This window comes from Chlorocebus sabaeus, chromosome 8, assembly GCF_047675955.1.
Source record: "Chlorocebus sabaeus isolate Y175 chromosome 8, mChlSab1.0.hap1, whole genome shotgun sequence".
NCBI lineage: Eukaryota > Metazoa > Chordata > Mammalia > Primates > Cercopithecidae > Chlorocebus > Chlorocebus sabaeus.
In genome coordinates, this window is record NC_132911.1 from 100,131,156 (window position 1) to 101,284,588 (window position 1,153,433).

A 1,153,433-nucleotide genomic window follows, 5' to 3' on the forward strand; every position below is an offset into this window, starting at 1 on the left:
TGCTCCTCTCAGCAAGCCATTGCTAAGAAAATGGCAGTGTTTGTGAGTACAGAAATCGTTCTAGCCAGTACGTGGTATTCTACATAATCGAGATAAGAGAATTCTTTATAAAATTGTTTTAAAAAATGCAAAATGACTTGATAATTACCATTGTCTCAAAGGTTATAAGAAAAATGCAGCAAATAGAAGTATTCGTTGATTAATATTATTTTGTTTTGAGAAAGTCAGAAATGATTCTAAGAAATAAGCAATAATAATAAAAGATGTAATGAATACATTGTATCTCTTTTAAGCCAAAGCACACTTTTACCTCAAACAATACAGTTCTAATTTTTTACATTCTGAATTTCCTTTGTCCAAAATAGGACTCCATTTTAAATAGAGTTCATTTGAATTGAGTTCATAATCTAAAGTCACTTTTCCCACAGGATGTTTTCATTTCAGTACCAAACTGCTAAGCGGCAAATGACTAAGTCAGTTATAAAGAATTTGTACCACAGTGAATGATAATTTATAATAACTGTCAATAGAAACCTATAAACTTCTACACCCAAGCCTAAAAGTTACTATAGTATTGAGGTCAGAACAAACATGATTCTTCCATTTGGTCAGATTTCATTTACTAAATAATACTGTCAAGAAATCCAAAGAAGAAACTTTAGTGGGTTCTTCGAAAGCTGCATAATTTTCCAAATGATTTTCCTCTGGTTGCAGAGCCTGTTCAGTCCTTCAATCCTTTTTTAGTCGTTTAGTTTTCGCAGTGATTTCTTGGCATTTTGTTTCTTCTTTTGCTCCTTCTCCCTGGCCTCAATCATCTTGGCCAATTTCCAAGACAGTACAGCACTTGCTAGGAACAGTGGAGTAAGGGCCAAAATAACCGCTGTAAGGAAGCTATATGGGTCCTTTGCAGCCCATTCCACAACATACTCAGCCCAAGGCTTTATATCAAACATCCTCTCTGCAGTCTTATGAAGACTGGGGCTTATGCTTGAGTAGCGATCTCTAACTTTGTCCTGCTGTTATTAGTGACCCAATCACGACTTCAGATGACCCTTGGTAGTCTGTCTTCTTGAGTTCTACTGTACACATCTGAGAGATGATTTAAATTCTGTACAATTGGCTAGCCTATCGGGGCCACAGACCCAGGGGGCCACGTTCACTCCTGCCCCTCGGCCTTGGCGAGCGCAGGCCCCTTGTCGCGCAGAGCAGAGGGTCCTGGGGGACCCTGGGTTGGCCCAGCCATACTTTGCGCCGCCGCCATTTCTGCTGGACACCGGGAGAAAATCACAAAAGCGGCAGCCAGCAGCTTCCCCTACCTCGCCCCAGGGGCTCGGATCGATCCCTTTCAACTCTAAAATTCTATGATTCAAAGATACAGCTAGACTGTTTATTGTTCTCTTCTGTATATAGTCAGCTTATATATTCACCCTTCCCATTCATATATAGTACAGTGATACTTCTATGTACTTACTGGAAGTTATTCCTTTGCCATTCCCCATGTATGTGTTTTTCTCTCTCCTCTATTGGTGTTCCCATTACAGCCTAGTTCAGGAGCTTGTCCACAGTGGGCACTTCATAAATGTTGACAGACTAATAAGAGAGGTCTGTGTAGAGTAACAACTATGAGTCATTACTCATAATGACTCATACAGGCATATATGTGAACTCATACAGGACTCCTTTGGACTTATACAGGCATGTATTCAAATCTTGGCTCTACTTCTTGGGCAAGTTTCTCCCTGGGCCTCCATGTCCTCATCTGTGAAATGGAGTAGTAATATTAGCTTTATCAGATGAAATGAAATAGAATTGTTTTAAGTCCTTGGAAAAATAGTAAGTATGCAATGGATGGCAGATAGAATTATTTTTGTAGTTGCTACCAGAGTGAAAGTAAATCTATTTAATACTTATATAGGGGTTTTCTGACTACATAGTAAGAGGCTTAGGAACAAATTGGTTCTTCCCACACCTACTTGTTTCAAAATATTTTCTCCTAAACAGTGTTCTTGGTTATACCCCAAAGCCTACTTAAGTCTATTCTCCCCTTCCTAGCAGCATATATGATTGGCACAAAGAGGAATCAACTGGAAATGAGCAAAAATGGAGAGACTGAAGTGGGCATGACTTTAGCCTAGCCAGAAAATCTATGCCAAGGCCCCAGCTGGTCTGAAGCATCCTCATGGGGAGTACCTGGCGTGCAATATGTCCCTGCTGGCTACCGAGTGGGCCTCCAGCTGTGGCCACTGGAGAACTGGCCCTGCCCTCACCCTCTTGTGCTCTGCAGAACAGGGGAAGTGTTCAAATGAGCATCCCCTCGGGGGCCCTGTGAACCCCTCCAGATAGGTCCTGACGTTGGTTAGGCCTAGCACAGCATGCACCATGGCCTGAACTGCAAAATAGTCAAGAAAGGAGGGGAGAATAAAGCACAGATGCTTTGTAAAGTTTGTAATTGTGGCAAAAAACACGTAATGTAAATTTTACTGTCTTAATCATTTTTATGTATACAGTTCAGTAGTGTTAAATATATTCATATTGTTGTGCAACAGAGCTTCAGAACTTGTGAAACTAGGCTGGGAATGGTGGCTCACACCTGTAATCCCAGCACTTTGGGAGGCCAAGGTGGGTGGATCACCTGAGGTCAGTAGTTCAAGACCAGCCCAGCCAACGTGGTGAAACCCCATCTCTACTAAAAATGTTTTTAAAAACTATCCAGGGGTGGTGATGGGTGCCTGTAATCTCAGCTAGTCGGGAGGCTGAGGCAGGAGAATTGCTTGAACCCAAGAGACGGAGGTTGCAGTGAGCAGACACGATGCCACTGCACTCCAGCCTTGGCGACAGAGACTCCAGCTCAAAAAACAAACAAACAAACAAACAAAAACAAAACAACAAAAACTTGTGAAACTAAACTCTTCCCCATTAACCAACTCCCCACTTGCCACCCCTCCTCGTTCCCAGCAACTTTCATTCTATTTTCTGTTTCTATGAATTTAACCACTTTAGATACCTCGTATAAGTAGAATCATACTTTATCTTTTTTGTGTGACTAACTTATTTTTCTCATCATAACATCCTCAAGGCTCATTATTGTTAACCTCAGTGGCATTATTCACAGCAGCCAAAAGGTGGAGGCAACCCAAGTATCCATCAATGAATGAATAGGTAAACAAATATACACAAATGGTAGTATATCCATACAATTGAATACTGTTTGTCCCTAAAAAGGAATAAGGTACTGACATGCCACAATATGGATGAACCTTAAAAACACTATGACACATGAAAGAAGTCAGTCCCAAAGGCCACATGTTATATGATGGCATTCATATGAAACTCCAGAAGAGGAAAACCTGTAGAGACAGTAAGTGGATTAGTGGTGGGCAGCACTAATGGGAGATGGAGGCAGGAAGATTGCTTGAGCTCAGAAGTTCACCACCAGCCTGGGCAACATAGCAAGACCCTGTCTCTAAAAAAAATAAAATAACAGCAACAAAAAAATTAACCCGGCATAGTGGCATGCACCTGAGGTCTCAGCCACTGGGGAGACTGAGGCAGGAGGATGGCTTGATCCTAGGAGATTGAGGTCACAGTGAGTCATGATTGCCCTCCTACACTCTTGCCTGGGTGACAGAGCAAGACCCTATCTCAAAAAAAAAAAAAAAAAAATGTAGATTAGTGGTTGACTAGGACTACAGGGATGGGGCAATGGAGGTGGAGTGATAGCTAAAAAGTACAAGAGTTCCTTCCTGAACTGATAAAAATGTTCTAAAATTGACTGTGGTGATGATTACATGTATCTGTGAATATACTAAAAACCATTGAATTGTATACCTTATTTTTTAAACCACTGTATTGAAGTATGACTGATATACAAAAAGTTGTACATATTTAATGGGGATAAGCATACACTATGAAACCATCACCACAATCAAAGCCATAAACTCATCCATCACCTCCAAAAGTTGCCTTCTGCCTCCTTTATATATTTATTTATTTTAACTAAATTTGTTTCTTTTGTGGCAAGAGTACTTAATATAAGATCTACCTTCTCAGCAAAGTTTTAAGTATACAATACAATATTGTAACTGTCAGCTCTATGTTGTACAGTAGATCTCCAGATTTATGCATCTTGCATATCAGAAACTTTGTACCCTTTGAACAATACCTCCCCATTCTTCCCCACCCAGCCGCTGATAACCACTATACTACTCTCTGATTCTATGAGTTTGACTATTATAGAGTTGTCATAAAAGTGGGATTGTGCACCCTTTGTCCTTCTGTATCTGGCTCATTTCATTTAGCATAACTTCCTCCAGGTTCTTCTATGTCATTGCAATTGAGATAATTTCCCTCTTTTTTAAAGTCTGAATAATATTCTACTGTATATATGTACCACATTTTTTAATCCATTCATCCATTAATGGACACTTAGGTTGATTCCATATCTTGGCTAATGTGAGTAATGTTGCAGTGATTATGAGAGTACAGATGTCTCTTCAGAATCCTGACTTCAACTCCTTTGGATGTATACTCAGAAGTGAGATTGCTGGATCATACAGTAACTCTATTTTTAACTTTTCGAGGAACTTCCATACTGTTTTCCATAGTGTTTGCACCAATTTACATTTCCACCAACAGTGTACAAAGGTTCCCTTTTCTTCACACCCTCACCTTTACACTCACACACTGGTATCTTTTGGGACTTTTTTGATAATAGCCATTCTAACAGATGTGAGGTGCTAGCTCATGACTTTGATTTGCATTTCCCTGATGATTAGTGATGTTGAGCACCTTTTCATACACCTGTTGTTCATTTGTATGTCTTCTCTCATGAAATATCTATTCAAGTCCTTTACCCATTTTTAAATAGGGTTATTTGGGTTTTTTTGTTTTGTTTTGGTTTTTTTGCTATTGAGTTATGTAAGTTCTTTATATATTTTGTATATTAACTTCTTATCAGATAAATGATTTGCAAATACTTCCTTGCATTCTGTAGTTTGCTTTTTCACTTATTGATGTTTCCTCTGTTATACAGAAGCTTTTTAGTGTGATATAATCCCCTTTTCTCTTTTTGTTTTTGTTACCTGTGTTTTTTGTGTCATATCCAAGAAATCATTGCCAAGTCCAATGGCTAGAAGTTATTTCCGTTTTCCTCTAAGAGTTTTATTGCTTCAGGTTTTATCTTTAAGTCTTTAATCCATTGTGAGTTGATTTTTGCATATGGTATGGAATTATGCACTTTATATGGGTAAATTGCATAGTATATGAATTATGTCTTGATAAAGCAGCTTTTGAAAGAAGACCCATGCATGGCAGCAGCACTGAGGGGACCTGGTGCGGATTTGGAGGAGGAGGATTCGGCCTCTCATTTCTGTTTTCTCTGCGCTTCTGCTTCATCCTTCTTCCTGTCTGAGCTGGGCTTTCTCTACTGGCTCTCTCTCTGTCCAAGGAGAAAAGTGGCTTACTCTACATTCTATGGCTTACTCTATATTCCAGCCGGCTGCAGTGCCCATTAAGTAGAATCTCTCACCTGATTTCCAATTTCCTGGACAGAGACATTTTGCCCAGTGTGATCGGTGCCAGGAAGCAGGGCTGCCTGGTCCTTGCAGTCAGCACCCTCCTTAGTAGAACTGTGCAAGATGAGCAGTTCTGATCCTCAGAGGTACCAAAAGTCAATTTTCAACATTTTTTAGATAGAACCACCATGCAGTGAGCACCTTCCATGGGCCATGTACTGTGTCAACTGCTTTCACCTCTCTAACCCCATTTAATCTCTGATTGACACTGTGTGAAAGCATGTGCTGACTCAAAGAAAACATTCTCAATTGGATTCAACTTGTGGCACATGCATAATGTCACATCAAGGCCACAGCTGGTAAAATCATCTACTCAAGGGTAGCAAGAAGCCTCCTGCAATGGGATTACCAGCCACAGAATCTGGTTACCAGAGGGTGGTGTATTTATCTCACCAAAACACAGGGGTAGGGCTTACTCATGGTTAGTGAGCCATAGTAGCCAATAGAGAGGTGTTTCTAAAATGTGCTTTAAAACCCAATCTACTGGAAGGTTTCTGAACATTAGTCATCTGTGTGTGCCCTATTTAGAAGTCCTCCTTGGCCTTTGGTTATCCAACATCACTCTTGAGAAAGAATGAGTGCTAGTTCCTGAGGCTGAAGATGGGGAGCAAGACACAAGGAAAATCCATATTTTTTTAACTTAATCAGTGTCTGTGGAGTAGGCAGAATCCAAATCCAAACCACATTTTCCAAAAAGATTTTCCCTTAATTCTTAAATCCGTGTGTATTATATGAGAAATCTAATCCGTATGTTTCTTACTCATTTACACTTAACTCATCACAGCATTTCCTCTGAAGAACTATTTGATGTCCAAGGAGACCGTAGAGACTTTTTCCTTTTTACAAGCCTTTGTTCTTAGAAATAAAGAAGGCTGCTGAAGTTGTATATGCAAAGAATAAATGAACTTGAACCTCAGAAAGGTTAAACTTTGTTTCAAGTAGGTTCTATATTCGGAAGAAACAACTTTGGGAATGAGCTCTTTTTCTTTTCAAGTCTTTTTTTTTTTTTTTCTCTTTGTCGGGTGGGGGGAGTGGCTTCCACTTGGATGCTTGAATTTTTTGTGCCAAAATAATTCCCCCTTCAATGGATGGTAGGCACTATTAGGATATCAAGTCCGCCTCCTCAAGGCACTCTGAGACGGTCTTCAACTTTTAGTTGGCAGAGACCACACCTAATATTGATCTCTATCTGGTAATTCGTGGCAAAATCTGCACAGAGGGAGATGCATCCTTCTGAGAGTCCAGCATGTGTGATGGAAAGAATAGAGCCCGCTGATGAGAGAAGTGCCATGAAACCTTCGGCTGGGCCACCTCACCTGTCCTCCAAGCAAGACCACGCCCAGGCTAACTCAGAGAAAGTGAGCCCATAATTAACTTCTTTCATCCCCCACACTCTGAAATTTCTTCCTGAATTTTCGAACATTTGTCTCTATCCTTCACTCTTGTCACATTTCATTGCCTGTCTCCTAGCATAGCTGTGACCTGGGGTTATAGGGGATGGGAAGAGGTGCAAGATGCTGTTCTTGCCCCTGAGAGGTTCATCATTTGTTTCACTGAGATACAAAAAACCCAACGGAGAAGATCACCAGATGTGCTCTTGGTAAGTGTTCGGGACTTCCCAGAAGGGAAGGATGGCCAGGGAGTGACAGAATGGGAAAAGCTTCCCAGAGCAGGTAGGCCCTGGAGTTGTGAATGACAGCCTGAGCATTGATGCAGCCATATCCAGGAGAAGACACTAGGCATCCAGGGCTGGCATGCATTGGACACTCCTTCAAATTGATGTGTTAAAAATCTTTGCTTGAATTTCACCTGCTGGAGAGACTGAGGCTGAGTGCAGAGGGCATGCAGGACTGAAGGGCCAGGGTGGACAGTCTCTATTGCCTCTACAGTTCCCAAACACATCCACCCCACCCAGCAAAACCAGAGCTGTACAGTCAGTTACCTGCCGGCTCAGTGCCAGTCAGTTACTACTTCTCATGGCCCTCGGGAACTTTACAGCCCACCAAAAGTGCTGTCTTTGTTTTCTAGTAAACACATATTTCTTGGTCTCAGTCCATGTCTAGTGAAATGAGGTTTCAACTCCCCTTATGATCTGTTATGGGGTGTCTATCTAACTGAGATGATGTGAAATTTGTGCAAATATTTGGCTCAGTGTGTAGAGAGAAGGAACAATGCTGAAGAAGAGAAAACATGGTCTAGGAATGCAGCAGTGGCTGTTTCTCCTACATGCCAGTCTAGTCCTTGGCGTCTTACAAGCACATTCTTAATTATCTATAACAGCACCACAAAGCACATATGGTGAAGCCTGTTTCACAGAGGAAGAAAGAGGTACATAGAGGCTAACTCATTTACCCAGAGGCAACTAATTAGGAGTGAAGTTTGGATAGGAACTCATGTTTCAGGGTGGGCACAGTGGCTCATGCCTGTAACTGCAGAGCTTTGGGAGGCTGAGGCAGGAGGATCACTTGAGGCCCCAGGAGTTTGAGACCAGCCTGGGCAATATAGCAAGACCTCATTGCTACAGAGAAAATAATTAGCCAGGCATGGTGGCTCATGCCTAATAGTCCCAGCTACCTGGGGAGGCTGTGGTGGGGAGATGGCATGAGACCAGGAGTTCAAGGCTGCAGTGAGCTGTGATCATACCACTCCACTCCAGCCTCAGTGACAGGGCAAGAACCTGTCTCTAAAGAAAGGAAAAGAAAAAAAGAAACCCATATTTCAGTCAATCACAGACCGCATATACAATGGTGGTCCCCTAAGAATAATCTTGGAGCTGCCCTACACAGATGTACCATTAAAACATTTTTATCCCATATTTTTACTGCACCTTTTCTATGTGTAGATGTGCTTAGATACACAAACACCATTGTGTTCTAGTTGCCTAGAGTATTCAGCATGATAACATGCTGTACAGGTTTTTAGCCTAGGAGCCATAGGCCATTCCACATGGCCTGGGTGTGCAGTAGGCTATACCGCCTAAGTTTATGTACATTCACTCTGTGATGTTTTGCACAATGGCAAAATTGCCTAAAGACACATTTCTCAGAACATATCCCATCATTCAGCAGCACGTGACTGTGTAGGGCTAGGTCAACACAGGATAGCTCTTGCTGATCCTAGCCTGTGTTTGTCCACTAGGCTATGCTGCGTCTCACTCAGATGAAAGGGAAGAGCCCTTGGTGGAGACTTCTGGAGGACCATAAAGGAAAATTGGGCCTGATTGCAAAGAACTGAATGCTGACCTCATGCTTCCCAGTTTTCATGGGCTGTGATGAACAGGATGGAGTGGTGGTGGCAGACTAGAGTAAGGAAGAGCGATGAGGAGCCACTGAGAAACCTGCAGATCCAAGGGAGAGATAGGGAAGCTGGCAGCAGAGACAGAGAAGCTGGAAGCAGGGGAAATGGAACCATGACCAAAGAGAGAAGAGGCTTTGGTGATTCTGCCTTATGTAAGGGTCAGAGGTGGGGTTGGAGGGAGAGGAGAGTCAGTTTCTTGTCCTGAGAAAACACTGGTGACAGTGAAACTTGGATGTCAAAGAAAGGCATGGGTTTAAGGGGAAAAAGGCTGAGTCTGTCGTGTTTGAAGTTCTGGAGAAACTTCAGCATCCAGGCTTCTGGTCTGTGCTGGAGAGTGGTTAGTGCTGGACCAGAGGACTCGCCTCACACTGAGTTACTGAAAGCCGTGGTGGGAACTGCGGATGGATGGGACCACCAGGCAGAAAAGCCGAGCAGCTCCTGAACAGTGAACCTTTGGGATCACTACACTGTATTTCTCACAATTCAGCATCGCTGCTTCTCAGTGGAGGCTCTGCTGCCTCCATGGAGAGCACTGGAAAGTAGAGGGGATGCTTTTGATTGTCCCAGTGGTTGAAGGGTGGTATACGCCTTCGATAGATGCACAGGGACACGGGGAAACAAGATGTTCTGCAATGCAGAGGGCAACTCTGCAAAGTGAAAAATTTCCCTGGGGTCCTCTGGATTTGTAGATATCTCATCGGGCATTCATTTAGGTGAAAAATCTATTTTGAAGTCTCTGAGCCCAGAACCTAATTACAGTTTCCATATATACCTATATATTTTGCTTCATTTAAATTTATATGTATTTTTGTAAGCGTGTAACCATATAAATAGAGAGAAAATTGTACTTTGTTTTGTTGGAATTTGACTGAACTGTTTCATTTCAGGAAATCACGTTTCTGCTGGCAACATCACTTCTAAAATTTGAGTGACTACTCTGCACTGACACTTATCTCATTAGTGGTGATTTTACATATTCATTGAAGTGTCTGATTATTTTGTATTAAGTGCTCTTGTCTAACAATAAATTAAAATATATATTTTTCTCTATAGATTTCTTTCATTTATTCTTTATACTTACAGTTAGGTCATTATATTTTTTAAAAAAATTATGTGTGCATATCAGTTATTTCATCTATACAGTTTATTTCAGGAGAGTGAAGAGAGTGTTACAAATTCATTGTGATAAGGAGGGGTTGGAACTGATGGGTTTGAGAACCGCTAGTTCTAAACTAGCACTATCCAGTAGAAATAGAATAGGAACCACAAATACATTTTACATTTGCTAATAGCGACCTTAAAAACATAAAAGGACGGAGTATTACTCAACCTTAAAAAGGAAGTAAATCCTGTCACATGATTTGACATGGCTGAAGCTTGCGGACATTATGCTAAGTGAAAGAAATCAGTCACAAGAAGTCAAATACTGTATGATTCCACTTATATGAGGTATCTAAAATATATAAATTCATAGAAACAAGAACTGGTTGGTTGCCAGAGCTGAAGAGAGAGGCATATGGGGAGTTTTTTAATGGGTATAGAGTTTGAGAGTTGCAAGATGAAGAAGTTCTGGAGATCTGTTTCACCACAATGTGAGTACACTTAACACTACCGAACTGTACACTTAAAAGTGGTTGAGAGTGTAAATTTTATGTTATGTGTTTTTTACTATAATAAGAAAATTAATAAGAGTAGGCAATACTAATTTTGATAACATGTATTTATTTAACTCAAAATATTAAAAATACTATCATTTCAATATGCAATCAATATAAAAATTACCAATGGGATATTTTATATTCTCTTTCTTGCACAAAGTCTGAATTCTGCATGCATTTTACACCTACAGCACATATCAACCAAGCCTGACTGCATTTCCAGTGCTCAGATGCCACACATGGCTAGTAGTTACAGCAAATGCTAACGACACTTGTTGAGCAGACCTTCAGCACCAGGCATTGCTGTGGGTCCTTTACATAGAATCACTCTTCCCATCCTTGGCCCTATGAGGTAGGCACCAGGAAATTGAAGCACAGAGACCTTGAATAGCGCACTTAATGTCAAGAGAAACTGTGGCCAAGTGGAGAGCTGAGCCCAGGCATTCTGGCTCCAGAGCCCGTGCCTTAATCACTGTGCATAGGCACCCTCGTGGGGCTTTTCTCTGGGACTCCTGTTCTGGCCAAGTGGGAGTCCTCTTTTCCCATTGGGATACTAGCAGTGTGCTTCCATGGGCTTGCTCTTCCATGGGCTCGCACATTCCATGAAAGCGTACTCCTGGCATCCCCCTGGGAAACTGAACCCTGGCTGCACAGGTTTTAGGGCGTCAAAATCTATCTGGCCCCCAGGGAGCCAGTGAGACTTGTCTCTCCGTGCTTCCTGCTGAGCATAGCAGACGCTGGCCAGCCCATCTGCAAAGAAGAAAGAAGCCTGGGTTTGCTTCACAACCGCCTTCAGTGTTCTCTATTCTCTACATTCCCATTAGGAGAGGTAGTGGGCCTGGTGAATCAAGACAAAACACACACACGTGGCAGAAAGACGATCCCAACACACACATCTAATAAGGACTTGCTACCAGCGCCTTGCTGGTGAATTGCTTGCATTCCAATAACTTTTTCTCCTGAGTTTCCCTTAATAAAGACAGATTTCTTCATTTCCTGAGGCTCCCTCAAGATTATACTGACAACTTCCCCATTAATTATCAAATTATGCCCCGTCACAAAATGATTACATTTGCTTCCTACCTAAACACTTCCCCTCATTTGTGAAAAGTCTCATTTAAACTAATATGCTTTTAACTTGCTCAATTTCAACACCTCCATAGAGGCTACTAATGAGCTGATTCCTTGCCCAGCTGGTCCCTCGGCCCTTCCTTGTGTTCTCCGTTCCAAGACCAATTTAGATCTTGCAGTACGGGAAAGGGGAGGACTTACCCTTTGAGCTGAATGCTTGGTGGGAGCCTTCTTGAGTGACGTGTGTACTTAAACACAGGACCTTGAGTTTGAGCCCCCCACAAAAGTGATACTCCACTTGCTGCTTCCAGAAATGTGAAAATTGCTTTAGAGTGGGGCCACAGGAGCAAAACAACCTCCCAGTTTCAACGGGGTAGCTTAATGAGTCAGGTAATTAGACCCAGATTCCCTTTACAGGGGCCTCTTAATTATTATTTAATAAAGAGATGATTCCAGGCTATGACCCGCAAGGCTGGCGGCATTATAACCATGAAGCTGAAGAAATACTTCCTCCCAGATGTCGTTCTCCTCTGGCAGGGAGACGAAAGTACTCTGAAAAGACCCCTCAGCCTTTCCTTATGGAGAATGTCATGTGCCAAGCAACTCCTCTTCCTGGCACTGTCTTCTCCAAGGTGTCAGATGGGTCACTTCACTGGAGTGCTGGGAATCAGGTCAGTCTGTTCCTCTGATTAACCCTGATCTCATTCTGCTGGCAGCAGGCAGTAGCCTGAGGCCCTGCTGCCTTCTGAAGGCTGCCCACTCATGCCAAGGCTGCTGGGAGCAGGAAGAGCTGACAAGCGCACACCAAGAGCCAGGCTGTGTTCTAAGTGCTCTCAATGCCCTGCCTCCTTAAATTTTCACACAATGTCATTATACTTCCCTCCCCATTTTACAGATCAGGAAACTGAGGCTCACTGGGGCTATGCACACTGTCCAAGGTCACACAACTAATAGTTGGGAGAGCTGGGATTTGAACCCACACACCTCTAACTCCAGAGCCTAAGGGCTTAACTTCTATGTCATATTGCTAGGGATTAGCTGACCAGGGAGAAAATTATTTGGCTATGTTTTCATGGCCAGAACTTGGGTGGGTTATCCAAGTGCTCCATTGTCATCAATATTAGTGATGTATCATGATCTGGCCCCTGTCCAGGGGCATATAGAGTCAATCATGGTGATCCCATCCAAGACATATTCCTTAGACTAGAGGTCCATTATACCAACCAGACCAACAGGAGGCCCTCCCTGGGATTTTTCATATTGGAACTTAAAAAGATGGGTGCAACTTAGCATTTGTGAGGCCCAAGTTGCTACAGGTTATGATCCAGGTGCATGGAGAAGACAACATTGACAACACACGGAGGAAGAATTCCAGTGATATTTGAGTCTTTGATTCCAGTCCCTGAGGCACAACCATTGTGTTTGCTATAATTCAGTTAAGTGAACCAACCAACTTCCCCTTTTCACTCAAGCTAGTCTTAATTAGGTTTCTAACTCCATTGCAATCAAAACAGTTCTAATAATCTATGCTCTAGAATTTGATGTACTGGGAACAATGGTGGAGTCTCTACAGGGTTTTAAATCTGTACTTTTACCATAAGCCAGAAATTCTGTGTTAGCAGTGAAATAATATCATATTAAAGATTTGTGCTGTATTAAATTAAATTAAATTAAATTAAATTAAATTAAATATTCTCTGGTCACAAGGGACTAAAAACTAAAATAGCTTAAGCAAAAAACAAAAAACCAAGGGGTGGAGGCACTACTAGAATACCAGAGCAACCCTGAATCCAGGGAAGAGTGGGAGACCCAGACAGGCAGCTGAGACATGGGATAGAGATATGAAGACCAGCAAGGAGGCTCTTGTAGTGTGGGCTGTGGCAGTGGCCCACAGGAGAGATGATAGGGCCAGAACCAAGGCAGTTGATCGTTGGCCAGTTATAATGGAGTCAAGAGATATTTTGTTGATAGAAGTTTTTAGACTTGGTGATTGATTAAAATTGGGGAGATGACATTGGAGGTGCCCAGGGTGATTCCCATGTGGAGGGTGATGCCGTTAGCTGAACGGTAAACGCAGGAGGCAGAGCAGATTTCGGGAGGTGCTGGAGGAGCAATAGGTAATAAGCTTGGCCGTGGGTAGCTGGCTGGTGTCCAGCTGGGAGTGGCTCCTTGAAGCTAGCATGCTGTGTTCTGGCATCATGACGAAGGTGTGCTGTGGCAGTCACCTGCTAGTCACAGCCTCAGTCCTGACCCGCTCATCCTAACCAGGGCCTCACACCCCTTTCCATCTTTCTCTCAGCTCTCCCAGTCACCAAGCAGTCTTCTTATTTTTGTCCTTGCATTACCCAGCAGATTTGTCAGGACTGGTATTATCTCCCTGGTAGAACTTGGGCACCTTTCCATGGGATTCTGCTCCTTCCTGCTGCCCAGTTGAACTGACCCACCTTGGATAACTTCCTCCCTGGAGTGGCGGGAAAGGATGGCTAGCACTGTTAAAAACAAACCAAGGAGACCTGCTGTGGAAAACAGACTGCAGCCAATTTGGCTCTCATAATTCTTAGGTTCTTTTTGAAAGGTATCTATGGCCTGCCTTAGTTAAAACAAGATGAGGATTAGAGATCCCCTCTACTATGGCTACCCATCCAAGGGGTATGTGTAGGTTGCACTGAAAGCAAGACCCAGACCAAATTCTGCTATATATATAAACATTTACTAATAAGCAGGCACTATAATACACATAAGTATTTTTCTAAGCTTGATGAGATGTTTGTTCTCTATATGACACACATCTTGCATGATGAGAAAATGTTCTAGTGGCAGAATTCATGTGGGCTACTAGTCAGATTCAGGCCAGACAGCATAGAATCATCTGTTATGTGTGTGTGGCATAAGACCAGATGGAGTCTTAGGCTTGGTGGGACATTATGAAAGGTGTAAGCTGTTGAGCTTGAAAAATTCTTACACTCTGTGCACACAAGCATGGAGGGCCCTTACCGTGTTCTTAGTCATCCATATATCTTGTGAACAACTCATTTCATTAATGAAAAACTAGTTCTAAACCCATTATACAAATGAATAAACGCTCTGGTGCTGAAGGAAGACAAAGATTGCTGAAGCTCTTGCAGACACTACCTCTAGAGTGTGGACTTCCGATTAGAGCCTTTCAAAGCTAATGAAACACTCTGGAGTATGTATCCCTGATCAGAGGACTTCACATGTTAGTGGATCGCTCCTAAGGTGTTGATGAAAAAGAGCACACATCTCTCAGTTGAAGCTGAAGTATTTAAAAATAAATTACATGCTGTATCATTCAAACCATGCACTTTCCTCGGAACTTTTGCATAAGCTGTTCTCTGCATACACTATCTTTATCCTCTTCTCGTCCTCTTTGCCTGAAAAGCTCCTATTCAGTCTTCAGGACTAAGTATAGGCTGTCATCTCCTCCAGGAAGCCTTCCCTGATCCTCACTCCAACAAGGCTAAGTTGAGTGTCTCTCCCATGTGTTCTTGTAACATCTGTGCTACTTGCTACTTCTTAGTTTTGAGAGTGAGCAGTCTCTTCCTTTGACTTGACTGTAATTCCTAGTCCCTGTATCCCTAGTATCAAGCCAAAGAGGTACTCAATTTGTTTGTAAAATTGAATTAAATTCAAAAGAGACTGATGTTGTTTTCCTTTCTCTCTGCTTCCCACCAACGTATCAGAAGCGGGATCGCCCAACTGTGTACTTGGCCAAAGATTATAACTGATGAGAAGGAATGGATGAGAATAATTTGGAAAGGGCCAAATATAGAAATATTTTTACTTGTTTTCACTTTATTTATTTATTTTATTTTTTGAGACAGGGTCTTCCTCTGTCACCCAGGCTGGAGTGCAGTGGCACAGTCTCAGCTCAATGCAGCCCTCGCCTCCCGGGCTCAGGCGATCTTCCCGCCTCAACCTCCCGAGTATCTGGGTCTACAGGCACACGCCACCATGCCTGACTAATTTTTGCAATTTTTTTTTTTTGTAGAGACGGGGTCTTGCCACGTCACCCAGGCTGCTCTCATACTCCCAGGCTCGAATGATCCACCTGCCTTGACCTCCCAAAGCTCTGGGCTTACAGGCGTGTGTCAACATGCCAGGCCTGTTTTCACTTTAGATGCTCCAAGTGTTCCCTGAGTTTGCTCTTAGGGTAAGCTCTGGAGCAGGAGTTGTGGCGAGGATCTTCTGCACCAGCTGAACTCTGATATTTATCCCGAAGAGAAGAAAGCAGCCAGAAGGCTTATTCTTCCGATGTTTCTCTAAGAGTCAGGCATCGACCTTCTCTATGAGCTGACTGAAGGTCGGTAAGGTGCTGTCAGCCAGACAGAAAACCTATTGGGAGGCTGCCGACCTCATTTTGCCCACCACAGTCCAAATATCCAGACTCGAACTTGACATTTGCCAAGGTACAGTTAAGCAAACGGTGGTAAAATGATGCTCACCTATTTGGCTCCACATCAAAGTAGCTAAATAGAGTTTTCAATGTTAGAATAGACTCAGCAGAAATATTGAGAGACAGGTCAGTTATTCAGAGGTATTGTTCCTTTGCAACTCTGAACTTGTAATTTTAAATATGACCAGGCCTATATCTCATTGAGCATTTTATTTCACTTAAATGCGAAGAAGGAAGAGAAGACGATGTGGCATTCAAAATACTGTGAGCAAAAATATTGCTGTTTTCAGAGGTTTCAGGAGAGGAACTGGAAGAGCATCATTCCTGTCTCTCTTCTGCTCTTTTAGCCACAGGCCCAACGTCCTCTCCTATTCTCACCGCAACCCTCTTAGTCCTACATGCTACTGTATCACAGAGACACATGGCTCAGCATTCTGGGGCATGAGCACAAGGCAGGAATGTTCTACAACACAGTGTCAAGAAAACCACAACTCCAGGAAATGGACCGGGCAGTGGCCACCAAGAACCCCTGAGCCCACCTTCAGTTAGAGCTGGACAGGTATGGATGGCCGGGAGCTTGCTATTCTTCCTTCTCAGTGAACAAGGGAGCTTCTGAAAAACTCTCAGATAAAGGTTATTTAAATGAAGCTCACTCTTAAATAAAATCTGATGGGTTTGTACACTTGGCTCTGGTGCTTAGTAAAAATGGTCAAAAATAATAATAAAAGGCCAGGTGTGGTGTCTCATGCCTGTAATCCCAGCACTTTCGGAGGCAAAGGCAGAAGGATCCCTTGAGGCCAAGAAGTTCCAGACCAGCCTGGGCAACATAGTGAGAACTTGTTTCCACAAAAAAATAAAAGAATTAACTGGACATGGTGTCCTGTAGTTCCAGCTACTTAGGAGGCTGAGGTGGGAGGATCACTTGAGACCAGGAGTTTGAGGCTTCAGGGAGCTGTGATCATGTCACTGCATAGCTCATTACTCCAGCCTGGATGACAGAGCGAGACCCTGTCTCAAAAAAAAAAAAAAAAAAAAAAAGAATAGAAAAAGATCTTCAAGCCCTCATCTGAAATATCTGGAGGGCCAGATGTGTTCTAGAACTCAGCATTTTTCAGAGTTTAGAAAGGTAACATAGTCGCTGACAGCTCAGTGGAGTCTGGGCCAGCCTCTCAGCAAATCATCCCGTGAGCATTTCTGCAGCAATGTATGACGATTCATCCCAAGAAAGGCAACAAGACGGTGATGAGCTTGCATTAATTCAGGCCAAGTCAGGTTTTGCCACCAAACGAATTATGAAAAAACTTTTGGTTTCCAGAGCTGTCTGAATTTCAGAACTTCTGGATAGGGGATCATGGACCTGTAATCACATTTTCCTGAGGGGCTATTGCCCAGCTTATCTTTTTAAGAAGAAAGACTTTGACTTCCACTACCCCACTTAGGAAGCCACAAACCAGCACATGGGTTTGGGCTCAGAAGCCTGACACCCTGCAGGTAAAACACTAGGAATCCCTCTCACGAGCATTTCCTTTTCAGAGATTTTCTGACTCTGTGTGTATGTTTTCAGTTTTTCTTTCTGCATTCTGCTTAAGGCATTGTTGTCACCCCTGTGGATCCCCACGATTGTGAAACAAGACAGAATAATGGCTAAGGGCTAACACTTCGTGCTCAGAAGGAACTTGGTTGAAATCTTGCCTCTGGCACTCTTTAGTTGTTTGTTAGATTCTGGGAAGTTGCTTACCCTCTCTGAACCTCAGCTTACTCAGCTATAAATCCTCTTGCAGGGCTGTCATAAGCATTAAATGAGACTACAAAATCGCTAACATTTATGGAATGCTTGCTCTGTACCAAGCACTGTATTAAGAGTTATACATGAAGGGTTATTTTATCAAACAAATACCATCTCTATTTTATAGATGAGGAAGCTGAGGCTCAGAAAGTTTACCCAACTGAAGCCATGTCCATGTTGCTATTAAATGGAGAAGCTGGTATTCAACACGAGGTAGTCTAACTCCTGGTACCCTTAACTACTCTGCTGTAATGACTCATCAGATGGTAGATAAGATGTTTTGCACACTCTTTGGAACACACTGAGCTTTCACTGTAAGGTAATTATGATGTCATGGTGATGATGATAGCAGTGATGGTGATGATAAAGAAAGATCAAGTTTTACAGGAAACAGAATCTGGAGGAAGATCATTGAGTGACCTGGTTGCCAGTGATTATCCACGTAGTACTCCTGACTTGATGCCCTAGGGATTACCCCCAACAGCTCTATCAAATTCTTTTTTAAGTAGGGTCCCAAGTATAACTTGTGCCCAGATTTTTAAATGTTACTGGTCAGGGCCCGGTGCAGTAGCTCACGCCTGTAATCCCAGAACTTTGGGAGGCCGAGGTGGGTGGATCACCTGAGGTCAAGGGTTTGAGACCAGCCTGGCCAACATGGTGAAATCCAATCTCTACTAAAAATACAAAAAATTATCAGGGCGTGGCAGTGGATGCCTGTAATCCCAGCTACTCAGGAGGCTGAGACAGGAGAATCGCTTGAACCTGGGAGGCAGAGGTCGAAGCAAGCCGAAATGGTGCCATTGCACTCCAGCCTGGGCAACAAGAACAAAACTATTCCCCAAAAAATAAATAAATAAAATGTTACCAGTCAGTCTTCCATGCCCTCTAGCTCAGTGGTTGGTACAACAATACCACTCCCAGTTCCTCGGGAAACAGACTCACAGGCCAAGATTTAAGTGCAGAAAGTTTATGGGCAATTGCTCTAGGGATCCACAAAAGTAGGGAACAAAGAAAATAATGTAACTGCACCAGACCACTCTGGTTCAATTTTTATGTAACAAAGTTGTGAGTTGTTTTTCAGTTGCCAGGATCCTCCAGATTGAAGATCACCTAACCTGAGCATGCCCGGATGAACCAAGGACTCAACCATGGGTGGAACCTAAGGTCTCAAACTGGGGAGCAGGGACTGAATGAAGAAGCAGACCCTGAATGGCAGGATATGGAATCCAATCAGATGGAGCTCTGGTGTTACCTCATGGCAGGATCTAGTCAGATCATGCCTTCCCGGCAGCACTTCATTGAAAGACTCAATCAGGTCATGGCTCATCACCATATGTCTATAAAGCCTGACCCAGTCCCCAGCTCAGGAAGACAGATTGGAGCATTTCCTCCTGTTTCCTTGACAATTGGCTAGAAATAAAGCCTTTCTTTTCTCAAAATCCAGTGCATGGTATTGGCTTTTATGTGCATTGGGAAGTGAGCCCATTGATTGTTTGGTAACAATAGGAATGGGCAGAGAGAAGAATTGCACTGTGGTGCAGTCCCATCAAAGACTTCTGCCTCTCCCACAGAGAATGCTGGGGCTAAGATGGTCTGTGGGAGGCAGAATTCTAAGGCAGTCCTGAGAATTCTCACCGTCTGGTGTACACACCTCACACATAATTCCTGAACCTGTGAATATGATGGAGTATCAGTGCCCGCGGTTAGGTTACTAATCTATTGACTTGTTAATCAAAAGGGAGATTATCCCAGTGGGACTTACCTAATCAGGCAACTTCATAAATGGGCATGGGCCCTCCTAGAAAGTGAAACTCAAAGTATGAGAAGGGATATTGAAGAGCCACGTGGCAAGAAGCAGCTGTTGGTCTCTGGAATGGTCTGTGGTTGACAGTGAGAAAATGGGGAATTCAGTCCCACAGCCACAAGGAACTGAATTCCATCAACAGCCTGATTAAGCACGAAAGAGGACCCCAAACCTCAGATGAGAAGGCAGCCCTGGCAGTCACCTTGGTCTCAGACAGCTGGGACCTAAGTAGAGGACCCAGTTATGCTGGGCCTGGGCCTCTGACTATGAGATAATACGTGAGTGTGGTTTGTGCTTTATTTTTTAAATTCAACTTTTAATTTTGAGATCACTGTAGATGCACATGCAGTAGTAAGAAACAATACAGATAAATCCAGTGTACCCTTTACCCATTGTCAACCAATGGTAACATCTTGAAAAACTATAGTATGATGTCAGACCAGGATACTAACAAGATACAGAACAATATCATCACCACAAATAGCCCTGCTATTATCCTTTTATAGCCACATCACCTTATCGACTGCATCTCCTCCTTCCAACACCCATCTCAACCCCTGGCAACCCCTCCTCCATTCTCCATGTCTATAATTTTGTCATTTCAAGAATGTTCTATAAATGCTGTAATCAAGTATGTAACATTTTGGAATTGGCTTTTTTCACTCTGCATAATTTCCTGAAGCTTCATCCAATTTGTTGTGCACATCAGAAGTTCATTTCTTTTTATTGCTGATATTTTTTACCAATGGATGCACCATAGTGCGTTTAGCTATCACCTATTGAAGGACATCTGGGTTGTTTACAGTATTTGGGCGACTACCAGAAAAACAGCTATGAACACTTGTGTGATAAATACCTAGGAGTATTTATCCAGAGAAATGGCAACATGTTTACACAAAAATATAGGAGAGGTAGGGAAGAGATACAGTCATAGGAGAGATGCAATTTATACACATCCACACCAGCATTTGGTGTTGTCACTATTTCTTATTTTAGCCTTTCTGTTGCATAGTGACATTTCATTGTGATTTTAATTCACATTTCCTAATGACTAATGATGTTGAACATATTTTCAAATGCATATTTGCCATCCATATATCCTCTTCAGTAAGGTGTTTCTTCATGTCTTTTTCACATTTTCTGATTGTATTGCTTTTGTTTTATTTTTTAGTGTTGGGTTTTGAGAGATCTTTATATATCTAGCTACTAATCCTTTGTCAGATATGTGACTTGTAAATGTTTTCTTGCTCTCTGAAGCTTGTCTTTTCACTCTCATAATAGGGCATTTTACACAGCAAAAGTTTTAAATTTTGATGAAATCCAATCATTATTATTTTCTTTTATGGGTCAGACTTTTGATGGCAAATCTAAGAACTTTTTGCCTAGCCCCAGATCCCCATGATTTTCTCCTGGGTTTTGTTTTCTAAAAGTTTTATAGTTTTACATTTAAGCTTGTGATCTATTTTTGAGTTAATTCTTTAAATATATGAGATTTAAGTTGAGCTTCATTGAAAAGGTTATCTTTCCTCCACTGAATTGCTTTTGTACCTTTTGGTTGGGCGTATTTTGTGGGTCTGTTTCTAGGCTCTCTATTTGTTTCATCGATCTATGTGTCTGTCACTCTGTAAATACCACAGCTCTATAATAAATCTTGAAATCAGGTAGACTGATTCCTCCCACTTTATTATTCTTTTACAAAGTTATTTTAGCTATTCTGGTTCCTTTGCATTTTCATATAAGGTTTAGAATAATCGTGTCTATATCTACAAAAATCTTGCTGGGATTCTGATAGGAATTGCATTAAACTTCCATGTAAATTTGCAAAGAATTGACTTCTTTATTGTGTTGAATCTTCTAATCCACAAACACACAATGTCTTTCCATTTATTTAGATCTTCTTTGGTTTATTTCATCATTGTTTTGTAGTTTTCCACTACAAAACGTACAGTTGAAGTCCTGCACATGTTTTGTTAGATTTATACTTGTTTTTTTGTTTTGTTTTGTTTTGTTTTTTAGCAACTGTAAATGGCATTTATTTTTTATTTTGGTGTCTATCTGTTATGGACACCAGATACTACCTTCCTAGCTGGTAGTATTCCAGCATAGCTAGACTTCTCAAGACAGACTGATGGGGTGAGGGAGAACTAGAAGATCCCTCTCATGGTGGTCTAAGATCCATTTTCTAAGATTCCAAATTCCTGTGTCAAGTACTATAACTTCCATCTGTTATGGATGCCAAAATGAAATTGGCTTTTGTATGTTTGTATTACATTTTGCAACCTTGAGGAACTCACTTATTAGTTCTAGGAGGTTGTTGTTTTATAGATTTCATGGAATTTTCTACCTAGACAATCATTTCGTCTGCAAATAGGGACAGTTTTATTTCTTCCTTTCTCATCTGCATGCTTTTTTTTTTTTATTATTCTTTTCGTGCCTTTTGAAATTGGCCAGAACTACTTGTACTATGTTGAATAAGAGTGGTGAGAGCAGACATCATTGTCTTGTTCTAGATCTTATGGAGAAAGCATTCAGTCCTTCACCATTAAAAATAATATTATCTCGAGCCTTTTGGTAGACACTCTTTATCAAGTTGAGGAAGTTACCCTCTAATTCATTTTTTTCTAAGAGTTTTTATCATGAATACATGTTAAATTTTTTAAAATGCTTTTTCTATATCAGTTGATAAGACTATGTGATTTTTCTCCTTTAGCCATTAGTATGGAAGATTACATCGAGTAATTTTCATATATTGAATCAGACTTGCATTCCTGGAACAAACCTTCCTTTGGAGAGTGGAGAGGATCATCAGGGAATGCTTTGCTTGGGTTTTTAGCCACCTGATACAGGATGGTGAGAAGTTCAACTAGGAAATGTAGGAATACATTTTCAGGGTGAGGTTAACAAGTACAGAAGTACTGACACATGAAACTGGCTTTCTTTTTCAATGCAACTGTTTCAGGATGGCAGGAATGTTGAGCCCAAGAAGGAGAATGGCAGGATATGAGGCTAAGATACAGGTAAGGCAGAGCTCCAAGAGCTTGTGTGCCATGCTCTGGACCTTGGCCTTTCACCTCAAGGTGGTGGCAACTACTGTGAGGCTGGATGCAGAGAATGATCCAGTAAAGACTGCCTTTTAGAAACTCAGTGCAAAGGGTGGACTGGAGAACAAATCCTGGAGAGGGGAACCCAACAGGGATACCACAGGAAGAGTTCAGGAAAGAAAAGATCGAGTCTTGAATTACTGAACTCATTGTCTTCCTTCTTCAAATGCTTCTCTTCTGAGCTACTGACTTTCCTCATTCACCCTTGTACCACTCCTACTAAAGGTCATCTTAGACTCTGCTTTTTCATTTCTTCTACATCCAGTCAGTAGAGACTATGTCTTCATTCTCCCTGTCCCTTGGCTCTACTTGCTGCCATCAACTCAGCCTAAAGTATTCATGGTCTCCTCACTAGCCTCTACTTCTTACTTCTGTGTTTTTTCGACCTCCAACCCATTCTCCATCTTTGCTCTTGCTTTCATCTTTGAAATTCCTTGTGTTGTTTGTTTGTTTGTTTGTTTTGGAGACAGTCTTGCTGTGTTGCCCGGGCTGGAGTGCAGTGACATGATCTCGGCTGACTGCAACTTCCGTCTCCCAGGTACAAGCAATTCCCAAGCCTCAGCCACCCAAGTAGTTGGGATTACAGGCGCATGCTACCAAGCTTGGCTAATTTTTTCATTATTGTATTTTTAGTAGAGATAGAGTTTCGCCATGTTGCTCAGGCTGGTCTCGAACTCCTGAGCCCAGGCAATCTGCCCGCCTGGGTCTCCCAAAGTGCTAGGATTACAGGTGTCAGCCACTGCGCCCGGCCAAAATTCCCTGTTTTAACCAAATCACTTCCATTTCTCTACAAAAGTTTCAGGAAGGGTCTGCTTGATCTGATACCAGTGAAACAGACTCCTGGCTGCTTGGGGGCAGGGACTGAGGTCTTAAAATAATTGCTTTGAGAGGTCTTGGGAGAGATCTTGTGTGAATTGTCATGGGTTTCCCAGTGGAGAGGCAGCCATCTGCAGAGCTTTGTGCCTGAAGAACTACCTCCCCTTTACACCCTGTTCGTTTCTCCTGTGTCCATTCCCTCAAGTAGACTAGCCCAGGATGGGCACACAGGAGCACTCATATGTACTTGCTGAATTGAACTAATTTGAATATTATTGTTTCAGCCAGCCTATTGCTTTATAATTTGTTTGTAATCTTATCTGAATTTCTGGGACTTTTCTTCTTGCTGAAAAGTCTGCTCCTTCTTACTTCAATGTTAGAAGACTCTTCCCTCTCCATACTTTGCTATGCTCAGCCTTGGACTTATAGAAGGCAGGAGTTCTGGGGGTTCCTTGGCCACTCAGATCCCCTGGCTACTGAGTGTGCACCAAGATGATCCCGCTAGGCTCTCAGGGCACTCCTTAGTCTGGATTGTGACAGCCTTGGGGTCATGAATTGAACTGTCTTTGTTAATTTTTTGGTACGGGATGGGGAGAGGCAGGCATAACACTCCCGTCTGCCCATCCAGGGATGGAACAATATTTATTTAGTAAATGATTGTTAATATTTGGTTAGATGTGAAATCCTGAGGAAGTAATTTCAAGAACACAAACCAACACCCAACCCTCAGACTTCCTAAATCTAGTCTGTCACCACCCCCAGCCCTCACTACATATCGGAATGCCAAAGACTGAATTCTTTACCTTCCTTCATTCTCTTCCTCTCAGATCTGCTCCCTAAGCCCTCTTTAAGCCCCTTTATGTCACTACACAGCCCAGGCATCCACTCTCAGTACTATTTCTACCTGACTCCTCCCTCTTCTTTCTTCCAGTCCTAGGTTGTTTGTTCACACCTGTCATATCTCCATTTATAACAGCTATTAGGGAATTCCTCTTCAACCCCAGCCCTGTCTGCCTTTGAGGACTATCTGCTCATCTCTCCGCCATGACCTCTGGCCTTGGGTCCTCCTGCTTCATGTGTCAGGAACAATGGTGGTGGTATCAACAGTAAGAATTGCTTTGAAGAGAGTCTTCAAGGTGGCTTTGGAATGTTGTGAGGATGTGCTGGATGCTTGGTCAAAGGACAAGAGAACTTCAAAATGGAGACTTCTAGGAATCACCTGTGGAAGGGAATAGAAAAACACAATAGCAGATCACAAATTGCTCTTTGCCAAAGTTTTAGCTTCCATGATCCCCTATAAAAAAATCAAACCCTGATCCTCCAAAGTTGGCAGTGAAAGAAAAGAGCCTTTATGTGAATAAGGTGCCTGGATCTCATGGCCCCCAACTCTTGGGGGAGTAGCTACCTCTTTAATCTTCCTGCCCAAGCCCTGCCCATAATTCTTCTCTCTGTGTCCAGTCCATCCAGTGAAATCACGTTGGAGAACAGATACCTTTTAACTAGAACACTGGGATCCCCTGCTGTGTCACCTCAGCATTTCTGTCCATGTTTTGCCACTCAAAGCCCTTACCACCAAGATAAAAAATAGCTGTAATTGGTTTATCATCCTCAGATTGTATCTGTGTCATTCATCCTCTTATTCTAGATCACAGCTCAGTGACTGCCACAGGATAGATGCCCAATAATTGTTTGTTGAATGAATGAATAGATCGACTTTGCTTAAGGCTCCAGGATATCAGCAGAGAAAGCAGACCCAAAGTGCTACTTGTAAGTAATCTGGCTTCCAAAATGTAAAGTACTCATCTTGAGCTTGCGTTCCTCTCCAGGGCCTCCCTGCCTACCACCTGGCATATCTCCACATCAATCCCTTCCCAGCTGGTAGTATTCCAGCACAGCTAGACTTCTCAAGACAGACTGATGGGGTGAGAGAAAATTAGGAGATCCTTCTCATGGTGGTCTAAGGTCCATTCTCCAAGATTCCAAATTCCTATATCAAATACTATAACTTCCTTGGGTGATAAATTCTGGGAATGTCTACCTCGTTGTGGGCTTACTCTAGGTCAGAAAGACAAACAGCTCTCATCTCCCTTGCCAACTTTCATCAGTTTCTCCCTGAAATATTCTATTAAGAATTAGCCAGAAAGAGTAGGTGATCAATTAATAGAGTCTGCCATGGATGTGGGAGGGAGAAAAGACAGCATTTATGGAGTGTATTTCCTGTGGTCTCAGCAGAACAATCTGTCTTTATACAACAAAAGTGATCAATATTCACACTTAGAGGGATTATTTTGTACTTATCCTTTAAGGTTTCAGACGTCTTTTGACAGTCTCCACACCTTCTACTTGGCTATGGAGACTTGAAGAGGGGGAAATTTTAATAATTTGTATCAGTTCTGAAATGATTTCTTTTTTTTTTCCAAATACAACTGAAGCTGAAGGAAACAACTACAACAGGATGGTATTACTTAAGCCCAATTCAACCATTATTATTTTTTAAATTTTATAATTTTATTAAGTGTCTTCAATGGAATGCCGTGCTCTTTGTTAAGCATCCTCCCCAAGCTTGGCAATGGTGCATGGATAAACCAGGAAGAGCTTGGAAGCTCCCTCTCTGCCCTGCGCCACCAGGGTCTAAGACACATCTTCCAATAGGCCCCCAGTGAGGTCAGGCTCAGCATCTCCACCAGGACTCTTTCTATTAGAGCTCCTGGTGGGAAACCAAGAAAGGCAGCTGATCACTAGGTTACTTTCTTTTCAAGAAATCCCTCAGACCACCACTAGGGTAGTGGCTGATGGCAGCTGGGGAAGGCCTGAGTGAGTTTCAGTTGGTTCTGTGTTTGAACCAACATAGGAGTGCTCAGCACCAGGAGACAGAGGGCAATCTGACCCACTTTTCCTCACCAGTGCTGACCCTGCCTGCAGATTGGGAGGGGAAACACCAAATGCCACAAGGAGCTGAAACAAAAGGTGGGGGGATAGTAGGCAGAGTGGAGGGAGAGAGTCATTGACAGGAATGAGATGGGAGAGGTGGCAGAGACAGCATTTGGGTGTTGAAATTACCCTGTGAATTTTTTCTGGTACTTTCCCTTAACTCTGAGCCTGAACGTGTGCATGTGACATGTCTAAAACTGTGACTTGTTTAAAGCAATTGTTTGAAAACCGTCAGAACCAGAAGCTGATAGAAATAGGCTTCTAACTTAAATATCTAAAGGGAGGATTTCTTCCTAACCTCAAGAATGTGACCAGCTCATCAAAAGCAAGCAAGCAAGCAAGCATCAATGCATCACCTTGCTCAGCGTGTCTCAGTTCAGCTTCCTACGCGATCTTCAGCTGTTTCTCAGATTTAAGAGTACTTAGTCTTTCTTAGGAGACAGCATAGCTTATTTGCAGGTAAAGGACAACACCCTGTTTGATAGTAAAAGATCGAATATCTAGAAAGTGTTTATTTTCCTACTGTTTAAATTTTTTTTTTCCAGAAGATAAACAGATACAAATCTCCATGGATGATTTGAGAAGTGCACAGGTGATAAATGGGGAAGAGAAAACCCATTCTGCCTCCTCAGTCATCCACTGATGTCTGAGAAAGAATAATATTGCTTTTTTCCCCTCTCTCTTGACCTTCCTGTGCAATAAATAATGATGACAATAGCAGCATATAATATTTACGGTGGCCATGTAATTTACTCTCCACACTGGGACTCTTTGAGATTGAAAGGGAGTGCTAATAATCATTACTCCAGGACAGTAGACTTAAATGGAGACATATGGTCATCCTAATAATGGTGGAAATTTACCATGGATTCTGGAGTCAGACCCAGATTTCAATCCCAGCTTCCCACACACTTACCCACCATGTAATTACAGACATGCTACTTCACCTCCAAGACCCCCATTTCATTCATTATGAAGATGTGTGGTCTGTCCTTCAAGTTTATAATATCTTGCAAGATCATTATGAGGATTAAATGAGATAGTTATGTAAAATCACCCAGCATAGCACAAGGCTGGCATTCCAAATATGTTCATATTCTTTGCTTTATAGCAAGATGCCAGGATTAGTGAATCAGTTTGTTTATCCTTTTCTTCAAGTACCCAAGAGTGAATTGTCAGGCATTTATTGAGTAAGACCAGTGGTTCTCAGTGGAAGCAGTATGACTCCATGGGAATGCTTTGGAAAATTGTGGAGGTGTATGTGGTTGTCACAGTGATTTGTGTATGTGGGGAGGGTACTACTGGCATTTAGCAAGAGTGCTGGGGTCGCTAGACATCCTGCAATATCCAGAAAAGTTTTGCACAATGAAGGATTCTCCCTCATCCCTCAAGGCCTACTAGTGCCCCATTTGATATTCCTGGAGGCAAAAAAAAAAAAAAAAAAAAATCTTTATAAGTATGTGAGCCTAGAGCCCAATTTGATTTTACATATAAATACAAAGCATTTGTTGCAGAGTTCTAATATGCACCAGATTTTCCCGTAACATGTCAGCTGCATAAAAAGGAAGATTGTGCCTTGTTCAGAATTTTACTAAGTGTTTTTCACTATTTCAGGAACTCTCATTACTAGTAAAAACAAAACAAAAAAAAACAAAAAAAAACACTGTTGGATAGTAATAGTAAAATAGGGAAGGATATGTTAGTCACGAATACAACAGGCCACTCTTATACTGCACTTAAGGCCTTCACATTCACATCATTCTCCTTATGAGTGAAAGCATTTGACTCATGTCTTCCAGTGTGACTATCCTAAGGGTTTACATAATGAAAATCATATTGTTTTATTGTAAATTCTTTTATTTCTCTTTTATAACAAGGCATTATATTTGTGGCAGAAACTGCTAGATGCTCACCAAAGTCCACGTTCCACTCTCTCTCCTGGTTTCCCAACTAGACTCTATTTCCCATCCACCCTTGCAGACAGGTGTGGTCATGTGCTTGAGTCCCAGCCAATGGCCCCTGAGCAGAAGTGGTACATGCCACTTCCAGGCCTGGCCCACGGAAATCTCCCAGGTGCACGCCTCCATATCTGTTTCAACTCCCTGCCCATTACTTATCTGCCCAGTCCTATCATGAGAGCTGGAAATAAACTTTTATTGTGTTTAAGTTATTAAATATATTAGGGTATATTTGTTTTAGCAATGAGGGGAACCCAACTAATACAATATGGGCTTTTTAAAAAACGTATTTGTGAATTTAATTTTAAGATCATAAAAAGGACATCATAAAATACTAGTTATAAAAGGGGTGTTAAGTCTGATGGTGTTGAGAACTGCTGGCCTAGACTATGGAAGGTGCTGTAAGGACTAGACAGAAGAAAAATGTGTGGTCTGTCCTTCAAGATTTTAGTATCACACGCACAACTACACAGGCACACACACACATGCGGAGTTCATTAGTTCAAGGCTGTGTATGATAAGAAACAAGCGAGTTGTGTAGACTGGATGGACTCCAAACTTTTCGTTTTGCAACCCCATTAGTTAAAAACATGTTGTGCAAGCACGTTCAATACATATTTCATAGAATTCAAGACACTATCAGTTGTACATTACATCATCACATATAGCATGAAGAAAGAAAAATATCCCTGCCAATCAAACTGTGACACAGGCTTTTGTATGTAGATTGTAAAATGTATTCCAATGTGAGAGATGTTAAAATGCGAAACAATGTGCGTCTCAGAACTGATAAAAAATGATCAATGATCATATGCTTCTAAATGAATATATTATGTCCTCTTAAAAGCATACACAAAAATGGGAGTTTTAAAAGGTTGAAATTTTATAAGCAAATGTTCAATACCTTCCTGTTGCACCCCAAAGGATCACTGCAGACACCTGACTCTGGAGGCCACTGGCATAGACAGAGGTCCCGTGTGGGTCCAGAAGAGTGAGGGGCTCTTAGCTGTCTGTGTGGCTCTGGGGAAGTGGAGAAGCATTCCAGAAGAATCCAGTATTCCAAAATTATCCAGCTTCTGGAATACCAGAAGAATCCACCTCCAGCTTTCACACTGTATTTCTTTAGTGCCTTCCTCTCAGCAACCTGTCCTCTCACAAGAAAAAGATGTTGGTTACCTCTGTTGGGGGTAATTGCATTTTAATTGGAGTCTTCAGTCCTTTAACTGAAAGAGATTAATCTTCAAAGGAGAAATTGCGACCGTCAGTCGGGGAGCTATCTTGAGCCAGGCACTTGTGACTTCTGTTACAGACACTGCACGTCTGACTTGTAAGATCAGCCTTAAGTGGCACCCACCCAAATCTTGTGTTGCTCTTTGTCTATGCTGACATTAAATACAGTGCCCAGCTGTCATCTGCTTACACTGTTCAAATTAGCTCCATTTACATGCCGTTATTTCCCTAAGTTGTTTATCTTTCTCCCAGAGAGTAGCTTCCTCGCCTGGCTACCCTACTTATGCCATTCCCCCTAACACTGAGGCTGAGAACCACAGTCACTTCTGGTCCCTTGGCTTCACTGTCGCCTAACATCACTCAGATGCTTTTCCTGTTTCTGTGTTTGGGCACTTCTGAGATGCTCGTCCACTTCCCCAGAGCCACACAGACAGCTAAGAGCTCCTCACTCTTCTGGACCCACACGGGACCTCTGTCTATGCCAGTGGCCTCCAGAGTCGGGTGTCTGCAGTGGTCCTTTGGGGTGCAACAGGAAGGTATTGAACGTTTGCTTATAAAATTTCAACCTTTTAAAACTCCCATTTTTGTGTGTGCTTTTAAAAGGACATAATATATCCGTTTAGAAGTATATGATCATTTTTTAACAGTTCTGAGACACACATTGTTTCTCATTTTAACATCTCTCATATTGAGATGCATTTTACAATCAGCACCTACAGAAAGCCTATGTCACAATTTGGCAGGGATATTTTTCTTTCTTCATGCTATATAACATAATGATGTAATGCACAATTGATAGTGTCTTGAATTCTATGAAATATGTATTGAACGTGCTTGCACAACATGTTTTTAACTAAGGGGGTTGCAAAACGAAAAGTTTGGAGTCCATCCAGTCTACACAACTCACTTGTTTCTTACCACACACAGCCTTGAATTAATGAGCTCTGCGTGCATGTGCCTGTGTAGTTGTGCGTGTGATTTTATAAACTAGAAGGACAGACCATGCATTATTCTTCTGTCTAGTCCTTACAGCACCCTCTGTAGTGCTGTAAGGACTGTAAGCACCTTCCATAGCACCTTCCATCTGGGAACCCCAAGAGGAGAAAAGACTGGGCAATCAGGAGTGGTAGGCAGGCACTGGGATTGCTAAAGTGGCCTTTAGGTTCATAACCTGCATAAAGAGTCTGGAATTGAATTATCCACTGAATTCTCTCCCTCCTTTCTCTTTCCATCTCTCTCTGTATTTCCTTCTCTCTCTCACTCACACACACACACTCTCATGCTCTCTCTCTAAAAATATCTATACACATACATACACATATGTGAGTGTAGGTGTGTGTTTTCTCACAAGGTGATTTTTAGCAAGAGAAAAGTTCTAAAAAACTCAGAAATAACCATTTTTAGTATTTCCTAAGATTAAAAGTAAGGAAAGAAATTTAAGGGGAAAAGACCAAGAGATTTGAATAGATAATTTTAAAAATCTGTAAAAAAGGGAAAACGTCACCAAAATTAAGATTAAAAGGCAAACTGAAAAAAAGTTTGCAGTGAATGTAAAAATGAGCTGCTATCTTTTCTTTATAAAGAGCTGAAGTAACTCAATAAGAAAAATGCAAAGAACCCTAAACACAGACATACAAGGATATTTACAGACAATTCATAAAAGAGGCACCGTAACTAGTCAATGATCACAAAGCCCATGGGGAAAGGGGCCATGTGTATGTGTCCACCATTAGAGACCTAATACCTGGGTCAGTGCCTGGTTTACCTGTTAAGTAAATACAGTCATGTATTTACAATGAAAATGTTTTCTTTGGGCAATTTTGTCATTGTGTGAACAGTATAGGGTATGCATATACAAACCTAGATGGTATTGCCTACTCCACACCTAGGCTATATGGTATGGTTTTATCACTCTTAGGCCACAAACCTGTACAGCATGTTACTCTACTGAATACTGTAGGCAATTATGACACAATGGTAAGTATTTGTGTATCCAAACATATTCAAACAGAAAACAGTAAAAATACAATATAAAATGTTAAAAAATGGCACACCCTGTCCTGTTTAGGTCGCTTACCATAAATGGAGCTTGCAGGACTGGAAGTTACTCAGGGTGAGTCAATGAGTGAGTGGTGAGTGAATGTGAAAGCTTAGGATACAACTGTACACCTTATAAACACTGTACACTTAGACAGCACTACATTTACAGAAAATATTTTTCTTTCTTCAATACTAAATTAACCTTAGCTTACTGTAACATTTTTACTTTATAAACTTCTTAATTTTTTTAAATGTTTTGATTATTTTGTAGATATTTGGCTTAAACACACATTGTACAGCTGTGCAAAAATATTTCTTTTTAATATCCTTATTCTGTAAGCTTTTTTCTACTTTCACAGTTTTTTATTTTTCACTTTTTAAACATTTTTGTTAAAAACTAAGACACAAACACACATATTAGCCTAGGCCTACACAATGTCAGGATCATCAGTATCACTGTCTTCTGCTTCTCCAGTTTGTCCCACTGGAAGGACTGAAGGGGTAATAACACGCATGGAGCTGTCATCTATGAAAACAATACCTTCTTTTAAAGCACCTCCTGAAGGGCCTGCCTGGGACTGTTCTTGAGGAGGTGTCACTCTTTTCAGAAAAGAAAAGAAAGCTTGGTTTATTTCTTTGTTTCGTCATAGATTTGCTTTTAAGTAGATAATGTATCATGAACACTCCTCTCTACCAATGAAAACCTTTCAGTGTTAGGGTCCATGGTTTCAAACTTTCTGAGTTGCTGAGGTCTACAAAGGCTTCTGCCAAACCCTTAACAGTGAATTTTCTCAGGGTTTTGTCTTTTTCTTCTGCAGTTTCCTTTTCTCTTGACTCTTCTTTAAGCTTTTGAGTTCCTGTTCCAGCTCTCACAACTCTGTCAGTTCCTCAGGACTCACATCTAGAGGCTCCTCAATGTTATCCTCATCCACACTGAGGTTAAAGTTGTTTGCTCCCTTATAATCATATGGGACCACCACCACATATCCAATTCATCATTGCCGCATAACTGTATTTGTTGAATGATTGATTAAATGGATGAATTAATTAATTAATTAAAAAGTCTACCTTGAGGTAATCAAAGGAATAAAAACTAAATATTTTTGCCCATCACTATAGCAAAGCTTTTTTTTAAAGCAGTAATATGCAATTAGCATAGTAAATGCATGTGGTGAAAAGGACTTTCTCATGCAAATTGATGGGCATGTGAATTGTTGTGAAAAGCAATTGGTCAATAACATGAAAGTGCTCACCTACTTCTGGTGCATGGATGGACCACGCTTTCCCACCCAATCCCACCGCCTTGAAGGCAGACAGGGCCGTGTAATACGGGGTACGAGTGAGTATTTAGGAACCTTCCCATAAAGATGTAATAAGAGAGCAGGCTTGGTTGAGACGGTGGAACCTAAGCACTGAAAGGTCTGGACTGCTAAGTCCCCATACGAGGGCAGCAGCTTCAGAGAGTAACCTGAGCCCAAAAACGAATTCCCATGACTAAGAAGTAAATTTTTATTTTTGTTAGGTCATTGAGATAATAGAGCCACAGCTCACCTAGCTCATTCTGATTAACATACTTATTTAATTCTTGTAATGTCTATCAATTGAGCTATGCACCTATTATAAAACAGATCCAGAAATTCCATTTATGAGGAATAAGAGAATACTCCTAAATATGGAAAAATATATTTACACATGAAGATGCTCCTTGTAAGGTTATTTTAAAACCAGCATTCCCATAATAGAATAGTTAGCTGCTAAAGAAAAACATACCACATGTGCTTAGTAGATATTTATAAAGAAGATGTAATAACGTGGGAAAATGTTTATGACTGCCATCCTCATAGACTTTCTATTCATATAGAATAAGATTGAAGAAAAATCACCAAAAATGTTAAAAATTGGTTTTGTTGGGTAGTGTGAATATAAGCAATTTCTTCTCCTTCTTTCTGCAGCTTAAAGTTTTCCAAATATTTAAAAATAAATGTATATCAATTTTTATAAAGAAAAACAATGCTGCTCTTTCAATTACTCAAGTTTTAAAATTAATAACAAATAGGTTATTTTATTATCTCCTTGGTAAGATTTTTCTTAATCCCGGAAACAGATCTTTCCCTAGTTGCTCCGAAATCCAGGTGGTGGACAATCTTTACATTTTATATTTTTTGCTACTTTTGTTTATATACATGCAGAAAAGGCAAATTTTAAGAAAAGATGTTTGTGAGTTCATCTCATTTAAAAGCACAATAGGCGACCTATTGATTTTTAAAATAGAGAGGCTCTGACCTTGACCAAGGCCTTCCCGCTCTTTGGAGCCCATTGTCCTTCTCTGATCCTTGAGAGACTGAGTCTGGTGATCCCTAAGGCTCTCTTCCAGATCTTCTACTCTGTAATTCCATGTTGAAATGGAGTAAGATGTTCACAATTTGGTATTGTCAGAAGTGTAATTCAACCAGACATTGGAAAACATTTATCTCATTAATCTTTGTGAACAGGTATCTATGGAAACAACTTACATTTGTATTCAAGGGAGATAATCATTTATGAATTTATCCTTATACAATCATCACAAAGGTAAGTTGTGCCCAGGATAGCTTCTTGCAGTATGTTCAACAGGACACAGTTTTACACCATTTTTAGTAGAATCAAGTAGAAATCACTCTGACAAACTGAGATACCACCAGAGATTCAGAAACTGGAGAGTCTAGCTTGAAAATATATCATAGGGATCATGAGAGTCACAGTGCTCAGTAGACACAATTTTAGAAAAGATGAGAAAAAGACACTGAAATGATGGAAGACCCAAGTAATCATGGAAAGCAGAAGAAAACGGATTAGATACAGAGAGCATCATTTTTCATTCAACCTGGGTCAGTTTTATCCAATAATTCTGGAATGACCACCTTGTTACCTAACTAGCTGCTCCTCGTCTCTGGGCTGAGCTTCTACACATAGACAATTAGGGCCCTTGACCAGATAGCATCTAAAATCCCTGCAAGTTCTGATAATATGATTGGGCTAGTGTTTGTTTTTGCTATCATTTGATGTCCTTCAGCACTGATTTATAAGAACAAAATAGAAAACTCAGGTTACGTGCAAGGAGACACTTCCATGTCTTGATAATGTCTGATAAGCAGAACTGGTGTCTTCTAGCTCACTGTTCTTTACTTCTCTCTAGCTTTATTGTTCAGATCTCTCTGGCTACCTGCAACAGAAGCTCAGCATGACCTGGCTCAAATCAAAAGGAGAAGCCTTGGTTCCTATAACCAAGTTGCTGGAAGGGCATAGGTTTAGGTGGCCAAAAGACAATGGATGTAGGGTCTCGAACACTGTTAGGACTCTCCGTGCTCTTTGGGTTTCAGGGTTCAAATCAGGTTCATCATGTTAGTGGAGTCATGGATGTGGGCAGCTCTGGGCTCTCATTCCTGGGGAAGTTAGCATTCTGCCTTAAGTTCATCTTTTATAATTCACAGGTAAGGACACTGGTGGCACAGCTTAGGTCACAATCCTAACACCTGAGCCAATCATCATGCTCAGAGGTGAGAGATATGATGATTTGCCAACCTGGCCACATGTTCAGTCTTTTTAATCAAGAGGATTTGGGTCATACTGGAAGCAATAGAGACGTCCATACTGAGAGGGAAACAGAACAGCAGCTGTATTTGTTTTCTATTGCTGTGTCTCAAGTTGCCACAAACTTAGAGGCTTAAAACAATGCTCACCTATTAGTTCACAGTGCCATAGGTCAGAAGCCTGTGCACAGTGTGGCTGTGTTCTCTACTCAGGATCTCACAAGGCTAAAAAGCGTTGGCAAAGTTGTTGTTTTTTTTTCTCATCGGGAGTTCAGGGTCATCTTCCAAGTTCATGTGGTCATGGCAGCATTCACTTCCTTGAGGTTGTAGGACTGAGGCCCTCATTTCTTTGTTGGCTATCAGCTAGCGGGCTGCTCTCAGCTCCTAAAGGCCCCTAATATTCCTCTTCAAATCCAGCTATGGAGAATCCCCCCCACCCCCTAGTGTCAAATGTATCTCACACTTCAAATCTCTTTCATCAGCAGGAGCCCAGTCCTTTTTAAGGGCTTGGCTGATTAGATCAGCACCTGCTGCTCCCCAGATAATCTTCCCACCTTAAGGTCACTTGATTTGGCACCTTAACTACATCTGCAAAATCTCTTCATGGTACCCAGCTTAGAGTCTGATTAAATAACTGGGAGAATGTGTACACCAGGGAAGAAGAGAGTGGGAATGTTGGAGATCATCTTAGAATTCTGCCTAACTTGCCATATGAACTTAGGAAGTTTGAATCTGAGTTTGATCTTTTGAGATATGTCTCGAAAACATCCAAAGACTAAATCTACCTAAATCTTGAGCAACTAATTCACTTATTAAACTGGTTGCTTGACTCATGTAATCAATATAATGTAATAAAATACATTTTTAAAAGTCATATGATTGCCTTAACTTTAGGAAGATAGAATATGAATTTAAAATAGACCTTACTTAGGTAAAAGCACGTTTTAAGCACTTTCTCCATGTTCCTTTTCAGATGAGGAGTTGTTTGATTCCATAAACTCAATTAGGCCCTTCTGTTATACGTCCTCATGGAACTCTGTTCTATGACTCTTGAGACACTCCTAATTACTTACTCAGCACTATTACCACTATCCTGTATCCTGACAATGCAGAATCTGCATTTCCTGTTCCATGCAGCATGCCTAGTACATGGCATAGAGGATGGCACATAAAATAAATATTCACAGAATAAAAAAGGACAAATGCCAGGCCACACTTTTGTCATTTATGTACTCCCTGTGCTTAGGGCAGTACCAGAACATAGTAGATGTTCAATTTGAAGTGGGAGGAAGTCATGGAAGGAGGGAAGAAGAGAGGAAGGCAGAATACAGTGCTAGGCCCCTTTAAAAGAAAGCAGCTAACTCTGCTTCCTGCTGTGTTGACTCGATTGACCTGTACAAACAGTTCTTAGCATTTTACTTCCAAGAACAATCGTATAAGGTGATTTAATTATTTCCCAGTGGTTGCTGGGACTCTTGAAGCCCATGCAGGACAATGGGTAAAAGGGTCCCCATATCAAAATTGGCATTGGGTATACCCAGAGGGTGTTTATCTGGCCGGGCTCCATGACACTGGTCACCCGAGGCTGTTCTCTTTGTTTGTTCTATCTTGAACACAGTCACATGCCCACTTCAGGTCTCTGTACAGGCAAAATGTGTCTGGAGTCAACTACTTAGCAGAGCAAATACACTCATCCCCAGGCCTGTATTAGACTTTAACTGCAGACAGGCCGAACTCACAGAACCTGTACTGCCTATACAAAAGGAGACCCTTACCACGTCTGGGGGGGAAGTCAATATCACTTATAATATGTTAACTATCTCACTAACCCTGGAGGTGATCTGGAGATGGAGAAGGGCTCAAGTGATTAAATATCTCTGAAAAAAGACATAATCTGGGTCCAAAATGTCAGTAATAATGTACCAACAGACCATCTTCTTAGAAGGAAATTTGGGAAATACCTTCCAGGGAGGTTGTCCATGACATAGTGTTGGTCTTCCCTGCCAGCCCCTCCCCAGCTTCCTCCTTCCCCTACCCTGGCCTCACACACAGCTGCAACTCTCACTTCTCTTTTAAACTATAAGCGAAAGTCTGATGATGGTCGCACACACGTCCTCCTTCCTAAGTGCTGCATTATGTCCTGCCTTTTTTTTTTTTTTTTTTTTTTTTTTTTGCTCTGATGCATCACTAGTTGCAGGACGAAGCTATTCACAGACTCTGGATCAAGGTCATGGGGGGAGACCATTGGGAAGAACATGATTTTTAAAGCTAGTTTTACCTCAACACTGCTCAATCCCAGACCACTCTTCCCCAGTCACTGGCTTACTGCTATCGGCTGAATGTTTATGTCCTCTGAAAAATCGTATGTTGAGGCCCTAACTCCCAGTGTAATGGTATCTAGAAGTAAAGCCTTTGGGAGTATTAGGTTTAGATGAGGTCGTGAGGGTGAGAATTCTCATGAGAGAAACAGTTCCCTTATAAGAAGAGGAAAATAGGCCGGGCACGGTGGTTCACGTCTGTAATCCCAGCACTTTGGGAAGCTGAGGTGGGCAGATCACCTGAGGTCAGGAGTTTGAGACCAGCCTGGCCAACATGGTGAAACCCTGTCTCTACTAAAAATACAAAAATTAGCTGGGCTTGGAGGTGGGTGCCTGTAGTCCCAGCTACTGGGGAGGCTGAGGCAGGAGAATTGCTTGAATCGGGAGGCAGAGGTTGCAGTGAGCCAAGATCATGCCACTGCACTCCAGCATGGGTAAGAGTGAGACTCTGTCTCAAAAAAATAAGTACATAAAAAATAAAAAGAGGAAAATAGATCTTCTCTCTCTCTCTCTCTCTCTCTCTCTCTCTCTCTCTCATCAGTGCACTCACCCTGTAAGTGGCCACTTACAGGTACAAGCCAGGAAGAGGGTCCTCACCAGGAAATGTAATCCACTGGCACTTTGACCCTGGACTTTCGGCCTCCAGAACTGTGAGAAATAAATTGTTATTTAAGCCACCTGGTCTGTGGTATTTTGTTACAGCAGCCTGAGCCGACTAAGACACTTACTGCAATTAATTATTTATATGATGACAGATTCCCACATTTCTATTGCAGCTCTCTCAGAATTCATCTTATTTGGTTTGACCCCTCACGGTGCCTAACCACCGGTACTTATGTGTATAAATCGTTGCTAAATGTTTCTCAAACTTTCACTTTTGTCCTAAGGAGCTTGGTCTTGATCACTCATGCAGTGGGAGCTGCTGGGAGTTTCTGAATGTAAAGTGGTATTAGCTGTGTTTTCTCAAGCAAATGACTTACCTTTGGAGCCTCAGGTTTCTGGTAAGAGAAATTAGGTTGCACAAGGGTAGAAAGACGAGAAAGTTTTTTGAACAGCGTAACTCATTGCGTAAATGTAAAATATCCTTAAGAGCTCACATTTGCCCCTTGCATTCCTCAAAATGGCAGAGCATCTGCTAAAAGACCAATCTGTGAAGCACTAACTTGACTTCTGCTTATTTAAGCTGGACTAACTTTGTGACTAATTCTCTCTCTGTGCTGTGGCTGCCTAAGCAGGGAAAATATCCAAATGTGGAGAGGTTGAACTCCCTTATTATGGGGAAAATATCCCAGCATGCCTTTCCACTTTACTTCTAGGGCAAAAGTGAGGAAGATTCCTTTCTAAATAGCAAAAATTCACTTTGCTATACAAGAACTACTGAGGGGATAAAACCTTGACTTCAAACTTGTCAAATATGTTTCACAGCTCCAAAGGCTAAACACACACAGAGACACGTACGCAGACACACACACAGACACACGCACACATAGTCATGCCAATTGCCGCCATTTTATCCTTAGAATGACTTAGTTATAAAGACCACAATACACTAAACACTTCCTATAAAATGTCCTAGCCAGGGACTATGTGATAAAGATTTCCATATATGGGCGTGTGACTAAAGGCTGAGAGAAAATATGGCAGAGACTGCTGGCTACAAATCTTGGATAATTCCCTGAGAAGGAAAAGGAAAAAAAATGAAGGATAACAAACCTGCCGCATGCAGGAAATGCCTGGCTAACATAACGGCCGAGCATATTCGTGTGGGAAAATGCACAGGCTCACAAGCACCGGCTTTCAGGGGAAAGATGTCTTTAAAATGCTCTCTCCCCATTTTTACACTTTCAGATTCCTAAGAGCTTCTGCGGGGACTTCTGAAAACGACGTTGGCACTTTAGGCCAGGACTTTTTGAACAGTTTTTTTTCAAGGGCTTAGCTCCATGTTCTTTGCAAACTGCTAAATCCTTCAACCTCTAAATTTTGTTTCAAAGTCATAAATTTCTCTCCAGGCTTCTTGGTTTTCAGAAACCAGCACAGCATGTTTCATTTGTGAACAACTGGAAGAAAGCAATTTTACTGCCAAACTTTAAAAAAAATGGCAAGTTTCATTGGCTTTTAATTTTACATAAAGGTACACCCTGCCTGCCAGATGTGGGTAAGTGCAATAGAATTAAAGTTGTTTAATCCTCAGCATTGCACAGGTTTTCTAGTCTAAAAATATCTCACCAGGCTAAAACACTGGTCTGTATGAACATCATATAAATTAGAAGAGCTGAACGTAACAGTCCTTGGTTAGCTTAGAAATTCAGTGACAGAAGCACATTTGGGGTGTTATCTACTTGCAAGTCTACTGGTCCTCACTCCAAGTTCCTTTCTGCTATCTTCAGCCCCTACACACAGTCAGGGACATTGATGTTGTGGGGTCAGGTGGGCCACCTAGATTACAGGACAGTCCTGCCTTTACATAGGTGTGTGTTTTGGGGCAAGTCACTCGTCTTCACTGAGCCTCAGGTCCTCACCTGAAAGGTAAGGATAACAGGAAGCCTCTCTGAAAGATGGGTCAAGTTGAAATAATATGACAAGTGTAAACATTGATCACCATGTCTGGCACTTCTTAAGCTCTCATTAAATAACACCTGTTCTTATTGGGTTCATCCATCTCTGCTTGAGCGCTACTATAGAGGACAAATTGATCAGTGGGCACCACTGAGCTTTTGGTATTTCTGATACAAACCAATTCTGTAAGGGTCATTACATTGAAAATGTTAAAGCCAAAATAGATTTCTTCTGAATAACTTAATATGTACATTCTGAATAACTTTGAAATCACCCACAGTCTCAGTAATTGGCTGCATATTATTTTTAATATATCAGTTGGTAGCCTGCAACAATCCTCCTTGACAAGTCCTAGGTTGAGTGTCAGAATCTCCCCCAGGGTAGGATGTCCCTGGAAACAGCTCATGGCTGTGTGTGTGTGTGTGCATGTGACAGAGAGAGAGAGAGAGAGAGAGTTTTCAGACCAATGCTGCTCTACTATGGCACTTCCTCTTTATGGTGACTGAATGATATGGTTTGACTGTGTCCCCATCCAAATCTCAGCTTGAAATGTAATAATCCCCACGTGTCAATGATGGGGCCAGGTGGAGATAATTGAATCATGGGTTGATTTTCCTCATACTGTTCTCCTGGTAGTGAATAAGTCTCATGAGATCTGATGGTTTTGTAAATGGGAGTTCCCCTGAACAAGCCGTCTTGTCTGCCACTATGTAAGATGTGACTTTGCTTCTCCTTTGCCTTCCACCATGATTGTGAGGCCTCCCCAGCATGTTGAACTGTGAGTCCATTAAACCTCTTTTTAGAATAATACCCAGTCTCAGGTATGTCTTTATTAGCAGTGTGAGAACAGACTAATACACTGAGTTCAAATCCTCTGTTCCTTAGGTACTTAGCCTTTCTGTGCCTCAATTTCTCCATCTGTAAAATGACTCTGAGCAACAGAATGCCTACTTCCTGATGGCATTAGGAAGGGAGATCTGTTTATGCTATGCCCAAAAGCAGTATGGCACAGTTGAGAAAACAAGAGTTTTGGACTGGGCAGGGGCCTGGCTTCAAATCTCAGCCCATCCTTTTTCCAGCTGTGACCGTGGCCATGGACTTTATGTCTCTTGGCCTATTTTCTCATTTGTAACAGAGTGGCAGACCCTGATGCTGCTTACACCATATCTGTTGCTCATTCTTCTTTACCAATAAAACTCTGATTTTGTTTGGAGCTTAACTATGCCCAGATAAAACATTCATCTTACCAGTTGCCCATTTGATATAGTTCTGGCCAATGACATGTAAGTAGAAATCACTGGGTACAGTGGATGGGAAGCTTGTTTCTTGAAAGAGCAGGCCGGGCTGGCATAAACTTCTCCCTTTGCCTTTTTTCCTTCTTCCCCCTACCCCGGAACCTGGACATGATTCCTGGAGGGGAGGCAGCCATTCCATCAACATGAGGTGGAAAACATGAAGAGGAAGGCCTACACACTAAGGATAGCAGAGCAGAAAGATGGAAAAGGCCTGATCCCTGACGACTCCCAGAGCTCCTGGGAAAGCTTGGGCAGCCTGCCTCCAGATTTCGTATTTTTAGAGATGAGTCTTTGTTGTCAATCTCTGTGTTACTAGCAGTGAAACTCATTCAGAACAAACACACGTGGGAACTAAAATGATACTTACTTCCTAGGGTCCTCGTGAGAGTCAGAGAAGGTTAGGTATGTGAAGCATGTACCACAATTCCCAACACACAGTTGACTTCCAATAAATGTGTATTCCCTTCCTCCCTTCCCCATCTTCACGTTATGGATTCTCCCTGCTACCGGTAAATATCAGGGGTGTTGAGGGCCAGTTCAGATATCTTCCTTTTAACGCATGTATTCTCCCTGCTACCGGTAAATATCAGGGGTGTTGAGGGCCAGTTCAGATATCTTCCTTTTAACGCATGTTAATCTCTAAGTGTGGATTGCCCAGCTAGAAGTGACCCCACCGGCTGATATGACTTCCCAAAGCAAATACATACATAGACTGTCTTCTTAGAGCAGAGTTGCAGGAGAAAAGGAGCTAATGGCCACGTGGGGCTCTGCACTAGTACAAAGCATTCAAGTTTTATGAAAAATTCTGAGCCCCACATTTCAGGACAGACCTCCGTACTTAAAGATCTGAAAACCACTGTCATATTAGCTACTTTTGTGTGTTTAGCTTAGAAAAGAGAAGATTTAGGGAAACATGGAAACTTTCTTCAACTCTAACTTGTGTCCTGGGGAGATCTGGTCAACTATTAGCCGTGTGGACTTAGCAGCTTCTGAAAAACCTTCCAGTTATATTTGAGATGAACTATGGGTCACAGGCTTTGAAAGGATGACGAATATATATTCTCAGTAAATATTTAGTGAATTGATTAACTAAGTAAAGGCCTACATATTTAGCCCCAATGTTTCTAGGTTAAAATGCAGCTGGCGTCCTCAATATCGAACTTATTGGTAAATACATGGCCTTGTGTGAAATGGGGTCACCTGCCTTTGAGGTCATCTGAAATCCAGCTTTACTTTTCTCTACCTGATGAGCTTCTGTTTTGGAAATGTACCGAGAAGACCACCTTGAAGAGGCAAGGCCTACAGCCTACCCCAGCCCAAAGCCAAAAGCAGTGGCTATAAAACTGGAATTGCTAAGGCCAGAGGGACTGGGTTTATGCACAAGTCATTTTTATGAACATCTTGTTTAGTTCAAGTGAGTTAGCATCACACACACTTGGCATCTCCTCCAAGATGTCTACTTAGTTGGTTAGAAGCACATGAAATGGAGCCTGAGCTCTCAGCAATGGCATGTTGACTGTACTCAAAGTTATTAAATCTTGAACATGTGGAAAAGAAAAAGTCATAATGCTACCAGTGGAGAGGAGAAAGTGCACATGAAATCTGTGAATGTGAAGACAGCAAGTTGGGAAATGAAGCAAAAGGGAATTTTTCATTACTTGTATCAGGTTTTATGTTATAGTGAAAGCTATCTGGCTACTACAGTTGGTTTTATGTAGACCTCATCTGTAACTACCTAAGCACTCCACTGGGCTAAAATTTAATCAAATATCTTGGTTTCTAGTTAGTAGATCTGTGGCAAGCATCAGTGATTTAAAAAAAAAAAAAAACACCTGAAGTATTCCCACCTTAGACTTAATAAATGTTTCCCTCTCAAATTCAGGTTGAAACAGAAGAAATTTTCTGATGGAGGCAAGGGAATTAGTTCTCTTACTTTTTATTTTTTCAACTTACTTACACAACACATTCATTTTATTGAGGACTCCTGGCATTGAATTTGAAGTTTCAAAGCTTTGGAACTCATTTTTGAGGTGATATTGGAAAAAAAAAGCATCACATCTTTTTAATGAATTTTTTTCCACTATCAATAAAAGTCAGCTGAACCGTTTCCCATCATTCTTCCCTCCTAAGCCTTGCTCCAACTTTACCTTTCTGTTCAAATCTGTCAAATTTCCAGTGAAATCCTCCCCTCCCCAGAATATGAGAAACTTTGACTAATGAAATTAAGGTACCTAACTCTGGCAATGAGGGAGAGGAGCAGGTTCATCTGGATATTTTCCTTAGGATTTATTTGTATCATCTATAAAGTCCTGTATTTATATGTGTTAATTCTTTTTTTAATCCTATAAGAATGAATGGTGCACAGGCCCTTTTGGGAAGGCAGGAGGAGGTTGTGTAAGAATTAATTAGTTTCTCAAATCTACAGCTGAAGCCCTCTGCCAGCCTGTCAGGGCCTGTAAACTAAACTCTTGCATACTTCAAGAACTGCAGTGGAGAATCCAGATGAGGGAGGAGCTAGGTTTGTCAGCCAGTATCTGGAATCTCGTGTGTTCAGCTCTGAGTGCCACGTCTTAACCCAGACACCGACAGCCCAGAGAACGTTGAGAAATGCTGGGAGGGCTGAAATCTATGCCGGCTGAAGTTTGCTCCAGGTGCTGCTGGTGTGCGGGGTGAGGCGAGGCCCGCACAGGACGCAGCACAGTAGCCTCTGATGCTGAAGCCCTGTCCTGGGAGAGAAGGGGCCGTGTAGCACCTAAGAGCAGCTTGGATCAGGGTGGAAGAAACACTCAGCGAAGCTGATCTCGGATCAAGATGAAGAAACGCTTTCTGACTCGCAGAATTGCCCCAAATGGAGTGAACTGCTCCACGAGAAGGTAATCCTTGTAATCAATAGCTGGCGTCTTACGTCTCTTTAAGGTTTATAAAACACTTTCATATGTATCATCTCAGTGGAGAGGCATTTCCCTCTCTTACTGATGAGAAAACAGGATTCTGGATTCTGTGAGATTCATGGCCTTTCCAAAGTCACATAATCATCCTAGAGTCTTAGTGTTGGAAGGGACAAAAGATGTCATCCAGACAAAGAAGTGAGTGAAGATCTGAGATTGGAATCAGCTCCCCCAGTCTCCTGGTCCAGTGCACCTACCTGACATTTCATGTCGTTTCAGCCTGCTCCTTTAGCTAGGAGTTTTCGAATTCTGTCTGGGAGCACCTAAGGATCATCCTTCACCCCTCTGTTCCCACCTTCACCCACAGAAGTATAGCATAGTAAAGAATTATTCTGGCCGGGCGAGCTGGCTCACACCTGTAATCCCAGCACTTTCGGAGGCCGAGGTGGGCAGATCACCTGAGGTCAGGTGTTTGAGACCAACCTGACCAACATGGAGAAACCCCATCTCTACTAAAAAGACAAAATAAGCTGGGCGTGATGGCGCATGCCTGTAATCCCAGCTACTCGGGAGGTGGAGGCAGGAGAAACCCTTGAACCCAGGAGGCAGAGGTTGCGGTGAGCTGAGATCATGCCATTGCACTCCAGCCTGGGCAACAAGAGTGAAACTCCATCTCAAAAAAAAAAAAAAAAAAAAAAACTATATATATATATATATATATAAAGAATGATTCTAGCTGGGCTTAAGTCTTAAGGTCTGCACTTAGTTGGCAGTGTAAACTTAACCTCTCCAAGCCTCAGTTTCATCATTCACCCACTGGGGATGACAGTGGCACTATGTCATGGATCTTATGCTGTGGGGATTAAATGAGATGATGCATGGATGATGTCCCTTGGCACAGAATAAACACCCACTGGGTTTTCAGCTCAATTTTACCTGTGCCATTACCTAGTCCAGGTCTCTGTTATCTCTCATTGGGAATTATAATATGCTCTTAATTAGTCTTTCCACATCCATTCATGCCCTGTCCAATGTATTCTCCATATTAGAGATGAGTGACCTTCCTAAAATGCAAATCTGATCATGTCATTCACTCCTGGGTTTAAAACTCTTTAGTTACTTCCATTGATTTTAGGATGAAGACCAAATCTTTAGCAAGGCCCACATCATGCAAGGTCTGGCCTTAGCACACCAGCCTCCAGCTTCAGTTAATACACTCTCTTCTCAATCAGCTTTGGCCACAATGGACTTCCTCCTGTTCCTCAAGTCTTGCAGGATTGCCTCCCACAGAAGGTCAGCTTGTCCCACCCCCACCCTGCTACTCTCAGAGCCTCATTTACATCCTTCTGGCATTATCCCCATGCATGGTCATCTATTTGTGTGATTATTTCACTTCAGTTTGTCACTAAATTATAATTGCCTTAAGGGTTTGCTCACTGTTAATCAAGACAATTCTGGAAAGAATCAGGTAGTGAAAGGATAGAGGAAATAAGGTACCCTTAATTGCCTACAGCAATTAAAACAGTGTGGTTTGGTGCAGGGAGAGAACAACAGACCAAGACAAAAGAATACAGAGTTCAGAAATGGATCCTTGCATAATGAAAATAATGTATAACAAAATTAAAATTAAAGATCAAAGAGAAAAGAATGGTTTAATCAATAAAACTATGCCAGGACAACTGGTCATCTGTGTGGAAAAAATTAAAATAGATCCTGTCTTCACTCAATTTCCTAAAATTATCTCCAGGTAAATTAAGATACAAAAATGAAAAGTGGATCTTTAAAACTTTTGGGAGGCCGGGCGTGGTGGCTCATGCCTGTAGTCCCAGCACTTTGGGAGGCCGAGTCGGGCAGATCATGAGGTCAGGAGTTAAAGACCAGACTGGCCAACATGGTGAAACCCCATCTCTACTAAAAATACAAAACTTAGCTGTGCATGTTGGCCCACGCCTGTAATCTCAGCTACTCAGGAGGCTGAGGCAGGAGAATCACCTGAACCTGGGACGAGGAGGTTGCAGAGAGCCAAGATTGCGCCACTGCACTCCAGCCTGGGTGACAGAGTGAGACTCCATCTCAAAAAAAAAAAAAAAAGACTTTTGGGAGGAAATATTAGAGAGTATCTTTCTGGAGGATTTCTAACCCTTAAGAGAAAAGATTGATAAATTTGACTGCATTAAAATCTCAAATGCTATTGAGTACAGAGTTTCAATTGAGAAAGATCCTAAAGCTCTGGATATGGATGCTGGTGATATACAATGATGTGAATGTACCTAATGCTACAGAGCTGTATACACTAAATGACTAAATGGTATATTTCATGCTATGCATATTTTACCACAACTTTAAAAACCCAATACTATTAAAAAGTGAAAAAACAGGCCAGGCGCGGTGGCTCATGCCTGTAATCCCAGCACTTTGGGAGGCTGAGGCAGGTGGATCACAAGGTCAGGAGATCGAGACCATCCTGGTTAACATGGTGAAACCCCGTCTCTACTGAAAATACAAAAAAATTAGCTGGGCATGGTGGCGGGCACCTGTAGTCCCAGCTACTCGGGAGGCTGAGGCAGGAGAATGGCGTGAACCCAGGAAGTGGAGCTTGCAGTGAGCCGAGATCATGCCACTGCACTCCAGTCTGGGTGACAGAGTGAGACTCTGTCTCAAAAAAAAAAAAAAAAAAAAAAAAAAGTGTAAAAAAACCAATTGATAACCTAGAAGAAAAAGTTTTTACACTGAGTATCCATAATATGTAAGAAGCTATACAAATAAGTGTCAAAAAAAAAACAAAAAAACACAAAAGGAAATTAAAGAATGGTATGGTCAAGGTTTACGGACAGGTAATTCACAGAAGATAAACTCCAAATGGTCAATCAGTATATAAAAAGATGCTCATACTTACTAGTCATCAGGGAATTGTAAATCAATACTTCAATAAGATAGTTTATATCCACCATATTGGCACAAATTTAAATGTCTGACAATACTAAATGTTTGCCAGAATATGAAAAATGCAAACTCTCATCCTTGTTGGTGAGAGTGCCCACTGATAACTGGTATCAAACACTTTTGGCAGTATTTTATTGCAATGAACTGAATGTTTATGTCACCCTAAAATTCATACACTGAAGCCCTAACTCCCAAGGTGATGGCGTTAGAAAGCGGGGTTTGGGGGAGGCGATTAGGTTGTAGTAAGGGCAGAGCTCTCATGAATGGGATTAGTGCCCTTATAAAACAGATCCCTGAGAGCTTGTTTGCCCTTTCACCGTGTGAAGACACAGCAAGAAGGCACCCTCTACAAACCAGAAAGAACTGACCCCATAATTTGATCACCTCCCACTGGGTTCCTCCCACGACATGTGGGAATTGTGAGAGTTAGAATTCAAGATGAGATTTGGGTGGGGACACAGTCAAACTATATCTTCCTCCTTCTCCTTCTTTTCCTCTTCTTCTTCTTACCCTCCTCCTCCTCTTCTTTCTTCATTTTCCTCTTCTTCTTCTTCCTCTTCCTCCTTTTCTCTCTCTCTCTCTCTCTCTCTCTCACACACACACACACACACACACACACACACACACACACTTCTCTCTTATGCAAACACACCTTTTCCTCTGTCTCTCACACAAACCCACCCCCTCTTCTGGCCTGGTGGTGAGGAGCATGGGCTCTGGCACTACCTAGATTTGGATCCTGGCTATGCCACTTACCAGCTTGATGACTTTGGGCAAGTTATTAAGCCACTGAGGGTCCCAGTTTCCTCCTTCCCCAGAAAGAATGACAATAGAAATCTGGTACCTGCTCATGCTCATTGCCAGGAAGATGAAATGAGTGAACATGGGTTAAGCACTGAGTCCCGGCATAGAACAAGTCCCATGTGATGTGAGTGTCTGGTCAGTCAAGCAGTGAAGTATCCCATTCCTCATCTTCTCCCCACTTGTCTTCCTCAGCTAGTCCCAGTAAGACTCCCAATAGCCTTCTGGCTGCTCTGCCCACCTCTCCCCTAGGCAGGGAGAAAAGTGGGTGGATTGGGCTATCTGTCACCCCACCTCCTCCAAGTTTTGGAACAATTGCAACCATGCCAGAAGGGGAGGTTCAAGGCCTCCCTTGCCCCAGTCACCAAGTTGTTCAGTATCTTACTTAGGATCACTGAATGTGAGGGAACCAATGGCAGCTTGTGACCATGGTCGGTTCATCTGTGCCCTAGCTGTGTTTGGGGAGAGCCAGGTAGAATCTATCCTGCTCTCTTTTACTGACATTAGGTGAGCATCGTGGAAATGGCATGTGTCTGACCTCTTTCTATCACTGCCTTGCAGCCCTGATTGGGCAGGGGGTGGGGTTTGCCCCATTTCCCCAGAAATATTGCTAATGTTTATTAAATAATATGTGCCTGGCCCTATGTGAAACACTTTACATCTATATTATCTGTTTTAATCCTCCCAAGAACCCCTTGAAGTGGGTATTCATACTATGCCCATTTTACAAATGAGGTTAAATACAGATTAGGGAGCTTACGTGACATACCAAGATCTTACCTCTCTTACCCTTTTCACATTTAGCCTTGGATTTGCTTGAATCTGTTCTGTTGGCCACTCTGTCAGGGGTAGGGGGTGTTGACAGAGGGTGTGGGGCTTCTTCCTTTCCTTTCTATTCATCATTGTGGCTTCCTGACAGCACATAAAATGTCTAGTGTGGGGCTGAGAATGTAGTCAACTTTTTTTTTTTTTTTTTTTTTTGAGACAGTCTCACTCTGTCACCCAGGCTGGAGTACAGCGGCACATTCTTGGCTCACTGCAATCTCTGCCTCCTAGGTTCAAGCAATCTTCCTCCCTCAGCCTCCCAAGTAACTGGGATTACTTGGTGCCCGCCGCCACGCCCAGCTAGTTTTTGTATTTTAGTACAGATAGGGTTTCACCATGGGCTAGTCTCAAACTCTTGACCTCAAGCGATCCACCCGCCTTGGCCTCCCAAAGTGCAGGTGTGAGCCACCAGGCCAGGCCATGTAATAAACAACAAATGCTAGCTACTGTTGCTGTATAATATTTGTTGACCACACTGGATTAGGCCCTGGGAGTGGGCAAAGGATGTAACACCATCCTGACATCCAAGTACTTACATTCTAGTGTGGGGGAGAACGAGAGGGACAAAAGATAGGAACAGATACCTCATCAAAGATCTACAGATGGCAAATAAACATATGAAAAAATGCTCAACATCATGTGTCAGAGGAAATTACAAATTAAAATAACAGTGAGCTATCCCTGTTCATCTGTAACAGTGGCAAAAATCCAAAACACTGACAACACCAAATGCTGGTGAGGACGTAGAGCAACGAAACTCTCACCCATTGCTTGTGGGAATGCAAAACGATACAGCCACTGTGAAGGAGAATTTGAAAGGTTCTTACAAAACTAAACATACTCTTACCAAACAATCCATCAATCGTGCTCATTGGCATTTACCCAAAGGAGTTGAACTTATGTCCACACAAAAACCTGCTCATAAATGTTTATAGCAACTTTATTCGTAATTGCCAGAGCTTGGAAGCAACCAAGATATCCTCAGTAGGTAAACAGATAAACTGTGGTACATCCAGACAATGGCATATTATACAGTGCTAAAGAGAAATGAGGTATCAAACCAAGAAAAGATGTGGAGGAAATGTAAATGCATATTACTAAGTGAAAGATGTAAATGTAATTGGCTTCTTTCACTTAGTAATATACATTTACATTTCACTTATTACTAATTACTATTACATATTACTTATTACTAAGTGAAAAGTAAATGCATATTACTAAGTGAAAGAAGCCAATCTGGAAAGGCTACATACTGTATGATTCCAACATGAAATTTTGGAAAAGTATGGAGACAATGAAAAGATCAGTGGTTGGCAGGGGTTAGAGGGAAGGAGGGATGAATAGGCAGAGCACAGAGGATTTTTAGGGCAGTGAGACTATTCTATATGGTGCTATAATGGTGGATACATGTCAATATTAATTTGTTTAAACCAATAGAATGTACAATACCCAGAGTGAACCCTGAAATAAATTAAGGACTTTGGGTGATAATGATATGTCCATGTCAGTTCATGAATGGTAACAAATGGTGGAGGATGTTGACGATGGGGGAGGCTATGCCTGTGTGGGCATATATGCCTGTGTGGGGATATACGGGAATGCTCTGTATCTTCTACTCAGTTCTTCTAAAAGATTGTAGGTCCAAGTGAACCTAAAACTGGTAAATAAATAGACCTAAAATATAACATAGACATAAAAAAGTCTATTTTTAAAAGATGATGCAGGGTGGACATTGACATTAGGAGACCCTAGTTCTAGCCTTGTCACTCTAAGACCTTGGAATACTTACTTAATCATTTCTGAAAAACAAAGAAAAGGGACTTGATAAAATCATATCCCCCTTTAGCTCTAGATCTTGAATAATAAAAATTATATTCAGGAACTTGAGTCATCCCACAAACATTTTTCTTTGCCAAACGGAATCCTCTTTATATATAATTTTCCCCTGTGTCTGTGTCAAGAAAAGTTAATCAGATTATAATCACATCATCAGACCTTTCTTCAATTGTTACTAGCACATGGAGTACAGACTCCAGACAAAACTGTGATGGAAGCAAACATCCCTTTGTTGTCCCATGGGCTTCCCTTTCTGCCTCTCTTCCCTCACCATTTCTGTCTCCTGGGAGCCTAGAATCCTCATCCTTTTCCCTTCTTTTTAAAGACCCACTGCCAGGAAATGTCTCTGTAGTTCTCTCAGATACACTTCTCCCTGTCCGTGGGGAATTCTGACCCAGCTTTGTTAAGGCACCCATGGTATAAGGCATCTGATTCCTTGCCCAGCTCCTTCACTGGATTTTAAGCCCCTCAACAATAAGAACCGTATCTCACTATGAGCACGGGCTCAGCTTATAGTTTCAAATAAGTCAGTTCACATTAAAGGGCCCACTGCCGGTGAAGCCTGCTTTGTTAACTTTCTATGGAGTACATTTGAACCTCATTATTCGTGGATTGTGTATTTTCTTTTTTCTTTTCTTTTCTTTTTTTGAGACGGAGTTTCACTCTTGTCACCCAGGCTGGAGTGCAATGACACGATCTCAGCTCACCGCAACCTCCACCTCCCAGGTTCAAGTGATTCTCCTGCCTCAGCCTCCCAAATAGCTGGGATTACCGGTGCCCGCCACCATGCTCAGCCAATTTTTTGTATTTTTTAGTACAGACAGGGTTTCACCATGTTGGTCAGGCTGGTCTTGAACTCCTGACCTCAGGTGATCCGCCCACCTCAGCCTCTCAATGTGCTGGGATTACAGGTGTGAGCCATTTGTGTATTTTCAAATGTACCTACAGGTGCTCACTAAAATTTATTTGTAACTCCAGAATCAACACTCACAGAGAGCTTCATGGACACTCAGAGAGAGGTGAAAAATGCGAGTAGCCCGAGGCACACATTCCCAGATGAGGTCAGATGAGGCAACACTGCCTTCTTGTGTCAGTTGCCATATTCTACACGTGTCCTTTTGGTGGTCTAGGTCTAGGCTTGATGTGTCTTACAAAGAAAACACGCATGTTAGCTAAGCTCCATTTAGTCACGAGTTCTAGTGCTGGTGGACGTGAGTTCAGTGTTAATGAATCAACAATGTATACTAAACAAGGTATCTTTCAACAGAAACACACATAAAATAAGGTTATATATTGACTGGTTGATCAAAATGTTATCACCAGAGGCTCCAAAGAGTCTAACCCTGCATTGCCCCTTGGATCAATGACTCAGTATTTGTTCATTCCGTGTTCATGGTGACTTGATAGAACAAAACTACCATAAATAATAAGAATCAACTGTATTTGCATTTTTACAAGGAGAAGAGGCCTGAATATCTTTTTGTTTGTTTGTTTGTTTGTTTGTTTGTTTGTTTTTGGAGACAGAGTCTCGCTCTGTCGCCCAGGCTGGAGTGCAGTGGCCAGATCTCAGCTCACTGCAAGCTCCGCCTCCCGGGTTTATGCCATTCTCCGGCCTCAGCCTCCCGAGTAGCTGGGACTACAGGTGCCCGCCACCTCGCCCGGCTAGTTTTTTGTATTTTTTAGTAAAGACGGGGTTTCACCGTGTTTGCCAGGATGGTCTCGATCTCCTGACCTCGTGATCCGCCCGTCTCGGCCTCCCAAAGTCCTGGGATTACAGGCTTGAGCCACCGCGCCCGGCCGAGGCCTGAATATCTTTACAGGGATTCTCCGACCATGCTGAACAAATGGACTCATTCAGACAACAAACAAGATGGAGAGATGGCCAGTCCAATTGTCCCCAAAATCATGTTCCTCTCCTGAGTCCATACACTTTAAAACACTCCACATGATTGTCCCAGAAAAGTAAAAACGGCACCCAGTTGTCTTCTCGCTTTCCAGCCCATGATTTTACTGTGGGAAATCTAACGTAAAAGCTAATTGTCTTCAGCACTTAAACTCTATTAGAAACATCACTAATAAGTAATTGGTTTTTTAAAACCACTTATGAGAAAAACAATAACTTCTCACCTAACCCTCAGGTCTGCAATACTCTAAATTCAGATTCTTTTATTAAAGATTAAAATACAGATTAAGTATTAAAATGTAAATTATACTGAAGCTCCATAGAACCCATTAGAAGACCAATATTGAGCAAAATAACACTTTACCACTCAGGAATGCAAATAAAAAGGCATCAAAATCTGCTACTTATAACTTGAATCTGGGGTCCATTGATTTTACATGCTTTTTTCCTAAAGAACAAAAAAGATGGGGGAAATAACCTTAAAAACAAAGAGCAAAAATAAAAATTAAAAATGCAGCTAAGTGATATATTAGCTTCCTGTGGCTACTATAACAAATGTCCGCAACTTGGTTGCTTAAAACATAGAAACTGCCGGTGCAGCGTCTCACACCTGTAATCCCAGCACTTTGGAAGGCCGAAGCAGAAGGATTGTCTGAGGCTAAGAGTTTGAAACCAGCCTGAGCAACAGAGTGAGACCCTGTTTCTACCAAAAAAAAAAAATAATAATAATAATAGCTAAGCATAGTGGTGCTCACCTGTAGTCCCAGCTACTCAGGAGACTGATGGGGGAGGATCACTTGAGACCAGAAGTTTGAGACTGCAGTGAGCTATAACAGTGCCACTGCACTCCAGCCTGGACAACAGAGTGAGACCCAGTCTCTCAAAAAACAACCCCCCCATAAAACAGCAGAAATGTATTATCTCATAGTTCTGGAGGCTAAAGTCCAAAATCAGTCCAACTAGGCCAAAATCAAGGTGTCAGCAGAGCCACACTCTCTGCTCTAAGGGAGAAACTATTCCTTGTCTCTTCCAACTGCTGATGGCTGATGGCACTCCTTTGCTTGCGGCCACATCACACCATGGTCACATCACTTCTCCTCTTCTCTGTGTGTGTCAACTGTTCCTCTTCCTCCTTTCTATAAGGATACATCTGATTGCATTTAGAGCCCATCTGTATAATCCAGGATAATGCCCCATCTCAAGATCCTTAATTCAACCATATTTGCAATACCTCTTTTGCCATATACAGTAACATTTGCAGGTTTCAGTGGTTAGGACATGCATGTCTTTTGGAGGGCCATTATTCAGCCTTCCACGGTGGTAAAGCTAATATTAATTATATCTATACACCAATGACCTAGCATAATGAAAAATAAGAGAAATGCCTATAACAACACCCCCTCTGTGTTCCTGAACCCCTATACTTCATGGCTGACTATGATTCTTTTATAATAAAATGACGATCGGAGCGAACATTTATCGAGCCCCTGCTGTGTGCCTGCTCCTGTGGTGTGAGCTGCCATGCATTAGCCCACAGAATTCTCACAATTATTCTTATGAGGTGAGACCATCATATTTCCATATTCTATGGATGTGGAAACTGAAGAGACTAAATCCACACTAGGAGAATGGCAAAACCAGGATTCAAAAGTGGGGACATCCAGCCCCAGTGACCCTGCCTCTGGTTCACCGGTGGTGCGTCCTGGCTCTATGGAAAAGAGCATCTCACAGGCAGGAGTGGGTGTTATTGCTGCAGGCATGCAGTAGAAGCTGCCAACTGCCAAACTGTGTGTGGATTGCAGCTTCCTGAGTTTCATATTATCCTAAGATAAAATGCTGTGCTGGGAGAGTAGGGAGCTCCTTTTAAGTTACTAGGGGTGTCACAGCTATTCAGGAGCTCATTTTAAGTCTATCTGAGAATTTGGGCAAAATTTTGTCTTTGAATGGAGCAGATCTGCCACACCAATTCCCTTCGATCGTTGATTCTAGGAGTTTCTGTGATTAGCGATAGATGAATATAGGCACTAACTGAGCCCATGGGGGTTAATGATGTTCACAGCATATAAGGTTGCAGAAGCTGCAGATTCTTTTACAGTGTGTTTTAGCAGCGCAGAAGCAGGATGGATCCATTAAATGTCTGATGTTGAGATGCCCAGTGATATAAGCCAGACTCACTGCTGACATGGATTAAATGGGCTATAAAATGATTTTTCTGAGCCAAATGGCCCACTCACTGTCCTGGAATACACTATCTCATGCCTGTGCTCACACTGCTCTTCTTGTCTCAATTCCCAGCTCCCCACCAGTCAGCCATTGTCACATATTGAGCACCTAATATATGCAAGGCATTGGGCTGGGTGCTGCCCATAGAAAAGCAATTGAACAAGATTTCCCCACCCAAAAGTGGAACCTAGAGTCAGGTTATGGGAAGGGAGAAGCGGGCAGTTTATTCCAACACTCTTCAACTGGTAAGACCTACCCACTCATTTGTTCATTCAACAAATATTTTTTGGTTATCTACTGCAGTGGATTCCTGGTTTCCACACCAGGAACCAGTTTCATGTAAGACATAGGGGAGTTGGGGGATGGTTTGGGGATGAAATGGTTCCACCTCAGATAATCAGGCATTAGTTAGATTCTCATAAGGAACACGCAACCTAGATCCCTCACATGCGCAGTTCACAATAAGGCTGGCTCCTATGAGAATCTAAAGCCAAGGCTGATCTGACAGGAGGTGGAGCTCAAGCTGGCATGCTCACTCACTGGGTGCTCACCTCCTGCTGTGCGGCTGGTTCCTAACAGGCCACTGCTGGCTACCAGTACACGCCTAGGGGATGGGACCCCTGATCTACCGTGTGCCAGGCACTCAAGAAGTACAAACAAATGAAAATTTAAAAGCGTGTAACCCAGTCTGAAAGAGAGGGTGGCTAATGCTTCTAGGAGGAGTTACAGACTTCACTTCATCTGAAAGACAGATAGGAATTATCTAGACCCAGTTAAGAGGAGGATTTTCCATGTGGTGGAGTAGCTCTGTAAGGCTGGGCCTGGGGGATCCTGGTAAGATCTGTGATATGTAAGTGTGGGGAGTTAGGGCCGGAACTTGGAGGAGTTTGAAGGCCACGTAGAGAATTCCAGATTTTATCCCAAGGGGAAGAGGAGCTCTTAAAAACTTTTTATTTTTTTAATAAAGAAAAAGTGTATTTTTATCACAAGAAGAATCTAGACTCTATATAGCATATACCAACAAAAGTTTATTTAGGAGGCCACGGCAGGTGAATCACCTGAGATCAGGAGTTCGAGACCAGCCTGTCCAATGTAGTGAAACCCCATCTCTACTAAAAAAATACAAAAATTAGCTGGGCGTGGTGGTGTACGCCTGTAATCCCAGCTACTTGGGAGGCTGAGGCAGGAGAATTGCTTGAACCCAGGAGGTGGAGATTGCAGTGAGCAAAGATCACACCACGGCACTCCAACCTGGGCAACACAGCAAGACTCTGTCTCAAAAAAAAGTTAGGAAAACAAAATAATTTTTAAAAATTGATGTGGGTTGTATCCATGTGAATTTTCTGTTTGTGATATTACCATTATGTAAGATATTACCACTGGGGGAAATTAGGTGAAGAGTATTGTTATTATTTCTTACAACTATATGTGAACTACAATTATGTCAAAACAAAAGTATCATTTTAAAAAATGTATACACACAAAAAAAATTAAGTCAGAGAGATCTGCATGGGGTAAAAACATTGATATCGTAAGCAACACACCATTGGCTGTGCCTGGGGCTCGGGGCTGGTCTGTAATTTCCATTTCATTGCAAAGGAGCTGGGCCTGCTCAGGGCACCCAGAGGAAGGAAAAGTGGAATGGCTCAGATGACACTGGAATTTAAAGAAGAGTACAATAGCGTGGTTAGACATAAGGGTGGCTGCTAGACTGTGGCTCAGAGGTGGGTCTAGACTTTCCCGACTCTCAGCTTACTAACAATAAAATTATGTTATTTCCTTGGCTATTAGGGGGTGTTGTGCCAGTCAGTGGCTTCCCCGCCTGCAGAACTGCCAGTGTTGTTTCTAGCAATGCTCTTTGAATACTTATGAACACACGATAAAAACTGCATAGTTAATAAACACGAATATGCAGTAAGACATGTCCTAATATTCAATTCATAAGACAAAGTATGAGAGATAATTTAGAGCTTAAGAGTTTCTTGAAAGGTTTTTAACAATGGGAAGGACATGTTCAAATTTATCAAGTAGAAAATCCCTCTGGCAGTAGTATGGGCAATTTATTGCAGGGAATGAAGAACAGAGGGAGAAACAAGGACTTCTACTCTAGCTATTGTGGTAATGAAGAGACAATGGGTTCCAAAATCAGCAAAAATTACTATCTTAATTAACCACAAATCCCCAGTAGAGTTTGGCCCCTGCACTTGGCTGCAAAACAGAAACCTCAAAATAGCAGTGATTTAAACAGGATAACCATTTGTTTATCTCTTATAAAAAGAAGTCCAGAAGTAGCAGTTCCTCTGAAACTGCTCCGAAATGGCAGCTCCAGAGTCATCAGGGACTCAGGCTCTGCCTGTCTTTCTGATCTATGGAAATACATAGCTCCCATCCTTAAGTTACCTCATGGTTCAAGATTGCTGCCAGAACTCTGCTCTCATGACCACGTTCCAGGGAGCAGCAAAGGAGAAAGCTGAGTGTGTCACTCTAAAAAAGCCTTCCCAGAACTCCTACACAGCACTGTTATTTATATCTCATTGGCCAAAATAACGTGGCCACGCCAACTCACAAGGAAGGCAGAGAAATAAAATATTCTAGCTGGGTGCCTTGCTACCCTCACTCCCAAATCTGGAATGGATAGGCTGTGGATAGTGAGCAGTCTCTGTCACAGCCATCAGTCAAGTAAGGCACAGAGAAGGTGAGACTATCCTGGTCCTCCAGGGCATGAGTCAAGGAGCACTGTGGACACTGTGGTGGGTTGCCATGGTCCTGTCAAGGAGGGGCTTGTGGTGTAGGCTGCAGGGGATGCTGTGGCAGAGACTATTTCCTGCCAGCCCTCCAGGGACTGCCTCAGCTGTAAAGAGCCTCCTTGCCCAGGGAGCCTCAGCAGCCTGCTTCAGTGACTACTGATCTACGAATATAAAGACCTGTTCATCATGGTCCAAACAAGGCAGCTCTAAAGGACTATTCTGGCTCTGGAGTCTCCCATGGAGTTGGTCAAGACTATTGTTGAGCCACACTGTGGCTTGACTTCTCTATCTGCCCACTTCTGCTTCCTTGCCCTTCCTTCCACAGTGGTGGTCCCCAGGACTCTCCATAATAAACCTACATGCCAACATGCTTCAGATTCCGCCTCCTGAGCAACCCAGCCTATGCTGAGGAGGAGGATGTCTGCCTGGGACCAGGTATCAGAATTTCTAGGAAGAGATGAAACATTCATATTTATTGAACATGGAATGAGCTGAAAAGACAGAGAAATGCCACTATCTGCACATTTTCGTTTTTCTGTCTTCTGCTTGCTTCTCATGGCTGTCAGTGTGCATGCCTGTAACATCCTCTTATGCCCTCCAATGTGTTACTATCCATCTCTAGGAAGTTTGGACACCAGATACTTCAACTTATTTAAACTAGGTATGAAGAAAAGGCAATGGGGCTGGGCGTGGTGGCTCACACCTGTCATCCCAGCACTTTGGGAGGCCCAGGCAGATGGATCACCTGAGGTCAGGAGTTCAAGACCACCCTGGCCAACATGGTGAAACCCCATTTCTGCTAAAAATACAAAAACAATTAGCTGGCAATGGTGGTGGACACCTGTAATCCCAGCTACTTGGGAGGCTGAGGCAAGAGAATCGCTTGAACCTGGGGCGTAGAGGTTGCATTGAGCTGAGATCGTGCCATTGCACTCCAGTCTGGGTGAGAGAGCGAGACTCCATCTCCGAAAAGAAAAGAAAAAAGAAAAAAAGAAAAGAAAAGAAAAGAAAAGGAAATGGATGTTGGATGACAGCTTGGTACTCCTAGATATAAAATGCCTGAATGTCCACGTGGCAAAACTTCCACCATCTCCAACTCTACTTAGAGCCCTTTTTGGCTTCTTTTCTTGGTTCCTGGCTAGGATCCTGATAGGTGAGGTGACTCTAAATACAGTAAATTAAGAGGGGAGAAAAATTACTCTAATTTGGTGGTATTTGTTATTCTAGCTCAGAAGTCAGGTTTTTGTTTTTTGTTTATTGTTTATTTTATTTTATTTTATTTTATTTCATTTTATTTCATTTTATTTTATTTTTGAGACAGAGTCTAGCTTTGTCGCCCAGGCTGGAGTGCAGTGGCCAGATCTCAGCTCACTGCAAGCTCCGCCTCTTGGGTTCACGCCATTCTCCCGCCTCAGCCTCCCGAGTAGCTGGAACTACAGATGCCCGCCACCTTGCCAGGCTAGATTTTTTGTATTTTTTAGTAGAGACGGGGTTTCACCGTGTTAGCCAGGATGGTCTCGATCTCCTGACCTCGTGATCCGCCCGTCTCGGCCTCCCAAAGTGCTGGGATTACAGACTTGAGCCACCGCGCCTGGCCTTTTATTTTATTTTATTTTTTAGCTTCCCAGTGCTTAGGGAATGTAGCCTCAGGACCGCTTCTCTGCATAGACACCCTTCCTCTGGCATTCCAGACGCACATTTTTGAAAATCCTGTCCACACAAATGTTCACTCAGGATAGAAAGAGGTCACCTGGGCTCCCAGTCATGTGTGAAGGGTACACATGACCCATGCAGGTAGTTCTGAGAGGAGTGGTGGGGTGCCAGGACTGCACCTTCCAGCTCGTGAGCCAGCAGGCTTGCCCTCGGTGGCCCTGCCTCCCAACCCGTGTGCAGCAGTGATTTGCAAACAACAGACTGCACCAGAACCTTAGTACTTAGAAATGGTTTTTCATGTTTATGACTCAGAGCAAACTACACCCAGTCAGGGGGCAAAAAGAGAAATCCGTGGCAAGAAAAGGGAATCTTGCTATCAATTTCTTGGGGGAGTTTGGATTCTAGGTTAGTGAGCAGCAGATGTTTGAGACACAAGTCTGCATGCTATGTGACTTTTGAGACTTCCCTGTTCACAGATCTTTCTGGCTTTTCCCATTTGTCTCTGCCAACAGTTGAAACCGCCACCTTTATTTATCTGGATTTTAAAAATTGAAATTGCAATAGCACTTTTCCTCACAAACACTTGTCAGGGCAGAGTGACTGAGCAGTCTATAGCAGCTTTCTCCGGGTCTGTTTTAAGGAGAAGCACAAGGAAAAAATTCATGTCCAGTTGCAAAATATTAACCCAAACAAGTCTGTAAATATATTTACACAGAGACTCCTATTTATCTTTAAATCTTCCAGGGCCTGCTGCCTGGAGGATGGCACGTACTAAATATTTGTTAAATGAATGAAGTGAAGAAGTGGATGACTGAATTACTGAGAGAATAAGGGAATGTGGGCTCAAGACATTTACTAGTAGGAAGATAAAATAAGCACACAAAAGTTAAGATACAAGAAAGACTGAATGCTGGGAGGAAGGACGGGGGAATGATCACACCAGGTTAGATACTCAACCCCTGCTGCATGTCAGACTCATCTGTTAGAGCCACATGAAGGGCTTTAAAAATCTCAAAGTCGGCCGGGTGCGGTGACTCATGCCTGTAATCCCAGCACTTTGGGAGGCTGAGGCGGGCGGATCACGAGGTCAGATCGAGACCATCCTGGCGAACACGGTGAAACCTGTCTCTACTAAAAATACAAAAAATTAGCCGGGCGTGGTGGCGGGCTCCTGTAATCCCAGCTACTCGGGAGGCTGAGGCAGGAGAATGATGTGAACCTGGGAGGCAGAGCTTGCAGTGAGCTGAGATTGCGCCACTGCACTCCAGCCTGGGTGGCAGAGCGAGACTCCATCTCGAAAAAAATAAAAATAAAAAAAATAAAAATCCCAAAGTCAAGACTGCACTCTACATCAGTTAGACCAGAGCAGACCCGGGTGTTAGTATTTTTTCAAGTTCCTCAGGAGATTTTAGGGTGTGGCCAGGGTTGAGAATGAACCATGAGACAAGAGGATCAAGAAGGATGTAGGAAGTGGCTTTTGTGAACATCCTTTAAGGATGGGAAGAGTTTTGACTTGAAGACATCAGCAGGAATACAGGAACATGGTAGCTTAACATGTCCTAACTTTTTCCCCTCCCAACTGCAATTCCAGCCTGACTGTCTTACATAATCCAGACTTATGGTAGGAGCGGATCAGAGGGCACCTGTACAGTTTAGTGGCTTCTCCCCTCTGGGCTATGTGAAAGCCTGGGCACTAGTGTCTGAAGGACTCAGGTAAGGATCTGAACAGAGTTTCCTCGGAAAGCTGGCTCCAGGGGATTCCCCATCCCTGAGGAACATCCTCATCTGCTGGAAAGGCATATCTGATTTCCAGGGCTGAAAAGGTAAGTTGAGGCCATTTCATCCTTGAGGTGGGGAGCTCATGAACAATAGGAAACATAATAAAACATAAAGTGTTCCTTCTTGTGGCACCTTCCCAAGTGTCCAACAACCCCTATGTGCTCCACTGCTGGCCTTTAGGACTGAGACCACAAGGCCATCTCCTGCCTTGGATATGAGACCACATAAGATTCTTAGCAGCTATGCCTAAGCTCCAAGGAGTAAGCACGGAAAAACACACATCACAGAAGGACAACAGCTAGAGAGAGAGAAAAATGACAAACAAAGCAATCAGGAACAAAGAAGTACTCATCAAAAATTGGAGCTATTGGAGGAGACAAGTCTATGACCTATACAAAAACAAAAATAACAAGAAACTGAGGAGATTTAAGAAAAGTCCTTAAAAGATGACCTGGAATTTAAACAAATAAACATGACTTTTCAAATGAAAACTAATTGAATTAGGTGAAGAGTAGAACATCAGTGTTGAGATTCAACTGAGGGCCTGAGGATCAAGTCAAGATGTCCACTGCACAGGAAAACAGTAATTCCAGATGAAGAAACAGGTGGGAAGAGGCAACAATTAAACGATAGTGCAAGAACATTTCCTGTAGATAAAGAAGTATCCGAGGCTGAGCGTGGTGGCTCACGCCTGTAATCAGAGCACTTTGGGAGGCTGAGACAGGAGGATCACCTGAGGTCGGGAGTTCAAGACCAGCCTGGCCAGCATGGTGAAACCCCATCTCTGCTAAAAATACAAAAATTAGCTGGGTGTCGTGGCAGGTGTCTGTAATCCCAGCTACTTGGGAAGTTGAGGCAGGAGAATCCCCGGGAGGCGGAGGTTGCAGTGAGCCGAGATTGTGTCATTGCACCCCAGCCTGGGCAACAGAGCAAGAATCTGTCTCAAAATAAATAAATACAAATAAAAATAAAAAGAAGGATCAGAAAGTATGTTGGAAGGTTTCACTGGTTTAGGGTAGATTAAAGAAGAAAGACAGACAATCATATCTTGGTAAAGTTTCTGAATTCCACAGGTAGCAGTATACATTTTTTAAATTCACAGATAAAAAGAACGAGGAAGAAGAATCAGATTGACACATAACATTGCTGTGTTGGAAGTTAGTACAGTGACTTTATGGACTCTTGATAAAAAAGGACTATGCCAGCCAGGATATCCTTCATATATCAGCAGGAAAGGAAGATATTTGGGGTATGCAAGAATTCAGAGAATATATTATTCTCATACCTATTTGGGGAAAATACAAGAGAAAAGACTCTGGTGAAACAACAGATGAATCAGAACAGATAACTCAAGATTACGGAAGAAGAATAAGATAGGAAATAGCAGCGAGCCATACTTGCTTTTTATATAAATACGTAGAATATCTAAACCTGTAATGATAGACTAAGAATGTGTAATACAAGTTCTAAATAAGGATTCCTGAAATAGGCAATAAATACTCCAAGTAAATTCTAATAAAGGTAATCTAGACTGAAAAGTTATTCTGTATGTCAACAAAACCTAGAAGTGGGAGAAGGACAGAACAATAAAGTCAAAGCATTTATTTTATCATAACTTCTCTGGAGAGGGAGAGGAAATTGGGGCAGAAAAGCTATTCTAAAGGAGGATTAATAAACATGAAAACGGAGTGAACTAAACAAAAAACAAAAACACAGGAGACACTGTCAACAAATCCAGAGGCTAATTCTTTTGTATCACTCAGTCACCCAGGCTGGAGGGCAGGACAGTAGTGCTATTTTGGCACACCGTAACCTCTGCCTCGCGGGTTGAAGCAATTCTCTTATCTCAGCCTCTGAGTAGTTGGAATTACAGGTGCACACCATTACACTCGGCTAATATTTGTATTTTCAGTAGAGATGGGGTTTTACCATGTTGGCCAGGCTGTTCTCAGACTCCTGACCTCAAGTGATCCAACCACCTCTGGCCTCCCAAAGTGCTAGGATTACAGGCATGAGCCACCACACCTAGCCCAAAGGCTAATTCTTAAAAAGTTCAACTAAACAGATAAACCTCTCTGAAATCTAATTAAAGAAAAAAGAACAAAAACAACAAAAAGACAAGATTAGGAATGAATAAAGAGCCATGGTCTCAGATACAGAAGAGATTTGAATGATTGTAAGAACGTATTACATGCTAACTCCATGATAACAAAGTTGAAGATCTAAAGGAAATTACCAAAGTTAATCCAAGAAGTGAAAACATGAATAAATAATTATATTGGACCAGATCAGGAAGATTATTAAAGATCTACCATTGAAAAGGGTGTCAGGAAAAAGGAGTCCACAACTCAGTTTTCTAATCTTCAAAGAATAGATAATAGTAATGTTTATCAATATATTCTAGACCAAGGAATAAAAATGGAAGCTTCTGAATTTATTTTACAAACCAAGCTTAATTTTAACACTAAAACCCTATAAAGACAGCATAAAAAGGAAAATTATAGACAAACACTTATAACTGGAGATGCAAAAATCCTAAATAAAATATTGACAAATAGAATCTAGCAATGTGGCAAAAAGACTAATACACTATAGTAAGGAGAATTTATTCTAGTATTACAAAGCTCAACATCAAGAAATATATCAATTTAAGTCTTTTTATCAAAAAATTAAAGATGAAAAACCCTATCATCTTATCAGTAGTTTCTGCAAAGGCATTTGATAACATTCAGTAGCTATTCCTATTAAAGCTTTAAGTAAAATAAAAATTAGGATTGTTGGATATAATAAAATCTCTTTATTAAAAAACAATAGACAATATTCTAGTAAACAAAACACCAAAAACATTTCAATTAAAATCAAGAATCAGACAAGAATACTCACTATTACCATTTTAATTCAACATTTTCTTAGAGACTTAGAGAGTTAAACAAATGTAATAAGGTAAGCAAAAGGAATAATTAGTGTAAACATTTGAGAGAAGTGACAAAATATTGCAATATTTGTTTTTGCTCATGATTCTATCTTTCCAGATTTATGCCTGCTTTTACCTTTACTGTTTAACATTGTCATGGAGGTTTTTAGAAAATACAATAAGAATATAAAATTGAATAACTGACATAAATATTTGACAATATTTTCTTTCATTAATCACATGATCGCATTCTTAGAAAACCTAGGAAACTAATTTAAAAAAAACACACACACTCAGATTAGGCCAGGCATGGTGGCTTATGCCTGTAATCCCAGCACTTTGGGAGGCAGAGGCAGGAGGATCACCTGAGGTCAGGATTTTGAGACCAGCCTGGCCAATGTGGCAAAACCCCATCTCTAATAAAAATACAAAAATTAGCTGGGCGTGATGGCCCACGCCTGTAATCCCAGCTACTTGGGAGGCTGAGGCAGGAGAATCGCTTGAACCTGGGAGGTGGAGGTTGCAGCGAGCTGAGATCACACCACTGCACTCCAGCCTGGGTGACAGAGTGAGACTCCATCACAAAAACAAAAAACAAAAAACCCACCACTCAGATTAATAAAGACTTCAGCAAGGTGGCAAAGTTTATCAAAATGCATATAAAATAAAACATCTGCTATAGCATATTCATCAAGAAATATAAATGAGAAAAATATTTAATTTTAGTGATAAAAATCTATAAAAATTTTGTTTGTTTGTTTTTAGACAGAGTTTCGCTCTTGTCGCCCAGACTGGAGTGCAGTGGTGCAATCTCAGCTTACTGTAACCTCCACCTCCCAGGTTCAAGCGATTCTCCTGCCTCAGCCTCCTGAGTAGCATGGACTACTGACACCTGCCACCATGCCTGTCTAATTTTTGTATTTTTGATAGAGATGGGGTTTCACCATGTTGCCCAGGCTGGTCTCGAACTCCTGACCTCAAGTGATGTGCCCACCTTGGCCTCCCAAAGTGCTGGGATTACAGGCGTGAGCCACCGCACCCAGCTAAGATCTATAAAACATTGAGGGATAAATATAAAAGAGAGGTACAGGATTATGTGAACAACAATCCTATGGGGGAAAAAAAAAACAGGGATATATTTTAATACTACGCAATTTGTTGAGAGGAGTTAATCTCATAAAAAATTAATTCCCCCCCAAATTAAAAATTTAATGCAATCTCAATTATAAGCCCAGCAGATTTTTACATTCTAAGAAAGTTTTTGTATTGAAGTACAACATACACAGAAAAAGCAAATCCCTCTGCCCAATAAACAGTTGAAAAAGATGCTCATGCTCACCAGTAGACAGCAAATTACAAATTAAGTTTACAATGGATATGGCTTCATGAATATAAGACTAGAAAAAAATTAAAAGGAGGGATAGCAACTGTTGCTACTAGGGGTGAGGGTAAAAAGTACTCTATATTTTGCTGATGAAAATGTGTTTCAGCCTTTTTGAAAGCAATATATACTAAATTTTAAAATACACATGACTTTCAACCCTGGAATTCATTCAATAGAAGTAAAAGCATTGGTATATAAAGATATATGTATAACAATATTGCTTCATTGTTTGGTGGGACAGAAACTTAAAACAGAGGAAATACCCATCAATAGAGAAAGGGTTGGATAAATTATGAAGGAGCCTCATTATGGATTATAATGCTGTCAACACAAATAATGAATCTGAAACATACCAGGGGACTGAGAGGAACTTCTATGAGATATTTTCGAATGAGAGATAGAAGATGCAGAGAATACATGATCTAATTTTTCCAAAGCAAGCAATGAATCCAACAAAAAACTCAAATATGTAGAGAGAGACAGAGAGAGAAAGTACATGTACTGAAGCATGTGTGTATAATCACATATTAGATATTATATAAGCAATAAGAAAATTTAAAAACTGTTGGCATCTGGTTATCTGGGAGTAAAGAATCAGGGGGAAGCTGGTGTAGACACCGGGAAGGATAACGGTGGGAGGCTTCAGGGAACGTTTGGAAAAGAATGAGTAGTTCAACTTGCTTCAGGAGTTGAGATAAACCAAAGCTCACACTCCAAGGCTGCTGGTGGGGTCCTCTCTTGGAGGATACTGAGGTCAGACTCTCAGTCTTAGAGCACATGGGTACAGGATATACCACAAAGTGCATCCCACCCCCCAACATGTAACCTGGTAATATCATTACAAGGTCATTAAGAATACCAGGGTACCAAGGTCACCGTAGGAAACCTGGGAGCACAGAGCCTAATGTCATGGTGGGTGAGGCACTCCTACAGGTCTCCTGGCCTGGGGGCCATGGCTGTACAGAACCCAAATAACCCCTAGGGTCCACTTGACCCAGTTTTGATAGGTTAAAGTCTACAAGTCAACAGTTATTAAAAATATACTCCACTATTCACTTCTGTCCCTTGACAAACATTAAAGGATCAAATGCATAGTCCATATCAACACACCTTAAAATACCCTTACCTGGAGCAATGGAAGCATTCTGGAATGAGACAGAGGTGGATGGTTGCACAACATTGTGAATATGCCAAATGTCATTGAATTGTTCCCGTGGAATTGGTTAACTGTATGTTATGTTAATGTTCTCCTCAATAAATTATTCAGAGGAGAAACAAACCCCTTTCTCTCCCAACCTAAGACTGCTTTGGTATCTTCCTCTCAGCTCTACCAAGAATGCTCCCCAAAGCCCAGCCCACAAGCCCAGTGGGTTTAGTTTCCCTCTCTCTTCCTTCCTATGTTTCTTGTCCTGTCTGTCTGTACCTACTCTTATGCCGCATCTTGAAATCCCAGGAGACAGGCTGGCAAACACAGAATTCTCCATATGGGGGAGGAAAGAGAGACGCTGAGAGGGAAAAGACAGCTTTTTGTTTAACAGGAGGTGAGAAGGGGCAAGGCAAAGGCTGGCATTATTCAATCATAAGTTTTGCTTTCCCATATGTGAGCCTAAGGGAATTCTTGGGCTGTCCACCTTCTGCAGCCTGACTTCCCTCACGTCCTGAGTGGCTGTCCCCGCCTGTCACGACAGCTGTTCTTGGCCCACCCAAAGCCAAGGCCCTGCGGTGGGGAGCCCCCTACTAAAGAGATACTTTTGAATGGGGACAAGGTACCCCTCACTGATGTGGTTACACTCCTCAGCCCCCATCCTGGGGGCTTCTCTTGCCCTCCCCTCCTGGACTCTGGTGGAGGCAGGGAGGGACAGGAGAGCTCCACGCTTGGCAGCACACTGTCTCGCAGAACAGGTGGTTTTGTTTATTTTTCTCCATTTGATTTACAAAATTGTACCCTTCACTAAAACAGCCTTGGGGCTTAAGCACAACAAGTACAGGCACAACGAGATGACATTTAATTACAGAAATGTAAGCAGGAGACATCATGATGGAGCAGCAGAACTTACCGCCAAATAAACGTTCATGCAGCTCCCCCCATTTGGGTGCTCAGCAGCTGAGAGGACGAGGAGACAGAAGGGTCTTCTGCTTGCACCTTGATCACCTACAGATGGCAGCAAGGCCAGGGATCGGACCAGTCTGTAGGGTCCAAAATGTACAGCCCCAGTCCCTGCCTCTCTTCACTCTGTACTTTAATGGGGGTAGAGGGTGGGGGGGGGGGGGGGGGGGGTGGGGAGGGCGCTTCTCTGGACTTTTTGCTTCCTTTCCCTACTTGTTTTAGGGAAGCAATCTACTAGTATTACTAGTATCAAAGCAAAGTTCTAGGCTCGGCTCGGTGGCTCACACCTGTAATCACAGCACTTTGGGAGGCCGAAGCAGGCGAATCACTTGAGGTCAGGAGTTTGAGACCAGGCTGCCCAACATGGAGAAACCCTGTCTCTACTGAAAATATAAAATTAGCCAGGCATGGTGGTGTACGCCTGTCATCCCAGCTGCTTGGGAGGCTGAGGCAGGAAAATCGCTTGAACCTGGGAGGTGGAGGTTGCAGTGAGCCAAGATCGAGCCATTGCACTCCAGCCTGGGCAACAACAGTGAAACTCCGTCTCAAAAAGAAAAAAAAGAAAGAAAGAAAGAACTTGCTACCTTTTTGTTTTTTAAAAGACAAACTGATTTTGGCTCAAATCCTGGCTTGTCACTTACGAGCTGTGTTGAACTTCCACAAATCACGTAAATTCTCTCAGCTTCCATTCTCTCATCCCTTCTGCAAGGTTGTTGGTTGTAATGACCTAACTGGTTTACTGGGAGGCTCAACTCACTAGGGGCATCAATATGAAATGGTTTTATTTTTTCTGCAACTGCCCCCAGTGTACTTAGGTCAAATCCGCCTATTTTTCACCGGGTAACATCTCCTTACTTGACAGCTCAGCCCCATTCCATAACATTGCAGTCACCTTTTATTACTAAACAGTTACTTTTGATCCTTAAGACTCTGTCCTGTTTGTTCCTTTTCAAATTTCAATCTTCTACGCAATCCAAATATTTTTCCTACCCTCCTAGGATTTTCACTACAAATATTTTATCAATACAGAATGCCCAGTGAAATTAGAATTTTAGATAGACAAATAAGTGTTCAACGGAAGTGTCATATGATACTTTTATTTGTATTTGCGAATTCTTGCAATCCTACATCTTCCCCCAGCGGCACAGGCTACTACTTCGGCTTTAGAGAAGTGGTTCGCGGCCTCGGCTGCTCATTAAAAATGTCAATGCCTAGGTTCCACTCCAGACCAGTTAAACCAGAATATCTGGGCTCATGAAGAATTCCTGAAAGCTTCCCCATGTGATTCCCATGTGCAACCCAGGCTGACAAGACGGCCAGACCCTGGGAGGGCGGTCTGGCCTCCTCAGCTTCCCCCAACACCTCCCCCTTCCCAGCATGCACTGCGCTGGCGTTGGGGGCAGGAGGAGAAAGAGAGGCAGGTCTCATCTTACTTGGATGCCTGTTGTAAGCTTGTAATCCTCTCTGTTGGCCACCACAGCTCCTCCATTTGATGACGACGGGCCATTTGTTCCAGGGTATGGCAGGCGTCCAAATATGGGCTCTTCTGTGAAACCCGTTTGTTGGTTCCGCAGAGGGCCCCTGAGGGTCTTCCTGCTGCTTTGCCTGTGGTGTGGGAGATCAGGCTTCAGCTTGCTCTCCCCAGATCAGCCCTCTGACAGAAGCAGCCCTGAGCCCCTAACAGCCTCTTGCTGCCAAGGGTCCCCTCCCTGACTAGGCAGCCTTGTTGGGGTGTGTGGAATACTGGGGTTGTCTGTCACGGGTTGCAGACAGGGATGAAGGGACCTAGGGAAGGCATTTCTCCTTCCAAGCTTTGGTATATCACAGAAACCTGAGAGTCCTGGAAGACTCAGAACCTCCACTAGTCCAGGGACCTGGTAACGTTCCTATGCTAGATAGCCACAGCCCCACATTAGCATAGGCAGAGGCTCAGTTTAGTCTCCTCCCTTAAGTCAATTCATTGCACCCCCTCCCACCCCCACGCTCCTTGACCTTAGGGAGATGCAGGCCTAACACACAGAGACAGTCGTCTCCATACTCCCAGTTCACCTGGAGGAGACAGGAGTTGGGGGGTTTGTGTTTGTGGGGCTGAAATTGGAATTTCTCAGCAAGCCCTGTGGGGACTTAGCTGGTCCCAAACACTGCAGTTCTCTGACCTCTTAGAAGGGGGTATCTAGCACCTCTTGTTCTCAGGTGAGAGCCCTAGTTCCCACTTCGACAGTCCTGCACCCACCAGCATGGTTCGCTCCTAATAACTGATGTTTGTTGAAATTTTCTATGTGCCAGACACTGTGCTCAGCTGCTTCATTCATTATCTCCTTTAATCTTCAAAGCAAGGCAGGGAGATAGGAATCACTTTTCTTTTTTTCAGATAAGTAAATTTTGGCTAAGAGAGTTTAAATGATTTACTAAAGGTCATACAGCTAATGAGAATCAGAGCTCAAATTTGACTCCAAAAGCCTTGCTTTCACCATTATAATTGATAATATTTCCTCCCACTGTGATGTAATTTATGAATAAAACTTATCTTAGTGTCTGGTACACAGCAGGTGCTCCACAAATATTCATTCTCTTCCTAGATAACACTCAAACTAGAAATCAGTCATCAAGTACAATTTTATAGTATTCAATCCAAGTTACTTGGAAGCAGTTTAAAGCATTGTTTCATCTTCCCCATGTAGTTATCTATTAACTAATTAGCTCTTTTTAAAAACCTTCCCAGAGCAAGCAAAGATCAGTGTCTTTTTTTTATTTATTTTTATTTTTTTAATTTTACTTTAAGTTCTGGGATACACGTGCAGAATGTGCTGGTTTGTTACGCAGGCATACATGTACCATGGTAGTTTGCTGCACCTATCAACCCATCATCTAGGTTTTAAGCCCCACATGCATTAGGTATTTGTCCTAATGCTGTCCCTCTCCTTGCCCCCAACCTGCTGATAGGCCCCAGTGTGTGATTTTCCCCTCCCTGTGTACATGTGTTCTCATTATTCAACTCCCACTTATGAGGAAGAACATGCAGTGTTTGGTTTTCTGTTTCTGTGTTAGTTTGCTAAGAATGATGGCTTCCAGCTTCATCCATGTCCCTGCAAAGTACATGAACTCATTATTTTCTATGACTGCATAGTATTCCATGGTGTATATGTGCCACAATGATCACTCTTTTAAAACACCTAATATGTGCCAGGCGCTGTGCTAGTATTAAAGATAGAGGTTAAATACTTGTGTTAGTTCCCCATGGCTGCCATAACAAATGACCACAAACTGGGTGGCTTTACACTCTCATAGATCTGGAGCCCAGAAGTCTGAAATCAAGGTGATATTCGCAGGGTCAAGCTCCCACTGAAGGCTCTTGGGAAATATCCTTCCTTGCCTCTTCCACCTTCTGATGGCTTCAGGGTATCTTTCTAATCTCTGGCCTTCTCCCTGTATCTGTGTCTTCTTCTTTTTCTGTCTTGTCTAAGGATTCTCGGCATAAGATTTAGGGCCCACACAAATAATTCAAGGACCTTAACTTACATCTACAAAGACCCTTTTTCCAAATAAGGTCACCTTCACAGGTTACAGGTGTTAGGACATGAACTTATCTTTTGAAGGACCATCATTAACCCAATACAAAATGGTAGCATGCTGTGTTGAAGGAGCTTGGGTTTGGCCTTTGGAGTCAAAACATGTGTTCAAATCCCATCTATGCCCCCAACTCACTTGGGCAAATCCCTCAACTTTTGTGACACATAAGTTCGGATCTTCTGAGAAACAAACACCATATAGAATTAGACATGCAAGAGACTTATTGGAGGAAAATTCCTGTGAAGGATAAAAGGGAAAGAGCAGGAATGGACAAGAACAGTCTTAGACTGCAAGGCAGGTCTGACATCTGTGAAAGGAAGGAAAATTGTATAGGAAAAGCCCCAGATTTTTCTGAGACATTTCAGACAGGCCAATGAGAAGTCCCTGAGTGAACATTGCCCATTAGATGAGACCTGCATTCTCCAGGAATGGGCCCTCTCTGATGCCCCAGCTGTGCTCAGTCACTGGCCAGCAGCAGCCCAGGAAAGCAATGCCTTAGTTCAAATTTGGGAATAATTCTAGAGTAACAGTGGGGCTGTCAACTAACTTACACTCTCCACAGAAGATTCTCTGGAAGGAGATTTGAGCAGAGTATTTTCATGGACACCACATTAGTATTTTGTTTCATGTTTTTAAAATTTCTAAAATAGTAATAATAATACCTACTTGGCCACAATGCTGTAAAGTAAAGTGCCTAAGGTGGTCCTGGAACACAGTAGGTCCATCATGGCTCACCTTCAGGACGGTCCTCAGTGATCCCTGGTTCTTGGTATTCACTCTTGTATAACCGCCTCCTGTTGAGTGTGGGTTGGATTTAATAACTCACATCTAACAAGTAGAACAAGAGAGAAGTGACAGTGTGTGGCTTGTACAATGCATAAAGAACCCATCAAAAAGTCAGAATTCTCTTCACTTAGAGAAGTAGGAAAAGGTTATGATGTGTAACCATGAATCTCTGACACAACATGTAATCTAATACATAGCTGTGAGGGCAAGTCTAATGGATGATTTCCAGGAAATATTTTCTTATTCTTAAAAAAAGAATTATTCTTTTCAAGAAATATCAAGGAACTGACACCAATCCTTCTCAAACTTTTCCAAAAAATTGAACAGGAGGAAATACACCCTAACTCATTTTAGGTATTCCAATTTCCCCATATCCTTGCCAATGCTTGTTTTTTGATTTTGTTTGTTTTGTTTTTGATAATTTCCATCTGAGTGGATGTGAAGTTGTATCTCATTATGGCTTTTATTTGCATTTCCTTTATGATTTGTGTGTCTTTTCATGTGCTTATTGGCCATTTGTATAGCTTTGAAGAAACGTCTATTTAAGTCTTTTGCCCATTCGTATATCCAGTTGTTTGTTTTGTTTTTGTTAAGTTGTAGGAGTTCCTTAAATAGTTTGGATATTACTCTCTTATCAGATATATAATTTGCAACATTTTCTCCCATTCTGTGGGTTGCCTTTTCATTCTGTTTATACTGTCCTATGATACATAAAAGGTTTTAATTTTGATGAGGTACAGTTTATCAATTTTAGCCTTTGTTGTCTGTGCTTTTGGTGTCAAAGCCAAGAAATCATTGCCAAATCCAATGTCAAGAAGCTTTTCCCAGTGTTTTCTTCTAAGAATTTTATAGCTCTTATGTGTAAGTCCCTGATTCATTTTAAATTAATTTTGGTATATGGGTGAAAGGTAAGGGTCCAACTTCATTATTTACATGTGGATACCCAGTTTTGAATCAGTGATTCTAAATGAATTTATGGAGAAACTCACTGCATTATTTTTATTTTTCCCTGAAGATTAGCACAAACTTTATCAGAGTCTGTGGAATGATCTTTGGTAACCCCAGTCTAGGGAGAAATAATGGTGGCCTGAAATAGAGCCACAGAACAGGGTAGGGTGAGAGAAGAAGGGCTTAATTTGAGAACTTCTCTGATGCAGAATCAATAGTATGTCATGGCTGGCAGAAAATGGCATGTGAAGTCAGGGCACAAGGTCTGTTCAAGTGATAGGTCAGATCATATTTTCTTTAATAGTGCAACAGAGAGAAAATATTCTAAAAGCTGGAAGCCACAGTAGAATTCCTCCTCAAGGAGCAATTTTGGTAAAAAAAAAAATACCTTGGTTTATTCATTGGAGTGAGAAACAAAACATAAACCTTGCAGTACAGAAGAAGATAGGACAAAGGAAGGCTGAACTAGTTTGCAAAGGAAATGAGAATGTTCTGGTTTTGCATAGCAGCTGGAGAAGAAGAGGGTGAGGGGCCCAGGAAGTGAGGGAAAATAAACAAGATGCAGGGAAATTGGAGCCAGAGTTGTTGAGCATGATGGTGGAAGCTGGTAACTAAGGGGAAAAGAAAGCCAGATTGGAGGTGGAGCATAGAGACTTTGGAAAACAGGCTAATATTTTCTGTTGGGTATTTGTTGTTCTATATGTTATGTAGCCATCTCCATTGTCTTCAAAAACATCTGCCACATACTCTGCCTTGTGGTCCTGGTTCTTTGGGAAGGTTAAGTCAAAGAAACCATGACTCAGTACCTTTATAGGTACCAAGTAGAGAGGACATTGAGGTGAGATGCCAAAGGGAGCTGTTCCCTTCCACAACTATTAAACAAAACCTTGCGTTTCCAAGATTGAACCAATTTGAAGCAGTCCCTGTGGTGCAAGGAACACTAGGTGCTGATGGGCTTTTTTTTTTTTTTTTTTTTGGTTACTTCCTGTCTTCACCCATTTTGTGCTGCTATGACAGAAAGCCACAGATTAGGAAATTTTTTTTTTTTTTTGACACGGAGTCTCGCTCTGTCGCCCAGACTGGAGTGCAGTGGCATGATCTTGGCTCACTGCAAACTCTGCCTCCCAGGTTCACACCATTCTCCTACCTCAGCCTCCCGAGTAGCTGGGACTACAGGTGCCTGCCACCTCACCTGGCTAATTTTTTGTATTTTTAGTAGAGACAGGGTTTCATCATGTTAGCCAAGATGGTCTTGATCTCCTGACCTCGTGATCTGCCAGCCTCGGCCTCCCAAAGTGCTGGGATTATAGGCGTGAGCCACTGTGCCTGGCCCAGATTGGGTAATTTATACAGGAAGAAATTTATTTGGCTCACAGATCTGGAGGCTGGGAAGTCCAAGGGCATAGTGCTGGCATCTACTCAGCATCTGGTGAGGGCCTTCTTGCTGTGTCACTCCATGGTGGAAGACAGAAGAGCAAGAGAACAAGAGGGAGTCAAGCTTGTTACAACAAGCCCACTGTCAAGATGACTAACCCACTCTCTTGATAACTTTAATTCATTCATGCAGGCAGAAACTTCATGACCAAATCACCTCTTCCTAGGTCCCATCCCCAACACTGTTTCACTGGGGATTAAGCTTCCAACACAGAAGATTTGGAAGACACATTCAAACCATAGCACTCCCCATCTCTGAAACAATCACTGAGACAAAGAGATGAGGTTATGCTGACACCCATACAGGCAGGGTCAACCCACTCAAATCATGGCTTCTACACATGGAGGAACGGGAATTGAATGTGCATGGATGCTGGAGAGACAATTGCAATGTTCACTTCATGGGTTTGAGGCATTTTTTTAAAATTCATACTTAGTATGTATATTTATAGAGTAGATGAGATATTTTGATACAGGTGTACAGTGTATAATAATCACATCAGGGTAAATGAAACATCCACACCTCAAGCATTTGTCATTTCTTTGTACTACAAACATTCCAGTTGTACTCTTTTAATTATTTTAAAATGCACAATAAATTACTGTTGAGTGTAGTCACCCTGTTGTGCTATCAAATACTAGATCTTATTTAATCTATCTAACTATATTTTTGAACCCTTTAACCACCACTGCACCCCCCTCCCCCAACACTACCGTTCCCAGCCTCTGGCAACCATCATTCTACTCTCCATCTCCATGAGTTCCTTTATTTTAATTTTTAGCTCCCACAAATGAGTCAGCATATGTGAAGTTTCTGTTTCTGTGCCTGGCTTATTTCACTGAACATAAGGACCTCCAGTTCCATCCCTGTTGTTGCAAATGACAGGATCTCATTCTTTTTTATGACTGAATAGTACTCCATTGTGTATATGTATCACATTTTCTTTATCCATTTATCTGTTGATGGATACTTAGATTGCCTCCAAATCTTGGCTATTGTGAATAGGGCCACAATAAATGTGGAAGTGCACATGTTTCTTCAAAATACTGATTTCCTTTCTTTGGGGTATATACCTGGTAGTGGGATTGCTGGATCATGTAACAATTATATTTTTAGTGTTTTTTGAGGAACCACCATACTGTTCTTCATAGTGGTTGTACTAATTTACATTCTCACCAACAGTGTATCAGGGTTTCCCTTTCTCCACATCCTCAGCATCATTCATTATTGCCTTTTGGATAAAAACTATTTTTACTGTGGTGAGATGATATCTCATTATAGCTTTGATCTGCATTTATCTGATGATCACTGATGTTGAGCACCTTTTCATATACCTGTTTGCCATGTTTATGTCTTCTTTAGAGAAACACCTATTCTGCTCTTTTGCCCATTTTTAATCAGATTATTAGATTTTGTCCTATAGACTTCTTTGGGCTTCTTATGTATTCTGGTTATTAATCCCTTGTCAGATGAGTAGTTTGCAAATATTTTCTCCTATTCTGTGGGTGGTCTATTCACTTTGTTGATGTTTCCTTTGCTGTGCAGAACCTTTTTAACTTGATGTGATCCCATTTGTCCATTTTGCTGTGGTGGCCTGTACTTGTGGGGTATTACTCAAGGAATCTTTGCTCAGTCCAATGTCCTGGAGAGTTTACCCAATGTTTTCTTGTAGTAGTTTCATAGTTTGAGGTCTGAGATTTAAGTCTTTAGTCCATTTTGATTAGATTTTTACATATGGCATGAGATAGGGATCTAGTTTCATTCTTTTGCATATGGATATCCAGTTTTCCCAGCACCATTTATTGAAGAGACTGTGCTTTCCCCAATTTATATTCTTGGCATGTTTGTCAAAAATGAGTTCACTGTAGATATGTGGGTTTATTTCTGGGTTCTGTATTCTGTTACATTGGTCTGTGTGTCTGTCTTTACACCTGTACTATGTCATTTTGGTTACCATAACCATAGCCCTGTGGTATAATTTGAAGTCAGGTAATGTGATTCCTCCCATTTTGTTCTTTTTGCTCAGTGTATTAGTCTGTTTCACACTGCTAATAAAGACATACCCGGGACTGGGTAATTTATAAAGGAAAGAGGTTTAATTGACTCACAGGTCCACATGACTGGGAAGGCCTCACAATCATGGTGGAAAGCAAAGGAGGAGCAAAGTCACTTCTTACATGGCAGCAGGCAAGAGAGCCTGTGCAGGGGAACTCCCCTTTATACAACCATCAGATCTCGTGAGACTTATTCACCATCACGAGAACAGCATGGGAAGACCTGTCCCGATGATTCAATTACCTCCCACCAGGTCCCTCCTACAACATGTGGGAATTATGGGAGCTACAATTCAAGATGAGATTTGGGCGAGGACACAGCTTAACCATATCATTCAGGATAACTTTGGCTATTCTGGGTCCTCTGTGGTTCCATATACATTTTAGGATTGTTTTGCTACTTGTGTAAAGAATGTCATTGGTATTTTGATAGGGATTACATTGAATCTGTAGATTGCTTTTGGTAGTATGAATATTTTAACAATATTTATTCTTTCAATCCATGAACATGGAATATCTTTTCATTTGTGTGTGTGTGTGTGTGTGTATGTGGGTGTGTGTCCTCTTCAACTCCTTGCATCAGTGTTTTATAGTTTTTATTGTAAAGACTTTTCACTTCTTTGGTTACATTTGTTCCTAGGTAGCTTATTTCATTGGTAGCTATTATTAATGGGATTAGTTTCTTCATTTCTTTTTCAGATTATTCACTGTTGGAATATAGAAGTGCTACTAACCTTTGTGTGTTTATTTTGTACCCTGCAACTTTTCTGAATTTGTTTATCAGTTCAAATAGTTTTTTGATGGAGTTTTTGGGTTTTTCCAAATATGAGATTATATCATCTGCAAACAAGGATAATTTGACTTCTTCCTTTCCAATTTAGATGTCTTTCTTTTGTCTGATTGTTCTAGCTAGAACTTCCAGTACTATGTGGAATAACAGTGGTGACAGTGGGCATCCTTATCCTCTTCCAGATCTTAGGAGGAAAGGCTTTCAGTTTTTCCCTATTCAATATAATACTAGCTGTTGGTCTGTCATATATGGCTCTTATTATGTTGAGGTATGTTCCTTCTATATGCAGTTTTTCAAGGGTTATTACCATGAAGGGATATTAAACTTTGCCATCTGCTTTTTCAGCATTACTTGAAATAATCATATGATTTTTTCCTTCATTCTGTTGATATGATGTATCACATGGATTGATTTGCATATTTGAATTATCCTTGCATCCCTGAGATAAATCACACTTGATCTTGATGAATGATCTTTTTAGTGTGTTGTTAAGTTTGGTTTGCTAGTATTTATTTTGTGGATAATTTTTGCATTAATGTTCATCAGAGATGGTTTTGGTGTTTGCAGAAAACTAAAAAAAAAAAATCATTTTTTTGGATGCATCTTTGTCTGGTTTTGGTATCAGGGTAATACTGGCCTCATAGAATGAGTTTGGAAGTATTCCCTCCTCCTCTTTTTTTTTTTTTTTTAATAGCTTGGGTAGAATCAGTATTAGATCTTCTTTAAATGTTTCATGAAATTCAACAGTGAAGCCATGGGGTCTCAGGGTATTCTTTACTGGGAGACTTTTTATTATGACCTCAATCTCATTACTTGTTACTGATCTGTTCAGGTTTTAGATTTCTTCATGGTTCAATCTTGATAAGTTGTATGTGTCTAGGAATTTGTCAATTTCTTCTAGGTTCTCTAATTTATTGGCATATAGTTGCTCAGAGTGGTCTCCAATGATCCTTTGAATTTCTGTTATATCAGTTTCAGTGTCTCCTTTTCCCTCTCTGATTTTATTTATTCAGGTCTTCTTTCTTGGTTTACTAGCCTGGCTAAAGGTTTGTCAGTTTTGTTTCTCTCTCTCTCTCTTTTTTTAAGTTTTGTTTCATTGATCGTTTGTATTGTTTTATTCATTTCTATGTCATTTATTTCTGCTCTGATTTTTATTACTTATTTTCTTCTACAAATTTTAGGTTTGGTTTGCTCTTGCTTTTATAGTTTTTAAAGATGCATTGTTAGGTTGTTTATTTTAAGTTTTTCTACTTTTTTGATGTAGATATTTATTGCTACAAACTTTCCTCTTACTACTGCTTTTGTTGTATCCTATAGGTTTTTGTATGTATTGTTTCCATCTTTTGTTTCAAGAAATTTTAAAATTTTCTTCTTAGTTTCTTCATTGACTCACTGGCCATTCAAGAGCATATTGTTTAATTTCCATGTGCTTGTATATTTCCCAATGTTTCTCTTGTTATTGATTTCTAATTTTATTACATTGTGGTCAGAGAAGATGCAATATAATTTCAGTTTTTTTGAATTTTTATAAAGACTTGTTTTGTGGCCTAATATATGGTCTATCCTTGAGAATGATCCATGCAGTTGAGGAGAGGAATGTGTATTCTGCAGCCATTGGTTGAAATGTTCTGTAAATATCTATTAGGTCCTTTTAGTTAGTAGTGCAGATTAAGTCTGATGTTTTGTTGTTTGTCTTCTCTCTGTATGATCTGTCCAATGCTGAAAGTAGGATGTTGAAGTTTCCAGCTATTATTGTATTGGGGCCTATCTCTCTCTCTTTAGCTCTAATGATATTTGCTTTATATATCTTGGTGCTCCAATGTTGAGTGCTTATATATTTACAATTGTTATATCCTCTTGCTGAATTGACCCCTTTACAATTACATAATGACCTTCTTTGTCTCTTCTTATAGTTTCTATCTTAAAATCTATTTTGTCTGATGTAAGTATAGCTACTTCTGCTCTTTTTTGGTTCCCACTAGCATAGAATATCTTTTTCCATTTCTTTCTATTTGTGTCTTTATACATAAAGTGTGTTCCTTGTAGGCAACAGATCATGGGGTTTTGTTTCTCTGTTTGTTTGTTTTTGGAGACAGAGTCTCACTGTCTTGCCCAGGCTGGCATACAGTGGCACAATCTTGGCTCATTGCAATCTCTGCCTCTCAGGCTCGAGTGATCCTCCCACCTCGGCCTCCTGAGTAGCTGGGACTATAGACGCATGCTACCATGACTGACTGATTTTTGAATTTTTCGTAGAGACAGGATTTTGCCATGTTGCCGAGGCTGGTCTTGAACTCCTGGGCTCAAGCAATCCACCTGCCTTAGCCTCTCAAAGTGCTGGGATTACAGGTATGAGCCACTGCACCTGGCTCAGATCATGTTTTTTAATTCATTCAGCCACTCTATGCCTTTTGATTGGAGAGGTTAGTCCATTTATATTCAATGTTATTATTTTGTTTCATGGTTGTTTTGTGGTCTTCTCTTCCTTCCTTCTTTCCATCTGTCCATCCATCTGTCTTCCTTTTTGTGAAGATGATTTTTTTTCTGGCAGTATGTTTTAATTTTTTGCTTTTTATTTTTTGCATATCTAATGTAGGCTTTTTAAATTTAAGGTTACCATGAAGCTTGCAAATAATATCTTATAACACATTATTTTAAACTAATGACAACTTAACATTGATTGCAAAATCAAACAAGCAAAGAGAAAACTAATACAAAATCTACATTTTAATTTCATCACCCCTACTTTTTAACTTTTTGTTGTTTCCATTTATATCTTACACTGTCTGTGTCTTGAAAAGTTGTTATAGCCATCATATTTGATAGGTTCATCTTTCAGTCTTTCTACTCAGGGCATGAGTAGTTTACACACCACAGTTACATTGTTATAATATTTTGTGTTTATCTCTATACTTAGTATTATCAGTGAGTTTTGTACCTTCACCTGAAAACATCTTCAGGTGTTTTCTTATTGCTCATTAACAAGAACATGAATCACAAATGAATTTTTGTGAACATGAATTTGCATGTCACCCTTGTGCAAGGGCCATGCTAAACTCTCTATCATTCCAATTTTAGTATATGTGCTGCTGAAGAGAGCACTGAGTCAGTTTTTATAATATTAAAGTGAGATTTGGAAGACCTGGGGATGCCCAGGTTGCTAATGCTTGTGTTGTACAAGATAAGAAATACTAAAGCCCAGTAAAAGAAAAAAAAGCATATTGGCTTGATGTTCTTTGATTATAGTGTGTGAGCATTTTTCAACCATCCTTATTTTAAAATACAAACTTCAGTATATTCATGGAAGCAAGGTACAGTTGTTGAGAGCCAGTGTTTCAGGGTTCAGATCCCAGGTTTACCCCATACTTTGTCTTCTGTGATTCAGTCTTCTCATCCATACAATGAAGGTAATAATAATGCTTGCGTCATAACATTATGATATGGTTTGGCTCTGTATCCCCACCTGAATCTCATCTTCAATTGTAATCCCCATGTTTCAAGGAAGGGACCTATAATCCCCATGTGTTGAGGGAGGGAAGCAACTGGATCATGGGGGCGGTTCCCGCATCCTATTCTCACAATAGCGAGTGAGTTATCTTGAGATCTGATGGTTTTATAAATGTCTGTCATTTCGCCTGCATGCACTTCTCTCTCCCGCTGCCATGTGAAGAAGGTCCTTGCTTTGCCTTCACCTTCCACCCTGGTTGTAAGTTTCCTGAGGTGTCCCCTGGTTGTAAGTTTCCTGAGGTGTCCCCAGCCATGTGGAACTGTGAGTCAATTAAACCTCTTTTCTTTATAAATTACCCAGTCTCAGGGAAGTTCTTTATAGCAGTGTGAAAATGGACTAATATAGAGAATTGGTACTGAGGAGAGTGAGATACTGCTATAAGGATATCTGAAAATGTGGAACCAACTTTTTAACAGGCAGAGCTTGGAACAGTTTGGAGGGCTCAGAAGACAGGAAGATGTGGGAAAGTCTGGAACTTCCTGGAGACTTGTTGAATGGTTTTGATCAAAATGCTGATAGTGATATGGACAATGAAGTCCAGGCTGAGGTGGTCTCAGATGGACAGGAGGAACTTACTGGAAACTAGAGCAACAGTCACTCTTACTATGCTTTAGCGAAGAGACTGGTGACATTTTGCTCCTGCCCTAGAGATCTGTAGAACTTTGAACTTGAGAGAGATGATCTGAAATTGGAACTTCCATTTAAAAGGGAAGCAAAGCATAAAAGTTTGGAAAATTTGCAGTCTGACGATGTGGTAGAAAAGAAAAATCCATTTTCTGGGATGAACTTCAAGCCTACTGCAGAAATTTGCATGCGTAATGAGTCAAACGTTAATCACCAAGACAATGAGGAAAACATCTCCAGGGCCTGTCAGAGGTCTTCACAGGAGCCCCTCCCATCACAGGTTGGGAAGACTAGCAGGAAAAAATGGTTTCATGGGCCAGGCCCAGGGCCTTGCTGCTTCGTGCCATCTCAGGACTTCGTTCCTTGCATCCCTATCATGGCTAAAAGAAGCCAATGTACAGCTCAGGCCATTGCTTCTGAGGGTACAAGCCCCAAGGTTTGGCAGCTTCCATGTGGTGTTGGGCCTGCAGTTGCACAGAAGTCAAGAATTGAGGTTTGAGAAACTCTGCCTAGATTTCAGAGGATGTATGGAAACGCCTGGATGTCCAGGCAGAGGTCTGCAGGAGCAAAGCCCTCATGGAGAACCTCTGCTAGAGCAGTGCAAAGGGGAAATACGGGGTTGGAGCCCCCACACAGGGTCTCCACTGGGGCACTGCCTAGGGGAGCTGTGAGAAGAGGGCCACCATCCTCAAGACCCCAGAATGTCAGATCCACCAACAGCTTGCACTGTGTGTCTGGAAAAGCTGCAGACACTCAACACCAGCTGTGAAAGTAGTCAGGGAGTGGGGCTGTACCCTGTAAAGCCACAGGGACAAAGTTGCCCAAGGCCATAGGAGCCCACCCTTTGCATCAGCATGCCCTGGATTTGAGACATGGAGTCAGAGTAGATTACGTTGGAGCTTTAACATTTAATGACTGCCCCACTGGATTTTGAACTTGCATGGGACCTGTAGTCCCTTTGTTTGGCCAATATCTCCCATTTGGAATGAACGTATTTACCCAATGCCTGTACCCTCATTGTACCTTGGAAAAAATAAACTTGTTTTTGATTTTACGGGCTCATGGATGGAAGGGACTTGCCTTGTCTCAGATGAGACTTTGGACTGTGGCTTTTGACTTAATGCTGAAATGCGTTAAGACTTTGGGGGACTGTTGGGAAGGCACGAATGGTTTTGAAATGTGAGGACATGATATTTGGGAGGGGTCGGGGTGGAATTATATGTTTTGGCTCTGTGTCCTCACACAAATCTCATATTGAATTGTAATCCCCATGTATTGAGGGAGGGACCTGTAATCCCTATATCTTGAGGGAAGAAAGTGATTGGATCATGGGGGTGGTTTCCCCTATCCTGTTCTCATGATAGTGAATGAGTTCTAATGAGATCTGATGGTTTTATAAGTGTCTGGCATTTCCCCTGCTTGCATTTCTCTCTCCTGTGGCCATGTGAAGAAGGTCCTGGCTTTCCCTTCCCCACCATGATTGTAAGTTTCGTCCCCAGCCATTTGGAACTGTGAGCCAATTAAACCTCTTTCCTTTATAAATTGTCTAGTCTTAGGAAGTTCTTTATAGCAGTGTGAGAACGAACTAATACACATTAGTAGGAAGATTAAGTGACTTCATAAAACCCTCAGAACAATGTCTGACACATGGTGTTTATTAAATTAAAGATTAAAAACTAGAATCTTTTGAGGTCCCTAATTGTCTCCTAGATTTTATCCCTATTCCCAGAACACATCTGCCTCCTTCCTCTACTGACCCAGAAGAAAAGGTCTACTGAAAAGCTGAATGCAACCAGTTGACTCTCCCTAGCCTCCACAAAGTAGATTCATATCCGAGGACCAAGAATAAATAATTGGCCTGATATTGATTTGGTTTTGGGGTCATTCTTTCTTTCCAAAGACTATTTAGAGCACTAAGAAGTCAGTGATTTACAAAATGGTGTTTTGATTGTGGAGTGAAAAAGAACGGATACCCTCATAAAATGGCAAAGTTAGTGGAACAGTATTTTGGCTGGGCAGAATATTTCAGGTTATCCCTGGCATTTAAAATCACAGGTAATGATTCTGTCTTAAATACTTGATTGAAACCTTTTTTCCCACGCAGAAATTCAGACAATAATTCAGACAATGTACTGTGATATTTATTACACTATATTTTATAATAGTGAAAAATTGAAAATAATTTATATGCTCAATGATAGGGACTAGTAAATGAATTATGGTGCAGCCACATACTAAAATTATGCAGCCACTAAAAGATGTATTTCAAAGAGCTTTCAATGACAGTTCAATGTTTTCAGTATAACGTTAAGCGAAAAGAGCAAGACACAAAATAGCATAAAGTGCAGAATCTCAATGTTGTGACAAATATACACACTCACCCAGATGCTCAAAGGAAAAAAAAGAGGAGAAGAATATATGTCAGAAGCATACTGGTGGTTGCCTCTGGGAGGTGAGATACTAGGTGGTTTTAATTTTCTTCTTTATATTTTATATGCACATCCCTAAATGACAGATCTCGACAAAGGTCCACACATTCCTGCTACTGAGATCCCTGAGCTGCCCTATATCCTTCACATCCTGTCTGTCAAACTCTCCTTCCATTATGTGTGATTCCCTTGTCTCCACTCAGTAATTTTCCCTTTTTCTTAAGAGGGAAGATATGATTTCTGTTGCTTGAAAATAACAGAATATTAATTAGTACTATCCCCTAATTGCTTCAGATGCATATATTTTGTATCCTGAACTAAATTGTAAGTTCTGTGACACTATGGACTAGGTCTTTTCGTTTTCTCTGAATCTCTGAGTTCTTGGTACATAGGAACTCAAATACTGGGGTTTCCCTTGAGTAGGCTGGGAGCCTAAAAAGGCACATAATAAACGTCTTCTAAATGAATACAGGTGACTGAGAGGCATAAGGTGTGGGGAAGGTGATACACAACAAACAGTATCTCCTCCCTAATCAGCTGCTAAGGCACATGACTGGGGCTTTTTGAGAGCAGAGCTAGCTTTCAGAGGAAGAAAAAGTCCATGAGTGCTGATCCTGTTATAAAAACACTTTCCACTGTTAGTCATTAACCTGCAAGCCCAAGTCACTGAGAGTGCATCAGCACTGCATGCCCCGCAGCAGAATCCCTCTCCAGTTGAATTTCTATCTTTAACTGAGGCTTGGATGGCATACACAAGGATCCATCCTGGGGATGTTTTAAGGGACCTTTCTGAAGTCACAAAATGCATACCTGCTTACATACTGAAACCTTCCAACTAGGCTTCTTTTTTTAATGAAACGGTTTCATAGGTAATGTCTATTTTGTGCAGTAAGTTTCTTTACAAGCATCATGCAATATCTATACCACCCCGCTAAAAGGAAGTTGAAGCAAGGGTAAGTATCACTGCCTCTACACTGCACTTGGCAGTCTGTCCTTCGTGTCCATGTGTCTGTCTCCTTGGGTCTCTGCCTGTCTTTCTCCAACTCTCTTTTTGCGTTTTGGTGCTGCTCCCTTGGCCAAGAATGATTCTGCCTATATTTCTTCCTGCCATCACCTGTTCTCTGCTTAGATGCCAACCCCCCCCCCCAGAGTCCCTTTTATGAGCCCCCATCCCCATACAAACTTCTCTGCTTCCCTCCGCCTAGACTGGGTAAGATGTCCTCCTGTGTGTCTCCTTTTCACTCTGCTCTCACTCTTCACAGCATGTTTTACACCGAATGGTAATGGTCTGCTCGTCTGTCTTCCCACTAAACGATCTGCCTCATGCAAACTGCGTGAGGCCAGTGACTGGCCCTCATTCACCCCTGCAGTCACTGTGTTAGCATATGGTATAGAGTTCAGTCATTCACTCAAAAATATTTGCTGAATGTGTCCTATGTGCCGGGCTCTGTACTAGGTGCTGGAAACAAACCATAAACAAAAACACAGTATCTAGATTACTTACCTTCTAGCTTGGAAGACAGATGTGAATCCAATAAACATACAAATAAATATTATTAAACATCCATTACTGTGACAAGTTCTGCTCTAGATATTGGGGACACAACAGTGAATCCCTACCTTTGAGGAGTTTACATTTCTAATTACACTGTGATTACCATACAATAGAGAGACACATGGTGCCAGAGGACTTACAATAGGGCACTTGACCCAGTCTGCAGTGTGATCAGAGAAGACTTTCTTGAGGAAGTGACCTTGAAACTTCTTAAGCCTGTGCCCTGCCACACTCCATTTATTGTGCCATACACACAATAAATTGAGTGTGTGTATATGTGTTTTTGTGTTTGTGTGTATGAGTATCTACATCCACATCTCTGTTTACATCTAAAGCTTGATATAGACAAAGACACAGGCATAGACACAGGTATAGACATATCCTGGGTTCTGAAGGATAAGCAGAAGTTACCTAGGCAAAGAGGAAGGAAACGAGCACTCCTGGCAGCTTGAGGGGTGTAGGCACAGGCTCTGATGCCGATGGCATTACAGTGCATTCATGGAGCTGTATGGAATGTAGAGGCAATAGGAATGTGGAGAGAGATGGGACTGGAGAGGTGGGAAGTCAATGGCTGTTGGATGACCAATGAGTCAGCAGCATACACTCACTGTGGGAGGTGTGACCTGCATGCATTTGCCGTATTAGTTGAGGACAGTTTCTTCTTCAAGCTGGCTCTTGGTATTTGCTTCCCCTACCAACCTGCTGAGTATTTGCTGATTTATTCCAGTTGAAGGGACCACTGACGGATGTGGTGTCCCAGACCTGGCCTCATTCCCATGGTCTTTATTTTTTATTTTTTGAGATAAGGTCTTGCTCTGTCACCCATGCTGGAATGCAGTGGCACAATCATGGCTCATGGCAGTCTCAACCTCCTGGGCTCAAGTGATCCTCCCACCTCAGTCTCCCAGGTAACTGGGAACATAGGTGTGTGCCACCATACCTGACTAATTAAAAAAATTTTTTTTTGTAGAGATGGGGTCTCACTATGTGTCCCAGGCTGCTCTCAATCTCCTGGGCTCAAGTGATCTTCCCACCTTGACCTCCCAAAGTGCTGGGATTACAGGCGTGAGCCACCATGCTCAACCCCCTATGGTCTTTTTAGTAGTTTCTATGTACAGGCCTCTCTCTTCACACCCATGGTGTTTTGCTGCTCCTGCATATCCCTTTGCCACACTCTAATGCAGATAGACATCAGGGAGCTGGAATATGTTGTAACAATATTGTAAAACACAAGCAGATAGCTTAATCTACAGTCTTCACAGAGTGAAAAAAAAATTGGACCACATCATTTTCTAATTTTGTTTTTAGAACTCTCTCCTCCTTACACAAAGCTGAAAAATTCCTTAGGATGATCATGTAAAGTTTCCTTCAAGGATTTCATGTTGTGCTTCTAAAACCTATCTTGTGCTTATTGGAACAAACCAGTGAGCTACTCCCTAGCTTATTTCTCTCTTTTAAAAGGTCTTTCTCATAGAGCAAAGTATGTCTAAGATGCTAGAATAGGCTCTAATTACTTGTTTGCCTTTCATCTGAGACTCACAGGCTCCTGGTGGGTGGAATGATTCACATTGGACCAAGTGTATGACCCCCTCTCCTTGCTGACTATGAGGCTAAGGAAGAAATAGCAGAAGGGAGGAAAGACGACAACAGCATCTCAAAAACAAAAGAGCAACAGATGATGGTGACAACAGGGATTACAGAATTACATGTTAAAATGCACAGCAAACAGAAGGAGACAGGGCAGTGAAAAACATACCTGGGCCAGCTTTTGAGCACCAGAGGCTCATGTCTACCACAGATGACCCACCGGAGGGGAACATCAATGGAATAAAGGTTGGATGAAGGTGAGATGGCCTAGAGCTAGCCTAGATTTGAAAGCAGAATCAGGAAAATAATAGATATTGGAAATCAAGAAATCAGGGCATTGAATGATGACAGGAGAGCATGACTTCCTGGAGCTGGAGAGATTTCTAAGCAGTTGGCCACCTATAGATTTCCTACGAGGTGTATCCTGGATCTTGAAGAAGATATCTGATAATTAGATACCAGGCTAAAATGGAACTAGTGAACATATTAATGTCTTTATTTTTTAACATTTTTCTGGTCATAAAAGTAGAACATACAGATGAAAAGTGTAAAGGCAAAAATATCAAATCCTATCACCAAGGGAACTTATTAAGAGTCTTTTTGGGGATTCCCTGTTCAATAAATGGTGCTGGGATAGCTGGCTAGCCATATGCAGAAGGATGACACTCTGGACCCCAACTTCTTACCATATACAAAAATTAACTCAAGATGGATTAAAGATTTAAGTGTAAGACCTCAAACTATAAGAATGCTAGAAGAACACTTAGGAAACACCATTCTGGATGTCAACCTTGGGAAAGAAGGCATAACTAAGTCCTGAAAAGCAATTGCAACAACAATAACAACAACAAAAAATGGACAAATGGGACCTAATCAAACTAAAGAGCTCCTGCACAGCAAAAGAAAATCATCAACAGAGTAAACACAACCTACAAAATGGGAGAAAATATTCACAAACTATGCAATTAACAAAGGTCTAATATCCCGAATTTATTAGGAACTTAATTCAACAAGCAAAAAACAAATAACTATTAAAAGTGAGCAAGAGACATGAGCAGACACTTAAAAGAAGACAGACAAGCAGTCAACACACATATGCAAAAATGTTCAACCTCATTACTCATTAGGGAAATGCAAATCAAAACCACAATGAGATAGCATCTCACACCAGTCAGAATGACTACTATTAAAAAGTCAAAAAATAACAGATACTGGTGAGGCTGCAGAGAAAAGAGAACACTTATACACTGTTAGTGGGAATGTAAACTAGCTCAGTCACTGTGAAAAGCAGTTTGGAGATTTCCCAAGGAACTTAAAACAGAACTGCCATTCAACGCAGCAATCCAATTACTGGGTATATAGACCCAAAAAGATAAATTGTTCTACCAAAAAGACACATACACTGATATGTTTATCACAGCACTATTCACAGTAGCAAAGACATGGCATCAACCTAGGTGCCCATCAACGGTGGATTGCATAAAGAAAATGTGGTACATATATACCTTGGAATACTATGCAACCATAAAAACCATGAAATCATGTTATATGCAGTAACATGGATGCAGCTGGAGGCCGTTATCCTAAGCAAATTAACACAAGAACAGAAAACCAAACATCACATGTTCTCACTTATAAGTGGGAGTTAAACATTGGGTAAACATGGACATAAAGATGGCAACAATAGACACTAAGGACTACTAGAGTGGGGACGGAGGAAAGCAAGGATTGAAAAACTATTGGGTACCATGCTAACTACCGGGGTGATAGAATCAATTGTACCCCAAACCTCAGCACCATGCAACATGTCCCATGTAACAAACCGGCATAGGTACTCCCTGAATCTAAAATAAAAGTTATAGTAATTTTTTTAAAAGACTCAGGAATTTCCTGATGTCTTTGTTTTATCTGTGCATATACAAGCACCCTCAAACTTCCCCCCCAAATAGGAAATAATATGAAATATTCCACGTTGTAACCTGCTTTTCTATCTTATACATAATGTTGTTCTATATCAATATATATAATTTCATATCACTTTAATGACTAAATAGTATTCAATCATGGATTTAAGTAATTTAATCTAGGGGCTCAAAAGAATTTTTTATTGTTAATCATTATAAATAATGTTAAAATGATGTGTTTGCTGACAAAATTCAGTACATAGCTATGATTATCTTAGGATAAATTCCTACAAGTAGAATTGATAGGACAAAGGACATGCATGTTTTTAAAGACTGTGAATACTATTCCAAATTTCCCTTACAAAGTTTATGCCAGTTTACACTCCTGGATCCTTCTATCAGCATATAAGCATTCCCATTTTTTCACTTTCTCAATAACGTGTACTTTTCAAGATGTTAATTCAGGGGAACACTGTCTATGCTAATTAAGCAGATTTGAAGGGAAGCACACATCAAATTCTTGTTATTGCAGTTTTCTTCCATTCTCAGCCTTTCTCACACTCCCCTACACTCTCCCCTAATTTCCTCCTTGGCATTATTTGGGTACCCACCTATCTCTTGCATTAAAGTTGCTTAGAAAGAAACCCTACCCTTGAGTTCCTAAAAAATCCTTGCCAATGTTGTCCGTAGTCAGCACACTCATTTAATTATGCCTTCGTTTGTTCCAATACTTATCAGGGGCCTACCGAACACGGAGCACATCTGTGAAATAAAACACAGGGCCAGGCGCGGTGGCTCACACCTGTAATCCCAGTACTTTGGGAGGCTGAGGCGGGCGGATCATGAGGTCAGGAGATCGAGACCAGCTGACCAACATGGTGAAACCCTGTCTCTACTAAAAATACAAAAATTAGCCAGGCGTGGTGTTGTACTCCCATAATCCCAGCTACTCAGGAGGCTGAGGTGGGAGAATCGCTTGAACTTGGGAGGTGGAGGTTGCAGTAAGCTGAGATGGCGCCACCGCACTCCAGCCTGGGTGACAGAGCGAGACTTCGTCTCAAAACCAAACCAAACCAAACCAAAACAAAAAACACACAGTTGTCGCACTCAAGGATTTTACAATGGAGTTGAAGAGAAGAAACATACACATTTCAACAACAGTGATAAAGCACTCATGATGTAGCAGGCCCCCAGAATCCAGAAATAAAAAAATACCTAGCCTGTGACCTCTAGCAGCTTATGATTTCATGGAGAAGAGAGACCATAGACAAACAATTTCACCATCACGTGGTTAGTGCTATGTATATTACAGTCCTGTGCAAGTGGAGGGCACCATGGTGTGGCGGAGAAAGAATGAGCTTCAGAATCAGGCAGACCTAGGTATGAATTTATGATTTTCAACTTCCTAGTTCTGTGACCCTAGGCAAGCCACTTGACGCTTGTTTTCATGTATCAAACTTAATGTGCACATCAAATGAAATAAGGTGTGTGCAGGGCCCTGTTACACTACATGGAGACACTCGGTAAATGGTTGCCGTTAGCAGGGTATGGTCAGGGATGGATTCTTAGAAGAGAAGGGGCTGGAACGGGATCAGAAGATGTTGCATCACTGGGCACAAAAGATGGAGAAAGGAATTCCAAGCAAGGGGAACAGCACTTGCAAAGTGGGGACATGAAAACACGTGACCTGTTTGGAAAATTATGGAAGTTTCGTGGTGTATCATAAAAGGAGAGATAGGGAAGGGCAGAAAACAAGGAACAAGAAGTAGGCAAAAGATCTGCAGAGGGCTTTGTAAGTCACAGTGAGGAGCATGGATGTTATTCTCTGTAGCTGTGCTGTCCAATACAGTAGCCACTGGCTGCCTGTGGTGATTTATATTTAAATTAACTAAAATTAAATTGAATTTAAAATTCAGTTCCTCAGTCACACTAGCTACATTTCAAGTACTCAGTAGTTGCATACAGTTAGTGGCCACTATATTGGACACCATCACAGAGACTTCCCTTGGACAGGGCTGCCTTAGAGCCTTGCTACTCAAAGTGATCTGCAGACGAGCAGCATTGGCTTCACCTGGGAGCTAGTTAGAAATGCAAGGTCTCAGGCTCCACCTGAGACCTACTAAATTAGAGTCTGCCTTTTAACAAGATCCATCCCCACCTTCACTGCAGGTGATTCACGTGAATGTGGAAGTTTGAGAAGCACTGCTTTCTAGAATCAGGAGCCATTGAAAGGCTTAAGCAGGAGCAGCATGGTCAAACCCACATTTTATAAGTTTGTAAGTGGGAGGATGAATAAGAAGAGGGCAAGACCAGAGGAAAAGAGACGAGTCAAGAGATGGTGGCAACAGGGCTGGTACTGCCACATTTGAGCAAGTTAGATAAAGGTACCTCTTCTGGGTAGAAGCACCAAATGCAAGATGAGCGGAGTCAGGCTGGATTGAAGCACACTGTGTGAGCTTACAAGGCAGCATGGTGGCAATTGTCCAGGTGGGTGATGAGGAAGGCCTGAACTACATGGCTTGAGGATACTGATTAACAGAAAAAAGCCACCACTACATAGCGTAGTGTTTTGTAAAAAGCCATGTGCTGTAGGAGGAGAGGGCAGTGGCAGGCGTGAGAGAGTACGTCTGTGCCCTGCAAGAACCAGAAAGGAGGGCTGGCTTCTTCACATCACGTGCTAATAGGCAGCCCTGCTCTGTGGTGTCCCTGTCTCATTTTCCATCAGGAAAGTGATTAAACTAATTGCCTTTAACCAGTGCTGTATTTCGTGTGTATAATACCCATAATTTGGGGTTTGAATACAATTGCAGTAGATTATACTAATCACAGGAAAACTTCATTAAACTAATATGGGTTTATTCAAAAGAGTGTAGTTTTAAGCAATCAGTACTCCCTAGTTGAAATGGTGCTTTCTTGTTTTATAATAAAATATATTGGATCATTCAAAACTCTGTTAATTGGAACTCCATTTTTTTCTAAAATGGAGTTTTTCGAAAATGTTAACCCATTTGAAAATGTGGTCATCTTTTAAACCATGAGCCATAATGCAAAAAAAAGAAAAAGAAAACTTAGAAGCAACCTTAAGGAGAAGATCTTGAAACTTAGTTCTCTCTATTTTGAATACTTCAGAACTGGTAGAAGATCTTGAAACTTAGTTCTCTCTATTTTGAATACTTCTGGATTTCTGGGACAGGGGCCCTTTGGTAAAGGGATGCAACCAATTTACAATGAACCAGCAGGAAGGGAGTTGAAGGAATATATGCAAACCTCACACTCCTCCCTCTCCCTCTTCTTCTCCTGGCATCCCCCCACCCCCTGCCACCCCACCATTGGCCAAACCTAACAGGAGGCCAGGTTGGTAAGGGAAACTGTTGCTGCAGTCCATTCAGGAGAGACTTCCAAAACACAAAGCAAGGTGGAAAAGAGTAAAGAGTGAATCCATAAGAGTGAAGGGTGTGAAGGGTAAATGACCAGCACCTGCCCCACAAGCACACTCACAGTTATCCACAAACATGTTTTCATAACACCTTACAGTTAGCAAGTACTCGACTTTCAAACATTTTTCAAATAAGTGCTTAACCAATAGCAGGTACTCCATATATGTTTGTTGGACAAATCAATGAAATATATTATTTGTCACTGAATTGATTTTTTTCTATTCCCAATAGTAGGGTTTCTTTATAAATTATTTTATTGTGGAATAATACACATAAAATTTACCATTTTATCCATTTTAAAGTATACAATTTGGTGCCATTAAGTACAGTTGTGATGTTGCGCCACCATCATTCCTGTCTTGTTCCAGAAGTTTTCATCATTCCAAATGGAAACCCCATATGACAAATTATTTTTGAAGTGACAGACATGTTTTTCATGCAAAGATTTGTGAAAGGCAAAGGATTTATCAGATCTTTTAGACAGTATGACAATTTTCCTATTAGTCAAGATTTTTAAAAAAGACTTCAGTATTATTTTTATCAATGGAAACACAGTGAAATACATAGAGCAGTTACATAGAATTAACATACAGACAGCAGTTAATTCAAACATAGAACCTGGTATTTGAGGAAATAACTTCCCATTGACTACCTTGATTGATCAAATTGACCAGAAAGTTGATTAATTTTTCATTTCAGTTGGACTATAGAGAGATGCTAATGCCCTAATAGCACATCCTTCCCCCTTCTCAAATGATGGAATATCCACTTTCAATTCCCAAGCTTTGCCAATGAAGCCAAATAAATCTCTGAAGAGTTTTGCTAACATAGTTTGACAATCTCCGTGAGCCAGTTCATGGCAGGTGGGAGGTCTAGTCCTGGTTCTGCCATCACTAACTGCATGCATGCAGGGGCAATCTGGCCTCCCTTATCTGTAAAACAGGAGTTTTGGGGGCTGGACTTTGATTCCCTAAAGCCCCTGGCAGCTCTAACATCCCCTGTGACTCTGGCTCTGCCCACAAACCTCTGAAGCTTTCACTGGAAAATGCAAATAAGTCTATGCACATCAAATATCTAAACACACAGTATTTATCCTTCTGATGAAACAGCCAGAGTGGAATTTGACCTTTTCAATGAATCATGGATGTGAGAGCCAACATTCTGTGCACGTAAAGCCAGTTGGGGACAAGTTTAGCATTTGGGCATGTAAGTAAGGCAGATTTGTTGACTAACATGTTTTCAGTGAGTATTTTAATGACATGGGGAAGCTAGTTCTGATCTATTGTCAGCAGCACAATTTTCTCCACAGAACTGGTTGACTGGCACTAATTCATCCCCACTCTCCCACCTGGTCTCCTTGGTAACCAAGGGCCTAGATCTATGAGATATTTGCAGGACGTCTGGCCAGGATTAAGGCACAGACTAGTGCTATCAGAGATCAAGCCTATAGCCTTGGCCTTTGAAGATCCCAAGCGAATTAAAGAACTGCAACCACAGGCTGGGACGTGAAACCACCCAACCCTGCTGGTGAGTCAGGCTAGCACAGCAGCTGAGAATGCAGGCTCTGCAAACAGGCTGCTTGGAACTAAATACCAGCCTGTCCCTTATTTATAGTGGAACCTTGGGCAAGTTAATTTGACTCTCTGGGCCTCCATGTCCTCCTCTTTCATAAAATGAGTTTAATAAAAGTACTTTCCTCATATGCCTGTTGACAGAATTAAACGCATTAAAATACTATGAGGATCTAGCCCTTTACATAGCAAGGGTCCATTACAAATTAGGCAGTGGTAATAGCAATGTGATGACCAGTAGCTAGGTTTAACACCAATAAGAAAAACAGGGATTTTCAAGACAACCACATGCAGCATTGTTTTAGGGAGATACACAGCAAACATAGTGGGACTTTAAAAATGTAGTTTTGAAAGCCCCTGCTAGATTCCCATGACCAAGTATGCAAGGTTAGACTATCAGGGCAGGGATCTGAACACAGTAAAAGGTTGTGGAGATTAAGATCATAGGTTTTGACGTCAGATAGATGTGAGTTGGGATCCTAGCTCTGTAGATCACTAGCGATGCGAACTTGACTAAGCCCATGTATTGGAGCCTTGCTTTCCTCAAATGTAAAATGGGGATAGAAGCAGAACCTGTCTGGATAGAAGCATACTGCCTGGAACATAGCAAGCCATCAATAAATATTAATGGCTATTATTACTAGGTCCAGTGATGCACATATGACCCCAGTTTTCTCCTGTATTCCTAAGTTTATTCACTTACTCATTCATTTCATCTGTCAAACATTTGTCAGTACTAGCTTTGTGCTTTTTATCAAATGGGACACCAAGGAATTAAAAAATGAAGAGATGAGGTTCATGCTCCTAACTGTCTCATAGACTAGCCCAGAAGTGAGTAATAGATACTTCAAGTAACAGGAGGGCCACTGCACAGCCCCCTATGCACAGTTTGGGATCACAGAAGGGAGAAGCCACAGGAAGCAGGAGGCAGGTGAGGACCAAAGGCGGTGTGTGGAAGAGGCTCTCGATGGCTGAGGAAAGGCTGTATGACCTACACTCACAATTCCAGCTCTGCCACCATGAGCTCCTGTGACTTGGTTAAGCTACCTTATTTCTCAGTGCCTCAGTTCCTCTCAGGTACAAGTGATAAAATGATAATACTTGCAGAATTAGTGAGTTAAAACATGGGAAGCACTGAATTGTGCCTGACTTGTAGTAAAAGCAATTGTTATGGCATGGATAAGAAAATGGGAGAATTCTCCAGGCACGTTAGTGATCAGGAGCTTCCTTTTTTCCTTTTTTCCTTTTTAAGTAAGATATGCCCACGTAATCCTGCCACTGTGGTCCTCAAAGTCCAGAAAGATGAACCCTCTTAGTTGATCGCAAGACAAGCTTAATCTTAGCTATGGCTTATCAGAAACACACGTGGCCCCTAATATATTTCTAGTATATACTATATATATTATCTACTATATATGTTACGTGCATATAATACATAAATATGTCTTCACTCTCCCTTTGGGCCACTTTTCAGCAAGCACTGATTCAATATTATGTGGCACACAGAAGCCACTTCCCCTTGGCCTCCTGGCGTCCCACCTCCTCAACACTAATCTCCCCAAGTCTCAGCCTCATGCTGTCATTGCCCTGGGGTGGAGCTGGTGAGTGCCATCTCTCAGGGCTCTCCATTGCTTCCTGACCGGGGTCCTGTTTGCCTGTGTTTTCAAATTCTTTAGGTAGAGTACCCACCACATAAGCCAGCCTCTTTCATGCTAAAACCAATCATCTCCCATAGAAAACTATGTACCTATTTTATGTTAAAAGACCCCCTCTGCACTAAGGCACAACAAAGAAAAACAATAGGGGTGGACACAGCATTGAACCAACAGGAAATATGTTAAGAAATTTTCTACTTAACTCCCCACACAGAGGTCTGGCATAGAGACCATTTCATGGCTTTCTTTACAAGGTCATCCAATGCCAAGCTTAAGCCCCAGAGGTCTAATTTAGGAGGGTTAAGAACTTAATGGAGAATTCTAAGAGCAGCTGGGTAGATGCATCATTCCCTAAACCCCATCAAGATCCTGATTCCAGCAGCATCAAAAGTCTTATCTCCTGACCACCAGTGACTCAGTGAGCAGCCTGGCTGTGTGTCACCATGATGCTTGTCAGTGGATGCATCTGGCTTCACCGGCCATATGGTGGTTTGGAAAAGCTCTTTTGTAGTTTGATGGTCTGGAAATGACTGGGGCTGTCTTCACATTCTGTGCTGCTGGCTCATTTCTATTGGAGAAGAGCAGCTGCTTCTGGGGCTGACTTTGCCTTTGACACTGCTGATGGAAGCCTTATGAACTGATGTTTTTCATCATTCAAGCCACAATATCTTAACTTGTTAAGGCAGATAGGTAAGAACTAGTAGCTTAGAAGCAAGCTGTCAACAAGTAGCATTTCTGGAACAATTAAGATGTGTCAGACATGGTGTTAGTTGCTGGAGATACAGGAAGACAAACAAGACAAATAGCTCAGACTAGTTAGGGAGAGAGATGAAAATGGAGATCACAGTCAAGTGGGACAAGTCCATAGGAGAGGGTGTGTGGGAGGCCATGGGAACTAAGTGAGCCAGAAATAGCTTCCTAAAAGTAGCTCAACTTGAGTTATAAAAAAAGAATATAATTAATTGAGCACCTACCATGCCTAGGTCCTCTCCTGTATATTTTACTTGTGCTATTTCAATTCATTCTCTCACCAAAGACACACAGCTAATAAGCAACAGAGCTAGGGTTTGAATCTAGGGCAGTTTGAACCAAAACCCATTCCACTCCATCCCACTGCTGAGAAACTAGGCAAGCCTGGGACAATGGGTGGGAAGATAGGATCTCAGGCCAGGGAAACAGCCCCAGTAATGGGAAACAACTGTGGACTCTAAGCCAAACAGAAATGGCAAGTGTAGAAATCCTTTCCCAGGCCTGCGGCAGCACGTAGCACACTCTGTTACTGAGCCCCGAAATGGCCTTAGACTCCTTCTCAATTCACTCCTGCAGGATTACTGTGAATCAGTTTTGAAACCTGTTTGCTAAATGGAATAACTAGATACATCTGGAAGGGCCATAGCATTTCTAAAGGAAACTCTCTGAGCCAAAGGCTCAGGAAGGACACTTTTTTCGAAGTTCTCAGTTGCCACAGAGGGAAGAACGTTATCCCTGGAAATTCTACCACTCAGATGCTGAGGCTAACGCTTAGCTGAGGAACAGGACTTGAGTTCAAGGTTAAGGTGCCTTTCTTTGATGTTGTCATCCCAGTATTAGCTACCAGGAGACACTTGTTGACCAGCCCAAATCCAGACTCTAGAATGGCACTGAAAGCTTGGTAAAAAGTGCTCAAACTTGGGCTTTGCATTGAATATGTAAGAACAGATTCATATCAGCTATTTGCTTTGGTCTCCTATTTAATTAAAGCACTTTTACTGTAGTTATGGAGAAGCATTAAAGGCTACTCACCTTTGGTTGAAATGTTTATACGCGGCTGCACCAACTTGGAACATCACTTTGACCCAGCCAGAACTTTGATTAAAAACCTGCAACATTTTCTGCCTCTACAGTTTTTGAGCACTTGGCTGATGTTTGATGCCCAGTTGGGATTAATCTCCATTTCCCATCAAGAGGAGCAACTATTTTTCAGGTAGTTGTGTGTGTGTGTGTGTGTGTGTGTGTGCTGGCTGCAATATCTTTGTAATATCCTTGCAGGGGCTCCTGTGGGCTTAAACATATGACATTCAAAAAATAATATGTAAATGAGTTTCCATCCATTTTATCAAGGGGGTTGTTTTCTCCATTTGTAATCTGGTTTTATGATTTTATTCTTCCTGCAGGAAGCAAAAGAAGTAAGAGGTGCATTCAGACCATACCCATAACATTGAAATCAGCTCTCTGTGATGAAACTGGAAGCAAATTCCAGATGAGAGCCCCAATTGTTCCAGAAAAGCATTGCAAAGCCCAGTGTTCCTAAGCTGTCACACACAAAGCAGAACCTTTGATGAGAGCCATGCAACATCTGTTGCCTGGGTAACCATCAATCCATCAAGTCAGCCTTGAGTCACAAACAGTGAGAGGAGAAGGGCTGCCAGGAAAAAGAGGTGTACAGACACTTCTTGTTCCTTCCCACCTCCAGATGTGGCCTGAGGCTGCCATGCAAGGTTAATAGAAGCCTACTGTTGTGTCCCTACAGACCTAAAAGACCCCTCTTACCTTAACCCTAATTCAAGGATTCTTGGATCTCCATTAGTCTTATTACAAAACCTCCTCAGGTTCTTATCAGTGCTTAGCACCTTACCAGCCCTAAGCCATGCTCCTCAAAATGTCAGTCCACTGATTGGCACTCTATTGTTCACAGGATGCTTCCTGGACTGCACTTCAGTAACACTAGTCTAGGGTGTCCTCAGGACAACCGCGGCGGCTCACCAGAGCTCACGCGCTTCCTGTCACTTTCCCTTGGGACTGTGCTGATGAGAGATCTACTATACGGTTCTGCTTTCCATCACATCCAAGATGCTGCACACAAATTGAGAGACAAAAATTGATAAATATGCCTTCACTGAGCAACTAGCTCTTTTTCTGTACCAACACTCCTAGGTATATTCCCAAAAGAACTGAAAATAGGTCAAACAACAACTTGTACCTGAAGGTTCATAGCAGCACTATTTACTTCCCATAGCCAAGGGTTGGAAACAAGCTAAATGTCCATGGATGGATGAATGGATAAATAAAATGTGGTATACTATACAATGAAATAGTATTTGGCCATAAAAAGGAATGAAGGGCTGATACCTGCTACTACATGGGTGAAACTTGGAAACATACTAAGTAAGTGAAACAAGCTGGACACAAAAAGTCATATATGGTGTGATTCCATTTACATACATATTCCGAATAGGTAAATTAGTACAAACAGAAAGCAAATTAATGGTTTCCAGGGATTGGAGAAGAGGAAGTATGAAGAGACTTCTTAATCGAGATGAGGTTTCCTTTTGGAGTGATCAAATGTTTTAGAACAACATAGAGGTAATGGTTGTATAACATTGTGGATGCACTTAATGCCACTGGATTGTACACTTTAAAAATCTTAATTCTATTTTATGTAAATTTTACATTCATAAAAAGCAGTACGATGAAATTTATTATTTTAAAATAAGAAAAAGCAGAAAGAAAAACATTACCCTATAATTCTGCCACCCCAAACTAAATACTGTTGCCAATTTATTCCATGTATGTTCCATAGTAATAATTCATACTGCACATATAATTTATACTTTGTTTTAAAACTTAATGTTATTTCCAGGATGGGAACAGTGGCTCACGCCTGTAATCCCAGCACTTGGGAGACTGAGGCAGGCAGATCACGAGAGGTCAGGAGTTTAAGACCAGCCTGTCCAACGTGGTGAAACCCTGTCTCTACTAAAAATACAAAAACCCTGTCTCTACTAAAAACACAAAAAAGAAAAATTAGCCAGACTTGGTGGTGGGTGCCTGTAATTCCCAGCTACTTGGGAGGCGGAGGCAGGAGAATCTCTTGAACCCAGGAGGCAGAGGTTGCAGTGAGCTGAGATAGCGCCACTGCACCCCAGCCTGGAAGACAGAGGGAGACTCCGAGACTCCATCTCAAAACAAACAAACAAAATGCAATGTTATTTTCAGAGCATTGTCTTTGTTACATAAGTTTCATAATCTTTAACTAGTGAAGAAAGTTTCTTAATATACATATTTTAAATTGCTTCTTAAAATCATTGTGCTAATTTATATTGACACCTGAAATATATGAAAATATCTATTTCACACACATCCTTGCTAGCATTGACTAGTCTCCCAAAAACAAAGGAAAAAAAGTACTACATAGTATTTTAATTCATTTCATTTGATTGTTAGGTTGTTATTGATTTTATTTGGTTATCTCAAAACAAAAAAGTTTTGTTTTTTGTTTTGAAACTAATCAAATGTTTAGTAAAGACTCCTGTATGCTTTATTTTGTTAGATTAGATAGTAGTTAGTCATAATTGTTTTGGGGGTAATCCCACAGTAAATGCTTTTAAAAACTAGACTGTATTAGAAAGAGTTTGTCCCTGAAGGAGGAATTAGAAAATTGGAAGACTGATATGATCAAATTACCTACTGCAAAACTGAGCAGAGATAGAAATTATGAAAGATAAGACATAGAAATAAAAGTTTAAAGTTCCAGAAAAATCAAATAGGTCATATCATTGAAGGATTTGACCTTGTACAATTGTTGGAAGTGGTTAGACACACCATGAAGCTATTGCCGTCCTGTCGGATGCTGCAATAACCACTATTTAACCCCTCTGGCTGCCAGTAGTCACAGAAATAAAACAGACTGGCATTGATATATTTCCTAAAGTGTGGGCTGTTGGATTTTATACATGGTCACCTCCTTATACCCCAAGGTGTGTGTGTGGTGGGGGAGGGACAGTGGGTAGTGACACCAGGAGCTGGGACTGTGGAAGCCACTTGTTTTTTCTTCTCCAGGAAATAGTAGAGATTAAATCTCAAGCCTGAAACTTAAAAGTAATCACAAGAGAATTTTTTTTTTAAGTTTACTCTTTAACATTATTCTGTTGAGATGCCACTGACATGGCAATGTGGCAGAAAGCCACAGAGGTCATGCACACTTCACTGCAACTTGGCTTGTCAGTGAGTCACTGGAGATGAGGCAAAGGAGCTCCACATCAGTGGCCTGCCTGCGACCCTTGCCCATAGCCTTTCTGCTCCTCACTGTGCCTCCTGGCTAAACCATCCCTTTAGAGGATTGTAAAGAATGGCTGAATAAAACGAGAACTCTAGGATTTCCATAGACATTGCCCAAGATTAATCTTGTCTTTGTTCTCTAGTAAACCCAGGTAAGAATATTGCAAAGTAGTCTAGCAGGTGGCGATCCGTCAAGATGCAAGATTCCCCTCTTTCCTATATTAGAGTAGAAATAATGGGAGAAATGGGTTCAACTTCAGTGTACAGAAGAAACTGGGATTGAACTGTGATAAAACTTGTTGAAATAAAGAACCCACATCATATGGACTCCACTTACGATTAGAGGAAGCTGCGTTCTCACTGGTCATTCCTCCATCCTTCAATGCCTAAGTGCAATGCAGGATGCTGACTTCCACACTGTCACGTAGAGCCATCGTGTCCTGGAGGCCAATTCCACCTTTCGACCCCAGCAACTCTGTTCATATCTAACGTATATATTGAAGTTCTATTAAGATATTGTTTGGAAACAGATCCCGAATTCTAAAATTAGTTTGTAAGTCCACTGGTACTTTTAAAAAAATCCTCTGATGTACAATCTATAATTAATAGGTTTGGGTCTCAATTTTAATTTCTTCAAGCTGTGTTATCTCAGGCTAGCCACTTCTTATTTTGTCTCTCAAATTCCTTACCTGAAACATTGGTATACTATCTGATTATTCACTGACGTTTCTGAGGATCAGTCATGTGGGCAGTAAATAAGCTGTAGGCCCAGGGGCTCAGAAGGGCTATTGCAGTACTCCACGTAGGAGACGATAATGGCTTAGTATTGATAATGACAGGATGAAGTATTTGGACTCAGAAATATTTTGAAGGTCAGGCTGATAGGACTTGCTGACTGATTGGTGAGGAGTGTGAGAAAAAGAGAAGAATCAAGAAGGATGCCAAGATTTTTATCTTGAGCTACTGAAGAAAGATAAAGCCATGTTGAGAAAAGCTGAGAGCAGGGGAAAGAGAAATAAAGAGAAGCAAGAATAAGAGATGGGGCCAGAGTGCTAATGAGCTCTCAGTGGTTTTTACTAAGACCTAAGAACTTCCTTGCTCTCTGTATTAGTCTGTTTTCACACTGCTATAAAGAACTGACCAAGACTGGGTAATTATTAAAAAAAAAAAAAAAAAAAAAGGTTTAATTAACTCACAGTTCCGCATGGCTGGGGAGGCCTCAGGAAACGTACAGTTATGACAGAAAGGGAAGCAGGCATGTCTTACATGGCAGCAAGTGAGAGGAGTGTGAAGGAAAAACTGTCAAGCACTTATAACACCATCAGATCTCGTGCGAATTCACTCACTATCACGTGAACAGCATGGGGGAAACCACCCCTATGATCCAATCACCTCTGTCCCTTGATGCATAGGGATTACAATTCAAGATGAGATTTGGGTGGGGACACAGAGCCAAACCATATCACCCTCTGATCATGGAAGACACCCTGCTGTCCTCATTATTCATTTCCCCCTTTTATTCAAGCTAATTGAATTGGTTTCTGTTACATGCAACCAGAAAGCCCTGGGTAATAGAAGTGCTGTACCAACTCTGTGCCCAATACTGTGCTGGGCCCTGGGGAAATGGAGAGGAATCAGCCACAGCTGCCTTCCAGGAATGGCTCACAGTTTGTACTAGTCAGGGTTCTCCAGAAAAACAGAAACAATAAGTTCCGTGTGTGTGTACGTATACATATGTATATGTAGATAGAGAGAGAGAGTCAGAGACAGAGAGAGAGAGAGACTGAGTTATTTTAAGGAATTGGCTCATGCAATTATGGAGGCTAGAAAATCCAAAATCTGCAGGGTTGGCCTGAAGGCTGGAGCCCCAAGGAAGAATTGATGTTGCAGCTTGAGTCCAGAGATGGTCTGGAGGCGGAATTCTCTCTTCCTTGGAGGGTGGAGGGAAGGAGTGTCAGTCTTTTTCTCTTAGCCTTAAACTGATTAGGTGAGGCCCACCCATATTATGGGAGGTGATCTGTGCTTAATTCGTATTGATTTACTAATCCTGAAAAATGTCGTAATTGGTGCCATGTGGTGTCTGAATTGTTCTCTGAGCAAATCTAGCTGTTGTTTTGCTTTTGCTTTCTCTTCTGCAAGATCTGAATGCGTACCCTAAGCTTCCTTCTCTCTTTCTGTGTGGGTTTGCAGCTGGTCAGGGTTCTTGGTTGTAACAAAGAAAGTCAAAGTCTACCAAGTAGACTTTTACTAAAAGTCTACTGATTTAAATGTTAATCTCACTAAAAAGTCCATCCACAGTAACATGTAGACTAGTTTTGACGATCTGGGTACCATGGCCTAGCCAAACTGACATATAAAATTAACCATCACAAAGTCTAATAGGGTAGGAAGACAGGTCAACAGATAGATTCTTAGGATAAGTATTGGTTCTCTGTATTGATTCACATTAGAAATATCTGGAGAGCTTTTTAAAAATACTGATTACTAGACTCTACTCCAGACCAATGACATCAGAATCTCTAGGGGTAAAGCCAAGTAAAGGTATTTTTTACCAAAAAACCCGAATGATTTTTTTTTTTTTTGAGACGGATCTCGTGCTGTTGCCCAGGCTGGAGCGCAGTGGTGCAATCTCGGCTCACTGCAAACTCCGCCTCCGGGGTTCACGCCATTCTCCTGCCTCAGCCTCCCGAGTAGCTGGGACTACAGGCGCCCGCCACCTCGCCCGGCTAGGTTTTTTGTATTTTTTAGTAGAGATGGAGTTTCACCGTGTTAGCCAGGATGGTCTCGATATCCTGACCTCGTGATCCACCCGTCTCGGCCTCCCAAAGTGCTGGGATTACAGGCTTGAGCCACCGCACCCGGCCCAACCTGAAAGATTTTAATGCCCAGCCACAGTTGAGCATCTTAAGTGTTCAAAACTGATAGAAAATGTTCTGGGAAGACAGCTGGAACAATGAACGCTGCCTGGGCTATGATGAATGGCATCAAGGAGTGGGTACTAGGTTTGAAAGATTAGCAAAGATTCATCAGGTGGGGAAGGCATAGGAGGAAAGGCATTCTAGGCATAGGGAACAGCATGGGCCAAGCCACAGAACAATGAAAAAGTACTTAGGGAATAAAGTTTAATGGATAAAGCATATCTTTTGTGTCACCTTACACATACACACATTCATACATATACAAACACTCCTATCTATTCAAATATAAGCAGCTCATCTCCTACTGTTGGGTGAGACCATTGCTACTAATCTAAACTTACATAAAACTCTACAGCAAAAAAGGATGGAAACTATTTGGAGCTAAGTTCTTCTGATTGAGGAGAAAATGTGGAAAGAAGGAAATTTCAAAAGTGAGAATTGCAAAAAATACATTTGTTTATATCTTAGTTTACATATTGGGATTTTAATATGGTGCAAATTGTAGCAAGCAGTAACAATCCCACATCAGTGAATCCCAACAGAATAGTTACACTCAGCCTAGACTGGTTGGGGGTTTTTCTCAGAGATTTGTTCCCTGGTTTTGGGTCTTGCTGCTCTCCCTCTGCACTTCTCCTTTCCCCTTCTTGCTTCAGTGCCTTTGATCATATCATACACATTTGCCAAGATGTTCCCACTCTTTGCCCCCACTCCTCCCTGGTTAACTCCTACTCATTCCTCATGCCTCTCCTCAGATATTGCCTCTTGCAGGAAGACTTCCCTGAAGGAGATCACATGATGAGCCTTGATGATCCCTTACCCTGTTTGTCAGTTCAGAACACTTAGTATTTTTCTGCATTGTCTTTGCGTGTACAGTAAAGTTTCACATTCTTTCCTAATTCTGGAGCACAAGTCTGAATGAGATTTTTAAAGTTGGTGCCATTTCAGAGCCTGTGAAGCAGCTGGAATCCCCTGTGGTCATTATTTCTCAGGAAGCAGATTTGAAAGATTGTAGCAAATGGGTGTTTGTGTTTCTTGGGTACTACAAGAAACACTGAGGAAGGCTTTAACTCTAAGCTGTGGCAGGTGGTGTTATTCCAGCGAAGAAATTAGACATTAATAAGGATGGTAACACTAGAATCAGATGTGTATCTTCTCTCTGTGTTGGGAAGTTGTTGGAAGGACGCCAGGGTGTTGCATGGACACATCTGAAGCTCTCTAAGAAACACAGAATTTGATCCCAAGAGGCCCTTTACGGGCGAGAGAAGTTTGTTAGCCATAAAGCTCTTAACCGGAAGTGAAAACCCCATATAAATGTTGATTTTTCCCTCTCCCCGGAGTCCCCTATGGCAGAGAACAGAGAAAACGTGCATGCACAAGTTTTAACAAAACAAGGAACTGAAGCTGGCAGTGGGGCAGGTGTAGGTGGTATGAATTTTTAATGATGAGACATCAAAAGTATCATTTGGGACAAGAATTATTGAGTTTAGTACTTCCCTACTTAAATAAAATGAAAGCATAGGTACAAACAGGCTATGCCTGATAGGAGGTTCTGTGAAAATAAAAGCCAGAAAATACTAGATTTAATGTCATCCTAACTCTACTTCAAAGCAGGAAAAAATACTGCTTATAAAAAAAACACTGTTAGGAATGTTATCAACATTTTGACAGTGATTTCTATGAGGGTTGAGATTACAGGGAATACTTCTGCTTGATTACATATTTTGGTGTTTTATATATTTTTCTATACTAAGCACACATTGCTTGTATAATAGAAAAGCAGTAAACTTTCTTAAATAATAGTAAATAGAAAGCAGTAAGTTAAAACGTGAGGATATGTGTGTAGGAAGAGGGCTTTGGCTGGACCTGGAGCCCTGGGTCCAGTCAAGCTGTGTACTTGCAGAGTGAGGGCATGGCCAAGGTCATGCTTTGCCAACTTGACAAATAAAAAGAATAGTAACTCAGTGTTGTTTAAGCTTTGTTAATTTGAATAACCATTATTGTTGAACACGGTCTTTGGAAAAAACACTGAGAAAGCATTTCAGGTATCTGCCATGGAAAATACCATCAAGTGGGATACCCACAATGATCTCTTTTGTACCCACAAAAGTCACACTTGCTATCCTTGGTGAATTTTCCTTAAAAACTGTGGATGAACTTCCAGTGAGTATGTAAATAAGGTTTGTGGACTTCTGAATTCAACCAGAGAATTGTTACCTTTGTGTAGGAACTCTGAACTCAGAGAGGTTCTGTGGTTGGTAGGTAGATGAGGTGGATGTGCTTTCGAGAAAAATAATGGGTCTATCCAAAGGATGAAAAGACAGTTAATTGGCTACATTTGACTCATGCAATTGGTACCCTGGGAGGTCCCATGCGAGTCTTCATCACTGGATGAGTGTTCCATCACTCAACCAAGGCAAACCATCTGCAATCCAGCAGGTACCTGGTAGACAGGATTGCCCAGTTTTCAGAAGCAAGTCAGCAATTGATGGAGAATAGGCATGATCAGAAAATAAGTGAAAAAGAGATGAATTGGCCAGCCGTGGTGGCTCATGCCTGTAATCCCAGCAGTTTGGGAGGGTGAGGTGGGCGGATCACCTGAGGTTAGGAGTTTGAGACCAGCCTGACCAACATGGTCCACCAACATGGACCATTTGAGACCAGCCTGACCAACCCCATCTCTACTAAAAATACAAAATTAGCCAGGTATGGTGGCGCATACCTGTAATCCCAGCTACTTGGGATGCTGAGGCAGGAGAATCGCTTGAACCCAGGAGGCAGAGGTTGTGGTGAGCTGAGATGGCACCATTGTACTCCAGCCTGGGCAATAAGAGCGAAAGTCCGTCGCAAAAAAAAAAAAAAAAAAGAAAGAAAGAAAGAAAGAAAGAAAGAAAGAAAGAAAGAAAGAGAGATGAATCAAGCCTTAGGGTTATTTCTATAAGTCCACCCTGCCATGCAGACCCATCGAGAGTCTTTCCAGGAAGCAAAAAGAATCTTTCGGTCCTGTAAAGTCACACTTTAAAGTTACACTGATGTGTCACTAAGGGCATCCCTCTGGAAGTTCTCACCCCATTTTGAGCCATGACTTGCTGACTTTCATGCCAGGAAGAAGAGTTAGTGTTAATAACTTGTTCTACACATATGAACCATTGGGAAAACATTTCAGAGTTTCAGAATGCTGTTATCATAATCTGCATCATCATCATCATCATTGTCATCATTATTAACTTGGGTAATTTAATAGCATTTTTAGCTATCCTTTGCTGAACCAATTATCTGAAGAAAATATTCCTAGATTTACTATAGGATTGAATGAGGTTTTAGTATGCCAACAGCAAGAGAGAGTTGGCATGAGCTTGATGGGAGGTTTAGCAGGGTGGGGGAAGTAAAAACTAGGAATATGTAAAACAAGTAGACAACAATCAATGACAACTATTATTTATATAATAAACACTCAATAATATCAATATTTATATCAATGACTAAATTTTTTTAACTTTATTTTGGTACATAGTGGTATGAAGTTTAATACAGTATGGATTCATGTAACCACTACTGTAACCACACTAGATCAATCTGGCTCAACCTTTTTTTTTTTTTTTTTTTTTTTGAGACAAGAGTCCTATTCTGTCTCCCAGGCTGGAGTATGGTGGTGCAATCTTGGCTCACTGCAACCTTCGCCTCCCGGGTTCAAGCGATTCTCTTGCCTCAGCCTCCTGAGCAGCTGGGATTACAGTAGGTGCCTGCCACCATGCCTGGCTAATTTTTTTTTTTTCTTCATATTTTAGTAGAGATGGGGTTTCGCCATGTTGGCCAGGCTGGTCTCGAACTCCTGACCTCAGGTGATCCGCTCGCCTCGGCCTCCCAAAGTGCTGGGATTACAGGCTTGAGTCATTGTGCCCAGCCGCTGGCTCAACTTTTATGCAACAATGTTGTGAGTTGTTTTTCATTTGCCATAGACCCCCAGGATGAAGGTCATGTAACCTGAGCTTGCCCAGATGAACCAAGTATGCAATCACAGGGGGAACCTAAGTGCCCGGACTGAGGAGCAGAGACTGAATTAAGAAGCAGACACTGCATGGCAGAATCCAGGATCCAATCAGATCGAGCTCTGGCATTGCCCCAAGGTCGAGAGCAGGATCCAGTCAGATCATGCCTCCCAGCATCACTTCATTGCAAGATCCAACCAGAGCACACCTCATTACCCTATGATTATAAAACCTGACCCAAACCCAGCTTGAGGAGACACACTGGGGCATTTCCTCCTGCCTCACTGCTAAATAAAGAATTTTTGCTCAAAAGTGAGTGCCATGGTATTGAGCTCTATGTACCTCAGGCAGCAAGCCCATTGATTTCTCAGTAACACTACCACAGTCAGGATGCAGAATAATTCTATCACTCCAGAAAAATTCCCTTAGGCTGCGCATTTGTAGTCACACCCTCCCCTCACCCATATCCTTGGGCCACTGATCAGTTCTCTATTGCTATAGCTTTGTCTTTTAGAGAAAGTCACATAAATGGATCATATAATGCATAACCTTTTGAGAATGACTTCCTTCACTCTGCATAGTGCTTTTGAGATGCATCCAAGTTGTTGCATGTATTAATTGTTTTCTCCTTTTCATTGCTGAGTAGTATTCCATTGTATGTATGCACCACAGTTTATGCGTTCACTTGTTGAAAGATATTCGGGTTGTTTTTAGACAACTGAGGGTAGAGCTCCTATAAATATTTGTGTACAGACTTTTTTTTTATGAACACATTTTCATTTCCATAGGGTAAATACCTAGGAGTGGAATTGCTGGGTCATATGATAAACCTAAGTTTAACTTTATATGGAAGTATCAGCATAGCTTGACTATTTTGCATTCTCATCAGCTATGTCTGAGAGTTCTAGTTGCTCTGTATCCTTCCCAGCACTTGGTATTGTCAGTACTTTTTATTTTGACCATTCTACTAGGTGTGTAGCAATACCTTATTGTGATTTTGATTTGCATTTCCCTAATGGTTAAAGATGTTGGACATCTTTTCATTTGCTTATTTGCCATCCGTATGTCCTCTTTAGTGAAGTATCTGTTTGTCTTTTGCTGGCTTTTAATTGATTTGTTTGTTTTCTTACTGTTAATTTTGAGGATTCTTATATATTCTAGATATAAGTCATTTGCAGGATATTTAATTTACCAATATTTTATCCCAGTCTACAGCTTGTTTTTTCATTCTCTTAACAGTACATTTCACAGGCAAAAGTTTTGATGAAGTCTAATGTATGATTGTCTTCTTTTATGAGTCATTCCTTTATGTCTAAGAACTAATCCCATGTTACCGTTTTGCCTGTGTTCTTTTTTTTAAAAGTTTTATAGTTTCAGATTTTTCATATAGATCTTTGAAAGATCTTTGTGTAAGATAAGCTTTGTGTAAGATATAAAGTTAGGTCAAAGCTCATTTTTTTTTTTTTTTTTTTTTTTGCTTATGAATGTCCAATTGTTCTAACACTATTTGTTGGAAAAGATCATCCTTTCTCCATTGAATTGCTTGCACCTGTGTAAAAAATCAATTGGATATATTGATGTGGCTCTATTTCTGGACTCTCTATTCTGTTCCATTGATTTGTGCATCTATATTCCTTCATCAATACCCTCACTTCTTGGTTACTATAGCTTAATGGTAAGTTTTAAAATCAAATTGTGTGATTCTTCCAACTGTAGTCTTCTTTCTCAAAATTCAACTCATTTAAAATGAGCTTTTGCTATGAGTCCAACATCATGACAAGCACTTTACATGCATGATCTCATTTAATCTTCACAACAAACCTTTGAGGATATGTGTCAGTTCAGGCGCACCAGAAAGCAGGTGGATTTAGAAGTGAGATTGATTTATTGGGAGGAATGACTGTGGAGGATAAAGAAAAGAGGGAGCTGGACTAGCAGGGAAAGATTTCAGATGTGAGGCTGGTCTGACCCCAGCAAAAGGAGAAGGGAAGGAGGGAGGCTTGAGTAAGAGGAGACTTAGTCTGTAGTTTAGCTCTGAGAAAGTCCCAGACAAGATTACAGGGGAATTCCAGAGCAAAAGTTTCCAGTAGAGGTGTCCCATTTTGGGCAGAAATCACCAGGCTCTTGTACTCCATTGTGCTTAGTCATTGGCTTGGAGCAGTCTGGGAAAAGTGTGCCCTTAGTGTGAAGGCTGCACAGGAATTAAAATAGTGACTCTAACTATTATTTCCCCAAATGCAAATTTCACCTCATGATTAGATTTAACTATACTATAACAAACATATATATAATTTGAATCCTTCTGTGCTCAAAAATGAATATGTCAAGGTTTACAGAGTGACAAGTTTTACAGCAGTTTTCTGCTCTGGCAAGACCCAAATATTCATATGCAGTCAGCCCCCCGTATATATGAGTTTTATATCTGCAGATTAAACAAATTGGGGGTTGAACATATTTGGGAAAAAAAAACAATAAAAATGATAAAAATAGAAAACAATCTAGTATAACAACTATTTACATAGCATTTACATTGTATTATATTTTATATGTAATCTAGAGGTGATTTAAAGTATACAGAATGGTATGCATAGGTTATATGCAAATACTGCTTTCTCATTTTATGTAAGAGTTGTGCATGCATAGATTTTGGTATCCGTAGGGGATTCTGGAACCACTGTCGCTCAATATAGTGTTTTGTGATGGAATTTAGATTCATTTCCCTGGACAGAGACAGAGAACTGGGCTTGGAATCTTTTTCTTGCCCTAGCTCCTTGTTAATGGATGTTTCTTGCTTTAATATTATTGCTCTTTCCCCTTCTTCCTTTCTTATCCCACTCTATAAATTTCTTCAGAGATCAGAGTCATCATCCACTCATGTCCTCCTGTCTGGTTAACAGAGGCCAGCTGTCTTCTGCTTTATGAAAATACCACATTCAGGATCTCTATAAGCAATGATCCCATTTAGCATCTGTAATAAAGTGCTATATCATTGCACAGATGAGGCCTCTGCAAAGCCTATCACTGACTGACAATTGTTTCCCTGCACCCTGATACCATAGGCGCATCCCCTTTGAACACTCTGAGGCATCCCTTTGTACAAGATGTTTTTAGTGCGTCCTAAACACGTATACTGACAAGCAGCTGGCAAATTGAGAACATTTCTTCATTGATTTTTTTTCACTGATTTTTCTATTCTTTAAGGAAAGAAACAGTGATAAATTTAAAAGGTATCCATTTTAGTAATAACAATAACATTGACTTAAATGTATACAGTTTTCTTTACTCCAGAGTGTACTTCCTTCTTTGAATCCTGATATAGTATAGGAGGGAGGCAGGGTCAGTGTTATCACCCCCTTTTTTACAGATGAGAGCAGTATTGCCCAGAAAGCTAGTGGGACATCCAAGGCTTGAATCACGTGCCCTCTTCTCTACACACAAAAGCCTGTATACAGCATTGTAATATGTAAACATAGAAGATATACAAACCGTTAAAAAAGGAAATCATTGACAGAAGGTTTTGAGTGTTTGTGAACATGGAACATACTAGGCATACACATGTTTATGTAGGAGCCCAACCACCCACGTTAATAACAGAGTGACCCAGAGACCATTCCCTCCCTGAATGAATGAATGAATGAATGAATGAACGAATGAATGAATGAATGAATGAATGAATGGAGGGCCTGCCCCAGACCTCAGCAAAGCAGCCACGTCCAGCATAGGGGCTAAGAGGGCAACCACAGGGTTCCACCATTTTCAGAATATGTCTTTCTGTGTCATAATCTCACTTGCCCTGAAAGCCCTGCCAGGAAACCTCTACTAACAGTCAGATAGGGGAGTAGAGTGTTTTCCCTGAGTCTGGACAAAATAGACTTTTATGTTCTGGAAGGAAATGGAGATGGTGGGTCAGTCTTTGCAATGAGCACATTTATGCCCATTGAATTCATCAGGAAAATGTATTGATTTCCTTCTACCCTTCCTCCTGCATTACCACTCTCATCGTTTAATTTACCACGTTGTCTGTCAGTCTCCTTCATCATTTAGTGAGCAACATGATTATAGGAACACACTCATTCATCTTTATATTCTAAAGTGCCTATTACAGCTCCTGGCATAGTTGGCACTCATTAAGCCATTGTCCAAATGAAGGAATGAAAACTATACGCTAAGCATTAGAGCTAGGTTTTCTAGCATTCAGGTAAGGAAGAGGAGGATGTTATCAGTTAACATTTATCAGCACGTATTACACGCCAGCAACCATGCTACATTTTTTTTACCTACACAATCATATTGAACTCTCATACTAACACTTATGAGGTAGGAATTTTTACTAGTCATATACACATATTAGGAAATTCAGATTTATTGGAATTAAATAATCTACCTAAGATCAAACAGTGAATATGTGGCAGAATTCTGTCTGTTGGACTCCAGAAAGCACAGTCTTAACTTCTATGTTATTCTTCTGGCCATACTGTCCAGTCCAGAAGGCTGATACATGGTCCACACCTTGATCTTTCAAAGGGGACAAGAAAGATACCCTGGAAAATCTCAGCACCAAATCACCTTAGCTATGGGAGTAAATCTTAAATAGAAGGCAGAGTGCCATATTCAAGGAATTTATAGCTGTAATAAGCAGATGAGACTAGCACACACATTAGAGAGAGAGGGAATATGAAACTGTCTAGATATTCACTGATTTATGTAGACAGTGATATCTTTATGAGTTGGTGAATATACTCTGTATGCCCCACACTATGCTAAGTGCCTCACATCTATTATCTTAATAATCCTTCCAAGGACCTTTAAAAAATGTGTATTATTCTATATTTACAAATGGAGAAAATGGAATTAGGAAAAGTAAGTAATTTGCCTTAAATCACAGAACTAAGAATACATGGTGAATTTGGACTTCCAAGCCAGACCATGTGATTGCAGAACCCAGACTGTACAACCCATTCTCTCTGCACTCTGAACCCAGAATGGCAGACAATGATGCCATAAGATGACAGTGTCTTCAAAATATGCCGTTAAATGGAGACATCTTTGTGAAAAATGAGAATCCTTAGCAAAGACTCATAGATCTGATATAGATTAACTTTTCTGGTTAGCTAGTAATTCAGTCAGAATCTTAATGGGGCTGGAACACAGGAAATATAAATATTTTATCTTCTGCTCAAAGATGAGAGAATAAGGGCCTCATGAGGTATCCTGAGTAAATAGGGTTATGACCCATGAAAGGATGCAGGTATCATAGCCCAAGGACCCTGGAAGTCCAAAGAGAAGCAGGTCCACAAAGCAGAAAAGGGAATGATGAAGTCCATGATTTCACTTTGTTGTGTAAAGGAGTGGAAACATTATATCTTGGAGACTTATTGTTGGAGTTTATTCTGCTTATTTTATTATTCTGCTATTTTATAAGCAAAATATTATCTAGTAAAATAGCTAACATTGTGGAGCACTTGATATATGTGTGGGCTGTGTTCTACGGAAGCTTTACATGAATTATAGTTCATTAAATCCTCACAATTAGCTAGTAGGTAGTTGACTTTCAACAAAGATAGGTTGAATAAATGAGTATCGTATGTATTAATCTGTAGCTTGCTTTTTATTTAACATAAAAATACATTTGGAGCTATTTTCAGGTAAGGATATAGTGACTGCTATATCCTTATAAATGGTCACACATTAGTCTGTAGTATCAATGTACCATGATCCATATAACCATTCTCTTATTGTTGGATGTTTCGGACACTTCTATTTTCTTAACATAAACAATAATCCAATGGATATCTTTGTTCATGCAACCTTGTATACATTTACCAATATTTCTGTAGGATGGACATCAAAAATGAAGTGGCACTGTTCTTTTATAAAGAATCAAAATCTGAGTTTCATTAATTGTTGAGTTGATGAAACAATTTTAACTTCTGACCTAAATCAGCATTTGAAACGTTCTTTTTCTCTTTTAATGTAAAGCTGAAAAACATCTTTTTAAGGATAGGAGGTATAAATTACAGGCCTTCTCTTTGAGATAATAGACCAAAAAGCTATGAATAATCATAATAGAGCTATAGAATTGTATTATGTTCTTCAGCATGAGGCATATACAAAATTTCAGAGTAATGAATATAATTTTGGATGTTCTGATGTCAACTTCAGGCTTTATATCTTATAGTAATGCTCTTCGTTAGTCATATTTTCAATTGATTTCTTGTGTAGATTTGTTTTTTCTACATGGCACACCAAAATGTGTGGAAAATGTACTAGTGACTACTCAAGTGCTTTTTTAAAAAACAAAACAACAACAAAAAAAACCCTTACATTGTATCTATTCATGCATTGATTCAACTGTCATCTAAATACCTGAGTGTGTTATTTCAGAATTAGAATGTGGTTGGTAAAGAGGGTCTGTTGGAGGTAGAGAAATAGAGTTGATCTAAAATATGACCTGTAGAACCTTTCTCTTGCAGTGAAGCCTCTTAGTCTCTGAAAGAATTACAGATAGGTAGACCGAATGTCCACCGATGGATGAATGGATAAACAAACTGTGGCATATGCATACAATGAAATAATGTTCAGTCTTAAAAATGAAGAATATTCTGACACCTGCTACAACATGGGTGAATCTTGAGGGCATAATGCTAAGTGAAATAATCCAGTCACAACCTGGCTGGGCGCAGTGGCTCATGCCTGTAATCCCAACATTTTGGGAGGCTGAGGCAGGTGGATCACTTGAGGTCAGGAATTCAAGACCAGTCTGGTGAAACCCCGTCTCTACTAAAAATACAAAAATTAGCCAGGCATGGTGGTGCGTGCCTGTAATCCCAGCTGTTTGGGAGGCTGTGACAGGAGAATCTCTTGAACTTGGGAGGCAGAGTTTGCAGTGAGCTGAGATCATGCCACTGTACTCCAGCCTGGGCGACAGAGCGAGACTCCGTCTCAACAAAACAAAACAAAACAAACCCAGACATATACTGTACACATCCATTTATATGAGGTACCTACAGTAGTCAAACTCATAGAAACAGAGAGTAGAAGTGTGGTTGTCAGGGACTGGGAAGAGGGGGAAATGAAAAGTTGTTTCCTAATGGGTATAGAGTTTTCATTTAGCAAGTTGAAAATGTTCTGGAGATTGGTGCACCACAATATGAATATGCTTAACACTACTGTATACTTAAAAATGGTTACGATGGTAAATTTTATGTTTTATGTATGTTATTAACAATTTTTAAAAATTACAAGCAATCTGGCTGGCTGGGTATGGTTGGTTTATGCCTGTAAGCATAAGCCTCCCATGCTTATGCTTGGAGGCCGAGCATAAGCTTGGGAGGCCGAGGCGGGTGGATCACAAGGTCAGGAGTTTGAGACCAGCCTGACCAACATGGTGAAACCCCGTCTCTACTAAAAATAAAAAATTAGCTCGTCTTGATGGTGTGTGCCTGTAATCCCAGCTACTCGGGAGACTGAGGAAGGAGAATTGCTTGAATCCAGGAGGCGGAGGTTGCAGTGAACTGAGATTGTGCCACGGCACTCCAGCCTGGGTGACAGAGTGAGACTCTGTCTCAAAAAAAAAAAAAAAAAAAAAAAAAAAAAAATTACAAACAATCTAACCCAAATAGTAAGGAATCTGCTGGAGTAACCAGGAATCTGACTTAGAGTAACTAACCTTTGTGTGCTCACATTTAAAATTACATTATCAAATTTAAATGTATTATTTGGGGTAGCCTAGATCCCAGTAGCAAAGTGTTCCCCAGATATAAAATGGCTAAAACCTCTAGAAGATAATTTATCTCATGAAACAGTCCATGTATGCGGTAAATAAATGCTTGTTAAGTGAATGAATAAATAAATAAATAAGTTAACGGATGTGGCTTATAAGACATGTACAAACCATATTACCTGATATGAATCTCAGGTTACCAATTCAGATGTGAAAGAAATGTAGCTTTATTCTTCCATAATTAAACTTAAAATATATCTTGAACTTTCCTTCTGCTGGGTTAAGTGGCAAAAATGAAATCTGAGACAACTCCTTACCACTCTATACTAGGCAGAATAATGGCCCCCAGGGATGCTTGGGTCCTAATTCCTAGAAGCTATGAATATGTTACCTTACATGGCAAAGGGGATTTTGAAGATATGATTAATTTAAAGATAGAGAGATAAAGAAAATATCCTGGATTACCTGGGTGGGCCCAGTTTAATAGAAAGCGTCCTTGTAAGTGAAAGGGGGAGGCAGGAGAGTCAAAGAAGATATGGCAACAGAAACAGGGGTCAGGGTTAGAGAGAGAGGGATTTGCAGATGCTACACTGCTGGCCTTGAAGGAGGAAGAGCCATAAGCTAAGAAATGCAGGTGGCTTCTAGAAATTGGAAAATGAAAAAAAAAAAAACAAAAAATATCAAAAATAAAAACAAACAAAAAAACCCCACCAGAGCAAAACTGAATTCTCCCTCAGAGCTTCCAGAAGAAACACTGCTTTGCTGACACCTTGAGATTAGTCCAGTGGAACCCGTTTGAGACTTCTGACCTCTGGAACTGTAAGATAATACATCTGTGTTGTTTTACTCCACCAAGTGTGGTAATTTGTTACAGCAGTCATAGGAGACTAATACCCACCCCACTGCCACTGTCCTGGAAGTGGTGGCTGAATTCTGGATTGGAAAGGAAATGGGGCTACAGAGAGGCCACAGAGTACAGGGACTCGGAGCAGAAACCACCTGGATTTAAAACTCAGCTCAATCACCTGCCTGCAGTTACCCTTAGTGAAGGGATGCAGCGTCTCTGAGTGTTAATTTCCTCATCTGTAAATTGGGAAGAACAGTACCTACCTCATCAGGTTACTGTGAGGATTAAATATGTTCATTTAACAAAAGGGCTTAGTACAGTGCCTAGCACACAGCAAACAATATATAAGTATTAGCTATTATGGCGATTACTCTTCTTTTAATTTTATATATATATGTAAATATATATATACACACACATATATATACACACACACATACACACACACACACACACACACACACATATATATATATATATATAGAGGGATGGACTCTTGCTCTGTTGCCCAGCCTGGAGGACATAGGGAGGCCTTAAGGGAAGCTACTGTGCTGCAGTGGTGCAATCTCAGCTCACTGCAACCTCCGCCTCTGGGGTTCAAACAATTCTCCTGTCTCAGCTTCTCAAGTAGCTGGGATGACAGGTGCCCGTGACTACACGCCGCTAATTTTTGTATTTTTATGTATTTATTTATATTTTTCCAAGATGGAGTTTCACTCAGTCGCCCAGGCTGGAGTGTGGTGGTGTAATCTTGGCTCAGTGCAACCTCCACCTCTTGGGTTCAAGCAATTCTCCTGCCTCAGCCTCCTGAGTAGCTAGGATTACTGGCACCCACTACCATGCTTGGCTAATTTTTTGTATTTTTAGTAGAGATGGGGTTCCACCATGTTGGCCATGCTAGTCTCAAACTCTTGGCCTCGAGTAATCTGCCTGCCTTGGCCTCCCAAAGTGCTGGGATTACAGGCATGAGCCACTGCACCCAGCCAATGTTTGTATTTTTAATAGAGACGAGGTTTCACTGTATTGGCCAGGTTGGTCTTGAACTCCTGACTTCAAGTGATCCACCCACCTTGGCCTCCCAAAGTGCTGGGATTACAGGCGTGAGCCACCACTCCTGGCCCTATATTGATTACTCTTATTATCATCATCTGGTCCTAGGTCTTGAGTAGTCCACACTGCCAGACTCTGCTCCTCAGTCATAATCCATGCAGGTTTCTGCTAAGTGGGTCCTCTCTGGGGCAGAAGATGCTGGTGCTCCAGTCGGATCCCTTGAATCCCTTTTACTGTTGGTTGGTACGCTTGTGCCCCCAGCTTCTGTGGATGCTTGGCTGAAGGCTCCTGGAAACGTGTCCAGAGAATTGCCTTTGGGCAATGGAAGCCAACTTGCTCAGAGCTGAGATGCCTTCATGCATGGCCAGGAACCCCTGGAGGAGGGTATGAAAGTCCTGCTCCCAGTCTCGAGGCAAGACAGACTGCAGTATAATTTATGCCCCCAATCTCACAAGGACCTGTTGGGAGCCATGTCCTTTCCCATCCTTATACTGCTGCCTCCCTCCCCTGTGGATGTCTCCTGAGAGAGCTCCCTCAATATGTCACATGCACACACATGCGCATAAAGTTTTGTCCTGGGTTTTTTTTTTTTTAAGGGAATGTGACCTAAAATGTGGTCTGAGGCCTCCAGACACTGGCAGCTGTGTAGGCAGGTGACAGGCAGCCCAGGAAACACTAAGAAGCTGTGAGGCTGCGGAGGAAGAAGAGGGTTGGGCTGGAGGAGCAGGGAAGGCCTCACAGAATGGGCTAGCCAACATTCAGCCTGCACGCACCTAATGTAAATAGCACACTTTTAGCCCAGGCTTTGTTCTATCGGTCACCTTCAGATGTCATTGTGTCCTATGCACACAGAATGTGTAATGCTGTTTTCAATCCAGCCTTAATTGCCACAAAACCAACTCATTTTCTGAAAAAAAAAGAAAAAAAAAAAAAGGCACAATCACTTCTAACCCTTAAGGCCTCCCTATGTCCTAGATCTTAAAAGTAAAACTTAAAAGCTCAAATTTTTGGTGCGACTAGAAACCCAATAAAAAGTTTCTGAGACAAGCAAAATTATATTTGTAGTTTTTCCTGAAGAGAGAGAGAAAAATAGAAAAAAGACTAAATAAACCATTAAATTTTGAGACATCTCAGCAATTCATACTATTATCTTTTTATTTTTCCTTTTGGCGATATATTGTTTAATGTGGAAACATTTATTGCCATAGTGTCTCAGTACTTTATGAGTTTTTGTCATTGCATTTTCTGTCATTTACATATTTATGTTTCTTCCTGACTTCCCCTACTATCCAAGACGTCTCCTACCTCAGTTTACACTCTTCTCTTTCATATCATCCATACAAATGTTGCCTCTCCTTGTCCCCATATATTGCTTTCTTTTTTTCTTTAAGACAAAATAACTAATGGCCATTGGCAAGCTACCCTGGAAGCTGAAAGAGCATTGTTTCTTGGGTTCACTAAAAACTTGGACAAATTCACTGAAAGACACTGACTATATACTCCAATGGAGGGCCAGACAACAAATCTAAAGGACAGTGTTCTCCCCAGGACATAAAAGTGTTCCATGAAAGGAGCAACTGACGATGACCAATCATTTGCCATTGAAGAGGACAAGAAAATGACAATCAGTGACTCTCCACCATCCATTTGCTTCTCTAGCCCCTTCCATCTTATCCACCACCTTCTTATTTTTTTCTGAGCAGTTGCCAAGAACTAAATACAGACCAAACTGAACTGTGGGACCTGCCTTGAGCTGACTCAGTGAGGGAACCAGGCTTCTCCAGGCCTACAGGCCTACAGGGTGACCAGGGACAGCCTGGCCTGGGGAGGCTGCCCCAACCATGGCCCGATGAAAGGCTGCAGGTCCTCCCTGGGACAGAGGTGCTTAGGCATCAAAGGTGGAACTTGAGAGGGATGGAAGAGAAGCTACTCCTGACCTGCCCCTCTGTTAATTTCCAACTTAGAAATACACTGGCATTTGTGTTGACACTTAGTCATTGAGTCTCCAATGTAATTAGTTGATTTTTGTATTTTTAGGGTGTAAACTTGAAACTTGGAAGGAAAGGACAGAAAAGATACTTTTACTCCTTCTTCCCATTCTTCTCTTAAAAATATCCAGTAATATATGCTTTGGGACCTTTGTTTGTTTACAGTCTTTTCTGGGATTCTTTACATTATTCTTTTTAGTTCTAAACCAAGAATAGTGATAGACCAGAACCCACATGCCTTACAAACCACTATAAGGGAAAATAAGGAATTGTGCTAGTAAACATAGCACATAGTACTTAATCATTCTCAACTATTTTTATTTCTGACAAAGACTTGCAAAATGTGTTGGTAATCTACATTTAACATATTAACTAACGAATGAAAAATAGAATGATTTGTTAAAAACTCATCACATCCATGGCATAGGCAAAGCAGGAAATTAAGAGCTCTTTGATGGGAACCCAAAAGAGCTTGTATAACTTCTAATTTGGGGGAAAAGTTGTGAGTACACATGTTTGAACATAAAATGAAAACAGAAATATAACTTCTAGTTCATTTACTAATTATGAGAGAATGTAGCTTTCAGTTTTTGAGTTTAAAAGTGTATTTCAATATTTGAATAGTTTTATGATGGCCTCAATTGAGCCTTCATTTAGATTGTTATTAGCAACATTACTACGTAAGAGATTTTCTAACAAAAATACATAAATGCTTATATATCTTCTTGCCCCCAGCCCTAAATGTGCATTACTGTTTTCTATTGTACATAAAAGCAATAAAGCCATTGTCAACAATTTCCACCTAAACTTGAGGCCGGAGAATAGAGACTGGAGGCAGAGAACCTAAGGCGACTCACACCTACGTTCTAGAACTGAATCAAAAGGAAAACCCCACCTCTCCACGCCCAAGTAACAAAAGGATCAGAGGCCACTCCTTTTTTTTTTTTTTTTTTTTTGAGACGGAGTCTCGCATTTTCGCCCAGGCTGGAGTGCAGTGGCGCGATCTCGGCTCACTGCAAGCTCTGTCCGGGGGGTTCACGCCATTCTCCTGCTTCAGCCTCCCGAGTAACTGGGACTACCGGCTCCCACCACCACGCCCAGCTAACTTTTTGTGTGTGTGCATTTTTAATAGAGACGGGGTTTCAACGTTAGCCAGGATAAGGCCACTCCCTTTGCTACCCACCCACCTCCACTACTGCAGATGAAAAATGGAAAGTACCTCTAATTGGTCCCCTCCTGCAACCAATCAGACTGGTTGCCAGCCAAGTCTTCATTTACATAGGGTATAATCAAGTAACCAATGGGAAATCGGTAGGGGGTATTTAAACCCCAGAAAATTCTGTAACCAGGGCTCTTGAGCCCCTTGCTCCAGCCTGCTGCCACTCTGTGGCAGGTACTTTCGTTTCAATAAATCTGTGCTTTTGTTGCTTCAGTCAAAATGCCAAGAATCTGGACGACACGTAGTCAAGACCCTACCGGTAACAAACTGGTAAGTGCCTTTATGAGTTACCTCTTGGATAACAGTACTGAGACCACGAAGGAGGTACAGAAGAACTCTAAGTCAAGCCCTGCACTTTAAAAAATAGTATCCTTTAGCCTGTAACAAAGGGTCTACAGTGAGAATGTTAAAGGCGAGCAAATGGAAAGGTACCAAGAAGAAAATCTTACAGGGAAGAACATCAGAACATACATAGTGGGAAGAGATAAAAGGAATGTATGGCCTTTCTTAAAATTATCAGGTTTGGGTAGGTTTCTTGCCTTATTTTTGTCTTAATACTTTATAAATAAGAAGATACTTATATTTATTATCAGACAAAAAATCTGACCAAGAGTATGATCTTGTATTTGAATTGTACGAAGGGCTTTCTTGTTCTGTTTTCAGTGCATAATTGCCTAAAACAGAACTGCTGCCTATTTAATTATTTCCCCCCTTGTTTTCCTGTTATCTAAAAACCTGAGAATGAGATTTAAATTCAGTTTGTAATTTAGTTTTTGGTTGTTGTTGTTGTTATTGTTTAGAACAATTATTGCTTCTAGTTTCAGCCGTATATTTATTCTCTCTCCTAGGTTCATTAGAGCTAAAAATAAATTGGATTAGGCTTAGATAAAATTAAACTGAATGCAATGTCTTTCAATTGAAAAAAAAGAACCTCAATATTCTTTATGCCATTAATGATAACTACCATCAGCTCATTAATGTGATGACGTAGTCCAGAAGAGAGGTAAATGTTCTATAGGCCAGTAAAAGTCTTTATGGAGTCAGGTTCAAAATCTTTATCTGCAACACTAACTTAAATTAATTTGGGGTTAGAATCACTGGGGAAACTTTTTAACAAAAACAACGACATGTTGGAATGAGAAATCTTTTCTCAGAGAAGTCTTAAAATGAGTCAAATATTTGTTTGCCCTGAGAGATTTAGTTGAAGTGTCTCTGGAGATGGAGTGATGAATTCTACAACTCTGAAAGCCCTTCCCATTCCTATAATCTGACGATAAATCTCTGGGCAGTACATTACATTTGTGTTCTCATAAATGGGTGACATGGTCTTTTCATCTTTGACTCTAATGAGAAAAATATATATTGAGAGGTTTTCTTCTTAGGCACTCTGACACTCTTTCTACCTGTAAATGGAGAATACAGATACGTGATTTATAAAGAGAAAAACAACAGTAAGTGAAATTGGATCCCTACCTCATACCAAACACAAAAATCAATTCTAAATGGTTTAAGGATTTATGTGTCAAATGTAAAACTTTAAACCTTTCTGACCATGGAGCTTTGAAAGAGTACATCCAAATGCACCCATCATAAAATAAGAGCTTGATATCTTTGACTAGATTAAAATAAAGAACTTCTGCTCATCAAAGAGAGCTTTCAAAAGCGAAAAGATAAACTACATATTGAGATAAGGTATTTGTAACACATATAATAGATAATAATAGTTTTAGAGTATATAAAGCTAATAAGAGTTAATAAGGAAAAGACAACCTAATAGAGGCCTACCCAAAAGTAACAGAGAGGCATTTCACTGAAGAGATAATATACATGGCCAAAGCAACATTTGAAGAGATGCTCAAGTTTATTAGTTAAAAGGGAAATGCAAATCAAGACCACAATGAGATACCATTTTATACCCTTTCAATTGGCAAAAATTAACTAATTTGACACCGAGTTTCAGAAGGATGGGACTCAACAGGCAGGAATGTAAATTGCTACATCCATATTGGAAAAACAATTTGGCATTATCTTGTAAAGTTGAACATTCCCATATCTCATACCCAGCTACTCCTAGGCATATTCTTGTGTCTAACCTCAACATCGATATTTCTAGGAACAGCACAAACTGATATTCATACTAGCAGAATAGATATTCTGTGACATAGTCATCCAATAGAACAAGTGAACCATAGCTACCCACCAGGACATAAGTGAATTTGAGTAACATAATAATGAGTGAGAACAGCAAGTTTGAAATATAGAATAAGCAAAACTAAGCAACATATTGTTTATGTATATACAAAACATGATAAACACAAAACTCAAAATGGGGGTGTTTCTGGAATTGAAGACAGCACACAAGCAATTTTTTTTTTTTTTTTTTTTTTTTGAGACGGAGTGAGTCTCTGTCGCCAGGCTGGAGTGCAGTGGCACAATCTCGGCTCACTGCAACCTCCGCCTGCCGGGTTCAAGCGATTCTCCTGCCTCAGCCTCCTGAGTAGCTAGGACTACAGGTGCCCACCACCATGCCCGGCTAATTTTTTGTATTTTTAGTAGAGACGGGGTTTCACAATGTTGGCCAGGATGGTCTCGATCTCTTGACCTCGTGATCCACCTGCCTCGGCCTCCCAAAGTGCTGGGATTATAGGCGTGAGCCACCGCACCCGGCCAAGTTTTTTATTTTTAAATTTTAACTTTTAGAGATGGGATTTCATTCTGTCACCCTGGAGTTCAGTGGCATGATCACAGCTCACTGCAGCCTCAACCTCCTGGGCTCAAGTGATGCTCCTGCTTCAGCCTCCCAAGTAGCTGGGACTGCAGGTATGCACCATCATACCTGGCAAAGTTTTAAGTTTTGGGATAATTGTAGCTCTTAGACTGAATGGCAGGTTCATAGGTTTTCATTTGGTCATTAAACAAAAACAAATGAGACCATAAATAAATGAAAAAGAAAAGATAGCTTATGTGGACCAAAGATAATAGTGTTTGTGAAGCAAGGATCAATCACAGTTAACCCAATTTTGTATGTGTGAGATTCTCCTGTATCCCAAAAGGTAAATCAAAAGAAAACTAGTGACTTCACAATTGGTTTATTTGTTCTCTTATAATAATTCAAGGATTATAAAATATTTTACAAGTTTCAATTCAAAGAGTCTTTGCCACTTCAAGTCTTATTGCCCCTCCCTCCCACTTTGTCTGTTTTTCCTTTTGGGCTTACAGTCGGAGAAAGAGGTAATGCTTAAATGTTACAGTTGGAGAAAGAGAAAATGCTTAAATGTTATTCTCAAATATCAATGGTGAGCCTAGAAAAATGACTTCCTGGGCTTTTATCGCTGTACCCAACAATTCATCAGTGCATATTTCACCCTAATAGCAGCAAGTGACACACACAGTTCTTTGAGTTTTTCATTTTTTGCCTGTGGGGCTACTTGGATTTTATCTTGCTTCCTCCAGGCTCTAAGATTTACATTAGCACTAGAAATCAAAATGGGCTTTGAATGCTATTGGTAACCAAGGAGCTATTGGGACTTGAAGAGGCCATTTACTAAGACTTGTAGAGACAAGAAGACTGTTATCTTTTGAACTCTAGTGGCTAATCACCTTCTCCCAACCCTCCACCCACTGGGCAATTGGAATGGGACCCAGTCTGGCACCAGACTGAGACTCCAAAGGTAGGTAGGTATTTTACCTGAAGCAGTCTGAGTAAGTGCAGCAAGAGTTGAGTAGGATCCACGTTTTCAAGTGTCCTGTGCAGTCCAAACGGGAAAATCCGAGTTCAGCTACCAAATCCAAAGGGTGAATGGAGCCAAAAGAAAAGGAGGACCAAGCCAATAGGACAGGAACCAGTGGAATTCCTGCTATAAATAGTCTTGGGCTATCGCAAGGAAAAAGATTAAAGTACCCTAAACTGTGAGAATGAGTTGGTTTAGTTCAGTTTAGTTTAAAGGCACAGTATTGGGGCTGATATTAACAAAACCCCCACTGTTTTAGTTTAACTGAATTATTAGGTCTCTTTTCCATGAATGTCTGCCAACATAATTCAGACCTTGATTAGCAGCTAGTTTTTCATCTTCAAATACTTCTGAGCAGAGGCAATTGTATATTAAAAGGGGAGGGCAGATTCTATGATGGAAGGAGGTTAATCAGGAAACAACAGAAAAACAGGAAACGTCATATGGGTTCATGCCAATGGTTCATCCAAATATTATGTTGTCAAGGGCTGCTTTGTGACATATATTTATTTTTTCCTAGGAAGATAGACTGTCAGTATTCACAAGGCAGTTAATCCACGGTAAGCATTTTGGCTAACATCTGCAATATTCCCAACAGCAGTGTATCAGGGTTCCAATCTCTTCACTTCCTCACTAACATTTACCTCCAAATACCATGACATTGAGGATTAGACTTTAACATATGGATTTTGGAGGGGCGTAAACATTCAGTGTATAGCACCAATTTTAGAGGGAAAGTGTTCAATATTTCATAATTAACATTGGTGTTAGCTTCAGATCTTTCAAAGTTATTATGGCAGATATTTTCCAAAGATGGACTCAACAATATTTCTTATCCTACACGTTTTTCTAGAACCTTGCCACAATACCAGTAGGAGGTGGAGTTTATTTTTCCCTCCTCTTGAACATGGGCAGGCATTTGTGACTGTCTCAAGTAATGGAGTATGATGGAAGGGAAGTATGTGACCTCTAAGGGTTGGTCATGAAAGATGCCATGCTCTTCTCCCTGGCACTTTTGAGATAATCATTCTCAGAACCCCACTGCCATGCTGTGAGGAAGCCCAAGAAGCCAGAGCAGGGTTCCACATGGAAAGGAACCAAGGCTCCTAGCTCACAGCTCAGCTTAGTTCCTATCTGACAGCCAGTACCAACTTGTGAACCATGTGACTGAATCAGCTCGAAAACAGAGCCCACAGCCTCGGGTCAAACTGCCCCAGTCAACATTGCATGAAACAAGCTGACCTATACTCCCTGAGTCTTACTCAAATTGCAGATTTGTGAGTGAGAAAAAGAAAAAAAATTGGTTGTTCTAAATGCCCATCAATGACAGACTGGATAAAGAAAATGTGGCACATATTCACCATGGAATATTATGCATCCATAAAAAAGAATGAGATCATCTCTTTTGCGGGAACATGCATGGAGCTGGAGGCTATCATCCTTAGCAAACTAACTCAGGAACAGAAAATCAAGTACTGCATTTCTCATTTATAAGTAGAAGGTATATGATAAGAACATACTAACCCAAAAAAGGAAACAAAAGACACAGGTCTACTTGATGGTGGAGGGTGGGAGAAGGGAGAGGAGCACAAAAGGTAACTACTGGGTACTGAGCTTAATACCTGGGTGATGTAATAATATGTACAACCTACCACCATGACACATGTTTATCTGTGTAACAGACCTTCACGTGTACCCCTAAACCTAAAATAAAAATTTAAAAATAAATATATGTTTTAAAAATTGGGGCCTGGTGCAGTGGCTCACTCTTGTAATCCCAGCACTTTGGGAGGCCAAGGTGGGCGGATCACTTGAGGTCAGGAGTTCCAAACCAACCTGGCCAACATGGTGAAACCCCACCTCTACTAAAAATACAAAAATTAGCCAGGCGTGGTGGTGGGTGCCTGTAGTCCCAGCTACTTGGGAGGCCGAGACACAAGAATCACTTGAACTCAGACAGTCAGCTGAGATCACACCACTGCACTCCACCCTGAACAACAGTGCAAGACTCTGTCTCAAAAAATTGCTTGTTGTTAAAGCTGCTGCGTGTTGGGGTGGTTTGTTTTGTAGTAATAAATAAGTGGAGCAGATGCTCATTAGACTGAGAAAGTTACTTTCTATTGTTCATGTGCTGAGAGTTTTATGATAAATTCATAATTTTTATCAAATATTTTTGCTGCATCTATTAATAAAATGTTTCCCCCTTTTTTGTAATATGGTAAAATGTATAGATCATTTTTAAATATAAGGCCATCCTTGCATTCCTCATTATTTTAATATATTGCCAGATTTGATTTTGTAATCTTTTGTTAAGATTTTTGCATTGATGTTCATAAGTGATATTGATTTGCAGTTTTCTTTCTTTGTAGTATCTTCGGTAGGTTTTGTTATTAGGATTACACTGGTCTCATAATGGTTCCTTTGCTTTTTCTTTTAGATATATAGCATGTAAAAGGTATTCCTTGTCATTTGTCATCAGGGAAATACAAATAGAAACAACAGTTAGATACCACTATACACCTATGAGAATGGCCAAACTCCAAAACATTCACCGCACCAAATGCTAGTGAGGATGTAGAGCAACAGGAACTCTCATTTATTGCTAGTGGGAATGCAAAATTATACAGCCACTGTGGAAGACAATTGGACTGTTTCTTACAAAACTAAATATACTCTTACCATATGATCCAGGAATCACATTCCTTGATATTTACCCAAAGGAGTTGAAAACTTATGTCCACACAAAACCCACACATAGATGCTGATAGCAGCTTTATTCACAATTGCCCAAACTTGGAAGCAATGAAGATGCCCTTCAGTAGGTGAATGAATAAACAGTGGTACATCCAGACCATGGAATATCACTTAGCACTAAAAAGAAATGAGCTATCAAGCCATGAAAAGACATGAAATAAACTTAAATGCATATTACTAAGTGAAAAAAGCTTATCTTAAAAGGCTGCATACTATATTATTTCAACTGTATGACATTCTGGGAAAGCCGAAGTTTGTAGACAGTAAAAAGATCAGTGGCTGCCAGGGGTTGGGGGAAGGAGGGATGAATACACAGAGCACAGAGGATTTTTAGGGCAGTGAGACTATTCTGTATGATATTATAATGGCAGACACATGTCATTACAAATTTGTCCAAACCCATAAAATGCTGTGTGTTGGGGTAGAATGCACAATATCAGGAATGAACACTGTGGGCTTCTTTGCTGCTTTTCTGTAGGACCTTCAAACTTCCTTTATGCCTCTTTCTGAAGCACATTAACCCCAGCTGCATCTGGTATTCCAGGTGAGTATCCACTGTAGATATCCCCTAAGAAGAAAGATCACTTAGCAAAGACTATCTTTTGCTTCTTTTTTATTATTATTGTTAATTATTTTATTTTTATTTTTTTTGACAGTCTTGCTCTGTTGCCCAGGCTGGAGTGCAGTGGCATGATCTCGGCTCACTGCAACCTCCGCCTCCTAGGTTCAAGCGATTCTCGTGCCTCAGCCTCCCGAGTAGCTAGGGATTACAGACACGCACCATTGCTTCTCTTAAGGTCCCCTTTTGCTCAAAACATAGAAATACCCAAATTACATTCTCTGATGGCAGTACAAGTCACTTAGTACTTGATAGTAAAAAGATTTTTAAAATCTACAAATGGGAAAACTAAAAATCACATTAAAAAACAAAACTGAAAACACCCTTGGTGAGATATTTATAAATTTTGCTTGAGCCTTTAAAAAGCTAACAGGTAGCTAATGCTTCCAATTCCTGGCTAAGAAGAATTTATGGAAAGATTTCGGAAGGCTTTTAAAAGCTCCAGAAACATTGGGCTGGGAATCCTGGCTCTCAAATTCACTGGCTGAGTCAACTTGGACCACTCCTTCAGCTATAGTTTCTGGTCTTTAAATGCAAACATTCCTCGGTCTGCAAGAAGCTTTTTCCCTGAAATAGTCACCTTGCAAAATATTCTTTTTTTTTTTTTTTGAGACAAGGTCTTGCTCTGTTGCCCAAACTGGAGTGCAGTGGCACAATCACTGCTCACTGCAGCCTCTACCTCCTGGGCTCAAGCAATCCTCCCACCTCAGCTTCCAGAGTAGATGGGACTACAGACACATGCCATTATGTCCAGACAATTTATTTTTATCTTTATTTTTACAGATGGGATTTCACTATGTTTCCCAGGATGGTCTTCAACTCCTAGGCTCAAGTGATCCTCTCACCTTAGCCTCCCAAAGTGCTGGGATTACAGGCATAAAACAGCTTGGCCAGCTTGAAAAGTACCTGGATTACATGCGTGAGCCACCACACCCAGCAGCAAAGTACTCTTGTTATTTAAACTTCCTCTGTTTGCACTAAATTGGCTTCTAATCCGGATCTGTTTGACTCCATATCCTTTTCCATTTACCCTGTTATAATTTCGTTAGTTTATTTCCTTTTAGAAAATATAACTTGGTGGCCAGGTGCGGTGCGCTTGCGCCTGTAATCTCAGCTTTGGGAGGCTGAGGCTGGGGGATCACTAGGTCAAGGAATCGAGACCATCCTGGCCAACATGGTGAAACCCCATCTCTACTAAAAATACAAAAAATTAGCTGGGTGTGGTGGCTTGCGCCTGTAGTCCCAGCTACTTGGGAGGCTGAGGCAGGCGAATTGCTGGGACCTGGGAGATGGAGGTTGCAGTGAGCCGAGATTGCACCACTGCACTCCAGCCTGGCAACAGAGCAAGACTCCGTCTCTAAAACAAACAAACAAAAAAGAAAATATAACTCGGGGAGTTCACAGTAGTGGTAGTCCTGAGCACATCCCCACTTGCCCTCATGTATACCATTGATTTTCCCAAAGAGGATCCAGAAGAGAAATGGGCCATGCAGCGTCTGTGAGGTAGGAGACACTGCCTGCTCTACGTGGGTATGCTAAGCCTTCCTGGCCACCTCTGCAAAGGCCAAAAGGGGGCAATTCTTCCCTGCCCTTGAGACTGAGGACCAAGGAAGAGGGAAGCTTCCTGCAGGTAACCTGGCAGGGAAGCAAGATAACTGGCAGCAGACTGGCCCATAGGCATAGGGACACCTGAGAAGCCCTTTGTCTTCCACCACCTGTGGGTCCCCACTGTAAGGATTCTCCACCAACCAGATCTGAGACCGAACCAGCCAACAAAGAAACATGACACTGCATATGATGGCACCCAGCAGCCAGAGAGAGGAAAAACCAAGAGAACAAGCACACGCCCAAGGAAATACAACTGCTACAGGAGACAGATGAAAACATAAGCTGAAAACAAAACAAACCAACAAAAGCAAGCACTTAAAGAGCCCAAGTGCATCTGCAAATAATAATAATTCATTAATAATAAAAACACATGATTTCTCATTAGAAGTTTCACAGGTAAATTAAAGGAGAGAATGGTCACTGATCTGAATTGGTGGTCTGGAAATTCATGGACACAAAAATGTAAGAAGTTGGAAATCATGACAGCAAATGTAAGGGATTTGGAGGCTATATATTCAGGATATTTAAAAGACAAATAATAGAAATTTCAGAAAGAGAAAACAATATACCGAAAGAGAGAAAACAATTTTTAAAAAACTAAACAAGGCCAGGCGCGGTGGCTCACGCCTGTAATCCCAGCACTTTGGGAGGCCAAGGCGGGCGAATCACGAAGTCAGGAGTTAGAGACCAGTCTGGCCAACATAGTGAAACCCTGTCTCTACTAAAAATAGAAAAAAATTAGCCCAATATGGTGGTGTGCGCCAGTAGTCCCAGCTACTAGGTAGGCTGAGGCAGGAGAATTGCGTGAACCACGGAAGCAGAGGTTACAGTGAGCCGAGATCGCGGCGTTTCACTCCAGCCGGGGCGGGGTGGGGGGGCGGGGGGGGGGGCGCATGACAGACTGTGTCAAAAACAAAAAACTAAACAAAGGAAACTTTTCACTTTGAGGAGAAAGACTTCAGTCAGTAAGCTAAATGATCCATTGAAGAGAAATCACAAGTACACAGGCATAGCATAGTAAACCCCCTAAATTCTAGGGACAACTGGAAAATCTTATAAGATCCTAAGTAGAAAAGACAAATTATCCACAGAAAGTGTATAGCGTCAAATGCTTTTATATCATTAAAGAAATTAAAAATAAAAGAACTTAGAATTTCATTTAAGAAATTATAAAGAGATCAATTTTTAAAAGAGGAAAAGGAATAACAACAAAGATAAAACAGCAAACAAACACAAAAAGAGTAAGGATAAGTTTACGTAAAAGTGTCTTTTGAAAAAGATTAATAATAGAAATAAATCCCTCAGGAGCCTGATGAGAAAGAAGAGAAAGCCAAAGAGACAAGGTAAAAAAAAACGAGAAAAAAAATGTAAGAGAAATTTTTAATGATAAGGAAATATTTATCTCTCTAAAGGCAAATCTGACAACAAATTTTAAAACCTAGAGGATAATAATAGTTTTCCAGCAAAATACAAATGACTAAAATAGATCCAGGAAGAAATCATAAATCTGAATAGACCAATTATGACAGAAGAAAGGGTAGTAAGAGAGCTACCACTTAAATTAAGCACGAAGACCAAATGGGCATTTGTGCTGGATGCTATCTAATTTCTAAAGAACTGATCATTTCAATGCTATTCAAATTAGTCCAGGGTAGAGAGGAAAGACAGAAAAGTCTCTAACTCATTTTACATAGCCAGCACGACTTTAATGCCACAGCCTGATCTAGTAGAACACAGAATAAAAACTTATAGACCTATATCACTTTCAAATAAGATGCAAAAACTTCTAAACAAAATATGGACAGACATCAGCAAGTTCTCAAAAACTGGTGCACTAAGATCAAGCAAGATTTTTTCAAGGAATGTGGGAGTGACTTGCTTTCTGAAAATCACTCTCAGTGACCATCAGCACAATCTATTCCATCAACAGACTAAAGGATAAAATCCATAGGATTATATCAGTAGATTCTGAAAAAGCTTGAATAAAACTAAACAACCATCTCTAACAAAAACTCAAGATAAGTAATGAAACTTTTTGATCTACTGAAGACAATTCACAAACAAACCACAATTGTCATTCCAAATTATAGCACACAATACACTAAACCATTTCCATTAAAACCAGGAACCAGTTGTTAAAACTAGTTACTAAACAACTGGCATAGACATTAAAAAAGATATTAAAACCACATTTTTGTTGATGACCTAATTGCATACCTAGAAATCCATGAGATTCTAGTAAAATATGTGCTAGATTCACTTAAAAATTATTGGTAAGAGGGTAGTATACAAAATAAATATTAAAAGATAAACAGTTTTTCTCTGCTCTAGCAGTAAGTTCTTAAATGAAAATAGGGGAAATTCTATTTATAATAGTGACACAATGTAAGTAAATAATGGGAATATATTTAACAAGAGGTTCACAGGAGCTATAGGAAAACTATAAAATCTTATGAGCAGATATTTAAAAAAGATCTGAACAAAGCTGAGTATAACATTTTCTGGTTTGAGATGACTTAATATCATAAAAATGTTACTTGTACCAAAACCACTGCATAAATTTAGTTCAATTCCAAATGGAATCCTAAAATGGTTTATTTTAATTATCTAAAATATCTTTAGAATTTATGTGGATGAAGAAAATGCCCAAAAATATCCAAGAAAGGCATGGGAAAAACAACCACCAGTGTCTGGTCAGGGAGAGCAGGGGGACTGACTTTGGGAATATAAGAGGGTTCTATAAAGTCGTGGTAATCAGATGAATATGTTATGACATGGGAATAGACAAACAGATCAGTGGGTAGAATAGAGAATTGGAAATGGTCACAGTATATATAACAATATATGCAAGATGCATTAATAACATAGTAATGTTAATAGCAATCATATCAGAACTCTTCCATAAAAAAGCATATTACCATGTAGAAAGGTGGGGAAAAGATATGAATGGACAGTTCACAGAAGACCAACTCCAAATACAGCAAACACATGAAAAGATGCTCTAAAGCACTAGTAGTCAGGAAATTGCACATAACAAGAGCAATGAGCTGTCACTTCATACTTATCAAACTGGCTGAGAGGAAAGCTAACACCTTTTGCTGGCTGGGATGTGGAGAAAGAAAAAAAAAGATACTCTCAACATCACTGGTGAGAGTGGGAGAACTTTTTGTTGTTGTTGTAAAATTGTCAAGCAACGTCCCATAAAACTACAAACATTTATACCTTCCAATCCAACAATCCCACTCTAGGGAATCTAGCCCACAGAAAGAAAATCACCAGTAATTAAGGAACTATGTAAAAGGTATTTCCTGTCATTATTTGCGGTAGGGGAAAATACTCGACTGGAAACAAAAGAGATGCTTATTACAGGGAAATGGCTAGATCAAGTATGAAATACTGGTACCAAGGGGTAAAAGATCCACATTATATACATGAACGAAGGTTCTGTCAGGTAACTTGGAGGGATTTCTACAAGATGAAAGTGTGTTTAATAGGATTCCATTTTTAAAAACAACTAAGAACAAAACAAGCATTAAAAACTCATGCGTGGGGCTGGGCTCGGTGGCTCACGCCTGTAATCCCAGCACTTTGGGAGGCCAACGCGGGCCGATCACCTGAGGTCACGAGTTCAAGATCAGCCTGGTCAACATAGTGAAACCTCCGTCTCTACTAAAAATACAAAAATCAGCTGGGCGTGGTGGTGGGCACCTGTAATCCCAGCTACTCAGGAGGCTGAGGAGGGAGAATGGCTTGAATCCAGGAGGCGGAGGTTGCAGTGAGCCGAGATCGTGCCATTGCACTCTAGTCTGGCCAACGAATGAAACTCTGTCTCAAAACAAAACAAAACAATCAACAAAACAACTCGTGTGTGTCATGGATCTGTGAGTGTATCCCTGTAGGATTATACAAATAGAGAAAGAGAGGACAATTCATACCAGGCTATTCACATGGGTCACCTTGGGGTGTTGGGGTACGCCTGTGGTGAGTAGGGGTTGGGGGATAGGAGGAGACACTAACTTTTGTGGTGTGACACTGGAATGAAATCTGCAGAGAAACCGTCAACCTTTGTCATTTGTATTATTAACAACTACAAGAACAAGAGTAAAAAGTAGGCATTCTGAGTTCCCATTTCATGATAAATTGTATTTTTTTCTTTCCTTGAAGCATTTTTCTTCTATTTGAGCTCATAGAAGCATTTGATTTTCATTTTAACAATTCAAAACTATTTACTGCTATTTCAGAACTTGCAAGTTTTGAATTTTATACTCTTTTCCTGGGTTTTTAGTTGGATTTAAACTTGTTATGGCACTTAAAAAAAAAAAAGATAGAATGGTGTGTGTTCTTGTTTCCTACACCTTTCTGAGTGGATTCAGTTTTATATTTATACTTTTAGCCACAGCAGAACATGTATCTAAGAGCAAATTTTACAGCAACTCCAATACTCCATGCTAGTTTAGAATTAATTATCTTACAGGTCTGTTATCTAATCTGGTGGATCAGCGAAGGCTTCCTGGAGGAGGTGTGCAACACATAGTAGGCATACAGATATTTGCTAATGAGGACACTTCTAAACTGACCCTTAACGGGCAAATAGGAGTTAGGCAGGCAAAGAGAGTTGAGAGAACAGATGGGTTATTCCAGGCAGAGAAAATGCTAGTCACAAATGGCATTTATAACAACTGGCATTTATTGAGAGAAAATACTAATAACCACAACTGGCATTTATTGAGACAACTGGCATTTATTGAAAGTTCACTATGTGCAAGGTAGCTTGCTAAATACTTTACATGCATTATTAACTCATTGGCTCCACACATCAACCCTATTATCTCCAAACTACAGCTAAAGAAACAGGTTTAAATTTAGTGGCTCCTTCAGGTGTCAAGGCCTCTAAGAACACAGTAACAGGTGGAACTGGGATTCAAACCCCAGTCTGTATATTTCCAAAGCCTGAGGTTTTAACCACTGCAGGGCATGGCCTACGCTAACAGCAGGTGTAAGAGCCTGTGTTAGGTATCCTTAATGTATTGGGTTACTTAACAACTCAGTCAGGCATGGCTATCCTACCTGTTTCTCATTTCACTAGCTGAAAGAATTTAGTAACATTTTCACACCTGGACATTTGTGTGCCTTGACCTCTAGATCTTTTTAGAAAAGTGTTCAGTGAGGCAATTCCTGGCATTAACTTGTAGGTGCTCCCAGTACTAGTACTATTTAATTCAGCACAGAATCTATGTATTCTACTCAGCTTTTAAAGATACCAAATTCTACATGGAAAACATTTCTCCCAAGGTAATTCAATAAGTAAAACTTGTTTTTCTTTAAAAGTGTGTCGTTTTTCCTGAAAATCTAAATAATGTTAGTAGTAGTTTATCTTCACTAAAACTGTTCTTAACCATACATGGCTCATAAAACACGAAATGGCAAGATTTCCATTCTATCCAGAGTAAAGCTAAGGTAGTCAAAGCTCTTTGCTTCATTTTCATCTCTGTCTTGGACTGGGCTCATTTCTTTACCAAGAACTAGTAATAAATTAATTACTAGTAAATTTAGCTCTTTAGCTAAAGAAAAATGAGGACTTTACCTTAAGGATGCCATAGTATCTTGTATATCCTAAAGGAAGAAAGTGTATTTGGGTTTCAAAAGAGGCTAGAAAAGGGACTTGAAAAAAAAAAAACAGAAACCTACATTATTCTGGAGCCATATGTCCTCTGTTGCTGCTTCTCTCTGTTCATCTGCTTCATTCTTTCCATTTTACATCAACCTTTTCTCTCTCGCCACACAAGGACCACTTATCAATTCTGGATGACTCCCAGGTCAACAACGTAAAATTTAGTTAGACTCTGAGGTCCTTGGCTCAAATGATCTGAAAGGTGAATCTGATTGGCCACTGGCCCACTAATAAATTGCCTTCCCCTACTTCCAGCCCTGGTCTACATAATTGTGATTAAGGAGGTGTGGAACCATTTAGTATGTAACACGTAGGCCCCTTTCCAGGGCCTTGGAGAGGATGGATTTCTAAGAACAGTCAATGAGGTTAGAGCTAGCTGCCATTAAATAAATCAACTGCAAAGAGTAGTAATAAGACTAGTCCCAGCTGGGCATGGTGGCAAGTACCTGTAGTCCCAGGTACTTGGGAGGCTTAGGAGGGAGGCTCACTTGAATCCGGGAGTTTGAGGCTGCAGTGAGTTATGATCATACTACTGCACTCCAGCCTGGGCTACAGAGTAAGGCCCCCTTTCTAAAAAGAAAAAGAAAAAAAAAAAAGTAGGACTGTCCACCAACAAGTGAAGAAAATGTGTGGTGCATCTACACAATGGAATACCATTTAGCCTTATAAAAGAAGGGAGTGGGACTCTTCCAGCTACATGGAAGGATTGCTTGAGCCCAGAAGTTGGAGTTCAGCCTGGGCAACATAGCCAGACCCTGTCTCAAAAAAAAAAAAAAAAAATCCTGTCATTTGTGATGACATAGGTGAACCTGGAGGACATTATGTTAAACCAGGTATAGAATGGAAAATACCACATGATTCCACTTACGTGGAATCTTAAAAAGTTGAATTCATGGTAAGTTCAAGAGATCTGTTGTATGTCATAGCGACTATATATTGTATCCTTGAAAACTGCTGAGAAAAGAGATTTGAAGTGCTCTTACCACAAAAAATTAGTTTGTGAGGCAATGCATATGTTAATTGGATTGATTTAATCATTCTCTAATGTATACATTATTAATCAATTATTTAATAGACAGGGTCTTGCTCTGTCACCCTGGCTGGAGTGCAGTGGTTCGATCATAGCTCACTGTAACCTTGAACTCCTAGGCTCAAGTCACCCTCTTACCTCAGCCACCTGAGTAACTGGAACTACAGGTGTGTGCCACTGCTGCACCTGGCTACCTATTTTTAAACAGCATGCTGTACACCATAAATACATACAATTTTTATTTGTCAATTTAAAAAAGTCCATTTTACATAAAATTAATCAAGGTTAGACTTTCCTGTTCAACTGGATATGTACAAATGCAATGCGAAATAACTCGAAGATACCTCTGTGGTACCTTCCTAGATTCATACCTCCAAATCTATAAAATTCAACTATGGCTCTTTGGATATGTATTTTAGTCCCTAAATCATGTTTTCTTTAAAGTATATCTGATTTGAGAATGAAATTCATCATGTACTTAGTCACAGATTCATGACTTGAGAACAACTCTTAGTTTAAAAATGTGTTAACTCTAACAAGGTTCAAGAAAATTCACATGCCCACCCAGTGAGTACCTGAGTTGCAGCAGGTGATCCCTACATATTTGTTGACTGAATGTCAAGTTTGCCAGCCTTTAAAGAATCACACCACACTGTTAGAAAAACTGACACGAAGGACCAAGTGTGATGGCTGACACCTGTAATCTCAGAACCTTGGGAGGTCAAGGGGGAGGATCACTTGAGTCCAGGAGTTTGATGCCAGCCTGGACAATACAGTGAGACCTCGTCTCGAAAAAAAAAAAAAAGAAAGAAAAATGGACACAAGTGTTTTATCCCTTGTCTTATTTAATGTATTATGCACTTCCTTGATTTTCCTGTGTCCTACTATTCAAAACTGTAACAATTTTGTTCAACATTAGCACCACATCATTTTATAAAACTCAAATCAGCCAACTTCCCTGGAAAGGGGTTGATGGAGGTGAATAAAGAGAACAGTGGAAAGTTTGAGGCTGAATATATATATATATATATATATATGTGTGTGTGTGTGTGTATATATGTGTGTGTGTGTGTGTATATATATATATTTTTTTTTTTTTTGGGTGGAGGGGAGACAGTCTTGCTCTGTTGCTCAGGCTGGCGTGCGGTGGCGTGATCTCAGCTCACTGCAACTTCTACCTCCTGGGTTCAAGCGATTCTCCTGCCTCAGCCTCCCGAGTAGCTGCAACTACCAGTGCCCACCACCACACTTGGCTAATTTTTTGTTTGTTTGTTTGTTGTTGTTGTAGTTAGTAGAGACGGGGTTTCACCATGTTGCCCAGGCTGGTCTCCAACTCTTGAGCTCAGGCAATCTACCTGCCTCGGCCTCCCAAAGTGCTAGGATTACACGTGTGAGCCACCGCGCTGGGCCTGAAAATAGATTTTTTTAGATTGCCTGTAGATTTTGGTCATGGCTTCAGCTCACTTGCCAGTATTAGCGATGGCTCATTTAATGGTTGGCTGGCTGGATTTCCGCTTCCTCTCAGCTTCTATCATCTTTCAAGTGAATTTCATAAGAGCTGATCCTACCAAATTGATTTCTAGCCTGGACTCCTGGTAACAGTACAGGGGGTGCTAAGTGGAAGAACAACCGAGAACAACAAAGTGGCATCTTTTTTTTCCTGCTATCCCCTACTCTGACAACTCACCTCAGGACAGAACACCTGTTCATCCATGGTTGTAATGTGGTATCATCTGATACCATAGTGACAGAGTCCAATGTGTCAGTTTAGGTTAAAAACTGTCTTTAGTAGCTTTCATTTCTATTTTTTCACTTGTCTGGCACTCTTTATTTTCCATTCTTTTTTTTACATGCTTGCATCTTAATCTCTATGTTGTTTATTTTTAATATTTTCTCCTGAGATTCTTGAAGTGTGGTAATTACTCTTTTAGCAATCAATGAAGCTATTTGGGAAGTGATTGGTTAAGCTGTGCCCCTCAAAGTATAGCCCTCAAACCTGAGGACTTGAAATATATTAGCAAAGAACCTCGGTTCTAGTCACAAGCTATACTTAGTGAATTAGATACACTCCACAAAATTCTGCCAAATTTTAGTGTCCATCAGTTTTTTTAAACATTTCTAATTAGCAAAACACACAAACAGGCCTACGACGTTTGCAAATTTAGACAAATCCTGACTTAATACCCGTGGACCTCTCCTGACCTCTGTCCCCATCCCCACTCAGCATGGGTGACCTCTTTGTAGTCAGCTCTTGTGTAAGTGCTTTTTATACTGTCAGATTATCCTTCTTGCCACAGCTGTTAATAAATCTGAACACAAGATCTTGAATATTTGTTTTCATCTACTTAATATTGTGTCACTCTCAAAATGGCACCAATTCCCTTATTATATATACTGTCAATGGAGTATTTATCATCTTTAAAGAAACAAGTCACTGAGCATCTCATAAACACCAAGAGTCTTGGGGTGTGCCTTCAGGGCAGCAGACAGATACATCCCTTCAACACGTGTATTCACTTCAATTCATTTTTTATCACTGCCCAAGCTGAATCACCATGCTTCTTGTTACATGGGTGCCCCAGTAAACAGCAGTAACTGTGAGAACCAGCAAACCAGTGGGGTGCATTTCCTGTTTTACTGGAATTCCAATTTATTTGATGGATACTTAACTGTTGGGGACAGTGGAGGTGTGGCCTTGCCTGAAGGCTGGCGAGTAGACTAAGTCTCTCATGAGGACAGAGCTGATATTTTATGGCTCTTTGCATGTATTTTGCATTGCTCATTTTCCTTTGGAGCCTTCTTTTAGAAGTCTCCCCATCTCACGAAACTCTTCAACTCACAAAGACTCCATCTTAAAAATCAGGGCACTAGGCTGGTGGCTCATGTCTGTAATCCCAGCACTTTGGGGGCTGAGGCAGGCAGATCACTTGAGCCCAAGAGTTTGAGACCAGCCTGGGCAACAATGGAAAACCCTGTCTCTATAAAAAAACACAAAAATTAGCTGGTGTGGTGGCCTGTGCCTGTAGTCCCAGCTACTTGGTAGGCTGAGGTGGGAGGATTGCTTGAGCCTGGGAGGTTGAGGTTACAGTGAGCTGTGATCACCCCTGCACTCCAGCCTGGGCAAGAGTGAGACCCTGTCTCAAAAAAAAAAAAAAAAAAAAAAAGGCCGTGGTTCATTCTTTCACAAGCTAAGTGAAGCCCACATTGGCACAGGTGCCACCTACAGTGTGGAATCAGAAGCATCATCTGATGTTACAACTTCTGGCCTCTTGCTCTTCTTTCTCCTTTGCCTACTCTTCTATTTCTCCATATTACCTTTTTGGTTGCCAATGCCTTAGATTTGCTCATGAGCATTTGTAGTTTGGTAGTTGGCATACAAAACCAAAGGACTAAGTGTCTCCAAGTTTGAGTTGTAATTCTCCAGTTAAATTTCTTTCTTTGAGATTTATTACAGTAATAGGTTACTAAGACTAATTCTCACTTAGGGTATGACTGTATTTTATTCTAATACTGAGTTGAAAAATTATCATGGCCTCATATCTATATATCTACATCTGTGTATTTTAAAGGCTCACAACTCTTATACTGTACAAATTGAGCTTTAGAGCAAAATTTATTCAAGATAATATTTATCATGTGTCTTTATGTACCAGGAATGAGAATACAGTGGTGAACAGACAGAAAAGTCTCTGGTTTCCTGTAGTGGGCATGCTAGGAGCAGAATGGCTTCATAATTCATTTACTCCGTAAGTCAGAGAAAAATGATGGTACAAACTGGAAGGGATTGTGTGTAAAATTTGTGACAGTAAGAAAAAGAAACTGGAAGGGAATACGCATTTGCCATGTTCTATAATATGCCACAGACATTGAATTGAAAGGAAAAAATAACCTTGTAACAAAATATTTCATGTCAGTTACTTCTATTTAGGAAATACATGTTCATTATTTTCTTCAAACTAGGAATTACTTTATCCCTCTTTTCTTTGAAGTTATCTTAAATCTGTTATTATTCAGGGTCTCTATCCAACTTCTTATCAAATTACCCTATTTGTAGCTTCCAAACGTTAACATCTCTCTGCTGAAATGGAGCCTGTAAAAAGCCTTAGGGGCATAAACTGTGTGTGAGGCAGAAATGGTATTTAAGCCCTTAATGAAGTTACGAGCTTTCAAACTGTTGCACTTTGGGTTTACAGGATCCTTCTTCCATGTCCCTTTTTTTGGGGGGGTGCGGGAGGATTTGGGAGAGTGGGGAATACTCTCACTACATATTTATTACATTTATTATCTTCTCTTTTAAAATGCAATTTTCACGAACTGGCGATTTATGAAAACTTCACATTGCTGGAAGGCATCTTACACTTTTTTTTTCCCCCTCAACTCACAAGGCAGTTTCTTTCTACTGGTCGAATTCTCAAGGCAGAAAAGCTACATATGTCTCTCGTTTCTTCACTAATTGTTCTCTAGAAAAGGGAAAGTGAAGAAGAGAACGAGAAAAGAAAACAGGGAAGAAAAGAGCATAGAGAAGGAGAGAGGAAAAGTGGGGAGAGAAGGGAAGAAAAGGAGCGAGAAAACGCAGGAGCCCTGGTTTGCCGATGAGCAGACCCGGCGCAGCCACAGCGCGGAGCTGCGGCGCCCACTGGTCCTTGGAGCTGCCAATCGGCGTGTAATCCTGTAGGAATTTCTCCCGGGTTTATCTGGGAGTCACACTGCCGCCTCCTCTCCCCAATAGCCCAGGGGAGCCCGGAGAAGCAGGCTCGGGAGGGAGGGAGGGAGGGAGGGAGCCGGAGGAAAAGAAGAGGAGGAGAAGGGAGGAGAAGGAGGAGGACCCGGGGAGGGAGGCGCGGCGCGGGAGGAGGAGGGGCGCAGCCGCGGAGCCAGTGGCCCCGCTCGGACGCACTGCTCTCCAGATACTCCCGGAGCTCCAGCCGCGCGGATCGTGCGCTCCCGCCGCTCTGCCCCCAAACTTCTGCCGCAGCTCCCTTTCAAGCCAGCGAATTTATTCCTTAAAACCAGAAACTGAACCTCGGCACGGGAAAGGAGTCCGCGGAGGAGCAAAACCACAGCAGAGCAAGAAGAGCTTCAGAGAGCAGCCTGCCAGAGCACCAACTCCGTGTCGGGAGTGCAGAAACCAACAAGTGAGAGGGCGCCGCGTTCCCGGGGCGCAGCTGCGGGCGGCGGGAGCAGGCGCAGGAGGAGGAAGCGAGCGCCCCCGAGCCCGAGTCCCCGAGCCCGAGCCGCAGTCGCTGCGGCTACTCTGCTGCCGATTCCTGTGCGCGGGCTGCGCCGAGCGCTGGGCAGGAGGCTTCGTTTCGCTCTGGTTGCAAGCGGCTGCTGCGAGCAGCCGGTCCCTGGGGAATATGCGGCGCGCGTGGATCCTGCTCACCTTGGGCTTGGTGGCCTGCGTGTCGGCGGAGTCGGTGAGTGGGCCAGGCGGGGGACGCGCGCGCCGTTTAGGGTGTTCGAACCTACAAGAGGAGCCTGCGGGGAATAGGGGAGCGCCACCTGGGGAGCCCCCAGCCCCTACTGTACACCGGAGATACGCTGGGACAAATGCGCTCGCCGGGTCACCCTTTCCCCCTCTTCCCTTCCACAGAAAAGCGCTGCTCGCTGGCGTTGCCCCGCGGTCCGCGGGAATCGGGGCACGAGAATTGCAGTTTGTTTTAACCGCAGAGGCCCCTGAAGTCACTCCCAACTTCTTTGCCCTCGGCTGGTCTTGCTGCGTGGTCCGAGAAGGACGGAGGGGAAAGGGTGGCAGGAGGGGGGAGCTTGGGTCGGGCCCGCGAGGGAACGGCTCTGCTTCTCACGCTCGTCGAGACCAGGGATGACCTGGAAACTTTGGGGTCCCTTCCTCCGTACACCATCCCCCCACGCCAGCTTTCCTGCTTGACTGCGTGCAAGTTCTGGGGAGATGGGGGCCAGATTTAAGAGACCCGCGAGTGTCCAGAGATAAAAGTTTGCAAAAGTTCTTTTGTTTGATGCTCCCTGCGGCTAGGGCGAGGTAACCCACACTACGTGGAATCGCAGTCCGCGGTCCCGCATGGGGACACTGGAGGATGCACGGAACGCGTCCGAAAATGCTGGGACGCCGACCACTGGATTCCCAGTCCTGCAGCGACCCCCTCCTCGTTGAGGGGCGGAGGTTAGACCGCGGGGCGTCAGGGGCAGGAGGACATTTTCATAGGAGTTGCATAGGAGTGCGGCAAGCAGGGCGAGGCGGGGTACGTGTGACAGGGCTCTTGGCTTCGGGTCGCCTGGCCCCTCGGGGACAGAGGCTTCCCTCCCGCCACGCTAGCCCTTTCTGGCCCTGGCGGGGCGCTTCTGGGGCCGGGAGGAGTCTCGTCTCCGGCGGGGCGCCTGCGGGCACCCAGCTTCCCTCCCCCGCTCTGGCAGTGGGAACTTGATTTCTCCTTTTGGTCGCGCTTCGGGGGCTGGAGCTTGTTTTCCCACGTCGCCCAATGAGCGCCCTCTAAAGGGAACTGCCTCCTTGGCCTCCTCTCGTCCTCGGCTGCCTCTACCTGGGCGCCAGGAGCTGCTCTGTCGGGCCAGGTGGAAGCTTGAGCACCCCAGATTTCGTCTGCAGCCTCAGTGCTCTCTGGGGTCTCAGGAGTGCCGCTGTTTCTGGCCCTTCCGGTTCCCCACGTCCTCGCCCCTTTGCCGTTTAATAACGTGTCAATTTCTAATTAACTGAATTGTCTCTTCAAAGACAATTTATATCATCTTAAGGTCTTTTAGGTTATTTTACAAGTTTGAGTCTCCCCCCTCCCCTTTTTTTGTGCTGAGGCTAATTTAGGACTGGGAAACCTCTTTGGCATCGAGCAGCAGATGGACATTTTTAATCAGTGTGGGAGCCTCTGTGTGTGCTAGCAGATCCCCATACATTCTTTGTGGTTGGAGAGCATGTAGAATTGGAAACTATACAGATTACATGAGTATTTTGGGTGCTCAGGTTGTAAAATAGAACTCCTAGTCTTATCAGTGTTTCCCTTTGGCAGATGATGGTTTAATCCATTGGTATTAGGTATCTTCCAACCAGTTATGGTGAACTTTGGCTCTTTGTACACCAAAAGGCAGCAGTTCTCTTGTTTATTTCAGATAAAAGTTGTTGCTCATCTTGTTGCAAAACAGGGCAAAGGGACTTCATGTAATAAGTTTCAAGAGCCTTCCTAAAAAAAATGCACATGGTTAAGGAGGATCTTTTTTTTGCTGAGTCTTATTCAGGGATTTGCTAGGAAATCTTACTGTTTTGGGATTCTGGAGAAAGAATGTTTCTGTCTTCTGCCACTCTGGGTTTTTGCATAAATCTAGCAGTGCTCCTTAAGGAAGTTTTCTGGCCGAACTATATACTGGTTCTCCCCGGTGACAGCTTTCCCCTGAACTGTGTGTGTTTGGGGTTCTAATATTTCTCAGTTTGAACCAGAACTGGATGCTTTCCGAGTGAACTGCTTCATTGTGATAGACACTGTTTTCAGTAATTGGAAAATCATCCAAAAAGGGTGATTAGATATTTATAAAATGTCAACTTGGAGACTAGCAGAGAATCTTTGTTAGGCAGTGAGTCAGTCTTTCTAAATAGAAGCCGTTTCAAGGCCCAGAATGGCTAACAGTCCATTTAAATTACTTTTCGGTCTCTGTTTGTTTCATGTATAGCAACAAAGATATAAATGAAGTCAAAAGACTGAATTTTAAAAAATTTAGCAATTACAGAATATTATTTCCAGCACTTTGCATTTTATTTTGAAAACTGCAACTGTTTCCTGGGATTTAGAAGTAGTGATTTGGGTTTAAAGCCTCCCTTTAAAAGGAAGAAAGGAAAACTGCCTACAGTTAGTGAATTATTGAGTTTTATACTTAGCTCTGGGGGGAAAAAAAGAGGTTCTCAGGAACTAAGGCTCAAAACTGCCTATGAAAAGGAACTGGTAGCTGTTCCTTTATGGATCCTGGAAACAGCTGGGAAATCCTGTTCCTAGTGATCCATTCATACTTTCCACTGGCAGGTTAGGACTTTCACTGTGGAACACCAGGCAAGGGGAAAATCTGACTGAGTGTGGCAGTAGTGATATGCTGCTGGTTTTGTGTCCATTTTGTACATGACTGTTTATCTTTAGAAATAATATATTGCAGACTGCTATAAACACATAATTTGAACTGGAAATATGTTTAAGAAAAGGAAATGTTTTGAACTAGAGGAATTTTATAAACATTCTTAGATGTCTGTAAATTAAAAGAAACTGTCAAGTCATTTGGACTCATGCATTATCTCCCAGTGTATTATGAAAGGCAGGCTCTGGAAAGTTTACATTAGAAGAGTAACTAAAATCGAAATCATGTAACTGTTTGCAGTTTTTTAGAAAATATAGTTTGGCTGTTTTATGAGTGAAACAAATTGCTTTTGCTAGGAAATTTTATAAAAATGAGGGTTCTTTCTTAGTTGGGTGTTAGCAGAAGGAGGATGTCATTTAAGAAGGAAAGATCTTAAAAGATCAGGCTTGTAGAAAACGGATGTCTGAGAAGCAATTTGGGCATGCCCTTCAGCTCCTGCCTCTAGGACCTGATATGTCTAGTTTTGATGGTAACCACCCTTCGAGGGGTAGCCTACCAGAGACTGTGTAATATGATGACTTAAATGGCGCCTTGTATAGTCATTAGTTTGGAAAGGATTTCAAAAGGCGAACTAGTTTGTTCCCTGGGTGGAACTAGTTTTCAAGTCTCCAAAAGCCCCCGGAGACCTGACTGGCCAGCTAGAGGTGGCTTGGAGTCTCCACTGGTTGGGAAGGCCCCTGAAGCTGACCCAGTCACACAGAGCCCTGCCAGCCCTGTCGTTAAGGTTTAGAGTGAGTCCAGTCAAGCCACTGTGCTGTTGGCATACCTGCTGGTGGGGATCCAGTTGTCCTGTGAGGAATGCCATCCGAGTTTAGATTCTCACTAGATTGCCCTTCTTCCATTGCCAAAAATCAAACTAGAAGATTTTGCCCATCGTTTTCTTCTTCCCAAGGCCCAAGGGTGCATTGCAGAATCTCAAAACCACTGAATTCTTTTCATGGACTAGAGGCCAAAATAAAGTCTTAGAGAAAAGCCAGAAGTAATGAAGAAGAATCTTTGCTAAAACCAATCTACTGTTATTTAACTTTTTTAGTCAACTGTGCCAGTGCTATCATTTTCATCCTAGTCATTTGGATTTAAATCTTGAAGAAACCCTGGACTCATTCATCTTTGTTGGTTTCCTTGTCCAGTCTGCCTGTAAGTCCAGCTGTGCATTCATTCTGCAAATATTTATTTCATTCCTACTAGGAGCTTGAGGTAAAGCAGTGAGCAAACCGGGCAAATATCCCCCTGCCTTCTTGGAGCTTGTGTTCTAGTGATCTTTCCGTTCATTCTTTCATGCCTTCAGTGGCCAGCATGAAACTTCCGCAGGAGTGCCAACCGACCCCAGAATGCCCTGGTCCTTGGGAACCTACACTTAAATATGTAGCGTCAACAGTTGTTTACCCAGCTCCTGACCTGAGCTCAGCACTGCAAAGGGGTCAGGGGTTTGGAAACGTGGTCCCTTCCCACAGCGCTAATCTTTTTTTTTTTTTTTTTTTTTTTTCCTCTTGAGATGGAGTCTCACTCTGTCACCCAGGCTGGAGTGCAATGGCATGATCTTGGCTCACTGCAACCGCCACCTCCCAGGTTCAAGCAGTTCTGTCTCAGCCTCCCAAGTAGCACTACCGGCACGTGCCACCGCACCTGGCTAATTTTTGTATTTTTAGTAGACATGGGGTTTCAGCTGGTCAGGCTGGTCTCCAACTCCTGACCTCAGCTGATCCACCCGCCTCGGCCACCCGAAGTGCTGGGATTACAGGCATGAGCCACCCTGCCTGGCCATTGGTCTCTTCCTGCAGCACTAATTTTGATGGGTGAGAAAATTTCTTTCAAATGAAGAACTTTCCCTTCTTTTTTTCTTCCTTGGGGGCTTGCCAGCTTGTGCTTCTATGTCAATAGCCTTGTAGTTGCCATTCCTGGCCCAGACACTTGCATGCAGTTTGGTTTGTCCTCCACCACTTTGATCATGTTGCCCATGGTCTAGACACCTCTGTCTGTCCTTGTTATCATGGCATATAGTCTGTATGCCTCTGCTGGATTTATAAGCAGCTCTATAGTAGCTTTCCTTTCTAGTTACTCCCTTGATCGCTTTCCATCACGTCTCCCAGCCCTGGCCCATTGGTATCACTATCATGAACACTCCCTGGGCATTGCTACCTTTTCAGTGTTTCTCCTTTTAAATGCTACTGATTCAATCCAAGCTCCAAATACCTTTTCATGGCTGATCCAGCCCTGTTGTTTTTTAATCCTTCTGTAAGTAGTAAGGCATACTGATGATCAGAATCATTGGAAGTATGTGAAAATGCAGATTTCAGGCCTTCTCTCAGACTTACACAATCAGAAGCCTGAATGGGGGTGGGAGTCTGGGGGAATCTGTATTTTTATAAAGCAACTGAGATGATTCTAATGAATCAGACTAATTTGGAAATTGCTGGTCTAGATGACAGCATCACCCCTTAATTATGTGCTATTCTGTGTTACTACTAGGGTTTTCAGCAGTAGCTGGGCTTAGTCTACAAAGGGCTAGGGCTTGGGCTTGGGAGTTGGACAAGTCTGGGTTCAGATGCTGGTACCTTGCCACTTAATGTGTCAGAACTTGGACAGTATATTAAAGCTCTGAGTCACTTAAAAAAGTGTGTGTGCATGTAAATTGGACCTAAGAATGCCTTTATAACATGACTGTTGTGAAGATGAAATGAAGGGAGCATATGAATGGTGCTTGAGGCACAGAAGATAGGAAAATTTTTTTTCTTCCTGTCTTGGCCTCTTTTTTTTTGTTGTTGGCAATGAAATGAATGAAATGAGGGAGCCATATCAGATGTTCTTACCTCTCTGATATTCTAAAGAGGTGAATTTTCTTTCCCATCAAGATCAGTGTTATGCGGTGCTGAGCTCAGGTCAGGAGCTGGGTAAACACCTGTTGATGCTGCACGTTGAAGTGCAGGTACCCATGGGCCAGGGCATCTTGGGGTTGGTTGGCACTCCTGCAGAAGTTTCATGCTGACCACTGAAGGCATTACGGTTCAGGCGTCAACTGAATACACCAGCCCCCAGTGGACCTGGGCTGGTTGTCCAGTTTTGATGCCTCTGAACTCAATGTCATCAACATTACAGGGTTGGTGTCAAGAATGAAGAAGACATTGATGTAACGTCCTGACACATCAGCTGTGCACAATCACACCTCCTCCTCTTTCCTGTGGCTGTGCTGAGATTCCAGCACATGGGAAGGAGAAAGTTAAAATTTAATCTGTATCATGTGTTGGTATGCTGTTGGTCATTTAGAATGCGGTGGCAGGGGTAGTGAGTATATTTTGGGGATCTGGGGGCAGAAAAAGGGAGTATTTTTATTTTTTAAGAGTGGAAATGTAGCCTGGCGAGGTGTCTCATGCCTGTAATCCCAGCACTTTGGGAGGCTGAGGCGGGCCGATCACCTGAGGTCAGGAGTTCGAGACCAGCCTGACCAACATGATGAAACCCCATCTCTACTAAAAATATAAAAATTAGCCGGGTGTGGTGGTGGGCACCTGTAATCCCAGCTACTTGGGAGGCTGAGGCAGGAGAATTGCTTGAACACAGGAGACGGAGGATGCAGTGAGCCGAGATCATGCCATTGCACTCCAGCCTGGGTGACAGAGTGAGATTCCATCTCAAAAAAAAAAAAAAAAAAAAAAAGGAGTGGAAATGCATGAAATTTCTTCTTTTAGCCACCTGGGCTTTAGGTCTTACTATTAAAAATCTTGATTGCATTGTGATAAGTCTGTTTCTAGGGCAGCATTAGCTTTAGCAACAGGGATAGAGGGAGGGGTGAATGCCTCTGAATAGGAGAGGACACTGTTGAAATAGAATTGTGAATGTCTGTTTTTCTCAAGTATCTCAAAGAATTGGTAGGAGTGGGAGAAGGGAGAAGCTTTGAAATCTTTGGAGATTTTCCATTTGCATTTCACATCAGCAGAGTGAAGCCAACGAGTATGCAGCTTGTGGTGTGATAGTCAATGCATAGTCTCAGAAAAATGGAAAAATGTTATTAAAGACGTTTTCATAGTTTTTTTTCTGCACCATTCAATCTATTTTGTGAAAAATGTCACAAAGACTCAGTAAATATGCTCTCTACAGAGCATTTTGGTGTTGTTTTTTTTTTATGATTACACAGGTATATTAAATACAAGTAGCCGTAATATTTAAGGAGTATGTGCAATTAACATAATGTAGTCTCATGGTAAGAATGACACATGGGACAAGATACACAATTGTTAAAGGAAAATTATTTTTTTAAGGGAAAAGTTAAATATTTTTTTTTTTTTTTTTTTTTGAGACAGAGTCTTACTCTGTCACGCAGGCTGGAGTGCAGTGGCATAAATGAGGCTCACTGCAACCTCCTCCCACTGTTCAAGTGATTCTCCTGTCTCAGCCTCCCGAGCAGCTGGGATTACAGCGCACACCACCACGCCTGGCTATTTTTTTTTTTTTTTTTTTTGTATTTTTAGTAGAGACAGGGTTTCACCATGTTGGCCAGGCTGGTCTCAAACTCCTGACCTCAACTGATTTGCTTACCTCAGCCTCCCAAAGTGCTGGGATTGCAGACGTGAGCCACTGCACCCAGCCAAGTTAAGTATGTATTTATGTGTGATTTGTTGTTAAATATAATACAGTAGACTTAAGTATACAACATTTTAAGTCGAGGCAAAAGCAGGTTTTGTACACATGTAATTAACTATCTTAATCCGTATGGGACCTCAGTTTTCCCATCTCTAAAATGATGGAGTTGAATTAGAAGAATTATCTGTCTTTAGTATTTACTTTTTTTGCATTTTAGGGTGTGGTAGGAGAAATGTTAAGATTAACTTAATAAGTAATTATTAATCCCCTGTCAAATGCTTCTAATTTTATTATTGAAACATGGAATTTATTTGTCTTACAGAAAGGCAAGTAATTTCTAATAGCTCATAGTAACCTATTACCTTGAACTGAGTATTCATTGTTTATTAGGAGTGTATACATTGTCCTGAGTATTCTTGATCTAATGTCTATTTGTATTAGTCTGTTCTCACTCTGCTAGTAAAGACATACCTGAGACTAGGTATTTATAAAGGAAAGACATTTAATGGACTCACACAGTTGCCACATGGCTGGGAAGACCTTACAATCATGGCAGAAGGCAAAGGAGAAGCAAAGGCATGTCTTACATGGTGGCAGTCAAGAGAGCTTGTGCAGGGGAAATCCCCTTTATAAAACCACCAGATCTTGTGAGACTTAACTACCACAAGAAAAGTATAGGGGAAACCACATCTCAGTTATCTCCACCTGGCCCCACCCTTGAAACATGGGGATTATTACCATTCAAGGTGAGATTTGGGTGGGCACACAGCCAAACCATATCACTAGTATTGTTTTTTATATATGTTTTCTGATACAAGCCAGTGTAACATAAAGAACAGCTGAGTGGTAAAAATAACTTTCATTCTAGATAGAAGACAACATGACTTGATATACTGGGGGGCTTTTTGAACCATAAGTCTCATAAAGTGTTTTAGGCTCCTCATATGGTTTCTGGCCTGGATCTCCATTTCCAGAGTGGGGCTTTTAACTGGTGCCTTCCATTTGGTCCCTCTCTAGAGCACTTGAGCCTGGTCTGAGTACTGTGCAGTCCACAAGCAAGAATCTAAATGAGCAGACTATGGTAGTGTTGCCTAGGTTTGGATACACTTACTATGTAACCTTGGGCAAGTTTCTTAACCTTTCTGGGCTCAGTTTTCTCATCTGTAAAATTGAATATCCTAAAATAAGTTTTTAGGATTATGTGAGACACAATAGGTAGGGACTTTTTAGCATAAGGGGAATGTCCTTGCTTCGTGTCACATGCTAGTTATAATTATTGGCTTTCTGCTTCTCTGAAGAGTAAGGGCTTGGCACACACATTACTTGGTTCATCTGATAAGCTCTAGCCCAGAGAGTCGCTCAGCATATGCATGGTAGAGCCTACTTTTTCATAACTGGGGCTTTCTTCTTGTCTTGGGGTAGACTAGTTACATGCTGAGATATTGGGAATATGTTTGTAGTCAGCTTTTCTCTAAAAGTGGATGATGTGAGAAAATACGCCATTTATTATTTATGGCTGATGAAAGGTTCCTTACAGGGACAGGACAAATCCATGTTAATATGTGGAAAACTCGTCTTTTCCAGTAATTTTACCTCCACAAATCTATCCAAAGGAAATCATTACCAGGTAAATAGTGTTTAATGTGTTTGTTAAAGCCTTACTTATAATAGCTATTAAAAAAAAAAAAAAAACAACCCGAGTGTACAATAATAGAGTAATTGTTAAATAAGATTCTAATTTAGACACTGAATATCATATGGCCATTAAAGATTTATTTGAAGGGTATTTATAACTTAGAAACTATAGTACACAAAAAGTTGGATATAAAACTATGTACAGTGAGACCTTGGTTATATTTTAAAAGGTGTGTATGTGTATAAAGATAATGTATATATACAAATCCATACATGTCATAGAACTGTGTAGATACACACACACAAACACACACAGCATGAATACAAGTAAAACTAGGAAAATCAGAATAAGATTGGTAGATCGTATCAATATCAATATCCTTGTTGTGATGTTTACTGTAGTTTTATAAACGTTACCATTGGGGGAAACTAGGAAGGGGCACAAGAGAACTTTCTATTATTTCTTACACTGTGTTTGCGTCTACAGTTATCTCAACAAAAATTTCAATTAAAAAATAGCACCAGAGCTAGATTGTTGTTCAAGTAAGTTCTACTGATCCTTCAGAGAAAGATATGTTATAAAGCTCAGAGAATGACAGAAGGCTGTTCCTTCTCATTTTAGGAGGTTATCATCACTCTATGTCAAAACCAGACAAGAAAAGCAGAAAAAACAAACCTATAGCCAGTGTCATTTATATTAGATGTCAAAATTTTAAATAGAGTATTATCAAATTGAATAGAGCAGTTTATTAAAAGAATAATGATGAGCCCAAGTGGGATTTTTCCAAGGACAGTTTCAGCATCAGAAAAGCAATGCAGGTATTAACAGTTTAAGGCAGATAACAATATGATCATCTCAACAGATGCAGAAAAAGCATCTGATGAAAGTACGTGTGAAAGTATTAATATAAAGGTCCCCAAATTCTGGTTAACTGAAGGCATATTATATTTGGCTAGTACATCTGTGCTTAGGACTCAATTCACTTGACGTGTTTAGGAACCAAAAGGCCTGTGTTTACAAAGTCGTTAGGCAGTAGTCTCTAGTTGCATGAGTGACAGGTGTGTGACAATCAGTAAAGGATGGGCCGTGACATATATAGATTCTAATTCATATTGTTGTGAACAACTCATAATTCATAGAGTTGTTCTAGCATTGGCCAGGTTCACTGTATACTCTACCAAATTAAGACAATGCAGGAGATGGTTTTGAATGTTTTAGAATCAGATAAATCGAGGTTCAGTTTCTGGTATTACCACTTAAAAGCCATGTGGCCTTAAAAGCCATAAGAAGTCTCTTATCATCTCCAAGCTTGTTTCTTCAGTGTGAAACTGGGATTAGAATATTTTGCTTTTTGTTTATTTTGAAGATTAGCCTCATTAGTGACTAAAATCTTCTAACACAAAGCCTGACCTATAGTAGGTGATTTAAACCTGTTGGTTTCTCTTTTCTTCCATCTTTAAGTTTTGTGATTCTGTGTTACATGTTTATGTATGAATGTATATGCATGTGTTTTGTGTTTCTCACTTGCATCCTGACTTGACAATATGGGACATATATTTTCACAAATTTAGAACTGGTTTATTTTTAATCAGGAAAGTTATGATGCTTAATTATATTTTGTATTTCCTCCACCCATATTTCCTGAATAATTCTTAGCTAAAACTTGCATACAAGTTGGAAATTTAGTTAAGACGGGAAAATCTTTGGTAGTACTTGTGATTATAATTAAAATACTTAAAGAAGGTCAGCATCGGAACCCTAATTATTTTTATTATTTTTAGTTTATTTTTTTTGAGACAGTGTCTCTCTGTGTTGCCCAGGCTGCAGTGCAGTGGTGTGATCTCAGCTCACTGCAGCCTCTGCCTCCCAGGTTCAAGCGATTCTCCTGCCTCAGCCTCCTGAGCAGCTGGGACTACAGAGGCGCGCACCACCATGCCCGGCTAATTTTTGTATTTTTAGTAGAGACAGGGTTTCACCATGTTGGCCAGGATGGTCTCCATCTCCTGACCTCATGATCTGCCTGCCTTGGCCTCCCAAAGTGCTGGGATTACAGGCATGAACCACTGCACCCAGCCTGGAACCCTAATTTTTGAACACTGTTTTATATAAATTTACTATTGAATTAAAATCTTAACTTCATTTATATCCCACTTCTGAACTCACTTAATTAGGAGTGGTGTTTTGATTTGATTATTAGATTTGATTAGATTTTGTGATTATGCTGATTAGTTATTAAGTTTTGTACTTGATAAATCAGTTTAACAATGGACACACATTACTGTAAGCCAATGAAGAACAAAACTGTTTGTTGGTCCTGCAAGTTAAAAAGAAATTATGACATGGTACCCACCTTGTAGTAACTACTATCTACCTTATGATTATCTAGAGAATTGAAAATGAGTTGGGCCACTATTTAACATACGTGTTATATGTAAAATATGCATCAGTTTTCGTTGAATCTTGTTGGGCATTTATACAATCAAAATGGCCAAAAAACCACAATGGAGAATAAGAAGAGCCCCTTGTAGAAGATAAGTCACTGGTCTCCTGGAAAAGCAAAACCTTCCTAAAACCTTCCTTGAAGTGGCACAGTATGTTGGAGAAAAATGAGAATTCTGTTGATGACCTGGAGACACTTAATTTTCATATGTTTCTCTTTTTCCCAATCTTCTCTTCAAAGAAAGACTTCCAAATGGTAAAATGTGCGAAAGGTAGAGAGAGTAAGAAATTGTTTAGAACCTGAATGATCTGTTGATATTTCTATCAGGGGGGAAAGTAACCTTATGTTTCAACCAGTCTGATTCTCCATATTCTATAAACTTTGGGCTCTTCAAAGTGAGAAATGGGTCTTTGTGTATATTATATGTAATCAGGTAAAAAATATATATTTATAATATATACTTATATATTATCCACATCATATTATTATATACATTACATATATTATATGTGTCCGGTGAAAGCTTATAAGAGACGGAGTCTCACTCTGTTGCCCAGGCTGCAGTGCAGTGGTGTGATTATGGCTCACTGCAGGCTTGATCTCCTGGGCTCAAGGCATTTTACTGCCTCAGCCTCCTGGGTAGCTAGGACTACAGGCACCAGTTCTGGCTAAGTTTTTGTTGTTGTTGTTCACGTGGGGTCTCACTATGTGGCCCAGGCTGTGGACCTTATATTAGGTGTTCAGTTAAGATCAAATAGCCATAGCTGGCCGGGCGCGGTGCCTCACACCTGTAATCCCAGCACTTTGGGAGGTCGAGGTGGGCAGATCATGAGGTCAGGAGATCAAGACCATCCTGGCTAACATGTGAAATTCTGTCTCTACTAAAAATACAAAAAATTAGCCGGGCGTGGTGGCAGGCGCCTGTAGTCCCAGCTACTCGGGAGGCTGAGGTGGAAGTATGGCGTGAACCCGGGAGGCAGAGATTGCGGTGAGCCGAGATCACGCCACCACACTCCAGCCTGGACAATAAAGCGAGACTCTGTCTCAAAAAAAAAAAAAAAAGATTGAATAGCCTTAGCTAAGTAATCCAAGAAGTATAGAAGTGTTGGGATAATTCTCACTGTATTCTTTTGGATTTTGCTTTTTTAGTTTTTGTAACAATGGATTTTAGAGCTGGAATGGACTTTTAAAAAGAAACACATCCAGAGAGGTTAAGTGATTTATCCAAGATTACATAGCTAATTAGCGGCAGAGTTGTAAATTTAGCCTAGGCTGTTTTATTAGTAGTATATTTTCTTATAAAACATTTCTTTTCTGGCTGCTTCTACTCCCTCATTCCCCACATTAATGATTAGCACCTAATGCACTTATTTCTGGCACATGTTCAGTAAATAAATGAAATACCACAGAACATACATTTTATGTTATACATTCAGCATCAATGTGGTTAGTGGGTTTTGTGCAGAATCCTTTGGTGTTTAGATACTTTTTCAATTTCCATCTAAACTGTGCTCCAACTAATTCCTTTACCTGCTGGTAAAACTTCGGGCTAATTATAGGAGAAGAGTTAAGAGCACTGAGATTTGGAAGACCCAGAGACTGAAATAGAGTTGATTTGTAAGTCTTAGGAAGATTGTGGAGACTTATAGATAGAAAAGGAGATAAAAGCTTCCTGGAGATAAGAATCGGGACCAGAAGCAAAATTAAATGAATTAATACTGCATTTTCTGGGGGGAAAAAGGCTGCTATTGTAGTTAAGAGAAAAAGAGCATTCCTTGGATTTTTATACTAAAAATATGTCAGTGCCTTCCAGGAGAGAGTGTGATACACCTACAGCCCAGGTAGAAGTGCTTTTTTACCTATTTCTTTTTGCCAGTCTTAGATGTAGGCTCCTCTTTTCTCCCAAGTGTTTCCTCTTGAATATTGGCCAGGTGCAGTGGCTCATGCCTGTAATCCCAGCACTTTGGGAGGCCAAAGTGGGTGGATCACGAGGTCAGGAGTTCAAAACCAGCCTGGCCAACATGGTGAAACCCTGTCTCTACTAAAAATACAAAAATAGGCTAGGTGCGGTGGCTCACACCTGTAATCCCAGCACTTTGGGTGGCCGAGGTGGACAGATCACAAGGTCAGGAGATCGAGACCATCTTGGCTAACATGGTGAAACCCTGTCTCTACTAAAAATACAAAAAAATAGCCGGGTGTGGTGGTGGGTGCCTGTGGTCCCAGCTAATTGGGAGACTGAGGCAGGAGAATGGTATGAACTCGGGAGGCGGAGCTTGCAGTGAGCCAAGATCGCACCACTGCACTCCAGCCTGGGAGACAGAGTGAGACTCCATATCAAAAAAAAAAAAAAAAAAAAAAAAAAAAGTAGCTGGGTGTGGTGGTGGGTGCCTGTAATCCCAGCTCCTTGGGAGGCTGAGGCAGGAGAATTGCTTGAACACAGAAGTTGGAGCTTGCAGTGAGCTGAGATTGAGCCACCGCACTGCAGCCTGGGTGACAGAGCAAGACTCCATCTCAAAAAAAAGAATATGAGTTTTATAAATTTTATTATAACACAAATGTATTTGAGTCAGGCTTTATCAGAAAAATAAGTCTGTGAGATATTTTTAAGAAAAGGATTTTATTAAAAGGCAGTAACATTAAAAATTACTACAGCCTTCTGCTATAGATAGGCATTTTCCATTCATTGTCTATAACTGTCTCTCAACTGCTAGGTGGTATTACTTGCCAGGGCTGCATTTTATGTGGCCCAGCACAAGTTAGAGCCTCAGTTTTTCTAGCTTTAAATAGTCTTGCTATGATACTGTAATCGTTCAAGAGAGCAGCAAAAGTGTCTAAATGTATCACCACTCTTTAATGTAGTCTAATGGGTGCAACCCTGAATCGTGAAGTGTCTAACGATTGCAGCCTCAAATCATGAAGTATCTAACGAATGGTTGCAGCCCCGAATCATGAAGCGTCAGACTCTTCCTTTTCATTGGTTGGCCTAATCTTCCAGGTCACTGATATTCTGATTTCTTTACCAACTTTTAGCATATTGCTTTAATGGCTTCTCTCTGCAAACTTCAGCCTGGTAATGGGAGAACTAAGAGGTAGAATTAATGGAATCTCTCTAAATCTCAGCTCTTCCAATTTCTGGACTTAGGCAGGTGATTTAATGTCTCTATGCTGCGATTTTCCCATCTGTAAAAAGGAGAGGAGTTATAGTAGCCACCTCGTAGAGGTGTTGTGAGGGCTAATGCCTTAATTAATGGGTGTCCAGCACTAATAAGAGTGCACAGTGTAGAGCCTGTGCTAGACTCTCAGTGTTGGCGATGAGCGAAATGGACAGCTCATGAGATGTACTGATCAAAGAAGACGGTATCCATAGTCTTTTGAGGTTTTGAACATGAAGCAGAGAAGAATGATGGTGCCACTGACTAGATCAGAAGGACAGACTGATTTTTTTTCCTCTTCTTTTTGTAGCTCTTGTGTTCTGGTGAAAGGAGGAGGCATTTTGGTTTCTCTAGGTTTTCCATCTGGGTAGTGGAGGGCATGTTCTCCATCACGAGTTCTCAACCCTTGCTGCCGATTACATAAACTTGGGGAGCTTTTAAAAACTATTCATGCCTTGGCCCCACTCCAGACAATTAAATCCAAATCTATGTGGTGGGGGTCCAGCTCCCTGTTAAAACTAATTCTCACTTCCAGAAGGCTTGAGAACCCTGCTCTAGAGGACTTCTTAGTCTCCAGTTTAGAGGGCAGTCTAGCAGGTAAGATTTTGTATTCGTAACGGATGCTTTCTACTGCTGTGATTAAGCCCCATGGAATGAGGTGGCTTTCCAGGACTCATCTGCTGCCTGTCAGTCTAAGCAGTGTGGAACTGGGAAATCCTTGCTCCCTTCCAGCTTCTTCTTTTTCTCCAGCGTCTTTTCTGCTGGATCGTACTTTTTTCTTTTGACAATTATTTTGGTGGATTTGGAAACATTTGAGAGGTCTTTAGACAGAAGACTGTATGGCTATAAAGTAGGTTTATCTGAGGATGTCTTTTAAAAAAAATGCAAACATTGCCTTTCCTGAAGGAGAACTTTTCCTAGTGGAACAAAGGACACTTGTCCTCTTGGTCTGGTTGCAGAGAAGCATGTTTGGCCAGCTTATTAGATTTGCCTGAGTTCATACTTTGAACAGAAAAATTTCCTGTTTTACTGATTGGAAATACATTCTCTGACTTGACTGAATATACTGATCATGTATAGGTCCTACATAGGTGTCTTAAGAATGGCCTTCTTACCATACCTGCACTTAAGTTCAGCAATTTGAACCTGGTTCAAGCCGCATCAATTCCATGGAGCTGTATTGTTTGCGGCTGAAGTTGGAAGAGAGAGTGCTTTAGGCTTTCTTGTGAACAAGACTATCTGAGTTGTCTTTAGTTCATGCTTAAGCACAAAAGCAGCAGCCCATCATCTAATCTATTCATAGTTTACTTTGTTCGGGTATCTAATTTGGGAGCATGCTTGCCCTCACTCACTTCTAAAACACAGAATTTTCCATCCATTGAATAAAAGGGTCTATCTTTAATTGACTTGGAACAAAACCTTGTTGAAGAATTCTGGATTTCTCAAAGCTTTTAAAAATTGCTCTGCAGGATAACATTACAATGCTGCCCCTTTAGAAACTGCCACTCAACATGTATCTGTCCTACAATGGAGTTGGAAGAGGGATTATTCTGAGAAGCCTATTAAAATGAACCATTTACTATGATTCATAGGCTTTTAAACCCAGTAAGTCTGTAATATCTAGAGTAAAATTCAACATCAGTTTATTATTTTGGGGATGATAGGGTTAAATGTGTCTTTACAAAGTATTAAGCATGCACAGAGAAATTGCAAATGTGAATTCTCTCCATTCTCCCTGTTAGGAGTGTATGCCTGATAGATAAATGTTCCAGAGCATTCATGTAATACAATTAGTAGATATAGGTGCTTTTTCTCAGTGGAAATTGACGTCTGTTACAAAGAGTAACAGATTAGCTAGTGGTTCTGGAAGTAGGGACTGATGAGCAGCATCTGCAGCTCTTCCGACCTTGTTAGAAATGGAGATTCTGGGCCTCTACGCAGACCAAGCAATCAAACTTTGCAGGTAGGGCCCAGCAGTCTTGAGCTTTAAAAAGCCCTTCAGCGGATTCTTTTGCACGCCACCGTTCGAGAACCTCTGAGCCACAGTTCTCATCCTTGACAGCACAGACACTATTGAGAGTCCCAGGTTTTGGGGCACGGGTGTCAGTATTTTTGTTGCTTAAGCTGCCTTGGTGATTCCAATGTTTAGTCAGGATTAGAGGCTGCCGCTCTAGGACCTTGTTACCCAAAATGGGGGTCACAGACCAGCAGCGTGGGCATCACCTGGGAGCTCTCTAGAAATCCAGGCTATCAAACCCCACCTGAGTCTTACTGAATCGTATTTGAAGTTTAACAAGATTCCCAGTGACTCATAAGCACATTAAAGTTTGTGAAACCCTGATTTATAGAAACAGTGAGTTTCCTTTGTAGAAGCCAGCCCTTAGAACACCCTTAATTTAAAAGTTTTGCGAGGAGGTAGAACAGCTGTTTTGGCTTCTGCCTGGCAGAGACTCAGGGAAGCAATCACTGGGGGCAAGGGAAAGCTATGAAAGCTGCGAAGGACCCAGGACCATTTCATCAAGTGAGTGCCGGTGCAAGTAATGAAAATCCCAACTCAGATTGCTTTAAACAGTGGAAACTTTTTGGCTTAGATAATGGAAAAGTTCAGGAGTGGTTCTGTTTTCAGGTCTGGCTGCATCAAGAAGCTTATGGGATTTTTTTTTTTTTTTTTTTTTTTTTTTTTTTTTTTATCAGCCTCAGGTCTTATATAACTCTCAGCTCAACCCTCCTTTGTTAGATTCACTTCCAGATTTTATAGAATTTGAGTAACAGCTAAGCTGTTGTTAAAAAGAGATTCCTAAACATAGTGGCTTAAAGTAGATTTATTTCTGTTTGACACAACAGTCCCAAGACAGGTCTGGTGGGATAGCTCTGCTGTGCTCACACGCAGTTCTTACCTGCTGGTCCAAGGTGGCCAGTCCATCCATACTGTTTCCCAGCCAGGAGAGAGGGTGAAGGGGAAGAACATACCTATTCCTTTCAATGCCACAGCCTGGAGGGGTAACACATCACTTACACTTGTATCCCACTGTTTGCAGCATAGTCACATGGTCACATAAGGTGCTATGCAGGCTGGGAAATGTAGTCTCAACATGGGTGGCCACGTGCCCAACTAAAATCTGGGGATGTTATGTTACTAAAAAGGGAAGACTTTAGGTATTGATAACAACCAGGAGCGACTTCTCCTCTGGTGGTGGCAAGATGGAGTCTGGCAACTTCAGGTTAACAGCCCGTCCTCTTAGCAATTGCAGTATAAAGCGCTACTCTTTCCTAGTTCTTCCAGTAAGAATCCCAGAATAGCTTCCTAGTTCCTTAATTTCTGGGAACTACACATGAAGAAGTGTCCCCAGAATCCCTTGGACTGTGATAGAAAAGGATTGTTTCCCCAAAGAGAACTGTTTAATAGCAAGCATAGAACAGAGAGACCTTTACCTCACTCCTTTGTGAATTGGCGTTTGGACCCAGATGAGAAAGGAAAGTGGAGAACATGGGGTTGCTCAAGCCAGGTGTGGGGCATTGGGGGTTATTTACTGTCGAGTTAGTCAAGTATGGAATATTTGAAGATTCTTAGCATGTGACATAAATGGTATTTAGGAATAAATGTGTTTGCTGAGTTTAATAAACATAGGAGACTGTAACAATGTACTTTTGATCTCCTGATCTCTTATTTTAGTCGTTGGTAAATAAGAGTAAAAGAAAAGATAAACTTTGGTAAATGCTTTTGAAAATGTTTTAAATTAAATGATTTAAGCTTTAATTGCTAAAGATTATATAAATAGAAGGCTTTAGTGCATCAAACAACGATGAGTGTTGGGGAGATGATGAATTGAACTTGTGTTTACCGTCTCCTTCTCAATATTTTGTTTTCTTAGTATTTTTTTATACTTAGTATGTTTTTTATACTTTATTCATTACACAAAGGATTTGAGGTCATTTCCAAGACTAAGGCCTTTCTCACAAGCTTTAGAAGAAAATGCTAAAAGCATACTACATCCTGCTTTTAAAAAAAGTTTTGACAGTCTTACGTGATAGAAGAATAATATATCATATTCAAAATAACATGGTATTTCCAAGGCTCTCAACTGCTTATTGTCCTTTTAATCAAAATGTGGATTGTAGGCACATCTGCTATAAATGAATTAAAATTTCATTTGCCCAGAACTTTGTGTATTCCATTAATAAGATTTACCCAAAACACTATTGTTGGTTTAATAAATATTAAGAGAGCATTTGGGATGTGCCTCCTGGCGTTTGTTGTTTTTCTCCTTTGAGCATTAACTACCCGTCTGAGCCTTCACCAGGCTGCTTTTGTTGTTTTGTGCCTTGAGGTATAAATAGAGGCAGAAAACCCAGAAGATGCAAACAAATTTAATACTATAAACTATTTACAGATGTGTTTAGTATTCATTCAATAGAATCTTTTAGTTTATTGAATATAAACCAACTTTAGCGTTCTACATGTGCAAGGGGTTCTGTTTTTTCTTTTATTGGAAATTTTAAAAACAACGAAAACATCTTTTGGTAGTATCATCATCTAATAAGCACCAGAAAGATGCAATGTAATGACTTGCATCTGACCCTTTGTCTTCTTGGATCTTACATACTTTTGGACAACCAAGAGTGAAAAGGGCGGAAACTTCTGATCTCGATTGAGTGAAAGGAAAGCCTTTCTAAGACGTGGTTAAAGATGGAACAGGCTCCTTCAGCAGGAGGCAGGACCCATACCTGGAGCTAAACTGGTGTGTGTTTGGATGGCTGTTTATTGAGGATCTTTAGAGGAGATTTAAGCCATCAACTGGCTGGGGAGAGTTGCTGACCTTTATAGCTTCTTTCTAACCTTAGAGAATTCTGTACAACATTTTAAAGGTGAGTGCTGAGCAACTTAAACTATATTTTATTTCCTTTCCTGATAACTAGGTCTGACTGACACTAGACATCTTTTGTTGCCCGTAGTTGAAGGAGTCTGGCATTCTAGGACCAACTTCCTATTAAACTGATGGCAAAATCTCTGCCAAAATTAGCGGACTGTGTATGTAACCATTGAGATCTGACATTATCTCAAACTTCAAGGGACTCTGACAGGTACTTTAACCAGGCAGAAAGGCACACTTGACTATCTGGTTTGAGTCAGAGCAGTGAGTGCCTGGGAGAAAATGCAAACTCAAGACACCATGAGTGGCCTTTAGGGAGAGGGAAGAGAGGCAGAAGTCCCACAGGCCAGCTTGAAGAGTATAAAGGGAAAGTTGGGGGGGCGGTTCCATGACAGCCAGATAGGAACAGCTCCAGTCTATAGCTTCCAGCATGAGTGATGCAAAGACGGGTGATTTCTGCATTTCCAACTGAGGTACCAGCTTCATCTCACTGGGACTTGTCGGACCGTGAGTGCAGGACAGTGGGTGCAGCCGACCGAGTGTGAGCTGAAGCAGGGCGAGGCATTGTCTCACCTGGGAAGTGCAAGAGGTCAGGAAATTCCCTTTCCTAGCCAAGGAAAGCTGTGACAGAGACACCTGGAAAATCAGGTCACTTCCACCCTAATAGTGTGCTTTTCCAATGGTCTTAGCAAACGGCACACTAGGAGATTATATCTCGGGCCTGGCTCGGAGGGTCCCACACCCACAGAGCCTCCTCATTGCTAGCACAGCAGTTGGAGATTGAACTGCAAGGCGGCAGCGAGGCTGGGGGAGGGGCGCCCACCATTGCTGAGGCTTGAGTAGGTAAACAAAGTGTCCAGGAAGCTTAAACTGGGTGGAACCCACTCCAGTTCAAGGAGGCCTGCCTGGGGGGCAGGGCATAGCCGAACAAAAGGCAGCAGAAACCTCTGCAGACTTAAATGTCCCTGTCTGACAGCTTTGAAGAGAGTAGTGGCTTTCCCAGCATGGAGATTGAGATCTGAGAACAGACAGACTGCCTCCTCAAGTGGGTCCCTGACCCCTGAGTAGACTAACTGGGAGGCACCCCCCAGTAGGGGCAGACTGACACCTCACTCGGCTGGGTACCCCTCTGACCCAGAGGAACGATCAGGCAGCAACATTTGCTGTTCAGCAATATTCACTGTTCTGCAGCCTCCGCTGCTGATACCCAGGCAAACAGGGTCTGGAGTGGATCTCCAGCAAACTCCAACAGACCTGTAGCTGAGGGTCCTGACTGCTAGAAGGAAAACTAACAAGCAGAAAGGACATCCACACCAAAACCCCATCTGTACGTCACCATCATCAAAGCCCAAAGGTAGATAAAACCACAAAGATGGGGAAAAAACAGAGCAGAAAAGCTGAAAATTCTGAAAATCAGAGCACCTCTCCCTCTCCAAAGGAACACAGCTCCTCACCAGCAGTGGAACAAAGCTGGACAGAGAATGACTTTGACGAGTTGAGAGAAGAAGGCTTCCGATGATCAAACTTCTCTGAGCTAAAGGAGGAAGTTCGAACCCATTGCAAAGAAGCTAAAAACCTTGAAAAAAAGATTAGATGAATGGCTAACTAGAATAACCAGTGTAGAGAAGTCCTTAATGACTTGATGGAGCTGAAAACCATGGCACGAGAACTACGTGACGAATGCACAAACTTCAGTAACCAATTCAGTCAACTGGAAGAAAGGGTATCAGTGATTGAAGATCAAATGAATGAAATGAAGCGAGAAGAGACATTTAGAGAAAAAAGAGTAAAAAGAAATGAACAAAGCCTCCAAAAAACATGGGATGATGTGAAAAGACCAAATCTATGTCTGATTGTTGTACCTGAAAGTGACGAGAATGGAACCAAGTTGGAAAACACTCTGCAAGATATTATCCAGGAGAACTTCCCCAACCTAGCAAGGCAGGCCAACATTTAAATTCAGGAAATACACAGAATGCCACAAAGACACTCCTTGAGAAGAGCAACTCCAAGACACATAATTGTCAGATTCACCAAAGTTGAAATGAAGGAAAAAATGTTAAGGGCAGCCAAAGAGAAAGGTCAGGTTACCCACAAAGGGAAGCCCATCAGACTAACAGTGGATCTACTCATCTACAAAGAACTCAAACAAATTTACAAGAAAAAAATAACCCCAACAAAAAGTGGGCAAAGTATTTGGACAGACACTTCTCAAAAGAAGACATTTATGCAGCCAAGAGACACATGAAAAAATGCTCATCATCACTGGCTATCAGAGAAATGCAAATCAAAACCACAATGAGATACCATCTCACACTAGTTAGAATGGCGATCATTAAAAAGTCAGGAAACAACAGGTGCTGGAGAGGATGTGGAGAAATAGGAACACTTTTACACTGTTGGTGGGAATATAAACTAGTTCAACCATTGTGGAAGACAGTGTGGCAATTCCTCAAGGATCTAGAACTAGAAATACCATTTGACCCAGTCATTCCATTACTGGGTATATACCCAAAGGATTATAAATCATGCTGCTATAAAGACACATGCACACATATGTTTATTGTGGCACTATTCACAATAGCAAAGACTTGGAACCAACCCAAATGTCCATCAATGACAGACTGGATTAAGAAAATATGGCACATATACACCATGGAATACTATGCAGCCATAAAAAAGGATGAGTTCATGTCCTTTGTAGGGACATGGATGCAGCTGGAAACCATCATTCTCAGCAAACTATCACAAGGACAAAAAACCAAACGCTGCATGTTCTCATTCATAGGTGGGAATTGAACAATGAGAACACTTGGACACAGGAAGGGTAACATGACACACCAGGACCTGTTGTGGGGTGGGGGGTAGGGGGAGGGATAGCATTAGGAGATATACCTAATGTAAATGACGAGTTAATGGGTGCAGCACACCAACATGGCACATGTATACATATGTAACAAACCTGCACGTTGTGCACATGTACCCTAGAACTTGAAGTATAATAAAAAATAAAAATAAAAACAAAATAAAGGGAAAGTGGCCACTGTCCCAACCTGCCAGGGGTTTGGGAAGCACTCTTAGTTTGCCAAGCATTCACTTATCCACACTTTGCTGCCTAGACCTGGCAACCCTTCTTAGGCTAGACAGGGCCACTCATGCTGGATCTTAATCACCCATGACCCAAGTGTCATAGTGCAGAGCTTTCCTTCTGAGGCTTAACTGACCAGTGTGACAAGAACCCTGAAACACCTAATGCACGTAAGGACTCTAGGTCCATGGTCCCCAACCTTTCTGGCACCAGGGACCGGTTTCATGGGAGACAGGTTTTCCACATGTGTTAGCGGGGATGGTTTTGGGATGAAACTGTTCTATCTTGGATCATCAGGCAGCAGACTCCTTTCACAAGGAGCGTGCAAACTAGATTCCTTGCCTGTGTAATTCACAGGGGTTTGTGTTCCTAGAGAAATCTAATGCTGCCACTGATCTGACAGGAGGTGGAGTGTAGGCGGTAATGAGGCTGGATGGCTACTCACCTCCTGCTATGGGGCTGGGTTCCTAACAGGCCATGAACCAGTACTGGTCTGCGGCCCGGGGATCAGGGACCCTCCTGCTCTAGGTCATGAACCATTTCTCTCCCTCTTGATTTTTCCTGTACTAGCACTCGCTTTCATGTTTCCTTCTTTATTCTAGGTAAAGCAAGAGAATGCTGGACAGGTAGCTAGAAGACTTGAGTTCTTATAGGCTGGCCTTTCTCTGCCAGTAACCAGCTGTGACCTCTGGCAAATCACTCAGCCTCTTTTACCTCAGTTTCCCTTTCTGTAAAACCAGCTAGTCTCTGCAGTCTAAACCTTCAGTAGTTCTATAATGACTATGCTTTTCTTAAGGAGTCATTTTTTCCCTCCTACTTTCTACCTGCTGCCTTGCAATACAGTTTTTAAAATTCCAGTCCAGACTTTAACACTGTGTTCTGTTTTCCCCTCTTCTCCTTTGGCAGCCAAGTAAATTGGTTACAGTTGTCATTTAGAATGCGGTAATCTTTCATGACTAACCATTTCCTCTCTCAGAGATGCCACTTCATCTAGCTGCTGTAGCTCGGATTTCTTCCTCACAGATAAGAGGATGGATGGAGGTTGCTCTTGATACAGGAAATAGAAGTCGGAGTAGGAGGTAAAGTTCCACTGTAGGGGGAAAATGTCCACCTGTTAGAGACAGAAAACAACTGGGGTGCAAAGGGCCAGCTGTCCATGTTCTATGGGTGAAAATTCCCGGCAGATTTTTTCTGTATTTTTGGCTCTGAATATTATACACTGAACATAGAGTCTTGTCCTGGAATCTGATAGTTCTCTTAAACACTGGACAAGTGAATATATTCCAAAGAGATCATGAGGCCACAGGTATTGTATTCTGAGGTCCCAAGAAGTTGACGAATCTTCTCTTCTGAAGGCGAATATTTTACCAGCATGAGCTACCTAGAAAACTTCAAATTTGAAAATCTCCAAAATGCGTATGATTTTGATGGCAAGAGTTATTAGAGGCAAGTAGAAAATGCTGTTCAACTGTGATCATGACACTTTCACCAACTTATGGCTCCTTAGCTCTGGGACTGGCAGAAGAACCCAGTGTTGGGCTGAAAGGGGAGCCCTTCCGGGCTGATGGATCTCTTTGCCCTAAGTGCTGTTCTCACACTGCCGGTGTTTGAATCGTCTTGGGGATTGGGGTTATTTGTTAGAAATGCACATTCTTGCATCCCACCTCAGACCCTGCATTTGAATGTAGCTGAAACATACTGAAGTTACAGAATCATTGCTTTTGGCTGAAAACCTAGAAAACTTGTAATGACTTTCTGTGGACCCCACCTCTCTGCTTAACCTTTTTGGGGTTTTTAGTTCTAGATCTAAGGCCCTCCCCTCTCTAAAATGCAAAATTTGACACTGAGCTAAAGATCAAAACATAGAAAGCATTATCTAGAAATTATTTATTCCTTTAAAAAGAGTTTATTTAACCATGCAATAGGATAACTGTCAAACAATATTTTATGCTACTTAGAGTTGTACAGATAGGTGCATAACATTGAATAGGTTTGTTGAAGTATAATGTACCTACCACAAAAATTCACCCATTTAAAGCATAGTTTTTAGTGTATTCACACAATTGTGCAACGTGACCACAATCTAACTTTAGAATATCTTAATTACCCCCCCCTCAAAAAAAACCTGTATCCATTGGCAGTCACTTTTCATTCCACTCACTTCAAGGCCTAGGCAACCACTGATCTGCCTTCTATTTCTATAGATTTGCCTATTCTGGACATTTTGTGTAAGTGGAATCATGTAACATATGGCCTTGTGCGATCAACTTCTTTCAGTTAGCATGTTTTCAAGATTCATCCATGTTGCAGCACTAGTACTTCATTTCTCTTTATTGCCAAATAAATATTTATTGTACATTGTATATAGCCATACCCCCTTTTCCATTTGTTAGTTGGTGGACATTAGGGTTGTTTTAACCTTTTGGCTATTAGGAGTAATGCTGCCATAAGCATTTGTGTACAAGTGTACAAGTTTTATGGGGCTACATGTTCACACATTTCCATTTCTCTTGACTATATATACCTAGGAGTGGAATTTTTGGGTGATATGGTAACTCTGTATAACATTTCAAGAAACTGCCACACTGTTTTGCAAGGTAGCTGTACCACTTTACATTCCCACTAGCAATGCATAGACTTCCAGTTTTCTACATCCTCATCAATACTTCTTACTCTCTGTCATTTTGATTACGGTCACTATTGGGTGTGAAGTGGTATCTTACTGTGGTTCTGGTTTTCATTTTCTTACTGACTGATGACGTTGAGCAAGATGTCTTTTTGTGTTCTTAGTCATTTGTATTTACTCCGTGAAGAAATGTCTATTCAAATGTCTATTCTCTGGGTTGTCTTTTCATTCTCTTAATAGTGTCCTTTGAAGCACAAAAGTTTTAGATGTTTATGAAGTCAAATTTATCAATTTGTTTCTTTTGTTGCTTGCGTTTTTGGTGTCTCATATAAGAAACATTGCCTAACTGAAAATTGCGAACATCTATTCCTATTTTCTTCCAAGAGTTTTATGATTTTAGTTCTTAGACATTTAGCATTACAATCCATTTTGAATTAGTTTTTGCATATGTTGTGGTGTTGGGGTACAGTTTATTTTCTTCTTTATGTATGTGGTATCCAGTTGTCCCAACACTTTTTCTTAAAAAGTCTTATTCTTTCCCCATTGAATTCTTGGCACACTTGTTGAAAATATATTGACCATAAATGTAAGGGTTTATTTCTGTACTCTTAATTCTATTTCTTTTATCTGTGTGATTTATATGAAGTACTATATGTACATATTTTTGTATGTATATATGTGTGTGTATAAATACGTGTGTGTGTGTGTATATATATGCACACATGAATCTTAAAATTGCTTTTCCTTTGTCCTCAATTTAGGTGATTAGGGAAATGGGCAAGTTGATAGGTAGGAATTAAAGACGTGAACTACGCCAGGAGACTTGACCGTGAAGTCCCTCCTGCGTCAACTGAGCCCGTTTGTCAGGGATACAAAAGGGTAAGCCGCAGAACGATTGGTTTGCTGTGGGGTTTTATTCTTTTTCTCTCCCTCCCTGAAATGGAATGCTTTTCAGAGTGTTTTGGAGTGGGGTGCATTTTACATATCTCTGGTCCTTGGCTTAGCCCTGACAGTGAGGTCTTGGCTAAGACACGTAATGAGTTCTGAATGCCCCCCTCCTCACTCTTAAGCAGCTGATTTTTCTAAGTTGTTTCGCTTCGTGGTATATAAAAAGCCTAGTCATGTGATCTTCATAATGTTTCTTGGTTATTTTAATTTTTAATGGGCAAAAATGCCTGACAGAAAAAAAAGAAAAACCCAAGACTTTGCTGTGACACAGTGCGCTTCTGTCTTGTGGACCTAGTTGGAGAGACTGCCTTACCTTGAGAGGTTTTTTTTTTTTGCGATGATGTCTTACTCTGTCGTCCAGGCTGGAGTGCAGTGGCGCGATCTCGGCTCATTGCAAGCTCTGCCTCCCGGCTTCACGCCATTCTCCTGCCTTAGCCTCCTAAGTAGCTGGGACTACATACAGGTGCCCGCCACCACGCCTGGGTAATTTTTGTATTTTTTGTAGAGACAGGTTTCACCGTGTTGGCCAGATGGTCTTGATCTCTTGACCCTCGTGATCCACCCGCCTCGGCCTCCCAAAGTGCTGGGATTACAGGCATGAACCACTGTGCCTGGCCTACCTTGAGAGCTTTTAGCTACAGATAAAGAGCTAAAACTTCTTGTGAAAATGTCTTAATTTTATTCTTGGGTCCATGGGAATTTAGAAATATAGGCTTTTAATTGTTCACAGCTGGTGCATGAATAGAGCGGCAATAATAATTAGGAATAATATGGTTCACCTCCTAAGCTGTTAGTTTTAATCCATTGAATTTTTTTGATCAGAAGTCTGGCACAGTCTTCAAGTGAGACCATTTGGAGGAGGGTCATCCTAGGTTTCAGTCAAGAAGTGTGCATGTCTGTCTTGTCCTGCTAATTTGTTACAATGATTTCTATGGTTTGATTTTAATGTTTTCCATCTAAAAACACACATGCAAATCCAGCCCACACTCAACAAAATCCATCCAGACACTCCCACTACAGAGCCCTTGAGTGACAGTTTCCTGTATCTAAGTTAGAGGGAGCTTGCAGCCTCTCCTGCAGCCCTCTGCAGTGGCAGGAGCCTTGCTAGGGGAGAGAGGGAGTTTGCTCTAAGTCTCTTGTGAATGGAGGCCGACCCAGAGTGTCCAGAGTGCGGTGCTCGCTCTAATTCCCCAGAGAGTAGTCTTGGAAATCATAAAGCTGATTTAGAAAGTTATTTATTCCCTGCCCCTCCCCCCACATTATTTTTTGTAAAATCCTCAAACTTCAAACTATTAGTACAATTTATTAGTGATGTTTACTTTTCATCATTTCTTAATATTTCATGATACAGCAATTTTTCAAAATGTTTCAGAAATATTTAGTAGAGAATAAGGATTTAAAAAGGAATGTGTTCTTGAAGAGTGATCTGGTTGGAGGTTGTTTTCTGGGAAAGTTTAACAAAATAGATGTCTTAGGAGAACACATCATAATATCAGATTATTTAGTGAAACTTCTTTTAGATAATCTGGGGAGAAAAAAATCCTAAATTTACACTTAAGGGGTAAAGAAAAATTAAATCCCAATTTAATTATTTTTTTCGAAGTAGTATAAAGTTTTTTTTTTCTTTTGAGACAGAGTCTAGCTCTGTCACCTGGCTGGAGTGTAGTGGCGCAATCTCTCCACCTCCTGGGTTCAAGCAATTCTCGCGCCTCAACCTCCCGTAGCTGGGATTACAGGTGCGCACCTCCATGCCCGGCTCAGATTTTGTATTTTAGTAGAGACAGGGTTTGTTGGCGAAGCTGGTCTCGAACTCCTGACCTCAAGTGATCCGCCCACCTCAGCCTCGCAGAGTGCTGGGATTACAGGCGCGAGCCACCACGCTTGGCCTTAGAAGTAGTAGTATAAAATTGATATCAACAAGTTGATAGCTTCTTATAATTTATGCTGCCCACTAATTTAGTAAATAGTTGTTACCTGTAACTAAATGATTTCTCATAACATGTCTTCTTCACCTTTCTCGCGGAACTTCCTGGAACAAGATGACTTTTGCTGGGTAGAGCTGATATAAGAATCCAGCCAATAAAACTTTGTAGTGACAACTTTTTACTTTTAAAAGTATATATTGTGAAAAGCTCTCTTGTATCTACAAATAGAATCCATTTTACTAAAGCTAGGGTGTTAGTCACATTATATTTCCAAGAAAACACAGTATAATTGTCACTTTCGAGGGCCATTGAAAGTAGAGAAAAGTGGTGACTTTATGGAAACACCAGATTAGTATTAGAAATTAGCGTGAGATCTATACATTTAGCAGTTTCTAAAGGTGATTTCTGCTGCTTCACTTACTCTGTTTCCTGAAGTATTGCTTGTCAAAGTGATTAGAGGAGCAGTAATAATTCATTAATAGGGAGTCTTACTGCCTTTTCCCTTCCAGAGCCCCTCCTCACCTCCCAAGCTGTTTATATGTGATGTTCAGCTTGTGGACGGGGTGTGTGCTTATGTTTTAAGTATTTGCTTCTGGAGAGCTAGCTAGAAAAAGCAAAACAGAAAAACCCATCGGCGTTTTGAGAGTTGAATCCACAAGAAGATGTTGTTTGCAATGTGCGCAAAACATAAGGTCCAAACAGCCGGAACAGGCCTGGTGCCAGGCAATTTCACTGAGAGAGAAAGAGGAGGTCTGATGCGGTTCTCTAAGGATTAGCTACAACTCAGCAGCTGCTGTCTGAGTTTGATTATGCACATCCTGAGACCTGCATTAACCCTTGGGCCCCTGGGGAACCTCAGGGCTGTCTTCTAAACAAAGGACTCTTCCCCTGGACACCCAGGGGCAAAAGCCAAAACAATATGGAGGTTAAGAGAAGGCAGAGCTCGGGGAGACTGGATTTGAGAGAACAATCTAGGAAGGAAACTGATTGTAGAATATCGGAACTGCAAGTGCCTTTTAAGACCCGTTGATTTTATTGATCAAGAAGCAGAGGCTCAGAGAAGTGACTTACCCAAGGAGAATCAGTCAAAACTGAAGTCTGGGTGTCTTCATTCCCAGCTAAGCTGTTTCATGCAGCACCATATCCCTAATGGGATGATTTTCACATTCCTATAAATAATATGTTGTGCATTTTTGAAAACTGCGCTGAGAGGAAACCAAAAGCATTTTTGAATTATGTGTTAATCACTTTTTATAGACTGTCTAGGGATATTCAGATTTTTCTTTCAAATAGCATTTTATCAGTGTGTAAATCTTAATAAGTGACAGGCAAATAGATCATTCTAGTACATACCATGTATGATTCTTAAAGGCATAACAGGCATCCTGGGAAGGTGTTAGGAGGGAAAGCTTGGATCTAGGGAGACTGCTCTGAAAACAAGGAAGGATGTTTATGGAACGAACTCTTTTGTTCAACCATGGCGATGTCTGGATCAGGGCAGCCTTGGAGGATTTATAGCCTCCAGTCTGGAGAAGGTAGGTGGGCTCACATTATCTATGTTGGAAGAAAGTGTGTGGGGTCTTTGAGCCTAAGGCTGTCAAGGTAACAAAAGACTCTGTCAAAAAAATATGTCTATTTAGAGTTCTTTGAGAGTATATGTTGCTATTTATTTCACATCTGTGTCGGGTAGTGAGCATTTTCCTTGCTTTGTGGTTGTAACAAGATCCTCAGCTTTCTTCCTTTTAAAGGTTGGGGAGCTAATTTCTTGTAGGAAATAACACATTAAATCCAAGCATGTCACTAAAACATGTGCGCTTTCTCTTTTTGCTCAATTAAAAGATTGAGCTGTTCACGTTTTGTTTGATATGGGAGTGCTTACTGAATGTTGCCAACCTAAAGCATTTTGAGTAACCAAGAGAAAAATCAGGATGGCCTAATTCACTAAAATTCTAAGTAGATTTGGGATGTATTTTTATACTTTTTCATCATGAGATTTTAAATTGCTTTAATTTTAAAGGTTGAGTGTGAGCTGAGTGTGTGTCTTTTTCTGTAGTCCCACCATCCTTTTTGCAAAACTCAAGTGAAAATTATTCATTTAGGATGCCCTATTGAGATATAGTGGAATATCTTTGCATTTATTCTTTTTCTAGGATTTTGGTTATATCTATAGCTGTAATAAAGGGGTAAAGGAAGGCTTGGAGTGCATGGTAGGACAAGAGGTCCCAAGTAGAAAAAAAAAGTCTTGCCTTAGAACTATGCCTTGGGAAATGCTTTTTATTTAGTAACCTAATCAGGACACGCCTGTGTCTGTTTGTTGTTGGATGAGCTTTTGAAGTACTTATTGCCTGAAAGAGAATTTTTCAAGTGGTTACCTAATTTTTTTTTCTCCTCTGGCTGGAGAAAAGTTAGAACAGAAGGGAATGCTGTGTATTATTTTTGTTGTTCTTCACTAAAGACACAGTCTTGGCTGCTTTGGAAAAAGAAGGAAGGTATCAAACGGTGGTTAATCCTTTCCTCCATTTTGTCCCCAGTTGCTTGCAGTGTCTCTTCAGCCTACTGAGAAGCACTTTCTCAAAGCTATCTCAGTACTGTGATGATATCAGAAGAGTCAACTAAAAGCGATTTTCTCTGTAGACAGTTATTCTAGTTTATGGGATGTATTATAAAACTATTGGGGAAAATTGCCGAACTACTAAGGTAAGGGAAATAGCTTAAGGATCTATGATCCGTATTTGAAATAGTTATTAAGTTATATAATTGGATTTTTAGAGAACAAGATAGAGCAGTTCAGGTTGTAAGGTATAAGATAAATCTGGTACATGAACTGCTTCCAAACTGTCACCCTGACCAGAAGAAGTAACATTCCTCAGGTGGTGGCTTTATCTAGGAAGGGGAAATGTCTATTTCTGGATTAGCTTTACACAAATGAGTGTATAATCCCACCTGCTGCTTTTGCCTGGGGTTGGAATTTTTCCTTTTCACTGCTTGTTACTTGGCGTTGGATGGAAACGTATCCTCCCTTTCAGAGCCAGAAGATTTCTGTGTGAGTCATCAAGAAAAATTTCTCCAAGGAGTTATTAATTTAGTTAGTTGCTCCATAGTAAATGGCTCATGCAACAGTGATAAACTTCTGAATTTGAAATCTTTCTTTAAAATCTTTTTTCCCTTCAAAAAATGCATACAATGGATTGCTGAGCATCTAAAATCTCGCACTGTTCAGCACTGTCATTCTTGGTAATCGCTGTTTTAGAGGATTTGGTGTTGTTCTGCTGCTTAAGCTAAACCACGTTAATACGAAGTTTAAACTTTTGTACTGTGAAAGTAGCTCATGAATCCTTTAGATTTCCTGGAAGGGGAAAGATGAGTGTCTGGTGAATATCTATGAATATCACATATTCGAATGTGTTACTTACTAGTTTTGGTTGAGTGTTAAGGTTGCCTCTAATGGATGGAGTCTCTGCCAGGGGTAGCCCTTGGAGTCCTAGGTGCTATTGGAGAGGAAACCTTTCATTCTCAGCATTCTGGGGGAGATTTACATCTGTAAGCTGGATAAAAATATGTGGAAAGGTGATTAGTTTAATTGGCCCACTATTATAATTATTCAGTAGGAGGTGGCTGTAGGACTGCTATTATAGCCCAAAATGCCTGGTAGGAAGAGGCGGAGACTCATTGAAAACAGCAGCAAGGTTGTAAAACGTTGGTTTCAGCGTGCATTTAATAACAGATTACCCTGGTGCTTTAAAGACAGAGGGATGCTTAAGTATTTGGTGCAAGAATCCATTCAAAAAAAGACGTGGATTTTTTTTCAAAGATAATTATGGGAAATTCTACTAATGATTTCTTTTCCTTTAAAATGTCATACAGGGGAATAGGATTTAGGTAGGTGTAAATTTGCTCAACATGTTGGTAACTTTAAGATTATTTCTTGTGTAGTTGTTGCCACAGACACTCAGGGTGGCCACAATAGTGGTGTTGTTTTAGGCTTCTATCAAAAAAGAAGTCCAGTCCAGGGTAATCTTGTAAAGTGGAGTATTTTTCTTTCACATCAAAGGGCAAGGAATGTTTTACAGACAGTGAGCTAAGAAGTAGGGCGCAGACGTTTCAGTACTTGCGTTGGGAAACTATGTGTGGAATGTCATAGTTCATATACCAGAGACCCCGAAGTGAATCCAGGTGCCTGCACGGTGCTAACTTTTCCTGGAGTAAGATGACTGTAGGCAGAAATTGCAGCCAGATGAACCTAAAATAAAATTGATGACTTTATTGTACATTCTTTTCATGAGATTTAACTTCTTAATGTGCACATACATCACTCTGGGGATGTCATTATCATGGCTGACCTTTTGTTTGGGGGAGCTGCTGCTCGCTGTCTGTGCAGCTCCAATCAGCTCGGCTCTGATTACTGCCCACATCTGTTGAGCGTGAGAGAGAGATTTTGAAAAATCTCAAGCACACTGACAACTGGTTAGAAAGATTTAATTAAAACCGGTCAGAACTAATTTCAGTTATATATTCCAGTTTAGGGTATCAACTCTTCTGGTTTCAAAAGTGGAAGTTATGACTTCCTAAAAGTTGTTGTTGAAGGCAGCATGAGGAAATCTCCTTGGGCAAGGCAGTGGGTTTCTTTGTCTTAGCTCCTCTACTGCTACCTGGGGTTAATGATTGCACGGTGGCTGGAATAATGAACCAGTGCTGGAAAGCTTATTATCAGCATGCTCAAGTCATATTTAGAAATCATTCCTCCTCCTTTTTTCTCCTTTTCAGTACAAGTCAGAGCACTGCTGTGGTTCCACCTAATAAATACTGCTGGCTTCATTGGGCTGTTTAATGAGACCTCATATAGTATCATTTGTGCACTTTAGTGGGTGGTTCCTATTTATAGTTTTGTGTAGTTTACTGCTCAATCTTGGGAAGATGTGGGGTTTGAGGGTTTATCAGTTACACTTTTTTGTGGAACCAGTTTGAGTGAGACAAGACTGGCCATTATTTATCAGGTTACATGGATCTCCATATGAGCTATGAAGATACTGGAGTAATTGGGCCACAATAATGTAAAATCGTAGTCTGTACTTCAGCTCATTCCAGAGGAATGATTGGAAGCCCGGCTCTCCCTCTCTTCTGCATGCAAACCTCAGGGGTGATTTCAACCTGTGCCCAGGTGTTCTTGAAATGTTCAAGGCTGTCCGTTCCCCCTCTGTGGTGAGGCTTCCGGTCGATGTGTGACCCCACTTAGGGCAGGAACTGCACTGTCTTGATCCTAGCTGTCCTGGAGAAGCTTCTGTGCCTGGCCTTGAGAAACCATCCCCCTTGGTGCTGCTTAGTCTCCTTTCTGTTCCTCTTCTAACAGCTGCCTCCCACCTGTGCTCACTTCCACCTGCAGGCCTTGTTTTCCAGTGGCACTGGAATACCATGCTGAGGTCACTGGACAAGTTCCTCATCAGAGCCCCCTTCCCGTTGGAGTGAGGCCACACCTCATCCTGCCTGGGCTTACTTTGTGAGTTGCTTGGGGGCATGGAGAAGCCTCTTGCCCTTGGTGCTTTATGTGAGGTCCAGTTCCTCCAGTGTTTGCCATCTTCTTTAGAGCTCTCTGGTGACAAAACCTTCCTCATCTGGTCTACCCTCCAGGCAGGTGAGTTGAACTCACACTGGTGCTCAGAAAGGTTAAAGAACGTGTCCAAAATGTTACCTTACTGGCAAACTGCATTCCCAAGTCTTTATGGATCTCCGAGGGCATCTCTTAAATTGTTGGAGTTTTCTTTTCCTGGGAAAAACACTGCTTGGGTCTCAGTTTCTCTACATATAAAATTAGAATAAGACAATAAATTCATGTAATTGAAAGGAGAGGTTTCAGGAAGAAAACTAAGATAATGAAAGCCTCCAGAAAAGGGTCTGGGACGACATTATTTACAGAGTACTTTCCACTCGTCAGGGTGGAGCCGCACAGGAACCTCGTGGGGTAGGCATCATTGACCTGTTTCAAAGATGAACAAAGTCAGTCCCAGTGACCTTGAATGGAGGCTTATTAAAGCTAAGCATTCGGCTTGAAGTTTAACCATCAAACGGTAGAGTTAGTCATGGCTTTTGGATGTGCGGGCCAGGCATGTTTTCGCCTTGTGGTTCTTTTCCTGATGTTTCAGTCCTGTGGGCCTCCCCAAAGTGGCTTTGCACCTATTTTTGTTATGGGTGTAAGGAAGTTAGAATTCTGTGAATATGTACTGATTTTGTGTGATTCTGAATTTAAACATAGCCCTCTATAAAGCTAATACTTAGTTTTATTGTGATGAAGCATCCAAAATAGTTTCACATAGGAAAAAGGAAAAAATGAGAATTTTACATGCTTGACATACCAAGCTGATCTCCTTAAAGCGGTTGTAAAAACCACCCAGTTGTTATACGATTGTTTGTTTCTTGTTTCTTGTTATGTAGCATATTTCCAGTAAGCGGAGTGACCAAATATTTTATAGTTACAGAAACTTCTTCTCTTCTTCCTTGAAGTTTAAAAAAGTAGATGAAGCATCTGCCTACTTTCAAGGAGGCAAGGAGATAGAAGATTTTTTCCAGATTGCAGGAAGGCCAACACAGGTTGTACCCAGGGAACTATGGAAACCACTGTTGAGGCGGAAGGAATTGAGTGCAGATTAAAGAATCAAGCTAGTAAAAGTGAAAAGAGGCCTTTTTTTGTTGTTGTTGGACAGTTTTGAAGGGACTTCATAAATACTTGGTGTACTCCTCAAAGACCAAGCATTGAAGGGTCAAGTCAGGGAACTAAAAGTTGGATTCTGTGTTGACCCCTGTGTAGCTGTGGCCAGGGCTCCTGATTTTCGCCTGACCATCCACTGGTAGAACTAGGCCAGTGATGCTGCTTTCTGGTGCAGAGAAGGCTCGGACCTGCAGGGCAGTTACGAAGCCTGGCCACTGGTGTGGAGCAGACAGGCAGGTAGCCTCTAGGGAGGTGGTAGCTCTGTACAACAGTCTGTTCCCGATGTCTGGGTGACTCTTGTTCCCAATACTTGGCTCTTTTTTTGGATGTCAGAGTCATATTCTTCGTTCTCCATGTCTCCTGCTGATTTTTGGCATTGACCCATCCAGGATTTATTTCAGCAGCTAGCATGGTGCCTGACCTATCCATAGTAGGTGTTTAGTAAATACTGCACGCCACAGGGGGAAGAGGGCAGGCACGTTCTGCCTATTGACGTGGTGGGAAGAGAGACCGTGCTTAGGGACAGGTTTGGGAGCTTCATTATTTCCGCCTTGAGAGTGTTTGAATGCACCCTATTTTGCTATAGGGGAAACTGCAATAACACAAATCCCACTCGAATCATTCTTTCTTCCATCGCCCCTGCCCTTATCACTGCTCTTGTAAGACAGACATCCTAGGAGACTCCTAATCGTCTCCCTGCCTCTGGTGGGTGCGTGACACTGATTTAGTTTCCACTTGCACAGTTCTCTCTCTCCCTAAGACAGAATGTGATCACGTCACTCTCCTACTTAAATGCCCGTCAGTGGCTCCCCAGTGCCTTACTGCTGTGGCACACAGAACCCTACGTGATATGGTCCTGCGTGCTCTGCAGCGGCAAGTCCCAGGGCCTCTGTGTGCAGACTGTTCAAGGGGGTCTCATGACCTACCAGTCCGAGTTAGACTTGTTGGGTCTTAAAACCAAGATACTTGGAGTTGGGTCTTCAAATGAACTGGGAATCAACATATTTGGGATGGATCTGTAGGGTGCATTTTAAAAAAAGGCACTGAATGTTTGGAATGGAGTACAACAATTAATGTTAAGTCACCAGAGGAAATTGAGGTATTAAGGGATCTGTGCATATAGTTTTCAAAAATCAATTAAACAAAAGCCTGTTTTTTAACTGATTCTATAGTTCATTTGGAGGACTATGTATATTACATGTATATCATACATCTGCATGTGTGATATGTTAATTTAGAATAAAAAATGAAGCAGAAACTTCTACCTGATGTTAAAACACATTATAAAGTGATGATGATAAAGGATGATGATGTGGGCATAAAAACAGGCAAATAATCCAACAAAATAGCACTTTTCAAAACTTTTTTTAGTGTATGGAATAACTTAATTATAAGTCATTGGGGAAGGAACAGATTATTTGATAAAGGGGGTTGTGAAATTGGGTATTTAAAAAAAATCTATTTATATCTTTGCTTTTGTAACACACCAAAATATCTTTTATATGGATTGGATTTAAATATATATATTTAAAACTCTAAGCTAGAAAAAAAATGTGGAGAAAATTTGATCTCTGAGAAAGAGGATTTTTTTTTTAAGCCTAAAAGCCAGAAACTCTAAGTGATTGCTCAACTTAAGTACATAACAGTATTCATTTTACTGAAGAATTACAAATAACTAATAATGCTCACTAGAAAAATGTCAAAAGAAAATGAAAACACACGGTATTCATTGTCCTCTCATAAAATTAAGAAAGATTTAGAAAATGTAATATATTCAGTTCTCATAAAAATATGGCTAGACACTTTCTAGAAGGAAAAATGTTAAAATAAATTCCAAAGAAAAAATTTTGTAAATGGTTTGGATTTTACATATGCTCGGGAAACTTACTATTTAAATACTAGAGTTAATTATTTCAAAATAAAGAGTCTTTTTAACTTTACTTTCATAATGTTGGTTTTTAATATTTGTTTGATTTTAAACAACCTTTTAGCCTTTGGGCTGTCCAAAATTATGAATTATATGTCTATAATTTACTATTGTTAATCATACAGTTCTCCATATAATAAATGACAGAGAGATAAACTGGAACAATGTGCCTTATGAAGGGGATTTATGATCCTTAATGGCCCAGAAGACGACTATAATGAGGCATTTTAGGTAACAGAGAAGTCGTATAGGGTTTCAGTTTCTGAAGTGCTTAAATTGTGATTCATAGTGTGACTTTGAACAGGCTACTTTACCTCTGTTGGTCTCAGTGTATTCATCTGTGAAATAGGAGGGTTGGGTTAGATCAGTTTCCCAGCTGAGATGCCCTGGCACAGCTGTGCCAAAATTCTGATGCTCCTTGGCCCTCAAGACAGCTGGACAGAACTGGGGTGGAGGCCCTAGGTCAGTTACTTCCACCTGAGGGCAGCCATTTGTTTTCCCCAAGGAAAATAGTACCACAAATCACTTCCAGTGCACTCTTAGATAATGAGTTGTCTTACTCTTAAATTCAAGAGGTGAGAGCTATGTGAAAGAGGAGATAATTTTGGACATCGCAGTGAACCACTCATCCTTGCCAATCAATATTCGATAGGTATGTTAACAAATGAATGGAAGAAAACACATCACATGTTATTAGTAATTATCTCTGGTGATTGACTTACAGGTAATTTTTATTTCCTTATTTATAATATTCTGCCTCATTCAAATTTACTGTTAAGAATTTAAGTTTAAATAGGAAAAGTGGTTTAAAACAAATCCCAACCTGTACCCATTTTTATATTTCAAAACTCCCTGAGTACAAGTGATGGCTGTGGCTATCAAGTTAAGACTCTAACAAAAATAAAAAAAGACTCTAAAAAAAAACCATCAAACATGGGCCCATTTCATATTATGGAAATATCCTGGGACATTTTCATTCCCAGGTTTCTTGCTCAGTGCTTACTTTCAAGGCTGGTTTCAGGTGTGAGGAAGAACCTTTGAGCAGAAAGCCTGTTTGTAGAGTGAGTGAGTAGCCTTCTTCCTTGGGGTGGCTGATCCCAAAAGTCTTCTCTCCATCTCCCTCCTTCAATGCTTTCTTCCCTTATTTTTCCCCTTCCCTGCGACCCCTGAATTGCTGATAATTCCTTTCCTCCTTTGTTCTTCTCAATCCCCGGGGTGTATATGGTTAGAAATCCCTGGTGCCCACTTAGCTGAGTCACAGAGATTCCATTTTTAACTTGTCCCTCATATGCCAGCCCGTCTAATTCCTTAGGCATTACTGCCTTCCCCCTCCCAGCTTTATTCTGCTTATTTACATCTTTCTGGGAATGACGTACCTCAAACTTTCCAACCTATTAGTTTAAACCAGATTTAGTGGCGGTGGGGGGAAGTAGACTTTCTCTGCCCTTTGGTTGTGCTGTACTTCGAGATAAACACTATATACGTTAAAGGTGTTTAAATGACGTTTTCTCTGACTTCCTAAAGGGGTTACTTTTTATTGACTCCTAACATTTTAATTCTCTGAATTGTGATTGTTTTGTCTAAATCATGGGGTGGAGTGCATATGGGGAATTAGAAAACTAATTGTCATAACCTTTGAGCAGTATTTTGGAATTAGATTAATAGCTGTGTTAATATGCTATAACATAATTACTTATAAAAATCAGAATATACCACCACCTTGTTAGTATTAACACTGTGCTAGACGGCGCTGTGGCTCACGCCTGTAATCCCAGCACTTTGGGAGGCCGAGGCGGGTGCATCACCTGAGATCAGGAGTTCAAGAGCAGCCTGGCCAACATGGTGAAACCCCGTCTCTACTAAAAATATAAAAATTAGCTGGGTGTGTTAGTGGGTGCCTGTAATCCCAGCTAGTTGGGAGGCTGAGGCAGGAGAATTTCTGGAACCTAGAAGGCAGAGGTTGCAGTGAGTCGAGATCATACCATTGCACTCTGGCCTGGGAGACAGAGCGAGACTCCGTCTAAAATGAAACAAAACAAAACAAAACTGTGCTAGAGGTTATTTTGTGTATATAACATTTTAGGGCCTTACAGTGTACCTTAACTTTCTGAGCATAGATAACAAATGAAGATAATAAGAAATACTGTTTTATATTGTTTATAAAGCACTGTGCTCTACATTGCAGTTTATAGAACCACATAACAGTTGGCCATGGGCAGTATCTGAGGAAGCCTTACAATCTCAGGAAGACTGACAGAATGGCAGAGCTAAAACGGACCTCAGGGTCATCTAATTGAGTGTTTCCCAGCCATTTTCACATTATGGCACACATTGAAAAGGTGCACAGCACACCCTGGGGAAACAAATGACTGCTCTTGGCTGGAGGTGGTGGATCTGAGGCCTCCAGCCTAGGCTGTGCCCAGCTCCCCTGAGGGCTGATGGGCATCAGAATCTTGGCACAGCTGTCCTAGGGCATTCCCGTTGGGAACTGTCATCTAACCCAACCCTGCCATTTTACAGATGAGACACATCTGTATTTACATATCGAGACACAGAGAGGTAAAATAGGTTGTTCAAGGTTACACAGCAAATTAGTGACATTATGATAAATATAATTTGAGCATTTCAGAAACTGGAGTTTAACATAACTTCTCTTTTACATTGCAAGCCTGTTATGTTATTCTTACAGCATGCTGAACCATAACACTTTTATAGGGCATGTTTTCCCAAAAGGTTTCTGCCATATTGTATGTGAAGAAGTATGACTAATATTACTAAATTATAGATACATCTCTTTTGGACAACCTAAAGAATAAAAGTCTCTTTTAAACCCCAAATTCAAGTTAAAAATTAAGGTTATGAAGCTAAAACTAGTCTAACATATGTAAAAACAATAAAACGATTTAAAAATATTTTATTTGCACAAAGAATGTACTCAGGCTATGAAACTTTTATGCTGGCGGTTGCCTCACTTTAAAAAAGTCAAGAGAGAAAGGTAAGATGGAAAAGAAAATTAAAATTGTAAGCATTTTAATGACTCACCACTACCTCCATCCTTAGATCTCTTAGCTGTCAACTATTTAAACCCTTTAAGAATATTAGGAAACCATGGTTACTTGGCATGGTTTTATAATTCTGTTCTGGTTACCTCCAAATTCTCCTTCAACCCCATGGTGATTCAGATTCTCATGTAATGGGGGCTTGGTTCAGCCTTATATACATTTATGTATGTGCCAGCCAAGATATACATGGGAACATGGCATCTCATCTTCAGGTCTTTGAACCACAACATTTATGTGCCAATTCAGGACAGTTTATGGCACTAGGTTTGTAACATCAGATTGACTGGTTCCACCATGACCTCAAGATGGTAGTTGTAGACTAGCGACACCTTCCATTGATAGCTGGTTGATCTTAGAGAAGTTCTATAATCTCTTTTTTTGCCTCCGTTTTTTGTGAAGTGGAGGACAGACTACCTACCTGCTAGGATTGTTGTATGGATTAAATGCATTAGTTAATGCAAAGTCTTAAGAACAACACCCAGTACATGCAGAAATAAATATGATAAATAACTACAGTGAATGTGGGCCGTTTTCTTCACCATTATTAGTAATAGCTGCCATGAGTTGTCATTGAATAGGGAGCAGTAAGGGGGCCTCCAGGTATAAACAAGACCCACTCTGCTTTGTCAGTCTCAGGTTTTATAAAAATAGTCGTCTCCTGAGTTCTTGGGGCATCAAGGAATAGGATTATTATTACCAGATGCCCCTGAGTCTCTGCTTATTGAGGTGTCTTTTTTTTGGTAGGGCTTTCTTTAGGGGAAAAAATAGAAAGTCTGCCTCCAGGGACATGGGTAAAATATTTTTTCCTTAGTTCACATTAAATTCCAGTCATTCTTTTGCAGAAATGTTGTGGAACAGAAGGGAGGGGTAAAGATTCCAACTTTAGACATTAGACTAAGAATGCATGTGATGGGTACCCAGACAGCATGACACTTTTTCAGTTATCACTGCCACCCCCATCCCCCCGAAAAAACACACTGTGAGGGAAAGAGCAGGAGCTGGGAACTCAGACAGGCTGAGTGCAGCCCTTAGCCCCGCTTAATGGCTGAGTACATCCGGGCTGTGCGTTCACCTTCTCTGGTAGGTCTTCTAGGTTTGGAGTCATCTTCTAGAGGTGCTGTAAGCTGGTGTAAGAGACTAGCAAAGTGCCAGCAGCATAGGCCCTGTGCCCTAAATTGCCCACCTTTTTCTGAGTTCATCTTTGCTAAAGGGATTTTTTTTTCTTAAGTGCATACTTTGGGCAATTTCTTACAGTGGCACATTTGAGACTATTTCATGGCAGTGGCTTTTCATTTTCTTTTCTCTTTTCAAGACTCTTGCCCTGTTGCCCAGGGTGGAGTGCAGTGGTGCGATCATAGCTCACTGCAACTTCAGACTACTGGGCTCAAGCGATCCTCCCACCTCAGCCTCCTGAGTAGCCAGGACTATAGGCCCATACCACCATACCTGGCTATTTTTTTTATTTTTTGTAGAGATGAGGGCCCGTCATGTTGCCCAGGCTGATCTCAGACTCCTGGACTCAAGCAGTCTTCCTACCTCGGCCTCCAAGAGTGCTGGGATTCCAGGCGCGAGCCACTGTGCCTGGCCGGCCTTTTCACTTTCTATTAATGGTTCTCAGGCTCATCTCCCGCTGCCTTTCTCCCCCAGGAACATTTTAGCAGCATTCTAAGCTATTTCAGCTCCTTTAGTTTTGTTGCTCATGTCTTTGCTACCCTTGCCTACCATCACAATTCAAAGCCTCACTGTTCTTGCCTTCTCACTGATGGGTTAGTCTTTTTTTCTTCTATCACAAATAGGGTTGCTTGATAAAATATTGGGTACCCAGTTAAGATAGAATTTCAGATAAGTGCCAAATAATTTTATTTATTTATTTATTTTTGAGATAGAGTCTCCCTCTGTAGTCCAGGCTGGAGTATAATGGCGCGATCTCAGCTCACTGCAACCTCCACCCCCCAGGTCCCAGTTCAAGCAGTTCTCCTGCCTCAGCCTCCCGAGTAGCTGGGGTTACAAGCATGTGCCACTGTGCCCAGCTAATTTTTGTATTTTTAGTAGAGATGGGGTTTCATCATGTTGTCCAGGCTGGTCTTGAACTCCTGACATTGTGATCCACCTGCCTTGGCCTCCCAAAGTGCTGGAATTACAGGGGTGAGCTGCTGCGCCCAGCCCCAAATAATTTTTTAGCTTAAGTGTGGCCCATCCACTATTTGAGGTATACTTACACTAAAAATCATTTGTTTATCTGGAATTCAAATTTAACAGAGCATCCTGTATTTTTAAATCTGGACACTCTACAAATATCTGTACCAATTCTCCCGTTATAACGTTTTGCCCACACGGCAGCATGTTTTGGCCAAGAGGAATAAAAGAGGCTTGCTTCTTAGGTATTTCCTAAGGCCCTGTTTTGAAGAACTTGAAGACAAAATGCCAGCAGGTTAATGGGAAGAGATTATGACAACAGAGAGGAAATCCTGTGATTTTAGGGGTTGAGATGTATATCGACTTCAATTTGGGAGATCACTTGGTAAATGTGAGGTGTCTGTATTTTGGGCTGAGTGTCAACTCTGGAAGTAGGTGAAAGTTAAGTTTTATATCCACATGCCATTCCAGCTCTGTTCAAAACTTAGAAAAGTACTGTCTTCCATACCTAATTCACAGTCCTAATGATCAGGTATTAACTGAACAGAACAAAGAAGCCTGCCTTAGAGGATGTCGTGAATGGGTTTTGGGGGTGGAGACTTGAGACACACTATAAAAAGATGGTCAGACCAGTTAAGTATGACAAGAGACAGTTTTATGAAACGTAGAAATGGCTTTTTCATGCAGCTCAAAGGCACGGATGTAGAAAGGGAAAGATCAGAAAGGAACGATTGTGTATGTCAGCCCACTAACATTTATGGGAATGTCCCTGGGGACTACCGAAGTAATCAGATGACATGGACTTGCCCCTCAAGGAATTTAATTTCTGGGTGAGAAATTTGAAAAGAAAGTGGCTTATCCTAGCTTTTCTTTTCTTTTCTTTTCTTTTTTTCCTTTCGTTTCTTTCAAAAATTTTCTCCCAAGAGACAGAAATGGGTCTGCCACAGCTATGGACAGGAATAATCAAGTGAAGGGAGGCAGTGACGTGGGTACTTCCACATAGAGGCTGCACTGTGATGATTCAGGAATATTTCTTGAGTACCTTTAACTTAATTTAATTTTATTTTATTATTTTGAGACAGGGTCTGCCAGGCTGGAGTGCAGTAGTGTGACCTTTGCTCACTATAGCCTCAACCTCTATGGCCCAAAGGATCCTCCCACCTCAGCCTCAACAAGTAGCTGAAACTACAGGTGTGTGCTACCATACCTGGCTAATTTTTGTATTTTTTGCAGATACGGAGTTTTGCCATGTTGCCCAGGCCAATCTCCAACTCCTGGACTCAGGCAATCCCCCTGCCTTGGCCTCCCAAAGTGCTGGGCTTACAGGCATGAACCACTGAGCTGAGTACCTTTTAGGTGGGTTGTCATCAAATTTGAGTGCCTAGCATCGTGTTAGGTGCTGGGATGTAGCAGCAATTAGCAAGGGCGGAGTCTCGGCTCTGTAGAGCTTGTGTGCTGTCATCATAGGTACTTTGAGAAATGCACAGATAGACCAGGTAGGGTAGGGAATTCTGGCCTCTAGGAGCTTCCTTAGGGTTGATCACCTGTGCTTTTCCTTCCGTGGCAATTGGAGACTCAGTCTGCTGTTGGCCAGAATACTGGATAACTGGCAGGTAACTCTGCATTGTTAGGAAGGCTCATCAGACTTTAGGTCCCCTGTTGAGGAGTTTTACATCATAATCTTCAGCAGCTGGTCTAAACTGACTAATGGCGGGCTTCAGTAAAATCAGCCAATCAATTTATCTGTATTATAAAATGATGAAGGCATGCTCCATCCGGCATCAGATAGAGTACCTTCTAATATTGGTGCATTATCAGTACCTTTGTGTGTATGGGGTCTGCTGTAATGAAAAATAGTAGAGCTTCATTCATCCTAATGACATTTTGATCAATTTTAGGGGGCTAAAAAGATTGTACTGTGACAATAAGATTTTTCCTCTTTATCAGAAGAATTTATAAATGGTACAGAAAATGAAAGATGGCTAGTGGTTTTAGCAGTTCTGATTTTTTTTTCTTTTTCTAGAGAAGGGAAAAAAACCCACTCTGATTCTAAAACCCTTTGGAATTTGAACTCTTGCCTGTGTTCTAAAAGTGTCTTGAATTGCTTGGGATCCCAAGCCTGAAGTTTACAGGGTCTCATGGTGTCCAGGTATCTGAGAATAGTCATAAAGTTCTCCGAAAATTCTGAAAACCGTATGCTTCAGGGACACACGTATGCAATGGAGTATTCTTCGATGGCAGCATTTTCTGTTGGGGGAAATAGCAAATCTCAGGCAGTAATGAGGTGTTAGGTCAGAAAACCTGCATAGAAATCAATGACTAGGTGTTCAGAGAAATTAAAAGAAATTAATAACTTTTCTTCTGTATGATTTTTGCTTTGGGATATTTTGGTTATTTTTTACCGGTTTCAGATGCTATTTTAATGAGTATTTTGTAGGCCCATGAATATGAAGGGTAACTTAGATTTTAAAAGATCTTTCTTCTGTTGCTCAAGGACTGATGCACCTTAAAAATACCTGTCAGTTGTGCCTTTAAAATCTTTTTATTGACAAGTGACTCCTGCCTTCAGGCCTAATTGGTTCCTGAATGTTTAGTCTTGAGGTGTGGTCATAACACAAACTCTTACTTCCTGCAGGCTGTGTTATCTGTAAAGCTTATGTTTTTTGTTTGTTTGTTTGTTTGTTTGTTTGTTTTTGAGATGGAGTCTTGCTCTGTCGCCAGGCCGGAGTGCAGTGGCACAGTCTCGGCTCACTGCAAGCTCCGCCTCCCAGGTTCAAGCTATTCTTTTGCCTCAGCCTCCTGAGTAGCTGGGATTACAGGCGCCATCACCAGGCCCGGCTAATATTTGTATTTTTAGTAGAGATGGGGTTTCACCATGTTGGTCAGGCTGGTCTTGAACTCCTGACCTTGTGATCCGTCCTCCTCGGCCTCCCGAAGTGCTGGGATTGAAAGCATGAACCACCTTGCCCAGCCAAAGCTTATGTTATATGTTGGGCTTCCATTCCTGAAAGCCGGTTTTATACTATAAAAATAAAGTCAATATGAAAATGTGTCAAAAATATGAATGTACCTCTTAAATACACATATTTATTAACTATTTCAAACAAAGGTAGTGAAGATAAAAAAAAAAGTTATACTGTAGATGTTACTTTCAGGGAATTTTTTCTGCTGAGGTTGAGTTGACTGAACCTTTTAAAGTCCAATGTCAAGTCTTTCTAAAGCATATAGAGGTGTTTTTTCCCCAGTGTTTCAAGGACTTTCAAATTGTGTTAAAAAAATAGAGTTATCTGCTTTCAATTCTATTGCATATGAAAAGTGTAGAAATGCTGGAAAGTTTGTTAATTGCTAAAAGTTGAAGGGGGACAGTTTCCATGGCAACTTCTTCAGTAACCCATGCTCTGATATTTCAGAAGGATATTCTTTGCTGAGCTGTGAATGCAGTATTAAGAATTCAATCAAATCTTCAGAATGTGAAGAGCAATTGCTAAAGAAAATCATTTGCCCTGTGCACAGTTAGGCCAAACTGCTGGCTGGGTCTGTGCTGTCCGCTATTGAATCAGTCTTACCAGTCCACTAGTAAAGGCATTGCCTTCTGGACATAGTCTTTGGTGAGTCTGATAGCCGTCTGGTTTTGGTCATCCCTGTGAAAATCTTAGGAAAGGCAGTAACAGGTTGAGCTGTCTTTGGTTGAGTTAGATTGATGACAATATCATTAGGATGTATTCCTTTAATCTGTACGTGTTGAGAAATGATTTGTGTGTCTGAAGAAAGTAAACAACATAAATTTAGGCTAAAAGACCACATTTATGCTGTAATAATTTCTGGTTTTCCTTTTAAATAAGGGGACAAACCAGGGACTGGCATTATCTTGCAATAACCAGTACTGAGCATAGAATTTTATGTGTCCATGTCTATGCCTTCATGAATTGTCAGATCCTGCAGACATGACCTGAAAGGGAGATCTTTTATCTCCCATGCGTTCAAAGATGAAACCCATCTACCTGTGAATGAGATGATATAAAAGTATTTTCTTCAAACATTTTTGGGTACTTATATTTTCTTACTGATCTTCTCGACTAGATTTTGTGCTTTATAGGGTTGTGTACATATAAAAGTACTGAAGTATTTATGGATTTTATGATATGTTGACTCTTATTTTCTGGTTGAATTTGTATTTTTAAAAATGATTAAATTATGTTAAAGGAAGAGAAACAATCATCTTGCATTATTGCTAATAGTCAAGTAAACATCAATCTCTAAATCATTGTGTGTTAAGTATAGTACATATTTGCTTGCCTAGCACTATGCCATAGGGATCAAAAGGAAATGTAGGAAATGATGCCTGCATCATTTTAGTTGTTCAGTCTGATTTTATAACCTCTTATTCATGGTTGAAAAGCAATATGACATGAATTTAATTAGGTTTTCACTTAACAAGGCAGTCTACTCTGTTTTTTTCATTCATTCTGTTTTCTCGTGTTAGATGGCATTTCTCATATTTATAGTCTTTGGTCATTCCCCTACCCAGGTTTTCCAAGTTTCTAAGGTGTCATCTCTGGAGCAAGGTATAATTTAACCCTTACCTACCCTTAGGACACCATATGATATAAATTAACTTATCCTGACTTCCATAACCACAGAAGGGAACCTACTTGGGAGCAGGGTCTCACTGTCACCTAGGCTAGTTTTGACCAGTTAACTTGGTTGGGAAAATGGGAACATGTTGACGGAAGAAATCCTTTTAAAACCAGTCAAGCCTCCAGTAAGTTTCAAGGAATAGGAAGAAAAATGTAGTGTGTTCATTATATGAAATCATGAAAATCATCTGTGGTTATGCCTTTCTGATGTTTGTTCAGAATCTCTAGAAGGGGAGAGAAAAGAAAAAAATAGCACCCCCCAGGTACAGCCTTGACAACTATCAGAATTGCACAGGAGGCCAGGCGTGTAATCCCAGCACTTTGGGAGGCCAGGCGTGTAATCCCAGCACTTTGGGAGGCCGAGGTGGGTGGATTGCTTTAGCTTGAGAGTTCAAGACCAGCTTGGGCAACACAGCAAAACCCTGTCTCTACAAAAAAAAAAAAAAAATATATATATATATATATATATATATATATATATAAATTAGTCAGGTGTGGCAATGTGTGCCTGTGGTCCCAGCTATTCAGAAGGCTTAGATGGGAGGATCGCTTGAGCCTGGGAAGTGGAGGTTGCAGTGAGCCAAGATCGCACCACTGCACTCCAGCCTAGGTGACAATGAGATCCCGCCTCCAAAAAATATATATATATATTTGTACTGTAGCTTCAACTGGGCCTGCCTCTGCTCACCCACCCATCTTTAGGAAGCCAGTTTTAGAAAGACAGTGGCTGGCCAGAGGCCTCCTTCCCCCACACTCCTTTCTCCCCACACTCCTTTCCCCCCACACTCCTTTTTCAAACTTCTGTGGTTATGGAAGTCAGGATTTGAAAAGAGATTTAGCAATGTTTTTTTCATTCTGTAGTGGCTTTCTGTTTCCGTTGAAGAGGCTGTCCTCTTGGCCTTCATGAAGTAGGTGTTACCACAGCATTGAAAGTGAAGTATTAAAATAGAAGCTGATAAGAGCAAGGAAGTTTACCATAAACATTTCAGTTCACATAGGCCAAGTAGGTTATTGAGTGGTGCATTCTTCTTGAGTGGTAGGAAATAGGAGAGAGCCTTGGAGAAGCATTTTCTTACCTGATTTTTTGAAAAGTTACTAGTTCATCTTTGTGTATCTAAGAATTTTCAAATATTCCAGTCTAAGAGATTTGAAATTCTCTTAAATTTAAGGAGATGGTGTTTCAATCTCTGAAGTATAGTTATTTAATTGATTAAAAGGTATTTATTATAGATAAAAAAATTTTTTATGGATATGTGTATATATACAGTGGAATATTATTCAGCCTTAAAGAAGGAAATTATGGACTGGGCATGGTGGTTCACACCTGTAATCCCAGCATTTTGGGAGGCTGAGGCGGGCATATCACGAGGTCAGGAGATTGAGACCATCCTGGCCAACATGGTGAAACCCCGTCTCTACTAAAATTACAAAATTTAGCTGGGCGTGGTGGCACACACCTGTAGTCCCAGCTACTCGGGAGGCTGTACTCCGTCTCTACTAAAAATACAAAAATTAGCTGGGCGTGGTGGCTTGCGCCTGTAGTTCCAGCTACTCAGGAGGCTGAGGCAGGAGAATTGCTTGAACCTGGGAGGCAGAGGTTGCAGTGAGCCGAGATCGCGCCACTGCACTCCAGCCTGGTGACAGAGCGAGACTCCATCTCAAAAAAAAAAAAAAAAAAGAAAGAAGAAAAACAGGAGGAAATAGTGCTACAACATGGATGAACTTTGAGGACATTATGCTAAGTGAAAGAAGCCAGCCAGAAACAAAAAGACAAATATTTCATGATTCCATTTATATGAGGTACCTAGAGTAGTCAAATTCATAGAGGCAGAAGGTACAATGGTGACTGCCAGGGGCTGAGGGAGGGGGCAATAGGGAGTTAGTGTGTGATGGATACAGAGTTTTAGTTTTTTGAGATGAAAACAGTTCTAGAGATGGATGTGGCAATGATTGCAGAACAATGTGAGTATATTTAATGCTGTTGAACTGTAGACTTAAAAATGGTTAAGAGAGTAAATTGTATATTGTGTGTATTTTACCACAATTTAAAAAAATGTTTATGGAGCACCTGTTCTTTGGTTCCAGTTGAGCTCCAGTGACTGAAACAAAGGCCCTCAGCCTTGAGGGAGCTGACAGGTGAGTGAGAGGTGAGAGCGTGATGCCCGTGGAATAGGGAGCACGAGGTCATTGTCATGGTTAAGGATGCTGTGGTCCTCAGTGCAGGTGAACCTGAACCTAGCCGTGAAAAAGGACCAGAAATGGTTCTTTTTGTAATTTTCACTTCTCCCTAGCTTCCCCTCCCAACGTATAGTGCTGCCCCACTGCTGCATCCCAAAGCTAATGCCGTGGATCATTTTATACTGGCTGCTGCTTTAACTGGTTTGTCTTCTGCTTGTTTCCTAAATCCAGCTCTGCTCTTCCTCCTTGGCCTGCACTTGTAAGGCGTTTATTTGATGTGCGTGTATCTCCCATTTTATAGCCCACATCATTTTTCATCTTGGACTATAAATTCAGAGAAGGTGTGGGCTATGCACTTTGACCTTCACAGCACCCAGCACAGTAAACCATAATGAATGTTTTGGATGAGGATGAGGCTCTGAAGTTGGAAGCTGACATGGCTAATGCCTATTTAATTGAAGGTTATTAACGCCTCTTTAGCCGTGAAGACTAGATAGTCTTCTCTTTACAGCAGAGAAGGAACAAGCCCTCAGGCTTTTTCCAGTGGTCTCAAAGAATTTTCTTGTCAGGTGTTGCCCTAGTACACACTGACCTGAACTTAGCATCCCAGAGAATGAAAGGGACAGTTGGGGCAGTGGGGCAGCGTTCCCGCTGAGAAGACAAGCATCTTCTCCTCTGGGTGCATGATTCCAAGGTGGGAATTCAGGGTGGGGGTAAGTCACAATATTTATGTTCTAGTTCAGCTTATTAAATATGAGATTTCCCATCTCTTCCTCAGTGAATAGACTTTGCCTTCTGTCCAGTGTGATAGTTGTAAGTAGGGCGACCATATGTCCCAGTTTTAATACTTATTTGCCTGGATTAATTATTAATAGCTCCCCCTTTAAGAGTGCCCTGGTTTGGATGATAAATGTTATTGCTATCCTTGTTATAAGGGGGAACATATAGAGAGGACAGTTATAAAGGGGAAGGTGGGGAGAAAGAGGGAGGGAAACTTAAGCGGGCTGCTGGAGATTCAGAAGATAAGGAACGTGAGAAATAGCTGTGTAGTCAAACATTTAGATGTTTTTTGGATGGAAAAAATTATTTGGCTTTTAAATGATAAGCTAGTCTAGTAAGTTAGGGTTTGAAAGTCTTGATCAAAGGGATATTTTATTTAATCAGTCATAGTATAGGATCTTTTAGTGCAGATTAACAGGTTAATGTGTATACTTGGAGCTTCAGGTATTTTATGGCTAATGGCAAAAGACTATACTGTACAAATGTGTGTATATATCACATTTGTTTCTGTAACTATGAAAATGAATTTACTCTGTTTAAAATCCTGTTTTTATTTGCATATGTATTTAACTTAATGGTATAGTGGATATTCAATATTGATTAACCTTAGGTATGAGGAAAAGCCACATTGGTAATGAAGGAAATTAGGTAGGACCATATTAATTCCTTCATATTTGTTAAGGGAACATCATGTAATCTGAACAAAATAAGTGTTTTATAATCAGGTATCATTTTGGAATTTTTATATTCAAAGTTTTTGTTTAAATCAGTTTCAGCTGGTTTTCAGTGAAGGGTTGTATCAATATCACTGTAAATCAATGGAAGGTCTAGATGTAGGGTGCTCTAGGGTTGCTGTATCCAGCAACCCAGCAGTCTCAGCCGCATCCTGTGTCTTTCCATTTCTCTTCTCTGGTGTCTCTATTGTCTGCTTCAGCCTGAGCCAAATGCTCCCCTTGCTCTGGGAGAGCCATCATATTTGAGTTTTTAAAACTCATAACAGTATGTGTGTATGAGTGTATATTATATGTGTGTGTTCCTTCTGTACTTAAACATAAATTTATAATTTTTCAGTTACCTGGTGGTGTTGCTTTACATTTTGAAAGAGCATTACAGTTTTAGAAGTGACTGTTTATGTCATTGGATCAGCAAACAATTTTACAGGATGGAGAAATTATCGATTGTATTTTGCATGTTAGTAACTTAATCGAGGTGCTAAAGCTGTCAGAATGAACTTAGACTCAAACCCACGTCTTCTGACTCTATGTCCATCGCCCTAGCCATGATAATGACTCGTAAATGTCTTGCCCAGTATATTTCAGAAAGAATTTTTCTTTTACAGTTGCTTTTTTATTTTTGTTTAATTTGATGTTGTCCTACAGTGTTTCTTGTTAGGAAAAAAAATAATAACCTGGGTGCCTTTGGGCTAATTGGATGTGTAGTTACCTATCTGCAGAGTGTACTTACTGATGCAAAATTATCACATTCCTACTGGTATACCTTGCTGGTGGTCTCAGTTCAAACATCCTTTTGACAACTCTGCCTCAGTTTCCGTCTCAATATGTTTGTAGCATAGGAGCTTTTCTGTCTGTATTCTTTACCTCTTGTCCTTCCTGCTTGCTGACTGTCTTTTCTATTCTTCCACTTAAAAGACTTAGGCTCATCCTTCAAGAACCACCTGAAATGCTGCTGCCTCAATGATGTTTTCTCTATTTTTTCTAGTGATCACTCTTTTCTCTCTTGAGTTCCTGTAGTGCCTTGAATTTCTCTTCGGGCCCTTATCACACCCTGTTTTACACCGTAGCCATTTGTCTTTATTATATTCCTCCCTACAAGATCGTGGTGAGCTCCTCAAGGGCACTGGCCATTTCTCATTCATCTTGGTGTCCCCACAGCACTTTGCACAGTGCCACATCCCTTGGAAACTCTGCAGTTCATTTTGTTTTAAATAAATGAATGGGTTTAGACATGGTTACACCCACTCATAAGATATGAGGTGATTGTAGATTTTTACAGCACATGGAGATTACAGAGAACCTTATATTGGTATAATTATCACCTGGTTTGTACATAATTAAAAATGTAATTGTATATTTTTATGCAGTAGGTTATCATGTACTGTTTTAAGTGTGTACAGTTTTTTATGGGCCTACCATTTAGTTAAATTGCATAGATGCTTTTTAGAATGCTACTGTGCAGAAGTGCAGAGTTGAGGTCTTTTTTAGAAGCTCAGTGAGTTGGCCTCTTTGGCTGTCTGTATTATCCTGTTAGGCTAAGCCGCAGCACAGCTGTCCCACCTGACTAGCTTTCCTCCTGTGGCTCTTACATTGCATTAGCTGAGAGAACAGGTTTTAAGATTTTTAACTCTTCTCTGCCTAGCCTGGGTTTCAGAAATATTTTAGAGGGGTTTAGAAAGTCGAAATTCAATGGATGAGACTTTGATAGTTTTGAAGGTTCTCTTTGTTTTATGTAACCTTTGGTTTTTAAAACTGTTTACATTTCACTCCATTTTTTTCTAATCCTGTAGATCTTGGACTGGCCTAGGATCTGGCATTTTAAATAACCTTTTCACTTCCCCTTCCCCCAGCAAGGTACTTGTGATGTCAGGGAGACGGGAAAATTCACCTCGAGAGACACCGTGATAGATCAGTACTGGGGAATGAGGACTTTGAGATCAGCCTTTCAAAATGAATAAGATTTAGGTGGATGGAGAGGAGATGATTTCCTTGTGAAGGTAAGAAATAGAGCAAAGTCTACAGGGAGAATGAGCACATAATATTAGGAGGGAAGGCAGGCAAGGAGGACCCTAACCAGCTTTCAGTGGAAGATTATTTTACAGCAATGTTCTCAAACTGTGGGTGCATTAGAAGTGTTCCATGAGCTTGTTAAGTAGCCACATTCCTGCCTTCCACCCCGATGCCGAAATTCCTTGTTTGGGCGTTCTGTGGGCTTAGGGTGGTGGCCTGGGCATCTGCATTTCTAACAGACATCCAGCTGAACTTGGAGTGATGGAATCCCTGCTTTATGGAATAAAAGAGAGTGTGCTGACAAGGCAGCAGGGACTGCATTTTGGCAGTCCTTACCGTGTTAGATGATGTTTCGGAGTTAAGATGGGGACACTAGAGCTCTAGCTGGGAAATCAGGTCCAGGGATGCTGCATAATCCAGTGAGGTGTTGCGTGCAGTGAGGCGGCAGCGATCAGGCTCTACAGGGTAGAACTTATCCTCAGAAGAAAGTATAGACCGCTGACAAAGGAGTTCACTCCTCTGTAAACTGCTAAGGAATTGCAAAGAAATTTTCGATTTGTAATCTGCTGACATATTTCAGAAAGGTATCCTCCTTAATCCACCCCTCTAAAGACCTGTGGTCCCTCACAGGTATCCAAAGTAGCCTAAAATCAGAGACTGGTCTAGTTGGAGGATTTGACTTGGAATTTGTGAACCCTGGATGGACTTGAGGGCAACTCACTTGAAACTTTGGAATTTCATGTGGATGCATGTTTTCTGGAGAGAGTCTTGACCACATTCTCAGACATGGCCTTACTTGGATTTAGATAAGATGATTTAGTACTTGGCTCATTGAGTGGCTGGCTTTCTCTGTCCTCTCTTTTTAAAAGACCCACAACAAATTCCTATGAGTGAAAAAGAAACAATAGCTTGAAGAACAAAGAAGACCCCAGACCGTAAGATAGCATGATAGAAGAGCCCTAGATTTTCCAACAGACGACCCTCCTTTATTTTTGCTTGGGTGGGTGTACCTTTATTAATAATAAATGGGGGGAAAAGGGGATTGAGGAGCTCTGCAGAAAGTGTAGTGAAATTTTCTGTTCCTTGTGGAGCAGTTTCAGTGGTTTCAGCTGAAGTAGACAGAGAGCAGGCTATGTTAACAGTAAGGAGGTGAATGACTAGTTATTGCTCTCAAGTTTGGAGCTGGGGAGAAAGCTGGTGTGTGAAACAGGACGATGTGTGAATGGATTTCTCAAGTGTTTCATTAAAGATCCATCAGAACGGTTAGCCCTCTAACCATGCTTCCATCTCTGGCTTCTGATTCCTTTGTGGAATTAAAAATGCTTTTGGGAAGAAGGGCTAAACAAGCCTTTTGTCTGGGTTTCCATATATTGATTAATGGACCCAGCAGAGCATCCTGCTATGAATTCCGTCTGCTGATGAGCAAAGCTTTTCTGAACTGGCATTTTCCACGCAGCCTGTAGGCTGCTATATTGGGTGTGACAATTTTTAAAAAGCCATCATGCTAGAATGAAAATGAGCCATTTCTAAATGGCCTGTTGATTTGCAAAACCTTTTTGTGTTGGATTGAATAGTTTCATATCTGAGTTGAGGGAAAAAGATGCAGGCTATTTTTAATTTATTGTTATTGTATCTTAAAGATGTGAGTTGACAATGTTTTGGTCATGATGTTTACCTGCTGTTGAAAAGTCTACTTGCATCTCATGCTTTGACAATAGATGTAAAAATCTGGTTCATTAGCTTACACTATAGAAGAGTTCTACAGCTCCACTTACAGTGTGAGTCACAGTCAGTAAATATGGATCTAGAAGTCCTAATTATGACTCAAGCTCACCCATAAACTTGGGGACCACCTTCACACCAATGCTGTCCACTGGGCTATTGATGGAAGAAGCCGCCAGGAACTGTTAGGTGGCCCCATGTGTCTGGCTAACAGGGTCTTTATTCATTAGCCTTATCACCGCATTCAGTCTTGATGCTAGTGTGCACGCTTCCTAAGAGTTACAGATGGGAATGAAAGGTGTCTGGGTATACCTGGGGAGTGTATGTTTTTGCCTGCTGATATAGGATACTAGGGTAGCTCGTATGCAGAAGCATGAGGGTATAGGTTTAAAGGATTCTTTGTGTTAATATCTGGGTTGACTTGGTATGGATCCTTGTTTGATTTTTTTTTTTAATTTATATATGTATGTATTTACTTTTGAGACAGGGTCTTGCTCTGTTGCCCAGGCTGGAGTGTAGTGGCATGATCACAGTTCACTGCAGCCTCAACCTCCCACTGCTCAAGTGATCCTCCCACCTGAGCCTCCCAAGTAGCTGGAACTACAGGCGCACACCACCATACCTGGCTAATTTTATTTAATTTTTTGTAGAGACAGGGTTTTGCTGTGTTGCCCAGGCTGGTCACAAACCCCTGGGCTCAGGCCATCCTGCCTGCCTCGGCTTTCCAAGTGCTGGTATTATAGGCGTGAGCCACCATGCCCAGTCCTTGTTTGATTTTCTTAACCCTTTGGTGGCAGCTTTTGTAGATGTTGGTTACTTCCAACAATAATAATGATAAATAATAAACATAGTTGAAATATCTACTATTTGCTAGGTGGAGCAATTTCAGTGGTCTCAACTGAAGCAGCTGAGTTTTGTAAAATGCAGAAATTAAAATCAAAATGAAAAACAGGATGGTTTTCCCAGCCTCTCTGTATGATTTTGATTAAGGTACAGTTACAGGTTGGGCATCCCAAATCCAAAAATCTGAAACGCTCCAAAATTCCAAACTTTTTGAGCACTGACATGATGCACAAAGGAAATGCTCATGGGAGCATTTTGGATCTTGGGTTTTCAGATTTGGGATTCTCAACTGGTAAAGATAATGCATACATTTCAAAATGTTTCTCCAGACACGAAGGGTCAAAGAGAAAGTTCATTCTAAGAGTCACAGATGCTTTTTGTTGCAGATACATGATGTGATTCATCTTGACAGAGGGATTCTTCTCTTCTTCAGGTAATCTGCAGACAGGAGTAAGCAAAGTGCCACCTTTTCACTTGTTTTTAACCTGTACTTTACTCCATCACTTCAGTATCTCCTTTTTCTCTTCTTGAAGTAGCATGAATCTTAGGGAAAGGTGAGGAGCTCCTAGAAGTAGCTGTCTCCAGAAATGGGCCAATGAACTTCCTGGTCCAAGTCTTCTGTTTAAACTCCCAATTTTAATATTGAGCATCTGCTTTGCAATGAACACGAAACAAGGAATTTGCAGCATTGAGGGTCGTACGCTTCACTGACTTGAGGTCAGTGTTGTTGGTAAGTAGGCCTATGGCAATGAAAAAGCTTTGACCCCAATTCCGCAGGGGCAGAACTTCCTAGAGCATCCTAGAAAACAGTGTGCACGTGGAGTCAATGCTATATTCAATGGGATTTTGCAGTGTAATGTTGTGTTGTGTAAAATTCCCTCTTAGCACAGTACCCCGGTAAATTGAGCTCTAATGTGCCTGTGTACCTTTTATCTCTTGTATAGCAAATTATATCTGTCAGAAACATTTCTTAGATAATCTGAGTATAGGAATCTAAAAACTGAGTACTCTTGTACTAAAATTGAGACACCAGTTTCTCAGGAAAACTTAGGAAAACATGTTATTTAAAAACAATTTTGGATATTTCTAAACTTTCTCCTTTGCGTTTTTTTCTCCAACCAGAGGCCTTGGCTTAGAGAAAACAAACTGATAAAATCTTTTTTTCTTTTCTTGTTTTCTACTCTTGAATGACAACCCCCTTGAGCAGCCTGGTGGCTTGAAGCCTCCCCTGTGAAGTATAGGATAGGTGGAGGGCGAATAACAAAAGCCTTATCATGTAGATAGCCCTGAAATGGGACTGGAGTCTTTATGTTTGAGAACTGTCCAGTGACTGCTGCAAACTGGGCAGCTGTTTTGGAAATGGGCAGTCTCTGATACAGCTGATAGGTAGAACCAGTTTGGCACCTAGTCGGCTAATTGGAACCAGTAGTTTGGGGGGATGTTTATTAATTTGACTTGTGTTTGTCTTCATTTAGAGTAAGTTCATCAGGCTATGTTATCATGGTACCTCGCATCAAGGAAAATGTGGTTCTGCAAGTGTTCATATCACTTTCTCTTCTGAGAGTAGGAGTAATAATTCATATATGTTTGCATACTTTCAAATGCCTTTGTTTAGGGACTCAATAAGTATTTACTATTACATTTGATTTTTTAGTTGAATAAACATGTTTTAAACAAAAATTATTTCCTAATTTTGACTCAGAGCCTAGAAACTGTTATAATGTAGTGGCATATACACTTATTTTTTTAGCTAAAAGTAGAGTTAGTATCTACTTTCTAGTTCATCCATTTTGAGTGTTGAACCTGAAATCCAGCTCACCTTTGAGACTGCTCTAACTTCTAGGTTTGGAATTTTAAACTTGGAATTTTGGGGTCTCCTTGGTAGGGTATAGTACTTCCAAATATAGACAACATAGATGGGTCTCTTAGCTCATCTGAAAATGGAAGCTCAAAAGTTTTTCAAAGATCTCATATTTACAAATCAATAAGTATAATGTAAAATGCAAAAATGAAAATCAAAATGGAAAACAGGATGGTTTTTCTAGCCTCTCACTAGGACTTTGATTAAAATACAGTTAGAGGTTGGGGATCCCAAATCCAAAACTCTGAAATGCTCCAGAATTCAAGAGTTTTTGAGCACTGACATGACACACAAAGGAAATGCTCACGGGAGCATTTTGGGTCTTGGATTTTCAGATTTGGGATTCTCAGCTGGTAAGGATAATGCAAATATTGGAAAATGTGAAAAAAAATATGAAATCCAACAAACTTCTGGTCCCAGGCATTTTGGATAAGGGACACTCAACCCATTTAATCCAAGCACTTGGTGGAGAATGTTGACAGTCACTTTCAGAGGTAGACAAATTCCACTGGCGAGTTTAGTGACCGATGGTATTATTGTTATTGTTAACTCACACTTGTGTCAAAGGTGCTTGTAGGGAGTTTTGCTCTCTCCAGCATGTCCATTGACTTGAGCTGGTTCCCACTCAACACACAGACCTCAGGACCGTGGAGAAATAACTTAGGCAGCCCAAACAAGACCCCTGACCTCTGCTATATAGGCAGATTTCATTAGCAAATAAGAAATGTTCTATTTAAAGTATGTTACAGTGATTCATTGTAGATTAACTCACAAATCAAGACAGACCAGTGCCCTTTTGTGATTGTTTTTCATCAGCCTCAGGAGCCTCTAGGAACCTCCTGTGGAGGTCTCACCTGTGGGGTGACAGGAGTCAGAGTGCTTTCGGCTGATGAGTGTCCTGATCTTTTTTCTAGGTTTAATGGTATCAGCTGTGGGTTCCTTTCTGCAATCTTTGTGATCTGCAGTCTTTGTGATCTTCTGTCTGGCAAGGTCTCCAGGTGTCCACAGCTCACACGTTACTACTGGCGAGGACTTGAAACTTGCCTCCTGCCCAGCCAATGATAGCATGTTCATGCAAGTCCCCACTGGCCAGCAGGGCTGCCGGAATAGTAGGTGGCTCTTCTTGGGGAGCTCTGCCTGGTTCAAGCACCATTACCACAGGGAGGATTTCTTTGGCCCACACCTAGCCTAGGCAGGTGATGCACATGCAGAGACACCTGTCACACCCTTGCCATGGGTTGCATCGCACTTCTCCCGAAAGCTCCAAGAAGTTCACTTCTCACTCACTAAATGGGATTGAGAGAAAACCTGCCCATAGTTACAATTTTCCTAATTGAAACTCACTTCTTTTCAGTAGGACAGTACAAAACAGGCTACTTTCTCAGTAAATAATTACTAATAACTAACACCGATATACTACCTGTTTACTATGTATTTTAAGTCACTGAATCCTCCCAGCAATCTCATGAGACAGGTATCCTATTATTAGCCCTAGTTTACAGGTGAGGAAACCAGAGATGGAGCAGTTCAGTAACTTGTCCAAGATCTCCGGTCCAGTGGAACCTGGAATAACTCATCCAGCTCCAAGGCCCACCTCCTCACCTCTCATGCCTCTCATCACCAAATGCAAGCTAGTTTCAGGGTGGTTAATTTTGGAGCTGATGAGCTTTACAGGTGATTGAATTTAATCATTTATGAGAGTAGGCAGGTAGGATATGCCAAGAAAGAGACCTTACTCAATAAGTTTGGCAGGCCTCCATATTCTGGGTCTTTCCTTGCTTCCCCCTGTGATTCCAATGAACTTGGGTGCCAAATCTTCTTGTTCCATTACCCTTTTCTTGGAATAGACTTTCTCAGATAATCTCCATCTTTCTCCCAATCTCCTCTTTCTTCCTTTTTCTTAAACAAGATGAACCTGGTTACTGCTAGGGGCAGGGTATGTATCCCCATGAGTCAGGGGCTTCATTGGTAGGGGAGCGGAGTGTTCATGCTGCCTCCCTAGATATCTTGAATGTCCCCCAGTTTGGGCAAGTAACACATCACTTAGTTCTGTAACAGAACCAGCCGCACATTGGTATGTGTTTGGCTTGCTCTGATTTGATGTTGCTCTTTTCTCACGAGGCTTGGACAAAACTCCTGCTTTACTCAAATCTTGTTTGGGTTAATATCTCAGCCTCCAGGTGAAATGAGGAATGAAATACAGATTTTAGTATCTAATATAAAACCATAACTTGTTTTTACTCTGAGCTCCATCTTGGGACTATATTCTATCCAGAGGCCCTGAGGAACTTCTCTCCCTCCTTTGTTTTGATTTATTAAAGTTCTTGAATTATATCCCATGTTATTGATCTTGGCAAATGTGGGTTTCAAAATTGAGACAGAAGTAAATGGTGCTGAGTTGTTACTGTGCATTTGGCTGAATTCTGTTCAACCTCTAAAGGAATGGAAATATATCATGCTGCAGTCTTTTAACATAAAATCAGTTTACACTTTGCCATTCTAAAAAATTGATCAGTTCAATACATTTAATATGTGCCACAGGTAAGGATTTACTCTGATTCAGTATTGTTGTAAGGTCCTAAATTTTACTTAAACAAAAATTTTTAACTTACAAGCTGTCTTCCTCTAAATTTAGGGTGGAAGAGGACAAAGAAGTTTTTAGATTTTTTGTCACTGATTTATAGCATATAATTAAGGTCATTTTGTACTATTTTGAAGCTCCATTTTGTTTCTTGGTTATGTTGTTCTTTTCGAAGGAATACTTTACAATTGTTGAGTGTATTTTGTTAATGTTTCGTAGAAAATGGTATCTACTTTCCCTTCCCCGGGTTAGGAGACTGTGAATGATGAAATTCCTCTGGTGTCTTGAAGCATCTTTTTAGAAAGTAATGTTTCTCCAATTCATTAAGCTACTAAGACTTTTCTGGTATTGAATGAAAAAGAATTGTAGGTATTTCAGGAATTCCTGAATAGCTGTTTTATAACCAGACTGATGAAAAGAAAGCCGTTTTAGATGTGGGGTTATATGTAATAAAAGTTTCAAATTTTATTGCAGCACTATTCACAATAGCAAAGACTTGGAACCAACCCAAATGTCCATCAGTGACAGATTGGATTAAGAAAATGTGGCACATATACACCATGGAATACTATGCAGCCATAAAAAAGGATGAGTTTGTGTCCTTTGTAGGGACATGGATGCAGCTGGAAACCATCATTCTTAGCAAACTATCACAAGAACAGAAAACCAAACACCGCATGTTCTCACTCATAGGTGGGAACTGAACAATGAGATCACTTGGACTCGGGAAGGGGAACATCACACACCGGGGCCTATCATGGGGAGGGGGGAGGGGGGAGGGATTGCATTGGGAGTTATACCTGATGTAAATGACGAGTTGATGGGTGCAGCACACCAACATGACACAAGTATACATATGTAACAAACCTGCACGTTATGCACATGTACCCTACAACTTAAAGTATAATAATAATAAATAAATAAATAAATAAATAAATAAAACAAAACTTGATATTTAGAAAGATTTAATCACTAAATCATCACTGGTCATCCACTAAAAAGGGAGGAAGGCAAAGCCTACTGGAGGCAGTATCTGGTATATGGCTACATAAGCAGCAAATTAGTGTCATGAGTAGTACTCATGAACATAGCAAGTCTTCTCTTCAGAAATCTGCAGTGGTTTCCTATTACTACTTATTTTAGTAAATCCCAGTTCCTCTGCCTGGCCCCACAACATCATGTCATTTCCCACCTTTTAAGGTTTCAAATTTTAAAAATGACGCAGAAATCTGACATTTATTTTAGAAAATGCTGTTTTTACATTGAGGGAGAAATTACTGAAAGGCATAAAGTAAGTTTTATCTCATAAATATTTAAAGTAGAGATGTGTCTGTAAGGTATAACTTTTTAAAAGACTCAACCCCCACAAACCATTATTTCTGTTGATATTAATTTTAGAAAAGATTAATTACAAGTTTTCAATTTTGATGCTGATCTGTAAAATATATATTCTGTTTATGTAGGCTGTATGTGAAAATGCATTCTTATTGGATTTTAATATTGTTTTATTTTGATTTTAAAAATAATTTTGAAGATACCTACAGCATATTGTAAGTATAAATGATGCAGGAGTTAATATATTTTAAGATACATTTTCAGAAAATTACAGGGTTTTTTTTTTTAGTCCACAACTAAGTTTGATTGCTTTAATATATTCCTCTTAGGAAGAGATAAGGGTAATGGGAAGTTGTAGAGATAAGCTAAATTTATACCAACACCAGTTTGAGAACCACTCAATTATTTTTTCTTGCTGTTTTTTGGCAACAAACACCACACACACCAGTAGCAGAGTAGGTAATACAGCCATTTATCGCTCTTACAGAACCACAAGTGTTATTCTTTATGCTTGGTTACTTCACTTCAGAATATTGCCTTTAGACTGTGAAACTGTACCCCTGTTTATTTATGATTTTTATTTTAAGATCTCACTCCAGTTGCCCAGGCTGGAGTACACTGGCACAATCTCGGCTCACTGCAGCCTTGACCTCCTGGGGTCAGGTGATTCTCCCACCTCAGCCTCCCAAGTAACTAGGACTGTAGGCGCATGCTACCACGCCCAGCCAGTTTTTTTGTTGTTGTTGTTTGCTTTTTGTTTTGGTATTTTTGGTGTTTTTAGTAGAGATGGGGTTTCGCCATGTTGCCCAGGCTAGTCTCGAACTCCTGGAGTCAAACAGTCTGCCCTCTTCAGCCTCCCAAAGTGTTGGGATTACAAGTGTGAGCTACTGTGCCTGGCCTAATTTTATATAAAGATTCCTAATCTGTCTGTCTGGTTTGCACTTAAGTTCTCTATATAATAAAGTAATTGATAAGATGATATGCAGTTCTGGATTTATGCCAGATACATGTTTTATAAGGAATTTTACATGGTAATTACTTAAAATATAAGATTCTGGTGTACTGAAATATGTAAGTATTTGAGTAGCCTGCCATTTGTAAAGTTATAATACAAGTTAACTTCTAAATTTTAATAAGATTTTCAGTTTTGTGAATACCATTTTCTTCAGCAAAGCTCAAGTATTAGGCTGTTCATGTAAAACTATTATATCGGGAGGCTGAGGCAGGAGAATTGCGCGAACCCGGGAGGCGGAGCTTGCAGTGAGCAGAGATCCGGCCACTGCACTCCAGCCTGAGCGACAGAGCGAGACTCCGTCTCAAAAAAAAAAAAAAAAAAACTATTATATCTTTGGGCACGTGTTTCTTAATATGATTTTAAAAGAAAAAAAAAAGTAGGTTTTAAGTAGGTCATGGTTTATATTCCAGCATTTAGTTTAAAAAAAAAAAAGACCTCTAATCTTATAATGCTGTTACTTTGTTGAACACTTTATCTTTACAGAGCAATTTCACATACTTTTATCTAGTTCATTATTCACAGCCATGCGCTGAAGTGAGGTGTTCTTATCAATTGACACTGATGGGACAGATGGCTCAAGGATGTTGGGCACCCAGGGGTGGTTGAACTGGCAGTTAGGATAAGGATGTTGGGCACCCAGGGATGGTTGAACTGGGAGTTAGGATAAGGATGTTGGGCACCCAGGGGTGATTGAACTGGCAGTTAGGACAAGGATGTTGGTCACCCAGGGGTGATTGAACTGGCAGTTAGGACTTGGTCCAGGTTATCTGATTTGGGATCCAGTCTGCTTTCTCCTAGGTCATAGAAGCCTTTTGATTTTGTTTTTCTTCTTTTTTTATATTAAGACAGGGGTAACTGACTCGGGCTGCAGGTCTGGCGGCTGCTTGTTCTGGGTTGGTCTTCAAACCCTGTGTTCCCTGACGTCCTGCCTTCAGCACAGGTTGCTGTACAGCTCTTCCTGTGGGCCCAGCTCCTCCCTCCAGGGGCCTTTCTTTGCAGAAGCTGCTCTTTGTGCATGGAACTCTATTCCCTTTCCTTGTTTCTCTTCCTTCCTTTCTTTCTCCGAATTTAAGCCTAATTACCCTCCACGTCAGCGCTTGCTCCCACCTTTCCCACTGTATACTCTTCAAACTCCAATTCCCTCTCCTTGGAACTCTTTTTCTGCAGTGTATTTTTGTAGTGCTTGAGTGTCTTTGTCTTTAGACTAAGTTCTGGGAGGATGGGATCTTTGGCCAGTTTTTCACCCATTGTATTCTCAGCCCTTAGCAGGATGCCTCATACTTAAGAGGTACCCACATATTTAGGTAGATGGATCGATGAATGAATGAATAATGTAGATTCTTTCATTATATGGACTTTGTTTCCTTTCTTAGACCATTGGAATCAGCTGGTCAAATAGCACTTGGCTAAATTTGAACAAATTAGGAATCCTGTGTTCTGTTTAGTTCCAACTCCAAACAATTAACCAATATTTATCGAGAGGGAGGCAGAATGTGAAGTGCTGTATCTCTGTTGTCTTCTCTGTTTCTCTATCTTAGCATTTTTTCATGTTTACAGAGCATCAAGCATGATTCAAGTAGTTGCTGGAAGCCGCCAGGTCAAAGTGTGCAGAGAACAAATAGCAGTGTGAGGGGAGCTACATAAACATATGCACACATATTAAACATAAGCTATGTCATCTGTAGACTTTAATAAACTAGGCTAGATTTAAAATCTTTCCCTTTGATGTGTAATACTTCATGGTTTTGAATGTTTTCAGAAAATGGGGCCACTTCTCAGTTACTCCAGATAAAACTTACCCTTCAAATATGACAGCATTTTCTTCACCAATGTATTTTCTTAGCTCATTTTTCAAAATCCCTGTATTGACCCTGGTTGCAAGATGAGTGCAAGTTGGAGCAGCCGTACAAACCCACATTTTAAACTTCTTTGTTTGTTGCAGGGAAGATTTGAGATAGTGTAAATTTTCTTTTAGTCCAAGAATAAGCTGTTTCCAGCCTGAGCTATAATACCTTGTTAAACTCAGTGAAAGCTACACCTTTCAACTTCATAAGTTTGGTTGCCAAAATGTAGTTTCTTTGGAATGAATTATTAGAATATCTCGCGCACACACACACACACACACACACACACATTCAAATGTGCTTATCTACTGGAAAGTCAATAGATAAGTCAGTTGACTAGAAAGTTTATGGTTTGGATTATTTTTGTAATGTTATTTTGTATTTCCCACCCTTATGTTCCCGTTTTCAGGGCTTATAATTTGAGAAGTTAACTATGTATTAGCCTTAGTAAGAGACTGTGTTACGTTTATCAGAGAAAGAAACAAATTATTCCTCCTCTTTAGGTACTCCCTTCCCCTCCTCCGCACACACACTTTTAACCAGTTTTAGGATTTTATTAATTAAATACTTTGCCACATGTCTGGTCAGTTAGTGTCTTTGTATAAGAATGGCACCATTTCTTGCTGAACAGTATTTTTATCTCTTTGATGACTTGCCCTGAACCAGGAACACACTATTTTGTAGCAGGAAGATCCTAGAACCCTATGCTGAGTATTTTTGTTTTTCAAAGGAAGATACATAAGTACTGGAGGAACACAGTGTGTTAAATGTATCCTGAGGATAGATGTTAGGGTGTGTCTAACCCATGTCTACATTTAGGGTACTTTGTAAATAAAGCCCATAATTGGTACATATGAGTAGTTAGAGCAGTTCTAATTGCATGAAACCTGTCTCAGAGAAGGATTCATTCTGTTCTTGGTGGTTGAGAAGATTATAAGTGTAGAGTAGAGCTGTGTGTCATTTAGAAATGGTTTGCTAGGGTTCAGACATGCTGCTTTTCTGGTGAGTAGATATAGAGTGAGAGGAAAGGAGCTGGATTTGCCCTTATTCTTAGGAAAGGAGAGGGGGTTGGGGATTCTAACTCAGGGTTGGGGGTTCTGGCTCAGAGTTTGGGCATTGGGAGCAATGATTAAGCAGAGGAGTTGGCTCATGGTGTTTTGTGGCATGCAGCTGATAGGCCTTCATGGATTATTATGTTGCCTGTGTAGATGGTGGTCTTCAGTTACAGCCTTGCCATGGAGGAAATCTTTTTAAGGTAAACATACAAGACAGAATTTCTGAATTTCACCTACTGAGATAGTCTTAAGGTTCTCATAAGTGAATTTTTCTATACCTAGTAAGTGCTTAGAAATATTTGTTGAATAAATGAATGGAATTGATTTTTAAATGAAATAAGTCCCTATAAATTGACATCTGTTTCTGAAGCATCTTAATGAATCAAAGCTTTGGAGCACCAGTTCTTTCCGTTGTGAATGTAATAGTAAACTAAGTGATACACAGTAGTAAAGAACCTCAATGAAAAGTCTTAATGCAAGTATTGTTTTAAAAGTCACATTTAATTTCCAGATTATTTCATGGATTGCCAGTGGAGGAGCCGGCTTATTTTTAGACTGTTTTTACATGACTTAGTGTAATTGGTGAGTAATTTTCTGCACAGTAATTTAATGAGTAAGTCATCTACTTTATGCTCGGTCTGGGCTGGGTGCTTGCTATCTGGGATCTCCCCAAGGAGTGCTGGTGGAAATGAGGTTACCCTATTTGACACAAGGGCCAATGGTGGCTGTGTGGGGTATGATGACATGACACAAGAGTGTCAAGGCTTGAATGTCCAAGGAGGTGAAACTGGAAGTGAAACTTGGAAGATTTCAGATTTTAACAGTGAGAGAAGGAGAAAGGAAGGAATTGCTAGAGAATCTTCACTAACTTGGAGATTGAATAGTGAAGAGGGTGACCGACCTTGTTGGAGGTTGTCTGTTGTTAAAAGGTGGGAAATGACATGATGTTGTGGGGCCAGGCAGAGGAACTGGGATTTACTAAAATAAGTAGTAATAGGAAACCACTGCAGATTTCTGAAGAGAAGACTTGCTATGTTCATGAGTACTTCTCATGACACTGGTGTAATTTGCTGCTTATGTAGCCATATACCAGATACTGCCTCCAGTAGGCTTTGCCTTCCTCCCTTTTTAGTGGATGACCAGTGATGATTTAGTGATTAAATCTTTCTAAATATCAAGTTTTGTCTTGAGTTTTATGTGTCTGTGAGTTACAGAGTGCGAGTAGGTATTGTAATCTCCATTCTCTAAGAAGAGAGATGGAACTCAAGAACTCTTCAGCAGAATTCTAACCAAGTTGGAATCCATCCAGGAATAGTAAGCCGGCTTTTCTCTTCCACTTACTACTGAACTTCCTCATGAGAAATGAATTGTCTGTTTTGGAACAAAACACATAGGCTAAATTTTCATTTTGAGTTTGTATTCTTGATAATATGATCTTAAAATGAGAAAATATCAATAATTCATTTGCCCCCTTAATTTTCAACTGATTTTTTTAATAGCTGTAAAATGTAATTTACATATCATATCATTCATCCATTTTAAAAGTGTCCAATTCAATGGTTTTTAGTATATTTGGAGTTGCAGAGCCATCACTACAATCAATTTTAGAACTTTTTCGTCACCTCCCTGAAAAACCTGTATCCATTAGCAGTCACCCCTACCCCTACCCTGTCATTCTCAACCCTTCCCAGTCCTAGGCCATCACTAATCTAATTTTTGTCTCTATAGTTCAATTGGTATCTTTCTAAACTAGTATTTTACAAAATGTTACTATGGATTTTGTTATCAGAAGATGGTTTCAACCTCAGCTTGCTAGCACTGTGACCTTGAGAAAATTTCTTAACTTTGTGAAATCTGTCTCCATATCTGTAAAGCATGAATAGTCGTATCTTCACATATAATTTTGACGATGAAAGGATATTTATGTGAAAGTGTATTACGCACTATATGAGTTAACTGTTCTACCAAAGATATGTAACTGAATTCTTTTATTAAGTGGTCTCATTTTAATCTTTTTAAATAGTTGGTGGAACATAATAAAACACATAATAAATGTTTGGATAGGAAAGGATGGAGTTTATGTTTTTAAGGCGGTGGTTTTATCATGTGATTTTAAGATGGAAGGAGTTTTGACTTTAAGATGGAGTTTGACTTTTAAGATGGAAGGAGTTTTCTGAATTTCCCTGGAGAACTTAGTATAGTCGTACTTACATTATTTTTGGATCATAAAACCCTTTGAGAATCTCAGGAAAGCTCTATGGACATACACTTGATTTTCCAGAAAATAATCAACAGGTTCATGGATCTTTTAAAACTACACAGTCCCTAATACCAAGTTAAGAGCCCGTTTATCTAAAAAGAGAGAGGCTGGGCGTGGTGGCTCACATTCGTAATCCCAACACTTTTGGAGGCTGAGGTGGGCGGGTCACTTGAGGTCAGGAGTTCGAGACCAACCTGGCAACATGGTGAAACCCCATCTCTACTACAAAAATTAGCTGGGCATAGTGGCACGCCTGTAATCCCAGCTGCTCAGGAGGCTGAGGCATGAGAATCACTTGAACCAGGAGGCAGAGGTTGCAGTGAGCCGAGATGGTGCCACTGCACTCCAGCCCAGACCACAAAGCGAGGCACTGTGTCAAAATAATAATAATAATCATCATCATCATCATAAAAAGAGAGATAAAATAATTCTTCAAAGCTGGACCAAGTGATTCCACACATTGGGGGGCAGACACAGCCAGTCAACCCAAGGTATGTATATTTACTGTCCAATTTTCAATATGTTCTGTTGTCCATATAAAAGTATACCCAGTATATGCTTGCTCAAGCAAGGGGGATTTTCTTCTAGCTATGAGATTGTAAATACATCATACATGGAGAAGACATGAAGACAGCTGTTAAAGACAGAGCGAGGGGAGGAAGAATAGGCAGCCAGAGTGCCTTTCATACTGTAGCAATACTCTTTGGGCTGCCCATTTTAGAGCGCTTATACAAACAAGCATTGGATTCCCAAAGGCCCCGGGGGAAGTGGGAATGCTGTACAGGCGGCCTGATTGAGTTTATTCTCCAGATAGCTGTTACTCACAGGCCACTTAATAACCACTGTTGTTTATTTCATTGTTGTTAGATGGCCCAACCGTACAGCATCCCTCAATCCATGTAACAGAAATGTTCTTACCATGTCTAAAAAGCAAATTTCTTCCTTACCAAGTCTGTTCCCCAGTTACTTCCCTTAATTTGAGATGTATTATTGTGGAAGTATTTGGGTACCAGTAGTGAAAGAATCCAGCTGAGAACAAAACTCAAGAGGGGCTGGAAAGGGGAGAAAAGAAATACTAGTTAACGGAATGGCCGGATGGTCCTATCAAGTAAGAGGGCAGACCACTTGCCACACAACCTTTGGATAACAGTCCTTTGTCAGGCATGTTTTGTTTTTTTTTTTGCAAAAAAATATTTTTTTTCCTAGTCTGTGACTTGTCTTCTCATCCTCTTCACAGTGTCTTTCACAGAGAAGTTTTTAATTTTAATGCATTCTAGCTTATCAGTTATTTCTCCTGTGGATCATGTGTTTGGTGTTGCATTTCAAAAGTCATTGCCATACCCAAGGTCATTTTGATTTCCCCCCACTGTTGATCTTCTAGGCATTTTGTAGTTTTGCCTGTTATGTTAGGTCTGTGATCCATTTTGAGTTAATTTTTGTGAAGAGTTTTTAAGATCTGTGTCTAGATTCATTTTGTTTTTGCATGTGAATGTCCCATTGTTCCAGCACTATTTGTTGAAAAGACAGCCCTTTCTCCATTGTATTATCTTTGCTCCTTTGTCAAAGATCAGTTTCCTGTATTTATGTGGGTCTTTTCAGGTACACAACCTTTCAGTGACTTAACGATGAAAAGAGGTGGCATCTTTCCCTGGGGCTGCCTCACCTGCTTGCCCATGGCAAGATTTCTGAAGGCCACAGTCAGCCTGGGAAGTCAGGATTCCAGGGAGTTGGCGTGGAGTCCCTGTGGGACTTGGTAGCTCTGGGGGGCTTCTGAGGAAGCGACTCATTGTTACTGGAGTGAACGTCAGAAGCTCTGCATTCGTGGATTAATGAGACCTTTCCTCATTTTCTCCTCTTATGCAGGCTTCTCATTCCTAATGCACTCATTCTAACTGATGAGATAATTAGAGCAAAATTTTGTGTAGCTACTAGAACCAGGAATTCCATCGACACAATTAGAATTGGTAATCCTTACCTTCAAATCTTCATTCTAGTGAAACCTAAAATAAAATTAGCACTGCTTTCAAGCAAAGCTTTTGCGCTTAAATTACCCCATTTCTCTTCCACGTCTTTAGGCTGACCTCCATTCTTAATTTCCCGTTTGGGGTCTTGGATGGTTCTCCTGTGGAGACCAAGGTGAATTTAGTGACAGGTTAGTGACTCTGGTGGGGGACATGTTTGCAGTAGAGCTCCACTCTTTTTTTTTCCTTTCCTGACAGTATTTCCTAACTTTTTGGCTTCAGACTATCATTTTCACGCACATCACCCCTAATTTGTTTTCGTGGCTCTGTACTCCTTTCTCTCCAATTACTGTCCCATTTTTCCAGCTACCTGAAAGACATTGTCCCTTGACACATGCTGTCCGTGTCAGACACCTCAGCGAGGTGACTGTGTTGCCAAGTCTTGTCAAAGGTTCCAGTTTTGAAACCTTATAAATCTCTCCCTTGCCTGTATTCAGCCTTGCTCAGATCAGCTGTCTTGACAGCCTTCCATCTGGCCTTCCTAGCCCTTCCTAGCCCACCGTTCTAACAGCCTCACTTCCCGCCTCTACAATTTTCAAGATCTCCCAATTTTCAGGGAGAGTGTGGGTTTCCTAGGCTAGGACTCAGTGTCTTCAATTTCCTGGCTTTTACGTAACTGTCATCTTTAATTCTAGCACATCTTCTCATGCTCTTTGCTACCTAACTAAGCTGAGTGCTCTCCCTTCCCTCCATTTCCTATAAATATCTTGTACTTTTCCACTTTTATGTCTTTGTTCTCAGACTTCTAAGCCAGTGGTCCTCAAACTTAGGAATGTATCAGACTCTACATGGAGGCCTTGTTACAGCAGGGAACACTGGGCCCAACTCCCAGAGTTTCTGATTCATTAGGTCTGGGGTGGGGCCTGAGAATTTGTATTCCTATCAAGTGTCCAGGAGATGCTACTTGCCTCAGGGACTGCACCTTGAGAACCACTCTTCTAAGCAGTCCTCTAACTCTAATATGTTTTGGTTAAAAGAAACATCTAATTCATTAGGAGGCCATTGGTTATTCAGATATATGCATTGGATTTTATATCCAACAATGCTAAAATTGTGTTGTGAACATAAATACATTTTGAGCTCCTGCTTGGTGCCAGCTGACAGGCCCTTTGTCCATAAAACTACTGATGAATTAACGGTTATACTTCTGTTTCCTCTCTGCATGTTGGTTGAGGACGCTTACATATTTAGCTGTGAGCCACTGGCGGCTACACTCTGTCATTACAGACCAATAGGCCCTACAGCCAGTCAACTGCCAATTAACAAACTACAGGCTTGTATTCTGCAGGCAGTTTAGCCAAGGGATGCCAGCATCTCTGTTGTTCCTGCTGTTACCAGGCCTAGGCGTTGTCTTGTAGCTTGGTAGCTCCACCCTTCTAAAGACTCAATTGTCCCCAGTTGTACTGGTAAAAGGTTTTGCATTTTAGTGTTATGGTTAAAGGTAGGAATTTTTTAAAAATGTAGGAATCATTCCTTTGTCTCATTCACAGTGTAATTGTCAGCCACCTGTACCATTAGTGGTGGCGGGGAAAGGAGGGTGAGGAGTCACTGCGGCTGTGGATACATGTCATCTGTCCAGGCTTATAGCCTATTAGAGGCCCTTGATTTGAGTACTTTCAACTTTGCAGGGGGATGGGATGTCCAAGGGTGAGTGTGATTTGAGTAGGGCATCTGAAACTTTATAGAAGAGAATCAGTACCTAATAGATTTTTTACCATATAGATTTTTCACTTCTCATTGCACTTGCATTTTGGTGGTATAGACTGCAGCTCCTTGACCGTAGAACTGTGTCGGTTGCACGTGGATTAGCCTCACACAGAGAGGTAAAGGGCCTTTAATTTAATGGACCTTTGTGAAGGATTCTAAAGTAAAAATGTGCAGAGTGCTTTCGGATTGGCGAATGTACCTATGATACGTTTTATTTGGGTATATTTTCATGTTTTCCTTACACACCTGTAGACTTTTGATATCTGACATGAAATGAAATAAAACTTTCCAAGGAAATACCTCAAGATTCCAGGGTTTTCCCCCTACAGTTCAGCTTACACGTGTTGTCACATCCCATAGGTAAGTGATGAAGTCTGCCCTGCCAGTGCTTTGGGAAAGCATCTTGCCCACTGTTTTGGAAGTTGAACTTTGTGATTGTTTAGAAAATTAGCTTTTAATTGTTTGTTGTTACATTTTAGTCAATCTGTGTACATTCTTCACTTTGCTTCATAAACTTCGATAAGTTAGCAGTGGGATATATCCCTTTCTGCCTAGATATATTTATTCTTTAAAAAATGTACATTGAGGAAGGGAAAGTAATTTTTAGGAAAATTACAGTGTGGTAAGCATTCTGATCACTGAGACCATCCTAAATCTGAATTTTTTTTTTTTTTTTTTTTTTTGAGATGGGGAGTCTTGCTCTGTCGTCAGGCTGGAGTGCAGTGTGCGATCTTGGCTCACTGCAACCTCCGCCTCCTGGGTTCAAGCGATTCCCCTGCCTCAGCTTCCCAAGTAGCTGGGACTACAGGCGTGCGCCACCGCACCCGGCTGATTCTTTTTGTATTTTAGTAGGCGTGGGGTTTCACCATGTTGGCCAGGATGGTCTCGATCTCCCAACCTTGTGATCCACCCACCTCACCCTCCCAAAGTGCTGAGATTGCAGGCGTGAGCCACCGCACCCAACCCCTCAATCTGATGTAATCTTTGATTCAGAAGATATCTCAGAGTCTTACAGGATCCATGTACTGAGAAGAGTCTTCATTTTTTTCTCCATGCTGAAATGAATTTAGTTTGAGTTTTAATTTAATAGGGTTTTGAATAGAGTTTAACATAAATAAATCTATATGTATATGTATTAGGGTAGAGACATAATAGGAAGTGTGGTGTTGGGAGACAGAGAATTGAAAATCTGGGACCCGAGCAACAGTTGCTTCAATAACCATATTACTGAATGTGTGGCCTTTATGTCTGTGTCTCAGTTTTCCCCGACTCCAGTCATACCTGCATTATACATAGTTTGGGAACGACGGCCTTGCCTCTGCAAAGTCCATCTGATTGGAAAGGCTGGGTAGATAACTGCAATGAAGAAATTGAATACAGTTTGAATGTAATGGTGTTCCTCCTGGGGATGGGAGGTGAAGGATTCAGGGATAGGCAGTGGAGTGATGAAGGATGACGAAGTTGTAGAATTCAGAGTTCTGCAGCCAGTTGACATAGCTGCCTTGTTACCCCACAGAAGATTCATATTGTTAGTGAAAAATAGGCCACCCAGAAGACCTGGGCTTGAGTCCTACTTCTTTCCTGCCCTGTACACCATGCACCAGCTGTGTAATCTTGGGGAGGACCTTAGACGAAGTCCTTTTCCCATCTGTAAAATGTTGGTAATGACCACTGCCTGGTCTTCCTCACATGGGCACAGTGAGCACTCACTGGAATGGTGTGAAAGCCCGTCATAGATGTAAAGCAGCAAACTGAAAGTGCAGTGGTTTATCATGATTATTATACTTATGGGCTGACTTTCTCATGGGCTTCTTAGATGCTTCTCTTAAAGGCAGAATTTTAATTTTAAAATACATATAATGTAAGAATATTGGAGTTGACTTTGAGAATTCATGAACTGAAACCCTTAAACTCTCTCAGGACCTCTAAATATTTCTTGATTATTTCAGAGCATTTGATTTGTCCTAATGCTATGGAGTTATAAAACCATTAATGGTATGATAGCTCTGGAAACAAACATTAATTCATTTGAATTCATTAGAATGATAAAGCGTATCGTGCATGGGTTTTCAGGCATTCTATTCATAACTATCGAAATGTGGATCATAACAAATTTTATTTGGGTATGTTTTCATGTCTAAAGAGGAGCTTATAACTCTCATACTTATTTTTATGTGAAATACAACTAGCAAGCATATATACATAACAAAAAATTTTTGCTGATTATATTTAGTTTCTCTGAGATTGATCTATTTTATTAAATTATTTTTTATTTTTTTATATTTGTTTTTTTTTTTTTTTAGTTATAATTAAGTCATTCTGACCTTATAATTTGAGAAGCATGTGCCCTGTTTTCATGCTTTAATTTTATTGTAAGCATCTATATTTAGGGAGGGGTGTGGTTATGTGTTTATATATGTATGTTCAAGTCTATCTTTATTTTTATTTTATTTTTGAGACAGAGTCGCACTCTGTTGCCCAGGCTGGAGTGCATTGGCACGATCTCGGCTTGTTGCAACCTTTGCCTCTCAGGTTCAAACGATTCTCTTTCCTCAGCCTCCCAAGTAGCTGGGATTACAGGCGGCCATCACCACGCCCGGCTAATTTTTGTATTTTTAGTGGAGGTGGGTTTTTGCCATGTTGGCCAGGCTGGTATGGAACTCCTAACCTCAAGTGATCCACCTGCCTCGACTTCCCAAAGTGTTGGGATTACGGGCGTAAGCCACTGTGTCTGGCCTGTATCTTTAATTTTTAAAGTTTACAAGGTGATAGTAAGCTTTCATACCAATAACAGTGTCTATTCAAATGTAGTCAAAGCCTGACTTCAAAACTTCTGGTAGCAAAAAGGGAAGATTTTGTACCTCATTTGCAATTTCAACAGAAAGTGGCATCTTATAGAAGTCTTAATTTTGGCATATTTTGCCATTAAAAATTTTTTAAGTTTCAATAGCTTTAGGGATACGTGGTTTTTGGTTATATGGATTAATTGTATGTGATGAAGTCTAGGATTTTGGTGCATTTGTCACCTGAATAGTGTCCATTGTACCCAGTAGATAGTTTTTCATCCTTCACCTTCCTGTCTCCCTCCCCACTCTGAGTCTCCAGTGTCCACCTTACCATTCAGTATGCCTTTGCACACCCGTAGCTTAGCTCATGCTTAGGAGTGAGAACATGTGGTATTTGGTTTTTGATCCCTGAGTTACTTCACTTAGAATAGTGGCCCCCAGTTCCATCCAAGTTGCTGCAAAAGACATTATTTTGCTCTTGTTCTGCCATTTTTAATCTGATTAAGAATCATAGGAATAATTTAGTTGTCATAGATATGTTTTCCTAAACTTATTTTTATCATAAACACCTAATTACTCACCCATAGTCTGAGAGAGGAAGTGGAGTAAAACCTCCGTTGAGCAGCTGTTATGTGCCAGGTACTGTTAGACAATGTGCAGGCAGTTATTGTAACTCACGTAGAATGCAATGGTTCTATCCTCACTTTTTAGAAGAAGAAACTCCTTCAAAGTGTTGCTGTCATTTGAACCCAGGTCTGCTGCACACTAGAAAGTCCATATTTTCTCCCATGCTTTCATATACAGGCATAATTACTGGCTCTTTACCCTAATGTATGGCAGTGAAACTAATTCTTGTGTTTTAGCATCAGTAAACTTAAAGGAGAATTACCTCAATTTTCTTTGCCTTCTGTTACAAAGTTACAGGAGGGTTAAACTAGGTACACCCTCTCTCTCCAGCAAATCCTGCAGGTTTTCCTCTCTTCCTCAGAAGTTCTTAATTACTGTTGGCACATCTTGTGGTGAAAGAATATACCTTGTGGGGGTGGAAAATGAAATGTTAACTGTAATGAGTAAGATCATTGGCCAACCCAAAGAGTTGGTTTAAACAAAAGTAGGGAACAGCTTGAATGAATCTGCTTTTCATAGGTACTTTAAACACATAACCATAACCTGTCAGACATACCAATCGACTGTCAGTTGCTAACATGATTGTTTTAGTGTCTGGTGGTGGAGCGCCAAAGCTCTGTCTGTATTTGCCAGACAGGCATGGTGGTTGGAGTGATGTATGTGGTCAAAGAGGTACAAAAACTTGCCGAAGTGAAAACCTGGAAGTGGAGCTCTTGATTGGAGTTCTTGATTTGTAGGTAGAAATAAATACCCCAGAAACAGTGCCACCCTTTCTTGTATCTGCAGGTTTGGAGAATGTGAACTGATTAACTACTGTAAATGGAGCATGGGTGTGCTGAACCCAAAGCTGGTTGGTGCAGTCCTGTCTAGGACATAACTCAGGCCACCATTTTAGAAGTATGGGTCTTTAGTCCTAAGAGAAACTAGGAGAGAAGTGAATTCATTCAAATGTATTCCTTCACGGTAGGGGAACTGTTCATCTATTTGGGATAGGCAGATGTAAGCCGGAGTGCAATGCAGGTGAGCAGTGTGAAGAGTAAGGAAAAGTCACTGGGTGTCAGGGAAGGGACATTTCACATGGCTGCTGCTTGGATAAGAAGGCTAGAATGCTCACTGCTTCCTCCTCCTTGTTTTTTTGTTTGTTTGTTTTTGAGACAAGGTCTTGCTGTTTCCCCCAGGCTAGAGTACAGTGGCACAATTATGGCTGACTGCAGCCTTGAACTCCTAGGCTCAAGTGATCGTCCTCTCAGCATCCTGAGTAGCTAGGACTGCAGGTGCACACCAACATGTCTGGATAATTTTTAAATGTTTTGTAGAGACAGGGTCTCACTGTGTTGCTCAGGCTGGTGTTGAACTCCCGGCCTCAAGCCATCCTTCCGCCTTGGCCTTCCAAAGTGTTGGGATTACAGGCATGAGCCACCGCTCCTGGCCTCTTCCTTTTTCTTACACTCTCAGCCTGGATATCCTTTCCTCCATGAAATGCCTTCCCTGACCTTCACCCCAGTTCTGGGTTAGGTTCCCTTACTGGTCCAGTGTAGAGTACAGCACACCACACTTAGCAGAGTATCTACCTCCTGGATTACCACAACTCTTCCCTCTCTCCTACCTGACTCTAAGCTTCTATAAGAGCAAGAGCCTTGTAGAGAAAGTGCCCAGTACATAGTAGGTACTTAAATATTTGCTAAACGAATTAAAATGAAGCTGTAAAAGTTGGAGTCCAGTTTTGGAGAGCCTTGTAATAATACTAGATGATATTTATTGAGTGCTTACTATGTTTTAGGCACTGTAAAGGTACTTGGCATGTATTAACTCATTTAACTTTTCAATAACCTGTAAAGTAGGTACTATTATTATTCCATTTTCTAGATGAAGAACCCGAGGCACGGGAGGTTGGGTGTCTTCTCAAAGGTCATTCATTTTGCTCCCTGCTTCTGGCTCTGAACTGCTTGGGAAATTTAGAGTGGCTCCTGGCGGCAGTGGGGACTGTTAGTGCTATAAGGGGCCAGGAGGTGTGAGCACACGTGCTCTCTGGGAAAGGAGTCCTGACATTGTGTGTAGATGGACTACAGGAAGGGGAGTCGCCTGAAGCACTCACTCCAGAGTCACCCCTGAAATGGCAATGCAAAATATATTTGTGTGATTTATTGATCCAACACACAGGACACTCACTAAGTGCTAGGCATTGTTGAAAGTGCCTTAAAAATGTGAACTGATTGAATGCTTTTGGCAGCTGCATGAGGCAGGCATTATCACTATCTTCTCCATTTTATAGGTGATGAGCCTGAGGTTCAGAGAGATCCCACAGCTGGTAAGTGGCAGAGCCAGGCAAGTCTGGTGCCAGGGTTTCAACAACTATCCCAAGCTCTGCTTAGTCTTCCTGTACAAAGGGAACGATAACTAGTAGTCTCTAGTGATGTTTTCGTGCCAGATAGTACAGGATCAAAGTGATATTTTGGAGACAGATCCTTCCATTTTCAAAAGCATCTGCCTTAAAGACATTTGTCTAGAAATATTTATATGACTGTATTACATTTAATATATGCTTGGCTTAGAGCAGGCAAAAACAAAAAACAAAAAACCCAGAGACACAGGTCCTGGCCTTGGGGAACTCATACTCTGCCAAGGGGAGATAGAGAAGTATGTAGACTTACAAAGAAAAAATAATTTCAGTGGAGGAAGGCAAATGAAGAAAGTAAAACAAACCAATGAAAGAGACCTGTGCATTTCACTGTGATAGCCACGAGGTGCATATGTCCACTGAGTACTTACTTGAAATATGGTCAGTCCAAATTGAGAAATGCTGTAAGGGTGAAGTACACACTGAAATTCAAACTTAGTATGAAAAATATGTATAAAGTATCTCATTAATGTTTACACTGATTATATTTTAAATGTTCATACATTGGGTTAGAGTATATGATTAAAATGAATGCTAAGTGAAATAAGCTAGGCATAAAAGGAAACTATTATTGTAGCTATGAGGTAACTGGAATAGTCAAGTTCGTGGAGGCGGAAATTAGAACGGTGGTTACCAGAGGAAGGGAGAATAGGGAGTTACTGTTTAATGGGTAGAGTTTCATTTTGGAATGATGAAAGGTCTAGAGATGGATGTGGTAATGGTTGCCCAACAGTGTGACGATACTGAATGCCACTGAACTATACACTTGAAACTAGTTCAAATGGTAAATCTTAGGTATATTTTACTATAACTTTAAAAAGCCAAAAAAGATGTGTCTCACTTTCAAAAAATGTGACTACTAGAAGATTTTAAATTGCACATGTGGCTTGCGTTATACTTCTGTTGGACTGTGCTGGGTAGAGAGTAACGGGTAAGATGGTCAGGAAAGGCCTCTTTGGAGAAGGTCACATTTGTGTCCTATGAAATGAGAGGGAACTAACCACACAAAAGGCTTGAGGGAAGCGTTTCAGGCAGAGGTAGAGCAGCTGCAAAGGCCGTGGGGTGGGGAAAGTTTGTATGATTGGGGAGGTGGGATGAAATTAGGATGGAAAGGGGCAGGGCCCCGATCACCAGGGTCTTATGGGCCATAGCGAACAGTTTGAATACTACTGCTCTGCATAAAACTTGAAAATAGAAACAAAGCAGTAAAAAACTCAAATTTCCATACGGATTAAACCATGTGAAATTGCTGGTATTCTGACCTATTTATATGATTCAGCCTAATCTTGTGTTTGTGGTTCTGGGGTTTGATTCTTTCCCTAGTGATGTACTTGGTTGGCTAGCAGAGAAGGCACTGCCTTGCTTTCTAATTATTTGCTAATTGGTGGGTACCCAAAAGACAGCACCCCCTCTTACTGGCTTACATATTACTTTGCCTGACAACAAATTTGTGTTGAAATGGAAGGAAACCTAGCTGCTCACAAACTAAAACTGTCACAAGTAATAAAAAAATCCTGAAGACAGTACCTTGAACATTTTCTATTTCATAAACTTCATCTTTGTCAGTTTGGTGGCTTTTGGAACTGAGAGGGAGCAATAATAGTATCATTAGCACCTTTGGATCCTGGCGCTATCAAGTCACTGGGAACATTTATTATTATTGCACAGGTAGAGTTTTCTTTCTGGAAAGGTCTTGGCTCAGGACAAGTAAATTGAAGGATTGGCTTTCTCAGTAGAGAAGGGTTGTTAGGAAGGTAAATTGGGGTTTGTTTATCCTTCTATTAAAGGCCATCAGTGCTGGCTCAAGCAGTCTGTGGAGACTGCTGCCACCCCATTTTGTTCCCTGAGTCCACCTCGGTGGCCTCATTGTGTGTTACTACTGCTTTTCCTGGAGCACGGCGTCTGGGACAATGAGAGGCAACCCTACAGGAGGTACTGCAGAATGAATCTTTTTCTTAATGGTTTTTGACTCCAGAACCCCTGGTGGAAAATGTTTGTTCATATTAAAGGGGAAGATGGTTAATACCTAAAATCTTTCATTTTATGGAAGCATTTTTTGGGCTTTGAAACATCTCTGGCCACCTGCTGAGGACCAGTGAGTCTGGCCAGCAGCGATGCCCACTGCCTGTGCACTGGACTTTTGTGGAGGAGTTCTGTGCCACATTTGAACTCCCCAGTCAAATGGTTCTAGTGGCATCTCAGGTGGTGTGAAGCAGAGAGGTGCCTGCATTCGGTTCTCCAGGCTGGCCCAAGTCTCAAAGTTGACTGGGAACTTTGTGCTCCCTTGGGATGGCTAGATATTTCATCATAACCTAGGTGCTGTGTAAGCTAATTTGCTAAAAACAACAAAGACCCCATGTTATGTAATTCTTGATATCTGAACCACAAACCAGAAATCTGTGCCCAGAAACCATCCCACAGTTTCTAGATTTCCACCCCTGCACATATCATGGTCCGTTTCTGTAGAATCACTGTTGGTGTCATCTTTGTTTATTTACCGTCCAATTTTTAACTGCTATGAGTCATTAACTACATTAGTTGAATACTTTCTTACCTCAAGAATTCCTTATTGCAGTAGGTTTATATGAAGGTGGGGTTAGCTTTAGGCTTAGCTGCAGGGTCTTCATTTATTTTTCAGTCCTAATCAGCTTTGTTTGTTTATTTTGTTTTGTTCATGTCAGGATTGGCCAGATTGTTGTGACCACCAGCTTAGTTATGACGCGGACTAGGAAAGCAGTGTGATCTGCCTGGAGGTGGCTTGAGCTCCAGGAATAGGCACTTTCTTAATGTGGTGCCTTGCCTGTCTAAAAGAGCAGATGCATCTGCATAAATATAAATACTTACTTGTATTCTTGTTTTTTGTTTTGTTGTTTACAGTTTACATGAACTATTTCACTTTTTTTTTCTCTTTAATCTTCATGTGAAATTTGAGAGGTGAGCACAATTATTATCTCACTTTATAGACAGAAAAACTCAACCTCAGAGTTTCAGTCCAGGTGTCTGACTTCAGGATGGATCCTCTTCTTAGACCGCCCAACAACAATGTTGCCTGACCTTCTGGCAAGTTTCCAAGAGCGCCACAAATAGCCAGTCATTCCACACGAATTGAGAAAACGGTCCTTTATCAAAGGTCTCCCTCCCTCCCTCCCTTCCTTCCTTCCCTCCCTCCCTCCCTCCCTCCCTTCCCTCCCTCCCTCCCTCCCTGCCTCCTTCCTTCTTTCCCTCCCTCCCTCCCTCGCTCCATCTTTCCCTCCTTCCTTTTGTGGAGGAGTTCTGTACCACAGTTGAACTCCCCAGTCCTTCCCTCCTTCCCTCTTTCCTTCCTTCCCTCCTTCCCTCTTTCCTTCTTCCTTCCTTCCTCCGTCCCTCCCTCCCTTCCTCCCTTCCTCCCTCCCTCCCTTCCTCCCTTCCTCCCTCCCTCCCTTCCTCCCTTCCTCCCCCGTCCTCCCTGCCTCCCTTCCTCTCCTCTCCCCCCGCCCCCTCCCCCTCCCCTCCCCTCCCATCCCATCGTGTCTCAGACACAAGTTGCTGTCTGAGCCCACGTGTACTTCTGTACGGTGGTTGACAGTGAAGGACTCTATCTCTCAGCGAGGACCCCAAAATTAGAAACCTGGGTGCTGCACTTACACTTCATGTGTAGGTGATGAAGGGAAAACCATGGGATCACTAAGGTTCAGGTTCCGCAGCTGCAAAATGGGGCTAATACCTGCAGTGTTGGATTCTGGGAGGATTTTGAGGTCTTACCCACGTAAAGTGATAACAGCACCTGACACAGAATTGCTCTATGAGAACAGCAGCGACTATTGTCATTTAAAAAAATAAATCATCATATCCTCTCACTCACCCTTCATTCAATCAGTTGACGAAACCTGTAGGTTTTACTTACTTTAATACTATTGACTCTGTCCTGGATTTCTAATCCCTTCTGGTTTGGCACTTCTTACACAATTCCTGCCGTAATTGGATGGATCACGCTGCCTCCAGTCAAGCCCCTCTAATCTGTCATCTGCATTACATCCAGCCTGATCTTTCCAAACACACAATTTTGACCTTCTCCTTGAACATCCCTTGTTTGCTTACAGAAGAAATATAAATCTCCTAGTTTTTCACCAAAAAGTCTTTATGATCTGGTCCTCTTCTTAGCCTTATTTCACCTATCCTGAACACACACCCTACCCTTCATCATGCAGAACTAAAACTCCTCTCTTTTCTCATCCTGTCTTGGTCCCCTGAATGCCTGCATTCCCTGTGCCTCATTTGACCCCATTCTCCCCCTGCCCTCCACACCTGCTCCCCTCTCCTTAGCTAGCACCAGCTCACCTTCAGCTTTGGGATCTTAGCACCATGCACACACCCTGCATAGTGCTCAGTGAATAAATGAATTAACTCTTGGTATAAGTGGATACAGTAGCCAGCATCTTTAACCTAGGGGGCCTCGCAAGTCTCTAGCCTTTCCAAGGGGTTGGCAAGGCTGAACACAGACCAGATCTTCATGGGGAGACCCTGAGATGGCAGCAGAGCCACCCGAAGACCTGGAGTCTGTACCTGGGACCTGAGGGGAAGAGAAGTGAGATCACAGTCACGAAAACATCTGCTTTATCAGCAGCAAAAAAGCCTACCTGTGCTTGATCTGAATTCGAATATATGCCAGCAGCAGCTATCTCATCAGAAATTTATCTAGAGCGGCCATTTGGCTATTTAGAATTTTAACCACAGTTGCTTCCTAAATATTTTTTACGGAAGTAACTGCCCTTCCCCACCAAGCAGCAACCAGGCAAGATTGGTTATCTGTGGTTACCAGGTGCAGAATCTCCATTAGCTGAAAAGTAACAGCCAGGCCTGCTGTCTATGTGGTCTGCAGGACCTTGTTCTCTGTGGTAGGAATTACACCTGTTCACAGTCATTTGACTGCTTTCTACTGAAGGTGTTGAGGTGATAGGCTTGTCTTACTGTTGTTCTGTGAAAAAGACATTTAATGCCTCCTGTCTTTATATTTTATGTCTTTGGAAAACGGAAGAACTATGGAAAATGTATTGCATTACCTGTAGGTTCTAGACCAGTGGTCCCCAACCTTCTTGGCACTAGAAACTGGTTTTGTGGAAGGCAGTTTTTCCACAGACCGAGGGCAGGGGTCGGGGATGCTTCGGGATGATTCAAGCGCAGTATATTTATCATGAGATTCTCATAAGGAGCGCGCAACCTAGATCCCTCACATGTGCACTTCACAGTGGGGTTCGCGCTCCTATGAAAATCTAATGCCGCCACTGATCCGACAGGAGGCGGAGCTCAGGCGATCATGCTCAGTGGGGGCTCACCTCTGCTGTGCAGCGAGGTTCCTAGCAGGCCACAGGTCAGTATTGGTCCGTGGCTTGGGAGTTGGGAACTCCTGTTTTAGACAACCAGAAATCTAAGCCTTTTGCCTTCATGAAAACTGTGGAGATGCAGAGCCTTCTAAATATGTTTCCTGAGTGAGCATTGGCATCTCTTTGACTTCAGTGCTCAGATACATAAGTAATAAATGAAAAATCCTGAAAGAACCGTAAGATCCACCTGGTGGGTGTCTTGTAAATACCTGTAATTGCAAACCTGAGTGGTGGGATTGCGGGGAGGGTTTCTGAGATTCAGGTTACTCTCTTTGTGTTGGTTTTAGTCAACGTTCCACTAAAGTATAACACAATCAGAAAAGTACACAGATCATAAGTGTACAGCTTGAATTTTCAAGTCATCCTTTTAATATATTAATATACAATACATGAATAATTTATGTATTGATGCCACCAACAGTTTCTTCTTAAATTAAGGGGATGGTGAGGATGGCGATAGGAGCCAAGTGCTGAGTTCTGTTCTGTTGACATAACTGTTTAATCACTTCCCCTCACTCACTTGTTCAAGGAGGCAAGGTTTTGTTTCCTGGGGGTCATATCTAAGCCACTCACAGCCTGAAATGTTTACCTCTAATTCTGTTTCTTTAGCTATTTGAATACGTGAATCCCATTAAAACCACGCACATAGAAAAATGATTTCTGTTCTGCATGTCAGATACTTGTTCGCCCAACGAAAGGGCACCAAAGAGTTTGCAAGTAGCTCTGGTGGGGAAGTTCCTACTGTGACTGGACTTGTTTTCTGCCCTTATAAAAGATGCCTCTCTTACCTGCTTTTCTGTCTTCCCCCTCTCCGTTGTCAAAGAAACCTTTTCCCTTTAGGGCCCTAGCTTATCTGTCAAGCTCATAGCTGTCTTTTCTCCTAGAAGATGACCTGATTACCACCCTCCCCCATCCCCACACACACACACATCATGCAGTCTTTTGTGGGCCCAATGTGTTTATACAGGCTGGTGTGATTTTTTAGCAAAGTTCAGCTCATTCTTGTTCCTGGTAGGAAGGCAGCACTTTCTGGTCCCATTAGTGATTAATACCAGCTCTGGTGTCACCCAAAGTTTTTTCAGCTGGAGTTACCCTACTGCCTTCCAACTTTTAAATTATGAATTCTCAGATATACAGAGACGTTGAAAGCATAGGACAGTATTCTCCACCTAAGTTCAATAATTGGTAGTTTGTTTTTTTAACCAGATTTGCTTTATTATTCTCTTTATATACAGATTTTTGTTGTTGTTTTGTTGTGCCATTGATAGTAAATTTCAGTCATCAGGATACTTGACCCTTGAGGATTCAGCATTTATCCCCTGGGATTAAGGAGAAAACACAATCTCCCCTAAGAAAGTTAATGATAAATACATTTCTAATATCCAATCCATATTTACATTTCTCAGTTGTCCCAAGAATGTCTTGAGATGTAGTAGACTTTTACTCCTCTGCGGTTTATTAATACATCAGAGAAATCCCAGTGATTGTGATGGCTAAGTGGATGGAACATGCAACTTGTTATTTAATACTGGTACAAAGATGAGCCGTTTTCCTAGAGAAGACTACACTTTCCATATCTGTTGCTGGCATTTTACTTTCTTGCTTGATGTAACAGTGTAGGCAAGAATGAATGAATGAGAATGAATGTATAATACTCATTACAACTGTAAATGGGCTACTTATAACTTCTAGAAGTCCAGGAATGTGTTGTTTATTTGGCGAAGCTAATTGAGTCTGATGCCAGAGAGGTGAGGCAGCTAGATACATACGTCGTTAGCAAACAAGAACCATCTCTTGTGTGATTTGTCTAAAACCTGGTTTCACTGTCGAAGGGACGGTTGGTCAGGGCAGAATATATGGGCAGGCCTCAGGAGTTCTCCAGGTATTTGTATTTTTGATAATGAATAGACTGTTTTTTTGGTAGAGTCTTAGGTTTATAGAATAATCGAGCAGATAGAACATTGTGTTCCATATACCCCCCATCCATTCCCCTATTTCACCACTTACTGTATACTAACATATCTTGTATTAGTGTGGCACATTTATTGGAATTAATGAACCAACATTCATACATTATTATTAGCTGTAGTCCATAGTTTACATTAAGATTTGCATCTTGTGTTATACACTTACATGAGTTTTGACAAATGCATAATGTCATGTATCTACTATTATTATACAGAATAGTTTTACTGCCCTAAAAATTCCCTGTGCTCCACCTATTTACCCACTCCCTCTTCCCCTGAACGCCTGGCAACTACTCGTCTTTGTACTGTCTCTATAGTTATGCCTTTCCAACATGTTGTATACTTGGAATCATACAGTGTGGAGCCTCTTCAGATTGGCTTCTTTCACTTAACAGTGTACCTTTTAAGTTCCTTCATGTCTTTTGATGGCTTGATAGCTCATATCTTTTTATCATTAATAATATTCCATTGTATGGCTGTACTATAGTTTGTCTACCATTCATGAAGCTTACACAAATGATAGACATGTCAGCACATAGCAGTTGTTTGATAAATAGTCATTACATGACCTAGTTAGATGGACTCCTTAATTTTCCTGCCAGGTGTATAGTGCCAAGGGACAGTTGTGACGGAAAAGGCAATTATGTTGTTAGGCACTGACTTCTGCTAATGTGCGGTTAATGTTTAAGTGGCTTAGCCCAGCAAAGGTGGGTGCCTTTGATGCATCCAGGCTTCCAACAGGAGTTTCTTAAATTCTCTTTAGAGCTGCACTGTCCAGTATGGTAGCCACTAGAAAAGTCCGGAAAAATAGCCACATGTGTCTGTTTGAACTTAAATTGATTGAAAAGTAAATGAGATGAAAAATTCAGTGCCTTGGTTGTACTAGCCATGTATCAGCTACCCAGTAGCCATATGTGGCTATTTGCTATTATTTTGGACAGTGCAGATGTAGAACATTTCCATCATCACAGATTTTGTTAGACAGCCCTAATGCAAATAAAAACATTCAGAGAGAAGGACGGGATTGAAATTAGTTGACCAGGCTGATTCTAGTTTGCCTTTAATGCTTAGCTCTTTTGTGCCACAGTTTTACAATGGAAGAGATGAAGCTCAGAGGTCTGTTTGCGGAAGAACAGTTGCTTAAGATGACTTCGGGGATAAAAAGGCTGCCAGGCCAGTGAAGCTGTGAAATGCGCCCTGTGTGACAGCCCCAGGCGGCATGGCTTGACAATGGTTTAGGCCCTTGATCAGCTAGTGTTAAGGAGTTTTACAGAACTCTCAGCTCTTGCTTATTTAGTTTGGTGTTAAAAAGAAAGAAAGAAAGAAAAAGCAGGGGCCCTCTCTAATTTGAGGGGTTGATGGGGTGGGTGTGGAAAGGGAGTTAAACTTCCCAACTAATAAATTTGGAAATTGTACACCCATTTCCTCAGTAAACTCCTGCGGTTGTTGGATACCAGGAATGTGAAACCTGAATGCATATCAGACACTTGCCACAGAAATCGTAGCTCACTCCCTTGAAACTGCAGTTGCTGTTACTGGGGAGCAAAGCAAATAGCAGTTAAGTTTTTTTGTGTTTTGTTTCTTTGCCAGCACTTTGGATTTGACCAGATCTAATTTCATTCACGTGGTAGGTGCCACGCTGACAATAAAGCATTATGGGCTGTCAGTCTACTTAGATTTCAGTTCTGTATTCGTTTTATGTATGGCATTTTAATAAAGTCTTAATTTTTTTCCTTCTAAACAGATGACAGACTAGATTACATTGTGCTTTCCTTTAATGTCTAATCTGGAAATTGGCTGTTGATGCTAGTGAGGGTTTTTAATATAAGTTTTAAATGAAAATGCCAAATTGCTTTGTCTGCGCATTGTAGCTTTTTAAATATTGACTTTGTGCCTTTTGAAATGCTTGAGTTTCTAAGAGGCCTAGTGTGAAAAGGCAAACTTGACAGAATAATATATCTACCATAATTCCTGTGAAAAGACTTAAAATATTCTGGTTTTTGGAAGTTCAGTCAGGATGTGACCACTTGGAATCATGACTTTCTATAAACACAGGCTTAAAATTGATAGTTTTCTCTAAGAATAGGCGCAGAGAAAATAGTGTATTATCTTGCAAATTAAAAATTGGAAATGCCAGATCTCAAATGAAGATAGATTTTTCCTCAATCTTTAAGCTATTGTCATCTGCTAAAGAACTCTTATAAGAGTTGCAGAGTTTTAATCAGTATTTAACAGTTATTGAACTTGTTCGACTGGCATTTGTTTTAAACAAACATGTTGTCTCTTACATGAAAGGCAGGATAATGTATGGCTTTCTTTTATCGGCTACAATTTCTCTGTAATTTTTGAAGATAACATTTTGATTTAGATAATATTTCATGTTAGCAAAGTCTAGAAAAATTGATTATAGTTTCTTAGCATGGGATTATTGTCTTAAAAGCCATGAAAGGGAAAAGAATCAATATTAGGGCTTTCCCAATGGCAGCTTTTTACAGAGCCCCCCGCACGATTGATTACAGCTGCTTTTGTAGAGGATTTAAAAAGAACAATCTGTATTAAAAACATCATTCTTTGGTATGAGCTTGAACAGCTCCAAATGGGTTACCATGGGGGCTGCCCTGCAATGTGACCACTTGAACGGATTGTGGTCATCACCGGTGGGCCAGGGCAGCGAGGCAGGGGAAAGGCTCTTAGGTGAGGCATTGCTGGCACGCATGCCAAAGAGGTTACCGTGGCAGCTGCAATCATTCAGCCGCATTCTTCAGCCTCCAAAGCAGGAGGGGCAAGAAGCGTGTCATTTTTCTACGGGCAGAGTGTAAGGTTAAGCAGCAGGAAGGGAGAGTCAGAGGATGTCTTTGTTCCAGAGCATTGGCCAAAGCCAGGTATGTCCAGTCAAAGGGATAAGGCAACTGATAGCTCCCAAGCCTCCATACCCTCAGCTCTTGCCTGTTGCCACTGAGGAGTGGACATGTCTTCGTTTGGTATCTTACATGTGAGCGTCATGACTATAGGCTCATCTCATACCAATTAAATCATAAACTCCACTCTGTGGGCAGAGCCCCTGCTGGAAGGGAGTGTGCCTGGAGCAGTTAAATCTATTAAATGTTAGAAACATTGGTGCCATCCTCACAGGGCCCAAGCAAGAGACCATTCATGTGGACTGGGCTCCCAGAGTTTAACTCAGTAAGAATCTGTATGCTCTAGAAAATTCAGATGTAACAGGTAGTCCGGGGGCTTTCATTCTACAAGAGGGAGCGGTGCGCGCATTGCCATCGGCTGCTTTACAGAAGGCATTTGCAGGAATGGGGTGCCCCATGAATTTGGGAAGAATTGAAGATCCTAGAGAGAATGGGGAGTTTTATAAAATAGTGTTGAATTTAGCATCACTTTTCGTTTAGCACCCCTGGCTGCCAGATCCCACAGGGGCCTCTGTAGTACGGCTTGCCTCACAACCAGTAGAATCAGCTTTTTTTATTCCTGGACTAACTTGGAGAAAAAAAATTCCGGAGATGACCTATTTTTAATTCCTGTTTTGCTTTTCTTCATCTTCCATATTTTTAGAAAATGAAATGTTATCTCTCTTATGAAATGGTACTTACACATGTGTGTTCCAACTGAGACTTTTAATTGTCAGTAGTGAATTACTATAAATCAGCCTCATTCGGGGGCAAAAAATAATAATGTGTGTTCTTGTTTTAAGCGTATTCTCAAAAGTCCTTCTTAAGTATTATTTTTTAATTAAGCATGTAATTTTATCATTTTGCAAGTTCGCTTTTACCTTTCATCCTGTTTGACCCTGATATCGTAAGGATAAGAGTACTATATGAGGGCTGGGTATGGTGGCTCACGCCTGTAATCCCAGCACTTCGGGAGGCTAAGGCGGACAGATCCCTTGAGGTCAGGAGTTCGAGACCAGCCTGGCCAACATGGTGAAACCCCGTTTCTACTAAAAATACAAAAATTAGCTGGACATAGTTGCACACACCTGTAATCCCAGCTACTTGGGAGGCTGAGACAGGAGAATCGCTTGAACCTGGGAGGCAGAGTTTGCAGTGAGCTGAGATTGCACCACTGCCCTCCAGCCTGGGCAACCGAATGAGACGCCGTCTCTCTTTAAAAAAAAAAAAAAGGTAAAAGAGTACTGTATGATTCTGTCAGCAGAACGCTGGAATGTCTTCATGTATAGATTCTGATGGAGGTAGATTAGAAAGACAGAAGGCAGCACGGGAGTGGATTAGGTTACCTTTTGGATGTTTGAGGGCTTTGGCCACGTGTCAGTTTGTACAGCTGATAAAGTATTTGTCGTTGTGAAAAAAACTATTACTGTCCACAGGTTTCCTTTCTCCCTCATTTGGCAAGAATGTCTTCTTCAGATAAAGTACTCATATACAGCACTTCAGCACACCAGCAGGAGTCCTTTCTAAAATGCGTTTGCTTTGAGATGACACAGGTCATGTGGTCATCAGTATACTCTGCGTGAAGTGTGTCAATTTGACCAGGACCTAATGCTTTTGCCCCAACTGCCATGGTGCAGCTCGGGGAAGGCTTCATTTCCTGGGGAATTTCATGCAGTTTCTGTGATGGATTTCATAATAGACTCTAATACCTTTAAATATTTTCCTGGTTCTTCTGTTAAGGAAACCATTTCTTTAAAAGTTGCTTAGTTGGCTGTTATTTATTTTACTTGGTTAAAAAGTTTGGCCAGGAACAGTTCCTTTATATACAAAAATAAATACAGAACCTGGGGCTAGGAGTCTTGGGCAGAATCAGCCTGTTTTCCCAGTAGATATCAGGAATATGAATAATCTCTTTGGCACACAGTGCAGCCGCCCTGGTGATGCTAGGTATTAAAAATCCTACCGTTCAGAACAGTTTCTTTTAATTTCAGCCTTGAAATCGGTGGTCTCACCGCCTTTAGATTTATTCCTTCTGTTTTAGCTTTCTTGCTTTGTTTAGATTTTTAAATTGTTAAGAGATTCTTTGAAAGTGCTGGCACATTTTTAGGCTCCCCGTATAAGGAACCAGCTGCAAGTGTCATTTTCTTCATTTCAAAAGTCCTCCTAGATCAGGTCACTGTGTCCACTTATAGGCTTTCCTGTAATCAGCAGAAGGAGAGGCTCCCATTACAAACAGGCAAGGTAGGTGTAATAGAGAGGGCGCTGAAAACCAAGAGCAGTGTGGAACATCTGCCCAGCTCACTGGCATGTCAGCCCTGCAGGTGTGTTGGAGGCACAGGGCTCAAGTGCAGGCATCTGCCTCCTCTGGCTGGGGCTAAGCTGGAAGGGAGCTTGCATGGCTGGGAAACGGAGCAAGCACTCCTTGACTTGGATTGGCTTTCTCCACTTGAAATAACCCAGGAGCAAGGAGGCGCTAACAAGACAGGTTATTAGACCTAGGAATTTTTAAAACCTGAAATCTTACAACTGCATATCCATTTTATTAGACCTTTTGCCTTTGTGACCACAGATGAAATGGATCAGGAGTGGCCGAAGCACTGTTCTGTGAGTTGGCATTTTTCTGAAGTGTGATTTTTTTTTTTTTTAGTACTTATATACTTCCATAATATTTGCTTCTTTTCTTAAAGAAATATTTTGTAGAGATGAGGTCTCACTATATTGCCCTGGCTGGTCTTGAACTCCTGACCTCAAGCAGTCCTCCAGCCTTGGCCTCCCAAAGTGCTGGGATTACAAGCATGAGTCACTGCACCCAGCTCATGACACTTGCTTTAGATTTATATATATATATATATATATATATATATATATGTATAATATATATTATATGTGTGTGTGTGTGTGTGTCTTGTGTTTGGATATATTTGCTGTTAATTAATTTTCAAAAGTTTATTTGCATAGTTGATGTCTGAAAGCTGGTTCCAAGTCATTCATGTCTATGACTTTATCGGTCTTGTGCTTTCTGTGCTTTTAGCAACATTATAGTGCCAAAAATGTAGCTGTAATATCAATTCGGAAAAAATTACACACAAATCCACTACCCTAATCAGTTATCTTTCTTCTTCATTTTCCATTCCCTTTTCATTGTTTTGCCAAATGTATATGAAATTGCAATATAGTTATAATATTAGAAAAAATTAATGTATGCTTTTTAAATTTAATTTGTTGTTATACTTATTACTATGTGGTGTATGGTTTTTAATGGCCGTGTTGAAAAAACTAATATATCATGCATAATAATATACTAGATATAGTACTGCCCTGTAGTGGGCATTGACATTGTCTCCCTGATTTGTCTTTAATGCAGTAGTAAACACCCTAACTTTTATTTCATTAGGATAATTCCTGGGAGAAGAAACATCTGGTCAAATAGTATAAAAGATTTCATAGCTTCTTAAAACACATTGCCAATGTGATTTCCAAAGTGTCTGTGCCAATTTCTGTTACTTGGCATCTTTTAAATAGTCAAGGCTTCTTTTTACAGGCCAGCAGCAGTGTGTTCCATATTCCTATTGACATTGAGACTCAGTGCTAGCTCAGACCTCTGAAACGCAGGCTTGCTTGGAAATTCTATCCATTGACTGTGGCAAGTCTCAGAACTCAGATGCTTTCTCCAACCTGAGCTGAAGCCTGGAAAGGTGTGGTCTGCCCTTTGCCCCAAGGTCTTTCTCATTTTTCTGTCCTATAAACTTTCTGTGGCATTCTGTCAGCCCCTGTATAGGGAGGAGAATATATGTGGTTATGCCTTGGGGCCTAGAATTGTAGCAGTTGAAAAACCCTTAAAGTGAATTATTAAATCTAAACCAGAGCCTGTTGGCTTCCTGTGCTTGAGTTGGACTCTGTTCCATTATGGTAGTTTTTACAAAACACTTCTGAATACGAAATAAATTCCAAATATCTTTTTCCCCCCTTCCCTTGCCAAACTCCACCAGGAAACAGAATCTCATTACTTCAGTTAGAATTTATTAATGCTGACCCTCTCCAGCACTTGGAGCTTTTCAGGTTAGGCTCACACAGCTTCTATTTTTACTCTAGTCTAAACTGTGGTCATATGGATAGCAAAATAAATACTGGAATATTCTAGTTTGGGAGGGGGAGAGGCGGCGATGCCTATAATAACATGGCTGCAAACCTCTTGCTTTCTTCTATTTGATATTCCAAAAAAGGAAGAAAGCTCAATGTGGAGCACATCTGTAAGTCATGAACATTTTCCTTTTGTGTGTCATGCATATTCAACATAATCCCACTCAAAGTCCCAGGCGTTGCTTTAGTATACATTGCCTCATACATCCCTACTGTTGTTGCCAGAAAATTTAATTCAAGACAAAGGTTGCTTCCCTTCTCTCTCTGGATCAGGAATCTGAACCCATCACCACAAACAGAAGTAAGAATTGTCAATGTGTTCTGCTTTGCTTTTGTTTTGCTTTTTCCCCCAGTTGCCTTTTATCCTTGTGGCTGAGGAGGAAGATTTCTTGTTTGTTTATTTGTTTTTAGTGTAAGCAATACACCAGTTTCATGAAGCATATTTTTAAAAAACGTATTGATGGGATTTTGTATTGCAAGTGTTTTGAAATTCAAAAGCAACAAAAGGGCATAATGTGACCATTTTCTCCAGGTGGGATATTTGGCTTTTAATTAGTTGTCTCTGTAATTACTTTGGTTAAAAAGTATGAAATGTGTCAAGAGTTTGGGTGCAAAGGTTTACATTCCTTTTAGCTGGTTTTATTCAGTTAAGGGTTCATCATGAGATGATGGCTTGGAACACCTGAGGGGTTTGGATGACATGAGTTTGTAGAGTGATATGCCAGTGATGTGATGACTGGGAAGTGAGCATAGACTCAGCGAGTGTGTGTACCCAGGGCCGCGCATTGTTACCAAGCTTTAGATTGAAGAGAAGCGAGAAGGATGGGGGTGGGTGCATCCTGTTTTATGTGTCGTGATGCTTGGGGACAGGGGAAGGGGACATCATTCAGTTAAATAAGCATATGAGATCTTTCTGGATCATTATATCTGAGGTGCTGTTTTAAATTTACCCAACAAACCACTTACTGCGCCAGGTACTGTTCTGGAGAATCAATAAACAAACACTGTAGGAAGAAAAATCGTTTTACAGCACCAGGTGCCCCAGTGTACATACAGCAAGGCCTCTTTCTGAAAATGGTATTGATTATATTGAATCATGACTACAAGTTTAGATGTGCCAAGTAATCCTCTGGCAATAGGTTTTTTTGCGGGGCGGGGTGAGGGAGGTTAATACTGATTATTGCGCTGAGCATTTTACGAAACAGAGATTTTATTTGGAGCTTCGTTGGCTTAGGAAATCTAACTGCTCTGAACCAAGTTTAGTTCTTCTTTTAAACAAAGAGGAGAATTTCTACAGTTAAGTACCCTAACTTGGTGTTACTTTTTAATACACTTTTCAGCCATGTAAATGTTTTCCAAAGACCGGAGCCATGCCTGGCTCATTGGAGACCTTCTTCATGAGCCCAGTGTTTCTTCCAAGGTCACATTTACCTTTTCTGGCAGCTCCCCTCACAGAATAAGGCCGAATCCCAGCTTTTTAAAAAAGAGACCATGTAAGAGAACATTGATCTGTTTTTCCCAGTTGGGGGTAACCAGGTAATTTCTTTAAAGGGCCTGGTTATTTCCTTTCACCAAATGGTGTAAAGCTTGGATTCAGCCCCTTAGAAGAAAGGACGACTTCTCCTCTCTGTTGAGCCTTTACCATATGTTGGTTCCTAGAATACAATGCCAGTCAAGGGAGAGGACGCAGAAAGCATCAGGCTCAGGCCTGGGTCTTGGGCTTCTTCAAGGAACTTACTTTCTCCGTGGTGTGAAAAGAGCCCCACTCTGTAAGAGGCATCCAACAGGAGCAGCCAACATCAGTGGCACATTCCAAGTGAGTGATTCAGACTTCAAGGGCTGTGAATAATTACTAGGAATTCTGTCACCTCCCAGACCTTGGGTCGTTTCAGAAGCTTCATGGAACTAGAGGAATTTCTCCAAAGTTGCCTGTGACTTGACGTCTTTATGACTAGCCCAGTCATCCTTGTGCCTCCCACTTTCCAATCAAATGTGAAGCTACATGGAAGATGCCAGGAGCCACGTACACTAATTGTCATTCATTAATTTTTAGTAACACCATTTCTAACAAGCAGGTGCTCCACGCGAACTAAACATGTAACAGAAGGAAAGGGCCCTTTGTTTACTGTGGGAAAAAGATACTCTTGTCCTTGAATATGTTAGATATGGCTGACTTACATGGCTCTACCTTCATGTAACCTGATTATTTTTTTGGCTTTGAGTTTGTTTTCGTAACATGCATGAGTAAATCATTTAAATTCATTCCCACTCTGTGGAAGGGATGTTGAAGTGTTTCTTAAAGAGACTTTAGCTTTCTATATAATGAATTAAGAACTATTTAAGATGTTTGAAGCAGTTTGGAACTAAAGACCCTTCTTTTTTTCTTTTTTGTTTTTGAGATGGAGTCTGGCTCTGTCGCCCAGGCTAGAGTGCTGTGGCCGGATCTCGGCTCACTGCAACCTCCGTCTCCTGGGTTCAAGCGATTCTCCTGCCCCAGCTTCCCAAGTAGCTGGGATAACAGGCACCTGCTACCATGCCTGGCTAATTTTTTGTATTTTAGGTAGAGACAGGGTTTCACCGTCTTGGCCAGGCTGGTCTCAAACTCCTGACCTCAGGTGATCTGCCCGCCTTGGCCTCCCAAAGTCCTGAGGTTATAGGTGTGAGCCACTGCGCTCAGCCTAAAGACCTTTCTTAAGAATTTCTTATGTAGGGGGAGTTAAGAATTTTCTTTGATGTGTGACCTCACTCTTGATTTTGGGTTTTTTCCATGGATGGTTTGTATGTATATACAGGATAATAAGGTAAGCTTAGGAAATTGCTACATACTAGATAAGTTCTCTGTAAACAAACGCTTAAAGTAAGTACTAGTAAAGACAACAGTGTGTGCTTATAAGTCAGCCATATCTAACATATTTAAGGACAAGAGTATCTTTTTCCCACAGTAAACAAAGGGCCCTTTCCTTCTGTTACATGTTTAGTTTGCGTGGAGCACCTGCTTGTTAGAAATGGTGTTACTAAAAATTAATGAATGACATTGGTGTACATGGCTCCAGGCATCTTCCGTGTAGGAAATTTGAGGGGCATTAGGCAGAGAAGTAACTGTTAAGCCAGAACTCAGAACTCTCAGTGTAATGTTTTTCCCCATCTATGATGTCAAGAATGATAGTTCTCAACGGGGTGCACCATCTTCCGCCGCACGTGGATTCAGCGCGATGCCCAAATCCAAGTGCGACAAGAAAGTCTCCTTAACCAAAACTGCCAAGAAAGGCTTGGAATTGAAACAAAACCTGATAGAAGAGCTTCGGAAATGTATGGACACCTACAAGTACCTTTTCATCTTCTCTGTGGCCAACATGAGGAACAGCAAGCTGAAGGACATCCGGAATGCCTGGAAGCACAGCCGGATGTTCTTTGGCAAAAACAAAGTGATGATGGTGGCCTTGGGTCGAAGCCCATCTGATGAGTACAAAGACAACCTGCACCAGGTCAGCAAAAGGTTGAGGGGTGAAGTGGGTCTCCTGTTCACCAACCGCACAAAGGAGGAGGTAAATGAGTGGTTCACAAAATACACAGAAATGGACTACGCCCGCGCTGGTAACAAAGCAGCATTCACTGTGAGCCTGGACCCGGGGCCCCTGGAGCAGTTCCCCCACTCCGTGGAGCCACAGCTTAGGCAGCTGGGCCTGCCCACCACCCTCAAGAGAGGTGTGGTGACTCTGCTATCCGACTATGAGGTGTGCAAGGAGGGCGATGTGCTGACCCCAGAGCAGGCTCGCATCCTGAAGCTTTTTGGGTATGAGATGGCTGAATTCAAGGTGACCATCAAATACATGTGGGATTCACAGTCGGGAAGGTTCCAGCAGATGGGAGACGACTTGCCAGAGAGCGCATCCGAGTCCGCAGAAGAGTCAGACTCAGAAGACGATGACTGAAAGGGACTCAGGACTGAAGGCCTCCTGGAACCTTCTGGGTCTCACTGGACCATGCAGGACTGCTACCGCCCCTCTAAAGAGAGCAGCACTTTATTTGTCTGTAGACAGGGAACGTGATGGGCACTGACCTCCTGTAAAGAATAAAACTCTGGGCCCAGTGCAGTGGCTCACATCAGTAATGCTAGCACTTTTGGAGGCCGAGGTGGGTAGACCATAAGGTCAAGAGATTAAGACCATCCTGACTAACACGGTCAAACCCCGTCTCTACTACTGTTGCCCAGACTGGTCTGGAACTCCTGTCTTCAATCAGTCCTCTTGCCTTGGCCTCTCAAAGTGCGGAGAATAAAGGTGTGAGCTGCTCAAAAAAAAAAAAAGAGTGATAGTTCTGAAAGATGTTAAATCAGTATTCTGGGGGGAGAGTTTCCATGATCAAAGTTTGAAAATGCTGGATTAAGCCAAGTTCAACACTGCTCCTTATTGTAGTTCTTCCCCAGTCCTTTATTATTATTATGTGTGAATCACAGGAAAAGGGAGGGACGAGGTAGGCAGCATGTTGAACACGCTCAGTGACACACATTTTGAGGTCCCAAGTCCCTACTTCTGGGGCTGTGTGACTTGAGGCAGCAATCTCCTGGGTAGGCCCTGGAGATTGTTGAGATGATTAGATGAGCCAATGCTTATAAAATGCTAAACACAAAATGTCTGGCACATAATAAACACCTAACAGCCTCAGCTAATCCTTTTGAACCCGAGGCTGAAGGGTCTGGTGTCACTCATGTTGTGGGGCATTACAGTGCAGCAGAAGGAGCCCACACTTAGGTGTCAAGACCTTCGGGCTCCAGTTTGGCCACCAGCTGGATCGGAGGACTTTTGAGCTATTTTGCACTCTCGTGTTCTGTTTCTTCATTTTTGAAATAAATCAGTAATCTTGGTGACTATAGTGTCCAGTCAAGCTTTAAAATTGTATGTTCCTTTGGGCTAGACCTAAGCCAGAATTGGCAAGTTTAGCTTAAGGACAGATATATCGTCTCTGAGTGACTGTGTGGGTGAAAGAAATTTTTAGCTAATTATTATTTCCTTTACAATGTGTGTTGCTAGTAATAAAATAGTTTACTGAGTCACCTATGGAAAGATAAGCCACAGTTATAGCCTTTTTGGCACTTTGTAATCATCATAAAAGTTAATATACATTTGAATCGTAATTGGGGTTGGGTGTGCCTTTACCGTAAAACAGAGGCATCATCTAGGTGTTTGTTGTCTGTGATGTGATACGGAAATGTATTATTATTAGGCCACATGGATATTTTATTTTTATGTTCACAGGCTAATTTTCTGAAAGTTGGGTCTGGGAGTCTGAGTTGTCCGTAATTAAGTTTTCTACCTTCTGCTTTCATTGTTAACCCGAGTTAAAACCATAAAGTAAATTTGACATTTACTAATTTGAACTTTAATTATTTTGACCACTGTGTTGGTCGCACTGGTTGAAAGCATGTGGAGGACCTCTGCTTAGTGGGTAAGGCGTTCTGTTTTTCAAACAAGGCCTTGAATTTCTGAATAACAGATTTCCACACTGGCAGTTTGAAACATGGTATTTGTTCAGTGTAGGTTGAGAAATCTACATGAGAAAAATCAAACAAATAGATTTGTTCAGTTGCTATCCTACAAATTATCTTTGCTGAGAAAATGGACAGGTTTGTGATGTTTCTGACTAAATTAAGACTCCAGGACACTTGATCTTTTGTGTATTGAATTAACACTTGTTCTTGTCATTTTTATTACAACTACCATATAAGTTTGGGCTGAATCATTTTATTAAACTCTAAATTTTTATCATCAAATGTGGAAGGCCTAGATCACCATCGCTTTCCTCAATTTTCCATCCTACAGGAGTTTATTTCCTCTTAGGGGTATAATATGAAGGAAATTGGTGTCACCAGATCTCTTCTTGGTGTTTTTGTATTGGTGCCTGGGGTTTAGGCAGAGGAAGCAGCGGCAGCTGACACTAGAACTGCAGCTGAGGCCACTTGGTAAAGAACTTTCTTCCAGGCTAAAGACTTTCGGTTTTTTGTTTGTTTGTTTGTTAGTTTTTTGAGACAGAGTCTCCTTGCTCTGTCTCCCAGCCTGGAGTACAGTGGCGCAGTCTCGGCTCACTGCAGTCTCTGCCTCCCAGGTTCAAGTGATTCTCCTGCCTCAGCCTCCTGAGTAGCTGGGATTACAGGCACCCACCACCACACCTGGCTAATTTTTGTAATTTTTGGTAGAGAAGGAGTTTCGCCATGTTGGCCAGGCTGGTCTCAAACTCCTGACCTCAGGTGATCCACACAGCTTGGCCTCCCAAAGTGCTGGGATTAGAGGCGTGAGCCACTGTGCCAGGCCCAGCTAAGGAGTTTTTATGTCATCCTCTATGTGGCAGGGAGCCAATAAAGGCAGGAGAGTGATATGATGATGTTTGAGTTCCAGAAAAGTCCCTCTGCATAGAATGGCTTCAAAGACACAGATGTGGGCAGTGACCAGGTCAGGAGGCCTTAGTCCAGGTCCAGGCCCAACATGATGAGTTAGCCGGAGCTGTGGGGGCCCGAGGCAAAGGGGTGGAGATAGGAGACAAGTATGTATCTTGCCTTCCTTCTCGGCATTGTGGGTTTACACAACTGAGTTGGATGTGCATTCTCCTCTGGGAATTTCGTCTGTGGAGGCAGTGTAGTGCTTCAGCTTCCCTGGCTGAACGTGGCATTACGCAGAACCCTCTATCTGTCTGCTGCACATTTTCCTCTTGGTCGTACCTTGTTGCTTTCCACAGCCTCCCTTTGCTCTCCTGTATTCACATCTTGCATCAGCCAAAAGGGAAAGGTCTGAAAGGCCAGCTTTGTTTTTCTCCCAGCTCGTACTCTGGACCCTGTTAGCCAACAGTATTGGCACTGCCTCACAGCGATGGTCAGTCCCAAATTAAACAGCCTCGTTATGACACCCTACAGCCAGGCTGCAGCTCTGGACTTCTGTGCTTCTGTGCGTTTCCTTCCAGTTGCTTTTGTTCAGTGTCAGGGTCCCATTGAGTAAGGGAGTGAGTACAGAGTATGTCCCAAGGTTTTCTTCTCAGTGAAGCAGACCACATTTTGCCAGGTATAAAATCGATAGTTTTGAATCACCCCTTTTCATGGCCTTGAGGAGATGCTTATCTTCTTGTCCCAAGGGAATATTGGTGCATAAATCATTTCCCGTCCTAGGCATGTATATTCCAGAAACACTTTCAGAACAGAGCGTGGAGTCTTCATAAAAGGAATTTGTCATGAGCACAGGGGTTTTTCTTTTTTATTTTTTAAAGGGAAAGACAATCGAGGTATTCATTATCTGCTGCAGAGTGAAAAGGGCCCTACTTTATAGTAAATTGGACTTTATGGAAAGATATTGGTAATTTCTCCTGTGTTCTTGGTGCTCCTGAAATCAGAGTGGGAGAGAACTTTGATGTTAGAATTATTTTCACCACCCTGGATCACAGAAGAAACACACTTGGCTGCCTTTAAGCACATTAAACATCTGGTCAGCCCAGAGACCACCCTGGAGCCCTATAGACCCCAAGTCACTGAGTGGCTGAGGGCAAGCCAGCTTCTCTGGACACACCCTGACTTCCACCCCAAGTCTTGTTGAAATACAGGCCTGACGGCTGTCCCAGGAAGTCAGTTGGCTTGTCAGGCTGCCAGTGTGGTTGAACGGTGAGGTGGCTAGAATTCTCTGGGAGGCATTTTTGGCCCCTTTGCCTGGTAGCGTGACAGATGTGTTAGTCCAGACAACTGGGTCGTCTAGTGAATTGAAATTCAGTTTACACATAGGGATTAAGTATCTCAATATTCTCCTTGCCACATCAAACTTCACTGACAGAGCCAAGAGGAAAATGAAAGTCATTCGATGTTAAGAAAAGGGAAGCAAGTTTCTAATACGGAAAGGGAATATTTTGCTTACTTTTAAGACTCTAGGTTACTTACACAGATGCAATGCAAGCTATGGGAGTTTTGGGGCAGATGGTCTCCTAGGCTTAAAATGGAGAGATTTTAAACTACAGGGATCCTGGAGGTCTTGTGACATGTAACTCTGAAACCTCAGTCCAAGGCCAATTTGATTTAAGTAATCTCAGTCAAATATTTGTTTTGTGTCCATGCATTTTGAGAGGGACAGAGAACACACACAGGTCATTCAAAACCTGCCTTCAATGAGTTGTATTCTGCTGAGGGGCAAGAAAAATGCACATGAAACAATGAAAAGTAACAGTGAGTGTTTATGTCTCAAACTGTTCATAGGCTACAAAATCCTAAAATAGTACTTTATAATTAGGAGTTGTCTAAGGAGTGGAGAAGTCACAGCCTGTTTCATAGTAGACAGGGTTTGAGAGAAGAAACCAGGAGGTTCTCCAGGGGAAGTAAATGGGACAAAGTTTAAGACAAGCAGGACTAAGAATGGCTTTTTCACAGGAGCACAAAAAGTAGTTCAACCCAAGCAGTGTTTACTGAGCACCTACTATATGCCAGGCACTGTGACGGGGAGGGAAGCCTTGCCTTTAAAGGAGCTGAGAACCTAAGAAGAGGCAGTTGATGATAGAACTGTAGAACGCAGGGCTCCTGACACAGTTCACAAGCTTTGGGAATTGCAATCTGGAATGGTGATAGCCTTGGAAACCAGTGTAACACAGGGTGGTGTCAGATTGCAGAGTTAAGCTCTGACCATTCTAGTAGAAAAGTTGCAGCACACTCTTGGCTCAGGGTGGTCCAGGCCACTAGAACACCAGTCCCTAAGGTTTCATTTCTCAGAATCCACCAGTGTGACAGCTCAAACAAAAAAGATTCCCATACTTTGCTGTCAGTTGGCACTGAGGCCTGGTGGAGAATGTGGGCTCAGGTTTAAAATACTTTAGCCTTGCTAGCCAACCGCTGAAACCTGAGAAAATAAAGTGGTACTGTTACAGAGGGCTGGACCTGTCCTCTTAAGAAGGTTCCAATCATGGGGACTGCTAGAAGAGAAAGTTTTAAGATTAAATGTGATGAAAGCCAATGTAGTAAGGGAAACATTATTTTATAATTTCTGTTAAGAACAAACATTCTATATGATTTTTAAAAATGCAACAATAATGAATGTTGCCTGTTTCCAAACAAGAGTTGTTTAAAAGCTGCCTGTCTGCTTTATTATTTTTTTTCTGGGCTTTTGTGAGATAATGGTAGTAAAATACCAATTTACTAAAACCATTTTTTAAATCTTATACCTCTACTCTGTCTCCAGTTCATGCAATGTCTTCTTTTGGCAGGATTAGGTTGAATTTTAATACTAAACTCTTACTGAAGAGTTAAGAAGCTGTGGAACTGGTATACTTAGTGACTGATCCCTCTCCATATTAAGCGTGTGATTTGCTATTACCAGTTGCCAGTAACAGAAAAAGAATGTGCTCGTGTGGGTTTATCTGTATTTGTCATTAAGGCTGTGCTAAGCCAATGAGCCCTAGAAGCAGGCGTGCAGTGGGCTTTCTCCCTGTCGGGTGAGCCTCCCAGGCGCTGCTCCTCCCCGGGCACTGTGCCTGGCCTCAGCACAGGTCTGGGCTGAGGTAGAAAGGCCTGCATGGCCCGAGGACCCGTGTGACTGGGGATCTCTCATCTGTAGCGGTGAAGTTCTGAGCATTGCCAGGCCTGCAAGCACTGGTAGATTTGATGGATCCCTGGGTGATTATTTAGCCTAAGCTAAGCCGTAATACCTTTGCATACATCCCCAAGAAGGTCCTAAGTGTTTCGTTCCCTTTCCAGTAAGGGAGTGACAGAGAATGCCCAAGATGACTTATAACTAGCATTGGGATGGCTGAAAGTCAGGTAAGTTTTGTGGAATACAACAAAATAAACCCAAGATAGGAGTTTAGATCTCTGAACTGTTTTCATTCTACTGGTTTAAGCTGTGTAGGTTTGCCTTGCAGGCATTAATCCGTGCTTACCCCTCGAATTGCTGTAAGTTGTCAGGGTGCCTGAGGAAAACTGTGGCCAGAGATGTGGATTCAGAGGACCATGGGAGTGGGAGGGGGTAGTCACTGCAGTATGTACCTGAACAATCAAATATACAAGTGTGTTTCTTAATCTCTCACCATCCTGACTCCCTTATCTTTCCTTTCTCAGAGAGCAGAGCTGACATCCGATAAAGACATGTACCTTGACAACAGCTCCATTGAAGAAGCTTCAGGAGTGTATCCTATTGATGACGACGACTATGCTTCTGCATCTGGCTCGGGTAAGGTGGCTGCTTCTAAACACCGGACCTCATTCTCCAGGCATGCACGCACACACATTTTACTGCGCTTACTTCAAGGAGACAGGCGGGATGCACAGTGGTTAAGGGCATGGTCTTTGGAATCAAAGGATGCTAATTCTAGCTCTCTCTGCCACTTACGCTGTGAGATCTTGAGAATTTATTTGCTGAGCCTCAGTTTCCTCCTTTACAAAATGGAAAGTAACAATGGTCCTTACCATAGAATTGTGAGGATTAAAAGGGAGTTGACACATCTAAAGCTCTTAAGATTTGGGGGCTTGGCACATAGTGCTCTGTCAACATTAGCTTTTAATCTTATTATTCAGACTTTCAGAGTGACGTCATGGAAACCACCCTTCAAGAAATCTCTCAAACACTGGTTTCATAAACCCACCTACCCTATGTTAAAAATTGTAGATGAGACCAAGAGTTACACTTTTTTATTCCTAGGGTATTGGAGGAGGAAAATGCAGCAGTCAAGTAAAATGATTATGTACTGACATCCTCAGATTCCTTAGAATATTATTCATAGTAATCTATTACTACTCTAGGGCTATATAATAAACCACCCCAAAACTTGGTGGCTTAAAGTAACAGTCATTCATTTAACTCATTATTCTGTAGGTTGGTGATGTAGGCTGGGCGGGCTGGGCTCCCTCACATGTCAGTGGTCAGCTGCCGGTTGAGTGTACAGCTTTAGATTAGGTTTGCAGCTTTTGGGTACTCATATCTCTGGGGCAGCTGAGCAGACTTGGGTCGAGTTTGTGTGGTCTCTCATTCTCTAGTAGGCAAGCCATTTTTTCACAGGAACAGCAAGTAGAAGTGTGCAAAGCCTCTTGCAGCCAGGCCTTAGAACTTGGCCTAGCATCACTTTTACTACATTTTACTGGTTGAAGCAAGTCAGAAGGCAGACTCTACCTCTTAGTAAAAGGATTCATAAAGTCACATTTGCAGGGGATATTTATGCACAAGGAGGATTAAGGGATTCTGGTCACGTTTGCAATCTACCATAATCAATGAATGTTTCGCCTGTTCTCGGTATGGCCCCTGTATGAGTTCATTCTCACCCTGCTAACAACACAGGGACTGGGTAATTTATAAAAGAGAAGAGATTTAATTGACTCATAGTTCAGCCTGCCTGGGGAGGTCTCAGGAAACTTACAGTCATGACAGAAGGGGAAACAAACATGTACATCTTCACATGGTGGCAGCAGGGAGTAGTAGTATGAGTGAAGAGGGGATAAGCCCCTTATGAAACCATCAGATGTAGTGAGAACTCACTGTCATGAGAACAGCATGAGGGTAACTGCTCCCATGAGTCAGTGATCTCCCACCAGCTCCCTCCAATAACATGGGGGGATTATGGGAACTACAGTTTAAGATGAGATTTGGGTGGGGACACAGCAAAGTCCTATCAACCCCCAAGAAGCTCAACAAAAGGAAGAGCTTTCCACATACTTAATTAATAGTCAAGTCAGAAATTTGTGGTCAGCAGCATGGTAGGCAAGACTTATCCAGACCTTTTTTGCTTTAGGGTTTTTATAACAGATTCAACAGATGGTTAGACATCTGTGTTCAGTATAACTTTTGCGATCAGATTGAGCTGGGCTACCCAGAACAAATTAAAATGAGTTGCGTCTTTGGTAGAAATCTAGCCATGTAAGAGTGAATGTTTTAAGTTGAAAAGCAGAAAGTCTGAGAAAGACAAGAGAGGTGGTTGCTGACCTAGTAACAATGAGCTTACAATGCAATCTTAATGTAAAAATAACTCTAGTTTTTCTTGGGAGAGTGATATATATCACACACGCAGAATGAGTGTGAAAAGAGTTGTTCTTCATAGCCCACAACTCTATAAATACCTTTCACTCATGGCACCTCTTTTTTTTAGCACCTTAAAAGTGCTTTGTAACTGTCATCTTCAATATGTCCCAGGAAATAATAACTATGGACCTTTTTTGTTCCTACTTCACAGATCTTAGAATCCAAGAGTTGTTAGGTGGGTGTACAGGTTGGTGAAGTCATTTTGCTGATTCGCTAAGGTTGACCTTAAGTTTAATTTAAAGAAAACAGTATGCTTAAAGTAAATTTTCTTTAAATTAAACTTAAGGACAGTCTTCGTAAATCAACAAAATAACTTTGCCAACCTCTACAGACCCCCAGCCCCATCCAGGTAAAAGAGAGTTAGGGTGGGTCTTTTGAAATCCTGAACCCACTGATGAGTTAGATCAAGCTGAGGCTTAAACATGGGCCCACACTGCTTGTGCTGTGGCCCTAGCCTTAGGCAGATCACTGCTGTGAAGAAATGAAAGAGCTTCGCTCTTAACTTTGGAAACCACATTACACTGAACTGGGAGTGGTGTTTTTCAGCATGAAGCAGCAGTACTTGTAACTAAAAATTGTGAGGCTCTTAACTGTGTGTCAGGAACTGCTCTAACCCCTATAACATCTCTGAAAGGATAGATTCTATTAGTATTTCCATTATTCCCACAAGAAAACCTGAGGCACAGAGAGATTCACTTGCCTCAGGTCACACTGTTAGAAGGTAATGGAGCCGGGATAGTGAGACAGTGAGGGAGTTGGGCGTGAGAATGTGTTTTCTTTCATTCCTTTGCTGTGCTACCTCCTTGTGTCATAAACCCCTTTTAGAATTATCCGGTTCCAGCTTAAAAATACCCCGGGGTTTGGCCAGTGTACCATCTATCCCTTCTCCCATCCAACCATCCAGTAGAAAAGCAAGTGGATTGGAAGAGATGACTGAAGGCTCAGAGGGGACTTCCTGGGCAAGGAGATAGGACTACGTTCTATATGTGGGCTCAAGTATGGGCATTAGCAAACAGGAAACCCTTCATAGGCATTTGCTGTGTGCCACACGCTGTGCCATGCTCTTGGGGCACAGAGATAAGAAAGACTTGGTCTCTGTCCGTAGGGGACCAAGAGTCTAAGGAAAGAAATACAAACATGAGAAATAATCATTGTGATACCCGGTGAGGGGTGACATAATATAGGAAAGGGCTGTATAACAAAAATGTAAGAGTTAAAATATAGACCTTTGGTTAAAGATGGCAGATTGAACACTACTACCTGTCAGTATGCAACTAAATTGACAGAAAAGAATTGGGCGTGAACTGATAAGGACAAACAAAACAGTAAAGGGAACAAAAGCCATGAAGTTTTGAAAGCTGGGAAGAAGATGAGCTAGTGGGGACAGACTTGGCAGGCTTCAGAAGGCTGAGTTCGTTAGCAGTGGGGAGAGCTAAGACGCAACCCAGTTAACACAGCAGACTCTCTTGGGATCTAGGAATCGGTGGCATTCAGTGGAGGGTGAGAGTAGTGTTCAACTCAGATGATTGGCTGGAAGTCTAAGAAGCAAGTAGATCCCCTGATTCTTTTCCTCTGTCACATGGGGCTCATGTTCCCTGACCTCAGAGGGAAACCTGGGGATTCATTATCTGGAGAGGATAAAACAGGACCCGGGGGTATTTCAGGAACAGATGGGGCTGGGGGTACCTTATGTAAAACAGAGAGAATAAGTTCTTAGATTAAGAATAATTTAATGTGGTGTGATCCCCAGTTGTCTTGTCTTCTCCCAGTCAGTTTCCAGAACACTGGCAGTCTGTCCTTTTACCCTCTGGGTAAGGGACTGAGGGGCTCCCCTCTGGGAAGCTGGACCAATTCAAAGAGAGTGGCCTGGGAGCTCTCCAGTGAAACATACAGCTCTATACTACAAAGAATAAAACTGCAATGAGAAGTGAAAAAATTTCAGTCAAGGGGATGATGCCCACATTTGACACGCCTCTCCTGTATGCTCAAAGCTTCTAGTCCGCTTTTCAGTGTTTGCCTCTTCAGTATAAAAAGGCAACCAAGGCTCCCGAGACATATAGGAAAAACTTGTAGCATGAGAGGAAGAGAAACCCCCAAATTGGGAGAGGACAGCCACTTCCAGGAAGAAGAAAATTTACAGAAAAACAGTAAATTCAGAGAGAAAAGCAGATGTTCAAACAATGGCCCCAAAACAGGATACTATAAAACAGGAACGTTCTGAGAGTTCTTAGAGTGTGGGACTGTCATGTCAAAAATGAAAAGCTCATTTAGAAGTTGAGAAGACACAGAGGGTATTCATTCATTGAGGAAGTATTTCTTAATCACTCAGTACATGGGGGAACAGGTACCATTCTAGGTTCTAGGGACACTTCAGTAAATAAAATCTAACAATGTTTTCTCTGGTGATAGGATAATTGTATTTATTCCTTTATGTATTTCTGTGTTTCCAAATTCATACTTGCAAATGTATTTGAAAAAGTATTATTTTTATAAGTTGTCTTAGTCCATTCAGGTTGCTATAGCAAAATACTTTGAATAATTTATAAATTTATTGGTCTCAGTTCTGGAGGCTGGGAAGTCAAAGACCAAGGCACAGCAGATTTGGTGTCTGGCGAGGGCTTTCTCCCTACTTTTTAGGTGGTGCCTTTTTGCTGCGTTCTCACGTGGCAAAGGGGACAGTGTCCCTCAAGCCTCTTTCAAAAGGGCACTAATTCCATTCCATGAGGGCCCTGCCGCCATGACCTGCTCACCTCCTGAAGTCCCTCTTCTTAATACTGTTGCATTGGAGATTAGGTTTTAACACATGGATTTTGGGGAGACATATTCATACCATAAGTAAAAGAAAATGTTGTTTTAAAAGAGAAAATAAGGCTGGGTGTGGTGGGTCACACCTGTAATCCTAGCACTTTGGGAGGCTGAGGTGGGTGGATCACTTGAGGTCAGGAGTTCGAGACCAGCCTGACGTTGCGAAACCCCATCTCTACTAAATATACAAAAATCAGCCAGGCGTGGTGGCACATGCCTATAATCCCAGCTACTTGGGAGGCTGAGTCAGGAGAATCACTTGAACCCAGGAGGCGGAGGTTGTAGTTAGCTGTGATTGCGCCATTGCACTCCATTGCACGACAAGAGCGAAATTCCTTCTCAAAATAAATAAAAAATAACACACATACACAAAAAATAAGAGAGTGAGCATAGGAACATAGAGACAGAAACAGTGCCCTGATGGAGAGATCAAGGAAGGCTTCAGAGACGGGGTGATATTGATGCTGTACTTGATAGTGTGATCTGGAGTTTCCCAGGTGGAAATAGGCCTTGGAGTAGTCTACTTCAGACAGGGAGAACAGTGGGACCTGAAGGAGGAGGTATTCAGTGGGGCTCCCAGATTTCTGGTTCAGACAAAAGAGTTAATGTTTTTAATAAAGATACTGAAAGCAGAAGAGCCATCTGAGACAGATTGCCCATCTGTCTCTACCTTTTATTTTTTTTGAGACAGAGCCTCACTCTGTCTCCCAGGCTGGAGTGCGGTGGTAGGATCCCAGCTCACTGCAGCCTCCTCCTCCCAGGTTCAAGCAATTATCCTGCCTCAGCCTCCCATAGCTGGGACTACATGTGCCTGCCACCACACTTGGCTAATTCTTTGTATTTTTAGTAGAGATGGGGTTTCACCGTGTTAGCCAGGATGGTCTCAATCTCCTGACCTCATGATCTGCTGGCCTCGGCCTCCCAAAGTGCTGGGATTACAGGCGTGAGTCACTGTGCCTGGCCCTGTCTCTAACTTTGAAAGTGCCAGCTTAAGGGGGATTTACTATTTTACAAATCTCTTCCCTCATACAGATTCATCCCACTTCTATATTGATGACTCATCTTGGTAATTCCTGTGAAACAAGGGGGTCTTTAAAAGCCCTATATTGAAATTTTTCATTTCTCATTGACGTTTTATTCTTTGTAAGAAAATGATTCATTATAGGAATGAATTAAGCATACTATATATAAAATGTTGATAGATAATTAGGTCAGCTGACAAAACAGCCTTATATTTCTGGACCCATCATTATTAATGACCTCTATTTACATAACAGTTTATGTAGAATGCTTTAAATATGTATCATGTCTGTGAGATATGTATTTGTGACATATATGTACCTTCGTGGGTTAGTTATTATTAGCCCCATTTTACAGATGAAGAAACCAAGACTCAAGTATTACTTGCCTAAGAGTACAGAGCTAATAAATGCCAGAACCAGTACTAGGTTTGTTTGCTTTTTTAATACCAAACCCTGTATTTATACCAACATGCCCTGCCATTTCTTCTGTATGGTAATGAATATATGTGTTTTGAAATTAAAGGAGACAGTTGATTAATTAAGAAATGAACCAGCCAGGAGCCAGGCACAGTGCCTCATACCTAAAATCTCAACACTTTGGGAGACCCAGGCAGGAGGATCCCTTGAGCTCAGGAGCTCGAGACCAACCTGGCAACATAGTTGAGACCCCGTCTCTACAAAAAAAAAAAAAAGTAATAATTTTTTTTTAATATTAGCTGGGCACAGTGGCACATATATTTGGTTCCAGCTACTCAGGAGGCTGAGGTGAGAGCATTGCTTGAGCCCGCAAGTTTGAAGCCACAGTGAGCCATGATCGCACCCCTGCACTCTGGCCTGGGTGACAGAGCAAGAAAAGAAAATGAAAGAAATGAACCATAGCCATCGCACGTGTTTTCAGCATGTTACCTGTTGTTTTCCCACCTGCTTATTGCATTGATATGATTCTGTGGAAAATACCCATTTTCTTTTGTTTGAGGAATTTAGAGGTATTTGTCATTCATTGTTTGAGGAAGCCTGGTTAGTTTGGGTTACAGAGTTGGAGTTCGCTTGAGTTGTTACAAATTTGACAAATGATCCACTTGAAAGGAATTTGTATTTGAATGTCAGAAATTCTCAAATGCTATTCTAGTGAAAAGGCAACAACAACAAACAAAAATCATGCTCAGGTAGGTAGAAAGTCACTTGTTGAACAAATACCAGATCAGAGCTCGTTATGTCTTAGACACTGTGTTAGGCACTCAGGGGCCTATTAGGGAGAAGGCAGGTACAGCGGTTCATGGAAAGGTCGTAGTGGCTTGGATTGCAGTGGTGGCCCTGGAACTGTAGAAAGGTGTTAAGAGTGGAGGGATGATAAGAAGATAAGATTGATAGGACTGGGTAATGGATTCAAAAACAAGGTGAGGAAGAGGAAGTCAGAGTTTTGGTGTGTAGGAACAGAGGGTTTCAGTCACCACAAGGTCACACGGGGAGAAGACATAGGGACCGTAAGTTCTGATGTGGACATGTTCAGAGGTGTGTTGTACCTTTGAGTCATTCAAGTGAAAATGCCAGGAAGGCCACTGGGTATGAGTCTGACTTTGAGAGGGGTGGTAAAAGCCGATGATGTAAATTTAGGTATCATCTGTGCTTAGCTCATTTATTGACGTTTATTGACATTGTGGACATGGATGAGGGAGAAAGTATAGAGTAAGAAGAGGCCTAGGGACAGCCCTTCAGATACTCTTTGATATTTGATGTCCAGGTAGAGGAGGATAAACTGGCAAAGGAGACTTAGAATAGCCAGAGAGCTGAAGGAGGAAGCCAGGAACTCGTAGGAACCCAAAGAAATAGGGTTCGTCAGGAAGCAGATGGCACCTGACAGTGTGCAGTAGTGCTAGGAAGTTCTACTAGAGGAAGGCAAGTCTGAGAAGTGCCATTGGGTGCTGTGGATACTGGTGACCTTAACAAAACAGTATTAATAGTGATGACAGGGAAAATGCTCCTGGAGGGAGTAGAATGCAGAGTGGAGAAGATGGTGAGGACGAGAGCTAGTGAGTATCCACCCCCGTTGGAAAAAATCTGCCTGTGAAACCAGGAGAGAGCCAGGCACGGTGGCTTACACCTGTAATCCCAGAACTTTGGGAGGTTGAAGCGGGTGAATCACAAGGTCAAGAGATCAAGACCATCCTGGCCAACATGGTAAAACCCTGTCTCTCTAAAAATACAAAAAATTAACTGAGTGTGATAGCATGTGCCTGTAGTCCCAGCTACTCGGGAGGCTGAGGCAGGAAAACCATTTGAACCTGGGAGGCAGAGGTTGCAGTGAGCCGAGATTGTGCCACTGCACTCTATCGAGCCTGGCAACAGGGCAAGACTCCATCTCAAAAAAAAAAAAAAAAAGAAAAGAAACAAAAACAAAACAAAACAAAAACCCAGGAGAGTGGGCAGGAACTCACATGAAATAAAAAGTCAGCCATAGGAGAGTTTTCCTGTTTTGTATTTTGTTTTGTTGTGAGTTTTTTTTTTTTTTCTTTTGAGGCAGAGTTTCACCCTGTCCCCCAGGCTGGAATGCAGCGGCGTGACCTCTGCACACTGCAACCTCCACCTCCCGGGTTCAAGTGATTCTCCTGCCTCAGCCCCCCGAGTAGCTGGGATTACAGGCGTGCGCCACCACGCCCAGCTAAATTTTTGAATTTTTAATAGAGACAGGGTTTCACCATGTAGGCTGGGCTGGTCTTGATCTCCTGACCTCGTGATCCGCTCTCCTCCGCCTCCCAAAGTGCTGAAATGACAGGCGTGAGCCACCACACCCAGCCTGTTGTATTGATATTTGGAGCATGTTTCAGTGTAGATGGGAAAAAATCTTGTCAAGCAGGGAGAGAAGGAACATGCAAGTGAAAGAACTGCTGCTTGAGTGTTGAGGATAATAATATTAAGGAAAAACCTGCTAGGCTACCCACAGACACCTTTGAAATCACTTCTGCATCGTGGTGAAGACCACAGGAAGCTTTGTGCCGAAGTCTTAAGGAGCCAGCATTTTGAAAGAACGTGATTCTGTCAGTGTCAACCTCAGGCAATAGTGCCTGATAATGGAGACATCTGTGTCATATTTGCCATGCTCAGTACATCTTCACTTACTTTTCCAGGAGCTGATGAGGATGTAGAGAGTCCAGAGCTGACAACATCTCGACCACTTCCAAAGATACCGTTCACTAGTGCTGCTCCAAAAGTGGAAACCACGACGCTGAATATACAGAACAAGATACCTGCTCAGACAAAGGTGTGTTCTATTTTCCATTGCATTGCATTAACAGGTTATTATAAATGCTTCACTTTACTGACTGTACACACAGTCCCTTTTTTATTATTTTCTTCTTTTTTGGAGCTGCCCATCATGAACTATGTACACAACAGTTCTTTTAAAAGGCCCCACTTAAAATTGTATAAGGACAAATGGTCTTAATGGTGGTGTTATAAATGGCTCTTCCTTACGCTTTTTGATCACTTTGGCATTTACCCACGTATGATTTCTGTCATCCTGGCTCAAATTATATACAACTATTTTTCACATGGCCCTCTTTCTTAAGGAACATCTGAAGCCCAGTTAAGAAGTAAAGCCCTGTTTCTTTGGTTTCTTGGTTTGTAGGTTACGTAATTAGAAGACTCCAGGTCACATCTTGAGATGATCCTAGTCTCACTAAGTCATTTCTCAGTCTTCTTAGGCCTGTCATCAGTAGTATGTAATCCTTGACCTCTCTTGATGTTGATGAACCTGGGTACATCTGTATATATTCATTTTGAGAACTGACTTATTCAGAATAAGAACTTTGGCGTTAGACCTGAGTAAAGTGACCAGCTAATGAAAACTTGGAGCTTGTGATTTTGACCTCGTTAATATTGTAGTTAGCTGACCATCCACTAATAGGTAACCCACTGAAGTTAGAACATGCATATTAAAGTCTGGCAAAGACCTACGTTTCAAATCCTGGGTCCAGTCACGTTTCTTAGCTTCTGAACCCATTTCCTATGGGCTGTGAAGAAGATGAAATGCGAGTGCAGGTAGCATGGCACCTGAGACGTAGTCACCATTCTGTAAGCATTAACTGAATTTGGTGGAGCAGAAGAGACCAAGCCAGTTCACCAAATGAGCATGTGTAATAACTGTAGTGGTAGACTTCGCAGTCAGTGCAGGGGTAACATACGGCTTATGAAAACTCAGAAGCACAAGCATCCCCTTTTGGAGCTCACCCATCTGTTGATTAGAAATGAGATGCTGCCAAGCTTTAGCAGCAGACAGGATATGGATATGGAAGGCTGTTTGATGAAGGTGGCGACAGGCCTTCCTTAGAGTAAGAATTATCCCCTCTTCAGGCAGGAATGCATGTGGGCTTTTCTTACCCTTGCCCGATTATCTTTGTTCTTCCTCCTCTTCCTCCATCCTCCCAGTGCATGTGACTGGAATGGTGAATGGCACAGCTGGACGGGTTTCCACAAATGTGGAATAGCCAGGAAGCCAGCCCTGTCCAAATTGAAGTGCTCTCTGTAGGACCAAGAAGAGTCAATTACTGTTAGTGGTAGACTTCACAGGCCAGGCGGTAGGAAGGCAGGGAGAGAGCCCTGTGAGAACTGAGAGCGACTCACCTGGCATATGCTGGATCCCTGCATAGAAGCTACTGTATCAATGTATAGTTGAGTGAATGAAACAAAAAAAGAAAGGGAGAAATGAAAAGTGTAGGTGCAGTTGGTGGTAGGATGACTGAATGCCTCAGAGTGTGTGTGGCACAGTTATCTGCTATCTACTGAATATGCATTTGGCTCTTACCACATTTTTATTTGACCACTTCTCTTGACTAAATCTGTTGAAGTCAGAGACAATTAGGACTCACTAGCTTGAGGGAAGAAACTCTCCTGGGTGAGTTTTGGCTTGTAGCGATAGAGAGTTGTATCCTAAGCAAGACTTAATTTGACATAGAGTTCTGGTTTGTTAACAAGAATGAATTGACCACTAATTTAAGTTTTTAAAAATTGGTTTTAAGGAAGTAATTGCATCAGATCGAGATAAAAAATATAGAACTTTGGCAGGGGAACTTAAAAATTAAGGAGCCCAAACTATTTTAATACTTTTATATTCTTATTATCATTTGTGTTCTATGTAGTAATAATAAAAATTCATCCATTTATGGGAGATTTATTGAGTGCTATTCATTATGTGTCAAACACTGTTCGCAGCACTGATAATGATAATATTGATCATGAATAACATGAATAATAATGATTAAATTTTTCATTTTGGTCTTTATGTGGTACAGCCGAATTGAACATTGCCTCTAGGATACCATTAGTGTAGATTTTGCTTTTGAATCGGTCTCACAGTGGCATTAATGTCACTGTTACAGATATCCTCTCTAGTTTGTTATAAATTTAAGTGACTAAAATGCAAAAAAAGGCATCTCATTATTTGTTTGAGCAGAGCATCACTCACAAGCTTTTACTTCTGTTCCATTTCCATGGCATCCAAACAACCAGACATGGATGTGGCAGATCTTTACTTGGCCTCATTTAATCATCCCTGCTGCCTTTTTGCAGATTGATTTTGCACATATATTCATACAAGAGTTAAGGTATTTCAGATTAGTTCCATATTACAAAATGGTTTCTTCTTAGTCAAGCCTCTGCTTCCATATGATAAAACATTTTGACTTGAAAAATGAAATTTCCACCCAGAGCCGCTTGAGGCTTGTGCACCTCCAGCTGCAGGGCGGCTCCAGTTATGTGGAGTCCTTCAGTCCCCATACTCTCAGATCTCTGGATTGCACGCTTTGTTCAACCTGCCGGATCAGAAGCTGAGTCAGAGGAAACTGAAAAGATCAACTCTCTTAAATGACTTTAGGGACCAAAAAATCCCATGGTGAAACCATATGATTTGTAATAACAATGAAACAAAGATGATGTGGATATGGATAAATTAAACTCAGACTCTCATATTACAGTCACTGCTTATGTCCATTTCATTTCTCACCAGAACTTGTTTACCTCTCTCCTTAGTCACAAACCTGAGTATTCACCTATTTGAGATTTCTCTTCCCTTTTCTAACCTGTGATAGTAAAGCAGTACTAATGAGCAGTGAAAAGGTTTCTAGACTAGAACCCAGATAATCCATTCTCTGATCTGTTGTCCGTCCTTCCACCAGGCAGCCAATTAATGATGGGCTTTTCATGAGAAGAATAGAAAAAAATCAGGAAAAATACTGCCAATGAGCTGCTCTCTTCTGCTTTACTTTGGTACCCGAAGGCCTGGGAAGGCCTATCATATCTTCTTCTCTCATAGTAATAGAGAGGACCGTGACCTTTTCAGTGCATATTGTGCACCAGTGCAATGAACATTTTTCTATGGCCTCTGCTTTTTGTAAAGCATAGCAGGTTGAGGTTTAGATAGTACAGAGTTTCTTGCAACTTGAGAATGACAATTACTCTTTATTGTACTTTATTACATACCACCTTCAGTGGAAGCCTAGCTTTCTGCTCACTGAGACAGGGACCTACTGATCTTACATACCCTAGAGTACAAATGAATCTACCTGGTGTAGCTTATGGTCCTTCCTAGCAATGGGGGTGGCCTTAAGGTGCAGAAAAGAAGTATGATGTCGTCAGGGTCCCACAGGAGCTACTTGCACAGCCCAAGAAGGTGAGGTCTTTTCTTCTTACACTCTTTAAGCCTCTAGACTTAACTAGCAGGCCGCCATTTTGGATGAACTCCAGCCTTCAGAAAGCAATCAGTTGCTTTGCTGAGCCATGGTATGTTAGACCCTGTGGATCCTAATGAAGATGGTAGGAAGCTCTCAGGAACTTATGAAGAGTAGTAGAACTGAGGATTATTGTCTGAAGTCTTTTTTTTTTTTTTTTTTTTTTTGAGACAGGGTCTCACTCTGTCACTCAGGCTAGATTGCAGTGGCACAATTATAGCTCACCCCAGCCTCCAACTCCTGGGATCAAGAGATCCTCCACAGGTACACAGCACCATGCCTGGCTAATTTAAAAAATGTTTTTGTAGAGATGAGGTCTGAGCATGTTGCCCAGGTTGGTCTCAAATGATCCTCTCACCTCGGGCTCTCTACCCAGCCACATTTAGTCTTTAAACCTCAATGAAGTTGACAGTGTTTTCATCAGTGATGTTGGCCAACAAGAACTTCAGACTGTTAGAGAATGAACAACTCCTTTGAATGGGACTTCTCTAACCCACTGGTTCTCAAACTATAGAATTGTCTGGAGAACTTAAATAGCAATAAAAATCAGTGCCAGCTACATAGTGCCCTGTACAGCTCAGAAGTGAAGGAGTAAGAATTGGGACAGTGCTGTTGGATTGGAGCAGTCAGAGGGAGATGGTGACCTGAAGTCAGACCAATTGAAATGGAACCTCTGGTAGGAAGCCTGTATTTTTTTCATAGAAAGATTGGGGACCACTGAACTACAGCACAGATGTTAAGAATCATTTTTGATGATGAAGAGGTGGTGGAAATGGCCTCACAGGTTTTCTACTGGGAGTAAGTGGTAGATTGGGTGAGGACTGGAAGCTACCCAACACGTGCAGTTCTGAGGTCGAAGCAGGATGGGAGCTGAGGTGTGATGTGCTGGCCACCTTAACAAAGCTGTGGAAATGAGACCCCAAGGGAAGAAGTTACTGTGAGAGCAAGATGGAGGCAAATTGACAGTGCTGTGACATGGATAACATATGATAAGAAATGCGTCGAAATAGATAACTTGGGAACACCCCAAAATACAGCGCCATTAATGGGAATAGAAAAGGAGGCTGATCCAATTCAGCAGTGAATTAATTACTATTTAGACTTGACGAGTAGAGTTAAAGGTGGTACAGCCAACAGTTAATGTCCTGCAGGCTGCTGACTTCTTGGGAATAATGCTGACTAGAGATGGCGGCTGTGAGAGGTATTCCCATAGATTTCTACTTGAGCATTGTGCAGTGTCTGAGACCCTGTGAGTGTCGTTCACTAGACAGGTGAGGAAATCCAGGTGGAGAAAAGAAGTATGATATGATCAGGGAGGAGCTACTTGCACAACCCAAGTCCCCGGAAGTCCTGGTCCAGGGTTTGCTGAAGGTGATATGACTAGGGGGAAGCATTAGGAGTAAGGCTTGGGGGTTGCTCCCTTCAGAGTGGGGACAGGAAAAGCCCAGTCAGGCGTGAGAGAATATCTGAAAGGGAGCTGTTGTCATCGTGCCCTGTGTAGTTGAGAAGTGAAGGAGTAAGGAGAACTGGGGCAGTGCTGTTGGGTTAGAGCAGTCGGAGGGAGATGGTGACCCAAAGTTAGAAGAGTGGTGAGAAAGTAGAGATCTTAGGAAATGTCCACTAAAACAACCTCACCATGTCCTTAGCATTATTATGAACTCACTAGCTCTCTGACTTGCCTGATCATGCGATGGGTGTTACGCAAAACCATGAACTACATGGGTCCATCATGACACTCACCCATGGCTATAAACATCACACAAGTGATTATTCCAACTATTTCCTAAACTCATTCTTTGGGGAAAAAAAAAAGGAATTTTGGAGTATACTCATTATTTCTTCCTTCCAGCACATTTTCTTAAATCAATGTAATCTTTCCCTGTTTCCCATACCAGTCACCTGAAGAAACTGATAAAGAGAAAGTTCACCTCTCTGACTCAGAAAGGAAAATAGACCCATCTGAAGAGGATACAAATGTGTATACTGAGAAACACTCAGACAGTCTGTTTAAACGGACAGAAGTCCTAGCAGGTGAGTATCCTGGTGGGTGTCAGGTGGGAGGGTGCCTGTATAGGCTTCTGTTAGTCTAAGTGATGTTCAGAAGTGCAGCAAAGCTTGCTGTCACCTTTCTGCTGAAAGCAGTCTTGCGGATGCTTGCTTCTACAGCGAGAAGCAAGAGGCTCAGCAAACATTGTCTTTATTGTCCACCAGCTCCCTCAACCTACCCCTTCACCAGCCATCGTGCAGGGGATGGGAGGTAGCCTAAAAGAGGGAAAGTTAACATCCGAATTGTTCCAGAACAACTGGATGTAGAGAGATGGCAGAGTGTGAAGATCCATCAGTCTTGCTCGAAGGCGTTCCACATTTCAAAATAAAGAGAAGGAAAAGTTCTTTAGGGGGAAGGCAGTTCACATATGTACTGCTCAAGGTGTTAAGAACGTTATTTCTATTTTAACTTAATTGGATGGAAGTGCACATGTTTTAAAGGGGAAAATTTTCAAGATTTAGGAACACTTGATAGTCTCAAGTCCAAGAATAGAAATAAATTTGCATGCTTTTTTCATATATACTCTTTAAAATTTTAAGTCAATTACACTATGTTTTCTGTGGAAAAAAGCAATTAGAAAATTAGAATATGAAATGTGAGTTCTGAAAAGACAGAAGTAGTTTTCAAGTATGGAATGAGTTAAGACAAGGCCAGCTTTTTCTTATTGAGGTTTTTGGGTGGTATTGTTAACACTAACCAAAGAAATTACTGTACCTTCCTGAGGAGTTTGAGATTTGCATAGTTACCAGGTTGCTTCATTGAATCCAGTTTTTTTTCTTTTATTGGGGTTTTCAAAGTAAACCTTTTAGAAAAGTGTAAGTAGATTGGGCTTGACAATAAAGCTAATGTCTGCAACCCTTGAATCTCTTCTAAAGTCATCTTCCTTTTGATTGTTTCAGCTGTCATTGCTGGTGGAGTTATTGGCTTTCTCTTTGCAATTTTTCTTATCCTGCTGTTGGTGTATCGCATGAGAAAGAAGGATGAAGGAAGCTATGACCTTGGAGAACGCAAACCATCCAGTGCTGCTTATCAGAAGGCACCTACTAAGGAGTTTTATGCATAAAACTCCAACTTAGTGTCTCTATTTATGAGATCACTGAACTTTTCAAAATAAAGCTTTTGCATAGAATAATGAAGATCTTTGTTTTTTGTTTTTTTCATTAAAGAGCCATTCTGGCACTTTAATGATAAAATCCCATTGTATTTAAAACATTTCATGTATTTCTTTAGAACAACATAAAATTAAAATTTAACATCTGCAGTGTTCTGTGAATAGCAGTGGCAAAATATTATGTTATGAAAACTCTCGATGTTCATGGAATTGGTTTAAACTTTTATGCGCAAATACAAAATGATTGTCTTTTTCCTATGACTCAAAGATGAAAGCTGTTTCATTTGTGTCAGCATGTCTCAGATTGACCTTACCAAGTTGGTCTTTCTTTGTTAATTTATCTGTTGTCGCCCTCCTCTCCTCTGCCCTCCCTTCTTGTGCCCTTAAAACCAAACCCTATGCCTTTTGTAGCTGTCATGGTGCAATTTGTCTTTGGAAAATTCAGATAATGGTAATTTAGTGTATATGTGATTTTCAAATATGTAAACTTTAACTTCCACTTTGTATAAATTTTTAAGTGTCAGACTATCCATTTTACACTTGCTTTATTTTTCATTACCTGTAGCTTTGGGCAGATTTGCAACAGCAAATTAATGTGTAAAATTGGATTATTACTACAAAACTGTTTAGTCATATCTATCTAATCATATCTTCTTTTGGGAGGATTTGATGTAAGTTACTGACAAGCCTCAGCAAACCCAAAGATGCTAACAGTATTTTAAGAAGTTGCTGCAGATTCCTTTGGCCACTGTATTTGTTAATTTCTTGCAATTTGAAGGTACGAGTAGAGGTTTAAAGAAAAATAAGTTTTTGTTCTTAAAAATGCATTTAAGTTGTAAACGTCTTTTTAAGCCTTTGAAGTGCCTCTGATTCTATGTAACTTGTTGCAGACTGGTGTTAATGAGTATATATAACAGTTTAAAAAAAAGTTGGTATTTTATAAGCACAGACAATTCTAATGGTAACTTTTGTAGTCTTATGAATAGACAAATTGTAATTTGGGAACATAAAAACTACTGAATAAATCATGTGGCCTAATATTGAAAATGTCACTGTTATAAATTGTGTACATTTTTGATCAAATGTACATCTCCCCTTTGCTAACGGCCGTCTGCTCTCAAGGATGACGTGGGTTTGATTGCTAAGTGTTCCACAGTGTCTGTAAATCAAGACCAAAGAGCCTGTCGATGAGACTGTTTATTACTGAATTGGCCAGAGGAAATCTGAATGTATTATCCTGTGTGTGTCTAGGTAGAGATATTGGAAGGCTGCCAGGGAATTTCGAAGTTTGCAACCTTTATTGAATAGCTGATGGCAATATTAAGACAGACGCCTGCTTTTGCAAATAACTTCTAAGACTCTAAATTCCAAAGATCTGAAGGGGGCTTTCCTGATGTTGGTATCTAAGGCTTAGGCCTATAGATTGATTTACCTTTGCAACTGTGCTTCAAGTGTCTACTGAAGCTTAACCGAAGAACTAATAAATGGACTACAATAGCTCACGTTACAGGGAAGGAGGGTAGGCAAGGAGGCTCTGTGTGTTAAAATGAGGGCCTCACTGCTTTAGGATTGAGTGGCTGGAAAGAGTGATGCCTGGGGGAGGAGATGGAGGTATGAGGGTACCCTGGCTGGTACTTTCTGTACTAAACATTTCCTTTTTCTATTTTACCATTAATTTTGTTTTAAACTGTGAGCCGTCCAAGTAGGAAGACAGCAAAAAAAAGCAACTTTTCCAACATACAATTTACTTTTAATAAAGTATGAATACTTCATTTTGAGAGCATTCCCTGGAATTGCCACAGAATTCATTAGAAACATTTTTTAAGCAACACTTGGAACAGTGTTTACTTAAATCCTTAATGGCCTTAATTAATTCTCAAATTCCTGCCCCATCACGTACAGAATCAATTCACTTCAGAGTGACTAAAAGGAAACAGTGCTTTCTAAAGCCACGCAGTGTCCCTCAATTACAGAGGGTAGGAACGGTTATACCTCTAACTGTGCAAAGCAGAGTGAAATTCAATTCATAGAATAACAACTGCTTGGAATATCCGTGCCAGGAAAAGAAAAATTTCTGGCAAATATTTTGTCACTGCTGTAAAGCAAAATATTTGTGAAAGTGCCAAAATAAAGTCTGTCATGCCAAAAGTAAATCATTGTATAGACTGACATCCAGTTTTCTTCAACTGTACGCTTTCTGCTTAGTTTTTATTTTTAAGATGAAGTAAATAATACTATAAAAAGTGTTAGTAATGATTACTGAGTTCAGGAAAATTTTGGTAAAATGTAAATATTAAAGCCAATGTGAAAATTTCCTGTTTCCTTAACCACATGTAAATGATTTCCCTTGAGTGAATACGGCTTTGTGTTTGAGAGACTTGAAATATGCACACTGTCCCATTTTCAGCCCATAGTGGGAATAGGAAGCACTTGGGTTTTATTTTTGTTTTTCATGTTCAGCTGCAGGTGAGTGCGTAGTACCTGAATTTCAGGATTAGGACCTGTTTAATAAAAGTGAACAACATTATAAAAATTGCCATCTCTTAAGGATTGATAGTTTCACATCAAATGTTCAGTGAATTTTTGTTAATGCACTTTTTTGCAAGTTAGACAAAATGTACTTGTTATGGATATAGTCTGTTAGGTCTAGGAGAGTAAGCTAATTAAATAGAATACAATTACCTTCTTCAAGTGTCCCTAAAGAAACTACTGTGTCCTACTTCATAGTTTTAAGGAGCTTTATTTCTTCAATATGTTAGACATTTTGAAACATCAAGGAAAGATGTTAGGTGAGGAAAAATATAAAACCTAGAAATATTGTGGGGTTAATTTTATAAGTGTGATCTTTATAGTGTTATTACGATTACATAAGGGGGTGGTGGAGAAAAAAATATTTTTAAACATATTTGATAGTACCAAAAACGGCAACAACTTCGAGCAACGCTATCTCTAATGTGAATTTCTAAATTCTAAGCTCGCAGCAGACATCGGTGAGACTAAGAGGTTTCCAATTAAAATTAAGCCAGATGATAAATGGAGTAATCTGAATTGAGTGATCCCTAAGGTTTTTTTCAGGTCTAGTATTTTATGACAATAGTGAAATTTGAGACTTGGCCATTTCTGGGGAGTTACATTAAGTCAGCACAAAAAACTTTAAAAGGGTAAAACAACATCTTTTAGTGGTAAAAACAGTTTCCAGAATCACTTCTGTCCCACTCTATCTCCAAACTCTGGGTGACTTCACTCTTACGGTTTATGGTTGTAAATTTTCATTTATTTTTGTTTATCTGCTGCACATGATCTTTAGCAGGGCCTTTTCTGACCATGGAATCGTGATAACTTTGAGAGCAACTTGGTTTCCTGCGAATTAGCTGGGAGGGTGTAACCCAGGCTGTCAGTCCAACCCACAAATAGCAGAGTGAAATGTTAGGCTTTGGTGCTTCAGAGATGCTGAGTGCAAGATGCATTTATTCCAGTTTTGTTGGCAAAATAGCATTCAAAAAACAAATGCTTGTATGTGCAATCCATCAGAAGTTCAATCAACAAATATTTGCCTACTGACTATGCACTGGAAACTTCAAGCATTAGAAGGTATGGTGGTGAACCACATAGACAAGGACCCGGCTCACGTGGAGCTTTCATGAACTTGGTGTGGGTTGCAGAGTGGAAATAAAATCAATAAATGAAACTAACAAATGGACATTATCAGTTGGTAATTTCCACAATGGACACAATACAGTATAAGCTGACGTGTGGGACTGAAGGGCTGTAACAGTCCGGAGAGGCTAGGTATGCTATGGTAACAATCTGAAAGTCTCAGCAACTTAAAACAGCAAAGATTTCTTTCTTGCTCCACTCTGTGTCCTATTGGTTGATGGGGAGCTGTGCTCTGGATAATTGTCATCCCCTCTCCAGGGCTCAGGCTGATGGAGTAGCCATTATCTGAAACACTGGTGGTCACTGGTAGAAGGAAAAAGGGTGAAGCACACAGTGGGATCTTAAAGATTCCACCCATACTTAATTTGCCAAAGCAAGTCATATGGCCACATCTCATGTCCAGGGTGCAGAGAAGTGCAATCTTACTTTGTGCCTGGAAGGAGAGAGAGGGGATATTTGTGAGCAGCCATCATTACTACTACAGCTGAGTCAGCAAAGATCTCTGAGAAGAAAAGCCCTGAGTGATGTGTAGCCAGTTGTGCTAAAATCAGGACAAGCATGATTTTAGCTGTGAAAAGATCCTGAAGAGGGAACAAGCTTGGCATGTTGGAGTAACAGGGAGAAGACCAGTAGCTGGTGAGTGGGGAGACAGAGGTACAAGAGGTGGAAGAAGGGGGCTGAGAAGTGCAATTCCCTCTTAACTGGTGGTCTTCCTCTTTTGTTCCTTTGTATTTTATTTCCCACGAGGAAGCTAAACTGATCTCATTAAGGTAGAAATCAGTTTATGTTGCTTTCTCCATTGGCTCCTATAGCACTTAGAATAAAGCCCCTGCTTCTTACCCTTGCCCTTAAGGTCTGCAGGAACTGCCCCCTGAACAATGCATTATAAGTGGACACAGTGGGAGGTCATTATAGTCACCTAAGGAAGAAATGGTGGTGGCTTGGCCTAAAGTGGTCATAGTGGAGATGGAGAGGAACTGTTTGGGGAGGAACAATCAATTGGTCTTTCTAAAAGGTTGGAAGAAGTAGGAAGTGAAGAAAAGAATCAAAGAGGGCATTGCTATTTTTGAGCAGTGGATGAATCATGTTCTGAGAAGGAATCATGTTCTGCTAAACCAAGGGTTTGTATTGGGCCATGTTAAGTTAGAGAGGACTATTAGACAACCAAGTGGAGGTGTCAGGTGAACAATTACATGTCAGAATCGAACTCAGAGAAGAGGTCCTCTCTTGGAGCTGGAGATATTAATTTAGGGGAAGTGTTAGTGTTCATTTGCCTGTTGGCACTCTGATTCATTTCCTGCTCTTTCATGCTCTACTCTGCATGGCTTGAGGATGAGTGGATACCAGGAGAGTGGGGTGTGCAAGGTTGACCCACGCAAGCTACATTTCCCAAGCTTCCTTGCCAACTGGCCTCTGGGAAAGTTTGGCCAATGGAAGACACTGGCAAAAGACTGCAGTCAGTAGGAGAGGAAAAGCCAGAGTACTTTCCCCTCTCTTTGCTCTAGGCAACATCTCTAGCATGAATGCACTTCCTCTGTAGTTAAATCCCCACCAGGCAAGCCCTCCTCCATGTCCCTAGCTCCCACTATTCCTAAACTCTCATAACTCCACTTTCCTTCTTGGTTTCTCTACCCCTAGGGAGGCATCAACTTTCTGATGTTGGTATTCTCTCTCCAGTTTGCCCTTACAACTTTTCCAACATCTTTGCAACCAACTGGTATTAAATTCTCTCTATTGCACTACCAGGTGTGGGTTCTGTTTTCCTTCCTGGACCCCTGGTGATGACACAGGAGTGAACAGCATGTAGATGGTATTAAAAGCCGTGGGACTTTTAATACCATGAGATTATTTGCAGAGGTAAGTACAGTAGCACCCCCCCTTATCCAAAGGAGATACATTCCAAGACCCCTAGTGGGTCCCTAAAACCATGGAGATATCTAGCGCTATACTGTGTGAAAGTTGCTCATACAAATTGGGTCATTTTTTTCATATCCAACCAATTCAGAGTAAAGAAGCCTAAGAGAAAAAGAACGTATGGCATATAACATTGCTCTGAGAATGTAATTCTCCGCAAGCCTGGCTGCTGAAACTGCCTGTTGTAACCTGAAACTAGTTTTATCAACAGCTACTGAAACAAGCTGCTGTGTCTCTCAGACTAGTTTTACCTACTGCAGTCACTCACCATTCAGAGCTTGCCAGCTCTCCAGTGAACTTTCTTGAAAATGGTGCCAATGAACTTTCTTGAAAAGCAGTAGGTAACATTTCTCCTTTTTATAAAACCTCCAACCTTCTCTCGTTCTTTGGACATACTGAAGACCACCCAGTCTGTGTGCATTCCTTGAATTTCAATTCTTGCTTCCCATATAAAACATTTTATTATTTTATTTTTTTATTTTATATTTTATTTATTTTATTTTATTTTATTTTATATTTTATTTGAGATGGACTCTCACTGTCACCCAGGCTGGAGTGCCATGGTGAGATCTTGGCTCACTGCAACCTTTGCCTCCTGAGTTCAAGCGATTCTCCTGCCTCAGCCTCTCAAGTAGCTGGGACTACAGATATGCAGCACCAGGCCTGGCTATTTTTTGTATTTTTAGTAGAGACAAGGTTTCACCATGCTGCCCAGGCTAGTGTCAAACTCCTGACCTCAAGTAATCCACCTGCCTCGATCTCTAAAATGCTGGGATTACAGGCATGAGCCACCAAGCCTGGACTAAAACATTTTAAATTTAGAGATTCATCTCTATATCATATTTGACTTTGACAATTGTATAAACTATGTTTTTTCCTACACTTACATACCAATGATAAAGTTTGAATTATAAATTAGACACAGTAAGATATGAGCAACAACAATAATAAAACAGAACACTTATAACAATATAGTGTTCACGATTTCACAGACAGAAGACTCATTTTGACCTTAGATCTTAGCAGCCTCAGTATACAATATTTTTCTTTCCTTATGAAGTTGACAACTTTTACCTTTTCACTTAAAGGAAGCACTTTACAGCTTTTCTTAGAATATCTAAATTATCAGCATCACTACTCTTGCACTTTAGGACCATGATTAACCAAAATAAGAGTTACTTGAGCGCAAGCACTGTGATACTGTGACCATTGATCTGATAACCAAGATGGCTACTCAGTGACTAAGCAGTGGAGAGTGTCTACAGAATGGGGACATGGGACAAAGGGAGGATTCATGTCCCGGGTGGGATGCAGCAAAATGGCAGGACATTTCATCACACTACTCAGAACTACACAGAATTAAAAACTTATGAATTGTTTATTTCCAGAATCTTCCATTTAATTTTTTTTTTTCTTTTTTCGAGACAGAGTCTTACTCTGTCACCCAGGCTAGAGTGCAGTGGTGCAATCTCAGCTCTCTGCATTCTCTGCCCCCACCAGGTTCAAGCGATTCTCCTGTCTCAGCCTCCCGAGTAGCTGGAATTTCAGGCACCCGCCACCATACCGAGCTAATTTTTGTATTTTTTAGTAGAGATGGTGTTTCACCACGTTGGTCAGGCTGGTGTTGAACTCCTGACTCCAGGTGATCCACCCGCCATGGACTCCCAAAGTGCTGGGATTACAGGCATGAGCCACCACGCCTGGCGTATTTAATATTTTTGCACAGCAGTTGGCCTCAGGTAACTGAAACTGTGGAAAGTGAAATTGCAGGTGGGGGACTACCGCAAATAGAGAAGGATGATCCTGGGTCTGCCTTCTGGCAGTCTGACTATCTTTTTAGGTGAACCAGTACCTGATTCACTGTTGAGCACTGGTTTGCCATGTTGGCAGATGCTTAGCAGACAGCACAATCTTTCATTGCAAGGGAGGAAAGTCCCCACAATACACCACTGACACATTTTTGAGAAAATTAATAGTTAGGTAAAGTATCCTCTTCTACCTGGTCATTAATAACATAAAATCTGAACTGTTTTTAAAATAGAACATGGTAGTTGGGTGAAGGAGTAAGAATTATTTGAATATCAGGAAGTGCCACTATTATCTGTGTTTATAATGGGAAGATATCAGCAAATAAAGCAGTGAGTAATTCTCCCACTTGTAGCTTTGTCCTAGTCATTGAAAGCATGATTTTTGCCAACCTTAATTACATTCTGCTTCAGTAAATACCAGAGTATGCTTCAATTCCTCTGTCGAGATCAATTGCAGGCATGAGCAGTAAAGAGGGTAAAAATGTAGACAACTTAACTCTATGTCAGATCCAGGACTTAGAGATCATGAAGTTTCCTTTTCTGATAACCCCACATCTTAGTCCTTTATGCTTTTAGTATCTGTTACCCATTTTTTTTCACTTAGCTCCGTTTTTTCATGTGTAAAATAAAGATAATAATATCTACCACATTGACTTGTGGGAATTCAGTCAATGTGGTAGGCAATGGAAGTGATGCACTTAGTAGTGATGCACAATGGTAGTGATGGAAGTGATGCACTTAGTAATATATCTGGCCTCTGGGAGATCCTCAATATTCACGCCTGTAATCCTAGCACTCTGGGAGACCGAGGTGGGAAGACTGCTTGAGTCCAGAGTTGAGACCAGCCTGGCAACAGAGTGAGACACTGTCTCTACAAAAAACTTTCAAAAAACATTAGTTGGGCATGGTGTCATGAGCCTATTGTCCCAGCTACTTGGGAGGCTGAGGTGGGAGGATCACTGAAGCTCAGGAGATGGAGGCTTCAGTGAGCCATGATGGCACCACTGGACTCCAGCCTGGGCAAGAGAGCAAGATTATGTCTTAAAAAAAAAAAAAAGATAGTTAATTTATTCTTCTACCAAATGCTTCCTGAGCACTTTTCTGGGCACAATTCCAGTCCCTGGGAAGAGACAGACGATAACAAATAAGTTAAATAGTCATGGGCTATATAACATTGTTTGTGTCAATGATGGACTGCATGATGGTGGTCTTGTAAGATTATATTACCATATTTTTGCTGTACTCTTTCTAAGTTTATATATCTTTACATATATTAATACTTACTGTTGTGTTACAGTTGCCTGCAGTGTTCAGTATGGTAACATGCTGTACAGGTTTGTAACCTAGGAGTCATAGTTTATACCATATAGCCTAGGCATGTAGCAGGTGATGCCATCTAGGTTTATTTAAGTTCATTCTGTGCTGTTTGTACAACAGAATTGCCCAATGATGCATTTCTCGAAGCATATCCTCATTAAGTAATGCATGAGTGGCTGTGTGTCAGTGAAAAGGTGACATTTGAGCAGAGTTGAAGGTGGTAAGGGATTGAGCCGTGGTATGTGGGGAAGGGGAACCAGGGCCTTGGGGGATCTGGGAAGCATTGCAGGCAGAAGGAACAGCAAGTGCCAAGGCCTAGAGTGTAGCCAAGGAGCCAGTGAGCTAGAGAGTAGACTGGTGGGTAGTCAGGGCAGTATCCCTGGGCCAGACCACATATTTATGGCCTTGTACTCATTGTGATGACTTTAGGGAGCAGGATTTTCAGCCAAAACGTGACGTGATCTGACCTATGCTTAAAATTGGTTCTCAAACCTCGGCAGGGATCAGAATCATCGGTAGGTCTTGTTAAAACACAGATTTCTGGGCCCCAGCCCTGGAGTTTCTGATTCTGAGAAACTCGTGGGTGGAACCTGAGAATGTGCATTTCCAACAAGTTTCTCAGGTGCAGCGGCTGCTGCTCGAGCAGGAACTTCTTTTTGAGAAGCAGTGCGTCGGAGGGATTACTGTGATTTTACTTGGATTACCATGTTGACAATAGGCTAATTGGAGGTGGCAGAGGTGGGCAGAAACACAACAGGGAGACTAGTGAAGCTATCGCGGGACTCAAGGAGAGAGACAATCATGGTGATGGAAGTGGTCAGATTCTAGAGAGCCAGGGTAGCCTCAAAGTCAGGAAATCCAAGTGAATATATAATAAATGGTCTGTTGATGTTACATTACAATATCTGATAACATAATATAATCTGTGTTTTCAAACTTTAGGTCATCCCAGTTTTTGAAGATCTAACCAACCGGATTTGCTAACAAATCCTGGGTGACCCTCTCTTCTTCTTCCAGATGGCCGCACACTCCATAATCCTCTCCTCTTCTCAGGATATCAGGAACTACTGTCATTATTCATTCCCTCAATCAACCTCACTCCTTTTCCTCCACTCCTTTAGCCTTTAACATTATACCTTGTCTGGCTTTGTGTTGATATAGATATACATAGATATAGATGATATAGATAATCTGCTTTTGCCTTCAGTTCTAATTATGCTGAGGACCTAGATTATGTTTGATTCACTTTGCCATCCCCACCCCACACACCCCCACACCTCCCCACCCCCTTCTCCTCCCCATCCCCACTACCACTACCATTCTTAGTACCAGCCCGGTTCCAAACATTGCGTGTATCAGCAGATCTTCTCCATTTCTCTGTGAAATTTAGTGGGATCCCATATATTTGGGACGTTCAGCCAAGCAAAACAAAACAAACAAATGACTGATGTCCTGTCAAAAGTCTAAAAACATTTGAAGTAACTAGGTGTCCACAGATACTTGTTAAACCCTGGACTTGTACTTTACCTCCTTAAGGCACAGAAAGTGCTCTGATGAATTTATAGTTTTCTTCCAGATACTGTTTAGCATTTTTGCGGATAAATATTCAGCATTTAAACAGGGAACTGATTAGTGTTTTTTCCCTTTGTTCTTTCAATATTTCCGCCATTGTGCCACATAATCACCACACTGGATCCAGGCTGTCCCTGACATCAAAAACTACCCTTTTTATGACCCGTTCTCCCATTTATGTGAAGGAGGCTGGGCTGTAAACATGGTATGAAAAAAATTCTTATATGCCATCTTGATTGCTAACATCTGTTCAAATTTCCATTCATAAATTTAAAATTCAGGCTTCTGTAGCCATCTGTTTTCTCACAACAATCTGAAAAGAAGAAAAGCCCAAGGCAGATGTGCGGGTGGGAGAAGAGCTTCTGCCCGGCTTGGCCAACTTTTGGGAGTTTTTACTTTGTTTTTGTTTTTCCTCCCTAGCAGGGTAGGCATGACTTTTCTCCTTTCAGGGTAGTATTTCAGTCCCTGTGTCTCAGTTTCTTGTTATACAGTGGGGTTAGAAAATGGCTTTTGTCTCTCTGTCCTTCCCAGTTCCCTCTCTCTCTTCCCTGACTCTGTCTTTCTGTTTCTCTCCCATGTGTTCGTGCACATGTGTGTGAACATACACTCACAAAAGTGCCCATCTATAAATAAGAGGTAGGAACTGAAATCTTTCTGCTGACTTTCTTAAAGCTATCTGCCAATCTCAGCAGATGCTGGTGAGCTAGAACCCACTGCTTGCCTGGATCATAGGCAATTTTCTGGCTTGGTGGGCCTCTCATTGGGAATTTCTCCATGGATTACTTTGGCATGGCTAATGGATATGATTTGGCAGCTGCAGGATCCAGATGCCAAGCCAGGCAATGGCCCTTTTTTATTTTGCTCTTGGCAGTGTCATCTGTGTCTAAGGGACTGGGCTTCTTCTAAAGTCACCTGGCTTTGTTCCAGCAGTGCTGTTGCAGCAACTGTGAAATGCCTTCGAAAGCTGACCTGACATTTTGGAGGCCTGCTGGGCTACAGTACTCTCCTAAATGGGACCTGCTTGGGACTCACTTTTAGCATCAAATGCTTTTTTTCTCCTCAGTTTATGTTGAGAAACAAGTTCTCAGCAAACCACATGCAAAGTCTGTTTTGCATCCTAATGTCCACTCTGAAAACCTCAGCACTATGAATCAAGGCTCCACCCATCCCAAACTTGGGTTTAACAGTTCTGCACGCAAGCTGGTGGTTTGTGGAATCATCTTGCTGGGTTATATGTGCTCATTTTTACTTCACTCTGACATTGCATTTATATATAACTCGTGACTGATGTCCTGGGCCTCACTGTGTGACAAGTCGTTTAACCATTCTGCGCCTGACTTTTTAAATGTCAGTGGAATAGAAGATATCAATACCTTACCTCCCCTTGCTAGTGAGGGGATCACTGGGGTTTGAGGAAGGGCTTGGCAGGCATTGATGATGTGGGAATACTTGACTTATAAATTACCCATACTTCTGAACAGCTGTTATCCCCACATCAGAGCTGCTCCAGTCATTGATTTCATCAGGGCCTCCCAAACTGTCACTGAAGCGTCTCTAGTATCTACTTCCCCTCTCTGCTCTCCGTATCGTTCTCCTGTCCACTTCCCCTACTCCCTAGACTCCTCAGGGCTCAAGATTGAGGAGTACTCAGAGACAAGGTCACTGGAGCAGAGATGACAAATATCTGGTTTTTGGTCTTCTTTTCCCATTTCTTCAGACATCATTAATTGATTCTAGTATGCTCTCCTGCTAAGGCCAACCTCAGAATTCTTCTCCAGACAAGGATCCATGCAGCCACAAGTAATCAATTGGAATTGGTTTGGAGATTAAACTTATCCACTATCCTCTGTCTAGAGTGACACTGGTCTTGGGGCCACAGTGGTTCTGAATCAGCCATGTTGTGAGTTAAATAGGTTTGGTCTACTTAAATAGGTTGGCCTAAGGAACCAAACCTAACCTGTAATACTGTAACACTGTTCTGGGGGGAAACACATTTGTAACTTGAAACATTAGCTTAGAAAGGAGCTTTTAGAAAGCCACTGGCACCTAAATCGGAGTTCACCTGTACTTGGTTATGGCATGATAAGAGTGGCACATGGGTAGAGGCTGAGAGCACGGACTGCTTGGTTGTAATTCTGGCCCTGCCTCTTAACTGGCTGTCTGACTGGGCAAGTTAACTAACGTCTCTGTGGCTTACTTCTTTCATCTATAAAATAGAGATGTTAATAGGATTACTGTGATGATTAAAAATACATTATTTGTAAAGCACTTAGAACAATGCCTGGCATACAGAAAGTTCTTTTTTTTTAAGACAGAGTCTTGCTCTGTTTTCAAGGCTGGAGTGCAGTGGTATGATCTTGCCTCACTGCATCCTCCGCCTCCCAGGTTCAAGGAATTCACCTGCCTCAGCCTCCTGAGTAGCTGGGCCTACAACCATGCCTGGCTATTTTTTGTACTTTTAGTAGAGATGGGGTTTCACCATGTTGGTCAGGCAAATCTTGAACTCCTGACCTCAGGCGATCCACCCACCTCAGCCTCCTAAAATGCTGGGATTACAGGCATGAGCCACCGTGCCCAGTCAGAAGTTTCTTATATGTATTCTTCTTTTTAAACCCAGAATTTAGCGGCTTATTTTTTGACCTCATATATATATTCTTATATTGTGATATAAGAAGTTGTGAATAAAAAAAACAAATTCTAATGTGAACTGTGAGGCTATATCTGTTTTCATCTTCTTTATGAAACAAGAAAAACGGAGATGATCACAAATTTTGTATTTGTAGAACATACATGCTATTGGCATCTATTAAATCATTTATTCCATACTTTTCAGATGTATTAACTCATTTAATCCTCCCAATTGCCTTTTGAGGCAGGATATTCATCCTCATTTTACAAGTGAGATTACTGAGGCATTTCTACATGGTATTAAAATTTACTGATACAGTCATACAAACACCTTAGACATCTCTTGAACCCCTGTAGAATTGGCAACCCTATGTCAGAGGCAAGGAGATACTTTTCAGGGACTTTGCCTGAATGTCTTCAGTAATGTCCACGTGTCTCAGTTGATAACAATGTAAGTTATTAAAGGTTGTGAATACCCATGCTATGGACTCTTTTTCCCTAATTGTGTTATTTAAATTTTACATTAAAAGACATCTTTTACTAGTATAGAAACAGGGCACGTACATTGTTACATATTTGAAAATAAAAACAAGCAAAAATAAGAGAATAAAAAAGTATTCCCACTGCTCAGTGAGGACTAGCACTAGGTCACTACGCTAGTACATTATTTGTGTTTCTCTTTTTTCCACAAAATGAGAGCACATGATCCTACTGCTGTTCTATTCCCCACTTTTGTTTTTAGTCACTGATCCACATTTTTCCATTTCAACACGTTTCATCTATGTAATAATAAGCCATATATGCATTTCCCAGTTATCTCTAAACTGTGCATTATAATTGGTTTATGCAAATTGGATCCCACCCAGGACCACATTTGCATCTGCTTGGGATGCCCCAAATGCCTCTTTTAATCTGTCCCTTTTACATGGCACAGATGTGTTGAAGAGACTGGACCAGTTGTCCTTCATTTTTGACTTTTTAAAGAAAATTGGAAACAGTCCCAAATTTACAGAAAAGTTGCAGTACAAATAATAATTTTTATTTCCTGAAGCATGTGAGCAAGAGTGTGTTACTGTCATGATGCCCCGTCACTCCTAGATTTTTAAGTATATATTTCCTATGAAAAGGACATTCTCCTATACCACCACAATACAAGCATCAAATCAGGAAATTAACATTGGTACGTCACTACCATCTACTCTTTAGACTTTGTTTAAGTTTATTTATTTCTTTCTTTTTTCTTTTTCTTTTCTTTTTTTTTTTTTTTTTTTTTTGAGACAGAGTCTCACTCTATTGCCCAGGCTAGAGTTCAGTGGTGCAATCTTGGCTCACTGCAAGCTCTGCCGCCCGAGTTCAAGCAATTCTCCTGCCTCAGCCTCTTGAGTAGCTGGAACTACAGGTACATGCCACTATGCCCAGCTAATTTTTGTGTTTTTAGTAGAGACGGGGTTTCATCATGTTGGTCAGGCTGGTCTCGAACTCCTGACCTCATGATCTGCCCTCCTCGGCCTCCCAACGTGCTGGGATTACAGATGTGAGCCACTGCTCCCAGCCTGTTCAAGTTTCTTAAGTCACCCCAGTAATATCTTTTAGGAGAAGAATCCAGTCTGGAATAATGTGTTGAGTATTGTTGTCATGTTTCTTTAGTCTCCTTCAGTATGAAACATTCTTCAGTCTTTCCTTGACTTTCGTGGTCTTGACACCTGTAGAGATAAAAGGCTAAAGAGGGCTAAAAACATGTCCTTCAATATAGGTTTGTCTAATGCATCTTCATGATTAGAAACAGGCTATGCATCTGTCAGAAATGTCATAAAACTGATGTTATATTCCCATTGCATCTCATTAAGTGGTATAGGATTTAGATTTGTCCCGTTACTGATTATGTTAACACTGATCATTCATTAAGGCGGCATTTGTCAGGCATCTTGCCCTTAATAGTTAGTATCTTGTGGGAAGGTACTTTGAGCCTATGTCCATAAACCTATTTCTTATCATACTTTCAGTTTGTTATTTATTTATATCAGTTCGGACTCATATGTAAACTACTCTATTTCATGGGTCATCACCTATTACTAACATTATTTATTTTCATGCTTATATTGGTCCATATTTGGCTAGTGGGAGTCCCTTCAGTCTGGTTTCTACGTCCTTTTGATGTAACATGTCTCTAAATTCTTTGAGCACTTTCTTACTTTCTGGTACAAATAGAACTTTCAGGCTTGTATTGTAAGTTCCCTAGCCCAGCTTTGGAATCAGCCATTTATCCAAAGATCCCTGGTGTCTTTCGGAATGGTGTGTAGAAACCAAAATCTAGACACTCAATATGTTCCTTGGTATTGGAGTGTCACTGCTTCCAGACCCTCTTAGTGCATAGACCTGGGAAATGTGTATATGTCTCTCTGTGTGTACTTTTATATTTATTTTTTATCTATATCTATTTATCTATTTAAATCTTGAAAACTATGCATTCACATCCTTAACTCCAATTCTAATGCAACACCACGGGATTCATTCTAGTTTTCCTTTTGTCATATTTGTAACCTCCTCTCCAACAATAGGATACCTAGCTCTCCTTGACCTTAATATATTTAGTTACTTATATGTAACAAATCCACCTGTATGTAACAAATCTCTCATCTTCTCTCTTTACATCACTTGGGCTCTAACATGCCATACTGGGCCAATCTACCATGTAGATGCCCTATTCACTCTGCCCAAGCCCTGCCATCTCATACCAGGCAGGCCTGTCTGCATGGATATCCTCCTCAACTGATGATTGAGGCTCTGATGCTCCATGCCAGCCCCAGCCCACCCCAGTGTGAATGCCTTCCTCACCCCTCTTGTCCTCTGGCAGCATGCTGAGCCACTCTGCCTGCTGTGTGGGTGTCTTCCTCACCCTGCTCAGACTGCCACACCCTATACTGGGCTGCACTCCTGTCGGGGAAGGGACACCCTCCTCAACCCACTCTGGCTCTGACACCCCACACAGAGCCCCCATCCCTCACAGAGACCCGTCTCACCCCACTCAGCCTTCAATACCTCACAAGAGGCAGTCCATCCACATAAATGTCCTTCTCACTATTTCTGGATGAGGGTACCTCATGCCAGGCCACCCCCTGTGGACACCCTCTTGGTCCCTGCCCTGAGCCATCATGGCTTACTACCCACTCCCAGCCCAACACACACACACACACACACACACACACACACACACACACAGCCTTCCTCATCTCATCATTAGCTTCATCTAATGACTTTTGCACAAATTATTCAGGAAGAAGAGAGGAAAGGAAAGAAGAAGAGAAGAGACCAGTGTTGGCTCTTGAGGAAGGAAACACTGGCTTTTTACCACTAGGCCCCCTCTCCTTTTCAATGACTGAAACCCCAGACCCTTCCCTTAGCCATTGGCCGAATAAGATGATGCTTAGTGATTACTCCACAAATACCATGGGTTTGCTTTCTGTGGGTATTTGAGTAGGGGCAGGTGAGAGGAAGGGAGCCAGAAAAAGATTTCTATTATTCTTTCCCAAAGGATCTGGTGAGAAGAGACGCCAGTTTGTTAATAATTAGTGGAAGACATTATTAATTTTCTAGGGATACCATAAAGCAGTGCCATAGACTGGGTGGCCTGAAAACAGAAATTTATTTCCTTAGAGTTCTGGATGTTAGAATTCTGAGATCAAGGCGTCAGCAGGGTTGGTTTCCTCTGAGGCCTCTCTCGTCAGCTTGTAGATGGCTGTTTTCTCCCTGTGTCTCCACACAGTCTTCCCTTAGTGTATGTCTGTGGCCGGATCTTCTCTTCTAGTAAGGACACTAGTCAAATTGGATTAGGGCCCACCCTAATTACTTCAGTTTAACTTAGTTACTTCCTTAAAGACTATCTCCAAATACAGTCACATGCTGAGATACTAGGGGTTAGGACTTCAATGATGGACTCTGTAGTGGGAACATAATTCAGCCCAGAGAATGGACATCCTCCCCGAGGACACGTTTTACATTCTTTTTTGTGTGGCAAGAGTGCCTTATTCACTGTATATTTTTAGGACTTCCTTATTTGAATGATTAATCTTCTCATAAAATCTTATTCTTTCTTATCCTTTCCTAGCAAAAATTTCTATTACCAAACACGGGAAAAGTCCTGAATAGTTTATAGGGATACATAGGAGGTTTTTATCATTGGGTTTCCAAATCATATGCATTAAAGCTAAGAAAGATGACATCAAAAGAAGGCCTGTATCTTTTAAGAGGACCTGGAAGGTTTGCTACAGAGCCTGCTTGAGGAGACAAAATGACTCACTTGTTCTTGCTTGTGGTAAAACGTCTGACTCAGGGATCCTTGGCTGTGTGCAGAAGTCAGAGACGCTGCCTAGTAGAATAGCAAGTGTGCTGCCCAGGGTTCTTGGAAACACTACAATCAGGGTAAGACTGAAAGAGAAGGCCAGGCTCAAGGTACCATGAAGTATCAATCTAAAGAGATCCAGTTACCAGGACACAAGACAGAAGTAGAGGTAAGGCACCAGAGCAAGAGGTTTAGCATGTAAAGTACGAAGTGGAACCTGGACCAATTTTCTAAACCAATAGGACATAACTGTAGGAGCTGTTTACAGGACGTCAGCAGCTTTAGCCATGGGTGATGAGGGAGTTGTTAGAGTGACCAAACCAATTCTAATTGATATGATTTGGCTTTGTCCCCCCAACAAATCTTATCCTGAACTGCAGTTCCCATAATCCCCACATATCGTGGGAGAGACCTTGTGCAATATGATTGAATCATGGAGGTGGTTACCCCCATGCTGTTCTCATGATAGTGAGTTCTCATGTGATCTGGTGATTTCATAAGGGGCTTTTCCCTCTTTGCTCAGCACTTCTTCCTGCCTCCATGTGAAGAAGGATGTGTTTGCTCCCCCTTCTGCCATGATTGTAAGTTTCCTGAGGCCTCCCCAGCCATGCGGAACTGTGAGTCAATTAAACCTCTTTCCTTTATAAATTACCCAGTCTTGGGCAGCTCTTTATAGCAGCATGAGAACAGACTAATACAACAATACATTTGCTTTTGAAAGCAAATGACAGAAATGCTAACTCAAGTAAGCCTAAATATAAAATGAATTTATTGGTGCATGTAGCTGAAAAGGAACGAAATTAGCTTCAGGCATAGCTGGATCTTGGGGTTCAGATGGTAGCAGCACTTTATATCAGCTCTCTGCTTACCTCTACCTCCCTCCTTGGTTTGGCCACATTTTTTCACTACGTATGGGTTTTCTGGGGTTGAGAAAGATGTTTGCAAATACAACAACTTCACTTTCCTCAGCTGTCTAGAAGAATATACCCTCACTTTTCCAGCATCTGTATTAATTTTTTTTGAGACAAAGTCTTACTGTATCAACTAGTTTGGAGTGCAGTGGCCTGATCACTGCTCACTGCAACCTCCACCTTCCAGGCCCAGGTGATCCTCCTACCTCAGCCTCTTGAGTAGCTGGGGATACAAATGCACACCAGCATGCCCAGCTATTTTTCTGCATGTGTATTTTTTGCAGAGAGAGGTTTTTTGCCATGTTGCCAAGGCTGGTCTCCAACTCCTGGACTCAAGCGATCCACCCACCTTGGCCTCCCAGAGTCCTGGGATTACAGGCGTGAGCCACTGCTCTTGGCCGTGTATTAAATTTTAAAGAAGAATCTGGCCCAGTTTGGGTCACATACCTATTTGAAACTAATCACATGGTCTGGAAGGTGGGCTATTCTGAGTGGTCATTCTGGGTCTGGGGCTGGGGAGGGATGGTATCAGAATCATATGGAAAGACAGCAGAGGAGCTCTAGAAGGGTACCAAAGTACTGTTACTAGAAAAATGGAGAATGAGTTCATGGTAGGCAAATACATTATCCATCACAGGCAACTATATCCAAACCAGGGAGTACACACATTTTCCATGCCCAGGACACCTCCTATCCTGACTTATTTTGTGTGCTACCTCATCCCTAACATGTAGGAGAATGACCCTAAAAGAATAACTCTCAAGCTTTGCTCCATAAGACATCCTGGAATTTCTTGCTAAGGCACTGGCATCCTTCTGAGTCAGGCCCTGTCTCTACCTGCTACACCAATGTCCACTCTGATTCACTTTTGCTTGTCATTTTAGTATACCTTAAGAAACCAATGAGCGGTTAGCTTGACTGCCACACATGTAGTAGGCAAAGTGCATCCAAGCTCAGCCACACAAAGAAATAAATATTTGGGTCTCTGGTGAGATGGCTCCTGCCATACAGGCCTACTGACTATTTTTGCCTCTGGTAGAAAGTGTTATAATCTACTCATGAATAAGGGGAGAAAATGTCAACTTGTCTTTCATTTTTCCTTCCTTCCTTCCTTCCTTCCTTCCTTCCTTCCTTCCTTCCTTCCTTCCTTTTTTCCTTCTTTCCTTCTTTCCTTACCCCTTCCTTTCCTCCCTCCCTGCCTTCCTCCCTCCTCCCTCCTCCCTTCAAACTACCCATCCATTCATGCATATTTATCTACCCATCTATCTATCTTCTAAAATCTTTGACACTTATATAGCATTAACTGTGTGCCAGGCATCATTCTAAGTGTTTTTTTAAAAAAATTATTTTTGCCAGGTGCAGTGGCTCATGCCTGTAATCCCAGCATTTTGGGAGATTAAGGCAGGCAGATCACTTGAGGTTAGGAGTTTGAGACCAGCCTGGCCAATATGGTGAAAACTTGTCTCTACTAAGAATACAAAAATTAGTTGAGTGTGGTGGTGGGCACCTGTAATCCCAGCTACTAGGGAGGCTAAGGCATGAGAATCGCTTGAACCCGGGAGGCAGAGGTTGCAGTGAGCCGAGATCATACTGCTGCACTCCAGCCTGGGTGACAGAGCAAGACCCTGTCTCAAAAAAATTATTATTATTATTATTTTACAAATATCAACTATTTTTTCTACATAATCTTGATATCCTAACAGTTCCCTTTGTGTCCCAGTTGAGGACAGGAGTTTTGTTCTGCAGGTTTATGAAAGTCCACAGGTTGATCTTGAAGATTTGAAGAGTCAGTGTAATCAACAATTAAAACTAACAAGGAGAAACTTAGCTTAGAAAAAATCAAGGCTACCTTAGAAGAAGAAGGGGTTGGGGGGAAGAAGGAGGTGGAGGAAAAGAGGAAAAAGAGAAAATATTACATACATACTCACTGAAGTGTTTAGCCTCTGAGTCTTTTGAAAACCATAACTGAAGACACTCTTCTGGATTACCTGAATTGGATATAAATAGATTGAATTCAATCAATGTTATTAAGGGTCTTCTATGTGATAAATACTGTGCTAAAAGTATACCCAACTTATTAGTGCTTAGTGAATGATACAGTTCCTGCTATTACAAAATATACTGTCTAGTGAGGCTGGGCATCGTGGCTCATGCCTATAATCCCAGCACTTTGGGAGGCCGAGGCAGGAGGATTGCTTGGGCCCAGAAGTTCAAGACGAACCTGGGTCACATAATGAGACCTCATTGTTACAAATAATTATAACAAGAATGATAAAAATAGCCAGATGTGATGGTGCATGCCTGAAGTCCTAGCTACTCAGGGAGCTGAGGTGGGAGGATGATTTGAGCCCAGGAGGCAGAGGCTGCAATGAGACATAATTGCACCACTGTACTCTAGCCTAGGCAACGGAGTGAGACCCTGTCTCAAAAAGAAAAAAAAGGTACTGCCTGGTGAATAATAGTCAAACATGACAGACTGATAAATATCTTCCTGTTTATTCCATCCTTCTTCCTATTAGTAACAAAATATCTACAAGTTTTAACTGTGTATATGGCTGCCAAGATAGAAATGACTTTTTCAAGTATGCTTTGTGACTAGGTTTGGCTATGAAATTATGTTTTGGCCAATCAGGAGTAAGCAGAAGTAATGCATGCAACTCCCAGGTCATATTTTTTAAAGAATCTCCCTGCTTTCACTTCTTCTGTCCCCCATACCATATATTGGAATGTGGGGATATGGTGCTGGGGTCCATCTTCCACCATGTGATAAGAACCACACTCTAGCAGCCTGTCTCAACTGGGGTTCCTGTAAGAGAACTAAACCTTCCAGAGAGTGATTTAAGTAATTCTTATCTACACAATTCCAAGGATGGTATAAAGTTGTACTATTCTAGATGCATAGAGGAAAAGTTAATTTATAATTATAATGGAGGCCTTAAAGCATTAAAGCTTAATTCTTTCAAGAAAATTCCACTGGAAAAGGCTTATTGAGAACGTAGGAGCAGGAAGATAGGAGGAAAGTGGAATTGTGCAGTAACGTGGGACTCAAAAGGCTTGAGTTTCAAAGAGCTGTAAGATGTTGGGCAGGTTGGGTTCAATCTGAAAAGATAAATAAGAGCACTCTGGTTATTGTCTCTGGCACAATTTTTCGGCTAAGACGGGCCATTTGGACAGAGCAGCAGCTGCAGACCCGGGGAGAACAAACTCTTAAGCGATGCCAGGGGGCGCTTCTCCCATGTGCCTCCTGCCCAGTGTTGTCCCTGACCCTTCTGAGTTAAATATCCTTCTTATCCATGAACCAAAAATTCAGACTGCCATGGAATCAAATGCTTGTGGAAAAGAACTGCCAGATCAAATACATATTAGCAAATGGCTGGTCTTTCTTATGGGAGACACATCTTTTCCCCAAAGGCAAATAGCTGTAGCTGCCAGCAGAGTGGGTGTTAATAGATATCTTGGGGAAATGCTACTTCTGAGACCTATTGGATTTTTGTTTCTCTCCAATATGGTAATTTTGCAGCATCACAATCCAACCACTGATCTCCCTTCCATAGTTCTTACTAATAGAGACAGGACACACTAGATGTAGCTAGCAGTCAGAGGGCCTTAATTAGCATTGGTGCCTGATGTACAAAGCCCCTACATCACATACAATTCTTATAATCTCTTATAAGATGGGGAGGTACCAAAATAGATTTTTATGAATGAGAAAAGTGATGGCCAGAACATTTTAAATAACTTGGAGAAAGGCACAGTGCTATTAAGTGATAGTCTGTGTGACTCCACAGCTAATACTCTTTCTATTACACCATGCAGTCTCTAAACACTGGATAAAAATGGTCTCTATGGTAGATTAAATTCTTGTCCCTGAGTTTTCACCACTCCCTCTAATCCACACTCTTTACAAGTGAGTTTATAGTTTGTCCCACTAAAGGCACAATGGACTTCCCTGCCTATTGACTGTGGACTCAGCTACATGACTTGCTTTAGCCAATGAATGTGGGTGGAAGTTACTATGTACCTACTCTGAGTATGCTTTGTGACTAGGTTTGGCTATGAAATTATGTTTTGGCTAATCAGGAGTAAGCAGAAGTAATGCATGCAACTCCCAGGTCATATTTTTTAGGACTTAAGGGGAACCCCAATTTCTGCTGCCCTCTGGGGCTTCTGCCATTGCCATGAGAAGAGCATGCCCTGGATAGTCACTTGCTCAAAAAGGATGAGAATGCCCCTTAGGTATCTGCTTTCCCTTTAGCTTGGGCCCGAGAATGAACATACATGGAAAAGACCCAAGCCCAGCCTACAGGAAGGAATGGAGACCAGACAGACCTGAAGACTGAAGCAGAACAGCCCAGCCAAGTCCAGTCTAGATAAATCCTGGCCAACATGCAGACATGTAAGCAAGAATAAATAAGTGTTGTTTTAAGACACTGAGTTTTTGGGGTGGTTTGTTATATACCAACAGCTGGTTGAGATCATCTCTGAAAAATTTTTAGCCACTGTGGAAATATATTGCACTGTCCTGAAATTGGAGGAGAGATAATACTATTCTGCTTATAATTCTTAAGTGGCTCCCTATAAGACTTCTTTGTGATAGTCTGTACCCTAAATGATCTCTAAACTTTCTTGGACCTGAAACCTGCCTGATAGTCCACTTCATCTTCTCCTCCACATATCCATTACTTTAAGCCCTACATGGGTCATGCTGTTTTACACCTCCACGTCTTTTTGTACTCAGTTCTGTCTTCCTAGAATGTCTTGTCACCTTCTCTGTCTAATTAATTCTAATCATTCCTCAAGATGAAGCTGAAACATCTCCTCCAGGAAACTTTCTCTGCCCTCCATTGTGACTTAGATGTCCCCTTAGATGTGCTTCCCTAGACTCTAGCCCTTATCACACCATATTAAAACCAAATACTTGAAATTCTGGATTTATTTTGAAGGTACAGCCAGCATTATTGGTTGATGCCTTGGATGTAGGTGTGAGAGAGAGGAGTCAAAATGTTACCATAGTTTTTGGTCTGGGCATCTAGAAGGTTGGAGTTGCCAACAGATATGAAGAAGGCTGCAGGTGAGACATATTTGGACATGTTAAGTTGGAGGAGATGCCTATTAGATATCTGTTTTAATTTGTTTATTGTTACTATCACAGAATACCTGAGGCTTGTTAACTTACCAAGAGGTTTACTTGGCTCATAATTCTGGTGGTTGGAAGATGCAAGATTGCACAACTGTATCTGGTGAGGGCCTCAGGCTGTTCCAACTCAGGGCAGAAAGCGTAAGAGGAGCAAATGTATGCAAAAAGATCACATGGTGAGAGAAGAAGCGAAAGTGCTGAATTGAGGAAGCTTTTTTAATAACTGGCTCTCTCAGGAACGAGTCCATTCCTAAGAGCAAGAACTCACTCACCCCAGAGGGCGGGCATTAATCTATCCATGGGAGATCTGCCCCCATGACCAAAACACCTCCCACTAGTCTCCACCTGCCAACACTGCCATGTTGGGGATCAAATTTCAACATGAGTTTCAGAGGAGACAAACTATATTCAAACCATAGCAATATCCAAGTGGAGAAATGAAGTCAGCAGTTGGATATACAAGCCTAGAAATAGGATGGAGAAGAATACATGAACTCGTTCAAGGTATTAATACATCATAAATGCTCTGTGAATAGCTTGCAAGCCCTAAAAATCTGATGGATTTTTATTTTCCTCATTTTAAAATGCAAACTAGATACTTCCCAAATGCCAATCAATGGTAGAATGGATAAATAAATGGTGGTATATGTGTACAATGTAGTAATACTGTGTAGCAATGAGAATGAATGAACCACAGGTATGAACGATAATATGAGTGAATCTCTCAAACATATTTTTAAAATAATAAAATTTTTACAGCCAATCACAGCGGCATCAGACTGTAATTCCAGCTACTTGGAGGCTGAAGTAGCAGGATCACTTTAGTCCAGAAGTTTGAAACCAACCTGGGCAACAGAGTGAGACCCTGTCTCAAAAAATTTTTTAAAAACTTTTTTTTTCTTTTTTTTTTTTAAGAGACAGAGCCTTTCTCTGATGCCAAGGCTAGAATACAGTGGCGTGATCATAGCTCACTGCAGCCTCCAACTCCTGGGATCAAGGGCTCCTCCTGTCTTAGCCTCCCAAGTAGCTGGGACTACAGGTGTGCACCACCATACACAGCTAACTTTTTTTCTTTTTCTTTTTGGTAGAGATGGGATTTCACTATGTTGCCCAGGCTGGTCTCAAACTCCTGACTTCAAATGATCCTCCTACTTTGGCCCCCCAAAGTGCTGAAATTATAGGCAGGAGCTACTGTGCTTGGCTTAATTTTTTAAAATTGTAGTAAAAAACATGTAACAAAATTTACCATCTTAACCATTTTGAAGTGTGTAGTGTAGTAAAGCATATTCTATTGTTGTGCAGTGGAACTCCAAATCTTTTTCATCTTGTAAAACTGAAACTCTATACCCATTATATAAGAACTCTTCATTTCCTACTTCCTCCAACCCTAGGCACCCTCATTTTGTTTCTATGAATTTAATTACTTTAGATAGCTCATATAAGTGGAATCATACAGTATTTGTCTTTTTGTGACTGGCTTATTTTACTTTCCATAATGTCTTCAATGTTTAGTGCCATCACCTTGATAGTGTCCTTTTGATAGTGAGTACGTTCTCATGAGATCTGGTCATGTAAAAGTGTGTGGTACCTTTCTCTCAGTCTCTTGCTCCTGATTTTGCCACGTAATGTGCCTGCTGCCCCTTTGATTTCTGCCTTGATTGGAACCTTCCTGAGGCCTCCCCAGAAGCAGAAGCCGCTATGCTTTCTGTACAGCCTACAGAACCATGAGCCAATTAAACCCTTTTCTTTGTAAATTACCCAATCTCAGGTATTTTTATTTATAGCAATGTGAGAACAAACTAATATATGTAGCACATGATAGGATTTCCTTCCTTTTCAAGTTTGCATAATATTGAGGTATAATATGTATATGCTACAATTTGTTCATTCATCCATAGGTGAAATGTCCATTTGGGTTGCTTCCTTCTGCTGGCTATTGTGAACAGTGTTATTATGAACACAGGTGTGAAAATGTCTCTGAGATTCTGCTTTCAATTATTTTGCATACACACCCAGAAATGGGGTTGCTGGATCATATGGTAATTATATTTTTCACATTATGAGAAATTGCCATACTGTTTTCCATAGTGCTATATTTTCTGTTGTTTTTTTTTTTTTTTCAATGAAGCCATCATCATGAGTGTGAGGTGCATCTTATTGTGGTTTTGATTTGCATTTCTCTAATGATTAGTGATGTTGAACATCTTTTCATATGCTTGTTATCTATTTGCATATCGTTTTTGGAAAAATGTCTATTCCAGTCTTTTGCCCATTTTTTTGTTTTTAATTTAAAAACATTTTAATTTTAAAAAGATAGGGTCTTGCTGTTTTTCCTAGGGTGGACACAAACTCCTAGACTCAAGTGATTCTCCTACCTCAGCCTTTCTCCCAAGTAGCTGGGGATAGCAATGTGAGCTAGTTTTTGTGTTATTTGTTTTTTTGTTTGTTTGTTTTTTGCTATTGAGTTGTAGGAGTTCTTTATATATTCTGGACATTACCACTTATTGGATATAGAATTTACACATACCTTCTCTCATTCTGCAGGGAGAAATTTTTACTCTGTTAGTTGTGTCCTTTGATGTATAGAAGTTTTTAAGTTTGATATGGTCCCGTAGGTCTATTATTGCTTTTGTTGCCTATGCTTTTAGTGTAATATTCAAGAAATTATTGTCAAACCCAGTGTCATGAAGCTTTTCTCTAGTGCTTTTTTATCCTAGGAGTTTTATAGTTTTAGGCCTTATATTTAGGTCTTTAATCCATTTTGAGTTAATTTTCCTATATGATATAATAATGTCAGAGTCTGACCTCATTTCTTACATGTGGACATCTAGTTTTCTCACATCATTTGTTGAAGACATTGTCCTTTCCCCACTGAGTAGTCTTGGTATCCTTGTCGAAGATCATTTGACCATATATGTGAGGGTTTATTTCAGAGCTCTCTATTTTATTCTGTTGGTCTATATTTCTGTCATTATGCCATCGAACGTATTTTTGAATAAATGAATCCAGACACAAAATGACACTGTATGATTCAATTTATGTAAAATTTAAAAATATTTAAATCTAACCGATGGTATTAGAAATCAGGCTGAGGGATAGCCTTGTGGGTGTAGGTGATGACTAAAAGGCAGTATGAGGGGGACTTTGGGGGGCACTTGTACTATTCTGTTTCTTGATCTGCATGCTAATTATATGAGTGTGTTAACTTCATGAAAATATACAGATATAGTCATGTACTGCATAATGATGTTTTAGTCAACAACAGACCACGTATGGATGGTCAACCTCTGAGATTATAATGGAGCTGGAAAATTCCTAATGCCTAGTGACACTGCAGTCATCATATTAGTCAAATGTTTGTGATGACCCAGGTGTAAGCAAACCTATTGCACTGCCAGTCCTATAAAAGCATGGCACACACAATTATGTGCAATACAAAATTTTGATAGTAATAGTAAAAGACTATGTTACCGGTTTATGTATTTACTATACTAAACTTTTTATCATTATTTTAGAGTGTACTCCTTCTACTTACTAAAAAAAAAAAAGCAAAACAGCCTCAGGCAAGTCCTTCAGGAGGTATTACAGAAGAAGGCATTGTTATCATAGGAGATGACAGTTCCATGCATATTATTGCCCCTGAGGACTTTCCAGTGGGACAAGACGTAGAGGTAGAAGGCAGTGATATGGATGATCCTGACCCTGCATGGGTCAAAAAATGTTAGCTATTATTAACATTTATTGAGTAGCTACCATATGCCAAGCTTGCTAGTAACTTTTATAAGGTTAATTAAATCTAATCCTTGAAGTAGGTTTTGTTATTTCCCATTTTATAGATAAGGAAATGAATGTTCAGAGAGGTTATGTGATTTGCCCGTGGTGACACAGCTAATAAATGGCAGAGCCAGAGTTTAACTTCTAAGTTGTCTACTGTAAACCCCTGGTTTTCAAATGTTTTGGCTAATATACTTCTTTGCACATTCTTGTAACGTTAAAAAAAAAACCCAATAAAATTTCCAACATCTTATAAATATTGACATTTCAACATAAAACTGTTACATCTCTCTTCTAAATGTATCTAATGGAATTTAGATTCTGCAATAACCAGATATTCCCCATGGTACACTTAAAAAATACCTGAAAAAAACTCTTTAATCGTCAGAAATTTTATGCTGTTCCTTTTCTTCCATAAAAGTTGTTTTTCTATTCCACTGCTCTCCATTCTGGGTTTTAGCCCCCAGTTTTTATGCTTCACAATATTTTGTTGATTGCCCCATCACAGTTCTCCACAACAAAAAAATACACATTAAAATTTAATTAAAAAAATTTTTTGTCCAGGTCCTGAATGATAAAATTTTTTGCTGAATTGAATTATCATTACCATTACTAGTATTATATGATTTATTACAACACTATAAATATATTACATATTTAATAAGTAAGTATTGAATGCAAAAAGTAAGATATTGAAGGTGAATCTTCCTGAGGTAGATGAGGGTCACGGGAGCTGATGGAACTTAGATTAAAGGAATTATCGAAGTGTCCCTTGGCTTGACACATCTTTTCTTCCTCTAGACAATGCACCTCAGAGAGAGACAGGATGTGTGAGAAGAATTCTTTCTTTTGAGAAGTGGAAGAAAGGTAATCATGAAAGGTACCTTTTAGGCAAATTTATTTTGGAAAGAGGTAATACGGCATTTGAGGTTCTGGATCTTGAAACTGGTTCTTTACAACTGTCTCTGCCTGGCTGCCCCTAGGAAAGTTTTTGAGCACCATGATGACCAACATCCCTCTTAAATGCCTCTCGTCTCCCTGTTATTCTCCATCTCAGTTTCAATGGTAAATTATTGGTCATCCCAGTGAGTACTCCTTGTCATTACCCTTCTCATTCCCCAGGTGAAATATATTCAGATTTGAAGATGACTCTTGAAAACCAAGGAGTGCCTATGTCCTATTTCTTTTTTTCCTATTAAGATTTTAAAATATTCATTGCATACCCACTATGTGCCACACACTATATTAGGTACTTTGATATATATCTCATTATCAAAATTATCACGTGAGATATTTATTATACCCTCCCCCTTTTAAAACATTTTTTAAAATCCTGAAAACCTAGAAGGTTTAATTGACTAGCGATGGCTAATAAGTGGCTGAACCAGAGCCCGAACCTGGGTCTCCCTGTTTCTAAAGCCTTTTTTTGTTTGTTTGTTTTGAGACGGAGTCTTGCTCTGTCTTCCAGGCTGGAGTGCAGTGGCACGATCTCTGCTCACTGCAAGCTCTGCCTCCCAGGTTCACACCATTCTCCTGCCTCAACCTCCCAAGTAGCTGGGACTACAGGCGCCCACCACCACGCCCGGCTAGTTTTTTGTATTTTTTAGTAGAGACGGGGTTTCACCGTATTTGCCAGGATGGTCTCCATCTTCTGACCTCATGATCAGCCCACCTCGGCCTCCCAAAGTGCTGGGATTACAGGCGTGAGCCACCGCACCTGGCCTAATTTATTTTTTCTAGATGGAGTGCTCTGTCGCCCAGGCTAGAGTGCATGGTGTAATCTTGGCTCACATCAACCTCTGCCTCCCAGGTTCAAGCAATTCTCCTGCCTCAGCCTCCCGAGCAGCTGGGACTACAGGCGTGCACCACCAAGCCCAGCTAATTTTTTTTTTTTTTTTTTTTTTTTTTTTGTATTTTTAGTAGAGATGGGGTTTCACCTTGTTGGCCAGGATGGTCTCAATCTCTTGACCTCATGATCCACCTGCCTTGGCCTCCCACAGTGCTAGGATTACATGCGTGAGCCATTGCACCTGGCCCTTTTTTTTTTTTGAGACAGGATCTCACTCTGTCATCCAGGCTGGAGTGCAGTGGTGTGATCTCAGGTCACTGCAGCCTTGACTTCCTGGGCTCAGGTAATCCTCCCACCTCAGCCTTCCAAGTAGCTGGGATTACAGGCATGCACCACTGTGGTGCCCTGGAGACCCAGGACTAGACCTGAATTTCAGGAATAGGCTCTTCTTGAAATCCAGGTCTAGTCCCTGGGTCTCCAGGGCAGGCACTGCCTTGCATTGGTGTCCTTTCCTGGGGCAGGAGGTCCCACCTCATGAAACTTGGGTTGTGGCTCAGGCCTCCTCACTGCCAGACTGCTCTTTTGCCTATCAGGCTCCCTTTAACAGCTGTTTGTACTTTCTAATAATCCTGGTTCTGTTCACCAGCATCTCTTTCCTGGGTGACTGCACAGTGCCAGTCTATTCAGTGATGGCAGCCAGAGCAATTTCTCCAAACACTAAATTAAATGCACTGGATGTAAGCCAGTCCAATGTTTTCTATACGGATAAAGCCCTAACCTCGAAACAAGATTGATACAGCCCTGTTTTCAAATGCACACTTCAGCCCTACTAAACTTTCTTCTCCTTCCTTGTCCACACCGCAACTTCTCTCATCTTACCTATTGTTGCCCTACACACGTCTCCACCTTTCAGAATCATTTTTGATTCATGCTTCAGATCTCAGATCTCTGAAAAGTTGCCTGGGTTTTGTGCACCACTCTCTGCCCTGCTAACTTTGATGCCCTTCCAGTGGTGTGCTGGAGCCAGCTGGTACAGGCTCTCGAAGCCGACTGTGCATATCACTTCCCAGCTCCAGTGTTGCATGACATCACTTTGGCATCTTGAAATTGGCCATGATGGAAGTATTGATACCATGGAAATCAACAAATGGTACAAATGAGAGTTTTATTAAAAAAACCAACAACTTGTTGATAAGCATTTACTAGCACACCACCCTGCCCCTCTTATATTTTCATAATGCTCTGAGCACTGTATATTTCTTCATTTGTTCAGTGAATATTTACTGTGTATTATGTGCCAGGCACTGCCCTCTGTACTGAGGATATAAATGTGGGCAAATAATATCGCTCTTGCCATAATGGAGCTTAGAGTTAAAAGGGGGAGACTGCCCTTAGTCAAGTAAGTAAACAAACAAATAAATAAAATATTCAGTGATAATTATGTTAAGAACTAAAAATGCTTTCAAAATGTATAATAGGGTATTTGACCTGTCTAGGAAGGTTTTCCTGAGCTAAAATCTGAAGGATAATTTTGAGTTGAGGAAGGAACAAGGTGAAGGAACAGCATTCCAGGCCAAGGGAACTACATGTGCTATGGTTGTAGGGAGCATGCCTCCTAGGAGCAAGGAAATAAGACAAGTTTGGCGAGAAGGGAGTCAGAGAGTTTGGTGTAAGATGCAGCTGAAGAGTTAACCAGGAAGCAGGCCATGCAGAGTTTTGTAGGCCCTACTAAGGAGTTTTGTCCTATCCTAAAAGCAGTGAAGTGTTATTTTTTTTTCTTTTCTTCAACCTTTAAGTTCAGGGGTACCCATTACTGCGTATATACCCCAAAGAATATAAACCATTCTATTATAAAGACACATGCACACATATGTTCATTGCAGCACTATTCACAATAGCAAAGACATGGAATCAACCCATCAATGATAGACCAGATAAAGAATATGTGGTACATATATAAAAGCTTCCTTTAGGAGCTCTTGAAAGGCAGGCCTGGTGGTGATGAATTCCCTTAGCATATGCTTGTCTGAAAAGGAAGTTATTTCTCCTTCACTTATGAAGCTTAGTTTGGCTGGATATAAAATTCTGTGCTGAGAATTCTTTTCTTTAAGAATGTTGAATATTGGCCCCCAATCTCTTCTGGCTTGTAGGGTTTCCACTGACAGGTCCACTATTAGTCTGATGGGTTTTGCTTTGTAAGTAACTTGACCTTTCTTTCTGGGTGCCCTTAACATTTTTTCTTTCATTTAGGCCTTGGAAAATCTGATGATTAGGTGTCTTTGGATTGATCTTCTTGTGGAGTATCTTACTGGGGTTCTCTGGATTTCCTGAATTTGAATGTTGGCCTGTCTTGCTAGGTTGGAGAAGTTCTCCTGGATGATATCCTGAAGTATGTTTCTCAACTTGGTTTTATCCCCCTTGTCTCTTTCAGGTACCCCAATCAGTTGTAGGTTCAGTCTTTTTACATCATCCCATATTCTTGGATGTTTTGTGTCAGGCCTCTGAGCCCAAGCCAAACCGTCACATCCCCTGTGACTTGCATGTATACGCCCAGATGGCCTGAAGTAACTGAAGAATCACAAATGAAGTGCAAATGCCCTGCCTCGCCTTAACTGATGACATTTCACCACAAAAGAAGTGAAAATGGCCGGTCCTTTGATAATATTATCTTGTGAAATTCCTTTTCCTGGCTCATCCTGGCTCAAAAAGATCCCCCTCTGAGCACCTGGTGACCCCTACTCCTGCCCGCCAGAGAACAACCCCTCTTTGACTGTAATTTTCCTTTACCTACCCAAATCCTTTAAAATGGCCCCATCCTTATCTCCCTTCGCTGACTCTCTTTTCGGACTCAGCCCGCCTGCACCCAGGTGATTAAAAAGCTTTATTGATCACACAAAGCCTGTTTGGTGGTCTCTTCACATGGACGCGCATGACATTTTGTTCATTCTTTTTTATTCTTTTTTGCTCTATTCTTGTCTGCTGGTCCTATTTCAGAAAGATAGTCTTCAAGCTCTGAGATTCTTTCCTCCACTTGGTCTATTCTGCTATTGATATTTGTGATTGCATTGTGAAGTTCTTGTGTTTTTCAGCTTCATCAGGTCAGTTATATTCCTTTTTCACCTATTCTGGCTATCTGGCTATCAGCTCCAGTATTGTTTTATTATGATTCTTAGCTTATTTGCATTGGGTTACAACATACTCCTTTAGCTCAACAAAGTTCGTTGTTACCCACCTTCTGAAGCATACTTCTGTCAGTTCAGCCATGTCAGCCTCAGTCCAGTTCTGTGCCCTTGCTGGGGAGGTCTTATGGTCATTTGCAGGAGAAAAGGCACTCTGGCTTTTTGAGTTTTTGGCATTTTTGCGTTAATTCTTTCTCATCTTTGTGGGCTTATCTACCTTTAATCTTTGAGGTTGTTGACTTCGAGGTTTTTGTGGGGTCTTTTTTGTTGATGTTGTTGTTTCTTTGTTTTTCTTTGTTTTTCTGACTGTTTCTTTGTTTTTCTCTTAACAGTCAGGCCACTTGACTGCTGCAGTTTGCTGGAGATCTGCTCCAGACCCCAGTTGCCTCACTTCTTCCTGTATCTGGAGGTATCACTAGTGAAGGCCATAAAACAGCAAAGATGGCAGCCAGCTTCTTCCTTTGGAAGCTTCATCTCAGGTGGTTTCTGATCTGTTGCCAGCCCTCATACACCTGTAGGAGGTGGCTAGAGACCCCCACTGGGAGGTTTCACCCAGTCAGGAGTAACGGGATTAGGGACCCACCCAAAGAAGTAGTCTGGCTGCTTTTTGTAGAGCAGGTGTGCTGCACTGGGAGTCGGGGTGACCAGGGCCCTTATAGTCTGGACCACCTGTATTCTCCACAGCTGGCAGGCTAGAGCATCTGAGTCCACTGAACCATCAAGATGGTGGTTGTCCCTCTTCAAGGCAACCCGTCCCAGGAGATATCAAAGCTCTATCCGTAGAGCCCTGCTTGGAGTGACTGAAGCCCCTGCAGGGAGGACTCACCCATGAGGAATGGATTGGGGTCCCACTTAAAGAAGCAGCCTGGCTGCAATTTGGCAAGGCAGCTGTCCTACATTGTGGGGACCCTTCCTTGTGTGGTCCATCTGTATTATCCACAGCTGGCAGGCTGGAATGGCTGAGTCAACTGAACTGCAGAGATGATGGCTTCCCCTCCCTCCAGGAGCTCTGTGCCAGGGAGAGAGCAGAGTTCTGGTCATAAAACAATTGCTGGAGGGGCTTAAGGGGGTCCTCTCCAGTGAGGAGGAGTGACTTGGGGTCCCACTTACAGAAGCAGTCTGGCTGCTTTTTGGTAGGGCAGGTGTGGTTCATTGTACCAGAGGGAACCCTTCCTAGTTCTGACCGTCTGTGTTCTGCACAGCCAGGAGGCTGCAGCAGCTGAGTCGACTGAACCACAGAGATGGCGGCTGCCCCTCCCCCTGGGAACTCAAACCTATCTCAGGCAAACTCCCACCCGCTGCCATTGGCTGTCTGGGATTCCAAGCTGGTGGTCTTAACTTGTGGGGCATCATGTAAGTGGGGCCTGAAGAATGGCATTGCTTGGCTCCCTGGATTCAGCCCCCTTCCTAGAGATGGATTTCCTGCCTTGCTGGTGATTGTGGCCGGAGTATGTAAAACTTCTGGGCCTCTTTGTATGTGCCTGAGTGGCTGCTCTGCCAAGACAACACACAGCTCTGTGTATCAGACTCAAGGCTCTGGTGGTGTGGACTCAAGAGGGGGTCTCTTGATCCGCAGGTTGCAAAGATTCATGGGAGATGCATGGTTTCCTGGGTTGCACAATCACTCACCACTTCCCTTGGCTGAGGGTGGAGGTGCCTTTGATTCTGTGCTGCTCCAGGGTGGGCTCCCCACCCTGCCCAACTTTTCTTCATTTTCCATGGGCCAGTGGTTTTCCTAGTCAGTCCCAATGCGAGAACTTGGATATTTCAGTTGAAGATACTGAATTCACTTGCCCCTTTTCATTCCTCTCTGTGAGTGCTGCGGGCAGAGGCTTCTAATTGACCATAATGGATTGATCTCCCCGCAGTGAAGTGTTTTAAGAGGAAGAACACGTGGTATCCTGGAAAATCAGCATAGCATCATGGCTCAGAAATAAGACTCTGCAGCCAGGCAGGTTGTTTGGTTTGGAATTCTGGTCCTGCAACTTACCGGTAACCTCTCTGTGCCTTAGTTTCCTCACAGTTTAAATAGGGATAAAATAATATCTACTTTATAGGTCTATTTGCGAGGTTTTAAAATTCTTGGAATAGTACCTGACTTATTATACATGCTACAGAAGTGCTTATTCAATTAAATAAATAAAATCATCTTTGGTAAGATAACTCTGAACATTGTATGGTTTAGTAGAGGATGCTGACAAGAATAAATAATTAAAACATATTATGAAGTAAGCATAAAAGGTAGTGGTAACGCAAAGATGAGAATGAGCTCTGCTTTCTGTGATTAGTGTTAGCAGACAAATGTCACTGTACTCAGAAGCTTAAAGCCTAGTGAGGGAAGCTGACATGAATGAAAACCAATGGGAAAAAATGTTAGAGTAGAGGTATAAGCAAGAGTGATTAATTTCAACTTGAAAGCAAATGGGGGAGGTTTCACAGAGAGGGGCCCAGCATATTGGTTGATTGCTTGGGCTCCAGAATCAGGCCAGCTCAGTTTAATGCTGACTTTGTACCTCACTGGTTTTCTGACTTGACCTCTCTAATCCTCCATCTCCTTATCTGTAAAGTGGGGATAAATAATAATGATCATAATTTGTAGCTCATAGGACAAATAAGAATTCACAGCTAATGCATTGAAAATCTTAGCACAAGGCACTCAATAAATGTGAAGCTTTTATTATTATTACGAGTTGAAACTTGAGTGGGAAAGAACTTTGTTGGCATTAAACATGAGAAAAGGCCCAGAAGTTGAAAAGCATTTGACATAACGAATAGCAAGTCAGTGCCACTTAAACTGTAGTCACCACCACCAGTCAATGAACAGCTTTTTACTGGTCCATGAACAGGTAAGTATAGAAATTGTGAGTAAACATTTAGAAATAAAAAAAACAACAGCCAAAAATTGAAAAACTATATTTATGCTTTTTGGGATACTCGTTGTACACTTGTAATAAAAACTGTGCTTGTAGTTTTTGTCTCTTATCTGCTAGCTGGTTTTGAATTGTGTTTTACAGAAATAATGGGCCATGTCAGATTGGAAATAATAAAAACTTTTCCTTTACCGTTGATGGTTTGAGAAAAAAGTAATTCAGTGGGGTTTGATATGGCATCCGAGAGATAATTCTGGAAAGGTGGGTCAGGGCCATGTTTATGAGGACCCTCCAATGCCTCACAGAGTTCACACTTTTTTCGGTGGGCAACAGGGCTAGTAAGGTTTAGAGGGATTGTTAACCGAAGGTGAGTGGACTTTCCACATTTTGTGTGTGTGTGTGTTTTTTCCCCCCAGCGAGCATGTGCTTTTTCTTTCTTTTCTTTTTAAATTAAAAGTTCTGTTTTGTTTTTTTAGTTAAGAGGAGAGACTGGAACTGCTCAGTGTTCCACAAAGATAACTGTTTGTATTTGATAAGAGTTTCCTTAAACAAAGGAATTTGCACTTATCAAAACATAAAGCATTGAAAACACTGAGCACATACTCTGTGACCAGAATGCGTGTGACTTGTTGAGATAAGCCACACCAGGTAATCAGATGAGTCTCCTTTCTTCTTGGGCACCCTCATATAATTAAGGCACAAACGAAAGAGAAAAGACTGATCTCTCAGTTCGGGTCATCTCTTCTGCCTTCCATCATCACCGCCTAACAATCCTACACCTGGCAGGATGGGAAAACGGTTTAATAATCGCTTCCCTCTGGGAGGCGTTTGACAGCTCAGAAAGCATGGCCTTTACTCAGGCTCAGAGAAACACAAAAACCTTTCACGTTTTCCTTTCAGCTTCGCAGCCCGGTCCTTCTCTACCTGCACGGGCACCCATCGAAGCACAGGACCCTTCTGCCAAGCCATGCGCCTTCTCAGGCCCCTGCCGCCCGCCTTGCCTGAGGCTGTGCTTCTGAAAAGCACGCGGCCCTGGCCTGCGCACCACCCAGTCTGAGGGAGACGCCCCTGCACGAAGGAGTCAGGCCTAGGCGCTCCGGACCCAGGGCGACACTCAATTTTCTAACAGAAGCCACAGCCCAGAAGCTGAGCAGCCTTCTGGCCGATCTGTGTCCCTAAGGTCGCCCTCGGAAGGCGAGTGAGACCCCCCCGAGGCGTTCCGGAGGTGGCGCCCGGCCCCCGAGTCAGGTCTTTGCCCCGCCTCTCGGCCCGCGGCCTGGCCGGCAGGCAGGGCTGCAGTCACTGGGCGGCGCGGAGGGCCCCAGCCTGGTCAGGGGTGTGGCCGCCGCCACCGTAAGGCTAGGCCGCGAGCCCGGTCCTGGGAGCCGCCTCCGTCGCCGCCGTAGGAGCCGCCCCATCAGGTGCGTTTGCAGCCGACCTGGCAGTGCCCGCGGGCGGCTGGACCGAGGCCTTGGCTCCTACCCGCGGCGGTCGGGCGGGCTGAGGCTGGAGCAGGCCAGGGGCGGGGGCAGACGGGGACGGACTTCCAGCATCGCTCATTCCGGGGAGTGACGGGAGGACCTGGCTGGGGAGCGGCGGGTTGGCAGCCTGTGGCTGCCCCTTCGTGACACTGGAGGCACCGAGCCTAGAAATGGGGAAGCTGTGACGTGGGGGTGGTGGAGGATGCTGCGGGACAGCAGCGAGCACGGCCCTCAGCCGTCCTTCCCAAGACGGTTTTACTTCCCGTCAGCAAGCCGCCCCCTTCACCCCCCATCTGCAAACATTCCTGGTCCCCCTGAGCCTCCAGTATGCTTTATGCAGTTCTTTTGGGATTCCTTTCGCATTTTACCGTGTGGTTTCGCTTTTGATGCGTCTAGTTTCTGCTACTAGACTCTCCTAGAATCTAAGTTCCATGAGGGCAAAGTCCCATCTGACTTAGGACTCAGAGCTACTCGATAAGTAATTGGATGAGTACCTATGCCATAGAACTGAGTGAATTAACAAATGAGTAAGTCAGTGAGTGCATATGAGATCGAACTGAATGAATCAGTGCATGAGTGAAAATAAAGATATATGAAGTGGAAGCAGTGAAGATGCAGGCTTACAACTCCTAGGTTTTGATAGCTTTCCAAAAAGTTGTGTAAATGTTGCACTTTTGCAAATGGAGGCATTCTGATTGGGACCACTTAAAAAGAGTTCTATTCTATGCTGTTAAAATAATCTCCAGAAACGACCCCTGGTATTTCCATTTTTGGTGGACTTGGCTTTATGTGTTTGCTTACAACAAAATATGCCTAGGTTTTTTCTTGCTTGTGTTTTGTTCACTTCTACTTTGGACGTTTAAAGAATCATTGTCACTATAATATTTCATTCATTTCTTAAAGATAAGGGTGACTGTAAAGGCAGAACCATATGACTCTGACTTGTTCGTAAAACCAGGCGTTTCTTTTGAATTCAGAGTTGTTAAGAATCTTGTCTGTTTTCCTGAGACAGGTGCTGGCTGATTTGCAGGTGACTGAAGAAGGCTACATAGGGCCCAGAGAGACATTTATCTGTTTGTAAACACATAGGCTTAGCACATAGCTTTAATACAGTTGGTCACTGCAGCAGTTCTTAGTTTCCAGGCCCAGGTTCCAGAAGAGCCGGATGACCTTGGACTTGCCACTTGATCTCTTTAGGTTTTAATTTCTTAATCTCCAAAATGAAGGTGTTTAGCTAGGGACCCTTCCTGAGTTAAACCTTTGGGATTCTTTTTTATCAGGGTTAGAAGATGAAATTACTGATGATTTCCTGGAGTTCTGCTTACTTCACCTCCTCTGTTTGAGATTCCATAGCATTTTGTCTCTGCTGTCTTCTCTGCTATTTACAACTCATTTCCTTTCTTCTCCACATCTGCAATAAGAAAGCCTGGGAGCTCAAGATAAGTATAATAAACCCTAGGCTGGTGGGGAGAAAGGAGGGCAAGATTTTCTTCTACATTGTCACAGGCTCCTGGTCCTGGGTCTGACTTGTTTCCAGTGCAACCTAGTCTGACAATGCTATATATTCCCAGTGTATCCGGGGAACTGCATCCCTATTTCTTTGCATGCATTTGAGATTAGTTATCATGGATCACATTTTGGAGCTGGAAGGACCTTGAAGATTTTTTAAAGGCACTTCAAAAGTCATTATACATACGTATTTAAATATTTTTGCATGCTACATTTAACAAACACAAGGTTCCAAATGTGTTAAGTAAAATGAAATTAATGTTACCTACTTCAGTTAATTCAAGTTGATAAGGAGAAGTGGAATTCACATGTTGCTTGGTGAAAAGGACCAACCCAAAGAGCCAGTTATGAGGTCATGTGTCATACAGACATGGAATGTTACAAAGCTGATATTTATGGGGCACTGACCATACACCAGGCACTGTTATATTTAATCTTTTTACTTATATTGCCCCATTTAATTGTCACTATATACCTAAGAGCTAGATACTATGGTAATTCCTATTTGACCTTCTTAACTAGAAACAGCACTTGGAAAATGGGCGAGTTAGGACTTAGAACTCAAGCAGATGGAAACAGGGTTTCTCCCAGAAACAAGACAATCTTGCCAGGAAAGACTGTGTGACTTTGAAGAATGTGGTCTCTGTGTGTGTTCAAGCATATATACAAACCCTGCGTTATTTGGGTAACTGAATTTAGAATGAGAGTACAGGGTGAAATGATTAAGACTGAATTATAAGGGAGTTGGTTGTTTTATCATTTTGAAAATTATTGAATTCCATTGAGATTCTAGGAGACTCTGATACTTTGACCTAGGTGCTCATGCATCTTAATTTTAAAAGTATTCAGACTTACCATTTAGGGAATATAAAATGAGTGGCATCAAGAGTTGTCATCAGTGAATGGCACTTAAGGGCTTTGAACCATGAGTGCCAAGCAGTGTTGTTTCTTGGACTAGCTTTGTGCCCTTGGTAAGACACTGCCTTCCAACCTCCTTCTTTATAAGACCAACAATCCTTAGTATAGACAAAGAACAATGCCTACATCTGTGTAATCCAGAGACAAGAATGCAGGATGGGTTTCCAGAACTCTTATAATTAATTGATGAGAGCAAAAGAGGAAAAGAGAGGCCCATAAAATAAGTGGGAAATTATTTTGTTTCTTTTTTGTCAGCCAAGTTTAGCCCCATGGAAAGCAGAGACCAGTTGTGGCCGCCTGAAAAACTAAGAGCTGATGCCAGTTTGATTTAGCTCAGGAGGCTGAAACTTTCTGCCCCAAAGGCTGGTGTGATGGAATAGACCTTCCCATTGCTCACAATATTATGGAAAAAACATTAAAGCAACAATTTTTATTACTTGCCCTGAAGCTAGAGCTTTAAAATGTACTTTCGCCTCCTACCCTCCCTAAACCACTTAACTTTTAAAAACAAACAACCCATTCATGTGTTTGTTACAGTAACATTATTAGTTCTTTCTCTTTATTCCTGGGCCCTTTTCTTTAATGCAGTGAAGTATCTGGAGGGGTGTACCTCTGGATCTCTGGAATTTTCCTTTAGTTATTTTATTCAGAAAATATTAATTTCAATAACCGTTTATTGAGTGTGTACTATGTGCCGGATAAAGATGAATGAGAACAAATTTAAATAGGAGAGTGACCCATCTGCAAACAATTGCACCACAGGGTAATGTGGAAGTAGTGGTCACTCACTCTTCCAGGAAAGAGGTGTGACTGGAGCTCAGGAAGACTTTGCAGAGAAGGTGAATTTCAAACTGTGTTTCAAAGCCTGAAGACCAAGCAGAGGGAGAAGGGTATTCCAAGAATGGAGAACAACAAGAGCAAGGAAAAGGACGCAAGTATGAACACGGCATTCTTCGGGAGATGGGACTTCAGTGTGGCTGTGGTAGGGAGGTCTGGTAAGGTTAGGGCCAGACATTGATGGTCCTTGAATGTCATGTTATTTAAACTTTATCACAGTCTAGATAATCCTTTTCAGCATTATTTTTGTTTTGTTTTGTTTTGAGACAAGGCCTCTCTCTGTCACCCAGGCTGGAGTGCCATGGCAAGATCTCAGCTCACTGCAACTTTCGCTTCCTGGTTCGAGTGATTCTCCTGCCTCTGCCTCCCAAATAGCTGGAACTACAGGCGCATGCCACTACAGCCTGGCTAATTTTTGTATTTTTAGTAGAGACGGGGCTTTGCCATGTGGGCCAGGTTGATCTCGACCTTCGGGCTGCAAGCTATCTGCCTGCCTTGGCCTCCCACAGTGTAGGGATTACAGGCATGAGCCACTGTACCTGGCTGTTTTCAGCATATTTAAGCTGAATTTTAAGCAGAGGAGTGATATGATTGGATTTTCTTTAGAAAATAGCTACAGTAATGTTTCAGAAGAACTGGGGAATGAAGAGCCAGAAGGCCACAGGAAAATGAAGATGCTATTGCCATAGTTCTAATGAAATAGGATAAGGATCTAAACTAAGATAGGTTTGAGAGGCTTTTTGAAAACAGCAGGATTAATGACTAGCTGGATATGGGAAATATGTTTAAAAATAATCTGAGGTTTTGGAATTGCTTAACTGGGTGAGTGGGGATGCCACTAATGAGGGTAACAAATGTAAGGTGAGGAAGAAGTTTCGGGAGAAAGACGGTGAGTGAGCGGAGGTAGCTGTGGAACATCCAGGTAGAGATCCCAGGATATAGCCTTTTCTGTAGCTGTGCTGTGATGTCACACAGTCAAGACCTCAGCCAAACATTACAATAGGGTCTCGGTCTAAAAAGACACATCAGTTTAATAACTCACTTAAAAAATACATCATACTTATCTAATGACCATTACATTATATTTCAGGCGAGTTCTTAGAGAACTCTGATTCTTGTGTAAGTGCCAGTAAAGGAAAGAAGATTGGAGACTCAAACAATGAGGGGTTATTATAAGCTGCCAGAAGAAACTGAAAAAGAGAAATACAGACCAGAGTGGTTCAAAGGAACAAAGATAAGGAAATGGCAGGAGTGTTGCAGAGAGCCGTGGTTTCCAAAGACACAGGTATAGGCAGATATGAAATACAGAAAAGAAATTTGAGCTGGTGCTTCCAAATAATTGTACTTCTTTAATGGTAAGATATCACAAGCTTTGATTTCTCATCTTATTCAGTTTGTCAGGAAGAGACAAACAGGAGATTGTTCAGAGGTGTGGGTGCTGGGCAGAGGGCTTGATCTCATTTTGCAGAGAAAGTGTTTGGAGACTTTGAACTAAGCAAAGAGTAACAGGGAAAGTAAGATAAAAATGAAAAGGATAATGATTTGGAGAAATTTTCCAGAAAATTTAAGTAATTCTATGACAAACCGGTGTTAACAAAGAAAAAGGCAGATCAATGCAGTGTTCTCTTGATGCAGTGGTATTAGACTTCCTTGGAGAAAAGATTCACATAGCACCTTATATTTAAAAAGCAATTTTATATTTGATTGTTATAAGAACCTAGGAAGTAGGTGCACCCAGGCCTTAATATCTTTCTTTTATAAACTAAAAATCTGGCATGAAGGAGGCTGCAGTTTGTCTCATGGCTCAGATGGCTCAGATCCCGTGGCTGGCAGGGACTCAGAGCCTTCTGACTTTGGGTCCATTGCTTTGTCCATTGTATCGAAGCCTTGCCTTACCTTGGAACCTTGGCCTTCTGCAGTGTGTCCCCTCCTTCCCTTACCGTATCATATCACGGAAATGTAAAAGTAAAGCAGATGGTATTTGAACAGCAAAAGAGCCAAGATCTCTGCGGAGACAGACAGTGACGTGAAAGGATCCTTAGCACCGATTATGCTATATACAATGGGGATGTTCATGAAGGGTTGTGCATAGAGCCTATCTATGTAAATCAAATGACACTTTCAATGTGGTAGGGGAGTCCACAATATCAAAGTGTTATGATTAAATTTTTTATGAGGCAAAAAATCCCTTTATAAAATGAACAGTCACTCCTTGTTTTATTATCTGAATAAATCCAGACTTTCAAATATGGGGTTGACTTAAAGCAAGATAGCAGCCTACATCTATATTTGTCATATGTGAAGATTTTTCTGACTTGGGTATTGAATATGAAGATGGGGATCTGGAGCTGGATCCTCTAATTGTTAGAGACCATTTAAAATATAATGGACATCATGACTCGTAGTTAAATCCATCCAGCTACCTTTACTGTTTACCAAGTACCTAACAGGTAGGCCATTGGATGGGGCAAAACTCAGCTGGGAAATGGAGAGACAAGCCCAGCACTGGCACTGCCTTCAGTCTGACAGTTAGACCACAAGAGAGTCATAAATGTAAATTCACCAATATAGTGAGCCAGGGTAAGAAAACCAGAAACTCTTATGGTCCTCGAATTCTACATCAGTATTAAAATGAAACCAAGTATATTTCAAAGCAAAGACCATTATATTAGACCCAGAGTTATTTTGTACTGATAAAAGATAACCTCTGTAAGGAAGAAGAGGTAGTTGTGACTCTTTTTTGCATCAAACATCTAAAAATGCATATCTTCAAAATATGTAAAACTAATGATCAGAAGTATGAGAAAATAAGCAAAGCTACTTGTAGGACACCTTAGATCTGTTGTTTTACATGACAAATTAAATAGACAAAGTCAAATGGTAATATGCAAGATTTGAATAGTATAACTAATGAGGTTAAATAATTTATGAGTGAATAGGGATATGGAACATTTAATAGTATATTTTATTAATCAAAAATAATTATTTATATTATGTATGAATATACATGTACATGATATATATTGGAATATATATGGGGTATATGTGTGTATATATATATTTCCTTTTTTGCATTAAGTTCTTTTTTATTTTATTGTAAATTGACAAATTATGATTGTATATATTTATGAGGTACAAAGTAATGTTGATATATGTCATAACACAACATTTCATACAATGTGGAATGATTAAATCAAGCTAATAAGCATACCCATCACCTTAAATACTTATTTTTGTGGTGAAAATATTTGAAATTTGCTCTCTTAGCGATTTTGAAATATACAACACAGTATAATTAACTATAGTCATCATGGTGACAACGTAATCTCAAAAAACATAATGCTTTTGTTTAATGAAAACTTTGAACCCTTTGGCATTCCCCATTTTGCCCAACCCCTCAGACTTTGGTCAGCACCATTCTACTCCATGCTTCTTAGTTCTGTTGTTTTAGATTCCACACAGAAGTGAGATCATGTGGTATTTGTCTTTCTGTGCCTATGTCTGGCTTATTTCATTTAGCATAATGTCCTGCAGCTTCATCCATGTTGTCACAAATGACAGAATGTCCTCATTTTTAAAGGCAGAATGGTATTTCATTGTGCATATATATGACCTTTTCTTTATCCATTTATCTGTTGATGGACTTAGGTTGATTCTATAATTTGGCTATTGTGAATAGTGCTGCAGTGAACATGGGATAGTGCTGCAGTGAACATGGGATTGCACATATCTCTTTAATATAATTATTTCAAATCTTTGGATATGTACTTAGAAGTGGGACTGCTGGATCATATGATAGTTCTATCTTTAGTTTTTTTGAGGAGTCTCCATAAAGTTTTCAGTAATGGCTATACGAATTTACATTCCCATCCACAATGCGTAAGAGTTTCCTTTACTTCACGTTGTCACCAGAATTTTGTTTTTGTGGCAGGATCTGGTTCTTTTGTCCAGGCTGGAGTACAGGGGTGTGATCTCGGCTCACTGCAACCTCTGCCTCCCAAGATCAAGCCATCCTCCCTCCTCAGCCTCCTAGGTAACTGGGACTACAAGTGTGCCACTGTGCCTGGCTAATTTTTGTATATTTGAAGAGATGGGGTTTTGCCATGTTGCCCAGACTGGTCTCAAACTCCTGAGCTCAAGCAATCTATTCCCCTTGGCCTCCCAAAGTGCTGGATTACAAGAGTGAGCCACAGTGCCTAGTGCACTTGTTATTTTCTGTCTTTTTCATAGTAGCCATTCTAACTGGGGTGAGATATTATCTCATTGCAGTTTTGATTTGCTTTTCTTTGATAATTAATGATGTTGAGCATTTTAAAATATATCTGTTGGTCATTTTTATGTCTTCTTTTGAGAATTGTCTATTCAGGTTCTTTGTCCATTTTTTAATCGAGTTGCTTGTTTTTTTGCTATTGAGTTGTTTGAGTTCCTTATACAGTTCATCCTTGAGCAATGCGGGGCTTAGGTGTGCTGACTCCCTCTACATTTGAAAATTCTATTATAACTTTTGATTCCCCCAAAACTTAACTACTAATAGCCAACTGTTGACTGGAAGTCTTACCAGTAACATAAACAGCCAATTAACATGTATTTTATATGTTACATGTAATATATATACTATATGCTTACAATAGAGTAAGATAGAGAAAAGAAAATTTTATTGAGAAAATCATAAGGGAGAGAAAATATATTTACTATTTATTAAGTGGAAGTGAATAATCATAAAGGTCTTCATTCTTGTCATCTTTATGTTGAGTAGGCGGAGGAGGAGGAGGAGGAAGAGAAGGGGTTGGTCTTGCTGTCTTGGGGTGGCTGAGGTGGAAGAAGTGGAGGAGGTAGAAGGGGAGGGAGGAGAGGCAGGCCCACTTGGTGTAACTTTCTGGAAATACATAATAATTTCTGTATGGCTACTTTTCTTTTTTGGAAAATGTTGTAAAGTTTATCTTAAAATGTTTCTATACAGTATCAGTCTTTCTTCTGCTATTTGCTTTAGCTTCAGTGCCCATATCATAGAAGCGTTCATGTCATAAAAGAAGTCAAAGTGGTCTTAAATAATCAGAACGGTTCTGCCAGATTGTTGTTAATTTGCTTTTTGGTACTTTTATATCCTCCTCCTCATCATAAGGCACTGGTTCAGAAGCATTCTGTCAAGTTGTCTTCTGTCGATTCCTCTGGTGTGTAGTGTCTATTAGCTCTTGAATTTCTCCGAGATTCATATCTTGATATCTTCACTCACCACCTTTTTTCCCACTGTATTCACAATCACTTTCATGATTTCCTTGATTGGCTTTGTCATAAATCCTGTGAAGTCATATACAACAGCTGGGCACAGTTTTCTCCTGCAGGAACTTATTGTTGGCTTGGTGGCTCACAGCTTTTTCTATAACAGTGATGGTGTCTTCAATGGTGTAATCCTTCTAGACTTTCATGATGTTCTATCAGGGTTCTCTAACATAGCGTTGACATCCTTTCCACAGAGTACTGTGTATAATGAGCCTTCAAGGTCCTTATGATCCCCTGATGTAGAGGATAGTTAGAGATATTGTGTTTGGGGGCAAGTAGAACACTTTGATGTCTTTGATGTTGAACTCATAGGGTTCTAGGTGGCCAGGGGCATTGTCTAATATGAAAATAATTTTAAAAGGCATTCCCTTACTGGCAAGATACTCTCTGACTTCAGGGAAAAAGCATCAGTGGAACCAATCCAGAAAAATAGTTCTTGTTTAAGCCAAAAGACTGGCAGCTGATGTTTATCTTTTCCCATCAAGACTTGGAGGTTAGCAACTTTATAGATAACAATCCTGACCATAAACCTGACTGAATTTGCACAAAACAGTAGAGTTAGCCTATCCCTTCCTACCTTAAATCTTGGTGCTCACTTCTCTTCCTTACTAGTAGATGTCCTTTGTGGCCTTTTTTTTTTTTCTTTCCCAGAATACAGCATGTTCATCTGCATTAAAACCCTGTTTAGGCAGGTATCCTGTCTCCTCGATGATTTTTTAATGGCTTTGCAATATAGTTTGATATCAGGTAGTGTGATGCCTCCAACTTTCTTTGTTTTGTATAAGATCATCTTGGTGATTTTTGTTTTTATTCCCTATGAATTTTAGGATTTTTTTTCTATTTCCTTTTAAAATATACTTTCTGGCCATTTTTCTCTCTCTTCATCTTCTGAAATTTCTATTATGTGAAGGTTAGTTCCCTTGATTGTGATTGTGTCACATAATTTTTGTAGGCTTTCTTTGTCTTTGTCATTCTTTTTTCTTTTTTCTCCTCTGGTGAATAATTTCAAATATTCTGTCTTTAGCTCACTGATTTTTCTGCTTAATTGAGTCTGCTGTTGAAGATTTCTATTGTATTTTTCAATTAAGTCATTGTAATCTTTATCTCTAGGGTTTTTTATTGTTTCTACTTCTTTTTCTACATTCTAATTTTGTGTATTATTTTTCAAATTTCATTTAATTTTATATCCATATATTCTTGTAGTTCACTGAACTGCTTTACAAGGATTCTTCTGGATTTTTTTCCTGCCACTTTATAGATCTTCATTTTTTATTCTGTTATTGGAACTTTGTTAGCTTCTTTTGATGATTACAGATGCTCTTTGACTTACGACGGGCTTATGTCCTGTTAAACCCATAGTAATTTGAAAACTTTGTAAGAAATGTGTTTAATACCCCCAATAAACCAATTGTAATGTCAAAAAATTATAAGTTGAACCACATAAGTGCAGATGCTCCTTGACTTACAATGGGGTTATATCCTGATAAGTACGTTCTAAGGTTGTATAGTTGTAAGTTGAACCATCATAAATTGGGGACCATCTATATTTGTAATCCTTGTGTTCTTTCATGGGTGTCTGCACATTTGAAGAGACAGCTTCCTTCTGAGTGCAGTGGTATAATGACAGCCCACTGCAGCCTTCACCTCCTGGGCTCATAAGATTCTCCCACCTCAGCCTCCTGAGTAGTTGGGACAACAGGTATGTGCCACCATGCCTGGCTACTTTTTGTATTTTTTGTAAATATGGGGTTTCACCATGTTGTCCAGGCTGGTCTTGAACTTGTGGGCTCAAGTGATCTACTTACCTTGGCTTCCCAAAGTGCTGGAATAACAAGCATAAGCCACTGCATCTGGCCCCAACAGTTTGCTCTTCTGGTCTTTACAGGTATTCTTTGGCAGGGATTGGCCTTTACTTCTTAGTCTAGGGTGTGATTCTTATTGGTTCAGGTGGTAATGACCCCATGCAGGAAGAGCTTGCTATAGTTGGCTGGGCTGCTGCCTTTGCTCTGAGGTCTGATGGGGCTGCTGGCTAGGCTCCCCTGCCTGGGGGAGACCACTGACTGGGCTCTGCTATAATTTCTCATTGGACAAGGTTGTAGGGTATATTTCCTGGCTGGGTGGTACTACTTTTTGGGTTCAACAGTTATGCAGGGCTACAGGCTGGACTCTGAGTTTAGGTGGAGTTGCTGCTCAGGATGGATGGGGTCTGGAGGCTATGCGGCATAGAACTGCACAGTTGAGGATTGCCTCTTCCTGGGTAGGGCCTTGGAGTGGGCTCTGAGTCTGGATCGAGTCACTCTTTGGACTTCTGGGTTCAAACCCTGTGAACCCCTATGATCCACAGAAATGCCCTGTGTTGGTCATCTCCACATCTCCCTCCTGGGTAAGGCATTGGGGTGGTCTCTGAGGCTAGATATGGAGGCTATCCATCTAAAGACTCAAACCAGGCTGACCTTCTCATCATGTTTCTGTGAACAGTGTGCTTGGCTTTGCAAGTGAGCTGTACCATTGGGTGGTGTCTCTGATTTTGCACCACCACTGGGAGGCACATAGAGCCATCACCAAAATTTGCACACTGGTCCCTCTGAGCTCTGCCTCCTTTCTTTGTTTATACCTAACCCCAGGAGGTCTAGCCATGTCATTACTGCCAGTATTCCCCATGAGGTCAGACAGACAGGAGTGGACTTTCTGGGAAGTGTCTCAGAATGCTGGGGAGCCAGATGTCTAGAAACTCTGTTTTTTTACTGTATGGGCCCAGTTAAAAAGATCCTCTTGGCTGGGCACAGTGACTCAAGCCTGTAATTCCAGCACTTTCGGGGGCCGAGGTGGGTGGATCATGAGGTCAGGAGATCAAGACCATCCTGGTAAACATGGTGAAACCCCGTCTCTACTAAAAATACAAAAATTAGCTGGGCATGGTGGTGTGTGCCTGTAATCCCAGCTACTCAGGAGGCTGAGGCAGGAGAATTGCTTGAACCTAGGAGGTGGAGGTTGCAGTGAGCCGAGATTGTGCCACTGCACTTCAGCTAGGGTAACAGAGAGGGACTCCGTCTCAAAAAAAAAAAAAAAAAAAAAAAAAAAAAAATCCTCTCTCTGTGCATCACCATGCTGATTTGGGAAAGCAGGAGGGGCAATATGGTCAACGTGAGATTGTTCCTCTTCTAATGTGGTTTTTGTTTGATTCAGCGGCCTATTCTTTCAGCTGTCTCCATTTCTTTTTTTTTTTTTTTTTTTTTTAAATTTATTTATTATTATTAAACTTCAAGTTGTAGGGTACATGTGCACAATGTGCAGGTTTGCTACATATGTATACTTGTGCCATGTTGGTGTGCACCCATCAACTCGTCATTTACATCAGGTATAACTCCCAATGCAATCCCTCCCAGCTGTCTCCATTTCTTTCTCAAGTTTGTAAGTTTTCACAAAAGTGTTCTTGTCTTTGGATTGTTGCTTGTTGGACTTTCTGTAGAGGGAAGTGAAGCCAAGTGAAGCCTGGGATTTCCTATTCTGCCATCTTGCTGATGTCACACCTACATATTTACAGAAAATTCACATCCTGCTTGTAACATTTATGAGAGATTGTAAAAAACAAAACAACAATGACAACAACAACAAAAAACCCAAAAGCCTTAAATGAAGACTTTAGTGAATTCCAGAGTCTTTCTTACTCTTACTGGCCTTGTGCCTTAGTCCTCTGGTTTAGCCCCTGTTTCCAGCTAGCTTTTAACAGGTTGAGATGATGAAAAGAAAACATACCTCTCTCCTTTCATAATACTGTGAAGTAGCGCATATAATTCATCTTCCATGTTTATATACATATATCTCTTTTGTGCCAGAGCATAATTTTGAGATTCTTTTTTCATTATCAAAATACAATGGATCTATGCTATTCATAACTTATCTGAGCCTGTATTTGTTACATTTGAGTATTTTAAATCATTAATTCCGTTTGTATTGTATACCAAAATTTACCATCTAAAACACCTGGCTATTCTTTTGTAGGGTTTTTCTTTTCATTAGGTTTTTTGAGCTAAAGCTTAAAGAAAATCAGGGACCAAAGAAAGGCTAGAAAGTGACTGGAGGTATCATAAACATCAATTAAGTTCTTTGAGAAGCAGAAGGTATATCATGGAAGTCAGCATTATTCTGAATTCATTTCATTGCCTACTCAGTCCAAATTTTAGTGTTTACAACTTAATAATAACTCACTGGCACCTTGCATTTCCTGTGGCTTAATGGTTAAGAACATGGGCTTTGAAGTCATTGTCCTGAGTTCAAATCTGAGATCTACCACCATCACCTATGTGACTTTGGGCCAAACACATTTACTCTTTATACCTCCATTTCTGCATCCATAAAATTGAGATACAAATTATAACTGTCTGCAGTGGGCAGAATACTGTCTTCCCTACCACCACCTATGGTGTCCATATCTTAATCTCTGAAACCTGTGCATGTTAGGTTACATTGCAAAGGGAAATTAAGGTTGCAGATGGAATTAACATTATTAATCATCTGGCCTTAAAATAGGAAATTGTGCTGGATTATCCTGGTGGGCCCAGTGTAATCACAAGGGTCTTTAAAAGTGGAAGCGTGAAGCAGAAGAGGAAGTCAGAGAGTTCGGAAGATGTGATTGTGGAAGAATGTTCAAAGAGAGACAGTGCCACTGGCTTTGAAGATGGAGGAAGGGGGCCATGAGCCAAGGAATGTGGGTGGCCACTAGAAACTGAGGAAAGCAAGGGAATAGATTCTTTCCTAGAGCTTCCAGAAAGGGATGCAGCCCTGCCAATACCTTGCTTTTACATGATGCATACAGTGTCAGACTTCCGACCTACAAAACTGCAAAATAATAAATTTGTATTCTGATACCAAAGTTGTGGTATTTTGTTATAGCAGAAATAGAAAACAAATGCACTGCCATATGGGTTTGTTGTAAGGGTTAGGAAATGGAAACCTTTAGGACAGACCTGCCACATGGTAAATGCTCAGTTAGTATTAGCCACTATTACTATCCATTGGTACTTTAGTTTCCCTTCTGTCTTTGCTGTTTTGTGGTAGTTGTCTTGTAATTACCCAAATTTGTGGGTATCTTCCCTACCAAGACTATGGCCCTAGGTGTTTTTCACTCTCATTTTAGTCTATACTCAGCCTCCAGTAATTTGTCAAAATTACCATTTCAGAGTTCCTACTATTTTATGGTCCCAGCAGCTTCTGTTCCAGGTGAGTAGATCTTGGCTGTGACTCTCTGGATTTGCCTCTGTAGATTTTAGGGTGGTAGTTTGCCCTGCAACTTCAGTTCTGTGTGTGGGGTGGGGGGAGTCCAAGGAAAGTCACTGGTTTTTACTTTGTTTTGTTTCATTATTTTAAGGACATGAGTGCTGACTTCCAAGTTCTTTACATGTTGGTACTGAAATTGGAAGTGTGGGCAGTGCTCTTTACCCTATGGCTTTAATAATCTTTCTATACACATGAGATCTTCATCTGTACACGTGACTTCTTTCTGATTTCCGTTATCTGGTTTCCACTTCATTAATTTCATTTCCAAGCATGCTTTTTCTGTATTTTCTATTTAGGTTAGTGGCTTCTCAATCTAAGGGATAGTAGGTAATTTGATGTGTCTGAAATACAGGGTACAAAACAGGCTCATAATCAGGGAGATTACCCTTCATTCTCCAACTTTCCTGAATCCTTTTCTTCAGAATTAATAAGTCACCAAGGGCTGTTGTGTCTACCTATGAATTTTGCCCACATCCTTGCTGTCATTGCACTAGTCCTAACCCTTGACTCGGCCAAGCTAAATATTTTAAACCACTTTATCATCTATACTGCCTCAGGGTTGGATCATAGGTTGGATCATGTTACTACTGTATTTGCTAGTGCTACCATAACAAAGTCCTGCAGACTGGGTAGGTTAAACAACAGAAGTGAATTTTCTCATGGTTGTGGAGGCTGGAAGTTCAAGATCAAAGTGTCTGCATGTTTGGTTTCTTCTGAGGCCTCTCTTTTTGGCTTGCATGTGGCCATCTTTTCTCGAGGTACTTACATAGTCTTCTCTCTGTGCATGCACACCCCTGGTATCTGTGTATTCCAGTTTCCTCTTCTTATATGGACACCAGTCAGATTGTTTTAGGGCCCACTCTGATGGTCTCATTACCTTAACACCTCTTTCAAAGCCCCATTTTCAAATAGTCACATTCTAAAGTCCTGGGAGTTAGGGCTTTAACGTATGAATTTTGGGGAACACAATTTAGCCCATAACACCGACTGTATCCCTCTATGTATTCTGTACTCGTGAATGTATAATGAATCACCTACGAAGATTTAGAAAATACTGATTTTGGGGTCTCACCCAACTTCTTGTAGGTTCTGAATCAGTAGGTCTGAAATGGGGCTGAAAATACATTTGGGGTGTGTGTGGGGGGTGTGTGTGTGTGTGTGTATGTTTACATTTCTCCCTAGTGCTTTCCCAGGTTTCCTAGACTTTTTAACATTATTGGTGAACATACTATAAATGTTCATACCTTTGCTCATATTTGTTTTTTAACTGGAAATTCTCTTCCTACCATACATCTATGAAAATTAATTTAGCCTTCTAGGCTGAGCTGGAATATCATCTTTTCTGTTATCTTTTTCTCATTCTCTCCAGAGATAATCCTGCAATACTTTATTGTGATTTTATTTTAGTTTATATAAGTACTGAAGAATTTATTTTGTTTTATATGATAGTCATTTGCCTTCTTCTTTCACTAGCATTCTGAGACCAAAGAGGACATATTCTTTATTTCTGTATATATGAAACAGTGGAAGTTGTTCTGAACATAGTAGATAATTAATCCATCTTTGCAGTGTGAAAAATGAATTAGTTAATAAATGCTAATATTTTTAGTGTGACTTTTTGTACAATGGAGACCATTGGGCAAAAAATGAACATATCAAATGCAAAACAAGTGGCAGCCTTTTTTAAAGAAAAATACTTTACTTTTTTGAAAAGCAGTTTTAGATTTATAGCAAAATTGAGAGGAAGGTATAGAAATATCCCATGTACTACCTTCCCCTCATATGTACATTCCCCACCAGAGTGGTACATTCGTTGCAATTGATTAACCCAAACAGACATATCATAATCTCCCAAAGCCCATGGTTTATATTAGCGTTCACTCTTAGTGGTGTGCTTTCTATGGGTTTGGATTGCCCTAAAAATCTGCTGTACCCTACTTGTTCATCCCTCCCTTCCCCTCACTTCTGGCAACTACTGATCTTTTCACTGTGTTCATAGTTTTGCCCTTTCCAAGATGTCATATAGTTGGAATCATACAGTATGTAGTCTTTTCAGATTCACTTCTGTCACTGAGTAATATGCATTTACATCTCCTCCCTGTCTCTTTATGACTTGATAGCACATTTCTTTTTAGCTCTGAATAATATTCCATTGTCTGGATGTACTACAGTTTATTTATCCATTCACCTACTAAAGATCATCTTGGTTGCTTCCAAATTTTGGCAATTATGAATAAAGCTGCTCTTTACATCAATGTGCAGGTATTTGTGTTGACATGTTTTCAACTCTTTTGGGAAAATATTAAAGAACACCATTGCTGGATTGTATGTTAAGAGTATGTTTAGTTTTTTAAGAAACTGTTAAATTATTTTCCAGAGTGGGTCCACCATTTTACATTCTCACCAGCAATGAGTGAGCATTCCTGTTGCTCCACATCCTCACCAGCATTTGGTGTTGTCAGTGTTATGGTTTTTGGCCATTCTGCTAGGTCTGTAGTGGCATCTTGTTTTCTTTTCCATTTCCCTGTTTACATATGATGTGAAGTATTTTTTCACATATTTATTTTCCACTTTGTATCTTCTTTGGTGAGGTGTCTGTTAAGGTTTTTGGGTCATTTTGTAATTGGGTTGTTTGCTTTCTTGTTGCTGAGTTTTTAAGAGTTATTTGTATATTTTGGATAATAGTCCTCATTAAATGATATATCTTTTGCAAGAGTGGCAGAATTTTTGTTCAGTATTCTTTTCTTGAATTAAATATCCTTAACATTACACATAAACAGTACTTTTAATGTGTATTTTCAATTTGGAAATTTTAACATTTAAAAATTTCTCTTGATGAAGATATGTGATAATAGGAGGGGGGCAAAGTGAAGGCATTATAACAACTTTTGGTAATTGCATCTTCTTCTACATTGCATTTTTCAGGGCAGAGTATTAATGGTCCAGTTCTTGAAGATAAATGGATTCCTCAATGTTTATTTGTAGTATATCCTTGTTTATCTTCCTAATGAAGAACTGCATCCTTAAAGCTGGCATAATTAGGTGGACTTGTCTATTAGCTGAGTTACTAAGCTTTATTTTCCTGGGTCAATGAATAACAGAAACAATCCGCAAAATAATTAAATCAGTTAAGACCCAATTTTGGGGTAAGGAGCTGGGGTCTGGCATTTCCTTTTTGTTAGTTTTTCAAAAAATATTAAAACTTCAATGCTTGGCCAGGTGTGGTGGCTCATGCCTATAATCCCAGCACTTTGAGAGGCAGGCAGATCGCTTGAGCCTGGGAGTTCAACACTAACCTGGGCAACATGGCAAAACCTCGACTGTACAAAAAATACAAGAATTAGTTGGGTGTGGTTTGGCACTCTTGTAGTCCCAGCTACTTGAGAGGCTGAGGCGGTAGGATCACTTGAGCCCTGTAAGGGTGAGGTGAGGCTGCAGTGAGCCAAGATCGCACCAGCACTCCAGTCTGGGCTACAGAGCAAAGCCCTGTCTCAAACAAAACAAAATCTCAATGTTAAACTTTCTAGAGAATGGGTTATCACCTTTCAAGTCATTTTTCCAAACCCATTTCTGAACCAGGACAGGCAATAACAGAGATTGGCAGGGGAAGGACTGATGTCTACTCACAAGGGAAAAAGGACTCTGCGTTGAAAACACAGATGAGCCTTTGGATGTGGAAATTTACAAGGCTCAGAGAGCCCTGAAACATCTTTAGAAGTGGAGCCCAGTGGAATAATGGGAGGCTGTGTGCTGGCTTGGCAATGGAGCCTGTCTGGCACAAACTACACTGTAAACAACTCCTCAAACATTTGCATCTGCATACATGACATTAGATTCTCCAAATGTCCAATTAAACACTTGTCAATGGAAGAAATGTTTGTTTCCTCAGCTGACCTGTTGTCAGCCTTGGCCCTCCTGATGGGGAAACAGTTTCAGCTGATAGTGTTGTATGTCCTTCCTCTCTGGGCCTGATCTTGTCCCTCTTGAGAACTGTGGAGACTGTGCCAAGCTGTGGACCATGGGATTAGATTAGGTAACTAAAGAAAATATACACGCTCTGAGCACTTTTGAAACTTAAGAAAATCTTTAGTTTCTTTTGCACAGTTGTAAACCACTTGTGCTTAAAAAATTATAAAAGTGATTGCAGTTGAGATAAAGAGAAAAGAGCAGTGCTGATATGTGTTTATATACTTCTAAGGGCTGACTTCATTTTTTCAACATCTTAACAAATTTATATTGAACAAATATTAATTGTGTGGGGGGGGGTATGGTGTGTGTGTATGTCTCTGTGTGTGTGTATCTCACCATCTCTGTTGACAGAAATGCTCAATTATAAGTCTCTGTGACTGGAAAAGCAGTGAAGGACTCGGACACATGCCATAGAAACATAAAGGAAGCGAGGAAGGCAATATTGGAGAAGAATCAAAAGAGTTTAAATTATTCTTTGGAAAGTTGGAGTTTATAAATTAAAAAAAAAAGGCCGGGCGCGGTGGCTCAAGCCTGTAATCCCAGCACTTTGGGAGGCCGAGACGGGCGGATCACGAGGTCAGGAGATCGAGACCATCCTGGCTAACACAGTGAAACCCCGTCTCTACTAAAAACACAAAAAACTAGCCAGGCGAGGTGGCGGGCGCCTGTAGTCCCCGCTACTCGGGAGGCTGAGGCAGGAGAATGGCGTAAACCCGGGAGGCGGAGCTTGCAGTGAGCTGAGATCCGGCCACTGCACTCCAGCCCGGGTGACAGAGCAAGACTCCGTCTCAAAAAAAAAAAAAAAAAAAAAAAAAAGTATGACCTTGAGCAAATTTCTATTTTTACCAGTGTCAGTTTCCTAATCCATAAAATACGGAATATCATGTCAAAAACATCGAAAGTTATTGTTAAAATTAAATGAAATGATCTATGTAAAATACAGGAACACTTGCCACATTGTAAATGCTCAAGAAATGCTAGCTAATAATGAAATATGAAATAATACTTGTTTGGTCCAAAGTTAAGCATTCCTATCTGGTAAAGAGAAGGAGCAAAGGAACAAGAGAAAAATTAGATAATTGGTACAGTACAAACAGAGAATTTGGCTTTGGAAAGGAGGATGGGCAATTTTTTCACTGGGATGGGAGCTCAGAATGACTGTACAGGTAAAGGGATAGAAGAACTTTAAGGTGAGGATGAAGAAAGACAAAGCATGTCATGGTCATACTATTGTTTCTTCAGTTATGTAGAAGAGGAGAGCTTTTTCTGAGCATGAGGGGGAGTAGGAGTGAAATTTGAGGCTTAAAGAGAATGGAAAAATTTCATAACAGCTGCTGTGGAGAATTTGATAGGTGTCAACTGAAGATAAATATAAGGGTTGTGCAGCAATGCAGAGGATATGACTGAGGTCAGACAGCCTTAGTTTATAGTGGCATGATTTTGGGAATGTAGATGACGGCATTATGTACCCTGGAGCCAACACAGAGAAAATTCAAAATTAGCTTTGAGGAATAAGAAAGGAGGTGAGGAGTAAGGGTAAAGGCATCCTAAGGTGCTAATGAAAATGCTGTTGAAATCATTAACCACCAAGTAAGGTTGTGAGCCAAGATTAATCTGAAGTGGTCATTTGTGTGGATAGAAGTACAAACAGACTGGAGATGGGGAGGCCCTTCACTGGACAGGCAGCATGAATCTAGCTGCCGCTGTACCACACACAGGCTGAATGATGATGATATAGGAATGAAGGAAACACAATTCACTTGGGCAGCTCAAGAGCATTATTTAAGCTCTCAGTATATACTGGCTAGATCATCCATATGACAGCAATGCTTCCCTTGAAAATCTTTAAGTCTAGTGATATGCTCTGGATTATTTAAACTCAGACCGTGGGGTACTTTGAAGGAGGTAAGCAGAGGGTCCTAGGAAACCGTAGAATAGTACATTCAACATGACCTGTGAGAATAAAGGGCAGGTCAGGAAAGGTATCCTGGAAAATATCTTGCTTGAGCTGAATCAAGATTATTGTAGGAGAGCTGGGGTAAAGAATGGCAGAAAAGGGAGAGGCAAAAGCAAGGGAGAAAAAGCAAGGAAAAAGCAGAGCAAGGGAGTAGTTTGGCTAGGGCCGATAAAAGATTTCAGAGAAGGGATAATTGAGATGAGCTACATATGATGCTATTGCCAAGTGAGAGAAATAAGGAAGACATGAATGGAAGTGATAAACTTTGTATTGGTAGGAACAGAAGAAAGAGATGTCAGGAGAACAGAATGATGAGATTTAATGACTGATTGAATATGTGTGGAATGAATAGGTGATTTTACACTCTTGAGCCTGAATTATAGGGACAATTATGGTTTCATTAACAGAAAGAGGGAAATCCTGAGTTAGGGAAGATTTAGGGGAAGGTGATGAATTTGGAGATGTTGAATCAGAACATATGGTTTCAAGTGAAAGTAATGCAACTAAGATGGGACTAAACCAAATGAGAGAATTTGTAATGTTCATAATTAGTAAGTTCATAGGTGCATCTGGATTTAGGCATGCCTGGTTCTCCAGGGTTCAAATATGATATAGGCTCATCTCTTTCCCTATGATCTCTATCTCTTGGATTAGCTTGTCTTGCTTATTTTCATTCCAAAGACAGGCTCTCAGTATATGGTAGGCAAATGGGTACCTCCAGGTTCGCATTTCAGCAATCCCAGTGGAAATAACTTTTATTTCCAACATCTATATATTTTAAATGTAGGTTTTATTTTTATTCAGGTATAGTGAAGCCAGGAGATCAGGAGAAAATTGCCAGTGAATATATAATTTGTTACTCATACCTCCTATGATATGGGAGCACACGATGCCATGCAGACCACACAGGGAAGCACCAGGGTCAGTTAGGAAGCAGAAGGAGTGAGTAAAAGAGCCTTTATTTTGGGGTTTGTGGAAAGGAATGGATGAGTCCAGGCAAGCAGGCTCAGGTTTGGCTAGTTTGAATGATTTTCGTGGGCTCTGGGGTGTAGATTTCTTTAGCAGGACGTCTGGTATCTAGCCCTGTGGTTATAAAGGCAGGAGAATATTGACTTAGTGTGTGAGGATTTGATAAGGGAGGTCATGGTGGTGGGATGGGCTTTGGATTGGCTAGTTTCTGTATGAAAGGCACAGTTACAGGGGTGTTATTTGCTATCACTAGAAATTAGCTAATGCTGTGAGGGACAGTCCCTCCTGGTCCATTAAGTCCCTGGATGCCAGAACATTAAGAATACAGAAAATAAGAGAATATAGTTAATACACTGTATACCAATGTCAGGAAAGATTCTGATTTGCCTTACTTGAGTCATCCCAGCTCTGTAGTTTAGGTGCAGAGTACAGGGTGAGGAATGGTTTTGTGATTGACAGTCAACCTAGACCAGAGTGTGGGGATCAGAGAGGACTATCCTAAAGAAAATAAAGCCAGAACATGGGAAAGTATGCTGGTAAATCAAAAACTATATCTACTCATATATCACAAGGTGGCTAGAGCCATCGTGGGTGAGATGACCAGGTAGCCTTTCAAATATGGCTTTTGGTCTCTAGACTTTGAAGAGGCTAAAGGTTTTTATTTTTGTTTTAGCAGCTCTCATTGTACACCATGTGTTAGGAAGCAGAAGGAGTGAGTAAAAGAGCCTCCCGGGCGTGATGCTCCTCTTCTGTCCTGCTTTTCTAAAGCCTATATAGTTCCTGAACTCAGTGTTAAAAAGCAAACTGGAGTTTTAGGCATCATTTAGGTTTTCTGATTCCCTTGATGAGGTATCAGTGTTTTCCTCAATGCCTACGTCAGAAACCTTAGCTTTGACTGTCCTCCTTTCCCTTCTATCAAATCATCTATCTTCTTCTGAAATACCTCCCAGATTTACTTCTTCCTTACTGCTGCCTTTCTAGTCTCTCTTTTTTGATCTAGCTTTCTAAATATTGCCAGAGTTATCTCACTGGGGAAACATCACCCCCACTTCTCCTAAAAAAAAATTTACCCCCGCCATTTGAACATTACAGAGAGTAAATGGTGTGTGCGTATTACATGGGTGAGTGCCGGAAGACCTAGATTAAAGTCACTTCACATTCGTCCTCTGCATTTTATTAAAGATATTTGGTAGCTTACATGAGAAAATGCATGTTTAAAACTTTTTATAAATTGTAATGTAGTTCAGATGATGGTGATTTTTTGATTTCTCTAATTTTGAAACTCTAATTTTCAGTCTCACACTGTCACCTGGGCTGAAGTGCAGTGGCACGATCTCGGCTCACTGCAACCTCCGCCTCCCGGGTTCAAGTGATGCTCCTGCCTCAGCCTCCCATGTAGCTGGGATTACAGGTGTGTGCCACCACGTCCGGCTAATTTTTTTGTGTTTTTAGTAGAGACAGGGTTTCACTATGTTGGCCAGGCTGATCTCAAACTCCTGACCTTATGATCTGCCCACCTCGGTTTCCCAAAGTGCTGGGATTACAGGCATGAGCCACCACACCTAGCCTTATCTCCTTTGTCTAAATGAACCTCTCTGTCCCCACACTTAGGCCATGTTTCTTTCTATCTTTGTATCTTTCTATATTGTTCCCAACCCCCAAATCCCCTTCTTTTTGCTCTCCTCTCTGCCAACTAAATATTAGCTATCCTTCAAAGTGTGTCTGAAGTCCTGTCTTTTATATGAAGTCTTTTCTAATTATCCCGATCACCTATGTTCTCTATTTTTCTTACACTTCAATTTCACTAATGATTATTTACCTTTAATTATTATGTATCTTTTATTCACCACAGTATGTTTGATGCTTCTGAGGGCAGGGATCCTGACTTTTACTTCTTTTGTAGCATGGACAGTTCTGGGTATAAATAAAAAAATAGTTGCTGATGATTAATTATTAATTGGGGAAAAGTACTAATTTGCAATAATCACACTTTGGATATAGTTTGTGAGCTTCCCTTTTCCTCATGGGAAAAAATAAGTTTGGATTGATTGGACTGACAGATGTTGAAACAATTTAGTTCAGTTAGACAAATCCTTATTGAGTTCTAGAACATATGGGCAACTGCTGAATAAATATTCATTTGTTCATTTATTCAGTCAACAAATATTTATTGGATATCCATTGTTTGCCCCACACTGTGCAAGTTACCATAATGTATGACTGCAATCAGACATTTAGATATTGAGAATCTAAACATGAATCTGACATGGTTCTCATCTTCAATTTGCTTTATTACATGACCAAGGATGAGATCATTGGGTGATTATAAAACATTACAGAAAAGTAAATGATATGCTTGTGGACATCTGAAGAAGGGAGTAATTTATTCTGACTCGGGTAGCTCAGAAAAGGATTCACAGAGGAGACCATATTCAGGAAAAAATGAAACATGTAGAAAGGAAATATTAACACTCATGTTTGCTTTGTGAAAATTTTGCATTTTACATAGTGTGTTGTTAAAAATTAACATGTTGGAGAGTTTCCATTTCCAGGAAGATGGAGTAAATGTAGTTTTTCCTGTTTGTCTTCTAAGTACAACTAAAAACCCTTGACAGTATATATATAAAACAAATGTAAGAAAACTCTGAAAGGTGGAAAGAATAAGGCAAACCAGCTAGAGACCTCGGGACCTGAGGAATGACACATTACTGACTTCTCTGGGTTTTTCTTTTTGCTTTGTATATCTCAGACTTAGAGCTGAACAAGTGGGCAACTTGGAGATGCCAATGGTGCAGACAAAAAAAAAAAAAAAAAAAAAAAACTCCAACAAAAGCCTGTTTTCTCTAACAAAGGACCCATAAAGGGATAATCTAGCAAGACAAAACTTTTAGAAAGTAACCACTCTCTTCCAAACAAACACAGAAAAAATTCTGGCCCCACCCTTATGTATTCAGCAAAGACTGAGTGAGTATCTTAGATGTCTACTCTTATAAGGCTGTGATGAGGTATTTGAACATCCCTGCCAGGGTAGGGTCAGAGAAGACCAAGTAGAGGTCTTTCCTTCCCATCAGCCGGTGATGAGCCTCCTGCCATCCCCACCACATCCCCACTTGTGGTGTCATTAGAGACCATGCGAGGATCTTGGACTTGTGGCCTAATTGACAAAAATGCACCTCTCCTTTGCCCTGCTGGCATGATGTCAGAGGAGATCTAGTGGACTTTTACTATTTTCCAGAAGTAATGAGGCCCTCTTAACACAGCGTCAGTGGATACCACATGGAGGATCTACGACTCTCACTCTCACTCAGAATGTATGAGGAGACTCTCCCCCTCCTTGAGTGTCAATGAAGGCCAACTAGAGAACCTGGACTTGTCCCTCTATCTGGTATTGATGAGGCAGTGACACCTCCCACCCTCCATTGCCCCTGCAGTAGCGTCAGAGAAAGCCAACTAAAATGGATGTGGAGTCTCATAACATAATATAAATATCCGGGTTTCAATTGAAAATTACTTGTCATAAGAAGAACTAGAAAATCTCAAACTCAATGAAAAAAACAAGTAATAGATGCCAACACCAAGATCACAGAGATTTTAGAATTATCTGAAACAGATTTTAAAGCAGCCCGATAAAAATGCTTTCACAAGCAGTTACAAGCATGCTTGAAACAAATGATAATGTAGAAAGCCCCAGAAAAGAAATAGAAGGTCTCAGCAAAGAAACAGAAGATGCAAAGAAGAATAAAATGCAAATTTTATAACTGAAAAATACTATAAGCAAAATAAACATCTCAGTGAATGGGCTCAACAGCAGAATGAAGGAAGAGATGAAAAGAATAAGTGGACTGGATGATAGAGCAATAGAAATAGCTCCATTTGAAACACAGAAAAAAATACACTGAAAAATAAAATGATCAGACCCTTGGGGAGCTGTGGTACTATGAGTTGATTATCCCTCATCTGAAAATCTGAACTCTGAAATGCTTCCACTTTCGAAACTTTTAGGAAATGCTCATTGGAGCATTTCAGACTTTGGATTTTCAGGTTAGAGATACTGAACCAGTAAGTATAATGAAAATATTCCCAAATCAGAAACAGTCCAAAATCTGAAATATTTCTGGTCCCAAACATTTTTGGATAAGGGATACTCAACCTTCATAAGAAAATATCTAACATTCATGTCATCATCACAAAAGGGAAGCAAAAAGAGATCATGGTTGAAAAAAGCACACAAAGAAATAGTAGCTGAAAACATTCCAAATTTGGTAAGACATAAACCTGTAGATTCATGAAGCTGAGTGAACCTCCAATAGGATGAACCCAAAGAGGTTCCCACCAACAGGCATTATAATTAAACTTCTTAAAACTAAAGACAAAGAACAAAATCTTGAACTCAGCCAGAGAAAATGAACACCTTACCTGGAAGGAAAAACCAATTTGAATGAAAGTGTATTTCTCATCAGAAATTATGAAGTCCAGAAAGGAATGGCACAATATGTGTGTGTGTGTGTGTGCGCGCGCATATATATATATATATATATATATATTTTTTTTTTTTTTGAGACGTATAGTCTAACTCTGTTGCCCAGGCTGGAGTGCAGTGGCGTGATCTTGGCTCACTGCAAGCTCTGAGGAATGGCACAATATGTTTTAGGTGCTGAAAGAAAATAGCTGTCAGCCCAGAACCTTGTATCCAGAAACATATTCTGCAGGAAAGAAGGAGAAATCAAGACATTCTCAGATAAAAGAAAACATGCTCAAGCAGACCTACCCTAAAAGAATAGCTAAAATAAGTTCTCTAAAGAGAAATGAAATGATAAAAAAAGGAACTATGGCTGGGCACGGTGGCTCACGTCTGTAATCCCAGCACTTTGGGAGGCCGAGGTGGGTGTATCACCTGAGGTCGGGAGTTTGAGACCAGCCTGACCAACATGGAGAAACCCCATCTCTGCTAAAAATACAAAAGTTAGCCGGGCATGGTAGTGCATACCTGTAGTCCCAGCTACTTGGGAGGCTGAGGCAGGAGAATTGCTTGAACCCAGGAGGCAGAGATTGTGGTGAGTTAAGATTATGCCATTGCACTCCAGCCTGGGCAACAAGAGCAAAATTCTGTCAAAACAAACAAACAAAAAAACTATGGAACAAACGTTAGGAAGGAAAGAAAGAACATGGCAAACAAATATATTGGTAAATACATTGGCTTTTCTTTCCTCTTGAGTTTTCTTAATTATGTTTGACAGGTAAGGTGAAAATCATTATACTTTTGTATTAGTTTGTTCTCATACTGCTATGAAGAATTACCAGAGACTGGGTAATTTATGAAGAAAAGAGGTTTAATTGACTGTTTCATGGGCTATACAGAAGCAAGACTGGGAGGCTGCAGGAAACTTACAATCATGGTGGAAGGTGAAGAAGAAGAAAGCACATCTTCATCATGGCAGAGCAGGAGAGAGAGAGTGAAGAAGGAAGTGCCACACACATTTAAACCATCAGATCTTGTGAGAACTAACTTAATGTCACGAGAATAGCAAGGGAGAAATCCACCCCCATGATCCAGTCACCTCCCACTAGGCCCCTCCACTGACACTTAGGGATTACAATTCGACAAGAGATTTGGGTGGGGACACAGAGCCAAACCATATCAACTGGCTAATGTGATTGTAAATGTATATGCTTGAGGCCATTTTAAACAGTAAAATCACCAACAAAAAGTACAAACATATCAAAACTGTGGCACTAAATAAACTGTGAGAACAGTTGTTTACAGCCTGAGAGCTAAAACAAGAAGGCAAAATAGGGAGCAAGATGGCCGAATAGGAACAGCTCCAGTCTCCAACTCCCAGCGCGAGCGACACAGAAGACCGGTGATTTCTGCATTTTCAACTGAGGTACTGGGTTCATCTCACTGGGGAGTGCCAGATGATCGGTGCTGGTCAGCTGCTGCAGCCCGACCAGCGAGAGCTGAAGCAGGGCGAGGCATTGCCTCACCTGGGAAGCGCAAGGGGGAAGGGAATCCCTTTTCCTAGCCAGGGGAACTGAGACACACAACACCTGGAAAATCGGGTAACTCCCACCCCAATACTGCGCTTTAAGCAAACAGGCACACCAGGAGATCATATCCCACACCTGGCCGGGAGGGTCCCACACCCACGGAGCCTCCCTCATTGCTAGCACAGCAGTCTGTGATCTACCGGCAAGGCAGCAGCGAGGCTGGGGGAGGGGCGCCCGCCATTGCTGAGGCTTAAGTAGGTAAACAAAGCTGCTGGGAAGCTCGAACTGGGTGGAGCTCACAGCAACTCAAGGAAACCTGCCTGTCTCTGTAGACTCCACCTCTGGGGACACGGCACAGTAAACAATAACAAACGCAGCAGAAAGCTCTGCAGACGCAAACGACTCTGTCTGACAGCTTTGAAGACAGCAGTGGATCTCCCAACACGGAGGTTGAGATCTGAGAAGGGACAAACTCCCTGCTCAAGTGGGTCCCTGATCCCTGAGTAGCCTAACTGGGAGACATCCCCCACTAGGGGCAGTCTGACACCCCACACCTCACAGGGTGGAGTACACCCCTGAGAGGAAGCTTCCAAAGCAAGAATCAGACAGGTACACTCGCTGTTCAGAAATATTCTATCTTCTGCAGCCTCTGCTGCTGATACCCAGGCAAACAGGGTCTGGAGTGGACCTCAAGCAATCTCCAACAGACCTACAGCTGAGGGTCCTGACTGTTAGAAGGAAAACTATCAAACAGGAAGGACACCTACACCAAAACCCCATCAGTACATCACCATCATCAAAGACCAGAGGCAGATAAAACCACAAAGATGGGGAAAAAGCAGGGCAGAAAAGCTGGAAATTCAAAAAATAGGAGCGCATCTCCCCCGGCAAAGGAGCGCAGCTCATCGCCAGCAACGGATCAAAGCTGGACGGAGAATGACTTCGATGAGATGAGAGAAGAAGGCTTCAGTCCATCAAATTTCTCAGAGCTAAAGGAGGAATTACGTACCCAGCACAAAGAAACTAAAAATCTTGGAAAAAAAGTGGAAGAATTGATGGCTAGAGTAATGAATGCAGAGAAAGTCATAAACGAAATGAAAGAGACGAAAACCATGACACGAGAAATACGTGACAAATGCACAAGCTTCAGTAACCGACTTGATCAACTGGAAGAAAGAATGTCAGCGATTGAGGATCAAATGAATGAAATGAAGCGAGAAGAGAAACCAAAAGAAAAAAGAAGAAGAAGAAATGAACAAAGCCTGCAAGAAGTATGGGATTATGTAAAAAGACCAAATCTACGTCTGATTGGGGTGCCTGAAAGTGAGGGGGAAAATGGAACCAAGTTGGAAAACACTCTTCAGGATATCATCCAGGAGAACTTCCCCAACTTAGTAGGGCAGGCCAACATTCAAATCCAGGAAATACAGAGAACGCCACAAAGATACTCCTCGAGAAGAGCAACTCCAAGACACATAATTGCCAGATTCACCAAAGTTGAAATGAAGGAAAAAATCTTAAGGGCAGCCAGAGAGAAAGGTCGGGTTACCCACAAAGGGAAGCCCATCAGACTAACAGCAGATCTCTCGGCAGAAACTCTTCAAGCCAGAAGAGAGTGGGGGCCAATATCCAACATTCTTAAAGAAAAGAATTTTAAACCCAGAATTTTATATCCAGCCAAACTAAGTTTCATAAGTGAAGGAGAAATAAAATCCTTTACAGATAAGCAAATGCTTAGAGATTTTGTCACCACTAGGCCTGCCTTACAAGACACCCTGAAGGAAGCACTAAACATGGAAAGGAACAACCGGTACCAGCCATTGCAAAAACATGCCAAAATGTAAAGACCATCGAGGCTAGGAAGAAACTGCATCAACTAACGAGCAAAATAACCAGTTAATATCATAATGGCAGGATCAAGTTCACACATAACAATCTTAACCTTAAATGTAAATGGACTAAATGCTCCAATTAAAAGACACAGACTGGCAAACTGGATAAAGAGTCAAGACCCATCAGTCTGCTGTATTCAGGAGACCCATCTCACACGCAGAGACATACATAGGCTCAAAATAAAGGGATGGAGGAAGATTTACCAAGCAAATGGAGAACAAAAAAAAGCGGGGGTTGCAATACTAGTCTCTGATAAAACAGACTTTAAACCATCAAAGATCAAAAGAGACAAAGAAGGCCATTACATAATGGTAAAGGGATCAATTCAACAGGAAGAGCTAACTATCCTAAATATATATGCACCCAATACAGGAGCACCCAGATTCATAAAGCAAGTCCTTAGAGACTTACAAAGAGACTTAGACTCCCAAACAATAATAATGGGAGACTTCAACACTCCACTGTCAACATTAGACAGATCAACGAGACAGAAAGTTAACAAGGATATCCAGGAATTGAACTCATCTCTGCAGCAAGCAGACCTAATAGACATCTATAGAACTCTCCACCCCAAATCAACAGAATATACATTCTTCTCAGCACCACATCGTACTTACTCCAAAATTGACCACGTAATTGGAAGTAAAGCACTCCTCAGCAAATGTACAAGAACAGAAATTATAACAAACTGTCTCTCAGACCACAGTGCAATCAAACTAGAACTCAGGACTAAGAAACTCAATCAAAACCGCTCAACTACATGGAAACTGAACAACCTGCTCCTGAATGACTACTGGGTACATAACGAAATGAAGGCAGAAATAAAGATGTTCTTTGAAACCAATGAGAACAAAGATACAACATACCAGAATCTCTGGGACACATTTAAAGCAGTGTGTAGAGGGAAATTTATAGCACTAAATGCCCACAAGAGAAAGCAGGAAAGATCTAAAATTATCACTCTAACATTGCAATTAAAAGAACTAGAGAAGCAAGAGCAAACACATTCGAAAGCTAGCAGAAGGCAAGAAATAACTAAGATCAGAGCAGAACTGAAGGAGACAGAGACACAAAAAACCCTCCAAAAAATCAATGAATCCAGGAGTTGGTTTTTTGAAAAGATCAACAAAATTGACAGACCACTAGCAAGACTAATAAAGAAGAAAAGAGAGAAGAATCAAATCGACGCAATTAAAAATGATAAAGGGGATATCACCACCGACCCCACAGAAATACAAACTACCATCAGAGAATACTATAAACACCTCTATGCAAATAAACTGGAAAATCTAGAAGAAATGGATAATTTCCTGGACACTTACACTCTTCCAAGACTAAACCAGGAAGAAGTTGAATCCCTGAATAGACCAATAGCAGGCTCTGAAATTGAGGCAATAATTAATAGCCTACCAACCAAAAAAAGTCCAGGACCAGATGGATTCACAGCTGAATTCTACCAGAGGTACAAGGAGGAGTTGGTACCATTCCTTCTGAAACTATTCCAAACAATAGAAAAAGAGGGAATCCTCCCTAACTCATTTTATGAGGCCAACATCATCCTGATACCAAAGCCTGGCAGAGACACAACAAAAAAAGAGAATTTTAGACCAATATCCCTGATGAACATCGATGCAAAAATCCTCAATAAAATACTGGCAAACCGGATTCAGCAACACATCAAGAAGCTTATCCACCATGATCAAGTGGGCTTCATCCCTGGGATGCAAGGCTGGTTCAACATTCACAAATCAATAAACATAATCCAGCATATAAACAGAACCAAAGACAAGAACCACATCATTATCTCAATAGATGCAGAAAAGGCTTTTGACAAAATTCAACAGCCCTTCATGCTAAAAATGCTCAATAAATTCGGTATTGATGGAACGTACCTCAAAATAATAAGAGCTATTTATGACAAACCCACAGCCAATATCATACTGAATGGGCAAAAACTGGAAAAATTCCCTTTGAAAACTGGCACAAGACAGGGATGCCCTCTCTCACCACTCCTATTCAACATAGTGTTGGAAGTTCTGGCTAGGGCAATCAGGCAAGAGAAAGAAATCAAGGGGATTCAGTTAGGAAAAGAAGAAGTCAAATTGTCCCTGTTTGCAGATGACATGATTGTATATTTAGAAAACCCCATTGTCTCAGCCCAAAATCTCCTTAAGCTGATAAGCAACTTCAGCAAAGTCTCAGGATACAAAATTAATGTGCAAAAATCACAAGCATTCTTATACACCAGTAACAGACAAACAGAGAGCCAAATCAGGAATGAACTTCCATTCACAATTGCTTCAAAGAGAATAAAATACCTAGGAATCCAACTTACAAGGGATGTAAAGGACCTCTTCAAGGAGAACTACAAACCACTGCTCAGTGAAATCAAAGAGGACACAAACAAATGGAAGAACATACCATGCTCATGGATAGGAAGAATCAATATCGTGAAAATGGCCATACTGCCCAAGGTAATTTATAGATTCAATGCCATCCCCATCAAGCTACCAATGAGCTTCTTCACAGAATTGGAAAAAACTGCTTTAAAGTTCATATGGAACCAAAAAAGAGCCCGCATCTCCAAGACAATCCTAAGTCAAAAGAACAAAGCTGGAGGCATCACGCTACCTGACTTCAAACTATACTACAAGGCTACAGTAACCAAAACAGCATGGTACTGGTACCAAAACAGAGATATAGACCAATGGAACAGAACAGAGTCCTCAGAAATAATACCACACATCTACAGCCAACTGATCTTTGACAAACCTGAGAGAAACAAGAAATGGGGAAAGGATTCCCTATTTAATAAATGGTGCTGGGAAAATTGGCTAGCCATAAGTAGAAAGCTGAAACTGGATCCTTTCCTTACTCCTTATACAAAAATTAATTCAAGATGGATTAGAGACTTAAATGTTAGACCTAATACCATAAAAATCCTAGAGGAAAACCTAGGTAGTACCATTCAGGACATAGGCATGGGCAAAGACTTCATGTCTAAAACACCAAAAGCAACGGCAGCAAAAGCCAAAATTGACAAATGGGATCTCATTAAACTAAAGAGCTTCAGCACAGCAAAAGAAACTACCATCAGAGTGAACAGGCAACCTACAGAATGGGAGAAAATTTTTGCAATCTACTCATCTGACAAAGGGCTAATATCCAGAACCTACAAAGAACTCAAACAAATTTACAAGAAAAAAACAAACAACCCCATCAAAAAGTGGGCAAAGGATATGAACAGACATTTCTCAAAAGAAGACATTCATATAGCCAACAGACACATGAAAAAATGCTCATCATCACTGGCCATCAGAGAAATGCAAATCAAAACCACAATGAGATACCATCTCACACCAGTTAGAATGTCGATCATTCAAAAGTCAGGAAACAACAGGTGCTGGAGAGGATGTGGAGAAATAGGAACACTTTTACACTGTTGGTGGGATTGTAAACTAGTTCCACCATTATGGAAAACAGTATGGCGATTCCTCAAGGATCTAGAACTAGATGTACCATATGACCCAGCCATCCCATTACTGGGTATATACCCAAAGGATTATAAATTATGCTGCTATAAAGACACATGCGCACGTATGTTTATTGCAGCACTATTCACAATAGCAAAGACTTGGAATCAACCCAAATGTCCATCAGTGACAGATTGGATTAAGAAAATGTGGCACATATACACCATGGAATACTATGCAGCCATAAAAAAGGATAGGTTTGTGTCCTTTGTAGGGACATGGATGCAGCTGGAAACCATCATTTTTAGCAAACTATCACAAGAACAGAAAACCAAACACCGCATGTTCTCACTCATAGGTGGGAACTGAACAATGAGATCACTTGGACTCGGGAAGGGGAACATCACACACCGGGGCCTATCATGGGGAGGGGGGAGGGGGGAGGGATTGCATTGGGAGTTATACCTGATGTAAATGACGAGTTGATGAGTGCAGCACACCAACATGGCACAAGTATACATATGTAACAAACCTGCACGTTGTGCACATGTACCCTACAACTTAAAGTATAATAATAATAAATAAATTAAAAAAAAAAAAAAGGCAAAATATTTGACCTTGGCTAGGAACATGTATATGGAGTGACTCAATTTTTTTATTTTTTATTTTTTTAGCTGCACTGTCCTTGTGCACAAATGACTGCAAAAGCAATGCAAGTATGATTTTGGGGTTACAAATACATTTTAGTGAGTAGGCAAATTAGCAAATATGGAATCCACAAATAATGAGGATAGATGGTGTCATGCAAAGATCAATCAAAGGAAAGTAGATATATTAATATCAGATAAAGTAGACTTCAGATGAAAGAAAATTACCAGAGACAGTAGACATTATCTAATGATAAAAGCCTTCCACTAATGTTTATAATAGCTTTATTTGTTATAGCCAAAATGGAAAGAATCCAGTTGTCCTTAAATTGATGAATGGTTAAACAAACTGTGATATATCCATACTATAGAATACTACTCAGCAGTAAAGAGGAAAAGACTATTTATATAGGCAATGACCTGGAAGAATCTTTAGGAAATTCTGCTGAGAAAAAAATCATAACGGTTATATACACGTTTCTATTTATATAACATTCTTTCAATGATGGAATTATAGAAATGAATAAGAAATTAGTGGTTGCCAGGATTTAAGGAGTTTGGGTGGGGGTGGGAGTAGAGGGATTCATGTGAAAGAACAGCAGAATGGATCCTTGTGGTGATAGACATGCTCTATGTCTTGACTGTCTCAATGGCAGTATCCTGCTTCTGATAAAGTACTGTAGTTTTGTAGGATGCTGCATTGGGGAAACTGGGGAAAGGTTACATAGAATCTCTCTGTATTTTTTCTTATAACTCAGTGTGAATCTACAATGATCCCAACATAAAAACTGTAATTTAAAAAACTTAGGGTATTTTACTGTAGCTCCTTTCCTTGTACTTGATAATCTTATGTCTTTTTGTCAACCAGTGATACACTGGTCTACAAATATTTATTTTGAATTCCTGCTTTGTTCTCAGCATTGTGGTGGCTGGAACTATTAGGAATACAATTACAGAAGTTTAAGATTTAGAGTACTTATAAAAAAGTGTGCGTGTGTGTAAAGCATATGCAAGTATGTCTGAGAGAGTAAACATAATTCTCATCTTTCAAAATTTTAGTGTTCCACTGTAAATTGTAAAAGCTATAGTGTAAAGTAGCATTTGTAATCTTATTCAGCTCTTAACTTGCCAAGAATATCCTCTCAGGATGTGTTGCTTCACTACAGTACCAACCATTGTGTTGTCAAATCCATGTGAATTATGCAAAACAAAAGAAAAACAAATGGCCTACCTAAAGTTTGGCAGCTACAACAAGGAAATATCAATTTGAGGTTTATTGTAATACATTAAATTTGAACGAATATTCTTCCAAGTAATTCTAGTGCTTGGAATTAATGAAGGATCATTTGAAGAATCTGCAACTCATTTCTAAAAGATTAGGAAAAAAGAGAAAAGAACATAGTTGCCAACTTCTCCTTGGTTTGTATTTGTGGAATATTTGAAGGTTTAGCATTTTAGATTCTTTCCTAGTTCTCAGTTAATTTACCTGTAGAATCTCTTTGAAGAACTACTTTTACATGTCTTTCATTTTGATGAGAAAGTTGAAAACTTGGGGCAACTAAAAAAAAGTGTTTAGCTTGAGTGATAGTTCATTAATATGATTTTTAGGGGCCTGGCAGAAACAATTAGATCCTATCAGGTCTCATGATTTAGAGGATTATTAAAGATTTAGGTGAAATAGAGAAGTATTTCTCCTTTGATAGAATCAGATAATTATCTCTCTGTGCAATGTCCAACCCCAGCTTTCTATGTAATAAAAGTAAACTATGAAAACATAAAGGAGGCAAAAATAAAAAAAGCTTCATGGGGTTCTTAAACCATCTGTGAAAGTTGTTATTTTAGAGATCATAAAGTAGGTAGTAAGCAAATACTTTGTTCCTTGACAGGGCTACCCCATTGTACCACTCCAAAACCATGGGAATGGTGTCCTGTGAGGTTGTATAGTACATAGTCAGCCAGGTTCTGTGCAGCAGCCCTGGGACCTGCCATATACTCAGCACTATTCTAGGTACTGGGGATATAACAGTGAACAGAACAGAAGAGAAATATCCCTGCTGTGATGGAATTTCCATTCTAGACTGGAAATTGAGACAATGAGCCAAATGGATAAATTAATTTTATAGCATGCTTGGAGGTGGCATATTCTATGCAAAAAATAAAGCAAAGGAGTTGGAAAACGATTGCTAGGATTGGGGAGTTGTTTCAGTTTTAAATAGGTTGGTTAGATCACTTGAGTGCAGGAGTTCGAGACCAGCCTGGCCAAGATGGCAAAACCCCATCTCTACTAAAAATACAAAAATTAGCTGGGCTTGGTGGTGCGTGACTGTAATCCTAGATACTCTGGAGGCTGAGGCATGAAAATTCCTTGAACTTGGGAGGTGGAGGCTGCAGTGAGCCGAGATCACATCACTTTACTCCAGTCTGGGAGACAGAGCAAGACTCTGTCTCAATTTAAAAAAAAAGAGGGCGGTGGGGGGAGGGTGGTGATCAAGGAGTGCTTCTTTGAGAAGTCAATGTTGTTTCTTTAAAATTTTTTTTTAAATATTAGATTCGGGGGGTACATGTGTGGGTTTGTTACATACATATAGTGTTTAACAGTGAGGTTTGGGCTTCAAGCATAACCATCACCCAAATAGCAAAGATTTTTCAACAAAGATGAAGGTGTACTTTCACTCTGGGTAAGAGTGTGTGGGGCAGAAGAACAGTTAGTACCAAGGTACTAAGATCAGAATATTGCCCTTCAGCAAAGAGGCCAGAGTGACTGGAGCAGAGGAGGGGAGTGGTAGATGTTACCAGTGGAGAGTCTTGACTAGGAGTCATCCAGGTTCTTGGCATTTTGAACAAAGAATTGGACAAAACACACACAAAGCAATGAAAGAATGCAGCAACGGAAGCACAGATTTATTGACATGAAAGTACACTCCACAGAATGACAGCAGACTTCAGCAAGCCGCTCAAGAGAAGTGGTTACAGAATTTTCTGGGGTTTAAATGCCATCTGGAGGTTTCCCATTGGTTACTCAGTTACATCCTACATAAATGAAGTAGTGGCCCGTGACCAGTCTGATTGGTCACCATTCATGATCAATCAGAGGCTGAAGTGTTTACAAAGTTACACCCCTATGCAAATGAAGACTAGGCCTGTGACCAGCCTGATTGGTGGTGGGAGGGGACAAATCAGAGGTACTTTCCATTTTTCATCTGAGGGCAGAAGGGGGGTGTTGCAAAGGGAGTAGTAGCCTCTGATACTTTTGTTACATGGCGGTGGAAAGTTGGGGTTTTCCTTCTGATTTAGTTCTAGGAAATCAGCGTGAATTGGCCTTAGGATCCCTGCCTCCTGACCCTATCCTCCTGCCTCAGTAGAGATGAGGTCTGAACATAAGATGGTACTTGTGGGACATCCATAAGACTTCAGCTTGTACTCTGAGCAAGATAGGGTGCAATTTGAGGGCTCTAAGCTGGGAGGTGACATTAGCTGACTAGATAGCTGTGGGTGGTATGAACACTATATTGTCTGGCTAGTTGGGAAGTGGCTCAAATATCATATCGAATAAATCCCAACAAAATGCTAAAGTTAGAGCTGTAACTGAGGAAAATGATGGTTAGAAAAGAGAAATTAAAAACAAACCCGTGACAAGACTTTTCTATTGCTTTTAAGAAAGTGGAGGTGGAGGAGTGGGGGATATTATCTTGTAATAAAAACTTAGTCTTATTTCTAAAAAGTAATTGTTCAACTAGAAGCAGCAAAACTAATCATAGGGAATCTGTTTTAGTAGGTAATGCAGTATGTCAACCATTTTTAGGGTATCTCAAAATTTTCAACGTTGGCAAGATACCCAAAGCTGACATTACAGCTTGGATTCTTCCCAGTGGAAAACCAAGTTGGACACAAAGTTCTGAAGAAGAAAGGAGTCTGAGAAATAGAAAGAACTGAGATGCATGTATTTCCTGAACATTTTCCCCCCTGTCCTTAATGATGTTCTGGTTGAAACACTTTTGTGGGTTTATTGAGACTGATAAATACACTCATTTACATCTCATTAATGTCAAATTGATGTGGTTCAATAGTATAGTTTGAGAGTCTGTAATATGTGAGACTTCATGACCTAAGTAAACTTTTCTATTACTCTGAATTAGTGTCAACAAGGGCATAGGTTTTTTAAAGAAACACGGTGAAACCCCGTCTCTACTAAAAATACAAAAAACTAGCCGGGCGAGGTGGCGGGCGCCTGTAGTCCCAGCTACTCCGGAGGCTGAGGCAGGAGAATGGCGTGAACCCGGGAGGCGGAGCTTGCAGTGAGCTGAGATCCGGTCACTGCACTCCAGCCCGGGCTACAGAGCAAGACTCCGTCTCAAAAAAAAAAAAAAAAAAAAAAAAAAAAGAAATGCTTGTAGAGACTTTAAAATAATGAAAAATATTCAACACACCTGGCTAAGAATGATTGTATTACATTCCTGTTTCTTTAGATAAAGGTCTGTCAGCACATCCATTACAGGCACATCTTTTCAGGTTGAAACTTGGCATAGCAGTTCTAAAGAGGAAAGAGATTCAAACAAAACGTGAACAAAATGTTTCCTTTGTTTGAAGAAGACATTCTTTCATACCCTGATGCAGCTACATCCCATAAAACTTTGAGGAATCTTATTTTCGTTTTGTTTTTGGTAAAATAAGAAGCGCCTTTGAAAAACAGTTTATCTTTGGACACGAAGGTAAATAAAAACCTTTTGATGTTTGGCAACAGATTTGCTTAAGAACAAAAATGATTTGAAGGGCTTTTTAGAAAGAGTTAGTGTTATCTATTTTTATTTTCTCAGGCAGACCATAATCACAATGAAAACTGAAACACTGATACCCTTAAGGGCTAAATTTATCTTGCCTGTCCCTGGAACAAAGCAAGAATATCCACAAACATGACATCCTCTTTGGAAGAATAGACACTAAGTGCATATTTGGTAAGAATTGAGAAGATGCATAAATCAGAGAAAAGAAGTTATAGTTAAAAAAGCTTTACAAATTTTAGTTTTTGAGGTAATATATACAAGTGGAACACAACTCAAAAAGAGTATGTGGTGAAATGTAAGTTTCCTTCTTCCTCCTTGCTCTAAGCCGCCACTGGGTTACCCTGCACAGAGACAACCGCTGTTATCAGTGTCTTATGTATTGTTTAAGAGAGCATATTCTTTTTTCTTTTTAGTTAATTGGTAGCTTTACATTTTGTTCTGCACCTTGCTTTGTTCTCTTGACATTTCATTTTGGAGTTGTTCAATATTTGTATGTAGAGAACTACTTCATTCTTTTTAATTAGCTTCATGTTCTAATTGGTGTGTTACATGTACCAATACACATAGATGTACCATGATTTACTTAGTTTACTATACATAAACATTTAGATTATTCCTAACTTTTCCTATTACAAACAGTATAACACAACATCCTTGTGTATAGATCATTTTGTGTGAGTGTATCTGCAGGATAATTTCTAGAAGAGGAATATTTATGTTAAAAGTGTATGCATGTATGTAGACTGTTCTCCATAGAAATTGTACACTCCCAGCAGCAATATGGAAGTGTGCCTATTTCTCCATTCCCTTTCCACCACAATGTATATCAAACACTTAGCAGTCTGACTGAGGGGAAGGGCACCCTGTTTTAGTTTGTGTTTTTATCATGAGTGATGTTGAGCATCTTTTTATAAGTTTAAGAATAATTTGTATTTTCTATGAACTCTTTATATATTTTGCTCCTTTTAGAAAGTATTATTGGTCCTTTTCTTATTGATTTGTGAAAACTCTTTTTCAAAATAAATGTTTTCTAAACAACATACACTAGTGCATTTTTGGTGTATGTAAGTTCCAGTTGGCTTTTTATCATACCAAAAATGTTTACTTTTTTCCTATTTTTATTGATTAATAATAATTGTACATACTTATGGAGTATGTGTGATATTTTGATACATGCATACAATGTGTGACAATCAAATTGGGATATTTAGGATATCTATCACCTCAAACATTTATCATTTCTTTGCTTAGGGAACATTTCAACTCTTTTAGCAATTTTGAAATTTTCTTTATCCATTCTTCTGTTGATAGACACTTAGGTTGATTGCTTATCTTGGTTATTGTGAATAGTGCTAAATAAACATGAAAATGTAGGTATCCCTTCGATATACTGATTTTTTGTTTTTGTATTTGCTTATTGAAAAATAATTTTTATTTCAATAGTTTTTGGGGTGCAGGTGGTGTTTAGTTACATGGATAGACTGTTTAGTGGTGGTTTCTGAGATTTTGGTGCACCCATCACCCAAGCGGTGTACACTGTACCCAATATGTAGTCTTTTATCCCTCATTCCCTTTCCAACCTTTCCCACTGAGTCCCCAAAGTCCAATATATCATTCTTATGCCTTTGCATCCTCATAGCTTAACTCCCACTTATAAGTGAGGACAACAATACTGGTTTTCCATTCCTGAGTTATTTCACTTAGAATAATGGCCTCCATCTCCATGTAAGTTGCTGCAAAAGACATGATTTTGTTCATTTTTATGGCTGAGTAGTATTCCATGGTCTATATCTACCACATTTTCTTTATTTACTCATTGTTTGATGGGCACTTAGGTTGGTTCCATATCTTTGCAATTGCAAATTGTACTGCTGTAAACATGCATATGCATGTGTCTTTTTCCTATAATGACTTCTTTTCCTGTTGGTAGATATTCCGTAGTGGGATTGCTGCATCAAATGGTATTTCTACTTTTTTTCTTTAAGGAATCTCCATACTCTTTTCCATAGTGGTGGTACCGGTTTATATTCCCACCAGCAGTTGTAAAAATGTTCCCTTTTCACCACATGTACACCAACATTTATTGTCCTTTGACTTTAATTATGGCCATTCTTGCAGGAGTAAGTTGGTATCTCATTGTGGTTTTGATTTGCATTTCCCTGATCATTAGTGATGTTGAGCATTTTTTCATATGCTTGGTGGCTGTTTGTATACCTTCTTTTGAAAATTGTCTATATGTCCTTTGCCCACTTTTTGATGGGATTTGTTTTTTTCTTGATGATTTGTTTGAGTTCCTTTTAGATTCTGTATATTAGTCCTTTGTCAGATGCATAGTTTGTGAATATTTTCTCCCATTCTGTGGATTGTCTGTTTACTCTGCTGATTATTTCTTTTGCTGTGCAGAAGCTTTTTAGTTTAATTAATTAATTTTTTTAGTTTAATTTGTTTATTTTTGTTTTTGTTATATTTGCTTTTGCAGTGTTAGTCATGAACTCTTTGCCTAAGCCAATGTCTAGAATAAGTTTTCCAATGTTATCTTCTATAATTTTTATGGTTTCAGGTCTTAGGTTTAAGTTTTTGATCCATTTGAGGTGATTTTTATATAATATGAGAGATGAGAATCCAGTTTCTTTCTTCTACATGTGACTTGCCAGTTTTCTCAGCCCCATTTGTTGAATAGGGTGCCCTTTCCCCAATTTATATTTTTGTATGCTTTGTTGAGGATCAGTACTTACTTACTATATTTGGCTTTCTTTCTGGGTTCTCTATTCTCTTCCATTGGTCTACATGCCTATTTTTATACTGCTACCCTGCTGTTTTGGTAAATATAGCCTTGTAGGATAATTTGAAGTTGGGTAATATGATGCTTCCAGATTTGTTATTTTTGCTTAATTGCGTTAGCTATGCGACCCCTTTTTTGGTTCCATGTGTATTTTAGGAGTATTTTTTTTCTAATTCTTTGAAGAATGATGATGGTATGTTGATGGAAATTGCATTGAATCCGTATTTGCTTTGGGCAGTATGGTCGTTTTCACAATATTGGTTCCACCTATGCATGAGCATGGGATGTGTTTTTATTTGTTTGTGTCATCTATGATTTCTTTCATCAGTGTTTTGCAGTTTGCCTTGCAGAGATCTTTTACCTCTTTCGTTGATATACTGATTTCCTTTCCTTTGGATAAACACTAATAGTGGATTGCTGGAGTGTATAGTAGTTATAATTTTAGCTTTTTGAGAAAGCTCTGTAATGTGTTTTATCATGGCTGCACTAATTTAGATTCCCACCAACAGTATATAAGAGTTTCCTTTTCTTTGCATCCTTGCCAGCATTTGTTATTTTATGTCATTTTGAAAATAGCCATTGCAACTAGGGTGAGCTATCTCATTGTGGCTTTTATTTGCATTTCTCTCATGATTAGTGATGTGAAGCATTTTTTCATATATGTGTTTTCTACTTGTATATCTTATTTTAAGAAATGTATTTTCAGACCCTTTGCCCACTTTTTAATGGGATTATTTGGGCTTTTTTTGTTGTTGTTGTTGTTGAGTTGTTTGATTTTCTGGTATATTCTGGATATTAGTTCCTTGTTGGATAGTCTGCAAGTATTTTTTCTTGTACTACAGGTTGTCTCTTCACTCTGTTGATTGTTTTCTTTGTTCTACAGAAGATGTTTAGTTTACTATGACCCCATTTGTCTATTTTTGTTTTTGCTGCCTGTTTTTGAAGTCTTAGCCATAAAAATCTAATATCCTGAATTGTTTCTCCTATGTATTCTTCTAGTAGGTTTATACTTTTGGGTCTTATGTTTTAGCATTTAATCCATTTTGAGTTGATTTTTGTATATGTAATAGGGGTCTAGTCTCATTCTTCTGCATGGATATTCAGTTTTCCCATTTGTTGAAGAACTGAATGCTTTTTCTGTGTCTACTGAGATGATCATATGGTTTTTGTCTCTCATTCTGTTGATGTGATGTATCATATTTATTGTTAGTGTTGAACCATCCTTGTATCCCTGGGATAAATTCCACTTGATTATGGCGTATTGTCTTTTTAATGTGTTGTTGAATTTGGTTTGCTAGTATTTTGTTGAGAATTTTTGCATCTGTGTTCATCGGGGATATTGGCTTTTAGTTTTCTTTTTATTTTTTAGTGTGTCCTTGTCTTGTTTTGGTTTCAGGGTAATTTTGGCCTCATAGAATGAATTATAAATAATTCCCTCTTCTTCAAATTTTTTGAATAGTTTGAGAATAATTTTTGTTAGTTCTTCTTCATGAGTTTAGTAGAATTCAGCAGTAAAGCCATCTGCTCCTCGTCTTTTCTTAGCTTGGTACATTTTATTAATGATTAATTATTACTAATTTTTATTCTGCTCAGACTTTCTGTTTCTTCCTAGCTCATTCTTGGTAGGTTTTATGTGACCAGGAGTTTATCCATTTTCTCTAAGTTTTTCAATTTGTTAAAGTATAGCTGTTTATAATAGTCTCTAGTGACTCTCTGTATTTCTGTGGTATCGGTTGTAATGTCTTCTCTTTTTTGTTTGTTTCTGATTTTATTTACTTGAATCTTTTCTTTCTTGTTCTTGGTTACTATAGCTAGCAGTTTGTCAATTTTACTTATATTTTCAAAAACCAACTTTTCATTTCATTGATCCTTTGTACTTTTTCAAGTCTCAATTTCCTTTAGTTTGGCTCTAATGTTATTATGTCTTTCCTTCTGTTAATATTAGGTTTGATGTGTTCTTGCTTTTCTAGTTCCCTGACATACATCATTAAGTTATTTATTTGAAATCTTGCTACTTTTTTGAGGTAGGCATTTATTGCTATAAAATTCCCTGTTAGCACTGCTTTTGCTGTATCCCATAGGTTCTAGTATGTTGTATTCACATTTTCACTTGTTTCAAGAAATATTTTAATTTCCTTCTTTATTTCCTCATTGATGCAATACTCGTTCAGGGGCATGTGGTTTAACCTTCATGTATTTGTACAGTTTCCAAACTTCCTCTTGTTACTGATTTATAGTTTTAGTCCGTTGCTGAAATTCCCAACGGATATGGTTTGGCTGTGTCCACACCCAAATATCTTCTTGAATTCACATGTGTTGTGGGACTCAGTGGGAGGTAATTGAATCATGGGGGCTTGTCTTTCGCATGCTATTCTCATCATAGTGAATAAGTCTCATGGGATCTTATGTTTTTAAAAACAGGAGTTTCCCTACACAAGCTCTCTCTCTTTGCCTGCTGCCATCTGTGTAAAACATGACTTGCTCCTCCTTCCCTTCTACCATTATTATGAGGCCTCCCAGCCCTGTGTAACTGTAAGTCCATTAAAACTCTCTCTTTTGTAAATTTTCCAGTCTTGGGTATATCCTTATCAGCAACATGAAAATGGACTAATACAGTAAATTGGTACTGGGAGTGGGGTGCTGCTGAAAAGATACACCAAGATGTGGAAGCGACTTTGGGACTGGGTAACATGCGGAGGTTGGAACAGTTTAGAGGGCTCAGAAGAAGTAGGAAAATGTGGGAAAGTGTGGAACTCCCTAGAGACTTGTTGAATAGCCTTGACCAAAATGCTGAGAATGATATGGACAATGAAATCCAGACTGAGGTGGTCTTGGATGGAGATGAGGAACTTGTTGGGAACTGAAGCAAAGGTGACTCTTGTTATGTTTTAGAAAAGACACTGGTGGCATTTTGCCCCTGCCCTAGAGATTTGTAGAACTTTGAACTTGAGAGAGATGACTTAGGGTATCTGAAAGAAGAAATTTCTAATCAGCAAAACATTCAAGAAGTGACTTGAGTGCTGTTAAAGGCATTCAGTTTTAAAAGGGAACCAGCATAAACGTTTGGAAATTTTGCAGCCTGACAATGCAATAGGAAAGAAAATCTCATTTTCTGAGAAGAAATTCAAGCTGGTTGTAGAAATTTACATGAATAATGAGGATTCTATTGTTAATCCCCAATACAATGGAGAAAATGACTCCAGGGCATGTCAGAGGTCTTCATGGCAGCCCCTCCCATCACAGGACCACAGTCCTAGGTGGAAAAGATGTTTTTTTTTGGCCAGGCCCAGGGTCCCCTGCTCTTTGCAGCCTAGGGACTTGGTACCCTCCATTCCAGTGGCTCCAACCATGGCTAAAACGGGCCAAGGTACAGCTTGGACTGTTGCTTCAGAGGTTGGGAGCCCCAAGCCTTGGCAGCTTCCACATAGTGTTGGGTCTGTAGGTACACAGAAGTCAAGAACTAAGGTTTGGGAACCTTCTGCCTAGATTTCAGAGGATGTATGGAAATGCCTGGCTGCCCAGGCAGAAGTTTGATGCAGGGGTGAGGCTCTCATGGAAAACTCCTGCCATGGCAGTGCAGAAGAGAAATGTGGGGTCGGAGCCCCAACACAAAAACCATACTGCAGCATTGCCTAGTGGAGCTGTGAGAAGAGGACCACTGTCCTCCAGATGATAGATCCACTGACAGCTTGCACCATGCACCTGGAAAAGCTGCAGATACTCAATGCCAACCCATGAAAGCAGCCAGGAGTGGGGCTATACCCTGCAAAGCCACAGGGGTGGAGCTCTCCAAGGCTGTGGGAGCCCACTTCTTACATCGGCGTGAGACATGGATGTGAGATATGGAGTCAAAGGGGACCATTTTGGAAAGCCCTGCTGGATTTCGGACTTGCATGGGGCTTGCAGCTTCTTTGTTTTGGCCAGTGTCTCCCATTTGGAATGACTGTATTTACCCAATGCTTGTACCCCCATTGTACCTAGGAAGTAACTAACTTGCTTTTGATTTTACAGGCTCATAGGTGAAAGGGATTTGCCTTCACTAAGATGAGACTTTGGACTATGAAATTTTGGGTAAATGCTGAAATGAGTTAAGATTTTGGGGAACTGTTGGGAAGGCGTGATTTGTTTTGAAATATGAGGACATGAGATTTGGGAGGGGCCACGGCAGAATGATATGGTTTGGCTGTGTTCCCCACCGAAATCTCATGTTGAACTCCCATGTGTTGTTGGGGGGACCCAGTGGGAGGTAATTGAATCATGGGAGTGGATCTTTCTTGTGCCATTCTCATGATAGTGAGTAAGTCTCACTTACTCATTCATGATAGTGAGTAAGATCTGATGGTTTTAAAAAGAGAAGTTTCCCTATACAAGCTATCTTTCTTTGCCTGCTGCCATCCACGTAAAACATGACTTGCTTCTCCTTGCCTTCCGCCATGATTGTGAGGCTTCCCAGCCATGTGGAACTGTAAGGTCTTTAAGCATCTTTCTTTTGTAAGTTGCCTGGTCTTGGGTATGTCTTTATCAGCAGCACGAAAATGGACTAATACACCAACTATTGTTGTACTGGAGTCTGTCTCTCCCTTTATATCTGATAATACTTGTTTTATATATCTAGGTGCTCTGCTGTTGGGCGCATGTATGTTTGGAATTGTTATATTCTCTTTCTGAATTGATCCCTTCATCATTATATAATGACTTTCTTTGTCTCTTTTTACAGGTTTTAACTTAAAGTCTGTTTTATCTGATATAAATATTGCCATTCCTGCTTGCTTTTGGTTTCGTTTGCATGGAATATATTTTTCCATCCCTTTACTTTCATTCTGTATGTGTCCTTACAGATGAGATGAATTTCTTGGAGACAGCATAAAGTGGGGTTAGGCTTTTTTATCCATTCAGCTTGATTATATCTTTTAAGTGAAGACTTTAATCTGTTTACATTCAAGGTTATTCTTGATAAATAAGGAAATATTTCTGTCACTTTGTAATATGATTTTTGATTGTTTTATATATCATTTGTCCCTTTGTTCCTTTGTTATTATTATTTTTTTTTTTTACCATTGTGGTTTAGTGGTTTTCTTTAGTGGTAATGTTTCACTCCTTTCCTTTCTCATTTGTGCATCTTACTTTTATACTTTCATGTGTTTTTATGATGGTAGAGATAATCTGTTTATTTTCAGATGTAGGATTCTGTTAAGTATTTCCTGCAAGGCTGATCTAGTGGTGATGAATTCTCTATTTTGGTTGTCTGGGAAATAATTTATTTCTTTCATTTCTGAAGGACAAATTTGCTAGGTATAGTATTCTTAGATGGCAGGGTTTTTTCTTTTGGCACTTTGAATATGTCATCACATTCTCTTCTGGATTGTAATTTTTTGCTGAGAAATTTACTATTAGTCTGATTAGGATCCCCTTATATATGACTTGGCACTTTTCTCTTTCTGTTTTTAGAATTCTCTCTTTATCTTTGGCTTTTGGCAGTTTGATTATATTGTAATTTAGAGAAAACCTTTTTGGGTTATGTCTATTTGTGAATTTTTGTGCTTCTTGTATCTGGAAGCCTAAATCTCTTGCAAGATTTGGGAAGTTTTTAAATATTATTCTGTTAAACAGGTTTTCTATGCTGTTACCTATCTGTTGCCCTTCTGGAACTCCCAGAATTAGAATTTTGTTCATTTTATGATGTCCCATATATTATCTAGGTTTTCTTAATTCTTTTAAATCCATTTTTCTATTTTTTCTTTTCTCTTTTGTCTATTAAAAAAAAAGCCTGTCTTCATGTTCAGCAATTCTTTTCTCTGCTTGGTGTATTGTGTTGTAGAAGCTCTTGATTGTATTTTTTATTTCATTTATTGAATTCATCAGTTCCAGGCCTTTGGTTTTGTTCTCTTTGGATATCTGTCTCTGGTATTTATCATTCAGCTCATGAATTATTTTTGATTTCTCTGTATTATTTATCTGTGTTCTCTTGTATCTCACTGTGTTTCTGTAATATTATTGTCTGGAATTATTTTTTAGGCATTTTATAAATGTCCTTTACTTTGGGATGTCTTACTGGGTAATTATTGTGTTTCTTTTGAGGTGTCATGTTTCTTTGCTTTTTTGTGTTTTTTGTGTGCTTACTTTGATTTCAGTGTATCTGACATAATAATTGCTTCTGACTTTATGCATTAGCTTTCATGGAGAAAGACTTTTTCCTATCGATAATCTATAGTGTTGGCTGGGTAAAGTGCTTTGGTTTTGATTCTGGTTGGGCACAGTAGTATAGTCTGTATGATTTCCTTGGCTGTAATTAGCATCAGTGTTGTCTCCAAGTTCCTCAGTGGCTTAGACTGCAGTTGTTAATGGAAGTTGTAGTGAGGCTTTGCTGGAGATGGGCATGCCATGCAGGCTGGTCCTTGGGTACCAGTGGTGTCAGTGGCAGGTGAAGCATGCCTGTCCTCAAGTCCCAGATGGTGGATGCAGGTATTAACTGTGGTAGGTAGGGTGGGGACTGATCCTTAGACCCCCAGGCAGTACGATCCGGTGCAGGCAATCATGGTGGTGGGTGGGGTTGGCTTGTCCTCAGGCCCCAGATGATGTACTTGGGTGCCATCAGTGGTGGCAGTGAATGGGGTGGCCCTGCTTTCAGGCCCCTGAATGGAACATATGGGTGCCAGTGACAGCAAGATGGATGGGTTGATTTCCAGGTTCTTGGATTATGTGCACAGGTACCAGCACCAGGTAAAGTGAGCCTGTCCTCAGGCCCCCTGGTAGTGTGGGGAGGTACCAGCATCAGCAGGTGGGGCAGATTGATTTAAGAGTTAGTTCAGTGTTGGCCAGGCATGGTGGCACATGCTGGTATCCCAGCACTGTGGGAGGCTGAGGTGGGTGTATCAAGAGGTCTGGAGTTCAAGAACAGCCTGGTCAACATGGTGAAAGTCCATCTCTACTAAAAAAAAAATACAAAAATTAGCCAGGCTTGGTGGTGCTTACCTGTAATCCTAGCTACTTGGGAGGCTGAGGCAGAAGAATCACTTGAACTAGGGAGGCGGAGGTTGCAGTGAGCCGAGATCGTGCTGATGCACTCCAGCCTGGGTGATAAAGTGAAACTCCATCTCAAAAACAAACAAACAAAAAACAAAAAAACCCTAAAAAACAGAGTTAGTTCAGTGTTTTATGATTTATAAGTATTTTCTTAATTTTCTAGGCATTTGTGTTTTGATTTTTTGTTATGAAAAGCTTTTTATTTCTATTTTTATTAGTCAAATTTATCAATTTTAATGGGTTCTGAGTTTTTTGACAGAATTAGAAAATCTTCGTTGCTCTAAGATCTTTTTTATAAACCATCTCATATTTTAATAGTACTTTAAGGGTTCTTATGTTTAAATCTTTAATCTGTCTCAGATTTATTTTGGTGTAAGGTGTGTTGCATATATCTAGCTTAATTTTTCTTCATTTAGTTATCAAGGTTTTTTTGTTTTTATATCACTTTTTAAAGTTCATTTTTTCCCATGGGATTTAAATTTACTTATCACATTAAAAATTTCTAACTATATTTGGGTCTATTTCTGGGTTCTCAGTTCTGTTTCATTGATCTATTTTTCTGTTTACAAACCAGCAACTCATTATTTTAAATAGTAGCTTTACAATAGGTTTTTATCTCTTGCATTGTTAATCCCTGATCATTTGTGTTCTTTTTCAGAATGTTTCTGGTTATTCTTATTTTTCCTGTGAACTTCAGAATCAAATCAATTTCTTTAGTTTCAAATAGTGTAATTGTGTGTGTGTGTGAGTATGTGTAAACATATTAAATTCATAGAATAAGTCAGGTAGAACTGACACCTTTAACATTTTGAGTTTTCTTATCCATCAATATGCCTCACTTTTCCATTTATTTAATTCTTGTGGGTCCATCAGTAACATTAAAAGTTTTCTTCACATATTTTTTGTTATACATTTTTCTGGTTACTCTATAATTTTGGTTGCTACTTTTAATGCAATCTACTCTTCCTGTGGATCTCCTATTTGTGTTGTTCATATGTATGAAAAGTAGTGGTGTCACAATATTATTTTTGTATTCATTCACTTAACTGAATTCTGTCATTATTTATAGTTTTCCAGTTGATTCTCTTGTGTTGTCCAGGTAAATAATCAGATTGTTTGCAAATAATAATATTTTAATTTTATCTCTTAAAATTTTATACCTGCATTTTACTGTCTAGTTATGTTATCCAGGACCTCCAAAAAATTAATGGTGGTCATAGTAGACACACTTGTCTTCAACTTATTGTTAATGGGAATACTAATAGAATTTTCATTAAGCATGACATGCTGGCTTTTGAGATGCAACAGAGATATTTTGTCATATTAAGGGAGGAAACTCTCTATTCTTAGGATAGTACACAATAAGGATATTTGTTAAAAAGAATGTTGAATTTTATCAAAAACCTTTTCACAATTTATTGAGATGGTATTTTAGTTTTCTCTTTTTATTATTAATGTGGTAAATTATATGAACAGATTTACTGTTATATCATTCTTTTATTTGGGGCATAAACACCACTTAGTAATGTGATCCACTTTAATGCGATCCTGGATTCTATTTGCAAATACTCACTTAGGGTTTTTTCCCATGATATTAACGAGTGAGTTTTAGGCTATAGTTTTATTTTTTTCTGTGCTTTTTATTGTGGATTTATATGTTATAAATATGCATTTGAAGGTTTTCTTTTTTTCCCTTTGCTCTACAACACTTTGAATGGCATTAAAGTTAGGTGTTTCTTAAAGATTTGTCAGTATTCCCCTAGTGAAACCAACTATGTGTTGAACTGTTTTGTTGGGAGTAAATTGACAATTTGTCCTCCTTTTAAAATGGATATTGATATGTTAAATTTTCAGATTTATCTGGGGTGTGATTTCTTAGAAAATAATCTTAATTCTCAAATTTACTTACACTGAATTGATGAAATTGGTGTTATAGGAGTCTTAATTTTTTTTGTTTCTTGGATCTTCCTCATTGTTTCTTGTTCTTTGTATTTGTATTTTTCTATCCTTATAATTAAAAATGTTTTGGCAAGTTAAAGGTTTTGTTTCATGTTATTCCTCCTCCTCCACCCATGAAACATCTGTTGGGTTTACTTATTAGTTCTTTCACATTCCATTTTTCTTTTCTTTTCTTTTCTTTTTTTTTTTTTTTTTTTGCAACAGAGTTTCACTTTGTCACCCAGGCTGGAGTGCAATGGTGCAATCTTGGCTTACCACAACCTCTGCCTCCCAGATTAAAGCGATTCTCCTGCCTCAGTCTCCCGAGTAGCTGGGATTACAGGTGCATGCCACCACTCCTGGCTAATTTTTGTTTTTTCAGTAGAAATGGGGTTTCACCATATTGACCAGGCTGGTCTCGAACTTGACCTCGTGATCTGCCTGTCTTGGCCTCCCAAAGTGCTTAGATTACAGGCATGAGCCACCGCACCTGGCAAAAAGCCATTTTTCTAATTTGTTATTTCACTTTTTATGTTTATTAATTTCTTTTTTCTATTTTCCTGTTTTTCGTTTTATTCTAACTTCTTGAGTGCTTATATTATTTCTTTCATTCTTCCTTGTTTATTAATATTTCAGCTATATCACCTAGATAGTTGTATATTGTTCTTTCTTTGATTGTTATTTCCCAGATATCCTACAATTTCAGTTTTGATTTTATCTTCTATGCAAAACTTACAGAATTTTAAAATATCCTGATAGTGGATTATTTTCATTTTTCTGAGTTTGTTATTTTAAGTTTTATTGCATTATGAGCACAGATGTATACATTGTTTCTCCTTTTTGAAAACTATTGAAGTTTTTTTTTTTTGTTTGCAAATGGTCAGATTTGTGAATGTTCCATGGATGCTCAGAAAGAAGGTGTATTCTCTATTCTTAGAGAATGTATATCACTTAATTTTATTTAGGTTTTCTATATTCTGAAATTTTATTTTGCTTATTCTATCATGTGCTGAAAGAAAAGAAAGTTTCCTATTGTGAGATTTTGTTTTCTAATTTAAGACTTCTGTTTTCTGTAGGTTTTTCTTTATTGATATTGCTTCTGTATTATTGGGTAATTAGATAGACATAACATTTAATCTACATTTTGGATTGTGTCCTTTAGCATTACAAGGTGTTTATCTTTTTTCATTGAACATATATTATGCTGCATTAAAACCCATCTGATATTAATACCATGAACCTTATTTTCTTTTTACTTGCTCTTGCCTGTTATAATCTTTGCCTTTCCCTTTATTTTCAACCCATCTTGGTTACTTATTGAATTTGTGGTATTCTTCTTGTATGCAGCAGATATTTGGATTTTGCTTTGAGGCCCACCTCCTTTTTCTTTTAATGAGTATGTTTAGGCCATGTGTAGTTATAGAAATAAGTGTTTACTTTTAGTTATGTCATTATATCTTATCACATTTTGTTCACAGTATGGACTATTTCTACTTTGTGGGGTGTGTTTGTATTTTCTGATTTGGAAGATTTGTAATTTTATGCTACCAGTTATTTTATAATTATATCTTTATGTGACTCTCCGTTCCCTAATATTAGCATATATGAACTTAGCAATTTCCATTTTCTTCCTTCTACTCCTACTGCAAAATTGGTGGTACTATATTTCTTCATGTATGCCTCTTTATATTTCAATGTACTGTAATTCTGTTGCTTGATTTATCACTTTTAAATGATCTCTTTTGATTGCTAGTATATCAATTAGAATATTTTCATTGATAAGTAACTGAAAAGCCATCTAGTTGTTGCTTAATCAATTAAGACAATTGCTACCTTAATAATAATGTTAATAAGTCCAGAAGTAGGATAGTTCTAGTATCTCAACAATGTTTTTAGAATCCAGTTTTTCCATATTTTTCTTGACCATTCTCAGCATGTAGGCTCTTAACTTCACTGTTGTGTCTTCTTGGTTACATTTATAGGCATGAATTTATCATATAGCAGGGTAAGAGACAGAGAAAAATGCTGTTTAATCTTCTCAAATTTCTTCATAAGAACAGAGAAACAAATGTCTGCTTATGACTCATTAGACAGAATTGAATCACATGTTCATGCTAAAACCAGCCAATGTTAATAGAAATAGATTTCCCAAGACTAGCTTACGCTAATCACAGATCATTCTTTGGAGCTGGGGAGAACCTCCTAGTTCTACAATACAGAAGCAGAAAAGGACAGGTTTGTGTGGTTCTCCAGTGGTGTCTGCTACCTCTGTCTCTATAAAATGAAGAAATCAGCAGAAATACACTGCCACCAATTTTCTTGCCCGTTTGCTGTCTCAAGTTTTGTTAATTACACATTGTTACATGTTAAGGCTTCTAACCTATTCATTCTATCCTGTAACCTTAATGTATTTGTTTTGGTCTTAGTTACAGAGAATTCAGTACAACTATTAGTCATTTTGCCAGAGATTTATCTTGCATTTCTTGACTGACTGAAGTTAATGCACTAGCAATTTCTTCCAGAAATAGATAAAGGGAAGAAGGGAACCAAATTCTGTGGATTATTGCATGTTAAAAAAAAGTTTGTTAGCAGTCTTTGTACTTCAGCAACAGTTTGATTGGATATAAAATTTTTGATCATGTTTCCTTGAGGACTTTTCTCTAGATGGGAAAAAATTATGTATTGAAACCTGTTCCTTCCATTTTTTTGATTATGCTTTTCGGGGACACTAGTTATGCATGTGCTTGATTTCCATTTTCTCTCTCTTCATGGCCTTTTGGCTAAGATCAAATGTAATTGATTTCCATTTTCTATATATATATATCCTTTTTTCTATAATCATTTAAAAATTTTACTTTTGCTATAATACTTTTTAACTTGGTTATGTACATTTTATTCTGATCACATTTTAAATTTGTGTCCTTCATAATTCTTTGTTTTCAGCAGCATTTACTCTGTTTGGATTGTCTCCAATATGATCTTCATTTCTCTGATGGTTTTATTTTTCTCTCCTGTTTATGAACTCTGCTAGTCCATATATCATCTCCCTGTATTGCCTTGCCTTATTTTACTTGGGCTCTTGTATACTTACTTTGCATTTTTAATTTATAGAGGTATATGCTTATTTTTTGTTTATAGCATTATATTTGGTCATGATTTTTGTCTGTTCTGTGGCAATATTTTTTGGATGCCACTTTCCTCTGTTCCCTATTTTCTCCTTTTGTGGCTCTTATGCAAGTTATTCCTTTCAGAAAATAATTATCTATAACTGAGGCACATTATTTCTGGATCAGCTACTTGTAAAAGGTTTGTGTGAGGGGGCACCCCATTGTGTTCTAGGCTAATAACAATTGTCCTTATGATTTAATGAGTTTTTTAAAATTTAGCTTTCACTGTCTTCCCCATTGCCTTGTCTTCAGACAGATTTCTGAAAATATAGTTTATACATGTGATTTGTTGTTCAGTCTCAGTTACTTGCTTTCTTTTGTGCCAACTTTTGTCCAGGAAATCTATTGCCAAGTTTATGCGACTACTATCATTATTCCTAACAAGGGATTGTTAGTTTTTCTGTTAGGATGTGATGCTTACTTTGGAGGATTATTTTCTACTATAGCCACAGGTAGTTTCTTTTGACATCTTCTTGCAACTCAATTTGAGCTGTGATACAAAGTTTACATGCCCAATGCAGGGGAAATGATGTGTGTCTGCTGCTTTTGAGTGCTATGGTTGTTGACTTCTTTAGATTCTCATAGTCTGTCCTGATAATTGCAGGAATTAGAAAAGGCTGGCCTAGAGTCCTTTCCTCCACCTATGACTTTAGGGCCATATCATGACTTCCTGTTCCCATTTCATGAAAATATGACTACATCTATGGTCTTTTGTGAAAAACAAAGTAAAATGCCCTGCTATTAACTGACAACCCAAATCCAAGAGGTAACCAGATTTTCTTTTGGAATATAAGTTTTTCCAAGGCCATATCCATGTGTGAGATATCTTCATATATTTGAAATGCCTAGACACAAGAGCCTTCGGGGGGATATTTTCTGAATGGAAGAATAAATGTGCAGAAGTTGGTTGTATTAGTTTCCTAGGGCTGCTTTAACAATTTACCATAAAACCAGTGACTTAACAGATATTTATTCTTTCACAGTTCCGAAAAGCTGAAGTTCTAAATGAAGATAACAGGAGGGATGCTGTCCCTTCAGAGGCTCTAGGGGAAGAATTCTTCCTTGTCTCTTCCAGGTTCTGGTGGCTCCAGATGTTCCTTGGCTTGTTGCTGCATAACTCTAATCTCTGCTTCAGTCTTTATATGGCTTTCTTCCTTATGTTCTGTCTTCTCTTCTGTCTCTTATAAGGATACTTATCATTGAATTTAGGGCCCATCCAGGATGATCTCATCTCAAGATCTTTAACTTAATGTATCTGTAAAGTCCCTTTTTTTGAATAAGGTTATACTCATCAAAAGTACTAGGGGTTACTATATGGATGTAGATTTTGGGGGACCATTACTCAACCCACTCCACTAGTGTTTCTGTGTCATTTCCCTTCATACATTTAACAGTTGTTTATATAGCAATGTCTTTGTGAATAACACTGTTCTGGGGGTTTCAGAGTATTGACTATCTTTTCCTTAAAATGTTTATAATTTACTTGAGGACTCAAGATCTACATTTGAACAATAATATAAGTTAAAACAAAAAATAAAGTAGAGTCATTTTGGTAACTGGTGTGAGAATTCCACTGCTGGGAAAGATGTTCTTGATATGATGCTTTGATAAGCTTGAGTAGATGCTGAGACCAGCTCAGTCAGGGAGACCCTAACCCAGTGGCACTAGAGGAATTAAAGACACACTCACAGAAATATAGACGTGTGAAGTGGGAAATCAGGGGTCTTACAGCCTTCAGAGCTGAAAGCCCCAAACAGAGATTTACCCACGTATTTATTAACAGCAAACCAGCCAGTAGCATTGTTTTTATAGATATTAAATGAACTAATATCCCTTATGGGAAACGAAGGGATGGGCCGAATTAAAGGAATAGGTTGAGCTAGTTAACTGCAGCAGGAACATGCCCTTAAGGCAAAGATCGCTCATGCTATTGTCTGTGGCTTAAGAATGACTTTAAGCGGTTTTCTGCCCTGGGCGGCCAGGTGTTCCTTGCCCTCATTCCCTTAAACACACAACCTTCCAGCGCGAGTATTAGGGCCATTATGAACATGTTACAGTGCTGCGGAAATTTTGTTTATGGCCAGTCTTGGGGCCAGTTTATGGCCAGATTTTGGGGGGCTTGCTCCCAACGAGTAGAAGTTAGCCTCCAAAGCCCAGCTAGTACTCAGGTTTCTTTGATACCTGAGTATGAGAGGTGGCTTTTTAGAGGCAAGCCCAATGGGGATTTCCATGTAAAATGCTCTTGTTCTGTGCACTCTGACCCTTCCTCATTACTCTAAAATATCTTCAAAACCATAAAAATAACAGTGAAAATAGGTTGAGTGTATTTCTTTTGGAAATCACTGAAGAAGCTGGGCTTTATCAAAACATACAATTACATATAATTAAATAAGACAATAATACTATTAATAAGTCATACAGTTCTGGAAAACAGTAAGGTCTCTGTGGTTGGAGTTGTCTCTGGAAAATGAATCTTGAGTTGAATGTTAAAATTGGGTGGAATATGGTTGAGAAAGGGTATTCTAGCAAGAAGAATGATATTGGTAAGTGCAGGAGTGTACCTAAGACAAGCGTGAGACCCCAAGTGAGTGGTCTGATCCTGCTGAATTGCAGTAGGCTTTCAGTAGAAGTGCAAGATTGCTTCTAGGTATGTAATAGAACTATTGTGAATAAAGTTGTGGTTCGTAATAATTATTGATCCCTAGGGCCTCAAGCAAACATAGGCAGTGGACAGGTAGTTATAGTGGGCCTTGGGTGAGACCCAGTGCTATGCTGGCTTCAGGTCTGATCCAGCACAGTCCCAGTGTTGGTGACCACAGGGGTGCTTGTGTCACCCCTCTCCCACCTCCAGGCAGCTCAGCATAGAGAGACTCTGTTTGTTTGAGAGAAAGTAAGGAAAGAGAACAAGAGTCTTTCTGGTAATCCAGAGAATTCTTCCAGATCTTATCCAAGACCACCAAGGTGATACCTCTACAAGTCCACAAGAGCCACAGTTTTACTGAGCTTTAGGTGTACCCTAATGCAGATATAGCTGCAATGACCAAAAACTTAGACCACAACACCCAAGTCCTTTCAAATGTCTGGAAAGCCTTCCCAAGAAGGACAGGTACAAATAAGTCCAGGCTGCAAAGACTACAATAAATATTTAATTCTTCAACAGCCAGAGACCAATGAACATTCACAAGGATCAAGACCATCCAGAAAACATGACCTCACCAAATGAACTAAATAAGGTGCCAGGGACCAATTCTGGAGATATAGAGATAGATGACCTTTCAGCTGTGTTGAGGAAGCTCAAAGAAATTCATAGAGAAGGAATTCAGAAGCCTATCAGATAAACTTAACAAAGAGATTGAAATAATTAAAAAGAATCAAGTAGAAATTCTGGAGTTGAAAAAGATAATTGACACTCTGAAGAATGCATTACAGTATCTTAACAGCAGAATTGATCAAGCAGATGAAAGAATTAGTAAGCTTGCAGACAGACTTTTTGAAAATATGCAATCAAAGTAGACAAAAGAAGAAAGAATAAAAAAAGATTGAAGCATGCCTACAAGATCTAGAAAATGACCTCAGAAGGGCAAATCCAAGAGTTATTAGCCTTAGAAAGGATGGAGGATGTGGGGGGGAGGGGAGAGAGAGAGAGAGAGAGAGAGAGAGAAGGGTAGAGAGTTTATTGAAAGAGATAATAACAGAGAATTTTCCAAACCTAGAGAAAGATATCAATATTCAAGTCCAAGGTTATCGAACACCAAGATTTAACCCAAAGAAGACTACCTCAAGGCATTTAATAGTCAGACTCCCAAAGGTCAAGTATAAAGAAAGGATCCTAAAAGCAGCAAGAAAAAAAGAAACAAACAACATACAATGGATCTCCAATACATCTGGCAGCAGACTTCAGTGGAAACTTTACAGGCCAGGAGACAGTGGCATGACATATTAAAAGTGCTGAAAGAAAAAATCTTTTACCATGGAATAGTATATCCAGCAAAAATATTCTTCAATCATGAAGGAGACATAAAGACTTTTCCAGACAAATAAAGGCTGAGAGATTTCATCAACACCAGACCTGACCTACAAGAAATGTCAAATGGAATTCTCCAATCGGAAAGAAAAGGGTATTAATGAGGAGTAAGAAATCATCTGAAGGCACAGGACTCACTGGTTACAGTAAGTACACAGAAAATAAATGGAATATTGTAACACTGTAATTGTGGTTTGTAAATTACCCATATCTTAAGTACAAAGATGAAAACATGAGCTGATGAAAAATAATAACTGCAACTCTTTAAGATGCAGACAATACAGTAAGATATAAATAGAACAACAAAAAGTTAAGAAGCAGGGAGATGAAGTAAAAGTGTAGAGTTCTCTCTTTGCTTGCTTGTTAGTTTGTTAATGCAATCAGTGTTAAGTCACCAGTTTAAAATAATGGGTTATAAGATGGTATTTGCAAGCCTCATAGTAACCTCAAATCAAGAAACATAAACAAATACACTAAAATTAAAAAGCAAAAAATTAAAACGTAGCACCAGAGAAAGTTAACTTCACAAAAAGGAAGACAGAAAGGAAAGCAGGTGAGGAAGGAAGAGAAGACCACAAAACAACCAGAAAACAAACAACAAAAAGGCAGGTGTAAGACCTTACTTATCAGTAATAACGTTGAATGTAAATGGATGGAACTTTCCAATCAAAGGACATGGAGTAACTGAATGGTTTAAAAAAAAAAAAAAAAAAAAAAAAAGACCCAATCATCTGTTACCTGCTGGAAGCACAATAAAGAAATATCAGACTTAATCTGCACTGTAGGTCAAATGGACCTAATAGGTATTTACAGAACATTTTATCCGATGGCTGGATAAGACACATTCTTCTCCTCAGCATATGACTCATTCTTATTTTTTATTTTTTATTAATTTTTTTTGAGATGGAGTCTCACTCTGTCGCCCAGGCTAGAGTGCAGTGGCTCACTGCAAGCTCTGCCTCCTGGGTTCACGCCATTCTCCTGCCTCAGCCTCCCAAGTAGCTGGGACTACAGGTGCCCACCACCATGCCTGACTAATTTTTTGTATTTTTAGTAGAGATGGGATTTCACCATGTTAACCAGGATGGTCTCAATCTCCTGACCTCGTGATCCACCCACCTCGGCCTCCCAAAGTGCTGGGATTACAGGCATGAGCCATCGCGCCCAGCCACATATGGCTTATTCTTAAGGATAGACTGTATGTTAGGCCACAAGACAAGTCTTAAAACCTTTGAAAGAACATAAATTATATCAAATATCTTCTCTGACTACAGTGGAATAAAACTAGAAGTCAATAACAAGAGGAACTTTGGAAACTACAAACACACAGAAGTTAAACAATGTGCTCCTGAATGACCAATGGGTCATTGAAGAACTTAGGAAATTTGAAAAAAAGGTGCAACAAATAATAATGGAAACACAACATACACAACCTATGGGATACAGTGAAAGCAGTACTAAGAGAGAAATTTATAGCTATAAGCACCTATGTAAAAAAGAGGAAAAACTTCAGATTAACAAACTAATGATGTATCTTAAAGAACTAGAAAAGCAAGAGCAAAGTAAACCCAAAATTGGAAGAAAATAAATAATAAAGATAAGAGCATAAATAAATAAAATTAAAATTAAAAATAGTACAAAAGATCAATGAAATGAACAGTTGGTTTTGTGAAAAGAAAAACAAAATTTACAAATCTTTAGTCAGGCTAAGAAGAAAAGAGAGACTACCCAAATAAACAAAATAAGAGATGAAAAGGAGACATTACAACCAATACCACAGAAATTCAAAGGATCATTAGAGGCTATGAGGAGCAACTATGTGCCAATAAATTGGAAAACCTAGAAGAAATGGATCTCATTCTAGATACAAACAACCACAAGATTAAACTATGGAGGAATCCAAAACTTGATCAGATCAATAACAAGTAAGGAGATGGAAGCCATAATGGAAAGTCTCCCAGCAAACCAAAGCCTGGGACTTGATGGATCCATGGCTGAATTCTAGCAAATGTTTAATGAAAAACTAATACCAGTGCTACTCAAACTAGTCCAAAAAATAGAGGAGGAAAGAATACTTCCAAACTGGCCTTCTATGAGACCAGTATTACCCTGATACAAAAACCTAACAATGACACATTGAAAGACAAAAACAAAAAATTACAGGCCAATATCCCTGAAGAACACTGATGCCAAAATTCTTAACAAAATATTAGTAAATTAAATTCTGTGATGCACTAAAAAGATCATTCATCATGACCAAGGGGAATTTATCCCAGGGATGCGAATATCCTCAACATATGCAAACCAATTGATGTGATACTTCATATAAACAGATTGAGAAACAAAAAATCATATGGTTATTTCAACTGATGCTGAAAACGTATTTGATAAAATTCAGCATCCTTTCATGATAAAAACTCTGAAAAACTGAATATAGAATGAATATAGTTCAATGTAATAAAAGCCATATATGACAGATCTAGAGCTAGTATCTTATGAGGAAAATCTGAAAGCCTTTCCTCTAAGATCTAGAACGTGACAAGGATGCCCATCTTCACTACTGTTATTCAACAGTCCTGGCAAGGGCAATTAGACAAGAGAGAGAAATAAAGGGCATCCTGATTGGAATGGAAGATGTCAAATTATCTTTGTTTGCAAATGATGTGATCTTATATTTGGAAAAACCTAAAGACTCTACCAAAAAAGTATGAGAACTGTTCAACAAATTCAGTAAGGTGGCAGGATAAAAAAATCAACATATAAAAATGTGTAGTATTTCTATATGCCAACAACAAACAATCTGAAAAATTTAAAAAGTAATCCCACTTACAATAGCTACAAATAAAATGAAATACCTAGGAATTAACTTAACCAAACAAGTGAAAGATCTCTATAATGAAAATGATAAAATGCTGATGAAGGAAATTGAAGACGACACATAAAAGGAAAGATATTCCATGTTCATGGATTGGAAGAATCAATATTGTTAAAATTTTCATACTATCCAAAGCAATCTGCAGAATTAATGCAGACTGATGGAACAGAATAGAGAACCTAGAAATAAATCTATACATCTATGGTGAATTTATTTTTAGCAGAGGAACCAAGAACATATATTGGGGAAAGGACAGTTTCTCCAATAAGTGGTGTTGGGAAAACTGGATGTCCATAAGCAAAAGAATGAAACTAGACCCCCATCTTTCCTGACATATAAAAATCAAATCAAAATGTATTAAAGACTTAAATCTAAGACCCAAAACCATGAAACTACTATAAGACAATATTGGAGGAAACTCTTGAGGACATTGGATTTGGCAAAGATTTCTTCAGTAATACCCCACAAGCACAGGCAACCACAGCAAAAATTGACAGATGGGATCACAGTAAGTTAAAATGCTTGTGCATAGCGAAGGAAGCAGCAAAGTTAAGAGACAGTCCACAGAATGGGAGAAGATATTTGGAAACTATCCATCTGACAAGGGATTAATAGCCATAATATGTAAGCAGCTCAAACAGCTCTATAGGAAAAAATATAATAATATGATCAAAGAATGGGCAAAAAACGAGTAGATGTTTCTCAAAAGAAGGCAAACAAATATATGCAAAGGTGCTCAACATCATTGCTCATCAGAATAATGCAAATAAAAACTACAGTGAGATATCATTTCACCCCAGTTATAGTGGCTTTTATCCAAAAGACAGGCAATAACAAATGCTGGCAAGGATGTGGAGAAAAGGGAACCCTCGTACACTATTTCTGGGAATGAAAATTGTTACAACCACTATGGACGAGAGTTTGGAGTTTTCTCAAAAGACTAAAAATAGAGCTACCATAAGATCCAGCAATCTCACTGCCAGCTATATACCCAAAAGGAAGGAACTCGGTATATTGAAGAGATATCTATGCTCCCATGTTTGTTGCAGGAGTTTTTCACAACAACCAATATTTTGAAGCAAACTAAGTGTCCATCAACAGATAAATGGATAAAGAAAATGTGGTACATGTACAAAATGGAGTACTATTCAGTCACAAAAAGAATGAGATCCTCTCGTTTGCAACATGGATGGAAGTGGAAGTCATTATGTTGAGTGAAGTGAGCCAGGTACAGAAAGACAAACATCACATGTTTTCATTTATTTGTGGGAGCTAAAAAGTAAGACAATTGAACTCATGGACATAGAGAGTGGGAGGAAGGTTACCAGAGGCTGAGAAAGGTAGTAGGGGGCTGGTGGAAAGTGAGGATGGTTAATTGGTACAAAAATATATTTAGAAAGCATGAATAAGACCTAGCATTTAATAGTATAACAGGGTGACTAAAGTCAGTAATAATTTAATTATACATTTAAAAATAACTAAAAGAGTATAATTGAATTGCTTGTTACACAAAGGATAAATGCTTGAGGTGATACTCTACTTACCCTGAAGTGATTATACACATTGTATGCCTTTATCAAAATATTTTATGTAACCCATATATATATACACTTACTATGTACCCACAAAAATTAAAACTAAAAACCCCCAAATAATATAAACCACAGTGTCATATTGGTGCTTCACTATATTCAAACAAATTTAGAAACATATGGTTTTGAGGGCCCAAGCTGAGGACAAAGAGACATCAAGCACACCTATTCTAAAGTGAGCTATAAATAACTGGGGTCAGACACCTCCCCCAGAGATCAGTAAGAGGTGGCCAAACTGTCCTTATCACTCTAAACTGTCACCCAAGGCCTTTCCTATCATTTCCCAATTGATAAAAGAAGATGTGGGGTAGAGAGGAGAAAGAAGATGACATTGTTACAGTTGTGAGTTTCTTGCCAAATGTTGCGTTTCCCTTCCTTTCCCATGGGGGCTTCCTGCCTACTTCAAAGCCCTGTGAAAAGTGGACTACTAGACAAGAGCCTGGGAATATCAACAGGAGACTGGCTTCTCACTCCTGGCTAAATGTTGCATGAGGTGAGGCAGCAGCGGCTTAGCTTGGTGCTGTCGTTAGCATGAAGTGAAGTATGGTGAAGGAAGAAAAGGACCTACCATGGGTCCTTGATGTGTGGGGGCATATATGTACTTGGAAATTGATGCCTTCTGCTTGCCTGGCTGCACTACTCTGCCAAGGCTGATAGACAATGGACCGCAGGTAAGACGTCTAAGAAGACGACAGAGACAATCCCCCAGCTCACTTAGAAGGTCTGGAGGAGGATTTTCATGGTTCCTATGGTTTGTCAAAATAAGTCTAGCAGGTAGAATGCAAGGCATGAGTTTGGGAACTGATCAAGTGGCATCTAGTTATGAGATACCCCATTTGGTGAGAGGGTTGAGGGTGTGGACCAGTGACTGAGAAACAAAATGGAGACGCAGTTGTCTCTTATTTTGAGGGCATTCTCAGTCATGTATGGTGCTGACTTGAAGCAAACATCTCTCCAAGTAAACTGCATGAACCTTCTGGGTAGAAAGCACCACATTAGTAAAGACCAGCAGCATCAGGAAGAACCAGACCTAGCTAGAAGGGAACTCAAAACAGCTGCCCACTTCTTCCAGACAACCAGTCTCATATGTCGACCTCTGTCACATCTTAAATTTCTCTCCTACTGCTCTAACGCATGGGTAGACTTAAAGCCTGGAAGATGGAGGAAGGAGGAGGTACAGAGGACACAGAGAACGTCTCTTTCCTTCCTGAGGGATGGAGAGAGCAGAACTTTCCCCCTGCCCGCTCCAGGCCTGACCTGAAGCCTGGCTGGCCCCAGGGAGAGCAAAGAAGAGCTTTATACTAGACATGAAACTGGAATTTAAAATATGTTTGAGTCTTAAATCTGGAATTAGACTCTTCTAATAACTGAAAGTGATTGGAATTTTGTGGAATATTCCCAGATGTTACTAAGGGATAGTGAAATATGATTCAATGTAGGACAGCTGTCAGCAAGGATTGGGGAAAATGAAACCATTTTAAGTTTATATTACATTGAATACAGACTGTAAAATAACCTGGTTATATACAATATAGTAGAAAGAAGATAGATATTAAAGTCAAACTGACCTGGGTTTGAATCCTTGCTCAGCAACTCACTTTCCACATGATTTTTGGCAAATTACTTTCAATAATTTTCTTAACTGTGAAATGGGGATAGGCAGTAACATCATTCTTCCAAGGATTTGGGAGAAGATTAAGTGAAATAATTTCTAGGAAGTGTCTAGTGTGATGCCTGAGACATATAGACCTCTGAAATGGGGATTGATTATTACAGCTGGAGACAAATCTGGTAAATCAAGTACTAATGGCTGATGTAGCTATCAAATGTAATTTGAAGTAGTTAGATGGGTGGGATGTGATGAGTATTTGACGTTTTCTAAATCCCAAACTATCTTTTTCAATGAAGTCAATGCATTTTCAAAGCATTTTCTGCTTAATTTGGAAGTTTAAATGTATCTAACTGGAAGCGCATACTATGAAAAGCATGAGAAAGGGCTTCTTGTCCTGATCAGAAAGATGAGGAGGCTCCGAAGAGATCTGAGGCAGGACTTCTGCCAGCCTCAAAATGTGCCACACACATTTCACTGGGAAGATGCTCTGAATAACATACTCTTGGCCATGTGAGTGTGTTCCTTGGCAACCCTGGCCCTGCAAAGTTGGCAGGAGGGGATTTTCAGGTTGCCAGCTAAAGCCCTGACACTCAGAGCTGGCCTCAGTGTCTCTGTTCCCAACCCTGTCCCCATCCCCAGCTGAAGGAACTTTTGTTTGTGCAATAGCCATTGTATCTCATCCCTTCTACTAATTGGCTCTGACCCTAACTTTCCATATTCTCCGACTTGGAGATGCATGTGAGAGATTTGCTTTGAGAAGGTCCCAGCTTATGCATTGTCAGTTTCTCATCTGGCTCCTAATCTATTTCACTTTGTCTCAAGCTTCCCTTCTTTGGTGACTCACTAAAAACTGAAGTTGTGCTGGCAAGATGGTGCATTGCTGTCATGGAAAGAGGCTGTTTGCAGAGCTTCAGGGTTAACAAGAAGGCTCCTTCTGCCTGTGGACTGTTGGTTTGTCCTTGGCAGTAGCCAGTTGGAGTACAGCAGGGAGGCATGCTCATTCCAGAAGCTGTCTAGTCTTCACTTGAAGGAAGTGCCATCTTAATTTTGAAATGACAGCAGCTTGCATCTAGAGCAAACTCTTTGAAGGAGGGGAATCTTCCAATATACCCTGTGGGCCTCCCGAAGACCTGAGGCATAGGCAACAAGGAAGCAAGGAAGGTGAGGAAGAAAAGGGGTGGGTAGGAAAAGGGAAAATAAGAGAGAGAAAGGTGAATGAAAGCTACAGCTGCTGAGTCCCCTTCTGTATCCATCACATATTTTTACTGAAAGTTTTTGATAACGTCCCATTGCCTTATGTTTATTTGTTTATTTTGAGAGTTAACATTAAATAGTGTTTACTACTTATGAGGCACTGCGTTAACACTATATATATTACAATTTTTAAGCTTCACTACAAACTCATGAGGTGGGCAGTGGTACTATGTTTATTTCAAGATGGTAAACTGAGACATGGAGCCATTAAGTAACTTTTCTAAGATCACACAGCTAGTAAGTGGTAAAGCCAGGTTTCAAATGCAGAATTTACATTTTCTCTTCCCTTTCCTTCCTGTCCCTCCTCTCCCCTTTCTCCTTCTGTAAACAAGTGTCTTCTTTGAGGTGTATTTAGTGTCACATATTTTGCATTTTTGTGCCTTTTTTTTTTTTTGGCGGGGGTCAGAGGGTTGTGATTTTGCTGTTTAAAATGGCCCCCAAGTGTAGTGCTGAAGTGTTGTCTAGTGCTTCTATGTGCAGCAAGATTGTGATGTGCCTTATAGAGAAAATGTGTGTGTTAGATAAGCTTCATTCAGGCTTTAGTTGCAGTACTGTTGGCTGTGAGTACAATGTTAATGAATCAATCGATAGATATGAAATATGGTATTTAAAAGAAGCATACATGAAACAAGGTTATGTCTTCATCAGTTGATGAAAGTATTATGACCAGAAGATCGCAAGAACCTAACTCTGTATTTCCCATGAAGCCATGATTCAATAATCTCTAATTCAGTGTTTGTGGCAACTTTATAGAACATAACTCCATGAATAATGAGACTTTGCCATATATTTTTTTTGGCAAAGATTATAATAAATATGTCCTGCCACCTAAGTTTAGCTAGATGCACAGGCTTCTTTCCAAGCTCTGTGGCCATTTGCTAAGCAGTACCACTACATAGGTTTTGTTTCTTCAGTTCATAAAATCTCATGCATAATATCTTATGTGGTGCCTGAAAAATAGTCAGTGCTCTGTAAATGCTTATTGAATGAGTAAATGAATGATTAAATGAATGAAAAAAGTAATACTAAAAATTTATAAGATAATCTGGTCTAGTACTTTACATTTTAAGAAGTACATGAATAGACCTGGAACCAATGTGTGTGTGTTTTTTCTTTTTAAGTAAGTCATACTGTAGCAGAACCAGCCATAGACAAAAATCCTCAGATACCAAGTTAAAGAAGGAAGGGGTTTATTTGGCCGGGGGCATCGGCAAGACTCCTGTCTCAAGAGCCGAGCTCCCTGAGTGAGCAATTCCTGTCCCTTTTAAGAGCTCACAACTCTAAGGGGGTGCATGTGAGAGGGTCGTGATCGATTGAGCAAGCAGGGGATACGTGACTGGGGGCTGCATGCACCAGTAATTAGATCAGAACAAAACAGGATATGGATTTTCACAGTGCATTTTTATACAATGTCTGTACTCTATAGATAACATAACTGATTAGGTCAGGGGTCGATCTTTAACTACCAGGCCCAGAGTGCGGCTCTGGGCTGTCTGCCTGTGGATTTCATTTCTGCCTTCTAGTTTTTACTTCTTCTTTCTTTGGAGGCAGAAATTGGGCATAAGATGATATGAGGGATGGTCTCCTCCCTTAATACAACTATGAGGCAAGCAAATTGTTCTAATTGCCTTCTGGTTGATTACATACTATTTGTTGAGTACTAGCTACTGGGATTTACAAAATGGAATTTTGCGTAGTTTTTTTCCCTCAATCCTGCCTAATAAGATTAAGGTCCATCTGTTTTGTATAAGAGTCCACTTACCAAGAGTGCTTACCAGTATCTTATGTGGTATCTTACATGATAAGATATTTACTTACCAAGAGTGCTTTGATAAACGAAGAGGTTATCAGTCACTTGTGTGGGTACCCTATACTCTGTTTGGCTATAATGGGGTTAAAAGGTCGAGAATCTGTAAGGGGATTCTTATCCATGAGGATATTATGTATGCCTAGGGACCATGGAAGTGAAGTTTTGTTTCATTTATTCATCTATTCAACAAATATTTTGAAGATGTGCTGGTGATATAATTTGGAATACAAAAATATGATGTCCCTGAGATTGTTCTTTGGCATCTTGGAAAATAGTCCTATGTAGAAAGCAACATCTTTCATACTTTCAGTTCTTAAATATTCATCAAGCACCTATTATGTCCCAGGTACTGGGGATATAGCAGTAAGACAAAGCCCCTGCCCTTTGAAACTTATATTCCTTCAGGAAGAGCAGGCACTGAATAACCCATCTGAGGTAATACTCTCCCCTTTGGCCCTGATTCTGATTCAGCTGCTCTCTATTTATTATCTTCATATTATGTGAAATTATCTTGCCTTTTTGCTTATTGTCTGTCTTCCCTCATGACAACTATGTAGTTCTAAAAGAGCAGAAACTATGTCTTTCCTGTTGCTGAATATCCATCACTGAGAATAGTGTTTGATCCAATAGTAGATGCTTAATAAATGTTTGTTCTTATTTAATTATAGTTATGGTAATGCTAGGAAGTATATTTCTGGAGATTTTGAATTAGTATGGATAATCAGGAATGCTCCTTTAAAGAAATATGGATTGAGTTGAACTTTGAAGAAGTAAGCAGCAACTAAATGGAGCAAAGAGTATATATTCTAGGCAGAGGGATCAGGTCAACGAATGGAACATTAGAATGTGTGATATAAAATTGATATATCTGGAGTTCAAGAGTAGGAGAGTTTATTAGATGAGCATAGAGAGGTAGGAGACGGTAGGATAGTCAGGGATTAGGAGGCTATACAGGGATTTGGAGTTTTATCCTAAGAGCATTGGGAAGCTATTAAAGAACTACAAACAGGAAATCAATCTGTTGTTCTGTGATGGGAGAGAGACTACTGAGTGGATGGTGCAACCATTCATGGTCTTGAAGATTAGGTGCTCAGTTTTGGAAATCTTTGATTCAAAGTACCTGTGAAACATCCAGTTGGAGGTATTAAGTAGCCAATTGGCTATACATATTTTTGGGTTCAGAGAAGGGGGTCTGAAATGAATATACTCATCGAGTGACAGTACTGTAAATGGTGTTTGAAGTCAAGAGGACTGATGAAATTGTCTAGGGGGAGAGTATAGTCTAGGGGGAGAGTATAGAGTAAGAAAAACAGAGGGCTTCATTCAGGCTAATCTTTGAGGAGCTTCATCTTTTAAAGATGATAAAGAAGGGTAAATAGGAAAGAATCTTAAAAGCAAAAAAGTTTAAACTAAACTATTTATGCTTATTTATATGGCCTCTTTGAGTGGTTTTATTGTCAATTGCCCAAGCATATCTCTCTAATAAGACTCTGTTTAATTTACCACATTTTAATCACTTATTTTCTTGTCTTTTTCTTCTATTGTCCTTGAGAGGAGAGATTGTGTTCTTTAAAATCATGCTTGAAACCCTAGTGTCTAGCATGCTTCCTGCTTAATAGGTATGAAATATATCTGTTATTGAGTGGGAATACAGAACTTTCTTAGGAAAGATGAGCAAGAGCAGAAAGGAGATTTTTCCTCACAGCCTCTTCTATGTGGGAGACCATAAGCATTTTATTTTAAGCCTTTTGTCTATAACTGTGAAATGGTGATTTAGGTATCAGGAAGCAGATGGGAAACTTTTTGAGGGGTAGAGGAGTCTAAATTCTGCATCTGTGGTTTCTTTGCATGGATTTGCTCCTACCCCTAGACCTGTGACTGCTAAAAATTATTTCCAGAAGCTGTTGCAGACAAGAGTGTGGTATCTACTTCATCAATTTGGAGGTTGGCCTGCCCAGGTCTCCCAATAGTCCCTTTCCTTATATTCCTTCTCTCTCGACTATCTGTTGCCCATTTCCTCCAACTTTATCCCAATTCCTCATTGTCCAAAGAATCCCAGGAGCATGTTTCATAATTATAGGCATTATTTTACTCAGGATTTATTAACATTTTGTACAGTTATCACCTTTCCCCATTTTTCCATTATGAAATACATTTTTTATCTCATATAATTTTTACCTTTGATAATGAAATGTGTATATTCTCTTTGATAATGGATCTAATGATAATGTGACAGTGTGTGAAGGTCAGTGGGTCTTCCTCTCTCCCAGTTACTCCACATTCTGGCTAGATGCCTCTGTTACTAGTAGCTTAGCCTGCTGTTCCCATGTTTGAGGACTGGTTCTTTTTCCTAGGCTGAGGCAAATAGTTGTAATATTGTCGCCTGGACTGTGTTTTAATACGTGATCTTTGCTGCCTGAATTTTCTTTTTTCTAGACTACCTGATTTTTCTTGACCTGTCGAATTTTATGATTGCTTGATTTGTGGAAATTTATCTCAAGCCCCTGGTTTTGAACCAATGACTCTATTATTTTAAGCCAGGCGTATTGTTTTTTTTAGCCTGTGTCTATTATACTGTGTCTTGCCTCTTATATTCCCTATCTCTAAGTGACTTGACTGACTGGACATTTTGTTAACTGTGGGGAGGAAAAGCATCAACATGACCTGCATATGGCTGGAGAAGAGTAGGGTTAGCCCTTGAGGGTTGAGGGTGAATGTGTAAAGGGTATTAAGGGTGGGAAGATAATGCTAAGTTGGAGAGAAACTTTCAGTGAATTTCACTGATTTCAAATCAAGCTGAATTTGAAGTTCTTGTCTACATGAGTGAACACCAATTTTTAAAAGATTTGAAGGCACACATTTAAAGTGACAGCTTAATGTTAAAATGGGAAGTTATGATTCATACACAGTAGTAAAATTTTGAATAACATGACTTTATTCATTGACACTAACTGCTTTACATTTTCTGGTTTCATTATATTAGTACTGAGAATAAAATCCAGAGAAGTTATAGAGGAGGAAATGACTTTGAATTTTTATTCAATAGTCATTATTTACATCTTTCTACATTTTTTGCAAATTTTAAATTTCAGTAATGATATTGCTATTCAAATTTTCTATTTCTTACAACCATAATCTTCTAGAATAGCCACAAAGGTAGGAGTAAGCTGAAATAAAAAGTCTGTAGGTCAGTGTAAAAGCCTTTCATAAAACCCACAGCTTGATTCGGTAAAGAATCAAGATTGATGTCTCTTTTCTTATGATAGGCCCGGAATCTGTTTGATTTAGTTATATCTATGGCATTTTATTTGTTTTCTCCTGGCAACATACAGTTTTCACTTTTGATCTAGGGGGAAAAAAAGGAGGCTTATAGCTGTAAAAATAGCCCTGTACAGAGTAATAGACCCTAAAGTATAACTGTGCAGAGACAATGAAGAAAGAGATCACTGTTGCTCAGTAGGAATTTCTGCAATGATAGAAGTTTTTCTCTGCACTGCCCAGTACAGTGGTCACTAGCCACAAGTAGCTGATGAACACTGGAAATGTGGCTATTGAACCTGAGAAACTGAAATTTAATTTTAATTTTAATTTAACTAACTTAATCACATGTGGGTAGTAGCTACTATATTAATAGCGGCCTAGTGCAGTATCTACTTCAAGCTTGTCCAAACTGTGGGCCAGGACAGTTTTGAATGCCAACACAAATTCATAAACTTTCTTAAAATATTATGAGATTTTTTTCCTAACTCATCAGCTATCCTTAGCGTTAGCGTATTTTATGTGTGGCCCAAGACAATTCTTCTTCTTCCAATGTGGCCCAGGGAAGCTGAAAGATGAGGCACCCCTGAGCTAAATCATTGTATTAACTTTCTACTGGTATTAACAAAAAAATTACCATGGACCTACTGGCTTAAACAACACAATTTCATTTTAACGAATGAATGAATGAATGATTTTTTTTGGCTCAGGACAATGCAAATTTATTATTTTATAGTTCTGGGAGTCAGAAGTCCAAAATGGGTTTTACTCGGCAAAAAATTAAGTGCCAGTAGAACTGCATTCCTTCTGGAGGCTCTAGGGGAGAATCTGTTCCCTTGCCCCTTCCAGCTTCTGAATGCTGTCTGCATTTTTGGCTTATGGCTCCTTCCTCCATATTTAAAGGCAGCAATGACCAGTCAAGTATTGTCATATTGTGTCACTCTGACGCTCACATTAGAAATCTAGCACTGTTCTCAGTGGGCTAAAATAAAGGTGCCCTCAGGGCTGCTTTCTTTTCTGGAGGATTTAGGAGAGAGTCCATTTTCTTTTCCTTTCTAGCATTTAATGGCTGCCCATATTCCTTAGTTCATGGCCCCCTTCCTCCATCTTCAAAGCCATCAGTGTTGCTTCTCTCTGTCCCCTTCTTCCATACTTCCATCTTCCTTTGCCTCTCTTCCTCTGTCTCTCCTTTACACTTATAAGGATTCTTGTGATTACACTGGGCACACCTTGATAATCCTAGATAGTCTCCTTATTTTAAAGTCAGCTGACTAACAATCTGGTTCCAAGAATTATGATGATATTTTTGCGTGGGCCATTATTCTAAATTTGGAGCCATTTAGTGAAAAGACAAGGTAAGCCATATATATACATATACATGTGTGTATATATACACACATATACGTGTGTGTATATGTATACATATACGTGTATATATGTATTTGTCATATTGTGTCACTCTGACACTCACATTAGAAATCTAGCAGTGTTCTCAGTGGGCTAAAATAAAGGTGTCCTCAGGGCTGCTTTCTTTTCTGGAAGATTTAGGAGGGATATGTATATATTTCACATGTTTTTTGGGCCTATACCTATATTTCATCCAACACAGTATAGGGTCTCAAAATAATTTAAGAATACTAGAAACTTAATTTTAAAAGAGGACTGATATGATATCTGGTCTAATCTTCTATCCCTTGTAGTTTTATTCTCTTCTATAATAGAATCTCTAGTTTATTAAGTTTCTGTCATTAGTTTCCTATGAAGGATACTCCCTACTTAACAACAAAATCAGCTGCATTGTTGTATAGCTATGATTGTTCTAGGTCATCCTATCACCTAGCCTTTACAATCACCACAGAGTAGCGATTTGGTTTCTGACTTTTGGAACAATATCAACCTGCTTTTTTGCAGAGTTGCCTGTCTCAATAAATGGAATTACTACCTACATAGTTGTCTTAGCAAAATCTTGGGAATTCTTCCTTATCACCCACCATTCACCACTGTTGAATATTCTTAATATATAACTCCTAAAATATCTTTCAGATCTGCCTACTTCTTTTAAGTATTTTAGTTTTCAGTTTTAGAATTTAAATTTTTTATAGTGTCATTTTATTTGCTGAGATTCTCATTTGTTTATGAATCAAGACCATATTTTCTTTTTCTGTCATTGTTCTTTATGTATGTTCATTTTTCAGTTTTTAAATTTATCTATATTTAACTCATTTCCATAGCTTTTGAGGTACAAGTGGTTTTGTTTACATGAATAAATTGTACAGTAGTAAAACCTAAGATTCTAGTGTACCTGTCCCTGGACATTGTACCCAATATGTGGTTTTTTTATCCCTCACCCTTCTCCCACCCTCCCCACTTCTGAGTCTCCAAAATCCATTATACCAAGCTGTATGCCTTTACATACCCACAGCTTAGCTCCCACTTATAAGTGAGATCACACAGTATTTGGTTTTCTATTCCTGAGTTACTTCACTTAGAATAATGGCCTCCAGCTCTGCCCAAGTTGCTTCAAAATACATTATTTCATTCCTTTTTATGGCTGAGTTGTATTCCATGGTGTATAAATACCACATTTTCTTTATCCACTTATCTGTTGATGAGCACTTAGGTTGGTTTTATACCTTTACAATTTTGAATTGTGCTGTGATAAACATATGCATGCAAGTGTCTTTTTGATATAATGACTTCTTTTCCTTTGGGAAGATACCTAGTAGTGGAATTGCTGGGTATCTACTTTATTGCATACTAATTTATTCTGAGTACACAATAAATGTGATTGTGTATTGACTTGTGAATGCAAAACCATCTCTGCATCCTTGGGATAAAACCCACTTGATCATGGTGAGTTATCTTTTTGATGTGCTGTTGGATTCAGTTTGCTAGTACTGTGTTGAGGATTTTTGCATTAATGTTCATCAGGAATATTGGTCTGTAGTTTTCTTTTTTTGTTGTGTTCTTTCCTGGTTTGGGTATCATGGTGATACTGGCTTCATAGAATGAGTTAGGGAGGATTCCCTCTTTCTCAATCTTTTGGAATAGTTTCAGTAGGATTGGTACCAATTTTTCTTAGAATGTCTTGTGGAATTCCCCTATAAATCTCTCTGGCCCTGGGCTTTTTCTGTTGTTGTTGGCAATTTAAAAAAATTACTGATTCAATGTTATTGCTTGTTATTTGTTTATTCAGGGTTTCTATTTCTTACTTATTCAAGCTAGGAGCATTGTATGTTTCTAAGAACTTATCCATTTCCTTTAGATTTTCTAGTTTGTGTGCATAGAAGTGCTCATAGTAGTCTGGAATGATTTTTGTATTTCTGTGCTGTTGGCTATAATGTCTCCATTTTTATTTCTAATTGAGCTTATTTGAATCTTCCCTCTTCTGTTTTGTTTATATTTTTAAAGAATCAACTTCTTGGTTTACTGGTTTTTTGGTTTCAATTTCATTTAGCTATGCTCTGATCTTTGTTATTTCTTTTCTTCTGTTATCTTTGGATTTGGTTTGTTCTTGTTTCTCTAGTTCCTTCAGATGTGACATTAGGTTGTTAATTTGTAATCTTTCAGGCTATTTGATGCAAGCATTTAGACCTATAAATTTTCCTCTTAGCACTGCTTTTGCTGTATTCCAAAGTTTTGAAAGCTTGTGTCACTATTATCATTCATTTTGCGGAATTTTTATATTTCCATTTTGATGTCATTTCTACCTCAAAATCATTCAGGAGCTGATTGCTTAACTTCCATGTATTTGTATAGTTTTGAGGGTTCCATTTGGAGCTGATTTCTAGTTTTATTCCATTGTGGTCTGGGAAGATACTTGATATGATTTCAATTTTAAAAAACTTAATGAGATTTGTTTTGTGGCATGTCATATAGTCTATCTTGGAGAATGTTCCATGTGCTAGTGAGAAGGATGTATATTCTGCACTTCTTGGGCAGAATATTCTGTAAATATCTGTTAGGTCAATTTTTTATAGTGTAGATTAAGTCCAGTGTTTCTTTGTTGACTTTCTGCCTCTATGATCTGTCTAGTGCTGTCCGTGGAACATTGAAGTTCCCCACTATTATTGTGTTGCTATCCATCTGTTTTCTTAGGTCTAATGGTAACTGTTTTATGAATGTGGGAGCTCCAGAGTTAAGTGCATATATATTTAGGATTATAATGTCTTCGTGTGACCTTTTTTGCTCCCCCCCTTTTTTCTTTTCTTTGCTTTCTTCTTTTCTTTTTTTTTCTTTTTTTTCTTTTTTTACTATTGTTGCTTTACTCTGTTTTATCTGACATCAGAATAGCTACTCCTGCTTGCGTTTGTCTTCCATTTGCATGGATTAACTTTTTCCACCCCTTTACCTTGAGTTTATTAGAATCCTTACATTTAAGATGATCTCTTGAAGACAGCAGATATTTGGTTGTGATTTTTTTTTTTAAATCCATTCTGCCAATCTGTATCTTTTAAGTGGAGCATTTAGACAATTTACATTCAACATTAATACTGAGATGTATGTAATGTTCAGTCATCATGTTGATTGTTACCTAGATGCTTTGCTTTCTCTATTGTGTGGTTGTTTTATAGGTCTGTATTAGTCTGTTCTCATGCTGCTAATAAAGACATATCTGTGACTGGGTAGTTTATAAAGGGAACAGGTTTGACTCACAGTTCAGCATGGCTGGGGAGGCCTCAGGAAGCTTACAGTCATGGGAGAAGGAAAAGCAAACATGTCCTTCACATGGTGGCAACAAGGAGAAGTGCTGAGGATAATAGGGGAAAGCACCTTATAAAACCATGAGATCTGGTAAGAACTGACTCACTCTCATGAGAACAGCAGCATGGGGGTAACTGCCCCCATGATTCAATTACCTCCCACTGGGTCCCTCTCATGACACATAGGGATTATGGGAACTATAATTCAAGATGAGATTTGTGTGGAGACACAGCCAAACCATAACATTCTGCCTCTGGCCCCTCCCAAATATCATGTCCACATATTTCAAAACACAATCATGCCATCTTAACAGTCCCCCAAAGTCTTAACTCATTCCAACATTAACCCAAAAGTCCAAGTCCAAAGTCTCATCTGGCAATGCAAGTCCCTTCTGTCTATTAGCCTGTAAAATTGAAAGCAAGTTAATTACGTACTAGATACGATGGGGATACAGACATTGGGTAAATACAACTATTCCAGATGGGAGAAATTTACCAAAACAAAGGGGATACAAACCCCATGCAAGTCAGTCTGAAATCTAAAAGGGCAGTCATTAAACCTTAAAGTTCCAAAATGATCTCCTTTGACTCCATGTCTCATATCCAGGTCATGCTGATGCAGAAGGTGGACATCCATGGTCTTGGGCAGCTCCACCCCTGTGGCTTTGCAGGGTACAGTCCCTCTCCGAGCTGCTTCCACAGCTGGTGATGAGTGTCTTTGGCTTTTCTGGGTGCATGATGTAAGCTATTGGTAGATCTAGCATTCTGGTATCTGGAGTATGGTGGCCCTCTTCTCACAGCTCCAGCAGTCAGTGCTCCAGCGGAGCCTCTGTGTGGGGGATCCGACACCACGTTTCCCTTCCATATCTCCCTAGCAGAGGTTCTTCATGAGGGCTCCATTCATGCAGCAAACTTCTGCCTGGATATCCAGGTGTTTCCATACACCCTCTGAAATCTAGACAGAAGTTCCCAAACCTCAATTCTTGACTTTGGTGCACCTGCAGGCCCAACACCATGTGTAAGCCACCGGGGCTTGGTCCTTGCACCCTCTGAAGCAACAGCCTGGCTGTACTTAGGCTCCTTTTAGCCATAGCTGGAGCTGAAGCAGCTGGGATGCAGGGCATCATGGCTTTAGGCTGCATAGAGTGTGGGGGCCCTGTGCATGGCCCACAGAATCCTTTTACCCTCCTAGGCCTCTGAGCCTGTAATGGTAGGGGCTGCCATGAAGGTCTCTGACATGCCCTGGAGACATTTTTCCCGTTGTCTTGATGATTGACATTTGGCTCCTTGTTACTTATGCAAGTTTCTGTAGCTGGCTTGAATTTCTCATACAATTTTTTTTTTTTTTTTTACCATTTCATCATCAGGCTGTAAATTTTCCAAACTTTTATGCTCTGCTTCCTCTTGATTGCTTTGCCCCTTAGAAATTTTTTTCTGCCAGATACCCTAGATCATCTCTCTCAAATTCAAAGTTACGAAGATCTCTGGGGCAGGGGCAAAATGCCACCAGTCTCTTTCTGTACCAAGAGTCACCATTACTCCAGTTCCCAACAAGTTCTTCATCTTCATCTGAGACCACCTCAGCCTGCACTTCATTGTTTATATCAGCATTTTGGTCAAAGCCATTCAACAAGACTCTAAGAGGTTCCAAACTTTTCCACATCTTCCTGTCTTCTAAGCCCTCCAAATCTCTAGGAAGTTTTAAACTTTTCCACATTTTCCTGCCTTCTTCTGAGCTCTCTAAACTGTTTCAACCTCTGCCTGTTACCTAGTTCCAAAGTCACTTCCACATTTTCAGGTATCTTTACAGCAGTGCCTCACTTGGTTACCAATTTACTGTATTAGTCTATTCTTGCACTGCTAATAAAGACATACCCAAGACTGGGTAATTTATAAAGGAAAGAAATTTAATTGAGTCACAGTTCAGTGTGGCTGGGGAGGCCTCAGGAAACTTATAGTCAAGGCAAAAAGGGAAGAAAACACATCCTTCTTCACATGGTGGCAGCAAGGAGAAGTGCAGGGTGAAGTGGGGAAAAGTGCCTTATAAAACCATCAGATCTTGTGAGAACTCACTCACTATCATGAGAACAGAAGCATGGGGGTAACTGCCCCCATGATTGAAATACCTCCCACCAGGTCCCTTCCACAGTGCGTGGGGATTATGGGAACGACGACTCAAGATGAGATTTTGGTGGGGACACAGCCAAGTCATACCAAGGTTTTATGCTTTCAAGGGGTCTATTCTGGAGCATATTGACCTATTGTTTCAAGATTTAGAACTCCTTTTATCATTTGTTGTAGGGCTGGTGTGGTAGTGACAAACTCCTTCTGCATGTGGTTGTTTGAAAAAAACTATTTCTCCTTAATTTATGAAACTTAGTTTTGCTGGATACAAAATTCTTGGTTGATAGTTATTCTTTTTAAGAGGCTAAAGATAGGACACCAACTCCTTCTGGCTTATAAGGTTTCTGCTGAGAAGTCTCTTCTTAGTCTGATAGGTTTTCCTTTATAAGTTTTCTGATACTGTTGTCTCACTGCTCTTAGAATTCTTTCCTTCATGTCTACTTCCGAAGTCTGTTGACCATATGCCTTGGTCATGCCCTTTTTTCAGTGACTCCCTTAGGAGTTCTTTGAGATTCTTGTATTTGTATACCCAAATCTCTAGCAAGGCCAAGGAACTGTTCCTCAATTATTCCATCAAATAAGTTTTCCAAACTTTTTGCTTTCTCTTCTCCCTTAGGAACACCAATGATTCTTAGGTTTGGCCATTTTACATAATCCCATACTTCCTGGAGACTTGGTTTATTTCTTTTAATTCTTTTTTATTTCTATTTTTGTCTGATTGGGTTAATTCAAAAGCCTTGTCTTCAAGCTCTAAAATTCTTCTACTTGGTCTATTCTACTTTTTAAATTTTTCTCTGCATTTTGTAATTCCCAAAATGTGTCTTTAATTTCCAGAAGCTTTGATTGGTTTTCATTTAAAATATCTATTTCTTTAGAGAATTTTTCATTCACATCCTGATATTTTAAATAAAAAATTTGTTGGTTTTTATCTTTCTCTTATATCTCCTCAAGTAGCTTAATAATCAACCTTTTGATTTATTTATCTGGTATTTCAAAGATTACTTCTTGGTTTGGATTCATTGCTGGAGAGCTACTGTGACCTTTTGGAGGCTGTTGTAGAACCCTGTTTCACATTTCCAGAATCATTTTCTGGTTTCTTCTCTTTTGGATAGATTATTTTTTCTAATTATTCTTGAATTTATTTTTGATTCTACTGTGTTTTCTTTTATTTCCCTCTTGATGATGTGACTTTAGTATTTACAGTTTATTCTAGCCTAATTAAGCTCTTGGTGCTTTCAGGGGTGAAGATTCTGTATGAAATTCTTTGGTTATAGATAGTCTTTGTATTATGACTTTCTCAGATGCTGATTTTAGTAGCAATGTGTTCAGTGTGTGAGTAGGTTCACAGTCTCTTGTGGGGTTGAAATGGCAGAGGTCTCTTGAAGCTTATCTTATTCCCCAGTGATGTGCACTTTTTAATTTATTTTTTCCCCAGTATTTTGCTTACTGGGTTGAAGAGTTCAGGCTTCAGGCCAGTAGGGGAGGTGTCTGTGAGTAAAAAACCAGTGTGGCCAAAGCAGGTGGGTAAATGCAATACCCAATGGTGGGCAGAGGTCCTAGCCTTGATAGAGGAGGCTGGGGGAGCTCTCAGTGAAACACAGGTCTCTGCAGGGGAAATTTAGGGAGCCACATTAGCTCCCCAGCCAGGCCAGCAGGGAAGCAGTCTACCTCCCAGTCATACTCCTGACCCAGTGTTCTAACTATTCACATCAGACAGGTGCCTGTTTCCATCTCCAAGAATGTTGATTCTCTAAGTAGATAGGGATTGTGACTCTACTCCTTGTGCAAGCCTGAACCTAGAGGGCACTCCTCCTGTGAGGAAGGAGTTACCCTGAAGCATTTCAGAAAGCCTGTCTACAGGTGTACCCACACGAAGCTCCCATGAAAGAAGCCCCAGCTGTATCTGCAGTGGTGGATGAGGGGGAGAAGAAGTCCCATTCTCCAAGACCCTTCATGAGTACCAGGGCTGCCCGATTATTGGGTAAAACTGCAGACTTTCCCTGTGGAGCACAGCACTTCACCTGTGCCTCTGCTGAAAGAAACTTCCCACAAGCAGAAAGTTCTGGGACTCAAGACGTGCCATCTGGATTCTTTTGTCCCATGGGGTGCTCCCTTGATGTGGTACAGTCCCCCTTTCTGCAGGAGTAGGAGTCCCTGAGGGCGAGACTACTGTGAACGATGCTGCTCCTCTTAGTTTAGCCACCCAGTGGGGCTGCCACACTCCAAGCTGGTGCTAGGGAATGTCTGCAAGGATTCCGGTGATGTGAACTGTCCTCAAGTCTCCCAGCAGCAGGTACCAGTACTAGCTCTGATGCAGGTGGCAGGGGAGTGACATAGACTGTGAGATTCTTTGGGTATACATAGCCTTAGTATGTTGGCTTTCTCAAATGTTGGCTGTAGTTGTAATGAACTGGTCATATGGACAGACCAGGACCTTCTCATTAGCTAGGGTGATGCGGGCAATGGTGAAAGCTGAGGTCATGCACAAGCTTTCTCTGACCTGGGCGCTGTGTCATTTTAACTGCAGATGGTGTAATGGACTCTGTTGGTTGGCCCCTAGTAGGTGGTGGCACTTGCAAAAGAGTGCCAGTTTTGGTGGTAGCAGTGGATTTTTTTTTTGTTTGTTTCCATGAGGAAATATACAGATTTATTTTTTATTTATTTTTAAATTTTAAATTTTTATTTTAATAGGTATTTAGGGAACAGGTAGTGTTTGGTTACATGGATACATTCTTCAGTGGTGATGTCTGAGATTTCGGTGCATCCATCACCCAAACAGTATACACTACTACACTGAATGTGTATTCTTATTTCTCATCCCACTTCCACCCTTTCCTTGGAGTTCCCAAAGTCCACTATATCATTCTTAGGACTTTGCATCCTCATAGTTTTGCTCCCACTTATAAGTGAGAACATACGGTGTTTGCTTTTTTATTCCTGAGTTACTTCACTTAGAATAATGGTCTCCAGCCAGGTGCAGTGGCTCATGCTTGTAATCCCAGCACTTTGGGAGGCTGATATGGGTGGATCACATGAGGTCAGGAGTTTGAGACCAGCCTGGCCAACATGGTGAAACCCCATCTCTACTAAAAATACGAAATTAGCTGGGTGTGTTGGCATGCACCTGCAATCCCAGCTACTCGGGACTCTGAGGCAGGATAATTGCTTGAACCCAGGAGGCAGAAGTTGCAGTGAGCCAAGATCACGCCATTGTACTCCAGCCTGGGCAAAAAAGAGCAAAACTCCGTCACACGCATGTGCGCGCGTGCACGCGCGCACACACACACACACACAGACACACACAAAAGAATAATGATCTTCAATTCCATCCATATTGCTGTGAATGTCATTATTCCGTTCCTTTTTATGGCTGAGCAGAATTCCATGATATATATCTATATCATGGAATATATATATATCACATTTTCTTTATCCACTCATTGATTAATGGGCATTGGGGCTGTTCCATATTTTTGCAGTTGTGAATTGTGCTGCCATAAACATGTGTGTGCATGTATCTTTTTCATATAATGACTTCTTTTTCTTTGAGCCAGTAGTGGGATTGCTGGATCAAATGCTAGATCTACTTTTAGTTCTTTAAGGAATCTCCACACTGTTTTCCATAGTGGTTGTACTAGTTTACATTCCCATCAGCAGTATAAAATTGCTCCTTTTTCACCACATCCATGTCAGCATCTATTATTTTTTGATTATGACCCTTCTTGCAGGAGTAAGCTGTAATGGCATTGTGGTTTTGATTTACATTTTTCTGATCATTAGTGATGTTGAGCATTTTTTTCATGTGTTTGCTGGCCATTTGTATATCTTCTTTTGAGAATTGTCTATTCATGTCCTTAGCCCACTTTTTGATAGGATTTTCTGTTTTTTGTTTTGTTTTGTTTTTGTTGTTGTTTTCCTACTGATTTGTTTGAGTTCCTTGTAGATTCCAGATATTTTCCTTTGTTGGGAGTATAGATTGTGAAAATTTTCTCCCACTCTGTGGGATGTTTGTTTACTCTGCTGAGTATTTCTTTTGTTGTGCAGAAGCTTTTTAGTTTAATTAAGTCTCATCTATTTATCTTTGTTTTTGTTGAATTTGCGTTCTTGGTTGTGAAGTTTTTGCCTAGGCCAATGTCTAGAAGGGTTTTTGCAGTGTTATCTTCTAGAATTTTTATAGTTTCAGGTCTTAGATTTAAGTCTTTGATCCATCTTGAGTTGATTTTTGTATAAGGTGAGAGCTGAGGATCCAGTTTCATTCTTCTACATGTGGCTAACCAATTATCGCAGTATCATTTGTTGAATAGGGCATCCTTTCCCCCCTTTATATTTTTGTTTGCTTTGTCAAAGATCACTTAGCTGTAAGTATTTGGCTTTATTTCTGGGTTCTCTATTATGTTCCACTGGTCTATGTGCCTATTTTTATACCAGTACCATGCTGTTTTGATGACTATGGTCTTATAGTATAGTCTGAAGCTGGGTAATGTGATGCCTCAAGAACAGTGTGATATGTTCTTTTTGCTTAGCCTTGCTTTGTGGCCTCTATTTTGGTCTCATATAAATTTTAGAATTTTTTTTTCTAGTTTTGTGAAGAATGATGATAGTATTTTTCTTTGCCTTGTGTTACCCAGGGGAGGTACTCAGACAATGGATTGGGCCATAGAGCTCCCAAAAAGTTCCATTATTTGTGTTAAGTTACTAGGACACATGGAAGGGCAAAGCCAAGTCAGGGGCGCTGGGTCAGGCAAGTATGTGTTCTGGTTCTCCATATGTGGGCACAAGCAGTGGCTCCAGAGGGGATTGTAGGGCAGTTCTCTAGCTGCTGGGGTAATGTTCCAGGGAGAAGCACAGCTGCCTCTGTTGTACAGAAGAGTCTTCATGGGGAGTGGGGAGTAGCAGGTGGCAGTAAGCCCCACTTAGCTCCTATGCACTTGGCAAGGCTATTCTCACACTTGCAGTGTTCCACTAGCAGCAGCTAGCTAGTTTCCAGGCAGTCTGCACTCAGAACTCGAAACTGCCCCAGGCCATAAGCTTTCTCCATGGAGACAGAAACCACTGTGCCCAGGCCATGCCCCTCCCAGCCTGCCCTAGAAGCAGGGGCACACTGCTTCTGTGCTTGTGGCTGCAGCCCACTTCTCACTCACCCCTCAGTTCTGGCCAAGGGAGTTCATCCCTACTTGAGATTATATTGTGAATCTTTTTTATTTATTTGTTTATATTTTATTATTTTTTTTATTATAGTTTATGTTCTAGGGTACATGTGCACAACATGCAGGTTTGTTACATATGTATACATGTGCCACATTGGTGTGCTGCACCCATTAACTCGTCATTTACATTAGGTTTATCTCCTAATGCTATCCCTCCTCCCTCCCCCTACCCCACAAAAGGCCCCGGTGTGTGATGTTCCCCTTCCTGTGTCCAAGTGTTCTCATGGTTCAATTCCCACCTATGAGTGAGAACATGTGGTGTTTGGTTTTCTGTTCTTGCAATAGTTTGCTGAGAATGATGGTTTCCAGCTGCATCCATGTCCCTACAAAGGACATGAACTCATTTTTTTTATAGTTGCATAGTATTCCATGGTGTATATGTGCCACATTTTCTTAATCCAGTCTGTCATTGATAGACATTGGGGTTGGTTCCAAGTCTTTGCTAGTGTGAATAGTGCTGCAATAAACATACATGTGCATGTGTCTTTATAGCAGCATGATTTAATAATCCTTTGGGTATATACCCAGGAATGGGATGGCTGGGTCAAATGGTATTTCTAGTTCTAGATCCTTGAGGAATCGCCACACTGTTTTCCACAATGGCTGAAGTAGTTTACAGTCCCACCAACAGTGTAAAAGTGTTCCTATTTCTCCACATCCTCTCCAGCACTTGTTGTTTCCTGACTTTTTAATGATCACCATTCTAACTGTTGTGAGATGGTATCTCATTGTGGTTTTGATTTGCATTTCTCTGATGGCGAGTGATGATGAGCATATTTTCATGTGTCTGTTGGCTGCATAAATGTCTTCTTTTGAGAAGTGTCAGTTCATATCCTTTGCCCACTTTTTGATGGGGTTGTTTGTTTTTTTCTTGTAAATTTGTTTGAGTTCTTTGTAGGTTATGAATATTAGCCCTTTCTCAGATGAATAGATTGCAAAAATGTTCTCCCATTCTGTAGATTGCCTGTTCACTCTGATGGTAGTTTCTTTTGCTGTGCAGAAGCTCTTTAGTTTAATCAGATCCCATTTGTCAATTTTGGCTTTTGTCGCCATTGCTTTTTGTGTTTTAGACATGAAGTCCTTGCCCATGCCTATGTCCTGAATGGTATTGCCTAGGTTTTCTTCTAGGGTTTTTATGGGTTTAGATCTAACATTTAAGTCTCTAATTCATCTTGAATTAATTTTCGTATAAGGTGTAAGGAAGGGATCCAGTTTCAGCTTTCTACTTATGGCTAGCCAGTTTTCCCAGCACCATTTATTAAATAGGGAATCCTTTCCCCATTTCTTGTTTTTTTGTCAGGTTTGTCAAAGATCAGATGTTGTAGATGTGTGGTATTATTTCTGAGGGCTCTGTTCCGTTCCATTGGTCTATATCTCTGTTTTGGTACCAGTACCATGCTGTTTTGATTACTGTAGCCTTGTAGTATAGTTTGAAGTCAGGTAGCGTGATGCCTCTAGCTTTGTTCTTTTGGCTTAGGATGGTCTTGGCAATGCGGACTCTTTTTTAGTTCCATATGAACTTTAAAGTAGTTTTTCCAATTCTGTGAAGAAAGTAATTGGTAGCTTGATGGGGATGGCATTGAATCTATAAATTACCTTGGGTGGTATGGCCATTTTCACGATATCAATTCTTCCTATCCATGAGGATGGAATGTTCGTCCATTTGTTTGCATCCTCTTTTATTTCATTGATCAGTGGTTTGTAGTTCTCCTTGAAGAGGTCCTTCACATCCCTTGTAAGTCGACCCCACAGAAATACAAACTACCATCAGAGAATACTATAAACATCTCTATGCAAATAAACTAGAAAGCCTAGAAGAAATGGATAAATTCCTGGACACGTACAGTCTCCCAAGACTAAACCAGGAAGAAGTTGAATCTCTCAATAGACCAATAACAGGCTCTGAAATTGAGGCAATAATTAATAGCCTACTAACCAAAAAAAGTCCAGGACCAGACGGAATTACAGCCGAATTCTACCAGAGGTACAAGGACGAGCTGGTACCATTCCTTCTGAAACTATTCCAATCAATAGAAAAAGAGGGAATCCTCCCTAACTCATTTTATGAGGCCAGCATCATCCTGATAGGAAAGCCTGACAGAGAAACAACAAAAAAAAGAGAATTTTAGACCAATATCCCTGCTGAACATCGATGCAAAAATCCTCAATAAAATACTGGCAAACCGAATCCAACAGCACATCAAAAAGCTTATCCACCATGATCAAGTGGGCTTCATCCCTGGGATGCAAGGCTGGTTCAACATATGCAAATCAATAAACATAATCCAGCATATAAACAGAACCAAAGACAAAAAACATATGATTATCTCAATAGATGCAGAAAAGGCCTTTGAGAAAATTCAGCCCTTTAGGCTAAAAACTCTCAATAAATTTGGTATTGATGGAATGTATCTCAAAATAATAAGAGCTATTTATGACAAACCCACAGCCAATATCATGCTGAATGAGCAAAAACTGGAAGCATTCCCCTTGAAAACTGGCACAAGACAGGGCTGCCCTCTCTCACCACTCCTATTCAAATAGTGTTGGAAGTTCTGGCCAGGACAATCAGGCAGAGACTAAACCAGGAAGAAGTTGAATCTCTGAATAGACCAATAACAGGCTCTGAAATTGAGGCAATAATTAATAGCCTACCAACCAAAAAAGTCCAGGACCAGACAGATTCACAGCCGAATTCTACCAGAGGTGCAAAGAGGAGCTGGTACCACTCCTTCTGATACTATTCCATCAATAGAAAAACACAAATCTCTTGTCATTCTCCTCTTTGAAACCCTTATTAGGCACTCCTTAATCCTTAGGATAAAGTTCAGTCTCTTTAAAGTAGCTCACAGGCCTCCCTCTGTGATCTTTCTTCTAGCTCCCTCTCCAGCCTTGGCTTTCCCTCTCCACCTTGAACCTTTGTGCATGTCATGCTAATCTTTTCCAGTCTGTCATATGTGCAGTGGTTTTACTTGCCTCCTTGCCTTTGCATATTTATTTTTCTTTTTCTGGAATTCCTACTCTGTCTCCCCACTTTACTTGGCTAACTCTTGCTAATCCTTTAGGTTGCAGCACAGATTTAACTTTTTCTGGTAGGCCTATACCAGGAGACAGCCCCCGTTTTATGTTTCATACACTACCCTGGTGTCATTATTAACAGTTCTTTTTTTCTTTTCCTTACTTCCACAAGAAATAAGCTCTGTAAAGGCAGGGATTTTATCTGTTTTGTCCAGTGCTATATTCATGTGGTTAGTACAATGCATGGTTCACAAGTAGGTATTCCATTAATATTTATTTATTGAATGAATAAAGAGATATAGTGTTTATTCCCTTTTTCATATGATTGCTCTTTAAATATACAGGATAATTCTTGTGGATTCCGGAAGTCTTTATTTTTGAGGCTACACATTCAGAGATCATAAAGGAAAGGTTTAAATATCGATAGCAGGAGTGGGCAAACTATGACCCTGGAACCAGATCTGGCCTGCTCTCTACTTTTGTAGATAAGGGTTTTATTGAAATATAACTATGCCAGTTTTTTTTTTTTCCACATATTATCTATCTATGGCTGCTTTTGAACTACCATGACAGAATTACATAGTTAGGATAGAGACATATGACCTGTGAAGCCTAAAATATTTACTTTCTGGTCCTTTACAGAAAAAGTTTGCTGACCACTGGTCTATGTGAAGTTTTCCATGCGTCCTCAATTTATTTAAATGAAGAAGCATAGGAAAGTATGCTAGAGTATATGTTGTAGGTGATATACTAAGCTAGTCTGAGGTCAGCAACTAACCTTAAAATCTTAGTGGCTTAACACAACACAGATTTATTTCTCTCTCATGCAAATTTCTTTGATGCTTGGACAATTTTCCAGGGTACTCCTCTCCATATAGTGACTTAGAGTCCAGGCAGCTTCCATTTTGTGTTCCATCAAAGCATCTATTTTCTTGATTGCCCTGGCACAGGAAGAAGAAGCTAGAGGGCCTGCAATTCTTGGGACTGAAAGTGACACATAGCAGTTCTTCTCACAGCTCATTGGCCAGAAGTAGTCATATAGCCCTGCCCAGTGGAAGTGGGTTGGAAAGTAAGGAAGGACATATAGATATTTAATGAGCAATGAGCATCTCTGCCATAGAAAGATTGCCTTAAAATGAGTAAATGCTTGTTTTTGGGGGGAAGTTTTTCAACTTAACATTTTCAACTTTAGTTATCTTGAAAATGCAATCCTTCCAAGGAACACATTATAATTATGTTTTTATTTTACATATACCATACCCTGAATAGTAAAATATTATCAAAAGTAAATAGAACAAGGATTTTTTTCTTAAAAAATTGGATCTACTGGTTTTTAAAAATTGGATTTTATTTAAAAAATATTCACTGACACAATTTTCTAAGAATATATCTGTCAAGCAAATTAAATAAAATACAGTAATGGTTGAAATAGCCTGTAGAATCTCCCTGACACAAGGGGATCCTTTTATAAACACTTACATGGAGACTGAAAATGTATCCTACTAATGGAGTATTATTATTTGGAGTGGTGGTTTTTCACTACTCCCTCCACCTGTTTGGTTTGTTTTATGTGATAGAACCCTTTCAACAAATGAAATCTTAGGAGGGAGCCCAATTTATAAAACACACAAAAAGGAGCTATTGTGTCTGAAGAAGGCTTTCTTTGGATTCTGTCTACTCAATCTCTCTTTTATTACCCTCATCTTTCCCTCCCTAAATGGCTACCTTTTTAGTATCCTTGAGGACTGAAAACCACTGCTTTAAGCATCTATAGGACAGAATTTCGACCTATAAAACCACAGATTTTAGAACTCAAAGGGAGTTTAGAGACCATGTGCTCTAATTTTACTATGATTTAGTAAATGTTGGTTAGCAACTCTGGTGCTGCAGGACAACAACCAACTTGTGTGCCAGATTTTCTAAAAAACTAGGGGCATCTCAAACAAAGCTAACTCTAAAGCGACTATTTATTCCCAAGAGACTTCTTATATTGGAAGACTATCAATTTACATCAAACTAGATTCCAAAGGGCATTTTCAGGATGTGTACTTTTCATTTTAATATAATATAATTTTTAATATATAAGTACCCAAGAACCTATCCTAAACAAAATCTGGGATCTTGACAGTGATCTACCTTTATGCTTTACTAACCTATCTCTCTGCCTACCCCTATTTGAACTAAGCATCATTCTGAACCCTATGTTTCTATTTGCTTGCTTTTCTTTTTATATAGTTTTATTGCATCTGTATGCATTCTCTCTCTCTCTTTCTCTCTCTCTCTCTTTCTCTCTCTCCCCCCACCCCCTTGCTGTTTTTAACTAAAAAATAGGGGATCATGTTGTTTATAATCTTTTGAAGTTCATTTTTAAAATTCAGTATTATACTGCTCAGAATCATCCATATTGTTGCATGTTATAGTCATTCATACCTTTTGACTGCTCTGTAATATTAGATATGTGAATATAACAGCTTGCTATGGCTTGAATATTTGTTCTCTCCAAAACTCATATTGAAATTTAATCCCCAATGTCATGGTATTTAGAGATGGGGCCTTTAAGAGGTGATTTGCAGTAGTATTTCTATGCATAACATTCAAGCTGAGAGCCAAGTCAAGAATGCAGTCCCATTTAGAGTAGACACACACACACACACACACACACACCCCTCTAGGAATACATCTAACAAAGGAGGTAAAAGATTTCTATAAGGAGAACCACAAAACACTGCTGAAAGAAATCATAGATGACATAAGCAAATGAAAAAGCATTCCATACTCATGAATTGGAAGAATCAATATCATTAAAATGTCCATACTGGCCTCAAGAAACCTATGGATTCAACATTATTCCTATCAAACTACCTGTGTCATTTCTCACAGAATTAGAAAAAACAATCCTAAAATTCATATGGAACCAGAAAGGAGCCTGAATGAACAAAGCAATCTTAAGTAAAAAGAATGAAGCCAGAGGCATTGCATTATCCAACTTGTTTATACTGTAAGGCTACAGGTAGTGGTACAAAAACAGACACATACACCAATGAAACAGAGTAGAAATCCCAGAAATAAAGCTGCACAACTACAACCATCTGATCTTTGAGAAAGTCAACAAAAATAAGCAATGGGGAAAGAACTTTCTATTAGAGAAGTGGGGCTGGGATAACTGGTTAGCCATATGCAGAGAATGAAACTGGATCCCTGCCTTTCACCACATACAAAAATTAACCAAAAATGGATTAAAGACTTAAATATAAGGCCTCAAGCTGTAAAAATCTTAGAAGAAAACCTAGGATGTACCATTTTGGACATTGGCTTTGGCAAATAATTTATGGCTAAGTCCTCAAAAACAATCGCAACAAAAACAAAAATTGACAAGTGGTACCTAGCTAAACTAAAGAGCTTCTGCATAGCCAAATAAATTATCAACAGATTAAATAGACAACCTACAGAAAGGGAGAAAATATTTATAAACTATGTATCCAACAGAAGTCTAATATCCAGATTCTATAAGGAACTTAAACAATTCAACAAGCCAAAAACTAATCACTTATCAAAAGAAGACAGACAAGTGGCCAATAAACATATGAAAGAAATGCTCAACATAATTAATCATCAGAGAAATGCAAATCAAAACCACAATGAGACACCATCTCACACCTGTCAGAATGGCCATTATTGAAAGCCAAAAAATAACAGATGATGGTGAGGCTGAGGAGAAAAGGGAATGCTTATATGCTGGTGGTGGAAATGTAAATTAGTTCAGCCACTGTGGAAAGCAGTTTGGAAATTTCCCAAAGAACTTAAAAACAGAACTGCCATTCAACCCAGCAATCCCATTATTTGGTATATACCTAAAAGAAAATAAATGATTTTACCAAAAAGACACATACACTCATATGTTCACCATAGCACTATTCACAATAGCAAAGACATGGAATCAACCTAGATGCCCATCAATGGTGGATTGGATAAAGAAAATGTGGTACATGAACATCATGGAATACTACACAGCCATAAAAAAGAATGAAATTGTGTTATTTGGAGCAACATGGATGCAGCTGGAGGCCATTATCCTAAGTGAATTGACACAGGAACAGAAAACCAAATACCACATGTTCTCACTTATAAGTAGGAACTAAACATTTGGTACACATGGACATAAAGATGGGAACAATAGATGCTGGGGACTAGTAAAGTGGGTAAAGAGGGAGGGGGTCAAGGGGTGAAAAATTATCTGTTGGGTACTCTTCTCACTGCCTGGGTAATGGGATCATTCATACCCCAAACCCATGTAACAAACCCACACATGTGCCCTCTGAATCTAAATAAAAGAAGAAATTATAAAAAAAGAAGTGATTGGGTCATGAGGGTTCTGTGCTCATTAATGGATTAACTCATTAATGAATTAATGGATTAATGGTATAACAGATTAATTGCTTATCATGTGTATTAGTCTATTCTTGCACTGCTATAAAGAAATAACTGAAACTGGGTAATTTATAAAGAAAAGAGGTTTAATTGGCTTATGGTTCTGAAGGTTCTACAGGAAGCATGATGCTGACATCTGCTTGGCTTCTGAGGAGGCCTCAGGAAACTTACAATCATGGTGGAAGGCAAACAGCGAGCAGACATGTTACATGGCAGGAACAGGAGCAAGAGAGTGAGGGGTAGGTGCTACACACTTTTAAATGACCCATGAGAACTCACTCACTGTCTCAAGGACAGTACCAAGGGAGATGGTGCTAAACCATTCACAAGAAATCCGCCTCCATGATCCAATCACCTTCCACCAGGCCCTACCTCCAACACTAGTGATTACAATTGAACATGAGATTGGATGTGGACACAGATCCAAACCACATCATCATGGGAGTGGGACTGGTGGCTTTTTAAGAAGAGGAAGGGAGACCTGAGCAAACACTTTCGACCCCCAGAGAGTCCACACCAGCAAGAAGGCCCTCACAAGATGTGACCTCTTGACCTTGGACTTCTCAGCCTCCAGAACTGTAAGAAGTACCTTTATTTTCTTTATAAATTACCCGGTTTCAGATTTTCTGTTCTAAGCATCAGCAAATGGACTAGTACATAGTTTATTCATCCTCTTTTCTGTTGATGGGAAATTGGGTTATTTCTAGGTTATTGCTGTTGAGTACAGTGATGGCCATGAATATTCTTGTGCATATCTCTTTTTGTACATGTGCAAGAGGTTCTTCTGGGTATGCACTTAGTGACTAAATTGCTGCGTCATAGAGTATGTGAGTTTTACACTTTAGGGAGTAATACCAAATTGTTTTCTATCCCTTTAGCCAATATATAACGGAAGCAACAGCATGTTTTTCTTTTTTTATGAAAGAGCAAGCAATTATTTAGTCCTGTCCCTGCAATTCCCATTTTGTTTTCTCTGGGACCTACATTAAAACACATCTGAGGGTGTCTCACTTTGAAAACAGGTGTGTTCAATCATCTACCTTCACCTTAGGCCATCCTCAGTCGAGTTAGCAGTTCTTGCTCCTGACGTAAGGTATAAAAATAATCTCAGGACCACTTCAGGTTTTATCTCATCTCACTGCTATGTTCTGTGGCAGTACCGCCTTGATTTTCCTAGCTGCTTTAGTCTTTATAATTCTTTTACATCTCACCTAGCTTTCTGGCTTTAAGATCCCTAGCTTGCACCTACATGTTGAGGAAAGATAACTCTTAGGCCTCACTGACTTCCAGATTCCTGATATTTTTTTTTCTCGCCTTTGGCAGCTGAGAGCTCCTTAAACCATGGGTAACATACTCAAATGCTTATATAGGCCAGGATGGGAGCACTAATGAGTGAGCCAGGATTCCAGGATTAATATAACACTCTCAGGAGCAGTGGGACTGTGGTGGCCTGATGATGGGGGTAGCTTCTCCTTATGGGGTTGTTTCCAGGTCTTCTGATTTTTCCAGAGAAAAATAGTTATCTAGATTTTTAAGTGAAATCTCTTGACCTTTGAGTGTCAACAATAGATTTAATATTTAGAAACACTGTACAGGCCAAATGAAATATTTCTGTTCTGACTTCAGCCCGTAGGTTGCCCATTGGTGAACTTTGCCTCAAACTTTGGCTTATCTGCCTTTTGCTTTGGCCATTGCCTCATCTGCCTGTTCCTGCCACGGTGTGTCCCTCTCTCTGGAGGACGCTTCATTATGACCTCTCTCAAGTTAACCTTGACTTCCAAGTGACCTGATACTGAGAGCAGGCAGGGCAATGTCTGATTACTTAGTCTTTGTCTCACTGCTTGCCTTAAATGCTTCTATCAAATGCTGGTGCTTGGACACCTGACTTGTTTTGGTAATTTTTAGAAGAAAATGTTATATGGAGTTATATATTTTTTAACTTGAAATAGTATGACAAGAGGCCAGGATTTTATTATTTAATGGCTCTCAAACTTAGTTGCAGTTTTAGGGCTTCTCTGCTTGATCCTGCTCTGGCGTTAATCAGGTGGCCCTGACTTGACTAGATGCTGGATTTGTCCCTACTCTTGTCCTAATGGATTGGTGAACTAAAACAGCAGTTTTTTGATGTAGGAAAATAAGGTCTTTGACTTTCTCCTATCTTAGAAACGGTCACAATATTTTGATTTGGGATTCTAGGCTTTTGAGCATTTGAGAATAACCTTCTCAAAACAGAAAACCTTTGCTTTCCTTGCAATTATTTGGCACATTCTAAGGGTGGATATGGTCAGTATCAAGTTGGGAAATAAAGAAAGTGCTTCATAAATCACACAACTTTTTCTGTTGCTGAGTCAGTATCAGACACAGATATTTTCTGAGTCAAACCTGCTGTTCTGTCAGGTGGGAGATTATGGATAAGGTCTGAGATTGAGTGGAGTTTATTAGAGCAAGATGCTAATGAGCACAGGGTCGTGGGCTTGATCCCCATACAAGTCGATTAGCTTAAACCATAAAGGGACTCCTGGCTCATCCACCCTGGCAAATATGTGGTCACAGGCCCAAGGAAGATTAGGTTAGAGAGTGAGAAAAATCCTTCATCATCAAGAGGAAAAAAAAAAAACAAACCCTCAAAGCACATGTCCTATTGGATATAGCAAGTGATATCATCTGCGGTTGTAGTCAGTGCCTGTATTACTTATATGTAGGGAGAAGATCTGCATGCCATTAAATCTCCCAGAATATATAATTTAGGGCACATGAGGTTAAATAACCAACGGGAACTATAGTGGCATCCGAAAACTCTTACAAGAAAGGAGAAGTCTTATAGCTAACTGAGATGGGGTGGAACCTCTATGGCCACGGTAGAACTCTGTGACTATGCTAAAGAGCTCTTGTGCAATTAATTCCCTGTTGGATGTGAAGCTATGCACATATACCCTAAGACAATGTTGTCTTCTACTGGAGGATGGATAAAAGGGCAGAAAGGATTGTGTGAATGCCTAGGATTGTAGCCACTTGTCCTATGGCTGCCTTATTCACTCTGTATATTTGCACACCCTGGTTTCACATTATCCGAGTGTTTTACTGTGGAAAGAGGTTTTCCTATCTTCATTATAAGAAGGACAGTATTTTCTAGCCATATCCATTTTTCAAGGATGATCTATTTAAAAATTGTTTTTCTCAATGAAAAATTTCAAATGATCAGAATAGAATAATGAATGTCCATATACACATTATCTGGATTTAACAATTGTCAACATTTTGCCATATTTGCTTCATTATTTTGTGGGGTTTTTTTTGCTAGTGTTATCTCACCTTTACATATTTTTCTTAAAAATGACAATTTTCTGCATAACTGTAATACTATTATCGCTCCCATTAAAATGAACTATATAATTGCTTAATGTCCTCTAATATTGCAAATCCAAATTGCTCAATTGTCCCCAAATTGTCTTTTGCAGACAGTTTGTTCAGTCAGAATCTAATCAAGGATAGTGAATTTCGTGTGTGTGTGTGTGTGTTTGTGTGAGCATGTGAAATGGAGTTGTGAAAGAGACAAGCCAGTTGGTCTGTACAATGTCTCATCTTTTATATTTGTCTGAGTTTTCAGGATGAGTTTTGATGATTTGTATTTGGTTTTGAAAATGGGCTTGGGTCTGGAGATTGGCAGTGGCCAGGAGACCCTGTACAGAGAGGACATTCGATAATGAGGGAGGTAAACCAAAGGCAGCAGGTATGTTCCATATTTTTGTGTCCTGCTTCCCACCAGCGTTGACAGACAAACTCATGTGAACACACAGGGACATAGTCATTTATAAAAGAATCAGGTAATGTTTTTCTCTTTGCCAGGCCATAGATAGCACAGAGCTTGAGGATATGATAATCCTATTAGCTGTATATTTTGAATAGTGTATCTTGAATAAAACAAGATAAACCAAGAGGCAGAAAAATGAATAGAAATTAAAGCTATGAGAAAGTCATAGAAAATTCTTAGTGATCTGACATTTTGAGTTTGTTCTTCTTTGGTTAAGTTCACTCATCTCGGGAGTAGAGAGAACCCATATTTGAGATAAACAACTGCAGAGGACCAAGAGTCTTGGGAGAAGCTGATGACAGGCATTGAGATGTAAGATTTGGGAAGAAGACAGCCACAGAAGGAAGGTACAGGGAGGCAAACAGTGGGAGGGGGCAGCTCATCTCTTTTCTCCTTTTCCCCAAAGACTGGTGGTTGTCAGAGGGTCTATAAAACCTTTTCTGATCTTAAAAGTATTTTGGAAGACTAAGTCAATCCTTAGCATTCTTAACCTGGAGCAGGGGTTCTGAAACTTGAATGCACATTGGCATCACCTGGGAACTCTGAAACACACTGATGTCTGGGTAACACCCTCAGAAATTCTGATACAATTTGTCTCAGGTGTGGCCAGGGCAATAGGCTTTTTAAAAGACTTTCCAGGTAATTCTAATGAGTATCTAAGTTTGAGACCACTGATCTACATCAATTAACCGTGTGTGTGTGTGTGTGTGTGTTTGTGTGTGTGTGTGTGTATATATGCCTTTTGTTTAAAAAAGATACATTCAACACCTCCCTGCATCCAATAAACATTATGGAAACCCAATGCATAAAAAAGATAAAAGTGGAGGTGCTTTATGTAAGGTGCTCTTGAAACCTGGCTGAGTAGGCACCATTTGCTACACCCACTCCCCGTTTCTTTCAAACCTTCTCATCTTCCTAAAGCAGTGTCTTCAAAGAATTAGGGTCTGAAGAGTAGGACTATTTGAAAAATGACTGGTCCAGAGTTTACAGGGTTTTAACCATCTACATCTAGAACTCTGGTTCTTTCAATTAACTTATTAACTGTATGACTTTGTACAACTATACCTAAACTGTCTGATCCTCAGTTCTCTTATATCTTAATTAGAGATGATACCTATCTCACAGGTTGTAATGAAGACTAAAGTTGGATATATGCTAGTGTACTCTAGTAGAGATTAGCTCCTTCAGTAGTTCAGGCTTTCCTCCAGGCTACTGCAAGCTTTCAGGTCTGTCCTTGGATGGGATTGATGGTTTGGTTTAATCTGGGAACTTCAGTTACCTTCATATTATGCTCATATTTTAGGGTGTACACAGATTCCCTTTACCCATGATGGGTCTAAAATTCCTGATTGACTTGCAGCATCATAGGAATAAATGGAGGTGGGGTGGGAGTGAGAGTTTGTTCACTGCTGAGTGCTAAGGGAGAAGCCAGGAGCTTCCATGAATTGACTCAGGAAATGCTCTATAATTCAGATGAACTATTAATCAACAGGAAGGGAACCAGGCAAAGTCCATTTTAGTGGAATCGACCATATGAAAAAGGTATTAAGATCCATAATAGGCATAGTGGAAGGGCTGGGGATGTTGAGGTGGGAAGGAGTCCTCTGTGGACCAGAGGAGCAGGTTCATGACTGAGGGAGGAGTTTTTGATTTTTTTGGTAAACAATAGATTTTTAAGCAGGAATGAAGAAACATGAACATATTCTTCCCTATTTTTTTGTTCCAATATGGTTAAACAAAATTCCCAGATAATATAGAAACCCTGCTTATTCCCCTTATGAATATTTTACTAAGAAGTAAATATACTATATATAATATATAATATACTATGTATAATATACTAAGAAGTAAATATAAGAAGTAATAAAATATAAAAATATCTTAATGTATTGCTAAGAAGTGAAATTGATTGATATGAATTTAACTTCCTCCTTCCTCCTCTTCCCACCCAGACATTAGTAAATAGTGAAATGGTTGTAAGTGTTCAGGGAGATGCCAAAAGAGAAGTCTGAGGCTTGGGGAATTACAACGTCAGATGATCTGTAATTGAATAATACTGAGTAGAATACACAAATCAAAAGTGGTGTAAAATCTATTACAGGAAAATCTCATTTGAGTCTGACGCTGTCACAGTCATTGAACTAGTGATTGCAGTCTAAACATGGCCAGCGGTGGTATTTCCTGTTTATCTTTCACAAAGCTGGCAACAATTTCCACATTATGTTCTCTGCACATCTCCAACCTCTACAGAATGAAAAATGCCTTTTAGTTTCCTCAGCATTCACAATGTAGAACCTTCCAGAGAAACTTTCTTTTCTTTCTGGCATCTGGATAAATGGAGGAATAGCACGAAGGGGTAGGTGCTTAGGCCAATTAAGATGTTTGTGGGCTCAGTGGGGATGACCCTTAGTCTTTAAAACATTTTTTTGTAATTATCTTATTCACGTATTATTATCCAAAATACCATGATTGTGGTTTTGGTTGCTACTGCACTTTAATGTAGTAGATGTATTTTTACTTTCCATTCTTCTTCTTTTTTTTCTTTAAAGATTTCCATGCTTAATAGATGAGAAGAAAAATTTCCTAAGAAGTAAAATGTTAAAGATGCTTATTTGGGATCATAGGATCTCTTTTAGCAATTTGCAGTTTGAAGCAGAGACCACACAATTTCTTGCCACATTGGGATACTGTCTAAACTGCTGCCTCGTTCACACGTTATCTTCCTGCTATCTGGCATACCTATACTCACATCCAGGTCCTGAACAGGGGCCCTACATGGCTCTGAGGTAATCAGAGTTCACTTGTCCACAACTTCCCCATTGAAACGCTACGCCCTTTAGAATTTTGTATTCTGAAGAAAATTTCTGTTTTTTAAAAATATTTCTATGTTAGTGAGTTGTCTGAGAAAAGAATGTGATTAAGGTAGTTCCGATCAAGGTATATATGAGAGACTAATCAGTGGTAGGACTCAATGTTTTATCCTGATATGAGTATATTCATTTCAAAAAGAGTCTCCTATAAACTCCAGCTAAACAAACACAAAGGCATTTTCAGGATTACAGGTATACATTTTGATGACTGGAGCAGAGTGGTATATAGAGTTTTTCATATAGACCCTCCTCAAATCTCCACACATGACTTCTATTTCAAATCTATTTAAATTTTACCCTAACATGACTAAATTTACTTTCCTTTATACCTTCACGTTGCCAGGATGTTTAAAAGCCTCCTCCATTCCTACCAAAGATAAGACATTGATGACATCTCATCTCCTGCCTAACTTGTGACTATTCTCAGTGTTGGTGAAGAGATGAAATTTGTAGATGAGGGATTTTAATCCTACATTTTATATTTAATTAATACATGACTTTATGTATTATGGTCCTGATTTTTAGCACATCTTTATTTTCCTTTTTCCAGTTTTAACAATGAACTTTTTCAATCTATCATTACTTAGTGAAGACAGTTAATAGTGAATACATGGTTCAGGTATTTCTTTCAACAGCTCTGCCAATAGAAATACAGTGTAAACCCCATATATGATTATATATTTTCCAGTAATCACATTAAGAAACAGGTAAAGTAAAATTTTAATAACACATTTAATTCAATATGTCAAAAATATTATCATTTTAACATGTAATCAGTGTAAATAATGAGGTATCTCATTTTTTTTCCCTGAAAAAATCTTTGAAATCTAGGATTTCTTTGAAATCTGGGAGGTATTTTACAATTACAGCCTATCTCAATTTGGAGTGGCCTTATTGAAGTACTCAGTAGCTAAGTGTGGCTACCATATTCACAGCCTTAGAAAATTTTGAGTAAGATGAATATAAGTTGTGAACCTGCACTTAGTTTCAATTAGACTATCTTCTTTATGAAAACATTTAAATCTAAACTAATTTTTCTCCCAAAATATGCTTCTCTGCTAGTGCTCTCCAATTCAGTAATTGGCCCTGACATGCCTATCATATGTGGTTTTAAAGGCAGAACATGGTACACCTCTAAGAGGCATTAATTACAGTGCGCACATCTGTATGTAGCAGTATGGGCTCAATCACACGACTTAGTTGTCCTTGCCAGAAAAAGAGTTATTTGAGACACGTCATCTTCCTCATTTCTACACCCCATCTTCCAAAATTGTCTTTCACTAAGTCCTGTCAGTTCTACCTCCAGAGTACATCTAGGTCCGGATTACATTATTCCATCTCTAAGGTCATCTCTTTAAGTAGGCTGCTACCTCCTTAGATGGCTGCAATAGTCTCTAATAGGCTTCCCACATCCTCTTTGGATATTCTCCAGTCCATTCTCCATGTTGCAGCCTGTTTTGTCAAAGGCAAATCTGAGCATGCCACACTCCCACTTAAAATCCTCTGATAGGCCGGGCATGGTGGGTCACGCCTGTAATCCCAGCACTTTGGGAGGCCCAGGCAGGCAGATCACGAGGTCAGGAGATCGAGACCATCCTGGCTAAAACGGTGAAACCCCGTCTCTACTAAAAATACAAAAAATTAGATGGGCGTGGTGGCGGGTGCCTGTAGTCCCAGCTACTCGGGAGGCTGAGGCAGGAGAATGGCATGAACCTGGGAGGTGGAGGTTGCAGTGAGCTGAGATCGCACTACTGCACTCCAGCCTGGGTGACAGAACAAGACTCCATCTCAAAAAAAAAAAAAAAAAAAAAAAAAAATTCCTCTGATCACTTCCCAGGCTTTTATACTTGAGTGCAAAATCCTGTGGTGACCTACAAGGCCTTTGTGATCTGGCTCTATTTATTTACTACTCATTCCTTCTTTATTTTGCTATGTTTCTCTCTCTTCCTGTGTGAGGATTTTCACATACTCTCTTACTTTTATCTGCAGTGCTTGTTTGCACGCTCTCTCTTTCTCTCTCTCTCTCTGCCTGGCTAAACTCTTTTTGCCGTTCTGCTTAAATGTGACTTTTCAGGAACACGTTCTCTAACTTCCTTGACTCTTGGGCCCCATCCTGTATGTTTTCATATTAAATAGTACCACTATGCTTTTTTCAGAACACTTATCATAAGTTTATCTATATGATTATTTGTGTAATTTTAGTATATTATCTGTCTCCACTAATGTAAGCTTCATATGAATAGAGAACCAAATCTCCCTTGTTTATTCCCTTTATGTCTGTAGTACTAGCCTAGGGCCTGGCATATATTAAGCCTTCAATAACTTCCAGCTGAATCTGCAAATGCATGTGCTCAGCCCATTGTCTGTAGCAGCTTGGTAGCTTTAAGAGGCTTCTCAAGGTTGCAGAAACCCTTGTGGGTATGACTAAGTGTTCCAGCTTGTTTCATTGTGAAGATTTTAGAAGTGTAGCCTTTAAGAGGCATACTACAATCCTTCCAAAAACAAAAAAAAAAATCTGAAAATAAATTTGGGAGAGGATGTGGAACAAAGTAATTTCTACACTAATAGGAAAAATGTAAATTGGTGTAACTTCTTTGGACTGTGTCCCCAAACAAAAGCTGGGTCATGTCAGCTGTGTTATTCTGTCTTCTTGGTTATTGGGTGTTTCTTTGTGGGGGTATTCCTTCTGGTGAGTCATAACATACTCCATAAAAATCCACATTGTTGCCGCTTCCATAGACCCATCTGCAGACAGGCCTTTACTCAGATCTTCTTGTTCCAGATCTTTCAATCTTTCTTCTTTCAGGTGCCTGCTCAATTAACCAGGGTATTCTTCACTATTTATTAATCCTCATATCTTCTAACAGCAAGACACTTCCTGTCCGCACAAAGAGGATGACTTAGTATATGCCTTCGTTCATTGGAAAGATTTTCCCCTCTTTGCTGTCTTTTGAGGCCATCCCTCAGGGAGGGTTGTTGTGCAACGGCAGTCCATTTTTGGGTCACACTGAGATACTGAGCTGATTCATTTATGAACTAGTTTTCCCTTTTTCAGTTGGCCATTAGGGACTCAACACAGGGCTACAGGTATCGTTTGAAGAGAAATGGATGATATGGGTTTGAGAGTCATGCAATTTGCTTGTGCCCCCTGGCCCTGCCTTTGTCCAATCCTGGATGTATAATTTCCATCTTATGATGGAGTACCAGACCTGCCTAATCATATGAATTTGTGGGTTTGTTAGAACTCAGCTTAATGTGGTTATTTCTTATTGTGGGGTAGCTTGAGGTTCTATGATCAGATGCTCAGTCTCTACCAGGGCTCAGTAGTGTTCCAAGAGCTGCTTTTTGAATGTTATGTAGTTCCTTGCTAAAGATGGCATGCTTTGTTTTAGAACCCTGGGGAACCGCTTATGTTATGATTCTACTCTTTCTTTCTGTAAAATCCACATGGTGTCTTTTCAAACCACAGAAACCCCAAGAACCAAAAGTTTTGTCATATCATATTGCATAAGTCACAGGGTCACTTTTATGACAACCTGAACCTGCTGGAGAGCCCTTTGGTGTTTTGAGCTCCGCTCACAGCTGGTAAATGTGTATTGTTGCCTAACCTATGTAAATGGGTACTGCTTCCTTATTGATAGGGATGGAAAAGAATGCATTTGTCAGATAAATGGCTGCATACTACATGTCAGATATTGTGTTAATCTGCTCTAATGAAGCTATCATATCTGGCCAGCAATTGCAATTGTGGCTACTACTTGGTTATTATAGAATGTTGTAGATTTTATTTCTTTAATAATTAATGGACATCAGAGATTTTCTAAATCTCTCTGAGCCCATATTGGTAGTTCATACTTTTCTAGGAATATGTCTATTTCACCTAAGGGATTTAGTAAATTTCTCTTATTACCTTTTTAATATCTGCTACATCTGTAGTTGTGTCCCTTTTTTATTCATAATATTATTTGTGCCCTCTTTCTGTTTTTCTCATTCACTTTTGCCAGAGGTATGCCAATTTTATTAGTTTTTGCAAAGAACCAATATTTGACTCTGTTGTTTCCTTCTATCTTTGCTTTCTGTTTTATTAATTTCTTCCTCTTGTCTTTATCTTCTCAATTTTTATATTATTCCTGTTTGGTCTTTTCTTAACCTTTTTAAGTTGTTGTTATATTAGGGTTCTCTTAGAGAAATAGAACTAATAGGATATATATACACACACACACACACACACACACACAGAACGAATAGGATATATATACACATACACAAAACTAATAGAAGATATATATATGTATGTATGTATATATATACACACATATATACACACACACACATATATATATATATATATATATATATGAGTTTATTAAGTATTAACTTACATGATTACAAGGCCCCACAATATGCTGTCTGCAAGCTGAGGAGCAAGGAGAGCCTGTCCAAGTCCCAAAACTGAAGAATGTGTAGTCCACTGTTTGAGGGCAGGAAGCATCCGGCACGAGAAAAAGATGTAGGCTGGGAGACTAGGCATGTCTCACCTCTTTCATGTTTTTCTGCCTGCTTTGTATTCACTGGAAGCTGATTATTTTGTGCCCACCAGATTAAGGGTGGATCTGCCTTCCCCAACCCACTGACTCAAATGTTAATTGCTTTTGGCAACAGCCACACAGACACACTCAGGATTAATACTTTGTATCCCTCAATCCAATCAAGTTGACACTCATTATAAACCATCACAGAGGTTTAACTCATTAATTTTTCACCCTTTCTTGTTTCTTATTACAAGTATTTAAGGTTATAAATCTTTTTACTTTGGATTTTAATATTATGTATATTTAAGTTGCAAATGGCTCTAAATCTGTCTCCCTCTGCATCTCACAATTCTTGATTTGTAGAACTTTTGTTATCTTTCAGTTGTATGTATTTTCTATTTTTTAGTGTTTTCTAATTTTTGTTCTTCTATAGCCCATGAGTAATTTAGAAGTATGTTTTTGAATTTTCTAATGTGTAATTTTCTTTGATAGTTCCTTTTGCTGCTGATTGTTGATTTAACTTTTTTTGTCAGATATTGCAATGTATGAGATATAGATTCTCTGAAATTTGTCAACATCTATTTTATGGCCTGAAATGTGGTTAATTTTTATAAACCATGTGTGCTTGAAAAGAATGTGTATTCTCAAGTTGTTAGATGCATTGTTTCATAGATACACATTCAATTAACCTTGTGCTGTTCAAATTTTTATTTCATTATTGATTTGTTGTTGTTTGACATATCAGTTAGTGAGGAGGTATGTTAAAATCTTCCATTTATGTGGATTCGTCCATTTCTCTGTAGTCCAGACATTTTTTGCCTTATACTTTGAAATCTGTGTCATTAAGTGCATACATAAGTAAATTGTTATATCTTCTCGATGAATGGAGATTTTATGTAGTGATCTTTTTTATCAGTAATCCTTTTGCCTTTAAGTCTATTTTGTCTGATAATAATAAGACTTTACCAGTTTTTTAAATTAGTGTTTTCTTGATTGTTTTATAAATTTGACATTAAATTTTTGTTTTGTTTTAAATTTTTGTATATTAAGCTTTAGATGGTGTCTCTTGCAAATAACTTAGAGTTGTATTTTCTTTTTAATCCAGTCTGACAATATTTGTCTTTTAACCAGGTAATCTAGGCAATTTATATTGATCATGATTAATATTATATTTGGATTCATTTCTATCATCTTATAATGGTTTGGACTGAAGTGTTGATCTAGATTGTTCCACATCTGTTGGTTGAACGATGTTCCAACCACTGAATCACCCAATCACTGATCCACATCCTATTATTTTGAACTATCCTTATGGCCCCCAATAGCATAGTGACTTAGGGTTAAATGGCAGTGTAAAAGGATACAGGAGGCCAGGTGTGGTGGCTCACACCTGTAATCCCAGCACTTTGGGAAGCCGAGATGGGCGGATCACAAGGTCAGGAGTTCAAGACCAGCCTGACCAACATGGTGAAACCCCATCTCTACTGAAAATACAAAAATTAGCTGGGCGTGGTGGTGCGTGCCTATAATTCCAGCTACTCAGGAAGCTGAGAAAGGAGAGTCGCTTGAACCCAGGAGGCCGGTGTTGCAGTGAGCTGAGATTGTGCCACTGCACTCCAGCCTGGGCAACAGAGCAAGACTCCATCTCAAAAAAAAGAAAAAAAAAGTATCAGGAACTGGAGATGGTTAGTAGGGTGAAGAGCAGTTTCAGGAAAGAAGTTCACCATCATCCTATATTTAAGGGACTATGATATGTGTATAAAAGAGGGATTAAAACTTGAGCAGCAAATGATAGAACTAGAGCAAATGAGTAGAATAATATCTTATTCCTTGAGCAGCTGTTATGTGCCAGGAACATTGCTAAATACTTTTCACATATAACTTAATTCATGAAACAAACCACTGAGGGAAGGGCTCATCATCCTTATTTTATAGGTGAGAAAAATGAGGCTCAGAGAGATTAAAGAAGTTACTTGAAGTCAAACAACTAGTAACTGGCAGAATTGGGACTCATACTCAATTTTGTATGACTCTAAAACCCTTGTTCTTTTTACTGAATTATATCACAGAGAGGTGAACTGTTAAATACCAAATGAAGGAAGAATACTTTTTATAATTAAAATTGGTTAAAAAAAAAAAAGTAATGAACTGTCATTTGAAGTGGTGAGCATCCCATCACTGGGCATTTCTAAACAGAGATAATGTGATCATGTGTCAGGACTATTATAGTGAGAGTTTTACTTTGAGTGGAATATTGTACTTTAGAACAGATGCTTGGATTAGATGACCATTAATTATGGTCTATTTCAATTTCCATGAGGTTATTGAAACTGTGCCAGAGCTTAACAAATGTATGCTTTTCAAAACTCTCCCTACCTTCTGAAACTAGCCGCAATGTGAACTTGTCCTTTCTTCACTTCGCCTCCTTAACTCACTGTAGCGTTATGTGATGTGTACAGGTGGGGACTTTAATAAAACTCTATTTGATGATGACTTGATGAAAGTCTATTTGGCCTGTTTAGATAGGAGAAAAACAAGTCATGTGTGTTCAAGTGCAGTGTAAGTTTCTTTAATTTGAAATATTGGAGCCAAGCAATGCAAAAGCTGAGAGACTCCATTTAATAGCATGTTAATGTATTAAAATGCTTAATAATACATTCATAATATTTAAAATACAAATATTTCTACAATGTAATATTATTTTACAGATGGTATTTAGTAAATAGCCAGTATTCACTGGAAAGTGGGGAATTCATTGTCCTTTGTGCCTTGCTTTGTTAACACATTCTACCACATGAAGGCCAAGAGCCCGTAAGAATAGAAAAACCTTTCTGTCAGCAGCAGCCTCATCAAGCTGGTCCCTCTGTAGACTCTGCTCTGTTCACTTATTTTCTTTATCCTTACTGCTAATCCATCAAGTAACCATTTCCTCTTCTTCTAAAGCACAGCCACAAGCATTATTTCTTCCCGGAGCTTTCATTGACCTGTGCCTCTCCCTGCATTGTACCTCTTGAGGTATCCAGTAGTGGTAGTTGAAGTATATGAAGAAGGATTTTATACATTCTTTACTTTTGTTTTGAGTAGTTCTTTTAAACCTTGTGAAAGCAATTTCACAAGTGCTTCCTATAACGTTGCTCTGATGTGGATAGGAAAGATCTCATTATAGCCTTTGGACATGAAGAAACTGAGACATAAGGAGGCCGAGAATTGCCAAGTAGTGGTAGAGTTTTAGCGTCTTTCAGCTCCACAGCTCTACTAGCCAATTGTGTGTTCCAAAATATTTCCCACAGGTTTCTGACTCTTGGATTTTAAGTAGTATGCTATGGTTGGTACCTGGGATTTGATGTATTTAAAATTTGTTTGGGCCAGGTGCAGTGACTCATGCCTGTAATCCCAGCACTTTGGGAGGCTGAGGCAGGTGGATCACCTGAGGTTGGGAGTTCGACCAGCCTGGCCAACATGTTGAAACCCTGTCTCTACTAAAAATACAAACATTAGCCAGGCATGGTGGTGCACACCTGTAATTCCAGTTACTCCAGAAGCTGAGGCAGGAAAATCACTTGAACCCAAGAGGTGGAGGTGCAGTGAGCAGATATTGTCTCACTGCATTCCAGCCTGGGTGACAAAGCGAATCTTTGTCTCAAAAAAAAAAATTGTTTGACTCATTATTTGAATGGGTCATGCAAGTGCTGACCAATTCATAGAGAAAAGTATGGTTATGGAATCCCTACTAGAATGTGAACAGATTTTGAGAAAGGCCTACCATTGAGGTGAGTGTGCTGTAACCTGAGCATGTGAGGCCAAAAAAACACTTGAGAAAAATTTTTGCTTTCAGAATTCATCCATGTGACTCTATAGATTGGATATTCTGGTTTCATCCAGCTAGCCCCAAAATGACAGAGGGTTGTCTTGCACAGTCAGAGATGTGTAGTGTAAAGATTATTGGGGACTACTGAGGAGCCAAAGGTTCTAATTATAGAGTGTCTTAAGATTAGATTATTATCTTTTTTACTTTCCTGGCCTCAGCTCTCTCTTATGGCAAGTGAAGGGTTTGTAATAAGGTCAGTTGTTCTCAGACCATAGTCTTTGGAGTACATGGACCAGAATCACCAGGGGACTTGTTAAAAGTTGAGATGCCTGGACTCCATCCAGGGTACTGAATTGGAATCTCTGGAGTGGCACTTGTTTATCTGCCTTTTGACAAGTTGACCAAATATGCAAACTAAAGTTTGAGCACCTCTGGATGAGGGAGATTCTAAGGTTCCTTCCAGCTCTATGATCCTTTGAATGAGAAAGACAAAGACAGACAGCAATCATGGAATTCATTTCAGATTTCTTCACTATTCTTTAATGTCAGAGCCGTTAGTAACTTTAAATTTGCCAGAAATCACCTAATTAGCATGTGATGACAATATACTGTTTTCGTTTTTTATGTCTGCCTCCTCCAGCTTATTATCAGCATTGTTTCTATTTCTTTTGTGCATTACTACGGTAATCAGTCTCTTCTTATTCACTTCCATCGTTTATATCGTCATCAGAGATTTTTGGTGTGTTTTTGTCCATAAAACAACAAACACAAAAAAAGTCCTTCACATGATTAATACGTTGCTTTTTTTTTGGCAATAAAATCCCTTAATTTCTCAGCATGGCTTACTAGACCTTTCCAAGTATTATTTATCTTCGTAGTTTTATCTCCCAAATTTTTACTCTCATCCAGCCAGGAATACTTTAATTCTCAAACTAGTTTAGGTAGCTGATTACCTAGAGTCACCTTGTTTCTTTCTTTCTTTTTAAATATGAAATAGCTTTATAGTTTACTTCATTGTATGATCTGAGAATTTTATTCATAGAAAATATTACTATATGATAACATTTTAGACCAGAAGCATTTATTAATAATAAAAAAAACCAAGCACTGGATTTAGTTTGGCGCTCTGAGTTTTCTACCTAATATTCTTTTCTATCTGTTTTAACTATTTGCTACCTCTTTCTGTTAGAAAAGTGAAGAAAAATACCAAAGAAGTATTTTTGTAAGAATAACCTAAAATTAAGACTGTTCCATATATCAATTTAAAAAAATCAAAATTGCTTTTATATAGTTTAAATAATAAATTACTTTGATTCCATTTATGGAGCACCAGTGTTTTTTTTTTTGTGAACACCGTTGGGTAACAGGATCTGTGTCCCTGTGGTTCTCTTTCTGGAATGCCTTTCTGAAGTTTCCTCTTAAAAAATTCCTGCTCATTTTTCAAGACCCAGTAGATTTGTCACCATTATTGCAAAGCCTTTTCTGACCCTTATAGAAACAACCATCAACTCTCTCCTCTATATTTCCCAGATTGCTTGGTATGTTTATCTCTACTTAAAAAACTAATATCTAACACCATTATTATAATAATAATTATTGTTTATCCCTTCTCTTCCTCTCTTGCCTCTATGGGTCATGGCACAAAGTTTATGTTCAATAATTGATGTTAAATGAATGTCTTGTTTTGACTAAGATTTTGTTCCTTAAGAACCTTATCCCTCTTACCTTTATTCTGTAGGACCAAGAACACAGGATCTTATGTGCACCCATTTTGCGATGACAGACTGACCAAGTGATCTGGCTTTTCTCCACGCTCTGGGAAATAGTTCAACTCTGTCAAAGAGCAGTCAAGAAAAGTTCATATATTGAGAATGATGTGATGATGGCTGTTTGAAAAGCTTGGAACTACCTTTTTAGATTAAATAGGCTTGTTTCTGTCTCAAATCTGGATTAGGGCCAATGCTTTGATATCCCAGTCAGCAAAGATCAGAAGTCAAGAATTCACAATCTTTCATCATGCTCTGAAATCATTTGTCAATAAACAACAAAGACCTTCTAGGGCTGGATAGAAGAGCTTGGAAGAGGAGCTCTTCTATCAGCTGGGGACTCTGGATGGGAAAAAGGCTTAGTTCAGGTCTGGTGAAGAATTTGAGAATAAGTGAAATGCAAGGGAACAGTAGTCAAGAAAGTGATTAGTACTGGGTGTTGGCTTGGATGTGAGGAAAAAGGCGCCTTACACTGTTGGCGAGGAGGACTGAAGTAGAAATTGGTACAGCCTTTCTGGAGTGCAGTTTTGCAAGGTGTATTAAAAATGTTAAAGGTATTTATACTGTTTTTCCCACCAACTCTACTTCTAAAAATTTTTCCTAATGACGTACTCTAATAAGTATACCAGGATGTTTGTATAAAGAGATTTATTTAGAACCACTATAAAGGTCCCAAAATAGGGAACTGATTAAACAAATTGATTAATCTATACAAGGGAATATCACACAGGCATTCAAATAATGATGTAGAGATATATTTATAGAAAAGCAAAGGGGTATATGATGTATTGTCAGATTTAAAAATCCATTTATGAAATAATAGGTAGATTATGATTAATTTTTGTAAAACAGATATATACATGTATATATATTATATATACACACACATATGCTACACAATTACTGGAAGTTGTCACTGAGAGATTTTTTTTTTTTTTTTGGTTACCTTGATGTTACAAATTTTCTACAGATAACATATAATACTGAAATTATAAAGAAATAATTTTTTCTTTATTGGTATTCTCCAGGTTGACTGAATAGTGCTTGGAACAGAGTACATGTGTCATATGTATTAGCAAATTCAATGACTGAGCGAATAGGTGAACGACTTTACTTCCAACTTGGTAGTATAGGTTATACTGGTGAGAATTTTCTAAATTTTATCCATTCATCTTCTTCCACTGGAACTGACTGTAGGATAGCTGCTTTTTGATTCCTGAGATCTTTTCTTTTTTTTCCTGGTTTTCACTTTTCTTTTTTTTTCTTCAACTTTTATTTTAAGTTCTGGGTTACATGTGCAGGATGTGCAGGTTTGTTACATAGGTAAACATGTGCCATGGTGGTTTGCTGCACAGATCATCCCGTCACCTAGGTATTAAGTCCAGCATCCAGTAGCTGTTCTTCCTGATGCTCTTCCTTCCCTGAACTGTTCTCCTAACAGGCCTCACTGTGTGTTGTTTCCCCCAATGTGTCCATGTGCTCTCATCATTCAGCTCCCACTTATAAGTGAGAGCATGTGGTGTTTGGTTTTCTGTTCCTGCATTAGTTTGCTGAGGATAATGGCTTCCAGCTCCATCCATGTCCCTGCAAAGGACATGATCTCATTCCTTTTAATGGTTGCATAGTATTCCATTGTGTATATGAACCATATTTTCTTTATCCATTCTATCCTGGGTGGTCATTTGGGTTGATTCCATGTCTTTGCTATTGTGAATAATGCTGCAGTGAACATACGTGTACATGTATCTTTACAATGGAATGATTTATATTCCTTTGGGTATATGCCCAGTAATGGGATTGCTGGATCAAATGGCATTTCTGCTTCTAGATCTTTGAGGAATTTCCACACTGTCATCCACAATGGTTGAATTAATTTACACTCCCACCAACAGTGTAACAGCATTTCTTTTTCTTCACAAACCTGCCAGCATCTGTTGTTTCTTGACTTTTCAATGAACCACCATTCTGACTGGCATAAGATGGTATTTCATTGTGGTTTCGATTTGCATTTCTCTAATGACCAGTGATGACGAGCTTTTTTTCATATGCTTGTTGGCTGCATGAATCTCTTCTTTTGAGAAGTGTCTGTTCATATCCCTTGCCCACTTTTTAATGGGGTTGTTTAATTTTTTCTTGTAAATTTGTTCAAGTTCCTTGTAGATTCTAGATATTAGACCTTTTTCAGATTATTAGATTGCAAAAATTTTCTCCCATTCTGTAGGTTGTCTGCTCACTCTGATGATAGTTTCTTTTGCTGTGCAGCTCTTTAGTTTAATTAGATCCCATTTGTCAAGTTTTGTTTTTAGTGTTTTCATAATGAAATCTTTGCCCATGCCTGTGTTCTTAATCGTATTGCCTAGATTTTGTTCTAGGTTTGTTATAGTTTTGGATTTTACATTTACATCTTTAATTTATCTTGAGTTAATTTTTGTGTAAGGTTTAAGGAAGGGGTCCCGTTTCAGTTTTCTGCATGTGGCTAGCCAGTTCTCCCAGCACCATTTATTATAAAGGGAATCCTTTCCCCGTTGTTTGTTTTTATCAGGTTTGTTGAAGATCAGATGGTTATAGGTGTGTGGTCTTATTTTTGAGTTCTCTATTCTGTTCCATTCTATGTGTCTGTTTTTGTACCAGTACCATGCTGTTTTGGTTACTTTAGACTTGTAGTATAGTTTTAAGTTGGGTAGCATGATGACTCCAACTTTGTTCTTTTTGCTTAGGATTATCTTGACTATTCAGCCTCTTTGTTCCATACAAACTTAAAAATTTTTTTTCTAATTTTGTGAAGAATGTTGGTGGTAGTTTAATGGAAATAGCATTGAATCTTTAAATTAGTTTGGGCAATATGGCCATTTTGATGATATTGATTCCTTCTATCCATGAGCATGGAATGTTTCTCCATTTGTTTGTGTCCTCTCTGATTTGTTTGATCAGTGGTTTGTAGTTCTCCTTGAAGAGGTCCTTCTCTTCTCTTGTTAGCTGTATTCCTAGGCATTTTATTCTTTTTGTAGCAATTGTGAATGAGAGTTCATTCATGATTTGGCTCTGCTTGCCTGTTGTTGTCGTATAGTAATGCTAGTGATTTTTGCACATTGATTTTGTATCCTGAGACTTTGCTGAAGTTGCTTATCAGCTTAAGATGCTTTTGGGCTGAGATGATGGGGTTTTCTAGGTATAGGATCATGTCATATGCAAACAAAGATAATTTGACTTCCTCTCCTATTTCAGTACTCTTTATTTCTTTCTCCTGCCTGATTGCCCTGGCCAGAACTTCCAACACTATGTTGAATAGGAGTGGTGAGAGAGGGCATCCTTGTCTTGTGCCAGTTTTCAAGGGGAATGTTTTCAGCTTTTGCCAATTCAGTATAATATTGCCTGTGGGTTTGTCATATATGGCTCTGATTATATCATGATATGAGGTTATATCCCTTCCTTGATATGAGTTTGTGCCCCTTCCTGTGTCTGAGTGTTGATGATATATTTCTGACTGGTCATTAGTTGTTTCTGTTCATTTCATTAAGGGTACTGGGAGTCAGGTTCCATTAACCAGTGTCATTCCACCATTTTATTCTGTGACTTCTTTCAGTGCTATTACATTTAGAAAATTCTTCCTAAAATGTGGTAAATATTTACCTGCTTAGCTTTTAAAATATATTTTCATTTAATTCTAAAATGTATTTGAAATTAATTTTTATATCATGTGACGTGAGACCACAAGTTGGTATTTTTCTTTTGAAATACATAACCAGTTTTACACAAACCATTTATAGAGTAGTCTATTTTTTCCATATTGGTTTATGATGTATGTTCTGTTACATATTAAGTTATAATGTGTACAAGGCTCTCTTTCAGGCCTGTTTGTTTTGTTGCATTAATTTGTCTATTGATTCTTACATCACCATTATACTATTTTGTATGTGTTACAATGCAGTTTAATATTGAATTTGGGTACATTTCCACTGATTTTGCTTTTTTAAACAAATGAACTATTTTCACACACGATATTTGCCAAATGAAATGCTTGACATTATGTCAAAAATATAAATTAATTTTGGAATAATTAGCATATTTTATTATTTAGTCTACCTCTTCAGGAACATATTTTATCTTTCCATTTGTTTAAGTTTTCTTCTATCTTGCATCCCTCAAGGTTTTGCTTAAGAAATTTATAGTTTGTAAGTATTGTGTACTGACCTTTCCCTCATTATGTTTTCTAATTGTTGTTAGTATAGAGAAAATTGAATCTCGAATATATATTTTATAATTAGTGATTTTCTTGAGTATTATTGATTTTGGTTCTTTTGTATCTTCTAGAAAAGCAACCATGCCTTCTGCAAATAATCCTAACTTCTATTCCCTTTCGACATAGTTGTATCTTGTTTCTTTTCTTGCATGTTAGTATGATTTTGGACATCCTTACCTTCCTCCTAATTTTAATGAGAGCACCTTTAATAATTTGCAGCTAAGAGGCAATTGACCTAAAAGAAATTAGGAAATACACTTAGCTTCCTAGTGAGGCTTAAAAGTAAAAAAAAAAAACAGTGTTGAATTTTATCAAATCATCTGTTCTTTTTTTATAATTATGTCCTCTTATTTGACCTAGTGATGCAATGTGTTATATTAATATATTTCTAATATTAAACAATTCTTGCACTTCTGAGGTAATCCGTACTTGATTATGCTGGGTTATTGCTTTAATATACTTTGACTTAATTTTACAGATTTTTTATTTAGAATGTTCACAACTATATTCATAAATAAAACTTGTTTGGAAGGATATTTCTTGAAATGCATTTTAAGAAGGAATGTTATGAGGAAGAAATGGTTCCATGGTCAAATACACAAATACACTTGAGAAAGGCAGATTAAAACATTTTAACAAATTTCTTTGCTTCAGATTTCTCAGAGACTTTAATATGCTAATACATGCTGTAATCTCTAAGGGAGTGCTTTTCAAGCAAATCCACAATGGACTCCGTTCCCCCCTCAGAAAGTGACACTAATTTCCACAGAACCCTCTTTGGAATATTAATCATTGTCATATTTTGTTATCAGGGTTATGTTAACCTCATAAAGTGAGTTGGGATAGCTTTTCCTACTTTAATGTACCCTGGAATGGATTATATAATATGGGTCTCATAAGTTTCTTGAAAACGTGAAAGGCCTAGAACCAGTTTTGCAAATTATCCCTTAATAACATTTGCTAAATTTTCCATGGATATTCAGCTTTCTTATAATATTGAATCAATGTTATTAATAATTATTTCTAGAAAATGGTTCACTTTGTTGAAATTTCTAAATTTGTTAAAATGTGATTGTGAGTGGAATTCTCTTTTAATTCTTAAAATATGTTTTATTTATCTGTTGGTAAATAAAATGAAATTAAATGATCTGTGCCAAATACTTGAAACAGTGCGTGGCACTTAGTAAATGGTAAATGTTTTTATTTCCTCCCCATTTTTCTTATTTTGTATCTTTCTTTTTTAAAAAATTTAGATTTGTCAGAACTTTGTTGATTTAAAAACTTTGTTTCCCAGATAATCACCTCTTCTGCTTATCTTCTAATCTACTTATCTCTTCCATCTATTTATTTGATTGTGTAAAAATTCATCACTGTTAGCCTTAGATTTGTATTTTATTCTTCCTGGTTTTTTGTAGTTGTTTTTTCTTTCTTTTCTAGCTAGCTTCTTGAATTGATTGAATAATTCTTTTAAAACAAAATTCTTGGTTAGTAATGAAAATATTCAAGTCTATCAATTTGATTTAAAAATAGTTCTATATTTTGTGGTCCTTTATGCACATTGTACAAAACTCAAAGCATACAAAAGGACTTACAGATAATAGCGAATTTTCTTCATTCTCCTGCCTTAGTCTTCTTGTCCCTCACCAGGAGGTAACCACAATTATGATGTTCTTGTGTTTCCTTCTGTTATTCTAAGTGGATTTGGCTTTTGAGTACAGCTTTGTCAGAAATGTGTATATTTTTACTTAATTATTACTTTCATTATTTTAAAATAAAATTTATCAATTTAAATTTCTCACTTGATACAATAATTAGGAGAGTCAAATTAAAATACTTATTCATAGGACATTAAATTATTTTGTTATTAATTTCTAGTTTTGCTGCATTGTGATTAAAGAATGTAGTCTATAATTTCTGCTACTTTGAAAGTCCTGAGGTTAATCATGTGAACAATTGCAAGGTCAAGTCTTATAAATATTTCATATGGATTTTAAAATTTATAATCTTCAAAGGGCACAAAGTATATAATTATTAATTCAAAGTAATTTTTATTTATTGTGGTTTACTTGATCTATTATAGACAGCAATAAATTTGTTTCCTTCTCAAATCTAAATTTTGTCATTTTATTTATCCTTATAATAACTTAAAAATTTTTATGCCATAATATTTGGCATAAATTATGATTCTATGAGAATAAACACAAACATAAAAGTAAACTCTGGCTTGTAAATTTTATTAAAGAAATAAGTCCTGAAAGTAACACCTATGCCAAGATATAAAAATTCAATTAGTGCAGCAGGATATCAAATTAAAAGTGAAATTTTTGTTCAGACTCCCCATTTCTAATCTCATATTTCAGTTTTAATTACTTTTGAATGCTTTTTATTTCTTCTAGCAGTTACCTCCATAACTCTAAATAATGTGTTTGGATCTTTCTTTTTTTTTTTTTTTTTTTTGGAGACGGAGTCTCGCTCTGTCGCCCAGGTTGGAGTGCAGTGGCGCGATCTCGGCTCACTGCAAGCTCCGCCTCCCGGGTTCACGCCATTCTCCTGCCTCAGCCTCCCGAGTAGCTGGGACTACAGGCGCCGCCACCTCGCCCGGCTAGTTTTTTGTATTTTTTAGTAGAGACGGGGTTTCACCGTGTTAGCCAGGATGGTCTCGATCTCCTGACCTCGTGATCCGCCCGTCTCGGCCTCCCAAAGTGTGTGTTTGGATCTTTCATTCTTAATTAGTAAGAATTAAGAATGTTCATTCTTATGAAGAATTAGAATGTTCTCTAATTCTAATTACATCTTCTCTGCTTTGTCTGTAGGTTAATTCTGAAAGTCAAAAACTGGTAGAATTTTGATATAATGGTTATATAAATATTCATTTCATGTTTGAGGAATATTGGGTATGTAGAGAAAGCAATGCATCTCAACATCTATGCCCCTTTAAGGAGAATGCTCTGAAGGTCAAGATTAAATGGATTTTCTCTTTCTATTTTAATATTTCATCCATTATTCAGACTGTTGTCATGATTTAACTTGTTTCATACTTGGACCATTCTTGGGAAATGTTTTGAGTTTAATTGCCTTTTTTCTTGAGAAAAGAAACACGTATCTTTTTACCATATTGCCAATATCTTGCACCTGTTTAATGCTTTAGTAAGTATTACTCTATTTCTAGGTCTGTTTCAAAGCTGTCACCCTGATATTTTTCTTCATTTCACTTCTAGATTAGTTTCACTGTTTCTTAGATCCTGTGTATTGCCTTTTAAGAACATTTCTTTTTCCTCCCCTTCAGTACAGTTATTCAAGTGATTTTTTTTCCATAAAGGGTACATGGGGGGTAAACTTCCTGGGTCCTTGTTTTTCTGAAAATGTATTTATTTTGTCCTAATGATTGACTGATAGTTTTGGTAGGTACAGAATTCTAGATTTAAAATAATTTCCAGCTGAGTGTGGTGACTCATGGCTGTAATCCCAGCACTTTGGGAGGCCGTGGTGGGCAGATCACTTGAGGTCAGGAGTTTGAGACCAGACTGGCCACCATGGTGAAACCCCGTCTCTACTAGAAATTCAAAAATATTTAGCTGGGCATCATGGCACTTGCCTGTAATCCAAGCTACTCGGGAGGCCGAGGCACAAGAATCACTTGAACCTGTGAGGCAGAGGTTGCAGTGAGCCGAAATCATGCCACTGCGCTCCAGCATGGGCAACAGAGCAAGTCTCCATCTCAATAATAATAATAATAACAATAATAATCTCTTATTACTAATTTGAAGGCATTTCTTCTTTGTCTTGCAGCATTGACCGTTCCTGATAAAAAGCCTGATGCCAAGTTGATTCTCTTTACTTTCTAGGTAACCTGAATGCTCTGTCACAAATTATATTTTCTTCAGTTTCATTCTGTTCTTCATTGTTGTTAATATGCTTTTAAACTCTCAATCATGTTTTGTGTTTCCTTATATTTTCATATTTTAGACAATTTTTTATTCAGCTTGTTCTCTATTTATTGTGTTCTGACCTTGTTTCATAGAGATGATGACCTTTTACATATTTATGAAGACAGCAAAACTGGCTTAAATTTTCACTGAGAAAACTCTTTTGAGAAGTTTCTTTTTCTTTGAGGTTTTAGAGTGTTATCTATTTTCTCTGTTGTTGAAGTATCTTTTTTTCCATAATCCCATTGTTGGCTCTTTTTCTACTTTTTCATTCTTGAATTGTGTGAGATTTATCCAGGCTTTGTCTTTATTAACAAAAATAACAGGTGAATTATTTTTTGCTTCACATGTTTTGCTCAGATTTAAACTAAAATTTTAATTTGATTTTTTTTTAATGTCTAACAGGCATTCATCTGTCATGGATTTAGGTGAATTAATACAACTCTTGCATTTTTTAAACTATAAGGTTGCATGTAATTTGAAGTTGTTTAAATAGTGTAAAACATTAATTAATACTCTTTCACATGCCCTTCCAGAATATGAGCTCTTTGTTTCTATTTATAAAGCTTTTTCTAAATAACTGTGCTTCTACTCATGCTGATTATTTTGCTAAGTTAGGAGATCTGAGGTCTTTTAGCAAAAGTAGAATAAGTAGAGCTCATGGAATGGGAAAACTGGTTTATGTAGGAGTCCATGACTACAGTAAAGAAAGTTCCCCTAAGACTGGTTGCTGCTCACTATATTTCTCACCAATGTAGCCCCTGTCTTCTGAAACATGGTGTAGACTCTATGGGTAATCAACATCTTTTCTTATATTTTTTGAGACCAGAATGGATGGGAGCATCCATTTTATGTGGTTGTAAAAATAAAATATGTAATGTATGGTCTAAAACTGCACCTGCCAACCCATTCCTGATGATATATTAAACGGAATTTTTACACTCATAGTAATTCTGATCTTTGGCTTTCTATACTTTGCCAGTCAATGAAGGTGTGTGCATGTGTGCGTGTATGTATGCATGCATGATTTTTTATAATGGGAGATGGGGAGAGGCCCTATCGTACATAATAGCTTGCTGCCTGCTGCCATGTTAAGAAGTCCAACCATTAGTCTGTTACTGAATTTTGATAAGCTAGGCATCTCAAGTAGCCCTATTGATTTTTCTTTAGTTCTTCTTCTTCTTTTTTTTTTTTTTTTGTTTTCTGTTTTTGTGTTTTTAATTTATCCTAGGTGGTTGAATTAAATTGTCTTTCACTTAATTCATCTCAGCTTCTCTCCCAGTCTTTTTATGCCAAAAGTCCTTCACCCGTCTTCTTATTGCCTCCAGATTGTAAACCAGTTTCTTGAAGGTGGAGCCAAGTCTCACTCTTTATATCTCCATATAATACATGCTTCATACATACCTACTGATAAGCTGATCAGCTTCATGATGGGGATAGAAGTGAACTCCTACTCCTGTTTTTTCCATCAAAGGTAAACCCTGGAAAAGGACAAAGTTCCAGTAATATTGTCTATGGAGAGCTTGGAACTCAGATGCCTCCTACGGAGTCCTCATCTTCTTGCTCCCTTGTCTTTTGGTGAGGGAAAGAATATGCCACCTGTCTCGTCTCCTGGGACCTTGCCAGTAACCGTGCTTGCTGCCCAAGGGGTTCTGCAGGATGGGCTTGTTCACCTGCTCACCTTGCTCCATCCCTGCCCTACCTTTCATCTGCTTTCAGGAGGCTCAACTTGTTCTCTTGTTTCCTTCTTTCCCTTTCCCCCAAACCTCCAGTGAGAGAAGAGATTTTATTATTAGGAAAATGGGCTGTTGAATTCCAAAATCAGAAATAGACCACATAAATATGTATGAAGCATTAAAACCCTTCTTTGAAGTGTGATTTTCTGGCTAATGGATGCTTCTGGGATGATTGTTATATATTTTTTGTACTCAGTTAAGCCCTATTCAGACCAACTTATTTTTTGGTGAACTTAAGGACCTTATGATTAGCATCCATTAGCATTTCCATTACATCTGTATTGTAATAATACCCTCTAAAATTTCTATGCTATATCTTTCACAGAGTGCTTTTATGCCATTATTTTATTTGATACTCCCAACAACACCGTGAAGAATGTTGAGATTCTCTTAACATTTCTGTTTTATAGATGTTAAGAGATCTTTATAATGGGAGATGGGGAGAGGCCCTATCGTACATAATAGCTCTCCGTGCAGAACATTTAAGCGACTTGTCCAAAGTCATGCAGTGAGTAAGGGAGTGGAATGCTGACTAGAACCAGGTCCTCAGCTAGTATGGCAAGGGCATGCTCCCTATCACTGCTAGTAATAGCAAATGATCACTACCACTGAGTATTTGCATCATGCCAGCTACTATATTAGGCTCTCTGTATATATTTTCTCATTTAATACTCCTCATAACCCTGCAAAGTAGGAATTGTTATTATTCTCCCAGTTACATAGAGGGGAACTGCAATTTAGAGAGGTTAAGTAATTTGGTCCAAGTCACACAGCTAGTCCTAGTATACCTAGGACTATACTGCAGTTGGAACTCAAGTTTCCCTGCTTTCAGACCTCAGCCCTAGCCATGTGGGTCCCTCGTGGTTTTATTGGACTGAGCCTATGAAGATATTCAACATAGCATAGCTGAGAAAGGCTGTTCCATTTCTCATGATTCCCTGAGCTGTGATTACAAGCTCTCCTTGTGATTCTTATGGCTCTGGGGCATATTGTCAAGGGTAAAATTCGGAGCTGTATGGGTAAGAAAGGCAGGGAAAGTGAAGGGGACTAATATTTACTGAATGCTTACTATATGCCCAGTGGCCATTAGAAACCCATATCACAGGAACCTTGTAAGTCTGGTATTATCATTTCCACTTTATGGAGGACTAAACGCAGGTTCAGAGAGGTAAAGAACTGTATGCAAGATTCTAAGTGAAAGAGTCAGGATTTTTAGCCAGGTCTGTCAGACCTCATAGCCCATGTTTTCTCCTCTATGCTTAAGTAGGAGTGGGCTCAGTGGTGATGTTTCAAGGGCTAATGTTGATGTTTTAAGGGCTAATGAGAAGGAGCAGTATTTCTAAAGGGCTTAAGGAGGATTTTAAGGAACAGAGATGAATTTAGACCCTGGTGATTATAAGGCATTATAATCAGTACTCTGGAGCCCTATAAAGGAACTCATAAGAGAACCCAAGGAGAAGAAAAACTGTGGCAAGTTTTAGGCTACATTGCATAGCTTATATCACAATGCCAGTAGCCTTCAACTGAAATACATAGGAACTGGGACTTAAAAACCAGCAAAAACACATTGGTAAACATCATAATGACACACACATTTAGGAAAATGATGTTTTTAATTTCAAATTCTATGGAGCCTTGCCTTATACAGTCAGTGCTGGGAAGTTGTGGTGTACCAGGAAATGATTTACATTTTAGCCTTAGGCAAAAATATGGAACTTGTAATTATGTCGGAGAGAGACAAAACCTTCTAGATTTTATAGCTTTAAAGCTGTAAAAGTCTCAGTTAGGATGTGTGTTGATTAAACTGTGGTGTGGCTGAGCATTTTGCCTGAAACTTCATAGGGAATAAGCAGCTGTTAATGACTTTCAGGTAAAAACCTTCCTTCTAAATCTTTAATGCAATATTGTCAAAGTGTGGAAGTGTGGGTGACAAGCATTTTCTTGTTCCTTCTAAGGCCTTCCTGATCCAAGGTAGTTTTGAGCACAGAAGGCTGTGCTTGTTAGGCTTTTGGCTCGTGGGAAGAAAGCTGCACATCAGCTCCCGATACGCACGAGCTAGCCTGAACTCTGTGATGACCATCAGATGCAGATAAACTGCCAGACAGAGAAGCTGTCTTGCAGATATGACTTTGCTGCCTTCAAGAGCAGGACTTTCTGCACCTATGCTCTAAGCACCCTTAGTTTTCCTCTCCCAGTGGTCCTGGAGTGATTTCTCTAATGGGGAGCCTCCTCTGTAAGGTCTACAAGGTGACTGGTGGATTGATTGCCCTACTCTCAGGAATGGGAGTAGGGGATTTAAGGGGGAGGATGAAGAGCTTGCCTGTTTTCTTTGTTATTCCTCTGCCTGAGAGAGGTAGACTACAGTGGTAGTTCAAAGAACTGACTCTGCAGTCACAGATCTGGGTACCAATCAAGGTTCTGTCCCTCATTTTCTGTGTGACCTTGAGCACATCACTTATCATCTCTAAGGCTCTTTCTCATCTTTTAATGCTTCATTCATATTACCTGGTTCACAGGATTGTTGTGGGAATTAAATGAGACAATGTGATATTAAGTCCTTAGGACTTTATAAAGTTGAGATAGTATTATAACTGTTACCTCTGCTAACAGCATCAAACCTGGGGTCTAATCAGGGCTCAGTCTCTTTACTATTTGTGTGACCTTCCTAACCATTTTGCCATTCTGTCTCCCTTCTGAATGTAGCAAATGTAACTAGCTTGCTTTGGCCTTTAATAGAATTCATCAGCCACAGATCTCTGTGAGCCACTTGCTCTATAGCAGGGAAGGAGTATGTGTGTCTGGCATTGGGGGCTTGCCAAGAATATTTGCTCAATAGCTATGCTATTATACCATCATGTGCCGCTGTGGCTTTATAGGAAGTATATCCTGGATGGTCATTACATATTATTTTTAGCTGGAGCTTAGTTTCCTAGAGAAATAAAAGTTTCATTTTTTAAGAATAGGCAATTATTTTGTACAAGTGGTTTATGTACACAGAAAGTTCATGTTCTAATCTTTTATGTTTGAATTAAGGCACTGTATATGAGGTGTCCCTGAACACTGGAAGTCTAAAGAGCATGGATTTGGAAGTCAAACCTGGGTCCAGATTGCAGTTGTGATATGGACCACCTGTGAGATCCTTAATTTCTTCCTGTGTGAACGTAAATAATACCTACCTCATGGGATTGAAAGAGAAAATAATATAAGAAAGCATCTATCATATTATGTAACACATAGTAGCCTCTCAATAACAGTTAGTGGTTACTATTTTGGGCAGATCCAAACATTATGTTAATAAACTTCAATGACTTCCACATTTTATTCTTTGGGGTGGCAAATTCTGTAGAGATATCTTAGGGGCTACAGAGGACGGTGATGGAGGGACTAAGGAAATAGTATCCATGCTCTCTGCCCCCCTTCCCAAGAAGCTCTGCTTATGTCTGTTTTATATCTGGGCATCTGAGATTGTTTCACGGGGGAGAAAAAAGGCTTTATAAGTGCTTTCAGTTCAATTTATTAATTTTTCCCTCAATGAACCATACTTTTAGTGTTGTATCTAAGAAATCTTTGTATATCCCAAGGTCACAAAGGTTTTCTTCTAGAAGTTTTTATGATTTAGAGTTTTAAATTTAGGTGTATGATCAATTTTTTAGTCCATTTTTGTTTATGGTAAGAGGTGTGGTGTATTAGTTTGCTAGGACTGCCACAAAGCACCACAGACTAAGTGGCTTAAAAAATAGAAATATTTTTTCACAATTCTTTTTTTTTTTTTTTTTTTTTTTTTTTGAGACGGAGTCTCGCTCTGTCGCCCAGGCTGGAGTGCAGTGGCGCAATCTCGGCTCACTGCAAGCTCCGCCTCCTGGGTTCACGCCATTCTCCTACCTCAGCCTCCCGAGTAGCTGGGACTACAGGCGCCCGCCACTGCGCCCGGCTAATTTTTTTTCTATTTTTTAGTAGAGACGGGGTTTCACCATGGTCTCGATCTCCTGACCTTGTGATCCACCCGCCTCGGCCTCCCAAAGTGCTGGGATTACAGGCGTGAGCCACCGCGCCCGGCTTTTCACAATTCTTGAGGCTAGAAGTCTGAGATCTAGGTGTCAGCAGGGTTGGTTTCTTTTGAGGTCTCTTTCCTTGCCTTGTAGATGGCCTTCTTCTCCCTGTGTCTTCATGTAGTCTCTCCTCTCTGCCTGTCCCTGTCCAACTTTCCTCTTCTTATGAAGTAACCAGCCATATTGGGTTAGGACCCACCCAAATGAACTCATTTTAACTTAATTACTTCTTAAAGACTATTTCCAAATGCAGTCATATTCTGAGGTACTGAAAGTCAGGACTTTAACATATGAATTTGGGGGTTCCATAACTGAGCTCATAATTCATGGATGAAAGTGTTTTTTCCCATATGGATATTCAATTGTATTAGTGCGGTTTGCTGCAAAGAACCTCCTTTTTCACTGAATTGCCTTTATACCTTTCTCAAGAAATAGCTGCCCATATGAATATGGGTTGATTTCTGGACTCTCTGTTTCGTTCCACTGAACTATTTGTCTATCTTTGCTCTAATATCATACTGTCTTGATTAATTCTGTTTTATAATACATTTTAGAATTGACAAACTGGACTTCTCCAAAAGGAAACATTTCTGTTCCTCAAAAGATACTGTTAAGGGAATGAAAGGACAAGCCACAGACAGGGAGAATATATATATATATATAAATATATAAATATATATATATAAAAATATATAAATATATATATATATATGCACACACATGCACACACACATTTGCAAAAAGTAGAGCTGATATGGGACTACTTATATCCAGAATATATAAAAAACTCTAAGATATAAATAATAAGAAAGTGCCATAATAAAAAAGGACAAAAGATTTGAACAGATACTCCACCAAAAAAGATATGTGACTAGCAAATAAGCACATGAAAATATACTCAATATTATTAGTCATTAGAGAAATGTAAAGTAGAACCACAATGAGACACTAATACACACCTATTAGGAATAGAAAAAGACTGACCATATCAAGTGTTGGTGAACATATAGAGGAACTAGAACTCTCATACACTTTTGGTGGGAATGGTAAACTGGTACAACCACTTTGAAAAACAGCTTGGCAGTTTTAAAAAGTTAAACATATACTTACATGGTCCAGCCATTCTATTACTAGAAATTAAAGCATATGCCCATACAAAAAGTACAAATAAATGTTTATAGGAGTTTACTCTGTTATAGCCCCAAACTGGAAGCAACCCAAATCTCCATCAATAAGTGATTGGATAAATGAACTGTGTTATATCTATGTTATTCTGCAATACAAAAGAATGAACTATTAATGAATGTTACCACATGAGTGAATTCCAAAATAAATATGCTGGATGATAGAAGCCGGGTATAAGATGTAGACATGCTAAATTATTCCATTTGTATCAAATTCTAGAACATGCAAACTAATGTACAATAACAGAAAGCAGATCAGTGGTTTCCTTGTGCCAGTGGTAGAAGGGTAGGAGGAAATGAATACCAAGGGGCATGAAGAACCTTCTGGGAGTGTTCCTTACCATATGTTCATTATCTTAACATATATTCATTCAGTTAAGGAACATATGTTCATTATTTTAACTGTGATAATGGTCTTACAGATGTAAACATATGTCAAAACTTATCAAATTATATATTTTAAATATGCACAGTCTGTTATATGTTAATTATATTTCAATACAGCTGCTAAAAAAGTGATAAAAAAAATTTGGGCCAAATATGAAAAACCCAAGACTAAAGTGAAAAATTACAAGACTGTTACTGATCAACGTTCAGGCCTATTAAAATTTCCCCTATCCCAATGGCACTTGGACAACTATTTTTCTTGTATACTTTAGGAAGTAGCCAATTCAGACAGGGGACTAAAAAGAGACTCTTCACAGTGCTTACTGATAGCCCCAAAATACAGCATGAAACCACCCAAATGCCAAGACGAATTGAGAAAGGTTGACTTTTTTCTGTAGAGTTCAGTACCTTTGAATTAAATTGTACGTTCAGCTTTGGTTCTAGTTAGTTGCTAGAGGCTACTTTTTTCAAGTCCACAATTGGCTTCCCCAATTGGGTGTGAAATTCAGTAAAACCAGCCTTTGCACCTGCCTTTGTTAAAATCTGTACCTAAATTGTCTGGAACAAGAAAGAACAGTAACTAGAAGCAGATTTATTGCAGTCTGGACTTAGTTGTTTGGGTGACCTCTTTTTGCTGGTTTTCTGGGTTGATTAGACTTTGCTAATTGACAGAGCATTAGGGGCGATAGCCCAGACAGAGCCACTCTGCTCTGGACTTGGACTTGGTGCAAGCATTCCTGGTGGTCAAGTCATGTATTTTCTAGTTTGGAAACACATTGGAACAGGACTGCTGGAGCAGGATTGCAGGGTTCTATGGTGGAGAAGCTATAATGACTTTCAAACACATGGGCCAAGGCGATTTGGCTCTCTTTTCATTCCCATCTCTAAAAGAAAGAACCCACCAAAGTTCAGAGCATCTTAAACATTTTGAAGTTGTGACATTGAGTGTGAATAATTGGTGTCTGTGGGACTCTAAAGGTGAAAGCAGGGCTTACTAGTGCTTCTTATTATTTAACAGAGAAGAGCCTGGAAAAAAAAAAAAACCCTATAGTCAGACATAAACATTTCAGCCTTATTTATTTTCAACCAGGGAATAGTTAATACCATGCTGCTGTATAGTTACTTGCATTTAAACATCCTATTTCACAGGTCCAAACCCATGTTCCACATAGTAGTAGTATAATAGTACCATGGAGACTATCCAGTAGGATCCTGAAAGTCTTCTTACCCACTCTTTTCCATTTTGCTAAGCACTTGGTTAAATTAAAATTCCAGAGACAGCATGGAACAATGGATTCTCAGTTGGGGCCCCCCATTCATCAAGCACACACAGGCCAGGCAATGCATTTAGCCCTGGAGATACTGAAGTAAGGGATTGCCTCTGCCTTCAATGAACTTTTGGTCTAGAGATGGAGGCTGAGAAATAAACAGGCAATTCTAATGCAGAGTGTTGTGTAAGATGGAGAAAGTCCTGAACAGTAATATGAGAACCTGTAGGAGGCCCTCCCAGTCCAAACCATGAGGGTCAGGCAAGGCTTCCCAAAAGGTGAATAAGAGTTACCTCCTCAAAGAAGTGGGGGAAATTGTCTCTTACTACTGTATGACAATGAGCAAATCAATTCTCTGAATCTCTCTTTTGGAAGAAATGACATCCTTTACCGGTTGCTTTTGAGGATTAAATCAGATGAGATATATTAAAGTCCTTAGCCCAGTGCTTGCTAGGGGAAAGGTCAATATTGGTTTTCATCTTTGCGTTCTTTTTTCCTCCCCTCCTACCTCCATCAAGTGGGGAGTGTGACTTCCGTGGCACGTTACACAGAGGTGACTTTTGGAGGGCTTTTAGTTGTCATATCTGTCACTCAGTGTTTATTTCCTGCTTCTAGTTCGTTAGGGCCTTTTTCTTCTGATGCTGGCTTGGGCTGTGTTTATGTCTTTCGTGTGCTTCTGTGACACTTCATCAGTGGAAGTGGCTGGCCCTCTGAGCAACCGCTGGAGGCAGAGGGAAGATGGGAATCAAATACAGCCTCTGTAGGGCGGTGTGGAACAGAACAGCAGTGTGGCCCTGTGCGTGTGTCAGGGGCAGGGAGCAGCCATCATCTGTCCTCATGCCCTGCCTGTGGGGACCGGTGAGAAAAGAATGCGTTAGTAACCAAGTGGAGAGGAGAGAGAGCTGAATGCTAAGTGGAGAATAAAATCATCTTCAAGTATAACTCAGGTTTACTCTGGAGCTGTGTATCCTACAAATAGTACAGTATTCCCACTCTTGGCTGGGCCCTAACTGCCGTGAAAGCAAATGGTGTAACAGACTTTAGGGGGCGTTCTGACTGGCCAGCAGGCATTTCTGATGCAGGGAAGCAATGCAGAAAACTCCAAGGCAAGCTGGGTACACTTTGCTTTCTCTCGCTCTGTGTGTCCTTTGGTTTATTTTTCTGTGTACTCTCCGCTCCTAAGAAGACTGTGCTCTTTCCAAACTGAAATCACCTTCTTATGTTGCAAATTCACCTAACCTTCAGATTTTTTTTTTTTCCTGCACAGCTGTCACAACAAACTTCCCCTCATCCCCTACTAAATGTATCAGACACTGTTGTTCAGTCTGTGAGCTGCCGACTCATTACCCGAGGGCTTTCCAATAGAATCTGATGTTATCCAAAGCTTCTCATCTGTTTCAAAGGGGACAATTTCCTGCGTTCTCTGGAGGGAAATCAAACGCACTACATTTAGGAAGTAGGACGGTCCTTCACAGATTTAGTAGACCTCAAGGCAATTATGGCTGACTATTCCCAGCTTAGTGTTTCCTCACCTCATTTCCCGTAACAGCGACTGGAGTGACCTGAAGATGGGCTTTTTGTCTTTCCAGTGAGACCTCGGGAAATAAATCACAAAAATCAAGATAAGCTGTGGTACCTTTGATTCCCCTCTGTCCTCCTCCCAAGCCATTTTTGGCACTCCCTAGAGGAACCAGTTCTCCTTTCCTCTTTCACTTTGGCAGTGGGCACCTGGGCTCCAAGTATCTTTTGTTTTTTAAGTCCATCCTCATCATCCTTTAAATTATACACTGACTCTCCTGATAAATATGATTCTCTTTTCAACAATTAGTCTTTGGATATAGAAGTTGCTGGTGAAGAAAAATCCCTTTCAGCTGGCTACCTATGCTTTTTTTTTTTTTTTTTTTTTTTTTTGAGACGGACTCTCACTGTTGCCCAGGCTGGAGTGCAGTGATGTGATCTCAGCTTACTTCTGCCGATGCTTCCCGGGTTCAAGTGATTCTCCTGCCTCAGCTTCCCAAGTAGCTGGGATTACAGGCACGTGCCACCACACCCGGCTAATTTTTGGTATTTTTAGTAGAGATAGGGTTTCACATGTTGGCCGGGCTGGTCTCGAACTCCTAACCTCAGGTGATCCACCCACCTCAGCCTCCCAGAGTCCTGGGATTACAGGTGTGAGCCACCGTGCGTGGCCCCATATTTCTTTATACTAGTTCTTTCCTCCCTTCCCACCTCCAGCCTGGGATGTAGTTCCCACCATGGTCTTTTTATTCCAGACTCCAAATTCGTCTCTCTCCAAGTGTCTTCCTAATTCCCTTTTTTAAAGTTACCTTTTTAATTTCCTGCTGTGAAACACCTGCTGTATCATCTTGCTTCCGCCACTTCCTAGAAAACTTGTTTTATGAATGTTCTTTCTCCTCAGTATAATTTTCCTGGCTGTGCCCTGACGTAGTGCTAGAATAGTTTTATTTTACATTGACTGATTAAGCACTTTGAATAATTGTTTTAGCTCCATTATGGCTAATCTATTTGGCTTAACAGCTTTTTTTTTTTTTTTTTTGCAACCTTTGATTAATGTCTGACCATTGGGACAGAGAGGAATTGGCGCATTAATTTCCCCTTGACACTATGGAGAGCTGCTCTTTTTCCTGTGCAAGAGCCTGAAGCAACAGATGCTCTGTGTTCCTACTGCAGGGGAGAGCACACACTGTTGCAAATAAGTTTGTGTTCTCAGTCAGTGTTTGCGAATGGTTCTGTGTGGCAGCCATTTCATAGCAGAGAGCAAATGTTAGGATTTAGGGAAAATTGTACCAGCATATCAGATTTTAAAACGGAATGGTGAATTTTTGTTAACAGTGTGTAGCTAGACAGTGTTTTCTTTCTAAGCTCATGAAACTTAACAGCTGTTTAGTGAAGCAGTATTTTCATACATGCCTGTTTGACAGGTTTAATAGCAAATTTTGCAGTAAGTGACGTGCTGAACAGGCCTTCTGGCTTGGGCTGTAACAAGAACTGTATTTGCAGCAAGATTCATTGAGGGGCTTTCTGCTTTAGTGTTTATGGGATGGGGAAGCCTGGCTAAAGTTAGGAAAACTGAAAGGCATGATCCAAAGGAAATTACTAGTATCTCTACCGGACTGTTCCTCAGAACTTGTTATTAATGAGTTTAGGGGAAGATAACATGGGGAAAACATACTGTTTAGCAATTAAAACACATAAGTACAGTCAGCTTACTGTAACCCATTATTGCTTGAATGGTAATTGAATCTATATATCTCCAACTTTATAGTTTTCTGCAGCAGAATCTCTGAAAGACTTCTGCACTTCATCTGATTCAAGGAGGCCTATATTCTCTCCCCTGTCTCTGGAAAGGCTGCTGTGCCTTGTAATAGCTTTTTAATGTTGCCAGATTGAAGACAAATGCTTCACTGGTTTTATTGGAAGAAATAAAGTACTTCCTATTACTCTTACATTGGGGGTATCCAAGTCTTGGGAAACTAGCACTTTATGAGGTTAGAATCCCATTTCCTTTCTTCCCATTTTTCAGTTCTCTCAGATCGTAGGACCTCAGAATCACTCATTCTTAGGGCTACCCACTCTGTGTTTGGCTCCTAAGTACGTTTTTCATGATTTATCTGTACTTTTATTGATTGCATGTGCTTAGTTATAACTGCTGATTGTGGGTGTGTGCATGTGTGACAGAATCACAGATCATAGACCCCTGTTCTCCAGGGCAGCCACCCTCATGGTCAGCCCAGCATCCTCAGCTAACAAAAGGAGCAAGAGCTGTTTCATATCCTCTTTGGATTTCAGTATAGATTTTGCAAGCCATGAATACAAAATTTGTCTAGAGTTCGTAGTTGGTTCTGTTTATTGGAATTTTTTTTTTTTTTTTTTTTTTTTTTTTTTTTTTTTTTTTTTTTTTTGAGACAGGATCTGGCTCTGTTGCCCATGCTGGAATGCAGTGACGTGATCTTGACTCTGTGCAGCCTTCGCCTCCTGGGCTCAAACGATTCTCACACCTCAGCCTCCAGAATAGTGGAGACTACAGGCACGTGCCACCATGTCTGCCTAATTTTTGCAGTTTTGTGGTGGGTGGATAGAGATGGGGTTTCACCATTGTTTCTTAAGCAGCATGAAGGGAGCTTCATATTTGTTCATCTCAGTCCCATCGTGATGTAGGTCAAAAGCAAGTTACATTCAGCTAGCTGTATGGCAAAGATACCTCCTTTTGAACAGTAAGAATTTAGGCTTTGTTGTTTTATACATTCAGGCAACTTGAAAGGGATAAAAGAAAGGTGGAGAAAAGAATCGTAAAGTGAGCTTGATTAATTTTCTAAGAAGGCAAACTAAAACCTCACATGTAAACAGTAAGATGTCGGGGACACAAAATGAGTTAGCCCATGTTGCTAGGATGAGGAGGGATAGCAGAGAAATGGCCATATGATGTCTGAGAGTGTGGCCAGTGGGAGGAGAGGGGTCTACTGGTGGACTTCTCTCAGCAGGTTATCACCTCCACACTTTCTCATCCAGAGCTCCTGGGATTCCCTTTAGGAAAGAATCATTATACCATTTGCCCTGCTCCCATCATCTCACTAAACTTCTATCACTGTAGTAACTCCAAGAACCAGTAAGACAAGAAGGAGGACTGTCATGAGCTGCCTCTGCACAACTGTTGAATTCAATTTTCTTTCTTCAGTACTCCTTCTCCCATGTTTCTCTAATGCCCATACTTTATTCAGGATGTCATGTTCAGTAGCAGAGACATTTGAAATAAAGCTTCCTTATCATGGCTCTTAGGAAAAGTAATGGCAAAACTATTGGATACAGGTGAATTCTAGTCCAGTATGGTAGGAGAGGTGAGTCTGGAATGGTCCTTTTTACATATCCTGCAGTCTGATTCTAATAAAAGTAGACACAGTTCTGGTACACTACTCTGTGGTTATTTCCAGAAATATAAATGAGTGTTGTTATATATATACACACACACACACATATACACACACACACACACACATATATATATATATATAAATGTTTAAACTTTTAAAAAATCAAGTAGGTAGGACTTCCTTTTTCTTTTTTAAATAATAACTATGGAAGTGCAGAAATAATACAGAGAGATTCTATTGTGATCTTTACCTAGCTTCCCCAATGGAACATCTCTACAACTCTAGTAGAATGTCAAAACCAGGAAATTGCCACTGGTATAATCTATAGACTTTATTTAGGTTTCAGCAGCTGTTTCTAGGTGGGACTTTCTAAGGATTGCAAACCCCATGACTTTCTCTTTTTAAGCAGATAGAATTGAGGGTGCAGTGGAATCAAAGGCTTATGTCTGGTCTCTTCCTTTCTTTCTGTATTGCCCTCCTATCCCCCATCATGTGAAAAATAGATACTGGAAAACTCATATCAAAAAGTACAGTCTGGATGCTTACTTTGCAAGGTAGTATGTTAGGTGCCCAGAAGGACATGAATGACTATAAGAAGAAATGGTTCTGTATTTTGGAACCATTTGTTTACACAGAAAGATTCAGCTCAAGACAGTACCTATTTACAAAGCATGTAAGATGTATTCAGTACTGTTCTTTGGGTTATAAAGAGGGAACTATTCTTCAGTGTAGAATATACATCCACTTCTCCTCCCTAATCGTATGCCTGGTGGCTGTGCTAGAGCCTTTCAAAACTAATTCAGGTATCACCTCCTATATTGCCTACCTATGTTCACTTACTACTACATTTTTAGTAGGCATGAGTACCTACTAACTGTCGGTTCCATACTAAATCCCAGGAGTTCAAACATGGATTCTACACATTCTCTACCCACAATGAGTTCACAGTTTAGTGGGAGACAGAGACATTTAAGGAGGAAAATGCAGTAGAGTTTTATCAGAGGTATAAGTAGAGGTATGAGTAGGGTATATCTTGAATGCTGTGGCGTTTGAACAAAGGAGGAAAAAAATGAATTTCTTTTGAAGAAAGATAACTGTTGTAACAAAGAGAACATATGAGAAGAGGAGGCTGGAGGCAGGGAGATCAGTTAGGAGATTATTGTGGTAGTTCAGGTTGAAGCAAGATGACTGAAACGAAGGTGGAGAGGAAGGCCCATGGGAAGGGATGGGTTTGGGGGCTACTTAGAAGTTAAATTTAAGAGCACTTACTGATTAACTGACTATAGAGTTGTAAAGAGAGTGAGGTGTCCAAAATGGTCCCAGATGATGGGGTGGTGGAAGTGCCATGCACCAAAAGGGAGAGTCTGGGAGAAGAGCAGACTCTGGAGGAAAACTCATGACAGGGGTGTGGACGTATTGAGTTTGGGGTGTCTGTGGGATGTCCAACCTGAGAGAGCTCGTTCACTTATAGAGGAGTTCAAGTGATCAATGGTGCCTTGGTGTGAATGACTTTGCCAGTTAAAGTATGTAGTAGGACAAGAAGATCAAGGAGAAAGCCTTAGGAATTACTAAAACTTAAAGGACAGATGGGGAAAGGGACCTGCAGAAGAGAGTGAGAAGCAGAGCAGGGCGAGAGGAAAAAGAGTATTTGGAAGGAGAGGCAGTCAACAATATAAAATGTTTTACTTGTCAGATATGATCAAAATGGAAATGTTTTCATTGGAGTTAGGGACAAAGGACATCCTTATTGATCTGTGTGAGTTCAATTTCAGCTGGCTGGTTGCAGGAGACAGCAAAACAGTAGATCAAGTGGTGATTTTTAACTATGAAACAGTTAAGAGTTTGGTATAAGGCGATTTAGTTAAGTGCTAACATGGAGTGTAAAGAAAAGTGTAATTGATATTAATTATTTAAGAAAATCCATAATAGAATGTTACAGCAGAAATGCAACCCCATTTTTAAATATAAAGAGAGATTTAAAGTACATTGTTCAAGGTCAAGCGTCTAAAGAGGAAGAGCCAGGACCAGGTCCCAGGTCTGTTTACTCCCTTTATAAAAGAAACTTCTGGATAGACTGTAGTTTAAAGGAGCAAATGAATGTCTGGTGCAGAAAAAGTGATTGTTAAAATGATGAATCAGAGCTGTATAATTCTATTGTGAAATATAACTACTTGTTTGATGAATTTATTCATTTATTCTACAAATATTAATAGATATTGTGCTATTTGTTTAATATGCAAAGACAAATAAACACATTGGTTGTAGAGAACATGCTTGGTGAATTGTATAAAAGTAAAATATTATTGCCATTAAGTGATGTAGTCTAGCAGGGTGACAGACACAAAAATGGTAGCATACAATGTGCAATTGGAAAGGCAGGAAATAGTTCTGCCTGGTAGGTGGAGACTAGTGAGCTGGATCTTGCATCATGATTGTGATTTCTCCAAATGGAGAAAGGATTAAAGGGAACTTTCAACAAAGGGAACAGTATGAGCAAAATCAGACCAGTATAAAGAATGTCTGTAACTTCACAGACTGTTAAACAGCCTGGTGGGGATACGATATAAAGGTAGGGAAACAACAAAGAATTATTGTGAAGACTAGAAAAGTATTAGTTTGTTTGTGCTGCTGTAACAAAATACCTGAGACTGGATAATTTAAAAAGAACAGAAATTTGTTTTCTCACAGTTCTGGAGTCTGGGAAGTTTAAGATCAAGGCACCAGCATTAGGTGTCTGATGAGGGCTGCTTTCAGCCTCCAGGATGGCAACCCTGTGACTGCATCCTTTGGAGGGGATGAATGCTACGTCCTCACACATGGAAGGGACAGGAGAGCAAGAGAGTGCCTCCTTCAACTTGTAGCCTTTTCATAAAGGTATTAATCCCATGCATGAGGGCAAAGCCCTCATGAATCACCCCCCAAAGGCCACACCTCTTAATACTGTTGCAGGGGATTAAATTTCAACATGGGCCAGGCATGATGGCTCACACCTCTAATCCCAGCACTTTGGGAGGCTGAGGTGGGTAGATCCCCTGAGGTCAGGAGTTCGAGACCAGCCTGACCCACATGGTGTAACCCTGTCTCTACTAAAAATAGAAAAATTAGCTGGGCACAGTGGTGCATGCCTGTAATCCCATCTACTCAGGAGACTGAGACAGGGGAATCACTTGAACCCATGAGGCAGAGATTGCAGTGGGCCGAGACTGTGCCATTGCACTGCAGCCTGGGTAACAGAGTGAGACTCAGTCTCAAGAACAACAAAAAAAGAAAAGTTTCAACATGAATTTTGGAGGGGACACCATCTCAAACCATAGTACAATTGATAACCATACTACTGAACAGTAAATAGTGGGGACAGATGTTTTAAGCCAAGGTGTCCTTTGATCTGTGCTTAAGATAAATCCGGTGGCAATATGGAAGATGAGTTGGAAAAGGACCTCTGTTTAAGGCAGTGAGATGTGTGCAGAAATGTGTCACATGAGTGATAATGAGGTTGTGAGCTAGGGAAGTGATGGTAAGAGTGAAGAGGAGGGAAGTTAGTCAAGAAAGAATTTGAAGGCAGAATCACAGGCAGGGTTTGCCAAGTGTTCACCTGTTCTTCCTGAGGGAAAAAGAAGATTCCAAAAAAACCCCTCAGTCATTTCTAACTTATTGACTAGGGTGGGGAATAAAGGGAGAGCAAGTTTGGAAAGGAAGATTCTGAGTTTGGTGTTGGATATTTAGAATTTCAAGTACTTTGGGAAATCTAGGTGGACCATACATGAGATCCTAAACACAGCATAGTCATAGGCCTTGCTTGTGGTGTTAAGTAGTATGACAATATATTTAATTATGGATCCCCAAGAAGCACTTAAAAGTAGTATATAAGTTGGAAATGTATTCAGATACACGGAACAGAAAATCTGACTTAGCAGCTAAAACAAAGAGTTTATTTTTCTCACATACGGGAAAGTTGGTGATGCTAGTGTTGGTTCAGCTGCTCACTGATGGCAAGACCAGTTCTCTGGGACTCACCATGATGGTTATAAATAGCTGATACAGCTCTAGAAACATGACCAGTTTCTTCTCAGGTGCTTCTGTTTGAGTCTGTTTGGGTAAAACTGGGTCACGAGGCCTCCTCTGGCTGGAAGGTAGGCTGGAAGAGTGGGAGGAAAATTGTTGAATTCACTTAAATATGTACTTTCCCATCCTATTAGACATAATTCCTCTTTTTAAAAAAAAATAATTTGTAATGCCTCCTTTATTCTGAAATAAACATCATAGACAATCTGCTTATGTATATTTTTAAATAAATATATTATCCTAACTGTAATATAAAGGAACAATTAAAGGAAAGTAATTTATAATTATTTCAAAATGTGAATTCTAAGGCGTGACTGCACTAGAAGACATAGTGAAGAAGTCAGATTCTTGCATGGTGAATGTGACAGCAACATATGCAGATGATACAAGGGTATAGTAATGGTGTTTCCAGTACCATAGGCAGCATATTCATTTGTGTTTTACTGAAAAGATGACCAATTTTGGGTCAAGTTCGGCACAAAACACAGCATAGTCTTCTCTTGATATACAAGATAGTTGTTTCTTGAAAGAGTCAACTTGCATCAAAACTGCGCAACAACAATTGTGTATTCGTATACACAATAGGGTTATGTTCAAGGCCAAGGTAATAGGTTTTTCACATTTAGAAAGCTATTTGGAATGTAGGAGAGTTCTTAATACACAGATTGTCCCCCACATAGCTGTATGTCTAGTGTCCCCGGCCTCTGCCAACTAGTTACCAGTAGAATCCCCATACCATGGTGACAAGTAAAAGTGCTCCCCCCACATATTCAAAATGGCCCCTAGGGGCACCATCATCCATAGTAAAAACAACTGGCTTAGATTAATGGGACTGGACACTTTGTACTCCAAACCAAGTGGAAGTTGGTTAGCAAGGAAAAGGGGGAATGGATATTGAATAGGGAATGAAGTGTCTACCAATAGTAGGAACTGGGTTTTCCTTATGTTTATATCTTTTCCTAAATTCTTGCAGAATTCCTTGCATATAGTGAGTTCTCAATAAGCTTTCTTGAGTGACTGAATAAATAATTGGAATGTAAGCTATGGGAAATGGAAACTCAGTATTATGTGAGCTTTGAATTTAATAAAGGCAAAAATCTTCGTTAAGATACTTAAAGGGCTAACTACCATAAATCCAGGAATGTTATCAGAAGTTGGGAAGTGAACTTTGGTGTGCCAGTGTCTGTGCTAGGATTTAGCACTTCTGGACTTTCTGTCTGTTACACATTCTAGACTGAAGACTGAGGGTTAAGTTTGTATCAGTGAATCCTGTTCAGGAATGGAGGGTTTAGGGGAAATAATTTAAGTTTTCATGTAAGTACTATAGAAGAAAAAGTAACTGGCACGATAAAAGATCAATAAATCTCAGGCTTTAAATCTTACTCCCTCTGTCTTTTAGCACATTCTCTTTCCACTGTGTTCTTTTCCACTTCTGTTTGTCTATTCACTCTGGTATTTTTATCATAGTCTGAGACATTTTCAAATGATAATTTTTAGGAGAAATATTTAGAAATAGAATCAAAGGGCTTTGTTTTGTTTCCTCAAAATATAAACCTATTATTAGAATATAATTCACAGTATGAGAAATGTAGATTTTGCTTGAGTTTGCTTCCAGATTTAAGTAGAAAAGAAAGAAAATGACATTATAAAGAATTTTTTCTCTTTTTTGTGAAAAAGATAATCTGTAACTATGGGCTGTGAAGACAATATATGAAAAGCAAATCTTTTTCAAACAGTGCTCCAAAGTTGCCTTTGAATATATAACTTCTGAATTCAAAAGCATGATACAGCATGGGTTTTTTAAAAGAGTAGTTGTTTAACATTTTGAAGGGTATAACGTTTGATAGTTCCATACTTTGAATTCAAGCGAAGAAACAATAACTTCAACCTTTTGTTTATAAGAATAAGGAATACTAAAAAATGTTGTGTAGTTTAAGTTTAGACATTTCAAGTAGTCCTATAATTTCTTGAGAGAGCAGTAGAGTTTTTTTTCAATTAGTTTATTAGTATTTTAAGGATTTTAAATGGAAGAAAATCTTGAGTGTCTTTGTAAATGAATTGCATGTTTTATAGGCACAGATGACTTTCACAGCATTTTTTTCCTCCCCATGGCAACTTTACAGTATGTGGCCTATCGAGAAAATGACAAGTAGGTAGATGATGAGTTGGGGAAAATGGTGGAAGGTACAGCAGCAATAGGAAGGAAGTACTCCCCAAGATTTGCTTGAAAACATCTACTTTGGTTTTTTATTTTTTTTGAGACAGGGTCTCGCTCTGTCGCCCAGTCTAGTGTGCAGTGACGCGATCTCGGCTCACTGCAAGCTCTGCCTCCCAGGTTCACGCTATTCTCCTGCCTCAGTCTCCCAAGTAGCTGGGACTACAGGCGCCCGCCACCATTCCTCTGATCTTCACTACCTGCTGTCTCTTTAGCATAGATAATTCATCCATTGCCACATCGAGACAAGGACAACATATGAAGTTCCTCAAAATTTCCAAATAAGCCATTATTACCTCTATGGTTATTCCCTAAAAGTTTCACATTGAAGTAAACAAGTGTTTTTGGTCATTTCATGCCAACAAACTGATGGCCCTTGATCATCATCCTTTGAACTGACTCCAGATCTAGAATGAATTTTCCGATATATAGTGACCCTAAGTCTGTGTCTTAGGAAAGACATTTTTTTTTTTCTGGGCTCACTGCAAGCTCTGCCTCCCAGGTTCATGCCATTCTCCTGTCTCAGCCTTCCGAGTAGCTGGGACTACAGGTGCCCACCACCACACCTGGCTAATTTTTTGTACTTTTAGTAGAGATGGGGTTTCACCGTGTTAGTCTTGATCTCGTGACTTCGTGATCCGCCCACCTCCGCCTCCCAAAGTGCTGGGATTACAGGCATGAGCCACCAGCCTGGCCAGGAAATAACCTTTTAAGGTTGCCCTAGAATACCGATCATGATTAAGTTTTATTCTGTCCATATATTTCATTATTTTAATTTTATAATGCATTTCTGTTTCTTGCTTAGAATTTATAAATTACATATCAGATTATGATTTCTGTGTTTTAAAAATACCTATTATATCTTATAGTGATTTTCTTAGGTGGAATGCGATATATCAATATCTTGTTCCATTTTTGTGACTTCTCCAAGTATAGATCACTAGTAATATTATTTTCTACTATTTATTAATGGAAAACTACCTTAGTTGGGCTAATGTAACTATCTAAAGACAATAATAATAAAATTCTATAGTGCTGTTAGAGAGATATATAATTATGCATTCCAGCTGGGGATTACATCAATTATTTTTAGATTATGTTCCAGGGAAAACTGGGTTTTGAGTCAACTAACACCTATTTATTGTTCACTTATGTTGAGGGTTCTAGGTGATTTCTCATGTAGCTCATTGTTTTGTGCCTTCAATCTTAGTAAATCTTCCAAAGTGCTGCTGATATACTCAGGGAAAACTAATTTTTTTAAAAGATTATCTTTTAAATTAACCTACTTTTAAAAATAAGCATTATTATGTTTGTGGAATTTGAAAATACAGTCTAGTTAAGGTATTTAGAATAACACTCAGTTTCTGTTTTAAAGTGATTATATCATTTTAGTGTCAAAATTAATTTAATTGACCGTATAAGGAGACATTAAGTATTATTACAAAAATGGCATGTTATGGCCAAGTGTGGTGGCTCACGCCCGTAATGCCAGTACTTTGGGAGGCCAAGGTGGGTGGATCACGAGGTCAGGAGATCGAGATCAGCCTGGCCAATATGGTGAAACCCCGTCTCTACTAAAAATACAAAAATTAGCTGGGCATGGTGGCAGGCGCCTGTAATCTCAGCTTCTCAGGAGGCTGAGGCAGGAGAATTGCTTGAAATCAGAAGGCGGAGATTGCAGTGAGCCAAGATTGCGCCACTGCACTCCAGCCTGGATAACAAGAGTGAAACTCCATCTCCAAAACCAAAACCAAAACCAAAAACAAACCAAAAAAAGGCATGTTATTTATTAATACGAGTGACATACATGCAAAAGGATATCTGACTTAGGCAATGTTATTTTCTGGATGTATTTTTTTAACTAGACTATGACCTAAGTTCCGGCAGTCCCTCTAGAAAGGGTACGATTCCCTCTTCTCTGCTTGCTGAGCCATTTCCTAAGACTGTCTTCAGATGTTATGTCTTCTCTAGAGCTTTTCAGCATTCCTTTTGTTCTTCTTTTTGCTCTCATGGTACTCTATGCATGAGAATGTTTGAGTATATATATATTATTATAGTTATTTGCCCCTCAAACTGCATTTGGGTTTTCCTCATTGATTTTCTATTTCATGTAAATGTGTATGGTTTCCTATAAAAAAATACAATTTGTAATCCTCCAGGAAGTCTGTGTCAGTCAGTCAAATTACCTGGTTGATTATAGTTTCTGATTTATCTGCTGCCTGGGAATCAAAACACAGGTCTTGATTAACTTTCTACAAAGCAAGGATATGGACTAGGGATCACTAAGCTCTCCTATATATCTCTACAATGGTGTCATTATGTGATTCTAATCCATCACTAGAAATGTATTGTGAAATAGTTAATTAATGTTTGCAGAATGCTTAGAGAACTTTTAATGAGAAGTAGATATTTGTGGTTAGTGCTAATGAATAGATGTCTTATGAACCTTTTCTTTTTGCACCAACACCACATTGGAAAAATGTGCTTTCAAGAATAAATTGCAATCTGGTGAAATTTTGTTATTACCTAACAAAATGTAGCTTTTAAAAACAAGTATCAGTATAGCGGCTTTAGTGGCTTTAGAAACCAGGACCCTATGCAAGTAAATAGTTGTAATAAAAAGGGAAGCAACAGCAGTGTATAGTTTTCATAATTTTTCAAAACATTTTAAATATGATAGCAACTTTTTACTCTTACAGCTTAGTTGTGAAGGAGGCAAGGCCAGTACTTTTATAGTCTAGGGAAGCTAAGACCTAGAGAGATTAAAGGCTCATTTATTTCTTAAATAAAAATGTATTGAGTGCCTATATTTGAGTATAACAATTGAAGGTGCAGTGGTGAATAATTTACCCTACTTGACTTTGATAGTAAGGGAGACAGGTTTATAAACAAACATATTAGCTGATAACATAGTTAATTATGGTAGAAACACAGAAGATGGTGCAAATAACTCCGGGGTGTTGTTTAGTGAGCCTTTACAGAAGAGGTAGTTTTTAAAGCATTTTCATTAAAGAGTAAGTGTAGGCACTGGCCAGATGAAGGGGAGGAGGTGAGGAGAAGGGTCTTTCAATAAAAGAGAATGAACATATGTAAAGACCCAGAGTTATGAAAGAGCCTGTGCATTTGAAGAACAGCGTGAAGTTCAATGCAGCTAGAGCATTATTGTCCAATATAAATATGAACACAAATGTGCAATTTAAATTTTTCTAATAGCCATACTACAGAGTAAAAAGAGACAGGTAAAATCAATAATAACACATTTTATTTAACCCAATATATCTGAAATACTTATTTTTTTTTCAACTTAAGTCATTAAAATCAAATCAGGTGAATATTTAACACAAAACATTTCAGTTTGTCTTCCTTCCTTTCTTTTCTTTCTGCCTCTCTTTTTCTTTTCTTTTCTTTTCTTTTTTTTTTTTTTTTTAGGGACTGGATCTCGCTATATTGCCCAGACTGGTCTTCCTGCCTCAGTCTCCCAAAGTGTTGGGATTGCAGGCATGAGCCACTGCCCTCAGCCTAAGACATCTCAGTTTGGACTAAACACATTTCAAGGGCTCAATATATAGAAACTTAGCAATGCATGTGTATGTACGTGTGTGTCAGAGAGAGAAAGAGAATGAGAATGAAAATCTGTGTGCTCTAGACGGGGAGGAGGATAGATAAGGTTGAAGTAGTTGTTGGAGTCATATTTTTAAAGGCTTTGCATGCTGGCTTATTTTAGAATTTTTTCTTAAAATTTAGTAGTGAAGGAACAGTTTTGAAAATTTTGAATTTGTTATAGACTAATGCTTTTGCAAAATAACAATAAATTAGAAAGGTGAAAGTAAAAGGACATACAAAGAGAGGCATCATTTTTAAATCATTAAATTTGACAGATGTTGTTTTAGTCTAGTTTGTGCTGCTATAACGGAATACCACAGACTGGATAGTTTATAACTAACAGAAATTAATTGGTTTACAATTCTAGAGCCTAAAAAGTACAAGATTGAGGGGCCACATCTGGTGAGGGCCTTTTAGCTGCGTCAAAACTTTGCAAAAGGCATCACATGGTGGAAGGGCAAGAGAGGGAGAGAGAAAAAGCAAGAGGGGGTAAACTCACTCCCATGATGAAGGACTCATTCCCTCAATAAAGGCATTTGTCCTTTCGTGAGGGCAAAACCATTATGATTTAAACACATCTTAAAGGTCCCACCTTCCAAGACCATTACGAAGGCAATTAAATTTCCACATGGATTTGGAGGGACATAGTATTACTCCCCGCATGTTTTTCTTACATACAAAACGCACTTATTTCATTCCAATAGCTCCAAATTCTTAATTCTTTCCAGCACCAACTCAAAAGTCCAAAGTCTTATCTAAATCAGATATGGGTGAGACATAACACAATCCATTCTGAGGCTAATTCCCCTCTAGCTGTGAGCCTGTGAAATTATACAAGTTATCTATTTCCACAATACAATGGTGGGACAGGTATAGGATAGACATTCCCATTCCAAAATGGATAAATAGGCAAGGAAGGGGTAGCTGGTTCCAAGTAAGTCCAAAACCCAATGGGGACAACAACAGTAAATCTTAAGGCTCAGAAATAATTTTCTTTGGCTCCATGCTGCCCTGCTTCCTGGACACACTGGGGCAGGGGTTGAGCCCCGAAGGACTTGGAGAGCCCTGCACCTAAGGCTTTGCTGGATGGTTGGAGTCTTATGCTTACAGCTGTCCCGGGCTGTCTTTGCGTGCTGGTGTCTACAGTTCAGGAGTCTCAGGTGTGGTTCTGTCCCTGCAGCTTCACTAGACATTGCTTTAGCGGGGACTCTTTGTGGCAGCTCTGCTCCTGCAGCAGTTTTCTACCTGGATCCCCAGGCTGTCTGATACCTTCTTTAAAATCTAGGTGAAGGTAGCCATACCTCCACAGCTTGTGAACTCTGTGTGCCTGCAGAATTGGCACCGTGTGGATACCACCAATATTTACTGCTTGTGCACTCTGGAGCAGAGGCCTTAGCTGCATGTGTGCCTGCTCAAGTCATGGCTGTAGCAGTTTAAGGGCACTGCACCAGAATGTGGGGAACAGACATTTGAGGAGGTGAGGTGCAGGGCAGTGAATTCTGAGGTCCCTTGGTTGCCTTTTCGGAAACTTTGCCCTCAAGATTCTAGCTTGTCTCAGAGATCCCTAAAGTGCCTTTGGGGTCGTTTTCTCATTGTCTTGATGAATAGCACCTGGCTCTTTTCTAGCCATACAAACCTTTTTAGCAAATGGTTACTTGGCCACACCCTTTGTTTGCATGCCTAAGCACATATTTTTATCCTTTACATGGCCAGGCTCTGAATTTTCACAATTTTTATGTTCTATCTCCCCTTAAATTATAAGTACTGTCTTTAAATTATTTCTTTCCTCTCACATTCTATTATATACATTTAAAAGAAGCCACACAGCTCCTTCAGTATTTTGCTTAGAAATTTCTGGCCGGTATGGTGGCTCACGCCTTCAATCACAGCACTTTGGGAGGCCGAGGTGGGCGGATCACAAGGTCAGGAGATCGCAGACCATCCTGGCTAACACGGTGAAACCCCGTCTCTACTAAAAATACAAATAATTAGCCAGGCGTGGTGGTGGGCGCCTGTAGTCCCAGCTCCTCAGGAGGCTGAGGCAGGAGAATGTTGTGAACCTGGGAGGCGGAGTTTGCAGTGAGCTGAGACTGTGCCACTGCACTCCAGCCTGGGAGACAGAGCGAGACTCCATCTCAAAAAAAAAAAAAAAAAGAAATTTCTTCCATCAGATATTCTAGTTTGTCACTCTTAACTTCTGCCTTCTGTTAAAGTCCTCAGGCATGGACACACTTCAGCCAAGTTCTTTGCCACTTAATAACAAGGATGGCCTTTACTACAGTTTCCAATACATTGTTCTTCATTTCCGTCTGAGACTTGGTCAGAATTGCCTGTACTGTCCATATTTCTGTCAGCATTCTGGTCATGAATCTCTAAGAAGAATCACTCAAGTAATCTCTAAGGAGTTCCAGACTTTCTCTCTTGCTCATCTCTTCTGAGCCCTTCCCAGAATTGCCCTTAATTCTCTATTCATTGTAATCTAGGCTTTTTCTAGGTTGCTCTTCCAAATTCTTCTGGCCTCACCCCATTATCCAATTTCAAAGCCGCTTCCACATTTTTCAGGTATTTGTTATAACAACCCACCTCTCTGGTACCAATTTTTGTCTTAGTTTTGTGTGTGTGTGTGTGTGTGTGCTGCTTTAACAGAATACCACAGACAGAGTAATTTACAAAGAATGAAAATTTATTGGCTTGAGGGTTTTCTTGCCACATCATAACATGACAGAAGGCATCCCTCAGAAGGAGGGCAAAGAGGGGATAAGAGAGATCAAATGAGGCACAAACCCCCTCCCGCAATAACATTAGTTTATTCATGAAGGTGAAGCCCTTGTGTCCTGAATACCTTTTGAAAGTCCAACCTTATAATACCATCACAAGCACAATTACATTTCAACATGAGTTTTGAAGGGGACAGATGTTCAAAAGGTAGCAGACATAGAGTTTATATAAAAGTGTCTAAACCAGTGCTATCCAATGGAACTTTCTGTCATGATAGGAATGTTCTGTCTGTGCTGCTTAATATAATAACCACTAGCCACAGGTAGCTACTGAGTACTTGAAATGTGGCTAGTGTGACTGAGAAAATGAATCCTTAGTTTAGTTTAATTTTAGTTAATTTAAATTGAAGTGACCATACCAGACAATTGATTACTATATTGGACAGCATTGAATACATTTACTCTTAATCTCTGTATTTACCTATTGTGCATTAGTAAAAAACAGTTTGTGCACTGGCATGGCCCACAAACCATGCTTTGAGTAGCACTATTTAAAGCATGGACTGTAGCGCTAGAAAGCCTTTGTGTGTCTTTGGCAAACTACTTAATCTCTTGGTGCCCCAGTTTCCTCATTTGTAAAATAAAGGTAATAATAAACTACCTAATAGAGTTGTTGTGAGGATTAAATGCATTAATGAATGTAGCATACTTAGCCCAAGGTCTGACACACAGCATGCACTACATAAATGCTTCCTGTTATTGTTATTATCATTATTATTTTTATTATGTAGGTGGCGGATATCAAACAGTTAAGTGGTAACAAAGCCCAGTCTTTTTATTAATTCTCTGCTTTTTGCAGTAGCTTAGACTTTTTCCTTTTAAAAATATACCACAGTTTGTGGCATCTAGTGGCTTCCAATAAATATCTTTTGAACATAAGTATAAAGTACTTTTCAAGCACAGATGAAGAAGCAATTATTTTTCTGAAGGGAGGATTGGTAAAAGTATTGAGAACAGATGACAGTTGAGAGGGCCTCAGTGGATGAGTCTGACAGGCAAAGAGGAGAGAACACACCTGGCAGAGGGAGCAAGGATACCCATTTGGATTATACTCTATTTAGGAGACTATACAGCAGGTAACACTGCCTTAGCCCTATCACTGCTACCACCACTTCTTTCTCTCCTTCCCAGCTCTTTTCTTGATTTATCCTTTTAGCATATTTTAAACAGGATTAATAGGTAACACGTGATTCTACAGTTTTAAGGGAAGTCAATCATTGCCTCTTGTTCATTCCTCAGAGTAACAGTGCCCGAATTTGATGGTGGATGTTGGGCAGTGGTTGGGAAGGGAAGGGGAATGCTGCTTGAAAAGCAGTCCCTGGGTTATGGACAGGTAGCTGTGAGATTCTTTTCCCTTAAAACATAATGTTTCTTATTTATGTAGATTAACAAGAAAACCAACTGGAAAAAAATGAAATTCCTTATCTTCGCAATTTTTGGTGGTGCTCACCTTTTATCCCTGTGCTCTGGGAAAGCTATATACAAGAATGGCATCTCTAAGAGGACTTTTCAAGAAATAAAAGAAGAAATAGCCAGCTATGGAGATGTTGCTAAAGCAATTATCAACCTAGCTGTTTATGGTAAAGCCCAGAATAGATCCTATGAGCGACTGGCACTTCTGGTTGATACTGTTGGACCCAGACTGAGTGGCTCCAAGAACCTAGAAAAAGCCATCCAAATTATGTGCCAAAACCTGCAGCAAGATGGGCTGGAGAATGTTCACCTGGAGCCAGTGAGAATACCCCACTGGGAGAGGGGAGAAGAATCGGCTGTGATGCTGGAGCCAAGAATTCATAAGATAGCCATTCTGGGTCTTGGCAGCAGCATTGGGACTCCTCCAGAAGGTATTGTTTGTCTTTTCAGTTTGATTTGCATTTTATAAAACTAATGTCCCTTGGTGGAATTGAGTACAATATGCATGATTCATATTATAATTTGGATAATTTCTTATTCCATTGGCTTAATGAGTTCTCTACCCTTTTTTGTCCTCCCATTTTATTTACTTCTGTTTCTTTTGTGAAAGAGAACTGATCATGTTGGATCACTTTTTAAATGTAGAATCTGTAGCTACTGGTCCATGATACTTACCAGCCCTATCATTTTGTAATTGCTATCTAGTTAAACATTAGCATCATTCTATGGATAATTGAAATATATATAAACAGGATACAAAAACTATGACTTCTTCCAAGTGACCTCAGTGTGAATTATTTTTTAGAATTAATGAAATAGAGAATAGAACATTGCACTCTGAATTGATTTAATTATTTTTATAGAACTGAGGTTTCTACTTTAAGGAATTATCCAAGGTTGAGTTCTACCTTTACTTATAAGCACCCTGGATCAGCTTTATCAGATAATATACAGTAAATGCCCAGATCAGAGATATATAGCCAGTCATCAGGGAGCTATCAGTTAGCCTTGAATATATCCATGGGCTAATTTCCAGTGGCAGAAGAATGAGTTTCTATTCTTTTGACTTTTTTGGATGCCAAGAGAAAGGCCCAGTGAAGAAGTACATTGTCAGTTTAAAACATTATTTATCGAGATGTAATCACATACTATGATGTTCACCCATTTAGAATGTACAAACGATTTTTAGTATATTCACAGAGTTGTACAACCACCACAATCTAATTGTAGAACATTTTCATCACCACAAAAAGAAACTCTGTGACTATTAGCTGTCATTCTCTAGTCTACCTATATCCCAGCCCTAGGAAACCACTAATCTGCTTTTTGTCTTTATGGATTTGCTTATTCTGGGCGATTTATGTGAATGGAATAATACATTATGTGATCTTTCGTGAATGCTTTTTTTCATGTAGCATACTGTTTTCCAGGTTCATATGTTGTCACATGTTTCAGTATTTCATTCTTTTTATTGCTCGCTAATATTCCATTTTATGAATGTATCACATTTTTATTTGTCCATGCATCAGTTGATGGACATTGAGTTTATTTTCACCTTTTAGATATTATGAATAGAGCTGCTGTGAACATTCATGCACAAGTTTTTCATGTGAACATTTGTTTTCATTTCTCTTGGGTATAAAGCAAGAATTAGAATTGTTGGGTCATATACCAGCTCTGTGTTTAACTTTATGAGGTATTGCCAAACTGTTTTCTGAAGTGGCTGCACAGTTTTTTGTACCCACTGACAATGTATTAATTTTTCCATATGCTTGCCAACACTTGTTATTATGTGACTTCTTGGTTATAGCCATTCTAGTGGGTGTGGAGTGGTATCTCATTGTGGTTTTGATTTGCATTTCCCTAATGACAAGTGATGTTGAGCATCCTTCCATGTTCTCACTCACCCATTTGTTTACCTTCTTTGGAGAAATGTGTATCCAAATTCATTGCCCAGGTTTTAATTGGACAATGAGATTTTTATTATAGAGTTTTAAAAGCTTTTTTATGTATCATGTATACAAGTCCCTTTTCATATATTTGATTTACTAATGTTCTCTCCATTCTGAGGATTATGGTTTTTTTTTTCCTTGATGGTAATATTCGCTACAGAAATATTTCATCTTTGATTTAGTCCAGCTAATTTATTTTATTTCTTTGTTGTCTGTGCTTTTGGTGTCATATCAAACCATTGCCTATACCATAGTCACAAACATTTACTACTACTATTGTAATGTATTTAGGTCTGTATATCTTTACTCTCATCTCATATTTTCTTCTAAGAATTTTATGGCTGTCATCCTTACATTTATATCTGTGAATTAATTGCATTAATTTTTGTATATGGTAAATGATAAGGCTTCAGCTTTCTTCTTTTGAATGTGGTCATTCAGTTGTCTCAACTTCATTTGTTGAAACGCCTATTCTTTCTCCTTTATTTCAGTGCATTACATTAATTTATTTTCAGATGTTAAAAAACCTTGCATTACTGGTATAAACCCCACTTGATTATAATACATAATCTTTTTTATATGGTGCTGAATTCAGTTTGGTAGTATTTTGCTTAATATTGCATTTATATCCATAGGGATATTGGATTGTAGTTTCATTTTCTTGTAATGTCTTTTTTTTTTTGTATCAGAGTAAGACTGGCTTCATGAAATCAGTGGCAAAGTGTCACCTCATCTTCCATCCTTTGGAAGAGATTACAAATGACTGCTATTAATTCTTTAAATTTCTGGTAGAATTCAGTGAGGCAGTCTCATTCAGGGTTTTCTTTGTGGGAAGACTTTTAATTATTAATTCAATTTCTTTACTTGTCTAATCAGTTTTTCAGTTTCTGCTTGAGTCAGTTTTAGTAGCTTGTGTCTTTAGAGAAATGTATCTGTTTTATCTAAGTCATGTAATTTGTTGGTGTACAGTTATTTATAGTATCTTATTATAATTTTTTATGTTTGTAAGGATAAGGGTCTAAATCACTGCTGTCACTTGCTTTTGGGCAGAAAAACTTTGTTTAGATTTTTCTGGCAGCAAATTCTCTAAGCCTTTTTTCATCTTTATCTCTTTATTTGAACTTCAGTTTTGAAAGATAGTTTTACTGGACATGAGATTCTTAGTTGACAGGTTTGTTTTTCTTTTCTTTTTTTCTTTTTTTTTTACTTTCAGCACTCTGAATACATTATCCATCCCATTGCCTTCTGGACTCCATTGTTTCTTTTTTCTTTCTTTTTTTTTTTTTTTTTTTTTGAGATGGAGTTTCCCTCTTGTTGTCTAGGCTGGAGTGCAATGGCACAATCTCAGCTCACTGCAACCTCCACTTTGCCAGTTCAAGTGATTCTCCTGCCTCAGCCTCCCAAGTAGCTGGGATTACAGGTGCACACCACCATGCCCAGCTAATTTTTTTGTATTTTTAATAGAGACAGGGTTTCACCATTTTGGAGAGGCTTGTCTTGAACTCCTGGACTCAGGTGATCTACCTGCCTAGGCTTCCCAAAGTGATGGGATTACAGGCTGGAGCCACGATGTCTGGCCTGGACTACATTGTTTTTGATGAGATGTCAGCTGTTACTGTTTTGGAGGTTTCCTTGTATGTGATGAATCATGTCTTCTTTATTGCTTTCAAGATTTTCTTTTCCTTTTGGATTTTTGTTATTTTGACTCTAATGTATCTAGGTATGTATATCTTTATTCTCATCTTACTTGGAGGTTGTTGATTTTCTTGGGTGTGTAGATTGAAGTTTTTCATCAAATTTGAGGTGTTTTCAGCTATTATTGCCACAATTTTTTTTTCTTCCCTTTTTTCTTTTTCCTCTCCTTCTGATACTTCCATTTATTGTGTGTTGGTGATTTAATGATGTCCCATATTTCTCTTAGGCTCTGCTCATTTTTCTTTATTCTTTTTTTTCTTTGTTCTTCAGATTGTATGACCTCTATCAATCTATCATCAAACTTACTGATTCTTTCTTCTATTAGCTTAAAGCTACTATTGAGCCTCTATACTGAATTTGTCTCTTTAGTTACTATACTTTTAAACTCCAGAACTTCTCTTTGGCCTTTTTAAAAAATAATTTATGTGACTTTATTGGTATTTTTTATTTGATGAGATGTTGTCATCATATCTGCCTTTAGTTCTTTAAGTATGGTTTCTTTTAGTTCCTTGAATATTTCAATAATAGCTGCTTTGAAGTGTTTGCTATATCCCACATCTGGACCCCCTAAAAGACAGTTTCTACTGCCTACTTCTTTTTTTCTTGTGTATGGATTATACTTTATTGTATCTTTTTATGCCATAGTTTTAAAAGCAGAAAGCCTAAATATTTAAACTAATGTTTTATGGCAACTCTGGATACTGACTCATCTTCCTTCCTTTCCCCCATCCATTTACTTGGTCGTTCATTTGTTTAATTGCTTGAATGTATTAACTCTGTGACATCTATTTCTCTTACACTGTTCAGCTTCTGATGTTCCTGTTTAGATTGTTTGTTTTTTCTTTTAGCTGGGTTCCCTATGAGTCACCCATAGGTCTGCATAAACCACTTATTGGTCAAAGGTTATGCTTAGGTTCCTTTAGCCAGTTATGTTTTTACTCTTTGCCATTGGATGTTTTTGTGACTTGGAGTCTGTTATTACAACTTAAGAAGTTTATTTTTTCTCCCAACTTTGGCCAAGGCCAAATGCCTTGGAAGTTCCTTGTCTAATCACTTCTGAGAGGGTGCGGCCTTGGGCATGCACACAGCCTTCCAGATTACCAGAATGCAAGTAATTTTATTTTTAAGCATGGCTTAGTAGTATTTTCTCCAGGGTCAGAATAGCTTATTTTTTAGCCAGTGTTTGCTCAGAGGTTGTACTTAAACACTTTGAGTGAGTGAGGCTTCTGCCCTTTGTTGACGAATCTGTGTGCAGCTTGGGAAATGTTTTCAAATCTGACTCATGTGTTGTTTTGATTGTTCCTGAGTAGGTATAACCTAGGACATGTGTGTAGCTTTTCAACCCCCAGGGTTTACTGGGATCCCAGGAAGGCCCTTCTTGGTTGTTTCTTTCTTTTGTTCTGTTAAAGCTATGGTTGTTCTGCCATTTTGCTTGTTGCTAGCAGTATCATGAAGCTACCAGCACCCCCTTAATTGTTCTTCGCCAAGCTCTCCATTATTTTCAGCAACACCCTTAGGCAGGGAATTCTCCATTCTCTGCACTAAACGAAGTCACTAACATCAATAAGAACTATGGAGCTCTTCATCCTTATGACTTCTCTTCCCCTGGGAGAACATTCGTGCTACTCCATGGGAGCTAGCAGTGATAGTGGCACCACCCAGTGGCACCCAGAGTGATATCCCTAGTGGATGATAAGATGATAAGAAGGGAGAAGGAGGTAGTTCTCAGCCTTGTTAGCTTGCAGCTTCCAGTGTGGGACCACCTCCTATGACTGAGCTGAGAAAGGAGTCATCAGAGTCTTAGTATTCTTGATGGCTACTTAGGGTGGAGTTTCTATCCAATGAGTAGGACTTGGGTAGAGGAATGGCGCCTCAGTTCTCTTGGCATTGCTTGACTAGAACAGAGGTTCTGCCACAAGGTAATGGGGTTGGGGAATGAGAAACACTGGTAGCCTGTCCTTCCAAAGGTGAAACTATTGCCCTATACTGAGAATTGGGTGGAGAGGAAGCTCTCATGTTCTTGTCTGCACTTGGTCAGAATAGAGTACCTGTAGTAGAGTTTCTGTAACATGGAGCTGGGGGTAGGAAAGGAAAGCAGATCATGACCCAGATGCCACAGAATCTTATGTTCTCATCAAGACTTGGTAAATTTTCTGGATGAATGTTATCCTTTGCTGTATGCCCTTAGGACAGTTTTGAAAGACATTAAACTAGTCTTTAAAATAATTCTTCCCACTAAATATGTTGTGGGGTGAAGATCTGCTGAGTTACTCATGCTGCCATGCTGGAAGAATCACTGGGATAGCTAGTTTTGATCTCTCTAAGGCTGCATGAATGGGCGGTAGAATTCTCCAAGGTGTTAGGGAGCTCCTCAGCTTGGGTTCTATAGTGTTAGTCAGGAGTTTTCTTCAGTTGCCTTCTGTTAAATGCTAATCTATGTTAGATACCAACTTAAATCCTCCTTTTTAAGCTCTCTCAATTGTCCAGTTATCTGAAAAGGATTAGCACTTTTTTTTCCCAGATGAGAGAACCAGACTCCAAGAGGTTATGTAATTTACCAAGAGTTGCACAACTGGTGAGAGACCTTGTTTGGACATGAACAACTGTCAAACTCCAGAGTTTGTGCTTTAGTCATTAGACTATATTGCTTTTCCTACAAATATTTTAATGTTGTTTCCATTTATAAGATTACTATTTTTAGCCATCTAGCTGAAGCAGATCTGTTTCAAAAGCCATTGATACCTGTACTGTGATGGCAGAACATATTGGTTTCTGCGTGTTTTTTAAAAGAAAGTTTTCTTATTCCCATTTATTTCTCATCATCATTTCTCATTCTATGAGCTGGGCCTCCTCTTTCCTGGCTATCTGCCTGGTATTGAAAACTAAGCCAAGTTACTGATTGCTCCTGAGACCTTCAAAACCCAGGGGATGTGAATTTTACTCACCGAAATCTATTCTAGTTTTCCTAGACTCACTTTCACCCCACTCCTCGTTCCATGGGGCTCAAAGTAGATAAACAGTTGTCTGGCAACTGGACTATTTTAAGCTCTGAAGAGACTGGAGGGTTGGAATGCACCAGGTGTGGAAAATTCCCACAGGAGATAGTGTAAAGTTGGCGTAACAGGATCTCTAACCCAGGCAGAGTGGTGCAGAGCTTATCTTCTAGCCTGTCTTTCAGGAAACCTGTCTTCTCACTTTGGCTTACCACTAACTAGTTGTGTGACCTTGGTTGCCATTTAATCATCATGGTCTTGATTTTGTGACCTGTGAAATGAGAGATCGTTGGAATTCTGAATCTGTAAGGTCTCCTCTAGATTGGAAAGGGTAATTTTTATGACAATCCATAAGGGATCACTGAAGTTAGAATTCACAAGAGCTGGATTCTGCCAAGTGTATGTGATGGAGTAGATTCTTTGTTTAACCAGATTTTAAAACTTTTCAGTTCTAAACTTGAGTATTACAGTAATTATGCTAGTTTATCCACTCTTCTAGACTTTAGTATTACAGTAGGTATGTTAGTTTATTCACATGACAGGATTGAGAGCTCTGCGAGTTATCTGTGGAGAGTTTGAAGAAGGCAGATAAACAAGCAGGCCAAGTCCAGAGATGAAGGACAAACTTACAAGACAGGAGAAAGCACAATCTCTAATCAGTCCTGAGATAGCATAGAGATGTCAGATTTGAATGGACCAAGTAAAAGAATGAGAATCAACAGTCACATCCGGGTTAGGCTGACATATGTGCAAGAAAGAAGAACTTGGGCAGACTATGTGATTATTTCCCAGCAGACATAACGCTGGGTCTTCATGGTTTATGGTCTGTGAGCCCAATATAGCAGGTCATTGAGTATTTATTAATCCTCAGTGGAGACTGACATCTCTACCGAGATACAGGGCTTTCTTAAAATTTTAGGATTGTATGTTTTTATTATGTTTAGTGTATGTTTTATTATGTTTGCATGTCATATTATATTATGTTTTATTATATGTTTTATATTAGTTAGGGGGCTCCTGGAGGCCTGGACTGAGTCTTATCAATTTCTGTATTCTCAGCATCTAGCATCATACTCAGTAAATAGTAGTTACTCATTCAGTGTTTGAGAAACAGTGGATTTTTAAGGTAGTTCTTTCCTTGGGGTATTATTCACCTGTACTAAAATAAAGCCTTCTTCTACATTGTATTAGTCTGTCTCATACTGCTATGAAGAAATACTGAGACTGGATAATTTATAGACAAAAGAGATTTAATTGAATCACAGTTCCACATGGCTAGGGAGACCTCAGGAAAGTTACAATCATGGCAGAAGGCACTCCTTCACAGAGTGGAAGGTAAGAGAATGAGTGGCAAGCAAAGGGGAAAACAGCCCTTATAAAACTATCAGATCTTGTGAGAATTTGCTCACTGTCACAAGAACAGCATGGGGGTTACTGCCCCCATGATTCAATTACCTCCCACTGAGTCCCTCGATGAGATTTGGGTGGGGACACAGCCAAGCCATATACATAATGAATGATGATGCTGTTGAGCCATCATCATTTACTCAGAATTTCCCTGATTGTAAAGTTAATACTTGCTTATTATAGAAAGCATGTACATAAATATAAAAATAATAAAAATCATCTATATTAGTCCATTTTCACACTCCTTTTAAAGATATACCCAAGACTGGGCAATTTACAAAAGAAAGAGGTTTATTAGATTTACAGTTCCACGTGGCTTGGGAGGCCTCACAATCATGGCAGAAGGTGAAAGGCATATCTCACATGGTGGCAGACAAGAGAAGAGAACTTGTGCAGGGAGCTCCCCTTTTTAAAACCGTGAGATCTTGTGAGACTTATTCACTATCATGAGAACAGCATGGGAAAGACCTGCCCCCATGATTCAATTACCTCCCCCTGGGTCCTTCCTACAATACCTGGAAATTCAGGATCAGAGTTGGGTCGGGACATAGTCAAACCATATCATTCTGACTTGGCCCCTCCAAAATCTCATGTCCTCACATTTCAAAACCAATCATGCTTTCCCAATAGTCTGCCAAAATCTTAACTCATTTCAGCATTAACTCAAAAGTCCATAGTCCAAAGTCTCGTCCAAGACAAAGCAAGTCCTGTCTGCTTATAAGCCTGCAAAATCAAAAGCAAGTTAGTTACTTCTTAGATACAATGCGGGTACAGACACTGGGTAAATACAGCCATTCAAAATGGGAGAAATTCGCCCAAACAAAGGGGCTACAGGCCTCATGCAAGTCCGAAATCCAGCAGGGCAGCCAAATCTTAAAGCTTCAAAATTATCTCCTTTGACTCCATGTCTCACATCTAGGTCATGCCAATGCAAAATGTGGGTTGCCATGGTCTTGGACAGCTCCATCCCTCTAGGCTGCTTTCATGGGCTGGTGTTGAGTGTCTGCAGTTTTTCCAGGTGCATGGTGCAAGCTGTTGGTGGATCTATCATTTTGGGGTCTTGAGGACAGTGGCCCTCTTCTCACAGCTCCACTAGGAGGTGCCACAGTAGGGACTCTGTGTGGGGGCTCTGATCCCACATTTCCCTTCTGCACTGCCCTAGTGGAGGTTCTCCATGAGAGCACTGCCCCTGCAGCAAACTTCTGCCTGGACATCCAGGTGTTTCCATACATCCTCTGAAATCTAGGTGGAGGTTCCCAAACCCCAATTCTTGACTCCTGTGCACTGACAGGCTCAACATCACATGGAAGATGCCAAGGTGTGAGGCTTGCACCCTCTGAAGCCATGGTTCAAACATTACATTGGCCCCTTTCAGCCACAACTAGAGTGACTGGGATGCAGGGCACCAAGTCCCTAGATGGCACACAGCATGAAGATAAGGATCCTGGGCCCAGCCCATGAAACTACTTTTTCCTCCTAGGCCTTCAGGCCTGTGATGGGAGGAGCTGCCTTGAAGACCTCTGACATGCCTTGGAGACATTTTCCCCATTGTCTTGGGGATAACATTCAGCTCCTCATTATTTATGTAAATTTCTTCAGCCAGCTTGGCTTTCTCCTCAGACAATGAGATTTTCTTTACTATCATATTATCAGGCTGCAAATTTTCTGAACTTTTATGCTCTGCTTCTGTTATAAAACTGAATGCCTTTACAATAGCACCCAAGTCACCTCTTGAATGCTTTGCTGCTTAGAAATTTCTTCTGCTGGATACCCTAAATCATCTCTCTCAAGTTCAAAGTTCCACAAACACTAGGGCAGGGGTAAAATGCCACCACTCTCTTTGCTAAAACACAGCAAGAATCACCTTTGTTCCATTTCCCAACAAGTTTCTCATCTCCATCTCATGACCACCGTAGCCTGCACTTCATTGCCCATATTATTGTAAGCATTTTGGTCAAAGCCATTCAACAAGTCTCTGGGGAGTTACACACTTTCCCACATTTTCCTGTCTTCTTCTGAGCCCTCCATACTGTTCCAACCTCTGCCTGTTACCCAGTTCCAAAGTTGCTTTCACATTTTTGGGTATATTTTCAGCAGCGTCCCACTCTACTGGTACCAATTTACTGTATTAGTCCATTTTCATGCTGCTGATAAAGACATACCCAAGACTGGGCAATTTACAAAATAAAGAGGTTTGCTAGACTTACAGTTCCACATGGTGGGGGAAGTCTCACAATCATGGTGGAAGGTGAAAGGCATTTCTCACACGATGGCAGACAAGAGAAGAGAACTTGTGCAGGAAATTCCCTTTTTTAAAACCATGAGATCTTGTGAGACTTATCAGTATCACCAGAACACCACAGGAAGGCCTGCCCCCATGATTCAATTACCTCTCACCAGATCCCTCCCACAACACCTGGAAAATCAAGATGAGATTTGGGTGGGGACACAGCCAAACCATATAATCATCTATGATATTTTCCTCTAGAGAGTCATTGCTATCATTTCTATATTTGCTTTTGATATTTCTATATGCATATGCATTTTATTTTATAAACTTGTATTCACACTACATATAGTTTGTGTCCTTTTATCTTATATGTCATGAACATTTACCTCATACTAGCAAACATCTTTTTAAATAAGTTTTAATGGCTACCAAATTTAAATATGCAATAATTAATATAATGCCTTGTTATTGGAAACTAGATTATTTTCTTATTTTTTTCTCTTCTTTAAATAGGATGGCTATAAAATCTTTTAATGTAGAAAGAAGTATAGACTTTTAAAGGAATTCTTTATGTTTTTAATAAATAACATATAAAGGAGGAATCATGGGTATATGCTAGGAAGTTGTAGGAGAGTAGAAACAATTAGTTTGAAACTACTCATATAGATGTAAAAAATACCAATAAAATTCTTAGAAGCTGTTTTATTTTTTAGTGGTTTTAGTTGTTTAAAAATGTTAACACAATAGATATGTAAACATTATATATAATGTACATTTTAATGATACAATGTAAATATATATATTTTAATTACTTTAAATTATTAATGTACATAGTGATACATTTATATTCTTGATATATTTTGTTAAATTGTTTTCCAGATTGTACACACCTATTCTCTTACTAGTAGTGTATCTTCAAAACCCTGCACCTTCACCTGCATGGGTATTTTTTCCTAATCTTTGCCAATTTGATGAACCAAAAGTGGTATTTCCCTATTATGTTACTTTGCATACCTTTGCTTCTTGTTCAGTTTAATATTTTCATATGTTTATTGGAAACATATTTTTCTACTTTAAATTATTTGAGCATATCCCTTGCCCATTTTTCTACTGGTACTTTAATGATATTCTAATTGATGAATAATAATTCATTATTAATGAATTATTTTAATAAATCAATTTTAATTGATTGTCCCATTCAAATTGAGTGTTTAAAATATATTAAGATGGTTTGCACTGATATATCATTTTCTTTTTCATTTTTTCTTAAAAGCATATTTCTTTCTGTTTTTTGAGGATGACTGGAATGTAGTTAATAGACTACAAAATAGAAAAGTTGACTAATTTCCACTCCTCCCCATCAATGTGCTCTAAGGAACAGTTCTTTAGGTCAGCTTACACACACTTTGAAACATCAGTGTCATTGTTCGAAGATTGGTGAATGACATGCTCTTGAATATGTACTTACAAACTTAAGGTCTCAGTCTAGCTAGACTTGGATTTTGAGCTGCGTATACAGATTGGTACTTCTGCTGGTTTATGTCAAACTGTGTGTACCTCATGACTTCTCCTTTTGGGAATAATGTAAGCGTGAGAGGAAGGACAGGTAGCGAGCACTAGATTGAGCTCAATGTGCACAGTTGACTGGATAGTTAATGTTCAGCTGTGGAGATGAGCATCTCCTCTAACTGGTTTAACCAGCTCTTAATATCTTACAGGATTTTAAATGGTTTACAGAATCACTGGGTAAGTTAATAGTGCAGACTTTAAATTGAGCTTCTCGGAAATGAATTTGAGAATAATTCTGTAGAACCAGGTTGCCAAGATTGCTGTTGCCTTTCCTAGCTTAAGCAATGGCCTTTGTCAGAAAACTGCCACAGAAAATCTAGAGATTTTCACAATGGTGCTTGTCTCTGAAACAGCAGAAAACAGTCTCTGTCTAATTCCTGCTTTCCAGATCTTGTTCAAGTGCGAATAATTGGTGACACTTAAATTACTTCTAGAACCCTAACTGTAGAAAATCCCAGGAATGTAGTTCTTAGGTTTTCAGTCTTTGTGGCTCAGAAAAGCACATTTGAAGAAACTTGAATGGATGTTGAATGCCAACTCTCCATATCTAATGCAATACTCATTTCATTATGTCCCTTAATCAACAATATGATATGGACTTTTTTGCATTAATAAACAAGAACAGATTGCCATTGGTTATATAGTACAAGTAACACTACCAATAGCATTGTGGTCCTCTGTGGTTATAGAATTAGAATGAATTTAATAGGACAAAAAGGAATATAGAGCATAATCATGAAAGAGGGTATCTCCAGGGGCATTCTGATGGATTGAAGGGAAATTGTTCTAGGCTGTTTGTCACGTTTGCCATATAAGTTAAAGTAGGTTCAGCTGGGCGCCGTGGCTCACACTTATAATCCCAGTGCTTTGGGAGACCGAGGCAGGTGGATCACCTGAGGTTAGGAGTTTGAGACCAGCCTGACCAATATAGTGAAATCCCCTCTCTACTAAAAACTACAAAAATTGCCAGATGCAGTGGCTTACGCCTGTAATCCCAGCACTTTGGGAGGCCGAGGCGGGCAGATCACGAGGTCAGGAGATTGAGACCATCCTGGCTAACATGGTGAAACCCCGTCTCTACTAGAAATATAAAAAATTAGCTGGGCGTGGTGGCAGGCGCCTGTAGTCCCAGCTACTCGGGAGGCTGAGACAGGAGAATGGCATGAACCTGGGAGGTGGAGGTTTCAGTGAGCCTAGATCGTGCCACTGCACTCCAGCCTGGATGGCAGAGCGAGAGTCCATCTCAAAAAAAAAAAAAAAAAGTTAAAGTAGGTTCTCCTTCATTTTTTTATACCCTTTCCCTTTATCTGTTTTGTACTCTTCTCTTTCCTAGGCTATATATATATATATATATATATATTGTTTTTGGTCTTGCTCTGTTGCCCAAGCTGGAGTGCAGCAACACAATCATGGTTCACTGCAGCTTCAGTCTCCCAGGTTCAAGTAATCCTCCCATCTCAATCTCTCAAGTACCTGGGCTCACAGGCGCATGCCACCACACCTGGCTAATTTTTTGATTTTTTGTAGCCATGAGGTCTCACTATGCTGCCAAGGCTGGTCTTGAATTTGAACTCCTGGCTTAAGTGATCTTCCTACCTTGGCCTCCCAAAGTGCTGGGATTGAAGCATAAGCCACCATGTCCGGCCCCTAGACCTCATCTTAAAGGCTGGCATTTCAAAGTTTTCTATCTTTTGTTTATAAACATTCTCCTTAAATGATATGATGCAGTTTCATGGCGTTAAGTACCACCTTGTGCTTCAGCCACATGGGTCTGCTTTTCCCTCAACTTGTGAATATCCCTTGCCTTAAAAGCTGCTGCTTGGACCTCTGGCTAACCTAACCATAACCCTAACCTTAACCCAACTCAACCCCTCTCTGCTTGGAGAATTTATACTCATTTTTAAAGACTCATTTTTTTCCTTGAAGTCTTTCTGGAACCTAAACATAAATAAATTTATTTGTTTTTTTCATCTCTACTTTTGTAGCACTTGTCTGTTTTATACAATGATCAGACTTTATTATAGTTGAGCGTTCACATGGTTATCTCCTCTGAAAAATGGTGACCTCCTCCAGGGTAAAAGCCACACCTTATTTATCTTTCTATCTCCCGTAGCACTAGGCCCAGGGCCTGGTATGTAATAGATGCATATTAGATATCTGCATGTTAAATCATGAGTGGATTGTGAAAAGCTCACAAATTTCAAAAGGATATTTGAAAACTCATTCATACTAAAACAAGCTTCTTTTTAGCACTGTGTGATTCTCATAGGTCTTTTATGTTCATGTCATATCCAAATAACAAGAAATTTTGGTTGGCATCTCAGTGAAGGCAGATGGGAGAGAGAAGGATAAATAAACATCAATCAAATAATGATTAGGTTGTTCATCATGGCCTATTCTTTCTGGAAACTTAAGCAGCACGGATAAGAAGGTCTGGGAAGCTATAGCCTAAACTTATTTCCAAACTCTTGTCTCATAGGAAACTAAAATAGCCTTCCTCCATACTTCTAGCACATCCAGCAAAAGAAGGCATTCTATAGCCAATAAGTTCAGTCCATTTGTTCCTGAGATGCTAATTTACCTGCAAAGTCCCATCATCAGGTAAGTAATTATTTGCACCTGTCCTTGTCTCCTCTTTTGATCTCATCAAGGAAACGGCATTTTCAGTATTTTTTTTTAGGGCTAAATCTTTGTCTGATATCTAATTGTAGAATGACCAGAAGTACTCTAGATAGCCTGTGTCCACAGATGATACTTTGAAATTGGTGGTATGGGATCAGTTGATGGATCTGACTACAAAGTGTCAGAGGTTGCAAATTCCTTCTCTCTGTATCAAGTTAGGGTTGGAAATGAGGAAGTAGGAGGCCAAGGAATTTACATTTATTGAGTGTTTATTATATTCTAGTCTAGTCATTGTGCAGATTGTTTTATGTATTTTGTCTGTGGCTATAGGGGTTGTTCCCACTTTACAAATGATAGGCTCTGGGAGGGTTCAGCATCTTGTCCAAGGTCACACGGCTAATACATGGCAGGGTCTTGCCCCAACATCATGCCTTCCCAGTAGCCTGCCCTCTTCACCTTTCCTCATGGTAGATCTTTTCGCCCATATCTTTTAAGTATTTCCACTTTCCTCTTGGCTATTTCTGTAAGAAGAAGCACATCTATCTCCTATGCACATATAACATGACTTAAGAAGCATAAATTAAAAGACAAAAATATTGCTGAATTTGATTGAGTCAGAACTTAGAATTTCTGTTCTGTGAAGGATACCATGAACAAAGTCATTAGAAGGCAAAATGAGAGAAAATATTAGCACTGTCTAAAATGTTAAGGAATTAATATGTAGGCCTAGAGAATGCTAGAAATCAACATGAAAAAGGCAGTAGGCCTAATAGAAAAATGGGCAAAAGTTCTGAACTGGCAACTTAAAGAAGAGGAAGCCTAAAAGCTAGCAAGTATGTAAAGAAATGTTCAACTCATCAGTAATAAGTGCAATGCAAATTTTAAAAACAATGAGATCACTTTGTAGCAGTGATGTATTAATAAAATGTGTTGGCAGGGCTGTGAAGACGTAGGCACCCTCATGCACCGATTGGTGGGTGTGAAGAATGGTGCTGACATTCTGGAGAACAATCTCTAGCCAAATTAAATATATTTTCATATTCTATGACCCAGTAATTCACTTTTCTGGTATATTTCCCAGAGAAATTATTGTATAGACCCCTAAAGGTACATATTCAAGGATGAATATTATAGCAGTATTTATGGGGGCAAGATCTATGTGGGAGAGTGGACATATAAAATTTGGTGGATGACCCCAGGGACTAGTACACAACAGTCGGAAGCAATAGACTAATGTATGTATTGCAACATGAATGGCTCTTATAAACATAAAGCTGGGTTTTAAAAAAGTAAAAAATAGAATGAGATATATATATATAAAATACAATTGCATATGTATACATACAATTTTACATGCATACAGAATACTATTTTATATTTTGTAAGAAGATATACTATCAAAAAACATCTTAGAAGAGTTTTCTACTTAGGACATGGTGGGAGGGAGTCAGAAATGGTAATAAAAGAGAATAAATAGTTTTTTGAAAGCCAATAAGACAAAGAGACTTGCGATGAATAGGCTAATGATTTTGTACCATGAATTGAGGCACATAATTAACTGAACACTCTGAATTGGATTTTTTTTTTTTTTTTTTTTTTTTTTTGAGACAGGGTCTCACTCTGTCACCCTGGCCAGAGTGCAGTGGCATGATCTTGGCTCACTGCAATCTCTGACTCACGGATTAAAGCAATTCTCATGCCTCAGCCTCCTGAGTAGCTGGAATTACAGCCATACACCACAATGCCCAGCTATTTTTTGTATTTTTTGGTAGAGATGGGGTTTTGCCCTGTTGGCCAGGCTGGTCTTGAACTCCCGATATCAGGTGATCCACCCACTCGGCCTTCCAAAGTGCTGGGATTACAGGCATAAGCCACCATGCTGGCCTGAATCTGATCTTAAAAACAAAAATCCACTTGCCTGTGAGGCATGAGGTTAAGATAGATATTTGGATAATTTATTACTTACTTCAATCATAAAAGAGGCCACTTCTCTTTTACTCTTTCAGTGCTTATCCAGTTGCCTTTTCACTATTTTATGACATTCAATTAGATTTTTGCTTCTGATCTCATATAATGTAAATACAATGTAAATTCTTTACTTTTTAAAAATATGTTTTTTTGTTTTCATGTCATATATCTTTGCCATTGTTTTCTTCTTCATTTCTAAGCTTTTGAGGGCAGGGATGATATTTCTTTTCAGTTGCTATTGTATAGTCCCTAGCATGGTGATGATCCCAGTGTTTAATTTTATGGAAAATCTAATAGGAGGAGGTTTTCCTTTTGAAGTTCTAAAAGTGTGGATAATGTTCCCAGGAGACGAGATGATGAAATAATGTAGGCTGATAGCATCAGGTATCCTTTTTAATAAACACCCCATTCCATCTTAACATCTCCTCTCTGCCTTCTCTTTAGCAAATCTCTCTGCCTTTTTTCCTGATAGAAAATATCATTGGTTAATGACTATAGATTTTTGATAATTGTTATTGTAAATGAATCTTAAAAATGTAGTCAATAATTAATAGGTTATAATAAGTATTGAGCTTAATTAAGTAGAAGTAGTAAATTTAGATATTTCTTCTTGATAGTTATGATTCTATCTCTTTATTTCTCTTTGTGTTTATTTTTTCAGCTTCTCTCTGTGTCTTTTTCTATATCTCTCTACTTATCACCTCTTTCTCTCTTTCTCTTTGTCTCCCTCTCCCTTTCTTTCTCTTTGTCTCTTTCTTTATTTTTGACTCTATCTCTTTGGTTTTATCTCTTTTTTTCCCTCTCTCCTAGTTTCTGGTTCATGGGCTCACCAACCGTGTAGTCCAAGGCTGACGCATTTGCAGTTATGTCAGGTTAGTGCTCTAGAATTAATTAGAACTTCTATCTTTTTTTTTTTTTTTTTTTTTTTTTTGAGTCTGTAAAAGTTTTCTTTGACAGGCTCATTGTAGTCTTAGAATTATAGTCACTTGAATCAAGCTGATGAGTACATATTTGATATCTTTATAACAGTAAAGAAACATTTTGTGATGCATCTCACATTGAAAGTGCCTCCCAAAGAGTCAGTGCCATTTTAATGGCACTTGGGAAAATGCATCAGTAATATCAATTAGCTGAAGGCACTTTGATTTCTCCAGGAGAGCTGAATAGACTAAGGCCTTATGAGACTCCTTACAGTCCGGATTTTCTTTGCCTTGAAAAATGTCATGGCAATTTCCAGGAAGTTTGAGAACTTTATGTCATCAAATTGGAACTTTTTTTCTTAGAAAAACATTAAGATTTTTCTTCTTTAGTAGTAGATGGCTTAAAGATTTTAGATCTGCTATTGGTAAATACATTGGATGTTCAAAGCTTGATTGTCAAAGTGGGTAATAAATAAACCACTGGGATCAGATGACATCAACCAGTATTTTTGAAGAAAGTAGAAGATAATGTTGCCAAAACTTGGTTCAATTATTTTTAACCCTTGTTAGTTGGCACTGAACCCAAGAACTGTCACATTTTTTTTCAGCTCTCCTTTCGTAAGAATTATCCTACGAAGACTTAAGAAGTACATTTTGTTGGTGATTATTATCTCTTTATATCATCCTTGTATTAATCAAGGTTCTCCAAAGAAACAGAAGCATACACACACACACACACACATACATATGTATGTATACACACACACAAACACACATATATATATGAAGCAATTTATTATAAGGTATTGGCTCATGTAGTTTTGGAAGCCAAGAAGTCTCATGATTTACCATCTGCCAGATGGAAACCCAGGAAAGCCAGTGGTGTAGTTTGAAGGCCTGAGAGCTGGAGAACCAATAGTATACATTCCAGTCTGGGTGTGAGGGGGCCTGAGAACTAAAAAATGCTGAGGGCAGGACAAGATTGATGCCCCAGTTCAAATGATCAGGCAGAGTTATTCCAGCCTTCTTTTGCCTTTCTGCTCTATTCAGTCTCTTTTTTTTTTTTTTTTAATTTATTTATTATTATTAAACTTCAAGTTGTAGGGTACATGTGCACAACGTGCAGGTTTGCTACATATGTATACTTGTGCCATGTTGGTGTGCTGCACCCATCAACTCGTCATTTACATCAGGTATAACTCCCAATGCAATCCCTCCCCCCTCCCCCCTCCCCATGATAGGCCCTGGTGTGTGATGTTCCCCTTCCCGAGTCCAAGTGATCTCATTGTTCAGTTCCCACCTACGAGTGAGAACATGCGGTGTTTGGTTTTCTGTTCTTGTGATAGTTTGCTAAGAATGATGGTTTCCAGCTGCATCCATGTCCCTACAAAGGACACAAACTCATCCTTTTTTATGGCTGCATAGTATTCCATGGTGTATATGTGCCACATTTTCTTAATCCAATCTGTCACTGATGGACATTTGGGTTGATTCCAAGTCTTTGCTATTGTGAATAGTGCTGCAATAAACATACGTGTGCATGTGTCCTTATAGCAGCATAATTTATAATCCTTTGGGTATATACCCAGTAATGGGATAGCTGGGTCATATGGTACATCTAGTTCTAGATCCTTGAGGAATCGCCATACTGTTTTCCATAATAGTTGAACTAGTTTACAATCCCACCAACAGTGTAAAAGTGTTCCTATTTCTCCACATCCTCTCCAGCACCTGTTGTTTCCTGACTTTTGAATGATCGCCATTCTAACTGGTGTGAGATGGTATCTCATTGTGGTTTTGATTTGCATTTCTCTGATGGCCAGTGATGATGAGCATTTTTTCATGTGTCTGTTGGCTGTATGAATGTCTTCTTTTGAGAAATGTCTGTTCATATCCTTTGCCCACTTTTGGATGGGGTTGTTTGTTTTTTTCTTGTAAATTTGTTTGAGTTCTTTGTAGGTTCTGGATATTAGCCCTTTGTCAGATGAGTAGATTGCAAAAATTTTCTCCCATTCTGTAGGTTGCCTGCTCACTCTGATGGTAGTTTCTTTTGCTGTGCAGAAGCTCTTTAGTTTGATGAGATCCCATTTGTCAATTTTGGCTTTTGCTGCCGTTGCTTTTGGTGTTTTAGACATGAAGTCTTTGCCCATGCCTATGTCCTGAATGGTACTACCTAGGTTTTCCTCTAGGATTTTTATGGTATTAGGTCTAACATTTAAGTCTCTAATCCATCTTGAATTAATTTTCGTATAAGGAGTAAGGAAAGGATCCAGTTTCAGCTTTCTACTTATGGCTAGCCAGTTTTCCCAGCACCATTTATTAAATAGGGAATCCTTTCCCCATTTCTTGTTTCTCTCAGGTTTGTCAAAGATCAGATGGCTGTAGATGTGTGGTATTATTTCTGAGGACTCTGTTCTGTTCCATTGGTCTATATCTCTGTTTTGGTACCAGTACCATGCTGTTTTGGTTACTGTAGCCTTGTAGTATAGTTTGAAGTCAGGTAGCGTGATGCCTCCAGCTTTGTTCTTTTGACTTAGGATTGTCTTGGAGATGCAGGCTCTTTTTTGGTTCCATATGAACTTTAAAGCAGTTTTTTCCAATTCTGTGAAGAAGCTCATTGGTAGCTTGATGGGGATGGCATTGAATCTATAAATTACCTTGGGCAGTATGGCCATTTTCACGATATTGATTCTTCCTATCCATGAGCATGGTATGTTCTTCCATTTGTTTGTGTCCTCTTTGATTTCACTGAGCAGTGGTTTGTAGTTCTCCTTGAAGAGGTCCTTTACATCCCTTGTAAGTTGGATTCCTAGGTATTTTATTCTCTTTGAAGCAATTGTGAATGGAAGTTCATTCCTGATTTGGCTCTCTGTTTGACTGTCACTGGTGTATAAGAATGCTTGTGATTTTTGCACATTAATTTTGTATCCTGAGACTTTGCTGAAGTTGCTGATCAGCTTAAGGAGATTTTGGGCTGAGACAATGGGGTTTTCTAAATATACAATCATGTCGTCTGCAAACAGGGACAATTTGACTTCTTCTTTTCCTAACTGAATCCCCTTGATTTCTTTCTCTTGCCTGATTGCCCTAGCCAGAACTTCCAACACTATGTTGAATAGGAGTGGTGAGAGAGGGCATCCCTGTCTTGTGCCAGTTTTCAAAGGGAATTTTTCCAGTTTTTGCCCATTCAGTATGATATTGGCTGTGGGTTTGTCATAAATAGCTCTTATGATTTTGAGGTACGTTCCATCAATACCGAATTTATTGAGCGTTTTTAGCATGAAGGGCTGTTGAATTTTGTCAAAAGCCTTTTCTGCATCTATTGAGATAATGATGTGGTTCTTGTCTTTGGTTCTGTTTATATGCTGGATTATGTTTATTGATTTGCGAATGTTGAACCAGCCTTGCATCCCAGGGATGAAGCCCACTTGATCATGGTGGATAAGCTTTTTGATGTGCTGCTGAATCCGGTTTGCCAGTATTTTATTGAGGATTTTTGCATCGATGTTCATCAGGGATATTGGTCTAAAATTCTCTTTTTTTTGTTGTGTCTCTGCCAGGCTTTGGTATCAGGATGATGTTGGCCTCATAAAATGAGTTAGGGAGGATTCCCTCTTTTTCTATTGATTGGAATAGTTTCAGAAGGAATGGTACCAGCTCCTCCTTGTACCTCTGGTAGAATTCAGCTGTGAATCCATCTGGTCCTGGACTTTTTTTGGTTGGTAGGCTATTAATTATTGCCTCAATTTCAGAGCCTACTATTGGTCTATTCAGGGATTCAACTTCTTCCTGGTTTAGTCTTGGAAGAGTGTAAGTGTCCAGGAAATTATCCATTTCTTCTAGATTTTCCAGTTTATTTGCGTAGAGGTGTTTATAGTATTCTCTGATGGTAGTTTGTATTTCTGTGGGGTTGGTGGTGATATCCCCTTTATCATTTTTAATTGTGTCGATTTGATTCTTCTCTCTTTTCTTCTTTATTAGTCTTGCTAGTGGTCTGTCAATTTTGTTGATCTTTTCAAAAAACCAACTCCTGGATTCATTGATTTTTTGGAGGGTTTTTTGTGTCTCTATCTCCTTCAGTTCTGCTCTGATCTTAGTTATTTCTTGCCTTCTGCTAGCTTTCAAATGTGTTTGCTCTTGCTTCTCTAGTTCTTTTAATTGCGATGTTAGAGTGTCAATTTTAGATCTTTCCTGCTTTCTCTTGTGGGCATTTAGTGCTATAAATTTCCCTCTACACACTGCTTTAAATGTGTCCCAGAGATTCTGGTATGTTGTATCTTTGTTCTCATTGGTTTCAAAGAACATCTTTATTTCTGCCTTCATTTCGTTATGTACCCAGTAGTCATTCAGGAGCAGGTTGTTCAGTTTCCATGTAGTTGAGCGGTTTTGATTGAGTTTCTTAGTCCTGAGTTCTAATTTGATTGCACTGTGGTCTGAGAGACAGTTTGTTATAATTTCTGTTCTTGTACATTTGCTGAGGAGTGCTTTACTTCCAATTACGTGGTCAATTTTGGAGTAAGTACGATATGGTGCTGAGAAGAATGTATATTCTGTTGATTTGGGGTGGAGAGTTCTATAGATGTCTATTAGGTCTGCTTGCTGCAGAGATGAGTTCAATTCCTGGATATCCTTGTTAACTTTCTGTCTCGTTGATCTGTCTAATGTTGACAGTGGAGTGTTGAAGTCTCCCATTATTATTGTATGGGAGTCTAAGTCTCTTTGTAAGTCTCTAAGGACTTGCTTTATGAATCTGGGTGCTCCTGTATTGGGTGCATATATATTTAGGATAGTTAGCTCTTCCTGTTGAATTGATCCCTTTACCATTATGTAATGGCCTTCTTTGTCTCTTTTGATCTTTGATGGTTTAAAGTCTGTTTTATCAGAGACTAGTATTGCAACCCCCGCTTTTTTTTGTTCTCCATTTGCTTGGTAAATCTTCCTCCATCCCTTTATTTTGAGCCTATGTATGTCTCTGCGTGTGAGATGGGTCTCCTGAATACAGCAGACTGATGGATCTTGACTCTTTATCCAGTTTGCCAGTCTGTGTCTTTTAATTGGAGCATTTAGTCCATTTACATTTAAGGTTAAGATTGTTATGTGTGAACTTGATCCTGCCATTATGATATTAACTGGTTATTTTGCTCGTTAGTTGATGCAGTTTCTTCCTAGCCTTGATGGTCTTTACATTTTGGCATGTTTTTGCAATGGCTGGTACCGGTTGTTCCTTTCCATGTTTAGTGCTTCCTTCAGGGTGTCTTGTAAGGCAGGCCTAGTGGTGACAAAATCTCTAAGCATTTGCTTATCTGTAAAGGATTTTATTTCTCCTTCACTTATGAAACTTAGTTTGGCTGGATATAAAATTCTGGGTTTAAAATTCTTTTCTTTAAGAATGTTGAATATTGGCCCCCACTCTCTTCTGGCTTGAAGAGTTTCTGCCGAGAGATCTGCTATTAGTCTGATGGGCTTCCATTTGTGGGTAACCCGACCTTTCTCTCTGGCTGCCCTTAAGATTTTTTCCTTCATTTCAACTTTGGTGAATCTGGCAATTATGTGTCTTGGAGTTGCTCTTCTCGAGGAGTATCTTTGTGGCGTTCTCTGTATTTCCTGGATTTGAATGTTGGCCTGCCCTACTAGGTTGGGGAAGTTCTCCTGGATGATATCCTGAAGAATGTTTTCCAACTTGGTTCCATTTTCCCCCTCACTTTCAGGCACCCCAATCAGACGTAGATTTGGTCTTTTTACATAATCCCATACTTCTTGCAGGCTTTGTTCATTTCTTTTTCTTCTTTTTTCTTTTGGTTTCTCTTCTCGCTTCATTTCATTCATTTGATCCTCCATCGCTGACATTCTTTCTTCCAGTTGATCGAGACGGTTACTGAAGCTTGTGCATTTGTCACGTATTTCTCGTGCCATGGTTTTCGTCTCTTTCATTTCGTTTGTGAGCTTCTCTGCATTAATTACTCTAGCCATCAATTCTTCCACTTTTTTTTCAAGATTTTTAGTTTCTTTGCGCTGGGTACGTAATTCCTCCTTTAGCTCTGAGAAATTTGATGGACTGAAGCCTTCTTCTCTCATCTCGTCGAAGTCATTCTCCGTCCAGCTTTGATCCGTTGCTGGCGATGAGCTGCGCTCCTTTGCCGGGGGAGATGCGCTCTTATTTTTTGAATTTCCAGCTTTTCTGCCCTGCTTTTTCCCCATCTTTGTGGTTTTATCTGCCTCTGGTCTTTGATGATGGTGATGTACTGATGGGGTTTTGGTGTAGGTGTCCTTCCTGTTTGATAGCTTTCCTTCTAACAGTCAGGATCCTCAGCTGTAGGTTGTAGCTGTAGGAGATTGCTTGAGGTCCACTCCAGACCCTGTTTGCCTGGGTATCAGCAGCAGAGGCTGCAGAAGATAGAATATTTCTGAACAGCGAGTGTACCTGTCTGATTCTTGCTTTGGAATCTTCCTCTCAGGGGTGTACTCCACCCTGTGAGGTGTGGTGTGTCAGACTGCCCCTAGTGGGGGATGTCTCCCAGTTAGGCTACTCAGGGGTCAGGGACCCACTTGAGCAGGGAGTCTGTCCCTTCTCAGATCTCAACCTCCGTGTTGGGAGATCCACTGCTCTCTTCAAAGCTGTCAGACAGAGTCATTTGCGTCTGCAGAGCTGCTGCGTTTGTTATTATTTACTGTGCCCTGTCCCCAGAGGTGGAGTCTACAGAGACAGGCAGGTTTCCTTGAGCTGCTGTGAGCTCCACCCAGTTCGAGCTTCCCAGCAACTTTGTTTACCTACTTAAGCCTCAGCAATGGCGGGCGCCCCTCCCCCAGCCTCGCTGCTGCCTTGCCGGTAGATCACAGACTGCTGTGCTAGCAATGAGGGAGGCTCCGTGGGTGTGGGACCCTCCCGGCCAGGTGTGGGATATGATCTCCTGGTGTGCCTGTCTGCTTAAAGTGCAGTATTGGGGTGGGAGTTACCCAATTTTCCAGGTGTTGTGTGTCTCAGTTCCCCTGGCTAGGAAAAGGGATTCCCTTCCCCCTTGCGCTTTCCAGGTGAGGCAATGCCTCGCCCTGCTTCAGCTCTTGCTGGTCGGGCTGCAGCAGCTGACCAGCACGGATCGTCTGGCACTCCCCAGTGAGATGAACCCAGTACCTCAGTTGAAAATGCAGAAATCGCCGGTCTTCTGTGTCGCTCGCGCTGGGAGTTGGAGACTGGAGCTGTTCCTATTCGGCCATCTTGCTCCGCCCCCTCTCTATTCAGTCTCTTAATGGTTGTATGATGTTAACCCACATTGGGGAGGGCCATCTGCTTTATTCAGTCCACCAATTCAAATGCTGGGTGGAATAAGAGAAAGACTGAAGACAGAGTCCAGATTTGAGGGACTAGTGGTTTGATTTAATGGCCTCAGAAGTGAAGAAGCAAATATGTTAAAGAACTATTTATACCTTTTGGATATGAGAGATGAAGGAATTGGAGGAATCAAAGATTATAAAGCTCTCAAGTTTGGATTGGTGAGAAAACCATAATGGTATTATAGAGAAAAAGAAGAGAGTTGGGGAGGTAAGTTGGCTGAAGCCAATAATGAGTTTGGTTTTCAATACACTGAACCTTTTGAGGTTGATTCCATAAAAAGTAGTCATGTCCTCATATGCCATGCTTACAAGTGTCACAGAGTGATAACAATGGACCAGTGTAATCACTGATCCCGCCCATGTGGCATTTCTTATTTTCTTCAGTTAAATTCTACAAACTTATCAGTATCTTCTACTAATACTGCCACAACAGTGATCCCTGCTTAGTTATCTATCAGGTCAACATACTGTGAGCTTGATTATGGCAAGGGCTGCCTGTAATCTCTGTCTCCCAAGTCCTGAAGATAGCACCTGCCACTTGGTAGGTGATCAGTAATTGGTTGTTACATTGGCATCCACTGTGTGCCCAGGTCAAGGTGGTGATGATACACAGATGAGTCAAATGAGGAGATAGCACTGGTGTAACGTGGGAACATGGAGAAGAGGGGGAATAATAATTCTGTTTGTGGGTTGAACGAGCCTTCAAAGAGATGTGACATTGAAGGATGAAGGATTTACTGGGGCTGAGGAGGGAAAAAAGATATTCTTAGGACAGGAAACTAGAAAAGCCAAGGCATGCAGTTGTGAGAGTATAAGATGTGTTTGCTCAATGACTGGAGGAGCAGATTCACAGAGAGGCGAAATAAGTGGATGGTGCTGGGACTGGAAATGTACGCAGGTGGACTATAGAAAACCTTGCTAAAGCTCTATGTGCTCTTACACTTCTGAGGACAGAAATTATTTCTAGAATGAGGCTAGCACAACATTCGTGAATTTTGCTGCTTTTTTGGCAGGCAATATAGGTTTGGCTGTGTGTTTGTCTTCTTGTGTCTTGGTGACATCTTAGAGCCTCACACTACTCCCTCAACTTATTTATTGGAAAATATAATAAAATTGAGATAATATTTACCTTTAATATAAAAGTTTGGCTCTAACAAAATATTTGGCAAAGCAGAAACTCTAAGTGCTACTGAGGGTATGAGTTGCTCCTATAGCCACTTTAGAGAGCTACTAAATGCAAATAAGCATGTCCTGATTCTAGGCTTACACCCTAAAAAATCTCTCCCACAGTACTGAGACAGACTTGTACAAGCATGTTTATTGCAGTGTTGTTTGTAAAAATAAGAAATTATTATTAAGAGAGAGTGTAAACCAGGCTAGATTTACACAAGGAAATACTAGAAAGCAGTTAAAATGGATGAACTGTAGTTATGTATGTCAGCCTGACTTAAACAACATTGCATTTAATAGGTGTGTTGAGAATTACAGGTACCGTGTCATACAATTTAGATGACATTAAAGAACATGCAAATGATACTGTATTTATGCAATTATGTATAGTGAAAGTATAAATGCATTCATTCACATGTTGAATAGTGTATTTAGGTAACAAGTGCTATGTCTAGAGAAGGAAGAGAATGAGATAGGGGGAGATAAAGCATCGGAGATTTGTATTCTATGGATATGTATTTAAGTAAAAAAAAAAAAAAATGAAAGCAAAAACAAATATTTGAGGGGATGGATACCACATTTTCCATGATGTGATTATTATACGTTACATGCCTACATCAAATATCTCATATACCCTATAAATGTATACACCTATTATGTACCCACAAGCATTAAAGGTAAAAAATTTAAAAGGACAAAATATTAAGTTTTAAGGGAATTGAAGTATGTTTTATATTATCTCTATTTGTTATATGATTGACGCATTTCACCATTTTCTTAAATGGGGAAATAAGGACAGGAAATTAACATATGACCATAATAAATTCGAGCAGTGCAAGGGAAAGTAAGCCTTTATCACACTACTGATCCCTGATCCCTTGTTCCTGTGGCCAGAGAAAACTACTCTTAATAGCCACCCATGAATCCTCATGATAGCCTGTGATATAGAAGCATATTGTATGCACATTCCTTTTACACCTGTGTGGTAAATGCTCTTTGCTCTTTTCACTAAACTATATACACCTTGGAAGTCATTTATCCTGCAACTTCTGACCCTTTCTTCTAAAGAAACTTTTGCTTCATGAAGGTAAGTACAACTAGTTTCTCTAAAGCTCAGTTTTGAAATCAGTGATATAAAATACATAGGGTCAGTTTTAGATAGTAAGTTGTCAAGACAGATTGCACTCAGACTCACCAACCTTGAAAACAAAGTACTGTATATCTGTATTCATATTTGAAAGGCTCTTTTCCCACTGCAGTTTGTCAAACAGTTGAATATGTTAAGCCTGAGACTAGAGACAATGTCAAGGTGAACATATGTGAGGGATTCACACCTCTCAAAGAAAAGCACACTTTTTGTGGCCTTGGACAAAGCTGGGATTCCATGCTGTTGTTATTTTTACAAGTCCCTCTACTGAGATCATGACTGCATCTTAGAGTTGCTGTTGAATCCAGATAATGTTAAGTTTGTCCTCATTCATATTCTATTTAGTTATACCAAACTAAATGTTTATTAGTTGGTGATATTTAGGAAGGTTGATAGGATTTGACTATATAGCTATATTTTATGAAAAATGGAGGAAAATTTCCCTTTAAAATACCTAAATTTTTTTTGAGTTAAAGAAAGAAAAATAAAATTCATGAAATAGTGACGTGAAGCTTGGTAGTTTAGCTGCAGCCGCCAGGTGTCTAGGCTTGCTCTTGGGAGAGATTATTATGAGATCACAGTGAGCCTGGCTACACAGAGCATGGAAAGTCCCTGATCCTTGTCATCACAGAATTTGGCTTACAGACCTCTCCTCTCAAAGATGGAGGCTTCTGGCATTTCTGATATTGTTTTCCTGTCGCTCCTTAGAGAAATTCTATTTATTTTTGCTAAAATTCTCTAGAGTTGAATTTGGGAACATCAGGGGATAAAACTCCTCATGTTAAGGCATGTAGGAGGAAAGGTGTCCTCTTTTTCAATCGAATTGTAGCTCGAATATGCTGTAAACTCACCTGTTTACTCCTTCATGGTGGCCATAAGATGTGGAAAGGCAGGAACTCCAGAAGGTTTAGGTAGGAGTCCTTTGTTCTTATGTTTTTCCAGGGTCTCATGGTGACCAAAATTGTTAACATCTTTTAGCCTCTGTTTCCTCACCCTCAAATGAGATCAATAGTATCTACTTCCAGAAGTGATATTCAAAATATCTGATGGGAGTGGGACATGGCTGTTATCAGACAGATGGCGTATGCATCCCATAAGGTTGTGCCTGGTGCTGTAAGGTTGTGCCTGGTGAATGTCAACTAGGACTGTTTTATGGAGTTGCTATACGGGTAAGATAAGATCATGCACATGAATGTGCTTTGAAAACTGCAAGGGGATACATAAATTTGTACTATTAATGCAAAATACATGCAATGGGCAGGAAGTTTAAGAAGTGCTTTGAGCTGTTTGACCAGAAGGTTCTTTAATGAGAATAAGGAATTATTGCCCCGTGATGTCAATGTATTCAAATATATGCTTATTATGGATATATTGAAGCATATATTATATATATATAATATACATATATTACACATATATTGAACTCAGCAACTGAATGCTTAGGTATTTACCTAAGAAAAATGAAAACACAAGTCTACCCAAAGGCTTATAGGTGAATATTCACCGCAGTTTTATTCATCATAGGTAAAAACTGGCAAGTTTCTTATGTTGATCACCTGCTGAATTAGTAAACACGCTGTGATACCTCCATACAATGGAACACTACCCAGCAATGAAATGGAACACATGCCTGATGGACACAGCAATGCAGACAAGTCTCAAGTGCATTATGCTAACTGAAAGAAGACAGACACAAAACAGTACATACCATATGATTCTATTTCTATGAAATTCTATCAAAGGCAAAACTTTAGGGACAGAAATCAGATAGTGGTTTTCAGGGGTCAGGGGAGAGATTGGCTGTAAGAGGTATGAGGAAACTTTCTGAAGTAATGGAAATATTCTCTCTCTTGATTGTGGTGGTGGTTACATGATTCTATATATATTTGTCAAAACCTATGGAATCATACACTGAAAAATCAATCAGTTTCATTATACATAAATTATACTTCAAAAAAACGGAACTGGGTAAAAATAGTTCCCTCATGAAAAAATTAGAAAATGCAATTTTGAAAGAGAAAGGAGGAATATTCTTTACAAAACAAAATGTTTCTTCTTTATAGGCTATATATTTCAGTTTCAGCTTCAAGTAATGAATTTTATGGCTTCATCTCTTGCATTGAGCATTACACTCTAGTAAACACCCAACTTGCTAAGTCGTCCCCCGTACACACCTTAATGTTTCTCTCTTTATTATCATTTCCTTATGCTGAGCACTTGCCTGGAGTAGCTCCCTACCCCACGCTTCCCTGGGACTCCCATTTCCTCCCTCATTCATTTGGTTAACTCCTATTTACCATTGAAGATTCAGTTTGGAATTCACCTTCTCCAAGAGCCTTTCCCTGATTTCTCCCCATCCCTTTCACATTGGGGCTCCTTTGGGTATCCCTGGCTATTAACTTTGTCAGTATACTCTCACCAGATTTCACTATAAGTAGTTCTTTATGGGTTTGTCTTCCCCAAAAGAGGTTAGGGACCATCTCTTACACACTTTTATACCCTGGTGCCCAGCATGTTGCTGATGGTCAATAAATGTTTGTAAAATCAGTGATTGGGAGTGCCAAAGGGAGTGTTGAGGACATGTGAGACTGTGGAAAGAATGCAAGGGAAGAAAGACTATTTGAATCCCAGTCTCTCACATAGTGGTTAGAGTAACTTTGGACAAGTCGGTTAATGTGTCTCAGATAGAAAATGGAGACCTAGACCCATCTACTGGATAGGATAACCATGAGACACACATAAAACTATGATGTGAAAGCACTCTGTACCTAGTAAAGCAGTTCACACACATAAGTTATTATTATGTCATTGGAAGAGTGTTGTTTCTCAGCTCTTGAATATAGCAATGTAAACCAAACCAAATGGATAAAATATATTCACCTTCAACTTTAAGGATAGTGTCAGCATTGCATTAGTATGTTCACCTGACTCCTTACAGCATCTAGTTAGAACTTCCTCTGCTCATGAGAGATAGCTATAGTCTTGTCAGTCCTTTCACTCTGTTAGTTCTCATTGAAGCAATTGCTAACCAGTGTATAAAATTTTTGAAAACATGGATCTTGTTTTATCTGGCTTTGAGTCCTCTACAGTACACTAGAGTTCATTGCATCTAGAAATGTTAAAATGGCAAGCCAAGTAGAGGTTAACATAGACATCTAGAGAAATGTTATTCAGTTTTCTGGAGAAGGCTAAATATCAAAATAATGTTGTAATTTAATCTTATTTTTAGAATCTGATAAAGTAATTTTGGGTTACCACAGAAATATTTCAAGTTTAAGCTAATGAAATATTAATGTCCTGGATCTTTGGAAATCTACTAATGTCTTCATGTGGAACTTTGTAAGACTCAAGCATTTCACTGCATCTAAAATTCGTTTTCCTCAAGTCTTAAAATCTGAACTACAGCACGTTATCTGTGTGATATTCTTTCTAGAATTTCATAAACCTATTCTTTTTAAAAAAATAATTATTTTCTCTTGATTATGGAAGAATGGAGTCTATACCTTATTTTTAGGTGACAGAGCAAGCACCAGGTCCTTGACCCACTCTCACTGTCTCTGTTCATCATTATTTTTAGTTTCTACTAACCTTTACTGTATTATTTGGAAAAAAATGGAAGAAAACCTAATTGGGTATATAAATGTTGATGGTCATTAAGAATTCATCAAAGTGATATTATAGACAATTTGGTTGTTTTCATAAGCAAAACAGGACTAAATAAATGAAAATGCAGAAGAAAGTGTGAGAGATACTGAAATATTTTGCTGATATAGTATATTATGCAGATATTTGCATTTATGAGATAGAATTAGAAAACCAAAAAATCTCTATGGTATAATCATTTTTAATAAATGAATTTTTATTTCCAGGTAATTTATACCTATATTCAAGTCTTGGTAAGCAATTTAAAATAATTTGCTGACTTGTTGATCTAGCCTTTCAGATAATAGGCCAAGGGCCACTAACTTCTTGCAACATGTATAGATATTTATCTGAATGTGTTTTTGGTGAGGATATGAAAATATCTGGGGAATAAATTCAATACTTATGCTTATTTATGGTACATAAAGCAGAGTTTCCCATGAGTGACTATAAAAATTGGAGGAAGTGGAGAGAGGAACTGGAATATAAGCCAAATGTTTGTGTATGGGCTTTATTTAGAAATCCACATTAGTGATTCTGATATTGGGATATTAATCCAGTATTTCCTTTCTTTGTGGATTGTTTTCATAAACAATTGTACGTTCTTATGAGGCAATTCTCTTTGGAGTACCCATAGAGAATTATTACATTTTTACCAGATAGGTTCTTTTTAATATTCTAATCTAGCAAATATGCATTTAAGAAAACGATTTTATTCCAGGATAGCTTTTTTGCACAGGTTATTGTGCTGCCCACCTCCCCTCATATAAAACCGGCATCATAACTTCTCAGAGCTTTGTCTGCTTTCAAGATTCTTTGGCACCTGCACTGGGTTATGTGTCATACCAAAAATGTTTCCCAGCCATTCATGTTTAAATACATTTAAGTTTACATTAATTTTTAAAAGGATTAAAAGCACCTTAAAAAATGAAGCATGTATTAATTTATAGGGGCTGTTTATGGAAAAAAAAATGCCATTATTCTATGTCTCTCACCCCATGCATAATAAAGAACTTTTCTTTTTGAAAGTAATTGCTGTAAAATACTCATTGAGGGATCAAAATGTTAGTATGATTGGGAGGTAGGATCTCTGCTATTAGGCAGATTGTTTTGAGTGACTTAGTTGCAAATATAAAGCTGGACAAAGGTAGGTGAGGTAAGGGAATGATAGAGTGGTTAGAAGAGATCTTTAGATAACAATGTCTTTGTCTTTGGCAACAGGGATAGGGCCTTCATGATCTTTCTTAAAATCCTTACAGCACCTGGTGCAGCAGACTTCGCATGGGAGGAAAGCAGGGATTGCCACTAGATCAGCTAAGAGACAAGCAAATAAGAGGCTGGGTGCAGAAAATACTGAGTCTCTCCGAAGGTTTTTCCCTCAAGCTGAGCTAGTGTCTGGTTTTCTGACCACATATTGCTTCTTCTCTTTATAAGAATGAAATAACATTCCTGTTTTTTTTTTTTTTTTAAAAAAAGCCAAAATGTTTGTCATCAAGCCTGACAGTGATATGGGTCCTCACTCAAATAGAGTGAGACTTCTTCCTGTGATATTGGTCCTGTGGAGTTAGGTCAGAAGGATGTGGTTATAAAATAAAGTGATTTCATTTTGTTTATCTCCTACTCGGAAACTTTCAGTGTTCCTCCTTTTCCATAGTGACAACAGGAAAAGGCCCGAAAGCTTCAGCATGGCAGGTGGAGGCCTTCTAGAACCTGGCTCCAATCTCAGCATAACTTTTACCACTTCCTAACTCAAGCCTCAACTCCAGCTCAACCATTCTTCTATGTAATCAAGAGATATTCTAGGCACTTCTGGTGGGAAGTAGAGAATAAGCCAAGGCTGGGAGGGGTGAGGCCTGGGGTACTAACAGAGATTAGTACCCAGATCACTAAACTTGGGGTTGGAGGGTAAGGCAAAGAACTCTGGTACTGTCCACATTGACAGTCTTTCTAAGGTGCCTTTCCAAGATGAGAAGACAGTGCTTGCCTAGTGACTGTGATGGTTCAGGGATAATGTGACAATTCTTGATGCCCTGCTGTTACTTTACTTATAGATCAGAACATATTCTGTGAGCTGATATATTAGATTTTGGAAGGAGAAGCCAATCCCAAAAGACAGGTAGGAATTAAATGGGGAACTCAGGATAGCCAACTATCAGTTTGGTATTCAGAACTGGGCTTGCTTTCCTGAGGAAATGTCGATGAAAACCAGGGCCTGGGTCTTGCAGTTAAACTGGCCTCAGAAAGAGAGGGTGGGAGGTGGGAATGGGTGGGAAAATGGCAGCTCACTCTGCTGCCTAGGACTCATAAACCCTGGCATTTCAGATCCCAGAAAACATGTATTATACTATTCCAGAGAATCTGTCTTACTAATAGGGCCCTGGGTAGGGCAGAGCCTATAGGCTTTTAATTTTGACACCTGGGCAGCACAAGTTCTTTCAGCAATGGACACTCCAGCACTATAATAGGTATTACATATGATAAATTGTGGCACATATGATAAATTATCTTATCTTGTCCAATTAATTTATGCCACTTTAGACTAAGGACTGTTATATATATACATATATACACACACACATATACATATATATACACATACACACACACACACATATATATATAGTTTCTTTAGGTCTTACCAAAGTATTGAATAGTTTTTGAACAAATAACATATTTTGGGGGGCATTATTCTGTCCACTTACCTAAATCAAGGATGATATAAACAATAAATCCAATTTCATATAAATCAGATTTTAATTTTTTTAATGAACAGAAAGCCAGTTGATTGGTTTCCTGAAGCTCTATTGTTTCCTCCTGTCAATGGAATATAAAATCACAGGGACTCTTTATCACTTAGATTGGAGATTATGAATGCTGTGAAGGCAAGTAACTGCCTTTCTTCTTCTAATTATTTTGGAAACAACACATTTTTCACTGCAAAGACCAGAAGCTGGAAAGTGAAAGGCTTTGTCACAAAACTGTGAGGGGACTCTGGATGGACGGAGGCTCCAGGAGAGCTTAATTCCAAATTAAGATGTCCAGGCTGCATTGAAGAAAGCAATCTATTTGCCTTGGAAAAATTTATTAGTGCTAAGAGTTAATATGTGAAATATACAATCTGAATCTATATGTTTGCATTTCTCTAAATCTTGCCCTCAACATATATATCATTTTCAATAAATGGTTTTGAGCCATAATTTTTTCATTCATTCTATATGCCAGTTGCTGTGCAGGTGGTGTTGATATAGAAATGAGTAAGGCACAGGTGCTGACCTCAGGGACTCACAGTCCTCACTGGCATCAGGTGAGGCACTGCATGGACTACAAAGACAGGTCCTCAAGCAACCGATGCATAGATTTTTAAAAAGTGGTATAGCCATACAACAGAATAGTCTTTGGCTATAAAAATGAATGAAGTACTGGTGCATGATAAAACCTCAGAAACATTAGGATAATTGAAAAATGCCAATCACAAAAGACCACATTTTATATGATTCCATTTATATAAAATGTATAGAATAGGCAAATACATGGAAATAGAAAGTACATTGGTAGTTACCAGGGGTTTGGCAACCCCACTTTGCCAGTGGAGGGTGCAGATGGGGAATGATTACTGTGTTTGTTGTAGAGGTGATTAAAACCTTTCAAAATTTATTGTGGTGATGGCTGCATAACTCTATGAAATACTAAGAACCTTTAAATGAACACTTCAAATGAGTGAATCATACGACATGTGAATTTAACCTCAACAAAAGTATTATAAAAAGAGAGAGAGAAATGGAAGGATAGATCTTTCCAAAAATTGTGAATTAGGGGAAGTAGGGAAATGGGAAGGTATTAAAAGAAGATGTTTTATTTCTACATTGGTTATCAAATGTACACAACAGTTTTAAGTACGCATTCTCATTTCATCCAAACAACATTCCTGTGATTTTGCTGTTATTTAGATAAGGAAATGGAAGCTTGGAGAGCTTAAGCGACTTGCCAAAAGACATACAACTTAACAAGCAGAATGGGCTATTAAGGTTGGACCTCAAGAAAGCAGATCACAGTTGAGGGGATTGGAGGAAAAAAAGAAAGAAAGCAAGAGAGAGAGAGAGAAAGATAAGATGAAGATATAGGGATTTTGAATTCTCTGATCCCAGAAGCTCTCATTGGCTAAATCACAGTTTTAGCACTGTTCACTTTTATTCTTTTGTAGGCTAATATACTAAGCTAATTAAGTATTTACATTTTAAATTCCTTGAGGACTAGGCAACGTCTCTATCATTTAGATTCTTCTAGGTACAGGCATCCCTCGGAGATATTGTGAGTTTTGATTTCGGAGCACCACAGTAAAGTATCACAATAAATTTTTTTGGCTTCCTAGTACATATAAAAGTTATGTAGTCTATTAAGTGTGTAATAGCATTATGGCTAAAAGAATGAACATACTTTAATTTATAAATACTATTAATATATTGCTAAAAATGCTAACTGTCATCTGTGCCTTCAGCAAGTTGTAATCTTTTTGCTGGTGGCAGTCTTGCCTTGATGTTGATGGCTGCTGACTGATGAGGGTGGTGGTTGCTAAAGGTTAGGGTGGCTGTGGCAATTTCTTAAAATTAGACAACAATGAAGTTTGCTGCAATGAATGATATTTCTTTCATGAAAGATTCTTCTGTAGTATGTGATGCTGTTTGGTAGCATTTTTCCCACAGTAGAACTTCCAAAATTGGAGCCAGTTCTTTCAAACCCAGCCATTGCCTTATCAACTAAGTTTATGGAATATTCTAAATGCTTTGTTGTCATTTCAACAATGTTCACACACCTTCACCAGGAGTAGATTCCATCTCAGGAAACTGATTTATTTTCTCATCCATAAAAAGCAACTCCTCATCCGATAAAGCTTTATCATGAGATTGCAGTAATTTAGTCACATCTTCAGGCTCCACTTCTGATTCCAGTTCTTTTGTTATTTCTACTACATCTGCAGTTACTTCCTCCTCTGAAGTCTTAAACCCCTCAAAGTCATCCACGAGGCTTGGAATCAACTTCTTCCAAACTCCTGTTAATGTTGGTATTTTTACCTCCTTCCATAAATCATGAATATTCTTAATGGAATCTAGAATGGTGAATCTTTTCCAGAAGCTTGTTGATTTACTTTGCTTAGATACCTCAGAGGAATCACAATCTATGGCAGCCATAGCCTTATGAAATATATTTGTTAAATAATAAGACTTGAAGGTTGAAATTACTATTTGATCCATGGGCTTCAGATTGGATGTTGTATTAGCAGGCATGAAAACAACATTAATTTTCTTGTACATCTTCATCAGAACTCCTGAGTGAACAGGTGCCTTGTCAGTTAGCAGTATATTTTGAAAGGATTTTTTTTTTTTCCTGAGCACTACATCTCAAGAGTGGGCTTAAAATATTTACTAAACCATACTGTTTAATAAACCATATCTGTTCTAAACAGATACGCTGTCATCCAGGCTTTGTTGTTTCATTTATAGAGCACTGTTAGAGTAGATTTAGCATAACTCTTAAAAGCCCTATGATTTTTGGAAAGGTAAATGAATGTTGGCTGCAACAAAGTCATAACTGCATTAGTTTCCAACAAGAAGGTCAGCCTGTCCATTTGAAGCTTTGAATCCAGGCATTGACTTTTCTCTAGCTATGAAAGTTCTAGATCTTCTAATAGAAGACTGTTTTGTTTACATGGAAAATCTGTTATTCAGTGTAGTGACATACCTCAATGGTCTTAACTGGGTTTTCTGGATAACTAGCTGTTACTTCTACATAAGCAGTTGCTGCTTCACCTTGCACTTTCACGTTATGGGATGGCCTCTTTCCTTAAATGAACCAACCTCTGCTAGCTTATACGGTGCAGTTCATGGTGCCCCAAAACAATTATGATAGTAATATCAGAACTCACTGATCACAGGTTATCATAACAGATATAGTAAAAATGAAAAAGCTTGAAAGATTGCAATAACTTTTCTTTTGTAGCTTCTTTACTTCTTTCAGCCTTCATAGAATTGAAGAGAGTTAGGGCCTTCCTCTGGTTTAGGCTTTGGCTTAAGGGAATGTTGTAGGGGGTTTGATCTTCTGTCCAGACAATCAGAACTTTCACCCTATCAGCAATAAGACTGTTTGCTTTCTTATCATTCACATGTTCACTGTACTAGCACTTTTTTTTTTTTTTTTTTTTTTTGAGACAGGGTCTTGCTTTGTCACCCAGGCTGCACTGCTTTGGTGCAGTCCTGGCTCACTGCAGCCTTGATCTCCCAAGCTCAAGCAATCCTCCCACCTCAGCCTCCTGAGTAGCTGGGACTACAGGCACATGCCACTATGCCCAGTTAATTTTAAAATTTTTTGTAAAGACTGGGTCTCACTATGTTGCCCAGGCTGGTCTCCAACTCCTGGGTTCAAGCAGTCCTCCCACCTCGCCTTCCCAGATTGCTGGGATTACAGCAACGGGCCACCACACCCAGCCAGCACTCATAATTTCCTTCAAGAACTTTTCCTTTGCATTCACAACTTAGCTAACTGTTTGGCACAAGAGGCCTAGCTTTTGCCCTATCTTAGCTATTGACATGCCTTCCTCACTAAGCTTAACCATTTCATGTTTTTGATTTAAAGTGAGAAATGTGTGACTCCTTTCATATGAACACTAAGAGGCCATTGTAGGTTATTAATTGGCCTAATTTCAGTGTTGTTGTATCTTAGGGAATAGGGAAGCCTGAGGAGAGGGAGAGAGCACCATGTACTGCACCCATATAAGAAGAGAAACCTAATCAATAAACTTTGTTTGTGTTCTGACTGCTCCATCAACCTTCCAGACCAGTCAGAACACAAACAACATTTATTGTTTAGGTTTCTCTTCTTATATGGGTGCAGTTCATGGTGCTCCAAAACAATTGCAATAGCAATATCAGAGCTCACTGACCACAGATCATCATAACAGATATAGCAAAAATTAAAATTCTGGAAATATCACAAAAATTACCTAAATATGACACAGAGACATGAAGTGAACAACTGCTCTTGGAAAAATAGTATGAATAGACTTGCTTGATGTGGGATTGCAACAAACTTGATTTGTAAAAAACGTGTTCATCTGTGAAGCACAATAAGGCAAAGCAAATAAGATGAGGTATGCTTGAATGTTTGGGGACTTGACTACCCATTTGCCTGTTTTGGGCAACTGTATTCTGGGAAAAATCTGAGCTCATTGGCAACCAATCAGTAGAAGTTGGGTGGCCACAGATACAGACATATGGCTTTGTTAATTGTTATTATTTTGTAAGAGAGTATCACCTGTGGTGTCAATATGTATTACCCTGCCATGAACTGATCATGGAACACATATTCACTTCAGGTTTTTGGCAGAGATTCTATCCTTTAACTCTTTGTTATTCAATCCTCATCAACTCCTTCTTTCCTTTTTCTAATTGCGCTCCTCTTATACTCCCTTCTCAAATCATTCAATGTAAACTGTTGATTCTATTTCTAAAATATTTTGCAGATTCAGCCACTTCTTTTTCTCTTCTATGAAATCAGGGCTGGCCATCTCCATCATCTTTGTTTAGGTCTTTCTTTTCAGCTGGTTACACTACTTTGAAGTCTGTCTCTCCTCTACTCCATAACTGGAAAACTATATTTTTTTCTATGGAAATTCCATCACATGGCTCCCTGAAGGTCCTCCTGCCTAGAAAAATTATCATCACACAATTACCTTTTAGGACACCTCTTAAAAACCCATTCAGCAAATGTTTGAGGGGCTACTAGGAAGGAGCTTCAAAAAGTTTGTGGAAAAAGTGAATTAAAACTAAAACTGAAAAATATAAATTTTATTTCTCAACATACACTCCATCAAGTTCAAAACATTTTTGTAAGCGATGATACCAGCCATTTAGTTTATCCCTAAATAACTGGGCACCCTAGGTATATAACCATATCATTGCAGTCTTTTATACATTATTAACTAAAGAAAAATGGGTGCCCTTTACAAATTTTTAAGATTAGGAAACAAAAAAATCAAAAGGAGCTAAATCAGGACTTTCAGGTGGATGCCTAATAATTTTCCATTGAAACTTTTGAAAAATTGCCCTTGTTTGATGAGCTGAACGAGCAGGAGCATTGTTGTGGTGGAGAAGGATTTTCTGGTGAAGCCCTCCTGGGCATTTTTCTGCAAAAGCTTTGGCTACATTTCTCAAAACACTCTTATAATAAGCAGATATTATTGTTCTTTCACCTGTAGAAAGACAATAGGCAAAATGCCTTGTTCATCCCAAAAAAGTGTTGCCATGACCTTTGCTCTTCATTGGTCAGCTTTTGCTTTCACAGGACCACTTCCACCTCTTGGTAGCCATGGCTTTGCTTGTGCTTTGTCTTCAGGATCATACTGGAAAGCTGTGTTTCATCTTCTGTTACAGTTCTTTAAAGAAATGCAATAAGATCTTGATTCCAGTTGTTTAAAATTTTCATTGAAACCTCTGCTCTTGTCTGCAGCTGATCTGGGCACAATAGTTTTGGCACCCATCAAGTGGAAAGTTTGCCCAACTTTAATATTTTAGTCAGAATTGCATAAACTGACAAATCAAGATATCTATGGTGTGGTTATTGTTTCTGCTGTTAATTGTCACTCTTCTTTAATTAGGACATGAACAAAGTGAATTTTTTCCTCACAGATTGATGTGGATGGTCTGCCACTGCAAGCTTCATTTACAACTTTGTCTTGTCACTTCTTAAAATTAGTTATTGATTTGTAAGCTACTGATTGCTTTGGGGCATTGTCCCTGTAAACTTTTCATAAAGTAGCAATCATTTCACCATTCTTCTTCCCAAGCTTTACCCTAAATTTGATGTTTGTTCTTGTTTCAATTTTAGCAGAATTCATGTTGTGCTGATGGGGGCTCTTTTTCAAAAAAATATTTTTTATTGTTCTAAAATATACATATATAATTTACCATCTTTACCCTTTTTAAGTGTGTAGTTCAGTGGTAATAAATACATTTATATTCTATTTGTTTCTTCCCCTCTTCCCTCTCCCCTTCCTGGCCTCTGATAACTACCAATCTCTATCTTCATGAGATCTACTTTTTTAGCTCCTACATATGAGTGAGACCATATGATATTTGTCTTTCTATACTTGGACTTTTTCACTTAACATAATGGTCTCCAATTCCATCTATGTTGCTGCAAGTAACAGCATTTCATTCATTTTTATGACTGAATGATATTTCACTGTGTATATATATGGCATTTTCTTTCTTCATTCATCTGTTTATGGGTACTTAGCTTGATTTGGTATTTTCACTATTGTTAGTAGTGCTGAAATAAACATGGGAGTGCAGATATCTCTTTGATGTATTGATTTCCTTTCTTTTTGATATATACCAAGTAGTGGAATTACTGGATCATATGGTTCTACTTTTAGTGTTTTGAGGAACCTTCATACTGTACATTAGGCTGTACTAATTTGCATTTCCACCAACAGTGTGTGAAGGTTCCCCTTTCTCCACATCCTCACCAGCATCTGTTATTGCCTGTGGTGAGATGATGTCTCATTGGGGTTTTCATTTGCATTTCTCTGATGATAGGGATATTGAGCATTTTTTCATATACTTCTTGGCCATTTGTATGTCTTTTGAGAAATGTCTGTTCAAACCTTTTGCCCAATTTTTAATCTGATTTTTTTTTTTTTTTGCTATTGAGTTGTTTGAACTCCTTATATGTTCTGGTTATTAATCCCTTGTCAGATGGATAGTTTGCAAATATTTCCTGTCATTCTGTGTGTTGTCTCTTCACTTTGTCAATTGTTTTCTTTGCTGTGCAGAAGCTTTTTAGGTTGATATAATCCCAATCATATATTTTTGCTTTGGTTGCCTGTGCTTTTCAGGTCTTACACAAAAAAACATTTGCCCAGACCAATGTTCTGGAACATTTCCCCAAAGTTTTATTCTAGTAGTTTCAGTGTTTTAGGTCTTCTATAGAAATCTTTTATCCACTTTGATTTGATTTTTTGTATAGTGGGAAACAGAGGTCCAATTTCATTCTTTTGTATATAGTTATCCAGTTTTTGATAGGGGCTCTTTTAAAACTGATGTCTTATCCTTTTTAGTGCCTCAAACTAAATTCTGTTCAGATATGTTGTAATAAGTTAGTCTGAGTTTATTTTGATGTAAAAAAGTTGAAATCTGTGGTTTTTTTATAATACACATTTTTTCATGAACTTTTTGAAGACCCCTCCTATTTCCCAGACACTATTCTTCAATTGACTATAGAATAAATTCTCTCTCCTTTCTTTTTTAATTCTTTAGCTCTTGGGTTTTACAGTTTTAAAAATTAGTTTTTAATTAGACAAGTAAAAATTATATGATTTGTAATGTACAAGTGTGATGTTTTGATATGTGTGTACACTGTGGAATGGCCAAGTCAGGCATATCCATTACCTCACACACTTAACATTTTTTTGTGGTGATAATACTTAAAATCTATCCTCTTAGCAATTTTCAAGTATACAATCTATTGTTATTATCTATAGTCAGCATGATGTACAACACATCTCTTGAACTTTTTCTAACTGAAATTTTGTGTCCTTTGGCCAACTTCTTCCCAATCTCTACACTCCCTCATCTCTGGTAACCATTATTTTACTCTCCGTTTCTATGAATTTGAGTTTTCTAGATTCCATGTATAAGTAAGCTCAGATGGCATTTGTCTTTGTGTGCTTGGCCTATTTTACTTAACATAGTGGCCTTCAAGTTCATCCAAGTTGTTGCAAATGACAATATTTCTTTTTTTTGTAAGGCCGAATAGTAATTCCATTGTGCCTATATACCACATTTCCTTTATCCATTCATTCACTGATGGACACTTGGGTTGATTCCATATCTTGGGTATTGTCAATGATGTTGTAATGAACATAGGAGTGCAGATATCTCTTTGACATACTGATTTCATATTCTTTGGATATGTGTACCCAGTAGTGGGATTGCTGGATCATATGGTAGCTCTATTTTTAATTTTTTGAGGAGCCTCCACACTGTTTTTCATAATGGCATTTGAAATTTACATTCCCTTCAACAGTGTACAAGGATTCCCTTTTCTACTTATTCCTGCCAACACAAATTCTAACTCTTCACCTTGGCCCAGGAGGCCCTGCATGATGTGGTTCCTGCCTTTTTGTCAGATTTTGTCTCATGTTTCTCTTTGCCCTTTCTTACTGCACTCTAGCCACAAAAATCTTCCTTCAGCTTCTTGTGAAACTTTTCCTGCCTAGAGGCTTTTGTAGGTACAGTGACCTCTGCAATGAGTATTCTTGTCTCCATTCTTCTTGTACATAGCTCGTTAGCATAAAATCCTTCAGTTTTTTGGCTTAAATATCTCCTCAGAGAAGTCTTCCCTGATCACCTAATACAAAGAAGTTTTCTGTCCCCCTCATTCTTCAGTTACCTAGAAATGATAGAAAACTCAAAACAATAGTAGCTTACACACCATAGAAGTTTCTTTCTCTGTCATATGAAATTATAGTTAACTATGCACCAGAGTGTTAGCAATCCAGATTCTGCTGTCCAGATGTTCCTTTCCAAGCCTACCTCATCATCCAGGATAGCTTCTTACATCTGCATTTGAGTGACCAGGATAAAGACATGCCTCCCCCTTTAAATAACATGGCCACATCTAGCTACAGAGAAGCTGGAAAATAGGGTCTTTTTAAAACTCTAGACAGTCATCTTCCCAGCAAAATTAAAACTGTTATTACTGAGGGAGAGGGAGAAAATGGAAATGGAAGGATGAAGAGGAGTTATATTCCACATTTTGTACTCATGGTAGAAATAGACTTTTGTACATTATTGTATCACATGACATTTTTTATTATATAGTTTTCTTGTAGGAAAATAACTTTCTTATGGGAAATTTGTGCTACTCTTAAGCAACTGGCTTGTTTTCCTATTATGGACATTGTGAATCTTCTGCCTGATTATGTTTTGCTTTTTGCTTTGTTTGCCAGGCAGTTTGTAGCTAAATTTATGGTCCTCTCCAGCAATGATACAAATCTTTTGATGGATATTTTTTCTGATAATATTATCTGTAGCATTATTTTATTTTATTATACCTTCTTCCTTTCTTTCTTTCCCTTCTTCCTTTCTTTTTATTTTCTTCAATGTAATTTTGCAAGTGTCTTCAAATTCCTTTGGTAATAAGTCAGGAAATAAGTAAAACACAGTTATAAATAAAGTATTTTATACTTAATGAAGGTGATTTTAAAAAGTGCCTACGTTATAGGGCTGTCGAGAGAATCCACTGAGTTAATGTAAGTAAAATATTTAGAACAGTGCCTGGCATATTGTAAGACCTATGTAAATGGTAGTTCCTTACTATTATTATTTAATTAAATCTTCCCTGAAGTGACCATCAGATAAACCTGCTCGATGAGACAGTTTTACTATAACTTTTATACTAGGTTAAACAAAGAGGGGAAGATTAAAATATACATTTAAGGACCACTCAGCAACAATTATTATCTATGTGGCAGCTAGTAAATGCATTGTGCTGTGTAAGATAATATGCTAAAACTCTTAGTGGAGATGGCCTCTAAAACATTTCATGTGTCTAGTATTTAGGCATCTTATAGATAAAATGTATGGATGAATAATCAGATGAGGATTCAATGATCAGAAGTACTGTTGCTGTCTCTCCATCTCTTTCTGTTAGAAATAGGTCTCCATCCGATAGGTCTGTGTTGTAATTTTAGATGTACTACCAACCACACTATGTGACCTAGGTCAGGTCTAAGTTTTCATGTCAATATTTTTACTGATGGGTGGCAGTAATACCTACCACATAGGGACATAAGGATTACGTGAAATAATTCATGTTAAGACCTTTGCATGGTTCCTGGCCAGAGTACACATAGAATAGCTATTTCTGTTATCATTAGTTTCACAGAAGTCTTTTAAACTGAAGAATTATCACCTTTTACCTCTTAAATTTATATTGAATCTATACACACATCATGTTTTTTATTGAAATATTTGAAATCTTTACTCTACAATCCAATGGAAATTCTGCAAATGTTTAAAGTTTTGGACTCCATGACAAAATCGTATAGATAGAATAGTGGTTTTAAATATGGCTCGGGGATCACAAATGGTCCACATGGATCCTTGGGAATGAATCAAGCTCCGAACTCCTATAGCAATAATATTTCTATTACCATAGCATTTGTGCCTAAGTTTCTGGTGTAGATTAATAAATTATTATTGTTGTTAAATGGATGCCTGGTTTTCTTAATTGGTAGCTCATCAAAAGCTTATTAAAAACTTCCTATTCATTTTGTTGATTTCAGTGGTTGGGGATAAATGGCCCAGGCGGCTCTTTGCCCTGCTAAAGTGGATCGTGAACAATATGGGATATTTAATTCAATTGAGTTCAGCAAGCACATTGCATTCAAAATATGCAAAAAGCATTGTGCTACAAATTGTGGCAATATCAAGGGACATCCCCTGTTGTGGCCATCTGTTGTTCGGTACCCAGGATCCATTTTTATTCTCTTTGGGGAACTACAGCGTTGGCCCACTCCAAGCTATGTGATTTGGGTAGAATTGGCCCCTTACCCAGGTCTGGGGGTGGAATGGCTTTGCTTGGCTTAAGGTAGTCAGCATAGCCCTTTCCTACGGCCATGGTATTAGATTTATGAGTGGGCATGTAACTCATGAATCTTGAAGGGCTTCTGAAAAAAAATGAAGTCTCCTCTGTCTTTGCTGTGGGAACTTCTGGAAAAGACACTTTCTCTTTCCCTGGGCCTATAGTTAGGATGTAAAGTCTAGGAGAGCCTGCAGATGTTTTGGGGGAGAACACCACACAGATTTTGAAGATGAAGCTGACACCATGGGTTTGGAGTCGGTCTGACTTGGATTCAAATCCAAGCTCTGTCACTTTCTAGTTTGGTAAGATATTTGAGTCTGTTTGTGCCTCCATTTTCTCACCTGTAAAATGTGACTAATGCCCTTACTCTCTCCTCCTTAAAGCTATATGGTACTGGCTTTTAATTGTAACAGAATTAACATCAATAATTGGATTTGTGCCCATCTAGCAAATGCACTTTCATAAAATGAAATTCAGAAAATGTTCATGTAATTCATATGGTTCCGACATTTAACCCGTGTCTCTAGAATCTTCTAGTGACAAATTATGTCGTATTGAATTATGTGAAACTGAGCCAAGTTTATCATTACTTATGGTAGAAATTCTGTTTTGTTACAGTAGTTTTACCCAAGTTTTACTTCTCTAAGAAGAACGTAAGACACACTTAACATTTTAAGCATAGCTACATAAAAAAGCCCAGTTCGTTATACCGTTTTCATAGTTATTTTAGCCCTCTAATATAGCACTGTAATAACATTTTGTACTTGCTACAAACATAAGCACACTAGTTTCTATCATTTTTGCTCTTAGTTTGTAAAGATGGAATTTAGAAAGCAAATGCATTTAGGGATGAAATAGTGAAATCTACAGAGTGTGTATAGAATTATTAAAGATGTTTGTTTTATTTAGCCATTAGTAATGGCTGCTTGTTTTATTTAGAAATGATATTGGGTGCCAATACTGTATTTTAATGATTTTGAGTTTATTTCCTATTTAAAATTCTTTGTCATTTAGTCTACAGGTGTACAGATTTGCTTGTTTCCTGCTGTTTGGTGTTATTCATTTTGATGTGTGATAGGAGGAGGAAGTAGTTATCTAATTTTCACTGAACAATCTTCCCTAAGGTATCACATATATTCATTCTATAACTTCTATCAGTCAGCCATAGATTGCGAAAAACTTTGATAGAAACTTTAAATTCAGAGCCCCTGAATTAGTCAGTTTTCACTCAGTAATGCTGTGGTAACAAACGACCTCCAAAATCTCGGTAGTTCACAAAAACCAAGATTTAATTCTTGTTCCATATATATATACATATATATATATCTGCCAGTTAGTAGTGCCTTTGCTCCTGTCTCAGGTATCTTTTTTTACCCCAGAATGCAGACAGAAGGAGCAGCTTTCATCTGGGACATGCCATTCTCCTCGCTGAGGTCAGGAGAGTGAAGCGACTAGGAGGCTTCTTTTTTCTTTTTAAGTTCTGGGGTACATGTGTAGGACGTGCAGGTTTATTAATATAGGTGAATGTGTGCCATGGTGGTTTGTTGCACCTATCAACCCATTACCTAGGTATTAAGTCCAGCATACATTAGCTATTTTTCCCAATGCTCTCACTCCCTGTACTCCACCCCACAACAGGCCCCAGTGTGTGTTATTCCCCTCCCTGTGTCCATGTGTTCTCATTGTTCAGTTCCCACTCATAAGTGAGAACATGTAGTATTTGATTTACTGTTTCTGCATTAGTTTGCTGAGGATAATGACTTCCAGCTCCATCCATGACCCTGCAAAGGACATGATCTTGTTCCTTTTTATAGCTGCGTAGTATTCCATGGTGTATATGTACCACATTTTCTTAGAGACAACACCAAATCTTGCAATGGTCCTTAAAGCTCCTGCTCAATTGTAACTGTATATCATGCATATTCCCATTCCATTGGCCAGAGAAAGTCTCTTGGCCAAGTCCAGGGTCAGTGTCTTTGACTGAGATATTGCAGTTTACAAGGCAATGGGTGGGCATAAGTTTTGAGAGGAAGTAATGGAACATATGTCATAGGTCTGTTTTGGACAGGGCTACTGGTATATTTTTCTCTTACGCCATATTCTTCTGCTGTTTTTTTCTCCAAAAACTCCCTTCCTTGCTTCTCTCATCCACACCTCCATTATTTCCTCTGTACTCTTGGCTGCCAAGTAGACCCATGGAGCCTACTCCACTTTTCTGTCCAGCCTGATGTAGGATCTTTATGATATAGGACCTAAATTATTGCTTTACTAAAAACTGAAACTGTCTGATGTTATAAGAAATAGCTCTGCCCTGAGCCAAGTAGGCTTGATATTTACTGAAGTCGTATCTACTTTGTTTTATTCCTGGTAATTTGGCTTGAAGTGAAATTTTAAATAAACCAGATACTTATTGCTTATGCCCACTAAATATGTGTCCAGAGCCCTTCAATAACTACCTTTGTCTTATAGTGCTTTATGGAACATAGAGCAATTTTACCACCATTATCTCATATGATGGTTACAAGAAACCTGGTGTTGCCAATATTATTGTGATTCCCATTTTACAGGGCAAAAATGTGAAGTAGCTTATTCAGGATCAAAAGGCTGTTGAGCTTTATAGCTAGCATTCAAGCCAGGGTATGTAATGATAGGCACTTCTTGTTATTGACAAATAAATCACCTGCTTTAAGCATATATTGAATAATGCATAATGTAATAAATACCCTGGTTTTGTTTTTTAAATAATTACAGAGTAAGATGTTGACTTGTTTCACTGAAAATATTCAGCTTAAGATTTTTGGAAATGTCTTCTTAGTTTTGAATGATCTGATGACTAAATTTCAGTTTATATAAAACTTTCCCTCATAAAACAATCATTACACAGTTTGGGCACTATGCTTACTGGAGTATAAAACCCCACTGCAGTAAACGGTGTGTCATCATGCAGTTACTCAAAGTGGCCTACTATGCTTTATCTCTACTGCCCTGTCCCAGTCTAAGCGACTGTCATCTCTTGCCCAGAATGTGGCAGTAGTCCTTTCAACAGTCCTCTGTACCTTTTCTGACCTCCTCCAAGCCTTTCCTCAAGCTGAGCCTAGTGACATTTTCAACTGTGAATGTGAATTTGTCTGACTTCCCTATCCTCACTCAAAGTCCTTAATACAAGTCTTAATACAAGTTGGCACCCATTTTTCCCATCCCAGCTTCCCAGGGAAGCCAGCCGTGAACCCCAGACCATGATAACTAGCCCATTTTAGTCTACTGTAGCTGGCAGCTCACCTCTGTATCCCACCCATTGCCATGCCTGGATTTTCCCCTGAAAATACCGCTTGAAGCTGATTGAGGTGCGTTGTTTCTTCCTGCTGCTGACTTTACCAGGTTAGATGACAGTGGTTTTCATGAAAGTCCTCCCTCACTCACTCACATTAGTCACCTTCACAAGGAAACACCCAGTGATTAGAGAGAAAGCAACCACCATGTCAACCATGCATCAAAGCAACCATATTCAAAACAAGTTGTTTCTGGAAAAGAGTATACCTCATGTTTTGGAGTATAAATGTTCTCTGTGATAATTACTAAAAGAAATCAAGGTACTCAAGTCTGAGTGCCTGTTCATGCTGCTGCAAAAACAATGGTAACAGTTTGGATTTTAAGGCAATCCAGTTTCTAAGGACCAGAAGCGGTCTATGCTTATGGCTGCTTATTGCTAGTTGGGTTCTTATACAACTGGAGTGTCCTACATTTCATGTTGAATTGAACATAATGGGCCTGTGATAGGCGCCTCTCCACTAAACAACAAAAGTCTCTGTATAAACTCAGTATTTTAGAAGTCAAAGTAGACAGGACACTTTGCTTGTGGCTTGTCCTCAGGTTTCAGTACAGCCAGTGGCTCTCAGCACACCACCCAACAGGGCAGGCAGCTGGCTCTCTAGAGATCATGATAATTTATTGTGCCCATGGATTTTGATGCAGTGGGGTCTGGGCTCTCTCACAAGGCCAACAGAGAAGGTTTAATTTGAGCCAGATCTCAGGAGACACAGTCCGGAGAGGATGGGTCATGTGCCTTCAGTTATGACTTGGAGTTGCACTTTGCCCCTTGTTCCTCTTTCTTTCAACTAGTAGCTGAGTTTTAATTTTTTTCCCTGAAAATTTATTCGAAGACACTGTTTTCCTTTTCTTCCTAGAATTCACAGAATGAAGATGGAGGCCCATACATACCTTGGTTAAAAGTTGGAAGATCATAGAGTGTCCCACTGTCTGTTTTGGGGCCTGGCAGGAAGCCTTCTAGTCACTGTAAACGAACAGATGTTTCATCTATTTTTGTCTTCTCTTCTTTGTTCTCTACCTGAGAATGTCCTTCCCTCATTTTCAGGCTACTGAAATCTTCTAAAGCCACCTTAAAGTTTCTTCTTTATAGGAAACTTCCTAGTTTCTTCCCTTAGTCAGAATTAATGCTGATTTATGTTATTTCATGGAATTATACTTTGTGCTTTCATTTAGTGCTGTGACTGTGTTCTTTTTAAAGTTATTGTTTACCTGTTTTTTTTTCTCCTCCAGATTATACAATCCTTAAGGATAGTACTGGAATTTCCTCATCTTCCTATTGTCCACATTGCCCAGCATGAAGTTTTGGTCTAGTAGGAAGTCCACACATTTGTTGAATTAATTTGGATCTGTAAGGCATATTCTTCCACAAAAAGGACATTGCACAATAACAATATTCTCCATAAACAAATGGACACTCAGAATGAACTGTTGTGATGTTCTTTTATCTGCCTTCTATGAATTTGCAGTTTCCTTACCACTTCAGGCCAACACACTGAGTTTCCCAGAACAACTGTTTTCTCTTCTCCATAACTCTGAGTTCTAGAAAAATCAGCCATTCCATGGACCTATTTATCTTGCATAGTGCATACATTAGAAGATTATGTGATAAGAGTAGAAAGCTAGGTTTCCTTTTGGGTAGGGCTAGACTAGTTCTTGTTCAGGGATTAAGACTTCTGAAATCAGAATCTATTTTCTAAAACATACCGCATTAAATTGAACCCATAGACACCTTTTTCTGTCTGTAAGTCTTTTTATTTTAATGGTAGAAAATGTTGTAAGAGTATTTCATTATCTTCTTATTCTTAACTGTTTGGGGGAAGAATCAAATCAGAAGAGACTGAGATTGGAGTCTGTGTATCAAATTCTCTATAGAATAGATGATCCGTGCCAATACCACAGCAGTCAACATCTGTTGTCTGTACTAGGAGACCACAGTAGTAATTACACACAGGTTAAGTGGCTTAAAAAACTTGATCGGTTTTGAAAATTGGGTGTGGAAGATAGAAAGGAACCTGAGGATTTTTATAATATTTTTGTGATATAATAGACTGTAGCCAAAAGAGTTACTTTATAATGAGTATTTTTAGCTTCAGTCCCACATTCTCTTCAGAAATTAGCTATTATAATCCTTTTCATTACTCTAACAGAGTCTGATGACTCCTATTCTAGAGGGAAACACCCCTCCCAACTCCCTTATTAAGAGATTGGGACCTAGTGTGATAACAGCACCCTGAGCGATGAGCAAGATTCTTGTAGATTAAGGAAAAGAATTGCTGACAACTTAGGCAGACTTTTATATACCTATTTGTTTTCCTTCCTAATTCCTCTTAAAATGAAAATGCCGAGATTTTCTTTTGATATATGTTACATTTGTGAAAGAAGATAGCAATGCAGTTAATGGGAAGAACATGACCCCTGGATTCAGATATCCAATAGTTACAAAGCTCAGCTTCAGCATCTAGCAGTTATGTGAAATTTCTTCTCTGCACCTCAGTCTCCTCATGATAACTACTTTGCAGAGTTGCTGTGAATATTAGTGTAAACAATGGACGTTCAAATATAGCTATTATTATTATTATCATCAATTATTCTGACCTATAGAAATACTTCCTTGGAAGTATACATTTCTGGAGAGTGAACAGGGATGGGTATTATACTTTATTTTTTCGGTTTCTCTTCGTTCATTCAGTGCGTTGTGGGTATGTGTTTGTGTGTGTGTGTTTCACATATTATGTGCTAGGCACTATTTCAGGCACTTGGAACTTACATTATTGTAGGGGTACAACTGGAAACTGATAAATGCTGTAAAAAAATTAAACAAGCTAAGAGGGATAGGATGTTGGGAGTGAGTTGCAATTATTAATAGGGAAGTTAGAGTGGGCCTTATTGTGAATATGACACTGGTTTTGTGTTCTTAGAGGTTTTCCTGAACTATCTTTTGGAATGGGAGGATGGGAAGAAGGGTGATGAGAGGTAAGAGTAAGAGCTTGCTGATTTGTAGGCAAGCATGAATATTCCCTTTGGTGTAAGGTGTCAAAACACAAACTGATATAGAAGAGTAAAATTTTCTAGGTGGTCTAGTTTTATTTTATTCCATTTGAGCAAAAATCTTCCTTAACTATTTTGTACACACCCTGCCTTCCCAAACAATGGCTACTGAATACAGTGGCCCACCTTGTCTGTGACTGCTGGAGGAAGTCATCACCATGACTCAATTTGTTATGGGATTTTCATGAAGCAAGTCCCTCAGGACCAAAAGAGATGCTGTCATCTATTTGTCCTATGCAATGGCCTGAGCCTGCAGTCGTTGTGAGTTCTACCCACATATGGCTATTTAAATGTACATACAAATTAATTGAAATTAAATGACATTAAAAATTCAGATTCTTAGTCACTCTAGTCACATTTCAAGTGGTCAATAGCCACATGTGGCTAATGGCTACTGTGTTAGCACAGACATCAAACATTTCTATCGCTGCAGAAAGTTCTTTTAGTGTTAGTTATTTTATATGTTTCTGACTCCAACATTGTTTTTTGTGGTACTGTTGTCAGTTTTCAGACCTTATTTCCTCTTTTTCATTTGTTATTTCTCATAGCTGATAGGTTTAAATGCCAGATGTAGAATTTTGTGTAAAGTAAGGGTAACCATGCTCTAAGAGATCAGAAGTGCTTTCTTGTGTTCAAATTTTTGTACTTGGAATTTTTATTTCTATTCTGAGTGCCCCAAAGCCTCTTTTGCTTGGTTATTGTTCTGCAGCTGTGCTGTAGGTGTAAGGGAATCAGACTGCTGGGTTCCTATGGGAGAAGGGCTATCAAACTTTAAAGGTAAAATTGAATCTTCATGGAAATGCTTTAGATCCAGTGAGCAGTCTCTTATTTGGAGCAGCACAACTCAAGGGGTGCTTAACGACCAACTGGCTACATGTATGCCAGGCACTGGGTTAGTCCCTTGACACACAAACAAAAATGAACATGGAGCCAAATTGAGGAAATTACAGTTTAAGGGGTAGAGAGAGTTTCATTAATTCAGTTCCCAGATATGTCCCAGGTACCCTGAAAACCCAGAGGAAGGCAGTACCTGATCCAGGCTTCCCTGATGTTATAGGAGACAAGAGGCCAGGGAATGCTCCCTAAAGAAGTGATTCCTGAATGGAATCTTGAGGGATACATAGGCACTGGTCACATGATGAAGGTGGGAAAAGGAGGTCAACAAAATATGAGGTACTACAGCATGAACACAGACACTGAAGAGTGAAATGGCATGGCATGAGAGTGGGAACTTTCAAGTTTAGTATTGATAAAGTCTAAAATAGAAGGGAGTAGGCCAGGCATGGTGGCTCACACCTGTAATCCTAGCACTTTGGGAGGTCGAGGTGGGCAGATCACCTGAAATCAGGAGTTCAAGACCAGCCTGGCCAACATAGTGAAACCCCATCTCTACTAAAAATACAAAAAATAGCTGGGCATGGTGGCGGGCACCTGTAATCCCAGCTACTCAGGAATCTGAGACCAGAGAATCGTTTGAACCTGGGAGGCGGAGGTTGCAATGAGCCAAGATTGCACCACTGCATGCCAGCCTGGATGACAGAGCAAGGCTCTGTTTCAATAAATAAAATAAAATAGCATAAAATAAATAAAATAAAATAGAAGGGAGTCACAAAAAATAAAAATAAAATAGACGGGAGCCAGTGTTACAGGTAGGCAGACTTTGGATGTGGAAATGATGGGTTTTCAGCAGAGGTGGAAATGGGGAAGAGGGATTGGTGATGGTGCCAGGGGCAGACTTGACTCTTCAGTAGTTTGACTTGTTCACTCTGGCAGCTCTGTGAAGGTAAAAGGGAGCCAGGCTGAAGGCTGGGACACCAGTGGTATGGGAGGGCCAGAGAGTACAGACCTGTTACAGTTCAAAAGAGAGGTAATGAGGGCCTGCTGTGAGAGTGCAAGGGGGTTGAACAGAGTTCATGATTTCAATTGGTATTGATTTCTAAGGAGCAAAATTATCAGTATTGGGGGATTGATTAGATGTGGGGGATAAAGGAGACAGGAATCAGAGATGACTGTGAGTTTTCAGCAAAACAGATTAATTTAAACTCTTCTTCCAAGTTCACAGTGATAGGTTTTGACCTATAGCTGCTACTAGTGATTTGCATTGGCAACTGTGGTGTCTAGGTTAGGTTTTGGCACTTTAGGACTCCACTCTCTTGTTTGTTTAAAAAAAAAAAAAAAAAACTTGAATGGAAGCATAGACCATAATGAAGTACCACCCTCATATGACTTTAATTTCACAGTGGCCTATGAAAATTTATAGAAATTTGGCTTCATTTCTATTGGCTCCAATCCAGATGCCAAAATTACCCCATTGTTGCCACATCCCTTGAGTGGACCATCGAACCTATTATTCATCAGGAACAGCTGAAAACCATCAGCCAAGTTCCCATACTATGCCAACAATAACACCAGTCAAATTTCAAGGTAACTCCAGGTTTCAGAAATGTATGAATCTCAAAATCTGTCTAGCCAAACTCTTATTTGTATTTTTATGCATGCATATTATGTGAAAAAGCTAGTGGTTTCCTTACTTTCCATAATTATACATTGCTTCTTTTAGACTATAAATTGAGTTCTCAGTGTTGGTGAAGACATACCTATAGATCTGTAGCCAATAACTTTAAAGTGAAAATAGAAATTCAGTCTGGATCATGGTACCAGGGGAGTAGCCAGCCCAAAGGGCCCATTATCATGAGGCCTATATTGAAAGCAAAAATTCTTGCATTCCTGTAGTGCATTTTAAAAGGATTTTCCAAGTAACAGTTAACATTTGTTAAGCTTTCAGAAAAACTTAGTTCTCTAGTTTTTAATATTAAGGAAATATGGAAATATATGTTGATACTTTGTTTTTTACTGACATACTTCATGATTGCATGGCTAAAGTCACAAAACATTAGGCGTCTACCACTTACTTTCTTTTAGATATATTTAGCCACTGCCTCTGGCCTTTGTTGCCAAATATTTTTTCCTTGTTACTCTAACTGCTCCATCAGTTTGGATCTTCAATGGTCTGGCACATTTTGAATGATTTCTTGGAAGATGTGAAACCCTGTTCCCTAATCAGGAAGATGTGGGCAAATCTTATGGTATAAGAAATGAAGGGGCATCTCTTCTAACCGAGACAACAGGATTATAGCGCCATTACACAACATCTTCACAATTTTTGTTTGAAAAATAATGATGTGTTTGGTGATGAACAAGTACCGTAAATTGGGAGGCATGGGAAGTTTCCACTCTTTAAGCATGTTTTTATACAAAGGAGGAGGGAAAGCTTACTTTTTGTGGTTCTTGAGAGAGGTTACATTAACCATTTGTTAAAAGTTTGATTTATGAAGAACATTGGCTTCTAAGAGTATTCTTCACACACTGGCATCCTTTGTGTGATGTTGTTGTAGGTTGTTTAGCAACATATCAAAATAGTTTTATAAAAAGATTAATATGTGTTTCATTAATCCTAAGGAGAGCTTTCTGAAATGCATTTTTAAAAATAAATCATTAGCATCATTCTGTGAAATGTGTGACTTCTCAGGGTGGGAAAGAATTAAAAAAGAAGCTATCGTTTCAAGCAGTTTGTGATTTAATACCAGTTGGTCTAGTGAGTTGAAAAACCATACGATTTGTATGTTGTATTATTTTAAATGCATTTTCACTCTCTTGGGAAGTTGGCTAACCCCACAATCTCTTTCCCATGCTAAATGGCTCTAAAACTTTGATCTTCTCATACCAGTTTGCCAGATGTAGCAGAAAGAGCATGTGTGTGACCTTTCATGTGCCAATTGAGCCTGGCTGATGGGAAACTGTAAGTTAATCTTGCATGACTTTTATTTCTAGGCATTACAGCAGAAGTTCTGGTGGTGACCTCTTTCGATGAACTGCAGAGAAGGGCCTCAGAAGCAAGAGGGAAGATTGTTGTTTATAACCAACCTTACATCAACTACTCGAGGACGGTGCAATACCGAACGCAGGGAGCGGTGGAAGCTGCCAAGGTCGGGGCTTTGGCATCTCTCATTCGATCCGTGGCCTCCCTCTCCATCTACAGGTTTGTCATAATGATCATTTGAACGCCTTTCAAAAACAAGGGTTTTCCATGAAGGAAAAGTCCTTATAAAATAAAAACAAACCATTCAAATGAAAATACTTATTGTTCATGGAGCTTCCCCCCGCCCCCCGATCCCCACCACCCATTCCACATTTGGTCATTTGTTTGTAATGTCTTCTTGGGCTTTTCTGGATTCCAAGCATCATTTGTGCATTCCTTTAAAAAGCTTTAAAGCTTTCCACATCCACAGTGATCCCATTACATTCCTTATATAACTATTATATTATGTTTTTTCGTTGGAGGAAGAACTGAGTTCATGTCTGCATTTCATCAGAGATTCCTAATGACTTGAGAGGGAGCCAGGCTGTTTTCCATGTTGCTAGAGAAGTAGAGTAAAAAGAGAGTGGGTGAAACCCCATCTCTACTAAAAAATACAAAAAACTAGCTGGGCGAGGTGGCGGGCGCCTGTAGTCCCAGCCACTCGGGAGGCTGAGGCTGGAGAATGGCGTGAACCCGGGAGGCGGAGCTTGCAGTGAGCTGAGATCCAGCCACTGCACTCCAGCCTGGGCGACAGAGCGAGATTCTGTCTCAAAAAAAAAAAAAAAAAAAAAGGGTGGGTGACATGATGGGGGCCATCTATGGTATAGTGAAGAGTTAGGGAATTAGAGTACCTTGGATACTCTAGGTATATATAATACCTAGAGTATTGTTATTATACTGGCTCTGCTCCTGAACAACTATGTGGTCTTAGGAATGTTTCTTAAACTTCTCTAGGCCTCATAATTTTATTCTATTAATCAGGGATAAAGAATAATAATAAATGTACAAAATAATTTTGAGATTAAATGAGGTCAACTTGAAAAAGATACTTAACTATCTGTAAATGATTATCTACAAAGGTCCATATAAATATTTGGTAATATTGTTTGAGCGTAACATAGGAGTTATCTTTTTCTTTGTAGTCTTGATTGAGGTAATGCCAAAGAACTTTATTGGCCCTTAGTCCTACGATGAAATTCAGTATTATTAGAGTGGATAAAAAGTCTAAAAACTGAGATGTAGATGTTCAACCTAGTTTAATAGCTATTATGGCAGTGTCAAACGTTAAGGATAAAATATTTGGGAAACGTGGGGAAAAGAAGCATAACTTTAGTGTTATAGCCTGATCTAAGATTTTTTTAAAATGCAAAAATAATAGCAGATGGGGTTTATTTGGATCTCAAGATTGGATTTCTGAAATCTATTGGAAAGGGAAGCTTACTTATTCTGCACAATTGCTGTTTGGAACTGGAGACACAGCTGCTTGACCTTAATTAGCACCCTACACCCCTGAAAATAAAAATAACTGGGGAACATATGTCAGCAGCTAGGAAATCCTGTCATAGGGTAGTTGTACAAAAGTGCAGAGAAAAGGAAAGAGACATTTTCCTTACACAAGGATAAGATATCTTCCCAGGGGAGGAGGATGGGGCATGTTAAAACTACTTGTTAGAAGTTATATGACTAGTTACACTGATGTCATAGTGCTAAAAATAATGTTCTTTGCGGGGTCTTTGAGGTTTCAAGACTAGTGAAATAATGATTGGACCATATTCTTTTGGATGATTAAACTTCCCAGGAGGGAAGTCCTAAAATGGCTATCTTACTTCCCATAATACCTCCATCACCCCTTGGAATGACATACTCAGCAAGCTGTGGCCATTCACCGTGATTTCACTGGTCATGAGACTTAAATTATGGAGCTGGTCTGTTGCTTTGTGAAACTGGGTGATGGCCAGAAACCTTTATTTAAGAACTGCTACTCATAAGACTAATAAATTCCCAAATGACTTAATGCCCAGTCATTTGCCAGGATTCACTGGCATTTGTTTTTTTTCCTGGCATAATGAAGACATCTGGAAACCCAAGCTACAAATTAGGAGTACCAGAAGAATTGTCCAGCAAGGGACTTCAGAATCTGTTGCTAGCCTCTAAGACTGATTATAATGTTTTGCTGATTTTATAGCCAATCCATATTTCACTGGACTCTTAACTTGTATAACTTTATTCTTTCAACATTTATAAATACATAATAACGTTGGATTTTACATAGTACTTTAGATTCTTTCACATGTTACTTTATTTGCTCCGACAACAATTCAGTGGCTCATGTAGTCATTATTGCCCTATTTTATTGATAGGGAAAATAAAAGTTCAGACAATTAGACATATTAACATATTTAAGTCTTGCATCCCGAGAAATAAAAACTAAAATAAAGCGAGATAAACTATGTTTGTCTACTTCTAGCTTATCGTTTTCAGAACTAAGTTTTTTTTATGAGTATTCTATATTCCTACCTCTGATTCCTCATCTTTCATTCATTCTTCAGACTATTATAGCCAGGCTTTTGCCAATACTGAAACAGGACTTGTTAAGGTCACACATAGCTGCCGACTTGTCAAATTTAATGGACATTTTTCAGGTCATCATCTTACTTCGCTTTTCTGAAGCACTCGCCTCCATCAACTCTGTTTTCAGTATTTCTTCTCTTTGGCTTCCATGACTTCTTTCTCATGTTTTCTCTCTCTTTCTTGTTTGTTGTCACTCTCACGCTTACACCTTTTCACTCTCTTCTCTATTCCTTCCCTGTATCTCTGACTTCTCACTGTGACTGTTTGACCTGAGTATCCTCATCATGCTCCTATGAATGTGGTTCATGCTTGTGAAGATGTGACTTCAACCACAATCAACATTGTGGCCATTTCCAAACCCCCCTCTCCCATCCACACCACTGCTGTGAGCTCTAGGCCTATATATTCACCTGCCTGTGGATTCTTCTTTGGGATGTTCCATAGCTATTTCAGTTTCAATTTTTTTTTCAAAATTGACCTCATTCTTCATCTTCTAAGTCAAAGGTCCTTTATTGCTTTTTCCTCTTCCCGTGTCCGTCATTTCTAATAGTTACTGAGTCTCTTAGGTTCTGCTCTTTATCAATCATTTCAACAGTTACACACGGAGCAGCTCCATTTCCCAGAGCGACTCCATATTCCAGCAGTCAGGAATCGCTAACACTTTTCCCATGCACCACATTTCCTCAAAGTTTTGTGACTTTGCATATGCTTTCTCCTCTGCAACCCTCCATTTTCCTTCTCACTGCCACATACATACGAGTTTTTTCCTCTGGGGAGCCCTCTCTGATATCCACTTGCAGCTCGGGTGAGTTACCTCTTATTTGGTATTTCCACATACATCATCCTTTGCATGCTCTGCATCATAATGTCTTGGAAGTATTAATAGTTGTGGTTCGTGCTTTGGTAAACTAACTGTTGTAACAAATAGCTTCAAATCTCAGTCACTTCACACAATAGGAGTCTCTTGCATGTTCACATAATATTTTCAAGGGGGTGGTCAGAATGTGGCCTTCTGCTCCTTTCCATCTGTGGCTCTGTCATTTTTGAGATCCGAGTTCTCTGCAGAGTCTTCTGCATTCATCTGGCACATAAAGGGATAGAGAGAGAAAGTCGATAACCTCGAGGGAGATTTTCCATGGTTATCCATATCTAGGCCTGGATATGGCACACTTCACTTCTGCTGACATTTTACTGGGCAGAATGCCATTACATGGAGGCTAGGAAGTTTGGCCTATCTTTATGTCCAGGGTGAAAGGAAAGTGAATTTGGTGAAATACTGCCCAATTGCTTGTCTCCACATTAGACTCTTAAATTCCAGAAAGACATTGGTTACTTGTATTTTTTAACCTCTGGGTTCCTATCATCTAATATAATGTTTGATACATGGTAGTAAGTTAGGAAATGTCTACTGAAGGAATGAACTTGTCTGAGGATGTAGAACAAATCATGGTAGGGCTCTCACAACAAACCAGCTGACCCAGTTCCTGGTGCTCTTTGTCCAAACTATGTAACCTGTGTGTAGTAAGTTTAAAACAACTTGAACTTTTAGGGTACTTTGCTCTGTATTTGGAGGAAAATATTCAGATGCCCAATATGCCAGATTATATATTTTCTTCTGCCACAACACTTATGAACAAAGATGTTTTGAGTTGTTGATTAAGGAAAATAGCTCCCTTCTCTCTGAAAAGCATTTCACCTCTATGGGAGTGGGTGATACTGGATTTCATCTAAAAATATTATAGAAGTCAGCAACACTAGAGAACATTATATATATATATATATATGAGACTATATATAGTTTTTATATATATATGTGTGTGTGTGTGTATATATATATATAAAATAATTTGTTGCTGCTTGGATTCAAAATTTGAGAATCCCCTGGAGGGTAGTTTGATGTGACCAGTTTGATTGGACACTTTTTGGTGCAATCATCAATATCATCAGCCGTTTTGGATCTGCAGCAGTCACATGGTTACATGACAGATGTCCTGAAAAAATGTCCATTGCTTGTTGTCAGCATCGTCTCCAGGTTCATTATTGTTGCCGTTATTAGTGTTCTTGGGCTCAACTTTACTTTTAGATCTTCCCTTTATTAATGCTTTTCTAAAGACACTCTTTTCCATCACCATTATCAACTGAGATGCCCCCCATTAGAGCTTTTTTAGGTTTTCTGACAGTAAAATACCTTTCTTTGCTTTTGTCATGGGAAATATATTTTAAGAATAAATGCAATTAATTAGATATTTAAGTCCCACAGAGGAAAGCTTCTCTATGGAATTATTTGTCTTACATTATTTCTCAAATTTATCATATTGTTTACTACATATTTCTTGAGAGCTTCCCAGTTGCTCAGAAATTTCCAAGTACTAGGATTACTAAGGTGAATTCCATATATTTTTTGTCCTCAAGAAATATTGTTATGTAGCCAAAAGAGAAGGGGGTAAGAACATATAAGCTATTAGTATTATTTATTTTATATTTAGTGCTAAGGGAATGATTGGGGGAAAGGGATAAAGAAAGGAAATTACTATTTATTAAGCACCGACTTTGTACTATTCTAAAGGGTTAAAGAGTTTGTCTCAATTAATTCTTTATGTAACCCAATAGAAGTAGATAACTGTATTGGTATCTCTTTTACTGAAGGAGAGACAGGTTCAGAATGATTAATGGCTTATCATGCTACACATCTATTGAAAGAACCAGGATTCAAACTCAGAGTCTCTGGCTCTAATTTCCATGCTGTTAGATTGTACCAAGCAACCTGGAGAGCTAATGCTATAGGAATCTAGAGGAGATAACAGAAGTCTGATTGGGGTTGGTTGCACTGACAATGTGGATTTGGGGTATGTTCAATAAAAAGACAGAATTGAACAAGAGAAAGGAGGTGGAAAGACTCTCTGTAAATATTAAAGCAAGGTGGGAGTGCATGATATATTTGGGTAAAACACAAACAGATCAGTTTAGCTGGAGCCAGGCCTCCTAGGGGATCAGAGAAATGCAATTTTGGGGTGAGAGGAAGAGACTAGGCTTGAAGATTCAGGGCAGCAGATGAGGCAGCTTTAAGTTTAATGTGGAGGAAATGGGGAACCATGGAATGTGTTAAAGATATGGGGTGAATTTTACAGCAGTGGTTCTTGAAGTGTGGTCCCTGGAATAGCATCATCAACCTACCTAGGAGCTTATTGATGTGCAAATTATAAGGCCCCACCTAATACCTGTTGTATCAGAAAAGCTAGGGGTAGGGTCCAGTAATCTGGTTTAACAAGCCCTCCAGGTGATTCTGATACTCATTAAAGGTTAAGAACTACTGTTTTAGAAAGCTCAATTTGGCCGTTGTGCATAGCATGCATTGGAGAGGGAAGGACAGGATACTCCTCTAATAATGCAGATATGAAGTAATGAGGGCATAGATGATGGCAATTGGAATGGAAAGAAATCAGCAGGAGGCATAGTATGAAAACATTAGAACTTGGGGATTGATTGGATTCAAAGGGGGAAGGACTAGGGGTCCAAGCTGATAGGCAAGGATAAAAATCTATGGGATGAATCTGTGTTTAGTTCAGCCCAAAATTTAAAAATCGTAAGTTTCAAATAAAAATAAGGATTTGTGGTTTTAGAGAGAAACCACATTTAGTGATATATCTTGCATGTTCCATTGGGCAAACGTCAGCTGAGCAGATTAGCCACCAAGTCCTTCTTGTTGATGGGATGTCCCCCCTCTTATCTGCCAAGTTTTCCCCTCTTTTTTATATACTTTATTCATTTATGTTGCCTATTCGAGTCCTATAGATATTTGAGCTGATGATCCTTGCTCTAAGGATCCCAGCTTGGGGACAGGAGAATAGGAAATGTAGGGGTCAGGAGAGGGAGCTTGCTTGGAGGAAAACTGGCCAGTTTGGTTTCTAGACATTTTGAGTCTGAGGTGACTGTAAGATAGTCCCACTAATCTGGTCTTTATATTTTGCAAGAAAAACAGTTCAGCATTTCCATTTCTCTGTTGTCCACTTTTTAGATCACCCAAGGCAGTTTAAAATTCTAGGCTGGCCTTCTTGCAATGAGGTATACCTTGGGACTTCTGCCTTCTGCTTTCTCAGTATGCAAGCTCAAGAATACAAAGTAATTTTTATATTAGCCCAAGTAAAATATAATTCAAAAGGTAACTCTACGGAGGCCAAATTGTTCGTTGTATTCCCATTGCCACACATATATTTTTTCCTAGCTATTTTCTCCATTGCCCCAGATAGTTGAACACAGACTGCAACTTTTAATCAGCTAAGGAAGCAAAAGACTTTCTCTTCACTTTACTGTGAAAATTACATCACCACACTGGGTATGAACTAATTGAGGTGGGAATGAGTTGTTGATAGAGCTTGGCTTTGGAAATACTACTGGCTGATGTTTTATATCACTTGGCCTTTGTGTACTGTATTGACAGAGTGTAGTGAAGAGGAGGAGGAAGAGGAGTAATTTGGTTTGAAGATGACTAAGAGCTGATTAAACATTCAGCTGGGGAGAGAGAGATGAGTGAATCCAGGTGATGTTTATGGAGTGTCAGAGAGGGAGAGTGCTATACCATCTGGTGAGAGAGACGTGAAAAAGTATATAAATCAATCTCTATAATGATACTTAATTAATACAGAGTTGATAAATGACATAATTGAAGCAATGGTTGGGCTACTTCATAGAGTTAAATAGCTTCAAAGAGGGCGCTGATTAAAGCCATTACAATTTATAAAACATTCTTCATCTTAAGAAAGCATCTTGATGAGATTTCACATGAACATTTTGTAATCAGAGGGCCAGCTTAAAACACTCAGAGCAGAGGTAAAATGTCTTAAGAGGTCTATTTTGGATGATTTTTGAAAACCAGTTATTCTCAGGGAATAAAAAAGCTTGCTTTCCCCACCCCCTTTGTTTTTTAATGGGAAAAAATTAATGTTGCATTCTTCACCTTTAGACAGTCTTAGATTTTTGATGTCCTGGTGTTTGGTTCTTAAGCATGACCTTAGGATAATTAGCTATCAAGCTTGATTTAAATTGTTTTGAAATATCATTGCAATTTGGGGGGCATATGTGCCTGCTGGTGAAAAATAAGGAAAATACCACTGGGACTCAAAAACAGTACAAGTGACTCACCTCGATTAGGAGGCTTATTTTGTTTTTGCTTAACTCACTCTGAGGCTCATAACAGATGCACAGTAATCAAGCAGAATGCCAATTCTCATCATTCGTGCAGGTGGAGGGCCACTGTGCTCCCAAGGGGGAAACCAGAGAAGGCCCACAACGAATACTGCAATTTTTCCTCTCATCATCCTTTCCTTTTCCCCCGTTCTGATTTTTGAAAGGCAGATTCTTTGTTTGGAAAGCCTTTGTTAGGAATTCCAAAATGTTCTTTAATCACTGGATGCTTATTATTGCATCAGGTAGTGTGACGGGCATACTTCCTCATAACCGATAGAGCCAGGCAATGTACTTTGGAGCCCGCATTCTGGAGTCTCCATGCCTGCGCCTTTGTTCAGCCACTTGCCAGATGTGCGACATTGATGCCTCAGTTTCATCTGTAAAATGGGGGAAATATCTTCCTTTGTTTTTCTTCCTGGAGTTTTTAGGGTTTTCTTTTCCTTTTCTTGTCTTCTTTTTTTTTTTTTTTAAGGCAGAGTTTTGCTCTTGTTGCCCAGGCTGCTGTGCAAATGGCGTGATCTTGGCTCACTGCAACCTCTGCCTCCTGTGTTCAAGCAATTCTCCTGCCTCAGCCTCCTGAGTGACTGGGATTACAGGCATCCGCCACCATGTCCAGATAATTTTTTGTATTTTTAGTAGAGACCGGGATTCACCATGTTGGCCAGGCAGGTCTTGAACTCTCGACCTCAGGTGATCTGCCCACCTCAGCTCCCAAAGTGCTGAGATTACAGGCATGAGCCACTGAGCCTGGCCTTTTGTGGGGTTTAAAGGCAGTAATGTTATTAATGCCGGACACATGGTAAGTTTTAAGTACATGTAAAGTTGCTATTATTATACAATCTTGTTAACTATTGACTGGATGTAGTTATTGAATGAAAAGGAGGCAGGGAGGGAAGCAGGTAATCAGGGAGGGATGGAGGGAAGGAAGAAAGAGAAGGAAGGAAAGAAAGAAAAGAGGGAAGGAAGAGGAAAGAAGAGCTTAATTTAGTTAATGTCACTGTTGTAATTGGTGGATTATAATCCAGTTATAATCCAATTGAAGCTGTCTGGTTGGGAGACAAACCCTATGCCATTTAGATCTCTATCTGTTCAGTTTGTCCAAACTCTGCTGGGGTTATGTATTTACTAGTCTGTCTCCCTTTCTAGATTGGCAGTTCTGGAGACAGACTGTGTGTCTTACTCATCTGGGTATCCCCAGGGCTGTACTCTATGCCTGGCACACAGTAGAGCTGGAAAAATAAAGAGCTGGAAGCAGCAGATCCCTTTCTCTAACATGTAAATTCAAGGTGTCACCATTTCACATTCATAGATGTTGAATAATAATGTAGATGAGGTGACTGACCTTTTGAATTGCTACTTATCAAAAATGGAATCTTTGGAATCTGAGAGGAGACTATATAGTTATGTAAATTTCAGCAAAGTATTGCAAACTCCGTATTACTACGGTGCTTTGTGGGGCTACTATAATTAATGGTCTGTTTACATTTCTAGTACAGACTGTCGTTTTTCATCTGCTTATAACCTTGATATAAACATTTATTCTTGGCTGCTGTTTTGCATTCGTAATTGTAAAATATATATAAATGTTAACCTTCTGTTTTCCACCTTTTTTATTTATCAAAAGCACAGCTCAAGAATCACATCATTGTGGCATGTTTTTCTGAATCTCTGGTGGCTAAAAGAAATGAATGCATTTTGAATTCAGGCTTCAGGATTAGGGCAATGTTGTTTGCTTATGCAGTGCCCTTTGAAAAATGTGTAATATAGCATATGAGCCAAAAGAATCCTGAGAAGCTTTTTCCAGCTGGTCTTTTACTATTACTTATGTCTTTTTTCTCCCTCCATGTTCCTCGCTCCGTCTGTCATCAGTTCAAGATGACTCTTAAAGTCCTCTTGCATTCATCCAAATGGCCCAGGCCTCTTTAGGTGCCTGGAGAAAGTACCAGCCAGAAGGTATTTGTTGGAGTCTCTCAAAGGTAACAATACACAGAGTGGGATTCAAATATCAGACAGGCTGGGTTCTAATGCTGGCTCTGCCATTTAGATGCTGCGTGACTTTACGCACATTAAACAACCAGTGTGAGCCTGTTTTCTCATCTGTAACGTGGAGAACAATGTTTACCTCATAGAGTTGTTGAGAGAATTAAATGAAATCAAGCCCTTGACACAGACTGAAACATGGGAAGTGATCGATGAAATGTAACTGACCTCTTATCTTGGCCATGGTCGTTATTATCATTGTCATCATTAAGATAATGATGGGACTAAGCTAGGTAGGTTGATTTGAGCTGATTTATCTTAAAAGGCACCAGCTCTAGATAAAGCTCTCCTCAGTGTTCAAAGACTCCAGAGACTTGGGTTCTGTTTATCTCCTGATTTCGGGAGCCCACTCTCCTTAGTCTCCCTCAGTCATTGACTAAAAATTATGCCCTTGTCTTTTCCATTCTCTCTGTCCTCATATAAATGCTGGATGTTGTTCTTGCAAGCAGTACCAAAGTTGTGGTGGCCCAAATCAGTATCAGTGGCCAGCTTACCCAAAATGCAGCAAATGTTCTGTTTCAAATAATACCCAAGATATTTTCCACCTCAGAGCCTTTGCACTCACTGTCCCCTTTGTCTGGAAGGCTGTTTCCCTGCTTTGTGTATGATTGAATCTGTTTCAGTCTTTACATTTCAACTGAAAGGTTATTTTTGTGAAAAGCCTTTCCTGACTATACTGAGTAGCACTCTCCCTCAAACTCTCTCACACATAATCTCCTCTGTATGCTCAGAATCCTAATTATATTTGGTAATTTCTGTCTATCTACCTAACTACCCATCTAGTTTTTCAGCAGGTACTTCTGCATAAAAATATAAGTTGCAGCCGGGCGTGGTGGCTCACGCCTGTAATCCCAGCACTTTGGAAGGCCAAGGCGGGCGGATCATGAGGTCAGGAGATCGAGACCATTGTGGCTAACATGGTGAAACCCCATCTCTACTAAAAATACAAAAAATTAGCTGGGCATGGTGGCGGTCACCTGTAATCCCAGCTACTTGGGAGGGTGAGGCAGGAGAACGGCTTAAACCTGGGAGGTGGAGCTTGCAGTGAGCCGAGATCGCGCCACTGCACTCCAGCCTGGGTGACAGAGCGAGACTCCATCTCAAAGGAAAAAAAAAAGACAAAAGAAAAAAAGAAAAATATAAATTGCATGAGGACTAGAAGTGTGTCTTTTGTGTACCTCATTGTATTCTCAGTACCTAGGAGATTGCTGGCACAGGGCAGGTACTTAAGAGATACTGAGTGAATAGAAAACTATTTTAAAAATCATCTAAGACAATCGAGAACCAATTAAACAGATACATATTGTATCCTAGCTATTTTTCTGAAGCCACATTCTAAAGCACCACAGATTTTTTTTCTCAACTTTTTGTTTTGTTTAGTTTTGAGACAGGGTCTTGCTCTGTTGCCCAGGCTGGAGTACAGTGGCATGATCATGGCTCACTGCATTCTTCACCTCCTGGGACCACAGACACAAGCCAAAATGCCTGGCTATGTTTTAAAAAATTTTTAGTAGAGATTTTTGTGGAAAAATATAAATCTATAGTAAGGCTGAAAGAATAGTAAATGACTCATATACTTTCCTGAGATTGGACCAGATCTCAGTGTGGTATGGCCATCGATGTGACTCATATACTCTTTAAAAAAATTGCCTAAGTTTTAATTTTTATATTTATTTTTTGAGATGGAGTTTCATTCTTGTTGCCTGGGCTGGTGTATGGCACGATCTCGGCTCACCACCTCATAGATTCAAGCAATTCTCCTGCTTTAGCCTCCCGAGTAGCTGGGATTACAAGCATGCACCATCACACTTGGCTAATTTTGTATTTTTAGTAGAGACAGGGTTTCTCATGTTGGACAGGCTGGTCTCAAACTCCCGACCTCAAGTGATCCGCCCACCTCGGCCTCCCAAAGTGCTGGGATTACAGGTGTGAGCCATCGCGCCCAGCCTCCTAACTATTTTTAAGGAAGTTGTACCATTTTATACTTTCAGCACTCATGTGTGACGCTTCAGGCTGCTCTACTTTCTCGCCAAAATTTAACTTTAGCCTTTCTAGCAGATACATATTGGTATATCACTGAAGTTTTGATTTATATCTCCCTGATTTCTGAATCTCTCTTTGTGAAAAGTCTACTCTAGGCTTTTGCCCATTTATAATTTTTTTTAAAAAATAATTGAGTGGTAGGGGTTCTTTGTATAATTTAGATACAGGTCTGTAGTCAGATACATGTTTTGCAAATATTTTCTCCCAGCTGATGTCTTGCCCATTCTTTTGTGTCATAGAGTCTTTGCTTAATAGTGCCTTTTGATGAGTAGAAGTTTTTAATTTTGAAGTCTAATTTATCCACTTTTAGTTGCTTTCTTTTATACTTCATCTACATTCATTACTCAATATTTTGCCACATTTGCTTTCTCTCTCTCTCTGTTTCTGGCTCATTTAAAGGTAAGGTTGTTATAACCCTGAAAACATTTCATCCATAAATATATAAGCATGTATTTCATAAAAGCAAGGACCACCTCTAACATAACTGTAGTATCATTGTCATGCCTAAGAAATTTAGCATTGCTATAGAAATGTTATGAAATTTAAAATTCATTCATATTCAAATTTTCCCAATTGTTTCCCTCAGTAACATTGCTGATCTTTTCTTTCTGAATTCCATAATCCAATCAGGGACATGCATTACATCTAGTTGTCATAAAGCTTTAGTCTCCTTATATCTAAAATTGCTCCCTAGTCTTTTTAGTATTTTATGACACTAACATTTTTGAAGAATATAGGGGAGCTATTTTGCACAATGCCTCTCAGTTTGGAGTTGTTCCTCATTATTAGCTTCAGGATAAATATATTTGGCAAGGGTTCTATATGGATAATGTCATACCCCTCTTTGCATCGCATAAGGAAACACATAATGTCACTTCTCCTTATTGGTGAGGCCAAATTTGATCACTGGTCTAAGGCATTATCTCTGAATTTCTTTACTGAAAGGCAGCATTCCACCTTTGTAGAGGAAATACATTGTAATTATGGTGGGATGCTTTTGAGACTTTGTGAATCTTAAGTTCTTTAACAAAATTTCACCCAGTGAGATTTTAACATTCGTTGATGACCCCTACCTGAATCAATCATTGTATTGGAAGTTGCAAATATTTTTCTAATTCAATTATTTCTATTACATTTATTTGCTGTGTGCTTTTGTAATAAAGAGCATCTGCCTCCTTTTCCTTCTTTTTGTTTCTGATGATCACTTCATGGGTTTTTAAAAAATGTATGTGATAAAATTCATTACTGTCATCATTCTTTTTGATAAAGCATCAAAAATTTCAAAGTAATTAATGTAAAAGTTAGCATTATATGATAAGCTTGAATATTTGAAGCACTGGAAGGAATACTCTTTTTATGCATCCAAAGTTACCCAGAATACCACATATAAGTCAACTAATTAGGAGTGTGTAATCAATATCATTTCCTCTGAACTTTTTCATTAACAGCATGAGCTTTGGGGTAATAATCCTGAAGTCATTTTTAGTTTACCATTGCGAATGTATAGAATATGCAAATAAAGATCCTTCATCCCATCCATAATTGCTGTTAATTATTGAATAAGTGAGCAAAATCTCATGTCCAGCAATTGCTTCTGAGTTTCTGCAGACTGATACTCATTTTCCTTTTTTTTAAACTATGCTCTGATGTTGAGGAGTATGCAAAGAGCTCTTTTTTTTTTTTTTTTGTGAGAGAAATAAGGATCTCAATATGGGTTTGCAAGGCCAAAAAGGATGTATCTTTAGGATGAGTTTACCTCATATCTGTGTATTACAGAGAACTATAAATCTATAAATTTATTATGTGTCTTCTATATTTCAAGCCAGGAGAATACCCAAGTTTTGTAGGGGCAGGAACTGACATAATTTGGGGGCCTCTTTAAGAAAAATAATACAAAGGTTATACAAATTTAGATACAAAATCAACATTTATTTACAATAGGGAAGAAATTATAACAATTTATAAATTTAAGAGAGCCACCAAATACTACAAACATGACAAAATTCAGAAAAATATCTTGTTTTGATTAAATAACTACCTGTCAAGCTGCTGTACTTTGTCTGCATTTTTTATTTGCACATTCTTTGATTGCTCTTTGTATGACAGTGCTTTTGTGTTATAGTTTCTAAAAGAATAAAAAAGGAATTCAGTCTTTCCTCTAGTATGGTAGATCATAATTTAGCTTTTATTATTGATAGTTTGGAAAAGTTTATTTCAGCTTTATAGCTTTTTTATTGGTAGCATCATATACATTTTTAGGATTGTTGTCAAATTTTGGGAAAATGCTATCAAGTTTTGTTCATGTATGGGCTGTAAGATTTCAGGACATTTTATGTTTTCTTGTATAGTGACAATGAATGAACATCATTCTATTTAGTTTGTTGTCTAGATCCTCTTTTTTAGTGGCATTTTATGAATTTTTGTTATCTTTGTATTTGTCAGCATTTTGTGTCAAACCAACAAGAAATTTCAATCTTTTCCCAAGGTGACTTACTTTTTCATTATTTGGCTTATTGAGTGATCTATGAGACTACTCATCATAAATACCCAAAGTATGTCTCTTTCTGTCAATAAATTGTAGTTTTGTATGACTTTTGTCTGAGAATGCCATACTTTGTCAGAATAAGATGTGGTGTATATTTTAACACGTAATCCAATATGTTGACACAAATAAAACTGTGACTTCATACATAGATGCATTTGCTCTTTAAGCTCTACAAACACAGGAATTCTGATAAATTCTATTTTGCATGACTTTCTTAAAAATATAAAATTAGAGGTTGTGTTCACAATAGCATACTCTGAATTACTGAACCTATTCTTGATGGGAGAGAACTTCCATTTTAAGCAGGAATTAATGAGGATTGGATGCCTCGACTGCAGTTCTGCATATCTGATAACTGGAAGCATCTTCCAGTGACTGGCTTCTGGATCTCCACCATGGTCTCCATGCTTTCACTGCCAGATGTTGCAGGATGCATTCTTGTTACAATATGACCTCTGACCCTGTGTCTTTGTATTGTGACGCTAGTAGTCCCGGGACACATTCCTGTACCAGGATGGAAACAACTGTGAATCACCTAAGCACGTCCCTGTAAACCGAAGCCAATATATCCCCAAGTCAGCTTTCTCCTAGCTGGGTACTCAATGCCTATAGTCAATCCAGTGCTGCTTCATATGTTGGCAAGTACAACAGAAAGGAAGTCAGAGTGGATTAAAAGATTCCACACCTGTGAAATGCATGGATTGGTGCAGCCCTCCTAGTGAGGCATCCACAGACATTAGCTGACAACATCCTCATCCTCATCCTCCCCACCATCACTTCTATATGTTTTACTGGCCTGATCCAGTTTTTGGTGGTTTGGCACTTGGAATTCTTTACAAGCACTTTCTTTCTATATTGACTTCCTATCATTTTTAGAACCCAGATTTTTAAAATGTTCAAGCTGGATGAACCCTTATACATTTGCTCTATTCTTTCATTTTATAAACGAGGAGCTTAGGGATGAAGGTCATTCAGCTAAGGAGAAGAACAAGGACACATTTTTTTTTTTTAGCTCTTTGTGCTGTCTTTCTTTTCTCTCAAGTCTCCATCAGACTACACCCAGCCTTCCAGGATTAAAGTAAGTTAATTAGGCATGCATTGATTTAATCTCTGTAGGTTCCCCCCAAATTGATATTTTTAGGAGTTAGAATATTCAATGTGCTCCCCAAATGCTGCATAATAGTGTATTTTGCTCATTTTGATAGGGCTTTTAGCAGAGTGAACTGTTTCATGGACGCTGTCACAGGAAGTAGAAACTCACCTTGTGAAAAGGCAAGCTTTCCATGTGCTTTGAGTTTCCTTTCCTCAGCAGGGGAAGGGCCTATATGTGTTAGTGTTAGCTGCCTGGACTTCCTCTGGGGCTTAGTTTTTAATCTCCAGGGAGGCAAGGCTGACAAAATGTCATCTATTTGCCTACTAAGGAAAGAAGCTGTGAAATAGGTCTTCATTGCTTATGCGCCTCAAGTCGAGTAGTTCCGGTTGTATCCATAACATCGTGGTGTATTTAAAATACTGCTCATTGCAATCCTTTTGAAAAGGGATTCTGATGCTCGTAAATACTCCAAAAAGGCGTTATGGTGTTACACTGATTTTTTTTTTTATTTTATTTATTTGTTTATTTTTTGAGATGGAGTTTTGCTCTTGTTGCCCAGGCTGGAGTGCAATGGCAAGATCTCAGCTCACTGCAACCTCTGTCTCCAGGGTTCAAGCGATTCTCCTGCTTCAGCCTCCCTAGTAGCTGGGCTTACAGGCATGAGCCACCACACCTGGCTAATTTTGTGTTTTTAGTAGAGTTTTAGAGGGTTACTCCATGTTGGTCAGGCTGGTCTCAAACTCCTGACTTCAGGTCATCCACTCAGCCTCCCAAAGTGCTGGGATTACAGGCGTGAGCCACTACACCTGGCCGATTTTTGTCTTTAATTGGATTTATTCCCTTTAGAAAACTTGAGTTTGTGGATTCATGTCCAAATACCGCCCTTTACTGATCTAGCTTTTTCTGCTGTAAGTTCTAGGAACCTTTTAATTCAGAGAGGGGAAGAGAAAAGAGCTAGCATATACTCAATAGCTTTTATGTTTTGGATACTTCATAAATATCACCTCAGTTGGACCCTTACAAGAGCTTTGAGAGGCAGGGAGCTTTAGACACATTTTACATCTGAGTAACTTGATCAGGATATTTTGAAAAAAAGGTTTTTGATTATCTCTTTTTCAAATTAAGAGAGTCGTGAGATAACTAAACTGCATATGAAAAAAATGTGTATAAGTCTCTTCATATTTGTAAAGGTTGCAAGAGACCAAACACTGTATTCCAATTGAGAAGTCCAGGTAGAGTATTTGGTTCATTTGTGTTGCTGTAACAGAATACCACAGACTGGGTAATTTATAAAGAATAGAAATTTATTTCTCACAGTTCTGGATTCTGGGAAGTCCAAAAACAAGGCACTGGCAGCTTCCGTTGTCTGGCGAGGACTGTTCTCTGCTTCCAATATGGCACCTTATTGCTTCATCCTCCAGAGGGGAGGAATGCGGAAGAACAGAGGGACAAGTGAACCAAATCTCTTTGTGTGAAACCTCTTTTATAAAAGCCTTAAACCCATTTATGAGGGGAGGAGCCCTCTTAAAGGCCCCACCTCTTAATATCATCACATTGGCCATTATAAATGTCAACACCTGAATTTTGGAGGGGACACTTTCAAACCATAGAATAAAGAAAATGAAAGGGGGAAAACTGCAAACAAATGTGCTAACACCGCATTAATGAGATTAGATGGGTTTGAAGGGAACTCGACAGTCTTGGGCCTTTTGTTTTCGAAGAAGGATTTTGAAAGTTACCTTTTATTGTATTCCTGTGAGGCCCATTTGTTTCATACCCTTTTCCCTTGTCCCCCTCTTCCTTCTCTTTATTCAGTATCTTCCTGTGGCAAATAGTAGTTACTAAATTTAGTTCTCTGTTATCTTCCAACTCGAAAGGCAAAGACACAGGCAGTACCCTCCTGGTAATTATTTATGATATTTCTCCTTCCAGAAATTTGTCCTATGGCAGCTTCAATCCATTACCATCACCTTTTTTTTTTTTTCCCCCATATTGGCAGGAAAAAGCAGATCTGCAGATACGCAAACCTCAAAATCAAGTCTTGGTTAATGAAATCACTCCTCCACTTGCCCTTGCCTGTTACTGAATCCTGTTCCAGCTGGGATGGAAAAAGCGCATTGGTCATGCTGTCAAAAGCAGATCACATTTCTCCACTGCTATTTCCTTCCTTCTTAACTAAAAACAAAACAAAACACCACAGACAACAAATAGTCAAAAAAAAAAAAAAAAAAAAAAGACACTAGGTGAGAGTGAAGGTAGTTTGTACTATTTTCATTTTTCATGTGTTCAATCATATTTCAGCAAATATCATTGGAAGTGGTGCTTTTCCTTCCTTCCCCACCTTCCAGCATTAGGTTTATAGGTGAACATAAAAATACACTGACACTCCAAGAAAGAGCTCTTTCTGCTCTGCACACATCCCATCTTGCCCTCTTTCTTGCTCCTGCTTACCTCCCTCTCTTTCTGTCTCGTTACCTCCTTCAGTTTAGAGCTTAGAGAAGTCTTTCACTCTTCTTTCGACAGGTGTCAGATAGACAGTATGAGCTCATTTAAGCTGAACTGTCTGGGGGAAACTAAATTTGTTCAGGAGAATAGCAATTTGGATGACAAGTGCCAGGACATACCAGATGGCATGGCTGGAGAAATTCTTATCAGGCTCCCAGCTCACGTTCCAGGCGGCCTCTCTGTCTCTCTCCTCTATTCTTATTTGTTCATGGTTGACCCAAATGGAAACCTTGACATGCAAATGTATTTCTTCTTGGAAGTTTCCAAGTAAAATAGGTGATAGTGACTCAGCATAGGATGCTTACATGCCCCCAAAAGAATAGTCAGTACTTGTTACTTATGCTTATTTCTACTGATGCTTCCCAGACCCCTGTGGACACATATTTGAAGAAGTCTTAATTGTGAGCCCTAAACTGATTGTGTAATTCCAGTTGTTTACTAAACAGGACTGTTACCTAAGCTGCAAAATATTTGATGTTCTTGTCAGGATGTGAATGGAAGTGTTCTTAAACATTCTTCCTCAGTTGCCACACAGTTTGACTGATTTTGTTGGCTCTCACTTTCCGGAAAGGGAACCATGGACATAAATGTCATGGGAAGGTATTTAGTAGAAGGTGTGATTTTGGGGGGTGCATATAAAACATTCTAAAATTCAAGGCCGGGGCCCTGTGGCAGACTCTAATCTATGAATCATTATATTCTTAACATGTCCTGAGAACAGGAAGAGAAAGCTCAGCCTCTATAGACACAGATGGAATTTCTCCTGTGAAGACTGGTAATTCATGTGACATTTGCTGTTTGCTTTTGTGTGCAGTCAAATTTTTTCTCCCAACCTTGCACTGTGCTGTTACTGGTCACTTAACAGACCTTCTGAAAGAGCAATACACGTTTATATTTTAGGTATACAAACAAAGCAGATGTTTATAATACTGGGCATGATTTTTTTTTTTTTGGTCAATATTTGGGTTCACATGAGAAGGTCAACTTTTTCTAGCCTGTATACTTTGGCTCTGAATTTACATGTTTTGAAAGGTTTGATGTTGTTGATGTTGTTGATAATTTAGTGATGAAACTTACTCATGGAAAAGGCTTATTGTGATTGAATAAATACATAGTATAGGCTAAAGTGTAGCCTACATTATTTGGTAGTGTAATGTACACTCCACATACTTTTATCATTTTAATTTTCTACTAAATTATATGTGTCTTGGTATTAGGATTCCCATAGTCATGACAAAACCAATGATGGCAGTGCCATACTTATCTGGAGGTTAAAGTTTCATTAACAGTTTAAGGTGGAAATCAAAGAAGAAGGCCTCTGAGCCAGCCTAATAGCTGTTCTAACCCCACACAGTAAGTTAGTGTATTGTTTTTTTGCTCTTCTCACCAAGAGCTTCTGGGATTTTAGCACATTATTTTTAACATGTTTAAATATCTGGGTTTTGTGGACACATCACATTAGCAGATGTAGGAGTGATAGAGTATATTTTGACATGCAGAGAGGAAACAAGAAAACTGAAGTGTAGCCACAAAGCTGGGTTGCCACATCCTATGGAGTGGTAAATTCATAAGGATAACATTGAGTCACCCAGAAAAGTTGTATTGTGTCTTCCTTTTAAGAAACAATGTGGTGGAACTAAAAGCCCAGTAAAAGTGTAATATGAAAGGAAAGGCTTTGTTATATTAATCCAATAGGGTATGTGTGTGTATGTGAATATGAAGAAATTTATTATAAAGAATCAGTTCATATGATTACAGAGGCTGAAGTCCCAAGATCTTCAGGTGAGTCAGCAAGCTGGAGACCCAAGTGAGTCAATGCTTTAGTAACGATCTGAGTTTGAAGGCCTGGGACAGGAGAACTGATTGTGTAATTCCAATCCAAAAGCCTAGCAGACTGGAGACCAAGGAAAAGTTGATGTTTTACATCAAACGCAAAGGCAGGAAACGTTCTTCCTCAATTGCCACACAGTCTGACTGATTTTGTCGGCTCTCATTTTCCAGAAAGGGAACCATGGCCATAAATGTCATGGGAAGGTATTTAGTGGAAAATGCGATTTTGGGGGTCCATATAAAACATTCTGAAATTCAAGGCTTGATGTCCCAGTTTGAGGGCAGCAGGGCAGGAGGAATTCTCTCTTCCTTGGGGAGGGTCAGCCTTTTTGTTCTATTTGGGCCTTCAGCTGCTTGAATAGGGTCCACTCCCATTAGGAAAGGCAATGTGCTTTGCTCAGTCTACAAGTTTAAATGATAATCTCTTCCAAAAATACCCTCGAAGAAACATCCAGAATAAAGTTTGACCAAATGTGTGAGCACCCTGTGGCCCAGTCAAGTTGTTACATAACGATCACAACCATCTTTCTGGTTAGTCACAGAAAGAAGCCTTCCTGCATCTAGACAACAGGCAGCTGCTGAGGAGGGCTGGGAACAGCAGATTGATGGTATCAGATCACGAACCCAAGGGTCCAGCACAAAGACATAGATCCAGCCCTGATAGGAAAATGCCTGGTTTTTAGAAATAGGGGCATTAGCTTCCAAACTATGGAGAGAATTCATTCATCCATTCATTCATTCATTTTAAAATTCAGGTCTTAATTCAAATATCACTTCCCCAGGGAGGTCTTTCTGCTACATTGTCTACAGAAGTCCTTTCAGCTGCTCTCATTTATTCATTCACGAAAATGTATCAGGGCCTACCCTGTGAAAGGCACTGGGAATCCAATAGTGACTGAAGAACAAGCAAAGTCCCTTCCCTCACACATCTTACCTACTAGTGGGGACAGACAGAAACTAAGTAAGCAAATAAGGTAATTTCAGATAGTGATAAATGCCATAAAAAATAAAATAGGATAATACATTGGAGTGTTGATTTGAGAACGGGGGGAAGTTACACTAGGTATACTGGGTAGGGAAGACTTTTCCAGAAGACCAATCAGCTTGGATTGAAGGATGAAAAGGAAAATCTCCATTCAGAGCTCTGGGGAAAGAGCCTCTGAGGCAAAAAACAGCTGGTGCAACAGCTCAACGGAGAGAACCATTTGGCCAGTTCTGGGGCTGAAAGAAAGCCAGTGTGACTGGAATATACTGAGCAAAGGAGAGAAAGGTCAGAGAGGTGAGTGGAGAGGCTGGCAGGGCAAGATCTTCATGGAAGGTCATATACGCCCTTGTTCAGAACTTGCATTTTATCCTAATTGGAAATAGGTTTTAAGCAGAGGAGTGATATGATCTAATTTGTACTTTGGGAAGATCACTGACTGCCCAGTGGGACACAGATTGTGTGGAGCAGGAATGTAGTAAGAAGTACAGACATGTAGGAGGCTGTTCCAATAGTCCAGGTGAGAAATTACGATAGCTGGGCTAGGGTGGTAGCTGTGGGGACAGTGGGCAGTGGGCAGGCTTGGCTGTTCTGTGAAAAAGTCTTCAGGAATTGCTGATGGTTTGGATATAAGGGGTGGGAAAAATAAAGGACTCAAGTGTGACTGCTAGGTTTTATTTTCTTAATGGCACATATTTTTATTTGAAATTATCTTGTTTATTTGTGTACTTCTTTACTGTTGATCTCCCTCATCAGGCTGTAGGTACCGTGAGAAGGAATCTTGCTTATCTTGTTCACTGCCTCAGCCTCAGTATCCAGAAGAGTGCCTGTTCCTTGAATGTATGTGTATATAAATATTGATTGAGTACTTAGTATGCACCAGGCCTGTGCTAAGGCTGAGATTCAGAGGAGAACAAGACAGAAAATGACCCATACGATCATGGAGCCTGCATTCTGGCAGAGGAGATAAACAATAAACACATAAACTGAGTTGTTTCAGGTTTTCATAAATGCCGTGTTGACAAAAGGATGAAGAGAGTGGTTAAGGAAAAACCTCTTCTCTAGTTGTTCTGTTATTCTACATGTATCCATTAGACTCTAACTTCTGTGAAAGCAAGAACTAGGCCTTATATTCTTCATGTAGTACTAAGAAGATAGTATGTGCCCAGGAAATAAAAGTGCGCTTGTCAAGCCCGGAAGCCATGCTCAGTTCCTGGAGCACCCTCAGTACCTGTTTTGTTATCTATGTGATGTGATCTGCTAGGGAAATTGTCCAAGTCTCTCCTTTGTTGTGTAGGTCAACAATGCCTAGACCCATGAGTCTTACCTGGGCCGGCCTATAATTTAACTGCCTGCCTGACTCTGATTGCTAATAGGCATGGGTAGCCACCTATGGATTTGCACAGCCACAACCAGCCTTGCTGCAAATGTAGCAGCAGATAGTGCCTCAAGGTCGCTAGGGAAGAAATGAATCTGTAAGGTGAATAAACTAAGGCCAATAAGCATGGAGTGCCAGAAAGTAGAGCCCAGAGGGATCTGAGGAGCATCTGCATGTTTATTAATAAACAAACAAACAAACAAACAAACCACCTCCTCCTCTACTTAAGGAACACAGTGAGATCTCCTCTTATGAAGTCATTTCTCCCACGGCTTCTGCTTTGAACAGAAGATTTTCAAAAGAGCTTTGTTTGCCCTTAAGCAGTCTTATCCTCAGATAAGGATAAACGATCAGAGGAAAATTTCACAGGGTTGTTGGTCAGCTATCAAAATGAAAAATGAAAAATCTTCCCTAACTGGAGTAAGTGTGGAATGCTTGAATAGTGCAGCAGCTTTTAGTCATTCTTTTACAGCTGCTATACACATTGCATCCAGACAAGACATTTTAGTTGTCAGGTAGTCAATAAATATTTATTACATGCTTCCTGTATACTGGTCCTCCACTGGGAACTGTTCCTAAAGGTTTGTTTTCTTGTTACTTTTCTTGTCCCTGTGTTCCTCATAACTCAAAACTGCTGACCCATTTAGGAGGTATGGGAAAGCAAGATTGATCAGAAAGCAGACTGGGAAGAGACAAGTCGTGATAATTCTTATGCTGTCAAAAACTGAGTTTAGCATCATGCTAAGCAGGCAGTATTCAATTCATAATTCAAAACTGAGTGTCCCAGTGAATGGGGCCCTGCAAAGTCAATGTCTGATTGTTTTCTTGCTGATAAACACCATGATGAGAGATCTCTTTGGTGATTTAAGATTTGGCTTAAATCATAAACAAGTTTGGAGTACCTACCATGTATGGCCACCCTCCTAAGAGTGAGGCAGGATATTGAGGTACCCCCAGTGTGGTGTCTGGCTTCTGGGGACTCAGTATTAAATGAGTGTGGAGAAGATGTGTTTATGAAGACTGTGTCTTAAGGGAGAGTGTACTAAGGGAAATGTGAAGTCTGGTAGGTACACAGGAGAAAGCGATATTAATACTTCTTGGGGGGAATCCAGGCCTTACTAGAGAACCTTCTGCACACTGTCCCCCAGCTCCTCACTTTGAGTGTTTCTTTTGGATTATTCATTTTCTCTATCTTGTGGCAGGCCTCATGAAGACTGGTATGTGCATCTGTGTTTGCTTTTATCAGATAATCTTCTACCTACTTTGAGTTTACCTTCTGTTTCTAATTCCTTGCTTAACTTCTGTGTTCCTTGCACAGCAGCGTCTGATATCCTACACGTTAGTTCTTTGTTTGCCCTACCCAACTGAAAATTACTAATGCAAAATTATATTAGCAAAATGGGCATAACCAGAATCACCACTGCTGGGGTAGTTAATGAGCAGAGGTCTCCCATTTGCTCCCCACCCACCAGTCTCTCTCTTGCCCTTTCAAGGCAGATGGGTTGCTGGCTCACTAATTTCCCACATGTTACAATCTTTTCCTGTGATGCAGAAAGCTATGTGTATTTCCCCACTCCTGAGGTGACTGAACTGTTTAGGTAGTTTTGATAATTCATTGCTTTAAAAAATACAAAGATTTGAATAATATAGATTAACGTTTTACTTGACTACTCCCACCACCCTATTGAGGTCAGTATTCTTAGATATAACAAACAAGGTGAGTTTGATCTATATTCTTCCAGACTTTGTTCCCATGCACTGACATATGTATATGCGTGTGTATGTGTGTTTGTGTGTAGTTTTGTGCTTTTTTCTAACAACTCAGCTGCCAAATGATCAGTGCATATAGCACTACTTCATTGTTTTTATTCTCTTGACTGTCATTCATGTATTTCTAACTCTTTGTATGCCTAATATTTTTTGTTCGAATGCCAGGCATTGTTTTAAAAAGCTGTTGATGCTCCATACGTTTACCTTTCCTCTACTAGGCAGATCAGGTTGAAAGACTGATTGCCTTAATCCAATGACTGACTAAGTTGCATGAGAACAGGTTGCAATTTTGTTAAATTATTTTTTGTTCTCCCTATTTCATAAGCATGGCCCTCCAGGGCTTTTGATTGTAATTCTTTGTCTCCTCAGCACTAAGAGACTGCAGAATATCTGGTCTGCTTTTGAGAGATTTGGGCTTAGCTCTTTAGTCTTCTGCCCCATGCAGCTTCTGAACATGACAAATAACTTGACAGGGAGACCGCCTCTGTGTTCAAGGCTCCTCAAATCTTCAATTTTACTATCGAAGCTCTACGTGGTTTCCAGAGGGTCTGCTGGTTTCTTTGTCCCAGCAGCTTCCCTCTGCCTGAACCTACCCTAGATTCCATTCTCTAGAATGAGCCAGCTCAGGGTGGCAAATGTCCCTGAAGTTGGCTGCATGTCCTCAGATCACCTCTAAAATCTTTCCTTTCTGGAATTTTACTGTTGTTAGAACTTTTGGCTTCATTAACTTTCTAATGTCCTTAAATATGTGATTTTTGTAATTTATTTAACTTTTCTAGTTGTTTTTAGTGGGCATGTTGGCCTGCCATGAACAACTACATTATACTTAGAAGTAGAACTTCGCCCTCATTGCTTTTAACTCCTTCAGATTCTTTCATTGCATGATGTCTGTGGTATATTTGGCCATTTCCCTGTTGATAGACATGCTGATTTTTATTTGTCACTGTTACAGTCTTATAATTTAAAATGAAGTACATACATTTTGTGTACTTATTTATAGCAATTACTAATATCTGGAATTTCTGGATTTAAAATATGGATTTTTAATTTTAACAGAGATTGCCAAATTATTCTCCAAGAAGACTTAAATTTAAATCTCAGGGACTGAGGCTTCTCATTAAATAAACTAGGTCTATCTCTGACCTTATAGGTTGGCCCTAGTACCAAACAGTTCTACTAGGAATGTTGAGAGTTCTATTAACTCTTTTAGTGACTCTGAGCATGCTGAAAGCTTACCTGCCATGTTGTCCTTGCCACTCTTACCTCAGTGCTCTCCTGTGGGTACATTTAGTACCTTTACAATGTGTGCAGTGATCATGCCATGGATTACAAGAGTTTAACACATTTTCTAAGACACCAAGTGAGTAATGTAGATACTGAGGAGATATTCAGTAGAAAAAACCAAATCACTAATAGTAGCTTATTGTCAATACAGGCAGTTTCTCAGTTGAAAAGCTTAGCTATTCTTGCTATGGCCATGACTTCAAAGCTGTGACGTTCGCTTTTTATTTATATTGGCAATTTTCCCATGTGCTTATAAAAATCAGTCCTTTGAATGGTTTACTCAGTGTGTTTGAATACCTTTTCCAATTCTCTGAAGCTCCTTGGTCCAGTAACAGTTTCTTTCCTTGGCAGACCATGAGGAGTGGGAAAGTAGCTTTTTCTAAGTAGGCATTGATTGGTATTGAGCAGAGGGAAAGATGGGAGCTGGTGAACATGGGGTGTGCCAATGTGTTCAGCCAACAGGAGCTCTTCCAGTTCATAGGGTGGTTATGCTGGAATAGTTGCCTTGGTTCTCCTTTCACTTCAGGGTGGAGTTAAGCTCCTGGCTCAATAGGGAGGAAGCAGGATAAGTCTTAGCCTCTGGACACTTAACCTAAAATTCTAAACAAAAATTCCTTATTCCTTTTTTCCTTCTCAATGGCTTACCTTTAAGCAGCATTAATATACTGCCTGTTGTACTGAAGCAAGAAACTGTAGTACCTATTTTCAAAATTAGTAAATGGATTTTCAGTGTGAGTGTCTTGGTAATAAATGCTGGTTTATTTTGAATTTTAAAATGTATTTTGATTTTTTTACGGACATTTTAACTCTTTGAAATATAATGGAGGAAGGGTCAGAAATAAAGCAATCTTTCTTCTGGATTCATTCATTTATTCACTCTTCTTTAAGCAGTTGTTAAATCTCTCTTATGCATTTGACACTGGGCTTTGCACTAGTGATAGAAAAATGAATAAGACTGTGATATCTTTTTTGGTATCACATCATATAAATTGTCTAGATTGTACTTCTAAGCCAGCATGAGCATTTTAGAATATAAAAAATAGAAACCAAACCAAGAAACTCTAGTTTGGAGCAAAATTATATGCCCAGTTGTCTAAGAAAGGGTTTTGCTTTTTACCAGTAATTTAGAATTTTATGACTAAGACTAAGCAGAAAATTGGGAAGAACAGTGAAAAGGGCAAGAAGTTAATGGAGTGGGGTCAGAGCTGAGAGGACAAAATCTAAATGGAATGGAGAAAAGCAATAAGGATTGAGGAAGGTTGTTTAGGTCACTAAGCTTACAAGATCTTCTATTTCCCAATTAGTACATTCTGACCCTGAAGATGTGTAAGTACATGACGAGGATGTCACTGGGTTGTGACAAATTCTTCACATTCTCACTTCCCTTTGCTAATTCTGGCATCAGAAGTTATTGCAGAGAACATACTCAACCGTCTGTGGAGATACATCTAAAACAGATGTGCCTATTGTTAAACAAACATGGCATGTTTAAATCCATATTTATTTATTAAACAAAAATTAGATAATTACTCTGATTATCTGGTACTTATTGCTACCCACAGGGGTCATATACATGACAAACACAAAGGGCCAGCACTCTGAGAATGAGAAGCCCAGAGAGAGGCCAGGCTGGGATAGTGCCAACCCCGACATAAGATAGAGTATGATTAGGACTTTGAAGGAAATACAAAAAAATATGTGGGCACTCAGGAAGAAAAGCACTTTTGGTTGTTGTGGATACAGGTAGAGGGAGAAAGCACAAACAACTCAGAGAAACTTTCATGAAGTATGCTAACTGGCCATGGAAAATGGTTTGAATGTCAACAAGTGATGGGATCTCAACAGGGATGAAGGATACGGGTGTCATGGGTGAGGCAGTGGCATAAGCAAAGCCATGAAGGAGGACAGCTTGTTTGATGACTAGCAGTGTGTATTACAGGCGATGGGGTGGAGGATGCAGAGAAGCAATGTATTTTGAGACCACACAACTATGCCTTTAAATCCCAGCCCTTCCAGTTATATATATGGGACCATGCCTGGTTGCTTAACCTTTCTAAATCTCAGATTACTCATCTTTAATTTGGGGACAATAATATTGATTTTTGCATTTGTGTGTGTGTGCGCGCACGTTTGTCTGAGAGAGAGAGAGAGAGAGGAGAGAAAGACTGGTTATAATCTATGTAAACCTTCTCATGCTCAATAAGTGGTAGTAATTATTATGGCAAGTAGTTAGGCTGTCTCAATTTTGGACAATGTGTTAGATAAAATCAAAAAAATAATTTGTGATCAAATTTTGGGTGATCTTAAGGAGCTAGTTTAGGAATATGGATTTACTTTGATAAGCATTGGAAAGCCATTGAAGATTTTTGACTAGAGAATGATGTGATTAGGGCTTAGAATTGCAGTGCTGATTCTAGATATATTGTAGAGCTACGACATAAAGGATTAGAACAATTAGATATGAACCATGGTGTCAGACACATACATATCTGTTCTTTACTCTCTTACAGTTATAAAAACCCTGATTTTTAGCTGGAAACATGGCTATCTAAAATGAAGACCCTATTTATCTGTTTTGCTTGTGGCTAAGTGTGCCTGTGTGATGATGTTCTGGCCAGAAGTATCATGCAGTAGCATGCCTAAAAGATGGCTGACCCACGTTTTACCTCTTTCTTCTTTATCAGATACTTCCTCCATCCTGCTTCTTAGATTACCTGCCATCTTGGTCTAGGTCCAGCTGCTAATTTGGACCCTAGCAATATTGGAAGGATGAGCTGGCAGGAGACTGAGTCCCAAAGAACTTTATGGAACAGAATTCTGTCACACCATCCCTTGACTAAATTTCACTAGCCTTCTACATGAGAAAAGAATAAACTACCTTGTTGAAGCCTCTGAGATTTTGAGATTCTGTTACATGCAGTTGATCTTACAGTCTGATTCTAACCAATTCAGATATGGAGGAAAAAAAATGAATAGGAACTTCGTTTCTAGGATTTCAAGCCAGTAGCCATTATAGGAACACAAGGAAATGTGTTTGGAGCAGGGGAAGGGAAGGATGATGGTTTTGGTTTGGGATTCAATCCAGGTGGAAATGTCAGGTAATTGGAAACAAATGTCAGGAGCTTAGAAGAGTGGCCAGAGTTGGAGGTTTAGACTTGGAGTGGGAAGCAGGACTTTAAATAGCTCCGATAGTTGAATGTATGACAGGGGAAGAAATTTTCAAGGAATAAAAGTATAAAAAGAGTGCAAAATCCTGAAGGCTGACCCTGGACTAAGTATCTGCTTATGCAGGTGGAGGAGGCAATAGAGATAGTGAAATTGGGCAGGAGAAGTGTGGTGAAGGTGAGGGAAAAGGGAAGAAGAGTTGAGGCTGAATTAATGAGCTTATTTCTTTTGCATATGGCATGTAGGAGAGGAAAAGGATTCCTAGGTTTCTCGTAGTCAAGAACGTACTGATTATATGCTTTTGCTGCATTAATGAATACAGTACTATTTTATTTAGTGTTTCAGGAAATGCTTTGATTCCAGCATTGTTTTCCTCTTTTTTTCCTTTTTTCTTTTTTGTTATACTTTAAGTTCTAGGGTACATGTGCACAACGTACAGGTTTGTTACATATGTGTACATGTGCCATGTTGGTGTGCTAACAGCTTTGCTAGGCTCTTCTCAAGTGAGTAGCTACACGCCAAAGTGTCTCAGTGACAGCATTGCCCAGGAGTTTTATGGAGAATGGATGGTCTTGATTGGAAAGTCACTTAATGGCTTTTAAAGTTGTGAGCAGATGATCATACTGCATAGGTGACAGACTATGAAGTCTGAGACTTCATGAATGGTTTTGATGTTGGCATCAAATACAATTACTAACAAATTAGATCTGACATATTTTAATGGTATGTATAATTATTATTGGTCTTTATGATTATCGGCTACATAGTAACTGCTATCACTTGTAATAGCCAGTATTACTTTTGTCTGGACATACACCAGACATTTATGGAAATAGCTTGAGGAAGAATGATATTGAGAATTGAGAGAGAGGGTGTTTTGTGCCAAAAGGAAGGTTTAGGGGAGGTGGACACTATTCCTCTCTCACTTCCTAACCAGCTTATTCTGGAACTGGAGGCCTGCAGTGCCTCACCCTGTCAAACTGACCTAGGCAACTAGTATATTTAGCTGTTCCAGTCCCCACTCTCCAGATTTGGCCACATTCTCTCAGTTGGAGATGATGGAAGATATTGCCATCTGGAGTTCTCTGATTTCCTATAAGTTCTTTGAGACTTTATGCATGGCCCCACCCAAGGCTTTTCCTTCACCCCAACAGGAGAGAAGGAGGCTGCAGACCACAGAAACTTCAGAGATGGTGATTTATGTGGGCTCATCAGAAGTCTAAAGGGACATGTTTGTGTTCTTAAAGGGTACAGGAACCTCAAAGAGCCAATTGGCCCAAGAAGCAGTATGCACAATATATACTGTATACGGAAAATATTCTGTATACAGTATATATTTCAAAGATAAAACAATGCAGAGTGCAAGATTATAGGAAACCCAAAAGGGTCACAAACCATGGTAAGAAAATATCCTATTCACTGCCATATTTTCCAAAACTAAAAGAGTGCCTCAATAAATGTTTGTTAAATGAGTTTTGAATAAATATCTTTATTTCAGTAATATTTAAAAATGCTTCCTAAATCTACTTGTCCTCTGTATTTTCAAACATAGGGAAATAAGCACCAATAGCTAATTGGAGGAATAGGATGGGGATGGGGCACAGCATGAGGAGAGGGGTGAGAGTATGTCTCTCCCAGAAAACATTTATTGTAGGTATTGATTTAAATTCCAGTTCCTTTCATTCCTAGTTGTGTAATATTGGGCAAATTACTTAAATTTGAGCCAGAGTGTCTCCACAGTTAAACTAAGTAACACTTTCTACTTTATGAGATTATTGTGTAAAGTAGGTAAAATTTATGAGAACAGGCTTAGTCAATTCTAAGTGACAAAATGTTAGGTGTTATTACTGATATTTATAACAATAATAATAATAAAATAATAAAAATTGGAACATGGCCAGGGAGTAGTGAGGGGTCATACCATTGGTGTGAAAGCTGGATTTGATTGTTAGTTTCTCTGGATCATATGGTAACTCTGCCTCTCCAGGATTTAACTTAGAATCAACAGCTCCCCGAACAACAGCTGAGTTTGAACACTTGAACTAGTTCTCTCACTCAGTGAGAGCCTGTGAGTCTGTCTGGAGTAGAGAGGTGGGTATTGAGATTAAACCACCACAGTGGGCTGTCTCTGTCTTGGGGAAGAATAACAGAGAAGGAGGTTCTGCACACCTGTCTGACTTAGCGCTGAGCCCAGGTATCTCATGCCTTATGCCCAGTGGGACCCTCCTGGTGTGTATGGTCGATATGCTACCCTGTGGAGGGTGGCTATTTATTGAATTCCTATTCCACTCAACTTCAGTTTATCTGACTTTGGAGGGGTTGCAACACGGCCTTGCCTCTTAAGCTGAGCTTTCTTTGGAATTGCTGTGTGACTGGTTCTTTGACAGACTTAGTTAGAAATTCAGATGATATTGATTTAAAATAGACCCATGGGGTTTGAGAACAGTTAGGGACAGCACAGATGAGAAGGAGAGGTTAAATTGTTTCTAAACTCAAGTTGTCGATGCTAAATTCATTATCCCCCATTAACAGGAATAATAATGAAAATAATAATGTATAACTTTTTCACTCCATTCACTCATTTATTCATGAAATATTTATTAAGTGCCTCTGTACTAGGGTGTATGCTAAATGCTAGACATATATAGATAAATAGATAAACCATGCCTGTCTTAGGGAGTAAGGTGGAGAGCCTGAGGGTGGCATATAGGTTAGTCTGGCATATAATCTCAACAAGCTTTTGGAAAGATGAAATTGTTTTCCTTAGAGGCAGGAATTTCATTTGTTTTGGTCACGGATGGAGCCTACCTCCATTGCCTGCCACAGAAGCTGGCTCAGCTAAGTACCCAATAGATGTTTTTTGAATTGGCTTAATATTTCTAATTGCATGATTAAGTGGCCAGAATGAGTTAATTTAACCCGTGAGTCCTTTTCAGTCCTTTTACAGAGCTAGAAACTTTTTGTTGCCAGTCAACTTGGTAACCAAACATTTAAATTCTGGTAATTGGTAAATATGCCTCATCACAGGTTTGTTGAATGATTTATTTTTCGTAAAAGCAAGAGGTTCATGACAAGCTCAGCAAATCTGTTGGCGGTTTTAAGACATTATACCAGGTAGTTTAGGGAAATTTCTTGGCAAATGAGTCCCTTTAGATTATATAATATTCTTGTAAGGCGACTAGGAAAAATAGTTTCTAAAATTATGTCTATTTTGCTATATTTAAAAGCAGAAATTATCTTATTATGGAGAATTGATTAAATATTTCATAGCATTTTTGTATGCTTTAACATATTTATAGGTGTTAATTTCTCACAAAATTTAAGTTATAGCTCTAAGTGTAGAATTAATAGTTTCCCTTTGATTACAGGTTTTTGGTGTTAACCTTCATCTATTTTTGGATGATTTGACTTACCCTCCTTTTTAAAATTCAAACTCTAAATTTAAAGCTATATGTCACCATAGTGTTTATGAAGTGAATTAAATCTTACAGAATTTTCCAGTGCAATCTGAAACTACAGCACCTACTTGAGATTTATGTCTGAAAAGTGTTTTAATCAGTGATGGATTTGGAATTATTGCCAGCTGATTCCTGAATCCTTAGGCCTGGGCCTTAGGAACACACTATCCAGATGTTTATAAAATGCCATTTTTCCAGTGTCCTGTTTATACTTTGACTTTGTGGTTTAAAAAAGAATACATTTGCCTACTTCAAAGTACCAGATGAAAGTATTTTACATCAACTGAATACTGCATTTGAGCTGCCCAACAGTCCCTAACCCTGACTCCTTCTGCCTTAAAGGCATTTATTTCCTATCATCACCTATTTTCTCCAAGACATGTAAGAAGAATACAGCCTGTATTGTGGCATTTTTTTGTGAATGCTAAGTTCTTGGCAATGTTTCTTATACCTTCCCTAGCTCTTCTTTTTTCCCTAAAAAGTATTCTTTTTGAAAGAAAAAATTAATTTCTCAATTTCTTAAACCAGATTATTAATTAAAACTGCAAAATGAAGGAAGAAACACCCACTAATTCTTCAAAGCTCAGCAACAGAATCAAATCCTTTGAAGATCTGTCTGCTTCACTCATCACTATTAATCAGTTTAAGACTATTTAGAAAAGGTGCTGAGAGAAAGAAATGAATAAAAATGGTCGAATAAAGCAATATTAAGCTGACACTTTATAGTCAGGTTGGTAGAGTAAAAAAGCAGTTGAACTTACAGCTTTTTTAAAAAATTCAGAATGTTATATAGTTTGATGTTATTTTTATTATTATAAATGTAATATTTACTCTTTTTGCAAACTTGGAAAATGTAGAAAAGTTAAGAAGAACATAGAACTCATCCATGATCCCACCACTCAGACAAAATCACTTTTACCTTTTCCCCTATTTTTTAAGTCATTTTTTGCTATATAATTAATCAATTTGCATAAATACAAAATTGAGGTAATGGTATATGCACAATTTTGAAACATGTTTTAATCACTTTCTTGTGGCATTAAATATTCTTCAAAATATATTTTTAGTGGTTGCAGAGTTATATGACTTTCCCTTCCTTTATTTGGTCTTTAGTGTGTTTTTATGGTGCCCAGTTTCAGTCTCATGTTGATGTCCTTCCACCCTTTGTCTTCACTGAGTCACTCTTGGCTCACTATGGTAATCATTAGCACTGGTTTCTAGATATTTCTGACTCTTCACTTGCATAAAACAGGGCTGTACGTCCCAGTCCCTTGGAGTTTGGGTGAGGACATGTGACTTTTTCTAACCAATGAGATGTGAGTAGAGCATTTAATTACTGATGAGAGAGACCTTTCTGAGTGCTGTCCTCTTTGCCACAGTGACTGGCAGCTTTCCAGAGAGTGGCTGCTCCATTAGCATGGATCCCAGAGTGAGGTTGAGGCCAACGTGAACACCCAGCTGGCCTGGGATGGATAGGTAATGTGAGAAGAAAACGAAACTTTGTGAAATCTTAGGGGCTGTTTGTTATCAGTGAATAAGTTTGCCTGTCTTAACTGATACACCGATCATTTGTATCTAGATTGGGAATCTGATTTAGACCTTGTGGTCATCTTATAGACTCATGTTCACCTTCACATCTATAAATTACGTGGCAGGTCATTGTATACACTTTCTCAAACAACTGGGGAATCTTTGCCCCTATGCATCTGTTTTCAGGGTGTTTCTTTAGCTGACTTCAGACGTATTCAATAACTCATATTATATACACACATATACACTCATACCTTCATTCTCACAATGTTTATGATTAGCCTTGTTCATACTTTTCTGTTGCCTAGGAAAATGTCAGTAGAAATTTTAAAGAAAAGACTGATTTTTTTAAAGTATAAATTTTGTAATTATATGAAAATGAGAAAATTCATAAGGAAAAAATCCTGTCATTTCCTCTGCCATTCAAACCTGTTTTTATTATCCCATATTTCCTCTATTCCCTGTGTATAAAACTTTATATTGCTTATCATAGTTTACATACAACTTGACATTTTCTATATAAATCAAAAATTTTCATGTTTTTCCTACACTGCATAATTAACATTTTAATGACTGCAAAATATTCCACTGAAGTTGAACACCGTAATTTATACTACAATTTCCTTATTACTGGTTTTTTAGTTTGCTGCAATTTTTTTTTTGAAATTCTGTTGGAATAAATAATTTTTAGAGCATTTGGAAACAAATATACTAGAATGTATACATCTAATCAGTATTATCATATAAATAACTTCTAAGTCTAAACGCATATTCTAGTGCAGGTGCCATTGATGTAAACATTTCTAATCTCTTTTAAAATGGTCTTTATGGCCAATTGATGAGCTACAAGTTACAAATAAGTCTCATTATTTTATAATAAATCTTGATTTGAACCCCAAATCATTCATTCATTTTTTTAATCATATTTTGGCTGTTTTCAAAAATTAATTCTAATTTTAAAACACCAACTTTTGCCTTCATTTAGACCATTTGGAAGGCTGCCAAATGCTCCGAAGGCAATTTCAGAGGAAAAATTCCAAAACTGCTAACAGCAATGGGCAATTGACACAATAACTGTACAGCCTACCATCGTGATGATGGTTTTAGAGAAAAAGACACTCCTTTTTAAATGTGAGTTTGAGTAGATTCGTTAGTGTAATCATTAAATCCATAACTCCATAGTCACACTGGGCATGGATCTAATATTGTTCAAAATAAATGTCAGTTGCTTGATAGCAGGGACTGATTCTTTCACGGCATCTGCATTAGTGTCCTGCACATGGTAAGTACTTAGGTGTATTTGTGACCGAGTCTATGACCATGATGCCTGTTGAGATCACACTTTTTTCATTGACAAGGACCTATCTTTGAATAAAGTCTTTCTGCTGGTGAAGTCTTGAAGTCTCCAGCACTCTAGACTTACAGCATTAGCATCATGTGGGAATTTGTTAGAAATGAAAGTTCTCTGGCCTCACCCTGGACCTACTAAATCAGAAATTCTAGAGGTTGGGCCAGCAATCTGTTTTAGTAAGACTTCCATGTTATTCTGACACATAATAACTAAATGGTAAAGTTAGCCTGAAGAAAAACTGCAAATAAAGATCAAAGAGATGATTCTATAATGAAAGAAAGTTGGTGTTAGAAGCCACAGACTAGCAAAATTCAATAAACATCTTCAGAGCACCTACTTTGGTCCAGAAATTGAGCTTATAGACACTAGGTACACAAAAGCAAAATAGATAATGTCTATACAGAAGACGTAAATGTGTGTAAATGGGTATAAAATAAATACAAAGATGAGTGATACTTCGGTGTAGAAGAACATGCAAAATATGGGTGGTGATGATCATAACTACCATTTATAAACCACATGTCTATCAGGCATAGTACAGTGCTTTATATATATTATTTTTTCTCGTATGATTATCAGAAGGAATATAAAGATTAAAAGGTACTGCATTACTTAAATAGTTTCCCTTAAACCTGGAAAGAATAAAAGCCTGATCACAAAGTTCATTTCTTGCCCAGAGTACTTGACCCGTTCATGGACTCTGTGTTTGTTAGTTCACTTCAGAAATGAGTATATTGGCACCTATCTCAGAATTGATATCCAGATTAAATAAGGTCATGTATGAAATTATTTATCTCTGTATATATCATCAATATTCATTAGATAGTAATCATTTTTGGGCTACTAACAGTAATCGTCATCATCCCAAAAGGATGAGGGGCAATATAAGATAGATTCTATAGATTCTAGAATATAACACAACTTCTAGCTGTGAGACCATAGGCTGAGCCTCTCTGTTTCAATTTTGTCGTCTGTACAATGGGGACAGTAAGAGTCCTTCACAGGTATATAATAACTGGTAAATGAATTAATGTGTGAAAAGCACACAGCACACTGGCAGGCACAGGGCAAATGCTCAGTAAGTGCTAACTTGGAGTGTTCTGTCAAAAAGCCTAACATCTCTTTGTGGTATTTTGTGATTTTTGACAGAATGGTGTATGCTTTAGGCATCTATGGAACAAAAATATCACCCTTCCTTAAATCTGTGGCGTTCAGAGATCACTACATATTTGAATAAAGGCCTTTCTGTGATGTCTAACAGGAAGAAAAAAATGCTGATACCAAACTAAGGTTTAAAAAAGGCCAAGGGGAAGAAAATTTTATACCAAAAGTCATTCATTCTTATTTCATGGAAATACGTTATTTAAGCAGCTATACTGATAATGATGCACAGATGCTGTTTGTGTACATTACTGTCCTCCTCTGAATTCACTAAGTACTGATTTCTTATTGGCGCCAGCAGTCTTCAGAATTAATTCTGTCCTCTTCTATATCATTGTGTGGGACAAATACCTCACATACAATTTTTCTAAAGATTAGAAGACTAAAATATGTGTCTATTGCCTCAAAGGCAGAGAAGATGTACACAAATGTGAATAAACAGTTAAAACATTAACAGATGTATTGGAAGAGTCCTTGAACACACATGCGATTGACATCAAGAAAATATTAACTTTGTAATTCTGCCTAGATGGAACCACTGATGGGCTGGCACTATGGAGAGATTCAGCTGCAAGTATTTCATATAACTGATGGTGTAAGGAAAGAACATTTCAATAGATATCTTTCTAATAATTTGCCACAGGTGCTCAAATGCCTGGGAGCTAGAATTTCAAGGATTCAAATTGCTGCTGTGATCGCTTCAGGCTTAGCTTCTAGGTTTGTTTTTTTTTTTAAGCAGGCTGTGGCACATGTTTCTAAGAATTTAAGTCTATTTATTGTTAATGCTGCAGTTTGCTTGATTACAGTTTAAGAGGGTGACTGTAGTTTCTCAAAGAACCTAGTGAATATGAACTCAGTTTACATCATTGCAAACTCATGTTCAATCTCTATCCTGTGTGTACTGTGTTCAGTTATTTTCTTTTAACTTAACATTATTTCATCTACGTTTCTATGCACTGCTTTCGACCCATTTACATGTCATAGACGTCTTCTCTTTTGCCACTTCCTCTCCTGAAGTTTCTCTCCTGGGTTTCTTCCAGAATTCAACATACATATACAGATGCAGAGAACATCTTAGTACAAATTATTTTTTCTATTTTTACGATATTGCCGAGGAGTTTGTTCTCCAAAGCAAAATAACCAAGACAAAATCAGAATTTTTATAGGTTTGCTGCATTGTGGGAGATCACACTCTAGAAAGATCAAACTAATTTAAGTGCCACCAGCGTTGGATGTACAGATTGACCATCCCTTATCCAAAATACTTGGGAACAGAAATGTTTTGGATTTTGAATTTTTTCAGATTTTGGAATACTTACATGTACATAATGAGATATCATAGGGATAGGACCCAAGTCTTAAACATGCAGTTAACTTGTGTTTGAGATACACCTTATACACATAACGTAAATGTAATTTTATGAAATATTTTAATACTTCTGTGCATGAGACGAAATTTTAACTGCATTTTTACTGCCACTGGCCACAGAAGTCATGTGGAATTGTCCATTTGTGGCATCATGTTGGTGCTCAAAAAGTTTCAGAGCATTTTGGATTTGGGATTTTTGGATTAGGGATGCTTAACTTGTATGTATAATTTTCCCATAGCTTACACAGTACCAGATTTTATTGTAATTTAGGTGTGTAATAACTTCTTACAGTAATTTTAATTCAGATTTAGTTGGCAGGAAGTTATATATCTGTGAGAGAAAAGGCTTAATATTTATAATTTGGAAATATATAATACACTGATTTATCATTTTGGTCATGGCAAACACTGGGATATATTTGTCTGCAGATAGAAGAAAATTCTACTAATGGTGGTTGCATTAGTCAAGATTATCCAGAGAAACAAAACCAACAGGATGTGCAAGGAAGCAGAAATTGTAACATACAGTAGAATTAAATCAGAAAGGAAACAAGGAAACTCACATATTTTGTGATGTTTATTATGGGTTACAGAATGTACAGTAAACACAAAAGCTAACATTTATTCAATACCTTCTAGCTCACAAAATATTAAGTGTAAAATTTTAGCTATTTTAAATTTTCTTGTATCTTTATTTCACAGGAACTTACCTCCTATATCTTTGAATCTTCTTTATGTTTTTATGTTTAAGAGAAAAAGCCGGAAGTCCTTCATGTATGGTGTGGATGTTAAATACCAAACAATTTTATCCCCCTTAACATTTTGACCATCTTCTTTCTTTCTTGCACTCTTGTGGAATTGGCTGCTTTCCTCTACTTTGGAAGAAGCTACGTTTTTCTGACACTGTAATCGTGTTCTTGTGAGATTTGCAGATGAACATAAGATAATAAACATGTCTGTTGAGTTTTGTTCATGTGGAGTCTGTCATCAATATGGAATAGAATTCAAGAATTGGACTTTTTCTTGCCTCTCTTCTGCCGTCTCAAATGAATCATAAAAATTAGAAAGGACATTTAGTCCCATCTCCTTTCTCTTGAGCAGATTTCCTTTCCTTCTCTCTCTGTCTTTTTTTTAAACCCATGGGAGTTGAGAATATTTTAGTGCTCTCCCTTTGTGAATTATGGTGTAAATGAAACTTTTGCTTTTGTGTTGTTAATGACAGTTTAAAAGTCTTAGGTAAATTTACTCTTAAGGTGCTAGATATAAAAAAAATTAATAAAGTCAATTGAACATTTTCCAAGAGTTATTTTAAAGTTGATTTTTAAATCAAATAAGCTTTTCTAATAAGAAAAATAAGTGCTCTTTTAATTAGAAGCTTAAAAAAAACCTCTATGGAAACCAAAGATTATAACTTCAAAAGCTCACAATCTTTACGATTCCCACCTCTAGACCTTTTTTTAGGAAATATTCCAAAGCTTTAAACTATTTGTGAATAATTTTTATTTTAGTCAATGTGTTACATGCCCCTGCACAGACTTACATATTCTTCGTTGAGATACATAAGTGTCCTCTTGTTGGATATTTAACCTATAAGCTGACACTCACTTTCAAGGATTGATTTGAGCTTTGCAAATTTTGAAATGCTCAGAAACATAAAGGGCTTGGTATCTTTTATAAGAAGCTAGTCAGAACTGCCTAACATGAAGGGAGTTTGATTGATATGTGATAATCAGGTAGGAAATTCCAAACTTATTTATTTAAGCATTGCATTTATTTCATGTAGATCAAGGGAAAATATTCTGCTGGCTTCAAATAATGTCACTTTTCATAAGATACACAAGAAATTTAATGAAATTTGAAAAACTGATTTAAGACTTACATTTGTTCAGGTTCATTTTATATTTTGGGTATACTATCTTGCAAGCACAAACACCAGCAGGCTTTGCTTTTACATATATCGTCAGCTAGATCCATGGAAGTATAATTTTTTAATGAGATAGATACTAGGATTCTCTCCTTAAAGAAAAATTGGAAACTTAGCATTCTTATTTTGATTTTTATAATAGAAGTTTTATTTGGGATATAATTCAGACACAATAAAACTTACTCCTTTAACTTGCATAACTCTATGGTTTTTAGTATATTCACAGAGTTGTGCAACCACCATCACTATCTAATTTTAGGACATTTCAAATTCCCAAAAAGAAACCTCATACCTATTAACATTCCACTCTCCCCTACCAGTCCTAGGAAACCTAAAATTTACTTTCTATCTAAAACCTGAAATTTACGTTATTGAATTTACACTCTGTCTAGATCTGCCTGTTCTGGGCATTTCATATAAATGGAATCTTGTAATATATGGTCTTTTGTGACTAGCTTCTTTCACTTAGAATAATGTTTTCAAGGTTCATCCATCCTGTAGCATGTACTGAATGTCATTTTGTATTGCTGAGTAATATTTCATTATATGGCTATACTGCATTTTGTTTACATATTTATCATTTGATAGATATTAAGGTTGTTTCTACCTTTTGACTCTTAAAAATAATGCTGCTATGAATATTTGTGTGTAATGTTTCTTCATGTGGGCATGTATTTTCATTTCTCTATAGTATGTACCAAGGAGTAGAATTGCTGGGCCATGTGATAAGTACATGTTTAACTTTTTGAAGAACTGTCAAATTGTTTTCCAGAGTAACTCTGCCATTTCACATACAATGTACAAGGATTCAGATTTCTCCACATCCTCCCCAATGCTTGTTTTTATTTCTTTTTGATAATAGCCATTCTGCTAGATGGAAAGTGACATCTCATTGAGGTTTTGATTTGCATTTCCCTTATGGCTAGTCATGTTCAGCATCTTTTCATGTAATTATAATCCATTTATATATCTTCTTTGGAGAAATGTCTATTCAAATTATTTTCCCATTTTTATAATTGAATTTTAAAATTATTGAATTGTAAAAAATCTTTATATATTTTAGATACAAGTGCCTTATCAGATATATGATTTGTAAAAGTTTTCTCCCATTCTATGGGTTGCCTTTTTTACTTTTTGATGGTGTCCTCTAAAGCACAACAGTTTAACATTTCGATGGCTCAGTTTATCTGTTTTTTATTTTGTTGCTTGTGATTTTGGTGTTGTCTCTAAGGAACAATTTCCTTTCCCAAAGTCATGAAGTTTTATAGTTTTAGCTGTTACATATAAGGCTATGATTCATTTTGAAATTATTTTGTATATGGCATGATTTAAGAATGTAACTTTATTCTTTTGCATGTAGATGTCTGCTTTGCCCAGAACCATTTGTTGAAAATACTCTTCTATTCTTATTGAACTGTCTGGGTATCTTTGTTGAAAATGATTTGGCCATTCCTATAAGGGTTTATTTCTGTACTCTCAATTCTACTCTATTGGTTTATATATCTATCCTTATACCAGTACCATGCTATCTTGGTTACTATAGTTTTATGGTAAGTTTTTAAATATGGAAGTATGAGTTCTCCAACTTTGTTTTTTTTTTTTTATTCTAACTTGTTTTTTGTTACTTTGAATGATTTTCCATATGAATTTTATAATCAGCTTGTCAATTTCTTTTTTTAAAAAAAGCAGCTGGAAGTTTGATAGGGATTGCATTAAATCTGTAAATCAACTTGGGGGGCATTGCCATGTTAACAATATTAAGTATTCTACTTTATAAACAATGAACATCTTTCCATTTATTTAGATCTTTAATTTATTTTAGCAATATTTTATAGTTTTAAGTGTACAGGTCTCATTTGTTGGATAAATTTATTTGTACTATTTTATTGTTTTTATTATGATTACATGGATTGCTTAATTTAATTTTCAGATTACTCTTTGCTATTGTTTTGCTTTTGCATTATTCATTGCTGCTGTACAGTTGATTTTTGTATACTGGTCTTTTATCTGATAACCTTGATGAACTTCTTAATTAGTTCTAATAGTTGTGTGTGTGTGTGTGTGTGTGTGTGTGTTCCTTAGGATTTTCTGTATATAAGATCATGTCACTCTAGAAATTTGGCTTCGATATTAAAAATACATTAATACAAAACTAAATAATTAGTTAGAATAAGATTTTATTAAAAATATTAACTTACTCAAAAAAAGATCATGTCATCTGTGAAAAGATATGTTTTTACTTCTTTTCCAATATGGAATTTTTTTAATTTCTTTTTTCTTACTTGATTCCCCTGATTAGAATCTCCAGTAAAATGTTTAATAGGAGTGGGGAGACAAACATCCTTGTCTTATTTCTGATCTCAGGGGAAAAGCATTCAGTCTTTATCCATTACATATGATGTTAGCTGTGGGATATTTGTAGATGCTTTTTATCAGATTGAGGAAGTACTCTTTCATTAGTTTGATTAGTGATTTTTATCATAAAAGAGTGCTAGATTTTTGTGAAATACTTTTTCAGCATTTACTGAGATAATCGTGTGGCATTGTCCTTTATTATATTAACATAGTATATTACATCAATTGATTTTTGGATGTTAAGTCAACTTTGTATTCCTGGGATAAACTCCATTTGTTTATGATATATAATCCTTTTTATATGTTGCTAGTTCTGTTTGCTGGTATTTTTGTTAAGGATATTTTGCATTTATATTTATAAGGGATTTTTGGTCTGTAGTTTTCTTGTGATATCTTTGTCTGGTTTTGATGACAGTAATGGTGGCCTTGTAGAATGAGTTGAGAAGGGTTCCCTCCTCTTCTGTTTTTTGGAAGAGTTTATAGAGGATTGTTATTCATCTTTAAATCTTATTTAGATTTGTTATGGCGTCCTTGGTAGCTTGCCCTTTGCTTTTATAAACTGCATAAGGGGCTTGTAAATGAAGACAGGAAGGTGGTGTTTATGCTGATTGATCCCTTTAGAATAATTTTACTACAGTGAAAGTAGAGGATTTTAAATAAAACTGAGTCTTCATTTTGCCCCCTTCTATGAAACAATGATAGATGCTCCACCACTGGAAGACATGCTTTGTTTCAGAAACAAATTCAAAGGTTTTTATATCTTAAATTAAAATTAGAAGATGCCTTTCAGTGCCATCTCCTCAGCTGAGCCATGGGTGCATGCCCGGCTTACTGTCCCCACTTGAAGAAATCTTACCAGTAACCTATAAGTACAAATCTGTCTAGAAACATTACTTAAAAGAGCCTGTTAAGAAGTGTTATACTGACCTTCTCTTGAGTAACAGTCTGAGAACAAGGAGAGTTTGTTGAATCCCAGACATCACGTAAGGTAATATGAATAATAAATATTTAGATTGTCTTCCTACATGTTGCAAGGTAATTTTTGGTCATTAATCACTCCACTAGCTCAGTGGGAAAAATTAGCACTGAAGAAGTAATAACAACTAATGTTTACTAAGTAATTACTATGTGCCAAACACTGTCTTAAATCCTTTATGTATACTATCCTTTTATTTTTCATAGCAATATTATGAGGCCAATGCTAACATTATTCTCCACTTTACAAATGAGAAAATTTAGAAACAAAGAGGTAATCTTAGTTGCAAATAATGCTGGAGCTGGGGTCTGACCTAGGTTATGTGACCCCAGAACCTGAACCAGAATTTGGAGTGAATTATATGCATCCCAGGGATTTAGACTCAGGGTCTCTGTATTCCAAGTTCTGGGTTTGGAAGATAAGTCTTTGTACTCCTTTTGATGAATAATAAAATTTGCAGTATACTCTTTTCTTTCTCTCTTTCTTTCTTTCCTTCCTTCCTTCCTTCTTTCCTTCCTTCCTTCCTTCCTTCCTTCCTTCCTTCCTTCCTTCCTTCCTTCCTTCCTTCCTTCCTTCCGTCCTTCCTTCCTTCCTTCCTTCCTTCTTTCCGTCTTTCTGTCTTCTTTCTTTCTTTCTTTCTGATGGAGCCTTGCTCTGTCACCCAGGCTGGTGTGCAGTGGTGCGATCTCGGCTCACTGCAACCTCTGCCTCCCCGGTTCAAGTGATTCTCCTTCCTCACTAACCCTGTAATCTCCTGGGATTACAGGTGCCAGCCACCACACCCAGATAATTTTTCTGTATTTTTAGTAGAGACGGGGTTTCACCATTTTGACCAGGATGGTCGCAATCTCTTGACCTCGTGATCCGCCCGTCTCAGCCTCCCAATGTGCTGGGACTACAAGCATGGGCCACCGCGCCCAGCCTGCAGTCTACTTTTTAGAAATGTTCATAGAGGGTATACTCAGATGGTACTAATCACTTGAGATTAGACAGTTTCTGCAGGGATAATTGAATAGGCAAGTTAATAAAATAAATATTTAAAATGCATTGGTTGATTAATGTGTTGGAGGGTGATTTACTTGTACAGATTAATTATTTCTGCAAAATAACTCTATGAAATGGTATTATTATCACTTCCATTTATAGATGATGCCCCTGAAACAAAGATGTGGGTAACTTGCCCCGGGCCAATTAGCAATAAGCCCAGATTTGAACCCAAGCAGTCTTGCTCCAGACCTTCTGTTTTTAACCATTCTACATTGCAGTTTCTCTAAGTAAATAGTCACCTAAAATATGGTTACAACAATACAATCACACCAAGAATATAGTTAGAGATAAGACTGCATCATTGTGTTTGTGCATGTGGAGACTGCAGCTGCTTCTATAGGAGATAAGCACCAAGCTATCATCTGTAGGAGAGAAATGTGTTGTGAGTGAAAGGAGGAGGAAAGCTGTTCTGTAAATATGAGACAAGCTGAAACAAATATAGAAATATGAAAAGAAAAAACTAATTTTCAAAAGGGAAGTTTTTAGCCTGTGCTTTAATAGAAGATAGGAATAGACTGTGGCATGCACTTGGAAGCTATGACAGTTTGGTCCTGAGAGCTCTGTGGCTTGGGAGGGTTTGGAGCCATATCTCAGGGGTAAAAAGGAACCATTTGAAAGGGCAATTTTAGAAAATGACTTTGATAAGCTTCATGAGTAGATACAGAGTTGGAATCAACAGATTAATATAGGCTTCAATTATAAGTTTCTATGAATGTAAGAAACATCTAGAAATTAACAGGAAAAAATCTGACCAGTTGGGATGGTATTTCTCCTTTAGTGCCAAAAGTATAACAGTTTTTTTTTTTTCTCTTGTGGCAGTAAAATTAAGGGCCTGGATTTATTCTGCAACTTTTCTTCATGAGAATACAAATATATTCCCAGACATTCTACACTTTTCCTGCATGTTGTTCTACCACCAGTGTGGAGTTATATATTTAGACCTCTGTGTTTGGGTGGGAAGAGAGTAGGCCCACTGGCAGGCAGTAACCACAGAGCTACATGTATCTGGGCCAGTTTTATTCCAGACATGTGGATCTTCTGGTCTGCAGCCTTGACAAACTTCAGAGTTCCCTTGTCTCCTTGTACAGATGTGTGTACCTTTTGATCATGAAGGCACTGTTAATGTCCTTCAGAGTTTGTGGCAATTTGCAACTTTGAACGATCATCCAAATTATCAAATAATTTACATATGATGATTATTAAATTGAAGTTTCTAATTTATTCTTAACAAAAAATAAAAATTACATTCACATCAAAAGCAGATAAATCAATACTACCCACCTTTCCTGTTTCCCAGATGCAAACAAAGATAAGTGGAAGTCAAATATCAATATACAGGTGCTTTCAAAAAAGTCTTTTGGTCTGTTTCCACTTTCAAGGTAACCTGGTGGCTTCTTCTCTCAAGTCCTCACACAGGTATTCAGGAATACCAGGATGGCGTGCCCAAGATTCCAACAGCCTGTATTACGGTCGAAGATGCAGAAATGATGTCAAGAATGGCTTCTCGTGGGATCAAAATTGTCATTCAGCTAAAGATGGGGGCAAAGACCTATCCAGATACCGATTCCTTCAACACTGTAGCAGAGATCACTGGGAGCAAATATCCAGAGCAGGTGAGTGGAAGAGAAGACTGGCCTAAGAATACAGTTTCCTCTTCTAGTTTGAATTATTAGAGATAGTTTGGGAAAGAGAGGACATGAAACCACCTAGATGGTCCTCATACATTCATCGAAGGCAGAAGCTTTATATATATTTTTTCTCATCAAAAATTTACCATATTTACCATCTCATACCAGTCAGAATGGGTATTACTAAAAAGTCAAAGAATAATAGATGTTGGTGAGGTTGTGGAGAAAAAGGAATACTTATATGTTGTTGGAGGGACTATAAATTACTTCAACCCCTGTGGAAAGCAGTTTGGAGATTTCTCAAATAACTGAAAATATAATTAGCATTTGACCCAGCCATCTCACTACTGTGTGTGTAACCAAAGGAAATTAAATTATTCTACTAAGATGATACCTGCACTCACATGTTTATTGCAGCACTATTCACAATAGCAAAGACAGGGAATCAACCTCGGTGCCCACCAATAGTGGGCTGGATAAAAAAAATATATATGGTCTTATATATACCATGGAATACTACCCAGCCGTAGAAAAGAATGAAATCATGTCCTTTGCAGCAAGATGGGCACAACTGAAGGCCATTATCCCAAGTGAATTAACAAAGAAACAAAAACAAAAAGCATGTTCTCACTTACAAGTGGGAGCTAATCATTGGGTACACATGTACATAAAGATTGGAAGAATAGGCTGGGCACGGTGGCTCATGCCTATAATCCCAGCACTATGGGAGGCCGAGGTGGGCGGATCATGAGGTTAGGAGATCGAGACAATCCGGGCTAACACGGTGAAACCCCATCTCTAATAAAAATATAAAAAATTAGCCAGGCATGGTGGTGGGCACCTGTAGTCTCAGCTACTCGGGAGGCTGAGGCAGGAGAATGGTGTGAACCTGGGAGGCAGAGCATGCAGTGAGCCGGCACCACTGCACTCCAACCTGGGAGACAGAGCGAGACTCTGTCTCAAAAAAAAAAAAAAGCAAAACCAAAAAAAAAAAAAAACAGATCGGAAGAATAGGCAATGGGGGCTCCAAAATGGGGGAGGGAGAGAGGGAAGCAAAATTTAAAAAAACTACCTTTTGGGTACTACGTTACTCTTTGGGTGACAGATTCAATTGAAGCCAAAACCTTAGCCTCACACCATATGTCCATATACCCCCTGAATCTAAAGGTTAAGTAATAAAAAATAAAAGTTTTACCACATTGACTGAAGAAGGGCAGGAGTAATTGCAGTACAGAATGGTATTTGTGGTGTGCAAGTTCAACCTTGGAACAGTTGAGAGTGGTATTTGTCCATATGTGTTGTATTTATTCCATTTGAAGCTAGCCTGGCATTTGAGATAAAACCAATAGTTAATACTTATTGTGCCTATTGTGTTAATTATCTTATTTAATCCTTTCAAAACTTAGTGAATTTGGATATATTTTCTGTATTAGTCCATTCTCACATTGCTATAAAGAAATACCTAAGACTGGGTAATTTATAAGAAAAGAGGTTTAATTGTCTCACAGTTCTGCAGGCTGTACAGGAAGCATGGCGGCATCTGCTTCTAGGAAGGCTTCAGGGAGCTTTCAGTCATGGCAGAAGGCAAAGAGGGGAGTGAGGTGTCTTACATGGCAGGAGCAGGAGCAAAGGGGAGGGGAGATGCCACACGCTTTTAAACAACCAGATCTCATGAGAACTTACTAAACAAGAACAGCACCAAGGGGATGGTGCTAAATCATTCATGAGCAACAGCCCATATAATCCAATCATCTCTCACCAGGCCTCACCTCCAACATTCGAAATTAAAATTCTACCTGAGATTTGGGCAGGGACACAGATCTAAATCATGAAATTTCTTCATTTTATAGGTAAGAAAACAAACCTAGAAGGAAACTCAGTTACCCAAGGTCCACATAGCTAGTAGGCAGCTAAGAAGGAATTCAAATCCAGGATCTTGTGATTATTAAACCAAGCTTTAAACCTGTTTATATGCAGTTTCCAGAGTTTATGAATTTATCTGCAAATAATGGGATCGTATGCAAGTAATTAACAGAATTATTGTGAGGACTAGATTAGGTAAGTCACATCAAATAGCTTTGTCGAGTGTTTGGCACATCATAGACATGGAGTGTTTGACACATCACAGCTCACTGAATCTAAGTTCCCTTTGTATGGCATCAAGTGTGCAATAAACACTTTTTATAAGGTTTCTGGTGCAAATCTCATACATTAGTTATTGAAATTCTAAAAATGGAACTTAGAAATGTTATTTAGAAATTTCAGACTTGTATTTTGTTTGACAGCATCAGTGGGATGAAGGAAAGGGTGAAGAGTGATTGCGTTTGGTGATGGAGAAACAAGTCTTCTGCATATGACTTCTCCCAGACTAAGGACTGGGAAACTCAGGACTCAGGACTTCTCCCAGACTTGAGGGCTTTACTGCAGTAAAGATTCATTTTAAGCTCCGGACTCCTTTCCCTCTTTCAAAATCATCTGCTTCAGGGACCTGGGCATCAACCATGGTTTTTGCCACAGGGATGATGGAAAACAAGAACTCAGTAGAATCACAGGGAGTCAGACAGCTGTAGAGAAACTGTGGTTTCAAACAGAGAAGCCCAGCCTCTTGTCTCTTTAGGACTCTCATAACAACTGAAGAGCCAAGAGTCTATATTTCAGACGCTAAATAGTCAGATGCCTTAAAGTGTAATCCTTTTCAGGTATTTTCCCCAGTCAATAGTTCCAGGATGAAGTTTTGTCATCATCAGATAGCTAGCCTAGGGCTTGAAGGGTTTAGGATTATAATATTATTGCTGTCTGGGTGAGCAGGCTGGGTGAGCTGGCCTGAGGTTGTAGGCAGCTGGGTGGCAGGGTGAGAGTGAGTTATTGGGATCCTTAGTCTGTAGCAGCTAGGGAGTCTCAGAATCTGAGGCCGAAGTATTTAGGCAGAGGAATTCTTGAGAGCCAGAGGGCTGAGATATCTGACAGCTTCCCGAGGGCCATAAACATCTTCTGGCTGGGAGAGCTTGGGCCTATTTGTCAGCTCAGCCTGGCTCATTCTTTTATTTTTTTTTAATTGGCTGAATTGAGGTATAACTTATATAAAATAAATCAACCAATCTAATGTACAATTTGGTGAGTTTGGAAAATGTATAATGTAACTTCTACCACAATTATAATATATAATATTTCCACCACCCAAAGTTTCCCTCAAGTTCCTTTGTAGTCCATCTCCAACTCTACCACCCTGCCCTGGCAGCCAGTGATCTCCTTTCTAGAGCTATAGTTGTTTTTGTTTTTTTTAATTTCATATGTAAGTGAAATAATATAATTTGTAGTTGTTTTCTGTCAGGCTTATTTCTTTTTTTTTTTATTTATACTTTAAGTTCTAGGGTACATGTGCATAACGTGCAGGTTTGTTACATATGTATACTTGTGCCATGTTGGTGTGCTGCACCCATCAACTCATCAGCACCCATCAACTCATCATTTACATCAGGTATAACTCCCAGTGCAATCCCTCCCCCCTCCCCCCTCCCCATGATAGGCCCCGGTGTGTGATGTTCCCCTTCCCAAGTCCAAGTGATCTCATTGTTCAGTTCCCACCTATGAGTGAGAACATGTGGTGTTTGGTTTTCTTTTCTTGTGATAGTTTGCTAAGAATGATGGTTTCCAGCTGCATCCGTGTCCCTACAAAGGACACAAACTCATCCTTTTTATGGCTGCATAGTATTGCATGGTGTATATGTGCCACAGAACCTACAAAGAACTCAAACAAATTTACAAGAAAAAAAAAAACAACCCCATCAAAAAGTGGGCAAAGGATATGAACAGACATTTCTCAAAAGAAGACATTCATACAGCCAACAGACACATGAAAAAATGCTCATCATCGCTGGCCATCAGAGAAATGCAAATCAAAACCACAATGAGATACCATCTCACACCAGTTAGAATGGCAATCATTAAAAAGTCAGGAAACAACAGGTGCTGGAGAGGATGTGGAGAAATAGGAACACTTTTACACTGTTGGTGGGATCGTAAACTAGTTCAACCATTATGGAAAACAGTATGGCGATTCCTCAAGGATCTAGAACTAGATGTACCATATGACCCAGCCATCCCATTACTGGGTATATACCCAAAGGATTATACATCATGCTGCTATAAAGACACATGCACACGTATGTTTATTGCGGCACTATTCACAATAGCAAAGACTTGGAATCAACCCAAATGTCCATCAGAGGCTTATTTCACTCAGCATAATGCTTTTGAGATTTATCCATGTTGTTGATTCAGTTGTTTCTTCCTTTATATCCCTGAGTAATATTTCATTGTACAAGATATATGACAATTCATTTATACATTCAGCAATTGATGGACATGTGGGTAGTTTCTAGTTTTTTGATTATTGTGTATAAAGCTTTTGTGAACATTCTTGTACTAGTCTTTCCATGGACTTAGTGTTTTCATTTCTTCTGAGTAAATATCTTGGAGTGGAATTGCTGGACTGGCCTAAATTTAGGAATTGCTGGACTGGCCTTCTATCTGTCAAGATGCTTCACTCTATGTTTTGTCAGGGTAGCACCTTCTCCCAGAAGGTAGATGGACAATTTCAGAGCAATCATGAGATTTAGGATGTTGCCTAGAATTCCAAGAGTCGATCATAAATACTTTCTTACCAATATGTAAAAGGTAGAAGTTTAACAAAAGTTCTTCCACAAAGAAGTAACAGCATTAGTTCCACAGAAAGAAATGAAAATGAGCACAGTAAAGTCAAATCTGTGGTTGCGTTTTGTGGAGGGAATCTGCATTCTACCAGGCCTGGAACCACAGGGGACATACAGACTGTGAAGGCAAAGCAAAAAGCATGAAATCCCTCTTCAGGTATTAGGTTGGCTAATGAGCCTGAAAAAGAACTGCCTTATCCGCAATAAATGCCATTTCTTCCATGAAGACTGCTTTGGTAACATTCCCCTCATCCCAGCACTTCATGCCCCTGTTATGGTGTCATCTCCCAGCACAACTTGCAAATACCCTGAGAGCAGGCACTCTGTTCACTTTATTTCCTTCCTTTTCTTTTTTCCCGCCTCTAATGGCTATTTCAGGACTTGGCATGCAGTGGCTTCTCAACACATATTTTATTTTGGTAAAGTGAAGGAGTAAGTAAAGAAAAAAATGGTTGGAGGATGTTACTAATCTCGATCGTCTTTAAATCTAGAAGTTTTACTGCCCTTTTAGAATACCGATTGTTCATTGGCACATTGAACCTCACCACTGAATGTAGCTCAACATGTCCGGATATGAACACACTGGCTCCCTCATAACGATTTTTTGTCTTAGTTTCTTGTTTCTATTAAATGAACCATATTTATCCATCAGCAAAGTTACAAAACTTCAAATTATTTTTCATTCCCTCTCCTTTATCACTGTCCTACAGTCAGGTATCACATCCTATTCAGTCTATTTTCAGCATATTAAAAGAAAATTCTGTTCCTACCTTGCCTTTACTGCCACTACTGCCTTAATTCAGGCCCTCACTATTTTCCCCCTGATTGTTTTTCTTCTGGTCTTTTCCATACTTCTTTGCAATGAAGTTCAAAGTTATTTTAAAACATTTGATCTCAACATGGTGATTCCCTGCTTTCAGGTCCCTCTCTCCTGTTTCTTATAAGATAAAGGTTGTGATGAAGATAAATGCTGAGGTGAGTGATCAGAGGTGAGCAGAAGACAGAGGAAAAAAGAGAGAGGGGAGTCAGGGTTAGATAGGAGGCAGTTATAGTACGAAGAAATTATATGGTACTGTTCGTAAATGAACAGAAAATGAGAATGAAGAAAGGGGAAAAGGAAATGTATGATGGTGAAAGGCAGTATCTGGTGGAGATCAAGGTCAACTGAGAACTGATCTTTCATAGGCCAGGGAAGGAGTTCTGCTCTAAAGTCTAGCAGATTTTCCTGAAATCATTCATTTTTAAGTTATCAGTAATGCAGACAGTAACTTAAAAGTTGGTTTTATAATTTAGGTTGACTAACTTCTGCCTGACGCACCGTTGCTACTTTGCTCCATAGTGTACTAAAGAATAGTGGTGCTAAATAACTTATAAAATTAGCTGCAGTGGAAATTATCTCTGTAAAAGGAGAAGCTCTGTTGAAATTACCATTATTCTGCCTGCAGAATAATGCAAACATCTTTGGAGACTTAAAGGTGGGCAAAGGGGAGGAAGGTGGGTATCTTAGTCTTTTTTATGATGCTATTGCAGAATATCATAGAATGGGTAATTTATAAGAACAGAAATGAGATCAGAGTTCTGGAGACAGGGAAATTCAAGAGCATGGCACCAGCATCTTGCAAGGGCCTTCATGCTGCATCATCCCATGGCAGAAGGTGGAAGGGCAAGAGACGGTGAGAGCAAGAGAGCAGGAGGGGACCAAACTCCCTTTTATAACAAACTAATTTTTGAGATAATTAACCCATTCCTGTGATAATGATATTAATCCATTCCTGAGGGCAGAACACTCATGATTTAATCACCTAATATTAGGCCCCACCTTCCAGCCATGTTGCACTGGGGATTCAGTTCTCAACACATGAATTTTTGGGTGACATATGCAAACCATTGCATGAACTAACACTAGGTAGTGGCTAATAGATACTGTTCAGTGATAACACCCAGCATAGTTCCTTACATCTCATCAACCATGCACAGAACCTTAATAAAAGTAAAGCAGTTAGCATGTAAATAATCCCTCTATTTTGGCCCAAAACCCATGGACAATATGTGGTAAATTTCAGCTTTAGAAGAGTGTATATGTGATTGATAAAGTATTAGTACATTTCAAAACCCTGTTGCATAATTCATCCATAAGCCTGGACTGAATTAACCACAGGCTTTAAAAAGATGCCAATAAGCCTGGCGTGGTGACTCACACCTATAATCCCAGGGAGGCCAAGGCAGGCGGATTACGAGGTCAGGAGATTGAGACCATCCTGGCTAACACGGTGAAACCCCGTCTCTACTAAAAATACAAAAAAAATTAGCCGGGCATGGTGCGGGTGCCTGTAGTCTCAGCTACTCTGGAGGCTGAGGCAGGAGAATGTCGTGAACCCGGGAGGCAGAGCTTGTAGTGAGCTGAGATTGTGCCACTGCACTCCAACCCGGGCGACAGAGCGAGACTCCGTTTCAAAAATAAATAAATAAATACAAATAAAGATGCCAATAATACAAATACTTTATTGGGTTTCGCTTTGTGAAAATAGCAGAATAGGGGTATTATATACCTAAAATCCACCCTCTTTCCAAAAAACCCATGGTGGCACATTCTGGTTCCTCTAAGCCCAGAATTTTCTCTCCACTCTGACTTCCTCAGAAACTGTGCTCTCCTGTGATTTGGACATGTTGTGCAGGACCCAGAAGATCTTGGACAGTGTGCATGAGTGCACTTCTCTGGGGCTAAAGCAGTCCTCTGGAAGCTCTGACATTAGCCTCTGAACTCCGTTCTCTCAGACAGCTTTATTCCTGGGAAATCATGGTATCTTCAAGACCCATCTATGGTTGAGAATAAATCCGAGTAGGTGAAAATGAGTGCTTTTTGATTTCTGAGCTGATACTTCATGGTACTAAAATAGCAATCTTATTTCTACCCCCACTTATTAAGGAACTACTTTGCATTTGAAAATTCAGAGGAAACTTCTTGCCATCTGTGAATAGGTTTTATTTTATATTAACTCTGTAGAGGTTATCCTAACAATTAAAATAGTCTTAGAGGCAGAGACAGAGAGTAGGGATCGTAGAGATTTAGTACAAACTCCATGACTTCCAGATTAGGAAAATGGGCCAAAGAGAACTTGTCCAAGAGGACACAGCAAATATGTGGTACAAACACATCTGGAACATGACTCTAGATTTCCAGACTCCCCTTTCTTTTAACCTCTAAGAGATCCCATTATGCATGGGCATTCCTTAGTTGGTGTCTAAATTTGAGGGCTATATGTTGATTCAGGATATAGGCAGTGCCATCCTTACCAGGTCATTTTTATAGGAGAAATTGTACCTTTCTCTCATGCTTTTTCTCCTGACATCTTTTCCCTAAGCACAAAGAGCTCTCATATCCACTGTCCTTTGTTGTCTCAGAGTTTCCTTAGAGCACCCATGAAGGAGTTTCACCTGGGAAAGTCTCCCGTGCTTGATCCATTGATTTTATGTATCCTCCCTCCAAGTCCTCCTTGGGTCATTTCTTTTTAGCTCCTTGTCACTTTGGAAGAGGATCTGATGAACGCATCACTTCTGGGGTGTTAATGACTCTTTATGATGCCTTATTCCCTGTGCCTCTTTTCACACCCCTTCATCAATCAGCTGCTCAGGTCCATCTTTATCAGAGGGCAACAGAAAAAGTCAAAATAGATGCACTACCAATCACATTATATTGTAAAATAAACTTTTTTTAGAAATAATTTTAGACTCACAGCTATTATGAAAATAGTGCAGAAAGTTCAAATGTACACTTTGACCAGGCTAACATGATCAGTGATAACATCTTACAAAACCATAGTACATTAACCTATTGAGGAAACTGGTGAGAGGATACTCCTGAGAGTGAGCTGCCTTCTTGGAAAGCGAGGGCTGCCTTGTGGGTGTCTCTGTGTAGCACCCAGTACAGGGTGGACCTGCTCTGACTTTAGCCCCCTTAGTATTTTTCCAGTTTTAATTTATGATGCTTTCATGATTTTCCACAAACAAACGAACAAATAAATACAGAAGGAAGGCTGTGCTTGAACTGACCTGACCGGAGGACAAACTGATCCTAAACTGGACTCTCTCACCAATAATGGATTCTCTAGTGTTGACTCTTGGGGCTGGCCCATTTCTTTTGATCTCCAGCAATTTCTTAGGTTTTATTTTGAGGTTTGCTTAGTAAAGGCAATCTTTTTAAAGTGTTAATGTATTCATGAATTATTCTGAAGTTATTGTATGGAAAGAAAAGTGGGATTTTGGAGTCATTGACGGTTGGTGGTATTCAAACCCATTTTGATAAGGTCTTGATGCAGCGAATTTTTTTTGTTTGTTTGTTTAACATGCCTTTTTCTTCCAAGAGTTATTTTCATGAATTCAAAGAACAAATTCAGTTTTATATGCCAGTATTATTTTAAATATGGTGTAGTACTGTGAAGGCTAGTGGGGAATGTTGAAATGAAAACTCTAGTTTGTTAACTGAACACTTCACTCTTTCTTTTTTTACTGTGGGGCAGGATTTCTCAACATCATCTCTATTGGCCCTTTGGGCCAGATACTTCTTTGTCTTGATGAGCTGTCCTGTGCATTGTGGGGTATTTAGCAACATCCTTGACCACTAACCACTAGTATCACTTCCTACCCCACACCACACTTCCCACAGTGTTGAGCATCAGAAATGTCTCCAGACATTGCCAAATGTCCCTTGGGGGACAAAAGCCACCCAAAGTTGAAAATCACTGAAGTGAAGTAATGGAAAGAAGACTAGATGGGTGTTGTGAGGCTTTGGTTCTGGTTTTATTTCTGCCACAAATAAGCTGAATGGCTTAATCCTTCATCTATAGAAGGAGGTACTTTGTCTGAAAAAGCTTGAAGGTCATTGCCAGCCCTAAAATTCCATTATTAAAAAAATACTGAAAGATGAAAAAAAAATACTTAAAGATGAAATTTATCATCAGAATAATGGTAAATTCTGTGTACTATTAAATAGCAACAAGACATTGTGGGAGCCCTTTCCAAAGCTAGTGCTGGAGAAGAGCATTATTTACAAAGTAAGTGTGTTGCTGTTTTGTTTTGTTTTTAAATTCTGTGTTCAAATACAGTTGGGAACATTCCTATTCAAAAAGTTAAACAGGCTCACTTTTTCTGTGGTACTTCTTAAGCCTTTAATATGCTGATGTGCATTGGGAATCTTTAAGAGGTAGCTTTGCAGTATTCTGCACATTTTTGATCATGGAACACTTTTTTCAGAGTATCCTCACGTGAAACATTTTGTGAAACAGTAAGACAGAGGCATGAGTTTTGCTGGGTAGATTATGTTTTAGTGTTTTTGTATTATATTCTTCTCTTCAATTGCTCTTACATTAATTCAGCATCTATTTATTTATTGAGTATCTGGTATATGTGAGGCACAAAGGTTAAACAATAGCTTGGGGTGGGCAGTATGCTCTGTACATAGCCTGTAAAATTTGCATCCTGTCTCTTATATTTTGTTGGTAGACTATTTTGCCTTTCTGGATATAAATATCACCCTTTCCTGAAGATGGGAGAACTTACGCAGAAGTTGAGAAATAGGAGAGGCCCGTTAGGAGGGACAGCCCACGGTGGGTCTGGCATGCCATGTGAAGGGCTGGGGCTTTGTCCTGTAGGCAGCAGGGAGTCACTGCAGAGTTTTAGCAGTAGATTTGCATTTTAGCTCACTCTGGCCACTGCATACTTTTGAGTAGGCAAAGATTGAAATTCAGCCAAGAGATAATAGAGTTTGTACCAAGACAGTTTAAATAGTGTTGGAAAAGAGGAGAAGGGTTCAGAAAATGTTTGGAAATAAAGTTGGCAGGAGTTGTTGAAGTTTGGATATATGAGAGAAAAAGAAGTAGAAGTGCAGTTTGGGTGAGTAGGAGAATTCATCCATTAATTCTACAGGAATTTATTGAGCTCCTACTTTGCTGGATGTATTAGGGTTCTCTATAGAGGGACAGAACTAATAGGATATATGTGTATATGAACAGGAGTTATTAAGGAGATTGACTCACACGATCACAAGGTGAAGTCCCATGATAGGCCATCTGCAAGTTGAGGAGCAAGGAAGCTGGTGGTGGATCAACCACAGTCCCAAAACCTCAAAAGTAGGGAAACTGACAGTGCAGCCTTCAGTCCGTGGCCGAAGGCCCAAGATCCCTTGGCAAACCACTACTCTGAGTCCAAGAGTCCAAAAGCTGAAGAACATGGAGTCTGATGTTCGAGGGCAGGAAGCATCCAGCTCAGGAGAAAAATGGAGGTCAGAATACTTAGCAAGTCTGCTTTATTCTAGCCTCACTGGCCATTGCTTAGGTGGTGCCCCGCGGATTGAGGGTGGGTCTGCCCCTTGCCGTCCACTGACTCAAATGTTAATCTCCTTTGGCAACACCCTCAAAGATACATCCAAGAACAATACTTTGCATCCTTCAATACAATCAAGTTGACACTTAATATTAACCATGGCAAATTAACCCTTGTCAACTTGAACCCATACACATCTCCTGAAATCATATATAATCTCCAAATAAAGACAATAATTATACCTAACATAACAGAGCTATCCCTTGTACAACAGGGGCACACTAATCCTTAACTTAAATGCCATTACATAAAGTTAACAATACTTAAATACTGATATGAAATCAATAAATCTTATGTCACATGATAAAGGAAAAAGAAAATGAAGGTATTTTCTTAGTGCAAGTGTATATATGCACATATTCTTAAAAAAATTAGGAGGAAATATTCACAACAATTATAGTCCTCTTTCTGTAACTGGCCACGTGGTTGTAGCTGGTATTGATGACTACCTTTTTCTACTGCCTATTCTGTATTCCCTTTGCCTTCAGCAAGCACCTCAGTGGGTCGTAGTTTTTTACCTGGTGTAGTGACCCAAACCTTCACTCCTGAAGGGTCTGGGCCATTTGTAGTCATGCCTGGATTGGGTTGTTGTAGTTTCCCATTGACCACAATCACAAGGCATGGTAATACTAAGAGATGCCATAAGGGATCTCCTGTATTCCATGCATACTCTTCTTTACCTCCACTGTGGGATAGTAGACTAATTTTATCTGGATAATCCGGATCAATCACCGTGGCCAACACTATAACTCCCTTCTTAGCCTGTTGACTTAGACATAGGCAGAGCCCAGGGTGTCCAGATGGCAACCTTAACTTCCAGTTTAATAGAATCATTGTTGTGTCTCCTGGCAACATTCCTCCCTCTGAAACTAAGACTTCTAAGCCAGCAGAATGTAATGTCATGGGAACAGAAAGCAAGAATTTTACTGGTGGGTTACTAGGGGTGATGGTGAGTGATGCCACTTCCACTTCCACTTCCACCCCTTGTTTCTTGGACCTGTGAATCCTGGCTATGGGAGAAACAGTACCATGTATTGGACGCTGATTCAGAGCATACACAGCCGTCTGAAGAACTTCACTCAAGTCCTGCAAAGCCCTGCAAAGTATTGTCACCTAGTTGACATTGTATTTATGACTTCAAAAGTCATTCTACCATTCTGTCAATCCAGCTGCTTCAGGATGATGGGAACATAGTAAGACCAGTGAATTCCATGAGCATGCACCCATTGCCGCACTTCTTTAGCTATAAAGTGAGTGTCTTTGTCAGAGGCAATGCTGTGTGGAATACCATTGCCGCACTTCTTTAGCTGTAAAGTGAGTGTCTTTGTCAGAGGCAATGCTGTGTGGTATGCCATGACGGTGGATAAGGCATTCCATGAATCCATGGATGGTAGTCTTGGCAGAAGCATTACGTGCAGGATGGGCAAACCCATATACAGAGTAAGTGTCTATTCCAGTGTGGACAAACTGCTGCCCCTTCCATGATGGAAAAGGTTCAATATAATCAACCTGCCACCAAGTAGCTGGCTGATCACCTTGAGGAATGGTGCCATATTGAGGGCTCAGTGTTGGTCTCAGCTACTGGCAAATTAGGCACTCAGCCGTGGCTGTAGCCAGGTCAGCTTGGTGAGTGGAAGCCCATGTTGCTGAGCCCATGTGTAACCTCCATCCCTGCCACCATGGCCACTTTGTTCATGGGCCCATTGACCGATGACGGGGGTGGCTGGGGAAAGAGGCTGAGTGTTGTCCAGAGAATGAGTCATCCTGTCCACTTGATTATTAAAATCCCCCTCTACTGAGGTCACCCTTTGGTGAGCACTCACATTGGATAGAAATATTTTCACAGTTTTCTACCACTCAGAGAGTTCCATCCTTAAAACTTTGTATTTGCATATTATCCTATTATCAAATATTATCAAATTGCCCTCATAACACCATAGCTGCGTGGTAAGATGGGCAATTAAACAAGCAACAGTGATAGAAGGTGGTAAGTGCCACAGTATAGCAGCTACATGGTTCTATAGTGGCTCATTTGAGGGCAACCATCCTGGTCTAGGAGGCCAAGGATGGCTTTCTGGAGAGATTCAGTTTATTCCTACTAAAGAGGAGATTACTTGCGTGCTAGAGATTATAAGGATGGGATTGGGATGAGGTATATTGCAAGGTGAGGAAGTACATATGAAAGCCTGAAGAATAGTGTTATTCTTTTTTTTAAGAAATGTGCTGTGACTTCCTATAACTTCTGAATTTATTTGCTAATGAATCCTGTTTTCATGGAGTTATCCTGTAAAATAACTGAAAGTCAAAGACATGGCTTTTTAAATGTATATGTGTTTTTATAAATAAATCATTGAAAAGCTCAGTAATCCCTTTGGAGAATGGCTTTAGCGTTGATGCTGTCAAGACCCTTGTCGAAAGAATAAACCAAATCTGATTGACCTGGTGGATAAACTCATTCCATACATAATTGAATAGTTAGAGACTGTACAGTAAATGCAGTTTTGCCCTTCATCCGAATATGTAGTCTGATGATTTGTGAAAACCTTCTTAGTAGGAACAGCAGGTTATTCTGCCTGGGTGGGAGCCTTTTTACTAACTTAAGCAGCTGTTTAAACTTTCATAAGCAAAGTAATTATTAAATGTTTCATGAACATATCGGTTGGAACGTTTGTTCACATTTTAACCTTGAGTTGGAAAGTTTTAGGGGGGTGGGGTTAAAGAGTTTTAAGCTGGCAAATTCATTCTTTTTTTCTTTCTTATTATAAACTTTTTATGGCTTAGAACCAGCCAACCTAAATCATGGAAGGGAAAATACATGTGTGGTAAGCATGAGACATTTCATTGTTTGTTTTTCAAATTTCTGAAATGTGCTCATAGCTGTGCATGCCTCTGGGCTCATAAATACAGCAAATGGAAATAGCTGAAGCCAGACAGACTGTTTTAAATAGATAGCCACCCAGGTAGGCAAGGCAAACCTTGGAGGTTACTCTTTCCTGGACTCAAGTCGTATTAATGTGCCAAAATGGGATTTTCAAGGAGGAGGATATGATCTTTCATAGGTCTGAACACCTTGCCTTTTTAAATGATGGAGCCATTTAATCATAATCAGAAGATGAGGAATAATATACATTTATAGAATACTTATTATTTGGCAAGTTTATATGACACATAGCAGTGTAGGTGTTTCTCATACATTATCTCCTTTAATGTTCACCACAACCGTGTCAAACAAGCAATGCTGTTATACCCATACCACAGATGAAAAAATGAAGGCTTAGAGAGGTCACATAATTTGCAAAGCTTCTGAGTAGCTGAGCCGGGATTTAAATTCATCTGTCCTATCCAAGAAAAACTCATTATCCTGTACTTCTTAATGGTGTCTTTTTATTCTAGTTTGTGAAGACCTGCTACCAAAGAGTTTCCCATTTTACTTTAAATGAAAAAGAAAACCAGGACAACCATCAGCTTCAATAGTAACTAATGCTTGTTGAACACCTACTGTGTGCAGAACACTACGTTATAAGCTTGGGAAATATTCCAGGACTGAGAAGAAAGAAGATAAAAGGGTCCTTGCCCTGTGGCTGGTGAGGAAAATAGGCAGTAAGTTCTGGAGCTCAGACTGTGCAGCACTAGTGCAGGGCCTGCCGCACTGTGTCCTCGCTGGCCCAGTACTAATGTCTGCATGTACTACTTTACAATTTGTAATGTGCCCTCACCGATATTGTCCCACATAATCCCAACAATAGGGCTGGTAATTACAATTCCCACTTTCAAGATGAGGAAGCTGAGATTCAGAGGGACAAATAATTGGACTAAGGTCAAGCACACGCCAAAATAAATGGAAAATACAATTCAAAATGTGATTCCTCTATAACTTCCTGTAGTCATTACCTAGAGCCCTGCAATTTTATATAGCATAAAATAAATGTTCTAAGGATTACCTGAAACACAACCTTAAAAAATGAAAGCCTTTAAATATTAATAATAATAATTACAATATAGTGATGTAATGAGAGCAATTTTAGTGGTTTTGAAATATGTCCACATTTTTTTTTATTTCTATCTAAAAGGAGGAGCCAAATTCCCTTCCCTTGCATGTGTACTGTACTTAGTGTCTGACTTCTAGTGAATAGAATATTGCAGAAGTGCTGGGTTATGGCAGCCAAGATTAGAACGTAAAATGCAGTATAGCTTCCTCCTTGCTCTTTCTCTTGCATCACTTGCTCTGGGAAAAGCCAGCTGCCATGCTGTGAGGTGCACTTGGAGAGGTCCAGGTGGTAAGACACTGACTCCTTCTGCTATTAACCAGTACAAACTAGCTAACAAGTAAATCCAACAGGTCCAGTCTAGGCTTCAGATGACTTCAACCCTGGCCGATATTTTGACCACAACCTTATCAGAGACCCTAAGCCAGAACCATCCAGCTATGCCACTCCCAGATTCTTGACTCACAAGAACAGTGTGAGATAATAACTGTTTATTGTTTTAAGCCACTAAGTTTTGGGGTAAACTAATACAGCAATCAAAGGACACATGATATACAGAAAGGAATAACTGTGTCTAAGCTGTCACAAAAGATAGGTACTGAAAGGTGACAAATATGAGTTGGAACTTATAGGTGGACAAGCAATTTATTGGGAGATGTTCTGGGCAAAGAGATGAGTGTGTGCAAAAAAAGTGTGGAAGTGTGCCACAGCAAGGTACATTCATGAAACTGCACAGTACAGAGCAAGACAAAAATCACACCAAGAAATGTAATGTGTCATAATATAACAACTAATGTTCTTAAGAGTGACTTTGAGTCTGCAAGAAGTTAAGTTCCATATGGACTATTTAAAAAGATAGGAAAGCAATTAAAACATTGTTTGAAATATTTACTTCAAAAATTTTTTTAAAGTACTGTATAAATTTTTAGTTAGAGTCTAAGCTATCCAGAAAAGCCACTTCCCTGTGTTGTTACTTCACTAGACTGTCTGGTTCCATGTTTTGAAAACTTTAGCTTAAATGTAGAGCCAAGAAGTAATGAAGAACACCTGGATTTTCTTCAAGATTTCACTGCACCAATTCTGCTACAACGATCAGGTAGAAATTAACATTTTATAACCAATTATATGTTTTACTTGGCATCTTGCTAACCAACTGAATTTTTACAAAAGAGAATTGCCCAAATTGACTTGTTATTCTACACCATACTTCATTCATTGACTATTTATTGAGTGCCATCCATGTGTTACGCACTGTGATAGGCCCATAAAACAAACCTTTATGGTCGCAAAAATCACTTTGCATCCCAGTTACAGTTCTACTGTTTTCTAGAGTTATCAGAAGTTCCTGGTGAAAAAGACTATGCCTAGTGTTTAACTTGGGGTTTTAATATAAAATTAATACCTACTCATTTGAAATAAAGAGAAAAGTGAAAAGAAATTTTACTTGGAAATACATTAACTCAAAGACAGTTGCTGTTAGCATCTTGCTGCGCTTCCTTCACTCTGTTTTCTTCTATGAGTATCTTTATAAAGTTGTAATATTTTATAGATACTGTTAAATCTAGTTGTTGTTCAACATCAGGCAAAATATCCCTTGAAACAGAATTTTTAATGTATTTAAGTTATTCTAACAAATGGATATCCTGCAATTTACTTAACCTGTTATTAGATGTTTTGATTATACTTGAATCTTTCAGGAAAAATGATGTCATAGTTAAATAAATATGTAGCTAGCAAATTTTGAACATGCCTTTTGAACTGTTTATGGACTTTATGATAATTGGGTAATTTTAAATGATAATCAGTGGGAAGCTTAGGAAGAGGTTAACATCATTTCTCTCCCAAGAGAACTGCCTTTGTAAGATTCTGAGATGACCACTGTGGCCATGTGCACAGTGTGCTGTCACAGTTACACTGTCAGTTAAATTAAGCATGAATGATTGGACGGAGAACATTATTATTCTCTGCACATTCTTGATTCTTAATTTAAGGTTAAACTAACTTAATGTTATGTGAATTTTTAGCAGCAATTATGGACAGTTCTTCCTTAGTTATGCCTCATCTCTTTGCATGTTCTTCCTTGGTTATGCCTCATCTCTTTACAAAATTACAATATTTCATTCCAAATTTATTCTGACCAGATTTGGAAGTAGCTGTTTCTTCTCTTTTCCCTCAGTGTTTATATCAGAAGGGTTTTGAGTTTATACTGTAAATCTTCATTTGTGTATGTTCATAATAATACTCTGAGAACCTTGACTGGTTATGAGGGCACTAGAATCAAAGCAAATGAGGGAGCTGGACCCAGTGCTTTCTCCATCCTTCAGGGAATATTGTACAGACAATAGAGATGCTATCTTAACATCTCTGTTTGAGATTTTTCCCTCTCCACCTGTCTTGTTAATACTCCTTAAGTATGCCTCTGTGTTAGTATGTCCCTATCAACACTCTATTTTAAAAAGGCAATGGCTTCACACTTCCTGTAAAATAATAGCCAATAGTCGTTGAATCTGGCATTCAAAGCTTTGAATCTACAAGATGATATACTGGTCATACCTTTTCCTGCCTATTTTCTGGAGTCTTTTTCCAGAAGACTCTGTTCCATGTATTTGGTGTCACTTTCCTGTCTCTGTGCCTTCCTCATACTGACCCCCTTTTCTATATCTGACTGTTGGAATCTTACCTACTCAGTCTTTTTTCATTTATTTGTTGATTATTTCAATAAAATTAATTTACTTAGTAAGTATTTACTGAGCACTGATTGCTCGTCAGACACCATTCAAGAGCCTACTAAAATGGCACCTTCCCTGAGAAGCCTCTCTTAATTACTCACCCATATACAATGTTTCTCTCTTCAGAACTTCCATAGGTCTCTTTTTTATGCTTTCCATAAAATTTGTCACAAATCCCATACCTCATTTATGTGCATATAGAAGCATCTAGTGGGAACTCAAAATTGCTTCAAAGAACATAAATGAATGAATGAACATGAATGAGCTAATGAATGAAAGAAAAGTTATGCCTTCTGCACCAGCAGAAGCTAATGACTAAAATAAAATGGTTAAACTGGACTAGAAATTTAAGAGTGTTATGGGTTTCTAGTCTAGGAAACACCCTCAATGTGGTTTCCATATTGGATTATCCCAATGGAGAAAGATATGGAATCCCCATCTTCTGATTCCCAGACCATTACTCTTTCTGTACCATGTTATCACAGGCTGCTCTATCAAAAGTGAGGCAGTGTTATTACACTTTGTTATTGCTTTTCATTAGTAGACGTAATGTGTTAAGGACAGTGTTGAATAGGAAGATTGTTTTTTTCAGAGTGCCGTAACCTATTTTAGCATTCGAGAGGGCAAATGTATAAACCCGAGTGGTGAGAAAAATGTAGCAGATTAACTAATTTTGAAAGATGATTTATTTTGAACATGAGTAGGGGCTAGGGACCTTCATTAGTTCCTAAGAAAAGTAGGCCACAAACTCAACCTCTATGCTCTTCTTTATCTAGTCGTGATATTAGAATATGTGTGGACTTTGACAGTGACACCAAATGGCTTTTACTTGCCTCATTGTTTCCTTACTAACTGTATGATAGAAGAACACATGTTGAGCACTTCCAATGGAAAAATACAAACTCTGGAATGCTGCACAGCTTGAAACTTTTTGAGTACCAACATGACTCCACAAGTGGAAAATCCTGACCTCACATGTTGGGTCACAGTCAAAAGGTAGTAAAAAAAATTGTTTCATGCACAAAATAATTAAAAATGTTGTATGAAATTACCTTTAGACTGTGTGTATAAGATGTATAAGAAATGTAAATTAATTTTGTGTTTACACTCGATCCCATCCTCATGATATTTCATTATGTATATGCAAATATTCCAAAATCTGAAAAATCCCAAATCCAAACATTTCTTGTCCCAAGCATTTCAGACAAGGAATACTCAACATGTGAGACTCTGGAGGTGAATTTTGGTTTGTTTGTTTGGTTGGTTGGTTTTTGCAGGGAATTGTTGAAGTCATAGAAGGGGCGCATTCGGCAGTTAGAACTTCCCTTTTAATTTGCACACCATGCCGAAGAAGAGGAGGTGTGATTCTCCTTCTGGAGATGAACATTCTTTCAAAATGAATTACTGTGAATTCTGCTTTTTAAAAATAGACTTCTAGGGAAGAGTAGGGGAAAAACATAGGGAACAGTTAATTAAGGTATCAGGGCTTGAGAAAATTGTTTTTGTCTCCCCAAGACCCCTTCCTTTGGAAACAGCACCTCTCCCAACATTTGTGCTTCTGGTGGACTGGTAACTTGCACTCCTAAGAACTGGAATCTTGAGGAAGACACAGAGGGATAGAAGAGATTGGGGCTGAGTCATCTGTGATGGTGACCTGGGCAGTTCAGAATCTCTGAACCTCAGTTTTTCTTCCCCCCATAATGGGATTCTGTCTCACTGAGTTATTTGAGGATTCAGTGAGATGATGTCTCTGGAGGCTTTGGCACAGAGTTGTTATTCAAGTGAATGTTAGCTACCACTCTTTGAGGTTAGTAGTCCTGAGGACAATTCTTTTCCCCGCCTAAAGAAGGAAAGGGAAAGGAAACTGTCTACTGAGGAGGCAGCAAATGCAGAATCATTGAAAGTGCCTGCAAAGAATATTCAACTATTCAAATTATGAATTAGCGAAAGATAATCAGGTGATTGTGAACTGTGGGTTGCTGCTACTTTGTTATAATACTGCTGTTAAAACCCACATTACTTCATTCTTAAAAAATCAATAGTGCTGAAGAAACTCAGGCTTCTTGTTGGGTCGGGGAGTGGCGGAATGTAAAGGGAGTAAAAAGGGTGGTAGTCTATAAAGGAACTAGCCATCCAGCCATCCAGAGACCAAGTCTCTCTTTTAATTAATACAGTTATGGAGAGACTCCAGCATATTAATAAGTGCCCCACTATGGGTGGTGAGAACTGCAAATGTGAAACAGAGCATATTGGATTTGGTAATAAAAATACAGAGAATTTTAAATGAGATATCCAGGAGGCATCTAAGTAAGGACACCTAAGATCAAGACTTTATATTCTAGTTGATAAAAAGTTGTGGGTAAAATTAGCTTGCTGAGGTGGAAAAAGAAAGGATCCTACTGGCAGGAGGAACACTGGTATGAAGTAATGGGGGAGTTTTGATCAAGCCTGTATCTTTGGTATTTAATATGGGGATGCATAGAGCCTATTAGAAGCCATAGGTACAGCCACATGCATTCTTAAAATGTGACTTTTTGTTATATTATTTCACATTTGAGCAATTACCAACTTACCAGCAGCTGTACAAAAAATAAGTCATTGTGAATTTGGAATGCATTTTCACATATACATTGTATTAGACCATTCTTACATTGCTATTAAGAAATACCTCAGATTGTGTAATTTATAAAGAAGAGGTTTAATTGGCTCATGACTCTGGAGGCTTTACAGGAAGCATGGTGCTGACATAGGCTTACAATCATGGTGAAGGTGAAGGAGAAGCAGTCAACTCACATGGCAGGAGTGGAGCAACAGAGAGAGAGTGGGAGGAGAGATGCCATACACTTTTAAACAACCAGATCTAGTGAAAACTCACTCACTATTGCAAAGGCAGCACCGAGCCATGAGAGATCTTCCTCCATGATCCAAACACCTCCCACCAGGTCCCACCTCCAGCACTAGGGATTACAATTCAACATGAGATTTGAGTAGGGATAAATATCCAAACTGTATTATACATGAAACTGCAAATTATTATTTAATTCATATTCTAGCTTTAGCTATACCAGAACTAGTATCAGGGTAAGAGAAAGTCCGTATGAAGGGCACAAGATAATGGAGGAAGACAGTTTCTTCTATCATCTAGGGACTTTGAGCCAATTCTTGGGGGGAAAAAAAATAGATAATATTGTCTTTGATGGTCCTTTTGTTGTTGTTTTGATCCTCTTCTTCAAATTCCTGGTACCTTTTCTTTCTGACTAACAGAACTCTCTTGTTGTAAAACAGCCAAGTGAAATAGCTATTATTCCAATGTTACAGTTGAGAAAATAGGGCTCAGAAAGGTTTCGTTAACTTGCTCATGCCAATGTAATAAGTAAATAGGAAAAGCTAGTTTCATAATCAAGCATGTCTGGCTCTAAAACTCATGAAATCCAACATTTTTGCCTTGAAATGTCTGAGTTAACAGTGCCCCCACTAACAAAATGAAGGAATACAGAAGGAGTGGGTTGAGATGGGGTTTGGACAAAGGAAAGATGAGCTTGGTTTTAGGTATGTTGATTTTGAGCTACCTTGGAAAAGCCGTTTTCTGGTCACAGAAGAAATCTTGGTTTGTTGCCAAGTGTTAGACATGGGTAAACTTAGAGCGTGTCATTTGCTGCAGAATATAGATGGGATATATAGGCAGAGACTGCTAGATAAATAGTTGCTTGTACATTGGTTGTTTGAAAGTTGAGAAATGTCTGCAGTCACTAGTCAGTATTTCTATTGCTTAGCAACTCTATTTCCTCATGTAGCCATAACAAATGGAACTTTCATATTTATTTTTTATGCCTAAGGGTACATAGTGCTGCTTATAAATGATGCATAAGTAACAATTTTATACTATGAGCATTACTCTGACTCTTGGAATCACAGAAACTCAAGGTTGGACAGGAACTTAATAGTTGGGTTTGTTCTATATTCAGACTGCTTTACACCTTCACGAGGTCCTGACTGACACATACTACTCATTTAGATAGTGCTCCCTATCTGAAAAGTCTCAGTTTTGAGATAACATCTTCCTTCCTTTAGGCAGATTATTCCTGTTTTACCCATGAAGGACAAATGCCAATATCCCTACTTCATGAGAGCTCCTTGCACATTTAGAAATAGGCCCCATGTCTCTGTCAGTTTTCTCTTTCCTGGGCTGAGCTTCTTCTCCATCTTTTCAGTGGCTCCTTGGGTAGATATATTCCTTGAGGGCAGGACTCTTTAGCCCAGGTTCTGGGAGTACACCTCAGTGAGGGCTCCAGTGTCATCCCCTGCAGGTATTGCCTCACTGGCAGAGAGCCACTCATCCATGGCCATACCCTTTGCCGGTGTGGTCCCCATCTAGTGACTGATTCAGATGGGGGTATAAAAGCTCAGTTATTTCAGTCCAATATGTGACAACTCTGAAAAGACATTTTAGTTTCAGAGCTGCTCATGGGGTCAGTTGAGTCTGTCATTGGGCTGCATTGCAACTTGACTTGTTTTCTGTTCCTTCTTCAGTCCTTCCCCTCCCTTTCTCAGGTGTTCATCCCAAGGGCATAAACATTCTGCCTGCCAACTCTGATGCAGTCTGCCTCCTGAGGAACCAAGCCTGCAATGTATGACTTCAAGTCTTCTTATGAAACCATTCCAATTTGTTTATGGACTTAGACATGTTGGCAGAGCTTCTGGAGTGGATGGATACCTAGGTGTAATCTTCTGTGTAATCATAATACATTTTGCTTTGAAGAATATTTTAAATTAAGTAAGATTCCACAAATCTAATGTGTAAATCTCATACAGTAGAAAGTTTTCAGTGGGGATCTCTTAGCTTAGGTTCCACCTCAAAAGCAGAGTGTGAAACAAAGACTTACATGTGAGTAGTTTATTTGAGGAAATTATCCCAAGGAATATAAGTGGGAGCCTAGAAATGATTGGTCACAATGATCTCTGTTATTTCATAGTCATAGTTTTTCATCAACACTTTCCTAGTGAGCTCATCTTTGGGATGCCAAGTGGCGTTGCTGTGTGCTTTCTTCACGAGATCTGAGCAATGTAGTCAGACAGCCAATTAACATTTTTATTTACTTTGGGAGAGCTCTGAGTCCTGAGACCTGCATGAGATTTTTCTGGTAGTATTTCCAACTGTCTAACAAAACATGTCAAAAATTTCCTATTTGTCACTCCAGGAATTTGGCTTAATAAGACTGCACAGACCAGGACTGAGAGGTTAGTGGCAAAGGAAGGAGCTACTGAGAGCCGCACATCAATAAGATGAGATATCCAAAGCATGGAAGGATGAGGGTCAGTTAAGGCAAGAAGGGGTAGACTTGGATCAGTTCAGGAGGCTTATCCCAGAACCAGGAATCTAGTTAGGAGACTGCGAAGAAAGGAAGCGAAGGGGCCCCAAGCCAGAGAGCCCTATATATAAAATTATACATAATTTTACATAATTTGATATATACAAGTTATAATTTAATTATCAAAAATATTGTGAAGAATGTGCCAATATTATTAGCAAATCTATTTGGCAGATGAAGTAACTGAGGCACAAAGGGGCCAAATAAATTGTCCAATGTTGCATAGGTAGTAAGTGGCTGAGCCTGGCTTCAAACCTTGGTAGACTTTTCCCAAAGTTTATGCTCTTCTGAATATTACTTATTTCTCATGTACCTGTTTCTGAGGCAGAGGTTCTTATGTATTATAAATTTCCTTGGTGAAAGACCAGGACTGGTTCAGAATGTGTGTGTTGGGGAAAAGGGGTCTAACAGATACACATTTTATAGACCTCCTTCCCTCCATCTGGGCCTGTTGCATCTTGCGCTGCACCACCCAGGGAACTGCCCCCTTGCCCTTGTCTGCTACTATGTAGCTTGGTCAGCAAGTTCCCACTTGAAGTTTTTGGCTCTTCTTGCCACTTCAGAACTTGGATGAGATACTAAGCCATGCAATGTGGGACATGCAATGTGGCCCCACATGTGTTGGAAGAAGCCAGATGTTACACCCTGGACACGATGGAGAGTTAATTCCCTGTATGGTGAAATTTAACCAGAGGAGCACAATGGACAGGAGGGTAGTGGCTAAATTCCCTCATCTTGCACTGTCCAATCGACTTCTCTGAGGCGTGAGTTTTTCTTCTAGCTCATTCTTTCCCTTGTCAAGTGGATGCACCAGCAAAGGACCTGTTGTGTCACTTTGTGGCTTAGTGTGAAGTGATAGGCAGCATAGTAATACTTCAGTTGGCATTGCTTGGCATCTTTTCTTGCCTCACTTTCCTTCTTTCTAATCCTCGTGCCCTGGGTTTACCCCTTTCAAAGAAAGCATTAAAGGCCAAGCTAAGAAAGTGGGTCTGAACTAAAAAGTGGAAACAGAGTAGTAGGCATAGTTCTTAACAGCACTTCACTGTCCAGAGACAAGAAAGGACATAGATTATTTGAAAAGTAAGTGTAGAACAAGTTAGATATTGATATTATGACTAATGTGTAAGTTCCAGTACTTAATAAGAAGTTGTTGTAAGGTGAGTATTTATAAAGAAGGAGGAGAAGTTAAGAACTCCCTGATCAGGCTGATTGTAAGCCAGATCTACTTACTGCCTGTTTTGCCTGTCTCCTCTTCCTCTTCATGTTGCTAATAGCAAAAATAGTCATTATTTTCTGAACACTTAAATATATGCCTGAGACCATGCTAAGTGCTTTTATGTATATTTTCTCATTTATTCCTTTGAGGTAGAAAATTGAGACTCAGAGAAGAGAAGTAGCTGTCAAGTAGCTAATGAGTGCTAGCACCAGATTTCAAACCAGGACTGCTTAACTCTGAAGCCCATACTAAAAATAGATTTATTCTGCTGTCTTCTGCAAGGTTCCTTATCAAAGGAAGTTATCTAGAGCAGAGGAAAGCCACATGGAGGAAAAAATACGGCATGGGAGCATCTTATTCCTTTTGTTCTTATTTGCTCCAAAAGCAACTTCTGTTGGAGCCAGCTTCTGGTATTTGGAGTGTCTTTGCCTTCTAGGAGGAAATACTCTTTCCTAGGTACCGCACTGTTGATACTTCTCAAGACCAAAATACCTCATATTATAAAATGATAAACAGGCCTCCAGCTCCTTGATAAACCTTTAATGTGTTGAGTTGGCGTAAATCAATTCCCTAAGTCTGCCTAGCAGAACCAAACCCTGAACATGGTGACCTCACAGGGTCACCTAGCTCAAGGCAGCCAGCAGGCTTCCTACTTGATACTTTCTTTGATAGGTGTCTTTAGGGGAGCCAACTTTTCTTTAACATCTTTCCTTTGACTCTAACACTCTCCTCTCCCAACATTTCCTCCTCAGTATAACCCGAGTTTTGTGTTCATGACATAAATAGGGCCACGTTTGCCGCTGAATGATGTTACAGTGCTGGTGATCCACAGATGGAGAATACAAATAACATTTGACATTTGCCTTTGGGATGCCTTATACTACTTTTTATCCTCCCAGTAATGTTTTTGTTGTGTTTTGTTTTTGTTTTTTGTTGTTGTTTAAATGATAATGGCAAAAAACCCTTGTTAAGAGTCGTGAGATCTGGAATCTGTTGCAGCTCTGACTTATCGTCTGAATGTGACTTTGATCTGTCACCTGGTCCTCTGAGGACTCAGTTCATTCACCTGCAAAATGGGAGAGTTGGGAGAGATTATTTATTCTTAAACCACACTGATTATCAGAATCACCACAGATGCTTTTTAAAAAGGGCCCATCTCAGAGTCCTGAATCACACTTCAGGTGAAGGGAGGAGAAAGGAGATTGGGGAGAGGAGCAAAGGTGCAGAATCCATAATTGCAACAAGTTGTCTATGGCATTCTGATGCACAGTTTAGGATAACTTTATGTAATACTGCCAGTTACACAACTCCAGGGGGTGCCACCTGCATTCTACAGACTCCTTGGACACAGTTCACATGGAATAGAAACTGAACAGCACCTCTTGGAATTGTGAAATACAGCAGCACTGTATGAGCTGATTACTGTAGAGTGTCATTTGCAAGCATGGATATTCTTTGATTGGATGATAGAGTGCTCTGCGGTCCTCAGTAGACAGTGGCCCTGTATTATTTCATTTTCACACTGCTATAAAGAACTACCTGAGACTGGGTAATTTATAAAGAAAAGAGATTTAATGGACTCATAGTTCTGCATGGCTAGGGAGGCCTCAGGAAACATACAGTCATGGTGGAAGACCAAGGGGAAGCAAGGCATGTCTTACATGGTGACAGCAGAGAGGGAGAGTGAGTGGGGGAAGTGCTAGACTCAAAAACCATCAGATCTTTTGAGACCTCATTCACTATCATGAGAATAACAAGGGAGAAATCTACCCCCATGATCCAATCACCTCCCACCAGGCCCCTCCTCTAACATGTGGGGATTACAGTTTGAGATGAGATTTGAGTGGGGACACAGAGCCACACCATATCAGACCCGTAAGCATGTGGTTACAGATAAAGGCACAATAGCTGTGACCAATAGGATAGGAAAGTGGATGGCTTAAGAACAGCTAATGAACACCACCCTATAGGAAGCTGACTATCAGATTGTCTCCCACATTACAGCATTCCAGCTGGTGCCTGTCTGACAAGAGGGAGAGGTGTGTGAAGAAAGCAGGACATTAAGAGCAGTGTGAGCCAAACAGCAGGACCTTGGGTCAGGGTTTCCCCAATAGGGTTGAATTGAGGAAAAGAAACAAGGCTTTATCCCAGCTAAGAAAAGCTTTTAGATGCCTACTAATTTCTGTGCTTTGGGGTTTCTTTGACTTTATTTTCCCTTTACACATGGTGAAACTCCTTTTGAAAATAAATTTAGCCCTGTCTTAACCAAATCAAAAAAAAAAAAAAGATAAGACCTAGTAAACATGTATGGAGACATTACTGGAGTTCCTAGAAGCCAGGTTATGTTAGTAAAATTTGGATAAGTTTGGGTACTTGGGCAGACTGGAAGTTGAAAATCTGGGGAAAGAGTGTTGGCATGCAGTTGTGATTAGATTAAATGTTATAAATGAATTTTTATCAGAAGCTAGTGAGATGCTGCTGAGCTGACTTGAGGTATTCCCTTGTCTAGAATAATACTCTGCTTAATTTTTATGAGAATCAGTTGAGGCATTTGTCAAAAATGCAGATTCCTGCCACAGTCCTAGGCAATTCTGAGTCACTGGGTATGGAGGGGGCACCTGGGCTGTGCATTTTACATGAGCATCCAAAAATCATGCTTTGAGAATGCTGTCCTAGACAACTGATGGAAAGACAGGGAACTTTGTTCCAGAATACATCCTGTGTTCCTTGGAAATTATATTAACTCCTCTCAGCCTTAGTGTTCCCTCATGTGATACAGAGAAGGATACTTACCCTTTCCAAAATCAGTGGTCTTAGAAAAGTATTTTAAAATAAACTGTGGATAAAAGAGGTAATGCTGGTTACTTAGAATAGGAATTTACATGAATAGAAGTCTATGTCATGGCCTTCTGTAAATTCACCTCTCAACCCAGCACACAGCACAGAAATATGGAAATAGCAGGAAGTGTGTATGCATATATGTGTATAAATATGTCTTAGTCCATTGGTGCTGCTACAACAAAATTATAATAAAAATGCCACCAACTACGTAGCTTATATTCAACAGAAATTTATTTCTCACAGTTTTGGTGGCTGGGAAGTCCAAAACCAAGGAGCTAGCTGACTCAGTGTCTGATGAAGGCTCACTTTCTCATGGATGGGGCTTTTTTGCTATGTGTCCTCATGTGGTGGAAGGGGCAAGGCAGCTCCCTGGGGCCTCTTTTATAACGACACTAATTCCATTCATGAGGACTCTGCCCTCATGACCTAATCACCTTCCAAACACTCTGCCTCCTGTCACATCACATATGAATTTTGGGAGGACACAAATGCTCAGACCATAGGAGACTTTGGAAAGATTTCTAGGAAGTCAAACAATAGCTTTTTAAGAAGTCTATTTCCTAATAAGCTATTAGTTAGTGCTTATTAGAAAATAGAATCTGCCAAAGTAATGTAGGAGGAACATTTATCAAGGCAGATTGATAAAGGGAACTCAGTAGATAAGGAAAACAAACATTGACCAGTGAATTGTATTTATAATATATTTTGTATTTGTAATATATTTTGTTCTTATTTAGAGAATGCACTAATTAGGGTAAAGTATAGCTGCTGTAACAGAGAACCAACAATCTAGTGACTCAAATAACAAAGAAGTTTATTTACTGCTCATCTAGCAATCCTGGTATGAGTAGTCATTGCCTGATGAATAGCATTGCTCTGCGTGGCCATTCGGTGAGAGGTTCCTTCTATCTTGTTGCCCTGCTATCACATAGGACACTGCCATCATTTACTTTGCAGAAGCTGGCTTGTCACCTGGAAAAGGGACAGAGAACATGGAGCATCATAAAGCTCAGACCTGGAAGTGGCACATAGAACTTCCATTCACAAACCACTAGTGAGCTTAAAAACACCAGGATGCCTAAGTGAAAAGGAGGCTGGGGAATGTAGCCTAGCAGAATAGCCATATCCAACCATAACTCTATTATTACTGCTGTTGAAGAAGGCGAGAACAGGGTTGGTGACTAACTAGCAGTCTCTGCCATGGGAACGTATACGGAACTTTGAAAATGGAGCCAATTACTACTTTTCATGGCTTCACTAATTGACCAGAGCTACTACTGTGCTGTGGAATATCAGTGTTTCCTTTGATGTGCTGTTCCTAGCCTCTCTACAAGCTTATATCTAGTATCCCAGGTAAACCTGAGAGTTATCCTGGGCAATGTGGATGCTGCTATTCCCTTTTCTTAATTTTAGGGTTCTCCTCCTGTATCCTGTACAGGTCATGAGAAAAGACTTGTTGAGTCCTATCCTACTGTTAATAAATGTGTTGTTGATTGGAAAATGTTGGCAGAAGTGCCAGTATGAATAGTCTTCTAGTTGCCTTTCTGACAGTTGTGACATAATGAATCTCAAGTGTGACTATTGTCATATAATTAGAGGCTCTGAACATTAAGAACATTTTCTTAAGGATCATCCAGGCAGAAAATGAGTTCACAGGTTTTTAACATTTTTACTAATGGTCCCCAAGGCTCCACCTGTCCCTGCACTCTATTATATACTGCCTCTTTATTGGATTTCTCCCCCACTGCAACGTGCATGTGTGTGTGTCTGTGTGTGTGTGTGTTTGTGTGTGTGTGTGTGAGAGAGAGAGAGAGAGAAGAGAGAGGAAAGATTGACAATGTATTTCAGAATTCTTAAGGTTTGTTCCTCATTATTCTGTGATGTGCAGTACTATTCATAACAGAAAGGTCTGATAATTAGCTGCCTTGGGATGTTCTAAAGGTGAAGTCACTCTCCTGCCATGCATCATGCAAGAGAGATTAGTGATGTAGACTGGAGGTTGGGATGTGACAGAGACTGTTAAGGACAAAAGCAGATTGATAACAGTGAGAGCTGCTGCTTGGATAGGTTCATGGATTTAGAGAGTGACCTCCCCACCATGGGAACGGGATCCCTATGAAACTGTGGCATGAACTACAATGAAATGAAATTACCTCAGAGAAAAATCTGAAGGCACATTTGAGGACTGGGACATTGCTTAGGAAGCTGATTACCAAAGACAAAAACATTCATGTGTATAGTGGGAGAATGGGAGATAGGTTACTTTTTAAATAGCTAGTTGGCATTGTCATTGAAGTTTGCCTTACTGGAAAAATTATACAGCTTTTCAGTTTTATATACATGCACATGCACACACACACACATACACACACACACACACAATATATATATATGTATTCTGGGGAAGAGGTGTTTTATTTTCCTTTTGTATCATGATTTAATAGACCCTTATATTCTCTAAGAGATCTGGGCTTTCAGCCACGTTCCCACAGGATTCTGGAATTTTTCCCTCTACCCTCAGCCTGCCCCATCACCCAAGTATGATTTTTGTGATTCTTGTGTTTCTCTAGAGTCTCACCAACTGTATTTCTATAGCTTGGTCAATGTTCCATCTTGGATTTCATGTTTTGCCACTTGTGATGGCAATTTATAATAAAACCAAGATATGACCTGTTTTGTGTCCAGCAATGAAACAAGTTGGAATCTGCCTGTGATGTGCAATGTGCCTTCAATGAAGGGGCAGCTGTGATGTGAATGGATCTTGGGGGAGAGAAAAGACCTTAATTTCTCTTCTCTTTTCCCATGGATATAAAACTTTGTTATGGTAAACTAAACCTCTGATATCATATGCAACCGCTGGCATTCTAGATTGTTTTAATGGCCACTCCTTATTGCTTCATGCTAAGCATTACCATCTGTTTCTTTCTTAATTATAAATGCAGCAGGAATTCACAATTACATCAGTAACGGTGGAAATAAAATGGAGTTAGAGGTTTTCTACTTAACACAAGGCAGCCTTCCTCTGATACTTTTCTTCTGTTGCAGGTATTGGTCAGAGAGGAGACTTTTTCAGCGGTTTTCTTTTCCCTCTCTTCAATATACTTACCATGAGAATGTCATGCTATCAATTCAGCAATTTCCTTTTAGTGAGAGGGAGAGCTGTGTTTATTTTCTGTCCATGGAGCTGGGGATGTGTGGGCAGCTCTTTCTCACAGTATTGGAAACCAGTGATGTGATTGTCCTGCTGTTATTGGCCTCTGTTTTTGTGAAAAGAGATGAGTTATAATAGCCCAATGACATGAGTCATGTCATCCCTCAGAGGAAAGCTGGGAGTGGACATCTAAGAAACTCTGGTAGCCAGCCTGCCTGTCTGTGAATATATGGGAACATTTCTAGAGGGAGGTAATATAAAAGCTGAAGACATATTTAACCCAGATTACTCAGGCTTTTATTTTTCATTAAGTGGAAAAACTAATCAAATTTCAGACTCAGGGAATTTTAGTGTTAAAAGAAACCCTTATGAATCACCTTGATCAAAGCCATAGTGACTATTCTTTCCTTTGTGTGGTGCTTGACCAGGCTGAGCATGGGATTTGGAGTCAGTAGAACAGGTTTGAATCTGAAGTCACCGCCGTGGACTTTGAGTCCTCTTCATTGAGTTTTTAGTGTCAGTTCTCTTCATCCATGACAGAGACATGATGCTTCTTATGAAGCCCATGTTTGGGTTAAATGAGAGAGAACAAGTAAATCCTAGCCATTGTGTGGCCGACCTGTGGGGTTTTATTTTCCCCTTCTTTCCATTCACATGTATGACAGATGAAGAAATATTGGTCCAGAGAGGTTAAATGTGTTGCCCAAGATGATACATCTAGTTCAGGATGGACCTGAAATAGAAGTAATGTTTTAAGACTCTATTTCAAGGCTTTTGCTTACTATGTCATATCTAGACCCTTCGCTACCTTTCTCCATCCTTGTCACCATTGTACTATTGCATAATAAATAACCACAATGATTATCATGTGTATGATACTTTTTAAATTTGTAGCATACCTTTTAAAATATATATTCCCATTTAACGTGAAGTAGTGAAGTAGTATTATAATTTCATCCTTCCTCTTATTTTAAGTTGGAAATTCTGAAAGGTCAAGTATCTTGTGGAAGTCACACAGAAGGCTGAGTCAGGACTTGAACCCAGGTTTTTGAGGCTTTCCATGTATGGGCTTCACTCTATACTAGGTGGACTCTTACTGTTATACCGGTACATGTAGGAGAGGACTGAAAGATGAAGTAAAAAGAAATCAATATTATTATCTATAATTTAATAGTTGTAGTTAGGACACTTTATGATGTGGATACTATAAGACCAAAACCATTTTCTTGAATTATATTAGTATTTTAGCAATCCATGTGCTTTTAACCCACCAGAAGGTTCCCCTGGGTAAGTAAAGAGGTGGAGCGGGAGACAGCAGGTTTGCACCAAAAGTAGTTATAAAACAAAACAAAACAAAACAAAACTAAGACATCAACTACAAGAGGCCCTTGCTCCAAAATGCAAATGACTCATTTGCTACCTCAAAAATTCACCTCATCAATGAAGGGATCATTTGATCAGTTGTTCCTGCCAAGTTTATGTTTAGTTCAAGAAGGGTCAGGTTGGTGCACGTTCTCACAGAGGGGTCTGAGAGCACAGTGGCAGGTGTGAAAACAGTCTTTGGGCCTTGCACTTGCCTTTTCATGCCAATGCCCTCATCCAAATGAGGAGTCCCCTTTGCACTTTCCCAGCTTCTAGGCCATATGTTATGTCTGTCTCTTACAGGGTGATTCAATGATTCCTGGTGATAATGACATCACAGTGAGTTTTACTTACATCCTGTTTCTCTTGTATAATGCCCATGCTCCTCCTGTCATGCTGTCCTGAGCCATCAGGGCCCACTCTATAATAAGCCAGCTTCCTGAAAATCAGGCCTTCCTGGCAACAAAACTAAATCTTTTAATCTCAGAAACCCTACTACTGACCATGTATAGAAAACCATGCAAATTTAAAGAATGTAAATATTGACATTCTGAGGCTTTCCCATGTAACCTGATTTAGTCTGATTTGCCTATTATTTCTGCCATTTCTGTGGGCATTTTACTGAAGCCAGGTTTTATACAGCAGCCCAGGAGCAGCATCATTCATAAGGTAAGGGCACAGGCTATAGCATCGGCCAGACCTTTGGTTGAGTTCTGACTGTGCAGCTTGACTGTGTGATGTCATGTAAGTTCTCAGAGCCTCACTCTCCCCATCTGTAAAGTGACGATAATGGTGCCCACCCACTAGCTGGTGCTGTGAGGATCAGATGAGCTACTGCATGCAAAGTGCTTAATTATAGGACAATGTTTTGCCCTTCTCACCCCCCCAGAACCAGATGAATGATTCATTTGTGATATTTTTCTCTCATTAGGAAGCTTTAGCTGGACAAAGGTCATTCAGGATTCTTTTAACACATGAAATGCATTTGTTTTATTGAAAGAGATTAGAAATATTATTTTGAAAGTTTTATACCTTACTTTAGAAGTCAAGTCTTATATCATTAGTAGGTTTTCACTTCAGGTTACTTTCATGTTTTATCCTTTCACTGCAAGCAAGGTGGTGAGAAAGGCATTCTTTCTATTGTCTTGCATGCAAACGTGAAAATATCCTCTATGTGCCAAATACAACTTTGTGAGCATATTGTTTGTTTTAATCTAGCCTTTTAATGTCAGAAAAAAGTCTCAAAATTCTAGTATAATAATAATGATTAAAATGCTTATTAAAGAGCACATTTAAAGATAAGGCTATTTTGAGGACTCAGGGGCATATAAACAGGTTATTATTTTTTCATAAATGTATTAAATCAGACATGTGCTAACCAAATGTGTGACCTTATATAGGTTTTTTCCAGAGTTTTACAGAAATAACACTAAAATAAAGGAATGTGAATTCCTTTGCCAGTTCTTTGAAGGAAATGGTAGAATCTGACCTACCTCGAAGGAGTATTAAGAGAAATAACCCAGTTATATTGCTGCAGGCTTAGAATCTTTAAATAGTCTCAGAGATCAAATCTCCCTCAGCTACATAGAATGATTCCATATGCTCTCTTCTGAAACTTCCTCTCTTTATCTCTAAACGGGGCCATTTTGAGCCACACATGAGGAGGCGCAGTGGAAGAAAAATGTTCTGCTGAGCGGAAGCCATGCCACATGCCGACATCTCCTCCGATAATGACATCCTCACTCTGGAAAGGCCAGGACCAACTGTGTTATCCTCTTTCTCCTGCTCTTCTCCTCCCACCACACACATACACGAGCACCTGTCAACCAACATCCTCATACCCCTTCTTCTCTTAGAAAGGAGCGGCTTCAAACATAATATTCTAGGGGGAAAGGCCCCATGACTCTCTGATAAGAAGAGGAATCTGTATTAAATCCTTTAATCCTACTAAACATGCAAAAGCATTGAGCAAGCAATCAGGCAACCATGTATATAGCTGCAGATGTCCCGTACGTATGGACCATTGTCCACGCTGCTGGTGGGGCTGGCAGCATTTTAAAAACTGGTTATAACACATATGGTCCTTTGCTTTTTGCTCTGGCATCTGAAGTCTTGCTAATCCAAACACATCATCGTTGCGGTACTCCCAGCACAGTAAATACCTATCTGCTCTCAAGTTATGAATGCCCTGTGCTTCCCTGGCTCAAGGTTGTGGGTAAATTAGTTCTTAAATGAAAGTGAGGGACAGGGAGCTTTGCAAAGAGAAGCAGCATGTTAGGTGTAGGAGGAGGAAATTAAATGGATTGGACTCTCCTCTGTCTTTTCAGTGTTTTGGCCCTCCACCCGTTATAAGCTTTCAAACTTTATTGGATAATAGTTTCTAATTCCTCTTCTAGCCAAGGCTCCAAGGTATGATTTCAGGATGGAGAATAAATTCTTTCTATTTCCCATCTCTCAGAAAAATTGCTCATCAACTAAAGTTTTCAAAGAGTTAATTTATGGGAAGCTGTTTTGGTTGTCTAGCTATTTATATTATCATCATTATTCAGTCTAAAGTCTTGCCTATTGCTGAAAACGTTACACAAAACAAGATATTGTGGTCATTTATTTCTTAGCCATTGCTTTGCTGTTTACACACCCACTAATTACCTTGAACACCACAGAAAAGAAATTGCAAAATAATATTTCCTAAACACACTTTGGGTTTACAAAGTGATTATAAATGGCTTTTAAAGAAAGTAATTCCTGTTCTTTTCATTGTGTTCAAGCTTCTCTACTTAATTTTGCTGTGTGTGTTGGAGGATTTTGGTGGTAAGTTGAGATATGTAGACAAAACAAATTTTGTCATTTTTCAGTAGACAAAATTATATTAGTGGTAGAGATACTGTCATTTTAAAATTATTCTGAAAAACATTTATTGAGTACTTTCAATATGTCATCAGACAACTTCACCTCTCTTTGGGTATGAATTTTTTGTTTGTGTTTTGCTTTGATTCGTTTTGTAAAAGGAGACAGCAACCCAAGGACTTTATGGCTATGAAATGGCAAGGGTGGTTACTACAACCTAAATATGAGAAAAAAACAGTTTTGATTCATTCCTTGAATGCCTCCATCACAGAGCAGTTTTTAGCAATGGAAGTAAGATTGTGAAAGGAAAAGAACAGGGCCCTTTACAGAGCTCCAGGAATCCTTTTGTGGTACTTTCAGCAAGTATTGATGGTAGGAAATTAATAGATATAATAAACACTGTGAGGTTGGCTGGCATTTTATCTATCCCTTGAACAGGTTTAGGAAATATAATTGACTTGTGTCCACAAATCTGAAATACAAATTTTTTTGTGTGTAGTAGTAATTTTCCCTGCAGTTTTGGCATTCTTTTTCCATTATGTCTCAGTTTCCAGTGAGGGGAATACACCCTTGGTCCTACTTTGTCATTTTGGGACGATTTATTTTAAAATTATAGTAAGGGACTTTGGTCAGAATTCCACTAGACTAATTTCAAACCCAGTCTGCTGACTCCAACTCGCCATAATTGTCCCCACCTCCAGCACACCGAACAGGAAGTGGCATACTCAGATGCCAGGAACAAGGCGATTGCTCAGATGGAATAACACTTGGCAGTTTGGAAAAATTTGTTGATGTAAGCTGAAATTGTAGGTTAGAGACTGACTTGTGGGATACATTTCTGCCAATTATGGTCCATTGTACAGTCAAAAATGGGAAAAATTACTTACTGCAGCTGGCTTTTTGGCGTTGAAATCACTGATGGAATAATCAGAGGGAAATCTTCTAAGTTATCATAAAAGATGGATTGTGACACAGGATGTCAGTTTCCAGGGTTATCCGTTTTACCTGCCTCACATGACTGGAAAGCTTTTTGTTTAAGAAAAGAACCAAACAGCCAGAGAACTGTTGAGCAGTCCTTGACACTGACTTGCCCAGTGATAACTGATGCCTGCAACTACCCTTCCTGTCCTGCTACTTGGGGGGCCAATGTTTTTAAGAGTTGGGGCTTTGGGAAGATTTTTTTCGGTGCCTCTCCTGTGTTCAAAGCTCCTGAAGCATCTGTAACTTCCTATTCCAGGAGTGTACACATTCTGTAACTAGAAGCCTACAGCTGAAATTGCTGAACACCAAAATAACTACAGTTGATCACTGGAGACATGCCTAAGACTGAACATAATTTTTCATTTTCATTCATGGATTTGTACATATTCTTAAAAAAATTCACTCTGAAAATAATATTTGCATAAAAGGAAATAAGAGAAAACATACTACCCATCCATGTAGACCAAATGAGCTACATCTCTTTATTGATGAATTTTAAGTCATTTGGGTTTTTCCATACGTATTTCTCATTGAATGCTCCTTTTCCAGAAGACCTCACAGGTGTCTGACTGTGTCCTCCATCACAGTCCTCCCAGTATTGAGGACAGATCTTAGGATTCCTCTCTTGAGGGTCACGCATCCCTACTTTGTAATTCGCCTCCTCTGTCCTCTATTTCAGGATGCTCGGCTCTGAATGCACTGCTTGCCTCAACCTTCCCTTTGGATTGAAAGTTCCTTAAAGGAACTTAGGCAGCTGATGTTTCAGCACCCCCAGAATCTGCCTTCTCTTTTTCTGGAAATAGTACCTTAATTGCTCAAGAGAACCTACTCTCCCACTTTGCATATAGGCCAAGTGGCATCCCAATTAAGATTTTCTTCTCTTTTCTGCCTGGAGGTGATCACATGATTCAGTTGAGGCTATCCAGACTATCTCTGCTCCTAGAATTTGAGCTTTGAGTAGAATCCCTGTAAGAATGGATAAAAGAGAGATCTGATTCCTCTTAGGAGAGTTTTCTGAAGAGAAGGCAGGATATCCTACTGCTTGCCTTTGACTTGCCTACTTTCCTTCCTTTATGAGGTGCACTTAAGCAGCTTCACTTTAGAGTATGCGAGTTGACTCATATCTTACCAATACATCTTTTAATTTTGTCCCTATTGGCCCAGATTGGTTGGTGTTTGCTGACAAAGCATCCTAATACAGCCTCCATCTTCCAGTTCCTATTTATGTGTCATGATGATCTGAAGCGTTTTGAAAGAATAGTGAAGGTTATTGCATAAGATTCGGAAAGTTCCAGTTTTCAATGGGATCATAGATATGAATTAAACCAAATAATATTCTTTATTATACAAATTTATTTCTTCTCAGAGTTTTAGAAACATATGAGTTTAAAATGGGTTCGAGCAGGAAATAACTAGAAATTCATGATCATTATCTTTTAAAAATGATTTTTAAAAAACTTTAGAATAGTTTTAAATTTACTGAATTTAAATAGTACAGAGTCTCCATATATCCCACACCCAGTTCTCCCACTATTAACATTTTACCTCAGTATGGTAGATTTGTCACAATTAATCAACAAATATTGAATATTTTTAACTGAAGTCCATAGCTTATTTAGATTCCTCTGGTTTTCCCTAATGTCCTTTTCCTGTTCCAGGATCTTATCCAGAGTACCACACTACATTTGAAGTCACATCCTGTAGGCCCCTTTTGGTGGGATAGCTTCTCAGACTTTTCTTGTTTTTGATAGCCTTTACAATTTGGAAGAGCATGGTCAGATATTTTGTACCATGCTTCCAATTGAGATTTATCTGATGTTTTTCAAAAGTTTAGACTGGGGTGACGTGTTTTAGAGAGGAAGACCACAGAAGTAAATTGCCATTCTCATCATCACATCAAGGGTGCAAACTATCAAAATGCTTATTGCTGTTGATGGTAACTTTGATCACCTGGCTGAGGTAGTGTTGATCAGGGTTCTCTTTCTTTCTTTTCTCCTTTTACACATTGCACTCTTTGGAAGGAAGTCACTACACTATGCGTAGCCCACACTAAAGAGTTGTAAGGTGAGAGACAGACAGGTACAAAGAAAGAGGCAGTTATTAATTCCAGGATTTTAAAAAACAAGATGGCATTATACTCCACCTTCTTAAGTGTGTAGTTTGTGTACATATTATTCATAATTCGTCTACACAGGAGATTTATCTATTTTCCTTCTTTATTTTATAGCTTATTTGTATTACTGTGGATGCATGAATACTTATTCTATAAGTACTGGTTATAATCTAGTACTAGTTTATTTATTATGTTGCTCATGTTGTTACAGCCTTGGCCATTGGGAGCTCTTTCAGTGGCTCTTGTGTCCCTTTGGCATAGTCCCATTGTTGTGGGGTTTTTTGATTTTTGGTCTTTTTTTTAGCCCTTCTTTACTTTCTGGCAATACAAAATGCTCTCAGCTTATCTCTCATACTTCCTGCTCCGGTGCTAGAATCAGCCATTTCTCCAAGGAACCCTGGTTCTTTTTAGTGGAGAATGGCATTAAAAATACAGACCTGGTGTTAGTTATGCTCATTACGTCTAGAGTGTCATTGCTTCTAGGTCTTCTCAGCTGAAAGAGCAAGAAGATGTATGCGTGTATACTAACCTATCTGTATACACATATCTATAAATATTTTTCTGTGTAATCATTTGTACCTATTAAGATAAACATGAACGCATACTAATATCTCCAACTCTAATCTTTCAACACATTCTAACTTTGTCCTCTTGCTTTTCTGTAAGCTCAGATCCCAACAGTGAAAAACCTGGTTCCCTTCACCCACCATTCATTGTCCAGTTCCAGCATAGATGTATTGTTTCAGAATTGTTAACTCATACTCCTGTGGAGAACAGCTTTATCAACTAGAGTACAGTGCTTACAGTGCAGTTACTGTTACCTTTAGCCTTATAGAGTATACTCTTAGTGCACCTTATTCCAACCCCCTGCAGTGACATTGTTTCATACTATTCTCTTTAAAATTATGTTTTAAGTTTATCCAGGGGATAATGCATAGCTAAAGATGACAATTCGTGCTGACAGGCTTACAATAAAAACTAGCAGCCCCTTTCTCTCAGTCCTTCTCCACCCTTACCTGTTCCCCAAGAGCAACACTATCAACTCTGGTAGCTGTTCATGTCAATTTGTCTAAAATCTAAATAATGTATTCTACAGCTTGAGATATCAATTTTAAACATTATACAATGATTTCCTATTATTGTGGATATGGATTTAGCTTTATTGCACCTCCTTTCCCTGATCCATTTCTTTGCAACATAGTTATTTCACATTTTTTGTTAAATTGACATTTAGTGTTTACATTGCTTTCCTATTTATTTTTTTAAATCCTGGGACCAATAATTGACTCTTTATTTGTACCCATTTCTCACCCTATAAGACTTTTCCCCACATGATCAAACTTACCAGATGGTATCCAGTTTCTTCTTGCCCCTGATTCTTACTTCCCAGGACCCTCTGTTTACTCAGGCTACTTCATTGGCTGTATTTATGCATAGCTAGGAATTGGGCTGCTGGTGTCTGGAAACTGAATGGGGAAGGAGACCGGGGGGTCTGTGGGGGCGGCTCTCATTGTCTTCTATGTAGGCTTTCACTTCACCTCCTTGTTCTTAGATTGGTGTCTCACCTCATCTCACCTTCCACTGTGCCCAGGTCACTAAGTCCCAAGCCTTTCTGAGTCACTTACTGTGAGACTTATACTATCTCCTGACATTGGAAGGATGTGGGTTGCAGTTGTCTCTTTGGACATGAAGGACTTAGAGACCTAAGGGTGTATAAGGTTTTCATACATGCTTTCTAAAAAACTTTCTGCTTTCAACCCTATGACTTACTCTGCTTTAGTGGTACCTGGTACCTCTAATTCCTGCACCTTCCTTAGGTTCTTTGCAGTAATACATTTGTTTCTCTTAGGTATACCCTAAGATTACCCCATGGGTATATAAGTTACTCTGGCTTTACTGTGCTGTCAGTAAGAATTCCTATATCTGCTTGACATCTTCACTTTGTGTGGTTCAGTGTTACAGATGTCTTTCATGTTTTTTGTGCTGTTGGTTGTTGTGAGAGGTGACTGTGGAGAGAAGAGGTGTGCCAACTTAAACCTGAAGTCCCGTACCTAGTCTACACTTCTATGACCACACTAAACTCAGCTCATGTTACCTCTTTGGAGAAGGTACTCCTGAATCTTCCAAAGTCAGTTTCTTTGTCCTTGGCTTCCACAGCATTCAGTCTGTGGCACAGGCCACACTCTTGTCATTTTCCTCACTAAACAATAAACCCATCTAGGGCAGGGATCATATCTAACTCACTAACGCATGTGTACTGTGAACTCTGTGCTGGCTGACTCTACTATATGTCCTCAGTATGTGCTTACTGAAATCTAAGAATTTACTACTAATTTAGTTTACTAATTGTAAACTAAAACCTCTGAGATATATTATGTTGCTCAAGTACCATCTGAGAAGTTAAGTGTCAATGTTGGACTGAAACTAGAATTTCACATTTTAAAGTATTAACCCGGTTTTATGTCCCATAGCTATGCGGCCCCTAAAAGTGTTCTTGTGTGACCTAGAAAAGATTGGAGGAAATTGAGGATACTTCAATTTGGGAGGTTCCCCAAACAACTTGATTTTTCTAATTAGATAGAGACATCTTTCATGTTTAAAATTTTATTTCTGTGCAGATTTGCTGTGACTTTGGTGTGGCCTAATCTTTAGAAGTAGTCACTTTAGCAGTGAAATTTAACTTAGAAGTCCAGTTAGGGTTAAGATAAAAAGGTAACAAACGAGAATATATACTCTGGAGTTATACAGATCTGAGTTTGAACTTTAGCTCCTTCACTTACCAAATCGATAAGTCATTAACTTCTTTCAGCCTCAATCCATCTACATTAAAATTGGGATAATAACAATACAAACATTATTGGTCTGTATGAAGATTAAACAATATAATGTATGTAATACAGCATAATGCCTGGTATGTGGTAAGCTTTCAATAAATGTTACCTTCATTTGTTATTATATATGACAGTTAATATAATGCTGAGCTAATATTTGATGATTGTCTGAAATAACTTGAAAAAGTTTAGTGCAAAAATTGGGGGATGGAGGGGTTGGGAACTGGGCATCGAAAATTCAGCAGTCTAAGGAAGCAGTGGTACTTTCTTCACTGAGCCCTATTAAATTGAAAGATTGTGTTCTAGCACCAAGGAAGAGTAGCTATACGAATCATTTCTTATGATCTAAAGTCCATTAGCTACTCCATTTAGCTGTTAATGTTGTGAGGCCATTGGTGGAAATAAATGTGTTATTTGGTAATGGACTTGTTTTCTTAACAATTATAATATATTGTTCTTTCCAAATGCTATAATTTAATTCTGCCATTCTGCTAATTAGTCAGCCGATCAGCCTTCAGCATTGTTTCAATATCCCACCCACCACGTTTTTATATTAAAGCTTGTACTTAATTGGTGTTGTGGGCTGAATTCTGTTCACCCCAAATTCACATATACCCTAACCCCTAGTACCTCAGAAGGTGATCATATTTAGAGATAGTTCATCTTGAAAAGATTAAAATTAGGCCATTAAGCTATTAGGGTGGGGTCTGCTTCAGTGTGACTTATCAGAAGAAGAAATTTGGACACACAAAGGGACACTAGGGGCATGCAGAGAGAGACCACCTTGTGAAAAGACAGAGAACAGGGGGCCATCTGCAAGCCACAGAGAGAGACCTCAGAAGAAACCAACCCTGCCAACGCTTTGATCTTCAACTTGAAGCCTCCAAACTGTGAGAAATACATTTCTGTTGTTTAAGCCAGCCTGTCTGTGGGATTTTGTTACAGCAGCTAAGCAAACTAATAAAGTTGGCATTGAGGAGCAAAATTTAGACTGGAATTTCTGATTTATTTTATTCTGTATGGCTTATAAAGCACTTATCACACACGCCATTTGAACTTCACCCAATCCTATAAAGTAAGTGTTATTATTAACTCCCGTTTTACAGATGAAGCCATTGAGGCTCCGAGAGTCTATACAAACACATAGCTGATCAGGGGGCAAGTGGAAATTGAACCCAGGCTACTTGATTTCAATCCCCCTTTCTTTTTATGTTTCTCATTTCTCTCTCCCTTTACTGTGAGTGTAGAACATGCACCTGTTCTTTTCTACTGCAACTCATCCATTTGTGCAACTGACAGGTTACCACTGGTGACTGTGGATTGCTGCCTAATACTGAGCTGAAGAAAACAACAAATTTGCCAGTCTGAAAAGAGAGCATTTTTATTTATTGCTCAGCTTCTAGAACCTAATGCCTTTCAATTTTCTGTCATTGTTCCACTGAAAGTGAAAAATGGAATGTTGATATACCTCTTGTTTCTTTCTGTTTTTATGCCACTCCATGTGGTTAGATCACCTTTTAGGTATTCATTCATTCCACAAATATATACTGAGCACCTGTTTTGAGCCCCGTATTTGGATGTCATGTTTTTGAGGCAGGAGTTAATGTGCTCAGCAGGAAGAGATGCGGCTGCACAGAAAACTGCTGCTTCATGAGCCAGGGAGGTCTTCCCGTGATACTATATTGCAGCTTGTTTGCTGTAATGAAAATACAGTACACCTTTCCCACACTCCCTAATTAAGCTTTCAGTGTTCTTCTTCCTTCTGTGAAAAATGTTTATAGAAATTCTAAGATGTGTGTCCCAAAATAATATAGTAAACAACCTAATATTACTGGTTTTACATAATCTTAGTGCACTCTCTTATTCATAATTAAAGTTATAACTGTGACTATGTGGAGGAGAAAGTGAATAGATGAGGTGGGGGAACATTTTAGTAATAACTTTGATTTTGGATGTCTGCTCTATTATTTTTAGATTATAATTTAAATAAGTTCATGTGTATTACATTATTTCACCAAAAATGTTACTTTAAGATATGGAGAATGTTCCATTTTCCCCCAAGAGTAGCAATAATTTTTTAAATTATCCTTTAAATTGGATTAAATTGCTTAATTCCAGAGACCTGTGTTGTTCTTGTGTGATGATAAAGAGTATGCAGCTTTAAGTTACTGACCGTCTAACTAAAAAGATGTTTCCAAAGTATGACCAGCATTGGAATTGGTTCAGACCCGTATTTATAAACAGTAACTATGACAACCCATTCCTCCCAACCATGCTCAACCCCTCATACTTTCCCAACTGTCTGTTTTGCAAGATGGCATAAGTAGAGGGTTTGGAAAAAAGAAAAAAAAATCTTTGGATGATAAACGCTTTTTGCAAACAGAGCCTATAAAGCTGTTTGTTCAGCAGCATGTGATTCGGACAGTGGGAGTTCATCAGACAGCAAGGATTAACCCCCTAATTTGTTTCTCTCTTTTGGAAGAGGACAGACTGCTGTGAATTCCATGTACTCAGCCTGAGCTGCCAAACATGATTGAAAACTATTTGACTGACTGGTGGCCAAAACGTAAGGCAGGGACCATTCATCATTTTCCTGCTCTTCACAACCCCATATAATAAGTTTTGTTTTGTTTAAAAGAAGTAAATATACATTACAGTTTTCAAACCAATGTCTCCCACAACCTAAAAGCATTTCAATATTGTACCCTTTTCCAATAGAATGGAATGATGCTATGTATCTGTAGCAATTTTAACCAAATTCCTTCTAGTTACCTCCATTTCCAATGCAGAAACTCCGCTCAAGTGAATACATACACAAGTTATAATATACTTGATGAGCCAGTTTCTTTAGTATGAGTACATACATGATTGGTTTTGATTTGACCACGGTGGTGTGCAGTGGGCTTCCCGTGTCCACAGCTGTGTCAGAATAGTCCTCTGGGGCTTGATTGGGTGGCATAGCCCATAAGATCAGCTGACTTTTAAAATAAAAGTAATAGGAGGACTGTGCAATGGAGACAACTCCTCAACATTGACCCATCCCCTCAGTCCAATTCCATATGTTCCATTGGGAATTAATTTCCTGCAGGCTTAGAAGAATTGTAGGAGCTGCCTCTGCCAGAAAAGCCTCATCTTCCCTTGAGTCAGGAGTCAGTAGAAGATAGTAGGCTACAAACCATTTGACTATACCTCTATGATCTCTTGCCACTGGATGTAGAAAAGGAGTATAAAGAAACAGTATAAAATATGACATTGAATTGTCAGTGGATAGATAGTTAAACATATAGTCTGGGTATTTAAAGACAGTGCCTTTTAAAAATGTGTTCAACCCCCATTAGCGGATGAAATGCCTCCTTTCCATTCCTACACTGGCATATCTTTCACCAGAAGCCTTTAACCAGATTCTAGAACCCGTCCATTGGGAATAATTTAGTCACCTTCTTCAACTTCTTTTTCTCTTTTTTCCCTCTGAAATGTCATTTTTTCCCATGGCTCCAGTCTCAATTCTCCTCTTATTTTATCCATTGTCCCCAATAACACCCTCTTCTTTGTCCATCTAGTCATCCATCAGTCCACCTATCTATTCATCCAATCAACTATTATTGAGCCCCAATTACATGCATGTGAAGCATATTCTCAAAGCAGCATTTCCCTGGCCAAGCTAGGATGATAATGAGAGATAGGATGCTCTGTTTCAGTTTGGTTATTCAAAGCAGACCCTATAATAAGGAATTGGGAGTAAGTAGTTTATTTGATATGTGATTCCAGGAAGCAACAGTGAGGTAAAGAAGGAGGGGAAAGGGGGAAAAAACAACAAAATAATGAAAGGTGCGTTAAGATGTGGGAAACTGCTTATAGGTAACTGGCTTTAGTCCTGCTGAGGGTTTTTTGAGAAACTTTGTAGAACATGCCTCAGAATTGTCCCACTGAAAGATGGGAAAGCTGAGATGTTTATTCATTTACTTCAGTCCTCACTAACTAAGAGTTATCTTGGGGGCATTAAATCTCTGGCATTTTCAGGATGCCCTCCCAGTCGGCTTTGCAAGCCTTAGTACTGGAGAGAGCCTTCAGGCAGAAAAGTGGAAGGCAAGGGCATGCATAGTTTCTGTTCACCTAGGCTGCAGGTGAACTCAATGGTGGACGCAGAGTTTTTGGTTGGGGGTGGGGGTGGGGGTGGGGGCGGTGGCAGTGATTCCATAGCATCTGCTTCAACCTCTGTGTGACCACCCCCAAATATCTTAAATGGAAGTATGTCAGAGTTTTTCATTTTCTGGTAAAGAGTACCAGGTTGGGCATTTACTCTATTCAATGTGCAGAAACACAGCACTGTGTTTAGAATTGGACTTACTCATTTCCTGAATATATATATAGCTTCTCTTTCTCTACAACCTCTTTTCAGCAGATTTATGCAGACAAGAAAATATTGTAACCCAAAGCGCCACTGTAAATTTCACTGTGCTGACATTAATCATGCCCATTTGATTTATTATCTATCATTTGAAAAGAATATTTTGCAACTCTTGTGCATTGATTTTTTTTTTTTTTTTTTTTTTTTTTTTACCAAGAATGATTACATCCATGCAGCATAACTCTTCTAATGGCTAATGCAGTTTGCTTTATCACCCATTCACTCCTTAATTGTGGTGTTTTCGAAAGCAGACACTATACCTGGAAAGTTGGGAGAGAAATATTTGATTCACCCATCTTTCAGAGAAAAGGAGATGGATTTAAACCAGTCTAGATACTGTAACTGATTGTTGAGTACTTGGCTTGGTGGGCTTAATTTACCGGCTACCATTGAATTAATTGAAAAATAAACTTCTGTGGATATTAATACTTTCAAATGTCAAAGTTTAAATGTCATCTACTTTGGATCCATTAAAAATATTTTCACTAACCCTTTATAATTTAATTGACTTTTTAATTTTTTGTTCTGTTTTGTTTTAACAAGCAATCTACCCTTTTGTGTAACCCCTTCTGCTGTACATATCACTGGGCTGGGGCCAAAAGTAACTGTGAGTGACTAATATCTGGGAAATCTTTATTGAATGAGTGAAAGAAATCCACTTGGGATTTATACCCAAGAACAAATGCTCTTAAGTTGTAATAAAATTTAGTAAAGTATCCTTCTTTTGAGATTCATATGTAGATGCTTTCTATGTGTTTATCAAACACATATCAGGTTATGACATTAGTGCCTCTCTTTTCTCTCCATTTATCCAAATCTGTCATTTAAGGCCTTGGCATAATTTCTCCTTCTTTAATGAAGCTGCTTCAGTTTCTTCCAGTTCAGTGCCTCATATACTTGGCTGCAGTTGGGGAGCTGTAAAAAAATCCTTTTGACTAGGCTACACCCTAGAACCCTAGAACCTAGATGATTTAAACCAGAGCCTTTGGGTGTGGAATTCAGGCCTCTCCTTTTTTTTTTTTTTTTTTTTTTTTTGAGACACAATCTCACTCCATCCCTCAGGCTGGAGTGCAGTGGTGTGATCTCGGCTCACTGCAACCTCCTGGGCTCAAGCAATTCTCCTGTCTCAGCCTCCTGAGTAGCTGGGATTACAGGGCCTGCCACCACACCCAGCTAATACTTGTATTTTTAGTAGAAACAGGGTTTTGCCAGTTTAGCCAGGCTGGTTTCAAACTCCTGACCTCAAGTGATGTGCCCGCCTTGGCTTCCCAAAGTGCTAGGATTTCAGGCATGAACCACTGTGCCCGGCAAGGCCTCTGTAATTTTTTTTTTTTTTTTTTTTTTTTGATGGAGTCTTGCTCTGTCACCTGACTGGAGTGCAGTAGCAGATCTCAGCTCACTGCAACCTCCGCCTCTCGGGTTCAAATGATTCCCCTGCTTCAGCCTCCTGAGTAGCTGGGACTACAGGTGTGCACCACCATGCCCAACTAACTTTTTGTATTTTAGTAGAGATGGGGTTTCACCATGTTAGCCAGGATGGTCTCGATCTCCTGACTTCGTGATCTGCCCACCTCGGCCTCCCAAAGTGCTGGTATTGAGGTGTGAGCCACCACGCCTGGCTGGCCTCCGCATTTTTAAAAGCTCAAGTGATTACGATGTGCAGCCAAGGTTGAGAACACCACTATACCTGGATGTGATTGCTGTCTTCTTTGAAAACCTAGGAAACCTGGATATTAGATGGCCACCTCTTCAAGACAGTTGTAATTGGCCTAGTATTCTGGCTTAAGTTACTCTGAAGATCAACTAGCCTAACCACCCTTCCAACTCCCAGATACCTCTGACAGCCTTCTGGTTGTCCAGTTCAAATACTTAACACTGACATGGAACTTATTCCCACTGCAGCCTTGCCCATGTTTGGGCAGCTCTGACCAGTCCAGATATAAGTCTGTCTCTTTGTAGCTTCAAGCTATTCTTTCTGTCTCTATCACTTTGGGGTGGGGCTGGGAGCGAGGGAATCTTTCTAACAAGTGTTTTAAATGTCCAAACAATCTGTTTGTTCAATAAATGTTTATGTAATGCCTCCTATGTATTAGACACTGGGCTACCTCATTGAAAAGCAATGTACAGATTCCTAGGAGGATTTGCAAGCCAGTCCTCCGTTCTTCTTCTTCTTCTTCCTCTTCTTCCTCTTCTTCCTCTTCTTCCTCTTCTTCTTCTTCTTCTTCTTCTTCTTCTTCTTCTTCTTCTTCTTCTTCTTCTTCTTCTTCTTCTTCTTCTCCTCCTTCTTCTTTCTTCTTTCTTCTTTCTTCCTTCTTCCTTCTTCTTTCTTCCTCTTCTTTTTATTGTACTTTAAGTTCTGGGGTACATGTGCAGAACGTCCAGGTTTGTTACATAGGTATACACATGCCATGGTGGTTCGCTGCACCCATCAACCCATCATCTACATTAGGTGTTTCTCCTAATGCTCTCCCTCCCCTAGCCCACAACCCCCTGAGAGGCCCCATTGTGTGATGTTCCCCTCCCTGTGTCCATGTGTTCTCATTGTTCAACTCCCACTAATGAGTGAGAACATGCATTCTGTTTGTTATTTTGTTATTAAGTTGCCACATTTCTGACATAAAAGAATATCTTTGGCTGCAATAATAAAAGAGCAAATGGGCTTAAGCTACAACATGAGAAATTTAGGTAGCAGAGCGATGATTATTAAACTTTGAGAACAGTTTTCTGATTAACGTTGTGAAATCTTTCCTTGATGCTTTAAATATGACATACTTTCATGTGACTCTATTTATATACTGCCTTGAGTGCAGAGGGCAATGCCCTGTGTTCCTTCTGAGAGTTCCTTCTGAGTCATTCGAAGTCTCTAGATGAGGTAGCCCTGAGGAAGCAAGAGTGAATGATTAAGATACTTCCTGATGATGTTTTTAGGGGAAAGATAAACAAGGTTGCTTCCCCTGCTGGCTGGTGTTCCCCATCGTGCATGCATCCAGATGAGGTCTCCAAGGAAAATCTTGGTCCAGCAATGCTTGGCTGTGCCAGTTCCCTGATGCTGAAGGCTTTGCTGGGAAACAAAGCACATTAAGGGTGGATCTAGGTCACTCTGGACTTCATACCTTTCCAAGGCAAGGAAAGGCCAAGCTCCAGGGGCTCCATTCACATTATTGTGCTCCTGAGGGTTTGTGCTCCTAGATTTCATCGATGTCATGGGAAATGATACCTCCCTCAGTCATTTAATGAGGTAGTCCTGGGCATATAGCACAGTGGAGATAGGCACCTTGTGAAACAATTGGTGCTGGAGAAGTGTTGAAAACTCTATGCTGTCTCATTGGAGGGAAGGTAAGGGGTCTCAGGGACTCTCTCCTAGGAATTAGAACATGGTTCCACTTACTCCAACCTAGAAACCCACTAGTGAGGAATTTTATACTCCAGGAACCAAGCTAAGTAAGATGTTTCCACCACCTTTTCTTGCCTGCTTAGATTTCAGATCCTTCTTTCTTTCTAATATACCCAGCCCTGAGATGACCTGGGTTCCTTCTAATCTCAGAGTGTGAAATTTTCTCTCTGGGATTTAATTCTGGTTTATTCCTCCACCTTGCCCTGCTTTATCTACTGTGGCATATGTGATGCCACAACGCAGTTGTGACCTCCCCAGTCGCATCAACATTAAAGCAGACACAAGCACTGAAAATATGCAGGGCCAGACCAGCAGGTCCCGTACAGCTGAAGTTCATCATGGTGTTTTACAACCAACCAATTACTCAATTCATTTTATGGGTTGACTGTGCCCATCTTTTACTCTCAAGAAGCATTTTCTAATATCATAAGACAGAGAGCGAGGGAAAAGTGCTCTTTTGGTTCCAAACCCTGGGGCATTTATGCACTAATAACCTTCCTCCTTTGTGCTTTTCCAAAGAATGTAAACCAAAGCAATTAAATTAAATGGAGTTAACATTGGCATGGTAGCATAAATCAAATGTCAGGAAATTCATTATTAAGGGGTTATCGTTCCTTTCTTATGAGCTATCTAGTATCTGCCTACTCCGAAGTAAGAATAAGCCAAAAATTTGGTCCTGATATAAAAGAGGAGACTGCATGAGAGAGAGACAGAGAGAGATGCTGACCTTGTGGTTAGCAGCAGATAGGCAGACTTGTGATTTGTGGGCGAAATATGTTTATCAGATGCTTGTCTCTTTGCCTCTTAATCAGGTTCTTCTTCCCATGGTATGCTAAGCAGGCAGACACAGTTAAGCAGTTTACCTCTGTACTCAACAGTTCCAGAACTGAAAGTAAACAGCCTTGTGTGTTTAGGCTGCAGCCACTGGGCTGTGCTCTGTAGAGCCGCCAGATTTCTCCACATCACTGATTTTCCCATTGAAAAGCAGAGGTTTCCTCTTCACTTTGTTCACAGACTGAAAGTTGCTTGCAGGATTGACTTCCGAAGTTCAGACCCTGATGAAGGAAAATTATACTCTGAGTCTGAGGGTGGCAAATCAGAAGAAACAATTTGTTTGGATTTGGGTCTGATTTCAATTTCAGGAGTCTGGGACCTGAAAGCTTTCTGCTGAGTCTGAACACAAACCCCAAACTTCTCAACTCAGGTTGCTTTTAAGGAATTGTAAATTATTTAAAACCTATATTTTTAAAAAATTATAATTTATTCCCAATGAGAGGATCCTCTCCCCAGCCAACCTCAATTTTGCACATGACTTTGTAATGAACTGTTAACAAGCATTTATATTAAGAGCTTGCTCAGGCTTTTGAATGATGGAAGATGATTCTGATTTACATGAGTGATAGTTTAAAATTCCAGGTGCTTTATTTCTGGTTATTGGGGTGGGACAGGGGAAGGACTAAAACTGCCTATGAAGACCCTTTCAAAGGCAAAGGAATAGAATGTATAACATTGCATTTTGTCAGCATAAGGAAGGTCTTATTTAAGACTCTGTGAACAGATGTGATCCATTGTATTGGTGAGGAGGAATGTTGGAAGATAAGATGTTCTGCTCTGTTTGAATATGTATTTTTAGCTGTGTCCTATTGTAAAGAAGTTATTGCCCATGATCTTTTGACTTGCTTTATCAGATTAAACAAAGATGCTCATCTTTCTAGGCTTTCTAATGTGCTTTCCTCAATGCAAGTCTCTCAGCTCCAATGCTGCATGCTGGAGTGTGATTCCCTCCTCCTGTTACTCCCATTTGGCTGAATTTCAGAAATCCATTTAGATATTCTCACAGTTTTGTTCAGCATAGCTCAAAACATGGCTTCTCACCAATTCTGACTGTCTCTCTGAAACATGCTTAATATTTTTCTATATCTATCCTTACACTGCAGAGTTTAGGTTGCAAATGTAATTTTACTGTAGTCTCTTATTTTCAGAAATGTGTACATAAGCCCCCAAATGAATTATACGCTGAGATACAATTACCCATGTATGCTTCCAACTGAAAGCATCCACTGAAAAATGTGGATAGAGAATTCGGTAGCTCTGAGTGTTAGAGCATCTCAGTAGGCAAAAGTTTCCTTACAGTAATTGCTATGCTTTGGAAACAGCATTTTCTGTGTACTGAGAACTCAAGGGAGAGCTGTGTTCAGGTCAAAGCTTGGGTGAGGTAAGACCCCCAGCTGGAGCAGTGAAAAAACCAAGAGGCGAGAATTTTCTCCTTTCTGAACTTCTCAGTTAGAAGATTAAGAGGGAGATATAGGTTCCCTGAGACATATTCAGAAACTATAGGGGTTTCTATGGCAACAGAAATGAAAAATGAAAATACAATCTCATCTTCTCTTGTTAAGATCCCTCAGTTTCACATGAGCCCAAGATCAAGGAGTCAAATACAGAGAAAGTCACAGAGCAAAGAGGGAGCCATGTTTCTTTTAGCCCAGCAGATGGCTAGCAACAAGAACTCCTTAGAAGACCTTCACTGGTTGAGGAACTGAGAGAACTGTTGAATTTCCTTTTTTCTAGGTGATTTTTTGGAAAGATTGAAAAGTTAATCCATTTATTTGTAAAGAGTTGGTTGAGATAGAGCATTTGTCTCACTTGGTAGCTCCCCCAGTGGAATTGAACTCCACAGATTTGCTGTCTCAGAAGTTTCATTCTTTGGTTAGCTGTTTCCAAAGTCTAAGTCAGTCCTTCACAAACATGATTACCAAAAGTAATAAATAAATATATATCTGGCAGTGGGGATGATTTTTTTGGAGATGTTTAATTTTAAGCCATGTATGTTATTGGAGGTATAATTTGCATGCACCCGTTTCCCAGTGGTTAGATGGAAAGACTTCGCTCCTCTTCTGGTTCTCCCAGTAATGACTTTTCAGTCACTGCAGAATTCAGAGGACAATGACAACTCCCTTCACAGGATCATACAGACACCTGTCATTTGAATGCCTGGGAAAAGGATAGGAATGGAGATGTATCATCTGGTTGGACTCCAAGATAAGGAAAAACTTTTGATGGGCAATTGGAATGTCAGCAGATTTATATCTCCTTGAACTTAGGTCTGTGAACAGTGCCATGAGAATGAAGATGTTTTTTCCCACAGAGAGACCTTTATAGGGCAAAGACAGACATCAGTGTGCTAAGTCTTATAAAATTCCTTTGCATCATCCACCTTGACAGATGGTCTCCAGGAGTGTGCTGAACATCCAAAACAGAAGGATGGGAGGAGACCCAAGAGTGTTCTTCACCCCTCTTCTGTCAATGGCTATGACACACTGAAGGCCACATTGACCTTTCATCAAACATACATACAGGATTCAGGCTGCCCTTCCTTCTTCCCCATAAGGGACTAGTTGAAGCAAAGATCATGCTATTAGATACTAGGTAACAAGCCTCCGCTTACAGAGTATCCTAGGGATGAAAGCCTTTTTGCCTTACAGCCATGCTAGGTTCAAACATGAAATAGGTAAAGTGGTTTTGCTTTCAATTTTCTTTCTGTTTACTTCCCTTTAACTTTTCTATTATGCCACAAAGGACAAGTATATGTTTTCCTTATAAAAAGAAGTTTTGGCAAAAAATGAAGTTTTGGTCCTATAGTTTATAGTGGCCCCAGAAAAAACTGCCTTACTATTTCCACAACACTATTGCTTGTTTTTTTCGTTGTTTTTTTTTTTTTTTTTATAGTCCCACACTTCCTTTTGCCCCTGTTTCATTTGCTAACTTGGAATGCTAAGTCTCCTAGGCCTGATACACTCCTAGGATCACCTAGGCTGGGTGAAGCTTTGCCTTCAGAGTAGACAGAGCAGGAAGGATGACCACTACAGTCTTAGCTTCCTTTAGTATGACTTCCCTTTCTTCAGCTGGAGTCCCTTCCCTAAACACCTGCAGCCATCCTGTGACTTTGCATAGTGGAGCCCAGGGACTAACAGACAGTGGCCTGAGTATCTCAAACTTTGAGACTATTGCTTTCTTCTCTGTCCCAATCTCCAAAAAGAGTTCTATGAGAATAATTGCCCAAAAAGAAGGTACTTCATTTGGTAGGGCTGGGAAAAGAGACATTACATAGCATCTTGATTTGGTGAAAGATTTGAACAGACAAAGATCTGTCTGGTGCTAGTTTAGCCCTGTTGCCTTGAATCATAGTTACAGATCCCTCTGGACTATTTCCCTTTAGCCAATCAGCAACTTCCCCAGGGAGAAACTTGAGATCTTTTATTCTAGATTTCTGGATCCCTAGCTTGTTCCATGTTCCTTTCTTTTTAAAATAATTTTTGGTTTTTAATTTAAAATTTTTTCAAACATATTTTTTTTAAATACAGAAAATCAGAAAAAGGCCAGCATGTATACATTCACTAGTCAGAGTGAATGGTTAACACTTTGCTATGTTTTCATCAGGTAACTTGGGAAGGAAGGAAGGAAGAAAGGAAGGAAGGGAGGGAGGGAGGGAGGGAGGAAGAAAGGAAAGGGAAGGAGGGAGGGAGGGAGGAAGGAAGGAAGGAAGGAAGGAAGGAAGGAAGGAAGGAAGGAAGGAAGGAAGGGAAATAGTGCAAGTATAGTTGGAATTTTACCCAGTATTTCCTGGTCTCTTCCCTTTCTTCCCTATAGAATTTATTAAAACTTTGTATATATTAGTCCCATTTATATTTTGATTATTTTTATTACATATACATGTTCTCATAAACCACATAGTTATTGATTTTTAGTATTATAACTTTAAACAAGCAGCATCATAAAGTGTGTATCCATTTTCAACTTGATTTTTATTCAACAGTATTATTATTACATTTTTAAAGACTCACCCGCATTGATATAGCTAGCTCTAGTTCATCCATTCTAATTATATGAACTAGAGTTCGTTAAATGGCATCGTTGCTCTAAATGCCACTTTACTACACAAAACTGATTATGTTTCTTCCCTACTCATAACAACCCAGCCCTAACCTGCCTTTCCAGTCATCATGAATTACATGTTCTTGGACCCTTTCCCCCTTGGTCCTCCTGCCTTTCAAAAGATGTGCTACGTTATGTTATAAATTGTCTGTGCTTTGACCCCAGTGAGTACAAATAGCTTCATGAACAGCCTCTTTCAGGTAAGACAGTTTGTTTGAGATATCAGATTTTGTTTGTTCACCATTATCTTTCCAGCATCTAGGAGAGTGCTTGATTCTTAATAGGTGTGCAATAAATATTTGTTGGACAAATGTCTGCATGAGTGAGTAGACAGCTGTGGAATTGGGTTTAATGCTGTGATTCCAATGCATGTAATAAGGAATTAAGTTCTTTCCTAAAATACTCACACCACACTCTAGCAACCATTGGCTTCTCGCTAGTTGATTTATTCTCTAAGAATTGCCAAAATAGATTAAAGAGACGGTGTTTGTCAACTCTTTCAGATGGTAGAATCCTTGCGTGCCTCAGATAGGACCACTGAATGTTTGCAAAGAGCTACTACAAGCCCTCACCTGGGGAATTGGTGATTTGAAAGGCCTGGCAGATGTTATGCTCTTTTGCCATCTGTCTCTTGGAAGTAGCTTCGATTTGGCTTTCAGTAGGCCCCAGCAAGGTCATGAATACCAGATTTGGTGAGAAAATGCCAAGTGTGTAGCTCCAGTCAAAGGGAGATGGCTTTTCCCTTATGCTGCTCTTCTCAGCAGCCCAGGCCCATTTGTTCTTGCTCTGTGTGGAAGTGGATGCTCCCTCCTGTAGTAAATGGTTGGAAGGTCCAGGGTGAAATGGAAAGTGGTCCTATATCATCAGCAGTAGCTTCTCGTGGACTTTGTCAACCTCATTCATTCAACAATTGTTTACCGAACAAGTAATTGACAAGACATTCTAACACCCACAAGTTGTGTTTAATTCACAGGAGGAGACTAAACACTGGTATTTCCGAGGCACTAAATTAATTCTAAAATCGGGAGAGGAAGCACACAGGGGAGAGGAACACTTAGGAGGAGCACCATCCTATTCCAGGGTGTGGTGGTCAGCAAAGGCTTCCTGGGGGAAGTGACCTTATCTGTAAAATGAAATGGGATTAACACCTGTGTTGCAAGGTGGAGCCAATGTAAGGTAATGTCTTTAAGTTTCCTGCTGCTTGCTTAGTAATAGCAGTGATGACCATGTGGTATTGATGGTGATGATGGTGATAGAGAAGAAAAATAAAATGGCTTCACAACCACATAGCCCTGGTTTCAAATCCTAGCTTTTCCTGTCCCTTCTCTGTGCCTCATCTATAAAATGGGAATAGTGATATGTACCTCTACTGCAACTGTAATGGTTGCAGAAAATGTTCATAAGGAACCTAAGTGCCTAGCACCTGGACGGCATTCAATAAGAGTGAAAATGCAACAGGAGCATGAAGAGAAGGTAGTAGTAGGGGCCATCAGTGGATATGGAGGGAAGAGCTCTGCGTGTGGAGTCTAGGGACCTAGATTCTCATTTGACTATCCCTGAGAAGCTGGGTGCCCTTGGGCACATCATGTCTGGCATTCTCTGAAGTCTCCCATCAGTGCAGTGAGGCCCATGAATGAATCAGGTAATTTTTTTTTTTTTTTTTTTTTTTTTTGAGACAGAGTCTCGCTCTGTCGCCCAGGTTGGAGTGCTGTGGCCGGATCTCAGCTCACTGCAAGCTCCGCCTCCCGGGTTCACGCCATTCTCCTGCCTCAGCCTCCCGAGTAGCTGGGACTACAGGCGCCTGCCACGGCGCCCGGCTAGTTTTTTGTATTTTTTTTAGTAGAGACGGGGTTTCACCATGTTAGCCAGGATGGTCTCGATCTCCTGACCTTGTGATCCACCCGTCTCGGCCTCCCAAAGTGCTGGGATTACAGGCTTGAGCCACCGCGCCCGGCCGAATCAGGTAATTTTTAAGTGAGAGGAACACACAACAAGCAACCTAGGATAAAAGACGGTAGAGAGATTACTGTGTGGTGCTATGGCATGGGAAGGCTTTGTGGAGGAGAAAGCCCTCTGGCTCGATGCTGAAGGCCAAGTAGGTGTTAGACACGGGGACCTAAGTGAAGAGGGCATTCCAGGCAGGGGCATGATTGAGCAAAAGGGGCCAAGTCACGCATTAAGTATGTCAGTCGCTTCCCTCATCTCCTCACCTCTGGGGCAGCCTTACTCATGGAGAAGAATGGATAATAGGAAGGTCTTGACTTCAGCTCAGAAGTTTGTTTCTTTGATAGTCAGGACTGGTTCTGGCAAAATTGTCAAGTCATTGAAGTTAATCTGTGTGACCATTCATCTTATTGTGAGCAACCCACCTTTTTTGCCTGAACATTGCTGCCAGCTGGGCTAAACAAGCCCCCGACTCCCAACCTACTTTGCAAGCCTACAAAATATGCCCTGGAGAGCAGCTCCTTTTTGATTCTTCTTTCCACCCTCCAAAGCATACCTAGAAGCACAGTATGTCAAAGCTTAGAGAGAGCTTGGAGTTCATTATTTTAAGCCCCCTTATTTTATTATGAAGGACCATACCCAAGGATAAGCTCTTATGAGCAGAAAAGGAACAGAGACAGATCATCGCGATCTTCCAGTTGTGTTCTTTCTTCCACTATGCAGCCTACATTTCTCTCTACCATACATTTTGATTACTTAACCTAGGGCATCAATACCTATGTATTAATCAGGACTCTTGGGATTTTAAATGTCAAACACCTAGAGAAACTTGTTTGACAAGCAGGGAAGTTATTGGCTTGTGTAACTGAAGAGTTTTGTTAGGGCTGAATCCAGGTTTCCAGAAGATGGCAGGTGTTTGCCTCTCCTTCACAAATCTTAACTTTTCTCAGTGTGGCTTCATTCTCAGGCAAGCTGCCTACACAGTGCCCAAAAGGCCTTAATGGCAACAGGCTTATATCCTACATATAGTGTCCAAAAGGCCTTAATGGCAACAGGCTTATATCCTACCATCTTGGCATCCCAAGAAAAATAGAGAAATGTCTCTGGCATAGGTCCTAGATAGGGCTTTCATTAGTTTGGCTTGAGATGTGCCTATTTTCATTGTGATGGGGTTATAGAACTGTGATAGTCTTAAACTAGGTCACATACCCACCACTGAAACCAGAACTCAAGGTCAGTCTCACCCAAACCATGGATGAGAGTGGAGAAGGGGAGGTTCCCAAGAGGTTAACAGGTTCTGTTTCCAAAAGAGAGGGAAATGGATGTTAAGCTAGTATGTGTTCACTCACCCACATATCACCCTCACACAACCCACCACAAGCTGATAACAGTTTAAGGTATTGTATTCCTGATAGCATTAGCCTTTTGTGAAGGACTGTACATGTTTTAGTTGAGTATAACATGGAAATTTGAGGTATCATGGAAAGGCCAGTAAGGGGGTTAGATAAGGTAGAGATTTTGCATTTCAGGATTTTTTAGGCCCCCTCAAATTATAGCACAAAATAGTTATCTACTTTGTGGCATAGCTTAAAGGTACTTTACTTGTAAGTTCTGTCCTGATGATGGCCAGGAACTCAGCCTGAGATGAAAAGGTTTCCATTAGTGAACCACATGTAGACAATTGAAAGTTGATGCAAATTCATTATCCTCCCATCTGGGCTTTCCAAATTTGTCTACCTCTTTTTTTTTTTTTTTTTTTAAACAATGCATTGCGTATCTTTCTCATGAACATAACCAATGTCTTACGAGCCCAAGTAGTGAACATCAGATAGGAAATTATAATTCTGTGTATATTCTTTCTCCCATTTTTGTGGCCTTTTTGTGTAGATCTCTTGTGCCTGGAGAAAACTTAGGGTTTGTGTGTTAAGAATGAAGTGCTGCATTCCCTCACCCAGATGCAGTGCGGCAATGGGGTACAGTGGGCCCACATTGGAAGGAGGTAAGGGTGGCGGCAGGTAGTTAAAAGGTAGCCCTATTTACTATGGGTCTAATGCAGTATTTCTGGACTGAATGGGATGCAAGTTTTGCCTAACATCTTTTAGAAATCATTTTTAGGTCCATTTCAATTCCTAATGTTCTTTTATATAATTTCTGACTCATTTGCTTAATGGTTTAATTTGTGTTTAAAAAAGCAACACCAAACCTTCATTATTTACTTTCCGTGATGCTTTAAATACCACAGAATTCAGTAAGGCCATCAGAGAGACAGAGAGGCCAACATTAAACATTAATTTGTATTACTTTGGCAAAGAATTCTTGAGATAATTCAGCACAGAGGAACCAGTACAGGTCTCTGATAGTTGTACCAAGTGCTGATTAACTCAACCTCACAAAATCTCTTGCCTGTCAACAATTAGTAGAAACATACAGAAATATCTAAATATCCCAAAGATATTGGGGAGATATTTGGAAAATATCTGAAAACATTTAGAAACATACAAAGTTTGAAAAACAAAGTTTTCCCACATGTATGAATGAGACTGGGGAAGGGAGTATGGTCTGTTTTCTTCTCACAATTATATCACCCTGGTAGTTATTGGTGGAGAGAAGGTTCTCAGTAAGCATATGATGCATCTATTACTTTATCTTTACTTTGATTTCTCCATACCCAAAGCTTTAAAGGTCATTAGATCAGATAAAGCAGGGTCATTTATTTTGTATTTTCATATGTGTGGATCTAGCAGCATGTGGTATCTTTCCTTCCTTCCTTCCTTCCTCCCTCTCTCCTCCCTCTCTGGGCATTCCCTCCTTTCCTTCCTCCCTTTTTCTTTCCAGTATTTAATGACTCCTACTTTATGTCATTGTCTCTTATGACTGAGAGATGCATAAGGCTTAGTCTTGCCCTCAAAAAGCTTACAGTTTTTTGAGATGTTACGCACAAGTAAATGGGCAATTTCAATATAGTATAATAAATATTATGATAGAAGAAGTATGCAGTGCCTTTGGGTCATTTAAGGAGAGCACTTAAACTCAGGGAATCAGGAAAGGCTTGTCAGAGGGAGTCCCATCTAATCTGAGTTTTGAAGGACAGGTCGAGTTAGCCAGAGCTAGTTTTCTATGGCCGAGTGGGCCAGATGGGAGGAGCCTGGACCTGAATTTAATCTCCCTGCTGGGGTAAGGCAGGTGTTGGTGGCCACCCCCAGCTTCAGGTGCTCAGAAAGAGTCCAGTCCAGTAGTCATAGCATGGTGGCCAAAGGATTTTGCCTTGGAGTTCATAATCAAGAGATGCCTCTAGGCCCTGGGGAGCAAGAGAGGAGATAGTAGTACTGGAAGTCTGCCAGACCTTAGACCTTAGAAGAGACACTTGTATGAACATGGTCAAGTAAAATTCTAATGTCCAGGGACCGTGACACAGTTCAGCCTGCACAGGGCTTGGGACCTCAGCTTTGTATACACAGTGCAGTCCAGGATCCAGCCGACAGTCCAGTTGTTGCCTATACCTGTAGTCAATTGCCACATTTTCTAGGAAGCCTCTGTTGAGCGACTCTAGAGGTGTTTCTCCCTTCCCTCTTATTACTAAACCTTACAGAAGCTAAGCTTGCTTCTAAGATATCTTTTAGGTTTAATATTCACAGGATTACAGTGTCTGCATTCCTTAGAAGCTCCTATCCCATGATGTGCTAGTCAGGCACTGTGCTAGTTACAGGGAATGTTGAGATGAAAGGAACCCAGTTTGTTGTTTAAACTACCCAGCTTGTGCATTTTTAAAAATTATTATTTTTTTGGAACTCTTAAAATTTTGTTTTGCCCAAAAAACTACATGACACTTTCCTCTTAGAAATAAGTTAGTTATACAATACAGAAATGCAAAGGCCAAAACATTAATGTTTTCCTTCTTCTTTAAATTCTAGCTTCTTTCACCAGCGTTAACAACTGATAACCTTTTCTTGTGTATCTTTTTAGTCCATTTTCTATGCTTGCATATCCATATATGATTGTATCAGTTGAGATTCCAGTAGGAAACAGACGGTACATTCAAATTAGAATAATTTAGACCGGTGTGGTGGCTTATGCCTGTAATTCCAGCACTTTGGAAGGCCAAGATGGGAGAATCGCTTGAGGCTAGGAGTTTGAGGCTGCAATGAAGTAGCATGGTGCCATTACACTCCAGTCTAGGTGACAGAGCAGGACCTTGGTCTCTAAACAACAACAACAACAAAACCAAATTAGGATAATTGAGGTTTAATTTAATAAAGGGAGTATTTATATGACATAGAGAGGGTATAGGGAAAGCACCGGGGATCGTGTTTATCAACGCTAAATCTGAAGGGGCACAGAGAGGAAGTGGTCATGGAAACCCGGACACAGAAAGGGTGCTGCAGAAAGGACCCTCAAATGGGCACTGAGACCTTTGATGAACAGATGCAGCCAGTTCTTATCAACTACAGGAAAGGGGCTGGGAATAAATGCACTCCTTCCTCTCTGCTTCTAAGCGCCCCCATTGACTGAACCCTATAGGAAGCCAAGGGAACACGAAAACCTATTGATGTAGTCCATACAGGTCAGCCCCTTTAGCCAGAGAGCCGAGTGGAGAAGGGTGGAGAGTGGACTGGAGGGACAAACAGAAGGTCTCCTGTACAGATACATACATAGCATATAGTTTTAGGAGCTTTTACTTTCTGTGCTTCTTTGTTACAGAAATGAGATTGTGCTATAGTACTATTCTGGGACTTTTTCTTCACACAATTTGTCTTGAAGTCTTTTTGCATTAGTATGTGTGGATCTAATTTAATTATTCTATTCATTGGCTGCTTAGTATTTCATCATACAAGGTATCTGAACTTTTTAAAATTCTTTATATGTAATAGTTGGTATATACAACAGAATATGTACCACCTATGTAAGTTACGAAGCTTAGCAATAAAACAGTCATCTGTAAATTTATCTCTCAACCTAAGATCACTAATACCATTGACCTTAGTCAATGAAACTATTTGACCTCAGATCATCAGGCAATCAGGCATTAGTTAGAATTACCTAAGGAGCACACATGTGCAGTTCACAATAGGGTTTGGGTTTCTATGAGAATCTAATGCTGCCACTAATCCGAGTGGCAGGAGGCGGAGCTCAGGCGGTAATGCTCACTTCCTGTTGTGTGGCTATATTCCTAACAGGCCACAGACTGGTACCAGTATGCTAGCTGGGGGTTGGGGACCCCTGCTATATGGTCTTCCTGTGTCCTCTCACCCTGCCAATGCTAGTCTGAATTTTTTTGTGTTACTTATCTTATATTTTTTAAAATTAGTTTTTCCATATTATGAGTATGTTGAAACAGTGTATTATATAGTTGCTTTTTTAAAAGCTTTATAAAGTTGCTGTTTTAGTTGTACATAGTCTTTTACAGTTTGCTTTTTTTTAACAGCATTCATATTGCAACGTGCAGCTGTGCTTCATTTATTTTCACAGCTTATAACACTCCATTGTGTGAATATGCCACAACTCACCTCGCCATTCTACTGTTGATGGACTTTTCGGTCATTTCCAGTTTTCGTTGTTTCAAACAGTGCTGCTTATGAACATTTTTGTCCATATCTCTTGGCACATACAGACAAGAGTTGCTCTAGGATATATACCTAGGAGTGGAATTTCTGGGTCACGAGGTTTACACATACTTGGCTTTGCTGGGTAATGTCAAATTGTTTTCAATGAGATTATGCCAATCTACATTCCTATTAGAAGTATATAAGAATTCTGGTTCTTCCTTTTCCTCTTTAGTGCATGGTATTTGCAGAAGTCTTAACTTTTTGCCACCAATACTCTTTTCAGGGATACCAAGCAAAAACTTAATGAGAGTCTGACTCTTATCATAATAAATATTTTTCTATTTTTCTCTGTAAAAATGACTTTTCTTGCCCTATTTTTTTTTACCTCATTGTTCCCTAAGTTTATGTTGTCTACTAATAAATTATATTTAAAAATAGTTAAGACATTAAAACAAGTCTGCCAAATGGACCTTTCAATTCTTTCCAGCTCTAAAATAAATGTGATTCTAATAGAAATCCACATGCAAATCATGCTTCATAAAACTGATGGTTAGCATTGGCGCCATATGGAGAAGTTAGCTCACACACAGAAAGAGAAAACCATCAGTTCTCCAAATATTTCTTTTTACAAATTTGACTTTCACAGCAAACCGGATGGTGTGTCCTCTTGAAAGGAATAGTGCTCCATCTTGCTCTCCCTCTCTTTTCTTCACACAATTTGTCTTGAAGTCTTTCAAGACTTCCTTAGTTTTGTTCTTTCTTTGCTTCTTTTATGTATTCATTCACTGATTAGCTAAAACCTAGTGGAGAAGACAAATGAATTATTACTGTGTATCCTGCAAATGGGATGATGAAGAATGGAAGATGGCTTCTGGAGTGAGAGAAGGAAACTTGACTTCTGTATTTCTTGAGTTCACTTCACTTCCTAAGATAAAGTAGGCTCTACTGAGTATTTGCTAAATGAATGAAAAAATCAATACTATAAAATGTTTTCAGCTCTTTACTCATTGTAGTATAGGAAGAGCTACATGGAGTTGAATTTCTATCAACTAGCCCATCTTTTATTACTGGAGTTGGTCTTCTTTGGTAATTTAATACTCAGAGTACCTCATATGATCTCTTTATTGATTCCTTCAGGAGACATTAAATCTCCTATCAATTAATTCTACTTAAAAAGAATACCTTTTGGATTCATTCAAACACTTCATCTTCTTTCCACATATCTTGGGAAGTGGTGTCAGCTCCTTAAAATGAGCCAGCATGCTTTTTCACCCTTCCATATAAGTAAGAGCTTGTAATCACCCAGTGTTTCTCTGACCTAGAAAAGCTGAGAAATTCACATAAATGAAAACACAGGGACTTACAAAATTGCTTTCAGCCCTCTCCCATAGAAGCCTGTCTGGCACTTGGTAATTAGCTGGATGGAATGTGGGTAATACATGGAGTGCCCTGGTGCTGCTGCTGCTGCTGATAGGCTTATGTAACTTTGAAATCAGAAAACAGTTTCAGTAGGGCAGGGGAGAACTGCTTTTAACAAGCTGCTGGGATTGGCTGAACTTGTGCTGGCCTTGCACTCTTACTATTATAAACTTGATGTCTTTCTCATTTGTAAACTTTATTTGCATGCCAGAGCTCAGCTGAATTTGCCTGGGTTCCTAGTTTCTTTTAATCTTTCGTCCTGACTGGCTTGCATGTAAATCAGCTTGAGACTTTCAGCTGCCCATATATTGCCCTAGTTTGCACTCTATAAAGAGTTCTTTCTTTGTAGGCTCCTGTCCAAAGCATGGCAGTGTGTCGTAAAACTGTACAATATGGTTACTATTAGTAGTAATGAGTTGTTATTGAGTGTCAGTATGAGGTTGGGTAGATGGAGCAACCAAGGCGGCTTAGAACTGAGGGTTTCCCAGCTAACATGCTGTGGAACCCTGGAAAATTTGCCAGGCCCCTCTAGGTCTCCTAGTCCATCCTGCCAGAGATGATGTTTTTCTTTCCTGCTAGGGATGTCATGAATATAACTGAGAACCATGATTCTAAAACAATTAGAATGAAACCTTGTAATTTTATTCGATGAGGTAAGCACCGTTTTTGTATCTTTACATACATAATGCATTTCTAAGTCCTATTCTCATACCCATGAATTAAATTTAATCATTTTTATATTTTTAAATATAGAAATGCAAGAAAACTGAACTGATAAAGAGTGATAATAAGGCAAATAAGCCAAAGAGGAAGGTGTTTAGCCATTTAAGCTACTGCTGAAATACTGAATCTTTTTAATGGTGATATATGAGCCGGAATGTTAAGCTTATCCTTTCCTCTCAAGAATATTAATTTATTTGGCAATATCTAAACAACTGAAAATGGTATATTCCTCATTCATAATTTAGAGAAACAATTTGGCTACTTTTGTTGGCAGAATCTCAAATAGCATTGCCCTTCCAAAGACTGTTTAACTTGATTTCACAAGTAAACCATAAAATGCAATTATTTGATATTTTACCATATCCCATTCCCTTCTTTCATCCCCATAATGCAGGGGGCTGAGTTTGGATTTGTGAACTTTACTGTCTTAGCCTAAGCCCCTACAATTGTTTTTTAAATGGGAATTTGATCATCTTGCCAGATGCATATTAAGGGAGGAATCCTATAGAGGCAGGGTACTTGGAGCGAAGTTTTCAGGGTGGCCCGCTCTGCCCAGTTGCCTTCTTTGGTCCCAGCGAGATCTGTAGTGTTCGTTTCTCTGTTTGAGGCTGGGTTGGGTTCAGGGACCAAGCAAATGAAAAAAGAGACCCTTGGGGTATAAAAGAGGTGACACATAGGCCAAACAACCTATGGCTCCTCTAGCTGATACAGAAGATCCGTCACCAACAACATATGTTTATGGCTCAGTCCCATGACCTGGGTAAAATATCTGGAACAGTTCTGGAAATACAGCATCTATTACAATAATCTGAGTGCTTGATTAAAATGTATATTCCTTTAAACACAAACAAACAACAACAACAAAAACATGTAGATTCCTGGGACCCAGGCTCAGATTCTGATTCACTAGATCTGGGGTGGGACCCAGGAGTCTGCACTGATGCAGATGCCACAACAATTCTGATGCTGGTGCTCTAAGAGCCACAATGGGAAAATTTCAGTCTAGTGCCTCTTTGTCATTCTTCCCTTTGGCTCTTTGCCAAAATATGACTCTTAATGTCACCTCTTGGAGCTGCATCCAGACCTTCCTATGATGTACGTATAGCTAATCTAGTTGAGCTCTATTTGAGAGGACTCTAGATATATTATTTACTAGAGACCTGGCTTTCTAGAAGGCTCCCATTGGATCCCGGTAATGTCCAGTGGCTTGAATGATAGCTGGAGTCAGCAGCTGGCCTTCCAAACCTATGCAAATCCTCTTTCTTTGGAAAGCCTCTAGCACTTCGCTGTAAAATAACAGATAATCCCAGGCCAGAATTTTAATTAGAAAAGCTGAATGACCTGGAAGTAAATTATTAACAATTTGAATATCAGCTAAGATCGGTGGAACAGAACAGACAGCCCTGAGGTGCATCCATGGATGTGTGTACACAATAATTAAGTTTGTTATAAAGATCCTATGTATTATTTTCTCTGTATATCACGGTGGGACCTATTTTCATACAATCCATAGATACAGTTGAAATAATACAAATCATTGATAACTGACTACCATGGGTCAGGCCTTGTTCCACATGATTTCTGCATATCCTGCTAATACTCATAATAACCAGCACTTTAAGTATTATTACTCTTCTCCTTTTATAGTTAAGAAACCAAGGCACAGGGATGCTAAGTAACGGGTATAATGTTGCACAGCAAGAAAGTAGCAGGCTGGCCCTCTTGGTTTATTTAAGTTAAAATGAAATAATTGAGGAAATTAGGAATCTGAAGAAACCTCCATTTTCAAAAGAGTAGAAAAATGGATACCTGAAGGGCATTGTAGGGTCATAACATAACCACTGTGAGAAGTGTTGTAGCTTTTTGTATGTTTGTGAAATTTTTCAAAAATGTGTCTAGGTACAGTAGTTGAAGCTTCTAATGCGTATTGGGGTTAATTCCAGGACTCTTACTGTCACTCAGGGTTTGACAATGTAATAGTTATTTGTGTTACTGAACCTTTTAGGCTGGAAGGTTTTGTACATTAATAGATGTTAAAGATCTTACTGCAGAAATTACTGTCATGATTTTGGAAGCCCTAATTTAACCCACATTGATCATAATATGTCTCTGGCATGGTCAAGAAGTTCTTTTTTCCTGATTCAAGTACTTTAAAAAGCATATTTAAAGGCTGGCTTCGATCTCTCTGGAGTTATACAGCCTTCTGTTAGTCCTGCTACAATTCCTCTTGAGAATTTTTCTTTTTTTAGTGTTATCAAAAACACAGTATGACAATTGATATTATTTAGTACTGAAACCCTGAGTCCTGTCTATGATCAAAATATCCTCTGGCCCACCAACCAAGATTCCAAAAGTAGTCTCATTATGGTTCATGCCCAGTTTTGCATCCTACAGCCTTGGGTCAAGAGCTGCAGCCTCCCTCCAAAGTCCCCTCCAGGCAGTTCTGGGAGTTCTGAGGTGCCTCTAGTGTGCTCAGTCCATTTGTTCGTGACCCCCTGCTTCTGTCATCTCGTTAGTATATCCTGATATAATAAAAATTTGAAAATATAATCAATGCTAGTAAGGAACAGAGTCCTATGCTTTACCATTTCTTTCTGAAGTGTAGTTTTGTTATTTCAAAAATAATCTAAAAAAAAGGACTGGTACAAAATTTCCTGTTCTGGAGGTGTGGAGTTTTTCATATGTCAACCAGCTGTAACCTTTTGAAGGTTTAATGAAACCAGCAAATATAATCCACTGTATGAGCGTGGATATGAATCAAGTCTATCATTGTTGAACAAATGGCATTAATTTCCAGTGCACATGTGGATCTGAGTTTTAAAATATTGGATTGAAAAATGTCAAGCTGCTCATTGTTTTAGAATATTTGAGCAGCTTGCTAGTATACTCTTTTTAAACAGTTGTACTTCTAAAAGGTTACAGTGTTTGCATATTTATTCCTTTCAATCTAAAAAATTCTTCCAGTGGCCTAAGTAGTGGGAAAATACCTCGAATTCCTTTTTTTTTTTTTTTTTTTTTTTTATGGATTATAGTTCCTAGAGGGTATAAAAAAAACTTCCCTTCACTTTTAGCAGTAGCTGAAGCTACAGGACTCACTTTACACCCCAGCACTTGTCATCATGTCTCCGGGTAAAGTTTTGTTCAGTGTCCCCAGAAGTTGTAGAATTAGACTGCAGAATTAGACTGCTTAAAGCTCATCGAAAAGCTTATATCTCCTATATCCAGTGTCAGCCCCCTAGGAAGAAAAGACCTCTGGGGGAACTAATGCTTGCTGAGTGCTCTAAGGAACCAGATATTGGATGATAAGCAGGATGGTCATGGGCCCTGCTCTCCTAGAGAGCATGGTTGCTGTTCAGCCAGGGTCAGTGGAGGCAGAGAGCACAGTAGTCTCAAAAGTGGGTATGGGGAGATCCATGAGGATGTTGGGAGCAAACATAAAACTGAGGGTTATCTCATTTTGAATTTCCATTGTTGTGGATGTTTCATAATGCAGATGGTATGTTGGTATTATGGTGCATCTTTTACAACAAACTTAATTATTTTGTATACATATACACAGATGTGCTTCGGTGCTGTCTGTTGTGTTCCATTGATCTTAGCTGATATCTTTAAGAAGGATTGACAACTGTATTTTTAAAATCTAATATATCTAATCAGGAAATTGATTTAAACAAAGCACTCTATTCCATATAAGATTTGATTGAGCTGTCCTTTTTTTTTTTTTCCAAGATGAAAGAGTGCCTAGGAGCCTGGTTGTGTTTGCACCTATATCCAATTTGGCACTTCTTTCAAGTTAGGTTTGAAGTTGGAAGTATTACAATATATTTCTGTAAGATAATCTGTTTAATGATGTGATGTTTCATTTCTTACTAAAATAAAACCCTTCCCATTAACTTGTTCTCTTGTCCCCATTTTATCATATATGCCTAGGGCGAAGTCTCCATTAACTGGTTTCTTCTTGCTCCTAAACCATGTCCTCTTTCTTAAGCAAGTTCTCCACACTATTAGCTTGCTTTCAGGTTCGCCTGTGTTTGCTCTCTGTTCAACACGGGTGATGCTGTGAATTGTAGTCAGCTCAAGTGACTTCCAGGTGACTTGCCCTCAGCAGTGGCTGCTCATTTCATGCACTGCGGAATCCCTGGGTCATGCTGACCTGTTGATGATACCAGCACCACAGACTGCACATATCAGGCCCTCTTTCTATGATGCTGGTTTTCCAATTAACTTTGTGAAAAGATATATCCCTGCTTATGTCTCCCTGGTTATCCAGCTCCTCTTCCATTTGATTTCATCTTCAGCACTCGTCTGCCAGTTTTTCATAGCAGAAAGACTTTTTTCAAAAACGACTCTTCCCTTTTAGTTCCATTCCAGAGGACTTCTATAACAGATACTTGCATTGCTTTCATTTCCAAAGCAAAATTATTTGATAATTAGAAAAATAATTCTAGAAAACAATTGTCATTTTAGTTTGCTATATTGAATATTTCTTGGGACTTCTGAATTTAATATATCACATTTCACTAATTGAAAGAAAATTATTATCAGCAAGATGAATCTGTTTGGTAGTGTTTCCTTATTTCTTTGATTTTCTAAATTAACATGCCTGTCCATAATTCTGAAATCCAAATTAAACTAGTATTTCTGGTACCTCAAGATTCCCTAAATGGAGCTTCCTGGGTCACTATGCCACTTAATCTAACTTGTGAAGAAAGACGTCAGCACTCAAATTCATTCTGACCCTGTGGACTTTGCTTCAGCTGCTCCATTTGGCTGTAGATCTCTTTCTCAGAGTGTCATGTGGCCAACTCTTATCAATCAAGTCTCAACTCAAACCTTACTTTCTTGGAAAGGCCTTTTTCTGGCCACTGATTTCTTTGCCACTATCTGTCATATCACTTGATTTTATTTTTTCACAGCATGTGTCAGTCTCTGGAATTATTTTTGTTAACTTGTACATTGACGGTCCTCCAATTAGAAACTGAGAAGAACAGAGCCATTGTCTGTCAGTTAATTGCTGTATCCCCAGTACATAGTATGGTGGCCAGCACACAGTGGTTTGGTAAATTCTTGGTGAATGCATGGATATAACATTTGAGAAACGCTGCATAAAATATCATTCAATGGTTTCTCTACAATGAGATATATCGGTACAGCATTTTCCAAATATATTTGACTAAGAACATGTATATATGCCATGTGCCACATAATGCTGTTTTGATCAATGACAGGCCACATGTGTGAAAGTGGTCTCACAAAATTATAATGGAGTGGGCTATATCATCTAGGTTTGTTAAGTACACTCTATGGTGCTTGCACAACAACGAAATTGCCTAAATGACACATTTTTCAAATGTATCCCCATTGTCTCCTCCCGTTGGTCTATATGACTGTTGTTATGTCAGTACCACATTGTTTTGATTACTGTAGCTTTGTAATATATGTTGAAATCAGGAAGTGTGATGTTTCCAGCTTTGTTGTTTTTTCTTATAATTGATTTGGCTATTCGTGGCCTTTTGTGGTTCCATATACATTTTAGAATTGTGTTTTCTATGCCTGTAAAAACAACAACAACAACAACAACAACAACAAAACTGCCATTGGGATTTTGATAGGGATTGTAACCAAGCAGCTTGGCTTCAAAAATGCACTTTAAAACTTTTTTTCTCCTTTCTCTTTTCTCCCTAATCACAAGATGTAACCTTGAAGCCAACTGCAGAAGCTTTTCCCCTTAACCTTAAAAATAAGACTTCATGTCCCTTTCTTTCCCATCATTATCTAACTGTATGCTAGTATCTAATTATGTGCTTACTTAAAGTTCTGGGACTTAATCTTGAGACAGGCAGACCAAACCTGGAAACCCTGCTGCGAAATTTCAGATAACCTCGGGTAGCTAGTCAACAACCTGGCCATTGTTGAGATGATGCTGGCCCATGCTCCAGGTGGACCAAGACCCAATATAGCCACCAAAAAAAAGATACACACATCTAGTACTTAGCACTTAGCACAACTCCTGCTTGCCTTCCACATCAAGTCCCCCCTTTTTAAATACTTACCTTCTTCCTAGAAACTCAAAGTGGTTACTTTAGATAGGGAATCTGGCCACTTCCCCATTACTAGTTCTGGTTAATAAAGTAACTTTCTTTCTACTGGACCTCTCCCTTGTTAATTGGAGTCTGCAAGCAGTGAGTGGCCAGACCTGTGTTCAGTTACAAGATGACACTGAATCTTTAGGTTGCTTTGGATAGTATGAACATTTTAACAGTATTAATTTTTCCAATTTGTGAACTGCAGCCCATAAGTTTTGATATATTGTGTTTCCATTTGTTTATATTGAGATATTGTCTAATTTCCTTTTTGGTTTCTTTTTTGACACAATGGCTATTTAAAAGTGTGTTCTTTAATTTCCATATATCTGTAGATTTTTCAGTTTTTCTTTTGCTGTTAATTTCTAGTGTCATTCCATTGTGGTCAGAAAAAAATACTTAGTATGATTTCTATCTTCTTAAGTCGGTTAGGACTTTTTTTGTAACCTAGCAAGTTACCTACCTTGGAGAAAAATTTGGGGCACTTAAGAAGAATGTGTATTCTGCCACTGCTGGGTGAAATGTTCCATATGTATCTGTTAGGTCTGTTTGATCTATAGTATTATTCACGTCCTCTGTTTCCTTACTTATCTTCCGTATTGATGTCCTCTCCATTATTGAAAGTGTGGTATTGAAGTTTCCTACTATTATTATATTGCTATCTGTTTCTTCCTTCAGTTCTGTCAATATTTGCTTTACATATCTAGGTGCTCTGATGTTGCATGCATATATATTTATAATTCCTATATCTTCTTGATGGATTGACCTTTTTAATCGTTATATATGTCCTTCTTTGTCTCTTGTGATAGTTTTTGACTCGAAGTATGTTTTGTCTAAGTACGGCCACCCATGCATTCTTTTGGTTACCATTTGCTTAGAATACTTTTTACTAGCCCTTCACTTTCACCCTGTATGTGTCACTAAGTCTAAAGTGAATTTCCTGTGGAGTGCATGTAGTTGGGTATTTTGTAATTGTTTTCCATTCAGCTACTCTATGTCTTTTGATTGGAAATCAATTCATTAAAATTTAGTGTAATGATTGGGAAGGGGAGGATTTATTATTGCCATTTCATTAGTTGTTTTCTTTTAGTCCTATAGTCCTTTTGTCTGTCTTTTCCTTTCTTACTGTCTTCTTGATTTTTTTTTTTTTTGTATTCATATGCTTTAATTCTTGTTGACATTTTTAGTATTACACCTTTTCATGGGTTTTGGAATTTTTGTTTGCTGACTCATTTTGAGTGGGATGATTTTACGTTCACTTTTTATTACCTTTTTTTCCCCTCTCTCCGGGCTTACTCTTGTTTTCCTTGAGGTTTTGTGATCACTTTTGTCTGGTCTGAAAGACTTCCAGGATAGACCCAGGTTTTATTATGTTCTATCAGCCATCCTTGCCAATGGTGATATTGGGGATATCACATACTCTGTTACCAAGCCAGCAGGTGGTTTGATTCTGTGCCTGGTTCTGAATCATATCTTTGTCAACTTTTCTCCTACAGGCTCAAATTTTTATAAAACTCTTCCTCTTAGTGTGTCATGTTTTTTTTTGTTGTTGTTGTTGCAGTTTTGTTTTTAGCTTCTTCTTATTAGCCCAACCTCCTTGTTTGGCTTTACAGTTAACCTGGCTTAGGTCTCCTTATCTCCAGTGAGCCGGTTTTAGATTCTCTTATCCTGTAGGAGCAGAATGCCCAGCAGTCAGTGCTGGCTTCTAAATCTGGAGCCTTGCAGGTTCCCTAGCTTCAGACTTACTCACTGTTTGTGATTCTAATGCATTTCTAGTCCACAGAGATGTTTATCTGGTTCTTGGAGACAAACTATAACCTTTCTGTGTTTATTTTTTATGTTTCATCTCTAATTATCACATGTTTGGAACAGGAGGAGGCTTATAATGGTGTAAATTTGCTGCTTCATATTGACCAGAAGTCTCACCATTACTTTTGAAGCATTTTAAGCATATTTCTATCCTAATTTCTTGTCCATAGCTCTGTATGATTCTGACCTTTGAAGACTATAATAAAGGTTCATCATTTTTTAATGTACTTATTGTTTATACTCATCACTGAGAGAAAATACGTTACATTACACAGTAGTCGAGAATTAACTTCTTTAATGGGTTTATGTGACTAAAATTGTAAAGGTCGGGGAACTAATGGGAAATTTGTTTTAATTATGCATTGATCACAAAACATAATATTGTTTTCTTTAAGGAACTGAACTAACTGGATTCTGAATCATATTTTATTATGAAACAGAAACAAACTCAGATTGATTTATTGACTCTGCTGTATGCCAGGCCTTGTGAGGAATACATGGGAAGGAAATAAAAAGGTCTCTGCCATTAGAAAGGCCAGTGTTTCTCAGCTGAAGGCTGAGGTTGGAGGGTCTCCTCTTCCCCTCTCCCCAGTAGAAATCTGTGAGAATCTGAAATGGGAGGCTTTTTTATTTTCAAACTATGTACCCCATCTCCATTTCCCAGCCCCCTACCACCAGGGGAGTGTGTCTCTTGCCTCTCAACTGCTTCAGAACTACTATCAGAGTCACTTACCAAGAACATACACCATAGCAATTGGGCATTATGAAAACAATAAAATATGTAAATAAATTCTAAAATGGATTAGGACGCTAGATGGATTGAGCATACCCTGGATACTAGGCAATGCATTAGGACCTTCCTTGCAATTGCTGTTACATCAACTCTGTGGACAGATGTTAACATCCATTTTTAGATACACAAAAGAGGGAGCACAGAGAGCTCAAGCAGCTTGCTGAGATTCCTAGTAAGTGGCAGAGGTGGACTTCAAATCCCGGCCTGCTTGCCTCTGAAACGCAGGTCTTAATGACTGTGTTGTAATAAGAGGGCCAAAGGCAAGGTTAAAATATGTCCTACTGTATTGCTGTTTCCTGAAAGAACTTATGGAGATTAAAATTCATAAATTGTTATAGGGTTAAAACAGATGAAATAATGCTTCTTGGACACACCATTTAGTTTTTTCTTTCATCTTTAAGCAATGCCGCACTAAAATTTGTCTGTAATGGCATAAAAAGACTGATATTTGGGCCGGGCGCAGTGGCTCAAGCCTGTAATCCCAGCACTTTGGGAGGTCGAGACGGGTGGATCACGAGGTCAGGAGATCGAGACCATCCTGGCTAACCCGGTGAAACCCGTCTCTACTAAAAAAATATACAAAAAACTAGCCGGGCGAGGTGGTGGGCGCCTGTAGTCCCAGATACTCGGGAGGCTGAGGCAGGAGAATGGCGTAAACCCGGGAGGCGGAGCTTGCAGTGAGCTGAGATCCGGCCACTGCACTCCAGCCTGGGCGACAGAGTGAGACTCCTTCTCAAAAACAAAACGAAACAAAACAAAACAAAAAAAAAAACTGATATTTGCCTTTTCTTCTCCATTCCCCATGCTTGTCAATCGTTACAGAGATTATGCTCAAACGTGATATCAAGAAATGATTTTAGTCCCCAGCTTAAGCTTCATTTCTATGTGAAATATGGCAGACTTTTGATGCTTTCTCTAAGGTCCTGCTCTGGATGTTCTCCTTGCGTTCAAGGCCCTTTTAGGGAGAGAGCCAGTCTATGGCCAGTCTTGGCAGCTCGGTAAATGCAATTGACAGTGGAATCATTCTTAAAGTTCGCTATCACCAGGTCAAAACTAGCCCCTGGGGCATTTTGGGAAGCTTCAGTTCAAACACCTGAATTCATTTTCACCCAGCGCTACCTGGTTACCTTGTAACTCCAGAGTTATTTAGAGAGATTTTGTATATGATTGCTTAAGCTACAGCTTCTTCCCCCTTTGCAACCTATTATTGAAATAAAAATGTAACTTAGGCCGGGCGCGGTGGCTCAAGCCTGTAATCCCAGCACTTTGGGAGGCCGAGACGGGCGGATCACGAGGTCAGGAGATCGAGACCATCCTGGCTAACATGGTGAAACCCCGTCTCTACTAAAAAATACAAAAAACCAGCCGGGCGAGGTGGCGGGTGCCTGTAGTCCCAGCTACTCGGGAGGCTGAGGCAGGAGAATGGCGTGAACCCGGGAGGCGGAGCTTGCAGTGAGCTGAGATCCGGCCACTGCACTCCAGCCTGGGTGATAGAGCGAGACTCCGTCTCAAAAAAAAAAAAAAAAAAAAAAATGTAACTTAGCTATTTCACAGGCATATGGATGTTTTTAAGTGGAATAAGTTCATGCTGTTTTAAATTAGGTTCACCAAACAACATTTCTAGAATATTTTCACCTTTCTAAATAAAGTGCTTTTGATTGATACTCCCTCTAATTCAAACTGGCAGTGCATAATACCCTAAATCAGGGCCTGCATAAGCAGTCTGTATAAAACATGCTTATGCTTTTCAGCTTCCCAAGTGAATCTTTCCTAGAGAGAATTGTTTTTTATTGAATGTTTGAGGTCATCTTACAATAATTATGACACAATCAGTAATGGCAACAATTTAAAGAGTTTACAATATGTGCCAGGAATATGATAGTGATAAACATGTCATCTCATTTATTTCTCACAACACACTTTTTAAGGGTAGGTTTGTATTATTATTCCCACTTTACAGATAGGGAAACAAAGGTTAGAGAGATTAAGTAACTTGCTCATGTCAAGGTGGTAGGGAGAAATTATTGAAAGCACTCGTTATGCCATGTGTGCAAGCAAAAACTGGCAGATTAATTTTTAGCATACTCAAATAAAAGGTCATGCATTAGAGAAAAGCAGTCAAAATAGGTACTGCCCCATCTTTAGTGAAGCAGACAGAGGGATATGACTGAAATAATGCTCGGCTCTGGGTCAAAAGCTCTGGCTTCTATTTTCAGGCCCTGCCACTTGGGCAAATATTCCTTCTCTGTGTAAAAGTACAATGTTGGCCACAATCTCCTAAAGTCATTCTAGCTTTGATAGGGTGTGATTGTAAGAGCCTGCAAAGGTATCTAGAGTCATTGTAGGTTTCCTCATGTATGTAGCTCTATGCAATTAAAAAGATTAAGTAAATCTTAGGAGCTATCAAGAAGGTTCTTACAGTTATATAACATACAAAAAATATATAACATACAAAAAATATATATAACATACAAAAAAACTTATAGGATACATCATAGTTTTGGTTGCTACATCTCCAAAATCTAGTGAAATTCAAGAAAGTTTCAGAAGGAACCACTAAAATGGCGTGATGAGACTATTATAAAGGGTATAGCAATCTTCAGCCTGCAAATAGAGAAAAAAGTCTTATTTAGAAATGTCTGCAAAATTATGATTGTTATGTATTTCATACTTGAGAAAGTAATTTTAGCTCAGATAAAATGAAGTACTGTTTTACACAGTGGATGATAATTTTTTGTGTGTGGAACTTTCCATCTGTAGAATCAAAAAGTAAAAAATAAACGTGAAAACAGTCAAATGTAGAAATAACAGTCCATCATAGACTATCAAAGGACACTGTAAAGTATGGAGTTCTCCCCTAAAAGTTGGTATTGCCAGGGATCATAGTTATGATGCCCTTCTACCGTATGTCCCAGGGTTTCAATGGAAGTTATCAATACAGCATAGTTCCAATTCAGGAAGGCAAATTTTAAGTTATAAAAGGTTCTGTTTAGGATGGCAGATTTCCTTAATCATTAATTTTCCTAGTAGTATAATATGTTAAATTTTTGTTTTGGTTCCAGTTGAAGAGCAGCATGATGATAGGAATTTTTACTAGAAAAAAAAAATACTAATATCATAGGAAAACATTAAGAGTTTCTTCTTTCTGAATAGTGGTCATGATGAGCTCACCCTTACTTTTAGAATCACAGAGGTTGACAGTGGGTTTGGAGATGATCTATCTCATGGCCCCCTCAGGGCAGGTGTCCATTCTTTACCTGGCAGGTGTTCCTTGCACCTCTGTTTGAACAATGCCAATATTTGGCAGCTTATCTTCTGGGGAGTACTATTCCCTTGTGAGACTGCTCAGGTTTATTCTTTACTGAGCTCAAATCTGTGTGCATATGCTGTCTTCTCAGTGGCCTGATTATACCTTCAGGGCAAGTCTACTCTTCTTGCAGATGAAGCATCTAGCCCCTTACAGTCTTCTCTTCTCCAGTGTAACATATTCTGCTGCTCTTCAAGCAGTGCACTTCTAGACACTGGAAAATCCTGACAGCTCTTTTCTGACCACCGTCTCTTTTCCAAACTCTTTCCTCAAGTGTCCTGGAAGGAAACAAAAGGGAGTGAAAAAGCATTTGATTTATTTAGAGTAAAAAGCGAGTATTACTTCACATAATCAACAGCTTTATTTTATTTTTATCAATGAACCTTAAAATCTTTAAAAACATTTTCCCATGACTGAGATACTGTTAGCTCAATATGCTTGTGGCCACCACCTGAGTTTCCTGATTGTTGCCAGACAGATTCCTATCAACTCACCCTCTCAAAGTGCAGTGTGCACTTCAGATTTATCCCCACTGAATTATCTTGTCAGTTTTAAGCTATTATTTCTGCTTTAGGATATTTTACAATCTTGATTATTTGGTCCAACATATGAATGATTCATCTTATGTTTTTATCATCTTAAAATTCATAAGAATATCTCCAAGGTATTGATGGAAATGTTAAACAAGACTATATCAAGGGCTGAGTTAAGCAATGCGAACATTCAAAATTTAATGAGAAATATAATTTAGTAAGAATGGTACTTTGATGCTTGTATTTCCTTTAATCTTGCTCTAATTTATAGCCTATTAAAATGTACTATTTATGCTAATAAACACAACTTAAATTTTAAAACACGTGTTTTTGTTTGTATTGTTGTTTTTCAAAAAATGCACAATTGAGAAAAAAAAAAGCCCACTTTTCTTTTTTTTTAAGGTTTTCCACAGGTTGTGATTATTCAACACATGGCTACAATCGACTGATGAGATTTAACTGATTTAATGTATGAGAATATAATCTAATGACAAGTCAAAATAATTAGGGGGACAGGGACAACCTCATGAGGGTTGACTTTCAGAATCTAAATCCACAACATGACAATAATGTCACAATGTCCATTGATGAAGAAAGCGAACAGTCTTTTTTTAATGATGTTCTTTTATTTCAGTTAATTGCATTTAGAGAGAGGACAATTAAACTATTCATTCTCCTTTGTGGTATCTATTAAGTTTTAAAAATTACCTTGTCTTTCTGTTATGTTCTTTTTAAAATAATTATTCCTTATGGACTCTCAGTCTAAGCTAATTTTTATTTGTTCTCTCCAACAGGTCTATCTTTATAACATTTGAGTTCCCCCTACTCCTTATCTTTGGAGTTCACTTTTATGGGGACAAAAGATGAGTTTTCTATGCTTTGAGAAGCATGATGATGCTTCATGTTAGCTTTGGAATTAGAAGAAATAATTTTTGAACCATTCTTTTTGAGTTGTGATACACAAACATTATAAGGTTAATCAGCATTTTAGCTTATTGGTGGCCCTTGATTCTTACAAAACTAAGATAATTACTTCTCTTTTTTCTGCAGATGTGATATTTGACTATGAATATTGAAGTTAAGCTTCAATCCATTATATTGTAAATGGAAAAGAAGAGTTTTTCATTTTAGGTATATATACATAATACATGTATTCTTTTCCTTGGTTCTCATTATGTTTATATTAGGTACAAAACTAGTTAACATGTCTATTCTGGCGTTTTTCCTCCAAGATATGTAAATTCTAATAAAAAATAAGACCAGATTGGTGGAATGGGGATAATAGTATTCTTTTAAACCAGGATGCAAGAAAATGAAATGTTTAATTTTTGCAACATCTCCTTTCTAAAACAGAATATACTGATGGAAATTTGGCTTGTTTCCTAGAGTCTGAACACAGGGGTTATTAACTGCAATGACTGGGCTAATACTATGAGGTGAGTATGATAAAAGGATTAAAAGCTAGCAGATACTGTGCTTGGATAGCAGGCTGGATGCCTGTGCAGGCATGGAGCCTTTCAAAGTAAAGTTGGCTCCTTGACACTCTGTCCTGAAGCTTGTGCTGATTTTTAACATCATTAAAAATCAGGTCATTGAGAAGTCTTCTTTTAGGGATGTCTGTAACATTCCTTGACTGCCTTATGTTTAAGCTAGAATTTAAGCATCCAAATAAAAGTTGTTCTCAGGTGTCATCATCATAGGAAGCCATCTAGCTACCCTAAAGTTCACTAAAAAGTCCTGGAACTTGAGATGATTGACTTCTGACTCCCCATTGTCAGTGTGGTCCAGAGATATGGCAGGCAGGAGCCAACTGCTTAAGGTAGAAATGCTTTGAGTAAGTTTCATTTGAACTGCACAGGCTATCATGGCTGGGTATTTTTCAAAGCTACGTAGGGTTCTGGAATTTTAGAAACCATTAGGGGCCAAGAAGAATCTGTCAGCTTATAGATCTAAATGTTCAAAATTTAAGTTAAAGCCTGTTTCTTTTGGTAGGAAGCACCTTGACTCCCATTTTTTATAATGAAAAATTGATGATATATCTATTAGCTTGTTTAAATTGAACCATAGAAGAGTCCGTAGGAGACCAGGTGCAGTGGCTCATGCTATTAATCTCAGCACTCTGGGAGGCTGAGGTGGGTAGATCACTTGAGGTTGGGAGTTTGAGACCAGGCCAACATGGCAAAAACCTGTCTCTACTAAAAGTACAAAAATTAGCCTGGTGTGGTGGCACGTGCCTGTAATCCCAGCTACTCAGGAGGATGAGGCATGAGAATCACTTGAACCTGGGAGGCAGAGGTTGCTGTGAGCCAAGATCACACCTCTGCACTCCAGCCTGGGTGACAGAGTGAAACTGTCAAAAAAAAAAAAAAAAAAAAAAAAAAAAAAAAATTCTGTAGGGTACCAAATGCTTTTTTTTTTTGGAGACAGGATCTGGCTCTGTGGTATATACTGGAATGCAGTGGTGTGTTCATGGCTCACTGTAGCCACAGTCTTCTGGACTCAAGCAATCATCCTACCTCAGTCCACTTTCCCCTCTCCAGTAGCTGGGACTATAGGCATGCACCACTACACCCAGCTAATTTTTTTTTTTCCATAGAGATGAGGTCTCACTACATTGCACAGGCTAGTCTTGAACCTGGCCTCAAACGATCCTCTCTCCTTGGCCTCCCAAAGTTCTCAGATTACATGTGTGAGCCACTATGCTCGGCCTTCTTCTTTTTTTAAATCCTACCCACTTGGCATGGCAAAGGCCTAGGACGTAATGGTAAGTGAATAGTTGTAAGGAATGAGAAGTTCTAACTGTGTGCTGTACCATGCTTGGATTTGATTATGGGAAAAATGATCAATATTAACATAGAAGTTACTTAAACTCTCTATGTCTCTTCCCTTACCTCAGGAAGTTCAAATACAGTGTTGTAATTCAGCTCTTCTACTCTTCCTGTCCTCTCAAATGAGACAACTTATACTGTGGTTGCTGAGGCTAAATAGAGGAGGAATTCAAATACATGATTCTTCTACTTAAGAGAAGATCATCTCCAGTTGCATCTAATCATGAAACCCAGTTGCCTCCATTTCATGAGAATGATTTCCTTCCATGGACATTCTCTGCTGTTCTCCTACTGTCAAGTCAATGTTTAGTCAATTCCAGCCATTTCTTGCAAATACACTGCAATCACATTTTATAAATCTACCAAGCGCTTGGTTTTCATGTGTCACAGATAAATTAGGTCTTTCTTATTTTATTCTGAGCTATCAGTCTAGTAACATGCTCACAGCATGCAACCAGGAATAGGCATGATCTCCTTTTTGTGAATCTAATCTGAGTGTCCTTTAGAAGTAAGAGGGGATAGTCTGGGAGTGGAAACAGCTCTTTTCAGGACCAGCTGGGTGATCCATGAGCATTTGAACAGATGGCCCATTTTTGTGTGAAAGGATTTTGTATCCTACAAACTAACACCCAATAGCGTCACTGGAAAAAAAAAAAAAAAGCTTGAAGATAAGAAATCAATTCAAGAGGAACTCACGTGTTTGCTGTGTTGCCTCTGAACACACCCTGTATGTCAAGAGCTTAGCTTTATTCTGTAGACCACCTAGTCTGAATCATTGGGGAGGAAAATATTTGTTCAAACATAGTCCCTTTTGTCTGTGCTGGGCAATAGCACAATACATTCAGCAACTGCCCTTTGAAAGTCAAGTCTTTGTCTCCAGTGGGGATTATGAAAACATGGATTTCTTGAGAAGTGCCTGCCCACCTGTGTTTAGATTTTAAATTGTGGGAAGATGCTTGACAGCCAGAAAAGAGATGCTCAGGGAAAAGTCTGTTGAGGTTATAGAGACTTTTTAAAAGACCATTTCCTCCTTCAAAATTATTAGAATAGAAGAGGAATTCTTGAAAACTGTCATGGAATATTGTATTGGATGGAACCTTGAAAGGTTTTATTTATCTCTTCTCTTTTAGCTTTCTGTCTAAGGCCTCAGAATGTAGTCTATTTTAGAAACTCTCTAAGGAAGGAAATTTTTCGTAACCTTTCCCCTGTTAGTCATTTTTTTTAACTTCAACAAAAGTCTGCATCAGAAGATTCTTGCTTGCTTATGTGACCCTAATGCTCACTGCTGCAGTCCAAGCCTGGCTTCCCTTGCGCTTTCTTCTGCTGTTCAAATTCTTCACAGTGAGACCTGTCTTAGCTGAAGCCCATTATTAGGTCACTCCTTGGCCTCTTCTCTAAGGCTAAATAATGAGTTATTATTTTTTCTCCTTTTTCGGTACGTCATACTTTTTCAAACATTTAATCATTTTTGTTGTTGAAAATTTGGGGACTTCCTGTGTCTGGAAATGCATTAAGCCTCAAACTTTGTAGCCCTAAGACTTTTCCTGCTACCTTTTAAAATACACCAAATAAAATTAAGACTAGGAGAAGAAAGCCGCTGCAATTTTTTTAAAACAATCACAGAAGCCCAAAAAAAAAAAAAAAAAAAAAAAAACCCCACCGAGTAGCTGTCTTTCTGGTTTTTGATTAAGAAGACATTTGTAAAATGAAACATACGTTATTGTCAGATAGGTCTGTTGTCTACTGACAATTGATCAACATGAATGTGGTCAGGTTTAGATGAATATCTGTACAACTCACGTAATTTTTAATAAAGAAAGTTAAAAGCTAAGCATGCCAAGAAAATAAGTATGACTCAAAAGTGGCCCTTTCTTAGTATATTAGAAGTATTACAGCTTCTAGTTACCAACGGCCTTTGAAGATGACTGGGCCATTATTGCAATACTTTTTAATATGCTTCTGGATTCAATTATTGCAGATTTTTACAATTATATTTGATCTCTAGTTAGTTTATAAGGGGGACACTATCTTTGTCAGGTTTTAATATCAAGATTGTGATAGTTTTGTACGTAAATATAGACATTTTCTATGCTTTCTGTTTGCTTTAGAACAGTTGAAATAGAATAAGATCAATCTGACATCTAATGTATGGTTGAACTCACTTCTAAAACTGTCTGAGCCCCTTGACTTTCAAAGGTAGGTCTTTGATAATTCTTGCTATAGTTTAACATATCACACATATGGAAGACTTTATTTATCTATGTTCAATCTAGAGAATAGTAATGGAAGGATTACACATGTTCTTACCACTGAGTTGCAGAAACAGAACACTATCAGTGTCTTTGAAGGTCACTGTGTTCCCATACCTGATCACCTCCTCCTGTCTGCCCTAACCCCCGTTAGACATAAACACAATCCTAACTTCGGTATACTATTTCTTTGCTTTTTTTCATAGTTATACTATCTTTATCTTTGTATGTATTACTGAAGATTATATTTAGTTTAGTTGAAATGTATATTATAGAATTGTACTCTTCTATTTCTTTTGTCTTTTTTTTTTTTTTTTTGCCTATTTTTGTTTTGAGATTCATTTATATTTAATAATGCATCACTAGGTCATTTTCTGTTCACTTTACTACTTTGTAATAGTCCATTGTATGACTATTCCACAATTTATTTATCTATTCTACTGATGATGGACATTTGTGTTTTTTCAGTTTGAGAACTTCTGAATGTGTCTATATGACCATTTTGGTCCATGTCTCCTGGTATGAGAAGTCCTCTAATGTTTACACCAAAAGTGGAATTGTTGGATTGTGGAATGTACATATGTTCAACTTTATAAGGATATGTCCAATTGTTTTCCCTTAATGATTTTAACAATTTCCTGCTCCTACCAGGAGTGGATAAGAATTCCTATTGCTCAGCCTCCTTGCCAAGATCTCATGTGTGTGATTTTAAATTTTTTGCCAGATAGTTGCAAAGTGGTATCTTATTAAGGATTTAATTTACATTTCCCTGATCAGTAATGAAATTGGTCATCTTTTCAAATGTTTGCTGTCCATTCATAATTTCTTTCTGTGAAATACCTCTTTATGTGTTTTGCTTATTTGCTTTTTGGGTCGCTTGTCTTTTTCTTATTGATTTATAAGAATTCTTTATCCATTTTGAATATAAATCATTTTGAGTTATATATATTGGAAACGTCTTCCAATTTCTAGCAACTCCTTTCATTCTGTGATTTCTCTTGATGAACATAAAGGCTTCATTTTATGATAGTTAAATTTATACATCTACTATTCATGCTTTGAATTTTTATTCTATTTTAAAAATCTACTCCACACTGTAGATATAAAGATATTTTTCTCTATTGCACTTAAAGCTATCATTATATTGTATTTATTTATTTTCCATCTTCCCACCAGAATCTAACTTCAATTAAGGCAGAATATTTGCTTGTTTTATTCATTTCGGTATCTCTAGCACATAGTGGGAACTCAGTGAAAATTGTTGAAGGAAACCATGACTGAATGCCAGAGAGCGTGAAATGTTCTTCAGTATCTTCCATTAGCTCATTTTCATAAGAATGCCAGTCCTCTGAGGCTGTTTCCTCTCCCTAGTACTGCCATATTTTTCGTATGTCTCATTTTCATCTCATAATCAGGTGGATCCATTTGGACTCGGTGTCTTCATATGCACCAGTAACAGAGGGGCTTGTCCTCAGGCTGCTCTCTGCACATCTTTGATTTCGTCTTTCTCCACTCTCAGACCTACAGCTGGCCTGTGGGTGGATGTATGCTGTTGCCATTCTGGTTCCTTCTGCTAGCAGGCTTTCATCCAGTGCATTTCTGTTCGACTGTGGTGTATTCTTCCCCTATTCCCAAGGCCCTCTTCCCAAGGTAGTCAGGGCTAATGCCTACCTCACAAATAACAAACCCTACCCTTCAAAGAACTAGAGTTCCCATTCTGCCTTTCTAGTTGTTTTGTTTCGGCTGCTATTGCTGTTTTCAGAGTAGTTTTTTACTCTTTACTGCATTTGGAAGAGATGGTGGTGTAAAGGAAGTTGGGGGAAAAGAATTGGTCAGTACCTTGAGTGCTCAGGACTCACAACACAACGGGCAGATGGGCAGGTGCCCACTTCTCTGTTGATTCTAGGCCATGTTTTTGCTCAAAGGAATCCGGATCTGGCAACAGAGGCAGTGAAGGGACTGTGATTTTCCTAACATTTATCAGGTGATATTTTTCATGAAACTGCAGTTTACAGCATTTCTGGATAGTCTGGTTTTGTTTTGTTTGTCTAAATCAGATCCAAGTTTATTACAACATGCCTGACCCTGACATAAGGGAGATTTTCAGTAGCCTTGCGCGTTGGTATATTTTTCTGGGTTATCTTTTGTGAGGCAACATTAAGGAATGCTAGCCACATTCCATTTTGAGTGAAACCTCCTGCACTGCTATTTTCTAAGTGTATGCAGAAGCTCTTATATTTGGAAAATTCAAGTTCATTCACATTGCTACTGAATTAGCAGTAGCTTTTTATTATTACCTAGTTTTAAATCAATAGATATTAAAATTACTACTATTATTTCATTGTTACCCCAGTTTTTTTTTTCTGATTAAAAAATATATACTGAAATAAGCTCTGATAATCCAAAGAATATGTAATCATTCTTCTATAGCACTATACCAAAGACCTTATCCTATGGAATATTGTTTAGTTTCCTATCATTCAAAAACCATCTTTCCAATTTTTTAACTACTAGTTTAAGTAACATTAAGTAGATTACAGAATGGAGAAAACATAAAGAAGTATGATTGTAAACAATCTCAGTTATTCTGAAAGAAATCTGAAGGATAAAATAATAGCTTCCTTAACTTAGTTGCTCCTATGCATTATCTGAGAAAAAGTTTATTAAAGCACATTTTGACACTTTTAATCCACTGGAACGTCATTGGGAAAATGTTCTGAGAGTCATGAGAATGTTGACTAATTGGGCTGTTTGTCCCACATGGGATTACACCACTTCTTTCTGAATCAGAAGTTCCTGCTATTGCAACATGAATTTTTCTTTATTCTTTATTTTTCCCCCTTAGAAACAATCCATTTGGGTTCATTACATAGCCATTTGTTAGTTTGGGGGATTGTGCTTGTTTGTAACTACAATGAAGTCATACTAGATTGGGTCTGTATGTAAGTCAATGGGAGATCCCGCAGCTGCTCAGTGAATCATTCAGTGCAAAGGGTCACCCTAATATTTTAACCCCAAAGTCCTGCTTTCCCAAAGTAATGGGCAATTTTTATTTTAATCATCAAGAAGATTGGTTCAACTTTGGTTTACTTAGTACATGTTGTGCATACACATCAATCTGTAAAACTTTTTAAAAATTCTATTGAAGTATAATATTCTCAGAGAAAGTGCACGAATCCTAAGTGTATATGGTGAACTTTCACCAACTGAGTACACCTGTGTAACTGCTACCCAGATCAGAAAACACAACATGACCAGCACCCCAAAAGGTTTCCCATACCCCATTTTTGTCACTAACCCTCCTCACCAAGGGTAATCACTCTCCTGTTTTGTGTGTTTTTATACTTTATATAAATGGAATTATACATCATGTGTTACTTTGTATCTGGCTTCTTTCATTCTTCATTATGTTTATGAGACTCATATAAATTTATCATGAGTTGTGTTTGTTCATTTTCCATTTCTACCTTATTGCTATGGGGTGTCCCGTTGATAAATACAACACAATGTATTCAGTATTCATTCTATTGTCAGCAGACATTTGATGAGTTTTCTTTTTCTTTTTTTTTTTAGGAGGGTTAGGCCTATTATGAATACTCTGTTATGAACATTCCAGTACATCTTTTTTGGTTAAAGTATATACACACACACACACAAGTCCTGTTGAATATATAATGAGGAGTAGAATTACTGGGTCATAGTTTTGTGTATGTTCAGATTTAATAGATAAGCCAGTTTTGCCAGAGTGGTTGAATGTACTTACACTAGCAACATACAAGAATTCCAGTTGCTCTACCTCCTCACAAATATTTAGCATATTTTGTCTTTTTCATTTTAGTCATTCTGGTCCATATGTATGGAATGTGGTTTAATTGATATTTCCCTGATGATAATGAAGCTGAGTATCTTTTTATATGATTATTAGCAATTTGCATATCTTTCTATGTGAACTGTTCATATGTATATATATGCTGAATATTTTCTGTTTTTCTGTGGGTTACCTTTTCACTCTCTTAATGCAGTCTTTTGATGACTAGAGATTCCTAATTTTAAAAAAACACTCTCACATATTAAAGATCTTAGTAAATATTTAGAAAATTGTTAACCAATGTGTGAGGATCTCAGTAGTGACATGTTTAACTCAAAACATAATTTATTATTTTTTCTTTTATGGTTTATACTTTTTGTGTCCAGTTTAAGATATCTTTGCCTACTCTAAATTGGCAAAGTTATTCTATGCCTTCCTCTAAAATCTCTTTAGATATGTAATTCATCTGACTCCATATTTGTATGTTTTATAATGATCAAGATACGTTGTTTTTCAAACCAATATTCTATATACCCCAGCATCACTATACTTGGTTTTTAACTTGTTTGACATGTGTCCACAAAATTTAGTTTCAGTGAATTTTTTTTATATTATCTTAGAATTACTAATACTTCCTGACAAAAATTTCAAACCTGTGATGATTTAAAATGTGTAATATAATTTCTAGATTTATTTAATACTAATGTCAGTTGAAATTTCCCTTAAAAGTTCTCCTGTTCAATTGGATCTAGTTTTGAAATCCAGCTATTTATTTATTTAACATCAATCTATAATGCATAAAACAATTTTTAAAAAATATTGTTCTCATTTTCTCATTTAAATCAATTCAGTACATGTTTATTATGTTTCTTCTAGAATTTAGGACAGTTAAGAATGTGGTTGAAGTTTCGAGCTTCATTTTTGTGTCATTTAGGTTTTAAGCCATATAATAAATTTATCAAATATCTGTCAGTAATAAGCCAATTTCTTTAGTAGTCAAAATTATATTAATAAATAAAGGTACAAAGTGAGGATTTTTATTACTATTAGGATAGCCTTAGACCCCTTATATAATTCCTCCTTACCAAGTTTTCCACTAATAATGACACATATCTTTAAAGACATAAAAATAGAAAAGAAAATATAAAAGTTCCATTTTTATATTTTGAATACCTATAAATGTTTGCTCTTTGATGTCATTTTTGCTTAGTTTTATTTTTTGTCTTTTTATTATTTGTTCTAGGTTGTACTGGTCAGTGGACATCTGGACAGCTGGGATGTTGGGCAGGGTGCCATGGATGATGGCGGTGGAGCCTTTATATCATGGGAAGCACTCTCACTTATTAAAGATCTTGGTAAATATTTAGAAAATTGTTAACTAACGTGTGAGAATCTCAGTAGTGACATATTTAACTCAAAACACAAAATACTTAACAGATTAGTTACCATGGTATGTTCAAAGATCCTCTTGAGGTCAGTTGATTCCCAGAAAAGAAACAACTTATCCTCTTAAAGAAATTTTTATTCATGTGTACTCCAGACATCTAAAGTGTCAAATGTTGTTATCAGCCACTGGGGAAAATGAACAAGCAAATAAAACTGAAGCAAACATAACCACACCAGCTAAAAATATGCAAGGAAAATATGATGAAATGCAAATAAAAATCAGCAGCACCTCCTACTTCCTTGCCCTTATTCATCTTAACACATTATCAGACTATTAGGACAATGGATAAAGGCCAGGCATTTTTCCATCATAGAAATAAAAGAGTAACCTAGGATAGAAAGAATGATTTCCATTGCCACAATAAGGAATCCAGGCAGATAATTCTTTGTTGCAAGGTCTGTCCCATGCATGACAGGATGTTTTGCAGCATCCCTGACCTCTTCCCACTAGAAGCCAGTAGCACCCTCCCCTAACCTCAAGTTATGATAACCAAAAATGACTCCAGACATTGCCAGATGTCCCCTGGGGGGCCAGGGGAAGCAGTTGCCCCAGTTTGAGAACCACTAATATAAACTAATAAAATTATCTAGGTAACCTGAATACAGGGTCATTTTGTTAAAGAAAACAAACTAATTGGAAATCTTACACTGTATATACACTATGACAGAAAAGATTTTGACCACCTACTTTGTTTTTTATAAAGCATTTTGTAAAACCTGGGCATGTAGGTTTAAAGCATCTCCTTTGTTCTTAAGGCTCCTAAAATGGAGTGGGTAACCTTCACACATACATATACACATAGTTATCAATATAGATGTAATTTCAATATCTAATTTTAGAAGTGGGGAAGGTTTGAGAGAGAAGTTATCCAGAAAATAAACCTGAAAATCACACATTCCTTCACAGAAGCTCTGGGAGATGCTGTGTTAATTCTCTCCTCCTCTTCTCTTAAAAATATTCCCTTGGCTATCTCTTCTTTCTGTTTCTCATATCAGTCCAGAATGAAGTGAGTTCTAGAGGAAAGCAGGAGAAAGTCAAACATTTTTCCTCTTCAAAAAGCACCGATAATGATTTTGGACATTAATTTTATTTCAGTATGTTCGACCAGCTTGATTGGAAGCACAGTGGTGGAGTAAAAAGAAAAACTTTCTTTAGACCCATTTGAATTGGACTTTAGGTCACTTTGTGCTACAAACTACATTTTCGGCCTTAAGCAAGTCATTTGAATGCTCTGGATTCATTTTCCTCATTTCTATTCAACTGTAAGCTTCAGAGTATTTCATTTGCACTAGATTGGAATAAAAATTGTATCTTCTTTAAGCTTTGAATCTTACTTCTTTGGTATTCAGCATGGGACCCTAAATCACTGTTAATTGAATTGAATTCAATTGCATGGACAAGTGTCAAATACCATGCAAAAGTGAATTGAGCATATTTTACCGGTTCTCAAAGTACATTGACTTCAGTTGCTTTTGATAGCTAGTGACCAGTCTCTTTAATTCAGGACTTAAATCTCCAAAATATTTCTGAAAATCTATATAAAGATGTGAATAGACCTCTAAAATAAAGAGTAATATTTCTTTTGAGTAGGCGTTATGAGGCACCATAGTATATTGTTAAAAACATAGGATTCTGGAGCCAGACTGCCAGGGTTTAAATCTCAGCTCTACAATTTCTTAGGTGTGTGGCCTTAGGCAAGTTACTTTACCTCTCTGTGCCTCAATTTTCTCATCTGTGTAATGGGATAATAATAGTTTCTATCTCATACAGTTGCTTTGAAAATTAAATAAGCTATTCACAGAATATACTTAGAACATGGGCTGGGCCAACCCAAGTTATCAATAAATGTTAACTTTTATAACTTAATAAGCATGATTCTGACAGTACCTTTTTTTAATGTAAGAGAAGATTATAATTTAGTTTACCTCCCTCCCCATTAGTGATTACTTTGCCTCCTAACTTTGTATATTTGCTATATTAATGTAACTTTAGGGCCAGTTCCTATGTATCCCTAAAATATCCTTTCCCTTTTCTACTTAAGTCACCATCCCTTGTACAATAGAAACCTAGTGACCTCTCCACTTTTTTTCATTTCATACTAAATTTTTAGAAGTCTTAAATTTCTCCTGGTCACTTCTATATCCTGCTTATGTTTAATGCCCAGTATCTACCTCTGCACCTCACTTTCTGTGATTGCACCCATTGAGTCTTACTCTTTAATTTTGAAATTGTGGATTTCTATTTGTAGGTTGCCTACGTATTTTAATATGAAGAGCTAGGTTCAGCATGTGATGTATGAATTCTGGATGAAAATTGCTGATATACTTGAACTAGAAATATAGCTTTGGGCTTGAGGCCAAGAAATAAGTTCATAATTATATTACTTAATTACACGGAATCCAATCTGTTTAATTGGTAAAATGTGAAAGCTCTGTGGCAATCTCTTTTTCCAAGAAAAATGAGACTCCTTTTGGATGTTATTCCTTGGATGATGTGTCATGCAGCATGTCAGAGTCCCTCAGTGGAGCTTGTTAATTTGAAGAGTTGGTCCAGTGGGGATCTCTGATATTTGGAAATATTTTTCTAAGATTCATCCTTCTGGTATCTTCTTCTTTGTCTTCCCCTCTCATCACTCTTATAGATTCACTTTTTCACTCAAGCCTTCAGCTTAAATTATATTCAATTAATCTAACAGAAGAGTTATTTGTGCTTTGTAAATATAATCAGTCATTCCCGAGTAACCGTCTACAGAAGGCTATTTGCTGTGAAGTGTTGTTGAGTACTTTTCTGTGTTTGTGGTTTACTGGACTTGAAACTGTTTATTTGAAATGTTATTTCCTGGAATGTTCTGGTGTCAGTGCCCAAAGCCTATGGCCAATGATGCTCCAAAATGCGCATTTGGCACTTAGAAAATAAACTACCATCCATCCCAAATTCTTCCAACTGTATCGTTTGCTGTGAAGTTAGAATTTTGAGTTTTCAGGTCTAAAGAAATGAAAGATATGAGAATTAACAGTATTACCTGGTTGGTGGAATGTGGGACATATAAGAAACATTTTTCCAGAAAAACTGTAAATGTTGAGCCTCCTGACCATGATTACTATAGAGCTTGAAAGTCTATGTTTTAGAAAAATATTTTATTGGTATGTTTCTTCATTCATTCACTCAACAAATACTTGTGCATTGACTGCTCGTTCATGTATCAGATGCTTTGCACCCAAGAGGAAAGAGAAATGGCCTTTAAGTCCTTGAAGCAGGAGAGACATTTAATTCAAAAATTGCAGTGAAATTGTGGTAAGTTCTCTGAATGTAGGATGTACGAATTACTTTGGACACCTGGTAAAGAGACGGACCAACATGGCTTGACTGGGTCAGAGCAACTTCACTAAGATGTTATTTGAACCTTCTTTTATAAAGATAAATAGAAATTCCTGAGGCAAATGGTGCAGAATGAAGTATCCCCAGCAGAGTACAGAGCTTCTAGTTCTGCCCATCATTAAAAATGAGAAGAAAATTGTTGACAGTAGCAGTCTTGGGATTATGAGGGGAGGCAGGGGTTGTGGAATTACAGGAGAGGTTCACTTTTTACCTGATATATTTATATAATGTTAGATTTTTGTGTAATAAGTGTGTGTTACTTCAATAATCAAGCAAAAGCCATCAAATACTCCCCTACCCCCAGTGCCAAAAAAGAAATGAAAAAGAAAAGAGTTTTGGTATTGTCATTATCATAAACACCCTGTTAACAGAAACAACAGGGCAGAGGTAAGGAGTTGGAAGAGTTGTCCAGGAGTCACCAAGCCTCTCTGGCCCAGAATACAACCATGAAGACAGCGAAAGGCTTGCCAGGGCTTTGATTCAAGTTCCACTGTAGCTAGAACTTTATGCAGCCATTTCCAATGCAGTGGGTTCTCTCTTAGAAGTGGCGACCCATCTGGGAAGAAGGCTTTCTTCCCTAAGGCTCTGGTCAAGTCTTTCTTGGAAAAGCCCCAGGAAATGCAATTCAGAGTAGCAGAGAAGAAAATGAACAGCCTCCAGTGAAATGGAAGCCTAAAGGGTAGAACTAGAGATGGCTGGAGTCCTGAAACGAATCTGGGACTAGCCCAGACCTACAAAAGATATCTCCTTTGGAAAGGACCTCCCCACTGGGTTTAGCCATACCGCTGGGTATAATGAAAGTGTTGAGATCTAGCATTGACTGAAGATTACTATTGTAAGCATTGTGCTAAGCATTCCACTAAATACATATTCTCCTTTATTCCTGAAAATAAACCCAAGCAGTAGGTAAATTGTGTTATATTCATTTTACAGAAGAGGAAACCAAAGCAGAGAAAAGCTAAGTACCTTGCCCAAGGTCAGCAGCTGTTATGTGAAAAATTTAAATCCAGGCAGCCTGATGCCATGCCCAATACTCTTAAGTACTTTATAATATTGTTTTAATGGAACAACTTTCTGTTTCTAGGAATACTTATCCTCAGGATAACAAGAGATATAAAGAAAGAGGGGGGAAAGTGTCCTGTGGTCAAATAAGTTTGGGAAATACCTCTTAGTAATTTCTTTATTAGTAAATAACATTTGTTGGGAGAGTATTCCGTGGGTATAGTGTACTCTGGAACACAATGCCCTGTGGTATTTTTTGAGGTGGCAGAACTGAGTAAGAATACAAGAATCCTTACACGGATGTGCTTCTGGAAGTGAGTACAAATAGCCTTGGATTTGTTTTCATTCTAGATTTTCTAGGCTACATTGGGAGCTTGAGATTACCAGAATATTGACAAACTAGAACCATATGATGATTCCTTAATTGGCATGATAGAGCCTATTCTTGTGTTTCTCCCTGAAGAACACTTGTATCCACCCAAGTGCAAACTCTAGCCGACAACTAACTTTTTATCTGAGTCTATTTTATTCAAAATGAACGTAGTATTATTGGAAATATTTGAAATATGCTAAGGACTCTTTCTATCAGGTTTTTCTATGGCCCCAGATGAACCTGAATCTGGTAAGTTTTTTTTTATTTTCTAAAAGGAATTTTTATTTTAAAACATGCCATGAACTCTCTGTATTGCCATGTTGGATAGTCTTTCTGCACAATTATTTGGGAACAAAGGAAGGGAGACTAATGGCCCCTGGAAAGATATCCTGTTAAAATCACTGGTCCTCAATATGTTTGGCAAAAAATACATCTGCTTGTGAAACTGTCCAGGAAATTAACTTGTTCTAAATCTTAAATACTTTCCCCAACATTAAATTTTATTTTTATTAATTTAAATGTTAATGTGTAGATACTGCTTGCTTCTTTGGTTCTGAATTTTGGTCTTGATGTTTTATAATTGTACTTATTGAGGAAAATACCTAAAACAGTAGAAGAATTAGAAACTTGAAGAAATTGTGAAGAAGGATTAAAATGGCAGATAGGAGGCAGGACTAGCTTGCAGCTCCCATTCTAACAGACAGAGCAGTGTGTGGAGACTCACATAGTGAACTTTTGCTCCAAGAACTACCTCAGGAACATACCAGGAAAGCCAGGAGAATCCTCACACCCTTTGAAGGAATTGGATCACTGCTGCAGGCTCCCTGAGATGCCAAAAAAACTGAGTCTGTTTGCTTTCTCAAAGGAGAGGTTCATGGTCTGGGGTAAGTTCTCAGCCCTAGTCACCTGCTGCCTGGAAATAGATTTGGTGCTGTTATGGGGGCACTATGGGAGTGAGACTGGCCTTCAGGATTGCAGGCTGCATGGGAGCAGGGTAAGGCCTGTGACTGCCAGCTTTCCTCCACCTCCCTGGCAACTTGTATGACTCAGCAGAGATGGCCATAATCCCCCTGGGAATATAACTCCATTGGACTGGGATCCACACCCTCACAGCCCACAGCAGCTGCAGCAAACCCTACCCAAGCAGAGGCTGAACTCAGACATGCCTACCTCTGCCCCCACCTGGTAGTCTTTCTCTACCTGCCCTGGTAGCCAAAGACAAAGGTCATAATCTTTTGGGAGCTCTATGGCCCTGCCCATCACCTGAGAAACCAAGTGTCCCTAGGGCAACTAGGAACACAGCTGATGTGCTCTTGTCAGTGCCACCTCCTGGCTGGAGGCCAACCAACACTCTAAACAAAAACCCAACCAAGGATCCTCACAGAGACCACTTCACTCCCCTGCTAATTCTATCAGAGCAGGTACTTGGCATCCATGGCTGCAAGACCTGAAGACAGATCACATCACAGGACTCTTTGCAGACACTCCCCAGTATCAGCATGAAGCCCAGCAGCTCCTCTGGGTGGCTAGACCCAGAAGAGCAAAAGCAATCACTACATTTCAGCTCTCAGGAAGCCCCATTCCTAGGGGAAGAGGGAGAACATCACATCAAGGGAGCACCCTGTGGGACAAAAGAATCTGATTAGCAGTCCTGAATCCCAGACCTTCCCTCTGACATAGTCTACCCAAATGAGAAGGAACCAGAAAAACATCTGGGTAATATAAGAAAACAAGATTCTTTTACACCCCCAAAAGATGATACCAGTTCACCAGCAATGGATCCAAACCAAGATGAAATCTCCAAATTGCTAGAAATAGAATTCAGAAGGTTGATTATTAAGTTAATCAAGGAGGCATCAGAGAAAGGTGAAGTCCAACTAAAAGAAATCAAAAATATGATATGGGATATGAAACAAAAAATCTTCAGTGAAATAAACAGCATAAATATAAAACAATCACAACTTCTGGAAGGCAAGAAATGCAAACTGCACTGGGAAGTCTCAGCAATGGAATGGAACAAGCAGAAGAAAGAACTTCAGAGTTCTAAGACAAAGATTTCAAATTAACCCAATCTGTCAAAGACAAAGAAAGAAGAATGAAAAAATTGAACAAAGCCTCCAAGAAATTTGGTACTATGTTAAACATCCAAACCTAAAAACAATTGGTGTTCTCAAGGAAGAAGAGAAATCTAAATGTCTAAAAAACATATTTGATAGAATAATCAAGGAAAATTTCCCTGGCCTTCCTAGAGATCTAGACATCCAAATACAAGAAACTCAAAGAACTCCTGGGAAATTCGTTGCCAAAAGATCATCACCTAGGCACATAGTCATCAGGTTAACCAAAGTCAAGATAAAGGAAAGAATCTTAAGAGCTGTGGGGCAAAAGCATCAGGTAACCTATAAAGGAAAAACCCATGAGATTAACAGCAGATTTCTCAGCAGAAACCCTACAAGCTAGGTGGGATTGGGATCCTATTTTTAGCCTCTTTAAACAAAACAATTATCAGCCAAGAATTTTGTATCCAGCAAAACTAAGCTTCATAAATGAAGGAAAGATACAGTCTTTTCCAGACAGACAAATGCTAAGAGAATTCACCACTACTGAGTCAGTACTACAAAAACTGCTAAAAGGAGCTCTAAGTCTTGAAAAAAATCCTTGAACTATACCAAAATAGAATATCCTTAAAGCATAAATCTCACAGAACCCACATAACAATAACACAATGAAAAAAAAAGGTAATCAGGCAACAAATAGCATGATGAATAAAATAGTACCTCACATGTCAATACTTGTAAATGGCCTAAATGCCATTAATTGTAAATGGCGTAAATGCTCCACTTAAAAGATACAGAATGACAGAATGGATAAGAATGCAACCAAGTTTCTGCTGTCTTCAGGAGACTACCCTCACACATAAGGACTCACATAAACTTAAGATAAAGGGGTAGAAAAAGATACTCCATACAAATGGATACCAAAAGTGAGCAGGCGTAGCTATTCTTATATCAGAAAAAAACAAACTTTAAAGCAATAGCAGTTTTAAAAGACAAAGAGGGACATTATATAATAATAAAAGGACTAGTCCAACAGGAAAATATCACAATTCTAAATATATATGCACCTAACACTGGAGATCCCAAATTTATAAAACAATTACTATTAGACCTAAATAGTGAGATAGACAGCAACACAATGATATGGGGGACTTTAATACACCACTGATAGCACTAAACAGATCATCAAGATAGAAAATCAACAAAGAAAAACTGGACCTAAATGATACCCTACAAGTGAACTTAACAGATATTTACATGACATTCTGCCCAACAACTGCAGAATATACATTCTATTCATCAGCACATGGAACATTCTCCGAGACAGACCATATGATAGGCCACAAAACAAGTCTCAGTAAATTTAAGAAAATTAAAATTATATCAAGTATTCTCTCAGACCACAGTGGAATAAAATTGATAATCAACTCCAACAGGAACCCTTAAACCCATGCAAATACATGGAAATTAATTAACCTGTTCTTGAATGATCATTGGGTCAACAATGAAATCAAGATGGAAATTTAAAAATTTTTTGAACTGAATAATAATAGTGACACAGCCTATCAAAACCTCTGGGATACAGCAAAAGGGGTGCTAAGAGGAAAGTTCAGAGCATTAAATGCCTAAACCAAAAATCTGAAAGAGAACCAATAGACAACCTAAGGTCACGCCTCATGGAACTGGAGAAACAAGAACAATCGAAACCTAAACGCAGCAGAAGATAAGAAATGACGAAGATCACAGCAGACTTAAATGAAATTTAAAAAGAAAAAAAATAAATGAAACAAAAGCTGGTTCTTTGAAAAGATAAATAAAACAGATAGACCATTAATGAGATTAACCAAGAAAAGAAAAGAGAAGATCCAAATAAGCTCAATTAGAAATGAAATGGGAGATATTACAACTGGTACCACAGAAATACAAAAGATTACTCAAGGATACTGTGAACACCTTTACACACATAAACTAGAAAACCTAGAGGAGATGGATAATATATAAATGGAAGTATACAACCCTCCTAGATTAAACCAAGAAGATATAGAATCTCTGAACAGACCAGTAACAGGCAGTGAGATTGAAATGGTAATAAAAAAAATTCCAAACAAAAAATAAGTCCAAGACCAGACAGATTCATGGCTGAATTCTATCAGACATTCAAAAAAGAATTGGTACCAATTCTACTATCAAAGGATAAAGAAATAGAGAATCATCCCTAAATCATTCTATGAAGCCAGTATCACCCTAATACCAAAACCGAGGGAGGACATAACAAAGAGAGAGAGAGAGAGAGAGAGAGAGAGAGAAAACTACAGACCAATATTCCTGATGAATATAGATGCTAAAATCCTCAACAAAATACTAGCAAACTGAATCCAACAGCATATCAAAAAGATACTTCACCATGATCAGGTGGGTTTCATACTATGGATGAAGGGATGATTTAAGAGACATAAGTCAATAAATATGATACATCACATAAACAGAATTAAAAACAAAAATCACATGATCATCTCAATAGATGCAGAAGAAGCATTTGACAAAATCCAGCATCTTTGATTAAAACCCTCAGCTAAATTGGCATAGAAGGGACATACCTTAAGGTAATAATAGCCATCTACAACAAACCAATAGCCAACATTATACTGAATAGGGAAAGTTGAAAGCATTCCCCCTGAGAACTGGAACAAGACAAGGATTCCCATTTTCACCACTTCTATTCAACATGGAATTGGAAGTCCTAGCCAGAGTCATCAGACAAGAAAAAGATATCAAGGGCATCCCAATCAGTAAAGAGAAAGTCAAACTGTCACTGTTGTCACTGTTTGCTGATGATATGATTGTATACATAGAAAATCCTAAAGACTCATCCAAAAAGCTTCTAGAACTGTTAAATGAATTCAGCAAAGGTTCAGGATACGAAATTAATGTACACAAATCAGTAGATCTTCTATATACCAACAGCAACCAAGCTGAGAATCAAATTAAGAACTCAACCCCTTTCACAATAGCTGCCAAAAAAAAAAAAAGAAAAAGAAAAAAACTTAGGATTATACCTAACCAAGGATGTGAAAGACCTCTACAAGTAAAACTAAAAAGCACGGCTGAAAGAAATCATAGACGACACCAGCAAATGGAGACACATCCCATGCTCATGGATAGGTAGCATCAATATTGTGAAAATGACCATACTGCCAAAAACAATCTACAAATTCATTGCAATTCCCATCAAAATACCACCATCATTCTTCACAGAAGTAGAAAAGAAAAAATCCTAAAATTCATATCGAACTAAAAAAGAGCCTGCATAGCCAAAGCAAGACCAAGCAAAAAGAACAAATCTGGAAGCATCACATTACCCTACTTCAAACTACACTATAAGGCCTTAGACACCAAAACAGCATGGTACTGGTATAAAAACAGGCATATAGACCAATGGAACAGAAGAGATAACCCAGAAATAAAGCCAAATACTTACAGCCAACTGATCTTTGACAAAGGAAACAAAAACATAAAGTGGAAAAAAGACGCCCATTCAATAAATGGTGATTTCAATAAATGGTGCTGGGATAATTGGCAAGTCACATATAGAATGAAACTGGATCCTCATCTCTTACCTTACATAAAGATTAACTCAAGATGGAACAAAAACTTTAAGACCTGAAACCACACAGATTCTAGAAGATAAAATTGGAAAAAGTCTTCTAGACATTGGCTTAGGCAAAGACTTCATGACCAAGAACCCAAAAGCAAGTGCAACAAAAACAAAGATAAACAGATGGGACTTAATTAAACTAAAAAGCTTCTGCAGAACAAAAGAAATCATCAGCAGAGTTAACAGACAACCCACAGAGTGGGAGAAAATCTTTACAATCTATACATCTGACAAAGGACTAATATCCAGAATCTAAGAACTCAAATAAATCAGCAAGAAAATTACAAACAGTCCCATCAAAAAGGGGGCTAAGGAAATGAATAGACAATTCTCAAAAGAAGATATACAGATGGCCAACAAGCGTATGGAAAAATGCTCAACATCACTAATAATGAGGGAAATGCAAATAAAAAGCACAATGTGGTACCACCTCACGCCTGCAAGAATGGCTATACTCAAAAAAAAAAAAAAAAAAAAATAGATGTTGGCAAGCATGCAGTAAAAGGGAACACTTTTACACTGTTGGTGGGAATGTAAACTAATACAAGCACTGCAGAAAACAGTGTGGAGAATCTTTGAAGAACTAAAAGCAGATCTACCATTTAATCCAGCAATCTCACTACTAGGTATCTACCCAGAGGAAAAGAAGTCATTATATGAAAAAGATACTTGCACACTCATGTTTATAGCAGCACGATTTGCAATTGCAAAACTATGGAACCAGCCCAAATGCCCATCAATCAATGATGGATAAAGAAAGTGTGATTTTTATATATATATATATATAAAATGGAATATTACTCAGCCACAAAAAGAAACAAATAATGGCATTCACAGCAACCTGGATGTAATTGCAGACCATCATTCTAAATGAATTAACTCAGGAATGGAAAACCAAACATCGTATGTTCTCATCCACATGTGGGAGCTAAGCTATGAGGACGCAAATGCATAAGAATGATACATTGGACTTTGGGGACTCAAGGGAAAGGATGGGGGGTGGCAAAGAATAAAAGACTGCACATTGGGTACAGTGTATATACTTCTCAGTTGATGGGTGCACCAGAATCTCAGAAATCACCACTAAAGAACTTATTCATGTAACCAAACACCAACTGTTCCCCAAAAACCTATTGAAATAAAAAAAAAATTTTAAAGAATTTGTTCCTTTCCTTTTTTTAATTACAGGTAAAACTAGGTTTATGACCATGGGGCATCTGTGACTCCTCCTCATTTTCTTTAGAGGATGATCTTCTCATTTTTTATTCAGATATGTTATTTCCTCTAGAGGCAACTTATGTCAGTGTCTGGCTTTTCCGTAAGACCCATGGCAGATACGTATATTTTTTCTGCTGGGAATTGCTAAGAGTTTTTCCTGAGGTTTGAACACATTTACAAGCTTTACTAACACACTCAACAACCTTATGTCTCATTCAGCTTACACAGACATTTCTACTAGCATGTGTAAAAAGACAAATTGTGTGTAAATTGATTTGCAAAATACATCTGCCAGATAAAGTAAGATTTGTTTACAATGAGTCACTTAGAATGTGGTCTACCTTTTAGTCTGGATTTGGTATGAGAGATTCCATAGCCATTGTAGAGCCTTAGCCTGCATGAATATTGCTGTTGTTATTGTATCATTTAGTTAGAATATACAATTTCTGTGTAAAAGTAGATACCACCCAGGGTATACAACATGATGACCAGTTCTTTTCTGTCTGATAGAGAGTCTGGAGGGGTGGCAGATGAATGCTATGAGAGGGCCCACTTTTCTACAGCATGCTCAGCTTCCTCCCCGATGTATGCTTTGATTTGGCCTTAGAAAGTGAAGACATGTGGTTGTAAAGGAAGCGGAAGCTCAAGAAATTGGTATCATTTATCCTGGAGAATAAGGGCCATGGAAAATCTTATTAATAGCATCCTTAGTGCCCCAGTGGATTTCCTCCCACCCAAGAATGGAATACATACAAGTCCATGGTAGGGCTGTCTGGAAAACCTCAACTACCTTATTGCAATGGCATCATCGCTGTATCACACACTTGGTTTACAAGGAGATGTCTTATTTCAATAAGAAGCTCTGACTGCTCACTTCATGTCAGGAAAATAATGTGGACAGGACACAGTTGCTTGCATCAAGGAGCTCATAGTCAGGTGACAATGGCTTCACATGGATAGAAGCATTTAAAGTAGGCCTTGAAAAGCTAGGAATTGGGAAAAGAAAGAAAAATTAGAATTCATGAAAGTACATAGTTTGAGGAATAGAAGATGTCTTCATAAATCTAGAGCAATGGGTGAGTGAGGAGGGGTGGGAAATGAGTCAAGTGAAGGGCAAGAGTTTGTGAAGGGAACTGGATGCAAAGCTAAAGATTGGAGTTGGTGCTGTAGGCAGCAGATGCCATTGAGGATTTTAAGCGTGATAGGACTTCTTTCTAAAATAGGGATATCGTGTTGACTATTTTAATTGATAAAGTACTGTGATAAATAGAATAGAGATACAGAAAAACAGAGTAGGGAGATCCCAATTATACTGAGCCTGGAGAACTACAGCTTTGGAGTTGCTTAGCAAATTGTATTTGCTGTGGTGGATGAGCCAGCTTCTACCTCTCTATGTTAAATATACCAAAGAGGAAGTGATGGGGTTTCCAGGGATGTTGTGTTCTTTGCCTACACACTTCTCTGCATCATGCTAATGCTGCATTTTGCAAAAGCTGTGGTTTACCCAGCTCTGAATGAATTTTGTTCCAGTAAACTTGCCTAAAAACAGAAGTCTGTGAAAAATGAGAAAATATGCTATGAACATCTGATCAGACCTTTATGGTTAACTGGGTTTTTTTAATTGCCATGGAACATAAGGGTTTAGTTCAGTCTATTCTTAGGCTCCTTGACTCCTGCAAACATTCTCAAAAATAAGCACTAGGAAAAGAATGTTTCTACTGGGTATGTGATAGGATAAAGAAAGTATTGAAGGAAGTTGACTATTATAAGAGTACTTATTTGTAATCCTGCTAGTGCCCTCCTCATATTAGATAATCATTATTGATGAGCTGATGCTTGGCTCATGTTCTTGCATGACACTAGCATTTTCAGAGTACATGTGACCCAGATCTCACTGATTTTTCAGCCTTTAAGTCCTCCTTTCTTAATCCTTAAATAATTCAAAATCTCTAGGTAAGTGAGAGGCAGCGTGGATAGTAGAATAAGTATATGCTGTATGTTAGAACATCTTGGATTCCAATCCTTCTATGCTATCTAGTAGTTGTATTTTCCTGGACAAATTATTTAACATTTTATCATTATTTTATATATGTATTTTGAAACAGAGTCTCGCTCTGTTGCTCAGGCTGGAGTGCAGTGGCACAGTCTTGGCTCACTGTCACCTCCGCCTCCTGGGCTCAAGTGATTCTTGTACTTCAGCCTCCGGAATAGCTGGGATTTCAGGCACACACCACCATGCCCAACTAACTTTTGTATTTTTGGTAGAGACAGGGTTTCACGATGTTGGCCGGGCTGGTCTCAAACTCCTGGTCTCAAGTGATCCGCCCACCTCGGCCTCCAAAAGTGCTGGGATTACAGGCATGAGCCACTGTGCCCAGCCTGAATTATTTAACATTTTAAATCTCAGTTTTCTCTTCTTTACAATGGGAACAATTTACCTTGAGTGCTTGATAGGATAATTTGAAATAATATAGATAGTAGCTGGCCCCTGCTAAGCCATCAATAATAGTAACCATTATTATCAGATTCTAATTGCCAAAACAGCAGGTTGGATATTCCAGGAGAGGTTATAATCCCAGTATCAACTCTTAGCTCTCGAGTTTTCATGTCTGTATCCCATTGCAAAGTTCAGCTTGGTCAGGGGAATCCCCACAGTGAGGAGGCCCTCATAATAAAGCCCAAATGTGAGTTTGGCCTGGGTAAGCTAAACTCACAAACCTTCACACCAGTGTAGCCACCATCCATGAGTATACATGAGGCTAGTGTATAAGGCTGATTCTCTCCTCACTGTTATAGTGAAGAGCACTTAATAGATGTGTCATAAATATTATGCAGACTTAACACTCTGAGGACGTGGGGATGCACAGATCATTTTTCCCATCCCTTTTGCTCTCTCTGTGATGTCCTTAACCTAAGTAACAGTGTATAGAGAAAAAATTATAATATTCCTGAGGAGAAGAATAGTAGAAACAGTAAATAACTGTTAAGGTCAATATAATTTACTACAAAATAAGTTGCCGGAGATACAGAAAAAAAATCAAGGCAGAGAAAACACAGAATCAAATCTAGTGTTTGCTATTTACAATTTACCCTGGTGCCTGAATTCTCAAGAAATCTTTGGGGTTTTTAATATATTCAAAACCCCACAATTTTCAAGCATTTTCAGAAGATCCTCATGCATAAAAAAACAAGAATGGTGACCACTGATGCTTGTATTATTGTCTTTTCTCTGAAATAATTGCACCTTTTAAAAGGAATATATTCCAATTCTGTGAAGAAACTCATTGGTAGCTTGATGGGGATGGCATTGAATCTATAAATTACCTTGGGCAGTATGGCCATTTTCACTATATTGATTCTTCCTATCCATGAGCATGGTATGTTCTTCCATTTGTTTGTGTCCTCTTTTATTTCACTGAGCAGTGGTTTGTAGTTCTCCTTGAAGAGGTCCTTTACATCCCTTGTAAGTTGGATTCCTAGATATTTTATTCTCTTTGAAGCAATTGTGAATGGAAGTTCATTCATGATTTGGCTCTCTGTTTGTCTGTTACTGGTGTATAAGAATGCTTGTGATTTTTGCACATTAATTTTGTATCCTGAGACTTTGCTGAAGTTGCTTATCAGCTTAAGGAGATTTTGGGCTGAGATGATGGGGTTTTCTAAATATACAATCATGTCATCTGCAAACAGGGACAATCCCAGGCATAACCAATCCTTTTTGCTACTGTCATGTGGGCTACAGCAACAAAATGCCTACAAGTTCTTGCCTCTTCTCACCAAGCAGATGAGCCCTTGGTGGGTGGGAATGGGTCTCATTCATAAAAATAAATAAATAAATAAAATAAAAGGAATATATTTAAAATATCGTTGAAATTATTGAGTTGTTGCTCTGATTGATGTATGTGGGAAAATATAAGGCAGGAAGTTTTCAAAGGCCATATTTCTGTTCTCATCAGCAATCACCATAGACCCTAGATCCATTTAGCCATCCCATATTCACTTGTCTTAGGCAGTATGTTAGAATAAAGAAATATTTTATGAAGTGCTTCATACTAGAATTACTCCTTTTCTGAAAGAAGGAAGTTTAAATTTATCTTTTATAGTAAAATAATTTTATGTGAGTCATTTCAATGTCATTTTTGGTCATAAATGAAGAGTTTGGTGGAGGAATCTTTGAACTAATTACCTTTCTGAAACCTTACAATATGTTGTTGCAAAAAACAATGGTTAAACTTATAAAGCAGAGATTCTTGGTAAAGATGCAAAACATCTACCTAAGAAAGCCCCCTGTCCTATATTTTCATTTTTATAATCTATAAACATTAATTGAACACCTGGGAGAATGGAGGAGAGAAACAATGTTTATCTCCTATGTGACAGTTACTTACTATGATCTTTTTAAATCCTCAAAGCCACCCTGTAAGGCATGTATTATTACCACTGGCAGGTCATTGGACCTATCTGGGACTCAGTTCCTTATCAGTAAACTAGATGGTAATAACACGTTTGCAGGACTGTTATATGGATCAAACATAATCTAGGCAAAACACATCCCTATTAGAGTTGCAGAGATGGAAAATTCATGGCACATAATGTTAAAGACAACTGTAGGGGCAGTGCTGCAACTAATGGTGATCATCTCATGGCATGAATTGAAACAGAGCACTTTCATGGAGCAGTGATATGGGATATAGAGTGACAAGGCAATGTTCATAGTGGTTGTAATAAGGAAGAACTTCAATAATGTCCTACAGCATTTTATAACAGAAGCATCATTTTACTAATCACAAATATATAACATTTCCTGATTTTTTTAAATAAAAGATTTGGCAGTGAATACTCTTGCTTTAGGACTTAAATGAAGTAGAGTCAAATAAGATTTCTCATCCACGTCTTTTATGTTTTTCTTTGATATGCAGTCTTGTCTCCCAGGCTATAGTGCAAGGGCACAGTCAGCTCACTGCTGCCTCAAATTCCTTGGCTCAGGTGATCCTCCCACTTCAGCCTCCTGAGTAGCTGGTACTACAGGCATGCACCACCATACCTGGCTAATTTTTAAAATTCTTTTTTATAGAGACAGGGTCTCACTGTATTGCCCAGGCTGGCCTCAAACTCCTGGACTTAAGCAACCCTCCTGCCTTGACCTCCCAAAGTGCTGGGATTACAGGTGTGAGCTACTGTACCTGGCCTCATCCCAGTCTTCTTAAATTGATGTGAAGATGGCAGTAGATTGTTTCCAATTTTAGGATGAACTAATAATAGCAGTTAGCATGCTTGAACAGGCTGTACCTAGTTCTAAGCTAAATGCTGGATATGTGATTCTCATTGAGTCCAGGAGGTAGGAACCACTATTACTCCTTTGACAGATGAAGGGACTAAGATTGATGCACTCACAACTTGCAAAACTAGAAAATCTCATAATTGTCATAAGGTTGTTTATTTTTTCTTTGCCTTTTTTTTTAAACTAAGAAATATTTCAAATATTGAAAAATAACATAGAATATCCTCCACCTAGATTTCATAAATGTTAATGAATTTGGATATTTGTTTCAGATCCTTAGTTTAAAAGAAATTAAAAGTGACCAATACAGTTGAAACCTGTTTTCTACCTCTCTACAATCCATTTCCTTCTCCCTCTGCAGATGTAACCAGTGTTCTGAGATTGTTTTAAACTTACTCTAGAGTATGCATATAAAAAATGGTATCATATCATTTTTTATTTTGAATTTACATAAGTAGTATTATTTTCTTCCATATTCAAATTTATCCTTTTGTTTATTTCTTCTATCTTTTTGAGGTAAATGTTTAGTCTATTAATTTTCAGTCTTTCTTATTTTCTAATGTCTACACTTAAGGCCATGCGTCACCCTCTAAGTACTAGTTTAGCCGCATTTTGCAAGTTTGAAATAGTGTCTTAAAGTTTCCAAAACAGAGAGTTATTATTGAGTTACTGAGCTCCAATTTTGTTGCATATGAATTGTAGTGCAGTCCATAGAATATCAACTTTTTGTTATTTATTGAGAGTTAACTTTGGCTCATTACCTGGTCAATATTTTTTAAATGATCATGTTGACTTGAAAAGAAGATATAGTCTCCCTTTGCTGAGAATAGAGTTCTACATAGTTCATTAGAGCAAACTTATTAACTATTCAAAAGTACTGTGTCATTACCAGCATTTTAATCTGCTTCATCTGTCAGTTTTTGAAAGAAGTATATTAAAAGGCCCCACTAGGATTGTGATTTTATAAATTTCTCCTTGAATTTCTATCAGCTTAGCTCTATGTGGTTGGGGTTTTATTGCTTTATACAGTTTAGCCAAAAGACCTTCCCTTATCCTTAATAATGAATTTTCTCTGTAAGTCTATTTTATCGAATATTAATGTCATAGAACCAATTCTTTTTTGGTTTTGTTTTTTTGTTTGTTTGTTTGTTTGTTTTTACTATTCCTTTTCTGACTTACCTCGGTTGTTGTGTTTTAGTTGATTCTGGTATAATTTTAAATATCCAATCTGGGAATAGCAGTTAACAGAGAAGTTTGTCATGTTTATCTTCATTGTGATTACTTACATTTTGTGATTTTCTAACATTTTCTATTAAAGTTGCTATTTTGTTCCTTTTTTTTTCTCCTTGTTTGGTTTCTATTGGATTCAGTGGTTTTTCTTACCCTCTCTCCTCATTTTCTCTCCACTATTTAGAAACTTATACATTCCCTTTCTTTTTTTTAGTGGTTACTATTAAATATCACATGAATATTTGTCTTAATTGAATAATATAGTAACCATAGATTGCTTCAATATATCCTCTTCCATGATACATACTATTGTTGATTAGTGTTTTAGTTATGCCTTGTTTATAAACTGTCCCCAGATTTGTTATAACATGGTCATTATTATCCACTGTGGTCTGAATGTGTCCCCCAAGTTTCTATGTTGGAAATGTAATCCTCAATGCAACAGTATGGGGAGGTGAAGCTTCTGGGAGCTGTTTAGGTCGTGATGGATCTGCCCACATGAATGGATTGATGCCATTATAAAAGCGCTGGAAGGAGGGAGTTCACCCCATTTTTCCCTTCTGCCTTCTGCCATGTGAGGACAGTTTCTCCCGTCTGGAAGATGAATTGTTCAATGTGCCATTTTGGAAGCAGAGACTGGGCCTTAACTTACAGTGCCTTGATCTTGAACGTGTCAGCCTTCAGAACTGTGAGAAAATAAATTCCTATTCTTTATAAATTACCCAGTCTCAGGAATTATGTTATGGTAGCACAAAATGGACTAAGACATTTTTTGTTTGGTTTTGCCACTTACTAGCTGTATTACCTTGTGAGTTTTTTAGATGTGTGATGCCTAGTTTCCTCATGTATATACTGAGGATTATAATAGCATCTAATTATAGGTTTATTGTGATAATTAGATGAGCTACATCAGTTCCTGGCACATAACTGCTCAGCGAATTTTAGCTGTTATGATTTAGTTAGTACTTATTAGATTGTCAACATGTTCACTGATATGTTTATGAACTATTATTTCTTTCTCCTGGTTCAATTACCTTCTTCCTGAAGTAGGACTCACAGTAGTTCCTTTAATAGAGTTCTGTGAGTAATAAACCCTCAGTTTTATTTGAAAACACTTTTACTTTGTTCCATCTTTGAATGATGTTAGTTGAATGTAAAATTGTAGATAGCAGTTATTTTTTTCCTAGAATTTGAAAGATATTATTTTATTTTTTTCTGGCTCCTATAGTTGTTCTTGAGGCATCTAATTGTATCAGTGATGAAATGCATTTTCACCACGATTTGTTTGGGGACACTTAAAATATATATATATTTCTTTGCTCTTACTTTTTTTTCTCCTTCAATCTGAGAACTGGGAGCTCTTATGTTTTGGGGTTTTTTTATTCAGTAATGTCATAAGCTATTATTGCCTCAAATATTGCCTTCCTGCATTCTATTCTCTCTTTCTGTAATCCGTGCAGGATAAATCTATTATTTTTTCTCTCACATCTCTCAATCTCACTCTCAGGTTTTCCATCTCTTCAACTTGCTTAACAACTTTCTGGGTGATTTTCTCAGGATTCATCCTTTCAGTTTATTTCTCTTCAGTTGTGTTTTTAATTCTATTTAATCTTTCCATTTAGTTTTTTTTAGCCTGATGCTTGACATCTGCAGAAGACAAGAATAGGAAAATCAGAACAGTGACCTGACTGTGGCACCCATTGGCATGAAATAATGAGGAAGGGGGTGAGGAGAACTATGAAAAGCATGAATGACATGTTCAGTGATCCTCAATCAGTTTACCATCAAGTTTTCTTTGTATTTTAACCTTTTGTGTGTGTTTTCAAAGGTGTTGTAAAAAACAAAACAACATATAAATTTGTTAAATAATAATGATGTATCTCCAGATTTTGCTTATCACAAAAATTTATAACAACCATACTTTAATTTAAATGACCAGTGTTACTGTATCAAATTGGTATTCTTTCAACTAAGAGAAAAGAAATTAAATTTGCCAATTTAGTTTACTTGGGGTACCATCTCATCCATAAAGATATAATTTTTCTATGTTTTTTAGAATACTTGAAATAGGTTCATAGAGTCCCTTTCATGATCATAGGTTTGTTTGTAAACACTGGCATAATATTACTGATTGAAGCTCTAGAAAGCGGGAAGTCATTCCTTCCTACCACCTTTTATTCAGCATTTAGCTACTGCTGGCTGATCCAGAAACTGCATCTACAGCCACCGTTCATTCCCTTCCTGATGCAAGTTGCAGCATCTACAGAAGATGGAGATGCAGTTCGTAAGTGGTCCAGGAGTGAGTGTTGATTAGCTTTTAGAGGATGTTGCTTGGACTAGCACAAGGAGTATCATACAAAACTCTTGTTGCCACCCTTGACAAAGGACCCTAATTTTCATATCAGATTAGAAAATTCAATTGGACCATCAAAACAGATGTGTTCTTTTATGGTTTACTAGTGATTCTTCCCAGGTTTGGTAAATGCAATTTATATAATTAGCTCTCAAAGATTTTCACTATGGGTTTTTATTTATTCTTATAGAATAGTGCCTTAGAAAATTTTATATGGATTTTTCTTTTTGGCAATTATTAAGCATTCTCCCCTATTCCCACTCTCTCAAACCCCAATGCTCAGCATGAAGAAGAAACAAATCTGTATTTCTAAATCTCAGCCACTCATGACACACCCGGCTTGGCTTACTCTGAAATTGGACTGCCATTGAAGGACAGTGGGCAGAACACTAGTCACTGGAGGTCCTGGGGAGACAGTGGGAGGGCGAATCAGGAAGGCATCAGGAGATGCAGCCCTCTTGCTGCTTTATGTAGTTAGCGAGAGAGCATATTTTTAGAATGGACTTTGCTAGGAGGATAAACAATACAGTTCTATTATTTGGACTTTTGAATCACACATCTAGCTCTTTAACTTATCTGATATACCCCTATGTACTCTTCTTTTTCCATAAGGAAAAAAGGGCATTAAGTAAGGGATAAGTATATTAACGAATATACTTAGAGTTACTACATTGAAATCTGGGGAATATGGATACAGAGACCAAAATGAGGAGTGATGTTGATCATCATTGGTTAGTGGCCCTGGATGGAGCAGGGAGTAGGTTCCTGAATGGGCATAGGTAGGAATCATATGGGAAATTGGCACATGTGCATCCTTCAAATCCCTCCATGGGGCTGCTGCCTACTGCTTGTATTAAAAGGCATTTTATGTTGCATCTACTTGAAGATGCCTAAATATGCTATACTTTCACCTCTCCTCATTCAACATATGTCCATATGTTATGTATACTTCTATTGTCAGATTTGAGCTCTTGAAGCATGATTTTTAATCTGTGCATGCCCACACCCAGTGCAAGGTGAAACCAATAGTGTCTTTCAGATTTAGAACTGACCACAGTCAAGTACTTTAGGACAGGAAAGTGAGAGGGCCAGAGGGAAGCTTCGCTTTGGGAGTAAAAGAACCAATCTACAGAGGCCCTTGGTCTCCTACAGGAACACAGAAATGATAAGGAAGTATAACTGTGACTAGAGAGAAAGGAAAGAAGAGAGAGAGAAAGTTAAGAAACAGCCAAGTAGAAGCAGAGGCTGCTCAGAAAAGCATAGATGGGTTTGAGGAGGGCCATTGGGGTGCACATCAGAAAATCAGATGAAAAGTCCACATTTGTCTGTTTTGTCTGGTCACCATAATTATGCTGTCTCTGAGTTTCAACCTTTGTTAATCATACCAAAGCCTTGGTTTAAATATGGAATCATTTTTCTTTTGTCCTTCCTTGACTCCATCTTACACATCACATTACTGATAACTCAGAGAACTTTTAACCTAGGCAATCTTCATGTGAGCTCCTTTCAGTTCCTTTTGATATACACGTATTTAAAGTGACAGTTATTTCCTCTTATGGAAGATAGATTTTATTTAATAATTTTTTTAAGAGATTAGTTGTGGTCACAGTAGAAAATTTTTCATAGTTCTCCAAGTACTATAAAAAGTAACTTGATGGCATAAAGTGAATTCCCATGATGAGAGTCATCCTGTCACTGTGAATTGCTGTGAACATCTTTGAAGTGATATATCTTTCCACACTGTCTGTCAGCAACTATGTGGGGTTTGTTTTAGATTCAAAAATGTGTGAGATTAGTTGATCTATATCCAAGGAATTCAGACACTTTTTGTTGTTTTTGGATCTGGTCACTGTTCTCTAGTTCAGTTGTGGGGTAGTTTTCTTATGTTTATCTGTCCTGAAATTTTATATTCAGAGGGAGTTTTTACATGCTCTTTTTTCTTTCCCTTAACTTAATGAAGGAGGGTTATAGAAGAAAAATAACCTTTTATCTTTCCTCAGTTATATTAACTTCCTTGCATCTAATTTTTTAATAAATCATATGCCTACTAATTTACAGAAACCTTATTTCTAAAAAATGTAATATACATGACTTAAGACTGATCAACATCTTCCCCTTTCTACTACATACATATTCAGGGTTTTTATTTTGTTTTCTTTTTGTATGTTCCAGACTGGGAAAAAATGTACTATTTGTAAGCAGATGATTTAATTTCAATAAATGTCTTTTTATTTCTCTCTCCCTTTGATTTATTGCTTGGAAACCATGAGAAACATCCAAGTGCAGATGCTGTTTTCCAGCTCTGACAAAACATTGCTTGTTGACCTCACAAACTTAGAAAGATTTATCTCCTGTGATTCAATGGTGGAAGTAATAATATTAGCAGTTAAAATTTTCTAAGACACGATCAGGAAAAGGAAACTTTGGTCATTCTGCTTCTTGTTAAGAACAGCTGGCAATTTAAAAAGCAGACACTTGCTAAAGGGGAAGGAGATAAAGAAGTTCAAACAGAAATGCCCCCCCCCTTTAGTTAAGTGAGCATGCTGCACAGTAGTAATAAAATCAGACTCTTAGAAGCTTTCCCTTGTTTAGTGTGTATATGTGCTTATTTTTATTTAGTCTTCAAAGATGACTTTTCTTATGTATTTATTCTCTTCGAAGGAAATTCATATTGACCAAAATATTTTTTGCCAAATACTTGTTGTATATTAAAGCCAGCTTAAAATGTCATATTTGCTGTGGCTATGTTGAGACTCTGACAAGATTGTCTGCGGAGTGAGTGATGTCTGCAAGAGTGGCCTCTCACCATGCCTTCTGCACATTGATTCCACTCATCTGCCAGGAGGCAGAGGTGATTCCTATCATTCTGAGAGCTTCCTATAGAAGGCAGGCCTTCTGCAGTCTCTAGAACTGAGGAACTAAATGAAGGCCGCCACAGTGACCATTAAGTTCCTTAATTGTAAGGAAGCATCTTTAAGAGGAAATTACTCTACAGACAGAAATATGCGTGACCAGTTCTACAGGATGTGATGTCATAAGACTGGTGGAGCTTGCCTTTCCATCAAAGGCTTGTACAGAAAAGGGAAAAGAAATGGGCATGTTTCAGGTCAGTTCTGAATAATGGAAGAAAGAATGAAAGGAAGGAGAGGGGACAGGAGGGAAGGGGAGAGGAGGGGAGCAGAAAGGAGAGGAGAGGAGAGGAGAGAAAGGGGCATGTGAGCTGGAGTTCTTCAAACCCCAACAACCTGGACAGTGAGTCCTGGGATCAAAATAATGGCAAGCCTCAGCATCTAACATCAAACACCCAGACTTCCTTCTGGTTTAAGAAATTCCAAAGGCTCTCAGCTGTGATAAAATTAAAAGGACATATTCCTATTTGTTCTTTGTGTTATTGGTTCTCTGTCTCCCACTGAACGTTTAGCCAGAAATAGAGATGCACCCTTTCTTCTTCAGTAGCTTTGAGGATCAAAGAAACTTAGTTGCCAGAGCTGGAAGGGGAATCTCAAAGATTGCCTAGTGGAACAATTTGATTGTTCATGTGAATAAACTGAAACCCAGAGAGAATGTGGTCTATGCAAGGACCTGGCCCATAGACTGTCAGAATCCAGGTTTTCTGACTTGTGGCCCAGGGCTCTCTGTAGTATTCCAGGCCAGCAAAATCCTGTTTCTCTCCAGGCACATCTTCTCTTGCACCAAATGGGCCTCCTTGCTGTGTCCTCCTCAAACCACCCTCACTTCCACCTCTGAACCTTTGCTGATGTTCATGCCCTGCTCAGAGTGCCCTTCTCCTCCCAGCTCCTCTGCTCAGCACATCACATCCCCTAATGCTCAGCCCGATCTCATTTCCAGAGTTAAGGCTCTGCTACTCTTCCAGCCCAAATTGATGTCTCCTCTCCCTAGACCCCTTCAGGTCCTTTTTCGTTCCCTGTTTCATGTTTGATTTTAACTTCTCAACCAAATGATACTCTCCCAAGCCTGTGTTTTTGTCTTCTTCACAGCTGTCCTTCCAGCACCTACTGCCAGATGGAGTGTTTTTCTCCATTTCAGTCTTCTCATCTGTTAAATGTGAATAATAATACCTGCTCTAAATCTAAGCCTAGTGGACCCCCAGCTTGTTGATGGGAATGTTGAATAGTCTTATGTTCTGGAATTTTGAGCTTTTGGGCAGGGAAAAGAAGGGAGAGGGATGCCTAGGCACACAGAACTCAAATGCAGCTATTTGGGTCTTCTAAATTAGCCTCCACTGGTCAAATGTTTTTAGCACCTGCACCAGCAGCCATTTCCATTTATCCCTTCTCCCTGGAGACAGTACAAACAAGAGATAATTCCTATCATTGTTGGGACAGAAGTCTCTCAAAGCGCTTACCCATTTTATAGTTTTGAGGTTCACAGTTTCCTCTGAAACTTGCCCTTTAGGAGGGACGGAAACCACAGGATGGGCATTCTGGTAAACGCTCAACATAGATATCTATGGACTGGGTGGCAGGTGGTCCCTAGGAAAGCCTCACATATCCTATAAGGTCCTAATAAGGGCCAGTTATTCTAAGCAAAGGAGCTTCTGTGAGTCATAGTGCAATCCATAGATATGCTTGTTAGCTCCTTTTTTAAACCCTTCCTGAAACAACAGCCAAGAAAGGAAAGGACTCAAGGTCACCTCTGGAATCAGTTAGAATGCATTCAGTCTTTTCCCATCCTAGTTTGTATTCACCATATTCAACCCTCAGCCGACTTGAGGCAGAGTGCCCTGGTAGAAAGTGGTTCTTAGAGACAGGCAACCAGGCAATGTATCAATGTAGAAAGAGCCCTAGACTAGAAGCATAAAGACCCAGGTTTGAGGCCTGACTCTGCCACCTGCTGTCTCAGAAACTGCAATAATATAAAGTCTCTTACCAATTCTAGCTTCAGTCTTCTGCTTTGTTAAATGCGAATAATAATAATGCCTTCCCTGCCGGTCACGGTGACTCATGCCCCTAATCCCCCCTACTTTGGGAGACCGAGATGGGCCAATCACTTGAGGCCAGGAGTTCAAGACTAGCATGGCCAACATGGCGAAACCCCATCCTACCAAACATACACAAATTAGCTGGGCATGGTGGCAGGTGCCTGTAGTCCTGGCTACTCGGGAGGCAGAGGCACAAGAGTCACTTGAATCCGGGAGGCAGAGCTTGCAGTAAGCCAAGAATGTGCCACTGCACTACAGCCTGGGCAACAGAACAAGAGTCTGTCTCATAACAATAATAATAATAATAATAATAATAATAATAATAATAATAATGCTTTCCTTACATCTAGCTATAATCATTTCTTTAACATTTCCTTCCCTGCTACATTGTCAGCTGCATAAGGGCAGGGTCTAGGTGTATCTTGTTTACCACTGTATTTCCAGAACCCTAGAAGGACATGTGCTGTATTAACTGGTTGGTTGACTGAGCAACAGGGAGAAGTTTAGAGCAAGTACAAGCTATTATTATGGTCTTTATTATGTTTGATGTTGTTGTTATGGCTCCCTAGAGTTTGCTGTGTTTTGGTTTGGATTTCCATTTTCCACTCTCCATCATTGAGAAGGAACTGAATCAAAAGACCCATAGTGGATCAGCAGAGACCAACCACTCACCATGATCATAAGTAATTTCAGAGTTCATGGTATCTCTCTGTAGATTCTTCCCTAGTCTCGGTACTTGGCAAACAAAGTGGATGGCTTTGATCTTACACAGATTGATTCTATATCCTTTGATGGGTGTGTGGCAGCAATCATCAACAGCAAGGTGACCTTCTCTGCTTATCAATACTGGCCCCTTTTCTTTTATAATTTTCTCTTTGGTTTTTGATGTATGAGTATTTTTAGTGACAAAGATAAGCTTCCAACGATACTGTACTAAATGTGGCTTCTGCCTGAGGATGCACTTGTGTCCGAGGAGGATCTAGACTGTCCAAGGCAGCTCTTATTTTAAAACCCCTCTTACAAGTTGGCTCTGAAGGACTGAGGAAAAAGCAGGGTCTTTGGCATCAGACAGGTCTACTTTTGGAAACCCACATAGTTGACAATCTAGCTACGTGGGACAATGTAGCTATAGGGAATGAAATGTTAAAGAAATAATTATATGTGTGAAGAATGCCTAGATGTAGGGAAGATATTATTATTCTCATTTAAGATGAGAAAACCCGAATCTGAGACAAGCAAGAAGCTTTGCTCCAAGTTTTTGAGACAGTGACACAGAGGAGGTGTCTCTCCTTATTGTATAATAGGGACAATAATAAAGCCATCTTCAAGGGATGTTGTGATGAATCAGTAAGAAAATGTATGTGAAGTTAATGAGCAAAGAGTCTGGCCATAGTATTAATTAGTATTAATACTATTAATAAATATTCAATAAAGGAGAGTCTCCACCCACTTTCTTTCCTTTCACTCTCTTTTCCATAAATTAACCAGAGATAAAAGTGGGGGAATTAGGCTTCAGTCCTGTAATGGTGCACCTGAAATGCTTCCTCTCAATTCATATCCATCTTTCAGGTTGCTTGTTGTACCCATATTTTCTGTTAACACAAATTGGAGGGAGTATCATTATTTTCATTTGTTGACAGAGACACAAATGGGCAGAACACGATGATGAATGTCTCAATTCAGACAGGAATTGAATGTTGCCTGTGGGGTAGGCTGGCTCTGCCACCTGCACTGACAATACATCATCCCTGGAAATTAACCCATCTTCACCATAGCCATTGAAATGGAAAGAAGTGCTTGTTCATTGAAAACACCTTCAAACAGAAAGGATGAAGGTCTAGCACAGTATATATGGTGCATTAATATCTATAATCATGTTTAATTTGCATTAGTCTAACTCTGCCACTTGGAAACTGTTTTTAAGATATTGTGTTACATGAATGGGTTTGTGTATGCATTATTTGCTTCTTGAATAAGAGCTGAACAGAAGCTAATAGCTTTATATAAAATATAATGATTACCAAATTCAAGAGTCAATGTCCTGTTTCACGTTCACTCTTGCTCACTTTTAGTATGAGCTTATGCATCATCAGGCATGTTGTATACAAAAATAATATGTATCCTGGTCTTTATAAGTCTAATGGGTGGTAGTTCCATATTTCTGTAAATTTTAAAAACATTATTACTCACTAAAATATGGATCATTTTAAAGTGATTAGATATATGTATGAATAGGCTTCACATCAGAAAGTTTTGTTTTATTTTCTTTGTTAAGAATATGAATCCTAATGTCTTTACTATTGAATCTGCTAATTCAAATAATATCTATCAGTAGGTAGATGAGCTAAACACTAAGCCTATATGTCAAATTTTATACACAATATTATGCTTAGATGCATACATAGCAAAACCAATATTTACAATACATTGGTGTAGAAACAGTATATTGGTGTAAAAAAATGATTAGTGCTTCTTCATCAAGTTAATATATTCAGGTTTTATAATTATGTATTATTTCATAGTGTATCAACAAGGAGAAGATAAACTAGTTATTTCAAGCAGGAAGTAATTTAATTTAGGAAATAGATTCTGTAACAGAAAGAATTAATGTTTACCAAACACTATTGTTCTCCCATTCTCTCTTGCTGTTAGTTGGGACCCTGTGATAGTCTTGGCCGAAGGACTGTGAAGGGGAGGGAGGTTTTAATATTCCAGGGCCTAACTGGTTAAGAGCTTGTATGCCTCTTTCAACTCTCACTTTCCCTGGAAGAAACCTTGGAGCTATATGTTGAAATAGAAAATAAAAATATGGATGAATCCTGGTCATCTGAGTCACCAGATAGAGGAGATCTCTTGCCAATCTGCATTGGATTTTGCGTGAGCAAAAAGTCACCTTTTACTGGGATAAGCCACAGAGATTTCAGCATTTTGTCTATTGAGACAGCTAGGGTTAATTACTGTAAAAATACCAGGGCCTGGAAAAATGTTGGAAGGCTTCAGAGAGGGAAGATCAGGTTGCAACTACTAGTATGCAGAAAATCATGAAGCATAGGAACTACAGGAAACTGTCACCAATGATCTCAGCTGTCTACAGCACCAAAGTGAGTGGTTAATAGGAAGATACTTGGAAGCTGTTAGCAAAAGCTCACATCTGGGGTCTACTCAAGTCCATGTGACTGCCCATCTCAAAAGAGTAATAATAGTTCTATTTATCTTTTGTCTTTGAAACCTTACATGAATGAGTCTAATTGTCTTCATTTAAACCATAACCCTGCTGGCAGAGATTCTAAGAAATGTAGTTCTCATGCTTCCAATCCCTATAATACTAGAGAGACCATAGAAGGAGAAAATGGTATCAAATTGCTAAAAAAAGAACCTGGCATATGAAAGTAGCCCAATTATTAAGGTGATGACATGTCCCAGTTTGTCTGGAACAGTCCCAATTTATTCCTGTTGACCTAGAGTAATTTTTTATAGTACCCCGTTTCAATCTCAACATGTTCCCTGCTTGGACACTAGATTATATGTCCGTCGACTTATTATTAACATGATAAAAATACTTTATTTCATCAAAAAACCCTTATTCAGGATATGCTAAGTGCTAATCATTGTGTGGGACATTGGTCAACAAAGGCACTTGTGATCTTGGCATTCATGAAACTTTGAGTTGAATCTAGTGAACGATGGGAACCTAAACAAGGCAATAACTATGAGGATGGAGCAGAGGGGGCATACTTGAAAGAGGTTGAAGAATTAAATCTTATGGGTCTTGATAACTAGCATACTGGTTAAGACCCATAGGCTCTTAAGTCAAACTATCTAGGTTTGAACACCAGCTCCACCACTTGTTGGGTATTTTAACTTGGGAATTTACCAACTAATATCTGCCGCAACTTATGACTCTGTTAAATGGGAATTATAATAATACTTATAAGATTGTTGTGAAAATTAAATGAGATAAAATTTATAAAGTTTATAAGAGGGCCTAAAATATAGTAAATGCTCAATAAATATTTATCATTAAAATGAAGTTTTATAATGTTTTATAATGGCTGAATATGAGAGAACTGTTCAGAAAATCCTAGGTTTCTGACTTGAATATCTTGATGGATGGTTACATAAAATAATAAATGCAGAAGAAGCTGATTTATGTGGGGCAAAATCATGCATATAGTTTGAATGGATTGCTAGAAGAGTAAACAGAGGAGTTGGCATTCTAATTTAAGTGGGGGAAATAATGCATTTGGTTTGATTATGCTGAATTTGAGGGACTGGTGAGAAATCCAAATGGCAATGTCTGATAGCAGCAGAATAGTTAGATTTGGGGCTCAAATAAAGATCTGAGCTGCAATTTAGACTTGTGAGGTTTTAAAAAAAAAAAAACCTTCTATTTAAGTTTAGGGGTACAAGTACAGGTTTGTTACATAGGTAAACTTATGTCATGGAGGTTTATTAAACAGATTATTTCATCACCCAGGTATTAAGCCTAGTACCCGTTAGTTATATTTCCGGATCCTCTCCCTCTTTCCACCATCACACACCAGTCAGAATGGCCATTACTAAAAAGTCAAAAGATTTGTGATTTTCTAGATGGTAGTTGAAGCCAAGGAAATTTGGGAGATGAATCAGAGAAGGTATTCAGAGTAGACCAGAATTTAAAGGGCAGAGGAAAAGAAGCACATGAGAAAGATAAGAAGGAATTGCTGGAAAAATAGAAGAGAAGCAGGCAAGTGATGTGAAGGAAGGTGAGGAAGGAGCGAAAGCCAGAAAGAACAGGGTGGACAATGGTGTGAAGTGCCACGCACAAATCAAGAAGATGAGAACAGAAATTATTTCCACAGATTCAGCAACTGGGGGCTTTTTGTGGTTTTAGTAAGAATAGATTCAGTGGAGTAGGGAAGATGGAAGTCTCAGATCACCAAGGGTAGAGGTGAAAATGAGAAGAGAGGACATATAGATCATGAACTATTAATGTTCAGGGCGCTTGGCTGTGAAGGAAAGGAAAGGGTCAGCTGGTGGCTAGGGACTTTTTAAAAGCAGAGCCTACAAGATCGTTTGGTACTAGAGTTGCACAAAGGATTTGCAGACCAGGAAAGGTTTGGGTTACATGACCGTCAAAGTCTTTCCCATTTCAAAGTGTTTATTATTTCATGATTCTCTACTTAATATGTACCAAGGTTCAGCTTTTATTTTCACAGGTTGTTACCTGTAAAGAGGGTACAAAATCTGTTTTATCATAACAAATTTAAGTTAGAATTTAGTTTGATCTTACAAGTCTTTAGGGAAATATATTTTAGGGGTCAAAATGTGAATCTGTACATAGTATATCTATGAATAGTGTTCTTAATTTTTAATTCAGTACCTTTACAAATTATTTTATAATTGGTTCCTCTTTTCAACCAGTTGCTTGTGCTTATATATGCAATTTGTGTATTTTTTTTCATATCTGTTTTCAGCCTCTCTCAAAGAATTATCATTAGGTCCTAACATTGGGGGAGGTTTACTGAATGAACATTCTTTTCAAAGACTACCATTTCCCCCTAGAGCCTTGGTTGGTTAACCAACTAGAGCAAAGCAGTTAGTTTGCTATTAGTGGAATAAGGTAGGCAAAGCATCTGGAAATGTTCTACCAGGAGGAGCCAGTGGCCTTGTTTTTGAAAAGTCCCAGGTCTCCCATCACTCCCTCCAGTCTTGCTAGGGCATGAAAGAATTAGAATTTATAACTGCATCATAATTCTGTACTACGGCCTTTCATCTGGGATCTTCTGTTTGGAAAGTCTCTTCAAATGTTTTCTTAGCCTCAAGGGAAAAATTTCTCCCAGAGATACCTCAATTTTGATCAAAAGCATTCACAAGTCCACTTTTAGTTTTTTTTCTACCAATTAAAGTCCTCTTAGCTTGGTAGATTAAAGCTCATAAAATTGGTTCCACTGGTTTATTAGAAAACTCACTTTAGCTAGAAGAGTCAAAGTTTTGATATAGACAGACCCTAGAGAGCTAGGAAAAGCTTATTTTTCTCCAAAGAATTCAAGTCCTATTATTTAATTTTCATCTGATTTTGGCCAACTTCAGATTTTTGCTGACTTTACTGTGTAACATAGCCTATTCATTTCAGCTATAAATTGTTCTCTTTTGTTTCCATTTAATTAGAAATTAACAAATTATTGCTATCATTTTATGTGTTTTCATATATGTATTTAAAGCCTTTTATAATTATGATATTTAAATATTCTGTTTTTAAATTCCAAATAACATTAGTTGAGAGATGCACCTTTGACATAAAAAAAATTTTCAAGAGAAAAATTTCTTGTAAAAGTTTGTCAATGAGTGTATACATTGATCATAAGACCATTCTAATTCTAGAAACATTAAATGTGAAAAAGCATACTTTTGGAATTGAAAATATATGGCATTAATGGTCATTTCACTTGACTTGAGGCTTCCCATGTGTGGAATTCATCATTACTTCATATGCATCCATCTAATCTTTATTTATCCACTCAGCTCATAGTTATTGAGAACAATGTTAAGTCTTAAGCTCTTTTGCTAAGCAACGGACAATGAAGACTACCTGGTGATAGTTAGCATCTGAATTTGTGAAATGAGCCATTTGTTGTATGTCTTAACCAAGATTCAGCATTTTTCTCTAAATAGTTTGAAATCTAACTTGAGAAAAATTAAAATCACCCGGTGGCTTTTTCAACTTTTAATAATTAAGATAATTTTAATCACCTTTATTCTTCTGCTTATCCTGTCTCCTCAGTCTCACATTTCTCTACACTGTACAGCAACCTGAGTTTATAGCTGTCATACCATGCCATGCTACTCTCATCATCATACGGTGGCATGATTACGACAGAAAAGACTTGAAAATAAGTATGCTTAAAATCTTCAGAAAATAAAAAGTGAATAGCATCCATTTAAAAATAAAAACAGGAATTTATGAAATAACAACTAAGTGGTAATCAAATTAGAACATGCAGATGCAAAAGACAACTGATTTAAATGATTAGAAATAAAAATGTGTAGTCATTTAGATTTTCTAGAAAAAATCTAAATAGAAGGAATAAATGAAGAGAATACTATCAAAGGGAGACTTTATAAATTGGATCACAGAAATTAGACATTACCAAACTGTGCAAAACAGAGAAAAGAGAACTGAAAATTTAAAAGATTTTGTAATGTAAGAAGTTCTATTCTATATCAGTAAATAGTTCCAGTGGGAGAAAACAGAAAATTGCTGTACAGTTTCTAGAATTAAGGCAAGATGTGAGTATTCATATTCCAAAAAGGACAAATCATGCCAAGCAAGATGAAATTTTTAAAACCTCTTTCTATATTTACATTATAATGAAGCTAAAGAACATCAAGGGCAAAATGTTTGCTTTTTTGAGTGGGGAGATATGAAATATCATTGAAGCTTTTCTTGATTACTAGAGGTTTATTCCTGCATTCTGTTGTGATAACACTTTCTTCTGTGTTGATTTAGTTAGTTGCCTGCTGTAACTTCTCATGCAGTCAATGTACTGGCCTCCAGCTCACTTTTGTTTACTGCTGTTCTGTGCTATTTTCCGGACAAACCAAAAAACTGCCTTTGTTAAAAGACTCATAATAAACAAGAATAGCTTATTAAACGAAGAATTGGCTTTAAAGAAGGTACATGATACTAGCGTAGCAAAAGCCAACATTTATCAGGTGTTTACTATCTACTAGACATTTTTACAAGATTTTCTCACTTAACCCTCACGATGTCCCCATGAGGCTGGTATTTCTCTATTAGCCCCATTTTACAGATGAGGAACCTGAGGCTTAGTTAGAGAAACTGATTCACTTGCCCAAGATCATGTGGCTTTAGCAAGTATGTTAAGTGGTGCCTCCTAGATTTTAACAAAGTCAAATTCTAAGCCCAAAATTTTTAAATACTCCTTTTTCTTACCTTTTTGGGTTTTTTTAACTTTTATTTTAAGGTCAGTGGTACAAGTGCAGGTTTGTTACATAGGTAAACCTCTGTCATGGGGTTTGTTGTACAGATTATTTCATCACACAGCTATTAAGCCTAGAACCCATTAGTTATTTTTCCTCTTCCCAACCCTCATCCTCCGAAAATCCCTAGTGCATTTTGTTCCCCTCTATGTGTTCATGTGTTATCATCATTTAGCTCCCACTTATAAGTGAAAAGATGTGGTATTTGTTTTTCAGTTCCTGTGCTAATTTGCTAAGGATAATGGCCTTCAGCTCCATCCATGTCCCTGCAAAGAACATAATCTCATTCTTTTTTATGGCTGCATAGTATTCCATGGTAGATATGTACCACATTTTCTTTATCGAGCCTATCACTGATGGGCATTTAAGTTGATTCCATGTCTTTGCTATTGTGAATAGTGCTGCAGTGAACATATGTGTGTATATGTCTTTATAATAGAATGATTTATATCCTTTTGGCTGTATACCCAGTAATGACATTGCTTGGTTGAATGGTATTTCTGTCTTTAGGTCTTTGAGGAATTGCCATGCTGTCTTCCACAATGGCTGAACTAATTTACACGCCCACCAACGATGTATAAGTGTTCCTTTTTCTCCACAACCCAACAAGCATCTGTTATTTTTTGACTTTTTAATGATAGCTATTCTGACTGGTGTGAGATGGTATCTCATTGTGGTTTTGATTTGCATTTCTCTAATGATCAGTGCTGCTGAGGTTTGATTGTTGGTCTCATGTATGTCTTCGTTTAAGAAGTGTCTGTTCATGTCCTTTGCCCACTTTTTAATAGGGTTTTTTGTTTTCTTTCTGGTAAATTTAAGTTCCTTATAGATGCTGGATATTAGACCTTTGTCAGATCCAAGTTTGCAAAAGCTTTCTCCCATTCTGCAGGTTATCTGTTTACTCTGTTGATAGTTTCTTTGGCTGTGCAGAAGCTCTTAAGCTTAATTAGATCCCATTTGTCAAGTTTTGCTTCTGTGGCAGTTGCTTTTCATGAATCCTCATCATGAAATCTTTGCCCATGCCTATTGCCCTACTACAACCTGGTATTGCCCAGGTTGTCTTCCAAGGTTTTTATAGTTTTGGGTTTTACATTGAAGTTTTATCCATCTTGAGTTAATTTTCATATGTGGTATAAGGAAGGGGTCCAGTTTCAGTCTTCTGCATATGGCTAGCCAGTTATTCCAGCACCAATTATTAAATAGGGAAACCTTTCCCCATTGCTTGTTTTTGTCAGCTTTGTTGAAGATCAGATAATTGTAGGTGCATGGCCTTATTTCTGGACTCTCTATTCTGTTCCATTGGTCTACGTGTCTGTTTTTGTACCAGTACCATGCTATTTTGGTTACTGTAGCCTGTAGCGTAGTTCGAAGTCAGGTAGCATGATGCCTCCAGCTTTGTTCTTTTCACTTAGGATTGCCTTGGCTATTTGGGCTCTTTTTTGGTTCCATGTGAATTTTAAAATAAATTGTTTTAATTCTGTGAAGAATGTCAATGGTAGTTTAATAGGCATAGTATTGAATCTAAAAATTACTTTGGGCAGTATGGCCATTTTAAAGATATTAATTATTTCTATCCATGAGCATGGAATGTTTTTCCATTTGTTTGTATCATCTCTGATCTCTTTGAGCAGTGGTTTGTAGTTCTCCTTGTAGAGATCTTTCACTTCCCTAGTTAGCTGTATTCCTAGGTATTTTATTCTTTTTGTGGCAATTGTGAATGGAAGTTTATTTATGATTTGGTTCTCTGCTTGCTTGTTGGTGGTGTATAGGAAGGTTAGTGATTTTTACACATTGATTTTGTATCCTGAGACTTTGCTGAAGTTGCTTATCAGCTTAAGAAGATTTTGGGCTGAGACAATGGGGTTTTCTAGACATAGGATCATGTTATCTGCAAACAAAGATAATTTGTCTTCCTCTCTTTCTACGTGTATACACTTTATTTCTTTCTATTGCCTGATTGCCCTGGCCTGAACTTCCAATATTATGTTGAATAGAAGTGGTGAGAGAGGGAATCCTTGTCCAGTGATGATTTTCAAGGGGAAGGCTTCCAGCTTTTGCTTATTCAGTATGATGTTGGCTGTGGGTTTGTCATATATGGCTCTTATTATTTTGAGGTATGTTCCTTCAATATCTAGTTTATTGAGAGTTTTTAACATGAATGGTTGTTGAATTTTATTGAAAGCCCTTTCTGCATCTATTGAGATTATCATGTGGTTTTTGACATTAGTTCTGTTTATGTGATGAAACACATTTCTTGATTTGCATATGCTGAACCAAACTTGCATCTTGGAGTTGAAGCCTACTTGATTGTGGTGGATAAACTTTTTGATGTGCTAGTGGATTCAGTTTGATAGTCTTTTGCTGATAATTTTTGCATTAATGTTTATCAAGGATATTGGCCTGAAGTTTTCTTTTTTCTTTCTTTTTTTTTTTTTTTTTTTTTTTGTATTTCTGCCAGGCTATGGTATCCGGATAATGCTGGCCTATAGAATGAGTTAGGGAGTGGTCCCTCTTCAGTTTTTTGGAATAGCTTCAGTAAGAATGGTACCAGCTCTTTGTACATCTGGTAGAATTCAGCTGTGAATCCATCTGGCCTTGAGCTTTTTTTGGTTGGTAGGCTATTTATTACTACCTCAATTTCAGAACTCATTATTGGTCTATTCACGGATCCAGTTTCTTCCTGGTTCAGTCTTGGGAGGGTGTATGTATCCAGGAATTTATCCATTTCTTCTAGATTTTTTAGTTTATGTGCATAGAAGTGTTCATAATATTCTCTGATGATGGTTTATATTTCTGTGGAGTCAGGGTAATATCCCCCTTATCATTTTTGATTATGTTTATTTGAATCTTCTCTCTTTTCTCCTTTGTTAGTCTAGCTAATGATCTATTTTATTAATTTCTTCAAAGAATCAACTCTTGCACTTGTTGATCTTTTTTAATGGCTTTTTGTGTCTCTATCTCCTTCAATTCAGCTCAGATTTTGGTTATTTCTTGTCTTCTGCTACCTTTGGGATTTGCTTGCTCTTGGTTCCCTAGTTCTTTTAGTGGTGACGTTAGGTTGTTAACTTGAGATCTTTCTATCTTTTGGATGTGGGCATTTAGTGTGATAGATTTCCCTCTTAACACTGCCTTATCTGTGTGCCAGAGATTCTGGTACATTGCATCTTTGTTCATATTAGTTTCAAAGAACGTCTTGATTTCTGCCTTAATTTCATTGTTTACCCAAAGGTCATTCAGGAGAAGGTTATTCAATTTCCATGTAATTGTATGGTTTTGAGTGAATTTCATAGTCTTTATTTCAATTTTGATTGTGTTGTGGTCCAAAAGACTGTTTGTTATTATTTCCACTCTTTTACATTTGCTGAGGAGTGTTTTACTTTATGTGATTTATTTTAAAGAAAGTGCCATATGGAGATGAAAATAAATGTATATTCTGTTATTTTTGGTTGGAGAGTTCTGTAGATATCTATTTGATCCAGGTCCATTTGATCCAGGGCTGAGTTCAGGTCCTGAATATCTTTGTTAATTTTATGTCTTAGTGATCTGTCTAATATTGTCAGTGGGGTGTTAAAGTCTCCAGCTATTATTGTGTGGCTAAATCTCCTTGAAGTTCTCTAGGAACTTGCCTTATGAATCTGGGTATTCCTGTGTTGGGTGCATGTATATATTTTCTTGTTGTACTGAACCCTGTACTATTATATAATGCCCTTCTGTGTCTTTTTTTTTTTATATATATCTTTGTTGGTTTAAAGTCTCTTTTGTCAGAAGCTAGAATTGCAACCCCTGCTTTTCTCTGTTTCCATTTGGTAGATTTTCCTCCATCCCTTTATTTTGAGCCTATGCGTGTCATTGCATGTGACATTGGTCTCTTAAAGACAGCATAACAATGGGTCTTGGTTCTTTATCCAGCTTGTCACTGTGTGTCTTCTATTTGGGGCATTTAACCCATTTACATTTAAGCTTAGTATTGATATCTGTGGATTTGATCCTGTCATCATGTTAGCTGATTATTTTGCAGACTTTTTTATGTGGTTGCTTTATAGTGTCACTGGTCTGTGTACATCAGTGTGTTTTTGTAGTTTTGTAAACTTCGTAGTTTTTGTAGTTTTTGGTTTTGTAAACCCAAATTCCTAATGACTATTCTATATTTTTTTTAGTGGAAAAAACAAAAACTTTATTTCCTAGGACCCCACATGCTATATTTCTCTTGAAGCCTGAAAGTCTTGACTTATTCTTCAGCTGTAATCAGCTGTGATGTACTTTGGGGACCCATCACTAGATTTGCACTGTGAGGTTACCTATGCTACATTTCTCCAGTGGTCTGGTGCTATCTGACTCAATCTGGAATAATATGCATGCTTTGCCAAGTGAATTTGATGACTGAAGAGTACCATAAGGGTCTAAGATAAGCATAGGTGCATATTGGTATCCTCTGCTTGGAAGGGGCCTTTAAAATGACACCATTCCTCACTATGCTACACCAAGGAAGCGGGGATAATTGTCATTGCTTGTGATAGGTGAGGCAGGATGGTTACAGCATCTACTTTGAACCTCATAATTCTGCTAAGTACTATTATTAGTTATCTTGTTGACTATCATTATCACTGACATCTAGGATATAATCATCTGTCTTTACTAACCAGTCAGACATTTTGGTATGTGTTGAGAAACAGTAATATTAAACATATAACCTTAGAGATGGAATTACATTTTGGATTTAACTATCCTAACATCTTTTTCTTTAACTCTCCTAATTGATTTCCATTATGTTGAAATCCAAGGCCATCCTTTGAAATGTTAGTGGGAAGACTGAGGATTGAAAAGCTTAGATAGAAAATTCACAGAATTTAACTTAAAAGACATGAAAGAATTCCAATGAAATTATAACCAATAATATCCGTAATACATAAAATATTCATACTAATCAATAATAAAGAATCCCCATGACTGCAATAAATAAATAAGTAAAGGTCCAAAATACATAATTTGTAAAAAAAAAAAAAAAAAAAAAAAAAAGTTTAAAATGTTAAATCCCAGTAGCAATCAAATACATATAATTCAGTTCAAAACACTGAAATGACACTTGTAGTCTTTTAAATTAGTGATTTAAAAAGAACAAAACAAAACAAAAAACAGAATATTGGTATGAGAGCAACAAAAAATGCATTTTCATATACTGTGGGAAAATAATTTGGTACCAACTATTTAAAAAGCAATTTGGCAATACTGTATATACATGAAGAGCTACAAAATTACCCTTTGACTTATTTTACTTCTCATAAATTATCCTGAAAAAATTCAAATATCTGAAAAAGCTTTAGTTCAAAGCTAATCATTACAAAGTTATTTGTAATGTTAAATATCAGAAATAAATGAAAAGTACAACAGTTGAAAAGCAGTTGAAGTTCACTTCATCCTTAAATGGAATATTTCACAGAGAATACAAATAGAAATTTAGAGAGACTGTGAAATAGCACAGATAAATGTCTGAGCTTTAATGTGAGATGAAAAATATACATGTGAAATGGATCAACGATAAGAAACTTAAAAATATGATGAAAAAATAAAGATTAAACAAAAATATCAAAATATTAACAAAGATTATCTCTTGTTAATTGGGTTTTGACTATTTCTTTTCTGTGTTTTCCAAATTTTTAATGATGAATGTGATTTATTCTGTTTTAAGAGGGAAAGAACATTTGTTTTATTATAAAGAAAAAATTAATTAAAATAAAATTTTTATAGGACTGAAGAAAGGGCCTCTATAAATGTGACTTGATTGGGAAGCTTGTGAATTTTTTCTGTAGCAATTGAATATTTATGATTTTTTTTTTTTTTTGAGATGGAGTCTCACCCTATTGTCCAGGCTGGAGTGCAGTGGTGTGATCTCGGCTCACTGCAACCTCCGCCTCCCGGGTTCAAGTGGTTCTTCTGCCTCAGCCTCCCAAGTACCTGGGACTACAGGTGTGCACCACCACACATGGCTAATTTTTGTACTTTTAGTAGAGACAGGGTTTCGCCATATTGGCCAGGATGGTCTCAATCTCCTGACTTCGTGATCCACCCACCTCGGCCTCCCAAAATGTTGGGATTACAGACGTGAGCCACTGCTCCTGGCCTATGATCATTTTATATGGACTGATTTAAAATCTGTTTTGAAGCCAGGTGCAGTGGCTCATGCCTGTAATCCCAGCACTTTGGGAGACTGAGGTGAGATAATTGCTTGAACCCAGGAGTTCAAGACCACCTAGGACAACATAGGGAAATTCTGTTTCTGTAAAAAATAAAAATACATTTAAAAAATAAAATAAAATCTGTTTTGAATAGCCAGCAAAAACAACTTCTTCTACAGTAACATTTAAGAGTGTGAAAGGTGGCAAGAAAAGTTCTATCATAGCTTAGATCCTAAACTGTGCTACGCAGGTTTTTGATGGGTTCTAACATGTTAACAGCATATACGTAACACTAATTACAAATAAACCTCATTTATTCACTGAAAATGTTATCAGTTTAATGCAGTGAAATCTGACTATGTGAGTGTGAGTATATATAGCTGTGATAATATCAGTTTGTGGTCATTCAGGGCTAATCTTACCACTCCAGAGGAATTTTTTTCTCATATATGCATACATTGCTGCACTGAATAATGGGAACCTAAAATAAAAAAGATCATTGCCTATTTTATATACTCCATAAAATTCACTGACATTAACCACCAGCATCCCAGGTATCCTCTGCAGTTTAAAATCCTGAATATTTTCCCCAAAAATGTCTGATGAGGGAAGCAATTTAAGCAAGCTGGACAGTGCTGCTAACAGAGACCGTACAGTTTCACCCAGCGAGTCTGCTGACTGAACTGAAGTCCGTGGACCTGTGGTTTTTTTGAGGGCTTATTTGCTCTTGTAGAAGGCTCTCAGAATTTCAATACAAGAGAGAAAACAGTTTTGAAACTGAGAAGACTGTTTAACACTGCCTAAGAGGAATAGAAATGTGATTGAGATGTGGCAAAAGAATCTGAAAGTTGAGTTGCTTTTTTTAAGAGTCTCTTCCCATGTCTATGTCCTGCCATTTCTTAGATTTATACAAACCCGACCCAAAAAAAGGGTGTCAGGGGCTTGAATCCAGCAGGCACTGTCATACAGGTCTGTTACACCACTCCACCTTTTATAGTCAGTAGACAGGACACGGGGAATTACTCAGTATACAAAGAAGTGCAAGGAAAATAAAAGCTATGCAAATCACATTTGTAGCCTTCTAAATATTTGACCTATATGAAAAATTCCAGCTTTGATTTCTTAGTCCAAATTGCAAATCAGCCAAACGTAGCTGATTCTATCCTATATGAGTTGGTCATTACTGTCTTTCCCTTTCTTAGAACCCCTGGGAACAAACAAGAAAAAGTAAGGAAAACAAAATACTTATTAAAATGTAAAAGCAGTGGCTGGTTCCCTGAGGCGTTATGCTGGCAACCCAGGAGGACCCAGGTACACCGGGAACCGACTTATCTGGTCACAGGATATCGGGGGCTGGAAATTGACAGCCTCTGAAGGGGGCCTTTTGTTACTTGACTTCTGTGGCAGGTTGCTGGCTCATTCTCCTACATGGAAGAGTTGAAACTTGTCTTTCAACTAAATGGAGTACATGAGGGCAGATTCTTTTTTAGTTTGGCAACCCAAGTATATTAGGAAAAAAATAGGCACTGCAAAATAGCAGGAAAGCATGAAAAATGCTTTATGAAGAAACATAAAAGAAAATCAGAGGAAAGCATATTCAGCCTCAGTTATTAAAAAGCGTACTACTGTTCCCAGTCTTGCCTTCTTCAAAAGTTTGTTTGTTTGAAGTTTCTTCTACAGAAGTCTAAACAGGTCTCAAATATACCAACGTCTTTAACAGCATTCTGGAATGAGAGGAGCATCTATTAAGAGAGACATACTCCTCTATTTCATGTGGAATTTTACACAACAGTTTTCTGTGTGGTTTAATTTTTGGCATCAAACTGTTTTAACAGAAGCTGCGCTTTTCAGTTAGATCTTTATCTTTGAGTTCTAGCATCCTCCCACGATGCCCCTAGGAGCTATCAAAGCAGGCCCACCCTGCAGAAATGCCTAGAATAAAATAGCATGCAAATGCCACTGAGAACGTGCTTGCCTCCTGACTCATATTTTAGTTTCTATGAAGTGTCTGTTTTCAAAACTGACAGTGTCTGTAGGCTGGTAATGGAAGATAATGATTAGCACACCAAAATGGGAGTAATCATAGGGCTATTTGACACTGTCCTTAGAAAAATTCCTTACTTACTGAAAAGCCAAAGCAAAGAACTATTTCTAAAATGACAAATGTGTGTAAATTTTCAAAGTGGATTGTGATTTCACGCAAAAAAACACAGGCAGCCAGAACACAGCTATGCTTTAGTGTATATGGTGATCTAATTCTTGAAATAAAACTTTATTCTGGTCTATAGCATGCATATCTACATGAGAGGAGAAACTGTTATTATTGCTCATAATAAAGGACGAAATGTTTTTCTTATTTGGGAACTTCAGGGGGATGAAGTAAGGAAGCAGACTGTGGAACATTGGGATAAATCTTATTCATTTAGCATTGAATGCCATAGTCTATTAGGAAACAAACAAACTCACTGTGGTACAATTATTTAATACTGGACAGAAAATCATCTGCTAAGATTAGATTAAGTAGTTGACTTAATCTAGTACTCCAGGTTCAAGGCTCAAAAATGAATAAATCAACATTGTTACTGTTCAGAGCCCTTGAACATATGTGTGCTGGGATGGTGGTTTACTGAACCATCCTCTCTTGTTTGGGTCTCTTGTGAAGTCAAGGATTGAGGACATGACCTGACCTCTTTATTTAAGGAAAAAAAGTCTCTTTAATATCAGTTACCACTTGAAGAATTTAAAGACAGAATTATTTGCTCAGAACAATTTGATGCTTTGTGCTATTAATCCCCCAGTACACAGAAATAGATTTAAGCAACATGGTGGTGAGTCAAGCCAAGGAGAGCTGGGAAGCTGGAATCGACAGCTCGGTATTCTCTGTAATAATGTGTCAATTTATGCCTGGACATTTTAGGATGTCTGTTTATACAAATGTGAACAAATGTACCTTTGACTTGTAGCCAGGGTGAACCCAGTGCCAAAATAATAGCTCTTCTCTCAGACTCGGTTTCTCATTTTTTCAGTTTTGTGACTGGCCTAGGATGTATTTTCCTTATTGGAGCCTTGTGTACATGCAATAAATTGTTCTCACCTTCATCCGTGCCAGGTTCTCATAGGACTAATCCCCAAGGAAGTCACCCCCAGTCTACTGGGCACACTGAAGGGGCTCATATGTACAATGGAGGCTTAAGCCATGAGCTTTGCTATCAGGAGAACCTGGCTTCAAGTCCTGTTTCTGCCAGTTATTATATATGTGACCATAAGTGAGTTGCTTAACCTCTCTAAGCCTCAGCTTCCTGATCCATTAAATAGGAAAAGTACTAGTACCTGCATCCTGTGTTACTGTGAGGTTCAGTTGAGGAAAAGTAAAGGAACTAATGCATATGAAGTATTTAGCATACTGCCTGGCACAGGATAGGGACTCCATAAATGCCAGCTTTCTTTAAACAAAGAAAAACGTCTTTGTCGTTTAGTTAATGTTCTCCTGTCCATGTCAAGGTCAGCATGACACCATGGAAGTCTGTCTAGCTTGTATTTGTGTCTGCTGCTCACATAACTGTTGCTTCACTTGCTGACCTGGTTGGCTGAGGTTTTGGCCATGCGCCACCCTGTCTGTGCCCCCTGGCTTTGGATCCCATTGTCCTAACCACAATGTCAGGGGCAAAGCCGCTTCTTTACGTGCATGTCAGAATCCGGCCAGACACTCTGCATCAGCAGCGTCTCCACAGCCAGCTGCTTGGTCTTCAGCCTGTCGGGCGCTGAGCACTTGTTCTCCATCTGAACTAGCTCTGTGCTGGCCTCTAGCAAATATAGTGCACCTGCTGATGCCTCAGAGAGCCAGGCCAGACTGACGCTTTCCTCTCTGTATTCTTTAATTCTATGCTTGACCAGTTTCGGCATTCTTTCTTCTTGGTCCCAGACACTTTCCACCTCATCTCCTGCATGTCACATCTGATTTGTCCTTATTGTAAAAGGTGGGTGCAAGGCCTAAAGAGTGTGGTTTGCTGTCAGCTGCCCCAAATGGGGCAGCATTGGCAGGAGGTGCAGGAACCAATAGAATAAGATTTCTACATCTTTTCTTGAGTTTGCGACAGTGCTGTTTATGGTCACCAGTTTTTATTTGAGGAATTATCCATTTATGCAAAAAAAAATATGTTTTGTATTCTCTATATCCTTTAAAAAGACATGCAGGTTGCCCTCTGGAAATGGGTCTTAAGCTATACTATATACTTATACATATAGTATAGCTATATCATCCACATCTTGAGTCACTTTGCTCAGTGGATTTTCTTAATTCTCAAGTAATTTGTATTCAGTCAGACAGTCTAGTGAGGGAATAAGGAGTGGTAAATTAGAAGGTGACAATTGTATCCGAGGTCTGTGCATAGGGTACAGCGGAAGAATGGAGACGGTGATGCCTCATGGCCTCAGCTCACAGTGTGATTTGTACATTTTCTGGGATTTCTACAAGTGACAGGCTGACAGTGTTGGATTTGCTGTGTTGTGGTTTGTATCTACCTTTGTACTGTCTCGTTTTTTCCCTTCCACGCTGCCTTTATCTCATTCCCTGTTTTCCTTGAGAAGATTGCACTGGAAAACTTGAAGAGGGGTTAGAAGGTGGGACCCTAGCAGATACCAGTGGGAATACTTCAGAACAGACCCTGTCCCCTGCTGTGGTGATGCCTTGTCACTTAACACTGATGACCTTACATGGAGGATTTAGTGAAACTTATATTAGAAAGCAATTCAGTTACTTCCAGATTGTTATTGAAGTCCAGTCTCTGTGGTCTACCTTTGCCATTAGTATTTGTCCTAGGTTATTTTTGCTTTGATATGTCAGAGAATAGTCTCAATGTAAGAAAGTCTGAGTCAGGGTGATCTAGTTGAAAAGGCATGGGCATTGGAGTAAAAAAATAAAAAATCTGGATTCATATCCAGCCTCTAGCACTGACTAGTTCTGTGACATTGTGCAAATCGCTTCCATTCTTTTAACTTTTGTTTCCTTATCTGTAACTTGGGGATCCAGATATAATAATACTGTCAGGTATTATAGAATTATTGTGAAAATTAAATGAGATAACGTCTGGAAAGAACTTAGCACAGCGTCTGGCATAGTGTTAAGTACCCAGTAAATCCTGATTCTTTCTCTCCCCCAGCCTCACTGCCTCACCAGCTGGCCAGCTGTCTGTAAACACAGCATCAGTGGAACTGTAAATACTTTCACAGTTATGTAATCGCTCTCCACCAATTCACTCTTTGATCACCTTTCTGCCCTCCCTCCAGATCTATTCCTAAACTCAATTTTGAGTCTCCCTCTGGTATACTCTCCCTCTCTCTGCAGAGAACAATAAGACCTTAATGTTTAAAAAAATCATTTCTTCTTAGAACTTAAAGGCCCTAAAACATCATTTTGAGTGTTTGTCTTCCAGCAGGGTTTATTTTCGACAACAAAATTAATATATTTATATTTAATATTTGGAGCTTATCTTTTACAATCATCTTGACAGTAATATTTTTCTGATATTTGAAAAACCCCATGATTTTTCTGTGCAGAGAATGCATTTTGTTAATTTGTCTAAGTGGCTGCTAGGCTTCTAATGTTTTAAGTTGATTTTTTATTTTTCTGGGGCTCAGTCCCCTAAAATGCAAATGAGTCTTGAGCAGCTCATCCAGAAGATAAATTATTCTTCTTTCCTGTCTCCTACTGTTCAAAGTTAGTGATAACTTTTAGATCCAGCAGTTTAAGGTTTTGACATTCCTGTTGATATAAATCTGGACATTCCAATGTTGTTCAACTTCTGACTGTCTTAGGGACTGATTGCTTATCTCTATCAGTCAAGAAAATGCCCTTTGCATTGGTCTCATCTCTCACCTACACTGACCAAACACGTATGTGCAATCTAATGTCTATAGGTCACATTCTTGCCACTTTATCTCTTTAAAGTTGGATAGTTTTAGGTGGAATTTGCAGGTGCTAACATGGACCACTGGGTAACAGGGATAGATACAGTAGCATTGTTAGATTATATTCTCTAAGTTGAGATTTTCACATGAAAAAAGACAGAAGAAGATAGAGGTTGCACAGTACTGGTCAGATCTTTCCATGTAGTTTATCTTATGGAAGGGCAACAGTATAAAGCAGTTAAGAGCATTAATTGGGCATTAGGTAGTCCTAGGTTTGAATCCTAGCTCTGACACTTGTTAGCTGTATAATACTGGGCAAGTGACTTAATTTCTCTACCTCTCAGTTTTGTTATTTGTGAAATAGGAAGATAATATTACTTGCTTTGCAGAATTAAATGAGGTAATCTTTTGAAAATTATATGAGCTATTGTCTAAAAACATCTTAGCACAGTGACTGGCACAGTATAGAGTGCCCAGTCAATCTTGGTCCCTTCTCCCCAATCTTGCCCTGAATGTTGGCCACCTTTGCTGCAGATGTTTTCCCCACTATGCCATTACTCTCCTTCTATCCTTTCCTTTATTAACTTTCTTCCCTAGCCCTCACTTCTTCTCTTGAACCCAGTGCGCTCGACTCGCTCTCTCGCTCTCTCTCTCTCTCGCTCTCTCTGGCATAACCTCACTCTCTGTCCAGAACAATAACTTAATTTTTAAAAAATCAGTTCTTCACATGAATGCAAAACACCTACTGCAATGATGCTGGTGATGGTGATGATGATAAGAACAATTTGGGAACTTCTTACCCTTTTTGTCCTCTGGATTTTAAGTTTCATGAGTTCAAAGATAATGATTTCTTCAGCACCAAATTCCTTGGTTCCTAGACCAGGAATAGTTGGTGAATGGATGAGTCTGATATTTGGAGTCGCAATGATTGTGGCATTTAATCTTTTTTATTTCTGCACAGTTAGTCCAAATGAGTATTTATTGATTTGTGTATTTACTACTTCTATTGCAAAATTTTAGTTTCTTCTTTTATGAAATAGAATTCTTAAATGCGTGCTTGTGCATCCAAGAGGGACAGTGATGATGTGTTTCAATGTGTTAAATGTTGAAATTTAAGTGTTGGGGCATGTTCTTGAAATGGTGTCTACACAGGGGAAAACAATCTAATAGATTGGTTTTAAGGTTTGAGGACGGGGGTCCTGGGAAAGTGCTGAGAATGGAGGCATAGCATTCCTTCCCACACTCAGCACATAACTCTGCATGGATTTGGTTTCATTTCAAAAGTGGAGTGTTCACAGCCTGAATACACCTCTGTACACTTGACCCTAGGAGGGCAGCAGATAAACTTGGGGAGTCTTTTTGAGACAATATTACCCTGAGGTTTTAAGTAAATTTTTACAAGCTCCTAGAAATACTTTTAAGAGTCTATATAAAATTTCTCCCTTACCTTAACAGTTTTTACTTAGAAGATACATCAAAATGACCCCAAAAAGCAAAAGCTCCATAAGGTCAGCTAATCCATTACCTTAGCAATGTAAGGTGCATAAAATGTGAAGCATTGGAATTTTATGTAAACACCTCGCAGTTTGCTCTAAATGTTCTTTTATCTCAAGGATGCAAATGTGTCTCATGCTTCCCATAAATGAAGAATGAAAATGTTTGAGATAAATAGCCCTTCCCCTGAGAGGCCAAATACTTTCCTTGAAGAAATGCCAGTCCTATGTATGTCCCTGTGGGTAGGGTTCAGTATTTGTAGAGTCGCCAATTATTATAGCCCAGATCTAATAGGAACTCAAGAATTCCAGCCTATTTCCACCTAGCCCACCTGCCAAGACTTTATTTCCAGGCTTTACTCTCCCTTAGGCAAATGTGGTGGCAGTCACCTGTAACCCCAGCTACTCAGGAGACTGAGGCAGGAGAATCACTTGAACCTGGTGGGGGGCAGAGGTTGCAGCGAGCTGAGACTGTGCCACAGCACTCCAGGCTGGGCAACAGAGCAAGACTCTGTCTCAATAATAATAATTAGTATTATTATTATAATGATTTAATGTTCAAAAATATCCTATGTCCAAAAGTTCTTTTTATAAATCTGACCCATATCATTATTGTTGCAGCTTAAAATTCTATTGCATGTGGTAATACATACATTAACAAATATGTATAGGGTGCTTTGATTTACCAGGGGCTGTATGTAAAAACTACATTAATCATAATTAACTGCCAAATGGTTAGAATAGAAAATAACAGCTTTGAAGTCTAGAGGAAGGAGAGAGTGGAGCAGGAGGAACTGGAGCTGGATCTTGTAAGATAGTTGAGATATGCATAAGTTGAGAGAAAAAGAAAGGACAAACCAGACGGCATAAATGGTGTGAGGAAAAGCACAGAAATGGAAAGAAAGTGAGGAGGCCAATTTACATGGAAATGAGGCTTTTGGAAAAGGAGTAGTTGGAGTAAATCTGGGAGGCAGATCAGAATCTATCTATCTATATAGAGCCTTGAACGCTATACTAAAGAGGATGGTCTATCCCGTAAACCAGTGGCCTCCAAAGTTAGGGAGTGTGTAGGAAAATACATTTGTATACAGAAAAAGATGTATTCTTTATATAGAAAAAGAAATAAATTTTACTAATAATTTCTTGTATTGACAATGTTGTATATGTCATTTATATGTAAATATGCATATGTAGTGATCCACACTCAAAATTGTTTTATTGATAGAGATACATGTTCAAAAGAGGCTGGAGGCAGATGACTGCTATAGATGATAAAGGATGATTAAAGATTTTCATGCAGCCAGTGACATGTTCAAAGCAGTATTATAAGAAGATGAATCTGGCAGAGTTATATAGAGAGGATTGGTGGAAGCAGTTAGTTGGCGATTGCAACAATTCAAAGGCTTAAATTATGATAGCCACAGTAGGAATGTAAAGGAGGGGGAGAGTTCCAGGGACGTTCAGATGATCTTATTATTTGCATGGTGAGATTTTCCTTTAGCAAGAGTATTCAGCAGTCACTTTAGGGGCTGAGAATACAGCAGTGTTCAAGAAGGTTGAGTTTTTGTTCAAGATTGATTTCAAAAATGGATTAGTGGCCAGGTGCGGTGGCTTACACCTGTAATCCCAGCACTTTGGGAGGCTGAGGCAGGCAGATCACTTGAGGTCAAGAGTTCAAGACCAGCCTGCCCAACATGGCAAAACCCCATCTCTACTAAAAATATAAAACTAGCTGGGCGTGGTGACAAATGCCTGTAATCTCTGGAAGCAGAGGCATGAAAATCACTTGAACCCAGGAGTCGGAGGCTGCAGTGAGCTGAGAGTGCACCACTGTACTCCAACCTGGGTGGCAGAGGGAGACTCCATCTAAAAACAAACAAAAAAAAAGGATTAATACTACCCCATATGTACTATGGTCTGAAAACCTAAACTTAAATGGGACCAAGAATTTAAAATTACATTAATTACTAGTCAAAAACAATAAAGGATTAATCCTTTAATTGAGTACAGATAACTTCATAACTAATTTTGTACAAAAGGAAAATCTTTGAAAATGTAAATAACATCTTCTCCACCATAATCATAAAAGGAGCATTTAAAAGGGTTAACAGAAGTAGCTTAATGATGGTTCCTGCATTATATTAAAAAAAGAAAAACTTATGCTTCATATTTGCTGTTTGGTATTGAAAAGGGATCCCAGAAATTTTCTCATCTCAGTTGCTTGTTGGAGATGCATTACTTTTTTATAATACATGATTCAAGTACAAACAGTTGTTTTTCCTCACACAGCTTGATCTTCACAAAAAAATAAAATTTGAAAAACCATTTTGGTAAATATAAATTTGTAAAAGGAGGTTTTGGTACTTGTACTTGATTTACCATCATTTTCTTTAAAATTGTACTGTTGTTTAACTTCTCACCAGTTGATGTTTTTGTAAGGTAGAACTCTTAACAAAAGTGTGATTCGGAGTTCAAATCTATTATTATCCAGGCTTCACAATTTCTCATTGCACATAAAAACACTATAAATAATCATAGAGAAAAAGAAATAGCATGTGTTAAAATGCCAACTAGATCAGGCTTGTGATTCCTACATGATACTAGCATTGTCTTAGAAATATATCGATAAAAGAGCCCTACTATCAGGCAATTTAAATGAAAAAAACCAAATTCATATATTTTAACTCTTGTCAGGCATCAGATTTAAACTTAACATTTATCTCAATCGAGGTAAAGTAGACTATAGATTGTGCATGTGTGTGAAAATAAACAGAATATAGTATAGAAAAATAGCTATAACATGACACTTAAAAAGATAAGATTTAAAAGTTCTACATCAAGCAAAAGTAAATATTCTCAGGCATTGCTGGTAGGAATATAAATTGGTAACCTTTCTTTAGGGCATTGGTGGCATGTGTCAAGAGCCGTAAGAATGTTTATACTGTTTAGACTCAGTTCTGTATTTCTATTTTTAAGAACTTGTCCCAAGAATAAAATCCTTAAATGCCCAATAATAAGGGAGTAGCTAAAACAAGTGAAGAACCATTTTCTGAAGATTATTGATTATAATAAGGACCATATGTGGCATGATTTTAAGTGGAAAGGGCAGTAGAAAACTACTATTGTTTACATACATTTATAATGTTTATACATGCATATTTGTATACATACATTTGTTTACAAACAATTGTAAAGAAGTATAACAATATTCTTACAAGTTGTTTTGGTTTCTAATTTTTGTTTCTCTCTATTTTAAATTTTTAAAAAGATATGTTGTTATATATTGTGTTTATATTCAGAAAAATTATCAAAATAATTTTAAAAATAATTAAAGAGAGCTCCCAGGGTTTAAAATGTAAATACCTATCATTTAATTCAGTTAGCTGATGGAAAATTTTGGTGACCATTAGTTATTTATTTAATGACTTGATCAACAAGAGCTGTTGATGTATTAAATTTTGACTAGACCCAGCTGTGCTACAAAAGTCGGTAATGTAATGGCAACTAAAGCAAATGTCAAAGCTGAAGCACATTTAATTATCTTGGCTACTGGGGTGTTTTAACCTGTGTTACTTGTGCTTTGATCTCACAAAAATAGCATCTTTTACCAACTTTCTGACCTGAGTAGGGAATGCATGCTTTAGATTAAATGAAGGGGTGGTCACTTTTATTTATATTTATACAAACATATTCATTCAGTCAATAAAATAAGCAAACATTTATTCAGCAATTGTTAAATGTCAGGTACTGGGCCACATTATGAAAAAGGGAAATGAGTATCAGAAAATTAATGGTGTAATGGGAAGATCAACATTTAAAGGTGGTTGAAAATGAAAATAGAGTTATGTATGAAGTTCTAGAGGAACATCGTGAAAGGGGCAACCAACTCTGCCTTTGAGTTAGGGGAGCCTTCCCAGAGAAGGTATTATAGAGATAGGCTTGTTCAATGAATAGGAGTTTCCTAGATGGAAAAGGTGAACAGGTATTCTAGATAGGAAGAAGAGCATATGCAAAATGCCAAAACTCTAAGAAAACGTAGCCTGTTCAGGAACCGGTAGGAAATATGGTATAACTAGAGCTTAGGATGAGAAGCAGAAGCAGATCATGATGGCAGACAGGAAGCAAGACTAGATTGCAGCTCCCACTCCGACAGACAGAACAGTGTGTGGAGACTTGCATTGTGAACTTTTACTCAAGAATGACTGCAGGAATACATTAGGAACGTCAAGAGAACCCATAGATCCTCTGAAGGAAGCAGATTACTCCTGCAGGACCCGGGAGACACCCCAAATACTGTGAGTACCCAAACTGTAGAAGTGGGAGAGGGAGATCCTCTGCCCCTGAACACATATCCCCACTGGAGAGGGAACCTGAAGTTCTAGAGTACAGGAGAAGATTCTGACCTTACACGCAGCTGAGTCAATGTAGAGGACCAAGCGAAATATGGGGTTAGAGGAAGCAGCAGGAAAGTTCCTGTGGGCTCGCTGGCTCCCGTAACAAGCCATTTCTGACTTGCCTCACAGGGGTCCTTGAGGAGGACTGCTAGAGGCACTGGGAAAAGGCCACAGGGATAAGGAAACCTCCAGCTGAACTTTGTAACAATTTGAGCTGATCAAAAAGTCTCCTGGCCAGAACTGGGGGGAGGGCATGAATCCTGTGTGCTGACTCCACAGGCAGGGGAAGAAGGAAAGCGCTACTTACTTTCGCAGCTGGGAGGTGAGTAGCCTAGGGCAAGTTCTCAGCCCTGCTCACCCACTGCCTGGAAACAGAGTTGGTGCTGTTGGGAGGGGCACGGTGGGAGTGAGATCAGCCCTTTGGGTTGCCTGGGACCTGGATGAGGCCTGTGACTGCTGGCTTTCCCCTACTTCCTTGACAACCTGCTTAACACAGCAGAGGGAGCCATAATCCTCCTAGGAATATAACTCCATTGACCTAGAAACTTCAACCCCATCCTCCACAGCAGCCACAGCAAGACCTGCCCAAGAAGAGTCTGACATGCCTAGCCCTGCCCCCACCTGATGGTCCTTCCCTGCATATCCTGGTGGCCGAAGACAAAGGGCATATACTCTTGGCAGTTCTAGGGCCCCACCCACCACCTGTTCCTCCCCATATTACCACAGATGATGCTCTCTTGAATGTGCCACCTCCCAGCAGGAGGATAACCAGCACAAAAATAGTGCACTAATCAATCAAAGCTAAGGAAGCCTCACAGAGTCCATTTCACCTACTTGCCGCCTCCACCGGAGCAGGAGCTGATATCCGTGACTGAGAGACCCACAGACAGTTCATCACAGGACTCTTTGCAGACGATCCGAGTAGTAGCCCAGAGCCTGGTAGACTTCGCTGGGAGGCTAGATCCAGAAGAGAGATAACAATCACTACAGCTCAGTTCTTAGGAAGCCACATCCCTAGGAAAATGGGGAGAGTACTACACCAAGGAAATACCCCATGGGACAAAAGAAACTAAACACCAGCCTTGAGCCTTAGACCTTCCCTCTGACAGAGCTGACCCAACTGAGAAGGAACCAGAAAACCAACACTGGTAATATGACAAAACAGGGTTCTTTAACACCCCCTCCCCAAAAATCACACTAGTTCACCAACAAAGGATCCAAACCAAGAAGAAATCCCTGATCTACCTGAGAAATAATTCAGAAGGTTAGTTATTAAGCTAATCAGGGAGGCACCAGAGAGAAACAAAGCCCAATGTAAGGAAATTCAAAAAAAACAAAAAAAAAGATACAAGAAGTGAAGGGAGAAATATTCAATGAAACGGATAACATAAATAAAAAACAATCAAAACTTCAGGAAACAATGGACACACTTAAAGAAATGCAAATACTCTGGAAAGTCCCAGCAATAGAATTGAACAAGCAGAAGAAAGAACTTCAGAGCTTGAAGACAAAGTTTTCCAATTAATCGAAGACAAAGAAAAAAGAATAATAAAATATAAACAAAACCTCCAAGAAGTCTGGGATTATGTTAAACTACAAAACCTAAGAATAATTGGCATTGCTGAGGAAGAAGAGAAATCTAAAAGTTTGGAAAATATATTTAGAGGAATAATCGAGGAAAACTTCCCCAGCCTTGGTAGAGAACAAGTCATCCAAATACAAGAAACTCAAAGAACACCTGGGAAATTCATCACAAAAAGATCACCACCTAGGCACGTTGTCCTCAGGTTATCTAAAGTTAAGATGAAGGAAAGAATCTTAACAGCTGTGAGGCAAATCACCAGGTAAATTATAAAGGAAAACCTATCAGATTAACAGCAGATTTCTGAGCAGAAACCCTACAAGCTAGAAGGGATTGGGGCCCTATCTTCAGCCTCCTCGAAACAATTATCAGCCAAAAATTTTGTACCTAGAGAAATTAAGCTTCATAAATGAAGGAAAGACACAGCCTTTTTCAGACAAACAAATGCTGAGAGAATTTGCCACTACCAAGCCACCACTACAAGAACCACTAAAAGGAGCTCTAAATCTTGAAACTAATTCTGGAAACACATCAAAACAGAACCTCTTTAAAGCATAAATCACACAGGACCTATAAAACAAAAATACAATTTAAAAACAAAAAACAAAAAACCAAGGTATACAGGCAACAAATAGCATGATGAATGGGATGGTACCTCACACCTCAATACTAATGTTCAATGTAAATGGCTTAAATGCTCCACTTAAAAGATACAGAATTGCAAAATGGATAAGAATTCACCAACCAACTATCTGCTGCCTTCAGAGACACACCTAACACATAAGGGCTCACATAAACTTAAGGTAAAGGGATAGAAAAGGAGATTCCATGCAAATAGATACCAAAGTGAGCAGGAGTAGCTATTCCTATGTCAGACAAAACAAACTTTAAAGACATAGCAGTTAAAAAAGACAGAGGATCATTATATAATGATAAAAGGCCTTGTCCAACAGGAAAATATCACAATTCTAAATATATATGCACCTAACACTGGAGCTCCCAATTTTATAAAACAATTAGTAATCGACCTGAGAAGTAAGATAGACAGCACCACAATAATAGTGGGGGACTTCAGTACTCTACTGACAGCACTAGACAGTTCATCAAGACAGAAAGTCAACAAAGAAACAATGGATTTAAACTATACCCTGGAACAAATGGACTTAACAGATATTTACAGAACATTCTACCCAACAACCATAGAATAGGCATTCTATTCAACAGCACATGGAACTTTCTCCAAGATAGACCATATGATAGGCCACAAAACAAGTCTTGATAAATTCAAGAAAATTGAAATTATATTAAGTACTCTCTCAGACCACAGTGGAATAAAACTGGAAATCAACTCCAAAAAGAGCCTTCGAAACCAGGCAAATACATGGAAATTAAATAAACTGTTCCTGAATGATCATTGGGTCAAAACTGAAATCAAGATGAAAATTTAAAAATTCTTTGAACTGAATGACAATAGTAACATAACCTATCAAAACCTCTGGTATACAACAAAGGTGGTGCTAAGAAGAAAGTTCATAGCATTAAGTGCCTACATCAAAAAGTCTGAAAGAGCACAAATTGACATTCTAAGGTCACATCTCAAGGAACTAGAGAAACAAAAGCAAACCAAACCCAAACCCAGAAGAAGAAAGGAAATAACTAAGATCAGAGCAGAATTAAGTGAAATTGAAACAAAATACAAAAAATAAATGAAACAAAAAGCTGGTTTTTTGGAAAGATAAATAAAATTGATAGACTATTAGCAAGTTTAAACAAGGAAAGAAGAGAGAAAATCGACATAAGCTCAATTAGAAATGAAAGGGGAGATATTACAAGTGACACCACAGAAATACAAAAAGTCATTCAAGGGTACTATGAACACCTTTATGTGCATAAACTAGAAAACCTAGAGGAGATAGATAAATTCAAGAAAACATACAACCTTCCTAGCTTAGATCAGAAAGAATTAGATACTCTGAACAGACCAGTAACAAGCAGCAAGATTGAAATGATAATTTAAAAAATTACCAACAATAAAAGCCCAGGACCAGATGGATTCACCCAGAATTCTACCAGACATTCAAAGAAGAATTGGTACCAATTCTATTGACACTATTCCACAAGATAGAGAAAGAGGGAACAGTCCCTAAATCATTCTATGAATCCAATATCATCCTAATACCAAAACCAGGAAAGGACATAGCTAAAAAAGAAAACTACAGACCAATATCCCTGGTGAACATAGATGCTAAAATCCTTAACAAAATACTAGGTAAACAAATCCAACAACGTATCAAGAAGATAATCCACCATGATCAAGTGGGTTTCATACCAGGGATGCAGGAATGGTTTAACATACAGAAGTCAATAAGTGTGATACACCACATAAGCAGAATCAAAAACAAAAATTAGATAATCATCTCAATAGATGCAGAAAAAGCATTTGACAAAATCCAGCTTCCCTTTATGATTAAAACTCTCAGCAAAATCGGCATATATGGGGCATACCTCAATGTAATAAAAGCTATCTATGACAAACCCACAGCCAACATAATACTGAATGGAGAAAAGTTGAAAGCATTCCCTCTAAGAACTGAGACAAGGCAAGGATGCCCACTCTCACCACTCCTCTTCAGCACAGAACTGGAAGTCCTAGCCAGAGCAGTAAGACAAGAGAAAGAAATAAAGGGCATCCAAGTTGGTAAAGAGAAAGTCAAACTGTCACTGTCTGCTGATGATATGATTGTTTACCTAGAAAACCCTAAAGACTCCTCCAGAAAGCTCCTAGACTGATAAAAAAAATTCAGAAAAGTTTCTGGATACAAAATTAATATATAGAAATCAGTAGATCTTCTATACACCAACAGCAACCAAGCTGAGAATCAAATCAAGAACTCAATCCCTTTTAAAATAGCTGCAAATAATAATAATAATAATAAAATACTTAGGATTATACCTAACCAAGGATGTCAAAGACCTCTACAAGGATACAAAACACTGCTGAAAGAAATCATAGACAACACAAACAAATGGAAACACATCCCATGCTCATGGATAGGTAGAATCAATATTGTGAAAATGACCATACTGCCAAAAGCAATCTAAAAATTCAGTGCAATTCCTATCAAAATACCACCATCATTCTTCACAGAATTAAAAAAAAAAAAGTCCTAAAATTCATGCAGAACCAAAAAAAAGCCCACATAGCTAAAGTGAGACTAAGCAAGAAGAACAAATCTGAAAGTGTCACATTACCTGATTTCAAACCATACTATAAGGCCATAGTCACCAAAACAGCATGGTACCTGCATAAAAATAGGCACATAGACCAATGGAACAGAATAGAGAACCCAGAAATAAACCCAAATACTTACAGCCAATCGATCTTTGACAAAGCAAACAAAAACATAAAGTTGGGAAAGGACACCCTATTCAACAAATGGTGCTGGGATAATTGGCAAGCCACACGTAGGAGAATGAAACTGGATCCTCATCTCTCACCTTATACAAAAATCAACTCAAGATGGATCAAGGATTTAAATCTAAGACCTGAAACTATAAAAATTCCAGAAGATAACATTGGAAAAACTCTTCTAGACATTGGCTTAGGCAAAGATTTCATGATCAACAACCCAAAAGCAAATGCAATAAAAACAAAGATAAATACTGGGATCTAATTAAACTTAAGAGCTTTTGCATGGCAAAAGGAACAGTCAGCAGAGTTAACAGGCAACCCAGAGTGAGAGAAAATCTTCACCATCTATACATCTGACAAAGGACTAATATCCAGAATCTACAGTGAACTCAAACAAATCAGCAAGAAAATAACAATCCCATCAAAAAGTGGGCTAAGGACACAAATAGACAATTCTCAAAAGAAGATATACAAATGGCCAACAAACATGGGAAAAAATGTTCAACATCACTAATGATTAGGGAAATGCAGATCAAAACCACAATGCGATACTACCTTATTCCTGCAAGAATGGCCATAATCAAAAAATCAAAAAATAATTGATGTTGGCTTCGATGCAGTGAATAGGGAACACTTCTACACTGCTGGTGGGAATATAAACTAGTACAACCACTATGGAAAACAGTGGGGGAGATTCCTTAAAGAACTAAAAGTAGAACTACCATTTGATCCAGCAATCCCACTACTGGGTATATCTACCCAGAGGAAAAGAAGTCATTAAATGAAGAAGATACTTGCACACACGTTTATAGCAGCACAGTTTGCAATTCCAAAAGCGTGGAACCAACCACTATGTATATCTATGTATATAGGTATATACACATATATATACACACACGCATATATACACACATATATATACTACTATATATATAGAAACTGTAGTGTGTGTGTATATATACTATATATATAGTGTATATATACTACTCAACCATATAAAGGAATTAATTAATGGCATTTGCAGTGACCTGGATGAGATTAGAGACTATTATTCTAAGTGAAGTAATTCAGGAATGGAAAAACAAACATTGTATGTTCTCACTAATATATGGGAGCCAAGCCATGATGATGCAAAGGCATAAGAAAGACGCAATGGACTTTGGGGACTCGGGGAAAGGTAGGAAGGGGTTGAGGGATAAAAGACCACAAATTGGGTGCAGTGTATACTGCTCAGGTGATGGGTGCACCAAAATCTCACAAATCATCACTAAAGAACTTACTCATGTAACCAAACACCACCTGTTCCCAAATAACCTGTGGAAATAAAAAAAAAATTAAAAAAATAAGCAGAAGCAGAGGATGAGAGTAGAAAACTGGGCTAGGCCAGAAATGGCCTTTATGCACTTGGAGTCATAATGTTTCTGCTTCACCAGTGATTAATAGTGATTTTCCTGGCTAATAGAATCTTAATCATTATAATGAGGTAGGACTGTTGCCTTTGAATCATGGAAATTATAGCTGTTAAGACCTGTTCCACAAACACAGGTTATAAATATTATCACATCTCTTTAATCTTCTTTACAGTTAATCACCCAAGTCTCCACAGGGCTTATTAGCAGGAAGTCTATTATCTCCTCTTGAGATCCCTCCCACTGCCCCTGAATTGTCCATGAATCCTGACTTTACTCGGGCCAAATGGGTCAGTCCTCCTGCAGAAGCCCGTAGCTGTATCTGTCTGTGACTTCTGCTGTCCCTGGTGTCTGCTATATGGCACCATTTGCACATCCATGTCACAGGGTAACCATTTTGGGTGACAGGGTTACAACTCCCTTTGTTTACATTTCCATCCTCAGCCATTGTTCCCTAAATTATAACCACTGTGCCAGGGGCTGGCTGGTCTGGAGGGGCTTCTGGAGTTGGCCTCATGCTAGTCTGAAATTAGTCCTTCCCCTAGAACCTGAGGCCATTTTGTTGAGCCCAGATCAACAGCCCAGATTCCTCCTTTCATTAGGATCACTTTATTTCCATGGCTTCCAGGAACTTCCATGCTCTGGGGCCTTAGTCAGTGTCACCCTGAGCCAATAGGTCTCTCATTCCTGGCCTCCAGTCACAGAAACGGGATGAGGACACTAGGGCTTCCCTCCAGAAGGCCCTGGGCTCCTTTTCCTACACTGATTCTCCTCCTGACAAGTGTGCAGATTGTTTCTTGGGGTGGCTCAAAAGGTAGCAGTTTGCAAGATGGAGTTTAAAAAACATTTTTTTGCCCTGCCCTAATGCTTCCCCAAAGTGCCTAATTGCTTTATATTTACATAACTAAGAAAGACACCAAGGGATTCTTCCAAGAACAAAGATCTTCTTCAAGGTGATCTTCTGTTCCTGCCTTTAAAGAGAAGTAGTTGCAGTTTACTTCACTAAAATTATTTATCTTTGTCTAACCATGCCCCTATTTTATCAGTGACAACGTGCTCATAAATTATATGACAGATTATGTAATTTGCCCAAAGCAGAAAGAGGCCTCAACCCCCAAACCCATGCATTTAACCACTCTGCTTTACTACCTCTTGTCATTCAATTCACATGCTACCATGTCATTATTTACTTTTGTGTCTCAGATACTGTACTCTTATTAGTTAAGTTTATTGCAGGAATATAAGTGTAGGCACTCTCTTCTGAGCTGTTGCTGAAAGAGAGTGGGACAACAGTTGTATTTGTGAACTAGTAGAAAATGAGTATATTTACTGCAGAAGGAAGTTGTGTTTTCTCTGCAAAGTTAGATCACAGAAGGGAGAACAATACTTATCTATAGTTCTGGAGGGTTGAAACTGAATAGTAAATGGTGTTGGGGTCAACACATATTGTTAACAGTGTTCTGTAGATTTCATGATTTAGGAAAGTTGTCTACAAGGCTGGATTAATCTTTTCCTGCTGAGAGCCAAGTTTACTTTGCTCTGCCCCTCTCTTTGTGCAAGTGTAAGACAGTCAACTGACCTTTCAAATTATCAGCTTAATCATAATTTTTCTCTCAGAATTCTTTAAATTTAAGAATAATGAAAAAAAAAGTCCAAAGAAATTTTTTTCATAATTTCTCTTCCCCCTAGTATTAGTATTCTCCTCAATGAAATGAAAATGAAATGCATGTATATCCTATTTCATAAACCAAAACCAAGTTCTGACACATTATTGGTAGTTGATGTTGTTTTAAAGGAAAACCATGATGGCTATAAACTGTTGTATTATCTGGAAGTCGTACTGTAGATTCCAGGAGGTCAAGGCATCTCTGGTACCTTCTATACATTTATAGGAGAACTGATTGCCTCTCCCCTAACAAAACCTCAATGAGACCTGACTCCTAACCAGCTAAGACTCAGCAGGGTCCTCCCTGCCTCTTCTAATTCTAGGACTTTCTCTCATGTGCTTGCCTTGGACTGGAGCTGCATGCTACCAAGCCATGACAGAATAGGGGCCAGGCTTACAACAGAGCTTCCACTTACCCCAAATCTGCCACAGAATTAATTCCACACATTTGACCTCATATCACTTGTTTTGTTGCTACCATTGTTATTGCTTTATTATTGTTGTTGTTGTTGCTTTCTTGCATATATTTAAGACTTATGGTTTTTCAAACTAGTTTGGATTTAAGATACACAATAAATTCTATCATTTGAAAATGATAAATATAGATGTCCTTATATCAATAGTCTTCAGATTTCAGATATATTTAGCCTTTTGACTTTATCCAAAAACTAAACATTCTGATTGGCCCTCATTTTAAAAGGGAAGAACTTGTTTCTGTTTATTTAGATTTGGATATGCTCTATATTGGGATGAGGGAGCTTTCTGTACTGAAAGAAGTTATGTGTTTTCCTACAGGTTAGATGAAATCTGTTTTTTCCCTTGACTGGGCTTATGCATTCTGTATAATCAAAAGTGTTCTGGGGCTCCTAAAGAAGCGGCCTGAGGACCATGTGTCTCACCTAGTTCTACCACACGCTCTCCCTGGTGACTGTTGGCACTGACCAGAAAGGTCTAGAGTGATGGAGAGAAAAGCTAACAAACAATTCTTGAAAACCTACTATGTGCAAGGGACTATGCTTGATATACATTTGCCTTGTTTCATTTAACTTTCATAACAATCCCATCAGGCAATTACCATTTTCCTTATTATATAGATGAAGAGATTAGGTATTATAATTAATCTAATCTCACAGAGCCAGAAGCAGCAGAGCCAGGAGTGAAACACGGCTCATTCAGACTCCACAGCCAATGCCTTTCTGTACCCCACATTGTCCATCATGGATTTGGATAGACGGGGGACCTGAACTCCCCACTAGGTTTAAGGTCTAGTTCTTGAATGAAGCCTCACGCATTTCTCTCAGGTTCAGGGACAATCAGACTGTCAGAGTAGAAAGAGACTTTGGACTCAATATTTACTAATCTACTGGCTTCCTAACTTCTTCCTAAGGCCTTCACTCTGTCAAGTAGGTACTAGGGTTCCCTGCTAATGGATGCTAAGCTTCTCAAGGGCTTGAGCAGGCTTGTTAGTCTTTTCAGGGCGAGCTATGCACCAACTATGCTATTGTTGTGCTGAGGCCTTAGCATTCCTCACTTGAAATCAATTACCTCTTTATTACCTTAATACATCACTGGCCATGTGACTGATTTGGAATGTAAAGGAGACTAACCCTGTAGGATAATAACTTTCATGTGGCACACAAAATCTATGGGGATATTCAGAGCGTTTGCTTTTTAAAAATGAATATTCTACAGCCTGTGCTGCCTGTTTATTCTTATTGAGAGAATTTTGTCATTTTAATAATTTGGTAGTATTTTACTGGTAGGTGCACGATATGTAAAAAGAAAGTGTATTTTTTCCTTTTCTTGTGGATTTAAAAAATGTTTAGAATTTTTATTTGCAGCATATAAACAATAATAGTACTTTATCCTTTCTTATTTTTACCTGTTACAAGCAAGTCATTTCATTTAAATTGACTTTAAGCACATTCCTTTGAAAGAAACCATAGATTGTTATCTTTAGCAATCCTGATTAGATTTCTTCCTCAGACAATAGTTTAGTAAGTTTATGCTAGGAATGTGGGCAGGTGGTTTGACTCGGTAGAGCAAACAGTGGGCACTCTAGAATTCTTGTTCTCCAAGTATTCAAAGGCCTTTGGAAGAATTTCCTCTCTGGGCATTTAGATATTCCTTCTACTCTGTGAGGTGAAAGTGTGTTATGTGGTTTTATTGTTCACTTATTGAATGCCAATTACATGCCAGCCCCAGGTTTGTCTTACCTGTGTTATCACATCTCATTCAATTTGAAAAGGGGTTATGGCATAGGCACATAATGTTATCTTCATCTTTCAGATAAAGAGGCATAATTTCAGGTAGATAAATTTCCCAGTAGTTACACAGCTAGTGCCGAATGATAGCAAGATTCACCAGATCTGTCTGCCTTTTTCAAATATAACACCTTGCCTGGGAATGAGCTAGCAGAAGACTTTTAGAAGATGAGACTGGAGAAGTGGCTTCAAATTTCATTCTAATCAAGACACTAAGGTTTGCATTTATTTGTTCCTTCAGTACCATTTATTGGGCACCTAATGTGTGTCAAACAGTCTAGGAATTGGCGACATTACAATGAATAAAAAGCATAGATCCCTGTCTTCCAGAAGCTTACTTCTGGTTATTGGAGGTTTTGAGCCAAGAAATGACATGATCTGGCTTAGGTTTTGCCAACACTCTCCTGGTTACAGTGTAGAGCGTCACCTGAAGAGAGTTGAGGGCTTCAGCAACAAGCCCAGTTAGGAGGCCACTGCAGCAATCCAGACAACAGAGGGTGGGGGTTTAGACCACAGTAGTGGCCAAGATGAGAAGTTGGATTCTATATGGACTTCGATGGAAACACCAATAGGATTGCTGAGGAACTGAATGTAGACATTGCTTGTCCATGTTTTAACTGCAACTATGGTCAGCCTGCATCCTAAACCTATGCTTTTTAAATTATGTTAACATGCTGAAGTATAAAGTGATTTCACAACTATATTCAATTTCATAAAAAAGTGTAGCCCCTCCTTTTCAGCTCCTTAGCACTAGGCTTAGGAAAGGAGAGTGCCTTTTGAAGCCTGTAAGAGACAGGAGAGAGCTCTGTGTCCCAGGCGCATTTGTCATCCAGGCTGCAGCTAGCCAGCTGGCTCCTTCAAGGGCCATATACCTGGGTGGCAGCACATATGTGGTTATACTTGAGATATGTGCTGTGTCCATCTCAGAGCCACTCAAAGTCCATTTTAACCCTTCCTATGGCTCCCCATGAGGAGGTGGGAAAACGAATCCTCTTAATAAGATTTAAGCACAGCTTCACATTTTTCTGCCTTTGTTATTTCTCAGAAATGCCATTATCAGTCTGAATCAGAACAGGTATTAATTCTTGGTCACAAAGTAGCACTTTTTGCACACTCTTTCGCCGTTTTTTTAACTTCAGAAACAGAGCTTCCTTGTAGGTAACTTTCACTGAGCAGACATTGTCAGTCAAAAATAGTTCTGGATCCACCACATCTGCCATAAACTTTAACAAGTCCAGGATACAAATATGTGTATCACAAGTCAATAAAATTGCCACCAAGCTGTTTGTGCAGTAATAAGGTCAATAAATATCATCTTCATCCAATTAATTTTCATTGACCTTAAGGGAATGACCTTCTATTTCCAAGTAGGAGAAGAAATTGGCCATGGGGAAGCATAACTGTTGAATCTGCTTTTCAGTTATTACATTACTGAAGATAGCATGGGCATCTAGCTATGCTTGTATGTTTAGACTAAAAAGTCATGCCCTACACGGCTTATCCTTAAGTAGACCCAAACGATTTAATTTCAGTTAAGATCATTGAAAGACCCCACAATCTGCTTGGGGTCATCCTAACTGCATCTTCCAGATATGATCTAATATCTCGCTGATCTTGGCGATCCATTGGGTTCTTCTGGGCAGGATATCCAGTTAAGGATGTGATGAGAGGCTCTCACTTTCTGGCCTGCAAACTGCATTTGTCACAACCCCTTTCTCCATTAACCTGGGCTGGAGATCAGCCCTGAAGTTGCTCTTTTGTTGTGCCAGTCATACCCTGAAGGAGGTAACCACACCAGTGAGAGATGAGTGCCTCTGATTTCCTCCTGCCTCCACGTGGCAGATGAGGGACCCTGCCATTTTTTTATAAAATTCAAAATCAACTAAAGTATCACTTTTTTTATTTTATTATTTTCCCAGGGCTGCGTCCAAAGAGGACTCTGCGGCTGGTGCTCTGGACTGCAGAAGAACAAGGTGGAGTTGGTGCCTTCCAGTATTATCAGTTACACAAGGTAAAAACCCAGCCATGGATTGCTAAGCATTTGTACATGTAATATACAAAAATATCTCTCATTATCCATTTAAGACTTTCAATAATACTATCTGGTCAACTGGCCCTAGCAAACACCCTTGTATGAGCCTTCTCCCTCCAGCCCTGTGAATGAGAATGCACTGGTAAACCGATGATGCTGTGTTGTAGAGCTGAGAGCTTTTCTTCTTCTACATCACAGTCTGTGGCCAAAGAAAATTTCTGATTGCCATGCTGCCATTTTTTTAAAGTCTCCCTAGTTCTGCTGTATTTACGTATGTCAGAGAAATAGTTATAGGCAAACATTCCCTCTCCCCACCAAGCCTATCCCCATACCTCAACGCCTGCCATACTCCCAGAAGCCTTGGCATTTGAGTGCCAGGTTCCGAGGCCCTGAGTCTGCCAAGAGCATTGCCATGATGGTGGTGGAAATGGCAGCAGCCACAGGCCTCTGTCCCAGGAATGTGGAGGACAGCTTGGTTTGACACCAGCTGTCATTATACAAGTGTGAAGCTTGAAGCAGGAAGATTATTGTGGATGGTTGTGATTAGAAATACAAGGCCACATGGAAGAGGGAGGATGGAGAGATAAATATCAAGAGCAAATTTTAAGACAGCAAAATATACAAGCTCAGAAATACTCTAGATCAAGTCAAATGTTAGCTCAAAGAGGATCTCCAAAATCAATGAGCATATGCTGGCAAGCAGTGATGGTTGCCCAGAGAGGAGCATCTGGTCTGCTGCTGCCGGATGGTTTCCCCTGAACATCTAGATTAGAAGAAGCAAATCTTGCAAGCTTAAATTATCCAAATCAGAGAAGGGTTTCTTTTGTAAATTGTGTGTATGTTATTTTTGACCTTTTTTTTTTTTTCAAAGTCAGTCTCTATTACCCTATTTCAGTCAGTTAGTGTATAATGAGTTTAAAGTCATGAATTTGGTCACTGAATACAATTATTACTATACAAAGGACAACTTATGTCCTATGCCCTACTCTTTCACTACTTTAGTTCTTTTGACCTCAGGTGATCCTGGGGATAACATAATTCAAGACAAGTGTCCTTTGGTTAGTAGGTCAGTAACATCAAAATTTTCTATGTGATGTTGTAGACCACAGCATCATATGAGGATTGTTCTAGATTCAGCAACATTCAATTAATATTTTCTGAGCATGTACTATGTTCTGTACACTATGATATGCATTAATGTTAGCATCAAAAAGATCTACCCTGACCTTACAAAGGCTACATTCTAAAGGACACTGATCATTAACTTAAATTGATCATTAACTTATTCATTAACTTAATAACTGATCATTAACTTAAGTCTTTCAAGACTTAACAACTTATAATTTCTTTCTGGGAAAGAAATTACATCTAAGCTGGGACCTGAAGACTGGGTGGAAGTAAGCTAAGGAGAATGGAGAGGTAGGGAGGAGGTGGGTACTGCACCTTGGCAGAGGGACCTGTGTGTGCAAAGGCAGGAGATGAGACAAAGCAAAGCACATCGGAGAAATGGAAAGGAATTCAGAGTGGCTGCTGCATAGAATGCAAGATGCACAGTGGTAGGAGGGTGGAACACTGAGGTAAACAAGAGCCTGGACAAGAAGACCATATGAATCATGTTTAGAAGTGCGGACTTTATCCTCAAGGCAAGAGAGTAACTTATTTTTAAGAAGGAGATTTAAAATTCTATACGTATTGGACTTTATTTAAAAAAAAAAAAAAAAAAAAAAACAGAATAGTTAAAAGAACTGTTCTTTTTTTTTTTTTTTTTTTTTGAGACAGAGTCTCATTCTGTTGCCCAGGCTGGAGTGCAGTGGTGTGATCTTGGCTCACTGCAACCTCTGCCTCCAGATTCAAGCGATTCTCCTGCCTCACCCTCCCAAGTAGCTGGGACTACAGGCATGTGCCACCACACCTGGCTAATTTTTTGTATTTTTAGTGGAGACGGGGTTTCACCGTGTTAGCCAAGATGGTCTCGATCTCCTGACTTTGTGATCTGCCCACCTCAGCCTCCCAAAGTGCTGGGATTACAGGTGTGAGCCACCACGCCCTCTTTTATTCTCTATAATGCACTCTACTCCAAGAAAAAAATTGGATTTAAATTGCAATTGATCTGGCTAAAAATTTTTATCATCACTGAAATTCCTAGAATGTGAAAAAAGATGGTTTATTTCTCTATAATGTGAGTTTCACTGTAGCCTGTTAAAGCACATGGATGAAATCGGAAATGCCTAAAATTCTGAGGTTGGCAGAAATACACACACTCAAAGGACATGCAATCATATAAACAGAACTAGTTTATCTTGACAGCATCCAGGCTGCCTCCATACAAATGTAGCTTCATGTTGGTGACTAGTCTGCATTGCATTTTCAGAAATAAAAAGAAGAAATTCCAGAAAGGGAAAACATTGGCTTTTCTTTTTTCTGACAGTGATATTATTTTATTTTATTTTCGTAGGTTTTTAGGGCAGAGGTGGCGTTTTGTTACATGAGTAAGTTCTTTAGTGGTGATTTGTGAGATTTTGGTGTACCCATCACCTGAGCAGTATACACTGTACCCAGTGAGTAATCTTTTATTGCTCACTTCCCTCCCATCCTTTCTCCTAAGTCCCCAAAGTTCAATGTATCATTCTTATGCCTTTGCATCCTCGTAGCTTAGCTCCCACTTATGAGTGAGAACACGCAATGTTTGGTTTTCCATTACTGAGTTACTTCACTTAGAATAATGGTCTCCAATTTCATCCAGGTTACTGTGAATGTCATTATTTTATTACTTTTTATGACTGACTAGTAGTCCATCATACATATACACCACAATTTCTTTTTTTTTTTGTAATTTTTTTTATTATATTTTAAGTTCTAGGGTACATGTGCACAACGTGCAGGTTTGTTATATATGTATACATGTGCCATGTTGGTGTACTGCACCTATTAACTCATCATTTACATTAGGTATATCTCCTAATGCTATCCCTCCCGCCTACCCCCCACAGTAGGACCTGGTGTGTGATGTTCCCCTTCCTGTGTCCAAGTGATCTCATTGTTCAGTTCCCACCTATGAGTGAGAACATGTGGTGTTTGGTTTTCTGTTCTTGCGATAGTTTGCTGAGAATGATGGTTTCCAGCTGCATCCATGTCCCTACAAAGGATACGAGCTCATCCTTTTTTATGGCTGCATAGTATTCCATGGTGTATATGTGCCACATTTTCTTAATCCAGTCTGTCACTGATGGACATTTGGGTTGATTCCAAGTCTTTGCTAGTGTGAATAGTGCCACAATAAACATATGTGTGCATGTGTCTTTATAGCAGCATGACTTATAATCCTTTGGGTATATCCGCAGTAATGGGATGGCTGGGTCAAATGGTATTTCTAGTTCTAGATCCTTGAGGAATCGCCACACTGTTTTCCATAATGGTTGAACTGGTTTACAATCCCACCAACAGTGTAAAAGTATTCCTATTTCTCCACATCCTCTCCAGCACTTGTTGTTTCCTGATTTTTTAATGATTGCCATTCTAACTAGTGTGAGATGGTATCTCATTGTGGTTTTGATATGCATTTCTCTGATGGCGAGTGATGATGAGCATTTTTTCATGTGTCTGTTGGCTGTATGAATGTCTTCTTTTGAGAAATGCCTGTTCAAATCCTTTGCCCACTTTTTGATGGGGTTGTTTGTTTTTGTAAATTTGATTGAGTTCTTTATAGGTTCTGGATATTAGCCCTTTGTCAGATGAGTAGACTGCAAAAATTTTCTCCCATTCTGTAGGTTGCCTGTTCACTCTGATGGTAGTTTCTTTTGCTGTGCAGAAGCTCTTTAGTTTAATTAGATTCCATTTGTCAATTTTGGCTTTTGTTGTCATTGCTTTTGGTGTTTTAGACATGAAGTTCTTGCCCATGCCTATGTCCTGAATGGTATTACCTAGGTTTTCTTCTAGGGTTTTTATGGTTTTAGGTCTAACATTTAAGTCTCTAATCCATCTTGAATTAATTTTCGTACAAGGAGTAAGGAAAGGATCCAGCTTCAGCTTTCTACTTATGGCTAGCCAATTTTCCCAGTACCATTTATTACATAGGGAATCCTTTCCCCATTTGTTGTTTCTGTCAGGTTTGTCAAAGATCAGATGACTGTAGATGTGTGGTATTATTTCTGAGGGCTCTGTTCTGTTCCATTGGTCTATATCTCTGTTTTGGTACCAGTACCATGCTGTTTTGGTTACTGTAGCCTTGTAGTATAGTTTGAAGTCAGGTAGCGTGATGCCTCCAGCTTTGTTCTTTTGACTTAGGATTGTCTTGGCAATGCGGGGTCCTTTTTGGTTCCATATGAACTTTAAAGAAGTTTTTTCCACTTCTGTGAAGAAAGTCATTGGTACCTTAATGGAGATGGCATTGAATCTATAAATTAACTTAGGCAGTATGGCCATTTTCACAATATTGATTCTTCCTATCCATGAGCATGGTATGTTCTTCTATTTGTTTGTGTCCTCTTTTATTTCACTGAGCAGTGGTTTGTAGTTCTCCTTGAAGAGGTCCTTTACATCCCTTGTAAGTTGGTTTCCTAGATATTTTATTCTCTTTGAAGCTATTGTGAATGGGAATTCATTCATGATTTGGCTCTCTGTTTGTCTGTTAGTGGTGTATAAGAATGCTTGTGATTTTTGCACATTGATTTTGTATCCTGAGACTTTGCTGAAGTTGCTTATCAGCTTAAGGAGATTTTCGGCTGAGTCAGTGGGGTTTTCTAAATATACAATCATGTCATCTGCAAACAGGGACAATTTGACTTCTTTTCCTAACTAAATAACCTTGATTTCTTTCTCTTGCCTGATTGCCCTAGCCAGAACTTCCAACACTATGTTGAATAGGAGTGGTGAGAGAGGGCATCCCTGTCTTGTGCCAGTTTTCAAAGGGAATGCTTCCAGTTTTTGCCCATTCAGTATGATATTGGCTGTGGGTTTGTCATAAATAGCTCTTATTATTTTGAGATATGTTCCATCAATACCAAATTTATTGAGAGTTTTTAGCATGAAGGCTGTTGAATTTTGTCAAAGGCCTTTTCTGCATCTATTGAGATAATGATGTGGTTCTTGTCTTTGGTTCTGTTTATATGCTGGATTACATTTATTGATTTGTGTATGTTGAACCAGCCTTGCATCCCAGGGATGAAGCCCACTTGATCATGGTGGATAAGCTTTTTGATGTGCTGCTGGATTTGGTTTGCCAGTATTTTATTGAGGACTTTTGCATTGATGTTCATCAGGGATATTGGTCTAAATTTCTCTTTTTTTGTTGTATCTCTGTCAGGCTTTGGTATCAGGATGATGTTGGCCTCATGAAACAAGTTAGGGAGGATTCCCTCTTTTTCTATTGATTGGAATAGTTTCAGAAGGAATGGTACCAACTCCTCCTTGTACCTCTGGTAGAATCTGACTGTGAATCCGTCTGGTCCTGGACTTTTTTTGGTTGGTAGGCTATTAATTATTGCCTCAATTTCAGAGCCTGCTATTGGTCTATTCAGGGATTCAACTTCTTTGTGGTTTAGTCTTGGGAAAGTGTAAGTGTCCAGGAAATTATCCATTTCTTCTAGGTTTTCTAGTTTATTTGCATAGAGGTGTTTATAGTATTCTCTGATGGTAGTTTTTATTTCTGTGGGGGTCAGTGGTGATATCCCCTTTATCATTTTTTATTGCATCTATTTGATTCTTCTGTCTTTTCTTCTTTATTAGTCATGCTAGTAGTCTATCAATTTTGTTGATCTTTTCAAAAAACCAACTCCTGGATTCATTGATTTTTTGGAGGGTTTTTTGTGTCTTTATCTCCTTCAGTTCTGCTCTGATCTTAGTTATTTCTTGCCTTCTACTGGCTTTTGAATGTGTTTGCTCTTGCTTCTCTAGTTCTTTTAATTGTGATGTTAGAGTGTCAATTTTAGATCTTTCCAGCTTTCTCTTGTGGGCATTTAGTGCTATAAATTTCCCTCTACACACTGCTCTAAATGTGTCCCAGAGATTCTGGTATGTTGTATCTTTGTTCTCATTGGTTTCAAAGAACATCTTTATTTCTGCCTTCGTTTCGTTGTGTACCCAGTAGTCATTCAGGAGCAGGTTATTCTGTTTCCATGTAGTTGAGCAGTTTTGATTGAGTTTCTTAGTCCTGAGTTCTAGTTTGATTGCACTGTGGTCTGAGAGACTGTTTGTTATAATTTCTGTTCTTGTACATTTGCTGAGGAGTGCTTTACTTCCAATTATGTGGTCAATTTTGGAATAAGTGTGATGTGGTGCTGAGAAGAATGTATATTCTGTTGATTTGGGGTGGAGAGTTCTGTAGATGTCTATTAGGTCTGCTTGCTGCAGAGATGAGTTCAATTCCTGGATATCCTTGTTAACTTTCTGTCTCGTTGATCTGTCTAATGTTGACAGTGGGGTGTTGAAGTCTCCCATTATTATTGTATGGGAGTCTAAGTCTCTTTGTAAGTCTCTAAGGATTTGCTTTATGAATCTGGGTGCTCCTGTATTGGGTGCATATGTATTTAGGATAGTTAGCTCTTCCTGATGAATTGATCCCTTTACCATTATGTAATGGCCTTCTTTGTCTCTTTTGATCTTTGATGGTTTAAAGTCTGTTTTATCAGAGACTAGGATTGCAACCCCTGCTTTTTTTTGTTTTCCATTTGCTTGGTAGATCTTCCTCCATCCCTTTATTTTGAGTGTATATGTGTCTCTGCATGTGAGATGGGTTTCCCGAAAACAGCAAACTGATGGGTCTTGACTCTTTATCCAATTTGCCAGTCTGTGTCTTTTAATTGGACCTTTTAGTCCATTTACATTTAAGGTTAATATTGTTATGTGTGCACTCGATCCTGTCATTATGATCTTAGCTGGTTATTTTGCTCGCTAGTTGATGCAGTTTCTTCCTAGCATCAATAGACTTTACATTTTGACATGTTTTTGCAATGGCTAGTACCTGTTGTTCCTTTCCATGTTTAGTGCTTCCTTCAGGATCTCTTGTAGGGCAGGCCTCATGGTAACAAAATCTCTAAGCATTTGCTTGTCTGTAAAGGATTTTATTTCTCCTTCACTTATGAAACTTAGTTTGGCTGGATATGAAATTCTGGGTTGAAAATTCTTTTCTTTAAGAATGTTGAATATTGGCCCCCACTCTCTTCTGGCTTGTAGAGTTTCTGCTGAGAGATCTGCTGTTAGTCTGATGGGCTTCCCTTTGTGTGTAACCTGACCTTTCTCTCTGGCTGCACTTAACATTTTTTCCTTCATTTCAACTTTGGTGAATCTGACAATTATGTGTCTTGGAGTTGCTCTTCTCGAGGAGTATCTTTGTGGCATTCTCTGTATTTCCTGAATTTGAATGTTGGCCTGCCTTACTAGGTTGGGGAAGTTCTCCTGGATGATATCCTGCAGAGTGTTTTCTAACTTGGTTCCATTTTCCCCGTCACTTTCAGGCACATCAATTAGACATAGATTTGGTCTTTTCACATAATCCCATATTTCTTGGTGGCTTTGTTCATTTCTTTTTACTCTTTTTTCTCTACACTTCTCTTCTTGCTTCATTTCATTCATTTGATCTTCAATCGCTGATACTCTTTCTTCTAGTTGATTGAGTCAGTTACTGAAGCTTGTGCGTTTGTCATGTAGTTCTCGTGTTATGGTTTTCATCTCTATCAGTTCTTTTAAGGTCTTCTCTTCATTGATTATTCTAGTTATCCATTCATCCATTCTTTTTTTAAGGTTTTTAGTTTCTTTGTGCTGGTTATGTAGTTCCTCCTTTAGCTCTGAGAAGTTTGATTGACTGAAGCCTTTTTCTCTCAACTCATCAAAGTCATTCTCCGTCCAGCTTTGTTCCATTGCTGGCGATGAGATGCATTCCTTTGGAGTGGGAGATGCGCTCTGATTTTTTGAATTTCCAGCTTTTCTGCACTGCTTTTTCCCCATCTTTGTGGTTTTATCTGCCTTTGGTCTTTGATGATGGTGACTTACTGATGGGGTTTTGGTGTGGATGTCCTTTCTGTTTGTTAGTTTTCCTTCTAACAATCAGGACCCTCAGCTGCAGGTCTGTTGGAGTTTGCTTGAGGTCCACTCCAGACCCTGTTTGCCTGGGTATCAGCAGCAGAGGCTGCAGAAGATAGAATATTGCTGAACAGCGAGTGTTGCTGTCTGATTGTTGTTCTGGAAGCTTCGTCTCAGGGGTGTACCCTGCTGTGTGAGGTGTGAAGTGTCAGTCTGCACCTAGTGGGGGATGTCTCCCAGTTAGGCTACTCAGGGGTCAGGGACCCACTTGAGCAGGCAGTCTGTCCATTCTCCGATCTCAACCTCTGTGCTGAGAGATCCACTGCTGTCTTCAAAGCTGTCAGACAGGGGCATTTACCTCTGCCGAGGTTTCTGCCGCTTTTTGTTTAGCTATGCCCTGTCCCCAGAGGAGGAGTCTACAGAGGCAGGCCAGCCTCCTTGAGCTGTGGTGGTTTCCACCCAATTCGAGCTTCCAGGAGGCTTTGTTTACCTACTTAAGCCTCAGCAATGGCAGGTGCCCCTCCCCCAGCCTCACTGCCTCCTTACAGTTAGATGTCAGACTGCTGTGCTAGCAATGAGGGAGGCTCCGTGGGCATGGGACCCTCTGCGCCGGGTGTGGGATATAATCTTCTGGTGTGCCATTTGCTAAGACCCTTGGTAAAGCGCAGTATTAGGGTGGGAGTTACCCGATTTTCCAGGTGTTGTGTGTCTCAATTTCCTTTGGCTAGGAAAAGGAATTCCCTTCCCCCTTGTGCTTTGCAGGTGAGGCAATGCCTCGCCCTGCTTCACCTCTGGCTGATTGGGCTGCACCCACGGACCAGCGCCAACTGTCCGACACACCCCAGTGAGATGAACCCGGTACCTCAGTTGAAAATGCAGAAATCGCCTGTCTTCTGTGTCACTCATGCTGGGAGCTGGAGGCCGGAGCTGTTCCTATTCTGGCATTTTGTTTTACAGTAACTCTTTATCTCACCTTTAAAAAGACATTGTGCATGCTTTACATGATACAGCCAATTTCAAAGGACTTATTCTGGATTCTTATGATTACCATATTGATATTGACATTATCAAGACTATAATCATTTCAAAGGTGGCTGAGTTTAACTTAAAAGTTAATATAATAAGCAAATCACAAACCACAGAGGTAAATTAAATTGTCTTTTGACTTCTTTCTCTGTGGCATTACTGAATGCCAGCAAACAGTCCAAGAATATCCAGTTCACTCCAGTCACAATAGAGAGGTCATCTGTTCCAAATAAGGTTATGCTAACTGCTGAAACAAATAATCGGTCAAATTTCAATGACCTAACATAACCCAGAAATATATTCCTTGCTCGCTTAATATCCAAGCTATAGTAGGGCTCTGCTTTATATAGGTATTCAGGGATCCAAGCTGACACACCCTTTAACAACATGGCTTTTAATATGCCTTCGAGTATTGACATCCAGCTGGCAGGCAGGGGGATAGTAGGAGGTTTTTATGGGACAGTTATGGAAGTGGCTGACATCATTTCTATTCACACTCCATTGGCAAGAACTAGTCATGTAGTCCAACTGCATGAGAGGCTAGGGCATACAGGCACTGGCTGAGCAGCCACTTCCCAACAACAGCTCTACACTGTAGGCTGGGAGCATTCTATAGCTAGAAATGATCTAAAACTCAGAAAACTGACCCACTCTAGGGTCTTCCTTTCACTTTGTTCTGGCTTTCCAAACACTTTAGCTGCACAAGAGGCCAAATACCCTGAGGTCTTTACCTCCCATGGTGCTCAAAGTGAGATCAGCTCTGTGAGCTGCCTAAAAGTACTCATCTTCACCACTACCAGGATGCCTTTGTCTAGCAACACACAAAAAGAAAAGAAGTCACAGTCTTTGACCAGAAGGACCTTACATTTTACTTCAAAAATAACTTTAAACACACACATAAGAAAGTTAGTATTACAAACCATATATAATGAAGTTTTAAATAATGTACTAAGAGCATATTATTTTTATGGAGGATGCTATCATTGACAAAGTGCCAAATGGTGTAAAGTCTGAACAGAGTAAATGGAAAGGATTTAGAAGAGGGAGAAATCACTATGGCATGTTAGTCGTGAGGAAGGAGGCAACACCTAATCCTTGCAGAGCAAGTGGATTTCAGCCAGTGATCAAGAAGGGAGAGAAGGGACAGCTGCTCCCCTTCAGTTGCATGATAATGGAGTCTCGAGGTCTGCCTTTGGCATTGGTGTGGGTGATACCAAATAGGAACAGAACTTTTATTGGGGGGTGGGGTGGGGAGATCTATTTTAGTGATTGTCGAAATAAAAGGTGTGAACTTTTTAAATGATTCTGCTAGCATTTTTATGATACAATTATGGTTATTAGTGATCTATGTCAGGAATCAGAAAATTATGACTGATGGACCAAATCCAGCCTGTCACTTGTTTATGTACAGACTTCAAGCTAAGAAGTTTTTTCATATGGTTAGCTGATTATACTACAGAAATTGTGGCCCACAAAACTTAACTGAGTCTTTACAGAAAAAGTTTACCTACTTCTGGTCTATAATAACAAAAGTCATAAAATATCTTCACATTATTTGTATGCAATAATCTCTTTATTGTTTGTATGACCTAAAATATAATTTTGTAAATTTTATTTGGAGCCTAATATTATCCAATGTAAGTGTATTGTAGAAAGATATTATTGTAATGATAGAAGCTTGCATGCACAATCTTTTTTTTTTTTGGCATTCTTATCTGGCAGTCTTTAATAATAAAGTTGGCTAAACCTACATGGCACTAGCTATGGAGAAAAACAATATGTAGATTATTATTTCTTCTTTTTGTTTTTCTGAATGTATTCTTTCTTCCCTCTCACAAAATCTTTTCAACAGCGAAAGTTCTACAAAGGCTATTTTAATAATAAATCAGTTTGTGGAATAATGAATTATTAATATTCATTATCCTTTCCTTAGTAAATATATCTTTGTTTACACTGTACTCTAATTAATATATGCAGAAAATATAAAATAGTTATTTTAAGTTATGTAGTAAAATTTATTGCTGAACTAATTTTCAAAGTTGTATTTGAATTAATAGCTACCTTTACTTCATAATTATGCTTTCTTATGACATATCAGCTCAATTATTATAATAAGCACTAGAATTTACTAAATTTAGTAAATTTAGTGAATTTACTAAACAATTTATTAAATTATAAAATATGTGAGGCTATTTGTAGCTTGTGTATACATTTTGAAATTCATATACAACTTTATTATAATGTCTAAAACACTTCAAGGAAACAAACTTTGGCTCAAAAATGGTCTGTAAGCATTTTAGTAGCAGTTACTAAGTAAATAACTCAAACAGGAAGTGTTGAATATTTCACTATAGTACTATTCACTAGAATAGAAATCATTCCTGAGATCCATTCAGCATATGCCTCTAACAGTCATAGCGGAAAGTCCCATAAAAGATTTTTCTTCCTAAGAAAATGCAAGTTCAAATGTTTCAATACATTGTTAAATTTTCTCTCCTTGTTTTAAAATCCTTTCACCATCTCTTTGATTGTCTTGATATTAACACATAAGCTTGATAATTACTTATATGGACTGTATATTGTTTGTGCTTTATTAGAAGCTTCTTTCAGAAGTAACTCATTTTTCTTGCTGTTTTATTGAAGTTTAATTAGCATTTGGTAAATGCACATATCTTAAGTATACAGCAAAATATATTTGGAAAATGTATACCCCTATGGAATCATCCCCAGATCAAGGTATATAGCACTGCTATTATCCTAGTAAGTTTCCTTATATCCCCTTCAAATCAACCTCCCACGCTACCAAAGACAACTACTATGCTCCTTTGTAACTCCAGATTGGTTATGTCTGTTCTTAAACTTCATATAAATGGAACCACACCACACAGTATGTAATCCTAAGTCTGACGTCTTTCACTAAACAGTATGGTTTTGCAGTTTATCTGTGTTGTTGCATTAACAGTAGTTTTTCCCTTTTTTTTTTTTTTTTTTTTTTTGAGATGGAGTCTTGCTGTGTCCCCCAGGCTCGAGTAGTGCAGTGGCACGATCTCGGCTCACTGCAACCTCCACTTCCCAGGTTCAAGCGATTCTCCTGCTTCAGCCTCCCAAGTAGCTGAGACTACAGGCATGTGCCACCATGCCTGGCTAATTTTTAGTAGAGACAAGGTTTCACCATGTTGGTCAAGATGGTCTCGATCTCTTGACCTCGTGATTCACCCGCCTCGGCCTCCCAAAGTGCTGGGATTACAGGTGTGCCACCGCTCCCAGCCGTCCCTTTCTATTACTGAGTAGTTTTCTATTGTGTGAATATACCACAGTCTCTTTATTATCCAGGACAAATGAAGCAAGAATATTCTGTTGATGGACATTTGAGTTTTTTCCAGTTTTAGCTATTATAAAGTTACCATGAACATTTATGTACAAATCTCTCAGTGGACCTATGCATTTATTTTATTTTCTAGGAGTATAATTGCTGGGTCATGAGATAGGTGATGTTTAACTTTACTAGAAACTGCTGAAGAGGTGGGAAATTGTACCATTTTTCATTTCCACCAACAACATGTGGGAGTCCTAGTTGCTCCCCATCTTTCCCAGTTCGTGGTATCATTAGCCTTTTTATTTTTAGCCATTCTTATAGGTGTTATGTGTTTATATTTTTCAAAGTACAGTTCTGAAGAGTTGCAAGAAAAGTCCTGACTCCACTTCTCATGGCCACTATTCTTTTGCCCTCCCTGCTTCTTCTTGCCTTAAGACTTTTTTTGTTTGTTTATTTGATTTGTTTTGTTTTTGAGATGGAGTCTTGCTCTGTCGCCCAGGCTGGAGTGCGGTGGCACGATCTCCGCTCCCTGGATTCACGTCATTCTCCTGACTCAGCCTCTTGAGTAGCTGGGACTACAAGCGACCGCCACCACACCCGGCTAATTTTTTGTATTTTTAGTAGAGACGAGGTTTCACTGTGTTAGCCGGATGGTCTCGATCTCCCGACCTCATTATCCGCCCGCCTCAGCCTCCCAAAGTGCTGGGATTACAGGCGTGAACCACTGCGTGGCCTCTTAAGACTATCTTCATTCCGGTGTTCTGCTTTATGATTTAAGGGAGACCAAAGGCCTTTTTACCCCGCATGAGTTTTGTGGGGCTGTTAATGGTTGGAGGGACCTTATTTCAATTTAGAGAAACATCTTGGCAAGAAGAGGACATAGAAATACTGTCCTGCTCGTAACCACTGCCGACTCCCGGGAACACATGGGGGCTGTTGAAACTCAACTGGAGCCCAAAGGGGAGGACAATTCCCTCAAAGGGCATGAGGAGGAAGATTTGTCTTTTATGCCCAGAAAAGAGGTTATTCTAGGGAGAGGGGAAAAGTCCAGAAAATGCCTTTATGTTATTCTTTATTGATAAATTATATTTTTTTAAAATATGAACTCTATTGGTTAAATTCAGCTGGCGTTCACTTAAAAGGACACTTTACCACATAGAGAAGCATATTATTGCACTCTAGTGAATAAGAGTTTCTTTATGGGAGTGGAATTTGACTTTGAAATTTGAAAATATTATAGATGATTTTATTGAATTTTCAAATCAGTGAATAAAGTGAGGGTTGTCCAGGTACCATTTGCCTAATCTGCTTTTCATGGGAGTAATGTTGCTACCCTCCCCTCCCCTCCCCTCCCCTCCCCTCTCCTCTCCTCTCTTGGAAGGAGAACAGGATGTCATTTCTCATGTCCTGAAATGGACAAAGGAGAAAAAACATACCTAGCTTCAACTGGATTTCTGGCATTTTTTGATCTTTTCCATTTTAAGCAAAAATATGATCTGGCATAATTATAATGAGTAAGGTAATCTGGCCTTGAGAAAGCCTCATTACACAAGGTAATCAAATAAAATAGATTGATATGTCTTATTCTGGCATGAAAAATATTTTAACCTTTTCCTGATTTATTGCACAAACTTCTGGCAATTGAATTATAGGGATAAGGAACACTGTTGTGTTCTGGTGGTCATTAATAAGGGCAATATTTTAAATAGGCTTTATTAAATGAGGGATGGGATGTATGCATTCTAAATACACGAATTTATCTGAACTCTAGCCAACTCTAAAACAGAAAAAGCAAAATTGAATACTTTGTCAGAATTTCCTGTTTTGTCATACTGAGGAACAAAAATTCCTCTTTATGTATAGAAATATACAAAAGTGTTAGCTTCTTTTAGCAGTGAAGTTCTTGCCAGCTTCCCAACCTGCATTAGGTTTCATGTTTCACTCTAAAATAAAAGAATATGCTAGAAATGCTTTTGAGACTTCTTCGTGCTATCTGGGCAAATGTGTTTCTTTGGCATTTTTATTTTACCAACTCTATTTCCTCTATATGATGCTAATTTAGATAGAATGCCACTGCTAGAGTAAGGGTATTGTACTTATGTTGAGCTCTGGTTATAAAAATAATAGAGCTGATGTACTCATTCAGCATAATTGTGTCTGGACTATGTCTCCAGCACAGCCTTTCTTATATCTTTAATATTCCATGCAGTATAGACCTACTAATCAGAGGTTATTGTCTCAATCATTACTGCTGGGCCTTTATGCATTCTGTGTTTTTCTTTCAATGCCTAGATATTGCATTAGTCTGTCAAGCACATCAAAAAATTGGTTTAAATTTCATTTGTCTCAATGTGTTCTTGGTCTGGAGCCCTTGTAGTTCCTATATTCACATAATTTATACTGCACACCTGGGAGCTCTTAAGGGTCTTATTGGAATTTGTGGATTTTATTTTTGAAAAAAAAGGAAAGGATTGTCTTTTGAGTTTGCTTTCTCCTGTGTAGAATTCCATTATGACTATGGGACTTCTGAATCTTATATACATATGGTAATTATGTATCAGTGTATGCCAGTCTAGGCATAGCTATCAAAATATCCCCTTTGATACTAGGAGAATCGTATACCACCTTGAGAATAAACATGAGTAGGTTTCAACTCATCTCTCCTTTATCCCTGTTTAGAAAGAGTCCTTCTTAACTGCCTTTTATTATATTTTTCTATATAAGAGAAAATAGTTTAAAGTAAGAAGACTATGACAACTAGAATGGAATTTTTTCATGTTTCTGGGAGAGCAAGACCTTGTTTACCATTCTGAGATAATTTTTTTTAATTTAATGCCTTATGGTTTCAGATAATAGTGAAGTTTGACTTGAGTATTGGTTTTAGCCCAGTACCTATAAAGAAAAGAAAAATATCCCAACTTCTCTGCTCCCATTACTAACCCAAGTAAAACAATTGCCTTTTAAAGTTACTCCTAAGAATGTTGTGCCAGAATGCTGAGGTTTCTTGTCAATTATTTGGCCGGCATTTATTCTCCCCTCCTGAAACCGTGAAGAATGGCTTCAGCTTGTGTCCAGTCTGTTTTACCAGCTTGCAGGAGAGTGCCTTCTGGCACAAATAGTTTCTACCTCAGTGCCTCCCTACTCCTAACCAGGTCATGACCTGACCCAGAAGGACCCATAGCATATCTAGTGCATGAACTTCCTGAGGAAATCAACTTGGCACACCAGGATGCACAAATCTGAACTGAGGCATCATGCCTTGGGCTCACAAGTGAACTGCATGGGTCAGAGTCTTTGGGACTAAATTACCTCATTACATGTACTGGAGCCTTACTAAGTTACAGAGTCAGCAAACCACTTTTCAATCACCAGCACTATTTTAATTTGCCTGAAGTTGTCTTCTGCCCTTTTGTTTTCTAAATCAGGGGTTGGCAAACTTTTTCTTTTTAAGGTCCAGATAGTGAAGATTTTAGGACTGCAGGTCATATGGTTTCTCTACTCAACTCTGTCATTGTAGGCAGTCATGAGCAATACTAGACAAATGAGCATGGCTGTGTTCCAACAAAGCCGTATTTACAAAAAAAAAAAGAAGAAGAAGAAGAATAAAGGCAGGTCAGATAGTTTACAGACACCTGTTCTAAACTGTTACAAAGCAGAAGTTTAGAAAACTTTCTTCTGAAGCCTTTTCTTATATCATGGTCACAGCTTTTAGTGAAAGAGATTTGTAGCACATAGTGGAATTCTAATGTTTAGAGATTGTGTCTTGGAAGGCTAATAATAGGACTGTTTGAAAGCTTAGCATTTACGAGGTTGCAGTTGTTTCCCTGTAGGTATTTGGCCAACAGAACACACCATCACCAGATCAGTCTGGTGCCTTAGTTATATCCCACTCAGCCACACAACAGGCATAATTACCTTGTTGGAGGAAGAGGTTAACATACTTCCCCAGTATTTCTAAAAGCAAGAACAGAACCCTTTATAAAGATAGCTAAATGTGTACTGGAAAATATATTCTAAAGGATATCTATTTTAAATGTTTACACATATAGAAGGGTCTTTTAGAGAAATGAACATTCCAATACATTTTGGGAATTTCACTGTTTAACCACATCCTAGTTTTGTCCATTGGTTTGCTTACAGTTATTTCTTTTTTAAACCTGAATTATTTTCTGGGAGAGAGGCTCTTTGCAAGTGACTCAAAGATCATTAGGTCTTTGGGTATTCAGTAGTCCTTCTGGAAGTTCATCTTCTACTTCTGGTTACTGTGGTTTTCTGTGCTTCCATGACAGTAACACGTAAACATCAAAGAATGGTCTCTCTAAGACAGCTTGAGGAGTGCATGGGCAGAAACACTGGCAGGGCTGTTTGCAAGGCCAATGCCGGAAAGCAGCTCCTGGCTGGTGCATCCACTTTGTACTTTGAGAAGCAGTGTCCAGAAGCCAGGGTGGGTGGTACCCAAACTATGTTACTTTAAGGGCTGAAGATCAGGCAGGGAACTGAGCCCCAGAATTGTTAGACATAGTTGTGAGTGCAAACTGAGTGCTTTTGTCTTTCTTTCTGCTACTCATCTTACTTGATCATTCCTGAGTGTTTTAACCAAATCCTGTGGGGTCTGAAAGATACCATGTGTGCCCTGAGAGGCTGGTCTTGGTCTAGCTTTCTGATTTACCTATCAATTGGGTCACATCTATATTTCCTGCTGGCTCACTTATGTGTATAAAAAACACAAAGGCATACTTTATTATTTCCTAAGCAGAAGATCAGAACTTGTATTTTTTTTTTTTCAGAAGACCTCTCTCTTGTGTACTCTCATCAAATGCTTGTCCTACATTTGTAATTATTCATTCTAGAAGCTGAGGTTGCCCCTAGCAACCAGCAGTTTGTCTAAACTGTTTTGGTTTCAGGGTTGTCTTAAAGGAGAGTTTCTCAAAATCCATTTCTAAAGAGTTTTATACCCCACACAGCAAAACATGTATAAACAACAATTCAAATTTAGGGAGCTTAACAAGGCCTTTCAACAAAAGTTTAAAATGGTTTCATCACATGATTTATTTAAGATTAAACAGAATTTCTGTTACTAGTTAAAACGGGAGTGTAATTTGCTTTTATAGATTCCTATAGTTTCATTTAATAAAACTCATCCAATCAGATGCACTCCCTCCCCCATGAAATCAGAGGCAGTGCCGTATTTATAGATGTGTTTCAGGCAACTCTCCAGGTAGTAACTGAGGACTGGAAGAATGTACGGCATCCGTTCGCCCTCACTGCCATAGCTGGACGTTTTTTCCCCTCCAAAGCTCTGGAAAATACTTTATTATACCTCACAGAGCCAAATGAGAGGCAATCAAACTGTTTTGTCATTTGAATTAGGAAAGGTCAAAGGGAAAGGAACATAATAGTAGACAGACAGAAAAGTGCTTTGTGAAAATTGCCCATTTTTTTCACGTAAGGGAAAGTAATTTGTTCCTTTTATTAGATCTGAAAATTCAGTACTAGAGACTTTTTTGGATAGATTTACAGAGAGAAAAGAAAGCATCAAGAATTTTGAAAGGTCCCATTTCCCAAATAAATATGTAACAAGTTCTTAGCATTTAAAAGATGGCATTATAATCTCTTGCATCTATATGATCATTTATAAATTACGCTTTCATGGACATCAAGTCATTGATGACAGTAATGACCCTGGTGGTTGCCAGACCATGTACTGTTTTCTTTATTTCACACATGAAGAAACAGAAGCTCAAAGAATTGAAGAATGTACCCAAGGTTGCATAGCACAGCCCGTAAGGCGCAGAGTCTGAACTTGGACTTCAGCCATGACTTCTATAACCACGTACTTCTGTGTCATCTTCGTAAATGTAGATACCTACTAACTTGTCATAAACCGAAGGACGTACACAGCAGTATATTTAGGAATGCTGATAATCAGTAACATATAAATAGATGAAAGGAGAAGTTGCTTCAAGGTGCTTAGTTTAAAACACATATAGCATGGTATCAATTCTATACAATGGCCAAAGGATATTGTGTAACCATGCAGACATCAGTTGTCACTAGTAATTCTCAATGGTTTGTATTCATACTTTCTTGGTATAAAAATAAATATTTGTATTTGTTCATGAAGTTAACTATAAATCCTGCTACCATTAGTTTTAAAAAAATAACCAACAACACTTCAGTCATCTGTGTAATTTTCCTTTAGTTTGGGGCATTTTCTAGGTAAAGTTTTAGCTAAAACAATACAGAAAAATTAAAAAGTTCAAAGAGATCTTTTAATGATACGGAAACCTCTTTCTAATAATAATAAATGTTAAAATCATTTCACTATTTGAAAGACTGCATTCAGAGCAGAGGCACCCAAAGATACCACCCTAGGACATTTCCCACTGCCTTCATCTTCAAATAAAAGTGAGAATAGAACTGTAACCTTTGAGAGATGGAAATAATGTGTATATATGTCTGTTCATGTATCTTTCCCATGTGTATAGAGCTTAGACGCTCTATATGTGAAGACCCTCCAAAAATCAAGTCTGGCTTTCTTCTTTCAGGGTAACCATTCCCAACGAACCAAGGACAGGGATACAGCAGAACAGACCCCTACCTGTGCTATATTTAAAGATCTCCAAGGATAGAGATTTTACGTGTGTCAGTATTTTTTAACACTATCAGACAATGAGAATATCCCTGTCCAGGTCCACTTAGTGATTTCTTCATTGAAGGATACAATTTAGAAGATTGGGGGAGCAATTATAAAAGAAAGTAGCTGTAGGTCTCCAAACATTAAAGTCCCTTAATCCCACTTGCCTTAGTAGTTCTTGCATAAAGCACTAAGGAAGGATAAATGATTGGGAGATGGGAAGAGTTCTGAATTGCAAAAGAGAAATTTAAATATTACTTGCAAACTAAACTCAAAGCACAAATAATTTAACACTTTATGTTTTAGTTTCTAAAAAAGTGGACTCTAATTCATTCTTCCCTTGCTCAGGAGATAAAATTATTTGTAACCTTTAACATGTTCTTTTCTTCACAGTTGAGAGCTCAGTTTGTTAATACTTTCTTTCCTAAACTGTTTTCTGAGTGTATTGGAAAACCGCACCTGCCAGAACGGATTGGTGTTTGTTCTTCTTCAGTGAAAGGTGGCTGTGATCAGGAGCTGCCCTCTTAGAGAGCTCAAGCCGCCAAAGCCTAATACAGCAGAGGTGGAACGGAAAATTAGAATGAAGGGCATATTCAGAATTTAACAAATTGTTGGTGCCTAAGGCATGAAGCCCATTGGTTTCCAAAGAATTTGGCAGAAAGATGTCTGTCTTCTCATCTTGTAGGCAATTACCTTAATATGGCACACTTTTGTGATGGCTTTCATTAAAAGGCTCTGTTTAAACATCTTTTTCTGAATCACTAAGATAAGAATAGAGCAAATGAAAGGAAAAAGATATTCACTTGTACACAAAGCTGCTACCTTCAGTTCTCTGAAATTGTAGTTAATGCCTAATTATACTAACATTCCTATTGTACAAAAGTGTTGAGAATGCAAATATAATTTCCCAACTAATTATTTCATTAAATGGAAGTGACATGTGTGAAGTCGTAAATTAGCATTGTCTTTATAAGAACCAGCAATTCTGGACTTTATTATTGAAATTTTCAAGTGGAGTGAAGTGCTTTTTTCTTATGACTACTCTGATTAGGTGAAAAATGCCTTTTAAATTTATGTGTATAATACACCTCCTTCTTTTAGCAGATATTTTACCATTAAAATAGGACAGCAATATTTATGTGAGTATATTATTACTGACAAGGAGACCCAAAGGATGTCAAAGAGCAGAGCTGCCAGCAGCTGTGACAGTCTGGCTTGTACCGCTCTTCTCAAACATGGTTCAAAGCAATCAGATTATGAATAACAGTGAAATAAACTTACTTTTATTTTTAAAATACCACCACCATTGACAGCTCCCAGTTAGGACGACCGAATGTCAAATAATTGTATTCTCAAATTTAAACTAGAAAATAGTAGAACTTGAGGAAGGCGAGTGGAAACTCAATAGTGACACATTGATATGTGTTAGAAGGTATTCATTTCTCCATTTTGATTTCAGGATCGTCAATTGTTAGCAGTGCGATTAAAGTTAAAACAGATTTTCGGGAAAAATAAAACTACATTAAATGCACAGTGTTTTTTAAACTGACAATATCATATAATGCCCAACACTTTTGTTTTTAAAATCAATCTATGTCTAAAATACCTTCAATCCAGAGTCTGCAGATGTCTCTGAACCCTTTGGTCATTAGCAGTGAAGCATTGGCATTAGAGTGCCAGGCCACTTTGTGTCACCCGTACCTTGTGGTTGACAGCCTATTACAAGGCATATTGGACACATTTTTCCTCTGTACTTTCAATTTGGCTAAGTTTTTTACACTTTATTTTTAATTTTAATATTTCTATAAGCCATATAGCTTCTCCTGAAATTCTAAGGGAGCTTTTGGCAAATTGCTCAGTACCTGAGTGGGAGGTCTCCATGATCTATGGCTGGCTACACTAGTCTTTGCTCACCTTAAACACTCTAGAGGCTGTTCTGAAGATTGGACGATTTCTATTGTTTTTCATTGTTTTGCCTCACACATGAAAATCAATCTTCTGTGTACATCAAAATATAATGAAGAATTTTAATCAATAATTATGGACTGTAATTTAAAATTTGATGATCTGTGTTGATACCAGTGTAAATAAGTGAAGTGTAAAATACATTATCCAGGGCCCTTTCTGTGTGATGAAGTTTGCATGTGGACAAACAATGACAATGAATATATGAATACAATACAATGAATATGTTTGTTTCTTTGCCTAGAATTTGGTAAGTTTCTTATGGAATGCATCAATAACAAGATACATTCCAATTTCCAAAATGTTAATAAAGGAGAAGACTGTGATTCTTTCATTTAGTGAAGTATGGTAGTTTATCTTTTGAATTTTATAGTGGCAGAAATAGGAGATGCAAAAAATCAGAAAAATAAGCCAGACGTGGTGGCGCACACCTGTAATCCCAGCTACCTGGGAGGCTGAGGAAGAAGGATTGCATGAGCCCAGGATTTGTGATCAGCCTGAGCAACACAGCAAGGCCCCATTTCGAAAACATCAGAAAAATTGTGCTTAAGTAGGCTTTTCTTCGTGATTTGCTTGAGAGTCCTGCTTCTACCCATTGTCCTGACATAATCATTAATAGAATCCCCTTTCATTCTTAAAAGTGTCCTGGCCTACATAACAACTTAAGTAATGGTTACTCTACATATTAGTCACTTTTGTTGGTAATAACAGTGTCTCAAGAGAACAGAATAGCTTGGTATATTATAGCCCTTTGAATAAATATATTAAATTTATATAATCCTCAGAACAACCCTATTAAATAGGTCTTTCTTTTTGATGAGGATATGAAGCTCAGTGAGATTAATGGTTGCCGGGGTCATTTAGCTATTATGTGACAGAACCAGTACTCCAACCCACATGTCCAGGGCAAATTAATTTCATTGAGTTTAATAATAATAACACTATGAATGATGATCATCGTCACCATTATTACCTTAATAATAAAGCTACCATTTGCCCAACAGAGGTTCTTGACCATTGCTGTGCCACGGACCATTTTGGCAATCTGGTGAGACCTATGGACCTCTTTTCAAATAATATTTTTGAATGCATAAAATAAAATGCATAGTATTACAAGGATATGAATTTTATTAAAATATAGTTAGCAAAAATGTTCAGCTAAATTTGTGATATAGTTATATATGTGGTTTTCCAAATGAATTCAACAAGATCTTGAAGGATTATTTAGTTATGACTATGATCTCAAAGAAATGATGAACATAAAGAATACTTTGAGATTTCTGCCACAAGTCTAATGTGATGTGAAAAGATCAATGATTTCTACCGGCAACAAAGCGACAGGTTCTGCTAATACGACTGAAGTTTGTTGCTTACATTCATAATTAAAGGACATTCTAAATTTTACTTAGAGGTTAGTAAAAAATAAAGATGTGATTTTTTCCCATTCAAATTTACAGAACTCCTCCAAGTGTATCAACCCCCAAAGGACCCCAGAGTAGGACTTCCTGCCTTAGAATAAACCTGCAAAACAACTATTATTCCCATTTTACAAATGAGTAAACTGAGGCTCAGAGTAATTAAGTAATTTGCCTAATATTATTTACCTTATGGCTGAGAAGTGCATCAAATGGCACTGGCACTTGTACATCACCTCCTTTTGCTCCCCAGTGGCAATCACTATAGAGGTGGGGATTGTAGTGTCCACCCCGCTCTGAGACTGGCAACCTTTTCAGCATGGTTGCCCTAGTCACTTGCACATCCTTTAAACTTTAAACACCAATAATGCCCTTGATGGAGAACACAGATATCCAAAGAGAAACTGGAGGAGAGGTCTGAGTGCCTTACTAATGCTTTTTATTCAACACGTCTTGAGGATTTCTAGTGTTCAGTATCCCATCAGTGGTCCTTACATGGCTCCCCAGAATGATCATTATTCCCGACATATTTGATGCTATTTTCTACCATAGCTATTTTCCTCTTCTACCTTTGGGTGATTATTGCTGCTACTTATTACTATTCTCAGATGAAGGAAATTGTTTTTCTTCACCTCCCTTAGTTCAATACAGGTACCTATTTGGATTTTTTCAGTAATTGCTGTAATTCCTTAGCCTCTTTTTATCTAAACTATACCCATTAAATTATGTTAACTCTGCTCAAAGCTAAATTGCCTCATCTGTTTATTATTTTCCTCATCTTGCCTGAATACTTTAAAACTTACAAAGTATGTGAAGTGATTGTTAAAGGTCTAAGTAGTCCCAGGACACATTTATTACTTACTGTAATTGAGTCTTACTGATTACACAGGCATTGTAAGCCTCATGATGTGCTACCTTTAGCACAACAAAGATACAGTTTTAAATATTATATATTTAATATTTTTAAAATTCTATGTGGTCAGTTCAGTTACTGTTGCTCATCCCCTTTTCCTCCTGAGTGATGGCCATGTTATTTTGGTGAGTCTGACATATGGCAGAATCTCATCTTTGATAGCGAAATGATGATGAATATATTCAGCCCCGTTTTCACCTATGAAGGAGCAGACCTTTACCACCTAGCCTCCAAAATAAGAGCATCTTATTCCATTATTGAAGGGACCTTTGAAGTTTCACTTGTATTTTGATAATTTATGGCCACTTAAAAAAAATCACTATCACTCTATGTATCCTTCTGGAAAGTATTTGTTTTTAGCACTTATAATGGATGTTGTAAACATTTGTATATTATTAAGTGCTTTATAACATACACAGTAAAGATTCAGCTAATAACTTTAATTGTGGAACTGTAGGTTTTCTTGAGAAAATTTTTTTAAAAAGCAAAACAGGAAAACAGATTCTGAAAAACTGATGTCATTTTATCACCAACACGAGCATCATCATCAACATCATCATTATCTTCACCACCACCACCATCATCCAAAATGGCATCTAGTTACATGCTCGCATGGGTTCACATATACAAATATACACACATATGTGTTTAAACACACACATACATGCATATATTTATTCATTCACTCAGCACATGTTTACTGAGAGCCTACTAAGTGTCAGGCAGTGTTTTGAGGTCTGCCCACATCTTGCTTTCATTCTAGTGAATCAAGACTGATAATAAATTGGATAAATAAGTAAAATTGTATGTTAGATGAAAATAACTGCTAAGGAGAAAAATAAGATGGAGCAGAGACAGGGTACATGAGGAGGGGGCTGTTTTAATTTTTGATAGAGAGGAACGAGGCAGACTTTATGGAGGTGGTAATATTTGGTTAAGACCAGAAAGGATGAAGAGGAGAGGATATCTGGAGGAGGGCATTCTAGGGAAGGTGGAGAGTTGTCCCAAAGGTGCTGCTGGAGACCATGCTTGACATTCAGGGGATAGGGAGGAAGCCAATGTGCTTGAAATGGAGCAGTGAAAGGAAAGCAGTAGGACAAGAAGTCAATGTAAAGAAGCCCAGGCAGAGTCAAGCCCCATGGACCATTTTCTCTGAGTGAGATTGGAACTATGGGAGGCTTTTGAGCATAGGAGAAACATGAGCTGAATTAACTTTCTAAAATAATCATTCTGGGTGTTTCGTTGAGAATAGACTAAAGGGGAACCAGAATGGAAGAAAAATAATAGTCTAGGCAAGACAAGAGGGTAGTTTGGAACAAGATGATAGCTATGGAAGACATAGCAAGTTGTCAGACTGCAGATAATATTTTAAGGAAGGAGCCAACAGGATCTGATGGTGGATTGCATATGGAGTATGAGAGAAATAGAGGAGTCAAGTGTAACCTGACAGTTTGGGGCCCAAACAACTGAAATGAGGGGAGTTAGGCGGGGGGGAAAGGGGGAGGTAAGGAGTACAGGTTTGAACATGTTAAGTTTAAGATATCAGACTGTCATGTGGCGAGGTCTAGTAGGCAGCTTGGCAAAGAGTTCAATGAATTGACATTTCTCAAAAGAAGATATACAAATGGCCAACAACAAACATATGAAAAAATGTTCAACATCACTAATCATCAGACAAATGCAAATAAAAACCACAGTGAGATACCACCTTACCCCTGCGAGAATGGCCATTATTAAAAAATCAAAAAACAATAGATGTTGTCATGGATATGGTAAAAAGGGAACTCATACACTGCTGGTGGGAATGTAAATTAGTATAGCCTCTATGGAAAACAGTGTGGAGATTTCTCCAAGAACTAAAAGCATATCTACCATTCTATCCAGCAATCCCACTACTAGGTATCTGCCCAAAGGAAAAGAACTCATTATATCAAAAAGACACCTGCACATGTACATTTATCACAGCATGTTTCACAATTGCAAAGATATGGAATAAACCTAAATGTCTATCAATAGGTGAGTGGATAAAGAAAATGTGGTACCTATACACCATGGAATACTACTCAGCCATAAAAGAGTGAAATCATATCTTCTGCAGCAACTTGGATGGAACTGGAGGCCATTATTCTAAGTGAAGTAATTCAGGAATGGAAAACCAAATACCACTTGTCCTCACTTATAAGTTGGAGCTAAGCCATGGGTATGCAAAGATATGCAGAGTGGTATAATGGATATTGGAGACTTAGAAAGGGGGAGAGTGGCAGGTGAATGAAGGATGAAAAACTACCTATTGGGTATAATGTAGACTATTCAGGTTATGGGTGCACCAGAATCCCAGGCTTCACTGCTATACAATGCATCCATGTAACCAAAAAACCACTGTACCCCTAAATTTATTGAAATAACAAAATGTTTTAAGTGTAGAGTTCAGGGGAGAAGTCTACAGATAGCCATAGGCATGGAGTTTTCTTCATATAAATGCTCCATCTGAATGGAAATAATAGTTACCCTCTCACAACACCCCTGTCTCCTGTCCAGTGGAAGTTCAGCTTCTATGCTTTCAGTGCCGTGATTGTTGGTTTTGCTCTCCAGGGAATATAGTGCCCTTAGAGGCTCTGTCTCTTCATCTTGAAGATCCCCTGGTCCTAGGGTCTGTATTATCCACAAGCCTCCTTTATCACATCGTCATGACCGTCACTGGAATCAGTCTCTCTGAACTGTTTTCTTCCTCCTCCCAATGTCTCAATCCCCTCTCTCCTTTCTCTGGGGCTATTGTTGCCACCAGTTCCTAAAGCCATTGAATGCACCACCTTTCCTTCAGTAAGTCAGCTGATGTAATTGGATAGAGACAGTTTTGTGGCTAACTTGTTCAGCCTTTTTGAGGTTCAATTCCACTTTTTGTAGACAATATGAAGCTTCTTTAGTCATAAAGCCAAATAAATAATTCAACTCTTGCCCTCAGATTCTACCTGACCAAAATCATTTCTCCCATTTTTTTAAATAGGCTGAAGGACGGCAAGGGCTGAAATAGGGAGACAGGATGGTACTGCAGTGCTCCAGGTGAAAGCTGGTGGTCGCTTGGATAGAGTCAGAGCAGTGGAACTGATGGGAAGTTGTCAGAGAGAGTAGGTCTATGTTGAAAACAGAGCCAACAAGATTTGTTGATAGATTGCATTTTGGGTGTATAAGCAAGAGAGGAGTTCCAGAAGGAACCAGCTCTACCAGCACCTTGATTTTAGCCCTACAAGGCTTATTTCAGACTTACAACCTCCAGAACTGTTAGAGAATAAATTTTTAGGCCAGGCACAGTGGCTCATGCCTATAATCCTAGCACTTTAGGAGGCTAAAGTGGGTGGATCGCCTGAGCCCAAAAGTTCGAGACCAGCCTGGGCAACATGGCGAGACTTTGTCTCTACAAAAACACAAAAAAATTAGCTGGGTGTAGTGGTGCACCTGTAGTCACAGCTACTCAGGAGACTGAGGTGGGGAGGATTTCTGGAGCCTGGAAGGCCAAAGCTGCAGGGAGCCACGATCATGCCACTGCACTCCAGGCTTGGTGACAGAGTGAGACCCTGTCTCAAAACACACAAACACATACACACACACAAATTGTGTTGTTACAAGTCCGTGACTTTGTGGTAATTTGTGATAGCAGCAATAGGAAACTAATACGCAATTGTAGACATCTAAGTAGAGATATTGAGTAGCTGTTGGACATGAGTCTAGAATTCAGGAGATGCATGAAAATATGAATTTGGAACTCACCACCGTATGGATTTATTTAAAACCATGAGCCTAAATAAGGGTTCCAACAGAGAAAGTGTGATAGAGAAAAGAAGAGGCCTTTAGTCTGTTTCTGAGCACCCCAATGTCAATTGATCAGGATGATGAGAAAAATGAGAAAGAAAATAACAATTTTCTTCTTATTATTTTTATTATTCTATTATATAGAGAGGGGATTGAGACATTGGGAGAAGGAAGAAAACAGTTCAGAGAGACTGATTCCAGTGAGGGTCATGACGATGTGATAAAGGAGGCTTGTGGATAATATAGACCCTAGGACCAGGGGATCTTCAAGATGAAGAGACAGAGCCTCTAAGGCACTATATTCCCTGGAGAGCAAAACCAACGATCACAGCATTGAAAACACAGAAGCTGAACTTCCACTGGACAGGAGACAGGGGTGTTGTGAGAGGGTAACTATTATTTTCCATTCATTTTCCAAGAAAAATGGGAAGGATCATCCAGTAAAGCATAAAAAGAGCCAAGAGTCTGAGGTTCCAGAAGCCAAGGGAAGAAAGCATTTCCAGGAGTAAACAAATGTCAAGTGCAGCTCCATCACAGATTTGAAATTTGTTGCTCACTAATGGTTTCCATTTTAAATTTTTCACTAATGCCTACAAAAATTCTAGGAGGGGCAACTAATGTTTGAAAGTGAGATGCTCTACAGAACATGCTTATATTTATCCTTTTAGAGATTGCCTAAGTGCTGATCCTCTCTTGGAAAGCTGCATTCTGGACAACATTAGTTGGATGCTTAAAATAAAGTCATTTGTTCATTTGACAAGTATTTTTGAGTGCCTGTTAGCTAGGTTCTGAGAATATGCTGATGAACTAACAAGATCCCTGCTCTCATGGGAAAACTTTCAATCTAGGGTACTTGCTGAGGCCAAACATCACCTCTTTTACCAAGCTTTTGCCAACACTTTTCAGTAGTTGCTTTTCCTTCTTTGTACATATTCATAGAACTCATCACATTTAATGTATTAGCCAGTTATTGCCTCTGCTAGTAAACCCTCCCCTCCTTTAGGAAAACAACCCTCTCTTAGTCATCTTCATATACAGATACCCTCATATGTAGGTGGGAAATATGATTTATTATTAAAACCAGGAAATGTTTGCAAGAGAAAGGAGGCTCAATTGACACCAAAACAGGGGATGTAAACTGGGACTTCCTAGGACAAACAGAAATGTATAGTCACCCTATCACTCAGTTTATGTCAAAATAACTGTTGAATAAATACATTTTGCTTCCTGAAAAAAACACATTTCCTGAAATGTGACTTAATATTTTGCTTTTGGCTTTAATGGAGGATCAATATATAGGAAATAGTGTTAGGAAAAGTGTTTCTGCATCTTTTGTAAAACTGTTATTGGAGACTGTGTCCATTATTTTGTCCAGTGTTCTTCATATAAAGAACCATGTAATTACTCTTAGAATTGAGTGCTAGAAAAAAAATATTGCTTTTTTCAAGGAGCTGGTGGTGCACTTTCTCTTCCTAGATAATGAGAGCTCAGTAATACATCAATCACCCTCTTACATTGGCAGCCACAAGCTAGAGCTAAATTACATCCTCAAGTTGCAATTGACGCTGTGTCAAACTGTTCCAAATTTTGACTTTTCCTTTGCCTTAAACATTTATTGTGCACCTACTATGTGCTTAGTTCTGTTATTTAATCCAGAGATATGGCAGACATCCACACACATGTGATTCCTGTGTTCATGGCATTTTCTTAGTTCTAGTGCATTTACCTACTCTTTTAGTACAGCATTAGGATATTTTCTTGTAGAAAGCCTTAAATTTTTGTAGGAGCAAGGCAGATATTAAGAAAAATTGAATGAAGTGCAATAGGCCAACAAATTAGAGAGGGGTATGGATGGTAGTCACAGAAGGCTTGGGCAGAAGTAGGGCATGAAGTCATTTGAGCAGACCAAGAGCCCTGAAGTTCCTATTTTGGTACTTTTGTTTTTCATAAGGTTTCAAACCTGCTAATTTTCTTTTGAAAAAGAAGGAAAGGCCCGCCTAAGAAAACATAATTATTTCTAAAGCTGTATTTATCATCTTTACTGATATTGGTAAAGAGTACTTGATCAAATAAGGCATATGGGGATATTGTCAAAATCCAGAAATGCTGAAAGTACTTGTCTGTAGGCTATAGAGAAAGAAAAACTCACAAATTGGGTTTTAATATGATACACCCTAATACACCCTAGGATTGAGTAAATATTTGGTTTCTAGAGTATAGTATAGTCTATTTTTGCAGGACAAGAAAATGATGAGTACTATATTTTTTAAAAGAACCTGTCTACTTATAGGTAGGTGAACTTAGCTGTCAGTTATAACCTTAGAAAGGGACTTGAACAAGCTGCTGTAGTCTTCCCAGCCAAGAGAAGGGCATTAGAGGTCAACCAGAAAGCACTATCTTGGCTGGTACAACAATGTCATCAAAAACAAGAAACACATCTTTATGTGTGAGCTTATTTAGCATGTCACAGTGTTAAAGGAAAATGGTCAAATGAAGGAAAGGTTCTTCATGCAGGCAATTTAGTTGTTGCCTTTTGAACCTGGAGAAGAATTGTAGTGTGGTGGGTATAACAGGAAAGACTGACAGATAACCTGTTAGAAGAGGTGACTGAGAGGGATAGAGAATGAAAAAAGCAGGGAAGTCTGCTCCTACAAAACCAGCTGTGTTGGCACTTTCTCTTCTACAACAGCATACTGAAATGAATATGAAACCAGTAGCATGAAACACTTGACCAATATATAGCATTAAATGAATCGAAATTTAATTGTGAGCTCTTGAGTCCCACTACTTCTATTATTATTATATTGCTTCAACATGAAAGAATAAAATTAGAAGCTGAGATAGATATTAATTTGCTATGTAAGCCTTTTTTTAAGTCTATCTACCGAATATCCTGGATATTGCATTTTTTAAAAAAAGCACATCAAATGCAGTCAGATTTGCTATATAATACAAATAAAATTACTCTTTTTAGCTAATGTTTATGCCACATTTTTAGCCTTCTGGCTCACTGTTATTACCATAGTGTCATTTATGCAGGGATCGTGTGTTTTTGGTAAATTTAAGGGTTATCCACGGACCTTAACAAGCACAAGAGGTGAATTCACTAAGATCTAGAGTGCTTCAAATGACATTGTAAACATTGGACTGCCTGAAAACAGAGGTGTGTCTCAGAACAGAATACCTCTGTGCATACACACAGAATGATAGGTCTGGAAAGGGATCTCCAGTAGCTACTCATTCTATTCCTGTCTCCAGGTACGATGGTGGCTAAACCACAATACAAGTAGAGTGAGAAGATGGTTAGATCCTCAGAGGCTCCTGCACCTGTTAGGTTTCCCACTCTGTCTGCAATTTTGGTACTAATGTAACTTAGCCAAGACTGCCCATTTCCCCAAGCTGCAGCCAGTTAAGCCATCAAATAAAATAATTTATGCTATCATCCCTTTCCTGGCTCTCCCTTGGGTGCCCAAAGCTGTTCAAAACTGAGTGCTGGAGACTGAAAGTAACGGTCAAAAGGAAAAGTCTGGACTTCAGGCAGATCTGACCAGAAAGTTAAGGCTATCTTTTTACTTTGCATGGCAGGAGAACCTTCTTTACATATCATCTAATCATGTTAATTGTTTGAGCTGAAGCTCTGTAAAGAAATCACCTTCATCCACCGAAACTAGGAATTCAGGGTCACTGGCAGAACTGCAAAACAGGATTGCAGCAACTGAGCACACACATTGTAAGATGATTTGCTTCTGAGAGCTTGTTTTGAGCTACCACCTGACCAAATGCATCACCACTGTTATCTATAAAATATTTACTTTTACAGGGCAAGAAAGACGTACTAAAATTGCCCTGTGTCAGTGTGGAGTTTACTTCTTTGAAGAATAAATCGAGGAGGCTACATGATTAATTCAAATAGGAGTCTCTTTTCTTTTCACTTGATCTTGAGACTTCAATGTCACTTTAAGTCAAAATCAAAGACATATTGAGAAACATGAGAAAATATGTTTATTTTGTTTATTTTTTCATGGTGGTCTCATAGGTTATTTTTTCTAGGTTATGAGAAAATAAAAAACTTTTAAACAAAGAAGAAGCCAAATTTGGAGAGAGAGGAGATATTATTGAACTTGGGTCTATATTTCTGAAAAGTAGCCTAGAATTTTATAAAAGCAAAAAACACAAACATCATCCTTGTGTTTATACTAGGAAGTAAGTATTTTAAAACATGCAATATATATTTTAAACACTTCTCTTCTTTTGAATCTTGCGTTGCACCCAAAGAATGCTAATGGTTACCAAATTGTTCTTTGGCAGAGTAGCCTGACCCTTAAAAAAAGGAACAGAAGTATTATAGCATGTGATTATAGCACAAGACAAAATTATGAATCCTCAACCCTGAGCAGATATTAACTAATCCTATGATCTAACCTTAAGAGGTTACCTTGGAATATTCCTCTACATTATATTATGTATATTACATGGTAATGAATGACAGTTTTCATGGCTCCTAATAAAGAGCTGCTTCTCTTTATTTAGAGAACAAAGTAGGGGGTTTACAGATAATATCTGAGTTTATCACTGAGCTGCTCAGCCTCTTCATCTATGTGCCTCAGCTTGTCTCAATCAGTGCTGGTTATCTCAGCAATAAAGCATTCAGCCTCTAGAAGTTAGTTTCTTCTTATACCCTATAAACAAGAGGATGAATATCTTGTTATGTGTGCTAAAATGGGTTGGGTGAAATGAGCGTTACTGTGCTCCCTGTCACTAGCTATAATCAGCTTTTCAAATCTACATTGAGTATGTCCCCACACATAGCACCCTAAGGAAGAAAGATGTTTGTGACAACATATTCCTGAGAGGCAGCAGTTCTAACAACCCAGTGACACAGCTATTCATTCCAGTTTCTTTGTGCAGAGACATTTTCCCAACTCCTTCACCATGTGCTAACAATTAGATAATGACTCCATAAATGTAGAGAAAAAGCAGTGTCATGGATGGTGGGTGGTTTGTTTTCTTAGTTCTTTATTGAAAACATATGGAGATGTTTATATATAAATAGAAAACAATAGAACGCTGCCATCATGTAAGCAGCAACTAAAAAAGTTCTACATGAATAGAAATCAAACATTTCTATACCTATGCCAGAATTCTGGTTTACTGATATCTACACATCCTGTCTTATTTGGCTTGAAAAGATGTTTTATTATTTTACTCTTTTTATTTCTAGTTGGAAGCAAATTGTGGAGCAGGAGATTTTTGTTTCTGTTTTCATTTCTTTCTTGGCTTAAACAAATTACTTTGTTAGCAGGAATAACTTCTGTCCAAGTATACCTTGTGTTACAATCATGAAAAAAAGTTTTTAATCTATGCATTTAACTAAGTCTTTGTATTTCTGAATTAAAAATGAGGACTTGTGGCCTGACAGAAGTGTCTTTCAGGAGACCCAGCAGTGGAGAGGTTGTGAGCACTGCTGAGGAGGTGGAAGGAATTCCTCTGGGGTGGAATTCTGGCTGGACCACTTAACTAGCAAGGTAACCGTGGGAAAGTTAGTCAACCTGACTAAACCTGTTCCTTCATCTGTGAGATGAGAAATATAAGAGCACTGATGGAATGATCGTGCACACTCATGGGATGAGCTGTAAGATGTTACACATAGTGTCTGGCTCGTAGGAAATATCGCAGAAATGCTGTCTACCATCGCTGTAATCAGCTAACAAAAGGGCTTATATTGGGACCATCCTTGAAAATCTGAGAAGTGTTGATGCTCAGTGCCAAGAACAGTAACAACAGTAATGCTACTGTTTACCAAGTGCTAGTTATGCCCTAACCTTTACAATGTACTGTTTTGACAATTCCATGAGCTGGGTACCATTATCATCCCCATTACAGCTAAAAATGGGTTGATGTGAGGGTCAAACCTAGTCTGGATCATTCAGAAGCTTACACTCTTGATCTCTCCGCTAAAATGGCTGCCACATATGTAGCCGAGGGCACCTTTGAAACCTTCTTTATTTACACTATTCTCTATGTTCCTGACAACATCCTGTGACACTGCACAATGACATTCACAAACTGTGAAGCCCCCTGTCCCTAGGACATCTATACATTTGTAGTTAAAGAGGACCAGGAAGCACTTAATGAACACATTATTAGAAGCCATAGTTTTCCATTCATGCAGCCACTTTCTCTTTGCTTTAAAGGCCTTTCTTTAAAGGTGCTTGAAGCTTCATATGGACAGGCTCATTATTCAAGCTTTTGTCCCAACCTACAGATGCAGAAGCCAAGGACCAAGGTAACGTGACTTGGGGACAGAGGGAGAGGCCATTCACCAGCCTTGGAAGCCCAGTGTATCAGTTGCTGAGTCAGGAATACAATAGACTGAGCCCAGGGTGGTGTCCAACTCACCAGGCTGCTCATTAATGTTGGGTCTAACAGCCAAACTGCTAACTAGCTCCACTTTTTACAAACTTTTAAGTTCAGGGGTACACGTGCAGGTTTGTTACACAGGGAAACTTGCGTCATGAGAGTTTGTTGTACAGATTATTTTCTCTCCCGGGTATTAAACCTAGTACCCATTAGTTATTTTTCCTGATCCTCTCCCTCCTTCCACTGTCCACCCTCTGGTAGGTCCCAGTGTGTGTTGTTTCCCTCTGTCTGTCCATGTGTTCTCACCATTTAACTCCCACTTGTAAGTGAGAACATGCGGTGTTCAGTTTTCCATTTCTGTGTTAGTTTGCTAAGGATAATGGCCTCCATCTCCAACCACGTCCCCTCAAAGGACATGATCTCATTATTTTTGTGGTTGCATAGTATTCCATGGTGTGTATATACCACATTTCCTTTACCCAGTCTATCATTGATGGGCATTTAGATTGATTCCATGTCTTTGCTATTGTGAATAGTGCTTCAGTGAACATACACATGCATGTGTCTTTATAATACAGAATGATTTCTATTCCCCCTTTACTGGTATATACACAGTAATGGGGTTGCTGGGTTGAATGGTAATTCTGTCTCTAGGTCTTTGAGGAGTTGCCACACTGCTTTCCACAATGGTTGAACTAATCTACGCTCCCATCAACATTGTATAAGTGTTCCCTTTTCTCCTCAGCCTCACCAGCGTGTATTTTAGTTTTTAATAATAGCCATTCCGACTGGTGTGAGATGGTATCTCATTGTGGTTTTGATTTGCATTTCTCTAATGGTCAGTGATATTGAGCTTTTTTTTGTATGCTTATTGGCCACATGTATGTCTTCTTCTGAGAAGCCTCTGTTCATGTCACTTTTTGATGGGGTTGTTTTTCTCTTGTAAATTGTTAAGTTCCTTACAGATGCTGGATATTAGATCTTTGTCAGATGCATAGTTTGCAAAACTTTTCTCCCGTTCTGTAGGTTGTCTGTTTATTCTGTTGATAGTTTTCTTTGTAGTACAGAAACTCTTAATTAGGTTCCATCTGTCAATTTTTGCTTTTGTTGCGATTGCTTTTGGCATCTTTGTCATGAAATCTTTGCTAGTTCCTATGTCCAGAATGGCATACCTAGGTTGTCTTCTGGGTTTTTATAGTTTTGGGCTTTACATTTAAGTCTTTAATCAATCTTTAGTTGATTTTTGTATATGGTGTAGAGAAGGGGTCCAGTTTCAACTTCTGTGTATGGCTAGTCAGTTATCCCAGCATCCTTTATTAAATGGAGAACCGTTTCCCCATTGCTTTTATCGTCAGCTTTGTCAAAGATCAAATACTTGTAGGTGTTCAGCCTTATTTCTGGGCTTTCTACTCTGTTCCATTGGTCTTTGTGTCTATTTTTTGTACCAGTACCATGCTGTTTTGGTTACCATAATCCTGTAGTATAATTTGAAGTTGGGTAATGTGATGCCTCCAGCTTTGTTCTTTTTGCTCATGATTGCCTTGGCTATTTGGGCTATTTTGGGGTTCCATATGAATTTAAAATAGTTTTTTCTAGTTCTGTGAAGAATGTCATAGGTAGTTTGATAGGAACAGCATTGAATCTGTAAATTGTTTTGGGCAGTATGGCCATTTTAATGATATTGATTCTTCCTATCATGTAGCTCCAATTTTAACCTACATAGTACATGATTAGAAGCACTTTGCCTGATTTTCTTGTTGGAAGAATGGGATCTGCCTGCAACATGGAAACCCTCACAAACAATATTGCTCAATTCTGTTTTCATTTGCAAGATATATTATGAACTTTCTTTTCTCCTTTTTGCAGGAGAGGGAAAAAGTTTAGGGTTGTGGGTATGGCAGGGCATACAAGGGAAGAGGCTTAGGACTGCCAAATTACATGTCAACCTGCTGACTTAGCATCAATGTACTAGTTAAACGAGCCCTGAATGTAAGATATTAATGCAAATATTTTGCATATCATTAACTCTAATAATGCTACCATAATGCAATAACCTCAGCTGAAAGCTGAGGTGGCACTTTTTATTATAAATGCTTTGGGTCTTTCACTGAAAATCACCATGAAGACAAGTCCCTTAGACTTGTTCATATACAGAAATATGAACAGATTTCTGCATCGTTAACCTTCTCATCATTAACAATAACAAAAAGTGTTGGTGTCTCAGGGCCCTGCATTCAGTAAATGCTGGCAACATCTTTCTTTAGAACCTGTCACTGCTCTTGCCCTTGTAACTACAATACACTTCAAGAGCAAAAGGTTAGGCAATCATTGTAAAATGGAATCTGTTTTAGAAAAAAAATGCTATGCAATCCCCAAATTGTTATGTAAGTGGAAAATCATTCTAAATGCAGAATAAGTATTGCTTACCCTTCAGTGCCATGCTAGGTAGTGTGGAGTCTTGGAAAGCAGGGAGTTTCAGAGCCAGCACTACCATTTGCCAGCTGTATGACATTGAGCAAATCACTTGACCTCTCTGATTGTTAGATCCTTTCCTATAAAACAGCAACATTAGTAATACTGCTTTGTCTATTTTATGAGTGACCAAAGAGCACCAAAGGAGACTGCAAATGTGAAAGCTCTCTGGACGCAATGTACAAATGTTGTTATTGATTTTTTACTAGGTGAGTAATGAGGAATGAGTAGTAGTGTTTGTCCAAGGATAGCTTGGGAATAAGTCAACCAAGGTGGCAGTTGGTAAGTCTTAAAGATGTGGATGGCTCCTGGGAAATAGATGAGCTGGCCAGTTTGAAGGATCTTAAAGTTGCAAGTTTTAGGGCTGGGTAGCAATTTAACTGTGCAACCTGTCAAGAGCCTATTATATTCTAAGTTCATGCTGTGACAATATTGGCTACATGAAATAACTGTGTGCTTTCTTACCAGACTTTATTTGGAAAGAGTTTATGAACTAGTGGCCTGGCAGAGTTGCCTGGAATTAGAGTACTGCGGTTTTACACCAGGGATAGCAGTGTTTCATGCCTTGTTCTATTACCTCCCTCCCTGGGGATTCAACAGATGGAACAACAACAAAATCAGAACCCCAAGACAAACCTGTCAGCTTGATGTCTTTAAGCTTCAGCAGAACTCACAATTAAGATAAGATAGAATATCTATTTAGAGGGAAGAGGTGCAAAGAAATAAGTTCACAGAGCATACCTTCTTTTTTCTGAGCATGGCTAATACTATCTGGAGATCCCTGCCACATAGGAGGAATTGTATACCGGAACACAGTGAACACTTAAGAAAATTAGTTGAAAGAATATTATTGCTAGTAGAAATAACTGATCATCTTTGATATGGGGCTTTATATTTCCCTTCATTATATTTTTTTAATCCTTTCAAGCCAACTCTTGAGTTTGGCAAATCCTAGGCTGAGTAATTGTGCATCTCAGAATGGTTAGATAATATGCAGACCAGACCCTAAGTCAGGCACAGCAACATGTGTTTTGGCACAGCCATGAGGAGGTAAAGTATTTGGTAATTGTTGTTTGATAGTTCCCAAGGAGAAAACACAGAAGCAACAGATAAAAACCAAACAACTTTCTCTTGTGTTTAGGTAAATATTTCCAACTACAGCCTAGTGATGGAGTCTGACACGGGAACCTTCTTACCCACTGGGCTGCAATTCACTGGCAGTGAAAAGGCCAGGGCCATCATGGAGGAGGTTATGAGCCTGCTGCAGCCCCTCAATATCACTCAGGTCCTGAGCCATGGAGAAGGGACAGACATCAACTTTTGGATCCAAGCTGGAGTGCCTGGTAAGACCAAAAGATGAAGTTATGTTCCTTATATGTTCCCAACAATTTAAAATAAGATTTCTACTTTAATAGAGCACAAGGAATACTGGTAGGCCAGGTTGTGCATGGAAACCTTAAGCTTTTGTTCAAGGTATAATCTGATGATTTCCAAAACTGAGATAATAGTCCTCACCTTGTATTTGTTTACCCATCTGTATCCCTCTACTGTTTCTAAATTATAAGCTCCTCACTCCCAGAGATTCTGATTTAGTCATTCTGGAATTGGGCCTAAAAATCCATTGTTTTGTTATGTTTTTTAAGGAGGTATCTTTGGTGATTGTAGCACAAATGATCTCATAATCAAAATTTGAGAAATAGAGTAGAAGGCAAATATTACTACTAATATCCTTCTAGTTCTAGTCCTGTACTAGAAAAACTTCCCTGATCCAAATAATTCCTTATTAAAACCCTGTGGTATCTGAAATTTTACCATTAGAGATGGATTCCTTGAGGGTGGGGTACTTCCTTTTAATCATATTTTATCTTAATGCAAAGACTCCTGTGCAAGAGGTTGAGCATAAGCTAATTTACCCTGGTCAGTGATTTATCATGTGAATATCCCGAAGAGAAGTCGTAAGTCCCTGGGGTCAGGGATAAAATTATGAAATGGGAGTGGTCATGAGGAGGTTACTTACAGGAACACAAGCTGGAACTGTCTTTTTTTTTTTTTTTTTTTTTTTGAGAGAGGGTCTCACTCTGTCGCCTGGCCTGGGGTCCAGTGACACAGTCACAGCTCGCTGTGACCTCTGCCGCCCGGCCTCAAGCAATCTTCCTGTCTCAGCCTCCCAAGTAGCTGGGACTATGAGTGTGCACCACTATGCCTGGCTAACTTTTGTATTTTTTATAGAGACAGAGTTTCACCATGTTGCCCAGGCTGGTCTCCCAACTCCTGGGTTCAAGTGATCTGCCTGCCTTGGCCTCCCAAAGTGCTGGGATTACAGGTATAAGCCACCACGCCTGGCCTCTAGAACAGTCTTAAAGAGACAAATTTCCCGCCATTGCTGAGGCTTAAGTAGGTAAACAAAGCTGCTGGGAAGCTCGAACTGGGTGGAGCTCACAGCAGCTCAAGGAAACCTGCCTGTCTCTGTAGACTCCACCTCTGGGGACAGGGCACAGTAAATAATAACAAACGCAGCAGCTCTGCAGACGCAAACGACTCTGTCTGACAGCTTTGAAGAGAGCAGTGGATCTCCCAACACGGAGGTTGAGATCTGAGAAGGGACAGACTCCCTGCTCAAGTGGGTCCCTGACCCCTGAGTAGCCTAACTGGGAGACATCCCCCACTAGGGGCAGTCTGACACACCACACCTCACAGGGTGGAGTACACCCCTGAGAGGAAGATTCCAAAGCAAGAATCAGACAGGTACACTCGCTGTTCAGAAATATTCTATCTTCTGCAGCCTCTGCTGCTGATACCCAGGCAAACAGGGTCTGGAGTGGACCTCAAGCAATCTCCTACAGCTACAACCTACAGCTGAGGATCCTGACTGTTAGAAGGAAAGCTATCAAACAGGAAGGACACCTACACCAAAACCCCATCAGTACATCACCATCATCAAAGACCAGAGGCAGATAAAACCACAAAGATGGGGAAAAAGCAGGGCAGAAAAGCTGGAAATTCAAAAAATAAGAGCGCATCTCCCCCGGCAAAGGAGCGCAGCTCATCGCCAGCAACGGATCAAAGCTGGACGGAGAATGACTTCGACGAGATGAGAGAAGAAGGCTTCAGTCCATCAAATTTCTCAGAGCTAAAGGAGGAATTACGTACCCAGCGCAAAGAAACTAAAAATCTTGAAAAAAAAGTGGAAGAATTGATGGCTAGAGTAATTAATGCAGAGAAGCTCACAAACGAAATGAAAGAGACGAAAACCATGGCACGAGAAATACGTGACAAATGCACAAGCTTCAGTAACCGTCTCGACCAACTGGAAGAAAGAATGTCAGCGATGGAGGATCAAATGAATGAAATGAAGCGAGAAGAGAAACCAAAAGAAAAAAGAAGAAAAAGAAATGAACAAAGCCTGCAAGAAGTATGGGATTATGTAAAAAGACCAAATCTACGTCTGATTGGGGTGCCTGAAAGTGACGGGGAAAATGGAACCAAGTTGGAAAACACTCTTCAGGATATCATCCAGGAGAACTTCCCCAACCTAGTAGGGCAGGCCAACATTCAAATCCAGGAAATACAGAGAACGCCACAAAGATACTCCTCGAGAAGAGCAACTCCAAGACACATAATTGCCAGATTCACCAAAGTTGAAATGAAGGAAAAAATCTTAAGGGCAGCCAGAGAGAAAGGTCGGGTTACCCACAAAGGGAAGCCCATCAGACTAACAGCAGATCTCTCGGCAGAAACTCTTCAAGCCAGAAGAGAGTGGGGGCCAATATTCAACATTCTTAAAGAAAAGAATTTTAAACCCAGAATTTTATATCCAGCCAAACTAAGTTTCATAAGTGAAGGAGAAATAAAATCCTTTACAGATAAGCAAATCCTTAGAGATTTTGTCACCACTAGGCCTGCCTTACAAGAGACCCTGAAGGAAGCACTAAACATGGAAAGGAACAACCGGTACCAGCCATTGCAAAAACATGCCAAAATGTAAAGACCATCAAGGCTAGGAAGAAACGGCCTCAACTAACGAGCAAAATAACCAGTTAATATCATAATGGCAGGATCAAGTTCACACATAACAATCTTAACCTTAAATGTAAATGGACTAAATGCTCCAATTAAAAGACACAGACTGGCAAACTGGATAAAGAGTCAAGACCCATCAGTCTGCTGTATTCAGGAGACCCATCTCACACGCAGAGACATACATAGGCTCAAAATAAAGGGATGGAGGAAGATTTACCAAGCAAATGGAGAACACAAAAAAGCGGGGGTTGCAATACTAGTCTCTGATAAAACAGACTTTAAACCATCAAAGATCAAAAGAGACAAAGAAGGCCATTACATAATGGTAAAGGGATCAATTCAACAGGAAGAGCTAACTATCCTAAATATATATGCACCCAATACAGGAGCACCCAGATTCATAAAGCAAGTCCTTAGAGACTTACAAAGAGACTTAGACTCCCATACAATAATAATGGGAGACTTCAACACTCCACTGTCAACATTAGACAGATCAACGAGACAGAAAGTTAACAAGGATATCCAGGAATTGAACTCATCTCTGCAGCAAGCAGACCTAATAGACATCTATAGAACTCTCCACCCCAAATCAACAGAATATACATTCTTCTCAGCACCACATCGTACTTACTCCAAAATCGACCACGTAATCGGAAGTAAAGCACTCCTCAGCAAATGTACAAGAACAGAAATTATAACAAACTGTCTCTCAGACCACAGTGCAATCAAATTAGAACTCAGGACTAAGAAACTCAATCAAAACCGCTCAACTACATGGAAACTGAACAACCTGCTCCTGAATGACTACTGGGTACATAACGAAATGAAGGCAGAAATAAAGATGTTCTTTGAAACCAATGAGAACAAAGATACAACATACCAGAATCTCTGGGACACATTTAAAGCAGTGTGTAGAGGGAAATTTATAGCACTAAATGCCCACAAGAGAAAGCAGGAAAGATCTAAAATTGACACTCTAACATCGCAATTAAAAGAACTAGAGAAGCAAGAGCAAACACATTCGAAAGCTAGCAGAAGGCAAGAAATAACTAAGATCAGAGCAGAACTGAAGGAGATAGAGACACAAAAAACCCTCCAAAAAATCAATGAATCCAGGAGTTGGTTTTTTGAAAAGATCAACAAAATTGACAGACCACTAGCAAGACTAATAAAGAAGAAAAGAGAGAAGAATCAAATCGACGCAATTAAAAATGATAAAGGGGATATCACCACCGACCCCACAGAAATACAAACTACCATCAGAGAATATTATAAACACCTCTACGCAAATAAACTGGAAAATCTAGAAGAAATGGATAATTTCCTGGACACTTACACTCTTCCAAGACTAAACCAGGAAGAAGTTGAATCCCTGAATAGACCAATAGTAGGCTCTGAAATTGAGGCAATAATTAATAGCCTACCAACCAAAAAAAGTCCAGGACCAGATGGATTCACAGCTGAATTCTACCAGAGGTACAAGGAGGAGCTGGTACCATTCCTTCTGAAACTATTCCAATCAATAGAAAAAGAGGGAATCCTCCCTAACTCATTTTATGAGGCCAACATCATCCTGATACCAAAGCCTGGCAGAGACACAACAAAAAAAGAGAATTTTAGACCAATATCCCTGATGAACATTGATGCAAAAATCCTCAATAAAATACTGGCAAACCGGATTCAGCAGCACATCAAAAAGCTTATCCACCATGATCAAGTGGGCTTCATCCCTGGGATGCAAGGCTGGTTCAACATTCGCAAATCAATAAACATAATCCAGCATATAAACAGAACCAAAGACAAGAACCACATCATTATCTCAATAGATGCAGAAAAGGCTTTTGACAAAATTCAACAGCCCTTCATGCTAAAAACGCTCAATAAATTCGGTATTGATGGAACGTACCTCAAAATCATAAGAGCTATTTATGACAAACCCACAGCCAATATCATACTGAATGGGCAAAAACTGGAAAAATTCCCTTTGAAAACTGGCACAAGACAGGGATGCCCTCTCTCACCACTCCTATTCAACATAGTGTTGGAAGTTCTGGCTAGGGCAATCAGGCAAGAGAAAGAAATCAAGGGGATTCAGTTAGGAAAAGAAGAAGTCAAATTGTCCCTGTTTGCAGACGACATGATTGTATATTTAGAAAACCCCATTGTCTCAGCCCAAAATCTCCTTCAGCTGATAAGCAACTTCAGCAAAGTCTCAGGATACAAAATTAATGTGCAAAAATCACAAGCATTCTTATACACCAGTGACAGTCAAACAGAGAGCCAAATCAGGAATGAACTTCCATTCACAATTGCTTCAAAGAGAATAAAATACCTAGGAATCCAACTTACAAGGGATGTAAAGGACCTCTTCAAGGAGAACTACAAACCACTGCTCAGTGAAATCAAAGAGGACACAAACAAATGGAAGAACATACCATGCTCATGGATAGGAAGAATCAATATCGTGAAAATGGCCATACTGCCCAAGGTAATTTATAGATTCAATGCCATCCCCATCAAGCTACCAATGAGCTTCTTCACAGAATTGGAAAAAACTGCTTTAAAGTTCATATGGAACCAAAAAAGAGCCCGCATCTCCAAGACAATCCTAAGCCAAAAGAACAAAGCTGGAGGCATCACGCTACCTGACTTCAAACTATACTACAAGGCTACAGTAACCAAAACAGCATGGTACTGGTACCAAAACAGAGATATAGACCAATGGAACAGAACAGAGTCCTCAGAAATAATACCACACATCTACAGCCATCTGATCTTTGACAAACCTGAGAGAAACAAGAAATGGGGAAAGGATTCCCTATTTAATAAATGGTGCTGGGAAAACTGGCTAGCCATAAGTAGAAAGCTGAAACTGGATCCTTTCCTTACTCCTTATACGAAAATTAATTCAAGATGGATTAGAGACTTAAATGTTAGACCTAATACCATAAAAATCCTAGAGGAAAACCTAGGTAGTACCATTCAGGACATAGGCATGGGCAAAGACTTCATGTCTAAAACACCAAAAGCAACGGCAACAAAAGCCAAAATTGACAAATGGGATCTCATCAAACTAAAGAGCTTCTGCACAGCAAAAGAAACTACCATCAGAGTGAGCAGGCAACCTACAGAATGGGAGAAAATTTTTGCAATCTACTCATCTGACAAAGGGCTAATATCCAGAACCTACAAAGAACTCAAACAAATTTACAAGAAAAAAACAAACAACCCCATCAAAAAGTGGGCAAAGGATATGAACAGACATTTCTCAAAAGAAGACATTCATACAGCCAACAGACACATGAAAAAATGCTCATCATCACTGGCCATCAGAGAAATGCAAATCAAAACCACAATGAGATACCATCTCACACCAGTTAGAATGGCGATCATTCAAAAGTCAGGAAACAACAGGTGCTGGAGAGGATGTGGAGAAATAGGAACAGTTTTACACTGTTGGTGGGATTGTAAACTAGTTCAACCATTATGGAAAACAGTACGGCGATTCCTCAAGGATCTAGAACTAGATGTACCATATGACCCAGCCATCCCATTACTGGGTATATACCCAAAGGATTATAAATTATGCTGCTATAAGGACACATGCACACGTATGTTTATTGCAGCACTATTCACAATAGCAAAGACTTGGAATCAACCCAAATGTCCATCAGTGACAGATTGGATTAAGAAAATGTGGCACGTATACACCATGGAATACTATGCAGCCATAAAAAAGGATGAGTTTGTGTCCTTTGTAGGGACATGGATGCAGCTGGAAACCATCATTCTTAGCAAACTATCACAAGAACAGAAAACCAAACACCGCATGTTCTCACTCGTAGGTGGGAACTGAACAATGAGATCACTTGGACTCGGGAAGGGGAACATCACACACCGGGGCCTATCATGGGGAGGGGGGAGGGGGGAGGGATTGCATTGGGAGTTATACCTGATGTAAATGACGAGTTGATGGGTGCAGCACACCAACATGGCACAAGTATACATATGTAGCAAACCTGCACGTTGTGCACATGTACCCTACAACTTGAAGTTTAATAATAATAAATAAATTTAAAAAAAAAACAAAACAAAAAAAAAAAAAAACAAAAAAAAAAAAAACAAAAAACAAAACAAAACAAAAAAAGAGACAAATTTATACTACTTCACTAAGTTACCTAAGCCTGGCCATTGAAAAAGGTTATTGATTTTAAGTGTTTGTGACTCAAGGTTTCTCCCTCAACACCATTATATCCATAATCCAAAAAAGTTAAAGGATCCACTATACAAATAGGAAGTCCAACCTTTGAACAGTTTTAACATTGCTGTATTCAGAACTATTTCTGTGGCTACAAACATTTCAGAGGTACTAAAACAGTGTCTCTGGACCTACTCCACTCCAGATTTTTTTTTCCAGGCTGCAAAGTAGATTTTACCAATAGTTACATACTACATAGATTTAAGATTTTTTAAAAGCTTATTCTTGCAATACTGCAGATTTTTAAGGCGTATTTTAAGGTTTATAATAATCTTTCATAACTAAAAAATAAAAGGAGCTTTTCTTATTCTAACACAAAGATCAAAATTCTTTCCCTTTGTTCTTTGTTCTGTGTATATGTTAATGTATTTTGAAATTTCTTAAAGCAACATTTCCATTTACAATGCTGTACTTCTCCGGACAGATCCAATACTATCTACATATGTGTCATTGATAAACATGATCTAAGTGTAGGGGAGACAGTCTGCCCTTTAAGTTATATAGAATCATTTGTATGAAATTCTAGATTTTTCCTGATTCTGAAATATTTTAACAGGAACTTCTTAAAAACTGAGAAACCCTGAATAAGCTGCTGTGTGGTAGCTGTGAGGAAAAGACTGGTAGACTGTGGGTCAGTGAGAGTGCAGACTGGGGGTGCCCAAAGGTGAGGTGAGGAGCTGAAACCTAAGACAGAATTGGGAACAAAAACTTTTCCCTCCCCATCCCAGGTATTTCTTATTTTGTTGTATTTGATCACTGAGACTTGGCTCTAGCTTAATTCCTTCACATGTACATGTTACATAAGAATGGTTCTGTTTGGAGTGATCAGATTAATTTGATTCTTTTCATCTAAAATAAGAAAGCGTTTTCTGTCTCTGCCATGGTAAGGTGAGGTCAGATTTGATTTCTACCTAACAGAATGGAGTGGGGTGACTGAGCCCATTATAGTTGCTTAAGAATTAATAAGAGGCCGGGTGCGGTGGCTCATTCCTGTAATCTCAGCACTTTGGGAGGCTGAGGTGGGTAAATCACTTGAGGTCAGGGGTTCGAGACCAGCCTGACCAACATGGTGAAACCCCATCTCTACTAAAAAAATACAAAATTAGCCGGGTGTGGTGGTGCAAGCCTGTAATCCCAGCTAACTGTGAGGCGGAGGCAGGAGAATCACTTGAACCCCGGAGGCGGAGGTTGCAGTGAGCCGAGATCATGCCACTGCACTCCAGCCTGGGCAACAAGAGTGAAACTCCATCTCAAAACAAACAAAAAAGAATAAGAGTTAAAATGTATTGAACTACTAATATGTAGGAAGTACTCAGGCTTTTTGCAGATACTGTTTAATCCATACAACCATCCTATGAAGGAGATACAATTATCATTATCCCTATTTTGCAGATGAAGAAAGACTCATAAGGGTTAAGTGTCTCGCCCAAGACTATACCACCCTTAGGGCAGGAGTCACCCTGAGAACAGGCCATTTTGGCTTCAAGGCTGGTGGCCCTTTTCTCACAATATGCAACAACACTGAGGAGTCTGGAATGCTGAGAAGTCTCCAAATCTCTGGCAGTGTCTAAAATGTTTATCTTACTCAGCTCTTGCTTATGCAAAGGATTTCAGTCCATTCCTGCTCCACAGTGATTTACCACTGAGAGAAAGGAGTTTGTTATTGTAAATAACTACTTATGTCTTCTCACATTCTTTGTTCTACTCCCTTCTTTACCTCTGAAAGATCAGAAAGGTTTGCATAAAGTCAGTAGCTCATTTAGATGACTATAAATGTTTCCTGGAATTCTGTTTTATTTCCTTTAGAGCATTATAAGAGAGAACCAAATTACTGCTGTCTTCCTTTTATTACTTTTGAGTTATCCTTTGATATTTCAAATTTGGGCTATTCCTGGAAGAAACAGTGGTACTACTTATAACTCCTGTTATCTATTGAAAATTTCAGGAACTTTACTGTGCGCAGTGGCTTACCCCTGTAATCCTAGCACTTTGAGAGGCTGCAAGGTCGGAGAATTGCTTGAGGCCAGGAGTTTAAGACTAGCCTGGGCAACACAGCAAGACCCCTATCTGTGGGAAAAAAAACTCTGATTCTAAAAAAAAAAAAAAAAAAGAAAGAAAAGGATGAAGAACCATACTTGCGTTCTTCATCTTTTTTCTAAAAGATGATGATGAATTTGTCTGAAAAAGAAAAAAGAAAGTAAAAATATATCAGTTGTGTACCCTATATTTGTGAAGGCCTGATAAATTATAACTTAAAGCTCAGGGTAGGATTCTAAATACTAATTAAGTTATCATTTAAATAACTGCTCACCTAACTTCTAAAAAATTAATGATAAATAATATTTCTAAACTCCATCCTTTTTTCTTTCTTTTTTTCTTTCATTGATTCAATAAACATTTATTGAGTCCCTACCATGTTCTAGGCCTATTAAATTTCTATGACTAGGCCCCAATATCCCATGTATACTATTTACCAAAATACTGATAGAATTAAATATCTATCACACAGATAGAATTAAAATTCAACATTGTTTTCATTAATTATAGAAGACAAAAGGATCAATTTATAATATGGTCATCTTTGGGAGACAAAAGATGATATCTTTTACCCATCTAGATGATATCTATAATGGACGGAATAACTGTCAACATAAATATAAGGCTTTGGGGGAAAAAAGATTTTCTTTAAAAAGCATCTTGGATGTACTTTCTGCATAAACTTTTGTTCTAGATCTTCAGATTCCAGCCTTCTCCCATGTCCACCTCCTTCCATATTCCTATTCTTTCCCTCCAAATCCTCAGTCCTCTTTAAGGCTCATTCTGTATTCATTAGTGTTCGTGAATCCCTCCTGAGTCCGTAGTGCTCTATTGCTTTCCCAAATTTCTAATGCGCTTCAATACTCTGTCCCACAACCTGGAGTGTGAATTACAAACTGTGATATTATTCTTGGAACATTAGGGGTTTATGTGCATCCTGCTGCCTATACGCAGTGATCAGTCCTTTGAGGTTAAGGTCAATAATTTCTAATTCTTTGCCTATTCCATAGCTGTCGGTTTAATTTTGGAAAACATTTAAATTCTTATAAATCTGACTTAGCAGAAACAAAAACATTGAAATAATTATTGTCTAGACAAGCTTTTAGATACTTCAGTTTAAGAATGTGCAGAAAATAAAGAATACTAAGAAAAGAGCCAAAAAAGTATAAAATATATTGGGAGAATGATATAAATTGGGAAGCCTAGAGCAATAAGGATTATTTCTCTTAAAGGAGCAAAGACTAAGAGAAGATATATCTTTCAATACGTTAGTGATTCTCACACATAAAATGGTGAACTGCTATTCCCTGACAATTTGAAAGACAATACAAGAAATGACTTAAAGTGACCTAAGAGGGATTTTAGCTAGTCTCTATTCACTCCAGATAATAGAGAGGCTTTAAATCTTAAGTTTTTGCCTGATTCTCCAATTCTGAGCTCCAGGTTAGGATGAAAGGAATCTATTTCATTCTGAGTATGTCACCAATGAGGTATAATCCATGGTTCTTAGATGTCCCTAAGTGCATCCTTCTTGAATATATTTCTTCTTTAGAAACTCTTTCACAAAATATACATTAATGAAAAAAATTAAATACCCTCTTACTGTGACCTGAGAGGATGAGCCCACTGTTACTCTATATTTTCCAAGAAGAGTTTACTCCTCTGCTTCAGAACCTGAAATTCAGCTTTTTGTTGTTGTTGTTTTTAGTGTGGTGGCTTGTGGTAGACGGTATATTGGAAGGAGTTAGAGGACTTGAGTATGTATTCTGGCTTCAAAACTTCTAACTATATGGGCAAATGATGTAATTTTTCTAAGCCTCATTTATTTGTTATTAAGCATCCTCATTAATCAACTATTGTATGGTACTGGAGAATCAGTAGTAAAAAAAAAAAAAAAAAAAACAGATAAGATCCATACATACCCTCACAGACAACACAGACTAGTAATGAGACTTGGTTATTTCATCTGCAGAACAGATCTGGTAACCTATGAGTCATTATTTCTACCAAGCCTCCACTTGTGTTCTCCTCCTCCTCTGTCCCCTATCTCGTTAGCAAGCACCATAATCCAGAAACCTCAAAAGCACCCACGACATAAAGCCAAACATTTACAAGTCCTGTTTACTCCAAATCCCTATTTCTTAAACCCATTCCCTCCTCTCCACCCCCACAGACCTTGTCTCACCAAAACTCACTGATTCCTACAGCAGCCTCTTAGTAATGTCCCAACCTGTATTTTTAATCCTCTTTCACCTAATTGGCTCACTGCTTCCAGAGTGAACTTTCTAAAGTGAAAATCAGTATATCAACCTGGATGCTTTTGGCTGCAAAATAAAACAGACGACCCTGTCAGAATGGCAGTAAGGGGATAATGGTTTTAAATTCGCTTAAAAAGAACTTTGCAGCAGGTGTTACAGAGTGCATAATTTGGCCATTCAACCACATCAGGGACCTTGGTTCTTTACATCTTTCCATGTTGCCATTCTCAGCATGTAGAGTTTTGTCAGGCCTGTCCCTTTGTGGTCCCAGGATGACTGCAGTTGCTCTAAGCAGCACATTCTCATACATTGTGCAGTAGTGGAAGAGAGAATGTCTGTAACAGATATCTCTTTTGAAGAGTGAGGAAATGTTTTCTAGAAGCCCTAAAACAAGTTTCTTAAACTCCATATTATTGGCCAAAATTGTGACGTATGTCTGTGGCTAAATCATGCAGTGGCGATAGAAAGTGGAATTACCTAGACTGGCTTATACTGATCAAATTTTACTTCCTAGGCATAGGGTGGGGCCCAGTATTCACTGAAAAACAACTTCCTGAGAAGCTGTTTGAGAAAAATTGGGAGTCTTCAGGGAAAAGATGATGATGTCTATTGGGTAAATAATTAAAAGTAGCTGCAATATCTGATCGTCTCTGCTCCTTGCCTCCAATCCTCCAGCATCTCCCTGCTGTCTCCAGAGTGTTATGTATGACTAAAGTGCTCACAAGTATTGCACTCGAGGCCTGAAATCTCAGAAATCGCCTCTAAATAACTTATGTAGTCAAACACCACCTGTTCCTCAATAACCTATGGAAACAAACAAATGAAAATGGTAATTTAAAAAAAAAAAGAAATCAAAGGCGTCCAAATCGGTAAAGAGGAAGTCAAACTGTCGCTGTTTGCTGATGATATGACCATATACCTGGGAAACCCTAAAGACTCCTCCAGTCCTTTCTATCCATCTCTCAGTCATACAAGTCTAATTGAAATTCCGGGCACACCTGCTGCTCTCATACTTCCTTGCCACTGGACCTGCCCTATTCTGTCTTTTTCACCAGTTAATTTCCACTCACTCATGATGCAGCTCCTTGTTCTCCTCCTTCTCAAGCCTTCTGCAATGTGCTCCAGTCTGAGTAAATGTCCCCTGGGTATGCTCCTGCAATGCCCTGTGTTCACCTCTCCTCTTAGTACTTACCTTGTTCTCCTAATTGTGATCAGTTGTGAATTCCTCAGAATTCTCAGTGCCTACAACTGCCTGGCCCTCGACAAAATGTCCATGACTCAAATGCTGAATAAGTGGGATCTGTGTTTGTAGGAAGAGTAAGATAATGCCAATGAGGTTTATTAACTGTAATGCAAGACACAACTGTAAGTTATGATTACTTTGGTAATAACGTCACTCATTGAGCTGGCCTCTTTCTTTGCATATTGTGTTGTTTTAAAAATCATATTTTAATTTATTTCATATTTTCTATAATAGTTCAGACTCCATGTTGAAGTACCAAATACACAGATTACTCAGAATTTCACGTATTTTCCATCTAGCTTATTTCTGCCCAATACCTCATATGGCATTAAGCAGAACTAAATTAAAACTTTCCATTTCTACATTTCCAAAGGCCTTTCCTCTAAAATATTCTATGAAAGGAGACATCAGAACACAAGTAGGAATGGTACTGTAAAGTAAATTGAAGGTTCAGCCTCTGGATCCAGGACTCCTGCGTTTTCCAGTCACCAGGTGGAATAGTGCAGCCCAGCAGTTCTATGTCCCCTGTTGTCCCTAATTAAAGGATGCCTCCCTTATGGTGAAAACACTCTGTGCAGTGATGTTTGAAGGCATTGATGCTCCATGGTAAGCAAACTTCGCCTACTGGGAACATGAAAAGGAACCTCTCTGATTTGTGGCTGTAGCCCTCAAGCCTTCATTTAAATAGCCAGGGCAGTTTCATTCAATCGGCAAGCATGTGCTGAGTGCCTACTCTAAACTAAGCACTGTTTAGACACTGAGGATAGAGGATGAAAAAGACTCACCAGGTCTCTGCTCTTGTGCAGTTTACATTGTGATGGAGGGGTGGGACATTGGGAGGATACAGACTATAACAAAGAAATAGATTAAGAATAGAGAAAAACATTAGACATTGATAATGGCTATGCAGAGAATTACAGTAGGTAGTTACCTCTTACCTCTTTAATTCAGGTGAGTCAGAGCTCTTGCTATTCACTGACTGCTATTTGTTAGACAGCTGTGTATGACATCCTCATCAATATTGAGTTCCTGGAAATTGTTCATCAGAACGGCTTATAAGCTTCTTTTGCTCTTCCGCCTTGCAGTAGATCTGCTTCAGCTCAAACAAAAACCACTGGGTATCTTGTCCAAAGCAGACCTGGCTCATGCCTTCTAGGATAATTACCAAGTAGGAGAAGAGCAAATTGTTATACCGTTGGGCAGTCAGTCACGCACTGCTTTATGAAGTCTCTTCTATTGTGCTTTGAACTGTTTTTTAAAGCACACACTTTAACTTTAAAGTTAATATGCTTTGTACTTTATCTCCTTAACTGGATTGAGGATGAAGAGACTATTTTCTTCTTGTTTATATACCCACGACAACCATTATTACTTGGCACATAAAATGTATCCAGTAAATGTTTACTGATTAGATGTATTGATTTAAAGATGAAAATAAGCAAAGGAACAATAAAAGGAGGTTTTTGGTATAATACCAAGATAAATAACACATGCAGAATAACTGCAGGGACTCACGGGTCAGAAGACAGGAAAGACCTGGAAGAGAGGAGCTTGAGCTGGACATTGAAAGATATGTAGTGTCAGAATGGACAGGCCAGGCACAGTAGCCCACGCCTGTAATCCCAGGACTTTGGGAGGTCAAGGTGGGCAGATCACCTGAGGTCAGGAGTTCAAGACCAGCGTGACCAACAAGGTGAAACCCTCTCTCTACTAAAAATACAAAATTAGCCAGATGTAGTGGCGGGTGCCTGTAATCCCAGCTACTCAGGAGACTGAAGCAGGAGAATCACCTGAACCCAGGAGGCAGAGGTTGCAGTGAGCCAAGATTGCGCCACTGCACTCCAGCCTGGGCGACAAGAGTGAGAGTGAGACTCTGTCTCAAAAAAAAAAAAAAAAAAAAAAAAAAAAAGGACAGAAGAGGGTAGAGAAGGACATTCCTGATGAGATAATAATATGAACAAGGCAGGTGTCCCTGTGGCGCCAGAAAGGAAAGTGACGCCACTTTCTAATTCATCTTGCAGGGCAGTGGGAGATGAGAATAGGTGAGTAACTCTGGGCCAGATGAAAAAGAGTCATAAATATCAGGTGAAAACTCTCATAGCTGATGCGAAGTTACCAGAACGCTTTATAAGGAGAGGGATTAATAAAAGCAGTGTTTTAGGATGTAAATCCCTAAAGCTCGTGCCTGGAGCATCCAGGTCACACTCAAGTAGAAGGCTCAAAGTGAGAACACTTAAAGGGAACTCAGGAGCTTGAGGAAGTAGCACAGGGTTCAAAACAATTGCTTTAGAAAATCAGATAATGATATTGCTCCATTTTATGTATGATAATGACCCATAAAACACTATTACTTAAGTCTCTGTACCATTTCCCATGCCTTCTAATGACACAGCCTAGAAGTTTTCCTTTTCTATCTTCCCCTTTTAGGGTCTCAAGATGAGCTCTTCTGAGTTCCCCTTCTTATTCATTGGACTTTCCATCAGTTTCGCTTTACCAGTTCTCAAATTTGTTTCTTACGTTACACTTTGATCAATGGGTAGCTATAGTGTATGTAAATTATGGAGGATACGAAAATGAGATATGGCCCCTTCTCTCCTGGAGCTCACAATTGAAAACTGATTTTGGTTAGCTTAATACTCATGAAGATAAGAATAAAGACTTCATCATAGAAAACTAAATAAAGCTACATTAAAATTTCTAAGAAAAATATCTAAAATTACTTGAAAGTCAGTGGAGTATAAGGAACAAGGATTTCAAAAAATGTTTTCTCCTTGTCAGCCACGTAAGGTTTTTCTCTCCCTGCTTTAAATAATTAGGGAATGTAGAATTTATTTTGACATGTTTTAATATATCAAGTGATTTTAAAATGTGATTTTTAAAAATGCTATTACCGAAACTTTCAAACATATACAAAAGTAAAATAATATAATGAACCCCCATACACCCACCACTCAGCTTAAGGAGTTTTTCACTCATAGTCAGTCCCATTTCGGCTACACCCCAGCTACTCTCCTACACCCAGTTTATTTTGAAGCAGATCTCCAAAATCACATCATTTCATTTATAAATATTTTAATTTGTATTTCTAAAAGGTAAGGACTCGTTTTGTTTTTTGTTTTTTTGTTTTGTTTTTTTGAGATGGAGAGTTGCTCTGTCACCCAGGCTGGAGTGCAGTGGCGCAATCTCGGCTCACTGCAACCTCCTCCTCCCAGGTTCAAGTGATCCTCCTGCCTCAGCCTCCTGAGTACCTGGGATTACAGGTGCGTGCCACCATGCCAGGCTAATTTTTGTATTTTTAGTAGAGACGGGGTTTTACCATGTTGGTCAGGCTGGTCTTGAACCCCTGACCTCAGGTGATCCGCCTGCCTCGGTCTCCCAAAGTGCTGGGATTATAGGCATGAGCCACTGAGCCCAGCCAAGGATTCATTTTTATTTATATAACTATAATACTATCATTCTACCTAAAATATTTCACAGTGATTTCTTAATATAATATCTAAATATGGCCAGTTTTCAAATATTCCCAATTGTCTTCATACTTCTTTAAAAATAGTTTTGTAATGTAAACCAGGATTCCAATAAGGTTCAAACAATGCAGTTGGCTGATATATCCCAAGTTTCTTGTAATCCATAGGTTCTACTTCCATCTTTTTTCTTCTTATCACTTATATGTTACAGATGCCAAGTATTTGTCCTGACTCCATTTCCATGGCATCGTTTGTCATGTTCCCCTATCCCTTGTATATCTTGTGAATTGAGTTAAATCTACAGGCTTGCCCTGATTTAAGTTTGATTTTTTTAAGGCAGGGGAGAGGAAGTGGGCTACAAGGCTTTCTAGATGTTGCTGCTTGTTTTCATTAGGAATAATGTCTAATTATCTCCCTTTTTATGACATTAGCAGCCTAGATACATTAAGTCCACCCTTGAACAACAGGGAGTTTAGGGGTGCTGAGTCCTGCACACAAAAATCTGCATATAACTTTTGACTCCCCAAAAACTTAACTACTGATGACCTACTGTTGATCAGAAGTCTTTATGATAACATGGTCAATTAACACATATTTTGTAAATGTATTATATACTGTATTCTAATAAAGTAAGCTAGAGAAGAGAAAACTATTAAGAAAAGCATAAGGAAGAGATACATTTATAGTACTGTACTCTATTTGTCAATACCATCTGTTTACAAGATGAATTTTCTGAAATGGCAACCACAGTGGCACACCTCAATCTGTGGTATGTATCAAGTAATTCAACTTTTTCTTGTAAAGTTATGACTTTTCTCTGCTTCTTGGGAGCACTTCCAACATCACTAGTTGCGCATTGTATGAGTCCTATGGTGTTAGTCAAAGTCTACAGTATTACACTAAATGTGATGAAAAGTTATGTGAGAGCCATGAGATATCACTTTTTCCTCTGATATGCAATTTACTGGAGAGATGAACTGCTCACATAGAGGTGATTAGCATCCGCAGCATTTTTCCAGATACCTGCAACACTTGAGCTCACCACAATAGCAACGGGAGGTAGCTGTGAAATTACTGCAATAGTACAGTATGTACTACAGATAATGTTCTGCAGTTATGATTTAATACTGCATCTTTATGTTTGTTTACATTTCTCTCATCTGCAAAGGGAGCCATGTACAATCTGTGTTTACGTGCATATGTTTTGACACATTTTAACTTTTTACAATAGATCTGTGTATACTTTATGGTAGTAAATGCTAAAATAAACTAGCATCCACATATATTTATGCATTCATAACATACCTAACTTTTTCTTAATTATTTTGATATTTCCAGACTATGTGGTTCATTGTAGAATTTTTTTAAATTGTCACAAATCTCCAAAAAATTTATGGAAAAAAAATTTGTAAAAGTGGATCCACACAATTAAAACTCACGTTGTTCAAGGGCCAACTAGATTTAATTTCAGTATATTCTGAATGGTATAGTCTAATCATATCATTCCTTCTTTATTAATTTAAATAAATCTATACAAACAGAACTTTCCCCTTATTAGCTATTCAGTTACTCTGAGATACTTTTGTATAAGAAGGTAGGATAAATGCCTCATTCTTTCTATTTACCTATTTTTAAACCAATCAGTTTGTTTACTAGTATCACCCAAAGACAAGTGATTTATTTTTAGTGTCATTATTAACTGATGGATTTAAAAATATTTGATGTGTTTCATTCCATTGTAGTAGCTATTTTATTGATGCTCAAATTGTCCCACCTTTTGCCAATTGAAACCTCTTTAAGCGGGTTCTGAGTCCTTTTGACATGACCCTCATAGTTGTTGACAGCATCCTGGTTTTTGGATAGGACAAATTGTTTCAGACCATCTTGTACATGTCCTGCCCTAGATCTGAAATCAGCTATCTCTTCAAAGAATCCAATTTATTTTCCTAGCTCATAGTATTTAGAGGCCACAATCTAAGCAGTAAGTATCTGAGTTGCTATTGGATTGTTCATTGTTTCTAGGTCTTTTCAGCAGACAGGACTAGGAAACACTTTTTTTCGCCAGAGAAATTATATTACTAATTATATGATATTTCCAATTTAAGTTCAGGACTATAAAGTTGCACTTAACCTCGCTGATGTTATATCTGCATCTTCTTTTCCCCTGCCTACAATCCTGGCTCTCAGTGGAACGACATAATCACTCATTTGCTTTATCCCACAATACACAATATCCCACAAGACCACACACCCAGTGGTCTCAGAAAAACAGTATCAACACAATCACCAACAGTATAACTATTGAAAAGAGTTTTCTGTAATTCTTTTTGTTTTTAGTATGTATATTCTACTAGAGATGTACAAATTTCTGTTAACCTATGATGCATATTACTCTCAATATGATATCATTTCCATTTCTCTCTCTCTCTCTCTCTCTCCCCCCCCTCCTCCTTTTTTAGAGATGGGATCTCACCCAGGCTGGAGTGCAATAGTACATTCATAGCTCACTACAACCTGAAACTCCTGTGCTCAAGCAATCTTCCCACCTCAGCCTCCCGAGTAGCTAGGACTACAGGCTGGCGCCATCGTGCCCAGCTAATTTTTGAAAATTTTTATTTTTAGAGATGAGGTCTCACTATGCTGCTTAGGCTGATCTTGAATTCCTGGGCTCAAGCAGTCCTCCCACCTCGGCTGCCCAAAGTGCTGAGATTATAGGCAGGAGCCACTGCACCTGGCCATTTTTCTTATTTTTTTTTTAAACCTCCACTATTGATTTCTAAAATGTTTAAGTGCTTATTTTCTAATTTTTCTTTATAGTGTGGGAAAGAGATTATGAGTAGGAGTCATTATATGGTTTATGAATTACCATGGAGTGTCATAGTTAGATCCTCAGGATACCATTGCCTGTTCTTTCTTCTTAGACCTGACTCAATTTCACAATTTCATTCACTCATTCATTTAAGAAACCCAAGTAAATGCTATGAAGCTATTAGAAAAGAGGCTTAAGGAGAGAATTTAACATATATTGGTTGTCTACTATGTGTAAAATTATGTATCTTAAAATTATGTTACTTATCTCATAATTTCATAAGAACATTTTGAAGTATAAATTATTATTATGTAACCAATTTTCAGATGAGACAGTTGGGACTCAGGGAGTTTCCTTTGCCCAAAGTCACAAAGATATTAAGTAGACAAGCTAGAATTAACATATACAGTCTGTTTTACTCCAATGTCATATATAAGATGCAGTCCCCGTCCTTAAGGAGTTAATGGAGGGTTGAGACCCAGGAAGAACAGAGTCCAATAGGAGTTCAGGCCAAAAGAAAGGCATCACAAAGAGGTGGCATCACAAAGAGGTGGCATTTCACCTGATTTTCAGGAAACGATAAAATGTGCTGGATGTAGAGGGAGTGCATTCCATGTCAAAAATTGGAGATGAGCAACATTCGGTAGGTAAGAAAGTGTAAGGGGTACTTAAAACGATAAGCAGTCTGGTTGGACCAAAGTTTAGGTTAATATAGGGAAATAGAGAGAGAACTAAATGGGTTGCCTGGAACCTCAGTTGGGATCGGAAGGTCATTCTGAGGATTCAGGACAGCTAGAAACTTTTGAAGGTTTGAGCAGGAGTGAAATATGATAGGGCACAATCCTAGCCACCGGGCAGGCTCCAGCTAACCCAGATCCTTCTCCTTGGAGGGACTCCAGACAAAACCCACCTTCATAGTTCCACAAGTCTTGCTGATTGACTGCATGTCTTCTAGCAATTTCCTGGAAAAGTTGCATTTTCTTTGATGTTTTGCTTCTGGAAGTTTTGCCAAATTAAGGCTTTCAGCTGGAGAGAGATGTAGTCGTCCCACAAAGCATTGCATTGCGATTGGCAGTGGTTTTCTGAAGTCTCAGAAATAAAGTCTGACTCTAATTAGACATACTTAATCTGCTCAGTGAACCTTAGAGTCAAATAAGTCTTAGAGCAGTGTGACATTTCACTGATTTCTTATAAGAGCTTTGCTGAAAAATATACTTATCAATCTAATCAATAATTATAAGATTATAGAAATCACAGGAAAAAAATCACGATTAAAAGATTTTGGTAAAATTAAGTTCAAATTGCATAGGACTTTTTCTATACTATACCTTTTACTATAAAAATGGGTTATATCTAAACGTTATGCAATAAACTGCCTAGTTTGGATAATTTCATTAGCTTAAACTCTTCCTTTGCTCAGTATTAAAATTCAGAAGTGACCATCTAACCTAACATTCTTACATATCCCCCTCATGGGGATTTTTAACACAGTGAATTAAATGTCCCCTTTATTCTATTTTTTATAAGAATGTATGAGATTGCATAATTCGTGGTAACTAAACTTACTTTTAAAATATGACATTTGCTGTCTTAATTCTTTCCAGTTCATCATCTGTAAATCAAATACGGTTGAGCTCTGTAAAATCTATTAGTTATGCATCTTTTGAGACCTGAGTGATCTGTTGCCTATCATAGGACTAGATATGAAGTGTGTCCTCAGTATTCTTAGTATCCACCTTTCCTGCCTTCTTTCCTTCCTTCCTTCCTTCCTTCCTTCCTTCCTTTCTTCCTTCCTTCCTTCTACACATGTATTTTTTGTAATACCTTGAATAGTTTACTGTCATGTAAGTGAATAGTATCTTATGTAGTATCTACATAAGAAACATGGCATGGACTTCACCAATACTCAAAACTATCCCATTTTTGGAAGTTTAAACCTAAGAGAAAAATGATTGTTGGATACATCTTTATAAAATCTACATTTTTACAGAAATAGTTCATTGATTATTATAAATATCATGTTTGAAATTTTTTTTAAAATGAAGTTACACACAGATACTGTTTAATACCTTTAGCACTAAACTGCAAAGTGCAATGCAGAAATGAAGCCATTGTTTATTTAGATGAGTCAGTGATTCCAGACTCACTACTCCTCATACAAGATTTTATCTGAGGTGAAACCCCGTCTCTACTAAAAAAATACAAAAAACTAGCTGGGCGAGGTGGTGGGCGCCTGTAGTCCCAGCTACTCGGGAGGCTGAGGCAGGAGAATGGCGTAGACCCGGGAAGCGGAGCTTGCAGTGAGCTGAGATCCGGCCACTGCACCCCAGCCTGGGTGACAGAGCAAGACTCTGTCTCAAAAAAAAAAAAAGATTTTACCTGAGATACCCTGACCATTGTAGTCACTTGGCTTGTGAGCTTCAGTTGCCCCCACAATAGGCTTAAATTTTTCGTTTTGTGCTAGTGTAGACCAAGTAAAAGCCCACATAAACCCAAGATATGTGTTAAGGTTAGAGTTGTGCTTCGCACTCTTGACTGTACTTTAAAATCACCTGGGGAGCTTTTAAAATTGTCTCAGCGCTGGGGCTCCACTCCCAGAGAGTCAGAGTTAATTGGTCTGGCTGCAAGGCCACAACAGCTGCACAAGTGCAGGGGGCACTGCTTACGGACAACCTCGTCATCTCCCTGGCCCTCAACTTCCTGGAGCACAGCTCCACTGTATTCCATGTGAATGGCACCACTGTACTTGTGCAAACTTGGAAGCCCTGGCGATAGTGCCTGAGCACCCATGTTTTCAGAAGGACCCCAGGTGTTCTAATATGGAGCCAGAATTGAGAACCACTGGCATATAATATAACTTAGACATTAGGTGTATGGATTAAGGAGCTGTGTAGAAATAGATTCAAGATGCAGTTCTACTACTTTTTAGCTGTGTGAACTTAGGAAAGTCACTTCACTCCTTGGAACCTCAATTTCTTCCTAAATAAAATAGTGATACTAATATCTATCTCATGAGATTATATAAAAGAAAAAATGAGATGGTCAAAGTGAAATGCTTGGCACAAAGTTAACACTTAATAAGCCACTTTTATTATTTTAGCTATTAAAGCGAGATTTCTATATTAGTCTAGATTCCTCAGTACTAAGTTATAGAGGTCTATCTCAAATGGTCTGAAACAAAAATAGGGAAATTAAGCAAGCCACAGAAGGGTAGAGTTTGATCTGGCCTCAGATTTTGGCATTTGAATGCTATTAGGACACATACCTCTCTCTCTCTCTCTGGAGCTTATTCCAGCTTCTCTTTTCGTGGTACTTTCATTCTCTCAGCCCAACTTCCCCCTTGGGCTAAACCATGACCATGGGCAGCTCAAGACATATCTTTACAGCCTCTTCAGCACAGAACAGGCAAAAAATGCATCCTATCCGACCCGGTTGAAAAAGTTACAGTGACCCAGCCTGGCTCCATCCCTGTGGTCAAGAGCTGTAGTCATTAAAATGGCAGAGAAGGAGAGCTGTGAAGATAAATACAATAACCAGCTTTGTTTCATTGTTGAGACCTGATTCAAAATAAATAAAATACATAAAACCCTTGCCATTCTAGGATCTGTTGGCTGACAAGGAAAAATAGCAGTAAGATCCCAGGAGCAGGAACTTCCCTGAAATTAAAACACCTAGTCTCTCCACTCTCCATGACCTGTGCACAATAATCGCCCCTTAAGGTGAATTTAAGATCACAGAAGTATGCCTTATCCCCTCTGGTCCAGTTTACTTGAGACGCTCAGACTGACAGGCAAATGAGGAGTTGAATCACTTCATACCAAGCTCCCAGCAATCTGCATTATTGAATACCTGAAGTGTTCTGTCCTCCCACTCCCACCCCACAGTATTTCCTTACCCATACTAGTGAGAAAACTAGGCAGAGTTGTTTATTTATGTAAGTGTTATTTATAGGAACACTCTCTACAGCTACTCTAACGTGTATGTTATCCAAGAATAAGGTAGTGAGGTAAAACAACCACAAAAGGCCCAGAAATATCCTTTAACATTTGGATTGTTCTAACCACTTATCTGACACTTGAGATGGAGAGGCAGCAAGTGTCATGAAAGAGGAACAAAATTCATCACTTTACAGCAGTGTGCTTTTGACAAGTTACTTAACTTCTTGGAACTTCAATTTCCTGATCTATAAAATGAAGGCAATAATATTTCAAAGGACTATAGGAAGAATTGAATGTATTTGATAAGTGATAATGTATTTGAATGTCAATTACACTCTGTACAGTTGATATTAAGGAAGTGGTTTTTTAGGGGGGGTTGGATAATTTTATATTTAAAGCATTATTGAAAAAGCTTTGCTATGAACATGTTCTCTTGTATTTGGACCCAGTAGAGAGGATGACTGGGCATGTACTCGACTATCCTAAGAAACATTGCGAAAGAGGCACAAGTACTATTGGCACTCACCAGCCATTGGGTTCTTAGCATACTTACTCTGTGGTTACAAAAAAGAGTGATGGAGCTGCTAGCATATACTATAACCTCCCTGCTACTATACTGGTTCAGTGTCCTGATTTAGGAAAGCAGCCTGATTCATTTCGCTGTAACATGGTACAACACTGCAGAGCATGATGCCAAGAAGAAAAATGTCAAATATTAATAACATTACTAGCTCTTCTATTTCAAAGAATGCCTCTAGGGATTTTGAGGTCTCTTTATAGTTCCTATTCAGCCAAAGTAAATTGATTATAGGTTGGTAAGAGTCGGTGGAGGATTATATGAGTGAAGATAGAAAAGCACCTGGCCAAAGGCACAGAATAGCGCTTGGACTGACTCTCACAGGCAACATCAAGTTCTAGCTTGTCTGTTATGGACTGACTGGATATTCTTCACCGTCAAGGAGCCTCATCCCTAACAGTGATGTTAAGATAGTATGTATCCCAAAATATACATAGGGTATGCATTTTCTGTGACCTGGAAATGGGACAAGTTCCTCTGTAAGCCTCTTTTATTTTATTTTTCTCACACTGCCATGATGTCTCTTTTAGCATTAAAACTCTAGAACCCAAACCCCACATTTTTCCAGAAGTGAAAATAGCTTACTATGTAAACGAGGAACATTTTGAATGAAGGAGCAGTCTACTCATAAACTTTTAGGAGCAAGAGATGAAATAGCACAAAACTGCCTATATCAAATAAACACGAATAAAGTTCAGATGTGGGTTTTAAGTTGTTCAAAAGATTGGTACTTCAACCTACTAAAATACTGGAGACAAACTGATGAGAGTATCTTGGAAGTGAGGGAACATATTTTCTTAATTTTCAACACGTAGTCTTGGAACCAGTTTTATTTCATTTTTTTCTAATATAAATGTGTAAATATCTGATTTATACAGTTTATGTATCCCATGGCAACGTGATCTTTTGCTTCTCTCTTTTATTTTCTTCCTACCCCTCCCCTATCTTTTTTTTGAGGGAATCAGGAAAAAGTGTCCTATTTCTCAACCGTTGAATCTATTTATGAAAATTAGAACTAAACAGTTTAGCATAATTAAGCAGAATGCCACATACATCAAATCTTCATTTTTGTAAGACTTCAATCCTGTCAGTCACTAGAAAGCATGTGTAAAGTGGGAGTTGTTTCCCGTCTTTTGGCATGCCACATCTGTTGACAATTATAGAGGCACATACATTGCCATTCATAGAATGGCATGTGTCTCCCTATGCCTTGGTTCACAGGCCCTCGGGGACATTTAAAAGTGTGTGCTTTTTAACTGCCCTAGAACTAAGGAGTTTAATTTTGCCTGAGAATGTGTTTATGTGCCTTGTAAAGGAGCTAGTCGTTCCCTTTTGCTTTCCTTTATTATGACATGTGTACACTGTGTCTGTGTGTGTCTGTGTCCGTGTGTGTGTATATCTGTGTGTGTGTACGTACACCAAAGAAGATCCGCACCAGGAATTGGGCATAAAGGCTTTCTGTTACCCATCTATAAACCTTTCTTGTAAGTTGCTGCTTTTATTTTTTATTTATTCTTTTGTTAATAGTATATTTCTTGGCTTCTGCTGGATCTTTTTTTTTCTGTTTCTAAACACTATTTAGTTCTGATTTCATATCCTCATGTTCTTCAGTCAAGATTGGGGTCAGCCTTCTTTATATGATATATGTAATTGTTATAATAAAAGTCACTGGGGCCAGATGTGCTGGCCCACACCTGTAATACCAGCAATTTGAGAGGCTCATGTGGGAAGACTGCCTGAGCCTAGGAGTTCAAGACCAGCCTGGGCAACATAGCAAGACCCTGTCTCTACATAAAATTTAAAAATTAGCGAGGTGCAGTGGTGCACTCCTGTAGTTCTACCTGCTTGAGAGGCTGAGGGAGGAGGATTACTTGAGCCCAGGAGGTGGAGGCTACAGTGAGCCATGATCATGCCACTGCACTCCAGCCTGGGTGAAAAAGTGAAACCCTGGCTCTAAAACAAAAGCAAAAGCAAAAACAAGTCCCCAGACCCTCTCTGGAGCTCTGCCCTCTTTCTTTTGGATCTCTTCCGGACCCATAAGCAAGCCATATTCTCCAGGAAGTATCTAGTACCTAGAAAACGGAAGCTGAGTCTACACGTCATCTATCCAGGAGCTTCACCTCGCTCATCTTAACACCTCAGATATTTGGCAATATCCAGAATATTGGCCGTTTTTCCTAGTTTCATCCAAATATTTAATATTGGGTATACATAACCATAGTAACATTAATTTTTTTCATTTAAAAGAGAGATACTGCCTTCGGACATTGTGAGCATCTCTTGTGAATACTATGAATAGTTAAATAAATTCTAGTATAGAAGCCACCTAGAGGAGTTGTTTAACGATTGAAAGAAGAATTAGGTGAAACAGAAGTTGAGACTGAGGCTAAAGCCAATTGTGGTTTCATCCATGGTGGTTAATGGTGTTTCTTAATCCTTAAATATCAAATGTGTTATAATGCTTAATTATCCTTAATACGTAAAGGAAGTGACCTACAAATTCTTTACTGTTTATTGAAAAGTAGCATATTTGGAGGCTTTGACAATTCTACAGAAGAGAGGAAGCTGTTAAATTCTAGGCTACCGTGTCCTTCAAATGGGAAAAGCAAAATGCCTGAGCATGTCTCTTCTCCAGCATTAAATTTTGCATCAGTTTCCTATTAAACTCAAGGATATGTGAAGGGAGCAATTTTAATTGCTTGGCACTTAAAAAGCCTCCTCCACTGTTCAATGAGTTAGAAATATTTTGAAAATTTGATTGCATTTAGAGCCACACAAATTTACCTGTAATAAAATTTTTGCTGCACGCTTAAATAATGTCTTCTAGAAATGAACATTTAAATGAACTATGGAATGCTCAGAGGGGAAAGGGAAGCTAATACTTATTGAAGACCTACAATGTGTCAAATACAGTACATTCACTATTTTATTTGCTCTTGTTAACATTCATATGAATGGATATTACTGTTTCTGTTTTATGAATAATAATTGGGGCTAAAACCAGCTGAGGGGGTTACCTAAATGGTATGAGGTGCAGGGCAGATCTGAAATCTGCTGTTTGATTGCAGAGTCTGTTTTCCTTCTCTGTTGTCTTTACATTCTCAGGATGATGTTGAAAACAGCAAAGAGTGCCAGCTTATTAGCTCATATAGGCTTTACAGTCAGTGCAGCCTGATTCACCAAAGCTACGCACCCAGCCTCACACACAGAAAACCACTTGGGGGCTGACTTATCTGGATTTGTGTCTAAATTATCTCATATATGAAATAATACTAGATCTCCTCTTCAGTTTCTGCTTTGTAGTTAGCTTAAAATATCTCAAAACTCACATTGTCCCAGAGGAATACCAAGAATGTCATCTTATGTTAATTAAGTATGTACTGTGCTGTCTCATCTTAATTAAATTTATGGTACCTAAATCAAGAATCCTTCAGATTGGCTTTTGAAGTGTGCTCTATCTCTGCCATGGGAAGAGCCAATTTTGAGGTTTTCACACACAAAAGAAAAGAAAGCCACCTCCAGGTACCCTTTAGAGTCCTTTCAGCTGATCCCCAAACAGAGGAATCCAGTTTCAATGGAAGTTTTTAATAAACCTCATTATTTGACAATTAGTCAAGTGTCTGGCATTCCTTCTTTCTTTAGTTTTCCACTTGTGCTTATGCTTTCAGGCTCCTTTGATGTTGTTCGCCCCTCCAGTGGTGGTAAATGACCATGATAGCTAATAGGCTGGCTTCCACAGGTGCCTGCTAACAACCGCCTCATAAATATTCAACAGGAGCATTCTGTGCAAAAGGCTGGGGAATTAGGTGACCTGCCAAATCTTTCCACATCTAATATCTATGATAATGGATACAAATTACGTGGGACAGAAGGAATGGCCTTGCACTGTGAAAAACCGAAGGGGAATCAATACAGCCTGTGGCTCCCAGCTCAGGCAGGCAGCCTCGCCCAGTATACCTCTCCCAGGTGCCGACCTGGGGGGTCAACCTGGGGGGTCAAGGGCTATCCCCTTTGCCTAATGAGCAGTTCTTCCAAAAGTCATCACCACCACAGAGTGGTGGGCTCTTATCTGTATTTTAATTTTTTGTTATAATGGTAATTAGCATTACATCTTGAATAGTAAATTAAGAAACCCAAAACAGAATTTTCAATTTAAAAAGCTTTTCCATTAGGAATCCAGTTGCATTAATTTTGTGGATGGAAGGTAAGCTAAATTAGCCAAGTTTGTGCATTCATTACCTTGTTCTAATCCTCAGCATCACAAATGCAAAAGGCTGTCATTAGATTTGAGAACTGACAAGAACTGGGATTTCGCAATATGAATGTTGAAAGATTAATTTGAAAAGATCTCACTAAAAAACACAAAAGGTTATTGCTAACACGGAATATTTTATAATCAGTCTGTACCTAGTTTTAAAATGCCTACTTACAGTTATCTGGTTTAAAAAGAAATGATACATTTAGAGTACTTGTTCAAATTGGAATATTTCTAGGTATCTTGTTTTGATGATAGAGAAGTGTAGATATTCAATGTTATATGATAATATTGGAAATGCTTTTTTATCAAAAGATATTTGACTTTCAATTATTATATCCAAAGAGAAGTTAAAAATAAAGAGAAACAAGAAAGAGAATGGGCTTTTTCACCCTTTTACTTCATAGTATGATGTCAAAAAAGAAAGGACTTGTTTTGAATATTTCACCCTTTGTGTTTGCCCTGAAAATACTAATGGTGAAATAGAAATGGTAGTGATGAAAGCAGTGTCGTAAATTTCATGAAAGTATCGTTAATTTTCACCAAACTAGTTGCCAAGCTGGTAGTGGGTAAAAATGTAAATGTTCATCTTTGATCAATGGAATTTTAATGTTGTGAATAGCTGTGTGGCTTGATGTATACATCTGTAGCACATTTTAAACATCTGTGTTCAAGATGACCATTTGGGAAAAGATTCATTGACTTCACTTAGTTCATGTTGTTTGCTTCTACACACTACATTCAAGTCCTAAATGAGACTTTTCTAAAAAGAAATTTTACACAAATTGCTTAGTTTATTACAGACTGCATAACCTAAAATGGCTTTTTAAAAACCAGCATGGGTGATTTCACCATGAGTTTTCAAAGGTTATACAATTGTTGAAGAATGAAAATGTATCTGTTTCTACAGTGAACATGAGAATAATTGACATTTAAATGCTGCAGTAGCCGAGGCTAATGTTTCTCTTAGAAGCTCTGTTACCAAAGGACCCTCACTCTCTCTGTTCTCTTTATTAGTTTCTAGGAGATTTTTGTACTTAGAACCTATAGCCTGGCTTTTAAGAAATGCTACTTTAAGGTCATAGACTGGAGTGTTGCATTATTTTCCATCAAACTTGATTAATTTTAACCATAGGTAGCTCAAAAGAACAGCTCAGTTAAAACTACCATATACAGTAAGAAAAGAAATAGATTGCCTGTAGCTTAGCTCTAAAATAGGAAGTTCAGTCTATACTCAAAATAACTTTTACAGGTGTCCCTTCTATTTTTAAGACAATTATAGGCTGGGCATGGTGGCTCACACCTGTAATCCCAGCACTTCGGAAGGCCGAGGTGGGTGGATCACCTGAGGTCACGAGTTCGAGACGAACCTGACCAACATGGAGAAACCCCGTCTCTACCAAAAATACAAAATTAGCCAGGCGTGGTAGCACATGCCTGTAATGTCAGCTACTTGGGAGGCTGAGGCAGGAGAATCACTTGAACGTGGGAGGCGGAGGTTGTGGTGAGCCTAGATCGTGCCATTGCACTCCAGCCTGGGCAACAAGAGCAAAACTCCATCTCAAAAAAAAAAAGAAAGAAAGAAAAAGAAAAGAAAATTATAATATTACTATCTCTAAAATGTCTAGGCAGCCATTGTTATTAAGAAAGCTGCATTGCCTCTATTTACCTTACAATGTGTTTGCATCTTTCCTAAAAGCACAGGCCCAGAAGCATTTCTAATGATCCAGGGGGTAGTCCATAGTCTCCCCTTCGAGACCAGAGCTACAGCTGCAGATTTTACTAACATCAGAATAGTCTGCTAGTTCTTCTTCATTTGCTATTAGAACAGGAATCCCTCCATGGGCTTAAAAGCAGCAGCTTTGTTACAAGAGGATCTTTTTTAAAAACTTACTCTTGAGATCCCTTTCTGCTGGAGATATGTTTATTTTGCAGTCAATACAAACTTACAAGACCCCTTCTGAAAATTTTGCTTGGTAACTCATAATTTAAACATTTGTCATTTTTTTCCTTTTTAAGGAAATTTACCCTTTTACCCTTACCAATGGTAAAGGAAAAATTTACCAGTTTTTCCTTTTTACCCTTTATGTGTATTGAACTCAACCTAGGATGGGGTAGGGAGTGCTGATCCTTTCTTTAATGTTCAGTGGCCTTTTGGAAACACTTACCCCTGGACCGGTAGTACTCAATGTGGTTAAGAATCTCCTGTACAGCTTATTACAAGTGCAAAGACTCCTGAGCCCAGTACCCCAAAATACTAATGTAGTAAGTGTGGGGTGAGACTCAGAATCTTTGTTTTTCTTAAGTTCCCCTGCTGGCTAACACGAAGGGCATCTGGGAACCATCCTTTGAGGAGCAAGATGGTCTCTGAGTCCTTGTTTATCTGTTTACACAGAAACTACCTATTGTAACCACCTAAGAATTATGTTATCTAGGCAGTGTTTTCCCAGGTTTACTAATGTTAACAGTTGCAGAAGCAAAAGGATAACACTGAGGTCACTTCACACGAATGGATGTTTGATGGATTCTGAGAGGTCTCTGGAGTAGGAAGACCTGGGTGCGTTCCAAGGCCCTGATGCTGATGCTCTGGCATTGTGCAACTTATATGACTCAGTTTTCTAGTGTGTGAGTGGAGATAATCATCTTTGCTTCCTACCCACATAATTCCAATGCTCTGACAAATGTCGAGGCACTACTTGTAAAAATAATCTAATTTCTACATGATGGTGTAGTTATGTAAGTAAAAGTTTTCCAGAACAAAACACCAATTGAAAACCTAGCATTTTTTACTGTTTTATAATTTCCCCCCATTTTAGATGATTTGTAAAACTACTTCCTCAGAGACTTTCCCCATAACTTTCTACTTTACCTTCATCCTATCCTAATTCATTTCTGTAAAGACGTTGAGATACCGGATTACATGTCATGTTTCTAAACCACTCTTTAACTGGTGTCCTTGGAAACCCCATATTTCCCACACTCCAAACCTAGGAGATCAACCATATTTGACTTGCTGAAAATAATAACCAGTCTGGGATATGGCATGGGAAAAAAATCAGGTTAAACCACAAAACTCTTCCCAATAATGAGTCAGTGTGTGAGTGCCTCTGTGTAAGACCTCATTGAAGTGCAGCAGGAGCGGAGTGGGGGACAGTTCTCAAGTGGTTCTTTGGAATTAGCATTTTTGCAAGGAAGCTTTCTTACCCACACCCACTAGAGAAACCGCTCTCATTGTTTTACCTACCTCATCCTCTGCAAACATTATGATGCAACTTCACATCAGGACAGGATGCTGCAAGAGTCCATGCCCCTTTAACTTCTGCTTTGTCTAAAACCAAGAACACATCTATGGCTGAACAAGTTGGGTTTATCATTTTTGCAGTGGGGGAGAACTCATGTCGTGGGGACCATGATGCATCTCAGTAAAAGGGTGTTAGAAAGGGCTTGGATGAGGAGTGAGATTTGGTGTAGAGGAGGGTTTGGTAAGAGTCCAAGAAAGTGGAGTTTGCTCTAGATTGGGCACTATTGGGAAGTGGGGACAATCCTATGACTGTGTATCTTAATAAACTGTGTCTGTAGGGTGAGAAGACCAGAAGGAGACTAAAGCTTTAATTAGTAAAGATGCAGTCATCACTTATATTTCTCAGAAAAGGGGATGTCTGGTATTTTGTGGTTTGCCAGTGACTTTGTTTTTTCTGGGCTTCACTGAAATTATGAACTGGCTAGTTTTGACTTACTTCAGCACAGTCACAGAGTGACCTTGTCTGTTGCTGGTGTTCCATGAGATTAGTTATTTGTTCATGAGGAGACCAGATGGCATGGTTTCTTTAACAGTACTGATACCTACTTGTAAATGTCAGGCCAGTTGCCAGATGTCAGAGGCTGCTTCTTTTTTATATCAGATACCTTTGTAGTATAAAATCAGTTTTAGGGCAGTATGATTTTTCATGGTGAACATTTTAGGTTCTCTTTGTAGGTGCTGGTTTTTAAATTAATCTTTAGTTTTGCCATTGTCCATTTATGATCAGTTGATCTGATCTCAAAATGCATGTCCCTAGCATTTAGGAACTTATACATTGGGAACATTTAGGATTTAGGAAAAATGGGAAGAGTAAAGAAAAGTTTCTCCCATGAAGCAGTGGGTCAGTAGGCAAATTATAAGACCAAAGAGAATGAAATGGTTACCAAAGTGTACTAATGTGAGAGATACAAACATGGTTGGATGGATGGATGGATGGATGAGAGAGAGAGAGAAAGGATGGAAATGTCATGCTCATCTGAACCTCATTCTTATCACCCCAGGGAAACTGCAGTTATCCTGAATGCCTCTGGTACCAGTAACTGACAAAACACATGATTCCTATATTTAGTTATTTGTCTGTTTGTATGTATGTGCATATGTACATAGGCATTGCATCTGTTTGACACATAATACTGAAATTGTAGACTGCTAAAATTATGGTAAAGAGCAGCTAATGTTCCAGTAGGCTTTTCTTGCTTCATAGCTAAGGGGAAAATATAAGGGATGAAAACTCCAGTAGAAAACTGTGTGTAGCATTTAGTTTTAACACCCACTACCTTTGAAATCTGCCAAAAATCCATTGTCAGCTGTGGTTAGCCTCAGAATCATAAGGTTTAAAGGCTATAAAATGTTAATTTTCATATAAACATAGAATGGATTCAGGATTTGAGGTGATGCATTCCTTTTCCAATAGGTACTTCTGCATAACTACCCAGTAGAGAAGGATCCTTTCACAAGAGGTGTGGGAAATTTATACCACAAGGCTACAGTAACCAAAATGGCATGTTACTGGTATAAAAACAGACACATAGGCCAATGGCACAGGTTAGAGAACCCAGAAATAAAGCCACACACCTACAACCATCTGATCTTTGGCAAAGCCAACAATAAAAAACAATGGAGAAAGGACTCCCAATTCAATAAATGCTGCTGGAATAACTGACTAGCCATATGTGGAAGATTGAAACTGGACTCCTTCCTCTCACCATGCATAAAAATCAACCCAAGATTGATTAAAGACTTAAGTGTAAAACCTAAAATTATAAAAATCCTACAAGAAAACCTTGGAAATAACATTCTGGACATTGGCCCTGGCAAAGACTTCATGATAAAGACTCCAAAAGCAATTGCAACAAAAATAAAAATCGACAAGTGGGACCTAATTAAAGAATTTCTACACAGCAAAAGAAACTATCAACAGAGTAAACAGACAACCTACAGAATGGGCGAGAATATTTGCAAACTATGCATCTGACAAAGGTCTAATATCTAGAATCTATAAGGAACTTAAGCAATTCAACAAGCAAAAAACAAACAATCCCATTAAAAAGTGGGCAAAAGACATGAACAGACACTTCTCAAACGAAGACAGACAAGCAGCCAATAAACATATGAAAAAATGCTCAACATCATTAATCATCAGAGAAATGCAAATCAAAACCACAATGAAATACCATCTCATACCAGTCAGAGTGGCTACTATCAAAATGTCAAAAAATAACAGATGCTGGCGAAGAGGAAAAAGAACACTTACACACTGTTGGTGGGAATGTAAATTAATTCAACCACTGTGGAAAGTAATTTTGGAGATTTTTCAAAGAACTTAAAACAGGACCCACCATTTGACCCAGCAAATGCTGTATGTATACTCAGAGGAATGTAAATTGTTCTACCATAAAGACACATGCTTATGTATTTTCATCGCAGCACTATTCACAATAGCAAAAACATGGAATTAACCCACATGCCCTTCAATGGTAGAGTAGATAAAGAAAATACGTTCATTACCTGGATGACAAAATAATTTGTACACCAAACTCCAATGACACACAATTTGCCCATGTAACAAACTTGCACATGTACCCCCTAAACCAAAAATAGAAGTTGGATAGGAAAAAGAAAGAGGTGTGGGAAAAGACCCCATTGTGACACATAAGTGGCATAGATAACAGTGGAGATTCACTCACAGTTGATGCTTATTACCTAGACAAGGAGGACAATGGCCCCTCTTCCTTTCTGTATTCTTTATAAAGGGAGTAGGCCTTGTGAGAGGTTAAACCACCAATCAGGATTTGAAATCTTTAAAGTAATCAATTTACCTGCTATTCATTTGCCTTCTACTTTAAATCTAAAGTTTTGTCACAGTCAATATTTAGAGTCTCTGACATCACTGGGATCAGAATGGAGATACTAGAATCTGTTTTGTGGTATCCTAAATTCACTGAATTAGTATTTATTGTAGGACTCCCATAAGGTGTGAGTCTTTACAAATAAAGGTAAGGAATGTCCTTTATTTGTAAGGGCAAATAAGTTCCTCCTTCTCCTGTCAAGGGGATGCGAAACCTCCTTGCACATTTTTTCTTTTCTTTTTTTCTCTTTGCAGAATGAGTGTTCTGAGAAAGAACAAAACTCTTTTCTGACAACTCTTATAAAATGCTTTTGTGCTTGATTCTCCAACAGCTAAGAATTGGGCACACAATTCTCCATTCATTTCTCAAGTGTCAAGAGAGAATTGAGTTTAAAGGCTCCAATTCCCTTGCAGGTTACACTGTCTATCTGGATGAATTAGTATTCAGCATAGCTTTGGGAAAATCTCAGATGATTTGCAGGTTTGCAAATTGTTCAAACTCATAATGAAATTTCAGGCTGAGGAAATCATTAAACAGTTCATAGTATGAGTTTTTCCCTCTGAGGTCTGGATGTCTTAGATCAATTCACTCCTCTACCTTCATTGCCCCATCCATGCCAGACAGCCCAGGGCTGCTTGAGAAAGTCACACACACCTGTCACCACTGAGGTTATTCTCCTAACCCCATGTCCTTCCCTGCTCAGCAAAGCAGCCCACTCTCCATCCATTTTCATTCTTCATTTTCTGATCCTGTAGGATGTGTTCCTCTTCTTATCCAGGGCTATGTTTAGAATCTGGTCCCCCTCTATGCCCTCAAGCACCTCAAACCGGCAATTATTTATATCCTATTTATATCCTATTGCTTCAATTCTCTCTCTTCTCTAAAGTTTTCCCATCAGAATATAAATATTTCAAGTCTTCTCCATTATTTATATATATTTATACATACACACACACACACACCACACACACACATACAGCTTTACCCAACTTTATGATATCATAGTTGTCTAGTTGTTTTTCTTGTCACCAAATTCTGCATTTTACTTTTCTCACTTACATTACCTTCCTGGACCCTAAAAGCATTCAGGTTTGCTATTTCTGTTTAAAATAACAAAGACCATCAACAAATTTCCAATGAAACTACAGTTGTGGTGGGGATGATGATGATGATGATGATGATGATGATGATGGCTACATTTATTGAATTCTATGTCCTAGGCACTTGCTAAATATTTTTAAATATTTTCCATTATAATCTTATTACTGATCTCATTTAATGGGTAAGGAAACTAACACTGAGAGAGGTAAGTACCATGGCCAATTCCTATAAGTTATGAGTGGTGGAGCCATGGTTTGAGCACATAGAGCAGTATTCCAGAGACCGAAAAATAGAGAAATTATTATCTATGTCCTGATACTAACCTTATTCCTATTACTCTGTGAGATAGAGAGCCTGGAAAGTCAATTCAAAGTATTTGTTACATATCTACTTTATGTTGGATTGAATTAGGTCTTTGAATAAAACATAGCTCTTCTCTGAACTTTATCTCCTACAAAGGGAAATAAGATGTGAACATCCCTAAATAGCTAGGCAAAATATTATAAATGCTAAAATGTACAACTTCTATAAAAATGGAAAGAGAGAAAGTTTAAACTGGTTAAGGAAAACTCAGGAAAGTCATCTTGGAGGAGGCGGCATTTGATATGTACCTGAACAGTTGAGTACCAATGTGTGAAGATGGCAGAGGGATTGAAGAGTACATGAGATTTGAAGGGTACTTGTAAGGAATGGAACAACCACCTCTTATTACTCTGCTTTATGGCAAAAGAGTAAGTCGAAGGCAAGAGGCCTTGATAGAGCTTTCTCCCTACAGAGAGGGGAAGAGTATACTCCCTCATGACTCAGAATCTCTTGGTTGCTGCCATGCAGGCATCTATGAAATCACAAAAGTGAGGCCCAGGAAACTTTAAACTAACATATGCTTCCCTCCCAGAATTCAGTCTATTTCCATATTAGTCAGTGCCTTCTGTCCATACCCATTTCTGTGTGCAATGTGTTGAGTCTTTTGAGTGGTAGCTTAACAGCCCGGGAGAGAACTGAGGTATACTGAGGCTTCATATATGAACACAGTATGGTTCTATTCTTGAAAAGGTTGCCAGTGTCCTTTTCCAAAACTATGGAGTTGTGCTGCTCCTGTCTAGAAAGCATCTCAGTGAACTTGACCTTGACCCCTCTGCTGTATGAACTTCTAGAAGATTGCAGATACTTTTATTCCATGAGTCTATTCCCCCTTTTTTGTTCAGTCAAGTGGGTAACTATTTTGTGGATATATTTTCTTAGGGCAAATTCCTAATGACAATAGACAACATGAAGTTGGTAGTGGCCAACTCTGTGACATTGCTACTTGATAAATACATCAATCTTAGGCTCTCTTCTTTTTGTTTATGAGTACACAAAAACCATTTTGAAATGCCTGACTTGCTAGTTTTTGATGCCTTCTATATGGAATACGCTTAATAAATTACATTTGTGATTTAGTATATGTGATTCAGTATATACATATGCAAATATGTATGTGATTGTAACCCCCATTTTTTAGTCCCACTCTCTGTCAAGAATAAGAAGCTTAAAGGCCCCTACAACTAACACAAAATTCAATAGCCTGTATAGTGTAAGGAATGCTAGCAGCTACAACAAGCAATCCCATCTCAGTGGCTTAACAAAACAAACATTTAGTTCTTGCTCATTTTATAGGCCTGTGGGGAACAGTTTGTGGGAGGGGTTTGGGGAGGAATATTGTGTGCCGCCCAGGTATTTAGGTATCCAGACTTCTATCTACTGACATGGCTGTGCTCAAGGTCTCAGAGCCTTGAAGTTCTCCAATGGAACCTCTGCAACTGGTTGGCCAGACAAGCAGAGTGAGAGAGAGAGAGAGAAACAGAGAAAACATGGAAGTATACAAGAGAGGTTTCTGGAAGTACCACACAAGACTTCTGTCCAAATTCCATTGGCTAGAACAAGTTACGTGTTATGTGGCCCTAACTAAGTGCAAGGGGAGCCAGGAAATATTGCTTTCCTATGCATCCAGGAGAAAAATAAATGATTTGTTGAATATACAGCATTGTCTGTATCACAGCCTTTATCCCCTTCATTATTCCACTTATTTCTAGTATTTTGAAGGTTTCAAGGTCTCCCCCTACCCTCACATGTCAAGAGGGCCTCCTAGTAGATTGATGGAGAGAGTTGGGGATACATAAATAATGTGGTCTTCCCAACTTTACACTACCCTCTTTTTCCTGGATCATGGCTTTCTGCAGCTGCTTCTCATTTAGTTCAGTTCAAAAACATTGATTGAAGTCCTACCATGAACCAAGCACTGTTGTAGGATCTGGGGAATCAATGATGCACAAGACTGTCTCTGCCCTCAAGATGCTGGGTCTAGTGGGGTCCTCTCCTACTGTGGCATGTTCTTTCATTGACTCCTAAAGGCTTTCTCCAGTGCTTTTCTCCCTCCCAAATTTCTCCCAGGTTCTTCAGAGAGAGGTCATATTCCCCTTTCCACACCAACTCCAGATAGCAACTCTCAGCAGAAGCCCTGCTGGTCCTTACAGGAATACTGTGTTTCCAAAAACCTTCTTTGAACACCCTAGAATTAATTTTAAGGGATAAGTCTAGAAAACATAACCCAGGGCCGTATTCCTGCTTATTATTAAGGTCCTCTTTAGATTATGTCCTCAGGCATGGCACAAAGTCACTGATGTTCTGTGGTGCAAGGTGAACTCTCATCCTCTCCGAGTGGATTGGTTGTCTTAAGGGTCACAATGTAGGTCATCATACACCTCTGGAGAAAGTCTGTTCTCCAGCAATGAGAAAAATTAGTAGTAGGATCAAATTCCCCTTCACAGGGGAATTTATTCAATTGGGTCCTGGAAACTGCCATTGGTATCCCATGATTCTCCAAGAGAGACATGCAAATGGAATTCTATAATAACCTGACATTGTATGTGTGTGTGTTCACACACACACACACCCCACACACATATATACACAGACATGTGTATAAAATTAAATTTAGAAAGCCATTTTGTGGAAGAGACTGATTTAGGCCTGTAAAATAAAAGTTTAATTTAACAGAGCAACCCGGTATTTTTTAAACCAAGTTTTTAAAGCATTCAATATGCTAAATTTTCCAAGATGAATTTTCTGGAAGAAGTCCCAAACTCCTTTCTCTCTTTTTTTGAAGCGGAGGGTGCATGAAGTCTCACTCTGTCACCCACCACCCAGGCTGGAGTGCAGTGGCGCGATCTCAGCTCACTGCAACCTCCGCCTCCCAGGTTCAAGGGATTCTCCTGCCTCAGGCTCCTGAGTAGCTGGAACTGCAGGTGCACACCACCAAACCTGGCTAATTTTTGTATTTTTAGTAGAAACGGGGTTTCACCATGTTGGCCAGGCTGGTCTCGAACTCCTAACTTCAGGTGATCCATCCACCTTGGCCTCCCAAAATGCTGAGATTACAGGCATGATGTAATCACGGCCCCAAAACTCCCTTTCTGATCACATCCTATCAGGCTTAGAAGGGGCAGGTATTTTCTTTTGTGGGTTCAACTCCACCTTTGTTTATTTTGATTATAGTAAAAATTGTTAAAATACGTTTTTGTTTTGTTTTGTTTTTTGTTTTGTTTTTTTTCTGACTACGTGATTTCTCCTAATGCTAAATTCTCACCATGCTCGGAATGTTGTAGAGCAAAGCAGCTCTAGTTATGCTCAAGAAAAGGATCAAAGAAGGGAAAATATATTGATGAGCACAATAATTCAAAACTTCTGAAAATGCTGTTCCTAAGTGTGCTGGGACTTTCTGGGCATGTCTCTGAGAAATGGATATTTTGGATCTTGCTTTCAGCATACACAGGAAACCAATCTCCAGGCAGTTCTTCCGTGTAACTTCTTTATATATATAATTTCCTCTTAAAGAATTCCTAACGTACCTTCCTCAACAGTAACACAGATTTTTCTAGAGTTAGAAAATTATGAGAAAATAGAGTAAACAGCTATCTCAAGTGTGTTTACTTGTCTAGTCCCCTGACATTAACTAGCTATGCACCTCTAATACCAAGGCAACCACGTTATTGATTTAATGATAAGCTGTAGAGCCCTGAAATCACATTGTTTCTTCATAGACACAGAGAAAGCAGAAGCATAGCTACTGTTGTCAAGGAGGTTAAAATCTAGATGCAAACACTAAAAGTGGGAACCCCAACTGGAAATAAATTTCCATGAGAGGCAGCCTTATTCACTGCTGAATTTCTAGTGCCTTGAGTAGTATCTGGAATATGATACAGTTCTCCAGAATTATTTGTTAAATGAATGGAGGTCCAACAGCACAGAGCAATATACCAAGTATTAAAACCATAAGCATGGCAGGAGTTCACTGAGAAAGGGAAGACTTTATGAAGACAGTGGAGTTGAGCAGAGCCATGGAACTATAGACTTCCAATAGGTGGAGGAGAGAGGAGTGGGCAAACCAGACAAAGAGGGATGAGAGAAGTAACAGAGGAGGTTATGAACATGTTGCAGTGGGAAATTGGGCTTGGCTCTGGTCAGAGGAATCATGCAGTGGATTAATAGAATCCAGGCAGGTCAGGGATAGGGGTAAGGACTTAGATATCCATCTGGGTGTGTGTCCTAGCTTCATCATTTATTCAATAGCTGAATAAATCATCTCTTTTAGTCTCATTTAATATCTAAATTTGAGAATAATACATAGAACATATATTTTTTTAATTCAAGAAGAAATTATAGGTTAAAATGGTAAACTTGAAGAACTTTTTTAAAAATGGTATTATCATTGTTATTATTTATGTCAACAGTGTTCTGGTTGGCCTTTTGAGTGTGGTGTTCTTCGTGGGAAAATAGCTGATATAACGGCCCCCACATGTATGCCTGGGAAGAAATAGGTTAAAAATGAAATCTAGTGATTGATTGTTTATTGGATAATTTCAAAATGGTACTAGTGAAAAAATTATTTTAGTATTCCTAAGTATTAGAAATGATTTTACAGTTAAATTTGTATGATTAATTTAAATTATTATATATTATATACAGTCATTTCACAAAATTGTTATGTGGGAAGTAAAGATCTATTCAGTCACTGAGTTAGCAAAGGCACTTGATTAGAATAATATTCAACCACGTTTGTATTGTCAGGAAATGTTAGAGAAAGCTTTATTGTTGTTAATGACTCTTGGTATATATCCTACTCATCCTTAAAGAACTTGACAAACATTGATTTAAACCTCTTTTCAAATATATTCCAAAACTAAAGTCATTGTTTCTGAGCATGCCATGAAAGATAAAGTAACATTTGCTGGTTCTCACATTAAAAAAAAAAAAAAAAACTGTTGAAGAAGCAGAAGTGGAAACTACATATTCATAGAGTAATGATAGTTTGGGAGATGATGGTGTTGGCTTAAAACAAATTGGGTAGTATATTCTGCCCACAATTGATCAAATTATGGTCAATTGTACAGACAGATTCAGCAAATATATAGTACTTCTACAGTACTATATATATATCTATAGAGAAGATATACTATATATGTAGAAGATATACTATCTCTCTCTCCCTCTGTCTCTTTCCTGATAGCTTTCCTACTCTGAGTTTAAAGCAGACATCACTAATCAATCACACATTCTTTCCAACTGAGTCTTTTTTTTTCTTTCTTTCTTTCTTTTTTTTTTTTTTTTTTTTTTTTTTTTTTTTTTTTTTTTTGCCTTTTGACCAGGAAAAGGAATCCAACTGAGTTTTGATTTGGCCATTATGTCTCTTTGAGATATAGGGCTGTAAGTAGCCAATACCAATAGATCAGAGTTGGCATAGGCAAAATGGAACCTACTTACTATCCTAGAATCAAGGATGGTTCTACGAAAGTTTCAAAGAGCCTCCCTTATCATTAATGGCTGCAAATATATAAGTGCATATAATTAACAATACAAAAATGCAGGACTTAAATGACAATAATGTCTCAGTCTCCCTTCCCACGTGTTGCTTTCTTCATTCATTTGGCCCTTCATTTTTATTCTTTAGATTGGTGGCGCTCTCTCTCTCTCTCTCTATCTCTCTCTCTATCTCTCTCTCTCTCTCTATCTCTCTCTATCTCTCTCTCTTTCTCTCTCTCCTGATAGCTCACCTTATGTTAAGTGCTAAAGAGAAAATATATAAGACCTGCCTGCTGCTCTGAAAGAGCATGCAATATGGTACAGTTAGGGAGATAAGATCTAGCTGTGAGAACCAGTCAAATCCTGCTTCTTTTTAAAATGAATGTGATTACTTAGTTTTTTGTTTGTTTTGGAAATAAAAATGCACTCAAACTGAAAAAAAAGAAAACAGATGTATTTCTTCCTGGGTTTGCAAAGCCACTTCTGATTTCAAAGAAAGCTGCTCAGTAATTTCTTATGGGCTCAATTCTGAAAGAAGCTCTTAGAAACCAAAGTATCTAATTACTAAGTCACCCCCATCCAATCATCACTACTGTTTGGGTTACACTGCCCTTTTCCAGAAGTAGAGAGAGGAATAGGGGAGAGGATCTGTGATGGGAAAAGAGTGAGCATCAGAGTGATTGTATATGTTGCTGTTTCTCGCTATTCAACAGGCAATTGAAGGCGGCTGATTTGCAACATTGGCAATAGTGCCTTTTCACTTAGCTTCTTTTACTCATGGTTTCAAGGATTCAGATGTAATGTTTTGATTAGCAACATGGTCCAAAAGGCCTGAGTCTGGGTATTAGCTGTGTGATTTCAGCCAAGTTCTTAACCTACCTACATGTCAGTAAAATGACATTACTGACATTTCTCATCTGTAAAATGAAGAGATTAAAAACAGTGTCACTGCAGGAATTATGGTGCACTAAAGCACCCAGCACTATGCCCAGACTTTGCATAGGTGGGCTGAAAAAATATTGTCTAGTATTATCACTGGTGATGCTTAGTTGACTATTAGTTTCCTTTTGCCACTGTAAGAAATCACCACAAAGTTGATGACTTAAAACAACAACAACAAAAAAAAATGTGTCTTTTTTAAGTTCTAGAGGTCAAAAGTCAGAAATCTGCTTCACTGGGCTGAAGTTAAGGTGTTAGTAGAGATGATTCCTTATGGAGTGTCTTAGGGGAGAATCTATTTCCTTGCCTTCTAGCGCCTTGTGGCCCCTTCTTCCATCTTCAAAGTGTATCACTCCAATCATCTCTGCTTCCATCATTGCATTGTCTTCTTCTCCAGCTACCTCCTAGGTTCCTTTTGGAAGGACCATTATGATTACATTGGACCCACCCAGATAACTCCGGATAATCACCCATCTTAAAATCCTTAATTTAAGCACACCTGCAAAGTTCCTTTTTGCCATATGAGGAAAAGCTAACACTCATGGGCCCTAGGAATTAGGATGTGGCCGGCCATCTTTGGGGAACATTATTCAGCTTACCACGTTGACTAATCAGATGATTCAACATCATTGAGACAATCTGCTTCACAGTGCTATAACACAGAGTGGTGACTGTGAACCTTGAGGCCATGAGGGTTTCAGATGCTAATCCAACAAATCACTTTAGAAAACTAGCATTTTTTAAACTCTAGGGTTATTTCTGTAACACCCATCTTTCCTTCCACTCCTATCTTATCTCTACTTGCTCGGGAAGAAAGATGAAATTTGATAAATCAGAATAAAAGAGCATAATCCTAAAACTCAGATAGACCTGAGTTCATATTCCAACTCTGCAACCTGATGGCTGGCTGGGTTACCGTGGGAAAATTACATGATTCTATTGGGTGCATTCCTCAAAAGCATTCCCTGAGACAAAGATTTGAGGCAGGAGTTTATCTGAAAGATGACCCAAGGAAAGATGGATGGAAAGTGAGGAAATGAGTCAGAGAATGGAAAGAAGCTAATAAACAGTATATTATTCAGCAGGTTACTCCTGTGGACCACTGGGTGACCTGTGGGAGGTCACAGGGAGACAGTGTAGAACATCAGAGGTATCCTACCTATGGAAAAGAAGCTTTCACCATTGGCTGAGGACTGATCGCTGGCACATTATCTTCGGCACTTCCAGGCTGCTCCTGAAGCAAGCTGAGGAAGCTCTGGGAAGACTGCATAGGATGGCCTAGATTTGTGAGAAGCGCTGAGTGCTGCATTGGTTGCAAATGGGTTACTAGAAAGGCCTCTCTGAACTTCAAGGATGATAGGACTCAACTTGCAGGGATTTTCTGAGAATTAGTGATCACATACTAAAGCACCTACTAGTATGCATGGCACGTAATAATCGCTCAATAACTGGTAGCTTCTAAATAATGATCATATCAAAGGTTTCCCTTTGGTTTCTGCTTATGAAATTAGTTTGCATATGAGAAGATCACTTGACATTTTTGTGCCCCAGTCATTTTTTAATCTCTAAAATCAGGGAGGAGAGTAAACTAAACCATCCCAAAGTGTATTCTTAGGACTAATAATCTGAGTCGTCATGGCTTAGTTTCTCATATCCTCTGGCACTATTATTTCCCTCTGGCTTCTATGCTGATGATTGTGAACTGACCTCAGCTGATTTGGTCATGTGTGACTATTAGGCTCTTTTTGGTAAATCATAGTAACCCCTGATGAAGTTTTGAGGTAAGAGTTGTCTACTCAACTGACAACTTCACTACTAGATTATAATGAACAGAAATCCCAAATACTGTCACATATAAAACATCCATCAAGTAAACATTTATTAGCAAGTAAACACTGAGTTACACACACACAATTTATATGACTTGTTTTGTAAACTTGAGCATGTGTCAGCTATGTATTTTTAGGTGCTCTGACCCCCATCTTGCACAAAATATTCCCTGAAGGCCATCACAAAGATTCCAGGGTCAGGGATTCATCACTCTTTGGCTAGCATCAGGGATCTAGAATCCCTCAGTGTTCCTGGCTGGGCATAGGACTTTTTAGAGATTTAGCCTAGGCCATCATCCCTAAGGGTAAAGGCTACAGGACTAATTGGATTCTTGTGCCCTTGTGAAGCAGGTGTGGGGAGTGTTTCTAAAATATTTCTGCCAATCCACATGTAATGAATGCTTTTAATTTCACTAATGAGAGCCTTTTTCTAACATTCACCAGTCTACATAACAAACTACCAATTTCATCAACAGAAAACCCGTTTCTGACTTTCAGTATGTTAATTAGCAAAGCATTGCTTGTGGGTTGAGATACAGGTAACAAAAACTTGTGGTAACTAATTGAAAAGACCATCCCCCGACTGTGCTTTCTTGATTCGCATGCAGACAGCTCTCAGGTTATAGCTTAACCTAAGTAATGGCCACATGGTATCACACAGCACATGCTGAAGTTTGGGGCTTTTTTAGATTATAGTAAAAAAGACATAAAATTCCACCCAGCCCTTGACAACCACCATTCTACTTTCTGCCTCTGAATATGACAACTCTGGATACCTCATCTAAGTGGAATCATACAATATGTGTCCTTTTGTAACTGGCTTATTTCACTTAGCATAATGTCTTCAGGGTTTACCCAGGTTGTAGCGTGTGTCAGAATTTCATTTCTTTTTAGGGCTAAATAATATTCCATTGTATGTGTATACCAGGTTTTGTCTGTTTTTTAATCCATCAGCGGACATTTGAGTTGTTTCTACCTTTTGGTTATTGTGAATAATGTTGCTATAAACATTGGTGTACAAATAAGTGCCAAAAGTATTTTGACATACATTACAGATATAACAATCTGCTCTTTTTACTAGGAAACTAAGGAACATGCAAAATATTGCTTAATCCTTAGTATTATTGCAGTCCAGTAAAACACTTGTAGCTTCTTAGTACCTTAGTATATCTAAAAGCAATGGCCACGTGGATCTTCAAAATAAGATTTTATCAGGAAACAGTTTGAAACTCTTTATTTGTTGTCATAATCCTGATTTCATATTTCATTCCCCAAATAGCTTTTAAAAATATCATTTACCTTATAGTCATTTAATTTCCTATATAGTATTTTCATTCTGCAAAAATCAGTTAAATTTCTACAGCTATTTGGTAATTCTGCTTGGTTTCTAGGATGCAGTTGCATAAAACATTATATTCTGTGACCTCAACCTCTTCATCTGTGAACGCTGAAATGGGCCTTCATCTTCGTCTCCATTGGGAGGTCCCAATACTTGACAGAATTTTAATAACTTCCCTCTGTAAGACCATGAAAGTGGATAGCGTCTGCCCTGAATTCCGATGATGGCCACAAATGAATCAGGTGGATTACATATCAGCAGAGATTGGAGTGTTTGGATTTTGTGCAGGATGGATTGTTTATTTCCTTAATTTATATGTGTGAATGAATGTGTTTGTAAAATCAGGAAAACCCAGGACCAGGCACTGTTCTTACCTACAGGTATGCTGTCAGAAAGCCCCTGCCCAGACTTCTAGATCTTTCCTTAACATGCTAGGAAAGAAGTGTGTTTCCTGAGTGATGAGTTCCTGGGTTCTGACCCTATGTCTGCAAGTGATAGACTGCAATTCTTGGGAAAGTTGACCTTGGACCTTGATCATACATCTATTAACACATTTTTATTGAGCACCTACTATGTGTCAGGTACTCTGAGGAAACAGTGTTCCCTGTTCTTGCAGCACTGAGTCTAGAGCTGCTCCTTGGGAGCCAATAGCCACATGTGGCTGTCTAAATTAAAATATGTTTAAGTTGAGATGAATGAAAATTAGGTAAAATTTAAAATTAAATTCTTCAGTTGCACTAGCCACATTTCACGGACTAGACATCCAAATGGAGATGTTGGGTAGAGAGTATGATGCTAAGAAAGAAAAGAAGGCTGCAGAAATCATTTGCGAATCATCAGCAGAAGGCCTTGGGCCAGATGGATCACAAGTGAGTGAGCATAGAGAAGAGAAGATGTACAAGGACTGAGCCCTGGCAGTTCCATCATGAAGAGCTTGGGGATAAAAAAGAGACAATCAGCAAAGAGCTGAGAAAGAGAAGCCAGTATAGGAAGAAAATGAAAGAGTGTGGAATACTAGAAGCCAGTGAAAAAGTGTATTGAGATAGAGGGAGTGATTCTCATGTCACATGCTGCAGGAATATAAACTAAAATGAGGATAGAAAACTAATCGTTGGGTTTAGTATTTTGGTGACCTTGACAAGAACAATTCTTTTAGAAGGTGAAGAGCAAAAGCCAAACAGGAAATAACAGAAGGGGAGGAATGGGAGCTACTGACTCTAATAGCAGAAATTTGCTACAAAGGATCTTTTTTTCAAAAAGGCTTAATAGGTAGTGTACCCCTAACATTTATGGGATCCAATATTTGTAATGGATCTAATAAAGGCCTACATGCAATATTTGTAAATAGGTAAAAGTTATTTATCAAGCTAACAAACTATTATACAAATATGTGCTTTGCATTATATTGACAAATATAACTTCATAAGAATCTGGAAAAGCAGATTCCAATTTAGAATTCTTGGACTTTGGAGTTCTGTTCTATAACTTGGTGACACAGGGAAAGAGCCTGTGGCCTACATGCCTTGGCTTCCAAACCCCAGCTCCATCCCATACTCTGAAGGGTGTGCTTGTGAGGGGCCTGCGTGCCCTGGCCTGCATATCCCAGCCCTGTCCACACTTCTTCAAACAATGATCCCCTGAATATCTCTTGAGTCTAGGAGTGTGTAAATTAGCAGGTCCACCCTAAGGAAGACAGACCCAGAGAAGAGGACTATGAACACCCTGTAAAGGGCTAAGGACCACGTGGGCAGAGAATTCTGAGGTGCAGAGTACCTATGATCTAGATGGCAGGAAGCATCAGCTCTGACTAAGCACTTCTCCTTGGCCTAGCAATTGCTCACCCAGAGAGAGATGTATGGCTGGAGAAGGCACAGGGACTTTTAAGGCACAGAGCCAAGGGCAGCCCTCTGAGTTGCTGGGGAAGTGGGGCAAAGAAAAAGGTTTTTAAGATAAGAGAAATAACACGTTTGCTCATGAGAACAATCCAGTAGAGTGGGAAATAGATGGTGTGGAGAAGAAAAGGATAGCCAAAGCCATTATTTGTGTAGCCAAAGGGAAGAGGCTGTGGTGTGCAGGTGTGGAAATGGGCTTTGGATAGAAGCTTGAACAGTTCCTCTACAGCAGCAAACGAGAAGGCAGAGCATGTGGGTGCTGATGCAGGTGAGGAAGTGGATGTGTTGGTGGGATGATGTGGAAGTTCCCTTCTGATTAATCAGCACGTGTTTCCGGAAGATTTCTGATTAAGAGTGCCTTGCCCGTGCTGTTTCAGGTCAAAGTTGACTATTTTTGTTAACTTAATTTCTATGTAAGTCTCATTAATAACGCACTGTTTTTAAGTATATTAAGTAATAATACTCCACGTTATATAGCTCTTTCACCTGCACAGTTTCTCCATGAGGAAACTGAGGCACAGAGGGACAATCATCTGTCAAGGGACGCATAACAACGCTGCTGCCATTTTCTTCTGACTCATGATATAACAGGCAGCTCCCACTGGGCTTTTGAATGTTGTTCTTGATTTAGGAGTCTGGGGGGTTCCAAATAAGAAATTTTATTTTTAAAGGCTTGATGGGATTATGTCAATTTTAAAAATCAATAAAAGAACTAGAAAGATGAATAAGAAGAATACAACTCCTTTCTTCTCATAAATTTTATTTTTTAAGTGTCGAAACACACAATTTCTTTTTAGATAGTGAAACCTATGATATTTTGTGCCCTTTGCCTACTGCAATCGCTTTCTGAATAGTCAAGCGATTTCAACGATTACCTCTGAGCACCCAAATCCTGCCTGATTGGAAGGAAGGCACCGGGGAGGGGATGGTGAGATGAGGCACTAAAGTAAAGCTCCTCGTTTGTAAAATGTGAATGAAAACCACTTTTGTGTTACTCATAGAGACTGAATTGAAATCAACTTTAAAACATATTTTGAAGAATTTTCAGCTTCATAGAATTAAAGTGGTTAATTATAGCCAATAACATAAGAGAAAGAGAAGCTTGTTGAGTAGGGATTCTCCACATTTTCTCAAGGATTTCAACCTTTGGCTTACTCTTCCTCCATACCCATATTCTGCCATGATCCTTAGTGACTCCAACTTCCAACACCAAATGTCATCATCGTTCAGCTTATCCATCAGCATAGCTTGTAACTCATCAGCATTCCGACATGCTCTCCTTCAAACATCTCGAGCATTAAAATTACCTCAGCTGATCCACATTGCCTCATACTTACCAACTTTCTTGTACCTCCTGAACCTACTTCTCTTCTTCCTGACTTCCAGACCCTTGATCCCTCCCTACCCTTCACTGGCCCTGCCCCATCCCGTTCCTGCTTCTAGCCATGATCCATATCAAGGGTGTTCTTAATAGCTACAGTGCACTTTCATTCTCCATGCTCTGCTAGTTTCCAGCATTGGCAATGATCTCCACTATTGGTCTATGCCATACAACTCAGAATTTTTTCATTCATCTCAGGCACACCCCGTTTCAGATTCTCTATAGTGCTGTGTTCTGAACCCTTAACATGCTCTTCAGACCACAGTTCTACCTCCATGTCACTTTCACTGAAGATCCTTTCTCCACTATGCTGAGACATTGGAGGACATCTGTCAGGGGCTCTCATTCTTTTCTTCCCCTCACCCTTCACAGCTTTTCCCAGCCCTCCATCTTCCTTCCTGACCCAGAAGGTTCCCCTCCTTTCTAAGAGTGAGCCATCAAGGTCTACCAGAACCGTGCTCTGTGAATGATCTCTCTTCAATGTCTCTCCCTCAGTGATTCCCCCTTTGGCCTACAAACATGCTACACACAAATGATTTTTTTTTTTTTTTCCAGTTACCTAGGCTTTTCAGACTCCTTGAATGATTATTCCCCTTCTCTTTCTTGGTGAATCCTATGGAATATGTAGTCAGTGCTTTTGGCTCCTACTGCCTTACTCACTGTTTTATGACCTCTGCCTCCCTTTCTGACTTTACCTCCATTCCCCACATGACGCGTCCTCAGGCCAGTGCACGTCCCCAGCTCCCTACCTTCTATCTCCATTTCTTCCTCCTTCTTTGCCTTTCCCCCCAACAATTCTTTAAGGGTCATTCTCCATGGAGTCTTCTTGAGGCAGCACTTCTACAAAGCCATGCTGTCTTATTTTTTTTCTATTTTTACTGAGATACAATTAACGTATGGTAAAATGCACCCAGCTTGATGAGTTTGGATAATTATGTAACCTGGGTGACCACCACCCAAATCAAGAGAGAACATTTCCAGCACCCCAGACATTTCCCGATTCTACTTTCCAGTCAAATGCCAACTTCACCAAGAGACAACACTATTCTGATTTCTATCACCAGAGATTAGTTTTTCCTGTGCTTGAACCTCATATAAATGGACTCACACGCCGGTATTGTATCATATTTAGCACTGCATACTGTTTCTGAGTTTCACCCATGCTGTTGAATTTATCAGTAATTTATTCTTTTTGATTGCTGAGTACTATTCCAATATATAGATATACCAGTTTATCCATTTTCCTGTTAAATGCACATTTAACTTTTTTTTCAGTTTTTGGCATTTATGAGTAGAGCTACTATGTACATACTTATCCAAGTGTACAAGTTGTATTTTCTTTCTTTGGAAAATATCTAGGAGTGGGATTGCTGGGTCACAGGTTAAATATATGTTTAACTTTCTAAGAAGCTGTCAAACTATTTTCCAAAGTGGTTTTTACCCCTTTTCATTCTTCACATCCCACCAGCAGTGTGCATGGAGTCTGGTTACTCCACGTCCATCCCCTACTTCTGTGTCCTCCTTCTTGGCTTTTTTTTTTGGCATCATTGCCTGTATTCTTAGAGCATCTTATCTTATCTCCCCTCCACTTGAGCTTCTGAGGGACTGCAGTTGTGCCTTCATCATCTCTGCACCCCCACATTCTAGCCTTCCTTAAAGCTCTAAATCTGTACAGAATAGGATAGCATGGAACCCAGCGAAGGAACCAGGGATTTGGGAGTTCTGTACAGACAGCCAAGTGGCCCAACCAAATCAATATGATCCCACTCACCCAGCAGTGTATTACAGTATTGCAGCTTGAATGTGGGGCTCCTGCGGCCATTTGTCACAGTCTTCAGGAAAGGCTTTTTATCAGATTCATAGCGGCAAGTGATACAAATTATTGGATTTCTTTTCCAACATAAAAAATAGCTATTTGCAGCCTTTTGAAGCTGGGCGAATGAGCCATTGATCTTACCTGTGGAACACCACAGGGTATTTTTGTCCGTCCTAACTTCCAATATTCTATGACAGGAGCCCACCCCTCCAGCCAAGCTGGTCTAATTATTATTATTCCCTGGGTGTGCCTCATCTGTATCCTCCTCCATACCTTTTCCCACAGTGTAGGGAACATTCTTAGTGGAAATGTCCTCCCTTTTTCGTCTCCTAGAAGCTGTCTTCAAGACCTGGCACAAATGCCAGTATGTCTATGAAGCCTCCCCAGCTGCATCATCCTGTAGTAACTCTTCTCTCCCATGAATTATTACAACCTTCCCAGGATGAGATGATGGCATCCGTCATAGCTTCCAGGACTTCTAAATAGAAAGAGGCATCTGAGGACAGAAGAGAGCTCCCTAAATGACAAGTGTACCCCAGATGTCTGTGGCCATGTCCCAGAGGGCCAGCTGTAAGGCAGGGCCTCTCTTTTGATGTCCCTTGCTCACAACGAGCCATTCCACTTCTAGTCAGGACTGTCTGCCTCCTACTACCATCTTGAAGCAATAAATTGCTTCAGACCAGGTTTCATCACTTACCAGTCAGTCAAAGCTTGGGTTGCATTCAAGAGCACATGTTAGAGCATTCTGTCTGCTGAGTGTATGGAAGGCACAGAGTAACATGGCCCTGCCTCATGTCCTCAGTGCAGGATGCTCATTTCCAAGGGGGACAAGAAACATTCAGCTTACATTTGGTAAATATCTTGAACAAAACAAGAGGAGTCTAACAACCCTCCAGGTTTTCTTTTCTCTTGTTCTCTCTCACTCTCTCTCAAAACAAACCAGCGCCTGGTCTGTTTCTTCATATGCTCTGGGATATCTTCCTGAAGAACAGCCTGAAAAGCAGAGTCTTCTCTTGCCATTGTCCACACTGGACTCCAGGTTAATCTTTAACCCTGGAAAATGGCAGCTGGAGAACCACAGAATACCACCCTCCCAGGCTTCCTTATTTTCCCTTTCCAGTTTTGGTACTCCACTCTGTCCTCACCTCCCATTTCCTATAAAATATATTTATTCATTAAAAAGTATTTAATGCCTTATTTTTTTATTATTATTATTTTTTAAGACACTGTGGTAAGAATTAGAAGTCCAACAACAGACAAGATGAAAACAGTGTCTACTTCTGGGGCTTATATTTTACTAGGAGATACAGACGCTCAACAAGTCATCTACAAAAGAGTGCCCTGACTGCCATCTTAGTAAAAGTACAAGGACTGTGGGTATATGAGAGGGGCACCGAGGCCAAGCTTGGGACATCTGGGAAGGCCTCAAAGAAGAACTGACCCATAAGCTGGTGAGAGTTACCCAGAAGTCAGCTGGAAGCCATGAGGGTGGCGTAGCGCAAAGGACATGGGTGGGAGCATCCAGCAACTGAGAGCATGGCACAATAAGGAAGCAGTGGCGGGTACGAGAGGGAGTGGTGAGGACAAAGCTGAAAAGGGCAGCAAAGGTATTCCCATCACAGGCCTTTCCTGTACATTCTGAGAAAGAGTAGGGACTTCTCATAACAAAAGGAAGCCATTTAAAAGCTCACACAGGGGAATGAGGGCATCGCTTTTGTGTTTGCAAAGGCTGTGCTGCAGTAGCACTGACAGCATGGATCGGAGGGCAACACTGGACAGACGGGAAGACAGACGAGAGATGATGATGGCCTCCACGAGGGGAAGGGCAGTGCTGATGGCATAGATGGAGGCACTAGCGATGTCATGGAGAGGAAGGAGTAAAGGATGGGGCTCTGGTTTCAGGCTTGGGCCTCTGGGATAATCGTAGCACACACAGAAGTTGGGAAGACTAGAAGCTGCAGATCTAGGGACAGAGGGAAGCCATTTCGGGGAAGTTTGCTGTGTATCTGGGCCTCAGGAGAGGCCTGGACCACTGGGGTCACAAATCATCAAAACTTTGCTGGTCATGCTGCCCTGGGAGTGGGTTAGGCAGCCCAGGAGAAGAGGAGGGACTCTAAGGAGCAGGCAGATAAAGAAAAGCCCATGGAGAAGACTGAGGGGCAGTTAGCGAGTGGGGGCAACCAGGAGAGAGGCTACCATGACAGGGCACAGGGAAGAGTTTTGCAAGGAAGGCAGATGATCAAGCAGGTCCAGTGTCACAGAAAGACCTTTTTTTGTTTTTGAGACAAGTCCTGCACTGTCACCCAGGCTGGAACCTCAAGAGGCTTGGCTCTGAAGGAGGAGACAGAGAGCAGTAGCAGGAGAGGGGTGTGGGGTAAAAGACTGGGTTTCTTTAAGACAGGAGGAACATAAACAGGACTTTGATGTGTTTTAGAATGAAGTAAGAGGATGAATGAATGAATGTTTGATGAGAAGCAATTATAGGATATAAAGCAAATTATTAGAATATAGGCACAGTATTTACTGACTTAAACACTTAATAGCAACAAAATTCTATGATAGTGGACTGAATCCTCAGTTTGCAAAAGGATTAGAGAATTCAGTTCCATGTGGTGGAGGCAGCATAGTGGGCAGGTTCTGAAGCAAACCTCTGTGGTCCATTCCCAGCTGAGGGTGGCTAAGGGCAAGCGACCTAATCTCTCTACGGGAAATGGAGATAATCACACCCATCTCTCAGGCAACAACAACTGAGCTCAGTTAGAGCTCAACAAATGTCATCTCTAATCAGCTACTGAAAGCTAACATTAAGGGAAGAAAACGTATCCGGTGGGTACTCACCCAGTCTGCTAAAGGTACAGAAAAACATGTTCACGTGCTGTTGATGTCTAAACTGCTGAAACTCAGACCAGTCCTCAAGAGCTGGGCCTGTTCCAACTGTGGAAACACTTAGTGTTTGTATTGTTTGGCTACAACATGGGCAGCAGAGTGTCCATCATGAAGGCCATGCGTGCACAGCCAAGAAAACTCTTTTGGGTTCCTACCTGTTTCTTTCCAGAGCCATCCTCTGGATTTGAAATGAGATTTCCCTGTGAAGGAGGATGCCAAATGCTGGGGATTTCATAATGCTTCCAACCCCAGGCACCAGATTTGTGTAATTGCAGTGGTGGAGATTTAATTGTCCTTTGAAGAGGCCCCATACTGTTTGGCAAATTGTCTGCATGTTGGTGCAGTTGAAATTGTAGGAGATGAGGAACGCAAGGGTATGTTTCAAAGTAGTTGGCACATGGTTGGTGATCCCTAGTCCCAGTTTCCTTTCCGGAAGGTACCAGGACTGTGTTCTCATAAGGCAGCATGGCAGGGTGAAAGCCATATGGAATTTGCCCTCAAATTTCAGCTCTGCTGTTGGCAGCTGTAAGAACTTGAGCTATTTGCATATCTTCTTGAACTTTTTTGCTCCTCTGTGAATGAAGCCTGATACCATCGCACTGGCATGTTTTCAGAATTAAGTGAGACAATATGTGTCAGTGCCTGGCACACAGTAGGTATTCAGTATTTTTTTATTTTCCATTCTCTGTGTCCTTTTTTTGACTACCAGTTAACTATGTTTACCCTCAGAGATCTGACATATTTCTTCACATCAAGTATATAGCAAGCATTTCATCCCTCATCCTAATGCATTAAACTCACTGCCTGGAAGTTGTACCATTACCTAGACTCACCACTGTCTTGTCAGACACCAACAGAGTTTTGTGTGGCTGCAATAGAGATGTTACTGCCAGGTGTCAGTATTGAAATGATGCACTCCATTCTTCAGTGAAATCTGTGCAGGCATTTTCCTTTCTCTGGTTAAACATTTTATAGTCTCCTTTAAAAACAACGCCCTCATTTCGTCTCCTCTCTAGCCAGCCTCTTCTCCTCCCTCCTGCTTTCCTAAAAATCCATCTTGTTTCCCTGTATTGTTTGCTTAATGGGCAGTTTAATGAATATAGCATTTCCATTTTGAAATGTACAGAGCACGAGGCAGAAACTGAATTTCCTCCTGTACAGTTTCCTTCCACAATCCTCATTTCCAGTTTTTTCCCTTCTTTTCTTTCCTACAACACAACTGAAATTTGCTGAACCAGAAAGGGGAGGAAGGAGGTGTGAATGGAGAGGCAATATGCCTTCTCATTGTTTCAGCAAGAGCTTGTTCGTGTCCTGCTCCCTAGAAGAGACCAAGTGCCCTAAAGATGCCCTGGGTGCCTCTTCTATTGCACAACGCTCAAGGTCCAGAGTATACAGTGCATGACAGAATCTGATTACCAAGATAATTATTGTTACCTGCACTGCCCAACTGTTGTGTTTTGTAATCAAAAGGTATATTGGCAGGGGGTGAGTGTGAGCCTGCTGAAAACTCAGGGAAGCTGCTGAAGGCTTATCGACCCAAAGCAATTTTACTCTAGTTAGTGGGTCTGTGTTGCTCAGTTAGCAGAATGTTTGGGTATCAGAAGAATACCCCAGAGCACTTCAGCCAACGCATAGACATTAGTCACCAGGTAGGAATATCCTCAGCTGACTCTAGTATTCATGTTGTTGAAACCGGACATCGTGGCAATTTGAAAACATCTATGCCGTTTTTAAATCTGTTGTCGAAATAGTTGATCAGTACCTGACTTAGCCTTCATTTGGCATTCAGTGAAGGAGAAACTGATTTCCTTTGGGCATGGCTATATGTATTTGACGGGTACAGCGTGTGCTAAGCTGGATGTAGGTGTGTTCACAGCCTCACCCCCTGCTTCTTATGCATTCTGGCACAAGGTTACACATTGGCTTTCTGTTTCCCATCTCAGCCAGCTCTGGTTAATTTATGTCTTTACCTCTGTGCCTCGCACACTAAAGAAATGGAGTTTCTACTTTAAAAATCAGATTTATTAAGAAGAAAAAATGGTTATAATTGTTTTTTAAAAATTTTAAAGAAATTCCAAGTGGAAAACAAGAAATAAGCTGCAAAAGAGTAAGAAAAGTTTGGTAACAAAGACAAGGACCCTTATAAGGAGAGAGTAAAATAACAAAGCAACATGGGTGAGACTGACAAGCTATAAATTGAAACGGGAGAAGAGGTCAAGGAAAATGCAGACAGAAAGAAAAGAGACAGAAAAAGAGATGATATGGCCTTGAGTAATGGACTCAGAAAAGGAAATAGGAAAAGTGAAGGCCAAAGTAAGAGTTATGGAGAAAAAAGTCAAAGACATCCAGGTTTCAAGAATTACAGGTTACTGGTGACCCGGAAGGTAGTGAAGAGGGGCTAGCCATATCCCTCATGAAGTTAGATGTCTGAATTCCTCGGGACAATGTGACAGTCAGGGAGAATGTCCCCTGAATATGCTAATTCAGATTCTGAAATAAGAGCCAGCCAGATTCATTACTGTAGTTGGCCAGCCTGTAATGGCAACAGAATTCACTGATGCATATTAAACTGAATTTTTCTAACCAAGGTCTTAAATAAACAGACACCAGCTATAACTGAACATTAGAATAAGGCTTTCAGTGGTTACTGTTTCTACAGGGAGAGTCTGAAAACCCTTAACATTGTTTTTTCCAAATTTTTAGAAATGTGTGGTTCTCAAGGATGCTTAGTATGTTATCTACTGCTCCAGTGCAGGACTGTGTGGGTGCCTCTAGTATTTTCTTTTAACTTTCTGCAAGGTGGAGAGAGTGGCTGACCTGTGATGTAAATGAAACCCCTTGGCAGGAATATTATCTCCATCTACAACAAAGGAACATGTAGAGATCTGGATTCTAATGAAAATAATAGAAGCTCCTTCTCCCAAAGTTGGGAAATCCAGAGCAGGTCTTCTCAACCAGTCCAAATTTGCAAAACCAGAATCACCACAGAAAGGTAGATATGATAGGAGGCCTAAGAGAAATCTCAGGTGTCCTTCAGCCTGTGGCCTTTGGGCTTGCTGTAAATCCTCTGCTGGCAACTGAACGCTCTGTTGAGTCCAGGAATTGATGATAACCAGTAGTTTGTGGGTAGATCTCCATGTTGAGCACTGCCTTCAGCTAAGCGCTTTCAGTTGCCTTTTGTTATGGTTGGAGCTGAATGCTCTTTGTTTACGTGTGTTTCAGTCTAAGTGATGGATTACAAGATTTTCACCGATGAGTGGGAAATGTAGCGATAATTATTCAGACTGATTTACATTTGTCTTTGGGCTGGTTTTTCATATATACTTTTAGATATTTTAACATAATTGGATCTGATTTTTTTTTAATCATGAGATTCTCTTTATGCTCCAGTGCTGCCAAGAAGTTGGACAGCCCTCCTATTCTTCTCCCCAGTTCCCCAGTCCCTATTCCAGATGAGGGAATGCAGAGTTAGTTGTCAATTCATTCAACAAACATTTATTCAGCAGTTACAGTGACTATCTCATATCAGTTTCCCTGAGACTTTTCTGGTTTGAGCACTGAAAAGTTCTGTATTCTAGGAAACTCCTCAATCTCAGGCCAGCCAAGACAGTTAGTTACCTTATCATCTACCACGTTCAAGTAGAGCTAGAAGAGACCCTAGAAATCATTATTATTACTTTTTAATATGCTTTTTTTTTTTTTTTGCCCTGTACCCACGCTTGAGTACAGTGGTGCAACCACAGCTCATTGAAGCCTCCACCTCCCAGGCTTAAGCAATACCCCTGCCTCAGCCTCCTAAGTATCTTGGACTACTGGCATGCAACATCACACCTGGCTAATGTTTTATTTTTATTTTTTGTAGAGACGAGGTCTTGTCATGTTGCCCAGGCTGGTCTCAAACTTCCAGTCTCAAGCAATTATCCTGTCTTGATGATTTAAATTCAAAGAAACCTAGCTTCCCAAAGTGCTAGGATTACAGGCATGAGCCACCGTGCCCAGCCCATGATGATTTCTGTATACTCATTTTAAAGTGCCAGTTAAAGCCAAGGAGACCTCTTTATCAATTTGTTTTCCTTCTGATTCACACATTCCCTGGATTGGAAAAGATAATTCAGTTCTATGGTTGAAGATGTTATCTTCAGACTGCATTAAAGAATAAAATTACATAAAAGGTCATGCAGTATGCCAATAAGAATCTTATAAGCCAGGTTGGAATTTGAAAATTAGGGAGTCAAAAAGATAAAGTGAATCACAAATCATTTATTTAGTATCGAGGTACCTTTTTGGTACCATCAAAGAGATCATTTATAAAATAGTATAATGTAAGGAAGTTGAAAGAATGAACTACAGTGGAACACTATTATTTTATCTACTTATGCCTTTTTTTCTGGAAAATGTTCACAATGATGTGAAAGGATCTAAGACCAGCCTGGCAGCCACCAGATGGTGATTCTAGTCCTGGCTCAGTCAGTAATAGGTCACTGACCCCAGAGAAATCAATTCAGCCTCCCTAGGTCCTTGGATTTCTTTCTGTGAAAATGAAAGCATAGGTAGGAATTTCCCATGGAACAGCTAGCAGAGGAGAAATATTAAAAGGCAGGAGACTCATGCTATAGTTTTCATACTTCATTACAACAATGTTGTTTAGGACAAGTGAGTTAACCCTTTAGCTTCCTTATATATAAAATAGAAAGTCATTAAAAACCTACATAGCAGGGTTCTTGTGAAGATCAGGTGATAATGTAGGAAGCATGTGCAAATGTCACATCCTGCTGTCATGTAATGGACCTCACAGCTTGAGGTAGCATTTAGCATGTGTCTGATTTAGTACAAGGGTTGGCAAACTGTTGCTTTTGGATTAAATCTGGCTCATTGCCTGTTTTTCAAGGAAAAAAATTGTGCATGTGTGTATATATGTTATATATAGGTACACATACATATGTGCTATATATAGCATATATACACACATATAAACATGTACATATATAACATAATATATATGTGTATAATATCTCCAGTCTTCATGACCATCCATGCTTGTTCATTTACATTTGCATACTCTATGATTGCTTTCATGCAACAATGCAGAGTTGAGTGATTGTTTTGCAACAGAGACTGTATGGTTCACTAAACCTAAAATATTTAGTCCCTGACCCTGAAATGTAAGATTGGTAGCCCCAGACCAGATGTGGTAGCTCACACCTGTAATCTCAGCACTTTGGCAGGCCAAGGAGGGTGGATCACCCGAGGTCAGGAGTTAAAGACCAGCCTGACCAACATGGTGAAACCCTGATTCTACTAAAAATACAGAAATTAGCTGGGCATGGTGATAGGTGCCTGTAATCCCAGCTACTCTGGAGGCTGAGACAGGAGAATCGCTTGAACCCAGGAGATGGAGTTTACAGTGAGCTGAGATGGTGCCACTGCACTCCAGAATGGACGACAGAGCGAGACTCCTTAAAAAAAAAAAAAAAAAAAAAAAAAATTATAATCCAAGATCCACAATTCTTTTAGGTTCTGTGTCACTATGTGATCTCAGGTTAAGGATTTACTATTTCTGATTCTGTTTCTCACACTGAAAAAAAAAAAAATAGAGAAACAAATCCAGCCCCTTCTTTCCTCACAGAAATGTTGTTAAGATAGATAAGAAAACAAAAGCATTGATCTCTTCTAGAGGAAAGATAATTTAAATTCAAAGTATTACTCATAAGGTGGATACTGTTAGATGACTCAGAAATGATGACTGATGTGTTATTATTATTCTCTGAAATTAGTTCCCTCATGTACATCAGTGGGGGATTACTTAGATCAGTGATAGCATGCAGACTCCTACGTCGTGACACTACATCAAAAGCTAGGATACTGCACCAGAATCTAATTTAATCACAGTACCCAGTCAGGAGTGAGTTTTAATTGTTTCTTTATCCCTTTATCCTCTGAAGACTGTCATTAACATTTACAAGACATGAACTTCAGATCATGCTAACATCTCTGCTGAGGTCACCTGGCAGCTGGCCATTTTAGTCCATGATCAAGACAGAGGGGCCTTCTGGGCACATGAGGAGGGACGAGACAGAACAGTAGTGGTGGTAGCACATGAGCTGGTTTACAAAGCAAATACCAAAGATACTTGTTTTCATTAAAACTTGAATTTATATTTGATTCTTGGACACATGACTGATATCCAGGCTGATTAAGCACATATACAAGTAATCAACAAAACTTTGTCTAACACGTATAAATAATGGGACCTCCTTTTTCCCCAAGAATCCCCTCAAACCTCCAGGGAGGATCTCCCTAAAGGAGCAGCTCTTCACGTGGCTGAAAGCAGCCACATAAGGAGGCTAAGGCCAGCCTCTGAAAGTTACCTCAGCCCAGGTGCAGCCCATTTGTAGACCCTCTATACCCAACTCCAGATTTATGGCATAGAAAAATTAGTGGGCAATCATTTGCTCTATAAAATGATTCTTCACTTTACAAGCTTATTCACTGCTGCATTCCTTTACTGATCTATTGCCACAATACAGTTCCAGTAAAATCTCATTGTTAGAAATCCAGTACACATATGCTTTTTCACTGCTAACCTGGATGGAAAGATGAAGAATAGAGTGCGCTTATAATCCCCTTAGAACTTACAATGTGGCTTTGGTCAAAGTTTTCTGTTCTCAGTTTAGGAGCTTAATGTTCCTTGGTACTTATGATTGACAGGGAAAGACAGGATACAAGATTCTTTAAAATAACAATGAAACAATATGAGATTTTATTAACTAACTTGCTCTAATTATCTGCATGAGATTTTTAATAAAAGGATCAGTCATACAGAAGTAAGCTAACTGGCCTTTTGATGATGAATAATAATGATATTGACAGTATGTACCATATTGAGCATTACCATCTCACTCATTAACTCATTGAAGCTAAAACCTAAAAGGTAGATACAATTATTTTCATTTCTGTATTACAGATGAAGAGATTAAGGCACAGAGAGGTAAAATATCCTACTCCATGTCACAAGCTGCTATATTCAGAGTCAATAGTCAAACTCAGTGACACGGGCTTTATAAATTTGCTACTAAATAGTCACAGTGCCATATTGACAAGTAAAGCAACTATCAGGTGCTGAAATGTAGGAGCAAGAGCAATACATAACATGTGTTCTACCTTCAAGAAACTAATAAGAATTTCTGCCTCAGGCCATTAAAGAAAAACTGGTTTGGGACTTGTCTTTTGCCATAAAATGAAAGAAAAAAGGAAATCCGGACAAAATATATCAAACAACTAATTTCATACCTTGGACAACAGGAAGGTGAGGGCTGTGATACCTGAGATAAAGAAAACACAATATGACCCCTACTATCAGTTTTCTGTCTGGGGGCATACTGGGGACCGTGGAACAGGGTGGAGAAACCCATCATAGCATAGTGGTCTCATTAAATTTCAGAGACAAGATTAGAGTTCAGAGAGTCTGAGGCAGCTGTGTTTTGTATAATAGATAGAGAGCCAGAGAGGAAGGAATTAAACAGAAAAATAACTCCAAATATCTGCATAAGGGTCCCCTTCAGTCCTTAGCCAGATACCACACTGAGCATGCACGTGGTAAAATTTCACAAGACTCAGCTATCTGGGAGCTGGAGGCTTAACAACTCCCAGAGCCCACAGGGCTGGGAAAAATTTCAGTTCTGATGAGCCAAAGTGGAAAGAACTTGTTGGGTATATAGTAAATTCAACAGAGACCCTAGAAGGGCCTTGGTTTAATAGTAAGGCAAAACTAGCCCTAGAATCAAAATTACTTTAGACTCACTCTGGTAAAACTTAAAAACAAAACGTGAAAGGATCAAGTACATCTAGAGCTGCCAAAATAATAGCCAACACTTTTTAAAGGAAAACAAGAAAATCTAGACACTCAACATGTAAAATTTATTATATCTACCATTCAATCAACAATTACTAGACATGTGAAGAAGCAAGAAAATATGACCCACAACTAGAACACCCACTGGAGAGAAGCAGACCCAGAAATGATGGTGGTGATGACATTTGTAGACAGGGACTATAAGCAACTATTATACATATATTCAAGGATTTAAGAGAAATCAAAAACATAATGAAAAGAGAAATGGAAACTGTAGAAAAGGAATCAAATGTAATTCTATAACTGAAAAATACAATATATGAAATAAAAAGTTCACCTTATGGGCTCAATAGTAGATTAGATACTGCCAAATAAAAGATACATGAACTTGAAAAGATAGTAATAGAAGCAATTCAAACTGAAGCTAAAATGAGGCTGAAGATAAAAAGGCTCTTATAAAATTAAGAATAGAGTCTCATTTTTAAATAAAAATGAACAGCGTCTCCATGACCTGTGGGACAACATCAAGCAGACTAACATATATGTAAATGGAGTCCCAGAAAATGTCAGGGTAATGGCAAAAAAAACCCTGAGGAATTAATGACTACAATTTTTCCAAATGTAGTAACAACTATAAACTGACACATCCAAGAAATTCAATAAAACCCAAGCATGATAAACGACAAGAAAATCATTACAATCAACTAGGCAGAAAGCAGCAATACAAAAAAATGTAAAAGCCTCCAGAGAGTCGAAACACATTATATAAAAAAGAAAAAGATAAGAATAATCACTGATGTTTTTGTGAGAAAATGCAATGTCTTGTAGAAGATAATGGGTGACATCTTTAAAGTGCATAAACAAAAATCTGCCTACCTAGAATTCTATAATCAGCAAAAATATTCCTCAAAAATGAGGATGAAATTAAGAATTTTTTAGACAAAATTTGATGAGCAAATTTTTCACCACTATAAGAAATGTCGAAGGGAATTTATCAAGTCAAAATAAAATAATGGGAACTCAGATTTGCACAAAAGAGGAAGTTTCTAAATTAATAAATATGTAAGTAAGTTGGGCGTGGTGGCTTACACCTGTAATCCCAGCACTTTGGGAGGCCAAGGCAGGCAGATCATTGAGGTCAGGAGTTTGAGAACAACCTGACCAACATGCTGAAACCCCATCTCTACTAAAGATACATAAATTAGCTGGGCATGGTGGCATGCCCCTGTAATCCCAGCTTCTCAAGAGCCTGAGGCAGGAGAATCCCTTGAACCCAGGAGGCAGAAGTTTCAGTGAGCCGATATCACGCCACTGCACTTGCCACTGCACTCCAGCCTGGGCAACAGAGTGAAACTCTGTCTCAATAACATAACATAACATAACATAACATAACATAGCATAACATGACATAATGTAACATAGCATAGTAAGTAAATATAAAAGGCATTTTTGTTTTTAAAATATCTTTAAAAATAAATAGACTGTTCAAATAAAAAATAAAGATACAATGATATATTAGGAAAAAATGTACGATAACACCATAAAAGAAAGAAGAGAGTAAGTGGAAGTATACTATTGTAGAATCCTTAAATATATGAAATACATATCTAATGAAGACTGTGATAAATTAAAATGCATATTGTAAATGCTAGAGCAACCATTTTTAAAAAACGGTATAGCCAATAAGCCATAGAAAAGATGAGATGGAATTTGAAATGGAAAACTTCATACGAAATGAAAGGAAGAAAGGAACAGTGAAAGAATAAAGGAATAAAGAATAAAGTACAAAAAAATCAAGATGATATAACAGACAAACTCAATGTATCAGTAATTACATTAGGCATAAATAGACTAACCACACCCCACTAAAAGACAGAAATCATCAAACTGAATAAAAAAAGCAAGATTCAGTTATATGCTATTCACAAAAAAACACATTTTAAATATAAAAATAGCTAGGTTAGATATAAATGGATAGAAAAAGAGATACAGCAAATTCTGTATATGTGAAGGCTATCATAATTGTACTATCTGAAAAAGTTGGCTCAAAATAGAGAATATTATTAGAGAGGAGGAGATACATTTTATAATGGTAAAATAATCTATTCATCAATAAGACACAGTGATCTTAAAAGTAAATTCACTTGCCGAGGTGGGCGGATCACAAGGTCAGGAGTTTAAGACCAGCTGGCCAACAGAATGGTGAAACCCCATCTCTACCAAAAAAACAAAAATTAGCTGGGTGTGGTGGCAGGCACTTGTAATCCCAGGTGCTCTGGAGGCTGAGGCAGGAGAATCGTTTGAGCCGGGTAGGTGGAGGTTGCAGTGAGCCGAGATTGCACCATTGCACTCCAGCCTGGGCGACAGAGCAAGACTCTGTCTCAAATAAATAAATAAATAAAAAGTAAATCCACTCAATTACAAGCTTTGAAAACTACATGAAGAAAAAACTGACAGAATTCAAAGAATACACACATCTATAGTTGTGGCTGGAAATTTCAACACTTCTCAGCAGTTGTTAGAACAAGTAGCTGGAAAGTCTGGATGTGGAAGATTCAAACAATACTATCAATTAAATTGATCAAATTGATATTACAGAATACTGCATTCAACAACAACATGGTGTACATTCTTTTCACATGGGGTATTCACCATGATAGACTGTATGCTGGGTCATAAAAGCATCTCAACAAATGTAAAAGGATTAAAATTATATGAGGTCTGTTTGTTGATCACCATGGAATTGGATAAGAAGTCAAAAGCATTAAGATATCAAGAAAATTCCCAAATACTTGGAAATTAAATATCACACTTCTAAATAAGCCATAGATCAAAGAAGAAATCACCAGGAAACCAGAAGTTATTTGAACCTTATTGATAATAAAAACACAATATATCCAAGTGTATGGGATGAAGCTAAAGCAATGCTTAGATGGAAATGTGTAGACTAAATGCTTATGTCAGAAAAGAAGAAAGTTCTAAAATCGGTGATCTAGCTTCCACATTAAGAAGCTAGCAACAACAACAAAAATATTAACCTTAAGTAAGTAGAAAAAACTAGAAATCAATGAAATAGAAAATAATAAATAGTAGAGAAAAATCAATGAATTTTAAAACTGACTTTATGAAACAAAACTATAAAACTGATGAACTATCAGACTGGTCAAGAAAAAAGAGAAGATGCAAATTGGCAATCTCAGGTGTGAAACAGGACACATGACTACACACACATCGTTAAAAGGACACAAAAGGACTCTAAAGAACAAACATATACCAAAAAATTCAACAACGCAGATGACATGCATAAATTCCTTAAAAGACTAATTACTAATACTGATTCAAGAAGAAATAAAAAACCTAAATACCCCTATACATTAAATGAATTGAATTCATAAGCAAAAGCCTTTACTCAAAGAAAACCCCAGGCCCACGTAGTTCCCTAATTAATTCTGTCAAACATTTAAAGGATAAATAATAACACGACTATACAAACTTTAAGAAAACAAAGAGGTAAATATTTCCCAACTCATTTTATAAGGCGTATATGACACTGATATCAAAACCAAAGATATTTGTAAGAAAACTATAGACCAATATCCTTCATGAATGTAGACACAAAAATTCTTAACAAAATATAAGGAAATTAAATTCAGCAATATGTAAACTGGATAATATACTATGTTCGAGTGGCATTTATCTTAGGAATTTAAGGTTGGTTTAATATTTTAAATCAATCAACATAATTTACCACGTTAATATAATAAAGGAAAGCGTATGATCATTTCAGGAGGTGCATAAAAAGCATTGCACAAAATTCAACACCCATTCATAATAATGACTTTTGGAAAATTAGGAATAGTAACAGCTTCCTCAAACTGTTAAAAGGCAGTGATGCCAGATCTTCAGTTTAATTATGAAAGATTGAATGCTTTCCTCCTACGATGAGGAATAAGACAAAGATTCCCATTCTCACTACTTCTATTTAAACATCATATTGCAAGTCCCAAATAGTATAATTAGACAAGACAAAAAAATGAAAGATTACAGATTGCAAAGGAAGTAGTGAAATTATTATTATGAATAAACAACAGGATTGTGTACTGTCAACCTAAATAACTAAAAGAGAGAGGCTCTGTGAAAGAAAGATGTTTATCTGGGAATGGAGCATTGCAATGGAAATATCTATGCCAAAGTAACCTATGTGTGTATTCAGGGAGATAAAGAAGACAAAGCTTTTTCAAGGAAAAAATGAGGAAGATTACATAATTGTTTTGAAATAATTATCCTTGACTACAGAGATAAATAAGAAGGGTGTGATGGGTACGCTAAAAGCCCAGCCCTCATAACTGCACAATATATACACGTCTTCTGCACTTGTACCCACTAAACCTATAATTTAAAAAAAAAAAATTAAGAAAAAATAACAAGAGTGACACCTTCTGAGGTTGGACAGGTAGCTGCTGGGCAGATGTACTTACAGAAGTAAGTTTTATGCAAAGTCGATGGTCCTTGTGCAAAGTTGTGGTTTTAGCAGTCTTTTTTGTTATCAGACATGCAAGCATGAGAACCTTCTCTTCGTGACCTTCCCTAGCTGTATTTGTTAGAGTTTTCATAACATTTATGGCTTCATTTTTATTCTGATAACTTTCACAGTACATAGAAAATCCTAAGAAAACTACAAACATATGCTACTAGAAGTAAGAAGTAAACTTGGCAAGGTCACAATATATAAAATTAAAGTTTATGTATGTATAATAACAACTAGCAAATAATATTTTTAAAATAACATCAAAGAACATGAACTACTCAATAATAATTTTGGTAAAGTACACGTAAAATTTAGGAGATTTTTAAGCAGACTTAAATAAATGAAAGACAAATTTTGAAAAAGGAGAAAAAAAGTTTGAGGGCTTACCCTGATTTTAAAAACTTTCCATTCATCTACAATAATCAAAGTCATGTGGCATTGGTATATTGGCATAAGAATAGACAGATCAGTGGAATAGAATAGGTATAGCATATATGGTCACCTAATTTTTTACAAGAGTACAAGGTTATTCAGTGGGAAAAGGATAGTCTTTACAACAAATAGTATTAAAACAGATATCCTTAAGGGGAAAAAAATGAACCTTAGCCCTTACTTCATACCCTGCACAAAAATTAACTCAAAATGGATCATAAACCTAAATGTAAAATCTTAAACTATGATAATTATAGAAGAAAATATAGGAGAAAAATCTTTTGACCTCAGGTTAGGCAAACATTTCTTAGATTACTAAAGGAACTAACCACTTAAAGAAATTGATAAATTGGACAGCGTCAAAAGTAAAATTTCCACTCTTTGGAAGATACCATTAAGAAAATGAAAGGCAAACCACAGAGGAGAAAATACAATGCTTACACCTGACAAAGAACTTGTAATTCTTACAACTCAATTAAAAGGAGACTAACAACTTAAGAAAAAATGAGCAAAATATTTTAACAAACATTTCACAAAGAAGATACACCAATCCCCAATAAGTACATGAAAAGGTGTTTGAGATCATTAGTCATCACTGAAATACAAATTAAGTCTAGGTGTGGTGGCTCACACCTGTAATCCCAGCACTTTGGGAGGCCAAGGCCAGCAGATCACTTGAGGTCAGGAGTTTGAGACCAGCATGGCCAACATGGTGAAACCCCAACCCTACAAAAAATACAAAAATTAGCCAGGCGTGGTGGTACTCTACAAAAAATACAAAAATTAGCCAGGCGTGGTGGCACGCACCTGTAGTCCCAGCTACTCAGGAGGCTGAGGCACAGGAATCACTTGAACCTGGGAAGTGAAGGCTGCAGTGAGCCGAGATTGCACCACTGCACTCCAGCCTGGATGACAGAGCGGGACTCTGTCCCCAAAAAAAAAAAGAAAGAAAAGAAAAAGAAATACAAATTAAAACCAAGACAAGACATTGCTAACACTCACTAAAATGTCCAAAATAAACAAACTATGCGACAATGTGGATGAATTCCCAAATCATTATGCTGAGCAAAGGAAGCCAGACACAAGAGATCACACTGTATGATTCCTCTCATGTAAAAGTACAGGAAAGGCAAGCCTAATCCATAGTGACAGGAATCAAACCAATGGTTGCCTGAGATGGGGAAGGGAAGGAATGGACTGAAAAAGGCCATGAGTGAACTTTTAGGAGTGATGGAAATGTTCTGCATCTTATTGCTGTGGTAGTTACACAGGTGTGTTCGTTTGTCAAAACTTGTCAAATGTACACTTAGAATGAGTATTTTCTATTCTATTCAAATTTTGCATAAAAAGCAGCTAATTATTTTGTTGTTCATGATAGAAGCAATATTAGCACTTACTGTTATCCAGCTCTTTTCCAAGGTGTTGCAGCACTATGAATTCCTTCAGTCACTCAGAGAATTAGGAAATTAGCATGGGTTGTTTTGATCTGATTGGGCATCACAATAGGAGCTGACCTTTCTGTCTTCTGAGCTCTCACTTTGGATCTCATGATTTGTTCCTGGTGTGTAAGTCCTAGCTCCTATTTGGGCCTCCTTAAGGTTGGGTGCTTGGTACATCTATCATAGTCCTTTGCTTAAAACTTTCTCCTCAGCTCCTTTTACAAACGTAGTTATAAGTTGAATGAATGCATGCCTGGAGAGCAATTGAGATGGACGACTGTGGAAAGCAATGCTTTTCCTATTAGTAGAGATATTCAAGAAAAGGCTCAACAGCCACATATTAGGGATATTATGAAGTGATTTAAACATTAGATGATGGTTGGACTAGAGAAGTTCTCTCCCAGTCCTGATTATGCGAAAAGAAAACTTCCAAGGGGAGGAGTCATTTCTCCAGGGGGAAGTGAGTCTAAATATTAGGAAGGTCAGTAGCTATTCTGACAACCTACCCACCATAGACAGAGTAGGATTCACTACTAAACCAGCAGAGTGGTTAGATGTCTGTCACCAGGCATGTGGGGCTGAATCAGAAGAAAGAGAAAGATATCATTTTGGAAATTTACAAGTGAGACAGGAAATCTAAAAAAGGGATTTCAAAAAGTACAGATTCATATGAGAAGTTCCCTGGAAAGAAGAGAGGGGTGCTGGTGCGGGCAGGGGCCATCTGAGGATGGCAGCTTCACGGAATTGCCCTCTCACTCCACTCTGGGGCCAGGACTCCCCACTCCTGTGGTCTTCTCCCTAAGATGAGTAAATACGAATTCAGAACCAAGTAAAACGGCCTATACATCCTCTCACCAGACTCTTTTGCTTATAATCATCATTATTACCTTAAAGCCAAAGTTTACTCATCTGTAAAATGAGGATAATAATAATTATAGAATCATTGTGAGGCTTTGATAAGATCATACCTGTAAGTGTTTAGTACAGGCTCATAGAAAGTACTTAGTAAATCCTGGCTATGATTGTGGTTATGATTTTGTTACATGTTTCATCATTAAACCATATATCATTTCCTCCAGAGACAAAAAGTAGGAATGCTATTTCCCAATCTCTGTACCATGCTCACAGCGAAACAGCCTGTGCCATCCACTAACATATCCATAAACAATCTCCACTGCATTCCAATCAGGAACTTAGGTAAAATGAGGCTTTTTTCTTGTTAAGCTTTATCTGCAGAATCTCAAGTAGTTTTTAGCTGTGCTCTTTTATATTCCAGTCAACCTCATTTCCACAGATGTACTCCCCTAGATTGAAAGTTCCGTGAAAGCAGGCACGGAAATTATGCCCACCACTGTCTCCCCAGGGCCTAGCAAGGTACTTGGCACTTAGTGGGAGCTGAGTAGATATAAGATGAATGAATGTGGTGCCCTTTCCAAAATCCTTCTACGCAAGTCTCACTACATTAGCCTCTGCCCTGCTATGTATACAAAAATGAGTGAAAGGTTGATACACTGTAAACATAACTGTGATCATCGAGTAGTCATTTAACCTCTTTACAGCAGCTGGACGAATATTTCTCAGCTATATGAAATTATTAAATAAGAAATAATTCATGTTTCATGTTCCGTGTCCTCCATCATGAGGCCTTTTTACCAGTTTAATTAGTAAAGGACAGCACACTTTCCTTTCCACCTTTTGTCAAGAATTCTAAAGGCTTTAGAGAAAAATGACTCAGGAGGTGAAACAGCAGGACTCCTGCTGTGATTTATAAACTTGTCACTGGAAACTATTTCAGGATCTGCAGCAGCAAATCTCAAGCATCGTTTACCTTGCCCATAATTCTGGAGTTTGAGTATAAATGATGAAACAGCTAATGGCATGTTACCCCACAAAGTAGCATTAGCTTCCTTTATCATCATCAGCTGTTTTTTTCATAAAAATGTGTAAATTGCAGTTTATCTCACCAGAGAAGCATTGATCAAATGTACTTTAATTATGTTTTGTGTGGCTACTGAGAATAATCACTGTTTCTTCATCATAAGGATTGTCCTAAAAAATTACATTAATAAGGGTCAACCACAAACAGCAGTGGGAATTCAGCTACCTTTAAATGCTAAATTTGCCCCTCAGCTTTGTAGATTCCCTATAAATGAATTTCTTTGGGTCAGGATGTTTTCCTGAGCGTTGGCATTTAATGGATATTCCTTGAATCAACCTTGTACTTTAAGTGAAGTGTATTTGCATTAAGAGCAGATTCATTTCCCAGGCTACTTCTTACACATTTGTTTCCCTTTGTTTTGGAATTCACAAAGCTTGTCATGGTTTGCTCTTACTGCATTCCCTTACTGCATAATGATTTTTAGTAGGTTATATTTTAGAAGGTTTTGTGTCAAAAATATATATATATATTTGCATCTCTTCATCAGGTAGTCAGTTAAAGAGGTTGTATTGAGCTGCCAAATGGGACACTGCCAGGTGACCAGGAAAGAAAAGCCTACTTGCATAAATAAAATGAAAGCATATTAGAACATTTAGGTAACAGTCACCTGATTTTTCACTGTTGTCAACTTCTAACTTTGTTTCATCTTCAAGGATTATGGTTTGAAGCAAGGATAATTCGCCTTGTTTTTGTCTTCCTTGTAGTTCTTCCCTTAGAACCTGGTTTGGGAAAAACCTCACTAATATTTTGTAGCATCAGCCAAGTAGTTGTCATCTTTTTTGTAACCAATTGCCTTACACAAAAGCATAGGCACACTTATTTTGGATAAATCCATACTGTCTGACAAGTAAGCAAATATGGAAAATATAAAGGAATCCAGAGGCTCTCACACTCAGATCAATTTTCTTCATTGGCCAGAGCTGCCTCTAAAGAAATTCACTTGACACCGTCTTCATTTTTCTGAACATGATACATATTATTCATTAGCATTTAAGCTTATATTTAATACACACTTTCAGATAGGATTTTCTAGTAGTAAGACTTTTTTATATGTTTACCTACTATTATCCATGGTAGAGTTTCTTGTGTCCTTGACACTATGATATCTGGAAATGAAAAAAGCCCATTTTGGTTCAGACTCTTGGTCCCTCTAGCTATAATTCTACTTCTGACAGTGGCCCCTAGAGGCATTTTGTGGAGGGCCACTGCCACTTTGACATCACCCCTAAAATTGTTGGACACACCCTCTTTAAAATAATTTTATTTCTCAATATCGCTTAATCACTATGAATTTATATCAGAGTCCTTTAAAAGAACAATTTTAGCCTGCCCTACTTGTTGGGAAGAAGAGGGGAAATTAACAGCATCTTAAAACTGGAAGGACCTTTATAGGTTCCCAAGACTGATTCCAATTCCAAATAATAATACCAGTCCACAAGTGGACCTGCTTATAGAGAAACACCTGTTGCTTCTGTTTTTTGTCTCATATCCAGTTAGTTTCCCATTCACAGCAAAACATTCCCTTCAATCTCAAGGAAACTCAACCTTTTTGATTATTAGTATAGTTTCATCAAAGTTTCTTTGAATAGGTAAAATATCCTCTTTTTCTTGCCTATAATTTTTAAACCTTTTTAAAGGTTGTAAAGAATTAGGTAGTCAAGACTTCTTATAAAGCCAGGGTTTCTTTTTTCCTAGACTCTATGTGCTTAAGTGCTCTATGATAACATGTGGATGTTATAAACTCATCAGCTTGGCCATGTGGAAGTGAAAACCCCTGGTCAGGGGTGTGTGGATTCTCCCTTGTGACCTCTCTCATATTACTGTGAACCAGTTGGCCTCCAATACCATAAGCATTAACAATGGCTGACAAAACTGGGACTCCAGCTCCATTGTGTCACCTGGGCATCCGTGCAGCAGTCCTGCCAAACAGTCCTGCTAAACTATTCCAATTTCAGATGGGAATTTGATCAGAAACAGCATTTTCATGTAATGCTTCCCACTTGTCTAATTCCCTTGTTTCTGCTTTGCCAACAGAATGAGCGGTGGGCATGAAGAGGTGGGGAAGATGTTTAAGTTCAAATGTCATCTCTGCTAAAACCTGACTTCCACTGCACTGTGGCTTTATAACCTCCTTGTGTTTGTAGCCAGCTATCAAAAATCTGTCCATTTGAACATGATTATACTAAAGCATGATTATTTTAAAGCTTTCATGATAAACTCTACACTGGAAATAATCTTTAGAGTGTTTTCAGGTTTGAAAACCCATATGCACTGAATGTTCTCATGGTGTGCTCTGTCAGAAACAATTTTTAATGATGTTTTCTCAGTGAGCATCATTCCCCAGGTGTGGAGAGAACTGCAGAAAGGCATTTACAAGGAGTCACGCTGGCTCAGATAGGTGAAGGAAGAACTTGATTGACGTCAGACCATGAAAAGAGAGTGGGCAGTAAATTCTATATAGACAAAGGTGAAAACAATAAACTGAGCCTGATATATAAACATGAGTACAATTCAAAATAGAGTGGTAAGGAGGTGTGGATGTTTCTTTATCACTATATATGTTTTTGACACACCTGCACACACAGAAAATTATAAACTCAAAGATAATGAACCTAGAGTCATGTGAAGGGTGTGAGGTGGGTCAAGGGAGAAAGAGAGGATATTAAGGAGTATAGGCAGGTATTGAAGAAGAGCTGCATTTTATACACATACAGACACATGCACATATATATACCTATATATACTCTCTCTGTCTCTCCATATATACATATATATTTATATTTTTGCACATGTAAATACATATATGTAATGTATATTTATTTTCCCCCAATACTCCTCATACCTAGAGACCATGAACTACATACAGAGGGAAGGCACACTTTCTACCTGAAGGCCAGCCCTTACATTGGTGATCAGTTTGTTCAGTGCTCTTGATCATTAGAGTATGTGTATAAAATCATGGATGGGGACTTTGTGAGCCATTTAACTTTTGCAAGAAGCATATGAACGTGATTGTTCTTTTAGAGTTTGTTAGGTGGGTGGTGGTAAAGTAATACAATTTTCTAGATGATAAAATCATGAATCTCGTGCATGTCAAAAATTTTATTCAATTCATTAATTAATGAGAATATCAGTAAGATGTTATACCAATTTAAAGAGCATTTGAAAAACCAAGTCTATGCAACTTAATAAATATATATTAGGATAAAATTGTTAGGTTAGGTAAAAACTGGTTAATGTCTTAGAAGCCAATAAACAGTAACCTTTGAGATATCTGTTCTATGGTACAAAATTCCTTTTCATCTCTTTTAGACATCTGTAAGTTAACATGTAACTTCACTAAATCTGGGGCCTTTAATCAACAGTAAGCAGTGAGTCAAAATAAAATAGATTCTAATAAATAATCTTTGAGTGAACTTGGCCCCGGAATGACATTGAAAGAATGTACTGTCTACCTTTTTGCTTTATTTTTAAGTCATGAATAATTTTTGTAAGAGTGGAGAAAGGTATAAGAACATACTGAGTAGTACATATAGTGTTTGGATCTCAACTTATATACTGCTATATGTTTACATGGTTTTGGTAAGGAGCACTGGCTTGTCATTCTCCAAGGCAGAAACTGAGAGTAGAAGCCCCGGAAAGTGGGACTGACTTACCATAAGTTGCTGCAGAAAAGGAGGATGGAGTCAATCTTTATTTCTGCTTTTGTCCCATTACATGTTAATAATTTTTTTCATTTACCCATTTAGTGATTCAACAAATATCTGTTAAGCACCCACTATGTGCCAGGCATTGAGGATTGGGATGAAAAAGCCCCTGCTCTTAAGGAGCTTACATTCTAGCAGAAAAGACAGACAACAAATAAAAAAACCAAGATAATATTGTTTCAGCTGATAAATAGTGCTATGAAAAAGAAAACAAGAAGCAGCATCAAGGTAAGGGAGAAAATGAGTGACCACATGGAGGGGTGGACTTCAGATTGAATGGTCAGGAAGTCCCAGGAGGACTTTCAGGCCTGCAGAGTGTGGCCTGGCCAGAGCGATGGGCTCAACATCAAGTAGGGCTGCCATTCATCTTCTGCTCACTGTGTGAATGTAATTCAAGTCTTTATTGTATTTCATGGTCCAGGATACCTCCAACCCAAGTTTCCATCTCCTTGTCATAAAGTAGAATAGAGGTGGGAGATCAGAGCTGCAAACAAAGCAAGTCATACAAATGGTTTCCCACTGCAGAAAAGACACATTTACTGGGATAGGGCAGTGAGAGAAGGTACAGAGCATGGATTTCAGATCAGAGACACATGGGTTTGAATCCTATTTCTACCACTTATTACTGTATGACATTAGACAAGTTACAGAGATCTATTTTCCATCTGTTAAAGACACATGAAGATCCCTCCCTCATGGGGCCAATTCAATGAAATCATCTCCAGAAAGCCCTCAGTACACAGAAAGCACTCAACAAGTAGTGACTATTATTCTTGCAATTACCCTGTATGGGAAGTCTGTAGTATCATCCTCATGGAGTACTGATTAACTAGTCTTAGTTACTGCTGCCACACAGTTTTACAGCCTTACAGAAAGATGACTCATTATCACACAGTTCAGATACACTGGGACCTGCAAGTCCACCAGAGGTGCTGGTGTTGACCTAAACTGTGTGGTCAAGCCAAGGTTTCCAAAGAGATAGAAGGTACATGGGTTTAGTGGCACACCTAAAACTGTTTCACCCAAGTTTGGAGATTCTTGGGTAGCTTGAGAGTTTAGAAACTAAAAGTAGAACACTTTTAATGGATTTTTGAGGACTTTTTTTTTTTTTTTTTTTTTTTTTTTTTTACTTTCTCGTCCTGTCTTGTCCTTTGTTTTCCTTTCCTTTTTGCCCCCTCTTATGAGTTGAGTTGCTTTTTCTTCTAGGGAGCTATGTGTTAGGAAACTGTTAATGAACTGCTTTTGAGTCTAATTTTCAATAAGATTTAATACAGTAGGGATTAAACTGCCCCCTTAAAAAGAGAGATTAAGTGTCTGCAAATCCCATGAATTGATTTTCTAATTGTTTTGGTAATAATGTGTGTTTTTTTTCATTTGCTAATGTTGCTGAAAATAATAATAGTTTTGATTAAATTTTAAATGTATTTTTAGTATTTTAAGGATTCTAGAGGGACTAAGTTTTCTTGCAGGGAATATGTTAAGACCATAACATTCTTCCCTAACCCATAATTTTTATGATCAGGGAATGTCTATAATACATTCCATGGCAATTAAATTGCATACCCCAGACTGTTCAAGATGTGTTTATAAAAGGAGAAATGGATTTCCCACAGCTGCTCGCCTGTGAATGCATCCTTCACACAGAACCACAGTAGCCAGTGTATGCACTAAAATAACAGACTTGAATTTAAACTTTCAGTGCTTTCGAATGTCTTTCAAAAACTTCTCATAACACAAATTGCTTAATTTGTGTACATGAAAACTCACTGATTACATATGAATGAGAGTCAACCTACAATAAGGGGGACTTTGAGAATCTTTGTGTATGTGCCCACCCATCTCTTCAGGAATTAGCAGGTATTCAGTCTTGTTCCAACATTCTGCACAAGCCGCAGTCATTAGTGAGAGCACCCTGTGAAGGCTGGAATCTGCTGTGAACAGTGTGGGGCACCTTGGGTATGTTTTATAATATTCATCAGATGGTCTTCACCCAGTCACGTAGCTGGAAAATATTTTCTGTGAGATGAGTGTTTACAAAAAAAAAAAAAAAAAAAGAAAGAAAGAAAGATTCATAGAGAATAAGAAGGAGCAAGGGAAGGGGGAAGAGGGAAAATAATCCAAACCAGGGTCAGGTCTGTGATACAGGCTAGAATCACAGACCAGCTGTTCCATCTTTAACAGCGATTGTCACAACCTTGATTTATTAAATTGGAATTTAAATCCTCCAAGTTGTAATGAATTGATCATGATGCTGCTGATATGGACTGGTTCATCTTTGTGGCTGTATAACAACTATAATAAAGGATTAATTGAGCACCTACTAACCCTCACAAGCTTCTTGGAAGCTGGAGTTCATTAGCCCTATTTCATAATTGAGGAAACTAAAGTTGAATGGCTTTACATCATTCTTTCAAAGTCACCCAGTTTTTAAGCAGAAGAATTTGAATTTGAACCCAGCCCTACCTGCCTCCAAACCCCATATTCTCTCAGCTATATCTCCCTGCCTAGGTGCAACGGCTCCTTGGCTGACATGCAGAAGGATATGTCTTCACATTCTTAAACTCCAAACCTCCCTTGGAAATAATTTCCTAATGGTGAAACTGCCCTAATAATGCTGTAGTTTGTTTCCAGGGGAGAATATATGCCTTCAGAGCAGGCTCCTTCTACCAGCTTTCTATTTCATAAATGCATTTTATGACTCCCTCTTCAGAGCTCATATACCTGTCAGAAGATCCTGTGCAATTTATCCCTGGGGATAGTTAACATTCCCCTCGACCCACCCACCTTGCGATGTCAGGTGCTCTCAGAAATGGAAGTGCAGGATCTCCCTCAGTGCCCCTCTTTTAGATCAGTAGCTGTCACTGATAAAATGTCTCCTTGGAACTAAAGAGACAAAGTTGCAAGCCAGCCGGTGGGCCCACCCTGGTATCTCCTGCAGTTACCAGCATTCTCACTAGTGATAGAAGACGTTTTGGAGTTGTTTTAGTTTTGTAGAATGTTCATGGGAACTTAGATGATATCTGAGGAAATGCCTTCTTCAAGTCACTAGTTCTAAAGGAAGGCAGCCAAATTCCTTCAGTCTGAGAATTTTGGAGCTCTGAAGAGGGCATGGACAAATATTTCTTGCCTCTCTTTTTGAAATACGGAATTTGGAGCCTTTGTCTGTCAACCACCATGCAGTGTCTTTAAGAAGCTCTGACTAGAAGGAAACAGCCCCAAGTGTTCCAAGCTCTGTCTGCTGGAATGAAATGTCCCTTCCTGTTTCCTGACATCCACAATCCTAATTCATCCTCCATTCACCCTCAGTGACTTCTTTTCTTTGAAGGCTTTGACTCTGTCCTTGTACATGAATTTGACATTCACCTGATGCTCTGTGGGGTCCAGAGAGCATGTACTCCCCACCAGCTTCAACTAATTCTAAAATGTCACAGTTTCTGTTAAAATGCTTTCTAGCTACTACCAGAATAAACATACAGATTTGTCTCCCCTGGGTGTGCTGTGAGTTCATGGCATAAAGTATTTTCCGGTTTTAAAATGGACTTCTGGCCTGTAATCCCAGCACTTTGGGAGGCCAAGGTGGGCAGATCACGAGGTCAGGAGATTGAGACCATCCTGGCTAACATGGTGAAACCCTGTCTCTACTAAAAACACAAAAAACTAGCCGGGGGTGTGGTGACAGGTGCCTGTAGTCCCGGGAGGCCGAGCTTGCAGTGAGCCAAGATCGCGCCACTGCACTCCAGCCTGGGCGACTTTGAGCTTTTCTGCTGGGAAGTGTGGTTATCTGTGTCTTCTGGAGGTCAAGATGTCATCACCTGGCCCTGGTCCCTCTCACTTCTCCCCAGACTGGACCTCTTCTCCAGCTGTATACTCACGTTCATGGTTGTTCACACAATTTCTCCTTCAAGTTTTTGGGAGCATCTCCCTAAGGTGCAGCTCTAGTCACCCTACCTTCCTATTCATCCCCCGACCACCATGGCTCCACATTTGTGAACTACATTCAGTCTATTTTCAACCTTACATTTAGGACCTTCACAGGTGGTTGCCAACTTTATCTGCCAATAATTAGCCCAAGTTACCCCCCAATATCAACCAAACTGGGATGCTCGCATGTTCTGTTCATCTGGAAACCTGTGCCTATATCTGTCTGTTGACATCCTAAGTATTCCACCCCAGAACAAGGGGTTTATGGGAGTAGATAGGGGAAAACTCTCCTACAAAGTTGTAAGAACTTGGGTTGGGCTTGGAGAAAATCTAGATGGCATCCTGGGGCAATAGAGGACTCAAGAACAATAGCAGTGTCCAGTCCACAAGACAGGAAGTAGGGGATTCAAAGAGGGAAATCCTAGCAATGTGGTTACCAGAAACACATAGAAACATCCCTCCCCTTCCCTAATATAGTTATTGGATATAATAATGTCTTTTTATAATACATGACTTAGCAGGAGGCAAAATAAGAGAATTCCTCAGAGGTGAGAAGTAATAGAAATAACAAAAATCTATAGAACTAGGAAAACCCTGGGGCCTGGCATTTGTCTGCTAATCCCTGTTTGCCTAGAGCATTGGGTTTTAATGAGCAGTGAGTGCATCTAGGACAAGTACAAAACTTGGGGCCACTAGTGTGCTTTAAAAGATATTGATTAACTTTAGACTTATTAAGATGAATATATAACCTATAATTTCCAAGGTTTCCACTGCCAGAATTGAAATAAAGCATGTAACTTCCAAACTATAGAGTTGGGGAGAAAATGAATGAGAGGAGGGAAAAAAATCAACCCAAAAGAAGGCAAGAAAAAAAGAAAGAAAAAGAAACCTAGAAAACACAATAAACAGATAGAAGCAAAAAAAATTCAACTCTAAACTATTCATAAGAGAAACTCCTAAAAGTATGAGACAGAGAAAGGCTGCCAGTAAAACGATAGGAAAGGACATACCAGGGTAATACTCTGCAAAAAGAAGCAGGTGTGTCTATCTTAAATATTAGGAAAAACTAGACTTTCAGAACAAAAAACAGTGCTACAGATGAATTTTCAATTTTCCAGGGATACCTAATTTTAAATGTGTATACCCCTAACAACATAACTTTGAAATATATTTTAAAAATTACTAGAACTACAATATATTCAAAATCACAAAGGGACATTTTCACCATCTCTCTCAAAACTGATGGGTCGAATACTAATAAATCAGTAAGGAATTAAAAGGTTTGAAGAACACAATTAAGAAGCTTGATCTAATGGACTTACACGAGCACTGAAAGCACATTCTCTTCAAATACATATGGAACATTTACAAAAATGTATCATATAATAGGCTATAGAGCAAATATCAACAAAATTCAAAGAATCTGTATCATACAGTCAATGTCCTCTAACAGTTAAATTAGAAATCAATAATGAAAAAATAACTTAGAAAACTTCATACTTTTGAAAATTAAAAAATGCATTCTAACTCATGAGTCAAGGAAAAAAGTCAAACTAGAAATTAATAAATATTTAGAACTGAATTGTCATGAAACTACTAATGGGAACTGGTGAGATACAGCTAAAGCAGTATCAAGGGAAGATTATAGCCTTACTGCAGATGCTAGAGACAAAGTACGTCTGCAGAGTAATAAACTGAGGGTTTAACTCCAAAAATTAGGGGAAAAAAGCAAGTAAATTCAAAGAAAGGAGAAGTAAAATAATATAAGCATAATATAAACTTAGGAGCAGAAATCAATGGAAGAATAACTACTAAATAATAGAAAGTATCCAAAAAATGAAAGTCATCGTCTTTTCTTTTTCTTCAAAATAGTAATAAAACTGACAAACTGCAAGCAAGATTTAAAAAAAAAAAAAAAACCCGAGAAAACACTGATAATCAACATCAAGAATGAAAAAGAGGGCATCACTATAGGTGCTGCAGACATCAACTAAAATTAAAAATAGGATGTTACTGACAACTTCATGCCAATTATTTTGAGCATTTGGGCAAAACTCACAAATTCCTAAACAAATGTAATTTCCATAGTTAATTCAAGAATAAGTAAAAAACCTGAATAGCCCAATAACCATGAAAGAAATTGAATCAGTTAAAATTGTTATCATAAAGAAAACATCAGACTTCGATGGCTTTGTTAAAAGTTCTACAAAATAACCAGGAAATAAATAATTCTAATCTTACACAAACTATCCCAGAATGTATATAAAAAAGAAGGAAAACCATGTTATGCATCAGACACATCCTTGATACTAAAACTGGAGAGTCACAAATAGAAAATGTAGGTTTTTCAAAATGAAAATTTACAATAGCAACAAAATATATAAGCCATCAAAGAAAGAAAACTAACAAAAGGTATGTAAAACTGTTATAAAACTTTAAAGACGTTACAGAAGACAAACAGAAACATGTATCAACACACCATTTTCATGGATAAGAACACAATATTCTAATAAAAAGATGTTAGGTTTTCCCCCAGTTTAAAATAGGTATTACCACAATTCTGATCAAAATCCAAAAATACTTTTGGATTATATTTAGATGATTCTAAAATTTATCTGAAAGAGCAAATGGTTCTGAATAATCAAAACACTCCTGAAGAAGAAGGAAGAGAAAGTGAGGGAATTTGTCCTAAGGGATATCAAGGATTCTAAAGTAATAGCAATTAAGATAGTGTGGCATTGTTGCAGAAATAGACAAATAGATCATTGAAACAGCCCCAAAATAAACATATAAGGAAACTTAATATGGCACCATCAGTACCACAGATCAGTGGGGAAAGAGGATGTACTACTAATCAATAAATGTTTCTAGACAATGGAAAACTGAAAATAGAATCCTACCTCACACCCAACACAAAAATCATTTCCTATTCTGGGTGGGTGGAGAACTTAAAAACAAAAATAAAATCTTTTTAAAATTCAGAATGGAATATCAGAGAATATCTTTATAATATTAGGGTAAGGAAGGACTTCTTAAGACATAAACAGTACAAATCTTACAGGAAAAGATTCATAAATCCAACTACGTTGAAAGTAAGAACACTTATTCATCAAAACACACACTAAACAGGGTAAAGAGATGAGCCACAAACTGGGAAATGATATATACAAACTTACTAACAGAAGAGTAGTGTATAAATTATGCCAAGAACTCTTATAAGTCAATAAGAAAAAGACAAATCCATTGAAAAATGGACAAAATGCATGAACAAGAACTTCACAAAAGAGAAAACACACATAAATGACCAAAAAATCCATAGGTAAAAGCATACTTAATCTCACAATTAGTCTCATTTTTAAAACTGAGAATGAGCTAACATTTCACACTCACCAAATTTATAAAAATTAGTTTGACAATATCAAGTGCTGTAGACTATGTGAAGCAAGAGAATGACTCATATACTAACAGTATAAGTGTAAATTGAAAAGGAAAACATTTTTGAATTGCATGGTAAAATTGAACACACACATACTCTATAGCCCAGCAAACCACTCCTACATTCAAAGCCTTGAGAGTGTTGGTAGCAACACGTAACAGAAAACTGGAAACAACCTAAATGACTATTGTTGGTAAAATGGATAAATAAATACAAAGAGGTAATGTACTGCCATAAAACATGCAAATACTACAGCTATACACAACAGCATAGATAAATCTTATCTATGTTTGGATGGAAAAAGCAAGCTGAAGAAATATATCTGGAGGATATGGTTCAAAAGTAAGCAGTATTAACTGTGTTATCTGTACATGTATATTTGTTATATATAGTCAAATACATATATCTGGTAAAGTATGAAGTGGTAAAACTGTAGAAAAGGAGTGATTAAGAGGCAAGACAGGCTAGTGGGTACCTCTGGAGGAAGGAAAAGATCCGCAATGGGCAGGGGTGTCATAAATGGGTTTCCAAGATACTAGTAATATCATTCTTGAATTGAATTATGGACATATATATATACTTATTATTGTCACCCTTTATAATATACATTGATGTTCTCTACAATCTTATGTGTGTTCGGTATATTTCACAATAAAACAGTCAACCAACCAATCAAGCTAGCTAGAGGCTAAAGAACTGCAACTAGAATCCGTAAGATGAGCCTAGTAGGTTTTCAAGGATATATAAGAGACAGTGAAGTTTCCCTGAGGCTATGATCCATGACTGAAACTAGCAAAAGGCTTCGCACTTGAATGAGAAGGAAGCTTTGAAGTGGGGCAGAGACTCCTGCTGGTGCCCTTGGAGGTTGCTGGGGACATTATGACTCTAGGTAGTAAATGGATGATTTGAGAAGGAAAACTTGAACAAAGGGGTATTGACTTTCTTTTGTATCCAGGAAGGTACATGATTTGCAAACATGCAGATACAAAGAAGATACTGTCTTTTTATAAATATGAGGCATTTGTCTCAGTTACTTATACAAATAAAAGTTTATTTTCCCTCATATCACTGGAAATCCAGAAGAAGGCGGTGCAGAGCTTGTTGAGAGAGTTAGCAATATTTTCTAAATGCAGCCTGCTTCCACTCTGCCATTTTCAGTTTAGGGGTTTTTTGCCCCATGAAGCTCCAAAGTTCTCATCTGCCTTTAATGCAGCATTAGGGGTATTTTCCCAACTCTTTATCAACGAAGTTAGAGATTTTTCTGGAACTCACCCACAGCTGGGTACTCACATTATAGTCATCAGAATGGTGACACATGGACATTTCTTGCTGCAAGAGAGCCTGGAAAAGTAATTATTTTGCTATTGCAGACTGTATAATAGGAGCAGGCAAAAGTGAGGAGGGAGAGGTGTGTATTCAGCAGTGTCTGTCAAAAATACTCCACTAAGAATTCTTCCTCTTTTATCTGCAGGAGCCAGTCTACTTGATGACTTATACAAGTATTTCTTCTTCCATCACTCCCACGGAGACACCATGACTGTCATGGATCCAAAGCAGATGAATGTTGCTGCTGCTGTTTGGGCTGTTGTTTCCTATGTTGTTGCAGACATGGAGGAAATGCTGCCTAGGTCCTAGAAACAGGAAGAAAGAAACATTTTCATGCTTCTGGCCAGGAATCCTGGCTCTGCAACTTTGGAAAACTCCTCTTCACATAACAATTTCATCTAATTCATCTTCAAAACGCAACTCTATTTCATGTTTTCTGTTATTATCTTTCTTGATACTTTCCAAATTCTCTGATTCTAGAAAAAGGAATCATTCTCCCCTCCCTTCTACCACATAGAATCAACATATGATAGGGATCACAGCGGGGGCATTTCTTTATATCACCTCTTAAAAACATCGTTTCCACTGTAAAAGTAAACACAATAAATTTTTGGAAGATCTCTGATTTTTATGTGTTCATTTGTGAACATAAACATTAAATATGAAAATATTATGGTTTATATTATTTACTGAAGGAGTAGAAGGATTACTCAATTTTAGTATGATCTTAATTGAATATATGGAGGCATTTGACTTTCTAATTTGTATATTTTCATATTATGTGAATTTTTAAAATGAACTTCGGAATTTTTTAATTTGCAGGAAAAAAGGATATTATCATTTGGGGAAAAAAATCAAGAATATATAATTCAATTGCCTTATTAAAGATAAGTACTAGAGTCTGTCACTAGATAAATAGCAATGCAATTTTGCATTTATGTTTTGTATATTTTAAACAACATTTCCACGAAGTTGGTGCTTATTCACAATTTGCTGATGACATGATTGAAGCTCAGAGAGGCTCAATAATATTTACAGAGTCATCTAGAGGAAACACAGTAATCCCCATCCTCTCTGGAGCCAATTTCTACTATTTTTCCTCACACAACATCCAATATTCAATAAAAAATTACAAGACACACCAAAAGAAAAGAAAAACAAGAAAAAAATGAACTTACTGTCAAGAGATAAAGCAATTAAGAGAACAAGACTAAGAGATGACCTAGAAGTCTGAATGATCAGAGGAGTTTAACCTAACTATGATGATTATGTTAAAGGTCTAGTAAGAAAAATGGACTGCACACATGAACAGAAGGGGAATTTCAGCAGAGTTGGAAACCATAAAGTGGAGTCAAATACGTTAAAAAATGCAATGTCAGAGATACAAAATTTTTTTGGCAGACTCATCAGCCAACTGCATAAGGCTGCAGAGAGCATCAGTGGACTTGAATATATGCCAATAGAAATTATCCAAAAAGAGAAGAAAGAGTAAAGAAAAAAAAATGCCAGAGTGAATCATCCAGAAAAAAAAAAATGCCAGAGTGAATCATCCAAGAATTGTGATACAATATCAAGTTGTTCTAATATGTGTGTAATTGGATTTTCAGAAGGAGAGTACAAAGCATCAATTGTATTAATGATAATAAAATGATTGAAACAGAGTAGGATCTTTCGTTTCTGACGAAGTAGCACACCAGTACTCTAACTGGCCCTTACACTGAAGATGACTAAAAATGCTAGATAATATTTGAGAAACACCTTATTAAATATATGAATGAACTGATTAACAAGAATATTAGAAAGACTAAGTATCAAAAGACTATATACCAAGAGATACATAGAATATTTTTTGCTTTTTAAGGGTTTTGAAACTTTTAAATATATATATACACGTATGTGTGTATGCATGTGTGTTGTTTTTGTTTTGTTTTGTTTGAGACAGTATCTAACTCTGTTGCCCAGGCTGGAGTGCAGTGGTGCAATCTCGGTTCACTGCAACCTCCACCTCCCAGGCTCAGGTGATCCTCCCACTTCAGTCTCCTGAGTAGTTGAACTAAAGGGTGCTAATTTGTGTGTGTGTGTTTTGTTTAGTTTGTTTGTAGAGACAGGGTTTCGCCACATTGCCCAGGCTGGTCTTGAACTCCTGGACTCAAGCGATCAGCCTGCCTCAGCCTCCCAAAGTGCTGGGATTACATGCATGAGCCACTGTGCTCAGCTTTAAAATATATATATTTTTTAATTCCAATAGCTTTTGAGGTACAAATGGTTTTTGTTACACAGATGAATTGTATAGTCGTAATGCCTGAGATTTTAGTGTGCCCCTCACCCAACTAGTGTGCATTGTATCCAATATGTAGTTTTTTATCCCTCACCTCCCTCTTACCCTCCCTGCTTCTGAGTCTCCAATGTCCATTATACCACTCTGTATACCTTTGTATACCCATAGCTTAGCTCCTACTTATAAGTGAAAATATACAGTATTCAGTTTTCCATTCCTAAGTTACTTCACTTAGAATAATGGCCTCCAGCTCCATCCAAGTTGCTGCAAAAAACATTTCATTCTTGTTTGTAGCTTACTCAGCAGTGTTCCACGGTGTATATATACCACATTTTCATCATCCACTCATCAGCTGATGGGCAGTTAGGTTGGTTCTATACCTATTCAACTGTGAATTGTGCTGCAATAAACATATGCATGCCAGTGTCTTTTGATATGATGACTTATTTTCCTTTGGGTAGATACCCAGTAATGGGGTTGTTGGATAAAATGGTAGATATACTTTTGGTTCTTTGGGAAATCTCTATACTGTTTTCCATAGAGGTTGTACTAATTTACATTCCCACCAGTAGTGTATAAGCAGTCCCTTCTTACCACATTCAGTCAATGTCTGTTGTTTTTTGACTTTATAATAATGGGCATTCTGGGGCCAGGCATGGTAGCTCGTGCCTATAATCCGAGAACTTTTGGAAGGCAAGGCAGGAGGATTGCTTCAGTTCAGGAGTTCAAGACCAGCCTGGACAATATTGTGAGATCTTTTTTTTACAAAAAATAAACATAAAGAATAAATTAGCCAGGCATGGTGGCATGCATCTGTGGTCCCAGCGACTTGGGAAGCTGAGGTGGGAGGATCTCTTGGCCCAGGAGGTCAAGGTTGCAGTGACCTGTGATCATGCCACTGCATTCCAGCCTGGGTGACAGCAAGACCCTGTCTCAAAAATAATAATAATGGCCATTCTGACTGGAGTAAGGTGGTATTTCACTGTGGTTTCAATTTGCATTTCCTTGATGGTTAGTGATGTTGAGCATTTTTAAATAAGTTTGTTGGTCATTTGGAGGTACATAGAACATTGAACAAGCTTTCTCTTTGAGAAAGTTTAAAGAACGTGGTAAACTTAAATTCCATTCAGAGATCAGGAGATTGTAGACAAATTCCAGATTCTGCCACATTAAGGATACTATAGAACTTCAACAAAAATGAGACCCCAAAATATTATACCTCAATACAGTGGTGAACAAAAATAACTCTCAGGTCTACCAGGAAAGTTACCATGATTGAGTAAAAGCTAAGTAGAGGGTGTGAAGAAATTCCCACTTATAAAGTTATAGAAAATATTAACTCACAACCAAAAGGGGGGAAAATCATAGCATTCTGAGCGAGAACAAACAAAAATATAAAGAATTAACCCATAGTGTCCTCTGATATTGGAATTTTTAGGTTAAAAGTATTTAAGCTATGTCCATTATTTCAAGGAAGTCAAAGAAGAGTTTGAAAGTAGAATAGAGAGCATGGTACCATTAAAAAAAAAAAATGATCAAGCATACTGTAGAAAGAACCAAATAGAACTTTAGGGAATATAAATTATACTAAGTGAAAGTTTAAAATTAGGGGACAAATTTAACCAATTTAATGAGAGAGTTCATAAACTGCAAGACAATAGTGATGGAATTTCTGAGAATTTAGCACAGAATGACAAAGAATAGAAAATATAAATGAAAGATTAAGAAATATGAAGGATAGAGTTATATTGTCTAATGTGTTTAATCAGGGTTTCAGAAAAAAGAAAATGGGACAAAGAATTATCTGAAGACATAATAAATCAAAATTTTCCAGAAATAATGAGATACACAAAATTAAGAAACCCCGTGAATCCCAAACAGAATAAACAAAAAGACATATTTCAGAGAAACTACAGACCAGAAGAGACAAGAAGCTCTTTGAAGTAAGAGAGAAGAGATGGACTATCTTAAAAAAAGCAATAATTGGACTTTTAGCTAACTTCTTAACAGCAACAATGCAAGCCAGAAGACAATGGAATAAGATCTTCCACATGCTGAGAGAGAACAATTATCAACCTAACAACTCTGTGCTCATGGAAAATATCTTTTGAAAACAAGGACAAAGTAAAGATATTTTTCAGACTAAAAAGTGAAAGAGTTGGCCAGGTATGGTGGCTCATGCCTGTAATCCCAGCACTTTGGAGGGTGAGGCGGTTGGATCACCTGAGGTCAGGAATTCGAGACCAGCCAGGCCAACATGGCAAAACCCTGTCTCTATTTAAAAAATACAAAAATTAGCCAGGCATAGTGGCGCATGCCTGTAATCACAGATACTGGGGGGCTGAGGCAGGAGAATCACTTGAACCTGGGAGGCAGAGGTTGCAGTGAGCCAGGATTGTGCCACTGCACTCCAGCCTGGGCAACAGAGTGAGACTCTGTCTCAAAAAAAAAAAAAAAAAGTGAACAAGTTTACTACCAGCAGGTCTTCACTAAAGGAAATTAGAAAAAGTGTCCTCTAAGCAAAATTAAATGATTGTAGAACAGACACATACAAGAAGTGAAAAGATGGGCTCCAGGCCAAATCAAAATCTATGTGTGACTTTCCAGGCCTGACTTTAAGCATTACAAAGGCTTTACCTGGCAGGCCTACTGGGACAAAGCTGCCCTCTTGATGTGGTTTGATTGTGTCCCCACCCAAATGTCATCCTCAATTCCCGTGTGTTGTGGGAGGGACCCAGTGGGAGGTAACTGAGTCATGGGGGCAGGTCTTTCCTGTACTGTTCTCATGATAGTGAATAAGTCTCATGAGATCTGATGGTTTTATAAAGGGGAGCTTCCCTGCACAAGCTCTCATTTGTCTGCCACCATGTGAGATGTGCCTTTTACCTTCTGCCATGACTGTGAGGCCTCCCCAGCCATATGGAACTGTGAGTGTATTAAACCTGTTTTTCCTTATACATTACCCAGTCTCGGGTACGTCTTTATCAGCAGCATGAAAACAGACTAATACACCTCCCCACAGCAGATTTAGTGCTCTGCCAGTGGGTTACCGTTTTCCAGAAGGAGTTGCAGTCAAGGACTCAGGCCCCCTAGGGCAGCCACCCATTCCTCACTCAAACACCTCCATTCAAGGCCTCCTTATCTTATGACCAAGATACTTTCATCCACTCTGACCCAGTACTTTTCTAGTTCTAGACTTCCCCTGCTCCCTTCTGTCAGTTCCCTGGACCATAAAATGTTAGGAGTCATTTGGTTAGGGCTCTTTGTTAGTGAGATGATTTTCCCTGTCTGAACCGATTCATCTGACCCTTGCCTACTGCCATTCCCTGGGGAAAAAAAATGGAATGTTGGGAAACTGGTACTTATTTTTGCCTCTTGTTTACACTATCTCTGTAAGTGATTAAGGCTTGATTGTTACTTTCAGTTTGGCTCATTGTTCTCACTAACCACCTAACCCTGGCCGCTGGACAGAAATTAAGAGCAAAGAAAGTGATAACCGTTTTAAACAAACATGGAATAAATAAAAACCACAATAATAAGGTGGTATTTGAAAAGAAAACAAGATGGAAAGAATATATTTCACTGGAATAGCACGTGAATAAGTGAAGTTACTGGAATTAGTGTTCTAAGGTCCTTGTGAAACTGCCTTTGCAAAATTATAACAGTAAGAAAAACCTGACCTAGTTGACTCCATCTTGCTTCTAACCTCCAAGCTGTCCTTGGTCATTCCTGGACATAGGCCAAGATAACTTTGAGAGGAATTTAGTTTATAGTTTAACTTAGAAGCAAGAATTATAATAGTCCCTTCCTGAAAACAACCCTCTCCCTGTTCAAGGGCTGAAACTGCCTTTGTAAGACTAACGAAAGACTACAAGATTAGGATTATAGGAGAGACCCAAGTTCTGCTAAAATGTAGGCATAGTTTCTATAATTCCTTACTGCTCAGGAGTCGTATAGCCAGAAGTCCCAAGATTTAAAACTTTCCCAATTGCTTCTATAGGTATCACTACTGTAGAACCTAAGACTGGGGAGGTTTTTTTAGATGTTTTTCAGACTGATCCCACCTAGACTCATGACTCAGCTGGTCCTGTGGCTCTGCCCAGAGGTGGCCTCACTGCACAAGGACCATCTTCCAATACCCCTGTGATGGCATCCCCAACCAATCAGCTGTACCCATTCCCTAGTCCCCTGCTCACCAAACTCTCCATAAAAACCCTAACCTCCAACCCTTCAGGGAGACTGATTTGAGTGATAACTCCAGTTCTTCTGCATAGCTGGCCTCATGTCATTTAAACTCTTTCTTTACTGCAATGATACAGTCTCAGGCAATTGATTTTGTGCAGTGGGCAGAAAGAATAAATTTAGGAGCTCATATGGGATCCACCCTTGTGGGTGCCTGCTTGCAGTTCATTGGTCCCCCATAGGTCCGACTGACCTGGAGGTGAGCTCTGACAGCCACTTATTTCTCTGGAACTGAGGGTCTCTGCCAATGTCCTCCTGCAGCTGTCCTGCCAGTGAGGCACTGTCGACCCTTCCTGCCCAGGCCTAACTGTCATGTAGAAAGTTTCTGAAAGTCATCTTTAAACTGGTCTGGTGAGTATTCTAAGTGCAACCAACATCTCCTTCCTTCTCCTGACCTAGTTGGCCCCTTTTGTGGGTTCCAATTAGCCTTTCTCTGTGGGTTCACTTGTATTGCTGTACAAGAGGATAAAGATTGTCTAAATTTGGGCTTTGCTAAGTTAAATTTGAAAGTTAAATTTAAAAAATTAGTCAGGTGTGGTGGTGTGCACCTGTAGTCCCAGCTACTCGGGAGTCTGAAGCACGCAAATCATTTGAACCCAGGAGGTGAAGGTTGCAGTGAGCTGAGATCGTGCCACTGCACTCCAGCCTGGGTGACAGTGGGAGACTCCATCTCAAAAGAAAGAAACAAAAGAAAGAAAGAAAGTTAAATTTTCTAAGGTAACCACAAAAAAGAGAGGTAAAGTGCATAACAACAAAACAACCTCCCCTACCAAATGGAATGAGAAAAAAAGGCTTAACAAATTTGATATCATAATTCTGTGACCACAATGCCACTAATCAACTAAAAACATATATAAGTTTGGAAAATTCGAAATATAACTCAATGAAATAAATAAATGACTTAGTAAATAAATAAATTATTTAGTAGTTTATGAGTTTGGCTATGTCCCTACCCAAATCTCACCTTGAAATGTAGCTCCCATAATTCCCACATGTCATGAGAGGGACCCAGTGGAAGGTAATTGAATCATGGGGACAGGTCTTTCCCATGCTGCTCTCATGATAGTGAATAAGTCTCATGAGAGCTGATGGTTTTATAAAGGGGAGTTCCCTTGCACAAGCTCTCTTGCCTGCCACCATGCAAGACATGACTTTGCTCCTCATTCGCCTTCAGCCATGATTGTGAGGCCTCCCTAGCCATGTGAAACTGTGAGTCAATTAAACCTCTTTCCTTTATAAATTACCCAATCTTGGGTGTGTGTTTATTTGCAGTGTGAGAACAGACTAATACGGAGTCACAGAAAGAATTATAATTAAAATTAAAACATATGTACAACTGAATAATAGCGCACACACAGACAACACTTTCATATCAAAACTTGTAGGATGTAGGTAGGCAGTTTCTTTGAGGCAAAGTTACAGTTCAAAATGATAGAAATTTTAAAATAAGCTAATAAACCCAAAGAAATAATTAGGGATTATTATTTATTCCCTAATTATTTGGTTTTATTCTGCTATCTTTTTCTCCTCCAATTAAGAAATAGCAGAATAAACCCAAATAAACAATTAAGGAATAAACAATAAATATGAGTAGAAGTGCATGAAATAGATCACAAGCCCTCAGTAGAAAGGATCAACAAAGCCAAAGAGTTGGCTCTTTGAAAATACTAAAAATTACTGATTAAAAGCTTTATGCCAATAATTTGGAACCTTGAATAAATACAACATTTTTTAGAAAAAATGTGATTACTTAAATGAGTTGATGAATAAACTTAATATTTTAATAGCTCTAGAAACATTAAATAAATTGAATCACTATTTTAAAATGTACCTTCCACCACATAAATTCTTTAGTTTTATAAGTAAGTTCTCCCAAACTTTAAATAATTTCAATTTTACAAAATTATTTTAGAGTACAGAAGAGGGACTAATTAATTCTAAGCTCATTTTATGAGACTAGTACAATCTTAACACCAAAATCTAATTAAGGACAGTTTGGAAAAATCACAAGCCAATTTCACTAATGATTATAAATGAAAAAAATTGAGCAAAATATTAACAACCGCATCTATTAGTGAAAGAAAAAGAGAATAAATGATGACAAAGTTGAGTTTCTGCCAGATATGCAAGATTGGTTTCTCATTAGAATATCAGTTAATTTAATTCATCACATTAACAAATGTAAAAGGGAAAAGTTATCCAATCATCTCTAGATGCAGAAAAAGAGTCACATAAAACCTAAAATCCATTTATGGTAAAGATGAAAGAAGACATCCTTAACCAGATAAAAAGCATCTACAAAACAAGCTAAAGAAATATCATAATTAACATGAAATGCTGAAAATATTTCTTTTAAGATAGGAAATAAACTAAGGGTGTTCAAAGTAACTACTTCTATTTGGTAGTACTTGGATATTCTAGCTTCCACAGACAGAAGAGAAAATGTATAAGCAAAGGAAAGGAAGAAAGAAAACTGTTTCTATTTGTAGACAAATATGATTGCCTATATTGAAAATTCAAAAGAATCTACAAAAAAAAGTATCATAATTAAAAATGGGGATTAAGAAGTTTGCTTAAGAAAAGAAATTTTAAAAAATGAAAAATATTTCTAGACAAATACTTAGAAAATGCAACTAAAAAGATATCATTTACGTTGGCATCAAATAATATAAAATGTTAGCTGGGCTCATTGACACACACAAACATTCCTGTAGTTCCAGCTACTAGGGAGGGATGAAGCAAGAGAATCACTTGAGTCTAAGAGTTCGAGGTCAGGCTGTGCAACATAGGAAGACTCCTGTCTCTAAAAATAATAATAATGTAAAGAGTCTAGAAAAAATTTTTATGATAAGATGTGAGATTCTTTTATAGATAAAATTATCAAACTTTATTAAAATATATCAAAGTAGAGCTAAACAATTGGAGACATATGCCATTCATGTTTTGGAAGACTCAGTAATAAAGATGTTCATTCTCCCCAAATTTATCTGTGGAATCAACACAGTCTCTATCAAAATTTTACAATGGAGTGTTGTGGCTTTGAGTTCTTCATTTTGGTTTGTTGGTTTGTTCATTTATTTAATGTGTCAAGCGGAATCTAAAGTGTAATTGGACTACTAAGGACTATTAATAGCCAACTATTTCTGAAAAAGAAAAAGTAGGGGATTGTAGCCCCTCAATTCCACTTTCATTCAAGGCAAGATTGTACTTCCCTGATTTCTTGTAATTTGGTATTACTATGTACTTTTGGCAAATTAATATAAACAGAAATCCGCAGGTGTTTTGTTTTGTTTTGGACTTAACTATTTGGTGTTCAATGAGAAGAGCTTCTACACAAGACTTACAGAAAAAGAGCAAAGCCCAAATATTAAGCAACTAAAACTCATGTTTCAAACAGATCATACACATCTGAGTGGAAATTGTAAAATTCCCTATATGATTTGCCATATTGTCTCTTTCTCCAAGGCAAATGGCAATGTTTCAGATAATGTCTGCTCCACAAGCTTGGATCCAGAGCAATAACAAGGAATGACAGAGCTTCCAGTTTACTCACAATGGAAGTGAAGCATGACTAAGAAATAAATTTCTGTTGTGCAAGAAACCAATCTTGCATATCTGGCAGAAACTCAACTTTGTCATCATTTATTCTCTTTTTCTGTCACTAATAGGTGCGGTTGTTAATATTTTGTTCAATTTTTTTCATTTATAATCATTAGTGAAATTGGCTTGTGATTTTTCCAAACTGTCCTTAATTAGATTTTGGTGTTAAGATTGTACTAGTCTCATTTTGTGGAGGTTTTGTTGCCACAACATAATGTAGCCTATTCTGATTTTTTATCTTGTCTTGCCAGATATCAAGACTTAACAACTTAATGTCTTTAAGACGGCATAGCATTGGCACAAGGATAAATGAGTAGACCAGTGGGACAGACTAGAGTTCAGATCCAGAACCACATGTGCAAAAACTTGATTTATGACAGGTTGGTATAGATGATCTGTTAAAAAAAAAAAAAAAGGTGGACTTTTCAATAAATGTTATAGATAACAACAGTTATCTATAAGTAAACGATTAACTTGGACTGCTACCTCATACCTCCTCTGCAGTCTTTTTGTTAAGAACAGTTGGAAAACAATTGGTTGTTTCCCTAATTGAAGGGCACCAAGAACAGTGCCCAGTACATAGTCGGTCCACAATATATGTCCCCTGATTGAGGAATGTTAGCTGCTTCTATTTTACGGCAAATTCATTTCTCAGTTCCATTCCTCCTTCATTCCCTTTTTTGAAGTAATGATGGAAACAAAGTGAAAATTCCCATCAAGAAGCCCTGTCAAGAGAGAGGTAGCCTGAGTGCCTTTCCAGGAAAGTCCTGGAATTCTCTTAAGTGAGGAGAAAGGCTTAGGAAGGAAATATGGAAACTACCAAAGAGGCAGGTCATTATCACAATTATACTTTAGGTGGTATCATTCATATCCTATCTTCACGAAAGGAAAACAAGTGGTCGGAAATGGAGACTTGTATCGGAAACACCACTCAGTAACTCACATGAGTAATAATTTCTACCATGGTGGCCCCTGATGATACAAGGATATGTTTTGAGTGATTAATATTGGTCATGTAGCTTACAAGATGGTGTCTTCCAACTCAATCCAAAAGACAGTCAGTCACTCCCAGGTTCATGCTGGATTCAGAAATGTAGCATGTCCTGATTCTTTAACCAAGCTTACTGAGGTGAAATTAGAGCAAGATTAGGGCTAATCTTGCCCCACTACTAAAGCTCAACCCTTCTAAGTACTCTTCATGCTCTATGAATTATGTTGTTTCTCTATGACTGAAGGAACAGGAGCTCCTAGTGTTATTTTCTATATTCCTTCCAGATGGGTCTTTCCCTAGCCTCTGATCATTTCCGCAAATGCATGCACTGATCAGTACTCAGCTGAAGTTGTGGAAAGGTGGGACTCTGCAGCTCTCTGGCCTTCTCTCTGCATGTGGAACTATCCTCTGTGACACTATGTCCTGTGAATTCTAGCTGCCTTACCCTCTCTGGACATTCACATTCCTCTCTTCAACTCATGATGATTCCTGGGCTCTGCCTGGGTTTCCCTTCCCCACATTGCAACTGGAAACTCTATAAGGAAGTAAGCTAGGGTCATCATAGAGCTCACCTCATTCATTTTCTGTCTCTTGGGCATCATTGCTCCTCATTTCCTGATGTCTGATGTCTTCAACACTGTTATTTAAAACATTGTATTTGGATTTTTTTTACTGTTTCATGCATAAAGGTAAGTCTGGTCCCTGTTACTCTTACTTGGTTGGAAGTGGGTGTCAGACCACTAATTTTTGTCTGACGAATGTACTTACATTCCTTTTACATTTAATGCATTTTGATTCATTTTCTTCACAACTTGATTCCAATCTGGGTATGTAGATTCACAGAAATTTTATAAACTGTCCAAAGTCTGAGCTGAAATGCTCAAATATGCCAAATTGGTTTATCATTAGAATATGAATTAATTTGATCCATCACGTTAAGAAATTTAAAAGGGCAAAATTATCCAATCATCTCTAGATGAAGAAAAAGAGTCACATAAAACCGAAAATCTATTTATGGTAAAAATTAAAGAAGACATCCTTAACCAGATAAAAAGCATCTACCAAAAAAAAAAAAAAAAAAAAACACTAAAGAAATACAATAATTAACACGAAATTCTGAAAACATTCCTTTTAAGGTAAGAAATAAGCTAAGGGTGTTCACAGTAACTACTTCTATTTGGTAGTACTTGGATGTTCTTCGTATCTATGAATTACCACAGTGCAAGGATAATCTGTGGTTCATCTGGTCATAATTATTGGATTTCAAGGGTTATTTTCTAGAAAAGTTATATCCAGTTTTATAATTAGCATTAAAAATTCACAGGCTGACTGATTGCCTCTTTTTTGCTTTCTAAGATGGATATTTATGTCCTATTGGACTACATTTCTTCCCTTTCCTTCAGGAATAGAAAAGAGTAACTTCTGTAGGAACACTGCCACACCAACGAGCTCCACCTCCCTTTGACTTGGGGCTGCTGTGCTTTCTGCTTATCAGCTCTGAGCAACATATTAGATTATCCCCATAGACGGTGGAGCCTAGAGTAAGTTAAATTCTGTATTCTCCACTCACTGCTACCACCACCTACCCCAGTCACTCCAGAATTTTAGGTTTCAGAGCAACTTTAGAAGAGAGAAACTCACAGTTGTATTATAGTCTCATAGTTCCACCAGCTGGCAAGATCGTCATTTCCTCCCCTACTGCCTCCTGAGTCACTGTACCCTTCTAGTTCCTCCAGGGATCTAGACCCTTTCTCCGCCTCCACCTTTGGCATAGGGTTAGGGATTGTACTCCCATTGCCTTATCCTACAAGTGGCTCTGAAGAAATGGTTCTTATTCGTTCTCTCTGTAAAATAGTCTGTTTCCTTGGCAACAACAAAAATTACATGGGGCCAAATGAAAACATAAATGGTCCATTTTCTAGTTGGGCCCCTTTACTGCTGCCTTATTAGAGGAGTATGGAGGGTCTGGGTAAGGGCGACAATGTGACTGTGTGCAGGTAGGGGAGCATGCTGATGAGTGTGGTTATTAATAGCAATAAGAGTAGGGGAGGTATGAAGAAGTACATGGGAGTTAGAAGAAGAGAGGGTGGAAGAAAGATGATATAGTTTGGATGTCTGTCCCCTCCAGACCTCATGTTGAGATGTAATCCCCAATGCTGGAGGTGGGGTCTGGCACGAGGTATTCGGGTCATGGGAGCAGAGCCCTCATGAATGACTTGGTGCTATCCTTACAATAGTGAGTTCTCACAATATCTGGTTGTTTAAAGGTGTGTGGCAGTTATCCCATCTCTCTTGCTCCCACACTTGCCATGTGAGACATCTGCTCCCCTTTCCCCTCCCACCATGATTATAAGCTTCCTGAGGTCCTCACCAGAAGCAGATTCTAGTGCTAAGCTTCTTGTACAGTCTGTAGAACCATGAGCCAATTAAACCTCTCTTCTTTATAAATTACCCAGTCCTAGGTATTCCTTTGTAGCAACGCAAAAAGCCTAATACAAGAGTGGTCTGTAGAGTTATTTTCCTCTCATGAAAACTCCACCTGCACATCTTAATTGCTAAGGTGTACCAGGCAATCTTGGAGTCTGGCACAAGCTACCGAGTAACTATAGCTATAGGCATTTTTAAGTATGATTCTCTTCTTTTCCATAAATTTAAAAAGAACTGTTTATCTGCTGAGAAATGGTGTATCATTTGCGTGGTGGCCTATTTTCTATGCATGCAGCCGCTTTCCAATTTGACTTTAGGGTCAAGTTGCTTTTCTGATTCATTTAGCTGAGTAGACTTAAGTGCAAATTGAGAAGAGAAACCCATTTAAATATTGTATAATGTGAAAAGGGTGAAATCTGTCACCGAAAAAAAAAGGAGGAAGCTAGAGGGAAAGAAGGTCGATTGCTGATTTTGCCCTTGACATTGTTAAGATGTGGTTTTGAGGGTTCTGCTGTGTCTGTGGATAATTTGGAGTTTACGTTCCCCAGAGTATTCCACCCTCCTCACAATAATTACAGTAATGACACCAAGAATGTCTTAAAAATTCTCATACATCTCCACTGCATACATTACATTGCCGCACACAGTCCTATTTGCTCAGTGTGCTCCTTTCATAATAATTTGAGATGCTTCCCATTTACCTTGAGTAAATATCAAACAGATTTTGATATCTATATCTGTCTCATGAAATATACATTCTCTCTAACTGTGCCCAAATGATTAACTTACAGCTATGTGATGATTAGCATAAAAATCTCATCATAACATGAGATAGAAATGTTATCACTAATTGCTGTTTGAAGTGAAGAATGTTTTCTGCATAGAAATTAATGATGCATGCTTACTTCTCAATTCTCTGTTAAACTAGAAAACCCAAGACTGTTTTTGGAGAAGAAAGAAATTACCTTTGAAATTTTGTGGGGTTTTTTCCTCTCCCTTAGATGATCCACAGTTAACCAAAGGAATTGTGGAAGGCAATGGCTAATGAAATTCCATGCATAAATGAGACAGATGTACTCAGCCCTTATCAAACCAAGTCTTGCTATCAATCCATGACTCAGTTATTCAACTGCAGGCAGTGACTCTTTCCCTGGATACGAGAGCCTCCCTGTAGCCTTGAAACTTGACTGATACATATTCTTATGTTTGCAGCATATCCTAAGAGTGTCCAGGTTCTTCAGAGAACCAGACGGTCTTTATATTATTGGTGATCATTCTGGGCCTGCTCAAGCAGCCACGCAACTATCTATGAGTTGGATGGTACCTCAGAAAGCCTTGCTTTATTTTCCAGATTTAAAGAACATTGAGCTGTGACTTAGATTTTGACAATAAAGTCACGCCCTGGTCCAATAGTTATCTTAATTCTAAGTACCAGCCAGTCTATCACAGAGATTGCAATGGAACATGAATTTTCCCCAAGCTAAGCCTGTCTCTGAGATTCTGCCTTGCCATCCAAATCATCATCATCATTATCACTAATACTTATCCTGGGCCAATTATGCTGCTAAAAACTTAATGCGCATTTTCTCAGTTAATCCTGACCCAATGCAGTGAGGTAAGTCCTATTTTAATCCCCATTTTAGAGATGAAAAATCCTGGGTATAGAGTTTGTAAGTAAGATCACAGAACTGACCAAATTTGACTAAAATCTAGACAATTCAAAACTGAATATCTTCCTCAAACATACTTCTCTGAATAGTGAGCTTTCTAATATTCCCAGTGTGAATATATCCAATCTAACTGGTGCATTTTCATTTTAAGGAATAGAAAGTGGGGTTTCAGCAATGCCATGCTTCAGTCCAGGAAAGAGGGGACCCTGCCCTGAGCCCTGTGCTTTAGAGGGTCCCATGTATCAGAAAAACACACCAACAGTAAATTTACTGAAGGATACATGGATGCTTCTATCACCAGGGATCTGACACTCAGGGCTGGCACAGCATGACTCTGCATGAATCAAAGTGTTCACCTCCAGGCTAATGCCATTTAGGCTCCAAAGAAAGGTGGCTCTCAGGTCCTGACTTGGAGAGAAGACTGTCTGAATGTCGTGAAGACAGACACTGCTTTAGAGCATGAATATTTGAGGAACAAAAGTATTCAAGAAGAATAGACAAATTCATCAACTTGTCAAATCTTTCCTCTCAGAGAGCACAAAATCAATAGGTTCTCACCTAAGGGAGTATTGTTTCCCAGAAGTGAAGAGCATCTATTCTTTGGATTCTTGTTATGCTCCAATTTGTGGTTCCAAGGGAACTCGTGAATTAGCATGGCATTTGCAATAGTTGTACATGGTGGCATTTTGCATTGTTTAATATTTGCAATGTTAAATAATTTTTACTTATAAATTTGATGTGTTCGGCTAGGTGTAACACTTCTGAAATGCGATATCCATAATTTACACTGGCAATAAGATGGGCATTTTCATACTGGAATTGCAAAGTTTTACTTTGTGAAATTAATAATATTCAGCAAACATTTTAAAATCCAAGTAGAAAAGGGTTGCTTTATTTAAATATCTTAATTTAAAAAATTTGATCTGTGTTAATTATAGTTAATAATTCCCCTTCATGGCGGGGCACGGTGGCTCATGCCTGTAATCCCAGCACTTTGGGAGGCTGAGGCAGGTGGATCACGAGGTCAGGAGTTCAAGATCAGCCTGGCCAAGATGGTGAAACCCTGTCTCTACTAAAAATATAGAACAATTAGCCTGGTGTGGTGGCACACGCCTGTAATCCCAGCTACTCCGGAGGCTGAGGCAGAGAATTGCTTAAACCAGGAAGGGCGGAGGTTGCAGTGAGCCGAGATCGCGCCACTGCACTCCAGCCTAGGTGACAGAGCGAGACTCCATCTCAAAAACAAAAAGAAAATAATAATAATAATAATAATAATAATTCCCCTTCATTCAATAGTTAACTTTAAATTCTTGTGTTAAAAATTTTGTGTTAAATTTATGTAAGCTTTTTATTACAAAGTTACAGTAATCAAAACAATGTAGTACTGATATAAACATAGACATATAGACCAATGGAGTAGAACAAAGAACCCAGATATAAACCCTTACATATATGGTCAAATTATTATATTTTTGCAATTAAAAAGCTTACATAAAATTTAGTATGACACAAAATTTACTATCTTAACCATTTTCAATGTACAGTTCAGGGGTGCATCACATTGTACATTCACATTGTTATGCAGCCATCACCACCATCCATCTCTAAAACTCTTTTCATCTTGCAAAATCGAAATTCTACTCCTTCAACATAACTCCTCATTCCTGACTCCACCCAGCTCCTAACAACTACCATTCTACCTTATGTCTCTATGAATTTGACTCTTCTAGGTACTTCATATAAGTAGAATCATGTAGTATTTGTCTTTTTTCCAACTGACTTATTTCACTTAGCATAATGTCCTCAAGTTGCAACCATGTAATAGCATGTGTCAGAGTTTCCTTCTTTTTAAGGCTTAATAATATTCTATTGTCTATATATACCACGCTGTGCTTATCCATTCATCTACTGACGGACACCTGGGTTGCTTTCACTTTTTAGCTTTTGGTTATTATTCTGGTACAATGCTGGTATATGGGTGTACAAGCTTCTTTTTGAGACCCTGCTTTCAATTCCTTTGGGTGTATACTCACAAGTAGGATTTCTGGATCACATCATAATTCTATTGTTAATTTTCTGAGGAACTTTTATACTGTTTTTCATAGCAGATTCACCATTTTACACTCCCACCAATAGTGCACAAAGCTTCTAATTTCTACACCTCCTAGCCAACACTTATTTTCTGTTGTCGTCGTTTTTTTCATAGTCGCCATCCTAATGGGTATGAGGTGTGTGAAGTGGTGTCTCATTGTAGTTTTGATGTACATTTCCCTAATGATTAGTGATGCTGAGCATCTTTCAGGTGTGCTTATTGGCTAGTTGTATATCTTCTTTGGAGAAATGTCTGTTCAAGTCCTTTGCCCAATTTTTAATTGAGTTTGGTAGTTATGTTATTGAGCTGTAGGAGTTTTTACAGATTCTGGATACTAACCCCTTATCAGAGATATGCTTTGTAAATATATCCTCCCATTTCATAAGTTGCCTTTTTATTATGTTGATTGTGTCCTTTGATTCACAGAAATTTGTAATTTTGGTCTAGTCAAATTTAGTTGTTTTTTTTTTTTTTTTTTTGACTATGCTTTTGATGTCATATCTAAGAAATCTTTGACAACTCTAATGTCATGAAGCTTTTCCCATATATTTTCTTCTAAGGGTTTTATAGTTTTAACTCTTACATTAGGTCTTTGATACATTTTGAGTTAATTTTTGTATATGGCATAAGGTTAGGGTCCAACTTCATTCTTTTGCATGTGGATATCCAGTTTGCCTAATAACATTTATTGAAAAGACTGTTCTTTTCCCATTGAATGGTCTTGACACCCTTGTCAAAAATCATTTGACCATATATGCAAGGGTTTATTTTATTCTGGGTTCTGTATTCTATTCCATTGGTCTGTATGTCTTTATGCCAGTACTATGCTGTTTTGATTACTGGGGCTTTGTAAGAAGTTTTGAAAACAGGAAATGTCAGATATCTGTTCTTTTTCAAGATTCTTTTGGATGTTTGGAGTTTCTTGAGATTTCATGTGAATTTCAGGATGAATTTTTCTCTTTCAGTTTTGATAGGAATTGCATTGACTCTGCAGATCACTTTGAGTAGCATTGACATCTTAATTACTGTTAAGCCTTCAATCCATGAATAAGGGATCTTTTTATTTATTTGTGTCTTCTTTAGTTTCTTTCATTAATGTTTCATAGTTTTCAGTGTATAAAGTAGTCTTTTTCCTCCTTGGTTAATTTATCCCTAAGTATTTTTTTATGCTATTGTAAATGTAATTGCTTTCTTAATTTCCTTTTCAGATATTAACTGTTAGTATATATAAATGCAACTTTTTTTGTATGTTGGTTTTGAATCCTTCAACTTTGCTGAATTTGTTTATTAGTTCTAACAGTTTTTTGGTGGAATCTTCAGACTTTTCTACATGTCAGACCCATGTCATCTGTAAATAGAGATCATTTTACTTCTTCCTATCTAATTTGGATGCCTTTTATTTCCTTTTCTTGACTAATTCATCTGGTTTCAATAATTCTGAATATTTTAGAAGAAAAATAAACTTTGGAAAACATAAAAAATGAACAAAAATGTTTTTAATTGTTTACATTCACTTTAATTTATATTTCTGTTAAATACATTCAAATTTTTCTACATTAGAATTCAAATACTTTTTAATCTTTTAGAACATTATTTTAAACAGACTACAACTATATAATTACAAATTTGTAATCACATAGATTATAATTGTGTTCTGGATTATAAGAACACAATCCATGATTTTGCTGAAAAGAAGGCAAGAAAAATAAATTTTATAGAATACATATGTAATAATTTGTGAATTATGTGTGTCTTTATTAGTCATCCAAATATGACTAGCCCATCAATAGAATATCAGACATGGGCAATAATGATTACATTCAACTATCTTTGGTATTTTTTTGACTTTTAGTCATTATGAGTGTATATTTGTCAAAGTACTTAGTTTAACAGTTTGTTAGTCTTCATGTATAACTTTTAAATATTTAAGTATATTTAAAAGTTTTTCTGTCACAGTCAGGAATCCCAGAAATAGCCTTTGGGCTGATCTGTAGCTCAATGCTCTCCTTGCCAGAGTCCCACCAACATTAAGGACTTGGGTTTGCAAGTACACTCTTACAGTAGGTTTCTCATTTACAGAAGTTATTCTGATGGGATAACTGCCCTTCAACATTGCAGCCAGGATGGTGTTTATGTGTTACAAATCTGTCCATGCACTCCCCTACTTGGAGCCCTTTGGTAGCTCCCCTTCCCACTTGGGATGAGTTCATGATATCAGCTTTTTCCTTCCTAGACTCACTTTGTACTGCTCCTCCTCTCTTCAGCCAACTCAGGCCATGTTGACTTTTTACCACTTCTTCCATCATTACCCCTTCTGTACCAAGACCTTTGACCATGTGGTTCCCTCTCCCCATAATGCTGTCCCTTTACCCCTTCCTTTGCCTAGCCTACTCCTGCCTATCCATGGAACTCATCTCCAAGGTCTCTCCCTCTGGGAGGCCTCCTTTGAATCTTTCAACTAGATAGATATCAATTATAGCAAAAATAATTATTATGCTGGTCATGTGTAAAAGCTAACACTGACTGTTTGCTGTACGATGAAGTAGTAAGCACTTCATGTGTATTAACTCTTTTAATTCTCACAAGAGTCTCCCCTCCAATTTTATAAATAAGTAAGTTAAGACTTAGATCTAAGTTAGGTCACTTGCCCAGGGTCACATTGTTAATTAGAGGTGGGGCCAAGATTTTAACCAAGACTGTCTAACTCCCAAGTTTATATACTTAGTCACAGTGCCATATTGGTTTTCTCTAGCAAGGGTCCTCATTCATAATTTGGTCATTCATCCCAAATGTTCATTAAGTTTCTACCATGTGCAGGCACTCTGAGGCACTGGGAGTGTGGTGTTGAGCAGCAAAGTAGATAAGGTCCCTGCACTCAAGGAACTTTGTTCTAGTGGGGGAAGAAAGACCACAAAAAGTAAAAATAAGCAAATAAACAGACAAGATATTCCCATGGTGCAACTGGACAGGTTCTGTGATAGAGAGTAAGTAGGGGAAACTTACTATTGACAGAATAGATTCAGGTGGTCTCCCTAAACAGGGGTCATTTGAGCTGAGTCCTCAAGGATGATGAGGTAGAGAGAGATGACTGTTTTTCAAAAAATTACCCTTTTATGGTAATAGAGGCCCTAAATTTTAGCTGGAGTAAAGATACTATATTTTCCTGCCCCGCTTTATAGTCAGGTGTAGTGATGTGGGTCATTCCTGGAAGTGGTATGAAAAACTTCCAGGAGGTTTCCTTAAGAAGAGCTAAGGGAATGGGAGTGCTCTCCTCCTCCCCATCTTCCTTCTTGCTAGAAAGTTGTAGCATCAGCAGCAGATTTAGATCATGAAGTGAACTTGGGAATGGGAGTCACACATAGCAGAAACAAACAGAAAGACGTGTAGGTCCCTGATACTCTGAAATACCACACCAGCTCTGGACTGACTACCTCAGATAAACTTTATTAAAAGAGTGCTTCCTACTGCAAGACGACTGGACTTCTTCATCCTTCTGAAGATTTAACGCTGCCACTTGTGAAATGTAGGGAATAAGCATCATGCACAAGCTTTCACTCACAGTAGTGATAAATTAAACATCCTCAGAAAGTCATTACAGTTGCCTCTGACTCCCAATCACAGGAAATGGCTGGGTTCTCTTTCTCTCCAGAATGCGTTTGGAAGGTGTTTGGCATGCCGGGAGGGCTACTCGATCAGATGGCACCTGCCAAACTGACGTAGATAAAACCTGCCACAAAGCAGATCTCTGAGAAGTGCCTCCATGACACATCAGTGATTTCACAAACACATTCGAATGCTCAGATAAATCTTTGATGTCCCTGATCTTTGCACCTCCAGATGGTGGCTGAACAAACAGAAATCAGTCTTCTTTGAAACCCTTCAAAGCAGTGAAATTGCCTAATCAGTCTGTTGACTATTCTTTCACTTCCAAAGGTCAGGAAGGCTTTCCGTTTGTTCATCTTTCCAAAGACACGTTCACATTCCCTTCTAGGTACCTTTGTTCTGGGAAATTTAAATCCATAACTGATCTGTTTGATATACAACTTTAAATTTCACATAAAGACTTGGCTGTTTTTTCTAAAGGCTGAACATGATTATTTTCAAAACAGTTGTACAAACATTCTATTAGGAAATGTAAACAGAACTTATCAGCATGGAGGTAAATAATTAAGAGGAGAAACTGATTGTTTTACCAACATATTTAAAGCTCATGAAATGACAAATGTGTTACTGTCATTTCACCAGAATATTCTGTGTACACTCCAGTGTGCTGAGGTTGTTATGTCTATGTGAACCGGGCCTTGGTCATGGTCCTGGCAGTAGGAAGACTATGTGGTTTGTACTTGTTTTTCAACAATTGTTAACTAAGTAATCAGCTCTTGAGGATGACTCTCACCAGGTAGAAAACACCATGAAAATTACCATTTGCAGAGATGAGCTAAGAGGTTGATACTTTAGGGTTTTCTCTGTCATTATGACCCTCATAATCAGGACTCTATAGATAAGAGACAAAATACATTTAAACTAACTGCATAAAAAAAGAGGAGATACTGAGGTATCACGTGAACTCAAGGTCTCAGATATTGAGGTCTCAATATCTGAAGGTTGAGGCTTCAGGAATTGAACGGGAGACTGCTGCCTGCTAAGCAGTGCTTTTCAACCTGCTTCACCTCACAAATATTACATAAAATGATATGTCTGTGGCCCATGGGGATAAAATAATGAGACTGCTCCAATACAATCGAAAGTGACTTACTCCTTGTCATACTGATCAGCCATCCAGATTCCAGATAAAGCCCTTTACTCTCCCAGTTCCCAAGCTCTCAGGAAAGCCATGGCAGATATTTATGGAGACCCTGTTGTGTGGCAAGGACTATTCTAAGCACTATACCTGCATTTCATCACTCATCAAATCCTCACACAATCCTTTAAGTCAGCTATTATATTTTCCCATTTTATAGATAAGAAACTTCATTACTTAGGAGCTAAGCAACATGCCCAAGGTCGTGGGACTAGTGATGGAGACTGAGTTTGAATCAGTTTGGCTCCTGTTTCCCCTTAACCCTCAGTTTCAGTGCCCCAACGTTGGAAGGTAGTAAAGCTTTCTATAACAGGGAGGGAATTGACTGGCTGAGCTTGAGTTAGGTGTCCACTCCTTGACCAGTCAGCCATGAGAAGGGGATGGCCTCACACTGTAGACAGCAACTAGGTGCTCCTGCTAAGCCCTGTGGAAGTGGGTAGGGGCAAGTCCTAGCAAAAGAGTGCTCAACAGTCACTCATAAGGATCCTCTTCCTTCTCTCCCTCCCTGAGTCCCTCAGGGACTAAGGTTAACTTAATCATTCTTTCTGTTCACAGCAAGCTGTCATTCCATTACATCTCTTGCTTTATTTCATCCTATTTCTGTTCCCCACTCCCATTCTCCTCCCAACCCCAAAGGCAACCATCCTACTTTGTTTCATAGGAATCATTTTCTTTTTATGTGTTCTTACATAATGTGTCAATATATATTGTTTTGTGTGCATGCATTATTCATTTACATACATGACATTGGGCTACAGGTCCTGCTGTGTGTCTTCCTTTTGTCACCCAGTGTTATGTTCATAAAATCTATCCATGTTGCTGTGTGCATGTCCAGCCCATTGCTTCTGACCACAGCATGGACTCTATGATGTGCCAGCAACACGTTTTGCTTTATCCAACCCATGTCCTGTTAAGTCATGTACTAGTGTGGTCTATGGGCTGGCAGAGCTGAAAAGATCTTCCTTTTCATGTAGCTTCCCCCGCTACTCACAGCATTGCATCACAGGGTCAAGTGTTTCTCCACTTCACGCAGCTTGGGAGCCCTCTTGTCTGGAAAGGCCCTTCCCTGCCTGGTGGCTCCAGGCTGGGCTGGTTGTTGCTCCTTTGTGTTCCCGAGGTCCTCAGTGCCTGCCTTTATCAGAACAGAGGCCACAAGACACCTTGGTTAAATGTACAGTCTCTGGGACCAGACTGTCTGGACTCACAACTCTGGCTCTGCCATTTACAGGTGAGTCACATAACCTCTCGGTGCCCCCACTTCCTTGCCTGCAAAGTATTATTAACCACAACTACTCAGTGGATTGGTGTGAGGGTTCAATAAGAAAAATCTATGAGAAGTGCTAATAATAGTACCTGCCATCAAATTCTATTTGTGCCTATGAAAATAACGTTCGTTATATGTAATGAAATTGTGTTCACTTGTGTGTCTCCACCATCAGACTAAGACATGCTCAAGTCTAAGGACCTTGGCATTTTCATCCCAGAGCCCCACACCTTGCAAGTGCCCAGAGCATGGTCATTGGATGATGCTGTTTCCCACTTACCCTCTGGTTTGACATGGCCGCAGGATTTGCATATGGAAACTGACTGGGTTGAGAACAGACTCAAATAGGGACAGATTGGAGATGTAGGCTTAGAAAGGAGAGATTTCCTGAAGCTTTAATGCCATGCAATAGAAATATACAGCATCAACTTCCTTATACAACTAGGCGGGTCAGCAGGTCACCTGTGGCAGACCCAGGAGGACATCCTCACACCGACAGGTGAGCTCGGCTCGGAGCATGGCCAGGAGCCAGCCCATGGCCACATGCCACCACTTTCTGGTCTTCTGTGTGTTTGCCTTAGTGTCCTCATCTGTAAAACAGGACTAATGGCATCTACCTCACAAGGCTGATGTTAGGACTTTGTGAGGAAACAGTTTTCAAAAGCTTAGAACAGTGTCTGACATGTCCTCAACTGGCAAGAAATGTCAGTTCCTCTTGGTGTGATGATCACCAAACCCACTTTTTTTTTTTTTTTTTACAAACAGTGTGGACCATGTCATTTTCATTCTTATTTCAGGATCTTGGGAATTTCTGTTTGTCCATTTATGCATTTGTTTTTGTCTTTATTTATTTAGAGTTCTGGTGGAGATAATTTGTTAGCAGGTTTTCTGTTGGAAGGTGCAAGCCTTCTTCCCTAGCCTCAATAAGTGTGCCCCTGTATGCAGAGGGGAGCAATATAGCTTCTCAATCTTCGAGGCCTTCCTAAGGACAACATCACTCTCAGGTTGGAAATTCTATAAAATCCCAGCTTCCAGCAACCCAGTCAGGTATTCCTAGGGATATGAGAGGGCTTTGTTCACAGTCACGGAACACATATACACGGAGATAAACTCAAATGGTTTGTTGTTTTGGTTAAAGTAAATAAAAGGGAAGAAGGACAAGGAAATCAAATACGGGTCCAGTGGGACCATCCTCAGTGTAATAACAGCCTTTCCCATTAGCTTTCTAAGCAACTTTTGGGCTGCTGCTGTGCCGCAGAAAGACTTTTTAAAAATGCTTTGGTTTCATACATGGAAAGAAGCCCTCGGGGTGAATTGCTGGCTGCCCTACATTAGAGGCCCAGCAGTAAGAACCATTAGTTCTAAAGAGAGGTTAATTATGAGGAGAACTCCCTGGCCTAAGCAGAGGCAGTTACAGTGATTCCCAGTGAGACGCTAATCAGGAGGCCACGTTGGGTGGCAACAGCCCTGTCCTGGGCAAGGGCTCAATGGGAGTGTCTAATACCATTTGCAGTGTTTGGGTTTATGTGGGGACCGGGAGTCCTGTTGTGTTTGGGTTCATTAGCTTCAGAGATTATTGCCTATGGGGATTCACTAACAAGTAGCAGGGGAAGGGGGGAAGAGGCAAGATGAGCTGGAGAAATTCAGCAAGACCTCTTATTCTATAAAATTAAGACCTTAATGAAACCCCAGACTTTGTCCAGGGCTGGCTCCTTGGTCTATCTGGATTGGCAAATAGGTGTAGACAATGTTTTACAGGATCTTACACCCCATGTCATCTATTCCAGATGATTCTGCAATCAACTGTGCCTTAAAACATGCTCATGAAAGCTACTCTTGATTTCTAAGAAATTGCATGAGATTTACTTGAGAAGCCCTTGAAAACAAAGTTTGTATTTTGTTAAGAAAAGTTTGTTTAGAGCCAGCAACACAATTTCCAACCCATTCACAACCCTCCACCAACATTCTGAGGGCAAATAGAAATCCAGGATGTGCAAAATTTAGGAACTTTTCTCCGAGAGATATTTTGGCAAAATGTATATAAGCATCAGATTTCACAGTTACTAACTGAGCACCTACTATATGCTTGACACTGTGCAGAGCACTTTGCTTTGCTCCACGATTCCCACAATGCTTATTACTCCACAGGACAGGGGTATGATCATCAGCTCTGCAGATGGTGAGACTGAGGCTCCCAGACTCACAAAAGACCACACAATGAGGGCAGAGCCAGCCTCTGTCTTCCAGTTCTTTAACTTTTGTCATTTTTCCGTCTTCTGCCCTGCCTCAACAGAATAACCTAAATAGTAACCTGTAATGGAGATTAGAACCATTGTAACAAGTATTTAGCTTAAGGGAAGAAATGTTAAAATGTCTCTCCCTGTGGGTTACTGAGTGTGACACCCCCTGACCTCACCCACCCTCTACATGTTGGGGCCAGGAGCCCTGTTGTGTGGTGTTGTTTGTCTTCCCAACTTTTGAGTGAATAAGTATGCAGATAAACCGTGCGACAAATATCAGGTAAATCTGAAGTGGCTGTTTATGTTGATGTTTCATTTTTATATGTTTTCCATATCTGTGAAAATTTTCAATAAGTAAATTTTTCTAATAATATCTTCAAATTGAATTATATTTTAAGAATATCTACTTCGCTGTGCTGGCACTGGATGAAATTCTACCATTTTGAACTTCTGCTCTTCATGTCCATGTGACAATTAAGGTAATTATATAACATTCTTACTGAATGATGATCTTGTCACAGGTTAATAAAAATTAATGTGTTTCTATTCTTCACTCTTTAGTTTCTTATCAGCATTCAGCTGAAGCATTTTTAGCTTTTAAATATTGTACATGTGGCAATGTCTATAAGACATTTCCACTTGAGTTCAGCCAAGGCAGAATGCAAATGAGGAGCTGACACTGTTCTGTAAGTCAGCAGAATGCGGTGGCTAACAGTCTGGTTTCTGGAGCCAGCTTGCCTGAGTTTGGTTCCTGGTATACCAACACTTCTGCTGTTGATCTTGGGCAAGTTACTGCACCCAGCTCCATCTTATGTTCTCTGTAAAAATAAGATTAAACATGCCTCTGCCCCATTTGGTTCCTGCAAAACCATTATTTATGGAAAGTGTTTAGAACGATGCCTGGAATATAGTAACTCTATATAACTAATTGCTGTTATTATCATTACATAGGAAAAACAATGAATAGGACCTAAAATATTTGGAAGGCAGCTACCAGGACATCAGGAATCAGGACTTGTGTATGCTGGGCCTCACCACCATGACCTTCCAGAACTGAAGACCTTGTAGTACTAAAGCACTTAATGATTATTTTAGTCCATCTGGGCTGCCATCACAGAATGCCACAGACCGGGTAATTGATCAAGAACACGACTTTATTTCTTGCAGTTCTGGAGGCTAGGGAATCCAAAACCAAGCTTCCTGGCATTGGCGTCTAGTGAGGGCTGCCCTCTGCTTTCAAGGCAGTGCCTTGTTGCTGTGTCTTCACATAGCAGATGGAAGGGCAAGAGGGCTGAACACTGTATGAAGCCTCTTTTACAAGGGCCCTAATCTCATTCATTAGATCTCCACCCTCATGACTTAATCACCTCCTAAAGACCCCCTCTTAACACTATCACATTGATGATTAAGTTTCAACATATGAATTTTGGAGGGAACACAACCATTCAAACCATAGCAGTAATATAGTCATGACTCTCCTCCCCTAACTCACCTCTCAGGCCTGTAATGTTCATGCTCTTTTGAGAACATTCAGTCTATTCAACAAATCAGCTCGTAGTTCACAAAATATAGGCCAACAATCTTAAGATGTGAAAGTATAAATAAGTAGCCACTTAGCAAAAAGTATGATTCTCATAGGCAGAATTTATGGGATGTGTTAAGCTTAAGATAAACAGCAAGCAGAACGTGTGTGTTATACCCAGATAGAGTAGGATGAAAGGACTGAGAAATAGCTAATATTTATGATGCAGCTGAGTATTAAATATTTGTAATGTACTACATAGACATTTAGACATAAGGCTAAACACTAAGAGGTACCAAATAGACACAAGCATTTTAGATACATGATCTCCTAATTTGGCAACCTATTGGCTATATCTTTCTGGTCCCATGTGTCCTCTGCCCCTAAAAACAAATAGAACTTATAGCTGCTCATCTGGCTAATTGGCAAGCCTTATATCTCTAGTAGAGCAGGTATGTGACATCAACCCAGCATAATCCATCTGTGGGCCCTATCTATATCAGGGATTCCCAAGACCACCCTCATGTTCAATGATTTTCTGTAAGGACTCACAAAAATCAGAAAAGCAGTTATACTCATGGTTACAGTTTATTATAGCAAAGGCTATAGATGAAACTTGGCAAAGGAAAAATATGCAAAGGGTGGAGTCCAGGAGAGACGAGGTCCAAGCTCCTAGTTGTCTTCTCCTAATGGGGTTGTATGAACAACACTTAATTCTCCCAGAAATGATGTGTGATACTACATGCAAAGTACTGCCAACCGGGAAGTTTAACCGTGCTTTAAACTTGATGTGCTGGGTTCCTACTGGAGTTTATTAGCCACATAGGCATGGCGTGCCCATGTAACTTATCTTAGCCGCTCAAACCCTAGCCCCCTGCCGCCCCCTAGAGGTCAAACTGATAGCATATGGCCCAAGTCTACCACCTAAATCACATTTTTAGCATAAACTATCTGGTATAGCCCAGGGCTCTGGGCAAACAATAGCACTCTTACTGTGTCCGAAATTGGTGGGTTCTCCGTCTCCCTGTCTTCAAGAATGAAGCCGTGGACCCTCGTGGTGAGTGTTACAGTTCTTAAAGATGGTGTGTCCGGAGTCTGTTCCTTCAGATATTCACATGTGTTGGGAGTTTCTTCCTTCTGGTGGGTTCATGGTCTCGCTGGCTTCCGGAGTGAAGCTGCAGACCTTCTAGGTGAGTGTTACAGCTCTGAAGGCGGCGCCTCTGGAGTTGTTCGTTCCTCCTGTCCAGAGTTAGTCATTCCTCCTGGTGGGTTCGTGGTCTCCCTGGCTTCAAGAGTGAAGCTGCAGACTTTCGAGGTGAGTGTTACAGCTCATGAAGGCAGCGTGGACCCAAAGACCGAGCAGCAGCAAGACTGATTGTAAAGAGCGAAAGAACAAAGCTTCCACAACGCGGAAGTGGACCCCAGCGGGTTCCCTGGCTGGCTCTGGCAGCCTGCTTTTATTTCCTTATCTGGCCCCACTCACATCCTGCGGATTGGTCCGTTTTACAGAGAGCTGATTGGTCTATTTTGACAGAGTGCTGACTGGTGTTTAGGATCCTTTAGCTAGACACAGAGTGCTAGACAGAAAAGTTCTCCAAGTCCCCACTAGGTTAGCTAGATACAAAATACTGATTGGTGTATTTACAAACCCTGAGCTAGACACAGAGTGCTGATTGGTGCATTTACAATTCCTTAGCTAGATACGGAGTGCTAGACAGAAAAGTTCTCCAAGTCCGCACTAGATCCAGAAGCCCAGCTGGCTTCACCTACTGGATCCCGCAGCAGGGAGGCAGGCGGAGCTGCCCACCTGTCTGGCGCCATGCACCCGCACTCCTCAGCCCTTGGGTGGTAAATGGGACCGGTCGCCGGTGGCAGAGGGGACGGTGCTCGTTGGGGCTCCGCAGGAGCCCAGAGCAGGGCCGGTGTAGGGGAAAGCTCGGGCATGGCTGGCTGCAGGTCCCCGGCCCTGCCCGGCAGGGAGGCAGCTGAGGAGGTGTGAGAATTCGAGGGCAGCGCCAGCGGGCAGCACTGCTGCCAGTGCACCCTCCTCAGCTGCTGGCCTGGGTGCTAAGCCCCTCCCTACCCCCGGCCCTGCGCCCCGGCCAGCTGCTCAGAGTGCAGGGCCTACCGAGCCCACGCCCAGACCGGAACTCTCCGCCCAGACCGGAACTCTCCCTGGCCGGTGAGCGCCACGCACAGCCCTGGTTCCCGCCTGTGCTTCTCCCTCCACACCTCCCTGCAAGCAGAGGGAGCTGACTCTGGCCTCGGCCAGCCCAGAGAGGAGCTCCCACAGTGCCACGGCGGGCTGAAGGGCTCCTCAAGCGCTGCCAGAGTGGATGCTAAAGCCGAGGAGGAACCGAGAGCGAGGGCTGCTAGCATGTTGTCACCTCTCATTATCAGTAAGGATATTCCAAAGGCTCAGGAATTATCTCCCTGAACTAGTCCAAGAGCCAGTCCTTTCTTTGGGATGTACAGGTTTGAACACCCCAGACCCACTGAGTTAACCCTTTTCTGTACAGTGGGGTCCTTCCACTCTACTTGTGTCTGATCCTAAGTGCATTAACTTACGCCGTCTCTCGCCTCTTGCGTCTTACTTAAGTGTTTAAAATTGACTTAATAACCTTGTTATTTGCAAATTTTAATTTGCCTTTTAATGAGCCTTTCTGGGGTAGCTTGTTTGATGGTGTATTTGTAGACTATCATTTCAGACTTATCATTTCATGTACTTGGAGCTAACTTCTCACCAGACATGTCCAGCCTTCATCATTTGCTTTACCCACCCATCATTAGGTGGGTAAAGAGAGGTGGTATATTAGTGTGCTTTTCCTGAGCTATGCCATGGAGGCAAAAAATACCAATGCTTACAGTGAGTATGGTTATAAATTAGGAATCTATACAACCTACTATAGTGGGATAGAGAGGAGGAGAAAGATAAAAAAGCAGATTTGTGAGAGTATTATTATAGGTGTGGTCTTGTTCATTGCTTCTGGGCACTGCTGACCACTATTTGCCTACAAGTCACATTTAGTGAGTGCTCACTACAGACCAGGCACCATGCTAACCACTGTAGATGAATTAGCTTATCCTCACAAAAACCTATGAAGTAGGTATTATTTGTATCTTCGCCATTTTATAGATGGGTAAATGGAGGCACAAAGGAACTTTGAGCTTGTGTGCTTTGTCAATAGTGGAGCCAGAATTCAAAGGCTGGCAATAGAGTTCACACTCTTAACCACTCTGCTAGGTTGTTTGGGCTCTCTCATTGGTTTGTCTCAGCTACCTGGCATAGAGTAGACATAGCTCTTTTAACTATGAGTGGCAGAAACTCAACTCAAAATGACTTAATTGAAAAGGAATACTTACTCCACAAGCTTGAAAATTTCCAGAACTAGAACTGAAGTAGTTGGATCCAGGAGCTCAATCAGGAAGTTAGGATTTGACTGCCCTCTTGCCATCCCTCAGATCTGTTTCTCTGTTGGTCTCACTTTTCTCTCGTGGCTGTTGGCAACTTAAGGCTGACATTCCCAAAGTTTGGCATTCCCAGCTGTATGAGAGACATTCTTTTCCCCAAGAATTCTAACCACAAACCAAGGAGTTGGAGTGGCTTTGGTTTCCCTAATCACTCCAGTCACTGGAGTAGAGCAGTGGCCTGGTGTGGGTGATGTGTCCATTCTTGGTGTTGGGTGCTGTGATCCCACTTGAACCACATGGATTAAACATAAAAGAGAGCATTGCCCCAAAGGAAGAGGAAACAGCTCCAGGCAGGCAAAAATAATCAATGCTCTTAGTGGATTCAGAAAATATATGAATATTGGAAGATGGATGAATGGATGGATGGATGGGTGGGAGAGTGGATGGATGGATGGATGGATGGGTGGATGGATGGGTGGATGGAGAGACAGAAGGGTATATGGGTAAATGAATGCAAAATGTAATGCCCAAGACAAGGGTCTTCGTGATGAGAAATGCATATGAAAAATACTTCTTATGCACCCAAACAGTTAAGAGGAGTCAAGGTTAGGTTAAGTCACTCAAGGTTAAAGAAACTTTGCTTCTCTTCCACAAAAAGAGACACCAGGATATTTGGGGGAAATGGTAGAGAAAGACTATTGAAAAAAGGTATATGAAACAAAGAATGAGAACGTGAGGTGGAATTTCTCTAATGGAAACAATTACAGTTTTAATAGGACATCTTCGAGCAGTGTGAGTTTCTGGGTGCTGCTATTGTTGGTATATCTCTTTTTCTTGGTGCAGTAACTAGGCTGCAGTTGTCATGGGCAATTACAGCCCAGTGTGCAAAGTCACACGTCCCATCTGGAGAGACCGGTCACCTCAACTGGCACAAACCAGCAGGATCCTCAGGAAATATGAACTCACTCCACAGGGCTTCTCAGATTCTCTTTAACTTCCTGACTCAAACTGTTCTTTTAGGTTGCTCTCTAGCTTTCAGCCTTGTTTGTGTCCTCGTAAAGCTGCTGTTTGGAAAGCTGAATTTTCAGAATGGGATTTGGCAAGGCAAATAGAGCCTCAGTTGGGAGAGATTATCTGTCCTGCTGAGAAGGTTATGAAAAAGGACAGGACGATGGAGTCCAGCAGCAGGTTTAGAGAAAGAAAAAAAGAGCGATGTACACACTCACATACATAAGCATCTTGAACTGCTTTTATGCAGAGCTTGGGTTCAGCAAGTCCTTAGCATATTTCAATCCAAAACCCTTGTCTTATTTTATTTTTTACCCTATGCTACATTTCAGAAAAAAAAAATGTAATCTGCATCTTTCTAGTTCATCTGACTTCAATTTTGTCCTTCAAATTTATTAGCTGATCTTTTATTTTTTAACTCATACAGCTACTCTTACATAACAACTCCACTCTTCTGTAGCTAAGTAGATGTTTATGTCTTTTGTGTTTATGTCAGGGATTTGTTGTGAGAAAGCAGGGGGAGGGCTGCTTCCAAGAATTGGAATTTTCTTTTTCAACGCAGAAGTTTCTAAGAGTCATGAGCATCTGCTCTGCTAGGCCAGAGGGCTCAAGCCTAGGGTGCCTTTTGAGGTATGATGCTTCATTCCTTGGGCTCTGATGTGGGACTGAGTTTGCTTGCAATCTGGGACCTAATATCCTACTTCCTTCTGCATCAGGACTGGTGATGCCCATCTTAGGCCAACTTAGGGTTAAATATAAGAAAACGTTTTCATTATAGAATGCAATTTGCCAACCAAAAATTATGCCAAAACTGAAATCTGAAGGGAGAGAGAACAAAATGTGGTCGCTTTTACGAACTTTTGCCAACCTGACTGGGCTAAATGCAGCACAAAGTAAGAGAGCTGGTTTTCTAACTGCACCTCGGGCAGGCACAGTGACAGAAGTCCTTTAGGAACCACACATCACCTGCAAGACATGGAGAAAGTGAAGATTCGGCAAGGAGCTGGATTCTTTGTACAGATAATTTCAAACTTGTCCTTTCCCTGCTCTTTCAACTGGTGAGATACTCTGTAAGATTTTCTGCCTCATCCTATTTTATTGCCAGCCTATCTCCACTCAATCTAGTTTTGCCCAGATATAATTAATGGCAACAAGAGCTTTCCAGCCTACAAAATTAATATGGAAATGGCTGAAACAGTGTCTTGATGGCAGAAGGAAGAAACATTTCCTTATAATTTGCCATGCAAACAATTCGCTACATCCATAACTGTGCCTTTTCACATGCAAATGAGGGAGCCAACCTGACATATGATCTTAATTGGGCCGCTTTAGGAAAGGAAGTCACATCTGAACTTGGCTTCAGGAACTTCTACCCCCATTCACCTTAGTACATAAGGTCAAATGAATATTTTTTTAAATGAATGCCTCACTGTATTTCTTTCCCTGCCTTCCCCAGACTATTCATTCGGATTCAAATCTCATAGTCCAGGCATTAATACTGACAATTCATCTGACTGTTTAACAAAAAAGAGAGATAATTTCTTACATACAGAAACAGATAACACACTTCCCCAGATTTGATGAATTTAAATGCATAACTTTGTCTTAGAAAGAATAAAGCCAGTAATAGTGAGAGGAAGTCAGAAGTGGGCAGGGCAGACCAGGTAGGCCTTTATACACCTTGCTAAGCACTTTGGATTGGAGGGTTGAAAGCAGGAAATGACATGATTTGAATTAATACTTCCTCTTTTTATTTTATTTTATTTTATTTTTATAAAGTTAGGATTCAAATTCTATTTAGGATGCTATTTTAAAAAGAAAAAATGCAAGACCCGAGAGAACCAGAAATCACCAGTCAGGAGCTGCCATATTATTTTCAAATATTCTCCTCTACAAGTGGAACTACCCACACAATACCAGCATACTCATTGGTCTTGCCACACAAGGAAGTATTTCTGAGAAAAGTCAAAATTCAGTTTATAACATTCTTTCTCCATAAATGACCAGAGGATATCAACTTTTTCTTTATGATATGACTTAGGCTAAGAACTGTGATCTTGGATGCAACTTAGCTTCCTTGGCCACCCTGGTTTCTGCCTGTGACTTGTTATGCTTTGTCATTGAAAGGTCCTGGCTGACCTTGGTCAAGTCACCCACCTTGCTGGCCTCACTTTGCCTCTTTTGTACCATGAGCCCAGACAGGATGATCTCTGAGGCATTTCTATCTGCCTCCTCATAGTTCTAAGTCTCCACCTTGAATCTACGTTTCCAATTAAGTGAGTGATCTGTGAGTGATTCAGAAGCAACATTCTAAAGGAGTGGTTCTAACCCTGTCCTGCCCTGTTCTCCTGAAGGTATCACACCAGTTGCCTCTTTTAAGTAGGAAGTGTTTGCTTACTTGCATGTTTCCTTCCCTACCTTCCACTTGTGCCTTCCATTACAATTATCTTTTCCTCCCAGACCCCACACCCAATTGTAGCAATTGCCATTTGCTGGGTAGATGTCCCTAGAGCACCTCTAGGTACAAAGCACAACAAGGCCCCAGTTTCTGACCATCAGAGAAGGGAAAGTTAGTGACCAAAGGCGGAAATGCAAGATAGAAAGTTCAGAGGAAAAGGAGGTCACACAGCAAAGATTTCCTGGGGAAACAAACAGAAGCAGGAGGAAAGGAAGCTGACAGAAATAGCCTCAGGACATTTGCACATGAAAGCCTATCTGTGCTGCTCAGTCCCAGCTTTGGTTTCATAAGAGGTAACTCTGGTAAAAGTGAGAGGCTTGTAAAACCAGATTTCAAAGCATCTCTCTCTCCCTTCCCCCAAGAAACAAGCCTCTAGGCCTCCACACACAGAAACACTTTCCACAAGGCTTTGCCTTTTTGGGTTCAGAAGAGAAATGAAATACAATAGGCCATTTGGAAGGGAAGGGTAGCAGGAAAGAGGGGGACAGCTAGTGGAATAATAACCAATCATCGTAAACTAACATTGAGCCCTAAAGATTCAGACCTGCATTTAGAGCACAAAACAATTAGTTCCCACATAGACTTAGTCTTTACAAATATTTAAGTTGGAAAGAGAGAAAAGAAACAAATCCTCATTTTGATATTTGTAGGAAATGTATGTTTCAGCTTGGGAGGCAATGGGGTGCTCTAGGGTGGGAAATGTCTTGAACAATTAAGGTGCCTGCTCCTGCCCTTCATCCAAGCAGACTGCCTTCCCATCCACCCCGAAGCTATCATTGGGGTGTCTACCCACTGTGTTCACTTCTGCAAACTTCCATGACAGAAGAAAGGGGGACTTGCAGCTGGACGCTGCTCCCTGGCTCTTTGGAGCAGGTTCTTTACACTGTGCTTCTCCACAGCATGGACCATAGATTAATTGCAGCCATGACTCACAGAGCGCTTGCTAAAGAAGCAGGGTCCTGGCCTCCACCCAAAACTTCTGACTTTGAATCCGTGTCTAACATTTATTTATTTATGTACTTACTTGTTTATCTGTTTTGTTCACTGCTACATCTTAAGCTCCTAGAAAAGTATTGAGCATGGTAGATGCTCAGTAATTATGTACTGAATAAATGAATGAATTCACATATTACATTCACTTGGCCACAGTGGTTGGCTTTAGGAAACACAATCAGTATGACAGAAGAAGACCCAGTTCGAGGGCTCTTGTTGGGAATGAGAGCCATTCTTTTATTGCTGGCACGGATTAAAAAAACAGCGGGGTGATTTTTGCCTGAGAATAAAGTCAACAGAGAGAAAAATGGAGCCAAGAGATTGAGTGAGAAAGATGGACCCGATGACACTAAACTTCGGGAGCCAGCTGTGATTTCCTTGGGGATGAGAGGCAATAAATTCCTTTCTGCTGAAGCCGTACTGACTGGGGTCTCCATCGCTCACTGAGACCTGCCAGGCTTCATGGTGCTTCCCTGTCAGGATCACACACTCAGGCTGGGTGACAGCTTTTTCAGAGCAGACTTGATGCCTTTTTGTGTTTCCTGTATCTCTCCTTTTCCAACCTCCTGCTTTTGGGGGTCTTTAATGTAGGGCAGGGCTTTCAAGGCATGGCTACGATTGTTATGATTATTGTAAGAAACTTATTTTTGAAATGACTTAAGAATTTGCAAATCGTTTTGTATTTATTACCTCATTTGATCCTTTCAAGGACCCATAAATCAGCAGTGGACATGTAATCCTCGTCCAGTTCATTGATGAGAAAATGGACACTCGAGCAGATAAAGGCTCCAGTCCTGGGGTCAGATGACTCGTATGCAGCAGGGTCTGACCTGGATTCTCACCCAGGCCCTCTAATCACATAGCCTTTGCTTTTTCATTTTGTCTTTATGTCTCCTTTTCAAGAGAAAAAGAATAGACCTAAGATTCAGTGAGTTTTCCCTAATGAATTTATAGACTCAAGCCATAAAGAACACTTGAGATTCCCTGGACCTTGCAGGAATGTTTCTGCGTCCCACTGTTGGATTTTGTAAATGGAGCAAGTCTCCAACAGGATGATACTCAGGCCATGGGTGCTTGCTGGAGCTTCCAGATACTTTATGATGAGTGATTAGTTGAGTTCATGTCAGTGACATCTTTGCAGCCCATTTCCTGGTACAGATGGTGTGGACTGAAACACAAGAGTGTGATGGAAATACATCCTGGTAGAGTTCAGCAGATAAATGACATATTTTAGAACTTGTGCCCAGACAACATCCCAAGGTACAAGACACCATTTCCCCTTCACCAATACCTAATGCTCACTGTTGAGAAGCCAGTGCTGACTTCAGCCTAGACATACACACACACACACATTTATAATTTATTTATTGGGTGTTTTAAAACTGTACCCTTTAGGAAATGACTATGGATGAAAGCCTAGAAATTATATACCAGTAAAAAACAAATATAAATATGATACTAATTAAAACTATAGCAAGATATAAAGTTCACCCTGAAAATATCACCTTGTTGAGAAGAGTCTGTTTAAAGATACAAGTCAGAATACAAAGGTTGGCACCTTGTCCTTAGTGAATTAAAAGTTCCAGAGTCCTTCATGGATTTGAAATTTGCCATTGGAATTATAAATATTGCCATATTGATAGATATACCTTGACAGTTATGAATAGTAGTAGTAACAATAATGATGATATATATGTTATCTGAAATAAACAATGACTAATACTTTATTGTTAGCCAAGAACTCACTCTCCATGTATCATCTCATTTGATAGAACAGTCCTGATGAAAATGTGGAGCTCATCACAGGCAGTTCAGAAACAATCCCATGCATTATCAACAGATGTCCCGAAGCATCGGCTCTCAGAACAAGAGCGACTCATTGAGTCCAGCTGGATCATTCTACAGATGATAACAATAGCCAACATTTGTTAAGCCAGACCCAGTGCTACACATTTTACGTTCATTATCTCATTTAATCCTCACCCCCAGTTTGCTGGTCAGGAAACTGAGGCTTAACAATGTTAAGCGATTTATGATGGTTACTCAATTAGCAGATGAGAGAGCCAGGCTGTGTGGTTTAAAGGTGGTATCCTCGTGGCTCAAGATACACTGCTAGTTCAGTCCTACACAACTTCGTGTTCTTTACTAGCAGAGCTAAGGTATGACAAACTTTCTGCCTTGGAGCAAGGGATCCAAAAGAAGACAAATGAAAGAGAACCTATACTAACTAGCCATTTGCCCTCTGGAAAATCAGTATACCCCCAGCCCTGTCTTCTGCAAAATGAGACCCTTAGACTGAATGCTCTCTAAAGCATCATTCAGCTCTAACATTTGATGATACCATAAAATATATCATGTGTGGTAATAGGCAAGTGTGTTGGGAAGGGAAATTTTGCTATTAACAAAAAAAGAAAGAAAGAAAGGAAGACAGGAATAAGCATAGCTACTTCTGAATTCCAGAGAAGCAGCAGAATTCCTCCCAGAGGACTCTTAAAATGCATCCTATTAGGCCTTTTTGTTGTTAGTATATTTCTTATAAAAGTTTTAAAAGACCTCTGGTGCCCATAAGTAAGTGATTTCTGTACTTCAGAATCCTTCTCAACACAGGGCCCCAGGCAGCCATCAATAAATGATCAAAGTGGGCTTGCAAGATAAAATGCGTTTTATATCTTTCCTACAAAAGTATACCTTGGTTTTAAAAAAGCATATGCCTTACAGACATCTCATGGTTATAGTGTAGTGGTCAAATGGTGAATGGGTAACAGCCCGTTGGACAAGTGCAAGGCCTGCTAAATGCAGTTGCCAAGGACAAGGTTAAAATGCATCTGGAAATGAGGTAGTCTAATGACCACAGTCCAAGCTGTGGTCATTGGTTGGCTTTGACAGTGACATTCATAAACTCTCAGTATTGCAGCCTAACACCTCTGGGATAGAAACTGATGTATCCACTTTCAGCCAGGAGAGAAAGAGAAGCTTCTCGGGGAGAGTCCACACTGCAGATCATGGGGCTCCCTCTCTGGGAAGACAGTAGCTAGTCTCAGCATGCTGGCTCCCACAGGGCTCACAGACAAAACATCCTACAGATGAAAGTACCCTATCAATCTAGTTTACTTCTCTCTCCTTTGGGAGTGAAGATGAGCTTGTGGGATCATAGCAACAAGCTGTAAATAATAGTTGCAGGGACAAATGTGGAGGACGAGAGCATCTGGGAAGGCTCCTGGCTGCTGCTGCACTCCAGGTCCACCTGCTTCAGTCACCAACACGCCCAACTCAGAGACACTTCCCGAAGGGAGTGTGTGTCCTCCTGGATTTTATCTCTGCTGCACTTTGCTTTCCTATTCCTGCCAACTTCTCTTTTTAAAAGTTGAATGATACAACCATAGCTGAGTGAAAACACAGCCGGCAAATCTAGCTTTCTTCTCAAAACTGGGCACTCCCATGAGGTTCTTTGATTCTCTGTGAGAAGAGAAAATGGTATCTCCTGAGGTATCCAGCTGGGTAGTCAGTCAAGTAAATGCATGGAGTGGCCACTGAGTGCCAGGCTCAGGGGATGCAAGTGAATACAAGGGGTGGGGAGGGCATAGGTCTTATTTCATGGTCCTAGCAGTTTAGATGGAAAGACGACTGAAATAAATAACTACAAATAACAAAAGAAAAAATGGCTAAGTGCCAAGTGCTGTGAGGGAGGACAGTGGGCAATGGGAGCTCCACATGAGGACCAACCAGGTCTGGGTACTATGTGGTGAAAGTTCACACGCACTCACTGATGTGTGAATATCCACAGAGCTTTGTAGCCATAGCTGCACCCTTAGCATCACTCCCTCTCTGCATCAATTTCAGGCATTTCCCTAAAAATGCACTCCCAAGTCCAGGGATAAGCCATGTTTTCCAGCTCCTAGAAGCAGTGCTGGCAGCAGCGGTGGTTGGGTCCATCATGGTGGTCAAGGCAGGACTCACAGCAAGAAGACTCGTGCTACAGCAGCAGCAGCAATGTGGTTCTAATGGCAGCAGCCTCTGTGGTGAACTGAACTCCCTGGGTGCATCATTTTGCCTTTGTCTCCATGGACTGAGGAGCAGTATCAACTCTGTGCAGTTATTAATCTGTGGTTTCCCTTACTCTTCTTATGCCATCTAGATTTTTCAGTCAATTCCCCAAATAGATTTCTCTCTGATTGAAATCTCTGGCATGTTTTCAGTTTTCCTGACTGGACACTGACAGACACAGGGTGCAAAGATGTCTAAGAGGTGGCCCTGCCTTCATGCTCTGCTGAGGACAAGCCCTCGGCCTTCCCAGCAGTAACATTTGAGTTCTCTTCTCACTTCTCTGAGAGCAATGGGGTAAAGAAGAGAAACCCCTTCACTATCCCCAACAAAATGTGTCCTAGCTTGACTCGTTGCTGGGACTAAGAGCTTTCTCTCACTAAATGTAGGTACCCCAAAGCTATGTGAATTGCTGGAAGTAACTTGAGAAAATAGAAACCAGTGGAAAGCATGTGCTGAAGGAAACTTAGCCAGGGAACAGAGAAATACGAATGACAGAAGGCAGCCTACAGAGAGGACTCAGGTTAAGAGTGAGCAGGAAGTAGGAAGAAGCAGAATTCAAGTCGGTCAAGGCCACCTCAGCCTGTTGGCCAGACTGGGTGTCATAAAGGAGGAATGAGCTCCCAGTCTGTTCAGGAAATTGGGATATTTCTGCACAGCCAATTTCAGTCTAAAGCTGGATTTATATCTGCAACCTCTCTCAAACATGGTGGTTAAGGCATGGCTTGTGTGTCAAATCACACACTAGCTACATGATTTTGAGCAGGTTGTTATATTTTTCTGAGCCTCAGTTTTTTCATCTGTTTAACAAAAAACTAGTAGAATGGGGGGAATGTGATGGTCAATTTTAGGTATCAATTTAGCTGGACCATGGCATCTAAATGTTTGGCCAAACACATCTGGATGTTGCTATGAAGGTAATTATTTTTAATTTGAGGTTAATGTTTAAATCAGTAGATTTTGAATAAAGCAGTTTATCTCCATAAAATGGTGAGTCTCATCCAAGCAATTGAAGGCCTTGAGAAAAAGACTGACCTCTCTTGAGGAAGAGGGAGTTCTTAGCCTTCAGACTTGAGTGGCTTCATCAATTCTTCCTTGGGTTTCCAGCCTGTCCTGCGGACTTTGAACTTACCAGGCCTCCTCCAATTGCAGAAGCCAATTCCAATTCTTGAAATTAATCTAAATTAATCCCTCTCTCTCTCTCTCTTTCTTTCTCTCTCCCTCTCTCCCCTCCCTGAAGAACTACTATAAGGAGTAATCATTCCTACATTACCAAACATGGAAGCCTGATAACTTCGGAGGCCGTTACTCAACCTCCTACAACTTGGTTCCCTGGGCTGGGCTGATGCCCTGAGTTCACAGGCATTTACACTATGCCCTGAGTAACAGCAAAAATCAAAGCCTCACTGACAGGAAGAGAGTACACTATGCCCTGAGTAACAGCAAAAATCAAAGCCTCACTGACAGGAAGAGAGGTCATACCATGAGCTCCTGACACAGCCCACTTCAAGACCCAAGAAATGAATGAGGCTTGTTTGCTGAAGGGGGGACCCCGTAATCTTTCCAAAGACTGACTCCTTGGCTGCCTTCCAGAAACTTAGCTTAAATCAGAAGAGGCCTTGGCTGGGCTCATTCTTCTGGGGGGAATGGGTAGGGAGAGGAATGGCAGAGTCAGCCCCAGCAGAAGTTTATACTGGCCCAGGAATTCATCTGGGAAAAACAGTCTGACTAATAGACTAATTAAAAGGAGGACTCACAGATCCTTTTTTCCCTAATCTGTGGAACTTTCTGTGCCAAGAAAAGCAGCTTAATTTTTTTGACATAGCAAACTTTTTCTCCCATGTCCAGCTCCACTCTCAAGGAGGAGAAAACCATCTATCTTCATCTGTGCTAGCAGGCTGCGCAGTATGAAAATATGGAGGACTGAAATGATTGAGCCTGACAGGCAAGTCCAGTTTTCCTTTTGCATGGGGAATGGAGGCAGTAGGCAGGAAAATTCTCAACTTTAGCTCTCTCGCTCTCTGGTCCTCACTCTGACATAATTGGCCCCTCACCGAACCTGATTCCTTCTCTGTAGCTGCTCTACTCTTGGTCTACAGCTTTAGTCTCTCCTTTTCTCCCACAGCCCCTGCTTATTTAGCCCAGTGTGTGCAGATATAAAACCATTACTCTTCAATCTTTACTTCCCTGGTGATTCTTCTGAGAGGTGCCCTGCACAGATGCTGGCAATGCCCAACTCTATCCCCTCTGCATTTACCATCACTGTAAATGTAGCCCAACTCTCACCTGCCAGTCAGCACCCATGATCCTTTGCGCTTTGCCCACAGCCTCGCTCTGTTAGAGTCCCCTCTACCCACGGTGCCCACTGGGGCCCACCCAGCTTCCTCTGCCCTCAGATAGGATGACTCCAAGGCCTGTGCTTTACGCTGACTCCCAGCGTTCCTCAGTGTCCACAGCAACAACCTGCCTGATGAGGGACTTTACTTGGCTGCCTTCCCATCTCAGTCTTACTGCCCCACTCCTCACCAGTGCTTCCTGCAATCACCTCCCGAAAACTACAGTAGTCCCCTTGTATCCACAGTTTTGCTTACCAGAGTTTCAGTTACCCACAGTCAACCCAGTCCAAAACTATCACGTCACTATTCTTGTGCTTTGGGGCCATTCTGAAGTAAAATAAGGGAGACTTGGACACAAGCAATACCATGACAGTCTGATAACTGAGAGGGTGTATTAGTCTGTTTTCACACTGGTATAAAGAACTGCTTGTGGCTGGATAATTTATAAAGGAAAGAGGTTTAATTGACTCACAGTTCAGCATGCCTGGGGAGGCCTCAGGAAACTTACAATCATGGCAGAAGGCAAAGGGGAAGCAAGACACCTTCATAAGGCAGCAAGGAGGAGAAGCACCAAGTGAAGGGGTAAGAGTCCCCTTAGAAAACCATCAGATCTCATGAGAACTCACTCACTATGAGGAGAACAGCATGGGGGAAACTGCCCCCATGATCCAGTTACCTCTGCCTGGTCTCTCCCTTGACATGTGGGGGATTATGGAGGTTACAATTCAAGATGAGATTTGGGTGGGAACACATAAAGCCTAACCATATCAGAGGGCTACTAGGTGACTCAAGGTGGGCAGTGCCACAATGTGGAGATGCTGGACACATGGAGGATTCATGTCCTGGGTGGGATGGTGCGATATTTTGTCACAGTACTCAGAACTGAGCCCTATTCAAAACGTATGCATTGTCTGTTTCTGGACTTTGACATTTACATCACAATGCCTACACTGCTCACCTCACTTCATCTCATCACGTAGGCATTTTATCACCTCACATCATCATAAGAAAGGTGAATGCTGTGCAATAAGATATTTAAGAGAGAGAAAGACCATATTCACATGACTTTTATTATAGTATATTTTTATACTTGTTCTATTTTATTATTAGTTATTGTTAATCTCTTACTGTGCCTAATTTATAAATTAACCTTTATCATATATAGGTATGTATAGAAAAAAATGATATATATGTATAGGATTCTGTACTCTCTGCAGGTTTCAGGCATCCACCGGGGAAAGTATCCCCCACTAGATAAGGGGGCTACCATATTTGCACTTGAATTCTTGCCTCGGGGTCTGCTTCTGGGAGAAATGTGAGCTGGAACATCCGCCTGTCATCTCTGGCACTGCCTGTATTCCCCACACGCCCATGGGCATGAGCCTTGGAGCAAACTTTCCTATCTACTGTTATGGCTTCATATCTTGAAATCTGCTCACTTTGGTAATCGTGGGAGAAAGCAGATAGGGCCCAGCATTTCCTTGCTGTTTGTTGTCAGCTGAGATTGTTCGCTCCTGTTTGTTTATTATCTCATTTTTACACCTTACTTTAGCTTCTCCCACAATAAACACACACAGGCTTCCTTCTAGAAGATATTCCAAGGTTGGCTTATGGTAAGCCTCAAGTTTTTCTTGGTATTTTGCCTGTTTCTCATTTTTTAACCTCTCTTTCTCTCTCTCTCTCTCTCTCTCTCTCTCTCTCCCCCCTCTCTCTCTCTCTCTTTTTAAAAGAGATTGGTTCACGACCTCTGGAACAATTCAAACTCATCACATGACCACCTCCTTCTCCCAAGCCAAGTGCAGGCAAATGGCTCTCCTAAGGCATCTTCAGTCATCACTTGTCCTCACTGCAACTCTGTCAAATCAGAAACTGACCTTCCTGAATCAGCCCTTTCAAAGCTGTTATTATTTATCTTTCTGGTCTCCGAATTCCCTCAATCTAATTGACATCATTTTAGTGCAGACAGGCTTGAACTATACCCAGGGTGGCTCGGCATCCATTGACTCGCATCCTGTCATTTCCAGCAGTGACAAGACCCCTAAATCAGCTTTGCCCCAGAGTGAGGTCAATGACCTCGGTAATTATTGCTCCATTCCTGGGTGTCTCTCGCTGTGTGTGGCCATTAATTCCTGGCTGATAGTAATGCTTGTTCAGTGTGATTTAAGAAACAAAATCTAATACAAATAACTATTCCTGTTGCTGGTAATTGGATCAAACTTCCTCAATGTTACCCCTAAGAGAACCCAACTCTCTGGAGAAACCCTTGATTGGGATTTGGAAGAGAGAGAGGTCAGTGTTCAACTCTGTCCCTACCTCTCCAGGTCTTCCTTTCTGCCTATTCCATAAGTTTCTAAATGACTGTGAGGTTGGTGGGTGCAGGGAAGCCATGAAGGTCAATGCAAAGCTCCTGGGCTTTGAAATCCTGACATCCCGGGTTATATCTCAGTTCTACCATTTGCTCGGCATGTGACTTCTAAACCAATTAACCACCACTCTAAGCCTCAGTTTCCTCAAGTGTAAAATAGGAATGATAAAATCTACCTGCACATTAAAAGAGACACAGTGTATCTAATTCATGGGTCAATTGTGGAGAGAAGCGTTGAAATATTTCACTATGATTGTGGATTAGTTGATTTCTTCTTGAAGTTCTGATAATGTACACAGAGAGCTTAGCACAGGGCAGGCATGGTCGGCAGTAAATAAACACATTTAACAGGCAGAAAGCTAAAGTAGGGTGATAGATACAATATTTTATTTTTCACAGCCATAAAAAAGAATGAAATCATGTCCCTTGCAGAAACATGGATGCAGCTGGAGGCCATTATCCTAAGCGAATTAACACAGGAACAGAAAACCAAATATTGTATATTCTCACTTATAAGTGGGAGCTAAATGCTGGGTACTCGTGGACATAAAGTTGGCAACAGTAGACAGTGCGGACTACTGGGGGAAGAGGTGGAAGGAGAGAAAGGCAGAAAAACTAACTGCAGGGTACTATGCTCAGTACCAAGGTGATAGATCATTTGTACTTCAAACCTCAGCATCATGCAATACACCCATGTAACAAACCAGCACATGTACCTTGTGAATCTAAAATAAAAGCTGAAAAAAAGCCATATGTGCTATGGTTGAATTCCAGCTTATGCATCTATTAGCTGTGTGAGCTTTGAAAAAACAAAAAAAAACTTAAATGAGTACTAGTTCTTCATTTGTAGAATGGCAGTAACAATTCTAGCTATATGATGGGCATTCAATATTTCCTATTTTTCCTGTATTTCTTTTCAACTACTTCAAATTTGAGGTAGTTAATAGTGTGGACTCAGTATAATTGATTAGGGCGAAATGTGTTTGTCATTTGTTGTTGCTTTGTTATGATTTTGCCCCATGTCTTCTAATGTTAAACGTCCCAATTAAAAACAAACAAAATATGGCAAAGCCTGAGACCATGCTTAGTTAACAAAAAGGTAAAATCTAAAGTTCTCACTGTCCTGTGTAGTAATGCCCCAGGTGGGGATTAAGCCACATATAAAAGATGTGAACCTTATATCCTAAGATTCAATAAATGTATTTTATTTTGTTAGAAAGCAGTTTCCTTCAGGCTTAGGTCAGAATTTCTCTGAAATAAAATGGCAACATATCTCTACTTTGTCACTATTCTCAGTAAATCATTAGAGCTGTGAAAAATAAATTTCATTTTTAACAAAACATCATTCTAGATCAGGGTCAGCAAACTATATGGCCCGTGGGCTAAATCGAGTCCACTGCCTATTTTTGTATGGCCCATATTTTACATTTTAAAATGTCCTTTTAGAAAAATTAAAAGAAGAATAATATTTTACAACACATGAAAATGATACGAAATTCACATTTCTGTGCCATAAATAAAGTTTTATTGGAACTCAGCCACATCTATTCATTTAGGTATTATCTTTGACTGCCTTCACGCTACGAGAATCGAATAGTTGCAGCAGAGACCATATGGGCCACAAAGCCTAAAATATTTTCTATCTGGCCCTTTATATAAAAAGTTTTCCAGCTTCTGATCTAGATTCTAGATCAATGGTTTCTTTAAACTGTTTTAGCTCTAAAAAACTGCCTCCAAGTTACCTCGAGTAAGGGGTATTTATCATCAGGCTCCAGGTTTCCACAGAAAGAGCTGGGACAATCCTAGAGCAAGGTGCTGGCATGCAGTAGGCTGCCGTCCTTGAGCGGAGGCCTCACTGACAGCGATGGAGTCCCAGCCATGCTGCAGTTGCTCCAGCCACTGACTTAGAGACAGCAACCTGTACAGGCACCAGGCAAGAGAAAAAATCTGGAGATCTCAATTAGACTAGGAAAATCTCTCTTTGATATTTCAAACCTTTCAAAAGCCAGGTCGGTTTTCATTTCCTTATCTTCCTGCTGTTGACTGAGTTCTAGCTACCAGGTGCTGTGCTGAACACTTACATCCATTGTGTCCTTGACTCTTCTTAAGAGCTCTGTGAGGTCAGTGTGATTACCGCCATTTGATGGCTGAATAATCTGAGACTGAGATAAATTAATATGTCTGCTTTGGTTTGTCCCCTCCAAAACTCGTGTTGAAGTTTGATCCTCAGTGTGGCAGTATTGGGCGGTGGGGGCTAGTGGAGATGTTTGGATCATGGGGGCTGATTTCTCATGAATAGATTAGGGCCCTTCTTCTGGGCTGAGTGAGTTCTCGCTCTCAGGAATGGAGCAAGTTGCTAAAAAGAATCTGGCTTCTTCAGTCAGTGCTCTTGCTTCCTCTCTCTCCATGTGATCTCTGCACAGACCCACTCCCCTTCCACTTTCCTCCATGAGTTGAAGCAGCCTAAGGCCCTCAGCAGATGCAGCTGCCCAATCTTCAACCTTCCAGCCACCAAAATTATAAGCCAAATAAGTCTTTTCTGTATAAACTACCTAGTCTCAAGTATTCTGTTACAGCAACACTAAACAAACTAAGACAATGCCCAAGGTCACCCACCTACAAAGTGTGGATTTGAGGTTTTAAACTGGATTTTTCTGACTTCAAGAGCTCCGGGTTCTACTCATTTTACTCTACTACCTCATGTGTGATTTTTTTTCTAAGAAATGGAAAGCAAAAGCGTATACATTTTAAAATAAAGTCTGAGCTCTTGTCTGTTTTTCACTTTATTAGGGCTGTGGAGTGGGGTACAAATCCATCACTGTGGGATCCTGGATGCAGTTGGTTGATTACACCTGAAAGGTGTAATAACGTGCTTAAGTGAAGCTTCATTTCATAACCACCAGTGTGCACTCTATCTCCCAAGATGTCCAGTGATTAATTCCTCACACACTTGGGATTTAGAAACTTAAATGTGAGAGTGAGTGGCTCGGCAACCCTCCAAACTGGACTATGATGTGACTTTTCCCCTGGAGATGCCACCACTATTGTGAAAAGCATCAGTAAGACTCAATCTCCATGTAGGAATACAGCCCATTTGGGTTGTGTAAGAAACACAGTCTAGGATGCAGGGGTGTCCTGGATGTCCACTTGGTGCAGACTCCTGTGCAGCCCCCCTGAGAACTCAGGAACTTAGCCTGTTGCAGAACATATGATGGGCCCCAGGGAGAGGGCAGAGGGATCTTCCCAACATCCCTCAAAAGACCTGAAAGGAGACATTGAGTTTTATAAAGAACGATTGTTTTCAGGTAGCGACTAAAACTTAATTTTGCGTCCCTAGGAGATCCTGATAAGGATTCTGTCTTAAAATCCTAAAAGCCGTCTTTTGGCAGACATTCTCCAACCAATATTTTTTTACGTTTCAAGTGTAAAATATGAGTGGCATATGTATGCTCATTTATATTAATGTTATAAAACTCATCAAACATAAAAAAGATGAAGTATATGACCAGTATTAGCAATGGGCCTAATCTATTTTTTAAAGAAGTAGAATACAATATATGTCAAACACAAGTATCCGAAATAGACCCTCCAAAACCCTGTAAAATAACTAACTAACTAGCACAATCGGTTACGGGATGCTGATCTATGCCCAGTGGCTAATGTGAGGTGCAATCACAGATCAGGTTGGGGATAAACAGTTTATGTCAGTGAGGCTGCTTTGGGTGTCTGGGAAATAGATCAAGCTGACAGAGGGCAAAGGACTCTATAGAAGGAAGGCCCTGGGGATCTAGAGTCTGGAAAATCAAGAATGAAAGCATAAATGGCAGAGAAGAAAAAGCACCTCCCATCCTCCTGTCAATGGTAGATGGCAGACTGAATCATGCATTTCTCTGTTCTCCCCTCCCGTTCCCTCCCTGTCCCCCTTCCCCTGTCCCCAGTAACAACTTCTCCAAATAGTATCAGGATTTGAGTCACCAAAACCATTTTTGTGGTTCTTGTTCTTACAATCCTCTCTCTTTGATTTAAAAAGAGATGTTGCCAACCCCCACTTCCTATGATCTGCCGTTTCTTGGTGACATGCTGTCCTAGCACAGTTCCCAGGATTCTGTCCATAGTGGTGCCAGGAAGTGGGCACACTTTGGCCCTCTGGGTGTGACAAGACATCATCTTTACTGGGAAAGCAAGTCAGTTGTGGGGGAAGAAGCTGACTATTCAGCTGATTGTTCTGACTGCATCTGGAATCTCAGGACACAGAGTGAGGCTGGGAGGCCAGGAAGTGATGAGGAGTTCTGAGGTGGGGTAGAGCAGGGAGCTATCACCTCTCTTCCAAGCAGTGACATGGCATGAAGAAATACCACCTGTGAGTAGTGAGAGAAAGCCCAGGATGATTCAATAACACTGCAGCAGCAGAGGGCGAGTCTCCCATGCTAAGGACAGGCCATATAGCCATCTTCAATAACTCCATCCCACCCATCACCCATGCTTTCGCACTTGCCATTTCCCAGCACTGTGCTCAGCAGAGTACATATAATGAAAGCAAAGACAAGTCACACAGCACATAACAGGCACTTAGCAAATATTTGTTGAATGGATAATGAATGAATGAATAACTAAAGACAGTCTCTGCTCTCAAAGTTTTCACATTCCAATAGAAGAGACACAAGCATGGAAAATGTAGTGCTAAAACAACAAAGTCCACACTGGAAACCATACCAGAACACAGGGGTGACTAATTACTTCTATTTGGGTGGGTCAAAGAGGACTGAGTCTGGGTTTTGAAAGAAGAATAGAAGTTTTCCAGTTGCAACCCAGGCAGAGAAAATACTATATGCAAAAGTACAGAGGCTAGTATATGCAAAAGTATAAAATAGAATATGCAAAAGTATGACACACTTGGGGAGCTGGAGCTGTTCAATATGGCTGGAGAGGTAAGTATAGTACTCGGGATGAGGGGAGGATCACGACTGAAAAGGTCAGGAATTGAATCATAGAAGGCTTGACGTGTTATCCCAAGAAATATGAAATACCATCCTGTATGGGATGCATACATTAGCATCCTGTGACCATTCACTTTAGTTATTTGTTTTATAGGGTTTTTGGCATCTTTTTTAGTATTTGTGTTTAACATATATTTCATGCTACTTTAAAAAACAGATTGGCCAGTCGCCGTGGCTCATGCCTGTAATCCCAGCACTTTGGGAGTCCGAGGTGGGCGGATCACCTGAGGTCAGGATTTCGAGACCAGCCTGACCAACATGGATAAACCCTGTCTCTACTAAAAATACAAAATTATCTGGGCATGGTGGTGCATGCCTGTAATCCCAGCTACTCAGGAGGCTGAAGCGGAAGAATCACTTGAACCCAGGAGGCGGAGGTTGCCGTGAGCCAAGATCGTGCCATTGCACTCCAGCCTGGGCAACAAAAGCAAAACTCTGTCTCAAAATAAATAAGTAAATAAATGATTAAGTCCATCGTTAATATCTGAATATATACTTCACCTTTTAATGTTTGATGAGTTTTATAACATTAAAATATGCTGCTCATTTTTACATGAATGATTTCATTTTTTAAGAACTAGCAACTCGATTGGATTGGGTGGACTATGGTTATTCACTGGATGAGGAGAAATTGAATTTAGGCAAAACCTTCCTGTCAGATTTGGGTAGGCACACACTCAGCCAGCCCTATCATTTCAGCCTGAAAGAACCTGTTCTGCAGCGTGCTGTGACTAAGGTGCCTATCCCCTCTGGGGGTTCCAACATGGGGGTGTGACTGGACTCTGGATCCCCCACGCCGGGCTGTGTGTGGACAGTGGTGGCTGGCGCCTGGTGCTGCCATGCTGTTTTTCGCACTGGCTCCAGGTTTCCTCTCACATTCAGTCTTGCCTCAAGACACAGGCCAAATGGAAATAAACTGTCGCAGTTGGCCCCTTTCCCAGAGAAATTATATTTAGCCTCCAAAAGCAGCAGGCTTCGAAATGGCATGGTTGTCTCAGCTAAAAATGGCCATCCGGAAGGAGCTGGATTATGGGAAGCCATCCAGGCATGAAGAACAGGCCACTTTGAGGCAATGATTATTTTGTGCTTCAAGGAGTCCTGTTCTCAAGTCTTCATGGACTGGGCCAAATTAAAACAGATGGGCACATGACATTCAGAAGCAACCACAAAAAGGGCTTATCTGCAGGGTCCTAGGGCCAGAGCCAAGGCTGGCCAGGGCGAATTTCACCCAACTTCAAATGTATGCTCCACGACATAGATAGCATTTACTACGTCAGAATATTAAAGGCCTTTTAGGGCAAAAGATGCAAACAGACACTATACAAAGGGAATGATAAAAATGGCAAATGTATGTGTTTTAAAGCTGAATCTTTGCAAAGAAGCAAAATATAAAATAATATCATTTTTCAAAAATGTTTTTAAAATAATTATAGATAATATTAGTGAAGTTTTGGGAAATAGACATTCTCATACAATGCTGGTAAGAATATACTTTGGTTGAGCTATTTAGAGTTTTGTTTTAGAAAAAGCACTTTGACTAAAGGGTGGAGAATGGATTGGAAGGGCTCAAAACTCAAGGCAAGGAGACCACTTAGGAGATAGGACAAAAGCAGAGGGGAGGGTAGCCTGAATAGGGCAGTGGCAGAGGGACGGAGGATGTGAACAAAATCAAGAAGTATAACTCACAAGTCTTGGGAATTGATTGGATTGAGTACCTGAGTGGACAATGGCCATTCACTGAAAGAGGAGACATCATCACCACCATAACCATCAGTGCAAATCTTTATAGACTGCTGAGTAGGGGGAAGCACTGTTTTGAACACTTTAAAAGTATTAATGTGTAGGGCAAATACCTAATGCATGCAGGGCTTAAAACCTAGATGACAAGTTGATAGGTGCAGCAAACCACCATGGCACTTGTATACATATGTAACAAACCTGCACATCCTGCACATGTATCCCGGAACTTAAAGTAAACTAAAAATACATAAATAAATGTATTCATGTGTTCAGTTCTCACAGTAGCCCTATGAGGTTGGTCCATTCTTGTCCCCACCTGACAGATAAGGAAACCGAGACACAAGAATTAAAAACTTGCCCAACGTTCATACATTGGCATTATTCTCTTCACCTTTGTTTATGATATTGTTGAAAATGGAAACAACTTCAAAATACCACAGTAGTATATTGATTATATAAATGGTGGCCCAGTCACATGATGGAGTGCATGTTTTAGAAGAACATTTAATAAATGGAGAAAGACATAGACCATAAGTTAAAGAGTGAGTTATAGAATTCCAGGTGGGGGTGGCTGGTTGCGATGGCTCACACCTGTAATCCCAGCACTTTGGGAGGCCAAGGCAGGCAGATCACGAGGTCAGAAGTTCAAGACCAGCCTGGCCAACATAGTGAAAACCCATCTCTACTAAATACAAAAAAATTAGCCGGGCATGGTGGTGGGTGCCTGTAATCCCAGCTACTTGGGAGGCTGAGGCAAGGAGAATCGCTTGAACCTGAGGGGCAGAGGTTACAGTGAGCCGAGATTTCAGCACTTTGGGATGCCAAGGCAGGCGGATCAGCTGAGGTCAGGAGTTCGAGATCAGCCTGACCAACATGGAGAAACCCCATTCTACTGAAAATACAAAATTAGCCAGGCATAGTGGTGCATGCCTGTAATTTCAGCTGTAATTTCAGCCTTCAGCAGGCTGAGGCAGGAGAATCACTTGAACCTGGGAGGCAGAGTGTGTGGTGAGCCAAGATCTTGACATTGCACTCCAGCCTGGGCCATGAGAACAAAACTCCATCTCAAAAAAAAAAAGAAAAATTCCAGATGGGAATATATATATATAAGGCTCCCATTTTCTGATAGGAAAAGATCACTTAAAGTAAATCCACTTAAAATATAAAAAAGTGTTATAATGAGTAAGCAAGAAAAGATTTGATTAGGGTTATGTCTTTAAAATTAAGCTAAAATTATGAAAATTTTTATTTTGTCTTACATTTAACACTATATAGATTACTATTAAAACTTTGAGCTAATTCTTGGAACCCAGACTGAAAGGAGGCTTAGATTTGAGCTTTCTGAGAAACTATATAGTGACCTGAGTACCCCACAAAGTGAATCCTGAGTCAAGGACTTGTGTGCTGCTGGTTGACTCAGCAGGAGATTCAAGTAGCATGGCTGAGGAACCAAGGAGAGGGAGGAGAGGAAGAAATGCAATGCAGGGTGCATTATTATCAAGGTCACTCCTGTTGACAGCTACGGTGTAGCCTCCCCAGTAACCTCTGAGGAGGACATAGAATGCATCTCAGAGTTATCCACCTAGGGACTGACTGGAGGACTATTTCTGCATCAGCTCTTTGCCCACATTGCTTATGGGTTGTTCCCGAGGCCATTATTGCTCCCAGCACTTCTGGGCTACTTGTGTCCGTTTGGGAAGCAGTGCTGGTGTCTACAGCATAGAGAAGCCCAGGAGGGAAGTGAAGAGCAGGAGTCCTGAGTGTGAAAGCCCACAGCGAACTGCCTCCCATCCTGCAGCCTTGGCTGTGATGAGAGCAAAGAGCACGAGCACATGAATCTGGCCATCAGAGGTGGGTGACTGTCACGATAGCATGACATCATAGCATTCTCATTTGAATCACAGCATGATCATACTGAGGACCTCTGCAAAAGCGTTGCATAGAAATCATCAGTTTTCCCAAAGGCCTTTTGCATCCTTTAATATTCAACTCTTTTAAACCACCTTCCATGCTGTGCTGTTTCTCTTAATTGTTAACTGTCAACCCCGCCAAACACTGTTTGTTGATGACTTGGTATGTGTTTTCTGCAGTTCTCCAACTCACTTTAATGAGCTTCACAAAACAATACATCTTTTGCAAGATTTGAGATTTCTCTTTGCAGTGAACTTGAAATGCATTTGCAATGAGCAGGCTAACTAACAAAGATACTCATGTGAAGATTGGGAGTATATACAGGGAAGGCTGGCTGTTAAGACTGATAATTAATTTACTCAGTGGTCAGTTTATTACTTCTAGGTAGTGTCCTTCTCCCACATTCATACCCTTACCCTTCTCCCAGTTGGTTGCCTAATGAAAATATCCCTTGGAAAGCAGAGGTCAATGCCTAAAGCATGGGAAATTCCTACCATACGAGTGTATATTTCCCTCATAGCCACTCCCAGAAGAGAAAAGCAACGCAGGGTGTGTCCTCTCAAGCATTCTCTGCACCTTCCCTACCACCTAGTCATGACTGACTTCATCCTTGCTGGACAATTTCCCAACATGGACTTCCTCTGCCAAGGACGTGAACTAGGATTTCTTTTCATATCACCTTAGCAATATCTCACCGACATACTGAGACCTCCAGACCCTTAACCCTAACTTCACTGTTACCCTCAAAGCCTCCTGACCCCATGCTTCATTTTCTTTCACATTAGGAGGGAAAATGGTGGTATTATAAAAACATGGATTGGAAGGGCTTTAGCACATCAGACACATACCCCCATTCATTGACATGTGTCTTAATCTGTTTTCTGCTGCTATAACAGAATACCTGAGATTGGATAATACGTTAAAGAAAAGAAATTTATTTCGCTGATGGTTCTGGAGGCTGGGAAGTCCAAGATAGAGGGTCTGCATTTGGTGAGGGCCTTCTTGCTGTGTCAGCCCACGGCAAAGGCAGAAGGGCTAGAGAGCATGTGTCCACATGAGATAAAATGAGGTCAATCTCATCCTTTTATCAGGAACCCTCTCACAATAGCTAATCTACTCATGTAACAACAGCATCAATTCATTCATGGAGGCAGAACCCTTATGACCTAATCACCTTCCTTTTAAAGGCCCCAGCTCTCAATACTTTTGCACTAGGGATTAAGTGTCCAACACATGAGCTTTGAGGAACACATTCAAACCACAGCAATGTGGGTCATGAACATGTTCTCAGTTTTATGTAAATTGTGAAAAAGCAGCTTTAGGGCAAGCCTCTTAGTCATCCCCTTTGCCCCACAGTTGCCTTTAGCTCTGCTTAAGTGGAAATTCTGGCCCTACTCCTGACAGGGAGGGGCTTTATATTGCTTGGTCATTGTTAAATACCAAGCAATAATGATTGGCAGCTCAGTGCTCCAGGTAAAAGCGTGAGTTCTGGTGTTTGAGCACCTGGCTTTGGGACCTGGTGGCACCATTTACAAGTCATATCACTCAGCTGCTCTGTGCCTCATTCCTCCATCTGCAAAGCAAATATAATCATATCAGCTACCTCTGGGTAGATGAGGATTAGTGAATTCATTCATGAGAAGTACTTAGACCAACACCTGACTTTGAAAAAACATGCAAACATTAGCCAAAGCTATTCTCCTGCTTCCAGTTTGAGATACAGAAATAATACTTTTCATGTGGACCAGATCTAATGAAAGAAGTCTGAAAGAAGCTAAGAGGATGACCATCAATTGACAACCTTCTTGGAGGGCACAGCTTTCCTCTACCATGTCTGAGAATGTAGAGAGGGCTTATCCCAGCTCCCCTGGTTAGCCGAGCCTGACTCAACTGAGCCTCTTAAGAAGATGAACAGATCATGGAAATTTATTAGCAAGCACCAGAACCATCATTGTGGAAGCATTTCTCCAAAAGCCATAATTGAAGACTAGAATGTATGACACAGGGAAGCAGCAAGGGCCTGAATTAAACAGGGACTTTGTCACTTCATTTTTCAAGAGTGATGTGAAATCTGCACAGCCTCAGAGATCTGTGTCCAGAGCTCAGTGAGTATTCATCCCTAACCTGAGACCAGAAGCATTTGGCTGAGTCAGGCTGTCATTAAGGGTCACTGGGGGTGCTGCCTCCAGCTTATCAAAGGCATTCTTCTAAACTGAGAAAGGCACAGATGAAATAAACAGGACCTTGACCCCATTGGAAATGGAGCTTTCTTTGCAGGGGGCTGACCTTGTTTTTGTAAAGGGCTTTGATTATCAGTTGATCTGACTCCAACAGGGTCATTCTAGGGCAGAGGGAACCACCTCCAAGAGAACCGATGCCGGTGCCAACACACATAGTTGGGCACTGCCCACTTTTGCTTATGTAACCCTTCACCTGCCAACTCCCTTCCCACCTCTGACACTATGGGGAGGTGGCAGACACTCACTGACACACCCATTTCCAAGGCCAGCAGGCCAGCCTTGTGTCCTAACTAACATAAGCACAGTTGTGGGGAGCTCCATTTGGCTATTAAATGACAAGTAACCATTCGTGTCCTTCAAAAGCAGCAGCCAAGCCCAGGGTCACTTCAGGAGGGTGCAGCATATAGACCCTCTTCTCCCACCATGTGAAATAAGAACTGCTGTTCACTGAGAGCTTATCCAGGACCACACCACTTCATCCACGTAGGGATCCTGTGAGATATGACCATCTCCATCTACAAATGAGAATTAAGGCTCAGAGGCGTTAAGTAACTAGCACAAAGCAGCCCAGCAAGGAAGTATGAGTGGGGATTCATACTCGGGGGATTGAATATAATCCAGAGGGATCTTTTCCCCACTATCTCTGAAGATCCCCAGAAGCCTTAATAGTCTTTGGTAAAACTGAGAAGGCAGTGAAGTTTATTTTTGGTTGTCTCCTGCTTGGCATTCAGTGTTTCTCCCCCAAAATGAACAGAGCACCTCTCTTTGTTGGGTGATCCCCTTGCCCAAACGTGTATTCCCCATTGCCTTCTTCCCACCTCCATTGTTCAATACACATGCCCTTCGTGTTTCTGCCTTCACTTCCATCTGAAACAAAGAACATTGATGAATGAAACACATCAACTCAACCAACCAAGGTTGATGATGACTGCTGCCCACCACACCCAGAGTTACTCAGGGTTACTCATGCCTTCAAAACTTAACTCCAAATAATGAATTGTGATGGTTCTGAAATGTAGCCAGTACGGGCTAGAGAAGGGGACTATGAAGCTTTGTCTAAATAATCCAGGCCTTGGGCCGGGCGTGGTGGCTCACACCTGTAATGCCAGCACTTTGGGAGGCCGAGGTGGGAGGATCACCTGAGGTCGGGAGTTCGAGACCAGCCTGACCAACATGGAGAAACCCCATCTCTAGTAAAAATACAAAACATGAGCCAGGCGTGGTGGTGCATGCCTGTAATCCCAGTTACTCTGGGGGCTGAAGCAGGAGAATTGCTTGAACCAGGAAGGCGGAGGTTGCGGTGAGCCAAGATCGCGCCATTGCACTCCAGCCTGGGTGACAAGAGCAAAACTCTGTCTCAAAAATAATAATAATAAATAAATAAATCCAGGCTAAAGGGCGATCTGTGCTTTCTTTCCTCTCCTCCACATGGTTCCTGAGACTCTATGAATAATCCAACTATACCCAGCAATTCCGGGGGGTGCAGACCAGAGCCCCCCTGGTCACAGGCCTTTAAGTTATATCCACTTCAGGGGTTCTGGAGCTGATTCCTAGGCATAAAAGGTGACTAGGCACAGTGGTTAAGCATCAGATGCCTGAGTCAGGCGGCCCAGTTCATAGCATGCTCTGCCATTAACTAGCTCGTTTGCCGTGCACACATTACTTAACAGCTCTGAGCTTCAGCTTCCTTATCTGTGGAGAGGTGCCAGCACATAGGAGGCACTCTATAAATTGATAGATGAATGGCGATAATAAAATGACCTTCTTCATATTCTTCATAGGATTATTGTGGAGGATATATGTGTGTGTGTGTGATTTATATGTGATATATATATATGTATGTATACACATATGTGTGTGTGTGTGTGTGTGTGTGTGTGTGTGTGTGTGTGTGTATAGGCAGTATTTGGCTCCTAGTAAGTACTCAATAGATAACCATTATACTGTCCAAAGGTGTGACTTGCCTCTGATCCTAGAGATCTGAATCATACAAGGGGACAAAGGGCATGAATTCGAATGGTGGGTGAGACTCAGAAGTGGCCTGCTATAGTTCTGGGTCATTAGTCCATTCTTGTTAGGTGCCCAGGTTATGTTCTAGTGAACAGGAGAAGATCCAGTTTCCCCCAACTCCCTCTCAGTGAGGGGATGGAAGTTAGGGAGCCAGGCCCTGTCCTTTGATATGCATGTCAGGGCTTCAGTCCGAAGGGGGAAACAGGGAAACCTGTTGTTGGTTGATGTGCCTCCTGGTCCTCATTCCTCAACACCAGACTCATTCCAGACCCCTGCTGGTGCACCATGCACCGTGAAGCTCAGCAGGGCCCTACACCCAGGTTGGGTCAGGCTGGCTCAGGAAGTGAACTAGACTAAGGTGCCATGGGAGACATCACCGCTTTAGCTGAGATTCTGGGCTACTCTGTGGTCCTGACCCCAGGGGGTTCTGGGGACCTTTGCCACAGCCCTGATCACATGGCTGAAGGAATCAGTCACTCCCATCTGCTGAGGTATGGAAGCAGGGAAAATTGTCACACCATCCAAATCACTTATTTCTTACTCACGCCTTTATTTGTCCATTCAAAAATAATTGCTAAATTACTACCTATGCCAGCTCCTGTACCAGACAGAGTGAAAATAAAAAGCCCCTTGGAATATACAATCTGTTAGGAGAGGCCCAACTAAATGAACAAGTACAGTAAAGCATGATGAATGCTATAATGGAGCAAAAGCAGGTGCCATGGGAACACAGCAGGGCAGCTTACCTAGGCTGAGCCAGAGAGGCTTCCTGGAGGAAGACGCACTTCCATTATGGTTAGTGATTATAATATTCCCTCATTCTTAAATATGAAATACTATATATACCCCCAAATAAAGTGAGCTCTTTTTTCCCAAAAAAATTATCTTTTTAAAGAAAAAGGAGAGAGGAGTTGCCTTTATCTGAGTTTTTATAGTCACATTTTTCATAGCAAAGAACCTCTCTCTAAGATTTTACCTACACTAACAAAGTTCTAGTAGGAGGAGGTGTGTTAGGCTACATGACCTCAGTCGATATTAGTTTGGGATGTTTATACAGATGACCATATAAATTTGGCTACAAATAAAGAAGGCAAAAGAGCATAACACAACTGTAGTGATTATTCCTGCAGCTGTGCCTTCACAGTTATGTTAGATATTGTGAGCAAGCATGACAAAGACACTTATGATATAGTGATAAGTGATTTCCTTGAAATATTTTCATGCATGCTGTCTTCGTCTTTTGGGGCTGCTATAACAAAACATCACAGGCTGAGTAGCTTATAGAGAGCAGAAACTTGGTCCTCATAGTTTTAAAGGCTTGGAAGTCCAAAGTCAAGGTGCTGGCAGATTCAGTGTCTGTTAAGGGCTTTCTGGTTCATAAATGGTACCTTCTTGCTTGTCCTCACATGGTAGAAGAGGTAAACAAGCTCTTTCAGTCCTCTTATTTTATAACGGCACTAATCCCGTTCATGCAGGCTCCATCCTCATGACCTAATCACCTCCCAAAGACCCCACCTCCTAATACCATCACCTTGGGGGCTGCAATTTCAACCTGTGAATTTGAGGGTGAACACAAACATTCAGACCATAGCATATGCAATGATAGTTTGCTATCAGTGTCATATATGGATTCAAAAAGGGCTCTAGCTCAACAGTGCTCTGAAAAACCACTGCAAATGCAGCTCTGCTAAGAAAAAGACAGTGATGTCAAAGACACCTGCAGTGTAATGAAGTATTTTAGTAAAGTGTACTCCAAAATAAAATGCTTTATGTACTATGTGATTTTTAAATACATGTGTATTCCTAAATTAATAGATTAAGTACTTAAATAGACATTTGACTAGTCGACCTACGAAGAGACTTCAAAAAGTGCATGGGAAAATGGAATTAAAGGATAAAAATTCAAAACGTAAACTTTATTTCTCAACATACGCTCCCTCAAGTTTAAGACACTTTTGTAAGCAATGATGCCAGTCATTTATTCCATCCCTAAAGAACTTAGGGTCCTGGAATTTACCCATGTCCATGCAGACTTTCTTACATTTTAACTGAAGAGAAATGCATGCCCTTTACAGATGCTTTTAAGATTAGAAAACTAAAAGAAGTCAGAGGAGCCAACTCAGGACTGTAAAGTGGATGCCCAATGACTTCTCATCTAAACTCTCAGAAAGTTGCCCTTGTTTGATGAGAGTAATGAGCAGAAACATTGTCATGGTGAAGAAGAACCCTCTGTTGAAGATGTCCTGGGTGTTATTCTGCTAAAGCTTTGGCTAGCTTTCTTAAGACACTCTTATAATAAGTAGATGTTATTGTTCTTTGGTCCTCCAGAAGGTCAATAAACAAAATGCCTTGAGCATCCCACAAAACTGTTGCCATGACTTTGCTCTTGACCAGTCTGCTTTTGCATTGACTGGACTCCTTCAACCTCTTTGTAGTCATTGCTTTGATTGTACTTTGTCTTCAGGATTGTATTGGTAAAGCCATGTTTCATCTCCTATTACAATTCTTCAAAGACATGCTTCAGACTCTTGATTCCACTTGTTTAAATTTTCCATTGAAATCTTTCCTCTGGTCTGTAGCTGATCTGGGTGCAATGGTTTGGCACCCATCAAGTGGAAAGTTTGCTCAACTTCAACTTTTTAGTCAGAATTGTGTAAGCTGAACCAATTGAGGTGTCTGTGGTGTTGGCTATTGTTCCTACTGTTAATTGTCAGTCCTCCTCAATTAGTACACAAACAGGATGATCTGGTCCTGCAGGCTTTATCTTCACCACCATCTTCTCCCTTCTTAAAACAAGTTATCCACTTGTAAACTGCTGATTTCTTTGGGGGCCTTGTCCCCATAAACTTTTCATAAAGTATCAGTGATTCCATCAAACTTCACCATAAACTTAATGTTTGTTCTTGTTTCAATTTTAGTAGCATTCATGTTGCTTTGATAGGATCTCTTTTTAAACTGATGTCTTATCCTTCTTAGTGCCTCAAACTAGATCCTCCTCAGATATGTTATAATATGCTAGTACAAGTTTATCTTGGTGCAAAATTTTTTGAAATCCATGCCTTATATTTTCATAAGATACATTTTCCATGAACTTTTTGAAAGCCACTCGCATATGCTAGACTTTGTACAATCAGATTGACAAGGAAAAAAAAACACTTTGGGAAAAATCTTATTGAGGAAATGAAGACTGCCTTAACTTCTAGCTTGTCTCCTATTTCGGCAAGATGAGAAGTCTCTTTAGTCACTTGGTCAGCCAACAAGAATGTGTTGAGTGCCTACCTGAGTATTGTGGGGGCTACTAAAGGGAAAACAGAGGCCTCCCTGTCCAAGAGTTTGCCCTTTCGCGGGGGAGACAGGACAGAGTCAGGGAAAGGATCAGAGAACAGGACATAGTGTGGGGTGGGGATGGGAATCCCCTGTAGAACTGGCATGACCCATTTGTGAAAGCACGTGCTCCAAACGCAGGTCCACTGTGTCACGAACATGGAAGCATCCCATGTACCTAGATACTTGTCCACAGGAGCTACGGCCCAGGGAAAAGGAGAACATTAACCCTGAAGTGTCCTCTATTACCAACGTGGCCCCCAAAGACATGGAGAATGTTCATGCAGGGGCCCTCAATAAGCCAATGTGTGGCAGACAAGGCAAGGAATCACAGGGAGCCACCCACCTTGGGGTCCCATCTGCCATATTGCCAGCCCCTAGCCATCCTCTAGGTTCCTCTGAGGTGCATGAGGTTCCCTCCAGGGCCAGATTCTGACAATCCTCAGGCAGTCTGACAGTGCCAGTCCCCTGCCTGTGCTATGGCTCCTGGCGCTCCTATGGCTGCATTAATGCCATACCCAAAGCACAGCCCAAGGTGCAGATAAGCTGTGCCTTTTGCCTGTACCCACAGAGCACCTTTGACCAGGCCCAGACCCTGCCAGTGGCCCTCTAACACTACAATGCTTCATCCTGAGTTCGCCAGCAGGCGCAGACATGATCACTTAGCCATCAGAGGCAAGTGCCTGGGCAGAGCAGGCAGAAACAAATTGCTTTACAGTCACTACCTTGAATCCAACACACATCCCTTTTCCAAAGTGTGCACCTCATTGGCAACTTCTAACTGAAATTCATGGGAAAGTATTTAGCAAATCACATGCTGACATATTTATCTTGTTAGCTGCCAAAATGAGTAAGTACGCACATTGAATGCCATCATTCAGCCTGAACTGAGAAAGGCTACTACTCAAGAAATCTGACAATATAAATACGTTTTCTAACCTGATTTGTCAGATTTATATTAATCCTTTGTTCAGACCTTGTCCTAATTGACCTTAAATAGACCTATGATGACCCAGGCGACTAGAGACCAAGAGCCATCATATGCCCTAGATATTAAAGCGACATGCTGCCCACGCGGCCCTGCAGAGGGTGTGACGGAGCAGCCATCCAGCCAGCACCCACAGATTTGACTTGCCTTTTAGTACCTAATTACCCTGAAAGTTCTATCAAAAACCATAGGTTCAAGCCTTGCCACAAATGCAAGCAAAAAAGCCATGGGGCCGGTGAGGTCATGGTCACATTCTCAGGGGTTCTGTCCACCCTTCCGACAGCCAGGGCAGAGTGTGGAGGAAATGGTAAGCGCATGGACTCTGCGGTGGAAATACTTCAGAGCACTAACAGACTTCAGAGTAATGTCTGTGACTGCCCACATCCTCCCCTGCCCTATCAACCCTGGTCTGGCCTGAGGCAGTAGATTAATTGCTGACTCATCTGTACAGGTGTAGGAGTTCCAGAGAGGACAAGCCCCTGCCCCCTCCCTTTTTCTAAGCCTTCCTTGAGGACAGCCTTCTGAGTGGCTGCCTTCCTCTGGTAACTTGAGATTACGGACCTAGGAATCTGTATGTGTTAAAGCTCCCTGGTACTGGGGCCCAGCGTGCAGATGTAAAGCCCCCTCTCCCCCTGCAATTAGAGGAGAGTGGGCTTTCAGCCATGTTCAGAAAGGGCAAAGCAGACATTAAAAGCACAATTTTATTTTCTCTGAAAGCTCTCGTTTTATTTTTAAATGTATTTTTTAAAATGCATAATGTTCTCACTTTATTAAGATAATCAAACTTCAAAACTCTTCCCCAAATCAAAATGATTTCCCAAAATGTACCCTATTTATCCTGTGATCTTATGTACTAATAATAGCTAGAATTTCTGGAGCACTTATTAAACACTTGGGAACATCCTAAGAGCTTTACCTATCCTAACTCACTTAACTCTCATCATTATACTACGAGGAAAATAGCATTATCTGTATTTTGCCAATGAGGAAGTGGAGGCTTGAGGAGATTGTGTGAAATCTCACCCAGCCAGAAAGAAGCAGAGCTGGGATTTATGTCTAGGTTTGTTTGAACCCCAAACTGGCACCTTTAATCATTGTGATTGGCAGTCTTCTGGTATGAGATGCACAATCCTAGACCAGAGGTTATTTTCTTCCCCAGTTGAGGATGGACTTTTAATGACACTCCTCCTCCTCAAAGGAACGATTATAACAGCAATAACAAACAATGGTATGTGCAAGGCCACTAAGTGAGTGTGTGGAAGGACTAGAACTCAGTTCTCCACCATTCTTTACAGGGAAGGTGTGAGAGGTTCAGTGTGAGATGCTATTCAAGAGACGTGGAAGGAGGCTGGTAAAAGACCCTCACACCTCAGCCTCTCTTCCTACAGAGCACCGACAGAGGGGGCTGGCAGGGGAGTCCACGATGGGAGGGCTATACACAGACATGCTACACACAGATGTGATCTAGAAAGGTCTACGCCTGGAAGCTACCAGGTTCCATGGGTTTGCTTTTGCATCTGAAAATGTGTATGCTTTCAAAGGGCACATCTCAAAGGAGGTTTCAGTGCCTGCCATCACCAAACATTTTTCTTCAAATTATATTTCCTTGCAGGTTCCCTCAGAGGAGATAATGTCTGAGAAAAAGCCTCTGGTCACCCTGAAAAGGGAAGTTCCATAAAGGTCCTTCACAAAATGCTGACTTGAATGTGTAGCTCAGCTGACAACATGAAAAATGCAAGTTAGCCAAAATAGATTGCAGTAAACAGGGACTATGCCTCCTTGATTCAGACCGCACCCTGCCCTTAATTCATCCTTTCACCTATGAGATATTTACTGAACATCTGCTGGGTAGATGCCATGCACTATGGTAGATGCTGTGGATACATAGATAGATATGCCTTTTATGATTTCAAAGTCAAATTTAAAAATGACACAAATGTCTGTCTACACTTAGAATGAGGAATATAAGAACTAATGGTTACATGGCAATAAATAACAAGAGCTAGTAGTTATTGAGCACCTACTATACATCAGAGGCTTACTAAACCTTCGCTGTGTACTAATGTGTTGAAAATTTACAAACCCTTTAGGACAGATCCAATTATCATCCCATTTTACAGATGAGGGTATCAAGCCTTAGCAATATTAAATAACTTGCCTAGCATCTATAGCTGGGGCATTTAAAACCAAGCTTCTCAGGCTTTGGTTTAGAGCTATTTGGCTCCAGAGCTACGATCTAAAGGGGCCTGGGTTTGATCCTAGCCTGGTCACTTAGCAGCCATAGCACAGGTTGCAGTGAGCACTAAAGGCAAAATGCATGTGAGGTGTTGTCACCCACTCTAGTCATCTAGCCATGAACTTGAAGGTCTTTGTGTTTTCTATAGAGGTCTGGACACATGATTCTTCATCTAGCTGTAGTTCTGGTGATAGGTGGGCAGGCAAGGAAAGCATCAAGGAGGTGACCTTAAATAAGATTTCAAAGGAGCTGTACGAGTTTGCCAGACAATGTGTTGTAGAGAACAGAGAAGAGAGGACACAAGAAAGGATACTGTAGGCATGGAAATGACATGAGTAGAAGCAATTAGATATGGCTGGAGCCTATCTCAGGGCTGGGCAGGGGGCATAAAAAGAAGAGGCCAAAAAGGCGGACAGGCCACAGGTCAAGAGACCATGAATGTTGTGCTACCAGGTTACATCTGACCAAAGGTGACAGCGGGGCAGTGGAAAGATCACTCTGCAACAACATGCAACAAGGTGGAAGGTGGTCACAGGGGGAGACCTGGGTGGCAGCTGGAAGCCCAATTAAAGAAGTATTGACATAATTCAATGAGAGCTTCATTCATTCATTCATTCATTCATGCAGTCTATTAGCCAGGTAATAGGCAAATATTTGAAGATTGTCTCACAGCAATTCTCAAATTATGACATGGGGACCCTTCGGAGTCCTGAAGACGCTTTCAGGGGTATCAAAGAGGTCAAAACTATGTTCTAATACTACTAAGACATTATCTGTCTGTTACTCTCATTCTCTCACAAGTGTCCTGTGGAGATTCCCAGAGGCTGCACAACCACAGATAAAAGAACATATTGAAGGCAGGAGCAGATAGAAGAATCCCTATTATTATTTTTAAAAGAATCCACCATTATTTTAAGTCAAACAGTTAAAGAGATTTGCAAAAATGTAAAACAAGGCCACTCTTCTTAATACATGTTTTTGGTTTTCAAAAATATAGCCATTTTTTCATAAAAACAGGTTCTTTATGTTAACATGTAATGGGTGTGGTTATTTTAATGAACTATTTAAGAGTATAATAAATATTTATGTATTTTTAAATAAGTATTTTTAGACATTATGCTTTAATTTCTAATATGAAAATCTTGATAGATATAATCCACCAAGAAAAAAATTGAAGAGTGTAAAAAGGGTTTCTGAAACAAAAAGTTTGAGAGCCACAGGTATAGTACATACTGGGTACTGTCCATGACACTAGGAGTAAAGCAGTGAACAGGCCTCAGTCAGTCCCTGCCCTGTGGGGTCTCTCATTCTAGTAAAGCAGCGAACAGGCCTCAGTCAGTCCCTGCCCTGTGGGGGCCCTCATTCTAGGTCCATAAATAAACAGTGAACAGCAAAGAGCAGGGTAATGGGTGAAGAGCAGTGAGTCAGGCTCACCTTGCTGTCTTTGCTTGCAGGTAGCAAAGCCCTGGTCCCACACCTCTTCTCTTGCTTTCACTGAATGCCACAGTCCCCAAGGGCATCCATCCTCTGAGGGCATATTAGTCCGTTCTCACACTGCTAAAAAGAGATTTAATTGGCTCACAGTTCTGCAGGCTATACAGGAAGCATGGGTGGGGAGGCCTCAGGAGACTTACAGTCATGGTGGAAGGTGAAGGGGAAGCAGGCACGTCCTACATGGCTGGAGCAGGAGGAAGAGCAAAAGGGGAGATGCCACACACTTTTAAGCAACCAGAACTCATGAAAACTCATTATCACAAGAACAGTAAGAGAGAAGTCCACCCTCATGATCCAGTCACCTCCCACCAGGCCCCTCCTGCAACACTGGGGACTACAATTCCACATGGAATTTAGACGGGGACACAAATCCAAACCATATCAGAGGGCCTCTCATATGACGGCAGTTTCCCTCCCATGCCCCTCACAGCACAACCAGCCCTGGTGCTGGGGAAAGGGTTCTTCATGTTCCCACTGCCTCCTCCAGTCCCTCTCCCTCTTTCCTGCTCAGGCATTGATGTATTGTTAGAAGCTTCCCAGAGCTGGGGTTCAAAATCATTCCTCTGATACACTCACACCATTCATCTCATAGATGAATTCCTCACACTGTCCTCCTCAAACACCTCTTCCCTGGCCTCACTCACAGCTTCCTCATCCATGGGGAAAATGGAAACAATCCAAGAAGAACCTGCACCTTCACCCCTCACCCAGTCTACCCTAGTGCATCTACTGTCAGATGCTCTGGCTTCCCTCCCTCACTGCTCTGTTACCAGGAGTGAACTCTCCTGCTCCTGCCACCTGCCCTGCTGGGCATCCCATTGGCTCCTACATTCTCCACTTGCCCCTTCACTCTCTCCTGCATCATTCGTGTTTCACTCTTTACTGAAAATTTCCTACTAGCAAAATAATACAGTATTTCTCCCACTTAAAAAAAAATTTATTTACCCCACATCCCTCTCTATTGCCCCATGTCTGTATTCTCTCTTTTAAATCAAAATTTGTTAAAAGGGTTGTCTTTACTAGCTATCTCCAATTCCTCTCTTCTCATCCATTCCTGAACCCATTCTGGTCATAATTTCTCTCCCACCATCCCATTGAAACTGTTTCCCAATGACACCCAAGTCACTAAATCCAAGGTCAATTTCAATCCTCATCCTGCTTGACTCTTTCAACAGCACCTCACCCAGCTGATCATGGTCTCCTCTAAAGCAATTTTGTTTTCTTCCGTTTCTTGGGAAGGAAAACCTGAGAGTGTGACTTCCAGAACGTCCCACTCTTGGGTTTTCCTTCCTTCATAAGCTACTTATTCTTGGTATCCTTTGCTGGTTCCTCTTCATCTCCCTGAATTCTGTTAGAGTGTCCCAGGGTTTAGTGATCAAAACTCTTCTCTGTACTATAGTCACCGCCTGGATGATTTCAGTCAGGGTCAGTGCTTTAAATGCTCTTGGCCAGGTCCATGGGTCAGCAGTCTCCATGGAGCCAAAGTGTTATTGAGGACCATCAGGAGAAAGTAAGACACTTGGCAAACAAGATTTCCACTTTCATGCAGTTGTTTTATACAGTATCATACACAGCAGCATGGCCATGGAGTAAACTGTTGAAGTGGGCAGGAGGAAAGCATCACTGCAGGGATGCTGTCAGTGTTCTGAGTGGCCGAGGCTCTTGTCCCTGGATGTTAAAAAGGAAAACAGCCACAGTTCTTTATGCATCCTTTATCACCCCATTTTTGTTTATGTATCTGTCTCGTAGGCTAGAAAGCAAGCTCAACAAACACAGGAACCGTGCTCTGCGCAGTACCTACCACAAAACCCGGTATATGGAGTTACTACATAAATATATTTGGTGCTTTTTGAAATCAAAATAAAATGATAACTTCTGAAGAGGCAGAGAGATCGCCAGATGTAGGCCTTCACCTTAAGAAAGGACTGATTGTTAAAATCTCCTAAAACCAAGCTGATCTTGAGTCCTGTGGCCTGCATCTCCTGCAGAGGGAAATGTCTCCTCTCAACTCTCTCAGTCATAATCTCAGTCTGCCCCTCATTTAGCCATTTAAGAAGACTGCGCCATGAGCTCTGCCCTGTGAACGTCAGCTATGTTCTCCCTTAGAACCACAAATCCAACTTCATTCTAATCCTCACATACTTATTGAGCAGCTACCATGTGCCAGATTCTGCAGTGCTGGGGACAGAACAGCTACCCACATTCCTCCCCTTTCATATTGGTGAGGACTGAGAAATCCAGGTTCTAGCAATAAGAACAGTGTTTTTCTCCCAAGAATAATTTCTTGGGAATAAGTTGTTGTTTTGGACTGGGAGAATGTCTCTCTAAAATTCCAAGTAAGCACCATGCTTTGCTGAATTTCAGCAAATGGAGCCTGTACTGCCTTTTTAGTGAGGATTTTGCCTTACTAAGCTGGATTCCTGCTGGTTCTTTTTCATTATTGCAGCAGAACTGGTTCACATGGAGCACTTTCTTCCATGTAACATTGATCTCTTAAAGACCGAATCTAATGTGCAACCACTTGACATAATGACCACAGGAGAAGCACAGAAAATAAATGGAGAGCTTTGCATTCCTGCTATCACTGGTCATCTCATCCAGGCTGCCTAAGCCTTCTTGGAAACCAGAAACCTTGGAAACATCAACCCATTGCACCCCCCACCACTGGTCAAAACTTGAGTTCAAGGTGTCAGACCATTCTCATTCATTCTTTCACAAATCTGAGTTTATTACAGCCCACATCTCAGAGGAAGTATTTCATATCCTGAGTTTATCACTATCTTTATTCAGCCTCCCAACAATTGTAGCTAAAGCTACCCACCAAGCCCTCTCTTAAATTCTGCAATGTGGAAAAAAGAGATACCATTCAATGTATTAACTCCATTCTTCATTTATTCATTCACTCATTCATTTCTGTACGAAGCTCAGTACACATGGTCAAGCAGGGAAGCAGAGATATAAAGCAACTGAAAAATTGCTGAAATGGAGACAATACAAGGTTAAGTAGAGTATCTGCTCTTTCATGCCAGTGTTTTTGTACACGTTATTCTCCTTGTTTGAAATAATAATAGCTAAGATCTAAAGAGCACTTAGTAATATGTCAACAACCATGTACAATTTATTTTTCCTCAACTGAACAGAATAGCTATTTAACATCTTTTTGCCTTAGTTTCTCTTCTCAAAGACTGTGGAAGAGTCTCAAGTTGACACGCATGAATCTAACATAATTTTATTTTTTTAGGACCTGCAAGTGGCTATACTGTGTCATTTTAGCTATTAGAGAGTGTTTGTCTTCTCACTCAGGACTCTGTGCCATCTATTTTAAAACTGCAAGCTTCTATTTGTTTCAAGGTTCTCCTCTGACCATCCTGCACTGACTGGATTTATAGCTCCTCTAGTGCCGGGTCATGGGCAGGGGTGGGTTAGGATTTGTATTTTTACCACCTCCCCTCTGCTGTCTCTTCCAGGTATTTACCTTCTGGTGTTGGGCAGGGAGAAGAAAGGGGCAAGGCACCTTCTTATGTGAATGCCCACGCTGAGGTTGTTGTCCTATTTTAATGTTCATCCAACTCCAATCCAACTCATGGTCTCCAGACTTGGGAAGTAATGATGGTAGTCTCACACACTCTAATGACAGGCCTTCATCTCATGTGACTCCTTATCCCTCAATGGTCACTTTCGTTTTTTTCTTTCTTTTTTTTTTTTTTTTTGGCAGAACTCTCACTGCCTTCCTCCGATGCATAAATCTTTTTGGCCCATTCTGGAGCAGACTCCACAGTGAAGCAGCCTCATCCCATCAATCCTCTGCAGGGTGACTGAGGTTTCCTTTTCCACATGACTGTGCCCTCTGACTTCTTTTCCCAGTCCTCTGATGAGTTGGAGGAGCAAATCATGAACCCAGGCTGGATTGGGCAGGGACCAGGCCATGAAGGGCTGGTAATGGAGTAAAGCATTTATGCTTTAAGCCAGCTGGAGCCACCAAAGAATTTTGAACAAGGGAGTGATATGATTAGATGTGTATTTTATTACAATCCTTCTTAGAACACAGTAGAGAATGGACAGGAGAATATGAGACTAGCAACAGGGAGACTAATAAGGGGCCAAATGCCACGCTTTTCCACTTGCATATTTTCTGCAAACATGGCCAATCTTGATCACTCTTTTTGCTTATGACGTAATTTAGGTGATTCAACATGACTTGGGTGAGTCGGTCCTTTCTGTCTATGGAAGGCTGTAGTGGGTTGAATTACATCCCCCTCAGAGGTATACTGAAATCCTAACCCCTGGTACCTGTGCCTGTGACCATAGTTGAAAATAAGGTATTTGCAGATGTATTGAAATTAAGGTCATGATGGATTAGGGTGGGCCCTAAATCCAGTGACTGGTGTCCTTTTAAGGACAGGTTTGAAGACACACAATGAAGAAGGCTGTGTGAGGAGAGAAGCGGACATTGTAAAGATGCAGCTATAAGTCAAAGAATTCCAAGGATTGCTGGCAACCAATAAAAGCCAGGAAAGACGAGGAAGGATTCTTTCTGGAGTCTCAGAGGCAACGTGGCCCTGCTGATACTTTGATTTCCAGAATGATGAGAACATTACTGTTTTTTTTAAGTCACCAAGTTTGTAGTGATTTATTATAGCATCCCTAGGAAATGAACACAGGGCCAAATAATTACAGAACATTAGAACCATCTCCATCATCAAACGAGAAAGCTGAGGCCCAGAGATGTGACACGGATTCCCGAAGTACCCAGAGGATTCATGGCAAGTCCCGTAGATAAGGAAGGTATACTTGGGGAAACAGGGACCATTTACTCTGGTTGTAGTTTCTGACACTTCCTTGTTGCCCGCATTTGACTTCAGACCCTCAGTTCTTTGCCTAACCAGACCCTTCTTCTCATCCCCTACCCAAGCCGCTCTCAGTCCCCTCTCCCTGATCATCCAGTTTGCAAACTGTCTGCCCACCCAGGACCTAGCTAGAGTCAGCTCTGGGGATCTGACTCAACACCTGCCTGAGCCTGAGCCTGACCCATCCCTGCTGCCAAGTACAGCCACTGGACTCTCCAAGTCATCTCATGAGCTGACCCTGGGGGATCTCTGCAGCTCCTAGACCCAAACATTTATTACACTAAAGGCAAGTCCACATCATTTTCATGAATCTCTTCCCACTAGACTATAAGCTCCTTGAGGAAAGAGACAACTTACTTTTACAAATCTTTCTTTTTTATACCCAGCACAATACCTGATCCATGGTGAGCTCTCAAGAATACTGAATGACATTATCGATTGAGTCATTTCTTTATAAGCTGTCTAATATGCCTCAGCCCTATGGAGAGAGATTGGAAGGGCCCCGGGGTCAGTTCACATGGGAAGTTCCCACCCCATGAAAAACAATATGTGCAAAGAGATCAGGCAGAGTTACCAGCAGTTAACAAGTATTCCACAAAAAGAGAATATTGCATGTGCAAATAAGTTTTGGGAGGGCTATGTCATAAAGAGTTAAACCTCTGTCTTTACTATGGGACCTAGAGGGGTCTTGAATATGCTAATATGCAGCTCTCCAAGATGAGTATCAATAGGAATCATGCTTCCTCTGCATAACACCTGACTTGCACCAGGTGTCCCTTCTTTTCTGCTGACGGATATTTGGATTTCTAGTGAATTTCTGTTTTGATTTTAAGCGGAATATGAGCCAAAGTCATCCTCTTGTGAGCTGTAAGTCTACCCGCTCAGTTTGGAGATGTTGACATGGCCCTAAATGTCACCACACGTATATTAAAATCTTTGGCTTCTTCCCAGTCCACAGCGTCTCTGGGCTCTTTTGCAAGAGCGCTTTAAGGGGGAAAATAGGCAGAGGAAATAGAGTACCGCAGTGTTGCGTGGCAGTCACTAGGAGACCAGCTGTGCCTCTCAATTCGGAGTGCAGCCCCAAATAAATGAGACTCCGATGTGCTAGCTGAGCGGAATGCTCCTTGAGCATGGGGACTGTTGAGAACGGAAACACTTTGAGCCTCCACTATGTTAGAGAGGAAGAAAGTGGAGCCCAAAGAAGTGACACGGCTTCCACAGCATCACAGAGCCAATGCTTGTCTTGTCAAATGTAACTCTCAACCGGTTAAAACTGTAACTCAACCACCAACCAGTATGAGGTGCTGCATTTTTAAAACTTGCTTCAGAAATAAATATATGCAGTCTGGGGTCCTAGTGTGGGCATAGTGGGAATGCCAGAAGACAAAGAAAGCCATCGTGAGCCATTAGGATAGCAAGGGATTCCTAGGTAGAGGTGACGCAGGTGTGACTTGTCTCCTCCAGTTCTCAGCTGCACTTGTTCCCACGTTTTGCTCACTCCCAGGCAACCACAGGGGATCTGGGAAGGAATCCTCCTCAGGTTCCCCGGGAGATTCTGCCCCAGTTTCCTGTGCATTTATGGCTAACAATTCCAAGGAGAGACAGGCACCCGGCCTCCTCTCTGAGGGCATCTCCCTTCCCTGTGTTAAACCTGCAGCAGCAAGCCCAGCTGAGCACCTCCCACACCTGCCGACTCAGTCCTCCAGGGGACACAGCATCAGGGACAGAAGGGGAAGGGAGAAAGTGTGATGGCTTTGTTCTCCCCTTCACACCCCACTCAGCGTCCATTCACCTTCTCGAAGAGCACCCCGATCCCTGATTTCCTCCTGGTTTGAATTGTAGTGGGATGGTAAACCCAGGCACCTGCCCTCCAAATAAAGCAATCAAAATCTCCTTCCCCCAGAGCCTCCCTCAGTACCCCAGTGTCACAGGGGACAGGTATGGGACCACACTCAGTAGCAGGGGCTTTCCCATCTCTGCATCTTGAGTGGGTGTCCCTAGGAATGGTGATATGTCCAGAGTCCTACATCCCTGTGGGGGCACCCTGGGCATGCAGTCCTGCTAGAATTCCACTCCTGCGGCTTTGCTGCCTCATACTCTAGGGCTTTCTCACCTCTTGCTTGTCTCCTAGCCTAGTTTTCCAACATTCCCTCTGATTCTATAAGCACCTGATCTACCTCCCCATAACCCCATTTCCCTGGCCAACCAGAGTCACTTTGTGTTGCTTGCAATCAAAGAACCCTAAGGATACAAATTTGTGCACTGATAATCCTCATCGGATGTAGTAAATACTTAAACTCTCACCAAGTGCCAGAAAGAGGAAAATGTTTGGGGAGAAGTGGGAATGGCAGGGGAAGAAATCCAGGAAGCCTTCGAAAAGGAGGAGATGCCTAGGGATTAGAAAGATCCCCTACAGGGTCAGGAAGTGGCCTAAACACTTAGGCAAGTGCCGACAGGGACGCTTGTGCACAGATGGAGCAGCTGCAGGGAGAGGAGAAAGCAGAGCATGTCCCAGGTGCCCCCTCTGCTGCTGCTTCTGCAGGACAGCCACAGCTGGGTCCCCCCACTGCACCTTCTCCCCATAACTGAGATGCAAATGCAGCCACACAAACACTGGCACCCACCCCTTCCTTCCACCTCTGGGCAGGGGCCAAGGGGAAAGGGGCTGGGGTTTCTCAGTGGTGACAACAAAGCCAAGCCAAGGAGGCATCTGTGGCAACCTTGCATCCTCATAAGCGTCTTTCCTGAATGCCCAAGCCCAGAGCTTCCCTGAGCACACCTGGGGGCCACTGCAGCATTGTGTTCTAGTAACTTCTCCCCCTCTCTGCCGCTCCCTCCCCTAGCTTACTGGATAAGTTCCCTCTTCGTGTTTACAATTCTCCATTTCCCACTGGGCCATAATGGCCCATGCTCCATAAGCGTGGAGACTGTGCTTATAATGTTCTGCATTAGTCATTTCCACAGAGATTCAAGCAAAACAGCAAATCCAAGTGAATTAATTCTGACAAAACTCTGCCAAAGAAAAAACAAAAAAAAAAAGAAAAGAGGGCCAATTGCTTATTATAGTCCTCAAAGTCAAAACGAGGGGTTACGGCAACTTATCTGGTGTTCCCTGGTGTCAAGGACAAAGGCGAGATAGGACTGATCCTCCCTCATGCCTGCCTCTTTCTTCACGAGGACACTGGAAATAAGGAACGTCTGGGAACAATTTGTTCAAGGTTTGAGCTGTTGGCTCCTAAACAAGGAGTGATCTTGGGGAAAAACATTATCATGCAATTGTAACGAAAATCTCTTTTCAGTAGAAGATTTGCAGAACATTAAACACTATCCACGGACGGTTTCAGATGCAGTCGCTAGCTGACGAGAACACAGCGGCTTTTGAATCTCAGTTTTCTCCCTGCCGTACCTGAGAAACCTCTCCTTCCATTTGGGGTGTTGCATTTGAGGTTTTGCAATGAGGTGGCATTTCCTTAAAAGGAAAAGAAAATACATATTTTGGTGGCTACGGCTCAGGTAGCACATGTTTCCAGAGGAAATGAAAGTCTTTGAAAGGAATGTTTGCCTCCTTCAGTCTAAATAATGTTGATTTGTGGATGTCTTAACCTCTGTTTGGTGTTTAATGAGCAAAAATGTATCTTCTCAGACATGGAGCACACTGGATCCTTTTTAGTGGGCCACACTGGGGTCAGTAAAGATGGAAAGAAAAGCATCATTGTGACTCCAGTGAAATGCAGTGTTCTTCACGCAACTACTCTGAAGTTTGGATCCAGGCTGTTCCTAGGGAAACATCAGCTCCTTCACCAGTATTTTTCTTTTTCTGTTTTTCTTTTTCTGCTTGCAAATCATAACCCCTGGAAATTTTAAATTACTTCTTTGTGCTTAACGAATTAACTAATTAGATGGTTTCATTTGGACATTGCATAATATGGTAGAATTAGGGATTGGTCAAGTTCCTTGATTTGATTTGAGAACCAGTTCCAGGAGTTACTGGCTGATGGATCTCCTGAAAGCCACTTTTCCCTTCAAAGCCTCAGTTACCACAGGTGTGAAGGGAGGTGATATACCCACCTGACCCCCTTCAGCTATTATGAAGATCAAATGAAATAATGAATTGAAAGTGCTATAATGCAGATCAAATAAAATAACAAATTGAAAGTGCTTTGGGAAGTACAAAGCATGTCACAATTATAAGAGAGGGAAGGAAAATGAAGTCACGGTTTATTGTGCACCCAATGTGTACCAAGTCTTTTGCAAACTGACTCTTGCAATAGCTCCTAAACCCTCTTTACATCTCCAGTCTTACCATGCTCACCCCAATCCATCCCCTAATGTCAGCCAAAATGACAGAAATCATTTTCAGCTCTAAAATCCTCCTGTCTCCCATTGCAATTATAATAGTATCCAAGCTCCTTGCCATGGATTTATGAAACTCTACCTGACTGCCTCCTCTCTCCCCAGTGCCTGCTTCTCTACTTGGTCATACTGGTTCTTCTGGTTATTGGGCCATGCTCAATTTCTTTCTGTTTTGGGGTCTTTGCACATGCCTTAACCTGGCTGAACCTCTTCCTCCTTTTCCAATTTGCATGTCATTTGCTCCCTCTCAGCCAGAACTGCCATATTGGCCAGACCTGTTATGTAATATACATTTCCAGGGGGTGCCATTCACATAGACTACAGTCTGCACAACAGCACATGGTGGCCCTGTTCTCAGCCTCCACCACCACTCCTGTTATACCCTTGACTTGCACCACACTTCTCCTTCACAGCAATTTACACATTCATAATCCTTTAGTCTGTCTTCTCCACTAGTCCATCAGGGTAGGGATCATGACTTCCCTGTTCACCTAGAATCCTCAGCACCTACGACTGAAGGAACTCAGTAAATGTGTATGGACTGACTTTCCATGAAGTAAAGATGAGTACATATCACACTGTCTCAACACAATGTCACAAAATAGGCATAAGCATTGAGGCTTGGCAAGTATCTCAGCAGCTTCCCGTTGTCTGTCTCCATCCCCAGTGGTAGCATTGACCTGGAAGCTAAGAAGTCCTCATATACCACAGGCCAGGTGTAGAGGACCTCAGAGGAAGAAGAACAAGGGGTCACTGGGAACTGAGTCCTGCCTTCTGCTGCTAACAGACACATCCCTGCCCACTAGAAGTATTTAGTGTCTCTCTCCAGAAATGAACTACTCCAAGGAAAAATGTGTAAGAGCAGACTCTCAAGTTCGGGTAGATCTGAATTTTAATCTTGCCCTATAATGGGTGAGCTGATTATTATTGGCAAGTAATTATAAAATGTTCTATCCTTTATCCTTGCTAGGATATTTTTTAATTAAACAAGGCACTTTGCAAGTAGAATCCTGGGCTCTAAGGCAGAATGACTCTAATAATGTGATGCAGCATTGTTATTTTACAGTCGATTAATAAACCTCTCAAAGTATGTGGTTGCCATTGCTTCCCTCTCACCTGGGTCTTAGCTGTGTCTAGCTTCAGTAATAACTTGTTGATTAATCAATCACAAAGGATTTAGAAACAGAAGGTGATGCCTGCTCTGTGTTTTGCATAATATTAAAATAAATAACCCTAGCAAACTCAGTACTCTTTTTTGGTGAGACCTCATTCATTGATTCTTAGAGCAAACATTTATCAAATGTCTTCTCTGCACCAGGGGTTGTGTTATGTGTTGGAAAATATGTGTTTCCTGCTTTAAGAACCTCACCAGCTAGTGCAGGGAGTGAGGGTAAAGAGTGACCCAACGTGCAAGCAAACAGTTGCAAGTAGAAGGTCAAGTCTGTTCTGATGGAGGTATGGACAGCATCCCACGGCAGCACAGCGGGGAAGCCAATCAACTCTGCCTGGTCGAGAGGACAGTTCTCAAGGACACCATCTTAGACAAAGGCTACTCTGGGTCTCACATAGATACTCAAGGGAGAAGAAGGTGGGAAGGCTTTTTGGAGTGTATTAGTCCATTTTCAGGCTGCTGATAAAGACATACCTGAGACTGGGTAGTTTATAAAGAAAAAGAGGTTTAATGAACTCACAGTTCCATGTGGCTGGGAAGGACCCACAATCATGGCAGAAGGCAAAAGGTACGTCTTACATGGCAGCAGTCAAGAGAGAATGAGAGCCATCTGAAAGGGAAAACCCCTTATAGAACCATCATATCTCCCGAGACTTATTCACTACCATGAGAACAGTATGGGGGAAACCACTCCCATGATTCAATTGTCTCACACCAGGTCTTTCCCATAACATGTGGGAATTATGGGAGTTATAATTCAAGATGATATTTGGGCGGGAACACAGCAAACACTATCATGGAGCTACTCCTGGACAGAAAGAACCAATCAGATTCCTTCCAACTTCTAGTTATCCATTTCAAGACTCCCCATCATCTGATTCGCATCATCTGAGTGCATACAGACCCACAGGAAGGAGAACAAACAAGGAACTGTTTGCAGAATACCAGCCCAGGCCCTCTTCAGGTAGGCTTGTTGGCAGGAGGTTTGTGGGCAGCATCATCACTCCAAATTCCTCTTGAATGAGTGAGGTTTGGCAGAGGGCACTCTGCCTAGTGCATTCTCCTTCTCCTCCCCCTCCTCCTCCTCCTCTTCCTCCTCCTTCTTTGTCTTCTTCTTTTTCTTTTTGTAAATTTATGTATTTCTGATGAAATTTAATTCTTAGTGGTCTCCCTTGCTTACATTCCAAAATGCCATTTTTTATTCAAGGTATAAGAAGCCTCTATACACCCTTTCTTTCCAAAAATGTTAAATTTTTAAATTCTCAAAGTCCAGAATGTAGTCTCCAGATTTAAGCCTGGAAAGGCAGTGAAAGTTTGAGTTACAAGCGCTCCCATCTCTGACTCTTTGGGACTTCCACAGGGCTAGTGGTGACATGGTATAGGGCATTAAGTTCAGTGGACAGCAAGCTTGAGCTGGCTGTGACCATCACATCTAGGTCGGAGATGGGGGCTGGCTTTTGTTGACCAACTGAAGTTCCACGGAGCTTTAGAAGGGTTGGATAGATCAGAAAATATTTTGATAAGTTTCCTGGAAGAAAGATGAGAGTCAAGGAAACAAAGGGAATAGCTAAAGTGGTCCACATTAGAAACATAAGTGACCAATAAACATATTTTAAAATGCTCATCATCACTAATCAGAGAAATGCAAATCAAAATCACAATGAGATACCATCTCACACCAGTTAGAATGGCTATTACTACAAAGTCAAAAAACAACAGATGCTGGCAAGGCTATGGAGAAGAAGGAACACTTACACACTGTTGGTGGAAATGTAAACTAGTTCAGTCACTATGGAAAGCAGTTTAGAGATTTCTCAAAAAACTTGAAACAGAGCTACTATTTAATTGAGCAATCACATTTCTGGGTATACATACCCCCCAAAATAGATAATTCTACCAAAAGACACATGCACTCTTATGTCTATCACCTAGCTATTCACAATAGCAAAGACATGGAATCAACCTAGGTGCCCATCAGTGGTGGACTGGATAAAGAAAATATGGTACATGTATACTATGAAATACTATGCAGCCATAAAAAAGGATGAAATCATGTCCTTTCAGCAACATGGATGGAGCTGGAGGCCATAATCCTAAGCTAATTAATGCAGGGGCAGAAAACAAAATACTGCATGTTCTCACTTATAAGTGGGAGCTAAACACTGAGCACACATGGACATAAACGTGGGAACAATAGACACTGCAGACTAGTAGAGATGGGAGGGAGGGACGGGGGTATACGTTGAAAAACTACTTATTGAGTACTATGCTCCTTACCTGGGTGCATTATACCTATATAACAAACCTGCACATGTACCCCCTGTATCTAAAATAAAAGCCAACATTAAAAAATAGAAAGAAAGAAATGGACAGAAACCTGGGGGCAGGGGAGTGAGAGGAAAAGACAGGAGAGAAGATGGGAACAGAAGAGGTGAGGACCAGGCAACATGAAGGGGTCCAAGGAACTTTTGGAAGCAGAATTGGATAACCCTGTGTTTGAGTCAGTTTCTAAGGCTGTGGTATAATTCCTTTCATCTTTCCAAGCCTTCAGTAAGGTCACCTACACACAAAAAAAATGCCTATGGGAGAGGTTTGTTTGGGGAAAGTTAGCAATTGACTTACTTGGCGAATGCAGTACAAGGTCAAACATAGACTGAAATAAACAGACCTACCGAATCCCTCAGTCTCCTCCTCTGTCCATGTGAGCCCCAGGGCTGGTTTGCTTACTTTAAGTGGGAATTAGGATGGCATTTATCTCTTTGTTGCTTGGGCACCATATTTGGGTGAGACAATACCTAATTGATTAATTTAGTGGAAGAAGGAGCTCAAAACCCAAGGTGACCAACCACAAGCATGTAATTTACCCCAAAATTCCTGTGACTCTGGAGGAAGTAACTAGAAGTTCCATAATCTGTAGTTCAAGGGTGCAATAGTTTGAATGTTTTTGTTCCCTCCCAAACTCATGTTGAAACTTCATCCCCAACGGAACAGTGTTGGGAGATGAGGCCTTTTGGGAGATGTTTAGGCCATGAAAGCTCTGTCTTTGTGAATGGATTAGTCCCACCATAAAAAGGGTTTGCACAATATGTCCACATCACATAATGGGACTAGCTTACCACCACCCCCACCATACAAAACAAAGACTGCCAGCACTACAACCAACACCTCCATTCACCAAGCACCAACTGTGTTGTGTACCCAGCACCGTTCCAGGCAATATGCAGATATCCACTACTTTGAGGTAGTTATTCCTACATGAACACATGGGTGCTTAGAGAGCAAACATAACCATATATAGAGATCACTCAACAATTCTCATAAACTTACCTTTTGGGTAGTCTGTTCCTCTGATAGCAAAACCTGTTTATGAGTTCTGCCATCTGTAGCCTGAAGTACGGAAAGAACATAGGTTTTGGAGCCTACCTCTGACACTTGCTGTGTTAATTTGGGAAAATTCCTCAACCTCTCTGAGCCTCAGTTTCCATCACGGATCTAACACTTTCTTCCTTGCAAGATTAATATGATACATGTAAGGAACCTAACACAGCCGCTGCCATGTAATCAGCATTCAATAAATCATAGCTACCATTTTAAAAAGGCAGTGGCCAGGAGGTCTTGAGGGAGTTGAGAAAGTGGGTTGGCTCTCTTCCACTCTTCTACCATGTGAGAAGAGCATTTGTCCCTCCTGCAGGATGCAGAATTCCAGGCACCATGTTGGAAATGGAGACCAGGTCCTTAGCAGATACCAACCCTACTGGTCCCTGGATTTTGGACTTCTCCGCTTCCAGAACTGTGGGAACTGAATTTCTTTTCTTTACAAATTACCCATTCTCAGGAATTCTGTTATAGCAGCAGAAAATGGACTCAGAGAGTTTGAACAATCTCTTTTACCCCTTAAGGGGCAAAGAGACCCCAACTAAATCTAATTCTAGAATTTTATTTTCTCATTTGATCATGTAATAAATAAAAATAATTGTCCTATCTTCCAAAGGAAAAGTCCCAGAGGGTCTTTTATTTTCCTAAGTCCCATACCTAATAATTTAAAAATCCAGAATTTGAATTCAAGTCTTCAGCTGCAATTTTAAAAAATGTTTTGTTTAGAAATTTTTATAGACTTACAGGAAGTTGCAAAAACAATGCAGAGAGGTCCAGTGAACCCTTTACCCAGTTTCCCCAATTTTGGGGAATTCTTCTGCAATTTAATATTCTTCCCTTCACCCACTGAATTTAGGGATGAAGAGCTGAGCTGCAGGGATGAGTTTTGTGCTACAGTAGCCTTTTTAGGTTTACAGATCATCAGGCCCTGGGTCTCTAGCTGAGAATCAGAAAGTAAGCAGACAAAGAGTTCAACCTAAGGAAGTTCAAGTCCCAGAGCAGTGGATCTCAGCCCTAGTTGCACATAATCATCATCTGGAGAGCTGTTTAAAATATAGGTTCTCATATAATCTATTAGTTCTGGGAATTAAGCTTCCATGTCTTCTGAAGCTCCTTAGGAGTTTCTAACAGGCAGATAGAGTTGACCTGTGCCATTGGTACTAATAGGCTCCACAGTGAGGCCACCCTCTATTCAGAGTGTGGTGTCAAGCAACTCTCCTTCTTAGGATCCCATGGCTGACACCAAGATACCTATAAGAGGATCCTGTGAGTGGAGAGGCTCCTGGGGTAACCTGGCAGGGAAATTTGTCTATTGTGTTTACTGAAAGGCATTGTAGTACTGCCACTCAGAGCTGTGCTTCCCTTTCTGAAACAGTCAAGCAGTTCCGGGCACATCAAAGGAGATTATCATTCCTCTGGCACCGGCTTTGTTTTCTGCTGCCTCTAAAAGAAACAGGTCCACTTATCTCCAGAATGCTTTCCCAGAAAGCTCAGTCCCTGCTGGGTGAGGTCACCAGTTCACAATTTGCATCCATCACACCTTGTAGGAAGTGGGGAGAAATTGGCTTGCTTTGTTTTTCAGCACTGGGGAAACAGATTTCTTCTTAAGCTTCACACAATAAATTGTATTAAATCCTTTCAGCAGGGTTTCCATGGCTATGTGAAAGGAAAATCATACAGTAATTGTTTTAAATAATACAGCAAGGCAAGCTGGAGAGTACATCTTAATTTTTGTCATCTGTGCTGTGTTTCTGTTTGTATGAAAATGTTCCCAAGGCAGAGGAAAGGTTTCTGCATTCACTGGGAGTTGCTTGGTGAATGTAATGCAAGGTCAAATACAAAGCAAAATAAACAGACCTACTGAATCCCTCAGGTTCTTCCTGTCCATGTGAGCCCCGGGGCTGGTTTTCTTACTTTAAGTGGGAATTAGGATAGCATTTATCTCTTTGCTGCTTGGGCGCTAAAACTGAGCCTTTGACTGTGTAAGCTTGATTCCTGCTTCTCCCTCAGTCCTCCATAAGGAAAGAGAGTTAGATGTCTGCTCTAGACAAAGGTGATGCCTAAGAGGAACACTGAGTATAAATCTGTCCCCCAGCTTCCTGGTACCTGGGGAATTCTGTAGGATTAGGTCTCCACCAGTGTTAGAGCAGTCATTCGCAAAACATCACACATAAGAGTCAAGGTCCCGTAATCCCAGCACTTTGGGAGGCTGAGGCGGGTGGATCACCTGAGGTCTGGAGTTTGAGACCAGCCTGACCAACCTGGAGAAACCCCATCTCTAGTAAAAATACAAAATTAGCCAGGTGTGGTGGCACATGCCTGTAACCCCAGCTACTCGGAAGGTTGAAGCAGGTGAATCACTTGAACCTGGGAGGCGGAGGTTGCAGTGAACCAAGATCGTGCCATTGCACTCCAACCTGGGCAAAAAGAGTAAAACTCTGTCTCAAAAAAAAACAAAAATAAAAAAGAGTCAAGGTCTTCATAATGGACTGTCCAAGATTCTGAGCCCCAACAACCAGGCTGTTGCAAGCTGCCTACTCTCTCTGAGATTTCATTTCTTCATCAGTAAAATGAGGATGGTGAAACCTATGCACCCAGAGATTCTGACTCTCAAAGCAGGTAAAGGACATAAAGTGCTTATCCTAGTACCTGACAAAGCATCAAGGCTCAATAAACAGTAACAGTGTTTTGTTACCATTATCATTATTAGTATTTGAAGAGACTGCCTCTCTCATAACAAGGTGAACCGGAGAGCTGTTGCCTGCCTGGGTGGTATCCAGATTAAATTCAACAAATACTACAGAGCCCCTTCCAGATGTCACAGAGCTGGCCAGTGTTGGGAAATTGGCTTCCTGCCCTGAAGGAGCTCTCAGTGTAGAACTAGGACCCTCACCAACTGATGCTGATGAACATTACACTCAGATTGTACTTGACCATGGCTGACCCATGTTGTACAATTACTCCAGGGAGAAAGCAATTCCTAACTTAGTCCTAGACAATCAGTTGGGTAAGGAAATAGAGAGCTCTACACTGTCACTAACAGAAAATGTCATGTTGAGTCCCAATCCTCTGTAGGCAATTCAGCTTCTAAATAGGGATACAAGTAAATTCCCTCAGCCAAGCCCCAAACAGAGTCAGGGCAGACTGCACCCCAGGGCCTAGTCCTTTGACCACAACGATGCTGATGAGAACCTCATGTGGCCAGGAATGGGGAGGTGGAGGAAAGAAAAGATAGGAGTCGAGGAGGCAGAGGCTCACCAAGTAAGTATGAGATCACTTGGCAGACAAACCAACATTGGAAGGAAAAGGACATTGGCTCTAGTCACAGTCTGCCATTTTGAACTCTGGAAGTTTATTTTAGCTTTTTTAAAAAAAAACGTTTTACAGCATGGACAATAAAAAGTAAGAGAACGCGTTAAGAAGATTCGCCCACACAGAAGTCATCTGTGGAGCCAAAACCAAGACATAGTTGAGATGCTTTGCTTTAATCTGTGCCTGTGAGAGACACTTGCTCTCTGCAGGCCCCACGGGAGTTGTGGAACAGTCCCACCAGATTCCAGGGCTGCCTTAGAGCGCGCCAGTCTATGGCCCCTAGAGGCCAGTGTGGCCCTGTCCTTCAGTGCCTCTGGTCTGTGGCTTCTGCCTACAGCTCACTCAGTCAATCCCAAGCCTGTCCCTTTTTCCAGACGCAGCTCATGCCTCACTTGCTTCCCCGTTTAGAACTTTATCCCAAGGTGGAGTAGGTTGATGCCAGAATTGGAGCCCCTCCTCTGCACTCCCATGTCGCCCTCTACTGTGGTACTTACCCCCTGGCCATACTTCCTGTTTACCTGTCTGTCTCCTCTGCTGGTTCATGAGCCCCTCATGATCACAGGGGAGAAACCGTCTTTTATGTGTCGTGCATCCCCAGAGCATAGCACAGGGCCTGGTGCATAGAGGTATGCCATAAATAGTTGTTGAATGAGTGAATGCCTATATAAATAAATGAATGGGTGACAAAGCTCACTGAACACATCAGTACGGTGATGTGCTGAACATCAAGACATTCCTTTAAACCTCTCGGCTTGGGTCCAGCCTCTTTAAGTTTGCCCTCACCCCATGTGGAATTCTAGCACCCACTCACCCATCCACATGCACACACAGTGGACAGCAGCAGCATCCTAGGCCTCCAGGGGGCTTTAGAGCCCCATTTCCTTCTCTCTAGGCTAGTGCCTCTGGTTTCACTGTAACGAGGACTGGGTCTGCTCAGCTGCTCACTGTGACCTTAATGAGCTAGGCCTGCTCAGCACATGTGGAGGTGGTAAGTGCTGTCTATGGAACCCTAACAGCCCCATTTTAAAAGGCCAAGTGTTTCTATTTCTTTTGAGCCCAGGATTTTTTTCAGAACACTTCCCCCATGAATCAAAATCCCCTATAGTCCATTATAGAAAAATGGACAGCAAATACAAAGATGCTAATGACCTAGCCTTACTCTCAGGTCCTTAGTAAAATGACCAGGTTCTTAAATTAATTCTTCCCACATGGCCACAAGCATCTCATCTACCTTTCAACAAAAGCAGATGACTCACACTGATTTACTAACCATAGTAACTACCTACTGACCCACTTTCTCTCTGTCACTGTACTGTTGCTTTTCATACATTCTCTCTTTTAATTTCCATAACAAACCCATTAGGTGGGTTCTGTTTTGATTCCCATTTTATAGATGAGGAAAATGAAGCTCAGATATTTTAGGCGACTTGCCCACAATCACATAGTTGATAAACGATGAACTTAAGATTTGAAACCATGACTGTTGACCTCTAATATTTAACCTCATCTGGTTTTCTCTTGTTACATAACAAACCATCATCAAAATTTAATGGCTTAAAACAATTTACTGTGATCTCTCATGGTTCTGTGGGTTGACTGGGTCAGGTGGGAAGTTTTCACCTATAGTCTCACGCAGATGCAGTCAGACGGCAGCTGGGGCTGCAGTCATCTGAACGCTGAATTGGGCTGGATGTCCAAGATGACAACTCCTATGGCCACCAGTCAATGTTCGCTGAGGACTGGGAGTTCTTCTGGGGCTACTGATTGAGCATCTATATGTAGTTTGTGTGGTTTGGGCTTCTCACAGAATTTAGAATCCACAGAATGGTGGGATTCTAAAAAGGAGTATTCTATGAGAAAGCTTTTCAAGAGATCCAGGCAGGAACTGCAAGGCTTCTAATGCCCTACATTCACAAGTCCCAAACTTCACTTCTTGTGTATTCTATTGGTCAAGCAATTTCCCAGGGCCAGCTTGGATTCAAGAGAAGGGAGATAAGACAATAACTCTTAACAGTAAGAGGGTCAAAGAATTTGTAGTCATCTTTGTCACAGTCTGCTCTCTGATTGCATATTATTTTCATTCCTCCCACATGGTAAATACACATATCTCTTCCTAAGACCCAAAAGTCTCATCCCATTATGGCATCCACTCAAGCTTGAGGTCCAGGATTTTATCACCTAAGTCAGATCTTGATGCAGATGAGCCTCCTTGGGGTGCAGTTCCCTGAGTACAGCTCTTCTCAGTCTGAAGATCTGTGAGATGAAGAGACAAGTTATCTGTCCCACACACATAAATACAGTGGTGATACAGAGATAGGATAACTTCACTAAAGCTTTTATTCAAAAGGGAAAGAAATGGGAGGCACATCACAGTCACTGATCCATAGCAATTCTAAACTCCAGCCAGGTGCATATTGCCAGATCCTTGATTAGTGAGTTCCCAGTCGTGCCTCCCTGGGAATGATTGTAGCTCTTGGCTCCCCACTCCTACTGGGATTTTGATTCTGCTCTCTGAATCATTCTTCCTTTTCCATAAGAAATGGCCATGTTTGCAGCTTAGTAGCCTACTTGTCCTGCTTCCTACCCATAGAAGGCTCTCTACAGTTTGAACTGTCTCTTTCCTATTTAGTTCAGGCTGATGGTGCTTTTGCATGTACAATTCTCTTAAATTTTTTGTAAGTTTCCTCAAGACTCTTTCAGGTTCACTCCATTAGTAAAAATACATACCTACAAATCTCTTCAAGATATGCCACTTTCTGCTTGGGCGCTATGGAACAATGCCCTTCAGAATCCTTCAAAGTCTGTGAAATAGACTTTTGCCTCTCCGTGTGGCCTGGGCTTCTTACAGTATGTCACCTTCAAGGTTTTTAAAATCTTAGCAAGCGTCTTAGAGCCGTATCTCTGAGATGATCATTACCTTATATCATGTCTTACTTTGAGAATTTTTTTTCCAGCTGGAGAGGCTTAGAATGGAAAATAGCTTTCTTTCTAAACCCAGTAAGTCTGGCTTCTTATATTCTATCTAAGTTTTGCTTGAAACTGAATAGTTCATTATGGTAGCAGGGAGTTCACTTCCCTATATTCATATCTTACCATACCTGCCTAAGAGAAACCATTAGGCATGTTTAGCATTCTGCCTGGAAGTCTCCTTAGCCAAATCTGCCACTTCCTAGATATATTTTCTGTTTTTCATGTTACCAAAAGCAACGGTATACAAAATTACCCATCATTACAAAACAAAGGATGCCTTTTTCCAGCTTCCAATAACAATGTCCTCATTTTCCCTCTAGTTCTTATTAATAGTTTCCTCAGGGACCTCACAGCTTCTTCCTGCTGCTTGGACGTTCCCAAAGCCAACGTCCCACATTTTAAGTTTTCATTATGGCAGCACTCCAGCTACCAAATTCTGTTCTAAGTATCCATGGTTCCATAGAATGCCACCCAAAACATAGTTGTTTAAAACTGCAATTTATTATTTATCATGATTTTATGGGTTGACTTGGTTCAGCTGGATGATTCTTATTTGGGCTTTCTCTTACAGTTGCAGTCAGATGTTAGCTGGGACTGCGCTCAGCTGAAGGCTTGATTGGGATCCGTGTCTATGATGGCACACTCAGATAGCTGGCAGCTGATACTGGCTGTGGGAGGGAAGCTCAGTTGGAGCACCTACTTCCGGCCTGTCCATGTGGCCTGGGCTTCTTACAGTGTGCCACCTGGTTCCAAGAGGGACCGCTCTGAGAGGGAACGTTCCAGGAGACCCAGGCAGAAACTACAACCCTTCCTATGACCTAACCACAGAAGTCCCAGAACATCATTTTCACAGTATTTTATTAGTCAAGCAAGTCACTATGGCCAGCTTAGATTCAAAAAGGGAGGAATTAAGGAAAGGAGAAGACATAGAGACTTGCCTCTCATTAAAAATCCATCTCTTAACGAGAAGCAAGTTGGTGTCCTCTCCTTTCATACTATTCTACACATATTATGGGTCAGCTCTGCATATCTGGTAACTCCTTCCTTTAAATATTGATGCTGATCCTGCTCCCAAGGCCATCTTATCTCTTACCGTAAAAAAAAAAAAAAAAAAAAAAAAATGCACATATCCTACAAATATATAGACTCAATTTGACATTCTTCTGAGCTTTATATTTGTAAAATATGTTAACTTTTAGTGATCCTCCCACCTCGGCCTCCCAAAGTGCTGGGATTACAGGCATGAGCCCCCACGCCCAGCCTTCTCTTCTCCTTAGGACACATGAAAGCTAAAATTGACAATGGTTCTGTCAAACAGCCATCCATGGAGAACGTAGATCAAGAATATTGCCTCTCAATCCCCAGAGCTCTCTCACTCCACTTGATGGGGCCCCATGGGGCCAGGTACCGAGGGGACTCCCCTCTCTGTATCCCCACCCATCACTAGCTTCCCCCTGCCCCCTGGGGGGGCCCCTAAACTGGGCACTGGCTCATTCTCACAAATACTTTAAGGGGGAGTGGAAATGGAGGGGGTCACTGCTGTTTTGTTTAACTGGAACTAGAACAGGGATCATGTCCTATTTTAGGACAAAAAGGGGAAAGGATATCAGGATCTCACTTCTGCACTGGCCACTACCACTGTCACTCATCACATTGAGTGGATGTCCCTCGAGAGTTTGTATAAATTCAGGTCAGAGCTGCAGCTACACAGCCGTGTAGTGTCATAGAAAAGTAATTCATGGATGACTGCTCTCTCCATTTGGAAGGATGCAGTCTTCATGTACAGTGATGAGAAACTGTTATTTTATAATCTTTTCATTAAAAGCTTGGCTGAAAACCAAAAAAAAAAAAAAAAAAAGAATATTGCCTCTCTTTAGACAATTTCTTCATGAGCAATTAGCTGCCTGAAACAAAGAAGAAAACACCCGGATCAAACATGTTTATAACCTTCAATTAATTACCACTGCTAAGTGGCAGACCAAAGTGTAAGTCTATGTCCAATTACACACCTTATGGGCCATTGCTTTTGTTGGTGTAATAAGCCGTCAGCCCCATTTTGCTATCTTCATCCTTCAGAATGGCTATCTGATGTGGGTGAAAGTGAGTGGTCATTCTCCACTTGTGCTTCCTCTACCTCTGTCAACAAGCATGACAGTGAGGAGGAGGCTGTTAGGGAAGAGGGCAGGAGGAATGGAATGCACTAAGGGCCTCTGCAATTTTATAACTATGACAGAGAATATACATGCCCCTGCTCAAATGACCATTTGGCAGTATCTCTCACCTTGCCAAGAGCCAGTATAGCTTGGAGAGAATGGGCACGAGCTCTGGAGTCAGGGAGCTTGTATCTGGTTCCTGGCCCTTCCATTTAAGGTGCAACAACGGACAAGTTATTAACCCTCTTCGTGCCTTATTTCCTCAGTTCTCAATACTCATTCTGTTTCTCCTGTTAGTCGCATGTAATTACCCAATCACTCCCTCCTTCTGAAAACACCCAGAGTGACTGAAGAGTCAGGGAGAGCTGACTTAACACTGGGCAATCAGGTGAGCACATCTGAGGAGGTGGCATTTAACCTGAGCCTTGAATGACAAGAATAACCCAGCAGACTTGTAACAGTCATGGCAGGTGTATTAGTTTCCTGCAGCTGCTGTAACAAATTACCACAAACTGGGCAGCCTAAAACAACAGAAATGTATTCTCCCATAGATTTGGAAGCCAGAAATCTGAAATTAAGGTGACAAGGCTGCCCTCCCTCCAAAGGCTCCAGGGGAGAACCTGTTCCTTGCCTCTTCTGGTGGCTCAGAAGTTCTTTAGCTGTGACCACATCTCTCCAGTCTCTACCTCTGTGGTCACATTGCCTCCTCCTCTTCTCTATGTGTCTTCTCCTCTGTGTGTCTGTCTTACAAGGATGCTTGTGATTGCATTTAGAGCCTACCTGAATAATCCAGGATAAGTGCCTCTTGTCAAGATTCTTATTTGAATCACATATTTTTGCTATGTAGGCTAATATTCACAGGTTCCAGGGGTTTGTAAGTGGACATATATTTTGGGGGCCACCATTCAACCCACTGCAGTGTGGTCAAAATATAAAAAGAAAATCGGACTGGATGGGGCCTTTTCAGCCTGGTAAGGGGTATAGTATTACTAGCAATGAGAAGTCATTAGAGATCTCAGGCAGTTTATACTGAGATGTGTGTGTGTGTGTGTGTGTGTGTGTGTGTGTGTGTGTGTGTGTGGTTTTTTTTTTCTTTTAGAGGCAGCATCTTGCTCTGTAACCCAGGCTGGAGTGCAGTGGTGCAATCCTAGCTCACTGTAACCTTGAAACCCTGGGTTCAAGCAATCCTCCTGTACCTGAAACTACAAGCACACACCACTGATAGCTAATTTTTAAATTTTTAATAGAATCGGTGTCTCTATATGTTGTCCATGCTGGTCTCAAACTGCTGGCCTCAAGTAATCCTCCTGCCTTGGTGTCTCAAAGTCCTGGGATTACGGGCATGAACCACTGTGCCCGGCCTATACTGAGATATGTCTTATGATGATCACTGATCACTCTTGCTGCTTTGTGAAGAATGGATTTGGAGGGAGAGTAGAAGTAGAAAGACCAGGTTAGAGGCCATTGCCAATCTGAAAACTTGAGTATGTAGCAGATCTGATATTCTCCATGTAGCTTACAGGCAAATAATCCTTCATCAAAGCCTGCAACACAATATTGCTTATAAGAACAATTTTTTTGATAAAGCAACTTCTCATTCTAAATCCTACAAAACAGGTCTATGTCCCGGCCCCACTTTATTTCACCTTTAACCCAAATAATTTACTTCTGCTATTAACTAAAATGAACTCATGCTCTGTTTTCCACAGCATTTGGGGACTTCCTCCATTATACTGATGACATGGTTTTAGAGTCAGGAATTCAGAGTGGCCTTGAGAAGAAGCTAAAACATTTGGTAACAACAATCAGAAAGAACAATCTCAGGTCAGCCATACAAAAGTGAAAATATTGGCAGCGGGGAGCAAGTGGGTAAGTAATAGACTGAATCCTTCCTGTCTCAGGCTGGTCAGGTGCCATAACAAAGTACTGTAGATCGCGTGACTCATCAACAACATAAACTTATTTTTTACAGTTTTGGAGGCTGGAGGTCTGAGATAGATCAGGGTGCCAACATGGCTGGGCTCTGGTGAGGGCCCTATTCTGGGTTGCAGATGGCAGTCTTCCTTTTGTATTCTCACATGGAGGAAAAAGAGCAAGCTAGTTCCCTGGACTCTTCTTATAAGGGCATTAATCTCATTCATGAGGGCTCCATCCTCAAGACTTAATTACCTCCCAAAGGTTACCCTCCTAATATAATCGTATTGGGATTAGGGTTTCAATACATGAATTTTGGAGGAACACAAATAGTCCATTGCACCCCCAGTCATGACCCGCAGGCCTTTTTTTCATGACATGAAGGTTTCCTTGCAACCAACTCAGTTGATGGGTCCATTAGCTTACGGATGTGTCCAGAAATAGACTTTCTGCAGAGATGAGACTGAGCATTTTTGTGATTAAAAAGAAGCAGTGCTTTTATTAATGTTGCTTTTCAGGCCATAGTTGTCTATTTCATGCATAGAGCATATATCTCTGAGGTCTTAACCAAATACATGTGTTTTGTGTGATAAAACTAGCCATTGAAATAGAACACTGATTCTATTTCAAAAACAGATGTTGGCTCTACCAGCAGTTATCCCTGCAGCCACCCTCTGGTTTTACCTTGCCTCACAGGGAAAGGGAAGAGAAGACCAACCATTTATTGCCACCCACTTTGAGGGGTCTCACTTTGTGGCAGAGACTTCTGATTGTCCTTCAATGTTCACCCTTCCTCCCTGTGCCCCTTCACCCTTGATTAGTAATAGGATTCTTGATTTTTAACTAGTTAGAGTTGCCAGATAAAATACAGGACATCCAGTTGAATTTGAATCCCAAGTGAACAATGAAAAAAATGTATGTTTCAAATATTGCATGAGACATACCTATGCTCAAAAAATTATTATTTATCTAAAATTCTGATTTAACTGGGTGTCCCATATTTAACTGGGTTGTACTGAACAAAGATGACATTTCTCACCTTTCCCTGAGGCTAGGTGAGACCTTGTGACAAAATTCTGGCCAAAGGGATGTAGATAAAAGTGTTCTTAAAAGAAAATAATATGCCCTCTCCCTTTCTTCTTCCTGCCTGCGTGCTGGGATGTGAAGGTAATTCGGGAACTCCAGCAGCCATTTCGGACCATGAAGAGATCTTGGGAATGGAAGCCATTCGTGGTACAACAACACGCTAGAAGGAGTCTGGTCCCTGGTCTAGAAGATGAGTGAAAAATAAACGTCTACCTTATCGAAGTCACTGCTATTTTGGTTTTTTTCTGCTACTTGCAACTGCAGCTAATAGTACCTACTACACTACATCTTTTAATTCTCAGTTAACCTTGAAAGACATATTATTCACATTTTGGCAAATAGAATCCTGAGGCTGAGAGGAGCAACTTGGTCAAGGTGGTCACACAGTAATCACTGAGTCAGATTTTGAAACCCAGTCTATGCGAATGGTATCCTGGGCTCTTATTTTTCTACAATACATTACTTCTCTGGGTAATCCTTTTTATCAAATTCCTAAGGTTTTATAGTATAATATTAAGTTTGCTTCTGCATGTCTGCTATCTAAAGCATTTAGCCTTCTCCCTCACCAAAAGTACAGAACGAGACATTTCTGCTGTGAATGTTATAGGATCTAAAACTCCATCCCTAGATCTGATATTTGAGAGATCTGCACCAAACCACACATTATTTATTTACTCGTTTCCTTTGGGGTTGCTAAAGAAATGTTTCTAGTCTGTATTAGTTCCCTGCAAAAATGTCTTAAGTGAGTTATGATTCAGTATGAAGCGCTCGCTTTTATAGAGCATCAGTATGAAAAGCTCTATTTGTCTATAGCTTTTCAAACTTACTGGGTTGTTCGTTGTTCCTTGTAAAAGAGAATTTTCATACAATAAATTTCACAGTGAATTTAATGCCAGAAAAAAAATTTTTCAGTATCTATTCAGGCATAATTCTTTGTTTGTTTGTTTGTTTTTATTTTTGTCAAATATCAAGAGAATAAGAGAGCTTAACAGTTACTTTTTTGCTTTGGTTTCTAGGAATCTTGGAGTTAAATCTCATGTTTATTTGTGGTCATTCAATCATTCTAGATACTAAAATATTTATTTCTGATTTTTTTCTTTTTTAAAATCCATTTTTTTCTCCAACAGTTTTTTTTCTTGTCTCTATGTTTCCATTTTAAGATACATTTTTATTATAACTGACTATTTCAAATCTGCCTTCATTTATTTCACAAACGCTTATTCATTGCCCTCTTTGCATACCATACTTGCCTGAAAGAGGTAAGCTGCAAGCTATAAATTCCTAACTGAGCCTTTGCTTATAACTCATGAAAACTATTTTCTTTTGAAATGGCCTTACAAATCTCTACCAAATAACTTCTTCCAGAATTAGATGAAGATCAACAGTAAACCCAATATTTTCCAAAATTTACATTCTTTCCTGTTTAAAAAACCAGTATATTAGCCCCATCATTCTAGTCTTCTGACAGAAAGCACGTAGCAGTCACAAATTTCAGGTACCATTAATAGGACCAATCCTAGAGAAAACTGTGGAGGCAGCAGCGTTTTGACAGCGCCATCTCTTTTGCAAGTGGGGCTTTGCTCTGGGTTCCCGAACACTGAGTACTTCTGGGCCCTCTTTTCACCCACTTCTAGCTACCAACCCTCTTCTCAAAGGATGTCACAGGCATTCATTATAGCTTTGTGTGGATGTCACTCTTTTCTCCCCCGGGGGAATGGCATCTTAGCCCTTATAGCAAATTAGGAAGTGAAGGGCTTCATCCCCATTAGAGGAATTGTATACACTGTTGAATAGGTTTGGAGAAGGGGGAGGGGCCAGGCACGGTGGCTCAAGCCTGTAATCCCAGCACTTTGGGAGGCTGAGACGGGCAGATCACAAGGTCAAGAGATCGAGACCATCCTGGCCAACATGGTGAAACCCCATCTCTATTAAAAATACAAAAAATTAGCTGGGCGTGATGACAGGCGCCTGTAGTCCCAGCTACTCAGGAGGCTGAGGCAGGAGAATTGCTTGAACCCAGGAGGTGGAGGTTGCAGTGAACCAAGATCGTGCCACTGCACTCCAGCATGGGTGACAGAGTGAGACTCCATCTCAAAGAAAAAACAAACAAAAAGAAGAATGGGGAGGGAGGGTGAAAAACAAGACTTGAGGGCTTTGGAGACAGTAAGAAGCTGGGGCCTTCCTGGTGTCTCTGAAGTGGCCGTGCAGTCGGCATCCACATGCCTGCTTGTCCTGCCCAGCAAAGCACCTGGCAGGTGCATGTCTCCATGGTGATGCAGCCCATTCTGTCAAATATTACTGAGCTTTCAAAGGGTGGAAAAAACAGCCAAGCCGAAAATTTGAGCCTTTCTGCTAGACCAGGGAGGCAGAATTGGAATTTTTATTTTCTTGCCCCCGCCCCCAACTGTTAGAAATGGTTGACCTTATCATCTAGGATAGCCTGAGCTTTCTGCTCTTTCAAACTGAAAAGAGAGACCAGCAATGGTCCATATTCCTAAAGAATCTGTTTGGCTCCTCCATGACATTCCCCTCCCTCACACGTGGGGTTTCCCCTCTGCCCACAGTCTCTTCTTGGAGGAGGCTCCTGATCCAGTCCCCTCCGGCCTCACAGAGGGAAATCACGTGCAGTGATTTGCAGACATGATGGCTCACAAACCCCTTTCACGTGCTCCACGAGGTAGGTTTATGACCTCTGCATTCCTGCTGAGGAAACGAGCTCAGGAAAATTTAGTGGCTTGTATAAGATTTACAAAAAAATGAGAAAGCAGAGCTGGGACTAACAGGTCATAGCTCTCACTCCAAGACAAGAGTTATTTTCAGTTCTCTTCAGCGAATGTGTCTGCTGAGAGCCAAGCAGGTTGGCCTCTTCTCAGAAGCCTCCCGCTAGCAGATGCTCGGTCCCCTTTCCTTCAAACCCCCAGTGCTTCGCTCACACCTCTTCCATTCTAGGCGGCTGTGGATGTGACTCTGTTCCTAGGTTGTGAGTCTGTCAATGGCAGGGACAATGTCTGATTCAACTCCAACTACCACATGCCTACCACCATGAATGTCAAATGAAGGAATGACCCTTACTGCTGTCATGCCAACATAAGGAGAGACTCTAGTCCTTGTGGCACTCTGTACAGAAAAAAAAAAAAATCACTTTTTTGACACAGTCATCCCCACTGTACCATTGTTGTGTGCCTTGAATAAAGGAGCAGGCTTTAGGTGCTGTGCGGCATTTTAGTGGGAAAGATTTAAGGCCCTGGAATGGTATCTGCCTCATCAAGTCCACATCAGAAAATCAAACAAACCAGAATATGGTCTTCTTTTTCTGTTTTTGTCTTAACGGTTTTGGAATTGTGGTCAGTGGAAACAGCACAGTTTGCAGTAAAAATATTCCTGGCTAGCCAAGTGACACATCTGGTTAGTCAAGGACGAGGAAGAGAACAAACTCTTTCATTTCTCAGCAGCTCAGGAGAAGGCATCTGGGTGGGTCTGCCCATGAGAATGTTTGTGAAGTGTCATTTGAGAAACTCTAGCAGAGCGAGGATGGTGAATTTCATAACTAAAATCAGGAATCAGGTCCAGAATAAAGTTTGGACAATTTTATAAAATTGTGAAGTAGATGAGATCCTACATGAGGACAATTATTCTGTCCCTCCCCTGCTCTTCAGGACAAGACTGAAATCATCCTAGAAAATTTACTATCTTTTTAAAAATCTCTAGAATAGGAATTTCTTAAAACTTTCCTGGATGAGCCTTTTAAATACCTCACAATCTTTATGGGAAGAAAAGTTTTCCTTCTTTCTAACCCAAATCCTTCTTGCTGAAATTCAAATCCATTCCCTCTTGTTTGAGGATCAGCCAAGCATTTAATGCCTTGATCAATTTGCGTCAATACATGCAATAAACTTATTGGTTTTTTAAGATGTGTAAAGTACACCTATTAGAACTCTTTGTTGCAAATAAATACCCAACTTACAGTAACTAAAACCATAAAAGAAATTACTTGATCCCCATAAGTGAAAAGTACAGAAGTAAGCTGAGTCTTGGCATATTAATAATGTCAATAAGGGCCTGGTTTATTTCCTATTATCTGCTCTGCTTACCACAGTGTCAGAGTCATCCTGAAACTATTTCCCTCATGGTGGCAAAATAGCTGCAGCAGTTCCGCACCTCGCAGGCTTATACCACACCATCCCTTCTGCTATAGTTTGGATGTTTGTCCCCTCCAAGCCTCATGTTGACATTTGATCCACAGCGCTAGAGGTGGGGGCTAATAGGAGGTGTTGCAATCATGGGGGCGGATCCCTCATGAATAGATGAATGCCCTCCCTCAAGGGCGAGTGTGTTCTTACTCTATTAGTTCCCTCAAGAGCTAGTTGTTTAAAAAGGACCCAGCACCTCCTCATATTTTCTCTTATTTCCTCTCTCATTATGAGATCTCTGCACAGGCCAGGTTCCCTTTACCTTCCGCTATGAGTAGAAGCAGCCTGAGGTCCTCATCATATGCCCATGCCCAATCTTTAACTTTTCAGCCATCAGAATCATAAGCCAAATAAACCTTTTTTTTTTTTTCTGTGTAAATTATCTAGCCTCAAATATTCTGTTATCACAACACAAATGAACTAAGACACCTTCTAAGCAACAGGTGCTAAAATTCCCCCAATAAGACTTGCTTGGGTTATGTATCCACACTTAACCCAGGAAATGTAATATACTTGATTGGTTTGATTTAATCAGCGTTCACCCCAGACCTGGTAATAGGGGGTCAGCTTTCCAGCAGCACTTGGGCTTAGTGGGAAAGAAGACGAAAAGGAATTGAAATCTTGGTACTGTTGCAAAGGGGATGGGTAAGATGGACAATTGAATACTCAGTAGTTCTGCAAACAGAAATGCACCTAAGGTTAAAAAGCATGGTATGATTTGTTTTGCATGTAAGACATCTCCCCAGACCTGTGGCTTGTCCACTTAGAGATGGGTTTTATAATCCTCATATGTCAGTGTTTCCCACCCTTCCCTGATGATGAGAATCACTTGGAGCATTTGTTAAAGCCATAGCTTCTTAGGTTTCTCCCTTGGAGCTTCTATTCGATGGGTCTCAGATAGGGCCTGGGAAATTTTTAATTTCGAAACATTCTCTAGGTGATGCTTATGAGACGAGTCCCATTACCACAACCAATTCCAGTGCATGCTCCTTCTACTCCTAAAAGCAGGGCAGCTACACTGTGGCTGCAAAGATCTTCGGGGTGAGGAGGGCATGCTCAAATCATGGCACTTTAGTCTAAACAAGATTTTAGGAAGGTCTTTTCAGACTTGGTCATTGTGAGTATTGGTCATGAGACTGTAAGTGGTGAAGAAAATAGTTGCTAATCCTTATTGAGTACTTAATCTGTGAAGGATGCTGAGCTGAGTGCTTTGCATGAATTATCTTCTGTAACTGATGCATTTCTTTCTCTGGAGGATTTTTAGGTAAAGCAGGGACTCTCAACCTTCTAAATCATTCTTATTAAGCATTGACACCCTTATCATGTATAAAAATCAAGATCTCCCACAATAACCATTTTATTTTAATATCCATTATTCAGAAAATATATAATATCAAGAAGTGACTTTTGTCAAAGTTTTCTGTTTTTGAAATTATGGAAACCAGCATGAGCTACCATGATCAATTTTTAATGTTTTGGAAAGACTTCTAGGATACTCAGAGGCAATGCTGGGAGGTAAAAGCCAGAGCCGGAGAGCAGTCAGGGTCTGACTGTGCATTGCCTCAGTTTCTATTTCATGTACTCGCAACACTCTTTTCCCCCTGCATCCCTGCTTCCCATGCTGAAATTGGGGTGAAGAGGAGGTGGTACCATCCCGCAGTTTCCGGTTACATATATCACAGGGCCACTCACCTGCACCAAAAAGCTATCTTTGAATTCCAATTTCAAGTTTCTAAAAGGGAGAAACTTGAAGTTGGCTGAGCTTAGGCAAGGCGTCTGCCCTGGATCCAATTCCCTGAGACTGGGGAGAAGGGGCTTATGTGGCACAAACATGGGCCAGGAACCAGGAGCCAGTTTCTATCGGGGGAAGGAGCTTAGTTCTTACAGAAAAGAAGTCTTTGAAAGTTGAAGAGAAGCCTACAAAGCTGTTGATACAACGACCGTGAATCAATAGCTCTTGGATTTTTATTTTATTCATCCCAGAAGCATCTGGAAACATTTGAAAAATTGTGGTGCTGGATGTGCTTGTGGCTTCCTAGACCTACTGCAGTAACCCTTCAGCCCTCCCAGGGTCCAAGGCCAGCACATGGGAGCCAGTGTGTTAGAGGAACAGGAATAAACCAGGTGATTCTTAGGAGTCCTTGGCCTCTCTGATTACATCCTTGGAAAGAAATGGGGGACAGAATGCTTCACCTGCTAGAAGTGATTGCATGAAGAACAACAGATTTCCTCCCAGGCCTCCCCCAGGGCCCTCCCTCCCTGGCCTGCCTCAGAGCAGGCCCAGCCACTGAGCCTGCCTAGCTGGTAGTAACAATTCAGTCTTCGCTGGCAGCTGACTGCCCACTTCCTGGCAGCTCCAAACTGCAGGAGACTAATAAAACAAGCCCTAACGAATGGATGGCACTGCAGTAATAGTGAACACTCAGATTTATTCTTGTTGATAATTTCAGTGGAGTAGGCCAAAGGGACTCTCAGCAGTATAACTAGGAGATAAAATTCGGATGAATGAAGTAATACCTTGTTGCTTAAGGAACAGTGCATAATTAAGAGGACTGTTGACCCTAATTGAAATGATGTTGCTAAGGTAAGTCAAATAGCACTTCTGGACGATGGTGCCAAGGTAAGTCAAATAGCACTTCTGGACCAGAGAGGGAGTTTTCTGCCCAGGGCAGACTCTTCTACAAGCAAAGCAGCTAACTTTGATTCTGGTAACGTTAAGAAATGAGCTTTGTTAAGGGGGCTTTTAAACCTGGATATGGAGCTAGATCTGAAGAGTGCCAAGTGCCAGATTCTACCTTATATAAGCCTCCTGGCTAAGAGGAAGGGACCAAGATAGAATCCAGGTGCCTGCCCATCCCAGGCCTCCACTCAGGGTCTGCAGTTGCTCTTCTGAGGGTCCAGGTGAACAGGGCCAGGTGGAGACTTTCAGAGAAAGTTTGCATAAAAAAAATAACCTGCCCACAACACATAATTTAAAATATAGTAGCAAACCTCAAAATTAATTCAAGGAATGCTAAGACGTACTGATTTTTTCCCACCATGAGGACTTTGATGTGTTTTTTAGAAATATCTAATTCTTTCTTTTAAAGGTCTGGGGCACATCTTAAGCATATTTCAGGGCTCCTCTTGGGTAAACGGTGATAAGTCAGAGAAAGAGGCAGGACTGATAACCAACACACCTGAGTTCCCACGCTGGTTCTGCATCTCAAGCAGCTCTGGGACCTTGGGCAAGTCACTTAACCTTCCTGGCTCTCAGAAAAGTCATTCAGAAAATGGTGGTTCCTCAATAGGCAGCGGAAAGAATCAAATGAAATGTCAAAGTCCTTTGTAAACTTAGAAACACTGTGTAAATATAAAAGGAGGGCCCTGTCACTGGAGCGTTCATTATGCAAGCACCTGAAATATGGTATGGCACAAGATGGTGAAAGGTTTCATATCTCAAAAATACTCACAGATCTGTCCCTACTCCAAACCGCCTTACAATTAACACAAGCACTCCTTCTTGCCAGAAGCACAGGTCTGTTCCTTCCCAATGGTCTGATACCCACAATATCTGACCTTATTTGCAAATGCTGTGCAAATATATGGCAAAATGAAATTGCAAATCTGGTAATAAATGGAGGGATTTCATGAGGTCAGTGAAAGTGATGTTGGAGGCTGCGTTAATTCAGGCAGCTAAGCCACTGACCAAGAAGTATGGGCAGAGGTAGCCAATTCCCAAATAATGAAAGAAAAATAGTAAGGTTAGTGATGCTTCAAAATAAGATTTTAATATCAAAGACTTAAAAGAAGCTCTTGCAGAAAATAATAAAAATTCAAAATACTTGAATTTTATAAAAAATTTTCTTTTGGGGATTGTGCTACAAAAGTTAAATGTGAAGAATTTGGTATAGACAATCATAGTTTTGTTGGAAAATTTTCACATATAAAGTTTATTGTATTCATTCTTTAAGAATTAGCTGATAGTTGATATTACAACTTAAATTTTGTTCAACATAAAATAAGCTTATTTTATAGTTTTTAGTTTTATTGTCTAGGCAAAATCATAAACAAAACATCTGTTGTGTTTTTTTGTTTATTTTTTGCTTTTGGGTTTTGTTGTTGTTTTTGCTATTTACCACAATCTTTTTGGTCAATGTTTTAGATGGAGTCACTTTCAAGTGACTTTTATTTCTTGTCATATGAACTAGTCTCAGATAATAAGGAATCTTTACAGTTATTTAAGTATTATTGCTGATTTTATTATTTCCCAGTACTCTTCAGTGGAAATGGTGTTGACAGTCTCCTCAAGCCCAAGAGAGGGAAAGGAATGAACTCCCAAGCCTTTTGGAAATGCGAAGGTCCAAGAGCTGCTCTTTCAGAGAGAAAGCCAACATGGCTTGGAAACCATACCGTGAAAAATGAGCCCAATTTTCTAGAAAGGTCTGACGTTGGCATGCCAGGCCGGTGCAGGGTGTTCTGGGAGAGGAGCGTGGCAGAGACTGGACTGCCAGGGCCTCTGTACCCCACCAACCACAGGCTGGACTAAGCCGCTCCGACTTGCCATGCACAATGCACATCCCCATCCTCTCCAATGACTCCATTTCTCCCTCCCCAAAACGGAGGGGGATCAAACCTTAATCAAAAGAGTTGAAGTTTCAGGACGCCCTTGATAGAACCTTCACAGAGAACACAGACACTGTTGTTATTGCCCTTAGAAACAATAGGGCCCACCTTACCAGCAGGTTGCTCGAGGAATTCAACATGCCAAAGTCCTTTGTACTCTGTCCCTCCAGGACCTGGGCCACCATCCAGAGAAAATGTGCGACTGGAAGATAAGATTGCAGGGTGCTGCTAGGCAGACCTGGGTTCAAATCATAATTCTGCCACCTTACTTGTTGTGCAACCTCAGGTAAGTTACCCAAACTGTCTAAGCTTGTTTTCCCTTTTGTAAAATGGAAATGGGTTCACTATAGGTCTACCTCATGGAGCTTCGGGTGTGTCCTAGGTCAGATACCTCAGAAGAAGATCCTGAGATGAGGATTCAAATGCATGGGGTTTATTTAGGACATGCTCCCACTAAGGGAGTCGGGGAAGTGGGCAGGGACCAAGTGAAACCAAGCACAATACAGCTTCCCAGCCTGATGCCACGGCGCACTCTGGAGGATGTTATTCCTCAGAGTTTGTCCTGATTTATGCAAGCAAGCTGGGCTTCCAAACTCCTGCACTGGTCACTTATTGGCCGAGGGCTAGGTGGACCCAGATACTCTGGCTGTCTGCACGGTAGGCAAAGAGGCCCAAGAAGCGCTCAGGCAGAATCACAGGTGTGAACCATTAGGAGCGTTATTATGGTAAAAAGGACCCAAGGATCTGGGCAGAGCAGAAATAGTGTCTGCTACAGCACTGGTTAAATGACATAATGGTAAACCACCCAGCACAGTGCCTGGTGCAGAGGAGGCATGGCACGTGAGCCACGCCAGCTCTCATTGCTGCTGGAATTATTAACAATATGATTGCCATCCTTCTAGGCCCTCTGCATCAGGGAAGCTGTACTATGGGCCGCAGCCAGGGAGTTAGCATTCAAAGCTTCCACGTGGGTAGATCACACACTCTAATGGACAGCAAAGAAGGGGCACTAACATTTATTGAACGCTTACTGTTCAAATGTCAGGCGCTGTGCTGAGCACTTTACAAGAGCTGTCTTATCTAATCCTTATAACAGCTCCATAAGATGGAATTATTTTTATTTTTATAGCTAAAGAAACTCATCCAGAAAATCAAAATAAATTGCCCATTGTCACACAGCTAAAAAGCAATAGAGCCAGGATTCAAATGCAGTTATGTCTAGGTTCTAAAGCAAGAGTCCTTCCACATAAGCTTCAGAGGCTGCCCCTAAAAGATGATATGGCACAGCCTGCCTGTTCCCTGCCCAGCATATTCTGAACAGCAATGTGCCTAGCTCCAATAACACACACATCAGCTTCCCTTGCAATTAAGGATGGCCAATAAAAGAAAGTAAAGTCATCTGGTGGGGCTCCTTTAAATAAAATGGATTCCATCAGGAGGCATTCTTTTTGTTCTTCCCCATCCTTCTCCTGCTTAGAAGACAGATATGATGGCTGGTGCACCAAAAGCCATCATGGGCCATGGAAGCTAGAGACCTATGGATGAGCTCTGAATTTATCTAAGACTTATTTATATGAAAGAAAACACACCTTTATATTACTTAAGCTGCTGTTATTTCCGGTTTCTGTTTCTAGCAGCTGGACCTAATCCTAACAGACACAGATCACATGATATTTATGATCTCCTTTAAGGACTTTACTATCTTGAATCAAAGTAAATTACCCACTTGCCCCAGGCCCGCTGTCCTGGAAACATGTTGATGTATCTCCATGCTACAAAATTGAACCCATGAAGTCCCAACATGTTGCTTTGTAAACATCAACAGATAATAACAATAATAAACTATGAGTGGTCTGGGGTTTCAGAATTTCCAAGGCAGGTACGATTTCTTACCTTTTGAAACTGAAGAAACTTGGACACATGCTGAGAGACAAAGCCCTGATCTGACAGTGTTCTCTGAGATCCTGGAATTACTACCACTGGCACTTTGACATACATGCCTCCCCACACATTCCTCATAGGAGCTGCGCCTGGCTTCTCACCTGGGAAGCAATGGCATTTTGCTCTGTATCTTGCAGCCCTTTAAGTGTCCCACTATTCAGTGACTTTTCTAACTGCAGTCCCAGGAAACAGTGCATGACTGAAAGCCTGGCAAGATCTCCAATCTATTTCCTGCCATTTTCAGGAAGAGTTGATGAGAAGCTTCAGTTGATAGCGGAATCTCACAGTCTGGAGCACAGCAGAGGACTTACATAACCAGGGATGGTTTGTCAAAGCAAATTTCACATGCAACTGATTCCATCACCCTGGGACACTGGCAGAATAAATAATCACCATACACATTTTGTTAGCTACGCCTCGTTAGAGATGGATTTTAGGAAGTGGCATCCTGAAGGCTGCTTATCTGTCAGTGCTCCTTTAAGCATGGTAAGCTTTCCAGATTGGCTTTTCTAGAAAATTAGACTGTTGCCATGGCCAGGTGCCACCTGTCAGGGTTACTGGCATTGTGGGAGCCAAAGGGAGGGATATGAAGGCCTGAGTTCACCTTCAGAAAAAGTGCTGGCAGAAAGCTGGGAAGACATTTCCTTGCAGAGTGAAAGCTTGATCAGAACTCTTGCCAAGAAGGCTCTTGACTTGAGCATCAAAGAATTCCAGTTTCAAGTCACTGTGTATTTCTACACCTTTCTCCCACGTCTCTCTTACCACACTTATTCTATCTTGAGTTGGATCCCACTGAATGGAATGTTGGATGGACTATGCCTATGATTCTGCCCTGTTTTCTATGTTTCTATGATTACAAGAAATGTGGCCTGGGCACCACGGATGTTCCAATTGTATGTGATGTTCCAATTGCATTGAATTTGTGTACCTATTGTGAACCAGGTGCTGTATTTTGTCTGGGAAATAGAGGGCTCAGTGACCAGTCCCTGTCCTTGAGTAGTGGGACCCTAAGGACAATGGAGCCCCTAACAACATCCATTCACACAAAGGTCCCAGGGTGTGGTTTGGGGATCTTATTTTTAATCTAATTTGGCACCTAGTATATCACGAAGCCACAATCTGCATTCTTAATTTTAAAGCCTATATCTCTTTTATCTCTGTGTACTCCTTAGCATTTTTTCTGCTCTAATTCTTATATCTTATGCAGTCTTGTTTCCTAGGCCACACAAGCCTCAAGAAAAATAAAGCTCTGGGATAATTAATAAGTTGCTGGCTCTGGACTCCACCCAATTTTGTTAACAGGTTAACTACCCCTTACCTCACATTCATGTTACATACCCCACATCTACTTTGTGTCACACGAAAACCTCTGTAGGCCCTAAACCACTCCTATATCATGTCAACCAATTTAAATACACCCACAGCCTTCATTTAAAGACACATAGACAGATGGAGAGAGTCACAGAGTTCTATACATAGTTATCTATATTATATATTATTCTACATTGTTTTGCTATAAATTTTTGAAAGGATATTCAATTTTTATACATTTGAGTTTGTTAAGAATAAATTATTTTATTTTTATGATCCAAACATTTCATATTTACCTATAGTATATGAGACCTATACGTAATCCATTATTACATGAATGGCCTAATGTTAGAAATTTACCTATAGTATATAAGACCTATACGTAATCCATTATTACATGAATGGCCTAATGTTTGAAAATACCTAATTATTCATTTATTAATTTTGACTTTGAAATTTTCTTTATGTATTAATAGTTAATAAATATTTTTACAATACCTGAAAAGTTTATAGGTGTCTGATATGTTCATCTACAAATAAACAACTCTGTTCTTCTCCCCCTACTCCCAGCACTACCTCAGCCAGTCCCAAATTCCCTTTGCAATGGATCCCAAAAACTTCCTGCTCCCATATCCTTGCACCTAGCTAGACATTGCTACTGGGTTCCTATTTCTGTTGCACTGGGTTCCATGGTTACCTGAGATGACCACACCTCCCAGTGAGCTCTTTATTCTCTTAAGGAGTAAGGCTCCCTCTTAAGGAGTTTCTATCAAGTTTCCTAACCATTAGGCCACAAGATTACTCTTGTGGCTTCTCCATGTGCCATTTTACCCCTTGCCATAGAACATGTCTCTCAAAAGGGACACCAGAACCTGACTCTCCCCTACATTGGGGTTAATTCCTGACTCCCTCAGGGCAGCCTTCACCTCCTCATCTTGCATCATAAGTCAAGCCCGGCATCTCGTGGTCTGACTCTAAATACCAATGCACTTATTCTCCAAAGAGTCTGGAATCTTACAAATCTGTCTTGGCATCCCAGAGTGACCCCATACTCACCTTCTGATAACACTTTACACCCTCCAAAGAATCTTTATGCAAGATAAAAGACCTTCGATTCAGAAAGATGTTCTCTCCTAAGGATATTTTGACTCCTAAGAATAATACCATTAAAACCAAAATTATGTCATCATGGACACATTTTTGTACTGAAAGGATTTTCTGGAGAAAACTCCATTAAATCCATTTGACTCCTTGATCAACCTTCTTAAAATAGCCTAGTTAAATCCTCTTTAATGTTTCCCATTTTCATTCATATTTTATTTCACAGAAGTTATTTGATTGGGATTTTAATTTTTTCCTATGTCAACTTTATATAAAGCTTTGACCCATTACTCAATTGATTTGTTTATATCAAATATTATGGTTGTAACTTTTGCCCTTGAAAACTTACTATATAGACATTGTTATACAAAGTTCAATATTCCCAAGTCAGACTGCACAGATTAGATTTTAACCACCAAAGGCTTTAAATCCTGTTGATCATTTCTACCAGTGATATTCATTATGAACCATATAAAAAAGCTGAGAATGATGTCTCTTTCCCAGCAAAGCCACACACTCATGTCCTTAGTTAGATCTTCCAGAGCAGGCCTTTCATTTACGGCTGGATTGCAGTACAGTGAGTGAATAAGGCATGAGCTCTGGAATTGAACTGTCTGGGTTAAACGGGGCAAATATTTAATTTCTCAGTTTTCCCATTTGTGAACTGGGGTCATTATTAGTACCTAAACCACAAGGTTCTTGTGAGGACTAAAGCAGAATTCACACAAAGTGCTTCACATAGTACACTGCATGGAGACACAATGTAAGATGTGATAGCTCTTATTACTCCAACCACCTTAAAAATTCTCTGTTATCTATTACTACAGTTAACAAACCAGCCCCAAACCTGATGGCTTAAAATAACAGCAATTTATCACTCAGTAATATTTAATTATATGGGTACAACACATTTTGTTTATCCATTCATCAGTTAATGGACATTTAGATTGTTTTCACCTTTTGGCTATAGTGAATAGTGCTTCTAGGAACATTGCATACACATATTTGAGTGCAAAAAAAAATGAAGTAGTGATATATGCTACAACATGGATGAACATTGAAGACATTATGCTAAGTGAAGGAAGCCAGTCACAAAAGTGTCTCCATAGAGACAGGAAGCAGATAGGTGGTTGCCAGGAGTTAGAGGGGGCGGGGAATGAGAAGTGACTGCTTAATGGGTACAGGGTTTGCTTCTGGAGTGATGAAAATGTTTTAGAACTAGAAAGAGGTGGTGGTTGCAGAACATTATAAAGATACTAAATGCCATGAATTGTATACCTTAAAATCATGAATTTTCTGTTATGATGTATTTCATCTCAATTTTAAAAATCATCATAACAGCAATTTATTATTTCTCGTGACTCTGTAGCATAGCTGGGAGGCTCTGCTGGCTTCACCTAGGCTCCATTCAGCAGGACGGTTGACTGGGAGGGCGGGTTCTCTCTTTCACCTGGTCTCTCATCCTCAAGGAGGCCAGCTGGAGCTTCAAGCAAATCTCCGTGAGCAACCACTTACCAAGTCTCTGCTTGGGTCACATTAGCTGATGTCACATTGACCAAAACAGGACACATAGCTAAGCCCAGAGTCAGTGTGGGAGAAGACTACACAAGGGCATGATATCAGGAAGTATGATTCACTGGGGGCCATTATTGTGATAATCTCTACAAGCATCATTCTAATCATCTACCCCAACTTGACTTGGTCTGAAATGACTCTTACATCCTAACACAGAATAGAAAGCTTGGGCTGCATGGCTTTAGCAGAGTAAGATGCAAGTCTCAAATGTATTCAGAGTCCTCAGAATGAAAGGAAACTCGGCTTCTTTCAGCATTCCTTTTTTTCCAGAGATCCCCCTGTATTTAAGTTCAATGTTTTTGATCAGAGACCTCTTGTTATGATCAATTTAATGTGAAACAGCTGAATGAAGGGCAGTGGCGATGCAACACAATGATCATCTTCACAGTGTCCAACTGTAAGTGCTCCGGAGTCACCACCCTGACATTCCTGGGGAGTCAGTCCTATCAGAAAGGGCTGGTGGCAGCTCTATTGGGAGGCGCTCCCACAGCCAGGGCTGCCTGGTAGACAGAGTACCTACAATGCCCTTAAAGATAACTGTTGTTTATGGAAGACAGCCGCACCCACTACCTTACTTTAAACCTGCGAGTTGGTACTATCATGGTCCCCATTTTGCAGATGAAAAACGTGGTAGGACAGGAGATGCACTCCCCAAATGCACTTTCTGGAGGGAAGGACTTGCCTCCAGCTGTCAGCTCCTTCAGGGTATGCTTGCCGTAGAGAGCGGCTTTGCCCAAGGGCATCTCTTTCCTTTCCAGGTAGCCCAAGTGCAATAGCTAACAGTGGCAGGGGTACAAAGACCCATGACAGGACACCTCTGTGGGCTGCATATGCTCCAGAGCTCTCAATAGCCTCTGCCCCATTCTAGCCCTTCCCCCTACAGTTTACACATGTTGATCCATAACAAACACTTGCCACTTTCCAGTAAGTGAATCTGGGCAAGTTGGTTTGTCTTCCTGTATAAAGGGTGTGGTGGAGGCTGTCCTGCCCACTTCACAAAGTGTCAACAAGATGTAAAAATGGTGGTGAGATTAACGCAAAATATGCTGACCCCAATATCTGCTCTTTGATCTACCAACATGTCAATATCCTTTCTTGGATTCTCGGATACGCTCACCCCTGGTTTCTTCAAATGGTGATAGCTACTCACTGTGGTGATAGCATTACCGTGCGCCAGTCACTGTGGTGATAGTATTACTGTGCGCCCGTCACCGTGGTGGTGACAGTATTACCGTGCACCAGTCACCGTGGTGGTGACAGTATTACCAGTCACCGTGGTGGTGACAGTATTACAGTGCGCCAGTCACCGTGGTGATAGTATTACCAGTCACCGTGGTGGTGACAGTATTACCATGCGCCAGTCGCCATGGTGGTGATAGTATTACCGTGCGCCAGTTGCCGTGGTGGTGATAGTATTACCGTGCGCTAGTCGCCGTGGTGGTGATAGTATCACCGTGCACTAGTCACTGTGGTGGTGATAGTATTACCATGCACCAGTCACTGTGGTGATAGTATTACCGTGCGCCAGTCACTGTGGTGATAGTATTACCGTGTGCCAGTCACTGTGGTGATGATAGTATTACCGTGCGCCAGTCACTGTGGTGATGATAGTATTACCGTGCGCCAGTCACTGTGGTGATAGTATTACCGTGCGCCAGTCACTGTGGTGATGATAGTATTACCGTGCGCCAGTCACTGTCGTGATGATAGTATTACCGTGCGCCAGTCACTGTGGTGATGATAGTATTACCGTGCGCCAGTCACTGTGGTGATAGTATTACCGTGCGCCAGTCACCGTGGTGATGATAGTATTACCGTGTGCCAGTCACTGTGGTGATAGTATTGCCGTGCGCTAGTCACCATGGTGGTGATAGTATTACCGTGCGCTAGTCACTGTGGTGATAGTATTACCGTGCGCTAGTCACCATGGTGGTGATAGTATTACCGTGTGCTAGTCACCATGGTGGTGATAGTATTACTGTGCACTAGTCACTGCGCTAGTCACTGTGGTGATAGTATTACCGTACGCTAGTCACTGTGGTGATAATATTACCGTGCGCCAGTCACTGTGGTGATAGTATTACCGTGCGCTAGTCACTGTGGTGATAGTGTTACCCTGCGCTAGTCACTGTGGTGATAGTATTACCGTGCGCTAGTCACCGTGGTGGTGATAGTATTACCGTGCGCTAGTCACCGTGGTGGTGATAGTATTACCATGTGCTAGTCACCGTGGTGATAGTATTACCGTGCGCTAGTCACCGTGGTGATAGTATTACCGTGTGCTAGTCACCGTGGTGGTGATAGTATTACCGTGTGCTAGTCACCGTGGTGGTGATAGTATTACCGTGCGCTAGTCACCGTGGTGATAGTATTACCGTGTGCTAGTCACCGTGGTGATAGTATTACCGTGCACTAGTCACTGTGGTGATAGTATTACTGTGTGCTAGTCACTGTGGTGATAGTATTACTCATAAAAATGCTATGAAATAGCCACTATTGGTGGTAGATTTGTTATTTTTCTATTCCACTGTTTTTAGAGACATTTAGATCTGGTGAAATCTGTTAAGCAATTCTAGAAGTTTGGGTTTGCAATACTGGGAGTAGGACATGGGGAGAGCTGAATTGCACTGTGCATAGAGGGAGAAGAATTTGGCATGCTGAGAAATCTAGGAGGACAAGAGTAAAGAAAGATGAGGAGAAAGAACCGTGAATGAGATAATAAGCTGCTTGTTCAGTATCCCCAGATTGTCCATAAGGTATATTAAGCTTGCAAAGTGCTTGCTATGAGTGGGTTTTGTGGAAACCAAGGCAGGAGCTGAGTTTTGAGTATGGGCTGATGGAGGCAAAAGAGGCCACAGCACCAATTGGTAGCCGGGACAGTGGACTCCACATGGGAATAAGCCCTATTTCTGGAGAAGGATTTGGGTTTTCCTAAACTATGGCCTGTAGGTCTGAGTCCGAGGCATTGCTTTCAAAATCACACAATATTTTGTGTGGCATGAGAGGTCCTGAGCCTTTGTCTGGGGTAGGTATGATTATGGCTGTATTAAAGATCAAGAAACTGGCCCTCAGAAAGGTCAAACTATTTACCCAAAGTCATCAGCGGTCAGTGCTGGGGCCAAGATTCAAACCCGTATCTGTCTTGTTACAAAGCTGGTGTTCCCGTGGCTACCCCAAAACCATCATTTTCGTTTCTCTGCCACCACCACCACTCTGCCCCAAGCCCACCATACTCTGCCATTCTTACACAGCCAAGCATGGTTTTCCTGCCAGGTCCCAGCACAGACCAAAAGGTGGAGCCACCAGCCCGCAAGAGACCGTCACTGGGGTACGGAGGCAGGAAGGCCAAGAAGACAAGTGCCACGGCACCTCCTGTGGCTTCAGCATTCACCTTCACTTCTAGTCAGCCTCTTGCCCTCCTCACCTACGGCCACATGCCTTCCATGCAAGCAGGCAGGAAATCCCCCGGGAAAAGAGGCAGGTGGAAAGCGTGGCACCGTCTTTCACAGGCAAAGGGAGCTCATGGTGGGCACCCAGGATGCACTGCAGCAGGAACCCTTTAACAATGGAACCTAGAGCAAGGGCTCTATGGTGGGCCAGACTCCCAAACAGAAGACGGACAGCCCAGGCGCTGCCAAGACCACACGCCACAAGAGGGACCACTCTCCACCACTTCCTCTCAAATAAACAGCAGCGCAGCACTGCCCAGGGCCAGGGCCACAGCACAAGGGCTGCCAAAGTTTCCATTATGAAGCCCCCCTTTTCTGTGCTGAAAATACAGCTTTTGGAGTTTATTCTGGGTTGAGACCCCTGCATCATCTTGGGAGCCGGTTTCAAACTGACTTTTCCTTCATTTAGATTCTCGAGGGATAAAGAACTTCCTCACTACCCACTCCCCCAGCACACACCCTTCGCCAAATAACCAAACAAAACTCCCAGTTGTTTAAAGTGGTTTTACTTTTTGTTTTGGATTTTTTTTTTCTTTTTCTTTTCTGTGCTATGGAAATCAGAGAACAAATCGCTCCTCTAGATAGGGCTGGAGACTGGAGGGCTCCATTGTTTACAGGTGTGTATGTGGTTGGGGTGAGAGGCGGGAGGCCCTCACAGTGCCCCTCCTGCATGGCAGGAAACAGGACACAAATGCCCTAGCCATGGGGCCGGCTGAGCCCCCTCAACCAGCTGAAGGGGCCTATAGGAGTTTCCTGTAATGCTGCCTGTTGGTTCTCCAGCTAACTCCCAGCAGTAGGAGGAGGAGGAAAAGGAGGGGGGGAGGAGGAGGGGGAGGGGGAGACTCCCCTGTTGAAGGTGTCAGTCCAGAGTCCTGGGCTGCCCTGGCTGGCCTCACATTCTCTTTGAGCATCACTTCGTCACCCCGTCCTCCCACAGCTGGCTGGAATACAGAGCTAGGCTTGACCACAGACGAGGGAAACGGAGGGGCTCAAAGGGCTGAGATAACTGTGCACAGTCCCCTGGGTCTCTGCCTGGGCACAGGAAAAGTCTCCCTTTTCTGGGGGGTCTCTGTTTCCTTCTGCTCTTCACCTCATCCTCAGAGCAAAGTTTTCCCTCTTCCTTTCTCCCTCTGCCCCAAGGCTGGGCACCCACTCTGGACTCCTTTGATTGCTAAAGGAGGAAACTGTCTTTTCTGCTTGGACCCAGGCTCCCCGCTTGGATTTGGGGGTGGAATCACTGGACACCCACTTCTCCCAACCTGATTAACCCATTTATGTCCCGCCATGAGGGCTCTCCTTTTCTGTTATCTGACATCAAAGTCTGGACACCCCAAGCCCCTACATTTGAGCAATACATCTAAAATTCTCTTAATTCCCTTGTACCCACCTCCTCTGTCACCACAGTCCAGCCCAACCCAGAGGGACGTGCACCGAACCACCACCACAAGCACAGTCCATGTCTTTCTCTGACTCATGTTCTTGGAATGCGTTTGTGTGGAGCATTTCTCACTAACAATCTTTTCCCCGGTGTTATACATTCATTCTAGTTCTGTCCTGCTCTATCCAGAGGTGAACCCTGCCATCTCTCTGAGCCTCGGACACTTCACCTATATGGCCAATGTTACATCCATCCCTCATATGGCACCGTCCAGGGCTGGAAGACACCCCTGCACCTGTGTGTCCCTCTGCCACCCACGTTCACGAGGCATATCCTGTGATGGGTTATCCCCAGGGGAACAGAGCCACTATGCAGAGAGTGAAAAACTCCCAAGCCTCCCTCAAATATGAACCCTGTGGTTCCCAGGAAAATCCCATCCCTGATTCTCAAGGTGCCAGCCTGTATCACTGGACCCTGTGCGTCTGCCCCTGAGGAAGCCCCTTCATCTGTCAGTAGAGGCCGTTAGCCTCACTTTTTGGACTTTGCAGCCTCACATGCCCACAGACAGCAACCACTATCTGGATTATCTGTAGCCAAGAGGCACATCAGAAATACAGAGGGAAAATACCAAAACCTTAAGAAAAGTATACTACTAATTAAACAAGGTTTGATGCCTTGAGAGTTGAAAGCATATGTATGTCACACTGAAGCTGCAACCAAATTTCTATCATATAAAGACTGTGCTACCGTGTAGAAAGGCAGGGTAGGTAGTTGCTGATGCTCGATGCCTGACCCTGGCCCGGATCCTCATAAATCAGTGTTTTTGATTCCTGTCCCTCCCACTTCCTTATTAACAAGGATGACCCGGGAATGGAGTGCTTCTTCAGTGGGCATCTATTGTTTTGGCCTGCCCAGCATCCATCCCCCATTCCTCTGGTACTAGCACCATGACTTATTTTCATTTGGAAAAAAAATAATCCCTTTCCTATTGTCCATTCTTGTAGTTCGGGTGGGGCTGACCCCTTTCCTGGCTCCAGGGCTGGGCAGTGACCCAGTTCTTAGCAATTGACTCAAGTGTTTATAATGACCTAATAAGCTAAGAGTCAATCTCAGGATTTTTTTTTTTCCTTTGGTACTGGCAAGGAAGAAATACTTTCATGCTTTATTAGGGTTACTGAAAGGGTAAGCTTTGCAGGCCTAGAGCATCGAGAAGCCATCTTGCCACAGGGAGGAAAGTGTCTGCCCCTGGATCAAGTCATATCTGAAACCCAGACTGCCCCTGGACTTTTCAGTTCTATACATAATTTGAGCCTTGTTTTTTTATAACTTCCATCTAACTCCAAACTTTTATTCCTCTTTTATAGATAAAAAAGAAACACTTAGAGAAGGTAAGTAACCTTCCAGGTTCCAGGTACCTTCCAGGTACGCCAGCTAGTAGCTCTCAGAGTTTTGATATGAACACAGTCCAACTCTTTTTTTTTTTTTTTTTGAGATGGAGTCTCACTCTGTCACCCCAGCTGGAGTGTAGTGGTGCAATCTCGGCTCACTGCAACCTCCGCCTCCTGGGTGCAAGCAATTCTCCTGACTCAGCCTCCTGAGTAGCTGGGATTACAGGCACCTGCCACTACACCCAGCTAAATATTTTTGTATTTTCAGTACAGACAGGGTTTCACCGTGTTAGCCAGGCTGGTCTCAAACTTCTGACCTCATGATTTGCCCACTTCGGTTTCCCAGAATTGGGATTACAGGTGTGAACCACCACACTCGGCCTGATTCCAAGTCTTAGTTGTCATAGTCTACAACCTTCCATTATATTCCTTCCCTTCACTCTATGCTCCAGACCCAACTCTAGTAAACATTTAACAGACAACCATTCTGGAACATGTGGTGTCGCCATCAGGTACCCAAAGCCAGTGACTCCAGCCAGGCTTACTTGTACCACCGTCCATACCCACTGTGCTTTCTTGGTTCCAACTGCAGTTTCAGTTTGGGTTGTGAAGGCCAGGGCTTTCGAACACAGACTTCAAGCCAGCTACAGGGTGAGCATGTTCTGCAATCTGCATTTTACCATTTTTCTTTAGCCAAGAAATTCACATCATTTTCCACCAATTGCATGTTGACCCAGAAGCTACTGGAGCACTCAGGGAATAAGAGCTACCCATGGATGACTGTTTGGCAGAACTGTCTCTTTCAAAGCTGGCTTGGGGCACCATGGTTCCAGCTCAACTAGGGCCAAGGAGCATTTAAAAATACCGAACAAGGTGAGGTGAGACTTCAAAACCCTTACATCCAACTCCAATTAGAACAATCCCATGAAAAGAGAGCCTGAGAAATCTACGGGCCATACCATGTTAGGAATGACTCTCCCTATTTTCCCCTAGCCCGCAACTAAGAAGAGGCTGAGATAAATAAGGTAAGCTTTTCTGGGAGGATAATATAACAAAAGTCCAACAACAAAAAGAACGGCCTCCCAAATGGTGATCTTTAGCAAAGTTACTGGGCTATGGGGAAAGTTCTCCATCTGGAGGTCTAGAGCAATCACTATTTGGGGGATTTTTGGTTTCAAATGATAACTATTCCTAGCCAAAGTGTTATAGAATCAACACACAATCACCAGCAAAGTACGGGCTTATGTTTAATCTGCTCACAGGATTACTCTAGAAACTGGGGCCAGATTGAGAAGATTGTCTTTAATCAGAGGCCAAACTAAAGTTTTGGCTGCTGCTGTAGCATTCTGCATTATTCAGATGCCTCAAATGTAACTGTTGAAATAAATGTTCATGCTTAATTGGAATGCAAGGTGACACCACTTGATTTTCATGCTGCTTAGATCCACAGGAAATCCATCAAAAAAAGTCAACCATACATGGTAAAGCTACCAGGGCTGATACTTAAATTCATAGCTGGTTCACATCTCTTGCCAAAGCATCAAATACTTTTTCTAGGAGGCCAACAATATAGATTTAACACCTAAAAATAATTTCCTTGACCAAAAGTAGCCTCTAAATCATTGAGAAATATTAATGTACGTATTTTATTTGGAAAGAAATAACAGAAAATATAAAATTAATCCCATTGATTAAAAAGAATTTAAAGTGCTTCCACTGAATCATGAGTAGGACAAAGAAACTCCCAAAATCTTCCAAGAAGAATTTGCTGTATTGCCCTATAACCACTTGGTCATATGCTGGCTTTTGTTAAATTTTTGTTTCATGTTTTCATTGAACTGTTCATATATATATACATATATATACATATCTATATTTTAATCTATCTATCTATCTATCTTTACTCTTCCCTTTTAGATGAAACAGTAAGTGCAAGCCTGTACTCTACAGGTCTTTTGACCCTATGGTGCCTAACTCATGCCTGAGATCACAGAAGGTACTAAACAAGCAAGCTGTCTGAATCAATGAAAAAATGTTGACTATTCTCCCTTCTCCAAGGTGATTCTAGCAATGGTGGTCATGGAGTCTGATGAGTCCCCAGCCTTAGAATTGTGTGGCGAGTGCCTATCTAACAGCAATGCTCCTTCTTCCTTGCAGTTCCCAGGGAAATAGTCCTGGTCAGCCCAAGCCAGTCATGGCAGTAACAGTTCCCTTTGCCAGCAATTTGTCTAAGGGTGAAGACTCATTTCTGCCCAAAAAGACAGAAAGTCCATTGGGAGGCTTCAGGAAATATTTTCCTCCCCAGTAAAAGAGACAGGGTTCTAGGCGAAAAGTCCTTGTTTGCTTCCTTTCCTAACTTTCCTGTTTTAAACACTGTATTTGTGGATATGATGCCTGGAACAGAAGCAGTCATCTCAGGGCCATGGGACAGATTTGAAGACAAAAAGTCTTTGCCAAATCCAAAGATGTTGGAGGGGAAGGACCGGAAGGATGGAAAGAATTTGGGAGCTTGATAAGTTAGCAGCTAAAACTAAGCATAGGATCACCTACCTCCAGATTCCTTACTACAAAAATAGCGTCTGTCCTTATTTCTGGGCCTAAGTCAGCGTTTCTGTTACTTGCAACTGAAAGCATTCTAACTGATTCATATCACCCATGTTAAAAACAGGAGTAATTGTGTCTCCCCTCTTCTAGGAGGGGGTTGTGTCTCCTCTCTTCTAGGTATATTATAATTGAGAGAACAGAGGTTCGGGAGCCAAACAGACCCCAGTCAGACAGAGTTCTGGCTGAGTAACCCTGAGCAAGTTTCTTAATTTTCAAAGCTTCAGTGTAATTAACTATAAAATGTAGGTAACAATGAAGACTTCATAAGCTTGCTATCGTAAAAAAATAAAATAATGACTGTATATAAGTCACTTAGGCATGCAGTAGGTGCTCAATGTTAACTCCTTACTTTTTTACTTTCCATATAATCCCTGTGTGGAGTAGAAGGGTCAAATTTTGTGAAGGGGAAAGCACACTCCCATGGTAGTATCAAGAAACCTTGATTTGATTTTTCATCATCTTTCTTATTCCAAGACAAGACAAATGATAGGGATTGCTGTCCATGTGGAAGGCTAGAGATCAAAGAACAGCTTCTAATCAGCAGCCTGCCTGCGTGGCCTGTATACAGACAAATCCCTCATTTAGGAGCTGTTCTTGACTTTTGTTGAGCCTGATGCTATCTGACTCAGCCTGATCAAACCATCTGCTTAATGCCTCTATTCAGAAAGGCCCCCACCTGCTGGGCTTCTTTGGGCCAGGAGGGTCTCTATTTCCCACAACCTGCCCACAGCTGGGAGCCTTTAAAATGTGGACCCAACTACCTCAGTGGGCAGTGATCCCTGAGTGAGTGTGCATCACGCCCTGGCAGCCTCAGGATGGTGTGGGCCTGAGGACAAGCAGGAGGCAGTCAAAGCTGGCTTGCTGGCCACTCTCATGGCCTTTCTGGACACACACCTAGATAAGGCCCCCACACACATGTGTGCATGCATGCACACAAACACACACACTTTCCACACTTTCCTCCCTGGTGATTAGGCACAGTGATCGTCAACCCCTGGAGAGCTGAGAACCTATCTATAGTCACACACTGTCCTTCCTCCTTCCTGAAGGCATGAGGACGATGGTAGCCTAGCTCACAAACTCATACTGTAAACCCCCACTAGAGAGGCAGTGCAGAATAATGGTTAAGAGCCTCTACCCCTAGCTCCAGGAATTACAACTTATGTAACCTTGGCAAGTCACCTAAACCCTCTTGGGCCCTTCCTCATCTGGAAAATGAGTATAAAAATAGATTTGTTATGATAATGTGTATAATGTGCTTAGCACTGTCCTTAGCATGTGGTAACCCCTCAATAAAACGGACCCTCCTAGGCCACTTGTATATTAGAAAGGGATCATCTCCTCCTGCCAAAGGACAATCCCAAGGCATGGAACACCCAACCTGCCATCTTAATTGGCTATGGCTCACAAGATTGACATTTGCACTAGTCCAAAATATCTGTCAGATACCTCCTATGTGTGGGCATTTGGGATCCAGCAGCAAGGATCTTTGAGAGGTTACAGTCTAAGGGAAGAAACAAACTCAGAGACAAAATCATAGTCATGAATTGTGAATCCTATCAAGGAAAAGAGGGAGCTGTGAGAAGGAGTACAAAGCGAGCAGCAGGAGTGGGAGTATCATTTTACTGAAAGTCAGATAAGACCTCCTGCTGAGAGAATGGCATGTAAGCTTGTAAGGGCTCAGTGTCCCTCACATAAATGCTAGAAGGAAAATATATTGTCCTCGGGCCAGAAGTGTCACTAGTAGCAAGACAGGTTCTCAAAGCACAAGATGAAGAGATCTCCTGGTATGGTGGGACCCCACCAACCTTGCTTCCTTAGGGACAATCTGCCCTGTAATTATAACCACCTCCAGAATGTGCCTGGGCTCATATGCCTCACCTTGTACCCTTGTCCCCCTCTAAGTGCCCTGAATTGTCTCATAAATCATCTAGTCCCACAGCACTTGGCAAAGAAGCACTGGGGTTTGATGACCGTATTTTCCACATAGTCTTGGAATTCAGGCTACTTAGTATTGAAGCTCAAAGTAATTTTCCCCTAGATTTACTCACACTGTTCCATTCTGCAGGTTAAACTCCTGTCCAGGTTGCTTTTCAGTGAAACCACTTTTAGAGATTGTTTTTGTTCTACCCTAATTTTCTGGAGTCATTTAAATTCAAGGGACCTCCTAGAAGATCGCAGATTATATATACACATCTACGTATAAAGACAGAGAAAGATCCCTGGGAAAGTCATTGTCCAGAATCACATTGGCTTTGCTTTTTTTTTTTTTTTTTTTTTGAGACGGAGTCTTGCTCTGTCGCCCAGGCTGGAGTGCAGTGGCCAGATCTCGGCTCACTGCAAGCTCCGCCTCCTGAGTTCACGCCATTCTCCTGCCTCAGCCTCCCGAGTAGCTGGGACTACAGGCACCCGCCACCTCGCCCGGCTAGTTTTTTGTAATATTTAGTAGAGACGGGGTTTCACCGTGTTAGCCAGGATGGTCTCGATCTCCTGACCTCGTGATCCACCCGTCTCCGCCTCCCAAAGTGCTGGGATTACAGGCTTGAGCCACCGCGCCCGGCCGGCTTTGCTTTTCCTTGTTTTCAATTATTGACTCATGTGCTGTGGAACATTACTAAAGCACAGTGTACATGGTACATTTCCAACATTTTTCATTTGCTTTCCTGCTGTCTTCCATTTCCCTACTTGATTTTCAGTACGAGAGTGATTTGGTGCCACTGTGTTTTTTGCCCAAAGCTTTGTGCAGGTAATAGCTTCCCTCCCCCATCTCTTAGGTTCATGCTTCTCCTTCACTTGAAGTTATTCCCAATCTCTGCTCCTGGGCTCTTCTAACCTCTTTGTAGTTGGTCACTGATGCCTTCATCAATTTCTAAGAACCATTCATTTGCATTCATTCAGTGCTTAATGAGCACCTACTATGTGTAGGCCACTGGGCTGTGGGAATACAAAAATGATTACCACCTACTGTTTGTTATTCTTCTGTGATCTAAGGATCACATAGTCTCTGGTGGGAGCAGGCAGGTAAACAGGTAAGTACAAGTCGTTACATTAGTTACTGTAGATTGAAGAGTGGACAGAATATTGTGGAAATAAAGAAAAGGGAAGGATTAATTCAGCCTTGAAAGATTAAAAATAACACCACAAAACAAGCATATCTGAGCTGTATGTGAAAGGGCTTTCTTGTTGAGCAAACAGCTTGAGTGTTCAGAGAATCAGATATGGTTCATACTGGCTAGAGCACAGTACAGGGTGGCAAGGGGAGATAGTTAGAGACAAAGATGAGAGGAGTTTGGTAAAGGTTGGTTAGGGCCAAAACACAGGTCAACTGAACAGTTGACTGTAACTGACTGTAAATATTAAATAAATAAAAATCCATACACTTGTAGTGACAGTAAAGAAATCATGCCCTTTTTGAGACCACTGGAGGTTATTATTATACCAACTTCCGATGCTGAAAATTGGCGATTAAAGGGAAGGAATTAAGTCTTTACACTGCCTTTTTAGGAGAAAATGTAGTTCCTTGCCAGATGATGAGGGAAAGACCTCTCTTATACCAGAATACCAGCTAAAGCACGTAATAAGAATGACAGGATTATAAAATCACCATTCTGCAACTGACAGTGAAATATCTGACTTGGGCAAAAACCATCAATGGCTGCTAAAACCTTGGGATGAAAAGTTTTAGGAAACATAATATTCTCCCAGTAACAGAGAACCATCTAGAAATTACCTGCTAACTGGAAAGGGAAAATGCATCTTTACAAAAGAGAGACATGGTGATCACCATCTTAACCAAAAGATCAAACTAATGGCACAAGCGTGAGACAGCCTTTCACTGTGCACCTTCTGATGTGACACATATGAAGTACGCAGCTTCACTTAGGTAGTATCTTAGGTAGTTTCAATGGCATCTTTAGTTTAAAAAAAGAAAAAAAGGAGATAGAGGAAAAAGTTAAAACCAAGCAGCAGCAATTGGACAAATCTAGAGTATGGGGCATCCTACAAGACAACTGCCCTAACTTCTTCAGAAAGTCAATGTCACGAGTGGGAAAATTTTAAAAGGTGGGGGGGATTATCTTGATTTTAAAAAGACTAAAGAGATGTAACGGTCAAATGGAATGCCTGAATATTATTAAATCCTGATTGTAAAACTAACGGTAAGATAACGGTAAGATAACCTTGGGAACAATAGAGACATTTAAAGATATTTAAATATGGACTGGATACTAGATGGTATTTGGGAACCAATTTCTAGTCTTATAATGATTTTGTGATTATGCGGGAAAGTATCTTTTTTTTTTTTTTTTTTGGAGACAGAGTCTCACTCTGTCACCCAGGCTGGAGTGCAGTGGCACGATCTCAGCCCACTGCAACCTCTGCCTCTCAGGTTCAAGTGATTCTCCTGCCTCAGTCTCCCAAGAAGCTGGGATTACAGGCGTCTGCCACCACGCCCAGCTAGTATCCTTATTTTTTTTTTTTTTTTTTTTTTTTTTTTTTGAGACGGAGTCTCGCTCTGTCGCCCAGGCTGGAGTGCAGTGGCCAGATCTCAGCTCACTGCAAGCTCCGCCTCCCGGGTTTACGCCATTCTCCTGCCTCAGCCTCCGGAGTAGCTGGGACTACAGGCGCCCGCCACCTCGCCCGGCTAGTTTTTTGTATTTTTAGTAGAGACGGGGTTTCACTGTGTTAGCCAGGATGGTCTCGATCTCCTGACCTCGTGATCCGCCCGTCTCGGCCTCCCACAGTGCTGGGATTACAGGCTTGAGCCACTGCGCCCGGCCAGTATCCTTATTTTTAATGAGATGCACGCTGAGTATTTAGGGATGAAGCATCATGCAACTAATTCAAATGGTTCAGCAAAATATATATACACACACATAAATAGACAAACTATGTCTGAAAGTTCACAATCACTGAACTTAAGTTGTAGGTATACAGGTGGTCATTGTACTTTTCTGAATATTTGAAAGTTTTCATAATAAGGAAGTTTGAAAGAAACAAAAGGAAAGGGCACATAATGGAGGGCTTGTTATGAGCTCCTTGGGATTCTGGATCCTACCGCTGAAGGTTTCAACCAGTGGTTGACATGATCAAATTTACATTTTAGAAAGCTCATTGATGTATTGCATTTACTCAACCAGCATTTATTGATCACCCACATCAAATGTTGAGTGAACCCTGAGATAAGTGCTGTGGGAGATACGAAAACCAAAAAGGCATCATCTGGCCAGAAAAGCATTTACCATGTAATAGAGGAAATGAGACACAAAATACTAAGCACAAAGTAAAGCTTTCTTGTCACAAGGGGTAACTGGGAGACCTGGGGGGAAAAGGCAGATGCACGGTGCCTCCAGGTGTTATCTGGTGTTCGACGTCCACAAAATTATCTCAGAAAGCATAAAACTACAGGTGATTGAAAATCACCTGTCAGCTCTAGCCCCTTGAACTTTCCTTATTTCTAGATGGCAGAACTCTAACCCCATGAGAGATACTGGAAAATGCAAGTTTTCCTTGAGGTAGGGTGTAGGAATGTGACCCATTTCTGGCCCAAGGGACCTGACTTAGGTCTCCTGAAATCTACCAGGGACTACTGACAAAGATCTTCTTTCCTGATAAAAACAGAGACATGTAAGAAGGCTCCCTCCTCCTCCTCCTTTCTTCCTGCCTCTGAATGCAGTTGTGTGAGGCTGTGATGCTTGCAGCTGGGGAATCGTGAGGGGAAAGCCAAGGGAAAGAAAGAAAAGATGGCAGACTCAGACCCCTAATATCATTAAGCCACTGAAGCCTACAACCTGACAACCTCCCATTACCAGACTTCTTATAGAAGCAAAATTTCCCCCTTTCCAACTCATTTATATGCAGTTGTTGATATATACGTCCCAAACCCACACTCAGTCCTCATCAGCAAGCATACTATGTCTAGAGCCAATCCTAACCTTTGAACAATGCAGTTGAAGGAAGACTCACCCACTGAGTCAAGTCGGTCCTGCGCCTAGTTATGACCACACACACGCTGTAGTTAGGGATGGTAAAGAAGTTTCACATTCATATGCCAACTCAGATTAATTGGCAGCAACTGGATAATTTGCTGTGCAGAAAGTTAAATACAGGTTCTGTGGAAAGAAGTGTCTAGATTCATAGTGTCAGGCATCTGCCCTGGGCCACATGCTTACCGTCCCATGGATGGATGGAATTTGAAACCAGAAGACCCAAGTTTATAAGTCCTGGCTCTACTACTTTTGTGATTTTGGTCATTTAACCTCTTTGAGCCTTCTTATGGGATAGCTGTTATAATCAAGATAATATAAGTAAATGTGCTTTGTTAACCGTGAAGTGTCACACAGATGGTAGTTACTTTGTCTTATATTTGTCAAACCTCAGCTGAGGACCAGGTTGACAGGACGGAGGGAGAGAAGAAATTCAAGGCTCGAGCCCTGGATGGCCAGTAGCTGAACACCTGACAGGAGGGTCTAAGTCCAGAGTTTCAGGTGAAAGTGAATGAGCAGTAGTGAGTTGTGACCCTGAACAGTGAAATATAGTTGGAGAAGATTCCAAAAGTAGAAGTGAAGACACTAAGGGCAAATAAGGATAGAAACCATGGACAGGATAGCCTACACTTCACTTTTTTATTGTCCCAACACCTGAGGGATATGACCCTACTCATCAGTTACAGTGGCTCCCCGTGACTAAGGACTTCTCTGAATCTTCAGAGGGGCAAGCAAATTTGCCAAATTTCCCTCCCTAGGTGGTTCTAACATGCCTCCCTAGGGCAGTGTGTCTCTTTCCTCTGTTGCAAACCACTATAGTAGACTAGAATAAAGAAGCCCAAAGTGCAAGAAGAAATAAGACAGTCCAAAGCTGGTAGAGATCTTTGGTAAGCTCAGGGTGGCAGGACCATTTTATTTTTCCCTCCCTGCTCACCTATGGCCTAGCACAAACCTACCACATTTCAAAAAAAGCCCAGGAGGTAACAGTTAAAAAATCAGAAGAGGCCTTTTTATAATAAAAGTCAATGCTAAAAGGGGTCCAAGGGCTCTTAAGATAACTAGAATGACCCAAGAGGCCCTCCCTCTCCAAGTTATGGAAGGCCTGAGTCCCTTGTGAAGTCTTACCTAAAGGCCAAAGGTGAGGGAAGCTTCCTTTAGCCCCCTCTTCAACCCACATGGACCTAAAGCATTCACCAGCCCCATGCAGGAAAATGGAAAAAAGGAGATTGACTATCAATCTCTTGACGGTGAAAAGGTGAAAGCTAAGAAGAGATTGAAACCTATGGTGGGTGGGTGGCGGGGTGGGGTGCAGGTGGGGGAAGAAAAATTCAAAGTTGTATTTGTCCACAGCTATATTTCCAATGTCTACACCAAGGATTGGTTCATATAAGAGGCAATGAATGAATGAGCTGATGGAGAAGTAGTAAATCCCAGATTGAATGCGTTGTCCAAGGAACTGAAGAGAGGTGTTTGAAAGAGGGCCTGGACAACAGAGGCTCTGCACCCACAGGGAAGCAAGTGCGTAAACGGAATTGAACTGGGCAGACAGCCCCTCCCAATTCATAATGGGCAGACAGCCCCTCCCAATTCATAATCAAAGCAGACTGAGTGAATCCTGAGAGGAAGATCAGGCCTAGAGAGGCTGCTCTCCATCCCTTCTGCATTCCACATATCAGAAAAACTCCAGGGGTTTAAATTTTGTTTAACATGCAAAATTAGGAGATTCTACATAAAGATACTATTGATAAACTGAAGATTATTCCTACTCAAGTGCTATGTGTGTGCATTCTTGAACCAGACTACCTGAATTTAAAGCCTGGCTCATTAATTACCAGCATGATCCTGAACAATTTATTCAACCTCTTTTTACTCCATTTCCTCAACCCATCCCCTCATTAAGAGATAATTATCACTTGTCATAAAGACTCAATATATTAATCCTTGTATAACACCTGCAATAGTGCCTGGCACATGATATGCCTCAATACAATTAACTACCATAACGTGAGGCATGTATGTGTCAAAAGAATACAAGTTAAGATGTTGTTAGGGGTTAAATTGCCCCTGCCCTCACACCAAATTCGTATGTTGAAATTGTAATCCCCAATACTTTATAATGTAGCTGAATTTAGAGACAGGGTCTTTAAAGGGTAAAGTTAAATGAGGTCATTAGAGGGGCCCCAGTTCAAGATGACTAGTATCCTTATAAGATACTAGGACACACACACACACACACACACACACACACAGAAGACCATGTGAAGACAGAGAAGAAAGCTATATATAAGCTGAGTGAGGTCCTCAGAAGAAACCAACCCTGCTGATACCCTGATCTTGAATTTCTAGCCTCCAGAACTGAGAAAATAAATTTCTGTTGTTTAAGCTACTCAGTCTGTGGTACTTTGTTATGGCAGCCCCAGAAAACTGATACAGATTTTCTTATGAAACAAATGTGGTCCACTTTACAAATTACCAAATTCAAATGCCCTGAGGCATCTGAATATAAACGGTGCTTTAAATTCATTCATTCATTCAACACTGGAGCACCTACTATGCCCTGAACACTGCATGTTTATTAAAACCCTTCATCATATAAGCCCATTTTATTTTCTTGTAACAACCCACTTCTAATTTTGTCCATTTTCTGCTGGACAGCTTAGTGTGCCCCTTGGTTGTCTGCCACTGCTTCTCCTGATTAATGGGAAATGATCCTTGTTATGGATCTGAAACGAACAGCATCAGAGGATGCAGTTCTCAACTCTGGCTAAACACTAGAATCACCTGGGAAGTTATAAAAATATCTACACCCAGACCTACCTCTTACCCCGTTCTGATTTAGTTGGTCTCTGTGTGGAGCTCTGGCAGTGTTTCTGTAAGCTTCCCAGACAATTCTAGTGTGCAACAAAAGTTGAGCACCATTACTCAAGTTTAAAAGGGTCTTCAAGGTCACCCCCCTTTCAATTCAAAGTACAGTTCACAAATCACCAGCACTGTCATCATCTGGAAGCTCCTTAGAAATGCAGAATCTCAGGTTCCATCCCAAACTACTCTATCGGAATATATATTTTAACAGGACTCCCCACACAATTCAGATGCACCCTAAAATTTAAGAAGCACTGTATTCCTACTAGAATCTAGATGATTCACAGAATCTAGATTATTCTAATGGGAGTTCACTGCTTCTGAATCAACTAGAACGCATGTTAAAAACTAAGCTACCTGGCTTCCTCTCAGAATCATAGAATCTCAATCTTTGGGAAAAAGGCCTAGAAATCAAAATTTTATGTGTTTTTGTGTAGCTAGCCACACAAGGGTCTGCGGCTTGGGAATCACTTACCTAGGGCAATGTATATACCCTTTCAACTGCCCAGCCTCTGTTTAACAACCTTCCAATTCTTTTTTGAAAATCAGAAATATAACAGAGATACAGGTTTTTATTTTTCCACCACGCATGCAAACTTACAACTATTTATACTGTTTAGGAACACAGAAATAATTGCATTATTAACAGGGTGTCAAATTACCAAGTACAACAACCAGTTACTAATTATTTTTGGGGAGGTTATTTTCACAGAACACAGCAACAATTTCCAAATTATTCTTCCAAAACCAGAGTTATGAGACCAGTACAAGCTGGTAACAATGCTAACGGTCACACAAGTTTCCATGTTACACAGAAAAAAAAGATTGACATTCTGCTGAAGGGTCTCAAGTACCTTATCATATCAGAATTTTTGAAAGAGTTTTACAACAGAACAGTCTCTCTCTCCTGTTTTGTGGATGCAAGGGAAAAGAAGCATCCCTCTCATTTCTTTTTGAGACTTCTTGTTAATTCTTAAAACACATTTCTAAGACCCATCTCTGGAACTTCGTTAGTTAACATTAAAAGCAAAAAGCAGACCTGATGTGATTATGATAGTGCACCCCATCACTATCACCATCAAAAGAGACTACCAATCTCCCAAAGTAGTCACGGTTGCATTGGCTTAGTGTCTTGGATTTTCAATAAACAATACAGATGAAAAGAGGCAGATACAGATGAAACCAGGTTGACCATAACTGATAAATGATGCAGCTAGGTGATGGACACATGGGGTCCAAGGACCATCCTCTCCACTTCTATGCATGTCTGAAAATGTCCATAACAAAGAGCAAAAAAAAAAAAAAAAAAAAATTAACAAAAAAAAGCAGACTTACACAGCTCTGTCTTCCCATTAGACTAAAATGGGGAAAGTGGTAAAGACTTTAAAGGTAAAATATACAGCATATAGCACTCTTCTGCATGTACAAAGCCACACCTAGAACAAAAAAGAAAGTAACCAAAGTAACATCATTCTGTTCCTGGTTTGTCTCTGTGGCTTATAAAATCTACTGATGATAAGATTGGACAAAACCTTGGAAACACCCTCAACTAGGCATCCTATTTGTCCATAACCTCTTCAACTCTCCTTTTCCAAGCTAAGGAGGTCCCTCCCATACTCTATCACTGAGAGACAGGCATGCTCCCCCTGCGGCTTTTCAAGCCATTTCTGTCTGATTTGCCAGGCCCACTCCGTACCAGTATCATGCCTACTCGACGGTTTTGCTCCAAATCCCCAGCCTAGCACACCCTTGCTACAACTTTAAGTCAAGGTCTCTCTTGAGGAACTTAGAATGAGATTTCCCTAACAAAAGAGAAGGTAGGGAAGAACGGGCGTAGATACAGTCCTTCTTCCCCACCCTCAGGGATAAGAGAGGGAAAGGCCCAGCTCCGCTTTTACACCCACTGGAAATAACCTGGAGATCCAAAACAGATTCTGCCCATCCCCATCCCCATCCCCCAGGAGAAGCTTGAGATACTCCATATTGGAGACTAAAACCCACTCCTGGGGCTATTTGAGGTAGAAGCAAAGAGAGCAAAGGACTGCTGAAAGTGGGAAAGCTGGGGGTTGAGGTCCAGATGGCCAGAGGCTACCACAAAGGAGGAAACAGCAGGAGGCACTTGAGTCTTAGGGAGTATTAAAACAAAGTCAAAACAAGAGTAAACACTAGTCTATGATATGGCTGCCTTGGGGTTTATCACTCGAGCAGACGCTAGGCATGAAACGGTTTTTCAACTTCAGAACTGTAGAGCAAGCCCGGGAGACAGGTTCAGGGTCTGCCAGCAGATCCACCTGGCCTTCTGGTTTCCTCAACTCTCTTTCAATCTAGTATATGTGCGCAGTGCCAAGTTCTCAGCTATCTCCCTAGCTGTATGTAGAAAACTGTGGTTTTTCAGTTGTTTTCTCTGGGGTACTATTTAAACAAAATAAAAAGGAATCAGGAAAAAAGGAAGGGGAAGGTGCAAGGGGAGGAAAGGAGGCTACCAGGAAAGGGAGGCAGGAAAGAAGAATGAGGGAGGAAATGAGGGATGGAGGAAGGCAGGCAAGTGAAGAAAGAAGTGTGAGTGACCTGAAGTCAAGCAAGCAGAGGCCCACAAATCAGAAATACCTCTTCCCCAGAACCCCTACTATAGCACTCTGCTCATGTCTTAGAAGGGAATAAGGGAAGTTGACAGCGGTATCTGGATTCTATATAGGCCCAGTCCTCACCCTCACCTGCAGCCACAGCATAGTGACGGTGAACACATGTCCACACATACCAGCCCGCCCATCAGTCTGGCAGCCAGTAGGGTTCCTGGAAAGCTGGGGAGGGTAGGTGTGTGTCTCATGCACTGGTAGGGGGCCTCAGTCCACAGGCAGTTCTTGAGGTCCTTGTTGACCAGGAAGCCAACTGGGGCTGACAGCAACCCAGACAAAACTTAATGGCTTGATAGTGACACGGCATGGGAAGATCCTGATGAGATTAAAGTTCACCAGTAGAAGGGCCCAGAAGCAAGAAGAGACACATGATGGTACAGAACACATGGCATACCGCTTCTTGCCCTTAACTTCATGCATGCCCAGCAGTTAAGTGCCATTCTGCAGAACATCAAGCAGGATGGGTCTCACGGACCACAGGCCAAAGCCAGAAATAAAGTAGGTGACGTCTTAGCTGATGACCCCAGACCCACAGAACAGTAAGTTCTAGGTGATGACTAATACCATGTGCACTGGCTTCATTTTGCAGTGGCAATGGAAACGCTTGCATAGATGACATGCACGGCCAGCATGAACACGAAGCCCAGCAAGTCACCGGCCCTGAAGGAGCAGAGCTTGAGGATGCACTGGTCGTCCTGGAGGATGACTCATGAGTGTCCATGTTAAAGACAAGTAGGAAAGGCCAGAGCCAAGAACAAGGTCCAGGCAATGTAGATAAAAGGCAGCACACATCTAAAGTACGTGTGCTTAACATATGAACAGTCCGGGTGCGATCACATAACATGTGACACTAACGTAGAAAAGCAAGAGGCTATGGGAGGCAAAAGAACATGATCATAAACGCCATATTCTTGTAACTAAAGTCCAAAGGGTCTATAGTACACAGAGACCAACATGAAGAGAAGGCAGAGAGCCAAATATGTAGTCAACCAGGAGCAGCCCAGCAGGAGGCAGCAGGGAGACTTGTGCAGGATCAGTTGGACTGGCTCACCCCAGGCTGAGTAGTCTCCACTGGCTGCTTTCCTGGACCTTGCCTGCCTTCTTTTTCCTTTCCTTTCTCTACACGAGCCCCTTCACTCAAAAGGTAGAACTGCAGGGGATTGGGCCACAATTCTTCGTTGATTATCTCCACAATCTTGTCAGACTCAATGGAGCTGTGGTTTGAAAACCAACCAAAGAAGCTACGGTTGTTTTCTGGGTTTCCCTGGCTTAGGGACTGGAGATCATGCCCTGGGAGCCACTGGATTGGAGTAGAACGAGACACCACCTGGCCAGAAGGACCACAGCCATATTCCTTGATGAGCACCTTATTTTGGAAATATGGGTTGCGATCGAAGTAGAACTTGATTTTGTAGCCCAATCTGGCAAGGCCGAGCTCTTCCACTTCCAAGCTGTTTAAGTAGCTCAGTACCTCTTTCTCTTGGCTGTTCAGAAATGATGCTAGCTGGGGGTGGTTCTGAAATGCTTGCCCCCAGAAACCCGGGATATTTTGGATGAGGTGGTTCCTGCGCTCCAAGTGCTGCAGTCGCAACTGCCCAAACTTCCTGGAGAGCCGAAGGTAGGCCCTGTCCGCCTGGGCGTTCATGTTCTCCAGCTTCAGCTGCACGTTCTCCAGCGTATCCATGCTGCCTTCCGTCGCTGGGGGCCCCGACCCTGCATCCCTCTCATCCTTCTTTTCCTCCCCAGCTGAGACCGAGGTATTCTCCCCTGCCGACCCTTTCTTCTGCCTGCCACCAGCTATGACCTGAGGCCCCCTCCCCGCGGTGCTACAGGTTTCTGGGGCCTTCTTCCCAGCAGGGCCACGCCGGTTTCCAACGCGGGGGGCATTTTTCGGCCTTCCCACGGTTCCCGCTGTTCCCACGAAGACAGTGTCTCCGGTCAGGCGCTCCGAGAGAGATGCGGCCTTTCCCGGGCCGGGCCTGGCCGCGGCCTGCCCGCGGTCCCCCGCAGCTCGGGCCCGCAGCGCGAGGCCACAGTCCAGGGGGAGCCGGCAGGCGGCCTCATCCCCCAGCCGGAGGAGCTGCGCGGACGCAGCGGTTTCCAGGCCACCCCACCCCGCGCCAGCCTGCACCTGTGCCGCCTGGGTGTCTTCCCCGAGACTCTGGTACTGTGAAGGGTCCGGGTCGCGCGGGGCGTCGTCCGGAGCAGGGCGGACTCGGGCTTTGGCGCGGCCTTTGCCCCGGTTTTTCGCGCGGGAGGACTTTCGACCCCGACTTCGGCCGCTCATGGTGGCGGCAGAGGCGGCTTCAAAGCCACGCTGTGACCCTGCGGCTCCTAACGCCAGCTCACGGTCGGGACCGAGCGGGTCTCTCCACGGCAACCGCCGACGTCACGACCGTACAACTGTACCGTCGCGAGAGGACGGGATGCGCCCCGTGATTGGCGCCGCCGCTGCGGCTGCGCAGGAGACGACCCCCGCGGGCGCTCCCACCCCCATCTCGCGCGGACTCGCTTTCCGTCTTAGCGAGTTTCTCTGATGTGCGCCCGGGGGATGCTGCCCTTTCATCTCTTCCCCGCTGTCTCATCGTGCCCTCAGGGTCTCGCTGAACAAGGCAACGCTAAAAGCCATCACCACCTGTCCCCCATCACCTGTTTAATAAACTAAACATCTTCAGCTCCTCCAGTTATCTCTTGTGACATCTGTCATGAAGAAAGTGCTCGGGCCTGTGTGTCTCTTTGAACACCTTTGCTGAGGGATTTGCTCTGGTACCTTAACTCCAGAGAACGTAAAGGTGGATGCTCTAATGCCGGGCGTCAAAGCGATTTGTTAGGTAGTGGGATGGTAGTAGAAATTACAAAAATAATAGCAACTAGTATTTTGTATCATTTGTGCCAGGCACTTTACTAGGTGCTTTAAATGCATTATCTCAATTTACAAAGGAGGTGTTGGTATCATTCCCATTTTCCAGATAAGAAAACTGCAGCTCAGAGACACCCAGGCGCATTCCCCAGGTTACACAGTAAGGGATGGAAGCACAATTCAAACTCAAGCCCATGGGACTCCGTATCCTATGCTTTATATTAGGAAATGGCAAGTCCTTCCAGATTTGTTCCACTGTCAGTTACTGGGCTGGCTCTTAAGAAGTCAGCCTTGCTCCTTAACAGACAGGCTTCCATGGACCACCTGACCACCTCTTCTGCCTGGGAACATCACCCAAGTCCCCCAGCTGCCTCAGTTTACAGAACTGAGGTATAGGTACCTATCACTAGGTATAGGATCAGGAGTGAAGACCTGTATTAGAGCTCCTGTCATTGGAGTAAGACAAGAATGTGGTCAGAGGTGAAATTATTATTCAGGGAGCAGATCGAGGTTCAGAAGCAGAGCCTCCACGTGGCACTGCAGAAGCCCTAGGAACTTCTTACACTGTGCATGGAAACAGCCAGACAACCTCCCTCATAGTCCCGGAGGCAGCTCTGGACCACGTTCTTACTAGTGAGGTAATAGGAGCATGAATAGTGAGGGGACGCATGGCTAATGTAAAAATATAAAGAAAAACCTTTTGAGGTGGTCTTTTCAGGCTCAAAGGGAACAAAAAGGCCCTGTAACCAGCTGGTGGAGAGATAAGCCAAAAACCCCCTGGGACCTCATTACTCAAAGTGTGGTTGTGGACCAGCAGCCTGATATAACCTGAAAGCTTGTTAAAGATGCAGAATCTCAGGTCTTTTCCCGGACCTACTAAGTCAGAATTTGAATTTAACAAGATCCTGGGTTATTTGTATATACCCCTAAGTTTAAGGAGACAATTTAAAGAGGAATTATTTTTATACAGATGGCCCTATTTTAATCCAGCCTAATACAAGTGATCTCTCATTTTCTCAAAAGCTCTAGAATAGCCTGCAAGGCGCTGTATGATCTGGCAAGTCCCCTACCTGCCACTACATGAGTTACCTCTCTGACCTCATCTTCTCTCTCCTCTCTCCCACCTCTAGCTACAGCGGTCTTGCTGTTCTTAAACTCACTAGGTAAACTCCGGCATCAGAGCCTTCGCACGGGCTCTTCCTTCTGCCTTAAATGCTCTTTCCTAATGTGGTCGGTGGCCTTGGCCTGCTGCCTTCACACTTTGTTTAAATGTCACCTTCTCAATGACCATCCTATTTAGAATTGCCACCCTCCCCATCCCTTTTACCCTTCTCTACTTTTTCTTTATTCCAACACACCATACCAATTATTTATTATGCTTCTTAACTCTCTCTTCTCTCTAGAATGTCAGCTCCATAAGGGAAGAGATTTTTGTTTTGTTCACTGATGTATCCTCGGTGCCTGCAACAGTATCTGACATATCAAGAGCACTTAATAAATACCTGTTGAAAGAAAGAACCAATCAGCAGAGTTTTCAAAAATGGATTTGTCAATGATTGTCTGAAGTTCAGAATAGCTCCTGTTTTCCCACAGAAGCAATGCTATGGATGCTGTATTCTCAGATGAACTCATGGAAACCTACTAAACTCATAATTTAGCCAAAAAATAATATTTTGTTACAGAGCACCATTCGGGGACAGTCTGTAAGTAAAAATTTAGAGTGACAAATTTAAAAATAAAGTTGGGAGAATTAATATTTGACTTAAAAGGCATTAATTAGTTTAAGGATTATCATAAATTCTTATTGAAAGCCCTTTCATAATAATGTCTTCCCAAGGCCTTCTGTGATCACCCCAGACCACAATAAGCAGCCTTGTCCTTGATCTCACAGAGCACTTGTTAACTGTAGTATTCATTTGGCAGTGGGGCACACCCTGTTTTGTACCAGTTATTTTACAAAATTACTTTTAAAGCTGGATAATCACAGCCTGAAACTCTCCATAAATCTCAGAAAAAATTTTAAAAAATCAGCTGATGCATTTGCCAACCCTCTGTAGACTTGACATTGATGGGTTGGCCCACTTCTTAGAACACTCACAGATCAACCCATCTCTGTTGTCAAGAGTCTTAATCCAGCGTCAGCATCTGCGTCATGTGGCAGTCACCAATGGCTAAACCACTGCAGGATTAACACAGGGCTGGGCCATTGCAATGTGTTTATTATACAATCTGCCTTGAACCTTTTTTCATCATGTCAAAGAGATAAGCATCAGATGAAGGGAAATAAATGTGAGACCGACACTTTTTATAAAAATGCCCCTCTGCTGTAAGTCACCAGTTCCCCATGGCTTTTGTATTTGAAAGTTTCGTCTGTGCTGCTGAACTGGACTGTGTGTTTTCTTCTTGGATATTAATATTTAACTTTATGTGGAACTGTAGTTTGTGTTCCTAATTGGATAGTAAACTATGTAAGTGTGGAGACCGTGTCTCTTTTTACTTTTATCTCTCAGAGCACCTAGCATGGGGCCTTGCACATACCAGTAATTATAATGAAAGTTTACATTTATTTCATACTTTATATAGTGCTATGCCTTAACTCATTTAATCTCTGCAATCACCCCATGGGGCAGGTGCAATTATTGTTCTCATCTTGGAGAGGAAGTTACTGCCACACAAAATGGTTCAATAACTTGCCCAAGGTCACACAGCTAATAAATGTTTTTTGCCAAAGCAATCTGACTTCAGCACCATGCTCTTAATTAATAATACATGACGTAAAATTATGGCTTAAGAGATTAAAACTCTCTCTCTAGTGGGTAAAAATACCTTTTAATGTTTAAAAATTATGTATATTAAATATATATACACACACATATGTAGATATACATATACACATAATACATACATCAATTAATTATGAGTCATTTATTTATGGTGTATACAATATACCTGGCATAGCAATACTCAACATAAATTTAGTTTCAACAGCCCATGATGAGAACGAAGCATCTCCATTTGCACTGCATTTATCATAAGCATCCTGTTAATATTATGAAAGAAATGCAAGTTTACTGTCATGAACTCAGAGATCCAGGAGTGTTGTGAACTTCTTCCAGTATCTGCAGGCTTAAGTTCATGGTAATATAAGCATTTAATTGATTATTTCTAGTGTAATATTTCTTTATTAGCAAATATTTATTAGAAATTCGTGAAATATTTTTCAAACATTTATGTGTATTATGTCTATATGTATGTATATGCATATGTGTTTGTGTGTATGTAATTCAAAGTATTAGAACAAAGAGTCTTCACTTTTGTTCTCTGCATATTGTGCTTTCTCCATTCCTTTTGATATCTGTTTTCTTTGAATCATAGAAATTTACAAGCTGGGAAAAAGACATTCGTCATCCAGCCTATTCCCCAGCGAAGGGAAAACCATTCCCCATCATTTCTCTTGTAGAGCTTTAGGATCCAGACTTGACATTTTTAGCCACAGGACTTTTCTATTCTTCCCCAAGGAGATAGTTTAAGTCTATTAGATAGCAGTGAGTATTGCTTACTGTGTGGGATTTTGCCAACCAACCCTCCCAGGTCACTAAAGGGCATGGAAAAGAAGGCAGTGTCCTAAGAAATATTTTCATAGTCAAGGAGGGAGGGAGAGAAAAATCTGCCTCTTATGATAAATTTCAAGACAATTTGAGCTTAACGTCTTGAGAAATTTGCCTAGCTTCTTCCCAGTTCCTCGCCAAAGAGCAAAATTTTATGGTAGACCACCTAAGTTATTTCAGTTCATATCCTGTATGTAGCTATAAAATATTTTAAAATATTTCCTGATGTATTCTTTCTTCTTAGCATTTCGTTTTTATCCTGCAACATCTTAACCATTAAAAAAGATCTTAGGCTAAGGCTTTTGTTCTAGAAAAGGGAAAAAAGACAAAGAACCCAGCAAGCAGAATTTCAGCAAGTCAGATTCTTCACTTTGAATTTCAAAATTGGCTCTTGAGAGGGTAAGACACAATAGCATGGAAAGAGAAAAATATATATTTGATATATATTTGAAGAGCTAAATGTGCGCATGCACACACACACACACTGCCTCTACTGTCACTGTGTGTGAGTGTGTGTGTGTGTGTGTGTGTATTTAGCTCTCCAAAGATAAGTAAGTCCTGGAGCACTAACAGCATAGAGTTTATAACATTAATCATAGAAGAGGAAAAACGTGATGATATACAAGCCATTTCTCTGCTACACAAAGAGGAGATAAGAACCTTTTCTGGTCTGGAGTCAAGGAACTTGGAAAAGATTCAGAGAGTGAATAGTTGGTGTCGAGTCTTGAGAAATGTTCTCACAGTGACCACAGTGACCGCCACATGGGTCAATACCCTTGGAGCATCGGTAAAGACCACCTTCTCTGGGCAAGACAGAGGTATGAGAATAGGGAGAATTAGTTCCCAGCTTGACAATTGAAACTCAGACAAGAAAGGGCTTTTCTCAGAGGGCTCCACACCATCAAAGGGAAGCCAAGGCAGTATAAAAGTATGTACAGGGTAACAAAGTTCTGAAATGGCCTCTCTCATCCTCTATGCACCCCACTCCCAATCTTTTGCAGTCCCAGAATGAAGTGGAAGGGCAGCCATATGTTCCTCAGGCTTTCTAAGAGAGGTCCAGAGGTTAGCTAAGAGCAGATGGAGTTCAACTGGGTCTTGCAAGGTAGGTACAGAAGTTGCAGAGTAAAAGTCTTGGTCATCAGATACCATGGTGATGTGCCACATCAACAGACACAATAAAAGTAGAGGCAGATCCCAAAGATTAGGCAAGACCAGCTAAGCTTCAGCAGAGGCCAGCAAAGACAGAAGATGAGATGTACACCAGAAACCTTTTCACCAGTTATGAGATGGATAACCCTTGGCCCCTAAGAAGATGGAGAAAAGAAATGGGGAACACCCTAAATGAGTATATATTTGCCTCAAAGAAACTAGAATTTCAAGTAGTAAGTTACCAAGTTACCTGAATTGCCATGGTTAAATTCATCTGGATGTTATAAATTGTGATAACTATAAAAAATTATATTCACTACAATAGTATTTTCTGGACCAGACCCAGTATCTGACGGATGTAGCCATATAACACTAAAGCTGAAGAAACTCAAGAAATAAGTGACTTTAAAACTCCCTAGAAAATAAGTCATATTAATAATTTTAGAAAATAGTAAAATGTATTAAAAGAAGACTTCATAAAATATGATTGCAAAAAATCAAGAAATCCATGATACTCAAAATATGAGCATTTTTTACTACAGTTAAGAGTAACTTCAAAAGCAAAACTGAGTGCTCTCCAAGAAAGTCTTTCATTCATTGCTTATGAGTTAAATTTAGAACCATGAGTACACTCCATTTATTGCAGTTACTACTTTTAGTACATAATTTAGTAATTTATCATACACTTAAATTCTTCTCCAATTGGGTTACATATGCAAACTTTTTACCTCCAACCAGACCAGAAGCTTCAGGTTGCAAAAACTGAACTTGCTTTATAGGTAAGCTGCACAGTGCCTTCTTCCTGAATTACTCCAAAGCCATTCCTGCACCAAACAAACCTCATCAATTTCCAAACCAAAAACAAGTTGTTCTCAGTCAACACCACCACGTGTTTTCTAGTGCAGAAAACAGCAGGGATGCAAGGTCTTTCTCTTCCCTACCATCTCTTTTTATGCCACTCAATAATGCTGATACCATATTTGTTTATATCTTTACTGTTATACACACATACAGATACACTCTTACCCCTCTTTTTTTCTCCAAATACAACATATCAATTACTAGTGTAGAAATATACTAAAGAAAAAAGTGAAGTTGCAAGTTTTTCACTTGGAAGATTAATTGAGGGGTAAAGATCCCGACAGGACCTGAATATGCCAGATGTCGTTGAGAAACAGCAAGATGGAAAACACAAACTGGAATCATATCCACCTCATGTACTCTAAGGTCCTGGATGGTTTTGAGAGTGATGAAGGCAAACTGCTTCAGAGAATGGCCAGGACCTGCATGGAGTTACGGTCCTGGGGTAAGGTCGGGGAGTTAGATAACCTGCGACATCCCAGACACCAGCCAAGCAGCTTTCGTGGCGAGAGAAACCAATTAGAAGACCCTCCCCCGACTTTATCAAACAAGTCATCGTTTCCATGGAGCTAGGAGTTTGTACCTAGGACATAAGAGAAATGAACAAAGATAAAATAAATTTGAATTTAAAATGAATGGGCAAGCATTGTGTTCAATCATATGTGTAATCAATTAGTGTCCATACATATGGGGTTTCATGGTTCCAATTTATTTTACCTGGGCTAATTTAATTGAAGATACCCCTTGGCTTCTGGAATGCCCACTTTAGTTATTTATTCTGTATTTGTATAACACTTGGTAGCAATAAGACATTTTTAAAAGCACTTAAAAATGAATATTCAAGAAGAAGGACAAAGGAAAATTAAGGGCTGGGAAATCCAGAAAAGAACAAAACAAAGTAAAGTGCCAAATGCATTCAATTCTATTGTGTTTGATATACTTGCTAAAAGCAGGCCACAGATTGGACTCTGACCTTTTATCCAGCAGTGCAAAGACAGAAATCAGATGTGGTATAACATTTATAATGTTTGTAATATTAAGAAAGAAAGGAAAAGACAGATTCTCAGGGAAAACACATTTATTTACAATGCTTAACCCAGAGAGGAATGTCAAGATTGAAAGTCCCAGTAGAATCCTGACACTGCATCCAGCACTGTGGGCCCGTCCTGTGGCACTTGCCTTAGGCTGGTGAGCAGGACCGAGAGCCACTTCATAAAAGCAGTTCCATGGTGGTTTAGGTCCAAAACTAAAATGACTCAATCCAAGGAAACAGTTTGTATAATTTAGAGGAGACAGTGGACATATATCTCAAAGTCAGCCTCTGCAAACACTGCCTTCTTCGATTGACATTATTCTCCCTGACAAGTGCCTGGAGCCTGGGTATTGTCTGTGGTAGACAACATCACATGAGGAATGAACTGTGCTGAATTTCATTCTGTTTCCTGCACCAAATGGGTACAGAGTTCTCCTGAGAGCCATGCCGTCCGTTGCTTTTACAAATGTTTTCCCATTTCAAGTCCTCCCCATCTCACATTCAGACTAAGCTAGGTCTCAGTGGAGTAGAACGTTTTTCCTCTCAGAGTGACTCTGCCCCTTGGTTTCTCCATAATGTCAGAGGTGGTTGTTCAGGTCAGGGTTCAGGTACAGGGTCATGCAGGTGGTGGAATAAATCAAGTGGCCCCCAGTGCAGTCCTTGGGAAGTCACGGGGGGTGGGAGGGAGTGCGGGTTATGCCTCATCTCAGGCTGACAGTTGCCACTCAACTCCAACTGATTGTTGCCATGAAGAACTCTGCATTTTTATGTGAAATTTCTTACTTTTTAAAATCCCATGAGAGCCAAATGAAACAATTCTGCTTGTGGGCTCCATGGTGCAACGTCTGTTCCATTCTCACATTCTTTAAAAACTAAGTTTTTCAGTGAAAACATGAACAAATGCCTGGAAATTATTTGAATTCCCCTAAAGAACAGAGATTTTTGTTGCTGTCACTCCAGAGAAGCTTTTGAAAATAAATAGCGGTAATATGATTCAAGGTAGGACTCCGCCTTGTGTTGTTAAAGCAAGGAAGGAATTGATGGCAACTGGAAGACAGCTTTTACAAGTAAGGGATATTTTTGTCAAGCAAGATTTTTATTCGTTTTCATTTTAAACATCAAAGATGATGATTGTGTGGGGTTTTTTATTTTTATTTTTTCCTTTTTTTTTTTTTTTTTTTTTTGAGATGAAGTTTTGCTCTGTTGCCCAGGCTGGAGTGTAGTGGCATGATGTCAGTTCACTGCAACCTCTGCCTCCCAGGCTCAAGCGATTCTCCTGCCTCAGCCTCCCAAGTAGCTGGGATTACAGGTGCCCCCCCCCACCCACGCCCTGCTAATTTTGTGTGTGTGTGTTTTCAGTAGACATAGAGTTTCACTATGTTGGCCAGGCTGGTCTTGAACTCCTGACCTCAAATGATCCACCTGCCTTGGCCTCTCAGAGTGCTGGGATTACAGGCGTGAGCCACCATGTCTGGCCTTATTTTTTACTTTTATAGAGACAGAGTCTTGCTTTGTTGCCCAGGCTGGTCTCTAACTCCCAGGTTCAAGCAATCCTCCTGCCTCATCCTCCCAAACTGCGGAGATTGCAGAAATGAGCCCATGCTTACCCACGATTATGCTACCTCTGTTTTCTTTTTCTTGCTTGCCTTTTTTTTTTTTTTTTTTTTTTTTGAGATGGAGTCTTGCTGTCGCCCAGGCTGGAGTGTGATGGCGCGATCTTGGCTCACTGCGACCTCCGCTTCCCAAGTTCAAGCGATCTTTGTGTCTCAGCCTCCTGAGTAACTGGGATTACATGCGCCCACCAACATGCCCAGCTAATTTTTTGTATTTTTTTGTAGAGAGAGGGTTTCACCATGTTGGCCAGGCTGGTCTTAAACATCTGACCTCAGGTAATCCGCCTGCTTTGGCCTCCCAAAGTGCTGGGATTACAGGCATGAGCCACCATACCCGGCCTGTTTTCTTAAATATGTAGTTTATACTCCCCAAACATGTTCTTCTCCGTACAATACAAAGGCTTTTCAAGACCAACTCAGACACATTCATGCTGCTTGCGGCCCTCAGCAGTGGGATCTGCAGATCTTTACTGAGCAACTAACACACTCCTGACAGGAACGGCAGACTGAGTGACTAACTCTGCCTCTTTGGATGATTTTTTCCCCCATCTTAATCAATACCTACATAACTGATCAGGTGAACCAGATGGCCCTTCCGCTTCACAGATTAAGACAATTAGGACACCAGACAGGTGTTCAAGCTGACATTTTTCATAACTAAGACAAGAAAAACCTAACACGTTATCTTCCTCGGAAAAAGGCAAGCTCCAGCTGGTCTTGGACATGAATCAGTACTAATTCATACGCTATCTAGCTAAAAATGGGTACAACCATATTTAGACAAAATACGATATAAAAGGAAATTATGTGTCAGTAAGTTTGTAAGAGCTCCCACCACAGAATCTGGATAGAAATATCATAGTAAAAACCTAATAGAATACTGAGAACACTGTGTGTACCAACATTTTGCAGACACTCTAAGAGAAAGAGGCTGATTGTGGAAAGCAACTAGACTCCCTTCTCTAGGACCAAATCTCAGAGAGACGAAGAGCTCTGAGACCAGGAGAGCCGCACAGCTATGAGCTCTGAAATGACTGGGGGGAACGAAAAGACCTAGAAACACAAGGCAAGGTATAAGGAAAGATTAAAGATCTATTTCTGGAACCTAGACTTACAGAGGGTACTCCTCCCATGCCACATGCTATTTCAATAGGAAAGAATATGCAAAACAAGTCGCAGTTTGAACAGGGAATGGTCATTTTATTCAGAACCAAAGAATATTTACTGTTCTGTAGCTAAACACAGGACTTGTATTTCAAGAGGCCAGGGGATTTATGCTTCCCTCTGTGACATGTTCTCTTAACTCCAAGCCCCGGTGTTCCATTGCAAGAGTAGTAGAGGGACTCGGCTGTAGTGGAGGGACCCCACTGTAGCAGGGATCATCCTAGACATGACACTGAACAACAAGCAGGCTGCTGCAGAAGATTTATAAACATGAGCGCGACTCCGAAATACCTGGGCACCCTACCCACCACACAGAGGAGACCTGAAAAATAACAGAAGTGCCTCTGGGAAGGAGATAACAAACATTCCTCCTGTCTCTTGCCTTCCATCACTCATACCAATTAAAAAGTAAAACAAACATAGCCAATGACAACAATCAATTCTCCCAGTTTATAATCAAAAGAGATTTCAGCAACCAAGAATGTTGCAAAAAAAAAAATTATTACCATAGGCCTTGCATATTTCTATAGTAAATAAATTCATTCATCATCAAGAGAGTTTATATAATATTCTCTTGATGATGAAAGGATTCACTTATGAGAAGAGAATTCTGGAAAAAGTCATGTTAAGAATCCTGCAGGTGGAGAATAGCTAATGGATTCAGGGCTCAATACCTAGGTAATATGTTGATCTGTGTAGCAAACCACTATGGCACACAAAGATTACCTATGTAACAAACCTGCACATCTGGCACGTGTACCCCTGAACTTAAAATAAAAGATGGAAATTTTAAAAAATTAAAACTTTAAAAAAAAAAATCCTGCAAGCATAATTCAGTCTGGCCTTCTGGCCTTGATTTTACTATTCAATAGTAACTGGAAAATATCATGCATGACAAACCACCCCCAAAATTACACACAATTAACAAAGTAAAATGTCATTTTAAAATTAAGATAGAAAATTTGTTGATTTTTTGAGATGATATTTGCTGAATGGGATAGGTGGGACCATGTGGGATGGAGGAGGGAGTTGGCAGGAAAGAGTGGCCACAGGCAGGGTGCTAATTTATGAGTCAGTATGCATGAGGATCTAAAGAAATCTAATCCAGGTTTTTATAATTTTTGAACTCAGAAAAATGCAGCTACCTGCTGACAAGAAGCAGCAATGCTGAAATAAGAGAAAAGGGAATTGGGGCCTGAATTTGTTTCCTATTGCTGGTTTAACAAATCACTACAAATGTTGTGGCTTACAACAACATAAACTTATTATTTTACAGTTCTGGAGGTAAGAAGTCCAAAATGGTCACACTGGACTAAAATCAAGTTGTCGGCAGCTCTATTCCTGATGGAAGCTCTAGAGGAGAATCCGTTCCCTTGGCTCCTCTCTCTTCTAGAGGCTGTCTGCCTTCTTTAGCTCTTCCAGCCAGCAGTTACTTCGCTCCTACTTCTGCTTCCATCATCACAATTCCTTCTCTCACTCAGACCCTCCTGCCTCCCATTTTCACTAATAAGGACCCTCATAATAACACTGGGCCCACTCTTGTAACCCAGTATCATCTCCCCATCACAAGAAACTTAACTCACATCTGGAAAGTTCCTTTCTCTATATAAGGTAACACATTGACAGGTTTCTGGGGATTCGGATTTGGGGATGTTTGGAGGTCATTATTCTGCCTAATACAAGGCCATAAACTATTGAGTTTCATTTCTAACAGAGAAGTGTCAGAAGAAAATGAATGATCAATTGTCATGTTTTATAATTGTTCATCTCCCTCTCATACACCCCCAAACCTTTTTATTCCTGTGCCCTATATCTATTTTATATTAGAAATGGCTAGAATTTGTTGGGTGTTTGTAAGTGTCAGCTACTGTGCTAGGCAACTTACTTGTATTTTCATATTTGATTGTCTCAACAATCCAATGAGGTGAGTGCCATCCCCATCCCCGTGTTGTGAATGGGAAAACTGAGGCTTACAGAAAGTAAGTCATTTGTCTGAGGTTTCACAGCTGAAATTCAAACCTAGGTCTGTTTGAATTGAGCTAGGGCTCCTAAACAATAAGAAAAAAAAAAAACAGAATATATTGAGGCTTACAATAAACAAAGGTCTCTTCTTGCTCGTGCTCCATATTGGACACTACGTGTTCATCTGGGGCCTGCTGCAGCCTGCACATCATGATCACTCTGAGACCCTGGCTGAAGAGGCAGCCCCTGCCTGGGAGATTGCCCTTCTCAGATGTTGCTCTTCGTTAGCAGTGGGGAAAGACAGGGATGGGGTGGAACTTCTTGGAGGCTTTTAGGGTGTTAATTTGGAAGTGATGTGCCCCATTTCTGTTCACATCTCATTGGCCAAAACAAACTCAGTGACCAAGCCTGATATCCATGTAGCTGAGATGAATCATTCTGTCACCATGCAGGGCAGCAAATATTTGGAAATGATAATACATCTGCTATGACTCTTAGCTCTGTGCTCACTGAGATGAGAGGAAAAACAATAAACTATTATTATCACAGAGAGTCAAGACGACTTTGGACTTTCCTTAGTGGCACAGCACTCACCTCCAGGCCAGATGGACTCCTGGGTCTATGTAGAAGAGGCCACCTGTATAAAGGGAGATTCTGAGAACCTGAAATTTTCCTTCATCCAGATACCCAAAGTGTCTGACACTCCTCCAGTAGAGATAAAGTTGTGCTGCCTGAGGATAGCTATGTGCTACTAGCAGTTATGACGTGTTCTTCAAGGAGGCTTTCTCCCAGCTGGTAGGACTCTTGTTATGGAGCTCCCTCAAAGCAGCAGATGAGAAAGAGTAAGGGCATTCTAAGGTCCTCTTTAGTCTGAAGGCTTTGTAGAATCTAATCCAGATGAAGAACACTCTTCTCTGAGGACAGTTCTTAGGACTCAAAGATTGGGAATGATGGTTACATCTTGTCCAGTGTTTCTGAAACTGTGCTTCAAAGAGCCCTTGGTGTGCTATAAAGGTGTCTCAGAAATAGCAAGAGAGATACACATAACCACTACACGCCCTTATGCCCTGGGGACTTGACATACACAGAAGCTAGGGCTAGGATAAGAAATGGGGCTTTCAGTCCATCAGCAAGCAAATGGATAAAGAAAATGTGGTATATGTACACAATGAAATATTATTCAGTCTTGGAAAAAGAGACCCTGCCATTTGCCACAACATAGATGGACTTGGAGGATATTATGCTTGCTAAGTGAAATTAGTCAGACATAGAAAAATAAATATTGCATGATTTTACATATTGTGGAATCTATTTTTTTAAAAGCTCTCACAGAGAAAATGAAACAGTAGTTATCACAGGTGGGAGTGGGGAGAGGAAATGGGGTAACGTAGGTCAACGGATACAATATGGTAAACATGTAGGATGAACAAGTATACAGATCTGATGTACAACATGAGGACTGAAATTAATAAAATTGTATTGTATTAGGGATTTTTGTTAAACGAGTAGATTTTAGCTGCTCTTATTGCCAAAAAAGTAACATGTGAGAGGATAGACATTAATCTGCTTCACTATTGTAACCATTTTACTATCTACACGTATCTCGTATCATCATGTTGCAAACCTCAAATATATACAATAAAATTTATTTTTTAGAAAACAAGAAATGGAGCTTTCAGGACTGAGATTTAAAGTAGATTAACAGAGAGAAGTATTCTTTTTGTTATAAAAATACAAGACTGTCTGCTAAGAGTGGCTCCATCTTGGGGTCTAGAAGATCTGTCTGTCAAGTAGATACCTGTAGTTGTAATGGCTCTGCATGGCCCACCCACAGAGGATGGAGCTGAATGACCATCTGGCAGTGTATTAGTCTGTCCTCCCACTGCTAATAAAGACACAACCCGGACTGGGTAATTTATAAAGAAAAAGCAGTTTAATGCACTCACAGTTCCATGTGGCTGGGGAGGTCTCACAATCATGGCAGAAAGTGAAGGAGGAACAAAGGCTTATCTTACATGGCGGCAGGCAAGAGACCATGTGCAGGGGAACTACCCTTTATAAAAACATCAGATCTCGTGAGACTTATTCGCTATCATGAGAACAGCGTGGGGAAAAAACCACCCCCATAATACAATTACCTCCCACCGGGTCCCTCCCATGGCACATGAGGATTATGGGAGCTACAATTCAAGATGAGATTTGGGTGGGGACACAGCCAAACCCTATCAGGCAGGAAGCAAAGAAGAAGAGGGTGATCATAAAGGGCGGGGGATGGTGGGGACGGGGAGGCAGCGTGGTGAAGGAAGCTCAAGGGCTGGTTCCAGGGGAGAAAAGAGGAAGAGAGAGGGTCAAAAGGGGAGATTTGTTCTCTGTGACTCCGAGAAGGGCTATGTGGGTGAGCTCCGTGCAGAAGGTTGCATGGAGGAAACTCACACCTCTGATGCCCCTACCTCCTTTTGAATTCCTTGGGATGGACGTGTGAGCTGAAATGGCCACCAACAAGGCTAGTTAAAAACACTTACTATATTTTTACTTCTTTCTGTCACAAAAGCATTGAGTGCACAAACATAAAAGGCTTCCACTTAAGATCTTTTTGAATGTTTAAAAACAAAAGCGTGAAATGCCACAATTTAATCCAGTGTGCTTATCTCATGAAAAAGGAAATGGGAGCCCAGATTAAAAGACTAGTCTAAGGTCAGGAAAAAAATGGGTAGAAAGTTGAAGCCACAACCAAGACTTGGGGCTCCCAGTCCAGTGCTCCCTCACCTACAGTCATATATCCCTCAGCTCCTGGGTTCCCATTGCTGGTGCCCACAGCCTACTAAGTGAGGGGTGGCAACCCTTTGCTTTCCCTGGGTAACTTGTGCAGGCAAGATGAGTTATTTATTTGGATTCTGCAGCAGCACCACTCGGCTTTGAAAGCAACCAAACCCTCATCTCCCAGAGTTACTGGGCTCATCTGTACCCATAAGAGCCACAGCATAGGAGAATGTGACCTCCTGGCTTCACCTGGGTTCCCATTGTCTCATCACATCTGTTCTCTTGGCCTCCTCTTATGGACCTTTGAAAGGCCTCTCCTGCTTGCCAGTTTGGGGCAGCCTGTTAGCTGGCTACCAGTTGGATTTTTCACAAGTTTGCCACGTTGCAGTGACAGGACTGTGTTGAGGCCCAGATGCCTCAGCATAAATAAATAACACATCTGGGATGTGGACGGGGTCCAACTGCATATTATAGAAGAAGCTGGGGTGGAAACAGAGCCAAAGGATACACATCTGGAAACAGTTAAGTTAGGAGTAAGCAGGGAGTAGGATGTAGTAGAAAAAGAGAGAAGAAAGGTTGGGGGGAAGATCAAACTAGGAATTACTGTTGTCTGGAAGGATCTGAATTAAAATTGCTAAGAAACAGAACCATGGTTTATATAACAGCTGAATTAAGAGCATTCCTATAAAAATTATAGTTTATAATAATTGACCTCAATGCAGAGAGGCTGAGCAGGACCAAGCAGCTGGAATCCTGGACGTCTGATTGCTTTGGATGTAGCTAGAAGGGATGGTTCCCTCCTAGCTATTTGAATCTATAAATGGCTTCGCGGTGAGCAGGGTGAAGGAGTTCAGCCCTGCGTGGATGAGAACCCTAGGCCTCCCGGCCCAGGATCACCCAGCACTTGGGAGGCTTAATGAGTTCCCAGGTTCCTGGGCAGCCTCCGCTTAACATGCCTGTTGTGAATATACAGAGCATTAAAGAGGAGGCCTGGGAGGAGGGGAACGTGCAGTGACACCACTTCCTCCCAGCCAGAGACCCAAGCAGATGATTCACCTAGATGAATCAGGAATGGCTGCAGAGGGAACTGCTCACACCCATGCCCCCAGCCAGCAACTGAAAGCTACAGTGACATCACCACACAGAGGACAGAAGTCTAAGTAAAGAGGAAATTAGGACAAAAAGAAGAGAGAAAAAAAATATCCTTTTCTCTCCCTCTCAATGGAATTCAAGTGTATGGATTACCTTCTTAATGGATGGCCTGATTTAATCTCCTGGCATAAAAATATTCCAAATTAAGCCGTCATTAAGAGAAGCCAGAATCTGGGCTTTCCAAGCAAAACACAGAAGCACAGGGCATTTCTTCCAGCCCCCTTTCACTGAGTCTCCATTTCGTGACAGGTAATACAGGCTGGCTCGTAAGAGAGGCTCCAACTGACTTGGGACTGAACTTTGATGGTGGTAAAATGTAAGCTAGTCATTGTCTAAATAAAAGCAGATGACTCAACAAAATGGACCTACCACCATGGCAACTTTTACACTGAGATTCCAGGTTTTCTACTTGTGCAGGGAATCTAAAAGAATAAATGGCTTTCTTTGGGTCTTGGTTAGAAACAGTTTCCAATTGGTGATGATTGTACTTTAAAGAACCCTCAAAATGATCAAACCATAACACTAGTCTCAAATACTAATCCTTAGTTTGTAGGTTCTCAGCATTCTAGTGGAGGGGAGAAACCAGTCAATCTTCCCAATGTCATATGCCTTGTGACTCTGAAATCTTTTAATAAAACACAATTAGGGAATATGATTAGAACTTGGTATGATTCAGTTTTAGATCTGTGCATAATTTTAAAAGCTTTGTTCATTCAGGAAATATTTACTGAGTCTTCTAAGAGCCTGGCATTATGCTGGAAGCTGGTGGGTACACTGCTGAATGAGACAGAGCCCCTGCTCTCAAGGAGCTTGTAATCTGGCCACCAGAGTTTCTGCAACCATCGTAACGGTGAAAACACAGCTGTTAATTCTGTTCAAGTTAATTTTCTGGAGTACCAGTGAATTCGAGGGCAAAAGAAGGCTGCATAGATCTGCAAATATTCCATCCTCAAAATAAAAATAGAACTATATTTAGAAAATCTTAATTTTGTGGCATTTCAAGAGCACAGAAACTACATAAAGAGAGATAAGCCAAAATTATTTCTGTAGCCTGGTTATTAATTTGCAGCTTAAAATCTGCTGCAGGAGACTCCAAACCAAAGTGATATTTTGTGGAAGAATTGGGGAGGTTGAAAATAATGGTTGAATATAATGTCTCCTAAAAGTATCTCCATATTCAAAATCCACACAATTCAAGAGCAATTCTGACCAAGGTGAAATAGTTTAGGTGCTGTTTACCAGCTAAAATGGCATTGTCATGTGGCCAGAGCATAAACACCATTTATAATATATCCTGCCTGTCTGTTTTAATTTATATGACTTGGGGCTCAATTGTTTGGTGAGTTTGGGGGTAAGCTGGATTTTTCTGTTTGTTCCTCCAGATCCATCTCTACTCTGCCCTGTATTGCCAGGAAGTCCATCTATATGGACTGCATCAACAGGTTCTTTAGCCTTCTGGCTTCCAGGCACATTTCACCAATGGCTGGCACTTGCAAGAAATCAGGGAGATGGAGGAGAGAGGTCAGTCTGTCTAAGCCCAGGGTTCCCTCTCTGCCAAGTCACTGTGGGTCAGTTGCATCTTCTCCCAAAGTCCCCAGCTTCTGTCAGGTGGCCCTCTTCACAACCACTCTCCCAGGGGCTCATTAATGACTCATTTCCCTTGTCCTTTCAGAACCGAAGGGGGTACAAGTACTATTCCGTGTAGTTTCCCTACATCCTCTTCAGACCTTTATAAGCAGTCATTTTGTCCAATTAAAGTGTGCCATCTATTTCCTGCTGGAGCCATGACAGATACAGGGGATTTCACATTATTTTAAGTTTTGTACCTAAAAGAAAGCTTTATTATTATTTTCATATTACAGGATTTCAAATTTGCATAGTAAAATTTGCATGAAAAAGCATTAATTTCAACAGATCCCCATGCCCATCTCTATCAGTAACAGTAGAAAATTGTTTACAAGAACCTGCCTTAGATTTTCCTTTCTGGCTTAAACTATTCTCATTTATGACTTTGGGCTTCCTTTTTCCACTTTACTTAATTTAGCTTAAACAGTAGATGTAAGGTTGTCCAATAACGATTCCTTCCACCCTGGCTTCATTAATTCCTTGGCAAAAGGACAGAGTTTACAGTGGACACATTAAGGCAATCATCCCTCTGCGTTTCTAGTCATTGGAAATCCATTCTCAGGCAACAGCAAGCTCTGAAATATTTAGAACAAGCATGTGACATCTCTCCTTCCACTGCAGCACAGGGTTTAATTTTTGTTTTGCTTGATTTCATCATTGCAGCCCTTCTTGCTGGGTCACTGATTCAGTAGTAGATGGTTTGGCTTCCACTACAGCTCAGCGAAGCCAAGGCACATCGTTTGGCCATGGGGCAAATGGGTGTCTGTTACCAAAAGCTGTGGTACATCTGCAGATTTATGGGCACAGCCCATCATTTCAGCATTTCCCACCTCCATATGGAACTCCCCATCCATCCATTCATTCTTATTCATTGGTGCTATTTCCACTTCATCATTTGCAAGGAAATGCATTCTGGAAGCATGGTGGGAACAGGCAGGCAGTAACTCCCTGAGATTCACGTCCAGGGAACATAGGTTTAAATGAAAAGGCAGGAATGGACAGTGACCCACCTTTGGATGGGCAGATGATCAGCATACTGGCTGACAGCATTGACTTTAGAATCAAATCTGAATCTTCTGCCTTATATTAGCTGTGTAACATGGGCCAGTTGCTTAACCTTCTTCTCTATTAATACCTACCTCAATGGCTGTTGTGGAAAGTAAATGAAGTAATAGCATAAAGCTCTTAGCACAGTGGGTAACACAGTGGGCCCTCAATAAATGGTATCTAGTCTCTAACAGTGAGTATCTTGGTGGCTTCCCTCCCTCTTAATTCCTTCAGATTCAGCACACCTTCTACCTTCCATTGCATGGTTACAACACCTAGGAACAGACAGAATTTTCCTTTTTTGTTGTTTAGATTTGCTAATCACTTTTGGTTACATTTTCCTGTCTCAAACAGACCTCAGTTCTACAAACCCACTGTTATGAAAAAGGGCAGTGTCATAGGCACATAAGGTTTTCCCCTTTTAATCTCCTTTTAAAGTCATTGTTTTTGGGGTGAAGGGTTAGGCTGAGCCGTACTTCTCTGATGCCTTTCTGAATCATGATAGCCCAGAAAAACACCATTTAGCCCCTAAACGACCTAGCAGTTAACCCTTCCAATTTTCCTATCTGCTTACAACTCCTCTATTGGAATTGTTTTTGTTTTCTACTCCTTCCTCTCCTAAATCTATGAAATTCAAATTTAATTCCTCAGGTGAATAGATATCACTGAAGAATTTTAAGCAAAGAGCATTTAGACTTAGATCCTCCAAAGATCATTCTGGGGGTGTAAAAAGAATAGAGAGGGAGGGCTCATCTATCTCAGTGCTGATGGAACATTAACATGCATCTAATCACTGTAAAAATGCAAATCCTCATTTGCAGTAGGCTTGTGGGGGAGCCTGGAATTCTGCACTTCTAATCAATGCTGCTGGTCCATGGGGTGCACTTGCGTTCCAAGGAGCCAAACCATCGACTAATACAAGCTCTGATAGTCCATGTTCTGATTTGGGACAGTTGCCCATATCCTGCCCCGTACAACTCCTAGTATAGTGTTCAATATAGTTAACATGCTTAATAATTGCTTTTTGACAATGCTGATGTCAACTGCTGACAATCAAAAAATGAAGAGAAATTAAATTATTGAAAACGTGCCCAGAAGATTTTAAATGCTTGGTTTTTGTTTGAGGGTAGAGAAAAACAACCCTAAGTTTATCTACCTTGGTTTAGGTTTTGCTACACAATTTAACAATTTCAGATGAATTTTTCAGTTCAATAAAATAATGGGTCAATTAAAAATAAAAATCTGGGCCGGGCGCGGTGGCTCAAGCCTGTAATCCCAGCACTTAGGGAGGCCGAGACGGGCGGATCACGAGGTCAGGAGATCGAGACCATCCTGGCGAACACGGTGAAACCCCGTCTCTACTAAAAATACAAAAAAACTAGCCGGGCGAGGTGGCGGGCGCCTGTAGTCCCAGCTACTCCGGAGGCTGAGGCAGGAGAATGGCGTGAACCCGGGAGGCGGAGCTTGCAGTGAGCTGAGATCCGGCCACTGCACTCCAGCCCGGGCTACAGAGCAAGACTCCGTCTCAAAAAAAATAAATAAATAAATAAATAAAAATAAATAAAAATCTGTCACTGTGGTTCTCTGGTAGCACTGACAGATTAACCTAATGCCCCTTGTAGAGAAGGACCGAGTGTCCAAATGCCTAAAGTCCTTTTCTCAGTCAACTCTTCTTCCTCTCCCTGGTCTGATGTGGAAACAAAGTCACTGGGGCTGCATCACCTGTTCTCTGTCACTCACACTTCTCTAAGTCACTCAAATCACAAACAGTTTGCTTGTTCAGGCACAGAGTGACTGATCCACCTCAGGGACTCTCATTTTCCCAGATCAGAGGTTCTCAAAGTGAGGTCCTGCACCAGCAACATTAGCATTACCTGGGGACTTGGGAGAAATGCAAATTCTCTGCCTGAACTTCAGCCCTATTGGATCAGTGATTCCCGGATGGGCCCAGCATTTTTTTTTTTTTTTTTTTTTTTTTTTGAGAGGGGGTCTGGCTCTGTTGCCCAGGTTGGAGTGCAGTGACGCAATCTCGGCTCACTGCAAGCTCCGCCTCCCGGGTTCACGCCATTCTCCCGCCTCAGCCTCCCGAGTAGCTGGGACTACAGGCGCCCGCCACCACGCCCGGCTAGTTTTTTGTATTTTTAGTAGAGACGGGGTTTCACTGTGTGAGCCAGGATGGGATGATCTCGATCTCCTAACCTCGTGATCCACCCACCTCGGCCTCCCAAAGTGCTGGGATTACAGGTGTGAGCCACCGCGCCAGGCCAGCACTCTGTGTTTTAACAAGCCCTCCTGCTGATCAAGTTAGAGAACTACTGCCCTCAACTTGGGTTTCCTGATGGAGGAATTTCAGCTAAGCAACCCTCCTGATAATTTTTCCCCGCCATAAAGAGAAGATCTATGTCTAATTGCTGAGTGTGCAAGGAAAGATTAGACGTTCTAAGTTTGGCGCCTCCTGGGATCTCTGATTCTGATCTTCCTTTCTCCAGGGAAGATCCACTCTGCTTGCTTCCAGTCATACTGGAGGTGGTCTGCCCCAGTAGGGGAGGCCTGTGTCTGTCCAACTGTACCTGAGACAGGGTGTAGAAGTTTAATTCTAAGAAAAGTGTCAGGAGACCCACTGTGGATAATGTTCACTTCTCCAGGGAACATTATCCATGATAAAGCTGATATGTGATCTCCATCTGTTTGTTTCCTGTGTGTTATTTCTCAAAGGATCCCAAATTTGGAAGGTGAAAAAGGATGCTCTTTATCGAATCTCTAAAACCCCAACGTATTGTTGTCTGAATAAAAAAACCCGGGAGAAATAATAATAGTTAACATGGTTTGCTATATGCCTATTTTCTAAGCCTTCTCCATGTAGTAATTCACTGTGTCCCCACAATTCTCTGAGAAACACCCTGTTATTATCATGACTTTTTACAGATGAGGAAACTTTAGCAGGGAAGGATTTAAAAACTTGTCTGAGGTTTTGTAGTCTGGACCTGTGAGAACTGTGATTTAATCCCAGAGAGTCTAGTCCCAGGGTCTTCCCTGCTATATTGATGAGGATTGCTACTTTGGTTGACAAGAATTGCTGCTTGGGTAGAAAATAATTCACTTACTGAAGCCAAGAAGTCTTGATTCAAGACTGGAAGCTTTGGGGTTTTTGACTTAGTCCATTCAGGCTGCTATAATAAGATACCATAAACTGGGTGGCTTATAAACAACAGAAATTTATTTCTCACAGTTCTAGAGATGGGAGGTCCTAGATCAAGGTGCTGGCAGATTCAGTGTCTGGTGAGAGCTCGGTGTATTGTTCACAGATAGCCATCTTCTTGCTGCGTCTTTACATCATGAAGAATGAGAGAGCTCTCTGGGGCCTATTTTACAAGGGCACTAATCCCATTCATGATGGCTCCGCCTTCTAATACCTTGGGATTAGGATTTCAACCAATGAATTTGGAGGGTCACAAACATTCAGACCATAGCAGCTTTGTAAGTGTTCAAGTAAAAAGAGAACGTGCAAGTTTTTTAACTTGGAAGTTAACAGCAGCCTTTGCTATAGCTAGGGGACTGCCTCATGTAAGTATATTCACTTTCTATTGCTGCATAAAAAATTAACACAAACTTAGTGGCTTAAAACAGCAAACATTTATTATCTCACCCTTCCCGTGGTTCAGAAGTCCTGTCATAGCTATACTTGGTCCTTTGTTCAAGGCCTCACAGAACCACAATCAAAGCATTGGCCGGGGCTATGGTCTCATCAGAGGCTTAGAGTCCACTTCCATGCTCACATGGTTGCTGGCAATATTCAGTTCCTTGTAGGCATAGGACTGAGGCCCGTGCTCCTAGAGGCTTCCCCTTTCTATAGGCAGTACATAGCAGGGCTGTTTGCTTTTCCTGGACTAACAGGAGACTCTTGCTTTTAAAGCTTTCACTTGATTAAGTCAAGCCCACCCAGGATCATTTCCTTTTTGCTTAGTTCAAAGTCAACTGAGCGAGAACCCAGTCACAGATATGACATGACATCTCATTCACAGGTCCCTCCCACACTTCAGGGGTGAGGATTATACAGCTCCTGTATACTAGGGGGCAGGAAATTGGGGGCCAGAATCTTAGAATTCTGCCTACCACGATAAATAATGACTGTGATGTCCTTTGAGGTTGTCCTTGATGTGACCTTGTGGGAGCACTTCACACCTGAGCAGGCATGGCTGCAGCAAGAATTTGATTTTAGGGAAAATAGAAACTTTTGGACTTAAGTAATCCTAAAATCAGCAGAGCTATAGTATACAAGATTTTTGGACACTAGGGTATGAAACAATTGCTTTCTGCTTGTGTTGTGTTTCTTAGACATTTCTAGATGCAAGGCGTTTAAACTACAAAGGCAGCTACGTTATTCCTGGATGCAGAGCACACATGTTCATTTTATGCCAGTCATTCATAGACAGTGCTAAGTCAGCTACGCAGCACGCAGTTCTCCCTCTGTTGTTTAGAACTGTGTTCAGGCACAAGCAGGGGAAAATGTGGAAATAGGTGGCAGATCCACAGACTCAAATCACCCACAAGCTTCAGTCTCCAATTCATTCTGAACTTGCTAACTACATACACTCTGGCCCTCACTTTACATTCCAGGGTCCCTGACTTTGGTGACATTCCAAAAGGGTGATAGATTTCACCAACAAATGTATCAATAGGAATAGGCAATCAATTTATAGAGAATATTCCAACTCTTTGGGTTTAAATAAAGAAAAACAGACCAAAAAAAAAAATACCCTCAAAAAGCTCAGTGAAATTAGTACAAACTCAAAAGCGAAGAGAGCAATTTAGGCGGTCTGAGCCTGAACGAGTTTCTGAAAGCAGATCTGTTCGGAAATTCAGGGAGGAACTGGAATGATTGTCCAAATATGCTTCTGTCTCACTATCTAAACAAGGGCAGAGAGAAAATTAAAGACAAATAAAAGCAGACGGGCTGAGTAAGCCTGGGGAAAAGAAAAAAATTCCTTAGAAGAAAGATTGGACTTTTAAAGACAAGATAAATGGGTATAGAGGGGATAAAGAGGCACACCCAGCTCTAACTGCTCATAAAGAGAAGATTAAGAAGAACAGCCACGAATCTAACACAGCCAGCTGCAACAACCCCTCCTCTGCCCTCACCCTCAAGGCATCTCCAGTTCTGGACCCCATGGGGAGGCATGCTCTTGCAGCTATGGGAAGAGAGTTCATCATGAGAGCAATTGCAGAAATCACACACGGGAGACTGCACTGCTCTGCCAGGTGATCACAGAAGTTTTAGACAGATTGAAGAGGGAAAGATCCAACTAAAATATTCAAAAGAATTACTGGGTGAGTTTCAAGGTAGAACCATTATTATAAGTAAAAGTGAAGTATTGTCTCTGATCTAAAGGAAGATACCAAGAAATCCATGAAATTTGGACAAAGAAAACCCCAATGAAGATGAGACCTTCTGAAAGGAAGCAAAGCAGGAAGAAAACTGTTGCAGGCCTCAGCTTACATATTGGTCTGATGGGACTATACCTCCTAGGCTGGAGTATCCCATATATGGAAGTGAAGGTGGAAAACTTGTGTTTGAACAATGAATGCTGGGAAGATCCAGAAATCTTTGCCTCCTTAGCTCTCAGCATGAAGAACCCCAAAGACAAAAAATCTAGAGGGGTAAAAAAAGACAAACACAATCCTAAAATTTCAAAGTTATGGCCAGGGAATGGTGGCTCAAGCCTGCAATCCCAGCACTTTGGGAGGCCAAGGCAGGAGGATTACTTGAGCCTAGGAGTTTGAGACCAGCATGGGCAACATAGTGAGACCCTGTCTCTACAAGGAAAAAAAAAAAAATAGCTGGGTGTGGTGGTGCATGTCTGTAGTCCCAGCTAACTGGGAGGCTGAGGTGAGAGGATCGTTTGAGTCTGGGAGGTCGAGGTTATAACGAACTGTGATTGCACCACTGCACTCCAGCCTGGGCTACAGAGCAAGACCCTGCCTAAAAAAAAGTAAAATAAAATAACATTTTAAAGATTTGGTTTGCTTTACAGGAGAAAAATAAGACCCTGAATTAGGCTTGGTGACTAGAGCTGCCACTGTTGTGAATTTCTTTCTTCCTTTTTTTTGAGTCGGAGTTTTGCACTTGTTGCCCAGGCTGGAGTACAGTGGCGCGATCTTGGCTCACCGCAACCTCTGCCTCCTGGGTTCAAGCAATTCTCCTGCCTCAGCCTCCTGAGTAGCTGGGATTACAGGCATGCACCACCACGCCCAGCTAATTTTTGTATTTTTAGTAGAGACAGGGTTTTTCCATGTTGGTCAGGCTGGCCTTGAACTCCCAACCTCAGGTGATCTGCCCACCTCGGCCTCCCAAAGTGCTGGGATTAGAGGCGTGAGCCATCGCACACCCAGCTGTGAATTTCTAAACTTGGCAAGAAAGCAGGAACATATCAACATTCAGTCCCTAATGAAGAAAATGGTTTTCAGGTGTGTTTTCCACACCCACCTCCAATATGGTTAACCAGTGCCATAAGTCACCTCTTTATGGAAAATGTCTCTCAGCTGAGTTTAAATTAAAAGGTTATAGTCTATGGACAAGTATCTTAGGTAGAATGGTTGGCATTTTGATAAAGATGAAACTGAAAATTCCTCTTTCTCATTACTACCGTCTCCATGGCATTAAATCTAGACTTATGGGGATATAGTTTGGCCAGATATACCTGCTCTAGTATAGGGGTCCCCAACCCCCATGGTGCTGGCCTGTGAGTAACCTGGCTGCAGAGCAGAGGTGAGTGGCATGACGGTTGGGTGAGTATTACTGACTGAGCTCCGCCTCCTGTCAGATCAGTGGTGGCATTAGATTGTCATAGGAGTGTGAACTCTGTTGTGAACTGTGCATGTGAGAGATCTAGGTTGCGCACTCCTTATGATAATCTAATGCCTGATCTAAGGTGAACAGTTTCACCTTGAAACCATCCCCCACCACTACCATCCGTGGAAAAATTGTCTTCCATGAAACCAGTCCCTGGTGCCAAAAAGGTTGGGGACCGTTGCTCTAGAAGACGATAATTTGCTTATGATCTTATAGGAAGTGGTAATTTGTTCTAGAAGACAGTAACTGATAATTTTGGGTATCCTATTAATTATTTGGACTTATTAAACTAAGCGACTTTGTGCTGAATTAATTCACTTCAAAGGCACCAAAGGAAACACACATTTTCCACTCAAAGGAACTGTACACTCAGGCCCTGAGAATCCTCCTGGTCCAGCCTGAGCCAAACATGCCTGAGAATGGTTCCAACCATCAGACCAAAGATGCCCCAGAAAACTTACAAATCACATCCTTGATGCCTTTCTCACCCCAGCTGTCTTCCAGCATCTCCTTCTCCTGCCCCTGACTCCCATCTCCCCAACTGCCATGCCCCACTCCCTCCCTCTTGTTCCCTCTCTGACAATTAGCCTTCTAGATCCATGCTGTCTACTATGATAGCCACTCTTGAAATGCAGCTCTTCAAAATTCAAATATGCTGTAAGATTAAAATACATGCTGGATTTTGAGGACTTGGTATGAACAGAAATAAAATAGCTCATTAATAGTTTTTGTGGTAATGAGATGTTTAAATGATAATTTTGGGGGCTAAACATAACATACTAAAATTAATTTTATTTATTTCTTTTACCATTTTTTCTCTTTTATTAAGTTGGTGCAAAAATAATTGCAGTTTTTGCCACTGAAAGTAATGCCAAAGGCCGCAATAACTTTTGTACCAACATAATACCTTTTCTAAATTAAAAAATTTAAAATTACCTATGTGGTTCACATTTCATTCCTTCCTTCCTTCCCTTTTTTTCTTTTTTCTTTTTTTTCTTTTTTTGACACAGTTTTATTCTGTTGCCCAAGCTGGAATGCAGTGGCACTATCTCAGCTCACTGCAACCTCCGCTTCCTGGGTTCAAGTGATGCTCATGCCTCACTCTCCTAAGTAACTGGGATTACAGGCGTGTGCCACCATGCCGAGCTAGTTTTTGTATTTTTGTTAGAGACAGGGTTTCACCATGTTGGCTAGGCTGGTCTCGAACTCCTGACCTCAAGTGATCCACCCATCTCAGCCTCCAAGTGCTGGGATTACAAGCGTAAGCCACCACACCCGGACATTCACATTATATTTCTATTATGAGTCTGGTTCCCCAGGCCCAGCCATCTCGCTCCATCCTCCCCTACTCCTGGTGTGCTGAGGCACCCAAACCAACCTAACTTTCCTTCTTCTGTATGAGCATAAGATTTTGGTGTTCTTAGTTGGAGAATTATTTAATAAATGAACCATCACACTATGATTGTAATGGTTGACTATGCTTACTTTTGTCTCTCCACTTGTACTTTTGAACACCTACCATGTTTATGGATTGTACTTGCTGTCAAGGGGGCATACTAAGGAAGATAGGACAGCCCCTGCCATCCAGCAGCTAATAAACTGGCAGGGTGTCCTCATTTAATTAGAGTAATCCAAAACACTGACATATCCTCCCATAAAGGAATTAATCAAACAGGAATTCTAGGCACCATGGAGGAATTAAGAAAACTGTTTGTATTATGGGTTATAAAGAAAGTTTCATGGAGCCCTTCAATTCATACCACGTGTGTCTACATGCTTCCAGCCCACCGCATTGTCAAGCAGTTGCAGGCTTTTGGTTTTTCGGGGGTTTGGGTCCCTGACAAGAATTGCGGGGTATCTCTTTCTGTGGTGCAGACAGAGAAGACAAATAATTGACTTGAGCCAAGTTAGAGAATAAAACAAAATGTCAAAATATCTTCTATTCTGTCTCATCCATTTGAAGACACAGGTGTCTGGGAGTTGTGCCTTGATGGATTCACCCTACAACATTTTCTTCCCATTTCTGCTCAGAGCAAAACCAATTAAACAAGAGCCCCACTCAGAGAGGAAATATGTTCTGAGAGAATGGTTATTTTGTCTCTTTTCTCCTTTCATTGAGGAAGGTAATCACGCCAGTTCAAGAAGCCAAGGATAATTTCGTTCATAAATTGTATACTTTGACCTCATGGTTTTTAGCACAAATTAAAGATGGGATTTAGTTTCAATTATCTTTCTTTTGAATTGGATTATTTTAAAAGAGGAATGTTTTCCCTGAAGTATTTAGTATTTGCAACCCAAACATTTTCTGCTCATGGCTGTCTACAGGGCTGCCTTTTGGATATAAATGTTCCTAATAGATCACAGTTTGAGGCTTAAAATGTCCATGTTTATCCCAAAATGTTTATTTCCTTTCTCCTTCCGCAGACACTGTAGTCAATTTCTTTTCTAACCCTTTTTATCTCAAAGAAAACAAGCTTTATCATTTGAAAGTATATCTCATGCCATAAAACCAGGTCAATATTAAGAGAAGAGTGTAATCACATAGATCAGTATCAGACACCAAATGCAGGATTTAGAGTGGAGAAAGATGAGATTGTAATGACCACAGTAATTAATTGCAAAGAATGGAGAAAATAGAGCCCAAGCTTAACTGTGGAGATCTTATTTATTGGGACCTCAGTCCCTGTGCCCTGGGACTGAGATCCCTCCAGGCAAGAGAAAGAAAGCACTCTACTCTGTCCACCTTCAGCTGCCATAGTTAAGTCTGAGTGCCAGGTTCTGGTTATAATCAATCACTGATTTATTTACCATGCTGTACAGACATTCCAGACATGAATGCACCCACACGTCCTCAAGTCACCTGTTTTAGAAGGTTCATGATCTTCTTTGTGCCTATATGCCTCCCCTCACACCAGCACCATGCTTATCTCTTTCCCTGATCATCCATGCCTGCCAACCTATATGTCCTCCCTTCTCCCTACTCAAGAAGAACCTCCTCCGAAACACCTTCTCTTTTTTACTTTCTCCTCCCTTTTGCTTCTAAAGTTTGAGTATTTCCAGAGGCAGGCTTCTCATCTCAGTCTCTGCAGTATGTATCCAATCGCAAGAGTTCAACAGCATCTCTGGACCCTTCGTCTCTCCTAATGAGGCCCCTTTGCAGCACTTTGTTTCAATCCTACTTATCTAACTCTTCCTGGAAACCCTCGATTTGTCCCTCAGGATTCCTAAACAATATGTTCAAGTTGAATTTATCACCCCCGTGTCTCCTGACCTACCATATGCTTACCAGCAATGTCTCCCACTTTGAACCACTTCAACCTGCCCTTCCTTGTTAATTTTCTGTCTCAGTGAGAGAACTTCTATCCCCCTAGATACCCAACCAGATATCCTAGAGTTGGCTCTTCCACCTCCCTATGTCTTCCCCGCGATATTCAATAGGACTTCAAGTCCTGTGTATTCTGCCTCCTGAATATCTCCCAAACGTGCATCCTCTGTATCCCCTTCACCACCACCCTTGTCTTTTCATATCGGGATTCTCCTACCTATGCTCTCTGTTTTCATCCCAGACCCCCTGATCTGTCCTCTCTATGGCCACCAGAGTCATGTCTAAAAAGTGCAAATCCAAGAGAAGCCTTCGATGACTACAGATTATTTTAGGATAAACTCTAAGCTTCTTCTAAGCACACAAGGTCCTGCATTTCTCTCAAGCCCCACCTTTTGCTATAACCACGCTGAAGTACTTGTGGTTCCCAAAGGTGCTCCTCTCTCCAGGCTCGGTGCCTTTGTACCTGTCTTCCAGGAAGGTCCTTTATCCATATCTTTGTCTGGCTAAGTCTTATGTACTGTTCAAGCCTCAGCTCAGAACTTCCTTCAGGGAGACTTCGGTATCAGTTTGGATGTTTTCAGCTCAACTAACAAAATATCCAACTAGATATTTAATAGTATAATGAAGAGGTTTATTATCTCCTCAGTAAGACGTCTGCAGCAGCATTTTCACAGCTGGTTAATTTAGCAGCTAGAGGATGTCTGAACTCTGGGCTGCCTTTTTTTTGTCTTGGCTTTCCCCGTATGGACTCAAAATACATGTCTTAACTCTAAACATCAGATCCACACAAAGCCATGCTCAAAACAAGAAAGGAAGTGAGGAATTCCCCTTAGACACCTCTCCTTTTTATCAGAGAGAAAAACTTTCCCAGCAGACTTTGCATCTGGTTCCCTTAAGATCTGGGTCTCCCGTTTACCATATTCAGACCACTGACAAAGGGAGAAGAGTTGTGGCTTATCTGTGACTGCGGGAAGAAAGGTATCTTCTTTGAGTACACTCTGCCTCATATAGAATAAAATTAGTGTTCTCTTGGCAAAGACAGAGGCAGAGACAGTGATTGGGGGCGGGGGCTACCAACAGTTTTGGCCACGGCTTCTTCACCCAGTGTCCCTTGCTCATGGCTCCCTTACCAGAGTGAGTTAGATGTTTTTCAAGTACTCTGTTATTGTGCTTTCCAAAGTATAGTTTAGTTATTGATTTACTTATCTACTTCCTTACACTAACCTCCGCAAAGGTGGGGACTGTTTTATACATCACAATTCCTTGGAAGACCTAAGGCTTGAGACCTAGCTAAGGCCTAAGGCCTAGTGCGTAACGGGTGCTCAATAAAAAATCAATCCATAAAAAGCATTGATTGAATGGTTGTATTGCTGAACTAATTAATTAGTAAATTGTCCAGGACACTTTCCACATAGTCTAGAATTGTAGTGCATTAATGCTAGTAATTTGACCCAATTGATATATGGCCAGTTTGTGCTATTTGCTCCATGGAATTTCTATTGTCTTACTGCTTTTGTGAGTCAGTCCTGTGATTTGTTACCCACTGCAGCAGCAACCAAAGGACCATGTTCTTTTTTAAACAGAGTCAATGTTTTCTGGTCCTGCAAATGACCATCCCGGGGTTACTGAGACATCTTTTTTTTTTTCTCTTGGTCCATCAGTGCTCTGCCAAGCCAGCCTGGATCAACATCATCTACCATCCTTCCATCTTTAGGGTAGAACTTCAAAGGCAGGGTTTCTTTTCCTGGGTCAAGTTGACCTGTAACTTCCATCTTCCTCATACTAACTCTCAGTTTGTAGAACTGCATAAGCTCTGCAAAGTGGTTACAAGCTTCTCATCCAGTCAGTGCCTTAACAAATATTTATTGAGGGAATTACTGAATGGATCATTTGACTGACTTGTGTGTAATCTGCAAAAACAGGCATAAGCAGACAAGAGTTCTCATTTAAAAGGTATGTGCCTCAGCTAAAACACCTTTCAAAATAACCAAACCAGCAGCTTTTATCAATGTTGGCATTCTGTCCTCAAACTAATTATCTGCTTACATAACTGACCTTATTACGGGCTGTTGCCCCCTTCTTAAGTTATCTTTGGACATCAAAATCAAACCCAAATACAATTTATGATCTTGCCAGTTTGAAAGACTGCCATTTTGATGTGACCAGAATTCCCTATTGAATTCAGAAATCCAATGCAAATCCTTGTTGGAAAAAGAGGAATGTAAATTGAATCAATAAATGAATAATAAATAAAACAGTCGATGATTAACTTAGTCATGAAAATAAAAATAGAAGTGTCAACTGAAGCACCCTCTGCTAATTTTCTATTACAAGACAAACATTAGCTGGTTAATTAAAAATTTGTTTTTGACATTTATACAGAAGATGCCTCCTTAGCAAACCAAAGCACTCCAGAGTACTGTCATAGCAATATCCTGTGTGACAATGAGGACTATCCCATGGCAGAAATCACAGCCAGGATCCTCGAGGATCCCCTCAGCACAGGAGAAACATCAAATAGAATGTTCTATTAGAAATTAAGGTCCGTGAAAACAAAGTAATAGAATCCTGCCCCAGACAGCCAGATAGGAATACCTCTTGGTGCAGCTCCCCCAAGCAGGACTTGTCAGAGGATCAGTGGAGATGGAAGTGGCAGCCTGGCCATCAAGATTGGCGAACCCTGGTGGCACAGAAGCACAGCTACAACTCAGCAATCAGGAAACAGGACTCATTTGGCCCAAGATGTAAACCAATCCACGAAACAAGGGAACAGAACTGCCAGCAAGCATTGCCCATCGCTACAAACCAAAGGCCAATCTTGGCTCACCCAGTCATAAACTCCTAGAGGACAGAAACAGCTAGATGATGATATTATTTGTAAATAATAAGGCTAGAGCTGACTCTGAAATGCACGTTCATAAAATTGCTGAGTGAAGATGAGCTTTAGAACATAGTTAATCCAAATTCCACTTCTAACTGAAGAAGAAATCAAGTTTTAAAGAGGGAAAGGGACATGGCCAATCTCATGTGGACTTCTCTGAGGAAGTTAAGACTGGAACCCTGGGCCCCTGACTCCTACCCAGGGCTCTTCCCACTTTGTACCATAAAGTCCCTACCACATTGCCCTGCCTGCAGCTGGCTTTCAATACAACTTGATGAATAAATCATGTCAATCTTCATTATGTATGAGCATGGTCAGATCCCGGTTATGTGGGACCTATAATTCAGGGGGAGGGCCTTCTTTAAGAAAAAGGATGCAGACTGAACACAGTGGCTCATGCCTATAATCCCAGTACTCTGGGAGGCTGAGGCGGGCAGATCACTTCAGGTCAGGAGTTCAAGACCGGCCTGGCCAACATGGTGAATTCCCATCTCTACTACAAATACAAAAATTAGCCAGGCATGGTAACACCTGTAGTTCCATCTACCTGGGAGGCTGAGGTTGGAGAATCGCTTGAACCTGGGAGACAGAAGTTGCAGCGAGCCAAGACCATGCCACTGCACACTAGCCTGGGTGGCAGAGCGAGACCCTGTCTCAAAATAAAGTATATAAATAAATAAAATAAAAGTAGGTAGAAAAGTGAATATTTATTTAGACTGTGAGAAGAAAGCATAACAAATTAGAAATATAACACAGTTGACTATTAAGTATCACAAAATCCAGAAACATATCTATTGAATAACTGCTGATATGCCTCTACAATGCTTCCTTCCTTCAGTTCTTGGCTTCATACTCTGATTTTCACTCTTCATATTAGAACAACTGTATAATCTTTTCTAGAGAGAAAACAGGAGTTCAGTTTTCTAGCAAAAATAACAGGTTATTTTGTATTATTAATCGCACAGAAAAGTTACTTTCTACTTCACAATTTGTTATCGATTATCTTACATAAATTTTTGGGGTGGTTATCAAATTTGGGGAGATTGTATCTGGTTGCTTTTTTAATGAGCTGTAGGATTTCAGAGCATTTCTTGGGCAATTTTAGGTGTTTTTAGAATTCATGACACACATTCACCAGAGAAAATGTAATTTAAAAGTCCACTATATTATAATGTGCTACCTAATTTGTACAACAAATTACTCTTATGGTACACAATTATTCAAAGATGAGTGCGTGTAGGAGTTTTGTTCAGTAGAACATTTGTTTTTCAGGCTGTTTCTTGCATGCTGTTTCATCTGGAACCACCAGATTTCATCAGGGCAAGATATATTAGATTCACAAAATTATAATGTGATATGCATACAAAAACATGCAACTTTATATTTTGAATGGAGTCACTGCTTAAAGTACTGTCACAGGTTTGTATCCTACAGATATAAGAATTCAGATAAATTATATCTTATGAGACTCCCATTATAATAGGAAAAACTGTAAGATGTATGATCAGTGTATACACTACATTACTAAAGTTTATTTATTTATTTACTTATTGAAGAAACAGTGTCTTGCTGTGTCTCCCAGACTGGAGTGCAGTGGCACAATCATAGCTCACTGCAGCCTCAAATTTCTGGGCTCAAGCAATCCTCCCACCTCGGCCTCCCAAGTAGCTGGGACTACAGGCATGCACCACCCTTGGTTGGTTAATTTTTAAAAATATTTTTTTTTTTTTTGTAGAAATGGGGTTTCACTATGTTGCCCAGGCTGGTCTAATATCCCGGCCTCAAGCCATCCTCCCACCTCAGCCTCTCAAAGTGCTGGGATTATAGATGTGAGCCACAGTGCCTGGCCTAAAGTACATTTCTAACAGAAGAGAACTTCATTTTGACTACGAGTTGATGAGCACCCAATTTTCTAATTATAATTTTACACATCTGGTGATTAAAAGAAATTTTCACAGGGTAGTGCGAATACACTTCAAACCTTGTTTCTCCCCCACTATTTTGGGACTGGGCACTGAAGGACACAAGCACACTATGGTCATACTGTGGTATTGTCTCCAGCCTCACACTGTTGTGTCACTTCACCCAGTGAGTCAGCACAGTGAGTGGGAGAAGGATTTCAGAAAGTCATCTGCACCAGGAGAGCCAGCAGTAATGGAACAATACATGCAAGTAACTGCAAACTATGTAAATATAACCCACTAAGTTAAATTGTCTCTTCAGCTTTACATTCCCTTGGCAGGATCCCAGAAAGTTCATGACAGTTACCTGACCCAAGAGAAAGATAGTGCTCTGAATTGATCATCGTTAAAATACCACTTTGCAAATTTTACAAAAATGTATCATCAAGTGGACATACAGCTGGAAACCCGCCCATGGCCTTGGAATGGGCCTCCTCAGTGAGGGGCCCTGCAGCTTTTGCTTCATGAGGTTTGTGGTCATTCTGCTCCTATGTAATGGTCTTTCTATGACTCCTGAGCAAAGACAGGAAGACAATCAGCAGTATCATATTTAAATGTGAAGGACAAGGATTGAGCATATGGACTGCTGGAACGTGTATTCCTTTTGTAGGGCTGCCATTACAAAGTACCATGAACTAACTGACTTAAGGCAACGACAATTGGTTGCCTCATAGCTCTGAAGGCTAGAAGCCTGAAATCAAGGTATTGGCAGAGCCACGTTCTCTCTGAAGGCTCTAGGGAAGCATGCTTCCTTGCCTCTTCCACCTTCTGGTGGTTCCTAACAATCCCTGGCATTCCTTGTCCTGTACATGCAATTCCTTGTCTCCAGTTTCTGCCTCCATCTTTACATGGTCCTGTCTGAATGAGTCTGTGTCCCTTCTCCTCTTCCCATAAGGACACTAGTAATACTGGCTTGGGGGCCCACTCTAATCCAATACGACCTCATCTTAACTAATTACATCTACAAAAACTCTATTTTCAAATAAGGTGACATTCTGAGATGTTGGAGTTAGGACTTCAACATATCTTTTTTGAGTGACACAATTCATCTGATAACAGAAAGGAAACAATGCTGTCTTCACTATGCACTGGTCATCTGTATGATCCTAAGCAGCTCAAATTTGTCATTCAACAAACATCAGTTAGCACTAAGTGTGTGCTGGGGATACGGAGAAGAGTATGATCAGGCAGCCACTCTTAGAGAGCTCCCAGCCTGGGAGAGAGACAAGGAAACTCGCAATGCAATGCAGTGTGGTGGTTGCTAAACTGGAGGCATGTGCACACAGTGAGACAGGCCCACTAAGGACAGAGCCTGCGAGCATGAGGGTTTGAGGGGCTCTGCAAAACGTGGTCTATTTGAACAGTCTTTAAGAATGACTAGATGTTCACCAAATAGACAAAGAAAGGCAGAAAATTCCAGATGGGAGTAATAATGCATGAAAAGGCTTGGATTAATGGAAAATTATGCATTTGAGGAGATTTTGTGTTATTTTGTGTGGTTGGAAGTGAAGTGGCATTTGACATGGCAGATTAGGCCAGAAAAATAGGGGGACTCAGGTGATGAAGAGCTTATAAACCATGATAAGAAGTCTGGTCATTATCTAATAAGGGGGATGGGTACCAAAAGGAAAATAACTTGACTGGGTTTGCATTTCAGAAAGATTGCTATAGCATCAGTGTGAAAGGTGGATGAGATGGAAAAGGAGAGCAAAATGGTGTCTCTCTCTCTCTGACACCCTCGTAGGGCTAGGCAGGTTCACACAGGTTGTCTTCTTTAACCTCTTCAACGACCCTTTCAGATACACTTGAAAGCTGTGAGAACTGGGGCACGGAGTAGGGGAAAATACCCACAGTTCATAATCAGCCAGCTATTGGCTACTCAGTCGATTAGCTCAAGGCATGGCAGTAGTCCATGGAAGAGGCCATCGGAGCCTGACCTAAGGCAAGAAGCAGCATGATAAGGAGGAGAGGATGGATGCAAAGAATGCTCAGACTAAATTCTCATCCACAGAGGTATGGAGGGCAAGAGAGATGGCCTCATTGGGTCTATTTCTTCATCTGTCATGTGGGGAAAACAGGCCTCATTAATATTCCCACAGCCTTAGGTTGAGTGATGGCCACTATGACAGAACACCTTGAGGGGATGAAACGCACAGGGTCGCCTGAGCATTGCCACGGAAAAGAGCTCTGTTTTTGTCACTTTGGTCTCTTTTTCTGGAGTCTTCACACTGTAATAAAGCTAAAATCATCCCAGGGATCAGCCAGGGAAAAGGAAAATTTCAGGATTTCAGGGAGGGAGAATAAGGGCAGGAATTGATCTAGTGCCTCAGACACAAGAAAGTGTGTGGAGGACGTGTGTGTGTGTGTGTGTTTGTGCACACGCGTGCGACAGAGAGAGAGAGAGAGACAGCGTGTGTGTGTGTGTGTGTGTGTGTGCGCGCGTGTGTGTGTATCCACATGTGAGCCAGGGTAGAGTCAAGGCTTCTTTTTTCTCTTGGTTTTTCTTGTGTTTTTATTTTTCCCTGCCTTTCTTGCTATTTCTTTTCCTATCTTTTCCTTGTCTTCATTTTCTTTTCCATGCATCTCTTTTCCTTTCTTGGATCTATTCCTTTCTGGGGTATCTCTAAAAGACCCGAACCCCTTGCAAAAAACAAACACAATTATTCCATGAAATCTCTTATTTGGTTGACATATTGCTCTTCAAATTTATCCCACCACCTTAAAAATAACTACAATGCTTGCTTTAACTTTTGTAGTCTTATCTCTGCCACTTTAATGTCATTTAGCGTATATAAGGGCAAGATGACAGAGGTGGTGTTTTTTTTTGTTTGTTTTCTTTTGTTGTTAAATTCTTCCCTACTTCTATTTCCCAGCTCTCTCTATATTTGGAGTTTAAGTGTAGTGGTGGTTGATTCTGAGTTCCTTGTTAAATCTAATCCAGTATAAATATTAACCTGCTTAATATTTAGACATTTATAGATTCACTCAACTTATGTTTGGTACTTTATTTTTTGTTTGTTTTGTTTTCACAGAGACAGAGTCTCTCTCTGCCACCCACTTTGGAGGGCAGTGGTGTAATCACAACTCGCTGCAGCCTCGAACTCCTGGGCTCAAGCGATCCTCCCAACTCAGCCTCATGAGTAACTGGGACTACAGGTGTGCCCACTCATGCTTGGCTAATTGTTAAATTTTTTTGTAGAGATGAAGTCTTGCTATGTTGCCCAGGCTGGTTTTGAACTCCTAGCTTCGAGCAATCCTCCCACCTCGGCTTCCCAAAGTGCTGGGATTAGAGGTGTGATCCCATGCCCCATGTTTGGTATTTTAAAGTAAAAACAAATGTGACTTGGAGGACTAAAGAAATTGTTAGCATAAATTTATCTTTATGAGATCATTTGTATTACTTCTATCTTCCCAGACACCAGAGCTTGAGCATGAAAAGTCAGGCTCCTCAGGCCTCATAAGGCAGAGAAGCCCTCAGGGAATGCAGTGGGTCTTCCCCGATCCCACCTCCAGAAATGCCATGTAGGTGAATTGCTTAACATATATACTATATTAATTTTATATTCTCATAGGCACACCATTGCTTGCATCAGATTAACTCTATTAAAAGGTTTATTAAATTGTGATAATAAATTAACTTCACAAATCCTCAGCCATTTATATTTGTTGCTTATCGATACATTTACTCACACATGTTAAGGATTGAGGAACTTTATGTTCCACCCTACCTTTTCATTCATGCATGCATCCATCAGTCGTTCTTCATTTTATAAATGTGTATTAAGAAACTACTATGTGCTATGCTAAGTTATGAGGATAAAACCATACCATAAAATGATTAAAAATGTGGATGTAGTGAGAAATTCATTGAGATGCTTATGCCCTATATAAAAGTGTTATGTATGACTGTGTTTTCTCTTTGATGTGCAAAGATTATCCCTACAGTCTGCCATCAGCAGGACTTCTATCTTAGCTGGTCATAGCATGGGGTGCCCTAAACCTTCCCTTCCATACCCCAGGCCTTTTGTGATCCTAGATATGTGCAATGGTTGTATTCTGAGACTCCATTCACTCATACACTCCAGACCAGGGTCTCCACATACAGAGGTGCTGAAGATTCTCAACTCATTTAAAAGTTAGGGATATCTGCTTTTATCCTACAAAAAGGACCTAAACTACCTTTCCTTTAACCACAATGATCAAATTGGTTGTGTGTGCTAAAACCATTGATTCTCCAAATATAGTGCCTGCATTTAGCAATGAGAGTAAATTCCTCTTAGTTGCTACAAAGTCAAACAAGATTTAGAGAAGCCTGCCCATTGAGGTGGAGCTGATGCTGGGGCAGAGGGATGAGCTCTGGCGGCAAGTTCATTGTGGCAGGCAGACTCTCGGCACGTGAAGGACCAACCCCATACAACAGGGGAGCCAGCATGCTGATGCATGACCAAAATATAGGGAAAGGGAGTTTAGAAACAGACAATACTCAGAAACACACGGGCAGGCAGCAAGGCCAAGCAAAGTGTGTCAGCAGACACAGAGACCGGGCTAAGCTGCTGTGGCAGGGGGCAGGCATCAGATGAATACAAAAGAAGCTCCCCTCAGGAAGAAAGAAGAGGGCAATGATAGAGTTGACTCCAGAGGCAGACAGACGTAGGTGTGAATCCTGGTCCAGCTACTGTGTAACTATGGAGGAAACCACTGGCAGATTTCTTCTTTTTTTTTTTTTAATTATACTTTAAGTTCCAAGGTACATGTGCACAACGTGCAGGTTTGTTATATAGGTACACATGTGCCATGTTGTTGGTTTGTTGCACCAATTAATTCCTCATTTACATTAAATATATCTCCTAATGCTATCCCTCCCCCCTCCCCACCCCATGACAGGCCTCCGTGTGTGATGTTCCCTGCCCTGTGTCCAAGTGTTTTCATTGTTCAATTCCCACCTATGAGTGAGAAAATGCGGTGTTTGGTTTTCTATGCTTGTGATAGTTTGTTCAGAATAATTATTTCTAGCTTCATCCATGTCCCTGCAAAGGACATGAACTCATCCTTTTTTATGACTGCATAGTATTCCATAGTATATATGTGCCACATTTTCTTAACCCAGACTATCGTTGATAGACATTTGGGTTGGTTCCAAGTTTTTGCTATTGTGAATAGTGCCTCAATAAACATATGTGTGCATGTGTCTATAGTAGCATGGTTTATAATCCTCTGTGTATATACCCAGTAATGGGATCGCTGGGTCAAATGGCATTTCTAGTTCTAGATCATTGACCAATCACCACACTGTCTTCCACAATGGTTGAACTAGTTTACACTCCCACCAACAGTGTAAAAGCGTTCCTATTTATCCACATCCTCTCCAGCACCTGTTGTTTCCTGACTTTTTAATGATCGCCATTCTAACTGGTGTGAGATGGTATCTCATTGTGGTTTTGATTTGCATTTCTCTAATGACCAGTGGTGATGAGCATTTTTTCATGTGTCTGTTGGCTGCATAAATGTCATCTTTTGAGAAGTGTCTGTTCATATCCTTTGCCCACTTTTTGATGGTGTTGTTTTTTTTTTCTTGTAAATTTGTTTAAGTTCTTTGTAGATTCTGTATATTAGCCCTTTGTCAGATGGATAGATTGCAAAAATTTTCTCCCATTCTGTAGGTTGCTTGTTCACTCTGATGGTAGTTTCTTTTGCTGTGCAGAAGCTCTTTAGTTTAATTAGATCCCATTTGTGTATTTTGACTTTTGTTGCCATTGCTTTTGGTGTTTTAGCCATGAAGTCCTTGCCCATGCCTATGTCCTGAATGGTATTGCCTAGGTTTTCTTCTAGGGTTTTTATGGTTTTAGGTCTAATGTTTAAGTCTTTAATCCATCTTGAATTAATTTTTGTATAAGGTGTAAGGAAGGGATCCAGTTTCAGCTTTGTACATATGGCTAGCCAGTTTTCCCAGCACCATTTATTACATAGGGAATCCTTTCCCCATGTCTTGTTTTTGTCAGGTTTGTCAAAGATCAGATGGTTGTAGATGTGTGGTGTTATTTCTGAGGCCTCTATTCTGTTCCATTTGTCTATATCTCTGTTTTGGTACCAGTACCATGCTGTTTTGGTTACTGTAGCCTTGTAGTATAGTTTGAAGTCAGGTAGTGTGATGCCGCCCCACTGGCAGATTTCACACCTGAATCCTCTTCTTCATGAGAACACATCCCTTGCTGTTAGTTGTGGCCATTAACTACACATGGCTGCATTTTAGCCAATGCATTGTAAGTGGAAGCAATTGGGGCTGGTCCTCCACTCAATTCTCCATTCTGCTGCACCATTGGGTTGACCTTGGAGTTGAGAGGTAAAACTATTAGATGGGGCTTGGCCTCTGAATAATCACTGCTTGGAGGAAAGCCCTGGCCACTCAGAAGCACTTGCTCTGGATTTCAGGTGAAAAATAAATGCATTTCTATTGTGTTGGAACTGAGATTTAGGGGGTTACTGTTACTGTAGTTACTATTACCTTAACTCATACAATAACTTAGACAAGTTACATAACCTTGCTAAAGCTCATCTGAAAATTGAGAGGAATATTAATCAAATGATTTCCTATCATTCTTCAGCAACCTAGGATTCTCTTTCCCAGATAGTTTCCTGTTCCATTACTTCACTTCATGCAGGCTCTGTTCTTACCTTGCTGCTATTTGAGAAAGGAATTCTTTGGCCATTCTCTCTAAAACACCACTCTTCTCCTGCAGCATCCACCATCATTTTTCTTCTAAATTTATCTCCCTCTCGATTTTATTGACATATAATTGGAATACAGTAAAATGCACATATTCAAACCGTGAATTTAATTAGTTTTTCCATGGGTGCATATCTTGCCCTGATTTAATTTTCTTCTTAGCATTTATTACTACCTGATTTATTTGTTTGTTTGTTTATAACCTGTATTTTCCATTAGAATATGTTTCATTAGAATGTGAATACTGTACCTTTTGGGCAGCATGGGTGACTTTATGTGGGAGCTATAGTCCTAGACTGGCTCTTTTTATGGTTTTCCTACATCTAATCCATCCAAGAGCAAAAAAAGCCAAATAGGTTCTCTCCTGCATGCTAATCCTAGGCTGTTGGATACAGCTGCATGGAGCACCGAATTGAGGGGGATTCTAAGATTTATCCGGGCTTAGCAGAAATGAGAATGGTGATCTATTAATGATGCCTACCTTGAGTAGGAAAGTAGAAAGTGTCACAGGCATATTTGCAATTATTTTCCTAGAAACTATTGTGGGGCTGACCCTGCTGGTGGGGGTCAAATTATCTCAGCTGTGGGAGGAAGTGGACCACACAGGCTGGGAAAAGGCAGGACCTGACAGTAACATTTCTGAAATTCCATTTACCGCCTGAGCTGACTGTGATTACACAAAGGCTGACAGTTGCGTGATTAAATACACTGAGATGATTAGTCTGAATGGGTCTGAATGGGCTTTGGGCTCCTGGCTTTTTCCTGATGATTTTCAATGGGTAATAACACGGTGATAACTTCCACATAGGAAGAGGACACAAGGGCACGAGAGGACTTCCACGCCCACCTTAACCAGGCTTGTGTTTACCCTGACAATGGCTGCATCTCACTAAATTGGTACTTGTGCAAGTCCCCTTTTCATTCCAGCAGCATGATTTCTTTCCATGGGATGCCTTAAAGCAAAGTACCTAGAGCCTGATGAAGCCTCGCAGACGGTAATCAAAGATAAAGGCTAAGTCCTCAAGGTTTGAAGCTCGCCACATGTAATTCAGCCTTGTTCCAGCAAGCCATAAATCTGATATGTCTCCTTTCATCACAAAGTGTCTCTTGCAAAATCATTTTCTGTTTGTCCAAGACCAAGCTTCAAGAGATCCACTTTACTGCAGCCAGATCTAAAGCCTGGATGCTGCCTAATATTCTGTAAAGCCTTGGAATTTGAAGAGTTCACAGGCTGAAACATAATGTACATTAAGTGCTTAACTTCTTCAGGTATCCCCTCAAAAGCCACTGAACCTCACGGCTGTGCAAGTCTCTCCTCAGTAGAAAGTCAGGAACCCAGTGGTCTTTCCTACCAGTCTTCAGAGTCACTTGTAACTGTAAGGAACATGGCTGTGCTTTGGTCAAGGATAGGCCAAGGTAAACATCCACAATGACTCAGCGAGTTTAGAGCGCAGGCGTATAACTCCACTTGTTATCACAGCCATGTAGCCATAACATGGGAAGTCTTATCATTTGGCTCTAAGCCACTACTGTCTGTAAAATATATAATTGCCCTGCTGGCACTGTACAGGTGTGCTCATGCCCAGAGAGAGAAAGAGTTAAGCTACTGACCCTGAAGGCAAGGGAGAGCTGACCATGCAGCTGTGCATGGGAGTGGCCAGCTCAAGCAGCAGAGACAGAGTAGACAGTGTAAGAGAGCTGCTGATAAGAGAGCTGCTGAATATAGCTGTATTTCAGCTACCTACGGCCTCTCCATCGAGTGTTCTTTCAGCTATCTGCCATTCATCTACCCACTCCTTTTGCACCTCAGCATGGGCTGGAACCTGAACTTGAACCTAACAGCAACCTTTTAATGCATGTGGTGGCAATGGTTAGGGATCCTATCACCCATCATTGCCAGTATGACACCCACACCAAAGCGTGTGTGTGTGTGTATTCATATCCATATTCATTTTTAAGTCTTAATTCTTTCAGTACATTTTCATTATATTTTCCACCTAATTTTTGTATTTTTAAAATGTTTTAATAGGTACCTCTTATTTTTGAATGCTATTTTGATATTTTACTTCATTATTAAAATGATTGCCGATATACAAAAATGTATTTTTTGCTGTTATTCTTGTTTTTATTGGTTGTTTATCCAACCATTTGCTAAACTTTCTTATTAATCTTAATAATTTGTCTGTAGATTCTTTTAGATTTCCTATGTAGACAATTTTATATTCTGTTACTAATAACTCTTAGGATCCTTCCTTTTCCATCTTATTCTTCCCTTACTGAACAGGTCAGGATCACATGAAATAGAAGTATATGAAGTAGAAGTAAAGATGATAAACACTTTAGTCTTATTCTGATATTTAAAAAAATTTTCAACAGTTCTCCTTTTTTGTTTTTGTTGTTGTTGTTGCTATTGTTGTTGAGACAGTCTCACGCTGTCACCCAGGCTGGGGTGTAGTGGCACGATCTTGGCTAATGCAACCTCCCGATCCCGGTTCAAGTAATTTTTGTGTCTCAGCCTCCTGAGTGGCTGGATTACAGGCATGAGCCACCACACCCAGCTAATTTTTTGTGTTTTTGGTAGAGATAGTGTTTCACCATGTTGGCCAGGCTGGTCTCAAACTCCTAACCTCAGGTGATCCACCACTTTGGCCTCCCAAAGTGCGGGGATTACAGGCATGAGCCACCACACCCAGCCAATAGCTCTCCATTGCTTATCATGTTTGCTGTTGGGGTACTTTAGCTTGATTTTTGAGGTTAATAAAGTTTCTTCCTATGTCTAGTTGCTCAGTGTTTATATGGTGAATTTTAGCAATACATTTTTCTGTTACTTCTGAGATGACTTTGTAGTTTTCCCCTTTAATTTATTAATTGACTTTCTAATGTTAAACTAATCTTACGTCTTTGGGATAAATCCAACTCATGCACGGGGTATTATTCTTTTCATGCATCGCTCAATTCAGCTTGCTGATATTTTGTGTAGAATGATTGCCTCTACGTTCGTAAATGCCATTGAACTGTCATTTGTATTTTTTGTACTGTCTTTGTCAAGTTTTGGTATTAAGAGTATGCTAGACTCATATATTCTACAAGAAATTTTATAAAATTGAGATTATTTGTTCATTGAATGTTTAATAGCATTTAACAGTAAAATTGTCTGGACCTGATTAGTTTTGATGGGAATACTTCATATTACTCATTGAGTATCTTTATTGATTATAAAATTATTCATAGTTTCTATTTTTTCTTGAATCAGTTTGTTGAGTTATATTTTCCTAGAAATTGTCAGTTTCATCTAAAGTTTTAAATTGATTGGCATTAAATTGTTCCAAAGACATTATTTCTATCCTAATAATTGCAGCATCTGTATTCATATCTTCACATTTATAATATTAATTTTTACCTCCTCTCTCTGTCATTAAGTTTTCAGTGTGTCAATTTTATTAGTCTTTGAAAAACACTTTGGCTTTGCTGATCTTTATTACATGTTCATTTTCTGCTTCTATCTTTGTTATTTAATTCCTTCTACTTCCTTTGGGTTTATTTTACTATTGTTTTTCTAACTTCTTAAGAAGAATACCTAGTTCATTAATTTTCTGCCATAATTCTCATCTGACTATTCCTTAGACTATAAACTTTTCCCCAAATATAGCTTCAGTGAAAACCTAAAACTTTTCATAAGTAATATTTTCAATTCTATTTCATTCTAAATAGGCTGTAATTCTCCTTGTTACTCCTCCTTTGGCCTTGGAATGTTTAGAATTATGTTTTCAGGTTTCTAAATAAATAAAATTTTTGTCATATTTTCCTTTTTTATTTTTAGCTTAATTAAACTATGATTACAGAGTATGTCCTATATGATTAAAATCTTTTAAATGTGTTGAGCCTTGCCTTATGGAGTCATATGTGGTTGATTTTCATAAATGTTTCTTGTGTGCCTCTGAAGCATGGGTTTCTTGAAACTGATTGCAGTATTCCATTTATGGAACTGATCTATGATTATATGAAACTTGTTAATTGTGTTATGCAAATTTTATCTATCCTTAGCGGTTATTTTCTTAGCCTGCTTGTCTTCTTACTGAGGAGATATGTTAAAATCTCAGCTGGGCACAGTGGCTCACACTTCTAATCCCAGAACTTTGGGAGGCTGAGGCAGAGGATAGCTTACGGCCAGGAGTTTGAGACCAACCTGGTATGCAAAAACGAAACCCCATCTGTACAAAAAATTTTTAAAAATTAAAAAAACCTCTCACTGTGATGGTGGATTTGCCTCTTTTTCATTGAAGTTCTGTAAATTTTTACTTTATTTTGAGGCAGCATTTTTAAGGTCCATATAAACTTTATTATTATGTCTTTCTATTGAACTTAACCTTCTTAAGATGAAGATATTCCTCCACTAGAAATATTTTTCCCTTATGGTTTATTTTGATATTAATAAAGTGAAACCAGTTATCTTTTAGTTAGCATTTGCTCATTGTTCCTTTTACCTAAACAGTAAATGAATAAACTACATTTTGTTTCCTATTTGAAATGGCCATATTTGCCTTTTCATTGGAATGTTTAGTTCATTCTCATGGATTATAACTACTGATATATTTGGATTTATTTCTAGTCATTTTAAATCTATCTACCATACCTCTTAACCTCTCTTTTATCTTTTCCATCTTTTTCTGTTTCTACATTCTGAATAACTTCTTCTCTTGGCCGGGCGCGGTGGCTCACGCCTGTAATCCCAGCACTTTGGGAGGCCGAGGCGGGCGGATCACAAGGTCAGGAGATCGAGACCATGGTGAAACCCCGTCTCTACTAAAAAATAGAAAAAAATTAGCCGGGCGCAGTGGCGGGCGCCTGTAGTCCCGGCTACTCGGGAGGCTGAGGCAGGAGAATGGCGTGAACCCGGGAGGCGGAGCTTGCAGTGAGCCGAGATTGCGCCACTGCACTCCAGCCTGGGTGACACAGCGAGACTCCGTCTCAAAAAAAATAATAATAATAAATAAAAAAATAATTTCTTCTCTTATCTTCCAGTTGACTAATTCTGTTTAGCGGTAACTAAAAAATTGTTAAAAGCAATTCATATATTAATTCAATTGTAATGCTTATCATTTTATGCAGTTCTGTTTTATTCTATTTCAGATTTGCTTGCCTGTTCTTTTTTTGTTATTGTTGTTTTAGTGACATCTTTTTTTAAATTTATTTTTAGTTAGTGGTTTTATTTTATTTTTTATTTTACTTGAAGTTCTGGGATACATGTGCAGAATGTGCAGGTTTGTTACATAGGTATATATGTGCCATGGTGGTTTGCTGCACCCATCAACCTGTCATCTACATTAGGTATTTCTCCTAATGCTATTTCTCCCCTTGCTCCCCATCCCCTGACAGGCCCTGGTGTGTGATGTTCCCCTCCCTGTGCCCATATGTGCTCATTGTTCAACTTCCACTTATGAGTGAGAACATGCGGCATTTGGCTTTCTGTTCCTGTGTTAGTTTGCTGAGAATGATGGTTTCCAGCTTCATCCATGTCCCTGCAAAGGATATGAACTCATTCTTCTTTATGGCTACATACTATAGTGTTCCGTGGTGTATAAGTTCCACATTTTCTTTATCCAGTCTATCATTGATGGGCATTTGGGTTGATTCCAAGTCTTTGCTATTGTGAATATGTGCATGTGTCTTTATAATAGAATGATTTATAATCCTTTGGGTATATACCCAGTAATGGGATTCCTGAGTCAAGTGGTATTTCTACTTTTAGATCCTCAAGAAATCGCCACATTGTCTTCCACAATGGTTGAACTAATTTACACTCCCACCAACAGTGTAAAAGACTTCCTATTTCTCTACATTGTCTCCAGCATTGGTGCTTTCCTAACTTTTTAATGATCGTCGTTCTAACTGGTGTGAGATGGTATCTTAATGTGGTTTTGATTTGCATTTCTCTAATGACCAGTGATGATGAGCTTTTTTTCATATGTCTGTTGGCCACTTGAATGTCTTCTTTTGAGAAGTGTCTGTTCATATCCTTTGCCCACTTTTTGATGGGGTTGTTTGTTTTTTTTCTAGTAAATTTGTTTAAGTTCCTTGTAGATTCTGGATATTAACCCTTTGTCAGATGGATAGATTGCAAAAATTTTCTCCCATTCTGTAGGTTGCCTGTTCACTCTGATGATAGTTTCTTTTACTGTACAGAAGCTCTTTAGTTTAATTAAATCACATTTACCAATGTTGACTTTTGTTGCCATTGCTTTTGGTATTTTAGTTATAAAGTCTTGCCCACACCTATGTCCTGAATGGTATTGCCTAGGTTTTCTTCTAGGGTTTTTATGGTTTTAGGTCTTACATTTAAATCTTTAATCCTTCTTGAGTTAATTTTTGTATAAGGTGTAAGGAAATGATCCAGTTTCAGCTTTCTACATATGGCTAGCCAGTTTTCCCAACACTATTTATTAAATAGGGAATGCTTTCCCCATGTCTTGTTTTTGTCAGGTTTGTCAAAGATCAGACAGTTGTAGATGTGTCATGTTATCTCTGAGGCTTCTGTTCTGTTTCATTGGTCTGTGTATCTGTTTTGGGACCAGTACCATGCTGTTTTGGTTATTGTTGCCTTCTAGTATAGTTTGAAGTCAGGTAGCATGATGCTTCCAGCTTTGTTCTTTTTACTTAAGATTGTCTTGGCTATACAGGCTCTTTTTTGGTTCCAGATGAAATTTAAAGTAGTTTTTTTTTCCAATTCTGTGAAGAAAGTCAATGACAGCTTGATGGGGATAGCATTGAATCTATACATTACTTTGGGCAGTATGGCCATTTTCACGATATTGATTCTTTCTATCCATGAGCACGGAATGTTTTTCTATTTGTTTGTGTCCTCTCTTATTTCCTCGAGCAGTTGTTTGTAGTTCTCCTTGAAGAGGTCCTTCACATCCCTTGTAAATTGTATTCCTAGGTATTTTATTTTCTTTGTAGAAATTGTGAATGGGAGTTTACTCATGATTAGGCTCTCTGTCTATTATTGGTGTATAGGAATGCTTGTGATTTTTGCACATTGATTTTGTATCCTGAGACTTTGCTGGAGTTGCTTATCAACTTAAGTAGTTTTGGGGCTGAGATGGTGGGGTTTTCTAAATATACAATCATGTCATCTGCAAACAGAGTTAATTTGACTTCCTCTCTTCCTATTTGAACACCCTTTATTTCTTTCTCTTGCCTGATTGCCCTGGCCAGAACTTCTAATACTATGTAGAATAGGAGTGGTGAGAAAGGGCATCCTTGTCTGGTGCCAGTTTTCAAAGGGAATTCTTCCAGCTTTTGCCCATTCAGTGTGATATTGGCTGTGGGTTTGTCATAAATAGCTCTTTTTTTTTGAGATACGTTCCATCAATACCTAGTTTATTGAGTGTTTTTAGCATGAAGGGGGGTTGAATTTTATTGGAGGCCTTTTCTGCATCTATTGAGATAATCATGTGGTTTTTGTTGTTGGTTCTGTTTATATGATGGATTACGTTTATTGATTTGTGTATGTTGAACCAGCCTTGAATCCCAGGGATGAAGCCAACTTGACCATGGTCAATAAGCTTTTTTTTTTTTTTTTGAGACGGAGTCTCTCTCTGTCGCCCAGGCTGGACTGCAGTGGCCGGATCTCAGCTCACTGCAATCTCCGCCTCCCAGGTTTAGGCCATTCTCCTGCCTCAGCCTCCCGAGTAGCTGGGACTACAGGCGCCCGCCACCACGCCCGGCTAGTTTTTTTTGTATTTTTTAGTAGAGACGGGGTTTCACCGTGTTAGCCAGGATGGTCTCGATCTCGATAAGCTTTTTATTGTGCTGCTGGATTCAGTTTGCTAGTATTTTATTGAGGATTTTCCCATCAATGTTCACCAGGGATATTGGCCTGAAATTTTCCTTTTCTTATTGTGTCTCTGCCAGATTTTGGTATCAGGATGATGCTGGCCTCATAAAATGAGTTAGGGAGGAGTCCCTCTTTTTCTATAGTTTTGAATAGTTTCAGAAAGAATGGTACCAGCTCCTCTTTATATCTCTGGTAGAATTCGGCTGTGAATCCATCTGGTCCTGGGCTTTTTTTCATTGGTAGGCTATTAATTACTGCCTCAATTTCAGAACTTGTTATTGGTCTATTCAGGGATTCAACTTCTTCCTGGTTTAGTCTTGGGAGGATATATGTGTCCAGGAGTTTATCAATTTCTTCTAGATTTCCTAGTTTATTTGCATAGAGGTGTTTATAGTATTATCTGATGGTAGTTTGTATTTCTGTGGGATCAGTGGTGATCTCCCATTTATCATTTTGTATTGCATCTATTTGATTTTCTCTTTTCTTCTTTATTAGTCTGGCTAGCAGTCTATTTTGTTAACCTTTTCAAAAAACCAGCTCCTGGATTCATTGATTTTTTGAAGGGTTTTTCACGTCTCTATCTCCTTCAGTTCTCCTCTGATCTCAGTTATGTCTTGCCTTCTGCTAGCTTTTGAATGTATTTGCTCTTGCTTCTCTAGTTCTTTTAATTTTGAAGTTAGGGTGTCGATTTTAGATCTTTCCTGCTTTCTCTTGTGAGCATAATTTTGTAGTGCTATAAATTTCCCTATAAATGCTGCTATAGCTGTGTCCCAGAAATTCTGGTACGTTGTGTCTTTGTTGTCATTGGTTGAAAATAACTTATTTATTTCTGCCTTAATTTCGTTTTGTACCCAGTAGTCATTCAGGAGCAAGTTGTTCAGTTTTTATGTCGTTGTGCAGTTTTGAGTGAGTTTCTTAAGCCTGAGTTCTAATTTGATTGCACTGTGGTCTGAGAGACTGTTATGATTTCTGTTCTTTTGCATTTGCTAGGGAGTGTTTTACTTCCAATTATGTGGTCAATTTTAGAATAAGTTCAAAGTGGTGCTGAGAGGAATGTATATTCTGTTGATTTGGGCAGGAAAGTTCTGTAGATGTCTATTAGGTCCTCTTGGTCCAGAGCTGAGTTCAATTCCTGAATATCCTTGTTAATTTTCTGTCTCAATGATCTGTCTAATACTGACAGTGGGGTATTAAAGTCTCCCACTATTATTGTGCATGAGTCTAAGTCTCTTTGTAATTCTCTAAGAATGTGCTTTATGAACCTGTATTAGGTCCGTATATATTTAGGATAGTTAGCTCTTCTTGTTGCATTGATCCCTTTACCATTATGTAATGCTTTTCTTTGTCTTTTTTGATCTTTGTTGGTTTAAAGTCAGTTTATCAGAGACTAAGATTGCAACTCCTGCTTTTTTTGGTTTTCCATTTGCTTGGTAAATATTTCTCTATGCTTTATTTTGAGCCTATGTGCGTCTTTGCATGTGAGATGGGTCTCTTGAATACAGCACACTGATGGGTCTTTACTCTTTATTCAATTTGCCAGTCTGGGTCTTTATATTGGGGTATTAGCCCGTTTACATTTAAGGTTAATATTGTTATGTGTGAATTTGATCCTGTCATTATGATGCTTGTTGATTATTTTGCCTATTAGTTGATGCAGTTTCTTCATAGTGTCAATGGTCTTTACATTTTGGTATGTTTTTGCAGTGGCTGGTACCAGTTTTTCCTTTCCATATTTAGTGCTTCCTTCAGGAGCTCTTGTAAGGCAGGCCTGATGGTCACAAAATCTCTCAGCATTTGCTTGTCTGTAAAGGATTTTATTTCTCCTTCACTTATGAAGCTTAGTTTGGCTGAATATGAAATTCTGAGTTGAAAATTCTTTTCTTTAAGAATGTTGAATATTGGCCCCCACTCTCTTTTGGCTTGTAGGGTTTCTGCAGAGAGATCCACTGTTAGTCTGATGGACTTCCCTTTGTGGGTATCCGGATCTTTCTCTCTGGCTGCCCTTAACATTTTTTCCTTCATTTCAACCTTAGTGAATCTGACAGTTACGTGTCTTAGGGTTACTCTTCTCGAGGATTATCTTTGTGGTGTTCTCTGTATTTCCTGAATTTGAATGTCAGCCTATCTTGCTAGGTTGGGGAAGTTCTCCTGGATAATATCCTGAAGTGTGTTTTCCAACTTGGTTCCATTCTCCCCGTCACTTTCAGGTACACCAATCAAATGTAGGTTTGGTCTTTTCACATACTCCCATATTTCTTGGAGGCTTTGTTCATTCCTTTTCATTCTTTTCTCTGTAATCTTTTCTTCATGCTTTGTTTCATTAAGTTGATCTTCAATCTCTGATATCCTTGCTTCCACTTGATCAATTCGGCTACTGATACTTGTGTATGCTTCACAAAGTTCTCATGCTGTGTTTTTCATCTCCATCAGGTCTTCTCTAAACTGTTTATTTTAGTTAGCACTTTCTGTAATCTTTTATCAAGGTTCTTAGCTTCCTCGCATTGGGTTAGAACATGCTCCTTTAGCTCAGAGGAGTTTGTTATTACCCACATTCTGAAGTCTATTTCTGTCAATTTGTCAAACTCATTTTCTGTCCCGTTTTGTTTCCTTGCTGGCAAGGAGTTGTAATCCTTTGGAGGAGAAGAGGCATTCTGGTTTTTGGAATTTTCAGCCTTTTTGTGCTGGTTTTTCCTCATCTTCATGGATTTATATACCTTTGATCTTTGATGTTGGTGATCTTGGGATGGGGTTTTTGTGTGGTCGCCCTTTTTGTTGATGTTGATGCTATTGCTTTCTGTTTGTTAGTTTTCCCTCTAACAGTCAGGCCCTTCTTCTGCAGGTCTGCTGGAGTTTGCTGGAGGTCCACTCCACACCCTGTTTTCTGGGGTATCACCAGCAGAGGCTGCAGAACATCACATATTGCTGCTTGCTCCTTCCTCTGGAAGCTTTGTCCCAGAGGGGCACCTGCCACATGCCAGCTGGAGCTCTCCTGTATGAGGTGTCTGTCAACCCCTGCTGGGTGGTGTCTCCCCATTAGGAGGCTCAGGGGTCAGGGACCCACTTAAGGAGGCAGTCTGTCCCTTAGGAGAGCTCGAGCGCTGTGCTGGGAGATCCACTGCTCTCTTCAGAGTCGGCAGGCAGGAACATTTAAGTCTGCTGAAACTGCACCCGGAGCCACCCCTTCCCCCAGATGCTCTGTCCCAGGGAGATGGGAGTTTGATCTATAAGCCCCAGACTAGGGCGGCTGCCTTTCTTTCAGAGATGCCCTGCCCAGGAAGGAGGAATCTAGAGAGGCAGTCTGGCTACAGTGGCTTTGCTGAGCAATGGTGGGCTCCACCTATTCCAAACCTCCCAGTGACTTTCTTTACACTATGAGGGGAAAACCACCTACTCAAGCCTCAGTAATGGTGGACATCCCTCCCTGCACCAAGCTCCGGTGTCCTTTAGACTTCTGTGCTGGCAGCAAGAATTTCAAGCCAGTTGATCTCAGCTTGTAGGGCTCCATGGGGATGGGATCCACTGGGCAAGACCCCCCAGCTCCCTGGCTTCAGTCCCCTTTCCAGGGTAGTGAACAGTTCTATCTCACTGGCTTTCTAGGTGCCACCGGGGTATGAAAAAAATCCTTTGCCTAGCTGGGTATCTGCCCAAATGGTCACCTGGTTTTGTGCTTGAACCCCAGGGCCCTGGTGGTATAGGCTCTCAAAGGAATCTCTTGGTCTGCAGGCTGTGAAGACCATGGGAAAAGTGTAGTAACTGGGCTGGATAGCACCGTCTATCATGGCATAGTCCCTCATGGCTTCCCTTAGCTAGGGGAGGGAGTTCCCCTTCCCCTTGCACTTCCTGGGTGAGGTGACACCCCACCCTGCTTCTGCTGGCCCTCTGTGGGCTGTACCCACTGTCTAACCAGCACCAATGAGATGAATTATATACCTCAGTTGGAAATGAAGAAATCATCTGCCTTCTGCATTGGTCTCGCTGGCAGCTACAGACTGGAACTCTTCCTGTTTGGCCATTTTGCCCGGGAAAAAAAACAGTTGCCTATTCTTTATAGATTCATTCCACTGCTCATATTTTCAAGCTTGTCTCTTACTTTATTAAATATGTTAACTATAACGATCCAGAGTATTTGTAGGTCTGTTTCTGAAGTCTGTTCATTCTGCTGTTGCTTTGTATCCTTGTGATTTTTTAACTATGAGCTGCTCAGTTTGCTTGAAAATTTATCTCTGGAAATTGTTTAAGGGCCAGGGATGACAATGGGCTCCTCCAGACATAATCTACACTGGCTTCTGCCACACTTATGGAGGCCTGTCATTATAAGTCTAACTTTAAATCACATTCATGGTTCAGTAATTTTTGAGCTGCTAATTCCATTTAATTTCAGACTTCAAATTAGCATGAGACCCATTGTATGGTTTAAAATTCTGAGAGAACTTTTTCCTCTGATTAGCACCAAGTTTTGAGACAATTAATTTCCTCTGCAGATAGGGGAGAGAGGAAGGATAAAACGAGTCCCTTAGGGTCACAGCTTTTTAAAGAGAGGGTCTATTATTAATTTCCCACCTTGTACACACCATGGGTTTTCTCCTGTTCCCTGTTTTCTATGAGGCCATGGGAAAAAAAAAGATTAAGTTTATCAGGATAAACAACTCTACACAAAACATCATAAGCCCAATTATGGTTCTCAGTAAGTAAAACCAGGTCAACCTCTGCTTTTACAATTACCATGTTGTATATCTTAATGTCAAAAATTATCTGACCTACATTTTCAGTTTAGTGATTTGACTGAAATTCAAAGATGGTGTGTGTGTTTCAATAATACAGCCACTACTTCAGAGCTTCATAATTAAGTATAAAGGAGAAGGCATTAATGAGAGTCAGGGGGTGGGAGAATACTGTGTGATACATACAGGCAACATTCTTGATAATATCATAGAAGAAAAAAAAAGCTTAGCTCTCAGATATCTCAAGTGCAGCCTCTTCATTTTACAAATAAGGAAACTATAGATCAGAGATGCAATGTCATATAACATAGTACACAGCTAACAAATGTCAGAGCCACGGTAAAAGATAATCTAACCTTCAACTTAGTCTTTCTTCCTCATGAAACTGTGTTTTCTAAACTTGAGTATGTAGGATAATAGTTTCCCCATGAATCACTCCTCAAAGATCAAATAAATTTAAGAAATCCTGCACACTGTAACTCCCTCTTAGAGACTTAGAAGCCATACAACATACCTAGGGCTCGGAGACATTATGAACTAAAGAATTCTGCATAACTATTACTTCCCAAAGTAAGTTAACCATAAACATCTTTTTCTACACAATACTAGCTAATACTGTACAGGGCACTGGTGTTTCCCAAAGCAAGTTAGGAAATGGTCCCTTGAAAAGTCATCTTGGCTACTTTCTAAGCAGCATAGCTCTGCAGTTATTACATCCCCAACAAAACAAAGGAAAAAAACCCTCCTGCACATATATTTTATTACATTTGAAGTTGGCATGCCTAGAGGCATAGATCAAAATTTCACCTCTTCAGTTATTTGAACCTTCAATTGTGTAAATAGAAAATTTTAATCTTTTAAAAATGAATTAGAGAGGACTTCCACTTCCAACTATAATGAAGTACCTTTTATCAGACCACCTCTCCTATTAAAAACAATTCTAAATGTTGGATAGATTATTAGAAACAGCTGCTTAAAGATATCAGTAATCAGTTAAGGCAGTCAAAAGTTGCTGGGCCAAGACCCCAGGGAGGAGAGAAAGGCATTTCTGTGAGTCTTCTCTGCCGGGTTGTAAATGAAGTAGAGCCAAGAAGCCAACCAAAAAGTAACTTATCAGAGCTTTTTGCAGTTTCATGGAGCTACAGAAACAAAACTTGAAATTTTAGGTGACAAATAAGTCAGTACCTAAATTCCTAAGATACTACAGAAAAGGAAACTACAGGTAAGAGGGCCCTATATTCTGTCTGTGTGACTTTTCTCAATGAAGACTTTGCTGATTCTCAAGTTGCACCATAAACAAAACAATAGCTAAGAGGTAAAAAGCTAAGCAGAACTCTTAGGATTCTCACAGTGCTAGGAAACAAAAGTAGAGGTTAGGGCCTCCCAGGAGAAGAGGTCCTAGTAGGCACAGAGGACTTTCCAATGAGAGTCCTGAAGGGCTACTATCTAGAAGACAAAAATTGGAAATATATTAGTCTTTAAAAAGACTGAAATCCAGCTTGGAATGGTATGATTTGCAGCTAGATCAAGGTCATCTGTGTCTTCTTGAACTGCTACAAGAAAAGTTAACCCTCTCTGGGAAAAAAAAAAAAAAAAAAAAAAAAAAAAGCCTTTACAATTTCTCATAGAGATATTCTGTCCTGGAATAAAAAGAAAATTTACAGATATGCCAAGAGAAAGGACTGTATGACTAAAAACCAAGGGGAAAATTAGATAATAGAAATAGACCCACAAATGCTACAGATCATCATCATCAGATACAGACTTTTAAATCACTATCTTTGATGTCTTCAACAAAATAGATGAAAATATGAACACTTCACTAGAGAACTGGAATCTATAAAAGCATGAAATGAGAATTATAGAACTAAAAAATGCAATTACTAAAAATAAAACCCCCATAGCGAATTTAACAGGAAACTAGATACAGCAAAACACAGGATTAGTAAATAAATGATAGGTCCATAGAAACTGATAGGCCAGTCTGCAGAACAGCAAGGGAAAAGAATGGAAAAATACTGAACAAAGATAAGAAACATGGAATGTGGTAGAAGGTCTAACATATTGTAATTCATCTGCCAAAAGGAGAAGATAGAGAGAATAGGGTAAAAGCAATATTTGAAGAGCTACTGGCTGAGAACTACCTAAAATAAAGACATCAAACTATAAAATTTTAAAATTCTACAAATTTTAAGTAGAATAAATACAAAGAAAGCCATACCTAACTACATCATAGAAAAACTGTGAAAAACAAAACCAAAAGGATATCTTAAACCCACTTAGGATAAAAGATGCATTACTTTCAAAGATAAGGTAATCTTAGCAGTTGACTACCAACAGAAATTATGGAAGCAATGGTGTCTTTAAGTTGTTAAATGATAATAACTGCCAATATCCAGTGAAAATGTCCTTCAAAAACAAAAACAAAATAGGCTGAGTGCAGTGGCTCATACCTGTAATCCCAGCACTTTGGGAGGCTGAGGTGGGTGGATAACTTGAGGTCAGGAGTTTGAGACTAGCCTGGCCAATGTGGTGAAACCCTGTCTCTACTGAAAATACAAAAATTAGCTGGGCATGGTGGCACACACATGTAATCCCTGCTATTGGGGAGGCTAAGACATGAGAATTGCTTGAACCTAGGAGGTGGAGGTTGCAGTGGGCTGAGATCACACCACTGCACTCTAGCCTGGGTGACAGAGTAACACTCTGTCTCAAAATAAAATAAAAGCAAAATAAAACATTTTCAGGCAGAAAAAGAGATTTAAATTGTCATCAGACCACCCTAAAGGAAATAATAAAGTGAATTCTTTAGGCAGAGAAAAATGATCCTAGATGGAACATGGAAATACAGGAAAGAATGAAGATCAATGGGAAGAATAACTTTATTGATACATCTAAATAAAAACTGACTGCAAAAAATATGATAAAGATGCTTTGATTTTAAATATATGTATAACAAAAATACATGACAAAAATAGCAAATTCAGAAAGCAGTAAGAATAATTGAAGAATACTAACATTCTTGCATTATTTGATAAATGGTTGGAATACTAATTTATAATGTGCTCTAATAATTCAAGGTTGTATTTCATAGTCTATTGAATAATTTAATATAATAGCAAAAAAAAAAAAGCTATGACTAACAACCTAATGGAGAATAAAATAATAATTTTAAAATTTGGTTAGGCCATAGGTAAATTTTAAAAAGGAAAAAAAGAGGAAATAAGAATGTATGAGAAGGCCAAGCACACAGGCTCATGTCTGTAATCCCAGCACTTTGGGAAGCAGAGGTGGGTGGATCGCCTGAGGTCAGGAGTTCAAGACCAGCCTGGCCAACATGATGAAATCTTATCTCTACTAAAAATACAAAAATTAGCTGGGCTTGGTGGCACACGTCTGTAGTCCCACCTACTCAGGAGACTGAGGCTGGAGAATCCCTTGAGCCCAGGAGGCAGAGGTTGCAGTGAACCAAGATTGTGCCACTGAACTCCAGCCTGGGTGACAGAGTGAGACTCTGTCTAAAAAAAAGTAAATAAATAATAAGTAGGAAAAAAAGACAGAACAAATAATACAAATATAACAATAATTACATTGCTAATATATGAAATGTATTTTAAAAATAAAGCCTGTTAGATTATATTGTAGATAACCAATTACATGCTGATGACATTAAATAGGGGACAAAGTTGATGTAGCTTTAGTAACGTCAAACAACGTAAACTTTAAGGCAAGAAGATGATCAGAAATAGAGACATTTTATAATGATAAAAGCATCAATCCACTATAAAGACAAAACAATTTCAAATTTGTTTGTATCTAATAGCATAGCCTTAAAACATATAAAACAAAACTTAAAAACCTAAGGGATAAATAGAAAAATTTATGATCATAGTTTGATCCATCTCTCTTAGTAATTGATAGAACAAACAGGCAATGAATTAGTAAAGATACGAAAGAGTTCAACAACACAAATAATGAATCTGATCTAAAGAGCATACACAGAATGCTTGGCCCAAGAAACTGAAAGATACACTTATTTTTCAAAAGCATATAGAACATTTACTTAAACTGACTATAAACTGGGCTGAAAAGAAAGTCGTAATACATTTTCTAAAATAAAAATTATATAAAATATATTTTCTGACTACATTAAAAGAAAGCCATAAATTCATAATAAAAATACAGTTAGACTATATACATTTAGAAATTTTAAAATATATTTCTAAATGACCCATGGAATCAGAGAGAAATATAAACAGACATTGGAAAATAACTTTAACTGATTAATAAGATTATAACATATCGAAACTTGTGAGATGCAGCCCAACGTGTGATTACAGATAAATATATAGTCTTAATGTATTTGAAGGGAATTAAGCCTGAAATTTAATGATCTAAATATCCATCTCAGGAAAGTTTTAAAAGACAGAAAGATCATGTCTTTCTCAGGGACATGGATGGAGCTAGAAGCTGTTATCCTTGGCAAACTGACTCAGGAACAGAAAAGCAAACACTGTTTGTTCTCACTTATAAGTGTGAGCTGAATGATAAGAACACATGGACACATGTTGGGGAACAACACACACTGGGTCCTGTCCTGGGTGGTGGGGAGAGCATCAGGAAGAAAAGCTAATGCACGCTGGGCTTAATACCTAGGTGATGGGTTGATCTGTGCAGCAAATCATCACAGGATGTGTTTACCTATGTAACAAGCCCTCACATCCTATACAAGTACACTGGAATTTAAAATAAAAGTTGAAGAAAAAAAAGAAATGGAAAAAAAGACATAAAGAGCAGAAAATTAATGAAACAGAAACAAATTCAGAGAAAACTTACAGAGACAAAGGGTGATTCTTTAAATAGAACTTCATTAACTCTATAAACCCCTAGCAAGAATGAAGGAATAAAAGAGAGAAAACACAAATTATCAATATCAGAAATGAAAATAGAGACATCATTTCAGATCTAATAGACATTTGAAAGGTAATATGTATATGTTACGAAGAATTTTATGCCAATACAATTGAAAATTTAGGTGAAATGGGCAAAGTCCTTGAAAAACTTAATTTACCAAACTGACTCAAAAAGAAATAGACATATAACAATAGAAATATGAATAGCCCTATATTTATGAAAGGAATTGAATAATATAAAGCTCCCCACTTTAAAAAATAAGCTCATTTTAAAATGCAATCTGGATAGCTTCACCAATTTTTCTAAACATTTAAAAAATAATGTTAAATTTATACATATTCTCCCAAATAAATAAATAAAATAGTCTATATGTCCCCATTTGTATCATCAAGCCAGGATAAACTTGATACCAAACCTCACAGAAAACAATTAACAACAAAATCCCTCTCACAATATAAATACAATGTTAGCAAATCCAATTCAACAGTAGGTAAAACGTATCATACAACACAATCAAGTTGGACTTATTTCAGGAATGGAAGGTTGGTTTAACATTCCAAATCACTTTCTAATTTTAATCTCAATAGATACAGATAAAGTATTTAATAACAGTCAACATTCATTTACTATAAAAATTCAACACTAGGCACAGAAGTGAATTTTGTGATAAAGTAAATTTCCTGATTAAGTAAATTTATCTTATGAAGGTGTATACAAAATGCCGACAGCCAGCACCATTATTGTTTTGGGTTATTAAGCTATTGCATGACTTTTAGGTTCGAAGCCCATCCCTGTTTACTTTTCTTTGTTACTGGGGGCTGGGACTCTGCAAATCACATTTCCACTTTGCCAGCAGAATCCGTGTTCAGCTGTGCCAATAAGGGGCATAAAAGGGAGCCTTCAAGGCTGGAGGAGGAAAAAGGTTTTCTCCCTCCTGTTTGCTTTCCATTTCTGTTTGTATTAATGCACCAGAAGTTCTTCATCCTGGCAGCAACAGTTGTTCCCAATAGTGGCTGTTGGTACCAGTTTGCAGTTTTTTCCTACTTTAGAATTTGTCTCACCATGCCCCTCCAGGAATCCCAGTTCCAACCCTGGAGTTGCTCCCTCCAAAGACCTAAGACCAGCCCTGGAGTTACTCCCTCCTTCAAGATTGGAATCCCAGCTCCAAGGAACCCTCTTCAAGGTTCCCAAGCACCAGCACTGATCAGGCAGTGAGTGAACTGCACCCAGCGGTCTATGATCTGAATCCATGGAGACCCTCATCTAAGCTTTTAAGTTTTATGACTATCAACCTGTTCTCTTTGTTTTCCCAGCACTGGACTAGTAGCTGTTTCCTGTTGTGACAAGCTCTGTGATACCTAGTGTCCTCTCTGCCTCTTCTCTTCTCTGAAATGTGGTTAACAATTCTTTAAATTAAATTCTGTCTCTTAAAATAACTGGCATGGTTTCTGTATCTTAACTGATGCTGACTGATACGATGCTTAATGATAAAATGTTGAAATCTCCTCCCAGTGAAAAGGAGAATTAGCAAGGACACTGCTGACATCCCTTCTATGAAACCGTATTCTGAGAGACCCAGCCAGGAGAGTAAGACCAGAAAAAAAAGTAAAAGGTAAAAAGATTGGGAAAGAAATAAAATTCTTATGACAATGTGATCATATGCACACATTGTATACAAAAAGATGTACCTATAAATTATTAAACTAAATAACTGGACTTAGCAAGATTGCTAGATAAACATATACAGGGCAATATAGAAAAATAAACTGCATTTCCAAACGCTAGCAACAAATAATGACAAAATTAAAAAAGTTTTAAAGGTAATATTTATATCAAAATTATGCAATAGCTATAAATTTAACAAAAGATGAACAAAGAATTATTGACAGAAATTTCAAAAGACCTAAGCAAACAAAAGGATCGCATTCACTGGCCAAGAATACCACTTTATATTTCTGTGAGTAGAAAATAAACTTCAATTGTGCTAAGCTAGTGAAATCTAGGGATTTATTTGTTACATGTGGTGTTAGACTACATACATCTGTTAGAATCACAAATGTTTTAGCTAAAAATGCAATCCAATATGACATTATTTTCTCAGAGATCAATTATTTGTTTAGCCCCTCAAATGAGGCTTTTATTAGATTTCATTTTAAAGAGTTTTAATTAAAAATCAGTCTTTTTATTCAGCTTTCACTCTACTCATTTCCACAAGCCAAGAGGCTTTCCTATTTGTTCAGTTTCAAGGATAAGTTGAGCCAAATTGGTCCCAAGCCCATTCTCATGACCAAGGGAAGAAACCCTGGGAGGAACACCATTTTCATCATCTTTCTTTCCTTAATCTCTTATACAGTTTTATTAAAGGGCAGAGTATCAGAGACAAATTTGCCTCCTTTGCCTACTGGTCCTTTAGAATATCTGCTCTAATCCTTAGCTTCCAGGCAGATGATCATGTGATCCTCTCCCACCCCACAACCAGGTGGTGTGTGACCCAAAACCAGGGACTTATGGGTTCACCAAACAAAAAAGGGTCTTTCTTCTGGGACTGGAAGGTCATTCATACCCATTTTAAGCCACATTCATACCAATACGAAAGCAAGGAAAACAGTCTACAAAGAGAAGCCAGAGAGTAGTGCTCCTGTCTGCAGAAAAGCAGGAGCATCCAAGCATTTGGAGAGAGAGAATGAGAGAGACCATCTAGCAGTTTTCTGCCTCACTTTGAGGCTTGGCTATACTTCCTGAACATGAATCCCATCAGACTTCCCTGTAAGCTTCCAATAAGCCCCTTTCCACTTGAGCTAATTTGAGTTTACTTTTGTCGTTCGTAACAAAATAGACCCTGATTGAGGCAGACAGTATTATGACAGTATTTAGCCAGGAGTCTAAAGAAGACATGAATCCTGTCTTCTCTCAGTTATCCTTCTGTCAAAGTACAATTTTCAAAATATTAAAAACCTAAATTTTCATGTAGATAGATAAGTGAGCACATGTCAAAGTTTTATTCAGCACATTAATGAGAGAGGCAGTAGGATGACAAAGCCGGTGCAAAAGATGAGAAAATAGGACTTCTGTGGTCAGAGGGAAGAAAAGGATTCCAAAGTAAAATTGCAAAGTCAGACACAAAATTAGTTAATGTCCAAGAGAGCAGTAAAGCCATAATATTTGCAGTTGTCTTCTCTACAGGACAGAAAATTAAAATTATCACCACCTTTCTACAATTATAAACAACCAAGCCCAAATCAATGTACAAACTATGTTGTATTCCCCTGGAGAGTGAGAAGACCCTTAGGCAAGCTTCTCAAGATCGGTGCTTTACAAACTGAAAATACAGACTCCTAGGCCCTGCCCCCAGAAATTCTGATTCAGAAGGTCTTGGGCAGGGCCTGGGAATTTGCATTTTAACAAGTTCTCAGGTGACATCATTAGTCAGCAAGCCACACTTGCAGTAACATGGCCTTAGATGACATTGAAAAGTCATACAGTAATCCTTTTGCTTTGTTTCCAGGTTTTGCATAATTTTCTTAAGGTCCCCAGGGGAAATCTAAGCCTCCAGATGACAAAAAGCAAAATAAGGCTAAATAGCACTTCACTCTTGGCTGAAAATTTGAGTCCAAAACTGAGTGAAGAACTTAGATGAACAAATGAGGTTATAGGGAGGAGTCTGTTCCTACGTTGAACAAATGCATGTCCTTGACTATTTTCCCCAAAGCTCATATTTGAGATTCTCATGTTACCATTGCAGTGCAAGGAAAAATTGATTCAAGCTACACCACCAAGGAAAAGATACTAAAGAGAAAGCGAGACAGCAAATGCCTTCCAAAATCAAGAATGAAGCTGGCCTAGGCTGTCGTCCCAGAGGGACCTCGGTTTGGTGTCAAAGTAGAGAACAGCACTTCCACAGGGGAAGAGAAGAGGCAATAGGCCTTCTCCCAAGGGAGCAGTCTGAGCCTATTGTGGTTCCAAGGGATAAGATCACTGGATAAATTTGAATTTCACATAACAATAAATAATTTGTTAGTGTAAGTATGTCTCAAATATTGCATGGGATATACTTATGCTAAAAAAAATTACTCATTGTTTATCTGATATTCAAATGTAACTGGGCATCCTGTATGTTTCTTTGCTAAATCTGTCAACCCTAGCAAGAGAATATCTCAACAGGGCCACATCACGTGCACTGGCCTTGTAGCACAGGATACAAACTCAAATGCCCATGGGTGCCAGCAGGATGGTATAATTGAATAAATTACATTGCAGCAAATCTGGGCCTGCCTGCTGCTTAAAAGGTGGCAGCCACCACACAGTTCCAGCCCATTTCCAGGAAAAGGGTTGCAGGCTCAGTGTTACTGGGTCTCATATTTCAAGATATGCCAAAAATGTAGTTTTATGTAAAATCTTCCAATGTTTGGCTGTTGGGACGTAATTCCATTTTTTAAAACATTGAGCAGAAATAAGAATCTCAACCCCCTCTAGATTTCACTCAATCAGTTTTTTCTCAAATCTCACCAAAGCAGGTCAAAACTTCTCTTCCTGGGTATGTATCCTGGTCTTAAGACCTTGCCAAGGAGACAGAAAGAGAAAAAGAGGAGGCCAATTCGTCCAAACTTCCCAAGAGGAGAAAATAACCTTAAACTTCTCCCAGATACTAACCCCTCAGTTTTTCATTCTTGCCTTGGTTAGTCTTTTTTTAAAAAGGTTATTGGGCACATGGTGGTTAGTCCACCCAGCTGTGCTGCTGGCCTTCATTGGTAGCCACCCCTGACATGAGGGTTTCAGTCACATCTTTCTTACATTCCCTGTTTAACAACAGGGTTCTTGAGGTAAGGAAATTACTTACATCTGTTTGTGTCCCTAGTACAGTGCTTTGCACAGAGTGGAAGATAATTGATAATGATGAAATCTTTTAGCCTTTGTATATCTGAAAACATCTTTATTTCACCATCATTATCTAAAAAATAATTTTCATTGGTATAGAATTCCAGGTGGACAGGCTGGGTTTTTTCAGTACTATACTTTAAATATGTTACCTAACTGTCTACTTACATGCATTGCTTGTGACAATCTGTTGTCATTCTTATTTTTGCACAAAATATGTCTTTTTCTCTGGCTGCTTTTATAATTTTCTTTTTATCACTAGTTTTCAGAAGTTTGATAATAATGTCCTTTGGTGTCATTTATGCTTCTTGTACTTGAGGTTTGTTGAGATTCTTGGCTCCTTGGGTTTATAGTTTTCAATAAATTTGGGAATTTTTAAGTTATTATTTCTTAAATAATCTTTCTGTTCCCCTGTTCCTCCATCAGGAAGTGCAATTACACATACATCCAACCACCTAAAGTTGTCCCACAGCTCAGATGCAATATTCTTTTGTTTTTTACGTCCTTTCTTCTTTGTGTGTTTCATTTTGGATATTCTCTATTGCTATAGCTTCAAGTTCACTAATCTTTTCTTCCGTGTTTTCTATTCAGGTGTTAATATCATTCAGGTATTAATATCATCTTGGATTCAGTTTTCATCTGACATGGAGAAGCATTGGATCTGAGTGGGACACATCCTCTCTAATGCACCCTGCCTTTTCCGCTGCTCCAAACTTCACACAAGTGTCAGAAACATTCAAGACAATCTAGAAAATCTAAGTACAAATACAAAAAGGAAAGTGTTTTCTTTCAAAGCTGTGAATTATATAATGTGAGTAAGCTCAATAAACATTTGCAGAAGTGGGAGTATGTGTTAGTTCATTCTTGCATTGCTATAAAGAAATACCCGAGACTGGGTAGTTTATAAGGAAGAGAAGTTTCTTTTGGCTCATGGGTTCTGCAGGCTGTACAAGAAGGATGATATCAGTATCTGCTTCTGGGGAGGCCTCAGGAAGCTTATAATCATAGTGGAAGGTAAAGGGGGAAAAGATGGTGTCACATGGCAAGAGTTGGAGCAAGAGAGGGAGAAGGAGGAGGATCCAGGCTCCTTTTATTTATTTTATGTATATATATAATAAACATTATATATAAATATTTTTATCTAGAATAAATATATAAATATGTAATAAATATATAAATTTAAATATATATATGGGTTTTTTTATGTTTTTTATTTTTTTGAGATGGAGTTTCACTTGTTGCCCAGGCTGGAGTGCAATGGCACGATCTTGGCCCACTGCAAGCTCCGCCTCCAGGGTTCATGCCATTCTCCTGCCTCAGCCTCCCAAGTAGCTGGGACTACAGGCACCCGCCACCACGCTCAGCTAATTTTTTGTATTTTTAGTAGAGACAGGGTTTCACCATGTTAGCCAGGATGGTCTCTATCTCCTTACCTTGTGATCCGCCAACCTCGGCCTCCCAAAGTGCTGGGATTACAGGCGTGAGCCACTGCGCCCGGCTAATTTTTGTATTTTTAATAGAGATGGGGTTTCGCCAAGTTGGTCAGGCTGGTCTCAAACTCCTAACCTCAGGTGATCCACCCACCTTGGGCTCCCAAAGTGCTGGGATTATAGCCATGGGCCACCGTGCCTGACCCAGGCTCCTTTTAAACCACCAGCTGTCACATGAACTCAGAGTGAGAACTCATTCATCACCAAGGGAATGGCACTAAGCCATTCATGAAGGATCTGCCCCCACGACCCAATCACCTCCTACCAGGCCCCACCTCCAAAATTAGGGATCACATTTCAACATGAGATTTGGAGGGGACAAAACTAAATCAGAGTGGAATGGGCAGAAGAGACCAACATTCCACCTCTTGTTTGGAGGACTCCTATTTGATTCCTTTTACGAGGGTGGAAAACCTTCAAAATGAGATCTGCTGTTCGGCTTTCACTCTGTGCTTCCTTTGTGAGAGGACAGGGAAGGAACTGGAGTGGGGAGCTGGGACAGAACAAAAGGGAAAACGCTTTCTAATCCGTCTTCTTGCTCTCAAGCTGCAGGGTCAGGTAGACCTGGGATTGAATCCCAACTGTGCCCCATACCAGTTGTTTAACCTTAGCAAGTGGCTTTACCTCGCTAAGCCCCAGATCTTCATCTTCAAAATAGGAATAATATTGCTGGCCTCATGGTACTGTTGAGAAATAAATTCGGTCATGTTGAACAATGCAAATAAAGCAATTAGCACAGGGCCGGGCGCGGTGGCTCAAGCCTGTAATCCCAGCACTTTGGGAGGCTGAGATGGGCGGATCACGAGGTCAGGAGATCGGACCATCCTGGCTAACACGGTGAAACCCTGTCTCTACTAAAAAATACAAAAAATTAGCCGGGCGAGGTGGCGGGCGCCTGTAGTCCCAGCTACTCGGGAGGCTGAGGCAGGAGAATGGCGTGAACCCGGGAGGTGGAGCTTGCAGTGAGCTGAGATCCGGCCACTGCACTCCAGCCTGGGCAACAGAGTCAGACTCCGTCTCAAAAAAAAAAAAAAAAAGCAATTAGCACAGTGACTGACATGGAGAAATTAGCATTCAATACAAGTTTGTTGTATGGTCACCACCCTCATTTTTGTTACTGTCATCACCAGGACCATGTGATTAAAGATGAAAATCTAAATGAACCACCAGCAAAGACATAACTTTGGAGGCTGGAATTACAGGTCATTTTTATTTTCTAACTCTATTTAATATGAACATTTATTTGCTTTTCTAATCAGAAAATAAAAGATAAGTTATTTTTAAAAGTTGATCAGTGTCCTTTTGGGATTCCCTTTATCTTACACTGGTGAAAGCTCTCTTTCTATTTCTTGCCTCTCCCTGCCCAAAGAAAGAACAGTTATGTAGTTTGCAAGCACCCACAGCCGCCCTTTAAAGGTAGCCGTGCTTCCTAGGAATCTGAGAGTTGCAGAGAACAAAACAGTTTTCTCCTGCCCTGATGCATTCCAGATTTGGCCACAGGCTCTCTAGACACCAGAAAGAAACAGAGGCTCCAGACTGGCTTGGTTACTGTGAAATGAAGTGCAAGAATACTTGACCCCAACCGGGCCCAGCAGTAGGGTAAGGTGAGTGAGAGGCCTAGGGTGCAGAATGGAAGGAGGTGCCGACGGTGCACTCAGGTGACCCTGAGAGTATTGCTTCCTTCCATTTTGCACCTTAAGTACCTCACTCAATTTACTTTCGTACTGGCCCTAATCCCAATCATGACCATGTCCAGGACGACAGCCAGGATCCCAATCAGCCTCCCACCCCACCTCCCCAGCCCCTGGAAGAGAAAGAGGGTTTATCGGACAGTTCTTTATGGCAGGGGTACTGCCTAGACACCCACTGGAAAAGCTACATCCAGAAATCTGGGGTTGCATACACTGGAGAGAGCAAGGCAGCTTCAGGCTCCAACCTAGTTGAGACAGTGTTGTCATGTCCTGTCCACCTTCTGGGGTCATGGTGCCGTCTGGCGCAGTCAGCCTATCTCCCATACTGTACAGTGTGTGCCTTCTCTCTATCCACAGGGTTATGCAGCAGAACCAAACCAAACAGCTCCCTTAGCCAGAGGCTGAGCTCATCAGCAGTTAACTTCCTTCACAAGTGGCTGCTAGGCCCTCATCTGTGTTGGCCTTCTCTTTCCGTTTGTCTATAGGAATCCTCCCCTCTCTCATCTGCACCAAGGTCTGTGATACTATTTCCTCCAGGGCATCACAGAACAACCCCCACCCCAGTTGCTGCCCCCTTCTACCTGCCAGAACAGCAGTCTCCTGTCAAGACCCCTCAGGTTTTCTGGCTTTTTTGGTTTGCACAGATCAGCATAATCCTTAGTGTTGAAAGCAGTAGATAATTAATTTCTGCTAATGATTTTCTGCCTTGTCTCCTAGACTCCTTTCAGTAACTCCAACCACAATTTCAGCATTAAATGATGCAGCACTTCCCTTGCTTCCTAAGGAATTCACTGCCTCGTTTATCTGTTTGGCCCACTGAAACCTCCCTTTGTCCTTAGTTACAGTTTCCCTCTCTTCTTCTCTGATAGTTACTGTTTCTGAGTCTCCTGGCCTCCAGCCCTGCCCATGTTGCTGCTCCACTTGCCCCTCTACCCTGGAGTCAAAAAAGACTGGCAATAATAAAAAGAAATTCTGCTTTGGGAGGCCGAGACGAGCGGATCACGAGGTCAGGAGATCGAGACCATCCTGGCTAACACAGTGAAACCCCGTCTCTACTAAAAAATACAAAAAACTAGCCGGGCGAGGTGGCGGGCGCCTGTAGTCCCAGCTATTCGGGAGGCTGAGGCAGGAGAATGGCGTAAACCCGGGAGGCGGAGCTTGCAGTGAGCTGAGATCCGGCCACTGCACTCCAGCCCAGGCGACAGAGCGAGACTCTGTCTCAAAAAAAACAAAAAAAAACAACAAAAAAAGAAAGTCTGATTCCTCTGTCTTTGACATGCCTTGCAAATCCCTGTCAATAACTAGAAATTTAACAGGTGTTACTTTTAGTGAAGGTATTGTTGGCCAATTCCGCTTCCCCCAGCTGGGTTCCTTGAATGGCCCTTGATAAATGCGTGCAAGACCATGTTGTTCCTCTTGGGGACTTCTTTTCCTTTCTCAGTCATGAATGATGAAACAGACCAGATGTGGCCCGGAGCTGCTCAGGTCCTAGGAAACAGCAGGAAGGATTCCCCCGACTATTTCCACTTTCACTGGGGCTCGCACTACAGAATGCAGACCTTTAGCCTGAGCTCACTCGGGCGTTTCATCTTGCTAGCCATGAAAACAACCCAACACAGTCCTGCCTCCTTTCCTTTAGCAATTGTCATGTGTTGGGCATCAGAATTATTGTCTGAAAAGTTATTTTTTTCTCTTACACTCAGACCCCCAGAAACACGTAGCTGGGCTAACTGAAAGACAAAATCTTTATTGATAAAATTTATACAGGAGAATTAGCATGAGATACCATCACACATTCTTCTGACTCTTTAGCCAGTCTAAGTTATTTCTTCCACTTAAATTTGTCCTTAAAGCAAAAGAAGGACTGATGAGTCATGTAGAATCTGAGAGTATATTCAAAGCTTCCAATAATTACTTTCCACCCATCACATGACAGGTGACTGGTGACACAGATATTTAAACATGGCCTAAGTTGGTATCTGTCCAGAGGCTATCAAGGTTATTTGGTTCCATTAACTCCAAATCAAGATGGGCAGTTTCAAAATTGCTTTCCCTGGTAAAAAAAAAAAAAAAAAAAAAAAAAAAAAAAAAAAAAAAGGCTCTGTCTCCAGGAAAAAAAAAAAAAGGAAGAGGATGTTTGTGAGTGAAGAAATGTCCCCTGGGCAGGGAAGTACAAACAGACCATGCTTATATGACACTGAATAATGGTTAGAATAAATGGTTCAGAACAATGACTAAATAGTCAGAGCTGCCTGATGCAGCTAAACGAAGTAGGATTTTCACCAGTAACTGTTTGATTACAATCCATTAAAAAGCTGACTTGGGGCCAGGCATGGTGGCTCACATCTGTAATCCCAGCACTTTGGGAGGCTGAGGCGGGCGGATCACTTGAAGTCAGGAGTTCGAGACCAGCCTGGTCAACATGGTAAAACTCTGTCTCTACTAAAAACACAAAAAAATTAGCCGAGTGTCAGGGTGGGTGCCTGTAATCCCAGCTACTTGGGAGGCTGAGGCAGGAGAGTAGCTTGAACTCGGGAGGTGGAGGTTGCAGTGAGCTGAGATCCTGCCACTGCACTCCAGCCTGGATGACAAAGTGAGACTCTGTCTCAAAAGAAAAAACAAAAAACTGACTTATTTGCCTCCTTGTTCCCTCATCTTCTAAGTTCTGCTTTTTTGGCCCACTCTGGATGGTTCAACACTCATTGTTCAACCAGTTTATCCCAAAAACATTTATTGAGCACCTATTCCATTCATAGCACTGTGCTGGGCCCAGAAGAAATACAAAGATGAAAAAGTTATTCTGTATTGTCAATGACATTAGAGTAATGATGGATATATACAAGTAAATAAAAAATTAAAAGTCAGAAGAGAAGGTTATCATGTTATGAAAGAGACATAAGAAAGAACAGAGGAGGCAATTTGCTCTGAGTAGATAATGTTTATTTTGATTTCAGTCATGTTAAAGTTAGTTGTCTAATGGGGCATTATGATTTTCCAAGAAGAAGATAAAGGACGTCTTGTTTCCCAAACTCATGTTCATGGCACAGGGTGCCTTCATTTATGGCAAACTGGTGACCCTCTCACTGAACTCAATTTGGAAAATGCTGGAGAAAGGCATCTATTGTGCAGAGGAATATGTGTTTGGAAAGAAAGGTTGGGGTGTGATGGAAAGAGGCCTCAAAATTTCCTGCTCAGAGGAAACTAGCTCAGCCTTCTTTGCTGCATTTGTCTTTCTCTGAGGCCAGAATGGTTGTCCAGTCAGTTTCACATGCTGGTGTGTTTCACTTGAGGCAGAACTTGTTCCTCTGGATGAATCTAGCCCGAAGACAAAGTGAGGGACCCTCTCCAGAGCCTTTGCTTCCTCTAGTCACTCAGCATGTTTACCCCCGGTCAATGGGCACAAAACAAATGTTCAGAGCTAAAATTAAATGAACCAACATCACATTGTAAAGGCAAAACCAGAGTACCCTATTTGCACATCTGTAAAATGATGTTTACCATTTGCAAACCCAAAACATGCTAATTACAAAGATGAATAAAAAAAAAACACAAAGCATTGTACCCATTGAAAAGAGAATACGCTTCAGAAAATAAAAAGTAAAGTTTGTCAGTATATTGTTTTTTCTATGAAATGAGTTCATGAATTTTGTGTATAATCCTCACACATTTTGTAAACAGAATTTATAAAATTCAAAACCTGCCTGATGAGTAACAGGCCACTTGAGAAGAATGACCATCTTGGGACCAGATTCCACCAACATTCCTAGTGGCTAATAGTTCTTCTGTGTTTGCAATTTACAAAGTACTCTTGTGTCTGTGATCTCAAATAATGTTCACAGCAATCCTGTTAGGAAGTTAGGACAACGCTTGCACCCATTTCACACATGAGAAAACTGAGGCTTGGGTAACATCTGCCCAAGAGAGTGTAATGAGCATCAGACTTGGCCCTGACACTCTCACCCCAGAGTGGTCCTTCTACTCCCCTGTGTTCTCTCCTGGGACACGTGCCAGCTGCTTTAAGTGCCAGACATCCCAAAAGGACAAGGAGTTTCCTCACCCTCTTATTAATTCAAATACGTATTCATTCATTTAACAAGCCCTCACTGAGTGTTGGTAGGCACAGGAGACACCATGGTGGCAGAATGTACGTACCCCCATCCTTCTCCAGTTCATAGTTAGCTGGAGAAGACACACAACGAAACAAGCAATAATAATGGAGTGTGGTTATACTATAACAGGGCAGTCACAGTAGTCACTGGCCTAAACTCAATGTACCCATTGTGTATAGCATTCAACTGTCCCTGGGCTTTGCAGCCTTTTATATAATAGTAATAACAGTCATGTCAAGGCTCAACCTCAGAAGGATCCATTTTCAGGCTCACTCAAGTGGGAGCTGGCAGGATTCATTTCCTTGGGGCTGTTGGACTGGGGGCTCAGTGCCATACCACTTAGTGGAGGCCATCCTCAGTCCCTTGTCACATGGGCCTCTCCTTAGGGCAGCTCATCACATCAGAGACACAGAGACAGAATGCAAACAAGGTAGTCTTTTACAAGCTGATCTCCAAAATGACAGAACATCACTTCTGCCATAGTCTATTAATTGGAATCACTAGGCCCAGTCCACATACACACAGAAGGAGAGGGTCATGCAGGGAACAAACATCAGGAGGTGGGATCGCTGGAAGCCATCGTGCCACTCTTGCCAACAGCTAATTGATAGTGTATTCAAAACCTAAATCCAAGTCTGTCTGACTTACAGTAGCTGTGCCACGTCCACCAAATGACAGTCTCACAGGTCTCCAATATTTGCAGAGTTAATTATATTACATTTCCAAGGCATTATTACATGTGTGATTTGTTTCATTCAAGGTACACATGGGTAGATATCTTAATTCTCATTTTATAAAGGAAAAATCCTGAAACTCATGGAGTGTAAATGACTCATGGACTTCTGTAGGTCATGGTAATTTTTAGTGTTGAAGTTAAATGACTTTTTAGTTTTGGAACCTAAATGACATGCCCAAGTTCACACCAGATGGAGCCTGGACGCAGGTTTTCTGCCTCCAAATTCCAAGAAGTTCAATGCTGCAACTGTATCTTCCATTGACTTCCACCTATTTTCCACAAAGCCCTCCCATACAGCTCCTAACCCCCATCTGTCTGTAGGTAGCAGTGTCAGATCCTAAAGCCCATCAGAGGGCACCTCGGGCTCCTACGACTTTCCAGTGTAACTGCAGCTCTAAAGTCACCATGACGAGCAGATTGGGAATCAAGCGAAAAGAGGAGCTCTGAGAATTTTGGGATTGTCCCCTGCGTGTTGAAGACAGATCTCACTTCCCTTCCTGGGGATCACAAGGTGACTTTTACAGAGTTAGAAGTGGGAAAATGTGTCATCCAGTACTCAAAGAGCATCAATCGTACTTTCGTTCTTTTGCAGGTAGCTCTGGCAACTCTTCTTCTCTCTCCAGTCACAACCAATCACTGAGAACTCCCAAATCGCCTTTACACTCACCCTCTGCTGCCTACTCATGCAGCAGCCTCCTTACTGAGTCGTTTTCATGCCTCTAGTCTCCACCCTGAAATCCAATCTTCACGGCACCCAGAGTGAGCTTTCCAAACTTTGATCTGATCTTGGAACTCTCTTACTTAAAACCTTCCGTGGCTCCTCATTGCTCCCACAATAAGGCTGATATTCCTTATCACGGTGCCAAGGCCCTGCCCATCTGGCCCCCTCCTTTCTCTGCCAGCCTTTGCTCTCATCATTCGCCCATGATCACTTCTACTCCAGACACACTGACCTGGCATGGCCAGTGTCTTCCATGTGCCCTCCTCTTTCTCATTTTCTGGCTGTCCCTGCTGTCTCCCAACCCCTTTTGTTCTTAACCTGATCAAGACCTCCAACTCATTGCTCATCTAGATTTAGCATCTTTTCTTTGTCATCCCATAGAATGCCTTGTTGTGCCTGTCACACTGTGTTGTTATTGTATGATCAGCACCAGAAGGAGCGAGCCTGAGTTTGCCTTGTCAGTGATATCCACCATGGCCAGCATAGTATCAGGGCCATGGGAGTAACTTAGCAAACTTGTTGAACGAATGAGTGAATGAAAGCAATCTCCATTCCCATGTTCCTGGGATTAAAGGCTTCCATTTGCTTACTCACCCACCCACGGGTCACTGAACTTCCTTTAGTCCTGATGACTCCAGTGGGGTTGTCCAGTCATTGGTGGGGGCCTCCAGAGCTTGCGGCAATCTATTCATACATTTGTTTTGTCAGCAAACATTTGTGCCAGGCATGTGCTGGGTTCTGAAATAGAGTTGAAGATGAATAAGGAACATAAGAGTCCAGTCCAAAATGAGTTCTCAGTCTGGTGTCTGGATCTTATGCAATTTCAGAGTTCCTCAGAGAAATAATAGGTTCATCTTTATAAAGTACCTAATAAAGACACTACCTTGGTATTACCATCCTCTCTCAAATATGTCTGATTTTTACTCACTGTATCATTATCAGCCTATTCTGCTCATGTTCAGCCTATTCTGTCCACTGTTATATTTTTGTTTCACCTTTTACGTTTTGGGGTTATATGGCCAGTGGCTAGCAATGTGGCAGGGCTCAGACCTTCTCTGCATTGATGACAGTACACACACCAGATGAAGCTTTATCGTTTGGAATTGTTTTTGAGACAGTAATTATTTTAGGAGTTACTGGTGAAAAGCAATATAGGTCAGCAATATAGTCAACCATATACTTTAACATTTTATGACCCTTTCTTCATTCCTTTCTAGTTAAAAAATAAAAATCCTTCTGAGAGGCTTAGGGGGTTGTAAGCTTCTATAGGATTTGAAGCCATCATCATTAGAGTCTGCACAGTTCATACTCCAGGCTGCTCCAGTCAATGAGAGGAGAGAAATGCTCCAGCATGATGAACCTGAGTTTTTCTCCTCCAAGACAAATATTTATGTTATTAAATGTACCTACAAATAAATAGGTACATTTATTTATTCGTGTATTTATTTATTCTCTCACTAGTTCTAATATTTATAATAGTCATAATTATGTAGCATTGACTCAGTACTATATCATACTCAGTACTGTATGCTAGCCACCACATTAAATGTTTTCCATTTATTACCCAAAATAGCCTTAAAAAAAAAAAAGTCAGTACTCTTGTTATCTCCATTTCATAGATAATGATGAGGATGCTGAGATTTGACAAGGTCAGGTAAGTCATCCAGGGTCACACAAGGATTAAGTGGTAGCACAGGAATTTGACCTCAGGCCAGCCTAAATGGGAATTCACATTTTTAACCATTGCACTCTTCTCAATTCCCTTAATTCCAGAAATATTTGAGGTGGCTTGCAAAAACACATTCAGTACACAAGAAGACAAATCAGTGAAGCAAACAGATAAAGAGGAAACTTCAGGTAGGAACAAATAAGGTGAAGTTAGACTTAATGTACTACATATATACCCACAGAGTCCTGCGCACTTTGTAGAATAACGCAGCAAATTTGACTCTATATTTCTCAAAGAGAGAAATGTATTCATTTACATGTTGTACCATATTCATAAAATCGAAAACAAACTAGGTGCTCAAGGGAAAAAATTCTCTATCTTGATACTGAGACTTACAGAAAACTTCTCACTTGAGCCTCTTAAAAATTACTGTGTAACATAAGAATAAACTGTTGAACTTTACAGCATCCCTACAGCAAATTCAGTAACCATTCTGTGAGATTGTTTCACAGATCCATTTATAGCACATCTCAGTGTAGTGAAACATCAAAGCCTAGGTTAAAAGGGCAAACCTCAGATTTTACAGCTTTCCGATGGCTTGGCTGAATCCCAAGAAGCAGAGCTCCAAAAACACATTTTCTTACACCATGTCTGGAGATTTACTCCCTGACACCAGTCTGGGGTGCAGGAATTCCACAGCACCAGCCAGAGGCAGGCCTATGTCCTTCCATAAAGTGTCATAAAGTGTACAGGTATTGACACCTTCCAGTGAAGAGCAAGGAACTCATAAAGGATGAGCATCTGATGTCTGTGCCTCAGCCCCACCTTTATGCAGAGCCAGACACTGGCAGGGCTCAGATCCCCTCAGAAGAGGATTCTGGCAGCACAGGACTATGTGAGTGATGCATTCTCAAAACCTTACTCCATAGAGCATGGCTACAGTCATTTCAACCTGGCAAAACGTTTAGTCAGCTGTTACTAAACTCTAGGCACAGTCATGTAAAAATCAATCAATCGATCGATACATGGATTAAAGTGTATTTTGAATATATAACACTAAGCAGTGTCACATCCTGTGGGGGCCTCCAAGGTAAACCAGTAACAAAATACACGGACTTGCAGAGGGTTCTTAGGACAAGTTAGATGTTGGAAGATGTTGTCAATATGGCCAATGGGACTCAGCCTCAGCATCTGGAATAATTGTTTCTTCGCACCTGCTTTAAAGGCAACTGCCAGAGTCCAGACATCGTATCCTAGAGCCATAGAACCAATTTGTCCACCTAAACAGTACATCATCATCCCTGGGCCCAACCAGGAGTCTGCCTACATGTATTAGTTCATTTTCACACTGCTGTAAAGATACTACATGAGACTGGGTAATTTGTAAACAAAGGAAAGAGGTTTAAATGACTCACAGTTCCACATGGCTGGGGAAGCCTCAGGAAACTTATAATCATGGCAGAAGGGGAAGCAGGCATGTCTTACATGGCAGCAGGAGAGAGCAGATGTGAAGAAAGAACTGTCAAACACTTATAAAAACATCAGATCTCATGAGAATTCCCTCACTATCACGAGAACAGCATGGGGGAAATGACCCCCATGATTCAATCACCTCCCACCAGGTCCCTCCCTCAACGCATGGTGATTACAGGGATTACAATTCAAAATGAGATTTGGGTGGGGACACAGAGCTGAACCATATGACTACACTCTTAGTGGGAGTGTGGGGCAGGCTGTGCTGCTGTGCCTTAAAGGACTGTGTGGTCTCTGAACTTTTGATCCTACACTCCATCAGTAACCATTTTACACATACATATATATAGTAGATTATAAGTATCGGTTACTGTACAGTATTTTATAAGTAATACAAAACATTCATTAAAATAAAGATAGGGAGGAATGAAATATAAAATGAACACAGAGAGAAGTTCTCTGGAAGTTCTACTATTTTCTTACCACAGTTCTTTGTATCATCCTGCACACTCCTCTTTGGAGAACGCTGTCTTAATTTAAGAAGCTGGGCCTCCTCTAAACCACCTCTTGGCACTTCCAGCAAGCTTTTCATCATCCAGCCCCAGCCCATCTCCCCAGCTGTCCCTACTGGTGCTCTCCACCCATACTCCACTATCCACCATGACAGCATACACACCATTTCCTGCACGCACAATGTACTCTGCATTTTTTTGTTCATGTTGTTCCTTCATACCAAATGCCTTTCCCTCTTTCTCCAGCTATCAAAATTTTCAACTTTTAAGACCCAGTTCAGATTCTATCTCTACCCTATAATTAACCTAGATCCCTTCTCAAACAGAACGAATCGCTTTCTTCCATAATATTAACCAAAATTATCCTTTCTAATCTTCCCAATATCCCTGCAAAGTATCATTAAGTATTTGCAGATCAGAAAAGGTTCTTTTCTAGTCAGAAAGACTATAGAAGGCTCTTTCTCTAGTCAGAAAGACTATACTCTCAGGAATCATTTCTATGGTTTTTTACTAGAGAAATTTCTCTGAATGTGTAGAGCACCAGATACCAAGAGGAGGAGCTGCGTTCTCCTCTGAGCATGAAGTGAGTCCTTGGTGTTCCTTCTCTGCAACTGCCATTTGCCATTGATCGTTCTTCTCTTCCTCTGGGAGAGTAAGAGGGTAAAGGATGCAGTCTGAGTGATTCCCGTTTTAGAAAAGAAAAAGAAAAGTCTCTTGGATATTGCATAATTAACCTATACCCCTAGTGACTGATAGGAGCAGAATTTGAACTCATAACTTCCCAGTGGCCATGTTCTTTCCAGCACACTAAGTTTTCCTTCATGCCTTGGCTTCCCATGACAGAAACTGCACTCTATATATATTCTCTTATGACATCTTCAACTAGCCCCGTGAATACATGTTATCATCTCTAGATTGGAACTAAGAAAACAAGGCCTTGGAAAGTTGAAGTAGCTTGCCTAAGGTCACTTAGCTAGCAAACAGTAGGGATGGTTCCAACCAATGTTTGTCTGACTGTAGATCCCATATTCTTTTTTTTTTGCCATGCAAGTGGATCTATTCTTCTCACTACTTGTTACTTTCACTTCACTTTAGCTTTTAGTCATTTTGCCTTGGCTTAAATAGCAACTTCAATACCTCTTTCCTTCAATGCTCTGTGAGGTAACTGAAGACAAGAAAACATGTTTCACTCAATTCTCTGGTAGCCAGTACCTACATATCAAAAGTATGTTTATAAATGTTAAGTTGAACCCTATAGGAAGAATGATTGCAAAGAAATATCGATTCACCGTGCTGTCTCCATCTCTAGAGCTTTTGTACCTATTGGCTTGCCAACACTACATTCAAAGAATATGGAAAGGAAACTGAGAAAGGTGGAAGAGACCACCACCTTTTGCTATCTCCTAAAAGATAATTTTTAATAAGCTGCAGGCTACCCTTGAAAACTGTCTATCATAAGCAAGAGTGCTGGCAACATCTCCTGAAAGATGACAGAGGTCCAAGTGGCCATCCAGATGCTGGAACATGCCTGAGGATGTGGGGGGATGTTTAAAATAATTGATAATTTTGAAAATAGAAGACAGTTTATTATATAAGAATATAAAGAATAAAATATTTTGTATAACTATACAGTGTGTTTGTATTTTGAGCTAAGTATTATTACAAAAGGGTCAAAAAGTTAAGAAAATTTAGAAGTTCATAAAGTTAAAAAGTTATAATAATCTAAGGTTAATTTATCATTGAAGAAAGAAAAATATTTTTATAAAGTTAGTGTAGCTCAAGGCACAGTGTTTATAAAGTATACAGTAATGTACAGTAATGTCTTGGGCCTTCTGAGAATGTATCCCATCACTAAGTGACATGATTGTAGTAAATTCCTTGCAGATGTTGACTAAGTCAAAGATCTTGAGATGAGAAAATTCTCCTGGGTTATCTGGATGGGGCCTAAATGCCATCATATGTATCCTGATAAGAGAGAGGCAGGGGGATATTTGACACATAAGAGGAAGCAATGTAACCACAGGGCCCGAGACTGGAGGAATGTGGCCACAAGCCAAGGAATGCTGGGAGCCACCAGGAGCTGGAAGAGGCAAGGAACCTATGCTCCTCTAGGGCCTTTGGAGGGAGTGTGGCCTTGCTGACTCTGGTTTCAGCCCAGTGATATGATTTCAGACTTCCGATTTGTGGTTATTTGTTAGAGCAGCTATCAAGAATTAATACACTAGTAAGAGCTTCAGTGCAAGGAGATAGAAGTGAATGACACAAATGACAAGTAATAATTTAGGCACAGTACTCAGCACCTCTCCAGTCCTAAACACGCTCAAAACCTTGGCTACCACATTCCAGGGAAACCAGGCTATCCCCCACCACCAAGAACCCATGCTTCTTTGGACATTCTATCAGTTCAGATGGAGGATGATTATTTCTAAAATGACCACTCCACTATCCACCAAAGTCCTGCAAAAAATAACTCTGTGTGGCTTTCCAGCCAGTTAAACCCACCACAATCACGGGCTTCTCTTTATTATTAAATATAAGTTCTAATGGATGCTATCCTCACCTTCATTCTCATCCCTGTACCTCCTTGGATTTTATCTCCTTAGTCCTGAACTCCCACTGGTCCCAAACCTTCCACCAGGCCATTCAGGAATGCTACCCAATTTAAAGCACCTTGCTATATCTTCAATCTTTTCCCCAGGCCTTTACTGCTCTCACTCCATATGGGTTTTGCCTATCACATTGAGAACCCCAAGCCATCCATACCTTCTATGGATCAATCCCTCCTCTCTTCACTTCCTTGCCCACATGGTCCAGATCCCACAGCTCATTACTTCAGCCGCTCCTTTGCCAATATCTTCAACTCCCTTACTCCATCTGTCCTCCTGTTGCAACTGCCTGGCAAAATCCCACACCCAAACCAATGTAAACATCTGGCCTTCCTCATCTCTACCTGGGCTTCTGGCATCCCTCGTCTCTACCTAAGCTTCTGAGCAGTGGTGAAGAAAATCAAAATATCCATCAAAGCTTGCGAATCATGGTCTCTGGCCTTACCTGGATCCTTAAGACAGTCTTCGCATTTTTCTAGTTAGCTTTCTCGACAGTGGCTATATCAAACCTTCTCCACTCTTACCAAAGCCCCTATGACTTCTTTACGCTCTCAGCCTTGTGCATTTATTTATTCATTCATTGTTTCTTTCAACAAATATTGGTTGGGTGTCAACCATGTGTCAAACACTGCACTAAGCATAAGCAAAGCACAGTGAAAAGACAGACATTGCCGCTGCTCTAACAGGACTTAGTAAGCTACCAGAAAATACTCTCTCAGCAGACCACCTTTCTGTGAGAGGGGACACAGAAGCTATCTGAGGATTATTTCCACCTTCCTGTCCCCAGACTCATGTCATTGCTCCTTTTTTGTACAAAGAGAATCATGTTTCTCTTGTCAGCAACCAGTCCCTTGGCCAATGCTCCAAGGTCCCTCGCATCCCCACTCCCTGAACTCCTTGTTCTCTAAGTTATCCCTCTATCTTGAATTGCTGCCCTTTCTTTCTCTTTCCAATGTTTTTTCACCACCAGTGTTTAAAAGGTCTTAGGTCTTTTCCATCTAAAAATATATATATAATTACTCTCCCAAGCTGCTGTCTTATTTTTCTCCTATTTACAGGTGAACTCCCTTAAAGAGTTGTCTGCATCCCTATTCTCTGCTTCTTGCTTCCCAGTCCCCTAAACACCCACTATAATTTGGCATATGCTCCACTCCCAGGCCCCATCTTTCTTGACATCTGTATAGGATCTGACACTGTTGATTACTCCCCACTTTTTGAAACACTACTCCTTTAGTTTCCATAACACTACACTCCTCTGGTTTGTCTTCTGTCTCTGTGATAAGCAGAATTCTAAATATGTCCTCTCAAAATTCCCATCGCCCAATTATTCAATTAAACACTAATCTAGTTTTTGCTGTGAGGAGACTTTACAGATGGAGCTCTGGTTACTAATCAGCTGACCTTTCAATAGGGAGAGTGACCTGGATTATTCAAGTGGGACCAATGTAACCACATCTGCCCTGAAAAGCAGAAGAGGAAGGCAGAAGAGCCAGCCAGAGAGATGTGGCAATAGAGAGTCAAAATGTGAAAAGGACTGTGCTACCATTGCCAGCTTTGAAGGGAGTCATGAGCCAGGGAGTGTGAGTAGCCTCTAGAAGCTGAGGACATCTTCCATTCAGCAAGGAATTTTGCAAATAACCTGAGAGCGCCTGGAAATGGATGCTCCCTGCTGGGACTTCCAGCAAGGACTGCAGCTCTGCTAACTCTTTGATTTCAGCCTGGTGAAACTCTAAGCTAAGAACAAACTAAAAAACAGCTGAGTCATGCTGTGCCCAGACTCCTGACCTACAGAACTGAGATAACAAACGGATATTATTTTAAAATGATGAATCTGTGTTCATTTGTTATGGCCACTTTCAGAAACTAATACATTCTCTATCTGCTCCCTCTCTGCCTCTTTGTAGACCTCTCTTCCTCCAGCTGTCCCTTAAACATCATTTTCCATTCTACTAATTCTCACTGAGTAGTATTATTAGCTCTATGCTTCCATTTCTATCTATATGCTACTAAATCCATAAGCCATAACTCTTTGTCAGATATCTTTGCTGAGTTCCAAACCAATAAATCCAGCTGTCTGATAGATGTCTCCATCCATATGACTCAGAGGCACCTAAAACTCAACATATCCAAACTTGAACTCATTATCTACCCCTATAGCTGCTCTTACTCCTGAGACCTCTATGGTGTAATAGTTATCCAGCTGCCAAAGTCTAAACCAGAGCCTCATCCTGGCTTCTTCCTCTTCTTCGGTGCTAAATCAAATCCCCACATGCTATCCATTCCAACTCCTAATTTCCTCTAATCCTTCTACTTCCCTCAATTTTTGCAGCACAAGCCACCATCATCTCTCATCCATGCTACTGCAAAAGCTCCTTACTGGTCTCCTTCTCTCCAGTGGTACATCCTCCAGTTCATTCTCCCAGCTGCAGTCAAAATATCACTCCTGAGATAAAAAATCACTCTCCTTGAGGGGAATAGAATAGAGTAATATGACTAGAGACCACGTTACCTTTCTGAAGAGTGAAGCCAAGAAAATTATCCATAACTAGGGCAAAAAGCTAAAAAAAAAAAAAAAAAAAAAAGAAGGAAAAAGTAAGAGACGTGGAGGATTACTTCATGAGGCCCAGTATCACCTATGATTTTTTAAATGTGGGACTGGGAAGTAATTTTTAACATAACAAAATATTCCAAAGTTCTAGAAATGAATTTCCAAGTGCCCTAGACTATTAACAAAAAACGACCCATGCTCAGGCATATCCTAATAAAATTTCTCATCAGATGCCTAAACACCAGGGAGAAATATATTGAATCTACTAACAGAAAACAATTTTAAATCTAGAATCCTATTTTCATCCAAACTGACTAATAAAAGGCAAAAAGAAAATATTTTCAAATATACATAAAAACCACCTCTCTAAACAAATTGTCTATGATGTAAACTATGCCAGTATTTTAATTAGCCTCATATAATTCTAGAAAGTCAAGTCACCTCTGACAGATATGATTAGAGCAAAATTAAAAGTGGTTTTTTTTGTATTTTTGTTTTTTTTTTTTTGAGACGGAGTCTCGCTCTGTCAGCCAGGCTGGAGTACAGTGGCCGGATCTCAGCTCACTGCAAGCTCCGCCTCCTGGGTTTACGCCATTCTCCTGCCTCAGCCTCCCGAGTAGCTGGGACTACAGGCGCCCGCCACCTCGCCCAGCTAGTTTTTTGTATTTTTTTTTAGTAGAGACGGGTTTCACCGTGTTAGCCAGGATGGTCTCGATCTCCTGACCTCGTGATCCGCCCATCTCCGCCTCCCAAAGTGCTGGGATTACAGGCTTGAGCCACCCCACCCCGCCTAAAAATGTTATTTTACCATGACTTGTAAGCAAAGAAACCAGGATCACTTATAGTTAAATCTAAATAAGTTGGTGCATGTTTTGCAGCTGACTAGATTTTAGAATTTTGCTATCTCTGGGATAGATTATACTTTGATTCTTTGAATCACAATGGGATGAATTTCAGAACACCAAAAGACAGGCTGATCAAAGGGTTTCACCACCCTCTATTCACTATCATATGCAATGCTTAAATAATATTTAGATATTGCCCATATTTATTTCAGCCCTCTGCCCAAACATTGGAAACACCAATTATGTAAAGAGTCCCAGGATCCAGAGCTGGGGTTGCTTGCATAGTGCTTAAGGGTAGAGTATACAAAGAATGCCAGGAGTCTGATGCCAAGCCCTGCAGGGAACTTTCAGGTTATAATTCCAGCAAGCCGATTATAGACCTGTGGTTAAATTTACTTAAAACCACCACCCAGGGCGAAATCCACTGTGAACTCCAGCCATGGCAAAATTCCATTACAACTTCCTTCTGATACAAAGGCATATAATGAAAGAGCAAGCAATCAAGAGTCCCAACCAAAAGACTTCAAGTGGGGCCTCGCAAATAGTTTTTCTCCATTTCCCAGATCTTGCAAGATAGGGTTGTAGAGCCCTTGGACACGCTGCTGAAAAACAATGGTCACCATTAGCATCCAGTGTTTATTCCAGGATTTTGTTTTGTTACTGGCTATAATAGTCACACCAAAACCTTTCTATGCTACATTAGTGACACAGTGGAAGCTATTTTAATATTATAAACTCATATGATATTTCAATTTAACTCTAATTTTATCTTTTCTTGTCTGATTTTATGTAATCATTTACTGATTCATTTTTTTCCAAAAGACCATCTTTTCTCCTGTTTTCTGTATAATTGTTCTTAGCAATTTTAATACACTCTTACTATATGTTGCCACTAGGTGTTTAAATTATAATATTCTTCAAAACTTTAAAAATCTTAATTTTTCCACAAAAAAAAATCAACAAATTCACTAAGGCATAAATAAAACACATTAAAAACTCACAACTCAGTGGCTCATGCCTGTAATCCCAGTACTTTGGGAGGCCGAGGCGGGCGGATCACAAGGTCAGGAGATTGAGACCATCTTGGCTAACACTGTGAAACCCCGTCTCTGCTAAAAATACAAAAAATTAGCTGGGTGTGATGGCAGGCGCCTGTAGTCCCAGCTACTTGGGAGGCTGAGACAGGAGAATGGCATGAACCTGGGAGGCGAAGGTTGCAGTGAGCCAAGATCACGCCACTGCACTCCAGCCTGGGCAATGAGCAAGACTCCATTTCAAAAAAAAAAAAAAAAACAAAAAACAAAAACTCACAACTAGAGAAGGGCACCTCTGAGGTAGGCTGAATAATGGCCCCATAAAGTGTCCACATCCTAGTTACCACAACCTGTAAATATGTTACTCTATATGGATAGAAGAACTTTGCAGATGTAATTAAGTTAATGATCTTGAGATGGGGAGAGTACGCTGGATTATCTAGGTAGGATGAACGATGAAATCACAAGTGTTCTTATAAGAGGAAAGCAGAAGAAAATACTACTATGGAAGAAAGGGCAACGTGGCGACAAAAGCAGAGATTGGAATGGCGTGCTTTGAAGGTGAAAAAAGGGTCCACAAGCCAAGGAGTCGGGCAGCCACTAGAAGAGGAAAAAGGCAAAGAAACAGATTCTCCCCTCAGAGCCTTCTAAATAAACTAGACTTGCCAATACCTTGACGTTAGCCCAGTGAGAACTGATTCCATACTTACGACCTTTGGAACTATAGGAGAAAAAACAATGTGTTGTTTTACATGACTGAATTTGTGGTAGTTTATCATAGCTTCAGTAGGAAACTAATATAACCACCCACCCACACACACACACACACACACACACACACACACACACACACAAAACCACCTAATTTATTTGGAAATTCAAAAACGCTTTACAAAAAAACTAGTTAATTAAAGAGTAATTACAAACTATTTAGAAAGGAAAGTGTGTACTACATATTGGAGGTTAAGGAATTTGGCCACTGTAGTAAGAAAAAAAAAATGTAGAGAGGATTCTGAGAAGACAGCAGAGTAGGAAGCACCAGTAATATGTCCCCCTATCTAGACAAAAATTGCACTGGCAGGATCTGTCTGATTTAACTATTTTCAAACACTGGAGTCTATTAAGGTTTGCAACTTCCAGGGGAAGGCTTGAATGGTAAATTGCATTAATTTCGATCAATTTCAGCTCTTAGCCCAGTAGCAGTTACCCATCTGCCACCCCTCAGCCCCATGGCAGGTGGTTGCGCATGGGTTCCTAGAGCAATCCGCACACAACTTGCAGGAACCAAAGTGAGCAAAAAACATTCTGTCCTCCAGATATCAGAGATCTGTACTCTGTGCTTTGATTGCTAATTTCTGCTTCTGACCAAAGAGGTGCAAAAAAGTGTTGGCAAGCTCTTCCTTCTCTGCCTGAAATGATGTCCAAGTGATTTATGTATGTATGTATTTATGTATTTATTTATTTATTTATTTGGAGATGGAGTCTCACTCTGTCACCCAGGCTGGAGTGCAGTGGCATGATCTCGGCTCACTGCAACCTCCGCCTCCTGAGTTCAAGCGATTCTCCCGCCTCAGCCTCCCAAATAACTGGGATTACAGGCACAACAGGTGCCACCACGCCCAACTAATTTTTTTTGGTACTTTTAGTAGAGACAGGGCTTCACTAATGTTGGCCAGGCTGGTCTCAAACTCCTGACCTCGTGATCACCCTGCCTTGGCCTCCCAAAGTGCTGCGATTACAGGCATGAGCCACTGCGCTTGACTCCAAGGAATTTAAAGTGCCCTTTCCACCTTCTTTTTTCTATTTTTTCACTTTTTGGAGCCAGATATTAGACACTGGAATATTTAAAAATAACTGCATATGCAGGGAGAATTAGAAAGTGACCAAACATGCCCAGGGAAAGGCACAGGCTCAGAAAAGACTTGAGAAGATGTTGAGTTTACACTTCAGGCTGATCCTTGGCACAGAGACAACCCACAACAATCAAATCCAAAACAATTAAAAATAACAAAACCCAGCAAACCCTGGGAGAAAGGGAGAATTTGATTTCCAAAGTTACCACATTATTAGATTTAAATGTCTAATTTTTAACAAAAATTCACAAAACTCAAATGAACAGCAAAGAAAGGCCCATTCAAAGGGGGAAAAAAAAAAATCAACAGAACTGCCCCTCAACAAGATCTGATGGCAGATCTTCTCATCAAAGACTTTAAAACCACTCTTTTAAAGATGCCCAAAGAACTAAAGGAAGATATGAAGAAAGTCAAGAAAATGATGTATGAACAAAATGGAAATATCAATAAAGAGAAAAACCTAAAGTGAAACCAAAAAGAAATGCTGGTGCTGAAAAATACAATAACTGAAATGAAGAATTTACTAGAGGGATTTCAAGTCAGATTTGAATAGGCAGAAGAAAGAATCTGCAAAAACTTGAAGATAGGACAATGGACATTATTGAGTCTGAGGAGCTGAAAGAAAAAGGTTACAAGAAAGTGAACAGAATATAAGAGACCTCTGGGATACCATCAAGTGGACCAACATACGCATTGTAGGAATCTCAGTAGAAGAGAAAGACATAAGGACACAGAGAATGTTTGAATAAATAATGGTTGAAAACTTTGAAAATTTGTTGAAAGACATGAACATAAATATCCCAGAAGCTCAATAAACTCAAGTAAAATGAACTCAGAAACCAACACCAAGGTATGATCAAACTTTGAAAAGACAAAAAGAGAGCAGCAGGAGAGCTCCTGAGAGCAGCAAGACAGAAGCACCTAGTCACATACAAGAAATCTTCAGTAAGATTATCAGCCAATTTCTCATTGGAAATTTTGGAGGATGAAAGGTAATGGGCTAGTATATTCAAAGCGCTAAAATTTAAAAAAAAAAAAAAGCCAACCAAGAATTCTATATCAGGCATAACTGTTCTTCGAAAACGAGGGAGAAATTAAGACATTCCCAGATAAACAGAAGTTATGGGAGTTTATTACCACTACGACTTCCCTAAAAGAAAATCATGAGGGAGTCCTGCAAGGTGAAATAAAAGGACACTAGACAGTAACTTGAAGCCATATGAAGAAATAAAGATCTTAATAAAGGTAAAAAATAGTTGGACAATTATAAAAGCTAGTATTTTGTAATAATAGTTTTTATTTTCTACAAAAGTGTAACTATACCTTTTGTTTTCTACCTGATTTGTGACTAATACATTTTCTAAAAGATTAGTCTTAAAGCCAGTATAAAAATAACTTTGATTTGTAAGTTCATATTTTGCTTTCTCCATGATTTAAGAGACTAATAGTTTATTTCTTGGGGCACACAATGTATAAAGATATAATTTTGTGATATCAACAAATGAAAGGACTATAAAGCAACGGAGCAAAGTCTTTGTATGTTATTGAAGTTAAGCTGGAATGAGTTCAAAGTAGAGTGTTACAACTTTTTTTTTCTTTGAGATAGAGTCTCACTCTGTTACCCAGGCTGGAGTGCAATGACACAATCTCAGCTCACTATAGCCGACACCTCCCAGTTCAAACAATTCTTGTGCCTTAGCCTCCAAAGTAGCTGGGACCGCCAACGTGTGCCACTGCACCTGGATAATTTTTGTATTTTTAGTAGAGATGGGGTTTTGCCACGTTGGCCAGGCTGGTCTCAAACTCCTGGTCTCAAGTGATCTGCCTGTGTTGCCCTCCCAAAGTGCTGGGACTACAGACCCAGCCAAGAGTGTTATAACTTTATAATGTTAAATGTAATACCCATGTTAACCACAAAATAGTTACAGAATATACACAAAAAGAAACAAGAGAAAAATTTAAATATTTTAACTACAAAAAACTGACAAAACACAAAAGACAATAAGGAAGAATATAAGGGATTAAAAAGCCATAAGACATATACAAAACAAATAGTAAAATGACAAAGATGTCTCCTTGTCAATAATTACTTTAAATGTAAGTGGGACCGAGTGCGTTACTTCACGCCTGTAATCCTACTATTTTGGGAGGCCGAGGTGGGCAGATCACTTGAGGTCAGGGGTTCAATACTAGCCTGGCCAATGTGGTGAAACCTCATCTCTACTAAAAATACAAAAGAAATTAGCCAGGAGTGGCACTGCATGCCTGTAATCCCAGCTACTTGGGAGGCTGAGGCAGGGGAATTGCTTGAACCCAGGAGGCAGAGGTTTCAGTGAGCCAAGATTGTGCCACTGTCCTCCTGCCTGGGTGACAGAATGAGTGAGACTCCATTTCAAAATAAAAAAAGTAAATTGATTACATTTTCCAATCAAAGGACAGAGATTGCAGAATGGATTAAACCATATGACCCAGCTATATGCCATCTATGAAAGACTCACATTAAATCTAAAGACACAGATTGAAAGTAAAAGGATGGAAAAAGATAATCAATGCACATAGTAACCAAAAGAGATCATGGGTGGCTATACTAATATCAGGCATAACAGATTTTAAGTCAAAAAAGTTTATAAGAGACAAAGAAAAACATTACATATTGATTAAAGAATATATTATATATAATAATTATAAACAATAATATATAATAATTATAAACATTTACACATATAATGACACACCATCAAAATACACAAAGCAAAAACTAATGGAAATTAAGGGAGAAATCAACAGTTGTTTAAAAATAGTTGAAACCTCAATACTCCCCTCTCAATGGATAGAACAACCAGACAGAAGATTAGTAAGTAAATAGAGGACTTACACAACACAGATGTAAACAGATGTAGATGTAAACCAACTACATCTAACAAGCATGTACAGAACACTTTACCCAAGAACAACAGGACAACAGGATATACATTCTCCCCAAGTGCACACAGGACTTTTTAAGGATAAACTATACGTTAGGCCACAGATTAGATCTCAATTAATTTTAAAACGTAGACATCATATGAAGTTTATTTTTTTACCACAATGGATGGAGTTAGAAATCAATAACAAGTAAAACTGGAAAATTAGCAAAATTGTGCAAATTAAACAACACACTCTTAAACAACTAATGAATCAAAGAAGAAGTCATGTAGGAAATTAGAAAATATTCAGAGATGAAAGAAAACAAAAATTAAAAACAAAAAAGCAAACAGACAGAAAAAAAAAAACCACACCCAAATTTATAGGATATGGGGAAAGCAAGCCGTGCTCAGGGAAAACTCAAACAAATCAGCAAGAAAAACAAACAAAAATCCCATTAAAAAGTCGGCTAAGCCCAGGGCCAGCCACATCATCATGGTAATTGTGGCCTTACCCCATCCATTTCATCCACGTCACATCAGGATGTGCAGTCTTCCTTGTCCTCTGCTAGTGGAGTTTGCCTGGGAAAACGTCCACTGAATACTGAAATTGTTGCATGCCTGTGGATTCCTTACAACAAATGAGGAACGTGGTGTTTCGCACCTCTGGTGGGTAGAAAGAAACTGCAGTCTGCTTTGAGGAAGCAAGAAGGCAAAGCCAGGGCAGAGCCTTGCTGCGGGAAGCATTCGGTTAAAAAGCGGGTTTAGACACCTGGGAGGGCTGAGGGAGAAGATTTGACCAGCACTATCTTTGCTTCAAGTTTTAGGATGTCTGAACTTTCTGCTTTCATGTTTTCAGCCATCTTTTTTTTTTAATGGCACAACCTACATCTTGCTTTTAAAAGCAGCAGCCTCAAGCTAAACTTCTTAAACTCTGATGCCCTGGGGATGAGAACAACAAGTTTGGATCCTGTGCCATGTAATTTGATGTTTCATCCTGCTGCCTCCATCATAGAACAGAATTGCTTTCCAGAAAGGCAGTTAACTGGAAACAACAGAGGCTCCCAGCGGTGGGAGGGCTGCTCAACAATGCCTCCTATCTCCTCCAACACCCTTTTTTTCCTCTGAGGTGCCCAAGGATTATGGCTTTCATGTCTAAGTGTGGGGACAGAGGAGGGAGAGGCAGAGCCTGGGCCCAGAGAAGACAGCCTGGTCTGAATCTGGAATAATTAATGCCACTCAAAGAAAAGGTCCTGCTAGGTCCAGTGTTGTCTTAGATCTAATGTTGCTGCTATTTACAAAACACTGATCATCCAAAAGCTCAAATCTGTTCCTCCTTGAATGAACCTATAGATGCATGACCTCCACCGTACCTCCACATCACTATTTATGTCTTTGTAGGAAAATGTGCACGTGCTCCATGCACTATGGGGAAGGGCGTTTTTAAATTAATAAAGTGTGTTACCAACAGTCACATAAAAAAAAAAGTGGGCTAAGGACATGAATAGACAGTTCTCAAAAGAAGATACACAAATGACCAACAAGCACATGGAAAAATGTTCAACATCACTAATTATCTGGGAAATGCAAATCAAAACCACAATGCAATGCCACCTCACTCCTTCAAAAATGGCCATAATCAAAAAATCAAAAAATAATAGATGTTGGTGTGGATGTGGTGAAAAGGGAACACTTTTACATTCTTGTTGGGAATGTAAACTGGTACATCCACTATGGAAAACTGTGGAGATTCCTTAAAGAACTAAAAGTAGATCTACCATTTGATTCAGCAATCCCACTACTGGGTTTCTACCCAGAGGAAAATAAGTCATTATACAAAAAAGATACTTGCACATGCATGTTTATAGCAGCACACTTTGCAATTGCAAAAATATGGAACCAGCCCAAATGTCCATCAATGAGTGGATAAAGCAAATGTGATAAATGTGTATATATATGTATATATACACATATGCATACACACACACACACACAATGGAATACTACTCAGCCATAAAAAGGAACGAAATAATGGCATTTGTAGCAACCGGGTTGGAACTGGAGACCATTATTCTAAATGAAGTAACTCAGGAACGGAAAACCAAACATCATATGTTCTCATTCATATGTGGGAGCTCAGCTATGAGGATGCAAAGGCATAAGAATAATACATTGGACTTTGGGGACTCAGGGAAAACAGTGGGTGTAGCAAGGGTTAAAAGATTACACACTGAGTACAGTTTACACTACTGGGGTGATGGGTGCACCAAAACCTCAGGAGTCTCCACTAAAGAACTTATTCACATAATCAAACACCCCCTGTTCCCCAAAAACCTATTGAAATTAAAAAGAAAAAACTCCCAAAAAAAGAAAAGCCCTGGACCTTATGGCTTCATGGTGAATTCTATCAAATATTTTTAGAGAATTATTACCAATCCTTCTCAAACTTTTCCAAAAAGTTGTCGAGGAAAGAACACTTTCTAACTCACTCTATGAGGTCAGCATTACCCTGATACCAAAGCCAAACAAAGACATCACAAGAAGAAAAAAAAAAACTACAGGTCAATATCCTTGATGAACCCAGATACAAAAATCCTCAACAAAATACTAGCAAACTAAATCTGACAGCACATTAAAAGGATAATACACCATCACCGAGTAGGATTTATTCCTGGAATTTGAGGATGGTTCAACATACAAAAATCAATCAGTGTAACACATCACATTAACAGAAGGAAAAAATTTACATAATCACCTCAATTGATACTGAAAAGGCATTAGACAAAATTAAACACCTTCTCATAATAAGAACAATTAGCAAACTAGGAAAAGAAGGAAACTACCTCACTAATAAAACCATATATGAAAAACTCACAAAGAAGATTATAATTAACAGTGAAATACTGAAAGCTTTTTCTTTAAGATGAAGAACAAGGCAACAATGCCCACTTTCACCACTTCTGTTCGGTTTAGAACCAGAAGTTCTAGGCAGAGCAATTAGTCTAGTAAAAGAAATAAAAGACAACCAAATTATAAAGGAAGAAGTAGAATTATCTCTGTTCACATATGCTTTGATCTTATGTAGAAAGCCCTAAATATTTCACACACAAAAACTGTTAGAACTAGTAAATTAATTTAGCAAACTAGCAGGATGCAAAGCCAACACACACAAATCAGTTGCATTTCTGTATAGCAACAATGAACAATCTGGGAGGAAATTTAAAAAGCAATTTTATTTACAATAGCATCAAAAAGAATAAAATGCTTAGAAATTAACTTGACCAAGGAAATGAAAGACTTGTACAATGAAAACTATAAAAAAAATTGCTAAATAAATTTTAAAAGACAAAGTAAATGAAAACGCATCTCATGTTCATGGATTGGAAGACTTAATATTGTTAAGATGTCAATACTACTCAAAGCAATCTACAAATTCAATGCAATCCCTATTAAAATTCCAATGATGTCTTCAACGGGAATAGAAAACCCCATCCTAATATCCATATGGAGTCTCAAACAACCATGAATAGCCAAAACAATCTTGAAAAGGAATAACAAAGCTGGATGACTCACATCTCCCAATTTCAAAACTTATTACAAAGCCACAGTAATCAAAACACTGTGATACTGGCATAAAGACAGACATATAGATGAATAGAATAAAATAGAGCCCAGAAATAAGCCCTCATGAATATAGGGTGCCAAGGGTATCAAGACCATTCAATGGTTAAAAGACAATTTTCTCAACAAATGATGCTGGGAAAATTGCATATCCACATGCAAAAGAATGAAGTTAGACCCTTACTTAACACCATATACAAAAATTAGCTTAAAATGGATCAAAGATCTAAATGTAAAATCTAAAATAATAAAACTCTTAGAAGAAAACATAGGACAAATCTTCATGACAGAACTGGCAATGATTTCTTGGACATGATATCAAAGGCACAAGCAACAAAAGAAAACAATAAATTGAACTTCATGAAAATTTTTAACAGTGTGCATCATAATACCTTTTAAAATATGAGAAATATTTTGTACAACTTCACATTAATAAATGTGAAAGTTCACATGAATTGTATGCTTTTCTATGAATGTGTATGACTTACGAAGAAGTAGGAAAAACTTAATGAACCCATAATCACTTAATAAATTGTTTAGATTGTCAGAGAGTTATCCTGAAAGTTATAGTAAGCTCAGATAATTTTAATGACAAGTTCTGCTAAGCGCACAAGCTCTGTGTTATTTAAAGTAATACAGAGCATAGCAGGGTGGAGTAGGTAAGCTGTTCATCTCATCATGTGAGGCTGGCATACCCTTGACACCAAGATGAAAAAAATAATAAAGAAAGAAAACTACGAACCTCACTTAGGAAAATAAATGTAAAAGTCATACAATAACAGCAAATAGAATATGGTAGCAAATGTTTTAAATATACATCATGATAAATTGAGTTTATGCTAATTATTCAAAGATAGACATCTTTGTAGTAAGTATTAAGATGTCTATTAATTTAATTCAACACATTATCAGGTTAAAAAAGAAAAGCCACAAAAACCAACAGATTCCAAAGAATATTGGATAAAACAACCTCCTATTCTGATTTGAGGTGGGGGGGCGGGGGGCAGGGGACATCTTAGCAAGCTAGAACCGGAAACAAACAAATTTACTTAACATGATAAACTATCAGAAATCTCTAACAAACCTTATATTTAAAGCATTCTCATTAAAGTCTGATAGAAGACAAAGATACCTACTAACATTATTGTATTGCAGATTCTAACCAATGTATAAGACAAGAAAAGGAAACAATGGGCATAATTTGAAAAAGTTAAAAGACCAAAGGATCTGCATTCGACCTCGCTTCTATGGAAAGCTTACAAAGAAACAGGCAGAAGATAAGGCGAAGAGCCAGAAACAGGTCAAGACATGAAGTTTCAGGCTTATTTAGGGGATGCTAGATAAGGTCAGGTTAGTTGTTTCTAGATCAGGCAAATTAGTGTATCAGAGTCTTAGGTTGTCCACCTTCTTTTACCTGTTTATATAATCCAAGTGTGGGGTTTGGGAGAACATTTATTATGCATGCAAACTTACTCATATACACAAAAATGTCATTATTTACAGTGGATGTATCATCTAAGAAATCGCAAAATATTTTTTTCTTTTTTTTTAAGACAGAGTCTTGCTCTGTCATCCAGGCTGGAGTGGAGTGGCATGATCTCGGCTCACTGCAATTCCCATCTCCCAGGCTCAAGCAATTCTCCTGCCTCAGCCTCCTGAGTAGCTGGGATTACAGGCGTGTGCCACCACACCCAGATAATTTTTGTATTTTTGGTAGAGACGGGGTTTCACCATGTTGGCCAGGCTGGTCTCGAACTCCTAACCTCAGGTAATCCTCCCACTTCAGCCTCCTAAAGTGCTGGGATTACAGGCGTGAGCCACTACACCCGGCCAGTTTTTTTATTTTTATAGGAAAATGTGAAGCAACCAAAATAATTTTTTAATGAAAACTAATAATGGATTAATCAAAGAAGCTAGATACATGATCAATACGATCAATCTTTTTCTGGAACTAATCAATTTTAAAACTTCATAAAATTTCCATTCACTAAAGCAGTATATAAAATATCTAGGGGGCCGGGCGCGGTGGCTCAAGCCTGTAATCCCAGCACTTTGGGAGGCCGAGACAGGCGGATCACAAGGTCAGGAGATCGAGACCATCCTGGCTAACACGGTGAAACCCCGTCTCTACTAAAAAACACAAAAAACTAGCCGGGCGAGGTGGCGGACGCCTGTAGTCCCAGCTACTTGGGAGGCTGAGGCAGGAGAATGGCGTAAACCCGGGAGGCGGAACTTGCAGTGAGCTGAGATCTGGCCACTGCACTCCAGCCTGGGTGACAGAGCGAGACTCCGTCTAAAAAAAAAAAAAAAAAAAAAAAAATATCTAGGGAAAACCGTAACAGGAAATACGCATAAAGCAATATAGAGAAAGGTTTTTTAAAAGTTATGGGAAATTTTTAAAGATTAGACTAAATAAAGAGATATCTATATTCCTGAATTGATATGCTTATTACAGAAACCCCAATTCCCTCTAAAGTAAATATAAATTAATGTAATTGCAATCAAAATTATGAAAGGATTTTTATGCTATTTTACAAGCTGATTCTAAAATTTCCTCTCGAATAAAGAACACATTAGAGTGACCAAATAAATTTTGAAAAAGACCTATGAAGGGAGACATACTCTGAGAGCTTTCTAAACGTGATATAAAGATAAAATAATATAAAATAGGGTGTTGGAACAAGAATAGACAAATAGATCAAATAAAGAGAATAGAGGGTCCAGATACTATCTAATGTACACATGGACATTTAATATAAAATAAAGGGCTGTTGTTTTTTCTTATCTTCAGTAAAATAAAAATGATACATAATAATTCAGCAAAAAACCTTTACCCTTATGTCACACTATACATACAAATTCAATCCAGATATACTAAAGAGTTAAACATAAAAAACACAACCATAAAATTATTAGAGAAAAATAGTAGAAAACTCAAAAGCCATAAAGTAAGAAATTGAAATATTAAGTACATAAAACTTTTGAATTGCTGTGGGGTAAAAGATGTTATAAAAATATTAAAATGGGTCTATTGGAATTTTTCTTAAGTTAAAATCTAATGTGAAATTTTGGAGAAAAAGAAGTTGCAACAAATACGGAGACAAAGGATTGGTATCCAGACTATGCAAAGAGATGGTGCAAATCACTAAGATAACAACAATCTGGTTCTTTAAAAAAATAGTACAGGGGATATAAATAAGCATTTCACAGAAGAAAAAATACAAATGGCCAATAAATATACTAAAAGATTATAAAACTCACTAATGAACAGAAACTACCAAATTAAAACAACTATGAGATATACTCTTATCCATCACATTGGCATACATTCTTAAGTTTGAAAATGTAGTGCTGATTGCAAAGATATGGAACCAACCTAAGTGCCCATCAATCAACAAGTAGATAAAGAAAAAGTGGTATACATACACCATGGAATACTAGTCAGCCATAAAAAGGAATGAAATAATGTATTTTGCAACAACTTGGATGGAGCTGGAGGCCATTATTCTAAGTCAAGTAACTCAGGAATGGAAAACCAAATGTTGTATTTTCCCACTGCTAAGTGGGAGCTAAGCTATGAGGATGCAAAGGCATAGTGGACTTTGGGGACTCAGTAGGGGAAGAAGGTGGGGAAGGGAGTGAGGGATAAACATCTACATATTGGGTACACTATATACTGCTTGGGTGACAGTTGCACCAAGTCTCAGAAATCAGCACTAAAGAACTTATCCATGTAACCTGAAACTTGTACCCCAAAACCTAATAAAATTTTAAAAGAAAATATAGTACTGGTGATAGGTTATGAAAAAGAGCATGCTCGTACACTGCTTTTGGGTGACAAATTAGTAATGCCTCTTTGTATCAAAATTAAAATACATGTACCCTTTCACCCAGCACTTCCAATTATAGGTATCTACCTGAGAGGTGTGCTCATATGTGCACTTAAAGATACATACTCAACACAGCATGACTTGCAATAGTAAACATTAGGGGATAAGACTAAATTTCCTGTAGAAAGGAAATGGTTGAATCTTTTGTAGAAGAAAAATACAGATGGCTAGGATTCTAAAGAAGCTCTTCTGCTATAACTACTAAAATGCCAGAAAAAAATATTGAAAACATCTTGGAGGCAGAAAGAGCTGCAAAATAATTAAGAAATACTAAGGAAAGGTGACGAATGAAGGTGAGAATCTAGACTGGGCAGCAGAGTGCAGAAGCAGGCTCTCCCTCCGAGGGCATCTGCCAAACCTAGAGCACTTGTATTTCATTCTGACAGTCTGAGGAATGCCAAGACCCACCAAGAGTGGGCAGACTAATAGAAAATTGTCATCCCATAAAGCTAAGGCCCCAGAGGACTATATTCTCAGAAGGAGGAAAAGAACTTGTAAGTTATACCCACAAGCCTCACAGTAATTTATTGCCAAGATTCACAGTCTGATGTGGTCTTTAAAAATTATCAACCATTGCTCCATGTATACATATTTCAAAATAACATGATGTACATGATAAATATATACAATTTTTATCAATTAAAAATACATAAATAAAAATACATAACTTTTTAAAGAAATCCTAAGACAAGTATTTAATTTTAAAAGTTTCCAAACTGACAATACCTCAGATGCATTGCAATGGCAAAACTCACTGGAAGAATTCACTTTCATTTCTGCCTCAAGAAATTGTACACACACACACAGAGACACACACTCAAATTGAGGTATCTAAGCTTTTCTCAATAGAAATTCACTGAGCCACAAGAAAATCTGTCATCAAGATGAGAAGTAGCTGAAACAATAGATAGCAAAAACAGACCCCAAAAGAATTTAGACATAGGAATTATCAGTCAAAAAGTATAAAATAGCTATGCTTACCATACCAAAAAAAGAAAATACAAGCTTGAAAAATATGTGTAATAAACAAGAAACTATTAAAAGATCAAGAAAATCTGTACAGACACAAACAAAATTTCTAAGCATGAAAAACATTATAATTAGCATTTAAGCTCAATAGATAGATTTAACAGCAAAATGGATTCAACAAAAGAGACAATTAATGAATTAGAAGATAGATTCCCCCCAAAATTATCCAGAATGAAGAATTAAAGAAAAAACATATAGAAAATATGAACAAATTAAAGCTGGAGAACAGATTTAACATATATCTAATTGGTATTTCAAGAGAAGAGAGAAAAGATGTCAGGAGAAATATTTGAAAAGATAATGGCTAAGAATTTCCCAATAGTATTGAAAGACACTAATTCATAGATTCAAGATACACAAAGTTTCTAAAGCAGCATGAATAAAAATAGATTCATACCTATCTATACCAAGGCACGCAGTGGAACACAAAGAAAAGCTATGTTAAAAATAGAGAGAGAGGGCTCACGCCTGAAAGCCCAGCACTTTTGGAGGCCAAGGTGGGCAGATCACTTGAGGTCAAGAGTTTAAGACCAGCCTGGCCAACATGGAGAAACCCTGTCTCTACTAAAAATATAAAAATTAGCCTGGCATGGTGGCCTACATCTGTAATCCCAGCTACTCGGGAGGCTGAGGCAAGAGAATCACTTGAATGCGGAAGCGGAGGTTGTAGTGAGCTGAGATCACACCACTGCACACTCCAGCCTGGGTGACAGAGCAAGACTCTGTCTTAAAAAAAAAAAGAGAGAGAGAGAGAGAGAGAAAAGACAGATTATTTTCTATCAGTGGACTAACAGCTAAAATCCCAACAACCACAATGGAAATCAGAAGTCAGTTTAATGATATCATCAACAAAATGAGAAAAAATAATAATCATTCCAAAATTTTATACCCAGAAAAAAAATCACAATAGCATCTGATAAATTCACACTGTGGATTATGTTTTTCTTCTGCTTTGCATTAGAGTTTGTTGTTTGCTGCATTTCCCTTTTCCCCACTGTAACGTTCTTTAAGGATGGACTTTGTCTTATTCATCAAGTATCTATCAAAAGTAGTGCCTTGCTTGCATATAGCAGGTGATATCTAAAAGAATGGGGTAGATCTACATGTGCTGAAAAGGAAACAATTTCTAAGATATATAATCATGGGGGAAAATATATTGCAGAAAATACAGTATAATCAATATGTGCAAAATATCGATTACATATATGGGCCTATGTTCCATAAATATATGAAAGGAAACCACCTGGAAAGATCCATTAAATAGTAAATAATGATTACCTTTGAGGGGAAGCAATTTATCTGATTACTGAGACATGAAAATGAGAAAGGAACATGTGTGGCTCATGCTGGGCTCTTTTTTGCTGTCAAGTTTAGATCAAGCTATCTGCAGGACACATTTGTTCTTCCCTCCTTCAGGCAATAAGCACCAGGATAGACTTTACTTTGCACGGGGCACAGGGCCATGAGCCTGCCAATGCCCAGCTGCTCCATTCCCGCCTGGATGGACAAGTTCAATTCAAGATGGGGAAGAAGCATGTTGCCTATTTTGGCCTTGGGTCTAAATAGCATTTTCTAATCCTGTTCTGTCAGAGACAAATTTCATATTTTGATTTCAATCTAACTTCTGTGTCTTTTTCTCAGTAAGTTCAGCAATTGAACCAGAGATTGGTATGAATAATTGGCCACTTCAAAACTCCAGCAATGAAAAGGTACTTATGTACTAACTTGGAGAGTCTGCACCCATAGTATGATTTCAAAATATAGAAAACCAAAGTTATTAGTATTGAAGAGAAGCAATTTGTCTTAGATTCCATTCAGTTCAACACAGAGATATTAATTACCTGCTATATTGCAAGCAAAGCACTGCTTTTGATAGATAGTCGATGAAAAAGACAAAGCCCAATCTTAGACGACATTACAGTGGGGAAAGGTGGAATGAAGCAAACCACAAACTGTATGCAGAGCAGAAGGAAAACAAATGCTTGAATAGAGGGAAAATCAAAGCTCTGGGGGAACAAAGAGATTGGTCAGTTAATTCTACTTTGGGAGAATCTGAGCAGACACCAAAAAAGAGAAAGCAACTGAGATCACTAGAAGAATGAGTGAAATTGTAATCACGAAACAAGGGCAGAGAGAATAGTCAAGCAAAAGTGCAAAGCAAAATTCTACACATTCTGAGTTTGTAGAACTCTGAATTGCATGCCGCAGTTGAGACACATTAGAATGGAAGAGGGCCAGAGAGGAAGAGATAATGGGAAAGGGGGAATATAGTTAGATGAAGGAAGCTGATGAACATTGGGCTCAAGAATTTAATGTTATGCTGTAGGCAGTGAGAAACCATTGTGGATTTTTGTGTTTGGCATGACACGATAAGATCTGTGCTCTAGAAAAATAATTTTGGTGCGAAGAATGGATTGGAGAAAAAAAGAAAGAGCATCCAGTTAGGAATTTACTGCAATACTGGTCCCTGGAAGTGACACAAAGGGTCTGAGCTGCAAGCATTCGCACCATTAAACATAAAGGAAAGTAAGAGCAAAGGCAAACTGCATGAAACATGTTAGATGTGGGGAAAGAGAACTGTTTCAGGCTCCAGCAAGAGACTTTGAGGGGAAGGAAGGAAGAGAGCCCTCTCCAGGTGCAGGCTGGCCACCCAAGAGCAGGAGGCAGTGCCAGGAACCCAGCAGCCAACAGGAAACCCAGTTTCTGGAACAGGCTGAAAAGATGTCACCACAGAGCAAAGTGAAACCTCAGGGAAGTTGCAAAGTGGTCCTGGACCCCAGGAGCAGAATAGATCCTGCTTTTAATTCTTTTCCTTTTTAAACAGAGGGACTCTGGTGCTGTGGCCCTGGGATGGGGTTTCTCATCTGTCCCCCAAGGCCTCATTTGGTCTGTCAGGCTCCTGCTTCCTAGACAGGGGACATGAGCACGACCTGAAGCAGGGGCACAGTGGGGTTTGGGGGTGAGCCTCTCCAGAGCCACATCGGAGCAAGGGGAAGGACCGAGGCCAGCCACACTGGGATAATCAGGGACCAGACAGACACAAACAACCTGGTTTGTTCCTCCCTGATGTTTCTTCAGTTTCACTGTTGTTAAATCTGGAGGAAGCAAGCTTCATTTAATTATCTCCAAGATCTCTAGAATGTGCTGCCAAAATCCTTTCTATTTTAAAGCCTTCCCAGTTGAGGCTTCTTTGATCCCTATAAATGACTTTAATTATACAAAGATCTCAATCAACTTGATTAATTTTTAATGTGCATAGAAGGCTACAACAAACTTTATTTCCATCGAGCAAAACTACTTTTCAGAAGCCTGAACAGCCTGCCACTACCTTTGCGATGCACCACCATCATTTTATAACCACTCACTTTGGGGGCCTCCCAAACACCAACATTTTAAAAGTAAGTGCCTGTTTTCTATTTCTTGCCACACCAAGATTCACTCCATAATCTCCCACAACCTGGCCTTCTGGCCCTCCTTCTGCTGAGCACCCAACCCCCAGATGAGCAAGGAGCTGGCCAGAGCACAGCTGGGGAGCTTGACTCCATATGCCTCACCCTGGCAGCTGGGGATGGTGTGGGCTGCTAGGGAAGCCTGTGTCATAATAGCCTCAGTGTCTAAGGAGAACACGCCAGGCAGAAGAGGGCTGAACAAAGGATCACTTGTATGAGCTGGACCGGGTCTGCTGCTGTTACTGTGACCTGGCTCCCCCAGCCATCAGATCCTCCAGCTCTTGTTCCATCCCCTTCTCTTTTCTCCCTTGGGACTGCTTTAATGTTGCTCCAGAAATGACTGCCTCTTCCAGACCCCTGCGGTTCTCAGTGTCAGGGCTGCTTGATCATACCCAGGGCCACCAAGAACAGCAACAACAGTAGCAATGGAAATATAACAGCTCCTATTGACCGAGCGCTTGCTGTGTATGTGCCACACATGTGTCTTCTTACGTCATCCTCACCACAACCCCCAAGGTCAATTTCCCTAGCATTCACATGCTATAGATGAGGAAACAGAGGCTTAGAGAGATACATTAGCTGGGCAACATTGCACAACTGGAAAGCAGCAGCTTGAGCCCAGGACTGCTGACTCCAGCCCTGGACCTCGTAATTGCCACTCCACACATCTGAGTTTGTGGAGCTGCGTGTTTCTCCATTCAGATTCTCCATTCCACTCACCGACTCTCAGCGAGGAAAGGGGAAAACATAAGCTACCCTATATAGGTGCGGAAATTCCCTGAACTTTGGGCAGGGTGAGAATTTTGGAAAGACATAGAATAGACTGCCTCAATGAGCCAGAGACTAAAATTAGTAGGATAGGGTTAGGATAAGAGAAAGACTCCAACAAGATAGAATTGAACAAGGAAAGAGTCCTACCCTGGACTCCACATGGGTAAATCCAGATGCCTGGCAGAACATCATGTGAGAAACATGAAAGGGTTTAGACAACACTGGTACTTGAAACATTACTAATAATTATATAATTATAATACCAGCACTGTGCGATGTGCTTTCCTTGAATTAGTAACTTGATCCCCACTTAAAACAAATATATAACCTTATAATGGTAGGGTCTTTCGTATTCCTCATTTACAGAGGGGGAAACTGAGATTCCAAAAGTTCTTAAAATGATTTCCCACAGTCCCTCATCAGTAAATACTGGAGTCAGGATTAGAACCCATGCAGTCAGATTTAAAATTCTGCTCTGGTACCCTCTGAGCTGTACACAGTTCCACTCAACAACCTGGTGCCATCGTAGACTGCATGTGCTGCAGTTTCTAGAATGAGGGAAGTGCATTCCACACTTCCCCGTGCCACACCAAGCCACTGATAGGGTATCGCTGCATCCAACCCGGGAAGCCATGCTTTAAATAAAGATGATCAAGTCTGAAACATTCAGGACAGCAAAGGAGCCTGAACTACATCCCACAAGGAAAGTTAAAGGAATTGACCATACTTCCTTGAAGAAGACACTTCTTCAAATTCTTTCAGTACACTGGGAAGGCTTGCTGGTACGAAAGGGACTGTATTTATTTTAGATGGCCTTAGGAGTAGAGCTAGGACCAGAGGTTGGAAGTAACAAGGAGACAGCCTTCCGCTCAGCAGTCTAGCAGCACTGGCAAACATGGGAGGGACAGAGATGACCCTTCACTGGCTTTCACAAGCCAGGCCACCACATGGCAGTGTCGTCATGGGGACTCCAAGCAGCAGCATGTAGCTGGCAAGATGACAGTAGCAGACCGTGTGCACAATGATTCTCCCATCTTTGAGGATGCTCTGCCCAACACCTCTCAACTCACAGAAACACCCTGCCTGTAACTGTTACCAAACAAAGGGGCTCCTGCTAGAAGTCAATACTAAGACACCAGGTTTCTGAGAAAAGAAAAACCTTTTGTTGTAAGTCAACTCCCAAGAAGACAGGAGTCCAGCTCAAATCCATCTCCCTGTGCTGGCTTTAAAGCAGTAATTTTATTAGAAAAGGCATAGGGAATGGATTCTGGGATTAGCAATTGATTGGTGGAAGGAAAGGGGGTCTGGGAAGTCCTCAGTCATGCACGGTTACCTTCTCATGCTGCCTCATGGGCCCCATGTGTAAATTTGGAAGGAGCTAGTATGAAGCATATGGTGGAAATCCAGTCTGTGACATCAGCAAGCTCTTCTGTGCCGACTCCAGTTAGCCATATTGGTTCCAACCAACTTAAGCCAATTTTTTAAAATTTTAAGTTTGGGGTACATGTGTAGGATGTACAGGTTTGTTACACAGGTAAACATGTGCCGTGGTGGTTTGCTGCACCTATCAACCCATTACCTAGGTTTTAAGCCCAGCATGCATTAGCTATTTTTCCTAATGTTCTCCCTCCCCACAGCTCTGCACCCCCGGACAGGCCCTAGTGTGTTGTTCCCCTCCCTGTGTCTATGAGTTATCATTGTTCAGTTCTCACTTATGAGTGAGAACAAGCAGTGTTTGGTTTTCTGTTCCCATGTTAATTTGCTGAGGATAATAGCTTCCAGCTCCATCCATGTCCCTGCAAAGGACATGAACTCATTTCTTTATATGGTTGCATAGTATTCCATGGTGTGTACATACCACATTTGCTTTATCCAGTCTATCATCGACGGGCATTTGGGTTGATTCTATGTCTTTACTATTATGAATAGTGCTGCAATGAACATACACATGCATGCATCTTTATAATAGAATGATTTATATTCCTTTGGGTATATACTCAGTAATGCGATTACTGGGTCAAATGGTATTTCTGGTTCCAGGTCTTTCAGGAATCACCACACTATCTTCCACAATGGTTAAACTAATTTACACTCCCACCAACAGAATAAAAGCGTTCCTATTTCTCTGCAGCCTCACCAACCTCTATTGTTTCTTTATTAAGCCCATTTTTTAACCTCACAAGTGGAGGGAGTTTCAGAGTTTCAGCAAGTTGTTTATTTTCTTATATGCTCTCCTGTAAACCCAAGAACGGAGTCATTGGCTTTTTAACTCTTTGGGGCATGGTTTTAAAACCATTCTCTATTGTCCAAACCCTCTCTCACCCCTCATTCCTGCCCCAGCCACAGATGATCAAGCAGGGACAGATGCCTGATCCAAACAAAGCCATCAGATACTTCGCCCTGGGAATTGGGACTTGGGAATGGATAGGAGTGAGCAACTCCAAGTGGCTGACCCCGTAGTATGTCAATTTGAGGGCTTTATGGTAGCTATGCTCTGCCAAGTAGCCACAGGAGCAAAGGAAGCAGTCTGCAGAACAAAAAGGACACACAATAAGAACCTTCCAATTCCTTGGACTAGGCCCTATCTGAGGGCAGCTCCTCTGCCCCTGAGTAGAGGAAGATACCCTTGTATCATTTTCTAAATATTCCCCAGGGAAACTTTGACACCTGTAATTAGAAGAATCTTAATTAAGATAGCAGCTGACCAGTAAGGTCCCATCACGCAGAGGGTGTGTGACTGATGACGGCCTACTCCAGTGCAGCCCTTTGAAGTCGGTTCTTGAAAGACAGTGCGTATATTGAAATAAGATCCTGAAATATGAATATTGAAGCTTCCTCTTTCTTGCCTCACTTGCCAACTGTGAAGGAGCAGAAGTCCCTGAGTGGAGCAGAACTTGCAGTCTGTACCACAAGATCAGATTGCATCCCTTTCCCTAATCGGTCCTGGGCATCTACATGTCCTCAAGCCACACGGACACTGAAAAAAGGAAACAGGTAATAGTCAGACTCTTTTTACCTCCAAACTAGACTTTTGGAAATCCAAAGAGAAAGCCCTGAGTGGAAGAGAACATAGACAGAGTTTATGATGGAATCAAGACTAGAAAGAAAATGGAGAGAGAGGGGGCAACGGAGCAACCCTCCCTGGAAAACAAAACAAAGGGCACCAGGATGGGTGAGGGCACTAGCATGGTGGGGCCATGACCTTGGGAGTTCTGTTGACAAAAAGACTAGACATGGCATGGAGTGCAGAAACTACTCTCAGAGAGGGAAGTCTGTGTGGAGAGGCATCGTAGCCCCTCCTAATGAGTCAGTCTAGTGCCTGTGGATCATCCCAATCCTTGGAGGGAGCAGCTCCCTTGCAGAGGCTGTGCTGCAGGGTCTTTGGCAGCAGCCTGCACATCTCCCAGCTCATCTGGCTGCCTGGGCTACAGGACTTTGCCAAGCCCCCATCAGAGCTTCCTCTTATGGACCCCTCCCTTATCAATGGCCCAAAATGCTCTAATGTCCCTGAAATAGAAGGTGATGGCCTTCGCCCTGGGGGAGCCACAGTGGTGTGAAAGCAAAAGCTGCAACCCCAGCCAGTGAGGAGCCCCCTCACCGTGCCCAGTAAACACAATTCATCAGGCTCCCATGACTGGAATGAAAAACCATTTGGGGCTCATCTCCAGGGAATATCACAAAGGAGGGTCCTTGAAGGGGGTGGGTACCGAGGAAAAGAATGACACGAAGTCCACCGCCCCTTTTTGTGCTTGTCGGTAATGTACAAAAATCAGTCACCTATCCAGTACACAAGGTAGGAAACTGAGACTTGGTGAAAGGAAAGGAGAAACAGAAGGAGGGAATCAGGTTTATTTAAAGGCTCCGCCATGGTAGGCATGGTGCTAGGCATGTCCCCACCAGAGTTGGTTTCCTTGGGTCACATTGGTATTGTCCCCAATTTCTGTCATTCTTGGCACCTCCTAAATCGCAGCCCTTATCACCCCAGGTGCCTGTCCTCTCACCGTCACATGTGCTCTCTACTGCCTCCCTCTACCTTTTCTTCCCCTCCTTTTGAACCTGCCCTCTCTTATTAACAGAATTCATCCCTCCACAGGATGTCTCAGCAAGGCCCAGCCCTCCAACACACACCAATTCCCTATTTACCTTCTCAAATAAGTGTGGCTCTTTTCCCCTTAGCCCAGGACATCCCCAGGCCAGGAGAGACACAGTATTCCCCATGTTGCTTCTAAGCCTTGTTCATCTGTACTTTCCCCCTTCACTCACCTGTCACTTTCTCCCCTCAGTCACTTACTTTGGCATCTGGTGTAGCATCTTCACTCTCCATCCATAACCTGTCCATCTCTCCTAGTGACCTCAGCTTCCTGAAACAATACTTCTGAGTTCCAAGCCTCACCTTCCTCAATTACCTCAATTTCAACTACCTCCACCTCTGAGCATACCCTGACTCTACCCATAGTCGATTCTCTAACTTTTTTTTTTTTTTTTTTTTTTTTTTTTTTTTTGATACTGAGTCTCACTCTTGTCACCCAGTCTGGAGAGAAGTGGCATGATCTCAGCTAACTGCAATCTCCACCTCCTGGGTTCAAGTGATTCTCCTGCCTCAGCCTCCCGAGTAGCTGGGATTATAGGCACACGCCCCCACACAGGGCTAATTTTTGTACTTTTAGTAGAGACGGTGTTTTGCCATGTTTGCCAGGCTGGTCTCAAACTCCTGACCTCAGGTAATCCACCTGCCTTGGCCTCCCAAAATGCTGCGATTACAGGTGTGAGCCACTGCACCTAGCCAATTCTCTTCTATCTGAAACCCCAGCATTTACAATCTGAAAGTCTTTCCTGCAAATATTTTTAACTCCATCCTTAACCTCCTTGTACCTCAGCTCTGTTGCACTCCCTTTTCTTTTTTCTGTCAATGAATAAAGACTTTCCTTGGTCTTGCTTCTCTCCTCTTTCCACTGAGCCTCCTTAAACATTAACCTTATGTGCACTTGCAACACTCATATCCCCTGTCCTTCCACCTCCCCCAGCCTACAGACTCAACCCTGGATCAACCCAACAATCAGCCTTCTACCCACTCTGATACTAAAACAACTTGGTGCAGCTGCAGAATATCTCACAACTTCTCTGGCTGGGGTTGTTACCAAAATGCCAGGATTTTGGTCTAGGTCCCATAGCTCCTCACACAAAATGCCAATCACTGAGACAATGTGTATTTCCAGGGAAGAAGGCTTTAATTGGGTGCTGCAGCCAAGGAGAACAGGAGAGAAGTCTCAGATCTGTCTTCCTGACCGGCTAAAATTGAGGGCTTATATAGTGGGGGAGGTGGGAAAACAGGAACTAGGGAGAGGTATGGAAGCAATCATGATGGATGAGGGGTCTGGTGGCTCATTTTCTTGGTGCCATGATCTGGTGAGTTTCACTCCCTTGCCTGACGGTTGGTTTCCTGAGGAAAGAACTCAGATGAGACAAATGTAAGTTTCAGGTTTTAAGATGGGAGGGTCAACTTCTGTCTGTATTCCGAAAAACCCATGAATATCAGTTCTGTGAAACAACTGGGCCAGTTCCAGGGTTACTACAATGTGTAGTTCTCAGCTAGCCCTTTGGTACTGCTGTCAATCCTTTTATTTATTTTAGATTAACTCCCTTTCTTCTGTAAATACTCCCAACTTGCAATTACCCTACTAGTCTAAGTCAGTGATGTGTGGCTTCCTCCCACTGATGTCCAATATCGATAGGTGCCCCCATAAGATGGGGGTCGGTGTGGGTGAAGTTTAAAGTACTAACCCTCTAGTAATCACCTGTCTGGTTTCCATGGCAATCAGTCCTTTTTAAGAGCCTGCAGGCCCCCAAGCATGGAAATAAAAGAAAACCTTGAGTTCCTTCAAGGGAAATTCCAGGCATCTAGCTACCCTTCAGAAGACTATAGCATAAGAATTATATATATTTGGTCCCTACACCCACCCCACTGCTCATTTTCTGGACACAGCTCCTAAAATCCTTAAACTCTCCCAAGTGATGTTGTCTTTTGTATGCTAATGTGGTAGCTGGTGGCTGGGATCCTGGATAGCCTCAGGATGGGGACTGATTGCCATGGAAACTAGACAGGTGATTACTAGGAGGTTAGTACTTTAAACTTCACCCACCCCCACCCCCCCCCCCACCCTCTCACCTCCTATATCTGTATAGGCATTGGGTAAACATTGCCATTTCAAAAGGGAGAAATTAGCCAAAAGAAAGAGGCTACACACCTCATGCAAGTCTGAAAGTCAACAGGGAAGTCATTAATTCTTAAAACTCCAAAATAATCTCATTTGACTCGGTATCCTGCATCCAGAGCACACAGGTGCAAGGGGTGGACTCCCAAGGCCTTGGACAGCTCCGCCTCTCTGACTTTATGGGGTTCAGCCTCTACAGCTGCTCTCACAGGTTGTTCAGTGCCTGAGGTTTTTCCAAATGCAGGGTGCAAGCTGCTGGTTGATCTATTATGCCGGAGTTTGGAGGGCAGCTGCCCCCTTCCCACAGCTCCATGAGGCAGTGCCCCACTGGGAATTCTGTGTGGGAGCTCCAACTTCATATTTCCCCTTTGTACTGCTCTATTAGAGGTTTTCTGTGGGACTTCTGCCCTGCAGCAGGCTTCTGCCTGAGCACACACGCCTTCTCATACATCCTCTGAAATCTAGGTGGAGGCTGCCAAGCATTCTTCAGTCTTGCATTCTGTGCACCTACAGGCTTAACACTACATGAAAGCTGCCAAGGCTTATGGCTTTCATTCTTCAAAATGGCAGCCCAAAGTATACCTGGGCCCCTTTGAGCCACAGCTGGAGCTGGAGGAAGTATCCCAAGGGTGTGCAGGGCAGCACCCTGGGCCTTTCCTACAAAACCATTTTGTTCTTTTAGGCCTCCAGGCCTATGATGGGAGGGGCTGCCACAAAGGTCCCCAAAATGTTTCTGAGGTCTTCTCCCCATTGTCTTGGTTATTAGCACTTGGCTCCTTTTTAATTATGAAAATATCTCTGGCAAGTGGTTGCCCCACAACCTGCTTGAATTCTTTCTTGAAAACACTTTTTTCTTTCTCTGCCACATGGCCAGGCTGCAAATTTTCCAAACTTTTATGCTCTGCTTCCTTTTTAAATATAAATTCCAACTTTAAGTTATTTGTTTGCTCCCACATCTGTGCATAGGCTATTAGAAGCAACCAGGCAACATCTTGAATGCTTTACTGCTTAGAAATTTCTTCTGCCAGATACCTCTACATCATCACTCTCAAATTCAATCTTCCATAGATCCCCAGGACATGAACAGGATGCAGCCAAGCTCTTTGCTGAGGTATAAAATGCATGACCTTTGCTCCAGTTCCCAATAAGTTCCTCATTTCCTCTGAGGCTTTGGCAGCTGGGACTTTACTGTCTATATTAGCAGCTTGGTAACAACCATTTAGCCAGTCTATAAGAAGTTTCAAACTTTCCATCATCTTTCTGTCTTCTTCCAAGGCTTCCAAACTCTTCCAAAATCTGCCCGTTACCCAGTTTCAAAGTTGCTTTTACATTTCCAGGTATCTTTATAGTAATATCCCACTTCTGGCACCAATTTTCTGTGTTAGGCCATTCTCGCATAGCTATAAAGAAATACCCAAGACGAGGTAATTTATAAGAAAAGGGATTTAATTGGCTTATGGTTCCACAGTCTGTATAGGCTGGCATCTGCTTCTGAGGAGGCCTCAGGAAGCTTTTATGGATGGTGAAAAGTGAAGCAGGAGCAGGCACATCACATGGTGAAAGCAGGAGCCAAAAAAACGTTGGGGAGAAGGGGAAGTGCCACAAACTTTTAAATGAATAGATCTTGTAAGAACTCACTATCACAAAGAGCAAGTCATGAGGGATTCACCCCCATGATCCAGACACCTCCCACCAGGCCCCACCTCCAGCACTGGGGATTACAATTCTGTATGAGATATGGGTAGGGACAAATATCCAAACTCTATCAACATCTGAATTGGGGGGCAGTCTTGTGGGACTGAGTTCTTAACTTGTGGGATCTGACACTAACTCCAGGTAGACGGTATCAGAATTGAATTAAATTGTAGGACACCCAGCTGGTGTCAGAGAATTGGTCAGGGTGGGAAACCAGACCCACACCAGCACATCTGGTGTCAGAAGTGAAGTATTGAGGGTAATATTGAATATAGAGAAAAACAGTTTGCTTTTCCTTAATGCAGGCCAAGTTCATAAAGACCCTCCAATGATTCCACCTGCTACTCATGAAGGAGTGCTGGTTGACATTCTCCGGTTTGACCCAAGCAAGCTCTTTGATAAAATGGTACTACCCCAACTCCTGGATATTGATGTGCAGTCTCTGAACACAGATTTCTACTGCAGTAGGTAGACTCCGGGGATAGGCCTGATGGGGAATTATAAATTATAGTGTTTCCAAGTAACCTAATGCTAGGAAGCACCATTCATCCACAGAGGCCACTTTTGGATAGAGATTGCAATGACCCTAAGAAACTCCTTCAATTTCTATAGTCTCTGGGCACAACTTCCCTTGACAATATTTTAAAGCTGATTTTCAATAACTGCATATCACACTTCAAACACTATTCTAAGTGTTATTACATGTATAGTATATAGTAATTCATTTAATCCTCACAATAATCCCCTGAGCCCAATACTATTATCATCCCCATTTTACAAATACTATTATCATCCCCATTTTACAAATGAAAAACCTGAGCCAGAAAAAGGTTAAGTAACCTGCACAAAGCTGGTAAGAGGTAGAGCCAAGATTCAAACCCAGCAATTATGCCCCAAAGCTCCTACATTTGACCACTTCCCTTCACTGTTGCTGTGCTCAAGTGAGTGGCAATCAGGATCACTGGGTTTCTTAAGATCAGCTCAGCTCAAACTTCCATTCACATCCTGGGGAAATGCCAGTCCCCTGCTAAAGGTTCTTGAGACATCTCGAGGGGTCAAGGGTCTCATGGTCACCTCTGGCACCAATTGTGTAGCTCCACTAAACGTCTCATGATTCCCATTCTTAAGTCTACACCTCACGAGTGTTAATTTATCTCTACCCTGGCATTGACCCAATGGGGAAATTCCATGTCTTCCCTTAATTGAATGTTTTTCAAACTGCAGGTCCCACCCTTTGGTGGATCATATAATCGATGTAGAAAGTCGAACCAGAATTTTTTTTAATTAACTAGAAAACATAAAAGTTCATAGGAGGAATTGTGGCAATGTAAATGCTGACACAAATATTGTGGCCAACTGCTCCTCACATGTGAGAGAGACCGTGGTAGGTATATAATGAATACACACAGTGGCTAGGAATGGATCATTTATTATTTTGCTCAATGACATTTTATTCTATTCCTCGGCTTATGATGGTCAATTTGACCATCACCATAATGGTAGAGTTATTTTGGTGCACTTTTATTTTCTATTATCATAATTTGCATTTCCTCTGTCAGCAAAATTATAGAGGCTTTCTACTGAGGTTTGGTGACCAATTTGCAAGGTCGTTTTCAGAAAGGATACTTTCAAGCAGGACTTCTTTTAGTTTCTCAATAATTGTTATCCTTTTTATTGAAACAGTGTAACTTGTCTTTCAACTGTATTGCTTTATTATTGGAAGACAGAAGATTGAACAGGGGGAAAACCCAGAGGCATGTGTGCAGCTTCAACAGCTGAATCTGGAAGTTCAAAACTAATGATATTGAGCAAAATGTTCACTCTAATCAATAAACATGGACTTAATTGAGTTTTATTTTTAAAAAGTAAAAAGTCAATGTAAGCTTTTATAATGAAGATTATTTTTAAATGCATTTTATCTTATATGAAAACTTCTTTGAAAATGACAGAAACCAATGCATCTTTGGTAAGTATATATTTTCACTAAGTTCTTCAAGACTTTTCAAGTAAGGAAAAGAAAAGACATGAATTACTGACACAATTCCTAATTTGAGAGGCATTCAATATATTGGTTAAGTACCAAACTTTGAAGTTAGTTGCTTGGGTTTGGATTCCAGAACTTCCTCTTGCCCTCTTGGGCAAGTTACTCTCCATGGCTCCATTAATATAAAACAAAAATAACAATGGTAATTAGTTTAGGGCATTGGTAAAAAAAAAAAAAAAAAAAAAAAAACATGCAAAGCCCATAGAAAAAAGCTTGCAGATAGGGACTGCTATTCGGGGTCTCCAAACCTCAGGCCATGGATTGATACTGGCCCGTGACCTGTTAGGAACCAGGCCACACAGCATGAGGTGAGCGGCAGGCCAGCAAGCATTATCACCTGAGCTCCACCTCCTGCCAGATCAGTGGTGCCATTAGATTCCCACAGGAGTGCGAACCCTATTGTGAACTGTGCATGGAAGGGATCTAGGTTGTGCGTTCCTTATGTCTGGCAGAAGAAATTTCAAAAATCTAATGCTTGTAATGCCTGATGATCTGCGGTGGAACAGTTGCATCCCAAAACCATCCCCCTTGATCACAGCCTCCAGTCCATAGAAAAATTGTCTTCCATGAAACTGGTGCCTGGTGCCAAACAGGATGAGGATTTATGCTACCTATACTACTGTATACAGGTGTTTGCTGTTTGTAGTTTTAGTCATTTTACAGTGGCTAAGAAGAAAGCCTTATTCTAATACACAGTTGTATCTTGGGTGGTAAAAGAGAAAATGCAACACATGGCTCCTAAAACGTATTATTCTTTTAGTACATATGAATATATGGGTGTAATTTTAAATAATAAACCAGCAGATCAAACTAAATCTCTTCGTCTTAGTGAAAACATAATACCACTGTACAGAATGCACAGGCTACTATAGATTTCAAGATCTGACTTGAGGGCACTAGTTTTCTAAGAGAAGCAATATTTTTATGTCAGATATGTGTGGTTAGATAATTTATGGAGAATTTGCTATATAATTTAAATGTATTTTATTTTATTTATTTATTTATTTTGAGATGGAGTTTCACTCTTGTTGCCCAGGCTGGGTTGCAATGACACGATCTCAGCTCACTGCAACCTCCACCTCCCGGGTTCCAGCAATTATCCTGTCTCAGCCTCCCGAGTAGCTGGGATTACAGGCATGCACCACCATGCCCAGCTAATTTTTGTATTTTTACTAGAAATGGGGTTTCTCCATGTTGGTCAGGCTGGTCTCAAACTCCCGATCTCAAGTGATCCACCCACCTTGGCCTCCAAAAGTGCTGGGATTACAGGCGTGAGCCACCGTGCCTGGCCATAATTTAAATTTAATCTCACATAACTGTATTTGATACAGTTACAAAATGAGAAGAGTACATTATTGATCAGTATGAATTAAACTAGAGGATAATTAAAAACATAGGAGAGTACATACACCTGGAAAATTTGGTGGAGTTAAATGCTGCTAATAACAGTGCATTTGGAACATTTTATGTGTCTTGATATGGGCATCTAAAGATGTTCTACCAAATCTCATGGACAAATAGAAAACTTCATTCTAGATTGCTAATTTTACTGAAGGAATCTCACTGAATAGCTAACTTTTTGGAATATTTTATTGAGAGACTAGAGTTAATCATATCTACTTACTATATCATTCCAAAGTTTATTGGTTGTTACAAGGAAAGTGTTGAACCTTGTATATGAATTCTGGAATGAGATTCATATTTTTCTAGTTAAGCCTCAGTATCATTTGGCAATTGTTTCAAAAATGGTGTTTGTTAATAAAATTGGCATATTCAGCTGATATTTTCAGCATTCTTAATCAACCAAATTTGAAACCACAGAGAAAAATCCACAAGATACTCAACATAGGGATTTCAAAAGATATATTTGCCTACTAAAACTTCAGTAATCATTCTATCTATTAAGTGTTCCCAGTATTGTTACAACATATCAAAGAGAACATTACTAATGAACATCGCCCAATTGAAATAGAATTAGAGATATTGTTACAACTTCCTTCCTAACCAAATTTTTCATCTTTAACTTTCCAAAAGAGAAATTGAAACATTAAAGAAAAACGCTTGGATTACAAATCCATTTCCTTTTCCAAACCCTGATTCAATAATTGAGCTTCATCGGTGTTGTCCAAAGAACAGAACAAATTATTGCAGTTAAGTCATTCATGCTGAAGAATGATCACAGTGATCACAAGACTTTTTATGTCCATCATTTTTTATTAAGATTGAATAAGAATTTATATAATTAAATAGAAAAAGTATATTGCTATTATCATTCACAGAAGCCCATTTAGGTTAACTAAATCTTCAACTACGACTACTTTAAAAACAAAGAAAAAATGTCATCAACAATTCACCAGATGTGCTAGAAGCCTTGTCCACATGTGTCTTAGAAAGGATGAAATTATGAACAGGCAAGCATAACTATCTCATCATATCATCTTTATTTATTTGAAATCATATAGTTCTTATTTATTTGAACTACGTCTATGTTGCATTTAGGGATTAATAATACCATATTTGATATTTAACTTTATGTGTTTACTTTATCACACAAAATAGGGACAAGAATTGTTTTTTGGACGTGTGTGTGTGCGCATATGTGTGTACAGGTGTGCGTATACTCATTCTGGGTTTAACGAAAATTCATCCCAACAAGATTACCTGAATCAGTCCTCTCCACTTTACCCTAAAACTCATGAAAACAAGGATGTTGCCAACATCCAAACAGGCCCAGGGTCTGCATAACAGAGGGCTTACAAGGCCATAACATGTAGCTATCAACCTGAAGTTGCAGTTTATGTTTTACATTTTATTTATTTATTTATTTATTTATTTATTGGAGATAGGATCTTGCTCTGTTGCCCAGGCTAGAATGCAGTGGTGCGATCATGGCTCCCTATGGTCTAAACTTCCTGGGCTCAATTAATCATTCCTCCTCGGCTTCCTAAAGTGCTGGGATTACAGGTGTGAGCCATCATGCCCAGCCAAAATTACAATTCAGTTGTTCTTGTTCTTAAGTCATGTCAGCCATCATGGATCCCTTTGGGACCTCAGCCTCCTGCTGTGTGCTGGCTCCTCTCTTCTCTTTTCTACCCCTTCCTCTCACCACCCCAAAACCCACCTCCCCAGGTCCCCCAAGAAATTCCAAGTTTGTTTCACTCTACTAAGCACAATATTTCAACTCTCCTCAGCCAGCTTCATGTCCACCTATCCAAAGCCACTCAAAGTGTCCACCAAATAAACTTAGGCCCATTTCCCTCTAGCAGACCTCTCCTCCTTTACCTTCTCAGGCCCCAAACCTATCTACCCATCCCCCCTTCCTTCACCCTTAGGATTCAGAAAGTCTCTCCTCAAACATACATCTTCTTGAGACCACCTCTTCCAGTATTATCAGGCCTCCCTGACTCATCTTTCTTGCTCCAGCCCCTGCCACAATTTCCTTTTGTAATTGTCAGTCTCTTGTGAAAAAAATCTGCCTACAGCCAGGACCACTCTGAGTGATCTCTTTCCTTCGCCCGCTGAGATCTGAAATTCTCGTGTAGGAGTTGTTCCTTCCTTGGCCTCTCCCAGAATGGCTCTGCAAGTAACACTTCCTGAGCACTTAACTCTCCTGGGTACTATGCCGAGTGCTTTGCATAAATTATCCCCACAGCAGCCCAGCTTGGTAGATTCAGTTAGTTCCTGCATTTTATTGGAGAGACAACTGAGGTTTACAGAGAAAAGGTAATTTTCCCATTCATTCAGCATTAAGTGGGGCAGCTGGGATTTGAAAATACCGCCACCCTGGTGTGACAGCCTAGGCTCACTACTCCATCCACCTCTCTCCTGTGTTAAAAATCACTTTGTGCACTCAGACCACACTCTAATGAAATTAGAGCAAAGCAGGGAAAAGCAGAAAAGGACGCCTCATCTTCTGAGAATTCCTGAACTACAGGAAGGAAGGGCTTTGTTTGCTCACTGCTTGATATGATTTGGATCTGTGTCCCCAACCAAATCTTACATCAATCTAATCCCCCAGGTGGGAGGTGGGGCCTGGTGGGAGGTGATTGAATCATGGGTGCAGTTTCTCATGAATGGTTTCACACCATTCCCCTAGTCGCTGTTCTCATGATAATGAGTTCTCATGAGATCTGCTTGTTTAAAAGTGTGTAGCACCTCCCCACTCCCTTCCTCCTGTGCTGACTATGTGAAGATGCCTGGCTCCCCCTTCACCTTCTACCATGATTGAAAGCTCCCCGAGGCCTCCCTAGAAGCAGAAGCCACTCTGCTTCCGTATGGCCTGTGGAACCATGAGCCACTTAAGTCTTTTTTCTTTACAAATTACTCAGTCTCAGGCATTTCTTTATAGCATTTCAAGAGTGGACTAATATAGTGCTGTATCCCCAGAACTCTGACCACTGAATACAGAATAGATGAGGGGCTCAGAATTAATTTCAGAGTAAATAAATGAATGGAGTTTCGAATTCTATCTCTAACCATTAATTTCTTTTTTTTTTTTTTTTTTTTTTTGAGACAGAGTCTCGCTCTGTCGCCCAGGCTGGAGTGCAGTGGCGTGATCTTGGCTCACTGCAAACTCCGCCTCCCAAGTTCATGCCATTCTTCTGCCTCAGCCTCCCGAGTAGCTGGGACTACAGGCGCCCGCCACTATACCTGGCTAATTTTTTTGTATTTTCAGTAGAGACGGAGTTTCACCATGTTAGCCAGGATGGTCTCAATCTCCTGACCTCATGATCCGCCCACCTCGGCCTCCCAAAGTGCTGGGATTACAGGCAGGAGCCACCCCACCTGGCTACCTCTAACCATTAATTTCTTAGCAACAGGAGCAACAGTAAAGGTTTTTGTATATAGCTCACCAAGCACATGCACATCCATTACCTGATTCAAGCCTAACAATAGCCCCATGAGTTTAGAGTTACTGTCATCCCCCTTTGGTGAGTACTTACTACGTATGGAGTACCAGGACAGCCCAGTGGTATGAAGAAACATAACCAAGCTACCCACTCATTCATCCATTCAACAAGTATTTATTTACTGAGCACCTGCTAAATTCCAAATACTGTTCTGGGTTCCAGGAATTGAACAATGACCAAGACAATCTCTGCCCACATGGAGTTTTAAGACTAGTGGAGAAGGCAGAAAAACAGATACGAAAATATATTTATGGTATAATGCAAGGGAAAAATATGTGTTATTAAAAATAATGAAGTAGGAGGGAAATGAGGGTTATTACTCTATCTAGGGTGCTCATATTCGAGCAGAGCCCAGGATGACATGTGCAGGAAGGAAAGCCAAGCACATGCCTGGATGGCAGTGGGAGGCAGCGGGAGGGTGGTGCACCGGCACAGGCAGGTGTGTACGAGGCTCCCCTAAAGAGCAGCCAAGAAGGGGATGGCCGGAGTTCAGCCTGATGGAGGGAAAGAGTTGTCAAGCTGCAGCCCTGTTCAATAGCCCACAAGATGACTCTGTGAAAACTTGAAAAAGATATTGCTTCCCCTAAACACCTTATTTCAACTGCCAGAAAATTGCCCAGCATTGTGCCCCTGCCATTGTGCACAGATAAAGAAGAAAAACTCAAGAAAGAACCCAGGCATAGTCCAGAAGAGAAGAATCCAGCTAGCGAAACCGGGACAGAATGGGCAGGGAGGGAACCAGGAGAGTGTGGTATCCTACAAGCCAAGTGAAGGACGCCTCAAAAAGGAAGGAGATGGGTGGGATGCTACTCATCAGTTGAGATAAAAACTCAGAGGTTTCCAATAGATAGATGGTCATTGCAGACCTGGAGTTTAGGTGGAGTAGTGAGGACCCAAATCTGATGGAGTGGATTAAAGAGAGAACAAAAAGTGAGGAAACGGAGGCAGCTACCAGAGACAACTCCCATAGTTTAGAATAATATTAGAAATAAAGGGGGGAAATGGGGCTGAGCAGGATGTGAGGTTAAAGGTAAGTGATACTGCAGTGTGTTTAAATTTCACTGGAATGACACAGTAGAGTGAGACAGGTGATGCAGAAGGAAGCAAGAAAAGCAAGAATAAAGTGCTTGAGTAGGCGAGAACAGAAGGAATCCAGCATGCGGGTGGAAAGCCAGCCCTAGGTAAGAACAAGAACTTCTCATTCAAGCAACAGAAGTAGAGATGCAGGAAGGATCATAGATCTTGTAGTTGAAGCCTACTAAAGTTCTCTTTCAATTTCTTTCATTTTATCAGTGACATAAGAAGCAAGGTTATGAGTGGAACAGAGAGAGCATTGGTGGTCTGAGGAAAGAGGAGACAGGAGTGAAATCACTCTTTGGGAGAGTGGGGCTGGATTGACAAGGTGAGTGAAGCCCCTCTGCCGGGAAGGGCTGAGTGCCTACTTCAATCCAAGGTCAACAGTTTAAAGTGAGGCCAGTTGACAAGGGTGTGTGCTCTTCACAAGCTATAGGGAGCTGCTTGGGTGAGGGAGGAAAATAGTCCAAGTTGGATTTAACCAGGATTGAAGCTTTGCCAATAAGTACAAAGAAAGACGAGATGAACGAGGGAGGTGAGTGGCACACAAGAAAATGTATGCAAGCCAGTTTATGGACTATCAGCTGGATAATGGGAAAAGAGATTGACAGAGAAAAGGAATAAGGTGGATTGGCGGTCTCAGAGGTCCCAAAGAATTGCTGGCATTGGGATACCAAAGGGAACAGGCTAGAATAGAAAGAGAGGATGATCAGAGAGCACATGAAGTGAAGTGGAGACTTTGAGGTGGTGAGGGAATGGGTAATACAAAGCCTAGGGTATGGCCCTGGAATAAAAGACTGACATGGTCCAAGGATAAAATCCTCGCAAACGAGAGGCCAAGTGTTGGATGAATTATCTATGTGGATATTCAGAATACTGAAAATAATGACATAAGTGGCAGTGGAAAGACTGAAATCCAGGTGCTAAAATTCTCAATAAATGAGGGATATGCGGAGGAGGGTAGGTGACAAAAAAGGAGGGTGTGGGATGTGGCAGAGCCCCGTGGCATGTGCTTCGGATGCGCTGCAATTCTTTAGAGTAGGGGCAACAGAGGCCTGGGAACAGCAGGGAGAATCAGGGATGTCTCACCTGTCTCCAGGCTTAAGATGTGAAGAGGGCAGGAGAGAAAAGAAAAGGAAGGAATACCCCTTGAGTGGGCTGCAAAAAGATGAAGAAAGTGTTCAGAAAACAATTAGAGACTAACAGGGATTTTGCTGACGACAGTCTGGGAGCCCAGAAAGTTTAGTGGACAGGTTTGGGGACTGGGCAGAGTCAAAGCTTGAGTCAGAGAAGGGGCTGTAAAGACAACAAGAGAGAGAACAACAGGGGTTGGCCTTAGACGCTGGGTCACTCACAGTTTCCAGGTGAAAGGGCTATTCTTGGGTAGGGCACAATGGGAAATGAGACCTAGTGGGTGATTATTCCTAGATGCTGCCTCTTTAGGGACTAGCCTGGGAGTGCTGAGTGTTGAGAGAGAGGAACTGAGAGTCTTTTCAGAAGCACTAATGGACACCAAAGCGTTTCACTTCCGATCTAACTTATTCAGGTTTCCTTATTCCTGATTTCTCTTTGCTGGCTGGGTCCTGATTTCCTGGCCCGATTAAGCCCGTGCAAGCCTCTGAGTATTCTGCTACTTGCATCAGCATCCAAACCTGAGCTCATCTCTGCACTAGTGAATATGCTTCTTTAATTCCACCTACAATAAATAGGCTATGAAAGTAAATATTTGGGGACTGTTCTGGTTGCATTCTGTCTAACCTGGCCCAACACTAAGGGCTTTTCATAACACGAACAGTAAATAAAACTAACTGAGTTTTGTTTTCAGTGAAAACACTCAGACACCCCTTCCTGGTAGACAAACACATGGGAGAAAAAGCATGAAATGAACGAATATAACTGCAGCCAGAGACCATGGTATTAATTATCTTTTTATTTTCTTCCTGTAGAATGTGACAATCCCAGGTCATGTCTTTCCACACCTCTCTGTCCTTAAACAAGCTATTCTTGCCCCTTGGTTTTGCTTCTTGCCTTTGTCTACATGTAGAATTCCAACTCAGTCTTCAAGACCCAGTTCAAATGCTATCTCTCCTTCAGATTCCTAGATCAGCCTCTCACTTCTCTAGCTATGTTCCTTCACTCTATTCCCACGTTAGTTTGTTATAATTTGTCCCTTTGGATCCAACTCATCTTGCAACACTCCAGCTCCTTCCCGGGGCTAAGAGTCACCTCGTCCTTCACCTCTTCCACTCATCACCACTCTTTGCTCAATGGCTCATGTCTTCTTATCCTTCAGTTTTGCTTATAAATCATTTATTTGAAGAGGCTGCCTTGACCCCTTTTTTTAGGGGTAGGTCCTTCCCGTTATTTTTTCTCAGTCCACTGTTTGTGTCCTTCAGGCTCTGATCACAATTGGCCATTGTTTCCAGCTCCCTCTTCCAGACAAGCACATAATCCAGCTGCAGCCATCTCCCGCTTCCCACCCCATCTTCTGCAAATGTTTCTCCATTAAATCTAGCAATAGACAGCACCTAGAAATGAAAACAATCATTGCCAACCTATCTTATGTCACCTTAACTGCATTTTTTCCTAACATGGAACTGAGTTTTACCTTTTCTCTTTTCATCATCAACAACTAAAAACATCAGGTAATTCCTCACTGTTCAAAGTAAGCCCTGTGTTGCTTAAGATAACTTAGCACACAATGGAGATTGGGTGGGTGGAGGGAACCACAGCTTCCTACTTCAGCCAGAGCAGAGGCTGGAGAAGAAAGAGCTGCTTCTCCTCTCTCCCTCTCTGGGCCAGGACCACTGGTGGCAGCTCTGCTTGATCTGGAACCTCCTAAAGCCAAGATCTGAGATTTGTTTGGAGTCAGAGGAGGGAAGAAGAGTTTCAATCAGAATTTAAATTCCCCTATTTGGAACTCTGTGGAGCAGCCAGAATGATCTTCTCAAAGGGACAATCTGATCAGATCCTACTCCTGCCTATAAACCCCTTCAAAGACATCCAGTGCTCGTAGGATGAAATCTAAACCTCTTGACCGACCTGTGAAACTCTGAAGGATTTGAGTCTTGATCATCTCTATGGCATCAACATCAACCTCCTGGGGTCTTTGAGGGTCCCATAATTAGCACCCTTTTTTCCCACCCAAGTTATGACCATCGGAGAAATAGGACAAAGGGGTAAGCATCTTTGTCAGTGATAAAGGCAGGTTGGAGGAATGTAGCTTGAATCTGTGCACTGGTGTACATCACACTCAGAACCTCAAAATTAGGATGCCCATGGGGAAGATAGTGCTGATCCAAGGCTGGTCACCCTCCTATGGGCAGAGCCCCTCCCTGGAGGACCAAAGGGATCTCAAGCTCCCTCTCTGAGAAGAAAGGAAGGCACTGAGCTGCTTCTGTCCACTACAGACATTCCTACTACACCCCAAGGGAGGTGAGTCAGTGAGGGGTGGAAAGAGGCCAAGAATGCGCTAATGAAGTTACCTCCACATGGGATAAAACTCAGGAGAGGGGAATAAGGGCCCTTACACAGCCTTCCCTCACTTCTTCACTCTGGCCACATTGCCTCCTCTCAGCTACTCATACTCACCTCCTTCCACCACAGGGTCACTGAACATAGTGTTCCTCTGCTGGAATGTGCTTCCCTCCCCTCAGGCCCGGTTAACTTCTCCTGATCCCTCAGCTCTCAGCTGCAACATCATGTTCTTTGGAAAGACTTTCCAGCCCCCCTCCATTCCCACCCAAGATCAGTCTGCTGTGTCTCTCTCATTCATAGAACTCATCGCGGTTGAAATCTTATTAGGTGTATGTGATTGATTAAATAATGTCTATCTTCCCTACTAGCCCATAAGCTTCATGAGGGCACAGCCTGGCACAGTTCTTGACACATAGTAGGCATTTGATACTCACTGAATGGAATGCATGAATGAATAAATAAATACATTTTGAAGAGAATTAACAACATACATTCACACACACACATACACACACACACACAAGCCAGAGATTCCACAGACAGAACTACACATTTCTGCATGGATGAATGGGACCAGAAAGTTGCAGTCTTTCCCTGGGAAATAGCCTCGGAGGTGAATACTTGCCTAGAGAAAGATTGTTGGGGAATGCTCTTAGGATCAACACCCCTGGGGAAGTGAAAGAAGCAGGACTCAGCATAGAGAGCAATTGAAAGTCATAAGAAAGGCCTTGGTGGAACCGATGCAAGCTCTGAAGCTGAACAGCCTTTCAGAGATTTTTTGAGCCAACTCAGGGGGTCTGGCCTTTGTAGCCCCACTGTATTGATGAGTCATTGGAAGTAGGCTTCCCTTGGGAAGGAGCTATGATCTTGAGTGAGGTGTCTCTCTTATTCTGAGGACAATTCTCAGAGAAGGATTCAGCTGAGAGCTGCCAACATTCCCAGCAGCTGGGGAATGAGTGTCTCAGCCCTGGGAGAGGAAGGGGGATCTGGGTGGTGGACAATAGCATCCATTACAAGCACTCATTTGTCACCTGCTTCCTGAGTCACACATGGGCATGGTCTCTGCTTAGAGATCTTATTCATTAAATGTTAGGTCACTTATCCAAGAAGATTTCCTTGAGCACCTTTAATATAGCAAGCACTGAGTTTTGTAATGTCTGAAAGAAATATATAGATTTTCCAAAAATGTGTCACTAGAAGGTTTAAGAAGGATATTAATAATAACAGCTACCAGGTCAACACTTTTCATGTGCCAGGCACTATAGTAAGTACTTTGCAAGCTCATTTAATCCTTGCATCAGTCTGAGATTTATATTACTATCCCCATGTCTTAGTCCATTTTGTGCTTCTGCAACAGAATACTACAGACTGGGTAACTTATAATGAACTTTATTGAATCATGGTTCTGGAGGCTGGAAAATACAAGACCAAAGGGCCAGCATCCAGTGAAAGCCTTCTTGCTATGTCATACCATGGCAAAAGGTGGAAGGGCAAGAGACTGAGAGAGTAAAATGGGACTAAACTCCCCTTTTTATAAAAGAACCCACTCTCACAATAATGGCATTAATCCATTCACTCTACCTTCATGGCCTAATCACCTCTCGTTAGGCCCCACCTCCCATCACTGTTGCACTGGAGAGTAAGTTTCCAATACATGCTTTTGGGGAGATACATTCAAACCATAGCACCCCATTTTACAAATGCAGAAAATGAAGCTCAGAAAGGTTAGTGACTTGCCTGAGGCCATACAGCTCATGAGCAGCAAATCTCTGATTCCCAAGTCCATGCTTTTAAACACTATCTTACACTGCCCACATTTGAAGATAGCAACTTCCTGTCAGAATGCTTTGCATATACTTTTATGTCCAGTGGGAATGCATCCAGCTGTAACAGGCATTCCAACTTACAGTAGCTCAAACAAGTCAAGATTTAACTTTCTCATATTATAAAATATCTGGGGGTAGCCTGCCACTGGTGTTGGTTCAGTGGATGGATTATGTTATGTCTATCATCTATGCAAATGTCTTGGCCTTTACCACATGTTTATTGCTTCATGGTTACAAAATGGCAGTTGACCCTCTAGATACCACACCCATTTCAAGTCAAGAAGAATGGGGAAAAGTTGCATTAGTACTGGCCTTCCTTCTCTTTCCATCAAAAAAAATAAATAAAAGCTTTCTAAGAAACCATATTATCTTCCTTTTACATCTCATTGGCAAGACTGTTCGGACAATCACCTTCCTACACAGGAAACCAGGAGACGAAGTATTTAGCTTTTTGAACCTGTATGGGGGTGGCAGGCGACGGGTCTGAGTATGAGCACTAAATTAGCCAATCAGTCACATCTACCGCAACCACCTAGATGATCAGTCTGCCTTGCAGTCATTGTCTGTGCATGTGTCTATCTCCCTCACATATCAGGCAAAGGTAGAAATCCCTTCTTACTCATGTTTGAGTCTCCAAAGTTCTTGGCACTTAGTGAGAGTTTAATACGTAGATGTTCTACAGAATTAATGCTCCATTCCCCAGGTCCTGCTCCAATGCTGAACCTTAGGGAAGAAATTATAATGTCTTCTGGATGGCACTGTACCCAGTCTGCAGCCCTGCTGGCCATGAGAAGAAGTCTCATCTAGGACTGTCGATAGTGGGTAGGCTTCCAGACTCATATTCAGGCTTCAGAGCATCCTCCAGAAATCCTGGATTTCCTCCAGAAATCCTGGTGTGGACAGAAGGACAAAGGGTGTGAGAAATTAAAGGGGAGACTTAGAAATTTTAGTGCAGCCCAAGGATCATGATTTAACCTTGTTAATAGAAAGAACACAGGTATCTAAGTCAAGGGCCCTAATTTTAGTCCAATATTTTCTCGTAAGTAAGTATGGCCTTAGGAAAGTTGCTTCACACACCTCTTTGCCCCAGTGTCCTCACCTGCAAAATAACAACCATTCAACTATGAAAACAGTTTCTTAGAATTGGAATAAACATTCATCTCTCCTTCTAAGTTTTTATTTGCCATTTTTTACTTTTTAGTTTTTGTGGGTATATAGTAGGGGTATATAAGGTTTAGTTTTTGTGGGTATATAGTAGGGGTATATATGTATGGGGTATATGGGTATTTTGATCGGAGTAAATGAGGTATCCACCACCTCAGGCAGTTAATCCTTTGTGTTACCAGCAATTCAATTATACTCTTTTAGTTATTTTTAAATGTATAATTATAAATTATTGGCTTTTGTAGTAGATTTCACATAGCTAGTTTAAAAAGAAACCTTTTATTATTGACTATAGTCACCCTGTTGTGCTATCCAATCCTAGATTTTATTTATTCTTTCTAACTATATTTTGTGTACCCATTAACCACCCCCTCTTCCATCCCATCCCCACCCCACTACCATTCTCAGCCTCTGGTAGTCATCATTCTACCCTCTATCTCCATGAGTTCAATTGTTTTAATTTTTAGCTCCCACAAATATATGAGAACATATGAAGTTTGTCTTTCTGTGCCTGGCTTATTTCACTTAACATCATGACCTCCAGTTCCATCCATGTTGTTGCAAATGACAGGACTGCTCTCCTTTATAGCTATTAGAAAATTGGGGCACAGAGAGGGAAAGTGACTGACACGGATTTTCTAGTTAGAATCACATGGAGTTGTCTAAATGAGCATTTATACAAACACAAGAAATATGATGGCAACCCACATAATCACAAACTCTGCCACACTTTTCTATTGGGTGGCTTGCTGCTGACCTGAAAGAGGCTCAAAATACCTCCAGGCTGAAGTACCACTGGCATCCTCACTCAATCAGGCTCAGGGCTGACATTTTCTAGTATCCAACCAGCCAGGTTATATTGAGCCACATGTGTCCTAAAAGAACCTTCTCATTCCTATGTACATCAACAACAGCAGACAGGCCAGCCACGCTGGTGTCAAAGTTTGTCTGCAAGCAATCACCGAGCCTTTGAATTAGTCCTGGTGAAAGTCTGGGCTCTTTGCAGCTGCACTGCTTCCTGAACCCCTGAGGTCTCAATCAGTGGTGCCCAACTCCAACGTCATAGCAACTGAGAGGGCATAATCCACTGAGAAAACACAAGAGTCAAAAAGTACTCTGAATCCAAAAACACTTCTAAATAAATTTGTGTTTTACTCATTAAAACAAGCTCTACATATATTTTCAATCAGTCATTTTAAAATATGAATATTTATAATTCTTTTAGTTGAGAGAGGTGATAATTGCTCTTAGGCTAGGAACCACTGGTCTAAAAATCAATGAACCAAGTCATCAATAATGTGTCATTATTCTTGTGTTTTCATACAGTCATGATGGAAACAATCTGGCTGGAAAAGAGTAGATGAGAATCATGAGACCTGGTAAACATTCTCTGCCTATAACTATGTAACATTTGGTGATTTGCATTATCTCTCAAAGCCTTTGTTTCCTTTCCTGTAGGATTCTCACCTCTGAGTGCACGTGGGAATCACCTTGGTCCTACACCCAGATATTCTGGTTTAATTGTTCTGAGTGTGGCCTGACATTGGGATTTTTTATGCTCCCCCAAATGGTTGCAGTATACACCCATGTTGACAACCACTGTTATAAGGGACTAGATAAGACACAATTACTGACCCATCTTCTGCCCTAGCCCTCTTCTCACACACCCATTGTGGACATCACTATTGATAGCAGTGCCCAATCTGCTGAGCCCAGATAGATACTGTTTCGCTATCCTTCTCAACACAAGAACCCACCCAACAGCTACCAATAGTTCAACACTGGCACAAGGAATGAGATCATGTTGCCATTCCAGGACTAGATAATTCTTGGAATCCATCTCTAAAATTCTGAGTCTGAGATTTCCTCTAGTACTGAGAAGTGAGAAATGATAATGAAGTTCACAGGTTAACTCATGGAATATTTGATGCAACTCAGAGCTATTTTTTTTTCCTATTTCCTTGCTGATGCTCACACATTCTGCAGTGATAATGCTGACGAGTGCTGAGTTAACCCACATAGAGATACCAGTATGTACTTCTCCAGACACTTGGCCAAAACATTGTGTTCTATATTCTGGACATCAAGGTCTCAAACACTGTAATTAAATCTTTTGTTTGTTTGTTTTATTTCAATAGGTTTTTGGAGAACAGGTGGTGTTTTGTTACATGAATAAGCTCATTGGTGGTGATTTGTGAGCTTGTGATGCACCCCCCACCCTAGCAGTGTACATTGTACTCAATTTTATCCCTCCCCATCCCAACCCTTTCCTCCAAGTCCCCAGAGTCCAATGTATCATTCTTATTCCTCTTGCATCCTCATAGCTTAGCTCCCACCTACAAGTAAGAACACACAATGTTTCGTTTTATTTCTGAGTTATTTCACTTAGAATAATAGTTTCTAATTCCATCCAGGTTGCTGTGAATGCCATTATTTCATTCCGTTTTATGGCTGAATAGTATTCCATTGTATACATATATACCACATTTTTTTATCCACTCATTGACTGACGGGCATTTGGGCTGGTTTCATATTTTTGCAATTGCAAACTGTGTTAGTATCTTTTTCATATAATGGCTCCTTTTCCTCTGGGCAGATAACCAGAAGTGGGATCACTGGATCAAATGGTAGGTCTACTTTCAGTTCTTTAAGGAATGAATCTCCACACTGTTTTCCATGGTGGTTGTACTAGTTTACATTCCCATCAACAGTGTTAAAGTGTTCTCTTTTCACTGCACCCACACCAACATCTATTACTTTTTGATTTTTTGAATATGGCCATTCTTGCAGGAGTTAGGTGGTATCACATTATGGTTTTGATTTGCATTTCCCTGATAATTAGTGATGTTGAGCATTTTTTCATATGTTTGTTGGCCATTTGTATATCTTCTTTTGAGAATTGTTTATTCATGTCCTTTGCCCACTTTTTGAGGGGATTGTTTTGTTCTTGCTGATTTGTTTGGGTTCTTTGTAAATTCTGGATAGTAGTCCTTTGTCAGGTGTATAGATTGTGAAGATTTTCTCCCACTCTGTGAGTTGTCTGTTTACTCTGCTGATTATCTCTTTTACTGTGCAGAACTATTTGTCTTTGTTTTTGTTGCAATTGCAACAAAAAACAAGGATCTGGTTTCATTCTTCTACATGTGGCTCACCAATTCTCCCAGCATCATTTGTTGAATAGGGTGTCCTTTCCGTTTATGTTTTTGTTTACTTTGTTGAAGATCAGTTGGCTGTTAAGTATTTGGGTTTATTTCTGGGTTCTCTATTCCGTTCCATTGGTCTATGTGCCAATTTTTATACCAGTATCATGCTTTTTTAGTGACTCTGGCCTTACAGTATAGTTTGAAGTCAGGTAATGTGATGCCTCCAGATTTGTTATTTTTGCTTACTCTTGCTTTGGTTATGTGGGCTCTTTTTTGGTTCCATATGAATTTTAGGGAGTTTTTTCTAGTTCTGTGAAGAATGATGGTAGTATTTTGATGGGAATTGCATTGAATTTTAGATTGTTTTGGGCAGTATGGTCATTTTCACAACATTGATTCTACCCATCCATCAGCATGGAATGTGTTTCCATTTATTTGTATCATCTATGATTTCTTTCAGCAGTCTTTTGTAGTTTTCCTTGTAGAGGTTTTTCATGTCCTTGGTTAGGTATATTCCTAAGTTTTTTGTTTTGTTTTGTTGTAGCTATTGTGAAAGGGGATGAGTCCTTGATTTGATTCTCAGCTTGGTCACTGTATATAGCAGAGCTACTGATTTGTGTACATTAATTTTGTATCCCGAAACTTTACTGAATTCACTTATCAGTTCAAGGAGCTTTTTGGATGAGTCTTTATGGTTTTCTAGGTATGCAATCATATCATCAGCAAACAGCAGCAACTTGACTTCCTCTTTACAGATTTGGATGCTTTTAATTTCTTTCTCTCATCTGATTGCTCTGCTAGGACTTCCAGTACCATGTTGAATAGAAGTGGTGAAAGTGGGCATCCTTTTCTTGTTCCAGTTCTCAGGGGAATGTTTTCAACTTTTCCCCATTCAGTATAATGTTGGCTGTGGGTCTGTCACAGATGGCTTTTGTTACCTTAAGATATGTCTCTTCTATGCCAATTTTGCTGAGGGTCTTAATCATAAACTGATGCTGGATTTTGTCAAATGCTTTTTCTGCATCTCTTGAGATGATCATGTGATTTTTGTTTTTAATTCTGTTTATGTGGTGTAACACATTTATTGACTTGTGTATGTTAAACCATTCCTGCATCCTTGGCATGAAACCCACTTGATCATGTTGAATTATCTTTTGGATATGCTGTTGGATTGAGTTCACTAGTATTTTGTTTGAGTATTTTTGCATCTGTGTCCATCAGGGATATTGCAGTTTTCATTTTTTGTTGTGTCCTTCCCTGGTTTTGGTATTAAGGTGATACTGGCTTCATTGAATGATTTAGGGAAGCTATCCTCTTTCTCTATCTTTTGGAATAGTGTCAATAGGATTGGTACCAATTCTTCTTTGAATGTCTGATAAAATTCAGCTGTGAATCTGTCTGGTCCTAGATTTTTTGTGTGTGTGATTGTTTTATTACTGTTTTAATCTCACTGCTTGTTATTGGTCTATATATAGTTCAGCCTCTCTTTGGGTGGGGTTTGCTGAGGCTGCTGTCGGGGATAGGGTTGTGGTTCTCAGGTCAATGGAGTTATATTCCCAGGGTGATTATGGCTGCCTGTGCTGAGTCATACATGTCACCAGGGAAGTAGGGAAAAGATGGCAGTCACGTACCTCACCACACTCTCATACAGCCTACAGTCCCAAAGGCCAGGTCTCACTCCCACCATGCCCCCACAACAGTACCGAGTCCATTTCCAGGCAGCCAGTGAATAGGGCTAAGAACTTGCCCCGGACCATGAATCTCCACATTGAGAAAGCAAGCAGACTTCACAGTTTTTCACATCTCAGGGAGCCTGCAGTGGTGATCCAGTTCCTTCAAAGTGTCTGTGGATTATCTCGGCTTTCCTGGTATGTTCCTGCAGTAGTTCTTCAAGCAAAAGTCTATGATGTGAGTCTTCACATGCTGCACTGTCCATCCAAGTGGGAGCTGCAAGCTAGTCCTACCTCCTAACTGCCGTCTTAATCCATTGTGATTAAATATATTACAAGCCTCTTGTAGTAATAATACAGAAATTGGCTATCTGAATGGTGAAAAATCTAATCCAATCACAACAGAAAAAATTAATAATTAACAACATGGCTGCATCTAAGTACATTTGAAGTACCTAATACCAACTTTCTAAACTTGCAATACCATTTCCTGGAATTTTTTTACTTTCCTTATTTTGTTTTTGGTGGGGAGGGCTATGGATTGTAAACGAATTTACAACTAAGCAAATGAATAGGGAAAAGGTGTTACCTTCAGTTTCAGCATCACACTTTATCTTTCACCATTCCCAGGGTATAAATATGAAGAAAATATACCCATAACAATAAATTATAATAAACAATATAACTCCATGTATACAAATTAGTTAATAAATGGTACTTACTGAAGCAATTTCTAAGCAATACCCTATAACCTATAACTACAGCTTTAAATTGTTAATCGGGTGATGAAAAACTGTTGGATCTCTCATTCAAAAAGTCTGCAGCCTTTCTAAGACAGAAAGTTTCTTCAAGAGCAGAGATGCTCAATGTCCAGGCATCAGAAACACCTTAGGTGGTAACTTTAGATCCAGTATTTTCCAGGTTTGATTTATTTCAGGGAAATAAAAACAGAATTAGTCAATACCTTCCTAGCAGCATACACTAGGGAAGGTTTAAAATCACGCCAATAGTTTTAAGACAGTGGTTCTTAACTTTGGCTGCACTTCAGAGTTATTGGAGAAACTCTGAGAATCCCTGATGCTCAGGTCCCACCCTAGAGATTCTGTGTAGTTGGTCTTGAGGGCAGCCTGGGCATCAAGAGTTTTAAAGTCTCCACCACCAACCCTGCTGTGCTCCTAAAGTCAAGCACCACGGCCTCAGAAAACACCATCCACATTAAGCCAGGGGGAGAGCTATGTAAACAAAGACGTGCAATTCATCCCGCGTCACTAGCTATTCATGCCCACTGCTTTTTGGCTGAACTAAGGGGAACAAGGAGGTAGGAAAGTCTGGAAGTGAAATCGATAAACAAGGAACAAATCCAGAAACCATGAACCAGAGCCAGAAGAGCCACCACCACAGCCCAGAGGCCAGCACTTTGTTGGGACTGCCCTGGCAGGAAGCAAAGGTGCGCAATTAGAGGGCCTGGGAACTAAGCTCCCGGGGATGCAATGTCTGGATTCAGGAGGGTCAGAAGCCCCTAAAGGGCAAGAACTCTGCTTATCAGCTTGCTCACTCTGCTCAAGAGGAGCCCCACATGGGAGACAGAATGGATTCCTGTAGTGAGATCAGGCGGCTGCAATGAAAGCAATAAATGGGAAATTCTGGAAACTGATGACCAGCGTGTGTGTTTGTATTTTGCCCCTGGAACAGGGAGACCTTTGAATGTCTATTCTGCTCAGAGCGTCTGTTTTCCACATGTCCCAGCAGTGAATAAAGGGAAAAACAAAAAACAAAATGGATTTTTTTTTGGGCCACAAAGCCTATTGGTCAAACATCCCCTTTGCCTGGTTCCAGACATTTACCTTTCATGTAGTCATAGCAGTTTGGCATGAAAAACATTGGCCTATAAAGATGACTTTTTTTTTTTTTTCCCGAGACAGAGTCTCGCTCTGTTGCCCAGGCTGGAGTGTAGTGGCGCGATCTCAGCTCACTGCAAGCTCCAGGTGACCTTATTGGAATAATTTTGCCATTTTCCATGTTTTCCAGTCTAACACTAAGTTAATTTAAAATAAATGACCACTTCAGTGTCTTTGCACATGTAAGATGGGGAGTAATTTCAAGGCAAAGGTAGATGCTTAACAGAGCAGTGAAATATACACTGACTCATACCTGTTTCATACAAAACTTCTGGGGCTTTATACAAATGTATCATTAAGTTGCAAATATTTGTTGCCAGCTGAGTTTTTGCTCCATAAACAATCCCAGCTTATGAAGACCTTCGAGAACTCTCTTGATTTCAAAATGCATTTAACGATCTATAAAGGGCAGGAGAAAAATGCAGAAAACCACTGCAAATAATAATTCCCATGTTCCACATGGGAAAGTAACAATGTATTGGTAATCATTAGGCTTTGTGTTTATCTAGATTCTCTCTAAGGAGGGTGTATGAATCTGCAACAAAGTAGAGAATCATGTGGAAAACACAGTGGCTCTCTAAGTTAACTCTGAACAAATGTAGGAGAGGTGGGGGATTTCTCTGTGTATGCTTACACACCCCTCCTCCGACTGTTTGCTCACTTTTCTCTTTTCCTATTTTTCTAGACATTGGCTGTTAGGCCCCAGTGCCAGCTAAATTTGGCAAGGATGGCATTGTTTTATTTCCACTTTCTTTCCCTAATTTCTTTCTTTCATGTAGCAAATATGCATTGACTGTCATTACTGTCAGTGAAAATCTCAGAATAATCTCTGATTGAATTCATACAGTGACTTTGGAACCAGAAATGAGCCAAAGATCTCATTGTTGGGCCTGATTCTGACCCCTTTAAGATTCTGAGAGCCATTAGGTCCCCAAAGTGCCAATTCTTTCATTTACTCTAAATGGCCCCACCTCTTAGGCAATCTGGCGTAGACGAATGGAAACCAACGCAGCATCACTTTCATTGCTTTCACCTGTTTGGTTTTTGTCATTTCTTCCTTTATAACACCAGTAAAATCTGTCCTTGTTTTCACATTCAATTATACAGCTCCAGCTCCAGCTGGTAAGGTAGGTAGACCTGTACTTACCTAGACATGCGAGAGGCCTGAGCAGTGAATAATTGGGTGACCCTTCAGACCAATACTCTTTAAAGATTTGCTCAACATTTATTTCATGAAAGCAAAGAGAAACTGATTTTATATTAATAAAATTGTATTCTTTTCTATTTTCAGTAATGCAGGATTCATTACTAAGGTCTTCAGAATGAAAAACAATGTTTTGTATGTTTTGTAAGCAAATTGAACCATGTAAAGATGTAGACAATAAATCACTCTAAAATAAATTACTGAGACCCACTAAATAGTAACATGTCATATATTACTGAGTTTCAAAATAAGTTGCAAACACCCGCTTCTCACAACTGTCAGCAGGAGCTGGTCTCAGGGTTAATGGAACAGACAGAACATGTAACTTGTACATACATGCATGTTGAAAGATACTCAAAGATGGCAGTCAAGGGTAAATCTTTAATTTCTACTGTAGAGCATGGCCTACTTTAGTGGGAGCAGAATCGATTTACATTTGGCCAGTATGGAAGGCATCACATGGAAACCTGAGTTAGTCTGTACTATATTTCTAAGAGGTTCTAGTTTACAGATTGACATCTAGGAAGCTTCCTACCCAGCCACTCCGTAAATCTAGTTCTGTTCTCAGCCTAGGGCCGCCCATCTAACAAGAGGACTACTACTGATTTTTCATCATTTACTTCTATGACTGAACAGGAATTCCTGCCTTCATTTTCTCTCCCTTCAGATAAGTCCCATTTAATCTGGTTTACCTTGTCCTGATTGCCATTCAGTCACTAAACCCAGAATGGGCTTTCCTGTGCTTCATACAGTTTGTGAAGGAAGTGATGAAGAAAACAGACTCCCTGAATTAATACAGCTGCCTAATATCTACAGAATGTTTCTATGAGTGTACAGTCTGGACTCCCAGAGTTACAATGGAAATTGGCAACCTGTAAATGCCACTTCTGCAGGGCTCCATTGCGCCCTCTCCAGGGATAGTGAGAGGTCCTCACCACTGCAAGGCTTTTTTTTTTTTTTTTTTTTTTTTTTTTTTTCTCAGTAAAATCCTGTGTGGCTAGTTCCCTGCACTCCAAAGTGAAAAGATAATTAAGCTGATGAGATAATAATTTCATCCATCACATGTGTCTTGGGAGAAGAAATGAACTCTTCCCTTTAAAAATGAGGTAAATCCATTAAAAGCATCTCTGTGAAGAGCCTACTTAGAAATAGGTCACTTGCCTCGAAAGCACGGGTGAGAACTGTGCCGCATGAATACCCAAGAGCATGCACACTGGCCAGAACAACAAGAAGAGAATTGAGACCTAATCCTGCCTCTGACAGCTGACTGATCACCCATGGGCAGGCGCTCAGTCTCCTTGAGTCTGTTTCTTCATTTGTAACATAAGAAGAAGAATCTCTGTCAATTTCAGTATCTTTGAGATGCTTGGTGTGGGGGGAAATAAATATATCATAAGCCAACTCTGTTTTCTATAACCTCCCACATTTCAGATGGGACATCAGTAAGTGAACTAAATTAATTCTTTTTCAATTAATCACTCTGGGAAAAATGAGGTACCTTTAATGCAAAAAGAAACACCAAAGCTGGTGGTTTTATTGAAAAGAAAAAAAAATGTTTTACGATATTGAAAAACCTTTGCAAGAAAACAGTGATGATGGCTTAACTTTCTTGTTTGTTGACTTAGCATCTCTACCCAATTCACTGTCATCTCCCTTTTTAAAGGAAGTTCTGAGGCTGCCCAAATGTGAATTGGGTAAACAACCCCTTTTCTATCTTTTCTTCTCAATTTACTTCCCAATTGACTCAGGCATGGGCCTCACTCCCCAGCCCACTCCCACTGCTGAGATACCTCTTATACCAAGAGCCTTCCTTCTCTCCTGCCCTCTCCTTCCCCACCTCTCTGTGGTTTAGGGAAGGCTAGGGTGCCATGCAGCATGGCTCCATCAAGCCATGCCCACCTCTGCCCACCTCCCTCCCTCCCAGCTCCCCTCACCACACTCCAAAGGGAAGGTGGATTTTCTAGCCTGATTAGTTTGGCCAGAAGACATTCATTGGACCATGCTTATTATTTCGATGAGGGAAGGGGGCATTCAATGCCTTGAAAGCAGGAGCCCTTAGACTCCCTTGTTCCCTTCTCTGTTACATCCTACTTCTGGCCTTCATGTGCCTACGAAGCCTAGGAGGGCCTGGCCCTGCAGGACACACTAGCCAGCCTCACTCTCTTAGAGACCAAGAGGCTGGGTAGACAAGGAGGCGCTGGGGCCCAACAAGGCCCAGGAGTTATTCTCTCACTGTGTGTGTCCCCACCTGTCCTTCTTTGTCCCTGCCAGACTCCCATCTACTTGCCCCTAAACATCCCCTAGGGCCCTTCTGCACTTCTCTGTCTATGGAGAAGCAGATTAGCAAAGTAGTTTGAGATCAGGCTTTGGGCTGGGACTTGACTCATGCCTGTAATCCCAGCATTTTGGGAGGCCAAGGTGGGTGGACCACTTAAACCCAGGAGTTTGAGACCAGCCCGAGCAACATAATGAGACTCCTGCTTCTGGCTCTCCCACTTATCAGTTTTATGACCTTGACAATATATTCCTTGTGCCTCAGTTTTCTCATCTGGAAAACTGACACCTGGGTCATTGTTTCTGCTCCATTTAGAACACTGTCTGGCACATAATAGTCCATGTTAACTCCTATTCTCATCAGCACCACTCCTATCATAGGAAGGAAGGAAGGAAGGAAGGAAGGAAGGAAGGAAGGAAGGAAGGAAGGAAGGAAGGAAGGAAGGGAGAGAGAAGAGAAGAGAAGAGAAGAGAAGAGAAGAGAAGAGAAGAGAAGAGAAGAGAAGAGAAAAAAAGATGGGCTGTCACTCTATTGCCCAGGCTGGTCTTGAACTTCTGGCCTCAAGTGATCCCCCACCTCAGCCTCCCAAAGTGCTGGGATTACAGGCATGAGTCACTGCACCCAGCCTCCTATCATTCTTTTTGAGCCCATGTGGCTGGGTAGGAAAGTTGGCTCAGGGCCCCAGAAGAGCAGCATCCCCCACCTTCCTTTTCTACAGCAGCCTTACATGCAGATTTCACCTGGTGACAGGTTAAATCAGGGCCTGTTTGCAGACCAACTGGCAGCCTCTTTCTCTCCTAAATGTCCTTCCTCCACACCGCAGGCAGAGGGTAGTGTGATCCATGGTCTAAAATGGGGGTCACTAAAAGATACCCCCCATGTAGACTGTAAGCCAAAACTGCATGATCTAAGCCAGATTTTACCAGTTTCCTGCTGGGCTTTGGCTGGCACACTTATTATAAAGAGGTCTTTTATTCTCATTCTGCTATTGTTTTCCCAGACACTCTCCAGATGACAGGAAAAGTGTTGTTACTGGGAGCCAGAATGGGGGCCTTCATGGGAATCTGGTCATAAAATTATCAATAAAGCAGCAAATCCACACCTTTATCTGTCATGAGCTAGGCACACACACAGGAACTCTTTTAGATACTGGGGACACAAAGACAAATCAGACTCATCATCCCTGACTTTGGGGAGCTGATAGTCTAACAGGTAAGATTATTTCTCTGCAGAGTGGTTCTCAAATATTAATGAAAACCAGAATCCCCCGGAGGTCTTGTTAAGTTACTGATTGCAGGGCTCCAACTTCACCCTTTCTGATTCAGCAGGTCTTGGTGCGGAGAATTTGCATTTCTGACAGCTTCCAGGAAAGGGTGATGTTGTTGGGATGAAAACCACAGTCAGACCTGCTGCTTCACTGTGCTCCGAGCAAGCACAGAATGTCTGGGATTCTACAGTGCTACAGATTTTTACCTCTACAGGGCTGTGGGTCCACACCCAAATTATTCAGGGGCTAGGGAATATTTCCTGGAGTACACAAACCTGCACAGGATCCTAAAGGATACATAAGGATTAGGCAAGCCCGGAGTGGCTTTTGGGCCAGTTGCTCAGTCAAGTGGTCTGGGCATAGGGATCATTATCATTAGAATGACTTGGAATATGGGAGTGCATGCTTCACCAGCCTTTAAGAAAGCTGAAGTCCAACGCTGATTGTGCCATGACAGGCCCCAGAAACAACAAAGGAGATTGAGCTACTCATGGGTGTTTTGTGCCCTCCAGCATCCCAAGGGCCCGTGGTCCATACAGAACCTGGCCAAGCCAGGGAATAAACCAGCAATTAGATCAAGAACAGATGAGGCAATCAGGGGGAGATATTGGTCAAGGGAAGATTAGAAGGAAATACCAATAAAGCCAAAGTTGTGAGACAAATGGTGGGAATTTCAGGAGACCTGATATGCAGAGGGGATACAGTTTACGGGAATAAGCATAGCCTTTGAAATAGCATAGATCTGAGTTTAAATAGCAGAAGTAACTAGAATATAGTTAGTGCATAGTGATGGTGGTTGGATTAATTGGTATATGAAAGTATTTTCATATCTTATGAATTCAGTGGCCTTGGGAGAACAATGTACCTACCCTTTAGGGAGGTAGTAGATACCATCTAGAAAAGAGGGTCTTTGATAAGCTTTTGGGCTCTAAGCTATGGGCCCTCTTGATCAATGCTTCTCAAACTATCTATGGAGGAGGACCTGTGGGGTTTCTTTTGTTGCTGTTGTTTCCTATCATTCTAAATCCACATGTGGATCCACTGCACATGATGAGTATCTACAGGTGATTTTTTTTTTTTTTTTTTTTGAGACAGGGTCTTGCTCTGTCGCCCAGCCTGGAGTGCAGTGGCTTGATCTCAGCTCACTGCAGCCTCCACCTCCCAGGATCAAGTGATCCTCCCACGTCAGCCTCCCAAGTAACTGGGACTACAGGCACTCACTGCCACACCGAGCTGATTTTTGTATTTTTTGTACAGACTGGGTTTTGCCAGTTGTCCAGGCTGGTCTTGAACTCCTGAAGTCAAGCAATTTGCCCACCTTGGCCTCCCAAAATGCTGGGATTACAGGTGTGACCTCCTGCTCCCAGCCTCACAGGTGATTTAACACATGAATTTGAAGGCAACCAAACAAATCTATACCTTGTTCAATAAAATGAACCAGCTAATCATGTACTTGGATATTGTATCTTTGCCAAATTGCTACAGCAGAACTGCTAGATGTCAGGTTTTGAAGAAAGCAAGATTCCACACAACTTCCTTTAGATACCAGAAATGAAATTTTGAACTCTGGGGAGTTTTACTTCGAGCCACAGGAAGCTAGAAATCACTCTGAGAAGAATTTCTAGCTCTGTTAGGGAGGTTTTTAGTGTGCAGAGAGAAAAAAGGAACAAGGAGAAACAAGAAGTCAGACACATCTTAGTCACTTCCCCACTCCCAGCACCCCTATCATCACCACACCCAAAACTACCAGGCCAAAATCCCAGGGCAGGGAGAGGGCCTTGCTGATTGTAGTAGAAACATCCAGACACACGTGGAAAAACCAGAGGGCACCAGGACCAGAGGCCAGATTTCATGACACAGTTAGGTGGGGGCTGCTGCAAGCTTCTCCAGAAACCCCAGGCCCTGCACAGATCACAGCCAGCTTGGCACACTTGCAGAGGTGCACCTTGGCAGAGGGAGGAGCAGGTGTGGCGCCTGGAAAAGAGGTCAACTTTTCTGACCTTCTGACCTAACTCCAGTTTTGTTTTGGTTTTGTTTTCTTTTTTGAGACAGAATCTCACTCTGTTGCCCAGGCTGGAGTGCAGTGGCGCAATCTCGGCTTACTGCAACCTCTGCCTCCTGTGTTCAAGGGATTCTCCTACCTCAGCCATCTGAGTAGCTGGGATTACAGGCGCACACCACTATGCCCAGCTAATTTTTGTATTTTTAGTAGAGACAGGGTTTCACCATGTTGGCCAGGCTGGTTTCAAACTCCTGGTCTCAAGTGATCCACCACCTCGGCCTCCCAGAGTGCTGGGATTATAGGCGTGAGTCACCGTGCCTGGCCCTAACTCCAGTTTTCTTCCCACTCTTGGTTCCATTCTGCACCACAATGGGGGCCACCCAAATGTCCACAGACCCCCCAAACTGTTGCTCCCTGGCCATCCTTGGGCCCAGATATATATACAGTGGTGGCCTGGGATGTGGCATGCAAGGTCCTGGACGCAGCCTCAGGGATGTTTACACAGGATTTTCAGAATCCTGCATACCCGAAGTGTGGTCTAAGAAAAGACCAAAACCTCTTGGCCCCGTGGACTCCTCATTAGAAGGAAGGGGTGCAGCCAGAGGAACAGATAAGGGATGGCCTCCAATGTGCAGGGCCCAGGGCTGCACTCAGTTGGCTGGACCTCGGGGCAATACAGAGAAAAGTCTAGACAGACAGCCTGAGCTCGCACTGGCGGTTTCTCATGACTGGTGCACTATATTCAGATAGTCCAGAAGTTCCCATGTGCCCCGGTGGGGGACACAGAGGTGGAGGGAGGAATGAAGGACTAAGGAGGCCTGAGGTGAGGAAGGCAAGCCCATCAAGAGCAGGAACCTTGAGACTGAAGACAAAAGCAAGGTCCAAGGTCAGCGACTGCTGATCCCAGCATGGGACCCAAAGCCAGACAGGACCAGTGACACCAGCAATGAATTCAAGAAGGACAGAGCTAGTACACGCAGTCAAGCAGGCTTTGATGTGACCCTTCCATCACATCAAAGCCAGCAAGGATCTAGAAAACACAAGCCAAAGAACTGCATGCCCATACACTGGGAGCCAGCCTGGAATGAAAAAGGGGGAAGGAAAGAAATTTTGAAAATTCAAGCATTTCTGTGGAAGGCAATGAGCTAACTTGAAAAAGGCAGTTTAACCTGGAAAAGATTGAGAAGTCGTCACCTCATCAACTTGGAGGCAGATGTACATACCTCTTTTGCCTGGTAGGGTGGGTCCCAAGAGCAAGGTCAGTTTCCAGTAGAGTTTCCCAACATTTTTCACATGGTAGCACAGATGGAAAATGATAATACCTGTATAGAACATAAGGGAAAGCAGTCAAGACAACTGGCTAGGGACTCCCAACCCTGCCCAGGTTCCGAGAGGCAGAGGACATCAAGGTCTCTGCACTCCTGCAACTCAATTGCCCCCCTGTGCCACAGGACATCAGTGAGGGGGCCTGAGTTATAGAAAACAAAGAACCTACATATTCCTCTGCACATACAAGTAATCGCTTGTAAACTTATAGACCCTAACTACAGGATGAATGAATGAATGAATGAATGAATGAATGAATGAAGAAATGAATCCATATCTTATCACTTCTGACTGAGAAACTTCTGTCAAGTTACTTAACTTTCCAGTTTTTCTGGGAAGAGTACAGATAATAATACCTACCTTGAAAACTAATTTGTGAGGATTGAATGAGGCAATGTTAGCTTTGTCAATCAATGTTAACTTTTTGGACCACTTCTCCCTACCCACTCTAAGCAGGCCATCCCAGGGAGACTACATTAGCTAAAGGGACAAAACTCAGCTTTTTGCCTCTGCCCATTAGGGTCCTTCCCTGGTAGGCCCTGGTACCCACAATTGCCTTGGGGTGATTTGTCTGGCTTTTGAGTTACAAATTGCTCTCACCTCCACCAGCCTACTGTGTACTCATATGTTAAGTTGCTTTTTCTCTTGATTCATTCTTCCTTTGGCCCTCAGACCTTGTCCTCCTTGCCTTCACAGCCAACTGGTTCTCATTTTTCCCTCTCAGAACCTGCAGCCCCCTCTTTCCTTATGGTATTCAGAGGAAAGGACCATAACAATATATCCTGGATAAAGGTTCGCAGTTTCAGGGAGAAGCTGATATCAGAAGCCTATGAGAATGCCTAGAGAATCCTGGCAGATCTGAAAGAAACTCAGTGACCTGTAAGAACACGACACTTCAACCTCAGCAATTATTTTCCCTAAAATGTGCTACATCCTTTCCTGAATATTGGTTATAGCACCAAATAAATCAGCAAATCCATCATCCTATCTCCTTGTGGGACATGTTTTTCCCTGATATCTATGAGTCGTCTCATCAAGTCAGCACTCAGAAAGCTCTGAGACTGTATATCCCCACTTCAGCTATTAATGAGTAACAGCAATATAATTAAGGCTTTTCACTAAACGATGAATCAACCAAAGCACTTGGGAAAGATGTGACATTTACAAGAACATTTACATTTTTTGTGCTAAAACATTATTTTAAAACTGCACACTATTTCACCAAAAACAGTTATGGGTGGAATTAAACACCACATTTCATGTAACTTGGTGCCATATGTTTTGTTACACCTTGTGCTCTTGAAATGTCTGCGTCTGCACTGGAACCGAGGCAAGAAGGGTGACTCAGTAGGAAGAAATATGTACACACATCAAGTGTGTCTTCAGTTCTTATGTGCCAAGAAAACTGGAACCAGTGTGAATGGATTAGATGACCCAAGTGGGTTGACAGGATGCAATGCCCTGAGGGTAATACATGAGTTCCTAGGAAGAACTGAGAGGGAGAAAAGTTCGCCAACTTGACAAGAGCATGGCTTAAGATACTGACTACTCAGTGAATTGTTTCTAATCTGCCCTTCCTGACAGCTCATTACTTTCTTTCCTAAGCATGCTATATGCTAGACTGCCTTCTCTGGGGCTGAGGAAAAATGAAGTGAACCTTATGAAATATAGAGCTGAGCCCTCCTCTCCACAGATATCCAGAAGTATCATTGCTTAGGGAGCTCATACAGAGACAAATGGTGGCCAGACTCGATAAGGAATGGTATGGGGCTCACTGTCTCAGCCAAAACTGCTCCCTAGATTTTAACATCTTTCACATTTTGCTCTTTCCTTTGAATTTATGACGTTAGCAAAGCAACTGATGCACGTAATTCAGAAATTCAACCTTTTTTTTTTTGTCCTGGGAGACAGGGTGAACATGTAGACTTGTTTTAAATAAATGACGCCCAGTGAATTGTGCATGAAACATGGGGATGTCTCCTTTTAGAGTGTGACTAACATTTTCTTCTTCTCATTGGAATGGAGTTTGTTTCTGCTGTTTCTTTCTTCCACTTAGCCGAGTTTTCCAATATGTCAGAGGCTGGACATAGGGTACACCTATGGTTCAGTGACCCCTCTGGAATATTTGGTTTTCGTGTGATCCATTTCTCCTTGGCCATATGATAAACTCAAATCAGCCTACTTTCAACAAAATGTTGTTGATTAAATCATTGTGTTGCAAATTAAGTTTTATTCCCAACTTCCCTTCCTGGGGACAAGTGCCTACCAAATATTTTTGTAATGATACTTAAGACTCTGAGGGATGGTGTATGAGTTCAATATGAGTTCAGTTGTATGTGACAGCAACCCAAAATAACACTGGTATAAACAACAGAGAAATATATTTCTCTCTCACATGAGAGTTGCCCTCAACCACATAGCCCCAGATGACTTTTCATGAAGTCCTCATTCCAGCCAGCAGGCAGGGGAGAGAGAAAATATATTCCTTCCTTCTGAGATTGGTGAAACGTTACATTTCATTTCTACTTATATCCCATTGGCCAGTACTTAGTGACATAGCCAGACCCAGCTGCAAGGACGTCTGGGAAATGTAGTTTTTACTCTAGCTTGCCTGATAATGTACTTTTCAGGCTACTATCGCTTGGCTGATAAATTACTTTCAGGCTACTAGTTTATCAAGGTAATTTCCCACATGACAACTGTGAAGTCAAAACAATCTGTGACTTTGGACCAGATTGGTATTGACTTTGGGCTGGTATTCATGAAGGGTACTCCCTTCAATTTACAACTCTGGGGAGCGGCATAGACATAAAATACGGTGCTCCATATTTTTGAATCTGGATTTCTTAAACCAGGGAAAAGTCTATATACGGAATGAAGTGCTTGAAGGAATTATCCAGATAATTCAAGGCAAAAAATAAAGCTCTTAGAAACCAGACTTCTTGTTTTGAGGGACTTGAACCAGAAGGACCCTATGCAAGGAGTCTGACATTATCTTGAAGGGTGCTAAGTAAAAGTCTCTTTGGCAGAAAAACATATTTCAAGTAGCTGTGTCAGAGGTGTTCGAAACAAAGTGACTCCATCTTGAGTGAGGGTTAGGAAAATGAGGCTGGGGGGGCTGGCTGGGTTGCATTCCCAGAAAGGTATTCTTAGCCTCTAGATGTTTACGGTTAAAGGAACAAATTGATAATGTTTACAAACAGACCCAAGCAAAGGCATTCCTAATTTTCCTGTAAAGATAATAATATTGATTCTTGCAAAATATAGTAATTAAGAAAACGAATCTTTTATCACAAACCCTTGCAGCAGAGCACATCTCCCCATGATCTTTTTTCATCCTATATATACAAGCATTGTACCTAGGGTGGACGTGTTCCTCCTCTTACTTTCAGGAACACCGTACTCTGTCTATGGAGTAGCTGTTCTTTCACCACTTTACTTTCTTAATAAACTTGCTTTTGCTTTGCACTGCAGACTCTCCCTGAATTCTTTCTTGTGTAAGATCCAGGAACCCTCTCGTAGTGTGTGGATCAGGACCCCTTTCCTGTAACAGGTGGGATCAGCAATCCCACTTGCCATATCAATATTATGTGTCAGGAGAAGGAAGTGCTGGTTACACTGTGGATTCTGAAGTCACTGTCTTGTAAGACAATGTTGCAGAACAAAAGGCAGTGGTCAATTTGTGAAAAATCACAATCCCAATATTAGCCAGCCTTGGCTCCTATGTTAGGGAAATATGCAATCTCTGTCATTCTCTCTAGCAAGGGTGCTGGCTGTTACTTATAGATAATGCTTGAATGGGAACCTACACTGAGAAATCACACTTTGAGTTTCACCCTGACTTCAGGAAAAAGATATCAAAAAGGGAAATGTTAGGCAACTTGACAGCTGGACTTTCTGTGTTTCCTGAAAGAAATTATCTAAGCAGTGGTTCTTAACTCTCATAGTACATTAGAATCACCAGAGGAATTTCCTAAAAATTAAAAACTAATCAAAGCTAATATCTAATCCCAACTTTAAGGATTCTAATTCAGTTATCCTGAGATGGGGGCCAAAGGGTGAGAATTTTTAAAACCTTCCTAAGTGATTCTAATATGCAGCCAGGATTGAGAACCAACAACTAAAGGACCCTCCTCCCTGCCCTGATCCATTCCAATCATTACAGGATTGTGCAATCGAGATTAAAAGATTTCAAATGGGTTGAGCAAGGAATCCCTTTGCCATCAATAGCTGTAGCCAATTATCACACACCCACAGCTCTGATATCAAGCCCTGGGGAAGAGCAGATATAATAAATGAAGGGAAAAATAACAAAGGAAGGAGGTTAGCTTTGGTCATGTTCATTTTGTACAAGAAATCCACCCAAGGTCTCCCACAAAAGACGTAGGTTTATTATAACCCTACATAAGGACCTGCAGTAGATGTGAAAAATGGGATAATTCCAGGGACCAGCTCCTCACTGAGTCTCCTTCATGGGCCTAATATCGAAGACTGCCTGCAATGTCACCTGAATGACTCACCTTTTCATCCTATTTCGCATTATTTTCCTACAGTCACCCACCACGCTAGCCAAGTTGGACCACTGTTTGTTCCCAGTGTCCCAACTTCTTCATGAAGTCTCTTTTCCCCAACAGGAGGTGATCTAGCCCCCCTTCTTAATCCAACATGTTGTGTCTTTGTTAGACATGTGTGTTATTCTGTTTATGTTGCACTTACTTGTATTCCAGTCTTTCCTTCCCAATAATATAAAAACATCTTGCAAACAAGCTGCGCATCTTACTCATGTTTGTACCCCTTTAGTCCCTAACATAGCTCCTTCTGTGTGTTTGGCCCTCAGCAAATATTTACTAAGTGGAAATGAATTTTCAGAAACTTCTCCAGATGGTTCTTTCACGTAGTGGATTGGATCCGAGTATATGTACTTTATACCTTATCTGCTGCTTCTGAACCATGAAAGCCTGAGCAACTCTCTCTTTGAATGAAGGCTCTTCCTAGGTCTACACATGCTAAGAGAAATTGCTCTGGGCATGTCAACTATTATTTATTTAGCAGTTCAGCATACACTATCTTAAATGGTCCTCTTCCAACTGCAGTGACTCATCTGACATTTCGGAATAAAATAAATATCCCTTTTAGGAAAGAAAAAATCCCAAAGTTTCTCTTTAAAAGCTTTGGGGTTACTAGGAGGGAAGAAGAAAGGAAAGGAAAAATATGGGAGTGGATGCAGTGGTGAATGTGCAAAGAAAGTTCTTCCAATGGCAATAGAGCTTTTAAATATTTATGGAGAAGGAAAGAACGCTTTTCAGAAGCCAAGTCATTTTTCAGTGAAACAAAACTCTCCATCTCCAGGGAGACACGGGTATTCCCATTTGATCTGCAGGGGAAAGTGGAGGATTAGCAAAAGGATTTTACTCCTCAGCACATTTCTGCTTTTTAAACTTTAAAAAGCCAGCTAGACACTCTGCCTCCAATACAGGAGTAACTATATCCACAGAATTTGTGAGAATTGACAGATAAATATTGTCATAGTAAAATTAACATAATGGGTATTTATATTTACATGACTCCTTGCAAGTTATAACATTTTTCTTACGTATTATCTCATTGAAAACTCACAACAACCCCATAAGTAATAAGAATTATGATCCCCATTTTACAGAGCACGAAACTGAGGTGCTGGTTGCTAGAGAAGACAAAGTGACCAGGTATTCTTTCCAATCACACACCCTGTTAATATGCAGGACAAAGCTAAGCAGATGGAGCCCTGTACAAATACTTCCCCACTCAAAGACATCCAGGGTCAGTGTAGTGATTAAGGGCTTAGGCTTTGGAGTCAGACAGAACAGACCAAGAGGCAAAGATTCCAGCTCTGCCTCTCCATAACCCTGGGCAAGGTACTTATTAACTTCACTTGGTAGCAGGCTTCTAATTTGTAAAATGCACATAAAAATAGCCACAGGGTTTTTCTGAGAATTAAATGAGTTTGTGAAGTACTTACCACAGGGCCAGGTACAAGACAAACCCTTAATGAATGATAGTTCTTAATATTGGTATAGGTTCATCTATGAGGAATAACACATTGCACATTGCAAAGTGCTCTATAATTATGGCTTCTAATTAAATACATGGTCTAATGAAAAACACATCTGGGAGTTTTCTCTGGCTAAGAGTAAACACTAATTTCAAATGAAAAATCAGTGCTAAACCATTGTACCTCAAAAGGGATTCCAATATTTTTTCAAGATTATGTATTCTGTTACTGAAAGTGCACACACTAATCAAAGTTGGGTTTTATTTATTTTAAAATACCCTGTGTTTTAAAATTTTTACCAATAAACCATGTGTAACAGATTACCCCATATTTCACTGCACACTTCAATAATCTTTACATGTTAATCAACCACCTTGACTTTGCACCCCATATGTATTGTGCCTGTATTTTATTATTTCCTTGGTAAACCTTATGTTTCAAAAGCTTTCCAGAGCAACTCAATCACAAAACTATGCTGCTGGGTGACACTTAAGATATAAGGTTTTAACCCAGTGGTGAAATAATTTCAATTATAAAAATAAAACCATGAAATGGAATCCTAGTGACAGTTAAACAAATCTGTAATTATCCAGCCAGTGTGTAAATCCCTTTTCTCCCCTTTCTCATTCAATTTGCAGACCTGGATGTCATCTCATTAAATCAACAGCTCAGATGTGCACACAAACGTCTTGCACCAAATACATATTTCTCTTTCCACCTCTCTCCCAATATCTAAGCTTCTCTTACATAGTGGCTACATCAAATTAAATCAGGGGTAAAACGTAAATGAGGAAATCAGGTATCCAAAGCAAATGCAAGCAGCTACAGCTGGTGCTTCAAACCAACAATCTCCAGGTGTTGAAAGAAGATTATGTGAATGGGAATGCGTGTGTGTGTGTGTGTGTGTGTATGCACGCACCCGTGCAATTCAACAATTACTGAATTCTTTCCATTTGCATATTTCCAGCACTCAGCCACATGCCTGGCACATATGACTCATCAGATGAATCTATGAATTATAAATACTCCACTGAAATCACACTCTGTAATGGTCCTTGCACGACCCTATGATCCCACTTATTCAGTATCTGTATTTAAGACTTTGTTTTGCTAATTAAAAGTTTTAACAGTTAGGCTTTGTTCAAGCCCAAAATACCATTCTGATGAGATGGTGCTTCCTGTAGCAGTTTCTCTATGTCATCCATCCACGCCAAGCTTCACCCTTACCCTCAAGAGCTTGCTAAAGTTTTTGCAAGAGATGGGAATGTGTGTCATCCACAGAAGGAAAAGGGAGGGTGCAGTGCTGCCTGAAGTGCTGAGAAGCACAAGCCAACGCTCTTACTTCCAGGAAATCCGTGGCCTTATGGACTAAGTTGTTGTCCACAGTCCCCAGCTATAAGCCTTCATTCCTTTCCAAGCTGGGCCCCGAAAAGGGGACCCGGGGCCCAGGCCTTGAGAATGGCTTGCAATGGCAGGAAGTAATTCAGGAGTATGCTTTTGGGAGTCCTAATCTCCGATGCTCCTGGCAGTCATGGGATATCATTGTGGAATAAACTCTCAGTGAGGAAATAAGGAACTGGACCCAACCAATGTCATATTAAAAATACATCTGCTATTGGAAAGAGAAGTGCATCTAATATCTTTCTCACAGAACTGACTTGCAGATAAGTGGAAACTGTAAGTGTCACTCCTGGGGATGCCTCGCCCTGCTACACAGCTGGAGTAGATCCTTATCCTCCATCTGGGACTCATCCAGAAACCCAAAGCCATCATGTCAGCCACTTGTCCATTTAATTACCAGGCTTTTTTACTTTTAACATTCTTTCATTCTTACCATCTGGAATTGGTATTTGTCAGATGTTAGGATCCATAATATCTTCCTCTGAGTTGCTAAAATTGGATGAATTTCTTTGGGATTAATTTGGGAGGAGGTGCTTTCTTTAATTACAAACTCAAGCTTCTCAAAATGTTTTAATGAGCAAGGGAATTGTGTTCAAAACCAGAGCAGTCCAGCCAGACTTGGTCCTTTTGACTTCTGGAGAAGAACACAAATAACTCCTTCCCTCAGTGTCAGGAACCATATGGCTATTTACTGCTCACAAAAGGAAGAGTTCATATCAATTTAATAACAAACTTTTTTTTAGGAAATTCTCTGTGTCGGTTCTTTAGATATAAACTAAGAAAAAGGCATCATTCTCATCATGACAGAGACTGAGATGAGACCTGTAAGTGTGGAGTCCACTGGGAAGGTGGCTCTGTTGGACAGAGGCCTTGGTCATAGGCCAACGGGCAGAGAAAGAATGTGGCAGGTGATTAAGGAGTTGCAAGAGGAGGCTGTGTTGCAGAAGAGTTACTCTGGCAACAGTAAATGGGGTGGATAGGAATGGGAGAGGATGGGGCCTGCAGTGGAAAGCCAGGCACCTCTGTGTCAGGGACGGGCCAGGAGAAGTGACAGTAGGAAGGTAAACACCTCCCCCATCCCAGACATTCTAAAGAAATACAATAATTGGGACTTAACTAGGTAAGTGATGAGATAAAGGTGAACCTATGAGCAAGCTTGAGTCAATGCTAGAAATGGATGAGGAAGTGGGCGGGTGTCTTGGTCTGTTGCAGCTGCTATAACAAAGTACCATAAACTGGGTAGCTTATAAACAACATAAATGTATTTCTCACAGTCCTGGAGGCTGGAAGTCTGAGATCAGGGTGCCAGCATGGCAGGGATCTGGTGAGGGATCTTTTCCAGCTTGCAAATGGTCTCTTTTATAAGACAAGGCCCTCATAAGGGTGCTAATCCCATTCATGAGTGCTTCGCCCTCATGATCTAATTACTTCCCAAAAGCCCCATCTCCTAACACCATCACACTGGGGATTAGGATCTCAACATAGGATTTGGCAGCAGGACACGTACATTCAGTCCATTGCAGTGGGTTAAAGAGTTCTGGTGGGCTGAGCTCTAGCAAGCATCTGAAAAGTGGCAGAGTTCCTGCATGCCAAAACACCTGTGGTTGACTCACTCTTCTCACAGCCCTAGTATAATTGGCTGGCTTCATTTCCCTCCATGATGCTCTGCAGAAGAAACAGCATCCAAACAGGAGAAAAAATGGAATCCACTGCTTTAATCTTGCATGTAGCAGACACTAAGCTACTCAATTGTTTTAGACCTTCTAGTTCATTTTTTAAGATAGATTTATTTGACAACATGGAGTTTGCCCAGAGGAAGAAAACCAATGTGGGAAAATGCTTGGAGACGGTGTCAAAAGAAGAAAGGTTGTTGTCTATAAAGAGCTATCATGTGAATGGAGTAGACTATTCTCTCTGTTGCTTCAGGGGGGCCAAACAAGGAGAAAAGGATAGAGCTGCAAGGGGGTACATATTGATCCATTATAAGAAAGACTTTTTCTTATAATTAGAATTTGCAACCACACCTCTTGGAGGAATGCATTTCCTGGGATTTTTGCATGATCACAGAGTTATTAAGTAGGTAGGAGATATAAAGCCCAATTTCTTCATTTTTTAGGAAGTAAAATTTAAGCCTGAAAATACTACAGGCACACCATTTGTTCTGGAGGTTAGAGTAGGGTCTCCTGCATTGAAGAGGGTATTGAGATGACCTTCAAAGCCTATTCCAACTTGTAAGCCCAGGTTCCCAAAACCTAGCTCATAATACAAGCAGAAAGGCAGAGGATAATGGGGACTAAGAACATTGGCTTAAAATGAACAAATGGGATCTAATTAAACTAAAGAACTTCTGCAAGCAAAAGAAACTACCATCAGAGTAAACAGGCAACCTACAGAATGGGAGAAAATTTTCACAATCTACCCATCTGACAAAGGGCTAATATCCAGAATCTACAAAGAACTTAAACAAATTTACAAGAAAAAATCAAACAACCCCATCAAAAAGTGGGCAAAGGATATGAACAGACGCTTCTCAAAAGAAGACATTTATGCAGCCAACAGACACATGTAAAAATGCTCATTATCACTGGCCATCACAGAAATGCAAATCAAAACCACAATGAGATACCATCTCACACCAGTTAGAATGGCAATCATTAAAAAGTCAGGAAACAACAGGTGCTGGAGAGGATGTGGAGAAATAGGAACATTTGACACTGTTGGTGGGACTGTAAACTAGTTCAAACATTGTGGAAGACAGTGTGGTGATTCCTCAAGGATCTAGAACCAGAAATAACATTTGACCCAGCCATCCCATTACTGGGTATATACCCAAAGCATTTTAAATCATGCTGCTATAAAGACACATGCACACATATGTTTATTGTGGCACTATTCACAATAGCAAAGACTTGGAACCAACCCAAATGTCCATCAATGATAGATTGGATTAAGAAAATGTGGCACATATACACCATGGAACACTATGCAGCCACAGAAAATGATGAGTTCATGTCCTTTGTAGGGACATGGATGAAGCTGGAAACCATCATTCTGAACAAACTATCACAAGGACAGAAAACCAAACACTGCATGTTCTCACGCATAGGTGGGAATTGAACAATGAGATTACTTGGACACAGGAAGGGGAACATCACACACCGGGACCTGTCATAGGGTGGGAGGAGTGGGGAGGGATAGCATTAGGAGATATACCTAATGTAAATGATGAGTTGATGGGTGCAGCACACCAACATGGCACATGTATACATATGTAACAAACCTGCACGTTGTGCACATGTACCCTAGAACTTAAAGTATAATAATAATAACAATAAAAAGAAGATTGGTTTTGGTATCAGAACTGAGCCAAATCCTAGCTCCACCACCTACCAGCTGTCTGACCTTGGGCCACCCAATATCTATCTCTCTTGTACCTATCTTGCTTCTTTACCCAATAAAATGGGACTGATACCTGTAACTACCTCAGAGGGCTCTCATGAGAATTAATTGAGAGAATATATGTTAGCTATTATTACCTTTGCCTGACCCCAATACCTGACTGATGTAGGTGTTTCATTGGATTCAAAACAAAATTTATCCTACTGTCACTATGCTGAAAAATGTGACACAAAACATGAGACTGCTTTGCATGAACTTACTTACCACCATGTGAATTCCATCCTTATAGAGCCTTTGGAGCTTCCCTGCCATGCCAGGTTTCTCTTGAAGAAAAGTGGTATCTGAATAAGTATTTACAGTCAATTGTTCACTTGCTGAGCAACTACATGCTGTCCCACTTTTCTTCAGGAGACACAGGTCTTGCCTCAGAAAATGTGACCCAGAGAAGACAGAAGACAGATGGATGCTTTTCTTCCCAAAAGGACTCCAGTTCATATTAACTCATTAATGAATCCCTTTTGGGAAAATATTCATTATCATTTGAACTGTGCCCCCAAACAAATGATATATTGGTGTGTTAACCTCCCAGTACCCTCAGAATGTGCCCTTATTTGGAGATAAGCTCTTTATGGAGGTAATCGAGTTAAAATGGAGTCATTATGGCAGGCCCTAATCCATGACTGGTGTCTATATATATACACACACACACACATACACACACACATATATACACACACATATACACACACACACACACACACACACACATATATATATATATATATTTTGAGTCAGAGTTTCGCTCTTGTTGTCCAGGCTGAATTGCAATGGAATGGTGTGATCTCGGTTCACTGCAACCTCTGCCCCCTGGGTTCAAGTGATTCTCCTGCCTCAGCCTCCCAAGTAGCTGGGATTATAGATGTGCACCACCACACTCGGCTGATATTTTTGTATTTTTAGTAGAGACAAGTTTTCACCATGTTGGCCAGACTGGTCTCCAACTCCTGACCTCAGGTGATCCACCTGCCTCGGCCCCACAAAGTGCTAGGAATACAGGCGTGAGCCACTGCACCCAGCCTGGTCCTTACAAAAAGGAAACATTTGAACAGAGACGGACATACACACAGGGAAAGCACCAAGTGGAGAGGAAGGCGGAAACTGAGGTGATATTTCCACAAGCCAAGGATGCTAAAGGTTGCAGCAAACCACCAGAAGCCAGGAAAGGGCAGCAGGACAGATTCCGTCTAACAGTCCTCCAGAGGAACCAACCCTGCCGACACCTTCATCTCGGCCTTCTAGCCTCCAGAAACAGTGAGACACAAATTTCTGTTGTTTAAGCCACATAGTTATCACAGACCTAGCAAACTAACACAATACTCCATGCCAAGTTCTCTGCTAGGCACTATGGGAGACAGATGTAAAATAAGAGCTCTAACGGGTTGTAATATACTGTCATGTTACACCAGCAGGATGAACAAAGTGTAGGAATAGCTTACAAAAGTGATTTATTTTGACTACAGAGGGAAAAAAGCAAAGGAGTTTTTATAAGGCAGGTGACATTTGAGGCAGCTCTGAAAGGATGAGTCTATGGTTTCATGAGGTGGGGAAATGGAGAAGGAATCCTTGAGGCCAGGGAAACAGCATAAGCGGAGGCAGATTGATGGTATGTTCGGAGAGGTCCAGCGTGGCTAGAGATGGGGTGCAGGGACAAGGAGGGAGTGGTTGCAGAAGAGACTGTGGCCAGTCTACAGAGATTGATGGCAATGTGGTGGAGAAGTCTACTTTTATTTTGTCAACAATGGGGTGTCATCAACAGTTGAGGAAGCTGTGTTATAACTGTACAGATTCAAATCTTTTCTCTAAGTGCCCTTTGCCTTCAAAGTGACACTGGCCTCATGGTGAGTTCAAACATCTTGTCCATTCAGGGAACTCATGTAGCTGGAGATACCTCTAGGTGGGTCTGGATCCCCTGATGCTTGGCCAGTAGTGGAGATGCACACCTAGCTCAGTGCCAGGTGCATAACAGGTGCTTGTTAGACAACTGCTAATAGTCATTTATCCATTCCATATATTGTTTTTAATGAGATGGGGTCTCACTATGTTGACTAGACTGGTCTCTAACTCTTGGCCTCAAGCGGTCTTCCCGTCTTGGTCCCACAATGTGCTGGGATTACAGGTGTGAGCCACTGCATCTGGCCACACCATAAAACTTTAGTGAGCATCTACTATATCCAGGCTCACTGTTCCAGACACCATGTAATAAAAATGACACAATCTTTGCCTTTCATTCTAGCAAAAGGAGACATAGAATAAACACAGAAACAAATAAAAATTATTTCAGATAGAGTGATGAGGAAAACAGAACACATTAAGTGGGATGGAGAATAACAGGGCATGGGGAAGGTTGCTGATAAAGGAATGTTGTTCTAAGGAGATGACATTTTTGCTGATTCCAGAAGGATGTGAGGCAGCTAAGCAAAGATCTGGGGAAGAGACTTCCAAATATAGGGAGCATCATACTTGAGGTGGGAATGAGTTTGGAAGTTCAAGAAACAGAGGAAAGGACATTGTGGCTGGAGGATCATGGTGTGGGGGAAATAGTAGAAAAATCATCAGAGAGGTAGGTAAGGAAAGGCCCATGCATTTGGGGCCTTGCAAGTTCTCATAAGAAATTTGGATTTTATTCTGACTGCAATTTAAGCCATTGAGTGAGTCTAGTCACTAGGAGAGATGTTTGACATGATTTACCCTTAATGACAAAAGGAGAAGCAGGAAGATGAGTTAGGAGGTTCTACAATAGTCCAAACGATGGATGGAGGGAACTTGACTAGGTAAAAGCCATGGAGATGGTGAGGAGTGATAGAACTGGGGGTAGATTTTCAGGGGAGGATTACAGGGCTTGGTGATGGATAGCTCATGGGCATAGGATGTTGCGTTAATCCCTTATATGTTGCTATAAAGGAATTCCTGGGACTGAGTAATTTATAAAGAAAATAAGTTTATTGGCTGGGCGCGGTGGCTCATGCCTGTAATCCTAGCACTTTGGGAGGCCAAGGCGAGAGGAATACCTGAGGTCAGGAGTTTGAGACCAGCCTGGCCAACATGGTGAAACCCTGGCTCAACTAAAAGTACAAAAAAAAAAAAAAAAAAAAAAAAAAAAAACCTGGATGTGGTATCAGGTGCCTGTAATCCCAGCTGCTCTGAGGCAGGAGAATCGCTTGAAACCAGGAGGTGGAGGTTGCAGTGAGCCAAGATCATGCTATTGCATTCCAGCCTGGGCAATAAGAGCAAAACTCCATCTCAAAAAAAAAAAAAAAAAAAGAAGAAGAAGAAAGGAAGTTTATTTGACTCACCATTTTGCAGACTGTACAAGAAGTGTGGTGCCAGCATCTGCTTCTGGTGAGGGCCCCAGGAGTCATGTAATCAGAGCAAAAGGCAAAGAGGGAGCAGGTGTATTACATAGCAAGAGTGGGAGCAAGAGAGAAAGGGAGGAGGTGGCAGGCTCTTTCAAACCAGATCTTGAGTGAACTCAGAGTGAGAACTCACTTTTACCACAAGACATTCATGAGGGCTCTTCCTCATCACCCAAACACCTCCCAGGAGGCCCACCTTCAACATTGGAGGTCACATTTCAACATGAGATTTGGAGGGAACAAGGCATCCAAACCATATCAGCCATTCAGAGGATGAGAATTGAGGCTGCATATGTGGCAAAGGGTGTCACTCAACAAGAGGGGAAGGTTGGAAAAGGGCATGTTTGGTGGAAGAGGGGTAAGATCAAGAGTTCTATTTTGAATGTTTAAATTTCAAGGTACCTATTAGTCATCGAATGGAGATTGCTATTATGTGCAGCCAGGATTAAGAATTATCTTATTGTGTCTATTAAAGTATAATCAGTCTGACCTGAGTAGGGCATGGAAAGCTAAATCATTCCTGAATCTTGAGCAGTCATTATCCCAAGGCCTATGAGATGTTCCCAGTATAATAAACAAAACCCTCTGGGATGCTGGCCCTGCCTGCACATTCCTGCCCTCTCACTCACAGCTTTCCTCTCATCCCTCCTTCAAAGCATCTGAGCTGGACAGCTACCCAGAAAGCCTCCCACTGCTGCAGAACTGGAAATGTGGGTCCTCCACCTAACAGCTGGGTTGGATCCTGGGTCAGCAGCAGATTAAGGCTACACTGCAGGGGCCTGACCCAGGAGTGTATTTAGGAGCTTCTCAAGTCAGGCAGCAGGAAGTGAGTCATCACTCGCCATCAGAGATGCAGGACGCCCTGCAGCTGGACGCTGCCACAGCCTGTCAAGCCTCCTAAAGGCAGCTGAGTGCACTGGAAAGCAGAATGGAAAATTACACTCACAGTCACCCCTTTTAAAGAAAGTTTATGAAACTGACCAGTATATGTTGTGGAAAAGTCTGGGCTCGCAAAAGAGGGAAAACATAAACCTGGAAGCTGAAAGCAAGGAAAATTTGTTAAAGAAGAACATAAAACCTACCACACCCTTAGATATTCCACTAAGCCTACCCTGGTTCCCTAATTCAGCTCCCCTCTTTTTTTTTTTTTTTTTTTTTTTTTTTTTTTTTTTTTTAATGGAGTCTCACTCTGTCACCCAGGCTGGAGTGCAGTGTCACCCTTGGCTCACTGCAACCTCTGCCTCCTGGGTACAAGCAACTCTCCTGCCTCGGTCGCGTGTCACCATGCCCAGCTCATTTTTTGTATTTTTAGTCAACACAGGGTTTCACCGTGTTAGCCAGGATGGTCTCGATCTCCAGACCTTATCGGGGTAACAAGCCCCCAATATTTCAACATAGGTTCTTTCTATTTTCCCTAAGTGTCAGCCGGTCTGAGAAATAAAGAGAAAGAGTACAAAGAGAGGAATTTTACAGCTGGGCCTCTGGGGGTGACATCACATATTGGTAGGTCCATGATGTCCCCTGAGCTGCAAAACCAGCAAGTTTTCATTAGGGATTCTAAAAGGGAAGGGGGTGTATGAAAAGGGAGTAGGTCACAAAGATCACATGCTTCAAAGGGCAATAAAGATCACAAGGCAAAAGCAAAACTAGAATTCCCAATGACGGTCTATATTCCACTGTGCACATATTGTCTTGATAAACATCTTAACAGAAAACAGGGTTCAAGAGCAGAGAACCAGTCTGACCAAAATTTACCAGGCTGGCATTTGCCAATCCTAGTAAGCCTGAGGGTACTGCAGGAGACCAAGGCGTATTTTAGTCCTTATCTCAACCACATAAGACAGATACTCCCAGAGTGGCCATTTATAGACCTCTCCCCAGGAATGCATTCCTTCCCCAGGTTATTCCTTGCTGGGAAAAGAATTCAGCAACATTCTCTTACTTGCACGTCTGTTTATAGGCTCTCTACAAGAAGAAAACTATGGCTCTATTCTGCGTGACCCCACAGGTAGTCAGACCTATGGTTATCTTCCCTTGTTCCCTAAAAATCGCTGTTATTCTGTTCTGTTTCAAGGTGCACTGATTTCATATTGTTCAAACACACGTTTTACAATCAATTTGTACAATAGTGGTCCTGAGGTGCTGTACATTAGCTTATGAAGACAATGGGATTAAGAGATTAAAGACAGGCATAAGAAATTATAAGAGTATTATTAGGGAAGTGATAAATGCCCATGAAATCGTCACAATTTATGTTCAGAGATTGCAGTAAAGACAGGCGTAAGAAACTATAAAAGTATTAATTTGGGGAACTGATAAATGTCCATGAAATCTTCACAATTTATGTTCTTCCACCATGGTTCCAGGTGGTCCCTCTGTTTGGGGTCCCTGACTTTCTGCAACAGGACCTCATGATCCACCTGCCTCAGCCTCCCAGAGTGCTGGGATTATAGCCATGAGCCACCAAGCCTGGCCAGCTCCCCTGTTTCTAAGACCCTCTTCTCTCCTGCTTTCCCCTTCCTTCCTGCTCTCTTGTATCAGTTTGATTTCTCTGGGAGAGCCTTGGTTTATGGACTCAATTAGTTTTCCAGTATTTGCTGATGAGCCAATTGTATACTCCCCTCTTATGTCAGATTCTCTGCATCTCAGTGGCAGGAGAGGTGAGTACCGCTGCTCAGATGCCCCTCCATGAGCAGCCTGTATGCACCCTGTTGACTTTGGAGGGGCTGATAAACAACATCCCCATTCCCCACTGGAGTTCTGAAACAGTTCAGAGGTAGACATGGGAACCTGGAGGCTGAAGGTGGAGATAGCACTCTCAATACAGATGAAAAGCTCTATCGGAGGCCATGACTTAGTTCTCATTACTCACCAATGACAGGTGCAGTTGGAAAATGACAGGCTCCTCCTTGGAGACCAACCCTGTGGGGCTTTCCTCATAACAAAGGACAAAAGAAATGTCATCTCTACTAAAGGCAGGTAGAGTAAGTTCCTTCTCCTAGACTCATCAATCAGGTCAAACACTCTTAGTCTGGAGAAGAGTCACACATGACACGGGAGCAGAGGGAGAGCAGAGTGTTTCTCTAGAAAGGATCCTCCACACAGAAGGAACCATCGAGAGTGGGGTCAGACCATAAATATTTTAGGCTTCACAAGCCAAAATCAAGGCCATTATTTATGTAGTACTCATAAGAAAGGACATAAACTTCTACAATTTTTAATTGACATGTTTTTAAAATACAATAATAGTAAAAATTGGGTATAATTTTGTACTATAGGTCTACTCATAAGAATAAATTTTCAATTTTTGATACAAATGAATGTGGTACACATTCAATTTTGTTACATGCATAGACTGCTTAGTGGTCAAGTCAGGACTGTTAGGGTACCCATCACTCAATTAATGTAGATTACAGTGCTTACTGACACCTCATCTACTTTTGCTCCCTTCCTGTGTTTCTCTACACTCAACAAGATGAATATATTTGAAATACTTACCTGCTTAAAATACTTCAAAGGATTCCCACTAGCCTTAGATCTAAGACTGACATCCTTAAAAGACCCTTTATTGCCTTTCGATAATCATTTTGTTTTGTTTTATTTTATTTTATTTTATTTTATTTTTTGAGATGGAGTCTCTGTCACCCAAGCTGGAGTGCTGTGGCACAGTCTCAGCTCACTGCAACCTCCACCTCCTGGGTTCAAGTGATTCTCCTGACTCGGCCTCCCAAGTGGCTGGGAATACAGGTACACACCACCATGCCCAGCTAGTTTTTGTATTTTTGGTACAAATGGGGTTTTGCCATGTTAGCCAGGCTGGTCTCAAACTCTTGACCTCAAGTGATCTGTTTGCCTCAGCCTCCCAAAGTGCTGGGATTACAGGCGTGAGCCACCACACCCGGCCTTCGATAATCATTTTGTACCATATTACTTAGTGCTCACTCCATTTCACTTACACTAGGCTTAATTATTCTTAGTCACCATGTTTTATTCTGCCTCAGGGCACTTGTACATACAGGTCCTTTTGCATGAAACACTGTTCCCTCTCCTCTTGCTTATTTAATATTATCAGAGTTTAGATCTAAAGTGCACTGTTGGCTGGGCACAGTGGCCCATGCCTGTAATCTCAGCACTTTGGGAGGCCAAGGCAGGAGAATTGCTTGAGCCCATGAGTTCAAGACCAGCCTTGGTATCATGGCAAGACCCTGTTTCTACAAAAAAAAAAAAAAAAAAAAAAAAAAAAAAGAGAGAGAGAGAGAAAGATTAAAAATTAGCTGGGCGTGGTAGCACACGCCTGTGGTCCCAGCTACTCGGGAGTCTGAGGTGGAGGATCACTTGAGCCCAGGAGATTGAGGCTGCATGAACAATGATTGCACCACTGCACTCCAGCCTGAGTGACAGAGTGAGACCCTGTCTCAAAAAAGAAAAGAAAAGAGAAAGAAAATAAATGATCAGTTCCTTAGAGAATACTTCCCTTATGTCTCTGACTTTGTCAACCACACACACAATCATATACATTGCTTGCTTTCATAATATGAGTATCTTATTTACATTATCATATTACAATTGAAATTGTAAGGTAGCTCTAGAAGGCATTTAGAACTGAGCACAATCATTTCTTCTCCAAACTCTCTCCAGGTCTCAATATCCTGTGATTTGAAGTCTAAACACTTTAGGCTGGAATGACATAGTCTGCTAACTTTTCCCCAATATCCACTCTCTCCTTACTTTTTTAAATACCACCCTTGCCCTCCCCCACACACACCTATGTTTTAACTGGGCACAAGGCTTTTCAGCTAGAGTCTACATTTTCTACGTTTCCACATGACTACTTTCTAGCAATGAGACGTGAGGAAAAATACCGTGGGCAATGTCTAGATGATCTTCTTAAAAGAAAATTGCTAGCCCTCTATGTGTTTTTCTTTTTTGTTGTTTTTTTTTAAACAGTAACTGGGTCTTGCTCTGTCACCCAGGCTGGAGTGCAGTAGCATGATCATAATTCACTGCAGCCTCAAATTCCTGGACTCAAGAGATCCTCCCACCTCCCAAGGTGGAGGGACTACAGTCTCAGTCTCCCGAGTGGCTGGGACTACAGACATGAGCCATCACACCCAGCTAATTTTTTATACATAATATTTATAGAGACAGGGTCTCAATATGTTTCCCAGACTGATTTCAAACTCCTGAACTCAAGCAATCCTCCCTCCTCAGCCTCCCAAAGTGCTGGGATTACAGGTATGAGCTGCTGTGCTCGACCTATGTCCTCTTTCTTCCTTTCCATGCACTAGAAGAGAGATGGGGTGGGGTGAACCAGATTCAACCAAGCAGAAGCTACCTCAGGGGACAGAAGCACAATAAAATGAAGGCATGTGGGACCCTGGATACCTCTGTGAAGCAGAACCAATCACCTTACTGGGTCACCTACAAGCTTGGACATTTTCAGGACTTAAAACTAAATCTCCTACCTTGGTTTCTATTAAAGTGACCAAACCGATGTAGTAATACCAGTACTCAAGGATCTGTGAGTTCTGCTCCTAGTCATCCTACTTCCCCTTCTAGTCCTGCAGGAACCCACAGTCATGCTCCTGAACTTACCACCTGCGTCCTTGCTCTGGCCTTTGACAAGTTGGTTCTGGGAACATCCTCCTATCCTCCTTGCCTATTTTTCATCTGTCCAAGTTTACACATCCATCGACATCCAATTCACACTCTTTTCACTAATTCAACAAACTCTTTAATATTTAGCACCTACTATGTGTTCAACACTGAATGATTTCTGCCTATAATCTAAGGGCAGCTATTTCTAAATGTCAGCTGTTACATGCAACTCACCTATCTCTCTAAAGTCAGGTGTCCATCTGGACTCCCTGCTACGGGCCCTACCCACCAGATTATATCCCTGGGCGCCAACTCTATCCAAATCATTGCTGAAAGCATTTCCCATGTAATAAAGAACATGGCCTCTGTCTCCAGGTCCTAGAAGGCAGTGTCTAAATCCTTAAAATTTCCCAAATGATAAGAGTGCCTTTGTTATTCACGGTGGGTCCCCTGATAGTTGTTTAGGCTAACGAGGTGACTCATGGTGGACCCCCTAGACAGTTTATAATAGCAAGATAATACTTCCTGACTCCACAGGGAGAGGACAGGGAGGCTTCCCTCAGACCTCACCTATGTGTATCTTCTCTGGGCTGGTTCTGAATTATGTCCTTTTTGCTATAATAAAACCCATAGTCATAACTGTGGAATTTCCTGAGTTCTATGAGTCCTTCTAGCAAATTACCAAAACTGAGGGGTATAAACTTCCAAATGTGTAGCCAGTTTGTCAGGTGTAAATGTAGCCTAGAGACCTCCAGATTTGCAGCCAGTATCTGAAGTGAGAGTCGTCTTATGGAGGGCTGAGCCTCTAATCTGCAGTTTGGCTTAACTCTGGGTAGTGTCAGAAGTCATGGCAGTGTTCTTCCTGCTGGGGCTGAGTATCTGGATTACCTAATTATGTGCTTCATTCATTCAATCACCTAGCAAACCTATATTGAGCACCAACCAATGTGCTAGGTACTGAATTCAGGGTTGGATAAAACATAGATGAGATAATTCTAATCCCTCCCCTCAAACGGTTTGAAATCTTGTACGAAAGGAAATTACAACAGTATAGCAAATATTCACAGAATTGTGTGTGAAGTTTGGCACAGTCAAAGGGAGGATCAATTATAAGGTGTGGGGAGAGGGCACTCCAAAGGACTTCCCAAAGGAGGCGGCCTCTGAACTGGCTTTTGAAAGGTGAATAAACATTTGCCTCATGGGCAAAGAGAAGGGGCATTATATTCAGCAGGGATTGCATGTGCAAAGGCACAGTGGTATGAAAAGGTGCACTGTATTCAGGTACAGTCATCCCTCCTTATCCTTGGAGGACATATCCCAAGACTCCCAATGGATGCCTGAAACCACAGATAGGACCAACCCCTGTATATACTGTGTTTCTTCCTATACATACATACATATATGCCTATGATAAAGTTTAATTTATAACTTAGGCACAATAACAGATTAACAGCAATAACCAATAATAAAATAGAACAATTATAACAACTTTGCCAACATCACTACTCTTGTGCTTTGGGGCCATTATTAAGTAAACTAAGGGTCACTTGAACACAAACACTGTGGTACCATCACAGTGAATCTGATAACCAAACTGGCTGCTAAGCCACTGACAGTCAGGGAGCGTGTCCACAGCATGGGTACACTGGACAAAGGGAGGATTCACGTCTCAGGAAGGACAGTGAGAGGTTTCATCATGCTATTCAGAACAGTGTGCAATTTAAAACTTATGAATTGCTTATTTCTGGAATTTTCCATTTAATATTTTTGGACTACTGTTGAGGAGAGTGAACCTGTGGATAAGGGGGACTACTGTACCTTTAAGTTTATTCATATTTTTGGAACACAATGTGGGGATGAGAAGTGGAGAATAGAAGAAGATAGGTCTGGGGAGTAGGAAGAGGCCTTGTTTTCCATCCTGAGCAGCTTGAACTTTGTTCTAGAAGTTTATCAAAGTGATGCCTAGAGTCCAACCAGAAATAAACAAAGTTTAACAAGCAAGCCCTTTTGAGAATGACAGCAGTGGGTAATAAGAAACCTGCACAGACTTGCATTTTGAAAGACCACTCAAGACTTCCAGTGTCTGGAAAAAAACAGCTAGGTTACTCAAGATCAATCTTCCAGCTGAAATCAAACAAAAATGAAATGTTGTAGAAATAACAACTTCAGGCCAGGTGTAGTGGCTTACACCTGTCATCCCAGCACTTTGGGAGGCCAAGGAAGGGAGGATTGTTTGAGGCCAGGAGTTCAAGACCAGCCTGGACAACATAGCAAGAGCCCATCTCTACCAAAAACAGGAAGGGCACAACTTAAAATGCTGAGGAGCTGAAAAGACAAGAGGAACTTCCCAGGCTAATTTTTGGATGAAAACCCATAACCAGAAAGGTAAACCAAATCCCCTCAGATCATAAGCCTCACTGTCTGAGGCTCTAGGGCAAAATGATTTCCTATTCTCTTATTTGCATTTTGGCAAATTTCCACATGGTGAGCTGCTCTTTCATGGAGCATACCTGGGTAATAATTACTTTTTCTTCCTCAGAGAGGCTGTGATTCTTGGAATGTCTAATGTGGTGGTTGATTGGACTTACACCTTTCATCAGCGCTCAAAGAATGCCACAATTCACTCTTCTATGAAGTAGACATCCAGCCTTGATACCCAACCCAGAACTCTGAAAGAATGAAAATTTGTCATCTTTAGCAGGTGGAATTATCAGTAGGTACTTTGTGAATGCCCAGTAGCTCAATTTCAAAATGTTTCCTTTTTTATTAAGAACTAACATTCTTTTGTTGGTCCATATCACAACATGCTGTGTCTGGGGTGCTGCACTGTTACAGAAATCAACAATCCTCCTCACGGTTCCATAAAGATAAGTGGGTGAGAGATTGTATGGCACCTGTAGGGCTGGGAAATTTTATCTGAAATTCCCATAAGCAAAACTGAAAACAGTAAAGACCTCTTTGCCCTTTGTTAATTGAAAATAAACTACTCCTTTTTTTGGAGAAGGCCTCTGAAGCTGCCATGGAAACAAGCTCACTAAAGGCTTCAGCAACTGCTCCGATATCTAATTTCACCCACAGTGAATGTAATCCAGGCCGAGAAGTGCTCACAATATGAAAACACTGATTAGCAGGGGACTGCATGTGTACCTTGCTGGGTACAGGCCCCACTTTCTTTCTCTTTGAGGATGCTGAGCTTGAATGTCCAAGGGGAAAGACATCCAAAAAGCATCGCCACAAACCCGCTGTGAGGTTGACCAAGAAGATCATGGGTCCTGCCTGCAGGTAGGAAAGCACAGGGTAAATTACTAGAGAAGTCAGCTTCTTCCGCCCCTCAGAGAAATAAGGAAGCTCAAGTCTGGATCGGGAGACCAGAGGACTCCAGGTAAAAAAAAAAAAAATCTTCTCTCTGATCCACCTTCTGCTGCAATAACCAAGTCTTATATCAGTGGCTGAGATTTCAGAGTCATTTTCCCAGAACAAAACAATAATATTTCCAAATCAAAGACAAGACAAAGACAGGATTAATAAAAGGGGGTTGGGGACCTCTTTAAAGAGGAAGGCAGACCTCGGCATCTTTTATATTCTCCCAGTTGTCTAGACTCCAACCCCCCAGCCATGTTGTCATAGCATTCCAAGTGGGAAGAAAAATGAGCAACTGTCCGTCTACCATTTTTACATTCTAGAGGAGGAACTGAGATCCAGCAATGTAGATGAATGATGCGGCCAAAGCAGTGACAAAACCAGACCCAGAACCCAGGCTCTCTGAGTTCACCCCCTGCACTGACCATTCATTCACTCACTGACCCTTCCTTGCCTCAACTTTTCAGCAGCCATCAATCAGCAAGTTCTAGTGAGTCTCATTTTCCCATCCATTTTCTTGCCAGTGCTACTACACAAGCACAACCCCTTATCATCTTGACCAAGACAGAAGGAGAATAAGGTCAGGGTTCTGTGCTAAGCCCTTAGCAAACATGCCTTTAATCCTTACCACAACCTAAGAGGTGAGTAATAATTCCTGTTTTGTAGATGAAGGAACAGGAGCTTGGAGATTGAGAGAGGCTACACAATGACAAGTGACAGAATCTAGACTCAGACCCCTCATTCATCTGAGCCCAGGTCCACGCTAATAACCCATCACTCTATTGCCTCAGGAGACTATGTCCATGGCCTCCTAGTTGTGTTCATTCCCTTCCCATTTTAAACTATCTTGTATCCTGAAGCCAGATTGACATTTTTAAAATTTCCTTTGAATCGTGTCACTACCTTCCTCAAAAGCCCAGCCCCTTGTCTTGCCCTTTGATGTGCTCTGACTGACAAGCTCTGCTCTGCCTCCCAAGGCTCACACATTGTCTTTTGGATGTTCTCGGATGCCTCGTTTCCCTCCCCTAGGATGTTTTCCTCCGCCTTTTCCTTCTCCCTCAAAGCCCCAGGAGTGGCTTCTTTATTTCCTCAATACTAACGGAATACCTGCTAACTCTTCTACAACATTCACTGCCAAGAGGCAGTATTGCTCAGTGGGCAAGGCACAGACTCCAGAACAATTTGCCGGATTTGAATCCTGATTCCACCACTTGTTAACCATGCGACCTTGGGCAAGTTTCTCAACCTGTCCGTGCTTCAACTTCCCAAAACATAAAACGATGATATTTACGGCTCCTATTTATAAGGTTCTTGGAAGGATTAAAGTAGTTAATACACACAACACTTTTGGAACTGTGCAAGGAGCAGACTAATAGCTCCAAAACCATGAGCTAGTCCTAGCAGTAGTGGTAGGTACCAAGCACTGGCCTCGTTGCTGGAATCCAGAGATGAGTAAATCAGTGAGTCCCAGCCAAGCGCAGTGGCTCACCTGGCCAAGATGACGAAATCCCATCTCTACTAAAAATACAAAAATTAGCCAGGCGGTAGTGGCATGCACCCGTAATCTCAGCTACTTAGGAAGCTGAGGCAGGAGAATTACTTGAGCCTGGGAGGCGGAGGTTGCACTGAGCCGAGATCATGCCACTGCACTCCAGCCTGGGTGACACAGCAAGGCTCTGCCTGAAAAAAAATAATAATAATCACAATCAGTCCCTTTCCTAGCCATCTAGTGAGCAAAGTGGACATGTCAACCAATAATCATAGCCCAGTGCTCTACGTGCTGTAATAAATGCAAGTACAGAGGGCTTCAGGGAACAGAAGAGATATTAAGTGTCTGGAGTAGGTAAGGTTTCAGGAAAAAAAAAAGTGTCATCTCAAAATTAAAGAACAATTGGAGTTCTTCCTAGTGTCCCAGCATGGACATGTCACTATCATCCAGAGGTATCATCCAGAGGTTGCCAGGAGCCCCAGTGACTGGAACATGGCATTTGTGGGGCTGGAAGTGAAGCTGGCAAGGCAAGCAGGAGCCTGATCGCATAAAGAACCTTATGCCTTTCAGAGAAGGTTGTCCCTGAGACTGTAAGCAGAGGAAAGCCCACCCCAGACCATCATGATCTCAGCCTCTTCTGGCCTCATCTAGAGCACTAATTGTGTATTTTACTAATGCCACATTTAGTTGCTACCTTCTATTATTATTTCCGAAAAGCTTTACTATACCAACCCACCAGCAGCCCCTCTCTGAGGCTTCTTATCCCAGGTTGACACGTTTCCTACCAAGTAACTCTGCTACCTTGGTCACAGGTGATTGGACCAGGGATTGGCATCTGACCTAAGGGCAGCTGCCCTGTGGTTGGCCAGTGCCCTACAGGAGGTGGCCCAGAACAAAGCCCAGCTCATTGATGCCATTCTATCCTGCATGCTGACTGCCTAGACAGAGTACCTCTCTCAGGGAACTTCAATGTGAGACACAGAGAGGAAAACAGACACAGGGGCAACAGAGGTGGAAAAATTCACTTGTAAGAAAGCAGTAAGCAGAAGCCATGATAAGCTGAGCCTAGAGGTAGAGAACAGAGGGAGCCAGTCATGTCAGAACAGTGACAGCATGGACAGAAGCCGCTAAGACTCTGTGAGGCAGAACGCTGGCCAAGGGATCCCAGAACGAGATAAGCCATGGTATACACTGAACTGCGGCCTCATTCCCAAAGATCATTCCTATCATTCCTGTTTTTTGTGAGTTTGGGCAGTGCCACTGACTAAGACAATTTTCTGTTTCTCATGATTTCATGAGCATCCTCATAATAAACCCCAAAACTCCCTGAGCACATCCCTTCTCCTTGCCACGTGTTCTTTCTGCTCGATTAAAAAATGTGTTCTGTCATGGGGGAATGATGGCCAGTGGTGTGAGGGTGAAAGAATTTACCAAGACAGTTGTAGGTAAAGGAAGGCAGATTTATTTGAGAAAGTAGGAAAATACATGGCCAGAGAGACAACAGGCAAGTCAGCAGAAGCTGACTGCGAAGAAACAAAGGCTGGCTGGAGAGTTTATGGGATGGTGTTTACGCTGTCTGTTGAAGGAGGCTTTGTGCAGCACTGGTAACGCCAAGGTTGGGCTGCAGCGAGCTGACATGCAGGTGTCTGGTGAGGGTTGGGTGCAGGAAAATTGTGAGTTACTTTCACAGGAGGGCTGTGTGTCCTGGACCATGCAGAAAGGTGGACTTCTTGCTCACCTCCTTTCTCTTTTTGCTTTCCCCTTATTCCACCAGCCTGGTTCCCTTTTCCCCAGTTTGAACGCCCATGTTCCATAAGTGCTTTCTTATGGAACAGAGAAACAGCCCATGCATTAGCAGAAAAGCAAGACCCAGAAGGGCTGATTCTGAGCGATGTCCAGGATTTTTGTGAGAGGATGGAGGCAACTTGCAGGGGGAGTGGGGAGACATGAGGCAAGAGAAGTGCGGAGGAAGCAAATCCTACAGGGATCTGGGCTTTCTCATGAGATTCTGGGGCCTGTTTAAGGGATTAGGAATGAAAAAATACGATCAGGTTTGGGACTGCTGGATAAAATGTTGCCACTTCATATGATACACATTGTTATCTCCAATATACATGAGGTGTTTCCATGGAAGTAGACATAAGGTATTGGGGGTCTCAAAGCAACTCTCTTCTGTGAAAATGTCCGATTTCTACATGACCAGAAAGGAAATCCATCTCTTCAGGAATATCCATCCAGCCAAAATTGTAAAGCAGAGAAAAAGAAATGTAGACACACTACACATCTAGTGCCTAGATAAAAGACCTCCCCCAACCCCGACCCGCGCAAGCCCTGGAAGAACAACTTCAACCGTGATTTTGTTAACACAAAACACAGCACACACACAAAGAAGACCCAGAGCTGGTGGGGGCTTTTTTTTTTTTTTTTTTTTTGAGTCTCGCTCTGTCACCCAGGCTGGAGTGCAGTGGCGCGATCTCCGTTCACTGCAACTTCCACCTCCCAGGTTCAAGCCATTCTTCTGCCTCAGTCTCCAGAGTAGCTGGGACTTTAGGCACCCGCCACCACCTCCGGCTAATTTTTGTATTTTTAGTACAGATGAGGTTTCATCATATTGGTCAGGCCATTCTCAAACTCCTGAGCTCATGATCCGCCCGCCTCAGCCTCCCAAAGTGCTGGGAGTACCGGTGTGAGCCACCGTGCCCGGCCTGGTGGGGGCTTTTTAAAGTCCTATGTGTAACAGCGCATGAATTTCTCTCTCATGAAAAACAATCTCTAAAGAAAACTTTATTGGAAAATTCCCACCATGAGTATCCTACCTATTTTACCCTAGCCCGAGTTTCACAAATACTTGCTTCTACCCCACACAGCTAGGAACTGAGAAGTGTCTAGAAAGACTCCAACTGCCCGAGATTCCCAGAGAAGCAGAACACACAGAACCACGATGAGAACTCAGGATGGAGTAAACTTCCAGGTCCATGTGGGTTTCCAGGACCCAGCCCACATCTGCCAACCCACCGTGTCCTCTGCTTCATGTTTCCCTTCTGCATCCTTTTCATTGATGCCTTCAAATATCCCTGTGTGTGCACCGGAAAAGTGGTTATGCTGCCAATTTAAAGAACCAAGGCTTCAGAGGAAAGGAACCTCACGCATGCCCCCACCCCCTCACTCCCCGGTTCCCACTGGCTATTTGTAAAAGTTACTCACAGGAGGAAGAGAAAGAGCGTTCGTGTGTGATTACCTGCTCACCTCATGGTGGGGTGAACCAAGGTTCTCTGTGCAGTTTCCTCCACCATCTGTTCACACTTCCTTCTCTCGGAGACTTGGCAGGGAAACACTCACTGTTTTTCATCCTAACTCAAAGACAGTGAGATTCTTCATACCTGCACAGGAACCATGCAAGTTGTGATTGAAAAGAGCATCATGGGATGCAAACAGAAAGAAAAGCGGTGAAGGCGCCAAGCTGCGGATTCTAACAGTTTCCAGAATGCTGGGCCACAAGTGGCCGTCAGACTGCAGAGTTCCATTTCCTTCTTTTCTTTATAGGTTAAACTCTGTCAGATTTGATCCAACTCCAACCAAAACTTCTGTTGAACGAAATGATTGTTTTCTAAGCTCCAGCTGGTAGCAAACTCATTTTGAGACATATTCAATATAACTGAACTGCAGTGTAACATAAGGGGGTGCCTTGGCCTGAATTTTTCTCTCCTTCCTCTGGTTCTCAATCCCCTTCTTCTCTTCCTCCCTTCATTCTCACCGATTTCTTTTCAGGTTTTTTTTTTTTTTTTTTTTTTAACCCTTTGTTAAGTTCACTTTTCAGGCCTCATTTCTGCTTCATTTTCTTTTTTTTTTTTTTTTTTTTTTTCTTTTCTTTTTTTTTTTGAGATGGAGTCTCACCCTGTCACCCAGGGTGTAGTGCAGTGGCACAATCTCGGCTCACTGCAACCTCTGCCTCCCAGGTTCAAGCAAATCTCCTGCCTCAGCCTCCTGAGTAGCTGGGACTACATGTGTGTGCCACCATGCCCAGCTGAGTTTTGTATTTTTAGTAGAGAAGGGGCTTCACCACATTGGCCAGGCTGGTCTCGAACTCCTGACCTCAGGTGATCCACCCGTCTTGGCCTCCCAAAGTGCTGGGATTACAGACATAAGCCACCATGTCCAGCCTTCTTCTTCATTTTCTAGATGTCTTTCACCCTTTCCTATCTTCACCCTCACTTATTTACACCTCACTCTCTTTTGCCTTTTGTTTCTCTCTTCTAACTTTCTTCTGTCTTCTTGTCCCTTCTCAATCTTAATGTAGAGAGAAGCTACAAACTCAAAACCAGGTGATGTTGAAAATGTTACCAAAAGGGACCACACTGCACTGACTCATCAGAACAGACACTAGCGGCTGAGGTGCAGCAAGGTCTAGAAGGTTTCCTGCTCTACCACTAACCAGTGGGTTGTGGGGAGGTCTAGTGGAAGCAGGCACGAGGCAGGGAGATGAGAAAGCCCTCAGAAGGCTCATGGCCATGGCTAATTACTACACAGTACAGAAGTATTTCTATCTTTTAACAGTCAATACAGCTGTACAAGAGTGTACCAAATTGAGTACAAGAAAAACAGGTCCCAACATCCCAGGAAGAGCCTGGTTCTGTCAGCCAGGACTCGGTGCTGCTAGGAGCTGGTGTTGGCACTCATAGTCTTGTTGAACACAGACAATTTCACAGAACCCCAATATCACACCAGTCCACTCCACAACTGTAACAAATCAAAGCAAAACAAGAACACTCCACAAACATGCCTGAGCATGGACAAAACTAGAAACATTGTTGAATGCACAAAAATGACCAAACATTCCCCTGTTATGCTGAGTGACAACTGCTGCTTTTCCTTTTTTGATTTTTTTTTTTTGAGATGGAGTTTCGCTCTTGTTGCCTAGAGTGCAATGGCATGATCTCAGCTTACCACAACCTCCACCTCCCGGGTTCAAGCGATTCTCCTGCCTCATCCCCCGAGTAGCTGGGATTACAGGTATGTGCCACCAAGCCCAGCTAATTTTGTATTTTTAGTAGAGACAGGGTTTCTCCATGTTGGTCAGGCTGGTCTCGAACTCCCAACCTCAGGTGATCCGCCTGCCTCGGGCTCCCAAAGTGCTGGGATTACAGGCGTGAGCCATTGTGCCTGGCCAGACAGCTGCTTCTTTACCAATCAGAGCTCTGGCCTGATTCCTTACTCCTACCTCATAGAGGCCTGTTTAAGATACCCAACAATAAAATCCCCCTGCTTCCTGAAAGCATCCAGGTCTTAAACGCATCTAATCCTGATTGTTTTCCTTTTTTAAAAAATTTTATTTTAGATTCAGGGGATACATCTGCAGGTTATTATTTGGGTATGTTGAGCCTCTAATGATCCCATCACCAAGTAGGAACACAGTACCTGATAGGTAGTTTTCAATCCTTCCTTCCCTTCCTATTTGAAATCCCCAGTGTTCATTGTTACCATCTTTATGCCCATATGTCATGGACAGTTATTAGCTCTTACTTATTCGTGAGAACATGGGGTATTTGGTTTTCTGTTCCTGTGTTAATTTGCTTAGGATATGGCCTCCAGCTCCACCCATGTTGCTGCAAAGGACATGATTTCATTACTTTTTACAGCTGTGTAGTATTCCATGGTATATATGTGTCCTGAGGCTCCCCACAGTTCCCTATGGTATGGTCTCCCTCATAGCAACCAACAATAAACTCAACTTGTTCAACCACAGGTGTGTGCCCAGTGGTCTTTGGCTGCAAGGTCATTGAGGAAATATGAATTCATACCCTGCCCAAAGGCTTAAGATCCCTTTGAGGGGGGGATTTGTGGCAAGGAGGAAGTGAGCCTTCAATGAGGATGGCTAATTAAGTTCCCCTGTGAGGAAGAGAAAAGGGGGACCCGTTCCCCACCTTGTCCCTCTTCTGGAGTTTTGATCCTGAAAAACTTCCAAGAAGGGAGTATGACAAAGAGGGCAGTCTCCAGTGACAAGAAGAAGAACATGATGGCTCTTAGATCTAGCAGGTGAAATCTCAGCCTCTTACCTGGGGAGCCCGTTAAGGCACCAGGAGAAAAGTACAGAGTTTGGTAAAGATGAATCCCTTTGTCTGCCCTGCTTGAGGGTGGATTATTGCCCACTTGGGCAGCTCTCTCTGTGTCCTTAAATGGTTCCAGGGCACCTGTATTATTGCTGCTTACCTCCCTGCCACAGTCACTTCCACTCCAGAACTGACCTCCCTTCCCATAGAGTTGGATCATAGGTGCAAGAAAATGGGACGAAAACAGGTGAACAAGCATGCTCCTTCTTCCTCCCTGTGGCTAGGTTTTCAAGCTTGGTGCAGGAGCTCCGACAGACATTTTCCCTTTCATGATTGCTTTCAACTAACACAAGGGAAAGAGCTTAGAACAAACAGAAAACTTACCAATCCATCAAGGCTAATGTCAAGAGGTAGGACTGACCTCTGCCTTTCAAAATGCAACTTTACTTTCAGAGAAGCACCAGGTTTCCAGGAACCTGATGGGCTACACGGCGTGCCCAAATTCACAGAGCAATGTTTTCTTGTAAAGCAATTCTTTTCTGCTTCCAGACACTTAGTGAAATATGCTGCTTCAGGAGCATGTATAATTGCCACGCAACAAATTAGCCACAAACCAAAATTTAGGATTGCTCCTAAATTATTCAAGATGTTGGAAAAATACATACACAAAACAGATCAATCAAAGAAATCAAATACATACCCCGCAGTTTTGAGACAATTAGGTGAGAAACATTCTGCAATCGAACACCAACAATTATTTCTCCCACTGAGTGGTATCAGAAAGCTTAGAAAAAATTAAATATGGTATCATCACTAACCCACAAGTAGAAAATGTCATCCTGAGCACTGATATCAGTAAACAGAATTGCAAAGCCTAATAGAATCACAGAACAAATGCAAACCTGAGGGAATCACTATCTTTAAAATAAAACGATTATCTCCACGTGTGAGCTTTTCACTGACAGGGGAGCTGCTACCTGATTCAAGGATCTCACTGTGGCAGGACTAGCGCGTGGGCGTGCCAGGGCGGAGGGGTGTCTCTGCATCCCGCCAGCACCTTAGTCGCCCACCAGTAGGACAGTTTAATCCGACAGAACAAAGCAGATGGCAGGTGTTGGGATGAAATCTCAGCATGCTCAGGACGCATTCTCTCTGTGCTCATTAAAAAGATATAATAATCGGGGCAACTGAGCTGCTATCACAAATAAATCCCAACTTTCCAGGGCCTTAATAAAATAAAGGTTTCTCACTTAAGTAATTTTCCAATGTGAGTGCTCCTGGTCTATGGGCAGCGTTCTTCCCCATGATGCTTTCCATGTCACGGCTACAACCCTCCTCTACAGCAACAGTCCTCCTACTTAGCTGTCTCCTAGAATCACCTAGGGAGCTTTTCCTGCTGCTGGGACTACAGCCCAGCCCAATTAATTAGCATCCCTAGGGGTGGACTCTGAGCACTAGGACTTTAAGGATCCCCAGGTGATTCCAATGACTGCCAAGGTTGCAACCACCATGCCAAAGCCCCAGAGTCCTTCACACTGGGCTGGTGGAAGAGGAGAGAGGCAGCAGAGAAGGCACCCCACTCTCTAAACCCCTGACCCAGAGATGAGATGTTACTCTGCTCACATTCCATCACGGCAAATGTGTATGCAAGCAGGGACAGAAAAGGTAGTCTCTGCTTGGACTGCCCTCTCCTGGTAACCTTCCCACAACACAGAAGGGAGAGTACACACTTTTGGTGGACACCTGAATATCTTGATAAAGCAGTGAGCATATGAGAGGGGCTAAACAGAAGCAGAAATCAGAAAGGAGAAAGGAGGTAAGGGTTAGGAGTAGAGAGACAGAAGAGGAGAGAACCACAGCAATTGGAAAGTCAATGTCACTTGGCCCCTCACTCCATCTGGTGCCATTGCTCACCTGGGAATACAAGTGCCACCCTCTGCCCCATCTTCCACCCTGGACACACCACTTCACCAGTGTTTTGGTTTGGGTTTGTGGTTTTTTAAAAGCACAATGTCAGTGACTGCCAAATCACTTTTTCTGAAATTGGGATCAAATCAAAAGCAAAACACTGGGAGGTATTCTCATCTCCCCAACTCAGTTGAGGGACCCTGATGAATCAAGATCAAATTATATGACCGTATAGGATCAATTTCTCTCCTTACCAAATAAGGAGCATTGCTTTGCGGGTAGCTGGTACTTCGATACACCTGCATACTCCATGCTGAGAGGAAAGACATGGAATGATAAGCAGTCACATCAAGATTTTTAGCAGCCAGGGGGAGTGCTTGGTAGAGCTCCATTGGCTGGGACATACAATGGCCTGTGTTTTAAGCCAAAACAGAGCCCACCTTCTGCTTGGCTCCAATACAGAAGTCACTCTTTTTACCAAATTAAGCCAAAGCAGAAATCCCTTCCCAATGCCACGGTGTAGTAGAAAACATGGAGGCAGAACCCAGGGGTAGTGGCACACAGAGCAACTGCTCAGAACAGAGATGAGCAAGCCCTGCAGCCTTGGGAAAAGGCCACTGACAACTATGCAGATGTTTTTGCAGAGCATGTTGAGAAAATCAGTCTCCTTTAAATACTATTCACATAGACTCATGCTGCAGATGAACTTGGACCAGTGGCAGAGGGGGACTTAGAATTCTCTACAAATGCTAATAAGGGCCAGATACAACCAATCAATGGCTCCTCCGAGTGGTTGGGGACAAAAACAGCGCTGGTCACATGGAAATGGACAGCAGGATGAGGATGGCGTAAGAAAAGATGCCTGGATCAGACCAGGACTGAGATGATTTCTTGGCTACAGTTTGCTGAGGGTTTCCCCAGGAGGTTAGGAAGTGGAAATGAATCTCACAACACCACTGGATAGTATTCATGATTGTTGTAAATAATCAAGCTTGGGCAATCCCTAGAGTAATCTACATAATGTTCTAATCCCGTGGTGGGAGTTACATCATACCCAGCAGGTCCTGTTTGTTACCTTTACACGGCATGGCATGGCATGGTGTGGCATGGAATAGTAATACCCTTCCAGGTATTAATATAAATATAGACCTAATCTGGATATGCCCCACTAGACTGACATAGTCATCATCCCAGAGTCCAGAGTGGGGCGTCCAGGCAAGCAATTTGCTCCACAAAGAATACAGCTCTCAGCAGCATTGGAAAGAAGAAAGAAGGAAGAAGAAAGAAGAAGAAGGAGAAGGAAGAGGAGGAGGAGGAAGGGATAGAGGGAATGAGGAAGAGAAGGAAGAAAACAGGACTCACTTCTGGGAGGAAATACAGCATACTGAAAATAATAGATTCAAGCATGATGAAAGCAGAATTCAGTGAAGACTCTGGCAAAAACTAATGTTTATGACCTTGGACAAGTCTCATATCATCTCTGGGCTTCAGTGGCCTCCTGTAAAATGGCAGTATTGGACTAGAAAATCAAAAGGCCCCTCCCAGTTCTGCAATCCTTCCTTCTAGTCAATGATGAAGATAATTATGGGAAAATGACTACCTAAAATCAATTTGGTTTCTTGTAAGAAATGACTTTATATAAGTCTCTGGTCATTTCTAAATTATTGATGCAAAAGAACTCAGATTAGAAATTATGCAGACCTCTGTTTTCTCCTTTTCTGATTCTTCTACTCGTAGCCGTCATCGTATTCAGTGAAGTTACTATAAGATGAACAGCAGAAGATAAAAAAGAGAGAGAGAGAGAGAGAAGGAACTAAAATGCAATCATTTCATTTACTTGGTAAATAGCAAATATTGAGCAACAACATGTCAGTAGGTACCAGTGGGGACTTAATACATCAAAGAGGAAAAGGAAGGCCGGGTGCAGTGGCTCACCCTGTAATCCCAGCACTTTGGGAGGCCAAGGCAGGTGGATGACTTGAGGTCAGGAGTTAAAGACCAGCCTGGACAACATGGTGAAATCTTGTCTCTACTGAAAATACAAAATTAGCTGGGTGTGGTGGTGCACTCCTGTAATCCCAGCTAATAGGGAGGCTAAGGCAGGAGAAATTGCTTCAAATCCGGAGACGGAGGCTGCAGTGAACCAAGATCGCACCACTGCACTCCAGCCTGGGCCAACAGAGTGAGACTCCATCTCAAAATAAATAAATACATTTAAAAAATAAAAGGAAAAGGAGAAGAAGGAAATGTAAGCCTTGTTTGACATGCCCATGATTTGCTGTCCTGTCCTTGGCATGTGAGGAGAGCTGGCACATAATGACCAGCCTTCCATGCTGTCTGCTGGGGAGGCCTCTGAATGTATGTGAACCTTAGATTGGATTTCTCACAGTAACTTAGATCTGATGTATCTTTTCTCATTAAAGCTCTGGTCTTCTCGTTCTTACAGATTTGTACTTTCATTCTCCATGTGCTGTCTCACATCACACATAAAAAGGCAGTAGTAATTGTGTGAATCTGGCCATCTTACAAGTACCAAAAGTTGTTCAACAGAGACTTGGTGATGAGGTCTTTCAGGACTTTCGTGTTCATAAGGTGTTGGGGTAAGCTTCTGTCTTCTTAGACGTATTTACACCAGCACTGTATACTAAATGTGGCCCACAGCTACAAAGGACAGTGTTAAGCAGAGATCTGTTGCCTCTCTAGGCTAGGGGAGGGATAGCATTAGGAGAAACACCTAATGTAGATGAGGGGTTGATGGGCGCAGCAAACCACCATGGCACGTGTATACCTATGGAACAAACCTGGACGTTCTGCACATGTATCCCAGAACTTAAAGTATTAAAAAAAAGTCAAACCTCTACTTGGTCATTGAATAAGTGAAGCTAAGTTGTCCTTACAGATTGCCACAAAGATTCAGGTGTCTAAAGAACAAGGAGTTTATCCTTTTTCCTGTAACAGTCCAGGTACCCAGGCTGACAATGGTGCTGCCATCTTCAGAAAGCAGCTGCCAAGGCCTCTCTAGGAATTGCCATCCAGTTAGCCATGAGAGGAAAGGAGCATAAAGGAACTCACCGAGGAGGTTTTTACGGGCCAGGCCTGACAGCTGTACATATTAGTTCCACTCACATTCTTCTAGACAGCACTTAGGCACCTGGTTAAATCTAAATGTATAGAAGGCTAGGAAATGTAATTTCACTGTGACCAGAGAAAGGGCAAATGAATTTTGATGAACGAATGCCTAGTGGTATTCACCACAGCATTTTTCAATTACAGGTCACAACTCAGTGCATCATAAAATCAATCCAGGAAGTAGAATTAGCACTTTTAAGATGGAGTGGAAAAGAGCAGAGAAGGGAAGAGAACAGAACTGAATGGAATGGGGAGGATGGAAGGGGAGGAACAGAAGGATAAGAGAGCGAGGGCCTGAGCGGGGAGGGATCAGAGAGTATCGCATGTGTAAGGGTAAGTACTATTTAATGAAATGTGTGTATCAGTTTTGTGTGTGTTAATAAGTTATAAGGCAAAATGAATTTCCTCCTGTGGGTCACAGTCAGAAATGTTTGAATGCCACTTGCTTAATGTAATGTATTAATTCATTTTCACACTGCCAATAAAGACATACCTGAGACTGGGCAATTTACAAAAGAAAAAAAAAAGAGGTTTATTGGACTTACAGTTCCACGTGGCTGGGGAGGTCTCACAATCATGGTGGAAGGTGAAAGGCACATCACACACGGCAGCAGACAAGAGAAGAGAGCTTGTGAAGGGAAACTCTCCTGTTTAAAACCATCAGATCTTGTGAGACTCATTCACTATCATGAGAACAGCACAGGAACGACCCACCCCCATCAATCAATCACCTCTCACTGGGTTCCTCCCACAACACGTGGGGATTGTGGAAGGTGCAATTCAAGATGAGATTTGGGTGGGGACATATCACTTAGTCTCCATCTCTTCTTAAGTTTATTATTTAAAAATCTAGGAAAAATAAAAATTAAAAAATCCCAGAAAAATGTGGGGGTTTTTTCTTCCCTCAGCCTACTATTACAATATGTCTCACTGAACAACAAACTAACACTATGCATTATTCACTAGAGGGTGAGATTCTGTCTTGGACAGCACTGAGTGGGGGAAATATGTTCCTTTATTCATCTATTGAGTCATAACAAAACAGAACTAGATATGAGTTGGAAAACCTGGACTCAGAACCCTGCTGTTAGGCTACTTCATGTAGTCATCCCCTTCACAAATACGTATTGAGTACCCACCATGTGTTAGTCACCATGCTGGATGCTGGAGATATAGCATTCAGCAAATAGTCAAGGTCCCTGACCTCACTTTTCTTTGGAGAGACAAACAATAAACAAGGAAACAAACCAGATAACTACAGATTATGAGGGGCATATTCTGTTTACCTCGTAGGGCCTCTGTATTAGTCAGGGTTCTCTGGAAGGACAGAACTAATGGAATAGATATAGAGATGATATAGAGATAGAGATAGATAGAGATAGAGATACAGACACAGACACAGACACAGATACAGGTACAGATACAGATACAGATACAGATACAGATACAGATGCAGATACAGATACGGATACAAAGGGGAGTTTACTAAGTACTAACTCACATGATCACAAGGTCCCACAATAGGCCGTCTGTAGGCTGAGGAGCAAAGAGAGCCAGTTCGAGTCCCAAAACTGAAGAACTTGAGGTCTGATGTTCAAGGGCAAGAAGCATCCAGCACAGGAGAAAGGTGTAGATTGGGAGGCTAGGCTAGTATCTCTTTTCACATTTTTCTGCCTGCTTATATTCTAGTTGGGCTGGCAGTTGATCACATGGTGCCCACTCAGATTAAGTGTGGGTCTGCCTTTCCCACCCTTAACCCTTAAGCATATTTCCCCTACTCAGTGGAGTCCAAGACAGAATTCCACCCTATAGCCCACTGACTCAAATGGTAATCTCCTTTGGTAACACCCTCACAGACACACCCAGGATCAATATTTTGTATCCTTCAATCCAGTCAAGTTGACACTCAGTATTAACTATCATAGCCTCCATTTTCTCACTTATAAAACTATTATGGTATAATCTATACCTCAAAGGCATGTGAGGGTGCTTTTAAGTGTCTATACCTAGGTAAGGAATTACTTCTTCAGCTATGATTTGCTAAATTCTGACCCCATGCCCAGGAGTGTTCCAGGACCATGGAGTTTAGTTATTAACAAATTAAACAGCCTTGTCATGAAGCAGCCTCCCCTGGTGTTAGGGATTGAATTGTATCTCCCAGAAAAGATCTGTTGAAGCCCCAATCCCAGGCACCTCAGAATAGGATCGTACTTAGAAATAGGGCCTTTGCAGATGTAGTCAAGTTAAGATAAGGTCATTAGGGCAGACCGTAGTCCAATATAGCAGGTGTCCTTATGATCAGAGGAAACTTTTGGGCTAAGGACATGCATAGACAATTCTCAAAAGAAGATATACAAATGGCCAACAAACATATAAAAAAACCCCTCAACATTACTAATTATCAGGGAAATGCAAATCAAACCCACAATGTGATACCATCTTACTCCTGCAAGAATGGACATAATTTAAAAATCACAAAAGAATAGATGTTGGTATGGATGTGGTGAAAAGGGAACACTTTTACACTGCTGGTGGGAATGTAAACTAGTACAACCACTATGGAAAACAGTATGAAGATTTCTTAAAGGACTAAAGTGGAATGACCATTGGATTCAGTGATCCCACTACTGGGTATCTACCCAGAGGAAAAGAAGTCATTATATGAAAAAGATACTTGCACATCCATGTTTATAGCAGCACAATTTGCAATTGCAAAAATATGGAACCAGCCTAAATGCCCATCAATCAATGAGTGGATAAAGAAAATGCTATATATATATACACACACACACACACACACACACACACACACACACATATCATGGAACACTACCCAACCATAAAAAGAAATGAAATAATGGCATTTGCAGCAACCTGGATGGAGTTGGAGACCATTATTCTAAGTGAAATAACTCAGGAATGAAAAATCAAACATCATATGTTCTCACTTGTATGTGGGAGCTAAGCTAGGAGGACGCAAAGGCACAAGAATGATATAATGGACTCTGGGGATTCAGGGGGAAGGGTGGGAGGGGATAAGGGATAAAAGAATATACATTGGGTACAATGTACACTGCTCAGGTGATGGATGCACCAAAATCTCAGAAATCAGTATTAAAGAACTTCTACATGTAACCGAACACCACCTGCTCCCCAAAAACTATTGAAATAAAAAATAAAACGCAAACTGGAAAAAAGCAAAGGGGAAACTTTGACACTAGCATGCACACAGGAAGAATGTCATTTGAAGATGAAGGCAGAGATCAGGATGATACATTTACAAGCCAAAGAACACAAACCCACCAGAAGCTACGAGAGAGGTACAACACAGATTCTCTCTCACAGCCCTTGGGAGGAACCAGTGCTGCTGACACCTTGATCTTGAACTTCCAGCCTCCAGAAACTGTGAGTGAATAACCTTCTACTCTTTAAAAAGTCACCCAGTTTGTGGTGCTCTGTTAAAACAGCCCTGGCAAACTAATACATCTGGATAGCAAGAGCCAGGACAGCAACACAAAGAGTCTAGACAGCTCTGCAGCAGGACTTCAGGTCTTTTCTTGATGGATGGATTCTAGGGCTCGAGGCCATCTGCTGAATGCAGAAACTTTGAAAATGAGGGCTATTTTCATTCAAATGCTCCTCATTTTCTTTTTTCCCTTTAGCATTAGGCTGGAATAGAGAAGTGAGAAAGTGAATACAATGCCATTATTAACATCATTATTAACAACTCACTTACACAAATCTCAGAGAGAATTAGATTTTAATGTTTCCTTACACTTGAGTGCCGGTGCTGGCTACACCCAGCTAATTCAAGGTGACAAAACTGGTTAAGCCCACGCGTGATTTATTTTCACTCCTATAGAAAGTTGACACTTTATTCATTAAACTACTCCCTTTAACACATTTCTAAATCATTGCTTTCCACTCTGATCCGGTCTAGTTTTCATTTCTGAGTTTCAGCTGGAATGGCTTTCATAATGATTTCTTTTTTTACCTGACAAGGGAAGTTAAAACGTCCCCCTACCGAACATTTAAAAGGGAAATTTGGGGTTTTTGTCAGGCTGTTTATCATCTCTTACAAATACTCAAATCTATTTCCTTTGGAAAAGGTTTGTCTTTCTATGACAGGCATATAAAAAGGTTTTATTACGGTGCTCTATTCATTGGAGCTGCTCTGCCCAAAGATAAAAAGGAATTCATTTTCTGGATTTTCCTTGAATGTCAGCTCTATAGATTCTTTCTATTATCAGAGTTCTTAACTCAAGAAGAATGAAGGGGAAAGAAAATTCAAGCTAATATACAATATCAAGATCCATTATAGACTAACATGAAAATCAAAAATCCCAAAATAAAATCCAAATCTAAATGAAAGTGATAAGTAAAACCAGGAAAAAAAAAAAATCTCTGTAGGTTTAATAGCAAGCCGTCATTGGATTTACTTCAAACATGCTCTGCTGCATGGCTCCCCAGATCTGAAAAACCTCCCCAGCATCATTTCCTGAGTACACTCTGATCTGTCAGCTACGGTATGAAGCAGCGCTTCTCAGGCTCTGCTGTGCATGGAAATCACCTGGCGATCCGGATAAAGTGCAGATCTGCATTCAGTAAGTGGGGTGGTGGGAGCCTGAGCCTCTGCATTGCCAACAAACCCCTTGGCAACACTGCTGCTGTCAGGCACAACACCCTGAGTAGCCAGGGGATAGAGCTTAAAAGACCAAAGCAGCATGTTCCAGGCCTGGCTGGAAACATGAGCTTCACTCCAATCCTTGAGCTGGCTTTGTCGGAATAACAATCTGGATATTACACAAGAGTCTTGGATCCCACTAATTTGTACCCCTCCTGGAATTCACCATTGTCTGGGCATGACGGAGGGTTGATTGAGAGTCCACATCTGATTCTGACCCCAGCCAGCCCCAGGGACTCATGTCTGAGGCCTCCGGAGAAGGAAGAGTACAGACAAGCTGGAAGAGCTGTGCGCAGTCGGAACTCTGGGAGACTCAGAGACCCATGCAGAGGAGAGCCATTGAGCATAGCTGGCTTAGGAACTGGAAAAAAATGCAGAGGGGCCAAGACCAATGCCACCGTTAGGGTTTGCAATGTGGGAAGCATCAGGAGACTATACAGTGGCAGCAACGAGGTGCTGCTCTCAAACCACAGACATTGACAAGAATCCAAAACAGAAACAGAGGCAGTCCCAGAGACTCCCAGCAATAACTTGGAGATCTGAATGGAGCAGGAGGTCATTCGTTACACAGCTGCAGGAGTGAGCAGAGAAACTTGTCTTCCCCATGCATATAAACACAGGAGGCTTAAGGAAATTTGGATTACACTTCCCTCTAGTCAATGGGGGCTTAGGGCAATGAAACAAGGATGAGTTTTGCAAGTCTATCTCTATGACCAGGAAAGTAACTCCAACATAGATAGTAAATCTTCGGGTAGTAAGGTCACAGACCTCTCTCATTTCATAAGTCAGTGAGGTGGCCAATCCCAAAGCACAATAGCTAAGTATTATATAGGAATTTTTAAATACGGGGAAGTAGGGAACCATCCCCTCAATATCTGTAGCATCAAACTTGGGGAGCAATGTAAGTTCAAGAGAAGTCCAATAAGGGATAAATCAAAATCTACCCTCATTCTTCCTTGCTAAGCCAAAGACATGTTCCATAAACTTCTCAGCCTGAACCTGGCCACATGTATGAGTCCAGGCCTGAGTCCAAGATATGAGCATCTTTGTAGCCTTGAAACTTTACTTTTAGCAACTTCTATATTCTATTGGTTGTTGCTCCTCTTTTCTTACCTGAAAAAGATGAAGAATTATATTGGCAGCAGAAACTGAGTGACACAGAAAAACCTGAAATTGCCTTCCTCTATGTCTTTATTGCAACAAACCAACCAACCAATGACACTGTCTGTCCATCCACCTTTACCCACACCAACAACCAAAAGACTTTCCGCTCCATAGCCCTGGAGGGCTGGGCTCTGGGCAGTGAGGTGCTCAGAGCAGCAACAGGCAGGACCTTGCCAAAGGTAACATGGGCACCAGTTGCTGTGGAAGGCAAGTCCCAACCTCAGTGTTATCCCTGGGTGGCACTATGGCTAAGAGAAATCACATGTTTTTGCACGGTCTGGACATGCTCGTAACCAGTTATGTGAGACCCCAGCGTTGGCCTGTATGAAAACTTGCATGTGTCCCCTGCTAGTGTTTTTACTCACTCTGGTAGTCAGTTATAGCAGCTCAGGGCAAGCTGATGCTTCAGCACCACCCCCAGATCTATTCCACTGATTATGTGACATATGCCTCAATTGCTTCTGCTGTCAAAAGGGAATACAACGGTACCAAACTCATTGTGTGGTTAAGAAAATAAGTGAATAATGCATTTAAGAAACACAGCACAGTGCATAGCATATAATAGATGCTCAGTAAATGTTTGCTGGTGTTGCTGCTGCAGTTTTTGTCCTATCTTCTACTGTTAAGAGGCAGGGCAGCATAATGGTTAGAAGCATGAGCTAAGGCTTCAGACTGCCTCCGTTTGTAACCCTATCTCCACTGCTACTCACTGGCAAGCTATTCAACTTCTCTGTGCCTCAGTTTTCTTGCCTGTAAAATAGGGGTGATTATAAGAGTAACTACCCACAAGGTACGAAAAGATGAAACAGGACAATCCATGGAAAGTGCTTAGCATAGAGCACCTAACATACAGTAAATGCTAGATAAGTTTGCATGCAGCATTATTATTACTATTATTACTTCTGACTGACACCTTTAAAGAGGAAGTCGCTTCCGTTTGAGCTTCATACAATATGTTACAAACCAACACACTGACACAAGCTCCTCTGTGCAACTCACTCGCACCTTGGCACCATCTTCCTATTCAAACGATTTCTAAAAATGCTGCTTGCATTTTTAGAATGCAATTCCAGTGGCGAAAAACGTAAAGTCACCTTCTCAAACTGTACTTTAGCTCATGCTCTTCCCCAGACAGAAAACTGTAGTCAAGAGAAGAGATGCAATTTCCCGAAGCCTTGATAACATCCTCATTTAAACCTTATGGACACTGTAAACTATTTTTGAGGATTTGGCTTTTTCCTACCTGCCAGCTCCTCACAGCTTGTCTTAGAAATAAAGACACACAGTTAGGTAAATGAAAGAATTTTAATACAATGATTCTGTCTCTTTTGTTTTTTGACATAAACAAAAATTCTTTTCCAGAACCCTCTAACAGGCTGTAAAGAAGCCTTCTTTGGGATTCCCTTTCAGTTGGAGATGGCTTCTCCATGAAGGCTTGGAGATCAGGGCAGGGGCTAGATAAGCCTCCAAAAAAGTGAATCTGATGAACCTAGCCATCAGTACAGAACCTCAAGTCTGGTCTGAGCAGCTTATCTTGTTACAAGTTTGCAGCAATGACAAAAAGTAGGAGTGTTTCAAAAGATCAAACTCATAACACAGCCAGCTTGAGGCCACATTTGTCTCTGATTCTCTCTGCTCTTCTGTCACTCTCCCCCAGTGCCTTTCGGAGACCTCACCTCCCACCACACCCCAGCCCTCAGCCTCCAACCCCCAGCACATACCCACACCCCATATCCCTAATACCCTCCAAATGTCCAGGACCTACGGTGTGAACATCTGCCCTATCCTAGGCCTGATTCTCTTCCCTTCCTTCATCAAATTTCCCCACGCCAAATCCTAAGTCAGCAGGTCCCTGCTCTCTTCTACTGAAAATGAGTTTAACTTACCTTACATGAAGGCAGGAGAGGCAATTGCTTATATGACATGATTTAAAGCACACCACCTAGAATGTTCTCTGCTCCCATACTAAAATTTTCCCCATCCCTCTCCCACAGTGCCTTGGATACCATCCTTAGGAGTGTTTCTGCTTTGGGTTCAATCTTTACTGTTCCCACAAGTCCTCTGTTGAATTACAATAGCACATGGGTTAGAACAACACATGAAGTCATAACCAGGAATAGAGAGTTCATGGAGGAGGAAACAAAAGACAAGGCAGTTGTGATAGAAAAGTAGGGAGGGAAAAGTCAGTCTAGAACATAGGGATTATTTTCTTTAGAAAGAATAGATAAGATCAGCTGGGTGTGGTAGCTCACACCTGTAATCCCAGCACTCTAGGGGGCTGAGGTGGGCAGATCATGAGGTCAGGAGATCGAGACTATCCTGGCCACATGGTGAAACTCTGTCTCTATTACAAGTACAAAAATTAGCTAGGCTTGGTGGCGCGCACCTGTAGTCCCAGCTACTTGGGAGGCTGAGGCAGAAGACTCACTTGAACCTGGGACGCAGAGGTTGCAGTGAACTGAGATTGTGCCACCGCACTCCAGCCTGGGTGACAGAGCAAGACTCCATCTCAAAAATAAAAAAGAATAGGTAAGGTCGTTGGGTAAACAAGGCATGGCATAAAGGCCCTGGGTTACAGAGAAGGGGCTAAAAAAAAAAAAAAGGAAGGTTAAAAAGAATTGGGAATAAATCTCACCTACTTCTGGTTCTGCTCGGCTCCAGCAGTGGTGGATCTGAAGCGGAATAATAATTGGAAAAACTAACCCTCCTTTCACTGTGTCATCTGCTAATGTGTTACCTCCCACTGTCTTGCTTCTCTCATCAGCTTCTCCTTCTGCTCTACCCAGAAAACTTCTGCCTGGAACCAATCAGAATGTGCACTTTACTTTAAAAATGACATCAATACGGGAATAAGGTACTGGGACAAAACAGCAAGGGGCACAATTTGGTGGGAGGTAAGGACTTTTCAACAGGCCTCTCAAATCACTACATTTTTGTGACAGTTTGTTTCATTATACATAAAACAGGGTTGGATGGTTTTATTCCATTTGTATCCTATAGAGCCTAGTTACAGTCTCTTCATTCATTCATTCATCAAATATGTACTGAGTACCCACCATATGCCAGGCACTGTTAGGCTCCAGAAATCCAAAATGAAAGCCCTATTCCTAACTTCAGGAAACTCATGTGCTGGTCAACCAGTTCCCCCCACCCAAAAAAAGCTCAACATCACTGATCATTAGAGAAACACAAGTCAAAAAGCCACAATGACATACCATCTTGAGCCAGTCAGAATGGTTTATTACTAAAAAGTCAAAAAATAAAGAGGTTGCAGAGGAAAAGGAATGCTTATACACTGCTCGTGGGAGTGTAAATTAGTTCAACCATTGTGGAAAGCAGTGTGGCGATTCCTCAAAGAACTAAAAACAGAACTACCATTTGACCCAGGAATCCCACTACTGGGTATACACCAAAGGAAAATAAATTGTTCTACCATAAAGACATTTGCACACATATGTTCACTGCAGCACTATTCAAAATAACAAAGCCATAGAATCAACCTAAATGTCCATCAACAGTAGACTGGACAAAGAAAATGTGGTACATATACAACATGGAAAACTATGCAGCCATAAAAAAGAATGAAATCATGTCCTTTGCAGGAACATGGATGGAGCTGGAGGCCATTGTCCTTAGCAAGCTAACACAGGAACAAAAAAGCAAATACTGCATATTCTCACTTAGAAGTGGGAGCTAAGTGATGAGAACACATGGACACACAGAGGCAAACAAAAGACACTGGGGCCTACCTCAGGGTGGAGGGTCACAGGAAGGAGAGGATCAGGAAAAATAACTGATGAGGTCTAGGCTTAACACCTGGGTGACGAAATAATCTGTACAACAAACTCCATGACATTAATTTATATAGCAAATTTGCAAATGTACCCCTGAACCTAAAATAAAAAATTTAAATTAAAAATTGAAAAACAAGTCTTAATAATTTTTTTAAAACTGCAGGTTTGGAGCATTTGCCAGATGCCATGGTGTAAATATCCTCACTATGGCCCATCTCAAGTTACCCACAGTTTAGCAACTGGCTCACATCACTCCAGAATGTGTAACAATCAACTCTCCCCCGCTGAGAGCAGCAGGCTCCAGTACAAACACAGTCAAGCAAGGAAGAGGGGGTAGCCATCAGAATACAGAGGCAGGCAAGAGCTATGGAACCGCGAAAGTAAGAGACAAAGTCTACCTACAGAGAGTCAAGGGAAACAGAAGAGAGAGAGATCATGAACTCCAACCATTGAAGGAGAGAAATGCATTTTTACAGTGCCCCACAAGACTGTGAGCTGAGGGAGGACAGAGACTGAGGTTTCTTTCTTACTATATCTTTCTGGTAATGTCTTTCAGTGGATTTTTCAGTGTATGACACAGATACACAGTATAGCCATTAAACTGAGATTCTGAAGGACACAGAATTAACGTAAGTAGCTTGTCCCTTTTTCCTGGTGGCTGTACAGTGGTTTTCAGATTTTATAAAAGGAAATCTTGCCATTGCTAAGTGCACCCTGAAAACTCATTTTATTATTTTGACTTCAGTTTTAATTAACTGTACATATGGCTGCTCACTCATTAGGGTCAGATGGCCCAGCTGGGGACAGAGCTTCCTGGCATCTGGGCTGAGCTAGCATGTGCCTTTGGGATTTGGGTCTGTGGCGAGAGGTTGTGAAGGAGAAACTCGGAAAAGGTTACAAACTCAGGTGCCAAAAGCAACTGCACAGCTCTTCCAGAGTGAGAGCAAAGAAAAAACGTCTGTAGGAAAACGTTCCAAGGTAACAAACCAAATTCACTCTACAGCAGAGGTTGGTCGGGCGCGGTGGCTCACGCCTGTAATGCCAGCACTTTGGGAGGCCGAGGCAGGCAGATCACCTGAGGTCAGGAGTTCGAGACCGGCCTGGCCAACTTGGTGAAACCTCGTCCCTACTAAAAATACAAAAATTAGCCGGGTGTGGTAGCACGCCTGTAATCCCAGTTACTCCAGAGGCTGACATGAGAGAATCACTTGAAACCAGAAGGTGGAGCTTGCAGTGAGCCGAGACCATGCCATTGCACTCCAGCCTCAAGGAAAAAAAGAAAAAAAAAATTCGCTCTACAGCAGAGGTTGACCAAGGACTAGTCAAGCCCACTGGAGGTCTGGAGAGGGGCTAAAATGTCTGCAGATTTTTTAAGTTGGCAATTTTCAAAATAAAAATTCAATGACATACTACTAAATCCAATAGCAGAAAATGCCATGACCCAGAAAATATCACTCCACAAAAATGCAAGTCAATCTAACAACCACTTTCATTTGTGCTACAGCTAAACCTCAATTTTTTAATGCAAACCTCAAAAGACACTTAGTAGAAAACAGGTTTGTAACCCTGGTAGACAACATGGCTTGCCGACTTCCAGAAAAGAGACTTCCTTTCTGGAAGCTAATATTTCCATACGATTATTTAAAATTGACTGCTGAAGCCATGTCAAACAATGCCAAAGAAACCACCAGCCTGTGTGATTATTTTAGATAGAAAAAACAACCTGTCAACCCATTATTAATAATGTGTAGAAAAACAGTTGATTCACTAAAGGTTTAACTGGCTGCCTAAAGCACCTAGAATGAAGACACCACTTCAAAAGAAAGCGAGAAAGAAAGAGAAAGGAAACGGTAACTGTGTGAGGTCATGAATATTAATTAGCTTGATGCGGCGATTATTTCACAATGTATACATATGTCAAAACATTGTTGTACACCTTAAATATATACCATTTTATTTGTCAATGAAACCTCAATAAAGATGAAAAAGAGATAAAAAAAGACCCACTGCAGAACAAACACAAGAATTACAAAACAAGAAAAATACTTTAAAGTAACTAGCAAAAGCCTCTAGCATCCTAAAACATCAATTATAAAAAGCCAATTACTATCAAGTTTTCTTTGATTTCTTTATCAAAATGAATAATTCTTCACTAGTGGCTACCAACCTCAGCCCTTCCCCTTTCAACAAAAATCTCTGTGCAAACTCTATTGAATTCAAATTTTCTACAACATAAGTACATCAACAGATTGCTCCAGGGGCCCTTGCAGACATTTTCTCAGTAGCACAAGCACAGTGGTAACTAATAAATCTCACTTACTAGAGTATAAAAAGTCACTGGCCTGGAGGCCCCCTAAAACACCAAATATTTTTCTAAAATCATTAGCATTTTCCCTATGAAATGACAATATTATATATTGAACCATATTTGTGATTTGTATTCTAGATACTCCAAAAAAGTACCTGAGGTGGTTCAGACAATAAACATATATACTTCTCCATCATTAAAATAAGGATAAAATATCAGCCAGGCTTGGTGGCTCATGCCTGTAATCCCAACACTTTGGAAGGCAGAGGAGGGAGGATCACTAGAGCCCAGGAGTTCACGATCAGCCTGGGCAGCAAAAAATTAAAAATTAGCCAGGCATAGTGGTGCCAGCCTATACTCCCAGCTACTCAGGAGACTGAGGCAGGAAGATTGCTTGAGTCCACGAAGTAGAGGCTGTAGTAAGCCATGTTTGCCCTACTGTACTCCAGCCTGGACAACACAGCAAGATCCTGTCTCACAAATAAATAAATAAAATAAGAATAAAATATCATAAGTATGTACTTGAGAGGAGGAAGATTATTATACTAGAAACCCAGGCTAAGGGGAGTTATTATAACTAAGTCTTAAATTTTGTTTTATATTTTTCAGTGGCAAACAGGAAACTCTCACTGATTAAAACAGAAACAAACCTTTTTCCTTTGTACTAAATTCTAAGAGAAAATTATTGTATGAATCCTTATATAAAGAACGCTAAACAATAATAGGCAACTTTTAAAGCAATTTTAAAGAAGCAAACATTTTTTTCATATGAACATTTCATATAACCTCAAGGGGATAATATTAAATCATCATTTTATGAAGGTTGTTCTCCAGAGAAATAAACTAATATAGTCCAGGTATGTGATTTTTCTAGAGCTGTAATTTGATGAGGAGATACAGCCTGGAAAATCTAAAAGATTAGGTTATTAGAAGTTCTGTTAGATAACCTTAGTCAAGTATGAAACACTGTGGCTGTGTCTTTAACAGACAATTAAAGACTGAGCTCCCTTGAGTGTGTCTATTATGTCTGGTCGATGCCTAAAATCAGATCTGCATGCTTTTGATAACAGAAGTGCAAAGAGGAAGATGCCACTTGGTTAAGATAATCAAAAAGCAGCACAGTAGATATCAGTCATGATACCTGCCCTGCCCAAAGCCCTTGCAGACATCTTTGCTGAAAGGGTTGTACCACACGTACCTGGCCAAAGAAAACTGGACAGGGGCAGTCACCTAACTTAAAGACCAATAAGCCATAGGCCAATTAGGCCCATGATATGTGTAGGGGAGAAAAAGTAGCATCTTTTACTCATCCATCACAAGGTTCATGGCTGAGGCTCCTATCATAAAAGACAGATTAACAAGAGAAAAGCACACACATTTATCTAATATATGTTTTATGTTACTCCAGCACCTTCAGAAACAAAGACCCAAAGAAATATGGAAATGTGTATTTGTATGCTTACATTTGATGAAGAGTAGATGGTTGTGGAGAAGTAAGATCAAAGGATAATAGGATATGATCTAATAGGAATAAACTGGGGGAAACTTATCAAGGCTGTTGAGATACTTCTCTGTGTCTGTGTCTTCGGAGATAAGGATGTTGCTTTCTTCTAGGTATAGGACAGGCAACTCTGGAGTGATAGTTTTATGACCTCTTTCAGGGAAAGGTTAACTGGGTTTTAAGGCCTGATTCAGGGGAAGAGGAACAAGGAGAAGGTGAGAGTGACCTCCCTGCTTCTTTTGTTCCTCAAATGACAAGCTGCCATATTTTGGGGTAACTTGTCTTGAGTCCCATCACATGGCTTGACTTGAAAACATAAACTTGTCCATTCTGATTGGTTCTCTTCATCATTTAAACAAACAAACAAAAAACACTGAGATTGGGACAGTTAACTGTGGGAACAGCGGCTGAAACATTGTGAGATAGATGAAAGTCAGGATTCGTGTTGCTCCATGTGTAAAACAAAGCTAAAAACAAGAGAAAGCTATGAGAAGCAGAAGATTGGAGGCAGAGGAGTGCATGGAGATAAAGATGAGAAATCTGAGCAGAAAGGATCCAAGGGTGGTTTCCAGAGGAGGCTGAGCCATGTCCATTTCCAAGCTCTAGAATTCAGATCATTCTGCTTCTCTCTACTCTATGGGTCCTGCCCTTTCCTGTCTGGTTCTTCAGTGTTTCCTGGCTTCCTGTGTGTATGTACCCTTCCTGTGTGTATCTAAATGGTGGATTACCTAAAGTAATTTGCCTAAGTCACTTTTTTTTGCACCCAAAGCAGATAAATTAAAATATATTATTTTATCTATGGAAAGAGTCTTTCGCCTTTACCAGAGATTAGCTAAACCAATCTTTTGGGGCCCTGTTTAGCCAGAGGCAAAATTGTTCTCCAGCAGCATCCTCTTAGGAGCCTGGAAAAACTGAAATCAGTTGAAGCCCCTGAGTTTTTATCGTGAAGTACAAAACAGCTTTAACCTGAGACAAATATTTAAGGACAAATATTACCAGTTTTCTGTCTTTATGGGGAAAAAGAATGATAGTATATGTCTCTTGAATATCTGATTTTAAGCAGCATTGCTTCCTGGCCAGGACCAGGGTTGGTTAACTGCAGATGGGTTAGTCCTAGATTATCCAACATATTTTGTGTTATAGTCCATCTAAATATTGAAAAATGTCAACCCCAAGGAAAAATGTTGATTTCAAAGTACTAATGAATGAAAAATAAAAGATAATAAAGTTGACTAAAGACATTTTCTGGGAACAGACAGCCTGGATTTAAATCCTGGCTCCTGAATCTGCTAGATGTGAAATCTTGAACAAGTTTCTGCATCTTCACTTCTTCATCTGTAAAATGGGGGTGGTTACAGTACCTTTCTCAGTGAGTGATTATGAGTTTCAAACAAAATGATTTATGGAGATCGGTTAGTACAGTGCCTAGCATATAGCAGACACTCAATAACTGTGAGTTATTACCAGCACTCCTTCTTCGTAATCTTCTTTCAGTTACTCCAGTTACTTTATTCAAAGACACTGTACTCAGGAGTCATCTTTAGAAAAGTTTTAAAGAAGCAAAATCAAAAAGCAAAACATACAGAAGGTAGTTTGCATTAATATGGTAACATGAAGCTATCTGGGAATGAAGTGCATAGATTTGAAGAACTAGAGTTCCAAGGGCTCAGTGGAGGATGAAGAAGCCACTTTATAATAGTGAAGATGTAAACATCCATTCAAAGATCTAGTATCCTGGAGGAAAATACCTATTTTAAAAATACAAATTGGGTGGGCGTGGTGGCTCACACCTGTAATCCCAGCACTTCGGGAGGCCGAGACAGGAGGATCACCTGAGCCCAGGAATTTGAGACCAGCCTGGATAACATGGCAAGACTCCACCTCTCCAAAAATACATAAAAATTAGCTGGGCATGGTGACACACACTTGTAGCCCCAACTACTAGGGAGACTAAGGTGGGAGGATCACTTGAGCCCGGGAGGTTGAGGGTGCAGTGAGCCATGATCATGCCACTGCACTCCAGCCTGGGCAACAGAGTGAGACCCTGTCTTAAAATAAATAAATACAAATACAAATTAACTAAAATAACAATAAAACTATTTTTAAACACCTTCTGTTCTTTTATTATTTTTACACTCACTATTATTGCTGGTAGGTTCTTAAAAGCTTGTGTCAACACAATTTCTTTACCTTCCCAAAATAAAATCCCTAATCTGAGCACCTGTAGTTGACACTATCAATGTCCCACCCTTATTCTTTATCCACGGCCTTCTCACTGCAGGTATCTGCGTCTCTGTTCCTGCAGGTTTTTTATCGAATCAAAGTGCTGCTCCCTGCCAAGTGGCAGAACAAAAGTGCTGGGAAGAAATACCCTTGGGAATAGCCTTCAACCAAAGACTTTTGGGAGTCAGTGTATAAACACCCCAGCTCCCTCACTCTTCATATAGAATTCAAACACAAGTGTTTTACCCGACTTCTCGGAGATTTCCTGCAGAATTAAGCCCTAGTCACCCACAGTAGTTGCTGAGTTAATAATACACCCTTACTGGCTGTCTTCTCTTCTCAATATTACTTTTCCACTCCCACCCCTAATGTTCCCTGTACCTCTTAAATAAACTACTTGCCTTGAATCCTTGTCTCAGGGTCTGTCTGTGAGACAACTCAAATCTCTGCAGACGTCTTTTTCTTATTAAGCAATCTAAAGTGTCCATGAGAGCAGTTAAAACTCCCAAACAGCCTTCTGCATTGATTTTTTTTTTGGTTTTTTGCTTTCTTCCCCATAGATTTGCCAAACTGCAGAGATGTCTGTCAAGGTGCTGAGCCTAAGAACTGGGAAGCCTCTAGTTGGTCTGTGATGAAAAACACCAACGCAGCTCTGCAAAAGGTAGCCTTACTTTTTCATGGGTACTATCCCAAGAGACAGAGACAGAACTCAGTGGCTGCTTTTCATCTCCACTCTCCGGCACAAAGTGGCTGGATAGTCTTTGCCAAGGTATCAGTTTTCCCATGGTGAGGCCTGCCAGGCAATTAGATTCTTGCTCTCTCCAAATTTCAGCAGGAGCATAGAAGTTTTATTTTTAACTGTGCAGGAAGATGTTGCCATGGCAACATAACAAACTACAAGAGCAATTTGATTGATTAATGATGTTGTGGGGAAAGAGGACTGGCATGGAAGACACTGAAAAAAAAATCATATAGCTTTATCACCCTGGACTGAGTTTATAGATCTTGGTTATTAGACACAGTATGTGACACATGTTTATCATTATGCAAAAGGAAACACAGACCTTTTTCTGCCTTGGTTCCCCAAAGCAAGATGACGACAAACTAGTGAATTGACCAACAAGAAAGTGAGCTGGTCTCACGAATTAAAGAGACATGATAAGTGTGGCTGAAAGAACATAGTATTCGCTGGGCAGGCTAGGCATAGTGGAACATTCAGATGCCCCACCCATTAATTAATGGGGAACATTCTGCTATTCCCTGCCCTAAAAACATTTCACTTTCAGCCATCCTCTCCTTTCAATTAATCTTCCTCACCAACTTCCTTCCCTACAGCCCAGGGAAGCAACGCAGCATGCCAGCAGGGAAGAAGGGTGATATGACTAAAGAGCAGTTTTTGTCAGACAGGAAAGGAATATGGAAAACCCTTTTGGTAGGGCAGGGAGAAAGTGTTAGGGAAGCAGCTCTCAAAGTGGTCTGGACTCTCCTGTGGGTTTCAAGATCCTTTCAGGGGCTGCATAAGGCCAAAACTATTTTCATAATTCTCCTAAGACATTGTTTGCTTTTTACACTCTCACTATTTCAGGAAGGTACAGTGGAGTTTTCCAGAGGCTGCATAACATATGATTATCATTAACAGTTTAAATGCTGAAGCATATATCTTCCATTAGATATATGCTGAAATAGACACTGTCTTCTATGAAGCCAAACATAAAAGAGGTTTCCAAAAAATGTAAAATGATGCTACTTTTCCTACTAATTGTTTCATTTCAGAAATACGGTTGTTCATTAAAAGTGCAATTTACGTTAATAAGGAGTGAGATTTTTTATTTTTAAATAAATTAATAACTTTTGTTTTAATTACTAATGTGGTTAATATTAATAGAAATAACCCATTTAAGCAGAAATTCTTTGCAGTTTCAATAATTTTTAAGAGTATAAAGAGACCTTCAAACCAAAAATCTTGAGGACCAGTCACAAGAGATGAGACTAAGATAACTACCTTACTGAAGTCCCTGAGAAAGGAGTCAGAACCTCAGCAGAAGATGGGCTGGAAAGGATTAAAGAATATCCGGTTTGCCGGACGAAGCCTCTGGGAGAAGTTCCACACTCACTCTGGCACCACCATTAACAAGCTCCGGAGCAGTACAGTAGGCGGCGGCAAGGATAGAAGGGCCTGGGTATACAGTTCCACTTAACGGTTACCCATGGCTGCGCTTGGTGTGAAGGGATTCAGAAGCCCAGTGGGGTCCGGCGGAAGTGGTAACTCAAAGAGCTGGAATGGGCGTGGAAGCAAGGCAGGAAGGGTGCGGACTGTGGTGCTGATGCCCCAGAGGCTTGGGCAGGGACCATCTACTTCCACCACCAGGCAGGAGCCACCTTTCAGCAGCATCAGTATTAGATGTCCTATGATCCAACAGGGCCAGGAGGATTCTCGGCACTGGAAGGCCAGGGTCTCAGGAGCCAGGGGGCCCGGTTCTTGCAGCCCATGAGATATCAGCCTCACCATCTTGAGAAGGAAAAAGGGGAAACACCTTGAGAAGCTGAAAGAGGCCCTCTGGGAAGCTTGTGCTTTCAGTTAACTACGTATTTACTCACAAAGGACTATATTATACCGAAAACCCGTTACTAGATTTAAGCAAATTTAAGGTGACTTTTTTCCTACAACAATTGAAACAATATGAGCTCAGCTAATTTTTTTGTACATATAAATCATAGTGCTTACATTTTGACATTGATAGCTCAAAGTTCTCTTTCTCTATTCCCCTCCTATAGAAAGCTTTCCTTAATAATTTCTTCTTTATCTTTTTCCTTTATAGTTCTCATTTTTTTCCTCCATTTCTTTCCCTCTCCTTATCCATCTGCTTTTATTCTCCCTCCTCTGTATTCTTTTTCATTGTTCTCTGCCTTAGGCCAGTTAATCGTGGCCTAAACGTACAGACCCAACAGTATTCCAAGCTGTTTTCAAGAGTTCCTAATTTCTATGCCTTTTACTGTGAACATGCAATATACCAGGAACTTATACAGAGTAATTCATTTAATCTTCACGACAACCCTATATTTAATGTTTATACTTAATGTTTTATTGCAGCTCAGAGTAATGAAATTTGTTCAGTTTGCACAACTGGTTATATGTGTCAGGGTCAGGATTTGAAATCACACTCGTCAAACACCAAGCCCATGCCCCTTCCCCTATATCAAGCGGCCTTCACAGGTACAGCATTTTACAAGTTACAGTCCAAGAGCTATTTGCGCCCCAATCTTCCCTGCCCTCTCTTACTCTTCACTTATGACATACGTTTCTCCTGTGCCCACACTCTTCATGGGTTGATGGTTGTAGACAAACCAAGAAATGGTGAGCAGTCACACACAACATTCTATCTAGACTATCATCTAAGAATAAAATGCAGAAGCTTTAGCAGTGGAACTCCGATTTATATTTTTCTTTAATCACATGTGCCTTGGAAGTTGATGATATGACAGAAGTCATATGATGAAGTCAAAGAATTGCCCAAATTCCCAGAACTTCATTAGATACAATTCTTAAATTATCTGTAACTGAGCGCTTGCTTTGTGCCAGACACACAGCTAATTTCCATATATTATCTAATTCAACTCCTGCAGCAACTCTACATGACAAATTTTAATTCCCTTTCACAGATGAGAAAACTGAAACCTTAAGGGTTTAAAATACTTTCTTATGACATCACAACTAGTAAATTCAAACTCAGGTCTGTCAGATTTAAAGCTTAAGTTCTTTTCACTCCCTGCAATGATTATGTTTCACTGGTATGTTACAATCCCACTGCTAACATGTGACTTGGAGTTATTAGTTTGTTTTTTTTTTTTTTTTTGGTATAAACCTTTTAGGATTCAATGTGTCACCTCAGGCAGAAAACTGCCACATAGAGATGATGCATTGTCCCAGGAAACTGTTTTTCAAATCAGAAACAAATCCATTTCTCTGCTTTTACGTTGCATTGATGTCCTTCCTCTTTTTAAAGTTCTCCTGAATGATAGAGGCATTGAAAATGACATTTTGCATGCTAGTTTTCTTGTTACCATCTACTAGCTTTTGGTGCCACCCTCCTCCTTTTTATATTTTTTTGAAGAAAATAGTGAAATAAATAGCTTAGATATTAAACTATAAATTATACCAAGATGTGATTTGGAACTGAAATAAACCTCATGCTTTTTTAATGGGAATTTTCAAATACTGAAATACAATTTATTACCCAAAGGGAAAGAGGAGTCTAGACTTTTCTACTTCTCCCCAGTGCCTGGGTGACAAGTGACCTCAGGTTTCACCGAGGAATCACCAGAGGAAAGGGGATAGATTCAAGAATTTCATAATCAGAATGAACTTTTCAAAGACATACAACCACCCTGTATGCATTCAGGTATGAGCTCCAAAACATTTAAAGTGACTAAAACATGCTACAAAGTTAAGCACAATTTCATCTGTGCTAAAAAAATAATAATAATAAAGAGTTCCAACTAGGTGCAGTGACTCACAAATGTAATCTCAACTCCTTGAGAGGCAGACATGGGAGGATTACTTGAGCCCAGGAGTTCAAGACCAGCCCGGGCAATGTAGGGGACTCCATCTCTACAAAACACAAAAAGTTAGCCAGGTGTGGTGGCACATGCCTGTAGTCCCAGCTGCTTGAGAGGCTGAGGCAGGAGGATTGCTTGAGCCTAGGAGGTGGAGGCTGCAGTGAGCCAAAACTGTGCCACTGCATTCCATCCTGGGTGACAGGGAAAGACCCTGTTTCAAGAAAATAAAATAATTTTTAAAAAAATTTTTTAATTAAAAAAAATTTTAAACCCATTTTCCAAGATGGCAGATTAGAGGCTTTCAGCATACCTCAGCCACTTGGAAATAGCAAGATAATACATAAAGATCAACTCTGTGAGATTTATTCAAGAAAGAAAATGGGAATTCATGGGAATCATGAAGGATACCCCAGATCCCAGAGAGGAGAACATTGGCAAACGGCCCCCATGATGGCATTCAGCTGATAAAAGTGAATGAGGCTCCAGTACATAAGAGAGGCAGAGAGCCGTTCTCTGTGACTCACCTTTCCACTGGGGATCTGAGCAACCCAGGCCAAGGGAGAGCACTTTGTTTCTTCTGAGCCCTGGAGTTAATTTGGGGAAATACTTGGAGACACCATGAAGGAAAGATACCGGGAAAACCTGCAGGCATTTTCCCAGATCCAGGACTCGAAGCAGGACACCATTTTTAATGTGGGCACATACAAAGTCAGTCATTCTTTGGTAACCCAGCAGCATGGCTGCATAGGCAATTTAATCTCAGGCCAAAGACTGGAGTGCCTGCTGGGGAGTGGAGTAGGGGCCTCCACAGCAGGAACTGTGGAAAGCACCTCAGCAGCAGGTGCTGGGATTCACAGGCTACAGCTGTGGTTTTTCCTGGGCAGTGGGACTTGCAGTCAGGGCCAGCCTGGCAACCTGGAACTGATCTACATGTGCCAGTGCTGGTTGCCCCACCCTGCTTCCCTGAGATTTTAGTGCAGTGGGGACCTATCGTCTCCACCCCAGGCAGAAATCCAGACATTTGGAGCACTCACCTGCCTGGACCAGCAGCCTGAGCCACCCCACCCCTTCTGGACATAAATCTTGGTGCAGTAGGGCTCTCTTTGCTCCATGCTCATGTAAATCTCCAGGCATTGAGAGAACCTGCTCATCTGCATCAGCAGCCTGGCCCATCCCACCCTTCCTGTGCAGAGATCTGGGTGTAGGGAGACCCTCTCTGCTACCCAGGTATATCTCCAGACATTCAGAGCACCTGCTTGCTTGGTCCAGCAGCCTGAGTCACCCCACTCCTCCTGAGCAGAGATTTTGGTACAGGTGGTGACCTTCTCTGCTTCACACCTAAGCAGATCTCTAGGCATTCGGAGCATCACTCATTAGATTAGCAGTCTGAGACACCCTACCCTTCTTGTTTAGAGGTCCTGTTACAGAAAGATCCTCTCTGCTTCACACCCAGGCAGATAGATCATTAAGCATTCAGAGCACCCAGTCATCCGGTTCAGCAACTGGAGCTGCCCCAGTCTTCCTGGACATAGATCATAGTGCAGTAAGACCCTCTATGCTTCACACACAGGCAGGTCTCCAGGTATCTGAAGCCCTGACTCTCCTGGATTAAAAGCTTAGGCTGCCCCCAATCTCTGTGCAGAGAACTCAGAGCCAAGGAAGTTTCTCAGCTCCATGCCTAGGCATACCTCTGGGCATCTGATGGCTACCCACTGGATTCTCCCTTGGTACTGGAGCTTGTGCCTGCCGTCAGGGGACCTGCACATGGACCTGCCCAGTCCAGCCTCACCCTTTGTGTCTCTCCTTGCCCTGGGATGTACAGGGAGCTCAGATAACTATGCATTCTATGAATCAGCCCATGGCTTGAGGCAACAGACAGTTTCTGCCAGTAACAAGAATCAAGTATATACCCAGCCACATTGGCTGCATCTGGCTCTTACCTAAAACTGCCAGGCTTATAGGATGCACTGCATAGGCCCACATAAAACCTGCCAAAAGAAGTGCATGGGGCTATAGAAAGAACCAAAGACCCTTCCCAGCATTCTCTACAGTCACATCCCCTAGGAAAGGGGAAGGAAAGGGACAGGGGAAAGAAAAAAATAATTTTTTAAATAACAAAATTTTGGGGGAAAAAAGAAAAGGAAAAAAAATCTTATCTGCATAAAAATAATTACAAAAATTAGAAGTGCCAGTATCTCCAGAGATGAGAAGGACCTAGAGCAAGAATACTGGCAACCTGAAAAATCTGAAGGTAGTGACTCCACCAAACAATTGCACTAGCTCTCCAGCAATGGTCTCTAACCAAAATGGAAACTCAGAAATGACACATAAATAATTCAAAGTATGAATTGCAAGGAAACTCAATGAAATTGAAGACAAGGTTGAAAATCAACACAAAGAAAGCTCTAAAGCAATCCAGGAAATGAACGAAGAGATAAACATCTTAAAAAGAAATCAATCAGAGCTTCTGGAATTGAAAAACTCACTTAAGGAATTTCAAAATACAATTAAAAGTTTTATCACTAAACCAGACCATGCAAAAGAAAGATTTTCAGAGCTTGAAGACCAGTCCTTTGAACTAACCCAGTCTAACAAAAATAAAAATTTATTTTAGAAAATGAATAAAGCCTTTGAGAAATATGGGATTATATAAAGCAACCAAACATACAAATTACTGACATTCCTGAGAGAGAAAGAGAAAAGGCAAACAACCTGGAAAGTATGTTTTAGGGAATAATTCAAGAAAACTTTCCTAATCTTGCTGGAGAGGTAGACATCCAGATATAAAAAATCCAGAGGACACCTGCAAGATAATGTACAAAACAAACATCACCAATGCATAGAGTCATCAGACTGTCCAAGATCAATGCTAAAGAAAAAATCTTAAAGGAAGCTACCGAAAAAGGACAAATCACATACAAAGGGAACCCCAGCAGGCTAACAGTGGACTTCTCAGTAGAAACCTTACAAGCCAGGAGATGGTAGGGGCCTATTTTCAGCATCCTTAAAGGAAAGAACTTCCAACCAAGATTTTATATCCTGCTGAGCTAAGCCTCATAAGAAAAGAAAAATAAAATTTTTCCAGACAAGCAAGTACTATGGGAAGTTGTTAGCACTAGATTAGCTTTACAAGAGATCTCTAAGGAAGTTCTAAACATGGAACAAAAGAATAATACCTGCCATCACAAAAACACATTTAAGTACATAGCCCTCAGACCCTATAAAGCAAAAACAACAAAAACTACAAAGCAACCAGCTGACAACTTTATGACACAGTCAAAACCTCACATAGCAATATTAACTTACATTCAAATGTAAGGGGTCCAGATGCCCCCACTTAAAAGGCAGAGTGCAAGTTGAATAAAAAAACAAAACTTATCCATCTGTTGTCTTCAAGAGATCCCTCTCACACAAAGTGACACCCAAAAGCTCAAAGTAAAGAGTTGGAGAAAGTTCTACTATGCAAATGGAAAACAAAAAACAGCAGGGGTCACTATTATTATATCAGATAAAACAGACTTTAAACCAACAATAGTTTAAAGAAAAAAAGGACAAAGAAGACATTACATAACAATAAAGGGCTCAATTCAATAAGAATACTTAACAATTTTAAATATATATGCTAATAAAACAAGTACTTCCAAGCCTACAAAAAGACTTAGCCACACAATAATAGTGAGGGACTTCAACACCCCACTGACAGTGTTAGATAGATCATCAAGGTAGAAAACTAACAAATAAATTTTGGACTTAAACTCAGCCCTTGACCAATTGAACCTAATAGACATCTACAGATCATTCCACCCATCAACCACAGAATATACATTCTTTTTGTCTGCACACAAAACATACTCCAAGATTGACCACATGCTTGGCCATAAGCAAGTCTCAGTAAATTTTTAAAAATCAAAATCATACCAACCATACTCTTTTCATCTGCACAGGAAACATACTCCAAGACTGACCACATGCTTGGCCATAAAGCAAGTCTCAATACATTTTTAAAAATTGAAATCATACCAACCATACTCTCAGGCCACAGTGAAATAAAAATAGGAATTAATACCGAGAAGATCTCCCAAAACTATGCAAGTACATAAAAATTAAACAACTTGCTCCTAAATGACTTGAATAAATAATGAAATCAAGGTGGAAATCAAAAAATTCTTTGAAATAAATGAAAACAGAGACACAATATAACAAATCTCTGGGATGCAGCAAAAGCAGTGTTAAAAGGAAAGTTTATAATGCTAAATGCGTACCTCAAAAAAGTTAGAAAAATCTCAAATTCATGATCTAACATCACACCTAGAGAAACTAGAAAAACAAGAATAAACTAACCCTAAAGTTAGCAGAAGAAATAATTAAAATCAAAGCAGAACTGAATGAAATTGAGACCCAAAAATTCATACAAGGAATCAATGAAACCAAAAGATGATTATTTGAAATAATAATCAAGATAAATAGACCACTATCTAGATTAGCAAAGAAAAGGAAAGGAGCCAAATAAGCACAATCAGAAATGACAAAGATGACAGTCCCACAGAAATACAAAAGATCCTCAGAGACTACTATGAACACTGCTATGCACACAAACTAGAAAATCCAGAGAATATGGATAAATGTGTGGATACATACAATCTTCCAACACTGAATCAGGAAGAAGTTGAAACACTGAACAGACCAATATTGAGTTTTGAAATTGAATCGATAATAACAAACCTACCAACCAAATTCTATTAGGCAAAGAAATTTTTTTTTTATGTATTATACTTTCAGTTCTAGGGTATATGTGTGCAACGTGCAGGTTTGTTACATATGTATACATGTGCCATGTTGGTGTGCTGCACCCATTAGCTCGTCATTTACATTAGGTATTTCTCCTAATGCTATCCCTCCCCCAACCCCCTATCCCACAATAGGCCCCAGTGTGTGATGTTCCCCTGCCCTGTGTCCAAGTGTTCTCATTATTCAGTTCCCACCTATAAGTGAGAACATGCAATGCTTGGTTTTCTGTCCTTGCAACAGTTTGCTCAGAATGATGGTTTCCAGCTTCATCCATGTCCCTACAAAGGACAGGAACTCATCCTTTTTTATAGCTGCATAGTATTCCATATGTGCCACATTTTCTTAATCCAGTCTATCATTGATGGACATTTGGGTTGATTCCAAGTCTTCACTATTGTGAATACTGCCACAATAAATATACGTGTGCATGTGTCTTTATAGTAGCATAAGTTATAATCCTTTGGGTATATACCCAGTAATAGGATGGCTAGGTAAAATGGTATTTCTAGTTCTAGATCCTTGAGGAATCGCCACACTGTCTTCCACAATGGTTGGACTAGTTTACACTCCCACCAATAGTGTAAAAGCATTCCTATTTCTCCACATCCTCTCCAGCACTTGTTGCTTGCTGACTTTTTAATGATCGCTGTTCTTTTTTTTTTTTTTTTTTTTTTTTTTGAGACGGAGTCTTGCCCTGTCATCCAGGCTGGAGTGCAGTGGCCGGATCTCAGCTCACTGCAAGCTCTGCCTCCTGAGTTTATGCCATTCTCCTGCCTCAGCCTCCTGAGTAGCTGGGACTACAGGCACCCACCACCTCGCCCAGCTAGTTTTCTGTATTTTTTAGTAGAGACGGGGTTTCACTGTGTTAGCCAGGATAGTCTCAATCTCATGACCTCGTGATCTGCCTGTCTCGGCCTCCCAAAGTGCTGGGATTACAGGCTTGAGCCACCACGCCCAGCCCTAATGATCACCATTCTAACTGGTGTGAGATGGTATCTTATTGTGGTTTTGACTTGCATGTCTCTGATGACCAATGATGATGAGCATTTTTTCATGTGTCTGTTGGCTGCATAAATGTCTTCTTTTGAAAAGTGTCCATTCATATCCTTTGCCCACTTTTTGATGGGGTTGATTTTTTCTTGTAAATTTCTTTAAGTTCTTTGTAGATTCTGGATATTAGCCCTTTGTCAGATGAGTAGATTGCAAAACTTTTCTGTAGGTTGCCTATTCACTCTGATGATAGTTTCTTTTGCTGTGCAGAAGTTCTTTAGTTTAATTAGATCCCATTTGTCTATTTTGGCTTTTGTTGCAATTGCTTTTGGTATTTTAGTCATGAAGTCCTTGCCCATGCCTATGTCCTGAATGGTATTGCCTAGATTTTCTTCTAGGGTTTTTATGGTTTTAGGTCTAATGTTTAAGTCTTTAATCCATCTTGAATTAATTTTTGTATAAGGTGTAAGGAAGGGATCCAGTTTCAACTTTCTACAAATGGCTAGCCAGTTTTCCCAGCACCATTTATTAAATAGGGAATCCTTTCCCCATTTCTTGTTTTTGTCAGGTTTGTCCAAGATCAAATGGTTGTAGATGTATGGTGATATTTCTGAGACCTCTATTCTGTTCCATCGGTCTATATCTCTGTTTTGGTACCAATACCATGCTGTTTCGGTTACTGTAGCCTTGTAGTATAGTTTGAAGTCAGGTAGCGTGATGCCTCCAGCTTTGTTCTTTTTGCTTAGGATTGTCTTAGAAATAGGGGTTCTTTTTGATTCCATATGAACTTTAAAATAGTTTTTTCCAATTCTGAGAAGAAAGTCATTGGTAGCTTGATGGGGATGGCATTGAATCTATAAATTACCTTAGGCAGTATGACCATCTTCACGATATTGATTCTTCCTATCCATGAGCATGGAATGTTCTTCCATTTGTTTATGTGCTCTTTTATTGCATTAAGCAGTTGTTTGTAGTTCTCCTTGAAGAGGTCCTTCACATCCTTTTAAGTTGTATTCCTAGGTATTTTATTCTCTTTGTAGCAATTGTGAATGGGAGTTCACTCATGATTTGACTCTGTGTTTGTCTGTTATTGGTGTATAGGAATGCTTGTGATTTTCGCATTGATTTTGTATGCTGAGACTTTGCTGAAGTTGCTTATCAGCTTAAGGAGATTTTGGACTGAGATAATGGGGTTTTCTAAATATACAATCATGTTATCTGTAAACAGGGACAATTTGACTTCCTGTTTTCCTAACCAAATAACCTTTCTTTCTTTCTCCTGCCTGATTGCCCTGGCCAGAACTTCCAACACTATGATGAATACGAGTGGTAAGAGAGAGTATCCCTGTCTTATGCCAGTTTTCAAAGGAAATCCTTTCAGTTTTTTCCCATTCAGTATGATATTGGCTGTGAGTTTGTCCTAAATAGTTCTTATTATTTTGAGATATGTTCCATCAATACTGAATTTATTGGGTCTTCTTTGTCTCCTTTGATCTTTGTTGGTTTAAAGTCTGTTTTGTCAGAGACTAGGACTGAAACTCCTGTTTTTTGTTTTTGTTTTGTTGTTGTTGTTGTTGTTGTTTTTGCTTTTTTTTTTTTTGCTTTCCATTTGCTTGGTAAATCTTCTTCCATCCCTTTATTTTGAGCCTATGTGTGTCTCTGCACATGAGATGGTTCTCCTGAACACAGCACACTGATGGGTCTTGGCTCTTTATCCAATTTGCCAGTGTGTGTCTTTTAAATGGGACATTTAGCCCATTTACATTTAAGGTTACTATTGTTATGTATGAATTTGATCCTGTCATTATGATGTTAGCTGGTTATTTTGCCCATTAGTTGATGCAGTTTCTTCCTAGCATCGATGGTTTTTACAATTTGGCATGTTTTCGCAGTGGCTGGTACTGATTGTTCCTTTCCATGTTTACTACTTCCTTCAGGAGGTCTTGTAAGGCAGGCCTGGTAGCAACAAAATCTCTCAGCATTTGCTTGTCTGTAAAAGATTTTATGTCTCATTCACATATTGCTGGATATGGAATTCTGGGTTGAAAAATTCTTTTCTTTAAGAATGTTGAATATTGGCCCCCACTCTCTTCTGGCTTGTAGAGTTTCTGCTGAGAGATCGACTGTTAGTCTGATGGGCTTCCCTTTGTGAGTAACCTGACCTTTCTCTCTGGCTGCCCTTAACATTTTTTCCTTCATTTCAACCTTGGTGAATCTGACAATTATGTGTCTTGGGGTTGCTCTTCTTGAGGAGTATCTTTATTATGCTCCATATTTCCTGAATTTGAATGTTGGCCTGCCTTACTAGGTTGGGGAAGTTCTCCTGGATAATATCCTGAAGAGTGTTTTCCAACTTGGTTGGAAATATTCTCCCCGTCACTTTCAGGTACACCAATCAGACGTAGATTTGGTCTTTTCACATAGTCCCATATTTTTTGGAGGCTTTGTTCGTTTCTTTTTACTTTTTATTCTTTACTCTTTTTTCTCTACATTTCTCTTCTCACTTCATTTCATTCATTTGTTCTTCAATCACTGATACCCTTTCCTCCACTTCATCAAATCAGCTACTGAAGCTTGTGCATGTGTCATGCAGTTCTCGTGCCATGGTTTTCAGCTCCATCAGGTCATTTAAGGTGTTTTCTACACTGTTTATTCCAGTCAGCCATTCATTTAATCTTTTTTCAAGGTTTTTAGCTTCCTTGCAATGGGTTCGAACATCCTCCTTTAGCTTGGAGAAGTTTGTTATTATCGACCTTCTGAAGCCTACTTCTGTCAACTTGTCAAAGTCATTCTCCGTCCAGCTTTGTTCCATTGCTGGTGAGGAGCTGTGATCCTTTGGAGGAGAAGAGGCACTCTGGTTTTTAGAATTTTCAGCTTTTCTGCTCTGCTTTCTCCCCATCTTTGTGGTTTTATCTACCTTTGGTCTTTGATGTTGGTAACCTACAGATGAGGTTTTGGTGTGGATGTCCTTTTTGTTGATGTTGATGCTATTCCTTTCTGTTTGTTAGTTTTCCTTCTAACAGTCAGGTCCCTCAGCTGAAGGTATGTTGGAGTTTGTTGGAGGTCTACTCCAGATCCTATTTGCTTGGGTATTAATAGTGGAGGTTGCAGAACAGCAAATATTGCAGAACAACAAATATTGCTGCCTGATCCTTCCTCTGGAAGCTTTGTCTCAGAGGGGCACCTGGCTGTGTGAGGTGTCAGTCGGCCCTTACTGGGAGGTGTCTCCCAGTTGGGCTACACAGGGGTCAGGGACCCATTTGAAGAGGCAGTCTGTCCATTCTCAGAGCTCAAACATCATGCTGGGAGAACCACTGCTCTCTTCAGAGCTGTCAGACAGGGGCATTTAAGTCTGCAGAAGTTTCTGCTGCCTTTTGTTCAGCTATGCCCCGCCCTTGATTCTCCTGGATTCAAGGTGGAGTCTACAGAGGCAGACAGGCCTCGCTGAGCTATGGTGGGCTCCACCCAGTTTGAACTTCCCAGTCACTTTGTTTACCTACTCAAGCCTCAGCAATGGCGGACGCCCCTCCCCCAGCCAGGCTGCTGCCTCGCAGTTCAATCTCGGACTGCTGCGCTTGCAGTGAGCAAGGTTCCGTGGGCGTGGGACCCACTGAGCCAGGCGTGGGATATAATCTCCTGGTGTGCCGTTTGCTCAGACCATTGGACAAACACAGTATTTATCTGGCAGTGTCCTGATTTTCCCAGTACAGTCTGTCATGGCTTCCCTTGGCTAGGAAAGGAAAATCCCCTGACCCCTTGTACTTCCCAGGTGAGGTGATGTCCTGCCTTGCTTCAGCTCACCCTCCATGGGCTGCACCCACTGTCCAACCAGTCCCAATGAGATGAACCATGTACCTTAGTTGGAAGTGCAGAAATCACCCATCTTCTTGCGTCAGTCTTGCCGCGAGCTGCATACTGGAGCTGTTCCTATTCTGCCATCTTGCCAATGATCCAGAAATTTTTTTTTTTTTTTTGAGATGGAGTCTCACTTTGTTGCCCAGGCTGGAGTGCAGTGGTGCGATCTCAGCTCACTGCAAGCTCCGCCTCCCCGATTCACACTGTTCTCCTGCCTCAGCCTCCCAAGTAGCTGGGACTACAGCTGCCTGCCACCAGGTCCAGCTAATTTTTTGTATTTTTAGTAGAGGTGGGGTTTCACCATGTTAGCCAGGATGGTCTCGATCTCCTGACCTCGTGATCTGCCCACCTCAGCCTCCCAAAGTGCCAGGATTACAGGCGTGAACCACTGCACCTGGCCCAGAAATATTTTTTTAAGACAGAGTCTTGCTGTGTCTTCCAGGCTGGAGTGCAGTGGCATAATCTCGGCTCACTGCAACCTCTGCCTCCTGGATTCAAGTGATACTCATGCCTCAGCCTTCCGAGTAGCTGGGATTACAGGCATGCCCCACCACACCTGGCTAATTTTTGTATTTTTAGTAAAGATTGGGTTTCACCATGTTGGCCAGGCTGGTCTTGAACTCCTGGCCTCAAGTGATCCACCCACCTTGGCCTCCCACAGTGCTGGGATTACAGGCATGAGCCACTGCACCTGGCCTAGTAAAGAAAGATTTAAATGTTTAATATACAATATTTAGAGTAAAACAGAAAAAGGGAAAGATTAATGACTAATCTATATTTATATTTCTTCAAAATGACAGCTTGTATAAATCAATAGTGCTAAATATTTCTCCTAGTATTTTGCATTTCTTTTCTAATTTGATTCACAGACCATTCCATTGCTCTGATACTCACCTAAATAGTCTAGAGGAAATTTTGACTCAAAACTGGAAACTTTGAATAGAATCTTTTTTTGTAATTTATTTGGTGTTTGCATTTTTGAATACAAAATATATATGGTAAAAATTGTATATACATAAATTAAAATTTTTGTCTGAGTTCAGCACTGGTTCTTATATTATCTCTGTGAAATCTGTTTTCTTTTTGTTCTCTCTATAATGAGAGCCCTAGAAACAATAAAGTCATTTTCTACCTAGTTAAAAAAATACAGGGCTAGAAAATATTTGCAAAATACATACCTCCTAAAGGAGAGTTTTCCATAATATACAAAGAACTCTTAAAACTATACAATAAGAAAACAACCAACCTGATTTATAAATGGACCAAAGGCCTTAATAGACACCTTATCAAAGAAGATATACAGGTGGCAAATAAGCGTACGAAAAGATGCCCCACATCTTTTCATCAGGGAAATGCAAATTAAAACAACAATGAGATAGCTACACACCTACTAGAATGGCCAAAATCCAGAACACTGACAACAGTAAATGCTATCAAAGATATAGAGCAACAGGAACTCTCACTCTTTGCTGGTGGAAATGCAAAATGATATGACCACTTTGGAAGACCATTTGGTAGTTTCTTGCAAATTTAAACATACTCATCAGCAATCATACTCCTTGGTATTTCCCCAAAGGAGTTGATAACTTGTGTCCCTGCAAAACATCTTTATTCATAATTGCCAAAACTTGGAAGCAGCCAAGATATCTTTTGGTAAGTGAACAAATAAATAATAATCTCCATTCCATCTAGGCAATGGAATATTATTCAGCATTAAAGAGAAATGATCTGTCAAGCCATGAAAGACATGGAAGAATCTTACATACATGTTACTAAGTGAAAGAAGCCAATCAGAAAAGGCTACATACTATATTATCCCAACTATATGACACCTGGAAAAGGCAGAACTATGGAGACAGAAAAAAGATTACTCAGGAGGCTGAGGCAAGAGAATTGCTTGAACCTAAGAGTAGAAGTCTAGCCTGGGTAACATAGCAAGACTGTGTCCTTAGTGAAAAAAAAAAAAAAAAAATCAGTGTTTTCCAGGTTGGGGGAAGAAGGGATGAATAGGAGGAGCACAGAGGGTTTTTAGGGCAGTAAAACTGTTCTGTATGATACTTGATATGGTTTGGCTGTGTCCCCACCCAAATCCCATCTTGAACTGTAGTTCTCATAATTCCCACATATCGTGGGAGGGACCCAGTGGGAGATAATTGAATCATGGGGGCGGTTTCCCCCATACTGTTCTTGTGGTAGTGAGTAAGCCTCATGAAATCTGATGGCTTTATAAGGGCTTTCCTTTTCCACTTGGGTCTCATTCTCTCTCACCTACCACCATGCAAGACGTCCCTTTGCTCTTTGTCTTCCACCATTTGTGAGGCCTCCCCAGCCATGTGGAACTGTGAGTCCATTAAAACTCTTTCCTTTATAAATTACCCAGTCTTGGGTATGTTTTTATCAGCAGTGTGAAAACTGACTAATTCAATACTACAATAGTGAATATTTGTCATTGTGTATTTGTCCACAGAACATACAACATCAAGACTGAACCCTAATGTAAACTACAGACTTCATGTGATTATGATGTGTCAATGGATGTTCATCTATTGTAACAAGTACACCACTCTGGTGGGGGACATTGATAATGGGGGTGGCTATGCATATATGAAGGAAGGGGAAGTGGGAAATCTCTATACTTTCCACTCAATTTTGTTGAGGACCTAAAACTGCTCTAAAACAATAATGTATGTTTAAAAATAATTATAATAAAAGGTGCAGGATATATGTGTGTGTGTGTGTGTGTGTGTGTGTGTGTGTGTGTGTGTGTGTGTGTATAGATCCACCCCTCATCTTTTATATACTAGGTAGACTCTGCCCCTGCAGAGTTGAGGAGCAGAGGAAGAACTGCAAAGGGCAGGGACAGGTCTTGCTTGAAAGGTATTGTAGTATTTTGGCCTTGGTGCTCTTTGGACTCTTGCTGCATTGTATTAGTGTATTCACCAGAGACCTGCTTAGTGATCTCTCACAAAATTCCCTTAACACATCTGATACTCCCACCAGCCAGCCACTTATTACCCATCTTTTAGCCCCTTGTGTCGAAAGGCCACCCCATAGATCCTCTTTTAGGATCTTAATACCCCCTGCAGGTTACCCTGTTGAGACTATGTGAAATCACTCCAGATCATGGTCCACACTGGATCGAATGGAAATTCACATATTTTCTCTCCCAAACTAGGAGTGCAGACTATTCTGTAGGCAACCACTTTTCTTTGCTCTGTCCTCTGGCCGTCACAGTCCTCTGGCTTTTAGGCTTTTCTAGAGCCTCTAAACCCCACAGTCTCCAGAGTTATCACAGGCCTCCCGAGTCTTCTCTTCTACAATAGCAATATTATTAGATGCTTTACTGGTTCTTTATATGATGTGCTTTTGAGGCTGTATTAGCTAGCTATTGCTGTGTAACAAACCAATCCAAACTTAGTGGTTTGAAGAACCATTACTATAGCTCGTGAGTCTATAGGTCAGCTGGATGGTTATGCTTATCTAGGCCAGGCTTAGCTGATCTCAGCTGGACTTATATATGCATTTGCAGCCTCAAGTGTCAGGTCAGCTCACTGGTCTAAGATATTCCTCTCCATCTGTGGCAGAGGGCTGACTTGACTTGGGCGACAGGTGTAACTAGGTTATGCATTTCTCATCATTCAGCAGGCAAGCCTGGGCTTGGTTACATGGCAGAGGCACAATTACAAGAGAAAGTGTGGAAACATGCAAGGACTCACGAAACCTAACTCAGAACTGCTATCCTGCCATTTTTGGCATTTCCTATACAGGCCAAAGTAAATCATAAGGCTTGATTCAAGGGGTGGAGAAATATTCTTCATCTCTTATGGGAGGATCTGCATGGCCAAACTGCAAAAATCTCTAGTATATGGAAAAAGGGGACATTTCTGCAATCAATCTATAATACAAGCAATTCCTTATTCTGGTCTTTACAATAAGTTCCAGCTCCTATTGACCCCACTTAGCCCTACTTCTATTAGTCTAGCCTAAAATGGACATTAATATATCAAGGAAGTTGCTGTTAAACTAAATTTGGCCTGAAGATGCCTCCATACTTTGAGTCCCTAGTAACAAACTGCAACCTATCTTAGGATGCAAACTAACTAAAAGCCTAATTTAGGAATATAGTTTTGTAACAAATTGAGTCTCATCCAATCACAGCAGCTGAGCCTCAGTCAATCACAGGCAGCCAACTGATCAGACCACGTCCAAATTAGGCAAATGCCAAGTTGTAACCAATCAAAATGTTTCTGTACCTCACTTCCACTTTCTATCAATAATTGCTGCCTGCCCACCTTGTGGAGTGGATGTCTCTGAATCTCTTCTGGTTCTAAGGGCTCCCTGATGTGAATTATCCACATATACAGGGCCCCTCTGATCTGATTTAACACAAAAAAGAAGTCGAATAAGGAGCTGTGGTCTCTGCAATTTGTGGTGGGAGAATTATGATTCCTGTTAGAAAGACCCTTCTTATCCAGAGCAAGCCTGGTAAGACCAAGCACAGATGTGTGGTGTCAGGTCAGTCCAGCAGCCTCTTGTGGATATAAGCCTAAGACCATTCAGAAAGCAATGAGGGGGAAAAGAAAGGAAATCAAAGAGCAAGTCAGTGAAGGAATAAATCAAAAGGAAGAATCCAGAAAAAGAAAGAGAGAAATTAGAATGTAGTAAATTTATTTTTATGGGGAGGAAAAAAAACATTGGGATATGAGATGGTGGCGGGGTGGGGGAGAAGAGGCGAGACACATCTCTGATGAAGTCCCTGCTCATTCTTTAGCTAGTTCATTCATAAAAGCTAGTGCCTATTTGGCAGATCACTTTAAAAGGCTCTGCTCATTCCAGTCCCAGCAGGTGGAGATTTAAGAGGTAAGGCTGTCTGATCCACTGAGTGGATGGGCAGGCAGTATTTGGAGTTTCTGGGGAGCCATTTTAATCTCTCTTCAAAGGGGCCAGTTACTATTGTATCACCCCAAGAATGCATCGTAATGACCAGTGGTCCTTACCACACTAAACTGAGATTGCTTTTCATAGAGAGCCTCCCTAGAGACCAAAACTTTCGCTCTGAATCTTAGGGATTTCTCTGGTGGCGAAAGTTTTACATATCCTTCACATATCCCCCCAAAATAAACAAATAATTAAAACTAACAAGGAAACTGGGAAACCCAAAATAGAATACAAAAAGTAAAAATGGACCTTACTGTATTACAAATAAATAACCACACTGAAAAGGATGAAGAAGAAAAATACTAGCCTAAATAACTTTGGGAAACAGTATCCTGACTGAATATGTGGTGGTGGGCGCCTGTAATTCCAGTTACTCAAGTGGCTGAAGCAGAATTTCTTGAGCCCAGGAGGCGGAGGTTGCAGTGAGCCGAGATTGTGCCACTGCACTCCAGCCTGGGTAACAGAGCAAGATTCTGTCTCAAAAAATAAATAAATAAAAATAAAATGTAAGACTGAAGAAAAAATTAATAGTACACAAGACTAAAGAAAAAATTAACAGTATACAAATGCTATAATATAGTTATTGAAGTGTTTCTCCCACCAAACCCAAAGGTATGGGTTAACTATTCTTTTTTTTCCCTTTTTTTTTTAAGACAGAGTCTCTCTCTGTTGCCAGGCTGGAGTGCAGTGGCACAATCTGGGCTCACTGCAATCTCCACCTCCCAGATTCAAGCGATTCTCCTGCCTAAGCCTCCTGAGTAGCTGGGATTACAGGCACAAGCCACCACACACAGTTAATTTTTGTATTTTTAGTAGAGGTGGGGTTTCACCATGTTGGCCAGGATGGTCTCGATCTCCTGACCTTGTGATCTGCCTATCTCCACCTCCCAAAGTGCTGGGATTACAGGCATGAGCCGCCACACCTGGCCCTGGATTAGCTATTCTGAAGCACTTTACATGTGTACTAGAATCAAATAATTAAATAGTGTATATTGTAGATAAAGAAAGCTAGACTATTAGAGAAAAGTTTACAAAGAAAGGCTAAAATGGACCTGGCACGGTGGCTCTTGCTTGTAATCCCAGCACTTTGGGAGACTGAGGCAGGTGGATCACCTGAGGTCAGGAGTTCGAGATCAGCCTGGCCAACATGATGAATCCCCATCTCTACTAAAAATACAAAATTAGCTAGGCGCAGTGGTGGGACCCTGTAGTTCCAGCTACTCGGGAGGCTGAGGCAGGAGAATCGCTTGAACCTGGGAGGCGGAGGTTGCAGTGAGCCTTGATCACACCACTGCACTCCAGCTTGGGTGACAGAGCAAGACTCATCTGAAAAACAAAAACAAAACAAAAAAAAACCTCTGATCTTGAGTTGGAATCAGAAGTATTAGGATAAACTCATTGTTTTTAATATCTATACAGACAGATATGTGCAGAAATATAAATGTGAGGGTGTTGCTATACATACGTATATTTTCTAGCTCTGTCTGCTGGATGGGCCTAAAAGCAATGACACTCCAGTAGTAATGAGCATGCCTAATTGCCCAGATTTTTATTTCTACTCACTTTTCTCCAATTCCTTAGAGAAGTAGGTGATTCTAAGGCTGGGCTGGGAAAAATAAAAGATGGGTGCCTTGTGGTGGCAGAAAAATGGAAGCACTCAAAAAAGACTGAGCTTGCCAGAGAACACGAGCTAACCTGAAAGAGCTCCTAACAACTAAAGATGGAAAAGGTTAAGCAACAAAATAAATAATGATAGCATTATATTTTAATCAGTAAAATAAGCTAAATGTCCATGAGTCTATACTGATATAAATAAGTAATGAAATACATAAATAAATGGGGAGAAAGGACATCTCTTCCCTAAAGAACAATTCCAAGCAATATACAAGAGAAGACAAAAACAGAAAATCACTATTTGGTAAACACCACAGTAAAAATTGTTGCAGACAAGATCAACTTATGAATCTTAAAATTATTGGAAAAATTTGAAGGGGAAATAAATATTTTTATATTCTCAATACACCTACCCAAGATATTTATGAACTACAAAGGGAACAATAACTCTACAGTGGGAAGACTCATCAGGTACCACCTGAAAGAAGTAATCAAGGTTAATATCACCAGTAGTAAGACCTACTGACATAATGAACCTCTTAATATGATGCCCTGAGGATCATTTTTGTTTTGCTATTAACAAAAACATACAACCTCATTCTAATTGTGAGAAATGATCAGGCAAACCAAATTGAAGAATATCCTACAAAATAGCTGATTAATACTCTTCAAAATAAGTCAAAGTCTTAAAAGGACAGACTGAGGAATTGTCATGGATTAGAGAAGATGAAGGAAACATGACAATAAATAAGATGAAAAGCGGGATTCTAATTAAGATCCAGGAACATCTGAAAAAGAAATCAAAAAAGGAATTCCACTTACAATAGCCACAAATAAAATTAAATGCCTGGGAATTAACCAAAGAAGTGAAAGATCTCTATAATGAAAACTATAAAACATTGATGAAAGAAATTGAAAAGGAAATCAAAAAATGGAAAGATATTCCATGTTAATGGATTGGAAAAATCAATATTATTAAAATGTCCATACTGCCCAAAGCAATCTACAAATTCAATGCAATTCATATCAAAATTCCAATGACATTCTTCACAGAAATTTTAAAAATCCTAAAATTTACATGGAACCCCAAAAGACCCAAATGTCAAAGCTATCCTGAGCAAAAAAAGGACAAAACTGGAGGAATCACATTATCTGACTTCAAATTATACTACAGAGCTATAGTAACCAAAACAGTATGGTACTGGCATGAAAACAGACACATAGGGGCTGGGGTGGTGGCTCACACCTATAATCCTAGCACTTTGGGAGGCCAAGACAAGTTGACTGCTTGAGCTCAGGAGTTCAAGACCAGCCTGAGCAACATAGTAAAACTCTATCTCTACAAAAAATACAAAAATTGTCTGGGCATGGTGGCACACACCTGTAGTCCTAGCTACTCAGGAGGCTGAGATGGGAAGATGGCTTGACCCAGGGGGTGGAGGTTGCAGTGAGACAAGATCATGCCACTGCACTTCAGCCTGGGTGGCAGAGTCAGATGCTGTCTCAAAAAAAATAAAAATAAAAATAAAAAAAAACACACACACACAATGGAGAACCCAAAAACAAATCCATACACCTATATACCTATAGTGAACTCATTTTTGGCAAAGGTGCCAAGAACATACACTAGGGAAAATTGATTAAATACTTAAATCTAAGACCTCAAATATGAAACTATTAAAAGAAAACATTGAGGAAAAAGGAAAAAACACTGGGAAAACTCTCCAGGATATTGGATTGGGCAGATTTCTTGAGTGATACCCCACAAGCACAGGCAACCAAAGCAAAAATGGACACATCAAGTTAAAAAGCTGCTGCACAGTAAAGGAAACAATCAACAAAGAGACAACCCATAAAATGAGAGGAAATATTTGTAAATTACCTATCTGACAACGGATGAATAACCAGAATATATAAGGAGCTCAAACAATTCTATAGAAAAAAAATTAAATAACCCAATTCAAAAATGGGCAAAAGATTTGAATAGACATTTCTCAAAAACAAGACACACAAAAGGCAGGCATTTGAAAAGGTACTCAACATCATTAACCATCAGAGAAATAAAAATCAAAACTAACAATGTGATATACTCTCATCCCAGTTAAAATGGCTTTTATCCAAAAGACAGGCAATAACAAATGCTGGCAAGGATGTGGCAAAAAGGGAACCCTCGTACGCTGTTGGTGGGAATGTAAATTAGTACAACCACTATGAGAGCAATTTGGAGGTTCCTCAAAAAACTAAAAGTAGAGCTACCATATGATTCAGCAATTCCACTGCTGATTATATACCTAAAAGAAAGAAAAGCAAGATATCAAAGAGATATCTGAACTCCCATGTTCGTTGCAGAACTGTTCACAATAGCCAAGACTTGGAAGCAAACTAAGTGTCTATCAGCAGATGAATGGGTAAAGAAAATGTGGTACATATACATAATGGTGTACTATACAGTCATAAAAAAAATATGGGATCCTGTCATTTGCAACAACATGGATGGAACTGGAGGTCACTGGGTTCAGTGAAATAAGTTGGGCACAAAACAACAAACTTTTCATGTTATCATTTATTTGTGGTAAGTAAAAACTAAAACAATTGAACTCATGGAGATGGATAGTAGAAGGACAGTTAGCAGAGGCTGAGAAGTACCGTGCAGGGGTAGAGGGTATGGGGGAGAAGTGGAGATGGTTAGTGGGTACAAAAGTAGTTAGAAAGAATTAATAAGACCTAGTATTTGATAACACAACAGGGGACTGTAGTCAATAATAATTTAATTGTACATTTTAAAATAACTAAAATAGTATAATTGGAATGTTTGTAACACAATGTTTGAGAGGATGGATTCCCCGTTTACCATTATGTGAGTATTACACACTGCATGCCTGTATCAAAGTATCTTATGCACCCCATAAATATACACACCTACTATGTATCCACAAAAATTTTTTAAAAAGTTAAGAAAAGATCCAGGAACAGAAAAAGGACCTTATTGAAAAAACTAGGGAAATTATTATAAGAGCTACAGTTAGTTCATAATATTATACCAATGTTAATTTTTTGGTTTTGATAATTGCAGTATGGTTATATAAAATTAATACTAGATTAAAATTAAAGTGAGAGGTATATGGGAATCCTCTATATTATTTTTGCAATGCTTCTGTAACCCTAAAATTAGTTTGAAAAAGGGCTTTAAAAAGAGAAATTCAATTAAAAATGTGAGCAAAATATTTGAACAGATACTCATTAAAGATGTGTCAAAAGAAGCCAATGAAAAGATATTTAACATGATCAATCATTAAGGAAATAAACATTAAAACCACAATGAGATACCACTACATACCTATTAGAATAGTTAAAATTAAAAAAAAAAAAAAAAAAACTAGCAATACCAAGTGCTGGTTTGAGAATGTGAGGCAGCTGCATCTCTCATGCATTGCTGATGGGAATACAAAATGATAGTGATTTGGGAAAACAGTTGGCAGTTTCTGATAAATTACATACTATATGACTCAAGGATCCTGCTTCTAGGTATTTACCCAAGAGAAATTAAAACTTATGTTCACCCAAGAACTTAGTTGCAAATATTTATAATGGTCTATTTATAATAGCCTCAACCTGGAAACAAAATGTTTTTTACTAAATGATTAAACAAACTATGAAATATTCCCACCCATTGATTCTTGGGAAAGGCTGGGGAAGTTGGTTATCTGAGGGTTTTGCAAAAATAACAGAAATCAATGATATACGCACCTAGAGGTCAGAGGATGAGAAAACACACAGTATGATTTATCCCACTGAGTCACCTTTTGGGCCCTATGGGGCCCATGTTGAATGGATTCCTGGAAATCTCTTCTCTCTTGTCCCATCTCCACTCCCAGGATCTAGCCTCCTCTCTTCCAGCACCTGCAAGGTCAAGGGGAGACCTTCCTCCCTGGCTTCATTGAGGTAAACACAGTGTCTTCACAGTTCCCTGGGCTTCTCAGTTCCCTCAAAGAGGAGTGTCTGGAGGCTGAGCAATCAATGCTGTTCTTAGTATAATTTTAGATATTTGGCTAGACATTTATTGAGTGCTGACTGTATGCCAGCAATCAGGGAAACAATGACAAAACAGACAAAATTCCTGCCCTAATGAATAGTGATAATAATAGTTTAATTTTAAAAGAGAAAAACCAATGGAATCATGACTCAAGGTAGACACCTTGAGCAGCAAGAGGTCCTAGAGAGAAGACAAATTTGGGGAGTGGCTTGCCTTTTCTTCAAATACGATGCTTGCTTATCTCCTTAGGGAGCCCAAAGATCTTCCCTTTTTTAACTTTCTTTCAGTAGCCTCCAGTGGACTCTTCCACATCACAATTTCTATCAAACATATTTGAGTTAAGAAATTCTGTAATTGATGGTAAGATATAAGTAACTATTAATGTTAGTGGAACTGAAAGATACAAGGTAGAAAGACGACCCATTTTTCCTTAAATATCCTGATATGCTTTGAATTTTTATCATATGTGTGTACTATTTTTATATCACAAATAATATTAACAAATTTTTATGTGTTCTTCTTTCTGTGGTCCTATGAAGGAATGTACTATCACTAGCATTTTCTCCTAAGCTAAAAATATATGAATCAAATCCTTCAAAAACCCATGACTATTTAAGAATTGAGCATCAAGACTGTACAAGCCTCCTGACCAAACCCTGCCTTCTATTTCCATCCCTGCTCCCACTTCACTTCACTGTAATTATATAACTAAGGTGATCTTTCACCCTGATAATAAACACTAAGGTCTATGTCGCTCCTCCGTTCATAACACTCCCATTGCTCCCTATTAAAAAAAAGAAGAAGAATTGGGCATCAAGCAGCAATTCCATTTCTAGAAAATTATTCTGCAGAGGCAGTAAAGCATATCGATATGGAATGTGGGCTCTGGAATGAGACCTGGATTTAAAACCTAGCTCTGCCACATTCTACCTGTGTGACCCTAAGCAAATTACTTAACGTTGTTGTTACTAATTCCTGCCTCCAATACGTACCCCATTGGCCTGTTAAGAAGATTAATTGAGATAACATATGTAAAGTTCTTTGCCCACAACTTACACTAAAGAAAATACAATTATGCTTCACTTAATGATGGGGATACATTCTGAGAAATGTGGTGTTAGGCAGTTTCTTCATTACTCAAACATCACAGAGTGAACTTACACAAACCTAGATGATACAACCTACCACACACCTAGGGTAGATGGTATAGCCTATTGCTCCTAAGCTACAAACCTGTACAACATGTTACTGTCCTGAATACTGCAGGCAATCGTAACACAGTGGTATTTGTATATCTAAACACAGAAAAGGTACAGTAAAAATAGGATATAAAGATTTAAAATGTCACACTTTTTTTTTTTTTTTCCTGAGACGGAGTCTCGCTCTGTTGCCCAGGCTGGAGTGTAGTGGTGTGATCTCGGCTCACTGCAAGCTCCGCCTCCCGGGTTCACACCATTCTCCTGCCTCAGCCTCCCAAGTAGCTGGGACTAGAGGTGCCTGCCACCACGCCTGGCTAATTTTTTGTATTTTTCAGTAGAGACAGGGTTTTAGCCAGGATGGTCTCCATCTCCTGACCTCGTGATCCGCCCGCCTCGGCCTCCCAAAGTGCTGGGATTATAAGCGTGAGCCACCATGCCCAGCCTAAAATGGTACACTTCTATAGGGCACTTACTGTGAATGGAGCTTGCAGGGCTGGAAGTTGCTCTGGGTGAGTCAGTGAGTGAGCAGTGGGTGAATGTGAAGACTGAGGCCATTACTGTGCACAACTGTAGACCTTATAAACACTACTCTAAGCCTACACTAAATATATTTTTTAACTTTCTTTCTTCAAAAATATTTTTCTTTTTTCAATAAATTAAACTTAGCTACTGTAACTTTTTTTACTCTATAAACTTTAATTGTTTAACTTTTTGATTCTTTTGTAATAACACTTAGCTTAAAACACAAATGCATTGTACAACTATAAAAAAATTTTTCTTTTTTTTTTTTTTTTTTTTTGAGTCGGAGTCTCACTTTGTCCCTGGGCTGGAGTGCAGTGGCGTGATCTCAGCTCACTGCAACCTCCACCTCAAGTAATTCTCCTGCCTCAAGCTCACTGCAACCTCCGCCTCAAGTAATTCTCCTGCCTCAGCTTCCCAAGTCCTGGGATTACAGGCTCGCACCACCACGCCCAGCTAATTTTTGAATTTTTAGTAGAGACCAGGTTTTGCCATGTTGGCCAGGCTGGTCTCGATCTCTTGACCTCGTGATCCGCCCACCTCAGCCTCCCAAAGTGCTGGGATTACAGGCGTGAGCCACTGCACCCGGCCGAAAAATATTTTCTTTATGTCCTTATTCTGTAAGTTTTTTCCTATTTTTAAAATTTATTATTATTTCTTGCTTTTTAAACTTTTTTGTTAAAAATTAAGACACAAACACACACATCAGCCTAGGGCTATAAAGGATCAGGATCATCAATGTCACTGTCTTCCACTTCCACATCTTGTCCCAGCGGAAGGTCTTCAGAGGCAATGACACACATGGAGCTGTCACCTCCTCTGATAACAATGCTCTGGAACACCTCCTGAAGGACTGCCTGAGGCTGTTTTACGGTTAACTTTTTTCTCTCTCTTTTTTAAATGTTTTGGTTTGTTTGTTTCAATAGGTTTTGGGGGAACACGTGGTGTTTGGTTACATGAATAAGTTCTTTAGTGGTGATTTCTGAGATTTTGGTGCACCCATCACCTGAGCAGTGTACACTGTACCCAATGCGCAGTCTTTTATCCCTTGCCACCCCCATCCTTCCCCCTGAGTCCCCAAAGTCCACTGTATCATTCTTGTGCCTTTGTGTCTTCATAACTTAGCTCCCACTTATGAATAATACACAATGTTTGGTTTTCCATTCCTGAGTTACTTCATCTAGAATAATGGTCTCCAATTCCATCCAGGTTTCTGCAAATGCCATTATTTTATTCCTTTTTATGGCTGAGTAGCATTCCATGGGGGGGGTGTGTGTGTACATATACATATACCACATTTCTGTTATTCACTCATTTATTGACGGGCATTTGGGCTGGTTCTATATTTTTGCAATTCCAAGTTGTGCTGCTGTAAACATGTGTGTGCTGGTATCTTTTTTGTATAATGACTCCTTTTCCTCTGGGTAGATACCTAGTAGTGGGGTTGCAGGACAAAACAGTAGGTCTACTTTTAGTTTTACTCTTTGATTTATTTCTTTAAGGACTCTCCACATATCATATGTTTTTCATAGTGGTTGTACTAGTTTACATTCCCACCAACAGAGTAAAAGTGTTCCCTTTTCACCACATCCATGCCAACATGTATTTTTTAAAACTTTTTTGATTATGGCTATTCGTGCAGAAGTGAGGTGATATCACATTGTGGTTTTGATCTGCATTTCCCTGATCATTAGCGATTTGAGCATTTTTCATGTTTGTTGGCCATTTGTGTATCTTCTTTTGAGAATTGTCTCTTCATGTCCTTAGCCCACTTTTTGATGGGATTATTTGTTTTGTTCTTGCTGATTTGTTTGAGTTCACTGTAGATTCTGGAGATTAGTCCTTTGTTGGAAGTATACATTGCAAAGATTTTCCCCCACTCTTTGGGTTTTCTGTTTACTCTGCTGATTATTTCTTTTGCTGTACAGAAGCTTTTTAGTTTAATTAAGTCCCATCTATTTATCTTTGTTACAGTTAACTTTTTTAAATAAGGAGAAGTACACTCTAAAATAATGATAAAAATATGATATAGTAAATACATAAACCAGTAACATAGTTGTTATTATCATTATCAAGTATTATGTACTATACACAGTTGTATATGCTATACTTTTATATGACTAACAGTGTGGTAGGTGTGTTTACACCAGCATCACCACAAATACATGAGTAATCTGTTGTGCTATGATGTTATGGTAACCAGTTGACAGAAATTTTTCAGCTCCACTATAATCTTTTGGGACCATTGTCATTGACCAAACAGTCATTATGAAACATATGATTGTATATAGTGTATCTGAAGGTAATGGTGCTGTGGGTAAAATAAGCAAGAAACAGGAGGGTAGAGAGTATCAGTTGTTGGAGGGAAGATGTTTACTATTTCAATTAAGGTGATCAGGGAAGTCTTCAGTGACAAGATGGCAGCTGACTGGTGACACCAAGATAGGGAGGGGGCAAGCCAGAAGACCCTTGAGAGAAGAGCAGGCCAGATTAAGAAAACAAGTGCTAAGGCTGTGGACTGGGAGCAGGCTTGCCATGTTCGAGGACCAGCAACCGAATAATTATGGATGAAGTGGCATGAACAAAGGGTGAGAAGTGGGAGAAGGGGTGGGAGAGGTAGCAGAGGCCAGATCATGTAGGGCCTTGGGAGCCATATTGATAGCTTTGGATTTAACTCCAGGTGATATCATAAGCCACTGGATGTTCTGGGCGGAGTAGTGGTATGAGCTGACATATTTAAACTCATTCATACTGGTTTCTGTGTTAAGAATAGCCTGAATGAAGCAAAAAGATAGACGTATTGATACCAGTTAGAAAAATATTGCAGTACTACAAGACAGAGATCATAGTAAGTTAGAACATCGTGGTAATAGAGTAGTGAGAAATAGTCAGATTCTAGGTATATTTTGAAGGTAGAACTAATAGGATTTGCTGACAAATGGGAATAGGGGTAAGAAGAAAAGAAGAATCAAGGATAAATCACAGGTTTTTAGACTGGACTAGAATGAGAGAGTGGCCATTGAGTGAGGTGAGGAGATTAGAAGAGGAACAGATCTAGGGGAGAATCTGATTGGAAGAATGTGGTGTTAGATGTTAGATTTAACATCCAAGTGGAGATGTTGAAAAGGCCGTTGAATATGAGCCTGAAGTTCAGAGGAGTCCATTGCCATGAAGTATGAAAAATATTTAAAGCTGCAAGATTAGATCAGAACCACTGCATTCAATTGCTCAGGTTTCACAGGATACAGTTTGGCCTGTATTGTAGTTTTTATGAATACTGTCCCCTGGAATGAAACAGTAAGCATACATACATGGTGAACATACAATGATTCCTTAAGTGATGGCCCTAGATAAAATCACCTAGAAAGTGACTAAGCTTTAAGAGTCTCCAATATTTAGAAACCAAAGAGGTAAGTTGGAATTAGCAAAGTCTAAGAGAAAGTAGTTATTAAGGTAGAAGGGGAACCAGCAGACTGTGGGGTCCCAGAAGGTACATGAAGAAAATGTTTCCAGAAAAAGGAAGTAATCAATTTTGGCAAATTCTTCTGAAAAGTCAAAGAAAGTGAAGGCAGAAATTGTTCCTTGCAATTACTTCTATTAGATGCAAGTAAGTATAGTCCCTGCCCCAGACCCCTTGCTTTGGAGTGCTTTCCTCAACTTTTTCTAAGCCCCCTTCCAGTGCTTGAGTCCAGACATAGCCATTAATGCCATCTAGGAAAGGTGACTCAAGTCTGTTCCTGGTACCCTGGTAGTCACCAGAAGTACCTCCCTTGAAATTGTCTAAGTCTCCTTTCAATGCCTGGGACTGGCTGGGAACAGCAATACCATCTGAGTGGGAAGTCACAAGCCTAGACAGTTACAAGCATAGACTCTGGGATCCATTTCTGCCCTCCAAGACACTCTCAATCACTCTATCCCATATGTGGGGTCAACCAGCTGCCCCAAGATGCTCCTGAACCCATGTGTATGGAGGAATTTTGAGGCTGCATGGCTGGAGTTCCAAAAGGGCATCCTAGTCAATGTATCCTTCCCGCTCACCACCAGAACAGTATTTCTTTTGTAGGACTGTACAAGACCAGGCCACTAGAATGGTGCTGACCTACTGATTTTTGGTGATTCATAGGACATTGGATGAATTCAGGGATTGGGGTGACCAATAGTCTGCCACCATCTCTTAGGTGTGAATGCACCTGTATGACAATTCTCACTCAGCTGTATTTTGACTACAATACCTCCTCTGGTCCACAGTAGAAGGTGGTGCCAAGAATCCTTTATCCTATGTGCCCCTCTCCTAGCACCCAAGGCAGTCACCCACCCCCTCTACAGGCTCCATTCCATGTGTCAGGTAGTACTCCAGAAGGGGCATGCCTATCTCCTCTAAGAACTTTTTAAGACCACTGTTCTGCAATACCCTGGGCCCTTCCAACTGATGTCCTCTCTTGTGTCCACTTGATGTGGTGACGTCATGCTCTCCCAAGTTGATCTTAAATCATGTTCAAAGGACAGTGAGTGTTCCTGGGGTGAATGGAACCACTCTCTTCATTCCATTCATGGTTCCCTCTCTTATCCTTCCTTCTTGGTGGCAGTGTGTGCAAGTTAGAACTAGGAATGCAGAGATTACAGCCTAGACACTGTTGTTCTACACTCATACAATAAACTTCTGAATGGTTCAACAAACATGACCAGAAAATTGAGCATTTTTCACATTTTCCTGCATGCTCTAGGTAAGAATTCCTTTTGTGGTAGTGAGCAATGAAGCTCAAAGGTTATTTGAGAGAGTCATTGGAAGCTGGCATTCACAAGCAGCATAAAAAATGATGCAGTACAATGAATGATAAGATAACCAGCATTAAATAATGATATCAGGGAAATGCAGAGGCAAGAAGATCAATATTGTTTTAATACAAACAGATTCTGAAGCACCACTGCAAAGTAATTGTAGCCTCACTACCTTTTCTTGTGATCGGAGATGTGAAATTAGTTGGAAACATCACATTGGGCAATAAAGAACACAAAGGCATTGTCCCTGGATCTGAACAGGAAAAGAGAGTTGTTGCCTGGACACAATGATGAATCTTCACTTCCACTGATGGGATAATAACTAAATACATAGAACTTCCTCTCCTTCCATTATTAAGTCTTCATCAGTAAATCATTAGACTTCACATGAATTTTGCAATACATCTTTTAATCAAAAACTGTATATGGACAGGACCCACACACATACATGCAAAATTTGTAATGTTCCTGAGTAGATGAAAGAGAAGGGGAACTTGTGAAAACCTGGAGGTGCTGCCCATAAACGGAGCATAGACAATTCATCTATAAAGGACAGCAGGCTGAGTATAAAGACCCAGATGCAGTTAGTTGGGTAGATATGGTGATGGTCACATGTGGATGTTTTCTGTTTTGTTTTGTTTTTTTGTTTGTTTTTTTTAGACACAGTCTCACTCTATCTCCCAGGCTGCAGCGCAGTGGTGCTATCTCAGCTCACTGCAAGCTCCCCCTCCCAGGTTTACACCATTCTCCTGCCTCAGCCTCCCAAGTAGCTGGGACTACAGTCACCCACCACCACACCCAGCTAATTTTTTGTATTTTTAGTAGAGACAGGGTTTCACTGCGTTAGCCAGGATGGTCTCCATCTCCTGACCTCGTGATCTGCCCACCTCGGCCTCCCAAAATGCTGGGATTACAGGCGTGAGCCACTGCGCTCGGCCATGTGGATGTTTTCTAACGGCTTCTATTTTCTCAGTGACATAGGCAGCAAGCCTATCTCATAGTAAGGATTGTGGAAGGGGCTTGAGAAGAGAGAAAAAGATGTGGCATAGTTAACCAGAGTGGCGGGAGTGTAAGTGGACTAGGAAAACGTAATGAGGTTGCCTGGCAGCAATAAAGGCCCACTTGAGGTTAATGGCCATGAATTTAAAAGGGCTCCAGTCAGCATGACCATGAGAGTTTTTCTCCAGCTGTACTCATTGAACAGACACAGAATCAGCACAGTTGGATTTAAACAGGAACTTGCCAAGAGAATATAATAAAGGGAGAAAAAAGAAAGGAAATTAAGAGTATACACAAGGGAGTGATAGAATTTGGACCTTGGAATCCAAGTAAAGCAAAAGAGGAAGGGCTTGATGGATTGTACCTGTCAGTGGTGCTAAAGTTTCATCATTAGGAGACTAGAGGGAGTAAGCTGCAAAGAGTGGTATGCTTCCAGCTGATATTGTGGACATGTCATGGTTATCAGTGATGGTGAGGTCTAGGGTATGACCTTGAAGTGGAGGCTGAGATATGGTGGAGCAAAAGAACATTGGAAGACAGAAAGTAAAAGAACTGAGAAGCAAGGGTGCTAGCACAGTCATGTATTTGGATATTAAAAACCTCCCAGACTCACATCAAGAGAGGTTTTATCCCTATAGAAAGCATGACATAGAGCACCACCCTTCGAGGAATGAGAGGTAGGGGAAGGTAGAGGTTGGAAGACATTTGCAACAGAAGAAATCATAGGAGCTACCATCTAATTGAAGTTCAAAGCTAGGGTTTTCAGGAAGAAGACAAGGAGAATGATCTGAAAGCGGCAATGAAGAATGAGGAGGACACCAAACCTATCTCTAGGCTTCATGAAGGAATATAGGAGAGAAAGCAGCCACTGTATCAAAGGGAGGCAGTGGGGGCCCAGGGTTCAGTTGTGAGAGCAAGAAGGTGAAGAAGAATTTCTGAGAAGAGGCTGGAGATACAAGGTCAATAGCTGACTGTGGTTCAAGAGGGCACAGTATAACAGATTTAAGAATTCTGGGTGTGAGGGGCAGGGAGAATAGGTCAGAAAAGGGGATGCACAGAGCCTTATGGGCACTAGCGTCCTGGGGAATAAGGGTGACCAGGAAGATGGAGGTACACTGACTCCTGGATGATTCATGCTTACTGTTTCAAGTCAGCAATGGTTTTAACGCCATCAATGTTGCAGAGGGGGGCAGTAGAAGACAAGTTTGCAGGGTTCTGGGAATCCCTCTGCTCTCCTGCCAGCAAATGAAGATGCAGGGAGAGAGGGCTGACCTGCCACGTGTAGATTTCTGGAGCTTTTCATCATTCATTGGATGGGGAGATTATAGACAATTTTGATTTTCTTTTGCTTCTCGGATTCTACAATTTGTATCATGAAAGCATACCCCTTTTGTGATAAGAATATTTTACCTAATCCCAGAACTTTCCAATTCTTCTAGCTACTATGTGACTGTGAATTAGTCATTTAAAAAATTTAGTGAGTGTATCCAACTATTTACTAAAAATGTAAGTGGAAGGTTAAAGTATTTCCTCTATATACAAATATAGGAGAGAGTTCTATCACTTAAATAGGAAAAGCTTTCACACGCATGTAAATCTACATTCCAGAATCATCACCAATTGGCCTAGAACCTGATCTTTCGATGCTGTTACTGAAATATTTACCCCTAAGAATGATAGTGCCCTATCTACTTTCTACGAGTTCTATTTGTTTGTATTAACCCATGGAAGTCAAGACATTATGAGCCAGAACAAGATCACACAAAGCAGAAATCACCTGCTCTGATTAAATCAACCTTAGGAAAGAATCTGTGGCAAGCCTCATAGGTGTCTATTTCCAGACACTGGAAGAAATTCATCTGTAAGAAATCGGCAAAAGCCAATTCAAATTATTTTTAAAGCATTATGAGGTGAGGTAGATTATTACTAATACCAGGAAAAGCTACTCACACAGCCCAAGCCCCTGTTAAAACCAAAGGCAGAACATTTCCTTCTCTGCTAAGAGCAAGAAGGTACATTGTGTTGCTCTGTCCCCTTGTGAATTCCTTCCCACCAAGAGAACCCCGGCAATGCTACCATAAAATTCATTCCTTTATAACCAACAGACTATTCAACTCTCCAAATTGCAAGAAAGACTTCTAAATGGGTCTTTTAGAATAAAATGTGTTTCCTGAAGAAGAAATTGGAATGGCTGTTTGGAGCACTGAAAACCTGTATTTATCCAGGGAACAGGAACTTTTGGAGTTACTTTGCCCTGAAATGTTGTCTTGCTATTACATGAAAAACAACAGCTCTCAGCCAGACCAGTATTTGCCAGCCTTCCTGAGCATTTACTAATGGCAGTAATGAGGCCTCTCCCCAGAATGGCCATCCATAATCTGACGATAGTCTCAGGCTGTGAGCCATCTTTAAAAAGACCAACCCGACTTTACCCCAATTGCTTTCTGACCCAAAGCCCATTAAACTAGACTCCCAGTGAAGTCCATTCGTGCTTTATGTCTAATTTTAAAGGAGTGTGTTCTGGGTCAAGAGATTGTTTCCAATCCTCTTTTAAATTGTCTAAAATTCACAAGCTGATATAGTTAGACACCAGGAAGATCACTGGGGATAGAATAGATGCCCATCTGTCTAATGAGATTTGGAAGGCTCTATTTTACTGGCCTGTTGATTCTAGCTGCCATCCAGTTGGCCAGAGGTTACTTCCACAGTGTGTTTCTATTTTCTTGTTCAGTCAAATTTAAAAGTATTGGAGCGAGGGACCCCCATTGCTTCCTCAGGAGCAAGAATGAGGCATATCTTTTCATGAAGACATTTTCTTGCACCAACTTAAGAAGTTTTTTTTGCCTTCAGCATTGATGCATTTTTTTTCCTATGTGTTTCCTCTTGGAGCCCAGTAAGCTATTTACTCCATCCCTAACATTCATGCTTCAGGTACTTGCAGGTGATTTGGATACTCCCTCCTCAACCCTGGTTGGCTGTATTGTAAACACATCTAACCATCTCATTTCTTATTTGTCCTGACTCCTGCTCTTCCCCTGATACATTAGACATAACTAGTTGTGGCTTTTCCTAAATGTTCTAGTATTTTTCAACAGTTTCCTAGCACTTGGTGAAATGTACTTGTATTGGTTTGCTATTTCTGTGTAACAAATAACCACAATATCTTAGTGTTTAACGGTAAGCATTTAACGTTTATATCTGTGGGTTGGCTGGGAGTCAGCTGATCTAGGCTGGGCTCAGGTAGGGTGGTCTGACTGGGAGGGTTCAACTGGGCTGGGTCTGTTCTATGTGCCTCTTGTCCCCCTCCTAGCATCAGAGGCCTAGATGTGTTCTCCTCATAGCAATGGCAGAATATAAAAAGGAAAATGGAAACATACAGACCTCTTAAAAATGAGGCTCGCCGGGCACGGTGGCTCAAGCCTGTAATCCCAGCACTTTGGGAGGCCAAGACGGGTGGATCACGAGGTCAGGAGATCGAGACCATCCTGGCTAATACGGTGAAACCCCGTCTCTACTAAAAAATACAAAAAAACTAGCCGGGCGAGGTGGCGGCGCCTGTAGTCCCAGCTACTCGGGAGGCTGAGGCAGGAGAATGGCGTAAACCCGGGAGGCGGAGCTTGCA

At 40.1% G+C, this 1,153,433-nt stretch overlaps 5 protein-coding genes, 1 long non-coding RNA gene and 2 other non-coding genes across 16 annotated transcripts; 4 read left to right on the forward strand and 4 right to left on the reverse strand.

Annotated features, from left to right (window-relative positions):
- Nucleotides 1-338: 338 nt before the first annotated feature.
- LOC119624797 (small integral membrane protein 15-like) lies at nt 339-1,234 on the reverse strand. Its single transcript, XM_037999874.2, has one exon. The coding sequence runs from the start codon at nt 951-953 to the stop codon at nt 741-743; it is 213 nt and encodes a 70-aa protein (XP_037855802.1). The 5' UTR covers nt 954-1,234; the 3' UTR covers nt 339-740.
- Nucleotides 1,235-24,067: 22,833 nt separating this feature from the next.
- Nucleotides 24,068-39,613, reverse strand: LOC119624796 (uncharacterized). Of its 2 annotated transcripts, none has more exons than XR_005240855.2 (3): nt 39,280-39,613; nt 38,136-38,214; nt 24,068-24,739 (listed from the first exon to the last, which is right to left on the reverse strand). It is a non-coding gene; the product is annotated as an uncharacterized lncRNA (long non-coding RNA). The 2 variants fall into 2 exon arrangements; XR_005240856.2 differs by lacking the exon at nt 39,280-39,613 and adding an exon at nt 38,547-38,812.
- A 40,388-nt stretch (nt 39,614-80,001) lies between these two features.
- On the reverse strand, nt 80,002-80,105 carry LOC119625021 (U6 spliceosomal RNA). The gene has a single exon (XR_005241170.1). It is a non-coding gene; the product is annotated as a U6 spliceosomal RNA (small nuclear RNA).
- Nucleotides 80,106-140,238: 60,133 nt separating this feature from the next.
- On the forward strand, nt 140,239-258,181 carry SDC2 (syndecan 2). Of its 3 annotated transcripts, none has more exons than XM_008001155.3 (5): nt 140,239-140,871; nt 241,477-241,588; nt 250,380-250,513; nt 255,872-256,007; nt 256,923-258,181. In XM_008001155.3, exons 1-5 carry the CDS (start codon nt 140,812-140,814, stop codon nt 257,084-257,086), a joined length of 606 nt encoding a protein of 201 aa, XP_007999346.1. In that variant the 5' UTR covers nt 140,239-140,811; the 3' UTR covers nt 257,087-258,181. The 3 variants fall into 3 exon arrangements, with proteins under 3 accessions (XP_007999346.1, XP_072874331.1, XP_037856188.1); XM_073018230.1 differs by lacking the exon at nt 140,239-140,871 and adding an exon at nt 231,687-231,708; XM_038000260.2 differs by lacking the exon at nt 140,239-140,871 and adding an exon at nt 240,795-241,179.
- LOC103237171 (mRNA turnover protein 4 homolog) lies at nt 234,406-235,479 on the forward strand. Its single transcript, XM_038000257.2, has one exon. The coding sequence runs from the start codon at nt 234,539-234,541 to the stop codon at nt 235,337-235,339; it is 801 nt and encodes a 266-aa protein (XP_037856185.1). The 5' UTR covers nt 234,406-234,538; the 3' UTR covers nt 235,340-235,479.
- Nucleotides 258,182-293,104: 34,923 nt separating the features above from the next.
- Nucleotides 293,105-802,772, forward strand: CPQ (carboxypeptidase Q). Of its 2 annotated transcripts, XM_073018231.1 has the most exons (9): nt 293,105-293,450; nt 315,522-315,637; nt 434,331-434,790; nt 488,851-489,058; nt 533,845-534,052; nt 619,600-619,711; nt 683,495-683,586; nt 720,676-720,877; nt 802,293-802,772. In XM_073018231.1, exons 3-9 carry the CDS (start codon nt 434,358-434,360, stop codon nt 802,454-802,456), a joined length of 1,419 nt encoding a protein of 472 aa, XP_072874332.1. In that variant the 5' UTR covers nt 293,105-293,450; nt 315,522-315,637; nt 434,331-434,357; the 3' UTR covers nt 802,457-802,772. The 2 variants fall into 2 exon arrangements, with proteins under 2 accessions (XP_072874332.1, XP_007999348.2); XM_008001157.3 differs by lacking the exon at nt 315,522-315,637.
- Nucleotides 607,517-929,426, reverse strand: TSPYL5 (TSPY like 5). Of its 5 annotated transcripts, XM_073018234.1 has the most exons (4): nt 927,110-929,426; nt 672,077-672,199; nt 609,044-609,216; nt 607,517-608,235 (listed from the first exon to the last, which is right to left on the reverse strand). In XM_073018234.1, the coding sequence occupies exon 1, from the start codon at nt 929,316-929,318 to the stop codon at nt 928,065-928,067; it is 1,254 nt and encodes a 417-aa protein (XP_072874335.1). In that variant the 5' UTR covers nt 929,319-929,426; the 3' UTR covers nt 607,517-608,235; nt 609,044-609,216; nt 672,077-672,199; nt 927,110-928,064. The 5 variants fall into 5 exon arrangements, with proteins under 5 accessions (XP_072874335.1, XP_072874334.1, XP_037856182.1 ...); XM_073018233.1 differs by having other exon boundaries at nt 607,517-609,216; XM_038000254.2 differs by lacking the exon at nt 672,077-672,199 and having other exon boundaries at nt 607,517-609,216.
- Nucleotides 929,427-1,004,827: 75,401 nt separating this feature from the next.
- Nucleotides 1,004,828-1,005,038, forward strand: LOC119624994 (small nucleolar RNA U3). The gene has a single exon (XR_005241148.1). It is a non-coding gene; the product is annotated as a small nucleolar RNA U3 (small nucleolar RNA).
- Nucleotides 1,005,039-1,153,433: the final 148,395 nt, after the last annotated feature.

Coding starts and splice junctions, on each gene's coding strand:
- LOC119624797 (XM_037999874.2), bottom strand. CDS start 953: ATGTTTGATATAAAGCCTTGGGCTGAGTATGTTGTGGAATGGGCTGCA.
- LOC103237171 (XM_038000257.2), top strand. CDS start 234,539: ATGTTTTTCCCCATCTATGATGTCAAGAATGATAGTTCTCAACGGGGT.
- CPQ (XM_073018231.1), top strand. CDS start 434,358: ATGAAATTCCTTATCTTCGCAATTTTTGGTGGTGCTCACCTTTTATCC. Junction 434,791..488,850: donor CATTGGGACTCCTCCAGAAG/GTATTGTTTGTC, acceptor TTTTATTTCTAG/GCATTACAGCAGAAGTTCTG. Junction 534,053..619,599: donor GGAGCAAATATCCAGAGCAG/GTGAGTGGAAGA, acceptor TATTTGTTCTAG/GTTGTACTGGTCAGTGGACA.
- TSPYL5 (XM_038000254.2), bottom strand. CDS start 929,318: ATGAGCGGCCGAAGTCGGGGTCGAAAGTCCTCCCGCGCGAAAAACCGG.
- SDC2 (XM_008001155.3), top strand. CDS start 140,812: ATGCGGCGCGCGTGGATCCTGCTCACCTTGGGCTTGGTGGCCTGCGTG. Junction 140,872..241,476: donor CCTGCGTGTCGGCGGAGTCG/GTGAGTGGGCCA, acceptor TTCCTTTCTCAG/AGAGCAGAGCTGACATCCGA. Junction 256,008..256,922: donor ACGGACAGAAGTCCTAGCAG/GTGAGTATCCTG, acceptor TGATTGTTTCAG/CTGTCATTGCTGGTGGAGTT.